Source organism: Lepisma saccharinum, chromosome 6 (assembly GCF_977018435.1).
Source record: "Lepisma saccharinum chromosome 6, izLepSacc3.1, whole genome shotgun sequence".
Taxonomy (NCBI): domain Eukaryota; kingdom Metazoa; phylum Arthropoda; class Insecta; order Zygentoma; family Lepismatidae; genus Lepisma; species Lepisma saccharinum.
The window spans coordinates 53,556,079-54,709,261 of record NC_139234.1 but is presented as its reverse complement, the minus strand read 5'-3'; the positions used below and the strand labels follow the sequence as shown (position 1 = coordinate 54,709,261).

At 38.0% G+C, this 1,153,183-nt stretch overlaps 13 protein-coding genes and 4 non-coding genes across 29 annotated transcripts; 12 read left to right on the top strand and 5 right to left on the bottom strand.

Moving 5' to 3' along the window:
• Positions 1 to 34,910: 34,910 nt before the first annotated feature.
• Positions 34,911 to 34,992, bottom strand: TRNAL-AAG (transfer RNA leucine (anticodon AAG)). The gene has a single exon. It is a non-coding gene; the product is annotated as a tRNA-Leu (tRNA).
• A 20,774-nt stretch (positions 34,993 to 55,766) lies between these two features.
• LOC145989397 (uncharacterized) lies at positions 55,767 to 66,069 on the bottom strand. The gene is made up of 4 exons (XM_083124741.1): positions 65,880 to 66,069; positions 62,970 to 64,142; positions 59,053 to 59,081; positions 55,767 to 56,760 (listed from the first exon to the last, which is right to left on the bottom strand). The coding sequence occupies exons 1-4, from the start codon at positions 65,983 to 65,985 to the stop codon at positions 55,957 to 55,959; spliced, it is 2,112 nt and encodes a 703-aa protein (XP_082980867.1). The 5' UTR covers positions 65,986 to 66,069; the 3' UTR covers positions 55,767 to 55,956.
• Positions 66,070 to 82,850: 16,781 nt separating this feature from the next.
• Positions 82,851 to 108,829, bottom strand: LOC145989396 (proteasomal ATPase-associated factor 1-like). Its single transcript, XM_083124740.1, has 7 exons — positions 108,519 to 108,829; positions 96,247 to 96,287; positions 95,367 to 95,560; positions 91,080 to 91,175; positions 87,606 to 87,811; positions 85,025 to 85,164; positions 82,851 to 83,444 (listed from the first exon to the last, which is right to left on the bottom strand). The coding sequence occupies exons 1-7, from the start codon at positions 108,629 to 108,631 to the stop codon at positions 82,984 to 82,986; spliced, it is 1,251 nt and encodes a 416-aa protein (XP_082980866.1). The 5' UTR covers positions 108,632 to 108,829; the 3' UTR covers positions 82,851 to 82,983.
• A 1,819-nt stretch (positions 108,830 to 110,648) lies between these two features.
• adp (WD and tetratricopeptide repeats 1) lies at positions 110,649 to 160,949 on the top strand. The gene is made up of 15 exons (XM_083123945.1): positions 110,649 to 110,796; positions 115,672 to 115,869; positions 130,231 to 130,361; positions 134,382 to 134,493; positions 135,609 to 135,796; positions 137,617 to 137,818; positions 142,225 to 142,342; positions 142,780 to 142,983; positions 151,374 to 151,594; positions 152,580 to 152,707; positions 153,414 to 153,494; positions 156,111 to 156,265; positions 157,534 to 157,738; positions 158,740 to 158,932; positions 160,518 to 160,949. The coding sequence occupies exons 2-15, from the start codon at positions 115,798 to 115,800 to the stop codon at positions 160,719 to 160,721; spliced, it is 2,214 nt and encodes a 737-aa protein (XP_082980071.1). The 5' UTR covers positions 110,649 to 110,796; positions 115,672 to 115,797; the 3' UTR covers positions 160,722 to 160,949.
• Positions 160,950 to 182,633: 21,684 nt separating this feature from the next.
• On the top strand, positions 182,634 to 241,248 carry LOC145988767 (uncharacterized). 3 transcript variants are annotated; one of them, XM_083123943.1, is made up of 9 exons: positions 182,634 to 182,740; positions 192,197 to 192,404; positions 198,180 to 198,414; positions 200,140 to 200,625; positions 210,423 to 210,697; positions 212,516 to 212,605; positions 216,122 to 216,474; positions 226,939 to 227,117; positions 238,781 to 241,248. In XM_083123943.1, the coding sequence occupies exons 2-9, from the start codon at positions 192,219 to 192,221 to the stop codon at positions 239,008 to 239,010; spliced, it is 2,034 nt and encodes a 677-aa protein (XP_082980069.1). In that variant the 5' UTR covers positions 182,634 to 182,740; positions 192,197 to 192,218; the 3' UTR covers positions 239,011 to 241,248. The 3 variants fall into 3 exon arrangements, with proteins under 3 accessions (XP_082980069.1, XP_082980068.1, XP_082980070.1); XM_083123942.1 differs by having other exon boundaries at positions 212,465 to 212,605; XM_083123944.1 differs by lacking the exon at positions 238,781 to 241,248 and adding an exon at positions 231,636 to 231,688 and having other exon boundaries at positions 212,465 to 212,605.
• A 12,423-nt stretch (positions 241,249 to 253,671) lies between these two features.
• On the bottom strand, positions 253,672 to 300,290 carry LOC145988766 (putative ATP-dependent RNA helicase DDX10). The gene is made up of 15 exons (XM_083123941.1): positions 300,055 to 300,290; positions 284,084 to 284,275; positions 282,942 to 283,092; positions 281,264 to 281,385; positions 278,862 to 278,983; positions 277,811 to 278,012; positions 275,212 to 275,374; positions 273,568 to 273,754; positions 271,975 to 272,151; positions 270,099 to 270,310; positions 266,586 to 266,773; positions 264,487 to 264,641; positions 259,227 to 259,439; positions 255,233 to 255,382; positions 253,672 to 253,752 (listed from the first exon to the last, which is right to left on the bottom strand). The coding sequence occupies exons 1-15, from the start codon at positions 300,208 to 300,210 to the stop codon at positions 253,749 to 253,751; spliced, it is 2,394 nt and encodes a 797-aa protein (XP_082980067.1). The 5' UTR covers positions 300,211 to 300,290; the 3' UTR covers positions 253,672 to 253,748.
• Positions 300,291 to 337,996: 37,706 nt separating this feature from the next.
• Positions 337,997 to 814,380, bottom strand: Tomosyn (syntaxin-binding protein tomosyn). 5 transcript variants are annotated; one of them, XM_083123931.1, is made up of 25 exons: positions 813,923 to 814,380; positions 667,903 to 668,000; positions 543,917 to 544,099; positions 542,002 to 542,136; positions 445,392 to 445,455; positions 441,949 to 442,156; positions 438,198 to 438,273; positions 436,263 to 436,417; positions 433,684 to 433,975; positions 430,663 to 430,909; positions 429,567 to 429,707; positions 425,429 to 425,476; positions 422,313 to 422,357; positions 417,253 to 417,407; positions 407,531 to 407,726; positions 401,037 to 401,985; positions 377,598 to 377,714; positions 373,608 to 373,727; positions 373,049 to 373,165; positions 370,533 to 370,733; positions 366,685 to 366,793; positions 363,678 to 363,761; positions 358,577 to 358,672; positions 355,189 to 355,313; positions 337,997 to 345,898 (listed from the first exon to the last, which is right to left on the bottom strand). In XM_083123931.1, exons 1-25 carry the CDS (start codon positions 814,040 to 814,042, stop codon positions 345,651 to 345,653), a joined length of 4,329 nt encoding a protein of 1,442 aa, XP_082980057.1. In that variant the 5' UTR covers positions 814,043 to 814,380; the 3' UTR covers positions 337,997 to 345,650. The 5 variants fall into 5 exon arrangements, with proteins under 5 accessions (XP_082980057.1, XP_082980061.1, XP_082980059.1 ...); XM_083123935.1 differs by lacking the exon at positions 401,037 to 401,985 and adding an exon at positions 386,807 to 386,909; XM_083123933.1 differs by lacking the exon at positions 363,678 to 363,761.
• Positions 814,104 to 856,485, top strand: Coprox (oxygen-dependent coproporphyrinogen-III oxidase). 5 transcript variants are annotated; one of them, XM_083123940.1, is made up of 9 exons: positions 814,104 to 814,182; positions 815,426 to 815,552; positions 826,662 to 826,857; positions 834,484 to 834,680; positions 838,969 to 839,110; positions 840,969 to 841,131; positions 843,168 to 843,287; positions 852,486 to 852,655; positions 855,490 to 856,485. In XM_083123940.1, exons 2-9 carry the CDS (start codon positions 815,467 to 815,469, stop codon positions 855,574 to 855,576), a joined length of 1,161 nt encoding a protein of 386 aa, XP_082980066.1. In that variant the 5' UTR covers positions 814,104 to 814,182; positions 815,426 to 815,466; the 3' UTR covers positions 855,577 to 856,485. The 5 variants fall into 5 exon arrangements, with proteins under 5 accessions (XP_082980066.1, XP_082980062.1, XP_082980064.1 ...); XM_083123936.1 differs by lacking the exon at positions 814,104 to 814,182 and adding an exon at positions 814,295 to 814,456; XM_083123938.1 differs by lacking the exon at positions 814,104 to 814,182 and adding an exon at positions 814,422 to 814,466.
• A 5,174-nt stretch (positions 856,486 to 861,659) lies between these two features.
• Positions 861,660 to 909,604, top strand: LOC145988763 (eukaryotic translation initiation factor 2 subunit 3, Y-linked-like). Of its 2 annotated transcripts, XM_083123930.1 has the most exons (10): positions 861,660 to 861,756; positions 876,594 to 876,657; positions 879,293 to 879,403; positions 900,379 to 900,612; positions 902,572 to 902,730; positions 903,835 to 904,064; positions 904,441 to 904,585; positions 906,128 to 906,297; positions 908,114 to 908,286; positions 909,400 to 909,604. In XM_083123930.1, the coding sequence occupies exons 1-10, from the start codon at positions 861,685 to 861,687 to the stop codon at positions 909,467 to 909,469; spliced, it is 1,428 nt and encodes a 475-aa protein (XP_082980056.1). In that variant the 5' UTR covers positions 861,660 to 861,684; the 3' UTR covers positions 909,470 to 909,604. The 2 variants fall into 2 exon arrangements, with proteins under 2 accessions (XP_082980056.1, XP_082980055.1); XM_083123929.1 differs by lacking the exons at positions 900,379 to 900,612; positions 902,572 to 902,730; positions 903,835 to 904,064; ... (2 more) ...; positions 908,114 to 908,286; positions 909,400 to 909,604 and adding an exon at positions 884,704 to 889,507.
• A 22,649-nt stretch (positions 909,605 to 932,253) lies between these two features.
• Positions 932,254 to 947,332, top strand: LOC145989395 (venom allergen 5-like). Its single transcript, XM_083124738.1, has 7 exons — positions 932,254 to 932,398; positions 935,869 to 936,048; positions 937,248 to 937,376; positions 940,761 to 940,919; positions 941,747 to 941,828; positions 945,383 to 945,518; positions 946,798 to 947,332. Exons 2-7 carry the CDS (start codon positions 936,025 to 936,027, stop codon positions 947,096 to 947,098), a joined length of 831 nt encoding a protein of 276 aa, XP_082980864.1. The 5' UTR covers positions 932,254 to 932,398; positions 935,869 to 936,024; the 3' UTR covers positions 947,099 to 947,332.
• Positions 947,333 to 952,906: 5,574 nt separating this feature from the next.
• On the top strand, positions 952,907 to 982,476 carry LOC145989074 (venom allergen 3-like). Its single transcript, XM_083124369.1, has 7 exons — positions 952,907 to 953,013; positions 966,194 to 966,307; positions 969,314 to 969,472; positions 971,619 to 971,706; positions 976,269 to 976,404; positions 978,250 to 978,574; positions 982,471 to 982,476. The coding sequence occupies exons 1-7, from the start codon at positions 952,990 to 952,992 to the stop codon at positions 982,474 to 982,476; spliced, it is 852 nt and encodes a 283-aa protein (XP_082980495.1). The 5' UTR covers positions 952,907 to 952,989.
• Positions 982,477 to 1,016,097: 33,621 nt separating this feature from the next.
• LOC145989394 (venom allergen 3-like) lies at positions 1,016,098 to 1,047,921 on the top strand. Of its 2 annotated transcripts, XM_083124736.1 has the most exons (7): positions 1,016,098 to 1,016,218; positions 1,016,518 to 1,016,633; positions 1,017,264 to 1,017,374; positions 1,018,265 to 1,018,426; positions 1,019,364 to 1,019,445; positions 1,020,817 to 1,020,952; positions 1,047,517 to 1,047,921. In XM_083124736.1, the coding sequence occupies exons 2-7, from the start codon at positions 1,016,577 to 1,016,579 to the stop codon at positions 1,047,821 to 1,047,823; spliced, it is 855 nt and encodes a 284-aa protein (XP_082980862.1). In that variant the 5' UTR covers positions 1,016,098 to 1,016,218; positions 1,016,518 to 1,016,576; the 3' UTR covers positions 1,047,824 to 1,047,921. The 2 variants fall into 2 exon arrangements, with proteins under 2 accessions (XP_082980862.1, XP_082980863.1); XM_083124737.1 differs by lacking the exon at positions 1,016,518 to 1,016,633 and having other exon boundaries at positions 1,016,105 to 1,016,218.
• A 16,901-nt stretch (positions 1,047,922 to 1,064,822) lies between these two features.
• LOC145989073 (venom allergen 5-like) lies at positions 1,064,823 to 1,094,015 on the top strand. The gene is made up of 6 exons (XM_083124368.1): positions 1,064,823 to 1,064,905; positions 1,066,660 to 1,066,761; positions 1,067,118 to 1,067,288; positions 1,087,327 to 1,087,408; positions 1,092,434 to 1,092,569; positions 1,093,697 to 1,094,015. The coding sequence occupies exons 1-6, from the start codon at positions 1,064,849 to 1,064,851 to the stop codon at positions 1,094,013 to 1,094,015; spliced, it is 867 nt and encodes a 288-aa protein (XP_082980494.1). The 5' UTR covers positions 1,064,823 to 1,064,848.
• Positions 1,094,016 to 1,114,934: 20,919 nt separating this feature from the next.
• On the top strand, positions 1,114,935 to 1,143,880 carry ATPsynO (ATP synthase subunit O, mitochondrial). Its single transcript, XM_083123928.1, has 6 exons — positions 1,114,935 to 1,115,039; positions 1,118,389 to 1,118,433; positions 1,123,328 to 1,123,438; positions 1,130,701 to 1,130,833; positions 1,133,185 to 1,133,297; positions 1,143,575 to 1,143,880. Exons 1-6 carry the CDS (start codon positions 1,115,013 to 1,115,015, stop codon positions 1,143,773 to 1,143,775), a joined length of 630 nt encoding a protein of 209 aa, XP_082980054.1. The 5' UTR covers positions 1,114,935 to 1,115,012; the 3' UTR covers positions 1,143,776 to 1,143,880.
• On the top strand, positions 1,134,192 to 1,134,319 carry LOC145989510 (small nucleolar RNA SNORA14). The gene has a single exon (XR_014441872.1). It is a non-coding gene; the product is annotated as a small nucleolar RNA SNORA14 (small nucleolar RNA).
• LOC145989512 (small nucleolar RNA SNORA14) lies at positions 1,135,370 to 1,135,498 on the top strand. The gene has a single exon (XR_014441873.1). It is a non-coding gene; the product is annotated as a small nucleolar RNA SNORA14 (small nucleolar RNA).
• Positions 1,135,879 to 1,136,007, top strand: LOC145989513 (small nucleolar RNA SNORA14). The gene has a single exon (XR_014441874.1). It is a non-coding gene; the product is annotated as a small nucleolar RNA SNORA14 (small nucleolar RNA).
• Positions 1,143,881 to 1,153,183: the final 9,303 nt, after the last annotated feature.

The following is a 1,153,183-nucleotide window of genomic DNA, read 5'->3' as shown; positions in this document are numbered from 1 at the left end:
ACCCCCCAAATTACCTCAACACCCCCTAAATTTACCCTTACATTCCCTCTGGATGCAAAGTCCCAGAACATTCTGGATAAACTCCTGAGTATAAACCCATTGACAGTATTATAAATAAAAGGAGTACATGAAAAAAAAAACAAAAAAAACAACAAAAAACACTAAGGGCATTTTCAAAAAGCATTTTCCTTAGCATTTTTCTTAACATTATTGCCATGGCCAAAATGCTACCGTGTAATGTGAAAAATCTTGTGGTATTTCAGATGCCATGGCATATTTCATTGCATTTCTCAAGGATAGGATCCGTCCTATTTCCGTAGCATTTTTCGTAGCATAACCAATCAGAAGCGACCTCTACGTCACGAGTGCAGGTGTAATGTCGGCCGCATGAGATGTAAACAATGTATCACTTCACATTTTTAAAAGCCGTTAACTATTCAACCGAGAAGAATAACGTTTCCTATAAAACGGTATTAGGTACAAATCAATGGCGCTGTTTAAATACATACTTTATAACGTTTACAGTACACGTATGAAAGAATATTTTAGTTGTTTCAATTGCGAAGACCATGCACTCACCATAGAGGTGCCTTTCGTGCTGTATATATTATACATTGTAATCACAAAAGCTAACCGAAATGTTACATGAAATACTTCCGTGTATTGTACCGTCAGCTATGAGATTTTTGGAAGCATTTACATAGCATTTATGCTAGCAAAAATGTTAAAGGAAATACTTCCATCTAAAGCGGGTCTCACCTATGTAGGCGATAAAGTACCTAGAACCTGTAGTCAATTGATATCCTAGAAAGTGCATATATGAATGACATATAAACTATGAAAACAAACATATTTAGAAATTCTGCGTTCATATTTTCAATGTCTATTATACATTTATTCTTCCACACTTTAAATAGATTTTCTTGAAGGCCTCAATAGGCGTGAGAAATACATCTAATTTTGTTTCCCTTTCGGAGAGTGTTCACACATTTTCATAAAAGGTGATTTACTTATAACATTTTACCCCTTTTGGGTCGTGTCTTGGAGATGGGAATTCGTATTTGCTCTAATAGTTGTACCTGGATCTTATTGTTCATAATTTTGTACAGGAAACAGAGCAACTGCATCTTCCTTCTTTTGCTAAGAGAAGACAAGTTGTGACATTTACAAAGGGTATATTATGAGTTTCTTTGTAGGTGACGTACCTTACGAATTTGGACTGCAGCATTTCTGATTTCCGCGTATATATATATTTTTTTTTATTAGGGGCCTATATTTCTTCTGCATATTCTACTTTGGTTCGAAATAAAGCATTATACAAGGTGATCCAAAAAGGCCGCCCCTTTTCAATTGGTGAGCATAACTTTATTTAGGCGAATAATTGCAAGTTACAAGGACAGAAGTGTTGCACAGACATGGGAGTTTGATACAAGATATGTCAATCAGGTTGTGAATGTCACATCACATCACGTCTCACTTGAGTTTTGAATATAACATCACTCAGGTGAGCACCACCGTTGTTGGAGCACTCATGAAGCCGAGCCACGAAGCTACGCCGCAATGTATTCTCCAGCATAGCAACCGGAATAGCAGCGATTTCACGGCGGATGTTCGCCTCCAGTTCCTGAATCGTTCCTGGGCGGGTTTCGTAGACCCGGGACTTCAGGTATCCCCACAAGAAAAAATCAGCTGCCGTCAGATCCGGCGAACGTGCCGGCCAAGCCACGTCGCCATATCGGGAGATGAGGTGGCCGGGAAAAAGGTCGCACAATTTGGCAATGGACACACGGGCTGTGTGTGCCGTTGCACCGTCCTGTTGGAACCATGTGATCCAAGTGTAAAATGCGATGTAAACTGCCATACGTCATATGCAATGCTTGCGATCTGCGGCGCACTGATCTTCGTGGACTTCTTTGGATGTCATCCCGCACACGGTTGATGTGTTCCTGTGTCCTTACAGCTCGGGGTCGTCCAGGAGACGACCTGTGTCGTACTGAACCCTCCTCGTGCCATTTCGCTACCCAGCGCCGTATGGTGTGTTTGTCCGGTGCGTCTCTACGCTGGCCTAGTCGGCGGAAAGCTCGTTGGGTTGCAACAATGGACTTGCTTTTTATAAACAGCTCTACCGCGCGAACACGGTCTTGCACATTCCACTTCTCCATCGCAACTGATTCTCCCACTATTCGTGAATACCCTTCACTGCCGCCAGCGCGCGCCGGCCAGTGTTGGCTTTGCAGTAGCCAATTGAAAAGGGGCGGCCTTTTTTGATCACCTTGTATATTATTTTCAACAGTTCTTTGTTCACAAAAATCTTTAAAAGTTCTAATTGCATAACTTAGGTTTCTGTGTGCCTCATTTACGACTCTTTCAACGTGTTATGGAAAAGTAAGTTTTGAATAGAATGTAAATAACAATTGGGGGAGGGTATTCCGAATCTTCCAATGGGGGGGGGGGGAGGGGTACGGTCATTTTTACGGGATGTAAAAGTGAATGTAGTGCCAAATTAAACATAAAGTGCTCTTGTGAAAAATGTATGGTGTTCTGGCAAATAAGGAAATTACACACATCAACACACACACACACACACACACACACACACACACCATCACACACACACACACACACACACACACACACACACACACCATCACACACACACACACACACACACACACAAGAGGAGAGAAACGAAATGTAAGAGGGAGAGAACGTTACCAGGAACAGAAAAACAAAACATGAAACAAAAAAAGAAAGAGAAATAAAGAACAGAAATAGAGATAGGAAGAGAAAGGAGGGAGTAAGAATATATAGAAGCCAGGGATAAAACAAACTTGAGAAATAAAGTAGAGAGAGAGAACGGGGATGAAGAAAAATGCTGAAGCAACAGACACACACAGAGAGAGAGAGAGAGAGAGACATACACACACACACACACACAAAGAGGGAGAGAGAGATAGATAGAGAGAGGGAGAGAGAGAGAGATAGAGAGAGAGAGAGAGAGAGAGAGAGAGAGAAAATACAGAAGAAAAGGAGACGGGAGAGATTGATTGATTGAGTGATAGGGTGACCGTTTCAGAGGCTTGTTCCGTCCATATTATTAAAAAATTGTCCCGTTTTATAAAAGTGTAGGACTTATCTTGAAAACCAAGTCGAAATTTGAGAGACATTTCATGCTAAAAAAGAAGCATTGTTTTGTATGGGTTCCGTTATTTGTAGAGCAGTGAATAAGCATGCAGTTTCATTACGGAATTGCAAAAATAATTGAACATCCTGTGTCTTGACACAAACTCAATACAAAAATCTAAGTTGCGTGTCTGTATGTGGAATAAGGTTTTCGGGGAGATTTTCAAACGATTGATGAAGAATAAAGCTGCTCTGAAGAAGATTGGGTCTTCTGCTAAATACTTCTGGCATTACTCAACTTCAACCTCAAAGGTTGATCAGAGAGGACGAGAAACGCTATGTAAATCATCCCGAGATTATAATAATGAATATATTTTGACAACGAGAGATCATATTTCATTTATTGTTTATGATGTATCATTTATGTGATCCACCTTTAATAAATAATAAGAATATGTTAATAATAACAATAATTTTATAATTAGGCGTAACCGATTTTTCAAGAAGGGTGGGGGTAAACTGATCTCCTTGGGATGTCCAGTTTTTGGATCAAAATATTATGGTCACCCTATTGATTGATTCATTTGGTTTATTTTACTTCGGTTTTCTGGCACTTTTGTCTAATAGCTAATGTTAGGAGAGGAGATATGCTGGAACTGATGAAGAGACACAAATAACACCCATTCCCAGTCCGGGATTCGAACACGACACCCGTGGCTAACCACTCCGCCACGGAGGTCAGCAAAACGGAAGAGAAATCACAAAAAAAGGTAATGGTCGAGTAGGGAGGAAGAAATCATGAACAAAGAAATACTGAAACAAAAGAATGGAGATTGAAAGCTTGGAGGAAGTGAGAAGATAAGAAAAATAGGAACGAGTTCATTTGACCCCCATGGGGTTTAAAACAGGCATTGCTCTTCTATAATCTTCACAAAATTATCAATACGTTCTGTGTATTTTTAGGATTTGAACTATCATATTGACGGAGAACGCTTTTCCAATTAAGGAAGTTCCACAATGCACTTCGAATGCTAATTAAAAGGAGTTCTAAATTAACAGCTCTCCACCGTAACGAGACACTTGCGATGGAATGTGAATAAAGATTGCTTAAATCTAAAGAGAGAAGGCAAGATAACGGTCCCACATACAATTTATTTTAAGATCTTCTTCATTAGTGCATTAATTAACGTCTGAACGACAAAGTTGCATGATTGGTTGTTCAGGAATCAAGTGGAAGGTTCTCCCCCCAACCTTGGTGATTGAAAGAATAACTACACTTTTCTCGAATAAAATCTATTTCGAAATTTAAACTGAATTTCCTCAGTTTTTTACGTAGAATTTCGTTCCACATTTATGTTATTATTCTTGTTTTAAAAAAATGTACATGATGTATGTGCTTTTGTGTGTTCGAGAGAGTTGGGGGGGGGGGAGCGGTAAAGACGGACTGGGCGAGTTGCTATTTTATTTTGCTACATCCTAGACGTATGCTATTTAGATATCTTTGCATTTAATGTCCACATCACCCCTCTACTGAAATTCCATAGGACATAAAAATGCCTACATGAACTATAAATTCCTAAAAATGCCTAAAATCCTATTTTGGCCTGAAAAACTTATTTTAATCCGTTCGCATAACTTTAAAAATAAGAAAAATAAGAATAAAATTAAGAACGACCCTTAATTTCCACCACAATGCTTTGATTGATTGATTTGTTGTTTTAAGTCCACTTTATGCACAGAAAGGCTAATCGGGACTGGACCTACGGTTTAAGGTGGGATCCGAACCACTTGTGCCTCCACCGGGTATCGAACCCGGGACCCCTTGATTACAAGGCAACGACGCAACCACTGCGCCATCGAGGAGGCCACAATGATTTGAGAGCCTTGAACAAATCAGAGTGGCACAAGAAGCAACCCAACCACAAGAGAAATCAACGTCTGTGCAAATTTCTGCCATCTTCTAGCCTGCATCACGAAATTGGGAAAATATGCATGAACTGACTGCATGAGGCGTTCTTCCCGGGCAATTAGAGGACTGTAGGTGTAGCATAGCAAACAAAAATGCAGGCTATTTTGGGACAGAATCCGAGCTACAAAATCATTCTGTTGTTAAAACAGGGCCGGTATTATTCCCGGCCTCCAATAGTGGAAGATCGCGGGAAGATTCCAAGAATACCTCCATGTGATTGGCTGTTTCGAGTGCCTGCTGTAACGAGTAGGAAAGACAATTCTGCAAGTAACCAATCACCTTGCCTATTTCCACTACTGACACAACAGTTAGGTGAAAGGGGTGGGTTTGCACCGGAAACTACAACTGCCCTAGTGTAGAGGCTGTTCATCAAGGAAAGAAGACTATACCGCAAACCTGCCTGCGGATTGAGTATTGAGGTTGAGTTTTTTTAGCACACTTTATGCACAGATAGACTAATCGGGACTTAACCTACAGTTTAAAATGGGATCCGAACCACTATGTGCCTCCAACGGATATCGAACCTCTTCGTTCCAAGGAGACGACATTACCACTAAGCCTCTGGGAGAATCAAACCTGCCTTGGGAATCAGCAGCAGTAAGTAACATTTATGATTGATGAATTGAGTTGGTGTTTTAAGTCCTTTATGAACAGTAAGGCTAATCGAGACTGGACCTACAGTTTAAAGTTGGATCCGAACCACTATGTACATCCACCGGGTATCGAACCCGGGACCCCTTGATTACTAGGTGACGACGAGCATTCCTACGGCGTGGAGAGAAGATTAATGGGATTCTTACAATTGAGAAGTGTCCGTGACTGTACAAGCGCCAACTCACGGACGGCTGGAAGATCTTCACCACGGAGGACATTTAAAAGCATATGGTGGTGCAGTAATTCAAAATATGATCAAACTATTTACATTGGACAAATTGTATATTTTTATAATCAAAGAATAGTATTCCTAAATTCCTATTTAGTATTCACTAAAAATAGTAAGTTTTGTATGCAAATTGCATCTAAAACAAGTTATTTCATAAAATTGTCATTTATTAATAATTATGCCTATTAATTTATTATAAGCACCTAAAAGTTCTAAAATGAAGTTTATAATGACCTAAATCCGTTCCCTCCCACCTTTGGCCGTTAACAAGAAAGTGTGAGGCCCTAACTCCACACCCCCTGGCTATACGCCTTCATGACGTGGTGCAAAGCACAGGGGAGCACTCTGCTTTTCTTATGTGGTAAACGGGATGCACGTACAAATCACGGGGGATAGCTTCACCTTCATTGGTGGGCCTCCCAGATGTACTGGCAACATTTTCACCTTGTAATCAAGAGGTTCCTGGTTCGACCACTGAACAGTGCTTCGGATGGTTGAATTGGTGTTTTAAGTACACTTTATGCACAGTAAGGGCATTTGAGACTGGACCTACAGTTTAGAGTGGGATCCGAAGCACTATGTGCCTCCAGCGGGTATCGAACCCGGGACCCCTTGATTACAAGGCGACGACGCTACCACTGCGCCATCGGGGAGGCCCTACTTATAACTAGAATTCAGATTCAAAGGCACTTAAAACCTCTCAAATAGGCAAGCAAATAGACACCCAAAATGATGTAAATAGGCATTTAAAAAGGCACAACAAAATGAAAAGGCATTAAAACAAACACTTAAAAAGGCACCTGAAAATTAAAAAAAAACATGAACTTCTTTCAATTTTCTTCTTCCAATGCACAGTTGTTAAGTACACTGTACAGTGTTAGCATTGCGACTTATAATTTATAATTACAGTTCATATATAAAAGTGCGTTGAACCTTCACAAACGATTAGTCTGTGTACAGTGTCTCTCAAAAGTTTTAGGACAACGACATTTTAAACTAGGCAACCCAAATTACGTAAGGCGCTGGTGGGTTGCATGTAGAGTTAGGCTCAATTTCAGGGTTGCCATATGCACAATAGATATTTATGAAATACGCGAAAGAAGTAAAAGCAAGTATTATTGTATAAAACTCTAAAAAAAATATCAATATTACATTTGCGGCAAATGAGAAATACTTTCTGAAAGAAAGAAAATCGATTTTCTAGTATTTCATCGCTGATGAGTTTACACAAAGGAAAAAGAGGAGAGAGGAAACGAAAGGGGACAAAAATGAGAGGAGAAAAGAGAGAGCGAAAGGGGAAAAGGAAAAGTAAAGGAGGGAAGAAAAGATAGGACAGATGTGGATAGGAGAAGTAATGAGGAGAAAGGGCAAAGATGCGAGGAGAGATGAGGAAAATGGAGCAAAGAGGAGAAGAGAGGAGGGAAAGAGAAGAAAAGAGAGGGGAGGAGAGGAGAAGAGGAGGTTTGAGAGCAGAGGAGGAGACGAGAAGAGGAGAGTTGAGAGTAGAAGTAGAGTAGAAGAGAGAACATGAGAAGAACGAAAAGAAGAGTAGAAGAGTTCAGTGGAGTAGGAAATCTAAGACAGGAGAGGAGATAAAAGGAGTGGAGAATAATGGGATTGAGGCAAGAGGCGAGAACAGGAGGGAAGGCGATATGGCATAGCAGAGGAGAAGAAGGTGAGAGAAGAAGGAGAAGGAGAAAAGAGAAAGGAGACGAGAGGAGAGATGAGGTATTTATGGAAAATATCGTCTCAGCGTCAAGAATTCATGCATTGATCAAAATATCGACATGAAACATTCAATAATATTTTAAAATGAATTGGACAATGTATTAGATAGGTGTGAAATGTCTTTTGGCCGAGTTCAGAGCGAGATAAAATCTGCCACGTAAGTTCTTTGATTTTACATGCGATTATACCACCAAAAACATGAATGTAATTTTCATATTTATAAGAATTTTCCTCCACTTCTCAGTTCGTTGAAATGGGGGTTTTGTTATTTAACATTTATCCTCCCCCCATCGTTAATTCCAAAGAGAATCATTCCGTTTCACACTGCGTAGACAATGAACACAATGGGATATGTCTAAAACTTACGAAAATTTTCTGCCACCGAAAGGGTTTGAACCTACAACCATCAGGTTTACAATATAGAACGGTAGCCACTACCCTACAAACTTTCGTCCTTTAGAACAGCTAGGAGGAGGTGACCAGTGTGAATTGTAGATGCAACTTTCCTCCTACATGTAATGTGCGGAGAATAATTGTTTGTAACAGAAAACGAAGGTAGTACGAATCGGCGCAAACATTTAATGGAGAATTGCACATGATGAAAACTTTTCATTCGAAATTTGCGGAGGTATCCTTGCATTGAACTGGAGTGGGTAAAGGGGTAAAATTAGTATAATAATGTCCTGAATTACCACAAATATAAATAGTTATTTCATTAATATTTGTCAATGTCTTTGAAAGTACACAATTATCGTTACAGTATCATAATTCACGATCTTGTACGTAAAAATATCCCTTTCAAAGTGTGTCAATTCATTTATTTGTTTATTTTTTTTTTTTAGTAAATTCCAGATACAGAATAATGTAGCCACTCTACACTGCTATAACATATAATGTTACAATGCTCTTGTTTAATAAAAGGAGAATTTTAAAAAAATAACACTTCGTAAGGAGACTCGAACCTGTGACCGCTAGATGTGCAGTCCAGAACTATTCACTACACCGCGCTTTTACCTTCATTTCCCTTAGTTTGAGAATTCGCATGTTGAAATAAAGCTTACATTATTCATAAACATTCAAATACTTCGAAGCCTCCCCGATGGCGTAGCTGTATTGTGGCCTCCTTGTGATCAAGGAGTCCCAGATTCGATACCTGGTGGATACACAATGTGGCCACTTTAAACTGTAGGTCGAGGGCCGATTAGCTTTACTGTGCATAAAGCGTACTTAACGCGTCCTGCACTGTAGAAGCCTCTAGATATTTTCCATTAATAATGTCTAATCACAATAATAAGTTATAAGAAATAACTAGATTTTCACAACAGCTACCAATATTATCGTTTTTCTTCATCACTTCGAAATTTCTTTCTCGAAGATAGCTGCTAATACAAGAAAAGCAATTGAAAATTAAAGTAAAAGTTCACTACATTAATATGCAACGACATTTACAATATTGGACTGACTGAATACATAAAAATTGTTGCTTGAAGGGAAGGTAAAAGCGTGTAGTGGTAACATCGTCGCCTTATGATCAAGGGGTCCCGGGTTCGATACCCGGTGGAGGCACATAGAAAAAAATGGTTAGCAGAGCGCGCTACAACGCCAGGGGTTCTGGGTTCGAGTCCCGGGTAAGGCATGGGTATTTGTGTTCGTCCAGTTGATAAGAAAGAAAGAAAAATGTAAGAATTGAAAAAGTGTAAAAGTGAGAAAAAGAGTGAATGGTGGGGGATACCTCCGTGTAGGGGGTATTTCCTTTAAAAAAAAAATTAAAAAAATAGTGATTAGAGTTCTGGACTACACATCTAACGGTCCCAGGTTCGAGTCTCCTTACGAAGTGTTATTTTTTTTAAATTCTCCTTTTATTGAACAAGAGCATTGTAACATTATATGTTATAGCAGTGTAGAGTGGCTACATTATTCTGTATCTGGAATTTACTAAAAAAAAAAATAAACAAATAAATGAATTGACACACTTTGAAAGGGATATTTTTACGTACAAGATCGTGAATTATGATACTGTAACGATAATTGTGTACTTTCAAAGACATTGACAAATATTAATGAAATAACTATTTATATTTGTGGTAATTCAGGACATTATTATACTAATTTTACCCCTTTACCCACTCCAGTTCAATGCAAGGATACCTCCGCAAATTTCGAATGAAAAGTTTTCATCATGTGCAATTCTCCATTAAATGTTTGCGCCGATTCGTACTACCTTCGTTTTCTGTTACAAACAATTATTCTCCGCACATTACATGTAGGAGGAAAGTTGCATCTACAATTCACACTGGTCACCTCCTCCTAGCTATTCTAAAGGACGAAAGTTTTGTAGGGTAGTGGCTACCGTTCTATATTGTAAACCTGATGGTTATAGGTTCAAACCCTTCCGGTGGCAGAAAATTTTCGTAAGTTTTAGACATATCCCATTGTGTTCATTGTCTACGCAGTGTGAAACGGAATGATTCTCTTTGGAATTAACGATGGGGGGAGGATAAATGTTAAATAACAAAACCCCCATTTCAACGAACTGAGAAGTGGAGGAAAATTCTTATAAATATGAAAATTACATTCATGTTTTTGGTGGTATAATCGCATGTAAAATCAAAGAACTTACGTGGCAGATTTTATCTCGCTCTGAACTCGGCCAAAAGACATTTCACACCTATCTAATACATTGTCCAATTCATTTTAAAATATTATTGAATGTTTCATGTCGATATTTTGATCAATGCATCAATTCTTGACGCTGAGACGATATTTTCCATAAATACCTCATCTCTCCTCTCGTCTCCTTTCTCTTTTCTCCTTCTCCTTCTTCTCTCACCTTCTTCTCCTCTGCTATGCCATATCGCCTTCCCTCCTGTTCTCGCCTCTTGCCTCAATCCCATTATTCTCCACTCCTCTTATCTCCTCTCCTGTCTTAGATTTCCTACTCCACTGAACTCTTCTACTCTTCTTTTCGTTCTTCTCATGTTCTCTCTTCTACTCTACTTCTACTCTCAACTCTCCTCTTCTCGTCTCCTCCTCTGCTCTCAAACCTCCTCTTCTCCTCTCCTCCCCTCTCTTTTCTTCTCTTTCCCTCCTCTCTTCTCCTCTTTGCTCCATTTTCCTCATCTCTCCTCGCATCTTTGCCCTTTCTCCTCATTACTTCTCCTATCCACATCTGTCCTATCTTTTCTTCCCTCCTTTACTTTTCCTTTTCCCCTTTCGCTCTCTCTTTTCTCCTCTCATTTGTTGTCCCCTTTCGTTTCCTCTCTCCTCTTTTTCCTTTGTGTAAACTCATCAGCGATGAAATACTAGAAAATCGATTTTCTTTCTTTCAGAAAGTATTTCTCATTTGCCGCAAATGTAATATTGATATTTTTTTTAGAGTTTTATACAATAATACTTGCTTTTACTTCTTTCGCGTATTTCATAAATATCTATTGTGCATATGGCAACCCTGAAATTGAGCCTAACTCTACATGCAACCCACCAGCGCCTTACGTAATTTGGGTTGCCTAGTTTAAAATGTCGTTGTCCTAAAACTTTTGAGAGACACTGTACAAGTATTAGCTTTGAATACAACTAGCAGAACTGACGTAATGTAAGATCATGGACGTAACTTGGCGGTGGCAGGGGGACCCCCACCAATTTCCAAGTTTATTAACCTTTAAAGTTAAGGGTATTTTGTTAATCTCTGCGACCTAAGTAACAATGAAGCAAAGTGTACTCTTTATGATTTCTGAAATGTAGCAGCTATGTGGGAAACTAGTTCTAGATGTCATGACAGATGATGTCTCGTCACAGTATCCATTTTTCACCATTTACGGAAAACGCAGAATTAAACTTTGTTCTGGAAACATTTTCAGAGTAACCGGAAATCAATCAACAGCTGATAGTTTTGAACAAATATTAATTTTTAAAGTAATTTAACAGTTAAACTAACGTCCTGCACGCAAGCTGTGCAGAAAATTTAATTTCCGTCGGTGGTAAAACAAGCTTCTGTGTTCTCTAATCAGCGTTCGAATGAACGGGGATGTTTATCCCCAGCAGAAGAAAAAATGTTCATCCCCGCCAGGATGTTCTTATCCCCCGCCAAAGAAAATGGAATTGAAAACATATGCGTAGTATACCATTTCTAAACAATGGAACCACTGAGAAAACATTCGGGAAAACAGTTAATTAACCTTTAAAACAATTGCATCCTGCATGCTTCGCGTCTGAAGTTTTCTGTCCATTGCCAAATAAAGTACGTATAAAAGTCTACCGTCATGGCAAGAAGAGTTGATTTCGTCAGCCTTATGCGTTGAAGGTACGTAGATCACATTTCTCGCCGACGCCGTCATTGAATTGAACGGGCAATAGATAGACATTTGGTCAAGATTTCTCGGTGTTACTGTAACGGCGCACGCTTTTAGAAGGAACACGAGTTCGCCCAATACCCAGCCAGTGCTACTGCGCTGTTGCCAAGCTAACTGCTAGCGCAACGGAAGGACAGAAAATTCGCGATGTGTCCATTATTTGTGATAATGCATGCACGGTATATATGAGTACAGTGAAATAATATAGTGAATATTTCTACACAGGATTATAATATCATATCACTGTAGCATATACGAGAAACCCATACCTGAAAGAAACTTGAAGGTATTTATTTATTCATCGCCGCTCTCGTCGTCTTCCTCAGTCTCCGCATGGACGTCCGCAGGATTTTTTTCCAGGGAGGGGCAAGGAATGTGTTTTTTCCAGGGGGGGGCAAACAAGGCGCATTTTCCTCCATAATAGTGTTGTTCCCTCAAAAACATTGATTAAATTTGAATATCATATTCATGCAATAATTAACACATATTATTGTGGCGGTAATGAAATTATATGTGAAAAATATATAATTTTTGGTTGACTTTCATTTTCCAGGGGGCCACCCCCCCTTGCCCCCTTCCCGGACGCCCATGGGTCTCCGTGTCACTGATTTCACTCATTTAAGAATCACTCTCCTGGAGGTTAATGATTAGATTTTGCACCCTTGGTGCCTGTACTACTGGTGCTAAGTTTTGAGAGTGACATTATTTAATATAAAAAGAACACACGGAACACACACTATCGCACGAAAAGCTGTATTTAATCTTTTCACAAACTGTTTCTTTGTGGCGCACGAGTGAACGATAAGCGAATAATTTTGCAGCGGCCTTGCTACGAAAACGCTGAACTCAAACTGACCCAGGCTTTCAATGTTCGAGAACGCCCAGAACGATGAAGGGTCATTGTTTATATCGAGGCGAATTTAACACCCACAGTTTTCCCTACACACAACAACTCAGCTGCGTCAACACGGTGGCAACGAAAAAAACAGGCTGAAGGGAATGAAAGGTGTTTCCCTGGTTTCTTCAAGGAACGATAACTCCGGCTGTAGGCAACGGAAATTCATGGGATTTGGACAGTCAGGTTCAAAATTTCTTTCCCCATCTTATGATGAACCTTAAAGTGGCGAGTTTTATGAAAACTTCTTGCGCGCAAGAAAAATACAGAACACTGCTTTTAACTTCCGCGCCGCAGTCTCCTAACTGTACAACGTTGCACTCCTGCCATTGGTTGATCGCCACGCACACCCTCTGCGTGGCCCCACCCGATATCGCTTCTAAAAGCGTGCGTCGTTTTTTTTATAGTTCAATAGCCCTTTTTGTGTACAGGTTTAGGTTTACTTGTAATGCAAATAATGTACTGTTTCTAAATTACGTCTAAATGTTATCATAAGATTTAATGTCCTAGGTACTTAGAACTGGCAGGCAATAGTAGAGTTTACTAACTGGTAACAAACTAATTTGCATACCTAACCCCCCCCCCCCACCGGGAAAGGGGATCACAAATACGACACTGATTGGGGGCATCCCTCCCAAGTTGGCTTCGTTTTGCCCAAGCATGAGTCACCAACAAGTTGTCCAGTTGCTTACCCTGATTAGGAGACATTTGGAATTTCCAAAGATCCAGAGGCGCAACCACGAATTTTTGTCTGGGGGGGGGGGGCAAGTACCAGAATAAACGTGCCAATAATAATAATAATAACAACAATAATAAAAATAATAATGATATTATTTATTATTATTATTATTATTATTATTATTATTATTAGTAGTAGTAGTAGTAGTAGTAGTAGTAGTAGTATCATCAAAGACGTTATTATCCTCGTAAATCACGCAAAAAGGGGGTAGATGTCGGTGCTAAAGCATTTGTGTTGGATCAAACGATTGGATTTGAAATATTTTTGCAACACGTTCAATTTCACATTAGCTAATGATGGAAAACAAGCACACAAACTGTATTTTTGAAAGACAGAAAACGCATGATAAATGCATTCCAAATATAATTATTTTTGTACGCATGACATGTATAACTTTCATGTACAATATTTATATTCTACACATATGCAACATGGAGCGACGTAAAATAAGAAAATACACACACAAGATGCAAGATCTTAACACTAAATTATGCACACATTCAAAGTTTCTTTAATACATATATATAAAACAAATATTATTTAAATACATTACAAAATCAATTCATCCATCTCATAACAAACCAACAGCATAAATTATATAAATTGTCTCTCATATGTGCGTTCTCGTATTCCTCAAAATAACTGTTCATGCATTTAAGACAAAACTGTTTAGCAGTAACAGTCTGAAGTATAGAGTTAGTCTTACTTCTGTTTTTCAGATAATTTTACAATGAATTACAGAAAATAATAACATTGCGAGCGAATAGTGCGCAAATAATTTCACAGGTTGCCATGGCATTCTGTCTTTTACAACTATATTCATGTAGATCGTTCGGCCCCAGGGCTGACTCCCGCCGCCCCCTAGCTACGAGTCTGATATTGATGAGACTGTAAGGAGAGCAGATATTGCGAGCGAAATGAGCTAGAAAATTTTACGAAATAATACTTGCATAAAATTGGAAATCGAGGGGGCAATTGCCCCTCTGTGCCCCCTTTGCCGGTGTCCTTGGTCGTCTGGAAGAAAATGCAAAAAATATATGAGAACTAATTCCATCTTCAGTATCCTTTTGTCGTGCTACTCTAAGATTCTGCTAGCCTTGTTTCTCTTTTACTTCAATGTTTGCCCCCTCCCTAGAATTGGCTTCCGTCCAAGGTTCTGGGTGCAATGCACCCCTGCCCCCCTGTGGTTGTGCCACTGCAACGATCTGACATCCCTTGCGACCCTCAAATCTGGTGAATACCAAATTTCATTCATTCAGTTCAACGTAAGCAAAGGCTTACCTTCTCCTAGGGAAAGCCAAAGGCGTGTAAAAAAAGCTGAAGCAATAAAAAATTGCAGACTAATCATTTATAGGTGCGATTAAGCTATATGCGCTAATCCTCAAAATAGGCATTTATAGGCACTATATAAATGCGTTTTCGGACTAGAAACACCATGAGACGAACTTGAAACATCCTATGTTTTACTACAAAGGAATGAAGAGACAAATGGGCAAAAATCCGCACTCTACTTATCCAGTTCCGAAAAGTCTATCTGAGCATAAAGTTGATAAACTTCCTTTCTATCTATCTCTCTCTCTCTCTCTTTCCGCCACTGTCACGAAATAATAAGCGGAAGTGAGCATTTCGTCAAGTTGTAAAATGTTTATGGCTTGCTTCGGTTCAGTGTCTACCACCAGTCTGCACAGTGCATACGTACATTCCCAGAAATCAGCGGGAAAAGCCCAGAGACTTATTTTTGCATGTGAACTGGAAAGGAAATTGAACCAAAAAAAAAAAAAAAAGAATCCAGCATATTCGTAGCGTTAAATTCACAGCTTCCATAAGAGTCGCTATGCTAGCGCCACAAGTGTGAAAAACAGGAACTCTACCACGCATATGAGAGTGTCCTAGCAGGCCGGATCTCTGGATGCAAATGCAAAATGTCCCATCTCCTTTTATGGTTCAGGATGTTTACATGCATGCTCTCAGTACGAAACATTTACGTCACGATCAGTCATCGCATTTTAGCAGTGCGTGACTTCTTAGGAAAGCAATAATCTATAGCCACCAGCAAGTTGAGAACAAATGAAGAGTTCGTGCAATCTCTTCTTTTAACGCCCGTTGCAATTGGTGGTGGGTTTTCAACATAATTTCAACTTTGCCTTTCTTCCCCATAATAACAGTCGTAGTTCAAATCCGGGTTTTCGACGATGAAAATCGTAGGTGTAGAACCAAGTAGAACTATGGATGCACACGAGTAGTGTTGCCCACGAGACGAGACTTTGGCCTGTCTCGTCTCGTGGAAGTCTCGTGGAAATGCTGTCTCGTCTCGAAAATATTCGTTTGTCTCATGACACATGGTCAATCTCGTCTCGTCCCGAATTTTTAAAAGCCTGTCCCGTCTCGTCCCGTGAACAACACTACACACGAGAATGAGTGTCTTTTAGACCAAGGAAAACTCGTACTACTACGTTTCTTTATAAAAATTACATAATTTTCTGCAGTCTCTTTTCATCGTCTGTACTTATTTCTGTCCATCTCCTTTACATATTTCTCCCTTAATTTTCAGCCATCTTCTGTTACCCATTTGATTGAAATGAATTAATTATTTACGTCGCCTTTATGCCACTTTTGGCTAATCGCGATGATAGGGATGAAAGGTGTTGAGATGGACATGTGCGTCCGCAGGATTTTTTCTAGGGAAAAATATTTTTTTCCAGGGGGGGGGCAAACAAGGCAAATTTTTCCCCCATAATAGTGTTGCCCCTAAAAAAAATGGCTTCAATTTGAATTTATCATGTTCATGCAATAATAAACACATATTATTGTGGCTGAAATTAAATTATATGTGTGAAGTATATAATTTTTGGTTGACTTTCATTTTCCAGGGGGGAGCCGTGGACCCCCTTGCCCCCCTTCCGGACGTCCATGGAGATGGATGAAGGAACCATCACAAACACATCTTGACGACGCAACACATTTCCTACAGAAGATTGTACAGTGGAATTCATGAGTATTAACGATCAAATTGTCCATGACTATTTTCATTATATTTGCTATTCCATCCTAATGTGTTTTTAAGTGATGGATTTTTATGTATGCTGGTGCAGAAGTTGTCAACAGCTATTTTTGAGATTTCTTTTAATTCTTGAAGCTCTCATTGGGTCAAATAAAGTGCACGAACATGGTGATGGACAATTTGCACGGTAATACTCATGGATCCCACTGTATTACGTTGGCGTATTTTTTTAAAAATCTTGATGTTCTCATTGGGTAAAACAAAGAGAACATGGTAACATAGTAATACAAATTTGCTTGGTAATACTTATGCATCCCGCTCTACTTGTCAACTCTTTCGGTACCCCGCTTTAACAGCCGGAGTCCCATGATGATATTGTCAATAAATTGAACTTTTTAAATTTTTATTGTATGATGTTACTGCAAGGTATCGTAATTGTGTGCATTTGGGCAAAAAAGAAGCAATTCATTTTTTGGTAGACATAAATTAGAAAGGCGTTTGTCTATTTTAGTTTTAGAACTAGTTCTCAGAATATTTCAATAGAGGACATTCAGCGAACATCTTCCCCCACAAATCATTGCGCGAAATCACTCTCCATCAGGGAGGTTTCATGACGCGTCCGCGTCATGAGAATTTTTGCGGGGGTCAAAATTGTATACCAATTCTATATCTTCACACAAAAATGGGGGGGGGGATTGTATCGTTTGATTGACTTGTTATTGATTTTTAGTTATGGTTATTATGTTTACGTTTAGTTATTCTACCTACCTGTGGGTGATCGCGGCGATAGGGTTTAAATGAAACACCACCTCTTATGCCTTTAGAATCGGTTTGGATGGAGGGGGGAGGGGCGTGGTATTAGCATTAATACAAGGTTAGTCGAGCAGACAAACTGTGCAGAATAAGGTTGACACTAACAATGGCAGTGAGCCTAAAGTATCTAAAGTAAACATATATTGCTTAAATATGTCTGTATTATACAGTGACGCAACCACAGGGGGACAGGGGGTCATTGCCTTCCCCAACCTTCGACGGAAGTCAATTCTAGGAGGCAAGGGGGACAAACATTGACGGCCAAGGGCACCTGCAGGGGGCACAGAGGAGCAATTACCCGTTCGATTTCGAATTTTATACAAATAAAAATTCGTTTTGTAAAGTTTTCTTGCTTGCTTCGCTCGCATTATCTGCTTTTCTCGTTTTCGTCATATTCAGAGCAATAGTTAGGTGCGGCGGGAGTCGGCCATGGGCGCCGAATGATCTAAATGAAAAAAAAAAAGTTGTAAAAGAGAGAATGCCATGGCGTCCAGTGAAATTATTTGCGCCCTATTAAATCAATATTGTTTTCAATTGCAAAAATTGGATCTAAAAATTTTCTTGCTCACTTCTCTCGCAGTCTACTTCTTTTCTGTAATGTAATGTATTTCAATAATATGTGTTGTATATTTGTATTCAATAAGCTTTGAATGTTTACAAGTAGTGGGATTGGCTATATAACCAGGACAGGAAAGTATGAACCCCCCCCCAAGCAGATTTGCATACACTTAAAACAAGCTCAACATGCCCATAAGAGTTTTTTGCTCAAGTGTGGAACCCTGTCTAATCCAAGATTTTTGTAAAAAATGCCCTCCGGAATTTCTCGGAAAGTATGAACCCCCTCAGATTGATTTGCATACACTTATAAAAGGCACTTCTGTGAGATTGTTGTCCATAATCCTGTCAAAAATATGCCCCTTTTGATATTTTTTTTTGGCCACACTTAAAACTAGGCCAAGACACACACACATACACACATATACACACACCCATACACACACATATTTACTTCTGGTTTAAGTTCAATTGGATACCAGCTTCAATTTGTTTATCTAATATTAAAACAATGTAATATGCAGAGACCCTCTAGAATTGCTCTGTGACTCTCTCATTTCTTACATCATAAACATATGATTTTTCACCTATGAGAATAACACTACATATGGTGTCATCAGGTAATGCCTCATGGAATTCACAGATAATTTTAATGTTTGTCCTGTCATTCACCACAACTTGTTTTCTTTTTGAAGTGTTAATTACAAACATGGGTCTCTGTGCTTTGAATTCATCTGGTGTGTAATACATGTCAGTATTGCCAGTAGTGACCCTTTTGTATGATGTAAATGCCTCATATAATTTGAGGAAATCATTCTTGGACATGTCTAAATTATAATTTTCTCTAGGAAAGACCTCATTTCTGCCATTTTTAAGATATATGTTCTTGATGTTGCAGCTATCAAATTTACTTGAATTTTTTTCCTGATTGTTGTGTCTTCCAGTCTGAAACAATACCACTACAAAATCAGGCATGTCATATTGAATACTGGAGAATGAATTTGTAGCATCAAACTCATAATAAGCACCAGATGCGGGCTTCTGTACACATTGATATGTATAAAATTGCAGAGGAATCTGTGGATTTTTTATTATATCAGCTTTGTATTTAAGAGCATAACTGGCTTCATACTCAACAACCGGGATTCTTAACTCCATAGTCTGAATAATGCATTTGCCTGCATCTGGTAGTGTATTGGGCAGAGCTTCTCCTGTGGGGTTTATTGCACTGTACCTCATCAAAGCATTGTTATCATTTGCAGCTCTTCTAAATGTGATTCTTAACCCACCCTTCCACATAATATCTTTGTAATCTGAGAAGAATCCTGGCAACAGGCGCATAGGAAACAGCACTGTGTGGTTTTTAGATAATATCTTATCACCAGCCTCAAATCCACCTATTTTGTAGTATGAAGCCTCGGTTTTGGATAATTTTAATGTTGCCAAAGCTGTGGAGGTAATGCCCGGATAATCCACTCTGTTTATAACAACGCCATGCTTTCTGATCTCAATTTCAGAGAATAGATGTGGCACAAAATTGTCCACCAATCTTATATTTGAATTTGCCGGATAATCTGTTCCATCGAGCTTTACAACATCAAATTTGATGTATAGATCTGCTCTGTGGGGGTGTATAAAGCCATACCCTACATCAAGATCAACCTCAATCTCTGTGTTGGGTTGATTTAAATTTGCAAATGTCCTCCTGTTTGGAGGGAATGATTGTAGCTCATAACTCTCAATATTTTCCATTTTCTTCTTGTATGTATTTTTATTTAAATGTTAATCTCTATGATTGCAGTTGTTGTGGCTCCAGCAAAATCAACTAATTCTTCTCTTTCATTAGTGACCATCAATTCAATATAATCTATTCTATTAGGGCACACAGGAAAATATAATGTTGGGGATGGATTGTAGATGATTGGCTCCATAAATTCAGAATTAGGTTTGAATGTTGCAATGATGCCAGTTTGTTTGTGAGTGCCTATGCCATTTGATTTGGTGATCATACCCTCAGCCACATTACAGTGAATATTCAGAGTCTTTATGGCTAAGAATTTGGGTATATTCATAGCAGTGTGTTTGATTGCTGGTTCAAGTTTTGTGTTGTTCTCAAAGCCTAACAGCTCTCCTATAGTACCCAGATCTATTGTTTCTGTGGCAGATACAATTTCTACTCTGTGAGTGACAGAATTTTGACTTAACACTACACCTCTGGGTAATTGAGCATTTAGAGTGGATAGATTATACTGCCCTGGAGTAATGACAATTTTTTCATCCCCAAATGCAATTTTGTTGTTGTGGTGTGTAATATTAGGGATCAGGTACATGCCATAAAATGCCCTGAGAGCTATTGTTTTGGGATACACTATGTCATCATGCAATTTGAGTTTCAATATTGAATTTTGGCTGGTGAGATGAAATACCCCCATGATGTTTTAAATACCACAAGGCTTTTTGAAAATCTTCAATTGATGGTTTATTTATTTGAGATATATATCTAAGAACAGATAAACACAAATGTCCACAATTAACATCATTGAAGTTTTGAACACGGGTATTATTGTAATAAAGATTAGCTGAATTTAGATATTTTATTAAATTTTCAGGTGGAACACCTCCAAATGAATCAAACACAAATGCCTCATCTTTTAAATATTTAAGATAACAAATCCAGTGAGTGCCCTGATTTTTGTACTTATCCAAATTAACAATGCCACACTCTTTGTTGAGTGGTTGTTCTGGTAAAGAATCAGACATGTACACACCTCTAAAATTTTTGATGCCCAGTGGCTTGATTAAAGCTTCAATATCTTGGTTTGTAAGCGGCTCTTGTTTTTTTAAACTTATTCATGGATCTTTTAACACCCTTGCCTTGTTTCTCAATGGCCAGGTTATGGCGCTTCAATTCATCTAATTCTGCCCTATTCTTCTTGGCATCTATTACTGTTTTTGCTATTGCGGCTGATCCCCCGGCCAAGCTCCCCACAGCCCCGAGAGCAGCTAAGATGGCAGGGATGGTAAATATGAATCCCCCCACATGTGATTTTTTTCTTGATTGCTGTAATTTTTTTAATTGGGGGGTACTGAGCAACAATTTCATACCATGACCCTTAGCAATACAAGAATTTTTTTTCTTGCGCTGCTTTTTGGTCAAAAGACTGTCAATAGTTTTAAGAGATTTGAGACCTGCATAAGGTATTTGATACATAACACCCTTGGCCTTCATTGTAGGTTTATTATATATATATTCACAACCCCCACCCCAGTTTTTGTTTGGTGCTCATAGCTATGGTGGTTCCCAATGCTGCTATTTTTTCACTCAAAGAAGCATCTTTGCTTACAAATCTGCCAAATGCAGCCTCTTCTAATTTCTTGTCTGCAACATGTCTCTTGTCAAGATCAGAATGTGTGTTGTATGCTATGTCATGGTCTCTACAAGCAGCATCTAAAGGATTAACACCAGGATCCCCTCTGTTTAATCTATGATCCAATTTTGTGCCTGGACCACAATATTGATAGCCTGGAATATGTAGTTCAAATGGCAGCTTGTTTATAATGTCATTAACAAGGCCCCGACCCTCAGAAATATTCCAAAATTTGGGGGGTAGAGTATTAATAATTTTATGAGATATCCAATCCCCTTAGTGTCATTCACTATAAAATTAGACAATTTGGTGCTTATCATGTCCATAATTCCAACCTTTTCATTGTAAAAATTGTGGTTCCCAGCATTTTCCTCCCCAGCTATCACCAATAACCTATCTACAAGTTTCCTGACATCATCAACCCAGACAAATTCTTTGGGCAGGGTGTTGTATTGTTTGATTCCACTGCCAGTCTTGATTTGTGACCATATGGGCTTGATTAAATTGTTGTATTTTGCCCCACTGCTCGACTTGACTCTTTTTTGTGTGGGATCATTGTTCTGGTATAGAGCATCTGATTTTATTAATATTTCTTTGTAATCCTCATAATCCTGATCTGTATAGCTGCCAGGCCTTTTCCTAGTCATCAATTCCCACAATCCAGGTGTTCCGAGATACTTAACAAAAGCACCTTTTTCTCCAAGTCGAGATTCTGAATATACAATTATATCATCTCCTATAAATGTTACTCTGAAATTGCCAATTCTATGTATGATGCTGCCATCAAGCTCTGTGTCAGCATATAAGCCAAAAACCTCATCTTTATTGTCTTTAGGTGTGGTTAAATATTTTTGAGCAAGAAGACCAAATTCAATAGGATCCTGACTAGCCTCAATTCTTCTAGGAGCAATAGGACTAGGTGTATGAATACTGGAAAGTGGGGTGAATGGATAATCTAATATGTTTCTTGCAGCTACAGGTACAAGCTCTGTGAGCAAATTTTGATTTTGCTCTGTAACAGTTTTGATATTCTTACCTAAATTATTAATAGCATCAATTACAGGCTGTTCTGTTTGTTTGTGTTTTTCATAAATTCCACGGTTCTCTGATTTCCATCCCTTAAATCTTTTTACAAGATAATCTCTTAACTTAAGATCATCAATAATTGGCCTTTTCATGGTTATTTATTTATGTTTCAATGTCTAGAAAATTGTTGATTTTATTTCTGTATTTACCAGTGTTAGGTGTTCTTGTCATATCAATTGTGACAAACCCATAACTGTCCTGGTTCCAGCACCTGCTGCAAAATTTGGAAAAATCATTGTAGCTCAGGTCCCCACCTACATATTCATCATGTATGTGTTTGAGGTTGGTATGGTCTTGATGAAACACACATATAAAATTGCTATTGTCCCGGATCAGCTGCTTGGGTATTTTTGAAAAAGTCTGTGCCAGGTAGAAGCAATCAATGTTTTTGTGCCGGCCCTGTGTAAAAAAATTTCTAACCTTGTTTTGATTATCCAATATAATGTCATCAAACACAACAACAGAATTATCGAGACATTCATGAAGTGGCTTAACATCTGGGTCAAAAGTGGCTATATCCAATCCATCATATAGCTTCATCAGCTGCTGATATTTTAATTGTTCCAAGCTCTTAGAGAAGATATACAAGTGCCTGTTTTTCCAGTCTAACCAGTTGGGTGCCAATAAAAAATTATCAACCATTAGTGTAGTTTTACCACAAGCAGATGGCCCAACAATAAGACACCTAATATTATCAGGTAGCAACTTGCCATTTCTCTTATTCTGCTGTTCAGGTTCTGGCAGCCTTTTTATAACATCCCAGGTGCTCATATTATTATTTTGTTTGCATCGATCCAGCTGTGTTCTGGAAGTCCTAGCCATTTGACAAGTAACTTGTTGCCTTTTCTGCGGATAATTTTTTCTATGAGATATGTGTCAGGCTGTTTAGTTTTGCTGAGCTCTTGTTCATAGAACCTGCCTTTGAGAATTTCTCCTCGGTGATCCTTTATTATATATGTGTTAAGAGTCCCAGGTTTAACTTGAACCACTGTAAATAATTCAGTGCTCCAGTTTCTTGTAAAGCCTCTCTTGAATAAGTGCTTATATTTGCTGATTCTTACTTGATCCCCCACCTTGTATTTGGCCTTTCTTATTGTTGGCTGGTATCTAGGATAATAAACAGTGCTGATCAATTTTTGCTCATCAGATGAAGTTACTTCAGAGGGTTTCCGGTTGATTGTGGAATGGACCGAGTTGTTATATTTATGTAGAAGTTCTGGAAGAATATTAATCCATTTATAATTACCTTGGAGGGTAAATTGTTTATACATAAGATTTTTTAAGGTTCTGTTGAATCTCTCTACAATTGAGGCCTTGAGGTCACTGTAACTCGAATAATGTTTTATTGCCTGGCTTTTAATAAATTGTTGAAACACTGAATTATAAAATTCTTTGCCATTATCTGTTTGCAAATAGCGCGGGGATCTTCCACTCTGATTGATGATTGTTCTGATGGCTTCTGTAACACATTTTCCAGTCTTGGATTTGAGTGGCACAGCCCAGGCAAATTTTGAAAATGTGTCTATTACAGTGAGTAGATACTTGTAGCCCTTGTTGATTTTGTCTAAGTTTTTCAACTGCCCACTTGCCATTTCAATCAAGTCCCCCTGCCATAAATCATCTATGCCCTTTGTGACTACTGGGAGTCTCTTAAAATTATGTCGGGCTTGTCTGTGTAATTCATCAACAATAATTTTTCTAGACATAATATGTAAACAAGAATATTGCAACTATGGGGTGTTCAGCAGCTGATACTGCAGGATTTTCTAAATATAATTTGTCCCCTATTTGTATTTTAAATTCCAAAGAGCCATCATCTTCAACATAAGATGTTTCCAATGTATTGGGATCTGTAAAATCCTCCAATTCTACACTGGTGATTTTCACTTTGTTATCAGCATTTGTTATTGATAAGGTGGGGTAGTGGTGTGCCTGTGGTTGAAGCCAATATTTGATCTTGATTGGTCTCAATGTGCCCCCAACAAAAAATTGATAATAAAATTGTGCAGGGGACAGCATATATATTTTGCCACCTGGTGTAAGTGGAGAATCATATTCTTTGTTGGGGATGCTGTACAATTCAAGAATTACTGAATGTTTTGGATTCTCGATTATGCCTGTTATTTCCTTTTCTGCTGTGAGCAATCTGCTTGTTACAGATTCAAGGTGCTCATTGATGGTTCTAACAACATCATCATGGCCTGGCTTGATTTTTATGTCCACAACAAGTTTCTTGTATTGCTGCACAATTTCTTGTAGCTGGGTGGCAAAAACAGACAAAGCATTTGCTTGATTGGATTCCATGGTTCCTAGCTGTTGCTTGATATTAGCTACAATTTGTTGCAAATTTTCAACAACTGCCAATTTTGAATTTTGAGCAGTAAGATCATGGACTTGCCTTCTGATATCCTCAAACAGGGCATGCAGTTCATTAATATGTTGATTGGTTGGAAGAGTGGCCACTGTCTGAGTGAGATGTTTGATCTCTGCCTGGATATTCCTGATATCTTCTGATTTTAATATCCTATTCACTGCCCTCTTAATATTTTTAAGTTCCTGTGATGTAGGAAGATTTGATACTGTATTTTGCAAAAATTCAAGTGCCAATTTCACATTGTTTAATTCAGAAGCATCAGCCACATTTTGCATAGCATTTTGGAGCAGGGCTATATCTGCCTGAGAGGGTGTGGATTGTTGTAAAATTTCAAGCTTTGTTTGGATATCATCAATCAAGTGATGAAAATGAGATAGCTCAGATTCAGTGTTGAGGTTTTCAAGCTTTGTGATTTGGTGCTGGACACTAACAAGAGTATCTACAATCCCAGGCAATCTGGATTCTAGTACATTTGCCAAATCATTTTGCACTGCTGCTATTGTACCTTCAAGATGGGTTATGGAACTTTGAATTTTTCCAAAATCTTCATATGTTTCAAGTTGCAGCTTAATATTTGCTACACTCCGAGTTATTGCACTTAAAGCATCAGAAGAGGGCAAATTGTTCATAAAATTTTCAAGTGTCTCAATTTTTTCTTTAACCTCGGCTATGGCATTGTTCAGAGGATCCAGATTAGGTATTTGGAGTGACTGAATCTGTTCTTTTAGAGTGGAAATCACTAGATCAAAATCTTCTTGTGATTTTATGCTTTTGACAATTGTTTGGAGCTGTGCCTGGACATTATTTATTTGCTCTTCCAATTGTTGTTTCAATTGCTCAGAGTTAATAGCCTGGGTCTTAAATTTGGCTTGAAGAGCTGCTACAGCTTCTTCTAAACTTTGAAAATTATCTAATGTGGCCAGGTCAGTATATTTCTGAAGCAATAATTTGAGTTCAGAATCAATTTTAAGAAGAGGGTCCATGCATTGTGATTGCAAATTTGTAATTTCTAATTGAAGACTGGCATTGAGTGTAGTTTGTAAAGCTTGTAAATCACTTCTTAATTTCTTGACTCTGACATCAAGCATCAAAATCTCATCACTGAGATCTTCATGTCTTGTATGGCCAAATATATCATTAGGCATTTTGTTTAGTGGTTATTTATTATAGAGTATCTGATTCTTAATTCTATAAAAAAGGGTATAAGCTTGTCATAAGATCCAGGGACCTCAATATATAAGCAGTCACCAGCAGAAACAGTATAAACAGTGCCAGAAATCATGTTTAAGTGCTTAATTCTGTAAATATTTCTCCCTATTGAAATCTTGACATTGCCCTCAGGGGTTGTAATAAATTGCAATTGCCCACCTACAGGTAATTGGTAATGATTTAAATTATTGTTAAATATGTACAATATTTTGCCTGTTTCATCATCAATATCTGTAAGTATGCTGTTCAGATGAATAATTAACAAGCCACTCAGTTTAGACAGCATATCAGAAGAGGGTTGTGGTGTCGGCAGGTCCATAATAGCCTGTTTTTTGAACCCAAATAAGTTCATAGGCATGTTTATTTATTTCAAATCATGCTCTGTAATTGGGCATTGATTGCCATTTTTCAAATCACAATGACCCCATGGTAAAGTATGAATGCCACATGATAAAATGCATCTCTTATCATCATGTGGGTCCAGAGCCACTTTTCTTACAATATTGCTAGTCAATAAGTGATCCACACTCTGAATTCTGGATTCTGATGTTTTGATTGTGCTACATGATTTGAGGCAATTTTCATAATCTTCAAATTCAAGCTCTTTGTCAACAGTCACTCTGCCAATACCCTTGGCTTTTTTGACAACAGCACTACATGTTTTAAAACTGTACATCTTGGCACTTAACCCAGCAAATGCCACAATAACATCACCAAGTGTCTCATCTTTTAACTTGCCAGGCACCTTTTTGTTGTGGTGGTGTTGAATCTCTGTATGTTCACTGGTATCAAAATATTTAAACAATTCAGGCTGGGACATATCTTTATAAACATCTTCTGTTTGAATATCAAGAACAAAACTATCCGTGTCCATGTACATCAATTTTACACGATTCTTATAAAAAGGTTTCAACACATCATAATACAATATTAACATATGTAATTTGGCCAATTCCAATATTGCAGCCCCTACATAAATAGGTTTATCAAACTTAATCTTTGTTTTTTTCATGTTGAAAAGTGCCATATTTTCATCATAAATTCTTCTATAATTGAAATTAGGCTTTGCAACCAATTTTTTGCTCAGGCTGGGGTCAGTAATTATTTTAACATCGGTATGTTTTCTGACATTTTCAATTGTTTTGCCATACACAGAATTAACCATCAATTTAAACAAGGCCTTATCAAATTGGCTCTTTGCAGATGTTCGAAGCTCTGTATTTGTATTAATGTATGGTTTCAACCATTCTGAGTGCCTGAACCTCAAAACTTTGCCAATTTTGGTCACTTGAACACCATGTTTCATCAGGAACTGGAGGTTTTTGTAATATATGACATAGCCCTGTTTTGGCTCCAGTGTCATCATGAGCTTCTTCTGTTTAGAGCCAGGTGAGCACTTAACCTCGGGAATTGGGGGCAGATCAGAAAATTTATTGTGCAAATCATCAGGAATTGTCAGATCAACCTCTAAGAAGAGACCATAATTACTGTCATCAAAATCCTGAAGATCTTCAATATTAAAATCTTCGACCCATTCACGCCCTGCATATGGCAGTTTTTGCATCATGGCATAACCATAGAGGCTGTTTGCATCTACATACAGTATATAATTTGATGGCAATTCTGGATCATAATCTGAAATATATTTGTTATTTACTCTGGCATATCTCTGAGAACATTGCACCATGCCTCCTCTTATACATTCCTCCATAAACAGATACTTATTTTGATCTTGGATCAGATCCAATGGCATTTTAGTGTTTAAAAACATTGCAGCCCATGCTAGGCCTGGCGCACTGTAAAAATACACTGGGTCCAGCCTATAATTTTGCATAGAAGATTTTCTGAATGCCTGCAATATATCAGCTAAGAGGGTCACATCAAGTTTCAAATATGCCATGTGATAATCACCAAATGTCTGGCATTTTAAATTGTTCCACATCAATTGGGCATGGTGATAATCTTCATCAGTGATTCCAGATCCTCTGATTTTGCTGTAAAACTCTTCTTGTGGTGGCAGAGCACATTCATCAAATTTAGAAAAATCTGTAACATAATCATATGGATATACACCCTTCCGCCTAATTAATTTCAGGTCCTGATTTGGAAACAATGCACATGTGATTTTGAATTGATCATCAGATAATTGAGTGGCCAGTGTGGCCAGGCTAGCAGATAAAATTCTGTAAGAATCAAGAAATCTTATGTGAATAGGAACACCATTAACTTTAATTATTTTGCTAATAGCAATATATTTCTCATCATTTTCAGCTAAAATATTTAAATTCTGCTTGTCAAACCCCTCATATCTGATCAAATGATGGAAATCATAATTGGATGCTCCATGGCAAAATATGGGGGCAAATTTTGGTCTCTTGATCTTAATATTACAGCTATTACACAGGGCCATTAAGAATTTACCATCTGTATGAGAATGGTGTTTCACCTTGATATTTGTATCTGAAAATTCAGAATCACATACCGGGCATTTTTCTGCATTGTTGAAATCTTCAATCTGTTTCTCTGTTAAAGGCAACATGGGTTTTGATTTCAACAAAATATTAGATGCTATGTCACGGCACTCATTTTCTATTCTATGTGCAAATATTTTGATGGCATCTGGCCCCATGTATGAATATTTTTTGGTAACAACACCATCCTGTACAACCACATAATAAAAGCTGGAAGGTTCATGTAGCTGGTATGGTGTAATTGAAGATTCTTCAGGATCTGGATTGCAGAATTCAAAAGATTTGAGGATTGATTCAAAATCACAGACAATATATGCTGGGTGTTCCAACAAGGCTTCAAATTTTTTGAATTTGCAATTTTCACTTGGATTAGGCATCACCATATGAACAGGTTTATGGTTCCCACAGTATTTCAGATGCTCAATTAACTTGTTTTTGGCAATTTCTGCATTCACTTTACAAACCCCTTTTATTATTTTTTTTACCATCAAATACACTTAAACATCTTCTGCACAACTTGAATATTGTATTGGATTTGTCTAGTTGTGTTCTCACTAAAGCTTCAAGACTGTGTATCAGAGTGTAATGATATTTGCCATCCTCTTCAATTAAGAGCAAATCAATCGGGACAGCAGAATCATCATCAAATATACTGATTCTGAGAGGTTCTATCAAGCAATTGCCACGGCCAGTGGAACAAATAAATACATTAATAGATAATTGTTTGCCATTGATAGTCCTGGCTCTTTTTTCAAATTTATCAATATTCTGAACAGACATTGGATATTCTAAACCCTTCATTGCATCGTCAAAAAAGTGTTCATATTGTTTGTAATAAGTTATTCTCTCAGGATGCCTTGAAACTAGAAACAAAGCAGCTAAAATACACCACAAAAAGCATTTCTCATCATTATTTTCAATATTAACCACGGCTTGTTTGTTTTTAATATTATCAGGTAATGGCAGATATGTAGATCCTTGTAATGGGCTGAATTCAGAAATATTAACATATAACTTGTGTGGAGAGCCGCATAGGCTCCATCCAGACTCTTTTGCCGCAAATTCAGAGTGTTTAATATTCAATTGATCTATCAACCTGCTTATTATTGTGTCTGAATTTGCATTTGAATATACCGGTACAGTTTCTGTTATGTGGGGCTGTGTAAATTTTGTGCCATTTGGTTTCTTATATTGAGTATACAATTTGAGGGACAGCTTATAAGAGCCATTTTGTGCATTTAGAATTGCCTGCAGATCAGGATTTACACTGCTCAAAAAATTCTGAATACCACATCTTGGCTCTGATACAAACCGATAATCTCTTAATTGGCCATTAAAACTGCTATGGATAGGTTCATAGCGTGGCTGCTTTGCAGGTCCAGCATTAACAGGTGCTTCATGCTTTCTTTTCAGACCAGATGTAGATGGTTGTGAGGGCAATATTGATGACTGTGCAGAACAAGTATTTTTATGTGTATATGTGAAGTATTGCATGCTGTATTTTCTATGGCATTTGGGGCATATTTTTGTGGGAGTTCTGTATTTGTCTGGGTCACAAATCTTTTGGTGCTTGGCCCAATTGGGGCTGGATATATTTTTTTTGCATTGTTTACAATATTTTTGACTTGGCATTTTTGCTGTTGTTTATTATATACAATTTCTTGGGATTCAAATCAAAACTTTATACTGAATAAAAAATATAAGTTGGGTTCAGCAGTGTGATTTGTGTGTGTGTATATATGTGTGTGTGTGTGTGTGTGTGTGTTAATATTTTTGGCCTTGGTATTTTTGTTGTTGGTTTATTATATAAAATTTCTTGGGAATCAAATCAAAATTCTATGCTTAATAAAAAATATCAGTTGGGTTCAGTGCAGACAAAAAAAAACTGCATAGCTCTATGTCAATTAGTTCTTGAGTTTTGTATTTAGGAACCACTTTGGCGGGAATAGAACTGCCCGGGCGGGGAGTATTAATCCCACAGCTCCGCGGCGCGGGAATCTGAGAAACTGCCCCGAGTATTGATCCCACAGCTCCGCGGCGGGAATAGAACTGCCCGGGCGGGGAGTATTGATCCCGCAGCTCCGCGGCGCGGGAATCTGAGAAACTGCCCCGAGTATTGATCCCTGCAGAGGAACTGGCCGTGCCGCAGCTCCGCGGCGCGGGAATCTGAGAAACTGCCCCGAGTATTGATCCGTGCAGAGGAACTGGCCGTGCCGCAGCTCCGCGGCGCGGGAATCTGAGAAACTGCCCCGAGTATTGATTCCTGCAGAGGAACTGGCCGTGCCGCAGCTCCGCGGCGCGGGAATCTGAGAAACTGCCCCGAGTATTGATCCCTGCAGAGGAACTGGCCGTGCCGCAGCTCCGCGGCGCGGGAATCTGAGAAACTGCCCCGAGTATTGATCCCTGCAGAGGAACTGGCCGTGCCGCAGCTCCGCGGCGCGGGAATCTGAGAAACTGCCCCGAGTATTGATCCCTGCAGAGGAACTGGCCGTGCCGCAGCTCCGCGGCGCGGGAATCTGAGAAACTGCCCCGAGTATTGATCCGTGCAGAGGAACTGGCCGTGCCGCAGCTCCGCGGCGCGGGAATCTGAGAAACTGCCCCGAGTATTGATCCCTGCAGAGGAACTGCCCGTGCCGCAGCTCCGCGGCGCGGGAATCTGAGAAACTGCCCCGAGTATTGATCCCTGCAGAGGAACTGGCCGTGCCGCAGCTCCGCGGCGCGGGAATCTGAGAAACTGCCCCGAGTATTGATCCCTGCAGAGGAACTGCCCGTGCCGCAGCTCCGCGGCGCGGGAATCTGAGAAACTGCCCCGAGTATTGATCCCTGCAGAGGAACTGGCCGTGCCGCAGCTCCGCGGCGCGGGAATCTGAGAAACTGCCCCGAGTATTGATCCCTGCAGAGGAACTGGCCGTGCCGCAGGCCCTTTTTTCCCCCCCTTTCCCCCCCTTTTTGCCAAAAATTGGCTTTTATTGTATCAGTGTATATTGTTTCTATGACCTTACTTGGGTTATTCCGCCAAATTATATGCTTCAAGTCTCCTATACTTTGGTGGAGCCTGTTCAGGTTCTGCCCCCCACTTGTGGGTTCCACTGCCGATCCAGCAATGGTGAAGAATCTGCACTGTGCCCTGGCTTATATAGATTTACAGAGCCAATAGAAACACTGCTTATTTAAACCAATCAGAAAACACCACATCATCACATTATGTCATAACTATTTAATCAATTAATATTGCACAACATGATGCAATAGAAGCGGACCGGGAAGTAAATATGTATGGATGTGGGTGGGTGGGGATGTGGGTAGGGGTGGGTAGGTGTGGGTGGGGGGTGGGGGTGCATCTTGACTTAGTTTTAAGTGCTGTGTTCAAAATAAAAATATAGTGGCTGGTAGCTATATCCAAGCCCTATTATAATTTTTGTTTCTGCATTCTGTCACTAATTTTGATCCTAGGATAATTATATTTATGGGGGTGACTCTGCATGGCCCCCAGAGCAACATACTGAAATTTTGAAAAAATCGATTATTTTATTTTTGCAATTTTCACTAGTTTTGATCCTAGGCCAATTATATTTATGGGGGTGACTCTGCATGGCCCCCAGAGCAACATACTCAAATTTTGAAAAAATCGATAATTTTTTGAATTTTGATTATCTCTGGAACCATGAATCCTAGAGACATGGGGTTTGTTGCTTTGGCCTGGGCATTTCAAGATGCAACTTTTTGATCTCTATAAATTTTTCAAAATATCTTGTTGTTCTCTAGATCTTGAATAACTTGCCTATTTTTCAAGATAGGTGCATGGGGGTTGCATATTTGAAATCTAGAGGCTGTTTAGAAGTTTTGTTAAAAAATCGATAATTTTTTGAATTTGAGATTTTTCAAAAACTATCAGTGCTGGAGACTTGAAATTTTGTAGACATATTCTAGGCATGATTCTTTATATTTTATGTCTCTATAATTTTCCTGATATATGCAATATTTAAGCTGTAAATGCCTAATTTTTATAAATAGAATTTTCTGAAAAATGCAATATTAACAATATTTTGAAATCTATACATGCTAGGGCACTATAGCAGTTACTATACTTAAGATATCATACAATATCAAGAAGAGCATATTTTTAACAAATTTATAGACAACAATCTCACAGAAGTGCCTTTTATAAGTGTATGCAAATCAATCTGAGGGGGTTCATACTTTCCGAGAAATTCCCGAGGTCATTTTTTACAAAAATCTTGGATTAGACAGGGTTCCACACTTGAGCAAAAAACTCTTATGGGCATGTTGAGCTTGTTTTAAGTGTAGGCAAATCTGCTTGGGGGGGTTCATACTTTCCTGTCCTGGTTATATAGCCAATCCCACTACTTGTACACAATTTAGTGTTAGCTTGTTGCATATGTATTTTCTTATTTATGTCGCTCCATGTTGCATATGTGTAAAACATGTGTTGTACATGAAAGGTACACATGTATCTTCGGAATGCATTTATCACTCATTTTTTGCCATTCAAAAATACAGTTTGTGGCTTGATTTCCATTATTAGCTAATGTGAAATTGATGGTGTTGAAAAATATTTCAAATCGTTTGTTACAAACAAATGCATCTTCTTGCGTAATTTATGAGGATAATAACGCCTTTGATACTACTACTGGTAGTACTAGTAGTAGTAATAATATTAATGAAGCCACTATTATTATTTTTATTATTGGTACGTTTATCCTGGTACTTGCCCCCCCCCCCAAGACAAAAATTCGAGGTTGCACCTCTGGTATTATATTTTTCCGCAAATTTTGTCTGACAAAAATAATTTGAGTAATTAGTTCGGCATAAATGTCCTACCTTCGTGGGGGGAGTACGTCATGGGCCTTGGGGGGGGGGGGGGATGAGCACCCCTGCGCTTCATCGTTATACTTCAAGCAAACAGATCAGATCCTGCGTTGAAAGCATGCCGGGTAAGCATTGTGCGTTTGGTCTTTGACGAAGTGATTCAAGGTATGATGATTATCGTGCTGATATGAGGAATGTGTATGCATAATACATACTATATCGCCAATTTTCTCGCTGTAAGAAGGCTTATACGCTTTCCTCAACACATGCGAATCTGTTTACCCGACCCCAAAGTGCACTCCGTGATGATGACGTCAAGTTGAATATCATCCATTTGCAGCACACAACACTAACATCTAAACCCAGGAGCTTCCCAGAAGATATAAACATGATGTGGCCAGTGCGTAGTAGTGACTTCTCAGAATATACATAAAGGCGTCTTGGTCTTGGTGATCTAGATTATCATCCTTCCTCCTTCTCCAGCATATCAGAATTCTTACTACATGCGTCTTCTTGCGACCCTGAAATGCCTTTTAAAATTAAACAGACGTGCGATCAAACGCAATACAAACAGAAATACTGTGGCGTGATTGAAATACGCCGTGCTTTTTTATGTCGGCCAACCTGTTTGTACACGTTCTGTGTACGTTTCAGAACTTAATTTACAAACTGTTCATGTTTTCTTAAAGGGAGAAACGCTGCTTTCGTTATGCCTCTGCCGTTCAGCTGGCAGTGTGCAGATAGTGGGGAGAAAGGGGGGCAGTAGTGACTCCGAAAAAATAAGAATAGGGTGGGGGCAGATGACAACTGATGGAGGTGCACAAAATTTTTCAGAAGTTTGGAAGTTACAATATTAATATGGTAATGATCGTGCCATTATATACATTGATAATGAAGATATTTAAAAAATGGCGGAGCAGCCGCTTTTGTGGGGTAGGGGGCATGGAGCCCACACCTTAGTGTCGCCACTTATCTTTGACACAGCTTTAAAAATTAATAAACACATGAAGAAATGGTAAAATATTACCCTAGTAAAGCGAATCCTTTCACTTTTGATTGATTTTGGTTATTTTACGTCGCTTTGTTCTGCCACTTTTGGCTAATCGCGACGATGAGTGATGATGGTACTCACAAGGATACGAACCCGGGACCCCTGGCGCACTAGCGCGCTGAGCCAACCACTCCCTCACGGAGGTCGGTTCTTTCATTTACGAGTTGCTGTTTTAAGTCCACTTTATGCACAGTAAGGCTACTCGGGACTGGACCTACAATTTAAAGTGGGATCCGAACCACTTGTGCCTCCACCGGGTCTTTCATTTACGAAATTACTGGACAAGACACATTACTACACGAACAGAATACATAACAACAACAGTCGAAAGAAAAGCATTTCTTTTTGACTGAAACGGTAAAAAACTATAATTTCAAAATCTCATTCACAAACGTAGATTAAAAGGAAAGATCTATCGCAACTCGCATTTTAACCCAACCATATTATATGAACTTGTAAAAGTAAGTGGCAGCGGTGGGATTCGAACCCACGCCTCCGAAGAGACTGGTGCCTTAAACCAGCGCCTTAGACCGCTCGGCCACGCTACCGGATAGACACGAACGTAAAGTTCATACATTCATCATGCTATGTTATCTTTCAAACACTAAAGCAAATATTGCATCTATGCCCTTGTGTAGATGAAAATACTTTCTTTTCACCTCGCGGACGTCGTCACTGGGCTTGTGAGGGTGGGTTAGCCCACGGTGATATACTCTATAAAAAATCCCACGCATGAGATAAATATTGAGAGAATCACTGGATTAGACAGAAATAAGTAGCGAAACAGAGAAAGTCAGAGATGTGCGCTCGCGCTTGTGTGTAAACTTTTTTGTGCCAATGAGTAGAACATATATATAGATGGTGTCCGTGAAAGTCTCCATACTCCTTATATTATATTACATAGTACTTACATATTACCCCTAGATATATGGAACATATTTATTTATTATAGAATATGTATCTATTTATTTGTCCGCTCACATCAGCCACTAATATGCGAATTCGAGGGAGCGTACCATGTGACTTACAGGGCAAAGATGTCAAAATCATTCCCAAGCAACCGATCGGTATTCGAATACCGACCAATTTTCAACACGGCCTTTCTCTATCTACACTGGCGTATGGAAGGGGGAAGCTGCTGGGGATACAGTCCATCCCGAAATTTTGAGAAAATCAAAATTTTCAAATGAAAGCAATAAAGAACTGGGGAAAACCGTAGTGATAAATGAAGACTCCACTTAAAATGACCCTCGATTGCCACATTGTTCTTTGATCAACTTTAGAACGAAGGCTAAAATGGTAAATACGAAATACGGTATTTTACGTTTACAATGTTACCCATCTCCGCTAGAACGTAGTTATGTAATATCGACCTTTACACTTTCAGCCAAAGAGCCCCAATCCTGAGATATTACATGTCTACTGAGAGCTGGTAAAAAGGTGGAAATAATTAAGGTGCACCACAACTTAAAGGAAGTAGCAACTTTTGTAAAACCCCCAATTGCTACTCAGACCTCTCTTCTAAAAATTACTACTTCTCTAACACTCATATTAGCATGAATCCACATTAGCAAACTTAATATTGATGACGGAAACGACCGTTTTAATGCTGCTATATACTATAGATATGTCTTGCAAGTGACAAAAAGCCTACACCACTGATTCACGGACAGTGGCAAATACAGAAGTTACAGTTGGGAGGGCGAATTTCAGTCGAATGCCTCATATCACCGATAATAATAATTTCTAATCATTTCTCGTAAACTTGTACTGTTTTATATAAACAGTACCGTGAACAGGTATCAATCTGGCTTCCATGATATAGAAAGATTAGAGTATAGTTTTGAAAAAATCAAATCTAGAATAGATGATTATTATTGTATATCGTTATCATAATTTCTTCCATTGGCACGGTAAAGTTAACGATCAAATATGAGGAATAAAGTAAATAAACAAGGAAATGAAAACCTATCCTCTCAAGGGGTTTCAGGTACTATTTTACTTCGTAATTCATTCATGTCAATTTGTTATATTTAATTACAGAAGGAATGCAAATTAATAAAATTTATTAATTCTCATCGTATGGGACAGCTTATTTTATTTTATTATTCCTTTGTCGTTTATAGGTCTATTGTATTGCAGTGAGCTTTTAAATTTGAAAGGGCAATGACCTTGTCGTTTATCCCGCAGAATTATTGCAATCCCCCCCTCCTTCCCGGTTAAAATATCGATCCTGACATTCGGCAAATCTTGCGATGACTACGTAAAAATGTCACACCTCGCCACTGGTCCATGATCATCTGTTGTATTCTCTACTAAACGCATTCATTGAAGAATTACTGGTACTTTCTCTCTCTTCCATCTCCGATATTTCTCTTTTCTATATGTGTCTCTCTTTTTCTCCCCTCTGCCTTCCTTTTTATCTCCTTATACTACTCTTTCCCTGTTATTGTGCACTTCTCTATCTCGTCTGCTCTCTCCTCTCTATCTTTATCTTTTGGCTATGTTTCTCTTTCTCTCACTGCTATCTTCATACTTTCCCCTCTTTCTATTCCTCTTGTGTCTTTCTATCCTTGTCGTTTCACATTCTTTCCAATTTTTCTTTATGATCTGATCTCTTTCTCGGTATTAATTTTGTTATTCACACAGCGCGCTACGACGTCAGGGGTCCCGAGTTCGAATCCCGACTTGGGCGTGGGTGTTCTTTGTGAGTGTCCCTTCATCAATTTCAACATATCCTCTTCAGACTTAGCCAAAAATGGCAGAAAAGGAAAGTAAAATAAACTAAAGCAATCAATTATTTTTTTTTTTTTTTATAACTTCATTTAACCGATGATAGACGGCTATTTATTTGATATGATTTCGTATTAATATTTCAAAATACGAATGAGAGAAACAGAAATTAAGAATTTATAGTTAGTTTTAAAGTAGCAATATGAAATATGAAGTTGCCTGCAATTTCACATTACTCTCAACACATGAAAAAACATCAACATGGTCCATGTTACGTTTTCATTGGGAGTATACTAGTGTTCGGATATTATTTAGAACTGAAAGTCCAGTCCTGAATATATGATTGTTGAACAGCATGTCCACTTTTTATGGTTCCGTAGCTACGTTCTTGATTGCTTAACACTTTCCCCATGCTGAAGTTGTGGCTATAAAAATGGGCGTGTCTGTGAGACGTCCTTCACCTTGCTGCAACGTCGTATAACCGTGGACAAATTGACGAACACCTTCAAATCAAATAGAGCCATATTCCGGCATGCGTTGACATTTTGCCTCTTTCTTATCGGAAAGGAGATAGCTCTAGATGTGACAACAGTGCCGAGTTCGTTTCGTCTTCGATGGGTCCGATAACAGCAAAAAAACATGACGTAACCTTGGGTTGGAAGTATGCATCGCCCGCGGGCCGGGCGTATCCACGGTATCTCAGTGACCTTGAAACCTGACCGGGCCAGAACACTTCTTTGGCTCTCCGGATGTAGATTAGCAGTGGGCAGTCTGAAAGCTGAAACCTCCCCTCCTTCACTTTCCCTTGTTCTCCAACGTAAGATGAACCTGTTAGTCGGCTTTGTCCTTCGACAAATAGGCAGTTCATGCCTGTGATTAGAGCACGCTGATGCAGCCTCAACGAAGATAATTAAAAAGCGAAAAGGGCGACATCTGGATAATTGTACTGCGAAGCGGACATGCCCTCAGGGCTAAGAGTTTCATTTTTTTTTTTTGCTTGCCTCTTCTTCTCATTGAACACAAAAAAGGGTAGCCATTTCCGTTTAATAAGAGTGCTGTAACCAGAGTTTCAATTAAAGGGGAGACAGTGAATCCCCTTCCCATACATGTCCATTCCCACGCTCTGCATCCTCATATTTCAAAATTTCCCAAGCCGCCCTCCGTGGCGGAGTGGTTAGCACACGGCACTAAACGTCAGGGGTCTCGGGTTCGAATCCCAGCCTGAGCGACTGTTCCTTCATCAATTACATCATATCTTCGCGATTAGCCAAAATCAGCAAAAAAGCGAAGTAAAATAAGCCAAGTCAAACAAAATTTCCTAAGCACAAATAAGTTTTTACCCGTATGTTCTATCGAGTCCCTCGATGATGCGGTGGCAACGTCGTCACCCTGTAATCAAGGGTTCCCGGGTACGATACCCAGTGGAGGCACACAGTGGTTCGTATCCGACTTTAAACTGTTTGTCCAGTCCCGATTAGCCTTACTGTGCATAAAGTGGACTTTGGACCAAGGACGTGCTGAGGCTGAGACCAGGGGTTCAAAGTTCAGGAAATATCATCGAAATATGTAGTAATACTAATATAAACTTACTGTATATTGTAGATGGTGGTAGCCTTGCGAACACACTCAATTGATGAAATATGCGATGGACACAAAAAGACACCCACGTAGTACCCGGTTTTCGAACTGTAACAGGTGATAACCACTCTACCACGGAAAGCGGTTCCTGCCTTAGCTGTCTGCTTGTCACCATTAAACCACATTTTGACAGTAATTTTTCGCTTCTTTATTTTCATATCTATTTTCCACTTTCTTTATTCTCTTTACCTACTGTAATTTGTTTATTCTTTTAACAATTCGATTTTCACCTGTCGTGTCGTGCCTATATTTCTTGTTTACCTCTACAATTCATTCACTTCCTATTCTCTTTCTTAATCTTCGTGTTAATTTTCATGCTTTCTCTGCGATATACACCTATTTTTTAAATGTTTTCCAATGGCTAGTGGTTTGATTTGATTTTTGTTATTTAGCGTGACTTTTGGCTAATCGCGACGATGAAGATAATGATAATATGATGAAACTGATGAAGGGACACTCACAAAAACACCCATGTCCAGGCCGGTGTTCGAGCCAGTGACCCCTGGCGGCGTAACGCGCTGCGGTAACCACTCCGCTTCATAGTTAGTGTTTAATGCACTGGATCAGAAACAGAGTGGTGGAATAACAGATACGAGGAAATAGGCAGTGGATGATGTCATTTACGATTGCACACTAGCTCAGTCCTAAAGAATTTATTTTTATTTATATCTTGTTTCAGGTTTGTCTTTATTCTTTATTATTAATGCTCTTATACGTAATCTCCTGAATGGAAGAAAAATATAATTTTGCCGACATGAATCCATCAATGACTCGCTGCCTTAACTTCACCGCGGAAAACAACCTGAAATTAAAAAAAAAATAATCACTTCCGAATGTTTTTCAGGTTAGTTAATATAAATGTACGGAAAAATTACGAGATACCAAACAGTTAAAGCCTTGGATCTCTAAGCCTACTTAATTTAAATGAGCGATGAAGACTTTTCTTCTGTTTGTTTCAAATCGTGCTTTTAGTGAGTTTTTTTAGCGCCACGATTTCTTTTGTAAAATCGACAATTTCCCTCATTGGAGTTATAACCCGAACATTTTTCAACTATGCGTGAAATTGAGGGAATTTCCAACATAATTTCTCATCAATGTAAACTTTTCTCCCTTTTCATTTACGATATGCTATCGACTTTCTTCAAGCATGTGAGTGTCAATTGTAAAAGGAAGAAAACTATAGTTTTTACATTACTCAGTCATGTTCCCAGCATGGAATATTGGAGCCAATAATTGAAGGAAAATGGAAAAGTGTGGAAACATTTAAAAATATGCCAGAAACGAGGAAATTAAACGTCATGCTGTGACAATTACTTTTGTCACCAGTCTTTTTTGTAGTTTATGTAAGTGTATTTTAGAATTTCGTAAATACTCTTAACAACTTTCTGTAGCCAGTTCTGCTTTTTGGCTTTTCTTGGATTTTCGGTTCTAGACGGCGAGGGTAGGAAAACAATAGCGACTTGTGGAATTTTTGACACTAAGGGTGACTTTTACTTGTTCAACGAATGGAACAACGTCCGAATTGCCGACCGAGGGGGAGTTCTTTCGCAACACGTGTGAGGACTGCTCTGTTTTTTTTCTTCACCCCCAAACCTCCCAAGTGGACAACGAGCCTGGAAGAAAGACCACCGTCCAGCATTTTTTTCTAAGCTAACGAACTGCGAGGCGGTTGATTTTTGAAGTTTCAAGTTTTCCTTAAATACCCCTGGACTCCAGAGGACTGACACAGTTTAGCGCCATATTCAGACCGAACACCATCTCCGCGTCACTTTGCGCGAGATACGGAACTTTGCTTTGTTTTAACCTTTCGACCGCGTCGTGTTAATTGTCGTGAGTGTGTGATCACAGTGACAGTTCCAGGAATTGAGACCGTGTTAATTACGTGCTTCACGTGCTCCATGTGTGTTTTTTCCCCTTTTTGCAAGGAGGGACATTGAATAACCATGGGCGGTTGAAAACTACGAGAGGGACGGGACCTTCGGGTTTCCGATTACTGCTGCCATGAAACCAAGAGAAGAAGCCACGACGCCTTGCTTAAGTATACGACGCCTTAAGTCAAGAGACCAGCACCACGACGCTTGCATAACGATGTCTGAGATGAAAGCCACGCCGCAGCGACAACTCGCATTGCCAACCCAGATGAGAGACGAAAGTACCACAACGGTGAGACGGATGTTACGCCGAGAAAAGAAGAAGAGATAGAGAAAAGAGAGAGATGAAACGACGTCCGCCCTTAGACGACCCGACGTCCTGCGTATCCCCGAACGGCCATTGAAGCCATGATCGGATGCAACGCCCCGAGCAGACAGATGGAAGCGAGGTGCTTTTCCGCCCATCTTCGTCGCCGCGATGGAAAAAGGGAAGAAAAATGAATGTTACGTCTAAGTCGAAGACAGAGTTTTCGCCCGCCAGGAGGACAGACTGGCATAGCCACGAGTGTCGTCGGGACGCCTCAACGAGGACCACGCCGCGAATGAGTCGGTATAGTATCCTCCAGTTATTTCTTTATGTGTGAGAGTGAACATTTGTCCACCTACGTCGCTACTGGTTCGTCATAACACAAAGCGAGATGAAATCGAACAATGTCGCCTGCAATTATTAATTATTTTGGCCAATCAAATCGAAAGTACTATAAATCTTCAAAAATTAAGAACCTATTTCGCTCACCCTTCGAAATTCTATAAATGTAAAAGACCTACTATTTGTTATTGTTTTCCTATTCTCGCGCCGAGTATTTATATAATTAATTATTTGACTTGTACCGTGCTCTTTGATATATATAGGTATTAGAAAAACTAGGTACTAAATAGTATAGCTGAGTTAATCATTTTGAATATATCCTAGTTTATATTACAGTCGTTTGTATTACCAGCACTCGTGTACTTGTAATCAAGTTTATTTCCTCTTGTCACTCATTTAGTTTATGCTTATTATTTTTGCATAGTAGTGCCTCTACAAGTGTAATGTCAATTATTATTCACTTTTGGTAACTATGACGCCTAGCTAATCGCGTCTCATACGTGACAGAGCGCTAGCCGCGCTTATTTACATTGAGAGCAAGCCTAAGGGGCTAATAGAAATCTCAAATATTCGAAGGTACACGGGAAATAAACCAAAGAGGCGGTTAGATATTTTATCATGTAACGCTATATTGTGTCCACCCCTGCAGTGTGAGTGTGTGAGTGCATGATAGAATGAGAGTGAGGGGATATGTAATGGTTACAATATCATTGTTGTGTTTATTTTTACCGAATACACGTATATATTCGTTATCCTACAGGTGTTCTTGATTTATTTATATGTATGTATAGATGTATATCCTCGTATGGTCAATATTTTTGGTTTTAGTCCTGAGTTTGAAGCTGTATAGCTTGTCTCCATTGACCAGAAGATTTATAGTTTTCTATTATTACAACAATTATTATTATTATTGCTATAAATGAATAACAGCACCACTTTATGCACGACGTGGCTTACCGCCGGAGGTGTAAATAACCGACCCGGTGACATGAACCTGGAATGAAACCGTTAGCTGGTGGTAGGAATCGTGTTTCCTTAACCGGAGACGCGAACCAAGGACCGACGACCGTCCAATCGGGCGGCCGCGGAACCCTGAACCTACGGACTAGCGGTAGAGTTGTTTGGCACCTCGAACTGGGGACTTCGGTCTCCAGGACGAATGGTCAAACCCGTTACAATGCATTAAGGCAGTACGCCAATGCTTATTACTAACTCGTGTTTGCTCCTGTTTTTCCGCTTGTAACACAGTTTAAGAATCTTAAATATCGAGATTTCCATCTTTAGATCTTGGCTGATCAAATTTAGCTACTGAATGCTGAAGAGCTGAAACAAATTTTGCAAATTTAATGTCATGTAAAACCCTGTGCGTAACAGCCCATGAACATGAAGAGCCTTGGCTACCGGCTGCCAGTCTCCCTCCCACGCTTTCCTTCGTCACCTCTAAGCGTGGAGATCTTCAACCAGGATTGGAATAGTCGGAGGGTCAACCCAACGTATCCCCAGCCATTTTAGTAGGTCTACGCGACCGGATTACGCTTACTCAATCGAAGCTCCCCAATTTTCTCACGATGGTGGGTTGCCACAGGCCGAAAATTCCCGGAGACTGAACCCGGAATTGAACCCATGATGTCCCGCAGCCGCCGTCCAAAGCAAGGTGCCTTACACCGCACGGAGAACTTAATGTCATATATAAAGCAAATAAATTAACTTATAGATGGGTATCGACTGTGATATGTTTCGTGAATTAAACAATACATGCCTAAATAAGTTGCATAGTTTTAGTATTGTTTTCGTCTTTGGTATATTGTTACTCTTTTGGCTGCTCGCCACGATGAGAATGGATGATGATAAGCTAAAATTGAGGAAGGGATGGGCCTTCCTGATGGCGCAGTGGTAGCGTCGTCGCTAGGAGTTTCGGATTCGATACCGGTTGGAGGCACATAGCGGTTCAAATCCCACTTTATACTGAAGGTTCAGTTCCGATTAGCCTTACTGTGCATAAAGTGGACTTAAAACACCAAATCAATCAATCAATCAGTCAACCTCAAAGAGGTTCAGAAATGCAATGATGATGCAAGCAGGAGCAGGGGCAGCATGAGCGGATTTTAGAAGAGGTGAAATCAGATCAGCATCCGGGCTAGAGATGAGATCACCGTAAGATTAAGAACCCCGCCGGGACCTCGTGCTGGGGCGAACCTTGACTTTCGATTCGGGTTCATGGACGAATTTCAACCGTAATTACTTGGTGGTATTTTCTTCATTGAGTGGCACAATATGACATTTCTACTTCTGTGCTCGCTGCGAAATAGCTTCTTTTTGTTTGCCGTGGGCGTCCGTCACCACCGAGGGATCGAGAGGGACTATAGCCCACCATAAAATATTCTTAACTCAGCCTCCTCTCCACCCGAATAGCTTACTTGAGAAATTTTCAGAATCGTTTAGAGAACAGCAATTACCCACATATACAAAATGGTGGAAAGAATAATAGAAAAAATGGAAATTGACAGAAAGAAGTGGAAATAGAGAAAAATATAGAAAGAGTTGTAGAGAAAGGAACATGGATTTAAAGATAAAGATAAAAACAAAGGTATAAAGAAAGAGCATTCAAGGAACGAAGGAAAAAGAAATATAAAAAACAGTAAGAGAGGAGAGAGAGAGAGAGAGAGAGAGAGAGAGAGAGAGAGGGGAGAGAGAGATTATGTGGTAGTAAGAATGAGAAGACGAAATAAATAGAGACTGATAGTAAGAAACAAATAGAGAAGAAAGAAAGTAAGATATGTAGAAAAAGGAAGATAGATAAAAAGAAAGAGAATATTAGCAATGAAGGAAAATAAAAAAAAACAGTAACAGAGAGAGAATCTTTGCAGCAGACCCTCACGAAAATACTTTGTCCACCTACACGAGCAATATTTTTCTGAAGACGCCAGTACTAAAAAAAAGGTAAAGTGCTCCCCTGTGCATAGCACCACGCCATGAAGGCGTATAGGGGGTGTGGGGGTAACGCCCCACACAATTATCTTGATCCGGTCGTGAGTGGGGGTGATGTGATCAGCATCAAGCCCCTGACCGCCTTTACATCCCAAGGGTTTCCCCCAGGTACCCATGTTATTCGACGCTGGGTGGGCGCCGGGGCCGCTTCTAACATTAGAAACCCGGGACCTTTAGCATGGTAGTCAGACGCGTTACCGACTGAGCCACCGCGGCCACTCGTACTATTTGCATTATTCTATTTGGCCATTTTCAATAGAAGACACATAATGTGGTATAATTTATAGGGGCAAATATTTGCTTGCTGCAGATTTGTGGTTCCAAACTTTCTCGAGGCACCGTTCAGCATAAATTTAGCTCTATGTGTCACGGTATCTAGTGACATGTGAAACTCAGTTCGATATAAATTATTTTTTGTTTATTGATTCATTTATGTTCAAATATAAAAGTGTGAGGTTCTTTATTTTGTGGATAAATTTGTATCCGAGCCAGACGTCGGGAGTTGGGGACGGGTTTTTCTTGAGTGACAGCGGAACTGTCTTTTCGGCTTAGAACATGACATATTTGCACTAACACGGAGAAATGGAAAGGTTATTTTCGTCGAGACCGGGCATCAAAATCACAGCGGGGAGCGATCCCATGTTTCACGGGTGACCAGGAAAACCAGCTGGAGCCCAAGCCTGCAAGTATCGAAGACGCCTCAGTGACCGCGTTTCAAGACAATGGACAGAGGTCATTTCCATCCCCTGGGAAACCGAAGCGAAGCCACCTTAGCGTCATTCCCAACGGACAAATTCGAAAGGGACATATAAACAAGAGTACCCCGATTCCAGAGACAGTTTTTACCCGGATTTCATAGAGAGAGCATCTCCGCGCTACACTCTCGCGTGATTATTGTTTTGTGTCCGTGAACTTCGTTTTCTTACGTACAATGAGCGAATCGCAGATAGAGAGTTTCCAGTGAGCGCATTATTTTGGTAAAGATTACGCGGTGATTTGTTTTTGCCAAGCGTGGACTACATAATAATGGAGGGCTAAAGAAGATAGAGAAGGGAGTCCGTCGACTCCCCTGACGCCTGTAACGACGCCGAAGCCAGTCAGACGACGCCAAAACCAAACACTGCCCAAAGCCCGAAGGACGCTTCCAGATCGACGTTCCAACCAAAGCCCGAAGGACGTTTCCAGATCGACGTTCCAACCGAAGCTCGTTACCAGAGAGAGAGAGGGAAGGACGATTCCAGAACGACGCCCAAACGAAGCCCGTCACCAGAGAGAGATGATTGCAGATCGACATCCAATTGATGCCCGACACTGGACAGATTCCTGACCGGCGCGTGACCACGTACACCCGACGCTAGTGACAAGAGGAACGCCCGAAGTACTAAGGAGGTGCAAGTACACCGTATCGTCGCAATTATTCTTCGTCGCGATCGACCTCGGAGAACAATTTCGCCACAAAGGAACCGTGTGCAAGTCCCGCGTCCCGGTGAGATGAATGACCACGCCATGTAGCAGAGTCCGGTAGAGTATACTTCAGAGGGTCTATGTCAATGTAAACGTGCATTGTTAGTATCAACACCGTACTGTTAACGCCGAAGTCTCACTTATTTGCAAAGTTACTCAGGAAACCCCGAACCTAATTTCCGTGTCTCACAATTTTTAGTATTGTTGTAAAAAAGGGTTATTTCATGTTCAGATGTTCTAATTTAATTGTCTGCATTCAGCGTTAGAAGCTCCATTTCATTTCTTTAGTATTTAGTGTAAATTGTCAAAGTGTGCTCCATTTCTTGTGTAACCGACCGCCCCGTCGCGCCATTTAATTTGTCAATACTTGACTGATGAGTCCTTTTTAATTGTGGAAAGCGTAATTTTTATTGCAAGGTCGTGCGCATGAAGTAGTATTATTTGTTGCATAGTGGTTTTTGATGTAATTTTTGCTCGCGCCGACGGTTGATTTGTGTATTTCCGGCCGCTGGAGCCAATTAAGTTTTTGCATCACTATGTAATTGTGTAGTTCTCATTGGACGAGAGAGGCTTAAGTGTATTACCCCCGTCCGAGAAACTTGTTAAATGTCGTGCTTACGACTGGATGCATACGTTCATTAGAACGAAAGATTTAACCACGCCGACCCAATTGTCTTAGTTAACCGCTTTCCGAGGGCTGGCATTTAAGTTAATTTAAAAGAGCACAGGAGCTGGCAGACAAATGCCCTAAATTCACATTAAGGTTTAAAACAACAAGGGAATGATATGTTAATGAGATCCGTGATTTGTATCTATACTTCATGTATAGGAATGTGTTCTTGTTTTCATTATTTGGTTTTGATGATGTGGGTTAAATTACTTTTATTCTCAAGAGATGGCGTATGTGGTCCATGTATCAGCTGTTTGCGTGGGCGCCAAGCAAAGAAAACGGTTAGTGAGTGAGAAGCAACATGGCGCGAATCACGGTAACCACAGCTGGACATTACTAAGAACATACGTCGTCTAAAGTGATTAGAATTGCCTTTCAGTGATACTTCATGGTAGTTAGTGCATTACAGGTAGAAAATAGATGTCTCAAAAGAATCAGCGTGTGCATTTGTGATTGTGTTTTCTTACAAGAATCAACGCAACTCCAACATTTTTATGGTCCTCCAAGCCTTGGATGTCTTACCTCTACCTGAATTTGTGAACTGTAAACTTTGTGGTGAACGGTGTGTTCTAGTTTTGCATTGACATAGCGTGGTCCAGTTGTGTGGATTCGTGTCTCAAGAACTGAACGTTTCATGCGGGTGGCAGAAGGGACATTCCGGAATCTCGATACTAAATTTATTGCGTAGCAAGCATATTCAGAAGGCGGGGAAGGAAATCAGCTGATTCTTCGTGCGAGCAGTGCAGCAGTGTTTCCAACCGGCGAGACGATTGTGTGTCCAACATCGGCAGCGCTGAAGTTTGCAGGTAATCAGGCTCATTTTAGTACCATTTCCTTTTCCTTTCTTTACATTACATTACGTTCATTAATTGCATTATTGTGACACCTTATCAGTTATCCTTTCACCATGACAGGGGCAGAGATCAAACGTTTAAAAGTTGTGCGAGGAAGCTACAAAGGGCAATTGGCCCGTATGAAAGCATTCGTCGATGCATTTGACATTAATATACAGAGTGTTCAGGAAATTAAATTGAGATTAAGTCACTTGACAGAGATGTGGGACAAATTCAATGACGTTCAAACCAGTTTGGAACTTCAATCGGAAGCAACCGAAGAGGAAGTTCACAGAATAGAATTTGAAGAAAAGTACTACAGCATTAGGTCTCAAATGGAGACAATAGTGATGCGGCATGATCAAATGAATCAGCCCAGTGTTAGTACTAGTTCTGTTACGTCAGTTCAGTCTCAACTTAGACTTCCAAAGATTTCCATACCCTCTTTTGATGGAAATTATGAAAACTGGCTTCCATTCAAGGACAATTTTAAAGTGTTGGTCCATGATAACAATACATTACCAGCAATACAAAAATTTCATTATTTGCGGTCCTCTTTAAAGGAACAAGCCAGTAAGCTCATTTCTAACTTGCAAGTCAGTGAGGCAAATTATACAGTAGCATGGAACTTGCTCACTGAAAGATATGATAATAGCAGGCTTATTGCATCACATTACGTTAGTGAACTATTACACATAAAGTCGGTGCGTAAAGAAGATGCAAATGAATTGAGACAGTTTGTAAATACAGCAACCTCAAATCTGAATGCTTTAAAGGCTCTTAAACTTGAGGTGCCTTTGGATGAAGTCATTTTATCACAACATTTTGTATCTCATTTGGATCACAATACTCGTAAGGAATTTGAATTATCACAAGAGCATGATTACTTTCCTACCTTGTCAGAATTATTTGCATTTGTAGAGCGCAGGTGTCCTTTAGAAAACATGAAACCGACACATAGTGACACCATTGCTAAGCAGTTTCAATCACATGATAAACAAGGTAAATTCATGAAACAAAGCAACACGTATTTAGCAACATCCACTAACATTCAGTGCATGTACTGTTCCGCAAATCATACTTTGTACCAATGTGAGACTTTCTTACAGGCAAGTTATAAACAGAAACAAGAATTTGTGAAGAAGAAAGGTCCTTGTTTTAATTGTTTATCTTCAAAACATTCAGTGAAATTTTGTAAATCTGGAAATTGTAAAATTTTGTAATTTGAAACATAATACTCTCTTGCACAGGGATACACCTGAAAGACCAAGATCGGCGAGTGTCAGTAACAATACAAGCAATAGACAACTATTGAATTCCAGGGTGTCTCCTCAAGAAAGCAACAATGTGGCAAGAGATGAAGCACCTCAATCTTCATATTGTACAGTCAAAGAAAGACACACTTCACAAGTTTTATTGTCAACTGCCTTAGTGAAGGTAAAGGGCAACAATGGACAATTTCATTATTGCAGAGTTCTCTTAGACAGTGGGAGTCAGTCTAATTTTGTAACCACATCATTAGTGCAAAAACTACGACTGACGAAAGAAAACTATGTTGTTCCAGTTCAGGGAATAAACAATTCGTGTCTTGAAACTAAACATTGTGTAGATGTTGTAATCCAGTCTAGAACGTCTAATTATACAACAACAGTGAAGTGTCTTGTGTTACCAAAAATCACAGGCGACTTGCTTACACAGGTAATCGATTGCAGTACTTGGAATCTTCCAAAGGATATTCAGTTTGCTGATCCTTCATTTCATAAGCCAGGCAGCATAGATTTGTTGATTGGATCTGAACTATTTTTCTTGCTACTACGTTCAGATAGAAGAACAAGAATAGGAAATTATCCTGTACTTCAAGATACAGAGTTAGGATATATTTTAGCAGGAGCTATGTCTCAACAATGTGAAGCACCTACAACAGTTACTTCATGTTTTGTACGTACTGAAGATAGCCTTCAATTACAATTACAGAGGTTTTTTGAGTTAGAGGAAGTATTCACAAAGACCAAGAGCAAAGAAGAAATGGATTGTGAAAGGCATTTTCAAGAAACAACCATCAGGCAGAAGGATGGTAGATTTATGGTTAGGCTACCATTCAAACCAAATCATACTGAATTAGGGAATTCGTTTCAACAAGCAGACAAAAGATTTCATCAGTTGGAAAGAAGATTAACAACACAGCCAACACTCAGGCAGAACTATTGTGAATTCATGGACAATTATGAATCATTAGGCCACATGAAGCAAATTAAAACTACTGATGAAGAGAACAAGGAGTCATATTACCTACCGCATCATGCTATTATTAGAAAAAGTACTACAACACCTGTGAGAGTTGTATTTGATGGATCATCGAAAACAGACAGTGGACTATCCCTTAACGATGTTCTAATGACAGGGCCTACAGTCCAAGAAGATCTATACTCTATTGTACTGAGGTTCAGAACGCACAAGATAGTTTTTACAGCAGATATAGCCCAGATGTTTCGCAACATTAGAGTCCATCCTTATGACACTAAATATCAAAGAATATTGTGGAGAAAATCACCAAACGAAGAAATACAAACTTATGAATTATTAACTGTAACTTATGGCTTAACCTCATCGCCGTACCAAGCTGTTGCAGCATTACAAATGCTTGCAAGACAGGAAAACGAAAACTTTCCCAATGCATCCAGCATATTATTAAGGGATTTTTATTGTGACAATGTAGCATCAGGAGGTGATAACATTGAAACTATGCTCAACTTACAGTCTGAACTGAATGAACTCTTGAAACGAGGTGGATTTATTTTACGCAAATGGTGCTCCAATTGTGAGGAATTGGTGCAAGCAGTACCAGAAGAACACAGAGAAGTTCATTTACCATTTCAGTTCAATAATGAAGCAGAAATAAACACATTAGGCCTCATCTGGCAACCATCAACAGACAAATTTTTAATTTCGTGCAAAGTAGCGAAAGATGGAGACTTTTGTTCACCATTAACGAACATAACCAAACGACAAGTTGTGTCAATTGTTAGCTCCATATTTGATCCACTGGGACTTATCAGTCCAACTGTCATTTTATACAAGATGTTTTTGCAGAAACTTTGGAGTTGTAAATTGGAGTGGGATGAACAATTAGATTCAGATTTAAGAAACCAATGGACGAATTTGTATCAACAACTACCAGATATAGTTCACATTTAAATAGAGAGATTTGTACTGACAACAGAAAAGACAAATGACATTCAGATACATGGATTCTGCGACGCAGCAGAAGGAGCTTATGGTTGTTGCATTTATATTAGATCAAGAGATGAGTTAGGAAGAATCAATGTTAAATTACTGTGCGCAAAGTCAAGAGTAGCGCCAATAAAAAAAGTTACTTTGCCACGACTAGAATTGTGCGGTGCTCTTCTATTAGCTAAACTAGTTAAGAAAACAACACCAATTTTGAGAATTCCAATTGACAGTACATATTTTTGGACAGATTCAAAAATCGTACTTGGGTGGCTAGCAGCGTCCCCCACTCGATGGAAAACCTTCGTAGGTAACCGTGTTGCACAGATCCAGGAACTTTCTGTTATTAAACAATGGCATCATGTCACATCTAAGTGTAATCCAGCAGATTTGATAACAAGGGGAGTAGAACCAAGAACCCTCAAGGATTCGGAAATTTGGTGGAATGGACCTACGTGGTTGAAAGAAGATACTTGGCCATTACATGTTATGGAAAATAGCGAACTTGAAGAATGCATAACAGAACAAAGGAAGATAGTTACATCAATGTTTAGCAAGATACATGGAACAGAAGCAGATTTCATGCTGAGATTTTCCACATTACAGAGATTGCTTCGTGTAGTAGCAACATGCTACAGATTCATTTACAATGTTAAGAATCCTGTTTCGAAGAGAACAGGAAACTTTTCTTATGTTGAATTACGTGCAGTACTGATGAAATGTATCTTAATTGTGCAACGCATTTCATTTCCACAAGAAATTCATGACTTAGAAGAAGGACAACAAGTATCAAAAAATAGTCCTATCAAGGATCTTCATCCTTTTATTGATGACAGACAGCTGTTACGAGTTGGTGGAAGACTCGAAAATTCAGAATTGCCATATGAGAGCAAATATCAATTAATTTTGCCTACCAAACATCATCTGACGCAACTCATAATTGAATCAGAACATCGTCGTTCATTACATGCAGGGCCTCAATTGTTGATAAGCTCTTTAAGACAGGAATACTGGATTCCACATATCAGACAAACAGTAAGATCTGTCTTGCATAAATGCTTAATATGTTTTAAGTTGCAAGCCAAGGCGTCACATCAACTCATGGGACAATTACCAAGCCCAAGAGTCACACCATCACGTCCATTTTTAAATACAGCAGTAGATTATGCTGGTCCTTGTATCATAAGAACAAACAGAAGAAGCAGAATCACTACCAAGGGATATGTAGCTATATTTGTGTGCATGGCTACTAAAGCAGTGCATATTGAAGCAGTTATTTCCTTAACGTCAGACGCATTTATCGCTGCTCTACGCAGATTTGTTTCTAGAAGAGGAAAATGTCAAAACATATACAGTGACAACGGGACTAATTTTGTTGGAGCTAATAGAGAACTGAGAGAACTCAGTCAACTCTTCAAAGCAGAACAGCTAAAAGGTGGACTTGAAGATTTTGCAATAAAAGATGGAATCAACTGGCACTTCATTCCAGCTAACACGCCCCACTTTGCAGGATTGTGCGAAGCCGCTGTAAAGTCTATGAAATATCACTTTAAGAGGATAGTGGGAAATGCTACTTTGACATACGAAGAGCTTGCAACATTATTATCGCAAATTGAAGCATGCCTCAATTCCCGACCCCTGACCTCAATATCTGATAATCCCAGTGACACCTTTTACTTAACACCTGGTCACTTTCTTATAGGGTCACCTCTCATGTCCATACCTGAGCCTGATTTAACTAACTTGCCCCAAAACAGTCTTTCTAGATGGCAACACATTCAGCAATTACAACAACATTTTTGGAAAAGATGGTCGAAGGATTATCTCCACGAACTACAACAGCGTCGTAAATGAACGGCTTCAACAGAAAATCTTCAACCAGGCATGGTGGTTCTGGTCAAAGAAGACAACGCACCTCCACTTACATGGAAGATAGCAGTAGTGGAAGAGACGTTTCCTGGTAAAGACGGTGTAGTGCGTGTGGCAAAAATTAGATCAACAACTGGTTTTACTAAAAGACCAGTGAACAAATTGATTCCCTTACCTAATGACAATTGAATTAGCAAATCTGTTGATTGGAATTTATCCAATCAAGAGGGGGGAATATGTATAGGAATGTGTTCTTGTTTTCATTATTTGGTTTTGATGATGTGGGTTAAATTACTCTTATTCTCAAGAGATGGCGTATGTGGTCCATGTATCAGCTGTTTGCGTGGGCGCCAAGCAAAGAAAACGGTTAGTGAGTGAGAAGCAACATGGCGCGAATCACGGTAACCACAGTTGGACATTACTAAGAACATACGTCGTCTAAAGTGATTAGAATTGCCTTTCAGTGATACTTCATGGTAGTTAGTGCATTACAGGTAGAAAATAGATGTCTCAAAAGAATCAGCGTGTGCATTTGTGATTGTGTTTTCTTACAAGAATCAACGCAACTCCAACACTTCATATGTAAAAATACCTCATGTGTGTGAAAGAGAGATAGAGTGAATGTTGTGAGAGTTTGAGGAGGCTTTGTAAACAGTTGTTGATTGCATTTTTTTTGTTGTTACAATATATATTCACTTTTTACCGTTCGTCAGTGTTGTTATTTGACGTTTTTCAGGTATCAGATATTATGCTATTAGTGTTTTATGATTGTTCGAATCTACATATCAAAGGTAAACAAAGCAGTGTAACATTTCAAGGTATTAATCTCCGCCTCGCAATAGTATGACAATAAACGACCGTCTCAGTACCGAACTTGAAAACCTGAACCGGGAGTCACGACCGGTTTCCCGTACACATAACGACGTTTGGCCCCGTGAAGGGGTATGATTGACACGTCATTTCGGGGACCGGGAGTGCACTCGTTACATATGGACATAAGAAATATTCAGGATTCGTCTGATTACTACCTGAAGTGTTGGATTATTTTAACGTCCTGCAGTAGTGAGAGTGGTTCACGATTGATCCCATCCTGTGATTCACAGCAAATACAGAACTCATCTCAAGCCAGAACAGAACCTACTCTTGTTGCTCTTACCTGCGTTCCGTAAGTTCGGTAAACTTGCTGTAATCCATCTCGGGAATCTCTGGAGCGAGTGAACGAAATCAAGTCTCTACGCAAATAGTGACTCGGGAGAGCTCGACCAATGAACAAGCGTGAGGGAACGGGACTGCGTGGAGGGGGAAATGGGACTGCAGTCTCAGTCTTTGCAGAAGCGTGTACAGCTCACCGCTCACGAGAAGATCCCCAAACGAAGGGTGACGGGGAGCGGGTGTGAAAGGAAGGACCGGTCCATTTGCAGATTTTAGGGGTAGCAGAAAGCCTTCCGCTACGGCTTTTCGAAGTACGTGGGAGTTGATTTGCGTCAATCACGCAGGGCGTGTGTCCGCAGCAACAGTTCGCTGCTTTTCTTTCAGTGGCCAGAATACTTTTGTATTGCTTATCCTGTGCATTATTTAGACTGCATTTAAAAAAAAATTAAAAGAATATACGGCAACGACTTTAGAGTTACCAGATGACAAACTTTAATAAAGAAGGCATTTTTAGATTGCAAAATGTTGTTAACTTTAGACGAGGACACACGTTTTGTGCTTACTGGTGTTTTGGTGGGTTTATAGATCACAAAGTAATTTTACACCGTTTCCGTATAACTAATAATAGGCCTCATTGTAGGCAAATGTCTGAATATTCTTATATTTATTCACTATGCTCCTAATATTATACGGTTGTGAAGCTTGGTCTCTTTTACTTTAAAAGAATAACGTAAATTGACATTCTGCCTCGAAGTTTTTTTCTTCCAGGCCTAAAGTCAGGAAACCGTTTTTGTAAGACGTCACTAAAAACACGTTTGCATTTTGGCATGGTTCAGATCGCTGATCGTCAGAACTTCACTTCTCCACTGCCATGTAACAACTAAGAGTACGGCAGTTAAAAAATACTGTTTATTTTTTAATTCTGCCATGAAACTCAAATCAAAGTAAGCCGCGGTGAATTGCATATTCTTACCTATTGTCAGAATCTTGCTGCTCACCAAGAGTCGCGGTAGATGTCACAAATGCTTGGGATCAAAACCTCACGCGGCGCGGCGGTGGCAACAGAAGAGACGCAAAGGTCCAACAATTTTCTTTGCGCTTGCAACTGAGTGTGTTGTATTTCTTTACTTTGGAATTGAAAACGGAAACAATATTAACAATTGTTTACAAATAACATTTTGTTACAAATCTTGAAGTTAAGCAGCTGTCTATACCCAAAAAATAGGATATTTCCAAATTTGTCTAAAAACCCGCCCCGAGCAATTTTTAGTACCCGAAAAACAGGATTTGTTCGGGTAAAAGAGAACTTCTGGTAACCCTAAACGACTTGCGTCTATGTATGCACCGGTTACAGCGAGCCCACATGTGTTTTTCACTAAGGGTGCACACCCCCGACCCTAATAGTTTAGTAGCCTGCTGCTACGTCACTTCACATCCGCCAGGGATCTTCTCCTGAGCGGTCAGCTGTGGTGCTTCGCTCCGCCTACGCGCTTTTGTCCCCTTATTATCCAGAGATTCCCGAGATAGAGTATAGCTATCCCTTGGACTTATCCATCGGCTTTGTGAACATAGTCTGACCGTGCTAATGAATCGTATTACGATAACACAACGCAAACTCTGTTCTAACATCTTTACTTGTGTCATTCTGCAAAACCAATTATGTATTAACTAAATTTGATCTGACGTGAGAGCGATAGGTCGAAGCTAGATTCAGAAATGAACTTATATTAATTCTGTTTCTCCAGTCAAAAACACTTCACACTACATTTAACAACTGCACATTTTATTACTACTCTGCACGGAACTCCGTGGCGGAGTGGTTAGCACAGCGCGCTACGACGCCAGTTTTTCCGGGTTCGAGTCCCGGGTAAGGCATGGGTATTTGTGTTTGTCCAAATGAGAAAGACTGAAAATTGAGGAAAAACGAGAAATGGAAAATTGAGAGAAAGTTAACGACAGCATACGGGTATTCCTTTTCATTAAAAAAAAAAAAAAGATAGAGGGAGTGAGAGTGGTTATAGCCCAGCGCACTATGACGCCAGAGGTCTCGGGTTCGAATCCCGGCATAGGTATTCTTGTAAGTGTCCCTTCATCAACATCATCACTCATCCTCATTGGCGTGATTAGCGAAAAGTGACAGAAAGTGACGTAAAATAACCTAGTTCAAACAATCAAATCTTATTACTCAGCCAGATCTGCATTTTATTTAAGTGTATTACACCTACCCTCATTTTAAGATACATTACAAACTGACATGTCACATTTATGTAATTTGCATATTTAGATTGCAATACAGGCTCATGATAACGAAAATATTAACAATACAACACTATAACAATTTCGGACTGATTAGATTCGAGTATAATTGTAAAGAACCAAAAAAAAAAAAAAAAATATGAATGCAATATTGAGAGTGCTCACTTCATGAAGAATGATGGACCATCATTACGGAATGTTCCGGTGTTTGGAGGAGGTGAAATGTTTCTGTAAAAATTGTCATGGCAACTGTCTCGTGGCCTGTCTTCATGGCCCAGGCGTGATTTCCAGGCATCTTTGTCGCGAGTGTCACGATTATCATGAACGCTGAGCTTCACGACTCCATCTTGGTTGCGGTCACGGAAATCGAGTTGGCCGAAACTGGCTTTTGGCAACTTGGGTGACGCGTCGTCGAACGCACTGTCGTAGAATGGATACTTATCCTTCCTCTCCAAAAAGTCTCTGCATGACTCGCAGAGGCAGTCGTTCGAAACGGGACTCATCGAGGCGTCGACAGCAGGTCGAGATTTTGATCCCCCCACTTCGATTTTCCCAACGGACTTATTCTTTGTGTTCAGAAACTCACGGGAAAGATTGCAAATGCATTGGTAGTGAGCAGCTGAACTCATCGACTGATGTTCATGCAACTTTGGCGATCCCGGTTCTCCGTTTGTAGTCGTGGGAGTATTGATGGATGACTTCGCGGTCAAGACCTCCATGTCGGCCTCAAATAGCGCGTCGTTTATTAACTTCTCAGCAATTTTAGCCATCAACGGTTTTTCCCTTGCGAGCAACTTCATCTTGCTTATCCACAGCTTTGTTAGAATTGAGAAGTATTCCTCTGTTTCTGGCTGCACTGGCTTCTGGTTGATCCTATCTGTATGTTCCTTGTGCACAGTTGATGGTGAGAGCAAAACAGCTGAAGGTCGATTGTGATCAGATGGGAATACTGCTGGTGGTGCCACCTGGGAGGAATGCATTGTTAGTAACACATTCACTGCGACAAGCTTGTCAAAAAGTGAGATATCGAGAGATTAGATTCAAAATTAGGTTGAAAATATCTGCACTAATTTTTTCGTTTTAATATGTCCTACTAAGAGACAAAAGCAACTGCATGGTTGCTCTTTTACAGGTTATGGTGAGTGAAAATACTACATGCATTCCTACAGGAGCTTCAAGTTGAAGATCGATCTGTTGTGATCCGATTGTTTAGCAGATATGAATTGTAATAAAGAAATGCACCTAATATACGAGAGCTATTCAGAAATCAACTTCCGATTGGCTCGTAAAAAGCAATACATAACAGCAGTGACATGGCGCATGCGCAGTAGCCAGCAGTAAGGTGTAATCAAACTCCACATAGCTACAACCGCAGACCATTTGCTTCAACAGTGCGCAAGTAGAAACTGACGAACATGGCCGCTCGTATTACTGCTCCCGCCATTCGTGAGGTGCATGATGTGATTCGATTTCTTCAAGCAGAAGGAGCCAACGCAGCCGAAATTCATCGCTGATTGTCGGAAGTTGATTTCTGAATAGCCCTCGTACAGTGGGATCCATGAGTAATACTATGCAAATTGTCCATGACTATTTTCATAAATTTTTCTATCACATCCTATGTGTTTTTAAGCGATGGATTTTTATGTATTCTGGTGCAGAAGTTGTCAACAGCTTGTTTTGAGTTTTCTTTTAATTCTTGAAGCTGTTATTGGGTCAAATAAAGTACACGAACATGGTGATGGACAATTTGCACGGTAATACTCATGGATCTCACTGTACAGTTTACCGTGAACATTACTTATTACGAATTTGGTGGATCTGGGAGAACTCTTGCCAAGAATATAATAGTAATGATAATAATATTATAGTAATAATAACTTTAGAATAAATGGGTTTATTTTTAGTTTATAATAGTTGATATTGTACATACAGGGTGGCTCAATAAGCCACTTAACACCCTCAGTTCAAGGCCACTGCGGCATGGAATTTGAAATTGGCGATGACCAATCATTGCCTGGCCAAGGGGGAACCACATTGACGCCACCCACACGGTCGGCGGCCATCTTGATGTCCGCCATCTTGAATTCAACTTCAGAATTTTAAATGGGAAGGTCTCTCCCTAGACGTCACTTTGATCTGGATGCATTACCGATGCGCTAAACAAATTTTAAGGCATTTTTCTAACACCTCGAAAAGGAGCTAATTGGTACAAGAATTCAGTCATAACTTTTTACTGGTTAAAGATACGTCGAAAAAACCTTCACCATTGCATTTCTTGTGAAATTCTAGCCCATTTTGATATTTCATACGACCCCCTTCCCATTTAAAATTCTGAAGTTTAATTCAAGATGGCGTACATCAAGATGGCCGCCGACCCTGCGGGTGTCGTCAATGTGGTTCCCCCTTGGCCTGATAACGATTGGTCATCACCATTTCCATGTTGCGCGCTGCAGTGGCCTTGTGCCGGGGGTGTTAAGTGACTTATTGAGCCACCCTGTATAATAATAATAATAATAATTATGATTGTTATTTCTATTCAAGTTATATCAACGACTTGATCCCCAGAAAGATTTCTGACAACGCCATTATTCAAATAACATCCCAATAATATTTTTACTAATTTATAAGGTAGCTTATAATAGAATAAGCGAATCACCAAACATTTGGTTACCCATAATTCTATTTGATAACTTCAGGCTGTTTCGGAGATTGCTAAACTAAGGTCATCAGCTCATTAATACGCTGATTGTAGAGCCTTCAAGCGTACCTTCGTGTATTTTGCTTTAGCTGATATCTGTGATAGTTTCGTGGTACCGTAATCCTATTTTTTATCAGAAGTACCTGGACAACAGCGAAAGCAAATCACACAAAATATTCCGCTGAATGTTCTTGAAGGAATTCTACTCGTAAACAGATGTAGTTTTTTGGTATTTGGAATATCATAGCGGTTTTTCACAGCCTTAAATGCGTGTAACCAGTAATGTGAAATTTGATTAGAGATTTCTGTTTCCATCGGAAGTCTACTAAACAAAAAGTCTGCAGAATTATTATTAGGAGGGATGGGTACTACACAATTGTATTGAAGTAAGATGGAGGAGGGAGCAAAGTCCGACTACTGAATAATTTTCAGCTCTGGAGAACACTGTTTTCAATTTTTCATTCCGACATTTAACAATCGTAACATACGTAAACCAGCACCTCTATAGTCTATAAATAATAAAATTTTCCAGTAACTAGAAAAAAGTGCATATACTCACAAATGACGATTCCTTCTTCAATAGCTCGCCTGCAAAAGTAAACAAAAAAGTCAAAACATATTTTAGGTGCTTATACAATTACCACCAAATGATGGTTAGTAAAATTTGTGGCTAACGTACAAAGAATGACGCCAGTAAAGTGAGTCAGGAGGTAGTCATGTATAATATATAACTAATAACATCTCAAAATTTGCCATTCGGCTAAAATATATTAGGCGCATCCAGAAAGTAAGTTTCCCACTAGCCCACAGGTGGCAGGCCATGGGTATTGAAACCGGTTTTGCGCATGCGTGAGAGGCACATGCCCTTGCTAGTGAATGTTCTAAAAGACGCCTTCCGAAAGTCCTCAGTAGCGTCGCGGCAGAGATGAAACATGGTGGCTCTTATTCCATCTCCCGCCGCGTGCGAGTTTTGTTCGGTGATCAAGTTCTTGAACGCACAAAACATACAGCCGATCGAAATGCACCGTCAGCTGTGCCAGGTGTATGGACCAGGAGTCATGAGCAAGCATATGGTGCAGGACATTTACTGAAGGCCGGGAAAATGTGCATGACAACGAGCGCAGTAAGCTGCCATCGGCCGTTATGGACGAGCTTGTGGAGCAGGTGCGGCAGCGCATATTTGGAGGATCGTCGTGTCACGATCACGGAACTCAGCAGCCATTTCCCGCAGATTTTTCGGTCGTTATTGCACGACATTGTTACCAAACGCTTCTTGATCCGGAAATTGTGTGCGCACGAACACAAAAGAAAACGCATGTGCACGGCGCTGACATTTCTGCAGCGTTACCATGATGATGACGATTTTCTCAACCGGATCATCACAGGGGATGAAACGTGGCTTGCATACAGCACCCCAGAAAGCAAGCAGCAGTCCATGCATTAGCGTTACAGTGGATCTCCATGCAGAACGAAGTTCAAACAGACTGTGTCGGCGTGAAAAGTGATGTGCGCGGTGTTCTGGGACAGACAAGGCATTCTGCTCATCGAGTTTCTGCCCAGAGGTGAGACTGTGAACGCTAACCGTTACTATGAAACACTGGGGGCATTGCGACGAGCTATTCAGAATAAGCGACGCGGTAAGCTCACTGCCGGGGTGATCTTGCTGAACGACAATGCGAACCCGCAATGGGCTAGGCGCACTGCAGTCTTTCTGGACAGGTTCGGTTGGGAGGTGTTCGATCATCCATCGTACAGCCCGGACCTCGCTACCAGTGATTACCACCATCTTTTTTCTATTGCCACAATATGTGACATCCAATGGACCTTGGATAGTGCAATGAGACGAAAAAGCGGTATATAAATGAAGATTTTCCCAGCAGGTCCGTACCCAAGGAGGGGGCCATGCCCCCCTCGAGTCGTGAAAATTTTTAATTTTTACGTATAAAAACCTACAAAAATTACGTTGATGTTTTTTTTAAAATTTTGCATGAATTTCGATTTTGTACTTGCACAAATGAATAGGTTGTTTCTGGACAGAGATAGGCTCTAGAAGTCTGCAGTCTGCAATATTGGGCTATTTTAGTTCTATAACCATTGATGCAAGGCTATCAGACGTTCCGATTTAGTCGGGACAGTCCATTCCTTTTAATCCATGTCCCGACCTTTTCGCCTCGGCTCGGTCACAAATGTTTCGCATAATTAGAATAGAGGGGAATTTTCTATACTCTTTACATTATGGAAGAAAGGTTCCTCAATGACTGCAATACAAAACCAACCATATAACTGATATCCTTCTGCCACTCAATGGTTTAGGGTTACTTAATATTATGTAAATGGGAGAATCCACTTTACAGAAGAATCATTGCTAGATTTTTGGGGCAAAAAATTGTCTCAAGTACTTTTAACATATATTGTTATTTGTCCAAAACACTCAAGAAATTAAGTATACATTATTATTTACGAAATTCTGCCAACCAGAATTTGTTTTCTCGAAACTTTTCTTCTTTTCTACTTGTAATTGTCTTGAACATAAATACACAGTGGTGTGACCGTACAACAGACACCTTTCACAGTGTGCAGAGGACATCAAGGCCAAAAATTTCGATGCTATGAGCCGTATGCATCCCCATTTAATAGCTTCTTGGTTGCCACTGGAATTTATTTTTACTGTCGAATAAGATTCTAAAAGCGAAAATACACCTTAGAAACAATATTACGCCAGCAGACACACTGCCAGGGTGAAGTCACTTAGCCGTTCCCTTCAGATAATTAATTTACAGGGGTTCGCACTGACTCCAAAGTCCTGGACAACAGGAGTAGGTAGGAAAACAAGACTAGGACTGAGGTCATTGGCAACAAATTATTTTTAAAAAAAGCTTTCAAAACCTGTAAAAGTCAGGGGAATCAAATGATTTTTGCTTGGCAGAATTTGTAACCGGAAACACGTTCCGCTTTTTCTTCCCAACAATCTTCCTTTTTGGGTAATATTATTCATAAAAAGGTTATTTCATTTTATTTTTCATTTATTTTCAAAAACGTTCAACAAACGTGATTCATTTGATTAACTTACAAAGTTGGCAAGTGTAACTCTTATTTTCTAGCATATTAAATCATTACACAGTTATGTAAAATATTACCTGGAAAAGTCAGGGACTTTGGAAAATAAGCGTAAACCCTCATCTCTCAACCCCACACACGTATGTTGCTTCTCGTACGCTATTTGAATTGTTTGCATTATGCACACACGTAATTTACCCCTATCCTACAATTTTTCTTCGCTCTCTGACAGAAACAAATGTCAGTGTCAACTGCAAATATTTGTCACATGGTTGCATACATATAGGTTAGAAAATGCTGTTCTTTAACATTTCGTAACAAAATGAGCAAATTTCTCTACCCACCCTCCCCCCCCCCCACACACACACAGTGTATAATATGAGAGAAAATTTATTTAAAATTCGCCTATGGGTGAAAATCAAAAAATCGTGGGTACGGGCCTGCTCCCGGTAATTAATGCAAAAACATAGATGAACTAAATATTCAATAATGCAAGAATAGCCTTTCAGGTTGTGAAACCATTAAAACATTATTACTATCTGCCATTCGTTTGGTTGAACATTGTGAGAAAAAGTATGTGGTGGCCTTTACTAATTGTGGCTATTTTGACTAAATTATTTGTCAGTTCTAAACAAAATATCAGATTTGGTGGTCAGAATACTCATTTGTTTGCCGCCTACTTACGAAAACAAGGGATGTTGGAGATATTCCAAATATTTCTCTCTAGGTAAGCAATATGTGCAATATTTAGCTACTTTTTATTGAAGAAATGCCGGTACTTTACGATTACTTATTACTTGTGGTTGATCTCGACGAATGTTACTTACATTTGTGTATAATGTGGAAGTACTTAGAATTCTATTAATCTCGAGAGTTTGACACTGCATAATGTATTAGGTTATGATGTTATACGTAGTTTCAGTCGTCATCGGAACGTCACTTTACTTCAAAGAAAGTTCCCTATGATAAATTCTCCCCCTAACAACCATATGTCAAGTCCACGTGGAGCCCAGTAAATCCTCCCTTCAAACCTTTCCCACCAATAGTGTCCGTCCAAGAACTGACAGTACTTGTCAAGTCAACGTGGAGTAAATGAGATGTTGTCAATTCGGTTTCTTTAGAGATTTCTGAACGTGAGGTTTCGGTTGCGTTATCTTTGCTAGGTTGTGTTATTGTGTTGTACTTATTTATATACAATATGGAGACCTTGGGAGTATATCGTCGCAGTGAATGAATGGATGTCTAAATACTACAGCTAAAAGTGACAACAGCACTTTTCAGAAAAGTAGGTGCTGGCTTGAAATCAGATACGCGTCCGGTCGGCTTCCTCTCGATCTCGAGCTGTGTCAAAGATACCGAACTGGCGTTCCAATAAAGACTTAAACTATACTTTGTATTTTATTTCTTGATCAAACATACCTGAAGCTTCCACATGCTGTTCCTTTATATGTACAAATGGACCAATTTCTGCAACATCTTCCGCGTGTTCCTCTTTGATGTCTGATCTTTGAAGTTTGGTGGCTGAGATTCCATCTAAGGTCCTTTGGTGTTCCACCTCCTCATCAAGTGGACACTTCCACGGACTGGTGTTGCCTTCAAGTGAAGTGATTTGGCATAATCTTAAATCTAGCTTGCCATTTATCTCATTCTTATCTATTTCTTTGACTGGGACTTCCTTAACCTTGAAATCCTGATTGAAATCTAAACCTGATTCTTCGATTGTAGTTGTAGAGCAGGAAGTGTAAGGAGTAGAGTTGTCACTGTGCTTTACTTTCTGAGCAGTTTTGGCTTCACGTTCTTCTTCGTGATATCCCACTTCATACGTGCTACACTCGTTGCTCTTGTTTTGTGCGAGCAGAGTCATCTGTTCGAGACGATCTTCTATTGTTCTTGTCATTATATTCGACTTGCCGTTTATCCGATCCGTAGGAATCGTGACGTTTGACCTGGACCGATCGGGGCTTGGCTGGCGCTTCTGTTTCCTTCGCTTGGCTCGACTTGAGCGAGTTCTTCTTGGCTTGTTCACGGAGTGGTCACTTGCAGGAGTCTGCGGAACGTGTGAAGACTTTACTATGTCTAGTTCGGAGGGCCTGACCTGAGTTTTCTGCTTAGATCTAGCCCCGTTCTTCTGACAACACGGTGAAGCAGTTCCACAACTATGACCATTCTCAAATTTGGTCGGAACTGGCTGTTCCACCGCAGACAAACCCCAACTGAACTGTCCTCCTTGTTTCTGTCGTTTCTTTGGCTTCCTTCGACTTTTGTTTGTCTGATTCACTGAAGTATGGTCAGAACCTCTTATGGTGCACCGTGAAACGTCGCGACATACTTCTTCACGATCTGGTCTCCTCCGCGAATTGTTCTCGCAGTCTGAACTTGCAGTAAGAGCGACACTTTCTTGGTTTTCTGATGCTGTAACCGGCCTCTCCTGTAGATCAATGCCTGCAAAAGCTAGTGCTAATCTCCGTGCCTCCTTCATTTTCCTCGCATACCCAACATTGCAGTCCCCTTTAAGCTCGGACATTAACGCTTTCATTGCTTCCATGGTCTGGTTCAACTTGTTGATCACAGGTTTGCGATCAAACGGGGGATCTAAAAACAAGCATCGAGGCAAAGACATTAAAGTGCAGTTTAACAGATAATGAGAAATTAAACAAGTGGAAGTTCTACAACTGACATTTCAAAGAGAAGAAAAACACACTATTCTTGAAAATCACTATGAAGACACAGATGTATACATTTCAGCTAATTAGTATTTCAGAGAAATAGCTAAAGGAAGAAGTGAGTTAGCTCGAAAAACTGGGTGTAAAATGTAGCAACAAGATTTGAAGTTAATGTTTCCAAATTCTACAACTTAATACAAAGAATAAATAGTAGATAATTTAGCTTTCAAAAAGTTAAACTTTTTACAATATAATAGCAAAATAGATGTAGAATAACTGTATTAATGTAAAAAAATAAAGAAAACCCAAATATGTCAAGATAATCACTTCGTGGAGGATCGAGTCGAAAATTCTTCCCAAGGATTGCAAAATTAATTTTCATTGAATTTTATATAATTTCACGTTCAAATATGAAAATTTTAGAGGTAAAAAAATTTAAAGTAATCCAAAAATTTCCTTCCAAACGAAAATATAGAGGAAAGTGCAAAAAGGAACCAATTTATTTGGTAACAGTAGTATAAGCCGGAGACACATTAAACTCGTTTGTTTTCAAATAAAAATCATTGCTACTTACCTCATATGCATAGCGGAATATTTTTCAAGCTGGGGATCAATTTTTTTCCCCATGAAAAAAGCGTTATTTTTAACATTATAATCATTTATTGGTCGTTGCTAATTCGGCGGCCGCCGAATTTTGACTCACGTTGTCTATCGTCAGCTGATATGCAGTATCGTCAGCTGATGTACAGTGTTTCCAAACTTATGAACCGATAAATGCCGCACAAACTATTCACAAAAGGTTTTTAAGCGAAAATTGAGGCTGGACTCTACTTTACGTCCTTATCTGCATGGTGATTGCTTCTTTGCGTTCGCGGTGCGCGATCGTGGTGCGGCACCCGGCATCTCTTCGGGTAAGTACCTTTTTCTTTTTACACTTTCTGTTCACGATAGCCCCACTATCCATTCACGGGGTCGAGGTATGCCTACGAGGTTAGGTTAGGTTCCATTAGCACTCATTTCACCCCTAAATATGTGCTTCATCATCTAAAAAATTCGCCATTACGTTCAATTGCGCATATCCGGACAACATCGGTTTTTATAGATTTACTCCTTCAGGAAATTTTTGCTCGCTTTGGGATTTACGTTGTTGAATTCCTTATAAAATAAGCTTTCCAACGATATATGACACGTATTCCTTAGGAAAAGGACGTAAACTAGAGTCTTACCTTACATTGGAAAAAAAAAACAACCGCTCACCCGTCATCTTGTCAAACTTCCGCGTGGTTGCTACACTGTGAGCGGGTTACATAACCGAACGCACGGAACATTTGATTCACGTAGTCGACGGTAATGGCGGCACGAGCTATCGTACAACGGAGATGCATGATTGACGAAAAATACCTTATTTACAGGCAAAATACGTTGCACGATTCTAAAAAACAATTTCCCCGGCTTCAGAAAGTCCTCAAGAACGCAATTCCGTAAGTACTTTCTCGTCTTTTCTCCTGTAAATTTTAAGAAATCCGTCTCCGGCTTATACTACTGTTACCATTTATTTTTCACTTGACAAAAATAACTGAAGTTATAATTAATAATTTTAGAATGTAGTACTTTCTTGAAAAGTTAGTTATTTTCAGCGACTATATATTCAATTATGTAAACTTACGACTTGCACTCTCTGCACAGCAGCAAGAAGAAAGCGTAGATTCAGACGAATATTCCGAGCCAAAGTTGGATTCCCCACTCTCCCTGTGATTTATCATTTCTTGCATCTTCGGATGCTTGGAATTTTAAGCTGGTATTTTCTTACATTTCCTAAATCATTGCGGATGGCTACCATGTACGTTCCCCCTCTTGTTAATTTCTGAATGACATTGCCATGGAACCTACCTGCGACAAATAAATGCTCTTTGTTGGTGCTTCAGTGAATCAGCGGCGTGCGCAGATACACAGTAAAAAGTGGACTGGAGAAATCTAATAATAGTAGTTTATCGATGGGAGAAATGCTGTCCAGGGTGTACTACATGGTGGAAGGGAAGTTGACATTTGGGTTCTGTACAAAAGGGCACCATTACACCAGGCCCGTAGCCAGGATTTAATTTCTGGAGCTGCCATCCAAACATGAAAAAGTGGGGGTAGAAGCCCTGAAGATGTATTTCTCAGTATATTTCACATTATTAAAAACGATGTTTAATCCTGCCAAGGATAAAATTAATTACAACTATACACTATTTAAATTAGATATTTGTAGGATTTCGGGGGGGGGGGACTTCAGCCCCATTTGCCCTCCTCCTGGCTACGTGCCTGCCTTACACCTTCCAAAACCCGGGGTATTTAAAGTAGGCTCTAGTAGTAGAAGTGATTCTTAACCTGTGTGAGACCGCGACCCGGTAAATTCCTTTTCTATAATACAAGGGCCCAGTCCCAACAAATTAATTCGTAAATACGTTCCCATTTTTTTTTAAAGCTCATACTAACATAAGTGTTAATAATTAATTATGGCGTAATCATAAAAACTGACAAATATAAAACTAAATGGAATAATGAAATTATGTAGCATATTGTAGCTTGATAAGTCCAACAGGATTGATTATTTTTTGCTAATTTTTAATGACATCGCTTTCTGATCAAAATTTTAATATTGTTCAGTGTGAAATTGAATATTAAATTTGGTTGATTTTAATAATGTTAAAACGGAGCCAGCCAAACGAAGACATTCAAAAAGTTGCAGGCGGTTCCTCTGTTTCGTTTTAATTAGTCATGTTGATGCTGTTTGACAAAGATATATGATGAAAAAAGCAAAGAAATTTGTTTAATCCAGTCTAAATTTGAGTATTCTTACCCAGAGTTGCGAATTACTTGGAGAGTTAAAAGTACATTTATCCAGTCCTTTGCCCGATTATAATTTAATTAGTTGAAGAGTTTCTTTGTGTTCAACAAAATGGTTCACAATTCACATCCACAGTGCCACATAGTCTTGCAGGCAATTTTTATTCGTCACCGACATTTGCTACACAGACGTTATTTCTGGTTCTGAGCTTCTCGACACAATCATCAATATTATTTCCATCAGTAGATTTACAGTGTAAAATATTTATTCATGAAAAATACTGAGAAAACTAAAAAGAACAAATTCCAGAACTTCTCGGGGCTCGGTATAATTGATGCCAGGGCCCACTACCGGCAGCCAGCGGCTGGAACTCGGTCGCTAAATAAAGAGATATTATTATTGGCATTATCATAATCGAACCTCACATTGCATTAAACTAAACGAATGAACATGATGTGCGGAGAGATTCTCTTATCAGCTTGTTTCTTTTGCGGAATCGCCTTTGACGACGCCAGGGGGCGGATACTCCCTTCTTACATCAGACAATAAAGCTGGCAAATAACTGAATTTTACCCAAATACACATTTTCCGTGAGAAATTTCATAGCTAATATTCTCGCACCTGTCCCACTCACTGCCTTCAATCGCTTGGATTAGTGGCGACTATGAGGATGAATATGAAATGATGATGGGACGAACGCCATAACGCACATCCATGTTTTATCTAGGATTCGAACCTAAGGCCCCTTAAATTTGCCCATTGAAGCTCCCAAGGAGAGCACGAGTTTTGATATATGGGTGCGAAATCACTGCAGATTGGTGGGGGGGAAGGAGCAGACAGACAGACACACAAACAAACATACATACTCTATGTGATCAGAAGTAACCGGACACCCACCTGAAAATAAAGTACGAGTTTGGGCAACCCTCCATCGGGAATACTGGCAGTCAATACAGTATTGGCCCACCCTTAGCCTTGATGACAGCGTTCACTCTAACAGGCATACTTTCAATCAGGTGCCGGAAGTTTTCCTGAGGAATGGCAGCCCATTCTTCGCAGAGCGCCAAAATGAGAAAAGGTATTGATGTGGATCGGTGTGGTCTAGCACGAAGTCTGCATTCCAAACATCCCAGAGACGTTCTATGGGATTCAAATCAGGACTCTCCACAGGCCAGTCCATTAGTGGGACGGTGTTGTCGTCAAACCACTCCCCCACAAGCCCTGCAGTAAGGACGGGTGCTCTGTCGTGTTGAAAGACAGAATGGTCATCCCCGAACTGGTCCTCGACGGTAGGTAGCAAGAAAGCTGTTAAAATGTCAACGTAAGCTTGTGCCGTGACATTGCCATGTAAAGCAACAAGGGGGCCAAGCCCCCTCCAGGAGAAACATGACCACACTGTAACCCCGCCACCTCCGAATTTCACTGTCGGCACTATACAGGCTGGTAGATGTCGTTCACGAGGCATTCGCCACACCCACACCCTACCATCGGATCGCCACATTGTGTACTGTGATTAATCACTCCACACAACGGTTTTCCACTGTTCTATGATCCAGTTTCGACGCTAATTTCACCACACGAGGCGGCATTTGGCATTTGTCTGTGTGATGTTTGACGTATGGGCAACTGCTCGGCCATGGAATCCAAGTTGCCGCACCTTGCGCCAAACTGTAATGGTGCTTGGAGTAGATCCTGATGCAGTTCGGAATTCCTGTGTGATGGTGGCGTTGGATGATTGACGATAATGCTGTACGACCTCTTCAACACTCGATGGACGATGAACTCTGGAGGTCAACATGGGATGTTGGCTTGCACGCTTTTGGTTTGTACACATCCCTTCACTATAACATTGGAAACAGTGGACAGAGGGATGTTTAGCAGGGTGGAAATCTCACACACAGACTTCCTACACAAGTGGCACCCAACCAACTGACCATGTTGAAAGTCTGTGAGTTCCCCAGACCATCCTATACTGCTGTCTCACACTGTCTGCAGACTACTGAGTTCGCTGACTATGTGTTCCACGCGGTAGATGGCAGTACTGTGTCGCCCTCTATGATAAACACACGTTTCGCGGTGTGTCCGGATACTTTTGATCACATAGAGTATAATGTCATTAAATGTGTGTCACTTATTAAATAATCAAATTATATTATAAAATATACACAATACATTATATCGACTGTCTTTCATTCAAAATGTAATTGCAAATGGAAGATTTTCATGTATACTACTGATGCTAAGAACAATGATTTGCGTAAGGGAGGAGGGACATAAATTAAGAGACATTAAGAAGATAATAGTTTTCTGTATAAAATTCACATATAAATGCTATTACGTGTTTTATTAACTTCGTGGTTGTTAACAAAAGGCGATGAGAAATGGAGAAGAAATAACAAGTCGGTCTAATTTCTGTGTTCTGGGGATTGCTGGGTTCAGTGTCCTAAGAGATGAGGCTCTTTGTTGTCCGTTCTTTTTGTATGTTTTCGATATTATTCCAGTCAAGTACATTCTAATCCCAAACAAATTGTTTATGTTTGTTGTTAAAACAAAATTTCAGGTCAAGATCGTTGGTGGAGGGACGTAGTGATGCATGTTTTACAATTACGAAAACGATTTTATTGAGCTGGGTGTAACTTAACTCTCGCCTAAAGATCGAAATCCAACAGCTAGTCACGATTTTATTCCTTCCGTCTCGAGTTATGCAATGGGCTTCCCCAGATGCCTTCACGCAGTCAAAATGCAATGAAAATGAACGAGGCGTCGTTTGCTTTCACTGTTCGCTGTGAATTTTAACTAGAACTAGAAGGTGCTTCATTGGAAACTATAAAGTGATTGAGGTTTCTTGAATTGTTAAGTTGACATAGGAAATCTCATATTCTCCATCCAATGTTTGATTGATTTGGTTCATTTTACTTGGTTTCTCTACCACCTTTGACCATAGATCCACCATAGGCAGATTTAGAATATTATCTTGGAAGGGGCACAAATTTTAATCTATGCATATAAGCAAGTGGGAGGAATCCCCCCCACCAACAACATTGGCCTCAAAAAGCCCCCACCAAAAAATTCCGGGGGGAGAGTTTTTGTTACAACAAACAAAAGATAAGCAAGTATTTTTAATTTCAAATATACTGTACTAAGAATAATATAGAAAACATACACAAATTAGTGTAGTTGTGAGTGTTCAATTGCTATTTCTCTCAATATATTTAACATATTTACATCAATACGCACAATAAAAGTAAAACAAGAATGCAAAACAATAATAACTATGAAATCTAATTGATTTATATTAACAAAGCAAAAACTAAATAAAAACTTACACATAATAAAACCACCAACTAATTCATAAGTTATTAACATATTTAACCAGTTAGTGAAGGAAGTAGGATCTGATATATATATAAAAGCAACTATTTTTGTGTAATTAATAATAAATATATATTTTAATTTAGTAATTTATTTTTACTTTTAATAAAATTATAAATATGTATATCGTATAATTTATATGTATGTTTGTGAGGGAAAGGGGGTTTGTAGAATAAGATCTTTCTTCCCCCACCAGTCTTAAATGATTTCGCACCCTGCATATAAGATCTAACATTGGAAATATAAAGTGATTTTTCTAGATATTAAAACGGCCTTAAATATGTGGATCCCACTTTCAACTGTAGCTCCAGTCTCGATTATCCTATCTGCGCATAAAGAGGACTTAAAAACTCATATAATATTCACATCAAGACAATTACGAGGGTTCGGTTTAGGTCTAGTTTGTGGACCTTCAAAATTAAATCCAATTCATTGTGCAATGTACAATAATATATCTCCACCAGGTAACGAACCCAAGGACCCTTTGATCATAAAATAATAGCATTAATATTGATCCTGCGTTTCCAATTATTGATATTAAATGGCTTACTATTATGTTTGCTGCTAGTCGTACGGAAAAGGTTATTGGGCGAATTAAATTTCTGATTACTTACATTAAGAGTAAAAATAATAATAAGTATAATTCCAATAATATTAAGTAGGTTGTTTTTTAAATGGAATCATCTAATTATTCCCGTAGTAAGTATTATTGCTCTAGTGCATTTTTTGTGAAATAGAAGTAGTATTGCTTTATTTGTATTAACAATGATTACAGGAGGAGATTACATGATAACATTTCCCAAGGAGAAACTCATAAACATCGGTTAACGTTATTGCCTTGGTATGTAATGTGTTGGTGCTAGACTGTCTTATTCTCTTATTATCTGGAACAGGATTGCTCGAACCTTTTTTGTCCGTCCTAACATAATACTGTTTATAGTACTCAATCAACCATTTTGGTAAGGCACGTTCCTCCATGCCCCTGCCGCTAAATACGTCAATGGATCCACCACTGCATTCGAAAGCCTGGCAAAGGAGCAGTAGCGCTAGTTCAAGTCACGGGGAAGCTTTGTAGTTTGCATATTTCCTGAGGTTTCAGAAATCTTAGTGAGCGAAGATGAGCATGGGATGATATGATATGATGAAAGGACACTCACTGGAATCCCTGGCGTTGTAGCATGCTGTACTGAACACTACTCCACAGAAGTCGGCTCTCTATCTGATATAAGAACGCAGCGCAGTTGATGTAAACCACATGGCTTCTGAGAAATAGTGACTCTCCTTTCCTCTTATGTTTTTTGATGGTTTATTGGTGATGCTTTGCAAATGAGTCTCAGAAAGGGGCTATTTTCCCCTCCTTAATCAACCAATGACCATATAGAATCTTTCCTGAAATACAGGTATTTTAAGGTCAGCACAACTGCAGGATATGAAGAGCAAAACTTGTATAAGCGATCCTTGGCTCATGCCTCCAGGCATGGACATCATAACACTGGTCAGTCTAGCCCCCTGCCTTTTCTCTGTAAATGTGATTCTTCATGCGATCTTAGAAAAAAGAATAATTTTATAAAGCAACCTTCAAATAGCTATATAAAGTAAAATATTAAACCCCTATTATAACTTCCAGAAATGAAGTTTACTTTTCACAAAATAAGAAATGAGGTAGTGTACTAAAAAAGTAGAATATAAAACATAAATCAAAGTAGAACTTGATGTTTTCCGAACCGCTATGTGCCTACACCGGTATCAAAACGAAGGACATCTTGATAGAAGGTGATGACGTTCCCACTATGCCATCATGTAGGCCAACTAATTCTTGGGTTTCCCAATTTTAGAGGAGCTAAGTTATTCTCAATTATGCTTTTGTGAGTAAATGATAATGTGTCACGTTCTATTGGCGTTCGCCACTGGCTCACTACGTCACGGTAGCTACCCAATCTCCCTGTGTGGAGGAGTTATGAGACTCTCCTTAATGTGTCACGTTCTATTGGCGTTCGCCACTGGCTCTCTACGTCACGGTAGCTACCCAATCTCCCTGTGCGGAGGAGTTATGAGACTCTCCTTAATGCTATGCTACACTGAGCATTCTCAGGATGTACGATTAGAAAAAGAAATAGCTTCTTGTCATTTTACAAGTTTAATAATACATTTTACCTTTAAACAATCACTGCAAAATAACAACAATATTCACAAATACAATCACATTTCAATTAAGCTGCGGCTTTTCCTTTATGACGGTGTTTTTCACAAAATTAACATCATCTCACACAACTCAACTTACTTTTCGCCTTTTTGTGCACTGTTGTCCTGGCAACGGAATAAATAAAAGATTGGACAGTTCTACAAATGTTTATAAACCAGAAATGACTTCCGCTTCCGATGCCACTTTTAATTACACATAAGTCTAGAAACTTTAAATTTGATAACACAAACCACAATATTACAGCCAATAAATAAGTCACACAGATTTCTGTGAAATTAACAGAAAACAAATAAAATATTACATATGGCCAAAATTAACAAAGCGTATCAAGTTCTCCTCCCATACAATCAAAGAAATTTGACGCAATGTACATGAAGGAAATTTTCTTTGCTACGAAAAAAATTAGTCCCTTTTGGTCTGTCTGGTGATGCCATCTTTGCAATAATTTCTGTGTTCTTTCGGGTGAACAATTAATTTTTTTCAAGTTGGAAAATTTTTCCCTTCCTATTAATTTTTCCTTTCAAGGATCCAGCAAGTTAGCTGTGTTGTGCTTAACATCCTCCGACTACATATGGGCCAACGAAGTATTCGAAGAACTTGGGTATTTCTTTATCTTTAGCTGAACTTAACCTGTGGTTCCTTTTTAAAACCAGGTCTCCTTCTTTTAGTGTGTACGAATGGGGATTGATCCGTAGGTTCTTTTTGTTCATCCGTCGGTTGTTTCGCCTTTGTGCGATGAAGAATTTGGTTTATCCATTACCAATAAGGGGTTTAAATATGGTGAGTTGCAGGGTTTAATTACTCCCCACTCTTGACAGTTCAATAATTCTTCTTCCAACTTTTTCCTCTTGGACAACGGAACAGGATAAGGATTGGAGTAAACTGATTCTTCACTGGTTAGATTTATTTCGCAGATAGAATTCCTACATAATCCTGGCTTGTCGGCGAATATTCTCCTATATTTCAACAATAAATTAAATAGCTGCTCCTTTTCCTCAACTCTCAAAACATCTGAAGCAAGGCTTTATCTCTTATGTCTGATTCTGTTGCAGTCCACTCATCAGCGTTAGCTTCTTCCTCCGCTTTTGTACACTGTATTAAGGCTATCTTCTCCCGCGACTCGCCCTTCTCTGAATCTCCAGCATTAGGAAGTAAATATTGCTCTACTGTGTGTCCGCCATTAATCAGATACAATTTTTCTGCGCCTGCATCCAGAGTGGCTTTGTATCTTCGAAGTAAAGGATAACCAAATAATAAAGTCAGCTTCTAAGCACTTGATCACATATACCAAGTCTTCAAATATAAAACCTCCAATTTCAAAATTTATTTGCCTGCAACCAGCTATCTGCGATCTTTCTTTTCCAGCAAAATCTTTTAATATTACGGCTTGACACTTCTGCAATTTAAGACCAGGTAATTGCTCTCGTAATTGAAGCCAAATATTATAATTCATAAGGGTGCATTTGCTACCCGTGTCCAGAGTGCACTTTATTTGGAATCCTAATACCTCAACTAAAATTTCAGGTTTCTTCACATTATCCCTATCTTCTTCCATAATCGTCTTTCTGATTTTTAAATAATTTAGAGTAGTGGCTTCGATATTCAAGTACAGTACTTCTAACGGATCTTCTGTTAGGAATGAATCTTCACTCTCGTCGCTTTCTTGTCCTTTCATGCCCTTCATTGCAAGTGTAAGAGCACCGCTTACAACGGGTGCTGGGCTAAACCCAGAACTTCATTGCAGTTAATTTCCCATGGCGACGCTGTAACTCTAAGATTACTGGAAGGTAGCTCTTCCGTCTGTATTGCACACTCTTTTCGTTCTTGAGCTCTTTGATCCCTTCTCCAAATATTTGTGTACGGCGTAGTCCTTCCATAAAGCCTGTTACTTGTCCAGTTTCTATTCCTCCACCTTCCACCCGGGAATCGCTGTCCATCTCTGGTGGTTGGTTCCTTCTCATTTCCACTCTCTGCTGAACGGGATTCTCCAGGATTCGTAGTAGTAGTCATCATCTGTACTCTGCGAACCCGAGGTAGGTTAGGTCTTCTTTCTTCTGCTTTATTTCCATCGCCTCTCCACCCATCAATCTGTTCTGAGGCTTTGTACTTCCCCAAGAAGTTGGTCAACTGGTCAATGTTTCGAGGATCCCTCGTTAATACTAACTTCCGAATTCTGTATGGGTGTTGATGAAAAATTAAACTAACACTTCTGTTTGGTCCACACGTTCGACCAAGTTACAGTATGACCCGTAGATGTCCCAACAATAATATCTTCTGTTTCTTATAATCTGGATATCTCTCTCTCTGCTTTCTTCTCCAGAGGCATACTGCTTTTTTAAACGCTGCACAAAACTGTTCAAAAGACTTCCACCGCTCGTTGGCAATAAACCAGGCTTTAGCTTTCCCTTTCATTACAGAAGGAAGCACATTTAATCTATAGTGCATAGGCATTTTCATCATGTCCATGGACGATTTCAGCTCTTCCAAATAACGCTCCGCTGATATGGAATTTATTTATCCGGTAAATTTGCTCAAAGAGTTATATCCGACATTCTAAAGAAATGCCCAGAGTGAGATGGAATGTGAAAAACATCAGGAGATTTATCAATATCTTCTCCGGAAATCCCTTTTCTACTTTGGATACATCTCCTCCTCTTACGGTTCCTTTTAGTCACTAATTCAGCAGAAGATACAGATTCTGTTGAGGATATGCCGGTAAACAAAGGGTCATTATCACCTTTCACCCAACGAATATTTTCCACACATCTGCCAGTATTTCTAGCAGTCATTTCTGGCACAGATTCTAAATGTAATCTCTTCAACTTCCCTAGAAGGAATTCCTCCATAAAATAGAACTTCTGGTTAATTTCTTTATTCAGCTTCTCATTGTCTTGCATACACAAACTCCTTGAAGTACTTTCCTGATCTACGACGAATATATCCTTGCCTTTACAGTGTCCAATTCATTCATTACTTTTCTTCTATCTACTTCCCTGGCTTCTTCTATCTTATTTAGTGCATCTCTCCCTTTACCAACTTGTTTTAACAAATCACAACGCACCACTTCCAATTCTTCTTTGCTTTCTTGTCTTGTGTAGTCTATTACTTTCATCATTTCATTTTTATCATCTCTCCGCTCATCCTCAATCTTCTTCATAAATTCTTCTTGGTCTGCTTTCATTCTCGTCATCATTTCCTCCTTATCATTCCTAAATACCTCCTCTAAGTTTATGAAAGCTACATTAGTTTCGTTCCTTCCATCTTCAATAATCTTCATCAATTCATCCTTATTCTCTTCCCGTCCTTCATCAATCATCTTCCTCAATTCATTCTTATCTTCTAGCCTTCCTTCTTCCATTTTCTCAAGCCTGTTTATCATTTCATTCTGATCTTCTTTCCTGCCTTCTTCAATTCTCCTTAATCAGCCTCAAAGTACCTCCATATAAGTAGCACTATTCGACTTACAATTTTTACAAACTAAGTCACCATCAGGAAGAAATTCTCGGGATATTGGCAAATTTGCACACCCTAAATGGAAATACGCCTCGTATTTCCTGCACTGAACTATATCATCCAAGGGCTTATCTTTATCATCACAATAACTCAATTTATCCATTATTATCTTGCTCTTGCTTCTCAAGATTTTTTATTCATACCTTGATATCACTGCAAAATCAAATGAAGTTATATCTATGTGTTATCAGACTTTGTAACACTCGATAATTTCCTCATGATTTCACACTGCACAAAATTTGTTTTTTGTCATACAATATTGGAGTTACATTTATCCTTTCACATCATCGGTGCCTTCACGTTGGTCGCCCTATTTACCTGTGACATTCCTTTGGTGTTCGTCACTGGCTCACTATGTCACGGTGGCTACACAATTTCCCTGTGCGGAGGAGTTATGAGACTCTCCTTAATGCTATGCTACACTGAGCATTCTCAGGATGTACGATTAAAAAAGAAACAGCTTCTGGCCATTTTACAAGTTTAATAACACATTTTACCTTTAAACAATCACTGCAAAATAACAACGATATTCACAAATAAAATCACATTTCAATTAAGCTGCGGCTTTTCCTTTATGACGGTGTTTTTCACAAAATTAACATCATCTCACACAACTCAACTTACTTTTCGCCTTTTTATGCACTGTTGTCCTGGCAACGGAATCAATAAAAGATTGGACAGTTCTACAAATGTTTATAAACCGGAAATGACTTCCGCTTCCGATGCCACTTTTAATTACTCGTAAGTCCTGAAACTTTAAATGTGATAACACAAACCACAATATTACAGCCAATAAATAAATCAAACAGATTTCTGTGAAATTAACAGAAAACAAATAAAATATTACATATGGCCAAAATTAACAAAGTGTATCAAATGTCTATAGAGACAATGATCGAAGCAAGGGGGAGAGTACATGGAGGATGCTATCCCCACCAGTTAAAAAAAATAAAGCATGCCCACCCCAGAATAGTTTGCTAGAATAATTTGCATAAGCATCCCCTGCCTACTGCATTATCTCCATGTTAATCCAGAAGCACCCCCCGCCCCACACACACACACAGAACATATCCCAGACTCGAGCAATCATCTCTCCAAGTTAGGAATTTCCACTTGCACTGCATGGAGATATGTGAAGTAGAGGAAGAAATTTCCCAACACAGGACAAAAACACAAACAGTATTTTTGTAGCTACTGATTAAGAAGTATACATATCACTTAAACAGGGTAGTGCAAAAGTCACTTTACACTTTCAAAATTACAAAATCATTTTATTTTCTGTGATGCTTCCAATACCTCACTGTTTTGTGTGTTCAAAATGTTTTCTTTCTGCATTAACATATAGCTGGAGTCTATCTGGAACACTGTCTGCAATACACAGGTCAGTGTTGCTGGCCAAAAACTGGAAGGTGTCCTCAATGTAATCCTTCAGCTTTTGAAGTATTTTCAATTATTGTAGATATGCTGTGAGAAGTGATCAAAAATTCCTTCGAACATAGGGGGTCAAGGCACTTTCTGCCTCTTCAAAATTCCTCAAGAAGTATATATATTATACATAAGAAAATTATTGTTGTCAATCTTGCCCCACCCCAAATATTGATATGAAGTTGGCACCTCTGCTCTCGAACCAACTTTATATTCTCAACAAGAACTACTTACGCAAGAATACGTACTCATTATACAGGGTGTTTTGTAAGTTCGTTTATAACGCATGGGAGGTGATTGTACGAGTGAAAATAAGGTGGACAGTTCATGTAACGAAATTCCGGAAACGGCTTTGTTGCCGAGTTATTGACGTTTGAAAACGTGGGAAAATGATTTTCCGGAGTGAATAATGGCAAAACGGGTGGAAAAAAGTCATCGGTGTTGGGCGATCCACTAAGAAATTGGGTACGCTCTTGTCAAAAAATCACGCGGCAATGTTGTGCAATGTCGGCGCAGGGATTTCCCAAAGGACGCGAGCCAAGATATTGACGGGAGTGGGGTGAGTGTGCGTTCTGCGTGAGCTGGTATCGACGAAAATTGGCATGTGTTGAATGGCACCAAAAAACAAAGAAAATTTCCTGAGCGAAGGGCACCATGACATAAAAACGAAAAAAATGAAATGTCATAGGTTGCATACCCTGAAGGCCAGATGGGTGTCCGTGTGATCTGACGTTAAGTACCACATTTCCCACTAGGGGCACCAACAGTGTAGGTTTCCTCATGAAGGAGCGCACATGTCTGTGCCATTCGTGCTTCAGGTGCTGTGCCAGCAGCAGGTTGTTAAACATTCACGGTTGAATGGAAAGACGTGACGTTCTTGGACAGTAGTGTTGGACAAACATTTGACCTAGCAGTGTTACGTGTTAACTCTTAGCCACAGCCCATCGTGTTCTGTGAAGTGTACTAGTGTTAACGGCCATAAACACTTGTAGCCCAGTGTAAGGGATGGCTGCATACACGTCCCAAGAGCTGCCGGACATGCATCTGATTTATGGGGAGGCTGGAGGTAATAGCCGTGCTGCAAGGCATCTGTATGGGGCACGTTTTTCAAATAGGGTGTTACCATCGCACACCTTATTTCAAACTGTAGACACTCGACTTCGGGAAACAGGATCAGTGTTGCCACCTCATCAAGAAGTTGGATGACCGCGAAGTGTGCGAACACGACAGTTTGTGGAAGATGTGCTAACTGCAGTGATGGATCATCCAGGCACCAGTACGCATGCACTAGCCCACGAACGAAACCTCTCCCATGTGAATGTGTGGCGAGTCCTGGCAGAAGAGGGGTTGCACCCATACAATTTGAAGAAAGTGCAAGATCTTTTACCTCAGGACTTTGGCCCACGTGAGGACTTTTGCCAATGGTTTGTTCATCAAATTGAAACTATCCCCAATTTTCAGAATATGGTACTATGGACTGATGAGGCTATCTTCACAAAAACTGCTGTTTTAAATAGTGAAAACAGTCATGTGTGGGAACATGAAAATCCACATGCACTGCTAGTGGCACATCATCAGCACAGATTTGCAGTGAATGTGTGGTGCGGGATACTGCATGACCATTTGATTGGACCGTACATTCTCCCTGTTCGCTTATGTGGACCCACTTATCAAGCATTTCTCAGTGAGGTTTTGCCTGAACTACTAGAGCACGTGCCCTTGGCACTGAGACAAAGACTGTGGTTTCAACATGACGGTGCACCCCTACATTTCGATCGGAATGTGTGCCATTTCCTCAATACCGTATTCCACAACCAGTGCATTGGCAGGGAAGGGCCTGTGCCATGGCCACCTCGATCGCCTGATATTACGCCCCTGATTTCTTCCTCTGGGGAGAGATGAAAAGCCTTGTTTACGAAACACCTGTCGTGTCAGCCGAGGACCTCGTTGCCCATATCAATGTAGCTGCAGCATCGATAGCAGAAACGCCGGGGTTGTTGGGTCGCACTATACAATTCTTGATTCGCCGTTGTCGCCTCTGCTTGGAAGTACATGGTGGACACTTTGAAAACCGTCTGTGATGAGGTTCCCTTCACATCTCCATTAAGCATACTGTGCGCCCTTCAGGGTATGACAGTTCATTTTTTTCGTTTTTAAGGAAATTTTCTTTGTTTTTTGGTGCCATTCAACACATGCCAATTTTCGTCGATACCAGCTCACGCAGAACGCACACCCACCCCATTCCTGTCAACATCTTCGTTCGCATCCTTTGGGGAATCCCTTGCGCAGACATTGCACAACATTGCCGCGTGATTTTTTGACAAGAGCGTACCCAATTTCTTAGTGGACCACCCAACACCGACGACTTCTCTCCACCCATTTTGCCATTATTGACTTCGGAAAATCATTTTCCCACGTTTTCAAACGTCAATAACTCGGCAACAAAGCCGTTTCCGGAATTTCGTTACATGAACTTTCCACCTTATATTCACTCGTACAATCACCTCCCATGCATTGTAAATGAACTTACGAAACACTCTGTATATGAATCAGTATCTATGTTAACACAATTTTTCACAAATGAAATGAGATTAAAGTTAGTGTGTACAATCCGTCAATCAATGTGTCAAGTGTGTGTGCCAGCAAAAACAAGTAATTCTCATCTGTCAGAGTTGACCAAGTCAGTGTATTTTTCAAAATTCTGTATTGTATTAATTTTTACAAGTTCTAAAACAATTTTATATCTTCACTTCATATCATACTCACCAAATCTTAGTGGAGCATGTCCACTACAATGTATGTAAAAAAAAATATGATAATTTTAAAAAATGGATAGGTTGAGATTTGAACCCACATCTCATACCTTGAAAAAAGATAGCTGACAAATGAGCACCCTACCATCAGCTCTACAACAGCAGTGAGTGGAAGCTTTACTGAATGTGTAAATGGTGGTGCAAGCAACCTCTTGCAGTAAATGATGATGGAAGCAACCACTTGCAAATGTTCTCATTACATTTTTGCAGTAGACTGTGGGAAAATATAAAATTGTGTAGATTGCATAGTACTTTGCAAGGCGTTAAAATGAATTATGCACAAACGTTTTGTAAATATGCCTCTCTGTGTTCAGACATGATGGCGTTTTTCCTCCAGGTCAACCGTTACCTAGTTCAGTGTGTCAAGCCTCACAAAAAAATTTCTGCATTCAATTTGAACAAGCAGAATCGTAAATATTCTTTAACATTATTTCAAATTAAGTTTTCACTTTGTTTCTCTATTATTATTTTTTCCCCCTCATGTTACGTGCGAAAATGGCACAGTGTTTGTCATCTGATTTACGGGCCTGTCATATAGTTGGCTACTCTCAACTAACCATCCAGAGCTATGTTGCCACATTAACGATTTCTGGACTTAGAAATGTTTCAGGGCGGTCAGATAACATTTGGAGAAATGTACATGTGTATGGCAAATTTAGGCTTTATTTCAGACTAGTTCATCAGAGGTCACCTCTGCTGATGTTTCAAGTCTTCTTCACATTTACATAACAATGCAGTGAGAGGGTACTTTTACATTACATTAGTCAAGTTTTGTGATACTACAGTTCTCACAATCAAAACAGAAATGTATGCTCTGTGGTACTTATATACGAGGCGCATCCAGAAAGTAAGTTTCCCTATTTTTTTCCCGTGAAAGTAAACATAATGAGTCGTGTAAATTGCGCATGTGCAGCAGAGCTAAGACGTATCAATCATATGCCAGGCGGACAGATCCCGCCCGGCGCCAGTAGCGAGGCAGCAGTAGTCCGAAGTGGAAGCTCGTATTCCTTCCCCCGCCGCATGCCAGTAGCGAGGCAGCAGTGGTCCGAAAATGAAGCTCGTATTCCTTCTCCCGCCGCATGCGAGGTTCGGTCGGTGATAAAGTTCCTGCATGCACAAAGCATTGCGCCAATTGACATTCATCGTCAGCTCTGTGAGGTCTATGGGCCGAACATTATGAGTAAGCAGATGGTGCGTCGCTGGTGTCGGCAGTTTTCGGAAGGTTGTCAAAGTGTCCATGATGAAGAGCGCAGTGGGCGCCCGTTCCTCATCACTGATGATCTGGTTGAGCTGGTGCGGCAGCGCATCGTAGAGAACCGTCGCTTCACGAAAACGGAGTTGAGTAGCCTTTTTCCGCAGATATCGCGATCCGTGTTGCATGAGATTGTCACACAGCGCCTGCTGTTCAAAAAATTGTGTGCCAGGTGGGTGCCGAAAAATATGACACCCGAACACAAAATGAAACGTTCAGGAGCAGCACTGACATTCCTGCAACGGTACCACAATGACGGCGATGATTTCCTCAACAGGATCGTCACGGGCGATGAAACGTGGATTTCGCACTTCACCCCGGAAACCAAGCAGCAGTCAATGCATTGGCGGCATAGTGGATCTCCGGTCAAGAAGAAATTCAAACAGACGCTGTCGGTACAGAAAGTGATGTGCACCGTGTTTTGGGACAGGAAGGGCATTTTGCTCATTGACTTCCTCCCCAGAGGTGAAACGGTGAACGCTGACCATTACTGTGAAACACTAAGGAAATTGCGACGTGCCATTCAAAACAAGAGGCGTGGCATGCTTACTGCAGGTGTTGTGCTCCTCCATGACAATGCTCATCCACATACGGCTCGGCGCACAGCAGCTGTTTTGACGGAATTTGGCTGGGAGTTGTTTGATCATCCACCTTACAGTCCTGATCTGGCTCCCAGCGATTTTCACGTTTTCTTGCACCTCAAGAAATTCCTGTCCGCCGGTGAGCGTTTTGGCAACGACGAAGAGCTGAAGACGTCTGTCACACGCTGGTTCCATTCACAGGCGGCAGAGTTCTACGACATTGGGTCCAAAAGTTGATACCACGATACGACAAGTGTCTCAATTCTGGTGGTTGCTATGTTGAAAAATAGCTGAACCTTTGCTGTACCTGTTGCCAATAAATGGTTTCCTGAAACTGTGTTGTTTTTTTTAAAAAAAAATAGGGAAACTTACTTTCTGGATGCGCCTCGTACTTTGTCTTTCACAGGTGTCAAGATTCAAATATGATTTCATCATGAAGACCTACGAAAACAGGTTCAAATGTTGGATTCTATCACAGGATACATCAAAGGTATGTCTATGGTGTCTTTTAAGGATTTTAAAGGTCTGCCTGCTTTAAGCCTAATTAATTAGGCTTTTTGACATTTAATTAATAATTAGTTTCATAAACTTATCCTGAGTTAAAAAACTTGCAAGGAAAACTTATAATAATAATGCAAAAGATAACTGCACTGATCATATTATCACAAATTACTTACACAAAATACATAAATAAGAATACACAATACAGAAATGTTCATTCATTTCGAATATTTCTTCACAAATTCAGTCTTTGAAAACTAATTAATTACAGATCCCACACTCAATTAGGGAATACATCTTCCAATTTGTATCTCCTGATTCTGCCATCTCGGCACGCAGTAAATAGGTTACGAGTATCCTTGGCTATACCATAAATGGGATCACAGTCTGATCCTGTCAGCTGAATTCTTCTATCAATGTCTACATAATAGTAACTGCATGTCCCATCATTTCGGCCAACAAAGAAGCCATCACCATAAGGTAGGAAACTTAACACAGGACTATTCGACTCTGACCAGTTACGCAAGGGAGAAGTTGGACTGCCAAGTCGAAATAAAGCTACTTGACCATCCTGGCATCCAACAATGAAAAACTCTGCAGACAGCACTGTTACACAGTTTACAGCTGATAAAATCTCTATACTGAATATTTTTTTTCTGCTGTGAACACCAATGCAATGGACTGAACCTTCTTCACATCCTAAGAGTAGTATTTTATTTTCAGTTCCAATCTCACGTTCACCTGGAAAACAAGAACAAAAAATGTTAAGTAACAAAAAGGTGCACACATTCTAGGCCAGCGAGGCTATCTCCAAAGCACACAATTAGGACATAATCGATTAACAACGCGTGATGTATTTGATAGTGGCTTTTAGCACACGTTCGATGAAAGACTCTCGTCTTCAGTCTTCCCAGAGCTAGAACATCACAGCAATGTCAACAATTGAAATACAAAACTTACTGACCAGGATGGAATTTTCCCAGGAATGGAAAATTGTGCTCTAGGCCAACAACAACACTGTCTCATTGAACACATGCAGACATGAGAGGCCATTGACCTCTTTAACTAACCACAGTAGATGTGTTACTATTTACTTGGATTTCGTATGAGGATAAGCTTCAAATTTTGAAAATATGCAGTCCTCTGCCATCCCAAAAAGAAGAGAAGAATGAATTTGATGTAGTTATTTAGCATCGCTTTTCTGCCACTTTTTGCTAATCACAATGATGAGGATGAGCGATGATACAATGAAATTGATGGAGGGACACTCACAAAGAACACCCATGCCCAGACTGGGATTTAAACCTGCAACCCCTGGCATTGTGGTATGCTGTGCTAATAACCACTTTGCCATGGATGTCGGCAGTGGAGTTCCTGTTCAAATAAAACATTCATGGTAAGAAGTTTATTATATATTATATTTTCATACATAGGCCCCCATAAATATTTCACAATATGGGCCTCTATTTTTTTATAAATGACCATGAAATACTTTCCTTACTATTTCTATTTTAATGATACAGTGTACATTTTCATAATCATTTGTAAGGTATGTATTTTTAATCACAATACTGCAAAATTCCAAAAAATTAACGAAAAAGAGTTCCACCCTGCAAATTGCTTTCCTTTCGACATTATATTATGCTGAGATAGCCCAGGTTTTGAATCCAGTATACGCCACTGGTAACACTCATTGAACTATAAACAGTGGAAATATAAGAGTTTTCAAAAAAATATGTGATATGTTTGTCCTATACCATACATTCAGAGCACGAATTTAATGATATTATTGGCATTCTATTCGACAGACTATTTCTTCTAAACCACCAGTTGCCACTTGCAAATTCTAGCTACATCTCAGCAATACCTTCTCCTACAAGAAACAGGAGCATGTGCCTTTCCAAATAAGGAAATCTAATCAATTTTATGGATTTGATACCTCGTGAAGTCACATAGTGGTCCAGATCCCGCTTTAAACTGAAGGTCCAATCCTGATTAGCCTATCTGTACATAAAGTGGACTTAAACTCATACTAATCAACTTTATTTCTTACGAAAAAAAACACACAGCATAATATTTACTTCAAAAGGGTTTCACTGCAAGAAGTCATTTAGGGCACAAGACCATCCAACCCAGCCCTGCTTGCTTGTTTCTGATCCTTCCAGAAGTATAAACTAATATTTCAGAACATGCAATAAATACAACTACACAGTATCCAAAGAACGAGAGGAAGAGCACTGAAGAAGACAGTGGAGTGGAGAAGGTTGACCTATGAAGGATGCTTGGAAAAACAGCTGATAATGATGATATATAATGCTTACTTGGAGGAGAAGGCGGTGTTCCAACGTCTATATCATTGCTTGCTATTCCAATCGCACAGCAATTAATAGTGGCATTCAGCTCAACCAGAGTAGCTAGACACGAAGACTCCCCACAATCCCAAAGCCGGGCTGTTCCATCCCTATAAATGAAAATATCAACAAGTGTTTCATTAATGTTCTAGCTGCCAGATAGTGGCAATGCAATTCAATGCACTTGGCAGGGCTTGGCCCTGAAAGTGCTGTTGAACCACAGTCTAGTTCAATAATGCAGGACTCAATGATAATAAAAGATATTTAAACATAAAGTTCTCCTCTGATTAATGTAACCTGATATCCCATATTAGCCGGGTCCCTTTTTTGGAGTCTCTGTCCTGATTTTAATGTAAAACGGGATGCCAAACTGTCCCTTTTTTTGTGACAATAAATTATCAGCATACAATTACTGCAAAAACTTTTACAAAATGTTATTTGAAAAGAAGGATGTACTGAAGAAGATCCATTCATCTGCAAAATATCAATGAATGACTTTTAATTCTAAAGGACTTCTTGGTTGGAGTGCAGTGCACATCACCATATTACACAAGTTATTTATGCAGTATTTATTTTATTTTCAAACATAAGTATTTATGATGAAACAGTTCTTATACTAAAATGTATACATTTTGCCATCCATTCTGTCCAGTTTTTGCTTCAGGAAAATGTCTTGTTTTGTTGTTTTAAAAATCTGGTCTTCTTACCTTTCATGAACTTCTGTACCCAATTGTTCTGCTCTTGTTTATTCTTCCACATCTTTCAATTATGCATCACATACATTGAAAACTTCCCACTGCCTTAAAATATTTTTTACTAAACTGTGTGGACCTATTAAGGGCCAAGACCTGCCAAGTAAATTTTCATTCTGCAATAAGTTGTTAGTGCATTGAGCCCCACCACTCCTGTTATATCGCTCTTATTATACTACTAATGCTTTTAACACCAAAATATTGCAGCTTCCATCAGGAAATCAAAGATGAACCACATTTTTATGGCCCAAATTTTCAAAATGTAGAAAAATGGCTGAAATATGTAAATATACTGAAATATATATAAGGCATAGAATGAGAAAGAGTGCCAGAAGGGCAGATTAACAAAAATGGTGTAGGAGACAGTAAACACTTACCACGATAGAAGTCTTATATTTCGAGGCTATAGCCTCATTGTCACATGTAGGTAGAAAAAAATGGAAGTAAACAAAAGGGTACAGACACAGAATACTGATGCCAGCGTCTGCACAGTGGTGCCAGAAAGAAGTGATAGAACACAGGTTTTTACGAGCAGATCCTTTCACCAGTGTTTACTGCAGGGTGGATGGTGGGTGGGTGCGGATTGGGAGGGAATGGAGAAATGCTTCTTGGGTGGCTAGGTTGAGTCTGGAGGGTATGGTGGTGTACTGTTTCGTACACCATTTCTTTCTTTTAAATATACTGAAATATGTAAGAATATTAAAATATCTATTGTGCGTATCTTTTCTCATTTCTGTGTTATTTTTAGGTTCCTGGCAGTAAACAATGTAATTATTAGGGATGGGACGATATGAAATTTTGGCTGATACCGATAAAGTACCGATATAAAATTTACCGATACCGATAACCGATCCGATATAAAATTGGAAATGGTCCTGGAAGAACCTGAAAGGTTCATTGACCTCCTTAAAAAATGTGTTTCAAAGTAACTGCAGTGCAAGAGAAATTGCATACTTAGACATTTACTTTTTAAAAAAGTAGGGCATGGAGATTATCCATAAAAATTACAACAAAAATGGCAGAATTTTGCACTAAACTATCAGATATTTATCGATATATCGGATCGGTAAAATAATCGGTAATTTTACCGATAAACCGATACACCGATATGCCTATATCGGCCGATACCGATAGAGTACCGATTAATCGGTCCCATCCCTAGTAATTATACTAAATTAGTTTTTCAATATTATTATATTCTAAAAAGTTATCTTGAAATAAAGAAATTGTAATTTGCTAAGTTACATTGGAAAATTCATAATCTGATAAACTGATAACTTGAATGACAACAATTTTGAGTACAGTGTGGTCAGATATTTTTCACTGAGAGAGATACATTCAAATTTCTATTGCAGAAGAATATTCTCATTGAATGAACAAAATGGTTTGTCAGGCAAAAAATAAAATGTACATTTAATGTAACAATACATTATAAATACAATATTTAAAAAATAAAAAGTGCTTCTGTTTCAGTACATATCATGTTGATGTGATGCACAGTGAACCACTAAATACATTTTGAGAGGTTTTTTTTCTGTTCTTGGATAAATCAAAACTTAAATGTTTGCCTCACAATTAAAGCACCTTACTTAACAAAAAAGCAGAAAGATGGCCCAAATACCACATTTTATGTAAAAATATGTACTGTTAATGGAAAATATGTACCATGAAATTCATATATATAGTTCCTAACATCATAATTCGCAGACATTTGTAATTTTTGCTTGGCTACATACAAGATAAAATTCCTGGCCCTACTTATGTGTAAATAATGATTGACCCACACATATAAAACTTACTTAGAAACTGAAATGATATTGCGGCCCCTGTCCACAATGCACGTGTCCATCACAGCTGCCTTGTGGCCACTTAGGGTAACCGGACACTTGCCAGTCTCTGCAGACCAGATTTTCAGTTGCATGTCAGCCCCACCAGACAAGACTACCACTCCAGATGGAAAGAAACGACAGGTATACACATCTCCAACATGGCCTGTTAGAGTACGCTGTAAAAAGGTATTACTTTTCTAGTGCTATTACAATATTATCAAAATTGGAGAAAAATGTCAATGCAAATTTCACAATAGAACCAACTATGGAATATAAGACAAATGTCACCACAAATTTCATATGCAGACTGACTAGGGCTATCAGATAGGTACAAAATTAGGAGACATTGTCCCATTGTCAATTTGAATTTTGAATTTGAATTGTTGTTTTAAGTCCACTTTATGCACAGAAAGACTAATTGGGACTGGACCTACAGTTTAAAGTGGGGGTCCGAATGACTGTGCCAAGCGCCTCCACCAGGTATCAAACCTGGGACCCCTTTGTTCAAAGTCAAGTCTTCCAAGTCAAAATCAAGAATGCAATTATTCACCGTAAAATAATATACATTAGTAGGAAATGCTAGCAAATACTATGCACTTTCCAGCTCAAAAATGACACATATTTAACGATCCTCTGGATACAAAATTTCCAATAACACAGGTACATGTGTAAAAAAGGTAAAGGTAAAGTGTTCCCCTGTGCATAGCACCACGCCATGAAGGCGTATAGGGGTGTGGGGGTAATGCCCCACACTTTCTTGATCTGGTCGTGAGTGGGGGTGATGTGATCAGCATCACGCCCCTGACTGCCTTTACCCCCCAGGTACCCATGTTATTCGACACTGGGTGGGCACCGGGGCCGCTACATGTGTTTTCAGGCATATTACTCTGAGAAGCCAATTTTTCTCAATTCCCCTTACGATTTTCTGTTTCTCTAGCTCAAAGATGTATTTTCTTAATACAAGTTATGCAATAATATAACAGTACAAAAGACTGTACTTGTGACTATACTGATCGCAACTCCAACTGGCAGTTAACCTTCATGGTTATTTCTAGCGATCATTTTCGGGAGCGTGTGGTCCGATGGGTGTCAACAAACTGTTGCGAAGTAAAAGCTGAAGCGATCACATCACTCTCCCGAAGCAACGTTACCAAGCATACTTTTGTTTTTTGCCAGTTGTCTTTATAGGCTGTGTGTCCACCTGCATTCAGACCTGTGGGTGGTCCTTGCGGAAACTTGATCGTTCAGGACCACGTGTGCAGTTGTACCATTAACCTCCGCTGATTTCTGGTGCTGACAATACCGTTGCCCGAGACTCGCTTTACAGTACATTTAGCAACATGTGGTGTACCCAATGCTCATTTGTTTCATCCAGCGACAACGTTCGGTACCTTGTGACTCGAAAATGCCCGATCTCAGTCGAAGAAAATTCAACTGATCGCTGATTCACTGTTTCCCAGCCGCCAGTTAGAGTTGCGTTCAGTATAATATTCAATATGGAATTCTTTTAATAATGCTAAATTTAAATAAACTATTAAACCTCTTGCATCATGTTCCTTATTTTGCGATTCACTCATCTGTAGAACGCAGATTTATAGACACTATAAATTAGTAATATAGGAAAGTAAATAGTCACCAAAAACAATGAAAGTAGGCACTTAAAAAGGAACCATAAAATTAAAAGAGCACCAATTAGCCAGTTGCACACTTACTGACTCAAAACTTTTTGTATTCTAATGCATTTTTCTTATATTTGGTTCGCTTTTTGCTAGTCTTGGCTAATTGCCATAATCATGATGAGTAGTGGTTACGAGCTTGTTGAATCGACACTAACAAAACAAAGAAATTACTTGATTGAGCCAACACTACAAAGTATCTAAAGATGTCTGTTTGGCGGTTACACGGAGATAGGTAATTCATTCTTATAAGTTCACGTTTCATTTTTTCGCACATATACCTGACAAAGCCCCTAGACAGGTGGCGAAATCAATTGCGAACAAAAACTGTGTGGAAAAATGAAATGTGAACTTATTAGAGTGAACTACAGAGTACATACCTCAAAATATGCATTTACAAGTACTCTAAAAATGTCATCTGTGGTCTCAAAGCAAAAAAGCAAAAAATCTGCAACCTCATGTAATTTTATAGAAAGACTACAATTTGGTACAAACTGATGTATTATTTAACACATGATATTTGGATGATAGGTCACCAAAAATAAATGTTATCTCATTATTTCTTTTAGCACCATATCTAATTACAAAGTTTCATTTTCTGCGACAAAGAAAAAAATATTAATACAACTATCTGGTTATTTACATTAATTAAGGAAGTGAATTGACCATTCAGGTTCTACATGTAACCTTTAAAACTTTAAATCAGATTGCTTGCATTGTGTAATTAATTATCTTGTTACAAGAATATAAACATGCTTTTTGATCTAACGCTTCAGAACATAGTCCCTTCACAAGACATCCACCTTATGTAACATTCTAGCATATTGTTATAACTAGGAGCATGCATATTTTATTTTTGATGAAAACACGAAATGCAAAATTAACCCACTCCAACGTTCATTTCTCATGTTTTTGAAAGGTGTGAGGTGCATTTTCCTTACATATTTTCTCACGAAATGATGTGAAATGAACTGGAAAATGCGAAATAAACTCTTACACACAAAATTTAGAGCTTCATTTACCAACACAAGAGTTTTAGAAGTCTTAATTACCCTGTGAGCTATGGAAATCATGGAAAATTGATTAATTCTGCTCCAAATATATGACAAGCAAAAATGAACTCCTTTACACAGGAATAAACTTAGTACAGTACTCCAAAAACTACATAGATGTGCTATTAGAAGAGAAATGATTAATATGTGTAATAAATATAGTTTTTAAAATCAAATTTAGGTTCTTATTCACCATTTTAACACCAAAATGCCATTTTATACCACTTTTGATCCCGAAATGTGCCCAGTTTTTGTACAGAAATCTTCTTTTCTTACCATAATTATGTGGCCCTTGTTATAACTGTAACACTGATCAAACTAAAAATAAATGTCTAATGAAGGGATCACATGTTCTCCTGAAATGTTACATCAAAAAACATGTTTAATGCTTCTAACAACCGTAAGCTACAAGAGAAAATATACGAACATTTAGTTATCAGTAAAGGTAAATTTAATCAGCATCAGTAAAAATTTCACATCAGTCCATTCTTATTAGAGGTAGGCTAGAAGCAAAGATTCTGCCCAAGATTAAAACAAGGACCTATCATAGCATCATGTTGACCTTACAGTTCCACAACAGAGATTTGCAGATCAAGTTCATTAGAAACTACATAATAAACATGAATGGAATTGAAACTATGTGAAGTAAAGGAAATGATATCCATACATCTGATTAGCTGATATTATTCAGACAAAGCAACCATAAAATTATTTACCCTTGGAAGTCCTCTGTCTGTGTCCCATATCTGAAGTTTATTTTCAGCACAAATTGAGACCCCCAAACCACCACCTGTAACATCCAGGCCTATTATCTGTAAAGTAAAAAAAATAAATTATAAGTTTGTGTACATATAAAACCATTTACAATTATAATCAAGCCACAGGCACATTCTCAGCCTAGACATTCAGATTTCATCGAGGGATTATTTTTTATGTGTACTAACATCTACAACAGAGATGCAGCCAAGATTCCATCTTAGAGAGAAAGAGATCTTCTTGGGTCAAATATTTGGAGCATGAAGTTTGTAAACTAGTGGATAGAGCCCATCCTGCCTGTATAGCGTCTGTGGACAGGATTTTTCAAGCATGCACTTTTCAAACTTGGCACTAAGTAAAAAAAATCATAGCATGAGAACTAACTGTTGTAGAGGTGATTTTTTTATGATAGTGCTTTCAGCAGAGGTGAAGTTTATACACTGTACCTCCCAATAAAGAAAGTTAAAGGAAGAAGAAGAAAATATAAATTTTACCTCCCCCCCCAAAAAAAAAGGCATTCCACATGACCATGGCCACCACAATAGACCAAAGTGAATGAAAAATGTATGTAGCAGTGGTGTGGTGCTGTGTTCCGTTATGATGAAAATAGGGTAATACTTCTTGGGGGAAAAAAATAACAATGTATAAGAGTGGCAGTGTTGCCAGCTTATGGAAAACATTCCAGAAAAATCTCTTCTAGCATAGAACACTTAATGAACTAAATTCACAGCAAAGCATGACAAACAACCACTCTTTGAGGACATGTAAAGCTTGTTCCCCAATATTTCTTTTGACAGTATTCACACACTGATCAATAATTCATTAACATAAGAATTATTATTTTTTAAAAAATGGTAGAAATTAATTTTTTTTGTAACTTTCCGTATCTTTTCTTGTATGTACGCATTGCTTGCATTTTAGAATTATTTCTCTCGTAGTCTACAGTTATAAAAGTTTTCTTTTTCACAAGTGGAGTAGACCACCATCTTTAAAGTTTAATGTAACAGAAAACATCAAGAATCTCTGTGAAACAATGAGAATTTTGATGACATTTGGGATTTATAATTTTTTAAAAAAGACATTTTTTTTATCTGAAGTAATAATAAAACAGACTGCTTATTGCACAGTTAAGTTGGTGTATTACAACAATGTAACATTGACAACATCCATTGTTTAACTGATTCTCTTTTGTTAAAAAATGTTAACCATTGTTATAACTGTATCTTTAATCATACTAAAAATAAATGTCTGATTAAGGGAGCGTGTGTTCTCCTGAAAATATTAGAATGAAGAACTCTGTTTTTATGTTTGTACTAACAGTAGACTACAAGAGAAATAACTGTCCATATTACCATAATATTCATTTATGAATGAAACAACAGGTATAAACAGAGATTTTAGTAGTTGATACTTTGGTTTACCTCTCGAATCAAACAATACCACTGGCAGAAAAACTTGTATGAGGAAACATTTCATTAAAATGTCCATGTGTTTTCTTAACAAACCAGTACAAATATAAGTTTCAACTATACAAACTCTCTTTGACAATGTGCCAGTGGCGTAGCGTTATAGTACGCCCGTATGCCCGGCGTTCCCAGATTTAAAATTTCAAAAATGCGTAAATGCTGTGAATATAAAGTAAAACTTGACTAATTCCATATATGTTTGACCTTCATGGCATTATAATAGCTATTTTTCGCGATCCGCTTGCAACGCTCCACTCTCAACACTCGTTCTAGCATCTTTTTTCAATGCCTTTCCTGGCCAGACGCCGAGCAGGTTCGGCGTAAAAGACTCTATATTCCTTGCTGTCTTTCTGGAGGGAAAGCTTCGATGTCTACAGCACGCGCGTAAATGCTCTCTCATACGCCAGCGTACGGAGCAGCAGAGGTCTACCGTGATTGGTGACCCTTCCTGCCTTCTGAAGCAGACGACAGCGACAGCGGTAGAATTCCTACCTGGTTCTTCGCGCTCATGCAACTCGGCTATGTGATGGATGCTACAATGCGCAATATTGACTGACGTAACTTTACCAAACTCAAATATACCGCTTCTTAATGACCACTGCATTGTATAATTTATCGCATGAACAGCGATGTGCATTAGAAACTAAAAGATCAACACAGTTTTTGTCAAATAAGGTGGTGAAGTCCTCATGGTAGAAATTCAGCCTGTGGCTGCTCTACCACTTAACCCGCAAAACTATTATTTTTTTTATTGTTATTATTTTTTCGTTATTATCTAACTGCTTAATATTGTGTCAATGGAAATGTTTACCATTCATTTTAAAACTCTTAACATCGAATTGTCTCTGGACAAAATTATTTTAATATGTTTATCAGCATTCTCAAGATGTAATAAACAGTGGTCTGAATTACTAATCGGCACTGTTACGTCAGTCGAGTGTACAATATTTGGATCATACACCCACCTCCGTGTCAGAGTGCTTTGCACAGTGTGCCAAGACGACAGGGGTCTCTGGTTTGAATCCCGGCATCAGCACGGGTGTTCTTTGTCAGTGTCCCTTCATCAATATCATCATTCATATTCATATTCGCAATTAACCAAAAGTGGTAGAAAATTGAAGTAAAATAAACCAAATCAATCAGTAGTTGGATCATCCACAACAATGACGTCTACTGTTGTGCAGAGGCGCTTGTGATTCAGGTAGGTTTTTAATGACTTGCGTCATGCAGAAAGATATAAAAAAAGGTATAAAACACCAGAGTTCAAAACATTTGTGGCATAGTGAGGCATCTAATTTTCTAGCTAAAACATGCATGGATGATGTTTTATTGAAAACCCAGCTGACTTAAGGCAAATAAACAATACCTGTGGCGACTAATACCATAAGTAAATTATTAAGCAAGAAAAAAGGGCCGACCCTTCCTTCGGACTTGGTGTTCCCACCCGAAATGTCCATGCTACGCCACTGCAACGTGCAGCATTATGGAAGAAAACACATCACAGAAAACAATGAAGAACTAAATGAACATGATTGTGAGTCATAGCTACCACCAGACAGCTCATCAATACACTACAAAATGCGAAAAGCATAATTTGAGTCTCAAAAGTGACTGGTACTATGTGTTTTATATGGTGCTACATGTAATTAATTTTGACATTGTTATCAACATAGTTATTGGTATTAACTAGGAGAGGAATACAAAGTTCAGAATAAAATTTCACTGATTTGTCACAGGAATTTGAGCCACCTCTTCCCGGGTCTGATATTTAGAGCCTGTTTCCTCAAAGTTCTTAACACAGGTTTGGATGGTATGGGCATACGGTACCAGATCATAAAGTAACACTTTATTTTTTAATATTAAAATGTTTCTGAAATGCATGCTGCATGGATGCGTAACTGTAACTGTTTTTTTTTTTGTAATATGCTTTTACAGTGCTGTGCCCTGTTCCACGACTCCATCATAACTGAATTGTAGAGCAGGGGGCTGTAAGATGGTAGTATAATCTATACAAAATTTGTATAAAATAGTCTTACTTACGTGAGTGAGTATAGAATTTTGAAACTACGTTTCGGGTTTCAACTGGCCCCTTCTTCAGATTCTTTCTCCTCTAGGCACAAATCATTTTATGCTGCATCAAGAGTGTTAAAAGGATTAGGTTAAAAGGTTTGGTTAAAAAACACTTGTTAAAAACGTCACAATTCCTTTAAAACCCCCAGCAAGCTCTGAGCAAGCAGAACAATGGGATGTGTTTAGTCAGTTTAGTAGGATCCCGGGAAAAGAGGTCTTACGGAGAATGGGGAACACCTTAAAACAGGATTTTTAACTGGGGGTTTTAAAGGAATTGTGAGCTGTTTTTAACAAGTGTCTTTTAACCAAACCTTTTAACTTAATCCTTTTAACACTCTTGACGCAGCATAAAATAATTTGTGGCCTAGAAGAAAAAGAACCTGAGGAAGGGGGCAGTCGAACACCGAAACGTAATTTCGAAATTCTATACTCACTCACGTAAGACTATTTTATACAAATTTTGTATAGATTATATTATACAGTGAGTAACTCGCACAATACGTAAAGATGGCAGTAGTCACGTGTTACCTCTGATGCAATAAGTAACTATGTCCAGTGTTGTAAACTTGCCCAACTTATTGCCACACTCTGTACAAATACACAACTACAGTTCCAGAGGTTAAAAAATGGGTTATAACAGAGAAAACTATGTGTAAAATCAGAATTCATTCACTCTCACCAACATATTAAAAAGGAAATTTTGCTACTAACCCCTTTATTGTGGAGACCTCTGAATACTTGTCTTGGAGCAATAAGTACACAAGAATGGCCCGTTGCTTTGAATGTGAGCTGTATCACAGATTTTGATACTGCCTGCACACTGAAGCCTTCAGATGCTGAAATGTCTGCTATTCCATCGCCAGACAAGCCATTGTTTACAAGGGTTCCCTGTATGGATTGCCTATCTGAAAGAGTACATAAAATGTCAGTTTGCAAGTCTAAATGCTATCCTGAACCAATACAAACAGGTCTGATTGTGATCTAATTCATGAAATGCAAGTTTCCAGTTTACAAAATTAAATGGAATTAACTCTTATAAAATGCATATAAAAAAAAATTATATAACATGTTAGAATGAAAACATAAAGTCCACATAGGAGCCTCTCCGATGGCACAGTGGTAGCATCGCCGCCTTTTAATAAAGGGGCCCTGGGTTTGACACCTAGTGGAGGCACATAGTGGTTCGGATCCCACTTTAAACTGTAGGTCCAGTCCCAATTAGCTTTACCGTGCATAAAGTGGACTTAAAGCACCAACTCAATCAATCAATCAAGAAAGTCCCGATAAAACTTAAAAGAAACCTTTATCCTGGAAAAGATCAGAAGTTGTCAACAGTACCTTTCTTACTTCTTCCAGGAGATGGATAAGGAAACATTGCTGGGAGCTAGGTTTACAGTGCTGCTACAATGCCCCTCCCCCTTCCCTTCATGAACTTTATGTATGAAAGTCAATTCTGCCCTTCAACATGGTGTCATAAGAATTTGCAACATCGGAAGAACATAGTCTTGCTGAGATTGTGAGGACAATAAGGTCCAACTTTATGTAAATTTATCCAGAGCTGTACTTCTAATTCTGAATATTGTTAAAGTACCTTTGAATTTACAGGAAATCCAAGCTTCACCTCCTATTTCCCTGAAATGAAAAATAAATCATTACAACAATAATTCATGCTAAGTACAAAAATAATACACTCTGAAACAGCATATTCAATTTGAATATGATATGCAGACAAATTCAAAAGAAGCCCAATAACCTCTAAAAAGGTAAATCAAAAACTAAAGGCAATTTTGTGTTTTCGCAGGAATAAACGAAGACTGGGTGTGGCTGACGTCACCACATGTATACTTGGAGTGACGTGGAAGTAGGAGTATCCATCACTGCCCCATTCAGTCGAGTGTCGCGGAGCAAAAAGGTCACACGTATGGACGCACCACTCCACGAATGCACCATCGAGGAACAGCGTGCCGTAGTGTGCTTTCTGTGGTCGCAGGGAGTCAAACCGGCAGACATCCACCGTCGGCTATTAGTGCAGTATGGAGCAAGCACCATGACTCAACGCAAGGTGTATGAAAGGGTGGATCGCTTTAAAGTGGGACGTACAAGTGTAACGGACGAAAGTCGAAGTGGACGCCCAAAAACATCCCGCACAGAAGAAAACGTCCAATGGGTGGATACCATTATCAGGGACGATAAAAGAATCGCAATAGCACAAGTGGCGGAACTCTTGGACATCAATTTTGGATTAGCATATGCAATAGTGCCTGATGAATTAGGGTACCATAAAGTTTGTGCAAGGTGGATACCCAAGGAACTCACAGCTTCGCATCAGCAGCAGCGGGTCACAGTGGCTACCCAGTTTCTCCAACATCCGTCGTCCCCTGTACGCAAGAAATTCAAGCAACAGCCGTCCTGTAGGAAATTGATGCTAACGCTGTTTTGGGATGTGAAGGGACCGATCCTGGTGGAGTTCCACCCACATGGTGAAACTATGAATAGTGCAAGTTATTGTGCGGTTATGCAAGGCAAACTGAAACCTGCAATTCGTCACAAGGGACGAGGACTGCTGTCTAAGGGGGTGCTCGTACTCCACGATAATGCCAGGCCTCATACAGCAAGGGCAACAGTAGACACTGTGCACAGGCTTGGCTTTGAGTTACTTCCCCATCCTCCATACAGCCCTGATCTGGCACCATCAGATTACCACATCTTCGGCCCTTTTGAAGGAGGCGCTGCGTGGCTGTCGGTTAAGGTCAGATGATGAGGTCCAGCAGGCGGTGCAGACGTGGCTTCGTGAGCAACCAAAAACCTTCTTCGCGGACGGGATACAGAAGCGGATTGCACGATACCAAAAGTGCATTGCTGTGCAGGGGGCATATGTGGAATAGTGATATGTGTACAGCTCACCGCTCACAAGAAGATCTCCAAATGAGGGGAGAGGGCGTGCAGAGGGACAGGGGAAGACTGGTCTATTTGCAGATTTTAGGGGTAGAAGGAAGTCTTCCGCTGTGGTCACTGTCGTTGTGGAAGTGCTTCTGCGTGGGTGTTTAATTGTGATTTCTTTGGGATTTTTCGTGGTTTTCGTGGTGTTGTAAGAGTTATGATAGTTGTACATTTTTTAGCCGTGTTGTGTCGGAGACGTTCGAATAAAAGAAATGATCAACATTGTCGATATGTAACAATCATCCCGAGAATTTTCATGCCAAACGTAGACCGACAAAGTAATGTTTACCATTGTTTACATTTGTAGCTTTGCACATTGTAAGTGCAAATAAACGTTCTCCGCTTTCGCAACTCTTTTTATCTTTTTCTCTTTGCCATTTGCTTCGAACGCCAGTACTGTAACAGCCAATTCCGTCGTTGAAAATATCGTAAAGATTGTAGTTAGTACAATCGGCAGGCTCTTTATAAAAAAAAATTAGAAAAATCGGTGTACTCTGCAGGCGCGGTTGGCCCTATAGCGCACAGGATCAGTGAACCCCCAGTAATATACGATAATCACCTCGAGAATGAACAATGAACAATGTCTTTAAATTTTCACATTATTTCGCTAAAAATTCTACACAATAAGTCATGTATTTGTGCCCGTAACACGGCGAACTCTCTTGCTGAGAAGAAGAAACCGCGAATCGGCCGCCCTGATACAGACCCTCAGTTGAACCCCCACAGGACAGCTCGTGCCATTGTGAAAGCTTCGTGCGGGAGCAGAAGCGCGAGGAGGGTATAGGACAAAATACATGGGAGATGAGATTTGCAGAACCTATGTTCAACCCAACGGTCATGCGCAGTTCGTTCTCTCGCAGAAGCCGCGGGACAAGGCTCCTTTCTCGCTGCTTCCTCCCTTCCAGTGTTGCTGTGTGCGGTTCAAGTTTGAAGCGCACACATTACATATTCAATCTTCTCTTGTATCATTTTTGCACCGAACTTCTTGGAATAAATGCAAGATTGTGTCAGAGATGGATGAGTGGAAACAAATAGAAGCTGGAATTAGATGCGATGAATTAAAATAAAGGAGATGCATTACCAAAATACCTTGTGCATGCATTCAGAGGTTTCTCCTTAAAGGTGGAAACACTTCGGGTTCGCGAAAGAGAAAGAATGGCGCGAAGACGTGACTTGCTGTCGCTCGGTGTCAAAGTAAGTTTTTTAGTTTTTGAAGTGCTTGGATACTTGTTGGAAAGTATTAAGTGATGCTGCGAGTGAAACGAGGGATGGACTTTACCTAGGTTATGTCATTTGATGCAGTGTAGGCGTTGCTGTCCGCGCAGGTAAGAAATGACCGATAGAAATGCACATAATTAACGTAAACAAACTTCCTTGTCCACTGAAAAAAAGCGTGTGCTGGTCGACCAGCCCCAAATTTGAACAAACCTGTCGCGTATAAATGAAAGGGTCTCAGGTTCGATTTCTAGTATGCGCATGCCATTAGTTGCCATTTCCCTTTAACAAATGTAGGACCAGTTCTGATTAGTCAGCATGGACGTCCGGAAGGGGAAAAGGGGGCCGCCCCCCCCCCCCCATGGAAATTGAATGTAAACCAAAAATTATATATTACACGCATATAATTTAATTTCAGTCACAGTAATTTTTGGTAATTATTATAAAAGCGTTGCAGTAACTTCAGACTGAAGGAGTGTTTTTTGCTCCTCGTGGGGAAAAAATATATTACTTGCCCCTACTTGAGGACGTCCATGATATTCCAACAAAACTCAACTTTTTTCATAAAGACACAATTTATTGTAGTTTCAGCCCTAAATTTATTCGCACACTCCTACAACAAAACCTTATACTCCCAGATAAAAAGAATTCTTGACAAAGCTTTTAAACCCTCCCCCATCCTTTTGTTGGGCGAAGGAAGTATATTTTGCGGAAAGTGAATATATGTCACATCACTTCAGTGAACCCCCGGGTAAATAATGCACGAGCCGCGCCTGGTACTCTGTCAAGAAATCAACACCAGATTGACGATTATCATACCTTGACCGCTAACTGTGCGCGGACAGTGATTTGAGCGTAGATGTGAATCAACCTTTAAAGCTTACAGCGAGGCCACAGCGATTGTTTCTGACCGAGGGTGCACTCCCCCAACCCTAATAGTGGAGTCGCCTGCCGCTACGTCACTTGACTTCCGTCAGGGATCTTCTCCTGAGCGGTGGGATGTAGTTCTTCTTCTTGTGTGGAAATAAAGATGTTATGTGAAAATTGCCTTTACTTTTTGATTTACCCTAATACATAAACCATGTGATATAAAAGGTTAAAATCTGACATTTCAAAATTCACTAACAAAATTATTCTTCAGGTTATGATGTTAAAGTAAAATGCACAAAAAATGTGTTAAAATATGAATAAAACCCTCAATCATGATGTGTAAAGAATAGCTTCACAGTGAAAATCAACATTTGCTAAGCTTGAGTTGTTGTTTGAAGTCCACTTTATGCACAGATAGGCTAATCGGGACTGGACCAACAGTTTAAAATGGGATCTGAACCACTATAGGTCTCCACCGGGTATCTAACCCAGGACCCCTTGATTACAAGGAGTGATCAACTGAAACCCGTTCGTTCCATGTATTATTGGTATAGTGTGTAGGAGGATATTGTTTGTCCAATAGTGTGTAATGGCTAATGTCCCTGTGTGTTGGGTGTAGGAATGTTGTTTATACATGTTTCCGTTTTGCAGGTATAACGAGTGAAAGATGGTGTTCAACATCCCCAATCCGTCCAAACAGGACCAGCGTGCTGTCATCCAGTTTCTGAGTGCCGAAGGTTGTCAACCAGCTGAAGTGTACCGGCGTATGAAAGACGTGTATGGTGATGCATGCGTGTCCAAAACAACAGTGGTGGACTTGGCAAGAATGTTTCGGAAGGGGCGTGAACAAACCACTGATTATCCCCGTCCTGGTCAAGCCCATGTTCTTGCCACAGAAGACATGTGTGAAAAGGTGAATGCGGCAATATCTGCAGATAGACGCATGAGTATTCGATCCATAGCGAACGAGTTAAACATGGGTAATGGTACTGCTCACAAAATTGTGAAAGCTCTGGGTTATCATAAAGTGTGCGCGCAGTGGATACCCAGGGTATTGACGGAGGACCAAAAGTTGGAGCGTATGGGATGCTCCATTGAACATTTGTCACGTTACCATTTGGAAGGTAACGACTTCTTGCTGCGCATTGTTGCTGAGGATGAAACTTGGTGCCATCATTTTGAACCGAGTTCAAAGTTTTCCAATATGCAGTGGAAACACCCCTCATCTCCACATCCCAAAAAGTTCAAGACGCAACCGTCTGCGGGGAAAGTTATGGCGGTGTGTTCTTTGATTGCCATGGACCATTATTGCTCAACTTCAAGGAACCAGGACAGTCCATCAACGCCGCACGCTACTGTGAGACCTTGACACAGTTACGGAGAGCCATCAAAAACAAAAGGCCTGGTTTATTGACCGCTGGAGTCATTGTGTTGCATGAAAACGCACGTCCACATGTTGCAAACCAAGTGCAGGATTTGTTTCAACGATTCAAGTGGGAAATGTTGCGACACCCGCCCTACAGCCCTGACCTTTCACCTTGTGACTTTCACATCTTTGAGCCTCTAAAGAAGGCTTTGAAAGGTCAGAGATTTCAGTCTGACGCTGAAGTTCAGGACGCTGTGCGTGATTGGTTTGAGATTCAGCCTTCGCAATTATACATGGACGGCATTTGTAAGTTAGTGACACAGTGGGACAAGTGTCTCAACGCTCATGGTGACTTCCTCTGAACAATATTTTTACTGAGCGCTAACCATAGACGCCTCTAGACAGTGTACCAGTTTCAGCTCGAAATAAAATTTATTTCACGAATTATGACCACTGAACGGGTTTCAGTTGATCACCCCTTATACAAGGATGATGTTACCTCAATGCCACCTAACATATGCTAAGCATTGTTCGTAATTCTTCTTGTAAGTAGTCAACAGTCAGAAAAGAAAAATTACATATAAATTGTAATTGTGTGAGGATTATTTCAAAGAAACAGATTTGCAAAAAAGAGCTTCGATTATTTATTTCCTGCACTTTATTGTCTTCTACTTGCAGACAATAAGGTGCATGATGGCTTCAAATTGCACTAGTTTGGCAAGTAAATTATAATTTGAACGGAGGGTGATATCAAACAACATGCACAAGATGAATGTGCCTTAACTGTCCTTAAAATATGATTAAAATGAGCACGAATGTCTGCAGCAGAGTTTATTTTACCAGAAGGAATGGTCTCCCACTGGACACCATGTGGAAACTTCTTGTAAACAAAACACTGAGACTGAAGCTTTCACCTAGTGCGTTCCTTCCCATGCAGATTGTTGATGATTGAAACGAAGAGGTACTGCAATTTATCTTTCTTTATAATCTTCCCTATCTACATTCCCACTTTTAGTGAACTTGGTAGGTACCCGACGTGTGACTGGATACCAGTCGTTACCTCTGTTACCTTACACGGAGACTACACTAAGCAAAATAATGTCTTTATTAAAAAGAAAAAAAACATTTTTTTCTCTCTAAAAACACTAAAATTGCTTACTTACGATTAGAGAGTAGTCCAATGTTGATTAGAGCAACGTTTCAGAGAAAACTACTTTCCACTTCTTCAGGCTTTTCTTGGCATTGAAATCATGCCGCGTCACTTATTTATATATATAAAAAAAACAACAAGGATTGGTTAAAATGTGCATATGGTTAAAAAATGAATTGTGAATGTAGTCTAAGCCTTAACCAATATGGACACCGGTCGGTGAGACGTTTTTAACAGTTTGGAAGTAGACTTTTTATATTGCACTTCCGAGGCTGTTAATGGAGAGATACATAATATGGGAGTTTCATTAAGGCTTAAACTACATTTACAAATCATTTTTTAACCATATGCACCTTTTAACAAATCCTTGTCTTTTTTTATAAGTGACGAGGCATGATTCCAATGCCAAGAAAAGCCTGAAGAAGGGGAAAGTAGTTTCCCCGAAACGTTGCTCTAATCAACATTGGACTACTCGCTAATCGTAAGTAAGCAATTTTAGTGTTTTTAGAGAAAAAAAATCTTTTTAATAGACATTATTTAGTTTATCTCAAGTGAGTAATACGCACTCGTGCTATTATGTGACTACACTAAGTGTGATTCATGAGCCTTTCTTGACAAAAATGCCACAAGATGGTAATACATTAACGACTGCACAGTTCAAGACTTAGGTTCCAAATAAGCATTACCTTCATTTTATTTTAAGTGCAAGGTAGTAAATTTTAGCTGATTAGGTCCTATTATTTTATTTCCTGTGTTAGATATGTATATTCTCCATTGTGCTACATGCATCCTCTCTTGATCTAAATGAAGAAAATACTTTGGTGTAGGTTAATGACTTGCAACATACTGATTGCACGACTTGCATTAATCAGCACTTATTATTTCATGTATCTATATAGGTGGTATGTTGTTACATTATATGTTTACTGCTCAAGTTAGGTACTGAGGTTGCCTCCTCACAAAATAAATATTTATTTATTCTATGCATGGCTAAGTCAGGCTGCCATGTTGCTTTGCTATTTGCAGCAACATAGCATGAAATAACATCATGGTTTACAAACAAAACAGAGAATATTACTTTTCATTCTCTAAACTCACAACCTTGTTGGATTGGCCTGAGTTCTAATTGAGTAATCACTTTTACAAGTTGTATAGGATAAGGGAAACATTTAGAATAGATCTTAATGGAAATGAATGTGTTGTATAACTCATTCAGGACAGGAAGAAAACTGTGGAAATACTAAGGCAATGGAACTTAAAGCTAACTGTCTTAAACATACAAATAGTAACACCACAAATGTAACTGGTCTAACATTGCCATGTATGCAAGTAAAAGAACAATTACAATGCTAAGAACACCCAACTTGACCCACTTAAATTACTATGTGAGTATATACAATGGGATTGCAAGTGCAGGTAATTTTTCATATAGAAAATACAGATGGGATAGTAATATATATGAAAGTTTAGTTCAAACATACAAAATATTGATAAATCAGTTTGTACAACACATAACATGTTTCGCAGATGCAAGCACAGCTCTGTATCCCAGGCAAAAGGTAAAACTATCCCCTGTGCCATGAAGATATGGGGTGGGGGTGGAGGTGATGTGATCAACAAAATGATGCAGCTGCCTTTATCCCACAGGTACCCACTGATTAGAGGTTGAGTGAACCCCAGAGCCACTTAATGCAGGGGCCATTCACTATAAAATTCCCACCTGAGATCACTCACCCTGGGAATCAAACCTGGGTCTCGCACATGACAGTCAGATGCCATACTATCTTGACAACCATGACTCCTTTATCCCAGGCAGCTGTCAAGAAAATGGTTTTACCGAAAAACAGTCTGTTCAAGAAACATTTCATATATTCAAGAACTTCTTTGGTTTGTGCTAATAGATATATGTAGCATTTGTACCATGTAAAAAATGCTTGAACTAACATTCAAATCTTTTCTTAAAAAATCTTGCAAACAATTAAAGACATCGATGGAATGGGGGTAATGGTTTCTAATGTTTAATGATTTTTCTAAAGTTTTAAAGGAGTGTTAGAAAGTGCTATAGAATACTGAAAACGATTGTGGAAGTAAGTACGAAGCCACAGTTAAAGCTTTACTTAAATATTATTTACTGAAGAAATTAAGATATGAAATGTAGCTTACGCAAGCAGGTGTTCTTGGGATTAAATGTTAAATATCCTCGAAACGGCTGGAATTCTTTTATTTTCTTCTTTTTCACATTGTACTTACGTATTCTACATTCCTAAGGATTCTTGAAGGTGCCATTTCGTTTTTTTTCACGCAAATAATCTTAATTTTCGACATATCGAGTAATTCTTGTTTGTTCATTTTTGCTAGCATTACACGCAATATGGTGGAGAAATCTTGACCAGCGTTGTCGATGATCCATGGTTATGCAGTGTTGCAACCTTCTTCATCGAAAAATACCTACTTTCGTGTTACTGATTTCATATTTTTTTCCAGGTTCGAAAACCCCACAAACAATTCACAAATAGCCCCACGAACCATGCATGGCAAGGTTAGGTTAGGCAACCATAGTTAAAATTGTAATTTTAAAAATTGTTAAAACCATTCATAAATAGCACCACGAACCATTCATAAATAGCCCAACGAACCATTCATAAACAGCCCCACGAACCATTCACGGATAGCCCCATGAATCATTCATAAATAGCCCCACAGCATAGGCACCGACTCCATGGGGCTTAGGTGGGCTCGAGCCCCCCCCCCAATGTTAATGATGTGGGGGCAGAGCCCCCCAAATAATTTTGCTTAAGAGGATCTAATGTATTATTTTTCTTCTCTTGTAAAGTTCTCTGAATTGTGCCACATGAACTTAACTTTAAATACACATTTGAAATGTTCTAGACCATAAACTTTGGGGGGGCTCAGACTGTTAAACCATCAACTTTGGGGAGGGGGGGCTATGACCGGAGACAGCAAAACACATGACTTATTACTAGGGGCATGCATATTTCGTTTTTGACGAAAACACGAAATGTGACATAATACATTCTAATGTTAATTCTTCATCTTTCTGCAAGGTGTGAGGTGCATTTTACTACCCTGTTTTGTCACGAAATGGTGCGAAATGAACTGCAAAATGCGAAATAGATTCTTAAACACGAAATTTAGAGTTTATTTACCGACGTGACACTTTCTCAAGTTTGAATTATCCTGTGAGTTATGCAATTCACGGAAAACTGTTTAATTCTGCTGTAAATATTTGAGAACCAAGAATGGACTCCTTTATACAGGAATATACTTAATACTATGGTAACTACACAAATGTGCTATTAGAAGGGTTATGTTTTATTTTGTAATAAGTGCAGTTTTTAAATCAAATTTTGGATTATGTTCACAATTTTAAAACCAAAATATCATTTTATATACTGCTTTTGATCCGTTTTTTCACCGCTATAACACCGAAATTTTATTTTATTTACCGCTTTTGAGCCCGAATTTGACTCTGTTTTTGCACCAAAATTTTGCTTTTGTATTTACCAAAAATATGTGCCTCTACTTATTACTATATACTAAGTATATAATTATTATTTACTATTATACATATATTAATCAGAGACATAATGAATTTAGCAAAGGACTTGTTAAAGACTGTTTGGGAATCCCCTAAAAGAATGCAAATATTTCGGAATATTTTTGATATGAATGAGAAGGCTGGCCATACAGGACTGCGACCACTTTGCCCTCGTCGGTGGACGTTGAGAGCCTCCAGTATGCAACAGATCTTAAGGAACTATGAAATCCTTCTCAATTTTTTGTGAAATTCTCTGAAGAAGATTCTACTGACGCAGCATCAAAATGTGCTGGATTCCTGGAGACAATGCTTCACTTCAAGACATTTTTCTTTTTCTCCCTCTACTGCAATGTGATGGGTCCAATAGAAGAGGTAAACTGTAAGATCCAGTCTCCAAGCATTGGTGCTACAGAAGTGGAATCAAAACTAAAATACTTGATTGACATCTTTCAAGAAAAGCGAATGTGTTTTGAGCAGTTCTGGCTGAAATGCACAGAGGGAAAACCGAGCCTAGTTGATGAGCCTGAATTGCCCTGGTAACGTCACGTCCCTAAGAGACTTGAAAATTGTGATGTTACCAAACATTACAAGTTCTACACTCCAAAATAGTATTATAAATCAATATACACTGACGTGTGTGACACAGCAAAATCATGTGTTAAACAAGGACATGAATCTAATGGACTACAAAAAATAACAGCCGTAGAGAATGAAAGCATCTCAACTGTGAACAGTTGCACAACAAACTTTCAGCAAACGCGAGAATTCTTTCGCCAAGATTTGGATGCCGATAGGCTCTCCTTACACATGTCTATGCTTGGTGATGTCGCCAAACAGAAGAAAGTTCTTCTAACTACCATGCGTGACATAAGGAAGTTTCTTTTGGAAGACAGCATCCTCCAGGAGCTTCTGCTTGAAGTTGCCAAATTCATAATGGTCCTCACGATAGTGAGGACAGCCACAGCCGAAAGGTCATTCAGTGCTATTCGCCGACTAAAGACATATTTGAGATCTACAATGAGGCAGAAGAGACTAAGCAGCTTAGCGGTACTCCAATACATCAATTATGTTAATTATGTAAATAATTAAATAAAACTGTTAAATATTGTAAATATTCGTTATTTTATGGGTACGTCAACACTAAGGTTATTTGCAACCCATTACATGTCTGTTGCGTACATTAAAACACACCCATGCCCTCTCCGGGACTCGAACCCTAGACGTCTGGATCAAAGCGAGTTGAGTCGACCACCCAACACACTCGCTTTACCGAGGCCGGCATAAAACTGTTAGGTTGGTCTCTTAATGTAAATACATACTTTTCAATAAAAATGTTAATTGTTATCTAAAAAACAAATGAACAGACACAAAAGACATAAAGAGACTTTGAAACATTTTCTAAACGTTTCTCATGTTACATTTCATTTGCATGAGGAATATAATAGCTACTTAAAAACTGCTATACGAAGACGTAATTTTTATTTTTAAAAAAGGGAGGGAGTGAGTCATTCATTAATTTATTTCAGTGATCAGAGCCCCCCCCAATAATTTTGACAAGTCGGCGCCCCTGCCCCACAGTTACATGCACGTACATTTACGTTTTAGTACTATTACACAATAGGAAAACCGCATGTTTGGAAACTCTGACCGGTTGTTATGCCATCAAGCGCATGCAAAATTTGGTTCACGTAGTAGTAGGACATCAATGGAACAGGTTTCGTGCATCGGAGAGACATTAATGTTGAAAAATAGATGGTTTTCCGTGAAATTTCATTCAGCGAGGAAAAAAAACCTTCGTAGAGTATACAGAAACTCTTTTCGGTAAGTACTTTCTCCTGTAAAATTGAAGAAATACGTTTCGGGGATACTTAAATTTTACCGTTCTTGGGTTCCAGTCCACTCGGACACAAGTTTTTGTGGATTCTCTTACTAGGCTCGAACAAGCTTCATGATCGGGGCCAGATGGTTAAAGCATTTAGGGGCATTATTTTAATGCTAAGATTTGATTGGTTGATTTGATGTTTTTAAGTCCACTTTATGCACAGTAAGGTTAATTGGGACTGGTCCTACAGTTTAAAGTGGGATCCGAACCACTGTGTGCCTCCACCAGGTATCGAACTCGGGACCCCTTGATTATAAGGCGAAGACGCTACAACTGCACCATAGGGGGAGGCCCCTTGTAATGCTAGGAGTCCTAAACCTAACCCACCAACAAAGGATTTAGGGATATTTTATTAATGCTAAGAATCCTAAACCTGACCTGCATAAACTAACGAAAGCCTTTGGAGACTAAATACCTCATCACACCTCACGAAAGTGAAGTAGATAGCAGCAACACTACATATCCAAGACGACAGTAAACAAATGGCTGCTCACAAACAAAGAATCATATAGGATTATATGGAAGGGAAAAATCGTTCCCCAGAAATCACGCAGTAAGTAATCATTAAGACTCATTCACAGACATGATTAGAAATCGAATTATGTAAAAATTGCCTGTGCAACATGATAAATTCGGAATTAAACAATCGGAACTTGGGCCAATCAATGGTACACCCCTTAATTGTTTAGTTCGTAGGTTCAATTTAAAATTGCTATGGTATGTGTCAGAAGACTTAGGGATAATTAGAAGACACTGACACAATTAGGTTGATTACTTATCTAAATAAAAATAGACATGATATGCTAAAAGTGCTAACATAAAACGCAGTTTCACACCCCCAAACACATGGACAACTATGTAACAAATGCCATCATGTTTACCTTAGAGCTTCCTCCCAGTCAGACTGTATTGTCAAGACAGGTATTTGCACAGGGCTCCTTGATAAATTATTACTACAGTTAATGTTACTTGGCATTATACTTTTCAGAGACATGTTTCATGCAGTGTCACTATTTTTTTGCATTAAATCACTCGAAGTCGAAACTTGCATATACAAAACGGCGCTCTAACTACAGCCTTAACATTTTCAAATCCATTAATACTTTTCCCTCACTGAATTAAACAATTATAGAATTAACACTAAGCAAAACCCTCCCAAAGTACACATAGGTCAGAAACATCAAATGTTTTCTTCCATATAAACAAAAACAGAATATATCGAATTCGAATGCGAGTACAATCCATCGTTCGATTATCGAAGTGATGGTTACCCTGGTCAGCACGTTTACGTATTTTTTAAATTTTTTTTTTGCTAATTGACGTGACGATAGATGCGTTTAAAAATAAAAAAGAATATAATTGACAATGGAAAAGATATCGGGGACGGGGTTCAAAACACGTTAATTTGTATACAGTATTTTTTTTTTCTATGTCACTTGCAATTTTCACAATTTAAGCAGTTTAAAAATAGTTATTTTAAAAACATCTGTGTATAATACGAATAAAACGTATACGACACTTAATACAATTTTCTGGATTACCTGGACAAAAAAATTAATACACCCCCTCCAGGCTACGCCACTTTGACGGCAACAGTCAGCGAGCGAGTTTTCCCGCAGACTCACGGCCAGGGGGGGTGAAACTCGAATGCCGCGAGCTGTGGTCTTCGTGACGTCAGCGATGTTAGCGACATCTATTGGCAGTGCACCCAAGTTATGCGCTTCTCAGTCGCGAAGTATTTCATAGTTCTACGCTAGATGTCACTCCATCGCCAACCAACAGTGAAACCAAACACAATATACATTTGCTGATCCTAGTTACATTGAACGTTTTTAGGACATCTACTTGAAAGTTCTCGCAGGAATATCTCCAGAAGAAGTCTTGAATTTTAAGTTTGTTTTATGCACAGATAGGCTAGTTGGGACTGGCCCAGCAGGTTAAAATGGGATCACACCATTAAATGCTTGAAATGAACAACGATGTGCGGGGTATCTCCAAGGTAGAAATATCTACGCAAAGCATCCCCATCTGTCCTATTTTATAATTTATTATTTGAAAATATAGGAGCATTCAACAACTGAACTCACGGCTCGAGCTAGCATTCCCTCATCTAAAAACTTCCATTTCGAACACACTCTCCAGTCTCCACCAGTGTGATATCGAACCCGACACACCTTGATTACATGGCAACGAAGTTACCATTACGCCATCCGGGATGCGACATGGTCTTATTCATCATGTGCATTATGTAATACAGTTTTGAACTTTCTTTCTTGAATAAGAAACTCGAAATCTGGCCCTGAGTTCCCAAAGAATACTGTAGACATCTTAGAACTAATTATTTATTAATTAGTATTAATTATGAATTATATCTAATCCTTGGCATTTGCTGCTTGTAATATGAAGCTTATATTACACAGCGCTTCACATTGATATTTATTTCCACAAAACATTTTTTTCTGTCATCCAGTGCTCAGCTCATTTTCTGCGGGTAGAGTTAGCAACACTCATTCAACGTGCGCCAGCCCCCGCGAGCACAGCTTTGAATTTGAAACGGCCGTCACCGCCAGTTGGACAATAGACGTGGATAGACAAAGGTCGAAGGTGCAGCGTGATGTATGGAGGATGCTTTGTTTTGGACTCGTTAGCAACGGCAGTGGGTGGATGCAGTTTTAATGCACTGTTATTGTAATCTATAGCTGCAAAATTAGTTATTTCGCTCATGCTTTCATTGAAGAGAAGATGATATTAACAGTAGGATATTTAAAAAGTAAAAAGGAGAAACTTAGAAAAATATTTGAAATATATTTGTTGGTACAACCCCCTCCCCACCCCTCCCTCTCCTCTACAGAGCCTGCCATCTAGTGTGCCCACAGAGAAGCAAATCGGCAACGTAGTTGGGTGCACTGCCAATAGGTGTCGCTAGTTTTGCCCGTGACGTATTAAGGCCACAGATTTTAACATTGAGTTAAGAAGTCTCTCCTAGTAGTTTGTCTATGCTCACGGCGCAGCGCAAACTGAAGATGATGAAGTGGATGATCTGTGTTTTGATGGTCTGGTCGGATTTTGTTGTCATCTGTGCTAATGCTAACAATAATAATGTCAAAGTGCGATGAGTTTGCTAATAGTTTTTCACCGTGACTATAATTATTGACTATGGTAATATCTTTGTGTAGGATATAATAATAGAAGAGTATTATTATGCAAATATTCGTTTCAGAATTAAGTGAAAATACTTTCTGTGAAATTATCTGGTAGCCTACAAGTAGTTCGTGAGAAAAGTGCTATATATCAATTCACAAAGTAAATGCAACTAATAGATGAAAGGTATCATACAAAGAAGCATGCAGCGAAAATTGTCTTTTGTAACACTCTTTTTCATTGCATAATGAGAATCGGGAAATTTTACGAATATCATAAGTTTTGGACTAACCCATATAGGGTTGTTATAAGTAGACAGAGCTTTACACTTGACTAATCAGTTTTGATATTTGTGTAGGTATACTAAATGTCAAATTATAGTTGCCACTTATAATGACAACAAGCAAATAGTGTTTCAGTCATCCTAATTTCAATTGTGATGTGAACATTGAATGACAACAGGTCTGAAGTATTGTGTACTGATGCTAGGTTGTATATTGGTTATGTGTGTGTGTGTGCCCACAATTGTATGCTACGTAAATATCAGCTTAGCAGTTTTTCTGGTAACAGTATGGTATAGTGAAAACACATTTCACTCGTTTATTTCCTAATTATTTTCATTTGTACTTACCTGTTATGCATAGGGGAACATTTTTGAACGTGGGATTTTGCTTTTTACACTGAAAAAAGCGTAATTTTTAACATTACAAGTATTTATTGTTCGTGGCTAATTCGCTTTCGTTACACACAATATGGCGGGCAAATTTTGACTCACGTTGTGTATCGTCAGCTGATATGCAGTGTTTCCAAACTTATTAACCGAAAAATGCAGCACAAACTATTCACAGAAGGTTTTTAAGCAATAATTGATCCACAGACCATTCATGGAAGGTTAGGTTAGGCTCAGTTAGGTTAGGCAAACATAGAAAATTAAATTGGAAAAAAAATCACAATGCAACCTTCACACGTCATCTAGTAAAACTACTGCATGGTTACTACACTAACGGGGGGTTACATAATCGAACGCATGGAACATTTGATTCACGTAGTCGACGGTAATGGTGGCAATAGCTATCGTGAATCGGAGATACATTTATGTCTAAAAATACATGATTTACTGGCCGAATAAGTTGAACGAAGGGAGAAAGCACTTCCACGAGCTTCCAAAAGTCTACAGAAACTCAGTTCCGTAAGTAGTTTGTCCTGTAAATTTGAAGAAATGTGTTTTCATCACTATATCATACTGTTACCATTTTTCTTGGTAGCATGAAGCCGAGGTTATGTTGGGTATATAATTTTATATTTGGGTACTATCTGTCCAGAAAGTAAATGCTCGGTGGATGTGGCCAAATCTGGAAGTAACGTTTGTATGAGAAGTTATTTGCAACATGTAACAATGCCACTTTGCATTTACAATACATGAGATTTGTCACATTAGATCAGACTGGAGAGAAGAAGTTACCACAGAAGTCTAGTTCTGAGTTGCAGACCTCAAGTCTATTCCAGGTTGTAAAAATAAACTAGTGAGAAACAGCAGGTATGTTAACAAAGTTTGCAAGATTGCTGACAGCTATTAAGACAAAATTTCAACTTGGGTTTGATCGAGTGATGAAATGGGAAAGTGGTAAAGAGCTGGCCCAGTTGTCTGAAGGTCGCAGGTTCAAATCTCTTGTAGAATCGACTTTTTTATTTAGTAGAATTTTTGCTTTTGGACATTTATAAGAGGCAGAATATGAAAACTCTTCTTCTGATAAATCTAATTACTTGTCGATATCACTTGGAATAAGTTTTTCCACATAACACCTCCAATACTCAATTACTTCCTACATGAGGCAATAAGGTGAACAGAGAAATATCCGTGGCCTAACTGTGAGGTAAAATAGAGTGAAAACCCTACATCTCGTTTACAAAGTCCTGGACACTCCGCTGCAAATCAACCAAGGTTGACGTCATACTGCTGAGAGAACATTCGTGTTGACTGTGTGAATTGTGGTTTTAGGCAAAGAGTGCGATGCTAGCCAATCGTTGAACTGCGCATGCTCAGCTCGCAGGCTTCTGTAAGTAAGACTGTTGAATCATACACGACATGGGCTATCCTGTCTGTGACCGAATTCTAAATTCCTTCCTTTCAATATTTAGAGTTAACAAGAAAACATAATGTTTCGTAGTTTCGAAAAATACCACTTTAGTTGTAATATTCTGTTTGAAATATTTTCTATGAATATCAGATAAAATAGTGCAATATGGTTTAAAGACATGAGTACGAGCATATAAGCAATAAATCAAGAAGGACGGTGTGGTCCAGTCAATACGATACCTGCCCACCACACGAAGGGTCCCTGGTTCGATTCTCCCCGTACAGCAATTTTTTTTTTTTAAATTATAGAATGTGAATTAATGTAAGTCTGTGAAATGTTTATTGCGTATTTGATGACAAATGTTTTTAATTTTTAATACAAATTGCAAATTGTTTTGAAACTGTTCAGTACAAAACTACTTTAATAAATTTGAAACCATAAAATGAGACTAATAAAATAAATGTAATAACAAGAACAATAAACAGTGTATAATTTGAAACTAGTGTTTGCATGGAATTGATGGAACTATATTTTATGCTTAGTGCCTCGTTGGTTTACTGTGCTATTAAATCTTGCCTCTAAATCCAAACACAGACGCAAGTGTTAATGCTGGATTTGTTAGTAACCCAGTGTCAAGCTGTCATTTCAAAAAGTGACGTTTCTTTCAGTTTGCCATTTATATTCCTTCAGTTTCTATTAAAATAATAAATTATTTATATTGATTCATACTTTGAAAGATTGTGTAGTTTCAGGTGTTAAATGCATGCAGTGAGCGAAGAAGATATCGACTTTGTATCACTGCACTCATCATTCCCTATCCACATACAAACGTTTCTTAAAAATTGAAAGACTATCATCACCTTACCCCCCCCCCCCCCCCACACACACCTGACAACCACATCCCTTGCTTACAAAATTACTTGTCTCCATTGCAAGGAGGTTTCAATTGTGGATCCACGTGATTGAACCAATGTGTGACGTCATATATCGTTTCGTGGATCCCTTTTGGTAACGCTCTATTGTAGAGCGATCCAGGAACTGACGTCCTGTGTGTGAATTTTATCCCGTGCAAAACAGGCTTTTCTGTGCATGATCCCTACTGCCCTACACTTCCCTTAAATGCCTAAACTTGCATTTATTGTTGAATAACATATAAAGTCGTATAATAGTGTTTTTTTTTTTACAGAAGCCTAAGTGGTCAAATGAAATGCTTTGTGAACGTGACGTTGTGGTCAAGTGGGTATGATAACTTCCCAACATTCCAATGGTCCTGGGTTCGCCTCTCGTCAAAGGCAGATTTTTTTTTACAGTGCAGTGCTAACTAGTATATACCTAGGATGGAATTAATTACGCATATCGGCACGACTGTTATTTTTTAATAAAAATGTAATGGGTTTGAGAGTAACTACTCGATATTAAACTTCTTACAAAATGTGGAAATGCATGTGAATGATACATACAGTTTTTGCTTTGCAAATCAAGCAAGATTAAGAATCATTGGAACCTTAATGTGGAAATTCTTAGCAGCCACCTCAAAAATTCCAGCTTTTTTTTAATATATATATATTACATATTAGGTTATATGAGTCGACAGAATTAGTCCAGATCTTTACATTATAATTGTGTTGTAAAATCTGTAGCTGTATATAAGAATCCGACTGAGAGACAGCAAGGCATGGGTTCGAGTCCGCCTGGGTTTCAGCCTGTGTATACGGCCGGTGGCAACCCACCATCGTGAGGAAATTTGGGAGCTACGAATGAGTAGCGTAACCCGGTCGCGCAAATCTTCTACAATGGCTGGGGGTTCGACGTGCTGACCCCAAGTCATCCCAATAGCAGTTGAAGTTCTCCACACCTCTATGTAGGATTGTGGGAGGGAGATAGGCAGTCGGGAGATATGCCAAGGCCCTTTGAGGTCTGTCGTGGTATGGGTTATTTATTATTTATTTATTTATTTAAGAAGGAAAAATCTAAGGTGCTTTTCGAAATTAGCAGGTGAAATCATGGATTAAAAATGCATGTGGTATGCACTTCCCACATCCCATTATCCCATGTATTCGAGATTCTGTGGACACAGATATTAAAAAAAATCACTGTATAAATGTGGATTCGAACACACACATGTTGGTGCCTCATTGCCAACTAAAAAAAAACAAAAACAATTCTGTAACCGGGCTCGAACACGCATCCTTCAGCTCGTGAAGCTGTAACACTAACCACTCACCTACATCTTCTATTGGTAAGTAGTTATTTACTTATCATGTAAGTTTTTGAATTGTTCCACTACTGGCGACGCGAATTTCTTCTCACTTATTTTCTTGCAGATGTAGTTGTTTTTCCAGACCGATACATTTTTTTTTACCTTTTGCCACCCACGGAGATCCTTATGGAATACATTATTGAAACGTAACTCCCAGAAAAGAGAATATGTTAGTTTCAAAAAACTTGAAGTGAGATTGGTGTGTTCAGTCACACATTTGACAATATTTTTCATATTTGAAGTTTTGCTTTGAACGCCACCATCAACTGAGCATTTTCTTTCTGGACATATAGTACACCTTTTCCATACTTCTACATGATGTAGATTGCAACCACAAAATGCACTTTAAATGAAAATTATTTCTTAGTCAAGTTTCTTTTCTGGTAGGTCCTGAAAATAATCTTGCTTGAAGACTAGTTTATAATTTTATGTTCCAAGTTTCTTATGTTATGACATCACATTGCTAAAATGTTACAGTGCTGTTTAAAGTATTCGGCTATGATGTGTTATTATGATTTTTTTTTTTTTTACAGTATTAAAATTTTTTGATTGCAGCATATGAATTGTGGGAGAAATTGAGTTCTAATATTGATGCTTGTGACACCACTTTTAAGGATTTTAAATGTACCAATGATTATTCTCCTGGAAGTCTTGTGACATTCAACAAATTATTGCAACAACATGTCCTGGAGAAAAAACAAGAAGATGGCAGTGAACAACATTGCTTGCTTTCTGAAGCAGCGGGAAATAAAGGTGACTATTTCTCTTTTTTGTTATTCCTTTGCAAAGTTCATAAAGGTGACATCATGTTACAAGGATATAAATATTTCTGACAGTGAATGAAAAATGATGGAGATCTTTAAAATGATTTCTGCATGTGTGCATGTGCATGTGTCAATTGTAATTGTTGGTAACATTTTTAATTCTGGTTTAGGATTTTTTCTTCTCATGTTTACAATTTAAAATTAAACCTATCCTACTGAAGGTGACCTGTAACACGAAAAGTATAACCTATTTCATTATTAATGTTTTGGTTAAAGGCATGCGTAACAGTTTCCACCAGGCGAGTCAGTGTTCCCTCAGAGTCAGTGTTGCCAACTTAGCTCTTTTGGGGCCAGATCTGACTCTTTCGTGCACTCATTTGGCTGTGAACTGGGGCACCCACCCTCATGCCCCACTATGATGCCATCACTGGCTCCAGCCCACATAGACCAAGTTTTGTCTAGAGTATACATTTTGCACGTGACGTGATATTGTTATATTGGCTGCGTCACCCCATCCCTCTTACCTTTCCAGCTACTTTCTTATAGAACCATGGAGATGACATAATATTATTATCCGGAAATTCTTTATTTTTGATTTCATACGACTATCGGTGGATTATTGAGATGGTAGATGCCACCGGAAAACTTAGAATAAGTTGTCATTACTTTACAGTTAACGGTGATAGCAGCAGTCCCTTTGACACCTAAAATTAAAATTATCCTAGGAGGCACTTTATCCAGCTTTAATAAATGTAGCTCCTTGAAGGCCAGTTTTAATTCAATTTAATGTGAAATCTAGCTCTTTTATGAGCATCAAGTTTGGCAACACTGCAGGCAAGTAGCAGGCAAGGAGAAATGCATTGCACTTATGGGAGTATTATTTGTTCTCTTGGGAATATCAAACTTCCGATGGCATAGAAAAAGATATCAACAGAAATGGTGCAGTTCGATGAAGATTTTGACCAGCGAAAAAGTCGAAATTTCCATTTGATTCCAGTTTTTTTCCCTCCATAAGGAATACATGATATTCTGAAAATTCTCATTCATTATATTTTTAGCTTAGTAATCTAATAAAAAATGCTTCCACTTGCAACATGGGGAGAAATTCATACTCTTGTATACACCCATATTTTTTTAGTAGTCGTAGTGGCCCCGTTATGTTCTCTCTCTATGCTCCTGAAATTTTATAAAATCCTAGAGATTCAGCGGATAGTGTCGCTTATTTAAAAAAATTATTTACGGAACAGAAATTTGGTTCCCAGTAACATATCATGTGACTACGTCTGCAATAATAAGCAGTGGTGTGTTGTCTCATCCAGAGGGGCCCGGGCAACTTGACATTATGGGTCTCCTCCAAAATTCAGAATTAAGTTACTTGCTTATAGATAGCAATCGATAGGAAACTTCTCTCATCTCATACCTTTATAGCTACGTGGTTTTCGTAATAGTAGTGTAGTACAGTTGTGAATCAAGTAGAAACATTCAGTTGCTCAACCGGTCGATGCCTTATTGTTACACAATACCTAAACAAACAAACTTGAAAATTCATGACTTTTTTTTTTTTTACCAAAAATATTACATGATGTTTAAAATATAACTTCCCACCAAATATTTTCAAGGGGCCCCCTAAGCCTCAGTATGAGTTTGAAATAGGATCTGAAATATCTGAAATAAGTTTCCCACAATGTTCACACCTGTCATGATTTACTTCAAAGTGGCCCAAAAACTCAGGAGGTGGAGCCCAGAGGTAAATTATCCCTTTGCTCTTTGGTTCAGTAACCCCAATTTCACCACGCAGGGTATACAAGTGCTCCAATCCCTCCAATCGGCATTTCTTTGAGTGACAAATTTTCAGTTAATAAAGTGCAGTCGCTGCTTAATTTTCTATCTCTCAAGACTGAGTGGGCTGCTATTTCTTCACAGCAGATTGCAATTGACCTTTTGATGTTAGGTCACCATCGACAATCTAGAGGCCCAGTTCAACCAACATAACTAAAATCATAAGTTTGCTTGAGTGTATTACTCACAGTTAGTATTGGAAGCGTAATGTGAGCGGCTCTTACATTGAATCTTAGCTTGGCATAGCCAGAGGATGGCTTTTTGGGCTGAAGGCACATCAACCTCTAAGTCCAAAAAAGGAGTGTTTCCTCTCTTTTAAAAAGTATTTTTTAAAAATATATGTGTATTATGTGAAATCTACATCTTAAAAAAAAGGTTTTGAACAAAGGATCATGAACACAATAATTGGCTGTGTAAAGCCTACACCCTCCTTAAATCCTGGCTGTGCCACCACATTGAAGTAAGATAAATTATTTCTAATTTCTTCATACAGTTATTTATCAGAGATTCAGACCACCCTGATTTAGTTTCAACAAACTACGAAACTGATATATAGCTAAGTCGATGACAAAAAATGAGAAGGCAGGGTAATTTTATAACTGGGGGAGGGGTGCTAGGTATTGTGCGTCTGTCCCACTCTGGCATAATATCGATATTTTCTTTTTCACTGAGGGGCTCCACAATATTTTACTTGCAGGGGTCCCCCAGAGAACTGCGCTACACCACTGATCAGTGCTTAGAAGTGCAACACTTTTTTTCAGCGTGGGGTTAAACATGGCCGTTTATTTTTACATTTTTCAGGGTTAAATATCTTATATGGGTCCTCTTGAAAAAATCTGAAATTTGGCACAAAGGGAGACTCAACTCGTTTGGTCAATATGAGGTAGCATATGTGACGTAATTTATGACATTGCCCACTCACGACCGGATCAAGAAAGTGTGGGGCGTTGTTTTCCAGAAAGCATTAGAACTGAAGAAAAAGAAGGCAAGTGTGACAATACTTTGCATGGACAGTACAATCATTTAATTGAAATGTTAAAAAGAAAAATGTAAATTAGCAAAAATTAATTAATGGTGAGTAGATCAGAATCATCAGTTTGATTCCTACCACTTGGTCAAGAAATAATATATGTGATGATTGGGGGTTTCTGATCATTAAGGAACTTCGTGGAAGAACAAAAAATTCTGCATGATTTGACAAAGGGAATGAGTAGGAAACTGGAGCTGACAACCAATTGGACATGAATCAAACATTTTGCAATGACATACCTTGTAATTTCAATTTCTTGTATGTCAAGTATTAAAATCCTAGCATAACCTTGCATGACAATGTCACAAATTATGTCACATACACTACCTCATGTTGACCAAACGAATTGAGTCTAAAAATTGAGATTTTTACTGTGAGTTAGGTTCATGAAGGGCTTCCTTTGTGCCAAATTTCAGAATTTTTCAAGAGGATCCATATGAGATATCTATCTCTGAAAAATGTCAAATTTCCATCAATGGACATTTTTAAGCCCATGCTGAAAAATGTGTTGCATTTCTAAGCACTGATATTTTATTTGCAGACACCCTGCAGGTAGGTCTACACATGAAAAAAGTCAAGCATTAGACTAAACCCTTTCATTATAAAAATCGGCTTAAAAATCCAATTTTATAACTATTGTTACCCAAGTTTCCACCGTAATTTTTGTTCTTAGCATGCAATTTTGAGCAAGACATACCGGGTGTCTGAGAAGTCTTTGTATGAAAACAAAAATTAACTGTATCCGTTATATGCAACATAGACATTAAAAAATGGTACCAAAATGTTCGGAAACTATTCAAGTTTTATTGGCAATAGGAAAGAAATCAATAAATCTCCACGTGAGCACCCTTGGTAGAACGGAGTACATCTAGTCGAAATTCAACTTCTCGCCATGCATTAGCCAACATCACAGGAGGGATTGATGTGATGACTTGGGTTATCCGTTGTCGCAGAGTTGCAAGATCGGATACAGGAGTTCTGTAGACATTGTCTTTCACATAACCCCATAGAAAAAAAATCTAAAGGGGTTATGTCTGGAGATCGTGCAGGCCACGCTGTTGGTCCATCTCGACCAATCCATTTTCCAGGAAATGTCTGATCAAGGTAGGAACGAACGTCCAGACTCCAATGTGGCGGTGCACCGTCTTGTTGAAAGATAACATCTGGGTGATATTCTAGCAATTGAGGAACAGCAAACAATTGCAACATATTGAGATACACTCCAGATGTTATGGTGTCCTCACAGAAAAAGAATGGTCCGATTATTCTGTCATGCAGCAGCGTGCACCAAACATTCACCTTCGGGCTGCCCATGGTCAACTCCCTCACCTCATGAGGGGGCTCTTTACCCCAGATACGCATGTTGTGTCTATTCACTAAACCACTGACATGAAAGACCGCCTCGTCTGAAAAAGCAACATGTTCCAGATAGCCATTATCACATCAATGTGTGATAACATTTTCACCGCAAAGTTATACCGACGTTTGCCGTCATTGGGCAACAAAGCCTGCAGGATTTGCACTTTGTACGCACGAAACAGTAAACGAGTAAACGTTTGTGTAACACATCATGAACAGAACTTTTTGGCATCTGTAATTCATGTGAGGCCGTACACACGGATTTCTTCGGACTGCGCACAAAAGCCACTCTGACATCTTCCACCCTTTCGTCTGAGGTTGATGGTCGGCCACTTCTCGGTCCGTCAGCAACAGATCCTGTGGTCTTGAATTTGTCATACCACGACTTAATGCTCCTACCATCGGGCGGCACCTTTCCGTACGATGTTTGAAACTGTCTCTGCACTGTTTTTTGTGACCTGCTCTCGTGAAACCACAGGACACACTCAGCTTTTTCCTGATTTGTGTACATTTCCGGTTTGCTGGACACTGGCACTGCTACACTACCGCAACGTTACAGAAACCTGAAACAAAATAAACTTAAATAGTTTCCGAACATTTTGGTACCTTTTTTTCATGTCTATGTTGCATATAGCGGATACAGTTAATTTTTGTTTTCAAACAAAGACTTCTCGGACACCCGGTACTTGAATATCATAGAAAGTACGCTTCATTAGCACAAAATTAATTTTATTTCAGGTCTCTAGCTCTAATGGTTTTTGAGATATTAAGGTTTCCATAAACTGCTACATGAGCAAAAGAAAGCCATGTGTCGTGTTGGAAAAAATCATCGCCTCAGGAGAACTAAAGACAATATTTTTTTTTGAATATTGGTTTTGATATGTACAAACGTATGTACTAAAAATGAAATTTTTCTAATATGGTCAAGCAACTGATTATTTTAAAATTGGTTGAATTGGCATGGGATGACCCCAATAACCTGTTTATTATTCTGATTTAATGATGCACATGATATGGACATTTCCATTTCCATAAGGGAAGTCGAAATATTAACAAAGTATTTTTTCGGAACTGAATTTGAATATTCAGGCACCCTGTATTTGTCTACATCTGTGATTTGGTATTTTAATTTTTTCCCCCTTTTCAGAAGCATTGTTATTGTAAATTTTGTGCCCACAATAAAGCAACAACTTCCACAAAAGAGGCCTAAATTTGTAATTTGAAATATTCTTTTCCATTCTGTTCATCTATAAGATGGTTTAACCAAGGAAGTAGATTAAATACACTAGTTGGAACTTTGCCATGATCTTAATCTTCCCCAACGATATGAAATATAAAGTATTGCATTCTTTAGAGCATACTGGGCCTCATAGATCCCCATTGCACTTTGAAGGGTGCAAACGGCACTTGTAGTCATTTGCAGACTTTGCATCTCTTATTTTCAAATGTTGAGCTAAGTTATTGGAAAGAAACTTAAGACTGACAATGGTGATTTTAAGCCATAAATATTAGTTGGCAGTCAGGGTGGTGCAGGCAGGTGCAAGGCCTGGGGCATACAGTATATGTGGGGTCTATAACCAACATTTTTCAGCAGTCTGAAAAAGAAAACATAGCTTTTTGTCCCTTAAAACATTATTATGTAAACATTATTACAATAAATATACAATTAATTTGCATATTTGATATTGATTGATTATTTCTCTTGTAGTCTACTGTTATTACAATACGTACTTACAAGAAAAATGATTGATTTCCTTTTTTCACTTCACTTTTGTGCCTCTTTTGGCTAATTTGCGAAGATGGGGATGAGTAATGATATGATGAAATTGATGAATGGACACTCACAAACATCCATACACAGGCTGGGATTCAAACCCAGGACCCCTGGCTTCGTAGTATGATGTGCTAGCCACTCTGCCCCAGGGGCCGGCATTATTGATATTATTATCTCTTATTAGTATAGAGGGTTATGAAATGGTAACAAAAAATAGAGCCAAGAAAAACTAGCGGAATTGTAGTTTTTCATAAATCTAACTTAACTGTTCGAACAATAGAGACGAAAGTAAATACTGAAGGCGTCGAAACATTACCTTTCATTCTGAACTACACAAGGAAACAGTTTGGTGTATGTTCCATATACAGACCACCCAATGTCCCATACACAAAGCTTACATTGTTCAAAGACTTAATATTTGAAATATTTCCGCTAGTGAATAATCTCTTCCTGTTAGGACATGTAAATTGGGATTATCTCACTCCAAATAAACCAGAAATACGATTTTTCAGATCGATTTTTGATTCATTTGGACTAATGCAAATAGTTAATAAACCGACCTGTATCACCGAAAAAAATAATACGCTGCTTTTTTGTTACAGAAACTGGAACCTCACGTGAGTTACATTTATTGTAGAAATTTGAATACCTTCAAGGAAGACGTGTTTGCAAAAGATATAACTGATGTAGATTGGTCAAAGCTTGATAATGTTTTTTATAAAGGGGAGTTTTGGACCTCAAATATACAAAATGTTTTTGACACACACCCAGTTCTAAAAATCGTAAAACACAATAAGAAAAATGCACCGTGGATCACCAGTAATGTTAAATTGTTTAGCAAATCGGAGATAACGCTCTACGAAAGTTCAAACGTTCGAACAATCCAAGCAACTGGCAACAATATAAAGAACTCTGGAACTTTACAACTGCTGTTACAAGACAAGAAGAGAAATCTTATTTTTCTTCAAGTTTAGTGGAAAAAATTTAATCCGGAGAGAAACATGGAATGAGTTGAAACAATTGGGTATTGTTAAAAAGTCTCATGATAATACATCCTCGCTCATAAGTACCACTGAAGATTTAGATGCTGTTAATGCCCATTTTGGTAAAATTTGCAATGAATCTGAAATTCCTCTTCCATATGCTTAAATAGTTTCAGAGTAGATGGTATCAGCACTAAATTGCTCATACTTTCTTTGCCTTGTGTATTATCTCTGCTGATGCACATCTATCCAGTGGCACCTTTCCTGAAATGTGGAGAGAAGTACAAATTCTGCCACTTCAGAAACAGCAGATTGCCACTTCTTATAATTACTTTAGGCCTATCAGTCTTTTTACAGTCAAAGTACTCGAGAAAATAGTGCATTCACAGACGTTAAACTATTTTAACACAAATAATTTACTGCCCTGCTGCAATCCGGATTCTGTGAGAAACACAGCACAGCCACTGCACTTGCTAATGTAGTGGATGATATTCTCTACGCCATTGATAAACAGCAAGTCACTATTTTAGTACTTCTGGATTTCAGTAAGGCTTTTGGCACAGTGCAGCATGATTTATTATTAGCTAAACTCAAATATTACAAGTTTTGTCCTTCAAGAATAAACTGGTTTCACTCATATCTATTTAACATAGGTCAAAGGGTCATATTACATAATTCACCATCTCATGTGTCTCATCCTATAATGCTAAAAGCAGACGTGCCACAAGAATCGGTATTAGGCTGCCTCCTGTTCACCCTTTACACTGCAGATTTGCAACAAGTCAAAAAATTCTTCACGCCACATTTTTTATGCAGACGATACCCAGTTATACTTCTCAGGTCATTAAGCTTCATTGGAACATAAGCTTCAATCACTTAATTCTGACTTGAACATCGTCATTAACTGGTGTGTATCTAACGGTCTTAAAATAAATCCAGAAAAATTCACATTCATGATCATTGGTTCTAATTATTCAAGGCTGTTAATTAGAAATATTAAGATCATGCTCAAAATAAACAATTTGTCGATTGTCAGGAATAACACTGCCAAAAATCTTGGTCTGACATTTTGGATTGGACAGAGTATGGAAAGATGCAATGTAGGAAATCTTATGGAACACTCAGGAATCCAAATCGTTTGCGAGACATCCTCCCTGCGTAATGCAAGCTAAGGCTCCTCCAAGCACTAATCTACCCATTGTTTGACTATTGTGATAATGTTTACGTCCCTCAACTCTCGCAAAAGCTCAGCAAAAAAATACAAATTGTGCAAAATCCATGGTTCAGATACATTTTTCAAGTAAAATAGTCTGATCATATTCTTCCATTTTTAAATAATAATCAGGTTTTTACCATGGCAAACAGAAGGAAGTTGCACTATCTCTGTTTCATCCACTGCATACTGACAGAAGATAAACCGCAGTACCTGTTCGAGAAAATGTATTCCCGTAGGAAAATCCATCAATATGTTACCCCATGACGGTATTTAGAGGGGGAGTTTCTAGGGTTCAACCCCCCCCCCCCCCTGGAAACTTCTGATATGTTGGATTAATGGAAGTTCAGAAACAAAAATCTGTAACTCATTTTCAATTTTTTTTTCGAAGCATCACAAAAATACAAGGAGACAATGTTGAAACGATCGAGCCAGAATTTTCATACATTTGGAATTCTGAAACTTGAGTGAAACAGGATTTATTCTCGGAATTGTAGCCCACCTGCGACCCCTCAATTTTCAGTCACAAGGAATATAGACTGAGAATTCCCTTATGATTGTCCCAAAATTCCCTTTAATTCCCTGTCCGAAAAAGTCTAAAATCCCCCTTGATAGGAGTTCAAACCTAGGGTCTCCAGTTTCTTAGCACATTACGTTCGTGATTGAGGTTAAAATCCATGCACCAGGCTGTTTTTAAAAAGAATAACTGGTTCCATACTTTTCAAAATTCCAAAAATTTAAGTTTTAAGGTCAAACAAGAAAAACTTTATGACTAAAATTTCCATCTAACTTTTACAGCTTTTTCTTGAAGTTACCTAAAGTTTAATAAAAAAAGTATAATCATTGTGCATTTCAGTACACACTCTATGAAACGTTAAAAAAAACTTGTGCTGGATATTCACTCATCTGCTGGATTTAGTAAGCACGCTTATGGATATAATAATAATAATGATAATTATATTATGGAATAAAATTGTTTTATTATTATGAAATTTTAATTATTGTATAATTATTGTTGTTATTTCTATAATTCAAATTTCTGGCGACACCCATGGGAACAATTATGAATGAACCCCCCCCCCCACGAAAATTTTTCCTGCCTACGGCTATGTGTTACCCATAAGCGGAACAATTTTGATTTGCCCCATCATTCTACCATGGCCTATAAATGAAGGGCTCAGGTGTAAAACATGATAAGTGACATTTTGAAGTTACAATGTGCATCGTGTACTCGAAGTGTTTCGTTTCATCAACAGATGACAGAGAGAGACGTGTTGAAAGTTATGGTATCTACCAGTTGTTTCATGTAAGGTATGTTAAGTAGCAAAGATGGCAGCGAAACGGCTGTTACTGAATTGCAACGTGTCTCAGAAAGTTCGCGAAAATGAGAACGAGTTAGAAAGTGTATATGATTCCCATAATGACCCGGAATATGTACCACCAACTAAGAATGAGGAGAATGAAAAGGTTGCCAGTCAAAAGTGCGACTAAAACTGTGCATGGCCTCGTACAGTACACTCTCTTTCATGTAAAACATGGTATCTACTGTAGATACCATTGTTTACATGCAGCAGTGCTCATAATGGCAGTTTCGAATTAAATTTTACCTTCGTACCTGGATGTGAACTGCGATCTAGTAGAGAAGCACATGCTTTTCTTCTAAAAGATAGATATAAATAACTGTAGTCACATAGAAATTCGTTTGATTTTTAATTGGGTATGCGCATTTAAGGCTGCTTTAAGATACCATGCCTTACAAGCAATGTCAAAAATGTATTGCTCTTAAAGAATATGCAATTTGATCTGAATCATATCAATTATTTGGAACAGTTTAGTTTATTTTATAAAACATTTCTTTCTTAAATCTGTAATGCGCATTTTAAAAGTTATAATATTTTTATAGTGGAGCTAATAATGTATTTGTAATTTAATTAACTTTCATATTTATGATATGTGTGACTTTGTTGAAAGCAAATTATTTTATTGTTTATATTGCAAATATGTCTTCTTCTTGGTTCGAAATTATAACTGTTTTAATCCATAAGAGCTAAATATCAGTGAAAACTATTAAAAACTTAAGCCCTGTGTACATTTGAAATCATTCTTTACAAACATGTCAAGTTAAAGAAAAATACAACAGAAAGGTCATAATTGTCTCTTCATTGAGTTGCTTTATTTTACTTCGCATCTTGTGTCACTTTTGGCTTATTTGCGAAGATGGAGATGAGTGATGATATGATGAAATTTATGAATAAGCACTCAAAAACATCCATGCCCAGGATTCGAACCCAGGACCTCTGGCATCATAACGCAATTCCTATTAGGTTTTCGTTTTTTGAAGAAAAAAAATCGTTTTTCGAAAAGAAATAGTTTCTCATTTTTTTAAAAAAGAAATAGTTTTTTTGCTTTTTTGTTTTTCAAATTTTTTTTCGTACTTCCACTTTTCATTTTCGAAAAAATGATTTTTAGATTTTCATATTTCGAAAAAAAAGAGTCCATCCCTATTTTATGTATAAATTGCTTATTGAATCACAAAAATCTAACATTGCCATTGTATGGAATTTAAATAATCTACGTACCACAGCTTTGTATCGAGAGGCTTGTGAATCGCATTCTGCTTGGCATGCTGAGGTAATGAATAGAGCCTCTGTGTGTGTGAAGTAGATATGTTAAGCTGAAAAATCGCTTATATATAAACATTATTTTACGAATATTGATCTCCATATAGATATAAGGAAGTTATAATTTTTAAATACTAACGTAATAAAACAATGAAATCTACTTTTCTAATGGTGTTCATTTCAGTCATAGACATAGGAAAGCAAAAACCTGTTACAACAAGTAGCTCAGGTTATTGTTTATTGAATAAAATTATTATTATTAAAGGCTTTCATTTTTGTGTTACAAATTGTTATGGTTGCTATAAAAAGTCTAATTTCAAAATATTATTATTGAACTGACATCACAAGTTCACTCATTTTGATAATATTGTTGCAAGTGAAACATGGTAACTACAACAATTCCTTGAACAACCCTCAAACAAATTGCATGTAGCACCGCTGAAAAAAATAATTCGGATGGAATATCATGTTTGTATGATAGTAAACATACAAGTGAATCATATTTGCTGTAAATAATTTAGAAATATATTTTAATTTGTAAATCAGATTTTTTTGAAACATCAACTTTCAATATCTCGAAACCTGCATTTTGTCACTTACCATGTTTTACACCCGAGCCCTTCAAATCATCTTTCTTCTTTTCGGCTCCCAAAGCATGGAATGCATTGCCTGCGAACATCACAAATATAACAACTCCTTAAATTTCAAAGGTAAAGTAAAAGATCTGCTATTAATGGAACAATGACAGAGTTGGGGCACACACTGAAGGTATCAAACCACTTACCATATGGAATTGTATTGTTATTACTGTTATCTTTTGTATTTGTAGTTACACTTTTTTTTTTGTATGCATCTAATTTTTGTGTATTTTTTCTATCTGTATGTGTATTATTTTGCATTTAGCTTACTGTCCCATACACAGTTTATCTTATCTTATATGTGTCATGATATTGACAAGGGTTAGGTGACAGAGCTGAACCTCGCCCGCTTAATAAAGAAAAATTATTATTTTATTATTAATTATTAAGTGCAGAACATGTTGAAGGTTAAAACCAAGAATTAGGGGAGGTTATTAAAAGTTTCTAAATTAGTGTTTCTTATAGATTCGGATGCACTGTTATGATGTTTATTATATTTAATTCAAAACTGGATGTGTTCAACATCAAACTATTATTTTATGTCATAGTGGTAATTTTTAATCATATCCACAACATTATCACAATTCTCTTGTGTGTTTACTTCTTATTGAATTTTTATGCTGCTGGATTAATTTCACATAATATTTTCGCTTGGTGATTTCATAAACGAATGGTGGACATTAACTAATTTTGATTGAAATGTATGAACACTATTTTTATATAACACTTTGTTTTGAATATGATTTTATTAATTTTGGAAAATTGTAAATATGTCAAAGCAATACATAAAAAATCAGAATTATTAAAAACTATAAAAAATCGGATAAGGTACTTAATTGGAGGCACCAAGCATCCTATAGCCAAGTGGTTAGCGCTCTTGCCTTTGGTGCGAGCAGTCCCAGGTTCGATTTCCGGTGCGTGCCCCAAAATTTTGGTGTTGACCCAGCATCGTGAGGTCACTTGGGAAGCTACTTCAAGAAGTAGCGGGCTCCGTTCACGAAAACCAGAAAAAACAGTGGCGGTGGGATTCGATGCGCTGACCACATGTCACCCAATGAAAAGCCACTCTGGCAGGCCGTGGCTCTTCGAGGGCTCCCCACGGAGAGTAGTTTTTTAGCATCCTATAAACTCATAATAAACAGTAAGCAGACAATTACTTTTGTATGGTATGGACTCTTGGGCAAGTGCCCGGGCCAGTTTCTGCACCTCAAGATTTACAATGCAGTTTCTGTTAGTGCATGAGCGAAATGTTAAATGTGAACTTCTACTATGTTAATGTGAACTTCTACATAGTTCCCATTCGTATGAGTTATAGCTCTTTTCAGTTCTTACGTCGTGTGCTCTAGAAGCTGGCAGGGGAAGTGGGGAGCGGGGAACATGCCGCTGACCAACCAGAGAACAGACCACCTAGCGGTGGAGCCGAGAGTTACGCAGTTGCGGGAGGAAGCTGCAGCGCTAACTTCGTTCTGCACGTTGCTGTGTTGCCAGTTCACAGCATTGCTGATGGTCTTTTGCCCCAGTGTTGATTCCTGTTTGTTATGAGTGGAATGTATGAATAACATACGTGGGAGTAATTGTTGTCGCGTCGTGTATTGCCTAACTACATTGTTTATTCGATAAACGTGTATGTGGCATGTGATGTGACATTTATTTGTACTCTCGTTGTTCCATTGGGAGCTTTGTGTTTATCAACGCAGTAAGTATCGTACGATGGCGAACAGGAAGGAGGTAGTTCGTAGCCAAGGCAGGAAAATAATCAGTAGGATTCATGAATACTTTCAAAAGGAAGCAGAAAACAGTGGTCCCTTGATAAGTGTGCACAAAGTGCAACAGAGAGTATCGGAAGCTTGTGGAGTAACGCGAACTGTGCAGCATATTGTTAGGGAAGGCAAAGACAGTCTTGAGGCGTCGGGTTCCACGTCATTTGAATCACTGTTCAAACGAATCAAAAGGAACAGTATCACAAAGGCAATCGACGGTTGCGATAAAGATATAACAAGAAGAATTATCCTCGGGTATTATGTAAAGGGTGAATATCCAACACTGAACAAGTTTTCGTTGATTTGCATACACAAATAAGCTTTCAGTGGGGAGTTTCGTCGTTGTGGAGGATACTGAAGTATATGGGGGGTTCAAGTACAAAAAGAGCAATGACGGAGACGATTTCTGATGGAGAGAGCCGATATAGTTACAGCCAGAGTAACGTTTTTGCGAAAAATGCATCTTCTAAAAAATAAGGAACCTTTGCCCTATATAGGTATTTCATTTAGATGAAACGTACATAGATCAGAATTACGCTCCAACGAAAATCTGGCAAAATGAAGAGGGTACAGGGGGTTTAAAAGTGCCCGTGGGTAAAGGTGGGTGCATTATTGTTTGTCACGTAGGTTCTATTCACACTGGTTTTCTACAGGAATTTAAATTAGTTTTCAGTGGTTTTTGCAGTTTTTAGATACGTTTGACGAAAGGAACATCAAAGACGCAGTGATTGTAATGGACAATGCTAGCTACCATTCGGTACAGTTGGAAAGAATGCCTACAACATATACACTTGATATCATACACTTATCGGTATTCTATTGACCACAAGATGGGGATAATACGCATTATCAGGCCATATGTGAACAATGGGACGTGTGTATTTCATGGTTCTTTCGATTTCAACTCACCTTTCCCGCTACTCTGGCAATGCTGCAGTCTCTCTCTCTAACCGGCCTGTGTTGTTGCGCTGGATAGGTCGTTTCCCCGCTCTCCACTTCCCCTGCCAGCTTCTAGAGCGCACGCCGTAACAACTGAAAAGAGCTATAGTTAAGAAAGAATATCACTCCATGTATATAATTTTAAATCCACTACACCACAAACATGCTTCCTCATTACTAATCTTTCTTTTCAGGATAAGATAGCCTGCCATCTTCAACACAAATTACACGTGACTGAAGATTTTGTGAATCGCCTTGGGTTGGAGAAGGAGCTTGAGGGCCACATGGGTTGTGTTAATTGTTTAGAGTGGAATGAAACGGGAATGTGAGTAAAACCTACCGTATTTCACTGGATAATCGTTGCTTATTTTATGCCTTTTTTTTTAAAAAAAAAAGTTGGGTGCGACCAAAATGTGAAGCTGCTGTCTTTAAAAAAAATGCATTGGTATTGCCGCTACTTAAAAAGTATTTTATTACTTAACTGTTTTTGGTGCAACATTAGGGTGCACAGAATATTTGTGAATATACATTAAAATTGAATAGTCCAAACGATGCAAATAATTTCTTTGTGACAGTTTGGCAAACATTTTTCCGGTTTGAAAGAAACTTTAATGCATTAGTTGTTATTGATTTGTACAATATAGTCGAAATATAGTACTTCAATAAATTTACTACATTATTGCAAAGAACAGACTTCCAAATTTAATATTTTGCATCCGAAGATTCTATGCTGCTATCATTGGTTTCATTATCTGATGCGACGATTACACGATGAAAAGTTATAAACCAATTTATGAACTGAAACAGCAAGGTGTGACGATTATGTGGCATTTAGTCTTCTTCTGAAAGTGTGGTCTTCTATAAATCCATGTGGGTAATAATAGGTTGTAAATATTGTTGGTTGTTTCATAATTCATTTGAAAATGGGTGTTCTAGTTGTTTTTGTCACTTATGGAACTTACAGTTGAAAGTGTTAATCGTGTTCATCATTCACAAGAGGATATCTGAAACAACCAATTTTATCTATACTTGTGGCTATGAGATACGGCATCTGGTCAAAAGCTGTCTAGTCCAAGCATCCAAAGGAAAATAGATCGTTGTCATTCCATACAGGATGTTAGTTAAGTGCTTACAATCAGTTGTCTGCCAACCATTCCTCCATCGAGGGTTCCTGGTTCAAATCCCAGTGAGTCATAAGTATTCCTTCATGAGCCTCTCTTCATCAAATCATCATTCATCCTTACCAAAAATTGCAGAAAAGTCATAGAAAATAAGAAATATACAGTGTAATCCATTTGAGATATCAAAAAGAAACAAAAATATTGTGAAAAAAAATGCACTTTATTAACAGTTACTGGTGTGTACATCAGTAGGAGGGATACCAAAATATAATTAACACTGTCACAAATACCAATTACTGGTGTCAGTGGCAAAGCATGGTCTTAAGAAGAAGGCAAGCAATGCAGTACTCCAAAAAGGGCAGGGGGAGGGAGATTGTGTAAATAAATTATATTGCCCATTGCCCCAGTTTTTCTAGGAAAGAAAGGGCATTTTAATAATAATAATAATAATATATCCCCCAACAGCTCTGCCAACGGCCATGCATCTTATTTCAAAATCCTTGGTCACGTTATTGATATATTAAAATACTTGCTATTACTTACAGCTTCCCGTACAAAATTTGAAATATGAATGTTTCTTTTTGTAAATTCACAACACACCAAACAAAGGAAACACTCAGTTCAACCATGCGTTCTTCCCACACAAATGGAATATGTCCCATGGCTAACTGAAAAGTGATGCCAACCTCGTTGTAAAAATTATTGTTTGTGGAAAAGTAAGAGAAGTGACCTTGTTACCGTGCCCCCGTGTCAGGGCAACAGTGTTTTTTTTTCTTATTGAAATATTTATTAATATGTTAATTAAATTGGGTAATCAAGTGTATGTGTGATTAGTGTAAATCAATTTATTATGCATTTTTAGGTTCGCACTATTCCATGGATAAATACCATGTATCTCTCTGTTCTTTCTTTGTGTTTCGAACGTTCGAGGAAAAGGCGGGCAGTTTAGCTCTTAAAGATTAAAAATTTTGAAAGAAGGGCCGTTGGCAACAGACGCCAACCAAACATATATAAACTCCCAGATCTCGAGGGGGAGGTCGGCTGTTGGAACTGAGACTTGGAAGGGAGAGGCTGTTTTTGCTTCGGTCAGCTAGGACCGGAGGACAGGTCTCCCAAAACGGATGCTGTAAGAGATTGGATTGCCGGGCAAGCTAGTGCCTTGGTGTCCAATTTACAGGTAAAAAGGTAGTTTGTACTGGATGTTATTTTGAAGTAATTACGGTGCGCCGGGCAGCCTAGTGCCTTGTCACCGTGGAGGTTGAGAAATGTACACGTCGGGCGACCTCGTGCCTGTTAAGACATTTCTTGGAGTAACGCAAGTCTACCTTGTGACAAGTGTACTCCTGATGTAATTCATGAAATGTAAAGCATCCAGGTACAAACAATAGAGATTCCAACATCAAAAATTAGAGTTTTGGCCCGATAATTAGAGAAATGAACGTTCGGATACGACTTGTAAATACTTCAAATTTTACGTTAATTAAACTATAGAAAATATCCAAAATTTCAGTTTTTAATTTCACAGATGCTGGACAAGGTAATTTATCCCCTATAGCAATAAGGTTTCGCAAAGGTTATCCATTGTCTCTTGTAGTTAATTATAAAATTATGTTGACTTGTAGCAACCCACGTGCATTGTTGTACAAAGAAAGATACCCCTAGACAAATCTGAGCCGAGTACGAAGTGCATCAAACCTCGAGTGCGGAGGTAAAGTGTGGGGGACCAGGTTAGTAACAACCTGAAGCTGAAAATTGTATTAAGCTTTGGAATAATATATGATAAATAAATGCCCCGGTTCTATTTTAATAATGTATCATATTAATAAAAATAATATTTCAAGTTTGATAGCATTTAGGACTTAACGTTTTTGATATTTGCAGGTCTAAGAAGAGAGTTTCAATGCTTTTTTACCTACGTTTTATCGAAAAAACATCAGTTATTGAATTTCTTTGTATGGAAACACACAATAAATATTGTGTAAATTATTCGGTAGTTGTCAACACTAACGTTGTAATTTGATATGAGTGAGGCATGAGGCAGAAACAGCCAGCTGTTCTCCAAATTCCAGCACTGTCCAGTGCCGGGACACCATGTTTGTCTTAACCCCTGAACCTCGACGGGTCTCCCTTATTGCACAAAGCTAGGACAAAGTTGTGTTCTGATGTCACCAGGGAAGACTTTCATTTTAGACTAAATGCCTAAGTTGTTAGGTTAGGCTTTTTTAGGTTTAGTTATCTTAGCTGTATTTATGCTAAGAGAACCAAACCTAACAGACCTAACTTAACAACAGGCATTCCTCTTCTGATGTCAGAAAGCAAGGTTGTCCTAGCATTGTGCAATAAGGGAGACCCTTCTGTAGTAGTGTCTGCTTTCTGCTTGGCTCAGCTGTTTTTGACAAAGCGAAAAGCTACGAAAAGCAGAGCTTGTATTAGTGATTTGGGGACCGTACCTCGAAAAGAAGCATCTACCATTCGCCGTACAGTGCTTGTACTATATCTTTGATACTGACTGGTTTGTGCATAAGGATGAGGGATAGCAAAATATCATTAACACTTTGTCACCGACACTGAAGCATAAGCAGCATGATATATATATTCTACTGAGAAGTTGGACCATGTGGCATGCAACATTTCCTGATTGATCTGTGCAAAGGTGGATGTGAGCTTTATTCTATAGTATCTGGGGTGACAGTTGTACTGGCATCAAAATCCTCTCTGGGTTATTGTAACAGTGGGAAATTTCACATACCATATGATGTACTGTGCTTGTTGTTGCAGCATGACTACTGTATATGTCTCTCATGCGTTAGTAGTGCCACATAGCTGAACTGACTATAATCCCTTAATCCACCCTACATGCTGCGGGCATCCTTCCCACTCATAGTCAAAGAAACTGCTAAGGGATACATTACTTTCTTTTGGACTATGGTTTACTTTTCTCGCATCTCGAACAGATCACCCTGTATTGCCAAAGTACAAATGGTTAATGTGGTTTGGAAAATTTGCATTTGCTGGAATTTTATGTTAATGGATTAGGAAATTTTCGATTTCAGTGAGCATGTGTGATATAAATCTTGAGAAAGTATTCCTGAAATCCTGAACTTTTAATTTAAATAATTGATACAAAATATCATCACACGTGCATGCATGCATACATAAAGGAATCAGGATTTCAGTTGTTTTTTCATGTATCTAATTACTTTCTGTTGATTTTTACATTATAGGATATTGGCATCTGCATCTGATGATGTGCAAGTCATTCTTTGGGATCCTTTTAGGCATAAAAAGCTTAGGACTATACAAACGGGCCATCATGGAAATATATTTTCAGTCAAGGTATGCCTCATTTGTTTGAATTACTTAATATTTCATATTTCCATACTATTTTATTGGTATGACAGTGTTCCACACAAGTAGTGGGGTTAATATTGTAATTCAATGGTCTCAGGTTTGTCTCCTGGTGGAGGAACATTGTACAGTGGTTTTTATCCAATTTTGAACGGCAGGTCCAGTCCTGATTAGCATAGTGTTAAAAATTTACAAGACGTAAGTAGACTTGTTTATAATAATGCAAGGCTAATAACTTGTCCATGTTGCTTATACACTAAAAACCATTCATCCAAATTTAATGGAACTGTGCCAATTTCAAATAATCCAAAATATGTTGCATTAAGTATAAACTGTACATTAAGAAAATAATGTGAACATGATGCAATAAACTACATTGTAGCATTGTTTGTAGTGTAATTACTGTTATAAAGATATAACAATTTTTGACCATTTTTAGTATTGTTTGGTTGTTTCGAATTCTTGTTTAAGTCCACTTTAGGCCTCTACCAGGTACTGAACCTGTAACTCCTGGATTACAAGGTGATGACGTTACCACTTTACCATTGGGAAGGCTTCCCCTATGGTGCAGTGGTGCTTCTTCGCCTTGTAATCAAGGGGTCCCAGGTTCGTTACCTGGTGGAGGCACATATTGGTTCCGATCCCACTTTAAACTGTAGGTCCAGTCCCGATTAGCCTTACTGTGCATAAAGTGGACTTCAAACACCAACTCAATCAACCATTGGGAAGGCCACCCGCTCTCTCCTTTTGAGTATTGATACACTAACACATACATAATATATAGTGCAGTATATATCATGTGAAATTATTTATGTACACTATTAAATACTGATGACTGTGATGAAAAATTGTTTTTGTGTATTTGTGGAATTTACTAAAAATCATTTAGGATAAACCAAATTTCCAGATGAACTTCTTGTTAACAGGTTAATGTACATGTTGGTAAAATCCCGGTAATGTTCAATGAAAATTATTATGATTGAATACATTTCTCACTTTAGAACAGAGCTTGTGTAAAGTCTGCTGTACACACAGAAAGGGGGAAATTAATTTCCATAATTTTCATTTACAAGCTTTTCAACCTACTCCTTTTTGCTTTGCAGTTTTTGCCCAAGTCGAATGACAACACTGTAATGACTGGTGCAGGCGATAGCAAAATAAGGATCCATGATGTTAATCTAGGCGAGACAACTCATGTCTGTAGTTGTCACAATGGTAGAGTGAAGCGACTTGCCACTGCTCCAAATGTGCCATATATGTTTTGGAGTGCTGCAGAAGATGGGACCGTAATGTACGTTTTCCCATTTTGTTACTCTTGAAATAACTTGATAACTCAGGTGCACTTCTTTCTTTAATGTGCATGTTTATTAAAGGTTCTCTGTGCGAGACAGATTAGCATGATGTGCCTGAAAGCCTGGGTTTCAGGTTGAAGTCGTAGCTACATGTTGCTTGTGTTAGTTCTCTCCTTTATCGTCGTTAATAACTAGGATAAAATGTGGTGACTGAACAGCAGAATCTTAAGTCACAAGGGGAAGCCACAACTTGGGAAATTGAATTTGGGATGGGACTTCATGTAGTTGTAGGGTATCCTGTAGGTATTGATATTCCAAGGTATAGCGTGCAGTAGCTAGCCATTTCTGAGAAAAGCATATAGAAGTTTTTCATGAATGCCTAACTAGGCGAATATATCTTTTCTTTAATGTGGGATAAATGTATGGCTCAATTTTTGATCAGACACTTGGCCTACTGATATACTTCCTACATCAACTGTAGATTATTACTGTGTGTTGCAATTTTTTACTTTGATCCTCTCTTCTTACCCTGACAATGGGATGAGATATTCCTGAAAAATCAATAGCCTTTGCAGACTTTTTTTTCCGTGCTGTTGTGTCTTTTTTTCCCTCTTTCCTAATTCTAATGCTGGGAAGGCTATAATTCAGTATTGCAAATTGCAGTTTTCTGTCCACCTCTCTGGCTGAGCTCTGTAAGTTAAAGGGAAAGTCAGATTTTCCTGTATATAATCTACTGTCATACAATTCATAGAAAACCTTTTTTTTTTCATATCACACTTTGTTTAGTTGGGCAGGGATGTGGATTTTTGTGCCCCCAACTTTCCATCCCCAATGAAAACCTTGACTATGTTACATATACCGAGTGTCCCACAAAGGGGTTTACCCTATTTGAATGTTAATAACAGAGAAAGTATTACAGATAACCTGATGGAACTTGTTGTATCTGGATCTGTCATGATTAGTGATTGTTGCCATTCATTTGTTTTTCTTTAATTTCAGTTCAGTTGCCAGTAGTGACAAGTAATTGACAAGATGGCTGGGAACCTTTCCGTTGAGCAACGGAAGTGGATTTTAAAGTGTTTTTGGAAATGTGAGAACACGAAAGAAGTGCAGAGACAATGGCGGGCAGAATTTGTTGTATGGACTTCTTGGGGGATCTTGTGAAAGTTTGTACCACTGCTTCCATCCCTCTTTCGTCCGATACTGATTTCTTCCTGCCACACCCTCGCAGATCACACACAGTTCCTTCCCTCTCAAACTTGTCGCGTAACTTCGTAATTGTTACACGTGTCGGTGACGCAGTATCAAATTCTGCCCGCCATCGTCTGCACTTCTTTCATGTTCTCACATTTCCAAAAACACTTTAAAATCTACTTCCATTGCTCAACGGAAAATGTTCCCAGCCATCTTGTCAATTACTCATCAAACCAGTTACGGGGTGACGTGTTTTCAATGAACCCCCAGTCATCATTCTAGGTTTTCATGACTCGGTTGTGCTACTCATTCGTAGCTCCTCAATTTCCTCACAATGGTGGGTGGTTACTGGTCTCATACACAGACTGAAATCTTGGAAGAAAAGTTGTTACGCTCTCCCAGGAGACTTGAAAATACATGCGTTTCATAGCCGGAGGCCAAAACATGATGCCTTAGACCAGACGGCCACGGTGCAGGACATTTTTTAAGTGTTGGCAACTCTTATTCGTTGATCGCCCACTGCAGTATTATATCAGATAATTGCATATTGCACTTGTTTATACTCTTAGAGCTGCAAATATAGTGTAGTGTTCATATGTTGTATATTCTTTGTTTCATTCCACAGGCAGTTTGATCTTCGCACTCCACACACGTGCTCTGCAGAAGTCAATAATGTCCTTGTGAATCTGCCCAATCACCTAGGACGTTACGCTGAAGCCAAATGCCTTGCAATCAATCCACTTCGTCCAGAATATTTAGCAGTTGGAGCAAATGACCCCTATGTCCGATTGTACGATAGAAGATTGATTAAGCCAACATCTGTACAGGTAGGTATCTGTGTTGCATTGTATGTTTAATTCTTGAAGGAGAGGAAATATGTAATTATACACTCTGAAAAATTGTAGGGGTGATCCTTTGTGAAGACACAAATGCAGCCAGGATAATCCTTGTAGGAATTGTTTTGTGTCATCCATGTGCGTTTGGGATTGTTCCTTCATTTATCACACATTATCACTATTCATCCCCACTGTTGTGATTAGCTTCGGGTTTGAAAACTTGGTAGCTTGGTAGTTAGAAGTCATAGAAATGTCTGTTTCTTGTGCAAGGTGCCAGGGGGATTTTTGAGGAGTATATTCCAATTGTGCTCTAACGTCATCTAGCTTCTCCTCAGTAAGCATACACCGTTACACCCTTCACTTATTATCAAGATCAAACTCTGTTTCCCTAAATTTGTTCACTCTGTTCGAAAACTATATCTGTGTGGAACAGGAACATCTGGGCATTTTGCTGCAAAACACATTCTAACTTCCATATAAGAATTCATAATGACGCAAGAGTCGTACATAAAAAATCGTTGTTTTAAATTGTACGTATATTGCATGTCATTATTAGACTGCAGAAAAGCACCAGTAATTTATTTATTTATTATTAAACACAACAGGCAAATGCCCAATTACAGTGTTCTACATTTCTTGCTTTGAGTTTGTAAATTTACAGTTTGGTAAGAAATATTATTGTGCAGAAATGTAAATAAACATAAAACATGTCAACGCTAAATTATATGTGTATACAACCGTTAACAAACCGAGTTATAATAATACATGTTAATTGAAGAGAGTGGAATAAAATATCTAACTATTATCTACAAAAATAGCCTACATAAATACAAGATTTCAATTATTAAGTACAATGCACAACATATTTATCTTTACACTCAGTATTTCAGATCTTTACCACCATGTACAATATATATATAAGATACTAATATAATATATTACAAATTACATAAAATATGGAAATAAAATAAACACAGTATAAATCAATAATAGAAGTTATTTACATTAAAGAAATATATTAATTATGTGTGTAATAAATGACCTGTAAATAATTGACACACTAGAAAGTACGTACATATATGTAATTGAGTATAAACTATGAAAGAAATATATATTTACAAAAATTGCGTTTATATTTACATTGTTGACATTTATTCTTCCATTCCTTGAATAACTTTTTTGAATGTTCCAATAGGCATGTGAAATATGTCTAATTTTGGTTCCCTTTCGGAACATCTGTTGTACAGTTCACACATTCTCCTGATAGGTGATTTATTTATAATGTTCGATCTTCTGTCGGTAACGCGTCTGACTACCATGCTAAAGGTCCCAGGTTTGATCCCCGGCCGGTTCAAATCCGGGAACTTTTCTAACGTTGGAAGCGGCCACGGCACCCACCCAGCGTCGAATAACATGGGTACCTGGGGAAACCTGGGGAGTAAAGGCGGTCAGGGGCGTGGTGCTGATCACATCACCCCCACTCACGACCGGATCAAGAAAGTGTGGGGCGTTACCCCCACACTCCGTATACGCCTTCATGGCATGGTGCTAAGTACAGGGGAACACTTTACCTTTTTTACCTTCCGTTACTACAGTAAAAGAGGCCCCCTTTGGATCGTGTCTTGGAGATAGGAACACGTATGTGTATTTGTCCTAGAACAGGGGTTTCCAACTGGTGGCCCGTGGGCTGCATGCGGCCCCCCGTTCCCTTTTTTGTGGCCCGCGAAGCCAGTTTGCAAAAAACATTAATTTTATTTATTTTTATTAAAATACGTTCTATTTTTACTGAAGGAACGAAAGGTCTGTGAAGAAAGACAATATCACAGGTAGAATTGATTTGGCAGTCAATAATGATCATCAGAAGAATCTAAAGTGACGTAACTTTCTCTTCACACTATACATTCCACCCCTTCGCTATGCGGAATGAACTCCACAGCTTCTGCGAATGCTTCATTCACTCTTTGTGTTTAGAAACAAACTTCAGAGTGGCGCTAGAGATCTGTTTTACTACGCACGAAGTACGAAGAAATTTCCAGTGTTCCAACTCAGATTGTACTGCTACTGATTGTTCAAGTTTGTGCAAATATCGAAATGCGCAATATATCCAAAAAATGTAAGATTGAAAATGAAAATAGCTTCTCTCAAACTTGAATTGTGTGATTTGCAAGGCAAGAAAAGGGGCCAGAGATTTTCAAATACCATTCAAAGGAACGCGTTGCAAACCTTCATAGTTTTGGACAAAAAATGACATCGATGTTCGGCAGCACATACACGTGTGAAAGAGTTTTTTCTTCAATGAAGTTCATCAAGAACCGCTACAGAGGCCGACTGGTAGATTCTTCACTGCTTCACATTCTGAGACTTTCAAATACAGAAATTGAAGTTTACATTCCAACTTTAATAAAAGAAGCACATCGACCACAATTTTCACATTGAACACTTACTATGAAGGATTCTTATTTGTATGGTGTGTTTTTCATTTCTTTCAATTCATCCATAAGTATTGGGTTTTTGTGAAATAAATTGTAATTAAACAATTTTGATTTGTGATTCCATTGTTTTTATTGCCTCATTTTAGAAATTTAGGTCATGCGAAAGTACTACATTTTCATTTCAGTACTTACAATTTTTGTAATTTTTAATCCCCCCCCCCAAAAAAAAATGCAGCCTGCCAATCAACTGCTGGATATAATTTTGGCCCTCGGACCTTTTGAAGTTGGAAACCACTGTTCTAGATGATGTTGCACTTGAATATTATTGTTCATGATTTTGTATAAGAAACAGAGCAATTGCATCTTCCTTCTTTTGCTGAGAGAAGGCAGGTTGTGGTGTTTACAGAGGGAAGTGTATAATTCGTATAGGGGATATATGCCTGTTTCTTTATAAGTGGCGTACCTTACGAATTTAGACTAGCATTTCTATTTTATACGTGTACTTTTTGTCCTGAGGAGCCCATATTTCTGCTGCATATTCTACTTTGCTTCGGACTAAAGCGTTAAATATTATTTTCATTATTTCTTTGTTCATAAACTCTTTACTCATTCTAATTGCGTACCCTACGTTCCTGTGTGCCTCATTTACGACCCTGTCAACATGTGTTGCAAATGTAAGTTTTGAATCAAATGTAACTCCTAGATCTCTCATCTTGTTAACCCTTTTAATTTTTGTGTTATTTATTTTGTAATTGAATTCAATTTGCTTTCTGTTGCGCGAGTATGTCATCGTGCAGCATTTTTCTATGTTCAGATTAAGATAATTTATTTCGCACCATTTTGTTACTGTATTGATTTCATTTTGTAAGGATTTGCAGTCATCAATATTACAAATAGTCTTACCGAATTTTAAGTCATCCGCGTATAGGAGTCTGAATGAGTCACACAGGTACTTTGGTAAGTCATTGATTACAATTAATCAAAAACAAAACAATGTAAAAGACTTCACAAACACATGCAAACTGGACATTAGCTACCTGGTTACTGAAGCGCTGATGTATCCAGTGGCAATGTCAGCGTAAAGCTGTGGGTCTAAATGCTGGCAGATGCACTCTCACTGCCCAGAGTGCTAGCCACCGCTCCATGGGCAACTTGACCATGAAAAGCACTGTATATGTAGTGCATATGATACAATGGAGGCTGTAAATTATATTTCTTTGAGTCAATCAACAAATGAAAATATCATTTTGAAATTTGGCACCCCAAAATTTGTAAAGAAGGTCTAATTTTGTTTCCATAAACATTTAGTTGTAGAGCAGTGACGAAAATAAAGTGCGTCTGGGCCTGGTGAGTCTGTGTCTTGGTATGCCAGTGGATATGTGAATCAGAACATTGTTTTTGCCTGTTTTTTGCCTTTCTTATTTTAAGTCTGTCATATTGTCCAACTATTTTTTTCCCTGTTTATGTCCTTTGTTCCTAGAGTACTTTAAAAAGCCATTCTTCCATTAAGCACCCAAGTAAAATTCCAACTCTAAGTTTCACCTCAGGCTATGTAGTTCTCCCACTTATTCAGCTCTTTGCTTTTCATATGGGAAACTTCATCTTTAAGTTTATTAATCTGCTATTTCTATAAATAATATGTAATGAAGTGCTGTTTTGTTATTGTTTTATGGATGTAAAAGTAGAATTTATTTCTTAAATAGCCATTTACTTTGCTTATAAAGATTGTAAAATTTGGACAGTTTTGCACTTAATTATGAGCTGTTTATAGAAATATTGGATGAGTAAAATTATTGATATTTGTAGTTATAAAATGGTACAGAAAGTGCCTATATCAATAGTGTTATTTAATGTGTTTCATTCCTACTTTTTTTAAAAAAATGAACAGACTATTCTCCTTATTCTATTATTTGCTAGAAAAATATATATTGTGCATACAAAGATAAGGTGAATTTTATTTTACAGTACCCACCAGATGCACCTCGTACGAACTGGGAGAGACAGAACTATGTTACCAGCAGAGCAGGAGAGGGAGAGCCCGAAGACAATTTGCCTCCAGGTTGTGTTCAATATTTTGTAGCAGGTACGATATTATGTGCGTATTGAAATTTTAATACAATGCAAATACGTAGATGTTCACCTACCTTGACATGTATCTTGTTTTCTTCTCACATTTTCATTGTTTCATGGACAGGGCAAAAATTAAACATGTATAAAAATTTGTAAGAAATATTAACAAAAGGACGAAATTAGTAAAAAAAACATGTTAATGTGTTGTTTTGTTACATTTTAATTATCAATTAAAGCATCCTTTTCCCTAATTTTACAACTATACCGGTATATAAAATACCAGCTTACATTTTTAATTTTAGAAATATGTAACAACAATAATACAAAAATACTCATTGAAGGGAACGTGGAAGTCATTTATATATTACTTTGAAATGAAGTTGTACATATTGAATAATTTTTATTCCTTTTAAGTGCCTTATGTATTTAAAATAATATATATTTTCACAGGTCATTTGCCAGTGAAGCTTCAGGATTACAAGAAGAGGTATCGTAATTTAGCCTCAACGTATTTAACATTCAGTGCGAGCGGTAATGAACTACTGGTAAATCTTGGAGGAGAACAAATCTATTTGTTTGATATTAATAACAAACGAAAACCAAAAACTTTTGATATACAAGCTGTAAATATTGAAAGTCTGAAATCATGTAGAGGTAAGTTTTTACCAATACCATATTTATGCATGTACGGGTGATTCAAATGAAAACCTTAAAAGTGCAATAAAATTCCAAAAAGTTGTACGATTGATCTGTAAGTTGGCAGGAGTTATCCTTGTGGTTGAAAGAATGACCAACAGAGGGCAACATGATGCTGCAACACTAAAGAAGGAAGCAGCGTTAGTGCAAAGATGGGTGCCCCATTGTAGTGTAGAAAGTTCAAAAGTGTTGTAACTTCTGTGGAGGACACCCCGTAACCGGGCTGCGAACAACACATAATGACGAACGAAAACATCGCTGAACTGGAAGAGCTTGTGAAGGAAATCAGGCATATTACTGTGAAGGAAATAGTAGCTTTTGCATTGTTTCCAGGTCAAAGGTGATGGATTTGTGGAAAGAATTGTTACAGGAGATGAAACCTGGGTGCACTATCACCAACCTGAAACAAAAAGATCGAGCAAGGAAAGGTGCCATCATAGACATACTACTACAAGATGTTACAGCTGCGGGTTAAAAATGGTTGACAGTATGGCGGCACTGGAAGGTCGTTTCCTCGCGACCACCGCCGGCAGCACCGTCGGGGAGAGAACAGAAGACGAACGCTATGCGCAAGAACTCGCAGATTGCTCGAAACGACAAAACACTATCGTGTGCCGTACCATTCGCTTTCCGAATGGTTTCTAAGTGCGTTCAGGCGATTTGCGCGCATAATAAATTATACGACTAAACGTAGTTAGAAGTGGCAGAAATTAATTATATGCAATGCTTTCGTTTAATTCCAAACTATTGGCATTAAAATTGATTTCTATCACAAAAATAAAAGTATACGAAAATTATATGGAAAATTTTGTATTACCAAAACTTCCTGAAATTGCACTCTTACTTTAAGCGGAAATATATAATTTCCTCTAAAGGCATTTTTAAAAACATTCTTCATCATACGAAAATGACAGTCTTAAAATAGGTGACTTTTTTCTTGGGTGGAGAAATGGAATGAAATAAGTATACAAGAATTCAGAACGATTTATGTCATGCTAATCCATATTTGCAAATATATTTTTTCCCTGGTTGATCCTTCGGCTATACAGGATTGTATTGCAAGATTTTACACCGATCAATAAAAAAGATTTTGTTTGCCACATATTAAAATGAAAAAAAATGACTGCGTACAGCAACTACACTTTATTCGATAATAAAAATTTCAATACTGTCAGGGATAAGTTCACATACTTTATGGCACTGATTAGAAATAGGTTAGTCTGCACAGAAAAAAATATAATAATTACCACGAGAATGCTCGGAAGTTTTCTCAAAAATCAAATAAATAAAAAGTACTATACTCTGGTGCAACCTATCTTGACAGTGACGTAGTAACAGCATTGCAAACTTCCATCGTTGATACTTTCACTGTCTGCACTAAGAAAAAAGACAAACAAGGGAAAGAATTTCAATAGTTTGAAATGCAAGGGAAGGAAGTCCAACATGTCGCAATGCGAGGTTTCTTTTAGAATGGAATCATGTAAAATAAAGAGCAATTAAAACGAGCACGATGTATAAATACAAGAAAATGAACGGAATCGGATAATGAATACGAGATGGCAACGTGCCTTTGAACGGAAAGTTCGCGAGGCTTGAGCACAAAAATATAGTTCCTCAATTAAAACACGTTACAGCGTATACAGAGCATATAAATGTGTTAAAAATATTAGATACTTAAAAACTTGTTGAAATGTAAAGTATTCGGCACGATTATTTTGTTACAAGTCAAAGTTAAAATTATATATACTGCTCAGCAAAGAAGAGAAAACACCCGGAAAATATGCGAACTAAAATCCACCCCCACCTGTTTCTGTCGCGGTGAACGGCAGCAGACGAGAATATGGGGGAAATTTTTCTTTTTCTTTGCTCTCAAATGGCACGCTGTTGCCACGATGCCTCACAGCTGTTCTCTGACAGATGAAATTCTGGTGGACCTGACGTTCAAGGTGGCGCGGTGAAAGAAGTATGGATAGCGTTCGTGACGATTCCCGATTTAAATAATTAATGACAATAAAATCTATTGTCATGGTTGTGATTCCAGTCTTATTTGGGAAAGTTCTGAAATTCTTCTCTTGCAACTTCCAGTACTCTGCCTAAATTACGATCCACATTTTGTGATGCAATACGACCCTTTATGATACCCCAAACATACTCAATAGGGTTTAGATAAGGTGGAAGACGAAGTAAGGTGTGGCAGTTTTCTGCTGCAAGAGTGTCGACCCGATATTGCGGGGGCTTTTTGTTGGGTTTGATTAGCTGATATAACTAATATATAATACTATATATATATATATATATATATATATAAAATATAATATTATACACTATATTATATTATATATATACTATATAATATATAATACTATATAATCCTAAGTCATTGCAAATAATGTTGCGAAGAGTTTCACGACTACCCCGAAAATTAATTTATTTTTTTAATTTCGAAAGCACTTCATGTTCCACCGTATAAAAATTACCAATAGTTCTTCTAATCAAACACTTGTCAAAGTCGTCTACAACAATTCTACTCTTTTCGGCAGACCTGTGATTTACCTGTTGTCGTAAATTTCCCCCCGGAATTTCCTTCCTTTCTAATTTTCTTAATGAAAGTGTCCGACATTTGCACTGCAGCTGCCGCACGCTTTGTAGCTTGATTGACCGGAAACGTGTAACATCCTTCTCTTGCTTCGTTGTCAAATAAATTAACAACATTGGAAATCACCTCTCGGCTCTCACTATGTACGGTTTTGCCCTTCATTTCGGTACAAACAACATACACAACAGACGCACTCGAACTCAATGACCTTTCGTCCATGTAAGTTTGGCAACATTGAAAGGGTGTCAGAAGTCGAGCAGTTTACTAGCCCCCACCTCCCACCCGACCCAACCCTCGATCAGCTGTACACAAAAACGTTCCGTTCCTCCTGTGTGTTTTCTCTGCGGACTCTGAGACACAACTGTGACGAAGAGAATCTTTCATGCTTTGCGCGGAGTGATACAATGGTTTCGCATCAACCTGTAGTGCGGTCCCAGCTGACGTCACTGTCAAGATAGCTTGCACTTTAGTTTAGGTTGAATGCTACGAAAAAGTTCAGCCTTTAACACAAATTTACTGTCATGACACGGACCATTAAGTTGAAGTGAAATTTCACACCTTATTGTAGCAAGTGTAGCAGCACCTACTATACATATATGCTTTTTACACTGAAAGAAAAGTATGAAAACATATTTTCGAAAATTAATAGTTGTTCCTTGAAGACTTCTTCCAGCATTTAAAGCAATTGAAAGAATGAAAACCCGTAATATTGAAAATTAATATTTCTACTTTAAAAATACACAGAAAATATTAACAAAAATAATATCTACATATATATAAAATAATATCTACAATATCTCTTACATAAAACAGCTTATTTAAAAACCAAATACTCATCATTTACTAAATAGCTGAACATGAATGAAGAAATATTGATTTATTTCCCTCCACGATGAACTTTCTGACAGCTGATACGAGACTTAAACAGAGAAGTGCCATATTTATTACACTTCCCACGTCCAAGTCCCATACTGGACTTTGCATTTGTATCTCTTCTATCTTGATGTGTGCATAAAACATGCACACAGGTGGATAATTCCTAGAAATTAAAATAAATTCTCTACAGTGCTGTACAGTGGGATTAATTTTCTTGCGTTTTCATGTTCAAATACTTTTAAAAAAATATGTACTGGGAACTGCCCAATGGGTAACATAGTTTCCCTGGTGACACTAACATTTCAGTAGCCAACATGCTAGAATGCTCACCACATAAATGAGAGTACAGTTTGAAAATATAAAGTTGACCGAAGCTATGGCAAACAAAAATAATGTACTTAATGTACTCACTTTAAGAAATGCATGACTTCATTATCAACTTTGGCTGAAATATCCTAAGGACATACCATAGGAGCACCATTACAAAAATGAAAAATTCATATTGGACCTTGCTACTCCATACCTCCTTTCTGTAGTTATTACGCATAGTTTTATAACATGAGCAACTAGTATTTAATGAAGTACAGCGTAAACAGTGTGCAGCAGAGACTACTTACTTTCATACATCTCACTGGACTTGATTAATCTGTTATATCAGTAACTACTGTACTGTGTGTATCATGATACATGCATGAAACTGAACACAAAAAAGTTCATCTTAAAATAGTTAATTGTGAAAATGATCACACTCTGAAGTGGTATTTTTTCCACAGAAAGGTTTCTCCGAACTGAAAAGTTATTCCCACAGTTGTTTGCAGTACTGAAAGCACCTTTTCATTGTCTTGTATAGCTTCTAAAAAAAACTTCACACAATGGGAACCAGATTTTCAGTAATTATTCTTAAAATAAAAAAATAAAAAATGTGCAACTACATTCATGAGGTGTTGGGACTAGCAGAACAAGTTATTTTCAGCAGTTTTTTTTTTATCATGGTAACAGTTTCATACATCGGAGGCACATTTCTTCATTTTTACAGAAGAAACTACTTGCGGAAATGAGTTTCTCTAAGGTTTCCAACGTTAGTCAAGGTATTTTCTTTCATCTTGGTATCTATTTGACCGGAAAATCATGTCAGTGTTTCCAACCCCCCTTTTTTTAACTATGCTTGCCTAACCTAACAAAACCTAACCTTATCGGAATGGATCGTGGGGCTATCCGTCAGCAATGTACAATTTGCACACGTGACGAACACGATAGTAGGTATTTTTCGGTGAAGAAGGTTGGAAAACACTGATATTGGAAAACAAAAGAAGCGATATCGCACCGTTACGTGCATTCGATAGCACTTAGATAAATGCGTAGAAAAAGTGTTTGTTTTTGTGTAAAAAGCATAATGGCACCTTGAACTATGTTCCGCAATACACAGTTGGTAGGTACGAACCATGCAAAACACAAAATATCTGATTTTAATGTGTCTCCGATCTATGAAACTGGTACCTTTATTATTAAGTACAGATGCTATTATATTTCACACATTGTCAATTTTTGCAAGTTAAATCACTCAACTAACCATAGAGCTTAACACAAATTAAAATTGCTGATTATTGATTATTATTATTACCAATTTTTAGAGAGAGCAGTGATATCACATGGTATAGATGATTATTTTTTGAGACATAGAACCTAACAAGCAATGCAAAACAAAATCTTACAAGAGAACGGAATGTTTTATAAAATAATTCCCACATTGTGAGGAATCATGAATTTAGGTGAAAATAGCACAAAAACGAGGTTGACCACTTGGTGAAAATAGTAACTGAAAATATGCTGCTTTCAATACAAAGTTGCATTTTCACCAGGTGGTGAGACTAGCATGTACGGTTATTTTCACTAGCAAAATAATTACCGGAATCATAACATAAGTAGGTTAGGATCATTATGTTTAATTATCTGATTATTTCCGCGCGTGTGTATAATTATAAAAGTAAGAGAACCGAACCTGGTCCACCTAAACCACTCAAGCAAGCAAGCAAATACAAGAGGAATTTAAAAAATAACTTATTGCAGAAGCATAACATCACAGATTAAGTTATACACATGGAACTTGGCCCTTACAGAACAGTATATAATATTATTACCATTTCATTAAAATTCCTGAGTTTTTATTTTACACAACAAATGATACACGATTACAATCAGAAAGTTCGATTTTGATACGGAATGCAAGCCTGTACTGATGTATGAAATGAACGGAATTTGGTTCATGTTTGGCGATACTTCTTTATCACTTTTGAAAAAAGCTTTGATACGTATTACGCAGTGATTTCATACAATGTTAAATTACGATTTCATTAACTACATTAGGCAACACTTACCGCATCCCCAAAATAATATTCTAATGACAAGAATCAGACGACACAATTTCAAAATTTAAGCAGACTGGTCGGCCGGATGAAGCTACTTATCCAAATGAGAAACTAAATAGTGTGTAAATGAAAGAGTTGTAGAATACGTACATTGCTGGTTCTATTTGTAAATATTACACGTATTCTACTCACATTCTCGCAATAAAATTTAGTACAAGAAAAGGTTCGTGAATATGGACAGGAATTTGACTTCAGCCGGTTCGCGAGGAACAGTAGAAACACAGAATACTAACTACGGTCAAGCAATCTCCCATAAGACTGAAACAGCCGTGGGTGCCATAGCTCGTTGCCAAAAAGCCAAAAAATTCCGTACCCAACCATCAGCAGGAAAAGTCATGCTCACTCTCTTCTGGGATGCAAGGGGCGCAATTTTTAAACATGACGTGGAAATGGGAGTAAAAGTACTTCTTATGCAGATCTGTTCCAAAATCACCTTCGCGACTAGGACTTCTGACTTCACGTGTATTGTTACTGCATGACAATGCCCAATCACATACTGCACGTTTAACAGTTGCGATAATCCAGGATATGAAATTTGAATGTCTCGCACACACACACACACCTTATTCACCAGACCTCGCCCCCAGTGACTTTCATGTGTTCGGCCGGCTCAAAGAGGCGATGGGAGGCAAGCATTTCCGAAGCGATGAAGAGGTGAAAACCACGGTGCACGAGTGACTACAGTCAGAACCAAAATAATTCTTCCTAAGTTCTGGAATACGTGCATTGCACGTCATGGGGACTACTTTGAAAGATGATGTATGTATAATTTTTCTGTATTTCCTCATTTGCCTCATAATAAATAATTAAGGTTTTCTTTTGCATCACCCTCGTATAACATGCAGTTTTTTCTAAAATGTTTACCCCAAAAAATTGTGATGCTTGGTATATGCAGAATAATTCAAACAGCTAACGTGAAGCTATGCATGTTTTCACTATATAATATGTACATATCAATAGGCTCAAATACAAATTATGCCCACGGGTTTGGTTTCGTTTTCAGGAAAACATCGTAAACAACTTAGTTAAAAATTGCTTTTGCGATGTAAAACTTTTACTATCAGGTGATTTTACCTTCCATCTTTTGTGCATGTAGGTTAGGTTAACCAGCCAGATTGGGTTTCTTTAGCAATAATAATTAAGAAGGAAACTTGTATGTAAGTGAAATGGCTCTTTCCAATGACTTTCACCTATTGAAACGTTTTTGCATCCCCAAGCAAAGCAGCACCTCCTATCACAGTTGCATGTGAAATAATGGAAAATAGCATCGCATAGGCATGCTACCATTTGCTCTTCATCAACATAGTTTGATCAACAACCAGCTTTACAACCTGATTTGTGTTGCTTGTTATGCAAGAGGTATAATTTTTTGGTTCTTTTCCTTATGAAACCCAGGGTGCATGTTATACACATGCACGTTATACATGCGTAAATACGTACATATATACATACATACATACATATATATATACAGTGGAACCCCAATTTTATGTTCTCTGTTTTTACATTTTCCTGCATTATACATTCAGTGTTCATGGTCCCAATAGAGCAAAATACTATAAATTTTTTGTGGATTTTACATTTTCCTGCATTTTAAGTTCTTTCAGCTTGGTCCTCTGAAAAATGTAAAAACGAGGTTCCACTAGATCTTAAGCTTATGAATATTTACGTTAATATTGCATGCCTGATGATGGTCAATGCAATCTGCTTATCAGTTTTGAATAATATTCATTTATTCAGTTGTGTGTTACTCCATTTTCACAGGACTCCTTGCAGTGTAAGATATTTTTCATTTAATTATAGTAAAAGCAAAGTACTGTATCTTGAAAGTATATTTTTTGTTTAGCCTAAAATTTACATTAGAAACTTCGTTGGGTTGAATTGCATAACAAAGACTGAAATTTATTGTAAAAAAGTCATATATATATGAATTCATGTTGTTATTTTATTTCTGTTTTTACACCATATTGTTACCACTTCAAGTAATAATAGTAACAATAAGTAACTTTTTATGTCCAATAAACAAGCTTAAAGGTTTTATGTAGCAATGGTCCAGCATAACTTACAAAGTTTTAATCACTTTAAGAAGCTGTGTCATGTTTACACACTAACATAACACCTGGTAATAAAAGCATAACACTTTTCTCCCAATTTTAATGATGAACTGGCCATTCTTTGAAGCAAACATTTGGTTAAAGATATTGCAAAAATTTGACAGAAGAAATCATAAAGTGTGAAAGGAACTCCTAATTTCATGTAAGTTTCACGTTTTGTGTAAGTAAGGAGTTAGTTACAAATTTCAAAAGTAACTAGTTAAAATTACCAACAAGCAACACATTACAAATACTATTGTTGTTGTTGTCATTATTGATGTAATATATTTTTTATATATATATGTGCTCCATCCCCAGATTTATTTTGATGACACAGGTGGGCATTAATCTTTTCAGAGTTGTGCAGTGCTTCCAACGGCTATAGCAACGGGTACAGAAATGGAAGCAACGGGTTTTCAACCAGTTCGAATGGCGTTACGCGTGGTTCCAATGGGGTGATGCCTTTTACGTCTCTCTCAGTGCCTGGATTTAGTTCTTCCTGTAGTTCATCCACCAGTGAACATGCAAATGCCAAGAAAACACCTCTTCCTATCCGAGCGGAAGCCTTAAAGCTGAGGGTATGCATTTCAACATTATTCTCTAAGGCGTATCTTAAATGTTTACCATGTACCAAACTGCTTTTGTCTTAGCCTTTTTTTGTCCTCTAAATCGTGACATGCAACTATCACCATGTCAGGAGCTGGACAACATGTTAAAAGGTTAAAAAGATGAAGTTGGGTAAAGTTAAGAACAAGAGATAAGGCATGATTTGATGTTTGCCATGTTTGGATGACAACTGTCCAGGTTCTAGATGAAGCCATGTGAAGTTTTGAAAGGTAGAGAACAATAGAAGTATGTGCCAAAAGTAACCATAGCTTAAGTGAAAATTATTGGCATACAGTGTGAATATAGATAATCTCCTGGGTTTACAAATGTCTCGTATCAACACAAAATGCAGGGGTTTCGAAACTTTTTTCATTTCACAGCACCCTTCATAAGGCTCAATTAGTGTGGTTAGGTTGCTTGCCTTACGTTAAAAACTAAACACATAATGCAAATTCAGAAACATTTTATGTGTAAAAAGTACTAAATAAGCACATATTTGGAACAATCATATCATAACTAGTAAGTAACATTTCAGTGAAAATATTGGAATATTTCACTGTGCCCCTGCAAGCCAGCCATGACACCCCAGAGTGCTGCTACAGCACACACGTTGGGAACCACTGTATTAAGGTAAACCTTCACACATTCTTGACCTATCATCTCCACTCTCCAGCCACATTTACCACCAGGTATCTGTCTGATATGAGCCTGGGTGGACAACAGAGCTTTTTAACTTGCATAGTGTAAGAAAACTGCTCGTACATAATAATAAGGCCCATTTTACTTGGACCACTTCAAATATGCTCAATATGCATGTCTACAGACATGCTACTATCCATAAGATCCGAATGCATCTTTCCTTAACTATTAATTAGCATAAAAACTTTGATTATGATGAATTTTATTCATAGATATGTGGTAATTTATCTAAATATGCATTCTCTATTTTTCTGCCAGGCAAATAATGCATTCGAGAAACAGCAGTATACTCTAGCAATCAGTCTGTACAATAAAGCAATAAGTATTTGTCCATCTTCTGCCATTCTCTATGGCAACAGAGCAGCTGCATTTATGAAACGCAGTTGGTGAGTATTGCTATTGATGTCTTCTAACCATACAGTGTTATTTAGATTATCTAACTACTATGAACATTGTAGTAGGTGATTACAGTTGTTTATATTTTGTTCTCGTTGGCTCATTGGCTGTGGGAATCTGGAGGCCAGATATACATATTTTAAATGAAATCTCAGCTCTTCTTTTAAAATACAAATTTATCACTAAGTCGTAATTAAATTGGTTAGTATTTGGTCAGTTAAATCAGTAATTTTTGACCCTTTTGACTAGTTCCCACCTTTGTATCCACTGAAGGAAAGAGCAAAGCTCTAACCCCTCATAGGTTGTTCGTGAAAGTAGCTGGCTGCATTTAGTTAAGAGATCCAACTGTGTACCAAAATATGTCATTTTTATTCCTTAGCCAGAAAATGTAGGTTCTGAAGTTCAGGATCAATTTTGGATCATTTCGTAAAGGAATCTGTAGGTTGCCTATTGTTGCCTATTTCAAAGATGATTGCCTTGTGGCTAAAATTGAGAAATTGTAAAAATCTTGTTAATGTCTGTCAATTTAGTTCCTTTTTACCCACGTATTCATCCTCAGCCTAGTTATAACATTGTTTCTCACATGAGCATGAAGCAATTAAAACCACCAAAGAAACATTACTTATTGTTACAACTGTGTGTACTTACAAATGTTTTATGAGCATCTCTAATGAAGTTGTGTTTTTCTTATCGCAGGGATGGAGATGTGTATGCTGCAATGAGAGATTGTCATACAGCCCTTCAGCTGGATCCTAATCACCTCAAAGCTCACTTTAGGTAACCTTCTTAGACTTTAAAGCAGGAATATATGTGCATTGAAGCCATGAGTTAAATTCAGTAAAATAGGTCACAAAGACTTATGGTGTAACTGGTGATGGTAGTGAGAAGTTTTGGAATGTGTCAGTGGATGGAAGCACAATAAGAAGTGGGCTTGTAATTGTAATAAAAAGAGGTGTAAGGAGTGACCCTTTGTGAAGACATCCAAATGTGAACCTCACTTCCAGGTGACACCCTGGATTGCATTTTGCAGACCAGCGAGGCTCTGGTGTCTGAACTCTCGGCTAGTATAATCCTCCTTGGGGCTCGTGATGTGTTGTCCTTTTGCGTTTGTGATTGTCCCTTCACCCATCTCATCTTATCACTATTCATCCTCATCTTTCCGATTAGCCAAAAGTAGCAGAACAGGGAAGTAAAATAAAGTAAATCAATCTTTCGATCAATTTAATAATATATGGTTTACAAGTTCGTATCTGCTTTGAATTTTTTTCTGTCTAGCCGTTTGTGACCTATTTCTTCACTTCCTCGTATAAATGCTGTAATGTAAAAGTAACGTAAAGTGCTCCCTGTGCTTTGCACCATGCCATGAAGGCGTATAGGGGATGTGGAGTTAGTTTCTTGATCATGGTCGAAGGTGGGGATGGTATGATCAGCACCATGCCCCTGACTGCCTTTACCCCCAATAGTTTCCTCCAGGTACCCACTTTATGCGACAGGTGGGCACGTGAGCTGCTTGAACAGGTGGAAAAATTCCCTGTTTTCCCCCGCTGGTTATCAAACCCGGGTCTCTTGCATGGTAGTCAGATAACATTACAATGGCTGTAATGTATGTACCATATTAATTCAGTTTGGATTAAATGTAGGTTGTGCTATCTACCAGAGCTTTAAGATGGAAAACAGAACGTTACTCTTTTGTTTTCTTCCATTTATGTATTTATATTTGCACTTGGTTCACCGCGAACCCTATGCAACTTACCATCCTTGTTGCTGTATTGCATTGCATTGCTGGTTTAAAAATGGATTGTATTTCTGGTTCAAATGTGGTACATAAAATGACATTTTTATGTTGTTATGGTAAATAACATCTCATGTTTGAGGAAAGCTTTTCAATTGGTAAAATGTATGAGTGGGAATCGACTCAAAAAATGTAGTTAATCTTAATGTCATGCTTTGTAATGCTACTGCGATAAGTAACTTTTTGTGTACAAAGATGCTTGCCCATTCTTAACTCATTTGCTAAACTTATCCTGGTGTTATAAAGGGTGTACACAAATGAATATTGGAGTTTTAAACTTGTATATTTTCTATGCTATACACATTACAAATATGAACCATATATGAAATGAAATAGTAACTCACCAAGTTTTCATAACTTACATTACAAGTGTTCAATGTGGGCACCATTCGTGATACGGCACACATCCAGCCGATAGTCCATTTCTTGCCACACTAAACTTAGCTAGTCTGGTGTAATTGACCCTACCACTGTAACAATCCTGCACCTCAACTCAGGTAGGCTGGCAGATAGTGGTGGTACGTAAACACCATCTTTTACATAGCCCCACAGAAAAAAAATTCACAGGGGGTGAGGTCAGGGGACCTTGGAGACCACTGGAGAAGATGCAAGTCATCTGCACCATGACGACCGATCCAACGATGGGGGAGAACTTCATTTAACCATTCCCGCACTACATTATGACAGTGAGGGGGAGTGCCCTCTTGTTGCCAAATGATGTGTTGTTTATCCTCCAATTGCGGAAAGAGCCAATTTTGTAGCATGTCTAGATATGAAATTCCAGTAACAGTTTCTTCCATAAAAAAGAACGGCCCATAAACTTGTTGTTTAGGTACTGCACAGAAGACATTAACTTTGAGTGAATCCTGTACGTGCTGCAGAGTTTCCCGTGGATTCTGCGACCCCCAGCTACGAACATTATGTGTGTTCACTTTTCCACTTAGATGAAATGTGGATTCATCGCTGAAAATCACACGACTAAGAAAATCATCATCTTCTTGATTAAGAATTTATGTGCAGAAGTCCCTACGAGCCAAATGATCTGCAGGCTTTAGGGCCTGTAACAGCTTCAGACGGTACGGTCTCATTTGGAGTATTTTCCTTAACACTTTCCACACTGTCATTGTTGGCATTGCTAGTTCTTGACTAGCTCGCCGCACAGATTTTCTAGGACTGCAAGTGAAAGGCGTTCTGACGCTTTCCACCTTCTCGTCTGATACACACAGCCATCCGGAACTTTTCCCTTTACATAGGCATCCTGTCGTCTTAAACTGGTTATACCATCTACAAATGATGTTGTCAGACCGGGGGGGGGGAATTCCAAATCTTCGCCGATACGCCCGTTGAACTGTAACAACTGAATTAGACCTTGCACGTTCCAACACACAAAAAGAATTACACTCGAGAGTCACCATCTTTATGAATGGCTCCGCCAAGCGGTAGAGTTAGGAAACAAATTTTGCACATGCATAAAATCAAAACTTGGTGAGTTACTCTTTCATTCCATATATGGTTCATATTTGTAATGTGTATAGCATAGAAAATATACAAGTTTTTTGTAGATGTTTTGAGGAGAGCTGAAGCTCGCTTGCTTTTGACAGGTTGGCAAGGTGCTTGTATGAGCTACAATGGACTCAAGAAGCATCTGACTGTTTACAGGTGTTTAAGGCAAAATTCCCAGAGCAGGCCCAGTCTCACGCATGCAAAGCTTTGGATAAGGACATTCAGACAGCCAGTGCTTCAAAATCTGATTCAGGTTTGTGGTAGTTATTTTCACCAACTTAGTACCATAATATGGATTGTATGCCTCATTGTCTTGTGTTATCATTCTTCCTACTTCTCATTAATTCTTAAATTTACAAGGCAAGGCCTCACTCTACACCATTTCATATTATAATGAAATTCAGTATACTGAATGCTGTCATGGATATAAAGAAAACCTCCAAATCTTAGGTTGTGTATGCCAGATTTTGAAGTAGTATAGCCTTGAAGTTGTCAAATTTTGCCCCAAAGTGAGCAAACGGCATTTATTAAAATTATGGTTTAAACTTATTTAATTGATCTAGAAATGTGGGAAATGTCTCAATGCAAAAATTGTTTTCCATGGAGTTTTATATGATATTAGAGTTTAGAGTTGGGGGCACGACATGACATTAGAGTTTGTAGTAAAAAAGAAAATCCCTCAAATCAACATGTCCATCTTTTTGAAAAACTGTTATTTTCAGGAGGCAAGGTATCATTGAAAAGAGACAGTTGCCCACCCCCACCCCAGTTGGGTCCTGAAAAACTCAGATGCAATGTTTTCTACATATTGGTTACAAATTTTGCACAAATTAAACCCATTAGCAGCAAGAAGTACAATACACAAAGATTCAAAAGTAGATATGAATATCTGTGATGGGTGGATAGAGAAGGGTCAAAGGGAGCAATACCCTCCTGTGACACACCTGAGCATAACAATAAATTGTCAATAATGTAAGAGTGAAAGATAATGATCAATTGTGTTAAATTCCACGCAAGGTCCATTGTACATGTACATATGATACAAAGGAATGGTTAGAAAAGTGTTTGGAAGATTGGTAAACCTTCCCTTTTCTCATCTAATATATATCGAGAATATCAGGTAAAGGTAAAAAAGAGGTCAAGTTCCCCGTGCCATGAAGGCACATTTAGGGCATGTGGGGATAGGGCACCACACATTCTCAATCTCACCCATTTGGGTGGTGATGTGATCAGCATCTTGCTCTGGCCACCTTTACTCCCCAGGGATGCCCCCAGAGCCACTTTATGCACCCTGGGAATCGAACCCGGGTCTCCCACGTGGAAGTAAGGTGCCCTACCGTCTAGACCACTGTGGCTCAAATCGAAAATATCAGCAGTAGAATATTGAAATTATTCAATCTTCTTAGTTTCTTAGTAATAAATGCACACTGTCTCCTAGCTTTAGATACAATATGGTGTATATGTTCATTGATTTTCAAACCTCGTATAATGTAGTACATGGTGTTTGTTCCCTGCACACAGATGGAGAGACTGAAGATCAAGACAGCAGCCCTAACAGCAGTTCAGGGAAGCAGAGCACTTCGACAACTTCCTCAAGCCAAGTGCATCGTTTGCCTATTTCCGAGCAAGAACGACACTGGAGAAGTTTAGCGTATGATTACGAGTCCCGGTTTTGTGGCCACTGTAACACAACCACAGACATTAAGGAAGCTAACTTCTTTGGAAGGTAAGGGCTGAATTACAGGTTTCTTTTACAGGTCAAAAATTAAGATTTGATGCTCCTTGTTTTTTTTAATAATTGCATTTAATTACTAAAGCAGGACAATTTTGTAACATGTTTTACCTAACTATATATAATATGGCTTGTATGTGCAAGATAACCAATATTTTGACCTTCTATTAACTTAGAGTGAATCAGAAAATTGTGCATTATCAAATTCAAAGCAAGGCCTAAGAAATCAAAATGTCCAAGAAAATAGTGCGTAACTTCTACACCAACAATAGTGTAATTTCATTCCTTAAAACGTAGAATTTAAATTAAAATTGAATGAAAATACTAAGGCTGGACTAATGTGAAAGTTTTGCTGATACTAATAAACAACTGACATAAAATTTACCCATGCTTGTACTCTGTGAATCTGTTAAAAGATTGTAAATGTTCCATCAGGAACATAAATGGTTCCTTAATTATTGAAAAAAAGGAACTGTATATTTACACATCTACTTCCAAATACCAGCAGAGTAACTCTCTCCTTCCCTAGAAAACACAGATGGACAATTTGTGTGGTGGTATTTTTGCAGTGTACTGTACAGAGCTTGAAATGATAGGAGTCAAAGGGATGCCCTTTGGCCTAGACTAGTTGCTAAAATAAAACCACATTCTTGATTCAACAGTGCTGTCAGTTTGTTACATCGTAAAATATTTAATGTTAAAGAGAGAGAGGGAAATCACTTTATGCTTAGGCACACACAGGAGATGTATTATGTAGATATTTAGCATTTTTCACTAAAATTTCCACAATGATAGACACAGTTCAAACAATTTCGCAAAAAAAATGGACGATTCAGAAGCAAAAATTAAGAGTATGGAAAATGTATTTTTAAATGCCTACAAGATGGTATCAGAATTTTTGGTAAAAATCATTTATTTCACCAATAAGGTGTGAAATCTAATAATGAAGTATTACATTCAGATTGTGATGTACATAAACATTTTATTTCTCGTAGGGAAGGTCAGTACATTGTTGCGGGATCAGATGATGGGTCGTTTTTCATTTGGGACAGGCAGACAACGAATATCATGCGTGTACTAAGAGGAGATGATTCCATTGTCAATTGTCTTCAGCCTCATCCTTCATATTGCCTCCTGGCGACAAGTGGCATAGATCCCGTTGTGAGATTGTGGAGTCCACGGCCTGAGGTTTGTAAATCATCGTTTATATTAGATTTGAAGTAATGCAAGGGAGTGTCATAGAAATATTTAATTAAGTATATGAACTTGTAGAATTAGAATACATATGAATTCATGTGAAAAACTAATCAAAGAAAGGTCTTAACTTTAGAAAAACATCACATATGAGTAATGACTTTATTTTCATAAAAAGTAGTAATAAAATTGCAAAATTTTGTATTATGTTAGGGTTATTTATACATATGTTGGATTATTATCACAATTTGCTGATAAATATAGTAACAAATATCAGTATGGTAACAATTAATTTGTCCCAACTCTTAAGTCATAGTGATGTGTGTTGTTATACAGGGTGATTCATAAATTTGTGAAACATTTTAGAAATTCACCACAGATAAACTATGCAATGGATAGTGGTAATTCTGATGCCAATGAAATTACAAATTCTTCAAGTTTTTGTAGGAAACCTCACAAGTCCATAGTTACTAGAAAACGGTAGTAGGAAATATGGTGCTAAGTATGTAAAAAGGCATTTTGCATGTTGGAATGTGCAAGAATTTTGTCCGTTGTGACAGGATGGAAAAGAGTATATAGAACTTGCTCAAGATAGGGACAGATGGAAGGCCTGTGTTGCTGCAGCCATGAACATTCGGGTTTAAGAAGGCTAGGGAGTTAGTTAGTTAGTGACTGTGCAATGACAATTTGGATCAGAATTTAAGACAGAGCCCCACTCCCTGCTAATCTACAGGAACTTTGCAACTCTTATCACTGCAGCTGTGGCACTGGTCAACTGTGATATGCTAACATGTGTGTGGGACGAAATGCAGTAACGGTTAGATATCTGCTGCATCAGCAAAGGTGGGCACAGAGCATTTGTGAGGTGTGTACAAAAACTTTCAGAGTTTGTTATTATATTGGTTCCAGATGCAACAGTTCTTTAATTCAAAGACAATTTTTGCAATTATATTTTGTTATTTTCTTTGTGCATAATCCAAAAGGAATGAAGAAAATTTTGTTGTACATACTTTATTCAATGTTGATGTTATTTTGTTTGTTATTCGTTACTATGGTGACTAGAAATTGGTTAATATACTAATGTGTTAAGTGACATTTGTCAAGTGATTTTATTTAAGACAAATAAACTGCTCCACACTGGGGACAGTTGTACAGAACTACCTTTTTTCTTGTATGTATGCATTGCTTGCATTGTACTCTTGTAGTCTATGGTTATTACTTCACAACAAAAAACTGTGTTTTTATGCATGTAATAATCATAGACTACAAGAGAAATAATCAGAATTACCATTGTCAGTTGTATTGTTTGTCTGTAGTAAAATGTTTCACAGACTTATGAATCACCCTGTATTATAGATTCAATGAATGTATCTTTTTATTAAAGTTTTAAATATCATTCAAATGGAAATACTTAGTAGATCTGGCCTTGTAGGCTTTGCAACTCCTCGTAACCTCTCTCAGGAACTGAAGGAGAAAAGCAAAATTGTATGATAAGTGGGAAAGAAGTTGATTTTCTTACATGTATGAGTGGTTTGGACACTTGAGTTTACACCTCGATTACTTCTTATTGCTTTTGTAGGATGGTAGCAAGAACGACCGAGAAGTCATTGACTTGGATGATGCTGCATCAGCCAATCAAAAGAGAATGAATGCAGACCCATTCGAAGTTATGCTTATGAACATGGGATATCGTATCACGTCGATACAAGGGGACGAGGATGGGGAGGAAGAAGGCAGCACTGCAGCAATGCAGGGAGCAGCTATCAACTGTCGGCCTAGTTAATTGCTGGTAATTCCAGTTGTGCAATTTACATAACAAATGTAATTTGCAGTGTTTTTTTTTCGAAGTGGAAAGCGTTCAGATGTTTATTGTATATAATTAAAAGAAATCTTGTAATTTATATTAGCAATTACCACTGGTGCAAATGCAATAATTTGTTACCAGGAAATGAACTGCAAACAGTAAATCTTGTAGAATATTGTTTAAAATAAAATTGCTTTACATAAGAAGTTAAAATTTAAGAACTTATTGTTTTAAAATTATTTTTTCGTATTTTGGACAGATTTCTACAGGGAAAGTACCACCTCACCAATATTGTCAACTTTGTTTTTAATTCACAAATTGGAGGCCGTTGCTCAGTGGCGTGCTCAGGATTTTCGAAAGGGTGTGTTACGTATACTTTTATTTTAGTGCTCAGTCCTGATTATGCCATCTTTTCCAGCATTTGACGTTCTTGGGAATACTGAGACAAATAGAGGGTTAACACCCCCACCCCACCTCTGGGCACACTACTGCTGTTGCTACTCTTGTTTCCTCACCTTCACATCAAAAACTACCTTTGCACAGTCACGGACACTTCTGGATTATAACAATTCCATTAACTTTCAATGGAATCGTTACAACCCACAAGTGTCCATTACTACATACAAGAATTTGATGCTAGTTGACAACATATTCAGGTGAATAAATACCTTCCAGAGGTGAAAATATCCCATCTGGTGACTGCCTGGACATTCATTAAAACCATACCAATTGTGGAAGATGAGATTAGAGGCTTGCACGAGACCCAGAAGAAACCCATCCACAAGGAGGCACGCCTACAATAATATGCAACATGCCCATCAAGCCAGGTGTTCGACATTTGCGAAGGCGAGCTTCCCTCCACAGGCCTCTATGGCTGCCAGGTTTTTCTCTTTACCCGAGTACTAAGCAGTCACGTGAGACCCGATGTAGTTCCTGCAGTCAAATGCGAGCACCATTGTGAGTGTTGCCAATGGCCATTATATTTCACTACAAATAGAGAGATTTGAATTTATGCTAGTCGCAGGTGCCTTGAGGTTGTATAACCTTTGGCTTAGTAAGGATTGGGTGACCACCCTTTATTCTTTTCTTGAATAAAAAGCACTTTCTCTTTGCTTTTCTTCTCTCTTGACCTTTCATACCTGATTTTAATATGTTAACAATAAAGCACCTCAAACTGCCATGGAGCAAGGTGTGGGGCATTTAAATGCTTCCGTTGTCTTCAACTGAAGAAGGGCATGGATAATATTAGCCAGTGGCGGCCAGCGGCAACTGTGATGAGTAGGTTGAGGTTGCGCCATTGGCCAAAATGTTTATCCTCGTTTGGTAACGTGGAAAACAGTGTGTGTTTAAGTAATAACACACTAATCCGTTCCATCTTCACTCACTAACCTATCTTTATACACTACAGGACACTTCCCTAAAAACACAACAATTACAAGAGGAAGGGAAAAACAAATCCTCTCACCTTCTCCTCCCTCATGCACACGTATTCCAACTGGATGTCGAAAATATCCTCGACATCTGTTGTAAAAAGAAATTGTCGAAATGCCAAAGGAAACTCGCATCACCATAGGAATTTTTACTTTTATATTTTTAAAAAAGTCTGGATGGCCCTCTAGGTGCATCTATCTGTTATCAAAATGTTCATTTAACTTTGGAAAAATACTACGTTTGTTTCTCCAAAAGGAGACAGAAAAGTAGATAGTACCTTTCTCATGAATTACTTCCCAATGGGTCTTACAAATCAGTTGTATTTAGCGACTTATCTCTGAAGGTAGCAACTGTGCCAACCCTGCAAAAGTCCCCATGCTGTGCCATGCAAAAATGGGGACGGCTGGTGTTTTATGGGCTGACCCCGCCCCCTGCTACCCTGTTCCTGGCTCATGGTGGAAATGTTCCCCGCTGAGACTTCTTCAACCCTCTCCACGTGTGTCAACTTGGTTAGGCCAGCTCTTGGGCAGCTTGGACCACTGTCTCGCGAGGCTACGAAACAGGTGGCAATGCAGTGAGGAGGTTGGGGTGGTTGTCACGTCAGCCTGACCGATTGCAAGGTTCGAATCTCCTTGTCTGTAAACTATCAATGTATTAATTTAACAATACTTGGGCAAGGTATGCGTTTCTTCTGAGGGTAGTGCCATGGCACGATGGCTCTCCCCCTTGAGCCTCCGCTTATATTAGCAATTCTTCCTCCCTACAACTTCAGATGCAGGGATTGCCCTCTGTAACTGGTACGAAAATGATTTATCTTGAGAATTTCCTGATCAAGTTCTACGAGGAAAGTTCCAAAAGTTTGTGGATTGGCAACACTGCACCGATTCTGTGTAAACTGAGTCTGTGATTGTTGCACGTGAAGATAGCCTGTGGTGTGCTTTGTTAATGTACGAGTGAACCAACGTGCAGCTGTTGTTTGTTTGCTCACTATAAAAGTGTAACTGCAGAGTGTATTACAATGGCGGATGAGAATGATATACCGATAATTACCAAACAAAGGATCGCTATTGAATTTTGTGTGAAGTTATGCAAAAGTGGCCAGGAAACGTTTGAGATGATCAAGGAAGCTTACGGTAACGAAGCAATGGGCAGATCGGCTGTATTCAAGTGGTGGAAGCATTTTAAGGAAGGTAAACGCAATGTGCAGAATAAGGCGAGAAGTGGGCATCCATCAACATCAGTGAACGATGAGAACATTGTGAAAGCAGAGACATTGTTAAAAGAAGATAGATGTTTATCGATTCGTGAATTGGCAGCTAAACTGAATGTTGGTGTAGCAAGATGTCACGAAGGGAGCAATTCGCAAAAAAAGACGTGAACTCCTGCAGGATAACGCTAAGCCACATATGGCATGGCAAGCTATGGCAGCTTTCGAGAAAATTGGTGGGCAGTCTCTAGACCATCCTCCATACAGCCTAGACCTCGCACCCTGCAATTTCTGGGCATTTCCAACACTTAAGGAAGAGTTATGCGGAAGGAAGTTTAGCACGGACCAGGAAGTGAAAGCTGTCAAATCCACTACCTTACACAGACTCTCAGAAAATGGTCTGCTACATGTGTTTGAGAAGCTAGTGCATCGCTGGAATCAGTGTATAGAGTGTGAAGGCTGCTATTTCGAAAAGGAAACTCACACCAACCCTCATATTGACTCGGACTCCGAATAGTAATCTGAGTCCATGAACTTTCGCAACAACCCTTGTATGTTTCAGGAATGTGCTTAAATCTAAAATTAAGTGCTTTAGCAAAGTTTCTTCCCCTTGATAACTCTACACACTAGCTTCCAGTATTCTCTGTATCTTGTACCGCCTTCTGTTTGTTTCATACTCTTCAAGTAGCAACCACGAAATAAGAACTATCTTTCTCAAAATTGAAACTTAGGAAAAACTCCTGGAAGGTAATGTAGAATGGTATGATTTAGAATAAATTTAGCAGACTCGGTAATCTCACTTTTGAACGTGAAAGGGTAAAATCTATTGATGATGTGAAGTAAAAGTGACATTCGCTGCCCAGAAGCCAGCTTTCTGTTAAGCAAGGTAGTTTGATTAAAATTGGGGAATTCTTTTTTTAAAAATCACTTATTGAAATCACTTTAAATAAAATTACAAAATAATGTACACAAGAAATTGCAGATATCAGAATCACTTTTTGTGAAAGTACATTAATATCGTAATCATTTTAATGGTGTTTTATAGGCTCTAAGAAAGGAAACAAAATATATGTACTAATAGGGTGAAGCTCATACAAAGGAAATTAATCTGTCATCTGTAAAAATACTTAAATTTTCGTCGATTCAAAATTCAATAATTTTTGTAGGCCAAAATAGCAATTATCATATATAAATATGGTCGCTGATATTTTGCTAGCTATCATTAAAACACTTTAATTCGGCTACAAAGACTGTAAAAATATTGTAAGTTATAATTATAGAGTACATCCAGAATATTTTATTTTCACTGGAAGAAAAGTTACTGAAATTATAATAGTTTCATTAACACCGTCAACAAATATTTTCATGTTAAGTTCATTTTGTGCATTATCAGAAACAGAGGAATGCATATTTATGTGTATTTTTGTACTTGCTTTAATCAAACTGTTTAAATATTTTACAGGGCCTTTTATCAGAAAAAGCGTTTCTATATAAAAGATATGTATCTATGTGTATGGTGCAAAAAAAATGCAAGGCATTTTAAGCAAGTTTTTTTTTAAAAAAATAAAAGAAGATTGATTCAAATTTTAAAAAATATAAAAAATTATTTAAATAAAAATCATGATTTGTATCCACCCAGTGGTTAAGAGGGGGATAAGTAAGTATTTGTCTATTCTTGTTTTGAATACACAAATGTTAAAGAAAGATTATTGGAATATGTGAAAATTAACAGGTAGAGGTTCAATTACTATAATCTTATATTTCCTGGAAGAATCTGACTGTACAAAGGGACCCAAATTTACTTTACGATTTTGTTACGCCACTGCGTCAAATATTTAATACTACAAGAACATTCAGATGTAACAACAAAATGAGATTCACAATTATCATCTAAGTCCTAAAATTCAAAATTAACTGGTACAATTAATGTGCAACTATCAATTGATTACACTAAAGATTTCACACTTATGGAGCAAATGGCAATCGTTTTAAGATATGTTGATGTTGAAATCGATTGTGGTTTAGCCCTGTTCTATGAAGCACCGATGTTTTACTGTGCGTCCTTTGATATTTTCAACTTAAGAAATGGTTTGTGACATTTACATCTTACAAATTTTGAAATGAGGAAACAAAGAATGACTCATTACATAATATATAGGTTACATTTAAAGATTCTTACTTTGTATGTCTGATTTCTTTTTAAAAAAATTTAGCATATTTAAGGATATTTCAGTTGTATCTTAGTGCCTGAACAACATCTTTAAAAATGTATTTTTACTACTACTTTGGTTAAAGAAAATTTCAGCAGTGTGTGTAAATTTCTGTTGCCTACTATTAAATATAATTTTCATTATAAATTTATTATTATTATGCTATTATATAAATATGATAATTTGCTGACGATTCCGTGATGATTTTTGTATCGATCCACATTGAAATTTCAAATTTAAAGAACAGATGGTGGTCTCGAATTCTAATCTCGCCCATGGCCTTGCCAGATGTTGCTACGCCACTGTAGTATAAGTGTAAAATTTTGTTAGTTTCTCAAATTAGTTTCATTATTATGTCAAACCAACTACCACACATTTTGCAAATTTGTTTTGAAGGTCTTGAAATAGGTTTGTATGTTTTGTTCATTTTGTCACTTTTCTGGTCTTGAAATCGTAAATCCTCTCTCGGTTTCAATTTTACATTGTTTGTTTGAGTAGCATTGCATCTGAAGATACAAGCTAACAATTATATTTTGCATCATGTTACTATCAATGCGGTCTGTAGAACTAGATAACTCGCAACAACGTGAGCGAGCGACGATTTGTTGAAATAGATGACAATATGCAAAAACCTTTTGTAATCTAAATTCTGATTTCAAGTTCCATTTTGTGGACCATCGTGCTTTAGTGTTCGGGGGGATATCTTGAGCAACTAATTCGGATATTGAATTGGCAAAATTACGCCAGAGAGAAAATTCATTTAATTGATTGATTGATTGATTTGTTGTTGTAAGTTCACTTTATGCACAGTAAGGCTAGTTGGGACTGGACCTACAGTTTAAAGTGGGATCCAAACCACCATGTGCCTCCACCGGGTTTCAAATCTGGGACCCCTAGATTACAAGTTGATGACACTACCACTGCACCATAGGGAGCTTCCCCCCGCCCCCTCAACTAGTTTAGTTTAATGTAGAACAACCACCAGTCACAACAATGTTCCAAAATATTTATGATGGCACTTATTGCGAAACTTTGTTTGTACTCCTTTACAAGTGTCAGCAGTGGTGGCAATTAGGGGATGGAGGGCATGAGGCAGTTTGCCCCCCTCCCTATTTTTTACCAGCTTTGTCCCCACACCATGCTAACCTAAAGCCCCCTGCACACGGGGACAGTAGTGGAGGCCAGTAGTACTAGCCAGTAATGGCTGCTATTATAAAATGGAGTGCGGACAATATCGGTACATTTTTAGAAACGTACATAAACTATGAACTACTATGGAACGTTCGTCATTCTGATTATGCCAACAAGGTGAAGAGAGAGAGTTCAATGATAAAGTTAAAGGGTGAAATAATAGGACTAGGGGTCGCAGTTCCCGACTTGAGTTTTTTGAGAGCCCGTATAAAGGCTATAAAGGCCACGTACAGAGGTGAACTCCTGAAAGTGAGTGAAGCAAAAGCAAGTGGAGCAGGCACTGACAACTTCTACGTACCAAAACTACCATCGTTCACTGCAGCCGACAGTTTCTTGAGAGATGTAGTCATCACGAGGAAGTCAACATCGAATTTGGTAAGTTTGATTTTTTAATCCTTACGTAAGAGTATGTTAGGTCAAAACTGTGTGCCAAGGTAAATAGGTATTCAATTAATTGTCACCTGTCCAGAGGTTAGGTCATATAATTTCTTAGTTGCCAAAATAGAAACAGAATCAACAAACATATTTGTAAACATAAGGAGAAAAAGGATAATAACAACTATTTAAAAAATAACAACCAGCTGAATATGTAATTTAATAAGATACTAGACTATATCAAAAGACTAAGGACCCATTATGTTTTAAAACATTTTGCAATCTTGTTAGTGTTATCAACTATTAACATTTTAAACTAATTTTGTGATTTACTGACCAATAACACTAGTAAGATATTAAGAACATTTAATTTTTACAGAGTTCGTCAATAACAAAGTAGGGCCTAAGTACATTTGCTGTGCCACTGATTACATGCCAATAGCCTTCATCTGCGAAGACACTTGTCCTTCGCTGAAGTACTCAGCCAGTTTCTTCCTTGTTTCCGAAGCTCTTTTCTCAATGACGGTAGTTCTTCTATCCCAGTGGAACATCACTGGCCGGGGTGAAAAACTCCTGTGTCAGTGTCTTCATGGTCAACCCATCCTCTTTCAAAGTACATGTACTTTCCACAACTGGTGACTTTGTTCGCAACCAGTTGTGGAGAGTACATGTACATTGTACAATCAGATCTACAGTTTCTAAATCAACTTCGATTTCTTTTCCAAAGATTCTAAATCTTGCTGCCATTATACCAAATGCGTTTTCCACCACTCTGTGTGCACGCAATAAACGATAGTTGAATATACGTTCCAATAATGTCAAATTTCTTTTCGAAAAGAGCTTCATTAAGTTCGGTGACAAAGGGAATGCATCATCCCCCAATATAAAGTAGTCATTAGAAAAATTTAGCTTACTATAGTTGATTTAAGCGAGGACAACCGGAATACACTTGCGTCATTGGCTCTTCCATTGGTTCCCACATCTATATATAGAAATTTACAATCAGCATCAGGGGTGGCGACAGGGGTGGGCACGGGTGGGCAAGCGCCCACCCAAAAATTCATGTGCCCACCCGATTGCCCACCCAATCAAAATCAATAAGTACATATACTTGGGGATATGTGAATGACTCAATAAATAAGTGTATTCTGGTGTTTATAAAATGTATATTTTACTTGTGAATATTATCATGTTAGAAATATTCACATATTATCAACCCATAAAAGGCCAATTTTGCCATTAGAAAGTGAAAGAGCTATTGAAAAAAAAAACATCAAATTAATACTTCTATGATTAAAAGCAGCTAGTAGGCTTAGGAGGCTCAAAATTATGCAGGGTATGATCAAGATTAGATCAGAATTTAGGGTGAACTTGAGGACTGCAGCTCCAGGTCTTCACTGGGAAAGACTTCTTTGAAAAGTACCACATAATTAAAAAATTAGGTACTTCAGATGTGGTAAGGAATGCAATAACAAACCACACCATGTAACTTGGCGAGAAGTTATAACTGAAACTGTGTAGAGGGGATTGGAGTCAGGTCTTGGTGCTGTAAGTTCTGGGCCTCCACATACGTACATAAATCGTGGCCTGAGAATGATTAAAATAATCTCCAAATAAATAAATAAAAACATCATCTTAGCGTTACTTCCTCCAGCAACACAATAAATTATTTAGACTTTTTAATTATTATTATTAGAATAATTTAATCAAGAAGACTTAGATGGGAAGGTCATGTGACACTAATGGCAAAGGAAAGAATAGTTTACAGGATTCTTGTTGGGAAACCTGATGGTAAGAGACCAGTAGGAAGGCCAACAGGAAGATGGAGGGATAACGTTGAGATGGACCTAAAGGAAATTAGCTATACATTGAAATTACAGAAGTGTCCCTTTCTTTATTTCATTACAATTTTTATATACCTGTCATCTTCAAATACCAAAATGGTATGTGAAATATCAACTTTATATTCGTTTAATTAATCAGAAGTAATCACAATAATCACCACAATACCGAACTGAATACATTTTGATAAACCAGTTATGTATGGAAAAAACTGCAGAATTATTCAATTGCTTTTGAGTGGCTTATCATATTTAGAAATCCTCGTTCGACACAAATTTTGCCACATGAATCACCTGAAAATGTCGACAGAATCTGTAGAGGCAGCTGAAGTAAAGAAAAAAGTTATGTCACAAAGTTTCCAGAAGACGTTTTTGTGAGTTTGTTTTTAAGCCCACTTTTATGCTCAGATAGGCTAATCGGGACTAAACCTACAGTTTAACGTGTACTCCGAACCAGTATGCATTGTGCTTCCATCAGAGGAGGGGGGGGGGGGAGTTGAACACAGAACTTCTTCATTATAATGCGACAACGTTATGCCATTGGAGAAAAATATACAGAAAGAACTCGCAACAAACGTGTCATTTTACCACCACAGAAGATGCGTCTATTTTAAGAGTGTGTATTGCCTGAGACAAATATTGGAGACTTTTGGAAAACAACGCCATTGTTCACGGAATTAGATGCCTTGATCTACTAATGAACACTGTGCAACGTGTCTCATTAGTAGAAACTACCACCTCAACTTTCGAAGTGGTATGTAGTAATGAAACTCCATTTTTGGAAGAGTAAGTTGTGGATGATTTGTTTTATTTTAAGTCATCTTTCAGCTAATTTTGATAATGACGACGATAAGGTTCAATGGTGATTAGATGGAATTGACGAAGGGGAAAAAACAAACACATACGGACACTCAAAATACAAACCCCCATAAATTATTACCTGTGTTATTACTTCGACTGTGGTTCCAGGCACCAGCGACTCGTTGCCCTGCAAGAATAAAGTTTGCAGGGTATGCTGTACAGGACAGAGGCTGACATTCTAATGTGTTCGAAATGGTCATGCCATACAACCCAAGCAGGCGCGGCTCGTGCATAATTTTCCTGGGGGTTCACAAAAATTATGCAAAGTGGACTTATCTAAACCTTTTGAGACACTACACGCTTTTGTTCGTAGAGATAGTACTGGGAAAATTATCAAATTTTGGCCGGTAGATTACTGACAAAGTTAATTTGATTTATGTTCAGATAACAGTGACAGCACCAAGGAGTGTGTGGGTAGGGGGCGATCATTTTATTTTAAGATTTTCGTATGGTATTGTATTTAGGGGTATCTCAGAATTCAGAAAATATTCTCGCCTCAATTTTACCTCTTCCACTCTTGCCAACTCTTTTCTGGTCCCACCACTGTCAAATAGACTATATTATTGGAACTGGATCCTCAACCTACAGTTAAAAAATACAAATCTCTGCCTGCTAAAATGAGTATGTATCAGTAATCGAACCCAAGACCCCTTGATTACAAGATAATTCTTATATAACTATTCGAAAGTATATCGCTAAATCAAAGCGATTAGATTCTATTCTATGCAATATGTTAACTTCTCGCACAGCAACAACTACACTCCTTCCAATACACAATCCACCTCACTTCACTCAACGTATCACTATGCCATATATATTTCAATCACCAGCCTTGCACTTCAAAACAAACTAACAAGTATGGAGACAATGACACGTAACAAAGTTAAATGCGCGCGTCCCTTCGAACACCCTCTCGCGCTAGAGTATAACTGATCGCACGAAACCCAAACAACTTTTTGGTCGTGTTCTGACGTAAGTGCGAAATGCCTTCATTGTTAGGTTAGGCTTGAATAAATAGCAAATATTACATTTTTGGTCAAGCACGGTAAGCCCCGAAAATTGAGTGTATATATTCTAAGACAACTAAACCTAAAAAGCCTAACATGTCAACGAAAGCATTTAGTCTGACGTAAGAAGACCAAAAGGTTGTTTAAGTCTTGTCCGATAAGCAACCCCTCGCCCTCGCGCTATTTTTGACTTTTTGGCTCCTTCCACCTGAAGTGTTTCCATCTTAAAGATGAAAACTCTGAATGTGTAGGCAAGTTGTTTTTTATCATATTTATCTTATTTGTCCCATCATCTTTACTTCTAGCTTTCGTTCGGTGTTACCTCTACATTTATATTACACCCTCTTCATTAATCTAATAAGTCTTGTAAAATATAAAAATACAAAGAGAATGCCAAATGAATTCAAATTGAAACACATAGTGCAACACTGGAAGAGAGAAGAGCGTGATTCACTCCAGCTCCCTGGTGATCCTACGAACTGCGCATGTCCGTTTTGACGAGACGGCCTTCCTCCAGTCTCAGACTGCATGTATTTTCGCCATATGTACGCGTCGAGCTTCTGCTAGCCGTCCTAAGCTTTTAGCATGGTAGGGGTTGGCTTGCGGAGGTTCAGCGAAGACTTTGCACGAAACGGAACTAGAGGGGAGCTGAGTGGCTCTGGCCCGCGGTTTCTCCTTCTCACTAAGAGAATTTGCCACTCTACGCTTATGAACTTCTCAGTTATTGTTTATTTTGTATATTACTGGGGGTTCACTGCACATTTGCGCTATACAGCCAACCGCGCCTGAACCCAAGTCATCTATGAAAAATAGATGGATGATTCCTGGTACGGTGATCAACTTCGATGAATTCCTTGTGTCCTAAATCATTTTGTAACCTCAAAAAATATGTTCATGTAACCATACATGTATTGCTTCTCCCGCATGAGTAACATGCCTTAGTTCAGAAAACGAATATCAACTTAGCTAATAATCTCTTCAATTCTGAACAGATTTTTCAATCTTACCTGTTTATTTCTTATGGGTGATATTTTGTCAAAATAGCCTTTCATTAGCCTAGGAATACTTCATGGATAATGAACAAAGAATTGGTTTTCCATGTGTGTTTTAAATCATTCCTAATAAGACGTTAATTTTAATCCAAACATTCATTGGCGACGATTAGGGGGAGCGGGAGGTGGGGGATGCAGTTCCACCCGGCACATTTTGCCATTTTTTGCCCCCGCACTATGACCTCTTTATGCTAAGCCTTTTCTACCAAAATAAAGTATATTGCCCTTGCCCCTCAAATATTGGCACCCAATCGCCCCTACTACAAACATTCAGATAGATTTGTGAGTTGTACAAACTTTGCAAGCTAAGAAAAGAGTAAGAAAACTATTTCGGTCAAAAACTCATACGATGAAAATACTATGCTCAGGAACATGTATTTAAATTACGAAAAACATCGCGATTGTCTACCTTCGCACTTTCTATCATTGTCGCCGAATACATAAAATCAAGTATGTGCCTTGTATTTTTTTTTCCCTCGAAGGGCAATATGTCTTGCAACACAAGCTTAAACCTAATTCACATTTATTTCATTATATTAACATGTATGAAAGAATGTGACTGTGAATGTATGGCTGCGCATGGATAAACACTTCGTTGAAATAATTGTGTCCATCAGAGACAACGCGAAAGGAAATGGAACAAGTTGCGAGAATAGATTAGAAAAGAATAAAGAGGAAAACAAGAAAAGGAAAGGGGGAAGAAGCAAGAAGAAAATCGGGAGTGTGAGAGGGAGATACATATACGTCTTACGTCCACATATATGTGGTCTTAAATTTATACTGCCCACCCTAATCATCAATATGGAACTTCTGCCCACCCGGTCGAAAATTTCTGGCGCCGCCCCTGATCAACATCTACCAATGCCAAAAGTATAACGCTGTAACTTCCTTTGTAGTTGTAAAACTCAGAGCAACTCTCAGGCGGGCGTTTTATGGCAACATGCTTTCCGTCAATAGCACCACAACATAGAGGAAAATGCAATTTGGTTTCAAAATTTTGTTGTATTTCCACCCATTCCTCCGATGTTTGCGGAACCTAAAAAACAAATATTCGTTACAAACTAAAATTTGCAAGTGCGTACAAACACATTTACACAAACATAGAGAGTTGTGAGTTCGGTAAATTATTGGTTGTCTTTTAATTTCAGGTTACACCAGCTACCAGCGCTAAAGATGATGGGATGGATGAAGAAATTGGCGAATCTGAAAATCAAACTGTTGAAAGTGAACAGAATGTCGACAAATCGATTGAAGAGGACTCATCACAACCCCCAGTTGTGCCTACTTTTCACACACCTAATACCAAAAAACGGCGTGTAAGCAAGTTATCTAAAGTTGAGGGTGCGATTGCAAAATTACAAAAAATAACTGAGAGGCCCGTCAACTTCAAACAAAGTCCAGCCCGACGAGGTTGACGTATTTGGAAAATATGTTGCAGCTCAGTTGAGGGACCTTCCCAAGAGGAACCGACTTACTTGCCAGGACAAAATTCAATCTATGCTAACAAAAGAGAGATTGCAATTGTTGGAATCCCACGACCTTCACCTTCTCCGATGTTATACGAGGGTCACTATTTATATTTTGAGCCTAACAATGAAAAAACAGGAATTTGGCATTGAAAACTGCTTTATTGTTTTTCCAAGTATTCTCCTTTATGGTCAATACACTTTTGCATTCGTTCGAACCATTTGTCAAAGCAGTTTTTCCAATCTTCTTGAGACACCTCCATAATATGGTTTTTGAACGCATCAACGGCGTCTTCCGCCGACGAAAATCGTTGTCCACGCAATTTATTCTTGACATTCGGGAACAAGAAGAAGTCATTGGGTGCCAAATCAGGACTGTACGGCGGATGACCCATCAATTCGATTTTTTGACTGTTCATAAAGTCGTTTGTTAGACGAGATGTGTGACAGCTGGCATTGTCTTGATGAAGAATGATCCGACGGCGTTTGTTTGTTTTCCGTATTTGACCGAAGACCTCTGGCAAACAAATTGTTGTGTACCATTCAGAGTTGACCGTTCTACGTTCCTCTAAAGGCACAGTTGTCACATGACCAGTTTTCCCGAAAAAAAACAGGCGACCATTTGTTTCGATGTGCTTCGAGCGCGAACAACTTTTGTTGGATTGGGTTCATCTTGAAACATCCATACAGTCGACTGCTGTTTACGTTCCGGCTCATATGCATATATCCATGATTCGTCACCTGTTACAATCTTATATACGTATTTTGAAGTACCACGATTGTATTTATTGAGCATTTGTTTGCACCAATTGACGCGAGCGTCTTTTTGAGTTTTTGTCAAATTGTGTGGGATCCAACGAGAACATACCTTTCGCACAGCTAAATGATCATGTAATATTTTATATATGCTGGTGGAACTAATGCCTATGGTTGCCTCAATCTCACAGTATGTCACATGACGGTCTTGCAGTATTAGGTTTTGCACAGCATCAATGTTTTCTTGAACAACAACTGATTTTGGACGACCTTCGCGAATCTCGTCGGTGAGCGAATGGCGGCCGCGATTAAATTCGTTGTACCAGCGTTTCACAGTGGCAAAGGATGGGGCTTCATCGCCAAATGTGGAAGTAAGTTGATCGATGCACTCTTGTCGTGATAATCCACGTCGAAAATCGTAAAAAATCATCGCACGAAAATGTTCACGAGTTAATTCCATTTTATTGTTGTCGCGCAATCTCCAAGGCAACATAAACAACACAAATGAAGCTATTGACAAAACATTTGAAGTACGTTATGGTCAATAATGCCAGACGATTCCGTGCAAACGTCAAATCGCGCCTAACTTCAATCAGTGTTGCCAAGGCTCAAAATATAAATAGTAACCCTCGTATGGAGCCTCGTCCTACGTCGGTAATTCTGATGACGACGATAGTATTCAAAACGAATTTATAGCTGAAGGAGATTTTGCTTACAGACATTTACATTACCTGACAAACAAATTTTGTTTTGTGTACTTTAAAAAATAATTATAATTAACATTACATTTAATAATAAATTGTACTGATGAAAATTGATATTTTTTGTTGAATCACCTCTTTTATGGTTAGCATAGTTGTTGCGAGTGACAACCCCCAAAAGATATGCACATTTCTGCACTTATTTACTTTCAACTCATCAGTCTTATTAAGAATTTGCTACTCTTTTTACAAATGTTTATTAAATGATACAAAAGACAGGCCCAGTCTTGATTTTTCTACTACCCTATACTATAAATTAACAAGTTAGCAAGCAATAACTTGTGAGATCTTACATTCATATATTTTTGTAATGCTGTCGTTATTGCTGTAAGTACTTCTCCGGCATAAAACTAGAAATGGTGTTGGCTGGTATTCGAAACATGATTGCTAGAGTTTGGTAACTGTCATCAGTAGCTAAAAATCGTAAGGCAACCTCTAGTTTTGGATGGGCAGAAACTGTGTTTCTCATTAGCGTATCTGTTTTTGATATTTTATGTTCAATTAAATTACACAGTTCGTTAAATTGCCCCACACTCATTCTCATAATTCTCTTGTATTCCAGAGTATCCTCCTTGGCAAGTTCCCGCAGTATTATAGACGAAGCTCCCAGCTGATCTCTATGACACACCCAGTCTTTAACCCAGCATGCCCTCTTTTTTGTTTCTATTTCGTCAGCAGCTTCCTCGTACTCTTCATCAACCTCCTCCATGTTCTCACACATCCTCTGACTGTTGCACTCACCACGTCCACACACACACACCCATGCATGCACACACACAAACACCCCCCCCCCCCACACACACACACACAAGTCAGTGGGATTGATACAACCTGCAAGTGTGTTAATTATTGCATGAATTTGATAAATTCAAATTTAAGCAATGTTTGTTCATGGAACAACGCTATTATTGGGGAAAATGTGCCTTGTTTCCCCCCCCCCCCCTGGAAAAAATACCTTTCTTGCCCCTCCCTGGAAAATGTCTGCGGACGTCCATGAACCTGGGGTTTCTCACATGGTAGTCAGGCACCCAAACTACTTTTTTTTATATAGGAATACCCTATGAGGTAGTATCCACCCGTTATCCACATCTTCTCAATTTTCTGTTTTCTGTATTCTCATTGGAACAAACATAAACATCCATGTCTGAAACGAACTATAATCCGGGACTCCTGACATACAGTGTGTTGTGCTAACCACTCCGCCACGGAGGTTGACCTGAGCTACTGCGACTTAAACATTTGTATTTATTATCATTGTTCTTCTTAAGGAATGTCCATTGGAGTGGGGGGATTCTACAAACTGTATAGAAAGAGAAAGAGAGAGATATCACTCACCTAGAATATATTCTAAGAAGGGAGGTCTGTTTCGCATAAAGGGCGTGTCAGAGAAATAAATTTGTTGTATAATTTCAAGTGTTTATGAATCAGAAAATGATAAAAAATATACCTAATGTAGGTGCCTATAATTGTGCGTTATCAGTGAAGGTAAAAATTGCATTTTAAACTTACCCCTTCCCTTCAGTTCTCTCTGAGAGGATTACATAAACAAGCAAGAATGATGGCTAGGGTCTTCCTGATTCGTTAGTTTGCCACTTGAGTGTTGTAATTCACTGTTGTATCAATAATAATGGTCAGATCTGTATCAGCTCATTCTCTAGCGAGGGTTCCAGATCCTCCTCGTAGATGCTCTCAAGCTCATTTAGAATACTGAACCTCTCTGCGACAGTTTCATAGGGAAAAATCCTGTCTGCGAGTGATGAGGTGATTTGATCAATCACTGGTAGAAAACTTTTCACTCTGAAATGTTCACTAGGCGAGAGGTGGATCCAGAAAAGTGTAGACATAATATTGAAGTTTTTCTTTTATTTTTAAAATACAATTTCCTATGTAATTTTTCACAAGCATAGCCAGCTGGTTAAAATATTTTTTGGTGGAGGCTCTTCACAGCTTCCTTTTGGTGGGGGACCCAGGGCAATTGCCCCAGTTGCCCATAGGTTAATCAGGCCCTGTCAACAGATTCAGACCAGATTTCAGGGCTACAATAGCATTTCATTTTTGAGCCTTTTGGACACATCCAAATTTCACATATAAACATCAATTTCCTTCGGAACACTCCAAGACCCTAATTGCAAGCTACGGTCGTTTCTTTGATGAAGTTCTGTTGAAAAATGAGTTGGTCGTAGCCTATTCTTCTGATGAATTTGCAGACAAATCTCCTCACCAGCTGCTACTTTATCTAAGCGCAACGCCTGTTGGGAAGGCAATGCCACAGCTTCTCATACTAACCTCCTTGATCTCTACAATACCGGTAACGACAGCTACCGTGGAACGATCGTTTTCAGCAATGAAAAGGATTAAGACCTAACTGAGAAACATGCGGACAAAATCGTCTTTCTAATCTTGCGCTTATATCAATTGAATCAAGACTGCTGAGTGAACTAAAACAACAAGATACATTTTTTGAGTCTGTAATTGGCCACTTCGCTACAGCAGAGCGTCGAATGGACTTCACATACAAACAGGGGTCAATCCATATGAAGTCATACAACATGGTTGCTTGACCATTTTTAAAAAAAGTTTATTTTTTGTGTGGTGTGAGCCTCATATGTTGACAGTTCAGAACCACTGTTATTTTATTTTTACTATCACCGATTTTAAGATGGCGGGCATTTTTTTTATCATGGCGTGCGTCATTTTCTCTATTCGTAAGAATCAGCGGCAACTTTTTTATCTCAGCTCTGGTAAGTCCTACGACAATGAGACAAAATCTGTGATGTTAAGCACATTATAGGCTACAATTATATTTCTGTGTAATTTTCTAAATATTATTCCTTCATAATAAATTTTAAGGTCAAATTGTGTATTTTAATCGCTCAAAATGACATTTTCGAACATTTCTTTTTGGGGAGGGGGGGGAAGGCAGTTTGTTTGATACTTGAATTTTTGTACAAGTACCTGTGTACCAATTGAGTATGTCAAAATTATTTGAAGCTTGAGACTTTAACATTTGTTTTTCTACAGGGTCATAAACATGTACTTTTTGTTAAAAAATTGAAAGTTCAGGGTTAAATATCTCTGGTGGGCAGTTGTTCAAAAATCTGAAATTTGTACACAATACAGTACTCCATGATAAGTAACTTCAGTAAAAAATTTGAGTTTGGGATTCAATTGGTTTAAGAGATACAAAACTCGTGAAAAATTCAATATTTTGCATTAAATATGGTATGCCTAATTTCATTTCTTATTAACATTTTGTGTTAAAATTCTGCAAACTGTAATTTGGAATGTCAATTAACATCATTACAATCCTGAAATGGATCTGCAATAAAGTATATATAAAGTACTGTGCGATCTTGGGCTGTTCATGCTCGTAAAGAAAACCCAAGCTGAACACGATTCCGATGACCTCCATCAGTTGCAGTTCGCGGCCTTTCATTCCATTCTCTCACATAGCTGAGATTTCTTCAGCTGGGGTTTTCTTTAAGAGCATGATAAACTCAAGATCGCTCAGTACTGATGTCTACGCATTCATCCCCATAAAATGCGTTCAGTCTCAGATGAATGTCAATTTGTAGCACATTTTCTGCGGTTATAAACTCGATCACTGCACGCTACTTCAGGCGCTTCACCAACATTGCATGGTTACATGCTGCCATTTTCCTCGCTATAGTTCAGCACCCCCTAGCGATAGAAGTTTGAAACCTTCAATGGAGAAGCGTGAAAGTCTTATAAGTGCAATGTATGGTTGCTCAAAATCCAAAATGCGTTTACAAGGTAGCACAGAAAATAAAAACATAGGAAGCTTTACTTTTCAGCACGCCCTCGTATATAGCCCCTATACTTTATTGCAGATCCATTTCAGGATTTTAATGTTGTTCATTGACATTCCAAATTACAGTTTGCAGAATTTTAAAACAAAAATGTTAATAAGAAATGAAATTAGGCATACCATATTTAATGCAAAATATTGAATTTTTCACGAGTTTTGTATCTCTTAAACAAATTGAATCTCAAACTCAAATTGTTTACTGAAGTTACTTATCATGGAGTACTGTATTGTGTACAAATTTCAGATTTTTAAACAACTGACCACCAGAGATATTTAACCCTGAACTTGGATTTTTTTTAACAAAAAGTACATGTTTATGACCCTGTAGAAAAACAAATATTAAAGTCTCAAGCTTCAAATAATTTTGACATACTCTATTGGTACAATCAACAGCAAATGAATTAGGAGAAAAAAGATTTTCTCGACGAAAAATGAGTTGGCAATGCTGCGAACACCGAGGCATTTGCGATAAGACGCTTGAGGAGCTTCAAGCAAAGTTTTCTCAAAGCACAACTTCAGTACCGAAGGTCATGTCGATTGGCAACTTTCGGGAGTATGTTGTCTGCCTACCTCTACACAGTTCTCCCCAAATGCCTGTTTGAAAATGATCTGGTGTTCACTTTTTTTTGCCAACGTAGTTCTGACATTGCAGTAATGTTACAATATTTTTTTTCTTATTTTGCTTTGTTTTTACCATGACACATTTATAATTTGTCGCAACTATGAGGATGGATGATAATTACATTAAATTGATAAGGAAACACTGCAGAGATAGAACTCCATGCTGAGACCAGGAAATGACAATTTTTCCATCCTATGAATAAGCTATAGCGTCCCTGGGCTAGTGTGCTGCATAATTTCTACATTTAATTTGAGAAATCATTTTAAAATATCTATATTTTTGTTCCTCAGGTCCCAGGAGTTTAATAAAAATATCCTTCACTAGTAAATGTTAACAAACCTGAAACTTTTGGGGCCAAGTGTCCCTCTTTCAGATGCCAGAATTTGAACCCTAAAATAATAATTCTGAATTTACGAATAGTAGCGTGTTGAATGGCAGTGGGTAATTAGAGGGGTTGTGCGTATTATTGCTTTACGAATTCATTTTCGTTCTGAAGAAAGTTGCCATTCCGATACAGACAGAATATTTCGAAAAGTCTTTAATCATTCTGAGTCTGAGTTTTATGCACAAATAGGCAAACCGGGACGAGATCTACAGTTTAAACTAGAATCCGAATCACTATGTGCCTCCACCGGGCATCGAACCGAGAACTCCTTGATTACAATGCGGCGACGATTTCTTTGCGCCATCGTGGAGGCTCTCTTAATCAGTTGCATAAGCATAAATTAGTATAAATTACTTTAAAGTATATTTCTCATACTACATAGAATTCATTATCACCACAGTCGGGGAAAATAGTTTTAGAGAAAATTGAAAATAGAGGATTATCTATCACTCTTCTCGTTTTACTATTTCTTATAAAATCAGAAGTATTTCACATCACTGTCACAATCTAGAGCCGCTATTGAATGCAAAGACAGCAATACTTCAAACTTTGAAATCGACACCGAGGGTGATATTTTTGTTATTTCACGTCACTGTTCTACCAGTCTCGGATAATCGCAATGATGAAGGTTGAAGATGTGATAGATGGAAGTGGGATGCAGACAATGACACATCTTCACCTTACTTCGAAGCGCGTGCGCTAACCAATTAGCCACGGGGTTGGCTTTTTTGTGTTTATCAGTTCACCAAATTAATTTATTCGTCATTCAAGATCCAGAGGTAGAAAAGCAACGTAAAATAACGAAAACAGAAAAAATACCATTCAGTTATCATCACCCAACAATTTCATGCTGACCAAATCCACACACGAACCTCTTTTGGCATTCGTTTTGCAGAATGGCCTTGGGGATTAAACATCGCCCATTTACTGGTTCAGCTCGAGGCAATCCAGACGACCATCTTATCGAAGCTTATCTTCAATCCTTCACACAACTTCGCTATTTGCTTCTTACAGGTTTGACATCTTAACAGAACTTCTATCGAACATCGCTCATAGAGTATATTTTACCTATCAGCTCTTAATTAACCTTCTAATTTTCACATATTTTTTATTTTTATTTAGCGTCGCTCTTCTTCCACTTTCGGGCAATCGTGACGATGAAGATGAGTGAAGATAAAATAAATAGAACATTCAGAAACAACACCAATGCCCAGACCGGTATTCGAACCTAGGATCCTTGAAGTAAAACCGTCTAGTGCTACCACTCAGTCAATTTTCACATAGAAACTTACACTTACACACCTCTTCCTTACATATGTGTTTTGTTTTACCTGCTGCACTTCTCTTATTGTGAATTCTAACCCCTCATTTCAGGTTTATCTCATGTTTATAGCTATTGCTTTGTAGTGAATGATAATCCTATTACGCCATGTGAATCTTACTCCAACAAAAACCCTGTTAGAGGATGGAAACGTTACGTGGGTAGTGTTGTTAAAAGTCTGCTTTGGTTAGCTTTTTTAGTGTATTGAATGAATATTGCATTTTCATTTCGTGTTGAGGCATATTTTCGTCACCTAGATTTTGCATTTAAAATATGTAGGTCCAGTATATATTAGTCATTGTGAATTCGAGTCAATTAAAACATTTTGCGTTGTTGCGAGATTATCTATGAGGCATAATGAATAAGTAGAGAAAATGCAACTTGTATATCAAAATTGCTATGTCCAACTGATCTCCGAAAGTATTGTTTAGCACGTCACATTTCAAGTATAGTCCATGATTGTATCTAGTATATGAACGAGATGTGTCCCTCCTCTCAAACAATACGTGGCTTGTCCCCACCGAACGAAGTGTGGCACTTATAAATTAAGTGTCCGAAAGCAGGTATTAGTCATGAACAGAACAAAAAATACTCCTGAGAAATTAAAAATTTTATACTCCAGTTCATGGCCGGGAGTTATTGACGGTCACCCCACCTTATCCGCTTTAGGTTCCGGGTTCGAGTCCTGGTCTGGCAATCTCTTTTTTAAGTGTCTCTTCATCAATTTAATCTCATTATCATCCATCTTCATAGTTTCGATTAATTGTAAAGGTGACATAAAAGCAAAGCAAAATAAGAACAAATACAAATAATTGTAAAATGACTACAACGTCAGAACTACATTTGAAAAATAAAATGCGAGCAGAAGGTTCATCTTCAAACAGGCATTTGGGGAGAATTGTGTAGACAGACAGATTGCTCCCGAAAGTTGCCAATCCACGTGTAGCATGACCTTCGATACTGGAGTTGAGTTGTGCTTTTCAGGAAAGTTAGCTCGACGCTCCTCAAGCTTCTTATCAAGATTGCCTCGGTGTTCGCAGCATTGCCAACTCATTTTTTGTCGAGAAAATCTTTTTTCTCCTAATTCATTTGCTGTTGATTGTACACAGGTACTTACACAAAAATTTCAAGTGTCAAACAAACTGCCTTTCCCCCCCCCCCCAAAAATGTTCGAAAATGTCATTTTGAGCGATTAAAATACACAATTTTGACCTTAAAATTTATTATGAAGGAATAATATTTAGAAAATTACACAGAAATATACTTGTAGTCTATAATGTGCTTAACATCACAGATTTTGTCTCATTGTCGTAGGACTTACCAGAGCTGAGATAAAAAAGTTGCCGCAGATGCTTACGAATGGAGAAAATGGCGCACGCCATGATAAAAAAATGCCCGCCATCTTCAAATCGGTGATAGTAAAAAACAAAATAACAGTCGTTCTGAACTGTCAACATATGAGGCTCACACCACACAAAAAATAAACTTTTTTAAAAATGGTCAAGCAACCATGTTGTATGGTTGTATGACTACAGTGCTGTACTTTTTTCTTCTTGCAACATCACATAATACTCGGCGATGATTCGTTGGTTTTGCGGAAGTGACGTCTCGGCAGCGGTCTTCTGCGAAACAGTTTTTCTTCCTGTCCTTTGTATTTCTCATTTGCATTACAGATATTCTTAGGTATGTATGAGTCTGTTATGCGTAATATAAATCTTGTAGATTGGTATATGCAGAGAAGTCATAAGGTAAAATTTCAGTAACCACCAAACGTCTCTAATTCCCTTATTTTTCACATTGATACTTACGTATTTTGCATTCCTAAGGATTTTTGAAGGTGGCATTTCGTTTTTTCCACGCAAATAATCTCAATTTTAGACATCGAGTATTTTTTTGTTCGCTTTCGCTTTCGTTACACGTGATATGGCGGAGAAATCTTGACTAGCGTTATCCATGATCAGTGGTTATGAAGTGTTGCAACCTTCTTCATAGAAAACTACCTACTTTCGTGTTACTGATTTTGTATTTCTTTCCAAGTTCGAAAAATGCACGAACCATTAGATTAGGCAAACATAGTTAAAATTGTTTTTTAAAATTAGAAAAATATTTTTTTTCGGGTTCGAAAACCCCACGAACCATTCATAAATAGCCCCACGAACCATGCACGGCCATGTTAGGTTAGGTTCTGTTAGGTTAGGCAAACAGTTAAAATTGTTTTTTAAAATTAGAAAAAGTGAAGATAATTTATTTTTTTGGACATTCCAATTCCTTCACAATTCCATGGTGAATTACAAATTCTACTGGATCTTCAACGCCGTGCAATTTCACCACGCATCCTGTGCACGTCATGTTGTCTCAAGTTCGTAATCTGAAATTATGAACAGTAACACACGTTTATTTACGTTCTACAACTGTTACACAGTTACAAAACTGCATATTTGGAAACACTGGCTGGTTGTTACATCATTAACGCACGCAAAAATTTGGTTCACGTAGTAGACAGACATCATGGGAACAGCTTTCGTGCATCGGAGTGAAATTACATGATTTACCGTCAAAAAAAATTTAAGCGAGGGGAAAATGGTTCGTGGGGCTACGTATGTAATTTTTGGATGCAGTGGGGTGGAAACACTGCAATCCGAGTACGGTAGTGAAACTGTGACCACCATGTTGCGTGTTACCGAAGGCAAAAAAGAAACTAAGAAAACTTACTTGATATGTTACAAATAGAGCTTATTTTCGTGAAATGAGCGAAATGCCACCTTCAGCAATGTTTCTCAATGCAGAATACGTAACTACGAATATTCAAATTAAATGGACTAGCAAATTTCAGCCGTTTGTCCGATACGAGAAATTTACCCTGTTATGCATAGCGGAACATTTTTGAACGTGGGATTTTGCTTTTTTCACTTAAAAAAGGATAATTTTTCACATTACAAGTGTTTATTGTTCGTTGCTAATTCGTGTTCGTTACAATATGGCAGGTAAATCTTGACTCACGTTGTCTATCGTCAGCTGATATGCAGTGTTTCCAAACTTATTAACCGAAAAATGCCGCACAAACTGTTTTTTGATGTAAATGTGTGACCGATGCACGGAAGCTCTTGCATGCATTTACTTCCAGGTGAATGTAGCCTGGGTACAAGTTTCATAGATCGGAGACACCTTAAAATCTCATATTTTGTGTTTCGCATGGTTCGTACTTACCAATTGTTTATTGCGGAACATAGTTCAAGGTGCCATTATGCTTTTTACACAAAAACAAACTCAATTTTTCACATTCTGAGTGCTTTTTTTTTTTTCCTTTCTTCACTTCCGGAACACACAATATGGCGGGCACATCTTGACTCACGTTGTGGGTATGCAGTGTTTCAACCTTCTTCACCGAAAAATACCTACTATTGTGTTCGTCACCGGTGGAAATTATACATTATGCATGGGTAGCTGACGGATAGCCTTAGACACCATTCATGGATAGCCTCACGTACAGCCCCACGAACCATTTCCGATAAGGTTAGCTTTGGTTACGTTAGGCAAGCATAGTAAAAAAGGGGGGGGGGGTTGAAACAATGACAGGGGCTTACGTCATCAAACTTACGCAGCATCCTGTTGTCGTAGGGCTAGCAAATTAAAGCAATGGCAATTGTGCATCGGTGAGATATTTCTCTTGAAAAATACATGATTTCCCGGTCAAATATATTCCACGATGAAAGAAAATACCTCGACGAACATTGTAAACCTTGGAGAAACTCATTTCCGTAAGTAGTTTCTTGTGTAAAATTGAAGAAATGTGTCTCCGATGTATGAAACTGTTACCCAACTTTTAACATGATAATAATTTTACTGATGGCTTACAAAGTCTGTACATTATAACTAAGCATTAACAAGTTAGTCAGAAAAAAGTTTTAAAAATATTAACCAAACTTGACACTATTCTTCAGTTATGGCCACTTAAATATACTTATGGCCACCCATTTTCCCCACTTGTGGCCTCTGTGTCTATGAACAAATAATGAAGTAATACAGACGAAACACAATATGTTAAAGGTAAATAACATAGTTTTCAATGGTTGAACATAGTGTAAATGTAGTTGAACAACATAAATTAACATTTCCAGACTTCTCAGGTCACTCTGTAGTAAACAAAACAACATAATGTCAGTTCCAAAAATAAAAATAATCAGAAAAACGTTTTCACACATTAGATAGTAGCTTCATATCACAAGGAAATTATATGTCTAATGCAAGTTCACTGGCAATAATGTTATACAGAAAATTACTTTTTTTCCAGTGTGTTAACAGGACCAGGAAATTTTGTTATCAAGTGTCACCCCTCTTGCATTAGGATAGGCTCCGGCAGTTTTCCCATAATGTCATTCACATTTATTGTTGAAATATCATTTTCTTATTTTCCTGTAGTTTACGGTTATTACAAGCATAAGAAAACAGTTTTTCTTTGTGACGTTTCAGGAGAACACACGCTCCTTTCATCAGACATTTATTTTCATTTTGACTAAAGATACAGTTATAACAATGGTTAGTAATTTTTTTAAACAAAAAGAATCTGTTATATAATGGATGTTGTCAATGTTACATTGTTGTAATATAGCAACTTAACTGTGAAAAAACAGTCTCTTTTATTTTTATTTCAGATTTTTTAAAATTATGAATCCAAAATATCATCAGGTAATTCAAATTCATCATTGTTTTCACAAAGTCTCTTGATGTTTTCTGTTACATTAAATTTTAAAGATGGTGGCTTACTCCATTTGTGAAAGAGAAAACTCCATACTGGATCTATGTTACCATTTTCATTATTTAATTTATTCCAGTGTTCTTCTGCAATGAACGAAGCTTCCCAGACATTCAACTCTGTGTTTCCCGTTAATCTTTTTAAAACCCTTCTCTTTTTAATCAAATGCTTCTCTTCGATGATATGAGTTGACAAACCTGTTCTTGGGTTTAGATTTATAATGTCCAAATCGTGTTCGTGCCATCTTATTGCCATTTTCCTTGCTGTTTGTCCCACATAATCTTTTGAACATGAACAACTTATATTATATATTCCTGTGGTTTCCACATCTGGTAGAGAGTTTCTCATTCATTAAATGTACATTCCAAACTTCTTGGTGATTTAAAAACAATTTTGAAATTAAAACTTCTAAAAATTTAAAAATATGTTATCCATTGTTATACGCGAATGTTCTGATTTGGCATGGATTAATTTTTCCCCCGCTAATTTGCAAGATCTGCAAATTAAGACAACTGACTCAACAATTCAAACATCAGTCCATAGGAAAAAATTAGCGGGGGAAAAATACATCCATGCCAAATCAGAACATTCGCGTATAACAATGGATAACATATTTTTAAATTTTTTTCTGAGAGCACAAAGACTATGTTCTAATAATGAGGATATCAAAAATGAAGAAGAAAGGCTCTTTAATATAGCAAAAGAAAATGGCTTTCACACTAACAGAATAAACCAAATCAAAAAACAAGTTGCAAGAAAACTAACGGAAAAGAGAAATGCAGACAAAGATGAAAAATCTGTTGAAAAGAAATTTGTGTGCATCCCATTCCACAAGGGATTCTCACATAAAATTGCAAAAATTTTTAGAAGTTTTAATTTCAAAATTGTTTTTAAATCACCAAGAAGTTTGGAATGTACATTTAATGAATTCAAAATGAGAAACTCTCTACCAGATGTGGAAACCACAGGAATATATAATATAAGTTGTTCATGTTCAAAAGATTATGTGGGACAAACAGCAAGGAAAATGGCAATAAGATGGCACGAACACGATTTGGACATTATAAACCTAAACCCAAGAACAGGTTTGTCAACTCATATCATCGAAGAGAAGCATTTGATTAAAAAGAGAAGGGTTTTAAAAAGATTAACGGGAAACACAGAGTTGAATGTCTGGGAAGCTTCGTTCATTGCAGAAGAACACTGGAATAAATTAAATAATGAAAATGGTAACATAGATCCAGTATGGAGTTTTCTCTTTCACAAATGGAGTAAGCCACCATCTTTAAAATTTAATGTAACAGAAAACATCAAGAGACTTTGTGAAAACAATGATGAATTTGAATTACCTGATGATATTTTGGATTCATAATTTTAAAAAATCTGAAATAAAAATAAAAGAGACTGTTTTTTCACAGTTAAGTTGCTATATTACAACAATGTAACATTGACAACATCCATTATATAACAGATTCTTTTTGTTTAAAAAAATTACTAACCATTGTTATAACTGTATCTTTAGTCAAAATGAAAATAAATGTCTGATGAAAGGAGCGTGTGTTCTCCTGAAACGTCACAAAGAAAAACTGTTTTCTTATGCTTGTAATAACCGTAAACTACAGGAAAATAATTCTATAATGCAAGCAATGCGTACATACAAGAAAAACTATATCATTTTCTATATTGAAATATCATTTTCGATATAATTAAAGCAATCTTTACAAACCTGCATCTAGTAATGGCTATGTGGTCTGCACATACTGTTTTGTGGTTATTTCAGTACTACTTTCGTATAGGTGAAAAACCTATAAATAATTTATTTCGCACTTTTTTACATTGCTAACGTACTATTCTGCATTGCGGAACATTTCTTTAGGTGTAATAATGAATTTCTAACTAAAATAATGTCTATTTTTTACATTTACGAGTACTTACTGTTATTTGTTATTTCGATTCTGTAACACACATTATGGCGATAGCGTACTGGTTCATCGCGTGTTGTGCGAGTGTTTTGTCGATTTATGCAGTGTTGCAACCTTGTTCAACAAAAAATACCTACTTTCGTGCCCGGATTTGAAATTATGCTAATACCTCGCAAACCATTGACTTTAGCCCCACAAACCATTTCCCGTAAGGTATGGTACTGGGGTACGTCATGTAACACACGGAACTTTGTGCTCACGTGCAGTAAGCAATGGCGGCAGCAGCAATAACGTGTCGGAGAGATATTTTCGCAGATAAACACATGATTTCGCATTAAAATGGATCAAAACTACATTCCCGAACTTCAACAACGCTAAAGAAAATGATTTGCTTAAGTACTTTCTTATGGTAACAGTTTAGTATATCTAAAATCTTCATTTTTACAGAAGAAAGTACTTACGGAAATGAGTTTGTTGAAGGTTTACAATGTTCGTCGAGGTATTTTCTTTCATCGTGGAATATATTTGACCGGGACATCATGTATTTTTCAAGACAAGTATCTCATCGCCGCACAATTACCATTGTTTTCATTTGCCTCCCGTACCTAAACCGGATGCAGTGTACGTTTCATGACGTAACCCCCTGTCAGTGTTTCCAACCCCTTTTTTTTTCACTATGCTTGCCTAACCTAACCTAACCTTATCGGAAATGGTTCGTGGAGCAATCCGTCAGCTACCATGCATAATGGTTTGTGAGGCTATCCGTCAGCTACCCAGGCTATCAGTCAGCTACCCGTGCATAATGTTCAATTTCTACCGGTGACGAACACGATGGTATGAATTTTTCTTTGAAGAAGGTTGGAAACACTGCATACCCACAAGAGTCAAGATGTGGCTGCCATATTGTGTGTTACGGAAGCGAGGAAAGGAATCAAAGAAATCACTCTACTGTATGTGAAAAATTGTGTTTGTTTTTGTGTAAAAGCATAATGGCACCTTGAACTACGTTCCACAATACACAATTGGTAAGTATGAACCATGCGAAACACAAAATATCCGATTTTAATGTGTTTCCGATATACTAAACTGTTACTATATAGATTTCTTAAGAAATTGCTGTGCGGGTTTGAGCCGGCATGCATACATTCAGTCCCCCTGTTGCCTCACCTCCAACCTAAAGTCAGTTGCCATTTTCCCCGTATTTTTTAAAATTACGAATTAGGTTTTTTGGTAATAGTTTGTTATATCAGACACACATTAAAATCGGATATTTTGTGTTTTGCGTGGTTCGTACTTACCAATTGTGCATTGTGGAACATTGTTCAAGGTGCCTTTATGCTTTTTACATGAAAACAAACACAATTTTTCACATAGAGAGTAGTTTTTGTTATTCCTTTTTTGCTTCCGTAATGCACAATATAGCAAGCAGAGGTTGACTATAGTTGTTGGTATGCAGTGTTTCCAACCTTCACCGAAAAATACCTACTATCGTGTTCGTCACGTGTGCAAATTGTGCATTATGCACGGGTAGTAGATGGATAGCCCCACGAACCATTTTCGATAAGGTTAGGTTAGGCAAGCATAGTTAAAAAAAGGGGGGTTGGAAACACGGACAGGGGTTACGTCATCAAACGTATGCAGCATCCGGTTCACGTAGCGAAAGCAATGGCACTTGTGCGTCGGTGAGATATTTCTCTTGAAAAATACATGATTTCCCGGTCAAATAGATTCCACGATGAAAGAAAATACCTCGACGAACGTTGGAAACCTTAGAGAAACTCATTTCCGTAACTAGTTTCGGTAACGGTTCCGATTGTTTTATGATTTCTCCTAGCACAAAGACTAATTATCGTAGAATTTTGGAAATCATTGTCACACGAAATTTGAACCTTCCTTAAAGTAATGAGCACGGTTTGGACTCAAAAGATTATTTATGTTGAAAAAAAAACAACTTGAAAATTACCTTATGCACTTCTCATGGACTAGATATTCTCCATTGACAAGCGACAGTAAATATCGTAGAAGTGTTGGAATGAATGTAGAAGTAAATCAGAACCTTAGTAGAATGCATTTAGGGACTTTATTTTTGTGCTAAGGGAACCAAACCTAACCTGCTTAACCTAGCCACGAAAGCATATATTGAACAAAATCTTAAGTAATCGCTAAAACTCCGCAGTATGTGTTAACAGACGTACATCGAAATCGAACCATGTAAAAATTGCATTCGTAGCACGATGAAATCGCAAGAAAACAAAAGGAACTTGGGCTGTAGTTTCTTCTGTACAAGTGAAGAAAGACATTTTACAATGGTCCGTTTTACTCACTATCAATACAGATAAAAATAAATAAATGACTTACGTGAGTGAGTAGAAATGGTTCAAAAGGACGTTTCGGAAGTCTGTACTACTTCCTTCATCAGGTAAATAAAATAAAAAACTTTAGGTGCCAAACATGGTACCGCATTGTCATCTCGTAAGTTGAGGATTCAGGTTGGGGATAAAAAAGGTAAAGAAATGTGTCTCTGATATAACTAACTGTTACAGTTTTTTTTTTTTTGTATTTTTTTGGCACGAGAATTTGTACTTCCTGAGGTGAAAAGGATACAGGTGTCCTGTAAGGTAATCTCCGAGAAGGTAAGGCACAATATTATTAGTTTTACTTTTGTGTAATTTTTTGCTCGCATTGCATACATTCTAACAAACGTAAGCCATGGAATTCTTAGCCAAAATCTAAACTCCGATCCTCAACCCTTCTTTGAGGGCCAAGGCCTGCCTGCTTGCATGTAAAAAATATTTGCATACCTCAAATATTCCCTTTAAGGTGACCCACGAGCTGTTAGATGAGTGAATAAGTCACACTATTCTCTTTTTCCTGCACCAGGAGAGGAAATGTGTGAGCGACAGAGAAACTGACTGACTACCGTCTATCACATCTATCCCCCTTGCTTAGACACCTGGGTCCTTAACTGACTGTACCCCCTCAAGAATTGTCAAATTCTTTTGTAATATATAAATAGCTTTTGATGTTTTATATAATGTAAAGTGTTTCAGACCATGGGAACAACAATAACAGATATTTGATCCAAAAATATGTCCTGTGTAAGTGTAAAACCTCAAGGTACTTTAGTTTTTTATTGGTACAAACTCGTTGTAGTCAAAAAGAAAAAAAATATACGTGCAAGTGACAATGAGAACCAAACTTCGCACTCCGAACCTAACCTTGTAAAATTATAAACATAAATAAATCTAATACTCCATCACTTCTATGTTGTTGTTTTTTTAAGTTTCCCTGCCTTCATGTTTGATTTACTTTATATTACATTTTAATATAAAATAATATTCACTAGATTTATTGGCTTTTGTCATTAATATTTTGTTTTATGTTGATTTGGAATGTAGTGTTTGGTGTTACATGCATGAAACCTTTGGACCGTGCTGTTTCAGGCTAAGGCAACAGGAGTACCTTACTTCACCTAAACACATCTCTGCTAGCAAAAAGGAACAGAAACCTTCATAAAGTATGCAAATTTTTCATTTCTTAATGGTGGTACAGGGGGCGGTATGAATTTACAATACCGGAAGTATCTCCAATTGCTTTCAAATTCGTCATACTCTCTAATTTTGGCCTCGTAATCATGAATCTGCAGTTAAAAATTGGCGGTCACGTCTAGAAATTGCAAAATAACCTTTTCAATTACAGCTATGATTCTCCATACACTAACATGGAAACCATGTTTTCTGATAAGAAAAAGTCTTCCTTTCTGCACAACGGTCTTGCTACCAATGTTGCTCAAGTGCTGTGCAATAAGTGAGACCTGTTGCATGGAGCGTTGAATTGCATGAGAAAATGGCATCTTGCATAAAGGTGGAAAACATGTTTTTCACGGTAAGGTTAGGTTAGGCAAGCATAGTTGAAATTAAGGGTCATCATAAACATAGTTTTGAAATGCTATTCATTGCAAAAAAAATAGTTGTTTTCTTCATAAATCAAGGGTGTTTACTCCGTTCACGGACCCACTTTTTTCGACTTATTTTGCAATTTCTAGACGTGACCGCCAAATTTTAACTGCAGATTCATGATTACGAGGCCAAAATTAGTGAGTATGCCGAATTTGAAAGCAATTGAAGATACTTCCGGTATTGTAAATTCGCTCCCAGGGGGTCAAGGGACCCAGGGCCCTGACTGGTGTTACACAATAATATAATTTGTTTTATATCAGTATGGTCAACAGGTACTGCCTGTTCTGTGGATACATGGAACTTTGAGATGACCATTCTTTATGGTAAAACTGAAAAATAATTAGTGTGATTTAATGAGTGTTGGTAATATATTATTACTCTTTTTTTAAGGATATATGTCATAAAGAGTGAGATAAGTATGTGTGTGAAGTGCAAAAAATGTTATGCTTAATTACTTCCAGTATGTGTGTGAAGTGCAAAAAATGTTATGCTTAATTACTTCCAGGTTGGTTTGAAACTGCTCATCCATGATGACATCGATAACAAATATTATGGATACATGCCAGCGTTATTATGTGAGCAGAAAATATGAATATTGCAAGGCTCAACTGAAGTTGCTGATGAAAGGCAAAAGCTCTGTAAAACAAGATGGAACAGTAGAAGGTCCTTTTAAGTGGACTTTGGAAAACAATATGCTCATCTGTGATGCTTTGGTATGTATTTCAATCCATAAAAAAGTTCATTGATCTGTAGTTTAATATTTCTTTCAATTACATGAATTTATTTGTCAGTGAGAATTAATTTTAAATTTTTTTTCGCCTTTCATTTTTTATTTTTTTTTCCGTTAAATGTTTGCCATTTTCTGGGCTTGTGACCAAGGCACACCCTAAAAAATTCAGACTTTCTTTTTTCCAATTCATTTTAACATGTGGAAACAACAATTAAGTGAGATATATGGCCCCGAATTGTGGCCATGGCACAACCAATTCCTTGCATCTCGGAACACTGTTACCACATCTTTTTTAAACAATTTTCATTATACACGAAAAACACTCCAGATATCGTAGAATAACATGTAAATGCTATCACCAGTGCTCGAAAATTCTTCAGAGCTAGGCGTCAGGTGCCAGGAAACCACCTACTGGCAATTGTGCATGCTATAAGAAGCTGAGCATCACCGTATTCAAAACATCGCTAAATCATGTGAGAAAGCATGAAATTGGGGGTTGGGGGACAAGAGTAAGGAATTGTTACTGATTCTATGGAATGTTCACAACGTTGATAAAAAAAATCATTTGTTAACTTACGCTGTACTGCAATTTGAACTTAGAATCGTACATGCAAACTTGAAAAACAGCGATATTACAGCAAAAGCTCATTCGCCAGACTGAAATTTTTAGTCGCCATGGCAGCCAGGATTTTTCAAGCTTTGGCTATCACCAGTGCTCGAAAAAATTTTCTTCAAAGCTAGGTGCCAGCTCTGAAAATCAGGCGCCAGGAAACTACCTACTAGCAATTGTGCATACTACACAGTGTTTCAAAAGTCGCACAACCCAAACTTTGATAATGTATATCATGAAAACCGAAAGAGGTATTTACACCAGGTTTTCTGCACTAAACTAATCATGTACGCTATCACTGGGTTAATAAATGTATGTTAATATGTATCCAAATAAAAGCAATTACATTATTTTAAAAAATATTGTTAATTTGCTGAAAACATCTGAGAATTGATTTTCAACAATATATACCAACGTAGAAATTTTCAGCGAAAAATGCAAGTTCGACCAGGACTCGAACATTAGTCTCTGATATACCGTGTCATTGCTCTAACCACTGAGCTACTGAGCCGGCTTGGCCTCGCCTGATTTTTCGCTGTCACTGTTTTACCTGCGTGGAATCTTCTCTGCCAGTACTACCACAACGGGATCTGTTGCCTTTGAAACACTGTAGACTTTGACGTTGCCTGGTTCCTCCCAACGTAGAGATGTTAATTATTGAAGATCAGGCACACACAGGAAATGTACTATGTAGAAATTTTCAGCGAAAAATGCATTAACATCTCTACGCTGGGAGGAACCAGACTATGTCAAGTCTACTGTGTTTCAAAGGCAACAGATCCCGTTGCCGTAGCACTGGCAGAGAAGATTCCACGCAGGTAAAACAGCGACAGCGAAAAATCAGGCGAAGCCAGGCTGGCTCGGTAGCTTAGTGGTTAGAGCAATGGCATAGTATATCAGAGACCCGTGTTCGAACCTGCATTTTTTGCTGAAAATTTCTACGTAGTACATCTCCTGTGTGTGCCTAATCTTCAATAATAATACCAACTCTTAACAATTTGTGCGATCATTTGTTGGTGTTTGACTAGTCGTAAAACAGTTACTTTGTGAGGTACAGCAGAAGCAGGTAATTTTTCTTGGAAAACCTCTTGCACATGAGTGTAAGAATGAGTAGTAAAATACTCTTCAGCAATGCACACGCGCTGCTCCAGAGAGTATGCCATGCTGAATCAATTAAAAGAACAGGTATAGTAATGTCGAAAGGGAGCGAAGAGAATTCAGTGTAACCAGAGGCAGACTAGGATTCTCTCAAGAGTCCAATTTCGGCACAAAAATCTTCGTTTATGATTTTTCACGTAAATGTATATCCAATACTTACACACATATGGCATGCATCTGTTGACAATATTTCGACCTGCTAGCATTGCCATATATGTCCCAAAAATGGCTTTTTTTCACTCAACCCATAAAATTGCCAATAAAAAATCCATCAAATGTTGCACATGAGCAATATTGGTCGCAAATGACAGATTGACATGGCATCAGTCATCAGACATCTAATTATGACCCTTACGTATTTTTCTCATTCAAAAGTGCATTTCTGGAAAAAATTTAAGGCTGCCTTCAGTAAGTTATTAATTTATCTAAATTTTCTGTATGGGGAAAACTGATAATTTTAAACATTGAAAAATATCTCAATGGATGAGTCTTTATAATGCAGAAAACCTGGTGTAAATATCTCTTACGGTTTTAATGATATACATTTTCAAAGCTTGGGTTGTGCAACTTTTGAAACACACTGTATAAGAAGTTGAGCATCATGTTATTCAAAACATCGCTACATCATTCGAGAAAACAGGAAATGGGGTGTTGGGGGACAAAGAGTAAAAAATTATTACTGACACACTGGAATGTTCACAACGTTGATTTTAAAAAAGAAAATAATTTGCTAACTTACACTGTACTGCAATTTGAACTTAGAATCATCAAAATTTCATACATATTACAGCATAAGATCAGTCACCAGCCTGAAATTTTTAGTTGCCATGGTGACCTTGTGACCGGGATTTTTCGAGCCCTGGCCATCATTATTATTAATATTTGGTCTAGGAATTAATTTGTGCGGTTGTTACGCACACATTGAAGCTGTAGTTCAAACACAAAATACATAAATACCTTAAGAAAAATATTGTCCATCGCGAGCCACCACTTTCGCCCATCTGTCAGGCAAGTTATGGATTCCGTGGCGAAAGAAGTCCTCATCCTTTGAAGCGATCCAGCCAGAGACCCATTTTTCGATATCTTCTGAAGAAGTGAACCGCTGTCCAATCAAATCGTTATTCATGCAATCGAACAAGTAGTAGTCCGAAGGAGCAACGTCTGGTGAATACGGCGGGTGGGGTAAAACTTCCCATCCGACATTTTCTAAATAGCTTTTGACCGGTTTTGCGACATGTGGGCGAGCGTTATCATGTTGAAAAATAAGTTTATCATGTCTGTTCTCCCATTCTTGTCGTTTCCTGGCCAGAGCTTGCTTCAAACGCATTAATTGTCGTCGATATCGTTCTCCATTAATAGTTTCACCCGGTTGCAGCAGCTCATAGTACACCACACCTTTCATATCCCACCATATGCACAGCATAACCTTTGCACAGTGAATATCTCGTTTCGGTTGTGATGGACCTGGTTCACCTGGCTTCACCCAGGCCTTTTTTCATTTCGGGTTTTCGTATTGGATCCACTTCTCATCGCCAATAACAATGCGATGCAAAAACCCCTTTCTTTTCTGTCTTTGAAGCAGCAATTCACAAATGGTTTTTCGTCTTTCAACGTCTCCGTCTTTCAATTCATGTGGAACCCAATGTGACATCTTTTGAATCATTCCCATGGCTTTGAGGTGTTTGGAAACTGTTGTTTGATCAACGCCTAATGCTTCTTTAAGTTCTTCCTGCGTTTGTCACGAATCCTGATCGAGCAATGCTCTCAATTCTTCGTCTTCAAATTTTTTTTGCTGTCCAGGTCGATCTTGGTCTTCCAGGCCGAAATCACCACTTCTAAGCCGTGCAAACTACTTCTGACATGTTCGCTCAGCTTGCGCATGGCCACCATACACTTCCACCAAAATACGATGACTTTCGGTAGCACTTTTCTGCATGTTAAAGTAATGAAGCAGACTACCCCGCAAAAACACTTTATCTGGCACGAACTGCGCCATGTTCAGTTGACTACAAAATTCTGTTGTTGACGTGTCAATCAACTGCCCTATACTAGGAACAATGTGCGTTGACAGGAGTTTTCAACGCATGTGTGGATACGTGGAACTGTGGGACGATACGCTTGTTACGCCATCTCTTGTCCAGGTGCACAAATTAATTCCTAGACCAAATAGCCGTCCTAATCTATTAATAAATTGTAAATCACCTCTACGATAAGTGCGTGGGTCTTGCTTGTCACACCCATAGGCCCAAGTTCCTTTTGTTTTATTGTGATTTCATCATGCTACAAATGCAATTTCTACATGGTTTGATTGCAATTTACGTCTGTTAACTCATGCTGCGGAGTTTTAGCGAATACTTAAGATTTTGTTCAATATTTGTTTTCATGGTTAGGTTATGTAGGTCATATACGGTTCTCTTAGCATTAAAATGAAGTCCCTAAATACATTCTACTAAGGTTCCGATGAACTTCTACATCCATTCCCTCAAGTCTATGATACTCACTGTTGCTTTTTCAAATCCAAACAGTGCTCATTACTTTAAGGAAAGTTCAAATTTCGTGTGACAATGATTTCCAAAATTCTACGATAATTAGTCTTTCTGCTAGGAGAATTTGAAAAAATCATAAAACAATCGGAACCATTACCCACCCATATTAAAGATACTTCGTTTTCTGACACAATTGTGGTGTGCCTTCGTTGCTAGGTTAGGCTTCCTAGGATCAGTGCTCTTAGCAAAAATAATAACTTTTTGGTCAATTCTTGAAATATTGCATTGTTCTTATGCTAATAGAACTAAACATAACAAGCCTAACCTAACAATGGAAGCATGTGGCAATGACATCAGAACATGAAGTATCTTCAATGTGGGTGTGATAACTGAGACCCTAAGCATGTGATGATTAGGTAACACTGATTCTCACTCATCGCAAACAAGACATACATTTGTGTTTTGACATATCCTTCATTGTTAGGTATAGTTCTCTTAGCATAAGTACAATGCAATTTTTCTGAACTTGTATTACTTTTACTAAGAGAACTGAACCTAATATGCCTAACCTAACAATGAAGGCATTCCGCAGAGATGTCAGAATACAAAGAATACTATCTTGTGTGTGATGAGTGAGACCCAACATGCTACACATGTGTGTCTGATGTTGTAAATCATACCACATAAAATCACTAATTACTTGCTTAAAATGCATCTGCACGTGATAAAAAGCAACATGCATTCATATGAATCACAATCTTCTCACCATACTAAAAATTTTAAAATTTCTCACGGGTGTACAGAGGGTCACCATCACCCCATAAGGTAGATTAATTGGTATTAATTCTTTTAACAGTTTGTTTCTGCAAATAGTCTGTGACCTAGTGCACAATTGTCATTTTATTATTTTTCTGAGAATCCAAACCAGGTCTCCTGACATCCTATTGACCTGACCCCCCCCCCCCCCCCCAAGTCATTGTTACGTTTGGTCTTTAGTAATCCACACTTTTTCCCATGATGATGGTACACTCGTCAGAAGTAACTTAAGATTGCAGTCACTTCTGCATCTTTCTCAAAAGTGTTTTGTAATTAGGGTACCAACTACTCAAAACTGAAAGTGTAAGTTTCTAGGCATAAGTTTAATTTTGAGTGCTTTGATGTACAGCCATGAACACTTTTGTGTTGTAACAACATCAGATGTTTCAATGGGATCATCCAACCAAGGCTTTTATTCCCGATGGTACTCCGTACCAGCATATTTTTATAGGTGCTAATTTCTGAACATCATACCACAATATTTTGAGAATTCTTCTGATGAACACAAGAACAAACTAACCTGAAGACTACAGTTATTTTGAACTCGTACCTGAAAAAAAAAACCCCGCTGATTACAACCCATAAGTGTCTGTGACGGCACATGGTGATAAAATGCACAAATCTATTTGCCATGCTGTAAGAGAAACACCCACAGATAAAATTTTGAGCATACATTTTCAATTTGCAGGCACTTCCACAGAATGATAGCTGTGTAAGAACGAAAATTGAAGAAATTCAAACTTCCTTCTTGAACCTCCTGAGACGAATTCAAACTTTGCCTGGTGATAGGTCCAGCCTTGATGTTGAACTGTGTGTTACGAACAATACCATTTGGCTTCATTGGATAGGTGAGAATGTCAGACAACACAGCTTCTGTTATTTGGAGAAGTGCATGGAGGTAGCAGTTAGATGTTTTAACCAAGGTTTGTAGTGTTTCAATATGTTTTTCAAGTATACAAACTTCATTGATGTAAGTTACAGAAGAATTGAATAGTGTATGACAGTGGTTTCCAAAGTGTGCACAGTGGTGCTCTGGGTGCCGTGGCACCGTCAATATTTTCATTGAAGTGACACTTACTTGTTTTTAGAATTGGGCCATTGCATGAATCCAAATATGTGCTTATTTAGTACTTTTAACATGTAAAATGTTTCTGAATTATGTTTATTTTTTACCTTAATGTAAACAACTCGTAGCGTTGTAATTGTTAGATAGCCCTACATTCTGACTTGGGCACCATGGAAAAATCTTTAAACACTAAGGGCACCGTGAAACAAAAAAGTTTGGGAACCCCTGCTGTATTTGTCAGATTAATTTTTCTGTCATCTCGGGCTCGTACATTGCATGAAATACATTTTCAGCCTTTGTCATCTTCTGTTAATGAAATCGTAAATCTCAGTTGTTTGAAAACATGTAGAGGTGCAGTTTAAAATATATTTTCTTTTGAACACACTAATCCTTAATGGTGCAAATCTCTTGTTACACTTCAGTTTTGATACAAATAAAACAAGCATAGAAGTTTTATTGCAGTTTCAGCTTTACTGGAGCTTACGGTTAGTGTTTTCTACATGGGCTAAATTGTTATAATTACTTAAAGAAAGCTTTTTGAGTAATTGTTAAAGTAACAAATGTAAATTAGAACAAAAGGCGTAATATTTCACTATTTGTCAAATTTATTATGCTTATTTTTTCATCTTACGTTCTTTATTTGTAATAATTTGAGTTTTCTGAAGAAGTATCTCAACCCCAAATCATCTTCATTAAGTTAGGCTCACACATGAGATATATTACTTAGAATTTTCAGGCTCGGCGAGGACTCGCAGGGTCTGGCATACTGTGCATTGCTTTACCACTGAGCTACCGAGGCTTTGCCTGATTTTTCACTGACTATGTTTTACCTGTGTTTAATCGTCTCTGCTAGTGCTACCGCAATAGGATCTGTTGACTTTGAAACACTGTAGATGTCGACATTGCCTTGTTCCTCCCAGCGTATAGATGTTAATGCATTAAATTAGGTGCACACATGAGATGTACTATGTAGTATCTTGTCCATATCATCTGGTTCGTTCATTCTTTGTCTCACACTTCTTGCAGTTTTACATTATACTTCAGTTACACCAGATAATTGTAAAATTGTTACTCCTTTCACTCTTTTATGGGCAATCAAAAATGTTTAACTTACATAGGAAGCACAGTTGAGAAATCATTTATTATGAAAGGTTTGCAAATAAAGTTGAAATGTTGCAACATAAAACGTTTATGATTGTTTTATTTGTGTTTAAGTACTATGATTGTTTTATTTGTGTTTAAGTACAAAGTGTTAGAGCCAGTAACAAGAAGTGGTTTGGATCCCACTTTAAACTGTAGGCCCCGTCTCGATTAGCCTTTCTGTTCATAAAGCGGACTTAAAACAATAATTTAATTTCAAGAATAGTGTGTGTGAAAATACAGCTCCATTGAAACATGCTAGAATTGTAAGGTTTCACAAGTTTATTGTTTGTGGAAGTTAAAATGGGTGTGCACAATGGAGCATGTGAAGTGGAAATCATCTATGATGATAGAAGGTAGTTTGATATTTACATAGTCATTTTTAAAGTAATTTTTATAGTGCATAATGGCAGGAACTTAATTTCTTCTTAATTTATTGCAGTTTTGAAGCTGGTAGATAATAAATTTCCATCCAGTGAACTTCAGTCATGGAAAGAAAAAATATTTTTACTCATGGAACAAACTGCATCAAAGTTAATGATGCTAACTGACCTACAAAGGATTCTACTCATACAGACTATGTGCATTGTCAGTGCAATCATTATTGAAAATTGCGAGGAGCATGCAGAAAGTGTGAGAACTTTAATGAGCAGTTTACTAAAAGTGCACAAAATTTGTGAAACTCTGCATTTAACTAGAAAATCTGAAGCTACTAATTCCTTAAGATTCTTTACTTTTGATTTGCTGTGTGCAAATGGAGGGTCCATGGCTGCATGTGACAAGTCTTCTGCAGCCACAGTGTTTGAAACTCTTTATATTGTGTATAGTGTGGCCACTCTCAAGTTGAAGTATGAAGATGGTCAGCAGTCCTTAGAACAAAGTGAAGAAGGTTCGGAAAAGTTTCAATTTTTGAGGAACTATCTGAAAGGTAAGAAGTTATTATTCTTGTTTGTACTTTGGAGTTTAGTGTTTAAAAGTATGGTTGATGTATAAGATCCATGTTTAGCAATAAGTTTGACTCTCTTCACCCTCTGCAAACATTTTATAAAATTTAATAACAAAAATTTGTCATAAATTACAATTACACAATTCTACTGAGAAAATTTCTGCTGGAGACTTTTTCAGAAATATACTGAAATTCCTGCAACTTAAATTCCATCCTGAAAACAACTTTGTGTTGTGTATTGCCTTTATTTTATTATTATTATTTGGATTTACCAGGAAAAGCATGATTGTATTGATTTCAAGATATGTTTTAATGGCTCCATATCAAATTACGTTCAGATTGTTCAATTCTGAATTGATCATGTTACACAAACACTTTTTACATGGTTCGAATTCCAATTATATCTGTTGGCACATACTTCAGTTCAGTTGCATGGCATGACTTTTTCAAAAGTGTTACCGGCCATCAGTGCAACAATTATGCATGCTCGACTTCATAATCTCCAGCCTGCCCAGCCCCCCCCCCCCCCCCCTCCCCCAAAGAGAGATCTTCGGTCCGACAGGCCTGACTGGTAACTGGGCCCCTGAACAGGAATTTTGGTTTTGGTTTTGAGTTGGTGTTTTAAGTCCACTTTATGCACAGTAAGGCTAATCGGGACTGGACCTACAGTTTAAAGTGGGATCCGAACCACTTGTGCCTCCACCGGGTATCGAACTGAACAGGAATATGAATAATCCCATAGCGCACTGTCCCACCCACAGTCTTTCCCTGCCCTTCCCTTTCATTGGCACCCTCTCCCTTGTTATCTCTTCATTCATATTGATGCAGGTGCGACTTACTCACGTTGTATAAATTATCAGTACAATATAAAAAGAAGAAATCTTTTATAAAATATCTAAAAGTACTTACGTTGGTGAGTAATGATTTTCGTAAAACTACATTTCGGGATGTAACTACTCCCTTCATGAGGTAGATGAGCTATGCCAATTTAATTATACCATTGGCTGCATCCAACAAGACATGGATCAAGAGGTACGGTAAAAATGGATGAAAGGTTAAAATGTGATTTAAGGCAGCTGAACATGTGTAGGTGCCTTATTCCTACCATTACGTTAGAATCCTGATGCAAAAATCCATAAAAGCAGTCTAAAACAAATTTTCTAAAACACGTTAAAATCACTTTTCCAGAAGTTCACAGAGTCACTTCTGGAAAAGTGTTTTTAACGTGTTTTAGAAAATTTGTCCATTTTTACCATACCTCTTGGTCCATCTCTTCAGGGTAGTGGAAACTGTCTCTCTCTTCGCTTCTGTCAGCTGCAGAAAAAATGTCCTCTGCAGTATCTACTCTACAGCAATGCTATTGGTTAACGTATTTAACAATGTTGTTATTTTATTGAAACAACTTTTTAATTCTTCACATTTTGCTGTTACCCACCGGTTACATGCCTCTGCTTCAGTTCTAGTGATTACTTACTGCATGTTTTCTGGAGAACTATTTTTCCCTTCCACATACCCCTACATGGTTCTTTATTTTCTGAGCAGCCATTTGTTTGGTCTCTTCTTGCATACAGAATGCTGCTCCATGGTGACATCTTGGAGTCACGTAACAGCGAAGGGGTGTTTCTTCGCTAAATGCTTTCATTGTTACATTAGGCAGGTCAGGTTTAAGGCTCTTACCATTAATAAAATATCCCCAAATCCTTTCATTGTTAGGTGGGTCAGGTTTAGGACTCTTAGCATTAAAAGAACACCCCTAAATTCTTTAACACCTGGTCATGTAATATCTGGTCTCGAACACAAATCTTCCTTACAGCCCAGCATGAAAATGCACAAAACTGATGTCTGAGTCGACTGGAAGTTAAGAACACCTGCTCATGCAAGCTGCATTTCAAATCATAATTTCTCTGGTAACTAATACTTTTAGGCCTTTAGCCAGTCAAGTTGTTGGTACCACTTGGGGGGTTTTCTAATATGATTTTTTGTCAAGGTTAGGATGCCTAGAGATGGAAAATATGTGATAGCATGTCATAACTCTTCTGTGTGTTATCACTCCATTCCCCAGATACCTTGATGTAAATGGAAAGTTTTGATAATTTAAATATTTTTACTTTTACCATTAGAAATGACAATTACAGTAATTCTGATCAAAATTAATAATAATGATTATAATAATTAAGATTATAATAATTTCACCAATTAAAATATGTGAATATTTTAATAATTTAATTGACAAGTTGGATGAGATTTAACACCATTACTGGATTCAATTGGCTATTTGCCCATCATTAATGCCGATTTATCTGAATTGACAACTGACGTGTGTAGCTATGAGAATAGCAGTAGCAGTCCAAGGACAGTGTAGGAGTTCATTGAGGAACGTGGGCAGTCGTACAATACCTCTGAAGTGCGATTTACCTGAATCAATGGCGTGAAGAGCCATAGGAAGGATGGAAGTTGCACAGACAGTGAGAGGCCTATCTGTAGCCCTTGGGTTCCTCTTGTCAACAACCGATTGGAACAGACGACAGAATGCAACGAAACTACAACATGCCATCATTCTCACAGCAATAGGGCGCAGGTGTCATCTCAAACTGTCTGCAATTGCCTTCTTAAAGATTTCCTCTATGCATGTAGGCTCATGGTGTGTGCCATCACTGTACAGCTTTCAGTCCGTAGATACTTGGCTGAGGGTTGAGTAGTGTTCTCCGATGAGTCGAAGTTCAGCCTCCAGCCTTACAATTGGCGTGCCTGATCTAGAAGGAATGTGGAAAATGCTATAACCCTGCTTTTGTGCAAGAAACATTCTAAAATGGAGGTGAGCTAGAATCAAAATTGTGGGACATATGGACCTCTACGTCAAAAAAATGGCACTTTGATGGCCCTTAGATATGGGAAGGAGAACCTCAGACCTCTTGCCATGCCATGTGCAGATGCAGTAGGTGATCGTTTACTTTTCATTGGCAATAATGCTCATCCTTGCAGAGTTCTGTTAGTGCACAATGTGCCAGAGGATGAGGGAATTGATAGTATTGAGTGGCTAGCGTGCATTGTAGGTAGGATGACACCTCCATCAATTCTTCCAGTGTTGAAGATTGCCCTAAGTGAAGGGTGGCGAGGAATCCCCAAAGCTCTCATCAATGACCTCATAGAGTCCATGCAACACAGATGTGCAGGGGTGTTGGCCATTCGAGATCACCCACCATACTAGGGGAGAGTTACCATGTCCTTTTGTGAGCTGTTCTATTGCTGCACACATTACTCTGTAGTGACTCACATCATGTGAGCATTGGTTGAACCAACTGTAGGGTCTTTCTGTTACCGTTCTAATCCATACTTTACTGTATCTGTTCTCTGAATGTTCTTTCAGTTGCATAAACATCAGCTTTACATGGTTTTCGTCTAGTTCTTTCTGTTCCTCTCTTGATACAAGAAGAAGGCAGTCAAGAATGGCAGGTCAATTACCAGACAAGGCACTATTTGTTCGAGGCCTCCCCGAAAGCACAGTGGTAGCATCATTGCCTTGTTATCAAGGGGTCCCGGTTCAATACTCAGTGGAGGCACATAGTGGTTTGGATCCCACTTTAAGCTGTAGGGCCAGTCCCGATTAGCCTTACATAAAGTGGACTTAAAACTCCAACTCAAATCAAATCAAACCAAACCAACTAATTGGTCAAATTATTGTGACAGCACAGAATCGGAATCTTCAAATAGACTTTCTCTTAGAACCATGATCATGAGCTTCAGACACATACTGCAGAAGAATGTTATTCTCCCTGAGGAAATATCTGGAAATTCAGCCACGACGATTGATGGTATAGCTCTCATTCAGAGAGCAAAAGAAGAGGATTCAAGCTTTGGTGAGTTCTCTCTGCCTTGTCCATTGCTATGCGGAAAGAAATTAGGAGTTCAAGAATCGATGTCTGTTTGATACGCACAATGAGACGTCTATAAATAATTCCGAAAGGACAATCACATGGGAAGAAGTCAAGCATCAGATAATGAATAAAACAACTGTAATTGCATTCCTTGTTAAAGAATGTAGGAAAGCAGAGCATTTTGTAAACTTTTTGGATAAAACACTTCACAAACCGTGGAGATAAAGGATACAAAATCACATCTGAAGGGAGCCCCAAAGTACTGTCTCAACAGTAAAGATGAAGAAGAGATGGCAATTTTTTGGTGAATACTGCCGCTGCTAATGAGGGTTATGAAGCCGTAATGAGAGGCTCTGGTGACAGGTGTGTGTACTATGTGTTGGAGATTCCATGAAAGAATCATGGTTAAATTGTTCCTGAAATATAGTACCAAAATACCCATCATGGTCCTTGACATTAAGAAAATAGCTTCAATTCTTATTTAAAATGTTTGTCGAGATATGATAAGTTTCCATACGCATTTACAGGAAAAGGAAAAAGTAAGTGCATTGAAAATCCTTCCTGCCAACAGACATACACAGGAAATATTTTCGCAGCATCGGAGATGAGTGGGATCTCAATGAAAAAGTAATGGGCAAATTGTAGTTCTCGCGCTTCCTGTATGCTCCAAAATATTCCACTCATTATGTGAATGACATGCTATGTTGTCTATTTTGTGCAAAGAACGTGAAATTATCAAGCTGCTATGAGCAAGAGATGTCTTCTGAATGATCCACGTACTAGAAACTACAAACTGCCAACGTGTGTCTTCTGTCTAAATAAAATTAGGTGCACTGACAAGTGCAGTCTTCCCACATGTGAAAATCAATGAGTAATGACACTTATTCAGAAGATGTGATGATGAATATAAATAATAAAATTTTGTTTGTTAAATCATAACATACGTGCGTATTAAAGATTTGGCCACTATTATTATTGAAAATTGTAAGTAAACTTATGCATTTAATATATGTCAGTATATAATACTGATTGATTGATTGATAGATAGATAGATAGATTTATTGATTGATTTATTTAGATTTATTTATTTATTTATTTATTTAGATTTATTTATTTATTTATTTATTTATTTATTTATTGTCCATAAGGGAGTAGTAAGGGGACCGAACTGTCAACAGATGGAGGTGATGGGAGCGGGTGGCACCGTCAGATAGTTATCGGACGTCGTAGAAAGGCATTTTGTTGGACAAACTGAAGGAACATGGAAACAAATAGGCTCCATTGATACGATTTTTGTCGAATATCACCACCCGACAAAGTATCTCACTACAACATGCGACAGAATTTGCATGCATGGCACTCGAATGGAATTGATTTTTGTTGGATGTCTTCGGAAGAAGAGCTTTAGACTGCTAATATTAGTCTTCTGGCTCACTTCACCTTATTTAATGAAGCAGTGCTTATGAAGGTTTTCTTTCATCATCCTGACATATTACTGGTTTCGGACAAGTTAACATATGTTTACAATTACATTGCACTATTCTTAGATATCGTATCATTCTACTGAATGATGGGATCGAAACCTACCACTCCCACAATAAATCAATGGGTGATTTAGCTTATTCATCATTCATCCTCATAAATGATGAGAGCACTTGCCATTGAAATGACAAGTCTAAATGCTTGGCTGCGAAAGGCAAATCTGAAATAAAATCTAAGCAACTAGAAAAGACAATGGTCACTCATTCGGTTTTATGAACCTTCAAACCTGAATCATGCATGTTGGTTGGATGATAATGACTAATTTAAAATGTAGTGTACTCAGCTGTATGGGGTTGTGCACATTTGATTGACCTTCCGTGAATTGTCTGTACCATCGTATGACTATACTATCACCAGGGTGGCTACTCACTGAGAATTCCTTGTATTCCGGGTATTATGCGTGAATTATTGGTTCCGGGAATTATATGTGAATTCTGCGGGAATTTTGCTTCTTAGATGTGAAAAATTGAAACTTTTATTAATTCACATCTCATTTAATTTATTCATATTCATAAATGTTCAGAGACATGTTTTTCACATTTTACATTTTGTGTTTGTCAAGGAATTAAAAGAAAGATACATTTCAAAATATTATAAAACAGAATTCTTATCTAAACTCGTGGTAGGACAAATGTATAACATTTGTAGGCTAGGATAATTGCTAGATGCGAGAAAAGATTCCAGAGGAAAGTACAGTGCAGTAATGGAGTTAGTATACAGGGAGGTCACAAAGTGGACGTACCCCTTTGTTTCCAATACTACAGTGGTGGTGGTTGTTATAGCGATGTGATCATGTACCTGATAGTTCACTTGTCCAGGACATCGGTACGGAGACCATCATGATCCTAGCACAGCTGAATTCTGCACCATGTCCTGGCAGATGTTTTGCAGAGATAATCCGGCATCACATCCTATCAGCGTCAGAGAGTTCATTAACGTGACAAGGACGGTACAGCTTGCACTTTAAAATCAAGTTTCATGTGTTTCATCATGGTCGAACAATTGCAAATCCACAACAATTAAACATACTTTCCGACGAAAACCTAGGGATAGATTCCTATTTTAGCTTCTCGTGCAGTGTTTCCTTATTTTAACTTATTTTTATGAACAATGTATCATTTCTAAAACTGGGACGTATCTGAGATAGACCATTATTTTGCATCATTTATATTTCTTTAGGATAGAAGCAACAAGTCAAGTATTACTTTCCAGAACTGTAAATATTATTTTGTCTCGTTTGCTACAATCTGTGACAGGTCAGGAAAGTAATATGCGAGACCTGCTTGATGTGCTTTATCAAACATTTGGTACTGTTCTTATCCAAGCACCCTCCTACAAAAATATTGTTTTATGCAACACATTCTTCAACTGTAAAGAAATTTTCAGAAAATAAATTCTATCAGGCCTCGAACTAGAAAATTTTGAAATAATGTGCAAGTGATCTATCTGGCTGGGTCCTACTATGATGATTCTGAATTGTGTTTATTGAACGACAAACCGCTTTAGAAATATTGTGTGTTTGCCCATATTGTTTTTTGTAACACAAGGAATGTTGTAAAGGTAAAGTTTTCCCCTGTACAGTAACCGGCAATATAAATGGCACATATAGATTCTGAAATACTCGCTTTCCTGCAAGACGACGTGGGTGTTGCCTAACTCTACGGCAATAAACTGATTTTAATAGATAATTTTCAATGGCAACTTCTACCTGCCCCGTAGATTTAGGCAACACACACAACAGGATCTAAGTGTCCCACTTTTATTGCCGGTGACTGTACATTGGACCATGCCATTCAAAAGGTGTGGAGGATAGAGCTTCATACAGTCTCGATCTCAGCCGTACTGGAGATGATGTGATCAGCACTATGCCCCATCCACCTTAAGCCCCAGGTACACATTGATGAGAGGTTGGGTGAGCCACATAACTTCTTCTTCAGGGACATTTTCTGAATAATACAATATTTTCACCTGAAATCACTGACCTTGGGATTGGAACTCTGGTTGCTTAACTAACCACAAAGTTTATCTTTCAGTTGAATTAAATTAGATCTTTTTGGCCCATTGGAACCACAAGAACCCTTTGTAATGTTAATACAGTAAAAACTGCTTATCCCGGAACCTCTATAAGAAGGAAACCTGTAAATACGGAAAAAAATTCCCCAGAACGGACCGATTTTATACCTGAAAATGACCTGCTTAAGGCGGAAACCTCCTTAACGCAGAAACGGGACACCATTTAAAGACAAACGAGATTTTTTATTCTCAGTAAGATGGAAATTTCTTCCTTTATTTTTTTCGCTCTCAAGAAAACAATGCAATACTGTAAGTGGAACACTCCTCTGTTGCCACTCGCTTATCGGTAACATTGTCGATATGAAAGAATGCGCTACAATACTCATAGCTGTTACAATTCAGTTTCTTTCTTTCATCTCTTACCCTCTTTCTCCACCTTTGTTTGTCTATTTCTCCTCTCTCCTTTCGTCATCTTTCTATTTTCTTGTTATCTCTCTTTGTTTCTTTCTTTTTCTTCACTTTTATCTGATCTTTCTTCACCTCTCTTATTCCATCTTTCAATCTTTCTCTTTCCCTCTATGCACATCGCGCTACAACGCCAGGGGTCATGGGTTCGAAAAGATACATAAGTACATACTGTACGTTCTTACAATACTGTAAAAAGTGTACCAACATGTTGTAATCTCTGCTATGTTTATTGCGACTGTATATCATTTTTATTCATGTACGTACATGCATTGGTACTCTACATTATAAGTAATGCGAAATGTAAATCTGTCTTTCCATTATTTCCTGCAGCACTCTATACTGTATTTAAAGTCAACCCTGTATAAGAAGGAAAACTGTTAAGACGGAAGATTTTGCTCGGAACCATCATGTTCCGGTATAGACAGGTTTTACTGTATATATATGTGTGTGTGTTGAGGTGGGGGGGGGGGGGTTAATGAGTAAGGTTGAAATAGAGGAAACTCTTGCATGTACCCTCGAATTTTTTGAAAGTTCGCCTTGAAAACCGGGAATTATACTTGAATTTTTTCACGGTCTTCACTCACGACGTTCGGTCTGCACACCTCACACAATTGCTGGTGGCTCTGTACCAAAGTCTGAGCATGCAAAAATCTGATTACTACACATAGGCTACATCACAGTCGGTGGGAGACTGTATGAGAGCTGCAATCTTTAATCTAGAACTGCCCTAAAATGGCTGCATTGCAACTGCACCAGATTGCACCACATGCCACTTCTTCCTGCCTGCATGTGTGTGTATTGCTCTCCTACCACTAATGCTGTGTATAAGCACCATTGGAGCTTTTTTTTTTTTCAGGATGGCCTTCATATATGAACTTTCAGAAGCTGTTATTAACAGTGTCTTCCTGTTTTAATGTGTGGTTAGCTAAATCAGGTACCTATACAATTCAATTCTATAAATTCCTTGTGTTAAATTTCTAATACCTACATACCCTTTTCATCAGCAATAATGGTATAACTGCATGCTTTCCGTTTCACAGTACTCTACTTGGATATACTGTACTGAAGCAGAAATCCCATTGATAATGTTAGGAAATATGACACTTTCAATTGTTTAACTTATATGCAAGAGTTAAGTTGTTTGCTTTACAGAGAGGAGAGAAGTAGCTGTATGCATCGAAAAATGAGTCCGCACTCATGGTTCTTGCAGGCAGAGAGTTCCAAACCTCAGTGGAAATATCAACATATAATACCGAGAATCTATAAGGACACTGATAAATTACAAATTGTATTTCTTAATCAATCACTCTTCACTCTTATCTCATTTAGTCGTAACTTTAAAAATAATCAAATATTTTATTTTAAACTTACTGTGTATGATAAAATTCCGTAATCCTTCCCTAGCTTGTGAATTGTAATAATTTTCCAAATTCACTATTTTGCTGTTTGAATTCAAATTATAGAGAAATTAAGTCAATTTCATAGAAGATAATATTGGTACTTAACAAATCCATACCTCGATCTGTATGAGTTTATTATTTCCATTTGCAAAAACGTCGACTTAGTTTAGTTTGTAATTGTCAGGAAAAAATTAATTTTGTCCTGGAAAACCTGGAGAAGTCGGGGAATTTCGTTTTTGCTTGTTTGTAGCCATAGAAATGAACATAGCAAATTTATTTTTGTCATGCTGAAAATAATCTTGTGTATCAGTTCCAAAAAATTATCAGAGTACATCGGCATCGGTAAATTTTCAGCTTTGTCACATCACTATGAATTATACTTTAAAGCTTGAAAATTGTTCTTATTTCAACCAAAGTTTAGCTGGATGTTCCTTCAATTAAAAATGCTTCAGAATTCTTACCAGTATAATTTCCTTTACAGCATATATCTTATACCACCAGAACCATGAAGAAGATGCCTTATCCTTTCTCCTGAAGATACAAAATGTTTCCCAAGAATCACACACAGTAGGAAGATATCACCTGTTGCTTGGATTGGTCTACTCAAAACAATGTTGCCATAACATGGCCTTGGAAGAATTCCAAGCTGCCGAAAAGTACTTTCCCATTTTGTCAGTGTACTATGCAGCTCAGGTTTACCAGATGCTGAATATGACAGAAGCCCAACTCAAAGCGTTGGAATTTGTCATTCAAAAGGTATGTTGTAGCGGTGGAATTGTAATGATGCCCATAAAGTATGTAATCTGGTTATTACCTTAGAAGAAAATTCCTGGGCATTTACTTTATACAACTAGGATATATGAATGATTCCTTCATACCAGCAATGGGACAGGTTACTCAATGTGGAGTCTCCCCGATGGCACTGGTAGCGTCGTTCCCTTGCAATCAAGGTGTCCCAGGTTCGATACCCAGTGGAGGCACAAGTGGTTCTGATCCCACTTTAAACTGTAGGTCCAGGCCCGATTAGCCTTATTGTGCATAAAGTGGACTTAAAACACCAAATCAACTCAACTATTCAATGTGGGTTTACCAGCAACATTGCCAGTAATCTAATGATCTGATATTACTATAAACGACCTGTCTTTCTAAATTCTGCCTTTTAAAGAAAGGAATTTAATATGTAATTCATATACGAGGGTCATCCAGAAAATAAAGACCGTTTGGTTATACAAAATGAAAAACACAATATTTATTGGAAAAAATAATTCTGTTACATACCTGAAGCTTACTTCACTTCTCTACATAATCACCTCCTACATTTAAACATTTGTTGTATCTGGGCACGAGCTTCAGAATTCCCATGTTATACTCTTCTGCCGCCAGTTCATTAAGCCAGGTGGTCACTGCATTCTCCAACTCTTCATCACTTCCAAAATGTTTACCGCCCAGAAACTCTTTCAGCTTAGGAAAAAGGTGACAATCGCTAGGAGCAAGGTCCAGACTATAGGGTGGATGATCAAAAATTTCCCATCCGAATTGGTCCAGCAATTCTTGAGTTACACCAGCAGTGTGAGGGTGCGCATTGTCGTGCAGAAGCACAATTCCTCCAGAAAGCATTCATCGCCTACTGTTTTGGATGGCTCGCTGTAGTTTTCTTAGTTTCACAATAATGATTTGCATTGATCATAGTGCCTTTTGGCATGAAATCCACCAAAGGAACACCTTTACAATCCCAAAAGACGGTTGCCATGACCTTAATGAACTGGCGGCAGAAGAGTATAGGATGGGAATTCTGAAGCTTGTGCCCAGATACGACAAATGTTTAAATGTAGGAGGTGATTATATAGATAAGTGAAGGAAGCTTCAGGTATGTAACAGAATTGTTTTTTTTCCACTAAATATTGTGTTTTTCATTTTGTATAACCAAATGGTCTTTATTTTCTGGATGACCCTCGTACCTTGGTTCAGACTTCCATGGCAGAGTGGTTAGCACAGCATGCTATGATGCCGGGGGTCCCAGGCTTGAATTCTGGGTTGGGCATTTTGTGTGTGTGTCCCTTCATCAATTTCATTCTCATCTTTGCAATTAGCAATAAGTGGCATAAAAGAGATGTAAAATAAATCAGTCATATACTTGGTTTTGTCAAGCAAATGTACATTTCCTTAATAAAGCAAAACTAACTATAGTCACCTGGCTACATGCATTAGTAAGGTGTGAATAAACCATGCACATTCTTTATGGAATATATCCTGGAGTGCTTGATCTAAAGTCTGAATTTCTTGGGTCTGTTCTCTGCATAAAGTTGCTCTGGGGTTCACCCACACTCAAGTAAATGGATACCTGGGGATAAAGGTGACTAGAGCATGGTGCTGATCACATCACTCCCAAATTGGCAGATATCAAAAATGTGTGGTGCCCTATCCATGAAGTATGCCTTCATTACATTCAGCTGTGTGTGTTACATTTAAGCATAATCTAATTTAGTGACATTATTGCATTTAACTTTAATTTTTTCGTTATAGGCTCTCGGAGGGAGCACAAATGAAACTGAGATTCATCTTTGCACTTTCCAGAGAAAATTATTAGACATAGTACATTGCCAATCGGACAGTGTCTTATCAAGAGCTCTTTTCACATCTGCAATGAAGTACTTTGAGCTCCAGGTAAGAAAAATTCCTTTTATGCTTGGTATATTAGTAATTTTGTAGCTCTACTGATAATGTCTATTAGCTGGTGCCAATAGTACCAATTAATTTGTTTTACTTTTTATAGTAATATCAGAGGTAAAAATTGTTGTTTATAATTTTAAATAATTGATGATTTTAAAGATGCTAGTGATTAAAGTGTTCATCAGTAATTTGTTATATAATTCACCAAATTCTACATGATATCCCAGCATGCGATGACACTCTGCATCATTGAAAAGGTAGTAGGTAGTGTCAAAATCTTTCCTGAATATTTAGCATTTATTATCCGTAAATATTATGTTGCTACTTTGTTACATTCATTGTTAGTCCAATCTCATTAAAACCCTTTGAAACTATAGGTGCTTCTAGTGACATATCATTGAACTCTATTGTCTTAATTAGGTTTTGGAATTCATTTCCAGTTTGTCAGTTTTGTTTTAAACTTAAGTTACTTAGACATAAATTGGATAAAAGTTTTTTTGTCACACAAGCTTTCTGTCGCCTCTATGTTAGAAATGTAATGAAGCTTGGCGATAGCCAGAGGCCAGAAGTGTGAATCTATCCAGAAGTATAGACAAAACAAACGATTGCAAAGGCTCCCTCCCCTCCTCTGTTAGGAAAGGCCTCACCATAACCATAATCGTTCTGAGCAGTGGCTGTGAAAGACCGTATCATATAACAGCTCATCGATCTCCCTAACACACAATCGTTTCCTTCCGGACATATTTTCACAAATAGCTGAGTCAACAGGGAAGAAATAGATTCACAGTGGCTACACAAAATGCAAGTGCGAACTATAAAAAAGCAAAGGTTCGGGTTTTCTCCCCAAAGTAGCTGGAGAAGAGGGGGCAAACTCCACATTTTATATGTTTTTTTCATCGAAATTCGGGGGATGCAGCCCCTGCCCGTAAACATCTCCCCCCCCCCCCTGCGGTTGGGGCATCCAAAATTTACATGGTTGCATGCTCTGATGTTCTACCTGCAAAACAAGTTATCCAAAGTAGATTGGTCCCATAGTGTCAGAGTTATAACAATTTTATGAATAATATGCAAATTGACTAAAGTTCGCTGTTTTCAGTAAAAAAAAACAAAAACAGTTTTATGTTTTGCCTTATTATTCAAATTGTATTGCACCCACAAACATTAATGAAGTTTCATTCTGTTGCGGAAGGTCCATTCTTTAAAGAAAAAAGCAAAAGTTCCAGTTTTCTCCCCAAAGTAGCTGGAGAAGAGGGGGCAAGCTCCAATATTTGTTTTTTCATTGAAATTCGGGGGATGCAGCCCCCGCCCGTAACCCCCCTGCGGTTGGGATCATCCAAATTTTACATGGTTACATGCACTGATGATCTACCTGCAAAACAAAAGTTATCCGAAGTAGATTGGTCCCATAGTGCCAGAGTTATTACGATTTTTCTCCATTATGTATACGAATTCAAATTTCGCGCTCGAAGCCTCGGCGACACTGGGCTTACTTTCGTCAGACCGCGCGGCGTACTAAGGGTTAATCTACTAATTTCATAGCATACCATTAAAATACGAGGGTTGTCCAGGAAGTAAGTTTCAATAGATTATTTAGAAAAGAAAAACAAGAATATATTTACACACCATGTATATATTGCCATACATGTACACTTTTTGGCACAGTTAAAACCATTGTTGAGACATGTTGTAGCAAGAACCAGTTTTTGTTTTCCCTTCATTTTAGAATGATGCCATCTGCAATGCAAAGTACATACTAGCAGTTTCTTTGGCCTTGTCTTAGAAACACCAGTGAGCAAGAAAAGATTTCAGATGCAGGAACATGTGAAAATCAGTTGGTGCTAAATCTGAGAAGTAGGGAGGGTGTGGGGAGCGATCAAATTGTTTCCAGCCAAATGTGATGAGATCTTGCATTGCAACGACAGTGTGTGGGTGAACACTGTCATGAATCATCCCATTTTGCATGTGTCACTTATTCTGTATTACATGACATGCTTAAGAATTGTGGAGCCTATGCACCACATGATCTGCCATTCTGAAGATCATGCACATTTCTGCATCCTTCATTGAAGAGTCACACCTATCTGCATAGCATTGAATCACTCCAAACATGTCCTTCGTTCACTTCACAAAGTTTACGATAAATTTCAACCGGTTTCATGTTCCTCACATGTAGTAGAGACTGCATTTAACAAGCAGGAAACTTTCTTGATATCCTTAAACATTCTAAACACATGTCATGATGCATACACACTGTAAGCAGGGTTGTTAAAGGTCCAGGAATTTTAAATAAATTCAATTCCAGTCCAGGAGAGAAAATCAGCAAGCATAAATGGGTTCTGGACCATAAAGAAGGTTTTTAGCTGTAAGGTATTTGAATTCGGTCCAGGAACCTTTTTACCAGATCAATTTAAATATGGTCAAGAAACCTTTTTTTTTTGGCTCAATGTAAATACGGTCCAGGAACCTTTTTTCAGGATGAATTTAAATATGGTCCAGCAACATTTTTTTCCAGCTCAATTTAAATACGGCCCAGGAACCTTTTTTCAGGATGAATTTAAATATGGTCCAGGAACCTTTTTTCCACCTCAATTTAAATATGGTCCAGGAACCTTTTTTCCACCTCAATTTAAATATGGTCCAGGAACCTTTTTTCCACCTCAATTTAAATATGGTCCAGGAACCTTTTTTCCACCTCAATTTAAATATGGTCCAGGAACCTTTTTTCCACCTCAATTTAAATATGGCCCAGGAACTTTTTTCCACCTCAATTTAAATGTGGCCCAGGAACCTTTTTTCCACCTCAATTTAAATACGGTCCAGGAACCTTTTTTTCCGGCTCAATTTAAATACAATCCATGAACCTATTTTTCAATGAAACAAAGTGCAACTGGATCTAATTTAAATTAGTTCCCGTCCTGTTACAGAACCAAATAGAACCCATTAGAATGTAAATCCATAAATCCATAATTTGTACATAAATTCAATTCCCATCCAGAAGAGAAAATCAGCGTGTGTAAATAAGTTCTAGTTCAATTCGATCCAGGAACCTTTTTTCAGGATGAATTTAAATATGGTCCAGTAACCTTTTTTCCAGATGAATTTAAACACTGTCCAGGAACCTTTTTTCCGGCTCAATTTAAATACGGTCCAAGAAATGTTTTCCTGGATGAATTTAAATATGGTCCAGGAACCTTCTTTCCCGGATGAATTTAAATACGGTCCAGGAACCTTTTTTCAATGAAACAATATACAACTTGGACCGAATCTAAATTGTGATAGAAAAAAAGGTTCCGGTCCTGCAGCGGAACCCAATAGAACCTATTAGAATTTATGGGTTCCTGACTGTAAGTGCTTGCAAATGGCATCCATGCCTTCCCAGATAATCAACAAACTCAACATGCATGCTCACATTGCGCAATTTAAAAAGCAACTTTGTGGATATCCCTCGTATTTTCAAAGTTGCACATTCCATAATAGTAGACAAATGTAGGTTTAATGTCTCTTTTTCAGAAATTTGAAGAAGCATCTGAGAATTTCTTGAAACTTCTTTCAGTGACGCATTCTTCATCGAAGATGCCTAGAAAAGATTGCTTACCATCATTCACATCGTTGCTCCATGCGACTGTTGTATCGTTGCTCAAATCACGTCAACTTGGAAAGGCAGAGACCGTGTGTGAAGCAGGTATTCTACAGTACAAGCCTCTGACAGAGTACGCTGGAGAATCATTGCAAGAGGTGGATGCGAATGGCTTTTTGGATGAAGATCTAATGCATTTTGACAATGATGTTGCTTCGTTAATAATGCAGGCTGAGGTGTATTCAATTCAGAAGAAATGGAAGGAAGCTCAACAAATTTTAAAAAGGCACGTACATTTATAAATAATGAAATTAAACACTTAGTTTCTGAACCAGGCCAAGAAACGAGGCTCTTCAAACTTTAGGAAGTGCTACAAAGATGATTTAAGTCTTCAAGTGGGTATGACTGATATATCTGTCATGCTCACGTTGTCATCTGCAGTGGGTTTGACGGATGTATCAGTCCTCAACATTCTCTGGCTAATATCTCCTGTGGATGTGCTTTTTTTTTTTTTCACAAGTGGGTTAGTTCACATTTCCACCATGAGATGCCACGTTGGCACTCTGCTAGCTGTGTTTATCTTATACTTGGATATAATCTATTTCTCTGTGATTGGAGCAGAGGTGTGCCAATTCAGGAGTCTCATGAGTATTTTTCTTGACAGATTGATTGAATTAGGTTATTTTAGGTCATTTTTCTACCACTTTTGGATAATTGCAATGATGATGATGAAATTGGACACTCAAAAAGAACATCCATGCCCAGGCTGGGATTCGAACCTAGGAACCCTGGCTTCTTGCAATTTGAAGTCTTTTGTTTTTTTTTTCCCATGAGGCTTCAAAGCAGCAAAAGGAGTCTTCTGTCTTCTTTGAGTATAGAAGCTGCTCTTGGAGAGTGATAATAAATTGTTAAATTTATTAATTACGCACTTAAGGGGTTAAATCAGGTGTGTCCAAACTTTCTTTTTAATATAGGTACAGTAACAACTGGAGCACAATTGGTCCCAGGGCATGTTATATATTTGCACCAAATATAATGCTTCAAAAAGAGGTTAGATGTTAAGGTGGTCACATTAAAATGTCGTGTGATGTGGCCATTGGGTCGTACTTTGGCCAGCCCTGCTATAAATACTGGCATTTGCAGCATAAAGTGCAGTTGTTAGAAAGAATACATTAGGCATAGAAAATGCTACATAAAGCAGACGTTGCTGAACTCTTTAGATTTATTAAACATAATAAAAAATTATAACCTAATCATGAAACTTTTGAAAATGACAAGGAAGGAATACACAAAATACAAACTAAAAATAGTGTTAATGATAACACACTTAAGAAACTTTTACTATTCTGACTTATGAGGTGACTGGTTCCCCAAGGAATAGATGAGATTGCTTGCTGATTCCTTTTCGATCCCTGAGGATGTAAATAAGGAGTTTGGAAACAGTATTCCAATTTCTGTGTTATATTTATTAGTTTTGAATACTTATTTTGCAGCACATAGCATAGTTACGTGAAATTAAATAATGTATATGTTTAATATTAAGTTACTTGATCTGCAAGTGCTATTATGCTAGTGGGAAAACCAAAACTATAAAACTTCTTTATGTAACTTTGCAATATAAAAGTCTTAAAAATATGTAAAATATTTTGATTCATTGCACTTATTTGAAGTTCAGTACAGAGTAGTACCCATATTAAAATCAGGATGTACAGTCACGGACACTTCTGGCTTGTAACGACCTTATTGAAGAAGCACTGAAGCAAGCCATCCATGTCTGACCACCATGCGCCTTGTGACTAGACAACCCAACCAGCATTGCAATTCTGCAGCTTGTATACTCTGTAAATTGAGTAGTGATGCCAAAGAGAAATACGAGATGAAGATTGTCGATCGTAATGTCTCGTGTTCTCGACATGGAATAATACTCGGTCCACGTTACGTTCCATTATTTAATGTTGTTTGGGAACGAACCTGACGGACTGGGTTTATATTTTCACTCCTTGTATTACAGTAAATTCCATATTTTACAATTATATTAATGCTTTGAACGAAAATAATACCCAGAAAAATATCGAACACACGTTCACACCACTCTTCTCACACACATGCACGTGAAAACAAACACACAAAGCTAAGTTTTAACTTCCACGTGAATGTCCAAATAACAGTAAATGGAGAAGCACGATGTGCGAAACATGGGATTTTTCACAGAAAGAATGCATCTATTTTTGACATACGTGGTTTCTATTAATAGACAATGAAACAATTATGAGAGAAATTAAGATGCATTTTCGTCTTCAGATGTTGAGGAAGGAAACAGACTGACTGGAAAAAAGAAAACTGGGTGCTATTGATAGAGTGTTGGTTAGCGTACAGAGCTTTCACCAGTGAGATCTAGGTTCGATCCCCAACAAGGACAATTTTTTTTATTCTTTTCTATTAGTGAAGAAGTATGTAATATTGTTTTCTAGGCATTTTGACGAAAGGATAAACATCAAATTTGTTCGTTTAATCTGTATTTTCATTCTTCTAATAAGTTCTCTATCACAAGGGGATATAGAGATTCTCTATCTAGGCGATAGATATCTTCTCAATGGTTCCGTAGCTACGATTCTCCAGCCCCTTCCACCCACTTGTCTTATTTATTTACTTCATTCATATCAACTCACGAAATACCATGAATCTAACGAAAACAGTTAGAACAAGAAACACACCTCGCGTCGAAGGTTCCAGACTCGAGTTCTGGCTTTTTTTTTTGCGAGGGTGATTATTCTTGTGTGTCTGTTTATCATCTTTGGCAAAAAAAATATTCCTCATTATTGCCGTGATTAACCTAGGGAGAGACCAAAGCGACTGAAATAACAAAAGTACAGAAAATGCAAGACACATCTGCGTAGGCATGTTATACCTTGGGAATTAGCAATCTGAAAATTAACTTGTGTTCCAGTCGACTACTTTCGAAAGAATTTCATGTTGTCTCGTTTAGAGTGTTGGTTATCGTGTCGGACTAGCATGCCGCCAACCCGAGTTCGAGCCCAAGGATTTTTTTCTTTCTTTTTTTCTTTTTTTTTTTTTCTTTCATCCAACCTTATTTATAAAACTGAGGTTTCTGCAAAACCTTTTGAATTGCATGCTACTTCGTATGTTGGTAATCTGAAAGCAGCAAAGATGAAAATTTGATGTTCCGAAGCGACGATGTATTTGTGTATGTGTTGAAAAGAATCAGTTATTTATTAGGGAAAAACATGCAGCCACGTGATCATTGAGAACGCTTCCTAGTTGTCAGTGCTAATATGGCAGTAGCTACATTCTGTTAACACACACCAACTTTCACGTTTCCTGTAAAATGATTACCTTTCCACGTTTCAAAATCATGAGTGCTGTCTAAAGCAATACTTTGATACTTGCGTTTGCATGTTTGAATCTAAAGTAATACGAAACTTTTTTCCCCAGCAAATGACATTGAAACCATTAATAACTGTTTGCAATGTGATATTGATATCATATATGGAAAGAATAAAAATGGAGAATTTCGCTTAAAACAACTTAACAACTTATAAATATATTAAATTATGTGGATACCTACACGATAATAGGTGATGGAAGAACATTGTGGGAGGGAGACCACAGTCGGTAGGTAAGCCAAGGCCCTTCAAGGGCTGTAGCGCTGTAGGTTATATTATATTATGTGGATACCTGATGCACGATCAGAGAGCCTGAATGTTGCATTGAAAACTGCAGAGAACAATGACTGACTTATGAACAGTGAAAGGTTTTTCCATGCTCCAATGGGATTTTATTTATAACTATAAATACACAAGGGAGAAGGACACAGGTTTGTATGATGAACTAAATTGTAAACTAAAAGTTGTAACTGAAGAAACAAAACACGTTCACGGTTAAAAATAGGACATTCAATTTCAGGCACATTACACTAACTGAAAGACTATTTTTAAAATTAATAATATTTGGATAACCGGCAAATCCAAACTTGATGTTAACTACGTAATGCACTTGATAATCAAAGAAACATAATTTTTCTTGAGCATGCCCTTTATTTTGTATCTTGATTGTTGAAGTAATACGTTGAAACGAACAGTAGTATTATTTTCTTGTAGTTTACGGTTATTACAAGCATAAGAAAACAGTTTTTCTTTGTGACGTTTCAGGAGAACACACGCTCCTTTCATCAGACATTTATTTTCATTTTGACTAAAGATACAGTTATAACAATGGTTAGTAATTTTTAAACAAAAAGAATCCGTTATATAATGGACGTTGTCAATGTTACATTGTTGTAATATAGCAACTTAACTGTGAAAAAAAAAAAAAAAAAGCAGTCTGTTGTATTTTTATTTGAGATTTTTTAAATTATGAATCCCAAATATCATCTGGTAATTCAAATTCATCATTGTTTTCACGCAGTCTCTTGATGTTTTCTGTTACATTAAATTTCAAAGATGGTGGCTTACTCCATTTGTGAAAAAGAAAACTCCATACTGGATCTACATTACCATTTTCATTATTTAATTTATTCCAGTGTTCTTCTGCAATGAACGAAGCTTCCCAGACATTCAACTCTGTGTTTCCCGTTAATCTTTTTAAAACCCTTCTCTTTTTAATCAAATGTTTCTCTTCGATGATATGAGTTGACAAACCTGTTCTTGGGTTTAGATTTATAATGTCCAAATCGTGTTCGTGCCATCTTATTGCCATTTTCCTTGCTGTTTGTCCCACATAATCCTTTGAACATGAACAACTTATATTATATATTCCTGTGGTTTCCGCATCTGGTAGAGAGTTTCTCATTTTGAATTCATTAAATGTACATTCCAAACTTCTTGGTGATTTAAAAACAATTTTGAAATCAAAACTTCTGAAAATTTTTGCAATTTTATGTGAGAATCCCTTGTGGAATGGAATGCACACAAATTTCTTTTCAACAGATTTTTCATCTTTGTCTGTATCTCTCTTTTCCTTTAGTTTTCTTGCTACTTGTTTTTTGATTTGGTTTATTCTGTTAGTGTGAAAGCCATTTTCTTTTGCTATACTAAAAAGCCTTTCTTCTTCATTTTTGATATCCTCATTATTAGAACATAGTCTTTGTGCTCTCAGGAAAAAATTTAAAAATATGTTATCCATTGTTATACGCGAATGTTCTGAATTGGCATGGATGTATTTTTCACCCGCTAATTTTTTTCTATGGACTGATGTTTGAATTGTTGAGTCAGTTGTCTTAATTTGCAGATCAAGGAAAGAAATTACATTGTTATTCATGGGTTCACAAGTGAATTTTATGCGACGATGTGATTCATTTAACAATTTAAATACGTCCATGATGGTGTTATCATTTTTAGCAATAATTAGCACATCATCTACATATCTGATGTAGAGTTTGATATCCACACCTATTGCATTAACAATTGGAGATTCTATGTAATGAAGGAAAATGCTGGAGATGATTCCGGATACTGGGTTTCCCATTGATAGACCATTACTTTGTTGATAGATTTTGCCATCAAATATAAAGTAATTGTAATTTGCACATACAGTAAACCATCGAACCATTTCCCATGATTCTACTGGGTTAACCTTCATCTCAATAAGCCATCTGTGTAATGCATCTGTGGCACCTTCTATTGGGACACTTGGATATAAATTTTCAACATCAAAACTTGCAATACGATACTCATTATTCCAAACAATATTTTTTAGTTTCTGTTTCACTTCATATGCATTTTTAACACTGAATGGTGTTTGTTGTTTAATTATAGCAAGTCTTTCAACTAAATATTTGGATAGTTTGTATGCAGGATGTGTGAAAGTTGCAATGATGGGTCGTATTGGAGTTCCTGGTTTGTGAGTTTTTGGTAGTCCAAAGGCAATTGGCAGGGTTGAATTTTTGACAATGAGTTTTTTCTTCATTTCCCTTGGTATCGTGATACTGCTTTCAATTACTTTCTTCACGATTTGGACATTATAAATCTAAACCCAAGAACAGGTTTGTCAACTCATATCATCGAAGAGAAACATTTGATTAAAAAGAGAAGGGTTTTAAAAAGATTAACGGGAAACACAGAGTTGAATGTCTGGGAAGCTTCGTTCATTGCAGAAGAACACTGGAATAAATTAAATAATGAAAATGGTAATGTAGATCCAGTATGGAGTTTTCTTTTTCACAAATGGAGTAAGCCACCATCTTTGAAATTTAATGTAACAGAAAACATCAAGAGACTGTGTGAAAACAATGATGAATTTGAATTACCAGATGATATTTGGGATTCATAATTTAAAAAATCTCAAATAAAAATACAACAGACTGCTTTTTTTTTTTTTTTCACAGTTAAGTTGCTATATTACAACAATGTAACATTGACAACGTCCATTATATAACGGATTCTTTTTGTTTAAAAATTACTAACCATTGTTATAACTGTATCTTTAGTCAAAATGAAAATAAATGTCTGATGAAAGGAGCGTGTGTTCTCCTGAAACGTCACAAAGAAAAACTGTTTTCTTATGCTTGTAATAACCGTAAACTACAAGAAAATAATTCTATAATGCAAGCAATGCGTACATACAAGAAGAACAGTAGTATGTTTTAGAGTGTGTTTAGAATCTCTTGTGTACTGCATGGGAATACTGAAGTCATTTTAGTTTCCTAATCAAATAACAATTCTTCAGTGTAATCTTTAAAAAGGAAATCCTTTGTTTCTTTGCAGCTGTTCATGACAGAAATTCAATTGCAAGACAAGTTACCAAATTAGCAATAGTTCTCTTACACATTTGTGGTATGTTCTTTTCTGCCTTATACCGGATGATGAAGGAAGCAGATATAAAAGATAGACAATTACTGTTCTTGGGTAGCTCGTCCTGCTTTTGTCAGAAAACCTGATCATCATACTGAACCAAGCCAGAACACGAGATACGACTTCAATAATATAATTCCGTTTCTGTGGTCAAATAACTCCAAAGAATGGCAATAAAATTGTCAGTGTGAGGAGACTGAGAAATAATTTTCTTTTATCTTACATTATACTCTGTCTGTATGCCTAGTGTGGTTTGTCTGTCCCAAAGCTGAAGACAAACCTCTGTCTGTTGTAACGCGTGGCATGTTTTCTTCCAGCTTACAAACACGTAAAATACCTTCGTTCACTTCAGTGTGGTTCTGCAGGCACAAGGTCATGTCGACTGATAAGCAAATTACCACGTGACTCTGGGGCCAACTGTCAGCACCACAGAGAAGCTTCAGTAACTTTTGCGAGGTTCTTTCTAGTCCTTGACAGAGCGCATGCTCCGTAATTATGTGCAGAAAACCCATGTTTTCTGTGTATAAAATTTACGTATGTTTGGATTGTGTACTCAAATGTTGCAGTAAACATAACTACGTGACACACAACAACAATTACAAGCGCTTCAAAAATTTGAAACTTAGCAAGCGTTACTCAGTCATAAGATGATTAGATTGTCCGACTGACAGAAGACCAGGTAGCGTGTTAGTTTGACACGCAGGAGATACTGGGTTCGATTCCCGTTTCATTGCCTCCAATTTTTTTCTTTACTCGAGCGACTATATATTTCAATTTATTTATTGCGAACATCCTTATTTTATTTGCTGTGCGAATTGTTGAATTTTGAATTGAATTTTGTTTTCCAAACGATTACGATTATTTCTTGTGAATAGTATTATATGTATTTCTGGATCATTTTCTCGATAGAAATGTGTACTTTTCGCCAGGCATAACATTTTATTGAGTATGTTTGTAAAATGATGAGAAATGTGAAAAAAAAAAATATCGTAAAAAATAATTTGCACAAATAAAATTTAAAATGGTAAAGTAAAGATTTCCACCCAAAAATAAAGTAAAAATGTATTTAACTTTTACTCCAATAAATTATTAAATAAAATGCAATAATTAGTTGCTCGAGTTATTTAAAAAAAAAAAATAGGGCAATAGAATGGGAATCGAACTCAAAGCCTTCTTTACGTGAAACTTATGCGCTACCACGGGGCCACTTGACCACTTGAAAATCATGTAATAGCTTCGCCTCATCAAGGCACTTGGAACTCATCAAAACCTTCAAGCGCTTTTCCTCGATTTTTTCCTTCTTTTTAAGTCCACTTTATGCACAGTAAGAAAACTGGATCTATAGTTTAAAGTGGGATTCCAACCACTTGAGCCTAAACCGCGTATCAAACTTTTCCTCGGGAACTGTTGGCTAGCGTGCGACATTACCAATACTCGGTTCGGGCATGGATGTGGGTATTTGTCCCAATGAGAATACAGAGAATATAGAGGAAATTGACATGGGTGACAACTGAGAAAAAGGTGAAGAACGGGGATACTAATAATTTTGAAAATACTTTTTCAGTTAGTGTAATGTGCCTGAAATTGAATGCCCTATTTTTGACCGTGAACGTGTTTTGTTTCTTCAATTACAACTTTTAGATTACAATTTAGTTCATCATACCAACCTGTGTCCATCTCCCTTGTTTATTTATAGTTATAAATAAAATCCCATTGGAGCATGGAAAAACCTTTCACTGTTCATAAGTCAGTCATTGTTCTCTGCAGTTTTCAATGCAACATTCAGGCTCTATGATCGTGCATCGTACGTTTCACATCAGGTATCCACATAATTTAATATATTTATAATTAGGGAACGGACGTTGATGACCTAAAAAATATAGGTATATGACATATAGAATATCCAAAAAAAAAAAATTGAAAAAAATTACCATTAAATTTGTTAGTTTCAGGTTAAAAATTGAAATGAAAATGAAATTAGACAAAAAAAAAACTTTCCTTCCACTGGGCTCGAACTCGGGTTGCCGCATGCTTATCCGACACGATAACCAACACTCTAAACGAGACAACACGAAATTCTTTCGAAAGTAGTCGACTGAAACACAAGTTAATTTTCAGATTGCTAATGTCTAGGCAGATGTGTCTTGCATTTTCTGTACATTTGTTATTTCAGTCGCTTTGGTCTCTCCCTAGGTTAATCACGGCAATAATGAGGAATATTTTTTTGCCAAAGATGATAAACACACAAGAATAATCACCCTCGCAAAAAAAAAGCCAGAACTCGAGTCTGGAACCTTCGACGCGAGGTGTGTTTCTTGTTCTAACTGTTTTCGTTAGATTCATGGTATTTCGTGAGTTGATATGAATGAAGTAAATAAATAAGACAAGTGGGTGGAAGGGACTGGAGAATCGTAGCTACGGGACCATTGAGAAGATATCTATCGCCTAGATAGAGAATCTCTATGTCCCCTTGTGATAGAGAACTTATTAGAAGAATGAAAATACAGATTAAACGAACAAATTTGATGTTTATCCTTTCGTCAAAATGCCTAGAAAACAATATTACATACTTCTTCACTAATAGAAAAGAATAAAAAAAATTGTCCTTGTTGGGGATCGAACCTAGATCTCACTGGTGAAAGCTCTGTACGCTAACCAACACACTATCAATAGCACCCAGTTTTCTTTTTTCCAGTCAGTCTGTTTCCTTCCTCAACATCTGAAGATGAAAATGCATCTTAATTTCTCTCATAATTGTTTCATTGTCTATTAATAGAAACCACGTATGTCAAAAATAGATGCATTCTTTCTGTGAAAAATCCCATGTTTCGCACATCGTGCTTCTCCATTTACTGTTATTTGGACATTCACGTGGAAGTTAAAACTTAGCTTTGTGTGTTTGTTTTCACGTGCATGTGTGTGAGAAGAGTGGTGTGAACGTGTGTTCGATATTTTTCTGGGTATTATTTTCGTTCAAAGCATTAATATAATTGTAAAATATGGAATTTACTGTAATACAAGGAGTGAAAATATAAACCCAGTCCGTCAGGTTCGTTCCCAAACAACATTAAATAATGGAACGTAACGTGGACCGAGTATTATTCCATGTCGAGAACACGAGACATTACGATCGACAATCTTCATCTCGTATTTCTCTTTGGCATCACTACTCAATTTACAGAGTATACAAGCCGCAGAATTGCAATGCTGGTTGGGTTGTCTAGTCACAAGGTGCTTGGTGGTCAGACATGGATGGCTTGCTTCAGTGCTTCTTCAATAAGGTCGTTACAAGCCAGAAGTGTCCGTGACTACATATAGCACACAAGATAGGATAGATATAAAAGGCCGCAAGTGGCGATTTAGAGATATTACTTGTGTTGTCCAATATGGGACAAATTGCACTTAAGACTAAACTGGTAAGAAACATAAAGGAAGACCATTGCTGCTCCTGTTTTAGTGAGTGGATTTAAATTTATTTTGTATCTTGACTGGAGAGGAGACATTTAAAAAATTGACACTACTTTGTGGCCTTTTATTTTCATGCTGTTGTGTACTGTAATTCTCTTCATTTCAGTACTTTCTATTGTTTCCTTCTGTTTGTTAATTTTGTCTTTTTTTCTTGGCTTAATCACAATGAGGGATGAATTGATGAAATAGGTGATGGGACGCTGATATGCCTTACCCAGGGCTCAAACCTGGAATCTCAGGCTTTGTGGTGCATTAGAACACACTGCCAAGGGTTCAAGCTCATTTCTATATAGGCAACACACGCACTTTCGTGCATATGTAGCATGTTTTGAGATATGAAGCTTTGTGTGGGTTCATTTGGTTTGATAGCAATAAAGTATCTTCCTCACAAAATGCAAGATTTCAGATTGATTTATCTTTGCCTGCAATGACTCAGAGAGCACTTCAAGTATTTATATATTTTTTTGTTTCAGATGCCTGAAATCACTCGGCAAGTCTAAAAGTTCCACACTGGAGGAGAGCAGTAAAGTGTGCATTTTAGCAAATGCGTTGTCTGCAAAAGTGTGCCTTCAGAGAGCCAAGATTTGCATTTGCCAAAACTATCATGAAGATGCAGCACATTTCTTAAAAAGAAGCATTATTCACAATGCAGGTATGTTTGTCATACATCACTTGTAATTTTCAAGGTCCTTTCTTACTAACTCTTGTTCTGTAATCAATTTTCAGCATTGTAGTACAGTGGAACCTTGGTTTTATGTATTTCAGGGGACCAAGGTAAAAAAATTGAATTCAGAAAATTGTATACCATTTTACTCTATTGAGAGTGTGTGTTTAATATAGACGGGACAGATTAACCCACCCACTTACCCAAGGTTTGCACTGTCCTGGAAAAGTAAGGGAAATGAAATATTTTTTCTTGGGCTGAGCCAATACAACTTTGAACCAACACTCACTAATACAGCTGCTTGAATATTGTAATAATTAAAAGTTGTTCAAAATATTGATTAATACTAGTGTTTAATCATTCCACTTTAGTTATATGCCACATAGTGGTTCAGATCCCTCTTTAAACTGTAGGTCAAGTCCCGTTAGCCTTTCTGTGCATAACTCTAATTCTATGCATCAATTTACCAGTTTTTTTCTTTAAATATGTGACAATTATATCAGAATATTAAATTACGTATTACGTTATCACAAAATTCAGTTTTTTCACACAAAACTGGTGCAAAATAAAAGGAAACTTTGTATGTTGCATAATTTTCAGGGTAATTGGACTCCTTAAAAGTGTCTTACAGCATTTTTTCGAGGAGAGTGTGAAGACCAAAATGCCTGAAAAGTATTGGCAGATATTGATTGTAGTGATTTTCAGACTATCGTTCGTTTTCAATAATCAAATCACAATTTGAAAATCATTACAATTCTCATCCTTCGATAAAATGCTTACGCATTCAGAAGTTGAGAACCTGAACGACTGCACGTAGTTTGCTAAACACTCAATAGATTGTACCACACATCATTGCTGTTAACGCCATCCGCGGCGAACTCTGAAAGTTAGTCCTATTCACTCAATTGCTTGCTTTTGTGAATCTCTCTGCAATGGATTTTCACAGAGTTAGCTGCAAATGGTTGGGTAACGTGTTGAAGTGGAACTTGATACTTGATTTGACATGCATGTAAAGCGTATTTGTACTTTAAGTGACTTAGTGAAATGTGAAGGTGCTTTATGAACCTGCATAGCATTACCAAAATGCTAAATAACGTGTGAATTTGATATTGATTGAGTTAGTAAAGCACATGCTAAATTTGGATACACAGACGTGAAATTGCCTTAGTTTCTATTAAGAAATCGGCAGTGCATGATGGTCAAATACAAAGAAATGGTAAAAAGGGTTGTTGTTGCACGAGTGTACCCACCAAATATCGGTCATTTACTAAAATTAATCAATGATATTTAGACTAAAATGACTAGCATGAACTGTAGTTGGATTACGTGACAAAATATAATCGGCTGATGATACCAAAAAAGGTTTATCGCAACATGAATCCATTTTGTTTCAGTACTTGTTGTACGTAATTAACTTAGGTAGTCGCTTGAATTGATCAAGTAAATGGGGGGGGGGGGGTGAACATTATTATCAGAAAACATGGTAAAGTTTTGAATTGTTCGTCCAACGTGCATTTTTTGGCAAAATTGTTTAAATTATGGCGTACCACGATGCAGGTAGACAATGCTACAAAAGTAGGGTGACCATATGTCCCGTTTTGACTGGAACAGTCCTGTTTCAGAGGTGTGCCCCGGTCGTCCCATCCGTATTATTAAAAGCCACTATTTGTCCCGTTATATAAAGGTGTAGGAGTTATCTTGAAAACCAAGTCTAAATTTGAGACACATTTCATGCCAAAAAATATGTTGTATTATGTTCAGTTATTTAAAGAGCAGTGAATAAGCATGCAGTATTTTTACGGAATTGCAACAATATTTTAAATTTCCTGCATCTTGACACAAACTCAAAAGAAAAATTCCAGAGTTGTGTGTCTGATATGTGGGGTAAGATTTTTGGGAAGTTTTATGAACAGTTGGTGAAGAATAAAGCTTCTGTCAAGAAGATTGGTTCTTCTGATAAATACTTCTGGCATTCCTCAATCAGCGTAGGACTACCATCAAAGGTTAATCAGAAAGGACCAGAAACCCTATTAAATCACACAGAAATTATAATCATTAATACCTTTCGACAACAAGAGATCATATTTCATTTATTGTTTATGACGTATCATTTATGTGATCCATAACAATATGTTAATAATAACAATATTTTTTTTAATTAGGAGGCCTAACCGATTTTTTTCAGGAAAGGGGGAGGAGGGGTGAAACTCATCTTCTTGGGATGTCCCATTTTTGGGTTCAAATATTATGGTCACCCTATACAAAAGTCAAGAAAGGTTAAGAATGTGATAAAAGTGAAAGGAAATGAAATAAAAGCATGTACTTCTAATTTTTACCAAATTTACATCTGTGATTTTTCAGTGACGTGCAATTTATTGATACAATATACATGAACATGCATGATTGATAAAGTGGATGTATTAGTGCTAAATAATTATGAACATATTGCAGATTTTTTGTGCAAACTTTAAAAATGTTGATACAGTCACTTGTTACATTTTCACTATAATTTGCAAATGAATGTCTTAATTTGGTTGTCTACGTTGACGTTTGATCAACAGTACTGATTGCACATACAAGAGTGCATTGTTACAAAAGTATTGAGTTCGTTACATTGTTTTGTGTCTAAGATCCGAGCACATGGTTGCATTCGGAATATATGCAATTAAAAAAAAATGTCAAACTTTATAAGATGAACAAAAAGGAAATAAATGCATGTTTGATCATTGGTTAATTAAAATTCTGATCTTCTTATTAATTAAACAAATTATGATGATGAAATCATGTGCAGTACATGATAAGTTGAGCAACATAGTGGATTAGTAATTTTGGGTTTACTTACGCATGCTTAAACGATATCTTGTTTGGCATCAGTGGCGTATGCTGGTTCTAACGAGTGGGTAATCTCCGACCCTTGATCCTCAAACTCCAAAAGTTTCCGTGCAATTTATGTCAGGATCCATATTGGATTTAGGAATATTATGTCGGAATGTTTGTCTTATTGCTACGACCACAATCAATTAATTCTCGTTATCGCAGTTTAATATACGTGTAGAATTTCAAATAATAAAACAAGACAGTATTATAAAGCTATAAAAAAAACAACCTGTGAAATATAAAATGAAAAACGTGCACTAGTGAAATAAAAACCCGCAATATTAATTTAAGTGCAAAATTCAACTTACTCCAGGACCCGATTACTTGTGCCGTACCACATCCAAAGCATGCTGTTTGTCCAGTTGCACGTCAATACGTGTCTGTGCAAAAGATTGCAGCTTAACAAAGGAAGTTATGTGACTTTTGGATTTTTCATGTTTGGCACAAGCGTTGCAAAGATTACAGTATCCACCACGCGTCCATACATTCTTTTCAGCCCCGAAAAGTAAGCACGGCCAACAAAATAGCAAAGTTGACTTTCTGTCAACCATGGTGTTTTGTCATAATTTGCTTGCGAAAATGCCTCACATATTCCCGATCTTTGTCTTTGTGTGTAGAAATAAGTTCAATCGATGACACTGGCCTACCTGTATTAACAATTTGCAACTTCTCCTGAAAAGATCTTGTTCCAAAAGGTTTCACCAGCAAATATTGTATCACATCCATTACCCTTTAACACAGCACTATCACGACAAACACTAACACCTAAATAAATAATAAACACGAAGCACAGCACGAAGCCAACAACTACACGCATTCAGTTTCACGCGCCAAACTTCTGTTGTTGTGTTCCTGGCTCAGAATGAAATTCCCTATGAATGATAAAGAAAAATCCCTTTCCGAGCTCGAAATGACAAGTTTTAAAAGTTCAAATCATTGCAGGCAAGAGCCAGTATTTTATTTCGGGATGGGATCATCCCTTATTAGCGGCCGCCACATAAAGTTGAAACAGTGGGGGTTAGAAGTCCTGAAGATGAATATCAGATTATTACAACGTATTATGCAAGGTGTTTAATCCTGCTAATGAAGTAAAATTAATTACCACTATACACTTTTTAAATTAGATATTTGTAGGATTTCGGGGAGGGGGGTTTCAGCCCCCTGAGTCCTCCACCTAGCTACGTGCCTGATGTGTTTTTTTTGTTTTATGTTTAATTCGTTCATCTTCATCACTATTAATCTAAAGAGGTGGAATATAGCAACTTAAATTAACTAATATATATATATAAATAATTCATTTTTGATATCTCTCCCTTTAAAATAATATTCAGTTCGTGAAAGAAGTATTCTCGCTGCTTTTGAAGATTAGAGAGGAGAAACAATCACTATTTTTGTAAATACAAGGATGGGGGGAGTCAGCACATAGGTGCTTTAATTGCTTAAGCTTTGAATTTTAATTTAGTTTGCTTCATCTTCAATATTTAAGCTTTTTCCTTTTGATAAATTTATGTTCAAGTAACAGAAATCAGCAAGACAGAAGCAAATGTAAAGTGAAAATTAGTGTAGAATTGGTTTGCCCATGTTATTCAATTTTCCTGTTCTTCACTCTACCGGGTATGTTTTCCCTAGTTCAGCGGAGGGAACTGAAAAGGCTCTGAAGGTTGAGAGTGCGACCAGTGGACTCTCACAAGAAGGAGGTTACTCTGGGCACGAAATCACCGTGCCTGAGAAGCAGTGTTTCCTCCCCCTCTCTCATCGCCAACGGTTGTAAGGGAAGCGGGAGGAATGACGTCAGGGTGAGATTCCCTGAAGTCATTCCACCGGCTGGAGAAAGGTTCCCGGACATTCAGCGGCAAATGGTTGGAAGCATTCGCGCGCCGGAAGCAAAGAAATGTATGCATCGAAATTGGTTTGGAAGAATATTGCAAAGAAATGTGTGTGTGTATATATATATATATATAAATATATATATATATATATATATTTAAAAAAAAAGAAATACAGCTGGGTCAATGACCCAGTGGGTCATCTGTGATTACCTAGATGATCCAGAGTATACGCCACTGTTTGGCATTAATCCATACAATTTATTGTGTGCAATTTCCAAGTACAATTCTGTTTTTTTACACTGTTATTTGCATGAATATTTCTGCTGTGGCCCAGCAAGATAAAGTTCCTGTTGGAACTTTGAGGTGCTTCGAAAAACGGAGCAATAACCTCAGTCACAAAATACTTGTACGTTCTACTGTAATATAAAATCTAATATTCTGGCCTCTGTAATTAATTTTGCGCTTCCCCAACTTTAAATAAGTTAACAGGCAAGTAGAACGTTACATGATAAATAAATTCCAACAGATACTTCCTAATACTGCTACGACTGGTATTGGCTCAGCTGTAGCATACACAGGATTTTATCAAGGGGGGGGGGGGGTTATTTCTAAAACTTTCTCCAAATTCACATTACCATTGTTTTATTATACCTTAATTAAATAATAATACTCATAATTAATTAATAATACTTACAAATAATTAATTAGCTGAATTACTACTAATAATACTACTAACACCACTACTACAGGGAGGTTATTGCAGCATGCCACCGCTTCAGCATCGGCCGCTTGCCGGCACAGTCATGCAACAGGTGCCGGCAAATTGCGTAACAGATAGCCCGTAACAGAAACCGCTTGTTTTGTAATGTTTCCACTTTTCACAATTACAGTTACAATTACAATTGAAATAAGCACGTACCTTGTCGCACGGATGCAGGAAAAGGTGTCCTCCCAAATACAAATATTTCTGGCACCTTATTTCTGACGTCTAATCTTAGATTAGTCATCGCTACTTTATTCTCAGTTGTCGCGACAGCGCCTGCAGCTTATCGGGGGTTGGGTGAGTTGTCAGCCGCGAGATGGCGCTTCATACTGCACGTGTCGGCAGTGATGCCAACCGTAGGGACATGTCCCTACGCATAGGGACTTTTCACTAAATTTCGCCCGCGTAGGAACGTAGGGACAGATTTTGCCAAATGAGGGAAAACGTAGGTACTTTTTTCAATCTTGGTAAATTACATTTTATGAATAAGTTTATCTGGATACTTTAGCGAGGAGGAGAAAAAAGAACTAACTAACAGATCTCCATCAGAATTTTGGAACATGTTATCGGTTACCAAAAACTTTCAAGGCAAGTTCCTTTTTGAAAACATTTCCACTCTCGCGAAAATAGTGCTAACATTGCCGCATTCTAACGCGGAAACGGAAAGAATATTTTCAATGTTAAGTGATACAAAAACAAAAAAGGGAAATAAAATGGGACCAAAATTGTTAAAGAATGCAGGAAATACAGCATCACCAACCAACATCTATCTCTTCACAGCAGCAGCATGTATGACTTCAAATAACATAATCAACAGTAAACGACTCAACGTTATTCATTAGGGGTGTGCTGGATTCTTTACTTTAAAAAGTCGTTAATTCTCGACGTTTTCTGCCTTGTAAGTTTCTGGAACTTATCGAAAGTTGTAAGTTTTTATTCTAGAAATGCAAAAACAATCACTTAAAGTGAAAATGACTTGTAAAATTCGAGATTTCCAGTGCTTCGGGAAATTTCGAACATTTCCCGTCCAGAAAATTTTCCGACTTGGTCGGGAAATTGCAAATTTTTCAGTCCCGAATGTCGGGATTTTAAAAAATTACCGTCCCGATCCCATCCCGACCCAAAAAATTCTGTCCAGCACACCCCTATTATTCATTAAGGCAAGAATTTACAATACCGGACCCTTCTGTAATTTCTATGCTACGTCTTATACTCACGAAATAATTATTCGTGATTATTTATCTCAAGTTAACATGTTGGGGTGAGGGGGAAAAAATGTTCATTAACGTGTAGAAGTTGTAAAATAAGCTTTTCAATTCTCGCAATGATTCTCCGTATACAAGTATGGTAGCCATATTTGTTGATATGAACAAATTAAAATTAGTTACGCTGTCTACAGCGTTGCCACACTGTTGATTTCATACTTGGAGAGCATGGATCGTGTAAGAATGGCGGAAGAGAACAGTAAAAAAGTTGTTAATGTTGTACAGATTGTTAGGTGGAGTGTGCAGGAGGATGGCTGTGGGCTAATTAATAAACTTATGGATTTCAGTATATTGCCCAAAGAACGTGCTTACATGTGACAGCGACAATCACGATGTAGAAGAACTGATTTGATTACAGGTAAATTTGGCAACAGTACATCAATCATAAAATTGCAGGATACGAAAATGGCCTTCGATGATGAACGTTTGCCGTTAAAGTGCTACGAAAATAATATTTTTTATCGGTTCGTAATCACAATTACCGCAAAACCATTCAGGAATAGCCCCACTGACCATTCTCGGTAAGTTTAGGTTAAGTTAGGTTAGGCAAACATAGTTAAAATTTGGGCTCGAAAAAAACATGCACGGGTAGCCCAACAAACCATTGACGGATAGCCCCACGAACCATTCAGGTACGGTTAGGTTAGGTTAGGATAGGCAAACATAGTTAAAATTTGGGGTCGTAGTAATATCAGGAATGTATATTTCGTTTTTTAAGTATTGGAAACACAAAATCTTCCGGTAAATAATAAGCAATCGTGCCGATCGCGGACCACTCAATGTCACTTATTTTGCAATTTCTACACGTGACCCCCCAAATTTTAACTTCAAATTCGTGATTAGGAGGCCTCAATTAGTGAGTATGCGAAATATTACAAAAAATCGGGGAGAGGTCCTGTATTGTAAATTCGCTCCTTCATTAATTGTGGAAGCACCGAGCAGAAAGATTTGGTAAGTAAATGGGTATATTTTATCTTCTGTTTGCATGCTCATGAGGTGTTTTTTTTTAGTCACTTTACTTGGCGTAGGGACATTTGGTCAGTTGTAGGGACATTTTGACTACGTCTGTAGGGACATTGCCGAAAAATGGTTAGCAACACTGTCGGCTACCAGACAGTGAGTCTACGCTCATTCATGTTCACTTCTGTTCGCGTTTATCAGTACGCGTTTTGTTTATACTGTGTTATTGAGTTGGTGTGCTAGTGCTTTATTGTGTGTTAATTGTTATTCATTCATTACTTATGTCGTTAAACAAATATAGTCTTGAACATAGAGTTTTTATGTACGATAATTACGTGAAAACGAATTCTTGCAGAAAAGTGGTCAGGGATTACGATAGACAGGATCTCTTGAACCTAAGAAACGTGTTGTATTGCTGTTGAAGGAAGTCATTTTCAACATCTCTTATAACACAGGAGGTTAGTGATCATCATTATTATTACTTTTAAATATCATTTTACGCTTTCGGTTTGCTTTATGCGCCGGGATGCTGTCTTCCCTTTCTGTCAACTGAGGATAAAGTAGCGATGTCTAATCTAAGATTAGATGTCAGAAATAAGGTGCCGGAAATATTTGTATTTGGGAGGACACCCTTTCCTGCATCCGTGCGACAAGGTACGTGCTTATTTCAATTGTAATTGTAACTGTAATTGTGAAAAGTGGAAACATTACAAAACAAGCGGTTTCTGTTACGGGCTATCTGTTACGCAATTTGCCGGCACCTGTTGCATGACTGCGCCGGCAAGCGGCCGATGCTGAAGCGGTGGCATGCTGCAATAACCTCCCTGTACTATTAAGTAGTAGAGATCTACATAAATATAGTATTTATGGAAGTAATAGAATGAAATTACTTTCTAGTCATTCGATTTTTATCAAATTCTGGGAGCATTTTTGTTTCTTTGTTACGAAATAATTGTCTGGTCAACGAGGTGACACATTTTAAGTGTGAAGAAAATACATAAAAAACAAGAAAATATATTAAAATAAATTGAAATAATCAAAGTATGGAACTCATCCAAGAAGCTCCGGTGGTCTGGTCGGTAGAGCATCTGACAACCATGCGGGACATCCGGGTTCGATTCCCGGAATTGGTTGGAATTTTTCCGGCTTCTTCCCTGCATAAATGTCCCTGATAATTCACATCTGGATTGTCTCGCTTTTCTTACCAACAAAACATTTTGCAATAGTTAAGCTTATTGTCGTTTGAATAATTGTCTAGTCAACGAGGTGAGACATTTTAAAGAGAGACATTCAAACGTGCTGCGGTAAACAATGGGAAGGCAGACTGGTGACTGTATTCTTGTCCACCTAGCCTTTGTCTAAACATTAGCTGCTTAAATGGAACCAAGAACTTCCTTTAGTTAATTCTCATTGTTTTCCTGTAGTTTACGGTTATTACAAGCATAAGAAAACAGTTTTTCGTTGTGACGTTTCAGGAGAACACACGCTCCCTTCATGAGACATTTATTTTCATTTTGACTAAAGATACAGTTATAACAATGGATAGCAATTTTTTAAACAAAAATAATCCGTTATATAATGGATGTTGTCAATGTTGCATTGTAATATAGCAACTTAACTGTGAAAAGAAGCCGTATGTTTTATTTTTATTTCAGATAAAAAAATGTTGATCACATTATTTTTTATTTAAAATTATAAATCCCAAATATCATCAGGTAATTCAAAGTCGTCATTGTTTTCACAAAGTCTCTTGATGTTTTCTGTTGCATTAAATTTTAAAGATGGTGGCTTACTCCATTTGTGGAAAAGAAAACTCCATACTGGATCTATGTTACCATTTTCATTATTTAATTTATTCCATTTTTCTTCTGCAATGAATGAAGCTTCCCAGACATCAACTCTATGTTTCCCATAAATCTTTTTAAAACCCTTCTCTTTTTAATCAAATGCTTCTCTTCGATGATGTGAGCTGACAAACCTGTTCTTGCATTTAGATTTATAATGTCCAAATCGTGTTCGTGCCATCTTATTGCCATTTTCCTTGCTGTTTGTCCCACATAATCTTTTGAACATGAACAACTTATATTATATATTCCTGTGGTTTCCACATCTGGTAGAGAGTTTCTCATTTTGAATTCATTAAATGTACATTCCAAACTTCTTGGTGATCTAAAAACAATTTTGAAATTAAAACTTCTAAAAATTTTGGCAATTTTATGTGAGAATCCCTTGTGGAATGGAATGCACAGAAATTTCTTTTCAACAGATTTTTCATCTTGGTCTGTATTTCTCTTTTCCTTTAGTTTTCTTGCGACTTGTTTTTTGATTTGGTTTATTCTGTTAGTGTGAAAACCATTTTCTTTTGCTATATTAAAAAGCCTTTCTTCTTCATTTTTGATATCCTTATTATTAGAACATAGTCTTTGTGCTCTCATGAAAAAAATTAAAAATATAACCGTAAACTACAGGAAAATAATTCTACAATGCAAGCAATGTGTACATACAAGAAAAACTATAATTCTCATTGTTCACACAAAAAAATAAATGTTCATTGAACACTGGCATACGTAGAGGGGTGCCAGTTGGGGTTACAGCCCCTACCAAAATTTTGAGAAAATCTATTTTAAAATCCATTAAGAACTTTAAAAAATCAAAATGTGTAAATGCGAAACCTCTTTTAAAGTGAGCCCAGATTACAATTTTTGTCTTGGAATACAATTTTAATGAACTGAAAAGCTCCAAAAAATACGAAATATTTTATTATGCATCCTGCCCTCCAAAACAAAGCCGTGTGCTATCCACATTTACTATTCCAGTCCCTCCCGAAAAAGAACTCCTGCGTACGCCAGTGTATTGCACATTGTTGCATCTGAGATACAAAACAACTTTTCTCTCTTTTTAAATCATAGTTGCCCTCATATTTTATTTTCAAGAATAAATTCGTGTTAGTTTTCAAGGCATTCACTCTGAAAGATGCATGTGTTTGGAATGCTGTGCATTTCTCCGTGCTGCATGGAAATAATAATTCAAATTATTATTATTAGTTGTAGTAGTAATAGTATTGTCGCAGATCTTTGACTGTGATAAATTGGCCATTTTGAATTTTTTCCACAGAATTTTTCATAATATTTCACAAGCACCAGGGTGGGGGGGGGGGGGGGTTAAACCCCGTAATCCCTCCCTTGCATACGCCACTGCGGCTCAGCCCTTATAAGCATTAAGTTATCAGTTTTGCTTCAAAATAATCAAGAATTGTATCAGGATATTAAATTGCATGCTATGTTATCACAAAATTCAGTTGTTGTTTTTTTTACACAAAACTGGTGCACAATAAAATACTTTTTTTTGTACAATTTCCAGGATAATTGGACTCCCATGAAAGCATTGCATGGCCAGAGTGCAGGAAAAGTGTGCATAAACCAGTATCAACACCACTGGTATTGGCTGATACAGATACATCTTAGCCTTTTTTTTTTCTTCTTCTTCAGAAACTTAAAAGTTCAATCATTACAGTAGTCTGGAAAGTTATGTAAAGTACCATAAAAACCTGGAGAAGTCTGGGAATTTCCTCAGAGTCCATCCCTATGTTTCGCTTAGGTCAGAAAGTGTTAATAAGAATTATTTATTTCAGTTTACAGTTCTTACAAGCACATAAACACAATTTTTGCTGTTATGTTTTGTTTTCAAGAGAAATAATTCTACAATGCAAGCAATACATACATACATACAAGGCGAAAAAAAAGTGTTAATAAGTTTTCAGTACTGCAAAATTTCCCAGAAAAGATGAAATTATCACTTGATAACAAAAACAAATATCCCCCCCCCCCCCATTGATAATGCACAGTCAGCAGTTCGTTCATAATTTGAATGCGCTTGTGTGTACCATTGCATCACATGTGAAATACTTGCTGCTTACCACTTGTATTACTCTTGTATAAAGTGTTATTCCAATTGCAGATGATGAAGATGCAATATATCAATATGTGAAGTTCTTGGATTCGACTGGCAAGAAGGAGGAAGCCTCTGTGCAGTGGATTAGTTTCAGAAGTTCTTGCAAGAAATGGAAATGGACTTTCAAACACAGTGTTGTGCTTCAGTATATACTGGAAACCAAAACTTCAAAAGAGGATCTTTTACAAATGGATGCTCAAGCACAGGTGGCCAGTGGCCTTGATATCTGTTGTTAAAAGTAACATTCCTGTTTAAGAAAGACTTAATTTGTAAATTATATACACTTGTCCTGTTTTTGTGTTAAAAAGTATGTACAAATTATTATAACATAAGGAAGAAAATGTGCAATAACTGTCGATATCGAGTAAAGCTATTAGTATCCCATAATTGACTGACCGGTAACCTTCTATGTATGGTTGAGACATAAGTAGTCTTACATTGTTGCTAGTATTTTACCAACGTGGTATTTCTGTAAATTTAGGTTTCATAGACTAATTTCATAGACATAGAACAATTTTGTTACTTTATTTTTATCAATGTAAACGTATGTAGGTTTCAATAGGCAGCCTTTTTCTTCTGTGGCAAAACTCATTGGAACCACAAGGGGAGGTGAAGGAATCTTTCATGTTCCTTAAGAGATGTTATTTTAATTAAATACCTGGAAATGTCAATTAGTACTATATTTTGAAAAGGTATCCATTTTTATACAAGGTGCAGAGTTCTGTATTTGTCAACATGAAATTGCTATAATTCTACTTGACAGAGTTGCTAATATTTTACCAAATTAAATATAATTAGATAAAATATATGTGGACTTCTTTTCTAAATGCATGGTTCAGGTAATTCCAGAGAGATCATACAGCTTTCTTAAACCCTCTCCATCCTACTGTTAATTGAAGGGCTCGCGTGTAAAACATGGTAAGTGACATTTTGGTCATTTACGAGTTCATGAAGAAAAAAGGTTATTAGAAGCTATACTGTACATAAATTGTATGAAATGACAATTTCACTCAAATTGAAGGAAGGCACATTTTACTTTGCAACTCGAAAATTAACAAAATGTCACTTACCATATTTTACACAATGCTCAATTCTGAACTTTGTTCCTAGTCATTCAGTGGTTCTTGCACTAGGATAATTATTTCAGGAATGTCGTCCGCAGTTTAGTTCAGCACATCAATAAGATTCCTTTCAGCACCAGGAAACCTTTTGCATTGTCATTTTTGTTGGTGTCAACTGTGACACCCTATATGGTTAATTAACATTATTCCAGGTAATATGGAAAATTTGGTATATTGTAAATGATCCAAAAAACACAGGTAAATTGCTCCTTCAAGAATATTTTGATTGTGAGAAACTAATAGTTTTTACATTGAAAATGGAGAATATATTCAAGGGTATTTTGGTTTGTGCTTCAAAGTTACAATAACATTTTTTTCACGTAAAATATGCAAAAACATCCACTACTGTGATCATTGTCTTTTTTCACACTTGCTTGAATGTCCTTGCATATGGGTTCTCCTTGAGGATTCCAATACATTGCCATTCCCTGTTATTTTCAGTTTCAATTGGGCATTCTTCTTCACAGATCTCTCTTTTTATGATGGGCCACAAACATTAATTTACGAGGGGTTCTCAGTGTACAAAGACCGAGAATGTATTGTATATTAATTCAAGAAATAAAATATATTTACAGAAAGTGTTTTGGTGATTTTAATGTAGTCATCAAACTACTTAAATTTTGTGTAGACTGACCATTCTCTAATTAGTGGTAATGTAGGTGGCAAAATATTAATAGCGCCCCTAAATTATTTCAAATATTGGTCTGATATAAAAACATGTGATTAAAAAAAAAATTAAGCAACAAATTGGTGATTCTAGTTCCTCGTTTCAGATGTCAGAATACTGTACTTAGAAAGATTTTTAATTTTAACCAACATAATCTTTGGATGTGGAGTAAGAAATTCTAAGTTTAAGCTGGGTTTTGGACATACTTGCTGGTATCCATGCATGCAGTATGCGAGGGGTGATATATGTCAGTAAATTTGTGCAGCTGCGAGTAATTATGTTGCTTTACTTTGTGTGTGTTTTAACAGATGGAATGGTGAACTCTGAATTGCATGAAACAAAGTAAACAAGTAAATTGGCAAAAATGTTTGTTCTGTCAACTGTTCATTCCTAAACAGTTCTGCATTGTTTCATGTAATCACCCCTCATTCTCATTATCACAATTAGCTAAGTGGCATCAAAGCTGCTCTAAATAACAAAAATATAAACAAATTGAAACACAAAATATAACCTTTTCAAACACCAATATTCCAGCAGTTTTACACTATTTTCAGAGGAATAGCAGGATCATGGAAGCACAAATTAGTTGTCTTTTCTGTAGAAATCTGAAGTGTATCATGTTTATGTAGTGTCACAAACTTTATTTATCATATGGATATTTGTGTTGTATGGAAGAAAGCAAAGAATAAAGCAAGCTTTTGGATTAATTTTTCGAGACTTGTTCTTGCACCTGATGCATTTCTTTGTGTGTAGCACTGAGCAGACTGACCATCATCCAGTGCATAAAAATTGTATGCTATTAAGTTTATGGTAGTTTTGAATAAAATTGTGAATTTGCTTACCATATGTATATAGTTTTATAGCTATTGATACGATACCGAAGAAAGCTATGCAAACCTAGTGCAAAAATTCAAAAAATAACTTTCACTTTTATCATAGTTTTAATTGATTTTGGTTTGTATGTTTATAATAAGGTAAGTGAAAGGGAATTTTGAGAATTTTTCTTTAGATCTACCTAAAGGTATGGGGATTAAATTATGAGGAGTTAGTAAATACAAAATTGGCATGACTTTTGCTCCACTAGATCCCATAGCAGGGCTAAAATAGATCAAAATTGCAGTTATTCACAAAGAACACTGTACACAACACAAAAAAGCAAAATGGTTATGCATAATGCAGAGCAGAGCATTAGAGAGAGAGAGAGAGAGAGAGAGATGACCAAAACGTGGGAAAGATTGGGAAAACTGAAAAAAGTGGAATGTTGTCTTGGAAAACTGAACACTGGCTTTACATTATTCTGAATTTTGCACTTTGTGAAAATCATTGCTCTAAAAAGCAAAAGTTCAATTAACAATTAAGTACAAATAAACCTTAAAAGTACTTGTAGAATAGGAAAAATGTATTTTAAAACTGTTCCAACATAGAAAATAAATCGTGAAAACCACCATTTCTAATTAGAAAATTTGTATACCCAATTAATTAAAGTAGCCTGAGTATTAAGTCCCTTACAAGAACTTTGAATTATACCAAAAATAAAATGAGAACTAATAAAACTGCTCTCTACTGCTGGAAAAATGAACTAACGTTAGATTGCTGAAAGATTCAATTTGTAAATATGGCTCCCCTCAGATTGATGAAGGGGAAAAAGTAGAAATTTTTCTTGTGGACAAATTGATTTTCCAAAAAGGCTGCTCAATTCTGCTGAAGGAAAACTTTCACTGAGTTGGCCACACACACACTTGGGGGAAAAACAATCTCACATGTATGCCCCCTGGTGCCAATAACATGAACTAATTCAAGGATGACAGAGGTCAAATCAAGGACTTTGAAGGTCAAAGCAGTAAAATGGGGCAAATTAGGGGGAAATCGCAAAAATTGCAATTTTCATGGAATTTTGGCGATGACCTTGAAATTGGTTGCCTAACCTACAGGTTCCACCCCTCTGTAGAATGAACTCTTCCAGTTAATTGCTCAACGTGCTGGTTGCATACATGCAAGGAGCAGTTTCTTTCCCTCTTTAGAATGGACTCTTCCAGACAATTACACAATGTGCTGGTTGCCCACCCTCAAGGATCAGTTTCCTTTAGAATAGACACTTCCAGTGTCCTCCCCTCTTTAGAATGCACTCTTCCAGTCGATTACACAATAGGCTGGTTGCCTCTCATTAGAGGGGTTGATGATATTTTCCCTCCCTCAGAACAAACTGTCTGGCAGATTCCATTTTCACAATTGGGGAGGGGTGCTAGAAAAATATGGCATAGATAGCTAGTTCATTTTTATAAGAGCAGATGGCAGCACATTTGAAAAGTGTATTTTAGAACAATTATTGGAAATCAGTGCGTTCCTTTAAAGAGCTTACTTCATTTAGTTCACTTGTAAAAGGACAGATGACGGCATGTTGCATTTAGCATCCAATAAGAGGGGTACATTTTAAATTATATCAAGCCCCTCCATATATTTTTTTAAACCAATTGCAATCTGTCCTGGTATTCAAAACTTTTTTTTTAAAAAAAAATAGGATTCCTCTTCTAGTTTAGCGAACTATGATGTGGAACTTTACTTCATTTTAAACATCAATTCAAATAAATTTTAACCAGTGTCAAATGTTGAGTTGTTAATATTCAATTTATTGCATTCTTAGAAGTTAATTACAGTAGTTCAATACTTATGCTTGCAGCAAATTTTGATATTTTATACTCCCAAAAACTTCCTTATCTTTGATAAAATTTTAAAAGCGTTTCAACAAAATGTTTCTTTTTGGTTAAAAAGGTATCTCCTAAAAATAACACAAAACTGAAATATTTCTTTTAATCTAAGGTATGTAATCATTCATTATCACCTGCAAATTCTGACTCTCCTTTTAACCTCAGACAGGCTGGGGTAAAATATTGAAGATAAAGATATAAAAAATATGGAAGTTTTGAAGTATTCTGTAATGGTGATAGACTAAAAAAAAAAAAAAAAAAAGTAAACCAATATTTTCTGTAATGACTTTTATTATCCAAGGTTTACATTACTTAGATGTGACTGGATTCTGGAAAAGTTCTGCTTCACTTTAAGAACAAAGTATCATTTGACAAATTTTGTATTCGAGTTGAAGACCCCTTCTGTGTTGTGACATTGAAGGGAAGTACTTCCAAAAAGAAACTTTAAAAAGACAAGTAAGGTAATTTTTTTCCAAGGGGGGCAAAGGAGGCATTATTTTCCCCCATAATAGTGATGCCCTTAAAAAACCGTTTGTCTGAAATTATCATGTTCCTTCAACACACTTATGGTAATTAACAAATTACTGTGCCAAATGAAATTATGTGAAATATATATACTTTTTAGGTGGACATTTATTTTTCAGGGGGGGGGGTTAGCTTTCCCTTCCGGATGTCCATGAAAGGACATTTGCTGCACAGGAAAGGTAAATTTGAATCAGGCTTTAAAAGGATAAAATAAAAAGGCGAATTTTTAAAAATCATAAAGATGCTTTCAAAAAAGGTTTGATAGCTTTAAATACTGTTCAACAATGCATGAAATGGGCAAAACACTTAATCTCAGGGTTTCATACTTTTGGCTTCTCTGCTAGCAAGGTTCTATTTTCGTAGAGTACTAACATCATGTGACAACAATGAATATGTAGTGCACAACTGCGTACAAACATAATACAATACATTTTTTAGGTGCTTATAGTGCTGAAAACCAAGCCTCAACTAATAAACAAGTTATTTTACCATGATGTTCTCTAAAAACTCAAATTTTGTCGGTGGTTTATGGCAAAACCCTCTAGCAGAATTTTTACTAGAAATACAAATTGTCAAAATGTAGGGAACTTGTGGATATAGTTTGCACAGGGCCTCACACAGCCATGGAACAACACTTGAACTTAAAATATGCAGTGGTATCTTATTAAATTGAAATAATTTCTGATGGTGCATTGGTATCAGCTGTCTTATTACTAGACCTCAGATTTTTCTAAAAAGTGTTTTTAGGTTCCTAAAATTGGTTCTAAAAATCTTGTTAGGCTCGAAAAATCCTGAAGTAGGTTAAAAAAACAACTTAAAATAGTTCAGAATTCCTGAAAATGCTGATTTAGTCACCGGCAATGAAAATGGAACACCTATATCCTGAAATACACACTATCTTGCATAACATTATGTGCGTTTCCTAACCCTACGGCAATTGCAGAACTTGCCATTCGAAATTTGACATTAAAATCCACTCTTCGCCGTATAGTTAGGCAACAATCTTTTTTCATGTTATCCACAGTCAAACTAAGCAATTTTGCCTGTGAGGATCATCTTGTATACCGAAAATAATATTTCAACAAAAACATGGTCAGTGGTGCAAACTTCAATGCTGAAATGTTAGTTTGCAAGGCGTGAATACCACAAAGCACCGAAGTGACGCGAAAGTGAGCAAGACCACACACATGAGACAACTTTGGATTGTACAGGTAACAGTGGCACCAGACATTTTGCTTTGTTTAGAGCTCTGAAAAATCACCATGGACTTGGAGGAAGGGAAATCAACAGAGAGTATGTTTCAAACACGTTTGTCATTGAATTTTTTCGTGACCAAACAAAGCAAATGTTTGTGACAAAATAATCCTGTAAAACCTTTAAAAATATATAAAAACCTAAAAAAGGTTTGATTTAGGTGCATAAACCTAAAATAGGTTCTAACAAGGAAAATAGGTTTTTTTAAGCACTATAAAAGTTCATCAGTTGTTGCCTTTTTTAACGAAATGCTGACATAACTTATTATTTCTTACCTGCAAAGGAAAAATAGGTTAAAAACCTAAAATCCATGGTTTACTTATTACAAAGGAGAATCCTGTATACAATTTCCTACTAAAAATGTAGCTGCACCTTCATTTACAATTTTCCCACACGAAGGCCATTGAGAATCACATAAGAGAGATTCAAATTCATTTCAACAACAGATTATCATCTAAAAACCTACCTTTGCCATATGTTGGTGTTCTTATAGTGTAACGCGTGACTTGTTTCCAATATGTTGAACTTACCAACAATAGTTTATGGGAAGCGTGCAGTCGGAACAAAGATGTTAACAGTCAACAAGTTATTACGAAAACCAAGACAAACATGCGCAATCATAGGTTTTATGCTTCGTTCTTACGGTGCAGGCAGTCGCCTGCATAGTCTGCCTTTTACCTACCCACTGCCGGCGAGGACAGGTATACCTGCTCGCCTGCCCACGGCAACGAGTCGACTTGCGTCTTTACCCAGGTTCTTGGTCTTCAAGGTGCTCTGCACTTACAAGGTAACTGGGCATTCAACAAGACCCGGGCACCTGCAAAACCTGCTGGAAGGAAACAGCCCTCCGGCAGCATGTCGCTCCAGGTGTTTCATCACCACGTGGACGGCTGCAGCCAGTGTTGTCTACTTACGTAGCTCCTAAATCCTATGAAGTCCTAGGAGGAGTTCTCTCCTCCAAGGAGAATTTATATACTTAGCGATTTCAGTTCAGCGTAAGCAGTTTTTATCTTATTGCCAGGAAATGCACGCAATATTACAGCTTCATTTATCTAAATGAATGATCGAGCAAACAAAAATCTCCTCACTGAAAACTAATTGTTTTTCATTGCATGGTGCCTTAACCAGGCACGCAGTGGCGCAACCAGAGGGGGCAGGGTGCATTGCTCACAACCTTGGACGGAAATTAAGTCTAGCGGAGGGGTCAGGGTGGGGGTCAAACATTAAAGTACAAGAAAAAACAGGCTTGCAGAATTAAAGAGTACTCAAGATGGAATTAATTTTCATATTTTTCTTACATTTTCCTTCCAGACGGCCAAGGACACCTGCAGAGGGGGAATGGAGGGGTAATTGCAGCCCCTGATTTCAAATTTTATGAAAGTAGAAATATATTATAAAATATTTTACAGTCTCATCAAGTTCAATGCCGTAGCAAAGGGGTAGCGGGAGTCGGCCCTGAGCGCCGAACGATCTAAGTGATAAAAGTTTTAAAACAGGGAATGCTATGGCGGCCCGTGATATTATTTGCTATTAATGTTGGTTTGTTACGAGTTGGATGAATTGATTATGTAATACGTCGCTCCATGTGAAAAGAAAATATTGTAGATGGAAATTTTACATGCCATATGTATGTACATGCACTTTCTTTCTTTCAAAAACAGTTTGTGTGATTGTTTTCCATTATTAGCTAATGTGAAATTGACGTGTTGAAAATAAATATTTCTAATCCTCTGTTTCAACACAAATGCGTGAGAACCGACTTCTACCCCCTTTTTGCATGATTTATGAGGATAATAATGCCTTTCATGCTACTTTATTACTATTATTGTGATTGTTGTTGTTGGCACGTTTATCCAAGTACTTGAAACCCCCCTCCCCAAACGAGGGTAACGGCAATGCCCCTGGCTGACTACGGCCCTGGTGTTCGCAGTAGAACAGTGTGTTGTTCGACTCGCCACCTCAGCGTCGAACGTGACATGTTTCAGTCCTGCCCTATATCACTATATATACGTATATTGGTTGTTTACGACATATACTTATGGATCCTGTGCCACGGAAAACCTATTTCAATGCATGTGTGGGGGGTAGCAACATTCGTAAATCTCATTTCATTGGTGATGTGGCTTACGAAGCTTTGAGTTCCCTTTTTTTAAGTAGTGAAAATCTATTTCAGTTGGCAACACTGCAGAACGGTGTGCGCCCGGTGCAGTTTCTGCTCGAAGCAACTACGTCATGCAGAGGGAGGGGCGTGCAGTTGATTCAATGAACGCACCGAGACCTACTAGGTATCTTACGACTGTGGGTACCCGGCGGGTTTTCAATACCTGCCAAGAACGATCTGGGCAGATGGTCAGGCAAGGTGCTCAAGCAAGGGTGTTGCGCAGGTTGCATGGCATTTCAGGAGCGATGTCTCGCGAACGGGTCTGCTCCAGGTATTGTGCAGGCCTCTGGGTGCAGGATATCTGGCAGTATTGCAAGGTTCATTTCTGCACGCAAAAAGGAAGCAAGCCCTTTATTAGTTTAGGGACCAAACGAAGTAAGCCTAAGGCATCCGTTAATAAATGTTGCAATTTTTTTCACAAAGTTGTAAATTTCAACTAATCTGTTCCCACGGTTGTTAATTGCCCCTTTATTGTTCATGCATTAACACCCGTTTACAGTTGTGTATACTTGCAATCTTAATTTTCATCCAATAATCCTTCAAATAATGCAAAGTACACTTATCTACACTAACATACCTTAAACACATTAATGCATTTGCATGCATTAAACATATTGTATTACTAATACTACTAAAGTGGCATGTATTCAGAACTAGTATTTAATGATTACAATAATAAAAGGTAGCTTATTCAATGATTCAAGGCAAATTCGTAAATAACTTGACCTGTTTTATTCAATCTGAATACCTTACTGTACAAAATGGTTGCATAAGTGCATAAAGAGCTCATTTTGCATGCGTACTCAACAAGCATGCATTGTCTACCGCAAATTTCATATCACAAATAAACGCATTCTTGCATAACAACAAATTCACATGCACAATTGCATTCATCCATGCAATAATAATATATAGCTCGTCCTGCAAGGTAAAGTATTCTCAAATAACAATTATAAATAATTTTCCTAGGTTACATGAAGAATTTAGATTCAATAAATTACAACAAGCATTTGTGCATTGCACAATCAGGTTCAAAGTGCATGCTTAACTACTAATTATTTAACAAAAAAGCACATTGTAAGCTTCATTTCTACATGAACAGGTTTTTGGTAGTTTACGTATGCAATAACTAGTGCTTTATAATAATGCACAAATATGAATAATTGATGCTAAAGTAAGGAATTGTACTTGTTAACGTGTAGGTTAAACAAAGGGATGAATTGATTTAAGTTAGGATTATGTCAACTTTCACTTTTCATTGCATGCCGTAGTATTACAAATACGTACGTGGCCTACACTTATGATACGTCATGCAATTAAATTAGTTTTTCTCGTGAACCACAAGATACATACAACAAAAGCATGACGGGAATATATCTTGAAATTCGTTCAATTTGGCCAAACCTCTATTACATAAGTAATTAACGTAATTCTAAGTTCATGAAATAGTTAATTTTGAAATTCACTAGGAAACATTGTTCGTTAAATAATCACAGTCAAAATGCAATTGCTTTCATGCCCACGTACGTTAATAATTTTTGTCTGACCTTAATGGCAAGGTCACGTGAGATATCAATGATATTCTCAGAGGAAAGTACTGATTTTAAACACATCATAAATTTGTTCTTGTGCCACTGGTTGGGTCTACGTACCTAACTACGTAACTAAAGACCGTTGGCATATTAACACTACTTCCAAAGTCGAAAGGTTCTGAAACCACATGGTATCCTATGCGCATGTAATGGCTGCTTACACACGTTTCCTATCCATGAAGAACAAGCCAACCTGTACACGACCACAGCCAGGACAAAGCGTTTGCAGCTGTAAATGTAACAGTGTCTTTTCTGAGAGTTCTGGGCACCAACTGAACGCTGAAAGTTACGACTATATCCTCAACGGAAGCAGTTCTGCAGAACACTACCAGATGGCAGGCACGCTTAGAGCTGTCAGGCAGGATTGCCACCTGACGGCGGAAATGAGAACTTTGTGTGTCAAGATGCAAGTTCATGATTATTACTGTGGAGTTGGTATTTTCATATCACAACGTCACAACAGGCATGATAGTCCATTATCACCCAAAATCGTGTTTACTCTAATGTTAAGCACAGGAAAACTAAGAACAGCAAGTATTGTTCAACTGGGAGATCAGGGTGAAAAATTGCTCACCTTTGCCATTTTGTGCATACTAATGGCTACCACCTGGGGGCCCTACACACACAGCTTGCAATACTACAAGTCCAGTCAAGTTATCTTTATCTTTCTCTGTTACTAACGTTAGAGGAGTGTAAACACTATTTTTGGACACATTGTATGTACGTCTTTTGGTTCTTCAAATTTTCAGATCGACTCAGACTCAAAAATGTTGATAAACAAAAGAAAGTTCATGTTGTGACAATTGTTCTAGTTATCTTCACTCTTCTGGCTTCATTCATTTTTCATTAATTTTCTGCACCCTTGACTGGATGAAACTTAACTACTTAACCTCTCCGCCTATTGCTACAATTTGTAAATGCAAGAATTTGACAAAATGTCAATTCCAGGCACACAGTTGTATGCTCTAAATCAGCCATGTCCATTGTCTTGTATTTTGCCCTAAAACTGGTTGTATTCAGAACTACAAAGGCTGTCGCAGAGAAGGTGAGACTAACTAATTCCTGTATAGGAAAACAGCAACCTCCATTGGCCATTGGCTAGCAAATGTACTAGGGTGAACATTTGGTTCATTAGCTGCCGATTGAGACCAAAATGAGCGCAATAGGTCAAAAAGTTGCGACTGCGTAGTAGTTAAAACACAAGCATGTATATGGACCCCTCCAAGAATCATTAAAATGAAACAAAAAAATTACAAACCACAAAATTTTTGTTCAGAATCAACCATATTGTGTAGACGTACATCATTTTCAAAATAGGCACCATTGACAGCTAAGCAAGCGTCCATACGCTCCTGCCACTTTGTGAATGTCTTTGAAAATTCGTCATCAGGTAGCGAACTGAAGAAAACTTGCGCTGGAGTGATCACTTCTTTGTTCGTCATGAAATGACGACCACGTAAAGCAGCCTTTAAAAGTGGAAATAGCCAAAAGTCGCAGGGTGCAAGGTCCAGGCTGTATGCTGGATTTGGGAGAATTTCTATTTTACTCTTCGTCGCGTAATCCTGAAAAGCTCACTCGGTATGCGCGCATGCGCTATCGTGGTGCAATATGAAGGAGTTCTTCAAATGCAGCCTCTTTTTTGCTACGTGCTGGTGCAGAGTCTCATTAACTCCTTGGTAATACTGTGGCTCTACTCAGTCTGTTTTGATCGGCATATGCCTGTTGAAATATTGCATATGTTTCTGCAGCACTTTCCCCTAAATGCCAACAAAATTTTATGGAATGTCGCTAAAAAGCAATATTATACACAAAAACCTGGAGGGGTAAACGAAACACGTTCCACGTAAATCAACACAGCTGCTCACTAACGTGGTTTCGCAACATGTGACAACTTTCTACAGAAACAGAATGAATCATCCTACACGACGCGACTAGTGCCGAAACCATAGGCAGTGTTGCCAAGCCAGGAAAAAATCTATCTCACCTTCTCCGCGACAGCCTTTGTATATATCATACTGTTGGATTATGTTATGTTATACTCCTTTCAGCACATAATATGTTAACAAATGAAACATGAGATCAGCAAGATATTTTGTACTTGAGAACTAACCTGTCAATGAGCTTGCTTAGTCAGCACAAATTCTGCTTCTAATGCACCTGTGCAAGAAACACAGGTCAATGTGGTGACGTTAGGATAAATTGGGACTTGCTTCACGAGGAGTAAGTACAAATATGGAGTCATTGTACATGTGTAGATAGGCCTACAGCAGTGCGGGGGTAAAGGGAAGGACAGGTCCATTTGCAGTTTTTAGGGTTAGTCTTCTGCTGCAGTCAAGTGTCCCTTTGGAAGTGCGTAGGAGTTGATTTGTGTCAATCACACAGTGCGTGTCTCTGCAGCAACAGGTTGCTGTTTTCTTTCTTTGTGCCTAGAATACTTTTTTATTGCTTATCCTGTACATTATTTAGATTGTATTTCAAAGAATTTCAAAAAGAATAAACAGCAACAACTTTAAGGTTGCCAGATGACAAACTTTAAAAAAATAGGACATTTTTAGATTGCAAAAAGTTGTTAACTTTCGTCGAAGATGCAGCACTTCGAACACACGTTTTGGGCTTGCTGGTGTTTTGGTGAGCTTATATATAACAGACCCCTCTAAAATAATTTTACACAGTTTCCGTATAACTAACAATTATAGGCAAATGTGTAAATATTCTAATATTTATTCACTATGCTCGTAATATTATACGGTTGTGAAACTTGGTTTCTTACTTTAAAAGAATAACATAAATTGACATTCTGCCTCGGAGTTGTTTCTTCCAGGCCTAAAGTCAGGAAACTGTTTTTGTAAGTCGTCACTAAAAACATTTGCGTTTCACCATGATTCAGATCTTTGATCTGCACTGCCATGTAATAATTAAGAGTACAGCAGTTAAAAATTACTGTTTATTTCTGAATTCTGATAATGTGAAACTCAACCCAAAGAAAGCCATTGTTAGAAACTTGCTGCTCACCACGAGCCGCGGTAGATGTCACAAATGCTTTGAAATCAAAACCTCACGTGGTGAGAACAGAAGAGCTGCAAACGTTCCACAATTTTTCTTTGTTGGAAGAAAAATTTCTTGTCTTTGTGCTTGCAACAGTGTGTTGTATTTCCTTACTTTTTAATTGAACAGAGAAACAATATTAACAATTATTAGGGGCATGCATATTTCGTTTTTGACGAAAAAACAAAATTTGAAAAAACACATTGTTGTGTTAATTTTTCATGTTTTTGAAAGGTGTGAGATGCATTTTGTGACCATGTTTTGTCACGAAATAATGCGAAATGAACTTCAAAAAGCGAAATTAACTTTTAAACACGAAATTTACCATTTATATACCGACGCGACACTTTCTGAAGTCTGAATTATCCTGAGAGTTATGCAATTCCCGGAAAATTGATTAATTCTGCTGTTAATATTGGAGAAGCAGAAATGGACTCCTTTACACAGAAATAAACTTAATACTCTTATAACTACATAAATGTGCTATTAGAAGTGAAATGTTAATTCTGTGGAATAAGTGTAGTTTTTAAATCAAATTTAGGATTATATTCACAATTTTAAAACCAAAATGTCTTTTTATATACCACTTTTCATCTAATTTTTCACCGCTATAACACCGATATTTCATTTTATTTACCGCTTTTGAACCCGAAATTGACTCAGTTTTTGTACCGAAATTTTGCTTTTTTATTTACCAAAAATATGTGCCTCTAACAATTATTTACAAATAACATTTTGTTACTAATCTTGAAGTTAATCAGTTGTCTATATCTCAAAAAAAAGAGGACTTGTCCGGGTAAAAGAAGACATCTGGTAACCCTAAATGACTTGTGAGGCTGCACCGGTTACAGCAAGCTCACATGTGTTGCTCACTCAGAGTGCACACTCCCAACCCTAATAGTGGAGTTGCCTGCCGCTATGTCACTTCACTTCCAATGGGGATCATCTCTATATGTATCATCTGTATATACTTCAGAAATAACCACTGACTAGTTACTGACCAATTTAATTACAGAGTATCAATATATTAGTACTTTAAAATCAAAACTCTTTTCATTTTGTACTAAAAATATCAAAATTAATGCACTGTAGACAAACATGTGGAAGAAACCTGACTTTCACTGACCATTTTTAGCCCTTTTGATACACACGAAATGTACAGGGACAATGCAGGCTGGTACTTTCACATAGACATTCTAGATTCTTTATCATAAAGCATTGTTTGTTTCATAACATTTTTAACAAACATCCATTTGTTAAACAGAACCATGAAATCAACATTTGGTTGATTTTCATATGTAGAAGCAAGCTTCAATTTTCTCAACTTTGAGGTCTTGTTCATAGATCACAAGTTACTTCATCCTACAACTCTCTCTATGGCAAACATAGGAGTATCTTCATCCTTCTATAGTTGTTCAAAGTAACTAAATTAACATTCTTAAATATAATGAAAAGTAAATCCCCTCCCTGGGATTCAAAACCCTGATGCTGGTTTCACAGCATATTTTTGGAACCCCTCCTAAAACAATTCATCCATCTAATGACCCAGAAAATAAGTCTTCCAAAATGCATAAAATGAAAACCACAAGGCCAAAACAGTCCCACAAAGTTCTGCATATTTCTAGATACCAAATTGCTGGCTTCACCTGCAAGAAATCATTTTTCCTTGAAACATGTCTTATTACAGAGACATTGTGTCTACCAATATGTATTTTTTAAAAATCAAGCAAAAATCCTGATATCACCTGAAGAACAGGACAGCAAACATGAAACTCAGTTATCCACATATAATTAAAAAAAACTTGAATGCAAGAAAATGAAAAATAATAGACAAAAAAGTGTATTTTATTAAAAATATATTAATGTTAATTGTGTATAATCCTTCATTGTTACAGTCTCCACTGTCATCTGCAATGAAAGAAAAAACAAATGCAATACAAACTTTGCTTTCAAGCATTTAAAAATTAGTTTTGATGTTCAAATATCTGAAGATATTTATAACAATACAAATGGTTTACATACCGAAAATCTATTGAAGTCAATAGATTTTCAGTACATAAACCATTTGTATTATTAATGAGTAATATTTCAAGTGAACACACACAAACACACACACATACACACAAAAAATAGACAACTTTATGGAAGCTACTTTTTAAAGGAATTTGTTACGTTTTTATTGAGTTACTCTCTCATTATTCACAATAGCAATTGTAATAGAGTTACATTTATATGCAAGTAGCTAGTGTTTCTCTTCCTGTATACTGATATGAAATGAAACTGACAGATGAAGTACTAATGAAAAATTTACCAAAACTCACATACTGGTAGTATATGGGTTAGCATTCCCTGAAGTGAAGACCCTGGATGGTAACACACACGCAGATATATAACCTTGTCAGAAGTGTTACAGGACTCCTTTTTTAATTATCAAACTGCAACACTGAAACATGCATCTAGCAACACTGTTCATTGTGTTGGCTAATTTAGTTAGAGTTACACAAGAGATGGATGCAGAGTTGGAGCAAAAAGTTAATATTAAGTTCTGTTCAAGACAACACAACAGTGTGATACAAGACACTTTAAAAGTTTGTCGAAACTTTCGACTCCATCTCTGAGTAATCATCAGGGCTGTTTGAGAGACTGCGAAGAAAACACAATCGAGGTTCTGATGATGTTACTTGTTGTGTCTGCCAGAAGATGTCATTGTGCAACATCAGAACCTCGACCACGTCTTCTTCGCAGTCTTTCAAACAGCCCTGATGATTACTCCGAGATGGAGTCGAAAGCTTCGACAGACTTTTAAAGTGTCTTGTATCATACTGCTGTGTGATTTGTGTTGTTTTGAACAAGAATGTTACCGGCATGTGACATAAGAAGTTTTATGATGTCATTAAATTCTGTGTTAGGCTGGGAAAAAACACCTACGGAAACATGATGCAGACCTATGGTGACCAGGTATTATGGAGAGGCTGTGCGTTTAAATGGCACAAGATGTTTCGGGAGGGCAGGGTTTCAGAGGAAGATGATCCAGGATCAGGCTGGCCTTCTTCAATGTAAGGCCCCACTAACTGCTGTACAGGAATATCTGGCCAAACATTGTATTTCTGTTCTTCCACACATTCCATATTCGATAGATCTGTCACCATGCAATTTATTTCTTTTTCCAGTGTGAAAATGCCACTGAAAGGGAAGTGATAGATGTGGCGAGAAGCATCCCAGAAGATGCTTTCTCTGCTTGCTTTCGAGACCTCCAGAAACGCTGGCAGTTTCTTATAGATGTCAGAAGACCAAGGATCATTGGCAAGTTGAATATATTTCTTTACATCAGTCCTGGAACTTATCTGACAAAGGTTATATATAAAACAAACTTGAATGACATTAGTACCTCTTAGCAGAAGACAAGAGATGCATTGCCAGTTCCTCCTCTTCCGCCAGAGATAGACCTGTATCCAATGGCTCTTTCTCCTCAGATTCTTCCAATTTATTTTTCTTTCTTCCTGTTGCAGATTTGTCCTTGCTTTTCCTTTTCTTACTTCTGTAAAAATAAAGTCATATGTTTATCTTGCATGTTTAGAATTACCAGAACAGAAAACTCCAGGTAGTCATGAAAGAACTTCCTGATAAACGCTGGACCTTTGATTACTAGGGACGTTCAATATATAAGTTTCCCTGTGCTATAAAATATTGTATAAAGCAATGCCATTAAAAAGAAGCACATGGTTGACAAGCGCCATCCTTCGTCTACAAGGAACAACAATCTATTCGTTATCAGACGTGAAGGCGCATGTGCTCAAGGGCGAAAAGTAAATGCTTGTTCGGAAAATGCGGGCTCGCGTCATAAGGAGTTCAGAAGCATGGATGGTGCACGAGTGTTGGAAAGCTGGAGTAAAGAAGAAGTTCGTTCTGTCATTCGATATGAATGGGCGAATGGCTTACCTCCTAGTGCCACTCATACGGAACTTTTTGCTGCTTATGGTGATTCTGTAATGACAGTGCAAATGGTTAGGCGTTGGTGCAAGTTGTTTGATGATGGCAGGGTGTGCATTTTTGACAACATTCGAGCCGGGCGATCTTCGAGTGCCACTACTGATGAGAACATTGCGAAGGTGGATGAACTTGTTCAAGAATACCGTCGAGTGAAGTTACACGAGGTTGCAGAAAGGTTGAACATTTCTGTTGGAACAGCCCATCCATCACATCATTCACGAGAAATTGCAATACCGCAAAGTGTGTGCACGTTGGGTTCCTCATCAATTGAGTTGCGATAATCAACTGATGAGAATGGGCTGCAGCCTTGAAGGTTTAATGTGATACCAGTAAGATGGCAATGCATTCCTCATGCGCATTGTGACAGGGGATGAGACACTCAGCAGTGGAAACACAACACAAAATTGAAGAATTGGGGTAGGAACGGCTGCCCCACCCTCCATACAGCCCCAATTTAGCACCGAGTGATTTCCATCTTTTTCCGGTGTTAAAGTATGAATTGCAAGGTTACCGTTTCAAAACAGATGAAGAAGTGAAGCAGAATGTGAGAATAGTGCTCAATAGCCAGAGCCCTGATTTTCTTGCAAAGGGTATGGACAAATTGGTGGAACGGTGGGACAAATTCCTGAATCTCTATGGGGATTATGTGGAGAAGTGAGGAAGGATCCTCCTACACATGTATGTATAGTTTTCTAATGTATCTTAAAAATTATTTCTTTTACAGCATAAGGAAACTTATATATTGAACGACCCACATATGTTATTTAGGATCTGCAGCTGAGGGAGAAATCTGGCCAATGTCACACACTGTGAATAAAATAGTTTTGTATGCGATTTCTGGAAATTCAGGGTGACTACTATACAGATGACAAAACTGATGTATAATTCCAGAAAGAATTGTGTTCAAACTCCGAAGCTCAAACTCTTAAGTTCTGTATATTTGCAGAAACTGTGTGCATTAATAGCAAAGAAGATGCAATTACTACAAGATTGTCAATTTTTGACAACAGAACGATTGATTTCGTATTTATATACCCAAACCAAGTAGTAACTTTGTCCATGAAAATGATTACTACTACTTGTGAGTGTGTGTGTGTGTGTGTGTGTGTGTGTGTGTGTGTGAGGGAGAAAAAGGAGGTGGTGGAAAAAGCATTGTACTTGCATTAATAATGAACATATTAACTAAAAGCTCTGTAAAATAAAAAAAAAAATGTGCTACAGCAGGTGTATTGCAAAATGGTGGTCAATTTTAGGTTTTTGGCTTATATTGCATTAACCGTTGCAATTTTCAATGCCTACATAACTTTATCATGAAATATGAATTGCATTTATTTAGTTAAGGTTTTCAACATAAATAGTTATATATTGCAACAATAAATCATTCATTTTTGGTCTACCGGCCAAAACATGCCTCATAACATGAAAATGATTAGAAATATGCAAGACAATATTGCAACCTAGTTTCAAGCATTGCTCAAAGTGGTGGGATACTTGATCGAGTTTGGGGATAGGTCCTGGGATGCTTATATGGATTAATAACATGGAGAAACGCAGTAGGTTGGTGGGGGATTTTCTTAACTGGGGGATGGCATTATAATTATAATATAGTGTCCCCAAAAAAAAAAAAAAATGTTTACCCTCTTTGACCGTCAAAAACAGGAACACTAATAACAGCAAGCACAGACTTTTTTTGGTGTCACATACCTTAAAGTTATAGATGTTCAAAATGGCCACCATTGGCAGTAATACATTATGTGCAATCTGAACAGATTGATAAACAGCAGATACAGTTTCTGGGGGACCCATGTCACTCAGCGTCTCTGGCTTTGTGGCATGCACAGCATTCATCACAGTTCCCCACAGATAGCAATTTAACTGTGTTAAATCATGAGATCTGCATGGATATACGACTGACTCTTCTTATGTTTATCGAAAGAAAAATTTCTCACCTCTGCCATTTTGTGTACACTAAATGACTACCACTTGGCAGGCTGTGACGGAACTAAAAAATATATGCTCTCACACATGCTCAACATAGACATTGCAGCTTCAAATGCAAAAAGTCCAGTCAAGTCATCTTTAACAGTTTCACTGTTATAAAAGTTCAAAGAGTGTAAATATTATGTATAATTGGGAGGCACAATGTATAAATTTTACCTCTGCTAAAAGCCCTGCCTTTAAGAAAGAAATCAAACACAATTTCAACTGTCTACACTACGTTTTTTTTTTGTTTTTTCTGCCAATGTACCAGGTGGTTATAATTAAAGTTCACCTCCTCAGCGCCCTTTGGAGCCCATTCGAAAAATCAGATTGTGGTGAAACTTGATATTGTGGTTATGGACACCATTGCCTCCAACCACAACCAGAAGTCCAACATGCAAAACATTATTTTAGTTTATGTCCATACATCATTTCATTATGCATGCCATCAATGTGAATGACCCTTGGAAGCATAAGGCCAGTCACTCACCAGATCCAACATGACATGATGCAATGCAACACGAGTCAAAAGTGACACGACACGCAGAGTTGTCGTCAGCAGATTTCCGTGCGTGTATTTTATAATTAGGGAAGCAGGTAACAATGCATTATAAGTATAACAATTTAAAGCAGAATCAGTGGATCAATGTGTACGCAGAATTCATGTCAGTTTGTGTGTTGTGAACTGAATATATTTCTAGCAAATAATTGCATAGAAAATATGATATTAACCATTTTAAGTAAGATTCGAGGACTACATTTAATTGCTGGCTTCAAGCTGCTCCCATTTCCGGTTTGAGACTAAATATCTGTGCCTGAAGTAATGGATTGGCGCATGCGTAAATCATTTTGTTGAAAGCTGACTCAAGTAAAATGTTTTGTCTGGTGTGTGGTCGCCCATAAACTAATGTTAAACCTTCACTGAAACTGTTTGCGACAAGAAATGACTCGTCGTGTCATGTCTGATCCAGTGTGTGGCTGGCCTAAGACAATGTAATCAATGATTCAGCAGCTGGATGCTGTTCACCGTGCACCAGATTTCAGTGCCACATTTCTACCTGGTGGTGAAAATTTGAACTAGTTTTTTCATCAGCATTCACGTCCCCATGGTCTCCATAGCCTCTGCATTAAGTTTCACTGCAATCTGATACTCCAAATGGGTTCCAAAGGTCCTCAGTAGGGGAACTTTGATGTACAAATCAATTGGAAACACCGAGTTACATCATAAGTTACATAAATTTTTCTGCACACACTTTTCCCGGTTACGTTCTGAATTGAGATGTACATGTCACTAAACACAGCTTTACAATACAAATAAATAATGAATGATGTATAATTCCTGTATGCTCTTTTGATAGGAAATCAAATACATTTCACAATGCAATAACAAATAAATAGTGGAAAATAATTACCTTCTCTCTGCATCTGAACTTTCACTTTCTTCAACCGTTTCTTCTTGCTGCTCATCAACTTCTCCGTATACTTTGTCAGGATCTGGTAACCACGATAAATCAGGACCGTCATCATCATCTTCTGCACTATTTTCAAATTCTTCTGCATTCTCTTCAAATTCTTCTTTTGATTTATCTTTTTTCTTCTGTTTTTTGAGTTTTGTCTTCTTCTCCCTACACAATGTTAAAACAATATTAAAATAACTACAGATTTATTGATATCATTGTCTTATTTATCTACGTGAAAACATCTGTATTTTCTGCTGCATGAAATACAGAAGGAAACAATCCAGTGAATATACCTACTATCACTGGATGTAGTACTTTTTGAATGAATATTTTTTTAAAATATTTGACTGATTATCACTCCCAGAGCGATATCCATCTGATAAGTGTGACGCAGTTACAGTTAAAACATTTTAAAACTCTGTTTCAGTAGGCTTTATTTTTTTATTATTTGCATTGCAGAGATACAGCTATCATCCAGACAAAACTTCAAGGAAACGAACTAAAAAGAAGTAGGGACAGTAAAAATGCTGCACACCCACTTAAAAAAACAGTGTTTTCTTGGGGATACAGCCAGCCAGTTTCTTACCAGAGGGTAATGTTTAGAGGCATGATTATTTAGTTTTGACAGAAACACGGAATGTGTAATAACCCAACGTAATGTTCATTTTTCATGGTTTTGAATGTGAAGTACATTTTTCTACCATGTTTGGCATGAAATGATGCAAAAAAAAAACAAAAAAAACTGCAATGAAATAAAACTCTTAAACTAACATTTAGACTGAGTAATAAAGACCAGTTTTGGCATGTACAGTCCAACCCCGATTTTACGTTTCTCAGGGGCCCGTAAATAAAAAACGTAAAATGCAGGAAAGCATAAGGGAGGGGTGAAACTAAAGTGTCAGTAAGAAATTACTACACAATCGACTTTTTATGGGGTACATTGTATCAAAAATTATTTAACAACAGGAAGGAAGTATGATAATCAAGTTCTAAGGTCAAAAGCAAGACATGCTGTTAAAATCAATGACTGATTAGCCGGACCCACTTTTGAGAGTAGGGACGGTGGATGACTGCTTCTAACTGTCGCCTATTAGGTTCAGTTTATGCATCTGATCGTGTGAGATCTCCTTTCACTGTGTAAACTGGTAATTACTTGCTATTTTTAGACGTCCTGGGTAATTGAAGGGGGTTGAGGATTTATAGCTGGATGCCAAGCATCTTTATATACTGTAATCAAAGTGTCCTGAAGACGTGCAGAATGGTTCAGATTCCACTTTGAGCTGCAAATGTATCCAGTCCCGATCAAACCAACAGAATGAAGTGAACAAAACAAGTTTTGTCAAACTTATGCATTTTTAGACGTTGCAATAAATTATCAATGAGGAGCGCAGGATTTTTGAAAGGGGGAATGGGGTTAGGTATACTTTTTATAGTAGTCAGACCTCATTTTGCCATCTTTCCTGCCTTTGACATTCTTTTTTTTTTTTTAGAAATACTGGTCAGAGGGAGGGGGGCACGCCACTGATTGTTATTTACATCCATGTTAATTGACGATTTATTATTGGATTTAGAAGCCTTGTGGAGGGCAAAAAACACCCCTTCCACCAATAGTTTCCCCGTAAATAATGTGTTCCTTCCCGTCAACGTTTAATATTGCGTGATTTATTTTCAGCACGTGAATGTTTCCGAAGAAAAGCGGCGATTATATTATTCTTAGCATCATGTGCATTTCCTTCCTGCACTGCTCTGTGTGTGCAAGGTGTTATCGAGGGGAAAAAAAAAAGCTTTGTTTTCTAACTCCTCACTTCGTGTCTGGTACTCGTGTTTCCTAATCGTCAAAACAAAACAACCTTGGGAGAGGAGATTCAAAACAATGCCGTTTTTCTTCCCTTTGGATGAGTCATAGCTTTGGAGCCAGGAGATGAAACATTTTGCGCCGGTTGCCAGCTGCCCATTGCTCGCAGAAACCCCACCCCTCCCACCAGTTTGTAATGGAAGGGAGAGGAAGGGGGAGACGAACAGGTGGTTAAGCGGCGCTGAACAAGTCTTATCAGAAGTGTGCTTATTCCCGGCCAAGTTGCAGGAAGAAAGAAGGAAGGAGAGGAGGGGAGGGGGGAGAAGGATCATTGCTTGAAGTTCTCCAATGTTGTCAAGTCAATGCTTCAGACATATGAGCAAGATTTCCGATGTGGGGCATTAAACAATGAGAAAGGGGCTGAATCCTTCAATTACTAAGATGGGCATCTTCTATGTTTGTTGAATGTGCGTATTCAGGTTGAAGAGCAACTGTGTAATTTTAGACGCCAGAGGAAAGTCTTTTTGCCTTTATGTTAATTGGTTAGTTGTCTCGTGTAAGGTTGCTCACTTCCACAAGAACAGGAAAAACGGGGCAGAAATACTTGGTGGCACTATTCAGTAATTACAAGACTAGTGATTAGGGATGGGCGATATCGGAAATTTAATATTGTGATATATCGTCAAGAAAATATTGTCACAGACGATACGATACTATATTTTTCTGTATCGTGATATCGGCGATATATTATCTCCACGACATATATCACTAAAATATTGTGATGATATATCGCCAACGTGATATATATCGCCAAATATGACAATATATTGCCGACATGGTATATATCGCCAAATATTGTGACGATATATCACTGGCACAATATATCATTAAAATATCAAGACGATATATATATATATATATATATATATCACTAAAATATCACGACGATATATCACCGATATGATATATATTGCCAAAATATCGTGACAATATATTGCCGATACGATATATATCGCCAAAAAATATCGTGAAGATATATTGCCAACATGATATATATTGCCAAAAATATCGTGAAGATATATTGCCGACATGTTATATATCACCAAAAATATCGTGACGATATATAGCTGGCACGATATATATCGCCAATATATCATCTAGTTGATATCGCCTGGATGATATTTTTTCAATATAGCAACATATCCTCTGGACGATATATTGCTCAACACTAGTAGTGATGATACCATAGGGGGCATGACAAAGGAAACACCCCCCCCCCTTGCAAATGAGAAAAAGGTGAAGGTAAAGTTTCCCATGCACTTTACACCATGCAGTGATGCATACGGGATGTGAGACATTTCTTAGATTTTTGGCCAATTTGAAGGTGATGTGATCAGCACCATGCTTGGGCAGCCATCTTGCTCTTTTGGCTGAAATACGCATTTTAAATTTGACTGCTCTCAGAAAATATTGCACATGCCGTTTATTCACTCATTTTTCCTGGCCCCATCACTTTACAACATACGAGTTACGCAATATGCATAGAGAAAACATTCCCTGCCTCACGTAGAAGAATCATTAATCCCAACATCGCCACCCTCCCCCCACACAATTGATTTAACATGAATATTTTTCTGCCAGTGAATAAAATATCGCCCTTTCTGCCCATAGAAAAAATGATCACTTTAGCTGGTGCGTTTTCAGCTTCATTCTGATAACAAAATGATATAGCGTTCGTTCGTGAAAATACTTCAGATTAAAAATAATCGAACAACATCCAATCATATTGCCTAAGGAATCTCCATTGAAGAAAAAGTGAAGTTGTTATCCGGTATGGTAAATCCTTATATTTTTTCCATTTTCAACGTTGCTAACAAGAAGAAAGGAAATGTTCAACTATGAAGAATTCAGTAAATGTGTGGTCAAAGAAGCGAATGGTGATCGAGTCTTGTTGTCAATTTTCCACTTGGATTTTTTTGTGGAGGGGAAGGGCAAACAAAGACACCTCAGTCACACACAATGTGTCCAAACTGTAGGGAAGGCAGCATTTAGAGAGAATCGGTTTGGCAACAGTGCACAGCAGAAGGATCAGCTCATTTCGTCTTCAAGGGGAATGCAAGAAGTGCCGTTTTCCCTTCCTGTCCCTCAAGGGAGGTATGACAAATACAACTTGTACCCTGCCTCTCCCCCTCCCCCTCCCAACCTTCCACTGGCTATGCCTCTTCGCTCCCTCCTCTCGAAAGCCCAACATCTGGAAGTTCAAGGTTGTGTGGTGAATGAAACAACTGCAAAAGCAAGAAAAGGGAGGGAGAAGTCACGTAGTCAGCAGAACAGGTTTCTGCCAAATTTTAAGACATCGTCACGGCTTGGAAAACGTATAAAGTGGGAAACGGGAGTTAGAGCGAACGTAAAATCGAGGTGAACGTCCTATTATTTAACATGGCCTTTTGTCGGGGCCTGATTGGATGAACGTATTAAGCGGGAAAACGTATAATGCGGGAATGTAAAATCGGGGTTTCACTGTACTTACTTTGTTCTCTAACTATCATCACACCATGTGGCTTCCTGAGGAGATAGGACAAGAATAGTCAAGATTTAAGACATGGGAGGCTAAGTTAAGGTTAAAATAAAAAAAATAAAAAGACGATAAGAAGTAAAAAGACAATGCAGTGCCCTAATACTCCTTTATACTCTTTTTAACCTTCTTTAACATTAACTTACCCTGCCATGTCTTAAATCTTGACTAGTATTGTGTCTCCTGAGGAAGTCACATGATGTGGGTGAAAGCTAGTGAACAAAGTAATTACATGCCAAAACTGGTCTTTATTACTCAGTGAAATGATGGCATGTGTTGTAAGTTATGGCGTATCTATAACATTTAGAGTTTATTTAAAAACACAACAGTTTCCGTGTCTGAATTATCCTGCGAGTTATGCAAAATCATGGAAAATTGAGTAATTCTAACGTAAAAATTTGAGAAGCAAAAATTGACTCTTTTACACAAGAACAAACTTAACACTGAGCACTACAAAAATATTCTACTAGAAAGAAAATGTTTTTATTTGTGCAATATGTATAATTTTTAAATGGAATTGGGGACATTATTCACCATTTTAATACCGAAATGCTATTTTATATACTACTTTTGATCCCAAAATGTCGCATTTTGTACAAATCTTGATCTTTTATTCACCATAAATATGTGGCTCTAGGAATTATGAATATTTTAAAGTAAAACTCTGGAAGATTACTATGGCATAGTTCCAATGGAAAATTTATATACGTATTAAAAGTTATAAATATTTTAAACTACTTTGAATTGTTACAATTTTCAAGTACTGATATCGCTGCAGTTAAGTTACATTCATTTTTACAAATAATGGCAATGCAGACATATTTTATATGGTTTCAACATACCTGTGCACAGCCTTCACTCTCTTTCTGAACAACTCTTTGTCATATTTATCTTCCTCTTGCAACACCTGCTTAGCCTTCTCAATATTCAATCCACTCTCACCTGCCTCTTCATACTGCTTACCAAGTTCAGAAACCTTAACATTTTGTCTAACAGGCTGAAACAAAAAAAGAATGCATTCATGTGTATGTACTATGCAACACAAACAGTGTAATAACCACAGGAAAATTAAAATTTTCTCCCCAAATTTCTAATTTATTTAATTATTGTCTCTTCAAGAACAATATCTAGAAATATATTTTGGTAAGGTCGGTCTGAAACAAGTGTCTCAATAATAATAATAATAATAATAATAATAATAATAATAATAATAATAATAATAATAATAATAATAATAATAATAATAATAATAATAATAATAATAATAATAATAATAATAATAATAATAATAATAATAATAATAATAATAATAATAATAATAATAATAATAATAATAATAATAATAATAATAATAATAATAATAATAATAATAATAATAATAATAATAATAATAATAATAATAATAATAATAATAATAATAATAATAATAATAATAATAATAATAATAATAATATTTAAATAGAAATGACAATATTCTAATCAGATTAGATTAAAATAATATTAATTAAAATATGTAAATTAATTAATACTGTATAATCATCATCATTACATGAACAGGTAAAAAGATCGTACAAAGAATATAGATGTAACAGCATATATTCATTATTTAGCTATGTGTAGTTAAGATCCCCAAAATTTATATAAAATCAAGTGTTCCTGGCGAGGAAATTAATGTAAAAGAAAAGTGTGTTTAATATTTATTGCATAACAAAAAAGGATGTTAGATCCAGTTGACGAAAAGTAAAGTTTCTGATTAATATTTTATACATATTAGCATAAGTAGTAGTGTGCATAAATCATTTTTGGTACTGTCCTTCAAAGCTGTATGATTCCTTTCCCAATGTACAGGGTGAGTCATAAGTCTCCATACAAAGGGTGAAAATGGTGACTAATGTTTATTTTTCCTTTTCAGGCAGGTGAACCAATGAAAAGAGATTCCACTAACAAAGGAAGAACAGATTGACATCACGGTGACATAACCCATGACACCATGACCAAACTTATCAAGAAATTCAGGACAGGTTCCGTTGCCGACGAAAGCAGGCCTGGAAGACCAAAGACAGCAACAGATGAAAGGAGGGTAACGCAGGTGCCACGGTGTCATGGGTTATCTGCGTTCTGTGGGTTGCATTGAATGTGCATGCTACATGACTGGTGGTACCACTCCCAGCCAACAGAATGATGTCATTAGTGGCATCTCTTTTCATTGGTTCACCTGTCTGAAAAGGAAAAAAAACATTAGTCACAGTTTTCACCATTTGCATGGAGACTTATGACTCACCCTGTACTTAATCCTTGCCTTTCAGTAAGTTCATAGGAAATTAATGACCATTGATTATATATACAACATGCTAAACAAACAAGTATGTTCTCATTTTTTAATTTTAGTATTTGGTGTATCTTTCAGGGAAGTTCTTGGTTACAGTACATGAAAATGACACAAAACCCATGTGGACTATGAATGTGACTCGCCACTTGGGAGTCTGAGTAATCGCAACGTTTGTTTCTGCTTCTGTTCCTTTATGACAGTAGAGGTAAGCTTCATTCCTCTTGCTCAGCAAAAGATGAATCATTGGAGTTGAACTGATTTCAGTTGTAACCTCTGGCGCTGCTATAGTGTTTGGAACTGAAACTTTTTCAAGCCCTGAGGTGGCGATTATGTTGCCTGCTACAGCTTGGCCTACTTGAATGTGTTTTAAGCCAGAAAATTAGCATATCTTACTTAATCTTCCTCACTCGATCACTTCATCAACATAAGTACTCAGATCCGAATTAACTTTTTCAATTTCTTGATAAACTTTCCCTGTCAAGATATCAATCTATAACCGCTGAAAATAATGGGCTTAAATCTTTTCTTTCATCAGAGTTGCTTAACACACCAACCATTCTGCCTGAAGCAGAGGTTCATACCTCTCAGCAATTCAGAAACAACTTAACTCACCTCTCCATCTTCATTAAATGTTATTTTCATGTTGGGCTGGATTTTCTTTTTCAGTATTTTCTTTGCCACGGCCATTTTTGTTAACACCTTCTTTTTCTTCTTTTCAGTGCTAATTGATTCTACTTCTTGATCCAGTTCATGATCCTTCCTCTTGATCTTCAGAACATCTGTATCACTCTCACTGTCATCTAGAAATAAATAATAATAATTAGAGGCATGCATATTTCATTTTTGACGAAAACATGAAATGTGAAATAACACATTGTAAGTTAATTTTTCATGTTTCCGAAAGATGTGACGTGAATTTTCCTACCCTGGTTTGTCACGAAATGATGCGAAATGAACTACTTAAACTCTTAAACACGAAATTTACTGTTTATATACAGACAACACTTTCTGAAGTCTGAAGTATCCTGTGAGTTATGAAATTCATGGAAAATTAATTAATTCTGTTGCAAACATTTGAGATGCAAAAATGGACAACTTTTTACAGGAATAAACTTAATATTCTGGTAATGATTTAATGTGCTATTAGAAGGGATATGTTTATTTTGTATAATAGTGTAGTTTTTAAATCAAATTTCGAATTATATTCACATTTTTTTAAAAAAAATGTCATTTTATATGCAGCTTTTTCACCGCTATAACAGCGAAATTTCATTTTATTTACCACTTTTGAACCTGAAATTGACTGTTTTTGTACTGAAATTTTGCTTTTTTATTTACCAAAAATATGTGCCTCTAATAATAATATTAAAAAATCACATAATATAATGCATTAAAATGTAAAATTTGGGTTCCACTGTAGTTTGCGCATTTAAATATGTTTGTCAGACATTCTTCAAATTTTCATATGTGCAAAATATAAAATAAACCTAATTTTCTTTCAAAATAAAGTTGATATTTCATGCTACATGTCTTCAACACTATGACATTAACATTTTGTTAAACAAAATTCTTGTACTTTTCCAGGGGTACTTTCAAATAAATTTTCATTTTATAATGCTGTAACATGGGGAATCCCAATTTTATGTTCTGGTATTTTACATTTTCCAGCTTTATTCATTTTACTTCTCTGGTCTGAACAAAGCAAGATGCTACACAATTTTTCCACATTATACATTCCAAGTATATAAGTTCTTTAGGAGACACTTGAAAAATGTATAATCAGGGTTTCACTTTATATGCATATTAAGTAGGGCTGAGTTGATGCCGATGTATCGGTATCAGTCGATACCAGTGGCACAGGCACAGTTCTGATGGTGCACCTACCATCCCATGGGAGCTGTAGCAGAGGTATTTGTTGGGAAAGAATTGTTTCACTTTACTGAGCAAAGTTGAGCTCTTTTTACATTGATCTGGTGTACCTACTGTCATCCAAGAGCTGTAACACTGGTATTTGTCACACGAGAAATACTGGAAAATAAAATCCTCCAAAATAGTTCCCAATGTATGAAAATGTCACAGACAGACATAGGCATGTGACCCACAGATTAAAATACTAGTTTAAAAGCTAGGTGAAATTTTAGGTATATATTGCAGAAAAACATGCTAAGATAAAAAAGAGAGTTTGGAATTTAATTTTCTTTTTCTTCTTCTAAGTGTGTTTCTTGGGAAATGGATACTAGAATTCCCCTTCTCAAAAATGCAATTCATTAAAAAAAAAAAAAACATATCTATGGTAAATGGTTTTCCTTCTACAGATTTTTTAAATGCATCACTGTACATTTGGAAAGTATGTGCTTGAAAATTTTCCTTCCCAAGTGGTTTACATTCCTAAAGAGGTCCCATTCGTGATAAGTCAAGTCTTCATTACTCTATCAAATATTATAATGAGGTGGAAATACACTGACGGACATTTTGTAGATAGTTTAATTGCAAATTATCTGTGTGAACCATTCTCACATATACATACCTAAGAAATATAACAGTTGGGCTGAAAAGTTCGTAGGCTAACATAGTAAAAAATATTTTTTTGACAAAATTCGATTTTATTGTTCAATATAGTTGCCTTCGAGGGCGATACAACGATTATAGCGGTCATACAATTTTTCGATGCCATTTTTATAGTACGATTTCTCTTTAGCCTCAAAATAGGCCTCAGTTTCGGCGATTACCTCCTCATCAGTGCTAAATTTCTTTCCAGCGAGCATTCTTTTAAGGTCTGCAAACAGGAAAAAGTCACTGGGGGCCAGATCTGGAGAATATGGTGGATGGGGAAGCAATTCGTAGTCTAATTCATATAATTTTGCCATCGTTTTCATTGATTTCTGACATGGTGCATTGTCTTGATGAAACAGCACTTTTTTCTTCTTCAAATGGGGCCGTTTTTTCGTGATTTCATCCTTTAAACGCTCCAACAACGCTATGTAATAATCACTGTTGATGGTCTGGCCCTTTTTGAGGTAATCGATGAATATAATACCATGCGCATTCCAGAATACTGATGCCATAACCTTGCCAGCCGACTGATGCGTCTTTCCACGCTTTGGATTCGGTTCATCACGTGCAGTCCACTCGGCTGACTGTCGATTGGACTCTGGAGTGTAGTTATGGAGCCATGTTTCATCCATTGTAATATATCGACGGAAAAATTCGTGTTTATTACGGTTGAATATCGCTAAACATTGCTCCGGATCATCAAAATGTTGTTGCTTTTGATCGATTGTGAGCACGCGCGGTACCCATTTTGCATACAGCTTTCGCATGTTCAAATATTCATGCACAATATGTCCAACACGTTCCTTTGATATTTTTAAAGTCTCAGCTATCTCGATCAACTTCACTTTACGATCATTAAAATTATTTTGTGGACTTTTTTTGATGTTTTAGTCGGTAACAGCCTCTTTGGGGCATCCACTGCGTGCATCGTCTTCGATGCTCATTTCGCCTCGTTTAAATTTAGCAAACCACTTCTCAACGGTTGATTTTCCTGGTGCAGAGTCCGAATAATGTTTATCAAGCCAAGCCTTGGCTTCAACAGTATTTTTTTTCGCCAAAAAGCAATGATTTATTAACACACGAAATTATTTTTTATCCATTTTTTCACAATAACAAAAGCTGCTTCACTCACAATGCTATATCTCACGAACTAATTATCCGGCAGCTGTGAAATTTATACACGTATCTTTTGAAGGTCAGTACTAAGTAAAAATCACATGGATTTAATTCTAGTAACACCATCTATGAGTCAGCCTACGAACTTTTCAGCCCAACTGTTAATGCTACATATCCTATGCATGCACTTTTAGTTCACACAAAATGTGAAATAACACATTGCAATGTTAATTTTTCAGGTTTTTGAAAGGTGTGAGGTGCATTTTATTACTCTGCTTTGTCACGAAATGGTGTGAAATTAACTTTTCTCCATAATTTTTTTCTTCCATCATTTTAATACTAAAATGTCATTTTATATACAGCTTTTGATCCCGAAATGTGCCTAGTTTTTGTACCGAAATCTTGATCTCTTATTCACTATATGGGGATAACAGTTCTTTGTATAAATCTATTTACCTTGTTCATATGTGAATGCCTCTTTGGAGTCAGGTGAAGCACGACGTTCCCCTGTCTTGGCAGAATGCTCTATTTCACTTGATTCCTCCTCTTCAGATGCAGATGGGATTTTAGACAAGACGTTCTTCTGTACCTTATTTAATTTCATGGTGTTCTGTTTCTGATGCCGTTGTAAGAATCTAATCCTTGGAGGAACTACAAGTCCTAGAGAACTACAAGAATTAGACATATAATTGTTGTTGGAAGTTGGTTATAATGCAACATATGCACACATTTAACACTAAGAAAGAGGTTTTTCTTATATGGTGTGATTATAATGATAAATAGTAGAATTATCTTTATCCTGTAAACACTGGGCTATTTGCTTTAAAACATGTGTGTGTTGCACCATTACGAATTCCTGGATTTGAACATTTCAGCAAATAAATTTTGGAGTAACTTCAACTGAACCATATCAATGAACCATTGATTGATTTGGTTAATTTTACTTTTCTTTTCTGCCACTTTTGGCTAACCATGATTGATTGATTGATTTTGTGTTTTAAGTCCACTTTATGCACAGTAAGGCTAATCAGGACTGGACTTACAGTTTAAAGTGGGATCCGAATCACTATGTGTACCTCCACCGGGTATCGAACCTATGACCCCTTGATTACAAGGCCATCGGGGAGGCCACAAAGCTGAGACAGATGAAGGGACCTCACAAACATACATAGAAGAAGCCTCACAGAAGATTATCCTGGGTATAGGTCTAGGTGCCAAAGCTTCGTTACTCTGCAAAATTCAATCCGGAAAGGGTGCCTTCCGAAAGGTTCCCCCTTACACCAGTTCTGACTAAGGTGGCCATTACATTTCGAGCTCGTCATCCAAACTGTGCATCCCATCCAATGTTGACGCAAGTTTTCTCCGAGCTCCTTTTTTCCTTCTTTTTTCTATTTTGCATCTACTGCCTCCTTGTAGAAACATTGGGAACTATGAGCACATGGTTTTCTTTACAGAAACTTCAAGGATTTGCTAATCTTTTGGGTAAGAATCAGCACCATCTTTTCTCCTGGAAATTTTAGAACTTTTCATGGATATGAATAATTCCACACATTTTGCACGACATCCCAATTTGAACCAAATTTGAAATATGAAACAACATAAGGAGCTGTTACAATAAATAGTAGGGATGGGACCGATTAATCAGTACTCTATCAGTATCGGCCAATATAGGCATATTGGTGTATTGGTTTATCGGTAAAATTACCGATTATTTTACCGATCCGATATATCGTTAAATATCTGATAATTTAGTGCAAAATTTTGCCATTTTGTTATAATTTTTATGGATAATCTCTATGCCCTACTTTCTAAAAAAAGTCAATGTCTAAATATGCAACTTCTCTTTCACTGCAGTCACCTCTAAATACACATTTATTAAGGTCGTCAAGAACCTTTCAGGTTCTACAAGGACCATTTCTAATTTTATATCGGATCGGTGGAATATCTGTTATCGGTATCGATACATTTTATATCGGTACTTTAGCAGTATCGGTCAAAATTTCATATCGGCCCATCCCTAATAAATAGTTAAAGTTTCTGCATAGGAATACTAGGATGGGAATCAACTAGCTGTTGTCGAACAGTATTACTGAGAAAAAGTACCAAAAATTAAACATTGAAATGCTCACCAAGCCATTCATTGTATAAAAAAATTTACACCATAAACGTAACGTTCCCACCCTCAAACAGGGTCTTCAGATGACGATTCACAATAACGTTAAGTTTCTTGTGGATATTTTTTATACAATAAATTTTGCCTTGGTCAGCATTTTAATGTTTTATTAACATGGAAACAAGGCTTAGCAGTGTTACCAAAAATGTTCCACCTTACCTTGCATACGCATCCGTATCTAATGCATTGACATTGAACACCTCCTTGTTCTTCATGAGGAACACAGACTTCACGTAGGAAACAAATGCTCTCTTTGCAGTGGCATGTAACTCCTGGTCTCTTGCCAACACTGCTTCCATTTTTCTCTGAGGGGACTGAAGTTTCTGTGGATTTACCCTGAAAAAGAAATTAGTGCAACATTATGCACCGAGTACTAACAACAGTTCTTTATAGAGCTGATTCGATACCAACACATGTACTGATGCAGGAAACTCTTTCCAATCCCAATACTAATGATTAAATTTTTAACAAAATATTGATTAATAGGGATGGGACCAAAAATTACCGATAATTTTACCAATCTGATATATCTATAAATATCTTATAATTTAGTGCAATATTCTGCCATTTTGTTATAATTGTTTGGTTATAAACATATAATATCCAATTCCTACTTCTTTTAAAAGGAAATGTCCAAACATGCAGCAACTTTTTTGCATTGCAGTTACCAGTGTCATATATTTATTAAGGGAGTCAACGAACTATTCAGGTTCTTCAAGAACCATTTGGAATTTTATATCGGATCAGCAGAATATCAGTTATACTTATCATTAAACTTTATATCAGTACTTATCGGTTTTGGCCAAAATTTCTTATTGGTCCATCCCTATTTATTGGTGAGTGTTGCACTCCAATTATAAGCAGTAATTAACCAGTTTTTCTTCAAAATATTCAAGAATTACGTCAGAATATCTGTTATGTAATCACAAGTATTGTTCTTCACACAATGTTCGTGCAAAATAAATGAAAACTTCAATTTTTGCATAATCTCCAGGATAATTAGGCTCCATAGAAGTCGATTTGGTGTAATACCAAAATGCTGGCAAGTATTTGCTGGTATCAGTAAATAAAATGCAACCAATACTGATACATCATCATCTAGACCCTAGTTGTTTGGAAGTAATATTAGTCAATCTTAGCGATACATTGATATTGCTGAGATTTGTATATATTATTAGGCCTGGGCCGATACCGATACTGCTGTGTGAAAAAGCTTAATTCTTTGATAACACAACATGTAATTTAATATTCTAATGTAATCCTTGAATATTGCAAAAGTCTTGGAAAATGATGGATTATAATTAGAGTGGAAACTTACACACAAATATTAATTGATGTTTTGAACAACTTTTCATTATTACAATTTTCAAGCACCGGTATCGGTGAGTGTATCAACATCGATATCGGCTCAGTCCTATCCATTATCCTATCCCTGATGATGGATGAGGTTAATACAAATATTGGGGAGACAGGTTGTGAATATCTTGGATGTTCTTAATATAGTGACTTCACTAACTGAAAATCTGAGACAATGTACATTCACAATTACAGTACAGAAGCATAAATATGTACACAATGAAACAGCTATGCTCTAGACCAGATACAACTGCATATCCTTTGGGCATTAGCGGCATGAAAATTAGTGAAGAAAGCAAAACACAATTTGTCTTCATGCGGAAGCTGGCACAATAAGAAAGAATAAATTAATTAATCTACGGCTGATTAACAAGAAAAAGAGGCAGGCATTCTTACTCAATCTGTGATATTGGGATCTTCCTATCTTCCAACTGTTTTATCATAGCCTTCTCCTCACTAGGTAGAAGCACAAGCAGAGATTCTCCACCACTCTGGTACCTGGCCGTGCGTCCCACCCTGTGAATATATGTGTCTACATCTTCCGGGCAATCCATTTGGACAACCCAATTCACAGCAGGGAAATCTGGAAGTGGGATGGATGGAAAATTAATTGTTGTAATTGACAATAGCTACACCTAACAGACAGATTGACTCTCGGACCTGGAGTAAAACCAGGGACTGGGAATCATTGAAAATAATTAGGGATGGACCGATATGTAATTTTGACCAATACTGATACAGTACAGGTATATAACCAAGATTTTGCAATGCAAAAGAATCTGCATATTCAGACATTTACTTTAAAGTACAGAATGGAGATTACATGTTCACATCCATAAAAATTATAACAAAATGGCACAATTTTGAACTAAATTGTAAGATGTTTATAGATTATTTGATCAGTAAAATTATTGGTAATTTTATTGATACACTGATATGCCTACATCAGCCAATACGAATAGAGTACCGATTAATAGGGGCATGCATATTTCGTTTTTGACGAAAAAAACGAAATTTGAAAAACACATTGTAGTGTTAATTTTTCATGTTTTTAAAAGGTGTGAGATGCATTTTGTGACCATGGTTTGTCACGAAATAATGCGAAATGAACTGCAAAAAGCGAAATTAACTCTTAAACACGAAACTCAGGGTTTATTCACCGACGCGACACCTTCTGAGGTCTGAATTATCCTGAGAGTTATGCAATTCCCGGAAAATTGATTAATTCTGCTGTTAATGTTGGAGAAGCGCAAATGTACTCCTTTACACAGAAATAAACTTAATACTCTGATAACTACATAAATGTGCTATTAGAAGTGAAATGTTAATTTTGTGGAATAAGTGTAGTTTTTAAATCAAATTTAGGATTATATTCACAATTTTAAAACAAAAATGTCTTTTTATATACCACTTTTCATCCGATTTTTCACCGCTATAACACCAATATTTCATTTTATTTACCGCTTTTGAACCCGAAATTGACTCTGTTTTTGTACCGAAATTTTGCTTTTTTATTTACCAAAAATATGTGCCTCTACCGATTAATCTGTCCCATCCCTAAAAATAATGTTTATATGTTTTACGACTAATTTCAAACTAAACACATGCTATTATTATTTAACATTAGGCCTTGAAAATTATTTAAAAGTTACAAAAAAAACAGGTAACTTATGTGCAACAGGAAAAAAACCTTTTTAAAGATGGTGTGAAAAGCCAGTCTATCATTACAGGTGGCATTATAATCAGAAAGCACCAATGAAATCTTCATTGATAGGAATCTCCAATGGTGTAGTGGCAAACACTGTTGCCTTGTAGACTTGCTTTGTTTATTTTTCTGCTCAGTTAGGCTAATTGGGGATGGACCTACAGAAAAAAATGGAACTGAATCACTGGATGCCTCCACAGGGGACCTTTGGACACCTTGATTATTAGCTGTTGCCTTACCACAACACAGAAAAGGGATCAGATCTCGCTAACTTACTGATCCAGTATCAATTAGCCTATTAATCATCCCTGTTCCAACAGTATATAGTGACCTACCTAGACCCCGAGAGGCTATATCAGTTGCAAACAACACTGCATGCTCCTTCTTGCAGTATGCATCATAAATAGATATTCTTCTCAACTGATGAAGGCCTCCATACAATGCCATCAAATTGATTCCTGGCTTCAGTCGACGAAACATCTCAAAGGTGTATTTTACCTACGAGAAAAGCAAATGCAATATGTATGAAACTGTTAGAGAGGTTTCGAACTGAAGTGTCACTTGTTACTTTCATGTCAATCAGATTGGATTGTTTTCTAAATAGCATGCATAGTCTGTTTATCACATATGCCCAGCGAAAGCTGTTTTTACAAACTGGAGTTTTGCTTGTCACTTTGGTGTGCAGTTCCTCCCCCTCCCCCCCTTGTTGCAAATTGTATGGGTGTGAAAGCTGCTTTACAGCGAAACAAGACACTTCATGCAAACAGAAAACTGACAGGCAAATATACAGTAAATACCTAAGGGGTTGTGCTTGTAATTCATACACAATATCAGTGAACAAAATATCACAATTTTGGTACAACTGAACACATTTCAGGTTCAAAAGCGGTACATAAAATGTTAAAATTGGGGGAGGGGGAGATAAAAAACCATCATTGCAAATTCAATCCATTCCACTGGCAAGAGGAAGGGGGTGAAGGTGGAGGGGGGGGGACTGTTCCCAATGACACAAAACTGCCTACAGAGAGACAGGTAACAAAATTCCCCTACTTTTTCTGTACAATCAATAATCCTTATTGCTTTGGCAGTCTACTTGGCTGCTCACATATGAATTAAGCAGATTACTGAATGAATTTCTCAAATTAAAAAAATAATCATACCTCTCATCTACCACGGAAATTAACAGCTTTGGGTTAAATGATACTTTGTATTATAAATCAGGCTAACGTGGTTTCCTTGAATTTGGAAAAAAAAAGTTAAAAGAGCAACAATAGAACATAATTCTTACCTCATTACAGTGTCTTCATTAATTATGTGAGATTTAACTTGTGAGAACAGTATTAAGCCCTTTTACACCAGTTTGCATGATTAATATTGTGCAGGTGTTTTTCTGTGTCTCTCCCGAGAGATCTTATCTTACCAGTTAATCTTGTAACAGACAATGCTCTAGTAGACCCGTATAAAATCCTACATTCATTCTGGCCAATTATCTCCAGACTTTTGCTGGCGCCAGTGTGCCTGGTGTCAAGATTCTTTGAGTTTCGCTTGCAATAAACTAGAGTTTATTTTCCTTTCCATAGGTGTCAGTGCAAATGGGTTTCTCATGAACTAGAATTGTAATAATTTGGTGGAAGAGCAACGACTGTATACGATTGAAAGAAAATTCAGTTTTTTTTGGTGAAAACATTTTCATGTTCTATTTTACTTCCCACAACATTTGTCCTGTGCATAACAGGTTGTATAACTATAAAGGATAAATTGTGTTACAGTCTCCTAGGAATCTGTGTGTCCACATAAGCTCCATGCCCTCATTTTGTGTAACATTTTTTCTAGTTTCTTTAAAAAGTACAATATTAGTATGTAGTACATATAAAGCTTATTTTGTGAGCTATTACCAAGTATAAAACACCCATTATGTGGGTAATTTATACTGCAATTTATTTACACCTGAAAAATAGGCACCCTCTTGAAAAGTTTAGATAACTTAAGTTGACATTCTTTGGTCCCTTGAACTTCATATTAACGAAGTTTTCCTATATTACCATTTATGAATATTGTGGAACCCCAATTTTACGTACCTGTATATAACATATTCCCACATTCTACATTCAATCTTGATGGTCCCAACATATCAAAATGTTATCAAATTTCCCTCGATTTTATCTTTTCCCACATATTAAGTTTTTTCACCTTGGTCCCCTGAGAAACGTAAAATAGAGGCTGCATTGTATAAAGTTATAATTAACACACACACTAATTTGTAAAGTAAATGTTCAGGTAATTTCTATTTTGAGTCCACACATACCTCGCAACACCTGACATTTCCAGGATTTCCAGATTGTTACACATCCTGATTAAGTTTGCACTTGTGTAAAAATTTCAATTTTGGCTTCTCAATTATTTACAGCAGATTTATTCAGTTTCCGTGAATTCCATAAATCACAGGATAGTTCAGACTTCAGAAAGTATCACATCAGGATATGAACTCTTTCATGTTTAAAACTTTATTTCACATTTTGAAGTTCGTTTTGGATCATTTCATGACAAAACCTGGGAAAATGCACTTCACATCTTTCAGAAAAATAGTGTGTTATTTGACAATTCGCGTTTCCATCAAAAACTAAATATGTATTGGGTATGATGCCTCAGAAGCAAGCCATATCGACCTGCTAGTTGCCAGCAGCGCCAAACATACAAGAGCCCGGAAACACACAAAAAAACTCAATTTTGCCATTTTGAGTCTAACATGGCAGTGAAGCAGTCAAAAATAAAGTTGTGCGACAATTTTTTCTGCATAATATGACCTCTTCTTGCAAGCGTGTGAAGTCAAACTGAGGGTACATTTCAGTGCACATGAAACACAAGCTAGCTCCTACAACAATTCAAGAAATATAAAAAAATCAGCTCCTCCTTATACTGGGCACCTTCACTAACCTGCTTGCAGCTTGACATGAACACCAGAATCTTCTGTCTCTTATGGTTCTTGATGAACGACCAAAGCACGGTGATTTTTTCATGGAGTTCGCAGACGATGGAACTCTGAACGAGTTTCTTCGGTGTTGGATATTTTGCATGCTCATGAACAGACACATATTGCGGATCCTTCAAGCTCAAACGAGCTAAATCTCGAACTGACCTAGAAAATGAAGTCAAACATGCACTCACCCATTATTATTATTAAGTCTGGAATAACAAGTTTCACATGGTGGGCTCGTATGTTATGAAAGCATTCATGTTTACCAGGACTACACTCATACTTTTGATTCAATCCTGATATTGATTCTTGCACTTCGTAAAAAAATATATTTATAAATAGTAGCACATGTTTTTCACTGGAAGTATACAGCACCAATCTGTAAGTGTTTTGCTGCATAATGTTCAAAGTTTCACATAAGATAATGAGGATGAGGTTATTGGTATCGGTTAACTTTATATCGGAACTTTATTGGTTATCAGTCAAAATTTTATATCAGTCCATCCCCATAAAACAGTGAAAGCTTGGTTCCTAATTTTAATCAAAGAAGGCTTTGATAGGATTTGCATATAGAAATGGCACCTGATTTTCTGAACATTATTTCTTGCTCCTATATTTATAAAACCATAACAAAATGACACAACTGGTGTAACATAACGGTCTACTAATATACATATTGTTATCAGATTATCAGTATAAATATACACACACAAATAAACTTATATGCAGTCTTGAAACTTTTCTGGTGATGTTATGCTCATCTTCACTGACGTTAGCTCTCAAAAGCTTTGTAACCTGGCCACATCTCACCTAGTAAATAACCTGACTGCAATAGTCATATGCTATTCAAGTCAATCAATTCTGATGAATAACCAATCCCACTTTCTAAATATGAGTTCCTTAATGACTCTGTTTATCTAAAGTTGTTTATTTATTTACGTTTTAAATTTTTAAATCAACAGTCAATCTACACCATACAGAAAAGGATGTGAAAGGTAAAGTATTACTTACTTTGTCTGTGTAGCTGAAAACAACAATGTCTGTCGATCTGGAGGCAAATTATCAATAATGCTATTCATGGTCTCCTCAAAACCCATATCTAAACATCTGTCTGCTTCATCCAAAACTAGTATCTGGAATAATGATGATAAAGACATAACAGACCACATCAACACAAATTGCATTCCTTGAAAGTGATTAAGTGCTCCCCTGTGCTTAGCACCACGCCATGAAGGCGTATAGGGGCTGTGGGGGTAACGTCCCACACTTTCTTGATCCGGTCGTGAGTGGGGGTGATGTGATCAGCATCACGCCCCTGACCGCCTTTACCCCCCAGGGTTTCCCCCAGGTACCCATGTTATTCGACGCTGGGTGGGTGCCGGGGCCGCTTCCATTGTTAGAAAAGTTCCCGGATTTGAACCGGCCGGGGATCGAACCCGGGACCTTTAGCATGGTAGTCAGACGCGTTACCGACTGAGCCACCGCGGCCACAATACATAATACATATTTATTATTCACTTTCCAGGAATGCAACCAAGGCTTATGAATTCTGCAATTTTGTTGTTATTTTTATACATAGTATAAACAATTAGTTCACAATCCTTGGTTTTGATTTCTAATATGTACTTCCTTTTTTATGCAAAACCCATTGTGTAATCTATACAAAATTTGTATAAAATAGTCTTACTTACGTGAGTAAAGAATTTCAATACTACATTTCGGGGTTCGACTGCCCCTTCCTCAGGTTCTTTTTCCTCTATGCACAAATCATTTTATGCTGCGTCAAGAGTGTTAAAAGGATTAAGTTAATAGGTTTGGTTAAAAAAAACACTTGTTAAAAACAGGTCACCATTCCTCTAAAACCCCCAGTTAAAAATCCTACTTCACCCACCCCCACCAGAATTATAACCTCCACCTACACCAAGCCCTGGTCAACCGTGGATATCCCTCCATCCTCGTCAGCAAAGAAATATCACGAGCTGCCTCACACACCACCACCACCATGAAACCTGCTGCCACCAACCCACCTGCACTCATCACCCAATATCATCCCCACCTCAACAAAATCAGGCACACACTACACTTTCTTCTCCCTATTCTCCACAGTGATCCCGAAACCAAAAACATATTTCCTGACAAGCCCAGGGAGGGAGGGAGGGAGGGAGGGGGGGAGGGAGGGAGAGAGAGAGAGAGAGAGAGAGAGAGAGAGAGAGAGAGAGAGAGAGAGAGAGAGAGAGAGAGAGAGAGAGAGAGAGAGAGAGAGAGAGAGAGAGAGAGAGAGACAGACAAGCCAGAGTGGTTTTCAAACGTCCCCCCAACATCCAAAACATCCTGGTCCACAACGCTTCTTCACCACACAACCAACAACCCCTCCCCCTGCCCATAAATATAACTGCCCTAGGTGCAAAACCTGCCCCATCCTCATTACCTATCACACCCTCCAGGTGCACATGGCCACTAGCAAATTTAGCCTCCACCCCAAAGTGACCTGCCATGCCTCAAACCTGATTTACATCCTCACCTGCAACATCTGTGGTGATTTTTACCTGGGGGAAACAGGTAACAGCCCTCAACCTCTGCTCCTCCACCCACAACCTGGACTTCACTGTCACCCTCCATACCAACCACCGAAATATTCCTTTCAAGGACTGCTTCCAGGTAGCGATCATCCACCTCTTACCACAACCAGCCAACACCTCAGTTCGTAAAAGATGGCCTATATATCAGCCATGAGTGCCACCACTCCACCTGGCCTTAACAAGGCCACCCAGTAACTCCCCCACCTCATCCGATGCTCCCTCCCAACCCATACCACCACCCTCCCAACCTATCCTGCCCACTCAAGGTTTTCGATGAGCCTGGTGATGAAACAGTGTTTTTTCCATTCTACGCACCACTTCTTCTTCGATCGGGACCTGGCAACTCTGCAGGGCTCCAACTTCCAGTTCAGTCTCTTTCTTCTTACTCTGAAGATGCTATGATCTAGTTAGCGAAAATTATTTTTTCCACTGTCTTGTGAGTGTTTCCTTTCTCCTTCTTTGATTTTTATTTAGCCCTTTTGGCCCTCCTTGCTTTTATCCATTTTTTCCCACTTTATATATATTTTTTTTAAAAAGTACTTTATAATACATATAATGTTATATCCTACTCCATAATATATATGTTTTTAAAAAAAATTGTGTACAGCATGCCCTTTATGAAAATCCAGGATACACCACTGATATTATGTAATCATATGTTAATAGTGTCATTTGAGCCCACTGCCGACATACTGAAACTTAAATACTATTGGTTAAAAGAAAATCATTTTTTTATTATAATTTCACACATAAATTACAAAAATATTTAAAGAACACACGGAATTTCAAATAAACTTGATGCTTCAAAAACCTCTGTCATGTTTATATATTTACCTGCATGTTTATGCAATCAAACAGTGGGTTGTCATCCATATGTTGCAGTAGCCGCCCAGGAGTACAGATCACTATGTTGCAATGATCCATACGTTTTCTTTCAAACTTTAGGTCTTTTCCACCTGGAACATACAATATTAAATACATGAGTGACAAACAATTCTACAGAGTATCAACACTTGTATAAGCTAATTTGCAAAAATTTTAGTTATTTGTCTTATGCTTCATGGTGAGGTGAAACTTATACTTTTTTATGTAAAAATCTGACTTCAGAAACAAAGCAGGAAATATTGTATTTGTACTAATAACATGCATTGAACATATGACGAATTAGTCCTAAAAAGCCTTTGAACACGAAGTATTTCCCTGGTTTCTTCTTTACGAGTAATGGACGCAGCCTCTAGTCCAACTCATTTGCAAGAACCTTGTCAAGAGGGCAGGTTTGTACGGACTACTACAAAGCAGCAGTTAAGTAATTCACGATCTTCTCACAAGATGGCTCATGAATTTTGGGATATTTTATTCATAAAAATAGGATGTGAATGGTCTGATAACCAAATAACGTAACACGTCTCTAGTGCATTAAATACATATTGTTCTTGTGAAAGGCGATCACTGTTTAAGAATGGAAATTGTCACTTTGCTTCCCATATGATGTGAGTTGGCTACAAATCAACTTGTGCTAAGGGATGTTTGGTGAAACACCTCAAGTTAGCTGGAAAAGGATCAACAATGTTGGGATGGGATGCCGGATGTTTGGTATCAGGTTTAGCAGTGTGTTTTTATCGTCTTTATGCATGAAGAGCAAGCAAACTCAGGTTGTTGTGTTTGATCCAACAGGCATCATTGTTCTAAGGTACAGGATACAGTAATCCCCGAGAGGTAGGTCGAAATCATAATGCTGCCAAAGAATATGGGCTGAGGGATTCCTTCATCCACGTTGTTACGCATGTTTTGAGGTAAGGATTTTCTCCTTTCGTTCGGTGGTATGGATTTAATTATATTTTCAGACACTTGTCTGGCATTTTTATCTTTCATGGCATCCACAAAAATACTATGCGGTACTTGCACGGAGTCTGATTTTCCTGGAAGTTATACAAAATTTGAACTTTCCATTGATTATGTACGAATATTGTGTGAAAAAAATGTATTTTGTGATTACATAATCAGTATTCTTATGTACTCTCCAACTACGTAATACTAATCAATATTTTGAATTTTTATGCATTCATGATTGAGGAATAAGACACAGTTGTATATTAATACACGTAAATGAGTTGCTAAATTTATATGCGAGACTTACCTACAGAGGTTTTATTAACTTCAATGGCCACTGCCACCATCCGCTTGGGAACTTGTTGCTTCACTTGCGAAATTAATTAAAAATACTGCCAGCAAAAACTTTTGGGACAAATTTTAAAATTCACTAACTAGGCCGAGCACAGCAGTTTTGATTGGATGACGAGTCTCATCATTGCATTTCATAAGACTATACAGACCTCTGTTCATACAATTAGCTCCTGCATTGCCCATATTTTGTTGAGGCATCCATCAACACTGTGAATCTCTCACCACGGCAACAGCATTAACCATTTCGCTACGGTGGAGCATATTTTAAAATGTAAATATTTAATGTCAAACACAACTCTGAAACATGTAGGCATGGATATAGACTTACCTATAATTAATCCAGCAGAAAAATCATGGTGGGAACCAACTTTCCTTAGCGTTTCAAAAATCTGATATGCCAATTCCCTTGTTGGAGTTATAATCAGGGCACCAACACCATCCAACACTGTCCAGCGCTTGGTGTATAGAATTTCTAAAACCTGCATCAAAGAAGAAACTTATTTACAATATGAGGGCAAAATTAAGAACCAAAACAAAATGGCTGACTCCGTGCACAGATTGCTCAATTGATTCCTAAGAGTCTGGGTTCAAGTCCCAACTGTGATATTAGTAGTTCATTTATCAGCATACAATTTCATTCATTCACATCTTGATATTCACCTAAAAATTAGGGATGGGCTAACTAAAATCTTTGCCAATAGTGATGAAGTAGAAATATACTCTACTGAATTTTACAGCCCATGTCTTATGAGGAAAGGGCCATTCATACCCAAAGTTAATAGGCATCAGGGTTCTGCACAGAAACTGTGGAGTTTGATATCCACTTTACACAACCAGAATAATTATGCCTCCTTATATTCATAAAGCTCTTATTGATGGCCAGGTTTGGTTCAGAGATTCATATGATTTGTTTTCTGCATGCTTCTGTGCAAGTGACATGATTCTCTGAAATGAGCACCTATAGAGGACTCAACAACAGTACAGAAACATAATCATAAAACAGGAAACTACACAAGGTATGTTAAGAATTCCTCTATATACGACTATATATAAAGTCAAACTGGGACTTTCGATTTTTGGGAAAATTAGAATGCACCCAGAAGACTTTTCTTGTAAGATACAAATCTCCATCACTACATGGAGCACTAACATCATTGGCAATGTGAGTCACTTGTGAAAAAAGATGACTGACAAGCAGCCTGCGAGTAAAAATGTGGAACAGATGTTCTGATGAAATTACTTGTGAACCACAGCATAAAACTGAGTAACATTCACAGAGGACTTCCAGCACATGATGGTGATGGGAGAGTAAGGGACACTCACAAATAAACATCATTACAGAACTTGAACCTGGGATTGACTGGTGAAATTTTGTGTTCAGTCCTCGATGCACTCAGCGACCGAGGCCACTATAAACAGTTGTACATTCTAAATATGACTATCTGCTAGTCATATAAAAAGAAAACTTACAGGTATTAGGAACGCCAACGTTTTTCCACTGCCAGTTTTAGCAGCTCCAAGTATATCCAAACCACGTAATGCCAAGCCAATGCTGTCCCTCTGTATCTCTGTCATTTCCACATATTTATTATCTTTCAGACCTTTCTGGGTCTTCTCAGATAAAGGAAGATCACTGAAGAGGTGCAACTTGCCTGCATCAATCTGGAATTAAGAAACAAATTCAATTTCTGTTATAAGGTTAACTTATTACTAGGGACATGAAACACGATAACACCAAAAAGTTGAGGAAGCACAATGAAGTGTTTGAAATGGATTTGGGTATGCTAAAAAGGTAAATTTTATGTTTCGGAATCACGAAATAACGTGAATTATGCTCCTTTCAGAATAACACAGAATTTTGCACTTTTAAAGCGAAAAACACCATGAAATATGCAATGTAAACTTGGGATAACACTTCTTTTGTTCAAAGAGTTACCTGAAGCACTATGAGTTCTGTTATTTCTAGCATAGCTGGTGAAAGTTCAATTCAAGAGGGATTGTCAAGCTTCACTTATTGCAGTTTGGTGGTTTAGTGTTTATTGTATATTTAGTGGGCGACGAGATGAAATGGTTTTCCAAATACAAAAAATTTTCTCAGGCAAACCTGAAAGAGACAATAGATTTCTTTTATAACCCGCAAGCCAAATTAGTTCAAATGCCCTGACTGCAATTGTATTTGAAAGAACTTTTTAACTTGCAAAATATTCAGTTGCAATTCTGGATGAAATTCAAGAAAGCAGAACAAATATAGATCTGTCGATTGGTTTGTTAAGTTTGCAATTGTCAACCCGACATGATCTGAAATAGAGTATCACTACATGGTAGCATGTCCACGGTGTGAAACGAAACCATGACAGGATATCAGTAATAGCAATCGATAACTTCATAAACTAAATTTCGAAGACTGATAAAAATATGTAAATCAGATTTAAGATCAACTTATTATGTCATATGGTGACATGGCAGACCTAACTATAAGTCAAACCCACACTAAATCCTCAGATTTTACATGAAAAATAAGACTGCACATACAGTTTAATACAGAGCTATTTATAATTTTCAAAGCTTTCCAAATAGCAAACTTTAAATCAACTTATTCTTTCGTTTGGTGACATCAGAGCATGTCTTAACATTTTCTGGCAGATAAAGCCATTTTTCGAGGACTCATACCATCAAAAGAAGGCAGTAACAAGTTAAACAAGGGAAATTTGCTGCCAGCATTGTGAAGAAACATCATACACAGTGCTCGAAAAATTTCCTTCAAAGCTAGGTGCCAGCTCTGAAAATTAGGCGCCAGGAAACTACCTACTAGCAATTGTGCATACTACAGAGTGTTTCAAAAGTTGCACAACCCAAACTTTGAAAATGTATATCATGAAAACCGTAAGAGGTATTTACACCAGGTTTTCTGCACTAAACTAATCATGTACGGTATCACTGGATTAATAAATTTATGTTAGCATGTATCCAAATTAAGGCAATTACATTATTTTAAAAAATATTGTTAATTTGCTGAAAACATCTGAGAATCGATTAATTATTAAGCCTCGGCTGGATGTTGAAAGAAATCCAAATTTCGAGGGTGTCGTTAGTTCCGTTCTAACAACAGTACCAAGGGAACACGAGTGAGGCGCTGACGTTGCTTTCAAGAAATTCTATTTTTCCCCAGTCACAAATCTCCCATATTCTTACCATCGTTACCCAGTTTCAGCAACCCGACCTAGCTGCTTTTACGATCTGGCAGGGAGAGGGGGAGAATGAATGGTCGTTCCCACTGGCCATTGACCATTGACAGATGTGCCGAAACCCTGAAGAATAACTGTTTTCCTTTCCTTAGTTGAAGAAAACCTTACATATCGTCCTTTGAGATCACCAGCCTATGCACTGTGAAGCTGCATGTTTCTTTTTGTTTCCGTCGGTACATTCATTTTGTTACAGTAAAATGGCCAATTAACATAGATTATGTAGTAAAATACCTAAAATATAAATTCTCAGCTTTGGAATCAGGATTCTGTTGTTACTGTTCTCCATAGGCATAGCTACGGGGTGTGCCGGGTGTGCCTAGGTACACTCTAATGGGCTGCTTTATCAAAGAGAATTAAAGACAGATATTTCAATAAGAGAGAAAATAAGCGGCAGTTTGTAAGAAGTTGAAAATGTCATTACTTGGTACAAACGTGTGCATTATCGCTGATGAAACGGGTGTCTATAGATTTTCGATTTTTTTATGTCATTGGAGAAAGAAGATATTGACTGCATTTTATTCTGTACTGCAGCGCTTTTCTTCTATACCTGTCACAAGCTGCAAGTGTGAGAGAGCTTTCTCCAAGCTTACCCAAGTTAAAACTCAATTAAGAACAACTCAGAAGCAGGATAGATTGGAAGCCCTGCTCTTGCTATTTGTGGAACAGGAAAAAGCTTAGTCGATTGACAGACGTCTCTTGTTATAGATGACAGTATTTTGAGGTATTTGTTTGTAACATTTATGAACATTTTGTGTGTGTAATTTCTATGCAATTTGATTTTTTCTACTACGTATATTCAGAAATTTTCAACACTGTCCTTTAGTGAATTTATATTCCTTTACAAACATCAGTGCAGTTAAAGAGCCAAGTGATTGTGTTGCAAAATATACTATTAAAAAGGTACAAGACCTCATTTTTTTCTTTGTGCACACCCAAATATAAAGTTCTAACTACGCCTATACTGTTCTCGTACAAGAAGCTACACACTTTGTGTTATCAGGGCCTCTCCGATGGCGTAGTGGTGACGTCGTCGCCTTGTAATCAAGGGACCCCGGATTCAATACTCGGTGGAGACGTAATGGCTCCAGTGGCGTAGCAGCCACCCCCGCAATCCCCGCAACGCGAGGGGGGGGGGGCGAGGTGTAGGAGCCCCACAAAGAGCTCTTGAAGTTTTTATATAATCGCAGAAATTCCACATATAGTGTCGCTTATAAAAAAAATCGATTTACGAAACAGAAATCTGGTTCCCAGTAACATCATATACGACGTCTGCGATAACAAGCAGTGACGTATTATCTCAGCCAGAGGGACCCCAGTAACTTGTCATATGGGTCCCCTTCCGAAATGCAGAATTAACTTACTTGCTCGCAGATGTCCATCGATAGGAAAATATCACTCATCTCATACCTTTGTATCTACACAGTTTGTCGTAAACGTAGTGTAGCGTGTCAATTGTCTACAGTTATGAATCCAGTAGAAATATTCAGTTGCTCAACCAGTCTATCCTTATTTTACAATAAACATCAAAATTGTTAATTCGTAACCTTTTAGTTTTACACGTGATATTTAAAATGTAACTTCCCACCTAATATTTTCAAGGGGGTTCCCAATTCTTTTCATATTGAAATAAGAGCTGATATGAATTTCCCATATTGTCTACACTTGTTACGTTTTACTTCAAAGGGGCCGAAAACCTCAGTTAAAGGTGGGACCCATAGTAAATTATCCCTTTGCTGTAAAGACCATTATCCCATCCTCTGCCATGCAGGGTATACAACGTATGAGTTAAATGTGACCATTATTTTGTGTAATTTTATAAGTTCATTTTTCTTACAATTTGGCATTTTGTGGACATTTCTGTCGAACTAGTTCTTATTTTCCAATGTGTTACGATTTTTTGATCTGCAGTGTTCGAAGGGAAAATTCCTCGCTGCAAATTTCCTTGTTCGCGTTGGGGATAGAAAAATGGAAAATTCGAGCACTGGTGGTCTATTAATAAAAAGGTTCTTGTTTCATGAAAAAGTATTTAAGAAAGTATGATCACTGGTCTATCGAAAAAAGAATGGCAGCATTAAAATTATGAATAATGATGTTGAGGTCTACTAACCTGTGGCAACCTTCTTTTATTTTGTTGGGGGGGGGGGGAGATTTCAGTCCTTCCAAGCTGCATTTCATGGAGTGACAAATTTTCAGTGAATAGAGTTCCTTCGCAGCTTTATTATCTATCACTCAAGACTAGTCCGCAGTTATTTCTTCGTAGCAGATTGAAATTTACCTTGCGATAGGTTACTACCGACAATCTAGATATCCGGTTCAACTCCCTTTACTGAAGGATAAGTTTGTTGCTTGAGTATATTACTCACTGAATATTAGAAGGCTAATATGAGCGACTCTTACGTTGAATCTTGGCCTGGAGGAACCAGGGGATGGCTTAGGGGCTGAAGGCACATTCACCTCAAAGTCCAAAAGAAGAGTGTTTACTATCTTTTTACAATTCCACCAAACAAGTATTTTTTAATATCTGTATAATATATGTAACTTCATTAAAAAAAAATATTTCAAGCAAAAATACAAAGCATCAGGAACAAAATATATGGTTTTTATTGTATGTACGCATTGCTTGCATTATAGAATTATTTTCCTGTAGTTTACGGTTATTACAAGCATAAGAAAACAGTTTTTCTTTGTGACGTTTCAGGAGAACACACGCTCCTTTCATCAGACATTTATTTTCATTTTGACTAAAGATACAGTTATAACAATGGCTAGTAATTTTTTAAACAAAAAGAATCTGTTATATAATGGATGTTGTCAATGTCATATTGTTGTAATATAGAAACTTAACTGTGAAAAAAACAGTCTGTTTTTTTAAATTATGAATCCCAAATATCATCAGGTAATTCAAATTCATCATTGTTTTCACAAAGTCTCTTGATGTTTTCTGTTACATTAAATTTTAAAGATGGTGGCTTACTCCATTTGTGAAAAAGAAAACTCCATACTGGATCTATGTTACCATTTTCATTATTTAATTTATTCCAGTGTTCTTCTGCAATGAACGAAGCTTCCCAGACATTCAACTCTGTGTTTCCCGTTAATCTTTTTAAAACCCTTCTCTTTTTAATCAAATGCTTCTCTTCGATGATATGAGTTGACAAACCTGTTCTTGGGTTTAGATTTATAATGTCCAAATCGTGTTCGTGCCATCTTATTGCCATTTTCCTTGCTGTTTGTCCCACATAATCTTTTGAACATGAACAACTTATATTATATATTCCTGTGGTTTCCACATCTGGTAGAGAGTTTCTCATTTTGAATTCATTAAATGTACATTCCAAACTTCTCGGTGATTTAAAAACAATTTTGAAATTAAAACGTCTAAAAATTTTTGCAATTTTATGTGAGAATCCCTTGTGGAATGGAATGCACACAAATTTCTTTTCAACAGATTTTTCATCTTTGTCTGTATTTCTACTTTCCTTTAGTTTTCTTACAACTTGTTTTTTGATTTGGTTTATTCTGTTAGTGTGAAAGCCATTTTCTTTTGCTACATTAAAGAGCCTTTCTTCTTCATTTTTGATATCCTCATTATTAGAACATAGTCTTTGTGCTCTCAGGAAAAAATAGAAAGTAGAAATACAATGTGGTTTTAAGTCCACTTTATGCACAGAAAGGCTAATCGGGAGTGGACCTACAGTTCAAAGTGGGATCCGAACCACTGTGCCATGTGCCTCCAGTGGAAATAAAGAGGCAACACAGACTGAAAGAGAGGAAAAGGAAAACCAACCAAAACAGACTATAATAACAGAGTGAAGGGTGGATTGAGAGAAATGAAGATAAACATTTCTCACGATGGAGTGAGAAAAGGAACAAAGAAAAGAAACAATACAGAACGATAAAGAGATAAAGGAAGGAAGAGAAACAAAAAGATAGGCAAGCAGAAAAAAACTATAGAAAGAGAGAATGAGAAACAGAAGCAAAAGGTAGAAAGCGAAATAGAGAACGAGCAAGTGGAGGGAGAGAGAGAAAGAGAAGGGCAAGAAATGAAGGAAGCTCTAAATCTGAAGAGCCAGGGAGAGAGAGCAAAGAACGCAGGAGGGAAAATGGAACAAGACCTAATCGTGAAAAAGATACTATGGTTTTACAAACACAGAGATAAAAGAGTTACAAATAAAAGTTAGTTTTCTGTATTACAAGTTCTAGACTCTCCCAAGTATCATTCCAGCTCAAATGAGGCGAAAAAAAAGTTGCCCTAGTTTCGAGTGTAAGCGAAATTTTAAAATTTTACTCGCTAAACTGCTGGAAAAGAAACACAATTCAATTGTATTCAAATATTATGCATTACTAAGGAGGGTTTCCAAGGTGGCTTAAAAGTAACACCTTGTAATCAGAGAGCCCCGAGTTCAATAGCCGGTGAAGGCACGTCTCTCCCGAAGGAGTGGTTTGGATCCCACTTGTAACTAAATATTAAGATTTCACCAGATTTCTGACTGTGATGCACCGCAAGTTCATAAGTCCTATAGGCTCGAATGTCAGTTAATGAATGAATGCTTCCCTAGTTAATGTTACCAATGTCAAGACACTGTTCAAATTAAAGGGGATTCCAGGTAAGTGTCTCCTGTCTCATTTTCCCCAGCCTCTACATCTTCCAACCAGTAACATAAATTTTCCCCTTCGTAAATTTTCTGTTAGTTTTGTGTAATTTGTCTTTTAATTTTTAGGTTCATTTAACGCCGACACGTCAGTCAAAATTGTCAATTTTTACATAATCTTACATTAATTTTTGTATTAAGTCCTATGTTATGCACAGATAGGCTAATTGGGATTGGATCTACAGTTTAAAGTGGGACCCTAACCCGGGAACCCTTGATTACAAGGTGATAACGTTACCACTATGCGATCGGGGAGATCATTAATTTCAGATGAAATTCATGATTTGAAAATAAATTTATTAAAATTTTGTTACTATACACCAAACTCACACAGAGCATTGTCGTCCTATTAAATTTTGCGCTTTACGTTTTATAATAATAATATGATGATGATGAACGTTAATTTAAATGTTTATTGTATTATTTAATTTGAGCCTCAATAAATTAAAATAAGTCAGTTCTTGGGTCTCAGCGCGGCGCAAAAGATTTAGTATAATTATTGTATTAGGTAAAAACAAAAGACAAAATGCGAAAATGGGAATCTCTGAACCACCCTCTTCCATCCTACATTTTCTTCAATTACCATTATGATGCATATAACCTAGATATGTAAAAAAAATCGGAGAGCATCACAGAGTAAGTCAACGAAGTAACTGGCTTTCTTGTTTCGGATCAGACTTGTACGAACCGACGTAATTTGTGTAAACTAAGTGAAGGCGATTCACTTCCTCGACTTCCAAGACTGTCTGTCTTGTATTTTGAAAGTAGCCACCCACTGAAGGAATGAATGCACTTCCCTGAGTTTCCAAGGTCTTTGCGCGGACAAAACATAAACCAGATGTCAAAGCAAGATAAGTTTACAAATTGCGGTGTGAAACCCTCCCCCTCCTCCGCTCCGAGCGGCACATGACCGGTGCCGCAGATGGGAGCATACACATTCAGAGGGTTGCTTGCCCAGAAACGACAGCAGCGCCATAAGCGGAAAATCCTCGAACTTGCAGAAGGCGTGGGAACTAAATACTTGTCTTTTTTAAAATAATATTATGTAATTTCTGTTGAAGATATTGTGCAAACGCTTAGAATTATCTATATAAATTCACGACACTAAGATGTACAATATTGAACTTAAATGCTAAAATGGTTTAAAACTCTTCAAACGCCCCATTTAAAGCTGCTTTCAGATCCAATTAATGCTGAATTTCCAATTTTTTGTACGCCAAACTAGAATCCCAAATTGATTTTTTTATCATTACATCACTCCATGTATCCTTCTAGAAAAGCCTTGCAGAGTATCATCGAAATTGGAAGCATATGTTAGGAGATTTTGTCAATAGAAGGAGAAGCAGTTTTCAGCTGTTGAGAGAAACATCCAGCCGAGAGATGTTAATTATTGAAGATCAGGCACACACAGGAAATGTACTGCGTAGAAATTTTTAGCGAAAAATTCATTAACATCTCCATGCTGGGAGGAACCAGGCAATGTCGAAGTATACTGTATTTCAAAGGCAACAGATCCCGTTGCGGTAGCACAGGCAGAGACGATTCCACACAGGTAAAACAGCGACAGCGAGAAATCAGGCGAGGCCAGGCCGGCTCAGTGGTTAGAGAAATCCTACGGTATGCCAGAGACCCAGGTTTGAATCCTGGTCGAGGCTGCATTTTTCGCTGAAAATTTCTACGTAGTACATCTTCTGTTTGTTCCTAATCTTCAATAATAATACCAACTCTTAACAATTTGTGGGATCATTTGTTGGTGTTCGACTAGTCGTAAAACAGTTGCTTTGTGAGGTACAGCAGAAGCAGGTAATTTTTCTTGGAAAACATCTTGCACATGAGTGTAAGAATGAGTAGCAAAATACTCTTCAACAATGCACAAGCGCGGCTCCAAAGAATACGCTATGCTGAATCAATTAAAAGAACAGGCATAGTAGCGTCGAAAGTGAGCGAAGAGAATTCAGTGTAACCAGAGGCAGACTAGGATTCTCTCATGAGTCCAATTTCAGTACAAAATCTTGGTTTATGATTTTTCACGTAAATGTATAGCCAATACTTAGGCACATGTGGCATGCGTCTGTTGACATTATTTCGACCTGCTAGCATTGCCATATGTGTCCCAAAAATGGCACTTTTTCACTCAACCCATAAAATATGCAATAAAAAAAAAACATCAAATGTTGCACATGACCAATATTCATTGCAAATGACAGATTGACATGGCATCAGTCTTCAGACATCTAATTATTGACCCTTCGATAATTTCTTACGTATTTTTCTCACTCAAAAGTGCATTTCCGGAAAAAAAAAGTAACTCTTCCTTCCGTCAGTTATTAATTTATCTAAATTCTCTGTATGGAGAAAGCTGATAATTTTAAGCATTGAAAAATATCTCAATAGATGAGACTTTATAATGCAGAAAACCTGGTGTAAATATCTCTTACAGTTTTCATGATATACATTTTCAAAGTTTGGGTTGTGCAACTTTTGAAACACACTGTATAAGAAGCTGAGCATCACAGTACTCAAAACATCGCTAAATCATTCGAGAAAACAACAAATGGGGTTTTGGGAGACAAAGAGTAAGAAATTATTACAGACTCTGGAATGTTCACAACGTTGATTTACGTGTTAAGTGTTTTTATCTTAATAAACTGCCTTGGTCAGCAACTTATTGGTTTTGATTTTTTTAAAAAATAAATCATTTGCTAACTTACGCTGTACTGTAATTTGAACTTAGAATCATCAAAATTTCATACATATTACAGCATTAGATCACAGTCGCCAGGCTGAAATTTTTAGTTGCCATGTCGACCTAGCAACAGGGATTTTTCGAGCCCTGATCATATATATACTATATGTAGAACCAACTCTTTTGTTTAGTAAAATTATTGCTTTTGGACATTAATAAGATCGAGAATATATGAAAACTTTTCTGATAAATCTAATTACTAGTCCACACCACTTAGGATTTGTTATTCCCAAGTAGCTTCTCCATTACTTTCTACAGGAGGCCATAGGGTGGACAGACACACATTAGTGAAAATCTCAACCCTTTGTGCCCATACTGTGAGTAAAATATTATTTTTATTGTTTTAAAATAATTGAAGAAGCTGTGACTATGCATATACCTTGTTCAAAAATTCCTGGCCACACCGCTGCAAATCAACCAAGATGACGTCATAGTGCTGACAGTACCTTCACGTTGACTGCGGATTGTGCCAATCGTAGAACTGCGCATGCTCAGCTTGAAGTCTTCTGTAGGTAAGACTTGTTGAATCATACACGACTTGGGCTATAATGTCTGTGACCGAATTATAAATCCATTCGTTTTCAATATTTAGAGTTAACAAGAAAACAATGTATTGTTGTTTCGAAAAACACCTATTTAATTGTAATATTCTGTTTGAAATACTTTTTAAGAGAAGCAGATAAAATAATGCAATATGGTTTCAACACATGGATAGGAGCATACAAGGAATAGATCAAGAAGGATGGTGAGGTCCAGTCACTGTGATACTAGCTCGCCACACGAAGGGTCCCCAGTTCAATTCGCCCCTACAACACATTTAATTTAAACAATAGAACGGTTCCGATTGATTTATGATTTTTTTCGAGTTCTCCTAGCAGAAAAACAAATTATCGTAGAATTTTGGAAATCACTGTCAATTTAGACCTTCCTTAAAGTAATTAGCACTGTTTGAATTCGAAAAAAAACGTCATTTATGTCGAAAAGAGAAAACATTGCGCAAGCATGCACGGTTCCCATGGACATCTGTTGACAAGACAGTAAATATCGTAGAAGTGTGGGAATGAACGTAGAAGTAAATCGGAACCTTAGTAGAATGCATTTAGGGACTTTATTTTAATGCTAAAGGAACCAAACCTAACCACGAAAGCATATATTGAACAAAATCTTAAGTAACCACTAAAACTCCGCAGTATGTGTTAACAGACGTACATCGAAATCGAACCATGTAAAAATTGGGTAACTGTTCGTTATATCGGAGACACATTTCTTCATATTTACAGAAGAAACACTACTTACGGAAATGAGTTTCACCAAGCTTTTCAACGTTCATCGAGGTATTTTCTTTCATCGTGGATATATTTGACCGAGAAATCACATATTTTTTTAAGAGGAATACCTCACCAATGCACAATTGCCATTGCTTTCACTACGTGAACTGCAAGCTGCATACGTCTGATGACGTAAGCCCCTGTCAGTGTTAACAACCCCTTTTTTTCCACTATGCTTGCCTAACCTAACCAAACCTAACAATCGGAAATGGTTTGTGGGGCTAGTCGTCAGCTACCATGCATAATGGTTCGTGGGGCTATCCGTCAGCTACCCGTGCATAATGTAAAATTTTCACACGTGACAAACACGATAGTAGGTATTTTTTCGGTGAAGGTTGGAAACACTGCATAACCACAACGTGAGTCAAAATGTTCCCGCCATATTGTGTGTTACAGAAGCAAAGACAGGAATAAAAAAAATCAATGTGAAAAACTGTGTTTGTTTCCATGTAAAAAGCATAATGGCACCTTGAACTATGTTCCGCAATGCACAAATGGTAAGTACAAACCATGCGAAACACAAAATATCCCATTTTAATGTGTCTCCGAGATAACAAACTGTTACCAAAAATTGAATTTGTAGCATGATGTAATCGCAATAAAAGAAAAGGAACTTGGGCCAGGTTTTTCCTTGGATATAACAATAATAACACACTTGGTAGAAATAACAATATTTATATTATTATGATTATTATTGTATAATAATAAATTATAAACTTATAAAAATAAAGAATTTTGGTAACAGTATGATATAGTGAAAACACATTTCTTCAAATTTACAGGAGAAACTACTTACGGAACTGAGTTTCTGTAGACTTTTGGTGTTTTCTCCCTTCGCTCAACTTATTCGGCTGGTAAATCATGTATTTTTCGACATTAATGTATTTCCGATGCACGATAGCTCTTGCCACCATTACCGTCGACTACGCGAATCAAATGTTATGTAACCCCCTGTTAGTGTAGCAACCACGCGGTAGTTTTACAAGATGACGTGTGAGCGGGTTTCTTTTTTTTTCCAATTTAATTTTCAGTTTGCCTAACCTAACCTTCCGTGAATGGTTTGTGGATCAATTTTCGCTTAACACATTGGGGTCTCACGACGGGCATAGCCCACAGTGCACTTAAAGTCAATGTGGACGAATGACGGGCATAGCCCGTCCTGCGGTATGCAATCGCTTTGCCGATTGAACGACGGGCTATGCACGTACTTAGTCTCATGCGCTTGTTCATTCAAGCCCCTGTGTTGAAATTCCGACCGCTAGGTGACTCATGTGCTATTTTTATCTCGCACCTGTGACTGTTTGTTGTCGGGTTGATGTACTGTGCATTGTTTAGAATGGTGTCGTTAGATCCAGACTGCATAGAGGATTCCGCCTCAGAGTTTGAAGTTAGCGACGATTTTGATGATGCAGATGAATTTGAAGATTTGGAAGGTACGTTATATTCGTAATAATTATTGTCGACAATATAAACAGTGTTGCAAACTCTAGTATTTTATGAATGAAGTGAGAAGAGGTAATTTTTTAGGGTCTATTCATCTTGTCTCTTGCTTGATTCTCCTACATGCACTATTTTTAGTTTTTCCATTTTTTTATTTTGTATAGTGTATGTCAAATGAAAATTTATTTTATTTATTTGTTTAATTTTTACAGATGACTGAGAACCAACTGATACATTGTCTGGTCCTGTCCTGCAGCCACTTTTTCATACAAAAGATAATTACATGTAATTTGTAATTATTTTTTGTTATGTGCACATAAGAAGTATTCTTATGCAAGATTCAAAAGATGTATTGATAGTTTATGTAGTTAATTATTGAAATTTCCAGATTACGAACTTAAAATATCTCTATATTAACATTTGTTACAATGTTGTACTTTTTTTCTTCACAAAACATTGCTGAAAAAAATATTAAAAAATGTCTGAAAATGAAAAGAAAATTTAACAAATTTTGTTCATTGAAAAGAGGAAGTTTTGTAGATTTAAGAAATATGTGGTAAATAAAAACAAATTAAAAATATTTTTTCTATGATTTTTTTAAAAACAACCAAAAACCGCAGACCAGAGGTAAAAATGCTGTATTATGAGGCCAGACCCGAATGTGTTAAAAACCTTCTGTGAATAGTTTGTGTGGCATTTTTCGGTTAATAAGTTTGGAAACACTGCATATCAGCTGACGATAGACAACGTGAGTCAAGATTTGCCTGCCATATTGTGTGTAACGAAAGCGAATTAGCAACGGCTCCGGTACCCCATTCTACACCCTCGATTTCAGTAACATTTCAAATATTTTCATGAAAATATTTAGTTCCTCATGAAAAACAGTGTTTGCAAATAGCACGGAAGTTAAATTTTTTAGATCTACATGCTACTAAACTTATGTTCTTTATGAAATTAAAAATCCTTGCGTAATGTCAAAAAGGTTTTTCAGAATTTCTATGATGGCAAATGATGGATTCATGTCACAGGCACACGTCTGATTTTTTTCTTTTTCTTCTTATCATTGACTTGTGCAATGGGAACATTTGCCATTGCGATATGTTATTTGTGTGATATATTGGCAGATTGGACATTTCAGACATTGGATTTCATTTATGCGACTTCAGAAATTGGAAATAATTATTTCTTTTTGGCAAAGGGGAGGGTTGTTTTTTTCTGAATGACTTGTGGGATGGGATAATTTGCGACTTCTTATTTTTATGATGGGAAGGGAGTAGAGGGTGGTACTCTGTGGAAAAGGACAACAAGGACTTTCAACGTAGGAGTTACTTCATTTTTGGACTTACAAATTGAACTTCGACCCACAATTCAATACCTGGCCTTGGTAAAAAGAGGTAAGTTACCTTCTTAGGTTTAATTTTAGCCTTCATTTTTGGTATCTTCATGTGTCAATGCGGAAAACAGTGAGAAACAGTGTTGGGGGCAGGTGACTCAGGCTAATTTCTAACATACCTTTAAAAGGGACTATAGATAAAGGCGGGGCCGCGGTAGGGTAAGTCAATTACCCCAGGGGTGGAGCCCAGAATCGGTGGGGAATTTGGACTCAAAAATTTCAAACTACAAAATCTCAACTTCAAACGGCTGTACAGTCGTAAATACTTCTTTCGGCGCTCCAATTTTTTTATATTCACAATTAGGATCACATAATCTTTAAAATACAAGAAAAAAATTGAAAATTCGAGGGTGTAGGGTACTAGTTTACTATCCTTCAGACAGATTTCTTCATTTCTACAGAAGAAACTACTTACCGTAATAAGTTCCTGTAGTATTGTCTAACATCTTGAAGGTGTTTTGTGTGATGTGGGAATGTTTCATAGCGGAAATTCAACCATTGACGCATAGCCCCACGAACCATTTCCAGTAATGTTAGATTAGGTAGGGTCACAATAGTTAAAAATTCGTTTCGAAAAAAATATGCGTAGCCCCACACACCATTCGCGCATAACCCCACACACCATTCTCGCATAGCCCCACGAACCATTGACACATAGCCCCACAAACCATTTGCGGAAACGTACGTTCTTCAGTTACAAAAATACTTTTTTTAAAAAAAAAATGATCAAAAAAACGTGAATACACGTTAAAAAATGATCCGCGAAGCAGATAGGTAAGTACAAATGTCAAAAATTGACGAAACTCAGAAGTTATAGGTGTCCGAAGGATAGTAAACATTTACCAAATATTGTTATTTAGGTAAATATGCGATAACGCCCGGACACCTTTCACTCATTTATTTCGGTACTATTATCGTATGAGGGAAACACCTAGGAATCATATATTTCGGACTTCTTTACATTGCTAACGTGTTGCAGAACATTTCTTAAGGCGAAATAATGCATTTCTAACTAAGATAATATCTATTTCTTCTATTTACGAGTACTTACTGTTACTTGTTGTTTCGAATTTGTAACACATTATGGCTCTGATAGCGTACTGGTTTAGGGGGCTACTTTCGTGCCCAGATTTGAAACTATGCTAATACATCGCATTTACGTGTAGAACTTGTAAAATAACCTTGCGATTTACCACGTTCATTGTCCATACAAAGCAATTCAGAACCATATTTCTTTCGCAATTCGTTAATGCTCTTCCTTTACGCACAACAATCTTGCAACCTTGAATATTGACGTCAGACGAGGAATGCCTACGTGGTTAGGTTAGGCCTGTTAGGTTAGGTTCCATTAGCATAAATACAAAGAAAAATTAATATTTTCGCTAAGAGACGCATTACCTTGTATTGCCTAACATGAAAAAGCTCTCTCCAGTGACGTCAGAACACAATGTTGCTACAGTGTTGTGCGATAAGTGACACCCATTCGGGGAATATGGCTTGTTCCGTGGAGCTGCTGTTCTTATGGTAGGGTTACGTTACGTTAAGAAAACATAGTTTATTTCGTTTTTTTTTTATCGATTCCCATACTTGACTGCCAATTATTACATGCAGATTCGTGATTAGGAGGTCTCAATTAGTGAGTAGGCGAATTTTCATAGCAATTGGAGAGTGGTCCGGTATTGTAAACGCATTCCAAAAAAATTAAAAATACTCGACACGTGGTTCTAGTGAAAACACGGCGAGGCTGAAACACTGGCTACGGGGTTGCATCATCTTAACACACGGAACATTGCACTCTCATGCAGAAAGCAAATGGCGGGAGCAGAAACAGCGTGTCGGACAGAGATTTTCGCAGAAAACAACACACATTCACATTAAAATGGATCAAATCTATATTCAGGAACTTCCCCAACGCTAAAGAAAATGATTTCCGTAAGTACTTTCTCCTGTAAATTTGAAGGAATCCGTTTCCCTCATACGATAATGTTACCTTTATTTCCTTAATTTTACCACTGGTAATTACCTATTTTGCCTTGCGGAACATTCTTTAAGGTGAAGTTATGCCTTACCTCCACAAACCATGCACGTCAGCCCCAAAAACCATCCACGGGTAGCCCCACAAACCATTGACGTTAGCCCCAAAATCCATCCATGGGTAGCCCCAGAAACCATCCACGGGTAGCCCCAGAAACCATCCACACAAGGTTAGGTTAGGCCTGTTCGGTTAGGTTCCATTAGCACTCATTTCACCCCTAAATTCATCGAAAAAAGAAAGCGCGGCGCCATCTGCACGCACACAATGTAAACAACGGCATAATGTGGCAGGCAAATGCCAATTTATTACGTAAAAAGTGATTAATTCTTGTTAGGCAGCATTAAACTACGAAGTTTTTACTTTCCGTGAAAGAAAATACCTCCAAGAACGTCCAGAATGCTAAAGAAACTCATTTCAGTAAGTACTTTCTCCTGTAAATTTGAAGAAATCCGTCCGGGCGATATCGCATATTTACCGTTATTTATACCATTCTACCCCTACAAATATTTGTCATCGCCCGTCTGATTTTTATTATATCAACCACGTTATATATAAATACCAATAGAAATATACTGCCAAATGTATTACAGTGGCATACTTACAGTGTCATATTTCTTTACAAGTGTGTCTATTTCGACCTCTTCGACAGCTGATCGTTTTTGTCTTGTCCTGAACACTTTTATTTTACCATTCCTTTTGTGATATTTTTTTGCAGAAGAGTTATCATGCCCCTTTCGATTAAGCTGTTCCGTATCCATTTCTCCAAACACGGTTTCTAAAGGACTGCAAAAGCAAATCGCAAATCCGACGACTACATCAAATATGTACACAGCATATGCGCTGCCATAGACATGTGCGCTTCAGTGTTGCCACAATATGAGGGAACAATTTCCCTTTCCAAGAGGCAAAATTTCCCTTTTTGGACCAATATTTCCCTTCACGCAAGCAAATGGACATTTCCACTCAATTTTTTTTACAACAATTTTAAAAGGCCGAGTTTGCTGCCACGCACGTGTCAGCAGTAAGAATAAACATCAAATTTGCTGCTGCCACGTAAAACGTCTGCTAAGAGGATGTTACAAATCTTAAGAACAGATTAAGACGAGAGAAATGCAAGTTTATGGTTAGTGGGAATGAATGTACAGGTAATTCAGAACCTTTTTCTTTAGAAAGCATTTAACGGTATTATTTTAATGCTAATAGAATTTAACCTAACTAGGAGAGCATTTAGGTTTATTATTAGAAGAATGCTGAGGGACCTAATCTTAAAACATTTTTTGTGAAAGTAATCGCTACAACTTTACAGTATGTGTTACAGACGTAATTGCATACATAGCATAATGAAATCACGATAAAACAAAGACCGAGTCTACTGCCATGCGCATCTTTTTTGAGGTTCCAGCAAAAAAAAAGAACGTGGCAGCAGACACTGCCATTTTAAAAACTACACCCTGGAAAAATGACTCCTGCAAGTTCTCGCGTTTCTCTGCGTCGAGTTTAAGGCAGAAACGAGACTTCCAAAGTTGCGATGCTAGCGTTGCTCTGAAAACACGCCGCCGCCATGTTACTACGTCACTTCTTAGGGAGAGCTCGTTTGTCGTCTGCTTCGAGCGTCCAGTTCCGGATGAGTAGCCCACGGTGAGCGAATACGTGCAGCAGTTTTACAAATCCGATAGGAGAAAGAAAAGCTATGCTTTGTAATGATCATTCTTCTAAGAAATATCCGTGCTGCTCACGTGCAAGATAAGTGAAAGGGTTCAGCTGCGTGTGTGTTCTCAGGCCATGCGAAAAATACTCCTTATAAAATTGGTTGCTGACCAGACACTCAAAAATATTTTTTAAACTTATTAAACCCTGGGGGGGTAAAGGCGGTCAGGGGCGTGATGCTGATCACATCTCTCCCCCTCACGACCGGATCAAGAAAGTGTGGGGCGTAACCCCCACACCCCCTATACGCCTTCATGGCGTGGTGCTATGCACAGGGGAACACTTAATATTTATCGATATTTACCGTAACCTATGTAGTGCAAAATAGGAATTTTCACATTCTGCACTTTATTTATAAAGCCTATTTAACTTTATTTTCCATAAAGCAATTTCAGTTTGTGTTCCATTTCTGTTGCGCAAATTATGATCAAATATTTTTGTGCAGATAAGAGAAAATATACGGAGAAGATTACATTAGTTGCACAGTACGTATCTATACTTAGTTTATGTATAATTGTTACAAGGAAATAATGTGTATAACCATGGGCGTATTTAAGGGGGATTCAACAGGTCCAACCTCCCCTCTTTTTGGTTCACTAAAATTACCAGTTTCCTTGTTCTATCCGCTTGTTCATAAAAAATTCCTTCGGAATAATTTTATTCTCTTAAATTAGAGACGTATAGGACGGGATACGGATGGGAAGAAAATTTCGTAATTCCACACACCAGATGGGACTGCAGACCAATATCTGCAATTTCCTGATAGTTTCGGAATTTCTGCGATAAGAAACTGCATTGAGACTGTCAAATCAGGTATTCCCCCCCCCTCGAATCATATTAAAGAAATTTGGTTCTTAAAAACGTAGTGACACAAGATGAACAGAAAAGTATCAATACTTCGTGACTACAAACACAACTTTGTCGGGTCCAACATCCCCTCCCCCCATGCTCCCCAACAAGCTTCCAGCTAGCAGTGTCCTGGATTTTCATTTACGAAATAAAGCAACCCTAATCGTTCCGAACGTTGATCCATCCCTCCTCCCCGTGAACTATATATACGCCCATGTGTATAACAACATCCCATACTGAAATGGTACGATATAATTATTTTGAATTTTGTACTGCGAAAAAAGCCGCCTGATCTCGTTACCCCGAACGCATTAATTGGCAGCCTTGGTCTCGTTCTCGTTGAGAGTTGTAAATGTCTGTCTCGTGTTTATTTGTAAATGTCTCATTGACAGTCTCGTCTCAATTTATAAACATCCGTCTCGGTTTGGGAGGGTCTCAAGTCTAAAAAAATATAGAATTAACAACGTATGCAAAGGCTTGTCATTATAAATACAAAAAGACCTTTCTTAATATTTTTTTTTACTCCTCGTTTCGAAAACTAAATATTATCCTGGTTATAGCTATATGCAAACCAAACTGCAGATTCAGAATTACCATGAATGAACTGGCGTTGTAATTATTATACACAAAATTCATGATTTATCTGAGGAAGTCGCATGTTCCAGGTTTGACTCTCGACCTGGGCATGACTGTTTTCTTGTGAGTGACATTTCATTGATATGGAAATTGTTACATGGGAGGATGTTTGCTCGAGACTTTGGGGACAGCTAGGGGGATGCTTCTATTGTTAATGTTAGTGTTGCTCGCGAGACGAGGCATGTTCCGTCTCGTCTCATAAAAGGAGATGGGACAAGTGAATGTTTTCGAAATGAGATGGGACCGAAGAAAATGTTCGTCTCTTATCATGGCAGGTTGGGTGATACTTAGATTGTGCAGTTGGTGGTAGTGTGTGTGAAAGGCGGGGGGGTGTACTCGTGCACCCCGACTTCGAATACTGCTTGTAGTTATTCATCTTCATTGTAGCGATTAACCAAAAGTGGGAAGAAATGTGATATTAGAGATGATACATAATAAATTAACCATGCGTTCTCATCGTTGCGGTTAAACAAAGTGAACGGAAAAGCGACGTAAAAGTAGGATAAATACAAAAATTTGCAATATATATATTAACTGAAGAAAACTGTCATTTACTGCAGGAAATTTAAAAACTCACCGTACCTTTTTATACCGTATCACCTCTTATATTGCAGAAATTGGCGTGTAAACCAGTGTGTTGTAAAAGTATTATCTTAAAATTTGTGAAGAAAATATTATAACGAAAATAATTGTAATTCCAGAAAAGGCATTCCTATAACATTAAGTTCTTGCCAGTCAGAACCAACCTATGTATTCGCAATGAACAAGGCTGTTCACGTGTTCAGCCATTGACTGTTACAAGGTTTGCTTTGTCACCCTAATGGGAAAACCCTCTACCGAGTGGCTGAATTATAGTAAATACTACTATACTGCTAGGGCATAATTCATCTCCAAGAAATGGAGCACAGATTTTTGCACTGGAAGTTGTAAGATACTTGTTTTACACAGTAACAAGTTAATTTTCTGTCGCTTCCGCGGCTCATGCTAAGTTGACGGGACGAGCAGAAGCCCCGCCTGCACGCATTTCTAAGTGATGACGTCAGAGGACCTCCTGTCTGTGTAGAGGACGTTTTCAAATCCGTGACGTAGTAGGTGAATTTCAGCGGTGTTTGAAGGCGTGTTTCTCGAGAACCGAAACAAATAACGCCGAGATATTTTGCACATCTCATGTTTGTGTCATTATCTGTAAAATGAATGGATTTAAAACGTTTTTCATGTCAAAGTGGAAATGTCCATTACGTCTGTAACACATACTGTGAAGTTGTAGCGATTACTTTCACAAAATGTTTTAAGATTAGGTCCCTTAGCATTCTTCTAATAATAAACCTAAATGCTCTCGTAGTTAGGTTAAGTTCTGTTAACATTAAAATAATATCGCTAAATACTTTCTAAAGAAACAGGTTCTAAATTACCTGTACATTTAATCCCACTAATCATAAACTTGCATTTCTCTCATCTTCATCTGTTCTTAAGATTTGTAACATCCTCTTAGCAGACGAATTACGTGGCAGGAGCAAATTTGACGCTAATTCTTACTGCTGACACGTGCGTGGCAGCAGACTCGGCCTAAACATAAACTGTAATGACTTTAAAATTTCCCTGCAATTGTGGTATTTTTCATTGAAATTTCCTTCTCCCTTTTGGCTAAAATTTCTCTCCGAATTTCCCTGCTTACTTACTTACTTCCTCTAGTCCCCTTCTGCCATCATAGCGTAGGGTTGGTTGCCTCGATCCATCTCCTCCATTCCTGTCTGTTTCTCATCATTCTCTTCATCATATTTATTGTCTTATTCCTTTCTCTTCCAATCTTTTCCATTCTGTCTTCAAACATTATCCTTGGTCTTCCTTTACCTCTCCTACCTTGCACCTTTACTTCTAGAATTTGCTTTACCTTTTTGTCTTCATTCATTCTAAATACATGTCCCCACCACTTTAGCTGTCTCTTTTCAATTGTTTTCTCTAGCGACTCCTGTTCCACTTCTCTCCTTATTCTTTCATTCCTCACTTTATCTCTCCTAGTCTTATTAACAGCTCTTCTCAGGTATTTCATTTCACTAGCCTGAATTTTACTCAGATGTTTATCTTGAAGTGGTAAACTTTCCATTCCATATGTTAATGTAGGGACCAATACTGATTTGTATAACTGCATTTTTGTCTTTACTGCCACTTCTTTCTTTCCCATTATTGTTTTACTGAACTGATAATATACTGTATTTGCTTTTCTTTTCCTATTTAGGATTTCTTCATCACAACTACCATCACTTGTTATGATGGTTCCTAAATATTCATATTCATCTACTTCTTCCAAGTTCTCGTTTCCATATCTAACTGCTATTTCATGATCTTTTTCTCCTTTTGCCACCTGCATAACTTTACTTTTCTTAATATTAATCTTCATCCCTTTTCTCGCAAGTTCTTCTCCTCATTCTATTACTCTCCTCTGTAAATTCTCTTCACTGCTAGCAATTAAGACTATATCATCAGCATATAGCAGTACTTGCAGTTGTACTACTCTCATATTCCAATATATTCCATTTGTACTCTTGGGGTTCTTCTTTTGTAAATTTTAATTATTTCATCAATTACATTAATGAAAAGTAAAGGACTGAGACTATCTCCCTGTTTAATTCCTTTTTCTATTTGAAATTCCTTAGACTCGTTTCCTTCTATTCTTACTATTCCTTTTACATCCTTATATACACTTCTTATTGCCTTAATAAGTTCCTTAGGTACTTCCTTACTTTCTAATGCCTCCCATAGATATTTTCTAGGTACCGAGTCAAATGCCGCTTTCAAGTCTAGAAATGCTAAGTATATTCTTTTATTTTTGTCCAGCATTTTCCCCATCATTGTTCTTAATATAAAAATGTGATCTTGAGTCTGTCTCCCAGGTCTAAATCCAGCTTGTTCCTCTTCAAGTTTTCCCTCTATGATTTCTCTCAGCCTCCTTTCCAATATATTCGTATACATCTTATATACCACTGATGATAGACATATTGCTCTATAATTATCACATTCCTTATTACTCCCTTTCTTGTGTACTGGCACAATTATATTCCTTTTCCACTCTTCTGGTATAGTCTTAGTTCTCCATACTTCCCTTAATATATTCAGTAGTATTTCAGCCATTCTTGGTCCTCCATATTTTATAAGTTCTGGTGCTATTCCATCCCATCCTGCAGCTTTCCCAATGGACATTTCCACTCAATTTTTTTTACAACAATTTTGAAAACTACACCCTGGAAAAATGACCCCTGCAAGTTTTCGCGTTTCTCTGCGTCCAGTTTAAGGCAGAAACGAGACTTCCAAAGTTGCGAGGCTAGCGTTGCGCTGAAAACACGCCGCCGCCATGTTACTACGTCACTCCTTAGGGAGAGCTCGTTTGTCGTCTGCTTCGAGCGTCCAGTTCCGGATGGGTAGCCCACAGTGAGCGAACACGTGCAGCAGTTTTACAAATCTGTACCGATTTAAATAATGGAAGAAGGAGCGATAGGAGAAAGGAAAGCTATGCTTTGTAATGATCATTCTTCTATGAAATATCCGTGCTGCTCACGTGCAAGATAAATGAAAGGGTTCAGCTGCGTGTGTGTTCTCAGGCCACGCAAAAAATATTACTTATAAAATTGGTTGCTGACGAGACAGTCAAAAATATTTTTTAAACTTATATTTATCGATATTTACAGTAACCTATGTAGTGCAAAATAGGAATTTTCACATTCTTCACTTTATTTATAAAGCCTATTTTACTTTATTTTCCATAAAGCAATTTCAGTTTGTGTTTCATTTCTGTTTCGCAAATTATGATCAAATATTTTTGTGCACATAAGAGAAAATACACGGAGAAGATTACATTAGTTGCACTGTACATATTTATACTTAGTTTATTTATAATTATTACAAGGAAATAATGTGTATAACCATGAGCGTATTTAAGGGGGATTCAACGGGTCCAACCCCCCTCTTTTTTTGGTTCACTAAAATTACCAGTTTCCTTGTTCTATCCGCTTGTTCATAAAAAAATCCTTCGGACTTATTTCATTCTCTTAAATTAGAGACGTATAGGACGGGATACTGATGGGAAGGAAATTTCGTAATTCCACACACCAGATGGGACTGCAGACCAATATCTGCAATTTCCTGATAGTTTCGGAATTTCTGCGATAAGAAACTGCAGTGTTCCGGGCAAATTTAAAGATGATTTTTTATTGTAAAATGTAAAAATGCAACAAATATTGTAAATGTTAAACCTAAGGAACAGGGTCTTACAACCAATAGTTTCTCTCAAATGAAGAAGAGAGTTATACAATGCAATATTGTGCATCTAAACATTCAAGGTATTACAGGCAAAGTGTTAGATTTAGAAATATTCCTAACCGATGAATGTTTAGATGCACATGTACTGTGTGTTACTGAGCACTGGCTGTCAAAAGATGAAATTACTTACCTTCAAATTCCTAATTTCCACCTAGCTAGTTTCTCATCAAGGTCTCTAATAAAACGAGGGGGAACAGGCATATTTACAAAAAATGATATAATTGCCAAACAAATTGTCCCCAAAACTGTGAAACCTATAGAAAAACATTTTGAAGTTAGTGTTGTACGTCTTGCACAGTATAATTTAATAATAGTATGTTGCTACAGAACACCTGATGCAGACTATACAATATTCATAAAAAATCTGTCAGTATTGTTAGATGAATTAAAAAGTTATACATGTGAAATTGTGGTATGTGGGGACCTAAACATTGATTTTCTAAAAAATACAGGACGGAAACTGCACTTTGAAGCCACAATAAACACTTTTGGCCTAAAGCAAATTATAACTACACCCACGCGCATAACGAAAGACACACTCTCCCTCATAGACCACATGTTAATAAGTGTACACTCAAAAGAGTTTCAATGTGAAAACATATCAGTCCACTTCTCCGACCATGAAGCACAATTTTTATGTCTCACATGTAAAAGAGAAGCTACTGAATATCATAGAAAGCCACTAAAAATGCAGAAACGTAAATATGATGAAGGTTCTATACTCATGTTTATTGGAAAACTAAACAGCGAAAATTGGGAAGATATTTATAATTTACCTTCCACAAACGAAAAATTTAATCTCTTTCTGAACAAAATTATCTTGTTACACAATGAATGTTTTCCACCTAAACAAGTTATCATATCCACTGAGTGTAAACCATGGGTCACAAACGGAATCAGAATCTCAAGTAGAAAACTAAAAATGCTCCACTCTGAAAGTAAGGTGAATCCCAATCCATCTTTTCTGAAATATTACAAGAGGTATAAGCAAATATATAAAAATGTACTCCACCAATCAAAAATTAATCATAATGACCGTAAAATCAATAATTCAAACAATAAATGTAAAACAATGTGGGAAATTATAAGAAATGCATCAACAAAACACCAATCTTTACATAATAATATGGTGATATGCATTAATGGAAAAGAAGTCCAACATCCCCCTAATGTTGCGAATGCTTTCAATGAGTATTTTGTAAATGCAGTTCCAAATAAAAGGAATGGGCTTATGGCTGCTCCAGAAGAATGTTCTACACACATAACAGTAAATGACAAGTCCTTGTTCATTTCCCCCATTACTGAACAGGAATTAAAGATAATTTTTCAGGTGTATAAAAAACAAACGATCTTCGGGCATTGATGAAATACCAGACTTCCTAATTAAGAAATGTTATAGTTCCCTATGTCAACCATTACTACATATAATAAACAATTCCATTGAACAGGGTATTTTCCCAGACAGGCTAAAGATAGCTGTTGTTAAACCATTACTGAAGAAAAATGACCCAAAGGATTTATCAAATTACAGGCCCATTTCGCAACTCTCAGTCTTCTCAAAAATTATTGAACATGCAATAATGATGAGAGTAGAAAATTTCTGTAGTAAACACTCAATCTTAAGCGTGTCGCAGCATGGTTTTAGGTCTGAACGAAGCACGAAAACAGCATTAGCAGACTTAGTAGAATGTGTCACACAATCGCTGAATAATTGTAATCACACGGTAGGAGTCTTTTGTGACCTATCAAAAGCTTTCGATTCTGTAAATCACGAGATATTGCTGTGGAAACTTCAAAAACTTGGTATTCGTGGACTACCACAAAAGTGGTTTCAATCTTACCTTACCAATAGAAAGCAAATTATAGAAATCGCTCACACCACAGCAAAAGGATATGTAACACATCAGCACTCCACCATGAAAAGTGTAACATGTGGGGTGCCTCAGGGAAGTATTCTTGGCCCTCTTTTGTTTCTTATGTACATAAATGATTTACCAAATGTTATACCCGAGGCAAATGCAATATTATATGCTGATGATACAAATATTATAGTAACAGACACTTCCAAAGATGCTCTACAATCTAAGGCTAATAACGTATTAAACAAATTAGATGACTGGTTTTTAAATAATAATCTACTCCTCAACAGCAAAAAAACAAATTACATTACATTTTCTACAATCCAAACCAGAAACCAAATAAGCCTCAATCTAATATCTGGGAATACACAACTAGAGCCTAAAAAAAATTCAAAATTTCTGGGTATCATTCTGGATGAACACCTTAGCTATACAGAACACATAAACACGCTACAATCAAAATTAAGTAGTGTGTGCTATGCCCTTCGAGAAATGGTAGACATCTCAAGCACCCAAACTGTCAAGTGCCTTTATATGGCAAACTTTGATGCTGTACTAAGATACGGGATTATGGTTTGGGGTAACAAGGGCCACTCCAATGTCCTTTTTATGCTTCAAAAAAGAGCTATAAGAATCATAACTGGAGTAAAGAAAACTTATTCATGTAGAACTCTTTTCCGTAAACTTAATGTGTTAACTCTTCCCTGCATATACATTTATGAATGCTTAATTTATGTTAAGCAAAATATTTCCAACTTTGCCACAAATGAGGAAATACATGGCCTAAACACAAGAAATAAAGACAAACTTCACATAAAACACTGCCGCCTTAACTTATGTAAGAAAGGTCCCTTAAACTCTTCAATAGACCTCTACAATAAACTACCACAAGATGTGAGGAAAGAACAAAAATTGATGATATTCAAGCACAAGATAAAATCAATGCTTCTGAAGCATGTTTTTTATTCTATAGCTGAATACATGGAAGCAACTTTTACATAAGACAAATGTACATAATGCAGTATAATCACATATTTTTCTTGTAAAATTAAATGTCAAATGAAAGTGGATAATTAGTATCACCTAGAAGTAGGCTGCAATGTTCTATATCTTCTCATGTTATATTTTTTTTTTTTGTTGTGATTTTGACATAATACGAGAGTAAGACCTAATTTTTTACAATTTTTGGCTGTATATTTTGTATTTGTAAAATCTATTAATGTAGTATTGTATTGTAATGTAAGTATTGACATGTCCTATATTACCATGTACTGTAATTTGTACACACCGGTAGTCCTTGGACGCAAATAAACTAAACTAAACTAAACTAAACTCACTTATTCCCCCCCCCCCCCCCGTCGAATCATATTAAAGAAATTTGGTTCTTAAAAACGTAGTGACACAAGATGAACAGAAAAGTATATCCCATACTGAAATGGTACGATATAATTATTTTGAATTGTGTACTGCGAAAAAAGCCGCCTCATCTCGTTACCCCGAACGCATTAATTGGTTGGTTCACAACTTCACCACAGAATGCTATCGAGACGAGACATGGCAGCCTTGGTCTCGTTCTCGTTGAGAGTTGTAAATGTCTCATTGACAGTCTCGTCTCAATTTATAAATATCCGTCTCGGTTTGGGAGGGCAATTCTCGTTCTCATCTCAAGTCTAGAAAAATATAGAATTAGCAACGTATGCAAAGGCTTATCATCATAAATACAAAAAAAAAAAAAAAAAAACCCTTTCTTAATATTTTTTTATTCTTATTATTATTGACTCCTCGTTTCGACGGTACAGCCCTCGAAAACTAAATATTATCCTGCTTATATATGCAAACCAAACTGCAGATTCAGAATTACCAGGAATGAACTGGCGTTGTAATTATTATACACAAAATTCATGATTTATCGTAGGAAGTCGCATGTTCCAGGTTTGACTCTCGACCTGGGCATGACTGTTTTCTTGTGAGTGACATTTCATTGAACTGGAAATTGTTACATGGGAGGATGTTTGCTCGAGACTTTGGGGACAGCTAGGGGATGCTTCTATTGTTAATGTTAGTGTTGCTCACGAGACATGTTCCGTCTCGTCTCATAAAAGGAGATGGGACAAGTGAATGTTTTCGAAATGAGATGGGACAGAAGAAAAAGTTCGTCTCTTATCATGGCAGGTTGGGTGATACTTTGATTGTGCAGTTGGTGGTAGTGTGTGTGTGTGTGGGGGGGGGGGGGTACTCCTGCACCCCGACTTCGAATACTGCTTGTAGTTATTCATCTTCATTGTAGCGATTAGCCAAAAGTGGGAAGAAATTTGATGTTAGAGATGATACATAATAAATTAACCATGCGTTCTCATCGTTGCGGTTAAACAAAGTGAACGGAAAAGCGACGTAAAAGTAGGCTAAATACAAACATTTTTCAATATATATATTAACTGAAGAAAACTGTCATTTACTGCAGGAAATTTAAAAACTCACCGTACCTTTTTATACCGTATCACCTCTTATATTGCAGAAATTGGTGTGTAAACCAGAGTGTTCTAAAAGTATTATCTTAAAATTTGTGAAATAAATATTATGACGAAAATAATCGTAATTCCAGAAAAGGCATTCGTATAACATTAAGTTCTTGCCAGTCAGAACTAACCTATGTATTCGCAATGAACAAGGCTGTTCACGTGTTCAGCCATTGACTGTTACAAGGTTTGCTTAGTTTAGTTTGTCACCCTAATGGGAAAACCCTCTACCGAGTGGCTGAATTATAGTAAATACTGCTATACTGCTAGGGCATAATTCATCTCCAAGAAATGGAGCACAGATTTTTGCACTGGAAGTTGTAAGATAATTGTTTTACACAGTAACAAGTGAATTTTCTGTCGCTTCCGCGGCTCATGCTAAGTTGACGGAACGAGCAGAAGTCCCGCCTCCACGCATTTCTAAGTGATGACGTCAGAGGACCTCCTGTCTGTGGAGAGGACGTTTTCAAATCCGTGACGTAGTAGGTGAATTTCAGCGGTGTTTGAAAGCGTGTTTCTCGAGAACCGAAACAAATATCGCCGAGATATTTTGCACATCTCATGTTTGTGTCATTATCTGTAAAATGAATGGATTTAAAACGTTTTTCATGTCAAAGTGGAAATGTCCATTCATATCCGTTTAATTGCTTCTCCACTTCATTCTCTGTTATCATCATATCTTCTTCTACATGCTCCTCCTCTTCTCTGTTTCTTATTCTCTCATCCTCCTCCTATTCCTGTTCCTGCTCCTCATCTTGTTCTTACTAATTTGTCCTATCCTTGAACTTTTCTTCATAGTATTTTCTCCATTCCTCCATCACATTCTCCCTTCCTATGACTAGTACATTTTCCTTATTTCTTATAGCTCTTGCTGTTTTTCCCCATTTTCCTTTCAGGCTTTTGACCATATTCCAGAACTGCTTTCTATGTTCTACAAAACTTTGTTCAATATCATTTCCAAACCTCTCCCATGATTTTCGCTTTGCCTCCTCTACAGCCAATTTACTCTCATTTCTTTTTTGTACATATATTAACCTATGTTCCTCTGATCTTAATTCTGGGTAATTCTTCCATGCTTTCTTTTTCTCTTTCACTTTCCTTTTTACTTCATCCGTCCACCAATTAGTTCTTTTCCTTTTTGTATTCACCCTAACTTTGCCACATACTTAAATTGCTGCATACAGTATCACTTCCTTAATTTTTTCCCACATACTGTCAATTTCCATTCCTCTTATTTCCAATTCATTCAATTTTTCTTCTACTAGTTCCTTATACTGTTTTCTCTTCTCTTCCTTAGCCAGCTGCTTTACTTGTATCTTTTCAAACTTCCTATCTCTTTCTCTATTATTCCTCTTAAATCTTGTTATAGCTACTAGCAGTCTGTGGTCAGTACTCAATTCAGCACCTCGAATTACCTTTACATCCATAAAGGCATATCAAAGTGCTCTTGCGTAAATTATGTAGTCTATTATACTCTTTGCCTCCCTTCCCTCAGCTTCATAAGTGATTTTATGAATTTTCTTATGCTGGAAAAAGGAGTTTCCTTGTAGCAATTGGTTCTCTACACAGAATTCTATTAATCTTTGTCCATTTTCATTTATCACACTTTCCCCTCCATATTGCCCCATACAACCATGTGACCTTATCCTATTGTTTCCAGTTCTACCATTAAGATCTCCCATCAATATTACCTTCCTATTCTCTTCATTCTCTTTATTCACTACTCTTTGTAATTGAGTATAGAAAACTTCTTTCTCCAATATGTCCTGATCATTTGTCGGGGCATAAACTTGTATTATTGTTATTCTTTCTTCCATTTTCAGTCTAACTACTATTTTCCTTGAATTCACTGTTTCCCACGATTCCACCCTTTCTTCCATTTGCTCATTAACTATTATTCCAACTCCCTCCTTAGCTCTTCTTCCTCTACCTACTCCAGCATATCTCAGCACATATCCTTTTTCAAGGCCCATTATACCACTGCCTTTCTTCCTTACTTCACTTAGTCCTAGTACTGCTAGTTTATACTTTTCCATTTCTCCTACAATCTCCACTTCTTTTCCATTAATTGTTTTAATATTCCAAGTTCCAATTCGGATATTCCATTTCCTTGCTTGTCGTCTTCTACTAAATCCTTCCTTTCCGAGGCTACCTTTATTTCTCTGAATCCGCTAGTTTTAGTCTGGTGTGGGGGATTAGCCCAACGACCAGGCTGATTTTTATTTTCAGGGTTTTCTCCCTTATCCTTTGGTGCTCCCACACCTCTGCAAGGCAGCAGTTGGTTTTAGATATTTGACGGAGATATCCAATCCGCTTCTTAGTGGCTCATATTGGCCACTAAGGTCGTAACTCTTCCGCTTCCATTGCTGTTGGGATTTTCTCTATGATCCTCTTCCGCCTCTGGAACCGTTGGTCTTCGCCCTCCGGACCGGCTCTATATTTTAACCCCTAGAGAGAGGGTGGCCCATTATTAAGCCCCCAGGCACTGGACTCCCTGTTGGTCCACGGGTCCTTATTCTATATTCGGACCACCCCACCATAACTGGTGGGATCCCTCATCCGCCACCCGAGGGACGCGCCTGGTAGAGGTCAGGGTCCCCATGCCAGGGAATTTCCCTGCAATAGGGAAATTCCCTTCATGTGGCAGTACATAACATACTAACTAAATGTACTACTTATTTAGTTAGTATTCGACCAGAATATCGATCGAACCGCGTTAAAAAAATAACGTAAAATACAGGAACCAGGTTGTATTTCTATGTTCTACCATTTAATCCAAGAAATAAATGGTTCCACAGTTTTCAAAATTCGAAAAATTATAATTTTAGGCGAGAGGTCACAATCATAAACCTTGTGAGTAAAATTCCCCCCTAACTTTTGCCTTTTCGCGAAAGGTATGCAAAAGTTAATAACATTACAATGACTGTGAATTTCAGTACATTAACTGAGTGAAATGTGAAAAAAAAAATGGTGAAATTATATTTGTACTAGATATTGACTTATCCCTTGAATGGAGTAGTGAATTCTCCTAAGTAATAATAATAATAAAAAATGGAATAAAATTGGTTTATTTTTATTATAGTTTAATATTTATCATTGTATAAAAACAATTATCAATTTTTATTAATGTTATTACTTCTACTATTCAAGTTTTATCATTGCCCCGAGTTCCTGCAAAAAAATCTGTCAACGCCAGTCCATGGTCAGAATAATGCCTAAATGAAATTAATTTTTTATTATTATTAACAATAAAAATAACATACTTTCTGTTTTTTGTTACTTGAAATGAACGATGCCAACTTCTAGGAGCTGGTCAACGGATCAGTTCGAACCCCTCCCGGTGCTCATATGCATTACATATATTTTCGGCTACGCAAGAAAAAAGAAAAAAACGCTGGTTTGTACCGTCGTGCAAAAATACACTAACATTTTTTCCAGGTAAGCTTATTGCACTGCAGTAATACCACCACTACTACTAATAATAACAGAAGATTAGGAATGATTGCTACTGAGAAAAGTCTTTCAACAGAATAATATTGAATGATGCTGTCGATAAGCAAACGTGAAATTTCCCTTGCAAAACTTAACTCGCTGCTTTTGCTCCTCTCATTTCTACTCCAACATAATTTCTGCAAAACATGAAGCTACCGTGAATGCATGTACACATGTTAGATTATCAGAATTGGTTTTCGTATATCTTTCGCCTTTCATAATAGAAACATTAATATGAAAATCACAGAGAAACGTCAGTGTTCAGCGTCACAAGCACGTGGAGCAGCACTTTCAAGCAGAGCGAGAAGCAGACGATCGCTTTCACTGCTGAACGAGAACGTCATAACTGCAATGTCCAATCAGAGGCCGTTTCGTTTTCGTGGCGTATATCATCAATCTGGTACAACTTCTAAGATCAATTTCTTGCAAACTATGTCGAATTAACACAAACAATTTTGCACAACGTTAATATAAAATTAATGGCATGCAGTGATACAGTTAAAATCATATTTTAGTTTAGAGTAGAATTTGAATTTGAATTTGAATTTGAATTTTATTTTTCTTCCGTTGACCCTTGTTTAAAAGGGCATGGAAAACGTCAAGATACATAATGAAATAATAATTAGTTAAGTACATCATAACAAAAAAGAAGAAACATTGCGTAGTACATTACATCACTACACCAAAGTAAAAATGAAAAAAATACACTTCATTACACTACAATAAAAATAAAAAAACACATTATCATTGTTGCATGATTGAAATAAGAATACAATTAAAATACACCTTTTTTAGTACATTGGCCTTGTATTGTCTTGTTCCATGAATTCTCCGATACTGTAGAGAGCTCTATCTGTCAAATATTTTTTTATTGTTTGTATTTGATTATCTTTTGGAGATATCAGTTTTATGTCATGAGGCAGCTGGTTGTAGAATATTTTTCCGGCATTCATTGGTGATTGTTTTGAGATATTGAGTCTGTGTTGGTTCTGGTAATAATTATCTTTCCCCCTTGTATTGTGGTTGTGTAATTGGTTATTTTTAGTCATGCTTCCAGTATTTAGAACAAACGTTATAGCCTTATAGATGTATAGGGAGTATATTGTCATTATTTGTTTTTCCCTGAATAACTCTTTGCAAGATTCCCTACAGCCTAGTTTGTACATTATTCTAAGTGCTCTCTTTTGAAGTCTCAGTATTCTGACAGTATTATTATAAAATGATCCACCCCAAGCTATTATGCCATATTCAACATAGGGGTAAATTAGTCCATAATATATGCATTTGTTAATTTCTGTTAAATTATATTCAGCCATTTGTTTTAGCAGGTATAGATTAGATGATAATTTACTGCAGATGTTGTTAATTTGTTCTTCCCACGTTAATTTTTGATCTAGTGTTATTCCCAAAAACTTTACTGAAGATACAGTTTCTATGAGCACATTGTCTATGCATAGTGTTTGTGACTCAAAATCCATGTTTCGAATTGTATTGGATATCATAAATTTTGTTTTATTGTTATTTATTATTAATCCATGTGAAGTTAAGTATTGTGCCAGTTGGTTTATGGTGATAAAAGTGTTTATTTCAAGCTTCCTAGGGTCGATACCTCTGGCAAGAACAGTTGTGTCATCGGCATAGGTGACAATTTTTGTGTTTGGGTATTCTGGTACATTGTTTATGTACAAAATAAAGAGCAGGGGCCCCAGGATTGATCCTTGGGGTACCCCCATTAACACTTTCCTACTTTGTGATTTAAAGTTAGTGACTATACCATGCATGTTGTAGCTTATTTGAGTAATTTGCATTCTGTCCTGTAGATAAGATTGTAGAAGTTCATAAGCTATCCCTCTTATTCCTATATTGCTTAGTTTGACCATAAGCAGGTCATGTTTTACCCTATCAAATGCCTTGGAAAGATCTAGATATATAGTGTTTGCAGCTTCGTGTTTCTCTAATGTTTCAGTTACATAATCAATTAACTGTGCTAGAGCTGTGTTTATTGATTTCCCTTTCTGGAATCCATGCTGGTTTCTGTTTATTATGTTATATTTGTTACAAAACTTTATAATATAATTTGATAAAAATTTTTCCAATATCTTTGAAAAAGCAGATGTTAGGGAGATAGGTCTGTAGTTCTCAATGTCTGTTGCAGCTCCTTTTTTGAATATGGGTATCACTGTGCTGTGTTTTAGAACTTTGGGGAATGTACCAAATTTTATTGAATTGTTGACTGCATACAGCAGGGGTTCTAAAATAGATTCTGAGCAGGATTTAATAAGTTCAGCTGACCATTCATCAGGTCCGTGTGATTTTTTGTTTTTTAAACCTTGTATAACTTTTTTTAACTCATTAGCACTTACTTCTGGGATATATATACTGTTTGACCGATATTTCTCGATTGGGATCTCTAGTGTTTTGTCATTATTTTCATTCTCTCTGTTTGTGTTGGTTAAGTTTATAAAATATTCGTTGAATAAGTTACATATGATATTCGGGTCAATTACTTCAGTGTCATCCTTGATTACTTTTATGTTTGCTTTATCATTGTTTGTGTTTGATACACGGTGATTGTTTACTATTTTCCAAATGGCTTTTTGTTTATTAACAGACTTTTTTATTTGTTTACTGAAAATATTTGATTTTTGATTCTTTATGGCTTTCTTGAATAGTTTTTTTTACATTTTTGTACTTTTCCTGGTGCTTAGTGTCTTTTGTAATTCTGAATTTTTCATATTCTATTTTCATATTACTTTTCAAAAGTACAATTTCTTCTGTTAGTGGCACTTTCTTCTTATTAGGGTATATTCTTTTTGTTGTTTTGGGACAAGCTACATTTAAATAATATGTTAAGTGGCTTATTAGCAATTCCCAGATATCATTCGTGTCAGTTAGTTGGTAAAGGTCTATCCAATTTTCCTGATGTAAGAGGTATTTAAGATAATCTATATTTTGCTCTCATGTATCCCTACATTCTATTGTGTAACTTTTTGAGTATTCTAACCTTTTCCCTTGTATTGTAATTTTTTGAGACGTGTGGTCAGAGATAAGCGTATGTAGGACTTCAGCTTTAATGTGATTTGATTGTATGTTTGTTATTACATGGTCAATCAGGGTTTCTGTACTTTCTGTTATTCGAGTTGGTTCTTGAATTATTTGAGTTAGGTTGTTTGACTTCAAGGTATCCAAATATTGAGCACAGTTTGTGTCTTGTTTTAGAAGATCTATGTTTATATCTCCAACTATTAATAGTTTGTTATGTTTTTTTGTCAAATGGTTTAGCATGTTGTCCAAAGCATTTACAAAGAGATTTATGTCACTGTTTGGTGATCTGTATACTGCTATAATCTTAAATGTATCTAATCCTATATTAAGCTCTACACCACTAACTTCTAGTATATTTTCCATACAGTATTTGTCAAGGTTTAACACTTTTTTGATATTTTGTACACTATTTTTTATGAAGATCGCAGTGCCACAACTTTTTTTAATTGACCTGTGGTAGACTGCATGTAGATTGTAACCTGTAATTGTGCATAATTTATAATTTTCAGACCTGAGACCATGTTCAGTAACTACAAATATATCTGGTGTGCACTCACTTAGCACTATTTCCAGTTGGTCAATTTTGTTGGAAATGCTCTGTACATTGTTATGGAGAACTGTAATCGTTCCTTCTTGGTTTCGCAGGCTGTTTTTATTGAGGATTTGGTTATCATAAGTATGCTTATCACTTACCATAAAAAATCGTTTTTCAGTTTACTGGGTGTACACTTCTTCCGTTGAGATGACCGTACATTTGGAGCATTCACTTTTTCACTACACTTTTCACTGCTATCTTCGGTGTCGTGACTGATTGTAACACAATCCCTGTTTTCAGATTGTACTTCTACCATGGAAGAATGTGTTTCTTCCTCAATTTCACTTTGGTTTATGCCATTCTCCTCACTTTCTTCACTTGATTTCCGCCCTTTCTCTTCCATGAAACCAATATCACTCACAGTTTTCATAGCAATGTCCCTAGCTTCTACACCCACCCTATCATTTTCCTTGCTGCTCTTGTTGTTTGTCTCAGTCAAAGTGCTCTGTGTTTTTCCCTTGTCGGATTCAACTAGTGCTGCTCCACTTATCCACTTCCTTGTGTCAGTACACTTTTTCCAGCAGAGTGGGATGATTTGATTTTCCTGTGATTTTCTGTTAATAATACCATGGATCATTTGACATACATACTGTTTTCCTTTGTGGTTCAAGTGCTGTCCATGTCTTGTATGATATTCTCTGCTCATTGTGTCAAGGTCGATTATGGTTACATTTTTGAAGTGTTTACAAGTGTTCTTCATCTTTTTATTTATTTTTTTGTATTTCGATGTTTACACACGACTGAGGGATGAGATCATATCTGTGGGGTATAGTAGTTACAATTACATTTGTATGAGTCAGTGAACCTAATGAGTCACGTACTGCCATTATTGCATCGCTGCCCTGATTTGTCGCAATATCATTGGAGCCAGTGACTATAATAACATAGTCATTTGAGCTGAACCTTGAACAGTCCTTCCTTGCTGCTTCTAGTACATGTTTTGACTTTGCCCCGGGTTTCACTGAACCATATATATTCATTGCTGGTAGAAAATCTTTCATATTGGTGGCCAGGTGGCGCCCATGGCTGTCGGCGAAGATCACTGCTTTGGGTCTCTTTTCTTTGATTTTCAGTTTTGTAGTACTTTGAACTTTCCCGTCTCGAAGTGCATTGATTGGGTCTGTTGTATGCCTCTTTCTTCTTTCTTGGTATTTAAGCTCCCTACACTGATTGCGTGCACTTTCGATTTCACCAGGTTCATTGGTCAGTGCTGCAAAAGGGTTGGTATGCTCGAATGAATTATCCAAGCACTTTACTTTTGGGGCATTAGTGGATGGATAGTGCCGATTGAATAGAACTCTCCCATGTTTCACTACTTCACTCCAACTATCTTGCTTATTTGTCTCGCACAGATTTTGGGCAATCCTTCTTTCTTCTTCTACATCTCGAAAGTCCGATTTCAGAACGTCGATAATTTTTTCCTTTGACGCTAGTTCCAGTTTCAGTCTCTCACACTCGAGGCGTAATGATTTACAGCTGTCACAATTCGGCATCCTGTTTCTTGACTTTTGTGATTCGTTTGCCACAATTTTTTGCACAGGTTCGATCAATACACCACACTCACGTCAAGGTCGAGAAATAGAACCTACACTGAATTTCTTATACTTTCGTTTTCACTGTACTTCCTCACTCCCGAGTTGGGAAACACGCCTGACAATGGTGTGAATACCTCATATGGTTTATGAATGTGCTTCGTAAACAAATTACTTACTGCCTAATTATTATTATTATTTTTGACTGTTCACTTAAAGGACCATTGATTGATAGAGTTTATTTTACTTTGCTTATCTGCTATATTTGGCTAATCGCGAAGATGAGGATGCGTGAAGATATGGTGAAACAATACTCACATAGAATACGCATGCCCAGGAAGGTATTCGAACCTGGGTACCCTTGCGTCATCACGCGTTGTGTTTACCACTTCACCATGGAGCACTGGCGTACCCAGAGAGGGGCTAATGGGGCTACAGCCCCCTCCGAAATTTTGAGAAGTTCAACAATTTTAAAATGAAAGCAGTGAAGAACTTGGAAAGAACAGAGTGGTAAATACAACTCCACTTTAAAATGACTCCGATTGCAATTTTAGAGTGTATACGAAATATCGTATTGTGTATATCATCCCCCTTGAAGCACCTATGCATTATCAACATTTACAATTCCGGCCCCTCCCGAAAAATAATCCTGCGTACACCAGTTCCATGGAGGTCAGCATTATAAGGAAATAAACAGTGACAATCATGTGAAATGTTATTTCTTTAATGCGAGAAGCATTTACGAGTGGTAATTGAAGTAACAAATAATTTTACAATAATTTGAATTTTGAATTCAAAATTTTGGGTGCGTCAGCACTTAGGCAATTTTGCACCCGTCACACTATACGGGGTCCAGTACCTTACCATAAACAAATACATAACTGTAATGCCGTATAACTAAAATCTTAAAATTTTCTGACTTTGGTTAAAAGCTGAGGCTGTAAAGGGGCACTAAGCACATATAACGACAAAATACAGGACAACACACAGAATTATACTGACCATAGGGCCAGTCGCCAGAGCCTCGTTAGTCTGCAAAATTGATTCCAGGGTGTACTACGTGGAAGTGAGGTTGACAATTAGGTGTACTACGTGGAAGGTCACCCCTTACACCCCAATTTTACAATAAATTTTAATAAAACCAGTAATAATATTTCTAAACGAGTCTCACCCCTTGCAGTCTCTAAATGTACAGTACTTGTAGGGGTACGCATAACCTTTGCTGAAAATCGTTATTGTAAATGAATTGACGCAGGTCCTGCTAGAGTGGCTTTTTGATTGGGTGACGCGTTGTCAGCGCATCGAATCCCATCGCCTGTTTTCTGGCTTTCGAGACCGGAGCCCGCTAACTATTTTCAAATAACTCCCTAATTGTCCTCCCGACTCTGCGAGTTACCACCAAGAATCGAACCCGTGACCCCTCTTGTCAAAGGAGAGAGCGTTAACTATTGGGCAAACCAAGAGCCCAGTGAAAATTAATAAGCTATTAAAATTTAAAACTTATCCCTGTTCGAAAAAATGAACTGCGAAGTAAAATCAATCTCTCATATGTATAATTTTCTTTGATGAGGTCAGGCCCGAGTTTGGTTGGTTGGGGAACTTGAAAGACCATATCCCCGCACCGCGATATGCAAAGGGGTTTCCACGGGGAAAATAGTAGTTGATGCTTCAGAAAATAGATGAAATTATTATTATTATTTTTTAAAAGAAGCAAAATTATAAAAATTTAGCTAGCCATCTCACATAGCTGAAATCATATATGGCGCAGGAGGGGCAGGGGTCTGCAATTGTGCGTGAAAAAGGTTTTTTACATGACACGTAAATTACGCTTAAAACGCGTAAAATACATATAAAACGTAAAGTACTTAAAAACTACATGTAGAACCAAACAAAATAAAAGAAAACATGTTTTTCTTGCGACGGATATTGTTATGTATGGCAGTTCGCAGTGGTATAAAACAAAAAATCTTTAAAAAACTTTCCATCCGAATTTGCAAAGTAAAAAAAGTAAAGTGCTCTCCTGTGCTTTGCACCACGCCATGAAGGCGTATAAGGGGTGCGGAGTTAGGTCTCCACACTTTCTTGATCACGGCCAAGGATAGGGGTGATGTGATCAGTCCATAGGCGTGCGGAGACTGATTAGGGGAGGGGCAAAAGCCCTGATGAAAGTTCAATCGGAGAAAGAAAATACACATTTTATCTCACTGTTTTATTGCATTGATGGGTATGAAATAGAGGCGTATATAGTGTCCGGACCCTCCGAAAATCAATGTAGGCCTATTACAAGAATTCAAACTTTGTGGTACCAATGTTCTTTGCCCCCTCCTATATTTCACTTTTTGTGGTTCAGAGACCATTTTACATATAAACATGGTTTCATCTTTGCAAATTAGCCAAAAGTGGCACAAAACATGGCATGTTTCTCTTTCAGTTTCATTTATTGTTGTCATTGGTTATACAGAATTTGGGTAAGATTTTATGTTCCTAATGATATTAGTTATTGAATTGTAAAGAAACTATTTCAAAAGAGTGTATTTCATTTCAGATATTATAGAATTTTCTTTGAAAATCCGTGTGTATGAATAAGAATGTTACATACTGTATCTGCTAATTTGTACCCTGGTACTAGTAACAAAATGTTCTTTCTCACTTGGTTTGTAGCTGGGGAAAACAAAAGCTGTAGAACTTGTTATCATCTGATGCAAAAGACCAGGCAGCCATCTTCAGCCAAGAAGGATGCTATCAAGAAGAATTGAATACAAAATGTAAAAGAGTTTATTCTTGTATTGTTTGGATTGAGTAAATACCAGTAATTCAAACAAGGAAATCGCATTAAAAAGCTCATTCTGATTTGGATGAGCTCCCTCCAAGTGCCTCAGCAGCATATCAACATATTTTCAGGGCTCACGTACAAATCCAGACTTTTTTTTAAAAAAATATATATTTGCTTTTTACTTCGCTTTTGTGCCACTTTTGGCTAATTTGCAAAGATGGAGACGAGTGATGACATGATGAAATTGATGAATGGACACTCACAAACATGTATGCCCAGCAGTGGCGTATGCTGGTTTTAACTAGTGGGTAATCTCAGACACTTGATTCATCCACCCACTCCTGAAGTCTCCCTGCAAATTTACCTCAACATTCATACAGGATTTACGAATGTATGTGTGAAAAATGTTACCTTATTGTTGCGACCACTGTCGAATAATTGTTGTGATTGCACTTGCAGTTAATCTACGTTTAGAATTTCAAACAATAAAATAAGATAATATAATAAATCTATAAGGAAAAACCTGTAACAAAGAATATGAAAGGAATTCGGTAGTGAAATAAAAACCCTCAATATTAATTGAAGTGTAAAATTCAAGTTACCCCAGTACCCAGTTACTCGTTCATTCCTGATTTTTGTTTTTATACACGGAAGTTTGAGTTCAAGACCTGTGGTACAGTACAAGAGATTCTACTGGCCTACCTACATTAACTATTTGCAATTTCTCCGGAAAAGATCCCGTTCCAAATATTTTCACACGAAAATATTATATTATATCCATTGCCTTTAACTTTAAACACAGCACTAGCACGAATACTAAACCACTAACAGCTAAACAAATATTAAATTCTCGAATCGCTACAACACGCATTCAATTCCCTGCGACAATCTTCTATTGTGGTTCATTCTTGCTTGACACAGAATTAAATTCCCTATGGATGCTGAAAAATTCCCTTTCCCAGCTTTATATTCCCTGCGATGCGCGATGTGTTATAAGTTGGAATCATTGCATTTTTTGTTTATATATTTTACATTCAAACATCTTTTATCATTATGATCATTATTAATCTAGAGAGGGGGGAGAAGCAACTTAAATTACCTAATATATGTGTACGTATATATATAATTTATTTCTGATAGCTTTCCCTTTTAAAAATTATTCATTTCTGTGAAAGAAATACTCTCACTGGTTTTGAAGGCTACAAAGAAAGTAATCACGCATTTTAAAATACAAAAATGAATAAAAGTAAGCATATAAATAGTTTAATTACTTCATTAATCGATTTATTAAATTGTTATTTGACGTCGCTTTTCTGCCACTTTTGGCAGTGATGATATGAAATTGATGAAGGGACATTTACAAAGAGCACCCATGCCCAGCCCGGTATTCGAACCCTGGAGCTCTGACGTCGTAGGGAGGTGTGGCAACCACTCCGCCAGAGAGGTCGGTGTAATTTCTTGAATTTCTAGTTAAAATTTTAATTTATTTAATTACCGCCATCTTCAATATTAAAGCTTTTTTTTTTCCTATGACAATATCTGTTGAAATAGCAGATATCAGGAAGACAGAAGCAAATGTAAAATGAGAATTAACATAGAATTGGTTCGCAAATTTTGTTCACATTTCCCTGTTTCTTGAGCACTTTCAGATGTATTTTCTCTACTTTCCTTTTCAGTACGTAATTTGCGAACCCAAAATTCTGTTTCCTGAGAAATTTCCCTGTCGTAAATAACACAGCTCCTACGATACAAAGGCCACCGGGGAAGAATGGCAGAAGAGGGTGCCAGCCGAGGGAACGGCAAAGGCTCTGGGGTGGAGAGTGCGACCGATGGACTCTCTCCAGAAGGAGCTTACCCTTGCCACGAATAACCGCGCCTGAGAAGCAGTGTTTCCTTCCCCTCCCGTCAAGGGATTTAAAGGGAGCCGGTGGAATCTCACCCTGACGTCACCAGATTCCACCAGCTGGAGAAAGTGGCTGAAAGCCTCTCGGACATTCAGTGGCAAACGTTTGAAAAACATTCGCGCGCTGGAAGTAAAGAAATATGGGAATCAAAGATTGGTTCGGAAGAATATTTGGAAGAAATAAAAAACAACTTTTTTTAAAAATTATAGTCGGGTCATCTCCGATTACATAGATGACCCAGAGTATACGCCGCTGATGCCCAGGCCGGGATTCGAACCTAGGACCTCTTGCATCGTAGCACGATGTGCTAACCACTCTACCATGGGGGCCGGCCAGACATGGTTTGGAAACAAACTAAAACATATTGACTAGGGATGGAAAAAAACTTGGTCAAGATTTGAAACCAATGACAACACCCAATCTGTTCCTTCAGATGACTTTCTTTGCCTATCTCGTGTGGCTAAAGGGCAGCTTGTGGAGACTTCTGTGGTTGCCGGAGATCAGGGACGGCGACAGGGGTGGGCACGGGTGGGCAAGCGCCCACCTAAAAATTCCTGTGCCCACCCGATTGCCCACCCAATCAAATTCACTAAATACACATACTTAGAGATGTGAATGTTGCAATAAAAAAGTGTATTCTGGTGTTCATTAAATGTATATTTTACTAATGAATATTATCTATACTAGAACTGTTCACGTATAATCATCCCATAAAAAAACTGATTTAAAGCAAAAGGAATTACTAGAGATCTTGAAACAAGAAAACTGTGACCAATTGAATACTTCTATGATTAGAATTAGCTAGTGGGCTTAGGAGGCGCAAAATTATGCAGGGTATGATCAAAATAAGGTCAGTATTTAGGGTGAGCTTGAGGGCTGCAGCTCCGGGCCTTCCCTGGGGAAGAAAACTGCTTTCAAAAGTACCACATAAAGAAAAAAATAGGTACTTCGGATGTGATGAAAAAATTTAGAAATACGTATAAATAACCACCTCATGTAGATTGGCGAAAAGTTATAACTGAAACTGTAGAGGGGATTGAAGTGGGGTCTTGGTGTTGTAAGCTCCAGGTCTTCACATATATAAATCCCGGCCTGCGTATGATTAAAATAATCTATAAATAAACAAATAAAAACCTCAGCGTTGCTTTCTCCAGCAACACAATAAATTATTTCGACTTTTTAATTAGATCTACATTGAAATTCCAGAAGTGTCTCTTTCTTTATTTCATTACAATTTTTATATTTATATTTTACATACCTGTCATTTTCAAATATCTACATGGTATACAAAATAACAACTTTGTATTCGTTCTACTAATAAATACTAATAAGAATCAATCACAATAACCACTACAATACCGAGGTATATTAATTTTGATGTAACAGTTATGTGGGTTTGGATAAAGCAAGAGAATTATTGAATTGATAGTAGGTGGCTAATTCTATTTAGAAATACTAGTTCCAGACATAAATTTTGCGTATCAGTTACGTAATCATGCGATTTTTCTTGTGATTAACTTACGTAGAATTAAAAGGAGAAGCAGTTGGAAGGAAAGCTTTGTTTTGAGTGTGTCAGAGAACTAATCAATCACCGTGAAAATGGTTTAAACTTTAGAAGCATCAGAGGTTTAGCCGGAAAGGTCAACAGAATCTGTAGATGCAGATGAAGTAAAGAAGAAAAGGTATGTCACGAAGTATCCATAAGAAAATTTTGTTTATTTGTTTTGAAGTCGAATTTTATGCTCAGATAAGCTAATCGGGACTAAACCTACAGTTTAAAGTGGAGTCTGAACCAGTGTAGTGTGCATTGTGCTTCCACCAGGGGAGGGGGTACTAGAAGCTAGAACCTCTTCATTATAAGACGACAACGTTATGCCATTGGAGAAAAAAATATACAGAAAAACTCACAGGAAATGTGTCATTTCATCACCACAGAAAATGCGTTCATTTAAGAGGGTGTAATGCCTGCCAGAGACAAATATTTGAGACTTTCGGAAAACAACGTTATTGTTTACGCAGTTAGCTGCCTTGATCCAAGATTGAAACAATGGGAAATTGAAACTACCACCACAACTTTCGAAGGGGCATGAACTAACGAAACTCCACTTTTGGAAGAGTAAGTTGTTTCTAATTCGACTGATTTGTTCTGTGAAGTCACTTTTCTGCTATTTTTGGCTAATGGCGTTCAATGGTGATTAGATGAAAGTGACGAAGGGGGGAAAACAAATACACGCAGACATTGAAAATACAACCCCTCACAGATCTTTATTTTGACTGTGGTTCCAGGCGCCAGAGACTCGTTCGCCTGAAAGATTAAAGTTTCCAGGGTATACTGCACAGGATAGAGGTTGACATGGTCACGCAATACAACACAAATCGTCTGTGAAAAAGAGATGAACTACCGGGTATGGTGATCAATTTCGATGAATTCCTTGTGTCCAAAATTACATTCCACACACAAAATGTAAACTATTTGTTACCTCAGTGCATGTGTTCATCTAACCGTACGTGTATCACTTATACCGCATGAGTAACGAAGACTTACTTCAGAAAACGAATAGTGTTGCCCACGGGACAGGCTTTTAAAAATTCGAGACGAGACGAGATTGATCATGTGTCCCGAGACAAACGAATATTTTCGAGACGAGACAGCATTTCACAGCATTTCCACGAGACAAGACAGGCCAAAGTCTCGTCTCGTGGGCAACACTAAAAACGAATAACAACTTAGCTCACAGATTTTTCAATGTTACTTGATTGTTACATTTGTGCGATATTTTGTCAAAATAGCCTTTCATAAGCCTGGCGATACTTTATGCAGAATGAACAAAGAATTGTTTTTTCCGTGTGTGTGTGTTTACATTCCCAATAAGACAATAATTTTAATCCAAATGTCCAGTGGCGGCGATTAGGAGGAGCGGGTGCCACTTGTGGCACCCGCACTATGGCCTTTTAATGCTAAGACTTTCCTACCAAAAAATAAACTGTCCTTGCCCCCAAGGTTTGGCACCCGATAGCCATTACTGCAAACATTCAGATACATGTGTTAGTTGTAATAACCTTGTAAGCCAAGAAAAGTGATCATTAACCTCAAGTTTCAGCCAAAAACTCATTTGATGAAAATATTATGATCAGGAACATGCATTTAAATTACGAAAAAGTAATTTAATCCTTCCCCATTGTCTACCATCACACTTTCAATCACTGTCGCCATATAAATAAGTGGAGTAGGTATGTGCCTTGTATTTTTGCACTTGAAGGACAACATTTGATGCAATCAATTCACATTTATTTCACTACATTGACATGAAGGAAATAATGTGATTAGAATGTATGGCTGCGCACACACAAACACTTACCATGAAATAATTGTGTCCATCGGAGACAAAGAAGTGGAACAAGATGCGAGAATAGATTAGAAAAGGAAGAGGAAAGACACCAAACACACATACATGTGATGTGTGTGTGCATGGTAGTTAAGAGAAACATTTGAAGAATGGAATGAGAGCAAGTGAAAGGGAGAAAGAGGTAACAAGATGAGAAAGAAAGATATAAGAAGACATTAGGGAGTAAAACAGAAAAGGTTAAAAGGAAAGGGAAAAGAAGTGAAGGGAAATCTGGAGTGTAAGAGAGAAGGGGGTACATATGCATATATGTCATACATATATGTCTTACATGCATATATATATATATGGTCTTACATTTATACCTGCCCACCCTAATATATCAATATACAGCTTCTGCCCACCCGGTCGAAATTTTCTGGCGCCGCCCCTGCCGGAGATCATGATTTATCTGCACTGCAACATACTTTCCTGTCTCAATTCTCAAGTGTTTGCTGATGAAAATTAACTAGATTTTCAAAATTAGCTGTAGAATAACATAGACATAGTGTGCAGATGTGTACATAAAATGAAGAATATTTTCAGAGATCTAAATATGCCTCACTCCCACCTGCTGAGGTGGAAGATCATCCAACCTGTCATGGGGCGATGTGTGGTCAGCTCAGTGAACCACCGGTCATTGTAGGTTTGCATGTCCAGTTTACACTACTCATTCGTAGCTCCCAAACTTCCCCACGATGATGGGTGGCCACCAGTCCCATACACAGGCCAAAATCTCAGGAGAAAAGTCATGTTTCCCCCAGGAGACTCGAACCTGCATGTGTCTCATAGCCAGAGCCCAAAGTATGACACCTTAGACCGCATGACCATGGTGCAGGATCAACCTTATAATGCCATGCAATTTTACCCGAATTTCCTGCAGCTTCATGGGAAAGACCAATGTTTATTTGGTTGAAACACCGAATGAAAGCAAAATAACTCGACAATAAGGTACAATGTCTCAACTTCATTTTTATTGTATTGTAATATCCTGACTGCACTATTTAATTTCAATTTTGCAACAGAAAAACTTTTTATATACTCAGTTTCAAGTGGTGAATTTCTTTGTTGTGGTATCTGCCACTCTAGAGGTTTGCTTGGGTTAACAGTGCAACAGGAGGCTGGTGCTTCGAGTCTGATGCATGGGCGTAGTTAGGTAGGGGGTAGTTGGGCTACCCCTCCTCCAGAAACTGACATTAGCCCTCCCAAATGCATGCAATATAATGCATAAAATAATTATAGAGAGAGAAACCGCACACAAAAATTAGAAAATTCTTACGAGATTTCATGTGTCACTCTTGTGGTGTGGCAGTCACACTTAAGGAAAGAATTTCAAATTATATATAATGAAAGTTGAAGTGCGTGTGCCTTTATACGGGGACCATATGTTCGGGACAAGATTTCGAATAAAATATGTCACCATTATTTCCTTTAATCTTCCACCTTGGAGCACTAGGAAAACATTGTTACATTCAAACAATAGCAGCATTGCATCCAGTGTTTACATAAATGTAGCCTTTCAACAATGAGTTTCTGCAATTGTGTTTTCCAAGCATAATAAAAAAGCTGTCATTGTAGAAACTTGAACAGATAGGAGAAAGAGACTCAGTTCAAATTTAATTTAGTTTCTGTGGATTTGTATTGCATGCAGGACATTTAAAGATGTACTCCTAAATGTCATGTGAATGCGTTGCGATCCTGTAGAAGCGATTCAATTGCACATAAACGTTTTATTAAATGGTGACAACTACAGCAGAGACTACAGTTCATTGGCGAAATCACTCTTATCCAAGTCTTTTGTGTACATTGCACGACGCCACCAATATGTATGGAGATGCTCGGGATTTATTTTGATTTTTCATTGTACGAAGGCGATGCAGTTGAAAGTTGTGTTCAACTTTTCTGGTAACAGGTGAATCTTGTGGATCACTTTTAGGGATGCTAGGAATGTCAGGTATCTCTTTCAGTCTTCGGATAGATTAATTCTTCTGGATGTAAGAAGCAGCTTATTTGTTGTTTCAAGTAACCCACAGGAAGATTATCATGGAAGCATATGTGCTTATATTGGTTATATAACAGCAAGAAATCTTAATCATTTTCTGGAAATTATCAGAAAATCATTATTTGATGTTGTGCTCATACTGTTTCTGAAATTAAACCACAGAATACTGAATGATCATTCCTTTTAATACAGAGTTTATTAATAGTAAATGTCAGGCTTCAAGCAAACAGGCTTACAGACTATTGAATTTGAGAAAAAAATTAAGAGAATGCATAGGCAAATTGATCTCACAAAACCTGCTTTGAATGTCATAATTGGTGATTTAATGAAGTCACCTGGCCAGGGTTATATAAAAGTTGGTTGGTCGACAAGACTCATTTAAAAGTAGTTTTCAGAATAATTAAATAATATTTCACCTATAAACAGCAAATTTCTATATCCTTCATGCCATCATTTATTAGTGCATGTTCTTTTTTATATTTTATTTTATTCAGACCTTCCCTTTAGGCACAAATGGTAATTCTTTTAATAAAAAAGTGAATTTATCCTTAATCCTTCATAGAGACCAAGAATAGCACACCTTTCGCGATAATTCAGTAACTTGCAAGGTTCTTAATTTTATAATAGTTTGAATTATTAGTTTCCTTAATTCACTTCTTCTGTACACATTGTCTTAAGAGTGTTCCAGTTTAGTGCACTTAATTTTAGAGTCCCATATGTACCTATCAGTGGCGTAGCGTTATAGTATGCCCGTACGCCCGGCGTTCCCCGATTATAAATTTCAAAAATGCATAAATGCTGTCAATATAAAGTAAATCTTGACTAATTTCATATATGTCTGACCTTCATGACATTATAATAGCTATTTTTCGCGATCCGCTTGCAACGCTCCACTAACAACACTCGTTCTAGCATTTTTTTCAATGCCTTTCCTGGCCGGACGCCGAGCAGGTTCGGCGTACAGAACCCTATATTCCTTGCTGTCTATCTGAAGAGAAAGCTTGGATCTCTACAGCACGTGCCCAAATGCTCTCTCTTACGCCAGCGTATGGAGCCGAGGGCTACGTGATTGGTTCACGTGACCCTTCCTGCCTTCTGAAGCAGACGATAGCGGTAGAATTTCTTCCCGGTTCTTCGCACTCGTGGCTCTTGTGCTGTGTGTTGCTACAATACGCAATATTGACTGGCGTAACTTTACCAAACTGAAATATAGCACTTCTGAATGGCCACTGCATTGTATAATTTATCGCACGAACAGCGAAGTGCATTAAAAACTAAAAGATCAACACAGTTTTTGTCAAATAAGTTGGTGAAGTCCTTGTGGTAGAAGTTCAGCCTGTGGCTGCTCTACCACTTAATAAAAACGAATAATAATAATAGTTTTGCGGGTTATTATTTTTTCGTTATTATGTAACTGCTTAATATTGTGTCAATGGAAATGTTTAGCATTGATTTGAAAACTCTTAACATCGAATGGTCTCTGGACAAAATTATTTTAAAATGTTTATCAGCATTCTCAAGACGTAATAAACAGTGGTCTGAATTACTACTCGGCACTGTTACGTTAGTAGAGTGTACGATAGTTGGATCATCCACCCACCACCGTGTCAGAGTGTTTTGCACAGCACGCCAAGGCGACAGGCCCCTGATTCGAATCCCGGCGTGAGCACGGGTGTTCTTTGTCAGTGTCCCTTCATCAATATCATCACTCATATTCATATTCGCGATTAACCAAAAGTGGTAGAAAAGCGAAGTAAAATAAACCAAATCATCAGTAGTTGGATCATCCACAACAATGACGTCTACTGTTGTGCAGAGGCGCTTGTGATTCAGGTAGGTTTTATAATGATTTGCGTCATGCCAAAAAGTATAAAACACCAGAGTTCAAAACATTTGTTGCATAGTGAGGCATCTCATTTTCTAGCTAAAGCATGCATGGATGATGATGCTTTATTGAAAACCCAGCTGACTTCAGGGAAATAAACAATACCTGTGGCGACTAATTCCATAAGTACATTATTAAGCAAAAAAGGGCCGACCCTTCCTTCGGACTTGGCGTTCCCACCCGAAATGCCCATGCTACGCCACTGGTACCTATAAATAAAAAATGCACCTTATTTTCGTTAAGTTTTTTTTAGATACTTCACTGCTCATTAAATGTTGGCAAAACTTATACGTTGCTGTTCATTATTTGATTTCTGATTTGCTAATAAGCGGTACTGAACTATAGTCTCAATCAATGAAACTTAAGAATGGCATTGATTTCTGTAAGATTAGATATCAAGCAATTAATGTCCAATTATAAGCATTCATAGCGCATTGGTAAAGAAAGAACACCTGCATGCAAGGTTTGAATGAATGGAAACTCATTACAGCTTACTAAAGAGTATTCTTGACTTGTCACACAGTCTCAAATGCAACAAGGTTGCAACACTACATAGGGTAACAGGAATGCCTGGGGGTAGTCACTCAAATTTTGTGCATGAAGGGAGTCTTTGGAAAGCCCACTGACACAAGCCACAAGAGCCTATCTATCTGCTTTCTCTGCCCAATTGCTAAAAAAACAGTGAGAGAGATAGCTCACTTTGGAAAGTTCGAGCTTTGGTCGAAGCGCAAAACGAAAGGCATTCAGAAATGCTGATCAAGCACAGAAATAGGGAATGATGCTTGTACCTCATTTTCGGAATCATTTCCGATCCACCTTTGTGGCTACTTGAGGCCAGGCAGTCTGTTAAAATGAGAGAAAATTGCAAACTCAGGCTACCATTTGGCTTCTTTGAATTTTTGTTCCCACTGGATGAGACTTGCAAGCAACACTGCTTATGTCACCATGTCACAATCTTTGGTGAAGAAAAAGTGATTTGATGTGGGAACATTTCATATTTTGAAGGAGTCCAATGAATAAGTACAGTGCATTCGAAAAGTCACTATACACCTATATAAACATGATTATATGTTGAGGGGTTGTATTCTGTGCGCTGGGAGTAATGTTTTCTGCAAAGGTTAGTAATCCTGCGTTGTGTGCAGTTTGCTTCCGCAAGCCAGTCAGGCTGGTGCTTTGAGACGAAAAGGTGTCTCTGGTTCTTTGTTGTTCATTGTGTGTTCGTCGCCTTTTAAACGATTGAGACCGTGTCTTTCTGTGTATGTTCATAATGGTGTTAACTTTAGAACAGCGAATATTATTTCTTGTTGTATACGTCTTCCATAAGCATGGCGAGTACACACAGACAGTGAAAGACCAGTTTTCCGTTAAATTTCCATGTACACCAGTTCCCAATCGACATAGTGCAAGAATGCTAATCGAGAAATTTAGGGAGACAGGATCAGTAAAGGACTATGAGCGAAGTGATAGACCATCAGTACTCGATGAAGAAAAACTGCAAGACATATCAGCTGCTATGCAACAAAGTCCCAACAAGTCCATGCAAAAGTTGGTCCAACAGAAAAACATCGGTGCACACGAGCCAGTTGTAAGAAACTCAGTCTCATCCCATATAAAGTGAAAGCAGTTCAAAACTTATTGGCCACAGACTGTGGAAAACAAATTCAATACTGTGAATGGTTTCAACAGTTTTTAGCAGACAATTCTGATGATATTTCGGAATATGTTTCTTATACCGATGACGCATGGTTCCATTTATCAGGGCATGTGCACGCACAGAACTCACGTTTATGGTCTGCCAACAACCCACATGCCATACATGAAATTCCTCTACAGGACCAGAAGATTAGGATGTGGATTGCAATATCCAGATGAATAGGTGGCCCAATATCCTTCGCAGAGGACAAAATTAATAATGCTTGGATTCAACAACATACAGCCAGGCAGTCCATGAAGTTACTGCAAGAGGTTTTCAGAGATCAAATCATTTCTAAGGGCTTGTGACCACCTTGTTCTTTGGACTTAAGCCCACCGTATATTTACTTCTGGGGTTATGCAAAAGTAATGTTTATCAAGGAAACCCCCACAGCCTCCATGAACTTCAAACTGCTATTCGTGATTTCACCAAGAACATTCCACATGAACAACTTGTGAAAGTCCTTGAGAACAAGAAAAAACACGTGCAGATATGTCTGGATGTTCATGGGAACCATTTCCAACAACTACTGTAAGGTAAGTCGATGTTATGTATTGTTGCACTACTGCATGATAGGTGTATAGTTACTTTTCGAATCCACTGTATAATAGAAATTAATTGTCTTACATATTTTTTTCAGTGTGCATCAGGCGCGGTTGGCGCTATAGCGCACAGGATCAGTGAACCCCCAGTAATATACGGCATTTACCTCGAGAATGGACAATAAACAATGTCTTTACCTTTTGACAATTTTTTGCTAAAATTTCTACACAAAAAGTCATGTATTTGTGTCCGTAACACGGCAAATTCTTTTGCTGAGAAAGAGAAACTGCGAGTCGACCGCCCTCCTGCAGACCCTCAGCTTAACCCCAACAGGAGAGCTCCTGTCATAGTGAAGGTTCGGGCGGCAGGCATAAGCTCGGGGTAGCTATATGGGCAAAATATATGGCAAAGGATACTGAGGAACCTCGATCTCCAACCAATGGTCATGCGCAGTTCATGCTCTCTCAGAAGCTGCCGCAGAAGCCAGAAGGCACCGTCCTCGCTGCGAGTGAGACCCAGCTGGTTTCTCCCTTCCAGTGTTGCCCTGTGATGTTCAAGTTTGAAGCGCATTCGTTACATATTCAATCTTTTCTGTTGAATAATTTTTGTGCTGAACTTCTTGGCATAAATGCAAAATTGTGGCAGAGTAAGATGAGTAGAAATGAATGAAAGCTGGAATTAGACACGATGAATTAAAATAAAATAAATACATCTTTGGACCTAAAAGGCATGAGGAGACAGGTGAGTGGAGAAGGTTACATAATTTAGAGCTACATAATTTGTATTCATGTCCAGATATTAGAATAATTAAATCAAGAAGACTTAGGTGGGCAGGCCATGTGGCACGAATGGGAGAGGAAAGAGGAGTTTACAGGATTCTTGTTGGGAAACTTGATGGTAAGAGACCTGTAGGAAGGCCAAGACGAAGATGGAGGGACAACGTTGAGATGGACCTAAGGGAAATCGGTAGGGATGGAAAAGAGTATATAGAACTTGCTCAAGATAGGGAAAGATGGAAGGCCTGTGTTGCTGCAGCCATGAACCTTCGGGTTTAAGAAGGCTAGGGAGTTAGTTAGTTAGTTAGTTAGTTAGTTAAATACATCTTAGTGAAGAAAGGAAGACGTGACAAACCCTGTTGGTGTCAATGTTTCAAGTTTGTAAGTTCTCGAAGTGCTTGGATAGTTGTTGCAAAGTATTGATGCTCCAAAGGATGGACTATGTTACGTCATTTGATGCAGTGTAGGTGTTGCTGTCTGCGCAAGTAAGAAATGACCGCTAAAATGCATACAATTATCGGAAACAAACTTTCTCGTATGTTGAAAGAAAATTAGAGATAATGCGTGTGCTGGTCGACCAACTCCAAATTTGAAGAAAGAAAAAAAAACTAACGTTTCAATGAAAGGGTCTCAGGTTTTTAGTACGCACATGCCGTTGGTTGCCATTTCCCTGTAGGACCATTGTGATTAGTAGTTTTATAATTGCAGGCATGGACGTCTGAATGGGAAAAGGGGCCACAGCTACCTGGAAAATTATGTCAACCTAAAACTATTTATTATCCACATATAATTTCATTTCAGGGACTGAAGGAGTGTTTTTTGAGAGAACAACACTATTACAGGGGAAAATGTGCCTTGTTTGTCCCCCTTGAAAAAAAATGATCTTCCTTCCCATCCCTGGAACAAATCCTCAGGACGTCCATGATTTTCTAATAAAACCCGAAATTTCTTTCACAGAGACAAAATTTATTGTACTTAGTTTTAGCCTCAAATTTATTTGCACACTTCTACTATGAAACCTCATTCTATGAAAAAATTATGTACCAATCTTTTAAGCCCCCCCCCCCCCAATCCCTTTGATTCGCGAAGAAAATCTATTTGTGGAAACTGAATATGTGTCATATGACTTCGGTGAACCCCCAGGAAAATAATGCACAAGCCGTGCCTGGTGTGCATGTGAGACTGAGAATAGGCACAGGCCACCACTGCAGTACATATATTTCAGGGGGCTGTACGGGAAAATGTATAAACCAGGAAAATTTATACATTTTCTTTTTCTGGCCCGAATGAATAAAAAATGCTCCAAAGTGGGGGGAAAATGTAAAATCTAGGAACATAAGACTGGGGTTTCAGTGTATTTTATTTTTTGTTGTTGATGAAGTACCAATTAAATTCTTTCAGCCTTCCTATTTTGTTAATAACCAGTATTATTTTACTTTCCTTGTTCGGTGTAACAAATTTTATCTGTACAAACACAATGACAACTCCGTGAAGATTGACTCAAATATGCTTGAACATGAGACCCTAGCATACAATGCTAATGATATACTATTTGAGCTACCAAACCTGGTGACTCACCTAGAGCTTGGCTCAGTGGTTACAGGATTGCCATATCAATATCCAAGTTTCAATTCTGGTTGATCAGGATGTCTATATGTAGTAGAAGTTGGTAATGATTTAAATCCATAGGAAAAAATAGCTTTCTGTGTTGTTAGTAATTGTTCATGTCACTGCACTTGGCATGATGAATAAAACAGAAGCAGTAAACTGAACACAAATGATGCTGTTTGGGCTGTTCACCTTCAGTTACAGTTTATCCATCTGTTGTCTCCTGCTTAACTTGCTTGTATGCGGTCCACAGTCTCAGACAATGGCCCCAGCCTCCCTGCTTGTGTTACGTCTGTCGAGTCACCAAGGGAGGACATATCGAACATGTGTAAGGTGGGTTAAAAATCTGGATATTTACTCTCTCCACATGCTCTCATCCCCGTGGGTGAGTTGGCCTCTGAGCAACCAACTTCTGAAATCCCGGAGGTAATAATGAAACACCCTGTACTTTAATTGTCTTGATAAACTATAGTTTTAGAGAGTTGAAATGTGTTTAGCAGTTTATCTTCTGTTTTATTCATTGTATTGTAGATTATACAGCATGTTCCGCTTAGGAGTATAATAAAAGAAAAATTCATAAATTTGGAACAAATAGTTGGAATGACTGATAGTTGGCAACACTGTGAAGATTAACTGAAAAAGTTTTAAATGTAATGTGCTGTGGCAGATCACGCAAGCTCAGAAGCTATAGGCTTTTTCAAACTGCCGCGAAGGCATCATTCGCCATGTGGACGCCACAACAGAAGGTGTTGTGTGTTTTGGCATTTGCATAATTTAATTCTGTACAACGTGTACAGCAAAGTTTTCGCACTCATTATAACATTGGTGCAGGGGGTGATGTCCCAACGTACGTGTCGATTATGAAATGGGACAAGCAGCTGAGAGAAACAGGATCTTTGTTGCCGATGACTGGGAAGCATGCGAAGCGGAAGGTTTCTGAAAGATAAAATCATCCATCCTCTTTTTCTTGGAGTGACTTTTTCTTGTGGGGTTTTGTGAAGGACCAGGTGCATGCTACAAAGGTTCTAGATTTACGAGACTTACAGGAAAGAATTCATGCTGCAATCAACAATGTGACGCTACAAATGCTAGAAAACATATGGGCTGAGGTGAAATACCGATTAGACATTTCCCGCGCAACCAATGGTGCACATGATGAGGTGTACTAGACTTGTAAAAAAAACTTTTTGAGTTTATGTATGTATGTAAAACGTTTTGTTCATAAATAATAATAATTAAAGAAAATATGGTATTTTCTCTTATTATACTCCTAATCGGAACACATTGTTGGAATTGTTACCTCATTCAACACACCAACCTGTTGAGTTGATAAGTGATGATTAATGTTGGGATACCTAAAGACATCTTGAAAGAAAAAGAGGGAAGAAATAAATATATTGTAAACATTAAAGCTGTTTTTTTTCTTCTTATATTGGCTCCCTTACAGCGAGTAGTCTTAAAACAGCCTTTAAATACATGTTTTCAACATAATTGTTTTCAATCATTTCAGCACCTTTATTGTAATCAAGCATTGAAGCACTATGAAATATTTTATTCCTTTTCATGGATTTTCTATTTAAAAAAATAGTCATATCTCACACTCTTATCATTATTTTGACCATTGTAAAAATCAGAAAAGACTTCAAAATAGGTATGCCAAATCATTGCAATGAAGTGAGTCATTTTGCAATAAAAATGCAACTAAAAATTAATATCTTAACAAAATCAAGGTGACAAAGAAATGTCATAAACAATGACTACAAAAGTTATATTTTTGAGATGGGTTTCAGCTACATGCCTGATTAGCTCGTGTTTAATTATTATTAAAAAGTTAATGAAAGACCAGATATCTTTAATGATAGACATATATTCTCTTTAAGGTTTCATTAAACATAAAATCTTATAAAAATAACAGTAAGGAGTATTTCTACCCTCCTAACGTTTTTTACATCTTCATTTTGTTTCAGAGGAAAACAACTCTCAAACAGTGGATGGTTGTTTTCAAAACATATTACATACCATGGTTCTATTGCAGGAAATAGTGATGACGTAACATAATACAGCTACAGAATACCAATTCAAGGAACACATTTGTAGCATATATGCTTTTTTAACGTTAATATTGAGCGATAGAGAACTTTATGTAATAACTGTTATCATTTTTAGATGCTACCTCCTATATATTTACATAAAATTCATTACGGGAAAACAAGCGTAATGTGCTTCCAAATTATTTTAAACCAGCATTCATAATTACAAATTACAATTATGATTATCCTTAATAAGCACCACCAGGAATGCAGAAAAACCTTTTTTGCAGTTTTAATGATGGTATTTTTTTAAAACTTGTTACTTCTTTGATAAACTCTTCTTATGTGTGTATATATGTATATATATACTTTCTAAATTATATCTAAAGCACTTTTACCTCAATAAGAATTATAATTTTCTATTTCGACTAAAATTCAACTATTCTCCTCATTCTTGTAGTCACAATTTCATGCACATTATTTTCTATTTACAACACTCGAACTCGACAATAGTATCCATGTACAAAAACCACTTCTCTCCTCTACTGTCATTGAAGAAATTATAACCATTAGTTTTAAGGGTAGGAATTTACAAATGAGGAACAGGGATATTAATAAAACAAAAGTAAAAGTTATGCAAGAACATTCTTAACGTTATACCAATGCAGTTTGGTTTCTTTAAAATTACAGTTGTAACAATTATTGTTATTCGCTTCGACAGTCTTCTCACTCTGCAGAATATGGCAAACACTTCGACTCAGCAACATAGTTAATGTAAAATTTATGATCTTAAATGTTTTAAGCGAGGTTCAACTATCATATTATTCTGTTTATTATAAGTCTGCTCTATATCATTGGGGAAAAAAAGGGTGTAGTATATATTAAGTACTGACATTGCATCACCATGTTTTTATTTGCACTGCTATGCTTTAGTAAGAACAATTAGTAATGATAGTTATAATTAATTTGACTAGAAATGATCATTGAAATAAATAAAACTGTTAAGGCCATTAATGTAGTGCATAGAGACTTACAGTTCAGTGATGTTAATGTTTTTCATTTTAATTCTACACATTTCAAACCATGCTTGTCTACGCACTTTTTTTAAAAAAAGTATTGTTTATTAAATGCATGTAGCTGAATTTTAATACAATCCACCTCAACTACATTATAAAAACAAAAAAAAATACACAATAATAAGTTAAAAACAAAAAAAAAATTGACAAACAACATTTTTTTTTAAAGTTAGATCACCACTGAAGAATAAGTCATGCTATTAAGTACCCTACACAAAGAATAATGATAGATGAAGAAGCAAGTGATGTGACATATCTGCCTCCCCGCTCACAGGGTATGAATAATTCGGCCATATTGAGTGGCTAAACATATAATATTTTGTACTAAAATTAACAAAAATATCACAACAAATCTTCTTCAGTATCTCATAGTTCTTCATGACAGATATTTCTTTTCTTTTACGTGATTACAACTTGAACACTCGATAAACTAGAAAACTATGTTATACATATATATCCTCTAATAACCAGCACAGACATACATAATGAATGTACAAAATTAAGTAAACAATATCCCACAGCATTCAAACAGCCTGACCAGTTCCTCCACTGTCATGTAGTTATATTTTCTTCGGATTCTATACAATATTACAGAATATATAATTTCAAGTTGAAAGTCTTTTCTTGCATACGGTCCTTCAATAAACAATGCAGTAATTGCTGTTCTCACAATTCTTACAAATACCGTAGTCATTGTTAATGTTAAATTCATGTTTTGGGAAAAGAAAGACATGGTAGCAAATAATTATACTGGTTTTTAAGACATTCTATTAATTTGGAGAGGATGGTGGCAGTAGCCACCGAAATTAATAGAACCTCTTAAAAAAATAGTTTCGTAAATATACCAGCACTTCAGGATAATAATAAACAGACCTGTTTGATACAGAGTAAAAAGCTAGTGTCATAAGTTCCATAGCCTGTTACATCAGCACCAACGAGTACACTTGTAACAATATGTTAAAGGTAATGTCACAAAGCAAGATCACATCAAATAGACCAACATTCTTAGCACAAATGTAGCCAAAACATTTTCCTTGCCCACTTAAAACCAGGCCTATGCAATCAAACAAACAGTTCAATAGCTGAAGTCAGTGAGATATCAGCTTTTCAACTTCCTGTCTGCTGATTTTACGAATGTATGGAAAGTATGTTCTGTTTAGCACATGGTGTGAGAAGTTATTTACATGGCCAAAGTAAGGAAGGAAACCATATCTTGAGATAATGGTAATGTAGAAGAAAACTGAGAAAAATATGATAAAGTTCCTTAGGAGCATGGTACGAAATAGAGACAGATGAAGGAGCAGAAAAACAATACAGAGCATGAATGGGGAGGTACAAAGAATGGGAGACTATCAAGGGAGGTACATGAAATGAAGATGGAAAAGAAGAAATGTTCAAGAAGACAAAGAGCAAGATGAAATGGTGGGAGATGGTGGAAAGAGAGGGAGTTCGGCCTTGAAGCTGAGGAGTGCAAATAGCACATTATAATGGATCTTGAGATTCAATCAGCACTTAATATGAAATCATACAGAAAGGCCCATTGAGTAAACTGACATTTCCGTGCACTCCGATAGCCTCCAAAGTTAAAAAAAGCATGCCTGCAATCCCAAAGCTGCTGCACTGAGATATGTCACATTCCCAAGAAAGATGCAAAGAATGTCACCTGTTACTTGAGCAAGAGTCTTAAGACTTGGAACAATAATTTACTCTGGGTAATCTTTGAAAAAGAAAATTGTATCCAGTATATTGAAGGCTTCCCACCAGCTTAATATTTAAATACCTAGGTAAATACAAGGGTTGTAGCATAATGGAAATCCAAATTGCATATTAGCTTTTCCAACAAAAATAAAAACCGGATCTAAATAGGATTCTCGATGCAGAAATACGAATAAAACTTGTATTTTCCTGCCTCTTTAGGCTAATTGCAACAATGAGGATGAGTGATGATTAAATGATGAAGGAACACCCACGCACAGGTCAGGATTCGAACCTGGACGTTTCGGTGCCAAAATTGTAAGATGACCACTCAAAACTGCAGGTAACCAAGGTGGATCAGATAAAACATAACAAACCATATGTTCCAAGTATTTTGCCTCTCTGACGTTTATACGCAAAGAACTTGCATAAAAATTCAATCTCTCACAATGTGTGTTGTCATCATTATCAGCAAGACAATAAATTCAAAACACATTTTAATTTACAACGCCGTCATATTAAACTAGCATCCTGGCCTTCTGAGGGCCAAGGCCCACCAAGTGACTTTTCATTGGGTGACACATGGTCAGCGCATCAAGTCCCATCACTGCTGTTTTCTGGCTTTCGAGACCAGAGCCCGCTATTTCTTTTCAAGTAACTCCCCAATTGTCCTCATGATGCTGGGTCAACACTGGCGAAGGGGGGGCACTGGGAATCGAACCTGGACCACCTGCACCAAAGGTGAAAGCACTGACCATTTGGCTATATGTTACCCTAAATAAAACTTACAGATGTTGTGAATACATGGTTACCAATATAAGTTTATACTGTTGTTCAGTGCAGCCTTCAAATTATAGTTTCTTTCACTATAATTTTCTCTTTCCAGTTTCAATGATTTATTATACCACCATCTCACATTAACATTACATTTTATTGTCCCAATCCCCCCTGTTCTTCCATCAGTCAACTTTCTATTCGATTCCAATAAAAAAAATGCTGCAGCATAAATATACAATAAAGTACAAACAAAGGAATTTTATTAACTTTTCCCTGAGAGATAATATTTTTTGGCAGAACAACTTCTCTTTATTACTGTTATTTTGATATTAACTATAAACATTTATTTAATTATTCAAAACTGAATGCATGTGTATTCTCTTGACAAGTGCAATTTAACATGAAAAATCAATTTCCTTATTAACTATTTAAAAATGAACAACACACTTCATGTTATAAGTGGTGGCATTTAACGAGCTTCTTGTTCTTACCATCAGATCAAATGCAACTGAAGGAAAAGCCAGCAAATTTCAATTCATTTGATGGCTGGATGAGAAATTTGTCACAAGTCACAGCTTGTAAGATGAAATGTGCTACATATTGTTTGAAATAGCAAATATTTTCCAGTACAATGAGTAAAACAGTGTCATGTATATTTCGTGTTTGTGCTAATCACATTGTAGTAAATAATTCATGCACATTTTAAAAAGGACATTACAAAATGTTCATCAGAATATGTGCATGATGTAAAAATTAATCTTTATCATCCCAAAATTCACTGAATGTAGAAAACTAAAACTTTGTTAGGAGCACAGTGACAAATTTTGAGAAAATATATTCTTGGAATAATTATAATTGCTTTAAATTTTCTTATATTGATTTAAAATAGGAACAAGCAATTATGGTAAACATATTAGAAACATTTTTGTTAAATTTTTATGAAGATTTTAATGCACTGTCAATGGAATTGTAATAAATAAAAAAAATAAGTACCTTAAAGTCAGCAGTGGTAAATTTTGCTGACTAACTATTTGCTCTATTAGTTTTTGTTTTCTCTTTACATATCTATTGCCGGACACTTTAAACTTACTTTTCTATTCATATTTTCAGTTTCCACTTATTTATTACAAAAAAAAAAAGCAATAGATTATAAACATTCATACCAAATACAAAAGATTGTCAAATTTGTTAAACAAAAACAGGCTAGTCAAGTTTGTGCCCTCGTGAAACTACTTAATTACTACCGAGAGTGGAGAATATGGCCAGTTTAACATCAAATATTGCTTCCCACAACTATATAGTTCTCATCTTGGGAAATGAACGTAACTAAATACCTGAACAACTATGCTGACTTATAAAATGGTACAACTGTATTCCACAAGTATGTTTCTTTTGAATGGAAAGAAATGGAGGGGGAGGGGAAAATAAATTTAAAATGGTTAAAACTTATAACCTTGCTTATAAAAGTTCAAAGCAGCAACTGAGTGAAAGTGGTTATGATTATTTGGACTAACTGAATGTGCAGAAACAAATGCAAATACAAGCAGTTAATAACAATTGATGGTTAGATACCATCGGGTGTTAAGCAGTTGCAAAATAATAAAAAAAAGGGAGGGGGATATTGTTTTCATGTCTGTCTAGATGACTATTCACATATAAACAAATGTGGTCTCAATGTAATATTTCTTTTAACATTCATTCATTTCTTTGCTTTTGATATATATGCACTTTTTTGAACAGTGCACACATTCTTACTATTAATACTTATCCAAAGCAGGGGCAGGTTTTCCTTCTACCATGCTTATGATATACAATGTTTCATGGTAACGACGTGTAAAAGGAAGTGACTGAATGAACTATATATAATCTCTTTACAACATGCTCCATCTCTATTTCTGAAATGTAAGATTCTTTCTTCAAAAGCAGCCTTGCATAGTGAATTTTACGAGACTTGTGCTTCATTGCAGGCTTTTTCAAAAATTTTCTCGCTAACAATATTCTCAAACAAGATTTTCTTTTAAAATCATGCCACCTACATGCTAACTTTTATCTCTCTATATGTATATATATATATATATGTATATATGTAACATTAGAATAGCAATAACATTTTGAGTTCATTTGTACAAAGAAAAATTAAAAACAACCAGCTGGGCTACAACACTATGTTCTTCTACAAGTGTAAAATAATTTTTTATAAAATTTGATTTTTCACTAGCATATACATATGTACGTGTGTGTGTGTGTGTACATGTGTATGTGTGTTCATCTTCATTCTCAATAGCATGATTATTGTGTGAATTAAGTACTTCCAAAATTATTTGATTATCAAGTAGTGTGACTCATACATTTACCTGCTACATTACATAACTACATCAAAATGCATTAAAGAAAAAATAAGCCAGGCGTATATATTGTAGTATGGACACACAGTAGTGTCTAGATGCTACAAGATCTCAAATTATAGACTCGAACTCTCATAACAGTATCTCAATAATATTAATAATAATAAACATGGCTGCATGATGAAAGTTTCCACATTTCAGTTTTTTTGCAAAAAATTAAGTACATTTTTACACTAAAAAAATCATATAAAAAGTGAAGGTGATCACTTTGATGTAGAAAGTACACCAATAAAATTCCATTTTGGTCGAGAAACCATACCTTGTTGCATGCATCAACTCTTATTTTGTTGGTACCAAAACTCTTAGGGTTACAAAGAACTACTGTACAATTTCCTAGTAATATTAGAACCTGGGGGAACTGCTGCTTTTGTCCAACAATGTCAACAAACAGGTACCTAATGAACTTCACATTATAACAAAGATTAGGTCCTCAACAGATAAGAGTGGGCAGAATAGAATATCACATACTTTAAGTACAGAATAGAAGTACTTGTACCTAAACAGTACAGTTTACTATATACAACATATCTGGATAATTTATCCCTGTCTTACAACATATGCAATTTCAATTTACATACAAAAATCACTTAACATTAATTACATTTCATGTTATTTCTATAAGCCACATTCATGAATAAAAATATGACTCATAAGTTTTTAGAGATGAACAGGGGGAAAGAAAAAGGTAACTTAAAGAAATCAAACAAGCCAAAGCAAAAACTAAGTTAATAATTATGTCTGTTAAGAACAAAATAAATAAACAAAATACTTCATGATCTGATGGCATCTAGCAACCATTAATAATAACTTATAAAGGTTTATCCTAAGATACAATTAAATCACCATCGCCAGCAGGAAGTTAGAATTCCCAGTTTCTTACACACTAACAAATTATCGTCATTTCTCCAACTATTCTTCAACAATATGCAATCATATGCATGTAATATAACCTCAGACTATTGCCAAAATATGAGTTTAAATGTGGGTTTACAGTACAAATTGGCATATCAAATTCCTGCCTCTCATGTCCACATTACCCAGATGTGGAGGTGAACAATGAAAAGATTTTTTTACAACAGCAGTTGTGCCGAGTCAGACCCACTTCAAAGTTGGTACCACTTCTTGTCTCTGTATTTTAGCATGAGATCATGGCTTCTTGTTGAGAATACTTCAGCATCTGTCGCCATCTGGGCCGTTCTCATTTCTAACTGACCTAGTTTTTCACCTCTTTCGATCATCATTTTATGTGCCTGCCCAATCTCGGAGGTCACACTTCCTACTTGCCTGTTCATTTCAGTCAACCCGACGTGCTTGGCCACACTACGAGATGCCTTTCCGCTAGACTCTCCAACTGAAATGAGAAGTGCAAGGTTGATATTTAAACAGTCCTTTATCTTTAACGTCTATGAACTGGCACAAGATGGTAGCAACTACGATGGTATTTCAAACAGTGACAGCAATGAGTGCTATTTTCCTACACAAACATTCTTCTTACAATGTTGCACCAATTTCTTTATTCCACCCAGATGGGAAGGGCGATCACCCCTCCAAAGAGCCTATACTAGGATTTGCATACATTATATTTAATCTACATGCAATTTTTATCTCAGTATTATCGTATTTCGTTGGTAAAAAACATTATTGATCATTATTATGGATAGCATTGAAGTACCGAATGTCCATTATCATGATAATTATTTGTTTGGGTCTTCTGGTAATAATCTACATTCAAATAAAATTAAATAAATAAATGAATAATGACCCTAATGCTTTATGTATATTTTTACATTTTCTTGGCTCAACAAAGGTCCTTATTTCTTTGTTTCACAATTTGTTGTATATTTATGACAAAGTTTATCACAACTGTGGAAAGATATAATAATGCTGGACGAAAATAAACATCTTTTAATTATCTGGGATTCGAAGCCAGTGTGCCTATTTTCACCCTGTGGACACTACGCTATAAACCACGGAGTAGTGCTATATATTGTTTATATTAAACCTATGTAAAAATTGGTTAAAATGGACTAGAATGGACTTCAAGTGGAAAATTTCCCCACCCAAGTGTCATTCTTGGATCAGCCACAGATTTCTCCTGGTGTCTGGTGGACAATCTACCTACCAGTGGTCCCAGCTTTGAGTTCTGGCATGGACATGGGTATTCCTCTGCGAGTGTCCAGTCATCAAGTTCATTTAATCATCACTCATCCTCATCATCATGATAAGGCTAAAGTGGCAGAAAAGCAATGCAAAATAATATTTTTTTCAAATTTCAAATTTATTCCAGCAGGTAAAAAAAAGGTAAAGTGCTCCCCTGTGCATAGCACCATGCCATGAAGGTGTATAGGGGGTGTGGGGGTAACGCCCCACACTTTCTTGATCTGGTTGTGAGTGGGGGTGATGTTATCAGCATCATGCCCCTGACCGCCTTTACCCCCCAGGTACCCATGTTATTCGACGCTGGGTGGGCGCCGGGGCCCCTTTGTTAGAAAAGTTCCCGGATTTGAACCGGCCGGGGATCGAACCCAGGACCTTTAGCATGGTAGTCAGATGCGTTACCGACTGAGCCACCGCGGCCAGAAAAAAATGTTTTTGGTTGTGCCTTCAGCCAGAAATGGACTGCTTCTTTGACATCATCATCATTCATCCTTGAGGGGCCTGAACCTGTAATTAAAGGGATCAACGTCAGGGATGCATGGGGGATGCTGTAAGGTCTAAAATAAATCGTGGAAACACTTGCAGTGGCTGTGTGTTGTCATAAAGGCAAGGAACACATTTAGACAAGACTCCCCCCACAATAACAGCATACTGAACAACTAACAATATTTGAGAACCTTTGAGAGGATTGTATGGGCAGATACAACACTGTCATCCATGGCCAGAACTTTCACAGAAATGTGCCTGTTCTGACAAATAACACAGCCCTGCATTTTTGTAAAAAAAAATTGGATGTTTTCAAACCAATAGGTGATTCTGAAAGTATTTTGAATGTTGATCGCAGAAATGACATCCATTTTTCTCAATCACATCAGGATTTTTCACAATTTCACAATCAAAATTCTGATATTTGCCATTTCGTCAACAAAATAAATGTATGCAAGGGAAATTTCAGCTGTTTACAAACCAAAAGGAGATTCTATAAGTATTTTGAATGCTGACCATCCACATGACATTCATGTTCCCCCATCACGGCAGGATTTTTCACAATTTCACAATCAAAATTCTCATATTCGCCATTCCATTATGCCTATTACAGAACACAACAAAATAAATTTACACAACTGAAATTTCCTGGGAACAAACAAAGGAAATTTATACAAGGGAAATTGTGTTTTTTTACAAACCACTAGGCGATTCTGAGTATTTTGAATGCTGATCACGGAAATGACATAAACTTCTTCCGATCACGTCAGGATTTTACTCCACGTCACTAAGTTCAATCAACCCACCATATTATAACATTGACTTTTAGACATTTTGTGCAGGAAATTTTTATTTAGGGATTTCAAAAAAAAAAAAAACTTACATAATCAAAGTCCATACAATTTTCATGCCAATGTGTCTTGTTAAGGTTGAAGGTGGATTAAATGCTTACTATTCTACAGGCATTTACAGTTCAAAATTGGAGGATTTGTATAGTAGAAAACCAATCTTTTACCACCATCTAAACAGATTCATCTATTGGGGAAATGATGGAACTACACATGTTATTGTGAAATTAAAGTTTTCTGAAAAAAATAGATGTGATGGGCAAAAATTGATTTCATTTTTGGAATCAGCATGCTGAAATTATTCAGACAACAGTCATCTGCGAGAAACCCAAACCCAAGCAGGCCAGTGTAATGGCATCATCTTCTTTACAGTGATTGTCCTGCTGGGACAACAACAACACTGCTCATCATCATGGACCACTGTGCACTTTTAACATCTCTACCCACTTGCTGATAGTGCTGATTAATTGGTCTTTTCTATGATAAACAACTGAGCATTTTGCCAATTGTGTTTTGATATTAAAAAGAGTGAAAGGGAATGACAACAGAAAAGTGTCGTTTAAAATAAATAAGTGATAAGACAGATTAATCTGTACTCTATTGTTATTTGCTGACATTGGTGTATTGCTGGAATTAATGATAATTTTACAAATTTAATATATCCATCAATAGTAGCCTGTAATTCAGTGCAATTCCATCATTTTATTGTTATTTTTAAGTTTATAAACATACAATTCATGTACCCTGTTTTTGAAAAGTAAAAGTCTGATACACAGAGTTTCTTTTTGAAACACATAACCTATTGTAGTCACCTGGTTACATGTATTAATTAAGAAGATTAAAGAACCATTAATGCTTTTTAAGGAATGTTGGCAATTTTTATATTGGATTATGAGCACTGTCATAGAGTTAGGTCAACGGGAACTTCTCTTGTTTTCTAGTGTGCCAAGATTGTACATGCTTTGCTCACATTGTACATTGTCGATGCGCAGTGTATTTTTGTACGTTTTGACAAAATTCTCGGCAGATGGCACTGCAGTTGATTTTGCTTTCGGGAACCCCAGTTGTAAGATTTGTAATTGTTTAAATTTATATTTATAACTCAAGAAAGTGGTACAGTATTACCATTGTTAAAAAAAAAAAGTATCCTGAAATTAGTTGTTGAGTATTTAAATTAACGAGTTTAGTAACTGAGGGGTTCCTGAATTTCATTGCACAGGGAGACAAATAAGCCTCCATCAATGTACAATTTGTTGCATCCAAGAACTGGCACAATTTGCTCAACGTTTTCACGGGACAGGGAAGGAATAAAATTTCCACCCTTTTTTGTTAAATATTCACTTTGTAAGTGGTTGATTAGAACTAGAGAGGCACTGAAAAACAAAATGATGCATTTAGAAAATGGTTTAAATGTAAATCACAAGATGCACAAAAAGAGTACATGGAAAAGAAGAAAGGGGCAAGAACAGTAGTAAAGGAGGAAAGAAGAAAGTGGATGGAAGATGAGCCAAAGTGCTAGAAGAAGATGTAGATGGGAACAAGAATATATTGTATGGATTAGTGAGAGAGAGGAGAACAGAAAAAGGAGACAGCTGTAAGCTAAGGGATGAAAGGGGAAACATTGTAGAAGAGGATGAAGAAATAAGGAGAATGTGGAGGATTTCGAGAAATTGCTGAACATGAAAAAAGGAAATGAACATGAAGTGAAGGAAAAAGAAAACATGAAGGGAAAATGAATCTCACATGCAAAGAAGTGGAGGAAGCACTGAAGAGAATGAAGAGAGGTAGAGCACATGGAGTAGATGAAGTGCCAGTGGAAATGATACTAGGAGCTGGAGTGATTGGTGTGCAGTGGCTATACAGTGTGTTGAAAACAGTGTGGCAAAAGAGAGAAGTGCCAAGAGATTGGACAAAGGGACTAATAGTTCCCATATTCAAGAAGGGTGACAGAAAGGAATAAAAACTACAGAGGAATAATACTAATGTGACACTCAGCAAAGGTGTACGAGAAAATATTAGAGAAAATAATAAGGGAAGTAACTGGGCTGAACATGAGAGAGGAACAATATGGATTTAAAAGAGGCAGATCAACAGTAGATGTGATATTCACCATAAGGCAAATGCAGGAAAGGCACTACGAGATTGGCATTCCTAGATATAGAAAAGGCATACAATAGCATGGGCAGAACAAAGATTTGGAAGGCTCTAAGAGAGAAAGGGGCCAAGGAAGAGATAGTGTGTATAGTGCAGAGCACATACAATGCCAACCTGAGCTGTGTGAAGACATCAGTGGGAAGAACAGAGTGGTTCAGTATAAGTAATGGACTAAAACAGGGAAGTGCTCTTTCCCCACTGCTCTTCATAATTACAATGAATGCATTGGTGGGGAAGAAGATAGGAGAGGAAGAGATGAAGGCCCCGTTCTTCGCTGATGACCTAGTAATATGGGTAAACAGGGAAGAAGAAGTACAGATAGTTGGAATGAGGAAATCACAAGAGCAGGAATGAAATTAAGTGCAGAAAAGAGCGAGGTGCTAATAACAACAGGAAACAGAGCCAAAAATGAACCAAGAATAATGATGGACACGGAAGAGTTGAGGGTAGTGGAGACCTTCAAATATCTAGGAAGCATAATTGAGAGAAGTGGAAGAATAGATGAGGAGGTAAACAAAAGAGGACAAATGGGTGGTGGACTATATCAAAGCGTTCAAAGTTAATATGGAACAGGGATGTACCTATGAAATGCAAGAAGGTAATATATAACACATACTATGTGCCAATAATTACATATGGAGCAGAGACTTGGAGAATGACAGAGAGACACAAAAGAAAGTTGCAGGCAGTGGAGATGAAATTTTTAAGGAGCATATTGGGGAAGGCTAGAAGGGATAGAATAAGGAATGAGGAGATCTGACAGACAGTGGGTGTGGTGAAGCTTCAGGACAGGATAGATCAGGCACAGATGAGACGGTTCGGACACATGAAGAGGATGGATGCAGAAAGACTACCAGTAAGAGCTTACAATGCACAAGGAGTGGGAATAAGGCCAAGGGGGAGACCAAGATGTTGGTGGAAAGAGCAGATAGCAGAGAGTGTTAAGAGAAGAGCATAAGATTGGAATACCGTGGAAAGAGAGGAAGACCAGGAAAATAAGGGAGAGGCTTGACTTCTATGGCGAACCAGTCAGAGGCAGGAAACGGCAAAGGATGCTGATGATGATTATAACAACAATGAATTTGCCTACCTTAACAGGTCCTCTAACACACATCACAATGTAATTTGTAAAAAAAATAAGGTAATTCTTGAGTGTGTGCATGTTGAAAGGAGAGAAACTGGTGGGGGGGAGAAAGAAGTAACATCTAGTGAGAATGGCTGCTTGAGTGAAGCAGCGTTTTGTGATGGCGGTCAATATACACATTATTGTGGAAGCAGACGTGGAAGTCAGGTTGAATAGCTAGATCAGCCTGACGTTGAATGTTTGGTGGTGATGTTCAGCCAAGGTAATTAATTCCATTGAGGTGATTCCAGGAGTGTGATACCCAATGGAAAGACACGCAAAATAGTTGCATCATCATGGATTTCAACATCTGTCCGAGGTAAGGATGTAAATTTTCCTTGCTTAACGTGGACAACGTCACATGAATTATCATCGGAAAGTTCATGGTCTCCATAGCAGTATAGGCATTGATTTGTTTTATCCGATGCTCAAAAAAGCAGATTGGAATGTATGATTATTGTAGTTAGTACTGATCATCATCGTGGCTGCCATATTGTCCATTTGTGTGTTACCTCGGAACAGAAATAAAACAAGTAAATGCACGTTATTAAACTGATGGTGTGCACAGGAAGTAATATATACAATTTCTTATTTCACATAGACATTTAGTTTTCCTGTTTTCTGGATACAATTACTTCCATGAGGAAGAAAGGAGTCATGGTGTCTCGCGTGCATAAGGGAAAATTCCATACTGGATATTGTTAAGTGTGCATAATATCTGGGTCAACATTAAATTTTTTGTAAAGTTGTTGATTACAAAATTATACATTCATCCATCTTAGAAATGGTTTTGTATTATAGTATTAAATCGTTGTTATTATGAATCCTCCTGATAATCATTACATTATGAAGTACCTACGTGCATGCATAAATTAACCAACATGATATATATATATATATACACACACACTCTATGTGATCAAAAGTATCCGGACACACCGCGAAACATGTGTTTATCATAGAGGGTGACACAGTACTGCCATCTACCACGTGGAACACATAGTCAGCGAACTCAGTAGTCTGCAGACAGTGTGAGACAGCAGTATGGGATGGTCTGAGGAACTCGCAGACTCAACATGGTCAGTTGGTTGGGTGCCACTTGTGTAGGAAGTCTGTGTGTGAGATTTCCACCCTCCTAAACATCCCTCTGTCCACTGTTTCCAATGTTATAGTGAAGGGATGTGTACAACCCAAAAGCATGCAGGCCAACCTCCCATGTTGACCTCCAGAGACCATCGAGTGTTGAAGGGGGTCGTACAGCATTATTGTCAATCATCCATCGCCACCATCTCACAGAAATTCCGAACTGCATCAGGATCTACTCCAAGCACCATTACTGTTTGGCGCAAGGTGCAGCAACTTGGTTTCCATGGGCGAACAGCTGCCCATAAGTCAAACATCACACAGACAAATGCCAAACGCCGCCTCGTGTGGTGCAAGGAGCATCGAAACTGGACCATAGAACAGTGGAAAACCGTTGTGTGGAGTGATGAATCACAGTACACAATGTGGCGATCCGATGGTAGGATGTGGATGTGGGGAATGCCTGGTGAACGACATCTACCAGCCTGTATAGTGCCGACAGTGAAATTTGGAGGTGGCGGGGTTACAGTGTGGTCATGTTTCTCCTGGAGGGGACTTGGCCCCCTTGTTGCTTTACATGGCAATGTCACGGCACAAGTTTATGTTGACATTTTAACAGCTTTCATGCTGCCTACTGTCGAAGACCAGTTCGGGGATGACCATTGTGTCTTTCAACATGACCGAGCACCCATCCATACTGCAGGGCTTGTGTGGGAGTGGTTTGACGACAACAACGTCCCACTAATGGACTGGCCTGCACAGAGTCCTGATTTGAAACCCATAGAATATCTCTGGGATGTTTTGGAATGCCGACTTTGTGCTAGACCACACCGATCCACATCAATACCTCTTCTCATTTTGGCGCTCTGCGAGGAATGGGCTGCCATTCCTCAGGAAACCTTCCGGCACCTGATTGAAAGTATGCCTGTGAGAGTGAACGCTGTCATCAAGGCTAAGGGTGGGCCAACATCGTATTGACTGCCAGTGTTCCTGATGGAGGGTTGCCTAAACTTGTACTTTATTTTCAGGTGGGTGTCCGGATACTTCTGATCACATAGAGTATATACATACATATATATGGCGACGAGGATGAGATAAGATGTGCAATTATGCCATAAAGTACAAGGGCAATTGCATATGATTGAATGCATTTCATGTACATTAAATAAGCACGTGGTTACATATCCTATTCATGAAAAAGAAGCTTTGTGTATCGTACATGCAGTGAGAAAATTCCAAAAATACGTGCAAGGTAGATAGTTTGAAATATGGATGAATTTAATGCCGGCTAAGCAATTGTTAGCTATGGAAATAGCAATTTCTATTACGGCGTCCCCATGCATTCAAAGGTGGTGTTTACTTTTGGCTTCATTCACATATAAACTTATTTGTACTAAAAAGGTTGGAGTTGCAGACATGTTATCAAGATTGCCACTTCCTGACATGCATGATGATGATGATCCCAGGCAAGAGGAATTCATGTACCAGGTTACGCTTACACCGAATGCAAAGCAGGCGATTTTGATGTATTAGCTTAAGAATTTCATCTCGTTGACAACGAAACCTTATTGCCAGAATGGATGGCCACAAGATGTGAAAGGGCTCAAAGGAGATGAATTGAAGGAACTGTTGGCATACGTACAAGAGAAGACAGGCAGAATTGAGCATTACGAATGAGTTACTGTTTTGGGGTGGGAGAAATATATTGGTGGCCAGGAATGGATAAGGCTATTGAAGAGTATGGTATGTAAATAAATGTGAAGTTTGTGCGGCTGTCAAGTCAAATACAAGCGCTAAGAAGTATAGTGCATGGACTGAATGTAGACATCCCTGGGAAATGATGCATATTGATTTTTTTGTGTAAGTTCGCTACAAACCAGATCTACAACATGTAAGTTTACAGTCAGCTTGAGAATGTGGGAACAGAAGGGCAAGTGTGAGACAGAAGATAATGTTGTAGCCCCTTCTCCTTCCCTATCTCAACCTTGTTCAGCAATAGCTCCCACGACAGTGTTATCTGCTGGAGCATACAAATTGCAATACTAGACTTGGTGCAGCATTGCAATATCATTGTCTGTTCCAAGTCGATGCACATGACCAACTCATATTCAGAAACTAGGGTTTGTACCAAACTGTAAACAAGCAAATAATTTTAAAGCATAAGAAACTGATCAAAATGAATTTTTTGTGAATACTAATACCAGATATTCTGACAATCTAATAAGAAATTCTGACTGTTCCACCTGAATGCTTTGTTCACCTCCTTAATTTATGTAACCAGGTGATTGTACTGGATTTCATCTTAGGAAAAAGAAATGCACATTTAGATATTTACTTTACAAAAACAGGATTATGAATTCGACATTTATATTCATACAAATGTAGCAATAGCACAATTTTGTACTAAAAACCAGGATATTTATTGATGAACTAATATGCCTGTCAGTGGTGTATTCTCCCACATTATCTAGTTTACAGCTGGTAAACCAACATTTTTCACATATATAGAAATTGCCAGAAAATTTGAAGTTGTCCGACTTCTGTTTTTGTTTTACTTGCATGACTGCACTGGTGTTTTATTTTTATTATATCTAATTAATACATAATAAATGTATACAATAAATAACAATTGCTGAGGTAAACCAGGTCAAATTTTCAGAATATGCCACTGATGTCTATCAGCTAATATCAACAGAGTAATGATTAATCTGTCCATCCCTGACAGAAACTACAAAGTAAAAAGTGAAAAAAAAAATACATATGGCTCTTTTTCTCAAACTTATAACTTACATAGTTCCTCTCTGTCTAAAGAACGTGTTCCACCTCCAAACAATCCTTTGAAGAAGCTCTCCTTTGGAGCTTCCGGCATATCACGAGCAAGGAATAGGTCACCTACCATTTCAGTAAAAGTCGAACTGGAAAATAAAATAATTCAAATTGGAAATGTAGCAAATATTGTAGCAGTAAAAAAAAAAAAAAACTTGAAAATTATATCAATTAGGTAATCTATTGTTCCAATTTCATTTCCTAGAATACAAAATACTTCAAATAGGACCTGGCATCAATTTCTCCTCACAAGTAAAATGATATACAATGTTTGTGGGTGATCAAGTGACAAACTGGCAAATTTTAGAAAACAAATAACTGCTTACGCTTTCCTGGCAGTGAACAAAAAAAAAATATATTTTCTTGTGATTTAAACCACATCAGTTCTGGATAGGCTTCAGAGCTTTCGAGAGCTAACATGACACCCAGTATTCAAAGTGAGAGGGATGCAGGGAAATGGTGTCCCTCAGCTAGAAAAAAAATTGCAAAGTATCCCCCCAGCTGTCTCATTGCCACCATGTTAAACCATAGGAGAATCCCCTCAGCTAACCCCAAGGATCAAAGAAACATTCCCCCAGCTAACATCTTCCACTTCAGGTGCTGATGACATCCTCAGTGACTGAAGAAAGCGTGAAACATAACCAGGTAGATATCTCATGAAGCCTATTAATATCAACATAAAATGTAAGTATAACTTATTGTACAGTTTCTTTCAAGATTAGCACACACATATAGTACAGTGTGTCCAGATAAATATCTACCAATAAGAAATTAAATTATCTCAGCAACCAATAGTGATAGGACCGTCCGGTTTAGTTTGTCTGAAAGAGAAACTCAACAAACTTTATCACCAAGCGATGGAAGGAGGCAGAGCGCATTCGCTTCGCGTTTGTTTATCAGAAAGTTGAGTGCTGTTTTTGGTTTGCTGAATTCAAGTCTCCTGTTATCGTACAGAGAAAATTCAGACAACAATATGGACAGGAACCACCAGAGCGTCATTCCATTGGTCGATGGTATAAAAATTGTTGGAAACAGGTTCTGTGTTGCGGAAGGAAGGCAGTGGCACGAAACATGTGAGTGAGGCAAAAGTGGAGGCAGTTCGGGAAGCTTTTCAACGCCGCCCATGAAAACTGATTAGACGGGCGAGTACACAAATTCAAATCCCTCGATCAACTGTATATGACATTGTACACAAAAGGTTGTGGCTTAGAGCTTACAAGATACAGCTCGTTCAAAAAATTAATCGTAATGACAGACCTCGAAGGAAGGAGTTCGCTATTGAAATGTTATCGCGCATTGATGAAGACAATGAATTCCTAAAACGTGTAGCATTTTCTGACAAAGCCACTTTCCATACATCAGGTAAAGTAAATAGACAAAATTGCAGGATATGGAGTGAGGAAAATTCCCACTTCGTGGTAGAACATGAAAGGGACAGTCCAAAATTAAATATGTGGTGTGCGTTGACTCATGATTCTGTGATTGGGCCTTTTTCTTTGAAGAGGATACAGTTACAGGAAACACCTACTTGGAAATATTGGAACATTATGCTGTACACCGTATACCATATGAATACACATTTTAACAGGATGGGGCTCCTCCACATTACGCACGGAATGTCAGAAACTTCCTCGATCACCATTTCCCACAGAACTGGATTGGAAGGGAAGGACCTATTCAATGGCCCCCAAGGTCCCCTGATTTGACCCACTAAACTTCTTTCTATGGGGGTACATCAAGACACTCATGTACCAAACACCAGTACAAGACTTGGACGATCTTCGGCAAAGAATTATCGCTGCATGTGAATCTGTGATGCCTGAAATGTTACAAAACACCTGGAGGGAGGTTGAGTACCGCCTTGATGTTTGTCAAGCAACCAAAGGAGCACACGTGGAGATCTATTAAGGTGAGTGTATTGAATATTTTGTGTTGGTGATAAAACTTGTTGAGTTTCTCTTTCAGACAAACAAAACCGGGCGATCCTATCACTATTGGTTGCCGAGATAATTTAATTTCTTATTGGTAGATATTTACATGGACCAGTCAATTCCAGTATGCTGACACTGGTAGAAAATGATAAAACACACCTGCAATTGACAAAGTGTGCTAATAACTGATTCTAATAGATTTTTGGGTGCCAATTCAAGGGGAAATAGTTTGAAAAAGTCCCATCATGTGATATGTTTTATTCACTCCCAAGGGCCTCCCTGATGGGAGGCATATAGTGATTCGGATCCCACTTTAAACTGTAGGTCCAGTCCCAGTTAACCTCACGGTGCATAAAGTGGACTTAAAACACTAAATCAATCAATCATTATACACTCTCAATATTTTTTTTTTCATATCAACAGATCCACTGCGTTAAAGTGCAATGATTAGGTCTGCATGGCTATTTTTAAATTAAATTAATTTTTTGAGTTTACAACTTTCTAGTAGAGACTCTTTCAACATACTTTCATAAACTTAACTTCAGCAAGCTACAAATGAGTCATTCCATGCCAAATCAACACAGATATGTGCTATTTCCAACCTGACCATCTCCGATTTTCATGAAATTTGGGGAGTTGAAACTATGCATGAAACTTAGTAACTATGAAAATTTTTAGTCTAGCTTGTCTTGTAATTGTTAAATTATTCAAGGTCAAAGTTAACAGAAATTGCCCTTTCTGAGCCCATTTAGCTATACTAAATGTGCTCTAGCTCTATCTCTATTTGGCCTAGGAAGCTGAAATAAAGTTTATTGTGTAGGGAATGGAACAAGCTTTCCAACGATATGCAACATCACATCTGAGATGGTCAGGTTGTGGGCTGTGTTGATTCCGTATGGAAGTACTCAAATATTCACATCATGCAATGCTTCTAAATCTTGTTTTAAGTAGAGGCATGTTGATACCTCTTGGAGCCAACATAAATATCATTACCGATACTCTCACCAATTCCCACTGATACAGATGCCAATGCTTGAACATTGTAATAATTAAATTTTATCCAGCATATTTATAAATGTTACTATACAAGTATTCCAAATGGATAAAATATGAATCTAGCAGAGCTTTACTTCAACATTAACATTATGTTCACATGACATAATCACAATAGTAAAATGGCTGTTCTCTGATAAAATTAATTTACCATACAGATGCAAAATAAACATATTAAGACTGCAAAAGTGTTTTATGGAACTTTGCAGATTCCGATATCAGTGACTGAATTGAGAAGCTTAATTTTCAATACCAATACACTGGTATCAGCTCAGTTCTAGCTATAAGTAAATAAGTATCAGTAAAAAACGCTAATTATTTCTGTGATGCATGCAATCCTTCTTAAGAGGAAAAGAAACAGTACGTACCAGAATTCTGCAGATATAGTGAACTTTTGAACCTCAGAAGGTGAGCACAAATATAAACCATGCCCCTTATTACTAAAGCAAAAGGTCCTCGCTATCCTAGAAGTAAGAGGAGAAGCATCACCTTCATGTATTTAATGTGCTCACATTAAAGTAAGCATGTAAGCCAACCAAGGTAAAAAAGAAGATTTCTAGAGTAAAGTATATGGGCAAATATGGATTAGACAAAAACAATTATCTATTTTAGAAATGAATTTGTATTATGCACCAATAGACTTATCACAATCAATATAACTGTACGTTGCATGTGTGTTTCAAAGCATGTTGTTAAGCTACTCAGCATCTGAAAACCTGTCCTATGCAAATAGAGGTATTGTATTGTGAATGCAAAATAGTATTAGCATTCGTAGATTTTCAGTTTCAGTGGAATATTCATTGTTTTGCAAATCACAATTAAGACAAGCACAATGTATTTTCATTGACTACATTTTGGAATGTGTTCACTGGAAAAAAAGGAAGAAAGTAGTGTGGGAAAATTAAATAATAAGAAAACTGATGTAGAAATGTAACAAAATTGCTACCTCGACCATGGTGGGGGTCATAAACCCCCTCTGGCCCAGTATTTTTAAAAGAAGAAAAAAAAAAGGTCGAAGGTAGAAAAAGATGGCAAATTGAGGGCAGACTTCCCCCCCAAATCTACGTAACCCCTTCCTCCCTTTTGAAAATTCTGGGCATGCCACTGAACTCAAAACTCAAACTTAAGTCTCTGGTGTACTGTGCAATTTCTCTACTAACCGAGCTGTTAAACCAGCCCTGACTTCATCTGTTTTTTTTTTCCTGAAACTGCTTTACCTGTGTGGAAATTGTCCAACCAATGACACCAGGGCTGTCTCGTTGACCAACGGCACAATATGTCAGACACCTAGGACCAAGTCCCAGTGAAACCTGCGTTTCTGCTACGTTTCTGCAGTAGAATTTCTTCTGTGTGTGCCAAAACATAATGTAACAAGGAAGTTATTCAACACAACGTGTCTTTTTATATTGCTTTGGAAAATACATTTTATGTTTATGTAATTATAAACAATGCCTTTTTCGCTACTAGAAATAGTGACATTTCACAAGCTTCTTTGGGCAATATGCAATAGAAATCTACACAGTCTCAGGTTCAAATCCCAGCCTGGGCATGAATGTTATTTGTGAGTGTCCGTTCCATGAATTTCATCATCTCATCACTCATCTTCATCTTCGCGATTAGCAAAAAGTCGCAGAAATGCAAAGTATAATAAAACCAATGCAATAAATCAAAATTTACACCATTTCTATCTGTGTATATAAAGAGGGCAAAAATAATAATAATCAGACAAAACTGGTCACCCATTTTGAAATTCACCGCCACCTAGAGAAATCTGTGATCCTGGACAGTGGGCAAACAGTCAAGATGATTCCTATACCAGTAGACTTCTATTAGTTCATTTGCTATTAGCGGTCTTTTATTGAAATGAAATTGTTTACGTCCAGAAATGGAGATAAATAAATAATAATAAATGCTGAGAAGGTTAATACTGACATTTTGCAACATATCACAGTACTTTGAAAACGACACACATCCACACATCATGTGCACAGCAAGCCATAGTCTTGTAAAAATAAAGCATGAACAGACAGTTCACACTATGACCAACAGTTCATACACATTGCATGGACAATATTGAGGAAGAATACTTTGAACAGTCAGTCGTAAGACTAAGTGACTTGACAATACCTAAACAATATGAACAAAACATCAGCCAAAATGTTATTCTGGCACTGTTACATCTTCTTCATATAAGCCTGCAAATTATTTTTATAAAAATACATAATTGCTTTTGTCTGACCCTGGATATAAATTATGTAATATTAAACAACAATAATAATTGTAATAATAACAATAAAAGTGATATGTAGAGGTAATAAAAATAGACAATGCACACAGTAAAACATCGCAAAAATTAAAACTTCATTACAAACATGAAATATTACAAGCACTTCATCCAGGTAACGAAGGTGACTAGATATTGTTTATTTCTTCTTACATATATATATATATATATATATATATATATATATATAATTTTTCTCTAGCACTGGGCAATTTCTTCACGATTCTTTTCAACAAGACAGCCTCAGTGCGATTCTTTGTGTGGTTGTGATGCATGACTGTGCTCATATGGAATGTAACTGGCTGGTTGATATGAATTGGTGCTGTGTCCGGATTTCACTGTTTCTGGTGCATATTGGGAGGCATGCAAAAGAAAACAATCGAGTTAAGATTCTTAGAACAATGTAGAGCTCATCAACAATCAGACATAGTTAAAAATGCAAAAAAGTTGTTTCCTTTGTACTTTAGTGAAAAAAAAAGACTCTTTGTAAAAGAAGAGCACTTGCTTCATGAATCAGAATGGCAATGCATGCAGAGTTAAGAGATACCAGCACCAGTGCAATAATAATGTTCATTTAAACAGGGCAAGAAAGCCACAGGGTAAGAAAAAAATCAACAGGGGTCTAATTGTTGAAAAAGAGAAAACTTCTCTGTAACTAACAGTCTGCTGAAAGTAAATAATTCATCACAGAAAAATCAGACATTCAAGTGCAATAAAAACCCCCATCGTGTGAAGTTCAGTGCAAATTCAATAGTGATTAATTTCCATGCATTTATAGGTATTTATAGGTGAGACAAAAAGACTAACGTTCCACAATGTGTGATTTCATTATACCATTCACAGCCTGTGCTCTGCTAAGTGAAAAAGATTTTGAACAGTTTACCATTCTTATAAAGAAAAGAACACATGATACACTTGCAATCATATATATTTTTAAAAAGAAAGTGATGCATAAGTGTAAGAAAGCTGATACCAATATATTTTTTTTAAAAATGATGATAGTATGGCTGACTTTTGTTTCTTTGTAATTCTACAGCAATCACATTACATCTTCAGAAGAGAATAAGAAACATTATCTGAGTTGTGTTTAAAGATTTGCAGACACTGTTATATTTCTGCAAATTAAATCTCTACTCACAACATCCACATACTTCTCGTTCTGTCCTGAAGATCATTGAAAAATGTAGAAAAGTGATATAGGGTATAATACATTTTTTTTTATTCTTGTCATTATTTGGAGCCATACCACATTCTAGTATCCTTTCTTGTTGTTAACCAAATTTCTTATTTTTCTATTTTGATGCAGTTTCTACTTTATGTGATGTTTTGCTGCAATAAGCTTTCTGTAGTTAACTGATTAAGGTGGTGAATAAACCATTCATGTTCTTCATGGAACATTTGCTATTTTATATAAGATTGCTTTGATATTGGGTATCAGTATATATTAGTGCTTTATAGATACTGGCAAGAACCTCATTTTGGTCTATCCTTGCTAAAGACTAGCATAATGGAAGGCAGACATAAGCATAAATGCAAATATCTATGCATTACGTGAGTCTTGCAACCAAGATCTACATTTTTGCAGCACCATCATTTACTATAATGCTGATCTCCAAATATATGCATTTTTGAGTTTTGTTTTAAGTCCACTATTATGCACTAATAAGCTAATTGGGACTGAACCTATTATTTAAAGTGGAACCCAAACCACTGAGCTTCTACCGGATAACTAAATATATGGGATTTTTTTCATTACAAGATATTAATTTGCTGGGAAGGCTTGATTGTGCAATTGCCATTTCAATTAAATCTCTATTTTTGAGAAAATATTTATATGAAAAATATAGACTGGCAAATAAGATGAAAACTAGTCACCAAACACATGAAAATATCATTTATAATTATAATGCAGCTGGTGACAAGAGCATAGAACTCTTATCATAATGCATGAGCAGTGATTGTTTCTCATCTCCACTTTATGCTAATCAGGATTGGTCCTACAGTTTAAATTGGGATTTGAATCAGTTGAATATGTTTCTATCAGTAAGAAAACCTGGCATCTATTGATTACGAGTCCCATTAATGCATTCAGTTACCCAAATACTTAATGCTCTATTTCTATTTGAGTTATTGTTCAATCTCTCTAGGCAAATGATGGCTCCAAGGATGATTGGCGAACTGATGGGACTCGACTCTTAGGACTCCTGGCACTATCAACTGACGCACAAATCATGGAATTAGACGTTTCAGTGAAAAATGCATGCTTGACCTGCACTCAAACCTGGGTCACTGGCATACTGTGTCATTGCTCTACCATGCCTCCATGAAGGTCAGCCTTGGTTCAATTTCTCCATCACTGAATGGACATTATTTTGTCTTTTGGGTACAATAATCATGACGTTCAACTTTTAATGTGAGCCTAACATTGCTTAAGAAAATGCAATTGCTTCTTTGGTTATCAACAAAGGTATGATATAATAATTAAATCAAAATTAATGGAATGGAAATCGATATTGGTATTAGCATTAGAAACATTAGGGTGCATTGTAACTTCATGATCTTTATCATGCAGGTATATACTCAAGGTGGATATATCTAATTACTTAAAATAACTTAAGGGCTATTATAATATGTGCTACAAGTGCCACAATAGAAGAATAGAAGAATGGGGAGCAAGCGACATTTGAAAGAAGTGCATGACCAAGGGTTTACACACAATATGCTGTGCAAGAGATAGGTGCAGGTGAAATAATAATAAGAATATTTATACGACTCTGGAAGCTTTTCGAGCCTACAATAGACAAGGTTTGAAGAAGAACACAGATGTTTATCTACAAGCATGTATTATAGATATTTGGGGACAAGGGAAAGCGAGATTACAAAAAAGTAGGTACACAACACCTTTACTACATCCAATAACAAGACACTGCCTTGGTATATAGTCTGTGTGCATTACATAAGGAATGTTTACGATATAGTCTAACATTAACGACCAGATAGTACTTGTACATGTTCCTTTTTTTATTCAACACAGGAAGTTCTATGCACATTCAGTGGCGTGCTGGATTCTATGAAAGAATGCTCATATGCTTCTCATGCAAAATAACACAAACACAGAACGGCAGTCAGAATCGGTCTCCCAATTGCCCGCCGCTGTGTGTATAGTATGTGTGGTGTTGACTTACTGGTCAGTATCTTCGTTTACAAACATCTGTTGTCCCCAAATGGATAACATAGGGTCTACTATGCCTTGTTTGGTTGTCTGAAAACTGTTGAAAGGAAAGAGAAAGTTTGGTGGGTCTGTTATAACTGTATATCATACGATTAGATATACGGATCTGGAAAAAGGCCTGTCATGCAAAAGAAATATGTAGTGTGCGTCTTTCCTACGAATAGCTGAAAACAGATCACATTATTCCTTCTGGTGAAGGTAATATTTTTAGTGTAGTTTACTAAAAATTACAGTATTTTTTTTTTAAGATTAAAACCAAGAGGAAGTCTTACATCTTCCTGTTAATTCCCCAAGTCAAAATTTCACAACCATCACATTGCTCTCTCAGTAAGAAAACAAGTGAGTTTAGGGGGTTAATGCGGTAATATTGAATCCTTAATCTCTTCTATTTCTATTCTGAGAAAGTAACATGAACGTCTTAAAATATAAATATAAGAATTGATAAGATTTGCCTAAGATGAAACTTTCTCTTGGTTTTAATACAAATGTGTGTACATATGGTGTCGTAAAAAAATACAAAGTAAATGTTTCTTTTGATTACTAACAATGTCAACCTTGTAACTTCAAAAATTGTACACACCATATTTCTTGCCAAACCACACTTCATCAACACTTACAAAACACTTAGAATGTTGAACTTATCTCTGCATGAATAAGTAAGTTTATTACCCTGTAGATTCTGAACTGAACATAAATGAAGGGAAGAGAAATTACTCCATAACCAATGGTGCACAACACTGCTTACTACATGAGTACCAGTATATCTTACCAAAAGAATGGATTTACTGGAAGAACTGTTGAATGCACGATGTAGTAGTCTTGCTGCAGGGTCATTCCATAGTTTGGTCTCAATGAAATACACATTTGCACCCAGACCAAAAGTAGTGCTTGATAAATTTTAAATAAAGACAGCAAGCATAGCACAAATTCATAGCACTATTACTAATTTTATTTTTTAAAAAAAGTTTATCACAATGACATTTTAAAAATATAAATAAAATCTATGATGCTTTAGCAACTATGTTTATAAGTTTACTACAGTGTGAAACTTTCCCTGCTCCTATCAGAAATATGGTACAGGCAGAGAAAATTGCCACTGCCCCAGGCATGTAGCTAGAATTGATCTAAAGGGGGACTAACGGGTTATCGGGGGAAGAGGGGAGGCTTTGCAAACCAAGTTCATTTTCCCAAAAATTTAACAGTATTAAATGAAGGCAAATTATGTGTGGGGGTCATTAAGTTAATATAAAATTTAGAAATATCATACAAATACTAATTTTGTCATCTTCTAAAACATCTCCTAAGTGTTGACATCATCCCTTGCTACACATTCCATACTACTTTTGATGATACTGTTATTTGTATCATAGAAGAAAAATGCACAATATTCAATCATACTGCCTACTGTACATTCCACCCTCGAAAGAAGAAATAAAACTCTTTGTTCCCAAAACTTGGGAGCTGTTGACCTTTGACACAGATGTGGAAGGAATGTAGGTGATGTCAAATTCACAGATTTCTGTCTCAACTGGAGGTCGTAACAGGGGAATGTACAGACATGAAAGAACTTTCTAAATTCTAGAGAATCTTCTAAGTACTTGTCGCTACTTAGACTTCTGCTCATAAACAAGACGAACAAATGTAATAGTTGTTGTACATGTTCTGTGAATTTATCCTTCACTAAGTTGTGAGCAAATTAATATCTGACTGTCTACATTTTCACTCTTCACTGCAAACAAATTATACAAAATAGTTTTACCTAATGTCAAGGGGACTGACGGCAGTGCCAGAGGGGGCTGACTCCCCCCTTGACCCTGCCTGGCTACGGGCCTGCACTTCCCTTAAACTAATATAATTTATATTACTTTTGGCAGAAAAACCAGGTAAAAATCAAATCCCAGTACACAATACATGGTTGATTTCAGGATAATAATGTTTTCAGAAAGTCGCCTAACATTGACTACAAAAAATGAAAAACATATTTAAAATTTTTCTCAAGAAACTACTAGAATTTTATATTTTCTACAGTACATAGTAACCTAGTAAGTAAGCCATTACATTTGTTGTTTATATAAAAAATAATTGCAAACACAAATATGCAATGTGCTGAAGTGGAAATACTTGATGGATTTACGTAGAATAACAATAAAACAATAATGCTTGACAATGATTGTTGTTTATCATTAAAGTTCACCTATTTTAGTCTTTATAATTTTATTTCACATGGCATTTCAGCCAATTGTCAATACTGTAACGCAGCAATGAAAAATTATTTTGTCTTTAAAAGAGAATTTAACAATGAAGTTGATATTTGAAGTGTCTTCAAATGTATCACACAATTTTAAAAAAATACATTAGCATAATAATGCATCTGCAGAGAAGCATTATAATACCCAAACAAAAGATGCAGCTTACAACTGAACATGTTTTCTTTCTTACTGTTATAAGGTCAAGAAAATTATTTATAATATACTACTGCATGGATTGTAGTAATACAGGTATCCTAAATTTCTTGTACTTTAAAAACAAGAATTGTGACTTTATGGACATTCAAAGCAGCTGGTATTCCTGCAAAAGTTGAGCTGTTTGACACCAATACACACATTAGTACTATTATCTAATTACAGCTCGAATACTGTTTAGCATATTTTATTTATGGGTTAAATTGTACTATGGAAGTTAGTAACGTTACATTTCCAGCAACTATGCAAACATTTACATATATTCAAGGGTAAAACACCCGCTACTTCTTAAGTAATTTTATATAGGATGCAGCAAGTAGTAGGAATAAAGTTATTCTACAAAATACTATAAAAATAGCTTTTAACATACATGCAGTTATGTTGAAAATTTATGCATTTTCAAGTTAAGTTTTTCAAACAAGTTTCAATGCAACTATTTCTGGCATCTATGAATGTTAAAAGTTACATCTAAGATTGAGATAAAATGTAATAACTTACCTTAAATCTGGTAATGGAAGAAAGTCAATATTTATCAATGGTCGTAGGCTTGGCAAACTGTACGCTGATATATGTCCAGTAGAGACATAACAAACTAAACATACACTATCTGTAGAGAAAGGAAAATATTCAATAACAATTACATACAGAAAAGGCTTTCTCACAGAGTCTATGAGCATAAAACAAAAAAAAAGAGTCATATTATTATCAGAGTGATCATTAGAATGATGTATTAAATAGAAAGATAGAAGTGCACGTATAAATGTACGTAAATGTTCACCCAGTGTCTGTGAGTAACATTTCATTTTTAATTCATTTTATTTCTGGACACTCTTGACCAAAGGATATGAGAAACGTAAAATGGATTACATACGTAGAGATTGTTACAATTTTTACCATTGATTACATACATAGGACAATAGAGGAGAATGTACAATTTATAACTTGATATAAGGATATTGCATATCCTGTGAACATATAATATCCATTGTAAACCTATGTGATGTGCTAGTTTACAAAATTATATTATGAATTTGAGCAAAGTTATAAAAAACATTGGTTACTTATGATATATCTATATGCTTTGGTAATAGAAGTCGTACAGAATCAGAGGCGCAACCAAAACTTTTTGTCTGGGGGATAGGCAAGTACCGGGATAAACATGCCAATAATAATAATAATAGTAATAATAATAATAATAACAACAGACATCATCATCATTATTATTATTATTATTACTATTGGTAGTAGTAGTAGTATCAAAAACGTTATTATCCTCATAAATTATGCAAAAATGGGGTAGAAGTCAGTGCTAAAGTATTTGTTTGGAGTAAACGATTTGCATTTTTTTTAATACCGTCAATTGCACATTAGCTAATAAAGTAAAACATGCACACAAACTGTATTTGTGAATGGCAGAAAATGAATGATAAATGCATTCTGAAGATAATTATTTTTGTACATATAACATGTATAACTTTCATGTACAAGATATGTGTTACACGTATGCAACATGGAGCGACATGAAATAAGAAAATTCATATGCAACATGCTAACACTAAATTGTATATGTATTAAAATTTTATTGAATACATATATACAACACATATTTTCTTTAATACATTACATCACAGAAAACAACTACATTGGGAGCAAAGTGAGCAAGAAAAAATCCAATTTTTGCAATTGAAAACAATATTGATTTAATAGGGTGCAAATAATTTCATTGGACGCCATGGCATCCTCTCTTTTACAACTTTTTTCATGTACATTATTTGGCATCCATGGCCGACTCCCACTGCCCTCTAGCTACGGCTCTGAACTTGACGAGACTGAGAGAAGCAGGCATTGCGAGTGAAGCGAGCAAGAAAATTTTACTAAATTTATTTTTATTTGCATAAAATTAGAAATCGAGGGGTGTGATTGCTCCTCTCTGCCCCCTCCCCCCTTGTAGGTGTCCTTGACCGTCAATGTTTGACCCCCCATGGCCATAGGCAGGAAAAATTTTCGGGGGGGCACTCATAATTGTTCCCATGCGAGTCACAAAAATTTGAATAGAAAAAATAACAATAATAATATATTTTTTAAACTTTTATAAACTACTTAATTCCAAATGTATTATTATTATTATTATTGCTGTCCTTATATCCTTGAGGAGACTTTTCCTCTCTATCCATCAGAAGTGTGAATATGCAGAACAAATGTTTTTATTTATTTTACATTTTATGCAGTGTATTCTGAAATGCAGAGTTATTATATTTTGTTATTAAATTTTAGGTACCTCAAGAAAAAGCTTTTAAGAGAGAAATTTTGGTCATAAAGTTTGTTGTTTGACCATTCACATAAAACTTAATTTTTGGAATTTTGAAAACTTTGGAACCAGTTTTTCTTTGGATTAAATGGTAATACATTACCTGGTGCCTTTATTGTAACCTCAATTTTTCGATCTAATGCCATTTTCCTTTGGTTATTCTGTTGGAATACTAACTAACTAGACTTTTTTCCCATTATTAACAATAAAACTAACAAACATTATGCTATTTTGTAACTTGCAATAAACGATGTTAATTCGGGAAGGAGGGGGGGGGGGGGGTTCAATGAACCAGTTTGATCCCACTTTCCGACGGTCATGTTGTTCCTATGCACTATACAAGTATGTGTTTTATAGGACCGCATATGGGTTAAATGTATCTATTATATTGAACCGCTGGGTGAAGGATAGTGAATGTAAAGTGCTACGAAGCTGGATATCCTAGGTTTGAACTCTTATAAAGGGGGGAATTTAAAAGTTGGTACGGGAATTTTGGGACAATCACACAAGGGAATTTTCAGTCTGATCCAGGAACAGCACTGGCAAGAGGACAACAGAAGTGAAAATGAAGGGGTCGCGAGTGGGCTGCGATTCTAAGAATTAAATCAGTTTCGCTCAAATTTCAGAATTCATAATGTTTGAAAATTCTAGCTCGATCATTCCAGGATTGTCTCCTTGCAATGCCCTCCCTGCCCCCCTCCCCTGTGGTTGCGCCACTGTATAGAATCATGATTAAAGCAATAGATACCAGAAACCGAAGATAACAGGGTGTTCAAAAAGTTATTCCCGACCATGTTTCGTTTATTATTAAATTCATTCGTTTTTCTCAAACGTATGACGATTATCTTGAAGGTATTTTTCCCACACAGTCACTGTGGATGAGTCTTGGGTACTCTTATTATTTCCAAGATGGAATCGAAACAGAGTAGGAACATCCCTTTCTCAACCTCAGAGGTAAGGTTATAATTTTCTTAAAAAAATCTTGCTTTCAGTTTTTCAGAACAAACACAATTATTTAGGTATTATTTTCCCTAACTTTGTGGCAATAAACACACAGTACTATTAAGAGAAGCCACAAAAGATAAAAGGCATAGAATATCATTGCTTCATCTGCTCATGCAATAATTGCAACCGCCGATGCTGCCCAAAGAATGAAATATTGCATTTTGACACACATGCCATATTCACCTGGTTTTGCACATTCTGACTTCTCTCTCTTTCTGATACCACGAAGTGATAAATGTAAACGATGATGCCTTTCTTAAGGTGACCAGACATCCCGTATTAGACGGGTTCCTTTTTTTGAGTCTCTGTCCAGATTTTTTAAAATATAAAATGGGATGCAATGACTTACAGGCATAGAAATCCTTCTCCACTATTAATATCTGCACTGCTGCAGTTATGTGGGAGCATAAGAATTGATTGATGTGCTGACTTTTGTTGCTCTGATAAGAAGAAACCGACAGCAGGCCTGTTTTGAAAATACAGCTAACATGTAGTGCTTTGCAGTGCATATCACCATATTATGTAAGTTATTTACACAGTATTTATTTAATTTAATTAGTTTCCAAACATAAGCATTTTTGACAAAACAGTTTTTATATTAAAATGTATACATTTTGCTGTCCTGTTTTCGTTCAGGAAAACATGAAAAATGTTCTATTTTGTTGTTTTAAAAATCTGGTCACCTTAGCCTTTCTAAAAGATTGGTTCCGCAAACATCTGCATGGAACTCTTCAAGGTGAATACGTAGAGGGACTAACTTGTGTGCATCATATGACCTCCCTATGTCGTCCGATGGCTGAGAATGAGAATGTGTGTAGCCTATCTCCAGGCTCCCCTATCATGGAACGGTGCAAGGCAAAGAGGATAGAAAGAAATATATTTCTTAACAAAGAACTGCCTGCTATATTAATTTTACGCTTCAGCAAAATTAAGGGCCATTAAAAGAAAAACCCTCCTGTGATTAATGTAGCAATGACTGAACAGTGAGAACCACACATAATTGGTATTTGAATTCCAACTTTAATTTACTTACCTGTTAAAGAAATTATTTCAGCTTTAACAACAAAGGCTGTGTCAGCAAGGTGCTGTTTATACACACAGTTCTGGGAAGGTAAGGCCACAACGCGTGCCTGCTTTTCAGAAGTGAGCACCACAAATTGTCTGTCCCCACACTGATCTTGAGACATCATAGTAGGGGACATACGATTATTGGAAGATGATTTGGTTGGAGTTTCTGGAAATAAAATTTTTACTAATTTCTGAACATACCTACTAAATTAATACTACTAAATACAAAAAGTACCCGGAATTTATGAATAAAACACGAAATACGTAATTAATCATCAACGTTTATTTTGTCGCCTTCAAAATAGGCCCCATCAGATGCAACACACACATGCCAACGCTTAACCCAGTCTTCAAAACACTTTTCAAATGCAGAAGACGGTATCGCCCTGAGTTCCTTCTGTGAATTTCCTTTAATGGATCCAATTGATTAAAAATGCCTTCCCCAAAGTGATAACTTGGGTCGCAGAAAGAGAAAAAATTACAAGGAGCCATATCTGGAGAATATGGAGCTTGGGCAAGGACATGTGTTGAGTGTTTGGCCAAGAACTCGCAAACAAGAGTCGATGTGTGAGATGACGCATTATTGTGGTGCAAAATCCAAGAATTGTTTTTCCATAACTCTGGTCTTTTCCGCTGAACAGTCTCACGCAGACATCTCATAACTGTCACATAAAACTCTTTAATCACAGTTTGTCCCGCTGGAAGGAATTCTGAGTGCACAACACCACGATAATCGAAGAAAACAATGAGCAAGACCTTAGTTTTTCAGCGACTTTGGCATGGTTTTTTGGGTTTTGGTTCATTTTCGAAGCACCATTCCAAAGATTGTTGACCTGTTTACATGTCATACTCATACATCCATGTCTCATCACCAGTTATGATGCGTTTCATGAAGGTTGAGTCACTAGAGGCTCACAAAATCATGTCTTCAGCAACATCCCTGCGATGTGCTTTTTGCAGGAAATTCAGCTCCTTCGGAACAAGTCGTGCCACGATACTTTTCATGCCTAACACATCAGTCAAAATGTTGTGAACGGACAGGTGTGACATGCCAAGCTCACGAGCCATCTCTCTCAGACTCACACGCCAGTTTTCAAGCACCATTGTCCTGATTTTCCGACGTTTTCGTCAGTCGTCGACATGGAAGGTCGACCAGAACGGGGGAAATCAGCAACAACTTCTTTGCCTTCTTTGAAAGCCTTGTACCATGTATACACTTGTGTTTTCGACAGACACGAATCACCAAAGGCCATTTGTAGCATTTTCAATGATTCAACACACGACAGTCCATTGGCAACACAAAATTTCAAACAAATTCTTTGTTCGATATATGTCTCCATTCTGCAAATTGCAGGACATTTGTCAACACAACTAACGTAAACAGCTGCTGTGCACAAACTGATGGATAGATTACTCTAACCCTCTACGTGGTCATTCAGTACAGTGTTGCCATCCTACGGACAACATTAATTCTCGATACCTCCAATGTGGGACTTTTACCAGCCAAATTCTGGGTACTTTTTTTTTACTGAAGGTACATCACTTATACTTGGAAATGGGCACAATTTTCGTCACACACCCTCAATGTAGAGTGTTAATTAAGGACGTGTGACTACAAAAACCTTACAACACATGAAATATAAAATCTAAGGGTAAGCTACATCGTTTTAATATCCTTTCTGTAAAGTATAAGCTGGAATCAGTAAATAAATATTATCTGATATAGATATCACAGGTCCGTTGATACCAATTGCTTGAGCCTTACTTTTAGTCTTGCTAAGGAATTTCTTTCTGTACGATATTTTAGTTTATTTTTATGTGTTTTCTACTTCTCTGAGTATACTGTGATAATGAGAATCAATTTATAATCAATGATATAGAAGAAGGAACAAATGCAAAGAAACATGTACGCTTTCCCCAGGAGTAGAAGTTATGATTCATGGTTTTGTAAGGTAAAATGTTAACCACTTTGCCATAAATGCCAGCAGTTTTGCAATTTTTATCCCTTTGTTTTCTTCCACACAAAAAACAAATACCAAATTGAAAGGAAGCACAGGTCTTAAAAAAAAAGTTCTGAAATGTTAAAATTACTCAATTCCCTACAATATATCTCTTAGTTCTCCAACACTGTTGATAGTGCTGGTAATGATTTTCTTTAATTTAGTTGATCATTTTAATCTGTATCTCTACCATATTACTTACTGCTGATGCCACTCTATAGTGATCAGTACCCTGAGGAGATGTGTCATTTGCAAAGCTGTTTGCCACCACTGATTATTGTAATAATACAACTGTAATAATACAACAAAAACTAACACATTAAATTATTTTATGATAGCTGCAATTTGCTGAATATCTAATAACTTTAACAGGTTCCTTTTTCCCATGCATGCATCAATATACATAGGGGAAAAAAAAACAGATGCACATAGCTGAGGTCACTTTAAAGTTTTTGTACATATAATATTAAAAACAACTCACTCGTTCGTCCTTCCTTGTTTTCATCTTTCCATGATTCAAATGAATATGGTATAAGGGCGCCATTACAATCAAGGAATGACATTGTTAATATGGAGCCCCTTAACCGAAATATAGTTCCTGTGAAAACAGAAATATAGTTACTACAATATGTTAAAGAGAAAACCTACGGTGTGAAAAACATGGACGTCATATAAGAATATATTCTTCAAAATCTACATTACTGTTTTTATTGAGATTTAGCAATGTGAAATGTTAATATTCTGCAATATAAAATTTTAGAAAATAGTTATGCAGTTAATGGAAAATTACAATTAAAAGAATAAATCTATTGAACCATTCATTTGTCCAAACATTGGTTAAACACAATTTATAGCTACAGGTATTTTATTAATACCGATAAAATTGTTATATCACTAGATCAAATATATGAAAGTAAAACTTCACTGTATTTTCTTGCTACAGCATGTAAGTATCAATTGATGTTACTGCTTGAACTAGCAGCTGTCACTGTATTTAAGACTTACTATTTAGTCCTTTCTTGCTTCAATGCAACACTTACCAGAAGGAGAAATTATAACACGTTGGTTCAATCGAGATTCTCTTGGTGGAAGTGTAATCACTGACGTTATTACTGATCCCAAACTTGTGCCAATCCATAATGTAGGAATAGGAGATGAATCTTCAAAAATAATTTTAAAATTCACCATTACACACAATGCAATAATCTATATGTACCAGATGACAAAACAATAATGGTTAATATTTGTGTCTGGCAATTGTTGGATGATGCTGAAAGTGCACACAATACAATATTTGCAGGACTGAAATGGCTATAGTAAAACATGGTGGGTTACTTGGAAAAATATCAATATTTTTCTTCTTTCCAATATGCAAACAGATAGTATTACCATCATTTGTATTCAGAGCAAAAGTCTAAATAATAGTGTGGAAATGTATGGCTACTTGATTCTCTGAAGAAATTACTACCGTTTTTGTATATGTTTCTGTTTGTTGACATTTATGCATGCAAATATTTTGTGAAAATCTGCAAATAGACTTCATTTTGCCTTGGAGAGTCAAAAATATAATTTTCTGTGATGTCTCTGAGTACTAGTGGGTGTAGATTAATAATTTCAATTGTTGGAGGTATTTCAAATTACTTAAAACCAGGCCTAATCCGATAACACTTTGAACCAATATTGCTTGAATATTTTAGCAACTTACGCTCACTAAAAGAAGTATATTATACCTCTACCATGACAATACACCAGTTTATTGATAGAAGTGTTTGCAGATTTGCATATGTGGTAAAAATACTACAAAATAGCTAAAAATTGTTTTAAAAATGGATTATTTCACACAACTTTCAAACAAAAGGAATATAAATTGCATGTTTTGTATAAACCACAGGGCATAATGTTTCCACAGAAACATTATTCTGGATATTGCTGCGATTTGTGTTATGAATCTTTTGAGAGTTAGATTTGGCAGGAAAGTAGAAATTGGGTTCCTCTTTGCCAAACCAACATGTCCTGGTGACACAGAAATTTGGTTTCTCAGTTTTCTGATCTTCACCACTCCTACTCCTCTCTTTACCCTCTATTCCAACCCTACCCTTCTTCTTATACTCTCCATTACCAGTTCATTCCACCCACATCTTGTCCTTCTTCCAATACTTTTGCTGCCTTTCTGACAGTATTTATGGTTAAAATAATGTACCCCTTAATCTAAGCAAACTTTAAGCCTGCCAATTACTTTGTTTTACTTAAGTTATTTCATAAGGTGGAAATAGATCAATGATGTGACTACCTCAACTCTATTTACAACAAAATTGCAAATAGTTAAAGGCAGTGATGTGCACTGAGGAGTAGCTAGTCTAGCAGAGATATAGCAATCAATCTCACATCTCTAATTATCAAATCACAATATTTTTTGTCTTGTTGAAGCCACAGTTCATATGCAACACTTTGTTTTCACGTGCTTCTCGTCCCTCGGTGTGATCAGTGGGCAATTCTGGAAGGAGCTACTCTAGTTGGCTTTTCCTCCACCTCACCAGTTCCAGGTAGATACAGCCGCCGGAAGGGAAAGGGAAGATTTCCGCCTCTACCTCCCTTGGCCGCCTCGACCCCCGCTGCAATGGTTGAAAGGTCATGGTTTCAAGTACCCTAGCCTATCTCCTATAGGAACAGATAGGGGATTGATTTCCCCTAGATTCCTTTGTAAATCCTCCAAAGAACTCAGATGAAAATTTTTTTCAGTACTTACGTTCTCTGTATGTATAATATGGGATGTAGTTTAATTATTTATGAAATGGGAACTTATTATGTGCAGACAAAAATGTTATGGTTTCTTTTTTTTTTCAGATATGGAATATATAATGATTAAATAACAAATATTTGCTCATGCTCTCATTTTAGTCGTGTTTTATTTAAATATTCTAATCTCTTGGCCTCCAATAAAAAATGGGTACACTAAACAGTCGTAAATACGGATGTATTTATTTGGACAAGAGAACACACATTCTTATTGTTGTTGGTTTGGTTTATTTTACTTGGCTTGTCCGTCACATTTGGTTATCGCAAAAATGAGGATGAGTGGTGATATGATGAAATTCATGAAGGGAGCTAACAAAGAACAATCCAGGCTGGGATTTGAACCCGTGACGAGCATGCATTCTTGTTTGTATGTGTTGTACTCTACAGTGAATAATGAAATAATTTGGAATTAAAAATTTATCCCAGAACTAAAAAAAACCAAATGAATATAATTGAAGAAACTACAAAAAAGTGTGTTTTGTTACCTGTTTATCCGCTATAACATATTGAATCTTTGCAACCTCCCACTTTTTCTAGATGTATAGATTTAATCATGATAAGTTGCTAATGAGCTTATGGAAGTCATGTGGGACAATTAATTATAAAGAGATTTCTCTGAACTCCTGATTACACAGTGCCCTGCAGATCCAATAGGAGGAAATTTTGTATTTATTTTTCTTTAGCCTAGCTCTTCCATCATTTCACCTAACTTCTGACATGACGATAAACGTTGATTAAATTAAATGGGTGAAGAGTGGATACAAAGAAACACTCATCAACAGAGTGCAATTTTTTATCAAAAAACGTGAATCATATACAAAGATGGTGTTTCAAAAATCCAATTGAAAATTACCACTGAGGAAAAATGCAGTTTGCTTTACCGATACTCACGTATCCGAATGGTTAGCGCTTTCCTCTTGTCTTTGTTGTTGGCCGACCTCCATGGGGGACTGCAAGTGGTCCTGGATTGGTACCCCGGTGGAGGCACATAGTGGTTCGGATCCCACTTTGAACTGTAGGTCCAGTCCAGATTAACCTTTCTGTGCATAACGTGGACTTAAAACACCAAATTAATCAACAAATCAACCAACCGTGGAGAAGTGGTTATCACAGCGTGCTATGACACTAGGTGTTCTGGGTTCAAAGCCAGACCTGGGCATGGGTGATCTTAGTGTTTGTCCCTTCATTAACATTATCGTATCATCTTCACAATTAACCAAATGTGACAAAAAGTGACACTAAATAACAAAAATCAAATCAAATCATTAATTGTTTGATTTGGTTATTTTACTTCACTTTTCCACCACTTTTGGCTAATCGCGAAGATGATATGATAAAATTGATGAAGGAACACACACAAAGAACACCCATGGCCAAGCTGGGATTCGAACCCGGGATATCTGGCTTAGTAGTCAAATCAAATGGTTTTTGATTTTCGAAAGGTGGTGGGAGTTACGTGTACTTTTTTTTAGTAGTCATTCCTCATTTTGGAATCTTTTCCTGTCTTTGATGTTCTTTTTTACGAATACTGGGTCCTAAAGGGGGAGGGGGAGGGGTATGACCCACCAACCCCCCTTGGGCATGTCACTGATTGCTACTCCAAGTGTCAACGTCACCACGCGTCACTGGTTAAAGTTCAAAATCAAACCACATGCCAACATTTTCACACACAGTTCATATTTAACACGTTAAAAAGGGTTGAAAAGTACTCACATAAGTTAAAATATGGAAGTAGCTTCCCTATTTGTTTCTTCTATGTCTGGCTGGCAACTCATATGACTACCTTTTTTAAACAACCGGCAGTTACAGTGTAGCATTGTTTCCAAGACACCTGACAAATTTTGAACATCTATTTCAATAATCTCTTTACCTTTTACCACATTTTAGACCAAATCTTGTCCAACCACATGATGCGGTGAAAACTGGAAGAATGTAAAGATTGATGTGGTTATTTTACATTGCTTTTCTTCCACTTTTGACTAATCATGACAATAAAGATTAGTTATGATATGGTGAAGGGACACTCACAAAGAACACCCACGTTAACGCTAGGATGATTCAAACCGACCCCTTCGCCATAGCATGCTGTGCTAACCACTTCAACCATGGACGTTGGCTTGAAAAATGTAAAGGTAAGAGCCAAAAGTGAACACTGCTTGTGTGGAAATTTCAAACTTGTGCAGAGGCTGACTTGATCATATCAATATTTGAAGTAACATATTAAATATACTCACCTGATTTCTTTGTGTAAGTATCAGCAAAGGACAGGCACTGTATACCTTCAGCACTAATATTCTCTAAACTGGACATACTAGAACTTCTAGATCTTGAAAATGAGCTATCAAGTTTGTCTAAAAAAAATGACAAGAGTAAAATATTAGAATGTGAACTTTGAATGACACACACACTGAATTCGTAAGCAAGTCATGCACTGCTAGCAAGCTGCCTCAAGCCAGTTCAACATTAATCAAACCATTGTATTGAAAAGGTATTATTTTCATTAAAAATTGCTTCCAAATATTTTATTCATTTTTTTTGACAGCACCAACATATGTAAAAATGCCTCTAGTACAGACCGCAGATTTCAATGCTAAACAATACAAACAGTATAAAAATATTGATAAGTATTTTTCTTTACACCCTTTACTTAATTTAACATGGCAATTGGAAACTATTTTTCAATTTGCTATTAAAATAGGCTTACTATTTTACATCACTGCATTAACCACATCTTGCAATCAAGGGGTCTCTGGCTCACATCTGGTGGAGGTACAGTGCGGATTCCACTTTAAAATGTAGATCCAGTCCAGATTAGCTTAGCTGCTCAAAAAATTGACTTGAAATAAACTTTGACTAACCACTAATAGGTTTACACTACCGATTACACTGTTGCTTTTATTGCAATTTATTATGAACCAAATACCCTGACTTTGCAGGTACTTTGAAATAACTTTTCATGCCACTTGATTATATTTAACAAGTAAAAGGACTTTGCTTTGCCTGTTAATTAAATGATCAAGTTTATCCAACATTATTGAAAATAAATGATGAAAAGTAAGATAACTTTTTATATTAAATATCCTCCTCCAAAAAAGAAGAAAAAAAAAACATTGGGAGGAAAGAGTGAAATCTTATTTCAGTTCTCAATCTTGGCAAGCAAAAAAGTCATTTAATTTCCACGACTTTTCTACATTTTACAGGACAGTAGGAAACCCTACACACCGATATTTCCATGAATAGTGTAACTAGCTTTATTCCAGAACAAAAATATTGAACTCCATGCATACCAACCCTTCCATGGTCAGTCTTTGCCACATAACAGGAGCCTCCTACTTCTATCAAGTAGTTTCCTAATTGTTCTCATGATAGATTAGCATGAAAATTTTGAGGTTTACACAAGGACCCTTCACACCAGAGGAGGAGTACTAAACTATTTGACTATGTACAAACCTAATTTCTATCTAAAGAATGTAATTAATTGATAACTACTATTCTTTTCAAAATAATATTGCTCACACGCATGAATATATATAATATATATTCTTCTGTATCAGTAAAATCCTATCATTTCTTCTACGAAATAGGTTACTTACTCACAATAATAATTTTTCCATCTTCTTTATTTTAGTTAGGTTATGACACATAGCTTTACTGATAAGTATTTTAAATGAGTTGCTGTTTTTAAGTCCACTTTATGCACAGTAAGGCTAATCGGGACTGGACCTAGTTTAAAGTGATCCGAACCACTTGTGCCTCCACCGGGTATCGAACCTGGGACCCATTGATTACAAGGCAATGACGCTACCACTGCGCTATGGGGGAGGCCCAATAAGTATTTTAAAATAATATTCATCCATTTGAAATTCACTCCAGAATCCTTTGCAGAAGAAGTTGATTGCAGTTTCTAATCACTTACAAGATTTGTGATGTTGAATTAAACAGTTGCTTTATTTTTAATTTCTTTATTTATGATGTAAAGAAGTGGGAAAACTAATTCATACAACTTTCGTGTAAAAAAAAATGTTGCATAGAACTAACTAGATAGTCAAATATTTTTCTGTTGAGATCTATAAATCACAAGTATATAACATGCTCATTAATAAGAAAAGGGTACATTATATTTATCATGTCATGGATATTTGGAGTGGTATTTATTATCTTTGCATATTTATTTTGACTGCATAATGAAAAATATGTATCAGTTAGTTCTATACATAATTTTGTTTACTCTTTGTACTGTTTGTCATTGGCATCAGAAATTGCTTCTGAGGCAATAGTTAAAAGAACACACTAAAATTTATTAAATGCAATGAAATGTGTACTGCTTCAATGTCACTAAGGGCAGGTTCCAAACATCTTGCAACATATGATATTTTAATTATGTAAAGACATTTTTGATGACTGAATAATGAGATTTGAAGGTAACCAGTAACCATGCAAACAAGTGATACTTACTGTATGCATACACTAAGTACTTAATGTTTCAGTAATTCTACTATTACTGGGCAAAAGATACAGTTACTCAATATAAGTTACAGTATAGAATGGAGATAACACAAAGACTAAAGTTTTTGCCTTTTTACACATAACACATCTACTGATCTACATACAAAATCATAACTGCAGGATTTTGTCAAATGTATTAGTGAATAATATATACTTCAGCCCATTCACAATGAAATTATATTATCAAATTATATGTCAAGGACAGTAGTAAATCCAATGCACACTGCACATTCCTTTAGCACAATACAGAACCGCAGTGGAATATTATTTTTACAAATACAAACCAATAGTAAAATGTCATATAATTAAAAAATAATTATATGGTGTATATTCTTGAGCACTAACAAACACTCACCCACCTTCACCTAAGCATGAGTGAATTTATTTTCGGAAAGACATGCCATTGTGAAAATTAAATTACCATGTCTGAATTTTTCCACATTTCGTAATGAAATTTGACACAATTTTTCACTCTTATTCAATTGGGTGTTGTTACCATTTACTCTGTGTAGTGCATTTTGATCTGTCCATTTCAATATTTCGGATAAGAAAATACATGATCTGCAACTAACCCACTAGATACAAATTTTCTGTAAATGTGCTCCAATTAGAAAATTATTAATCCTTTCATTGACATATGTGCTAGTATATTTTGGTCAACATGCTTGGCAGTGATTTAACTTATAGTTATTCTTCTAATATATGGCATTCAGTGATATCCAAGTGCAACTCATAGATGCCATAACCATCTCCATAGTGCATCCAATGTGCTAATAATGCATCTCTAATGCAATAAAGGAAGGAAAGAATATGAAAAGGGGTAATTTCTACATTTGACACAAGGTTTTTAACACAAATGTGGATGTTGAAGAAAATTCTTGAAAATTGTTCAATGTTCATGTTCAATACATGCTTTCACCTGCTATCAAACCCGGAACCTCTTGTTCACAAGGTGAAGACGTTACCACTGCACTATCAGTGAGCCCTCTGGAAAATTGTGTGTGTGTGTGTGTTACTTTATATTATTATTACTCATGTAAAGAGTATGCAAACAAATTCCATGGCTCAAACAGTTCACTGAGGACCAAACCTCCTAAGTGGCTTTTCGTTGTATTTCACTTATATAAAATAGGATGGAAGAAAACTGTTGAGTTACACTTGGATGTTAAATGGAAAATAGCTATATGTATCACATTGTATGAGGGCATGTCACAGATACAAGTTGAGGAAATTATGTTGGGAAGTAGTAATACTTGTATTTCAAATAAAGTCGCCAAAAGTATCGAGTTATATGTCTCGCTGATTAACAAAGCTGGTGAGTCACACTTACAGTTCATTGGTTCTTGCTCCTGCAGCCCTTCAACTCACCAAAAATGTGAATTTCGTAAGGTAAAAGATTTTGGCTGTAGGTAGAGTGAAACAGGGCTGTCCCCTTGTAATATTGCAGCATTTCCCACTCAACAAGAAGTATTGGCATTTGTTTTTGATTCCCCTGCACAGGTGTTAAGGTAGCACAATAGCAGTCAGCTTTGACAGTTATGCCACTGAATCAACATTCAGCTGCTGATCGTGTCTACTCAGTGCATCCATTATGGATTACATGTGTGGCATTCACACATAAAATGTAAGGTACTAGACATGCAATTGGATTAAAATATTCATAATGAACTGATTTCATAGAATTTATCAAGTACTGTGTGGAGTCTGCTGACAAATGAAAAAAAATGAGTATGATGACATTTTCATTAATGAAAATGTGTTACACATGGGACATTTTAAAACTGGAATAAAATTTGATTTTATTAGTCTCTGAAGCATATAGGCTACAGATGCCAATAATGTTTTTTTCTGAAATATGCAAATTATATGCATTCACACACATTTAAACCTTAATGGAATGGAAAACTATAATAATTTTCAGATTGATTCATTTTGTTATTTACATGGGGTTACACCACTTTTCATGGAATGCCCCTAATGTTTCAGGTCTATTCTGAAGCATCTGCTTCTCACTTTACTGTGCTCAACGACATAAAATGCTCACCATAAATTGTAGCCACAGTGGCGTAGCAACATAACATGAGGGCCTGGGTGAGATTAGAATGAGAGGCACCTATCCGTTCTTTAAATTTGAAATCTCAATGTGAATCGATACAAAATCTTCACGGATACGTCAGCAGATTATCATATTTAAATAATAATAATAAATTACTGATGAAAATTATACTAAATTTTAATAATATGCAATGGAGAAATTTACACTTGGCAGAGGTATATTGTTGTAACACATTGCTGTAATTTTTTTTAAAACCAAAGTAATAGTAATAGTATGTTTTTAAAGATATTCTTCAGACACTAAGACATAACTGAAATATCCTTAAATATGTTAAACTTTCTTTTAAAAAAATCAGAAATGCAAATACGAATCTTGAAACATAACCTATATTATTTTCAACGAGTTTTTCCGTTTCCTAATTTCAAAATTTGAAGGACGTAAATATCACAAACCATGGCGTTAAAAGAAAATTTCGAAGTACACATATAAAATGTTGGCGCTTGGTAATGTGTGGGGTGGGGGTAGGGGGGAAGGGGGAGAGCTCCAAACCACAATCCTGCCTAGGGTGCCCAAGTATCTAGCTAGGAAGCTGGCTCTTCCACACAATCTGTTTCAATATCAACAAATCTTGAAATGATAGTTACCTGGTTCATAGATATGGAATCTTTGGTACAATCAATTGGTACAGCTAATTTGACTTTTGTTTTAGATATAGCCATTTTGACTGTTGCACATTAATTGTACCAGATAATTTTGAATTTCAGGAATTAGATGATAATTGTGAATCTTGTTTTGTTGTATTCTGCAGTGTTCTTGTAGCACTAAATATTTGACGCAGTGGTGTAATAATAGTCTCCCACACCTGCAAGAATCAAATTTGGGTCTTCTATGTGCAGTCAGATTCTTCCAAAAAATGTGATTACTTTGAATGGCTGGTTGGAGCTAAACTCACATTATTAATTATATAAATTGAACCTGTACCTGTGAAATTTCAGAGATTACAACTTATCTTTCTTTGACATTTGTGCGTTCAAAAGAAGAGAAGACAAATATTTACTCCCCTGCCCCTCTTAACAGAAAGCTGACTTCTGGACTGCGAATGACACTTTCACTTGACATCATCATTACATCTTGCCCTTTCATGTTCAACTGAGAATTTTGAGTCCGCTAAATTTGGTCTGAATCATACTACGCTACACTAGCTTCCAGGAGTTCTTAGCAAGTTTCAATTTCAAGAAAGATAGTTCTTCTATCGTGACTGTTACTGGAAGAGTAAGAAACAAACAGAAGGCGGTACAGGGTATGGAGAACAAGAATTATCAAGGAAAAGAAACTTTGCCAAAATTCTTGTGGATGCTGTTGAGATAATTTCAGATATAAGCACATTCCTGAAACGTAGAACTTGATCAGGAAATTCGGAGGATAAATCATCTTCATTCTCGCAACAGAGGACAATCATTGCATCTGAAGCTGTACGAAGGAAGGAAGAACTGCTATTATTATCCATTCTTGAGTTGAAAACAACTCTGCATTTAAATGCCTTACACCTTGCTCTGTGGGAGTTGGAGGCACTTTATTGTTAACATATTAAAGTCAGGAGGTCAAGAGAAAGAGAAAGAAGAAGTGCTTTTTGTTCAAGAAAAGAATAAATTGATAAAAATGTCCAAACAAAGTTATTGTCAATTTTTGAGTAAATGTTTGATATGAGAAATATGACAATTCATAGACCCTTAGCCTTAGGGCCTACCCACCTGTATGTTACGCCTCTGATTTGACATATCCATTCAAATTATAACGTTAAACTAGAATATAAAGCCAGATAAAACAATGTTTTAATTTTATTGTCCACAAAAAATAGCCAATCCATCTATTTTTCTCTTCTATTTATTACATTTTTCATATCAACCCCATGAGATGCTTCACGCATGAGAACCAGGGCAGTCGCCCACTTCACCACCCCTTGCTACGCCACTGTGTAGAAATAAGGAGATAAATAGTGTGTTGCAAAATACATTCAGCCATGCAAAATCTAACCACAACTCCTATTCCACAGTCAACCTCACACCTGGCAGATAATGATACCCTACAGACATGTAGCAGGTTCAGTGCACCGACCAATTAGCTGGCGAGAAGATACACTCTGTCACTTGACTTGCCCTTATATACGTATTATTGTATTCATAGAATGCCTTTAAAAATATACATCCTTTGTTGAGAATCAGCTTAGGTAAACTTAAGTTTGTTGCGTATGTTTGAGACTGTGTGTGAGATTCATTGTAAATGGGCTATTTGTATCTCTGCAGGCATTTCTAATTGATAAAAAACATAAGTCTATCATCTTCCTTCTCACTCTTCTGTAACAAAAGAACAGCACAGTGTATTTACGCAGGAAAAAAAACCCTCTTACTTCAAATAACATTGTTAACAAGATGTTTACCTGCATTTTGGTAATCAGAAAAAAAAATCTTTAAACACTGAGTTATAAATGTTACTTTAAATATACTAGTTACATTTTCTAGTTTAATTTTAAGCAGTACAAACATCATTCCTTTACTACATCATATAAAACAAAGAAATTTTAACTCCATGCAAAAAAATAACTTATGCTTTCCACCAAAATAAATAAAAGCTTTGGATAAACACCAAATGTTGCACAAATAGTACAGGCACAGACACTTTCGGGTTGTAAGAATCCCATTGAAAGTCAAAAGAATCGTTACAACGCAGAAGTGTCCATGACTGTACATATTTCAGTCTCCAGAACATAATGATGTTTTGAATGATCAATCCTCAACTCTAAATTTTCAATATTTTTTTTTTAAATAGATAACAATTTAAACCAAATCATAAGCTGTCCTTTATATTAAATTATGAAAATTATATCAAGATGTATTATCCAGTTACCTAAGTTAAGATGGAATTGATGAAAAAATACTACTGAAAATTTTTATTGAATAATTATTTTTTCATTAAGTGTTATATTATCTACATGTCTTAATTATTTTCCCAACTGATCACAATGCGAGGAGTGACTGTAAAGGTACTTAATAATCATCATTATGTTCAGACTTATTTTTTTGACATTTGACTATGTTCTAATGATAATAATAATGCTGTTGTACAATCTAACAGATGAAAACATGAGGAATACACCTCCGTTCCACTTATCACATGTACAAACTTGAAGAACCAAGCTAACTACATAAGGTGGAAAACATTCCTCTACATTACAAATCAACGGGCAGCACCATGACAGCATACCAAGCAGTAGCGACCACGGGCAAACAGCAAAAAATGATTTGTTTTTAGCATACCATTGATGTGCAGATGAATTGTTAATTATGACTCTGGTAAATGGGTGTTACATGAAAGTCAAAGTGAAAGTTTAACAGAGAAAGGTAGGTGCAACAGAATAAGTTTTCATGCACTGTAATTGTAAGGCAAATCATTCATGCATTTAGTAAAAAGTTAGTAAAAAATATACAAGTTACAAAGAGATAAAGAGAAAAAGTCATAGCAGTTCGGGGTCAAATACAGATCTGGCAGTACAAACAGAACATGGAGCCCCACCGCAATTCATGTTATTATAATCAACCCAAAATTTCCCTTAAAAATCCCTTTTCTATATATCTATTATATATAAAATCACACACACTTAACAACATATTTTGATGATGGCTATTAGTATCTTTTTGATAGGATTTGGCTTCGTTTTTTACTTACTGGAAAAAACAAACAGTTGCTTGAACCTTGAACAAACATACTTGATACATAACTTTATTAGCATTACTCACTGTAAAAGATACACCTTTCTTGAATTCCATTTCTATTGATGAGAGAGATTGAATGAAACAGTATGAAGATAAAAATCTAATTATAATTTTTCTTCCTAAGAATGGTGATCCCCAACTAAATGTTATTTATTATGGACTACCAGACTTAGAAGAAAGAGACAGATTTACACAGGCATGTAAACAAAGGACAGACTTGAGTATAGTTTCAAAATCAGCACAACTACCATTAATGATCAACACAGCGCATAGCATCTGAATGTGTTACACAATAGACAAGGGCACAAAGTCTGATGTTCTACAGAAAATTCTTTGTGAATACTGACAACTATTTTTTATATATATGTGGAAGAAACAGTATTTCACAATTTACAGTGAAGTTTTGGATAGTATGTCACCTATTTCTACCTCATGCTAACGAAAGGAGGTGCTAATACTAAGCAAATTAATGTTTTCAATGTGAGTAACTACAAAACACAAATGCTTTCATCAAACACAGAAAGTGAATTACTTATAATTAAGCATATATTTAAAGAAAACAAATTACCAACATAATACTCGTCAATAAAAAGTCAATCAAAATAATATTTAAATTTACTTTTCTTTATTCTTAATTTTATAAGACATTTATTGCTATTACTTCTTCCACTGAATTTTGTACAACAGCAAAATATTTACTGGCTACAGAACTATTCTAGGAAATTACATAAATGCCTTTTTAAAAAGATAGGCGAGACATGAGACAAAACAATGACAAAATACAAAAAAGTACTTTTTTAAAAAAAAAACTTTTCAACAAACAAGAAAGTGAAAATAAAAGAAAATCCAATTTACAAACAAGTACTCTCTACATGAAAAAGAAAAATCTACTTGCACCTGACAGTAATGGAAAAAATACTGAATAAATAATGGGTGACAATACTACCAAAACTGCAATATTGCCGGCTTAATAGAAGATTGTGAGAGCGAGAATCACATGCCCGCAACAAGCCACCACTGCCACCGAAACCGCCAGCTGACCCAGGCCCCGAACCTATTGACCCCTCCTCAGAGGAAGTAGTACTGAAACACTTCTGTAGCTTCCGGGTACCTTGAGACTTAGACCTCTTCACAGGTTCAGGCCTGCGTGGAGAATTAGTGCTGCCACCTACATTCTGTTTGCCCGCAGTCGGTGACACACACACACCATTTATCTACAGGAGTGCAAGGGCAGGATGTTTCAGTTAGTACAGCAGCCATTAATTTATTAATCACAGATTATGTTTTACAGGGCAATTACCATTTATATATAAATATAATGTACAAAGAAGATTAAAAAAAGGCTGTAAAAGAACATTGCCAATATTGATGTATGCAAGTGATTAGGGGCTAATTAATAAAAGAAACTGCAGGTGCAAGCTAACTTCAAAATAACCTTCTAATCCCTAGTGTAGATAAATCAGGTGTTGTAATATAAACCTATTTGTTCTCATTCATATTCATATTTAATACCTTGCACAAGTGTTTTTTCTTTAATTTTGTTATTTAGCATCAGTTTTCTGCTACTTTGGGTAATCACATCAATGAGGATAAGTGACGACATGAAATTCATGAAGGGACACTCACAAATAACACCTATGCCCAGGCTGGGGTTTGAACATGGGACCCCTGGAATCATAGGGCACTGTGCTAACCACGGAAGTTGGCTTCACATTAATGGTAACATTTATTCGCAGCAATTCTGTAAGTAATTTGCAAGTGAGTGCGCCATTCTGTCAATTCTAATTGTTTTCCATAAAATAAATTTCTAATACACATCTTTTTCTTCTATGGTCAAAGTCATCAGAGACCTGCATTTAAATAAGCAGGTTCTTCATTAAATCAATCATCAGTATTGCTAAATTTTATACTGTCACTTTATTGGTATTAATAGAAATTTCGTATCAGTTCATAACTGAAAGTGAGTTTCCGGACAAAGGTATTCACAGCTTACAACAGCCATTCTAACTCACAGTTAGTACCATTGAATGTCTGTCGGTGCAGGTAGGAGTCTTACAACTCAAAGGTGATGAGAAGGAAATTCCACAGGTAAAATGTCCAGTCACTTCCAGAGTGAGTGAGGGGTGATTGCGGAATATGAACAGAACAAAAAGACAAAGTAATTGGAAAGAGGCCAGATTAGATCAGAGTAGAGCTGGAGAGGATCGAGAGGAGAGGGAGAGAGGTTTGAGACTCTACATGCCAAGGGCGGCGCCAGAAATTTTCGACCGGGTGGGCAGAAGCTGTATATTGATAGATTAGGGTGGGCAGGTATAAATATATATATATATATATATGCATGCATGTAAGACACATATATGTACGACATATATGCATATGTATCCTCTTCTCTCTTACACTCCCGATTTCTCTTCACTTCCTTTCCCTTTCCTTTTCATCTTTTCTGTTTTACTCCCTAATGCCTTCTTATATATTTCTTTCTTAAATTTGTTACCTCTTTCTCCCTTTCACTGTCTCTCGTTCCATTCTTCAAATGTTTCAAATGTGTGAGTGTTTGGTGTCTTTGCTCTTTCCTTTCTAATCTATTCTCGCATCTTGTTCCACTCTTCTTTGTCTCCGATGGACACGCTTATTTCAAGGAAGCGTTTGTGTGTCAATGTAGTGAAATAAATGTGAACTGGTTGCATCGCATTTTGTCCTTCAAGTGCAAAACTACAAGACACATACCTACTCTACTTTATTTATTTCTTTATTGAACTCAACAGGTACATACCTAATTACAGAACCCATATGAAGGATACATAGTGAATACAATTACATATATTTCTGTACCTATTAGGCGACAGTGATAGGAGTTTAAATTAAATGCATGTTCCTGATCATATTATTTTCATCATATGAGTTTTTGACTGAAACTTGGGGGTTAATGATAACTTTTCTTGGCTTACAAAGAACTGACAAATGTATCTGAATGTTTGCAGTAACGGCTATCGGGTGCCAAAACTTTGGGGCAAGGACAGTTTACTTTCTCTGTAGAAAAGTCTTAGCAGGGCATAGTGTGAGTGCAACAAGTGGCAATATGTGGTGGGGGTAACTCCCCCCCTCGCTCCTCCTCATTTCCACCACTGGATATTTGAATTAAAATTAAATCTTATTGGAAACCTTTTCGAAAGCGCTCAAATGTCAACCTCTATCCTGCGCAGTATACCCTGGAAACTTTAATCTTGCAGGCGAACGAGTCTCTGGTGCCTGGAACCACAGTCAAAATAATAATTTGTTGGGGGCTGTATTTTCAATGTATGCGTGTATTTGTTTTCCCACGTTCCTCACTTTCATCAAGTCACCATTGAACCTCATTGTTGCCATTAGCCAAAATTAGCAGAAAAGTGACTTAACATAGAACAATTCAGTCGAATCAGCAACAACTTACTCTTCCAAAAGTGGAGTTTCATTAGTTCATGCCACTTCGAATGTTGAGGTGGTAGTTACAATTTCACAGTGTTTTATTGTTGGATGAAGGCAGCTAACTCCGTGAACAATAACGTTGTTTTCCGAAAGTATCAAATATTTATCTCTGGCCATACACGCTCTTAAACGAACGCATCTTTTATGGTGATAATACGTATAACACATTCCCTGTGAGTTCTTTCTGCATATTTTTTCCTCCAATGGCATTACGTTGTCTCCTTATAATGAAGAGGTTCTGGCTTCTACTGCCACCTCCCCTGGTGGAAGCACAATGCACACTGGTTCGGACTCCACTTTAAACTGTAGGATTAGTCCCGATTAGCCTATCTGAGCATAAAATTCGACTTAAAAACAAATAAACAAAATTTTCTTATGGATACTTCGTGACATACCTTTCCTTCTTTACTTCATCTGCATCTACAGATTCTGTTGACCTTTTCGACTAAACCTCTGATGCATCCAAAGTTTAAACCATTCTCATCGTGATTGATTAGTTCTCTGACGCTCTCAAAACAAAGCTTTCCTTCCAACCCCTTCTTCTTTTAATTCTACGTAAGTCAATCACAAGAAAAATCGCATGATTACGTAACTGATAGGCAAAATTTATGTGTGGAACTAGGATTTCTAAATAGAATTAGCCACCCATTATCAATTCAATAATTCTGTTGCTTTTTCCAAATCCACATAACTGTTACATCAAAATTAATATACCTCGGTATTATAGTCATTATTGTGATTGCTTCTTATTTGTATTTATTAGTAGAATGAACACAAAGTTGTTATTTTGTATACCAAGAAGATATTTGAAAATGACAGGTATGTAAAATATAAATATAAAATTTTCAATGTAGACGTAATCAAAAAGTCAAAATAATTTATTGTGTTGCTGGAGGAAGCAACACTGAGGGCTTTTATTTGTTTATTTAGAGATTATTTTAATCATACGCAGGCCGGGATTTATATATGTGAAGGCCCGGAGCTTACAACACCAAGACCCCACCCCAATCCCCTCCACAGTTTCAGTTATAACTTTTCGCCAAAGCTACATGAGGTGGTTAGTTGTACGTATTTCTACAATTTTTTATCAAATCCAAAGTACATAATTTTTTCTTTATGTGGTACTTTTCAAAGCAGTTTTTTTCCCCAGTGAAGGACCAGAGCTGCAGCCCTCAAGCTCACCCTAAACCCTGATCTCATTTTGACCATACCATGCATAATTTTGCGCCTCCTAAGCCCACTAGCTGCTTCTAATCATAGAAGAATTCAATTGGTCACAGTTTTCTTGTTTCTAGATCTTTAGTAATTCCTCTTGCTTTCTAATGACAAAAGTTAAATGAGGTTTTTATGGGATGATGATATGTGAACATTTCTAGTATACATAATATTCACTAGTAAAATATACATGTAATGAACACCAGAATACACTAATATATTGCAACATTCACATATCTCTAAGTGTATGTACTTAGTGAATTTGATTGGGTGGGCAATCGGGTGGGCACAGGAATTTTTGGGTGGGCGCTTGCCCACCCGTGCCCACCCCTGTCGCCGTCCCTGTTACATGCACAGACAGGGTAAGTTCCATCTTTCCTCCTTTCTTAAGCTGTGCTGCCATTCTCAAACATGATGATATTAGGTCTATAAACATATTTAATTTTGATCTGATCAGGTCTTGGAAGGGGGGGAGGGGGCAGGGGACTTCTGTGAGTGAGTGCCAAGCCATTAGGGCTATGTGGGGATGTGGGGCAGATGAAGACAGAAGGGTATGACATGGTATGTGTAGTCATTAACTACTAAGTCAAAATGATGAGGGCTTCACCTTCATCAATGATGTAGTACCAGTTGCCAATGTAGTAATAGCAGTCATAGTATTAATACTAGTAGTCACCATCATTGTAGTATAGTAGTAGTAATCATCACATCATTGTTGTAATCAACATTGTAGCCATAGTACTAATAGTTTTCATAGTAGTAGTAGTAGTAGTTTCAAGTGAATTGTTTTATTTTTGATGCACAGATAGGCAAACTGGGACCTGGACCTACAGTTTAAAGTGGGATCCAAACCACTATGTGGTGCCATTGGTTATCCAACCTGGGATCCATCGGGGAGGCCCTAGCAGTAGTAGTGATCAGTAGATGTCACAATAGTAGAAATAAATTATTTTCAGTGGTTTCCATATGGAACCTCCACTGTGTACATTTCTTGATAGCAAAACTATATTGTACTGACTTAACTCCCTGTACAATTTACAAACCTTTAGCATGGTAATGAAGTAGTAAATACATTCATTAACTGTAGTAATTACAAAATCTAAACTGATGAACACTTTGTTTAATAAAATGTTCTGAATGTATTTAATATATTATTTTTCAGGGAGCTACAACAGTTTAGACGATAGGGCACCTGACTGCCAAGTGGGAGATCTGGGTCGTATTCCGTGGGTGGATGACGAAAGGTTGGAATTTTTCCAGCTTTGTCCCTGTATAGAGTGGCTCTGTGGTTCACCCAGCTTCAAATAAATGGGTACCTGGGGGTAAAGGATGCTGGAGCTTGGTGCTATCACATGAACTCCAAAAAAATTACTTCCACATCCCCCCCTACATCTGCATTCATGGCAATGTGCACTGGGAACTTAACGTTACCGTACCTTACCCATAGCACAATCAAAGCAAGGTCAATGGAGCTGTTATTGCAATTATATAATATTATAAACAAATATAATGAGTTGCAGCGGTAATAAATTGGTACCAGGTGTGTGGGGGGAGCGAGGGAGGGAGGGGTAAGACAGCATGTGCTAGCTGTTGATCACATCACCCGTAAAAAAAATAAGGTCGAGATTGTTAATATGCCCTCAAGCATTGTGCAATGAGCAGAAGTGAGTTGTTTCCAGACATATAGCAACGAGGAAATACGAGTATGGCCTTTTCCCCTAGCAAATGAAATGACACAACAGACAAGCACACTGCATACTGCATTATCATGGATATGGAAAATAACACTAAGATGTAACAAAGCACATTTCCTACACCACCTTTTTTGAATATTTACGTTCTTAAAGATATGCATAACCACCTTTTGTACATGCAAAATAATCTAACACAGTTATTTTTAGTGGTTTTTATTTTATTTTATCTGGGACATTTCATCCTGGTTTCCCAGAACTTTTTCAAGCTACACCAAGATATGGATACAACAACACAATCTTACATGGCTAGTCACTCTACACTAGATAGAAAAGTGGCAGAGTCAAAGCATATATGCATAAACAAGGGAGAGAAAATGAACAAAAATTGAAGTGGAAATGGGAATGAAATGGATGGAACTAATAAAAAAAGCATGTGGAAAGCAAGTTGGTTGTTTCCAGAGCCACCTTCAATTTTCTGCACAAAAATGGAAGATTTCAACTTGCCAGATCAGTTAAAGGAGAAAGGGAGGAGGCGAGGGAAGACAAGAAGAGTATGTCACAAGATGGAGGGGAGGGGGAGAAACAGCCAGCTATGACACCTGCAATGTGGAAAGAACAGTTTACCTAGGAGAAAGTATGGACACAAGTTATTCATTCCTTAGAAGTGTAGATTGACTAGCCATATGAGGTTGTGTTATATGCATATCTTGATGTAGCTTGAAAAAATTCTGGGAAACCAGGATGAAACATCGCAGATAAAATAAAATAAAAACCACTAAAAATAACTGTTAGATTATTTTGCACCTTTTTTTGAAGCACCAAATCCAAAGACATTCATTTTACATAAAGTTGTTCAGCACATATATAATTTTTAACATATAAGCATTCCATTTAAACTACACCATATGCATAAGTCCACACATGAGGCAATCAGAACATTCAAGTAGTTGATACTTACTCATAAAATAAAACAACAATGTTGCAAAATAAATTTAAATTGTACGGACTCTGCACAATGCCTGGCATTGGGGAAGGGGGGGAAGGAGGGAATGTTTAACCAAGGATTTTCTTCTGGGAGGGGCTGGACCTCATGCTTTACATCCCTTATGGGAAAATTTATCAAAATTTGTCAGGTTCAGAAGAATTTGATTGTGCTATATATATTATTAAGTGTAGAATATACACACACATATATATATATACATTCAATTTGCAAATGAAATTAATAGATAATTCGTTTTCAAGGACCAATTATTTGATTCAGTGGTATTTTCACATTAGTATTATGTAATGTACTCATGAAAGCAGTTTGAATCAATAGAAAAAGCCGTTAGAGCTATTCTAGTATTATACACACAGATATGCTCAAACTAATACCCAATGTCCAGGCAAGTTAAGTAATAAAAATTCTTCCATGGACATTTGAATGAGGTTCATTTAAAAAATAAGAACAGTAAAAAATAACAGAACTGTAACAAAAATGAATTAGAGGTAACAAACACACCCAATTCATTTCTCCATGTCACCATTATTTTTCAAGCAGTTTTGGTACTGTGGAACAAGCTTTTGTATACCCTCTGCATAAAATTCCACCACTTGGTAGGTAGTCGTGAAACTCTTCACAACATTATTTGCAATGATTTAGGATTTCGTTTCTGAAAGTGCAAAAATGTGAGAAGTGCTTTGGTGGAGAGGAATGACATCGTGTCCAATCGAACAAGTTTTCTGAGGGCATTGAGGCGAAATGAGAATAGTGACGTGAATAGGCCAGTTATATACTTAGATAAAACATGAATCCATGAGAACTACATGGGGAAAAAGTGTTGGCAGGATGAAGGCAGTGTACATGGTGCTTTATCAAATAACAGTGATGAAGAAGGGTGATCATCCTTCATGCTGGGAGTGAAAAAGGTTTCGTACCAAACTGTCTACTTATGTTCAGAGCTAAACAGAAAACCGGAGATTACCATACTGAAAATTTTGATCGATGGTTTCAAAGTCAATTGTTACCGAATATTCCCTCCAACAGCATTATTGTAATGGACAATGCACCTTACCATTCTATGCAAGTCAACAAACCTCCCACAATAGGCAGCACTAAAGCTGCAATGCAGGACTGGTTGAAAGACAATTCAATTGAATTTTCAGATGAACTTCGAAAGGCTGAATTATATCAGCTAATCAAAACCAACAAAAAGCTCCCGCAATATCAGGTAGACACTCTTGCAGCAGAAAACGGCCACATCGTACTTCACCTTCCACCTTATCATTGCGATTTTTAACCCTATTGAGTATGATTGGGGTATCTTCAAGGGTCGTATTGCATCACAAAATGTGGACCGTAATTTGAGCAGAGTACTGAAAGTTGCAAGAGAAGAATTTCAGAAATAAGAATGGAAAAGGTCTTGCGAAAAAGTAAAGGGGAAACAAGAGGAATATTGGGTCCAGGATGGAATTATTGCAGCAGAAGTTGACAAGTTGGTAATCAAAGACTGCTCAGAGGATGAAAGTCACACGAGCGGTGAGGATTTGGATTCAGATGAGAGTGGAAGTGCCATTGAGGTTCACGAACAGTGCGATAATGACAGTCAGGTGAATGTTAGTGATGAGTCGGATTTGGGTTGCACTCCACTGTAAATGGAAAGTTTACAAAAAAATCATTCTTTTATTTTTAATATAAAATGTAAGCTGTGTGTATATTTGACGGGTTATTTATTTACATAAATATTGTTTATGCAAACCTTGCCCCACAAATTTATCTTAAGTTAGCACCTCTGGCCTGGTCCCCCCAATTGCCGCCACTGTCTCTCAAGGATATAATTATAATTAATAATTAAATTGAAGATAAAATCTGTTTCTTAGATGGTAATATTTACTATCACATAGTAAGAATCAGAACCATGACAATGGATTTTATTGTCATTAATTATTTAAATCAGGAATCGTCACGGATGCTATCCATTCTTCTTCAACCACTGACCGTGCACCCCTGAAAGTCACGTTTCGCGGCAAGTTCACCAGAATTCCATCTGTCAGAGAACAGCTGTGAGGCAACGTGGCAACAGCTTGCCATTTGAGAGCAGGGGAGAAGAAGGATTTCCCCCGGATTCTCGTCTGCTGCCATTCACCAGGACAGAAACAAGTGAGGGTGGATTTTAGTTCGCATATTTTCCATATGTCTTCTCTTCTTTGCTGAGCAGTACACACATATACAGTATCCTCTCCCAGAAAAAAAAAACACTTCAAAAAGACACATTAACAGCGAATAACTAATCTATAAACTGCAACAATATGCACAAGGTAAATTGTTTCCAATATCTTGCTGGTTACCAATACTGTCTGGAGTTTATGTTTTAGGCATTAATAATTGTTTGAACAATTACATGGACTCACCCAATTCAACCCGTTTTTAGTTTGTCTGTAGCAGGTCACTTGTTAACATTGTGCAATCTGCGTCAAATCTTTACCCGATGCCATCACAGTGTGTTTTAAAAGTTTGGCAGGATTCTAAAAAGCTATAACTTTAAAGTAATAGGTTTATTACAACTAAATATCTTTTCTTTTACAGAGGAAAATTTAAAATTTTGTTCTGCCAACATTGCTGAATGATGTGTATGTAGGTGATCACGTGATTCCAAGATGGCACCCATACAGGAAAAAGCCCACCCACACCTTGGTCCGCAAGATCACCAGAGCTTATGCCTTGCGATTACAGACTGTGGGGACATGTCAAGACCCAGGTGTATGCACAGAAATCGACAGATCTTGATGATATGAAGTTCAACTTGATTGAATTGTTGGTTTAAGTCCACTTTATGCACAGAAAGGCTAATCGGGTCTGGACCTTCAGTTTAAAGTGGGATCCGAACCACTATGTGCCTCCACCAGGTATCGAACCTGGGACCTCTTGATTACAAGGTGATGACACTACCATTGCGCCATTGGGGACGCCGATCTGAAGGTCAAGATACATGATGTGATTCACAATATTCTGGATGAACACCGTCAGAACGCAATTCTCGGATTCAAACAAAGATTGCAAGAATGTTTGGATGTGAATGGTGCCCAACTGGAGATCTAGCGATGAAGCAAACCATAAGAAACATTAAGTTTGATGTTTCCTCTGTGTAACAAATATTTCATTGTAATAAACCTAAAATTTTATCTTTTACTGCTCTTAATATATAAAATAATATAAAAGTAATCAACTTAGAAACTACCAAATAAAAAAAAACAACTTTTTTTAATCTAATAAAATTAATGGATGAAAAAGTTATCCAATGTGAAAATCTTACTGTATTCACATAAGCACTCATCATTAAGGATTAAGAACATCTGTTGTTGCCAAATTCTGGTACCATAACATACTATCCTGAATTTATATTGTAGAACTGTATACCACATAAAGGTTAACTTTGAATTGTATGTAAATAAATTAAGCTAATAAAAACATATTGTACTTCAGCAAGCGCTATTATTCTTTGTAGTAATGTTTGAGCAGTTTTCATGGTGTTTTTCACCACACAAACACCTTTTTGTGTTTAACAGGGTGGCTACAGACAACCAGAAATGAAATTCCCTGACTTTTCAAGGTTTTCCAGGACAAATGTTGCATTTTTTCCCTGACAATTTTGAACTAAATCCATGTACTTGTACAGCTTTCAGGTATGGACTGTATTAAGTATCTACTTATATATTAGCTTACAAAAAATTGATTTAATTTCTCAACAATTTAGATTTGTTCTGAAAAATAGTGAATCAAAAAAAATATTACAATTCACAAGCTAGGGAGGGGCTATTACAGGGCTTTTATCATTTGCAAGCAGGCTTAAATAAAATGCGTATTTGATTATTTTAAGAGTTATGACTAAATGAAATGAGAGTAAATTAGTTATTTATAATGAAGAAATTTTGTAATTTCTCATTCTTCTAAGCCTTCCTTGTCATTAAATTTTGATATTTTGCCTGCCGCTTGCAAGAACCATGAATGCAAACTTATTTTCGAGGCATTAATGCTTGTATTCTGTGTCTCTTTTCTATAAGCAGACAACTTAATCCATGCACACATGATTGAGATATTGGTATGGTGAATTCACAGCTTGTTTGATGTGAACATGCCAACACATAGCATCCACTTTGCACTCAAAACTCTAACATATCTTAAACCTGCTTCTCGGTACTAAATGTTCTGAAAGTGAAGTGAAATGGAATTGTACAAAACAAAGTGTCATATTACCTTACATTATTAATGTGACTTCTCTTTCAGTACAAACATTCACAGTATATCCAAGTACCGTGAAACTGACAACACACTGTTACCTATATTGCCGGCAAAAAGAGTGAGAGTGTGAGTGTGAGAGTGAGTGTGAGTGTGAGTGTGAGAGTAGAGCGTGAGCGTGTGTCTGTGTCTGTGTGTGTATAATATTAAAATACTTAAACTTATACGAGGCACATCCAGAAAGTAAGTTCCAATATCGTCGGAACCCTGCACTAGTGGTTGGAGCACGATGTGCACATACAGATAAGAAGAGGTGGCATGTGTCTGTAATGTGGTGCAATCGCACTATTGTGAAGGGAGTCAATTTAAGAACAGAGTTATCCAGGGCCAAGCTATCTTCTGGCTGTATTCACAGTGCAGAATGGTTATTTTGGCAAAATTTTGTTTCCCTACTGGCTGCTGCAGTAAGGAGGGATTCTAAGGTTGCAGATTGTTGCTCAAATAAGGGGTGGGAGCATCAGTAGGCCTAATTGGCTGTTTGACCACAAGTCTGTCTCTTTGTAGGTAAAAGTGGCAACAGCGGGTCACTGCCATAAAGATGGGTCATGCACCAGGAGTTAGTTTGGTTGATTGATTGATTGATTTGCTTTATTTTACTTCACTTTTTGCACCACTTTTGGAAAATTTGTGAAGATGGGGATGAGTGAGGAATGGATACTTGCAAACATCATGCCCAGGCCAGGATTCGAACCCGGGACCCCTGGTATTGTAGCACAATATGCTCACCACTCCGCCACGGGGGCTGGCAGGAGTTAGCTTGGCTCAACTCTATGAGAAAGATATCAGTTCTCATATACAGACTGCATGCTGTAATCAGATTTTTGCACGCTCAGAAGCGGATGCGGGCAGAGATCCACCGGAACTTGTGAGAGGTGTAAGGACTGGATGCCATAAGTGACAGTATGGTCAGACGATGGTGCACACAATTCATGAAATGCAGATCCATCATGCACAACCCCCAAACACCTGACTAAAAGCCGGCTCTTTTGCATCACTTTAAGTGGGAGGCCCGATCTCACACACTACGACTTTCATCTCTTCCTTCAGCTGAAGCAGTTTCTGGCAGGACATATGTTTTGACAGTAACGCTGCTGTACAGATTGTTCCGCTTTTTGGAGGCAGACAAAATTTAGTGTCACATCACAACAAATCCCTGAAGAACGGTGGTGAATATGTAGAGAAGTAAGTTATGAGTCACTGTAATTAAGACAATAAAATGTCAATTATTATCAAAGTTTGTGTTTCAATTTATGGCTGATTGAAATTTACTTTCTGGACCGTCCTCGGATAAAGCTTCAGCTTGTTAAATTCAATAACAGTAGACGGAAAGTGAAAATTCAGTAGTGCTGACAGAGGAACATTGATTACTGACGAAAATGATATGTTTTTAGAATTGAGAGCCTGAAAGTTTGTCCGACGAAATGTTGTACTATATCAGACAAAAAAATGGATGCATAAGAGTGCCATGCATGAGTTTTTATGCCGTAGTGAGACATTTTGTCACAATTTGAAATTAGAGTCAGTTTTAAGTAAGTCTTGAAGCATTCCTGGCGATGAATGATGAAATGATTCTTTCAAAAGCTTAGAATCTTTGCCACAACTCACCTGGTCAATGGCCCGAGAGAACCTTTTCATTAGTCAGATTTATCAGACAAAAATCACATGCATCATGGAGCCTAAATATTTGCCAGATCAAATGTCATTCCACGGTATACAACAAAAAAATTCAGGTTGGACAAAATCCCTCATTCGTTTCAATGTTCCTTCAGAATATCCACACAATGCTGCACTACGGTGTTGGACGGTGCCAGAGTGGGTCAACAGGTCTCACCCCTAATAGCTCCCAAGAAAAAAAATATGTAAATACATTTTAAATGTGACATTTAGAGGTTCATCAAATGTGTCTGCTTCACTGGAAATTTCTGCTCCCTTTCCATCACTTGTTTCTGGCACCGTGGTTGTGTACAATACAATTATAGACCTAAAAGTTTATGCCAAAGGCCGGCAAGATGATTTCTCATTTAAGTGCAGCGCCTATTATGACTTCTTCAAAATGAAATGTCTGGCAGGTTCATTGCATCACATTGCATCTACAGTTCAAGAAAAGGAAAAATAAAGGAAAAAAAAACAATTGTCAATGAAGACAAAATTCCCTGAAATGTCCCTGACTTTTTTTGGACCTATCCAATTCCCTGACTTTTCCAGGTTTGTCGCCACCCTGGTTGAAGGAACCCTGTAAAGTGTTAAAATTCTCATACAAAAGAAATACAGTGATTACTGTGGAGGGGAGGGGATACACATGTAGCTCTGGGGGCTGAAGCCACCCTCCCCCCGAATTCCTACAAATATCTAATTTAAATAGTGCTCATTAATTTTACTTCCTTAGCAGGATTAAACATCTTATATAATAAGTTGTAATATACTGAGAAATTCATCTTCAGGTCTTTTACCACCCAGTTCTTTCTTTGCCTTTAGATGGTGACTGCTGATAAGGAATGAGCCTCTTGGAAAATAAATTTCTGGTCATGGCCATTTTCTTTTCAGGTTTCTTCTGGCCGCATACAAAGTTGGTAATTGAGGTACGAGTATATGGATAGATCACAACTAAAAGTGTCAAACATAATTACATTTAACTTGTTAGGAGTCAGAAAATTATTTTGGATGAGCTTGCACCTACTGATACATGGACAACTATAAAAACTTGTCCAGTTTAACCTTGTCATTGAAAAGTAATTCAATATATATATTTTTTATATTTGAATTTTCTTTACAATTTTTACTTGATTAACTAGCAATGAACATGTATTAGGCTGCAACAAGGATTAGAAACAGTTAATTCAACAAGTGACTGAGTACTGAGGGGGCAAGAATTTACCTTTTCTTCTACAAGCAATACATTAAATTTGGCACATTAAATATATTTCTTTAAAATTCCATGTCAACAGACGTTTTCACAGAATTAGATATTAATTGTTTTAAGGATTCACAGCTACTGTTGTTGTTGTTTTTAAATAAACAAACAAATAGCAATAAAAACACTGCTTTCAATCTGCAACAGAGCTCTACTCTTCTGCCCACTACAGCATCCCAATCAAATCAGATGTATTTACCAAAAACATGAATACCAAAAAGGTACTTAAGGCAGCTAGTGTCTCCATCCGAATCCTTAAAGGAAATAAAAAGACAATGAAAAACTGTTAGTTACACACATAAATTAGTAATTTCTGTAAACTACTCTTTTGCGTTACACCACTGGAAGGGAAATTAGTATCCACTCTACTTATGATTGTCCACATTAGCATGCTTGTAACCTGAAAATAACAGCCCATGTTAGTGGAGGGGGAAAAAAAGCTGGTTATAAAACCTTTATCCTTTCAAAAAGTTTAGTGATCTGTTAGTATTGGCTCCATCTTGTGTAAGTTTCAACATTTTTTATTTTCTTTTAGCAGAGGAAAGAATAGAAGAAAACCAAAAAAGAAGGTGAAAAAGAAAAAGGGGATTATGCAGGGTAACTATGACAAAATCGTGCCATACACTAGCACTACAGCCTTCAGGGTAGTGTAAAATAAGCAACCAGCAACCAACCAAATCTGCGTTCTATGAACCTATCTCTCTAAAGAGCAAAAATTATATACATTCCCTTCTTAAATTAAAAATATACTACAGTGCTCGGGGGCTAGAAAACTTACTGAAACGTCGCATCAGATTTCCAAGTGACGTTGCTGTTGCGTTTGGTTCTTCGATCTCTCTTCTCAAGTCCATTAATAAAATCTCTGACTTGAGTGACTTAGGAGCTGCACTAAGCTTGCTCTCCCGTCTGTCTTGTACCTTCTTTTTACTGTTTCTTGGTGGCCGTATAGGTACGCCTTCACTATCAAATAGTTGGAGATCCTTTGGCCTGTCGGGTTTATCACACATTTTCAAGTCATTTTCATCTTTATCATCATCAGCAGGCTCATCACAAAAGTCATATTCACTGCTGATTGCTTCACACAATGCAGGTGACGAAACAGATTCAGAAACCTTCGGTTCTGGTAACTGTAAACTTTCGTGTCCATCACAGTGAGCATTTGGAATGTTTTCTGCGGCTGACTGGTTAACATCTTGTGTATTTTGAGCTTGCAGAGATTTATCAGGGTCTGATGGGGACATAGCGGGACTAGAATCTGAGAAGTAAAATATCGACGAACGTTTATCTTTCCCGGTCGATTTGCTGCTGGTGCTGCCAATGTTTGCGGAAACCGAAAACGTGTGCTTTAGCTTATTGTCCACTTTGCTCAGTCTCTTTTTCAAGCCAAACCCCTTCCAGGAGTGACTTCTTCTGCGGTCAACAGATGTGTCATCAGCATTATTTTGCTTCCTCGATCCATCGAGGAGAGCATCACTAGAACCATCACGTTTCATCAACTTCTTCGTGCTTTTATCATCCAATGTTATGGCCTCCTCAGCAGTTTCTACATCTGGAGAGGATGCTTGTATTGACACTTCTGATCCATATTCATCCGAGATATTTGCATCTTTTACAAGTGATTGGCGACCTTTAACGTTCCCTTCTAAATCTTCTTTTGTTTCTTTAAGGTCTGTTTTGGCTGCATCTGTAGGCAGCTTGAATGACTGAGCCTCAGGCTCTTCAGAAGGCTGGAATATGTCAGGAATAAAAAGTAAAAAATATAAACAAATCAATAGAGAAGGGGGTCAATGAAAACAAACAAAAAAGTAAAATTCAGAAGAAAAACATAACAAAATATTATTGAAAACCCTTTCTGGTAAAAAAAATCATTTCTTTCTTAATGTCAATTATAACAAAGACTGAAGAGAGAAATAAAACTTACAACATGATCAAAAGTTTACATTCAATAAAAAATTCCACATCATGCAGCATATGCATACTTACAATAATTATATTACATACAATAAACACTGAAAAGTAGGAATACAATACTAAATAGTACAGAAATACGGAAATTCTATTATGAATATTTTTTGCTAACCATGGTATTTTTCATAAATTAATAATATTACAGAATAAGGACTGTAGTCTTCTGTTTTAATGCTTGCTGTGTAGACAAGGAAAGGCTCGAAGGAATATTAAGTACTGCATTCCGTTAGATATTTAGAATATTGCATTATTTCCTTGTTATATCAATGTGGTAGAGGAAATCTGTGTTTCAATGTTTAAGAAACAAAACTGAACATTAGCAAGCCATTAGCTGACAATGTAAATAAGAGATTTGATCAAATGAAACCTGTTCAGCTGATATACACATTTATTTATGAAGACCGAAACAAGACAATAGACACAGAAGATACAATGAAGATATACCAATTAAGTATGTTTACTTGGAACGAATCTTCATGGGTATCTCATTGTCTGATACCATCAGTGCAGTGATGAAGAGTTTTTCTTGGGATATCAATCAGATGATTTCTGGATGGGCTTGCAAGCTTTCAAGAGTTAACATTGCTCTCATATTCAGGAATTGAAGTGCAGAGATGTGTCAGAAGGAAGTTTTTGTGTACTTAGTTGGGGAGGACTCCAGTGTAGGTGGCTCACCAATCGCGTGTTGTCTCTTCGACGTACGCACTCCCAGTCGACTCTCGTTAACCAAGATGGGTCCAGTTCGAACTCCATTTCTCTCCCCCTGTTGAAGTTTTTTTTTATCCCCATGGATAGCTATTACCCCTTTGATGATGGGGTCCCAGTAATTGGATGATTTATTGATTATCTCAGTTGTTGTGAAGCCAAATATATGGCCCTCCTAGATGGAATGTTCTGCTAACCCTGATTTTTTGGGACAAAAATTCTTGATGTACCTGGTATGTTCTTTGTAAGGTTCATCGATTGTCCTGAACACGAGGCTCAAACTAGACCCAACCTGGTTAGCAACAGTTGTCTGGGAGTGTGCATGTCAGAGAGACAACACCTAATTGGCCCATCACCTACACCAGACTACTGCTACTGAACTTCAATCGCTGAAGATGAGGGTGACATTAGCTCTCGAAAGCTTGGAAGCCTATCCGGAAATCACCTGGTTGAAATCCTGAGTAAACTTTATCATCATTTGCCACCAGGAAAGCTTCAAGAATTATTTTACATCAGTGCATGGTTTTCCTTAAGGATTTTGAATGAAATTCACATGGTAAAAATATTAGGGCTGTTATGGTGGGTGATGCACAACATCCCACATTTTCAATGCCAGAGCTTCCTGAACATTTCTGGAAACATATTCAATGAACATTCACCCCAAGCAAAAAGCTTTCTTGGAATATTTTTCTTCGTGGTTTGATCCAGCTTGTGTGTACTCATTATACACAACATACGTTCTGCACGTATTACATGCAATTGGTTGACACCTTTATGCTGTTTAAAACAGAATCATTTCTTTTTGTTCAAGGTTGTGATGGATTTGGATTAGCTCTAACTTTGTTTACAAGTACCCGGCACCTACATTGTCCAGTGTGTAGAACCAAACTGTTCTCCACTGCACTACATACCATTTCATTAAAAGGCAGTAGACTATTTTATAGGTCACAAACGCTCAGAACGTACAGTATTCTATTCCAATAAGTATAGATGCATGTAAAAATAAAGAATACAAATGTGATCAAAAGTAATTAAAACAAGGACAAATTATTTTAAAAAATAAACAAATTTAAATTTTGCCTTTGGGAGACATTCACAAAATACATATAAATAGCACTCTCTTCAAATATTTGTGCAAGTAACATTAATATATTTTTCTAAAATATGAACCAATATATACAGGGATCGGCAGAAAAAGCTGACAGTTTTGAAATGTGTATATAAATAGAACAATTAATGTAATGCAAGGTTTAATAATCAAAATTGCTACAAAAATAATTGCCATTTACAGTGCTTACATTAATATTTCTTTGTCTTGAAAACTGTGTCTGATAAATGATAAACCTCCATTCCTTACACATTCATGTAGCCTTGCCCTCACTCGGAATTGGCGCTATTTCATTGCGAATAGCTAACTTGAGATCACCAATTGTTGTTCAAATGGTTCAAATGTTCAAAAATGGTGTTTACCTTTGACACAATTGGATTGTTGTGTAAGGTCTTTCAACAGCGGAGTGGGGGGAGTGCTCATTGGCTTCGTCGCTCAACGCCATTTCAGTTAAGATGCAGCAGTGGACTGGACGACACTGTGCTTTTGTGTTAGAAGCATATTTTAAAGATGGTGAGTCCATTGTCCAAACCCAATGATGGTTTCGAAGGGAGTTCCATGTCGATTGTCACACCCGTGTACCCAGTCAGAATATGATACTGCTATCGGTTAGAACTTTTCGAGAGACACGGTCAAGTCTGAAAAAGAATCTCAATGGCATGGTCCAGGAAAGGTTTCCTGGATGTATACTGTCAAGAAATGGTGACGTTCCCTGGCCTCCTCACTCCCCGGATCTCACGATGTGTGATTATTTCCTTTGGGGCTACCTCAAATCAAAAGTGTATGTTGACCTTACACAAATGGTGATCTCAAGTTAGCTATTCACAACGAAATAGCGGCAATTCCAAATGAAATGCTCGTGAGGGCGACTTCCAACTTAAAGGCAAGGCTACATGAATGTGTAAGGAATGGAGTTTTATCATTTATTGGACACAATTCTCAAAACAAAGAAAAATTAATGTAAGCACTGTAAATGGCAATTATTTTTGTAGCAATTTTGATTATTAAACCTTGCATTACATTAATTGTTTTATTTATATACACATTTCAAAACTGTCAGCTTTTTCTGCCAGTCCCTGTATATAGAGTAAAACGCTTATTTTGTAAATTGTTTATATTTTTAACATCTTCTGTAAATACAAGTTAATTCATTCACAAAATACTGATACATAAGAAACGAAGTGAAACATTTATATAAGTACAAGCTAAATAAAAAAGAGCAGATCAATTGAAAAATTATCTACTTTTAGGAAACTGCAAATGTTACTGAAATCTTATTTTGTTGGAAGTTTGTATAAAAATGACAGAAAGAAATCTTATTTAATTTTTATTTTTGAAGTTAGTGTTCCTGTACCTGGCCTAGAGCACCAATATTACCGTACGTAGTACTATGATTAGTTCAGAATGATACAGTAAGAAAATTAGTCTAATTTTATAACAAAATGCATAGCTGCATGCAGACAACAGAAATCATGTATACTAAATATATCAACAAACCACAACACTCATTTCACATTTTTAATTTTTTTTTTACCAGAAATTGGGTCACTTCATAACAGAAAAAAAGAACAAGATGAAAAATAAAAGCAAATTATACAAGCAAACAACTACATGAAAAATAACGCTCCTCCAGATTTGTACTACTGCAACATGAAAAATTCAACAAAATGTTCAACTTCCTACATCTTTGGTGTTTCTAGCATTCCGTTTTTTCTCAATGCACAGATGTGATGCATTTTCTCACATTTTTATATTTATAGTAGTACAACATTCTACTTTGTACATCCTACTAAAGACATGTAACTACACCATTTGCGTAAGAGATTCAGGGAGACAAACATTACCTTCTTAAATTACAGAAACTAAACCCGTTCTTTCTATAGTAGCTGAAACTGCAGATTTTTCCTATGATATTATTACGTGTAATTAGTGCAAGAAAGACTGCCTTGAATTAAAATATTTCACATGAAGCAAGAATATTTTTACTAATTAATATGTAGTAATAATAATAATAATTGTTGCACATAAGGGAAGCATGATATTTTATATTCACCAACACATCTTTATACCTAATGTAAGGGATGGGATAGAATAATTGGCAGTCTATCAGTACTTGTTGATTTAGGTATATTGGTGTATTCCTAAAATTGTTGATAATTTTAACAACCCAGTATTTTGTAAATAGCATGCATTCTATTGCAAAATTTTTGCCACTTTGTTTTTTCTTTGTTGTATATAGAGATATAATTCATATCTCTAAATATGCAGGGTCTTCCCGGATGGTGCAGTGGTAGTGTCGTCCACTTGTAATCTAGGGGTCCTGGGTTCAATACCCGGTGGAGGCACATAGTGGTTCGGATTCCACTCTAAACTGTAGGTCCAGTCCCGATTAGCCTTACTGTGCATAAAGTGGACTTAAAACATCAACTCAAACTCAAAATCTAAATATGAAGGGTTTTTCCTTAAGTTAAAACCCACTGTAGTGAGCTGGTTTCATAAATTAATTAAAATATGAACAAATCAATCAGATTAATCATGACATTTGTAATTTTATATCAAATCAGTATATCAGTTATCAGGAAATTCTACACCAGTATCAGAAAAAAAAGAGAATATCAGTCTATCCTAGTACAAAGCATAAAAAAATACTTCACTGATACTTGAACTAGATCAGCAACCACAGAATCTCCTATTGTTTTGCAAAATATTGCATGTATTGAGGACATTTCCTGCTCTCAAACAGTCCTGTACTTGTCACGTTGGTCCTTAATTCATGAAGGTAATGCACTTTCCCTGGTTTCATTACTCAAAAATTAAATACATACATATCTATGGAAAGCATTAGACATTACATTCTGAGTTGAACAGTTATATAGATTACTCTCTGCATACATAATGCTTAATAGTACATATCTGAAGGGTTATTATTCACAAATTCCAATTTTTTTGAAAAAAAAAGTTAAAAGTAGCATTAAAAAACATTAAAGGGAGCCAATACTAAAACTGACATCAATATTTTATATCTAAAGAAAATTAAGATTGAGAAAACTAATTCCTGCAATAAACTCAGATGATATGATTTTACATTATTTCCTTTTCAATTTAAACTGTGACAAGTGATACATAATAATCTTAAATTATTAACACATCACTACTTGCAAAGTACAAATAAATATCAAATAATCTAACACAATAATACTTAATCCAATAATAATATTAAATATCCATGCACTTAAGGAGAAATAAATACATTTCAAAATATATAAAAGTTAAACATGCACCAAATGAATAAATGAAAACCAACCACATTTATAATTATTACATAAAATTCAGAACACAGTTATAAAACTCCTAAGAATGTGGCAAAATATTAAAATCATCATATGCCTTTGTAGTTTTAAATTTCATACTTAGATTACAATACACAACAAATATATAATTTTATATTTTAAATGTAGATCCTTGCTAATAGAAAAAAATATGCTACTGACCTGATCTGTACTAGGAGACCGACATCTATCATCCTGATCCCGAGAATTGTTGTCATTTTGGTTACGTTTTGGTGACCGAGGCACTCGCTGGTATGGATCTGACGAACCATACAGGTCAGGAGTACCCATACTCAGTAGACAACATTTTTGTACGATATCGACAATTACTAATCCACAATCATTACCATATGCCATGCTAAGGAAGGAAAATAGGCATAATTTATACAGAGCACTATTGTAAGTTGAGTGAACAAATATAAACTTAAGTTCTGCTATGTACCGTGCGTCCATTTCGATCTGCAGCCGAGAGATCGGGAGAAGCGTGGCGGGCGGCACTGACGGAGATGCCGACATTTGTGGCCTGAAATGCCCGCTTATTTTTATGGACATATGCAGACATTTATATAAATATTGCAAAACGAGCACTAACCTGTGTTATAAGAGTATGGTTTTAATTTTAGTAGCTTAGTGACTGTATGTGCCGATGATTTTGACACGCCCACCTCTTGTGAAACACGGCGTAGAGGTTTGTTTGGAGAACGTTCTAACGCTGCACCAATATCATCGAGTTTTGCATCGGTTAGAATCACTCGTTTTTGCTTAGGTGTTTTAAAATTTAACGATCCAGTTTCTCGTAATTTAAGGACAAGATGTCTAACCGTATCTCTGTGTGGAGTTGAAACGCATGGGAATTTCTGTACAAATTACCTACACACGTCTTGACACGAGTTTGTTTTCACGTAGGTACGAGTCATACATAAAAAAAATCTTTGTTCTAACGTGAATCTTGCGGCTGGCATTCCAATCGTCTCACTGACACGTCACACATACACACTACAATAACACAAACAAGTAACTGCAAGTAACCAAGAATAACACTCTTGCGCACAGTACGAAATTAACACGCTCTTGGTTTACATTGCTCGCCACTATATTTACAACTCTGTCTTCATCTAGTCGCGAAGGAACAAAAAACTCGAGCTCGGATATTTCGGATTGCAAGGAAGCTCACGAAAACCATTCACTTTTATCGGTTTCGTCTGCAGTGTAATCCTGATACAGTGTTGCACATTCGAAACCTCCAAACGATTCCCATGGGCACAAAACTCTTTCAAGGATATAAACTTAAACAGGACGTTACTGGTCAAAACTATGATTAAAATGCTTTATTATCTGTGGCTCTTAACATCGTTTCTATAGCGTATTTATTTGTGTATATAAGAGCAGAACTTGGATGAATTACAGAAGAACTTTTGCATGTTATAACACAGGTTAGTGATCGTTTTGCAATATTTATATAAATGTCTGCATATGTCTATAAAAATAAGCGGGCATTACAGGCCGCAAATGTCGGCATCTCCGTCAGCGCCGCCCGCCACGCTTCTCCCGATCTCTCGGCTGCAGATCGAAATGAACGCACGGTATAAGATTTGGGAACCTGAAGACAAATAATATATTCAATCTGTTTAATAATAATGCATTACTACTTCAATGTAGTGAACAATGCAAATTATTGCAAAAAGAACATCCTGAATATAGGCTTAAAATACTCATGTAAATTACTAACATCAACAGAAACACAATATGAAGCTATATTGCAGAGATTCCAAAGAAACCAAGAATATAATAGAATTCTGTTGGACAACTAGAAATTCCTTTTCAGTATACAATCGCAACAATTATCGATTAAGAACATGGACACCCAGAAGGGAGAAGGCAAAGGAGGAGTCATGTCCCTCTAGACAATCAATGTCAGACTAAAATTACATAATTCTATATAATTTTATTTTGATACCAGTAATTCATGTTAGTTATTATACAGGACACCTTGAAAAATTCTTGTTCCCCACTCCCTGCCCTCTTCCACACACCTAGAAAAAAATCAGTGGACATCAATGATTACAAATATAGAGTGCTTGGGAAAGGGCACAAGTCGCATACTGCAATTTTCTGTTGCTTTAAGTCACACTGAATCAACTGGGCCTTCCCGATGATGTACAGGTAACATTGTCCTCTTGTAATCAAGGGGTTCTGGGTTCAATACCCAGTGAAGGTGCATAGTGGTCCAGTCCTGATTAGTTCTGTGCATACAGTGGACTTACAAATTCAATTGAATTAAATTCAACACTGAATCAATTGAAGAAAATACAGGGTCTGGCAGGGAAATCTGATGGTTTTAGTTTAGCAACACTCAGTGGCGCAGGAACGTTTTTCATTTGGGGGGGGGGGTACAAAATTCAGCCTCCCATATATATATAAACATGCATACTACTGCACCTAGAAATACATTTCGGGGCATCCAACCAAGTGTTGCAATAATAATAATAATTATTATTATTATTATATTTAATTAAATTAAAATATTAATTAAATATGTAAGTTAATTAATATTGTATTGTTGTTATTACATGAATAGGTAAAAGACAGTAAAAGAATAGAGATATAACAGCATCTAGCTTGCACGTGGTTAAGATTGCCAAGATTTGCATAAATACAACTGCCCTGGCAAGGAATTTAATGTCAAATAGAAAAATAATTGAATATTTAGTGAATATCAAACAAAAGTTAGATCCAATTAACGAAAAGTAAAGTTTCTGATTAATATTTTATGGATATTATCATTAGTTGTGTGCATAAATCTTTGGAACCTTTCAAAGCCGTATGAGTCAAATTCCTTGCCTTCCAATAAGTTCAGCGGAAATAACCATCGATTCACTGGTCTACATATGAATTATTTTTTTCTGCTGACTTAGATATTTTAACTGATTCTATATAATTTGAGGCTGATGATTCCAAATATGTTGTCAGAAAAAGTGTATCACGTCACAATTTTTCCCAAATCACATTTGAAAATTTTCACAATATTAAAATACTGGGCTAAACTCCAATAATTATCCATATAGATATCTGCACATAATGAAATTATAGGACTATACATAGGTGGCGTAGCTGATAACAGATATTAAGTTGCATTGTTTCACAAGTCACATTTCAAAATTTTCAGAAAATTGTATCCGGTTACATTCCAACAGCACTTGCAAAGAGAATGCGACGTAGTCAGATGTTCATGCAGAATATCACGTCACATTGTTTAACAAACATACGTTTCTATTTTGTCAATAGGGAATTCTTAATGGACAAAAAGTTTAGGCAATTCCGGCAAAGTGATCAATTTGTTTCACGAGCACATACAGTCAACACCTGATGTCTGTTCTTATGCTAAACTTAACATACACCACAGAATAGCACAACATGCATACCTACTTAGGCAAAAATTTTTGTTTCTTTGATTTTCTGGAGTAGGTGGCCTCAGGAACGTCATGCTGCAAGCACCAGCAATAGTCGGCCATCATGTTTTCATTCCATCTCCCCTGATATCGGTGCTCCATGGTTTTTATGTCTTGGTGGAAGCATTCGCCCTGTTCTTCACTTACGGCACCAAGATTGGACGGAAATACATCTAAGTGGCTGTGCAGGAAGTGAAGCTTGACACTCATATTTACTCCTAACTTTTGAATCGTCACCAACAAATTTTCAACTAGAACCTCGTAGTTGTGCGCCCTGAAGTTTCCAAGAAAGTTTGTAATGACATCATCAGAAAAGGCACACCATGCATCTTTCTCTGTGCGGTTCATTGTTTGTAAGAATTCTTCATCTCTCATTAGCATCCTTATCTGAGGACCATCAAAAATACCTGCTTTCTCATGCGTCAAACAGGAAATTTTGAGCAAATGTATTTAAAGCAAGTCCCATTCTTATCCAGAGCTTTTACATACTGCTTCATTAATCCCAACTTAATGTACAGTGGAGGAAGTAACACTTTCTTAGGATCAACAAGCAGCTTGTTCTGGATGTTTTTTGCCCCGACTTCAAAGCTTTTCCTGGCAGGCCACAGTCTTCGTACCCAATGTTCGTTCCTTGCTCGACTGTCCCATAAACACAAAAAGCATGGATATTTCGTAAAACCTGCTTGTTGACCAAGTAACATTGAAATGACCTTGAGATCTCCGCACACAAGCCAACTGTCATTTGCGTACTTTATCTTTCGAAGCAGTTCTTTCATTGTTTCGTAGCTTTCCTTCAAATGTACGGAGTGGCCAACAGGAATGGATGCTAACTTATTGCCATTATGCAGCAACACACACTTCAAACTCCTCTCCGAGCTATCAATAAAAAGCCTCCATTCTTCTGCATTATACGTACATCCCATAGCTTCAATTAGTCCCTTCACATCTGTACAATAGACAAGTTCTTCGTCCCTTTGAAAATATCTTTATGGATGCCTCTCTCTGTCCCGATACGTGAAGGTTGTTCCAGACGCTAACATATTTCTTTCCTTTAGTCTACACAGGTCCTGCATACTTTATGAGGTGCCCAGGATTTATCTTGGTCACCCAATTTAATTCCGAAATATGCACTATATCCTTTCCTTACAAAGTCAGTAATATTTGTCCTTTGTTTTGGGGTTAACAATGTTCGAATAACTGATTGAAATAATATTCATTATAATATTCCATGTGCTGCCATCTTGTGACCTCTTTACGGACTACGTTGTTTCATTGCTCTAAATATACATCCCTAATATTAGATATTTTTCTATTTTCCTCCGAAACCTGACGTGATAGAAAGAAACGGATTTCGGTTTTGGATTTACCATCCTCGAATTACTAAGGAACAACCATCAGCTTCCAGTCAGCAAAATGGACGTAGACCAGTGTTATATAGCAAATGCTAAACAATTATATTTTGATTATTTACTTTTACTTCTTGGTAAGTCTCTCGGGGAAGTGTCCAGACCCCCTCCTAAATACGTCCTTGATACTTAGGTATAATGTGAAGGCATGGGAAATATTCTATTTTAGAACAACACACAAATGTCCTGTTATTTAATGCAAAATTTGCATAACTATTTTTTACTTTGTTTTCTTAGAATTTATGTTTTTTCAAACAGATTTTAAAACCAGTTTACAATTCTGAAACATAAAAAGCTCTGGACTTTGTTCTGGGCTTATTTGAATTTAACGGAACGGAAAATCAGGAGTTCGAAATGTGAAAATTGCGATCAAAGATACATCTATTCATTTTATTGCAGGTTGAGAATAAAGGGGGTGAGGAGGATCTTGAGCCACCCCAACCAGGAATAATCATCTCCCACCCACTGAATATAGAAACCACATTATGAATATATCATACTTATAGAGTTCCACTTCAGTTCATTCTAATTTTAAATTTGCATAGCTACGCATAAAAATACCCTTAAATAATTTATGGCAGATGTGTACCACATCCAATGTCTTTTAAAAGCCATGTATTTGGTATTTACTCAGACATCTGTAGGGTGTTGTATTAACTCTTTCGCTGCGGTCGTCGCATTTATGCACAGTACGCCAGGTGCCTTGCCCTGCGGAAGTCGCATTATTGCGAGTTCATACTTCCACTCGCTGCGGGTGTCACATTTCCGCAGTACGTCGCTTTTAGTAGCCTTCAGACATCTGTAGATACTATTTAGAACTATTTGAACTTGTAGTTTTGTTTATATCCGTATGATGTCGCTAATTACGCCTCTGTTTAGAATACGAGCATTGAGTGCTCTGACATGTCAGTTTCAAATGCATGTTCGAATGTAAACAACATGGCTTCATCAAGTCGTCAACACTTGTCTGATAATGATGTTACTCAACTGTTGAATCAGAAGGTGAATTAAATTGTGACGATAATAGCGACAGTTTTTATGAGACTTCAATTGGTGACAGTGATTGTGTAGTGTCTGATGAAGAATTTGTACCGCCGTCCGTAACATCATGGAGCAGAGTGCAAAGCAGCATTGATCTAGGTGCGGGAAGTTCGACAAAGACAAGTGCTAAGTTACTTGGTGACAGTACAGTATTTAGCACACCATTTTCTTGTTTTATCAAATATTTCCCCCACTCAGTATTTGAACACACAGCAGAACAAACTGAAGTTTTCACCACCCAGTATCTTGATACTACTTACGAATTTCCACGCCGCTCCACCACTCTGTGTCATCCCATGTTTTGAGAAATACCATACCATCAGGGACTACAGAATGGTTTGCCAGTGCAAGGAATGACTTTTGTAATTTCTCTATAACATATTTTGCAATGTATTTTTTTAAAATTATTCTTTCTAAAAATTTTTTTTAAAATTTGAAAATTTTTCAAAATTTCAAAATTTTTCAAAATATCATACCACCAGGGACTACAGAATGGTATTCCAGTACAAGAATGAATTTTGTAAGTTCTCTCTCATATATAACGCAATGTAATTGTGAAAACTATTTGTTTATAAAAAAATATTTTTTCAAATTTAATTACGCAGCCAAGGGATATTGTGTGCCAGAGAATTCCGCAGCGAAAGAGTTAAAAAAAAGAAAAACTGAGTTGAGATGGTTCCCGATCAAATCGTAAGAAGTCTAACTTTGATATATTTGTGAAACATTGCCAAAGCAGTTATTTGTTATATAATTAGCTGTACCTAATGACACTCTTCAAGCACTGAAAGTACTATCATTACATATACAAAACCAAAATCCTTCATATGTCAGAGGAAGCAAGGAAAAGCATAGGCTCAAAAGTTTTTTTTTTTTTTTCAGTTTCAATCTTTTGTGGACAATATGAAGAACCGCCCAAGGTTTCTTTTCGTATAAAGTAGTATTAAATGCAGATAGGATGCGTGCATTTTAGGGTGGCATATCAATTTCTCGTTTATGTGAAAAGGTAAACTTTAATGTAAGCAAAAGCATGTGCGCGTCACAGTTAAAGATTTTTCACATTTACAAAGAAATTCCAAAACACATTCCCACCTCGCCGGCCTCCGTAGCGGAGGGGTTAGCATAGCACGCTTTGACGCCAGAGGTCCCAGGTTGGGCATGTGAGCGTTCATCAATTTCATCATATAATCACGCATCGTCATCTTTGCGATTAGCCAAAAGTGGCAGAAATGCGAAGTAAAATAAACCAAATCAATCAATCAAGCATTCCCATCTCACTCAAAGAAATTGCGAATCCAATCCAACATCTACCAATAGAACCTGCAGTGAGTTTCATTTATCTCGAGCATTCATCTGACTAATGTACTTTTCTTGACTTTAGGGTTTAACTTAAAATGGCGTTGTGTTTGTGTTGCATTCGATACCAAAATTAGATTTTAAGCAATTAATGTCCAATTATAAGTATACCTAATACATAGGTAAAAATAATTCCCTCCCCACGCTCCTCTGATAATATCACAAATTGAACCCTGTTTAAATGTCTAAGAAAAATTTAATTTCACCTAGGAATGATATCGCGATGCGATGAGTCGAGAATTGTCACAGCCTCATCTCGTCTCCTGTGTGGCGAGGTCCTTCTCGTTCATGTTTGTGTTTATTTTTGTTTCGGTTTACACTCAGTTTTTAAAACTTATTCTAGATTCACTTCATGCTCAGATAGGCTAATCGGCACTCTATTTTCAAAATATCTTAATATATGGTAGGTTTAAGTATAGTTTTCCGAACACCCTCTTACAAAGTTATGAGAAATATGGGTGAGGTACATCAGTACATTGTACCCCCAAGTTGGTCTGAAGTGTCTCGTCTCGTTCATCTAAGTATTTCATTTTGGAAAATTCAATTTTAAATATTCAAAAGAAAATGGGACCAGTCATATACTCTTCTGATGAAGATTTGTATCTTATCTTCGAATCGACGTGACCACTTCTTTCTTTCTTACGCAAAGGAGCATTCGTCTGCAGCGTGATTGTATGAGAGCAAATCTGATTCCATCATTCCACACACATTTTAAACAATTTTCATCTCCTTAAAGAGGTTTCCAAGAACTTAGGTCAGTGAACTAACTAGTAGCAACCACAATGTAGTAGAATGAGTTTAGAATGGTTTGAATTTCTGTGGTAAGGAAGATAATGTTTAGGGCTATAAGTTATAAACAATATACAATTTTTTTAGGGTGAACTTAAAATAGATTCTTTCACCTTCCGTCTGCTGTCAAATTAGCAAAGGGGGTACAACTCGATTTATGGATTTAGGGGGGTACAGTACCCCCTTCAAAAAATTAGGAGGGTACAATGTACCCCTGTACCCTCCGTTCCTGCGCCACTGGCAACACTGCCGGTAGGTGGAGTCAGACTTCACACAAGAGCTGGGGATTTTGCTAGACACACGATGCCATTTCAGTCAGCATGAAGCAGTGAAATGCTGTACATCGTGCTATTGTTCTAGAAACATTTTTAAAATATGGCGAATCTGTAGTTGGAATGCAACAAGAATTTAGGTTGCAGTTCTATGTTGGGCATCACAGAAGAGTTCCTACTTGGAACACAATATTGTTGTGGATACATAACTTTAGGACTACCAGCTCTGCATTAAAAAGGATGCCGGCTGGAGAATAGTCCGCATGCCAGAGAATGTTGATGCTGTTAGAGAGGCGATAGTCACCAGCCCCCGTCATTCCACTGCAAGGCATACTGCTGCTCTGGGCATATTGGATCGAAGTGTAAGGAGAATTCTCCATTTAGATTTACATTTCCACACCTACAAAATGGTGGTCATTCAACAGTTGGAGCCAAAAGACTGGGAAAATCGTAAAATCTTTGCGGAAAACATGCTCGAACTGTTAAATGATGACGTGGTTATGTTGTTTAGTGACAAAGCACACATTCACCTGTCTGGTTGTGTTAACAAACAGAATTTCCAATATTGGGCACCTGACAGTAAATTCTGAACGTTCTCTTGCCAGAACTAAGCAGATGACAAATTGACCACACATAAATTTGGTTTTAACAGATGGAGCAACTGGCCATACATCGATGACTTTTCTCGGAGAAATGTTTCCCGGGCACGTCATCTCTCAACGAGGCAACATGCCATGGCCACCTCAATCACTGGACCTATCACCATGCGATTATTTTCTATGGGGTTACCTCAAAGGGAATTTTTTCCATGAACAAACCACGCACTAAGGAAGAACTGAAAGCTGCAATACGTAGGGAAATAGCGGCAATTCCACAAGATATGGTCCAACGTGCTGTGCGGAATGTCAGTGACAGGTTGTGATAGTGTGATCGAAAGAATAGTTCTCATTTGCATGACGTCATTTTTAAAACTTAGATATTTCTTTATCCAGTTTATTTGTTATGATTCACAAATGGCACTTCATTTGCTGTAAATAAAAAAAATATTAAATTTTGTTTTGTATCAAATTACAACCTTACACTATGATTTCAAAAACCGTCAGATTTCCTTGCCAGACCCTGTATTATAAGTAAACTTTTACATTGGGCATGCGTAAATATTCTAAACAGTGATGATCCAACATGCATATCATGTCTGTAATGTTTGCTATTATAAGAATAAAGACAAATAAGTGTCTACTCTAAAGTTGAATTTTCTTACATAAGCACTTTTCCCAAACAGCCTGGAAATATTCAATAAAACAGTCATGTGTCTGAAGTCTTGTATTTACATGCACATAGATATGGGTATCTTCATTTTACTATTGTGAAATATCCTTAAAAAGGGTGTTTCAAAATTAGTCCAACTGTCTCAAGTTGAATCTAGCTACTGGCTCAATATAAATCTCCTCACATTAAGAATTCTTTACCCTCAAGTGCAACAATTGAAATGCGAAAATATTAGTTAAGTATTTTTTCCAAGGTAAAGTGTACTATTTTTTAAAGGGTAACTTGTGCAATCTGTTGCTACTTACAGGCCATATGATGAATTGATGCATAAAGCTGAGATTGGCCCAGAAGGATCTCCATTCACCCATGGAGTAATGCATACTATATGTGCTTGGAAACCTGGAGGTTTCTTCTGAGGTCCCTGACGTACTCGCAATGGCACAAATAACTCTACGGAAGGCTGAAAGGAGAAAAAATAGTTTAGCTGCATGCCATAACAAAAATGATAAGCTTACAAGAATTGGAAACGGACTGAACAGTCTAAACCTTAAAAATCTGAATTACAGTTTTCGGAACATTTTTACATTCACATTAGAAATGACAGGGAAAATTAGTATGCAGTGGAACCTCGATTTTATGTTTTTCAGGGAACCAAGCTGATTAAACTTAAAATGCAGGAAAATGTAAAATCGAGGTACATTTTATAACACTTTCTATGTTGGAGCCATCAATTGTGAATGTATAATGTGGGAAAATGTAAAATCGGGTTCCACTGTATTAGCAACTTGAATTTTAAATAACCTCAAAACGTTAGAACAAACAGGAAATTTTTCAAAACAAACAACTCTTGGATATCTAGATTTCCAATTATCTCTTTTGTAAACAATGGATATTTGAGATATTCTGAACATCTGGATAATCTGAATGGTGATAAATATCACAAATCCAGATAGAAAGAACATTCATCCAATATCATTTACAAATGAGTGTTTTTAAGTATTCTTACATTTACCAGGCAAGGCAACATATTTAACTTGATATACATTCTTTTTCTTATAGGCTGACCTGGAATAAAACATCTTTACTATAAATATATTTATAACCTTAGTCGCTTGATCATTATAACCAAATATGCAAAATACCACCAGCTTATTCAACTTTAATCCAACTTAATGAAACTTCTATTTGTTATTAAAATGCAGAGCTACAAACATGTAAACAAAATGTCTTTTTTTCCCCATAAAAACACTGTACACAAATTTATGAACACATATTATTAATCAACAAGTGCTGAAGTTTAGGCTGCAAGCATTAGTCGGAGTATCAGAGATTATCAAAATGGAGATTTGGTTCATTCACTTGATACTACAGGTACAATAAGTAAGTGTGGTTTCTCTTGAACTGTCTGCTGTGTTATGGAATTTCTAGCACATCAAAATAACAACTTGTATTTGTGCTGATTATTTTTATTTATTGTTATTTTTGGACACAACAAACCAGTACATATTTTATTGAACCAGATTTGAGCTGATTAAGTCATTTTGGATCTGGTTCAGCATAATATGTAGTTTCTTCTTTCTTCATCCTGGGTCTGATGATTTGAATGAGAGAGTTCGGCAACATTGCCACTTGTGATAAGGAATTATGGATCATTTATGTATTTTACACATATAGTTTCATTTCTAACTAACTAACTCTCTAGCATTCTTAAACCTGAAGGTTTATGGCTACTGCAACACAAGCCTTCGATCTGTCCCTATCCAGGACAAGATCAATTCAATCTTTTCCACCCTAACCAATTTCCTTTAGGTCCATCTCAATGTCATCCCTCCATCTTCCTCTTGGCCTTCCTATAGGTCTCTTACCATCAGGTTTCCCAACAAGAATTCAGTAAACTCTTCTTTCCTCTCCCATTTGTGCCACATGGCCTGCCCATCTAAGACACTAATTTATGTTGTCTGAAGGGCATTGCAGAAACATAATTTCAACCTGAAGTAGTGTTTTCTGAGGGGGCTAATATTGTTATGGGGGAAAGTATACAACATTTTCCTCCCCATCCCCCATGAGGGAAAAAAATACCTTACTTGCCTCTAACTGTAAAAAAAACCTGCGGACATTCATGTATACAATAATAAATAGTGACTAAAATGTAATTTGTTTGTATTTGGCAACACAGATATATGCAGAGTTTTTTTTTTTTTTTTTGCATAATTGCAACTACAGTTTTATGTGAAAATGTTGTCTTAATAAACAATCCCCTTAAGTTACCTGGTTTTGCTTACTTGCAGTAAAGAGTAAGGCAGACAAAAGTCTCCAGTTCTGAGACACATTTGCCGAAGGATGTCTATGTGAAATTGTTTACATATTAAGTATAACAATGCATCTTGATAATGTTCCTTTTAAATTATACATATTTTACACAAGAGCAATACTATTTGGAAGATTTTCACCTCTCATAATACACACAAAACAGTATTGAGCAGTATGTGCTCCATTGTTTCAAGTACGTTCCACAAATTGTTTCTGTCAGGGCTGCTAAGAAAAGTTACTGTTATTATTAGTATGGTGATCTTAAAATATTATAAAAAAATGAAGCCAGCAATGTTAAAAACACAAAGTATGAGGGGAAAGTCAAAAACAGTTACAAACAGTTATGGAACTGCTGATAATACAGGATGGCCACTCTACGATCTTGATAAAATTCAAGTATAACTCCCAGTTTTCAAGGCGAACTTTCCAAAAATTCAAGGGTAAAAACTTTACGTATTACCGCCTTCCAGCACCTACACACATATATTAACAATATAAAGGGTCTGTGTGATTCCAATGTATTCAAAAATTCTAATTCAATTCGATTAAACGGTATATACGAGGGTAATTTTCTTGTAGTGGCAACACTGTTGGTATAAGCTTGTCAGTTGTCGCTGTGACAAAAGATGATCGGGTCTTGTTTAGTCTTGTACTACGGATTGTGTGAAGGTGTTTGGTGCTGAATAGTACTGTTGTGTAATAGTTAGAAGACTTTAAAGTGAAGTGTGTGTATAATACTGCCCTGAACAATGTTCATGCGTGAAGAATGGTGAATATTCATCAAATTTCAGGTTGCACTTGGAAGGAATGTATGGCAAATTCACAAGGGCTTATGCAAGGCATGTGGGGACCACGCTTTACCATATCATATCATTGCCATATGGTACGAGCCGGAATTGAAGCGGCAGTCGAATGAGTGGCGTCATGAGACTTCACCACGTCCAAAAAAAGTCAGACATGAACCGGCGAATTTGAAGGTGCTGATGATTGTGGTGTTACAGTGAATGCCGACTATTACGCCAGCTACCTTTATGACCATTTGCACCCTGCTCTTAGGTGCAAAAGACCATATGAACATTGTTCACGGCACTATTGTACACACACTTCACTTTAACGTCTTCAAACTACCACACAACAGTACTATTCAGCACCAAACACCTACATACAATCCGTAGTACAAGACTAAACAAGACCAGACAATCCCAGCGACAACTGACAAGCATATACCAATAGTGTTGCCACTACAAGAAAAATGGCTCTCGTATATTTAAAATATTCAATTTAAGGTTTGGAGTTTACATTTGCTATTTCACATATTCAGACTCAAAATACATCTACAAACACAAGTCTCAAATGTTACAGGATATATTAATGTATGAAAAATTGTTAATTGTGTAAGAATTTCACAGTCAAATTTACCTAATCAATTCAACATATCTTGCAATAATATTCTGTCTGTCAGATAGATTGCTCTGCAAAGGACACTAACAAAGCAAACAGATTGAGAAAATTCTGTTTTATTTTCCACGCAGCTTTATTTTCTTTATCTTCCTCAAAAAAATAAAAAAATAAAAGCTAAACAGTGAAAAACTTGTCTCAAGGTATTAATAAACATGTATAAATTCAATGGGATTTGGGTTAATAAAAGTTGCAAATTTGCACGTATACGTAGAAAAATTCATGTAGAATTCATGCATAATTCCCAGAATTCCTGGGAATTAGACCCTCTAATAGTATAGTGGGACTACCAACTAAACAACCTGCATTGAGCCACGTGTCCTATGCACTGTACTCGTGCATGGAGGGGAGGGACAGAGTGGAACAAACTTCTCTGTGGCTCACGCTGAAGATATGGAGGTAAATATGCACAAAGGTTTGTGGCCAAAGATTCTTTGGCTTCTGGTTCCTCCTAAGGTGTCAATATGGTAGTGCAATACAGTTTGATTACAGGCAAAATGAAGAAAGCAAACGATGGAGCTCCACCCCTTTCCCAAAGGAATTTGTAAAAAAAAATAGGATCACACAAATGTTTAATGAACTGCAGGTACCTTTACTTGTGTTAGGTGCTGAGAACTGACCGAGGAACAAAAAATGCAATGCAAGGACCTGACAAAATGATGGGCGAGTGTATAAATAGTTGCCTTCCACAATTTCTATGTGAATAGTGTGTCATTACTTGATTGATTGATTTGGTTTATTTTACTTAGTTTTTTTGCCACTTTGGCTAATGGGAAAAATGAGAATGAGTGATGACATGATGAAATTGATGATGGGACACTCACAAAGAACACCCAGTCCAGGCCAGGATTCGAATCTGGGACTCTGGGCATCGTAGCACCCTGTGCTATCCACTTCACCATTAAAGCCAGCAGTGCCATTACTGTATTAACTTACGCAATACATAGAAAACATTGAGGTTCAAAATAAAAGAATTGTAATGTCTGGAAGCAATTCATCTACTTTTCAAAGAACACAGGAATAGATTGAGGAAAAGAGCCAGAAGGGTTGATAAAGAAAAAAAATGTAAGGTAGGAAACAGTAAACACTTACCACAAACAGAAATAATAGTTTGATATTTCGTGACCTCACCGCATGTTCACAGTAGAAGCTCAGAATAATGAAGATGGCATTGGTACAGCAGTGTAGCCAGAAAGAAGTGATAGATAACAGAGGTTGAAGAGAAAGTACTTTTACCAGCATTTAGTGCATAGTTGGTGGTGGGTGAAGTTTGGGAATTATATTTACAGAACAAATTATAAACAAAATTTCTGTCTCTTTTTCCTGCCATGCGGCCATCATAAAAATTGGTGGAAATTATGTCAAGGAATTTAAATGATTTCAGGTGTGTATTTCACACAGTGTCAAATAACCATTTGTCACCTATTTATTGACTTCCCACCATCATTTTACTTGTTGATCCTGTACATACTCATTCAGTGAAGTTTTGTGTTTCAATGAGGAGTTCAAAATCATGGTTCATACATCGAAGTTCTTCTTGGCAACTGTGAAAAAAATAATGTTTAGTGTTTGATAAATTGCTTGACAAATGACTTACCGATTTTCTCTGTCCTAAATTAACAACTGGAGGTGCTAGAAGATCCTGTAGAGAACAGAGAAACTTCAACAGTACAGACACATCACATCAACAGACACAAGCTGGTGATCCTATTAAACCCACCTCACTGGATACATTACAGATGCCATTGAAATGTTACTAGATAATTCTAGTTACATACAGAAAAAAAGATAGGGAGAAAGTTCCCTGCTGTGTTTGACAGAAATGAGACTAGACTTCATGTGTATCAAATTCTGTCTGAATAAAGTTTTCAATTTCAACTTTAGATGTACATTAAAAAAAATTGTTAGATATACTAAATTCATTGTTTTCTCTTAACTTATTTAAATACTTTCTCTCTCCATTGCTTCATTTATATTAATCTTTGACTTTGACATTTTATATATGTATATATTAGGATGAACCAATGAAAATGAAGAATATGCTGATACTAATACAAAATTTACTGACATAGTTAAAATTCTATCAATAAAATATAAAGTTGCCAATGTTTCTTGAAGAACATGAATGGCTCATTAACCTCCTTAATGTACATAATGACATAACTGCAATGGTTTTTACTTTGAAAAATAAATTGTTTATTTATACATTTATTTTGCACATAGGTATTATGAATTATATGTTTATTTTTATAAAAATAACAACAAAATGAAAGATTTTTCTTGCACAATACATATATCAGCTAGAGAATCAATTACTTTGTCCTCTTTCTAAATTTCTCATGTTTTAGTGTGGTAAGTATATTGAGATACTCTTAAAGGTTGTAAATATAATTACATATATAAATACACCATTATATAATATTTATATATATTTCTGAATGGAATACAAATAAAATAATTAAGAAAATGTTTCAGCTTTACTTACAGGCTAAATAATTTTACAATGATGTATCTCCAGTGTTTGCAAAGTTACTTTTTAGAAGTATCTGAGTTAGTAACAGTTACTAATTTTAAAAATAACTCAGTGTAATGATATGAGATCATTATTTGATCCTTTTAATTAATTATATATATTTAATAATTACTCTTAATCAAACAGACTGGTTTTTAAGTTTTGGTAATGTGTATATTAATGTGTTTTTAAATGTGTGTATATTCTATATATGTTTTATGTATTAGGGTTGCTGGCGAGCTGACCAGTGGAATTTTCTTAAACAGCTTGGGTCGTTGTTGAGGGGCTGAAAAAGGGCTGTTGGAAAATGGCTTGACAAGGTGAGAAAAGGGTATCCATTTTCCATGTAGATGTTGGGATAGGTTTTTTATTTTTTTGGTACCTTTTCTGGTACAGAAAATCGATTTAAACTACACACTTGCTTTTTTCAGTTGGCCAATACAGGTGTGAAACTGGGTATGTACGTACACACACACAAACAAAAAAAACTTCTACCTACCTTTAGCAACCTTGTTTTGGTACTGAAAAGTTGTTTTATTTTTACTTGTGAAGTCATTGGATACACGAGTTCAGATATTCTCTCTGGTATGGGGGAATGAGTACACTGAGATGGTAACCCTTTTAGCTAAAGGTTGATATCGCAAAATATTCAAGCATTGCGTTATGGTCTCAAGAACCTGTCTGTAGTCATCTGCCATTATTTTCCACAGTATTTAAGGTACTTTTGGTGTGTTTTGTTATACCTAGGAATTTTGTTGTTAATGCTTTGGATGTAGTCAGAGGTAAGAGGTATCCGATAAGGTAACAGTGGTGGAGAATCAGCAGAGCTGGAAGTCCATGGTACAGAGTTAAACTCCCCCTCCCCCCCCCCCCACGTGCGTGCGCGAAACATCAGTTACAGTTACTTCCTGCTGAAAATTTTCTTGCAATCAAATTACACATACTCGATGATCATTAAATAATCAATAAAATAAATATATGTGTTGTTATGTTTCTGACACATAATACAGTGTGATTCAAAATGATGGACTCAATTTTGTACGGCTACATATCCTGAACTACACATCGTATGTGAATGATCTACATAACCTTTGAAACAGGAGGTCCTAACTTTTCAAAGAACACCAGTAGAGCGCTTGCCTAGCACATAGTTATGTAGCAGCGTTGCAGCACAAGATTTTTTTGCTTTCATGAGTTCATTAATACTGAGCCTGCAACCAAGGTGCAGTTTGCACTTTGTCTTTGTTTCAACATTGAACCTCCTACGAGGAAAAGCATTTGTCATTGAAATAGCCAATCTGAGCAAACAGGCTCTCTGTGTAAATGCAAAAGCCCCAGCAGACAACGTGTATCAGATGAAAACATGAGACGAATTGAAGAGCATTTGTGTGTAGCCAATGCAAGTCAACCCACTGAGTGAGCAGGGAGTATAATCAAATGTAATTTGAAACTTTAGGATCTCCTCTTTCAAAAGTTATGTAGATCCTTCACATACGATGTATAGTTCAGCAAATATAGCTGTTTATATTTTGAATCACACTGTGTAAGCCTTCATATATTTAGGTTATTACAACAAATAAAAAAAAAATGATGAAACAAGGTGTTAGCTCTGCTTGAATGATCTAAATTCGCAAAATTCTTCACATGCCTGCTATGGTATTTTGCATGTGGTGGTATCATTTCCACTTGCACCTGTTTCTTTCTCTCTCTAAAGCTACCAAATTACATGTAAAATATAAACTAATAGTTGTAACCTAACTATGCAATCCTGTAAAATTGACACAATGAATGGAAGTGACCAATATGTAATTTGTAATGTAATAGATAAAAATGTAATATCAAATAAAATACAAATAAAGTGCTCAGCACACAAAAATGGGGGAGCCGTAATTCTGAGGATATGATGTCCTGGTTTATTGACTAGGACAATAAGCACATACCCCTGAATGTATGCAGGTGGAGGTGGGGTTCTACAGGTGGTTCCCCTGTTTTGTTTCTTTTATTTTTTTTGTTGATTCTTTTTCTTCCTTTCCAAGCTTAACAAGATTCATTCTCTTGACAATGACATCTTTCTAGCTCAACTACCACATTACAAATGAATGCAAAAATACATAAAAATACATTAGCACGTATTACTTTTGATTCTGATGTCTAAATGTAGTATTGTATGAAATAAATATAAACTCACTCACTAGTCTCACCTTATTGAAAGAAGATTTAAGTTGGCATTTATTATAATCATCAGCAAGCTAAAAATACAACATCGAATTACAACCTACCTACAAGAAAAATATTCTCTTGTCAATACTATTAAAATTACTGAAGACTACAGCAAGAAATTATGGCAATATATCATGCTAATAGACAGAGATATACTACACTTAGGTACATACTACCACATACCCAATGTAGTTACAAAGAAAAAATGGATATTATATATGTGTATGTATGTGTATCGAGTGTACAGTATATATTTCATGCATGCAGACTAATTCAGTTAATTATTGCTTCATGCAGCAATTCTTTCCAAAATAAAATGCACTGAAAGTTGAATAAGCTGATAGTACAAAGCAAATATATATATACACAATCATTCAAGTGAATGTAACGAACATCTCTATCACTATAATAAAGAAAAGATTTTTAGTTTAGTTCTTCGTCTGAGGAAGACCCTGATACAGGGTCGAAACGTTACGTGTTAAGTGTTTTATCTTAATAAACTGCCTTGGTCAGCAACGTATTGGTTTTAATAATAAAGAATCAATTAATTACCCACAGGCAAACCACAATATACAGGTAGAATGTAATACAGCTTAACAATAAAATATACACATTAAACATATTGCTCAACACAAACTAAAAATATAAATAATGTACATTAAAATGTAAACCAATATCTACTTGCCAACTGAGAAAGTATAGAAACATAGAAGTACAAAGATAATAACTCCACCTAGAAGAGATACTGTACATACACCCATTACAGTCGAAATAAATAATTGCACGAAAATATTCTATGAAATAATGAGAAATATACATAAAAATATTGTTCAGTTCAAATCAGATCAATAAAATTTACAACTATGAAAATGTCCATAAATAGTAGAAACTGTTGGCACTTAACTGCATTCATAGTAATTAGAAGAATCATTATTTTATAAACTGTAAATTATTATTATATTTTATATATGCATATATACATCTTTAGTGACAGAGTTAATTTGTGTTAACAGAGATGGTCATTTATGGTTATCTTGTAAACAAACTCAACTGTCTTATATTGTTTACAAAACGTTTACTATCCTTCACATTATGTTTAATTCACAATTTACAACCACCTATTTTGTCATGTTAAGCTATTTACATTCATCCTGTTGTCAATAACAGCACAGCAATGTTCGCATGATGGATTAAGGTGTAATGCAAAAAGAAAGTGCCGCAAGCCAATGCATTATAGCAAGTTGGTAATTCCGGTCGGTAAATGCAACTAACTTAGTTGCGAGTTCATGCAGTGACAAATTTCGGAAGTAAGTTATAACAATTATTAGAGTGTGTTTATGTGCGAGAGTATTTTTGGACTCCACTGCTTCAGCATAGAATATGAGGAGTTCCATTCAAAGAGCACATGCTATTTTGTGATTTGAACTTATTGTGCGCCATGCATTGCAGCTAACTGGTAATGAATTAAGTTATGTCTATGTCATTGAATTCTTTAATCTGTATCCAATTAACATAAGGAATGAACTGATACAAAATTTCAACTGATACAGAAAATGTACTAATATAAAATTTACCAAAACTGGTAGTCTACTGATCCAATACGAAATTCCAAATAATCCATGAATATCTAAACAGCTCATTCACCTCTTTAACTAATGTATGTAAACAGATGATTGGACTAGCTTTGCATTAGAAAGACAAACTTCATATTTAGACATTCACTTTAGAAACAAACAGGGTGTTAATATTCATTAAAAAAATAATAAAATACATTTTTTTTGCTCTAAATGACAGCCTATAGAAATATTGGATCAGTAAAATTTTTGACAATTTCACCAATAAACTCATATACAAATGATTAATCTGTCCGTTCCTTGAAGTAGTCTAGAATATTTTTTAAAACTTACACAATGATTTATTCTGTACTTTTATGACTTACATTGGTACGCAACATACTTCCATGCTTTATGTAAAATGTGGGTAATACGAAATTCAAAATAATATTAATAAGAATTTGTTTCTTCTGATGCAATATAAAGGATTTTCCAATAAGAATGATATGATTTTGAAATGAACTGGCAACTATGCTTCAAATGTTATAACTGTCACTAGTTGTCATTTGTGTTTAGTATACTGGGACAATTCATCATGGCTACTAAATACATGCTTCAAGAACGTTTGGTTATAATCCAAAAAATTTATGAAAATAGATGTGCTTTTGTGAATACTCAACGTGCACTTCGGGAAAACTATGGTCCACATAATCGCCCTTCTGTGCTTGCTATTCTTTGAAACTTTGAAAAATTTGAAAGGGATTTTACACTTCACGATGCAAAAATACCAACAAGAGGTCGAAATGCAAAGAGTGTAGAGAACATTGGTGCTTTAAGAGGTAGCATTGCAGAGGTTCCAAATTTATCGATTCCTTGTCGTGCTCAAGAATTAGGGCTTAGAAGAACGACAACTTGGCATATTTTGCGAAAAGACATGGGTTTACACCTGTATAAGATTGTGTTGACCCAAGAACTAAAGCCACTGGACCATCGTAAGCGTAGTGACTTTGCTGCTTGGGCTTTAGAGCAACTTGAAACGGATCATAATTTTGGGCAAAAAATTATCTTCTCAGATGAAGCTCATTTCTGGTTAAGTGGATATGTTAACAAACAAAATTGTCATTTTTGGTGTGAAAGCAATCCACAAGAGATTCACGAGAAGCCCTTGCATCCGCCAAAGGTCACTGTATGGTGTGGTTTATGGTATGGTGGCATCATCGGACCATTTTATTTTCAAAACGAGGTAGGAGATGCAGTTACAGTGACTGGTGAGTGGTACCGATTGATGTTAACAGATTTTTTGTAGCCAAATTTATATGAAATTGATTTGGAGGGCATGTGGTTCCAACAAGACTGTGCCACATGTCACACTGCTAATGCCACTATTGACGTATTGCAAGAATGAAAGGACAATTTCAAGAAATGCAACTGTTAGTTGGCCTCCAAGAAGTTGTGATTTAACTCCTTTAGATTGCTTTTGTGGGGTTACTTAAAATATATACTCTATACAAACAGACCACGAACCCATGATGAATTAAGATTGAACATCAAATGCTGCATTCATGACATTAGGCCCGAGTTATTGCACAAAGTCATCGAAAATTCAGTTCATTGAATTCACTCATGTGCATGAAGTCGAGGTGCACACTTAAATGATCTGTTATTCAAAACATAATGTAATAAACTATGCTTCAAAATCATATAAAAAGTTTGGTTGTATCTGAAATAGTTTCTATTTTATTTCATTGTAAACTCATATCGTTCTTATTGGAAAACCCTATACATTAATATTTTTCAAGAGCTTAGATAACATAATAAATTATGTCAGTCACAAGTACAACAACTTTTTTAGATTAAGTGTTCATTGACTGCTTGCAAATATGTTGTTTTGAATTTAATAGTTATGACATTATTTCCAATCATCATTTGTAACTTTCATTTCATAGTGTTCTCTGATCTTGAGAACAATGTGTGCATACTGTACAAAACAGTAAGCAAATAAAGTTTAGCCACTACATTGATACAGTTCTTATTAATATTATTGTTTCAATAAAGAAGTGTGTTTTCTTAATGTATTATTTGCCTATGATTTATTCCTAATAAATAATAAATAAATCCATATTGTATTATTTGGCTCTTCAACGAGAAGGTTCTGATCATTTATTGTTTAGAATTAAAACATGAACCATCATCCATTATCATACTACTGAACTTCATGGTACAACATCCCTTTGAGGGCCAAGATCTGTTGAGTGGTTTTTTCTTTGCATGAAGTGTGACCAGGTAGGAGCCCCTACCTTTTTCCTGTCAAGTCCAGACGAAGCTGTGCCAACATCAAAATTTTGGAGCTCCCACCTGGGATCAAACCCAAGAGTATTCACACCAAAGGCATGAGAATTAACCATTCAGCTATGTGGGAGCTCCATTTCTGCACACAGTGAACAAATTTCCTGCGAGATTCATTTATTTATTTTAGCACACTACTCAATCAACTTTCCTCTAGGGGACATCAGCACTACTCAATAGTAATTGCACTTCAAACACTGTCGACAGTTTCCGAAATTACCTTTTTGCATTCTCCCTCGCCTGACTCGGTGTAGGAACTGTGGGCGGAAGCCACACCGAGGGTTGGTCGTGGAGGGTACTCGTACTCTGGAGAGCAGTCACCTTCCTCAGAGGTTTCATAAATAATAGGAATTTCTAAAGTCTGAAAGAAACAGAAATGTTGAATTTTCATGGCTTAAAGAATCAGCAACAGCTTATCGCTATTTTACTTCGACATACTTCAGGACAACTGCATTATATTTCCATATGTAAGATAAACTGTTAAAAGTAACTATGTTAAGTTAAGTTTCTTTGCTCAAAATGTGACCCAGTAACAGTTATAGTTACTCATTTGGTAATGTAAGTAAAGAGTTTGATTACAAGTACTCGTTGTTACTTTATTCTAGGGGAAAAAAAACCTCTTAGAATGTGTTGCATGCATGGACTGTAAGTTTGTGTACGAAATTTTACTGATGGCAATCTAACAAACATTAATTTTCATCAAGTTATATTGAACCCAGTGGCGGCAATTGGGTTCCAAAACTAGAGGGGAAAGTGCCAAACTGGGGGGGGGGGGGGCAAGGACAGTTCACTTTCCCTTGTTAGATAAGCTTCAGCATGGTGAGGAAGCAAAAGTGGCAAAACGTGAGGGAGGCAACTGGCCTCCATGCCCTTCCTAATTGCTGCCACTGATTAAACCTCATGTGTTTATGTATATGTGAAGAACAGAGCTGAGAAGTAACATACAGCAAGTAATGTGTTACTTGTTACTTGCATTAGTAACATGTTACTTTTCAGTATTTATGTCAGTAATATGGTACTCTTTTAGTACTAGCATTTGTAATGCATTATCAAAATTACATGGGCAATTGTAATGGAACTTCATTACTTCATTTACTTTACTTTGACAAATTCAGAAATTCTTATACTTTGCGAACTGACAATTATGTTAATTTAAAAGGGTACCAATACTTTCAGACCAGCCACCATTTCCAACTTTTGTTTGTTTGGCACCCTCTTTGCCTACCCCCCCCCCCCCCTCTTTACCCCTTCCATTTAGCTATGGCTCTGGTTCCAACATGCACAATCTCTACAGTAGAAACTACCCTCATACTTACAACTGTATCTGAAACTGACTCCTGTTTCCGAAACTTAAACAGCACCACATGGCTGCAAGCACCTGCTATGCATAGCTTTCTACTTTCTGGGCACAGAGAGATGAGCTGAATTGCAAAAGGGTCATCGTCTGTACCATCTACACTTCTAGATTTTGGTTTGTCAAACACTTTTGCTGTTTTTAGTTTATACAAGACTTGTAAAGTGCCAGCTGAAGCATCCCAGAATTTTACACTACCATCAGCATGACTGAAACAAGACAAAATAAACATTATGTATAAACACTAATGTATTAACAAAAATGAGCACGTGCTCACTTCCTCTATTCTCGTATGAAGCAATCATGTTATTTGTAATAGCCTATATCTAGCTTAAGATCTGAAAAAAAGAGTTGTTTGAAACTAGCATGAGAGGTTAAATGCATGCTTGAGAATACAATGGAAGCTTTTTGTATGTCCCAGTGAATTTTGACAAAGTTGAAATGTGTGTACATCTTACATGACACTACCCGATACCCACAATTAAACTAAATATTTGTGGCTTGTAGAATTTACTTAACCAACACGTTCCTTGAAGAGTTTGATCTATACAAAAGATCCGAACTGTTACTTCATGTTCTTGCCTTTACAGAGAAAGAAAACTAAAAGTTTTAATTAAACTCTACCTCAACTTTTAATATCCTGAACACACACAAGATAACGAAGTGAAATAGTCTGACAAACACATAACACTCCACAGCACAAAAACGTAAAAGATCACAAAAGGCTACTAAGACTATGAGGATATCTCAACCCCATCATAAGGATAAAAACAACTACAATTGGATCTTTCTTAACCTTTTATCCTGACAACATGAATGAGATATTGTTGGAACACTGGTAGCCTTTCTTTATGCATTGTGGTGTTTTGCATTTCTGTCCTGATTTTATTACAGTTAAGACTTTGCACCTAAATAAAATGTCCCGATCCCACTGACACAAGACTCATACTGTCTGTGTGTCAAGAGGAAAGAGCCTCATTAGTCTGCAAAATTCAGTCCAGGATATGCAGAAGTGCTCATAACGCTGTTTTATTTATAATTAGGTCTCAATTCAGGACTACACAATTAGGTTCTTCACACTTTGTACTGAAATTAGGGTTGAGTCGATACCAATGCAGATGTATTGGTGTCAGTATCAGATAGTACCAGTTGAAACTTAACCCCTTCCCTGTGTTCGGCGTAATATTACGTCCTTGGTCACTATAGCTTATTCTGTGTTGGGCGTAATATTACGCCCGCGAACATCTCTGACTGAAGTAACCTGTGTTGAATGGAATAATAAGTTTTTTGTTGGTGAAACATGTTTTGCTATTGAAGAAACGACGACCTTTTATTTAGTCACGATTTTCAGTGCCGACAAAGAAGAAGAAGAAGAAGTTCAGAGGAAAGTAAACTGTTTTTGTGTTATGCTGACAAAGTACTAACGTGAGTTCATTTGTGTGCCGCGTTTAGTCAGTTGCTTTATGTACATTTTTTTGGTGTTGCGTTATTTGAACTGTTGGTGATTTACTTTTGGTTTTTGGGTTAGTGAGTTTCTAATAGTATTTAACAGTATTGTCAAACAGGATTGCGAAATATTTTTTCCCTTATCCCTCATACCTATTGAAGATAATGCAATGAAACTTGGCGGATGCATTATGTGTAGACCATAGTATTTTTCAAGGTAGATTATAATCGGGTACCTATATCCAGGGCCGGTCCAGAGGGCCCCAAAGTTACCAAAAGGGATTTTTCGGAGGAAAATTTCCCGAATTATCCCCCATTTCCCTTTCCTCATACTTGATGTACACATGTGCATGGTACCATTTGAAAGCCTGTTCTATTCTGAAGAGAAAGACGTATGAACCATGATACTCTGATGAATTGTGCTGAAGCAGTAGCTACTTAAAAATATTACTACGAAAACTCAGAAAAAAAAAATACACAGAACGGGAAACCATTCTGTCAGGAAATTTCACAGGGAAGGGGTTAATCACCGACACTGCACAATATTTTTCTGAAATCTGGAGTTATCTCACTGGTCCAACTAAAATGCTGCGCAACTCTTTCGGGGAGTCTAATTATCCTGGAAATTATGCAAAATTTGAAATTTGGTACCGGTATTACATAAAAAATGAGTTTTGTGTTTAATCGGCAGCTATTTTAATAGATTGACTGGTTGATTTGTTTTATTTTACTTTGTATTTCTGCCACTATTGGAAAAGATGAGGATTAGTGATGATATGACGAAGGGACACTCGCAATGTGTGAATTAATAGGGGGAGGGAGGAGCTGGGATCTCCCGTCCACAAATATTTTATCCCTGCCAGGGATGTTTCTATCCCCCTCAAAGAAAATGGAATTGAAAGAATACAGTACACCATTTCTTAACTATGTAACAAACACAACTGAAAATCATTTGTATCTATTAATAGTCCAGTCATCAAAGATTTCCTTGCCGAAAAGTATGCAGCCTTGTGGATTAAAGGAGGACACCATTCTGCAACTGACAAACCTCACCGAGTCGAGACAACAGCAGGTTGTTTTCCACATAACTTTTCATGGCATACTGCTCATATTTTACATGCATTAAATTGTTTACAAGAAACTTGTAGGTTAGATTAGATGTACGTTAAATTTGAACTTGGCAATAGAAATTAGGTCAAGTTCTCGGAGTTATTAGTTCGATAGCTCTTTTTGTCATCACAAAGTGTTTCTAAATTACGTGTAAATGTTATCATAAGATTTCATGACCTAGGTTAGAACCAATGTTCTAAGATGTTCCAGTCAAGCGGAAGTTGCACCAAGTTTGTCGGCAGACGAGCTCTTGCTGCCAGGTACGCTTGCCGCCGCTCCGCGGACAATTTGACCGTGAAAGGCAATGTATAAATCAATATTCCGAAAAACTTTTAACTGTTACAGTATTCAACCATCATTAGCAGTGTTGATGAGGATCAATAACGGTATAACTAAAATGTTCATTACATTTCATTGATATACTTACCCTGTTAAAATTATTTCATTATAACTACATGAGGTAGGGTTCCACTCTCCACCACTAATAGGCCACTCTTTTTCACTAAACCCTGTCCTCTTTTGTGTCTTTGATCCCACAGAGTAAAAGGCTGGGATGAGATCTGACGGGCAGTCAGCAAAATATGTGCAACAAGTAACAGGTGATTCATGAAGATCCATAGGGTAAGGGTTTTCAAAACATGGGTATCCTTGGGTCAGGAGATCTATCACAACCAGGTCATTGTGCAACAGAACTACGATGGCATAGGGGTCCTGGAACTCTGGAAGAGAGAGAGAGAGAAAAAATGTGATTTTGCTTTACTGGTTATAAAAAAAAATAATCATAACATTTTCCACATTTTGAAATATAAAATAAGCAATGGCTTACTCATGAAAACACACACCCATACAGTGCCACCCTACAACCAGGCATGGAACTGGAGTACATGGAGTTAAAGACACTTTCAGCCGCCCCAAAATTCACGTAGAAGGGCAACTATTATATATATTTACATATATAATATATTGTTGGTTCCAACCTTGCCACCCCCCCCCCCTGTATTTTAAGTAAGCGCCTCTCACACAGACAACATAAACATTAAAATCTCCATCCAAGCACAGAAACACATGCATGGAAAATTTACTCACCACAATAAATTCCGAACTCCTGGAAGTGTCTCATACCTGTACTCCCCCCCCCCCATTTAAATAGCAAAATAATACACCCCAGAGGCCTCCCTGATGGCATAGTGGTAACATCATCACCTTGTAGTCAATGGGTACCAGGTTTTATACCCGGTTGAAGCACATTGCACGGTAGTTCGGATCCCACTTTAAACTGTAGGTCCAGTCCTGATCAGCCTATCTCAAACAAAAAGTATCGCCGTATCAACCGTTCCCAAATTTATGATAGTTTCGATTAATTTACAGCACAAACACCAGCAACACACACACACTTCCTCTCAAATTCTTTCCCCAACTACAAAACATCCAAACAAGATCACTTTGAAAAGCTCTGAAACAACAGAAAGTGATACCAACCTATTTCCTTAATTTATCACTCACGGGAGAGAAGATATATCAGTTTTTGGGGATAGAAATTACGATGTGGAATCAGAATCATTCCAACAGAAAGAGTATGTATATGATATTCAAGTTATAAAGTGCCATAATAATACAAAATGTTCTTGTTCTTAATGTGTGCAATGTTTACGATTTACTTTTTTGTTGATTACAAATATCAGAAGATGGTTTTTTCTGCAGATACTTTCTTTTACACTCCAAGTCCTATTCAAAAGCCATCAATGTATTGAATTTACTTGTAAAATTTGTTAAACAGTTAACTTGAATTACCGTGCAAATAACTTGACAGCTGCCAACACTGGTGATGTAATTTGAGCTGGACACAGGGTGCAAAAAAAAAGAACACCCAAGCCCAGGCCAGGATTCGAACCCAGGACCCCTGGCACCATAGCACACTGTGCTAACTATTCTGACACAGAATTCGGCAGAAAGTGATGCCTTTACTTTCTTGTGTGCATTATATAATGCTAGTAATGTACAGAAAGACAACATTGCAACACACACATATAAACACCTGAATGTATGACATATCTTCAATTGATTTAATTTCCTTCGCTTTTTATATGACATATTTTTTACGTAGAATAACACATTTAACACAAACAAAATAATATCATATGTCTTCAGTTTGCAAATAAGTAGCATTAGTAGGGGCATGCATATTTCGTTTTTGACGAAAAAACGAAATTTGAAAAAACACATTGTAGTGTTAATTTTTAATGTTTTTGAAAGGTGTGAGATGCATTTTGTGACCATGTTTTGTCACGAAATAATGCGAAATGAACTGCAAAAAGCGAAATTAACTCTTAAACACGAAATTTAGGGTTTATTCACCGACGCGACACCTTCTAAGGTCTGAATTATCCTGAGAGTTATGCAATTCCCGGAAAATTGATTAATTTTGCTGTTAATATTGGAGAAACAAAAATTGACTCCTTTACACAGAAATAAACTTAATACTCGGATAACTACATAAATGGGCTATTAGAAGTGAAATGTTAATTCTGTGGAATAAGTGTATTTTTAAATCAAATTTAGGATTATATTCACAATTTTAAAACCAAAATGTCATTTTATATAGCATTTTTTATGTGATTATTCACCGCTATAACACCGATATTTTATTTTATTTACCGCTTTTGAACCCGAAATTGACTCAGTTTTTATACCGAAATTTTGCTTTTTTATTTACCAAAAATATGTGCCTCTAAGCATTAGTTAAGTTACAATATGATCTTTGAGTACAAAATTTAAATTCTTTAAAGTGTATTTCATTTTCAGAATGATGCAATTTAAAATACATTAATAATAAGTGTTTAAACACACACTTAGTTGTCACAGTAAATATGACAAGATTTATAACCATAATTCACACTTGAGGAAAAGTTATGTATTCAGATGGTTCCATGTAATGTAAATGTCATTGATATCATTGAAATCTAATTATTAGTCTATTCCTTATTCTTACAACTTTCATGATCTTACCACTTGACCATGGAGTTTCACACAGAGTGATGAAATCCACAACATTATGTTCCATTTCCAGCACTGTTGTTGTTTTGCCATGTATTACAGTAATACTGGGAGTTCGACCTGCTTTATCATATGTCAATCCTCCAGAAAATATCACATATGCTTCCCTATGATACGATAAGAGTACATTTGTTAATTGTTAAATATGAACAAATTTTATCAACAAGCTCCTAAAGGCTATTTCTTTTCCATTCTAAACATAATCAATAAATGCTTATATTTTTTCAAACCTACGTTTAGATCATAACACAGCCATTACCTCTTCTCTTCTTCCAATTCAAATATTTTTGTACAGAATGAATCTAGTATATGTATATGTTAATCACCAGAAAAGCTCACAGTAAATGGAACAATAACAGCGGTAACATCAATGTTAAGTAACACTTTTAAGCTCATATTATTGTGTTCTACTTATCACACATACCTCAAAGAATTGAATTTTCTTGATCTGGGGTATGAAAGACGTCGTAGTACAATACATACACAGAAGCAAATTACTAACTTTTAACACGTGGCTTACTGTAACAGATGGATCTTCACAACCATCCTTTACAACAAGCCATTTAGTGAAATACTTTATCTTATTTGAAATCTGAACTCATGGGTATTGATTATGTGCCAGTCATGACACTACTGGAAGCTACTTCACTTTACGCATATCAGTGTGTAACCTAAAAGCCTACAATCTATGTCTCTTTGCAAACCAGCAGCAATGAAAAGGGATAAGTCCAATCCATTGGCTAAACCCAAGGTTGGAATAAGGAGGAGTGGCTAACCTATAAAAGGGTGAGCAATTTTAAGAGTATATAAACAACTTCAAGGTTTTCTTAAAACAAGGAAAACAGTGCAACGTGTGCTTTCCCAAATATGGATAATTACTCTAGGACTAAATATGGGAATCTGGTGATTACCCATCATGAGCAAATTGAGGAAATGGACTTATGCATAAAGAGCCACTGAGATCAAAATGACTTTGAAAGGTCACTGGTAAACAAAGAGACAGGAAGACACTTTACTATAAAAACCCCACAAATTTGGAAACAGTAATCCAGTCAGGAGAATTGCTGCTCGACTCATGACTGTGCCAGTCATACCTCTGAGCAATGTGATGACCACCTTTTGTTACTTATACTAATCTTGGATAGTCTCCTACAGAGAACTTAGACTTAGTTAGTTAGGGAACAGAACTTAAAATATTCTATGCATATATACATACGTCTCGTTAAATAAATTGTAAGAAATATGAAAGTGTCTTATATTTTCAAATGCCTATAAATTAGAGCTATGCATCCCATGTAACGTCTCTAGTCCCCAAGACCATTATATTACTTATAAAGGTTTGATTAATTTTGGTGGCCCAGAATTCCAGTGTTAAGAACAAACACAGCAGACGAACAGACTGCATCAGCTTCCCTAGCAGCATACTGGGAAGGAACATGAACCGGAAAGAGCCAAGTAGTGAAACACCAAGTTGCCGTGTGGATTGTGGCAGGGGCCACCGAAATTGCTAAAACCTTAAAAGCAACTTGCATGAAAAAGTTAGTAATTTGCTTCTGTGTGTTTATCATGCAATTTTCAATCCTTCTTTTGCACCAGAATACAAATAAACAATACATGTATTTTCCCATATTTTAATATCATATTTCAAAGTACAATTCAAATAATAAAAAAAACCTCTCATGAATCAAAACATAATTTTCAGTACCATAAAAAACAAGTAAAATACTCAAATGAAACTTGCACTTCAACATTTCTGAATTCATCAGGAAAAAAACAATAATTTCATTACTCAGAATTTTCCAGTGTGATCTGTTGATCAAATTTACCATATATTGAACATTATATCTATTTAAACTTATTCTTGAAATAATAATAAATAATACTTACGCTGTCCTAGATGATTTCCATTCCACTTTCTGGATTGCTCTGCAAGGTTCTGGTTTACCTTCTTTGTTTGTTTTGGCTGCAATACAACATTAAAATATGTTTCAAATTGGCCACATGTTACAAAGAACAGCAAAATTGTAAATATACAAAGTGTTCAAATAGTCCTACACCATAGGCAAAATCACACGTTACTGGGCATACGGGCAACATAATTTGGAGCTATGGCATGGCATTCCTCCTCAATCCTGATGCAAAATATAGTTATATTCCAAATATTCATGCTGTACACTTGAGATTTCAAACACCCCCAGAATGCAAACAATGGATTCAAATCCAGTGAATAAGTCTTCTGGGACCAATCCAGTGTTCTAGAAATATAATATCCAGCCAGTATTTCACAAAACAGTCAATATTACCATTTGGCCTATGGTGTGGGGCTTTTCGGAAGCCCTGTACATGTGTGTGTAATTAATTTTGTTTATTTTATATAAATTTTCTATCTCTTTTGGCTAATCAAAATTTTGCGATTTGAAGAGATAGTTGAAAGAACAAGAATAATGAAACATCCATGCCTTGCACAGGGTTTTGCTGCACTAACCACTCTGTCATAGTTTAGGTAAGATGGTGAAAAATCATGTGTTTTTCAAAACATTTTTTTGTACACGTTTCTCTCTCAAGTTTCATTTTAAATATTACACTGACAAATGTAACTCAAACATGATCTACATCTTGTGAAGTGTTTATATTTAAGGCTTAGCTGATACCATGTATCCATATTGAAAAATATTATTTTAAATCATATCACCAATATCAGCCGATACATTTCTTAAATCCAGGTGACTTGATTAGTCTGCATAATGCCATACAATACTTTTTTGGATCCTGGAATTATGCAAAATTCTTACGCATCAGTATTGTGTGGAAAAATGAATTCTTGTTACTAATGAAATGTGATGAAGTTCTCTCGGGATATCAGCCAGGTGATTTCCGGATAGGCTTCTGAGCTTTCGAGAGCTAACGTCACTCTCATCTTCAGGGATTGAAGTGCAGAGAAAGGTTAGGGTATGGATATGTGTGTTTGATGTGGGAGGGGTATGGAGCAGGTGGCGGGCCAATCAGGTGTCGCCTCTACGACGTCCGTGCTCCCAGTCGACTATCGCTAACCAGGCTGGGTCCAGTTGTAGTCCCGTGTCCCTCTTCAGGATTTCCTTTTTCCCATGGATGGCTATTGCTTCTTTGATGATTCTGTCCCAGTAATTGGATGACTTGTTGATGATCTTTGTGGTTGTAAAGTCGATTCTATGGCCCTCTTGGATGGAATGTTCTAACATGGATTTTTCTGGATGAAAATTATTTATGCAGCTGGCATATTCTTTGCATCGTTGTTCGATTGTCCTCCCCATTTGCCCGATGTAGGCTTTACCGCAGGTACAGACGATATGGTAAACCCCGGGTGTCTTCTGTCCTAGGTCGTCTTTAGGGTTTCGAAGTCAAGATCTGACTTTCTGTGGTGGTTTGTGGATCGTCTTAATGTTGTGCTTTGAAAGAATACAGCTGATGACTGAGGAGAGGTTTCCAGTGTATGGGATGATGGCTATCTTCTTCTCTTCTTGGTTGTCTGGAGGTTCCGGGTTTGTTTGTTGGTTGTTCTTGTTGTGCATTACTCGCTCTAATGTCTTGTTGATGATGCCTACCGTGTATCCATTCTGTCTGAAAGCTGTGCGCAGGTGTTTTATTTCATCTTGAAGGTGCTCTGTGTTGCTGATGAATATGGCCCGGTGGAACAACGTAGAGAGTACGGTTGACCGCTGGGCTGGATGGTGAAAACTCTTGGCGTTAAGGTATAGGTCAGTGTGAGTGGGCTTCCTGTATACGTGCAGCCTGGTTAGCGATAGTCGACTGGGAGCATGAACGTCGTAGAGACGGCACCTGATTGGCCCGCCATCTGCTCCGTACCCTCCCACATCAAACACATATAACCATACCCTAACCTTTCTCTGCAGTTCAATTCCTGAAGATGAGAGTGACGTTAGCTCTTGAAAGCTCAGAAGCCTATCTGGAAATTACCTGGCTGATATCCCGAGAGAACTTTTTCATCATTAGCTGCCAGGAAAGCTTCAAGAATTACTTCTAATGAAATGTACTTTAATATTATAATTATCTTATATGTAAATCCTTTGCATGTTTGAGGTAAATACTCTTAATAGATTGATATGGTACAGTTCTAAATATTGTGAACAAATTTCAAGTGTTACAATGTTCTAATATCTGCATTGGTATCAGTGGGAATCAGTAAATGTTTCAGCTTTGGTCTTTCAGGGTAGCCACTCTACGACCATGATAAAATTTAAGCATAATTCGCAGTTTTGAAGGTGAACTTTCCAAAAATTCAAGGGTACAAGCAGATGTTTTCCCCATTTCAACCTTACATATTACCGCCTCTCACCACCAACACACACACACACACAAATATACTAACAATATAAAATATAAAGGATCTCTGTGATTCCAATGTATCCAAAAATTCTAATTCAATTAAAAGGTATATATATATATATATATATATATATATATATATATATATATATACCTTTTAATTGAATTAGAATATATATATATATATATATATATATATTTAAAATATTTAATTTAGGGTGCGGAGATTACATTTGCCATTTCAGATACTCAGATTCGAAATACATTTACAAACACAAGTCACAAATGTTACGGGAAATACTAATCTATGATTTTATTTTTCAAAATTAAAAAAATAATAATAATAATAAAAAAAATAAAGTCAAAATTTGCCTAATCAACTTCAAGATATCTTGCAAAATCTTTGGTCTGTAAGATAGACACTGACAAAGTAAACATATTGAGATAATTCTGTTTTTTCTTCAACACAGCTTTCTTTTCCTTCCTCAAAAATAAAAAATAAAAGCTAAACTGTGAAAAATTCGCCACAGGGCATTTAAAAATATGTATAAATTGAATGGGGTTTGGAAGAATAAAAGTTGCAAATTTTCACGTCTACGGAGAAAAAAATCATGCATAATTCCCGGAGCCAATAATTCATGAGTAATTCCTGTAATTCAAGGCATTCCTGGTGAGTAGCCACCTTGTCTTGGTATCAGTTCAAACTGGTATCAACACAGCTCTAGCTTGCATATTATAAGATGTAGCTACCGAAACACTTTTAGCACTATGTAAAATATACAATAATGATCCTGATTTTTCACAATTTACATGGGAAATAACTACATTTTATACAAACTAAAAATAAATGTTACATCAAAACAAATGTAAAATTAACAACAAATAAATCATTAATGTGAATAATAATAAGTAATCATGCTATGATATCAAAAAGTAATACAAAAAAAAGAACACAGTATTAATAGAATACATGTTTGAGTGAAGAAAATGAAAGGATTACTTGTGAAATTACTCATGAATAAAAATGAAAGCACAAGAAATAAGCAGGTAATGAAGAGCGGAGAGCATTGTCACAGTGAAGAGAGAAAGTAAAAATAGGAAAAAGAAGAGATAGGATGATACATATGCAACGTGGAACAATAAAATCAAAAGTTTAATCCAATGGTTGAATTATAGATGCCACTATTTACTTTCCCCTTCTGATAGTACTAACTTTATTTCTAATATAAAACTTGTAAGACTGACAAAAATATCCATTTTTAATAGTTTCATCCATATTTACATTAAATTGAAATGCCTACTTTACAATACCTACCATGAGGAAAGGAAACATTGATAGGTTTTGGACCTTGCCTAATGGACCATGTTGTGAGAGAACCATCTGTATGGCTGCACATAAACTGTTTCCCTTCATGATGCCACGAAACAGCCCGGAGAGGCTCTGTAGCTTGATACCTCACATCTGCGCATTTGTTTCGAAGGTCCCACAGGACTACTTGTCCAGATTCATAGCCAATCAGCAACTGTCGATAAAACAAGAACATGTGTAATAATCCTACAGAATAGTTTGCACATCCCAAGTAACCACAATCATTGGGCCAAATACAGTTTTTATGTGAGAAAGGTTGGGTTTATGTTGGTTGATGAATTGAAGTTGGTCTTAGATTGCCCCCAACAGTTGTTTCCAATACCTGCCCACCATGAAGAAGAGAGTCAAAATCAGTTTTAAAAACTACTTTCTCCTGGCAAGACCATATGCAACAGTATGCAGTAAATTATAGAGTGTAAAATAAATTAAGTGCAGTAGTATTTCTTACAAACAATTCAGGTCCAGCAAATACTGAAAATAGAAGTAGTTAATGAAAGTAGAAGCTATTCGTAACTTGGAGTTACTTGCTAGTCTGTTGTCAGCTGCCATAGAAGAATGATATTTCTATGTAGTGACTCACTTATGATTTGATTTGACGTTTGATATTGAATGTTGCTTTTCTGCCACTTTTGGCTAATCGTGACAATGAGGATGAGTAATGATATGATGACATTGATGAAAGGACATTCCTAAAGAACACCCATCCCCAAGCCAGGATTCGAACCCCAGGCCCATGCATCATAACCCTGCCAAATACAGGGTGCTCGGAAATTACCCTTACAAACTCCTAGGCCAAGTAGGGGGGACTCAGTAGACAATTTTTGGAATAGGAACCCATGTCCGGAAACGTATCGTTTCCGTACTACAACCATGACAATGTGTCAGATGTGCCTGTATTGGTATGCAACTGGGTAGGCAGTGTTTGACGTTAGAAGATCACCTGCTGGCACGTGACGTCTACAAATTGTTGCGTTCCACTGTCGACACAGGTGTTGATCAATGAATAGTACATTTCTTTTTTGTTCCCTTGGCATTGTTACCAAATAAATTGGTTTGTATTATGGACTGAGTCACACGTCATTCACTTCTGTACCTTATGTAACACCTCATTTGACATGGTTGAAATAAATGATGTTACTTTAGGTCAACAGGTGATCTTCTGGCGTCATGTACTGCCTGCCCGGTTGCATAGCAACACAGGCACATCCGACACATTGTCATGGTTGTAGTACGGAAACAGTACGTTTCCGGACATGGGTTCCTATTTCAAATATTGTCTACTCAGTCCCCTCTACTTGCCCTAGGAGTTTGTAAGGGGAATTTCCGAGCACCCTGTATGTTGACAAATTGCTTATGGTTTGTTTGTTTCGCTGTAGCAGAACAAAAACATCATTACAGGTATCCTTGTGAAAGTGGTTAATTATCTCTTTATGTAAGATGATACAGAGACCAAATTCCCTGAAATGAGTAAAAACTAAGCAAACTCTCTAAAAGTGTTTTGTGCTACCACTTGAAGGTACTTTGCACAAGAAAGTGTTGTATAAGTTTTTATTTAAGAGAAATAATATTGTACTAAAGTTTACATTTGACTTCACAATACATTTTATGTATATGCATATATTAAAACCCAAACATATGTCTACACCAGTTTTCAGTGTGCTTGTACAACATAAAAAAAAACTATTGGCCACACATTGTCACCACAGCGAAAATAACTGTTGTCCAACAGCATGTTCTTACATGTGGCTAACCACATTTGGTTACTTGGGATTTTCAGTAATATCCTGCAAAACAAAATTTGCAAAACAAATTCCTTGACTTTTACAAGGTATTTACAAATGAATTTGTTCTGTAGTTCTCTAACTTACTGGGTGAGTAACAGTTCGTGAAATAGTGCACAAAAAGTCTTAACCACAAGGAACAATAATAACAAGTAACTACAACAATAGTGTTTTGGGTTTTGTTCATACAGCAATTCATGGTTTGTTGTCAGAAGTGCTTTTCCTGCAGGATAATGCAAAGCCACTGTAAAGAAAAGGAAAAACTGTAACATGGGTTGAGAAGTCCTTCCACGTCCTGCTGCAATCCTAATTTGTTGATGTCATCAGAAGATGAGCTTACAATGTTTCAGATGTCAACACAAATCCTCCTATTCTGCCAGTAATAATGCCTTACAACTTTAATGGCAAAAATACCGTTATGTCAATGTCATTTACTGACCACAATTTTCTCTCTTTACTGTCAAAAAAACATTGCTTTTAACTTCTGGTTCAAAGTTAAAAATAATGACATTCTATTCCCATTCATACTTAAAATTTATTGACACTTGTTACAAAGACATGTGACTAAATATGCATTAATAATAATTGGTGTGTAATATCCTGCAGACAGATGAAAAAGGAACAAAGAGAAAAATTGTCGCAGAGATGGTTGAAAGTGTTGAGTTTGGGTTCTTTCTGTTCTTCGGTAATCCGGGAAATTGAGTAAAGAATAAGACTGAACTGAAGTTCCAACACAAACAAAAGTGTATAATTCACCAACACAATAACAGAATTAGTACACTAACTTACATAATGGTATAAATGCGAGAAGCCTCGTCACGAAGGACGGCTATGACTTTGAGGCGTACATGACGGAAGGTATAACACGGACTGATGACAAACAACACTCAATAACCAGGTCTGGCATGCACTGATGATGCAGATCAGGTCTGGCGTATATGTTCAGTCGGTACAGGACAGAAAGCAACAATATATTGTCAATTAATGTAAGAGTAAATAATGATCAATCTGATTGTTTTAGAATTAAACAACTGGCCTCCGTGAGATGTGTGTCACTAACAATGTAATATGTCTTCAACGAAAATAGCTGCGAGGGGTCAGCAAATGGAATACCGTAAAGCTCAACCTATGATAGAGTTAGCCCATTATGCAATATTCTAGTGCATTACATCTTTTATCAACTAACTATCAGCAAGGCCGCCCACAGGATTTTTTCTCAAGGAAAAGGGGGGAGCATCCAAAAAGTGAAGGTAACGTGGGGTGATTCTTTACCCCCCACCCCCAGTTAAGAAAATTCTCACAAAGCATCACATATTACAGACCACTTCATTTGCTGTCTTTCATAGCACCCCTCGTCCATGTTTTCTTCATGCTACAATTTCACCAATCGAATTATGTGATGTCTTCCTATATATCTCAGGGGGGGAGTGCCCAATGGCCCCCTCTGCAGGCACCCTTGACTATTAGTGTTAAATATGCATTTTAGGGTTTTAATTCAAGTCTCGCTTGGAAATAAACCTAATATCACCTTCTATTTTAAAGCTTCTTTTCGTTATCAGACCAACCTGTCTGCTTTGAAAGAAATATCTATTTATTCTTAGAACTCACCTTACTTGCATCTACAGGGTTTTCACTTAGATGTATAACTGGTCCTGGGTGTGTTTTTCTGCACCTGTAAATAAAAAAAAATACGAATTGTAAATTCAACAGTGTACTTATTACAACATTTGATATGTATGTTAAAAGGATGGGGTAATTACAGTATACACCATACAGGTTTAGTGTCATTAGATGAAGATGGGTGAAAATATATAAAATCACACACACATCCAGCTTGAAATGTGTAGTGGCTCCGAGACGAAATTCAAATCGACCTAATTAGTTCAGCCAATTCTATTTGATTTAATTAGAATAAACTGGATGCTCAAAAAGGTACTGGAATGAGTTAAAACTGTTACATCCTTCACATCATTAGAGCAACAAAGGCATTTTTCACATGAAGCAAAGTGAACCTCCATCCAGTAGAAATAAGTAAGCAAAAGACCCAAAGCCAAATAACAGAATGTGTAAATTTCAGTGGAAATTCCTCAATAATGCCAAACACAATAGCATAATTGTGCTGAACAGCTGTGTGTATAATTTATTTCTGATGTTTTAGAATATTTAAATACGATTTCAAATATTACATTGTTGTAAATGTCTTCTTTCTCCTCACTTGTAATACTTGTGATTGTATTGTAAGACATAACTTAATTGCAGCTCGCTGCAGCTGTCTCAGGAGACAATGCATGTGCTTCTTTATCTTCTAGCAGAAATGATTCAGCATGATGATGTATTCAATTTCCCTCAGCAGAAGATAGTGCAGTTCTAGTATCCATGCCGTTTTACTCTACTAAAAACTTGTTGCTTACATCAACTGAACCACAATTGTAAATTTATAGTTATTATACTGTAGAACAATTTTCTTCATAACTCTGCACAGCGCTTCAAGTGGAAGCTGTTAGTTTGGGGGGGAGTGTCTGTTAGAGCCTTGAAGGTAGCTGGGGATGCTCCTATGGTTTAACATAGCTGGGATGATGCTTCACAAAAATTTTGCTAGCTGGGGGGATACCATACCCCTTAATTCGAACATGACTCTGTATTATGATCAAGTTTGTGAATACTGCTCTTCTGCAATCAACTACTGCACCATAATAACAACACAAATAACTTGAATAAAGTAAACAATAGAATAGATGACTATGCATATACTCATATTATATTTTATTAATTGTAACATTAGCCACATTGTAATATCCAAGTACAGTAGAGCGTCGATTATCCGAAGTAATTGGGGGACATGGGTGTTCGGAAAACTGGTTTGTTCGGATAATCGAACTGTACATGTTTATTTGCCAAAAAGAAGTACTGTACAGTAAATTTATTCATAAAAACAGGCATCTCTTTAAGTATGTATTACAAAGTAACGTACAAAGGCAACTTTAGTAGGAATATATAGTATGTGGTACAGTTTATTAAACAAAAATATGTACATATTACATACGCATTTTGCATGAACAATACACACAGTACACAAAATTAACGTTTAAAAAAATCCTTTATTTTGGTCTGTCTAAGCAAGCCTACACGCTTACGAGCAGCTAAGTCACGTACATTTTTCATTACAGATATCTGAAAGTGAGCGAGTACACAGTTCGGTTAAGAGGTCGTTCGGTTGACCGACGTTCGGATAATCGACGCTCTACTGTACTTCATTTATTTATATCTGGGTTATTCAGATATAAATTATGTATGGTCGCCACATTCATATGAAATGACCCTGTGTGGTTGCCATGTTCAAATTGTATTAACCCTCCGTTGGTATACGTGTTTCAGAGTAACGTGGTTGGTATACATGCGAGCATGGTGCTCACATATAAATTTCATGTCTTCTGGCATTCTTTTGAATATCGTTTTACATTTATCACATTAAAAATAGTTTATAAATATATATTGCCTAATATATATCACTTACATCTAAAAATTTATCTTATTTCTTACGTAATAACAAAGTGATATTCATTTATTGCAATATTACTGATTACCTAATGTAAGAAACAATTTATCACGGAAAACACAACAATTTTTGTAATTTTATTTGGAATTTACTTTCATGTTAACTAATTTGCACAACATTAGTAATACATTCAAAAATGTATTACCTGTTGATGAGAGAGATGTACATTCTACTTTGCAGTTTCATCCTGCCCAATATATTGAGGGAAAAGAACACATAAAAATAGTCTCATCTTCACAAGGAGTTTGATCATGTTGCTATCATTTTCGCTTTTCAATAACTTCTCAACAACATTATCATCTGTGCCCTGAGAAACAAACACCCTGCCCAGGTCTTCTCTTTTTGTCATCACTCCGTTCAGCAAGCAATGCTCGGAACAGCCGCTGTTCATTCGTAACGAAAATCAGGTTTCAAAGTTCATTTAGCCAGAAATAATGACAGTAATAAGTAAATTAAGTCAAATAAAATAATTACCGGAGAATCAAAACAGAAAACAGTGATACAACACAAATTCAGTGCACACAGAAATGAAATTTGCATGAAAAAAAATGGTTATGCGGTTGGTATACAATATGGGTGAGCGTGGCACTCACAAAAAAACAGACTGTCCTGAAAATGACATGTCTGTGCAGACAGAGAACAATGCCACAACCTATAACTGGCATCATCTGGTCATAGACATTCCAAAATACAGCTACACAAGACCAGAAAGTGATATCATTCTCTGGGGCTGAAAAACTTACAATTATATCCCAGGGTGAGTGCCGCATTCACATGTATACGAACGGAGCATTTTTGAAGAGGCATACACCTTTCTTCTTTATTTTGCTTATTTACATCCACACACTCACTTCTCTGTTTATTTCCTTTCCTTTCTCTCATTGTAAATCGCATATTTCATACCACTCTTTTTCTTCATCTGTTAATCGATTTTGAACCCCCCACAGTAAGGAATATTCTGCTACTCTTTAATTCGACCACTGGTAGGGCCTGCGACAAACTCCATGGTTTCATGGGTCTCACTTAATGCACGTAAGTCAAACACCTTCTCGGTCGAACGCCGCCGTATTTCGTCTTGTGGTCAACTTGGAGCAAGTTTTAACACCTGCTATGCAAGTATCATGTTAACTTGCAGCAAGCTTTGAGACTTTTCGTGCAAGCTAGATGCAGGTTACAGTTACAAATTCATCCAAGATGCAGCATAAGCATGCGCACGGGGGGCTTCATCCAAAATGCAGCATAGGCATGCACACGGGGAGGGGGACAAATGCCCCCCCTAATCATGGACGTCAGCAGATTTTTTTCAGGGAGAGACATACAAGGTATTTTTTCATGAGGCATATTACCCCGATAGTCTCGGGTTCGATTATCGCATTAATATAAATCAAATTATATGTGTGAAATATATACCTTTATGTTGACATTCGATTTCTAAGCCCCCCCCCCCCATTCCAGACGTCCATGTCCCTCCTACATTATTGTACCTTCACCTAGAAATTTAGTGGAGAGGAATCTTATCTCTGTTATTAAAGGATTAAGTATTTTCAAGCCACTTAAAGTTCAAGGCAACTACAGGGGAAGGGGGTGCAGTGGTGCAACCACAGGAGACAAAGGCATTGCCCCTCCCCAACCTTGGACGGAAATTAATTCTAGGGAGGCAAACATTGAGGTAAAGGAAAGCTAGGCTAGTCGAATCTAAGAGTTGCAGGACAAAAGGATACTTAAGATGGAATTAGTTTTCACGTCTTTCTTGCATTATGTCTTCCAGACGGACAAGAGCACCTGCAGGGGAACACAGAGGGGCAATTGGTCCCCTCGATATCAATTTTTTTACAAATAAAAATACATTTCGTAAAATTTTCTGCTTTTCTTCCAGTCTTGTCAAGTTCAGAGCCGTAGCTAGGGGGTGGCGGGAATTGGCCCTGGGCGCCGAACCATCAAAATGAAAAAAAAATGTAGAAGAGAATGCCATGGCGCCCCATGATTTCTTTTTGTGCCATATTAAATCAATATTGTTTTCAGTTTGCAAAAATTTGGATCTAAAAATTTTCTTGCTAGCAATTTCATTGTTTTCTGTAATGCATTGATTACCAGAGAGAGAGGTTATAACTACTAAGTACTTCAGACTCTTGCTGCTAAACAGTTTTGTCTTAAATGTATGAACACAGTTGTTTGGAGGAAAAGGAGCAGGGCACATTTCACAGACAATTTATTTATTCGTTATGCTGCCTCTATATAGCCATCAATGCAATGAAACTAAAACAGTGATAAAATATAAAATGAGGTTTTTATTTCCCGAATGAAATTTCATCAAGGCTTTGCCCCCCCCCCCCCCCCAAACAGAGGGTCTGCGCACGCCTATGCAGAGTTGGTCTGAAAATTTTCTTCAGATCATGTGACTTACATTGAAAATTTAATGTGAATTTGAGCTAAGTCTACGTTGCTGTCAGAGTTCTGACGTCAGGTTAAATGCTTTTGTTGTTAGGCTAAATATAGTGTATTTATGCTAAGAGATTTAAACCTAACCACAAAGCATTCTGAGCTTGCGTTTCTTTAGTTCACCGTAGCGAGCAGACGTAGAAAAATTCGCTCCCACAACCCCAACGTTGCCAAATGGGTATCGGCACGGAACAATGGAGAGCCTCCATAGGCTGCTTCTGCATACGTTTCTGTGTTACATCGACGAAGACAAGTGGACATGGATCGGAATATCATTTCAGTGGGAAGTGTTGTTTCATAAGTGCATTCCTTATCATTATGCTGCTCCTGGCACAGGGGATTGAAGCAAATCCAGGCCCCGAGATGGACGACGTCATGAAGATGCTGCGAGACCTGAAGGATGGACAGGCGGACCTCAAGGGAGAGATAAGGCATTTCCGGATGGAGCTAAAAAGCGCGATTGAAAAAATCTCTGTTCTCGAAAATCAAGTGGTGGAGGCGAAAAGAGACGTGGAGCAATTGAGGAAAGACAACCTGTTTTTGAGCGAGAAGGTAGACTACCTCGAAGGGCAGTCAAAGAGAAACAACATCATATTTTACGGCGTGGAAGAAAACACGGAAAAAAATGAAAGCTGGGAAGAATCAGAAGAAAAAGTGATTGCTCTCATCAAGAACAAGACGGACGTGAATATTTCTCCAGATATGGTGGAGAGAGCTCACAGAATGGGCAGAGTGCGTGGGAGGAGGCCGATTGTCGTGCGTCTCAATTCTTATAAAAAGCGACAGGAGATCCTTAGGAAATCGAACCAACTCAAAACGAATGGTGTGGCGGTATCTGAACATTATTCGGACGGTGTGCAAAAAAAGAGGGAAAAGCTGAAACCTCATTTGGTGCAAGCAAGAAAAGATGGATCCGTTGCTCACTTGCGATACGACAAACTCGTCGTGAATGGAGTGGCGTACACGTTGCAACAGTGCATTGACTACGAGAGGGACAAAGCAGGACTCCAGATTTCGCCGGATTCCAAGGAATGTGCCCCGGGTGTCATTCCTGAAAGAAGATTAAATTTCCGTGACCCTCGAGTGAGTGAAAAATTTGGGGGGGAGGAAGTGAAAGTGAGCCCGTTAGAGGCAGTGGTGGGTGTTTCCAAGTGAGAGAGGGGGAGCGGGAGATCGGTGACCCCAACGGGACAGCAGGTAAGCACCCAGAGTGATATTTTTACCATCCTAATGCACAACATACAAAGCTTAACTCCCAAAATAGCAGAACTCGAAGTATTGATCAACACGATCGACCCGGAACCAGATGTAATATGCTTAACAGAACATTGGCTCAACAGTGAAAATATAAAACTTTTGAAAATTAGTAATTATAAAATAATTAGCGGTTTTTGTAGAGTGACATACCAACGAGGTGGTTCTCTAATTTTAGTAAAAAACTCTCTGCTGCCACATGCTAGACTAACTAACAAACTGTGTAACGAGTCCTCGGAATTAAATTTTGAATGTGCTTCTGTTACAATAGATAATTTGAACCTTGTCATACTTTCGGTCTACCGAAGCCAATTAGGGTCTTTAGAAATATTTCTTGAACGTCTTGAAAATGTACTAAATAACATACCAAATATTCATAAGAAAAAAGTATTAGTTTGTGGAGATTTCAATGTTGATTTTCTAAAAGACTGCCCTGAGCGAAACCGTTTGTTGACACTAACTTTATCGTATAATATTAACTATTTAATTAAAAAACCTACCAGAATAACATCTAATTCCGAAACTGCAATTGACAATGTTCTTACAAATCTCGATCACGGTGACATCTCATATGACATTAAGAATGGTCTCTCTGATCACACGTGCCAAATAATGCACGTAAAAACTACACGTGTTACCAAACAACCTGTTATGCATGAAAATAGAATATATAGTCAAAGAAATATGTACAAATTTAAATCTTTGATAGAAATAGAATCTTGGAGCCAAATATATGTAAGTCAAATAGACAGTGATGAAAAGTTCACAATTTTTACAAATACACTCTACAATATTTTTGACAAAGCTTTCCCTAAAAGAAAAATACAAGCCAAAACTGGAAGGAGAAAACAGTGGATAACACGAGAGGTAAAACAATATAGCAAAATAAAAAGATCCCTAATAAGTCAAAGTCAACGCACTCCCATAAATAAATCAGTAAATAAATTTTACATAAATTACTATAAAAAACAAATAAGAGATGCCAAACAAAAATATTATGCGAACAAAATTGTGTCTTCAAACAACAAAAGCAAAGCAATGTGGGACGTTGTAAATGAAAATACTGTAATGAAAGAGAGAAAAACAAATAAGAATATAAAATTATGCACAAATGATATTGAAATAGACGATCCATTTGTAGTGTGTGAAACATTTAATAAATACTTCACCGAATTAGGAGATAACTTAGTAACAAATATAAATAATGCAAAAAACCCATTGCAACTTTTGTGTAACTCTAAACCGCGCACTCTAGAAAGCATGTTTTTAACACCAACCACAACAAATGAAATATCGAAGGAGATATGTAATTTAAAAGACTCAAAGGCTGTAGGAGACGAATTTCCAATCAGAGTAATAAAAGAAATCAAGGAGTTGTTAGCACCCATTTTAGAATATCTCTTTAATGAATGTATCGCGAATGGTATCTTTCCCACTAAGCTAAAAATAGCAAAAGTCAACCCAGTATTTAAAAATGGAAGTAAAAACATGGTTCAAAATTACAGACCAATTTCATTACTACCTGTGCTAAGCAAAATTCTAGAAAACTTACTAAAACGCCGCCTTCTACAGTTCCTTAATAAACACAACATACTATCAAAAGAACAACATGGATTTATTGAAAATAAAAGCACAGCAAGTGCAACACATACATTAATCGAAAACATCTTGCAAGGTATAAACGATAAAAAATTAGTTCTCGGAATATTTTACGACTTGACAAAAGCCTTTGATTTAGTAAACCACAAAATATTAATTTCTAAAATGGAACACTATGGGATAAGGGGTAACGCGCTTGAAATTATGAAATCATACTTATCAAACAGAATGCAATGTGTTGAAATTAGTCACGAAAGAGAAGGAAACGTAAGAAAATACAAATCCACTCTAAAGACATTAAAATATGGAGTTCCCCAAGGATCAATATTAGGCCCACTACTTTTTCTTTTGTACATAAATGATTTACCATTTAATATACAGAATACAAAGATTTTGTTGTACGCAGACGATACTAGCGCAATAATAAAGGGAAATGATGTGAACGAGTTAGAAGCCAACATTGAAAAAACAATGGAAGAAATGAAATCTTGGTTTGACAGTAATAAATTACTATTGAATGAACAAAAAACAAATTACGTGCTATTTCACACAAAACAAAACAATAAAATTAAAGATGTAGTAAAGAATAGCCATCTTCCAGTAATATTAGTTAGAGAAACAAAATTTTTAGGAGTTACTATAAATGAAAATCTAAATTGGTCAAATCACGTAAAAATACTTGTTAAAAAACTAAATTCCAAAATATTTGCACTGCGGTTATTAAAACAAACACTTCAAACAAATTCACTAATTCAGGTATATTATGCAATGTTTCATTCACTAATAAATTATGCAATAGAATTTTGGGGGAACTCACCGGCAAGTTTAGAAGCATTTAGAAAACAAAAGCAAGCCATTAGGATTATAGCAGGTATAAAGCCTAGGGAATCGTGCAAAACGTTGTTTAAGAAATTTAAAATATTAACGCTTCCTTCTCTGTACATATATGAAATGTCATTATATGCCAGAAAAAATATTGCGCTGCGAAGTTCAATAGAACACACACATGACACCCGAAATAAACAGCTCTTAAAGCCATACTTCACCAGGCTAACATTAGTTCAAGAAGGACCCCAACAGATGGCAATTAAAATATTCAACCATTTACCAAATGATATAAAAGCAGAAAGTATGACAAGTTTCAAAAATAAATTAAAGAAACTATTAGTTAATAAGGAATATTATAGTGTTAGTGAATATCTAGATTGTAAATTATAGAAAATTTGTAATTATATATTTTTCTTTTATATGAACTGTACTGAACCCTCCAAATACCAATGTATATGGTTTATATGGAGTAATAAAATTGAAAAATTGATGAAATAAGGTGCTTGGCGGAGAAGGTGTTTGACTTACGTGCGATGAGTCATACCAATGTTTCACCTGCGTTGTGGGAAACAGTCTAACGTCGTGGCGTCATTGCTCCTGGTTCCCAAACCAAGGTGGGATTTACACAGCAGGCACCATTTTTATAATCACGACACATTTCACGTGATAATCAAAATCCACGCAAACATCAAGTTGAGTCCCGGGCCACTATGCCGAGCCTAACCGTTCGCTATTTCCCAATGTAACCCAAGCACCGACTACACCACCGCAACCCCCCTCCCCCCCAATCAACTTAATTATCTTTGCCAACTTCCTGCGTCGGCCAGCCTGGCGCCGGGACGACTGAGTCCCAACTCCCAGAGGGCAGCGCGCCTGGGATGTTCTCCCTTAACTAAAGCTTTGCTCGGAGCAAGAGGCGAGATAAGGAATACACCACCAAATACTAACTTTCGCTCGGATAACCCCAAGGCGGTTTTTAATTACAACTGCTGGTTTCATGTCACGTCACAATGGCGAAGCTCGCGATGGGAAAATACATCCTTCCCGTTTCATTCTATTTCTTAACATTCTTCTCCACAGTTATTGGATTTCATTTCGGGACCCTTCAACCACCCACCCAACCCCCGCCCCCCCAAAAAAAACATCAGGCACATTATTGCCTGAAGTGGAAGTGGATTCTTGTAACTCATTCGATACCAAGGATATTTTCGAATTCTTTCTCTGGCACGCGCTGGAATGGGTGGGTTAAGACATCGACATGGGGGAAGGACAAACATCTAAAACTAATAATATTTGATTATACTAATATTATTTAATTGCGGATGATTCGACAAGAAATTGTTGCCAATAACGATAAAGCACCGATATAAAATTTACACATTAGAGATAGTCTAGAACACATGCACATTACCTGAACTGGATTCGAATCTGGAGTCTGTGAGTCGACACAGACGGGTTGTTTCTTTGCATTTGCTATGAAGTGACTAGAGGAGTAGAGGTGCATTTTACAAGAAGCCGTGAAGAGCGGACATTCTCGATCTATGCAAATATTCTTTTTATTTCTTAGATGATGTGATCAACAACCCGCTCCGACCTCTTTTACCCACCAGAGTTGCCGCCCAGATACCCATTTATTTGAGGCTAGGTGAACCTCGAAGTCGCTTTATGCAGGGATTAGGCCGGAAAAATTCCGACCTTAAATCACCCACCCCGGGTTTCCCGCGTGGCAGTCAGACGCCAAACCACAGCTCCTGAGATATGCAGAGCAACTATTCTCAACTTCGTGAGCCCGCGGCCCGGTAATTTCATTTTTTTTTTCAAAGTCGAATCCCCGATCCCAATAATTTTACTCGTAAAGAGCTAACATTTTAAACTTTTTCCTTTTCTTAATATGCTACCCTTGAAAATTAAAATTAATAAATAAATTATGGCATTCGGTCGATTATGTCTAGGCTTGTTGACAAATATAAAATTTGGTTTAAATTAGTTGACAACGACCCGATCTGATGAAATCGTTTAGTTACCTCTGGCCAATGACATTAAATTAATTTGGCAATGCTGATTTTCATTGGCATGTTCATTTCGGACACCGTAAAATTCCAATTAATCAGAATATTTCCACTTCTTCATGAAAATTCCTGCGAAAACTAAACTGACTGTGGTGTCCTTCCGTCAACCTCCAGGCTTGGAGGCGGGGCGCAACGTCCGTCCTGGTTAGATCGTTTGCTCCATCACCGCTACTGTCGCGAAAGCATTTTCTATTATCGCGGTGGGAACCCGAACGAAATGCCATCTTTCCAGGTGGTTGCCAGCTCGGGCTGCACGTCGCAAACTTCAAGAGAACCTCTCGCGGCCCGGTATAATAGATGCTAGCGCCCGCCACCGGACCGCGGTTCGGCGGTTGAGAAGCAATGATGTAGTTCGATTACATTATTCGCGGACGTTCTACAGCGTTTCACTCGCAACGCGGATACGCAAACAAGGAAGACGCCTCAAAAAAATATTTTAAGTAACGTATAGCATGAATACAGAAGAAGAATTATGTCCGTGGCGCTCGGAGAAAAACGATAAGACCGGAGCAGCGTGTATCGCGAGCGAACTTGGGAGCCGTTTGGCATTAAGAGAAGATAATGCCGCTATCTTCCTAATTTATCAGCATTGCATGAGGACGAAGCTTCTGGAAGTTAGTTACCAGACGCGACCCGATACACTGCAGCACCATTGGACGATCACTTGGTACGGTTTATTCGCCCAGCCCACTCTGTTTAGAGTCAGGTCTGGTTAACCCGTATTTCTGGAAGAGTGCTTTCTTATGTAAGAGTGGAATGCAGAGCGGCCAGCGGCACTGTAGAGTTTTAGGAGGGAGCAAGCGAGTGTGGAGATTAAGAGGGATAGGGAAGGGACCCTATGTGGATGTGGGGCCTAGGGCATACAATATTCGTGGGGCCTATAATCAAAATTTATCAGATTTTTTCCTTAGCTTGAAGTACAGGTGTCCTATATAATCTGATTTCTGATCTGATCTGATCTGATTTGCTTTATTTTACTTCGCTTTTGTGCCACTTTTGGCTAATTTGCGAAGATGGGAATGAGTGATGATATGATGAAATTGATTAATGGACACTCACAAAGATCCATGCCCAGGCCAGGATTCGAACCCGGGACCCCTGGCGTCGTAGCGTGATGTGCTAATCACTCCGCCACAGGGGGCGGCTCCTATATAATCATAATACGATATAAACATTATAACATGTAATTTATATATATATGGGTACAGCGCCTTGAATACGTAGTGTGGAAAACGGCACTGTTCTGGGCTCTCTGGCGATTTCCACTGAGATATGATACAGCTAGAGGCGCTGGTGTCGGTCTCGCTTTATGATATTTGTCTGCTTATAATGGAAGTAAATGGAGTTTTCGCTGCAACGTCAGATTCCTTTACATGAACCATTTCTTTGAATGTGATAATTGCTATGATATTTGGTACAGTGGTTGCAAATATGTTAACGAACATTCTAGACAGTCGACCACGTCCTGTTATCGTTACTTTCATTAATAATGCGGGAGAAAATATACGCGTGGAATGCTCTTGGTAACTAAATTTTTGTGTATGAATTAGATTCATTATTATTATCATCATCATCACCATCATTTGTTTTAAAGAAATAGACACTGAAGCATTTGTATTTTTGATATTTACAGTCTTTTTTCTTCCGCTTGAAACTAATCGCGGCGATGATGATAATGATGATTGCATGAAACGACAAGGGGAAACCCACAAAACGGTGCAGTCAGAGCGTGAGTCCCTACGGTTTGAAAGGTTTCACTGATTACCGACTGCTCGCTTCCAAGCGACACTTGTGGTTTGTCGCCTAGGTATGAAATATCTCTCATTTCTAATAACATAGAAAAATAAACTCTAGTACACAATCCAACACCTGACGTCCGGAATCCCGTTGCGATGTTTCTTCTTGTGTTATGCATTTATTTATTAATTTTATTTGACTTTTCTTTCCAAATTAATGCCATATAACTGTTTCCATCAATTCACGTACCGCCATTCAAGACAAACAAATCTACACAAATTATTCCGAAACTAACTAAGCCGCATTACTTTCATAAGAAAATTAGAAGCGATACTGATCGCACTGCCATCTATGTTGTCATCCGTCTTGGGAACCAGTTTCTTGGGTCGTTTTCCACACTACGTGTTCAAGCCGCTGTAATATGGGTAAGGTAAGGTTAAGCTCCCCGTGTGTATAGCCCCGTGCCATGAAGGCACATTAGGGGTGGATCCACACATTATCGACCTTGGCTACTTTTGGAGATGATGTGATTAGCACCACGCTATGGCCGCCTTTACCACTGGTTTTACACTGATTTGAGGCTGGGTGGACCCCAGAATCGCTTTATGCGGGGACAGGGCAGGGAAAATTCAGACCTCAGATCACACACCCCGGGTCTCCTGCTTGGCAGTCAGACGCCTTACCGACTGGATCTAAAAGCAATAAGCAGAGCATGTTTAACACACAGAAAGACAGAACATTTTAGTCAACTTCATGTGCAGACAAGTTAATCGGGACTCGGGACTGAATCTATCCGAACCACTGTGCAATGCGCTTCCACCGGAAATCGAAAGCGGGACCCCTTGATTACAAGGAAACTGAGTTACCTGTAGGGGGGGAGACAAAACGAGAGAGGTGGATGGAGAAATAGCAAAGAAGGAAAATATAGAAAAAAAGATAATATTAGTAGCCGAGACCATGGACGCAGAACTTCACCCTTCAACTCATCGAAACTAAACGAAAACCTCTAGCGACAGGCCTGTCGCCGGAATATTGTGGAATGATCCTACTTGTATTATTTGAATCGAGATTTCGGCACACATGCCGACCAAGGCTGTGCGTTTCGCTTCCTTCGCTACGGAGCACCGTCCAAGATATCACGACGGGTGCATACAGCGTACACTTTTAAACCAACAAACAACAATATCAGGTTATCCGTCACTCTACTCCCCAGTTGACGTCAGAACGGAGAACGAGAAGAATGGGGGAAGCAGGGGGCGGGGATGCTTGAACTGACGAAGATGCGGGTCGACAGGAAAGAAAAAGACGAGAGCGGCGGTGGAAGATAAATGGAACAAAAGATGCAACTGATCGAGGATGCAGGCTAAACATTCAGGACCCAGGCAGAGAGAAAGTTTGAGAATAAAGGATGACTAGAGAAGAGTTGGTACTTGAAAAACTTCGCAGTGGAAATTCCAGGTAAAGGTAAAGTTATATCATACACTTTACACCACGCTACGAAGGCACATAATTATGGCTCGGAAGTTGAAGACCTATAAATTGCCAAAAAAAAAAGACCTAAAAATATAAAAAAAAAGGACCTAAAAACGGAAAAAAGGACGTATAAATGTGATCCAAATTAATTAATAACTTCAGTTCAAATTACATATTTAATTAATATGCGCGGCACCTCCTTATCTGACTTGAGATCTTTTCAGGCGCGTGCTGTCTGGTCGTATACACCGTGCTGAAAGCTTCAAAACAAGAGAAAGTTGCCACTTACACCTTCCAGACAAGTTACGGTTAAAGGACCTTGTACCGTACCTGCTTCAGTCGTCCAAATATGTTTTTCTCTCGTTTCAGGGATGGTTCAAATATATTTCTTTTTTTATTTCTTTACTACAGAAAGGATGTTTAAGAGGTGATGAACTGATGATGGTTCGAATTGAGAATGGGCAGTAAAAACGTAGTCGAAAGAAGGTGAAGTTGCAAAAAATATCCGTTAAGACCTAAAAAATAGGCTAAAAAGGACCAATAAGCCAAAAAACGCCGAAAAAGGCAAAAAAGGACAAATAAAACCCACCTTTTTCTGGCCTACAATGACCCAAAATGAACATATATTATGTTGGGCCTCGTCTTTGGACACTAGGGAGAAAAATGATTTTTCCTCAACTTCCGATCCCTACACATAATATATTGGGGATGTGTGGGGGCCTCCCCGGTGGCGTAGTGGTAACGTCGTTGTAATCAAGGTATCCCGGGTTCGATACCTGATGGAGGTATATAGTGGTTCGGATTCCACTTTAGTGATAGTCCGAGAGAATCTCTTAATGTCGATAAAATAAGGTAACCTAGGTATGGTTTTAGTAATTGTATAACCACTAGTTACTAGCATTTGGCAATATACATGCAATTTTAAATGTCAGCATTGTAAACTACGTAACATTACTTGGTGGTACGGCGAAGGTACGACTTTTGGTTTAGTGGTATTCCAGTTCAAATGTTTCAGAACCCCTGTTCTAAAGCATTCAGGCGAATATCGCGTGATTTGCTTTCGATGTTGTCTCGATATGTGTGACAGTAAATACGCTTATACGTAGTACTACGAAACGGTCACAAGAAGCTGATTCAAGGGGAAAATGGGATTACTTTCTTTACCAAATTCAGGAAAATACAAAAATTCCTTGATTTTCCATTGTTTGGGATAAAATTTCGAAATTCCCTGTTAAGAGAAATAGAAAAGCGGCAAGAAATAATGCAAATACAAAAAAAAATATCTGGAGCCAATCTAAATAAACCTTACATCAGGAATTTATTTTTGTGTAACGAAAAAATAAAACTTAGCTGTGTGTTGATACAGGGGGCGAAGAGAAGGGTTATTTTATAGCACCCATTAATTTAATGAAAAATGACTTTTTCTCCCAGCCTCTTAACTGTTTGAGTAAAGCATGTCGTAAAACATCGATACCTCTGTCACATACAGGGTTTCGCCATTCTCACGGCTCAAGATTAATGGAAAATGCAACGTGATCTGGTCGAATCTACAGGCTATTCTTGGATGCAATCGGCGAATGGATCATAGTAGTATGGGATTAATGGCGAAATAAATTACGCTCTTTCCTAAAAGCTAGGCATTGGATTTATTTCATTTTTTGTTGCCTAAAAGAACCGTTGACCTTATCGGCGGGAAACTGCGATGGTGGATTTTAGCTGGAACGCTACGAATTGATTGATTTCGTTGATTTTACTTCGCTTTTCTGCCACTTTTGGATAATCGCGAAGATGAGTATGAAATTAATGAAGGGACACTCACAAATGAATAACACTCTTGCCCAGGTCGGAATTCGAACCCGTGACCCCTGGCAAAAATATTCCATTAAGTGGTAACTCAAAACTGAAATATATTATTATATTTATGAAAAATCTACATCACATTCATTTAGTAAAATGGAATAGTCTTATTATTGTTCTGTTGAGCGAGATTCAGCCTAGGGTTGCTCTACCACCTAACTAAATATGAAAACCAACGAATATTTTTTGTTCTTTTAAGTTATATCGACGTAATAAAGGGTTACTTGTGGGAAACGGATATTTATCAAATGAAGAGTACGCAGTTGCTGTTTAAGAGAAAATGAGTTTATTTGTACGAAACGTAAGGGCAACAGTTACCATTTGAGTTTGCATAGTCAGGTATGGAAAATGACGTCACGCAGGTGCCGGCCATCCTCTTAAATGCAGAGTTCCATTCTCCGCCAGAAGTCTGCCATGACGCGGGCCAACAGCTCGCGGTCAATCAAATGCACCTCGTGGGTAATGGCAGCTTGCAACTCCCGTAATGTACGGTGTGTGTGACAATAAATACGTTCTTTCAAGTACCCCCATAGGAAAAGTCACAGGCGGACAGGTCCGGTGACCTGGGAGGGTCACGTCACCGAAGCGCGAAATGAGGCGTCCAGAGAACATGTTCCTCAAAACTGCCATAAAGCGGTGCTGTATCGTCCACTGCTCCATTGGAACTCAAACGGCAGGCTGACCCCGAACCGAATGGCCCCTTCCCGAGCTCGCTCCCACCACTACCGGCTGTGTACTAGCCACTCGCAAACCGTCCGTTTTCCACAAGTCACCCTTTATAACCTAATTCAATCAATAAGACGACTGCAATGGGTTTTGCTTTGAAAAAGAAACTACGTATTTAGACATTTATAAAACTAAGACATATGAATTATATGTTTATAAACATAAAACTACGTAATAGCAAAATGAAATTATATACAGTGAGTGTAAAAGGTGTTTAGACACTGCTGTAGTTACGTTAATAAAGGATCCTCTTGGCGTTGTGGATGATGGTAAGTGAGCGGGATTAAAGTGCAATGGTTCTACCTCAAATTATTTATTTCTTGACACAATAACGAAATAAAAATATCAAAATATAAACAATCCATGAACAATTATAACAAAAATCCCACAAATTATGGGCACAGAAAGTCTTTGGACACTTAGTAAAAAAACATTAAAAAGGACCTCTCTGAGACACGATCATTAAACCTGGACTGCCATACACGTACCACTGACCCATTCAACCTCTGGGCTCACAGCTGTCAGTTCGGAAGTCTCAGTACAGGCAGTAGTTCCGCCTCATTGAACACGATAGTGCAACATGGGTCCCGGAAGGAGAGAGTTCGCCGTTTGTGAACGTCGGCAAGTTATCCGGCTACACAACCAGTGCAAATCGTTAAGGGAAATATCACGCTTGTTCGATATCCCTAAATCAACAGTGCACGTGATCATAGATCGCTTTCGCGAAAGAAAAACAGTAGAAAATAAGCCGAGGTGTGGACGACCAAGAATGCTTTCTGTGCAAGATGAACGGTTTATTTTGCGAACTATCAAAAAGGACCCCAAAACTAATGCTCCGACGTTGTCTGCAAGCCTTCAAGACCGAGGTAAGCAAGTTTCCTCCCGTACAGTTCGTAACATATGCCGACGAAATGCCTACCATGGACGCGTGGCAAGGAAGAACTTTTGGGTTAGTGCAATAAACAGAAAGAAGCGCCTCTAATTTGCCCAATACCACCGAAATTACGATGCAGACTTCTGGAACAAGGTCATTTTTTTGGACGAAAGCAAATTCAACTTATTTGGGTCGGATGGTAGGCATATGGTATGGCGGCAAAGAAATACAGAGTTGGAGCCGTGAAACTTAATCCCAACTGTCAAACAGGTTGGCGTTTCACTTTTAGTATGGATTTGTATGAGTGCTGCTGGGGTCGGCAAGTTGCATTTCATAGAGGGGACGATGGATCAGTACAAGTAGATTGATATATTGAAGAATAATTTGAGCGCTAGTGCGTCTCAAATGAACTTGGGTAATGGTTACTTGTTTCAACAGGACAACAATCCTAAACAATCCTAAGCATACCGCCCTTAATACAAAATTGTGGCTGTTATATAACACCCCAAAACAACTTCACCCCCCCCCTCAATACCCAGATCTGAACCCATAGAAAATTTATGGAGTGTATTAGAGAAACAGATAAGAAAAAGAAACATATCCAACAAATCCGACCTAAAATTAGTATAGCAGGAAGAATGGAACGCCATTTCACCTCAGATTACTGAAGATCTGGTAAAATCTGTACCAGACAGGCTCCAGGCAGTGATTCGTGCCAAAGGAAATCCAACAAAATATTAAATGCTTGTGTTTTTTGCAGAAAATATGGACAAGAATGGCAAGTGTCCAAAGACTTTTTGTGTTCAAAATATGTGATATTTTCGTTATTATTGTTTATAGATGGTTTATTTTTATATTTTGTATTTTCCTGTTGTATCAGATAAACAAGTATATGAGGTAGAATAATGTGGTTTTTATTCCACTCGCCTACCTGCACCCACAACCCTGAGCGGATCCCCTGTTTACGTACCATCAATGGTGTCCAAACACTTTTTACACTCACTGTACATTTAGGAGCAGTAAAATTATTGGTTGATACCGATAGGGTATACATTAATTTCCCTAATCCCTATTATCTATTGTTTCCCGTGTATTTACTGCTTTCAATGTAACACACACCCACTACCCCAGAAGGGAAGAAAATAATTTCACATTGAGAGATGGTGAAAAAGAAGAACATAAAATTCAATTTAATTAAGATTATATGTCAAAGGAGCATTTTGAAATGAGGAAGTGAACAAACATGCGGAAGGATATTGTATTGTTCGGAATAATATAAAAGCTGAAGATAACTCTCACAAAAAATCCAATAAAATGTTCTCTTGAATTCTCTCTGTGATTACTTTTTACCAAAAATGAGTCTGCAAACTTAAGTTCTCCCAAAATTATACGACCGAGTCATTCTGCAGCGTAATTGGAACAGAAGATAAAAAATTGAAGTATCTCAATAAAATTCAGTGATTGATAATTTCAGAAAATATTCTATAGTCAGAAGAAAAACCTATAAGGAATGAAGATTCCGCTGCCGGTTGCGACCTTATTTCAAGACAATGAAGTGTTATGTTGTAGATATGTAGATATAATAAGTAGACCTTGGATTTTAGGTTTTTAACCTATTTTTTCCTTTGCAGGTAAATAAGAAATAACAAGTTATATCAGCGTTTCATTAAAAAACGAAACAACTGACGAAGTTTTATAGTGCCTAAAATAACCAATTTTGCTTGTTAGAACCTATTTTTAGGTTTATGTGCCTAAATTAAACCTTTTTTTAGGTTTCTATATTTTTTTTAGTTTTTACAGGATTTTTATATCTCACAGAGGTATTTACTAGGTTTGGTAGCGAAATAATTCCATGACTGACATGTTTGAAACACGTTTCCTGACTATTTCCCTCCCTGCAAGTATATGATGTTTATCAAAGGTCTAAACAAAACAAAATGTCTGACGCACTGTTACCTGCACACAGTGGCGGCGAAAGCGGACAGTTCCCCCTACTTTTTACCCCCCACTATAAACTTTTAATACTAAGCCTTGCCTGCTAAAATAGATTAAACTTCTTGTCCCCCCTCCTCCTCATTCTCAGTTTTGGGGTGTAAAGGGTGCTCCTTCCGCATAGTGCACCCAATAGTCAACCTCACTTCCACGTAGTACACCCTGGACTGCAGACTAACGAGGCTCTGGCGACAGGCCCCATGGCCAGTATAATTTTGTTTCTGTTGTCCTGTGTTTTGTCCTTATTTGTGCTAAGTGCTCCTTTACAGCCTCAGCTTTTAACGCAAGTCAGAAGATTTTATGATTTTAGTTCTGCAACGTTAGAGTTGTTATGTGTAACGATAAGGGGCTGGACCCCGTATAATGTGACGGGTGCAAAATAACCTTAGTGCTGACGCAACCAAAATTTTAAATTCAAATTCATTCTCAGTTTTGGCACCCAATCGTCTCTACTGCCTGCACAGTCCCAAGTGCAAACTACTGATCTGTGCAGCCTTGCTCACTCTCGTGTCAGTTTGGTCCTTTTTGGCATTCACTCCTTGCGAAGTAATGTTTCAGCATTCAAATTTACTTTAATTGATTGATTGATTTGGTGTTTTAATTCCACTTTATGTACAGTATGTACAGTATCTACCTAATCGGGACTGGACCTACAGTTTAAAGTGGGATCCGAACCTCTATGTGCCTCCACCGGGTATCGAACCCGGGACCCCTTGATTACAATCGCACTACTGACTATGTTTGTGTTGAAAGCTAATTTTCAGCACATGAAATGATCCTCACAGACAAGAGGTGAAGTTTGAGTGTGGATAACGCAAAAGGATTCATGATGGTCAATAGGACCATGAAAAAATTCAAGTATAATTCCTGGTTTTAAAGGGGAACTTTCCAAAAATTCAAGGATACAAGCAGATGTTTTCTCCATTCCAACCTTACGTATTACCGACTCTCACCCTCCCTTCCACACACAAAAATATTAACAATGTAAAGGGTTTGTATGATTCCAATGTACGAAAAAATTTACCTAATCAACTTCAAGATATATTATTTTGTAATAATCTTCCGTCTGTCACATAGATTGTTCTGCAAAAGACATTAACAAAGTTAATTGATTGAGAAAATTTTGTTATATTTTCCATGTAGCTTTCTTTTTCTTCATAAAAAAATAATATAAAATAAAAGCTAAACTGAGCGAAACTTTCCTCAGGGCATGTATAAACATGTATAAATTGAATGGGATTTGGATTAATAAAAGTTGCAATTTTTCACGTCTACGGAGTAAATGGGACTAGAGAAAACATCCGGTTGTACCTTTTTTCATGTCTTGCCAAAATTCATGAATAATTTCCAGAGCTACTATTTCACGCATAATTCCCGGAATTCAAGGAATTCCAAGTGAGTAGCCACCCTGATATTGTGCAGCAAATAATACATACGTAATTCATATTTCATACCAACAAGTAACTTTCTCTAACAGCACAAGTGCAGTATTATATAATTTGTAGATAATTTTGAAAATGATATAAAAAAATGAAAATTTGTTTAGAAAATTAATATTTGGTTATTACGCTTCTTGTGAAATTTTGTTTTTAACAATTGTATCTAATCAGTATTTTTCAGGAAATTTGTACCAAATTAAGTCTTTTTGCAACCTTTTTCAGGATTTTTCGAGCCTAATTTAAGGTTTTTAGAACCTATTTTAGAAATGTTCGAACCTATTTTAGGATTTTTAGAGCCTATTTTAGGTACCTAAAAGCACATTTTTTAGAACCTAAAAATCCGAAGTCTAATAATAAGATGGAATAACGAAGGGGAAACGGATATTCGTGGGAGTTTTAACATAAAATCGGAAGTGCACTAAATACTCTTCAATTTGGCTCACAAGAAAAATGAAAGTATAACAGAAATGAGACCATTACCACATGTTGTATGGGTTTAAAGCTTTTTGATGTAAAGGCTTGGGTTTATTTTGCACCAAGATCTAGATTTTTAAACAAATAATATTGGTCTTCAGTAGCTAGCAGACTTACACCTGGAGAATAATACGAGTTTGACACGTTCATTCAGTCAAAAGAACATGATTATTTAAATAAAACACAATAAAAATTATCACATGAAGACTCGTAGCATTACGTGATGCCTCTCAGGGTATTGGGTAATAATATATCTGTTCGTTCGTTTGGTCAAATAAAAATCCAAGTCAAGTTTTCACTAAGAGAAAAGAAGTATATTTTACTTCTTAGCAAAAGAAGTACTTATGTCGTGCATAAAATCCATTTCACTCAAAGAAATACAGTAGCTAATGCATCTGCTATATGGTTTCCTTCTATGGATGTATGCTCAGGAGTCCAGACAAAAGAAATACTGTAACTTAAGTTGGCTAGTTTGTGATTATTTTTTTATATTAACAATGTACCAGTCGACATAGTAATCAGCTGTTATCGATTCCAGGGAGTGTAAAACTGACGCTGAATGAGTGGCGATTACTACCCTCTTGAGGTTCCTGAATGAATTGTTGTTTTATATCATCTAATCAATTAGTTAATAATGCACACTGTTTCGTCATTATTGCACTAACGATAAAGTATGAGCGGTGGCCAATGCATTATTGCAGCACCCAAATGGATTAATTTGTGGGAAGGCGGTTGGGCTGAAATTGCACACTTGTTTCTGGAACTCTGTGACAAGCACAACCCACGACATGATTAATTATGTTCAGATTTCTAGTTTGACAGAGCCGGGTAAACGAAAGTATTTTGGCACTGGAACGGTCGGCTGTTGCTAATTAATGCATCATGTGCACAACACTTAATAAATAATGCGTTTCAATGCCGACAGGGTGGGTGGGAGGAGCTTCAAACCTCGAGTCCCTGGATGTATGACTGCGACGTCAGTCATACACCCAGGGACTCTATTCAAACCTCCCCCACCCCACGGGGATACCACTGCGTCATCGGGGAGATCCTTAATTAATGTGTTTACTTTCATGGTTATGAGGAATCGAAACAAAAATGGCTATTTAAAAAGCAACCAACTGGCACACACACAACAGAAATACAGCTTACCTACTCTCTAAACAATATCCAACTGAGTTGCCGTCAAAAGTAGTGGTAAGAAGACAGACACTCCTTATGGCGTAAACGTGGATTGATTTATTGAAGTTAACATTTCGGATATTTGCACCAATAACATTATACAGGGTCAAGTCCCTTACCAAAACTACAATCAAAACGTGTCTCCGAGGACTGAAATTACCTGAACTACTTGGAGGTTAAAAACTGAGGCTGTAAAGGGGCACTCAGTACGTATGGCAAAACGTTGGACAACACACAACCCTACAGAGGAATATATTGACTATGGCCACGCGCCAGAGCCTTGTTGGCCTGCAACGTTGCAGTGAGTTTGACTATTGGGTGTCTTCTCAAAAGGTCACCGCTTTACACTCCCATTAATGTGAAATTGGCGTTGTTTAGCACCATATTTGGTGTCTTATTACATCATTTGCTGTCAAACGACACCAAGTACAGAGGGCAATACTCGACTAGTTGTTCTGTTGCACCAGTTAGGATGTTACACAACTTTTGGTGGCAACCCAATTGAGTGTACAAAAATTGATGAAACTTAGGGTTTTAGGTATTTTGTTATTGTGCACAAACTCTCCTAACTTCACTACGTCTTTCATTTGCTGAACTAGACGACAAATGTATGTTGCTATAATCCAGCTCTAGAGGTGCGAAACAAGAACTTTCCGCAGAGGTTACTCTGAGCACAAATACAAGGTATAGAGGATTTGGTAACAAAAACTTTGAGGGAGGAAATCCCTATTGAAACGTTTTTCTTATAAAGAGAAAATGCATTGAAAACGCCCGGAACAAGCTCGTAATACAGACAAGTCTATTCCCCAAAACCCTTCCTTCTCCCTCATCTCATCTTCGAAGTGTTCGTGGTTCCCAACTTCGTGGTATTGTTGCAGTCAACTCGAGTGTCTCATTACTAGGAAATCAATCTGGATTCTAGACCAACGAACCGTGAGTAAATGGAACAGAAAACCTCCTTAATGAATATCTGGGGGGAAAAGGGAGGATTTGTGAAGGAAAGAAAAAAACCGTTCTGGTTTAGTTTCCCCTCCATTTTTTTCGGCAGCGTCATCTACTCAATATCTTTATCTGCAGCATATTGAGAATCTGGTGAAATAACCGACTGTTCTTCCATGTTTTCACGGTCGCTTCTCCGGTATGGAAAGCATATTTAAAGAAACAGGAAGATACTAATGTGGATATTCTGAAAAATGATATGCGTCAGCAATCTCTCTCACGTCATTTCCCCAATTTATCTTTCCACGGAGTTTGTACATTTTTGGTCGAAGTCGAATAAACTTGTAGATAAACTTTATCCTTTCTATCTCCTGAGCATCATGGGGGGGAAGGGAACTTTGAAATTCAAAATAAGATATCCAAAAGAAAATATATTTGTAAAAAAAAATGTAATTACGTATCACACGAAGAGCAGCGTTGTCACTGTTCATTCAAGTATGAAATATAAAGCATGTTTCTTGATCATCTTAAACCTATCGTTGCGAACAGAGAAGTTCGTAAAGAGGGCCAAAATAAGATATGGCCCTACGGTACGTGTTACGGAAGCCAATTTTAAATGGACTGTGAGTTGAGCATTATAGAATTAGAAGGGTTCGATTCTCGGAGTGGTTAGTACAGTGCGCTACAACGCCAGAGGTCCCGACTTGACCAGGTCTGCTAAAATCAATGGGTTCGTGACCTGTTCGAGATTTCTTTCCCCACGCAATGTTCACATAAAACCTACATGTATTATTATTATTATTATTATTATGGACATAATAATAATTACACGGATGGATCTCTTAACGTCCCATTTTCGCAACGTGTGGAAAATTAGGTGTGCGAAAAGTCATGAGGACATCAGCGCGTTGGACGAACAATGTTGCATAATACACCCATTAACGATCTTATTTACGGAGATATATTTGAAAATCGAAGGCATATATAACGGAACACAACGTATATCACACCGTCATATAATACTCCATCCGCTTGGATGCAAAAACTCTCTCTCTCTCACACACACACACACTCCTACGAAGACATTAAGGATGAGTTATAATTCATATCTTGCAGCAGTAAAAGAGTTAATAGGAAATTACACATGGAGAATTGCCATGTCACAGCGAAGAATTTGAGCGCATAAACAAGCGTTACGTAAAACCGTGATTTAGAGATGGACGCTGTCAGGTATTACTTAGCACAGAGACAGTTATATGGAGGCTATTCACTGGGCGTATATCTAGATAGGATGCAATTATTGCAGCTATCACAAAATACATTAAATCTAATGGCACATATAATACTCTCGTTAAGGTATCATTTTTCGCATATACTAGCATGTAAGTGCAATTACTATGTAGACACGGTGAACTATTTTGTTTAAATAATTTCTTCTGAAACAATTCTACTCTTGTGTATAAAGGAAAAATATGGGTAACGTAATTCTTTAAGATTTGTATATGTACAAAGACAATCACATCTGGGTGTAAGAGGGCGATGTTTTGTTGTTATCATTGTTGATGTACTTGATATATTTTACGTCGCTTTACCTTCACTTCTGACAAGTCGCAATGACGAGGATGAATGGTGATTAGTTGAAATGGATAAGGTGACAAACACGTGGACAGAACGCGAGACTCAAAACTCCACAGAGGATTGGCCAGACGCCAGAGCCACGTTTTCCTGCAAAAGTAAAGCTTCTGGGGTGTATTTATTGGAATAGGTCACCATCTCACCCCGGCGACTTTCTAAAAAGACATTTCAGAGTCAATCTTCCTTCCACGTAGTACACCGTGGAAACTGTATCCTTCTGTGAGATTGTGTGGTGTATGTTTTGTCCATCCGTCAGATGAGTGTCGCTTCATAGTCTTTAATCAATGGTATAGCTATTCTAGCTCTTAGAAGAGGATTAATTTGTTCTTAATAAGGGGTTCATCTCCATTATATTTGTACTTTAATTCAATAACTTACATTAGTTTTGTTTATGCTAAGGAGCTTAGGGGAAGGGGCAATTAGCCTCCACGCTGACGCATTCATTATAATTTTGAACAATCAATCAAGATAATAAACATTGTCATCAAAACATTCGTAGATAAATGTTCATTCTTAGTACATTAATCATTGTTGTAGAAAAACTTTTGAAGTTACTTCATGCTGAGATAGGTTAATCGGGACTGGTACTGTAGTTTAAAGTGAGATCCTAACCACTATGCAAGGGGTCCCGGGTTCGAATCCCGGCCTGTGCATGGACGTTCTTTGTGAGTGTGCCTTCATTAATTTCATCACATCATCACTCATGCTCATCGTCGCGATTAGCCAAAAGTGGCAGAGAAGCGACGTCAAATAACCTAATTCAACCAATCAATGAAAACCAACCACTGTGCAATATTAGTTATGATCTAGAAACTAAAAGAATCATCAGATCACATCAGATCGAACCCGGCTCCTTGCTGTTGAAAAGTTACCCTTACATGATGATCGCATCCTCAGTTTGATGTACTTGATTATTAAAAATGAATATGCTTACGTCAGCATTTAAACCTTTCACTCAATGGGTCAGGATAACATTTGTGGAGCTTTAGCGTTTTTTTCTCTTTCCCATATGTTTTTATTTGCGCTGAACAGTTTTTACGTACTAAGATTTTCTTGCAACGGGTCACAATTTTCTTGCACTATGTCTTTACACACGTTTATGATATGCACCAATAACAAGCTTCACGTAAATATACAATCCCCTCCGGATATGGATCAACTTATCGACTCGGGTATTCCACTTCTTAAGCGAGCTGCTTGCCTCGCTGCATTGACACAAACAACCCGAAGGCATATATTCGTGTCAAATGTATTGATAAGAACTAAGCATAGTTGCTTGCTTACATTTCATGCGCGCACACATTTAATGGGTGTTCACAAAGCTAGCCTGGGTCACTGCTCCAACTCCAATAGTGCAAAATAACATGATGTCGAAAATATAATATGTATTGAAGTCGGCACAGATGGTTGGATGAAGATTTTACGCAAGTGAATTCAAATTGCATTTGTATTTTTGTTATCTTACGTAGCCTCTCTGTCACTTTTGAAATATATGGAATTAAATATGGGCTTACAATTGCAAAAAATGGTAAATTTTAATTAAGCAAGCGGCTCTACTCATCAACTGTGACGTAAAATTCAAATACAAAATTTCTTATATTTTCGGTTACCACGAGTTATTATTATTATTATTATTATTATTAGTAAACTTAAAAGAAAGTGTTGAAACGTGAATCTCCTCCTGTTGTCCCTAAAGACAGATTTATATTGACAAACTCCGTTCAATATAGCATGAGGTAATGAGAGTATATTTAAAATATGCAATGGATTTCACCCCGAAAGCTTAAGCTTGCATTCTCTACTGTTGTAAAAAATGTTAGAATAACACATGCATTGTCTAACCTTCGGTATTTAACACAAGAGGGAAAATATATAGTAATAGCATGAATATGGAATATGATTGATTGACTACGTTATTTTGCGTCGCTATGTACCACTTTTGACTAATCGCGACGATGGCGATGAATGGTGACGTGATGAGATAGATGAAAGGACAAACACAAACGTATATGGACAACACTTGTCGTACAGAGGATTATACTGACTGCAAGTCCAGACTCCAGAACCTCGTTAGTCTGCAAAATGCAGTCCAGGATGTACTACGTGGAAGGGATGTCGACATTTTGGTGTACTATGTGGGTCACCCCTTGCAAAATGTTTGAAAATGTGGAAATTACATATAAGAATAACTAAAATGTGTGTAATATGTGCTACAAGCTAATGCTATTTAAAATAGAATGGGTGTAAGAAGTGACCGTTCCACGTAGTACACTCAATTGTCAACCTCACTTCCACGTAGTATACCCTGGACTACATTTTGCAGACTAACGAGGCTCTGGCGTCTGGACCTACGGCCAGTATAATCCTCGTAGGACTGGGTGTGTGTTGCCCTTGTGTGTGCTGAGTGCCCCTTTACAACCACAGCTTTTAACCCAAGTAAAAATAGTTTAGTCTCTCGACATTACAGCTATGTTATATTAGTTATATTTTAGTTATGGTAAGGGGCTGGATCCCGTATAATGTGACGGGTTCAAAATAGCCTACGTGCTGACACACCCAAAATTTCAAATTCAATCAATCAATCAATTTAAAATAAACTTAGCATTTCTCGAGCTTACATACCACGATTCGAAACGATAATACAAGACAACATTGATCTTAGCATCATATGAAGATATTCATATAAATTCGTTCCTTGATAATAAACAAACATGTCGAATAGCGCTGTAGACGTTCCTATCAAAACATGTATTTTCTGGATTGGCGCAGAGTTGTCGATAGGTCAATTGCGTGATAACCTGCCAAGGGAACACGGGAAATTGGAAGGTTGCCGATTAACACGCACTATCGCGAGTCCACTGACCTTCAGGATAATACACTCAATGGAACAAGAGCCATGGTTACAGGCAATCTCAAAATAAAAACAAATGGCAACATAATGTGCACGAAAGTTTTTCTGTAACAACGGATACAATCTATTGAAATTTATTTCGCGGGTACTAAATATGGTTTCGTAGAAATAAAAGTATGTTTAAGTAAATAAATATTGTCTTTGTTGCTGCCGCAAGGATCAGCCTAGATTTTTGCACGCTGGGTCCGAAATACATTATTGTTCCCAGTAAACACTAATTCCGTTCCTACTCATTTTGCCGAACAAAATTTTCTGATTAACACGTATTTTTACGTGACTTTCCACACAACTTTATAATACTTTAATACACCAATAAGTAAGTGTTAAACCTTTTACCTCTGCATACTATTAAAACGAATCAAGTTTAATAAACTTCGATGAAATGAGAAGCCTTTCGGAGGAAAATGCGAAACGTATTACTATTACCTACTCCTTGTAAGTACCAAAAACATTTATAATCTCTCTTGACTTTTGCAAGTCAAAAATTGATATCTCAAAACTTTTGCAAGCCGTTAGTTCATTTCTCAGACTTTTACAAGCCGTTAGTTAATTTCTCTGATATTTTCAGTCATACGTTAATTTACGATAGGATGTGTCGATAATGAATCAGAGAACACGATTAAAACGAAGTAAAACTATTGGAGAGAGAGGGACCATGCGACATTGTTAACCCTCGGCATCCGGGTCCTCAAATTTCTCTCTACAGTTTCAAAATCTTCCGAAACTCCCATAATAAAGGAAGAGCCTTTTCCAAAATCAAATCCTGCTGCGGCCCTGGTATGAATTATAGCTGGAAGAGGATGAACAGATTCATCTTAAGTTCGCAATTCATCCTGCACTGCAAAGCGTTGAGCTCCGCAAAATGTATTCAATTTTAAGATCAATGTTTCAGAGTGTCGAAAAAAAGAAAAAGTCAAATATCGATCATGCAGACACATGCTTGAACTCAGCCGTCTGCAACCTGAGAAGCAAAATATGTGCTGCACCTCCCGACTGCCAGAAGCACTGGCACTTTCCCACGCACCCCATTTCACAGGAGTTTCGTTTTTCCAGAGATCGGCTTCCAGTTCTTGCGAAGGACTACTTCAGTCTGTTACAAGCACGGCTCATCAACGGCTATTGAACAAATAGTACGGTGTTTCGTGGCACAGAAAAGCACAAAAGTAAAAACTGTTGGGTTACTCTGGTTACTCTACATTACAGATTTCGTGTTTATTCAAGTAGCTCGAGCTTGGTAAAGGTGATGTTATATTCATTTAACGCATAAATATGGGTCGAAAACTTCGCAACACAAATTCACTCAGCAAATCACACAAATGAGTATGCATATTTTGTTACATTCTCCTTATTTTACGTCTATCTCCTGCCACTTTAGGATAATCGCAACGATGAGAATGGATGAACTTCGACGAAGGGGTAGTTGCAAACGGATGCCCAGACCAGAAAACAAATCCGAACCTTCGGATCATGAATCGAAGTGGCACAAATGGATATGCAATCGATGCACTGTATGGGAACAAAAGTAAAGTAAAAAGTAAAGTGTTCCCCTGTGCATAGCACCACGCCATGAAGGCGTATAGGGGGTGTGGGGTAACGCCCCACACTTTCTTGATCCGGACGTAGTTGGGGGTGATGTGATCAGCATCACGCCCCTGACCGCCTTTACCCCCCAGGGTTTCCCCCAGGTACCCATGTTATTCGACGCTGGGTGGGCGCCGGGGCCGCTTTCAACGTTAGAAAAGTTCCCGGATTTGAACCGGCCGGGGATCGAACCCGGGACCTTTAGCATGGTAGTCAGACGCTTTACCGACTGAGCCACCACACTTCTTTATCAACTGACAAGCAGCATTTCAAGTGGCATCTAAGTGATACTCTCGTTATTTTTTTTAAAGTTTATGGGACATGTTGGTTCCAAATTGGAGAAATATTACCATATCAAGAACAAGTTATTCTATTTGAAACTGTTTGTCTGTTCATGTAATACCTATGGTTAGCTGTTGCTTATCAATATATTTATTCGCATCCGTCCATTATCCTTGATGATCAGAAGCAAAAGTAGGTTGTACTGTCAAGGACACTTCTGGGTCGTAACAACCTCATTGACTTTTAATTGGATCATTACAACACAGAAGTGTCTGTGACTGTACATGCAAGATTAAAGTAGTATTCCCAAAGTTATTTAATATGAGATTTTCGTCGTACGTACAATTTATGGGTAAAATATTATTAGTAACAACTCCAGGATAAAATTTCAGGGCTCGTAGCGTGGAAAGAATGCGCCAAACTGAAAACAAAACGTTATTAAGAAAAGTCGATATTCGTCTCTACACAATCACAAAATTACATACTTGGAACCATATTTGGAAAAAAAAATCTGTCCACGAATTTGTTTATCTTTCCCATATGAATGTATTCGCAAGTTTTACTTTCATTTCTTTGGCGAAAATATCTCATCAGCGTCCCAAATCGTATTCTACCGGAAGCCGGAAGCTTCCAATCTCGTCATATTACAATTTTTATGGATAGTTCAGCCATCTTGCTAGAAGAGTCGTGAAACTTATTTACGAGCATTACCTTCATCTTCAGGCCCCCTCCCTTTTTCCTCCAGGACAAAGAGTAAGGAACCTCAAGGAATGTCAAAAAATGATGCCACGTCTTCTCTGCCCCTCCCGTCTAGAGTGAAATCGAAATCTGCCTGCAGATGGAACCACCGAAGGGCATTTCCTGACAAATTGGATCGGTTATTTGCGTCCGCATTGAATAGAATAGGCTGAAGTTAGATAAGTAAGAAGAAGCGGAGACGTAGGGAAGGAAAAAAGGATTACGAGAAGACTGACGTAGAAAATCTGGTTAAGCTGATTTCAGCCTGACTCACCAGTTCCGATTCATTTGCCCTCGAGAATTAAGACTGGCAACATCAGTCAATCTACGTTCTCTTCCCCTCCAGTTCAGTGCATGCTATGCGGAGACATTTATTAGCTGGCGACCAGGAAAAAAATACGAAATTCGTTTGCGAGATATCTTACACGAAAAGTAATATAAAAAGGGAAACTCAACTAGATATGGTATAGCGACGAGACGAGATTTAATAGTGTTACAGCTTTATATCTCGGCAACGTCTCGATTTATATCCGTCTCGAAATTTATAGTATAAATAATATCTACAGCGTGCCACTGCATAAACTTTCACAGCGTATGGAGGTCATTAAGGCAAACGACTTTTCTTAATAAAGTATTTTTTTCTGTCTGGTGCCTCGTTTCGAAGCTACTACACTGTCCCATGAATCTTTGGAGAAAGTGAACGAAAACAAGTCATTTGCGCGAGTAGTGGCTCGAGAGGGCTCGACCAATGGACGCGTGAGAGGGGAAGTAAGTGCATGGAGGGGAAAATGCGACTCTCGCTACAAGCCGTTTGCAGCAGTGGTCACTTTCTCCTCTTCTCTACCGTTATACGTAGCACTACTCCTCAGATTACCGAGACAGAGTGTATATGAAAAATATACTGCTGGAAGAGAGCAGTAAGATGGTGCTACCGATTATGTGGTAAATGGCGTTACCGTCGGCGAAATGGATATGAACTTCACATTTTCAAATACCCTTTCTTTATTGCACAATCAAATTTTACGCAAAAAATTGAAACCTTTAATTGGAAACATTTTTTAAATGCATTTATCAGTAGTGTCCCTGCAACGATCGCATTGTTTGTTTTAAGTCAACTTAATCGGGACTGGACCTAGAGTTCGAAGTGGTATCCGAACCACTATGCAATGTGCCTCCATAGGTTATCGAACCCGCGACCCCTTGATTACATGGAACAACGTTGCCACTGCGGCATCGGAGAGGCCAGCCGGCAACGATCCATACCAGTCTTACTTGTAATTGTCAGTCTTTTAAAAATAACGCAAATGGCTGGGGCGATAGTAACTTCTCTACCCCTTTCCGAAAGCTCTTCAGGAAGGGGGCAACGCTCCGCCAGTTTCCCGTGCCAGCGTGGCACAATGTTATTTTGCATACTCCACGCCTAGGGGCTATCGATTGTTGCATAACAAACAGGCGAAATGAAATACCTATTGCATCTGTTCAGCGGAACCTCCCTGAGGGCGTTGAATCTCATTAGGATGACTCCAACGAGATAAGACAGATTCACGTCTCACTCTGTCTAGAAGCTTTGCCGAAACACTTCCAGACTGGTTGAGACCAGAACGAGAATATCTCTGCAAAATCGAGACGAGCTCGACGCTTATTGTCCCTTATTCTAGAAACTTTCTTTTTCTCTTTTTAATTTCGGTTATTTTAGGTATCTTTTCTACTCTTAGGTTAATCGTGGTGATGAGGATGAATGATTAACTTTCACATGAACACAAAGATCCAACCTTGCCTTGATCAGCGTTCGAACATGTGACCTCCGACTTCGTAGGATACTACGTTTACCACTCCATGGGTAGCCGGTATTCTCAATGATCAGATAACTATGCACACGGAAAATAGTGTTCCTGTATGAGACTTTGTACAATAAAGATCATAAGTGCCAAAGTATTGATCACTGAATATTTTAGTTACATTTAGTTTAGAAACACACGTCGCTTTCATGCCACTTTGGCTAATTGCTGCGACGAGAATGAATGATGATTAGATAAAATTAATGCAGGAATACCCATCACAAAGAAGTCACGCATATATCGAGACTCGAACCTGAGACCATAGATTGACCATTAACGGGTTCTTGGCTACAAATATATGAAAAGCCCATATTTCATGTTCAGTGCAAGTACAATCTTCCCAGGATTGTCGCTTTATAAGTGTTCTTTTTAAAGGATTATAAGGCCTCCGGTTCGAATCCCGACCGGGCGTCCTTGCGAGTGTCCGTTCATAAATTTCATCATGTCCTCAACGTCGCGATTAGCCGAAAGTAGAAGAGAAGCGATGCCCCCCCAAAAAAACTAATCAAACTAAAGGTTTTTACAAAATTCGCTCCTTTAAAACACGCAGGTTGATTTCCCCTACTTATCTGGATTTTGCAGTTCTGCGCCCAGGGAACATCCAGTAATTATGCGCATATGTGACAGGACGAGATACACAGAGGGAGGAGGCTGTTCATGCTATCAGCTAATCAGCTTCCGTCTACGAATAGAAGAGCCGGGAGCAGGCAAGCCGAAAAAGCACGAGTGTAAAGCTTCCTAACCACACACATTGCAGTACCAATAATCCTGACCTTGGACGACCAATGGACTAATTGCTCTGGACTACCAATCAATACAAGTAATTCCTCACAGAGAACACCCTGCGGCGTGCGAGGCATGCGCGTTGGGCATTACCTAACCAACAGGTACCAGAGCTGAGATTTGTAGAACGGCTAATGGAATGCTGGAATCACTGTTGCCATACGCATGACATTTCTTCCAAGCGGTGGAATGGCAGTAATATGCTACAAGCATTGCGTCCTTTAAGGTTTACCAGGATCCAGTCTCGGGAATGAAATTTTTCTCGAAGAACTGTCTCTGTTTAGCATTCATCACAGAGTTTTTCGAAGAATTTGAGTTTACTACGTTTGTGTTATCAAGACATTTCCAAACGAGCATAAGCTGATGTTCAAAGAAACCTGCATCATCTAGGGAATTTACATTTCTAACACTTTGTCTGTGATATGTTACAATACTAGCAGACTTCCGTGGCGGAATGGTTAGAACAGCGCGCTACGACGCTAGGGGTACCGAGTTCAAATCCCGGCCTGGGAATGGATGTTCTTGTGTGTACTCCTTCGCACATAGCCAAAAGTGGCAGAAAAGCGACGTAAAATAACCTAACTCAATCATTGATGGATTGATTGATTTAGTGTATTAAGTCCACTTTATGCACAGTAAGGCTAATCGGGACTGGACCTACAGTTTAAAGTAGGATCCGAACCACTATGTGCCTTCGCCGTGTATCGAACCCGGGTCCCCTTGTTTACAAGGCAATGACGCTACCACTGCGCCATCGGGGAGGCCAACCTAATGCAATCAATCAATCGATATGTTACAATAAGACTTGCCGCGTGATTTTCTCAAGAGGTAGTAAAACGACATAACATAAGAACATAATTTAAAAGAAGGTTGAAAATATAGAAATAAAGCGTCAGAAGTACAATTCAGAATTCCAGCCAAAGGCCTTCAACTTCGTAGTACACTACGTTAACTATGATACTCCTCCATTGGCTGTGTCCACTTCATGCACCGATAGGACTGGACCTACAGTTTAAAGTAGGACACGAACCACTATTTGCCTCCACTGGGTATGGAACACTATTATTTCTTCAATTTGAATTTATTTTTATTTTGCATGGCCTTAATGACTGCAGCTACATATATTAAATGTCTGTGAAGGAGCATGCACAAAGAAACAATACGCCAGTCGGGATTTCAACTTGAGACCTTCAGTGACGAGATCGTTAAGTCTACACGCGTACGGGCATCAAGGCGCCTTTGTCCGACTTCCCAACTATTTTAAGAATATCCTCAATTACCCTCACGATAATGGATCAACACCACCGGGAGTCGAAGCAGAAACCTAAAATTCAAATTCCCTCAGACAGCGTAGTGGTCAACACTGCCGCATTATTATCAAGGATTTCCGGGTTCGATTCAACGTGGAGGTACAGAGCGCTGTTTGGGGCTTACCCTATGGGTTTGTGGTAACGATGTCGCATTGTAGGTCCCAGGTTCGAGCCACGATGAGGGCACATGACGGTGCGGATTACACTTTAAAGCATAAGTTCAGTACCGATTAGCCTTTCTGTGCATAACGCTCGCTACAGAAACAACAATTCAAATTCAACTTGAGGGGCTAACTCATACCCTCATAGGACAGAAAGTGCATTGAAACTTGGCAACACTGACTGAATTAACTGCAACAAAGAGGTAAGAGGAATTCGATGAGGTCGCACAGAGCAGCAATACCGTCGCTCGACTGGAAAAAAGGGTGGGGAGGATCCGTAAAATACGAAACTCGTCGGGACCACTTGGGGCATGGATAAACCACACAGCAGATCCGCTTACAGCAGCGTCGCTGAAAACAACCCTCAAATACCACCACCTGTGTTGCGCATCGAAAAAATCACCCCTTCCCCCGATCTAGTTCATGCAACAGTAAGCGCAAATGCAACATGACGCATTGGGAAAAGTGTCTACGAACAAAACGTGAAATCCTGCAGCTCGTAAAAGCCTTTAATCATCAACCACTGACACAGGACATTCCTTACACATAAGAATAGAGATTTTTCATGATTGTGAAACAGTTTCCGAAAGAATGGGCTGTACACAGAATTACCGAAGCATGTGTCAGAAGGTAAAAACCTGGTGAATATGCATTTTTCACTTTCATTCTAATGGACTTAACAGTATCTCTTACGTACAGCAGCTGTTATAAATTTTAACTATCATGAGATCGGAGTTCGTAAAATGATGATATTAAAAAGGAAGAGAGAGCAATTATTTGAACAGAAAATTGTCAAAGTATACTGAATTAGGACGCAAACGCAGACATAGAAAAATCATGGGATTAAAATTTGAATAATAAAACACAGAGGGTGCTTTCTCTCTAGCCTTCTTAAACCCGAAGGTTTATGGCTGCAGCAACACAGGCCTTCCATCTGTCCCTATCCTGAGCAAGATCTATCCACTCTTTTGCAATGATGCAATTTTGGTGCATCAAAATACATAGAGGGTACTGTATCAAAGGGTACCTTTATCAGATGCTTTTCCGAATGATGCACTACGAATGCATCAATGACACGTTTAACTGTGTCAATTTATGCACCAAAAGTGCACTGATTCATTTCGAGATATGTGTGTGAAACCTAAAATAAGCAGTTCACCAATATGGGACAACATGCAGACATCGATTTCGCTGCAGTTTTGAAAGCCAGAAAATAATGACGATGGAACTGGATACGCCGAGAGTGGGTCACCCAATTAAAAACTGCCTGCCAGGCCTTAGCCCTCGATTTGCAAATGCACCACGACTTCAGTTGGTTTGGATTCTCCTAACCATCATTTTCTGTGTTAATCTAAAATGCTGACAAACAAAATTTTTTAAAATATCTGAAGAATTTGTAGCGTTGGAAACAATGAATGATGCTAATGATGAACTTTTGGTGCATTAAGGTACATACAGAACTGCACTATAGGGTAGTTTTATAAGCTACTATTACACATGATGCATCAATTAAGAAGATCAAAGACACCAAAATTACAAGTTTAACTGTCAATTGGTGACTCCTCCCCCACCCTCATCCGGCCTGCTGAACTTTGCACTGTATTGGGAATTTTTTACTCAAAATTATAGCTGGAATAGTGCCCTAAAGCTGCTTGGATTTCCGTTTCTGTAACTATGAAACTGTAGCCTATGCTAATATAAGCAGAATTTAATTTCTATCAAGGTTAAAAAGTGTTTGCGCATCATCTTGAAGTGCGCTAACCGATATTGTTCAAATCAACTACCCTTCCGGTTCTTCAAGGTATCTTGCAGTAGTTTTTTAATTTTTTTTTAAATAACAACTAAATTCAAGGTAGTTATTGTCATTTCTGGTCTTTATGTCCCACGTGTCCCAATTATCAAGCACTATTTTACAAATATGTTATTGTCCAGTTGTAGCTCAATTTATGCCGTAATACACCTGCGAGTTTCGTTCCATAAGATCAGAACATGCTTAAAAATGGCGTTGACGTGACTATTTTAATGGCTTGTACATCCGTTGATTTAGTATATTTGACTTCGCTTATCTGCCACTTTTGGCTAATTGCGAAGACGAGGATGATTGATGATACTGATGAAGGGGGCACTCACAAAGAACGCCCATGCCCAGGCCTGGAATCGAACCCGGAACCCATGGCTTCCAAGCGCGTTCTGCCAACCACTCCGCCACGGTGGTCGGTATAGGGGAGAGTTGCCGAAATTGGACCAGTTGGTACTATTTTGCTTCTGCATCAAAAACAAGACACATAAAAAGAACGAAATTGTAGGTATGAGAAGCACAAACTATTAGCTTTCACTTCATAAATGTATTTCAACAAAAAATGCAGGAACCAATATAATAGGGTACATAAATGAAAGTAGTGACATCGGTCCATTATAGGCAATTGGTTTCCTTACTTGGACCACAGGTTGCTTAGGTTGGACCGCTCACAAAAGGGATGTATACGTATGTATGTCTACGGTATCTAGACACCTGCAGCACTCACTGCACACACCATTGTGGTATTTATCCACGTTCGCCGCTTGTAACAGTACCTACCTGTGATTTTCCTTTTTTTTTTTTTTTTTTTGCTACAATTTTTTTGTGGACGTTTCTGGACTGTGGTGAAACCTGACTCATCCGCGTTGAATATTCGGTCAGCTGTAAAACCAAACAAACCATGCCTTCTACTACACTCGTTCAAGCCATAGTCCCCATTATTGTATGCTGCTATAGCCATTTGCAATTCCATCTCTGTACACAGCCCATACTTTCCCCGGTCCAATTTGGAAACACGTGGTGGTCCAACTTAGGCAATTATACCCCGTTAATAAAAATATGACGGTACACGGACATACGCAACTAAACCATAGTTTTAGCACATGTAGTTAGTGGTTAATGAATGGCACTTTTATAATATACTACAGGACATTTGATTACTTATCCCTAGCCTACACTAGAGCTTAAGATCCGAAGCACAATAATTGCAACACAATGGAAACACAATAACAGCACTCCTACTTCGTCGAACGTCTTTAGTTGACTGACCATTCAGTTATTTGTACATGGCACTGACGCAAACCAGTAGTGCCAACTCACATGTTTCAAATACTCGTCTATAAGCAAAAGCAAAGGTGGTCTAACTTAGGCAACGGTCCAATTTCGGCAACTTTGCCCTATGTATATTCGTGTTTTACATCTCAAAATCGATGCATACGATGCGGTTCTTTCGTGGACTTTATTCCAAATTGTGGGTTTTAGCACCTTAAAAGAACCGAGTGGTGATATGGGTCTCCATTGTTTTTAATTGAAGAAACCATGAAGGTAAGTAATATAGAGAATGCCTTGTATTCGTATGCATTTCATACTTCACACTGCCGCAAACGACACGTGAGTGCTACCCACACACAACTTTATCCGAAACATAATATCCACCACGAAGACAACACGGTCGTGCAGGTCGAAAAACCTTTTACATGTCAAGCCATGCCACGAACCTTTTTCAGGAGGAACCTACAATCTAATATTGTGACCAAGAGCTTCCAAGCAATCGATGGAGTCGCGCTTGCCATCTGATAAATCACTAGCGAGGACAAACAAACTCGCAGAAGGTATAATGTTGCAAAGCTCCGCTCCCTGGAGACGCCCCACTTGGAACAGACTAATTGCTTAAATTATACGAGAAAGCTTTCGTCAAATTGCTAATTCAAGGCTTTCCGTTGAAGAATGATACAAACGTACCATCCTAGGAAACGGATTGAGAGGAAATACGAAAAGGCACGGTACAAACATTTCAGCGCATACACACTTTGAACATTGTTCATTTATATGAAAGATAAAAAATATTACGAATATATTGAACAGGATGTCTTCAGTATCGTAAAAACAAAATTCCATGACTTTTCCAGGCTTTCCAGACCAAGAACGACAGTTTTCCAGACCGTCATTAGGGCAATTCATGTATTTACACATGTGTGTAAGAAATTATATTTAAGTTAACCATCACACTTAGAATTGCACTTAACCAAGTTAAAAGTAATGACGAGAAGGGAAACTGAACAGAAATTGACTGTTGTATAGGGACTTCAGGGTTGTGCTTTTACGTAATACTTGCCACGAATTGACTACTGGTAAACAAAGAAATTATTTTTCTAAAATAAAACCTAACAATTATAACATAAATAATATAGTAGAATTTAATTAATATATGTATTAATCCTAACCAAACACAACCCAAAAATTGGAGGAAGGAAGTGGTAAATGCGACTAGCCACTTACTGAAGTAGATGTTCACTTGAAAATAGTTCAAATCATTACACTTTCTCCTGGAATAGGCTATTTAATATGAAAATTCTACTCTAACTACCAGTAATATGCAGTATATCAAACTGAAGTATAGTTAGTTCACAACAAATTATTTTTTTTTGCTAGTCCTTCTTTCAAAAACCTATTTTTGGTGAACTACTACAATAATGTTGATTGTTCCAGAAACACTGTAAATTATCCTGATATTTCCATGACTTTTTTCAGAAAAAGTAAATTCCCTGACATTTCCAAGTTTCCCAGACTGGTAGACACCCTGATTAAACGCCTAAAAGAATTATGTATGTGCACATATATAAATGTGTATGTGTTTATATGAGTATATGTCTCTCTCTCTCACACACACACACACACACATCTGTGTATACATCTGCTAATATAATTTTATTTGATTTATGCACAGTATAAAATTGTAATTATCAGCACAGTTGAGTTTTCTTTCTTTCCCTTTTCTTCTTCTAATGTATTGTTATAATTGTTATTTAGGAATTTTCACTATGTACGCCTATTGTAATTGAAGCCAAAGCTCTGTTATAGGTGATAAATAATTAAATCTTTAGACATATATAGCAGGCAAAATATATAAATCAGGGTTACTACTCACTTTGCGAAACTTTTTCCTCATTTTCTGGGTATTTTCATGTACATTTTTAAAGCATGTTTCAACATACTTTAAATCTGATTAACAGGTTATATCAGGAACCAGCCGAGCTTTCGCGAGCTACCGTCACTCTCATCTTACGCGCATTATCTCTTTATCATTTACTGCCAGTAAATCTTCAAGAATTATTTGGTTTAACATCATATACAGCATAATTTTAGGCAGGAAATTTGAAAGTAATGGTTACAAATGGAGGAAACATATTTATAAGTGTTTTTGCTCATGGACACATGCATTACATCAGGATTTACAAACGTGAGACAAATTATGTAAAATGTTTACATTACATTTTTATTTGAGGAATCGCGTTCCTAAAAGCAGATAAGAAGAGGATAAGCGAGCACGTTACACCCTACAATGAGACCTGAGAGAGGAACAGTGAAATGAATGGAAACAACAAATCACAGGAAGGAATTTTAGAAATAAATGTGACAAGGGGTACGAAAACCGTAAGCTATATCGAATCGAAATAAGAAAACAACAAATATTATATATTTTAAAAAAATCATAAGAACTGTTTGAGTGTCGAAAGACAACAGTTGGAACAATATACATATTACGACCTTTTAAAATACACTTTTAGGAATAAATCGGGCGCTGTATCGGTAGCCGAGCGGCTAACTTATGATAACGTTGCCGAAAGTTCCTGGTTCGAGTCCGGCCTGGGCATCGGTTTTCGTCTGTGAACGTCCCTTCATCCAATCATGTATCCTCATTGTCGCGATAAACCTAAAGGAGCAGAAAAACAAAGTAAAATGCGACTAAATGGCACATTTTATAAATTGAGACAGTTGAAGTATGTGCCACTTTATCTGAGCAGGAGTGTTCAAAATAATTCAGAAGCCTTTGATACAAAACAGAACAGAATTGAATTTCATGCTTGAAATACCTCACATAAACAGCTATTCCACGAAGGACAAAGGAACTTCTTCGCGGGAAGAAACTTGCCTGCTTCACCTTCGCTTCTGAGGCAAGATGTTATTGCCATCACGAAATAGACATTGTGAGAGTTAACTCAATTACTACCCCTGTAACATCAGGCGGCGAGGTTGGGAGTGTTGGCAGCGAAGACAATGGTGGGGGCGAGACTATTCAACTCTCGTTTACCCCACTTATCGAATCGTATCATATTTGCTGTGCTGCCATCTGTGTCGTGGCGCCTAACTATTTCCAATTAGGGTGCGGTGTTCCTTTTCTGATCGGATACTCTTTTCCAATTCCACGACTGTTCAAAGAACTGTTGATTGACCATTTCCATGTGCACAGCTACAAAGTGAGTCGTTATCATGATGCATTGTAAACTAAAACTAAATTAACTAAATAATCAACTAAAATTAAATAATGGAAATATACTAGTTGTATAATCGATAGTTATATTTCCGCCGCACTTATTGGAAGGCAAGAATTATATTGGGATCATACGACTTTGAATGACAGTCCAAAGAAGATTTATTATTATGTATATGCACAAACTTACCAAAAACTTTACTTTTTGTCAACTGGATCTTACATTCTTTTTTGATATTCAATAAATATTCAGTTCTATATCTATTTGACATTAATTTCCTTGCCAAGTTAGTTGTTTTATTTCTTTACAAATTTTGCCGACCTTAACTATATGTAAACTAGATAATGAATACGTGCTGTGATATCACAATCTTTATAAGGTATTTTTACCTTTTACATGTAATTAAAAAAAAGGTAAAGTGTTCCCCTGTGCTTAGCACCACGCCATGAAGGCGTATAGGGGGTGTGGGGGTAACGCCCCACACTTTCTTGATCCGGTCGTGAGTGGGGGTGATGTGATCAGCACCACGCCCCTGACCGCCTTTACCCCCCCCCCCCCAGGGTTTCCCCCAAGTACCCATGTTATTCGACGCTGGGTGGACGCCGGGGCCGCTTCCAACGTTAGAAAAGTTCCCGGATTTGAACCGGCCGGGGATCGAACCCGGGACCTTTAGCATGGTAGTCAGACGCGTTACCGACTGAGCCACATAATTAATTTGAATATTTTAATTAATACTATTTTATTTTATATAATTATAATTATTTTAATTTAAATATTATTATTATTTTGAGACACTTGGTTCGGACCCCCTCCGAAATGTATATCTAGATACGTGCCTGGCATTATATACTGGAGATTGACTCATGTTTAATATCAGCAACTGATTTCATATGAGTGAAATATGTTTGGCCTACTTTATCTACTTCTTGTGTTTACAAATAAGCCCTTCCACGCGACCTCTGAAGACCATGATCACATGTTTCTGAAAGTCTGGCGATTCCAACATATACTTTTCAAAACGTTGTGAAAAGATGCTTTCCACGTGATCCCAGAGAAAATATTCATTTAGTAGTATTTCTACTCTTTATAATTCAGAAGCCTAGACTCCTATTATTTCATGTTTCTTAGAACCACACAATATAGCTACACGTATTTCACTCTGTTTCGGGAATATCTGCAGCAAGCGAACGAAAACAAGTATCTGCGCAAGTAGTGACTTGAGAAGGCTCGACTAATGAACGCGTGAGGGGAAGTGAGTGTATGGAGGGGGAAACGCGGCTGCAGCACGCACTATTTTGCTCTGCCCACTCGCCTTGTCCCACTTTCTACCGTTATGCGCGGCCTTGCTCCACAGATTCCCTAGGCAGAGTGTAGGTTTATATTTCATTCTTGAGGAACAGATGTCTAAGACAGAGACATCTCTTGTGCTGCTCCTAACCTACTAGAAATTTATGTACGATGCTCCCCGAGAACAGATGACCGGTATTCTCTACCCATTGTCTTTGTTGACAGCGGCTGATTTACCCCACAAAACGTACCGTGCGCCTTACCTCTATGCAAGCCGGTAAAAAAAGTAGTTTCTCAGGTTGCTGGGATAGTGAAAATACTCTTAAAAATCATGTTGGTATAAATGTGAAATGTTTCCAATAACACAACAGAGAAATGTTATGCCGAAAAATGAGTAAGTGCCGCAGGAGGACTCTGACGTACAAGAAAGAATATCCCAATTAGATTTTGCCCTTCCTAAACCAAGTACTATGTTTCAAACGTTCAACCAGCGATGGATATACTGTATTTGATCGAAACCAAGACGCCATCGAATGTAAGCCGCATCTTAATGATTGCTTCAGCTTTGGAGAACGGGGGGGGGGGGGTGAATTTACTTCCAATTAAGGCCCACCGATGTAACATTATATGCCGGTAATACCGGTACATTATTAGAACAATACCGTGTACTATTATATATACACATTGTTGCTGCATTATTGTTGCGTTTACCGTTAACAATAGTACCATAAGCAAATCTCGTTAAGGGTAATTTTTATCAGTACCGGTATTTCGGCAAAACATCGAGAAAAAACTTCACTACTGAAATTAGCAAATATTTCATTCTATATTGCATTAACATCGTAGTACAGTGGTTCACATACTTTTTCGTTTCACGGCGGCCTTAGTGTTTCAAGATTTTTTCGCGACGCCCAAGTCAGAATGTGGGCCTATGTAACACTTGCAACGCCAAGTTAGTGTAGTTAGGTTGCTTGTCTTAAGATAAAAAATAAGCACAGATTTCAAATTCAGGAACATTTCATATATAAAAAGTTCTAAAAGCATGTGTAGACTATTTCAGTGAAAATATTGGAACATTTGTCGGTGCCCCTGTAAGCCAGCCACGGCGCACACTTTGGGAACCACTGTCGTAGTAGATACTCGTATCGAAGACGTCATCGAATCCAACGCACCTTAAGTTTTCAACATCGCAAACCCCTCCCCCCCAAAAAAAGTGCACCTGATGTTCAAAGAAATACGATAGTTTAATAACGTCGCATTTCTGCCATTTTGGCTAATTGCGACGATGGGAATGAAAGGTGATACGAAGAAATGGATGAAGGGACAATCACAAACATAATGGACGACACAACACAAGCGCCACCGAGGATTATACTGGCTGCGAGACCCGGCGCCAGAGCCTCGTTGACTTGCAACATTGCAGCCCAAGATGTACTAGGTGAGAGTGAGGTCGACTTGGGAGTACCCTCTCATACACTTACAGCCCACATTTGTATATGGATGTGTGTGTGTAAAAAGAGAATTACTGAGGCCATTTTGACCAGCATGCATACAACGAGATCGACGTGTAAAACGTAATATACGGGTCTGGTTCCAAATGAAAGAAGAAGAACAAACATATATATAAAATTAAATTGCATTGAATCCAGCAAGTTTCATGAATCAAGCCTACGAATTTCAGTATTATATTTCCCCAGCACATTCGCACTAAGATAAATAACATTCTGGATACCGTGGAAAAAAGTCTCAAACAAATGAACCGAGAAAGTTTGAGAACCGCTGGCACAGACTACATAAACACCGAGCGCAAGAGACCACCACTGGTCTATAGAGGAATTGCAACCCTGCTTTTACCCCTAACTTTGTCTCCATGTTTTAAAACCCACTCCACGATAAATCCTCAGAGCAGATGGGCACGACACGGCGCAAATGAAAAGCAACTGTGAAAAGGCCTCTGCCCGAGGAGAACTCAGGAAAACACAATTGCAAAACTCCACCTCTTGCACATGGCGCAAATTTTGCGTATTTACTTTATTTGCTTGTTTTACCCCTCGTTTTTTGTAACGAACAGCAGCTTTTGATGTTATATATTCGTTTCAGGTTTCTCTGACATCGATGGCGTTGGTTTGTTAAGTGACTGTAAATAACAATTTGTGGTCATTCTAAAAAACAATTGCATTACAATTATTCTAAAATTGCATTTTCTGCCTTTCGACTAATTTTCATACGATATTTATCATCTGTGTATCTATTTTGCAAATGACAGCATTTCTGCCCCGCTATTTTTCATATGAGTTTTATTATTTGTGTTAATTTTTTAATTCCTCCACATTTCCTGCTCTTATTTTACTCATATTTTCTATAATATTTTATCCTATTTCATTTTGAGAACTTATTTACCAGCTACAGTGTTACTCCAAGAAACAGTCAATGCTACTTGGTGCATACAAGGTGGCTTGTGCCAATTAAAATATAACCTACTATACTTAAAAAATAAAAGTGTACTGCTTTTTATATTTTTGAAATAAGAAATATGACAATCGGTTTGGGGTAGTCTACGCAAATTCGAGTGAGATACTGATTTGACTTACTTTACTTCGCTTTCTCTAACTTTCTGGCTAATTGCCAAGATGAAGATGAATGGTGATATGATGAAATTGATGAAAGGACAATCACAAACACGTATATACAGCACACAACCCAAGTCCCACAGATAATTATTTTGGTTGAGAGTCCAGACGTCAGAGCCTCGTTATTCTGGCAAATGCAATCCACGGTGTACTGCGTGGAGGACGACATTTGGGTCCTTACAATCCCACCAATTCGAATTTAGGTAATTAGCAATATAGTGGAAAGTGAAAATTCATTACGCAGCTAAATCTAATTACGTAACTAACGGAATTCTTATACAGAACTGTAATTCGAAAAGCTATTCCAAACAGAACTAAACTAGCTAAATTATTCGAGGAAAGCGAAATGAATCTTTTCAATTTTCTAAAATTTTTGGAGTTAGATAACGAAATTAGTCAATACAAATTGACATACCAATAGTGTCATGTTTTCAATTGTATAATGTTCCTCAGTTCATAATATTTTCGTTGTTTTCAATAATTGACTCGTCTAATATTAGATGAGTGCTGTTCACATTTGTTAAAAACCTAATAAAAAGTTTCTTCCACTGATTTATGGTTGGTAAAAGCAGATACGCACGTTTCGTTGCTACGTTCAATGACAAGATTAATTTTATTTGGTTTAATTATATCATTTCTCCTACTTAGCTGTAAACCTTATCGCCTCGAATTTACAAATATCAAACGAAGGAAGTGTCAGTTCTCCTGAGATAAGGACAATAAAATGTGTGCTTACCTACTTGTAACAACCTCTGTCAATGTAACAAACTATGCAATGAAAGAAATATCTACATACACCACTATACAAACTGCGTAACAATAAATAGAGAACGAATTACCACATTATCATTATTATAATGCGAAAGCGCGAGTATATCCGATTAAGATAAATTCGAAGAGTTTGAGAATATTTACAAAAACGCGGGTAAACCATGAATTCCACACAAATGAATTAGTACTGATTGTGTATGAAAGTAATATGTTATCTACTTTTCAATCAGTCAACGTTGACTTGTACTACGAGCCTTGTATGACAAAGAACTACTATACAGATGTATTCACTTAAAATATGACGCTCATCATCATTCCATTAATGAATATAATGTACAATTTTGTCTGTACACATATATCACTATTACCTCTCTTGCCCTTGTATAACTCTCTTGGATGAATGTAATGACATGCTATTTATATACAGCTTAGAGTCATTTACCAAGAATGCGTTATAATTTGCACTACATTCTCCAAACTGGGAATAACATTATACAGTTGGTTCGAGATTTCCTCACGTGAAACACACCAGGCTTTTGTCCGATCCTTATTTGAAGGGCAGACACTCTATCTATTTTATTATTTACAATGTTATGTAGGAAGCTCACAAAATTAAAACTGCATCTACCTTCAAATTTTTTGAAATCAGAATGAGATACAAATTCATGTTAGAGTTTGTCTCTTTTGCACTTACTTTGCACAGTTGCATGTACCAACTTTAAAACTGCGGTTCTGAAAAGAGTAAGGACAACCATCCGTACAAGTAGCGTGTTAAAAATGATTACTACAGGTCTATAAGCAGTTTCGAGCAGGACATTATTTGCTAGCGGCATCACGTATGTGTGCTTCTGGCATTTACACCCTGGGCATGAACGCACTGCTGGGTTATATGCCCTGAGTCCATATCAATCCCTTACGATGAGCCACATTACGATGGTGTATTGGACAGAGCGCCTGGAAGCACTGCAGGTGAGGATATTTTCTCGGTTGAGTACGCACAGCTGGTGTGGAGAGAACAGGGACCATGTTACAAGCAACGGAACATCCATGAATGGGACAGTTACAGTGATCCTCATTTCATGACCATCATGATTGATGTTGTGAACCAATGAGGATGTTCGCAAGGAGCCCTCAGAGAGCTGACGCTCCGAAACGAATTGGCCTAGGAAATGGGAAAATGAGCGTTGTGTTGGTTCCTCATGTTCAAGTACTTCATTTCTAAGGTGATTTGGTTGTTCTGCCTCCGTACTGCCACCATAATGGCGAAAAGGAAACAAATGTAAAGAAAGGCCAATGTCTTTCTTAGACTTCGAGACTAGGACCGCTTTTGATACTCGCTCGTACCAGGATAATGAGAACTCGGACCATCGACAAAGGAATAACACAGTTGTGACATTTGATGATAAATGATGAAAGAAAATTTGCTTTAAGTTGTGACTAGAACATATTTTTAAAAATCCTGAAGTTATTAACTGCTCCACTTGAATTTTAAGTTTAATGTAAATTATTTACGTACAACATTTTGTTACGCATTCACCTCTAAAAATCCAATGTTAATTATTTAGGCATCTGCGTTTGACTGCTCCAGGGGCAAAACCTTTATTGATACAAATAAGTCACGTGATCTTTATAAAAGTAATACAGTTTCTGGCAAAAGCATTTTTTCTTGTGAAAGATGCGTGAACATAGATGTAAAATCATTTATTCGATTTTCATTTGTGTATAACTCTGATAGTGCATGGAATATAAAAGAATGCCATCTTTTATAAGAATGTAAATCTAAAATAATACGAAAAGCCAACTACAATAATAACTACATTATACTTCACTAGTGAAGTAATCCAGCTTTCTCATGTGTGCTATGAAGACTACCATCTTCAAAATTAAGCAAAGGAGGCGCAATTCCCATTCTTGGGATGTTTTCCAAGGGTTCTATAAATTGTTGTATTGTATTTTTAAAATTTTACGTCGCTTTTCTGCCAATCGTGGCTAATGGCGACTATGAGGATGAATGATGATGACATGAAAATGATGTACGAACACACATGAAGAAACACCAACGCTCAAGTCGGGACACAAACACCAGAACTTCACTCACCGCACCCGGGCATTGAGGTAGGCTTTGTTCTTCAAATGAAAGCATATGTTGTGACGTCAAAAAGTGTATTTTAGGTCTACTTTTTTATGAGTTAGGCTAATCGGGACTTGACGTACTGCTTACAGTGGGATCCGGACTTCTGTGAAATGTGCCTCCACCGGGAATCGAATTCGGAAATCATATCTGGAATAGACGTGTCCGCCAACTCTGGACCTCTATAGGCTCATGTAATGGAGAGTTCGAAAATCCAGCTTCATATCTCCACACGACAGTCGCACTTTGCATATCTGACATGCCCTTAGAGGAGTGGAGTAGACGGATCCTTCACTCTAGTGTTACAAGAGATTAATTTTGCTCCTATTGTGGATTTCCTGGAATGACATTGACAAGAAATCTCGCACAGAACATGACGAAAAGGCTTCAATGTCTGTGGCATTGCTGTTCAACATGGCAACCGAGACTAGCCCCGTCATCGTCGCAATTGTGTACGATTGATTAATTGATCTCTAGTCACAATCAACAGTGAACTTTATTATTGGTCACATGTATATTGATTTTTCGATTTGAAATAAGCGACATTTCTGCGTTGTTAGCTACTGTAACCAGTATCCGCGGTCAGGTGCTACCACAATATACTACTAAGAGAGAAACCGTACATGAATACTGCTTATTCTCTCTCTCTCTCTCTCTCTCTCTCTCTCACACACACACACACACACACAGGGAGAGAGAGAAAAATACAGCTCTTTTGGAGGTACACAACGAGACTGACTTTTTCATAGTTGAGAAAAAATTATCGTTAACCAAAGAAATGAATACCACTTTTTATAATCAAATTAATTCATTATCATCTGTATCACCACAGTAAACCGATAGAAGCAGAATCTCCGGAGAGGGGGAAGAGCGTACTGTTATGAATCGTATTCTTGAGATTATTGAGTTTATTTTAAGTCCACTTTGTGCACAGGTGGACTAATCGGGACTGGATCTAAAGTTTAAAGTGGGATTCGAACCACTATGTGTCTCCAGCGGGTATCGAAACCGGAACCCCTTGATTACTAGGCGACAACGTTACCACTACGGTATCAAGGAGGTTCCCAATTGTATTCTAAGAACCCGTATCTTATCATTGTTGGGCTAAGGTAGAAATATGCCTCAAGAATATTCACAGAAGGGAGGAACTCAACTGTTTACCAATGGCTGCATTGCACGTATCAGCTCCTCTTGCAGAACGCTGGCTTTCTGAGCAGAAAGTTCGGATCACGTCGCACGCGTAAGACAACAATCCGACGGGAGAAAACGCTACACCCTATTGCACATATCAGCTTGCAGCGTGGCCATCAGATAGTAACAAATAAGTTTTGATGTTCGAGATGCAAACTGTTGATTGCTTCCAGGAGAATTGCACAATCATGTAGCCATAACGGACCATTCACTCAGTTTTGCAAACGGAGAACATGAACACCGTCCACAGTTTTTCGAACGGGAAGATTATTTCGCTGCGAGACTGAAGGAAAAAAATATAATTAAAAAATCCACAGAGCATGTATACGATGTAATTTTGCCTGTAGTATTATATGGATGTGAAACTTGGTTCCTTGCATTAAAGAGAACATACATTAAGAGCATTTGAAAATAAAATCCTCAGAAAAATATTTGTACCTAAAAGGGATGAGGAGACAGGTGAGTGGAGCAGGTTACATAATTTAGAACTGCACAATTTGTATTCACTTCCAGATATTATTAGAATAATTAAATGGAGAAGAATTATGTGAGCATGAATGGGGGAGAAAAGAAGAATTTACAGGATTCTTGTTGGAAAACCTGATGGTAAGAGACCTGTAGGAAGGCCAAGTCGAAAATCAAGGGATTACGTTGAGATGGACCTAAAGGAAATTCGTAAGGATGGAAATGGAAGGCTTGTGTTGCTGCAACCATGTTAGAAGTATCGGTAAGGATGGAAGTTGGGTTAGTTGGATGTATACGATGTTGCTCCGGTGACAGGTTTGTCAGAATCCTCTTAAAACTTAAGCAACCGCTGGTAATTGTCTGCGAGAAAGAGTCTATCTTTTGGTTTACAATTGAGGGAAATGGGCCTGGGCCTAGTTTTATCACCTAACTTTTTTGAGTGGCATCTGCCCATCCGAAAAGGTATTACACAACTTTTGCAGTAACCTTTTTTAACACCCTGTGAAAAAAAAAATGAATATTCAAAACCGCACTTGACATGCACATCGCATTATTCACCACAACGGCAAGGGTACAAATGGGGCACAGTCGCGCTCGTAACCCTAAATCAAAGAGAGACTAAATGAAAGGCACGTACGAGTCAGTGGAGAGAAAGGGTATCAAAACAAAAACCGAGCACATGTTCTGGCTGGGAACAGATACGGCAGCATTTGCGGAGACATGAAATCCAACATGACTGCCAGCGTGCACACTGTTCGTGCCGTATGAATAGCATCGACGGGCCCTTTGTTCGGTTACCTGCGGGTGCCGGCCCCGTCCCGCTTATTGTGCTTCGGACCAGAACTGCTGCGCAAACACAGGCGCTGAGTAAACACGCGGTATCGCCTCTGATTTACGTCGCACGCTGCTAAGCAGTCGGCAACGAGCACTTCGCTCTGATTTACATCGACGCTTTGCAACTGCTCTCTGGCCACCGGATCGTCCCGTCCAAATGATCGGGCACGTACGTGCCAATGCAGCGTTTAGTATCTATAAACTCGACTGGGATATTGAACGTAATACCCGCCACGCTTCCAGTCCCCTGAAAATATTCCATTATGTACGCCCCCTCTTCCACGCCGTCAATCTACTGTTGTCGCGCATTGGATCGTGAAAGAGAACAGCTCTCGCATATTATGTGACGTATAATGCAAGGATACGCCATGATGGATCAATTCCATTCTGTCAACTTAATCTTAAAAAAGATAGCAGCGCCTCTCTCGCCCTCTCTGTGTGAGTGGGAATTAAATTTTACTTCCCTCAGTGTTGCGATGTTGTAGATTCTGAAAGGAATCACGCCGTCTGCATATTTCCAAAACCAACATGGGAATCGCAATTGTGACGTTGGTGAATGGCATAAGTTCACTGCTATATGCACCATGAACGATTGAGTAACTGAAATAATTTTTGGGGTGCGTCAACACTGGGGTTCCTTGCACCCGTCACATTACACGGGGCCCAGCCCCTTATGGTAACTAAAATCAACACGTGTCTGCTAATCCAGCTAAAAGCAGAGCCTGTAAAGAGCACCATGAACTACTTCAAACCGTGAAGCATTTGTGTCTTACAGAACCTTTTCTTCCTAATCATTGTACCTACGCACAGAAAAATTACAGACGACCATCAACCCTTTTTATAAACAAAAACAATACGCTTAGCTTACAAACAACAGGTAATTCCTTTTAAAAATAACGAAGAAGTGACAGGATTCGATCCTACGAAGGATCGAAGGATATTGAAACGGGAAAAATCACTAATCACATGACAATACACTACACTACACTAGCGCTCTGGTACAGCCAATGGCAAAGACAATAGTAAACAACTTTTCTATCACTATCTTCATTCTGCATTCTGTTTTAAGGAATGAAATTCTGTCGTTGCGAAGCTGAAGTTGTCCTCTGTTTATTGACGTTTTTATTTCAATCCATGATCACCAACCACATTGTGGAAAACAGACTAAGTCAAAATGGTGAATGACACTTCTACTACTTATTTTGCTATTGGGTGTACAGTTGACGGGAAATTTTCCATTGCTATGGAATGATTAAAACACGTCCCAAAATTTCCATAGTTTATATTCCGCTTTGGCAGAAAAGCAATGCCATGGTAAAACTGAAGAAGCAAAACATGATGCTGATGCAATGTTGCTTTTCAGGATAGGACGTACAGTCACCGGCAATTGGACGCCTACATCCCGAAATACTCGCTTCCCTGCAAAGCGTCATGTGTTGCCTAACGCAACGGCGGTGGTAGAAGTTGCCATTTAAAATTTGATATTACAATCTACTTATCGCCGTAGAGTTAGGCAACACACATAACGCATTGCAGGAAACCGAGTATTTCAGGATCTAGGTGTCCCATTTATTTTGCCGGGGACTGCACATCTTAGGGTAAGCGGGGGAAATTGGGTGGGTGGGGTAACTGGGTGGTATCATTTAATTTTATTTTTATTTGACTGTATTGTCATAAAACAACTAGTACATTGAATGATAGCTTTATTCATTGGGCACTAATTGTATTTTTTTCAGCATTCTGCTTCAATTCTCTAGCGAGCAAAAAATATTGTTTCGACTACTGCACTTTTCTGACTTTAAAAGTGAAAAAAACTATGTTTGTCCTGCCTTAACGAAGTAACATTATTTTTTGTCAAGTGGGAAGTGTTTGATTTTTAGCTTTAAAACAAGTAAATATGCTCCAAGGAGTATGAAGCATTTTTAAAAAAACTTAATACATGCACTTTAAAGGGGGGTCTAACTAAGGAGGGAGAAAACTACCTCCCAATTACCCAAATGTTTTTCAAAGTTTTGAGATACTCTAAAAAATTCTAGGTTGTACCAAGAAATTTAGTGTATGTGTTATCATTTACCTACATATATAAACTGTAAGCAGTAGATTTTTCAAAGCCCTAGAATACTGGGATAATATTGTTTTATTTAGTTTTAAGAAAATTGCGCAGTTTTCTTAAAAAACATTTGTAATTTAAAAAAAATATATATTTAATTTTTTTCTCCTATTAAAACTGAGTGTAAAATGTAGTTTTTACTTTCTTTTTAACACCTTTTTGTCCACAGACTAATATCTTGTGAGTTCTAGGTATATCTCTAAATTACCCCCCTGGGAGTAATTGGGTTGTAAATTACTTTTCATTTTTTTAATGTATAAAATAAGGAGGTAAAACAATTAAAGTGTGTTTAAGAGATGGTAATTGAAGGTTCTCAAGATAATAAATTGGGTCCAAAGTCTTAAAACAAGTATCAGAGTCTACACAGCTTCGTTTTAAAAACATACCTCCCAATTCCCCCCGCTTACCCTATAAATTTCAGGACGTTTTTTAGGTAAGTGTTTAACAACGGCAATTTACTCTTGACTAAACGTTACATGTACCAAGCAATCAGTGACGGAACGTTGTGTCATGGAATAAACGAACTATACTTAATAGCTATTAGTATCATTACCACCCACAAAGTTGCTATTTCCATGTAGGTTTTGTAAATATACAGGTTGACTTCTCTGGAGGAGTACTTAGCGTATCGCTATACGAAGTCACCAAACCCTAAGTTCGAATCTTGGGTAAAACACTAGTTCTTCAAATACCATGTCAAAGTCTCGAACGACACTGATAGTCTCGGTCTCGTCTCGATTTTTACAAGGCCGTCTCGGTACAATCTCTAATCATTAACCTAAATTAATGTACAATTCTGGAAGGAAGGTTGACTCTTGAGTCCGAAAAGTCCACCCCTTACTCCCTCACATGTTCCTTCGTATATTTAAAAAAAAAAACAATCACCATTCATTTTCATCGTCGCGATTAACGCACATTAAGCAAAAATACATTCAGAATTGAAAGAAAAATTACAACTGGAGGATGAACCGAATACCCAAACCTAACTGCCCTGCCCACACGGAGAAAAAAAATGGCACAGGAAATTTTCTGCGGTAGCCCCTAGCTAGCTAGCCACACGCAATGTATATCCTAACCAAGGTTCAAATTGAAAATCCACAGACTAAGCAAAGATAAACTTAATATAATGTAATCACATTTAAAAAATGCAAAATTAGTGCAAATTATGTTCAGTTAACATGTTCACATACTATCTTTTAAAAATATAAATCTAGATAATTATATTTGAAATATTATTTTTATGATAACTATATATTCAAGATACCTAAATTTTAATCAATATTTTTACTTTCTATTGGGTCAATCCATATGAAGCCATATGAAGTGGGCTGTTCATGCTCGTAAAGATAACCCCAGCTGAACACGATTCAGATGACCTCCATCAGTTGCAGTTCGCGGTATTTCATTCCATTCTCTCACATAGCTGAGTTTTCTTCAGCTGGGGGTTTTCTTTAAGAGCATGATAAACTCAAGATCGCACAGTACTGATGTCTACACATTCATCCCCATAAAGTGCCCTCAGTCTCAGATGAATGTCAATTTGTAGCACATTTTCTGCGGTTAGAAACTCGATCACTGCAAGCTACTTCATGCGCTTCACCAACATTGCATGGTTACATGCTGCCATTTTCCTCGCAATAGTTCAGCACCCCCTGGCGATAGAAGTTTGAAACTTTCAATGGAGAAGCGGGAAAGTCTTATATAAGTGCAATGTGTGGTTGCTCAAAATCCAAAATGCGTTTACAAGGTAACAAAGAAAATAAAAACATAGGAAGCTTTACTTTTCAGCACGCCCTCGTATATATACTTTATTGCAGAGCCATTTCAGGATTGTAATGTTGTTCATTGACATTCCAAATTACAGTTTGCAGAATTTTAACACAAAATGTTAATAAGAAATTAAATTAGACATGCCATATTTAATGCAAAATGTTGAATTTTTCACGAGTTTTGTATCTCTTAAACCAATTGAATCTCAAACTCAAAATTTTTACTGAAGTTACTTATCATGAAGTACTGTATTGTGTACAAATTTCAGATTTTTAAACAACTGCCCACCAGAGTATTTAACCCTGAACTTGGAATTTTTTAACAAAAAGTACATGTTTATGACCCTGTAGAAAAACAAATATTAAAGTTTCAAGCTTCAAATAATTTTGACTTACTCTATTGGTACACAGGTACTTGCACAAAAAAATTCGTGTCAAACAAACTGCCTTCCCTCCAAAATAAAAATCCGAAAATGTCACTTTGAGCGATTAAAATACACAATTTTAACCTTAAAATTTATTATGAAGGAATAATATTTAGAAAATTACACAGAAATATAATTGTAGCCTATAATGTGCGTAACATAACAGATTTTGTCTCATTGTCGTAGGACTTACCAGAGTTGAGAAAAAAAAGTTGCCGCTGTTGCTTACGAATGGAGAAAATGACGCGCGCCATGATAAAAAAATGCCCACCATCTTCAAATCGGTGATAGTACAAATAAAATAAGAGTGGTTCTGAACTGTCAATATATGAGGCTCACACCACACAAAAAATAAACTTTTTTAAAAATGGTCAAGCAACCAGGTTGTATGACTTCATATGGATTGACCCTATTGGGAATGTCATATTGACTGATTGTAAGCTTTTTATATATCATACCAATCGTTACGGAAACATAGCTGGTTCTACAGTAACATTAATAAATAAATGCCCACTGGATTCCTAATGCAGAATTCAAGTTGACATTCATTAGAACTTGATGTGAGCGAGTTTGTTAATACAAGTAATACCGTTTGATTAGCTACGGATCGAACTACTTGCGAATAACCTCTATGGAATTATCTGTTTCGCTATTATGAATACTAACTGCTTTCTTGTTAGAGTAAGTTGACACGATGTGGTGGCATTTTTTCTGGCACTGACGGCGAAGTGTTTGCTCGAATATTACCTACTTAAGCTAATCGCACCGATGAGAATGAATGGTGATTAGATGGTGATTTGTGAAGGGACACACATAAAGGAACACACCCATGATCGGGTCGGGACTCAAATCCGGTACTTATGGTAGAGATCATTAATGGGCTACCCGATGCGCGATGTGGCTTTAACTACATAACGTTAATTTGTACGAGTAAGTTCTTTCCACTTCTGTAATTTTCTGTCCATTTCTACTTCTTGGGTTAATTGCAACGATGAGGGTGGATCATGAACTGATGAAAAGGATAACGGGACAAACACAATGAAGCATACGGCCTTACCCAGTGTTAGAATCTGGCACCTCTGGCTTCGAAGCGCGTTACGCTGAACACTCCGCCACCGAGGCAGGTTTTTAAGTATTCAAAAGTTCATACTGCAACATTATATTATAGTCGAGACTATAAAAGTTTTTTTTTCCTTTACTTTCAAAAACAACAGCACCTTTTGAATTATATTTCTGCGATAGAAAAATGTGAAGAGAAAAAGCACAAATTGCACATTTTGTTGTTTTACTGCAAACCAATAGCCGATATTGACAACAGCTGCAGCACATGCACGAATCGTACATTACGAAGCGGGGTTTTTATTTCTAATTTATCTTGTTTGCGTTAACGGAAGATGCTAACGCCAAACACAGGTTGCAAATCCACAGTTATTTATACATAATTACGTTTAATGGCACTGGGGAATGAATGAGAGCAGAGGAACTGCTCAAAATCGCAGAATCGGTTACAAACTCGTCTCCACTTGCAAGGCAATTACGTAAATGGCCAAGACAGATTCCACCGAGAGCAGGAACTAATTAGTACATCATTCCACATTGGGCATGACCATGGAAGCAATTTACATAAAACAGACTGCTTGTGCAAATCGGTGATGATAAATAAAATGTGCAACAGAACAATAATAGAGGTTCTGTGCATTTTAGGATATTAGATCCACGGTGGAACTAGCGTAAATTCGGCTACAAAAAAGTTATTTCCAATTTACGCCCGAGAACGTTACATTACACAACATAAATTTATAACATCTGTCATACTGAGCGCTATCGCTTTGTCCCTAATATCCTGACGATTGGGACGCTTAGAATTATACATTAAACTAAAATAGACACGAGTATTGTGGTCGTGAGTTTCAGTTCAATTCAGCTGAATAACTGATCGACAAGGGTATTTTCAAACAGTGTTCAGATGCAGACGCTGGATGGTCTACGGGCAATCTCATCAGATGCTGGATTTGACCATAGATCTTGTGATAAAGTCCAAGTTTTACAATTACTGGATGACACGTGGTCAGGACATTCCACTCATCGTCGTTGTTCTCCGGCTGTCTGCGCGTACAGGGTGACCTAAAAGTGAACTTAACTTCCCACGGACCCCTGTAACTGCAGCCTTGTAGAATGAGGATCCGGCGCCTGGAACCACGGTCAGTATGTAACTAGGTTATGGAGATTTTATGCTCGGAGACAGTATAGTTTTAGTTCATGTGAAGGAATCTAAGATTGTATTATTTTTAGAAATTGAGTGTGGAAGTTTTTAAGACATGTCTTATTTTCTTGTTAGGGCTCCGACTTAAATTCTGTTTTAGTTAAAGGGCTTATCCCCATGAATGTGTGACGGGCAAAAGTACCCTATGTGATGATGTGCTCATAAAATGAAAAAAAAATGGCTTCATAATTGTCCTAGTATTGCTGCGTCAACAGAGAAATTTTTGAGTTCCTACCAGTGATCGGACCTGGGATAGCTCGCACCAAAGGCATTTGGTTACGTGGAAGCCCAAATTTTGCAATTGATTAGTTCATTGAACAACTGATTAACGCTCGACTTCAGTGAGATTCTTAGGGAGAGAAATTTTTAAATCATGGAATCTCCCTTCTTTCAATGTATTTTGCATTCTTTGTTATTTTAGTCGCATTTATGAACCACTAAGTTAATCGAGACGATGAGAAAGAACGATTATTAGATTCAATTGATGCAGCAACGAACACCCACGCAAATATCTGGATTGGACTTCATGATTCTACCACTCAACGGGTTCGGTCAGCGAGACGGCTCTTGCGAAATAGTATGACTCACTAAGTTATTCAGAAAGCAGCAATTTTTAAAATATGACCTATTAGGTAAACTAAAATTAATATGCTAATAAACTGAAAATATAGAAGTTTCCTAAAAAGAACGCCTCTACAAATGGCAGACGGAACTTCCCTTTAGATTCTCCAACTCGACATATTCACTCAATTTTGGGAACTCAGCCAGAGAGAAGAAAGATGATTTATGCCGCCATTAAAGCAACTCAATATATTGAATCCTCTTCCAGAAGAAAGAACGACCCAAAGACTGCTTTCCAAGAAACGTTACCGACAGGAAACTGGGCTAGTTTATTTGTAAGGCAACGCATTTGAAAGAAAATAGCCATTCTATATATCACATACCTCGGGCATTTCTAGCATCTTATTAAATTATCCATTAAATTGAGTTATTTAGGGTGGAGAGTACATGAAAACTTGTACATTCTGGTTTAGATTGAACGCGTATTTTATTTACGTTTGACTACATGGGGTGGGGTTCAGGATTTAATGCGTAAAATGAGAAGTGACGGACAGAAACATGCATTAGGCACGAAGCTGATATTACAACCAATGTTTCAATTCGAATGAATAATTTAGGAGCCTTGCTTGGTCCAGGGTGCGCATCGATCACGTAAAATTTATTCACCGACCTCGTTCGGATGAAGTTAATGGGTTTTACCATTGTTCTTCTACGGCTCTTTTGATTTTTAATTACACACACACACATACACACACACACACACACACAGACAAGGCAGTGCCACAATGTCTATTATAAAATATAATTTTAGAAAACTATTACATTTAAAATATAAAATTGTCCGTTCCAAATTCACTTTATGCTCGGATAGGCTAATCATGACTGCGCCCACAGTTCAAGGTGGGATCCGAGAAACCATTTTACCTCCGTCCGGGACCAGGTACTTCTCGATGACAATGCAACAGCGTTACCACTAGGTTATCGGTGAAAATCTACACTACACTCAACATGTAAATAGATTAATAGTTTGTGAGTTATCCCACTAGGTTTCTTGTTACAATATTTGTAAACCGCATGCATTGCTTGTGTGTATTAAGGATTGTACTGATTAACTTGGATAACGGCAACGCTATGGTGGGGCATGATGAGTGTTAATTCTGACATTTCTAACTTGAAAATCCGAAAAAATAATTTTATTTTATTTGTGTTGTTTAGCGTCATTTTTCTGCCACTTTTGACTAATCGGAACGATAAGGACGGGTGACGATATGATTAAACTTACAAAGAACACTACATGTCTAGGCCGGATTCGATCAAGGGAACCCTGACATCGTAGCGTGCTGTGATAACCACTCCGCCACGTAGGTCGGCCAGAAAAATTCAGATAAATTTGAAAATAAATTAAACACGTGGGGAAGTCCTGGAAATTCAGTGTTTTTCTGTACTTGCCAGGATTCGGATAGGAAAACAAATTTCACTTTCTCCAACAAGCTTCTTCATGAGCGATTTGAACAATGTTAAAATGGTATTTTCGTGAATAGAAAGTACATAAAACTTGGTTTACTAGTAAGATAAAGCACCACAGTCTTAAAATTAATTTGAAAATTGTCTGAAAAACTTCAATCGGTCACAGAATTCGATTTGCCCTGTAAATTAAGTCGAAATAAAAGGAATTATACGGGCATAAGGGTATACCTAAAAGGTGCGACCGGAGTACAGAGAATTAAGAAATTTAGAGTGGATGTATTAGTAGCTAACACGTACGCAGCATCGTAACGGATGTTCGCCGTAAATCAGCTCCACTAATAACGCTGAGGAAGCAAAATGGCGGAACTTAGTCTGAAAGAAATTCTGAGTTTCCCTTTCAGCAGTGATAGTTAATTAAAGCCTAGGAGTAGAGCTGAAGTTCGGGAGGCGGTGTAAAATTCGAACCCAGAGTCTGTAGTCGATTCGCCCTGTTCGATAGAGCCTTCGCCGGAAGCTGTCTTCCTGCTGCAATCTCTCTATATCGACTCCATCCTATCGAGGGTTGCCAATCCGCGCTTGCAGCGAAGGGATCACGTGTCATGAATCGACAAATGAAGTGACACATGCCCCCAGAACGGCACTGCAGTGCCTCCGAAAGGACAGATTAAAGGGAAGGGGGAGGGAGGAACGGTTGATGGGTATTGTAACGCATTTTTTGGGTGCGTTCTTCCAAAACTGCACACAACAGCACGTGTCAGGGTAAGTTGCAGCATTTTTCAAAAGATACTTACCGCAATTTGAAAATCTACTTCATATATACTACATATGAGTTTTCCACATTCGTCACTTTTTCCCCCAGAGTTCTTAATGCACAGTGCATTACTATTTTAAATGGATTATTGACTGGCTTCAATTCAGCCCATACCCACACCATCTTCACCTTTATTCATTACTAGCTGATTACCCGGCGTTGCCCGGATATTTATTTATCCCAATCTTGTATTAGACAGGAAAATAACGAATTCTAACTAAAGTGTAAAATGTAACAAATTTTAAATGTGAGAGTGAATTTCACCAATTAGCTTAGCGACTCTCAAGACTATGGATTGCAATTTAGTGCAATATTACGCCATTTTGTTATTATTTTTATGAATAAAATCATGTAATTCATGTCATGGTTTTGTAAATTAAATGTTTACGCACTTTGTTTTTCAAAGGCAATATCCATTGCAGTCACCTGCTTACATAGATTAATAAAGAAGATAAGTTAACTATTCATGTTCTTCAAGGAACAATAATTCTTCCTTGAAGAACAATGAATCGGTCATTGCAGAAAGGGCACATGTGACATTTTTGGCGAAATTGAGTTATTGGTGAATTCGTGACATACAAAGGTAGATCTACCATTCTAAACAAGAATGGTTCATATGCAGCTTTCCATATGAATATGAGGGTAAAACAAGTTTTCAGTTCAAGAAGGACAAATGTGTGCCACATGAGACCCTTTTACACTAAAACTCAATTTCGCCACAAGTGTCACAAGTGCCTTTTCTGCAATGAGCGATTAAATTGCGATTTTATGTTGGTTCAGCTAAATATCAATTATCAGCATAAGCAAATTTTATATGAGTAGTCTATCGGTATTATTACACTTTCTGATACCAATAACAAAACTAATTCAAGAATAAAATTACATATCTGCGCATATGATTAAGGATTAAGGTCAGATATTTTTGTGGGAGTTAAATATTTTTTTCAAACCGTATTGCAGTGCATAATACATAAAGCCAATATATTCGCACTATTGACAAACAGAAGTTTACAAATTGACACAATATCAATTTGTAATGCTAAATAAACACATATCTAAAGCTTGTATCTTCAAAGTTCCTTGTGCAAAATAGATTAATGAAGTTGTAATTATTAATATATATTAGTCGTAATTATTATTATCCACAGGTAAGAGCAGAGTAAAGTACCTCAGATGTACTTCATTGGAACTCGTTGATCAATTATGTGATTTTCCATAATTCCAGGTTTTCCAGGTATATGGCAACCCTGGCGAAACGTCAGCCTCCGTGGCGGAGTGGAGTGCTAGCAGCGTAACGTGCTAATAAACCAGAGGTCTCAGGTTCGACCTCTGCATGTGTTCATCAACCGCTTCAGCAGTTCAGTTCATCCCTCATCCCCGCTATGATGTTAGCTCGGTGGCGGACTTTCGATCTCGGAACTGAAATCTTAATTTTCACTTCGGGTTTGTGTCTTTGTTTTTAAGATAAGAGTCTTAACTATACTTTAGCGTGAAGACAAACTTTGAAACGTTATGCAAATCATTCCTTTATTTCCTCAAGTGTTTTGTGGAGAGACGCAAAACGAAATACGTCACACACTCAAGCCAGAGATTTACAGCTCAGGTCCATTAATTATGCACTTTTTTGGATCAAACATGACATCGAAGCTTGGTCAATAATATATTTTATCTAGTCTAAAAAGCGCGCTAACTTACCGACCTGGATATGAGTTACAAATTATGTCATATCAACATATCAATATATTAAAGGACATAATTGTGAATATTTCGTGTGTGATTTGTGTCAATGCACACACTTTGTTCAAATTCACAGTTAATCCAGTTCAGGCATAAGTAAAGTCGATGCTAGATCTTGATTTTCTAGTCGATTACAAGTGCTTTGAACGTTAACTGCATTTCGAGCTGAACCAGTGCGATGGGCATGCATTGGATTGACGTAGGTATACAGAAAACGTAACCATAGGCCTTTATGCAACAACTGCAATGATGCAAAATATTGACGGATAATGTAATATGTGTTTATATTTTGTGATCGTAAAAGGATATGGTTGGGTACGTACTTCCGTTCATACACAACTGTCCCAATGCATAATGCATTTGGTGCTACAAGGAAAGCGCTAGGCTCCCTTTGACCCCCAGTTTTTAGAAAAATAACTGTATTTTGACGTTCAACATAATGGGATCATTATTACAACATACAGGGGTTTTCCAGTAGGAACTACCAGATGTTTTCGGGTTAGGGCTGTGTCAGGTAGCAGGCAGAGCTGAGAGTATTTCACCACTAATATACGCACACGTTGGTTCCTTTGCATACAATAAACATTGCAAGTACTTACATTAACAACAATTTTAATACATAACTTATATTGTGTCTCACGATGTCTGAAATCCAATGTTAACTAGACACTGCCCATTTAAACTTTATTTACTCTCACACTACGTTTCAAGAGAGTACCTCCTTTTCAGGTGAACAAATTTCTTCTTGTCGTTGGTGGGGATCGAAGCTACGGCAGACCTGTGATTTTACTACAAATCCGGTGAGGTAACAAACTACTACATGGCGCCCCTAGGAATCCTGTACTAATTTTTGCTCCACCTATTTCTATTTTCTGAGAAGAGAGGACTATGTTTGTGGACCATTTGACTTACAGAGTTTAGGGTAATTACTACGAAGGCTACTTTTTAGATCTTCTTCAGTTTCCAATTTGGTTCTTTGTGTACTTATTTCTTACTGCTATGTTGTTCCCCTGAATAGGTGGATAGGTCTACAATAGGCAAACATGCATATAATTCGGTGGACCAATGTAAAAGTACTACACACAGAACCAAACTGGAAACAAAGGAAAATCAAACAAGAAGCGTTTATGGCAGTGAGTATGATTGAAAGCAATAGACACCGAATAATGTCCAATTAACATTGCATGGTACTGTAGAACTACTGAACAAATGTTGACACGAGGCAGCATTGTTTCGATATCGTGTTTACCAACTGTAAGTGCCAACTGTTGCCCTTCACAAGTGTAGTCATGAAGCGAAACACAGTGGAACAACGTAAACATATGGCTAAAACGCATTACGGTAATTCGCGTTCTTTGGGAAAAAAAGAAGAAAAAACACGTATCGTGATTCTTTTGGGTCTGCATAAGCGCCCGACAGAGAAAAATAGCTCGATTTGACGATGTTGGATTATTGCCTTTGGGGTTAAGCGAAAGGTAAGGTGTATGCCGAAAACCACTGATAAGTTCAAAGACGAAATTCGTCGCTGGCGAAATTGAGCCCAATTGTGTAATGTAATCAGAGATCTTCACAAAAGGGTGACATCAAGCCAACGAGTCAAGATGGCCATTACATTTGTTCAATATTGTCATTCATAACTAACTAATTCTCTAGTCTTCATAAACCCGAAGGTTTATGGCTGCAGCAACACAAGCCTTCCATCTGCCCCTATCCTGGGCAAGATCAATCCAATCTTTTCCTCCTTACCGATTTCCTTTAGGCCCATCTCACCATCTTCGTCTTGGCTTTCCTGTAGGTCTCTTACCATCAGGTTTCCCAACAAGAATCCTGTAAACGCTTCTTTCCTCTCCCATTCATGACACATGGCCAACCCATCTAAGTCTTTTTAATGATTCTAATAATATCTGGACAATATTGTCTCTCACATGTAATTAATTGTAATCGATCATGCTAGATGGTAAAAATGAAGACATTTCACAGATTTCTTACTGTATGTTATCACCCCGCCAAAAAAAATCCAGCATCCATTCTGCATTGACTTTAGAACTTCTGTAAATTTCTGTGTATTAATTAATCTATTCACTATTGCGACTGCTTAGAAAAGAGAGGTAAAATAAACAAATTACCAAAAAACTGTTCCTCCGAGGATTCATTTACTTTTCCCAAAGAACCTTTGTGCAAGACTCTCGGTTCTTCGATATCATTATACGAATTTTCTACGCGATTGCTGAAAACAAGCCATAGATAAGTACGCACACAAAGGGAAAACTTGAAAAAGACAGGAGAAAGCATTTGCAACTAAATCTACTTGGAACTGCACGCAGCGACACGGAAAGAAAAGTCTAAGAGAAATGTTTCCCGGAAAATGTAAGGTAAACTTGAGACTTAATGACGAGCACCTAATTAATTTATACTAAAGAAGCTTACTTTCAAGATCTCCAAAACGATGTTTATTTTCTTTAATGAGGTAAACAGAAACATTTAATTAACAGGAACCACTTTTCAAGGAAAATTTTAATTCGGAGCAATTTCAAATGCCTGCCATTTTCCAAGATGTGCGTACTTAGAATGTTCTACCGTATTGTACGAAAAACTAAATATGCTGACCAAGGCAGTAATTTATTTTATTAAAAACATAAACTAACGTAACGTTTCAACCTTCTAGCAAGGTCTTCTTCAGACTCTGTATCAAGTACAAAACTTTTTTAATAAAATAAATTACTGCCTTGGTCAGCATATTTAGTTTTTCACAATCATGGAAACAAGGCTTAATGGTGTTACGTATTGTACGCTACAGAGTAACGATTGTGCACACTCTTCTTGTTACAATATAGTACGAGCAATAAGACTGCTTCTTGAAGTGAAATTGTGCGTTTTTGGAAAGAGCATACTTCATCTAGATATAATTTTTGAGGCAGGATCTAAAGATTATCGTGGCCATCTTGGAAATACAACGTCATATTGGATTTTTAGCGCATATCAATTTCGAACACATTTTCGGACTAAGCAAAACTGTGCAGTTTATTTTTTACATATTGTTCATAGATTTTTATTTTATAGTCTTATATTGGAATATATATTGAAAAAATAAAATAACAGTAACTTATCGATTATTTTTTGTCGAAGTCATTGCTTTAGATCTACTGTTCATATTAATTTACACACGAAGACCATTCTTACAGTTGCCTATGAATGAATGATTGATTTTCTATAAGTCAATTTTATGCACATAGAGGCTGATCGGGACTGGACCTACAGTTTGAATTGGGATCCGTCCCACTATGTGCCTCCGCCGGGTATTGAATCCGGAACCCCTTGATCACAAGGCAAGGGCGTTACCACTACGGCATCGGGAGGCCTTACGTTTCACCAAACAACTCACCGAAAACGTCTTGTTGAGTTCCTTGGTAACTATAAATCAGAATGCATGGTAGGCGTTAGTTACTAAATTCCGTTAATTTGACTAAATTATTTGATAATTCTTAATGAAAAACCAAATTAATAGAACATTGTTTGGTTTCTACTTAGACAACCATTTTCCATCATGATTTGGGTTAATCCAAGCGGGTTGTAAGGAGTGACCTTCTGGTAAGGCACGAAAAGGTCAAACTCACTTTCCCATAGCACATAGTAACGGTATCGGCTCAGCCCTACAATTAATAAAAACATTTCTTTTCGTGTAACAAGAAGTAACACGGACAAGATTTGAGCCGTGTTTTTTTTTTGGGGGGGGGGGAACTCGAAAATAAAACTTGCCACTCGTATTCGTGCATCACAAAATATGGGGAAATACATACACAGTGTAAAATCCATTCCGCATAGAAAAAACAGCTTCTTTCCGTAGCAACAGCGTCCTTCCGTTGGCTCCTGGATGATCCAACCTCGCACGCCTCTCGTCATAAACAACGCTTCGCTTCCCCCGGCCTCTCGCTTCCATTTCCTTCCCACGATTTGTTTGTTTCCTTTTTCTTCGAGGAGAATCCATTAGGAGGAGGAACATCAATAGCTCTTCAAGCTTAAGATGTCGGACAGTGCTACCGCCACGCTCCTATTCTGACACAAATGTCGGATCTTTAAGCAACACTTCGTCCAGAACTTAAAGAGGAAGGACTCTCCTCCAAGTTATTTTTATTTCGGTTGTTTTACGTCGCTTCCCTACATCTCAGGGATAATCGCGACGATGGGGATGAAAGAAGTACAGTGCCTTAGCCAGAATTCGAACCATGGCTCACTTGGTTTGTAGCGCGTTACGCTGATCACTGTTTTACTACTGTGCTATTTTAATTTAAAGAAAGAGGTAACAAATCATAATTTCATTTTGACTTGGTTGCTGATATTAACGTCGCTTTTCGGCCACATTTTGTTAATCGCAACGATGAAGATGGGTGATGATATCAAATTGATAAAGAGACAGTCAGTCACAAAAAAAAACACACATGTCCAAGCCGGGATTCGAACCCGGGACCCCTGGCGTCTTAGCACGCTGTGCTAACCACTCAGCCACGGAGGTCGGAAATTTAAACGTGCGACTGTAAAGAAATGTTAACATTTCATGCAACCACGGGCCTTGTGATTGTACAATTAAGGACACTTCTGTGTTGTTACAATCGAATTGACTTTCAATAGGTTAACTACAACCCAGAAGTGTTCATGACTGTACAATCAACAGTAAATTCCGTTGTTTAATGAAATTCATGCTGAATCTCCACTAACTTATACTCGTTCCTGAGAATGAAACTTGTATCGTTGAATTCTTCTTGATATTTACCATCACATTGTTCGTCTGCGAAAAATGAATATAAGTTACAGTAATTTCGAAGCGTGTTTTAAAGATTCCACAACAATGGCAATAACAATTTACTCCTGACGGTACAGGGGACATAGGTGTACATTTGGAAATAAAAGCATGAAGTCTGCGTTTGCTAGGAGGACTACTCCTCTCAATAGATCAAAACGTGAAGACAACACGAGAAAGCCTCCCCGATGGCGCAGTGGTAGCGTCGTCGCCTTGTAATCAAAAGGTCCCTGGGTTGGATACCCGGTGGAAGCACATTGAATAGTGGTTCGGATCCCACTTTAAAGTGTCGGTCCAGTCCCGATTAGCCTCTCTGTGTATAAAGTGGACTAAAAACTAAAAAACTAAAAACACGAGAAAACTTGTAGACACTCTTCACGTGGATTTAAACAAAATTAATCTCGGTACAGGCAGGCAGGCATCTGGAAGAGACTTCAACGTTTGATAGCGAACGCGCCTGAAAGGAGGAATGAATCTCGTATTCTGTTGGCCGTTCCACTTTGGAAATTCCAGGCAGGTTTCAAGTCGAAACGGAGAATCAATAAGGGGAATCCGGCTGCCGCTGCACCTATTCTCCCAGCCGTACTCAGCGCTCCTGCTAAATTCCTATACCGACTATATTTTTCACCAACTCCTCGACACAGCGATTTCCCCTTCTGCAACTTGCTGTTTCTTCAGTAGGAGCGATCAGTTTTAAAGTATCTGAAGTTTCCAATTCCAAATCTTGTATACAATACGACGTTTTAGATATTTATTCGCTTACTTTCTGTAGTCACCGGCAATAAAAGCGGAACACCTAGATCCTAAAGTATTCGCTTCCCTACAAGGCCTTCTGTGTATTGCTTAAGTCTACTGCGTTGGTAGAAGTTGCCATTGAAAATCTGATATTAAAATCCACTTATTGCTGTAGAATTAGGCAACACACACAACACCTTGCAGGGAAGCGAGTATTTCAGGATCTAGGTGTCCCATTTTTATTGCTTGTGACTAGATATAACAGCTGTTATTTCACCCTTGAGGTTTCAGGATTTTTATAATGCAGCGATTTCGCGCCGCCTTTATAGTTCCTCAGGTTAATCGAACAGAAAAGAATACATGTGCACAAGACCTATTTACAGTATTCACAATAATTCACAATAATATGCGTATTTGAAATCCAATCTCTTGTTAACTACAACTAGTACAACACATCTGTTTTACATTTACAATACATACATTTAATTATACCTCTACGTAGTGGATAATTTTTTTGAAAGCCTCGAACGGCATATGAAAAAATATCTAAATCCGGTGACCTTTGAGAAATATCGCACAGTTCACACATCCTCCTGATAGGTGATTTCTTCAAAGCTTTCGCTTTTGTATTTCTACAAAAATACCTTGCTTGGAGCGAATCTTGGAGTTAGGTAGATGTATATCTATCTATCAGTTCTAGTATGTCTTGACAGAGCAGTATAATTTTTCTTCTATTGTCGAGAGAAGGAACGTTGTAGTGTTTGCAGAGGAAGAAAAAATATGATTCGTATTGAAGATATAATCCAATAATTTCCAATTTCTCTCCTTTGCATAGGATTTAGATCTCTATCATATGATTTTCGTTATTGGCCTTAATAATTGAAACCCCCAAAATCTATGCAATATTCCATGCACGCATGTTTCAAAGTTTTCCAGTCCACGCATTATGAAAAATGTTTCAGCGATGATTCCTGTTCCATTAATTCATTTATACTGTTGTTTCATTCAGTACTTTTTTGTTAATTCAGATAGTGCATATTCATTACATCGCTCGTATTCACTTCAGTTCTCATCACTTGGAACGCATGTAACTGAGGTAAATGGTTGTTACGCATCTCTGCTCCTTAAATTTGATATGATACATTAATAGGAGAAGCAAGGTGTCTAAAATACAGCTTGCATTCCACTATCTAGAAACCGTTTGTCATTCACTGTCATTACATTAGTATGTCATTTCAGAGCTGGCATTTTAAATAAGCCAGTTTGTAGATACAGTGTACGGAAACAGGACAAGAGAAAAATTGAAAGTCTGATTTCATATGAGTAAATCCACTGGAAAGCATTCATATATGCAACACATTTACTGCATTAGTTTCTACGAATGGAAAATAGAAATTTAAACAATTGATGAAATCTTTGACAAGTTAATGAATAAATTTAGGCAACATATTGTTCCGTTATTTCATTAAGTTACAAAAATATGAAATTATATCTCTCCGCTCAGTGGTCTGAATTCTTCCCATTGCTTCTGATATATATATATATCAACCATAAACTCTATTAAGCGAAACGAGAGATGAAAAAAATATGACAAATCAAACGTTAAACGTTTAATTAAATCTTTAACGTCACTGAATGAAGACCACATGGTATTCAACGAGCTTTTCAACTAAAACTTGTAACATTTACTGGGTGCTGTCTGTATTTGTTCGTAATATGTAATAACTTGTCTGACTTTTTTTTTAATCATTTACAAAGCATCATGAAAATGGGCAAATTGAAATACTAGGGCGTTCAAATAGTGAGAATTTAGTTGCGAGAAACGAAGTAAACAATGGATTAAAAATCGCATGTTAGGACATGTTCTATCATTGGAACTAGTCGGATACTGGTTCCTTGCGCCAGTTTTTCTTCGTTTACGTCGCTGTCCTGTCTCTTTTGACCAATCGTGAAAAGAGATGCCAGGGACAGAGGTATACCGTCCAAGGCTGCGCAGAGCGTAATCGTCATCATGAACGAGCATGGTGTTCGCTCAACTATACACCATTTCCTGGGTCGAACACTCTTTCGAGAGCTATGGTTTAAGCTTGGTAGAAATTCCACACAGAACAAAATTTTCTTTCGCCAGAAGGTAGCCTACTACTTTCTGCCGCGTACCAATTACAAATGGTGCAACGGAGCGGGGTCCTAGTACCGATTACAAGCTGGAACATGTCCTAACATTTATCTATTTATTTATTTGCCAATTACAGAGGTATTAATATGACATAAATAAAGTAAATATGAATATAAGTGAGATTAAATAGCACGGATACATATTACATAGAAATAACTATGACATAAGTATACTTATATAATGTAATGACGTGCTCGTATAAAATAATATAAATTATGAAGTCCACAACCAATATTATCATTAGAGAATAGAGTCCAAAATCACATTTCTCAGAATACATATGTAGATTAGATTTGTTCAGAATAAATATAACCATAATAGGATAGAAACAGCGATGAAATAAATTTATACACAACATATTCTACAAAAAAAGAGCGTAAGGAAAAATCAACCATTTGTGAAAGTATCTCCGTCAAGTGTTGCGTTTATAGAATTTTTTAAAGCATTCTTTAGAACAGTCATACCTTAATTAACATGACACAGTATTTCCGCCTACTGCTTCCCATATTCTTGTGAACTAGAATCCAGTTGATATTTGAAAACACTCCGTACATAGAGAAAATAAAATGCTTTAAATGCATTTTATGCACTTCAAATGCATAAACTGATACAACTGTAGTTGTAATTGTTGGTTTCTTGCTTCTTGATAGAATCTTCTGATCCGATGGATTTTTAATGCATTATGAGATAGATTGATTGATTTGATTTATTTTGCTTCGCTTTTCTGCCACTTTTGGCTAATCTTGAAGATGAGGATGAGTGATAATATGATCAAATTGATGAACGGACACTCGCAAAGAACAACCATGCCTAGTCCGCGATTATAACCCGGGACTCCTGACGTTTTAGCATGCTGAGAACCACTCCGTCACGGAGATACATATGATGAATGGAGACAGACACAGATTTTTTTTTTTTTTTAAAAAAAAAATGTAATGCACTTTCTCGCAATTGTGCTATTTACTGCATTATTAGCTCAAACGACTGGTTTACTTTCCATGCTTTCTTCTGTTATTGTTACTAGTACGTATTAATGTTATTCTTGTTAATGGGTTGCTGAATACGTGAAAAGTTCTCTCACAAAAGCAAGTTGAAAATGATCAACACTTAATACGTTATGAAATATACAATATTATTCGTTGAATTCCAAAAAGAAAAAAGGAACATTATTCTAACCATAAGATGGATTAATTTATTTTAAAAATTCAAAGTAACTGAGTTGTGTTTCGAAGTAAGTTTATAAAATATTCGAAACATTTTAGTGAGTCGAGTAGTATAGTATAAACAATATTAATAAGATGTTTTTCAGTGTATATTCAACATCTGATGCACTTAGAACGCTGCAACTTTTATGCACCTATTTTGCGTTCAATAATGAGTTTACATTTCTCTGCGCAGATGAAGAAACCACACACGCTATGGAACATGCATGCTTTACCGAAGATTCGACCCAATGAGCCCTGGATCCCGTAGTGCTTCAGTGTAACCACTCTTGACATAAATACACAAAAATGTATACGAAAGCGCTCGTGACTCGACACACAAGTTAGCACATTTGTTAGAAGTGTAAGTATATGTACTTTCAGTAGATAACCCTCTCAAAAATCCAAAATTATGTTTGAACTGTAAATATTGAATCTGTCAAAAGATAACGTACAATTAAACAGTGTTTGCGCTTGAATTTTAAAATACACAGGCTCTCGCGCCAGTCGTAGTTTGATTTATAAATGTGACTGACTAGTGGGTCCGCCGGGGGAATAAACGAATCAACACGCGCACACATAAATCTCCGGCAAAAAGCAGACATTTTTGATAGGCGTATTCTTGGCAGTGCTCGCTGTCACCAAGTTTCCGCGTCCCGTAGATCATTTTCTTGCAGTTGGCAAAAGCCCATCCTCTGCCATCGCTGTCGGATGTTATCCGCGTAAAGTAACAAAAGTCAAGCTTCTTTAAGAAGAAAAGCTTTTCCTACTTTCGGCACTTTATTTTCCTTTCTCTCTCTCTCCTTTTTGTGTGCGGGAAATGCGTTTCTTTCTTGGGGTCAGTATTTTTCATTGTCTACGTGGCATCTCTTTTAAAAAAATAATTTCGAAATGAAAATATACTTCCTGCTCTTGTAAATCCTACTCATTGAGAGTCGAACCGGTATTTATCAAACAATAACGGCAATTTTGCAAAACATTTTATAATATGAACTGATTAAACAAAAATACTCTTTACTGTGAAGACCTGCCAGTCTAATACTTTGAACTGCAAAACTGGAAAAAATGTCCGTAAAATAATATTTTCTCGTTCCGTAAGTGATTTCCAAGAGAGACGGATTGTATTTACTAAAACTCCACTTCAATAATATTTTCTATATTTTTTAACAGGTGAGAAAAAATGGATATTGAAAGATGGAAATTGTAAAGTGATCTCTGTTATCTGCCATCCCGATTTAAAGTATGTTTCCAATTTATGCACAGAGATAAGCCACGTTTGAGCCTGTAGTTTAACGTGGAACCGGGAATGACGAAACATGTACCTCCATCAAGAAAGGACATACTAGGGGCATTACAAGATAACGAGACTGAGTAAATCACACGAAACACAGTAAACACACAAGGACAATAAATAAAACCTAAGATCCTTCAAAGTACTCTCTAGTAGAACCAAAATTAAAAGAACTGAAAATCATAATTATAACAGGAAGAAGTTTCTGAACTGAATCTCCATTCTAGTGTCCATTAAACTGAGTGGAATCACAAGAACCGGATCCAGACGGGGAACTGAATCACACGCTTATTTTGCAAATTTTTCTCTTGCAGACCAAAATGCGTGAAAATTCCAGATGTGTGCAAAATTCCCTGCAATTTCCAGATATTCCAGATGTGTAGCAACCCTGACGACATCTTCAATCAAGGTTTGATTGTAATTTCGAATTTTCTGGAGAAAAAAACATAAAATGTTTACACTACACATAAAACACAATATCAGAATGAGTTTGTGAAGTCACAACAATAACAAAGCATTCTGTTTACCATTCAGCCCCCACCCCCGTGCAAATGTGTGTGCGAACAGTCGAGGCTTCTGTGTTTGCACTGTAATCTGTGCTACGGTCCGATGGAAATCAGAGGTAAATTCGACATGCATGTGAAAGCATGCGGTGTGGCTTGGGCAAATCGACAGGTCACGTGATTCCATTTCCATTCCAGCTAATATGTCGGCGGGGCACTAATTGCATGATGCAAGATTGAACATACGCACGTAGGAACAGAACGGAGAGTATTCATGTAAACATGTACTGTGTACAAGAAGTATTATGACGTTTACTCAAAGTAATAACTAGAAAAAGTACAAGTGTACTTTATCTTACTAACAATACGGAAAACTGATTTTATGATTTATTAGGGGTTTTCAACTCCAAATCAATTAACCCTATTTTCTTGTGTATCAAGTTCACTAAAAATGGATGTCGCTTTAGAAGCTGCTCGTTATTGATCGATTTTAAAATAAAGAGTGCATCTGCACAAGGGCTATTTGCACCAATAATACTGAGACAAACTTCATAAATAAAATAGCGAGCACGACAGTTGCACTAAAATAAAGTATGCAGCTCTAAAATTTATTCATTCAACAAAATGTTTATCGGATAACAAAAGTTACGACAAAGGATACAGAACCAGCAGAGGAATATCCTTGCTCAGAATCCAGATGCCAGAACCTCGTCACCTTGGAACACGTAGTGTATTACGTGGAAAATGGGGTTACCCTCCGCTAGACTTTGAGTTAAGGGCATTGAGGATGGTTGTCATATTAGCATGAAAAATATGACTTTTTTTTTCGAGTGGGAGGTTTATGACATCAATGAACCATACAATACAAAATTTTCTTTTGTGAGTAAATATGTAAATACACAGTGTGTTTTTCAAAGGTAAAACTTATTGCAATTTGTAACTTACTTAAGGAGATTAATCAATCAATCATACTCCGGAGAAACGTTTCAGCTTTATATCGGCACTTTATTATTATTGGCAAATTTCATTCGATGTCACGCTTTTATATACTAAACTGCAGCCTTTATACTGTTTGCATCAATTTCATTTACATGGGTCTCACCGACGGCCTAATGGTAACGTCATCGCTTTGCAGTCAAGCGGTCCGGCGTTCATATCTAGTGGAGGCACATAGTGGTTCGGATCCCACTTTAAACTGTACGTCTAGTGCCAATTAGTCTATATGTTCTTAAAGAAGACTTAAAACTCATTTAGCCTACCAGGTTATTTTTAAAATGTAGTACAGGCATTTCACGCAAATTGAGCCTAGATGTCCCGACCGTAACAGTGCTATCAACGTTTCTCTGTTTGTAACTTCAAAGTTAAATTGGTAAAAACACATTCCAGACTGCTGACCATTAGTACTACATTATATACTTAATTAATTTTTATCGTGATATATGCATGAAAAAATAATAATTGTGTTTTATGCACTGTTACGGTCGGGACATATAAGCTCATTTTCCGTGTAATGACCCAGTAGTCAAGAGGAATATGAGGAGGCGTATATGTTCTAAATAAAAGAGGTATAGCTGCCCCTACACACTGCAACATGCAGTGAAGACATATGGAGGTGATGTGATTAGCACCACACTTCAACCGGCCTTACAATCCGTACCCATTTATTAGAGGCTGGGTGAACCTCAGAGTCGCTCCATGCAGGGAGATTGCTGGAAATATTCCCAACCCAGGAATTGAACCCGCTTTGTGCGTGGCAGTCTGACGCCCTACCGACCGTACATACATACATATACCCACACGTATGTTCGTAACATCCTGAACACAGAGCACATCCATTTTAAACCAGGGTACCAACAATATAAAACAAAATACTAACATTCAAATATAACAAGAACAAAAGCAATTATATTCAATAATAATATAACGTCTTTGCCTGATGCACGCCGTTGCGAAAGTTCGTTGGACATACTAGGCCGGGAGGATCATTCAAAGAACTGTAACAAGTCAGGGTGGCTACAAACAAGCAGAAATGAAATTCCCTGACTTTTCCAGGTTTTCCAGGACAAAATTTACATTTTTCCCTGACAATTATAAACTAAACTAAATCTATGTTTTTGCAAATAAAAATAATAAACTCACACAGATCCGCGTATGGTATTGTTAAGTACCAATATTATCTTCTATGAAATTGACTTAATTTCTCTATTCTCTATGATTTGAATTCAAACTGCAAAATAGTGAATTTGGAAAATTATTACAATTCACAAGCTAGGGAAGGATTACGGAATTTTGTCATACGCAGTAAGTTTAAAATAAAATACCTGATTATTTTTAAAGTTACGATTAAATGAGATAAGAGTGAAGAGTGGATGATTAAGAAATACAATTTGTAATTTATCAGTCTCCTTATACATTCTCGGTATTATATGTTGATATTTACACTGAGGTTTGGAACCCTCTGCTTGCAAGAACCATGAGTGCGGACTCATTTTTCAATGTATAAAGCTACTTCTCTATTCTCTGTAAAGCAAACAGCTTAACTCTTGCATATAATGAAACAATTGAATCGATCAAAATAAAGTGTCATATTTCCTTACATTATCAATGGGATTTCTGCTTCAGTACAGTATATCCAACAACATGCAGTTATACCATTAATGCTGACGAAAAGGGTAGCTATGTAGGTATTAGAAATTTAACGCAAGAAATTTATAGAATTGCATTGTATAGGTACCTGATTTAGCTAACCACACATTAAAACAGGAACACTCTAATAATAAAACCTTCTGAAAGTTCATATACGAGGGGCATCCTGAAAAAAGCTCAAATGGTGCCTATACGCAGCGCTAGTGGTCGGAGAGCGACACACACACACATGCAGGCAGGAAGAAGTGACATGTAGCTGTAATATGGTACAGTTGCAATGCAGCCGTTTTAGGACAGTTCTAGGTTAAAGCTTGCAGCTCTCATACAGTCTCCCACCGACTGTGATGTAGCCTACATTGCACGCTCAGAATTTGGCACAGAGCCACCAGCAATCGTGTGAGGTGTGCAGACCGGACGTCGTGAGTGATAGTAAGGTCAGACGATGGTGCATACAATTCAAGGAAGGCCAATCGAATGTGCACTACCCCATACAGCTGAGTGCACACGGGCCTTTTGCACCACTCCCTGTACAACCCTGGCCTTGCATGTACCGACTTTCATCTCTTTGTTTTACTGAAGAGGTTTCTGACAGGTCAAGGATTTGACAGCTACACTTCGGTAGAGATAGTTCCAGTCTTTGCTGTCAGACACATATACCATGGGCATACAAAATTTAGTGCCATGCTACGACAAATGCCAGAACAACGGTGGTGATTATGCCGAAAATTAGGTTAGGACTCTCACTGTTACTAATCCAATAAATTACAACTGATATTCTTATTTTATTTATGCCTAATCGGTAGGGACCTTGTTTTTGTTAAATTTTTTTCAAATTGTTGTATTTTTTATTTCTTACTATTCGGTGTTATTTTTCCCAAAATTCACATTTTCATTATAGCGCATTTTGTGGCAAATATCTGAAATTATACCTTCATGGTGTTTTTAAACTGCTGTTTCAAATTGCAAGTCACATGGCCTACACATCTTCGTGAGAGTTTGATATCTTGAAAGTTATTTTGGGAAAGTTATTTTCCATACTCCTTTTTTAATTTTAAGGTAAGGATTTTAGATAATGGAATTTTCCCTGTATATACTGAAGGATGCATAGTGACCATAAGTGGCGACGAACCCAAAAAATTAAAATGAATCAATCTCACGTGAGAGATACCGATATATTATGGCACCAAAAATTGGCATTATCTTTTTTTGACTTGTTAGTGTTACATTTCCCAAAATTCGCGTTTCTGTTTTAGAACATTTATCTGCCAAATATACCGAAACGTAATACTCCATTGTGCATTTAAACTATTATTTTAAATTGTAGGTCACACGGTCTACGTATTTTCGTGACAGTTTGATATGTTGGAACAGATTTTTGAGGAAGTAAATGTAAAGTGCTCCTCTGCACTTTTCCATGAAGGTTTATAGTAGGGGTGTGGAGTTAGGGCCCCACACATTCTTGATCACGGCTGAAGGTAGGGATGATGTGATCAGCAGCATGCTTCTGGCTACCTTTATCCCTCAAAGTTTCCTCAAGGTACCAGCTTCATATGATGCTGGGTGGGCGCCGGAGTAGTTTGAATAGGTGGAAAACATCCCGGTTCTCCCCTGCTGGGGATCAACCCCGGGTCTCTCGCATAGTAGTCAGATGCCCTAACGACCGAGTTCTATTATTACTTGCTCAACAAATGCTGATAGTGCGCACTTAACTTGGTAATTCAAAACATATCTCGTGCGACAAATACGAAGATGTGGCTCCCGTGTGACGGTAGATACGCACTCGATCTCCTGTTAGAACCCTGCCACTTTGCTCTGTGATGCAAATGGTTTTGTTAGAAGTTGAAAAAATCGTGGGAAATATATGATTTAATGTGGCTGTCGGAATTATTCCATGTACGTATAACTCTATACTTTACTCTTGAGTAAAATATTGGAAAACTTGCATGTTCTATGTACGCAAACATGGCCTAGAAAAGACAAGAATGTTGGCTTTCATGGAATTTTTCGTTGTTTTAGGACATTTTATTTTTTAAAAAATCGCTAAAAACGTAAACAACTCGCATTTTATGCCAAATTCGCATTATTTCGATATTTCGAACGGGCGAAAATTTGTCCAGACATTACTGCACATTCCTAAACATAACTTCGCAGCAATTAACATTTTTCACCGTTTTGGCGTTTGTGAAAAATCAATGTCCCTACTAATTGGAAATTACTTTCTGGCCATCCCTCGTATAAATCAGTAGATGGAAAGTGAACATTTAGCACGGCTGGCAGAGAAAAGTCAATTCTTGAAAAAAGTGATTTGCTTTTATGATTGAATGATTCGAGTAAATATGATATTAAAATATTTACGTATTTATTATTAGTATCTTATTTCATAATATTGGACATTAACTTCACTCAGTGAGAGATTAATGACCATATCTCACGAGTTTGAACAGACAGGACAGAGAGTGGCGTTAATTTCATTGCAATACTAGTGTTGCAATAAATTTGAGGTTGGGAGCATGCACTTCCCAATTTTTATAACGTTCACCAATGCAGATTTAGGTTTCACTGTTTCGTGATAGTATTCAATATATATCCCATTTGGTTGGATTCTTCTTGATATCTAAGAATAATGCAATGTCATTGTAAACGTATGTTAACTTGTGCGAAACCAGTAATACGTCAGGATGATGAAAGAAAACCTTCGTAAGCACTGTTACATTAAATAAGGTGAAGTGAGCCAGAAGAGTAATAAAATGCCAGCAGTATATATATTTGCAGTATAAAGCTCTTCTTGTTTATGCATTGTTGGATGTTGCAGTCCATGTAATTTCTGTCGCATGTTGTAGTGAGATACTTTGTCGGGTGGCGATATTCGACAAAAATCGTATGTATCAATGGAACCTATTTGTTTCCATGTTCCTTTAGTTTGCCCAACAAAATGCCTTACTACGACGTCCGACAACTATCGGACGGCGCCACCCGCTCCCATCCCCCTGTTGACAAGTACCCTTACTATTCCCATACGGACAAGAAAAAATGATAATTCAATGCATTTTCCACGTAATATTTAGATGCTTAACCTTTACTCCCCCGATGATAGAATATTGTATCATCAGAGTAAGGTGGTACTCGCCCGATGATACCATATGGTATCATGGTGCTGATTACGAAATGAATGTGCTTTTTGGACCTTCATACTCTTATGTTTGGATGGAAACTCTTGACACAGGTCTGGAACAAACCTGGGAAATTCATATTGATGACCAATCCCCCTCTCCGCAACATATCCATGCCACATTTCCGAACAGAGTTTCACATTTAGCTCATTATTCAACTTGTATGGCACCCAATAACATGAAACATGTTACGTTCTCTTGAGAAATGTCCATTCTTTGAAAAGAATACTAAAGTTTTCGCCCTCTCCCTAAAATAGCGAGGGAAGAAGGGGCAAACTCCAGATTTATGTTTTTTCCATTGAAATTCGGGGTTCGTGCCCCCAAGCCCCCTTCCTCGGTCCGGCGTTCCGAATTGTACACGGTTGCATGCTCTAATGTTTTAGCTGAAAACCAAAACTTATCCGAAGTAGATTGCTCCCATAGTGCCCGAGTTATAACAATTTTCCGCAAAAAATGCAAATTACCTATTTTTCGTAAAACAAAATCACATTTTGGCTTATTATTCAACTTGTATGGCACCCAAGAACATGAAATATGTTTCATTCTGTTGAGAAATATCCATTCTTTGAAAATAATTCTAAAGTTCGCGGCTTCTCCCCAAAATAGTGGGGGAAGAGGGGACAAACTCCAGATTTTTATGTTTTCTTCCATTGAAATTCGGGGGTTGCGCCCCCAACCACCCTTCCTCGGTTCTGCGTTCTGAATTTTACACGGTTGCATGCTCTGATGTTTTAGCTGCAAAACAAAACTTATCCGAAGTAGATTGCTCGCATAGTGCCCGAGTTATAACAATTTGCCTCCAAAGAGTGTTCCAATTTAAAATTCCCGCCGAGAATCCCTGGCGAGAGAAATTTCTCTATCTCTCTCTCTCCTCCTGTTATCACTGGTTTCTGGCGCCGTGGTTGAGTTGCGCATAAAAGGGACCTAAAAGTTGAGGCCAAAACTTACGAACGAGATTGCCTGTTCCCGTTCAGAGTTCCATAATGATATCTTTAAATAAATAAATAAAAAAAAGTCAATGAAGACGAAATTCCCTGACATTTCCCTGACTATTTTTGACACCTCAAATTCCCTGACTTTTCCCGGTTTTCCAGGTCTGTCGCCACCCTGCAAGTTTACATCCTACGTAGCTTTAAACAGATGCTTGAATCTTTTGTAGAAACGAAGTGGCTGTTGGTATGCGGGATCCAGATATGAAAAACTAGCAAGAGTTTATATGTAAACACTTGAACATTCATGATTATATAAAAAATCTCAGTCAGAAACTTATGAAAAAAATATTATGTATTTGGAGCTTGGATAGAAACCAATGTCTACAGGGTGTCCCAAAATTCTCCATACATAGGGAAATACGCAATTGATGTATCTTTTATGAGAGGTTAAATGCACAGTTCTCGAACCATTGGATCGAGAGAGGGCCTGTGGAATGGGCGCCCCGGTCATCGGACCTCACGCCCCATGATTTTTACCTGTCAGGACTGAGAAAATCAGGGATATGCTTAATCTGAAAGCTTGTATCATCGACGCCTGCACTCATGTGACGCTACATGGCAAAACTGGCGCGATTGCATTGATCTGTGTCTGAGACTTGATGGTCACCACATTGACAACATTCTGTAACATAACTTTGAAGTAATCCCTATGTATGGAGACTTTTGGGACACCCTGTAGAAAGGTCTGCATGAGCAGATCATCTGTGTCTAACTATTCTGATCACAATAAATAAAGTAGCGGCTCAAGCTTAACCCAGCCCTTCCGTTACCGGCATGCCCAGAATATTGACTTTCCCGTCGCTGCCCTCCAAAAATGGATGGCGATCCTTGAAGTAGAAGATTGTTCTTCCAATTATGATGGGAGCTGGGGAGAGGGAGATTGAAATTCTATAGAAACCGCTGCAGAGCATAAGGAAGATTAACTCTTCCGGACACTACCCTTTAGGAAACTTACAAACAAACCCGACCGCCTCAGAAAGCAACATACATTCAACCGTATTATTGACTACTATTATCCTCAAGTTTCCACTTCGCTTGACGCTCAATCGGATATTAGTCTTTATCTACTGAAAGCTTGCAGAAATTCGGCTCCGTGATTTTCCCATCCCCCTTCCCCCAGTGAAGAGAAAGTCAATCTCATTTTTGGGATCAAAATTTTCACCACAAGCGATGCGAACGACATTTGCATCGATCTGCAAAAAAGCATTGTGCAAACGCATCTATTGGATCACTGTTAATTAAACCAAAGTAGATAATGATTTTTTCCCCTTTTCGTTCAACATGCATTGAACCAATATTTGAGGGCTCGGAACGTTTTATTAAATTCCCCGTTATCCCATGAGCTGGTGAAATATATTTCAGTTATTCAACGATTTATGTAATGGTAACAGACCATCAGACGAGACCATCAATGTCAATAAGACGAACTTGACTGTCATTATCGTCACTTGAATCAAGTATTCGTTGCAGCTGGTAGGGTAATTTCGCACCATATCCTGCATTGGTGGAAAACATCTTTTAATTATATGTTAAAATGCAATATTAGTTGGTCATTATCCATTGTGTAGTGCTTTTACCTATATTCATTCTACTATTACGTTTCGAAAGAGCACCTCTTCGCGACGACAAATTCTATTTGGAACCTACGAACGATATGTGTGATTTTCCATCTTCTACGTTGCTTACATCCACCACTACAAATCTGTATTCAGCTTCTTGCTTCGATTGATTGATTTGGTTTATTTTACTTCCCTTTTCTGCCCTTTTAGCTAATCGCGAAGATAAGGTTGAGCGACGATATGATGAAATTGATGAACGCGTTGTGATAACCACTCCGCAATTGTATTTTGACATTTGAATTAGCTTTTACCTACTTGTGTCTGGTTTGGTTCCATCCTTGTCAAGTTCCACTCATTCCCGGTTCTGTACTCTTCAAGCATTTAAGTCTTGTAACTTGCTTATTTGTATATCGCATAGGGATAGTTATTCTGTACTTTGTAAATTTCATTCACTTAATCTGTCTTGTTCTACCTTGCGGTGTAACGGTCTTCCAGAAGGATAGCCATCTGTCCCTGTCCTGCAATAGATCTTACACTTCTCACCAGTCTCTGCCCCTTACACCAAAAGGTAATCTCTTTATATTATCTTCCCACACTTCTCTAGGTATTCCTCTTGGTCTTGTCCCCTGCATTTTCACTTCGTACACAGTTTTGGCTACGTGCATTCCAGACATTCTCTTCACATGACCAACCCATCTTAGTTCGTTCTGCTCTACTTTCTCTAATAGGGGAGAAACACTCAAACAATATCTTATGCAAAAATCTCATTGCCATTCTCTGCAGTTTACTTTGGTGTTTTCATGTCAATGTCCAGGACTGGCAGGTATGCAAAATCGTGGATCTGTATATAGTTTTATACAGTGTTAGTTTTATTGACTTTGTTATTTCCTTTTTATTGAGGAAGTTTCTCTTCAAGGCATTAAATAAACGTCGTGCTACGTGGATTCTGCAGTTAATTTCATTGTTAATTTTACCATCTTGTTGTAGTGTTGCTCCCAGATATTTGACCTGTTCTAATTATTGATTTTTAAGGTATATCTTATGCTCTACCTCTTCTCTTGTTGTGTAATGTATCCGTTTTTATTCACAAAACGTACTCAAGTCTGCAAGAGGGATCAAGAGAGCTTCAAAACGTCATTTTGTCATTTGAAGAACGGGAGGACCCACTACACACTTGCACCCGTGAAGGACAGAAGTTACTTGCCCTCTGGAAGTCTAAACCCCATAGACATTCTTCGGCAAGTGAAAATTCATTATCTCTATGCAAGTGTACCACGCCAAAAAGTGATCAACAGCGCGTCTATGCGGAAATACAGTCAACTTGTGCAACTCTACAGTTTAAAGAACAAAAACAAATTTAGGCTTTCATTTGAATTAGCTTCGTAAATTATGGCAATGCATGTCAGTATTGTATCATGAGGAACTGAATTTATATTGATGAAGATTGTAGTGTGGCCCCACTTATGAAAAATAACTCTGCCATTGCTTGATTCAAATAGAGGTTACGTGTAAATTCTTACTGCACTTTCCCAGTTACAATTCCATATGTCTAGTGTCATTTCGCGTTTCACTTATGCAACGAAACAACGAAAATGACAAATGTCTCCTACACTCGCTACAGCGACCTTCAAAAGGAGGTTAATTAAATTACCGGATAATTGCCTGGAGAAACATCGGTAATTGTTACATGCATTTTTAACGAATCGTTTGATCAATTTGGACGAAAGAGTGGAAAGATCAATTTGGGCTGACAATAACAATTTCAACGGGGTTTTAACAAATGGTGTAAACAATTGTTCAGAATGAACTAGAAGCACAGAGTATAACTTAATTTAATGGAATTTGGGTTCAGTTCATACTATTCGCAACGTTACGAGGATCTTGGCCATTGTTTAACACTAAGCCGTGAACGTACATGGAAGAGTATAGAGCGTATAGAGGGCAGACATCCCATCTCGTCCTGTTAGCTTCATTCCACGCGATCGTTTGAAGCAACAGATCCACGCTTAGGCTGGGTAGCATAAAAGTGGAGAGTTGGCTATAAATGATCTGAATATACAGTATATGGTTTGAAAACGAGTAAGTTCCATCTATAAAGTTGTAAACTTTGTTTCCATTCCTGCCCAAAAAAAGATGGGCAATACAAAGTTCACAAATGATAAAACTTGAAACTATGGTCACATAAATAAATCGGGCCCTCGATTTAGTTCTCTAAAATACGGCATAAATTATTTCTAAAATTGCACAACCATAACGCCGCACAAGAGATTAGAGGAATTGCGTATATATACGAGCGAGAGTCAAACGAAAACCTTAAAAGTCCAATAAAAATTGTAGGACAGACTGCACACAGCTCACATTTACATGAGGTATCAACTGTTATTTACAAAACGACCTCAAGGTTGCAACAATAATCAAGTGAGCCTCAAAACGCAAGTTTCGTCATTTTAAAGATGGCGCCTCCTCTACACAATTGCACCAGTGAAGAAGAGTGGCTTCTTGCCCTCTGTCAGCCTAAAACTTACAGAAATCTCTCGGAAATTAAAATTCAATATCTTTGTACATGCTTACCACACCAGCAAGTTTGTTAATGGAGGAGAAAGTTCGACAATGGCATCAGTTCGCAGGGAGATGGGTGGAAAGGCCTTCGCAGTGGCTCATAAGTGACTGCACGTGGACCCCAAAGACTTATTCTTCTTACGGCATACAGGCACTAACTGACAGTTAGTAAATCTGTAAATTTGTAAATCTGTACTGTTTTTTGAGGCACTTCAACTACTCGCAACCTTCTTGTGAGCACTCCCACTACAAGCTAAAAGGAGTAATTGTGTACACGTTCCACCCATATTCGCACTGCTACCACACACGCACTAACTACACTCCCCAAACTTATTTCAATGGAAGATATAATAATCCGAATGTAATGGAACGAGAGATAAAAATGTTCACTTCACGTAAAAATATTTGGAATTCTAGAAACATTTGAGAAAGGTAGAGAGAGAGAGAGAGAGAGAGACAGAGAGAGGGTGTAAAACAACAAATAACATATACAAGAGGAAAAACATCTACTTACGTATAAAGAGAAGCGGACACAAACCTAAACACACGTTGCTTAATACAATACAGCATGTATGTCAGTACACGTATTTCGGAAAAAGAACTTTAAACAAAATGTTCATTTGGGGTTCAGAAGATTGATTAAATTTCATATTTCATTAAGAGATTCGACGCTGAATAAGCCACATGTTTTAATTAAGGTAGAGGAAAACAAATACTCTTAATGAATCAAGTACACGAGCGTAATTAAAATTGCAGTTTCAATCGTTCCGACTTCCGATTAGGTATAGCCATTGATACGAGAAAAATGAACAAGAGAGCATCTAGTACCTGAATATACAGACAATCTTATTTTTCTTATTTTTGCTTTATTTTACTTCGCTTCTTGTGTCACTTTTGGCTAATTTGCGAAGATGGGGATGAGTGATGATATGATGAATGTACACCCACAAACATCCAGGCCAGGATTCGAACCCGGGACCCCTGAAGTCGTAGCGCGAAGTGCGAATGTAACAAAAAGATGGAAGCAAGCAAAGGAAGTAAAATCTAATCTACGAGTAAAATATAGATTCTAAAGTATTGGAAAAGAGCAGTTCAAGAATCCTAATTTGGAATGATGTACTATAGACCTGTATAAATGTATGAGAGTGCCTGCTTTTAATATTGCAAGTGGTTACCAATGCCATGTATCACTGGCATTTTAGCCACAGTACAGAGAGGTGACGACAAGAAGGCGCCTGCGCTCACGAAAAAAAAGGTTGAATCCCGTTTTTGAAAATCAACAGGCAGTATGTTAAATTTTAAATACTAGAATGTTGTAAATTTTACGGCAACATCCACCAGTGGATACCATGAATATCCGAGGGCTGGGCCAAGTCATGGCAACTATATTTTTTCTCAAAGTTAAACGGTGGTACCACAATATGATCTTATGTTGCGGAGAACACATCAGTAGATGGCAGTGTGACGAACGGTTATATAAAGTAACCGTTCCATGGCGTGAACAGAGTTAGTGTACCTCAATAGCCGTTCTTCGGGAGAAAAATGCCAGTGTGCCACAGGAAGCTGGTGGAAACGGTGGGCAATAGAGTGCCTTCTTTGTTCTTGTAATGCTAATGTATACTTTCAGACTTGTAAACACATTTGGCGCGATGCTCTCTTTAAGGATGTTTTGCTCGCTTCCCTATCCTACACCTGGCGCTCGTGATTTTTATATGCAGAATCAGTAGATATTCTGAACAGACGCCTATACTCGAAGGTCAGTGGCGAGTTAGAGGAAGAACAGTTTGGTTTCAGGAAAGGAAGAGGTACAAGGAATGCAATTGGTTTACTGAGGACCATTGGGGAAAGATATTTAGAGAAAGGAAAGGAGGTGTTTGTAGTATTTGTAGACCTGGAGAAAGCCTTTGATAGAGTGAATTGGGTTAAACTTTTAGAAATTCTGAAGAAAATTGGTGTAGATTGGAAAGACAGAAGACTTCTAAGCAACTTATACATGAATCAACGAGTTAAAGTGAGAACAGGAGACGAAATGACAGAAGGCTGTGAAATTGGAAGAGGAGTACGACAAGGATGCTGCCTATCGCCTACTTTGTTTAATATTTATTTAGAAGATATAGTGAAAACTTTTTTCCAGGGCACAGGAGGTGTCAAATTAGGAGGAAGAAGAATAAACTGCATAAGATTTGCTGATGACATGGCATTATTCGCTGAGGATGAAATAACCATAAATAGTATGTTAGAAGAGTTAAACAGCAGCTGTGAGCAGTATGGGATGAAGATTAATGTAAAGAAGACAAAGGCAATGGTTATAGGACGGAAACCAAGGAATATTAATGTGAGAGCAAACAGTGAAAGAATCCAGCAAGTGGATAGCTTCAAGTACCTCGGATGCACTATAAGCAGTGACATGAGCTGCAACCAAGAACTGAAAATGAGAATCGCAATAGCAAAAGAAGCTTTCAATAGAAGAAAAAATGTTTTTTGTGGACCCATGGACATAGGTCTAAGGAAGAGATTAGTGAAATGTTTTGTGTGGAGTGTAGCACTATATGGTGCAGAAACCTGGACGTTGAGAAGAAATGAAGAGAAACGACTCGAAGCTTTTGAAATGTGGACATGGCGAAAAATGGAGCGTGTAAAATGGACGGACAAGGTAAGAAACGAAGCCGTACTGAAAAGAGTTGGTGAAAAAAGATCTATACTGGAGACCATCAAGAAGAGGAAAAGAAACTGGTTAGGACACTGTCTAAGAAGAAACTGCCTGCTAAGAGATGCCTTGGAGGGAATGGTTGAAGGAAGAAAAGTCCGTGGAAGAAAGAGATATCAGCTTATGGATGATATTAAATTAACTGGGTCGTATGCTATTACGAAGCGTAAGGCAGAGAACAGGGAAAGCTGGAGATTGCAGTGAAAAACCTGCCAATTAGGCAGAAAACAATGAATGAATGAATGAATGAATGATGATATTTCTATATATGCAGAATCAACAGGCATCCTCTTAAATCATTGATACCCTGATTCCATTTTTATATACCCAGAATCAGTACACATCCTGTTAAATTATTCCCATTAAAAGGAGAAAACTCTTTGTTCAACTCCCATCCCAGCTCCCCGTAACTAAACCGTAGCGTCGCGATCACAAACGGAATAAGCGCTTTGACGATTCTTAATACCCCTGTTGCGGGGACGTGAGCTCGCATTAGAAGCTATTTCAATAATGCCATTTCTGGAGACTGAAGCTGGGCCCACGGGCCTGGCCGCAGCGATCATCAGCGCCTTTTGTCTCAAGCGAAGCGCAGCCTATCGTGAAAACGTCTCCAAAGTCAGTGGTCTAATTGCTCCTCTCCCCGCTAAGCCAACACAGTTCCACATTTTGTTCTTGCCGTCCCATCTGGTTCCAAGAATGCGTCCGGTAATTAACTTCTCTGATGCGACTGTATTAAGGAAGGGAAGGGGAGGAGGTAAAGGGGAGAGCAGCTCCGGAGAAACCTAATACTCCTATTCACTCTTCCCAGTGATTCTTGCACAAACAGCTCGTCCGAGATATAACGCGGAGACACTCCCACGGGAATAAGTCATAATTCCTATTACGGTAATCTCAGTCTTCTCGACGAAGTTATAATTCCCTTCAAAATTTTCTACTTGTAACCAACTTGTCTTCAGTTTTGGGAAAGTTATTATTTAAAAGTAACCTCCGAGTTATAGTTACACTTCATCCAATATAAGTTATTCTCTCTTCCCCCCCCCATAACGCAACAGCGCTCTAAGGGGGGTCAGAACGGCATTTTCACTGGGTGACGACTGGTCAGAGCATCCAGTCCCATCGCCTTCCCCTCCTATTTTTTGCTTTTGTGGCCGGAATAATTATTTCTTCTTTTCAAGTGCACCCCAATTGTCCTCACGGCGCTGGGTAAACGCCGAAATTTTGAGGACTCCAACCGAGAATGCTCGCAACATAGATGAGAACACTAACCATTTGGCTACGCGGGAGCAGTTACTGTTGCAATAAAAAATAACCGTTACCTTACGGCTATAAAAACCGCAACTCCAACTGGCGGCTGAGAAACAAAAGCGATTGGTTGAATTTTCTTCGACTGAAATCGGGAATTTTCGAGTCGCAAGGTACCGAACGTTGTTCGCGGGCGTTGAGTCCACCACACGTTTAGTTGCCAAAAGTACTGTAAAGCACGAGAGAGTCTTCTCGGCCAACGATATTATCCGCATCGGAAATCAGCGGGGGTTGATGGTACAATTGCACACGTGGTCCTGCACAATGAAGTTTCCGGAACGAGGTCGGTATGCAATCGGGAGCATGATACTATGGTCGGGAGCACCCCTCGTCCGACCGACGTCCTTGCACCTCAGGCTATGAAAAGATACAGACGCTCAGTCATGGCTGTGTGAAGAAGGACGTTGTGTAATACAGCGGAGAGTTTTCAACTTTAAATTACTAGGGACTAGATCTACACTTGAAAGTGGGATCCGAATCACTTGTACAGTCACCGGGTATCGACCTCTTGATTACAAGGCAACGATATCACCACTATGCCACCAGGGAGGCCCCGTGAGTAATATATGTTTTATGGCATCGTGACAATGATAGAATTGGTGGGGAATAGGCAAAACGTTATTAATTTATTTACTGCCACGGCAAGGTAAATGTCCTGGGGAGAAATATATTGTCTCATAACTGTATCCAGAGAATTAACCAACCCCCAATTTTTTTCAACCCCCCTTATGTTCACAAGTGCCCATTTTTACTCTAAATTTACGACATAAACGTCTGGTAGCCTTATTCCATCATCGTCTTTCACTTTCAATTGAAAAATACCATATGTGCATGAGCGCCGGCAAATTGCGTATTATTATTAATTATATGTGTTTTGGACTTGATGTTTGGTGCTATATTAAATGCACCTGCCTCCACCCCTCCTCGAAAGTTTCCCCTGATCCCGGCCACTTTTTCCTGGTGTCGTTACTGGATATAAGTTGTACAACCACCGGCAAAGACAATATAGTACACACATTTTCCATCAATTTTCATTATTATTATTCTACATCTTGTTGTTTTAAGGAGTAATATTCTGTTGATGTAAAGCAGATGTGTTGTCCTCTCCTTACTGACGTTTGTATTTCAATTCATCACCATCACATTGCGGAAAACAGGCAGAATGGAAATCGACAATTCGCCTCCTGTTTATTTTGCCGTTGGATGTACACTAACACAGTACAAGTAATGTACACAAAAATACAACATACAAATAACACAAAATACTACCCAAAGCACGCAAAAACAGTACACAAAAGACAAAACAGGCAAACACTCTACAGACACACAAATAAAGACAACTGACAAAAAACAAAAGTACGCTTGGTAACGTTGCTTCGGAAGAGCGATGTGATCCCTTCAGCTTTTACTTCGCAACTGAGTTTGTTGACACCCATCGGACCACACGCCCCCGAAAGTGATTGGGAGAAGAAAGCGACAGAAATAGCCATCAAGGTCAACCGCCAGTTGAAGTTAAGTTCAGTATACGTAGTTTACTCTAGATAAGTTTAACTATTGGCTAGGGCTGAGCCGAAACCGATACCGGCAGTATCGGCATCGGTGAGTATGGGTTGATTTTCTTTTACCGATACCATCCGATACCAAAGATTTTCAGTGGCTAGAAGTGCAGGCAAAAAGCTCGTTTCAACATTTGTCCTTTTTAAAGTTCGTTCACTCTTCCTTGTTGTGACAGATTGGGAGACCAGCACAGGAAGTTCCATAGATTTTCTTAGAAACATTGGATAAAACCCCACCCTCCTGGGAAGCAGATGGCAAGATCAAAGGCATGGGTAAGCAAAAGCTGAACCCAAACGTGATTATGAAGGCATGTAACTGCTTAGTTAACGCTGTGGGAAATAAACCATTCATTGCCAATTCTTGCTTGAAGCTCATGGTGGTACGATAGGTGGATGTTTCTAAACCACCCGTCGGGTCAGGTATTTGGTGAGTTCTTGGAAAAGAGTGATGAAGGTCACTGCGAAATTAGCTTTGTTATATCTACGTTCAAGCGCGAAGGAAAATTAGCAATTTATACTTAACCTCTTCACTTCTGTCTTTCGCGTGACTGCCGGTTTCGGCCCATGATGGCTATTTATTTCCGCCGAAAGCCGGACCCGTGGCGGAGAGGTTAGAACATCGCGCTATGACGGCAGGGTTCGAATCTCGGCCTGGGGATGGATGTTTGGGAGTGTCCATTCATCAATTTCATCACATCATCACTCATCCCCATCTTCGCAAATTAGCAAAAATGTGGCACAAAAAGCAAAGCAAAATAAAGCAAATCAATCAATCAATAATTTCCGCCGAGATTAGATTGGGAACATACGGTTTTGAATGGCAGTACTAAGAAAGATAAGTTAATCTGGACTGGACCTACATTTTAAAGTGGGACCCGAGCCACTATGTGCCTCCATTGAGTATCGAACCCGCGATCTATTGATTACAAGGCGACGGCGACACCATCGGAGAGGCCCATCTAAAGATTTATGTACACCACTACTTACAATAATGTACATAAAATATTTATCAGGAACTTTACTTTTCATCAAATGGACGTACCATCATTACTTTTGCTATTCAATAAATATTCAATTTTTTTTACTTCTTTGACAAATTTTCTTGCCATGACTTGTTTTTATACAAATTTTAGCGCTGTTAACTACACGTAAGCTAGATGATGAATATTTGCTGTTTTATCTCTGATGTTATAGCGTCTTTTTACTATTTATGTAATAATATTTTTTAGTCGATAGAAAGAACAAAATAGGTATTAACGTTGCCTTTCCTCCGTTTCTTAGTCTGTGGTTACATACAACAATACTCCATACGCATCGGAGAAATAAAGTACTAATGAATTAATTTTCATATTATTACAAATAATTATATTAACGTATTAAATAGAAACAATTTTATTATTATATTTCTGAGACACTTGGCTCGTACTGGCTCCCCAGATTATATATTTCTAAATAAGTGCCTAGTGATGTGACGAGTTGGTATGACTCGGTAACTAGCCTTTGTTATTTTATACTGGAATCATACAAGTATCGGCATTGGTATCGGTGGGTATCGGTATCTGCAAATGGTGGTATCGGCTTAGCCCTACTATTAGCGCGTGCAAGCGCCACGTAAAAATAACCTTAATATTTCATTAAATTATAATGGACCTCATGTGTTTAAATATGAAAACATAGGTGTCAGAAAATTGAAAGTACATTTGAAAAAGTCACGTCACGAAAACAATTGCTTACACATGTATGACGAATCCGTTTTCAGAACGATAATGCAGTGAATGAAAATATTAAACAAATGGTTCTCTAGAAACATCCTTTCTTACTGCTCAGTTAAATTTTTAAACTTTTCTGTCAAATGGCTCTCGAGATAATCGTGACCAAAGTTACACGATAAGCTTACACAGGTTTGACAAGGAAAATGTTCAAACATTCACGGGGTATGAGAAGGGTCGGATTAAGACTAAATTGGGCCTGATGGTTGAAATCTTCGGTGAACAATAAACACAACGACGTTTAGTTACGTCACAGCGCAAAGAATAATAGTAAGTGTATAATAAGTAACGCTGTGTCTAGGCGTCCGAAATTGGGGCTGCAATATTCATTCTAAGATTTATTTTCAGGTTAATACTGTATAGCAAAAGAAAAATGTTTAGCTTTCGAAAAATTCTCGTTTGTCTTCATCTGGGCCTATTTCAGGAATTGCCTAATGCTGCAGCATCAATAGCACCCACTTTAATCCGGCCCTGAATATGAGATCAACTTAAGAATTGTGACTCCAAATGATAACTGCATATTTTTAATTGCATAAATATTACTGAAATTATGACAAGCCATATGGGGAACAACACAAAACTAGCAAAGTTCTGTTGGAAATGTTTCAAGTTCCTAAGTGAAGAGGAAACAAACTTATGCCCTCTCAAGTGATCTGGAGGGCATCCAACGAGAGAAGAGAAAAACATACTGAAAAGAAATGACTTGTTGGAGAGAAAAAAAAAAGAGATGCTGGTCGAAAATTCCAAGAAGAAAATTAACATGCTTCTACCGAAAGAATCTCCAATTACCAGAAACGCTATTATATCCTTGTATAATTACTCTTCCTGCAATAACGAGCTGTTGACTTCACGAAACCCTTATTTTCCGGAAAATTGGTTTCGATTACTTAGAGCAATAGAGTTTAGATATAAGGATGAGAAAATTCATTTGACAAGAATCATCAACAACGTTTAAAAAACTCTAAAAACTTTCCGATCGGTAGTTCAAAACTTTGATGGGAGTTTTATAAAACCGCACTACTGTCTATCATACATAAGAAAGTACTTTCCAATAAGAATTTCTTGAGTCTTATCTTCATCTCACTAGCACACATTTTTTTATCTAGTTTCTCTTACTCCTATGCTATTGTTATTCACCATATTTTCTAAACTTTAAGAATTACATTTGAGAAATATTGCCCAACGCCAAGGATCTTGTAACTATCACATAACTAAGCTGTATAATTGTGGTATTAGAAAGTCACAATGTTGCACAAGCTTAAGAGATAGTTCTTGTAGGAGCGTGATGTATATTTAAACACTGCATCAAGTTTCGGATATTTCACGTGCAATTACATACTCTTATTAATGAGGTTGATAGAATTTGGTAAAATGTAAACAGATTTTCTCTCTTAAGGAAACCCGGGCAAATTGGTTGGATTACTACTGGTAAAAATGTTTCATATAATTTCCTCTTACACGGAGAAAAAAAATCCCTATTCTTCAGAAAAAATATTTATTAAAATAGACTAAAAAAATAAAATGCATTCGTAAAATAAGGTCTAGCATTAAATTTTAATCATAATACACTTCTAGATTCAAGTAATTAACCTACATTTCGCCAATTTTAGAGAAAATGTACCTGTTTCTTCTTCGCTTAAAACTAGTTCAGAATTTCCCTACTCCCAGAGAAATTTCCCTCTATTTACCATGACTGGATTGGATTCCCGGTATCCTAATTATAACTTTAGGACAGTTCCGACTAGTGTCTATACTTCAACCACAAATGTAGTCAAACTGGCTCTCGAGAAGAACAAAAGGAAGACTCGTGCTTTCGTGGGAATAAAGCTTTTAAGGGATTCATAAAGCAGAATGAATTAAACGAAAAATGTGGGTACGTCAGCATTTAGGCTATTGCAGCCGTTACATCGTACTGGGTGAAGCTTCTTACTCTATCTGAGGACTAAAATCTCCATACACAGCTTATAAGCTTATGCTGTAAAGAGGAAATCAGCACATATAAAACCAAAACACCGGACAATACATAGCCCAACAGAGGATTATATTGACTGTAGGTCAAGATGCCTGAGCCTCGTTGGCATGCAACATTGCAGTTACCGCAGTGTAGTACGTGCAAGTGAGGTTGACTTTTGGGTGCCTTCTCAAAACGTCACCCTAACACACCTCCGAAAGTAAAGTTCATACAGTTGCAATAATAAGTTGACTGATTGATTTGATTTCTTTTATTTCCATTTTCTGTCACTTTTGGTTAATCGCGAAGATGAGGATGAAATTGATAAAGCGACACTCGCATAGAAAATGAAAGACCCGGCCACCAGTGTTTGCAATATTATTGCCAGACATACGTACATATGTATATAAATAAAAATAGAAATACGAGAATCAAAAAAAGTACGTTATGGATTATATTCCGAAATCTTTTTTTAACAACAATTTTCTTTACATTGATCAACTTACAGAAATACTTGTTTTAAAACGTCTTCCTAAATACTGAAAATGCTAAATATATTTTCCGATTTTCTGTGCAAGTATTGCGGATGTTATTAACTTTAAAATATGGGTGAATTACAGAGCGTTTCCAACATGAATATACATAGAAGAAAAACTTCATTTTCACTCAAGGTGTAATTTAAGTGATCACGTTCAATTCTTCCACTCGGAAACTGCTTCCAAAACTGGAATCTCATTATCTTTGCCCCCCCCCCCCTTCTCTCTCTCTCTCGAAGCGACACAATTTCATCTTTCCAGGTTCTCTTCTTTGTTCTGCCAATGCCACTCTTTACGAGGAAAGGAAAGAAACCTCAGGAGTTGTTGCGGAAGGAAAAAAAGGAAACGACCAACCCATAAAGTTCCGAAAGTTCCTCCGAGACAAATTAGTTTTGTTGCTCTTCTAAGTCACTAATGGTTGTGAATTCTGGGTCCCGGCGCAGTAAAATTTCTTCAGGTTTCAATCCACTCAAGCACAATTCTGTTCGTCTTCCGTTCGTCTCTCTCTCTCTCTCTCCCCCCTCGGCATTCTACACGCCGGGAGCAACTAATAAAAGATGCAAAGCTTCAAAATTAACTTCTATAACACTTTCAAGCTCTACTTCATAAAGGCAAAAGAATTCTTCTAAGATGATGAATAAAGGCACGGTTAAATTTCAGTTGGTCGCTACAAGTCATGGATCTATGTATTAGGACAGAGCGAAAAACGCTTTTGTTGAATTTTAGCAATGGGTAATGCTCCCTTACAACACACCAAAAATCTTGGCTTGATTGCTTCATTTCTTCACTTTTCATTTGAAAATTTCACGGGCAAACTAGAAGACTAGTGATTCTCAACCGCCTGGTTCTGAAGAGAGGTTCCGAAGTTTCCAAATTGCAGCCCGAGCTGGCAAACAGCTGGAAAGGTCGCCTTTCGTTCGGCTAGCGATAAGAGGAAATTCTTTCTCGCCAGGTTGGTGAGGATTCAAAGAGACAGAGAGGATGGTCTCCCCTCCAGCCTCAAAATTTGAATTTTAACGGTTAGGTCTTTTTTGAGTTAGGGCAAGAAGAGTGAACCTCGGTGGTGGTAAAATTGTGTTGACTGCAACCATTTCCCTGTGTTACTTTGACACTACTAAGGTGAAACGATGCCAAAATGTGGTGTGGACCTGTTGGGACCATTGCTTGTCGATTTAACGCCATTTTCTTTACAGTGTAGTTTCATAGTATTCACCGACACATTATTTTGTGAGACACCTAAGAATCTACAGATCACGATCAATATAAAGAACATACTAAAGCTCTGCACTCTTACAGATGAAAATAAAAATATATATTTTACTTTAAGATTATTAAATAATTTAATAACAAATTATTATTACTCCACAATTCCACCATAAAACGGAAAGTAATTGCCAGAGACACTATTTCATAAAATATATTGTTTAGCATCAAAACACATGTTGCAATAAATTAGTGTCTACAAAAATGTGTCAAAAACTTTCCGTATGATTACACTACGATCCTCTTTTGTGTTCTCACTTCTTCCAGGTTTTTAAAGAAATTCCGATGACTTTTGTCAGCCATCAGTCGATTTTCATGACTATTCCAGGTTTTCTGGGTTAATGGAAACGCAATTTTCACTGCGGGCTTCATTAACAGAAATGTAAAAACGGAATTTTAGTTCCAGTCCGTCCTGGTAGCAACTACCACCACCATGCATTAAGTTACCGGAGACCCGATCCAATACGGTGAAGGTCTAATGGCTATGAAAATTTACGACGATGCAGAAGAAACCTTGCAAAGTGTTGGAAAATCCCAGGGGATCAGCCATTCCTACTGACCCCTCTCGAACGGCGAAGACCGGAGACAAATCCGGGAAGGTTCAACCAATCGCCTTAGATGACCGACGGATAACGGGCGGAAGCAGATCCGCGGAGGAGGAATTGGAGGCGGACCCATCGGAACTTGGCATCGGAGCGGAAGGAGAACTTGTTATCGGGTCACTTAGGCCGAGACCCAGATTACAGTACCTGCATGGGGAAGCTGAGCATGGATACTAAAGAAGTGGTGACGATTTCCTGGAAAGGTTGCCTATTGCAGAAACGTTCTGCGGAAAATCTGCGTCAAAACATTCGAGGAATTAAGCCTTGTTTCCATGTTAAATAAAACACTCAAAATGCTGACCAAGGCAGAATGTAATGTAAAATAACACAGTACACACGTAATATACTATAAACGTAACGTTTCCACCTTCTAACAGGGTGTTTTTCAGACAAAGATTCGCACTAAAATACGTTCTGAAGACCCCACTTCCGGAATGGTGACGACACGATACTTGGCACGGTCTTGTCTCGCGAATGTGAGTCTCGTTCACGTGGTCTCCTCTGAACTCCTATATAGTTGTGGCCTCGGTGTCGGAGAAAATCAATCAATTTAGTTCAGGTGAATTTTTCACATACCACGCATTCTAATTTGCTGATATCAACAATGAGACTATATTCTCAGGCAGTAAGTCTTGGTCTTTTCACGATTTTGTAACTATTCGCCTCGTAATATGGCGGTTTCGACTTCTTCTGGAACAACGAATCCACATCCTATTCTGGATTATCTGTAACATTTCGGATAATAAGGGCAAGTAGTTTTATTTGCCTTTCAGTAGCTGTATATCTCCATGATATTATAATCCCGGTTCTTTCAATGCAACATTTTTTTTATAGAATTGAAGTTTTCCTTTTTGCCCATTTGGAAAATCTTCAAAATAAAGCTAAATCACCCCGAATATCCAAAAGTATATTCCACCATGGTGAATGGATCAAAGAGAGAGGGGGTATAAACGTATGGATGTAATCATGTAGCTGTGTATGTTTGTTTCCAAGGATTAGATTCTTCATCTCTACGATCTCTTCTGCACATGTTGCTTTGAGCTAGGTCTAAGGATAACCTAAGGCAAAGTTTACAGAAGGTTCTCGAATACTTTATGAAATCTCTCAGAATGAAAAATGTGCTTGTATTCTAGAGTGAAATCCAGCTTGTGACTGCAGCGGTATATCTCTGAAAGGAAGGTTTTATTATCTTTTCAGCACCGAGAGTCAGCACTCGTTATATCAGCGGCTGTGTTGAAGCGTAAAGTAGCAGAGTAAACTGAAAGGTTCTCTATTACTCATGGGAAAACGTATCTCAAGTTCTCTCACGCTAGCTCTACTTTGTTGTTGGTTCCGTATTCCAAAATATAAGGTACAGAAAGAAGATTATTAAGACTGTGCCAAATGTTTGCCGTAAGACATATTTGATGAAAATTTGACGTATCTCCTTTCTCAGAAAAATAGCAATGCATTTTCATGAACAAGGCTGATCCCGTGTTCGACAGTCTCGAAGAGGTCACTTAAAGCTTACGAGCAAGATTCATTATGTTGCAATTGCGGGCATTTGTTGGGTGAGAATGAGACGAACGAGTTTTCTTCAAACTGCCTGTATCCAAAAAAGGTAAACTGCCAAGACGTGACGTGACATTGTATTTATTCGTTCGGCATTTATCTCATTCCAATTCGCCATTCTTAGCGTGTCTGAGTCCGCAAATTATTTTGAGACTGTTAAGTCAAAAAAAAATTGTGTTCCTTGCACAAAGTCAGCATAATTGTCCTTCCGTTGTCAAACACTGGAGCAGAGGCAGAACTTACCAGGTACCTAGGGTGAATTTTTGAAGAGTAATGTCAACTAGAAAAATATTTGCAAAGCGGAAGTGGAGGAATGTTTTAATAAATTACGTGCGAAATTTTATTTCCCCTGTTTTATAGTTCGAAAATTTATTATTTAATTTTTTTGTTTACATACCTTGATACTTATGCACATTTAACTACTGATTTTTCGACTTGACAAAATGAGAAGTGCTCCGTTAGATGTGCAGTATTAAGGTATTATTACCTTTAGCCGACAATAATAAATACTAAAGATGTCACTTAGTGTACTTACGTTTCATTGGGTGTTACATTTTGGAAATATTTTGTGTTACAATTGAAACTATTATATCCTATTGTTATTGGAAGTGGATAATATGGTCTATCAGGGATCAACATTTACATTTGTTGCTCGGGAAACTGGGTGTTAGTGGGAGAAAATCAGCACCATTCACGTAAAAAAAGGACATCGCGAGCTAAAAAAATAAAAATAAAACCGCTACCCTAATAGCTTACAAAAATAATTGGACCCCATAATATAATATACACAAACTGCTCCGCATAAAGATCACTGAAAAATAAATCCGATTCAACCTTCGCCACAAAATGGACACGAAGTAAATTAGACACACTGGAAAACATTAATTGTTGAATAAAAAATAAACATGCTTACACTTGAAAGTTTCTACTTACACTTCGATGGCTTTGTTCCAGTTGATGACGTAGCCCGACAGCTCAAGCTTCGCTATTTTGACTAGGAAAATATTTCCTCGCTCAGTACCAACATATAGCCATTTGCTTTGCAATGGGAGATGAATGCATGTTATTCTGAAAATAAAAGTGAGGGTTGTCACTCACCATTCCATTTGTAAGTAGAAATATGTCATCTCTCAACTAATATTACAATGCAATTTATTGCTAATTATTAGTATTTCTCTTCATTTTACATGTCGAAAACATGTACATTATCTTATACTCTGGGTTCGAACTCATCTTGGCAAAACAAATTCCCTGTATCTTACATTTTTTCCTGGCAATTTTAAAATTAATATTCAGACCAGTCCTAGATACATTAGTGTGCTACTAACCATGTTTCAAGTGTACAAATGCAATTGCATTCAAGAGTATAAAATTAACAACGTCAATAGAGAAATTCGTGCCATGCTCGCTCTAGCATGTCTGTTCTCACGACTATACATCAGATACGATTTATTGTTCATCCAGAGTTGTAGGCAACGATAGCATGTATCCTCCGACGACGGTCTGGTGACTTAGGAGGCCAACTGTACGAGATAAAAACTCACATCGCAACTGCTGTGGTACGAGGAAACTGACATGCTGGAGCGAGTATGGCACGAATTCCTCTTATCACCTTGATGTTGTTCGTGCAACTGAAGTTGGACACAGATCATGTATAAGGTAATATATGTTTCGCTAATAGTTTTTCCTTCAGATTGACGTATCACTTACCATTCTGACCCTGTAAACTCCAAATACACAAAAAAGAAAAGAAAGAAAAAAAAATAGGTCAAGTGCTCCTTTAGCATGGTAGTCAGACGCGTTACCGACTGAGCCACCGCGGCCACGAATACGCAACCATCTTAAATCCAAAGAATTCATTTGGAAACATACTGTATATATGGGGGCTCGCACTGATATAATACTTTAGTCCAGTGGTTCGCGAAGTATGCGCCGCGGGCGCCCTAGGGACGCCGTGGTTGGCTTACAGGGACGCCGCGAAATGTTCCAATGTTTCCACTGAAATTACACTTATTCCCAATATGTGCTTATTTAGTACTTTTTACACATTTTGAAATATGTGTTTATTTTTTAACTTAAGGCAAGCAACGTAGCCACACTGAGCGCCGAAAGTGTTACAATAGGCATATATTCTGACTTGGGTGTCGCCAAAAATTCTTGAAACACTAAGGACGCCGTGAAACGAAAACGTTTGGGAACCCCTGCTTTAGTCACTTGACGTTTACGATCTACTTTTTAGGAGTCAAAATTATTTTTGTGTTCATCAGAAAATCTTTGGCATTCTAATAGCTTTCCATCTGCATTGCTTGTGACAATGAGAATGGATGAGGATTAAATGTAGGCCTATATAGATTGGACTTGACACTTGCATAAATTGGACACAAGATTGCAACTTGCACCAAAAGTACTTTCAAAACTGTATTTACAAACTTGTATTTACTTCCCTTAACCAATACCAGTGGATACATTATGTCATTGTTGCTCCTACTACAGTAAAGATGTGTTTCTAAATGAAAGTACCGTTCTTCTTATTGCGTGTAAGATGCTAATATTTAGCTGTAGACCCAAGTGCGAGTGCTGTAGACATTTTTGTGACATCATTATTTTGAACATCTGAGAGTAACATTATACGTTCTACATAATTAATTACGAAATCAAAACAGGCACGATCACAAGTGAGTTGGAGTCCACATAATCAGACAACTACCTTTTTCGCAATATTAAGATAATCTCTTACAGTTTATGCAATGTGAAACGTTTGCTCTTTAATATGTTACTTAATTGTCAGGAAATAGCATGCTTCACAGGCAGACTTTGCTTGTAACTGTACAATAAATAAATTACTTACTTCTCTCTTTGAAATTTGAGGGTTGTAACGATCTCTGGTTTCTTCTGTCGGAAGTTCCAGAGGTTGAGGCTGTCATCGGATGTGGCCGTGACCAGAGCTCCCTCGTTCACGAGGAACTGTATCTGAATCACCGTGGGTTCCCCATCGTGTCGAACATGGAAGTCAACACCAGGCCGACCTAGTCTGGAAACCAGTTAAGGAAAATGCTCAAAAGCAATGTAATCTTTTACACACACACACACACACACACACACACACAAAAAAAACATTTTAACAATATTTTGTTTAAGATTTGATCACACTAATTGCAGTATGTTAACTATAATTAATGTAGTTCGTATATGGGTCTTTTTTCAGTCTGTCGTTTCGGAGACCTAATTCTTCATGTGGGATCTGCCTACGAGGGGAATATTAGTCTGTTCTATTCGCGAATTTCCTGACGAAACTTTTGGTGACGTGTCAGAATATGTGGATGAATCACTGATTAGATGAAATTGATGAAACGACAGTTACAAAGAACACCCACGGCCACGTCTGCAATCAAACTGTGGTGACGAAATCGAAATTCTGTCAGACTTTTTTTTTTGTTATGTAATCACTTCTCTGCTACGTTTGGCTAATTGCAACAATGAGGATGATGTGATGTGATGATTTTAATGACGGGACACTCACAAAAAACACCCATTCCCAGGGCGGGATTCGACCCTGAGAACCCTGGCGTCGTAGCGCGATGTGATAACCACTTCGCCACGAAGGTTGGCGAAAGTCGGGCAGCGAGGAGGGATAAACAAATTGATGCGGCTCTTTAAGCAATCGTACCCCGCAGTCATCGGCCCCTTCCCCGACGATTACATGGACAGGGGCGGATCAACCCACTTGCCAAACGTAATCGCATGATCTCAGTTCCGGAAGGCAAATATACTGTTCAGTCAAATTCACTTCTTATCGGATTAATGATTATAACCAGGTCTTAACGAGCTGGCTCTCATGACGTAGGCGTGAATGTGGGACATATCCTGCTTCGATCCGATTAAAATAAGACCAAATGTTCTAAGGTTCCCCGCGATGCTACCAACACTAGCGTGACATGTCAAGAGTTCTGCACGGTGCCGCGATTTAGCAGCGAGGAAATTCAACTCCGTAGAGATTTTAATCGCTTGTCAGGTACGTTCCAGCTGACCTATTTTCCTGTTTCTATACGCAGCAGCAATTCCCGTTCTAATGCTGGTAGATACCACGCAGACCGCTACACATTGTGAACAAATTCCAATCTTCACGTTGAACCCTGGCCATAAAGTCAGTAATAATGGTTAATAAGTAGGAACCTGAACATGAAATTCCGTAAATGCCTCCGACGCATATAAACTCTCCTGCTATCTCCCAACACACACAAAACTAAATTAATTTCCTCTATTTGTTTTTTGTCACCTCGCCCGAAAGCAACAATCAAATTAATACTATTTACATGTGGGGAAAAAAAGTCGCAGATTTGTCCGTGTGCGGTATTCACAGTTTTGACGAACGGTTAACAATCGTTCCGTAATTAAAAGTGACCAATTGATTTGCCCTGAATTCGTATCCTGCTGACCTGACGGCTGAGCGAATTTTCGTGCATACATATTTCCTATCAATACGCGCTAATTGTCTAGCGTGAAATTAAAATTCATTTGTTAATAATTCACATCTCTCGATTTTTTCTTTCGGAGAATTTATGACCATTAAAATGAGATATGCGCTATATTAATACTCGGCGTCCGTGGTGGAGTGAATAGGACGTTCCCACGTTGGTACCCTGAGTCAAGAAATGTTCCTTTGTGGATATTTCATTCTGTACAATCTATTCATCATCCCCCTGACGTTGCGTTTAACCTAAAGTAGGAAAAAAAGTGAATTAAAATAAACAAATAAGAGCAAGGTTGAATATTAAACATCTTCGATTCTTGCATTTGCCATATCGAGGCTCATTAGATTTTCGAAGCGACTGTCTTTTCTCCACATTGTATTGGAAGATAGAGGAGGAAACAACCAACCAATCATAATATCGTGGATTCGATGCCAGAGGATCTAGAGCCATTGATATTTTTCTTTAGAACAACACTATTCTATTACATGTAATTATACGTGTACGAGAATATAAAAAAACCAACGAACACGGGTGTACGTACTACTAACTACTTCTATTCTCATGAGTTCAATATACATATTTCTTGCAAACATTAACGGTCAAACGAATTCTGCTCGATTTAAGGAATTGATCGGAGCAGCTGTACAGCGTCTGATTGCCACGCAGGGGATCCGGTTTCGAACTCCTGGGTAGGTGATCTAAGGTTGGAACTTTTTTGACCTTACATTTGCATTAAGTGGGTCTGGGATTCATTCAGCATCTAATAAATGGGTACTACCCGGAGGACACTCTAGGGGGACGGAACATGGTGCTGATCTCATAACCCCCCAAAAATGGCCGAATGTTGTCCTACCTCCCCATTCTCCTATGTGCCTCAATGGTAAAGAGGACGGGAAACTTTACCTGAAGAAATGTGCTGTGGACTGTCAATACTATACGATAACATTTCACAAATCTCCTACGCATTCACTCGTTGATATTTTGACCTGCAAAGGATGGATATATATATATATATATATATATATATATATATATATATATATATATATATATATACACACACACACATTACCACGTAAGTACCTCTTTAGTGAAATACATGTACTTTCTTGCTTGTATCTTCTCCTTACACAATAAATGGTATATCCAGCACTGACACTAAATGTGACCACTCGTCTTATACTTAAACGCACCTTTTCCATTGATCTAGCTATGCATGTTAACAGCATACACAACAATAATAACATGCATGCATGTGTCGCTTTTGTCATCCATAATGGAAAAAATGCTGCATGAAAGCACATTAAAAATGATCAATACTACATTAGTTGTTTCTTTGGTACAAGAACTCGTTTCTCTCATGTGCTATTTACATACAAAGTAGATTTTTTCTTTATTTCTAAATACCCTTTCTTTGTCTTTCTGAGTTAATAAAAACGATGAGAATGGATAAGGCGAGACATAAAATAATCATGCTTCATCTGAGATTCGAACTCGTGAACTCTTGCTCCTTTAAACGTTACACTAGACATCGGATTGAGATTTTGCTTCATGAAACACCATTCTTAAGGAATAATACAGGAAGTAATTGATTTGCAATTGTTCGAAATATTGTGTACGAGTGATGTACTCTGTGCTTCTCGCGCATCTGACCCTTTCTCCCCGAATTGAGATTTCCATACTCTCCCCTAGCTAGATTTCCCACTCACTATACCAAAACAAATCCCCTGACACAGTTAGGCTAATCGGGATTGGACCTACAGTTTAAACCACTAGGTGCCTGCGCAGAGTAACGAATTCGGGACCCCTTGATTATAAGACGACGACGTTACCACTACGCCATGGGAAAGTCCCTGCTAGGTTCTGAAGATTGATCGAATGAATTCAACATTGTGGGTGCGTCACTGCTAAGATATTTGCACCCGTCATATTGCATGGGACCAAGCCCCTTACCATAAATAAAATCAAAATCTCCTTACCCATGTTCAAAAATGAGGCTGTAAAGGCGCACTTAGTACAAATATGGAGAAAAGACAACACACAACCCTACACAGTATTATACTGGCCGCAGGTCTAGACGCCAGAGCCCTCTTGTCCTGCAAAACTGCGTGGAAGTGAGGTTGGCTTTTGGGTAACTTCTCAGGCCATTCCTTACACCCAGGTTCTGAAGATATTACGAATGAATTCGCACAACATTCTCTGGTGTTTTAACCTACTTCAACTCGGTTTACAATTTAAAAGTATTCGCTGCAGTGAGAACTGAAGCGCATACAGAACACTAGAAAATATTTTGAAGATGCTTAAGCAGACTTCTTTCCCTAGAGCGTTGATTAATAACGACATTTAAAAATACCGTACCACGAATTGGATCCAAGGCTCTCTAGATATCCATGTGTAGGTACGGAAACTTTGAAATTCCAGCTAATAAACCTAATGCGAACATCTTGAGACTTTTGCATGCAATATCACCGACCGAAAATGCTCATAGTAATGTCCAATTCAAGTTGTTTGATTATGTAACTCTGGAACCAATTTTCCCGTCTCAGCTACGATGTTGGCCCGACTTGGGTAAGCCAAGTTTTGTCGACGAGTACTCTCAATGTGGACTTGAGAGGTTCATTAGATTTTCGAAGCGACTAAAAAATGACGTCATGCCTTCTCTCTACATTGTGTTCGGTGATGGAAGAACGCCAACAAGGGAACCTTATTTGTCTCTGAAGTTACCCATCTCCGTTCTTTTGCTACCAAATATGACAAAGGTCAGCGGTGAATGAAACACGATCTCTGCTGAAGCCAGCCAATTTAAGCTGTTTTCTTCCCTTTTCTCTCAATGTTTGCCTTCGTTCGGGAACTAATAAGAAAGCCAGAATAGCGTAGTACGAAGCCAAGGGTTCTAGGTTCGAATCTTGGGTAAAACATGAACGTTACGTTACGTTTGTTCCTTCACCTATTTCATCCTTGTTGTAGTGATGAATGTGGATGTACAGTATATCCGAGAATGATTGATTTGGTTTCATTTACTTCGCTCTTCTGCCAGATTTGGTTAATCGCGAAGATAAGGATTGATAACCACTCCGCCACGAAGGTCGGCAGTACGTCCGAGAAGACTCCGTACCCGTACTTGCATGCATCCTGTTGCGACCGTGTTGAAAATTGGATTGCTTGAGAATGATATACATGTTATGGTTGACACCCCTGCTCCGAAGGTCACATGGAACGCTCACTCGAATTCGTATGTCAGTTGTTGCGCAATGGCTGATGTGAGCGGACATAAGTGTTGAAGAACGGCCAGAGACGTGTGTGTGGGTACACGAATGACAATGCACGGAGTAAACTATGTACTGTAGCGTAAAGTTTACAAGTATGTTATTACGTAAATAAATAGGTACATATGTTATAATAAATAAATATGTCATATTAAGGGGTAATATGTACTACATAATATAATCTCGGGACACCCTGTAGAAAAGCAACGGAAATGTATCAAAAAATACAAATGCTGCAAAAAAGCGCAACATTTAAGCTACCTTCCGATTCAACAGAGAAATCTTGCTACAAAAACAGAGGGTGATTTACATAGCACAACTCCGTCACTAGAGCACACAACAAAAAATGGAAAGAGGGTGAGGTTATTGGAAATATGTGGGTTTCAATCCGAAGTGCTTGAATTTTCAATGTTGATGCTATACACTGGTACGAGCCTCAATTGTAGTCAGAAATACCACGTTGCCACGTGTTTCGTCCGGAGTGCCGTACAGTCATCGCAATACCGTACTGTATCGGATAAATTTAAGAATTAGCGACGATAATTACAGGCAAAGGAAAACAAGGTAAACATCTGAGCTGCCCAACCCTCCAACAAAGATCACCAGGAAAGGTGGCGAGTTGTTTCACTTTGCAATTGTACGAATATCTGCAGTGTCACTTGTTAACTTTGCATGCAATACTCTGCCTTTTTCTGCGATTAAGAATACACCGATGGATGTCAATGAACAAGGTCGTAGTCAGATTGTCATTTGTACGTCTCGAGGAGTGGGGCTGTACATACATATTCACGTTTCTTACTTTGCCTGCAATTACCCCAGCACGCCAAAACGTACACTAGTATCGTCAAGTAAAGCATGGGGCAAACTTACGGATTCGAGATTATTTTACGTCTTGTAGTCACGGACACTACGCTCTGTCTCAGGAATCTGGAAGACCGCGCATAACCATAGAGAAGGGGGGAAAAGTGAGCGGGCGGATCAAAGCAGTGTGCGCTGCAGCAACGTTTTCCCTTCCATGCACTCAACTTTCCTCTCGAGTCTTACTTGCGCACAACACCACTTGTTTTCTTTCGCTTGCTCCAGAGATTCCCGGGACAGTGTTGTAACCATCACACAGAGTCAATGGGATTGTCACAGGCCAGAAGTGTCCGTAACTGTATACTTCTGAACGTAAATTCAGGGAGTGTTCGCTTCGATCAAAATTTAATTCCCTGTCGTCACGTCTCCAAATCAAAACATCCCGTCATGCAGGTTTTTATCCTCAATACCAAAATGCAAATAAATACACACACAAAACAGGGCCGAAGAAAAGATTGGGTCCCTTCTGATATTACCATTTTCCTCCAGGTTTTGTTTACAGAGAAGCGCATTTAATTCCCCTCCTAAAGTTCCGTAATTAGCTTGCGTATCTCGTTCATCATGCATTTACTAATCCAGGCTTAGTGCCCCTCTTTATTTCGCAAAAGGTCGGTGATAGGTAGGGGAGGGAGAGATGAACGCACAACTCAGCATCGGCCCTTTAGGGATTAAACAGAGAACGAGCCTTACCACAAACACAAGCCTTTGCGTCTATGTTTGAAAGCCCCCAGTCTGGCTTGTAGCACGTAACGTTTCGTAAATTATTAGTAATTCTTCACTCGAGCTAACTGCAATCGCGAATAATGCCTGTATAATTATTCATACAGGAAATTAGCACAAAGACGTGCCTCGTAGGACTGATCTCAAATTAATAAAGGCAGCTTTAATTAAATGATTTTCAATCAGGGCGTTCGGTAATTTGTTAGCTAACATTGAATACCTCCTAAATTTGAAAAATTGTGACTGGAATGATATTAACTTTAATTTTAAGTTATATCTGGTGAGGATCTCGAGATATTACTTGTTTTCATTTGAACTAGATTGTTGTTATAATTCATTGATCTGTTGCAATATGTCTACATATATTATATAAACACAAAAAGGAAAAAAAAAATAACCCAGTGGAGCAGCCAAACAACACTTACATGTGTGATGTCTGATTAGTGAATCGAGTTTCATTATACCCTTATATATTCTCTAGCTTTTTACTTACAATCTCGACAAAAGTCTGCAATGGAAAATAAATCTAAAAGATATTCATATTACATTTTCCATCGCTTTTCTACCATTTGCAGTTAATGTATTATAAATATATGTAACTGACGAAGGGAAACTTGCGCAAACGCCCATGCTCAGGACAGGACTTAACAAGGAATCTACACTGGCGAGATCATGGATCGAATGCTCAACGCGCTCGTCCACCAAGGTGGTAAATATCCTCGTGTAAAGGATACAAAAACAGAGCTGTATTTTGATATAAAGACACATCACATTAATAATAAAATGTCATTAGATGAGGAGACAACAGGTGTAAAATTTAAGTACATACATTCAGAGCTCTAGTTTATATATTGCTAGTAAAAATTCCTAAACGTTGTGGAATCTTTATCTTAATATCAGTACGATGGAAAAATAAATGTCATTTGTACTGTTTTTAAGTCACTTTACTTCCAATTTTGGCTAATCGCGACTTTGAGAATGAGCGATGATTAGATGACATTCATGCAGAAACGTTTACAAAGAATACCAACGCCCAAACCGGGGCTCGAACCCGGTGACGAGATCGACCACTTTGCTCCGCCACTAGGGCAATAATTACAGTTAATTTCATATAAAACGAAGTGCATACAAGTATTTTGGTTATTTTAGTATATGGGAAGTATATTTAAGTGAGGGCGTCGGATCTGTTCCTAAGCTCGTCCTTGATAAAGAACAGAGTCCGCCTTCGTGGCGGAGTAATCAGCGTAACGATCTCCGGAGCCAGAGGTTCAAGGTTCGAATCATGGATAAAACATTGATGAATCGATCGTTATGTTTGTCGCATCAGTTCATCCTTATCATCGCAATTAACCTATACTCCGTCTCGGGAATTTGTGAAGAAACGCTGCACATAACGGTAGAGAAGGGGTGAAATTGAGTGGGCGGTGAAAATAAGTGAACAATGCTGCAAACTGTTGGTTTCCCACTCATCTCATTGGGCAAGCCCTCTCGGATCACTACTCTCGCAGAGACTTGTTTTCGTTCGCTTGCTCCGCAGATTCCGGGAGAGAGCGTAAAAGAGAGGGGGATGTAAAACAACCGAAATATAAAAAAATATAATTAAAAAAGTGAGTTCTGAATTGAAGGGCTCGGAAAAGTTCGTTTTAAATGCATTGATCTTCATGACGAAAAAGGAAACTCGGAAAAGACTTACGCCCAAAAATGCAAAAATAAGAAGATTAAATCGTGCTTAACTTTTAACGATTCCAAAGCAAGAACGGGAAAAGTAAGATAATGGAGTTTTCCCTCTTTCCAATGCAGGGATAGTCGAGAGCATCATCAGTGCACGAAGGAAAAGGATGAAATTTCAAAAGCCAAGGAAAGAAGATGAAGACGGGATGCTGCTACTCATCCAGCTCAATGATGAATCTCCTTAACGAAAAAAAGAGAGAGCTTTACGAGTACCCGATCGATGACTAGATGCTCCGTAAAGAAGAAAAGAGGGAGAAAAATTCCTTCAGAACGGAATGTCAAGATAGCACACAAATCCCCTCTTTCTCCACGACAGTTGTCCGCTCAGCTTGTCTCTGACGTCAGCACCTAAGCACCTCAATTGACGTATATCCTCGCAGAACGCCACCGTTACATCTATGAGGCTCAAGGGTCTCAAAGTATTTTCGTTACACATTCTCCGAATGCAGAGAGAGAGAGAGAGAGAGAGAGAGAGAGAGAGAGAGAGAGAGAGAGAGAGAGAGAGAGAGAGAGAGAGATGTGTCCGCTCTTCTACTGGGAGCCTGATTATCTTTTCGTTTGATGCCGATCAGGTGGAACTCAAACATGTACAATGATCGATGCAACGTGGAGGCGAAACCTTTTCATCCTTCGGGGGAAAAAAAATGCTTCCAGGAAACCCATCTTTCTTCAAGTATCTCGACTTGAGCGATTCAGTGCCAGCAAAGTGTGAAGACGTTCGGTAATATTCAACGGACTTTTGGAGACGCTTTGGGCATGTATGTTCCACTGCGTTATTTTGATGTTCCATTCAAACATTGCCCATCGTCATAATTAACAAAGGGGTAGAAACAGTGCTAAATAACCATAATGAAATACAGCATCGCGGATAGTAAATATTGTTGCCGAATCGTATATTGAGAGCGGTGATATTATTCGTCATTAGCCTAGAGGCAGAATTGATTGGTTTATTTAGGTTATATTTTACATTGCTTTTCAGCCACTTTTCGCTAATCGCGAAGATGAGGATGAGTGATATGATGAAGGGAGACTCACAAAGAGCATCGATGCCGAAGTCTGGATTCGATCCCGGGACACACGGCCTCGCAGCGTGCAGTGCTGACGACTCCTCCACGGAGGTAGGCTAAAGAAGCAGAAATGCAACGTAAAATACAAATAAATCTTATTAAAAACTATTACCGTATAAAAAAAAATCAGAACTAAAATTTAGGCTCAATAGAAATATTGCAACATTTTCCAAGTTTGCAAATCCTACGAGTATAAAAACAATTATGTTTCTCTGACTTTTCTAGATTTTTGGATGTATTGTTAAAAGCTCCTGAATTTCCCACGGCTTTTTCTCTCGTAGGTTATTTTCCATGGCTTTTCCGAGTTTTCTAGTTTTCCGGGTAAGCTAAAAATGCTGAACATTCCTTGAAAATATTCACAATTAACGTATTTTCATTTCACATAATCTTCATTCATATACAGTGTTCGTAAACTCTTTGATGTTAATTGTAACAAGAGTAGATACACAATTTAACCTAAGTGGAGGGGGACCGAATGGCTCATCCACGATTTGAAACTAGGAACTCTGGCTCCGTAACTTTGCCGCGAAGTTCCGACACTTGCATTGTTCGAATAAACTTAGCACTTTATATTATTGATATTTGGTGTCGCTTTTCTACCAGTTTAGTCTAATCGAGACGATGAGAAACAACGATTAGACAAAAAGAACAAAGGACAAACAACCACACACACAATTTCCTAGCAGAAACTCGAACTCGGAGTCTTACTGCTCCATGCAACAGTAAGAAACAATAGAACGAAGCACACTTGGTATTAAAAATAAAACAGGTTGATATGTCAAAAGATCATTATGTGACTGTTCTGTGAAAGATAATGAGCTTTTTCTTTCCGAGCGGGCAGATAAATTTCTTGGCAAATGCCTGAGAAGATAGAAACAATCGCTCTTCCCAATGTTATTGATAATTTCCCACAGAAACCTTATACAGTCAAGGACGATACCATTGAATTTCAATAGAATCAATGCAACCCAGAAGTTTCCGTGACTGTACACGTGAAAAATGAATAACGTAAAAGCCTTATAATAACCATGTCTACATAGGCTCCCTAATTTCAACATGGTTCCTTAAATTCACTGGAACCTACTTGAAAAAGTACTGTCGCGTTCCTATAGGTCATTCCAATTTTAATCAGAACATTTGTGAACTATTGTGGTATACCCATGGGAATTCAAGTTGAATTTATTTCCAAATTTATTTCTTAAAGGCTATTAAAGAATGCTTAAAAATTTCAATTGTAATTCTGATTAAATCCAGGGGTCGGAAGTTAGTTATTGATATCAAATTGTGCAGGAAGGACAAACGCTTCTCTAATTTATTATGTACAATTTCTGAGAAAAAAAAAAAAAACACTGACTATATAAGCTTGCTTAATTCAACAATGCAAAACTTAAATGTCCTTGCTCACTACCACGCGTCCTCTTTAGTTTCATTCCCAGTAGTTCGGTGTGTGTGTGTGTTTAAATGCATTTATTACAATAATTTTATCACAACACAACAATTATTGTGTTCGGATTTCTGTTCACCAATTTACTCGAATGTATTCTTGGCACACAGTTTTAACAATGAAGTACTAAAATACCTGGGAGTTCTGCAACCAAATATAGCGCAGCGTACGGATGGTTGCAGAAGCCATAGGATTGAGACGTCTAGGTTACATTTTCCAGTTGTACGGAGGGGTGCGGTAAACTGAAAATTGAAGGCACGGGAACTTGCAGAGTTTACATGAAACTTAAGATTAGTTCACTGTTAATTCACTAAACCAACTTTATATAATTACAGTTGCAGAAAACAGTGATCCTTGAACACAACGTTCGGGATTTGAACGAATATTTTTGCTGAATAATCTTTCAATGTTTGATGTAAAGATATCTCCGATGTGGAAAATGGGTAAAAATTATAATGAAGTGGTAGCAAATGACCCGAGCGTTGTATGTATGTCAATTCAATCATTTAAAAGAGAAAGTAATTAGTAAAACAATTCATGTAATGCACAAGTATATGTGCAAAATGTATGTAATGCACAAAATGTATGCATGCCTCAATGGAACAATGTTCTGTGGCATCATTTGTTAATAAATAAATGAACTGATCACACATTAGGACCTCTTCTGTGGCGTAGTGGTAACACTTTTGCCTTGTAATCAAGAACTTCCGGATAAAATGCCCGGTGGAAGCACATTGCACAGTGGTTTGGGTTCCACCTTAAACTGTACGTTCAATCCCGAGAGTTTATCTGAGCTTGAAGTGTACATAACACAAATGTTGGCATTAAACATTTACGCCAGATACTTCTCAAATACTGATATCTCATGATCAGGTTTGCGGCATTACTGCACAGACGTACATGTATTTCATATTGAGAGTAACAGTCGAATAACAGCACTTACATAGCCCAACTAAATATAACTAACTAATAAAACATGATCCTACTATAACTATAGGCACCAACCAAGAAAGTAATCATTGCCCACATAATCCGTAGCGAAACAGCCCATGAGGGCCTAGGCGTACCTACCGACTGCCGGTCTCCCTCCCACGCTTTCCTTCGTCACCTCGAAGCGTGGAGATCTTCAACCAGTATTGGAATAGTCGGGGGGTCGGCCCGACGTATCCCCAGCCGTTATAGTAGGTCTCCGTGACCGGATTACGCTCACTCACTCGGAGCTCCCCAATTTCCTCACGATGGTGGGTTGCCACCGGCCCTATACCTAGGCCGAATAAATTCCGACCAGAGCCGGATTCGAACCTACGCCGTCCCTCAGCGAACGATCTCAAGACGAGTGAACGCCTTAACCCGCTCGTCTACGGAGGAGGACATCATTACCCACATGAACGGAGTAAATCTTCCATGGTTGAAAAAAAATAATCGTAATGGATTATCAATGAGCAGTTGAAAGAGTAAAAGGGGCAATACATTAATAGAATAGAAAAAAAGAGGACAAAATTGAATACGAAAGCTGTTATTTCCATTCCATTTTCACAGTTACCTAATTTTTGGACCAAGTTTTAAACTATGTATCACTCGTGCATACTTCTACGATTTTAAAACATACGTCACTTAATCTGAGAAATATACGAGGGGCTCAAAGCACAAGTGGTGTAACTCCAAATTTCGTGGAAACCGAGTTGCATGTATTACTTAGAACTGTGAAGTATCAATATTTCAGTGCTAGAAGTAAGTATCTCCTAAATTTCAAATTCTTGCTCGTAGAGGCACCACTACGTTCGTGCTCCAACAGCTAAACATAGTACTAAGCTATCTTAATGTGTCTTTTTATCAAAACTGTCTTGAATGGAGTTACGCCACATGTGATCTGAACCCCTCATATATTGGAAACATCATCGTAGATTCTTCACCTCGTAACAGGATAAGCAATTTAATTTTAAAAAAGGGCAAAGATCAATAAATATGTTACAGTGTACCTGAAGTGTTCAAACTAAATTCAAGAAGTGTATTTAATCATTTTACGTCACTTTTTTGCGTATGTAAGCTAATCGCGGCGATGAAAATGAATGATATGTAGAAGAAACGGATGAAGAAACATATCCATGCCGAGGACGGGACTCTAACTCCAAACGTTTGGATCATGAGTCAACCACTAAATCTCTTCGGCCACCTAGGCGGCTACATTTTCCTCGTGAATAACCATAATTTATTCACAATGCCACCATTGGCATTTCGCATAAAAAAAAAAAAACCTCTTCACCGTACTGAACTGTACACCTGCTCCGTTCTGCAAAGCAATCACTCCCTGAATTTTATCGCCACGTACAAAAAAACGCGACTTTCATAAAGCGTCCTGCTCCTGGTCTTCAGCGACAGTTTATTTTCTTGGTAGGCTATAAATCACGTTCGTTTCGAGCAGTCTTAGCGATGGCCGAACACATCCTACCTCGCAGGCCCAGCTACACATCAAGTACCGTTTCCTATTTGTGAGTAGCAATTTTCGAGAAGACAAATTCTTCACCGTCATGACAGATAGCCTTCCGCAAACATCCTCTCCACAGAGAGTCAGTCTTTGTTAAACAATATGTACCTTCGCGACGTAAAGCAAATAGCAATATGAGGATGGAGTCCCCAGAAATACGGCCTGGCTGCACATGCAAGAGTGCTAAGACTCGTGAAGAGAGTTGTGTAAGCACTCTACATAATCACGCTAACGTTTGTCAAGCTTAAGGGAAAGAGTAGAATAACTGTGCCACTGGAAAGCGAAAAGTGTTTCGAGAGAAGTTCTAGTTTTAGAACAGCGATTTTCTTCACTAAGTCTCGCTTCCGTGGAAAAAAAGCGAAAAGTGTATTTTTGAAAGTTCAATAACGGGATGCTCAAAATCGGCGTATTGAAACGTTTAGATAATTTCGTTCCAATGAAAATCTGTATCACTACTTGAGGATTTATAGCTGTTGCAGAAGATAGATCAATATGTCTCGATGGAACACGCCAGCTTGAAACTAATTGGCCGATTTCGCTCAAATATAATACACCCTTCATTTCCGCAGGAGTATCAAACAGATATAAATTTTTAGTTTAAAAGTTCTGCTTTCTACTACTTCCATTCTGTTTAATTTACGTCACCTTTCTACGTCTTCTGTTAATCGCGACTATGAGGATGAAATTGATGAAGGGACACTCACAAAGAACACTCATGCCCGGGCTGGGTTTCGAACCCGGGACCAAGGAGGTTGGCTGGCTAAATGATGAAGAGATAGAATGGATGATCGTACAAACACAATCCATGCCTGACAAGGGCTCGAACCTTGAACCTCTGGCTTGGCAGCTCATTAAGTTGGTCAAGGGGTCTGGCGCGTGAAAACACATTGGTGGATGACGACCCTTGATCTCTCTCTCAACTCCTCCTATACCACTAATTACATATCCGCTTTATTTCAAAATTAGAGCCTCAGCGTCACCCTAAAATTACTACGAGCTCGGAATATGTTGGTCCAGGAGGAATTTGGAACCGTAGAAGTGCAAACGGTGGAAAGACATTTGGAATGGGATACATACTAATATTGTTCATCTCCACAACGATGATTCGGGGCCGAGATTCAACTATAGTACCTTTGCACCTTTGGAAACACGATAAAAATTCAATTTGCATATAAGGTGCAGCACAGTGATTTTCAACCGTGATAATACGAACTGAAAAAGGATGAGCCAAAATAAATTACATCCGCACGTTTTATTTGTATCCTGGCTATGTCCATATAGGATATTCGCGACCATGAGAATAAAACAGATGGCAGAATTTGCATCTCGATTATTTCAAATAATTGACTGCAACATGGACCAAGTGAACTAATTACAAAACGTTCATCTTTCTGATAAGTCAGACAAAAGACATAGCATGAAGATTAACCGTCGACAAAAAGAAACAAGATAAAACGTGAATATTGCTGTCGGTAGCAATATTCGAATTTGAATTTGAACCACGTCAGACCCGTTATGCAATTATGAATTTGTCACCGCTAAAACTTAACGCTTCCAATTACCCACTGCTATTGCAATTTGGCCAAACCATGACAACAATCAATAACTGGAGAGCGCGGGCTTTGGCAATTTCCTCGAGTTTTAAACGTGAGGAATCTGAAGAACCGGTCTCAAATTAAATTATCCTCGATAAGAGGCAAGAAGGTAACTTTGTTTCCCTTCGCATCGCAACTTACTCGAACTACGTTGGACCTACGAGGCAGACGGGAAAGAAAGAAACAAACGTACGGCACAAAGCGGCAGTGGGAGACTCGTACGGTCTTGCAGGGCCAATATGCTCTCAACATTTATAAATTGTATCGAGTATCCTTAGTTATTACTAGAGCCTGGATTTGTATGTAATTACATATTCTATTCCTTTCTAGATACACACCTTGAACAGGAAAATGTCAACGAATTATGTAACAGACATGATTTTGCATCAGTTTTATGTTACATAATTTTACATATTTGCCAGGATATTACATATTTTACATATTTGCTAATTTACTTTACATAAAACAACATATTTAGGTAATTTTTTCCTATCTTGATCCTTTTTCCTATATTTACGATCTCTGAAACATGAAGAAAATTTGTATCTCATGTGATGTCATATTTTCTAATCAAGGAGATGCATAGCGCTTACGATCACCCAAAATTGACTACCAAGTCGAAAGAAAGGCCGAGGACCAAAAAGAATATGTGAACTGTTATTTATCAAAATATGTTGGAGTTTCTCTCAACCCCCCCCCCCCCCTTTTTCTGGTTACACATTTTCGTTTCGCTTTTAGGTTTAGGCAAAGCACCTAGAAACTTGGCATCGTTGGACAAGAAAGCTACTTTCCTGAATTTATTTTCATTCGATTGTTCCTTCTGTAGACGTTTTTTTTTTACAATTTGTTTAGAAAGTTACAAAGAACTCTCTTACATATTTACATATTCTACAATAATTTGCGATGTGAAATGTAATTAATAGTTTACAAAATTCGTTTCTTAAATATGTAAACGTTGCTGTGCTTTTTTGAGTTTATAAATTGGATACTAATTTTAATTTGAACAACTTATGTCCTTAAAATTATGTTGAATATGATCATATAAAATAAATATCTAGCAGAATTCTTAAAATTGCTTGATACTCAATTATTATTAATTCTACATATTCCTTGATACTACATATTTAGCTACATATCCTTTTGATAATACATATTTAGGTACATATTTTATCAATTATTGTTACATATTTTGCACTTTGATATTACATAAATATTCGGGGTCTGGTTATTACACCTAGGCGGGTGAGATACAGTGTAGTGTATTTGTGCATAGCTGTTGAATTGTATTATAAACAGAACATTAAAACTTCAGAAACTGTTTTATAAACTATGAAAAGATAGGAAAGTTAATTCTTTTCGATCTCTTCTCATTCTCAAGAAAAACGGCCCTTTCAATTTCTTTCGTAGAAACACTCTTAAAGACACTATAGACAAAACTATGAGCGTGCATTACCTTGGATTCATGACATCACACACCAAATATGATGAAAATTCAGGGAAGCCTCTTGTTAGTATATCCAAGTATTCTTTTCCCCTTCAATCAAAACTGCGTAATAATTGATGACAGAAATGCAATTACACGCAGTTTTTAAGGGCTGAAATCCTGGTATGATTTTTTATATGTTTATATCCATTCTTAAGTTTGGATTCAAAATTTTGGGTTGTAATTTTTTCGATGGTGCCCCGCTTTTTCCCCTTATATTTCCAACGAACTTTCTCGTCAAATATTGAATGTTAAGTCATTTGTTTTGTTATTTTAAATTGCTTTTTTTACTGTTGGGTTAAGGAATAGAAGATGAATGGCAAATAGATGAAACGGAGGGTTGAACGAAGACAATGATAGATGACCATGACTCGGAAATATGGCTTCATGGGAAGTTACGCTGACCACTCGCCATGAAGACACGCAATGTGGTAAGTTATTGTAAATTATTTTGATTAATCGAGACAGACACATAACGATAATCAAAAAATGAACTCGATCAATATCATTCTTGTATCTCGCTACTGTGCAAGAAAGAGTAACAGAACTGTAGCACAAAAATTGCTTACGGCCTTATAAAATAATTCCAAATCATGCAACAAAATTAATTTCACTCGCATTGTTACGACACACACCCTGGGGTAAGTAACAAAAATGTACGGAAGGAAGGAATACAATATATTCATTATAGCTACGAATTTATATATGGTCATCCCGCGGCGCAATTCCACCATGACAGGTTGCCTGATACAGACATATAAGCCCAAGCGAGAAGCCACCCACTTCGGGAGATATGACAAATCGAACACCTTTGTACACTTGACACTCGCTTCAATTCTCCTTGACATGAAGATATATGGCGCATCCTTGGTGGACGACGCAGCGAACGGAAGAGTGATAGCGTTACCAAAAATTTAGCAGGAGAAATATCATACACCGTGTACTGCACAGAAAATAATCACTTTTTTAATATAAATGTAACCTTAAAGAAACAGACGTGATAGCCTTTATTAAATTTTATATATTTTACCTATTCACATAAATATTCAAGTGCCGAGCACGTTATAAAACACAACTGAGTACTTTAATACAAAATGTACAACAGATGAAACATTGCGTTGTATCGATTGATTGATTTATTTGCTTTATTTTACTTCGCTTTTTGTGCCACTTTTGGCTAATTTCGAGATTCGAACCCGGGACCCTTGTCGTCGTAGTGTCACGAGCCGGAAATAAAATTCTGTGTAATCAAAAACGCCAGCAGTCCCCGGGTGACGAGAGGTCGCCGGGAGAGTCTTGATGGAGGGAGCGAAGTGCGAAGTGTGTTGGGAGTGACAGCGTTAAGTCGGTCCATTTAAAAGGTTTGGGCGAACCCACTGAGGACACCTTCGATGGACCGATAGAGCGCCACGTCGTGACTCAGCCGAGGAACCGCAAAGGAAATCAGGTACAGTGGTGACACTTTGGGGTTTATCATTGTCAGTGTTTAGATATCTTGCTGGCACGTGTGTGATCTCCCCCCCCCCCCGCCCCCGTCACTTGTGCGATTCTATTAAATATTGGTAAAGAGCAATGAGCGTAATTTATTCCATTCTTCATACACACATCCTCTTGCATCCAAGCAGTTTAAGCCGGCGAACGGCCTAAACGTAACATGCTGGAGGTGCGGGGCAGAAGACAGTAGGGCGATGTGCTAACCACTCCGACACTAGGGTCTGCCATTACATTGTATCATCTGCAAACAAAATATAAAAGTACATCACTAATAACGACCTTGGACTACACTTGACCACCAGCTTTTGGAATGCAGAATTTCTAAGACTGTTATTACTCAAGGTAAAGGTACCGTCAAGCTTAAATGTTAAGTCTTCAGTTAGGATAGTAATCAAAAGAATTGTGTTTATTCAGCATTGCTGAAAGTACTCAAGGTAAAAGTAGGGTAAAGCTTAAATGATGTCTTCACTTAGGATGGTAATCAAATGCTATTCGGCGTTGCTAAAGAAGAAAAAATTGCAGTGTGACTTTTTCCCCAGATTAGAGACTGGCAATCACAAAAAAATCCAATTTTCTCGATTTTCGAAGTTTTAAAATTATTTTACACAATTTCATAACCTTTTCACTCCTACGCCAATTTTCCTGATGTTACAGGTTTACCAGGTCAGTGAGAGGCCGTAAATTACTTCGTAATTGTGAACAAATGAGCCAGATTTGATCAGAACTTGGAAAAAATCGCTACCTGTGAACAAGTTTTGTCGGGTATTAAATTTACCTTCCCCAACCCCTCCAGTGTACACTGGAAATGAATGTAATAGAAAACTGTGCCCATTACTCAAATATACGCCCGGCTTAGGCAGTAAGCACCAACGTTTTCCATTAAGTGCCTCCATAAGCACCAATTGGCTGCTGTCTCCTGCAGGCACTCGCTCCGTGAAAGGAGCCCTCATGCTCCTTCTTAGTTCTAAGCCCGTCTGAGAATCACTTGTTTTTCGGAGACTCAACTCAATGTCTTCACGTACTTCCGAGGCCTGTCTGTAAATCGATTTTCTATAAAAGAGCATTAATTGTGGCAGCGTCTTGCTGGAAGTTTGAGCGACGAAGACGCTCAATCTATCACGATCGAGCGGGGATGTAGCATGCAGGCGACAATTTGCATCACAACGATGCTCCTCCTCATCCGACAACGACCTAGAATCTATAGTTGTTGCGAAACGATTACCGATTCCGAAGCTCCATTAACACACCTCTACTTCCTTTCAAGCAATTACAGTATACAGAATGAGCAAAATGTCCTCAGGGAAATACGTACGTGGAACAAGACACCCTACTAGCAAAATTTCAAAACTTGCAACGAATATGCAAAGTATGACACTATTAACTTCGTTCTAAGTACTATGTTCACATACCGGATGCTACGAATGTGAAAATCCAAGCAGCATCAACATATAAAAAGTCCAATTTTTGTTAATACTACATTAGATTTGTGAAAGAGGCTACACGAGTATTATTGATTGTAATTCTAATGTGCTTATCTTTATTATCATTATGTACATAACACTGTATGTTGTAGTATATGTATCTGATTTTTGGATTGATACATAGCAGTGCGTACTGATATTCTGTTTCATCTTTTGAAATTACCGTAAAGTTTTATATATTTTATATTTTTGTGAACTGTTCTTCCTCGTTTACCATATTTACACAGATTTGTTAGATTGGTGTTGAAGTACACTTTAGGGTGTGACGACCCTGCGTGGTCGCCACATTTAACGACCCTGCGCGGTCGCAATATTATATTTTGTTAAGAACGTTTGGATAAAGAGTGCATGCTAAAAGTCCCTGCGAAGCGTACGCTTTTAGTTTAAATGTGTTAACGGATCTACCTCTACGTATTATTTGACCCTGCGTGGTGGCTGTATTCTGTAAACGCTAACGGATTCACCTCTACGTTTATTACCTTCGACGCCGCGTGGTCACTGTATTCGGTGAATGTTATCATTTATTGTCATTTATACTGTTCAATTCGTTGAAGAGTTCTGCGAGGCTCAATATCAATTGTATTGTCTGAATGCACACAGATTTAGTTTATATTGACACGTGCGACTAGTGATTTTCCCACTAGTGTTTTCTTAATGTTACTTCTTGGATGTTTCTCAGTACGAAGTTTGCTATATGTAAAAAAAAATAGTTAGCAACGCGTACTTGTAGTTAAAATTTTCACCACCCATGCGCCACCGTGAGTATAAAGCCAGCGCAGCGAGGGCCGGAGTTCAGTTGGCTTTCAGGTCGGCTCAAGATAAGATCTCTCTTACCAACGGACCTGGAAGAAGGATCACTCCGCTCTTGCGAGAGTCCAAGCATCCTAAGGGAGGAAGTTGCACTCCGCTCTTGCGAGAGGCCAAGCACCCGAGAGAAGCCGTACTCCGCTTTAAAGCGAGAGAGGTTGAACTATGCCTTTGGCAAGAGAACCCACTCCACTTTTGAGTGAGAGATACCCCACTCCGCTTATTGGCGAGAGAGAACAACTCCACTTTAGAGTAAGAGGACCCGCTCCGCTTGCTGCGAGAGGTTTACTTCTCCTATCAACCTGCGGCACCCCGCCAGGGTAGTGTGGCGTTGGGTTTCCAGACAACCTATATTCCTTTTCCGGAATGTCTGGAGTAAGAGAACGCGAACGCGTCCTTAGCGCACGTTGCGGCTGTGTGACTCGTTCAATGAACGCGCGGAAGGGAGGGTACCGTGCGGGAGGGGGCAACTCCACTGGTCCAGTAGTAGTGTAGCAAACATGACAGATCGCAAGCCTACTAGGGGAATTCTGCATTCTGCACCCTTCCCCACCTAGTCTGGCCCCGCCCACAAGCTTTCCCCTCTGCGCGTCACTACTCCAGACATTCCGGAAAAGGAATATACTCTCTTTCAGGGGAACCCGTGACGACTGCGGCGACCAGGCCCTAAATAAAATTAGGTCCCCATACTCCCCATTGGCGCCTCACTGCGAGGAATGAATTGGATGTTCCATGTTCCCCCCTCTTTTTCTTCGAGTCTAAAGGTGGTACACGTAAAAGCACGTAAGGGATACAGGTAAAGACTCGCGTGCTAACGGACATCTTTGTGTTCAGATTAAAATAAACTTTATATATATATATATAAATAAACCTAGTTTAATCTTTCTTTACACCCAGCAATCCCCGACATATTTCTGAGTCTATGTACTACGACTGAATCAGTTAGCACATATGGGTAAACTTTTGCCGACCACCCAACTGCAGTGTTTAACGTGTTGAACGCAGCCAGTACCAGTACTCCTGCGCAGTGGTGCTGAGTTCTGCGTGGGTGGACGTTGCAAGGGACTTCGCAACAGCATAGTAGCTAAAGTTAAGGGTTCATATTTGATTTGCATTTTTGTTATTTAGCGTCGCTAATCTTCCACTTTTGGCTAATCGCAACGACGAGGATGAGTGATGATTGATGAAGAGACACACTGAAAGAACACTAATATCTAAGCCTGGATTTGAACTTCGGTGGAGAGATCGAAGTCGACCACTGAACGCGCTCAAACATCGAGTCGGCGGTTAGGGGTTCGATTCCCGATAAAGGTACATTGTATAGCGGTTCGCATCTCACTTCAAACTGTGGGGCCCAATCTAATAAGACTTATGAACACAAAGTGTACTTAAAAACAAATTTAGTTGACACGCCAAGTTCAACAATATTTAACTTTCCTTGAATTTTTTAGGCATAGGTGCATTTTCCGGACATTTCTTTTTGTTTTCCAGGTCAGTGAGAACCACGATAAAACAGATTCGGTGTCCAGATTGCAGCATGAGGGTGTCTCCAACAGAGTTAACCAAACAGGTTCTAAAAACATGACATACTACAACAGGGTGTCTACACATTCGTGAAAACATAATTCCCAGACTTTTCCAGTTTTCTAGACCATGAACGAAAATTTTCCAGACCAAGTCATTAGGGCAATTTCTGTATTTAAATATGTGTGTATGAAGGTTGCTATGTCTTAACTAAACACCACAATTAGAATCCAACTTAACGAAGTTCTTAGAATATTCACTTCACATGTTAAAAGAAAAACGATAATGGAAACTGAACCGAAATTGACTGTTGGATAGGTGCATCAGAAGCGAGATTTTGCCATGCATTAGTGAACAAAGAATTATTTTTTATATAAAAAATCATAATTATAGCATACATACATATACATACGTATAGTAAAATTTAGTAATACATGTAATAATCGTAATATCAAACAAAACCCAAAAATTGCAACAAGAAAGTGGTAAACACCAACAGCCACTTTCTACTTGAAAATAGTTTTAAAAATGACCCTCTTTCCTAGAGTATTTTACATGCAATTTATACTGCAACTACCGGTAATATTCAGTATATCAAAACCGAAGTATAGTTTGCCCATAAGAAATAAAAATAAATTTGATTGTCGTTTTTGCTGAAAAACGTACATCTAGTGCACCATCACAGAAATATTGTTTTCCAGAAACAGAGTAAATTTCCCTGACATTTCCAGGATTTCCCGGTTTTCCAGGCTGGTAGGCACCCAGCTATAAACGAAATAGGAAGAAACCTACGAAATTTTGTATATGATATATTTTTACAACTTATCTTGTTTTTCGAATATTCAGAGAAAACAAAGTGTGTCAGCATTGTTTCTTCCTGCAAAGAGTGGAGATTGGATGGAATTTCGCAGCCAACGCCGATGCTGCACAAGGAATAATAATGTGCCGAAGACACAATACGGCTGATCGAATACACACTTCGTCCCTCCTCCTTCCCTTGTTTGGTGTCTCGGCGGTCGCTTTTCAAGCGCTAGGAAATTAAGTTTGTCTCCCAGCGGAGATAAGGGACGGGTAGTGCCGCATTGTATTGACGAAAGGACTGTGCGGGCTCGGAACTTCGCGTAACAAGAGGATGCGCTTGAGATGGAGAATCTGCCTGATACGCGGAAACTGCCTATCTCGCTCAGAATCTTGTTTTCGTGAAGCCCAGCCCTGGGTATGGATTTTTCCACCCCAAGTTTTCCACGGGGGTTGTATCGAGTCTGCCGGTGCGGTGCGGCTTCTTCTGTAACACCTCTCCTTGCCATTAGTGGTGAAGTTCTTTCAAGGACGAATGAGGAACCGTTCGAGAGAACTCTGAGGAAAATGCTAGCATCGATTCTTTGCGCGTATTTTGCTTTTATCTATAACTTGAGATGTTATTGCTTTACGTCCATCCTGTTGTGTTAGTGTTTTTGAAACTCCTAACGAACAGGCATTGTCCGAGACCAGAGTTTACACATTTGTACGAGAATGAGACCTGAACCTTCAAGGCAACTAAGGATCCGGGTTTGAGTCATGACTGCGATCGCACCTTCATCTATTTCATGTGATCATACATGGTGCTGACCTCCGTGGCGGAGTGGTTATCACAGCACGCTACGACTACAGGGGTCTCGGGTACGAATCCCGGAAGGGCCACGGGTGTTCTTTGCGAGTGCGCCTTCATCATTTTTATCATGTCATCACTTATCCTCATCTTTGCGATTAGCCGAAAGTGGCGGAAAACCGAAGTAAAATAAATAAAATCAATAATTCATACATACTGAAAAAAAAAAAAAAACATTGTACCAAACAACAACACATCCTTCGAAATTTGCCTACGCTGTTATAAGTTACCGTCAAATTTACAATTTTCTGCCTTTAAAATTTAACAGTCTGCCTGTTAATTTACAAAAACCGGAAACAACCCTTTCTTATTTACATTTGAATATTATATCTTCAAAAAATATAAAATTGATAAATATATGAAATTGTAACAACGTAATGGCTGTTAAAACTTTAAAAACGGTCATGCTATTTTTACTTTTTACGGTATTGGATGGGAGCGTAAATTGACGGTCTTAGACCGTCATTTCTGCTGTTACCTTTTTCCCGTGTAGGTGAGACCGAGAACAAAACAAATGTATTGATACCCGAGACGAGAGCGAGACTTACTGAGTTCATCGTTTCGCTCGACACTACAGTAGGTTACAATTAAAATTCCTCCAAAATCAAAACTGCTTCACTGTGCGTTTCATTCGGCCATACCAATGGGATAACTATCCGAATTATTTATTTTTCTATCCTGTAGGAAATTTTACGTTGGGCATGTTTAAATGAGTATTCTATTTACATTTTGATTACTATTAAGAGACACGAGACGAGACAAAAATTTTCGTTTTCACACCAAGAGAGGTTTAAATGTCGCCATGAGACAGACCCTTGGGACTCGAGACAAGACTGTACTAAGCCGCTATCTACATCAACAACACCAGCACCGTTAGACAAAAGCACTCACTATCATCACAATCTTGCTTTGTTATATCGGTTTTCTAATTTGTTAACTGCTGAAATCATAACGATCATGAGGTAAAGTTAGTGTATAACAGTTAGTAGTGTAGTACAAGTGTCGATTACGACATAAAACACAACACAAACAAGATCATATTTATATCTCACACCTTGGATAAATATGTACTTGTACTTAGGTATCTAAAAAGGTAGGAAAAATTCTCGTTGCATTCATCTTGTTGCTAGAATTTTACCTCCACACTATTCAGACACTCCTACTTATATACAAATTGTATTCATTTAATAGTTTTAGAAAATAAAATAGGAATAATAGATTTCGATTTTGAAAAAAAATATTATCTCATGAAGTATAATACAATAATAGATACTTGCATTCCGCAAGAGGCAAACTACATTCTGGAAAGCACAAATTTGTACCAGTCTCCAGTGCATTTAGTCAAAATATATTCTGGAAGCCTCTACTAAATATTACACATTAAAAAGGGTTCACAGCAATTGGTTACTTTATTATTAAATCTTAAAGTTTCATTGATTGTTTGTGTGTTAACTACACATTTTACTGAATCTACACTTTACTATTCGTATTTCAATATGTTTAATTAGGAAAGACATTTAAAAAGGCCGCGGTGGCTCAGTCGGTAACGCGTCTGACTACCATGCTCAAGGTCCCGGGTTCGATCCCCGGCCGGTTCAAATCCGGGAACTTTTCTAACGGTGGAAGCGGCCGCGGCGCCTACCCAGCGTCGAATAACATGGGTACCTGGGGGAAACCCTGGGGGGTAAAGGCGGTCAGGGGCGTGATGCTGATCACATCACCCCCACTCACGACCGGATCAAGAAAGTGTGGGGCGTTACCCCACACCCCCTATACGCCTTCATGGCGTGGTGCTATGCACAGGGGAACACTTTACCTTTTAGGAAAGACATTTTTCTTCTATTGCAATACTGGATTTTATTATTATTATTAAATGCCTTTATTCCACTCAACACAACAGGTTGGTATTTGGCTCTAATTCGGTACTATGTACAAGAAGTGAGGTTACTATTAAATCACATTAAATATAAGGGTACATGCTCACAAACGTAACATTTATATCACAGTGATGGGACTTCCTGATAGCGTAGTGATAACGCTGTAACATTTAATCAACGAGTCCCAAGTTCGATATCCGGTGAAGGCACGTAGTAATTCAGATACAACTTTAAACCGTCATTTCCATTCCCGATTAGCCTATCTGCGAATAAAGTGAACTTAAACTTTGAATTCACTAAACTTTTACACACATTGGCAAAGCATAAAAGGGCCTCCCCGATGTCAAAGTGGTAGCATCGTCGCCTTGTAATCAAGGGGTCCCGGGTTCGATGCCCGGAAGCACATAGTGGTTCGGATCCCACTTGAAACTGTAGGTCCAGTCCCGATTAGCCTTACTGTGCATAAAGTGGACTTAAAACACCAAATCCATCAAACAAACAAACAAAGCAAAACATAAAACATTATATGGTTCTGTGGCCATACGTTTCCACACTGTGGCACAGCAATTTAGGAACACTTCTTTCCGAAGATCAAAAGCAGGTCCTACATCCTGTTCCAGAAGTATGATGTGGATTGTGGTCGCTTGCAGCCGCTTCCAAATCTTTATATATTCGACCAGGTCATGGTATTTCTGAATCTTTTCCGCAAATGAATTGAAGCTTCGGTCGTTGTCAGTATTTCAAAATAAATACATATCGTACTGGCATGAAGGATAGGATAACAGCTTCTCATACAACGTCCTACCTTTGACACTTCACAGAATTCCTCCGCTCAAGTTTTGGGCTAAAATAAGATTACAGGGGATATGAATTCTAGCGAATGAGTTGCTTGCCTCTTCATGCTTTGCTCAATACGGATGCTGAAACAAAAGCTTTTATCGTTTAACTTGTCGGAAATCTTGCAGATTTGTCACTTCCTTTGAAGCTACGTATTCCCTTGGGGATTCGTGGCAACTTCTAACGGAAGATCGAACACGATTCACAGTGCGAGATTTTTATCGAACGAAATGTAATCCATCAACCTAAACTGGTTTATCGCTCAAATACAAGCCAAGAAAGCCACTTCTCAGCTCCCTTACTGTAAGTATGGTACCCTACAACCAAGAGAACCAGACTCACCGACACTTTTTATGTAACAGCGTTGCATTTGACTTTGCTTTGCTCAGCACTATAATGATAGTTGTTCAAGTCGACTTTATACATAGATAGACAAATCGAGACTGCAATTACAGTTTAAAGTGGGATCCGAACCACTACGTGCCTCCGCTGGGACTCGAATCTGGGACTAATACATATTGTTGTAAGCCCGTTTTCCTGGGCTCTGAGAGGTCACAGGGAAGTTTCATTTAAACATTTAGGTAGAGCTTAATAATATTTGATGGCTGAACCTGCTCCGTTAGGAGGGTAGAGATATGGAAAGTTGGTGTAAGGTTATTCACGCTTGTTCATACCTGGTAGATGTGTGTGATGTCTTGTCCTGATGCTTCTCGCAGACCGAATCGTGACAGTTCCAAGGTTCTATCCAGCGACCCTCAGTTCACCAAGCCAAGCGATCCCTTGCGCCTTGTAGCATGCTAGGCAGCGGTAACTCCGTCTTCCATCGTCGTAGTTAGCAGTGTAACGTGTTGTAGAGCAATCGGACTAGTTATCCATGTAGCGTCGATGAGTGTCAGAATCAAAAGAGAGCGAGCTCCGGGTAGGAGCTTGCTTTTATCATTCTAGGCGTCGAAAGGTTGTTAAACCTTTCAAACGCGGTAGATCCTGTTTAGATCCACGCGTTTGCCTTTCCAGTTCCTTGTTTTACGGAAGTTACAAGCTAGCGCATTCTTGAGATCGCTCGCTGGTCGGACAAGTTCAGGAAATAAACAAGTGTGAATATTAACATGACGAGGTTTTCTCGGTTTAATGGTCTCCATATCTCTACATTCCCCTTGTTGAAATAATCGAACCACTCTGTGATGGTCGACTACCTCGTCCGGAGTAGGTTATATTTAAAAATTATGATTTATTAACATATCAAAACTCGTAGAAAACCAATACAGTAAACCAATCAGTAGAAGAATCACATCACCGTAAAAAAAAATTGAAATCACCAGAATAGTCATATCATATCGTGGCACCAAACACCGTTGAGAAAAAAAAATATATAAAAACACGTAGAGAAAAAAAATTAAATTGTAGGTCATAGCCTCTTATAAACTCAAAAAGTACGAGCACAATAACTAAGTCTTGAGGCATGGATAAAAACAATTACATAAGTATTATACTGAACTAGTTTTGGTTGAATGATGACAGCACAATAATAAAAAAAACAAAAAACAACACATGTCAGCACAGTGTGAAGAAACGCCGGGAACCGCAAGCGGTTGTATTTACTGTTTGCTGAGTTCAAAGTACACTCGGCGGAACATACACGATGCTGGGCGGAGCCTTGAGGTATGTTACCTATGGCAACTCTGTAAACTGCATGCCGCCATAGGCTGGACGTTCTGTGCAGCTGACGATAAAAAAAAACACAAAAGAAAGAGACGTATCTCTAATCCAATATGGGTAGTACCCATGGGCACAAACTTTGGCACTGTAAAGAACATGCGTGTGTACTAACAGCATGTGCCTTACTGTAGTTGAAGTAGCTGAGCACCGGAACACTTGTAGCCGATGAAAAATAACATATGCATCATATGACGTCAGGAAACAAGAGCACAATGCACTCAGTGGGCGGGGCCTTGTCGATGTAGATCGTCATGAGAAGGCAGTCTGGAAGTCAACTTTGCGATGGCGCTTTGGGTCAACAAACGTCCTGGGTAAAGCGCTCCACATCTGGGTCGCGGCGTGGGAGATGGAAAAATCAGCCATGGGGTCCAGACGGGAACGGGCCCTTGTTGGTGCTGGTATTCCACAAAATCGTCGTCGGTCTCTGCGATGAGCCTAGGTCTGTCGCTCGATGGTACAAGCCGGTGGTCGTCATGGGTCCAGTAACATCCGTGGCGATGAGAATGAAACAAGCGCAAAAAAGGGAAAAATTAGGAAAAAGCAAAAGGTAGTGGAGCAGATTTTACAATAAATGATGACGGGTTATAAAATCGATTGAAAAGGGACTTTCAGTTAAAACTGGTGAATTATTTTGGGGGGAGGGGAGGTAATGTCTAATTTGAATGACGGCGAAGGGGCGTTATTACTTATATGATGTAGAGTTTTGAAGGGGGCCTGTTTATGATTAACAGGTTTACCTGAAGAAAAGTTCGCCGGGGCAACGGGGGGGGGGGAGTAGGTGGAATAATTCCATGTTGTAAGGAAAGTTCGCCGGGGCGCAACGGGGGGGGGGGGAAATTTGAATAGTCGGCTTAGCCGGGAATGAAATGAGAAAAGAAAGGAGAATTCAGCGATAATAGAACGAACTAAGTGATTACGAGACATTTCCTTCTGTAATATGTGTAAATGTCGTTTATAAAAGCAATTGCAAGAATTTTACGTGTCTTGTGGACAAAGGTTTAAGCGCCTTCGATTCGCTGCTAATAAAAAAAATTGAAAAAGAAGTGAGAAAGAGTAAGTAATAGATTTGTGTAAGGGTTCGTTGAAAAATACAGTAGATTGTAATTTCATGGGATATGAGCTATACCATGTTGTATGCTATCAATATTGGAACTATAATATTAAAGAAGAGAGTGGGAACATTTGCCTATTTTATTATATGCTTTATTAACATATTTAGTGCATTGCAGCTTTCAAAGAAGCAGTTCGCGGTACACCTGAGCGTAAATAAAAAAAATTGCTATGGCCAAAAAGCCAAAAGTTCAAGCAAGTTCTACGCAGTTCATTTGTTCTTTAAATCATTGATCTTGTTCTATCTTAGTTCATTCGTTCTTTATTTCTGTGTACTTTTTTTTCTTCATTTGAGCGTATATGTACCAGCAAATGGGGAAAAAAAATATTTGCTAGTTAGAATCATAAACACACTAAGTACTTATTAGTCAAATCAGCTAAGTGATATGTTCTGACTATTACTATGCGTTTAAACGCAAATTATACAATAACATTAAAAAATCTGTAAAAAAAAATAATTATTAGGCAAGAGATGTATTATAAATGTTCCGACGATTGAGATAGCATTCTGTAATCCTGATCTTGTTAAAAATAAAAATGACCATGTTGTATTAAAAAAAATAAAAATGAGTTCGTTCTAACGCAGAAATGCAGTGCGAGCACTGGAAGTGGAAAGAGGGGGGAGGGGAGTCGATGAGCGTGAGAAAATGCTGGATCATGGTATGCTAGCATGTGCAATGTACGGAGCGAGGAGGCTAAAGAGGAGATTAACGTAGTGGCGTGTTAATGAATGTTAGTGGGGTTATCATGGCACTAGTCGTAGCGGGCTTTGAGTCTAGAAATAGTAATAGTGTCAGTCTTTTGTTTACTCCTGCCGTCGATGAAAGTTACTTCGTAGGAATTCTCGTTAACTTTGCGAAGAATAGTTCCTTTGTACTTATAAGAGGACGCAAAGGCTTTTGACACGCCTGGAGTTGGAGTGGCATCTAGAATCCATACATGTTGTCCTGGTGAGTACTGTATTTTCCTAGAACTGCTGTCTACGTACTTTTTCTGCTGTTCGTAACGCTTATTCAAGTTGTCATGTGCTGTCTTACGTATGGAGGTCAGGAGTTCAAGTCTCTGTGCGTTCGTCTGGGAAACATTGTCGGGGTTCGAAGGAAGGACTGCGTCAGCTAAGATCCTTGGGTTGTAGCCAAACAAAGTAAAATACGGGCTCTGGAGGGATCCAGAATGGATTGTAACGTTGTGGCTGAACGCTGCGCTAGCTAAATAGTCACACCATGAAGCCTTCTTTTCTAACACAAAAACTCGCATAACTTTCTTCAAGTAACTAAATGAACTTTCAACTAATCCATTCGTGAAATGGGCACAAGTATCTACATATTTTAGTTGTACGCCTGTAATATTAGCTAACTCTCGTAAGAGTAAACTTGAATTGGGTGTTGAACGATCTAAATAGATCGTTTCCGGGATGCCATGGACTAAAAATACTTTCTCAACTAAAGCTGTTGCTATGTTTTGTGCATCGTGATTAGCCAAAGGAGCTGTAATTACATACCTTGTACAACTATCGACTACTGATAGGAAATATTTGTATTTGTGCGTTTTTGAAGAGACTAAAGGACCACATACGTCAATATGAATTCGTTGGAAAGGAATTTGGGCTGGTTGAAATGTTTGCAGGGTATGTGGTTTAGAACCTTGTGGTTTCTTTGAAATCTGACAAGGGATGCAATGTCTAACCTTATCGTACACAAATTTCTTCATATTGGGGAAAAAGTAACGCATAAGCATTAAATTATATGTCTTTTGTGCACCTTGGTGACTTCCGTTCATTTTGTGTGCATGAATAAGATCGAAAACTTGATTTCTTAATGCATGAGGAATACAAAGTCTATCCCTATTACCAGTTTTGATTTTATTAGTCCTGTATAAGACTCTATTTTTGAGTACATAAGAATACGAAAGCTTTTCTAGTTTAGGGTCACTAGCTTTATCTTTGTTTTCTAATATGTCAATAATGTCTCTGAAATAGGGGTCTTTACGTTGTTCTGAACTAATATCAAAATCTGCTGCTTGTGCATGAAATACTTGATGAAAGAATAGATCATCATCATCATCATCATCTTTCTTGTCTGGATTAGTCTTTTCTATAGGGTTGTCTTTGGGAATGACAGGTGACTGAGTATTTACTGTATCATTGGGAAGGACAACTGGATGCTGGCTCATAAGGGAAGCAGATGGTGTAAAAAGTACAGGCTTATGGGTATTAGGTGTCGTAGTGGTAATGTTCAAATTGATATAAGTCTTGGATCGTGGACTTAACTGAACTGTGTTTGAAAGGGTAGCTTTTTCCTCATACACATTTACATTCTCAATTTGGGTAAATATGTCATGCGACAGCTGGTGAGTCTTGTACTTTGATCTTAAAATACTATAATTAGGAGTACGTCCTAAATGATAAATAGTTATTGTATTGTCTTTTAGCGACATTTCGCACCTTTGCGTTCTCAAAAAGTCATTTCCTAAAAGGGGAGGGACGTTAGTTGAATCTACTATTCTAAATGGGTGCGAATATTTACGCTTTCCTATTATGATAGGAAGAACTACAATTTCAGACACACTCAGTTTCGATCCGGACACACCTTGGATTGTGGATTGTACTTTGTATGTTTTTCTTTCAGTAGGGAGAAGGTGGGAAGGATAAATTGAGATTTGGGAACCCACGTCAATAAGTAAATCTACCTGTTTTCCTTGTATGCTACTATTAATAAAGTATAGGCCATTTCTCTCAATTATAGGAACTTTATCTAATCTGCTATTATCTTCGATTTCGTTCCTGCAAGTCGAAGACGATTTTAGTTTAAATCACTGTCTCGTTGTGGCTTGTAAAAGCAGTTGTCGCTCTCGTGATTATAACGGCCACAAAACTTGCAGGCTGAGGTATTTGCATCGTCGCGATTAGCCTGATCTCGACGTTGAAACCTCTTGTTACCATTACTTCTGAACTGGCCTCTTGAGTTCGATCGAAAGTTACCTCTGTGATTAGCTCTAGAATTATTATTATTTCTGTAGGAAGAGGACTTATTATTCCCCTTGTTGAAACCTCTGTTATGTGCGTTTTGATTAGCTGTCTTCGCAAATTCCAGTACATTTGAGCAAAGATTGAAAAGAGAACTAGCGTTCATCTGTTCGTTCGAAAAGAGAGACATGCTCGACAGTTGTGACGAGAGTTTGTTTATTTCATCACCAGAGGCGGCATTTGGTGCGTGTTCTACTCTGGCTACGGATGGTGGCGCCGCGGAGCGGGCACTATCAGAACTCGGTATATGATACATTCCTTGATACACTGTGTGAGAATTATTTACGGGTGCTGGATTGGACTCTAGACTTTGGACTTGATGTGTCAATGGTGGGAGAGAAGAAGATGGACACTGGTTGTATGGTACAAAGTGCTGAGTCGGGTTGTGAGAATTACTGGGGAGGGGGGAATAGACCTGTGCATGCGAACAGCTGTGAAGTGGTGACGGGTTGAATGTCTGGGGTAAGCTCGCCTGAGCGATTGCCTGATCTATTTCCAATTTCTCTTCCAACATACGGGAATTAATTAATGACTGCTGGCGTTCGAAATTCTGTAGGTGGGCAATTAATTCTTCTGTTCTAGCAAAATGCTTGTTGGTTAAACAGCCAATGTATTTGGCTCGCAGTCCCGTGATGATGTAAGAGAGAGTTTGTTCTTCAGTGGCGTTCGGGAAGTATTGCTGGACTAATGCTTTTTTAGCAATAACGTAGGTGTGAATGGGTTCGGTTACCACCTGTTTTCTTTGGAGTATTATCTGTACAGGATCGGCTGACAAGTATGATCCCTTAAATAGCGTACTTAGCTTGTCTTTGATATGGGTATATGTCAAGTCTACAAAATTGGGTCGTTTCTGTATGTCATGAAAATAAGTTAAAGCGGTGTCCGTCAAAAATAAAGGTAACATCTCTTTACGCTTAGCTTCCGACCATCCTGCGGCGTGTGCTACATTTTGGAACTTAAGGAAAAATGAGTCAATGTGCTTAGGGTCATTTCCGCTAAATGGTGCCGGGTACAACGCAGTTGGGATTGGGGTGGCCATGTTAGTGGTGGAAATTTGTACAGCTACGTTACCAGAACTATTAACAGTGTTAGAGGAAGTTGAAACGGGAGCTGGGGTACTTGCTAAGGGTTGGGGTCGGTTTCTGTCGGGTGTTGCTAGTCCAAGGACAAATTGAGGGTAATTTCTATTAGCAGACCTTAACCGTGTTAGTGGAGGGGAGGGAATTGGGGTTAAAGGTCGTGAATTTATTGGATTTGCCGTGATTGCAGTTGCTAACTCTATGATTTGGTCGAGGGAGGAATCTAGGTGTTCGTGCAACGCTATCTGTGACGTATTCATAAACGAAGGTTCGTCGTGCTGACCAAAGAACAAATGAAAGTATGGGCATACAGTTATTTATGTCATTAATATATCGCTGGTCAAATAAGTATAAGCAAGTGTTCTCATTCCTGTGTGAATGATGCTTGAATACATGTTATGCAGAAGAACTAGATTTTGTTGAAAAAGGGGGGGCTCGGTATAAAAGAAAAAGAGGGGTTGTTGTCCATAGGGTAATACACATAATTGTCACTGGGTCTGACGCATCTTAAGCGTACTGCGGGTGTATGAGTTGGAATTACTAAAAATTTTCTTTAAAAATGCTTCCAAAGTGGGGGGAGGGGGGGAGAGAATAATTTAATGTAAAGCAATTCGTACAGAAGGGTACTTAATTGCAAAAAGGGCCTGAAGCACCTCCACCATGTTGTAAGCCCGTTTTCCTGGGCTCTGAGAGGTCACAGGGAAGTTTCATTTAAACATTTAGGTAGAGCTTAATAATATTTGATGGCTGAACCTGCTCCGTTAGGAGGGTAGAGATATGGAAAGTTGGTGTAAGGTTATTCACGCTTGTTCATACCTGGTAGATGTGTGTGATGTCTTGTCCTGATGCTTCTCGCAGACCGAATCGTGACAGTTCCAAGGTTCTATCCAGCGACCCTCAGTTCACCAAGCCAAGCGATCCCTTGCGCCTTGTAGCATGCTAGGCAGCGGTAACTCCGTCTTCCATCGTCGTAGTTAGCAGTGTAACGTGTTGTAGAGCAATCGGACTAGTTATCCATGTAGCGTCGATGAGTGTCAGAATCAAAAGAGAGCGAGCTCCGGGTAGGAGCTTGCTTTTATCATTCTAGGCGTCGAAAGGTTGTTAAACCTTTCAAACGCGGTAGATCCTGTTTAGATCCACGCGTTTGCCTTTCCAGTTCCTTGTTTTACGGAAGTTACAAGCTAGCGCATTCTTGAGATCGCTCGCTGGTCGGACAAGTTCAGGAAATAAACAAGTGTGAATATTAACATGACGAGGTTTTCTCGGTTTAATGGTCTCCATATCTCTACAATATGTACAATATTGTATAATATAAACACGCAAACTATCGATCCTCCCGCGGCTTTGCTTGCGTTTTATTATATTTCTGGGTTTGTTCATAAGATGATAGAAAACGTCGAAATCGAATTTTCAAAATCAAATCATCAAATTCATGTCACGTTGTCAAGACAATGAATGAGCAACACATAATTATGAAGGATTAGTATATGGTATCAGCAATTAGCATTCATAAGAATAATACGTATATTCACTATAGTCCACTTATATTCTTATCTATGCTATTCCTATCTATGCATAGATGAACGCATGTCCCGGGTTCGATACCCGGCGGAGGCACATTGCACAATTCTTCAGATCCCACTTTAAACTGTAGGTCCACTCCAGAGTACCTTATCTGTGCATATAGTGGACTTAAAACAACAAATCAAAGAATCAAAATACAACCATATCGACATATATAATATATACAGCGTCATCTATTGAGGAATTTTGTTTATAATAAGTATTTTCATGTTTCTAAGTCCAGGGATTTGCGCTGCAAAGGTATATAAAAAAGTTCGACTCTAAAAGAATGAGAGAGGAAAACAGATAACGTAGTTTGTAACATTTCTTTCCCTCCATTTTTTAAAGTCACATACGAGCTTCAACAACATTTCCCTCTTTCCATTGCGTCTTGTCATATTTGATTGCCACGCCTTCTCAGTGGATGCTTCCGTCAAAACAGGAATACCCCCTTTAAAGTTTCTACGTTCATGGATTTTGGATCTGCGTTGATCAGTCGATGAGCGAGGACAACTCTTATTTATATACGTAGTTAAAATACACAGCAGGACACCGAAAGTTTCCCCTTAAAAGTAAAAACACAGAACAAGAAAGAAGTTCGTTCAATATCTGCTCTCCTCTCCGCCAATGAAGTTCTACCATTCCCACCGTCCTATTCCGCACCACGAGTCCTGTATCACCTTTCTGTTGGGCTTTCGGACCGGGAGTGCACAAAGCCTTCCCATCACCTTCCTGTCGACAGTAAATCCAGGCTTCGGGGATTCCCAATCTCAACCTAACATTCGATGTTCGGCCTAACCTATATGAAACGACTTTCCCCTCCAGTTGCACAGATGAAAAGTCGTACAGATTACCTTCCCCGCAAGAAGGGAGAAATACAACAAGATAAGGTTCAATCTTCGGATAATTTCACAGACAGGAGATATTAGATAAAATATGTGCTTGCTACTTTGGGAAGTAATTTTACTTATAATTTGGTTTAACAAACATTTGCATACAATGTTAAATGGACATTATCCACAGTCCATTGCTGCTTTTATCTATACTTACTCTAACAATACATTTCGAGAGAGCATCACTTCTCTCGTCTGTGAACCTATTATTCTTGCCAGTTGGTGGGGATGGAAACTACAACATAGCAGTGATTTTTATTACAAATCCGGTTAGGTAATCAACCACTCCAAGGCGCAACCAGGAATTCTGTAGCAATTTTCGCTCCACTTATGTTATTCTTTCAAAATTTTGAAGAGAGGGGACCACATTTGCTTGAATTCTACAGTGGAATGGCTTATACAGAGTTATAGGGTTTTGGGCCATTGCTATGAGGGCTGCTTCTTTCGACTTTTCCTTAGTTTCCAATTTGGTTCTTTGTGTAGTACTGTTATGTTGTTCCAAAGAATTCTATGGTATTCATTTCATGCATATTTGGCTATTTTTTTTTTACCTATTTCACCTTAGCGTGTGTGCTGCTTGTGTTCAACAGTCCTCCTCTCTAGAGAGCGCCCAGACTCTCCTATGTAAGCCCGCCTGCATTCACATGGTATGTTGTACATGCTACAACAAACAATGCACAGTTGATTGGGATTATAACTGGTAGCCTATATACTCTCCAGAACTCGAGTGTTATTTTATGCGTTTCTGTGACACTTTCGGCTGATAGTGGCGTTGAAGGTTAATGATTATTAGTTGAAAATGAAGAGTGGGACAGTCGCAAAGGAACACTCATGATGATCATGACAGGACCAGAATCCGGACCGCTGGGAGATCGTGATTCGACCACTCAACGCGCTGTCACCGAGGCTCCACGCGTTTGTTTGAGTTTGTGTCAATTTTATGTACAGATAGGCTAATCGGGACCGGACCTACAGTTTAGAGATGGTATCCGAACCACCGGGTATAGAACCCTGTACTCCTTGATAAGGCTCCACTCGTTACAAACTAGTTCACGTATGCGCACTTGCACCGTCGTTCCTAACGCAGTCGGATGTACAGTCAGCGGCAATAAAGTGGGACACCTAGATCTTTAAACACTGGCTTCCCTGCAATGTGTTGTGTGCTGCCTAACTATCCGGCGATAGCAGCACATCGTACTGACAATTTGCTATTGAAGCCGTAGTTACGCAACACAAGTAACACATTGCAGGAAAGCCAGTATTTCAGGATCTAGGCGTCCCATTTTTATTGCCGGTGACTGTACACAGAATCTGTTAGCTGCAGATCTCAAACTCTCGGTGATCGTCCCTCGGCTGCTCGGCGTTCCCATCATAATTTCCCAAGGCGGCAATGCATGATTAACATGAGATTCCGCGAATAGCGAAGGAAATTTCTAATTCGGAAACTACAAAGAAGATGGCGTGATTATGCTCGAAGCAAAATTAATAAGCCGGCCGGCGCTCTTTTTATGAAAGTTTCCCTTCAGAGGAAGAGAGTCGAAAATGCCAGTTCATATCAAAGGAAGGGGCTACATCAAAATTCAAGCAATTTCATGAAAATTTTAGCTCGTTAATCATACCGGCATTCTTTTCCGCGAAATATGAAAATAAGTGCTGCCGAGTGATCCGTGCCTTGAATATTTATCATCAGACTGTTCGACTCGCTCGAACGGATTTTACCTGCTTCTTTGACAAAGGTCAGGGATAATACATTTTTCAATTTGTGACAAAAGATGCTGCAAGTCAATTTATGCAAGTAAAGGAACTAACTTTACTCTACGGTAAATTGCATCATTTATCTATAAACGATGCTGACTCAAAACATTGTGACGTCAGACGACAACAAGTACAAACTCAGTCATTTCGTTTTAACAACAAAAGAGGAGCGACAGTGAGAAAAGGTTTTACAATACGATAATCAAAGTACAATCTAATGTTAATTTTCAAATCTAGGGGACATTTAGTTGTAATTGGGTGCTACTAGGATACGAATTTCTTAGCAATAAAAGTTACGGGGTCTAGGAACACAAAATTACGCTATGGTATTCAAAAAGTGAGGAGCTTGTAGGAGTGCCGTGTCCAGGACGGGGTTAGGGACGATACAGTCCGCCTCCGTCCAGTCTGGGCATGGCTGCTATTTGCGAGTGTACGTTCATCAATTTCATCACATCATTCATCCTTATATTCGCGATTAGCCAGAAGTGGAAGAAAAGTGAAGTAAAATAAACAAAAACAATCAAACAAACGAGGGAGAAACATGTTGTTAAGAATTAATTACATTTCCCAGTAATTTCCACTAAGAGTAGCCTGGATGAGTTCTCTTGCCTACAGCGGCAGGAGCACGGGTAATTTCCTAGTGACGTAAAGGTACGTCACAACATTCTCAAAATAAATCACACGGAACAACAATGGAGAGAAAATAATTAACATTCTGAAATCTGACATTGGTAGTCCAAAAGGCAGGCAGGGTTCAGGTCATCTATTCAGCGAAGGGCGAGTATTCAAGCGGACACCGAAGGCATTCATTAAACTTCGGTGAAAAGTCATTCGCTCTGCAAACATTTCAAATGCACGCCCTCCCTCCCCTCCCCTCATTTTGCAACGAGGAACGCCCGCGCAGGTAAGGCACAATCAGCCATCTCGCACCAAATCCAGATCAGAAACCAGCCTAGGTCGCCGGGTAATGGTCTCCCGTGCAGAATCAACAGCCTGCCGAAGAAGTAATTTCCGTTCCACTGCAAAGCGCTAAAGGGGGGAGCCACTTGTTAAAATTGTAAGGGCACTTCCGTCGCAGGGATGCAAGCCGGTCTGTCAACACCGACGGCTGAAAGCAGTTGAATACTCTGATCGCGGGGCGGTTGGGTAAATGTAAATTTTCCCGAGAGAAATGCTCATTTTGAATGTTCCCCGGTCACTGAATGTTCCAGGAGCAGAAAAACTTCTTGGTAGCAAACGGAAGCATTGTCAAGTATAATATCCACACACGCCATTTCCAGATTAATCGTATGTGTAAGAATAGAAAACAACAATTTAAAAATAAACTTCAGTGGCACAAAAGCCCTTTGAGAACGAAGGCCTGTCAAGAGGCTTTTCATTGGATGACACGTAGTCAGCGCATCAAGTCCCTCACCGCTATTTTCTGGTTTTCGATTCATTGATTGAATTAGATTTTCGTCGCTTTTCTGCCACTTTTGGCTAATCGCGATGAGGATGAGTGATAATACGATGGAATTGATGAAAGGACACTCACCAAGAACACTCATGCCCAGGCAGTAGTGTTGCCCACGAGACGAGACTTTGGCCTGTCGTGGAAATGCTGTGAAATGCTGTCTCGTCTCGAAAATATTCGTTTGTCTCGGGACACATGATCAATCTCGTCTCGTCTCGAATTTTTAAAAGCCTGTCCCGTCTCGTCCCGTGGCCAACACTACCAGGCAGGGATTCGAACCTGGGTTCCTTACCGCCGATGTGATAACCACTCCGTTACGGAGGTCGACGCTAGCGCTCAACTTTAAAAAACACTCCAGTTGTCCTCACGATGCCTGTTCAACACCGAAATCTACAATAACTGAACAGACAAAAACTACATTCACATTTAAACTCCAGTGCTTCTGGAGCGTAAGGGGAGACCCTTTGTGAAGAAGACACCCAAATGTCAACTTCCCTCTCCACGTGTTATAACCTGGAGTGCATTTTGCATACTAACGAAGCTCTGGCGTCTGGACTTGCAGCCAGGATATGGAATGATGGAAGGCTTGTGTTGCTGCAGCCATAAACCTTCGGGTTTAAGAAGACTAGAGAGTTAGTTAGATACGCATTCTCTCATAAATTTCTGTCGCCAGCATAGCTCGTTTGCGCTATGAGAAGTGCTCGCCCTGAAATTGCAATAAAGACCGTCTCCCACAGACCAAAAGTGCAATTTGAATATCTTGAAGGAAAGTTTATAGTGAAAAAAAAAACAGTGGCATCCATGAAAGATTTCAAAAGTTCGCATTTGAATAAAAAAAGTGAGGCCCTTTGAAACGAATCTCAGTATCTCGTTTCTCTTGCCCGAGCTCTTTGATAAAGGCGTCGGACCGCCGAGACAAAGACTTGAAAAACTGCATCATTTTTCGCAGCGTCAGAAACTTTACCGCCATTATCTCCTAACATCTTTCTGGTTCTGCGAAGCCATCCAGTATTTTGCTTATTTCGGAACAACAGCCGAGTGGAAGGTACGGAAAAGCAACACTTCAAGAGAGAGGGGGAGTAACTCTTCTTTCCTCTTTTTCTTGAACTGCTGAACATTGTTGCTAACCTTTCTTAAGAAATGTCCCTAAATTAGCAAAATATAACTACGCGGAGCAATTTTTCATTTCTATTGTAAATGCAATGACAAAATCGTAATATGTGTGCAAAAGAAGTAACAAAACAGGCGTGATTATATTAGTTACGGATGGTAGCTGAAGGGCCGCCTAAAAATTGAGAACAGAAGCATATCAAAATGTCAAAATTAAAAGTGCCTTACTATTTAACATATTTGTAGATAAGTTATACATGTTGTTAGTTTATTTTAATAAATATTTTTATCCAGTTTTGTATATATTATTTCAAACTGATTATTTTAGATCAAAAAAACAGTTTGGATTGATGTAATCCAAAATATTAAAAAATAATAATAATGTAAATTTTGAAATTCCTAGTGGTTGGTTGATTGGTTGGGTATGTTTTTAAGTCCACTTTATGCACAGAAAGGTTAATCAGGACAAGACCTACGGTTTAAAGTGAGATCCGAGCCACTGTGCAACGTCCCTTCGCCGGGTATCGAACCCTGGATCCTCTGATTATAAGGGACGACGTTTCCGCTACGCCATAGGGGAGGCTCCCGCCACACACACATTAGACAGATAGCTATATAGTTACTGTAAGAATTTTGAACTGCATATTTATTCGTGTTCTACATTTTGAGACGCAGATTCCACTATGAAGATCTCTGCAGTGGTGTACTTCCCAGGGATATACTAAAACTTTCCTGCGCATAGGAGGATGTCTCTGGAGCTGGCAACACCGCTACGCAGCGCAGAGGGAAGGAGACTATATAAATGAAGGCATCTCATACATCCTTCTTTAAGGCCACGACGTGAAAGGTTCCTACGGAAATAACGGCCTTTGAGAGGACTCTCCTATGGACGTTTTGCATTTAAAATAAGGCGAGGAACAGACGAGAGGGGATAACTGCTGGGAAGCCCCCGACGCGTATGAATACGACTCAAACGGGATCGCGCGCGAGCAAACTTACCCTTCTGACGCCATCGCCTGGGAAAAGCTTTTAGATCTTGAGGCGCGCGGGAAAGAAAGCAGCTTGCGAATTTATGGAAGAAAACCGTCCCATAAAAAAGGAGCGGGAAGAAGCGGAGTATTTAGAAAGAGCTTACGACGGTTCCGAAGGCGGCAAAAGAACGCCTCATTATTCAACCACCTAACAAGAAATAGCACTTCCCTATAGTAGGGTACGCGAAATTATGCGGCTGCTAGAATGAGCAGTGTTGCAGCACGGGTGTTTTATATTTGCATGTATCTTGTTGGTATGTCACGGGAGAATTTCTGGAAAGGCAGTCAAAAGTCACCCCCTGTTTCACTCTGAAAAATGCATTCTTATGGCCAAGCTGCTCTACTGACTTGATGCACAGCCAGTATAATACTTTCTGAAGTTTGTCACTTCATCATTTACCACCAATCTGCGAGCCAGGTTATATCAATTCAACTTCACCTGCTATGCCCAATCATCCATTGCGTCGTAATTACCCCAAAGTGACAGAAAAATGAAGTAAAAGAAACTAATTACGCAGACATACATTTATCTTATTTCTCGTCGCTTTTGTTCCAGTTCTGATTAACTGTGACGATACGGATGAATGGTGATTATGTGAAAGTTTGGATAAGAAACTTGCAAAGGAATACCCTTTCTTTGTCTGGGGAGAAAGTAGACTGCAGAACCTTTGGTAGTGAGAGCAACGTTGGTAAAAGTTTACGTTAAGTCCACTTTATTAGAATATATTGTGTAGATTTGTTTGTCTTGAAATGCGGTACGTGAATTGATGGAAACAGTTCTATTTGTGGAGTGATCTGCAGTCACGAAATGGCATTAATTTGGAAAGAAAAGTAAAATAAAATAAATAAATAAATAGCATGCGTAACACAAGAAGAAACATCGCAAAGTGATTCCGGACGTCAGGTGTTGGATTGTGTACTAGAGTTTATTTTTCTATGTTACTAGAATAGAAATAGTATCCTGAGAGATATTTCATACCGAGGCGACAAATCACAAGTGTCGCTTCGAAGCGAGCAGTCCGTAATCAATGCAGCCTTTCGAACCGTAGGAACACAAGTTCTGACTGCACCGTTTCCTCAAGGAGATTTTAGACCAAAGCGACAAGCGACAAACGATACGAGGATTTCACACCAAAGCGACATGGGTCCTTCGGTCCAAGGCAACTTTCATACCGAAGCGACACGCGACACATGTTGCTTGGAAAAGAGCCAATCAAGATCAACATTTCACACCGTAGCGGCATGACGGGAAGCACAGGCCAGCGTTCGGTTGGTGAAATCCTCAAGCGATAAGTGTCGCGTGACGCTTTGGTGGGCAATCTCCCTAAATCAAGACACTCATTGCATCGCGCATGCGCGAACAACAAACCACGGCAACATGTTGCAAGCTATTGAGGAAATGGCCCAGTTTGAGCGACGCACAAGCGACAAAGTGACACGTGTGGTTTATCGTGTCGCCTAGATCTGTTGTTGTAACGTACGGTTTATCGTGTCACCTAGATCTGTTGTTGTAACGTGTGGTTTATCGTGTCGCCTAGATCTGTTGTTCGCACTATTAGCAGCAAACTCTTGCTAATAGACTGAAGTCAGCATGTCGCTTGTCACTTAGTTGGGAACTCCCCCTGTAGCGCGTCGCTTCGGTCTGAGCACCCTTCCTTTAAGAAGCTTTCCGACCGAAGAAACAAGTAGCACGCGAATACGCCATATGAACGTGTCGTTTGCTGTTTGGACCCTCATGTGCAATGAATGCTATTTTACAGTCTGGAAGTGTGTGTCACTAGTGTGACAGTGTGAACATTCCGTGTCCCTTGTCCCATTGGTCTGAAAGTTTCCTTACACTCATGTCGATGGCACTAAGAAAGTTTTGTGGGATTCCCCTTGTCGTTTCATGCAATCATCATTATCATCATCGCCGAGATTAGTATAGAGCGGAAGAAAAGAGACAGTAAGTATCAAAAATACAAAATACAAATGCTCCAGTGTGTGTATATCTATAAGAAATGATGACGATGATAATAATAATGAACCTATTTCATACACAAAAATTTAGTTCCAAGAGCAAATGCCACGCGTATTTTTTCTCCCGTATTATTAACGAAAGTATGACGATAACAGGACGTGGTCGACTGTCTAGACTTCATGTAAAAGAATCAGACATTGCAGCGAAAACTCCATTTACTTCCATTATAAGCAAACAAACGCCATGAAGGTGTACCGACACCAGCGCCTCTAGCGGTATCATATCCGAGTGGAACCAGCCAGAGATGCCAGAACAGTGCCGTTTTCCACACTACGTTATCAAGGAGCTGTAATCGAAGATAGCCTCAACCGCGAGGAATCATAACAAACAATGCTGACCTTTGTGGCGGAGTGGTTAGCACAGCGTGCTACGACGCCAGTGGTCCTGTGTTAGAATCCCGGCCTAGTCATGGGTGTGGTCTTTGTGAGTGTCGCTTCATCAACATCATCATGTCATCACTCGTCCTTATCATCTCGATTAGCCAAAAGTGGTAGGAGTGCGACGCTAAAAAAATCTAATAACAAATAATAATCATAATTATTGTGATGCGTAAGTCGATAATTTCTCTATATGTTCTTTACAGGATCATGATTTTCTATATCTGAGAAAAAGACAAAGGAAGGCATCGTCCTGTCTGCGATAAAACGATTATCAGGACCAAACGCTGTATCCCATGCAAGCTCACTTCAAAACAGACACGAACGTTGCAAGGCCCTGTGTTATCTGAGCTATATCCGTATAGTGACAAGCGGGGGAGTTCATTCGTCCGACCACGCAAGCTAGTCCCGTGGGGCTATTGTTGGGCGAAGAAACGAGAGAATTTTCAGGTTTAACGTCCATACAAGTATTTTCTAAAAGAAAAAAGTTCTAAATTTTGTTTAATATATAGGCATTCATAGGATACGAATTGAAGGGAGGAGTGTGTGCCAGTATGTTCTCGTCCCCTGTCATTTATTGAACAAAAAATATCCCAGTGAAAAAAATAACTTTTCCTCTCTGCTAGAAAGGATTTCACCTGTTAACTTTTAAAAATTTTAACCATAACTTTTATTATTTCACAGGTGTGTACAGTAAACTCTTGATAATCCGATGCTCACTAAAAGGAAAAATATCAGTTTTCTTGGGACTCTACTGTATTTGTAACTCAGTTTTTTGTGATTTTAGGTAAGTTTTCTACTCCTCTGATATAACAACAACGATGAATATGAATTGTGAATTATCAAGGATAGATTAAGGAAAACAGAACGATACGTTACGTAAACATCCTACCCAGTATTCGAAAATCACACCGTTTTGGTCTAGACGTACGCTAGCGACTACACCGCGGAGGCTGACAATCAACAATTGTGTTCGTAGTTTTCCTGGCGTAGTCCGCTACGGTGTCTCATCCTCATCGCCGCGATTAACCTAAAGTGGTAGAATGGCGACGTAAAACAACACATTTAAAGAAAGAGGAATTACACTTAAGTAATCATTTCCCTGTTTTTGGTTAGGATTGCTTTTACTCGCGATGTAGAATGCAACGAATACAATATTCGCACGCAATTAAGAATCTTAGCTTGAACCTGTTTCCTTTTGTGTACAGTTTCGGACAGATATTGAATGCATGATAAAACCTAAATCTACTGTTCTTTAAATTATGTAATAAAGACGATTCTGACCTCAAAGTTTTGCAAACATGCATATATTTATGCCCTAAAAATAACGAAATATGCCCTACAAAAATGAACATATTACCTTTAAATATACAAAATCATGAATTTCGTTTGCAGTCAAGTGTCATGTACAAGAAATTGTCGACTCCAGAAATTTCAGCGAAAAATGCAGGTTCGACTACGACTCAAACGCGGACCTCTGGCATATTGTGCATTGCTCTACCAACTGAGGTATCGAGCCAGACCTGGTTTCCATAGATTTTTTTTGTTTTCCAGCGTTCTCAACGTAATCAAAAATGGTACGCAATGTGTAACTCCCTACTGTAGATACACCAAAGGCAAAAAGGGTGAGTAAAAAAAAAAAAATGTGTGTGTTCCACATATTAAGGTAATTCTTCACTATAATCAAGAAAAAAATATAAACTTAATTAATAAACAACTTTTTCACTCTGGTATTTCCCAGAGTACATCTAGTCGAGGCAAACTAAAGCAATTTTGCCTCAAACCTGGGCAAAATTGCTTCAGAAGCAATTTCTAGCTCAGAAATCATTGCTGAATAACATATCTAAAATCAGACAAAATCGGGCCACGGGAAAACCCCCAAAAACGGATTTCAAAATGGCGGACTGGCTATTGTAAATTTCATCATATTTAATGTTTATTTGTGAATAATTTTTAAAATTTTGTGTATTATTACTTACAATTTGTGTTTTTTTTTTGTAAAATTATATTTTGCCTTTTAAGAATGGAAATATCTCAATTGTGCACGATTTGTAAGACAAAATTCGACCACGGACAATAGGTAGTTAACATATGATAATCAAGAATGACCTGCATTACATGTAACTTGATAACAGCTGATAGAATCAACTCGTGCCATTCCATTTTCACTCACTGCAGCACTAGTACAGCAGTCACAGCTGATCCAAGAGTTAATTTTGATGAATTGCATTACATCGGTACATTCAAAATGATTGAGACAGAGATCTTCAAATAGTCTGTCAAAACGTTGACAAAATGAAAACCTTAAGATTTTCTGCTGCTACTGCTGTTGTGAGTCCTGTCGGATACGATATACAAGTAGATGCAGCACTCTTTCAGAGAATGACGACTTTTGGCACTGGCGGTGCAACTGCAAGATGTCATGTCTTAACGAACTTCGTTCGTATCCTCGTGTATTATTCGAATGACAAAATATGTTGAGGAGAGCCGACAAGTCTAAGTTAGGTCATGCAATACTCAAATAGACCAACAAGTTAATGGAAGAAGTTCAGCGTAAAGCCAGTGCGTTTTGTATGGTGGATCTATCCTACATTGAGTTCCATTGCGTAACAATGAAACACACAAGAACATTAAGAACATTGCAATCTCTTATGCAGATTTCACTCCGAAAACGGATGGAAGGGCTATCGTTGTTTCTGATGGCTACAGTAGCTTTCCTACGATCAAGGGAAAACCCTCAGAACACACTGCACCAAGACCAATGGGTAAGAAAGAACACTTACTAGCTAATGATAACAACAACAAAACAATTATTTTCCTCAGAAGCGAGATTTTGAAGAAGCACCGGTGTGCTGAGTACAATACAAGTGAGGATGCTCATCTGGACATCGTGCTGCAGTCTCATCATCACAAAATGCAAGTATTTGTACAACAGTAATAGAGGGAACAGGCCGACATGCTTCTGTACCATGCTAAGGACAATGGTTTCAAGTGCTATACGGCGGGGAACATCTCCCAATACTGTGTTCGACAAACTCAGAATTCAATCATTGTTTGGTCGTGACATCCGCAAGCTGCTCCTGTTTCTGTATGTTTTCACGGACTGTTTACCATACCCAGAATTTTTCTGACCTCCCCGATGGCATAGTGACAACATCCATCGCCTTGAATTCAAAGGGCTCAGGGTTCGATACCTGGAGGAGGCACGTAGTGATTAGGATCCCACTTTAAACTTCATGTCCAGCCCTGATTAGCGTGTCTGTGAATAAAATAGATCTAACACAAAAACTCAAAACCACATCCAGAATGTGTTCGATTGGGAGATCCTCAGCATTAGACAAATTGATGAAGGTAACTGAACTCCGTTCAGCTGCAAATTCATTTGATTTACATTCCTGTCAGCATTCAGATATTGAAGCCGTTGGAACAAAAGCAATGCCTATGTTGTACGACTGCGAGTCGCTGGAATCCACAAACGAACCATATCGTCTAACTTCTATAAATAATTTTTAATATCAAAATTACATACGAAGTGGTACATTGTTGGAAGATAGTTTTAGTTTAAATATTGCTAAATGTAAATAAAAAGCATTGTCTCTCTCTATAAAGAGTAAATTACTTTATTTTTGCCTTTAGTAGAAAACAGCCAGTCCGCCATTTTCAACTCCATTTTTTGGGGTTTTCCCGTGGTCCGATTTTGTCTGATTTTGGATGTTATTCAGCAATAATTTCCGAGTTAGAAAATTTTAAAAAAACCTTCTGAAGCAATTTTGCCCAGGTCAAAGTGTAAATTGCCTGGACTAATCCGTAATCTCCCTTTACTTAGTCGAACAGTATTTCTGAGAAATGGGTGAAACATAATACCTTTTTGTTATTTCCAACATAAAGGTGTAATATTTGACCAGTAAAACCATCGTCATCGTGTTCACAAAATCTAGAAATATGTTTAAATGAACTTTTGCCTGGGAAACAGACCATGGCATGTGTATATATAAGTAAGACCTCATAAAAATCACCATAAAATTATTTACATGAATGGAGAACGTGTGGGCTCAATGTAAGGGTCACACGCCAAAAAATATCCTGCAGTATTCAGGAGTTAAAACGTTGGGGTACATCGTGTTTTGCAAAGTGGAAAACAATTGCACGAACTAGGAGAACACCATCAATCGCAGTAGCCTTGTTTATTGGACACGACGCGGTTCAACGAAATTCTATTTTCCAGTAACAAACGATCGATACGTTGCTGGGGACAAATTACTTCAGTCTGGGAAATTCGTTCCACGTAAAGGTGCTCCGCTTGATGTGGAAACTGCCGTCGAAGAGATTTCTTGTATTAACGCCTCCAATTGCCTGTATTGAATGCAAGCCTAGTAGGTAGAGGCAGGTCAATCAATTCCTGGTATTTCATTCAAAAATACAATTTTCTACATCTTGGAGCTGGGGGAAAATCCCAACTCCTCCTCTGGAGATAAACTTATGTTGACACTGTGGTCGTTTTCCATTCACTATTCAGGATTGGGCCTCCCCGATAGCGTACTGGTAACATCGTTGCCTTGTAATTAAGGTGTCCCGAATTGGGTCCCCGGTTAGGGCTCATAGTGGTTTAGATCTCACAACTGTAGGCCCACTCCCAATTAGCCTATCTGTGCATAACGTGGACTTTAAAAAACTCTACTATTCAGCAAGATTTGCACGTTAAGGAGTTAGAGGAAATTAATCCAATTGTTCTAAATAATATACCCCGGGTAACACTTATGGGGTTAAACTGATACTGCCCTTTCTAGCATATTGTCCCTCGTATCCATATTATCTGTGTTGCCTATTAGTTTTTACCATACATGAAAACAGAGCTTGGTGTTCGCCATTATGAAACAAAGAATAACCATTTGCAAGATGTGTACCATCTATTTCGCAAAGACTGCATCTGTTACATCAGAAACCGAGTATGCTCATTTAATTGTTAAATAAGTTGTTGGAGTGGGGTGATCTCCTTAAATTGGTAGTGACACAGCTACTTCGTGGTTGATGGTCTCGACCTACCTATTGGGTTAACTACGACGAAGATAATAATGAAGTTTATTTTAAGTCCACTTAATGAACATATAGGCTAATCGGGACTGGACCCACAATTTAAAGTGACCTCTTGATTTCAATTACGCCATCGACTGCGAGAATGAATGATGAAATGGTGATGACAGAAACAATGATACACCATGTTTGACCAGGTGCCGAACCTGGAACGTCTGACCACTCCGCCAAGGAGGTCGATGGTTGCATATTTGGAAGAAAGTGTATCCTCTCAGAAGGTCACTTCTTACACCAAAAGAGTGTTGGTCTTGATGTCTTCTACAAGCTGTGAAACTGTTTCAGGGAGTAATTCTGCACGAGAAAACCAATACAATCCTTGCATAATTCCACATCTTGCAACCAATCAACGTTGTTGAATAGAAGATCGGTACATTACAAATCAAGCTTCGAACATCCCTTGTGCAAATAATTAACGTGCTTGCTATTCAATGCGTGCCGAACCCAGGAGCACGGCCTGCAGCCACAAAGAAGCAAAGCAAACTCATAAATAATTCGAACCCATGTAGCGCGCTTTGCGAACTTATCTTTGACAGTGGTACCAGGTTATGGGTTGCCCGTGAAACAAATGTTAGGCCGTGAATAGCCTTGTGATGGTTTCGAGATAAATCCATTCCGAATTCAATGACCTACCGTTTTATGTTGGTTTGCGCGCAACCCTCGTAAAACGACCACTTGAATAGCCTTTGGTGTAGTTACAGTCGGGAGTTACACATTGTTTACCATTATTGATTGAGCGGAGAACGCTGGAATATGACCAGATCATGAAGTCTACCTCCCTGAACGAAGCGACACGCAACAAGTTACTCACTGTAATTACGTTACCTGTTCGACTACGGTCACTAATTCATAGATTAACTAATATTTATTTCCCCAAGATAACGAAGTACTTTCGCCTTGTGATCAAGGGGATCATGGGCTCGACTTGTGGAGACACATCGCATAATGGTTCGAATCCTACCTTCAACTAAGTTTCAGTAGCCTAGCTCCCTGGCATTCCTAAACCCGAAGGTTCACAGCCGCAGCAACATGAGTCTTCCATCTGCCCCTATCTGGGTAAGACAATCAACTTGTGACCATCTTAACCAATTTCTTTCAGGTCCATATTAATATTGTCCTTCCATCTTCGTCTTTCTATAGATCTTTCCATCAGGGTTCCAAAAGGTATCCTGTAGACTTTTTTGTAGTCTCCCATTATAATTATTTATTATTAAGGTTAAAGGTAAATTTCAATCTTTAAAAGTCGCCTCCCTACTTTGCCTTCTGCACAATTCGAAAAACGTCACTAAGCATGTGCTTGGGCTTTTATTGTATTTTCTCATATCGAATAGAATAACATGTGTTACGTAAACATATGGTAGTTTGTTTGTGTGTATGCGTGAGTGAGAGAGAGAGAGAGAGAGAGCAGGGGAAAATGAACAATGTATGAGTCCCATATAAGTAGTAAACGGACTAAGTATTTGAATTTACCCCATCTGTGTTGTGCTTCTTCTCAACCGGCGTGGAGAAACGCTTTCTGAATATGTACGTTCTACCATCAAAGGCGTGCCGAGAGATCGGGGTTCGCCCTCCTGAAATACCCTCAAAATAATAACGCATTGGAAAGTATCTATTTAAATCACAAGCCTCTCTTCTCTGCCACAATACCTTCACATATGCATATGTGGGACGGGAGTTAGAATCCACCGCAAGTGTTTCCACAATAGTGTATTTCTTGAGCAAAATACATTAAAAAATGTTTTACTGACATTTTACAAATTCTTTCTAAAATTACGTGTTTGTATTTGTCGTTACAATACGAAAATTTGAATTGATTTGTTCTAATTGGACCCACCAACTTAAGCAAAGAAAAGTGACGAAATAAATTCTAAGACTCTTAAGAACCTCTAGAGCCCTTTCAATTTCTACAGAGCATTCCCTGACAGTCGCTACGAGACTCGGTGGCAAGCGGCCCGGCAAGCAGCGCTTGTCTTTCCCGGCGAACGGGGTCCGCGATAGTCGGTAGAGTCTGCTATTAAAATTACAGTTTTCATGTTGTGTACTAACCTTCACTACAGAAGGTGTTGAAAATAATGTCCCTCTGCTGCAACACATTCCTGGCATCTCCGAAGGAAATTGGCATTTACACGTGCAAGCTCGTCTACAGTAATTCTCCCGATTTCTCGTACAATACTCTCTTTAAACTCACGGATGGTGTGAGGATCGTCTTTGTATACTTTATTTTTTAGATTTCCCTATAAATAAAAATCGCAGGCTGACAAATCGAGGGACCTACAGGGTTTCTGAAACACCCGTTTCTTGTGAGAGGCGGCGGATAGATTTCCAAGGAGACTGTTCTAACCTTTGTCCTATCTCATCGAGTTTTTCCTCAGTAAGTACACGCGAGTTCTTCTTTTCACTTTTATTCAGAACTGACCCTGTTACTCTAAACCTTTTTACGAGGTTTAATATAGTGGTCCTATGTGGAACGGGAACACCAGGAAATTTCGTTGCAAAACGTCGTCGCACTTCTCCACAATTCCTCTTTCCGAAGTAACCCTCGACTCGACAAGATAAATCCTTTGTTGTAATGTAAACTTTTGTGGTGCCATATTAAGCCACAATCTTCAACACACGGACACAACACAACTTCCGAGGGAGGATTATACTGGCGTCAGTCTGCAACGTCAACACAAAGGAAAAAAGAGCGAAGGCAGGGAGAGCGAAAAAAACACTGTAGCGTGCGACTGTCGCGGACCCGTTAACCGGGAAAGACAAGTTCTGACGCCGGACCGCTTGCCGCCGAGTCTCGTAGCGAATGTCAGGGAATGCTCTGTACTTTGATGTGGTAAATACGTACAATGTCCGGGCCTGGAATCGAACCGAGAATCGTTATTGAACTCTGACACTTGTTATGGGCTACAATGGGCTGGAATAGAGCCGAGAATCATTGTTGAACTCGGGCACTTATACTACGGCAAGCACGAAGAGGGGTAGAGTGCGGGTGCGAACGATTTACAGTGATTTGAAAGATCTCAAAGGACACTTGCCATTATCGCATTCTTTCTTAACTTCCTTTGGAGCTAGCCTTAACACCCCCTACGGTTCTGCCGCTCATCAGCCAAGTGTTCAGTTTAATTGCCAGCGGCTATTACTGACCTGATATAGAACTTCGGTTTCTCTCTTTTTCACAGAAATAAAACGGTGCGAAATACATTGAGCGGGAGAATCCATTAAATGGATTACGGCAATAAAGGTATAGAACGGCACGGTCGTGACAGGATAGCACAACATGAACGTTCCTATTTTTAAATCTTGAAAATAAAGTATGTCCACTTCTCTCTTAGCATTTTTACAAAGATTTTCAAGCGAATAAATAGGGGAGGGGACTGATTTTATACCCAATTTCGCCCAATGCAACTTGACACAGATAACTGGTTAGGAGGGTAAGCAAAGTAGACTTGTCACTGGATCTAGAAGTCATGAACAAGTCTTAACTACGATCATATACCTGCTCTTAAAAGGATCCGAAGTGGAGAAAATAGATTCAAGGACATTACCATCGTCTCTTTAACAAATATTCTAAATTCGGTGTATTTCTTGTAACGCTTGTCTTACGTCGTTCTATATTTAAACAATGATATAGCAAACTGACATACAGGTATTACTTTGATCCATTCTAATTACACCATATTTCCTCTAGAAATATATGTATATCGAAAAGTCAACGTTCCGTTACGACCAATATGGTTTACCAACTACACTGTAACAATGTTGCACCTAACCTCAAAGAAAGAATGACCTTCAGAATTTTCTAGAGTGCACTTTGGGCGTACTTTTTGTTAATCTTGACTGGCCCTACAGTTCCAAGTTATTTAAAAAGACAGAATTGTGTCCGGGACCATTTCGCTTCAAGATTATGATGCGTGTAAATACGCTACAGTGTGGTCACTCTAGGACCATGATAAAATTCTAGTATAATTCACGGTTTTCAAGGCGGACTTTCCGAAACTTAGTAGGTACAAGATGTTCTCTCTATTTCAACCTTACGTATTGCCGCCTCTCATCAACCATAACAATATAAAGGGTCTGCGTGATTCCAACGTACCAAAAAATTATTATTCAATTCTTGATAGATTGATATGCTTTATTTTACTTCGCTTTTCTTCCACTTTTGGCTAATTTGAGAAGATGAGGATGAATGACGATATGATGAAATTGATTAATGGACACTGTCAGATAGATTGTTCTGCAAAAGACGCTAACAAAATGGATTGAGAGACGTCCGTTCTATTTTCCACGCAGCTTTCTTTTCCTCCCTCGATAAAAATAAAAGCTAAAACTTACCTCAGAGCATTTATAAATATGTATAAATTCTATGGGATTCGAATTAATAAAAGTTGCCATTTTTAAGGTCTACGGAGAAAAATTCACACAGAATTCGCGGAGTCAATAATTTACCCATATTTCCGGGAATTTAAGGAATTCTCGGTGATTAGCCACCCTGCGGCTAACAACAGTATTCCTCCAGTTCTCTATGTTTTTATCTACAATAAGCGAAGCAAGGTACTGATCTTCCTACCATGTATATTATTGAACTTTTACGACGAACAAGGCTCCAAAGAATTCAAGCTATGCATTCCGCTCACAGAATAATAGCATTTAATAGATGCCACCACTCCTACACATCTAACTCCACGGACTGTCAAATAACATTGTAGCTTCTCAAATCAAGAACCATTTGGGTTATGTCAAAGACGGCCAGGATGTGAACGTCAACAAGCAAGTATGACAAACTCATTACAAGTTGCACGAACCCTTGCAGCTACTGTGTGGAATTTCGTTGCAATGTGTCACTATTTACTGCAAACCTGCTAAAGTTTTGATTAGAAATTGCCATCCGTTAACGTCTTTCGTCCGTGAATCGATGCAATTTCATTTCCTCTTGGATTCTACTATCGAGGAGAGAAGGGTTGTACCTAGAGCTTTGGAGAACCGTAACACAAGTAACGCGTTATTTTTTTAGTACTTGCGTTAGTAAAGAGTTGCCGAAATTACAAAAGTAATTATACGGTACGGTATGAGTTACTTCACATGCAACTACTTGGTCAATTCGGAACTGGAAGATTTAAACTTGTGCGGGTAAAGTTGCGCAGACAAAAATGCACTAAACGGAAAAATGCACTATATAGAGCCTTGTATGACAAAGTAACGGTAACGTGTTACCTTTGGATGCATATTAAAGAGTAACGCGTTACTTTCGGATGCAAAATAAGAGTAATGCGTTATTTTCGGATGCAAATTAAAGAGTAACGCGTTATAGTCGGATTCAAATTAAAGAATAACGCGGAACTTTCGAATGCAGTGACTCGTTACTTTCGGATGCAATGGAAGAGCAACGAGTTACTTTCGGATGCAAAGAACAGTGACCCGTTACTTTCGGATGCAAAGGAACAGAGACCCGTTACTTTCGGATGCAAAGGAACAGAGACCCGTTACTTTCGGATGCAAAGGAACAGAGACCCGTTACTTTCGGATGCAAAGGAACAGAGACCCGTTACTTTCGGATGCAAAGGAACAGAGACCCGTTACTTTCGGATGCAAAGGAACAGTGACGCGTTATTATCGGATGCAAAGGAACAGTGACGTGTTATTATCGGATGCAAAGGAACAGTGACGCGTTATTATCGGATGCAAAGGAACAGTGACGCGTTATTATCGGATGCAAAGGAACAGTGACGCGTTATTATCGGATGCAAAGGAACAGTGACCCGTTACTTTCGGATGCAAAAGAACAGTGACCCGTTACTTTCGGATGCAAAAGAACAGTGACCCGTTACTTTCGGATGCAAAAGAACAGTGACCCGTTACTTTCGGATGCAAAAGAACAGTGACCCGTTACTTTCGGATGCAAAGAACAGTGGCGCGTTATTTTCGGACGCAAAGGACCAGTGACGCGTCATTTTCGGATGCAAAGAGACACTGACGCGTTACTTTCGGATGCAAATGAACAGAAACGCATTACGTTCGGATGCAAATGAGCAGAAACACATTACATCCGGTTGAAAGTTACTTTAGCATGCAAAATGAACAGAACGAGTACATTTTGGATGCAAAGTAATAATAACGAGTTACTTTTGGTAGCAAGTAACGCTAACTGTAACACGTTACTTTTTTTTAGTAACTTACCCAACTGCTGTCGTATCCCAATAATCCCCAAGAGATGGAAGAGTAGACGCCGTTGAAAAGTGGGTTTTGCGGCGACCGTTCTCGCTGAATGTGACAAGTGCCCATGACCAAGAGCCGAAGAAAGGTACATGGCTGGTCCATCAGGGGAGAATTCCACATGCGGTCGAGGGGTGCAGCAGGGAACAAGACGGCCGCTCGCTTCAATTGTCGTCTGGGGACCTACATCCAGGGAGGAACCTTGCCCTTTTCAGCGGGCGAAGTTAGGGCTGCACAAGTACGGACTCGCTCCCTCCAGCTCTGTAAAGAGAATTTTGGGATACCATTTCAGCAGTCGGTGCTGGAAAAATCTTGATAAGATCTGGCGCAGTCGAATACAGTACTTTTTCTATTTTCTGAATGTTGGAACCAGAAACCTTCTCCTCTTAGTTCATCCTAGTTTAGAAGTGTGCGCATCACTAAATTTGGTTCCAAGTAACGGAAAGCCCCTATTGGGCAGTGTGATGTTTCCAGAAAAGAGATTCCCCGGGGAAGAGGAATTTCGAATAAAAAATTGCAGAAAAGTGCAAAACATCTCAAAACGCAGAATAAGGCAAATGTCGACATTACGTTCATCGTCATGCATTAATGCCCTACACCACACCTACAAATGCGCCATTTGTAAGTTTCACTTCACATTTGCTTCCGTTTTAGGCTTGCAGTGCAGAATGTACACATTAACTTTCGTTCTGTAGCTGAGGAAACGTGTAATTACTATAGTAGCACCATATGCTGGCAGCAATTCGAGGCGATTTTTCTGGTAGAAGAACATTTATGTTGCCAACGAACTTCAGGAACGGTGTACTAAGTTCACAGAATACAATATTCTACAAAAAGAAAATGCCTTATTAACAACAACACAGGGAATTTTAAGGAGAGAAAGGGATATTCTGGTATCCGTTGGCCAGCACAAGCGCAAATCTATTACAACTGTGTTTATAAAATACTTCTAGCGTGATTCACAGTTGAAGAGAGAGGCCACGTATGCAGAAAAACAATCCAAAACAACGCACATACCTCGCTGAATGATTACAAAAATGTCTACGTCACGCATACCTCGAACATTTACATTCCATGTGTACATGGGTGAATACGCTCCAACCTCAGCACAGACAAAATAGCAATCTTAATGAAAATGTCCGCATGAGTTCACTTTACCTCGAGGTCAAAAAAGGGGGGTCGAGAGGAGATATTCTGTTGCTACCTGCGGCTGTCGAAATGAGGTCAAATGAAATTAACTTCCCTATATCGCCGAAGAGCAACCAAGAGGGGAAATTTTAGTCAAAACTGATTTGAAGGTAAGGGTTTCCGTGGAGGACGGAATTCTATATTTCCAAATGTCGTTTGTTCACATACGTAGGTCAAATCACGACGGAGAGGATGACTGATGAAAAACATGAAAGAACACGATTGAAATGAAAGAACGGGAAGACGGGGAACTTCTTTGGTAGAATATTTTCACCCTCGTATATCGTAGTTGCGTTAATTTTATTGTAGTTTCTAATAAAAAAACAACAACTTGATATCTATTAAAAACAAGTTGAGTTTCTGTTTTACTTCCATTTTATGCACAGGTTGGCTAATCGGGACTTGACCTAGGGTTTAAAGTGGGATCCGAACCATTATGTGTCACCCACCGGGTATCAAACCCGATACCCCTACGTTACCACCCATCGTGAAAGCCTTCAGGACTATACTTTTAAAAAAAATACATGGCCATCGTGATACAGAAAATTCCTCATAGCATACATCCACTAGCTTACATGTACGGTAGTTCTGATCTTGGTGAACTTGTGGCGCGGATGTCGAATGTATTTATCTGTGGTGCAACTCTCGATTGTTAGGCCTTAAGATAGGGAAGAGACTGCTGAAACACAAGATTTTCCTTTTCATTGCCAAATGTAGAGTTGGGTGTATTTAATGCATAGAAGCGTTACCGAAATTTCATCATCATTATTGGCAAATAATGACATTTTCGGGTGAGAGATTAAATCGGCTTAATAGACCACTATTTGAGACGATTTTAATACCAGGGCTGTGCTGTCATAGTATACAAATAAGCAACACTCTGTCAACAGAGAAAGGTCTGGTCATTACCTGGTAGCACCAAGTATCGGAGTTAAAAGAAAGGAAGGGTGGAGGGAGGGAATGCTATTTCCCTTTGCATCAGGTATCTTGCTGGCACAATACGAATATATTAGAAGCAACAAGTAGGATGCAATTAGTCACAGTAAAAACTATGTATTGCAAGAAAGTGTTTTCAAATAATGTGAAACTGACTTGGTTGATTGACGTTTAATTTTCCTTCGCTTTTCTGCTACTCTTGGCTAATCGCGAAGATGAGATGAATGGTGATGAGATGGATGAAGAAGCAAGCACGAACATTTATGGACGACACAACACGGGCCCCACAGAGGATTATACTAGCTTCGAGGCCAGACGTCAGAGCCTTGCTAGTCTGCAAAATGCAGTCCATGGTGTTCTACGTGGAAGGGAAGTGGACATTTGAGCCTTTTTAGAAAGGGTTACTCCTTAGACTTCAATGTGAAAGTGATAAGATGCAGTTTAATGACATTTTCAGTACAAAATTCCCAAATTTATAATCAATAGCAATACTTCACTTATCCGAGGAACCATTTTTTTTCCTCAATTTTTGCTGAAATTTTGCTTCTCCAAATGCAAAATATGTGATGCTCAAAAATGTATGACATATCCGGTGAAAAAGAGAACGTCAGAAAACTACAGCTTCACGAGTCAAAAGGCGTCATATTCTACCCGCAGTTGTTATTTTGGTACAACGTGCCCTTTTGTTACGATCACAGAGAGGCTCGTAATCAGACGCCTGCGAAACAACTAGCTGTGCAAGGTGATCTTATGGCACACACAGAGAGGAAAAACAACAAGAATTAACTTCAACAAATTACCTTTAGAAACGTACGCCAAAGCACGGAGAGAGCGATCCGATATGCATGCTTTCCTTTCATTAGCAAAGAGACTGTTTCCAGGGATGTTGCTCTCGGAGGGCTAGAATTAGGAATGGCAGCCCGCATTCGCCCTCTTTCTGAAGGACGTGTTCCATTCACAACGTGCGCGCTGCCACAAAGGAAATGTGTAGTTTGCGTTAATACATTTCATGGTGGCATTTTGAAAGCACCGATGCGAGGATGAGGCAAACGAAAAACCTTAAACATCCGGCGAAAATAATAGAGATGGCATCAAGAGAGACTTTGTAAGTTGTAAATGAGTCATTCCATGCCAAATCAACACAGATATGTGCAATTTTTAACCTGACCATCTCCGATTTTCATGAAATTTGGGGAGTTGAAACTATGCATAGAACTTAATAACTATGAAAATTTTTAGTCTCGTGCGTCTTGTAATTGTTAAATTATTCAAGGTCAAAGTTTGCAGAAATTGCCTTTTTTGAGCCCGCTTAGCTATACTAAATCTGCTGTACCTCCGCCACTATTTTGCCTAACAAGCCTACCTTTGGATAAAAATATAATTTTGTCACGTGACATAGACTTTTGACCTTTAATATCTCAAAACATGTCATCACCAAAAATCGTGAAAAAAATATATTTGGTCCCTCATACCATACTCTAAAACATACCAAAAAATCATTCTGGGACTGCAATGGGATCAGAAGATACAAAATAATATGTGTAACTATGTGACTGATAAAAGCCCCATTACATGAACTATGAAGAGTCAAATGTCCCTTAACGCCCCCTACAAAATGTGAAGGAGTTATCTTGGTCATGAAAGAAATAGGTTAGGCACAGGGATATCCCTAGCTGTGTGTGCCAAGTGCAGGTCCGGCATATTGTTGACCACCATATTGAATTCAACGCAAAAATTTCAAAGGAAAGGGGGTGATATAATGTATCAAATCAGGCTAGAATTTCACGAGAAATGAAGTGACGAAGGTTTATCCAACATATATTTAACCAGCAAAAATTTATTACGGCATGCTTGTAACCATTTTCTCCTTTTCGAGGTGTTAAAAACAAAGCATTGGAATGCTCCTAACGTGTTAGGAACTCATCGAGATCACGCTAACATCTTGGGAGAGAAAGAAGTATACGCACCATTGCATATGATTTTAATCAGATACATTCACCAAATAGTTGAATAGTGAAGAATATTGGGCAAGGTATCTCAAACAATTACGTGACACTTCCTTTGGAATGAAAAATTCTTCAGTGACGAGGTTAATTTTTATGTTCACGGTGAAGTTAATAAAAATAATATGCAATACCTGTGATTTGCTCAGTCGAATGGTTGTTGCTGGTAAGCTAATTATGTGGTATAATGTATGGCGAACGGAAATGGTTGGTCCATATTCAACAACGGAACCTTAAATGGTGAGGGCTTCTTGGATTTGTTAAGTGAACAGGTTTTTTCACCCTTGCTTACGGGATATGGCACTTTTCGAGAGTTTTGAAACAGGACAGAGTGTGACCACACTATGTGGACATTTTTGAAATTTCTTCATGGTAATTTTCTAGGTAGATTGATGGGCACACGGGGATCTATTAAACGGCCTGCACATTCCCCAGATCTAACATCTTAGGAGGACTTTTACCTTCAGAAACATTTGAAGAGAATGGTGCATGCACTAAAAGTCCCTGATATTGACCATCTGAGAGAAGGCATAGTTGCTGCTTGCGATGTTGTTGCACATGCTACATTGCCAAATGTTCTATGCGAGTGTGAGAGACGTCAACGAGTGTGCTCACAGGAACATTGACAACATTTTAATGTGCATGTATCGTAAGTGAAAGATATGTGTATAACTTTTTGCTGGCGTAAGATACGTTGGAAAATCTTTCGTCACTTCATTTCTCGTGAAATTCTAGCCTCATTTGATATATCACCCCCTTTCCTTTGTAATGTTTGCGTTGAATTCAATATGGTGGTCAACAATATGCCGGACCTGTGCTTGACACACACGGCTAGGGATCTCCCTGTGCCTAATCTATTTCTTTCATGACTAATTATACCCAGGATAACTCCTTCACATTTTGTAGGGAGTGTTAACGGACATTTGACTCTTCATAGTTCATGTAATGGGGCTTTTATCAGTCACATAGTTACACATATTATTTTGTATCTTCTGATCCCATTGCAGTCCCAGAATGATTTTTTGATATGTTTTAGAGTATGGCATGAGGGACCAATATATTTTTTTTCACGATTTTTGGTGATGACATGTTTTGAGATATTCAAGGTCAAAAGTCAAGGTCACGTGACAAAATTATATTTTTATCCAAAGGTAGGCTTGTTATGTATCACTGGAGAGCTTGTTCAATTCCCTGTACAATAAGCTTTATTTGAGCTTCCTAGGCAAAATAGTGGCGGAGGTACAGCAGATTTAGTATAGCTAAGCGGGCTCAAAAAAGGCAATTTCTGCAAACTTTGACCTTGAATAATTTAACAATTACAAGACGCACGAGACTAAAAATTTTCATAGTTATTAAGTTCTATGCATAGTTTCAACTCCCCAAATTTCATGAAAATCGGAGATGGTCAGGTCAAAGGCTGTGTTGATTTCGCATGGAATGACTCAAATGTCTTACACGTTCTCAGATTTATAAACAACAGTCTTTTCAAGAAGCAACATATACAGTGTTTAACCGCAAACACTTTTATAGCGTACAGGCGGTATTGAAACAACAATTTTGCTTAACATTTTTCGTTTGACGCTAAGAACACTACGATTTGATTTGATGTCTGTTATTTATCGTCGTTTCTCTGTCACTTTTGGTTACTCGCGACGATGAGGATGAATGATATGATGGATCTAATGAAGGGACAGCTGTGAAGCTAGTATATGTAAAAATTGGGTGGAGTATTGCTTTACATGTCAGGAGTACCCGCTCTGGATTCATACCCCAGGTTGTTCCACAGACTCGTTTCAATACGCTTAATCTTCTTTTGGCTTTCTAGGTGAGCTGTTGATCAAAGACAACACCACTATATGTTAGTACAGAGCCTTTGACAATTATGGTTGGAAGGTTTGCACACTCACAAAGATTATTCATGTCTAGGCCGGGATCCGAACCTGGGACGAGCCACATGGAAAGAACAATATATATTATATATGTGTGTATGTGTGTGCGTGGAACCATACAACATATGCTCGATTTTCACTTGTAAGTCACATGTATACCTCAAAACGCACAAAAACTAGCAAGTTGCAGTCATGAAAAAAAAAAACACTAGAAAAACTGACATTTAACAGATCAAGGTGAAAAACAGCACTTTAACTGACTATTTCCATTTTCCACCACTGGTATAACCAGTTTAAAAAACACAATTATCTTTTTTCCAGTAGATTAACTTCCAACGTGTTTAAAGATTCTCTCTTCGCTAAACTACACAAATTGGACATTTACTCTTTCATAAAAATTCTTAGTGGAAGTTTCTATCTCCTCAAGCGTGCTTTCGTGCGAGTACTTGAAAGAGCATGATCGTAGTTACTCTGGACACAGAATGCTATGTAAATAGCGTATCAGCGCCATTCATGCATAACACAGCACGACACATGCAACCATATCGTTCACTTTTCTTGTCGGACTGGCAGAATCGAACAGAAAGTCACGGATTAAAATATCTTTTTCCATATTTAAGTTTCATTGGACACTTTGAGATGTACCTCGAAATATTCACATACATTTTTACACATTAATAACTCGTCAGTAAAACAGTAACAAAAATAACGCTCTATTTCATCCTTTGACAAATAATAATTTTACCTTACCAAGGTCCATTCTGCAGATTTTTATTCGTAACAACGGACACATTGTTGTGTCAAAATGGTCAGGACAAGTCATTTAACCACGCGCTTTTCATTCTCCATCTCATTAGTGTTCTTCTCAATTTTTCAATGAGCTTTTCTAACATAATTAGGAAACTGTCAGGACATTTCTAAAGATAACCTTGCATTTGTTTCAATTACCTTGATTTACATTCCTTTTAAAGGGCAAGTTAACAGTGACACAACCATTGTGTAAATAGTAACGTACAGGTTTCCTAACACTAATGGCATTGTATGAAATATACTGTATTTTTATTATTTCTGAGCAGCGTGGATGTTAAGAGTGTAGTGGGCTAAACATATCGGCTTTTAATAAAGATTTTTCGTTCTTTTTATCTCGCGCGGGAGGTAACAATTTACTGGTTACCATCCCAAGCATAAGCTATCGGTGCGGTTAAGGCTAACCTCTCTGTGCATAAAGTGGACTTAAAATGATGATTTTTCGAAGGACTTAAAATAATCGTAAGTAATATTACGCGTGTATATTGCATTCCAAATGAAAGCTATCATCGGTGCACTGCGTTGGGTTGTGTCATGAAGGAACATAGGGTGTGTAAAGGTAGGGTCGCAAATACTCTTTATACTGTACTGGAAGTGATCAGCACTCTACCGCTCCACGGAATCCCAGGGACTGATTGGAGGCTGGGAGCAGAGTTGCTTTATGATCAATTACCACGACAATCGAACAGAGCTCTCTCGCATAGCAGGCAGACATTCTATCGAGCAGATCACGACGGCTGAATATGATTCTAATTAATCGCTTGGTTTGTATAAATATACACGATTAGCTCAGGACAGATATGAACAGATCTAGAATGAAGACTAATAAGAAAAATACGATTTTGACGAACGTACATGGAAGCTTTTATCATTATCTTGAAATTCCATGCCATATAGACATGACAAAGCCAGTTTCGTATTCTAAGAATAGAACATTCATTGACAATTCTAACCAATACGCATGCGGTCACTTTCTATGAGATTGCGTTACGCTGGAATTCCCCAGGGTTTCAGGGAAATACTAATGCACGACAAGTAACCCACAGGGACCCCGGTTTCCACTTTTAGCAGCGTTTGGCACAATCAATAGATAAATTTCCGCCTCTTGTAGCGGAGAGTTCTCACGCTAGAAAGGTCGACCTGCGAGTTGCCATAACGGAGCCGTCGATAAGCACGCGAACGACTCTCGGTACCTTTTAAAGCATGTTTCCTCGAGTCTGAAATACAAGAAACAAGCACGCACAAACAAACAAAAAAACAAAGACATGCCATTGGACATGCAGAAAACACTAAAACATTCAATTTACTTTTCAGCGAACACTGAACGGATAGACTGAAGGCAGTTCGAACAATTGCACATTGTCCTTGCTGGGAATCGAACCCGAGACAACTTAGTTATATATCCACCAATTTTTCTGTGACTCTGGCCTTGAAGCAGTAGCGCTAGTGTTAAATTTGCAATTCTCATTGGTGGGGAAATCTCAGTGGTTTTAGGACAGGGAAAGGGACTGATAGAAGACTCGATTTGATGTGATTTGATTGTTATTCTTTAGCGTTGCTCTTCTGTTACTTTCAGTTAATCGTGAGGATGAGAGATGATGATGATATAACTAAATTGATGAAAGGACACTCACAACAATTGATTTATTTGTTATATTTTACTTGGCTTTTGGCTAATAGCGAATACGAGGATCAATGGTGATAATATAAGATGGATGAAGGGACAGTCACAAGCACACAACGACACAACATTTTTGTCTTAGTGCACCTGGTAGTTATTACCATTTATACTCTACACAAGCACAATCCACAACAAAAGGAATGTCTCCACTATCACCTTCCAAAAAATCATTTGCACTTTTCACATACAAAGGTGACTCCATCTTTCTCAATATTTACACCGTCCTCATGTAACCACTCGCTGCTATTCTCACATCTTAACCGTTTTTCTCCATTGAAGTCATTGTTTCCTCCGCAAACATGACACATACAATCGTCATCAGTTAAAGAATGAATAAATCATTCATTAACGTATTTCATTGTTATTTGTTTATTTACTAATTTGTTTATAATATTGTTAAATTACATTCATTTCTATAATTTAAATGTTCTAAAGACCAGAATAATTAATCTATTAATCTAATTTTGGAATATTGTACAGTCGAAAATAGTTGCTCATATTTCCCCATTTCTGCTCATATTACACCGAATACCTCTGCTCATATTTCCTCAGACGCAATGATTTGAATTACCATCTCCTGTGCCACAATGCTTACATGCAACGAAACAGATTCATTCTGAATAGAAAGCCTAATCACTACGTTTTGAAATGACTATTATGGCATTTTGTCAGACTAACAACTTACATGTTATTTTAGCCCATACAAATATTCCTAAATAACTATGAGACTACATTTTCACAAAAACGTTTCACAGACTTACATTAAAATGACTAAGACTGTCGCTAGGCTCACAACATTTAATGGGGCACTGGTAGAGGCTTCAACGAAGTGCTGCCAACTGTTGGTCTCGGAAACGCGATTCTCTCCTTGGCAGTGTGCGCGATAATGCTTCAACCTGCTCATATTCCCCCGACTTCCCGTATAGTCCTCGATTAAATTATTACTTAGTCGGAAAATATTATTGTGGAAGCCCCACAAAGGAGTATATTGGCTGCGCATACAGGTACCAGAGTCTCGCTAGTCTACTCCATGAAGTACTACGTGGAAAGGAGGTTGACATTTGGGTAACTCAGAAAAGCGGTCACCCCTTACACCTGACACTCGCAAACAATACACATAGTCAGGCCGTCATACGAACCAGGGACCCCGTGAAGACTTGAATTTATCTTTCCAAAGCCAGAAGAAGACGTGCTGGTTACATGGTGTGGAAGCGTTTCTGCAAAAAATATTTTTCGAAATAAGAATGTAGCCTGGCCAGACAAAGTTCATGCATATTAACCTACTATTTCTTGTTTAATCAAATAAAGTAAAACTTGGCTGGCACAGCATAAAGAGACACGAGTAAAGTTAGCAACAGAGAGACAGTGTCTCGACAGGATAAGGAAGGCCATTGTTCATGCAGCGTAAAAGTAAGATTAAGATTCGTAGTTTAAAAATGGAGGAGGGTTCCATAAGTTTGCATGTTCTCAGAGATATCTTGCCAAAATTACATAAGGCGACAGTGTTAGCTACTGTGCGAGGCCATTCCTCATGGAAAAGACGTGATCTGATCGAAATGGATCTTCAGAAATCGTAGTTTGAGCTTTGGTCTGTCTCAGCACTTGTCTGGTTTTGAAAAATCAAAACAGAATGTATAAATAAATAGAATGTTTCAAAAAAGTCATGGGGCACATTAACGTGAATGGACTTAACTTGCTACTGGATTTGTCCTTTGTTTACTTGATATCGACTTTTTACTTGTTCGTATTAATTGTGACGATAGTGTTACGTTTAGGCCGTTCGCCGGCTTAAACTGCTTGGCTGCAAGAGGATGTGTGTATGAAGAATGGAATCAGGGTGGCTACAAACAAGCAGAAATTAAATTCCCTGACTTTTCCAGGTTTTCCAGGACAAAATTTGCATTTTTCCCTGACAATTACAAACTAAACTAAATCGATGTTTTTGCAAATATAAATAATAAACTCATACAGATCCACGTATGGTTTTGTTAAGTACCAATATTATCTTCTATGAAATTGACTTAATTTCTCTATTCTCTATCATTTGAATTCAAACTGCAAAATAGTGAATTTGGAAAATTATTACAATAACAAGCTAGGGAAGGATTACGGAATTTTGTCATACACAGTAAGTTTAAAATAAAATACTTGATTATTTTTAAAGTTAAGACTAAATGAGATTAGAGTGAAGAGTGATTGACTAAGAAATACATTTTGTAATTTATCAGTCGCCTTATCCAGTCTTGATGTAATATGTTGATATTTCCACTGAGGTTTGGAACCCTCTGCTTACAAGAACCATGAGTGCGGACTCATTTTTCAATGCATAAAGCTACTTCTCTCTTCTCTGTAAAGCAAACAACTTAACTCTTGCATATAAGTGAAAAAATTGAATCGAACAAAATAAAGTGTCATATTTCCTTACATTATCAATGGGATTTCTGCTTCAGTACACTATATCCAAGTGAAGTACTGTGAAACTGACAACATGCAGTTATAGGCTACCATTAATGCTGACGAACAGGGTATGTAGGTATTTGAAATTTAACGCAAGGAATTTATAGAATTGCATTGCATAGGTACCTGATTTAGCTAACCACACATTAAAACAGGAACACTCTAATAATAAAAGCTTCTGAAAGTTCATATACGAGGGGCATCCTGAAAAAAGCACTAGTGGTCGGAGAGCGACACACACACACATGCAGGCAGGAAGAAGTGACATGTAGCTGTAATCTGGTACAGTTGCAATGCAGCCATTATAGGACAGTTCTAGGTTAAAGATTGCAGCTCTCATACAGTCTCCCACTGACTGCGATGTAGCCTACATTGCACGCTCAGAATTTGGCACAGAGCCACCAGCAATCGTGTGAGGTGTGCAGACCGGATGTCGTGAGTGATAGTATGGTCAGATGATGGTGCAGACAATTCACGGAAAACCAATCGAAAGTGCACAACCCCATACAGCTGAGTACACATGGGCCCTTTGCATCACTTCAGGTGAGAGATCTTGGACCACTCCCTGTATAGCCCTGGCCTTGAATGTACCGACTTTCATCTCTTAGTTCAACTGAAGAGGTTTCTGGCAGGGCAAGGATTTGACAGCTACACTGCGGTAGAGATAGTTCCAGCCTTTGCTGTCAGACACATATACCATGGGCATACAAGATTTAGTGCCATGCTACGACAAATGCCAGAACAACGGTGGTGATTATGCCGAAAATTAGATTAGGACTCACTGTTACTAATGCAATAAATTACAACTGATATTCTTGTTTTATTTATGCCTAATCGGTAGGGACCTTGATATTTTGTTATTTTTTTTCAAATTGGTGTATTTTCTTATTTTTCTATTTTTTACTATACGGTGTTATTTTTCCCAAAATTCACATTTTCATTTTAGCTCATTTTCTGGCAAATATCTGAGATTATACCTTTATGGTGTTTTTAAACTACTGTTTCAAATTGTAAGTCACATGGCATACACCTCTTCGTGAGAGTTTGATATCTTGAAAGTTATTTTGGGAACGTTATTTTCGATACCACTTTTTTAATTTTAAGGTAAGGATTTTAGATAATGGAATTTTCCCCGTATATACTGCAGGGTGTATAATAACCTTAAGTGGCGACGCACCCAAAAAATCAAAATCAATCAATCTCATGTGACAGATACCGATATATTATGGAACCAAAAATTGGCATTATCTTTTTTTGACTTGTTACTGTTACGTTTCCCAAAATTCGCGTTTTTGGTTTAGAACATTTATCTGCCAAATATACCAAAACTTAATACTCCATTGTGCTTTAAACTATTATTTTCAAGTGTAGGTCACATGGTCTACATAATTTCGTGACAAGTTTGATATGTTGAAACAGATTTTTGAGGAAGTAAAAGTAAAGTGCTCCGCTGCACTTTTCCATGAGGGTGTATAGGGGTGTGGAGTTAGGGCCCCAAAACTTTCTTGATCACGAAAGTACCCCGCTCCTGGCTACCTTTATCCCTCAAAGTTTCCTCAAGGTACTAGCTTCATATGATGCTGGGTGGGCGCCGGAGTAATTTGTATATGTGGAAAACATCCCGATTCTCCCCCGCAGGGGATCGACCACGGGTCTCTCGCATAGTAGTCAGATGCCCTAACGACTGAGCACCATTATTACTCGCTCGACAAATGCCGATGGTGCGCACTTAGCTTGGTAATTCAAAACATATCTCGTGCGACAAATCTGAAGATGTGGGTTCTGTGTGATGGTAGATACGCACTCGATCTCTTGTTAGAACTCTGCTACTTTGCTCTGTGATGCATATGGTTTTGATAGTTGAAAACATCGTGGGAATACATGATTTAATGTGGCTGTCTGAATTATTCCATGTACGTATAACTCTATAGTTTACTCTTGAGTAAAATGTTGGAAAACTTGCATGTTCTATGTACAAAAACATGGCCTAGAAAAGACAAGAATGTTGTATTTCATCGATGTTTTCGTTGTTTTAGGACATTTCTTTTTAAAAAATCGCTAAAAACGCCAACAATTCGCATTATTTCGATATTTCGAACGGGCGAAAAATGTGTCCAGACATCACTGCACATTCCTAAACATAACTTCGCAGCAATTACCATTTTTCACGGTTTTGGCGTTTGCGAAAAATCAATATCCCTACTAATTGGAAATTACTTTCTGGCCACCCCTCGTATAAATCAGTAGATGGAAAAGTAAAAATTTAGCAGGGCTGGCAGAGAAAAGTCAATTCTTGAAGAAAGTGATTTGCTTTTATGATGGAATGATTCGAGTAAATATGATATTAAAATATTTACCTATTTATTATTAGTATTTTATTTCATAATATTGGACATTAACCTTACTCAGTGAGAGATTAATGACCATCTCTCACGAGTTTAGAACAGAGAGTGGCGTTAATTTCATTGCAATACTAGTGTTGCAGTAAATTTGAGGTTGGGAGCATGCACTTGCCAATTTTTATAACGTTCACCAATGCAGATTTATATTTCACTTTTTCGTGATAGTATTCAATGTATATCCCGTTTGGTTGGATTCTTCTTGATATCTAAGAATAGTGCAATGCCACTGTAAACGTATGTTAACTTGTGCGAAACCAGTAATACGTCTGGATAATGAAAGAAAACCTTCGTAAGCACTGCTACATTCAATAAGGTGAAGTGAGCCAGAAGAGTAATAAAATTCCAACAGCTCTTCTTGTTTATGCATGCGATTTTTGTTGGATGTTGCAGTCCATGCTATTTCTGTCGCATATTGTAGTGACATACTTTGTCGGGTGGCGATATTTGACAAAAATCGTATGAATCAATGGAACCTATTTGTTTCCATGTTCCTTCAGTTTGCCCAACAAAATGTCTTACTACGACGTCCGACAACTATCGGACGGCGCCACCCGCTCTTATCCCCTCCATCTGTTGACAAATTCCCTTACTACTCCCATACGGACAAGAAAAAATGATGATTCTATGCATTTTCCATGTAATATTTAGAGGCTTAACCTTTACTCCCCCGATGATACCATATGGTATCACCAGAGTAAGGTCGTACTCGCCCGATGATACCATACGGTATCACGGTGCTGATTACGAAATGAATGTGCTTTTTGAACCTTCATACTCTTATGTTTGGGTGGAAACTGGCACAGGTCTGGAGCAAGCCTGGGAAATTCAAATTGATGACCAACCCTCCCCCCCCTTCCACAACATATCCATGACACATTTCCGAACAGATTCACATTTTGGCTCATTGTTCAACTTGTATGGCACCCAGGAACATGAAACATGTTTTAATCTCTTTGGAAACGTCCATTCTTTGAAAAGAATACTAAGGTTTGTGCCTTCTCCCCAAACTAGCGGGAGAAGAGGGGGCAAACTCCAGATTTTTATGTTTTTTTCATTAAAATTCGGAAGTCGCGCCCCCAAAACCCCCCTCTGTTCGGCGTTCTGAATTGTACACGGTTGCATGCTCTGATGTAAAACAAAACTTATCCGAAGTAGATTGCTCCCATAGTGCCCGAGTTATAACAATTTTCTGAACAATATGCAAATACCTATTTTTCGTAAAAAACAGAGTTTCACATTTTGGCTTATTATTTAACTTTTATGGCACCCAAGAACATGAAACATGTTACGTTCTCTTGAGAAATGTCCATTCTTTGAAAGGAATACTAAAGTTCGCGCCCTCTCCCCAAAATAGCGGGGGAAGAAGGGGCAAACTCCAGATTTTTATATTTTTTCCATTGAAATTCCGGGGTCGTGCCCCCAAGCCCTCTTCCTCGGTCCGGCGTTCTGAATTGTACACGGTTGCATGCTCTGATGTTTTAGCTGCAAAACAAAACTTATCCGAAGTAGATTCCTCCCATAGTGCCCGAGTTATAACAATGTTCCTCCAAAAATTCAAATTACTTATTTTGCGTAAAAAAATAATAATCACATTTTGGCTTATTATTCAACTTGTATGACACCCAAGAACATGAAACATATTTCATTCTCTTAAGAAATGTCCATTATTTGAAAGGAATACTAAAGTTCGCGCCTTCTCCCCAAAATAGCGGGAGAAGAGGGGAGCAAACTCCAGATTTTTGTTTTTCCATTGAAATTCGGGGGACGTGCCGCCGCCCCCAAGCCCCCTTCCTCGGTCCAGTGTTCTGAATTTTACACGGTTGCATGCGCTGATGTTTTAGCTGCAACACAAAAGTTATCTGCAGTAGATTGCTCCCATAGTGCCCGAGTTATAACAATTTTCCTCCAAAAAGTGTCCGAATTTAAAATTCCCGCCTATAAGCCCGGGCGAGAGAAATTTCTCTCTCTTTCTCTTCTCCTGCCATCACCGGTTTCTGGCGCCGTGGTTGTGTTGCTCATAAAAGGGGTATAAAAGTTGAGGCCGAAACTTACGAACGAGATTTCCTGTTCTCATGCAGAGTTCCATACTGATATCTTTCAATAAATAAAATAAAAAAAAAATAAGAAAAAAAGTCAATGAAGACGAAATTCCCTGACATTTCCCTGACTTTTTTTGACACCTCAAATTCCCTGACTTTTCCCGGTTTTCCAGGTTTTCCAGGTCTGTCGCCACCCTGGGAATAAATTACTCTCATTGCTCTTTACCAATATTTAATAGAATCGTACAAGTGAGGGGGGGGGATCACGCACGAGCCAGCAAGATATCTAAACACTGACAATGATAAAACCCAAAGTGTCACCACTGTACCTGATTTCCTTCGCGGTTCCTCGGTTGAGTCACGACGTGGCGCTCTATCGGTCCATTGAAGGTGTCCTCAGTGGGTTCGCCCAAACCTTTTAAATGGACCGATTTAACACTGTCACTCGCAACACACTTCGCGCTTCGCTCCCTCGACCAAGACTCCCTCCGGCGACCTCTCGTCACCCGGGGACTGCTGGCGTTTTTGATTACACAATATTTTATTTCCGGCTCGTGACATGCCACCGTGACATGAATGATCTTTAGAAGTAGCAAACACAATGGAAATACCCATATACGAGTACTTGCAGAAGCTAAGGAGTGAGTGATCAGCCATCGAGGGGTCATTTTCTTCAGTGGCCCGTAGTTATTGGATGGTAACCTTACGCTTATGCAACCAACAACGCAATACTGTTGATTAGGTTGTATAAGTTCCAGGCGTTTCTATAATTAACAACCAGTTGTAAAATCAACCTGCACACCACTTTCATAGTGAAACCACACGCAAAAGAGCCTGCGCAGACCCGCGACTCCTGTGCAACGTACTCCTGCGTGGAGAGGGAGGACACAGTGGAGCATGCTTCCTCATGGACAGAGTTGAACCGATTGAGGGGAAGGTGCGCGAAGGATTTTGGACGAAGGTTCTTTTGTTTGTGGTCGCTCTATAACAATTTCTTAAAATGGGAAAACAAATCTTTCCCAATTCTTACGAGTAAAATGGAATCTCTTTACGTTAGGTGCAATAAAACACTACATTGCGTTGACTCTTTCAGCGTGAAGGAAATCGAATCCCACCAATCACCTCACAAGTGGCGGGAGCAGTAATACGAACGTCCATGTTCGTCAGTTCGTACTCTAGCACTGTTGAAGCAAATGGACTGCGGTTGTGTATGGAGTGCTATTACACTTTACTGCTGGCTACTGCGCATGCGCCAGGTCGCTGCGGTTATGTATTAATTCTTACGAGCTAATCGGAAGTTAATTTCTGAACAGCCCCCGTATAAATAAAAGGCTATCTACTCAAAACACAACATTGCCTATCACTATTTTCTACTGTTCAGTACCAAGGTAAAAAAAAGCAATATGTTATACAAGTCAACTTCAAGAGTATTCTGTGCACATGTCTACCCGATTTCGCTATATTCCCGGAGATAAACAGCTCTATCAGCTTCCACATTCAACTCATAGTTGAACTTGTCCGATTTCCGATCTGCTACAAAATCCTTGAACAGTTATCTACGGTTTCTACCTCCATAGCATTTTAGCCAAAACGTATTTTTTTATAAATACACTTTGTTTTCCTTATAACATGACTATTATCTCAGGAAAGTAAACATAGGAAAAGAACATTTTTAACTATCTTTTACAAACTGGCGAAAATTAAGCTGACTTTTAAGTATCGCTGAATACCTCTTTACAAGTACAGCACAGATGACAATTTTTGTCAAGATTGCCACTCTTGTACTCTTGGACGTTTAGTGAGAATCTTAGGTAAGACGTAACATTTCGTTATGCTTGTTCCTTCATCTATTTAATATCTTTATCGTCTTCATCGCGATTAACCTAGCAAGGAAGAGAAACGGTGTAAAATAACCAAGAATTACAAATGAAAATAATTTTGTTAAGATGTCCGAGCAACTCTACTCTGTCACTAAAGTCTGTGGAACCAAGCGAACGAAAGCAAGTCCACTGCGCAAATAGTGATTCGAGAGGGCTCGGCCAATGAGCGCGGGAGTTGGAAAGGATTGCTTGTAGGGGACAACGTCGTTACAGGTATCAGCCGTTTGCCGCAGCGTGCAATGTTTTGCTCCACCTTCTCGCTTTCTTCCCTTCTCTACTGTTATGTCCGGCGTTGCTCTACAGACACTTCGGAACAGAATACAAAAGAAACATTCAAGGGCAAAAGAATAATCACGAACACTTTAATAGTTAAGTGCTGACGGGTATATGAAAGAATACGCAACATCAAACGTCTATGCATTATTGAAATTGGAATGCATTAGCACCAGCTGAAGCCGTAAGATACAAAAAAAGGTTATATTTACTTCGAAGCCACCTCCAGGCAGAGCAGATAAAACTAGGCCATAAAGCAAAACAAACTTAAACAGTGAAAGAAACTTAGATCCATTACCATCTCAAATTCTTGAGATATACTCCTGATTTTTACTTTCATGTTTCATCTTTTTTCGTTCGATGCAAATAAGACGCATTTCTCTCTCTCTTTCTCTCTCTCTTTCACTCACACACACACACACACACACACACACAGAGAGAGAGAGAGAGAGAGAGAGAGAGAGAGAGAGAGAGAGAGAGATAGAGAGTTTAAGACCCCACTATGCTGGATAAGACTGCGAAAGCTATCCAAAAGGGAATAGTTAATTGAAAGAGCATCCCCGGGGAATAAAAATTTCAACGTCAAAAGCAGTCCTTTGACCGTAGCTATGAGTTCTGCCAGAGGGCAACTTCTCAAATTTCAGCTCTCAACAGAGCACAAAAAGCAGCCATTCAACATCACGGAACCAGAAGAAGGACCAGAGATGAATCCATCCACCGTATTAGCTGAATAATAAAGTGAACACTGCTCTAAAAAAAGTTTTGTTAACAAGGATGATAAGATTTCGGTTTCATTAGCTGTACGAGCATGACATTCATTGTTCAAAGTAACGATAGCTACTCCTACTATATTGCAGTTATTGTTCTTACTATCCGCACGTGTATCGCAATCTTAAATAATATTTTTTTCCCTAGGCTGGCAGAAATATACAGATACGAGCCTATTCCTACGTGAATTATGCCCCCGTTTCTCCGTTCTAATTGGAACGTGTCCAGAATGAGATTTCAAAGCACGGCGCAGAGGTTTTTCAGCACAGAGCCAATGAAGGACCGCATCCATTGTCGGCCAACCGTGACAAGTAAAATTGACTTTCAACGGATGCAATCAACTATCTTTTTTTCTTCGTCATGTAACAAGAAGAAAAACATCGGGCCACCGTTAAAAGAACCATTATCAAACACGTGTAAATTAATAATTTTCTTCATAACTGTATCCATTACACTCGGTTGTTTTACATCGCAATTCGGCCTCTGTAACTTGATCATGATGATGATTTTGTTTGATTTGCTTTATTTTATTTCGCTTTTGTGCCACTTTTGGTTATCTTGCGAAGATGGGGATGAGTGATGATATGATAAAATTGATGAATACACACTCAGAAACATCCATGCCAAGGCCGGGATTCGAACCCGGGACCCCTGCCGTCGTAGCGCGATGTGCTTAGCGCTCCGTCACGGAGGCCGGCTGATCATGACGATGAGAATGCACTGCTGCAAGAGATGGTGGGGCAAACAAATTAAGATAAACCGTTATTTAAGAGCATTTTTAGTGAAAATCTGTATTTTCGGTACCTTCATCGGCTTGGTTATCTAAAAATAACGCGACATCAGACATGCGTTTCATGCGCCAGTATGAATCACAGAATGTTTTAAATTTTGAGGGGAGTAAGTTGGCACATACCATTTTCCACCCTTTAGAATACACGAAAAAATCACCTTATGTAAATTCCTTACCTTAGATTTAAAAAAGGATGTAAAAATCCCCTTGAGAATGAGGCTGTAAGCGCCAGAATGAAACAACACTAAGGCACCTATTATTATAACTGAATGAATCACGATCAGGTGAGGACTCAAATCCGAAACCTGTAATGGTGTTATCATACGTCGGCTACTCAACACGTTACATACAACTACAACTACATTCCAGTGTTGTTTCTTCTAGAAACGGTTGTCGTTTGACCGAGCGGAGGGCACCACTCACTCACTCACTCACTCACTCACTCACTCTATCTCTCTCTCTCTCTCTCTCTCTGTCTGTCTGTCTGTGTCTGTCTCTCTCTCTCTCTCTCTGTCTGTCTGTGTCTCTCTCTCTCTCTCTCTCTCTCTCTCTCTCTCTATATATATATATATATATATATATATATATATATATATATATATATTTATATAAAAACATTTCCTAACATTTCATAACCTATAATTTGCAATATAACCATCATCTCAGGAGAATGTTCTGAACTATTACATTCTATTAGAGTGTTTCTAACAAGAGCACACTAGAGAACATTGTCCTGAGCACACACGCGGTAAAACTAAAAAGTACCCAGGAGCTTCCATGCGAGAAGACTGGAAATGAGGATTAGTTTGTATGCTTGTTTCTTGCATAGACTTGCATAGCGTTTAGCTATGTCGAAAGGTCGTTCGTAGGCAAGTAACCTGCTGAAGAGACACGGAGGTCCAGAGCCAACTTCACCAGATAAACTTTCCCTGCTTACTCAGTGTTGCACAAACATTGCGGAGCATTCCATCCCGAAACAATTCACATTGGACAGATACGGTGTTACAGCACAATATTTTAAAAGGAAAGAGGTCTACTGTGGTGAAGATATTGAGACTAGCTTTTAAAAATCTACAGTCGAATGTTGCCGAGCACGGTAAATTGGCGATGTCGCCACCAAAATTCCGAGGTTTAAGTCCAGGCGTTGGCACGGATGTTCTATGTGAATGTCCCCTTCATCAATTTCATCCAATCATAACTAATCCTCGCCGTCATGATTAGTTAACAGTGGCAAAAAAGGCGACGTAAAATAAAAAATACAAAAATCTGGACGAAAACTAGACCAGTACATTCGTCCTGAAGTAGTCTCGATCCACCCTAATACCTTGTATGATAATATTGAGCAGTGTTTCTCAACCTGCGATCCGGTAAATTCGTTTTTTAAAAAGTCTATACCCCGATCTCAACAATTTTACTCGTAAATGGCTGTCTATTTTTTTCAAGTTTATACGTTAATTAATAATGTACCATTGACATATAATGTTAATAAATAAATTGTGCCATAATCACAGAGTATTTGTTCGATTATGTTTCGGCTTGTTGACAAATATAAAAGTTGGTTTAAATTTAATGTCAACAACTATATCTAATGGAATCTATATTTTCCTGTGGCCAATATCATTAAATTAATTTAGTTAAGTGTTGATTTTCATTGGCATGTTCCATTTCGTACACTCATAAATTCCAATTAATCAGAATATTTCCACTTCAGTACATTTGATAATGAAAATTGCTATGCAAACAAAATTGATTGTGATACCTGTACGGCAACTTACAAATTTGGAGGCGGGAAGCAACGCCACTAGGCCACTAAGCTAATACTGAAATTCGTTTTCGGCAAGCTATACAACTGAGAAAATTAGCCAACACTCGGTCCCTGGAATCTCTGGAGAAAGCGAACGAAAACAAGTCTCTGCGCTAGTAGTGACTCGAGAAGGCTCGACCAATGAACGCGTGAGAGCGGAAGCGAGTGTATGGAGGGGAAAACGCGGATGCACCTACCAGCCATTTGCAGCAGCTTGCACTGCTTTGCTTTTTTTCCCATTTCTACCGTTATGTGCGGCGTTGTTCCACAGTTTCCTGAGACAGACTGTAAATGCCAAGTATTTTCGGATAAAAAATGTGCCTACACTAATAGTCTCCCAGCTGAACAGAAGCCCGTGCTTGTGAAGATCAGTGACGAATCAAGAACTCCAGACTTCAAAACCAAACGATGACGTTCCACTTCTGGAAGTAAAGGAAAGCGGACGGCATCTGCCCGTTCCCGTTGGCATCCGATACGGATTCTCCAAGCCTCGGAGACCTTTTCCAACTTCGGGGGACCAACCGGGGGGGAGAGGGGGCGCCGGAAGGTTGCGGTGGACCCGGTCGAACGAACTGGAGGGGGACAAGGCGGCGTCTATTTTTTTTTCTCCACTGCAAAAGGTCCTTTCCAGCACCAACCACCTGAGACTCCATGCACAATTATCGACGTGGGAGACTCTGTGGGCCTTCGGGCTATCATATATTCAAAATTATCAGGTCCTTTGAGGCTGCTCTTTCGCCGGGAAGGGCTGGAGCAAATACCGAGCAGAAAGAGAGCAACGGTAGGGAAAACTGAAGACATCAGCAGAGTGGCTAATCCACGACAAATTTCAAGGGTAAGGTTCACAAATTCCAACTCCAATAACAATCATTTTTACAATATAATAACAAACTACTACTTAGGGTACTCTATAGTTAACATCGTTAGGTGTCCAAAGGTAGTGCATGAACCCTTAAAATTGTAAACATCATTCGAAGCTAGAATCCTATAGAGAACTTGATTGATTTCATTAGGATATTTAAGTCGCTTTTCAGACTCTTTTAGCTAATCGCTACGACGAGGATGAATGGTGACATCACGAGATGGATGAAGCACAATCATACATGGACGACAATACAATTCTACAGGGAATTATCCTGGCTGCAGGTCCAGCCGCCATAGCTTCACTAGTCTTCAAATTGCAGTCCAGGATCTACTACGTGGAAGAGAGGCTTTAGAAAGGGTCACCTCTTACACCTCTCCTATAGAGAAGTGTGGAATTTGTATTTACTTGAAAGCGAGACCAAGAACCGTTCGTGGTCGGCAGGAAACCGTACTTTGTATTAGCATTCACAAACTATTAGTCAATAGACTTTGGCATCTTTTGAAAGGATTTTACTTTGGTCAGTCTCCAGATATATTTTTCAAAGTCATTAATATCAACACCAAGACTGTCAATGCTTTGACAATACATTTTTAAATTGTAGTCTTGCAAGTGTCAAGTCTCTCAGAATTACTTACTTGGATGCCTTTATGTAATATTTTTGGAGAAATATGTCGGTGACTAAACTGGAAAAATAAACTGGAGAAATATGTCGGTGACTAAACTGGAAAAATAAACTATGACAAGCATTCATGGCTCTAGACATGATGATGTCTGAAGCTGTACGGAACGAGATATTTTTCTGTTTTGATGAAACTTTCAGCAAAATCTAGTTCAGCTTAATATTTTTTTTAAACTTTGAAAACTTAGAACGTTCTCTGCCAAATTATTTTCCAGCGCAGAATGATCATCCTGGAAACTTTGATGCTTTCCAATCGTCTTGTTTGTAAGTGTGATTTTTTTATTTAAAAAAATAGATAGCTGGTTTTTAAAGCATGAAGGATTTTCTGATTGTAGTTGTGGTAGGCCGCACCAGGCTCATGTTAGTAGTCTCTCGACATCTTCACTTTCTAAGGCGAATTGCACAATATGTCATCCGAGTTTCCCGACAAAATAATTTCAAACATTAAACAGAATAAACAGAAATAAAAAACAAACCAACAAATTACCAAAGCTATTGTATAGAAGTTGCAACTGCTAATTTTGGACATTTTTACTTCTTCGAGAACACAGATATTAGTTAGCTTTGCCCGAAGAAGTAATAAACACACACCTGTGATGTTACACATTGTAACATATCCACAGCAAGAATTACAATTTTGAAATTTTTAACAAATTCATTTCGTGAAAAAATACGTTACTGCATTTTTATTCATATTATCCAACCGTTGCACCTCGGATAAAGAACAATACAGAAAAGCAAATTTAGAAGTGGCTCAACAACCCAGCTCCTATAGCTAGGAAATTATATTTAAAAGATGCTGTAAGGCAATGATTGGTGCGCCCAGGATTTCGTAAATGGGTGAGAGTGGGATTATAGCTTGCTTCTTTGTGATCAATGCTGTACTCTTACTACATTTTATGTATTTTACGTTCATTACCTTTGAAGGGGAAATGCACCGAAGTGGTGCATTAAGACATCAACTCCAATAACTCAGTTCCCGGGTATGCCTCCGATTGTAAGCACATGCAGTAAGTGCTACAATGTACAGTTACCGGCAATAAAAATGGGACACTTAGGTCCTGAAATACTCGATTCTCTGCAAGGTGGAGTGTGCGTTGCCTAAATCTACGGCGGTGGTAGAAGTTCCATCCATTCAAAATTTGCTACTAAAATCCACTTTTCATCGTAGAGTTAGAAAACACATACAACGCCTTGCATGGAAGCGAGTATTTCAGGATCTGTGTGTCCCATTTTTATTGCCGGTGACTGTACAATGCATTTCAGCATTTATTAAACAAATCGTTGTGTGTGTTGTATGTGGTGTCAGAAAGAGACAGGAGAGAGAGGGAGAAAATGTTGACGGGAGGAGAAAAACAGAGAAAAGGGAGAGAGAAAAATAGAATATGAGGTTTCTAAGAGCCTCAGAAGGGGAACATTATTTCCTGTCTACACGACGAAGTGGAGCGTAACTGCAGGCAAAAGCCAATTTGCAAATCGTATGAGAAAACAGCATCCCTTCGGAAAGTACTGGAAGCATGCCAACAGTTTGTCGCCGCTCATACGGCTATTGGCTACGAGCAAGGATTTCCAAGTATCCTTAATCCTGACATACACTTCCAATTTTCCTCGTGGCCATAATTCGGATATCCGAACTGATCGAGACAGATACTGGGTAATTTCCCCAATCGACGAAAAAAGAAGAAAGTGTCGCAGGGCGCGTGATACTACTACTATTTTGGAACGTTAAACTGTGGGAACATATACAGCAGGAAATGAACGAACAGTGCAGGGTTTATCAATTAACGTGGATTCCAAATTCTTCAAGTGTTCCATTTCAAAAGTTGTGAAGGTATCATTCAGGATTTCACTAGCACAGCATTCAAAATAACCATGTTACAGTTTTGACATGATGTAAATGTTTAGCTACATTGACGCAGCAAATTTAGTTATGAGTATTCAGTGGATTCCTTGAAAAATATTTTCATGATTTTTTCTCATCTTTCCGTCTAGACAATTGATCGCAAATTTTAAACAATTTCCTCCTAAGGTCTATGAGAGTAAAAATATTGATGCTTTTTAACATAGTGCTGAAGTAAATTATGGATTTTTACACTGGCTTGTCCACACACAGCTCCAACACCAATAAACTTTTCGTACCAACCGGAATGAAAAAAAAAACTCATCTTGGGCCATTTTGGAGCAAAATTCGTCTTTCACATCACTCTAAAAATGTACTTCCGACCAAGATGGAATATTCGGGAAAATCCTTGCAATTAAACGCACTGTAAAAGTTCTTCCATGTAGGCCTGTCGGCTTGTAATCGGTGTTCCCGGGAACGATTCGAGGTGAAAGCACATTGCACAATGATTCGAATCCCTCTTAAGAGTGTAAACAGTGATGTGCTTAGGATTTTCGTAAAGATGGGGATATGGCCTTTGGGAGAGACTAGGTCTCTCTTTTCGCAGTCAGTCCTATATTTTACCATCTTTTCCTACATTTGAGGTTCTTTTGTTTTACAAATGCTTGTCAAACTTCACCTCTCCGGGCACACCACTGAATAGGTAAAGTCCAGATTAGCCTATATATAGTTTTGTAATTCTGCCACCCTTCTGTTGGCTAATTGCGACAATGAAGATGAAAGATGATTAGATGAAACTAATGAGGGACACCCACTAATACGTTCACTCGAGATTGGCCTATCTGAGCATAAAGTGAACTTTAACCGAAATTTTGTAAGAGGAATTGGAAATGATGTCTTGTGAGAGAGATGATGATGAAGAAGGGAGACACATATGTGGAAAAAAAAAACTCGACTCGTACAAAGCACGACTGAAAGGGTAACGTGCGACATAGTGCCGGGACATATTTCCTATTAGAGCTCGCACAGAACCCAAAACTCGGCTGCGATAGAACGAAACGCAGTTCTCTCAAGTCACGTGACCTCCCCCCCCCCCTTCTCTCCGTTCGCACGCAGCTGCGACACTAGCATGGAGCCGGAATCTGCCGAGTGAACCCGAGCAGATGAACAGTAAGATCAATATCGCTCGCCCAGGCCGACAGCCTGCGGGCAGCGCTATGCTATGCCTTACCGTCCCTCTAATCTGCTACAATCGATACGATGGCGAAATGAGGGAACCAGGTAGCGCCGGCCACTTATTAGGGGACAAGTAGGTGTTTATATGCCACGCGGGGACACGTACTGTAATTGCAGTCCACTGCCTTACATGGCCACGTGTGCTCGCATTGTGACGTGACAGTTCTGGAACATATTGCAAGTCACAGTCGGCGTCGGCGGCATAATGCTGTCCGTTGCATCATCGTTATAAAAATCTTTATCTTGTAATCTTGAATGCCAGTGTGACGTATTTTGAAGTATGTATTTCCCGCCATGTAAGACGCACCCCCATATTTGTACACATGTTTGAGGAAAAAGCTTTATCACTCAATTTATAATAAACGTACAGTATTTGAAATATATAATAATATGTAAGTCTACTTTCAACAAATAAATTAACTAAGAAACAATACATTTTAATCTTCTTCGTCACATACCGTAAACAAGCAAGAAAGAAATCGTCTAACTCAGAAAAGAGAAAATTTCCAGAAATGAAGGTACTGTAATCAAAAACTGAGTATCGGCGCATGAGACGCAACCTGTTTTTCGACCAATTTTTATTTTTAAAGGGAAAGGTGCGTCTTATACGCCGGCAAATACCATATACCGTTCTGGAATACCCTTCGTTATCTGAAGTGAGCGAAATTTCGTATTTAGTTACTCTCAAACGCTGGCAGCACCTACGGTTCCCTTTAATTTTGGGAAAACAAATTTTCTGGATTTTACACTTTTTCCAGGCAATTTTAAGATAACTTTCCAGACAATTATTGTTGTTCTAACACACTAGTAAACAAGTTGAAATGTTACACTTCACTTGCTAGTCAAGAGCATCACGTTTATTGAACAATGTTCAAAATAAATTAACAAAAATAAAAGCACTATGAAGATGATTCGAGGTAAAAGTGCATTCATTTTAATTTACAAATCTCGCAAATTCTTGAACGTATTTTTAAGATTCCGAGACATTTCTCTACCTTTTTCACTCCCTTGTTGATTCCTCTGTCATTTCCAGGTCTTCCAAAATTCACAGTTCAGTGGGAATCCAGAGCAACGCAATTTTGAAGTATTGTGTGCATTCTCTTTCAACTACGGACCATTCGATATCCAACATTTTCCCGTTGATATCTCTCCATAAGGGTACCTGGAGGGGGGAGGGGGGGCAATACATGTCGGAACACAGTAGTATTGTCATTCTCATTTTAAGTTCTTGCACAAGAAGATTGATTGAGTGTGTGATTGATTGATTTGGTTTATTTTACTTCGCTTTTCTGCCACTTTTAGATAATGGCGAAGATAAGGATGAGTGACAATATGATGAAATTGATGTATGGACATTCACAAAGAACACAATGCCCAAGCCGGGATTCGAACCCGGTACCCCTGCAGTCATAACGCGCTATACAAACTACTCCACCACGGATGTCGGCACGAGAAGATTGAGTTGAATTGTTCCCGGTAGTTTGCGTGCCTGTTTTGTAAAATACAACAAAAATTCGCGAAAAAAATAGAAATTTAAACAGTATAGACCAACAATGGAACAATAAACGCTCGAAAAAAATGTACGAGAAAATTATAAATAATTTGTACTTGTATTTATATACATATTTTTCGGGGTGGACAAAGATTGCATCACATTGACATACAATAATATTTACATAGATATGCATAGTAATGCTTAATATTTATTCGCTTTACATCATTCATACATGAACGATAAACAAAATAGTCCATTACCGCGACAGTTGTGGGAAGGACATCTACAGATGCGAATAATTTAACCCAACATGCCATTTATAAATATTAGACAACTCGGAGTCAGAGTTCTAATAAAAGGACGGACACTCACTAATAGACAAAACCCAAAATGATAAGACCTTGACCTTATACAATTAACCAGTAACAGAAATTAAATTTAATGTAAAATTGTTTATATCTAAACATAAATAAAAACTTGATTTAAAATTCAAATTGTATGCACTATTTGTTCTTTGAAATTAATTCTGGCATTCCTTAACCCGAACGAATTATTGCCGAAGCAACGTATATTCAACTTGTCCTTATCCTGGGTAAGAGTTCTTCGACATCCTTACCAACATCCTTCAGGTCCATCTTAACAGTCATTTCATATTCGTCTTGGCCTTCCCACGGGTCTCTTGCCATTATGGTTCCCAACGAGAACCATATAAAACTCTTTTGTCCTCTCTCATTCGTACCTGTCCACCGAAATCTTGATTTAATTATTCTAATATCAGGAAATTAGTATATATTATGCAGTTGCACCTGGATTCTGCATTAGATTGCATCTTTCTTAAAGCGAAAAGTTTGATTTGAACTTTGTCTAGAAAGAAAAAAATTGATCTAACCACTCTTTCTTAGAACTTCGCAAGGCTTACGAAGAAAATTTATGAATTAAAGATGCTTTTACGACACGTTAGACCTGTAGATTCTGCAGTTCTCACTCGCTCTCGATTTTTATTATCTTATGTCGCCTTCTCTACTTCGCGATGGTGAAGGGATGCAAGACACCCATACCTTATCCAGGATTCGAACAAAATACACCTGGCCTCGTAGTGGCCAGCGCTCACCATCCCGGCAGCATTTCACAATCCAGGCCGGAAGGTTAGATGAGAATTGTCCCATCAGTCGCTTAGCTTTGCTGCTTAAGCCTACGAGTGAATAAAATCCCGCACATCTGCTCTCTCTTTCCGAAGCAGACTTGAGCATCTTGTCAGAAAAATCGAATTTGTCCAACTCTCTCCCGCCCTCTTTCCTTTCGCCAATCCTGAAGTACCAGAAAATGTTAAACCATTGTAGACCGTAACAGGGAGGCTACTTAGGAGACACGACAAACTTCAAATTTATTCGCTGTGAATTTAGATTCCAAGAGAAATTTTGTCACTGTGCGCGAGTTCCAATTCGAGTCTTCTTTACTTTACTTACTTCACAACGTGTTTCTGACTCTAAATAAATCGCGACGACAAGGATGAATGATGAAATTGATTGGACACACACACACAAAGGAACATCCATGCTTTAAACAATGTTCGAATTCTTTCTTTCTACATCACTTACTTTAAGTCACTTTACTATCTCTCACGGTAATCGCGACTTTCAGATGAATACCGAACTGACAAGATGGATAATGGGACTAAGACAGGATACACACCCATCTTGACTAGGGTTCGAACCTGAGATCTTTGGTAGCGCTTTACTATCGGCAACGGAGACCAGTTGAATTTGTAGACTGATATTTCGGTAGTGAGATCATGGATCGATCACTCTGGGTACTCTGCGACTAAGGAGGCAGTTCAAATATTGTGACAATTTTTACTATTGTTTCTGTTTATTAGTCACTTTCCAGCCAACTTAGGCTAATCGCGATGAAGAGGGTGAATGATGATTATATGACATAAGACAGTGATGAAGAAAAGAGAAGGAAAATTCACAAATAGTCTTCGGAGAGTTACATTCCAAAAGTCAGTTACTTTAAAAGGAACTCTCTATTCTATATAATTACTTTATTCTAGAAAATAGGCTATATAACTCGTACATTTTTCAAGTGTAAAAGATAGCAGCGTGTTGTATGTTTCACTAATGACTAAGATTTAAATTTCATTAATTTAAAGTAATGACTCTTATATTCTACATATACTACATACGTGAAAATCAACAGAGCCGTGATGATCCAGTTGGCAGGGCATCTGACTGCCACGTGGAAGGTTCTATTTCCGGGATGCTTGATTTCAGGTGGTAAATACACCTGCATGAAGCGGCTCTGGAATTTCCTCAGCCTCTAATGAATGGGTAGGTGGGAGGAATAAAGACGACCGGAGGAGAACCTGGCTCCACATCCCTTCATATGCCCTCACGACATGTTTCTATGTTCAGGTGGTTAGCTTTACCTTTACATGAATATTAACAGCTTACATGTATTGCTTTAGAACCGGTTCCGTGGTGGAGTGGTTAGCGCAGCGCACTACGATGCCAGGGGTTCGCTATCGAATCCCGACCTGGGCATAGGTGTTCTTTGTGAGTGGCCTTCCTCAATTTCATCATATCATCACTCATCCTCGAGATGGGTCAACAGTAAATGTAAAATAAGCCAAATCAACAGTTTAATCTATTGTTTTAGGAAAGCATGACTTGGTCCACTACTTGTTTCTATGATTTCTTGTTTTAAGTCTATTTTATGCACAGGTAGAATAATCTGGACGGGACTTACAATTTAATGTGGGCTCTAAATCACCGTGCCATGTGCCTTCATTGGGTATCGAACCCGGAACCCTTGATTACGAGGCGATTACGTTACCACTACGCCCTCGAGGAGTCACCTTTGATCACTACTGTTGATATGTATATAAAAGTAATTGGTAATTTTTGGACTCGTTACTTGAAAAAAGCAACGGAGTTGCAGTACTCATTTAGAAAAAGTAATTGGTTACAGCTAACATTACTCGGAATAGTAACGGCTTCTACCAACACAGATCACAAACCATCATGAACAGGACCTCAAATATAGCGGCTGTGAGTCAGAGCCTACAAGAATACGGTTTGCAGGGTGAAGTACGAAGAAAAGAGGTTGACAAGTGTTTTTCAACAAGGTGGCACTTTCGCAAAAATGGCAGAAAAGCGACTAATTTAAAACAAAGTAATTGTGAAACTTTAGACCCTGAATTCAGTAGGAACTGAACGCCTTGACGACAGACATTACGAAGTAACACATTACTGAAGTTTTGAAAGTAGCACGCTGGAAAGTAACAGAGAGAACTAATGTCCCCTACTCCGGCTCCACGAGGGCCGCTAAACAGAATGGCGAGAGCTCTCCTCTCCGCCAAGAGGCCGCAACAATAGCTTCTGCATTAGCACAAAGAGGCGGCACGTAACCACCCCAGTCAACAGTTGCAGTCAGTTACTGAATGTTAATGTCGTCGGTTCTTCGGCGGGGAGAGACGGCTACAACGGGACGATTAAAATCGCACAATGCGTCGGCTTTTTTGGACGCCAGGCGCTACGGTAATGGAATGAACACGCATTTCACGCACGCATGCGGGTTCCGTCAAGAAAACGTGAAACAGAACGGAAAAGTGGCCATCCGTGACTTTCTCCCAACTTTCCAATTTTCCGCCTTACCTAACACCAAAAACAGGAACTCTGTTTTCAAATACTAATCCTTTGTACATGCAGAAGCAGAACTGAGTTGTGCATAGAAAATGAAATTAGTATTCTTGGAGTTATATATATTTTTTTAAATTTCGGTCGTACAGTTAATGGACAAAGTGTTTTTATGCGGGTGAGCAGATCGCTACAGTTTTGCAGAGCTGCTTACTTTTAACAAGGGCTGTACCTATTACTTTAAATGATTTCATGCAGGTACTAAGTGATTGCAGAGAGCAGTTTGCGGCACTGGTAACATGCATTCATTCTGCATAGTGGAAGAGCGCTCTCGTATGCATGGAACTCTCAGTGTGAAAGGTTGGAAGAGGGGTGGGAAAGGATGAGGCACAAAGCGAGGCAGGAGGTTTCGATATTGATTGAAATAACATTTTATAGTGTGTCGACACTTGGGCTATTTGCACCCGTCACATTACACGGTGCCAAGTCGATTGCCATGGATAAAATTAATACGTGCCTACAAAAAAACTCTTATCTACGATGACTACAATTTTCTTACCCATGTTAAAATCTGAGGCTTTCAAGGGGCGCTTAGCACATATAAGGACAACAAAATTTCTACTGATATCATCCAGCCCAGGAAATGAACCCGGGTCTTCCGCATGGCAGTCACGGGCCCACTTAAATCTGGCACTGGTTTTCAGTCTCGTTTATATGCAGTTGAAGCACCCCAAGTAGAAAGGTGAATCGGAAACATATCTTTTGTTCGATTAATAACGATGTCCTATTGCAAGCAGATACCATCAGAGCAACACTGAGCATTGTTCACGGCCCTGTTTACAGGGCCAAACCCTTGTAAGCCATAAGCAAACAATAGAAGCGGCAATTAAGTGAGATCAATTCCACCGCAACACTTTGGACACATTCAACAAGTGGGGGAGAGAGGAGGGACAAGAACAGTAAAACATCCCCACCAGAAAAGAAAGATTACAAAAGATTCAACGAGATGTCTACACCAGTAGTCAGCCCTATCTACTAATCATCCGGGTGAGTACATAGAATACTTTCTGGCGAAATCTTTCTTTTTGGCTTCCTCGGATCTTTCTCTCCAACAGAGTAGGCTTTTTAGTACTAGTTTTCAGCCGACATTTCATGGATAACATGCGGGAAGAAACGTAGCGTGGAGCATAGATTGATGAGCTTGGGACTGCGTCTATTATTAATCTTGGCAGGAGTCAAGTTGCGACGAACGGATCACAGTGCTATCGTATCTCAATTTCGACTCGTTGTTTATAATGGATCATGTGTCTCGTAAAACACCTAATCTGTGTTCAGAGTGGAAATTGTACAGTGAGAGGTAGTTTGTTCGAAGGGGTAGGGGCATTATTCAAAAGCAGAGAACAACGAAACAGAAATTTCTCTCTCTCATACAAAACACTTCCTTTCATGCCTTAAAATTAACTTTACTGTTCTCGTACCAGTAACGGTTTGCTCATTAAGACCTTTACTTCGAGCTACTGGTTGGTGCAGGGGGGGAAAAATAAATGGAAATGTTTATCCTGTATTTATGCAGCCGTGCATCACATTCACGGTTGCTATACTTTCTATCCAACGAAAATGTTAGTATGCTGAAGACAGGCAGTATAACCAACAAGGCAAAGGCCGCTTTCTGAGATGTGAACACCTCTGGACAAAACTTACGAGCTGCATATGAGAATGAATGAGGGAAGGGTTAAAACTTGAAGCTTCAAGTTCAAGACCCTATTATTTTCTCCGACAAGTAATGGCATTGGCAACCTTGAGTCCGCAGTTTTTCAAAGCAGTGTAGCGCCGTCAACAAGGCCTAGACGAGCAAGACGTTAGAAAGAAAAGTTGTTCGTCTTTATGTATTCTCATGCTGTTAAAGTCTGTCGGTGTTGTACGGCGACACCTTGTGTACATATGCAGTGTACTGTAGGGACAGAGGATTTGCTTTTCTTTCAGCATCAGTCAGAAACATAATGTTTTCATCTCGTCTTCAGGTGAACATTCTTTTGATCCTCTAGCAATTCTTTCTCACTTTTAAAAAGTCAATAATTCTATCAGAGAAGTATACACAGGCAAAGATGCAGGAAAACTAAATGGGCACTATTCTTTTTTTCCTTAACATTTGAAATTAAATTTACCAAGCTTCTATCTCAGTTATGTACCACTACAAACGAAAAAAGAGAACCAAATACGAGTGAGAAATAAGCACTGAATAGTACGAAAATACATAACAAGATTTTCTCGCTTCTCGCACATCTTTAGACATTTTCCATTTCACGCATCTTTTTCTTTTTTTTCATTTCTGGGAAATTTATTTACTAGGAATATCACCTGACGAAGGCACTCTCTCGAAAGGTAATACTAGAATGGACAACGCGCATACTAAAAAAGGAAAATACTTTTAAAAAACGATACTATAATGAACAAGTTTGTCTTCATATTTCTGTTATTATGCGTCGCTTTCCCACATTTCAAGTTAATTGCGACGATGAGGATTAATGAAGAAATTATGAAATGGCGACGGAACACAGAGGTTCGAAGCTGTAAGCTCTGTCACCGTAGCGGCTTTCGCTGACCACTCTGCCACTATTTGAGCGAGTTTGAGTTCCTTTCAAGTCCATTTATCCCGGATAAGCTAATCGGGAGCGGAAATACAGTTTAAAGTGCGATCCGAATCACTATGTGCCTCCACCGGGTATCGGACCTGGGACTCCTTGATTACAAGGCGACGACGTTACCACTACGCCATTGTGGGGGCCCACACAAGTGTAAGAACACGCATTATATTTCGTTACGTCTCTCTAGAATGAAATCACGGTACAACAATTTATTCACTTCGTTCAAAAACATTCACGCAAAATCTATACTAATGTCCAAAATTAAAGCAACAAATGGAAATTCTTTGCCGTGTGTCCATTTGACCACATAATACGATCAGGTGATAGTAATATTTATGATGTCATAGACAACTGGTTTAAGATAGAAAATAATCTAACCTTAATGTGCCAGGATTCAGGAGTGCCCAACCCCCCCCTAGGCCAATGGCGCATCCCCCAAATCATATCATTCGCGCCTTTAAACCATATCGTAATCCCCACAAAATATTTAATTACGACAGTGTGTCTACCGAAAGTAACTTTTTCTTAGCTTTACTGAACATTATAATTGATCTGACCCTCCTCCCTAAACAGGGGTGCCATCCCTCAAGACCACCCCTAAAATAGTTCATCATAATCGAGAATATCGCGTGGATCCCACTTTATACTGTAGGTTCAGTCCCGATTAGCCTTAGAGTGCATAAAGTGGACTTAAAAAAACAAACCAATCAATCGAGAATATCGCTTGTCTTGTAACGCAGCTTTAGTATAAAAACTTCATATTCATCTCATTAAAGCGCCAAACCCACATCGTAGTAACAAATTATTGCGAGCGAAGCGAGCACGAAAATTTTTACATCCACTTCTTTGCAGGCTTTGAAGAATATTAATTTATGGGGTGTCAATACTTTCTTAAGATCCCGAGATATTTAGTCTTTTCCTTTTCCAGCTTTTCCTTTGGCACATTCGGGGTCGAAAACGCGTGGATGCCTGCCTTATCGCTAAAAATACAGTCGCCAAAATGTAGGGTTCGAACTCTCTCTCCACTACAGAAATCCCTTGACAATCTAAGATTTAACACCTTACCAAGAGCTTTCTATCTCCCCCTTTTTTCCGCAACAGTCTAAGACAATAGTAATACACAAGAATTGGATATCCCCTTCAATTTAAAGTTCAATCCACCTCTAACTAAAGTAGTCGCCATAATCTAAGACCAAGAGTTGGATACTGTCCCCCCAAAGTTTAATTCAGAAGCCCCCTCAGAACCCACATGTCAATTAAGGCCTAATATAGGAGTTCGATACCCCCCCCCCCTTCGATAATGCCCTAAACACTTGCAGTTCTTCATCTAATGGATTAAATATGGTGCATTTAAGGTGTAAAATTTTTACATATATTTTGGAAAAGATATACATGTTGAATTTTATATTCTTTGAAGGGTAAAAATCCGCCCCAAAAATCTCGATGGCGCAACCTGCACCACAAAACCATCCTGTGGGCACCCCTGCCAGGATTTATCATCGAAAAAATCAGCAGCAGGTTAAACTTGGCAAATTTATCAACAAAAAAAATCACACGAGGAAAGGATTTCTGTTTGTTGCTTTAATTTTTTTTGACACTAGTGTATATTCAATGCCTGAAATTCAGGAACAGTAAACACACCAAATAAAGGTGCTTTTGGACGCTTGACATCAAACAAAAAGTGAAAACAATCTACGTATATCACCTTCCGTGAAGTACTTGTGTTGGCTCATTGCCCTTGCATGCATCCCGAAAAAATACCTCAGAATCTTGACCACAGGCAGTTGTGCGCGTATGTGGGGGAAAGGGATATGTCCTTGACCTTTACATAGAAAGTGCACGCAAATGCACGACATATTTAAATTTCAGAACAATAAAATCTCTTGTAAAGCTGCCTAACACGCACTATGCACGTCATACGCGCACGCTCGAGTTAAAACACAAACAAGAACAAAAACAATTTTGTTGACAACGGAGTATCATTTTACACCAGGTGAAAATTTCGTTCATCTCAGCAAAATGTATTGTTGTAAATTTTAAGAGAGTTACTAGTAAACATTATACATCCGAGCTACAGACATTTGAGCTGTCTCGGTGGCTATTCGTGCCAACCTCCGCAGCGGAGTGGTTAGCACAGCGCGCTACGTAAGGGGTCCCGAATTCGAATCCCGGCCTGGGCATGTGTGTTTTCCTGTGAACGTCCCTTAAAGTTCACCAAATTACTCATTATCATCTTCGAGATTAGCCAAAAGTGGCAGAAAGGTGGTCAATCAATCCGTGGTTGATCTCGCCGAGTGTTGGATTCAGGTTCGAATCTTGGCGTGTGCACGGGTGTTCCTGCTTTTCTTGTTCAATCAAAAGAAAAACGCGAGTGAAAGCCATCGTATCCTTGTGGAAACGTACGATGACAATGTCCTAACGCAAGACGCGTGTGTGCGTTGGTTTCGACGATTCAAAAGTGGTGATTTCGACTTGAAAGACAAAGATCGCCCGGGCCAGCCGAAAAAATTCCAAGACGCAGAATTGCAAGCACTGTTGGACGAAGACGATATGCAAACGCAACAACAACTGGCAGAGAAGTTAAATGTTGGTCGCCAAACCATATCTGATCGTCTTCATGCCATGGGAAAGATCCAGAAGGCAGGAAAATGGGTCCCACATCATCTGAACGACAGACAAATGGAAAAGCGAAAAATGGTGTGTGAAGTGTTGCTTTCTCGGCATGAAAGAAAGTCTTTCTTGCATCGGATAGTGACTGGGGACGAAAAATGGATCTACTTCGGGAACGCAAAAAGTCATGGGTTGACCCAGGACAACCTTCAACACCAACCGCAAAACCGAATCGCTTCGGAAGGAAGACAATGCTGTGCATTTGGTGGGATCAGAAGAGTGTGGTGTACCATGAGCTTCTGAAACCAGGTGAAACAGTGAATGCCGTTCGCTACCGTCAACAGCTCATCAATTTGAACCATGCATTGATCGAAAAGTGCCCAGTTTGGGCAACTAGACACGGAAAAGTGATTTTGCAGCACGACAACGCCTCATCACACACAGCGAAAGTCGTCAGAGATACCATTTCTGCACTTGGCTGGGAATTCTTGCCCCACCTGCCATACTCACCAGACTTAGCCTCTTCGGACTACCACTTGTTTTCATCGATGTCTCACTCACTTTCCCGGCAACACTTCAACAATTACGAAGATGTCGAACAATGGCTTGCTGAATGGATCATCTCAAAATGTGAACGATTTTTCTGGAAGGGCATCCACAATTTCACCGACAGATGGGCACAATGTATAGCTATCGATGGCGCATACTTTGAATAAAGCATTTGTTACCTTTCTCCCCAGATACACTTGATTTCTTTCGGATCAATTAAGAATTATTAAACGGCACACCTGGTATTATGCTAAAAGTTACATATTCAGTTTTCCTTTTCATAGTTACTAATTGTGTTTACCTTTTCTTCATAAAATATAAATAAAACAATATTGAAATCTGGAACACAATTTTGACTTAAGAGGATGACTGATCATGTGATGAAATTGATGAAGGGGCACTCACAAAGAACACCCATGCTCAGTCAGGGATTCGAACACGGGATCCGTGACGTCGTAGCGTGCTGTGGTAATTCATCCACCACGGAGGTCGGCAACAGTCAAAAGAAAATGGTAACAAAGAAGAAAAAGGGAACGGAAGCTAGAAAGAGGGAAAGAAACGGAGAAAAAGAAAACGTGAGATACAAAGGCAGAAAAAGAGATAGACAGAAATACAGAATGAAAGGAAGAGATGGAAAGAAGAATGGTAGAATTAGAGGGAAACGCACAACGAAAGAAAGATATAAAGCGAAAGAAGGTGAACAGTTTGTTCAATTTACATCCTTAAGTTACGGATTTTCGAAGCTCATGTAATGGTATCGGTCCACGTTCGACCATTCCCATCTCCTCGAGAGAATAGAAACAGAGGACCGTTCCTCCTCACGTTCCTATTTATTGAAACGTACAGCTCTATCAACGTCCGCTTCCGTTTCTATGTTTTAACACGTCCACGGGACGGAAACATTCCCAAACATCAAGCAGGATTATCCTCCTTCCCAGAGGGACCGCAGGATCGCAGAAAATTTTGTTTACTGGCACAGTCTCCTATCACGCCCAAATTTAAGACGCCTCAATCCCTTTCGTCCTTAAGCCCAAGGGGGAACAAATGCGAAAATCCACTTGAAATGAGGTAAGGGGAAACGCGTGGTGTAAATTATGGGAAAAAGATCTTTTTGGAAGATGGCAAGGTTCTCAGTCGGATACAATAACCCAACTTCATTTGGAGATATCGTTGTCAGGATGCAGATCTTCGAAATTTCGAAATACTATTTTCAGATGCATTTCTCCAGTGTACGAATTCAAAGGGCACAGAATGTCATCTTTAAAAAAAAATCCTCCTCAGTCTATACATTTCCGTTCCCAATGTTCAGAAACAAAATTTCATCAGCTCTAAGTATGTATATACTATACTATCATTATTCATTAATATTTCTCATTATTATAGTTTAATTTTAGGTGTGAAATTGATAACTGTACTACTGACATGTCAATTTTGATGTGAATTTGTTTCACAAATTTACATAAGAATGTTCCCTACATTAAGTTCAGAATTAAGAACATGATAAATTTTATCTATAAAACACGACAAATTACTGTAAAAATAGCTATTACAATTCCTCATAAAAATCACCGAAACCAAATGTATATAAAAATCTTATCACATTAAAAATGTGCGTGTCAACAAATTCTTCCACTTTCCCGGTTTTACATTCAGCAGTGTTTTAACTTACTTGATTTCGGGATCCAATATATTTTTCGAGTGGCAATATGACAACACTGGTTTTAGTTAATATGAAAAACATATTTTAAGCATTCAGTCTTAATGATGAATACTTTCTTGTATCAAATTGTTTGGTTTTGAATTGTTTTATTTTCTTGTGCCGCTTTTGGCTAATTTGCGAAGATGAGGATGAGTGATGATATGATGAAATTAATGAATGGACACTCACAAACATCCATGCCCAGGCCAGGATTCGAACCCGGGACCCCTGGCGTCGTAGCGCGATGTGCTAACCACTCTGCCACGGGGGCCGGCTCAAATTGTTTGGAAACATATATATGTTATATATATATATGTTATATATATATATACGTATAACGTTTAAATAATTTGATACAAATGATTGCGATTCAACTTGCTACAAAATTTTAACTCCTGAAGGGACAGGGATTGCCATATCTCTCCCTTCATCGTTCATATCCTGTCACTGCTGCAACCAACAAGCGCGTTACGATTTGCGGGTTGCATACCCTGCAGGATCGTAGGTAATTTTGCTTAGTCCAATTGAATACAACGATGCTTCATCCCTATATTAAAGGCACAGAGCTACGAAGAAAGGGGTCAAAAGTTGGAATCCTGTTTAAGGCACGCATTTGTCCCTTCATCCATATCATAGTTCATCAGTCATCGTTACGATTAACAAAAGTGGTAGAAAAGCAAAGTAAAATAACTGAAATCAAGGAATTTACGTGTCTTAGGGTCGGATGAATATAGCATTTTACATAGACGCTTATGGAAGCGTTGCTTTTAAAGTACTCTACGAACATGTTCATTTAACCGCACACACATCGGTATCCCCGATGGCGCAGTGGTAGCGTCGTCGCCTTGTAATCAAGCGGTCCCGGGTTCGAGTCCCGGTGGAGGCACATAGGTTCTGATCTTTTTTTAAACTATAGGTCCAGTCCCGATTAGCCTTACTGAGCATAAAGTGGACTTAAAACAACAACTCAATAAATCAATCAATCGAACAAAAATAGGTACAAAACAAGGTACTGATTAATGAAAACAAGTTTAACAGCAGTTAAAACACATTTGTTGTATTTGAAGGTAGTATTTATACGAGTACAATGTATATCGAGATTAATAATCGACTTAATGTGCTGTTCTCAACTGGCACAAGCGGGGAGAGGGGGGAGGCATAACCGAGAATACATCAGAGGCTCTGGGCCTCCCCGATGACGTAGTGGTAGCGTCGTCGCATTCGGATCCCGGGTTCGATACCCGGTGGAGTCACATGACACAGTGGTTCAGATCCCATTTTGATATACTGTATGTTCAGTACAGAACAATTCAAGCATCAGAGGCTCTGTTCAATTTTCTATTGATTGGATTATGTTATTTTACGTCGCCTTTCTGCCAATTTTGGTTAACGCGACGTTGCAATGAGATGGATGAAGGGACATACACAGGCACATATGATGACACCATGCAATTCATACAGCGGGTTATATTGGCTGTAGGTCTGGGCAGCAAAGCCTCGGTCGTCTGAAAAAGGCAGTCCAAGGAGTACTACGTGTAAGTGGGGTTGATAGTTAGGTACATTACAAAAGGGACATCCATTCAATCTTCGAGAACATTTCGATAGAAGTACAACAAACGGGAACCTTGTGTGATATTGTACCCCGTACTTTTAATTTGCACATACTTTTTGAAATGTGAAACCTGACATGAGTAAGGGTGTTCTGTGTGGGTGTCCTTTCATGAGTTCCATCAACCGTTGGTTCTTTTTAGCCCTTCCATTCACCGTGACTAACAAGCCGAATGACTGGAGACAAAAGCACAGAACAAGCAAACATGAGACGGTTTAGCGTTTAACCAATTAGTTGGAAACGGTGCGGCATTATCAAGGGGTCGAGAGTCATAATTCCGTGAAATCACCACGCAGTTTCAATGAGCTTAATCTCGGAATGAGACGAGATATTCTACGACGCTGCTCGTTTCTTAATTTCTTCTTGAAGGATCGCGTTACGTTAATTTCATTCGCGCCGAGTTGTATTATATTTGCGTATGCAACAATGGGAAACACTGTTGACGGCCACCGTGGCTGAGTGGTCTGAGCATCACGCTAACAAGCCAGAGACCCCAGGTTTGAACCATGATCAGGCATGAATGTGTCATGATTCGGGAAAGGATTTTAAGGTGCAAATTATGGTCGGGAAAGGAAAAAAAATGTTTCTGAAAATGTTTTCAAGAATGTGCTGATAAAATGCCTTTATTCCATACTGTCTTCATCATCATCATCATTCTTACTGGTGTAAGTAACGTCCCGCGGAACTTGGCTTTTCTTTTGAAGGGTGGTGCTACAATCAGAGAACTAAATGCATCATATCGATTGATGCACCAGAATGCATCGATTGATGCACTAAAGTATGTTTTGTAGCTTCTTCAAAGAATCATATTCATATTTGATGCATTTGGGTGTATTTTTGTATGTCGTGAAAGAAACACCAAAGTGCACCATTTGATTCAAGTGAGGGTTTTTTTTTCAGTCGAGATGTACTTTAATGCATCAGTTGATGTTCCTTGATGCACCTTCCTGCATCTTCTTGGATGATGCACTTAAACGTTTCGTCTGAGCTACATGAAGCATCAAAACGCATCAGCTGATGCATTAAAGTGCATCTTGACTGAAATAAATCCTCACTTGAATCAAATGATGCACTTTGGTGTTTCTTTCACGATATGCAAAAATGCACCACAATGCATCAAATGTGAATCTGATTCCTTGAAGAAGCTACAAAACACACTTTAGTGCATCAATCGATGCATTCTGGTACATCAATCTATATGACGCATTTAGTTCTCTGAGTGTAGGTAGGAGTGGAAAATTTTGTTGCTTTCGTTTTTGGGATATGCTTATTCCTGCTGCAACTGCAACAGCTGAGTTTCTAGGGTAGGGAAGATGTTTTTGCTCCTGTTTACTTGGCTGGAGCTTGAAGTTTTGAGGTGTTGTCCTCGAAAGGGTTTAATTTGCCTCCTTAGAGCCTGAGCGTACCGGCAGTTCGTTGGGGGTGGGGGTTGTCTCCCTCGGCTGGTATGAAGGAAGTGAAGGATTTGGTTCTTCCAAAGAAAGTAAAAGGAAATTTCAAGAAAGGTATATGAATTTACAATGGGTCTTTGGTTCCTAATTTATTTTGATTTTGCAATTCGGCGTATTTTGATGGGGGATTAATTAGCACCCGCCTTCTGTATATAATGCGCGCGGACCGCATAGAGAACGGTGGTTCTGCCGAATAGGTTACGTTGAAGTTTGTGTTTTCTCTCGCGGGTTTTGCTACATTATCTTAAGAACTATTGGGTCTGCAATGATTATATTGTACTATTTTATAGCTCTCGTTCCGCTCTACAAAATGAGACTATAGGATTTTATATAGCTGCTCAAAAAGAGTGAATTTTTTTTTCTGTCCAATATTTTTTAACAAAACATGAAAAAAGAGTAGGAAAAATGTGCTGAAACAAAAAAGAGGGGGTACAAAGTGGATAAAAAAGGTAATATAACGAAAAGATGCAACAGAGTGTGTTCACTTTACTTAATACATATCTCAAACGATCGTTATGAAAGCAGCTATATTTTTGGAAAGGTGCTGCCTGCACCTTAAAATCCGTTCCCCAGCCATGATACTTGTCCCATCAGGAATTTAATATATTTGCCTTGGCCTGACCGTCACGTTCACTTGGGTGTCCGGTGACTTTTGGCTACATAGTGTACATAACATGGGATTAATTTCTAAAGAAAGGAAATTGAGTATGATGATAGTTCCAAACTCTGATTTAGCATAATTTCGTTCTTGGTATTCGCCGTTTCATTTCCGTCGTCTTCTACCTCTGCTTCTTATCTTAATTCTCTTCTTTTCCTCTTCCTTTCAATCTCTGGATGACCGTCTTCATGACACAAGACATAGTCCACTAAACATCACGTAAACAACCGCCCACTACCAAAGACAAAAATGGCGGCGGCAGAACGATGATCCAGCATCGTTTTCTTTCTTTGCAGAACTTCATCTCCTTCTTCACAATCTTGTACCAGAGATTAATCTCTTCCATTCTGTTTTCGTTTGGTCGTCTCAACATTTAGCGCCCTAATGAAAATCTCTTTTGTATGTATGTATTTTAATGTTCTCTTCTACTTATTACTACCAGTAATATTGATAATAAATAATATGCAACAATCTACTCCGCCATTAAAAAAATACATTTCCTTCCAAATATATGCATTTCCTTTTTATATTTGAATCCAGAAATTGAAGTCACTATAAGCCCCCTGCCCCCCCCCCCCAAAGAAAAAATCAGAAAACTGTTCGGATTGAATGGAAATATTGCCGGCCAAACCTTCTTCACTTTAATTCGTTTTCTTTCTCGAGGGCCTCTTCGATTCCGTAGTGGTAAACAAAGACCCCCGAGTTCGATACCCCCAACGGCATATAGTTGTTCGGGTCTCACTTTAAATTATAGGTCCAGCGCCGATTTGCCTACCAGTGCATAAAGCGGACTTAAACTTCTAACTTAGTTTTCCGCAGTGTAATATTTCCAGAATTGAGAAAAAATGTCAACGAAACAGTCAAGTGTACGCCCAGTTACGTTGTTTAGAAACAGGCAGGGAGAAGAATTAATGCAAAATAGATAAATTTCTGCGAAATTCTTAAAATGTGCCGAAAACTAAAACATTTTATGGGGCACGTTTAATTTTAAAATTATATTTGTTAAATAGTTTATAAAAACTCTTTTAATAATAATATAGCTACATGGTGTATTAACGAAAACTAAAACTAAAGTGGACATTAGTGCCAAAGTCGTAAAATTCATGATTATCCTTTTCAAGATATAATTGTAGCATTAGAACAACACCCTTCATATGATAACACATAACAAAGATTTTTCTTTATTTGCTTATAATTACAGACGGATTTGAATCTCAATTTGGAATGCTTCTTTATCTATCTACCTCAGAAATAACAATATCACTGCATCGGAATCCGTGCAATTATATGTTCACAAGTCACTTTCACTCGACAAGCAGAAATTCCTGCGGCAGAAACATGACCATCTTCTCCAGCACCCTGTCTTGACCTTATAGAACTCCATCTCCTTCTCAAGGATTCTAAAATCCAACTTCAGCTCTTCAATCAGATTCTTTTTCGTTTCCTTAATTGACAGGCAATGGCTTTTCATGAACCGCACAGCATGTTCGTGGTCGAGTCGCTTGGGTTGTTCAAAATAATATTTGAGTCTGTTTTCGGAAGCCATCTGTTCGTCCGAAAGCTTTCGTTTAAGGCTTGCTTCCAAATCCTGGATCTTTTTGTCAAATCTAGATAGCACACTTGTAGAAAACAGCGTTTTCTGCAGTGAGGACTTCTGGGAGTCCACGAACTGACTAAGTTCTTCCTCCGCACGCTTCCATTCACTGTTATAAACTATGGATACGGGACTATCTTCGCTCTTTTCAGCTTCTTTGTCGCCGTTTGCCTTTCTCTTCTTCTGGTTTTCGGTATGGACAACTATCATTTGCCCTCTCTTCCCTGCGAAAGTTAAAATCTCAGGTGCCGGGGGGGTTCGCTCTTCTCGTGGTGGACTTCCCACGGAGCCCCGCCGACACTGAATGCAATAGTAGCAAGGCATAAGCGGCTTCTCCTTTTTCTTCCCAACCATCTCGTAGAAACTTCTCTCTTCCTGAATCCTCCTGAACTCTCGTTCTATATGGTTCATTAGATTCCTCCTGAACAGTTTTACAGTCTTGCATTGGAACGTAGCGAATTTCAATGTGTAATGTGCTCTGTTGTTCTTTTTGGAGAGCAGGAAGTATTGCAGCTCTTCCTCCTGTTTCGATTGCAGCTCCTCGCACCTCCATACTAATGCTGCTTCCAAGCTGGCAACCTCCTTCTGGAAGACGGTTAACGCGCTTTTCTTCAAAAATTTCCCTTTCAAGCTCTTCATTGAAGAGGATTTTTTTGCTTGAACAGCGCAGTTAACCATCACCATCGTGTCCTCCCATTCAGCACTAACGTAAGTTCTGATGAACTTTTCGCCCCGTCGAGAGCGCGAATCTTCATCTGCAAGCTGCGAGGGCGTTGTTTCCTCTACTTTAACCTTAATTCCATCAAAGCGATCCATTTTAGTAGTTTCGTGTTGCGTTGCATCGTCCCCCGAATCTTGAGTGTCTGTGGGCGAGATCGCATCAACTGCCAGAGCGCCTTCACGATTCGTGGTCGATTCCTCACGATCTTCTGCCATTTGACGTGTCCTGGCCTCATAAATCCTCTCATGATGTAGTTTATCCTTTCCAGCGACCTGCACGCCGTTGGAAGAAATTCTACTGTAGTCGTCGCCTCTTCTGTAGACGTTCCTAGCAGTGCTTCCTTCCTTCGATGTGCTGGCTTCTCCAGGTGGTTTCACATCGGCAGACAGAGCGTCTTCATTATTCGTGGTCGATTCCTTACGATCTTCTGGCAGTTGACGTGTAGTGGCCTCATAAATCCTCTCATGATGTTTTTCCTTTCCAGCGACCTGCACGCCGTTGGAAGAAATTCTACTGTAGTCGTCGCCTCTTCTGTAGACGTTCCTAGCAGTGCTTCCTTCCTTCGATGTGCTGGCTTCTCCAGGTGGTTTCACATCGGTAGACAGAGCGTCTTCATTATTCGTGGTCGATTCCTTACGATCTTCTGGCAGTTGACGTGTAGTGGCCTCATAAATCCTCTCATGATGTTTTTCCTTTCCAGCGACCTGCACGCCGTTGGAAGAAATTCTACTGTAGTCGTCGCCTCTTCTGTAGACGTTCCTAGCAGTGCTTCCTTCCTTCGATGTGCTGGCTTCTCCAGGTGGTTTCACATCGGCAGACAGAGCGTCTCCATGATTCGTGCGTGGACCTGCGCGGTCTTCCGTCAGCTGATGCGTCACGGCCTCGGCCATGTTTTCAAGTTCTCTTGCATTGTAAGGAAACTGTACGCCGTGGGACAAGAGTTCGCAGTAAATGTCACCGCTTTCGTGTACGTAGCTAGAAGAATACTCAGATGTCGGTTCCCTCTCGTCATGATCCGTGGGTCTTCTGCCACGGTCTTCTGCCAGCTGACAAGTCACGGCCTCGGCCATCTTGTCAAGTTCTTCCTTCTGAGGAATACTCGTTGCTTCCTGTATTGTTCTCCTCGCTTTCCCTTCAAAATATCTGTCGCAGCAAGCACAGGGTGCTGCACAATCTATAATATAGTTCATTTCCAGGGGTTTTATCGGCAAATCACGGTTTAGTTTAAAATCTCTCTGCGGCAAGTGGCTGCGTGACCCTTTGACGCTCTCTTCTTTTCCAGTGCACTCATTCTGGTCGGTGGCCTTTCTGAGCGACTGCGAAGTGCTCGGTGCCCTAGCAGCGATGCCATATCTACGCTCGTCATTTACAATGTATGCACCTGGCGATTCATTATCTTTCACCCCCCATGCAGGAGAAAGAGTGACGACCAGGGCTTCTCCTTCGGGCAAATCTATCTCTTGGCCACGTATCGGGTGCGAATGTGAGTTGGGGTCCCGATGCCTATCTTCTGCATTAACTAGTAGAATATCGTCTTCTGTTAAAGCAATGTTCGTTCTCTTCTTAATGTTTTCATTGTTCTCAATGGTAAGGAAGATTGGATCCTTGTTGGTTTCAATCGTCTCCGTAATTTTGAAGTGCTCGTCTTGGGAGAGAACAGCAGCTTCCTTTTTGGTTTTCATATCACTCCTTATCACTGAACATTCAACAATCTTGTGAAAACCATGAACTAGCACGTCGAAAGCTCTAACTCGTAGCGTTTCGTCAGTCATCTTATAAATTTCTCTAATGCCGACAGAAAAGATTACTCGAGGTTGGCCGTCCGTCTGAATTAAAGAAGCGTATCTCAGAACCGAAGATGATTGATAAGACAGGAGTCGATAGATGACAGAAGAGCTGTAAAGACGATCCTCAAAAGTCCACACTGTGAAGAACTGGGTTGTTTGTATGCGATATGCATGATGCGAGTAACACACGTCCAAATTTAGAAATTTTCTTAAGTAGTTTTCTGCTTGACTTATATGTTTATGTACATCATAGCAAAGTCCCGCAAGCAGTTTTCTCCGAATTGGGGGATTAAATGCGCTTGTAGTCTGTCGACTGAGAATTTGCAGCCTGGTCCTGACGGACATCAAATCACGAAAGATCTGCGAAACAAGATCCATAGCGCTATCTACTCACTTTTGCACCGTTTTTTCTTCGTAGCGTTTATCGCACTTCTATGTCCAAAAACTTGTATTCGCAGGTCTAATTACCGGGCAACGTGTTCTCCTTTATATTCAGAGCCAACAATGCGCTTGATCGTTTATGAACTGTTGCTAATCCCATTTTAACTTTTGCTCTGATAGTAATTATTACTTTGCTTCCCTTACTTTTACAACTCACTCGTGTTGCTTTCCCGTTCACTCGATCTAATTGAACCCTTTCGCTGCTCCGTTAGGGAATGAGGAAACGACAAGCGCTACAGGAAGCGAAGAGGCGAAATACTTTTGTAGCTCCACCGCAGTTAAAGAGTGTGGAGGGATTGTAAATGCTCGTCTAGTTCTCGAAATATATACTACAGGGTGTCCCACGAACGGCGCAACTGGGAATTAAGAGTGGCGTTACTTGTAACCGAAACCTGTACATACATAAGTCATACACCAAATGTTAGCCCTGTCCAAGTAGATATTTTTAAACATAGAAACAACAAACGGGGTGCAGTGTTGTTCATGCAGTGTTGCCAAATGTAAGTGAAAGTGTAAATTTATTTTTCCACAAAGCATGGAAAATTGCATGTCAAACATTCGTACGGAAATTTGAACGTCAATTTCCACCTTGGGTAGGTGGACTATTTCGCCATCTATAGTTCAGAGAAGAAAACCGATCGTTCTCGCGTATAGCCAATCCTGAAATGCCTCGTAAAGGCGTACCGGTCCAAATGTGTGTTTTAAAAAAAATATGAGGTACAGTGGCAACACTGTTGATGTTTGAAGGCAACAAAAGGTATGTTTAGTGATGGTCTATGACATGGAAATACTGGAAACAGGAAAAAAAGAAAGTGAAAATTATGGTGAAAATAGTGTTACTTACCTACTCCTGGCAACCATGCGAAATAGTCCACCTACCCAAGGTGGAAATTGACGTCCAAATTTCCGTACGAATGTTTGCATACAATTTTCCATGCATTGTGGAAAAATAAATTTACACTTTCACTTACATTTGGCAACACTGCATGAACAACACTGCACCCCGTTTGTTGTTTCTATGTTTAAAAATATCTACTTGGACAGGGGTAACATTTGGTGTATGACTTATGTATGTACAGGTTTCGGTTACAAGTAACGCCACTCTTAATTCCCAGTTGCGCCGTTCGTGGGACACCCTGTATAAATTTGTGTGTGGATATGATGGTTGATGTTGATTACTCTTCGCTTTTCTGCCACTTTTTTGGCTAATCGTGAAGATGAGTGATTAACTCAATGTACAGACACTCAGAAATAACATCCATGCTCAGGTCGGGGATCGAAGCCGGGCCTCCTGGGATCGTAGTGTGCTGTGATAAGCCTGGTAATTGCATATGTATTTACATATATTTAGGTAAGTATGAGTGTATAGATAATTGTTTTGTGCATATCGACGAATTGCCGTTTTCACTGTGGTTTGTCTTTTGTGATGGGTGTCTGTTAAACTAACGTTGCTGCTGATTTGGTGTTTTAAGTCCACTTTATGCACAGTAAGGCTAATCGGGACTGGACCTACAGTTTAAAGTGGGATCCGAACCACTATGTACCTCCACCGGGTATCGAACCCGGGACCCCTTGATTACAAGGCGACGACGGTTAAACTAACGTGTTCGCCCTGTAAAGCATATAGTGGTTCTGATCCCACTTTAAACTGCAGACACATTCACGGTTAGCCTTTGTGCATGAAGTGGACTTAAAAAAAAAACAAGTTTAACAAGCAAGTGTGTATGTGAAACAAGAGCTAAATAAGCAAATAAAATATTTCATTATTCACCGTCGCGAGAAATACGAGTAAAAAACGACACCAAGAATTAGTAATTTTTTTTTGTAATTTAGCGCGCCGTACTCTGTGGCGCAGCGATCAGCAAAGCGCGCTACGACACCAGAGTTCATATCCCGGTCTGGGCGTGTTCTTTGGCAGTCTCCATTCAACAATTTTATCATATCATCACGTAACTTCATCTTCGCGATTAGCCAATAATTGCAAAAAGCGACGCTAAATAACCAAAATCGAATCGAACACAGAGACGAGAGTCTACCACGCAACACGCTCGCCACTGATTAGGCGTACCCTCTGCCAACCCCCCTCCCCCCCCAGGGCAACGCGTTGAAGAGGACAAACATATTCGTATTCGTATATGCTGCCTCAACAGGTAGTCCACGTTCAGGCATGTATCTAGAATTTTTTTCGGAGGGGGATCTGAACCAACCGTCTCAATGATAATAATAATAGCAACAATAATGTAAATTTTTAAATTAATATAACTAAGTTGTAATTAAATTAAATACTAATTAAATATTTAAATTTAATAATATTGGATTTTTATTATTACATGAATACGTAAAAAGATATAATATCATATATTTATTATTTAACTTTCGTGTACTGAAGATCTCCAAAATTTGTATAAAAGCAAGAAAATTAATGTCAAATAGATAATGAATTAAATATTTATCGAATAATAATCCAGTTAGATCCAGTTCACGAAAAGTTCCTGATTAATATTTTGTGCATATATCAGAAGTAATAGAGTGCATAAATATTTTTTGGTACTATGATCCAATATAGTAATAATAGTGTAATATATATAATAACGTAGTACATTCGAGTCCAGTATTATGCTGAAAGTACATTTTCATTATTTTATTTTAGTGCTTGGTGTCTTTCGAGGGGGGAGGGGGTGTTCGGAACCCTCTTTCCTAAATACGCCCTTGTCCAATTTCAATATGCCGCTAAGGTAGAGGTTCCAATCTCACTGTCTTTACTTGTTCTTAGCCTTTTAGCATGCATATATATATATATATATATATATATATATATATATATATATATATATATACAGGGTGTTTCTAAAGGTCGTTTACAACGCTTGGGGGGTGATTCCTCACACGAAAACAAGCAAGAAGTGTGAGTAACATTTTTACGACTGAGGCTTCGTTTCCGATATAGGAGCCTCGCAAAAGGTGACAAAGTGAACGTCACACTTAACTAGGACGAATACTATCACAGATAGAGAGGCGGTTCCAAGGGAATCATAAAGGAATCGTATGTGCTCAGTCCGGAAGTCACTGTGAAGAGTTCACTGCACGCATGCGCAATGGAGTCCTCAAAGGAATTGGGGATTTCCAGCAAGAACAATGCATGGAAAGGGTATGTAACGCAGCAAGAAGGACCGTGACAATGAGAAATGCGTTAAAGACAACACATTCCGACCTCAAACATCAAAACATGAGCACGGAACACAAAATCCGAAAAGTTGAGCACGGTTGCATACCCCAGTTACACGCGAGGAATGAATGAATCATGTCATGTGACATACGAGAGACACATTACTCCACCAGGAGGAGGAAAAGAAAAACACAATATCAGATGATTGCGACAACGTGTATTTTTACACGCGACAACTACGTAATACCCCCTCCCCACACGCACAACAAACAACAAATGGTACAATGTCTTACGCACAGACACTGTACACCAACTGAAGATGTCACTTTCACCACACAAAGGGGGTGGGGAGCAATACCAAGAGTGTTCTCACTGGGATTTGCCGAGGGCGATAATCACAGCCCGTTTTCAAAATGTCTGTCGTTCACTTCTACGCAGAGATGACAGCGACGAATCAAGGATTGTCGAGTACGAGCAAACAAGCCAGGTGTATCTGCTACCGTCGCGGCGGCGACGTTGATGAGAGCAACGAGATCCTCAGCTGATGTGACAGGTGTGTCGTATACGAGGGTTTTCATTTCTCCCCAGAAGAAAAATCGAGAGGGTTGAGATCTGGTGACCTCGGTGGGCAAGGCACAGGCTCATTCCTACCAATGAACCTATTGCGAAACACATCATGCAGGAAATGTACTACATTACGATCGAAATGAGCTGGTGCCCCATCGTGTTGGTACCACATTTCTTGCCGCAGTGGCAAAGGTACGGTCTCCAACAGTTTCGGCAGAACCTCACTAAGAAATGCCTGATACGTGCGACCATTCAGGCGAACAGGGAGAATGTATGGTCCAATTAAATGATCATGTACTATCCCGCATCACACATTCACTGAAAACTTGTGCTGGTGATGGGCCACAAAAAGTGCATGTGGGTTGTCAAAGTCCCAGACATGACTGTTTCTACTAATGAAGACATCCATCCCGGTGAAAATGGCTTCATCTGTCCACAATACCTTTGCCCCGAAGTGAGGGTTTGTGTCCAGCTTATGCACGAGGTAACAGTTCTTGTACTTTCTGCAGTTTAAAAGGGTGCATTCCTTCCTCTGACAACACTCGCCAAACATTCACATGAGACGTGTCTCGTGCCAGAATGTTCTGCTACCGCTGTTAACACATCTTCTGCAAACTGACGTGTGCGTACACTTCGGGGTCTTCCAACTTCTTGCCGCGGTGGTAACACTGACCCTGTTTCACGCAGTCGACTGCCCACTACCTGAAAGAAGGCGTGAGACGGTAAACGTCTATGTGGAAAGAGTTCTCCATAAAGACGCCTCGCCTCACGGCTATTACCACGTGCCTCCCCATACATAAGATGCATGTCTGCTAGCTGCTGGGTCGTATACGCAGCAATCTGCGTAATATGGAGCTGGAACTACAAAGTATCGTTTTTGTTTAACACTGACACACTGCACAAATTGGCCGTATCACCGTACGAACATCACAGACCAATTGTTGCGATATTTGACTTGCCCACCCCACCACGTCAACTTCTTTCAATACAACATACTAGTACTTTTCAATGCGTATGACAACCTAGAGCGAACTGCTGATCATATCCCAGCACCTGCAACACGTCTGGGACGACTGAAAGTGACATCTTCAGTTGGTGTACAGTGTCTGTGCGTAAGACATTGTACCATTTGTTGTTTGTTGTGCGTGTGGGGAGGGGGTATTACGTAGTTGTCGCGTGTAAAAATACACGTTGTCGCAATCATTTGATATTGTGTTTTTCTTTTCCTCCTCCTGGTGGAGTAATGTGTCTCTCGTATGTCACATGACATGATTCGTTCATTCCTCGCGTGTAACTGGGGTATGCAACCGTGCTCATGTTTTGATGTTTGAGGTCGGAATGTGTTGTCTTTAACGCATTTCTCATTGTCACGGTCCTTCTTGCTGCTTACATACCCTTTCCATGCATTGTTCTTGCTGGAAATCCCCAATTCCTTTGAGGACTCCATTGCGCATGCGTGCAGTGAACTCTTCACAGTGACTTCCGGACTGAGCACATACGATTCCTTTATGATTCCCTTGGAACCGCTTCTCTATCTGTGATAGTATTCGTCCCAGTTAAGTGTGACGTTCACTTTGTCACCTTTTGCGAGGCTCCTATATCGGAAACGAAGCCTCAGTCGTAAAAATGTTACTCACACTTTTTGCTTGTTTTCGTGTGAGGAATCACCTCCCAAGCGTTGTAAACGACCTTTAGAAACACCCTGTTTCTAAAGGTCGTTTACAACGCTTGGGAGGTGATTCCTCACACGATAACAAGCAAAAAGTGTGAGTTCCATTTTTACGACTGAGGCTTCGTTTCCGAGATAGGAGCCTCGCAAAAGGTGACAAAGTGAACGTCACACCTAACTGGGACGAATACTATCACAGATAGAGAGGCGGTTCCAAGGGAATCATAAAGGAATCGTATGTGCTCAGTCCGGAAGTCACTGTGAAAAGTTCACTGAACGCATGCGCAATGGAGTCCTCAAAGGAATTGGGGATTTCCAGCAAGAACAATGCATGGAAAGGGTATGTAACGCAGCAAAAAGGACCGTGACAATGAGAAATGCGTTAAAGACAACACATCCCGACCTCAAACATCAAAACATGAGCACGGAACACAAAATCCGAAAAGTTCAGCATGGTTGCATACCCCAGTTACACGCGAGGAATGAACGAATCTTGTCATGTGCCATACGAGAGACACATTACTCCACCAGGAGGAGGGAAAGAAAAACACAATATGAGATGATTGCGACAACGTGTATTTTTACACGCGACAACTACGTAATACCCCCTCCACACACACACAACAAACAACAAATGCTACAATGTCTTACGCACAGACAGTGCGTGTCACTGTACACCAACTGAAGATGTCAGCAGTTCGCTCTAGGTTGTCATACGCATTGGAGAGTACTAGTATGTTGTATTGAAAGAAGTTGACGTGGTAGAGTGGGCAAGTCAATTATCGCAACATTTGGCCTGTGGTGTTCGTACAGTGATACGGCCAATTTGTGCAGTGTGCCAGTGTTAAACAAAAACGATACTTTGCAGTTCCAGCTCCATATTACACAGATGGCTGCGTATACGACCCAGCAGCTAGCAGACATGCATCTCATGTATGGGGAGGCACGTGGTAATAGCCGTGAGGCAAGGCGTATTTATGGAGAACGCTTTCCACATAGACGTTTACCGTCTCACGCCTTCTTTCAGGTAGTGGGCTGTCGACTGCGTGAAACAGGGTAAGTGTTACCACCGCGGCAAGAAGTTGGAAGACCCCGAAGTGTACGCACACATCAGTTTGCAGAAGATGTGTTAACAGCGGTCGCAGAACATCCTGGCACTCGCTCGGGAACGAAACACGTCTCATGTGAATGTTTGGCGAGTGTTGTCAGAGGAAGGAATGCACCCTTTTAAACTGCAGAAAGTACAAGAACTGTTACTGTTACTTCCGCCCTCGTATGGAGTTTTGCCAATGGTTGTTGCATCAGCTGGACACAAACCCTCACTTCGGGGCAAAGGTATTGTGGACAGATGAAGCCATTTGCACCAGGATGGATGTCTTCAATAGTAGAAACAGTCATGTCTGGGACTTTGACAACCGACATCACCAGCACAGGTTTTCAGTGAATGTGTGATGTGGGATAGTACGTGATCATTTAATTGGACCATACATTCTCCCTGTTCGCCTGAATTTTCGCACGTATCATGCATTTCTTAGTGAGGTTCTGCCGGAACTGTTGGAGACCGTGCCTTTGGCACTGCGGCAAGAAATGTGGTACCAACACGATGGGGCACCAGCTCATTTCGATCGTAATGTAGTACATTTCCTGCATGATGTGTTTCGCAATAGGTTCATTGGTGGGAAAGAGCCTGTGCCTTGACCACTGAGGTCGCCAGATCTCAACCCTCTCGATTTTTTCTTCTGGGGAGAAATGAAAACCCTCGTATACGACACACCTGTCACATCAGCTGAGGACCTCGTTGCTCTCATCAACGTCGCCGCCGCGACGGTAGCAGATACACCTGGCTTGTTTGCTCGTACTCGACAATCCTTGATTCGTCGCTGTCACCTCTGCGTAGAAGTGAACGGCAGACATTTTCAAAACCGGCTGTGATTATCGCCCTCGGCAAATCGCAGTGAGAACACTCTTGGTATTGCTCCCCACACCCTTTGTGTGGTGAAAGTGACATCTTCAGTTGGTCCACGTAGGCGCCCAAAAGTCAACCTCACTTCCACGTAGTGCACCCTGGACTAAAGACTAACGAGGCTCTGGCGACTGGCACTATGGCCAGTATAATTTTGTGTGTGTGTTCTGTTTTTTGTCCTTGTGTGTGCTGGGTGCCCGTTTGCAGCCTCAGCTTTTGACGGAAGTCGGAACATTTTAAGGTTTTTAGTTACGCAACGTTAGAGTTGTTATTTGTAATGATAAGGGGCTGGCCCCCGTATAATGTGACGGGAGCAAAATAGCCTAAGTGCTGACGCTCCCAAAATTTTAAATTCAAATCTAATTCAAATCAATCTTCAGTTGGTGTACAGTGACACGCACTGTCTGTGCTTAAGACTTTGTAGCATTTGTTGTTTGTTGTGTGTATGTGGAGGGGGGATATTACGTAGTTGTCGCGTGTAAAAATACACGTTGTCGCAATCATCTCATATTGTGTTTTTCTTTCCCTCCTCCTGGTGGAGTAATGTGTCTCTCGTATGGCACATGACAAGATTCGTTCATTCCTCGCGTGTAACTGGGGTATGCAACCATGCTCAACTTTTCGGATTTTGTGTTCCGTGCTCATGTTTTGATGTTTGAGGTCGGGATGTGTTGTCTTTAACGCATTTCTCATTGTCACGGTCCTTTTTGCTGCGTTACATACCCTTTCCATGCATTGTTCTTGCTGGAAATCCCCAATTCCTTTGAGGACTCCATTGCGCATGCGTTCAGTGAACTTTTCATAGTGACTTCCGGACTGTGCACATACGATTCCTTTATGATTCCCTTGGAACCGCCTCTCTATCTGTAATAGTATTCGTCCCAGTTAGGTGTGACGTTCACTTTGTCACCTTTTGCGAGGCTCCTATCTCGGAAACGAAGCCTCAGTCGTAAAAATGGAACTCACACTTTTTGCTTGTTATCGTGTGAGGAATCACCTCCCAAGCGTTGTAAACGACCTTTAGAAACACCCTGTATATATATATCCTATATACGTAGATACACAGAGCATTCCCTGACATTCGCTACGAGACTCGGCGGCAAGCTGCCTGGCATCAGCGCTTGTCTTTCCCGTTAAACGGGTCAGCGACAGTCGGTAGAGTCGGCTATTAAAATTAGTTTTCATATTGTGTACTAACCTTGACTACAGAAGGTGTTGAAAATTATGTCCCTCTGCTGCAACACATTCCTGGCATCTCCGAAGGAAATTGGCATTTACACGTGTAATTCTCCCGATTTTTCGTACAATACTTGCTTTTAACTCACGGATGGTGTGCGGATTGTCTTAGTATACTTTATTTCCCCATTTTTCTTTCCAGTTTTATTCAGAACTGACCCTGTTAATCTAAACTTTTTACGAGGCTTAATATAAGCGACTGTCGCGGACCCGTTCACCGGGAAAGACAAGCGCTGATACCGGGCCGCTTGCTGCAGAGTCTTGTAGCGAATGTCAGGGAATGCTCTGTATATACAGGGTGTTGCAAAATACCTGTTACAACGCTTGAGAGGTGATTCGACAAGTAAAAACAAGGAAAAAAATGCCATGAGAAAAAATGTCGAAATCGACACAGTTTTCGAGTGACAGGCGTGCGAAAATCGCTTCACACCATGTTTAAAGCACAATAACTCAAGAAGGAAGAAATATATCAATGTCGGATTAAAAGAATACAAAGAAAGTCGTACCTGACCAAACAATGGTGCAGCAATTAAGGCCCAGTGTAAATTGCGCGAGGGGACTCTCAAAGAAAGTGGGGAGTCCCCTGATGGAAAATACAGGAAATTTACTAATATTTTCTACATAATGTTGAGATCGGAATGTAGCCAGTAATAAATGACGACGTATGTCCACATGTCCCACTACTGCTGGGTCACCGTCCCACCAGGAAATATGAAATTCACCCGAAAATGACGCTATGCCGTCAGATTACGCTGACATTAATTTCAGCTAAGTGATACAGAAAGCCTCACTAGAGGCGATGGGAGTGTAGGTCACCTGTTACGTATTAGCGTTGGTGGATACTACGTAGAGAGTGTAGTCGACCGTTATTCTTCCGGTCTGTTCTGCGTGTCGCAGCGTAGAGTTTAGTCTGGCGTGTGTGTGTGTTTGAATTGCGCCAAGGAGTATTGTACGTAGAGTACGTATTCCAGTGTTCATTTTCGGTTTGCAAGAACTGCGTGGACACCTGCGTGACATTACGTGGGTGCTATTCACGGTAGTTGTGATCCGTCACTCGGAGGGAAAGTGCCCCTTGCTGGTCAGTTCTCGAGCAGGACAATGGCGGAATACTCTACCCACGAGCTTGCTGATATGCATCTCGTTTACGGAGAGGCAAACCGAAACAGCCGTGAAGCACGGCGTTCGTATCACGAACGTTTTCCCAATAGGCGGTTACCAGCACATTCACTCTTTCAAAGACTTGATGCTCGACTGCGTGAAACTGGATCTCTACTACCCCTTAGTTGGGATTGTGGAAGACCCCGCACTGTGCGCGCTGTGCAATTTGAAGAGGACGTGTTGGACGCGATACGAGACCGTCCTGGCACCAGCACACGTGTCATTGCTCGTACGCGACAAACCCACCATAGCAATGTTCTCCGCGTTCTTCGGGAGGAGGTATATTGCACCCATACAAATTGCATCAAGTGCACCACATACTGACTTTCCCCTACGCATGGATTTCTGTCAATGGTGCGTGCAACAAACTCTTGCCATTCAAGATTTCCCAACAATAGTCTTGTAGACCGATGAGGCAATGTTCACCAGGGACGGCATGTTCAATAGCCACAACAGCCACGTCTGGGATATGAACAATCCACATGCAATCATTGGGCGATATCATCAACATAGGTTCGCAGTTAATGTGTGGTGTGGCGTAGTAGGTGACCACTTGCTAGGCCCGTACATTTTCCCTCTACTTTGTGTGGTGGGAATTATCGGGTGTTTCTACATGACGTACTACCTGAACTTTTGGAAAACGTGCCACTGGCAGGTAGACAACGTATCTGGTTTCAACACGACGGCGCTCCCGCGCATTTCGACCGGGGAGCCAGGGCCTTACTCAACGATATTTTCAGCGATCGTTGGATTGGCAGGGGTGGACCTTTACCGTTAACCACCTCGCTCCCCCAACCTCACACCACTGGATTTCTTTGTGTGGGGAGAAATAAAAAGGCTCGTGCATGAAACCCCTGTGGAAAGTGTTGAGGACCTTGTTGCTCGTGTTAGTGCCGCTGCTGGAACAATTGGTGACATGCCAGAGGTACTTGCGCTTATCAGACAATCAGTGCTTCGCCAATGCCATCTTTGTCTTGAAGTCAATGGCGGACATTTTCAACAACGTCTCTGAGTATACCGGTGTTTGTGAGTCCCTATCAGCTAGTGATGGGTCGTTCGTGAACGAGTCGTTCAAAAGTAACGACTCTCTCTTGTGAGCGGTGAACGACTCGTTCACCAGAATTGAACGACACGTTCAAAGAGTCGTATGTGTGCCACGACTCCTCCGCCCGCCAAGCAACTATTATTCCATTATTCCCTCTCCTTTCCACGAATTTTGCGAGGAAGGCGCATGCGCAAGTGTATACTCGCCTGGCGGCCGGAATTTTTTAAAGAAAGCAAGTCGATTCTGCGGGCAGCAAATGGGGACTGGAGAGGAGAGGGAGGGGGGTCCTCTCTGTTCCTTTTCCCTACCCCTAGTTGAGTAAAGCTGGCTGAAACGTGCCGTGTACGATGAGAGGGGAAGGAGCATGCTCGCGAGTCGACTCTTTCCTTCGTTCAAAGAGTCGTGGCACACTTTAGCGACTCTTTGAACGAAAGAAAGAGTCGACTCGCGAGTGTTGTTTGCAGAGAGAGAGAGAGCGCGCAACCTCAGCCCATGACGGGCAGCGAAGAACAGCCAACAAATTTGTCCTGTAGTTTCAAGTTCGGTCAAACCATTAGCGCTAAAATTACAAGAAATTAAATGTTAGTAAAAAATATTAGGGGAGTCTTGTAAAGATTTTGGGAAGGTGTTAGGCACCGACCTCTTGATTACAATATTCCGATTAGCCTATTTTGAGTTGTTATTGTTTAAGTCCACTTTATGTGCAGATAGGATAGTCGGGACTGGACCTACAGTTTAAAGTGGGATCCGAACCTCCACTTTGTATTGAACACGGTAACCCCTTGATTACCGGCGACGTTATAACTACGCCATCGGGGAGACCCGATTAGCCTATTGGAGCATAAAAGTGGACTTATAACAATTTTTGCCAAGCAAACCATTTTAATACATGACAGCGTTAACCACTATGCTATTAAAGTGAATCAGAAAAGGGAGGCAGTAATTTATAATTTGCAACACAAAATACTTAGTGTGGAAAGCGATTGTTACTTTTAATTATTTTCTAAAGCGCCGGCCTCCATGGTGGAGTGGTTAGTACACCTCATTACTCATCCTGATCTTCGCGATTACCCAAAAAAAGTGACAGAAAGGCGAAGTAAAATAAACCAAATCAATCAACCAATCATTATTTTCTAAAGCAAGATCAAAGACAATAAACACCTTTTGTTTTCTGTTACTCCAAATCCAAAAATGACGTAATACAAGCAGCAAGCACAAGTTCAAATGATAAACCTTTAGTGAAAATAACAAACATGTATTAAAACAAAAATTATAACTTACAATTTTTTATATTCAGTTAAGAATTACCTAATAGAACAAACCACATGATAATGAATTAATTATAAGTGGACTCGTGAAATGAAGGTCTTTTTATATTTGAATACTACATTATGTTCTGTTTTTCTGATTTTTTAATAAAGAACCTGAGAAACAAACACACGCTCACACACGCAGTTATACATAATTTCTTATAATCCGATCTATAATAGATATTCAATTTGTTATAACATTAATTTAATATATTTTGTGTAATACAAGGAACAAATTTGAAATTATGCGGGGAACGGTGGGGATTTCCCCTCTAACGATCATATCATGCAATTTCCCTCTCTTTCTCTCTGTATGCATGTGTACATACATATACTTATATATTATATACGTGAGATTAGAAGATTAAAATTTAAATCACATTGAAATGATAACGTTATTAGAGACGAATCACAAATTTACACCAATAGAAACACAGCATTATATACAAAATAAAAGTAAAACACAAATGAAAAGCAAAGATAAATATGAAAATTCAGTGCGCAAAATCATTGCAAAACAAAAATGCAATCAATAAAATTAATATTGACAAAACTAACTCAAGTATTCTATAATGTATGCCGGCGTGGTTAGCACATCAAGGGTCTCGAGAAATATAGTTTAAGGGATGTAAGGGATGATCCTTCAACGTAGTACACCCAACTGTCAACCTCACTTCCACATAGTACACCCTGGACTGCATTTTGCAGACTAACGAGGCTCTGGCGTCTATACCTACGGCCAGTATAATTTTCGTAGCAATGTGTGTGTGTGTGTGTGTGTTGTCCTGTGTTTTGTGCTTATGTGTGCAGAGTGCCTTTACAGCCTCAGCTTTTAACCGGTCAGATTATTTTAATATTTTAGTTACTACAGGACATTACAGTTATGTTATTTTAGTTCTGGTAAGGGGCTGGATCCCGTATAAAGTGAAGGGTGCAAAATAGCCTAAGTGACGCACACAAAATTTTAAATTCATATTCAATCATAGCCTTTAGTATAAAACAGAGATGTGATGGGGAGGGCCGGCCCCCGTGGCGGAGTGGTTAGCACATCGCGGCACGAGGGCAGGGAATCCTGAGGCCGATATTCGGTGGAAACACATAGCGGCTCGGGATACCACTTTTGCCCAGGCTTTGCTCTTCTGCCACTTTGGCTAATCGCGAACATGAAAATCAGTGATGATATAATGAAATTGATGAAGTGACACACAATTCCGAGATTCCTCTTAGCGCACTGTTCCAACCACTCCTCCACGGAGGCGACTGAAATTGTTGGAAGTGAATCAGTTTCACAAGTAGCAGGGCATTACAAAATCGCAATGAAAACAGGGCCAACCCTTCCAAAGTTGGTGAGATGATGAGAGACACTCCGTGTAAAATGTACTGTCCGAGAATCTCGTCTCGTTGGAGTAACGATACCGATTTATGCTTTGAAATCGATAAGCGAACAAGACCTGACAGGTGTTTTTAACTTGAAATCAAATCACGAACAAGATATGCATTCTCATTCACGAGTTGAAACGATGTGCCAGTCATCTTGTCTCACCACGATACTCGATCGAGTTGCTCTTCCGCTTCGTGCACATGTAAACCTTTTAATTTACACGTTCAATTTTATTTATCCAAGAAAACAAATCTGTTAACATGAGAATGAACAGAAGAAATAAGCTACTAGTTATTTTCCCATTAAGGAACAAACAAATTTTAAAATGCTATAATTTCTTATAAATTAGCATGCAGTAATTATATTTTATAATTTATTAATTCAGTTTTAATATTTTAACTGCCTAACACGCTTTGTTGTATGTTATGCATCTTTTATACCTAATTACTTAGTATTGACATCGAGGATGAATGAATTTTACGTACAGATAAGCTAATCGGGACTGGATCTACAGTTTAAAGTGGGATCCACCAGGTATCGTTACAAGGCAACGACGGAGGATGGATGGTGATTAGAGTAATTGACAAGAGGTTAAATACAGATTACCACTCATATCTGGGCTGGGGTTGAACCCGGAACTTTCGGTGTCAATAGGCTTACTTTGAGGAGGGCGACACCACTTATCTGTCACTCCAAGATTATTTCAAGCTGGCCAACATAGAAACCAAGAAACAAAGAACATGCACCATGGAGTATGTTTTATTTATGTTATTCAGCCATCCTTTCATTCCTTGTTAAATCCTGGTAAGGAAATCGCTTCCTGTCTCGGATTCGATCCTCTGTGGAGGCACCTTGCCCAGTGATTTAGACCCCCAGTTTAAAATGTAGCTTCAATCCCGAGCATAAAGTGAACTTTAAACATTGTCTGACAAAATCGTTTTCATATGACGTGAAATATTTAATTAACATTAACGTGTAAATATTTTACTAATGAAAACAGCATTAAAGAATAAATATAGAAGTTTAATCATAAATCTCATCGTACATGATACTGCAAAAAAGCTTTTATTGAATGACTGCAGAATTAGGAACAACTACGTAAGATGGACATGGGTCATGTTCACGAGTGATATAAACAGCTGTTGGCCATCTGCGGTGAGCCTACGTGTTAAGGTGTTTTACTAGTAGAAAGCAACATTAAAAAAAAAATACATACGTATAATTTGGCCCGCTTTATAGAAATTCGATCATACATTATGATATTGGCAGAAACTTATATTGAATGATTGTAGAACAACAAAAACATGGATATGGGATGGATATGGATAATGTTCAAGAGCGATATATATTTCTTAAACACAGCTGTTAGCCATCCGCGGAGAGCGAGCGGGTGGATCCTACTTTAAACTGTAGATCCAGTCTGCTGGCGAGACTGCCGCCGCCGCGCCTTGTGTAAGAGAGCTCGCGACTCGCGAGCGAACGATGAGTGAGGAGAAGAGTCGCTAAGGCGAGCGAGTCGTTAAGGTGCTTAATGACTCTTCGTGCCGACTCGCGAGTCGTGAACGATGAGGGAGGAGAAGAGTCGCTAAGGTGCTTAATGACTCTTCGTGCCGACTCGCGAGTCGTGAACGAATGATGGGGAAAGAGTCGTGGGACTGTGCTGTGACTCTTCGTGCTGTTTCAAGAGTCGTGAACGAGCGATGCTCGTGGAAATGCAAGCATGTGTCGCAGCGCAGATCTGGAGTGCATTTTGTTGCGATATTAAAACCAGTGATCGAATGCAAAAAAGGAAGAATATGTAAATGCACGTTATTACTAATAAAAGGTTGATATAATTATATAGCATTTCTGTGTATGCTATCGTACTGCATAATTTGCATTATCCGCAGCATGAAATGTAAACTGAAACAAGATACAAATATAGAAAATCTCACTCATGAGGCAGAGTAATGAAAACAAGTATGTGTATAAAAAAAAGTATAAATTTTGTTTGTGTGTGTGTGTGTTTACTGTTTACACATATATGTATATCCACACACATACAGAATCGTATTTGTATTTTTCTTATTTTATGCCGCTTTTCTTCAAATTTTAAGTAATCGCGACGATGATGATGATACGTGATGATATAGATGAAGGGACACTCGTAAAGAATATCCTTGTCCAGACCGGGACTAGATCCCGGGAACTTCTGTGGCAAGATCAAATGTCGATTACTTCAGAATCTTGGCCATCTAGTCGGCTACACGCACACACACATACACAAAAATGCAATACAATTTATTAATCTTGAAGGACGTACGTTGTGTTCGTTTACTTAAATACAATCATCTGCTTCAACACCACCTACCCCCTTCCCCCTCTTCAGGCATGTGTTTCGAGAAAAAGAAGCTTGGCGACTCTTTTGAACGACTCATTTGAACGACTCTTCTCAGTGAGCGAGCGCTCATGAGTCGACTCGCACAAATGAACGGCTTGAACCCATCACTACTATCAGCACCGCATAGTGGGAATGAAGATGCTGGAGATCGCTGTACTAAGTCGATCTGCATGTGCGGAGGTTGTGCGCTTCTCAGGGGAATCCCTTAAAGATGTGCTGTGCCTGGAAATGTTACATGCCATTGTGTGCGTTTTCTCGCCATTCTCCGTCTTTATTCCTTCGAGGATTACCCACTTTCTTTGTGGAGCTCTCTTGTAGTATGCACAGCCTAACGACATGTGGCCATTGTTTAACTTTTGTTCTTCGTACTGCAAAGTAGTATGTCAACATTAGGGGATTGAAAACGTTTTATCCTGGTTTTCCCGTATTTTTTTCCACTTGGGATGGTGTCCCAGCAGTAGTGGGGCATGCGACAAATTTGTTTCTTTTCTTCTTCTTACCGCAATGTGAACCGTGTGCAACAGGAGATTTGCAGTTATTTTCCTATTTCCCGAGTGTGGGACGGTGTCCCAGCAGTAGTGGGACATGTGGACATACGTCGTCATTTATTACTTGCTACATTCCGATCTCAACAAAAATAGTAGAAAATTTCCTGTATTTTCCATCAGGGGACTCCCCACTTTCTTTGAGAGTCCCCTCGCGCAATTTACACTGGGCCTCAATTGCTGCACCATTGTATTCGTCAGGTACGACTTTCTTTGTATTCTTTTAATCCGACATTGATATCTTTCTTCCTTCTTGAGTTATTGTGCTTTAAACATCGTGTGAAGCGATTTTCGCACGACTGTCACTTGAAAACGGTGCCGATTTCGACATTTTTTCTCAAGGCATTTCTTCCTTGTTTTTACTTGTCGAACCACCTCCCAAGCGTTGTAACGGGTATTTTGCAACACCCTGTATATTGATGGTATGCGTGCACCAATCACATTTAATATTACCTAAGTTCGCCAAATTTTGAAAATTGTTATGAAATTTCCAGACTTCCTTAGCTGCGAGTCGATGTCCCGGACATTTCCAGAGTTTTAACGCCGGTGGAAACCCCAGATTTCGCCAATACTACACTCTAAAAAAATATGCAACTGAGTTGCCACGATAAGTGGTGGAGACAATGACACTCCTTTTGGTGTTAATGAGGAATTGGCGGTGATTAGCACCATTTTCGGTGTCTTGTTACACCATTTGTTCTAGGAAGACACCAAGTATTGAGCTCTATAACACTCGATTAAGAGTTGTGTTACACCCATCGGAGTGTTGCACTATTTTTGGTGGCAAACTCATTTGCATATTTTTTAGACTGCACATAAAGGATTATAATAAGTAATTAGTACAAACTTTACTAGCCTGTTTTTGTATACTGAGAATACTTTCCTAAAACTTGTGCGAGAAATAGAAGAACACCTCAAGCGCGTTAAACGGCGCACACACTCGCAAGTTGATGTTTCCACGGTTTTGCCCATCGCTGCTGGAGAACGTGAAGTATCCGGGACCTGGCCTGCTTCGGAGCTTTTTGCGGCGGCGTGAGCCTAGCGGACTTACGTTATTAATCCTCGTTAACTCCACCATGGCGTGACGTCAAATACATCTTGATGGGAAGCTGGGGAAAAGGGTGGAGAGGAATTTGATCCTCCTTTGCAAGACGAGCCTCTTTGTACACGGCGCTGCGTTCGAAGCAAAACATACACTCTCGAAGGGAGAAAAAAAAGAAGCAAATAACGAGGAAATCATCCTGTTAGCATTGATTACGTGGCACGGTGCAAAAAAAAAACGACACATGATAAATTTCAATCTTCCTGCCTTGTTTCAGCGTCGTGCAAATTATCTCTGGCCATAACTTATGGAAAGTTGAATCAATACCAATTCCATTAAGCAAGTAAGAAGCCTTTCAAGATAAAAGCTAGTTTTGGACAAGGAAAAAAATTGTAAAATTACTAATGAATGTTTGAGCTCATTGCTTTTATAGGTACATATATACACAATCTAATTGTTGTCGTTCATTCTACCTACGCCATAGGTCTAGTTCCCGACCTCGGCAGCAGAGTGATTAGCACAGCGCGCTACGGCGCCAGGGATCCGGGTTCGAATCCCGGCCTGGTATGGGTGTTGTTTGTGAGTATTCCTTCATCAACTTCATCGCATTATCACTCATCCTCATCTTCACGATCTGCCAAAATGATAGAAAAGCCATGTAAAATAAACCAAATAAATCAACTTACATTCAAGCTGTCATAGACCGGAGGTTTTTTATTGTCAGCGTCTTTAGTATTTTGTCGCTTTACGTCGCATTGACTCGACATCAATCAGACGACGAGGAAGAATGACAAGTGGGTGAAATAGATGTAGGTACAACCACGAAAGGATTTGAACCTAGGGTCTTGACTTCGTTAACGCTAGCCACTCTGCTACTGGCACGGTGTTATTGACGTATCATGAATTTTGATTATGTTAAGAAAATTGTTATAATACATTCTTGTATCATTATTTCAAAAATGAGATCGATAATTTTCGAGACGAGATATGGGGATGATATTAAGACTCATTTCGAGTATCTCTTCGTGGTATTTGTATTTATTTGGTTAGCTATTCTGTCTCTCTTAGCCAATCGAAACGATGGGGATGAATGACGATTGAACTGATGAAAGGACACTCAAAGGAACATCCACGCCCAGGACAGTAGATACAGTAACGAGACCAGACTTGGGAGTATCTCGGTCTGGTCTCGAGTTGTAAATGCGTGTCTCGTTTTTGGTCTCGTCTCGATTTATAAACATGCATATCGTTCTCGTCTGGGTCTCGAAGGCAAATCTCGAACTCTTCTCGTGTATCGAAATATATACAAGTATAAGCAACATATGCAGTGTGCTACAGAATAAACTTTCACAGTGTATACATATACTTATACATTAAGCCAAACAACCATCCTTCATAACATATTTCTATTTGACGCCGCACTTCGACGCTACTTGTCATCCAAAAAAAGGAACTTCATCCTATACGCAGAGGTTCACATTTGTCACTAATGGATTGACTTTGCATTATAAACAAAACATATAACTTATCTATAAATAGCGAGGTAGATATGTTTAAAGAAGTCTCATAGCAAAGTTAATTCAGTTTATATATGCAAATCTTTCAATAACACACCAAGATCACGAAGGGAACAGTCTCGTGCTTGTCTCGGTTTATACAATCCAGTCTCGGTAACATCCTTACCGTCCAGAACTCGAACTTGAAACCTTGGTTGATTTGCCCTCTAAACGCTTTCGATCACTGAGGTGGTTGAATCAATCCTTGAGAGGTTATTTTCAAAATGTCTTATCACGTTCCTTAAATTGACTGATTAATTTGGTTCCTTTTTCTCACTTTTCTGCCGCTTTAAGCTACTCACAAAGATGAGGATGAGTGATGATATGAGATTGATTCGAACTGGGACCCCTGGCGTCGTAGCGTGCTGTGATAACTACTCGGCTACGGAGGTAGGCTTAACACGTCCTTAAAGCACGCTACGGTGAGTCGGGTAATCTGGCCGACACTTTGCGAAACATTTCCACAGATCCGCCGGAAACAACCGCGATGCTGTTAAATAATGCACTCCATGTCGACCTCTTCACTTGCAGTAAAAAATTTGTACACCGAACAACTGGATTAAAAAAAAAAACTTCCACTACATGCTGCGCTTGAAAATCACTCATCCAGTGCGTCCATTGTGAACCCGTGGCGCACACAAAAGATGCGAGAACAAGCGATGGATAATAGGAAGAGGGGATCGATGGGATGATATTAGCAAGCTATTGTTAATATGACATGCGTCCATTATATATCGACAAGCTATTGACGTGTGAAACAGGTAAGCGAATTTTGATTATGAACCGATTTTCACTACAGTAACTTTAGAAAACGTATGCAGATATTTTATAAAATGTTGGGTTACATGGGACGGAGACCGATTGAATATAAAGTGGAGAGCACATGTATCCCTTACTTAAAGAAACGGCATTGGTTAAAGATCAAATTCTTAAAAAGCGGCATTCCAAAATATTTATCTGATAACATACGTTTTGAACGTACATGGGTCGAACATGATTTTTCTCAATAAATTCAGTCTCAAAACTATAATTTGCAATAAATAATTTACTGTTAAAGCAGCTAAGATATGAAAGAAACTACGCACCTTCAAGAAATGTACACAATGTATTACTTTCCAATCAAATTAAGTCGTTATGAACACTGTAACTGTGCATATATTGCTTTATTACTATGCATTAGTGCATAGTCACACACTGGCAAGTCATTACAAGTTTATTTTGGAGTTCAAAATCCATCGTTGTGAGTTTACCGATGCAAGAACAAACACTATCTCTGGTTTTATTATCTTGAATGTAAAACTGTGTATTGAATTGAGCCGTGCGTTGCTTGCAATGTTATTCTATAATTGAGTGTGTTTAGAATTAGTAAGTTTGTATTATCATTAAGCCCTACGAGGTCTATTATTACATTCTTGTATTCCATCGTATATTATTTGTCACCACACGCTCATATTTATCATACTCGTGCACGTTTAATGCTGACAGTGTAAGGCCAAGTGCACAGAAAGCAGCATAAAGAGTTCCGGCTCAAGGAAAAGCAGCAGATACCTATCTTGTCTGCCCGTATCGGTTATTGCTGTGAGTTGGTACCTTCGAACCGCCGCCCGATACTCGACTACAGCCTTCAGCTTACACTCGGCCTCCTTTTCTCCATCGACAAAAGAGCTATTTCTATTTTCTTAACTTACGTCGCTTTTCTACCTCTTGTGTTAATCGCGGCGATGAGAATGAACGAAGAACTGAGTGGTGAGGCAAACACCAAGATATGCAATTCCTTAACCAGGGTTTGAACCTGGCACCTATGGCTTCGTAGCAAGTTACGCAGACCACTTCCCCAACGGAGGCCGGCTTGCGCAAACCAGCCTCAGCGTTGATAGTCCTGTCACTAGCTATGGTTTTGTAAGCTAGTTTGAGTATAGATATTTTTATCGTCATCAAAGATGGCCGCCACTTGATCATCAAACTGACCACATCTCTTGTTAATACTTTACCGATTTTGATGCAAATTGAGTCAGTATGTTGTAATTTCTATTTAAAAGGTGAATGAAAATGCTTTTTAAACTTTTTTTATTCATTGTTTTTCTACTTTTCATTCCCATAACATTATTCCTAGCTATTTTTATTTGATATATTTGGTATATTGCAAAAAAATCAATATTACTGTTGATTGTGTTTTTAAGTCCTCTTTATGAACAGAAAGGCTAATCGGGACTGGACCTACAGTTTAAAGTGGGATCCAAACCACTATGTTCCTCCACAGGGTATCGAACCCAGGTCCCCTTGGTTACAAGTCGACGACGTTATCACTCTCTCCGTATTAATGTTGGATCCAATAATCATAATACAGTGATGCCAAGAATAAAGTGGTTTTATACTACCATTAAAATTAAAATTCTCTATACTCAAACTTTTCTACAGAACCATAGCGAGGTCTTGGACTATGAGTACATAAGAAAATATATAAATCATGTCTAAAGAAACTGTACGCTACATTCTTGAAAACTCAATCACATATCTTCTACAAAATAAACAGATGAATACTGAAGAGGTAAGTTCCCGATAACCATTGAAAGACGCTCACAAAATCAACCAGACTACGAGTTCAGCTCCTCTACCAAAACCTCTCCTAACTTTGCCGTAATATTACCATACGAAAGCGCTACCTAAATATCAAGCCTTTTTAATATTTGAGTTGAACTCAATCTCATTTTGTACACAGAGAAAGTTCCCATTTCGCATATTTACCAACAGCTCTTTCCAGTTGAATGTTACGGTCTACCTCGAGGCGTTCATCTTACGAGAACATTTCAGGGGGAAGCTTTGCGGCAAGAACTGTTTTATCAAGTAGGAAGTTCCGTAGGAAATTGCTGGCTGGCCAATAAAATATGGTAAAACAGTTATTGAGGAATAAGCTTCAGCGCTTAATGCTTTCGAATGCCACGGTATGGCTTCGATTTAGATGGTGGTGGATGGAAATCTCTCTTCCTTACTTATGCAACCTTAATATTTAATTGGAGCTTGAGGTTTCTTGCTTTAAGTCCACCTTATACACAGCGGCTAATAGGGACTGGACATACCGTTTAAGTGGGATCCGAACCACTATGTGCCTCCAGCTGGTATCGAACCCGGAACCCTCCGATTTCAAGGCAATATTTCATTTGAATGGTTATAATTTGAAACCGAATTCACACAGTTAATATTTGTACTTTTTACAATACGGTCACTCTCCTGAAAGAGGGGAAGTATCCATGCTGTACAGTAAACTTCCCCAATAGCACCGTATAAAGTAATACTCATTAGATTGATTGATTTGGTTTATTTTACTTTACTTTTCTGCAAATTTTGAATTGCGAAGATGAGGATGAGTGATAATATGATAAAATTGATGAAGGGACACTCACAGACAACACCCATGCCCAGGGTAGGATTCGAACCCGGGACCCCTGGCGTCGTAGCGCGTTGTGCTAACTACTCTGTGATATTCGAAGTGATAAACTTCATATGGGTAGACATTGTATCGATCCACATGTATCTTCTGCCTTCCAAAACTTAAAAGCAATTGAGTCTTGTTTCGAAAGTTTATAAACTGTGTGATGCGTTTAGGAAATTAAGTGACATGATACTAATATAAAAACTAGTTGCATTTTAGTGCATAATCAATACATGATGCATTCATAGCTTACGTTAGGATGCAACTTCTATGTTTTTGGGGAGGGCTGATTTGAGTTTTTCTGTGTATAACTAGCGTAATTCCAACACATGGATAACCAGTCTCGGATTACGCGATAGTAACAAGATGAAGTAACATTGCAGAAAAATCCGTGTGTGTTTGATGGGCAGACAAAGGGCGAAAAGAGACAATCAGTGCTAATTAATACGTAACTAGATCGCTGGATAACACGTTGGGGTTTGAATTGTATTCGCAAATTAATAGCGCACTAATTAGCACAATTAGAATACTCTCACCAATCAACATTTGCTACGGTGAAACATCCATTAGTCGATTAATAAATAGATTTGTGAGGTGACAATGTCCCTTCAGCTGCGAATGGTGATGGGAGTGTTCTTCCAAAGATGTTTATGCCGCGTGTAAAATCCTAGGTACCAGTAACTGAAAGAATTACCTACCTTAGAAGCTGGTTTTGACAGAAAGCGACAAAAAAGGATACATTCTAAGAGATCCAGTTTTGGACCCTATTGCCAGAAGATGTTGGATGGGGTCGAATGCCAATGCTGTAGGTTGAAACGGGAACCCATGTCGGAATGTCTGAAAGAAACACAGAGATGCATATTATAAGCATATGTTCCGTAATTAAAACATTGTTAGGTATGAACAGTGCAGCTAGTTTTAATCCTTTATGGCTAAAATGTGCGTAGGCTGGACTGGGTAGTACGTAAACAAAATATGGTCAATAATGGCAGGGTATTGATATATTCTACAGATTAATTCGAATATCCTGTTGCCCCCATGCGATTATCACAGTGAAACTAATTTTGTTCTCTGCCTTCAGATGGCTGACAGAAGCAACTACAACGTGGACGAATGGTGAGAACATGAACGTCCACAGACTAGTAAAGCAATATGGGAAGTGCAATGTAATCTGTGACTTCACTGCAACATTTAACAAGGAGGCGTAACAGAGACAATGTATCTACAGAACACGCAAATCAATTGTGTAGAGAAAATAGTGGAAGTTGTACTGACCTTCCCGATCGGTAACTTTGTAAATTGTTCTGCACGGGGTAGCAATACATTCGGACCACCCTGCATATTAAAGTGCTTGAGGGGGGAAAGACTGTTGTTCTTTGTTTCGGGGTAACCTTTGAATTCTGAGGAAACATTCCAGTTTCTTCAACGAGATCTTAGTTTGGTAGCCCGTTAAAGTCCCGTAATTTTAACATACTTTTCAAATAACTGGAAAATAGACTATTGCGGGGACCCTCGAGGCGGAATCCGAGTCCTATACCATGTTTCATGCATTGATATCAAGGTGTCGAACACAATGTCCTCAGTAACGATACTATACAGGATGGCCCATTTATGACAAATACAAATTAGGGATGGCCAAACGGATCCGGATCCGAATGGATCCGGATCCAAAAGTAACGGATCTGGATCCGGATCCGAAAATTCCGGATATGGATCCGGATCCGGATCCGAAAATTCCGGATATGGATCCGGATCCGGGTCTGAAAGTTTCGGATCTGGATCCGGATCCGAAAGTTCCGGATCCGGGTCCGAAAGTTTCGGATCTCAATCCCATTATAATATTACCACACCTTAAAAGGTATTATGATATTCGATTACAAAGAAATTTTTCAGTAGTTAGTCCTACAAGAATTTTTTTCAAGTGTTGTTCCTAAAATACTTTGCTACGCATCGGCTAACACACTCGTGCACAAAAATAATCCTACTTCTTTAACATAAAATGTCAGAGGTGATTTTGTAAATGCCATTGAAACTAATATGTATTCATTCGAATGTATTGGAAATGAAAACACACATAAATGTGAGACATTCCATTCCAGGATGAAACCTTTAACACATATAACAAAATAGAAATGTTATACAAAAATTATACAATTGTTCTACAGTTACAGTTTTACAAATTAAAATAAAACATTATAATATATGCTCTGTTATATAATTACAAAGTGTAAGACTAACAAGGGAGGTTATCTAAGTGTCCCCCTCCGATTTCCATGAAACTTGGCAGGTGTATAGTGGGGCCCAAAGGAAGAAATACGTGTTTTTTGTTTCAGCTAGAAAACTGTTTTAGGGGGCTAAACCCACTCAATTGTCAAGATGAGGACAAATTGAAGTGGGGATCTGACCCCTGTGTCCCCCTCCGATTTCCATCAAACTTGGCAGGTGTGTGTATAAACGGGCCCAAATGAAGAAATACGTGTTTTTTTGTTTCGGCTAAAAATCTGTTCTAGTGGGCAACCCTCCCTCAAATGTCAAGATGAGGACAAATTGAAGTAAGGATCTGACCCCTGTGTCCTCCTCCGATTTTCATGCAACTTCGCAGGTGTATAGAGGGGCTCAAAGGAAGAAATACGTGTTTTTTTGTTTAGGCTAAAAAACTGTTTTAGGGGGCAAAACACGCCTCAAATGTCAAGATGAGGACAAATTGATGTGGGGATCATCTGACCACTGTGTCCCCCTCCGATTCCCATGAAATTTGACAGGTGTATAGAGAGGCCCTATGCCCCCTGTTTCTTCCTATGCCATATTTACGTGGTTTCGGGGTCAGATCCCAACTTCAATTTCTCCTCATGAGACTTAGACCTCCCTTGTAAGTGTATTAATTAATTACAAATCGCCAACGCGCGCACACACACTATATATATATATATATATATATATATATATATATATATATATGTGTGTGTGTGTGTGTGTGTGTGTATGTATGTATATATATGTATGTATATGTATATACAGTATATGTATGTATATATATATATGTATGTGTATATATATATATATGTATGTGTGTGTGTATATATATATATATATATATATATATATATATATATATATATATATTAGCAGGTAACAATATGTTTGTTATAAGCACATTCTTACTTTCCAAAGAAGCGCATGTGGGATGGCAAAACGGATCCGTATCCGAAAATTCTGGATCCGGATCTGAAAATTCCGGATCCGAAAAATTTTAGGATCCGGAACCAACCGGATCCGGATTTCGGATCCACCACGATCCGGATCTGGCCATCCCTAAATCGAAAAAAAAAAATACATGATACGAAAAAATGTTCTATATGAAAATATATTGTTGAAATCCACAAGATGGCGCTGTGGGTTATGTTGTAGATGGCGCTACTGTTGGTGGAGCCGATACAAACTTAAGAGAAACAACATTTTTTTACTGCAAAAAAATTCTAAGCAATTACACTTGGAAAATATTTGAAAGAAGTGCATTTATCAGAATATCAACCTTTTGTTCATTTAACAGTTTAGTAGATATGTGGATGCTAGTGCGGAATCCTTGTGACTGCTGTAGTTTTTGCTGCTCCTGAAAATAATTTTAAACTTGAACCCTTATGTAGTGCATTCGTAGTTGTTTTTTACAGCAAATGTACTATTTGCAACGTTATCCTATTTAGCACTAGGGATAAGAAGTATTTAACATCACATAACAAGTAGCATATCGAGTTCTACTCCTATTTCCAGGACTCATCCATAACATCTATCTCAGATATTTTTCAAGCACACGGTTCTAGTTGCTGCCGCAAATTTAGAGAGAGTGAGTTGAAACTTTCATATCTGCTAGAACTAGATAGCTTCGAGAATTGGTCTGGTTTTGCATTTGAGCGAAATCGTACGCTATTCAAAATGTCAAACGAAAAATCGACATGCAATATGTTCCTAGCGCTCCAAATTCTACTCACGTTTCTAAATCTCTGCCAATGACTACATTTTCAGAGATTAAGCAAAAAATCATCAATTTTAAGGCGTCTCACTTGAGCTGTAGTTTGTGTGAAATTTAGTGCGTGGATAAGCCAAGTTAGTGGACCGGGAGGGAGTAGGTCATTTACCAATCATTGAACTGACAGAAACCTCAGAAGACCGGTCTGATGTTGCATTTGAGTGAAATCGGTCAAAGCGTTCCAAGATGGCGGACTTTCAACAGTCGTAACATAACAGTAAAAGGTACGCTTGCTATGTCTGATGAACGGAAGAGGATTTTAACGGTTGAATTATACATTATTGTAATTCCATCCCTAGAAAAGAGAATACCACAGAAAGAATCGATACTGATTCAGAATGCCTTTCATAGCGCAATCCCAATACGAGTAACATTTTCACCCTCTTTCCTTTTACGTTATTTGGCTGGGGTGGACAGTGACAGTCATACGAGATGGCATTCGTGCATTAATACTCTTTCAACAGGCTGCATAATCGCTTTCGAATCCGCTGCAAGGCATGAAATATTAAAGGTTGCATTCCACCACTTGAACATATTAGCGAGCAAGGATGATTTATTAGATGCTGTGATGTAGCTGCCGGAGGGTCCATCCCTCCCCCTTCCCTTCTCCCTCTGCGCTCGTGTGGGTGTGTGCGGGCTCGGACATATGTTGGAGGCAGTGCATGGAAGCTAATTTACCAGCCGAAAGGTTAATGCGGTAAAGAGCGAATAAGCATCAGTCAATATTTGTAAACCAAAATAGCGTTTAGTTATAACTTGGTGTTAATAAAAGAAAAAAAATAAGTAATGTAAATTTGCTGTGTGAGATTACACTAGTAATCCCAAGACTAACAGGATCAGCAACTGGAGTTTTCCAAGCTTTCCATGTATGCATATGTGACGTACACTGCAATTCGGCAATGGCGTGTTACAATAGCAGCTTTTATGTAGCCAATGAAAAATATACTGGTACTAAACAAATCTATAGGCTGTCGGAATGATGCTGATGATTTGACTTTTGTAATTCAGCGTTGCTCTTCTGCCATTTTTGCCTAGTCGCTACGATGACGATGATTAATCATATGATGAAGGGGCACATTCAAAGAAAACCCATGCCAATACCAGGATTCGAACCCGAGACCTCTGGCATCGTAGCGCTCTGTGCTAACTACTCCGCTGCGGATCTCGGCACTTACGATTTGAGTTGTTGGTTTAAGTCCACTTCATGCGCAGATAGGGTAATCGCGACTGGACCTACAGTTTAAAGTGGGAACCGAAATATTGTGCAACGTGCCTCCACCGACTGATGGAGCTTACGAGTACCAGCCCAGAGGGTAAACACACTTAAAATACGAATTATGTTCACAGTCTGTCTATTCTACAGCCAGGGATAAAATTAAGCAACTTGAAGGAATAAGTTATACCACGTAAGGTGTATTCTTCTTAAACAAAAATATGATATTTTCAGTATAGACATAACCATAGGCGCCGACTCCATGGGGCTTGGGGGGGTGGGCTCGAGCCCCCCTTAATGTAAACAATGTGAGGGCAGAACCCCCCAAATAATTTTGCTTAAAAGGATCTAATGTATTATTTTGCTTCTCTTGTAAAGTTTACTCTGAATTGTGCCACATGAACTTAACTTGAAATACACATTTGAAATGTTCTAGACCATCAACTTTGTGGGGGGGGGAGGCGGGGTTATGACCAGAGAGCAAAACACGTGACTTATTACTATATACTAAGTATGTAATTATGAGTATTGTTAAAATTTTTACTAAAAAGAGTTTAAAAAATCTATGTGCATGAACTAGGGTAGTGGATGGGACGTTCGGGCTACAAATGGCTCTCACATGACATTCAGAACGAGATCATTGATATATTAGGGATATTTTTTTTGCGCTCTATGGTAGCAGATATTAAAAGTCGGGAATATTTTGCTATTATGGTTGACGAAACTTGTGACATATCCATCCGTGGACAATTAATATTCTGCATTCGAGCTGTGAATAAAAATTTTGATATTTTTGAGGAATTCATGGGCTTTTATGAGATTCCGAACACTGGGGCAAAAACTTAAAAAGGAAGAGAAGGAGTCATTTACCCCCCAATAATTTTGACAAGTCGGCGCCCCTGGACATAACCAATCATTTTCAGAAACACTCTCGCATTTTTCCGAATTAGCAGCTCGAGAGAGAGTCTCACTGTCCTAATCGTCCAATAACTTCACAAGATTCCAAGCAGGTTGCTGACGTCAGCTCAACCCATCACCAACCCGATGCCTTCTTGCCAACGCTCTATACGGTAGTAGGATCGCTAGTTAGCTTAACGCTATTCTGACTCTACCTCCCACGATAGAGGCTAGTTACATATAATTTTACCGCCGGCAACATCCTCTAAAAAATTCTATCCATTCTACTCATCTATTTCATGCATTTTGACTTGCCTTTTGCAGTAGGCTATCCTAGAATAATTCTGCCAGAGGATCGGACTGGGAACATTTACCTCTGGAAATTTTCACCTTGGGAACTTCCACGGCTTGTACCGCCGATCCTCAGCATTGATTTTTACACGGGGAATTGTCGGCTCTGTGCCAAACGCCTAATATGAATGGAGGGCCGCACCTGTCATTGGTCAGCGCGAATTCTTCCAACCTGGCCGGGGAAACCACACATTATTCCACCAACCACACCCCATATCTGCCACTTGGGGGTGTTTGTGGACACATGGGAAGGCAGTTCTAAAAGTCACAATAATGTGAATTTGGATTATTGAAGTGATGAGCTCACTCGTAAAAATAAGTAAAACACTAAAAAATGTAACAGCAACCCGAAATAAAACGTGTGCTAGGGAAGCTGGATAAAATAGTCGAAGTGTTATTTATTAATGATAGGATATCATATGCAGTTTTACAGGGTAGGTGGTGTAAAATTATTTTAATAAACATACATGCACCAACGGAAGATAAAGATGATAATACTAAAGATGATTTTTATACAGAGTTAGAACAGGTCTTTGATAAATTTCCTCAGTATGATATGAAAATTCTGTTAGGTGACTGTAATGCACAGATTGGCAAAGAAGAGACATTTAAACCCACGATTGGTAAAGAAAGTCTTCATGAATTAAGTAATGATAATGGTATAAGATTGATTACTTTTGCAACCTCAAAGAATTTAATTGTGAAAAGTACCACTTTTAAACATAAAGATATCCATAAATATACCTGGTCTTCTCCAGATGGTAAAACTCATAATCAGATAGATCATATTCTCATTGATAAGAGAAGGCATACTAGTATAATTGACGTTCGTACACATAGAGGTGCTGACTGTGCCAGTGACCATTATTTAGTAATTGCTAAATTAACAGAAAGACTCTCAGTGATAAATCATAAGCAACAAAATCTAAAAGTTCTAAAATTTGATACAGGAAAGTTTACTGATGAAAGAATTAAGAAAGATTACCAAATTAAACTGTCAAATAGATTTGATGTTTTGCAGGATTTAAATGATGATGAAAATATAAATGAAACAGACGTAAATAAGAATTGGGAGCACATACGTAATGCAATAGAATCAGCAGCTAAAGAAAGTATAGGATACCATAAACCGAGAAAAAGTAAGCCATGGTTTGATAATGAATGTCATAATCTAATAGAAATAAGAAATCAGGCTAGACTTAGGTGGTTAAATAACTCTGATGATACAAATCTAAACAATTATAATAGAATAAAGCGAGAAGTTAACCGCACGTTTAGAAGTAAAAAAAGAGATTACTTGAAAAGCAAAAATAACGAAATTGAAACAAACAGCAAAAATAAAAATATCAGAGATTTATATAAAGGTGTAAATGAGTTTAGAAAGGGGTGGCAACCTAAAGTAAACTTGATAAAAGATAAAGACGGTGATTTTCTTTCTGACCCAAGCGATATTCTAAATAGATGGAAGAACTACTTTAATGACCTTTTAAATGTCCATGTAGGAGATAAATCAGAAGTGAATGAAGTACACACAGCAGAACCTTTAGTTCCAGAACCTAACTTGACTGAAGTTAAAGATGCTATTAAAAGGCTAAAGAATAACAAAGCACCTGGCATTGATTTAATACCAGCTGAGTTAATTAAATATGGTGGAAATTCATTAATATGTCAAATTCATAAATTAATTTGTTTAATATGGAATAAAGAAGAAATCCCTCAACAGTGGAAATAATCCATAATTGTTCCTGTGTTTAAAAAAGGTGATAAAATGAACTGCAATAATTACCGTGGAATTTCTCTACTCTCAACAACATATAAAATATTATCTAACATTCTTTTAACAAGACTAACCCCATATGCTAATGAAATTATAGGTGATTATCAATGTGGATTTAAACGCAACAGATCAACTACAGATCAAATTTTTCACATCAGACAGACACTTGAAAAAAAGTGGGAATATAATCAAAATGTCCATCAGCTATTCAATGATTTAAAAAAAGGATATGATTAGGTCAAAAGAGATAAATTATATAATATATTAGTAGAGTTTGGAATACCTAAGAAGCTTGTTAGTATGATAAAAATATGCACCAGTGAAACAGAAAGTAAAATTCGTGTGGGTATTAATATGTCTGACAAATTTACAATTCATGATGGGATAAAACAAGGAGATGCATTATCTCCATTGCTCTTTAATTTTGCCTTAGAATATGCTGTTAGGAAGGTAAACGAAACTAAAGAAGGACTAAAATTAAATGGTGTGACTCATTTGTTAGCATATGCAGATGATGTAGACTTACTGGGGGATGATGTGAATACAATTAAGAATAATGCTAAAATATTTTTCAAAACTGCTAAAGAGATAGGTTTGGAAGTTAACAAAGAGAAAACTAAATATATGCTTACAGGCCGAAACCAAGTGTTAGGTAATAATCAAAATATAATTATTGATAACAACTCGTTTGAAACAGTTTCCAAATTCAAATACTTAGGAGTAATATTAACAAATGAAAATTATATTAAAGAGGAAATAAAAAGTAGGCTTCATTCAGGAAATGCATGTTACTTCTCTCTTCATAAACTTTTGTCTTCTCGTTTAATATCTAAGAAACTAAAAGTTAAAATATACAAAACAGTAATTTTGCCTGTAGTATTATATGGGTGTGAAACTTGGTCCCTTACATTGAAAGAGGAACATAAATTGAGAGTATTTGAAAATAGGATCCTTAGGAAAATATTTGGACCTAAAAGGGATGAGGAGACAGGTGAGTGGAGAAGGTTACATAATTTAGAACTACATAATTTGTATTCATGTCCAGATATTATTAGAATAATTAAATCAAGAAGACTTAGGTGGGCAGGCCATGTGGCACGAATGGGAGAGGAAAGAGGAATTTACAGGATTCTTGTTGGGAAACCTGATGGTAAGAGACCAGTAGGAAGGCCAAGACGAAGATGGAGGGACAACGTCGAGATGGACCTAAGGGAAATCGGTAGGGATGGAAAAGAGTATATAGATCTTGCTCAAGATAGGGACAGATGGAAGGCCTGTGTTGCTGCAGCCATGAACCTTCGGGTTTAAGAAGGCTAGAGAGTTAGTTAGTTAGTTATTTCCCCGCAACATTTGGGGTTATAACATGTTATGGAATACAAAATTCCCTGAAATATCCAATTATTTACTTAACGCCATAAAGGAATAAATAAAATTATGGTGTGGATTCACTCAATGCTCAGGCTAATCCTGACTGGGTCTACAGTTTAAAGTGAAATCTGGATCACTGTGAAATGTTTCTCCACCCTATGAGGTGGCCATAAATACCATGGGTTCATTTCGATCTTCAGCCGAGAGATAGGGAGAAGAGTGGCAGCCGGCGCTGGCGGAGATGCCGACATTTGCGGCCTCTAATGCCCGCTTATTTTTATGGACATATGCAGACATTTATATAAATATTGCAAAACGAGCATTAACCTGTGTTATAAGAGTACGGTTTTAATTTTAGTAGCTTAGTGGCTGTATGTGCTGATGATTTTGACACGCCCATTTCCTGTGAAACACGGCGTGGAGGTTTGTTTGGAGAACGTTCTAACGCTGCACCAATTTCATCGAGCTTTGCTTCGGTTAAAATCCGACGTTTTTGCTTAGGTGTTATAAAATTTAACGATCCAGTTTCTCGTAATTTAAGGACAAGATGTCTAACCGTATCTCTATGTGGAGGTGAAACGCCTGGGAATTTCTGTACTAATTGCCTACACACGTCTCGACACGAGTCTGTTTTCACGTAAGTGTCATACATAAAAATTCTTTGTTCTAACGTGAACTTTGCGGTTGGCATTCCAATCGTCTCACTGACACAACACACATACACACTGCAATAACACAAACAAGTAACGGCAAGTAACCAAGAATAACACTCTTGCGCACAGTACGAAATTAACACGCTCTTGGTTTACATCTGCTAGCCACTATATTCACAGTTCTGTCTTCATCTAGTCGCGAAGGAACAAAAAACTCTAGCTCGGAGATTTCGGATTGCAAGGAAGCTCACGAAACCCATTAACTTTTAACGGTTTCGTCTGCAGTGTAATCTTGATACGGTGTTGCACACTCGAAACCTCCAAACGATCCCCATCCACACAAAACTCTTTCAAGGATATAAACTTAAGCAGGAAGTTACTGGTCAAAACTATGATTAAAATGTTTTATTATCTGTGGCTCTTAACATCGTTTCTAAAGCGTATTTATTTTTGTATATAAGGGCAGAACTTGGATGAATTACAGAAGAACTTTTGCGTGTTATAACACAGGTTAGTGCTCGTTTTGCAATATTTATATAAATGTCTGCATATGTCCATAAATATAAGCGGACATTACAAGCCGCAAATGTCGGCATCTCCGTCAGCGCCGCCCGCCACGCTTCTCCCGATCTCTCGGCTGAAGATCGAAATGAACGCACGGTATATACAGAGTGAAGCTTGTTCAAAATCAATGTAACTGAGGAATATTTCGTACATAAATTTATTACTGAAGAAACGTCTTGGAAAAATTCACACCATGCTGCTCTTAATGTTGACATTGAGTTGCCAGCTAGAGTATTTTAATATGTAAGATAATAACTTGAAAAGTGTGATAAAACATACATTTCTACTCACTCCGCTTGTTAGTGCGGAGGGTTAGCCACCTCGGTAGTCAAGAGTTTTGTGTGCTCGACTTACGATCTTGCTACAAAGGGTTCTGGTTCAAATCCTGGCCGAAGAATTGTTGTTCCATTTCATCTGTTCCTGCATCTATTTAATTTAATCTTCTTCATTAACTATAGAACATGTAGAAATAACAGCTTAACAACGGAACAGAAATCCTTAAAAGTACCCTGTTGTTCTGCATTCTTTACAGCAAAATAGCAAGCTTTATTATTATTATTAATATTATTCATTGTTATTAACTTTCCATTTTACTTTAAAAAATAATATACACATTTTCTCAGTACCCATTATTTTATTGAGTAATGTGTTATGAACAAATGAGACTTAATTGTAAATATTTTGACTGAAGCAAACACAGAATGGAAACCAAGGTATTAATTACATCCTTTTCAAATGGACATTGACTCCGTGATGTTTCACAAGATGCTCTTGTATCTACGATCTCTCACGCACTCTGAATAGTTATGGATGCTGAGTTTTTTACAAAGGAAGCATCGAATATGAGGTCTATAATTAAGTTAGTGACGAACCATATCGCGGAATCCTGTTTCTCTTGCTCCAAGTGAAAGCAGAAAGTACTGGGTGAGTCTTTTAAAAGAGGCCCCGTGGAAAATGAGCTCCTTGCATGTAGGCAACCTTGGTACACCGAAGAGAAGAGCGGGTTAGAGAACAGTCCAGGATATCGGTGCCAAGCATATTCGACAACATGACATGACGTGACATATCCTGGGCTATTCTCTGCCCCGCTCTTCTCTTCGGTGTACCAGGGTTGCCTACAAGCAAGGAGCACGTTTTCCACGAGGCCTCTTTTAAAAGACTCACCCAGTATTTAAGCGACTGTACCAATCACCTCAACGTGGAGGAAGATGTTAATGATGGTTAAGTTGCCGTGAGGATCCAACCTCTTATCTAAAATTATTCTCACAAGCGCTCTAACAGTGCAAAGGGATAGAATTTGCAACAATATGCAAGATCAACAGTAACCTCTTCACGTACTGATCATTGTTGTTTCATTTGAAGTTATCGTATTTTTTTGTTTCTTATTGTAAGTCAAGTCCACTTTTGTGCTCAGATAAACTAATCGAATCGAACCTACAATTTTAAGTGGGAGGCGGTAATGGAATCTCGGACACCTTAATTACAACCGATAGCTTAGCCACAGCACTATCGGAAGTCCATTGAGATATCGAATACAAACAAATAGTTCATGTAACAATTGTTCATAAACATATGTGTAGAACCTAAACAAGTCTTTACATTAAATAAAACATGTTACCAAATAACTCGTTGTGCATAAACATTTGTCCTTGTATTTTTTTAAAACAATTACGATGCTTTTCAGTCATTTTCGGCTAATCTTGACGATGAGGGTAGGGTGAATGATTATTTGATGAAATTCGCTTGAGGTTTACTTTAAGCCCACTTCTTGCAAGATAGGTTAATCAGTTTAAAGTGGGATCCGAACCACTGTGTGATTCCACCGGGTATTGACGTTACACCTACGCCATCGGAGAGGTCCTGATGAAACTTGCAAGCGAAAATTCACGAAGAACACCCAATGTCCAAGCTAGTATTCGAACCTGGAACCTTCGGTTGACGGAATCGTGACTTGATCGGTCAACACTTTCGCCCACCGAGGTGGCCAAGAGGCACTGTTGAATTACAATTTCATTTTCAGGGTATGGACTAAGTTTTCTTGGCTTTTCAAATCTGCAAGTCTTTTTTCTTTTCAGTTCGCAAACTCTACGAATGCAATGTAGTTGTACCCTGCGGACACTACTATATAAAAAAAAAAAAGAATATGTAAGTGGTGACAATCTATGCAGCTTCTAGAGTTTCTTGTAAAAGCTTCGCCAACACCTCAGCTGATTAATAATATCAAGAATCAAGTGAAGAGCGGAAGTTGGCCGGATGACTTGGAAATTTGCAAGACATGGCCCTAAGCAGAAAATTATGGCATTTATCTGATCTGGATTCATCTAACGCACTATAAAGTTCGTAAGGTTAAATTATTTGGCAATCTGCTGCAATTTACCACTTTAACCTTAAGTTACATTGATGAAAATGGTTTCTTTCGAAGGAGCGGATTTCTAGATTACATAATGAACAATGAGAGGCTGTCACGGTTACAACACTGTAACGGATGGTATAAATTTCGTTTCGCAAGAAACAGTGATTGGGGTCAATTTTCTAACTGCATTTTTACGTCGAAATCCCGATGATCAGTAATCGTCCTTCCAAAACTCCTCAGTTGGTGAATTCACAAACTTCTCAACACAAATTTCACAACAAAACCCAAGCGTTTGTAACAAATATTTATAAAGGCAATAGCATTAACCTATGTTAAGACGTACGCAGATATAGTACGTAGAAGTTTAAACGACAAATGTAGGCTCCGCCAGGGTTCAAACCCGCGTCTCTGGAATACCGTGCGTTCCAGAACTCTTAATGCTTGTATGTGTCGTTCAATGATATTTTAGTGTAAATATTCAACGCTATCATCCAATGTACACGAACAATTAAACGAGTGAATTTTCAATAATTATGCTCGATACAAAACTAAAATAAAGTCCGGTCATGGGGAGATGCGGCGATGACAAAGGGAAATAACAAAAATATTGCATTTTAAATATATTAGAGAAGAAGTGAAAAAATAAGTTAGAATATTCACATATTTGCGCGAAATTAGTCACGTGACACCATGAACCAGCTAGAAATACGCAAGAGATACGCTAAGCTTAGCGCATCGAAAGAAGAGCCCAGTTCTACCATCCGCTCCTAACCGTCCCGCTACGTTTCCTGTTGAGTGCAGTGGTGTCAGACGGGCCAGGTCATCGTAAAAAGTGTACGAATCCGAGGTCCTTACACCGCTTGTCCTCCGCTTTTGAAGTTCTAGTCATAAGAGACCTGTTTTTCAGCCCCTAACAGGGTTTGGCAAGAAACGCTCACACAACTTACACGAATACATGAAAGTAAAGGTGCATAGAAAGAAATATATAAGTAAGCAAAAGCATTAATTTACCCACGGTTAGTGTTGGAAAGAACTGGAAAAAGAGCAGTTTTGGATCCATTGTATTTCCTTTATAGTATTTCTCCTTTTAATTTTCTTTGATCCTGCGGATCAAATATAGATTTCGGAAAAAAACGTTCTTGCTTTACAAAGTACGTCCTATTGTTTTGTGTTTACATGTGATTTAGTGATTTGGTTTATTTTACTTCGCTTTTGTGCCAATTTAGGCTAAAATGAGCACGAGTGGTGATACAATGAAAGTAGATAGTAAATATGCCTTCTAGCACTACCCTGATTTTTCGACCTCTAAGAAAATCGCACCAAAACCTCAAAAACTCACTTTCTCTCCACGTTCCGCGCCTCATTTATTGCGCTGACGATATTTCACAGCGCAGAAAAGCCGGTACGAGTAAATGCACTTTCTCGTACTTTCTCGTACTTCAAGTACGAATGCACCTTATCGTAATTTTCTAAGTAAGGCCATGTTTATATATCGTGACCTTTGTAAACCTCTCGGGAACGATGTGATATTTCTGCCACACACATGCGTGCCTCTCATTATTTCTGTATTGTGACGTGTTTTTCTTTTTTTCAAGCAAACAAACAAATAATATATATATTTTTTTTTAGGATTCCTGGCCCCTAACCCCGCCAGGGTGCGTGGTGCCCCAACCAAAAAAAAAGTTCTAACGGCTGCGGTTAGATAACCACATACCTCTGTAGAGTTTCACGTGTTTTTTTTTTCTCAAAAATCCTATGGGAACCTCTGTTTATCAAAAATTCGAGATATTTGCAATTTAACGCAGGACTTGGAAAATTTTCGATTGATGAAAAAAATTGGTTCCATGACGACCTATGTTTATTTTGGTATGGGAGGACAGAGGACACCTAGACGATGCTAACGCAAGAAATCCCAGCTCTCTATGATCATCCTTTCGAAAGTTACGAGCGATGAAAAAAATATTTTGGCAATTGGCCCACCCTTGACCCAGGACCTCTAAAAACTTTGTACACGTACTCTGCATCACCAATATCGACAAAAGGGTCAACGGGGAGGATTTTTGCACTATCTCTCTCTCTCACTGTTTTTCGAGACATTTGCAAATTAACGCTGGTCTTGGAAAATTTTTCGACAGAGGGGTCAAATTTGGTTCCATGACAACCTATGTTTTTTTTGTTAGAAGATCAAAAAGGACACCGAGACTCGACCGACGCACTAAACCCGACCTTTCTACGACTATTCGTTCAAAAGTTACGAGTGATCAAAGTTTTTGGGAGGTGGGCTAACTTCTTACCCCTTGACCACCAAAACTTGGTACACGTATTCTACACCTCCAAAATCGACAGGGGGGGGTATCTAACGATACCAGGATGGGGGTGTTTTTCGATATATTCTTTCGATAACTCTTACTATTTTCGAGATATTTGTAATTTAACGCTGGACTTGGAAAATTTTCGATTGATGAAAAAATTGGTTCCATGACGACCTATGTTTATTTTGGTATGGGAGGACAGAGGACACCGAGACTCGACCGACGCACTAAACCCGATCTTTCTACGACTATTTGTTCAAAAGTTACGAGTGATCAAAATTTTGGAGGGTGGGCTAACTTCTTACCTCTTGACCTCAGGACCACCAAAACTTGGTACACGTATTCTACACCTCCAAAATCGACAGGGAGGGTATCTAACGATACCAGGGTGGGGGTGTTTTTCAATATATTTTTTCGATAACTCCTACCATTTTCGAGATATTTGCAATTTAACGCTGGACTTGGAAAATTTTCGATTGATGAAAAATTGGTTCCATGACGACCTATGTTTATTTTGGTATGGGAGGACAGAGGACACCGAGACTCGACCGACACACTAAACCCGACAGGTGGGATGCTTCGTTTTTGGCGCAGCCCTTTGACCTACTTTTGAAATGACTTACGACATTTTCCTATAAGGCTGTCTCCCCTTACGATGTTTTCCTCTAAGGCAGAGATCGTCTGTCAATGGGCCCTCAGTGTAATCTACTACGACCTAATACTAACTTTCTTTTTATGTTTCGCGGCTGTTTTATTGCAGTGACGAACTAAAAGAGCGGAAAAAAAGGCTCTGAAAGGTGAGTGTCAAAAAACGTACTTTCAAGTATGCATGCTCCAGTAATGTAACTTTCTAAAAACATGTGCCGTCCATGTTTCTATATCGTGAGGCGTTTCTGCGATGATGGCTTTTATATGCGGCTGTGAATGAAGTTCTACTTTTAGAAGCAATAATGCTGTAACGCGGAAGAAAGGATATAGGATTCTTGCAGTGATATGGCTGCATCAAAACAACTGCTTTTTTTATTCACCAGTTCCATCTGTTTCTGCGGTGATGTGATTGTTAAGTCATCCAATAACAGCTCTTAATAATGGTCGCGGATTGCTGTATCCAGATTGTCGTTGCATCTGCGGAAATATATAGATACTCAATCTCTCGTACAACTAAAATTATGTTCAATTCGTCCTCTTTATTTCTCAAAATTTAAATTTCTGTATGCATCTCGTAAGGAAATGTGAGTCCATATAAAATGTTCAATTTGATGCATCCATCTAATTGGTAAATAACCTCTGGATATTTATTCTTCTTCTATTCCTTGGAGAATGGATTCCCAGGACCAGTTTCAAAACGACGTGCTACATGCTCAAAGTATTGTAAAATCTGATGACAGCAAACTGTCTAGAATCTTTCTTGAATACACAATTCATTTCAAATCGTTCGTCAGTTCTTTCAAACGTCTAATAGATTCGTAGCATTCGCAACCAGCATCATCTTTCGAAGGCACCGATATTTTGGTCTGATGCCTTTATTGTCCATGATTCAACACCGTGCATGAGAGGGCATCCCCGATTGCTTGTAATCAAGGGGTCCTGGGTTCGATACTCGGTGGAGGCACTTAGTTGTTCGGATCCTACTTTAAATTGTAGTCCCGATTAGCCTTTCTGTACCATCGACCTCGTGACGTAGTGGTTAGCACCAATTAATTGATTTTGTTTATTTTATTTTTTTCCCGCCACTTTTGGCTAAACGCGAAGATGAGTATGCGATGATGATGAAATTAATGAAGGGACACCACAAATAACACCCATGCCCAGGCCAGGATTTGAACCTGGGACCCCTGCCTCAACGCTGTTGATTTCCGGTTCAGTGGTTAGCACATGATAACTTATTTGAACCAGTTTAAAAATTCAAATACTTAGGAGTAATATTAACAAATGAAAATTATATTAAAGAGGATATAAAATAAAAAAGTAGGCTTAATTTAGGAAATGTATGTTACTTCTCTCTAAGAAACTTATAGTTAAAATATACAAAACAGTAATTTTGCCTGTAGTATTATATGGATGTGAAACTTGGTCTGTCATATTGAAAGAGGAACATAAAATTGAGAGTATTTGAAAATAAGATTGTTAGGAAAATATTTGGATCTAAAAGGGGTGAGAAGATAGGTGAATGGAGAAGGTTACATAATTTAGAACTACATAATTTATATTCATGTCCAGATATTATTAGATTAATTAAATCAAGAAGACTTAGGTGGACAGGTCATGTGGCATGAATGGGAGAGGAAAAAGGAGTTTACAGGATTCTTGTTGGGAGACCTGATGGTAAGAGACCTGTAGGAAAACTAAGACGAAGATGGAAGGACAATATTTGGGATGGACCTAACGGAAATTTTGGTAGAGATGGAAGAGAGTATATAGATTTTTCTCAAGTTAGGGGCAGATGGAAGGCCTGTGTTGATGCAGCCATGAACCTTTGGGTTTGAGAAGGCTAGAGAGTTAGTTAGTTAGTTATGAAAGCACATGCCACTATAAAAAAATTACAATCCCTGACAAAAAAATGAATTTAAAAAAAAATGAAATTTATTTCCATATAATGAACTTCAACCTATACAATTGTACATTTTTTTTTTAATTTTGCAGGATTTAAATGAAACAGACGTAAATAGGAATAGGGAACACGTACGTAATGCAATAGAATCAGCAGTTAAATAAAGTATAAATCAATAAAAAGTAAGCCATGGTTCGCATAACCTAATAGAAATAGATTGATTGATTTAAGTCCACTTTATGCACAGTAAGGCTAATCGGGCCTGGACCTGTAGTTTAAAGTGGGATCCCAACCACTACATGCCTCCACCAGGGATCGAACCCGGAATACCTTGATTACAAGGCGACGACGCTACCACTGCGCCATCGGGGAGGCACTAATAGAAATAGACTTAGGCGGTTAAAGAACAGCAAGTTTAGAAGATTACTTGAAAAGTAAAATTAACGAAATTGAAATAAAAAGTATCAGAGGTGCAAATGAATTGAGAAAGGGGTGGCAACCTAAAGTAAACTTGATATAAAATGACTGACTATTTTAAATAGATGGAAGAACTACTTTAATGATGTTTTAAAAGTTCATGTAGGAGATAAATCAGAAATAAATTAAATACGCACAGCAGAATTTAACTTGAATGAAGTCAAAGATGCCAAAGAGATAAATTAGTCGAGAAGAAACTTGTTAATATGTCTGACAAATGTACAATTCATGATGGATTAAAAAAAGAAGAAGATGCATTATCTCCATTGCTTTTTTTTTAATTTTGCCTTACAATATGCTTTTAGGAAGCTAAAAGAAACTAACGAAGTAGTGTTAGCATATGCAGATGATGTAGACTTACTGGGGAATGATGTAAATACAAATTAAGAATAATGCTAAAATATTTTTCAAAAGCAGCTAAAGAGATAGGTTTTAGAAGTTAGCAATGTGAAATCTAAAGATATGTGCTTACAGGCCGAAACCAAGTGATAACAACTTGTTTGAACCAGTTTTCCAAATCCAAATACTTAGGAGTAATACTAACAAATGAAAATGATATTAAAGAGGAAATGAAAAGAAGGCTTAATTCATGTTACTTTTCTCTTCATAAAACTTTTGTCTCCTCGTTTCATATCTAAGGAACTAAAAATTATATATATATATATATATATATATATATATATATATATAGATCTTGCTCAGGATAAGGACAAATCGAACTTTCGGGTTCAAGAAGGGTAGAGAATTAATTAATTAGTTAATATTCAATGTAATATGGTTTCACGTATTAAACAAAAACAAAGTTAGTAATAAGGTATTCATATTGACAAGGGAATTCTTACAAATTCATTCTCTTCGTAAGTTTGCCAATAGTATTTTCATCATCCTGTGTTATTTCAAATCTTCAATTATGCAATGCAAAAAAGGAGAAGAATTTCCATGACATGATAACATGAATTTGTACGTTGAAAGAAAAATGAAAACGAAGAGCTGTGATAAAAAAAAACGCTTGACTCTGACGAGCGGGAAACATAATAGAAATCAAGGACGGAAAATATGAACAGAGGAAAGGGGATATTCAAAAGAAGGTGGCTCTTCCATGATAATTTTTACTTTCTCAATCTGAACAAATTCATAAACATTATCATCATTGAATGTTGTTGTTGTTGATGAGTTGGTGTTTTAAGTCCACTTTATGCACAGTATGGCTAATCGAGACTGGACCTACAGTTTAAAGTGGGATCCGAACCACGATGTGCCTCCACCAGGTATCAAACCTGGGACCCTTTGATTACAAGGCGACAACGCTACCACTGCGCCATGGGGAGGCCCCATCATTGAATGGTTGGTTACGTTGTCCCTCCGAACGAAAGATGGAAAGTATACAAGCCTGTGCCTCCTAAGTTCATCGTGGCTTGCGAAATGAAACTTCCGATGATTTTTTTTATTTTTTAGAACATGCTTCGCTAGGGAGGTCAAATTACAAGTTACGTAATTCGAATAACTTGTTGATTTCATTACGAACGAAGAAGGAATGCATGGCACTTAAAATGCTGTAGTATTATTACATCAGATCATCTTTTTCTCTTGCTCGCGTCGATTAGTCTCCTTACGTTTCTTCTTCTCCTTGTCGTTTTCGTCCAGAATCGCTTCCATCTCTCCTGTTATTACATTCGCGACTTCTAGATTATCACTTTTTCTCCCTGTAATTTTATAAATATAGTTTTTTTCATGATCATCTAGAGAACACCGGATAAATTTCAGCAATATCGATCATCTAGAGAACACCGGATAAATTTCAGCAATATCGATCACTCAAATGGATATCATCATCTTCGTCCAATACAATTCTTGAAAATTTTATATAGCACTTCCAGGAGTAGGTCGGTTAAAAAAAAACGCGAGCCCGAAGATTCCACTTTTATCTTGTTCTGTCTTGTTTAACCGATTTTGAATTTGAGATTTTTTATTTTTATTTGCCATTCACAACACGTTCGACTATTCGTGACAATACGTTTCAACCTTTCTGTATAAACGTTTACCGGAACGTTACCGTATATATATATATAATTTTTAGTTCCTTAGATATGAAACGAGGAGACAAAGTTTTATGAAGAGAAAAGTAACATGAATTAAGCCTTCTTTTCATTTCCTCTTTAATATCATTTTCATTTGTTAGTATTACTCCTAAGTATTTGGATTTGGAAAACTGGTTCAAACAAGTTGTTATCACTTGGTTTCGGCCTGTAAGCACATATCTTTAGATTTCACATTGCTAACTTCTAAAACCTATCTCTTTAGCTGCTTTTGAAAAATATTTTAGCATTATTCTTAATTTGTATTTACATCATTCCCCAGTAAGTCTACATCATCTGCATATGCTAACACTACTTCGTTAGTTTCTTTTAGCTTCCTAAAAGCATATTGTAAGGCAAAATTAAAAAAAAAGCAATGGAGATAATGCATCTTCTTCTTTTTTTAATCCATCATGAATTGTACATTTGTCAGACATATTAACAAGTTTCTTCTCGACTAATTTATCTCTTTGGCATCTTTGACTTCATTCAAGTTAAATTCTGCTGTGCGTATTTAATTTATTTCTGATTTATCTCCTACATGAACTTTTAAAACATCATTAAAGTAGTTCTTCCATCTATTTAAAATAGTCAGTCATTTTATATCAAGTTTACTTTAGGTTGCCACCCCTTTCTCAATTCATTTGCACCTCTGATACTTTTTATTTCAATTTCGTTAATTTTACTTTTCAAGTAATCTTCTAAACTTGCTGTTCTTTAACCGCCTAAGTCTATTTCTATTAGTGCCTCCCCGATGGCGCAGTGGTAGCGTCGTCGCCTTGTAATCAAGGTATTCCGGGTTCGATCCCTGGTGGAGGCATGTAGTGGTTGGGATCCCACTTTAAACTACAGGTCCAGGCCCGATTAGCCTTACTGTGCATAAAGTGGACTTAAATCAATCAATCTATTTCTATTAGGTTATGCGAACCATGGCTTACTTTTTATTGATTTATACTTTATTTAACTGCTGATTCTATTGCATTACGTACGTGTTCCCTATTCCTATTTACGTCTGTTTCATTTAAATCCTGCAAAATTAAAAAAAAAATGTACAATTGTATAGGTTGAAGTTCATTATATGGAAATAAATTTCATTTTTTTTTAAATTCATTTTTTTGTCAGGGATTGTAATTTTTTTATAGTGGCATGTGCTTTCATAACTAACTAACTAACTCTCTAGCCTTCTCAAACCCAAAGGTTCATGGCTGCATCAACACAGGCCTTCCATCTGCCCCTAACTTGAGAAAAATCTATATACTCTCTTCCATCTCTACCAAAATTTCCGTTAGGTCCATCCCAAATATTGTCCTTCCATCTTCGTCTTAGTTTTCCTACAGGTCTCTTACCATCAGGTCTCCCAACAAGAATCCTGTAAACTCCTTTTTCCTCTCCCATTCATGCCACATGACCTGTCCACCTAAGTCTTCTTGATTTAATTAATCTAATAATATCTGGACATGAATATAAATTATGTAGTTCTAAATTATGTAACCTTCTCCATTCACCTATCTTCTCACCCCTTTTAGATCCAAATATTTTCCTAACAATCTTATTTTCAAATACTCTCAATTTTATGTTCCTCTTTCAATATGACAGACCAAGTTTCACATCCATATAATACTACAGGCAAAATTACTGTTTTGTATATTTTAACTATAAGTTTCTTAGAGAGAAGTAACATACATTTCCTAAATTAAGCCTACTTTTTTATTTTATATCCTCTTTAATATAATTTTCATTTGTTAATATTACTCCTAAGTATTTGAATTTTTAAACTGGTTCAAATAAGTTATCATGTGCTAACCACTGAACCGGAAATCAACAGCGTTGAGGCAGGGGTCCCAGGTTCAAATCCTGGCCTGGGCATGGGTGTTATTTGTGGTGTCCCTTCATTAATTTCATCATCATCGCATACTCATCTTCGCGTTTAGCCAAAAGTGGCGGGAAAAAAATAAAATAAACAAAATCAATTAATTGGTGCTAACCACTACGTCACGAGGTCGACTGGTACAGAAAGGCTAATCGGGACTACAATTTAAAGTAGGATCCGAACAACTAAGTGCCTCCACCGGGTATCGAACCCAGGACCCCTTGATTACAAGCAATCGGGGATGCCCTCTCATGCACGGTGTTGAATCATGGACAATAAAGGCATCAGACCAAAATATCGGTGCCTTCGAAAGATGATGCTGGTTGCGAATGCTACGAATCTATTAGACGTTTGAAAGAACTGACGAACGATTTGAAATGAATTGTGTATTCAAGAAAGATTCTAGACAGTTTGCTGTCATCAGATTTTACAATACTTTGAGCATGTAGCACGTCGTTTTGAAACTGGTCCTGGGAATCCATTCTCCAAGGAATAGAAGAAGAATAAATATCCAGAGGTTATTTACCAATTAGATGGATGCATCAAATTGAACATTTTATATGGACTCACATTTCCTTACGAGATGCATACAGAAATTTAAATTTTGAGAAATAAAGAGGACGAATTGAACATAATTTTAGTTGTACGAGAGATTGAGTATCTATATATTTCCGCAGATGCAACGACAATCTGGATACAGCAATCCGCGACCATTATTAAGAGCTGTTATTGGATGACTTAACAATCACATCACCGCAGAAACAGATGGAACTGGTGAATAAAAAAAGCAGTTGTTTTGATGCAGCCATATCACTGCAAGAATCCTATATCCTTTCTTCCGCGTTACAGCATTATTGCTTCTAAAAGTAGAACTTCATTCACAGCCGCATATAAAAGCCATCATCGCAGAAACGCCTCACGATATAGAAACATGGACGGCACATGTTTTTAGAAAGTTACATTACTGGAGCATGCATACTTGAAAGCTGACAACTCTGCACTGTAAAAAGACATGTCAAGAAACAGCAATATAAGGCCATGGATGTTCCCAAGGTAAAATATTCCGGAGGTAAAATAGTCCCCCGTTCGGATCTCCGGGTGGGGACTACTTTGGGAGGTCCCTGGACTAAGGATAAGATCTACGTTAGGAATAAGGATATTAAATTAGGCACCTGGAATGTTCTGAGCCTTTACCGGCCTGGGGCATTTCAGTGTACAGTTAATGAGATAGTTAAGTATAAAATAGATGTAGTAGCTGTCCAGGAAGTTAGGTGGCCAGGAGAAGGGAATTGTAAAACTAAAAATTATACTTTTTTCTATGGTGGTACTGAAAATCATAATTTTGGAACAGGCTTTCTCATAAATAATAGAATTATCTCGGCTCTTAAAACAGTAGAATTTATTAATGATAGGATATCATATGCAATTTTACAGGGTAGGTGGTGTAAAATTATTTTAATAAACATACATGCACCAACGGAAGATAAAGATGATAATACTAAAGATGATTTTTATACAGAGTTAGAACAGGTCTTTGATAAATTTTCTCAGTATGATGTGAAAATTCTGTTAGGTGACTGTAATGCACAGATTGGCAAAGAAGAGACATTTAAACCCACGATTGGTAAAGAAAGTCTTCATGAATTAAGTAATGATAATGGTATAAGATTGATTACTTTTGCAACCTCAAAGAATTTAATTGTGAAAAGTACCACTTTTAAACATAAAGATATCCATAAATATACCTGGTCTTCTCCAGATGGTAAAACTCATAATCAGATAGATCATATTCTCATTGATAAGAGAAGGCATACTAGTATAATTGACGTTCGTACACATAGAGGTGCTGACTGTGCCAGTGACCATTATTTAGTAATTGCTAAATTAACAGAAAGACTCTCAGTGATAAATCATAAGCAACAAAATCTAAAAGTTCTAAAATTTGATACAGGAAAGTTTACTGATGAAAGAATTAAGAAAGATTACCAAATTAAACTGTCAAATAGATTTGATGTTTTGCAGGATTTAAATGATGATGAAAATATAAATGAAACAGACGTAAATAAGAATTGGGAGCACATACGTAATGCAATAGAATCAGCAGCTAAAGAAAGTATAGGATACCATAAACCGAGAAAAAGTAAGCCATGGTTTGATAATGAATGTCATAATCTAATAGAAATAAGAAATCAGGCTAGACTTAGGTGGTTAAATAACTCTGATGATATAAATCTAAACAATTATAATAGAATAAAGCGAGAAGTTAACCGCACGTTTAGAAGTAAAAAAAGAGATTACTTAAAAAGCAAAATTAACGAAATTGAAACAAACAGCAAAAATAAAAATATCAGAGATTTATATAAAGGTGTAAATGAGTTTAGAAAGGGGTGGCAACCTAAAGTAAACTTGATAAAAGATAAAGACGGTGAATTTCTAGCTGACCCAAGCAATATTCTCAATAGATGGAAGAACTACTTTAATGACCTTTTAAATGTCCATGTAGGAGATAAATCAGAAGTAAATGAAGTCCACACAGCAGAACCTTTAGTTCCAGAACCTAACTTGACTGAAGTTAAAGAAGCTATTAAAAGGCTAAAGAATAACAAAGCACCTGGCATTGATTTAATACCAGCTGAGTTAATTAAATATGGTGAAAATTCATTAATATGTCAAATTCATAAATTAATTTGTTTAATATGGAATAAAGAAGAAATCCCTCAACAGTGGAAAGAATCCATAATTGTTCCTGTGTTTAAAAAAGGTGATAAAATGACCTGCAATAATTACCGTGGAATTTCTCTACTCTCAACAACATATAAAATATTATCTAACATTATTTTAACAAGACTAACCCCATATGCTAATGAAATTATAGGTGATTATCAATGTGGATTTAAACGTAACAGATCAACTACAGATCAAATTTTTCACATCAGACAGACACTTGAAAAAAAATGGGAATATAATCAAAATGTCCATCAGCTATTCATTGATTTCAAAAAAGCATATGATTCGGTCAAAAGAGATAAATTATATAATATATTAGTAGAGTTTGGAATACCTAAGAAGCTTGTTAGTATGATAAAAATATGCACCAGTGAAACAGAAAGTAAAATTCGTGTGGGTAGTAATATGTCTGACAAATTTACAATTCATGATGGGTTAAAACAAGGAGATGCATTATCTCCATTGCTCTTTAATTTTGCCTTAGAATATGCTGTTAGGAAGGTAAAAGAAACTAAAGAAGGACTAAAATTAAATGGTGTGACCCAGTTGTTAGCATATGCAGATGATGTAGACTTACTGGGGGATGATATGAATACAATTAAAAATAATGCTAAAATATTTTTCAAAACTGCTAAAGAGATAGGTTTGGAAGTTAACAAAGAGAAAACTAAATATATGCTTACAGGCCGAAACCAAGTGTTAGGTAATAATCAAAATCTAATTATTGATAACAACTCGTTTGAAGCAGTTTCCAAATTCAAATACTTAGGAGTAATATTAACAAATGAAAATTATATTAAAGAGGAAATAAAAAGTAGGCTTCATTCAGGAAATGCATGTTACTTCTCTCTTCATAAACTTTTGTCTTCTCGTTTAATATCTAAGAAACTAAAAGTTAAAATATACAAAACAGTAATTTTGCCTGTAGTATTATATGGATGTGAAACTTGGTCCCTTACATTGAAAGAGGAACATAAATTGAGAGTATTTGAAAATAAGATCCTTCGGAAAATCTTTGGACCTAAAAGGGATGAGGAGACAGGTGAGTGGAGAAGGTTACATAATTTAGAACTACATAATTTGTATTCATGTCCAGATATTATTAGAATAATTAAATCAAGAAGACTTAGGTGGGCAGGCCATGTGGCACGAATGGGAGAGGAAAGAGGAGTTTACAGGATTCTTGTTGGGAAACCTGATGGTAAGAGACCTGTAGGAAGGCCAAGACGAAGATGGAGGGACAACGTTGAGATGGACCTAAGGGAAATCGGTAGGGATGGAAAAGAGTATATAGAACTTGCTCAAGATAGGGAAAGATGGAAGGCCTGTGTTGCTGCAGCCATGAACCTTCGGGTTTAAGAAGGCTAGAGAGTTAGTTAGTTAGTTAGCATACTTGAAAGTACGTTTTTTGACACTCACCTTTCAGAGCCTTTTTTTCCGCTCTTTTAGTTCGTCACTGCAATAAAACAGCCGCGAAACATAAAAAGAAAGTTAGTATTAGGTCGTAGTAGATTACGCTGAGGGCCCATTGACAGACGATCTCTGCCTTAGAGGAAAACATCGTAAGGGGAGACAGCCTTATAGGAAAATGTCGTAAGTCATTTCAAAAGTAGGTCAAAGGGCTGCGCCAAAAACGAAGCATCCCACCTGTCGGGTTTAGTGTGTCGGTCGAGTCTCGGTGTCCTCTGTCCTCCCATACCAAAATAAACATAGGTCGTCATGGAACCAATTTTTCATCAATCGAAAATTTTCCAAGTCCAGCGTTAAATTGCAAATATCTCGAAAATGGTAGGAGTTATCGAAAAAATATATTGAAAAACACCCCCACCCTGGTATCGTTAGATACCCTCCCTGTCGATTTTGGAGGTGTAGAATACGTGTACCAAGTTTTGGTGGTCCTGAGGTCAAGAGGTAAGAAGTTAGCCCACCCTCCAAAATTTTGATCACTCGTAACTTTTGAACAAATAGTCGTAGAAAGATCGGGTTTAGTGCGTCGGTCGAGTCTCGGTGTCCTCTGTCCTCCCATACCAAAATAAACATAGGTCGTCATGGAACCAATTTTTTCATCAATCGAAAATTTTCCAAGTCCAGCGTTAAATTACAAATATCTCGAAAATAGTAAGAGTTATCGAAAGAATATATCGAAAAACACCCCCATCCTGGTATCGTTAGATACCCCCCCTGTCGATTTTGGAGGTGTAGAATACGTGTACCAAGTTTTGGTGGTCAAGGGGTAAGAAGTTAGCCCACCTCTCAAAAACTTTGATCACTCGTAACTTTTGAACGAATAGTCGTAGAAAGGTCGGGTTTAGTGCGTCGGTCGAGTCTCGGTGTCCTTTTTGATCTTCTAACAAAAAAAACATAGGTTGTCATGGAACCAAATTTGACCCCTCTGTCGAAAAATTTTCCAAGACCAGCGTTAATTTGCAAATGTCTCGAAAAACAGTGAGAGAGAGAGATAGTGCAAAAATCCTCCCCGTTGACCCTTTTGTCGATATTGGTGATGCAGAGTACGTGTACAAAGTTTTTAGAGGTCCTGGGTCAAGGGTGGGCCAATTGCCAAAATATTTTTTTCATCGCTCGTAACTTTCGAAAGGATGATCATAGAGAGCTGGGATTTCTTGCGTTAGCATCGTCTAGGTGTCCTCTGTCCTCCCATACCAAAATAAACATAGGTCGTCATGGAACCAATTTTTTTCATCAATCGAAAATTTTCCAAGTCCTGCGTTAAATTGCAAATATCTCGAATTTTTGATAAACAGAGGTTCCCATAGGATTTTTGAGAAAAAAAAACACGTGAAACTCTACAGAGGTATGTGGTTATCTAACCGCAGCCGTTAGAACTTTTTTTTTGGTTGGGGCACCACGCACCCTGGCGGGTTAGGGGCCAGGAATCCTAAAAAAATATATATATATTATTTGTTTGTTTGCTTGAAAAAAAGAAAAACACGTCACAATACAGAAATAATGAGAGGCACGCATGTGTGTGGCAGAAATATCACATCGTTCCCGAGAGGTTTACAAAGGTCACGATATATAAACATGGCCTTACTTAGAAAATTACGATAAGGTGCATTCGTACTTGAAGTACGAGAAAGTACGAGAAAGTGCATTTACTCGTACCGGCATTTCTGCGCTGTGAAACATCGTCAGCGCAATAAATGAGGCGCGGAACGTGGAGAGAAAGTGAGTTTTTGAGGTTTTGGTGCGATTTTCTTAGAGGTCGAAAAATCAGGGTAGTGCTAGAAGGCATATTTACTATCTACTAATGAAATTGACAAAGGAACACTCACAAACACCCATGCCTAGGCCAAGATTCGATCCCGGGACCCCTGACGTCATAACGGGCTGTGCTAACCACTCCACCACGAAGGTTGGCTTGTTTACTATGTTTACAACTGACAAGACTGATCAACATTTCTTTGATCTCGAGGTGACAGACATACTCAGACAGAACCTTTTCTATAGCACATCTTACCTTCACAGTAGAGATGACCCACAATATTTAGAATTCCGGAAAATTTGAAATCTAAATTCGGAAATTTTACTACCCAAATTTCTATTTTTCAAGTAGAATTTATTTCAAATTCTCGTCCTGATTTGACCATCCCTACATCACATGTCATTAATCATTATACATGTAGGAATGGCGCCGTTCTTCAATATCTTCTTTGTGTAATTCCTAGTAATTCAGATTTTAAACCATGTTTGTATTATTATAGTAAAAAATGTTAGCAACCTGAAATTTTGTAATTTCGATAGGATTTTCTTTCCCAATTTTCAGAACTTCTCATCAGATAGGTGGTAAACAATATCAGAATTTTTCGTTTTCTTGAGATAGTGTAGACATGCGCTTATAGCACCGTGAGATATTATCATCACTCAGAGAATATAATATAAATTGCATAAAATATGGCATAACTTTGGAGTTTACCTTGGAGGAATATTACCCCCTTCCCCTGGTTGAAAGATTTAACATCCATTTTGGCAAGTCTTGCGATGACTACGTAAAAATATCACGATTCGCCAATGAATAAAGTTCATAAGAAGGAAAATAAATTAATGAACCTTTGGCTTAAGCGTGTCCAAGGGCTGAACCAGACATTATATACGTATAATTTCCTTTATGTCCATATTATCAACCCACAAAATAGTTGCGTTACTGAACATGTTATAAATTCCTTTATCTTCCAAAAGTAACGAGTTACAGTTACTTTAAGGAAAGTAACAAATTGAATATAGACAGATAAGAAATTGAAACGATTCATATACAAAACGCTACACTTCCAGCGACTGTGCTAGCGGCCATCTTCATGTTTAGAAAACCTAGGATTTGTTCCAGCGGACAATTTTGTCATCTCTGAGTTTACCAAGTAACTCAAAGTGACAACGGTTCCAGTGTTACTTGTTTAAAAATACGGCGTTACTTCTGTCACATTACTCCGAACTGCGTCCATTGGTATGTGTGCACTTATACGCATATTCCTCACTGTATGGCCTGACTTCGGAAACATCGAACTCCTCATAACCACCACTTCCCCTTTCTCCCGTGCAATTGAAAGGCACGGTGCTTGATCAACCTTTCTTCATAGCTCCTGATTACTGGAAGCGAAAAGCAACGCACGCACCATTTTAGCCAGCACGCCAGGATCCCGAGTTGCTTCCTGGTCTTTTCCTCGACGGAAGTTTAGCCAATCAATCGCCGGCTTGCTCTGCGAGCCCCGGGGACTACCGGAACAGAAAGAATGCCGTAACACTCCAAGGATTCTCTTGTTACGAACGACTCCTCCTACGTTCACATGACTTACTCCTTTCTTGCCTTCGATATCGAGCCCTAGCAACTAACCTGGAAAAGAAGGGAGAAATACTGCCTGCTTGGAATCCATCATCCTTGTCTACGGTAAACGGGGAGGGATAAAGGGTGCGAGAAGGTGAAAACACAAAACTTGGTCACGGGACGTGGAGGCGTCGGCAGTGGAGCAGAATAAATTGATGAAACACAAAAAGGAATCTAAAAGTGCGCTCGGAATACAAAAACCTGAGAAGCAAAGAAACAGGGAGGTTGGCAGGATGAAAAATGCCCCCACGATCAGATTCTTGTTAGCAGAAAGTAAAATTGAGCAATGACTCAAAAGAAAATTCACGAATGAAGACCTGAACAAAAAGTGGAGATGGCAACAAAACGAAAGTAGTCTCGATTTATTAAACTAGTCTCGTTCTCGTCTCTTAATATATGATGTAAACAACATACATAACCTGTCGAGCACAGAAACTTTCAGAACGTACCAAGTCAAACAACTCTTCTTGATAGTGTTTTCGTGTTTAACGCCTAGTTTCGATGCTGCGAACCCTCGAAAAAAATAATTTTTTTCCGAATATATGCAGCAACGCAGCACAGGCTCAAAACTGCCACTATACTCTGTCCCGGGAATCTCAGGACCGAGCGAACGAAAGCAAGTCTTTGCGCAAGTAGTGACTCGATAATCAAAGAAGTATAAGCCAGAATAAAACTTTAATTACAATTAAGAAGAGAGTATAATTAGAAAGGGTTTCACAAAAATTTGCGAGGTAACGAAATTGCGTGGATGGGGAAGAGGGACTGCAGCTACCAGCCTTTGCAGCAGCGTATACTGTTTCGCTCCGCCCACTTACTTTCTCCCCTTCTCTACCATTATGTGCACTGCTCCAGAGATTCCAGGGATAGAGTATAATAGAGACTTTGTGATTAATGAAACAAAATTTATGACTTATCTATAAATATGGATTGATTTGGTGTTTTAAGTCCACTGTATGCACAGTAAGGCTAAACGGGACTGGACCCACAGTTTAAAGTGGGATCCGAACTACTATGTGCCTCCACCGGGTATCGAACCCGGGACCCCTTGATTACAAGGCAACGACGCTACCACTGCGCCATCGGGGAGGCCCTATAAATAATCGGGTAGAATTCCGAGACGAGATCGAGCATTTCCTCTGTTCGGTACAATCCCTTCAGTTTAATTGATTGATTTTGCTATATTTTACTTCGCTTTTTGTGCCACTTTTGGCTAATTTGCGAAGATGGGGATGAGTGATGACATGATGAAATTGATGAATGGACACTCACAAATATCCATGTCCAGGCCGGGATACCAACCCTGGACCCCTGGCATCGTGGCGCTATGTGCTATAATCCCTTCAGGAAACGAAGTAAACACCGGAGTACGGAATACTGGTACCATCGGTTACATATCGTGTCGTAGCCCTCATGGCTCGGCACACGGTTATTCATGTCCCCCAAAAAGACTGCGTTTGAGGTACAAACCTGAGTAAATTAAATAACAAAACGAAATATGTTTTCTAGACACATAACCATCGTGATTGACAATGGCAGACACAAGGGAAGATGGAGCTTACCCTGTTGGGGCACGCAGTCTCGAACCCCCCCCCCTCCCCTTTCTCTATCAAGACCTCCAGCTCTCCTCTGAAACCAATCTGGCCCTTTTTGTTCCATGTGTATTTCGCAATTTCACCACGTTCACCCCGGCAGTGATCGGACATATACCTGCATAATTCTTTGAGTTGCGAAACTCATACCTGCACCGACCGACATTCTACGATATTTAAGTCACACTTAAGAAAGATCTGTGGAAACATCTTCTAATACATCTTAAGGCCCAAGTGGGTCTGTAGTCAAAATAGACCACGAAAATGGAAACGTGGCCGTTAGTGTGGATAATTCCGGAATCGAGACTGTCGATTGAAAATCGAGAGCAAGCGAAATAGGCAGTATATGGACATTGGATTCCTATGGAAATTTACTCAGACTGTTGCCCGATTATTTACAGGGTAGGTTGCAGCTATGCGTTATTCATTTCGGAAAAACTTACGTTTTCAGTTTGTTTCAGTAAGTTCTTTTAAAAAATAGTTTTCGAGACCGAAATCTCGTCTCGTCTTACCACCATAGATACCCGCGAGAGAAAGGTTTGCCTAATGAATATTTAGTTCACGAAAATGTATTTTGTTGTTCCAGTAAGCTATTATCTGTAGCTGATATTGCTATCAATGGGCCCTGGGCACTATTTCTGACGAGCAGATTTGATATATTACACTTTAAATCTATAATATAGGCTTAAATATAGCGTCAAGCGGACTATTTATTTATTTATAAAAAGTAAAGTAAAAGTAAAGTGTTCCCCTGTGCTTAGCACCACGCCATGAAGGCGTATAGGGGGTGTGGGGGTAACGCCCCACACTTTCTTGATCCGGTCATGAGTGGGGGTGATGTGATCAGCACCACGCCCCTGACCGCCTTTACCCCCCAGGGTTTCCCCCGGGTACCCATGTTATTCGACGCTGGGTGGACGCCGGGGCCGCTTCCAACGTTAGAAAAGTTCCCGGATTTGAACCGGCCGGGGATCGAACCCAGGACCTTTGGCATGGTAGTCAGACGCGTTACCGACTGAGCCATCGCGGCCATGTTTTAAATGGCAGAGTTAAAGCCGTACAAAGTATTTTCTTCCACTCAACCATATACATAAAATTATACATTAGTATATTAAACACAAAGTACATATATTCATTTCACATACCCACCCACACACACACACATTTACATACAAGTCTTAACTCACTGAATATGGCACACAAAATACAAATATATAATATACAAAATACGAAATATAGAATGCAAAATCTAAAATACGAGTATTCAAATAACTATGGATGGTATCCAGACGAGGCAGTCTCGTCTCGAATTGCAAATTACCATTTCACATAGGTCTCCTCTCGTCTCGGCGAAAGGAACATTATCATGATTATAAGCAACCATAAGGCACGATAAAGAAAATATATATATCTCACATCTATCAGGTACAGTCACCGGCAATAAAAATGGGACACCTAGATCCTGAAATACTGGCTTTACTGCATGGCGTTACGTGTGTTGCCTAACTCTAAGGCTATAGCAGAACTTGCCATTGAAAAGTTGCTGTTCAAGTTTGCTCATCACCGCAGAGTTAGGCAACACACAACACACTGCAGGGAAGCCGTATTTCAGGATGTAGGTGTCATATTTCTATTGCCGGTGACTGTACATTCAGCTGAAGAAGTTGCTTAGTAAATTTGCCTTAGGTAGTTGTCAAAGTTTACACCAAAGTCTCGAACGAAACCGAGTCTCATCTCGATTTGTCTCGACGGGACTGGTTTTGTTCTCGTTGCGATTTTTACAAGGTCGGTACCATGAACCTAGCAGAGTCCAACTCCACCACGGAATGTCATGGAAGGGAATATGCAACATGGTATAAAGCCTTGAGAAGTAAGCCACTTCTTTCCAACGTAGATTCCATAAATTTCTGATGTCAACTCAAATTATGAAGTATTTCCAGTTAGACTTGCGAGGGTACGGAACGGTAACACAGTTTGCAATGTTCCTTGTATTCCTAATGGAATGCACGGCGGTGGAATAAAGCCGAGAGTTTCGGGAAGAGAACAAAATTGCGGGAATGCATTCTTCTACCTCCCGACTTCAGCTGCCCATTTTATCATAGGATTAGTCTGTCAGACTGAAGACAGCCTTATTTCATGCTGCACGGCCCAAGCAGCTCAGGAATTTTTCGTTTCGGGATTAAATTGAGTTTACATTAATCCTTTTTTTCAAAATGTGGAGAAAGAATGAAAACTTATGAACGTGGAGTAGAATCCAGAACAGGAGTAATGAAAGCGTGCTTCTTTTAAAATTTTCAATTACTGTTCTCGTAGTCATTCTAGACCAAAAAAAAATGTAATTTTAAAAAGTCTTGTCTCGAATATGCGTCGTCATATTCGCAAATGTACAGGATGATTCTTTAGTTGAGTTTCAAAATTTGCAGCCTGGGGTAAAAAAGTTCTTTAATGCTGGATCTTCATTATCTGCTTAAAGAAGAACTTATTTTACTAGATGCAATGCGCGTGCATGTAATTTTCATAGTATTGATTGATTGATTGATTTATTTGATTTACTTCGCTTTTCTGCCACTTTTGGTTAATCGCGATGACGAGGGTGAATGGTGAGAAGATGGACAAGGGGACAATCACAAATATATAGCGACGACACAACAAGAACCCCACAGAGGATTATACTGACAGCTATAGCTGTGAGCCCAGACACCAAAGTCTCGCTAGTCTGCAAAATTCAGGTCAGGGTGTCTAAATGGAAGGGAGGTTAACTTTGGATGCTTAAGGAAAAATCACTCCTATATTTTCACAGGAAACTATTCAGAAATAGCAAAGATATTGAGGAATGTGTGAGGCTTCTATGAAGAGAATCACGCCGTATTGCTTTTGACTTGTATAAAATCAGTGCTTATAGACCAATTAATGTAAAGTAATATCTAAATATGAATCCGCGGTAGCTCAGTCGTTAGGGCGTCTGACTACCACGCGAGAGACCCGGGTTCGATCCCCGGCGGTGAAAACAGGGACTTTTTCAACCTGTTTAAGCGGCTCCGACGCCCACCCAGCGTCGTATAAAGTGGGTACCTGGAGGAAAATCGGGGGGGGTGCTAATCACATCACCCTCAGCTCGGCTGAGATGAGGAAAGTGTGGGGTCCTAACTCCACACCCCCTATACGCCTTCATGGCGTGGTGCAAAGCACAGGAGAGCACTTTAATATCTAAATATGTAATAAGAGCAAACATCGGATGGGGATCTCCTTCATATTAAATAGGATCGCCTACTCAAAACAAATTTCCTGAATTTTTAAAGTACATAACCAGATCAGTGTGTGCAATGTTTCACCTTACTAATAAATAAGTGTTAAATATGTATTAACAAACGGAAAACTCACGTTTACTCAAAACTGGGATGTAATTTCACTCTCTGCGCCTGGCAAACATTAAAACAGACTATGTGTGTGAGCGAAAAGAATTTTCGCATTCTTCAATCTTCCACAGATTGAACCTCATATGATCCAAGTTTTGTTCCTGCCTGTAATTTTAGTTTTTGACTTTTGTCCTCTTTCTTCTTTTTGTGGTGAAAATATGAAACTACTGATTCCAGTTGTGACAGATGCTCTCATTTTCCAGTTATGTCTTGTTACAAACGAAACACTTGATCAAGTCAAAAAGCGTTCGTTTGCAAAGTTCGTTACAAGCTCACTTTATGCTAAAGTTAATCGGAATCGGATCTACAGTTTAAAAAATGAAACCACTATGCAATGTTTCTCTGCCGAGAATCGAACCAATGACTCCTTAATAACACGGCGACAACTTTAGCCAGCAAGGAGGTCAAGAGCGAAAGTAGACACTCTTCCTGGGATCTCTGTAAAAAGCGAACGAAAACAGGTCGTCTGCGCAAGTATGACTCGCTTTCTCCTCTTCTCTACCGTTACGAGCGACCTGGCTACACAGTTTCCCCGAGACAAGAGTGAACATTTTACAACCAGGTTTTTTCTTACCATAATTATTATTCAAAGAGTAGACTACGACCGTGCGACGCCAGCATATCAAGGATGCAACAAATTCATCTCTTACATGTGGCTTTCCGGTAGGCACGAGTATTCAACGTCTAGAGCTCTATGGAGAGCTCGCAGCCATACATCAAGGTAGACTGCCGCATAATCCTGGAGCATCAACACCCGACCTCTCCTTTCTCAGAATCCGCATCACCTCCCAAGAACTATTAAAAAGCACGTCAAGGCCCGACCGACTGCAGCCAAGAAGATCTCTCTCTCTCACTCTCACCGTCTCAGCTTTCCGCTTCCGAGTCAATACACCACGTTTATCATCATCTATTGGCCATTTCTTAGCACGGGGAGCCTCGCAGGAGCAGTATCTTTCCTGCCTTTCTTCTCTTAAAGAACGTGGGGGGGAAATCGGAGGAGGAAATGGCAGCTAATGGCATCATGAATAAATCCACAAGCACTCGCGAGCTAGAGACCATTTTTACGAGGAATTCTGCATCGGATACGAAGAATGCCTATCTGCACCTTGGGTAATCATGCAGTTAACTATTATGGCTACAAGGCTAACTTCAGGTGTAATTTCAAGTTTTCCGAGAAAAACTGCCAAAACGTAAGAGCTAGTTTCTTTTAATGGTGAAAACCAAGATTTTTCAAAGAATGTTGCAACGCTCTAGGCCGGTGCTGATCCGAGCCGTTGCAGTCGAGGAAAAAAAAAAACAACTGAAATGAACCGTGAAACGCTGCATGCATACGTAATACTCCAAATGTTCAACATAGTCACACAGTTTCTTTTAGAGTTATGTAATATTATAATGATATTTTATTTTTGCACTTTAAACAATGGAAACTATATATAGACATGTAAATGACTATTTTATTTAAAAAATACTACCAAATCATATTTGCATTTTTTTATACATGTCGGCTACAGAGGAAAGTTTCATTCCAACTGGTTGTGTACGAAACAATTACGATGAATTGTTCACATAATTGTTTCTACAAAGCAACTACAATGAACATAATTTTCATGAATATTACGTTGTAACTAGTAAAGGTTACGCAAAACAAATCCGGATCCAAGCCCATGACAATAACACTATGTAGATATTTAAATGTCAAAATCATGGCTTTCAGTGTAACTCCACCAGGGCTAGAAAAATACAGGGCGCTCAGTCGCCATGGCGCCTGAAAATTTTCACCTGCCGCCTGAATTTTCAGGTCAAGTTCTAATATATTTTTTTTAATAATTCGAGTTCTTGTGAAAATTTCCATTATTTTTTTCTTAAATAACGAACATAGTTTTTTAATGTGTTTTGTGTGTCACGTGTATCAGATCTGAATAATAAAAGTGCCATTATAATGTATTTCGCTGTTGGTAGCTGAATTTTGAAAGCTGCAGCGATATGGTATAGTCGACCATATATTTAGAATGTATTGTACAGTTATGCATACTGTTACGATTGAGTCTTCTTTGGGAAGGCAATTCCCGCGCAAGAATTAATTTATTTTAATCCGATAATGTGTTAATTAATTAATTAGATGTTTTAAGGTCATATTTCAAAATGTGTAGCTTTATCTTAGTTGGATTGTTGACTTTCTTAGCCCGTATCTGAATAAAAAAGAGACAGATTGATGGCTCCCGAGAACATGGGACTGGCGCCTGAATGATTTTTAGTTTTTTCTACCCCTGAAGCCCACTATAAGTAATAAAGTAATAATTATAATAAATAGCAATGCTCACGGATGTTTGGCTGCAGCTGCTTAGAATGTAGCCTCAACACATCTAATTTCCCACTTCTATGCAGTAAAATTACGCAGAACCCGCGTTTGACTCGTGGAAATGAAGTTAATTCTAGTTATGCAGATTCCCTTTAGTATCACGAGAGGAAAAAAATACGATGTAAAACAATGTGAGAATATATTTCTTGATGGCAGTTCTCCGAAAGAGAAGCGTTCCGAGTCTCAATTCCAAATTACGATTCTTCGGTCGTGCTGCAGAAATTCCAGGGAAGACGAAGCGGCGATAAATTAACCATCTTTACCTCAGCTCTTCGTCATACCCATGGGGAACTATAAATTCTCCAGGCGAAAGTATAAAATGCCCGCTAACCAATTTATACCAAAAATTATGTCGCGTTCTTTCCACGTTGTGGCTTAATATCACGAGCTATACAAGCAACTTCCTCTTTTTACGATCTACCTGGTGCATCATCTAATAAATAACACCGAATATTGTACAAAGACACGGAATATTTCTGTCTAAAATTTCTTCAGGGGAACACCAGCGAATGTCTGTTCTCAGAGCAAACTTTTAATCCATCATGATAGAATGGAAATTTCCATGCAACGTCATATTAAATTACCGCAATCGTCTTTCTATAGTATTACATGGTTGTGTAAACAAGGTCTTACGAATAGCGTAAATGTGAATATTTCTATTTTGGTTAGTATATGTCGTTTTCTACCTTTTGGATTAATCGTGACAATAAGGATGAATGCCGAATAGAAGACCTCTGGTGTCGTAGACGCTGACAACTCGGCTAAAAATATTTATAATGACCCGCGGCGCAACAGCCCGTGAGGGCATTAGGTCAGTACCTACCGACTGCCAGCATCACTCCCACACGCCTCAGCAGAGGTGGAAGATCATTCAACCAGTTACGGGATGACGTGTGGTCAGTTTCCTCCAGATACCCCCACTTTATACGAAGCTGGGTGGGCTCTGGAGCCGCTAGAACAGGTGAACAAAATCCCGGTTATCCCCCGCAGGGGATCGACCCGGGTCTCTCGCATGTTAATCAGACGCCATAACGACTGAGCTACCGCGGCTATTAATACTGGAATAATGCAAAATAAGAAATAGTATATTAGGGGCGACACTTAAAGACGACACCCAAATGTCAATATCTCTTCCACATATACATCCTGTGCTGCTTTTTGGAGACTAACAAGGCTCTGGTGCCTGGACCAACAGTCAGTATAATCCTACTTGTATGTTAGTGATCCATCAATTTTATCTTATCATCACTCATTCTCATATATGCGATTATCCAAAGTGGCAGAAAGTGAAGTAAAATAAACTAATCCAAGCAACCAAAATAAAAAAAAATACGAATGTATATATGGTGTAGTTATTTTCGTTGACCAATTGCGATTAACATTCCCATTCATCACATCAAATGCACAAAAACGGAATCTGAGTGATGACCATAATAGCATTTCTTTCACTATTCAAAGAAATGTAAACTCTGGAAAGACTGAAAAGCTCGTGGATCAACTCGAAATGATTTATGTGTTGCGGTGACTGAGATGGTAATGATTATTTTCCGTCTGCAACGAGTTCTCAAAATTAATCAAGGCCGCAGCGTTTACTCTGGCGTAGATTCACTTTGACGAATTATCCGTCGTGAACAAATAGAGGCAACTTGCGGAAAGTGTGGGGTTTGTTTACCTGGCGGTCAGTTGCTTGGCATTTTCAATACAGCCGTGCAGAGCTGACTCCATTGTTCGTTGGAATATAATGAGGTCACCTTTACGGAATAAAATATTTAAAACATACTTCTTGAAAAAATTGTAAGCCCTGGAAGAGTTTACGGTAGAGAGATAACAATGGCATGCTTTCTGATCAGTAAGGTCTTGAATGGGCAAGCTTCACTGCTGAGTGCTACCCCAAATGGTGACCGACTTTGATTGGTATTTATTTCTGCCAATTGTCGTTGTGGGTGTTCCCGGAGGTGCTGGGAGGTGAGGGCAGAATCAAAAAAATTTCAAGCCCATAAAAATATCATCCAGGACTATTTTGATAAAAAAAACTGTTACCATTAACTTGTACATTTTCATGAACCTGAAAATTTGGTGGAGAAGGCCGCCCTTAACCCCGCCAAGTTATTTATACAACATATTTCGAGAAGAGTGCTCTTCGAGACCGAGCCCAGGACGAGGCCCATTCGTCAGTGCTTTTCCCAGACTATGAAAATGGAAAGACCCCAGAGAGAAGAAAAACAAGAACGACTCGTGCTGGCCCTGGTAAAAGCAAGCCCTCTCGCCAGCCAACGTCGACGCAACTTTCCAACGGCCGCATAAGCAGCGTATTGCAAACTCGTTCGGGGGAGGGGGACTCAAAGGCGCATCCATTATGTAGAATTAAGGTGACTTGCTGGGAAATGGGTATAAACAAAATGGGCTCGTCGCACCGACAAATAGCGTAAGAGTGAAAAACCTCATTACCGAACGATCAATAAGGGTTCCGCAAGGCAAGAAGTGTGTCTCAACAGAAGCCAATTTTCAACTTAGAGCTGCAGTTGCAGGTTACGATTTTTACAGGTTTTCATTTTACTACATTATGTAAGATTGGACATAGAAGGTAGTGTAGATAATGGTATCGGCTGCAACTTTCGCATCCAAATATTTTGAAAGAGGGGAAAAATGCTGTTTAACTGCTGAAAAGACATTATGAATGCAATTATCAGGAAAAGGATTTATATGTAAATACATATCTTCATATTATGCTAAAATTCATGCAATTTTGTGCTATCATTGTGAATTGTGCTATGTAGCCTCGAAATGATTTTTTTTTATTTACCATATTTTTACATATATTGTCTTTTAGCACATAGCACTCGTATTGTACATATTTGAGTTATTTTTACATATAATTTCCATGTTTTCAAACATTCTCAGACATATATTTCATATTCATGTTCTTATTATTTCACTTCTTGTGTTAAATACCAAATGTTTCCAAATATCTGTATTCCGTTCGTTTTGTACTCTGATTATTTTAAAACTTCACAACAGACAATGCATCTGTTCTTCAAACATTCTTGCGTAGAGAATGCATGCTCAAGCTTTCGCGGTGCAATCCATTGCATATTTAAAGAATAAAAAAACATCTCGAATTACTTCATACGATATTGAAAGCAGTTTCAGTCAATACAAATCGGTATTTAGGAACAACAGTTTCAGCACTTGAAAGAAAGTTTGGAAATCTACAGCGTGAGCACAAAAACACTCCCTGGTTTCAAGATGTCATAAAATTAATAGTTACTTGAATATTTTGATAAAATTGATATCCAAAGCTCAGTTAACTCAAAATATTTTAATATCTTTCTTTTCAGAATCGCTAGTTGTGAATTCGGTAGCTAGAGGGCAGTAACATCGGAAATGGCGTTCACTCCGCAGCAAAGAAGCTGGTGCGTGTATTTGCCAAAACGAGCATTGTTGTGAGAGTGCAGCGTGCATTTAAACGGAAGTTTAATGTTGATCCACCTACACACAAATCCATTCTGCAGTGGCATAAACATTTGTTGAGAGTGGATGCATTTGTGATCAAAGAAAAGAACATTCTGGCCGACCGTCCATCTCTGAGGAAATTGTGGAGCGTGTGCGAGAAGCCTTTGTACGCAGTCCCAGAAAATCAACACGTCAAGCCAGCAGGCAGTTGCCGGTGCCACAAACTACCGTAAGCAAGATTTTACGGAAGCGTTTGCGTTTTCACCCGTACCGGCTGCAATTGGTTCAAAAGTTATATCCACAAGACAAGGTAAAGCGACGTGAGTTTTGCGAGACTATCCACACTTTAATGGAGGACGATGAAACCTTTCTGACAAAGATCATTTTTAGTGATGAGGTGACCTTCCACTTGAGTGGAAAAGTGAACAGGCATAATGTTAGGATCGGGGGAAGCGAGCATCCGCATGCCCTCACCCAAGGTGAATGTTTTTTGTGCAGTGTCAGAGCGTCGAGTGTACGGTCCGTTCTTCTTTGAGGGGCCAACAATCACAGGTGAAAGCTACTTAACAATGCTACGTGACTGGTTAATTCCTCAACTTGCTGCAGAGAGAGGTGACTACATTCTACAACAAGATGGAGCGCCCCCAAACTGGCATCAATCTGTACGCAGCTTTCTCAATGACAACCTCCCACACCGTTGGATAGGACGAGCTGGACCCAATGATCAAAATATATGCAAGTGGCCCCCACGATCACCGGAAATGACAATTTGTGACTTTTTACTTTGGGGGTTCGTGAAGGACCAGGTCTATTACCTCCACTACCCACAACCTTGAATCATCTCCACGAACGCATCGGTACAGCTGTCAACTTCATCACACCTGATACGCTTGAGAAGGTGTGGTTGGAGCTGGATTTATTTATTTATTTATTTAATAGAAGATTCCAAATACAGCGTTAGCCATTTTACATTGGAACATTTTTACAGAACATAAGGACAAAAAAATAATAACATGATACATCAAAAATAATAACATAAAAAAATTACATGTGGTTAAGAGACTTACATATTTCTTGCTAACTTTCTTCTAAAACTGTCCAGATTTTCAAAAATGTCTATTTGGCTTCCTAGATTATTATATTCACTGGGCAGTCTATAGAACAGAGAGCGCTGGATGAGGCACAATCTCGGCTTCTGAGAGTATCGATGTTTCCCACGTAACAGGTGGCGTGCACATTGAGCATTTGTAATTCCAATGAACACCACGAAAACTTTATGAGTTTTTACAACTACTCTGAATATTTCTGTAGAATACTACTTTTGGTATTAAAGTTATACCTTTCAAAACCAGGGAGTGTTTTTGTGCTCACGCTGTATTGCTTTTGGTAAGAAAAAAAATATTTGAATTTGTATTACAATTAAAGTCATGTAAAAGTTAATGCAATTTATTTAGCTGGATGAGCCTTGCTTAATGAAAATAGCAATTTTTCCACAATTGGAAGTATATATTTTGATTAAAATAAATACAAGCATATTTACATATCCAATACTTCTAGTACGTAATATATATTCGTCAAGGGCTTCCCAGATAGCGTAGTGGTAACATCGGCGCCTTGTAATCAAGTGGTCCAGGGTTCGATAGCCGGTGGAGGCACATAGTGGTTTGGATCCTACTCTAAATTGTAGGTCCAGTCCCGAATAGCCTTCGAACCTGTTTATCAGATCCAAAGAAAATTGATGTTGTTATGGAATCATTAACACGCTTTTAAATTTTTAAGAATCTTATTCCATTTTCCGCAGGAAAGTCGTATAATGGTAAAACATTATATATTCTGTCAAAAAAGTACCGGGAATCGTTAAATAAAACGCACAATTTTCATTTATTCATCACTACTTATTTTGTCGCCTTCAAAGTAGGCCCCATTTGATGCAACACACATATGCCAGCAATTTTTCCAGTCTTGGAAAGACTTTTTATAGGCGCTTTCCGGTATGGCCTTCAGCTCCTTCCATGAATTTTGCTGTATGGCTTCAATCGAGTCAAAACGGGTACCCCGGAGCGGCAATTTTAGTTTTGGAAACATAAAGAAGTCACACGGGGCCAGATCTGGTGAATACGGTGTTTGTTCGATGGTATTTATTGTTTTTGGCCTTAAATTCGGTCACAATTGAGTAGTGTAATTGACTGTACTATAAACCCACGAAAGTATGAACCCCCTCTCATGCAGATTTGCTACACTTAAAACAAGCTCAACATGCCCATATGAGCTTTTTGCTCAAGTATGGAATCTTGTCTAATCCAAGATTTTTGTGAAAATGCCCTCGGGAATTTCCTGAGAAAGTATGACCCCCCTCAGATTGATTTGCCTATACTTATAAAAGGCACTTCTGTGAGATTGTTGTCCATAAATTTGTCAAAAATATGCCCCTTTTGATATTTTTTTTGCCCACACCTAAAACTACGCAAACGTATTAACACATACACACACACCTACACCCACCCACACCCACCCACACATATTTACTTCCGGTCCACTTCCGGTTCACTTCCGGTCTACTTCCGGTCCACTTCCGGTTCACTTCCGGTCCACTTCCGGTTTGCCTACTTCCGGTCCACTTGTGGCCAAGTTGTGGCCTATTTCTACTTTTTTTATCCAGCATAGAGTTTTGATTTGAACCCCAAGAAATTGTATATAAATACCAAAGCCAAAAATATTAAGTGTATACACACATACACATACACATACACACATACACATACACATACACACACACATACACACATACACACACACACAAAATACAGTGCTGAACCCAGCTGATATTTTTATCCAGCATAGAGTTTTGATTTGAATTCCAAGAAATTGTATATAAATACCAAAGCCAAAAATATTAAGTGTATACACACATACACACATACACACACACACAAAGCACAGTGTTGAACCCAGCTGATATTTTTATCCAGCATAGAGTTTTGATTTGAACCCCAAGAAATTGTATATAAATACCAAAGCCAAAAATATTAAGTGTATACACACATACACACATACACACACACACAAAGCACAGTGTTGAACCCAGCTGATATTTTTATCCAGCATAAAGTTTTGAATTGAATCCCAGGAAATTGTATATAATAAACAACAACAAAAATGCCAAGTCAAAAATATTGTAATCAGTGCAATAAAAATATATCCAGCCCCAATTGGGCTAAGCACCAAAAGATTTGTAATCCAGACAAATGCAGAACTCCCACAAAAATTTACCCCAAATGCAATAGAAAATACAGCTTGCAATACTTCACATATACACATAAAGATACTTGCTCTGTACAGTCATCAACACAACCATCCACATCTGGTCTGAAAAGAAGGCATGAAGTACCTCTTAATGCCAGAGCAGCAAAGCAGCCACGCTATGAACCCATCCATAGCAGTTTTAACGGCCAATTAAGGGATTACCGGTTTGTATCAGAGCCAAGATGTGGCATTGAGAATTTTTTGAACAATATAAATCCTGATCTGCAGGCAATTCTTAATGCACAAAATGGCTCTTATAAGCTGTCCCTCAAATTGTTTACACAATATAAGAAGCCAAATGGCACAAAATTTACACAGCCCCACATAACAGAAACTGTACCTGTATATTCAAATGCAAATTCGGACAGAATAATAAGCAGGTTGATAGAACAATTGAACATTAAACACTCTGAATTTGCAGCAAAAGAGTCAGGATGGAGCCTATGCGGCTCATCACACAAGTTATATGTTAATATTTCTGAATTCAGCTCATTACAAGGATCTATATATGTGCCATTACCTGACAATATTAAAAACAGAAGAGCCGTGGTCAATATTGAAAATACCGACCAGAAATGCTTTTTGTGGTGTATATTAGCTGCTTTGTATCCAGTTTCAAGGCATCCTGAGAGAATAACTTATTACAAACAACATGAACATGATTTTGATGAGGCAATGGAGGGTTTAGAATATCCAATGTCTGTTCAGAATATTGATAAATTTGAAAAAAGGGCCAGGGATATCAACGGTAAACAATTATCTATTAATGTATTTACTTGTTCTACTGGCAATTGCTTGATAGATCCTCTCAGAATCAGTACAATTGATGATGAATCTGCTATTCCGATTGATCTGCTCTTAATTGAAGGGGATAGCACATATCATTACACTCTGATACATAATCTTGAAGCTTTGGTGAGAACACAACTAGACAAAACTCATACAATATTCAAGTTGTGCAGAAGATGTTTATCTGTATTTTATGGTCAAAAAATGATAAAAGGGGTTCGGGAAGAGAATGCAGAAATTGCCAAAAACAAGTTAATTGAGCATCTGAAATACTGTGGGAACCATAAACCTGTTCATATGGTGATGCCCAATCCAAGTGAAAATTGCAAATTCAAAAAGTTTGAAGCCTTGTTGGAACACCCAGCATATATTGTCTGTGATTTCGAATCGAATCTCAAACCTCTTGCATTCTGCAATCCAGATCCTGAAGAATCTTCAACTACACCATACCAGCTACATGAACCTTCCAGCTTTTGTTATATAGTTATACGGGATGGTGTAGCTAGTGAGCCACACTTATACATGGGACCAAATGCCATCAAAGAATTTGCACATAGAATAGAAAATGAGTGCCGTGACATAGCATCTAACATCTTATTAAAATCAAAGCCTATGTTGCCTTTAACAGAGGAACAGATTGAAGATTTCAACAAAGCAGAAAAATGCCCGGTATGTGATTGTGAATTTTCAGATACAAATATCAAGGTGAAACACCATTCTCATACAGATGGTAAATTCTTAATGGCCCTGTGTAATAGCTGTAATATTAAGATCAAGAGACCAAGATTTGTCCCCATATTTTGCCATGGTGCATCCAATTATGATTTCCATCATCTGATCAGGTACGAGGGGTTTGACAAGCAGAATTTAAATATTTTAGCTGAAAATGATGAAAAATATATATCTATTAGCAAGATAATTAAAGTTAGTGGTGTTCCTATTTACATAAGATTTCTTGATTCTTACAGATTTTTATCTGCTAGCCTGGCCACACTGGCCACTCAATTATCTGATGATCAATTCAAAATCACACGTGCATTGTTTCCAAATCAGGACCTGAAATTAATTAGGCGGAAGGGTGTATATCCATATGACTATGTTACAGATTTTTCTAAATTTGATGAGTGTTCTCTGCCACCACAAGAAGAGTTTTACAGCAGAATCAGAGGATCTGGAATCACTGATGAAGATTATCACCATGCCCAGTTGATGTGGAACAATTTAAAATGCCAGACATTTGGTGATTATCACATGGCATATTTGAAACTTGATGTGACCCTCTTAGCTGATATAATACAGGCATTCAGAAAATCTTCCATGGAAAATTATAGACTGGATCCAATATATTTTTTCAGTGCCCCGAGCCTAGCATGGTCTGCAACGTTTTTGAACACTAACATGCAATTGGATCTGATCCATGATCAAGATAAGTATCTGTTTATGGAGAAATGTATAAGAGGGGGGATGGTGCAATGTTCCCAGAGATATGCTAGAGCAAATAACAAATATATGCCTGATTATGATCCAGCACGGCCATCAAATTATATAACATATCTAGATGCAAACAGCCTCTATGGTGATGCCATGATGAAAAAACTGCCATATGCAGGGCTTGAGTGGGTTGAAGATTTCAATATTAAAGATCTTAAGGATTTTGATGACAGTGACAGTGGCCTCTTCTTAGAGGTTGATCTGATAATTCCAGATGATTTGCACAACAAATTTTCTGATCTGCCCCCAATTCCCGAGGTTCAGTACTCACCTGGCTCTAAACAGAAGAAGCTCATGATGACTCTGGAGCCGAAACAAGGCTATGTCATATATTACAAAAACCTCCAGTTCCTGATGAAACATGGTGTTCAAGTGACCAAAGTTGGCAAAGTCTTAAGGTTCAGGCACTCAGAATGGTTGAAACCATACATTGATACAAACACGGAGCTTCGAACATCTGCAAAGAGCCAATTTGATAAGGGCTTGTTTAAATTGATGGTGAATTCAGTGTATGGCAAAACTATTGAAAATGTCAGGAAACATACCGATGTTAAAATAATTACTGACCCCAGCCTCAGCAAAAAATTGGTTGCAAAGCCCAACTTCAATTATAGAAGAATTTAGGATGAGCACATGGCACTTTTCAACATGAAAAAAACAAAGATCAAATTTGATAAACCTATTTATGAAGGGGCTGCAATATTGGATTTGTCCAAATTACATATGTTAACATTGTATTATGATGTGCTGAAACCTTTTTATGGTGATCGTGTAAAATTATTGTACATGGACACGGATAGTTTTATTCTTGATATTCAAACAGAAGATGTTTATCAAGATATGTCACAGCCTGAATTGTTTCAATACTTTGATACCAGTGAACATACAAAAATTCAACACCACCACAACAAAAAGGTGCCTGGCAAGTTAAAAGATGAGACACTTGGTGATGTTATTGTGAAATTTGCTGGGTTAAGTGCCAAGGTGTACACTTTTGAAACATGTAGTGGTGCTGTTGCCAAAAAGGCCAAGGGCGTTGGCAGAGTTACTGTAGACAAAGATCTTGAATTTGAAGATTATAAAAATTGCATCAAATCCCAGAATTCAATCAAAACATCAGAATCCAGAATTCAGAGTGAGGATCACTTGCTGACTAGCAATATTGTAAGAAAAGTGGCTCTGGACCCACATGATGATAAGAGATGCATTTTATCATGTGGCATACATACTTTACCTTGGGGTCATTGTGATTTGAAAAATGGGAATCAATGCCCAATTACAGAGCATGATTTGAAATAAATAAACATGCCTATGAACTTATTTGGGTTCAAAAAACAGGCTATTATGGAGCTGCCCACACCACAACCCTCTCCTGATATGCTGTCTAAACTGAGTGGCTTGTTAATTATTCATCTGAACAGCATATTTACAGATAATGATGATGAAACAGGCAAAATATTGTACATATTTAACAATAATTTAAATCATTACCAATTACCTGTAGGTGGGCAATTGCAATTTATTACAACCCCTGAGGGTGATGTCAAGATTTCAGTAGGGAGAAATATTTATAGAATTAAGCACTCAAACATGGTTTCTGGCACTGTATATACTGTTTCTGCTGGTGACTGCTTATATATTGAGGTCCCTGGATCATATGACAAGCTCATACCCTTTTTTATAGAATTAAGAATCAGATACTCTATAATAAATAACCATTAAAACAAAAATACCTAATGATATATTTGGCCATACAAGGCATGAAGATCACAGTGATGAGATTCTGATGCTTGATGTCAGAGTCAAGAAATTAAGAAGTGATTTACAAGCTTTACAAACCACACTCAATGCCAGTCTTCAATTAGAAATTACAAATTTGCAATCACAATGCATGGACCCTCTTCTTAAAATTGATTCTGAACTCAAAGTGCTGCTTCAAAAATATACTGATTTGGCCACATTAGATAATTTTCAAAGTTTAGAAGAAGCTGTAGCAGCTCTTCAAGCCAAATTTAAGACCCAGGCTAACAACTCTGTGCAATTGAAACAACAACTGGAAGAGCAAATAAATAATGTCCAGGCACAGCTCCAAACAATTGTCAAAAGCATAAAATCACAAGAAGATTTTGATCTAGTGATTTCCACTCTAAAGGAACAGATTCAATCACTCCAAATACCTAATCTGGATCCTCTGCACAATGCCATAGCCGAGGTTAAAGAAAAAATTGAGACGCTTGAAAATTTTATGAACAATTTGCCATCTTCTGATGCTTTGAATGCAATAACTCGGAGTGTAGCAAATATTAAGCTGCAACTTGAAACATATGAAGATTTTGGAAAAATTCAAAGTACCATAACCCATCTTGAAGGTACAATAGCAGCAGTGCAAAGTGATTTGGCAAACGTACTAGAATCTCGCCTGCCTGGGATTGTAGACACACTTGTCAGTGTCCAGCACCAAATCACAAAGCTTGAAAACCTGAACACTGAATCTGAGCTATCTCATTTTCATCACTTGATCGATGATATCCAAACAAAGCTTGAAATTTTACAACAATCAACACCCACTCAGGCAGATATAGCCCTGCTCCAAAATGCTATGCAAAATGTGGCTGATGCTTCTGAATTAAACAATGTGAAATTGGCACTTGAATCTTTGCAAAATACAGTATCAAATCTTCCTACATCACAGGAACTTAAAAATATTAAGAGGGCAGTGAATAGGATATTGAAATCAGAAGATATCAAGAATATCCAAGCAGAGATCAAACAACTCACTCAGACAGTGGCCACTCTACCAACCTATCAACATATTAATGAACTGCATGCCCTGTTTGAGGATATCAGAAGACAGGTCCATGATCTTACTGCTCAAAATTCAAAATTGGCAGTTGTTGAAAATTTGCAACAAATTGTAGCTAATATCAAGCAACAACTAGGGACCATGGAATCCAATCAAGCAAATGCTCTGTCTGTTTTTGCCACCCAGCTACAAGAAATTGTGCAACAATACAAGAAACTTGTTGTGGACATAAAAATCAAGCCAGGCCATGATGATGTTGTTAGGACCATCAATGAGCACCTTGAATCTGTAACAAGTAGATTGCTTACAGCAGAAAAGGAAATAACAGGCATAATCGAGAATCCAAAACATACAGTAATTCTTGAATTGTACAGCATCCCCAACAAAGAATATGATTCACCATTTACACCAGGTGGCAAAATATATATGCTGTCCCCTGCACAATTTTATTACCAGTTTTTTGTTGGGGGCACACTGAGACCAATCAAGATCAAATATTGGCATCAGCCACAGGCACACCACTACCCTACCTTATCAATAACAAATGCTGAGAACAAAGCAAAAATCACCAGTGTAGAGTTAGAGGATTTTACAGATCCCAATACATTAGAAACAGCCTATACTGAAGATGATGGCTCTCTGGAATTTAATATACAAATAGGAGACAAATTATATTTAGAAAATCCTGCAGTATCAGCTGCTGAACACCCCATAGTTGCAATATTCTTGTTTTCATATTATGTCTAGACAAATTATTGTTGATGAATTACACAGACAAGCCCGACATAATTATAAGAGACTGCCAGTAGTCACAAAAGGCATAGATGATTTATGGCAGAGCGACTTGATTGAAATGGCAAGTGGACAGTTGAAAAACTTAGACAAAATCAACAAGGGCTACAAGTATCTACTCACTGTAATAGATACATTTTCAAAATTTGCCTGGGCTGTGCCACTCAAATCCAAGACTGGAAAATGTGTTACAGAAGCCATCAGGACAATCATCAATCAGAGTGGAAGATCCCCGCGCTATTTGCAAACAGATAATGGCAAAGAATTTTATAATTCAGTGTTTCAACAATTTATTAAAAGCCAGGCAATAAAACATTACTCGAGTTACAGTGACCTCAAGGCCTCAATTGTAGAGAGATTCAACAGAACCCTAAAAAATCTTATGTATAAACAATTTACCCTCCAAGGTAATTATAAATGGATTAATATTCTTCCAGAACTTCTACATAAATATAACAACTCGGTCCATTCCACAATCAACATGAAACCCTCTGAGGTAACTTCATCTGATGAGCAAAAATTGATCAGGACTGTTTATTATCCTAGATACCAGGCAACAACAAGAAGGGCCAAATACAGGGTGGGTGATCAAGTAAGAATCAGCAAATATAAGCACTTATTCAAAAGAGGCTTTACAAGAAACTGGAGCACTGAATTATTTACAGTGGTTCAAGTTAAACCCGGGACCCTTAACACATATATAATAAAGGATCACCGAGGAGAAATTCTCAAAGGCAGGTTCTATGAACAAGAGCTCAGCAAAACTAAACAGCCTGACACATATCTCATAGAAAAAATCATCCGCAGAAAAGGCAACAAGTTATTTGTCAAATGGCTGGGTCATCCGGAAAACAGCTGGATCGATGCAGACAAAGTGATAATATGAGCACCTGGGATGTTATAAAAAGGCTGCCAGAACCTGAACAGCAGAATAGAAGAAATGGCAACTTGCTGCCTGATAATATTAGGTGTCTTATTGTTGGGACATCTGCTTGTGGTAAAACTACACTAATGGTTGATAATTTTTTATTGGCACCCAACTGGTTAGACTGGAAAAACAGGCACTTGTATATCTTCTCTAACAGCTTGGAACAATTAAAATATCAGCAGCTGATGAAGCTATATAATGGATTGGATATTGCTACTTTTGAACCAGATGTTAAGCCACTTCATGAATGTCTCGATAATTCTGTTGTTGTGTTTGATGACATTATACTGGATAATCAAAACAAGGTTAGAAATTTCTTTACACAGGGCCGACACAAAAACATTGATTGCTTCTACCTGGCACAGACTTTTTCAAAAATACCCAAGCAACTGATCCGAGACAACAGCAATTTTATATGTGTGTTTCATCAAGACCATACCAACCTCAAACACATACATGATGAATATGTAGGTGGGGACTTGAGCTACAATGATTTTTCCAAGTTTTGCAGTAGGTGCTGGAACCAGGACAGTTATGGGTTTGTCACAATTGATATGACAAGAACACCCAATACTGGCAAATACAGAAATAAAATCAACGATTTTCTAGACGTAGAGACGTATATAAATAAACATGAAAAGGCCAATAATTGATGATCTTAGGTTAAGAGATTATCTTGTAAAAAGATTTAAGGGATGGAAATCAGAGAACCGGGGAATTTATGAAAAACACAAACAAGCAGAACAGCCTGTAATTGATGCTATTAGTGAATTAGGTAAGAATATCAAAACTGTTACAGAGCAAAATCAAAATTTGATCACAGAGCTTGTGCCTGTAGCTGCAAGGAACATATTAGATTATCCATTCACCCCACTTTCCAGTATTCATACACCTAGTCCTATTGCTCCTAGAAGAATTGAAGCTACTCAGGATCCTATTGAATTGGGTCTTCTTGCTCAAAAATATTTAACCACACCTAAAGACAATAAAGATGAGGTGTTTGGCTTATATGCTGACACAGAGCTTGATGGCAGCATCATACATAGAATTGGCAATTTCAGAGTAACATTTATGGGAGATGATCTGATTGTTTATTCAGAATCTCGTCTCGGAGAAAAAGGTGCTTTTGTTAAGTACCCCGGAACACCTGGATTGTGGGAACTGATGACTAGGAAAAGGCCTGGCAGCTATACAGATCAAGATTATGATTATTACAAAGAAATATTAATAAAATCAGATGCTCTATACCAGAACAATGATCCCACACAAAAAAGAGTCAAGTCTAGCAGTGGGGCAAAATACAATAATTTAATCAAGCCCATATGGTCACAGATCAAGACTGGCAGTGGAATCAAACAATACAACACCCTGCCCAAAGAATTTGTGTGGGTTGATGATGTCAGGAAACTTGTGGATAGGTTATTGGTGATAGCTGGGGAGGAAAATGCTGGCAACCACAATTTTTACAATGAAAAGGTTGGAATTATGGACATGATAAGCACAAAATTGTCTAATTTTATAGTGAATGACCCTAAGGGGATTGGATATCTTATAAAAATTATTAATACTCTACCCCCAAAATTTTGGAATATTTCTGAGGGTCGGGGGTTGGTTAATGACATTATAAACAAGCTGCCATTTGAACTACATATTCCAGGCTATCAGTATTGTGGTCCAGGCACAAAATTGGACCATAGATTAAACAGAGGGGATCCTGGTGTTAATCCCCTAGATGCTGCTTGTAGAGACCATGACATAGCATACAACACACATTCTGATCTTGACAAGAGACATGTTGCAGACAAGAAATTAGAAGAGGCTGCATTTGGTAGATTTGTAAGCAAAGATGCTTCTTTGAGTGAAAAAATAGCAGCATTGGGAACCACCATAGCTATGAGCACCAAACAAAAACTGGGGTGGGGGTTGTGAACATGTATATAATAAACCTAGGATGAAGGCCAAGGGTGTTATGTATCAAATACCTTATGCAGGTCTCAAATCTCTTAAAACTATTGACAGTCTCTTGACCAAAAAGCAGCGCAAGAAAAAAAATTCTTGTATTGCAAAGGGCCATGGTATGAAATTGTTGCTTAGCACCCCCCAATTAAAAAAATTACAGCAATCAAGAAAAAAATCACATGTGGGGGGATTCATATTTACCATCCCTGCCATCTTAGCTGCTCTCGGGGCTGTTGGGAGCTTGGCTGGGGGATCAGCTGCCATAGCAAAAACAGTAATAGATGCCAAGAAAAATAGGGCAGAATTAGATGAGCAGAGGCGCCATAACCTGGCCATGGAGAAAAAAGGTAAAGGTGTTAAGAGAGCCATGAATAAGTTTAAAAAAAACAAGAGCCGCTTACAAACCAAGATATTGAAGCTTTAATCAAGCCACTGGGCATCAAACATTTTAGGGGTGTGTACATGTCTGATTCTTTGCCAGAGCAACCACTCAACAAAGAGTGTGGCATTGTTAATTTGGATGAGTACAAAAATCAGGGCACTCACTGGATCTGTTATCTTAAATATTTAAACAATAAGGCATTTGTGTTTGATTCATTTGGAGGTGTTCCACCTGAAAATTTAATAAAATATCTAAAATCAGCTAATCTTTATTACAATAATGCCCGTGTTCAAAATTTCAAAGATGTTAATTGCGGACATTTGTGTTTATCTGTTCTCAGATATATGTCTCAAATAAATAAACCATCAATTGAAAATTTTCAAAAAGCCTTGTGGTATCTGAAACATCATGGGGGTATTCCATCTCACCAGCCAAAATTCAATATTGAAACTCAAATTGCATGATGACATAGTGTATCCCAAAACAATAGCTCTCAGAGCATTTTACGGCATGTACTTGATACCTAATATTACACACCACAACAACAAAATTGCAGTAGGGGATCAAAAAATTGTCATCACTCCAGGGCAATATAATCTATCCACTCTAAATGCTCAATTACCCAGAGGTGTAGTGTTAAGTCAAAATTCTGTCACTCACAGAGTAGAAATTGTATCTGCCACAGAAACAGTGGATCTGGGTACTATAGGAGAGCTGTTAGGCTTTGAGAACAACACAAAACTTGAAGCAGGCATCAAACACACTGCTATGAATATACCTAAATTCTTAGCCATAGAGACTCTGAATATTCACTGTAATGTGGCCGAGGGTATGATCACCAAATCAAATGGCATAGGCACTCACAAACAAACTGGCATCATTGCAACATTCAAACCTAATTCTGAATTTATGGAGCCCATCATCTACAATCCATCCCCAACATTATATTTTCCTGTGTGCCATAATAGAATAGATATATTGAATTGATGGTCACTAATGAAAAAGAAGAATTAGTTGATTTTGCTGGAGCCACAACAACTGCTATCATAGAGATTAATATTTAAATAAAAATACATACAATGGAAAATATTGAGAGTTATGAGCTACAATCATTCCCCCCAAACAGGAGGACATTTGCAAATTTAAATCAACCCAACACAGAGATTGAGGTTGATCTTGATGTAGGGGATGGCTATATACACCCCCACAGAGCAGATCTATACATCAAATTTGATGTTGTAAAGCTCGATGGAACAGATTATCCGGCAAATTCAAATATAAGATTGGTTGATAATTTTGTGCCGCATCTGTTCTCTGAAATTGAGATCAGAAAGCATGGCGTTGTTATAAACAGAATAGATTATCCCGGCATTACCTCCACAGCTTTGGCCACTCTAAAATTATCCAAAACCGAGGCTTCTTACTACAAAATCGGTGGATTTGAGGCTGGTGATAAGATATTATCTAAGAACCACACAGTGCTGTTCCCTATGCGCCTGTTGCCAGGATTCTTCTCAGATTACAAAGATATTATGTGGAAGGGCGGGTTAAGAATCACATTTAGAAGAGCTGCCAATGATAATAATGCTTTGATGAGGTACAGCACATTAAACCCTACAGGAGAAGCTCTGCCTAATACTTTACCAGATGCAGGCAAGTGCATTATTCAGACTATGGAGCTAAGAATCCCAGTTGTTGAATATGAAGCCAGTTATGCTCTTAAATACAAAGCTGATATAATAAAAAATCCACAGATTCCTCTGCAACTTTACACATATCAATGCATACAGAAGCCCGCATCTGGTACTTATTATGAGTTTGATGCTACAAATTCATTCTCCAGTATTCAATATGACATGCCTGATTTTGTGGTGGTACTGTTTCAGACTGGGAGACACAACAATCAGGAAAAAAATTCAAGTAGATTTGATAACTGCAACATCAAGAACATATATCTTAAAAATGGCAGAAATGAGGTATTTCCTAGAGAAAATTACAATTTAGACATGTCCAAGGATGATTTCCTTAAATTATATGAGGCATTTACATCCTTCAAAAGGGTCACTACTGGCAATACTGACATGTATTACGCACCAGATGAATTCAAGACACGGAGACCCATGTTTGTCATCAACACTTCAAAAAGAAAACAGGTTGTGGTGAATGACAGGACAAACATTAAAATTATCTGTGAATTCCATGAGGCATTACCTGATGACACCATATGTAGTGTTATTCTCATAGGTGAAAAATCATATGTTTATGATGTAAGAAATGAGAGAGTCGCAGAGCAATTCTAGAGGGTCTCTGCATATTGCATTGTCTTAGTACTAGATATGCAAGATGAGCCTGGTGTCCAATTGAACTTAAACCGGAAGTGGACCGGAAGTGGACCGGAAGTGAACCGGAAGTGGACCGGAAGTAAATATGTGTGGGTGGGTGTGGGTGGGTGTAGGTGTGTGTGTATGTGTTAATACGTTTGCGTAGTTTTAGGTGTGGGCAAAAAAAATATCAAAAGGGGCATATTTTTGACAAATTTATGAACAACAATCTCACAGAAGTGCCTTTTATAAGTATAGGCAAATCAATCTGAGGGGGGTCATACTTTCTCAGGAAATTCCCGAGGGCATTTTCACAAAAATCTTGGATTAGACAAGATTCCATACTTGAGCAAAAAGCTCATATGGGCATGTTGAGCTTGTTTTAAGTGTAGCAAATCTGCATGAGAGGGGGTTCATACTTTCGTGGGTTTATAGTACAGTCAATTACACTACTCAATTGTCGCTCTATGCGATGGCGCATTATCGTCGTGTAAAATCCACGAATTGTTCTTCCACAAATCTGGCAGTTTCTGACGGATTTTCTCACGCAAACGCTTCAATACGGCCAAATAGAATTCTATATTGACCGTCTGTCCCTCTGGAACGAATTCATGATGCACCAAACCACGAATATCGAAGAAAACAATGAGCATCACCTTGACTTTTGAGCGACTTTGACGTGTTTTTTTCGGTTTCAGCTTGTTTTTTGTCCTCCATTCTGATGACTGTTGACTTGTTTGCATGTCAAACTCGTAGACCCATGTCTCGTCACCAGTTATGATGCGTTCCATGAATGTGAGATCAGAATTGGCGCGATCCAGCATGTCTAAAGAGACCTGCTCACGGTACTGTTTTTGAAGAAAATTCAGATCTTTGGAACAAGCCGTGCGGCGACGCGTCTCATGCCCAAAATATCCACCAAAATCGAACGAACAGACTCGTGAGAGATGTTAAGGCCACTAGCTATCTCTCTTATGCTGGAATGGCGATTATCGATCACAATTTCCTTCACTTTTTCGATGTTTTCATCGGTTGAAGAGGTCGAAGGTCGTCCAGAACGAGGCATGTCTTCGACGATCTCTCGGCCCTCCTTGAACGCTTTATACCACTCGTAAGCCCGTGTTTTTGATAAAACTGATTCACCATAAGTCTTCTAACATTTTGAGCGAGTCAGCACACGAAATTCCGTTCTCAACACAAAATTTAAGGAAAACTCTTTGTTCAATAATTTCGTTCATTGTAAAAATCGTGATGCACTACTGAAGTGAACTGATTCAACCTGCTGCTGTAAACGAACTGGTTGACAGATCACGCTCATGTTTGGCATAGTAATTAAGTACAGAGCTACCAACTTACGGGAAAAAAATAATTAAAAATCATTTGCGCGGGCCTTTTAAATTACAAATTCCCTGTACTTTTTTGACAGAAGGTATAAGAGGTAAGGTAGTGCATCATACAAAGCTGTTTGCAGGATAGTGGAAAAATTGTTGGGAAACCTCCTATAAAGATATTTTTCTCCCTATTGTATACATTTCCACAGAGAAACTTTCACGGCTGCGTTTCAGTAATATTTGGTTTCAATGGGGCTTGGATATTGGGAGAAATGGCCGAGCACACAATACCTACTTAGTAAATATTTTTCGGTTGACGTGGTGCCTATTGCTGGCACATTAATATAAAAAAGAAAAAAGTGCTAATGTAAAAAACTCTCGAATATATTCTCTTGAGCATCAAGTTCTTACCTTGAGACACACGGTGCCGGGATCTTCATTATAAAGCTCAACACAAACTCTCTCTTCACTAGTCTGCCGTAACATGGTCTCTCTGCGGCCCCAAAGAGTCGAAATTCCTGACACGTTGCACACTCGCGTTCACTGCAAAGCCGCACTGCACACTAAAGTCCTAATCGCCGTTATGTAAGTAGGTCGGAATACCTGTTTGGGCCGCTACCCGGATAATACATGATACGATAAAAGCTTGGGCGAAGCAAAGGAGGAAAATAATCCTCGTGTACACAAAAGAAATAAATCAGGAAGGTCGCATTTGCGTGTAGTTTCAGATATGGAAACTGTCTCTGAAAATAAATGTAAAAAGGGCTTGCAAGTTACACTTTTACTGCAAAGTTCTTCCTGATAAGTGCCTCATCCTAGGAAATTTCAAGAGCGTACGTGATACGCTCATTGCTCAAACACTTTATCCTATCTAAATCAAGGTGGCTACTCTGTGATATAAAATTCAAGTACAATTCCAGGTTTTAAAGGTGAATTTTATAAAAATTCATTGCGAAAAATAATAACGACTGTTATAATTAAAAATTAATTTGTATTAATATTTTACAATAAATATACCAATAGTGTTATGTACATCTTTCTAAGTATGGCAATAATTCATGGGGACCCACCCCCCTTGCGAGGTCAAAAACTTCTCTTCTGTCTGACGCTTCCTTTCGAAAAAATGAATTTTATGCTGAATATATGTAGTCGCATACACAGGCTTACAATTGCCACTAACGGATTGCTTTGAAATTAATATAAACAAAATATATGACATGGTGTGTCTGATAAAGACTTGTCTCTTCTAGAGGTATCATTACTAGTTTGTTCAGTAAAGGTTTCTGCATCTAGCATAACTAACGTTATCTACGATGGATGATGGCCGCACCGGCAGAGAGAGAAACACTGTTGGAGACAGGCCAACTAGTTTGCCACGTGACCACGACTTTGCTGGAAGTAACTTCAATATATGGGATTCGGATTGGTTGTCACAGTCAAGTGACTCTCCATGGCGTACCATGCGTGCGAGTTCATCAGCAATCGTGTATGGCAAGCTGTATAGGGCGAAGAAAAATTAAAAAACGGCCCAGTAGGCTAGGAGGGCTAGTAATTGCTCACAGCGTTGTTTATCCACTGGCTTTTCTTCATCACATACAAGGGTACGTCAGTAAGTAGGTCATTAACGTTTACTAAAACACTAAGTGAGATACTGGCTTGAAAACTGTTTTCATTTTTCAACATTGACACCAACATTGATACAACGTACCCCATCGCCTTATCAGTACCCAAAAACCTCATGTATAATAAAGTCTTTGGGATGTCCCAGCCGTAGTCGCACCTCACGTTCAACATCTTCATCATCCGCGATACGTTTGTCGCCTTGGTAAAATTCGATCATGTATTATGCTGTAGGCAAACCATTAGAACATCCTACCGCAGATGCTATGCTGTCTATTGTCACTCGCCTATCAGCTCGAATCATCTCCTCCACCCGTCGCAATGTTGGTTCTGTCGTAATCTGAACAGGGTAACCAGGTCGGTCTTCGTCAACAACGTTTGACCGTCCTTGCGAGAATTAATCGACTCAGTTGTGCATCGCTTTAAGCGACAAACATTTCTCACTGTAAACGCGAAACATTTCCTTATGAATTTCCTTTGCAGGAAGTCCTTTTGTCCACAAAAACCGACACCAGTACGCTGCTCTTCTAACGTAGCTACACTCCTCGAGCATGGTCGCCATTTCAAAACTGAGATGCCCATGCGTGAGTCTTCTATGTAGCGACTGTTAACTTAATATCATCAAGTTGAATTGTGCTATCTATCACCTATTGGCACCTTTAGAAACTACTCACTACTATTTTCAGCTATCTCACAGCAGTTTGTGACCTATTTACTGACTCCCCCTCGTAGTGAAGTCGTCCCTCGACTATTTTCTTGGTACTGATCGAACATGAATGTTCCTTCGTAATACTGGGTCTCCATCAGTAATATAATACAATACTTCTCTGACTAATTAGTTTAATGATGGACTCAATACAGTCACGAGCAAGCTACAGCGTTAAAAGAAAATCTTTGTAACAAGCAGACTTCCAGCGAAAGTAAAAGAAACACACAAGAAAAATGACAAAGGATTTCCAGAACAAATCTAAAAGGACAAAGAAACTTTACAGAACAAAAACATGAAGCGGGGGCGAAAACAGAAGCTGAGAACTCGGACAAATCTACACAGAAAAAAAATTTAAGTCTTTGCTCTGTTGTCGATTTGTTCCCGAGAGTGAATTACATTTGCAACGAGAACAAACTTCAGGTTCTCGAGTATAAACTTGACTGACTTGCCCGCCATGGCGTCAGCAAGAAAAGTGGTCTGGCGCCATTTTCATCAGACGCAATTTAAAGGATCTGGAAGGTTCAGAGAAGGTGGTGGTTGTCCTGCCAAATCTAGTTACAGTATCGGCTACCACGGAAGTGTCGTTGTATTCTTTAGCCGCTACCAATTTGTAGTGTTATTTTGGTCAGAACAGAACCCTAGATCCCACAAAAGACAGTATTATTTTCGTTAAACATTGCCGGCACGGATTCTCGGGGGCTGTGTGTATCACACTATAGTTTTCTTGCAGACGTATTTCGATGTTACACACATACTGCTTTCTTCTGAGAAGAAAGGCTCCGGGACGTTTCACAAGTCAGTTTGCTACGACAATACAAACCGCATTCATGCAAAGATCATAAGATATACTGAAAACTGAAAAATAATGTGGTGTATTCATACATGACACGTTCTTACATATTTATGCATTTTTTCGCTAGCCCGAAAAATTGTATTTTATTCGCACCTATGAAAAAATGTGCCGGTAAGGTGTATTGTAGTGTACCACCACAATAAAAGCATTTTGTTTGAGTTTCAAGCCCACTCTTACGCACAGTAGGCTGATTGAAACTGGGCATACAGTTTACAGTGGGATCCGAGCCACTATGTGCCTGCACGGAGTATCGAAAAAAGTCCCTTGTATATGTATGTATGTGTGTGGGTGTGCGTGTGTGTATAAACACATAATGATCTCATTCGTACGTCATTCGATTGCAGACGGTATCAAAAATAGCAACACAGGCAAGGGGGAACGCCGAAAAAGGAGATGAAATTCGTACCCATGATTCACACATAGGCGGCTCATGTGAGCCGTTTGTTCTGAGTCTCTTTCGATCTACTTATTTATTCCTTATCATATTACAATAACGAGACATGCTTCGATCAATAAAAAGGACTCCTAACAACCCTTATTGATCAAGACAACAATTAAAAGAACTAGGGCTGACACGATACCACTTTGAACCGACATTGTTACGGATTCCCACCGATACCGATGTTCGAAAATTGTAACAATTAAAAGTTGTTTTTTTTTTCAAATATTCATTAATGTTAGTGGGTGGTTATTCCACTCCAATTATGAGCATCAATTTACCCGAGATTTGCTCTAAAATATTCAAAAAGTACATCACAATAAAAAAATACCTGTTGTGTAATAACAAAATACAGCTTTTTCACACAATATTGGTACAAAATCAATGTTGTGGTTTGATTTACTTTATTTTACTTCGCTTCTATGCCACATTTGGCTAATCGCAAAATATAAGGATGGGAGATAATATGGTGAAACTGATGAAAGCGCACACAAAGAACATCCATGTACAGGCTGGGATTCGAACCCGGAAAGTACAAAATCAATGGAAACTTCGAACTTTACATACCTTCCAGGATAAAATTAGACTCGGCGAAAGTGTTGCGTGGCATTTTTGCTGACTCTGTGAACGATCAAAACGCCGGAAAAGTATCGGTTGGTATCGGTAAATAAAATCATCGGCTCAGCCCTATAAAAAAACATGCAATTCCAGTACCTTATAAATTGAAATGAAGCGTTTGAGTATCTCGTTTCTGAGTAGTATCATGCTTTCCACGATGAAGCCACAAGGTGCTCCGTTTCATCTCGATCGATCGATCACCTCTTGCGGGTTAATACTAAGCTCTTCAAAAAGTTTTTGATTCCCTAACTTCTTTTTGGAGTGGTTTTCACTGCAAACAACTCCAATATCAGGCTGCAACTTTGTTGCGGAGCTCTAGACCAAGTTTCGGCCTCTCGGTAAACAATCGAAGGAGCCTATTGGAAAATGAGGTTTCCGGTTAGAAGTGGACGCCAGACATAACTTCATGATCTGAGATTAAAGCGAACGGGAGTGGCTTCAGAGGAAACAAGCAAAGAAGCAGTTTTATTTACCTTGAACAATCGTTCTTGAAGTGTGTACAGGGTGAGCGAAAAGTCCAAATATCACTGTCATGGATCATAATGGCTTGAACAATCACTGACCATTACGCTGAGGCCAGCTGCATTTTTGTATTTGATTGATTGATTTAATTTAATTTTTCCTTCGCGTTTTGTGCCTGTTGGCTAATTTGCGAAGATGGGGATGAGTGATGAAATTGATGAATAAACATTCACAAACAACCAAGGCCGAGCGGGAATCGAACCCGGGACCCTTGGCGTCGCAGTGCGATGTGCAAACCACTCGGCCACAGGGTTCGGCAGCTGCATTTTTGACTTTGCACAGATAGACTAATCGGGACTGAACCTATAGTTTAAAGTGGGATCGGAACCAGTGTGCAATGTTCCTTCACCAGAGTATCGAACCCGTGACCCCTTGATAAGTCGACGACGTTACCCCTACGCAGCTGCATTTTCCACATTCAGAACATACTGTTCCATACAATAGATCCCAGGTCTGGCAAGGTGCAGAGAGAATAATCATTCCACACATACGGTTTCGACGCTGCAGCCATCTGAAATTCAGGTTTATATTAAAAAGGGGTAAAAGGTAAAGTTCCCCGTGCATACAGTACCGTGCAATGAAGGCACATTTTAGGGGATGTGGGGGTAGGGCAAAATGCAATTTTCTAATTTTCTGGATAACTTCTATACTAGAATTTCAAATGAGTATTTATATACACAACCGTACAGAATATCGCAAAAATAGATTCGTTCTCCTGTAGATGAGAGAAGTCAGAATTAAAGTGGTTACATGTTGTACAAAGCGAGACTATGGTTGATCAGAGAAGTTTATATTCTGTGGCTGTTCATATGACTTGTGAATCAATGCTGTACATGTTGTGTACTTGTAACAAACGAAGGGTCAAAAGGATCAAAACACACACACACACACACACCTCAAAAAAAATAATTTACTGTCACTGATTAACTGTCACCTTTGACAAGTAAATCACCTTTTCAATATGACACGCGAAGGAGAATACCGGAAATGATAATGTTCCGAGTAATCGTGAAATTCTACTAAACGATGGACGGGGACGCCGTTAAGGAGAAATCCTTAATTTATTAAATAAACCAGAAAAACTCAACGATCACTTCTGCAAATCAATAATGGTTATGTAGAAATCTGAAGCTCATAGTCGCTTTCCTATCACAAGAGAAATGTTAATGTGAATAAATGTAAATGTATTGGAAAAGAAAGGTGTATTGACATTTATTAAATGTCATCAAAAATCAAACTGATGAATTGGAAGTTTATAAAATTATCACTAATTGGTTTAATCCTATATTTTTTCACCTACGCCCAATCCTACCTCTCTATTTCCTGCTAGGGCCTCCCCGATGGCTCAGTGGTAGCGTCGTCTCCTTGTAATCAAGGGGTCCCGGGTTCGATAGCCGGTGGAGGCACATGGCACAGTGGTTCGGATCCCACTTTAAACTGTAGGTCCAGTCCCAATTAGCCTTAATGTGCATAAAGTGGACTTAAAACACCAACTCAATCAATCTATTTCTGCTCACTCATTTTGGCATTTTCCATCCTCGGTCACTCGCTCCTCGTTGAATCTCTCTTCGCACCCTGCTAATTTGCTCCTTCATTGTCCTCAGCCTCTATTCATTTAATTATCCACTGTCCTCACCCTCTATTCATCATCCACTGTCCTCACCCTCTATTCATTTACTCATTCACTGTACTCACCCTCTATTCATTTAATCATCCACTGTCCTCACCCTCTATTCATTTCATCATCCACTGTCCTCACCCTCTATTCATTTAATCATCCACTGTCCTCACCCTCTATTCATTTAATCATCCACTGTCCTCACCCTCTATTCATTTAATCATCCACTGTCCTCACCCTCTATTCATTTAATCATCCACTGTCCTCACCCTCTATTCATTTAATCATCCACTGTCCTCACCCTCTATTCATTTAATCATCCACTGTCCTCACCCTCTACTCATTTAATCATCCACTATCCTCACCCTCTACTCATTTAATCATCCACTGTCCTCACCCTCTACTCATTTAATCATCCACTGTCCTCACCCTCTACTCATTTAATCATCCACTGTCCTCACCCTCTATTCATTTGATCATCCACTGTCCTCACTCTCTCTACTCATTTAATCATCCACTGTCCTCACCCTCTATTCATTTAATCATCCACTGTCCTCACCCTCTATTCATTTAATCATCCACTGTCCTCACTCTCTCTACTCATTTAATCATCCACTGTCGTCACCCTCTATTCCTTTAATCATCCACTGTCGTCACCCTCTATTTCTTTAATCATCCACTGTCCTCACCTTCTATTCATTAAATCATGGACTGTCCTCAACCTCGATTCATTTACTCATTTACTGTCCTCAACCTCTACCCAGTCACTCTCCTCACCCTCTACCAATTCACACAATCGCTGTCCTCACTCTCATTCCACTCATTGCCTCTATCTAATAACTCAAACACTCTGAACCTCTCGCTGTCTGTTACACGGAGGGGGGGGGGAGAGAGAGAGAGAGAGAGAGAGAAAGAGAGAGAGAGAGAGAGAGAAAGAGAGAGAGAGAGAGAGAGAGAGAGAGAGAGATACACTCACAAAAAAAGTATTACAGGTTGTCAGACAAATAAAATATTAACTAATATACCAAACGTTTTATGTACTCAATAAATATGAAGGTGCCAGAAAATGAAGAATATTTCATATCTCACTCCTTTGAATATAAGCAACCTACCAATAAAGAAAGATTCAAGACACTATACAAAAACGCATTTCGTAGCGTGGAAGCTAGGAACTCGCTTGGTTCATAACATATATGAGGCAAGTTTTCCAGCTCGCCTTTAACAATAGAAACTTGCTCGCACTGGTTAAAAAAGGAAGAAACCGTTAAATGTAAATTAATCTTTCGACCTCAATTTCAACCGTAATGCAGTTTATTTGGACATTTTTTTAAAAAAACTGAATTTTCTGGTTAAAACAACTCATTTCAAAGAGAATCTTTCAATTCTCCGTACAAGCTTACATCTTCATGACTCCAATCCTCCTTTTTTGGCCGCAAAATAAAACCCAATGTTACTATTCACGTTCCAAGTCGCATACATCTAGTTGTTCATAATACGGCTAGCCCGTGACCATCGAAATCCAGTGATGCGCAGAACATACAACTAAAAAAGCCTCTATGCATATCAACTCTCGTTAAACAAACATCAACATGCAATGAGTATGTTGGGACAAGTGCAGGCTTATGCCCAAACGATCATTTGCGCAGAAACAAGCCACTGTTCAGGGAAGAATAGCCATGTAGCCTGTAAACAAAATGTTGGTCCAAACTGTACGGTTCGAAATTATTAGCTGTACAGCATTTTGTGCTACTTTTACGCTTAATAACAAGGAGGTGTATTGACGTGTGTGCAACCGAGACGAACTTTGGGGGTTGAAGAACACCCCCGAAATATGTTAAATAACGGTACTAACAACGATATGCCAGGAGCGTGCCCAGAGAATAAAAAAACGGGAGGGATTTTGACAGCGTCATAAACTATACAAAACCTGGAGAGAGAAAGGGATATATTAAGTCCAATTTTATCCATTTTCTGGAACAATGACTGGGTCGAATAACTAGTAAATAGGATATACGAGGTTGAATCTCATCTCTTGACTTAACCTAACCAAACCTAACATCATGTTTTGTCCTCCTGTAAAATCAACTTTCTGAACTTACAACCTTTTTTTCCGCCCATATGTGTGTGTGTATGTATGTATGTATGTATGTATGTATGTATGTATGTATATGTGTGTGTGTGTATATGTATGTGTGTGTGTGTGTGTGTGTGTGTGTGTGTGTGTGTGTGTGTGTGTGTGTGTGTGTGTGTGTTTTCTGGATATGGCCGTGCTTGTTTGTGATGAGTAAACAACTACCAGTATTGGTTTATTTTAATGCAGCATATTTAGCATACCCAATTCAGTTTTCAATTCCCCTAGTGTATCTTCTACTTCTCCTATCAAGTTATACATGCAGTCCATAATATACTTTTCAGTTTCTAGAAAGTTCATTTACCTTAGACCAGATCTCCCAAGACACTCTTAATAATTACGTTAATCAACAGCATTCTAGTCGGTAGGGCGTTTGATTTCCACGCGGGAGACCAGAGTTCGATTCTTGGTGTGGGGTGAGTGATCTAAGGCCGTGTTCCCGTATAAAGCGGGACTGAGGCTCAGCCAGCCTCAAATCAATGAGTACCTGGCGGCAATCCTGGGGGGAGTAAAGGCGGCCGGAGCGTGGTGCTGATCACATCACCTCAAAAAAATGGCAGAGATCGAGAATGTGTGGCGTCCTACCCCCACATCCCATATACGTGCCTTCATCGCACGGTGCTATATGAACGGGTAACTTTACCTACCTTTACCTAGATAAATATTGGTTAGTCCCCAACCTTGGACGGAAATCAATTCAGGGGGGAGGCAAACATTGAAGTTAGAAAAAAAAGACTAGCAGAATCTAAGAGTAGCAGGACAAAAGGATACTCATAATGGAATATGTTTTCACGTATTTCTTGCATTTTTTCTTCCAGACGGTCAAGCGCACCTGCAGGGGGGGCACAGAGGGGCAATTGCCCCTCATCGATTTCAAATTTTATACAAATAAAAATACATTTCGTAAAATTTTCTTGCTCGCTTAGCTCTCAATGCCTGCTTTTCTTATATAGTCTTGTCAAGTTCAGAGCCGTAGCTAGAGAGCGGAAGTAAGCCCGGGAGCCGAACGATCTCCATGAAGAAAGAAAAAAATGTAAAACAGAATGCCATGGCACGCCGTGAAATTATTTGCGCCCTATTAAATCAATACTGTTGTCAGTTTACAAGAATTTAGATCTAAAAATTTTCTTGATTGCTTTGCTCGGAATATCATTCTATTCTGTAATGCATTGTAAATTACCAGAGAAAGAAGTAAGACCAACTATGTGCTTCACACAGTTGCTGATCACGCATATTTGAGAGACAATATATATATCATTTTCGTTGTTGGTTTGTTATGAGGCGGATAAATTGATAACGTACTGTATCTAAATAATATGTTATGTATTAAAGAAACTTTGAATACGTACACAAGTTAGTGTTAGAATGTTACATACGTAATTAATTATTTTACGTCGCTTCATGCTTCTTATGTGTAAAACTTATGTTGTACATGAAAGTTATAGCTACATGTCACATGTACAAAAGGAATTATATTCGTCATGCATTTTCTGTCTTTCAAAATTACAGTTTGTGTGCTTGTTTTGTTTTCCATCGTTAGCTAATGTGAAATTGAACGTGTTGAAAAAATATTTCAAATCCAATCGTTTTATCCAACACAAATGATTAAGCACCGAATTCTACCACCTTTTTAAGTGTTTTGCGAGGATAATAATGCCTTGATACTACTACTACTATACTAATACCACCACCAATAATAATAATAATAATAATAATGTCATTATTAATATTATTATTATTTCTGACACGTTTATCCCGATACTTGCTCCTCCTCCTCCCCCCCCTCCCCAACCAGACAAATATTCGTGGTTGCGGCTCTGGTTAGTGTACAGTGCTTCGAAGTAGGAGGCCTCAGAAACCTCGAAAACAAATTTGAATCTCCTTGTCCAATGTGGCCTCCCCGACGGCGCAGTGGTAGCGTCGTCGCCTTGTAATCAAGGGGTTCCGGGTTCGATACCCGGTGGAGGCACAAGTGGTTCGGATCCCACTTTAAACTGTAGGTCCAGTCTCGATTAGCCTTATTGTTCATAAAGTGGACTTAAAACACCAAATCAATCAATCAATCCTTGTCCAATGCGACTGCACTTTTACAATTTCACACCACGTTCTATAAATGACAGAAAAGTATTAACCACATTCACAATTCAATCATAATTAAGGGTACGGCGGCCTTTCAAAATAACTAACTTCGACCGCGTTTAGGTTCATATAAGTTTGATGATCACTTAACCTCACATTCAAAGCACGCCAAATAAACGACCCACATTGAATAATTCAAGGAGAAGGCTATAGAAGACGCTCTCCGGCTGACGTGTGTGTTCATCTTTAATACAGTTCGAGTGCTCCGTTCTCTCGTCGCGTGCACCTTGAAAACTTAATCCGTAGGAAAGAGAATGGCGTTGTTTCGAATTGTGCGAATCAATGGCGGCATTTCTCTGACTGAGCTAGCAAAAAAAAAGTTCATATGCGGGTGGCCTAAAGGAAGTTATATTAAGAATTGAATTGTGCAGGCTACGACAAAGAGTTTACCATGCCCACTTGTCGTTCACGTCTTTGTATCGCTTGAATGTACGAGTAATTGCAATCCATCTAAAGCTACGAGAGATTACTCATGTCGAAATTCTAGTACACTATGTCCCGGGAATCTCTGGAGCAAGGAAACGAAAACAAGTCATCTGTGCAAGTAAGACTAGAGAAGGATCGGTCAATGAATACGTGAGCATACGGAGGGGAAAACGCGGCGGCAGCTACCAGCTGTTTCCAGCAGCGCGCAAAGCTTTTCTTCGCCCACTCGCTTTCTCCCCTCCTCTACCGTTAGGCGCAGCCTTGTTCCACAGATTCCCGAAGCAGAGTGTAGAAATGATGGGTTGCGCGACACTGCGTTTAAACATCACTCTTAAATGCTCCAGTTGAATTCAAGTAGCGTTTCCAGTGGTATAATTGAGAAATTTCTGCTTGTTGTAGGGAAAGCAAGTTTTCAGTGAATATTTTGTATATCTATGAAAGGCGGACGGAGCATGGAACCGATCACATCATCTCCAATATGGCCGAGATGAAGACTATGAAAGGGACTACTTCCAAACCCACTACGTGTATTTATTGTGAGGTTCGCTTTTCTACCACTTTTAGCTAATCAAGAAGATGTGGTTGATTGATATGATGAAACTGATGAAGGGTCGCCAACAACGAACACTCAAACTCAGGCCGGGATTCGAACCCGGGGTCCCTGAGTCGTAGCACACTGTGATAACCACTCAGCCACGGAGGTTGGTATCATTCATTAGACAAAGGAGTCGGTCTCATGTTCTGTCTTCGGTGCCAGTTCCACAATTTCGGTGTTGACTTGCATCTGTTTAGTTACGTGAGAAAAAGTAAAGGCCTCCGGTATTGAAAGCCAGATAACGTGCGCTGACCTAGCATTCAGCCGCTTGGACCACACAGTTTAGTTCTAATTTTACATGTGTTGTTTAATTTGCAAAAGCTAACGTCTTTAGTTCGTTGTAATAAATATGTTATATGTATTCTTGTGTGTATTATTTCGAGACGAGACCTAGATGACAACGAGACTTTCCATAACACACCGAAATGACGATACTTTCTTTCGAGGGCGAAACAAGCTTCCTCGTGGGCCTCCCCGATGGGGTAGTGGCTTACGCTCTCGCCCTGTAATCAAAGAGTTACGGGTTCGACGTCCAGCCCCGACTAGTATATCTGGACATGTAGTGGATTTAAAACTTTACAAGCTTCCTTACGGGACGGGAGTGCACGAAGTCCCAGCTCCATAGCATCCCTAGTGGGGCTCGAACAAAGGACCAGTAAAAATCTACCTCTGGGTCGCCTTTCCTGCAGCATATTTACCGACTAGACGATACAGCTGTGTGTTTGTGTTTCGCGGCTTCCAGCTTAGGTTCCTAACTGCAGGAAGTCTTGATCGTGATAGCAGCGGCAACGCAATTCCAAAACGTAATGAGGACTCCAGCGCGAGGGTTGCGGACCGGATATTTCTGCCCCTGAATCATGTGCCAGTGACCGGTAGCACTCCCCGGCCAGGACGCGGAATGCTAATTTCTCGTATAACGCTTTCCTGTAAATTTCTCAGTTCAAAATCTCGCGTTTCCGGTTTCTTCTCACCTTCACATTACGACAGCATGTTCCAAATTAACAATATATAGCATGAAGAATCAAACTCCTTATCTTAAAGGATATTCAAATGCAGACATAAATGCATAAAATGTGTCAAGTTTGTTTTATGCACAGCAAATACATCAATTGATACAACAGTAGGCCGCACCTACACTGTCCCGGAATTCTCTGGAACAAGCGAACGAAAACTTCTCCGCGCAAGTAGGACTCGAGAGGGCTCGACCAATGAACGCGTGAGAGTGGAAGTGAATGCATGGACGGGAAAACGCGCTGCTGCAGCTACCAGCCGTTTGCAGGAACGCGCACTTCTTTGATCCACCCACTCGCTTTCTCCCCTTCTGTACCGTTATGCGCGGCCATGCTCCAAATTCCAGCCAGACAAGAGTGTACCTCACATTCAACATCTTTGTTATTGGCGAAAATCTGCCCAAAAAGTGAGTAGGCTGCTTTAGGTGATAAACACTTCTCGCTGAAACAGGAGAAATTTATGTTTGAATATCCTTTGCGGGAAGTCATTTGAAATACAAGAAAAAAGTACCACGGCACGATGACCTTGAGCAGGGTCACCAATTTCGATAATGAACTGCGCATTACGTTAGATTGTACTGACATGTACTGACAAATCGAAACTACTACCATTACAAGCTAACCCACAACTGCTTGTTATTACCGACATTATCACACATATACTATTGTTAGCGGTAGAAACCGTGGGTGGGAAGTGCCTGGTTGTAGTGCATCGTGCACGTGGAGACTATTAAGAGCTTTGACCTAGAAGGCAATTGGCGTTCAATATCGGACTGAAAGCCTCGGCGACGCAATTTAATACAACTATTAACGGTTCTGGCCAGCACAGTTGGCACCGGTTCCGCCATTCCCAATGACGATCAACGCTAATGAAATGGTCAATCAGATTCGCCAGTTAAAGCGCGCCATTAGAGAATGTGTTTCGAAATAGCTGTTGTAATATCTCACACAGAAATATGACCAAATAAAAGGTAAAGTAGTAAACTAGCATTTAAAAAAAATAGCAAGAACTTAAATCGCTTAAGACTTCAACAAATATCACAGTACATCGAATCAAATTTTACAGCTTCATTTGGTTGATTGATTGATTGCTTTGGTTTATTTTATTTTGCTTTTATGCCACCTTTCGCTAATCTCGAAGATGACTTTGAATTTTGGTTTTAAGTCCACTTTATGCACAGGAAGGCTAATCGGGACTGGAATTACAGTTTCAAGTGGGATCCGAACTACTTGTGCGTCCACCGGGGAACACAATACAAAGCGACGACGTTACCACTACGCCATCGGGGAGACCCCAATCGCGAAGATGAGAATGAGTGATATGATTAAATTGATGAAGCGGGCATTTACAAAGCACACCTATGCCCAAGCCGGGATTCGAACGCAGAGCCCTGGCATCGCAGCGCGCTGTACTAACCACTCCGCCATGGAGGTCCCGGTGAAATTTTAGAGCTCTCGGGAATTAGGTTTTGTAGGGAGTTTTTCGAAAATCTACCTGCAAATAAGATGAAACAAAAGGCAACTCGGGAAAATCAGAAACTGGCCAACATTAACAAATGGAGCACGAAAATAATGAGTAGGAAGAAAAATAAGTCCGTAAATCTTATTTCTAGGAGACGACCTCTATCGCGGAGTGGTTATCACAGCGCTGTACGACGCAAGGGGCACCGGATTCGAATCCGTGCCTGTGCCTGGGTTTTCTTAGTGTCATCAATATTATCATATCATTCATCCTCATGGCCGAGATTAGCCACAGTGGGAGAAAAGCGACGCTAAATAACGAATATCAAATCAAATTATTTTTAGGTGTTTCTACACGGTCCGGAATAATGCTTTGGCGAACCTCCCCGCCCCCCACTTCGAATACGCTTCTATTTCAAAAATTTCACGTTACACTATGGAAAAGTGCTTGTTGACACTTTGAATTAAAACACGGGAAATAAGAGTAATTTATTTATTACATGAGATCAGGAAATAATCATATGTTCAGAACTTACCTGAAAACTTGCATGCACAGCACTACTAAAAAGAATCAAATCAATCTGCATGGTCTATAATTTGGGGCTCTTCTCCGTAAAGGCAAGATGGCAGCCTATTTTTTTCTACGCACATCGAATGTTGACTTACGGCAGAGTGAAACTTAACAAAGGGCATATTGGAATCGATTTCCTTCATAAATCATGAAAACGGCAGTGCTCGCCTGTAATTTTGACTGAAAATGTCAATAGGGTAACATACCATCTACTAGGGAAAAATTAAAGATTTAATTTTTAATGTTCAGAAGATTAGAATTTGAAAAGAGTTTACATTAAAAGCATTGCCTTTGAATTCATGTTACCTCGTACTAGAATATGAGTGGTTCTCAAATATTTTCTCAACGTGGGAGGGGGGCGGGGGGCGCTCAATAGCTCCATTGTTATTCCCTAATGTCCATTTTTGTTGGATTTGTGTTTGGGTCGAAAATACTGTACTTTGGTTTTGCCTAATGCAAAATGTCCTATTTATGTAAATTAAATGTAGCCTAAATAAGTTAATATAATATATTTGATTATCTTGTCTTGCTATATATATATATATACGTATATTCTTCTTTCATTATTCTTTAATTTAAATTGAATATGACAGACTGCAGAATTCTTATTTTCAGTGTATAGAATCTTGCAGGAATGTCCCATGCTATCTAAATGAATTAAAATTAGTGTAAAAGTTTTAGCCTCCTCATCGTAATATTAATTAGCAATGGAATTTAAGTTCATTATATACATAAATATGTTAATTGGGACTGGCCCTACAGTTTAAAGTGGGATCCGAACCACTTCGTACCTCCACCTGGTATCGAACCCGAGGTTTGATTACAAGGCGATGGAGTTACAAGCTACAGATCGGGGAGGTCGATAAAATATTTGGAATTGTTCAGTCACCTATTACACACACGCGCACACAAACCGGCACACTCCTGTTTTTGTTATTTCTCGTGTCGATTTTCTGCCACTTTGGGCTAAATCGTGGCAATGCAGACATCTGCGGCGAGTGGTTAGCGCACCGCGCTTCACGCCAGGGTCTCGGCTTCGAATCCCGGCCTGGCCATGAGTGTTCTTTGTGAGTGTCCCTTCATCAATTTCATCATCCCGATTAGTTAAAAGTAGAAGAAAAGCAACTATATTTTTTTTTAAATAAACTAAATCGTGACAATAACGATGAATGGAATCGAACCTTAAACACTTATACCTGAACTTTAACATTGGTACTTGAAGCTGGATGGCAGAAGCTGGTTCGGACACCGGGGCACACCGGTGAAACATTTTTACGTTGTACGGAACACAACATAATCTATTTCCTCATTCATAATGTGTAACCTTCTCCCTTTACTTCTCCAAACACAGACTCTCCCCTAACCGACGGATAAAATGGCGGTTCAAAGGTTACTTCACGTAAAACGCTTGTTTGCACCTTCCTGTAATGAGAACATTTACACAAAGATATTTCAAAGGGACTGCTTAAGTAACGCTTCCCCCCAGGCTTTGAATTAAACCCTTGAGGTCTGACATCGGTTAGCGCAGGCCCTACGGCAACAGTGCAAAAGGTCATCTTGCAATAACCCTTCCCAAAAATATCTTGTAAATCCATTCACTTCCCTCCGTGCGTCTCCTGCACATCCCATTCAAATTCTCTCTCTATCTCCCTCTCTCTCTGTCTTTGATGTATAATAAGCTCCGCACATTCACACAGATAACGAACACCGAAGCACCTAAAATACCTAAATGCCTATGGGAATTCGACCCTTGAATGGGGCTTTCCTTTGTGGTAGGGACGGCCCTTTCTTAGTCAAGCTGTGCGAGCAAAATACTTGGAGTAATACATTAAATTTGGTTACTCCGGAAAGCATCGCAAGAAAGAGCTCGAGAACAGTGCAATTGCATCTTCCATTTTAAAAGAAAATACCAAGAATATGGAATTTTAATCCTGCGTGTGGTTGCAAACAGATACAAGACTTTGAACTTGTGCTCCATAATCTCTGCCCATAAAGAGGCTCTACGAAACATGAAAATGAAATGTGTAAGGGTGATTCTAAGATTAGGGGGCCAATTTACAGTCTCAGTTCTGTAATAATAGTTACTAAGCATGTGGAGTAATACTAAAAATATTTCCCATTCTAGGTATACAATCATTTATGTCCCACAAATTATAATGGAAAAATATTCAAAACTAAGAGAAAAAAAAACATGGTAATTCATAATACCATGAATGGGTAAATCAATCAGAGATACAATAAAATGGCAACGCTAATAAAATGTTCCTCCTAGATATAATGTCATCAGCACAGCCAAATTTTAATTTGAGTTCTGGAAGGCAGGGATATTATTTTTCTTTAGAATAATAGTACATATGACAACATTATTTCAAGCTGCAGTGAGTGACCACGTGCTTTGGAGGAATTTTGTTTGACCGATTGGATTGAAACACTTTTCTTCTGAAACCAAGGGCAGTATACTAATTTGTTGTCATTAGCATGGACTCTTAAGTATAATTCAGCAGACTAATAATAAAATTGTAATAAAATTAGAATTTACTTGTTGAATGATTTGAAATCAGAAGCCCAAAGCTGGGGGTAATTCAACCCAACATCGTACAGAGAATATGGAATTTTAATCCTGCGTGTGGTTGCAAACAGATACGAGACAAAATGGATGGTTTGTCATTAGCATGGACACGACTGGTCATTAGCATGGACAAAATGCCATTAGCATGGTGGATGAAATTTCCAATAATTAAATAAACAGTTATTAGTACAAATTCAGTTCTGTTGCCTCTATAACATCAAAATATTACACATCTAGTATCAAGAAAATAGATAATTTCTTTCTTGGTTCGTCAAAAGTAGCCCTTAATTGTAGAATCACGTGCATAGTAAAAAAAAATGTATTCCAACAAGTAAAACCCCGAGAAAAGTACCTACAGTTTAAAGTTTAAAGTGGTGTCAGAAAAAAAGCAACGTAATTAAAGTATAATAAAATGCGTGTGGTACAGTCACGGACACTGCCGGCTTGTAACGGTTCCATTGAAACTCAATGTATTCATTACAAGCCGGCAGTGTCCGTGACTGTACAAGAGAAAATGCAATGCTTACATCTCTTTCGTGATCATCTTCCGTTCACTGCCTTCAAATATTATTTCCGTAAACAAAGCGAAAGTCTTACGCCCTTTTTTGGCTTCTCCAATTCTCTGCTGTTATATTTTTTTTAACTCTCAGTGGTACCGTTGTTAAGAATTCGTTAAAGCAAAGAGTAACACCCCTAAATTTATAGTTCTTATTGGCAGACAAGCTAGATAAATAGTCCAAATCAAAAGGCAGTACAAAAAGGAAGATTGTCTATTCAGGATAAGGTGTAAGTGCTAAGAATATCAGCATGTTTCTAATCTCAAAGGAGACCAATTTTCTCTTGACTTTGAACAAAAATGCTAGATAAGGCTCTCCTTGCAGTGTCCAAGAGGAACGAACAGGCAAATGGTGTGGATGCATCTTATGAGGTGCTGGTTCTGTGTTACATCAGAGGAGAAAATTGAGACTGTGTGAAAGAATCCCAAATAAATCAGAAATAGGACACATGAAAATACTCTAGAAAATTTCAATTGTACACTATCTACCAAAAAGTAATTGGGTGGTGGTTAATTTAGTATCTAATTTGAATCATTTAGTGGGACTACTGGTGGTTGTTCGAGGCAAAATGAACTCACAGGCATACTGTACAATACTAGACAATGAAATGCTCCCAACCTTGTGGCGTTTTTACGGAATGGACCCCTGTTACTTCCAGGATGACAATGTTAGGTGGCATGTTTCGGAGGCTACTATGCAGTGGTATGCCGACAACAATGTTCACCGATTGGTCTGGCTTGCACAGAGTCCTCATCTCAATCCCATAGAACACCTTTGGGAGGCATTGGACTGGCGGGTGAGGTCTCGGGAGATGCGGCCAAATTCCATTGTCCAACTGAGTGAGATCTTGCAAGAGGAATGGCGACACATTCCAATGGACGTCCTCCACAAACTAGTCTAGAGCGTGCCTGACACAGTGGCTGCTGTTATAGCAGCAAGAGGTGTCTCTACGAGGTTCTAACAGGGTTCGCACCACCAGACAACCATTTTGTACACGTGCCCAATTACTTTTTGGTAGATAGTGTAATTTGAAGCGTTTTCCCGACAAATTCTTTAATTTGGAGCTATTTAATGTTTACCAAACCATACGCCTTACTCAGACAAATGGAGATTTTAGTTGTGAAGATATATTTTATTTTCTTTGTCGATAAGGTAAGGAGTTTTGTTCAAGATGCGCAAGATAAGTTTTAATCAAAATATTTTTTTGTTAATTCATGAGGTTTGCTCTATATTTCTTTGTTGAGGTGGGGCTGAAAACAGACTACAATTTTGATTGTTTCAATAATAAATCAATCTTCGCAGAGTACGTCACCCCATTTGCAAAAATATGGAACGAAAGCGTTTCACACAGAATCAAACAATGATAATCGTTTCATTGTGTTTTTCGGCAAGAATGCACGTCTGGAAGAAGAACATAAGTCACCCAGAATCTCGCTTATATATTTAAGCTTCGGCCTATATTACAATAGTATATTTTAATGTGCTTCACTTCTCTTACCTTTAACTTTCAACAAAAGTCGGATAACGTACGAAAAATTAACAAATGAATAAAGCACGTGTTCTGTTAGATAAAACTAGCCGTTGTAGAAACATGAGAGAAAACAGGTGTTTCCCTGGTTTTGGATTCGAAGTTATTACAAGCCCTGTCCCCTATCCTTTAAATTTCCCTTCATCCACGATAATAGAAGTTTCGATTTTTTAATTTGAGTTAAACGTCGGCGGAAAACTCCACAAACTTACGGCGCTGCATTATTAATGTAACATTATGATATTTTCCCCCTTCATCGTTAACCTTCTACAATATTTTTTGCTGGCTAGCTTGTGTTCATTAAGGAATTGCTATTACAACATATGCGAAGGAAAAACATTGTTCGTTGTACCTAGCACAAACGGGTCAATATGGAGGTACATTTTCTTGTTCTGGTCTTCTGCGTCTTATCATTTAACATTACTCTGTTCAGTTATTTTGACAACTTGCATTAAGTCGTGCCATCCGATGGCCCAATATAAAGCATAAAGCATTACATTTAAACATTATGGAGGTCCTCAATAATATGTTCTAATTCAATGTAGTATTATAATTTAAAATGTATTGGTTCATTGTTTTGGTTTATTTTACTTCTCTTTTCTGTCACTTTTGGCTAATCGCAAAGATGAGGACGAGTAATGACAGTGACGAAGAGAAGCAAGAACACCCTTGCCCAGGCCGGGATTCGAACCCGGGACTTCTCTCATCGTATGGCAATTTGCTAACCACTCCGCCAGTAAAAAGTCTTGACTACCGAAAGAATATTACACTAAATATTCATTTCATGGAAATAAATTGTTTGTGTGTCTTTCGATATTTAAAATGGATTTCTACTTCTCGAGGTTTACCGCGAAGATGACAAATGAAAGACAATCTGATGAAAGAAACTGAATGAAATCCCCATGCTCGGATTGGAACTTGTTTTTTTCTCTGACTAAAAAAACGGGCAAGATTTTTACTAACACTATCACTATCACTTCAAATATCAGTTTCAAAAGAAATTATATTTAGAAAATATTAGTTACTCTGATTTTATTTCAAACTAAGCTTAAATGAAGAATGAAACTGCGAGTAGATTTTTAAATATTGGGAAGAACTAATTTTCATTTTATAAAACCGCAGTTGTATCAATTCATAGAATCCTTTTATGCGTGTGAAAGAGAGATAACATTATAACAGCATTATTCATTCATTCCTAGTTCTAATCCTTAATAGGCAGGCTTTTCACTCCAGCCTCCCGGGTTTCCAATATTGCTCCTAACGCTTCATATCAGCACAGAATGTACGTAATGTAATATTATCTCTCCCATATTAACTTCTTCTTCCTCGGATTCTTTCCCCGTTAACCGTTCCCTCCAGTGCGTCTTTTAACAGTGTCACGGCGAATTTCTATTTTCTTTTCTTGATCACTTCCTTCCGGCATTGCTCTACTTCCGCCAACTCTTTCCAAACAGTTTTATTTCTTACTGTTACTTCGTCTGTCCATTTTGCACGCTTCTCCACCATAGCCACACACTGTCCCGCCAATTTCTGGGTCGAGCGAACGAAAACAAGGCATGACTCGAATCCGGGACCCCGGGCGCCATAGTCCGATAGCCTAATCATTTCATAAAAAGGGCCCGAGTATGAAAGAAGCTGGAAAGAGCTTCTTTCAAGCAAATGCCACCTGCGATCTTCAGCGGATGTAAAAAACCGCTGATACGAATTCTTCCGGAATCGCAGGAAGATACTGCAAACTCAGCTTCACGCTGAAAGCACCGTTATTGAGAGACGCTGTCTCTCAACGGCCGAAGTTCGAATTTCGTTTAAATAGCTCGGGAGAATATTTCTCTCCCCAGTCGGTATCTGAAATCTATCGCATGCACAGTTAGCGCCTCGGAATTATACAAGTTGTTGAACTAAGAAAGTTATGGCGTGATTAGTTGTTACCGAACGTTACAAAAGGAGTTACAGCGAGGAGTAGTACGCTATCGGAAAGGAGTTTTATTTCAGGAGAGTTCAGCAGAGCTACATCAAGAACGCTACCTAAGTGTCTTTTTTTCTGTTTCCCTCTGGTCAACCAACATTTCGGCCAGTACTGTATGTTAAAAACACAAACTCGAAGTGTCACATTGGGAATCAGTTTTTTTTCAGACCGGCAGAAACACTTAAATTATTTTCTACCTCAATTTTCTGCCACTACTGTTATTTTTTTCCCCTTTTCAAATTATGTGTATTAACTAAACAGACAATAGTTTGAGGGCGGAACGCCCCATGTATATATATCATATCGCAATTTCGATGTTTGTACTTGTGAACCCTTCAGGTTGATCCTGCTGTATATATTGCATGGCAATTTTTTTCTTGGGTGCTGCTTCCCAAGTTTTTTTTAATAACTTATTTAAACATTTGAAAGTGTATGAACATACTCCGCGTTTCCTGACCTATATGCAATGGAACTGACCTTGCCCAGGAAGCAAAGATACATTTTCTGCTCTCTTACGAGTGCTACAGTGTTTGCGTGTGTTCCGTGTGTACAGTGATAAACACCGCTACGGTGACGCCATGAGAAATGGCGAGTCAGCATCAGCTGACCCCGCGTAGTACGCGTGCCATCAATGTTGTTTATAATCCAGCATGTTAAGTTCTTTAAGTGCATGATTTTTGGTTGTGTGTAAAATTTATTTTTCCTTACACCCACCCTTGTATAATAGTAATTTTTTTTGGGTTGGTGGAAATACATTATCTTCTAGAGTTGACTGGTATGGCCGGGATCGCGTTACAAAAAATTAACTTCCCTGCGTGAATTTAATTTTTTGCCCCAGGCAGGTGTGTCGTATCATGCCCAAGGCATGACTCGAATCCGGGACCCCGGGCGCCATAGTCCGATAGCCTAATCATTTCATAAAAAGGGCCCGAGTATGAAAGAAGCTGGAAAGAGCTTCTTTCAAGCAAATGCCACCTGCGATCTTCAGCGGATGTAAAAAACCGCTGATACGAATTCTTCCGGAATCGCAGGAAGATACTGCAAACTCAGCTTCACGCTGAAAGCACCGTTATTGAGAGACGCTGTCTCTCAACGGCCGAAGTTCGAATTTCGTTTAAATAGCTCGGGAGAATATTTCTCTCCCCAGTCGGTATCTGAAATCTATCGCATGCACAGTTAGCGCCTCGGAATTATACAAGTTGTTGAACTAAGAAAGTTATGGCGTGATTAGTTGTTACCGAACGTTACAAAAGGAGTTACAGCGAGGAGTAGTACGCTATCGGAAAGGAGTTTTATTTCAGGAGAGTTCAGCAGAGTTTCATCAACGAACCAGAGAGTCGATCGTCACTTCCAGATCTACAGGTAACGAACGTTCCTCTATCCTTGTCTTTCATTCTCTCACACCCTTGCCAGACCAGTCAATTATAGTGTTTAAAGTTAATCGTGAGTGTTCTTATTTCACGGGGCTAGCCCCCTTGCTTGGTTAAGTGTAGACGTAGCTTTTCAGAGTTATACACCCTCTTACGATACACCTCTCGCAGCCAAATAACTTCGAATATCAGGCTTCACATAGCCTATCTACGATCCCTTAATTTAAAAACAATCGGACTTTGTACGACAGAATGTACGTAATGTAATATTATCTCTCCCATATTAACTTCTTCTTCCTCGGATTCTTTCCCCGTTAACCGTTCCCTCCAGTGCGTCTTTTAACAGTGTCACGGCGAATTTCTATTTTCTTTTCTTGATCACTTCCTTCCGGCATTGCTCTACTTCCGCCAACTCTTTCCAAACAGTTTTATTTCTTACTGTTACTTCGTCTGTCCATTTTGCACGCTTCTCCACCATAGCCACACACTGTCCCGCCAATTTCTGGGTCGAGCGAACGAAAACAAGTCCTCTGCGCAACTAGGCTCGAGAAGGCTCGATTAATGAACGTGTGAGAGGGAGAGAGGTCGAAAATAGAGGGCAATGAGACTGCAGCTACCAGCCGTTTGCATCAGGGCGCACTGCTTAGCTCAGCAAACTCGCTTCCTCCCCCTTCTCTTCCGTTATGCGCGGCCATGTTGCACAGATTCCAGAGACAAGGGTGTAGTCGGTTTTCCTTACTTCAAAGTGTCAAGGTTTCTGCTCCATACAACGCTACACTATAGTTCCTTCAAAAAATATTTTCGGTTCAAATAACGGTAGGGTGTTCTCAAACAGCAGAAACATGACTTGATCTTTATCTTGACTCCTCGGGCAGTTTTCACATGAGTAATTTTTACTGTTCAGTTTTACTTCATGGATTTTTCCGGTACAATTCTTGGAACGTGTCAGTTTTTGCACTATTTTTTGTTGAATTTTCTACATTACCAACACTCGTTCTAAAACACAGAGCACTTATGGAATAACAAATGACATGATCATAATAGATGGAATCTATTTCCAATTCGATATTCAAGATCTCCAGAATAAAGCGGCCAGGCCGTTTGATAACCTAACCCAGGGATACTGGTCTTAGCTTGAAACGTTATGGGAAACGTGATCTGGCTTCCGAGTCCTACCATACACAATCCAAGATAGCTTGAAGAGGTATTTTGAAAGTCCCCTAAAAGCATTTTCCAAGGGCTTCATTCATTCAGCCTTTTTTTATCTCCTTCTTGCAGTTCATCTTCGTCTTCTCGACTCTTCAATGGAGAAGATAAAAGGCTGTTGTGTACCCTGCGAGGAGAAACAAGAAAAATGTCACCCTTCCTCCACGGCGAGGATCGATTACCGACACAACAGCTTTAAGGTATTAATATTGAAGTTTTCTAAAGGTGATGCCAAGAATGTTACATTTACACTCTATCTCGACTGTTATAGGCCATATTTTCAGAACACGAACCTGTCACTCCCCTATCTTGCTGTTGCCAGATTTGACATTATATTGGCAAATGTGGGGCATCCTTGACAACCGATCAATTCCAAGCTTTAAAATTAAGATGCAACGTTCATCGAGTACTCATACTTCAAAGTTTGAATTTGAATTTGTTTCAATTGTTGTTTTTAAGACCACTTTATGCACAGATAGGCTAATCGGGACTGGACCTACATTTCAAAGTGGGATCCGAACCATTATGTGCCGCTTCGAACCCCGGACCCCTTACGCTTCAAAGTAACATCAGCACGTAAATTGTATGCAATGCTAGTGGAAAATAGCGTGCTACCGTAGCTATGTACAAAGTTCGTGTCATTTTAATAATTGTAGCTGTGTAGCTTAGGTAGAAATTTTCTGTAGTTTCTTGCGGAAAATTTGCTACAGCTACTTTCTTTGATTAGCTGGTCCTTTGCTAAAAACGTCTCGAAAATATTTCTCCTCTCGAAAAATCACTACGATATTGCAACTTAGGAAAAATTACATGTGTCTTCTTGTGGTAGAAAACAGGCTATGAAACAATCCAGACGGCAATGAAAGCAAACGACACGAACATTCATTTGCATAATCTATAAGGAATTCTAATCAAACGTAACTTTTCAGAATAAGAAACATCATAGCGGTCTCTTAAATGAGTGAAATTTCCGATAGAAATCTCTAATAAGACAGGCCAGGAGAGGAGAAAGAAACTGCAGAAATTATATTTTAAATATTTCACGGTAAATAACAGTGTGCCATTAAAAAAAACAATAAATTGTACAATTACAGACATTACAGCCACAGATTGTTTTTATTAAAAATACAACTTTGTATAACATAGTTGAGCGATTTCCACTCCTTTCATAAAGATTTGACAGCAGTACTGTCAACACTGTTAGTTCTAAAAGCTGAGAATTATTTAGGAATAATACAAAATAACTATGACAGTACATTATATGGTCAAATACGATATTTTCCCGCGTTGGATATGAATTTCGAAATGCAGAGCTTAGGAAACAAAATCCGGAGGGAGGGCGATTCCCTTTTCACAACCAACACTATACTGTGCTGAATACTACACGTGAATTGATGATTTTCCTACATCAGAACATTCTCATTCCAATTATTTTTGTTAAGATTTTCTTTTTAAAATGTTCTTTACCTTCTTTTAGGAGCAAAGATTAACCCGAACAAATTATACTCGGAACGCCATTTTTCATCATGGTGCAACGTAATCAACAAATTGGAGACACTGAGGCGAGGCCAATTACTTTCAACTAAGTTGTTCCTGAGGTACGTCTGAGCACAATAGCGATTCGTTAAAATTTTTAGTGGGGAAAAAAATAATTCCATAAAAAGGTGTTCTCTCCAACACGCTGCTCGAGAGAGAGGAGAAGAGGTGACAAGGTATAACGGGGAGAACTTTTTCTTCCCCCTTCCTATTCAAATATTTATACAACCCACAGTCATTTGCAGCGAGCAAAGGGGGCTTGCTAACGAACTTCCTATCTGTCATCCAATCAATTACGATTGCAAATCACTCTCTCTCTCTCGAGGCGAGCGCCAATCAAATGACTGCAGCTCGGCGCAACCGACCACGTCCGCGAGGCCGGCTACAAAATGTCCAGCCGCCCGAATACATCAGTCAAACTGCAACCGCTAACAAGACCAGAACAATCTCCAATTTCGTTCTTGCAACAGTTTCCTCGGTAAAACTCGTTAGTATCGATTTGTCCCTTTCGAAATACACCAGGAAAACTTCCTCCAAGTCCCTTTTCTAAGGTAACATCTAAATTGCTCAGTCGATTTCCGCCAATGTCCAAGCCAGAGTCCGAATTGCTTCTGGCGACAGACGAAAGAGTGGATTTCTGGTTTATGTTAGTCCGTTCGGACTGAAGGTCCACTTAACAACAACAAGGAGCCCATTTCTTGAAGCACTCTCCACGCGATACGAGAGGAAATATCCACAAAAGAGGAATCGGAGCTGGAAATTTCAAACACATGGCGCATCTCTCGTCACAAAGGAAGTGCCACAAATGCTCTGAAAATTTGATCACGGGGTGAATCAATAAAGCTGACTCCATGGATGGCCTCTACGGATTTATCGAAACTAAAATTTGCTGAGCCGTAAAAGATTTTTACTTACATTTATCAAAATTCTTTGCAATTTTCCGTGTTACCGAAGTATTCATTGTGTGAATTTTTATTTAAATTGTGATTATTATTATGACAATTTTACATCAAAATTCGGCTATAATAAAGGATGTTGGGAATGAACCAAAACGCCTAGAAGACCGGTAAATGTATTTGAAGTTGTGAAATATATACAATAATGCTAGTATATTACTTAAATAAGTATACTCAATATGCACTAAATCGTGTCATACTCACTTTATTCGTGCAATTTTATATGAAGCTGAAATTGCAATAATATTTAAAAATTCGAATGGTAAGTCTTCCACAGAAATGTATAATATAACTAACAATACTATATTTCCTGATATTGTTTTCTTCCATTCTAATTCATTTCTGCCTTCCATCTTCTACTTTATTGTACTCTTATATTTGGTACGTTTGCATTTCGATTATTATATGTACACCTATTGTAATTGAAGCAATAGCTGTTATAAGTGATACAATTTATTTAATATAGCTATAAATAATGTTTCTTCTGTGATACAGGCTCTTAACTTTCTCAGTGTTTTAATAACGTTAAGTGTGGCCATTTCTTTACCAATACACTGGTAATACGTATATACGTATTTAAACAAGATCTACGTATCATGAACTACCTGTAATCGGTTATCAAAATATTAGTTAATACTTTCATCTCTTGTGTATTCCTTTCTCAACTACGAATTGCATGTGTCATGGGTGATGTGAAATGAATTTCACTTCTCATACACACATATAATGTAGTGTTCACACAGTGAGAGTTCTTTTACGTGAAAGCAACTGCATGGTCTTATTCCGTGAACTAGCATAGAAAACATGCAGGAACACAAGTCTTGACTGGCCCTCACAATACGTCACTGTATACTAGTCAGAGTATTCGAGCTCTCGTGCATATGGCACAGATACAAACCCGAGACCGCCGTGTAAAATCGAGACGAGACCGAGGCTTTGATGCAATTTGTAAAATTTCTTTAAACCAAGTTGACTTTACTATGAGACCTCTTCAGTCATACCAAGCGGATATCTACCTGATGATTTACTGGTGGGTCATATGAGTGGTAAATGAGAGGTTGTACTTCTGCCATGTGGACCTCTATGAGGGTGTGAAAGTTTGTGGATTGTATGCTGTTTATACTACGTATAAATATTTTAACTTAGGATGGAACCGATAATTTATCAGTTATCGTCTCGATACCATTCCTAGTGCAATGTGGTCACCTCGTATCAGTCTGATTGGTTGAAATATTAAAAAAAAGTGAGTCACTTGGGCTATTTGAACTTTGAACCAGTCACATTGTACGGGACCAAGCCCCTTTGAATAACTAAAATCAAAACGTGCCTCTCAGGACGAAAACCTCCTTACCTATGTTAAAAGCTGAGGCTGTAAAGGGACACTCATCACATGGAAGGACAAAACACAGCCCCAAAGGATTGTACTGACTAAGTCCAGACGTCACGGCCTCGTTGGTCTGCAACATTGTTACCGGGGTGTACTATGTGAAAGTGAGGTTGACTTTCGGGTGCCTCTTCACAAGGTCACACCAGTATCATTTTCGTCTAGAATTTACTTGTGTGTGTGTGTATGTATGTCTCGTTCTTGCCTCGATTTTCAAAACTCTGTACTAATACTATTCTCGACAAAGGTGTGGGAAAGACAAGTTATGGAAAATGAGGAGCTAAGGAGATCCATCTTTAGTCATAGCGTGTTCAGAACTCGTGGGCCACGAAGAGATAAGCAACATCTCATTTTCGATCGCTTGAAATTGGTATTCAGCACAAACACAACGCACAGCTTCCGTCCGGCGTATCTGCGAATTCCCCGCAAGCACGGAAATCGCTCTCATCCACTCCAGGGATGGAAGGGGGAGGTGGGGTGGAGACGTGGGTGAGTGGAAAGAGCATGGAGAAGGTTGCATTGTACCACTTGCCATATCCAACTCGGTTGTCGGTTCCACACGCTGCGGGAGACACCCAAATGCCGCCACCAACCCAAGTGACCCAATTTCTCTGAAATGGATCTCTCTTTCTCTCCCAGACATTTATTCCGTTCACATCCTCTTTTTCTCTCCGTTCGTGCACACTAGCATCGAAAGAGCACATTAAAATATATGAAGTGGCATTTCATTTCTTGCGATCCTTTTTCATTGCCGTATTCATTCTGCGTGTTTGGTGTAATGTGAGGTTCAGGAATTGAAACCAAATGTTAAGTTAAACAGATATCTTTGAACTTGAGACTTTGGACACGAGATTATAGATAGGGCTATACAAACTCCGCGACGAAATAGACCTTGGTAATAGTTTACTGGGCATCACGTGGTCAGTGTATCGAATCCTACTGCCGCTGTTCGGAAGCCGCTGCTACTTCTCTCAAATAACTCTCCAATTTCTCTCATGATGCTACGTCACCACCGAAATTGTATAGCTCCCACTGATGCTCGAGCCCGGGATCGCACGCAAAGAAAGGGTGAGAGCTAGCAAATCAACTACGCGGCAGCTTTTGTCGGTCTTTGGGTCTTCTCTTCTGTTATATAGCATTTTCCTATAATCTGCCTACATATCCAAGCAAGTAGTGTTCGCAGAATTATTTTGGGAGAGGCTGAACTTTATATTCTGCAATAAAGCTTAACATTTCCAAGCGTGTGTCTTGTGTGTTGGGAGGTTGTTCAGAATAAGTAATATCTTGTTATCCTTTCATTATGTCATATTTATACATCCTCCGATATTGTGGGACTACAGGAGAACACTGGTTAAAAAAAATACAACTTAAGTACTCTATTATTGCAGAACCGTTGGGTAGGGAATTAGTACAAATATAATTTCACAACCTTGCGGAACATTAATTATTCACAATAAATATTTAGTCAAGGGCAAATCCTTACTTTTGAAGATGTGAGATTTTATATAAATTATATGTGACGTTCCTAATTTCTTTCTCAAAACTTCAATTCTTTCCCTCACGCATCAGCTACCCTCTTGAACACATCTCCGATCAAACGCACCTTATTAGCTGTGCTTTCATGTATTACTACATTCTGCCCGTGTATGATTTATTTTATTTCAGAGGTCCATATTACTATCTAAAAATTCTCACAACAAATACAATGACAGTAACTTCTGAACGGTTCCTGCAAATTCTTATTAAAAAGACCGGCATATTTTTAAAATAGTAAATCTACTGGAACTAAAAAAAACAGAAGCTACGGAAAAATGAAAACTTGTCGTGAGAATATCAAGAGTAAAATATCAAATTCTAGTTGAAGCCGAACTTCTCACAACACTATACGTTTCCCGCGACCCAAGTTCCCAAGTGTTCAAATCTCACTAGAGTCATTCGGGACACCCCAAGAATTCTGAGAATTAGATTTTCGTTCAAACTTTGCCCATATTGCGTCTTGGTCAATGCATGGAAAAGATTCTGCATACAACTGCACGCTTTAAATTTCTGCAAAAGGAACATTGTGTAGCATGATATGATTAACTAGAAGGGCGGAGGAGTCGAACCTTAATCACGAGACTTGGAGTGTAAACTTGTGTGTGTGCATGCACGCACATCTGTGATCACAAAGAGAAGGTGGTACTGGAGAGGGAAGAACGCAGTGAATTCATCCCGATGGCTGCCGAAGACATCTACAGTCCCATCGTCGCAGATTTCAAACAGTGCCACTCAGACGATCAACAATTTTCCCACGTAGCAGTAGTATATTAAAAAGACGATTTCCTACAATTGGGTCCGTTGATGATAAATTTCATAGAGGGCGCTCTAGAGGGGCTTCTGATGAGGGAACCTCACCGATGGTATTGCTTTGCATGCGGAAAGTCAGAAATGTATGTCCGAGCTATTTGTACTTTCTACGGGTGTCATATTTCGACATGACGAATGGTAGTATGGATAAGGCATATTCTGAGAAGGCATCAACAATTATCTGAATCACAGTGAGTGTAAAACAACAACGTGTACATTAGCATGCGATCTTAATTGGCCGAAAGTCATGGTCCAGTGCTTTTAACTATATATTTGGGTGTAAGAAGTTGCTTTGCGCACAGAATTTGTAGTAAAATCACAGGCCTGTCATAGATTCGATCCCCATCACCGGCAAAAATTAATTTGTTGGCCTGAAGTCGAAAGAAAAGGTGCTTTCTAGAAACTAAGTGTTATGATAGTATGGTCGCGGGAATCTCTGGAGCAAACGAACGAAAACAAGTTATCTGCGCAAGTAGGACTCGAGAGGGCTCGACCAATGAACGCGTGACTGGGGAAACGAGTGCATGCATGGAGAGGAAAACGCCGCTGCAGCTATCAGGCGCTTGCAACAGCACGAACTGCCTTGCTCCGCCCACTCGCTTTCTCCGCTTCCTTGCCGTTATGCGCGGCCTTGCTCCATAGATTCCAGAAACAGGGTGTAGACAGTGGATAATGTCCAATTAAGATTGCGTGCTAAGTCATCAAGTGTGGCCTTTCGCTCCATCCTTACTTTATCGCTTTGCGCATGATAATACAGTGTGTTCCGTTCAAATCTCCCTAATTTCAATTAATTACTGTGAACGAAGTACGATGAATTGTGAAATAACTAACACCAAATGAAAGGCCAGATCTTCAAGTTTTGCTTTCATGACTTGAAGTTGTCTGTTTGATCACTGCCCAGCGCCAAGGTCGCATAAATAAAAATGGCGACTGTTCAAATACGCGCACAGGCAGTGGTGTGGTATGCTGAGACAAAATCAGTGATAGCAACGCAACGAAATTTCAGACGAGTGTACGGAGGAGTTGCACCTGATGCTAAATCAATTAGGCTGTGGTTTAATAAGTTCTAACAACCGGCAGTGTCCTAAAACAATCTGGTGGAGCTCGCCGTCGTGTGTCGGAGGAAAAGGTGGAAGAAATTCGAGCGGGGTTTCAGAGAAGCCTGAGTAAATCCATCCGCCAGGCATCTAGGCAATTAAATGTGCCTCCAACAACAATGCATCGAGTTCTGCACAAGCGGCTTCGGTTATATACGAGTGAAGTGCAGATTGTGCAACAATTGAAGCCAGATGATAAGCCGGGTCGCAAATAATTTGGTATGGAAATGCTGAAGCGTATCGACATGAATCCTCACTTCCTTGACAACGTCCTGTTTTCAGACCAAGCAACGTTTCACGTGTCGGGGATTGTCACCCGGCATAACGTACGGATCTGGGGATCTGAAAACCCACATGTGTAGAGAACATATCCGCGATAGCCCAAAATTGAATGTTTGGTGTGGTCTAATGAAGGACAGAATCATCGGTCCGTTTGTTTTCAATTAAGATACAGTAACAGGCCCTGCGTACTTGGACATGTTGGAGCAGTTTGTGTACCCTCAGGTAGTTGCTCTACAACTGGACATCATCTTCCAACAAGATGGGTCTCCCCACACTGGAGTCTGGATGTTCGGAGGTCCCTCAATTCGACATTTCCTAATCGCTGGATTGGACGCGATGGACTGGTACAGTGACCACCACGTTCACCTGACCTCACTCCGCTGGACTTATTCCTCTGGGGTTACGTCAAGGATCGTGTGTTTGCGACTCTACTGAATAACATCCCAGAGTTACGAACCCGCACACGTGATACGATTGCAACAGTAACAGGGGACATGTTGGAGAGAACATGGCAAGAAGTTGAATACAGACTGGATATTGTTCGTGCTACCAATGGGGCACATGTGGAGGTGTATTAGTGTGTGGAAAACAACATTTATGGGTTTTTCTTAAATTCTCTGAAATTTCTTTGCTCTATCATTCATACTTTCTTTTCTACGATTAATTGAAATTAGGGAGATTTAACGGAACACCCAGTATATTTAGAAACAGTACAGTTACATATTAGCAGTAAATTTGGGAGCCATTTTTCGGGCGACCGTGTCCCTTCTAGCTACAAAATATAACAATCAATCGTGATTTTTTAAAATGACGATATTTCTCCCCTTTGATATTTAAAATGCCTAAAGCCTCTCTTTTCTTAGCCCTAGGGGGTTTACTAATAGTAAACCTTCACTGTATGAACGTGTGGCAGTTGCCCCCTTAGGAGAGAAGGCGCTTAATCCACCACTGACTGACGTACACTTAAAGCTCCACACATTTGCATGTGCTTACGTATTTCTCGCGACCTTTCGTGTTGATATTCCCGAGTTTTAATGCGATTATCGCACAACTGGCAAAATGTTTGACTATTACGACGCTCGGGAACAGCATTTCCCTTAAATTCAAGCTAATCTATTAAAGTTCGCCCTAACGGAGTACTTTTAGCTAGCTTGACGTGGAATTCCCCCATGCGTTGTTCCTGCTGCAGTAAGGGATCACATGGCCGCTATTAACAAGCATGTTTCCCAACTCAGGAAAAGGGTCGCACAAGGTTACCCCTGCAGTCTAAATTTGCTGAAGCAGGAAACGTTCGTCATTGGCTTTCCCTGCGAAACTTTACATCAACTTTCATACAGAATAAGTGGCTGCTCTTGTAATGCTCGACTTCGGAGACGTCACTGGGACCTACATCCGCAAGTTCCTTATGTAGCTTGTTATACTGGGTGGTGCAAAAGCAGGTTTTCTTTTGTATTTTGCAGGTTGGTGATTCGTAATGGCGGGCAACCTGACAGTCCAGGACAGGAAGTGGATCCTGATGAATTACTGGAAATATGAAAATGCAGAAACGGTGCGCCAGAAGTGGAGAGAAACCTCCCACGCTATAACAAAATAACAATACTACTGTCCACCTACTTTTGCACCACCCTGTATTATGGAAGAGGTAAACGCGGGCAACATTTATATTCCACATAAATGTTCACGGGAAAGATCCTTAACAAAAAGGAACAGCTATTGCACATGAAAGTATATAAGCGAATGGAGGTGCGGCTCCAAGCATTCAGATGTACCGGAAGTAATGTGATCAGCACCACGCTCCGGCCGCCTTTACCCTCGCCCGGTGTTGCCTCGAGGTACCCACGGATTAAAACAAAGATCTCTAAAATCCCAAACACATGGGGCATGATGAACTTATTTTTTTTAATCCATAAAAACTTTAAGACGCAGCCAAATTATTATTTCCTAATATATAGACGAACTGGGCAATAAAAAAATGTATCGCGTTCAAAGATATTGAAGAGAGCTTGCAGATCGCTTGTGTGCTACTCGGACTGGTCCCTTTCTCAATATTGTGCCTCGTGTTGCCTCGGACTGTTGAGTTCCTGCTTATACAGGGTGTATCAGAAGTCCCTTACCACCCCTTGTAAAATCCGCAGTGATGTATTTTCATGGAATTTGATATGGGCTACATAATAGGCCTAGGGGGACACCTTTTGGAGTATGTCACGCGGACGACCGCCATCTTGGTTTCGCCATCTTGAATTCAACTTTTTTATTTAAAATGATAGGTGGGTCATGTGAAGCATGATCATAAGCTAGAATTTCGTCAGGATGTCAAATCTGAAATCAGATTTCATGTAACTTCATCTGGTGAAAAGTTATTGGCAACTGAAAGTAGTTCACCTGTTTGTTGCAGGTGCTGAACCATGTCGTTAACTGAGGAACGCATCCAGATCGTCAAACTGTGGGGTGGGAAAAGTGCCCGTGCAGTGGCTGCCGATTTCAACCTGCGTCATCCAGAACGTCACCTTGTGTCACATGTTGCAGTGGCACAGTTATTAACCAAGACGGGCACGATCTTGGACAGACGGCGTAGTGGACAGTCACGGATGAAGCACAAGCTATGGCAGTATTGGCCTCCTTCTCGACGTCACCGCAGCGAAGCACACGTCGTATAGCAATGCAATGTGCTATGAGTCGCAGTTCAGTGTACCGGGTGCTACAGAGGCACAAGTGGCATCCGCATAAGGTGCGAATGCAGCAACACCTCTCCGAGGACGATCCAGATCGCCGCGTGCAGTTTTGCGAGTGGGCTATCGCGCAAGTACGGCTAAATCCAAACGTCGCTATGCAGATACTACATTCCGATGAAGCGAACTTCTCCGTAAATGGGCAGGTGAATAGGCAAAACATGCGCTATTGGTCGTCTGACAACCCCGCATGGACAGATCCCTCCAAAATGACCGGTGAAGGGAAAATTATGGTGTGGGCAGGCATATGGGGAACAAGGATAATCGTTCCTTTTTTCATTCAAGGAAATTTAAATGCGGAACGATACCTGGGGATGCTACAGGAACAGATACTGCCAGCTCTGATGTCGGAAGATGGTACATTTCCCAGGTTTTTTCAACACGATGGTGCGCCTCCCCATTATGGCGTCCAGCTGCGTCAGTACCTGTATGAACAATTTCCTGGGGCATGGATTGGTTGATGTAGGCCCGTTGAATGGCCTGTCCGATCACCAGACCTAACAACAATGGACTTCTTTCTACCTTTGGGGACACGTTAAGGCTATGGTGTATGGTGTGAAAATTCGTGATCTTCGTCATCTGGAACAACGTATAATGGCTGCCTTTGAGCAAATTTCACCAGATACCTTGCTCGGTGTCCACAGACATTGGGAGAAGCGTTTGCACACGTGCATTGCCCAACACGGACAACATGTGGAGCACATTCTGTAATAGGTAAACATCACTTTCGGTTGCCAATAACTTTTCACCAAATGGAGTTACATGAAATCTGATTTCAGATTTGACATCCTCACGAAATTCTAGCCTATGGTCATGTAACCCATGACCCACCTATCATTTTAAATAAAAAAGTTGAATTCAAGATGGTGAAACCAAGATGGCGGCCGTCCGCGTGACATACTCCAAAAGGTATCCCCCTAGGCCTATTATGTGTCGCCCATATCAAATTCCATGAAAATACATCACTGCGGATTTTACAAGGGGTAATAAGGAACGTCTGATACACCTTGTAGATTGAAGAGGCTCTTGTCGCTTGTTACTTCGGTGCGAAATCCTCTATTCTGAAAATCCCCATTTCAAGCCCTGGAAATGACACTAATTTCAATTTACTTCTCTAGGTCAAAACACATGAAACATATCCTCACTCTATATTCTTCAGGCCGGGCACTGGTTTCAGAAAGTAAATTTCAGTTGCATGATTTCATATCAGGGTAAAACCATTTTAAAACCCAGTGGGTTTTTTCATTAACTTTGGCCCAACCCTGTCGCCGAGTGGTTAGCACATCGCGCTGCGACGCCAAGGGTCCCGGGTTCGAATCCCGGTCGAGCTTGGTTGTTTGTGAATGTCCATTCATCAATTTCATCATTTCATCACTCATCCCCATCTTCGCAAATTAGCCAAGAGGCACAAAACGCGAAGTAAAATAAACTAAATCAATCAATCAATCATTAACTTTGATATTTCAGTGATTTCTGAAATGAAGGAACGTCATAGAGGTGTATACTAATGAAGATTGCATTTGAGATTCTTAGAATGCGAGCACGACTGTCATTATAACTCGAGATTAATTTTCCTATCTAAATTGCACAACACCTGTAATATTGAAATGAAGTAGAATGAAATATCAGAGCTCAGTACACCAATACAAAAGTTTAAATCTTTATTAAGAAGTTACATAGGCCTATATTAAGCTGTAGATTCTGCAGGTACTTTAGACCAAAGATTCCAATATGTATGTTGAACCAGGGGTGCCCATGCCCCCAAGGCCCATGACGCACTCCCCCCAAAAGGTAGAACATCCCCTCCCGTTTATGCCGAATTAATTACTCAAATAATTTTGATGATCATTTAGATTTTTCGGCGCCCATGGCCGACTCTCGCCGCCCCTAGCTACAGCTCTAAACTTGACGAAAACTAGAAACGCAGATAATGCGAGTGAAGCAAGCAAGAAAATTTTACAAAATGAATTTTTATTTGCATAAAATTTGAAATCGAATGCGTAATTGCTCCTCAGTGCCTCCCCTGCAAGTGCCCTTGGCCGTCAATGTTTGTCCCCCTTGCTACCCTAGAATTGACTTCCGTAGAAGGTTGCGTCACTGTATAATACAGACATATTTAAGCAATATATGTTTATTTTAGATACACTCCCATTGTTAGTCAACCTTATTCTGCACAGTTGGTCTGCTCGACTAACCTTGTATTAATGCGAATACCACGCCCCCTTCATCCAAACCGATTCTAAAGGCATAAGAGGTGGTGTGGTGTAGAATATGAAAAAAATATATATATATATCCTGGTTCCTGTATTTTTCACTCATTTTTTCTATCTAATGCATATTTTACGTTGATTACTCTGTTTGAATACTAACCAAGTTAACTTTATTTCTGTTATTAACAATAAGAATAAGAAACTTCCTCCTTTTTTGCAACTTGAAATCAAGGATGCCAATTTCCAGAGTGGGGGAGGGGTCGACTGATCTACCGACGCTCATGGAGAGAGCGTTTATCAACAACCAAAAGAAAAATGCGTTATAATATTATAAATAGTTCCAACTTTTAAATATAATCAACACATGTGCGTTAGACAATTATAATTTTCGAAAAACGTAAAATATTTTCATTTGATATGATGAAGTGCCGACTGCAGACCCTACTCCCTTGTGTTTGTGTCCAATATTTTCGCTTTACTGCCTAAATCCACTGATCTTTCAATATCGACAAAACCCAATCAAACCCGAAAAAAACCAATTAAACCCGAAAAACCCAATTAAACCCGAAAAAAAACGATTAAACCCAGCTGAGCCCAGGTGGGTAGGTTTTTTTTTAAAAAAAAACGGGTTTTTTCAAACCCTGTTTCATTTTGATTTGATTCAGGTTCGTATCAGTTCGTTCCGAGAGGAGCACTATTATAGGGTTAAAAACTACGAAAACCTAATGAATTAAAGATTGTATGCAGTTGGAAGATCGGTAACTATAATAATCTGACTAATTTTGACAAGTGCCTCTCATGTGATGACTCCAGAGCATGTATAAAGTTCTCTGTAGTGCAAGAGTTCACTGCGAGCTCTAGATTATGATCTCAATTCAAAACATCTGTAGCAGAGCTTCAGCACGAAGGTAGCAAAGCAGACTGCACTAGCTTTGTTTCTCTTCCTTCGAAATCACGATCGTATCCGAAATAGAAGGGACCCTGATCCCATATACCGCATATCCAACAGTTGTTCTCAGCAGCTGTTGCAGATAAACTTTCTGTTCCTTTATTGACTTCTCTATAAAATAATATTCTTTCACCTTGATTCTTTGCCTTCGACTTTCATTCCCATAATCAGTGTTGCCAGCATGGATCTCTCGGGAGCCAGATCTGGACTTTTTACAAAAAAAAAGTCAAAGCTTTATTCAGATAGGCTAATCGAGACTGGACCTACAGTTTCAAGTGAGATGTGCAATGTGCTTACACAGTGGATCAAACCGGGGATCCCTTATTACATGAAGTGTCTACAAAGTGATACAAATAAATACACTGTTCTTTTCATGAATCGAAATTATCATGATAAACCTACGTACTATTTTCTTCTTTTTTAGATTATGCGGTCTTTGTGAGAAAATACATACAAAATCAGTGAGGATTTTAAAACTACGTACAGCCGATTCGGCGGCTGAGTGGATTTAGTGGTCGACCTCGCAACAGAAGTTCCCGGGTTTGTATCCAGGCCTGGGCATGGATGAGTGTCGCTTCATCAATTTCATCCAATCATCACTCATCCTCATCGTCACGATTAGCCAAAAGGGGCAGAAAAGCGACATGAAATTAAAAAATGACTGTTCTTACTGTCTACGGTCTAGAAATTAGTGTGGGTCACCTCTGAAACAGATTCTCCCATCCAGCGATGGCTAAGGGATGTATATTCATCTACTTCACCGTTACTTACTCATTCACCGTTACTTACTCATGGAAGTTTAAACAAATGAATGTAAAGCAAGACGAACGTATCTTATCAAAAGTAAATTACTTGTTTGTAAAGCAGTAGGTATCAAACAAACATAACTTCCAAGCAAATCCCTTTGTGATGATAAAGCTTTTATCATTCCAAAGAACTGTACCTGTTCAGATTTTTTTCCCTCTTATGTGGATCTTTTGGGAAATAACCTTTTCAGCAAAGTCCGTTTGAACAAATCCTCGTTTCTAAAGAAAAGTAGGTTTATTTGAAGACAAGCTCAATGTCTCGAACGAAATCTTCTGTAAAGAAACGTTCTCCCGGAGGCATTTGTTATCCGAGTCCAAACGTAACAGATATTTACGAGTTGTGCAACCAACCGCTTCCACCAAAGAAGGGAACCTTTATATTGCGTTCTTAGGAGGGGTAAAAAAATGCTAACTGCGGATGCAAGCCTCGCTACAGAATTCAGGAACACAAGGTTCTCTGTAGGGTGGTAGTCGACTGTGGAAACCGATAGATATCACTGTTCTTCGCAAGAGTTCCGAGTTTCCTCAAATGTACTAAAAGGAAAAGTTGAAAACCTTATTCGAACTTCTGACAGGTTATGTGGGGCGAAAGGAACATACTTTGCTCACTGCTGTCAAGACACTGGAAAAAGCCGCTTTGAAGACAATGCACTTCAGGCTGGGATGAGTTATTCTGAGGTAAACAACTTACTTTGAGGGGAAATGCCGATCTAGAACTCAAGAGTTTTAGTAACAGAGATGTGTATGCATAATTGAAAAACCAAAATGCAGTCGTGTACTCTTTATTATACGAGGGTCGTTTCAAAAGTTGTGCACACTGCGCAAGTGCAAACCGTAAGGTCATGCAATCACTACGACTGGAGCGTCAGCTATGAGCCAGACTGCAATCTAAAACGCTGTGTGTAAGTTGGCTGGCTGATTCTCCTTTTTCAAAACCACGAAAGTAAATAAAGGGGAGTGTGTGTATGGACGGACATTTTCGAAGATAACGCGAAGACGTATGATACCAGTACAGTAAGTTGTCGAAACGTGTGAATAGGAGCTACTTCACCATTTACCATCTGTACCATTCAGGCGACCCGAATAATGAGACGCTTAACAATGAAGATAACCTTGCAGTAATGCAAAACTTGTTCAAACGTTGAGTGGCTTTGATGATGTTTGTTACTTAGTGTCGCTTTTCTGTCATTTTGGCTAACCGTAACGATGAGGATGAGTGGCGATACGATGAGCTTGACGAAGGGACACTCACAAAGAACAACATCCGAAACTCAGACCGAGATTCAAACCCGGGACGCTGTGATAAAGAAAAATGAAGATAACTTCGAAACCCCAGTGTGAGCATAACTCTTGAAATTACGCTAATATATTGCAAAGTTTCATGTGCATAACCATATCAATAGGTACATGATACGATGTGTACTAACTACACTATACTGATCGCGGGCACAAATAGCGGCTAACCTACATAGCTCCATCTGTCCACCAATCGTCCTCGGGGTGTGTGGCTCAAAGAGTGTCAACAACCTCAGCTACAAAGTAAAACTTGTAGGGGTAACATCGCTCTTCCGTTACCACGTTGCCAAGCGTACGTCTGTTTTTGTCAGTTGTTCTTGTTAGTTTGTTTGTACAGTCTTTGGGTGATTTTGTAGTATTTTTCCGTGAGTTGTGTACTATTGCACAACTTCTATCCAGTAACGGCGCTGATCAACTCTCTGTCTCCCCAGTATACAGTACATTTGGCAACATGCAGTGCATCCGACGCTCGTTTGTTTCGTCCAGCCAGCAACGTTCGGGTGAATTTTAACACGAAAATGCCCGATGTCAGTCGAAGATAATTCAACTGATCGAGGTTTCGTTGTTTCCCAGTCGCCAGCGGGAAATGCGAACATGATAATGGGCAGTAAAAATAAAAATAATAAAAGTCGGGACTCGAAAATTATTTGGACGCAAGGTGGGTTGATTTATATCAGGTTGATTTAAATCGCAATTTAAAACAAGATTGAAATCAGGGGATTTCTTTGAAAAATCATTGATTTAAATCACTTGAAAGAAATAATTTACAGAATAATGTGCATAAGGATTTTGTATATATCAGAATCACTTTTGGTGAAAGTACATTAATCTCGTACGAAAGGAAAAGAGGCAAAATATAGCTATGTACTGATGGGGTGAAGCTCATAGTAAATAAAATGTAATACGTAAACACACTTAAAATTCAATAATTTTTATAGGCAAAAATAAATAAAAGCAAACATTTTGTGTAGAATAATATACAAAATACTAATCACGTTAAGCCGTAAATAGTGTCATTATCATTACATTGTAAATAAACATGGCAGCTGATGATTTGCAAACTTTTATTTAAAAAATTGCCAAAATTCAGCTACAAACACTACAAAAAGTATTTTTAGTTACAATTATATAGTACCTCCAGAATGTTTTATTTTCACTGGAAGAAAAATTACTGAAATTAGTATGGTTTCATTAACACACTCAACAAACATTTCCATAGTAGGTTCATACATACAGTATCAGAAACAGAAAAATGTATATTTATACGTATATATATTTTTTTCTTTGCTTCAAACTGTTCAAATATTTTCCGGGGCCGTTTACCAGAAAAAGCCTTTCTATATACATGCATGGTGCCAAAATCATACAAGCAATTTTAATAGTTTCTTTAAAAAAATTTTAAAAATCGATTTAAACAAAAAAAGTAATCATTTTAATCATTTTTTTTAAAAAAAAATCATGAGTTTTCCCCACCCTGTTTGGACGAGAAATGGAACGAAACAAAATCACGGAGGGAAACTGCAGTAACAATGTACAACCTTATGGAGACATTGTCTTGATACTTATGTTGACCATTAGCACTCCGCATAGAGCAGAGCATTGGTTGTGTTCAGTAGTGGCATGTCCAGGGTCCTCCCTGGTGAAGTTTTAACCCTCTCCAAGCTTCGTTTCTCAATCTGCCTGCGTGGTAAAACGTAGACGATAATTTCGAAAAATAATACATTGCAATTTTATGGGATTTCCAGTTTGTATTCTGTAGATTTGAAAGAAACGTGTAAAATGTGTCGTTTTATTTGATAGTACTGATTCGTGGTTATATTTCCTTATTCAATAAATATAATTGGGAGAAATTGTATTAAAGTATACCTGATGCGATCCATTTTACAGCGTTATCAGAGAAACAACACAGACTAATTGAATTCAAAAAGTGATACTGCGTGCCTCCATGCGAAGCACTAAGTGGTCCCTTTAAGATATGAGATGTTCATGACCTGTTCTGCCATCTTGTGCAGCACACGCGAATTGGTGGAAAATTACAAGCAGACTTCGATTCAAGCCCGCCTCGTTACATCCTTTGCGGATGCGGACAGAGCACAGTGTGGTGAGGGATGAACTGATCAATACGCACAACGGAGGCTTACGATAATAGATGTAACATTTAAAAAAGGACAGAACAATCCTTGGATCCTCTCAAGAGTCCAATTTCGATGCAAAATTATGATTTATGATTTTTCACGTAAATGTATAGCCAATGTTTAGGCACATGTTGCTTGCGTCTGCAGACAAAATTTCAACCTGCTAGTGTTGCCAGCTCACTTAAGACACATAAACAGTCAAATACAGCAAATGACCAATATTGGTCTCAACTGGCATCGGTCATCAGACGTCTAATTTTGACCTTTCGATAATTTCTTATAAATTTTTCCCATCGAAAAGTGGCATTCTGGAAAAACTTTAAAGTTGCCTTCCGCGTTATTAATTTATATAATTTTCTGTATGGAGTAAATTGATAATGTTAAGCACTGAAAATTATCTCAGTTAACGAGGCTTTATGATGCAGTTAACCTGGTGTAAATATATCTTATGGAGTTCATGGCATCATACATTTTCAAAGTTTGGGTTGCGCGACTTCTGAAACACACTGTATCATCAACGTTTTACTAAGCATTAGGATTTCAAATACTAACAATAAAGACAGCGAAGATTGGACCCACGACCTTCGTGGTAGACATCTAAAGGGTGTCCCATAAAGTGCGCAACTTTTGAATCTGGCGCCATTTTTTAAATGTTTTGTTGGCAGCCCTGTTCTTATCATTTCTAATATCTACTATCACTCCGATTTGATTAGCAGTTGTTGTTTTCTTTATTGTTGCAGGTATTGCCATGGAGCGGTTCACAAATGAACAGCGCGTTCTGATCGTGAAAACTTATTATCAAAATCTTGAAAGTGGCGCCGAGACGGTAAGACGACTTCGCGCGGTTTTCGGAAGAAATGAAGCACCCAACAAGTCTACAGTTCTGCGGCTGATAAAGAAGTTCGAAACAACTGGTTCTGTTGCTACTGTGAAATCACCTGGGCGAAATCGCATTCAACGCAATGCTCAACAAATCGCAGTAGTGCAACAAAGTGTAACAGTAAGTCCAAGGAAATCAATTCGCTGACGGTCACAGCAGTTGAACATTCCACGCAGTTCATTGCAAATAATTTTGAGTAAAGACCTTCACATGCATGCATACAAAATCCAACTGGTGCAGAAACTCAAGCCGGCGGGTCATCAAAAAAGAAGACGATTTTGCGAATGGATTGAAGAGAGACTGGCAGCGGATGAAAATTTCGCAAAAAACATCATTTTCAGCGACGAAGCCCACTTCCACCTAAGTGGATTTGTTAATAAACAAAACTGCAGGATTTGGGGGACTGAAAATCCACGAGTGACCCACGAACATCAAATGCATCCGCAAAGGACGACCGTATGGTGTGTTTTTTGTGCTGTTCATTTGTGAACCGCTCCATGGCAACACCTGCAACAATAAAGAAAACAACAACTGCTAATCAAATCGGAGTGATAGTAGATACTAGAAATGATAAGAACAGGGCTGCCAACAAAACATTTAAAAAATGGCGCCAGATTCAAAAGTTGCGGTCTTTATGGGACACCCTATACTAGTCTTTCTAAAAATACATTGATAAATACACAATACACTCGCACGAAATTTTAGATACCTACAATTTCAGGACGTCTGCAACATAAGTAATTTCTACGAGTGGAAATATTTCAGATATTTGGAACGTACGAAGCTTATGATAGAAAGTTATATAACCGTATAAACCACAGTAATTTATACATCACTAGTAATCAAGGACTAACATTGTTCATTGGCATATGCAAGACAACGTAAACGCTATCAAGAAATAGTAAAGTTGTTCACCATTAACCTGCCATAAATTATCGAATCTGAAAACGCTGACGAATGCGGGACGGCAACAAGAAAACATCAAAATAGCCTTCTTTTTCCTGATTAAGCAACAGACTACCGCATTCATGGAATGCTCGATCAGCGAGAGAGGCCCAAACGCCTCGCTTTTTAGGAAGAAGTTTGACTGATTGTTGACTGATTGACTTGGATTATTTCTACTTCGGTTTTCTGCTACTTTTGGCTAAACTCGAAGATGAGAATGAGTGGAGATGTGATGAAATTGATGAAAGGACACTCACAAAGAACACCCATGCTCAGAAATTCGAATCCGGTTCCCCTGGCGTCGTAGCGCGCTCCGCTAACCACTTCGTTTTAAGGAAGACACACACATATGTTCATAACCTGAATTTGGAATAACATTATTTAAACGAATAATTTACCGTTATTTAATGTTTAAGTTAAAATCAACATGCTGTGTACTAGCGAGAAGAAATATTCATTCTCATACGCTTATAGGGGATATATTAACTCTAGATATAGTCTAAAACTAAATACGGGCCAATAAGTACCGATGAATCGAAATCTCACTCTCGTCTAGTCTACCGTGTCACAAGGAAATTCATATCGATTATGACACACAAAATGGAACTCCACTTCCCTTGCATGCAGGCTATCCGTATACCAATAGAATCGATTCTTCTAACAGGTAAACTAATGCTACATCCGGTCACGAACTGAGTGAGTGCTAGTGGCATAAATTCTGTATATATCTGCATGAAAAATTCCATAGAACACACGAAAATACCACATTGTTTAATGTTACAGTGGATTACAGTAAAAATGCGAACGATAAATGTAATATTTCAAAAGTATGCTGTAAATATCAAAATTCTGCGTTTTCTGCCGCCCCCGATACATTTACATTCGGAGTTGCAACGTGCTCAGGTAGGCTAAGGAGACTAGACCTTCAAATAATGGACTTCTTATGCAAATTGGATTTATTATATCGGAATCTATTACATTGATATTTGGTGCATGCGTATCTGTTCGGTTTTTTGTGTTTTACAAACAAAAGTAGCAAACTTGTCTAGCACAGCAATATAACATCTGTATGTACTGTGTGTTCAATGTATATGTAAATGTGTATGTGAAAGAAAGAGAAGGTATATATTGGGTATGTAAGCATATGCATGTTATAAATCTATAGTATGATTATTTTGCATTCTGTAATTAGAGATTTACGTATTGCATATCAATAAACAAATAAATAAACAACCTACACTTTGAAGTAGAATCCAAACGAGCGGTTCACCTAGCTAAAGAGAAAGCTCCGGTATTCTCTGGAGCGAGTGGATGAAAGCAAGTCTGCGCACGTAGTGACGCGAAAGGTCTCGACCAATGAACACGTGCCAGGGAACTGGAATACGTGGAGGGGGAAATCGACTGAAGCTACCAGTCGATGTCAGGGGCATGTAGCTACTTCTTCGATCCGCCCACTCCCCTTTTGTACTCCCCTTTGTCCTTCTCTACCTTTATGCGCAGCCTTGCCTCAGAGATTCCCGGGATAGAGTATAGGCTTACAGGACATTAATTTCACTGCAAAATTCAAATACAAAATGTGCTTCACTTCTTGTTACCAAAACAATATATCAACAAACTGTTTTTTAAGTGCTGAAATATGAATCTCCTCCTGTTGCCCCTAAAGTCAGATTTATAATGACTGAAACGGCGTTCAATATTGTATGGAGTAACGGTACTATATTTAAAATATGAAATGGATTTTACCGTGAAAGCTTGAAGTTGCATTATCTATTGTTGACAAGAATGCCAGAATAACAGAAAAAAACTAATACAAAACCACCGCTCTGAAGTAATTTCAAATTTCGGTGACTGGCGCCATGTGCATTGTCAATATTTAAAATAAACAGAGTACAAATTGAACAGAATACAGATGAACGGAAAACCATTGGTATTTAACGCAAGAAGGGAAAACGTAGAAAGCATAAATATGGAATATGTGTTGGAAAATATGGAAATTATATGTAAAAATAACTGGTAAAATATGTGCTGAAAGCTAATACATGTAAAAATATTGAAATGAAAATAGGATTTTTGAAGCTTACATTCGAGGATTTGCAAAGATAATACAAAATGACATTGATTTTAGCATAATATGATATATACATAGTAATATAATTAAGCCTTGTTTCCCTATTAAAAACACTAAGTTGCTGACCAAGGCAGATTTATTAAGAAATAAAAACACTTAACAAGTAACGTTTCAACCCTGTATCAGGGTCTTCCTCAGACGAAGAACTAAACTAAACTGATGCAGGGTTGAAACATTACTTGTTAAGTGTTTTTATTTCTTAATAAATCTGCCTTGGTCATCAACTTAAGTGTTTTTGATATATACATATAAATACATGCCCTGCTCATGAAAAAATTGCCGCCGTTATGCAGTCATTACAACACACCCTAAAATTATAGTGATTTTTATTTATTTTCGGCAGATAAGCCAGGTGGATAAAATTCACAAAGAAATACACGATGCAAGGTGTAGAAATTACACCGTGTTTTTCAATTCTATCCCGACTGTAGATTACCCGTCAGGGCACAATTTTTTTTAAAAAAATCTAGATGTTAATCCTCTGTGGTAAAGTAAACTTTTTTTCCCCAAAATACAAAACAGTGAAAAAAAAACTATTAGAAAACTACCGCTCTGATGTAATTTCAAATTTCAGTGACTGGCGTCATGTAAACTGCGGTTTTGCTACGAACGGACATCGTCTGTAACACATGATGGCTGAGGGAGTACTGATTATGTCGGCAAAATGGAAAATGTTGGTTTGGTGGCTGGTGCATTAGTAGTCCTGAAATTTGTCCGCAAACGTTCGAAAGCATGGTGAATGCGTACATACAAGCTGACAGCATCACCATCAATTGCGGTTTAAATGTTGATGTGTACCCGAGTCAGGGTTACCCAACTCTTGGGATTATTATACAAGTATGAACGTGTGGTTTGTAATTTGTTCTATTTTACATCACTTCTGTCTGATGATAGCGACGACAAGAATTTGGAATAGTTCAAACTGATGAAACCACACTTACAAAGGAAAACCTGTACCTCGGGACTCGAAACCATATCAGTCAATATGTTTAACCTCTCGTTAGTAACATGAGGTTAGTGTAACATGTGTACATGTACTAAAAGTATCTGTAAGGTCAAAGCTTCGGGTGGTATCGAGATGAAACGAGCCGAGTCTCTCGGTCTCGTCTCGAAATAGATAGTTTAAATTATTTATACAGGGTGATCCGAGTGACTCGTTATCCCCTGTAGAACAATTTACAAAGTTTCCGATCGAGGTGAATATGAATTCCACAATTTTCTTGGCACAAATAATTTGTCTGCATGTCCTGTGTGAGATTACTGTCTGTCTCAGTTGGACCTCTCAGTTAAATCTTACAGTGAAGCCATATTGCATTCTCTTTATTGCTTTACTGGCCTGTGAAAGTTCTTTGTCCATACATATGCTGCTTACCATCCAAACTATGGTTACTTATGTCCAACATCTGAAGGCAGGGAACAAATTTCATTAGTTCCACTGTGATAACCACCTGGGGGTAACAAGACATTCGGACCACTTGACACAATGTGTCACCGCACAAATTTTCATCGCATGCAAGGACTTTTAGGAGGGGAAAACTTTTCTTGGTAAAGTACTTGTCTGACACCTCGTTTCGACTCTACGAACCCTCCAAAGCGGATTATTTAAAGAATATATGCAACCATGCAAAGCAGGCTTACAATCGTCATGAATTGACTTTGTAATAACCATAACAGAAATACATGACTTATCTATAAATAAAGATAGATATCCACTTGGTATGTCTTAAGAAATCACAACATAGTAAAATAAATTTCGTTTAGTTCTCAATTTGACAGATATTAATCTCTTGCTGTCTCGCCTCCATGGGTCTGGATTTTTACAAGAGCCGACCTCCGTGGCGAAGTGCTTATCAGAGCGCGCTACGACGGAATGGGTCCCTGGTTCGAATCCCGGCCCGGCGAGTGTCCGTCGCGATTTTCCAAACTCAAATCAAATCAACTTTTACAAGAACGCCTGGGTACCATCCCAACTCTTTTGTGGTTCATGAAAAATTTAAGGTTATAATTTAATAGCTAAAGTTATTTATGGGAGGTATGTGAAGGGTGACGCTTTCTATAGACACCCAAATGTCAACAGCAGTTCCACGGAAAGTGTCTGTGACTGTCCTTTCATCCATTTCATCGTGTCACAATTCACCCTCGTCTTCGCGATTTGCCAAAAGTGGCAGAAAAGCGACGGAAATTAAAACAAATTAATAAAAAAATGCAATTTCTGAGAACGAAGTTTAAACGGGCACTTATCCAGAAATATATTGCTAAGGGATCCGAAATAACATAGTCCGAGGGGGTCTCAGAAATAATAATAATTTAATGTAATTGATAGTTAGAGAGATATAACAGCAGGTATTCATAATCTAGATTACGTGTAGTTAAGATCGCCAAAATTTGTATAAAAAGACTGTCCTGGGAAGGAATTTAATGTCAAAAAGATAAAGAATTGAATATTTATTGAACGACAAAGGACGTTAGATGCAGTTCACAAAAAGTGAAGTTCCTGATTAATATATTATGCATATTATTACAAATAGTAATATGCATAAATATTCTTTGGTATTGTCATTCAAAACCGTATGATCCAGATTAACCATCGATTATACAGTAAATTCGAAAAAGTATCTTTCAATCATTAATTTTAATACTTGCAAGACGTTTGGGAGGGTGGGGGAGGGGGTCAGGAACCCTAGGCCTCTCTAAATACGTCCTTGAGCTTAAACACGTTGATAACCTGTTCGCATATCAGTACGTTACTCATGCAAAACATGAACGAATAGCACAGTAATATGGAGACTGTCACGCCCTGTTGGAGACCTCAATCCTGGCGATTCAACCATCCAGGTGCAATGCAAAACTTCCCTCTTTCCATCTAGCTATAACTATTCATTCGACAGTGTTCAATTCGCACAGAACAATTACAAGGATTGCAGGGTTTCTTCAAGTTTTTAGCAGCGGAACCAGCAGAAAATGAATATTTTACGTCAAACACGATTACTTTTAATTTATTCCGCAACTTCGGCAGTTTCGCTTGCGAATCACGGCGCCCAAGTTCCTCTCATCGTACTCTCGGTGCATCTAATAAAAGCCGGCGGGGGGAAAACCCTACTTCTCCGACTCGCTCATTCCGCGGAACCGGAGCGAAGGATTTCCTCGCTCCGAAGGGCAGTGCTGATGTTCGGCGATAAAATATGGATGTTCCGTAAGCACACTGCAGTCTCCCGAGAGGCTACAATTCCACGTAGCATCCCGCTGACCTCTCTAGCGTGGTACTGAACTTCCGATAGCTACAGCGTTCCTTCGGCCCTTCGAACGCTGGGAAAGTAATGGAACCGCAATTCCCTCTCGATCAAAATAATAAATAAAAGTTGGAAATGTATTTCGAAAAAATAAGTATAGGCCTCCTCCATGCAAATTAACCCTAGCTTACCAGGGCCACCACCTCTTGTGTTTCGATTTTTCAACTTTGAATACCGTTATAAAAAAATCGAAATAAATTAGATTGTTCCCTGGGGTGTTCCCAATGTTTCTGCATTACTTTTGTTCATAAAATCATAAAGGTAGCGTACAGTCACCGGTAATGAAAATTGACACCTAGATCCTGAAATACACGTTTCTCTTTAGGACGTAATGTGTTTTGCCTAACTCAAACACGATGGTAAAGTTGCCATTGAAAATTTGCTATTAAAATCCATTTATCGACGTAGAGTTACGCAACGCACATGACACCTTGCGGGGAAGCGAGCATTTCAGGATCTAGATGTCCCATTTGTATTGACGGTGACTCACGCGGTGGGCCATCAGGCCTCCCCATTGGGACACTCATGGTTGTAACAGTGTACCATTGGTTGGTAAAGATGGTAATTTTTGTAAGGAGGGGGGAGGCCGCAGTTCACTCCAACTTTTTGCCTCCGCACTATGGTTCCTTAATGCTAAGCCTTGTATATCAAGAAAAAGTAATTTGTCCTTGACACCAAGTTTTGGCACCCAATCGCCGATGCTGATAATTGCTATATAAATGCACTACATAAACATACACTAAAAAAGCTTTGATGCAACATTAATACGGTTATTTTAGGGTTATAGCGAATGACAAAATATGTGTGCGACACGCTTTCACTGATTGATTTGGTTTATTTTACTTCGCATTTCTGCCACTTTTGGCTAATCTAGAAGATGAGAATTAGCGATGATATGATGAAATCGGTGAAGGGACACTCACAAAGAACATCCATGTCCAAACCTGGATTCGAACCCAGTACCTCCGGTGTCGTATTGCGCTATGCTAACCACTGATACAATAATTGGTTCTTATTTCTTTATTAATCATAGTGATTGATATTTGTAATTATTATTATAACTGCACATGCATAAACCACAAAAGGAAGCAGTGATTCAATAACAAAATGTCTTCTTTTCTTTCAATTTTAGTGATAAAAAATGTGTGCGCGTCTGGCTGCACTTCAAGATGAAAGTTGTGGGTTGACAGTGCAAGTTGGATATTTGTAGCATGTTTTTAATCCTGCATCTTGCGTCATTATAACTGCAAAATTTTTCTCTACGTATGCTATTATTGAGAACGCCCAATACGGTTTAATGTGGACTGTAGCTGTCCGACATCATTCGCATCTTTCTTGTCTCTCTCCGAAACAAAAAGCAAAAAAAGTTCTTGTTACTTTTCGTGCTCTTAACTCAGCCTCAAGCCAGGTGCGTAAAAATTACTAAAAGGTATTTCCAGCAGAAAAAATAAATTCTGATCGGCGGCATTTCTCGACTTACATTCTCCCTCTGGACGCTTTGATGCAAAATCGCGTCCTCAGCTGACCACTGGCGCGTCATAATACAGGTGAGGATCTTCCTTTAAGCACGACTTTCCTTTACAGTCAAACGCTATCGAAATTAATCTGAAGCATGCCAAGAATGGGTAGGTGGCTGAGGCAGCAAGAATAAATCCACCCTGCACGTCACCCATCATGCAAGCGTAATCACAGGTCGGGTGGAACAGTGCACGGTCCGGTGGAAACATCCATGTTATTCCGTATATTGCTGGTTCAAGTAACAGGATTCGTAACGGTTATTATTTTCTCCCTTACCCCAGTAATTAGCATCGTATCCCATTCTGCTCACGGGAGGTGGATGTGTCTGGACAATCCTGATGTGTTTATATATATATATATATATATATATATATATATATATATATATTGTATGGGCAACGAGCGTCACTTGCACCCTACCGTCTACAAAGAGAGACCGAGCCGATATCACTTTCAACCGATTCCCACAGATACCGATACCGATACCGATGCTTGAAAATATTAACAATTAAAAGTTGTTCAAAGCATTGATTAATAATATCAGTGAGTGAGTATTCTACTCCAATTACAAGCATCAATTTACCAGTGTTTGCTTTAAAATATTAAAAAATAAAATAAAAATACATGTAATGTAACAAAATACAGTTTTCACATAGTATTGGTACAAAATCAATGGAAAATTCGAATTCTGCATAACTTCCAGGATAAACAGACTTCGCGAAAAGTATTGCGCTGAATTCCGCGAACGATGAAAACGCCGGAAAAATATTATCGGCCCCTGTCCGTAAATAAAATCCAACCGATACTTTCCTATGCCGATAAGCCTTTCCTTTTATATACATACATACATACATACATATATACATATATATATTTATATATATATATATATATAATATACATATATATATATATATAATATACGTATATGTGTGTGTGTATAAAATGAAACAACGGAATAAATGAGTTAGCAACTACAAGTAGTAGTCCTGTGAGGTTACAACGTTTCTTATTTGGGAACGGGGTCAAAGTTCACTGAAAGACATCATACACACAGGCACGCATTTTGTACTCAGAGTGAAAATCCTACCGAATGGGGGTTATAGGGTTGGAATCCCCCTCCAATTAACTTTCCCACGACAAATGGGGCATCTCGTCTTCCGATTCATAATTGCACTGAAAAGAGTTTTTCGACAGTTCACCCCCGCCGGTTAGAAAATTCCTAAATGTGCACATGCCTGATCCAAGGGAAGGGAGGATCTCCTAAATTTGTTTTTTAGGCCCACTTTGTGCTCAGATATACTGTCCCAGGAATCTGTGGGGCAAGCGAACAAAAATGAGTTCTCTGCGCAAGTAGTGTGATTCGAGAGGGCTCGACCAATGACCGCGTTAGAGAGAAAGGTGGAGCGTGTAGGGGGGAACGCCCCAGCTGCAGCTACTAGCAGTTTGCTGCACCAACGCGCACTGCTTCGCTCCGCCCACTCGCTTTCTCCCCTTCTCTACCGTTATGCGCGGCCTTGCTCCACATATTCCTGAGACAAGAGTACAGACCAATCGGGACCTGATTGAAAGTCTAAAGTGGAATCCGAACAAATGTTCCATGCACCTTCACTAAGAATCGAACCCGGGATCCCTTGAGTACTAAGCGACAGTGTTTTCCACTTCGCTATCGGGGAGGCTAGAGGGGCATTTGCATATGTATGTATAAGTAATTTCCTACAGCAAGAAATAATTTTCTACATGCCTCAACAGTCTTCCCCGAATTGTCTCTCTCTCTCACGTGTAAAAATACACGTACTCTGTGCTCGTACTCCACTCGCCCGTGCATTTTCTGAAATATGCAGACTCGTCTTCCTGTTCCCGACCTATGTCCTTGCATAAATTAGCGAAACGACGTTGGGGTAATTTGGCATGCAACGAACGAAGCCCAACTAATCCCCGTCAGAGTCGCGTTTTCCGTACGTCAGATTATCTAGGCAGTTAATGACTGTCACGCAAAAACTGAAGGCACAGAATTGAACAAATGTTAATTAACCGGAAATGTATTGAAGCAGATGAAACCAGACGATTTCCGAAAGCTAATTTGCCATCGAATCCATTTTCATTTGGTAAAGTAACATTATTTAGCGTGCTCTGATAGTCTCGACGATCACCAATGCTGACAAGAGATACCTTACAATGTTAACTGTGTCTTCCTGGTGTCAGAGCTGCCGCTCTGCTTCATAGACTTCTTGCTGTACAGAAATCACGCTCTGCTTCTGAGCTATCTTTCTGCACATGATTCCAGCTCTGTTTCTCAGTCGCCACTTATACTTAGTTTATATTTATCCTCTTAGGCCTCCCTATGGCGTAGTGCCAACGTCGTCGCATTGTAATCAAGGGGTCCCGGGTTCGAATACCGTTGAAGGCACATTGCACAGTGGTTTGGATCCCACTTTACACTGTACGACAAGTTACAATTAGCTTACCTGTGCATAAAGTGAACTTGAAACAAAAATTCAAATATTTATCATGTTCCCGTATTGTATAAATTTTCCTCTCAAAATTGAAACATTTTATTTATATCAGTTGCTGTCTGCCAAAATAAGGCTGATTTTACTTTAAAAAGGATCCGCAATGGTGCAGGACGTCTGACTGCCGTGTGCTTGACCCGGGTACGATTTCCGGAGTGGGTGATCTAAGGTGGAATTTTGACGCCTCCTTCCTTCACAAAGGCGGCTCTGAGGTTCAGTCAGCTTAAAAATAAACCTGGTACCTGGATTAAACCACGGAAGGGGGGGGAGGTCCTTACCGTGGTGCCTATCACATCAATTCCAAAAAAAAAAAAAATGCCGATATCGAGAATTTGTGGGGTCTTACCTCTACATGTACCTTCATGGCATGGTGCAATGCGCGCGGAGAACTTTAACTTGCATTTACCTTAATACGTATTAAATGCTTCTCGTTCACTACATGTCAATTCCTCCCCCTTCCCGTAAGAGCTAACATTCGGCCTAAATATACTGAAAATAAATTGGCAAGTAATTTTACCAAATTGCACAGTACTCGCATCTCGTTTCAAACCATAGATCCAGTCCTGGTTAGTCATCTGAGAATAAAGCAAAGTTAAAACAAAGGTTGCCACTTTTCACTTTACTGAAGGTTCATTCCTCTTAGCTAACCCGAGCATTTAGTGGAATAACCAAATACGAATACAGGATAGATCAAGCAGAAAAATAAGTTAGAAAGGAAGGGAAAATCATTCTAGTTCTTATTGGTTCAGTAGCGGTTTTAAGAAGTTGGCTATTAAACTTAAAATGATAGGTGGAATATGTAAAATGCATAAATATTTAAGGAATAAATAAGTTGAAAAATAAAGTGGGTTGTTTGATAAAAAATAATGTAACTTGAATAAATCGTAGGTTAGTGATAAGTATGTAAAAAATGAAAAGATTGTAGTACCTTCTAGCTTAGGGAAAATAGGAAAGAAAATTAAAATATCAACGCACTCGATACCTGAATGGTTCGTGTGTGAGGCTGTAACCTTGAAAGCGAACTGCGTCAAAAATCAATATGTCCGAAACACACGAGTTCCGAGAACACTTCCACTACACAAACATTTTCGTTGGCGTTGGAAATGCTGTCTGCAGTCACAATATAATACGCTGAGACGATGTTATTAAAGATAGAGTGCAGAATGGACACGCACGATTATTATTATTATTATTATTATTTAAAAGTTCTTGATGGCGGCATTTCACCTCGCAAGGCTATAAAGATACAAAAAACACTCCCAGTGGAGGCAGAATGCACGGTGGTTCAGATCCAACTTTAAACTGTAGGTCCAGTCTAGATTAACCTATATGTTGACTCAAAAGCAAAATCGTCAGATATTAGAATTTGGGGAGATAAGTCTCAATCTCGTCTCTACATTCGAGAGAAGAACGAGACTTGCAGTCGAATGGCCCCTTTTTCCAAGCCTGGTTCAGAAGAAAGTAAGGTGTTTGGGCTTTCACTGTACGTATGTACAGGTGACCCAGAGATGTATACCCATTTTGGAATGAACATTACACAGTTAATTGTACACCAAACTCTATTATTTTTGTTGTACAGCGTGTCCACAAAAACACTCCTCGATTTTATTTGGTTATAAAATGAAAACTTTTTGCAATATGTTTGTAAGTATGGTGTCAGAAGGTGAAGTAACTCAAAATATTTTTGTTTATTCCCTACAGGTTGTGAAATTGACCCATTTTTCCTCTAGAGGGCAGTAAATTCAAGATGGCGCTTTCAAAACAGCAACGAAGTTGGTGTGTGTTACAATTTCACACAACAAAGAGTGTCGTGTCTGTTCAACGTTCGTTCAGGCGTAAATTTGGTGTGGAACCACTTTCGAACAAGTCCATTTTGAAGTGGTACAAGGATTTCGTCGAAGAAGGGTGCATCTGTGACAAGCGGAAAGGGCACTCTGGCCGACCGACAGTCCCACAGCAAGTTGTTGAGAGTGTGAGGGAAACCTTTGTTCGGAGCCCCAAAGAGTCAGTGCGCAGAGCGAGTATTGAACTACAAATCCCAAAAAGTACGATTAGCAAGGTGTTACGAAAACGCTTGCACTTTCAGCCATATAAACTGCAACTGGTGCAGAAGTTAAAACCTGAAGACCGTCCAAAGTGACAGCAGTTCTGTTCGGATCTCCAGCAGTTAATGGAAGATCATTTTCAGTGATGAAGCAAAGCAACCTTCCACCTGCATGGTAAGGTAAACAGACACAATGTGCGGATATGGGGATTGGAGAATCCCCACGCCACGCTGGAGATACAACGTGATTCTCCTAAGTGTAATGTGTTTTGTGCCATATCTGAACAGAGAGTTTATGGTCCTTTTTTCTTTGAAGGCGAAACTGTGTCCGGCGAAAGTTACTTGGATGTGTTACAAAACTGGTTGATGCCTCAACTTACTGAGGTAGGTGACTACCTTTTCCAACAAGATGGGGCACCACCGCACTGGCATCGTAACGTCCTTAACTTTCTCAATGAGGTCCTGCCAAACAGAATGATAGGTCGTGCTGGACGCCATGATCAGGTGTTTCTTCCCTGGCCTCCTAGGTCACCGGACCTTAGTGTTTGCTATTTTTTATTGTGGGGGTATATCAAAGACATAGTGTTCGTACCTCCCCTACCTGCATCCATTGAAATTCTGCAGGACAGAATCACAGAAGCTGTAAACACAATCACGCCCGATATGCTTTCCAGAGTCTGGAATGAGCTCGATTATCGCCTAGATGTTTGCCGTGTGACAGGTGGGGCACACATTGAGTGTCTGTAATGAAATTCACTCACATGAAACTTTATGAGTTTTTACACGTTTACCCAAAAAATGAACACAATATTCCTCAAAGTTTTCATTTTATAACCAAATAAAATCGAGGAGTGTTTTTGTGGACACGCTGTATAATGTGTGTGATATATTGCCATTTATTTTACATTTATTTATTTATTTATTTATTTATTGCAGTCACCATGGAGTCGTTGTCGGTGGAACATCGCTTGTTCACGTATGATGCCTATGTGAGTGAGAAACAGCGACTCAGTGGTTTCAGCTCAGAGGTTATTCCGCCGGCACTTCAACGTAAGGCGGCAGGGATCACTTCCAACATGCAAAACAATCTTAAAATGAGTTAAGCACTTTCGAACCACAGGCACTGTAACTCCAAAAACACCACCAGGTGCTGAACCTCTAAGCTGCAACATGGGCATCATACATGAACACGTGATGTTCCACCGACCACGATTCCATGGTAACTGCAATAAATAAATAAATAAATGTAAAATAAATGGCAATAGATCACACACATTATACAACAAAAACAATACAGTTTGGTGTATAATTAACTGTGTAATGTTCATTCCAAAATGGGTATACATCTCTGGGTTACCCTGTATATACGGTAAAATTTCGCTCATACGTATGCATATATATTATTTTTCCATATTTTTTTGTATATTTTCTTCCACTTTAGTCTAACCACAACGATGAGGAGGAATGAGCACACTTTATGTACAAATAGATTAATAGGAAGTGGACCTACAGTTCAAAGTGGGATCCGAACTACTATGTGACTCAACCAGTTATCGCACCCGAAACCCCTTGATTAGAAGGCGGCGAGTTACGGCTTAGCCATCGGGGGGTTACACTTATTCAATATCAAAACGGCATAGTCTGCGAAAGCAAGGACTGTAATATCATGCAAAACATATTGTATTGTTTGTCTGATTGTACAGTCAACAGCAATACAAAATGGGACACCTAGATCCTGAAATACCCGCTTCCCTGCATGAATATATGTGTGATCGTCATAGAGTTAGTCAACACACACAACGTATTGCAGGGAAGCGGGTATTTCAGGACATAGGCGGCCAGGCCCATTTTTATTGCCCATCACTGTAAAGATTTGTTTTGTTTTTTTACTTGTTGCTAAAATATCTTGCAATTGTCAGTTTTTCTTCAAACTTCGTGGCAAAATAATCCACAGCAGAATCCTTAAGGGGCAAGACTTCAACGGAAAAAAATCTCCCAGAGATCTGCCACTCCTGCAATACGTTCTGGGTTTGACAAGAATAAACAGTTTCACTACAGAATCCTACATAACAATTTCATCTGCTTGGTACATTTCATAAATGTCAATAAAAAGTGATCTTTAAAAGAACATTAGATCCAATGATAAAATTATATCAAAATCTTCTAACAAACCTCATGGCAATTTCTTATTATTGTTTAATTCATAGCCTTAAGGACATAGGTACCAGATACCAAAAAAAGGGGGGTGGAGGCGAGAGTCAAGGCAGTCAGAGCATAATGCCAAATACAGCATCTCGCATCTTCTATGCTGAGATCGATAATATGTCTAGCTCTATTTCTCCATGCCCTATGTGTTTTCATGGAAAGGTGACAACTGTACTTCTTCAATGTATGCAAAAACACACACGCACACACATAGGCTTCCGTGGTGGAGTAGTTACAACAGCATGCTATGACGCCAGGAGTTCCAGGTTCGAATCTCGGTCTGGGCACGGGTGTTCTTTGCGAGTGTCCATTCATCAATTTCATCATATCATCCACCATTCATCCTCATCTTCGCGATTAGCCAAAAGTGACAGGAAAGCGAAGTAAAATAAACGAAATCAATCAATCAATTAAACACACACCAAACTAAGTACACTCTTCAAATCGTAATTCACCCACAAAAATAACTTGTAATTATTTTGATTCAGAGTTTCGTTTTTGTTGGATTGTTCTTGAAATTCACATTGCAAAGTGAATAAGTATAGCGATCAATAAGTGTTTAGCTGTTCTCTTTCCATCTGGAACCATGATACTAAACACACGTGTAATGACAAGTTCAAATCTTGCAGCTATTGAATTTGAGAGTAATTGCACTGCGTTCCATTGCGCAACAATCAATCGAATGCACACGCGGGCCAATCGAAGTAATTTATGCTTCAATTAATAGATCGTGATTGGTCGTTTTGCTGACTGGATTATCTTCCTAGCCCGAATTCTGTGCGAGATATCCATGTTGGCGTGGACAAATGAGCATGTCAGCTTTGCTGATTGGTATCCTGGAAGTTCGGTGTCGAATTAGTCAGTTCTATTGGCGGTACCATTTGATGTGTGTCGATTGCGATATATATGCTAACTCAGCGGTTCTTAATCTGTGGGTCTGTCGACCTTCAAGGGGCCACCATGCCTTTCCAGGAGGTCCGCAAAGGATTGAAGGAATCTTACCAGCTTCTATGCTTACAGCAAAAGTTCAAAGACTAAAAACCTATTTGGAAATTATGTATGTTCCAAGACTTGGTAGAGGTGAAATCGTCTTTATTAGTTTCTTTATATTGTTTATAATACAAAACTTCTTAATGTAAAATCCAGATTTCTATGTCACTAATCGCAAAGTACAGTCCAACTGCATTAGACGCTATTTGCATTTTTGTTATTTTCTGCAACTCTTGCCAAATGCACAATGAGAATGAGCTGCGATTAGATTAAATTTCTGAAGGAACAATCACAAAGAACACCAATGTCCAGACCGGGTTTCGAACCCGGAAACTACGGTGACGTGATCGAAAGTCGGCCACTTAACGCACTCGTCAACCGAGCTAATGGGACTTGTAAATGCAAAATCGGTCTTTCGAATAAAGGTACACTGGGTCATCATTCACTGTTGAATATTATCATTACAATAAAATGTATGTATTGCAATAAAATATACTTGATGAGCAACTTTAAATAAATAGTTGATGCCCTTGAGGACTTCAACAACAAAACTGCTAAAGGGGCCTCGGGTAAAAGGAAGGTTGAGAACCACTGTGCTCGGCTATTCCGAGTGATGACCCGTAACTGTAAGTCTACATCTACATGTGTTCTCTATGCTACTTCACACATCAACTACTGACAAAAGCAATGCGAAATAGTCTTTTGAAAGGAAAGGGTGGCATTGTAAACAATATCGGCTCGTATCCAGCAGCAAGCGAGCAAGTTATCGTTAATTAAAAATGGTACCACGAACAAACCGAGACTAGCATTACTGTGGGTTCGTGTTATGTCGTCCACACATGATTGGGCCATCTTATCACATTTCATCCCCATCGTCGCGATTAGCTACAATAACATAAAACCGACGTTAAATAATCTAAATCAATCAATCAATCAAAACGTATTATCTTTTCTCTACTCACACTATTTCTCCTCACTCATCCTACTGTCATTTCTCACACATTTTCTCCTTGTTCCACTCACTCCGTCATTCACTCTTCTTCCTCTCGTTAATTCTATACTATTTTAGGCAATTCCTCCTTTGTACACACAAATGTTTTTTCCTCACTCTGTGCTCACCCACTAACTGTTTCAAACATATTCCAAGGTGTCTAAGATTTTGTAAAAACCAAATTCCCTGACTTTTCCAGATTTTCCCGACCAATACTAAAATTTTCCAGACCAAGTATTTATTACATTTTTAATTTAAACATCAAACTTATAATTCCACTTAACCATGTGTTAAAAACATTAACTTTATATGTTAAAACTAATAACAAGAAGTAAAACTGAACAGAAATAGACTGTTGGGTACGGGCATCAAGGGACAGCTTTTATATTTGCCATGTATTGTCTAATGGTAAACGAAGATTTCGTCATAACAATTACAGCATGAATAATACATGAGTATAGTAAAATATAGTAATATATGTATTAATACTAATAACCTAACACAATCCAAAAATTGCAACAAGAAAGTGGTAAATGCCAATAGCCATTTACTGTAGAATTTTTGTCCTCTAGTATTTAATATGAAATTTCTACCCTAACTATCGACAATATTTAGCATGTCAAACTGAAGTATAGCTTGTTCACAAAAAACTTTAAACTTCTTGCTTGGCAATTTTTCTTAGTCCAAAAATCTACTTCTAGTGCACTGTTACAAAAAAATATTTATTTTTCCAGACACACAGTAAACTTCCCTAACATCTCCAGGTTTTCCAGACTGGTAGACACCCTGAATTATTCTCTTTATCTCATTTCACTCATTCTGCAGCCTCCTCCGTTCCTTTACCCTCTCTGGAACAAACACATCCTTCCCATCCGAATTCGGCCACGTTTGCTCCAACATTTTCTCATAGTTCTTCTACGCTCAGTGTATTGAAGTTAAAGTTAGATTGCGTGACTATTGCCTTAGCCGGGGGCTTCATGCCATTTGGACGTAAAATACATCAACACGGATAGCTTCAGCTGCGAATGTGTTCGCTTGCCAAAGGGAGTCGGTATGGCGCTGTCCGCAAATCGATGAAAGCGGCTAACGAGCTGAAAGCCCAACTTGGATATTTACGGCCAAGCCAAAAGCTAAGCAAGCAGGCACAAAGCATTCTATGACAGTAATACAACGCCAGTTTGATTCACGTTCAAGAACGTTACGATACATGTATTTATGACGATTAAATGGTACTATATCAATATCGATACAGTATAGATATTTGATTGATTGGTTATATAACGTTGCTTTTGTTCCACTTTTGGCTAATTCTGACAATGGGAATGAATGGGCTTAAGATGAAATGGATGGAAGGACAACAGGACGCAATACACGCCCCACAGAGGATTACACTGACGTCAGAGCCTCGTTAATCTGCAACTGTAACATTGCAGTCTGGGATGTACTATGTGGATTTGTGGTTGACACTTGAGCACGGTACACCACAGTACAGATATCAATCAATAGATATCAAATCACGCTTTGGCCCTAATTTACATTTTTAATGTGAACGCTAATTTTTTTAAATATTTTAAACTCATCAGGCTTTGAATATTTGCAGCGAGGATACTCCATGATCCACATAAAATTCACGTATAATTCCACGTTTTCCACAAAAATGTTTCAAACATTCAAGGCGAAAAATTGACTGATTGATTGATTTGGTGTTTTAAGTCCACTTCATGAACAGTAAGGCTAATCGGGACTGGACCTACAGTTTAAAGTGGAATCCGAAACACTATGTGCCTCCACCGGGAATCGAACCCGGGACCCCTTGATTACAAGGCGACGACGTAATTTGGTATACTGGTACACTCCGCCATCGGAGAGTCATGGAGAAAAAATAACAATTATTATAATAAAAAATAATTGCAATATTTACGAACAGTTACGTATACAGGATCTCCGAGAAGTCCCCGTACCCTTACTCGCATGTATCCTGTTGCCAACGTGTTGAAAATTCGCCTGTATTCGCTTGCATAGGAATGATTTCGTTTTCGTGGATGGCATCCATGTTCTTAAGGTCACGTGGAACGCTCGCTCGAATTCGTATGCCAGTTGTTGTGCCATGGCTGATGAGAGCGGGCTAGTGATGTGTGTGGGTGGGTGGATGCACGAACAACGCATGGGGGCAAACGATGTACTGTAAATAAATATATTCATATGTAATAATAAATAAGTCCAGAAATGTGTGTGTGTGTGTGTGTCTATTATATTATATATATATATATATATATATATATATATATATATATATATATATATATATAAGGAGAACGTCCCCCGAAACGTCGAAAACTAATAAAGGGTCATTCCACGCCATTTCAAAGATGTCGATGTCACCCACCAACTCCGATTTCGATGAAATTCGGTATAAAAATAAACCCCCTTAATTTTTCACTCTACCTCAAACTGTTTTCATTTTCAAGCACCTTGAAATGTCATTAAATCAGTGTTGTCTGTCAGTCTTGAGACCCTTGACACAAGCTACCTACCCTTGCTTACATTTTATTTCTTTTCTCCTTAACCAACAATCAGATATCTCTGAAATTTTACACAAAGTTCAATGAAATAATGAGGATGTCAGAAAAAAGTACATCAACACTCAAAAACTTTTACTAATAATGGACTTGTGGCCTAATTTTTGTGGTGGGAAAACCAGGTTACGAAAATCTGAATTTTCATTATGTGGCTATGATGGAACCAAAAGCTTTTGATGTTGAAAATCATTGCAAAGACATGCTCTTTCTCTAAAAAATAAAATTTGTTTTTCTTTAATTTCTTGTAACGAAAATGTTACGGTTTTTGGACATTGTCTAAAATTACAGGGTCAATCCGTACAATGGTCCAGCACTGGTCGCTCGACCATTTTTAAAATTTTTCATTTGTTTGTCGTTGTAACCCCTGTACAAGGGTAGTTCTAAACAAGCCTATTTTTCTAAAACTAGACTTCGTTTGAAAATGGCGGTCATATTTGTTTCATGACTTGCAACATTTTGGTCTATGCAGGTAAAAAAAAGTAAAGTGCTCCCCTGTGCATAGCACCACGCCATGAAGGCGTATAGGGGGGGTGTGGGGGTAACGCCCCACACTTTCTTGATCCCGGTCGTGAGTGGGGGTGATGTGATCAGCATCACGCCCCTGACCGCCTTTACCCCCCAGGGTTTCCCCCAGGTACCCATGTTATTCGACGCTGGGTGGGCGCCGGTGCCGCTTCCATCGTTAGAAAAGTTCCCGGATATGCAGGGAGTTGCGATAATTATGAAAACTCAGCTAAGAAAAAATATAGAAATCTAGGGTAAAAAAAACATTGTTTTCAGTACATTTCAGGCTACATTTTATGTTCCCACTTGAGTTCAATGTAAAGATACCTCCGTAAATATCGAAAGAAAAGTTTTCATCATGTGCAATTCTCCATTAAATGTTTTCGTCGATTCGTACTACCTTAGTTTTCTTTGTTACAAAACAAGTATTCTTTGCACATTACATGTAGAAGGAGAGATTGATTTACATTTCACATTGGCCAGCTGTTTCTACCTGCTTTCAGGAGCGAAAGCATGTAGGGTAGTGGTTATCATCAAGGATTGTCAATCTGATGGTCGTGGATTAAAACCCCTCCCGTGGCAGAAAATTTCGTAAGTTCTAAACATATCCCTTGTGTTCATTGTCTACGCCGTGTGAAATTGAATGATTCAATCTGGAATTAACGATGGGGAAGGGGAAATATTAAATTACAAAATCTCCATTTCAACGAACCGAGAAGTGGAGAAAAATTGAATAAATATTAAAATTACGTTCATGTTTTCGTGATATAATCGCAGGTAAAATCAAATATCTTATGTGGACGATTTTATCTTGCTCTGTACTCAGCCAAAAGGCATTTCGCACCGATCTAATACATTCTCCAATACATTTCAAAATGTTATTGAATGTTTCATGTCGATAATTTGATAAATGCATCAATTCTTGACGACGAGACGATATTGTTTTATATTGTATTCCAGATACAAACAAGGTTCATTGAATAACCTATTTATTAACAAAGGGCGGCCATCTTTTGCACCCTGCACTGTTGCCAGCCACTGGTATACATATGTTACATCTCCCTTTTTTTTCTTTTACAATACTGACTAAACATACAATAAATCATTATAGATTTTATGTTATATAGCCCTTAAGTTTTTCTGGTTTATTTATTCTTCTACCAGATCTTGTTGTGTAAGACTCACTTTGCACTTTAATTATTCTATTGTCAACTGAGTTGTGATATTCAGAATTTCTCTGTGTATTTTAATTTGTTTTATGTGATTCAGAATTTCTCTCTGTATCTGCATTTCTTTCAGTGTTGGTACCTTCCAATTCACCATTGAACATTCTACTTCTAAATGTGGGTGGATTAAATGATTTTCTTAAATGCAACTAGTTTCTTCGAAGAAGCTGGTTATTTTCATCCTTGACTACATAGGACCTAGGAGATACATGACTTTCTATAGATCGACCACAAGGAAAAAACCTTGGGACGAGAAGTCCCCGCGCAGTTTTCCCTTCTTCCCTCCACCTCGGGCCATAAAGAAGCATGGTCCACTCTCCCCCTCCCCTACTCGCGGGAGTACGGTCGACAGGAGTCGCGGGTCTGCGCAGGTTGTTTTGCTCGTGGTTCCACTATACTACTTGTCCTGGCACCCATACCTTATCTTTGCGAATCAAACAATTTTCATTTGAATGAAAGTTAGGTCTGTTATGTGCAGACCGATCATAATAAAATGTAGCTTCATTTTGTTTTTGTGCCAGTAATTTTGTAACATTTGATTGTACCTCAGGCTTACGTAGCTCCTTGCTAATTGGTAAACGTGTTCTTCTTCTCGTGTTCATTAACAATTGAGCTGGTGTTACATCTAATCCTAAAACAGGAGAATTTCTATATTCCATTATAGCCAACTGAATGTCTGAGCCCTTCTCATGACATCTCCTTAACATACCCTTTGCGTAGGTTCGGATCCTACCGACTGCGCCATGTTTTATATTGTATTCCAGATACAAACAAGGTTCATTGAATAACCTATTTATTAACGAAGTGCGTACAGCAACAGAACTTACTGTGGGCGGCCATCTTGTGCACTGTTGCCAGCCACTGGTTTACATATGTTACAATATGTTACAGATATTTTCTGCAACTACCTCTTCTCTCCTCTTGTCTCGTCCCTTCTGTTCTTCTCTTCTCCCCTCCTTCTCCTCTGCTTTTATCTCATATCGCCTTCCCTTTTTTTCTCGCATCTTGTCTGTATCCCAATCTTCCACTCCTCTTATCTCCTCTCCTGTCTTCGATTGACGACTCCACTGCACTCTTCTCCTCTTCTTTTCGTTCTTCTATTTTTCTCTCTATTACTCTACCCTCCACTCCCCTCTTCTCGTCTCCTCCCCTCCTCTCCTCTAGTTTCCCTCCTATCTTATCTTCCTTGCTCCATTTTCTTCATCTCTCCTCGAATCTTTTTCCATTCTTCTCATTACTTCTCTCCTCGTCTATCCTCTCTTTCTTCTCACCTCTACTTCTCCTCTTCTCCTTTCGCTTTCTCCTTCTCCTCTTCTTTGTCACCTTTCGTTTCCTCTCACATTTTTTCCTTTCTGTAGACTCATCAGCGATGAAATACTAGAAAACCTATTTCTTTTATTTCAGAAAGATTTTTGTCATTTGCGATATAATAGTGATATTTTTATAACTTTATACAATATTGTTTTTTTTTATTTCTTTCGCGTATTTCATAAATATCTATTGTGTATGTGGCAACCCTGAAATTGAGCCTAACTCTACACGCAACCCACCAACGCTTTGTGTAAATTGAGTTGCCTAGTTTAAAATGTCGCTGTCCAAGGACTTTTGAGAGACACTGTACATCGAAAGTTTCAGCAGAAAATGTTTGACAGACCTTTTCATTGATAACACTGGGGAACAAAAAAAAAGATTTTATTTTGTGGCATAAAGTTTAGTTTCAGCAAACAAAACAGCTGTGATTGCCAATTGTATGATTGGTTCAGTTGAATTGACTCCAGTTATAAAAATAAACACACCATGAAAAATGTAGGAGGTAAAATTACTCCACGCTTTTCTCGGTAATATAAAAATTTGATAATCGGCAGAAATTGTTCAAAATTATCAATTTTACGTAATGTATACAGTGCTTAGTGAAAATGAGTAACATAAAATAAAGAATTTTGCGTTACTATGGGGACTAAAATCAACAGCCATGTAATAGCTGCATATGTGGTGGAAACCGAATAGTCAATAGTGAATTGCATCTTCCATTGTCATATTACAAATACAATCAACCTTGTACAGGCCTAGCAACAATTTACAAATAAATAAATAAATAAGTTTCTTAATGGTACAAAGATTGTAATCACAAAAAGAAATATTAAATTGTTCTTGGAAGTTCATTTATATATATGTCTTATGTTTCCGCCATTTTGGTTCAGTTGCATTTATTTCATAAATTAGAGCCAATTCAGGAAATATATTATTATGTCATTATCCAGCAGCATGAAATTGCCCTAAATTAGCTCTCAAACACTGTGCCGCAATTTCACTGTTCCCCAGTGAATAGCTACTAACGGGCTTACTATGCCATTCGTTATGTTGCAATTAATTAATACGTACAATAATAGTAATTGCATGATAGTTCATTAAAAGTAAATATTTATAATTGTAACTAATAACGTAAATTTGCCTGCTTTGCCAAACTTCCTCCTGTTGTAACTTTGTTATCCATGTAATATCAATCCCGAAATTTTATTAGGTTCCCAACCAGACATTGGTTTGATTTCCGTTTTAAGTCAACTTTATGCACAGTAAACTAATTGAGACTGGACCTACAGTTTAAAGTGGGATCCGAATCACTGTGTGTCTCCAACGGGTATTGAACCTGGGACCCCTTGATTACAAGGCGAGGACGCTACCATTGCGCCATCAGGAGGACAACCCTTCCAACCAGACATATATTTGGGGCCCAAATTTTGAAAAAACTAGCATTTTCAAAGAGCTTTAACTCAATGCGGAAACCAGTAAAACAGCTCTATTTTCTGCTAAAACTTAGAATGTAGCCTACTTATTTCCTCTAAAATAATACAACAGCTCTGATATTTCATTGCCTACCTACTACCTACTACCGGGTGAATCAGCTAAAACTTTCACCCCAAATATTTCAGAAATGGAAGGTGCTATTGATGTTATGTTTTCACAGAAATGAAGTTTAACCAAGGGCTCATAATTGTAGCCCATACGCAGATTTTTATAATGATTAGAATGTGTATTTATTTTAGAAAGTTACATTTTTTCAAATGAAACAATGCCTATTGACAGTAACAAAATAAAACTAGAGTAAATTAAAATGTCAATGGTGTTTCTTTCAGGATTCTAGTACAAGTAGTTTTCGAGCTATCGTAGTTTGAAAATTGTACAGACCGGCAGTTGTCTGCTCCATTCAACTGCTTAGTTACGAGGCTCTGATATTCGTATGTTTGTTGCCTTTACAGTACACTGATTGCCTTGCGACTTCCTTGTCAGTTACGTGGTGATAGTGCAAGAAGTCGGATGTGGTGGAAGATGGTGTTTACCAATGCTGAAAAAGCCGACATGTTAATGGTGTAAGGAGAATGTAGGAGGAATGCTGTTAGTGCTTGTGCTCTGTACGCGGAACAATATCCTAATAGACGTCACCCATCGCGACAATTATTTGTGAACCTCTTCAACCAATTACGTAAAACTGGAAGTGTAACACCTAGAAAACGTAACAGAAACAAACGAGTGACTGGAGAAGAGGGTGAAATTAATGTTCTCGCTGATGTTGCTGTACATCCGCACCTTAGTTCCCGTGCAATCGCACGAGGAAGTGGCATGAGTCAGGCAAGTGTACTACGCGTTCTCTACCGTAATAAGTTCCATCCGTATCAGTCTCTCTCCATCAAGAGCTGCATGGAAACGATTTCGAGAATCGTGTTAACTTTTGTACATGGTCATAAGGACAAGATACACCAGACTTATCATGTAACTTGTTTAGTGATGAAGCAACATTTACAAATCATGGTCAAATAAACCTCCGAAACATGCACTATTGGTCCGTAAACAATCCGCATTGGTTTTGTCAGGTGGAACGTCAGCGTCCATGGAGTTTAAATGTGTGGTGTGGAATAGTGAACCATCAGCTCATAGACCCTTGGCTCATAGAAGGAACACTAAATTTTCAATAAATTTTCAAAAGTATCTCAACCTCCTAACAGACCAACTTCCACAGATGTTAGAAGACGTTCCACTGCAGACTAGAAGGAACATGTGGTAGCAGCATGATGCCTGTCCAGCGCATAGTACACGACGTACTACAGCTTGTCTTCACCGATTGTTTCAAAATCGTTGGATTGGACGAAGGGGACCTGTACCTTGGCCGGCCCGTTCACCAGATTTGACCCCTTTAGATTTTTTCTCTGGGGTAAGCTAAAAGAGACTGTTTACAAGGACATACAGACTACACCAGATGATATGAAACGACGTATTACTGCTGCGCTAAAATTTCTGACGAAATGCTAGAACGTGTGCATCAATCTTTACATGGCAGACTGGAAGCTTGTATTGAAGCTGGAGGCGTCATTTTGAACACAACCTTTGAAGGCCAATTCTCTTTCTTCTTCAGAATCCAACGAATTTATTTATTCACTTTTTCCTTACGTTAGAGCTGACACATGACGCAGACAACTTGCGGGTGAAAAATGTAACTTTCTAAAATAAATACACATTTTAATAATTATAAAAATCTGCGTATGGGCTACAATTATGAGCCCTTGGTTACACTACATTTCTGTGAAAACAGCACATCAATAGCACCTTCCATTTCTGAAACATTTGGGGTGCAAGTTTTAGGTGATTCACCGGTATAGAATACATTGATTTCCCTTCAAAATTGAATATCAGTCAGTTTTGGCCCTAAATTTCAGCCATTTGCATTAAATGTGGTGTAAAAAGATACGGAACATAAAATGTAGCCTGAAATGTACTGAAAACAATGGTTTTTACCCCAGATATCTATATTTTTTCTTATCTGAGTTATCATAATTATCGCAACTGTGTGCATAGGCCAAAAATGTTGCAAGTCATGAAACAAAAATGGCCGCCATTTTCAAACGAAGTCTAGCTTTAGAAAAATAAGGCCTGTTTTGAACTACCCTTGTACAGGGGTTACAACGACAAACAAATGAAAATTTTTAAAAATGGTCGAGCGACCAGTGCTGGACCATATGGTACGGATTGACCCTGAAAATTTAGGCAATGTAAAACGTAAAATTTTCGTTAGAAGAAATAAATATATATATATTTTTTTGTAGAGAAAGAGCATGTCTTTGCAATGATTTTCAACATCAAAAGCTATTGTTTCCATCACACCCACATGATGAAAATTCAAATTTTCGTAACCTGGTTTTCCCACCACAAAAATTAGGCTACAAGTCCATTATTAGTATTTTTATAGACATTTGTAAAATTTTTTGAGTGCTGATGTATTTTTTTCTGACATCCTCATTATTTCAGTGTAAAATTTCAAAGAGATCTGATTGTTGGTTAAGGAGAAAAGAAATAAAATGTAAGCAAGGGTAGCTTGTGTCGAGGGTCTCAGGACTGACAGACAACACTGATTTAATGATATTTCAATATGCTGTAAAATGAAAACCGTTTGAGATAGTGAAAAAATTTCGAGGGTTTCTTTCAACAACAAAGGAAGGGTGTATACAAAATTTCATCAAAATCAGAGATGGTGGGTGACAAAATCTTAGTTTTTTGCGTTGATTTGGTGTGGAATGACCCTAAGGTAAATTACGATCGACCACTCTTTTCCTTAACTCCATTATGCAAATTAAGAATCATCTCGCCTATCAAAAAATGTCAATTAATGTAAATGCTAATGTCAATCGTCACTTCCAAAGTTTAAAAAGGCATTCACTCCACCTTGAAATCTAGAATTATCGGATTACCGCGAGACATCCAAGTAATAATAAATGGTTCGTCTCTACTTTTTTATCATCTAAAATAAAGTGACCACCCGCCTAGACAAGATCTCAACTTTCAATAAAGCTATGGGCCGACAACTTTAAGAGAGAGAGAGAGAGAGAGAGAGAGAGAATTGATGCAAAAGTGCATTTGAATTAAAAATTGTATTTTCCACGTCTGTGAAGAATCGATCAGAATTCACGCACAATTCCCAGTGTCAAAATTTCAAGCATAATTGCAGGAATTCAAGAATTTCCCGGTCGGTATTTTTTCGTTATGTTACGTTGCTCAACGTCAACTGTAATTAGGGTGAACGAAGAATCAGTGAAACTGATGAAGGATGAAATACTATGAAACGTCCATATTTTTACTAGGGTTCGAACCTAGGACACTGGTTTCCGCTCAGTTTTACGAACTTTGTACACTGTGTAGAATAGTTTGCAAAAGTTTCCTCTTTCTTTCATAATTTTTTTATTTGTGTCGCTTTTCCGTCACTTTAGGATAATCGCGACGATGAGGATGAAGGATCATTAGTTCATGCTGAACACGCATGCCCAGTATCGGACTCAAACTCGTATTATTCATTTTCGAAAAAATGGGACGGTTTCTTTAATGGTGTCAAATTCTCTAATAAGGCTCTGTAGATAATTTCATGTCGCTAAACAAACAAGTAAGTTTCTTAGCGATCAGTATTTTTTTATGTGCAAAATGTTGCCGTTTTGTTATTGATTTTGTAAAATAAATTCCCAAGTAGTCACACGGATTAGTAATGTGAATAAGTATCATTCTCGTTTCTAAACAAATGTCTGCCAATTACGTAGAATTAGCTGCATTCGTAAGTACTAAAGTTGTAAATCCCAATTTTATGAGCTCCAGTGGTTCAGTCGGTAGAGCTTCTGATTACTACCCGGGAGACCAAGAGAGGATGATCTAACTAACTAACTAACTAACTCCCTAGCCTTCTTAAACCCGAAGGTTCATGGCTGCAGCAACATAGGCCTTCCATCTTTCCCTATCTTCAGCAAGATCTATATACTCTTTTCCATCCCTACCGATTTCTCTTAGGTCCATCTCAATGTTGTCCCTCCATCTTCGTCTTGGCCTTCCTACAGGTCTCTTACCATCAGGTTTCCCAACAAGAATCCTGTAAACTCCTCTTTCCTCTCCCATTCGTGCCACATGGCCTGCCCACCTAAGTCTTCTTGATTTCATTATTCTAATAATATCTGGACATGAATACAAATTATGTAGTTCTAAATTATGCAACCTTCTCCACTCACCTGTCTCCTCATCCCTTTTAGGTCCAAAGATTTTCCTAAGGATCTTATTTTCAAATACCCTCAATTTCTGTTCCTCTTTCAATGTAAGGGACCAAGTTTCACATCCATATAATACTACAGGCAAAATTACTGTTTTATATATTTTAACTTTTAGTTTCTTAGATATTAAACGAGAAGACAAAAGTTTATGAAGAGAGTAGTAACATGCATTTCCTGAATTAAGCCTACTTTTTATTTCCTCTTTAATATCATTTTCATTTGTTAATATTACTCCTAAGTATTTGAATTTGGAGACTGGTTCAAACGAGTTGTTATCAATAATTAGATTTTGATTATTACATAACACTTGGTTTCGGCCTCTAAGCATATATTTAGTTTTGTCTTTAACTTCCAAACCTATCTCTTTAGCAGTTTTGAAAAATATTTTAGCATTATTCTTAATTGTATTCACATCATCCCCCAGTAAGTCTACATCATCTGCATATGCTAACAACTGAGTCACACCATTTAATTTTAGTCCTTCTTTAGTCTCTTTTACCTTCCTAACAGCATATTCCAGGGCAAAATTAAAGAGCAATGGAGATAATGCATCTCCTTGTTTTAACCCATCATGAATTGTAAATTTGTCAGACATATTAATACCCACACGAATTTTACTTTCTGTTTCACTGGTGCATACTTTTATCATACTAACAAGCTTCTTAGGTATTCCAAACTCTACTAATATATTATATAATTTATCTCTTTTGACCGAATCATATGCTTTTTTGAAATCAATGAATAGCTGATGGACATTTTGATTATATTCCCATTTTTTTTCAAGTGTCTGTCTGATGTGAAAAATTTGATCTGTAGTTGATCTGTTACGTTTAAATCCACATTGATAATCACCTATAATTTCATTAGCATATGGGGTTAGTCTTGTTAAAATAATGTTAGACAATATTTTATATGTTGTTGAGAGTAGAGAAATTCCACGGTAATTATTGCAGTTCATTTTATCACCTTTTTTAAACACAGGAACAATTATGGATTCTTTCCACTGTTGAGGGATTTCTTCTTTATTCCATATTAAACAAATTAATTTATGAATTTGACATATTAATGAATTTCCACCATATTTAATTAACTCAGCTGGTATTAAATCAATGCCAGGTGCTTTGTTATTCTTTAGCCTTTTAATTGCATCTTTAACTTCAGTCAAGTTAGGTTCTGGAACTAAAGGTTCTGCTGTGTGGACTTCATTTACTTCTGATTTATCTCCTATATGAACATTTAAAAGGTCATTAAAGTAGTTCTTCCATCTATTTAGAATATCGTTTGGGTCAGCTAGAAGATCACCATCTTTATCTTTTATCAAGTTTACTTTAGGTTGCCACCCCTTTCTAAACTCATTTACACCTTTATATAAATCTCTGATATATTTATTTTTGCTGTTTTTTTTAAATTTCGTTAATTTTGCTTTTCAAGTAATCTCTTTTTTTTACTTCTAAACGTGCAGTTAACTTCTCGCTTTATTCTATTATAATTGTTTAGATTTGTATCATCAGAGTTATTTAACCACCTAAGTCTAGCCTGATTTCTTATTTCTATTAGATTATGACATTCATTATCAAACCATGGCTTACTTTTTCTCCGTTTATGGTATCCTATACTTTCTTTAGCTGCTGATTCTATTGCATTACGTATGTGCTCCCAATTCTTATTTACGTCTGTTTCATTTATATTTTCATCATCATTTAAATCCTGCAAAACATCAAATCTATTTGACAGTTTAATTTGGTAATCTTTCTTAATTCTTTCATTAGTAAACTTTCCTGTATCAAATTTTAGAACTTTTAGATTTTGTTGTTTATGATTTATCACTGAGAGTCTTTCTCTTAATTTAGCAATTACTAAATAATGGTCACTGGCACAGTCAGCACCTCTATGTGTACGAACGTCAATTATACTAGTATGCCTTCTCTTATCAATGAGAATATGATCTATCTGATTATGAGTTTTACCATTTGGAGAAGACCAGGTATATTTATGGATATCTTTATGTTTAAAAGTGGTACTTTTCACAATTAAGTTCTTTGAGGTTGCAAAAGTAATCAATCTTATACCATTATCATTACTTAATTCATGAAGACTTTCTTTACCAATCGTGGGTTTAAATGTCTCTTCTTTGCCAATCTTTGCATTACAGTCACCTAACAGAATTTTCAAATCATACTGAGAAAATTTATCAAAGACCTGTTCTAACTCTGTATAAAATTCATCTTTAGTATTATCATCTTTATCTTCCGTTGGTGCATGTATGTTTATTAAAATAATTTTACACCACCTACCCTGTAAAACTGCATATGATATCCTATCATTAATAAATTCTACTGTTTTAAGAGCTGAGATAATTCTATTATTTATGAAAAAGCCTGTTCCAAAATTATGATTTTCAGTACCACCATAGAAAAAAGTATAATTTTTAGTTTTACAATTTCCTTCTCCTGGCCACCTAACTTCCTGGACAGCTACTACATCTAATTTATACTTAACTATCTCATTAACTGTACACTGAAATGCCCCAGGCCGGTAAAGGCTCAGAACATTCCAGGTGCCTAATTTAATATCCTTATTCCTAATGTAGATCTTATCCTTAGTCCAGGGACCTCCCAAAGTAGTCCCCACCCGGAGATCCGAACGGGGGACTATTTTACCTCCGGAATATTTTACCTTGGGAACATCCATGGCCTTATATTTCTGTTTCTTGACATGTCTTTTTACAGTGCAGAGTTGTCAGCTCTACGCCTAACCCCCGATATGAATGGAGGAACTACTACACAAGACAAACACAAACATATTAGACAGCACAATTACTACACCAGACGAACACAAACACATTAGACAGCACAACTACTACACAAGACACACACAAACACATCACAACTACTACACAAGACACACACAAATACATCACAACTATAACACAATATAAACACACACACACCACAACTACTACACAATATAAAAAACAAACAAACACAAACACACACGCGCACCCCCCCCCCCCCCCACACACACACACACACCGTTTGTGAGATGTAGATCCCTTTGGACTGGGTAACCAAACTTGTTTTGAGCTAGCCTATTCGTTCTACTAATAAGAATGAATCAGAATCACAATAATCACTACAATACCGAAGTGAATACACTTTAATGAACCAGTTATGTATGGAAAAAGCTACAGAATTATTCAATTGCTAATGACTGGCTTATCATATTTAGAAATCCTCTTTCGACACACAAATTTTGCAACACGAATCAGCCGAAAATGTCGACAGAATCTGTAGATGCAGCTGAAGTAAAGAAAAAAAGTTATGTCACGAAGTATCCAGAAGACGATTTTGTTAGTTTGATTTTAAGCCCACTTCTATGCTCAGATGGGCTAATCGGGACTAAACCTACAGTTTAACGTGTAGTCCGAACCAGTGTGCATTGTGCTTCCACCAGAAGAGGGGGAGTCCAACACATGACGTCTATCCATTGGGGAAAAAAATATACAGAAAGAACTCGCACCAAACGTGTCATTTTATCATCACAGAAGATACTAATCATGTTAAACCTTGAATACTGTAATTATTAGGGCTTGGAAGTTGAAGACCTATAAATTGCCAAAAAACGACCTATAAATATCAAAAAAAATTACCTAAAAACGGAAAAAAGGATGCATAAATCTGATCCAAATTAATTAATAACTTCAGTTTTAATTACATATTTAATGAATATGTGCGGCACCTCCTTATCTGACTTGAGATCTTTGCAGGCGCGTGCTGTCTGGTCCTAAAAACCATGCTGAAAGCTTCAAAACAAGAGCAAGTTGCCACTTACAGTGCGACCTAGACAAGTTACAGTTAAAGGACCTTGTACCATACCTGCTTCAGTCATCCAAAAATGTTTTTCTATTGTTTCAGGGATGGTTCAAATTTATTAAATTTTTATTTATTTACTACAGAAAGGATGTTTAAGAGGTGATGAACTGATGATGATTCGAATTGTGAATGACCAGTAAAAACATAGTCTAAAGAAGGTGAAGTTGCAAAAAAAAAAAAAAAAAAAAGCCGTTAAGACCTAAAAAAAAGGACCAATAAGCCAAAAAAATGCCGAAAAAGGCAAAAAAGGGCAAATAAAACCCACCTTTTTCTGGCCTACAATGACCCGAAATGAACATATATTATGTTGGGCCTCGTCTTCAGACACTAGGGGAAAAAAAGGGGTTTTCCTCAACTTCCGAGCCCTAGTCAATTTCATTAAACTTTGAATAAACATTGCAGCTGATATCATTTCGAAAGATTGCCAAATTTCAGCTACAAAGACTGCAAAATATATTTTAAATTACAATTATAGAGTACATAGAGAGGATGATCTAAGGTTGGGAATTTTTACAACCTTGTCCCTGGGGTTCACAAAGCCTCGAATAAAGGGGTATCTGGGGGCAACCCGGGGGTAACGGCAGCCGGAATGTTACGATCACGTAACCTCCATAAATAAACGCGTCTTCAAGCAGCTCCCCAACTGGCTTCACAATGCTGCATCAACATCGAAATTTTCAAGCTCACGTCGGATTTAGCTTTGATGCGAAAGACTTAACAAGCACTAAAATTAAATAATCAAAATATAATTGTTTAGCAGTATATAATATAATTATAGCATTATATAAATTATGTATTAATACTTGCATAATCGATGGTTAGTTATTTCCACTGAACTTATTGGAAGGCAAGAAATTTCGCTCATACGGCTTTGAAGGACAGTTCCAAAGATTTATGCACACTACTACTTATGATAATATGCATAGAATATTAATTAGGAACTTTACTTTTCGTCAATTGGATCTAACTACTATTTCGTTATTCAGTAAATATTCAATTCTTTATCCACTTGACGTTAATTTCCTTACCAGGGAAGTTGTTTTTATACAAATTTTGTGGATCTTAACTAGAGTACACGTAAATTAGATAATGAATGCGTGTCGTTATATATCTATTATTTTACCATCTCCTTTCTTATTTATGTAATAGTAACAATGCATTATTAATTAATATACATATTCAATTAATATTATTTTAATATGATTAATATAATTGTTCGAATTATTATTAGACCCTATCATTATTATTACTGAGACACTTGGTTGGACCCCCCAGAAATACATTTCTAGATACGTGCGTGATAAGTATCACACGTGTTCTCCGTAGTGCATGTTTTCCTAGCCTAACTTTAAATGCAAAAAGTTTAAAACACAATAAATAATGTTACGCCTTCGCAAATAAATCGTCCAGTTACTTTGTTTTTACTTTTAACATGATTCACTGGGTTTATATTACTTCGCTTTTCTGCCATTTTTGGCTAATCGCGAAGATGGGGATCAAGAGAGACTCATAAAGAACACCCGCGCCCAGGGCGGAATTCGAACCCCGGACACCCTGGCGTCGTAGCGCGCTATGCTAACGACTCGACTACGGAGGTCGGCTTAACTTTTAACTTCTACGTACAATTTATATGTATATATATGCATAGACAGGAATAAACACGCGCGTTCACATACGATGAGCCTGTTGTGAAGAAGATTACTCAACAGAGTACAACGTTTCACTAACGAAAATTACAAATTTGCAAAACTTGCAAGTCGAAAATCTTTATTCCGTTTTCTTTCTCGTGGACTCCAAAAGTTTCAAGTTCTTCACGCAATATACTTTTACATGAGCGACCAGCATCTTCCTTGAACATGAAGGATGGCCTATGATGCAGTTTCCGGAGAAATTTTCCATCTCTGATGTTGACTACTGAAGCAAGGTCCAGAGAAGAAAACATTGTCTGCAAACTCTTCACGTTTCAGGAAGTATTTCATTTAGCTGGTGCCGCGTGAAACCATATTGATCACTGTCAAACACTCAGACTAAAAGTCTGGAAACTCTGAAAAGGAAAAGGTTCCTAAGAATAAACAAACATCATTCGTTGCTAAAGTATACCCTTATGTTATTTAAAGTTGCTTTTCTACCCCACTTCGATAATCGCCATGACGACGATGAATAATGATTAGATACATTTTGGGCTAATCGCGATGATGAGGATCAGTGATGATTGATTAAACTGATGTAAGGCCTCCCAAAAACAACAACCATGCTGAGGCCAGAACTCGAACCCGGGAACTTCGGTGACGAGTCTTCCACTTACGCGCTTGGCCACCGTGTCCGATTTAAGAACTGAATTCATTACGCAAATACTCAATACACTCCAGAACCGAGAGTACACTGACAAAATGTCTCAAGGGGCGTAAAGTAACGAATGATTGCAGATTCATGTACGAAACATACAAACTATTCCAACACAAAATATCCTTGCTCGAAACTTGCTTGTTTCTCTTAGGGAGAATTCACACCGGAGAGACAAGCAACACGTGACATGCGACACGCTGCAAGAGACACGTGTCGCTTGCAAGCGAACATTTAGTAATGAATTGAACCTTTCGAACCGAAGCGACTCGACAAGGTGCATGTGTCTCATGTCGCTCGGACTGTGCCGTTTTCTCAATACTGTGCATCGTGTCGCCTCAGTTTGTTGTTCGCGTATGCGCAGTGAATGCTTCACTCCAATTATACGGGGTACGCTTTTAGAGGAACATGAGTTCGGCCAATACCCAGCCAGTGCTACTGCGCTGTTGCCAAACTAACTGCTAGCGCAACGGTAGGGCAGAAAATTCGCGATGTGTCCATTATTTTGATAATGCATGCACAGTATATGACTATGAGTACAGTGAAAAAATATAGCAAACTTTTCCTACACAGGATTATAATATCATATCACTGTAGCATATACGAGAAACCCATACGTGAAAGAAACTTGAAGGTATTTATTGTAGAGGAACTGCCAGGTCATCATCACCGCTCTCGTCGTCTTCCTCGGTCTCCGTGTCACTGATTTCACTCATTTCCGAGTCACTCTCCTGGAAGTTAATGATTAGATTTTGCACTATGCTGTCTCGAGCCACTTCCTTGTCAAAATCCTCTTCCTGAAGCTTTTAGACGTGCAAAGATTATCACCAGCCGCTCTCAGGTTGTGCATTGTTCTAAAAAAAGTTAATTCTCGCGGCAACTGTATTACCCCTTTCTAACAGAAATTTACGCCCATCGTTGTTTGTTTTTTTTATATTTGAAGAAAAAGCAGTTTCCCGTGAATCAAAACATATCAATAGCTTTTTAGAACAAATAGGTACTTGACCATTACTCATTAGTGGCCGCGTTGGCTCAGTCGGTAACGCGTCTGACTACCATGTTCGATCCCCGGCCGGTTCAAATCCGGGAACTTTTCTAACGATGGAAGCGGCCCCGGCGACCACCCAGCGTCGAATAACATGGGTACCTGGGGGAAACCCTGGGGGGTAAAGGCGGTCAGGGGCGTGATGCTGATCACATCACCCCCACTCACGACCGGATCAAGAAAGTGTGGGGCGTTACTCCCACACCCCCTATACGCCTTCATGGCGTGGTGCTATGCACAGGGGAGCACTTTACCTTTACCTTGTTTTTGCCCAACCGTTTTAGTATTAACCCCATAGAAGTAGAGGAACCAGTGTAATTAATTCTGTCCTTCATGACGCACAATCATCTAAGCTAGTAACACTTTTCTGTTTTCTGGCATGTTTCCCAGGAGATTTAAATAGGGGTTCACAGATTTCCGTGGTAGATGATTTACCCTGTTTTACAATACGCGACACAGTATGAACACTTAAACCACACGCTTTAGCCGTAAGTTCTCTACTATGTGAAAACACTGTTTCAGCACACACTTCTTCCGACGCTAAGTCCTTGAACTACGAATACACTTTAAAAATAAAATTTATCCCTTGTGAATGTATTATTGTACCCTTGGTACCTGTACTACTGGTGCCAGGTTTCGAGAGTGACATTATTTAAAATAAAAAGAACACACGGAACACACACTATTGCACGAAAGGACTGTATTTAATCTTTTCACAAACTGTTCTTCGTGGCGCACGAGTGAACGATAAGCGAATAATTTTAAACCGGCCTTGCTACGAAAACGCTGAACTCAAAGTGACCCAGACTTTCAATGTTCGAGAACGCCCAGAACAATGAAGGGACATTGTTTATATCGAGACGAATTTAACACCCACAGTTTTCTCTAGACACAACTCAGCTGCGTCAACACGGTGGAAACGAAAAAAAAAAACAGGTGGAAAGACATGAAAGGTGAAGTTTCCCTTGTTTCTTCAAGGAACGATAACTCCGGCTGTAGGCGACGGAAATTCATGGGACTTGGACAGTCAGGTTCAAAATGTCTTTCCCCATTTTATGTTGAACCTTACAGTGGTGAGTTTTATGAAAACTTCTTGCGCGTAAGAAAAATACAGAACACGGCTTTTAACTTCCGCGCCGCAGTCTCCTAACCGTAGCCGGACCCTGTGGCCGAGTGGTTAGCACATCGCGCTGCGACGCCAAGGTTCCCGGGTTCGAATCCCGCTCGGGCTTGGTTGTTTGTGAATGTCCAATCATAAATTTCATCATTTCATCACTCATCCCCATCTTCGCAAATTAGCCAAGAGGCACAAAACGCGAGGTAAAATAAACTAAATCAATCAATCAATCTCCTAACCGTACAACGTTGCACTCCTGCCATTGGCTGATCGCCACGCACACCCTCTTCGTGGCCCCACCCGATATCGCTTATAAAAGCGTGCGTCGTATAGCTCTATTTAGACTCTAGAAGAAAGCCCAACCGGAAACCTTACAACATGTTTGAAGCTCTCTAATCTGTTGATATAATAAAGTATCGACATGTACAATGTTTTAAGATTTAACAACGTTCTTTTCGCTTTATCAAGTTTTTTGATGCAGTTATCGGCTGTAATTTGCCTTCCAACATCGTATAAAGAGGCCGTGTTTTGGCCATTTAGGGCGTGACTGGTTTTATTTTAAAAAGCCAGCACATGGAGGCACTTTAGTCCTAAATAGTTCAGTCAACGTGGTAAAGTACTCTCGTGCATTGTTTCTCAACCGCCGGGCCCTCATATCAACTATACCGAGCTGCGAAATGTTCTGCTGAAAGTGGTTGACAAATAACACAATCCCAATATCACATTTGAGTTGTTAATTTTTGAGTTTTAAGTCCATTTTATGCAGAAACAGACTAATCAGAACTGGTATCGAACCCAAGATCACTTAATTACAAGGGGACGACGTTACCACTTCGTTATCCATATTTTTTTTTAATATTTGTCAACAATCCTACACGTAATCAAACTATTATTACTCTTTATGAGTATGCTAGAATTTATTTATCAATATTGTAATTTCACGGGTACATGTTAATTGATGCATAAAATCTTAAATACTGGAAAGGTATTTACGAGGAAAATTCTTGGGCGGCTACGGGCATTGACTTTAGAGAAAGAAAAAAAAACGGGACATGGTTTCACGAAGGTTGAGAACCATTTCTCTAGTGTTCAGGTCTTGGCTTTATCCTGGCTTCCAGTCTAGCGTTTACAGTTTGAGGTCAGTGTACATTATTTCTCCGTTTCTCATGCACAACATGCCTCTCCCGAGTTTCAATAATTTGCACAAATTTTGCAAAGCGATTTATACATAACAATGTCTCCAGTGTTACTAATAAACTGCTAATGAAATTATATCGGTATCCTAATGCTAATTGACCAAAGAAACAAGTGTCTCTTGCCGCGTGCAGCTTGTCTCTTCGTTGTGAAACTCTCGTGTCGCTTGGGAGTGTATTTCCTTACTTCACATCGCTTCTCTGTCAATTTCGACGACAAGAAAGAAATGATGATTTCATTAAAATATAATAATATATAGTTTTTGTTGGCGGTTAGCAGTTGTACTCTGACTTGAGGAGAGTCTCGTTGCGCGGCAAGTAGATCCTAATTTCGCCCACCTGATGTAGTCCGTACTAAACAGCATTGGTTTCTTCTATTTCACGGTTATAGTGGGTCACACGTGCCGCATGATTTGTAGAAAATAACATATTGAAACTACACGAAGGTGCTTGTGTTTCCACGCAAAAGCGTGAAAGCAGAATTAATGGAAGGGTCTACCTTAGGATCAATTGCAACCTGTCAGCTATCTTGCTGGATTCAATATGAATCTCTTGCACAATGGTTTGATCATTTTACATCCATTGTAAAACCCCGACAAGAAGATTTGTTGTGCTAATTCTAGATGGACATTATTTCCATACCCGAAACTGTTAAATCAAAATGTTAAAAATAAATGCTTACTGTGTCATGCATATATTATTATTATTATATATTTCTTGTTATTTGGTTTCATTACTTGTAACTACTTAGTACTATATCTGCATCTATTAAATTACGCAATGAGCGAAATTTTGAGCCTATTTCCAAAATGGCCAGTTTCGAATTGTTTTGAGAAAATAAAGTTCTCACATTGTTTGGCTGACATTTTTGTCATATCCTTAGTTTAATGTTTGCCGTGTTTAGAACAACACTTACTTACTTGTCATGTGTAGTGCAGTATATTTTGAGTGAAATTTTAAAGAAGTGGGCGAAATTTGGGTACTTTCTCCTATATTTGTGTGTGTAAATTAAGATCTTCCTCCCTCCCAGTCTTCAACGATTTCTCACCCTGGAGAAAAAATAAGCTGGTAAAAGATCAAAACCTTAATTCAAAAACAAAAGCGGAAATATACATGTGTGTAATTGTTTTGTATTCGCACATTAACTTTACTGAAGCAAAACGTGCAAGTTATCTTGATTACCTCCAATAAAAAGATTTTTCTTTACAGTACAGAGACATGTAACTAAGTACACACAACACACACAAATTCTATTTTTTTAACTGCGTTCTCAGTCCTTATCGACCAAGAAAAAATAGACATTATATCAATCTTCAGCGGCCTTCGGATTGAGAAAAGCTGAAAAGTCTTGTGTCTGTCATTCGTTCATATCACCTGACACTCAATGATCCATTTTCAGAGCTATTCAGAATATAAATTGTCTTTCTTATCTGTTAATTAAACAGTATTCAAGGCTATCTTTCAACTGCTCTGATTAATTAATATGTATAAGCAATATAACGACATCCAAAGAATATAAATTCGTTGCTGACGCATCTGAAAGCTATGGATCATCGCTGTGAGGAATGTTAGAAGTACTTGAGAAACTGTGGCTTAGATAAGAGACCCATTAATAAATCTTAGGATAGTTTTGGCTCATGAATTACTAACAGTGATCTAAATTAGCGATCGCTACACGCAAATACGACTAGAAGTTTTGGCTTTTGACCTGTAAAAATTTCAAGTCGCCAATTTTGGGGAATAGACTCAGTAGCGACAAGATAAGGGATGAGTTCAACGGAGAGAGCGGCTCACGAATGTATCACCCGGCACGTCTATTGTTCTACCCACAGTTCATAACAAAGCCAGAACTTCTTTTAACATTTGAAATATGTACATAAATATTTAAGGAAGTATGTAATAAGTATGGAGTAAAATATGTAAAATGGCTCGAATATGTAGCTTGCAAAAAGTTGTTGCAAATTCCCACTCGTGTTCCATTAATTTTTGTACAACGAATTGCAGTCAAACATTGAATAAATACCATCAAGTAGCGATTAAAATATTTTAGATTTAACAAATATGCACAATTTTTTACAACGAAATAGCATTACTCACTTTTATGAGCAGTAAAAGAGTAAAGCTTTGGTGACAAAGTCGTTCACTAATTGTTCTAGTATGTAGTAAACTGCAAATGGTGTTAATTTTATAATTTATAATTTTTAATCACTACCAGAATGGAAAATACTGTATACGTCTTTCATACATTATTTTTATCTTTTTGAGTATAATTTGACGACTAAGTTTAATGCATTGGGAGCCAAATGGCGCTTACACCGATATCGCAAAGGGTCAAGAGGTCTCGCATTAAAGTTATGATTAAAATATCACGATTCTCAGTCCGCTTTGTTTCGTGTGTGGCCAAGATTGCTTTCCTAAGAAGTAATAAAATAAATGAGCTGGGGTACAAGTGTAACTTTGGAAGCCATACTGAGCAGGCTTATCAGTATAATGCTAGTAACCACAAGACCCAATATGGCTCCTGAATTACAACGACTTGAAATAAACAAAGACGCGCAAACAATATTTTCAATATGCTTGTAGTGTTAGGTACGAACAGTTAACCTACAGTCAGCGAGTATTTGAAAAGTAATGGAGTTTTGAAAACTTTGGAATGTTTCATGTTAAATACAATTACTGTATTACTGGAGGAAATACTTGATGCAGGATTGTCGTATTCTTTGTAGTCTAGTAAATCAGTAAGCACTGATAGGGAGAGAGGCATCCATATTGTATAGGTAAGTTGAACTGAACACAGAAAGCTGTGGCCTCCCCGTCGTCGCCTTGTAATCAAGTGGTCCCGGGTTCGATACCCGGTGGAGGCACATATAGTGGTTCGGATCTCACATTAAACTGTAGGTCCACTTTAGCAATTCGCCTTACTGTGCATAAAGTGGACTTAAAACACCAAATCAATCAATCAATGATTACAAAGCTAAACCCAACGATTAGTAAATTATCCAGAACTGTGTAGGTGTAACCATACCAACCTTATTTAAAACACACACATGTATGTATGTATGTATACATTACGTTATAAAAAGTAGATCAGTTGCAAAAAGGCTACGGTCTTCTGTCAGAATCGACAAATCTGAAAACTGTCTAATGAGCCATTAAGGAAAACGTAAAGGGTCACGACACAGGACTTTCCGTCGTTGCCTTGTAATCGATACCCGGTGGAGGCACACAGTGGTTCGGATCCCACTTTAAACTGTAGGTCCAGTTCCGATTAGCCTTACTGTGCATAAAGTGGACTTAAAAACACTACCTCAACTCAACACGAGACTTTCTACGATGTATCCTTGAAACATAGGCTACCAAATTACATTTGGAAAAAATGTATGCATATCATTAAGGATAAAACGGACAACTAAGCTACACTATATATACCCTGTTCCAGTATCTCTGGAGCACGGGAACGAAAACAACTCTCTGAGCAAGTAGTGACGCGAGACCAATGAACACGTGAGAGGGAACTCGATTCCAGTTACCAGCCTTCGCAGCAGCGAGTACTGCTTCGCTCTGCCCACTCGATTTCCTTACCTTCTCTGACGCTCTGCGCAGCCTTGTTCCAGAGATAAATAGGACAGGCTATATGTGTGTTGCACTGTGAAGGTATGGGTGAAATATGTCGCTCAATAGAAAGACTCTAAACATCTATTGCACCCTCAACGATGCTGTGTGTTACAGAAAGAATCTAACTGTTTTCATAACAAAAAGAGCTGCCGAAATGCTATGGCGCTAAACCTTGTTTCCATGTCTAATAAAGCACTCAAAAGTTATTTTGAGTACTTAATTTCAGGCTTTAAAGAGGGCGAACGCTGAATTTTAGACTTCAGGGGGTCAATCGCCAGTTTTAGGCTTAATTGAGGGGCGATCGTTCAATTGTATAGACGTCAGGAGGTCATTCACTATTTACTCGCATATTAATTGACGATTTGCTGTTGGTTTCAGAAATCTCGTCCCTCACCCTTAATCCGCCTATGCCTGAGCGAGGCTAGTTCAAGGGAGTTGGACTGCACAAGCCGACTGCAAATACACAGAAAACGGCAAGGTGGTAAATTCCATTACGCAACTAATACAAACATGGCTATTAAAAGCCTCCATTTTCATCCAATGAAATTCTCATCTGCAGCAACAACGGTGATACCAGCACTTCCTGTTACTTCCCGCCAAATTCCCCGAGCGACGCGAGCTTGTTTTCGGTCACTTCCACTTCACTCTCTCCATCCTATTGTTACATTACCTGCAGGAGGGCACCACTTCCGGGATGCAGAGGTCCACCTATACTTCTCATTTCCTGCTCTTAACAAGCACTCGGTGGAGAAACTGGTCGCATGGAACTTGCGGATTTCGCTACAAGACCAATCTATAATCTATATGGAAGCTTTAGCTGTTCCCTTGCCCTTTTCTCCCAATTAACTTATCGGGCGATGCATCTGTGTATGTCCATTATAAATCATAATGCTCCAACACCAGGAAAAAAATGCTCGCTAAATTCCTGAAGGAAAACAGACATTAAATTAAATTTAATATATTACTGAATTGAATTGTCTTTTTATTTGCTACAGAGCGAGATTCAGCCTCGGGCTGCTCTACCACCTAACTCTGGTGACTGAAAGTTACGATATATATATAATACTGAAATCAAATATATATAACATAACATGAATGAATTTGACATAAATGAAAAATAAAAAAAATTTAAGAGAATGCAATGACAGATACATTAACACACACACACCTGTACATATGCAATTTCTAAATTGAGATTAAAATAGTATGAGCACAGGTTGAAATATTCCTTGTGTCAGATAAGTGTTTGCAAAATACATGTTTTTACTTTACTTGATTCCTGTTGCTTATTCGTACGAGCTAATGCTCAATTGTTGTCTTTGCAATAAAAATAATACGACTTGTTCTTTGAAGTTTTTGGGTGTTGTAGCAAAAGAAACATAATGGGAAATAGCATTCCAAACCTTTGCAGACCAGAGGGAGAAGAAGCCTTCGAAACTGACAGCAGAGTGGCGGCGAATGTCGATTTTTCGCCGACTGGTTGTTATCATGCTACACCATACAGTAAAGGCATCAAGTAAGCGATAATAGTTAAGATAATTATTATTAATGTTTGCAACAACTATTAATTAATGTCATGGACGTCAGGAAAAGGGGGGCAAGGGGAGGATAGCAGCCCCTCCTCTAGAAAATTAGGGCAAGTTTAAAATTACATATTTCATATTAATTCATTTCAGTCACAGTAATTATAATTACTTAATATAATTAATAATTGTTATTTACGTGAGACAACTGACGACTATGAAGCAGTTTGTTTTTAATCACGTGACATTCAGCCATTTTCTTTCCGCTTTTAATTTTGCTTCGTTGCAACCCCCTCCCAACTGGAAAAATTTGCTTGCTTGCCCCTCCCTGGAAAATCTTGTAGATGTCCATGATTCCTGTTATAATTGGCCTGGCATGACATTACATATGTGCATAACTATTAGAAAATATTAGAGTCCTCCTGTAGATAAAATAATTAGCTACATGTAATAACATTTCCAATGTTAAAATTTGACTATAAAATAATCACAATATCCCAAACCCTCTAAAACTTTTTTAATGTTGAAGATCAAATTAAGTATTATATTACTTGTCTAAAAAGTCACTACCAGAATTAATTTTATAACTTCATTAAAAGTGTGTTTTTGAACTGAGAAAAAGTATCTGCAATAACAGTTTGAAACAGTACCTATATTCACCAAAATGTGCATCATTATTCCGATATTCAGATGTACAAATATAATGATCGATTACAGAAAAATTTGTACTAGAACCTTGTAATAAGAAATGCATCACAATTAAAATAAATAATATATTTATGCCATTTAATTTGTAAAAATTCACAATTATATTCACATATGCTCCTAACAGCTCATCAATATATAGGTCAGAGGGGTAGTCCGATGACTAAAACATGCAATGAGCATAGTTTTTAGTAGCATCATCACCAGATTATGAATTCAATGATCTGTGATCATTCCTCACTTGCAAATAAATTAAGGTAATGTGTTTACCAAAATATTCAGTAAAACTTTTTTTCTTTATTGAGTCCAACCAAATTTGAAGCACGTTGGGACCTGAATTACAAAGAGAGAATTTCATAAATGCCTAACACAAAGAATTTCGTGAACCTTAAATTGGAAAACATTGCATTTGTCATGACTCCAACTGAGGAATGGTGATTCTACAAGTTAAGGTGTGTAGTTTTCACCACTTCCTTGATTAAATCAGGGGTACAACACTTCTCTTTTTAAATAATAAAAAGGGTATCTGGATAGATTTTATTTTCAGAGTACAAACATCTGGGTTTTCCACAAATAACAAAAATTGTATAACGTTAAAAAATAAGCATAGTAAGTCACATGTTTGCTAAATGTGGTGTTAGTTCAAAAATGAATATGGTCACCTCTAAAACCCACACCCAAACACCGCCAATAGTGACAGAAATTATAAATCTACAGAAACCATCTCAAGCGACATGTAATCTTGGTCTCAAACTCGTATCTACATTCACTTCAACGTGCTATCATGTAGCATCCAGTTGTTTCGGCATGTTTCTTTGCTGTGCTTTATAGTTACATTAGAAAGTTGTTACAAAACATTGTAATACAGCATATACAAACAAGTGGATGTAGAAAAGTAATTTAATAATGTGATAAAATATAATAATGTATACCGGTACATGTAATTCATTTAACTTTTGTGGAAATTAGAAAAAAAAAAGATATGTCATTTTTGACTTCATAAAATATGGTGACACTGGATGAAATAGGCCACAGGTACTAAACAGAGGATAGAGTTCAACTTTGGCACATGCCCTCTACTTCAACTCTTCACATGCAACTAGACACAAATGCATGTAAGGAATGATGTATGTAAAAAGCTCATAAAGTACGTAGATTAAAGAACAAACACAATTGAACATTCATGCAATAGCTGAGACTAGAGTCTAAAACATTCAGACGCAAGATTGTGAGCTCAACGCTAAATATACTACACTACTGAGGCATATAAACTAAACTCTAATTGCAGAAATAAAAGGCAAAAACAAAAGAAAAGGGAATAAGACAGGATATGCCTTCTGAAACATATCTCCTATTGGAATCCTCTGTCTTTTTAATTTGATCATTCTGTTTCTTAACAAAAAATGGTGTCAAAATATAACTAACGAACTACCTAACTCTCTAGCTTTCTTAAACCTGAAGGTCTATGGCTGAAGCAACACAAGCCTTCCATCCATCCCTATCCTGGGCAAGATCAATCCAATACCACTGACCGTGGAATATTTGACATAATTTATCGATAGGCTGCTCAGATGCAAAAGAATATAAATAACAGGTACACATACTTTCATCCACACTCACGAGGAAATTTGAAATTTCCTTACTTTGGTGTTTCTCTATTCTAATCATGATGATAAAGAGACACTAACAAAGAAACACATATGCCCAGGGTGAGAAACAAACCTGTAACCTACAGAGACTATCAATGAGGCAGCCTATAAGAGATCTTGTTGAATAGATAGGTTCAAGTGTGTACTCAAACACTAATGATTTTCACATGAAAACTGTCCTGGCGAAGAACTTTCGATTTGAGTAATACTTTCCACCTGTACTTGATGTGGAAATTCCCAGGATGAAAGGAATATTGGTCAAGTTTGGCAATAAATTGGGAGATTCTTGTATGGTTCAACTGCTTATGCAAATTATCTGAGATGGGGTGATGCTTTATGCATATTTTGATACGTGTCGGAGGGTATCTTCACTCCCCAACTTCAAACATTGCTTTTCACATACTTTTCATTACAGTTCGTACTGCAATTTTATTGCAACATACTGCAAACTTTAATTTCCCTTTAGCATTCAACTTAAATATTGCTTTTTGCAAATGTCTGTCAAAACAAAAGCAGATTATCCCTTTTACTTAGGTTACATTTTAAAAATGTTTGTAAATCATAGTTAATATCGAGGCAAACTTATCATGCCTGTCTACGGATCCAAAAGGTCTATATTTGTAGGTTTGCATTATTGCAAATTACTTTCATCTAATCTTATGATTTCACACAAAACATTTGAATAAGTGCATGGTTTCCTTGTGTTCTTTGAGTTCACCTTATGCACAGAATAATGCTAATCAGTACTGGACCTACAGTTTAATATGATCTACCATGTAATTCTACTGAGTATCGAACCAAGAACCATCATGCAAATTATCAGAATTGGGATGATGCTTTGAATCTACCATGGTGCGCTTAGATATCGAGGTCACCTAAAGGGAGAAGTCAACAGAAATAGATTGAGAAGGGCAACAATATTTTGTTAATGGTAGACACGCCTCTATTCGACATGGACACCAGGATTGATAATTAATTAAAAGTTAAGTTAATACAGGGTTAACATAAAAACACAGAATTTCAAACCCATTTGGTACCACCGCTTTGGATAAAAGCATTGCCTTCTTTGCCCCTCCCTAGGAAAAAATCAACAACATGTGGTTGGCCATGCATCTATAAATAAATTGCATGTGGCATGTCCCTTTCAGGCAGAGGTACTACAGGGGTTAGAAAGACAACTGTCTCTCAAAATATTCCTAATCCTCGTTGAAATAAAAAAATTAAGACCATAATGAACTAAAATCCTCTCCCCTGATGCACAACTAATGAGAACAGAAAAGTGTAAAATTCCTAATGGCTTTTGGGAATTCTTTGCATATGTATATTAATTTTAAAAGAAAATATAAGAATGTGGTACAATTCAAAATGGAGAAGGTACGATACCGCATCAAAAGGAACAATACATACATTACAAAAACAGAATTTGATGGAATTTTGTTTCGCTTCCCGATAGTGCTCGAACTGGAGAGTACAGGGAGATGCTACCCCCAAGCTAGGTAGGTTCCTTTGCCTAAAGCATCACCCCACCCGTTTCACTGTCAACATGTTGAACCGTACAAGCATTCCCCACATAGGAACTTGAACTTCGAGCACAAATTTTGCAACATCCAAGGGATTCGTGGAGCCTAGGTGAGAGTTTTCTGAAATATGTTATGTAAATAGTAGGGAATATCTCGCGTGAAATGTGAGGGATATTACATGCAATAATCACCATTCGAGCTTAACCTTTACAAAGTATTAATGTTACTTCTTGCAAAAATTGCACTGAATAGCCACGTTGATGACGCACCCATAATGTTTGAAGATCAAACACCTTACTGCAAACCGGTATGGAAACAAATATCGAAGCAACGCATGTGTAAATCGTTTGTTATACTTTGTACGACCATCTCCTCACTATACTTCGAAGAACGAATTGCCATCACGTTGACGTGTAATCGGATGACAATACACAGGACACACGATTTGTTATGATCGATAAAGTTACAATAAAAGAGGAGGGGCAACAACATTGCAGGTTTTAAACGAAGCCTTGACAGCTGCAAAGTAACTGCTTCAGCAAAGATACAAGCAATGCTAATACACTCCAACTCATGTAAAAGAGAAGTAAAAAGAAACTAACGTAAGTTTCTGCTCCATACAATACAATATGTATCTGCAAACACTACAATACTGCAACATTAGGCGCCATCTTAAGATAAATTCTCACAACTACCTTTGCTGCTTGAAAGTTGTCCTGCCTCAGTGTCTCCACAATCTCTTGTTCAACTCTGGCCGGTTGAGTGACCGACGACCGAAACCCATCTAACACATTCTTAAAGGTGAACCTCTTCATTTCGCAAACACAAAACTACCGATCTCCATTAATTATCGCCGCTTCATAGCTAGAGCAGACCCGTCACTACGTCCACATCCCATGTACACCTCGTCTGCTACACTGGAATCACTGCAGCAAAGACTCATGGGCAATCACAGGTAGTTGGAAAATAACTCTGGTAACAAACCGATTTTGTACAGATAACACGTCCTTCGGATAACAAATATATTAAAATGTTTTCTAGAAAGTAACGTAAGGTGAAACTATAATATTGTTTTGAAGGTTAGCTTCAAAGTACCACGCAGACATGGGACTGCGGTATATGATGTCAGATCAATACAAACCCACTTCCTGTGAGTCTATCAGCTGACAGGTCCATGATTCCCCGGCGGATACTACAGGTGGAGCGCAAAGCGCAACGGGAGGTGTGTCGTAAGTAAAGGTTTGCGTCATAGATTGTGGTGATAGAAATATTAGTCTGGGCTAAATACATATTATGCAAAACAAGCATGCGTAATGTCTTGAAAAATTACAGACTTTTCCTGTTCTTCTAATTCTATCGACAAAGTAAACATAGTGGCAAAAGTCCGAAACGATACACTCGTTCAGACTTTGTTGAACTGTAAAAGAATTGGTAAGCTATTTAAAATTTTAAAAAACATAATTTTCCATGAAATTAATATTAGTTAAGTACTGAACACTCGGTGCGTAACTTTTCCGCTTTTAATAACCAGTCGCAACGAATACAATCGTGAAATTTATCAAAGTAAACAAACAAGCCATTCTTTGAAATAATAATAAAAAAAAAAGTTCCTTGCCAAGAGGGCTGGAGGGTGTCATAAACCCTCTCTTTGGTTCAGCATCTTTTCAATGAATTTAAATGCTGGAGAAATGGGAAATTATAGGGCTCTTTTCTACCCTCTTATATAATTTATGGTACATTACATGTACATGATTCAGTACATAAACTATCGTTATTCTCCAAAAGTTCATTTAGGACATTATTTTATAGTATGATTTTTCTTGCAGAATGTGTTAGATCATATGGCAATAATAATTCATAATATATTTTTGAAACACACAGGAGCATGGTAGTATTCGTTCTTTTAAACCATTATATTATAATGATGTGACGGGTTACATAAATTATAAAGAGTCAATCTCAAAGGAATGCCAGGACTCGCACTCTTCAGTGATTAAATCGTAAGGGTAACCTTAGTGTACTGTTAATTGCAGTTTTCTGACCATCTTTCCAGCTAAAGTTTACAGTTTTACCAATACTTTTGTTTTTGCTCCTTCAAAATGTTAATTGTTGTTTCTTATCTGTGTATTTGTTATTGCCTATATATTAGTTTTGTATATTTCTTGATTAAAAATAATAAACAGCTCTTTTTCTTACAGGTTCCTTTTTCTTACAAGTATCCAATGACAATTTAGTAAAAATGATTCATCAAACAATTCAGTCATGTATAACAAGCTTAAAGGCAGTTGGTTCTCTTGCCTTTTATCAAAATAAAAGAAAGTTGAGGTAAGTATATAACTAGGTAAATATGCGATATCGCCCGAACGGATTTCTTTCAAATTTACAGGAGAAACTACTTACTGAAATCAGTTTCTGTAGCATTGTCGAAGTTCTTCGAGGTATTTTCTCTTGCAGAAACTGAAGACTTCACCATAGAATGCTGCAGAACAAGAAATAATCACTTGTTATGTAAGGAACTTGAATTTTCTGTAACATTATGCCATTGTTTCCATTATGTACCTGCAGATGGTGCGAGCGTCGAAAGTCACGCGGTCTCGCCAGTGTATCCACACGTGCCTTTTTTTTTTTATGAGATTTTTTTTTTTTAACTATACTTACCTAACCTAACCTTGCCGGAAGTGGTCCGTGGGGCTATCCGTCAATGGTTCGTGGTGCTATCGTGAATGGTTTTTGGGGCTATCATGAATGGTTTTGGGGGCTATCGTGAATAATTTTTGGGGCTATCCGTCAATGGTTTGTGATGACATAATGAACACAAAAGTAGGTATTTTTCAGTTAAAGAAGTTGAAACACTGCATACCCACTCCAAATCGACAACACATAACCACAACGTGCAATGATCCATGACGAGTGCATGCCATATTGTCTGTTACTCAAGTGGAACAAGGATGACAAATAATGACTCGTAATATGAAAAGTTGACACTACTTTATGGGAAAAGGCATAACTTCACGTTAAAGAATGTTCCGCAATGCAGAATAGGTAAGTATCAATGCTAAACTTAACGAAATAAACGAGTGATAGGTGTTCGGGCAATATTGCATAGTTACCTATAAGTAGCCAAGGAACTTTGAATTACACTGCTCGCCATTAAAATTGCAATACCCAGAAGGAAATGAGATAGAAACACGAAACTTGGCAAATATGTAGTTCATAATAAGATAAGAAAATGATTACAGTTAGAGCTCGGTGGTGTGACATGTGACACGTAGAACATAGTTGCATAACCCCAAGGAGCTAGTAGGGTGTACAGCCTCCACGGGCGGCAATAACTGCTGCAACACGGCGAGGCATGGACAGAATGAGTCTATCGATGTCTGCTTGCGGTACGGCATCCCAAGCGGCTTCCACACGGTGCCAGAGGTCTTCAACATTACGTGCCGGAAACCTGAGTTGGGCCAGCCGGCGACCCACCATGGACCAGACATGTTCAATTGGCGACATATCCGGTGAACGTGCTGGCCAAGGAAGCAGGGGCACGTGGTTAGCTTCCATAAATGCGAGGACATTCCTTGCAACATGGGGGCCCGCGTTATCCTGTTGAAAAGTGGTATTATGCAGTGCATGGATTAATGGGACAGCAACAGGGGTGAGAACCTGTGTGATGTACCGTTGGCTGTTCAATGTCCCTTGAATGCATACGAGACGCGAACAAACACCTATGGCGATGGCACCCCATACAATGATACCCAATGAAGGCCCTGTGTGATGATGCATGATGCACGCGTCATGAAGCCTAGTGCCACGGTGCCGCCACACGCGTGTATGTCCATCATGATGTATACAGAAGCCGAATTCATCAGAGAACACTACAGCATTCCACTCCGCCATCCATGCACGTCGGTATTGGCACCATCTCAGACGAGGGCCTCCCCCATGGCACAGTGGTAGCATCATTGCCTTGTAATCAAGGGGTCCCGGGTTCGATACCCGGTGGAGGCACAAGTGGTTCTGATCCCACTTTAAACTGTAGGTCCAGTCCCGATTAGCCTTACTGTGCATAAAGTGGACTTAAAACACCAACTCAAACCAAACCATCTCAGACGCAAACGCCTATGCTCTAGCGTCAGAGGAATCTGCAACAGTGGGCGCCGGGAAAAAAATCCCCGGTTCGCCAAACGATGAAGCACGGTTCGTGTGGACACTGGACATTGTAAAACATCCCGTACTTCATGCGCAATCCTCGTTGACGTGACCGTTCTGTCTGTAAGGGCCATGCGTATCAGACGTCTGTCCTCTCGTTCCGTCGTCCAACGCGGACGTTGTGAACCTCTACGTCGTTCTACAGTGCCTTCCTGGACCCACTGGTTCCATACACGGATCACTGTGGATGCATTCCGTCCTACACGGGCACCGATCTCACGGTAGGATAATCCGCATTCACGGTATGCAACAATTCGGCCGCGATCGAACTGGGAAACCTGCTGGAATCGCTGCCGTATTCGACGACGTGGCATTGCTGACCGATTTTAACACACTATACTCATGACCATGCACTTTCACTGCTCTTCTGCACCTATCTGGCCTGCTACAGGTACCACTTACCAGATGGTGTGGCATGCGCACATTACGGCCTTGAACACCTAATCATTTCCTTCTGCACCTCTCCTCTACACACTGTGCACATTTCGTCCGATTCCGATTAATCCTACTGGGTGTTGCATTTATAATGGCGAGCAGTTTATTTCGTTGTATGTCCTTTATTTTTGCATTTATAACAATATAATTACAAATAATAATTTCTACCATAATACAAAGCTTATTAATTTTTTATTTGTAATTTTAAAAAACCTACTAATTGACAAGCAGCAATGTTATTTGGGTAACAGTTCGTTATATCGGAGACATATTTCTTCATTTTTACAGAAGAAACTACTTATGGAAATGAGTTTCTCTAAGGTTTCCAACGTTCGTCGAGGTATTTTCTTTCATCGTGTAATCTATTTGATCAGGAAATCATGTATTTTTCAAGAGATATATCTCACCGACGCACAAGTGCCATTGCTTGCGCTACGTGAACCGGATGCTGCATACGTTTGATAACCCCCTGTCAGTGTTTCCAACCCCTTTTTTTAACTTTGCTTACCTAACCTAACCTTATCGGAAATGGTTTGTGGGACTATCCGTGAATGGTTCGTGGGGCTATCCGTCACCTGCCTGTGCAATTTGCACACGTGACTAACACGATAGTAGGTATTTTTCGGTGAAGAAGGTTGGAACACTGCATACCTACAACGCTAGTTAACCTCTGCCCGCCATATTGTGTGTTACAGAAGCGAAAAAAGGAATAAGAAAAACTACTCTCTATGTGAAAAATTGTGTTTGTTTTCGTGTAAGAAGCATAATGGCACCTTGAACTATGTTCCGCAATACACAATTGGTAAGTACGAACCATGCAAAACACAAAATATCCGATTTTAACGTGTCTCCGATATAACGAACATTTACCTTTATTTGATTTGTCCCAAGTTATTTTGTGTTATTGCAATATCATCATGTTATGTATGCATGTTTTACATGGTTCGATTTCGGTTTATGTCTGTTAGCACATACGGCAGAGTTTTTTTTAGTGATTACTTACTGCTTGTTTCCTTGACACTGGTTTTTCACTTGCAGATACATTTGATATAATTCTTGCCACCAAAATGTTCGAAGATTTTGTTCAATACATGCTTTCATAGTTCTGTTATGAGGATCAGGTTTAGTTTCCTTATAATTTTAGTAATAACCCTAAATGCTTTCCTGGTTAGGTGAGGCACGTCAGGTTTAGTTCTCTTGGTATTAAAATAAATAGTTAGATTCGGTGATAGTCTGTGTAATGTGTCATGCGTGCAAAATGGGGAGTTTTGCCCAAGGTACCTCTAACACCTTATTTTACCTATAAATTGGACTTTTTCGAAATGAAAACTGTGCTGGTTAGTTTCAGGACGGTTCCAAATTATTTCTACATTAATTCCCACTATTTTATCTGTCACTTATATAATGGACAATGCCTTGTCCATAGGTAATTTTCAAGTTGTTTTTTTCCAATATAAATAACTTTTTGGAATTCCAAACAGTGCTCGTTACTTTAAGGAAGGTTCAAATTTCGTGAAACAATGATTGCCAGTCTTTCTGCTAGGAGAATTTGAAAAAAATCATAAAAAAATCTGATCCATTACCTCTGATTTAAATCACTTTCAATTTAAATAAATACATAAATAATACAATCGTGTACAAATATTATTTGTTTATATTAGAATGACTTTTGCTGAAAGTATTATATGTGCAAAATTTAAATGCACGATGGCTGTGGCCAAATCGGGAACTCGAGGCCCAACAGATTACACGTACATTTGCAGTGCTGTTTTTCTGATGGTAGTATTCCATAGCAGTACATTTTTTTCAAAATGAAAATAAATGCTGATAAATGTTCATCTTTATGGAAGAAATATATGTCTGAACGTTTTCTTTTCATAGCTCTTATGACTACATTTGCTTCAAAATAGCAACTGGACTTTCCCCCCAGAAAAAGTACATACCTGGTATTGTGCACTCCATCATGAGCAGGGCTCGAAAAATCCCGGTTGCAATGGCGACTAAAAATTTCAGCCTGGCGACTGTGATCTTTTGCTGTAATATATACTAAATTTTGATGATTTTAAGTTCAAATTGCAGTAGATCGTAAGTTAGCAAATTATTTTTTTTTATCAACATTGGGAACATTCCATAGAGTCAGTAAGAATTTCTTACCCTTTGTCCCCCAAAACCCCATTTCTTGCTTGCTCAAATAATTTAGCGATGTTTTGAATACCGTGATGCTCAGCATCTTATACAGTGTGTTTCAAAAGTCGCACAACCCAAACTTTGGAAATGTATATCATGAAAACCATAAGAGATGTTTACACCGTGTTTCCTGCATTATAAAGCATCCATTGAGATATTTTTCAATGCTTAAAATTCAGTTCACTCCGTACAGAAAATTATATAAATTAATAACTGACGGAAAGCAGCACTCAAATTTTTTCCAGAAATAAACTTCTGAGTAAGAAAAATATGTAAGAAATGATCGAAGGGTCATAATTAGACATTTGATGACTGATGCCATGTCAGTCTGTCATTTGCGACAAATATTGGTCACGTGCAATATTTGATGAATTTTTGACTGGCGATTTTATGGGTTGAGTGAAAAGTGTCATTTTTGGGACATATCTGCATATATGGCAACACTAGCAGGTCAAAATATTGCCAACAGTCGCATGCAACATGTGTGTAAGTATTGGCTACACATTTACATGAAAAATGTAAATCAAGGTTTTGTGCCGAAATAGGATTGTTGAGAGAATCCTAGGCTGCCCCTGGTTACACTGAATTCTCTTCGCTCACTTTCTGCGCTACTTTGCCGGTTTCTTTTTAATTGATTCAGAATGGTGTATTCATTGGAGCATTGTGCATTGCTGAAGAGTATATTTCTACTCATTCTTACACTCATGTGCAAGAGGTTTTCCAATACAAATGCCCTGCTTCTGCTGTACCTCACAAAGCAACTGTTTTACAACCAGTCAAACACCAACAAATGATCCCACAAATTGTTTAAGAGTTGGTATTTATTGTTGAAGATCAGTTCTCAGATATTTCCAGCAAATTAACAATGTTTTTTTAAAAATAATGTAATTGCATTTATTTAGATAAATGCTATAATACATTTTATGAATCCAGTGATAGCCTACAGGATTAGTTTAGTGCAGAAAACCTGGTGTAAATATCTCTTATGATTTTCATGATATACATTTTCAAAGTTTGGATTGCGCGACTTTTAAAACATACTGTACTATGCACAATTGGTAGTAGGTGGTTTCCTGGCGCCTGATTTTCAGAGCTGGCAAGAAAATTTTTCGAGCACTGATCATGAGATTTACATTTTCGCAGTGAATTTTGGAATCCCCTTTATGTCATACAGTACAGGCTTGTGCAGCTGGTGACCGTGGTTAGCTTGAATTCGACTATTATATGGCAATCACACCATGATTTTTTTTCTTTGCTGATAACTAAACTGAAAATGTATGCATACTAAAAATATACAACATAAGAATGAATATAAACAGCAATTATGAAAACAATACTACTGCCATCAGTGGCGTCTCGTCCCTTGGGGCTTCCGGGGCTTAGCCCCTAAAGAAAAACGGACGTATTCACGTAATTATCAATCACCATAACGCATAACTATCACACAGTCTTTTAAAAGGCAATTTTTACCCATGTAAATTCATCGTCTGTTGCAATGGATACGACAGCGCTCCTAGCGGCATTGATGTCAATTATCGTTTTCCGGAGCATGTCACAAAGGAAGGCGTGGCCTACACCCACCTACGCTACAGTGAAGGTCACATGCTAGCAGAGAGAGGAGGGAAGAGTGCAATGGATTTGAGTGCTGATTCGGGGCTAGCTCCGTTGCGTCGCGTTCGATCTCGCGTGTTGTTCTGTAGTGTTGTGGTGGCTTTCATTCGCTATGTTTGAGTGAGTTTGGCAGGGTTGATGTTCGAACACAAATTGATGAAGGGCATAGGCTGTCAATTACAAGTCACAATGGATTTGTCCAGAAAAATAGGCATATATTAAATAGAATTATCGATTGCTTAAAATTCTGTGGTCGACATGAACTTGCTCTACGAGGACATAATGAAAGAGAACAATCTTTAAACAGAGGCATCTTCCCAGATTTATTATCCCTTCATAGAAGAGGGAACTTCGTGTTCTTTATTGTAGTGAAGAGTTGAAAAACATAAACTCTATCAGTATATTGCATTCATTTTTTATTTAAAATTATTTAGAGGGTACCTTTTCAGAAACAGTAAAAATGACAAACATAGTTTTAATAACTCCAGTGGCAACAGCTGAATCTGAACGACGTTTCAGCACATTGAAGCATGTTAAAACCTGCTTAAGAAATGCAATGGGACAAGACAGACCAAATGCCTTGGCACTTGCTTACAATAGAGATAGAATACATTTCAAACAAATAGGGCTTCAACATAAAAGTAATAACAAAATTTGCTGGGCAGAAGAACAGGAGAAAGAAAAAAGGTATTTTTCACAACAATACCTGTTTCTTTTGTAATCATGTGAATTGTAATTATATTTTAAATTCTTTGTCCCGTTTTTTGTAATTCATGTAGTTTGTCATTACATTTTAAATTCTTTCAAAAAAGTAAGTCCAGTTTTGTAGTCTAGAAGAAAAAAATACCTTTTTTTGTAATTCATGTGAATTGTCATTATATTTTAAATTCTTTAAAAATAAGCCCCGGCCAAATTTGAGGCCACGAGACGCCACTGACTGCCATCCTCCAGAACGTGAAGTAAAAGTAAAACTGCTATACATACAAGGCCAAATATATCAAGTTATTCATTTTTACTTCCAGTAGTAGTTCATTTTGCTGTATTCAACTAAAATTACACAGTGAATCTCCTATGTGTATACACACACACACCAATCTATGTTCTGAAAAATCTCTTAGGGCTCGGTTGGACTTTGCCGACACCAGTGAAGTTGTTTTCAAATTTTCTTCTCCTTTTGAGAAACCACTACAATTTTTCCAAAATCTGAAAAATTACATTGTGAAGGAATCACATCATGTGAATCTCCTTTGGTTTACTTTAGCTTTTGTCTAGTTTTTTGCAATATTCTTACATAACCATGAAAGTATAAAGTGTATATCTAGATAACAGCGACAGCATAACACAAGGTTTCATGTAAAAGGAGAAGAAATTTTAAAAGCAACTTCACTTATGTTAGTCAAAGATCCAGCCGAGCCACATTAGAAGTAAAGTTCATATTGGAAACATTAGAATTAGCTCCCATTTATTTTATTTTTGCATATAAGAGCTGTGCACTGACTTCACAAGTTACAATCAACAGAATGATTGTCCTAAAAAAGTATTAGGTCTTGTCATCCAGCAAGACAAATTCCTTACCCCGAATCCCTGTATAGGGTGACTTACTTCCTTCATTTCATCCACATGGTCTTTAGTTGAGGAGACTCATCTTTGAATAATTATATAGAGGTCTCCAATTTGAAAAAGCTTATATTTTGTTATTTCTCTTGTAGTCTACGGTTGTTACAAGCATAAAAACACTTTTTTGTTGTGATGTTTCAGGAGAACACATGCTCCCTTCATCAGACATTTCATTTTAGTTTGATTTATTCTTGTAACAACCATAGACTATGAGAGAAATAATTCTACAGTGCAAGCAATGTGTACATACAAGAAAAAATAGCTTATATTTTGGCTAAAAGAACTTAACAAACCATGGCAAATTTTTTAAAAAAATATTCAGAAATAATGGAAACGGTGCATTGGCAAAAATTACCAAAATATGCAACATAAATAAGGTTTCATTTACTTACTCTTTTGTTAAAATGAATAGAGAAACAATTATTTTGAAATATGCCAATTCAAATATGCTTGTATTGTCAAAGTTCCAATACTGCTCGTCATGAATAAAAATGTAATTGATAGCTTACGTATAGTAGTTTAACAGTTAACATCTGAACCCACGATTATAGGATCTTCCTCAAAAATAAAATGGGAAAAAAAGTTGCTGGAAGAGAAAAGTGTGAAGTTTCACTGGTAGTTACATAGATCTCTTTTAAAGCAATGTACATATTTTATTGTATTTGTATTCATTGTATTTATCGCCAATTAATTGATGAGTGGGAAAATGTGGGTTCGTGGCAGAAGCAATTTATATGATTGTTGGGTTAGGGGCTCCTCCTTCCTGAAGCAGAAAAATACTCTATGTGATCAGAAGTATCCGGACACACCGCGAAACGTGTGTTTATCATAGAGGGCGACACAGTACTGCCATCTACCACGTGGAACACATAGTCAGCAAACTCAGTAGTCTGCAGACAGTGTGAGACAGCAGTATGGGATGGTCTGAGGAACTCACAGACTTTCAACGTGGTCAGTTGGTTGGGTGCCACTTGTGTAAGAAGTCTGTGTGTGAGAACATCCTCTGTCTACTGTTTCCGATGTTATAGTGAAGGGATGTGTACAACCCAAAAGCATGCAGGCCAACCTCCCATGTTGACCTCCAGAGACCCTCGAGTGTTGAAGAGGGTCATACAGCATTATCGTCAATCATCCATCGCCACCATCACACAGGAATTCCGAACTGCATCAGGATCTACTCCAAGCACCATTACTGTTTGGCGCAAGGTGCGGCAACTTGGTTTCCATGGGCGAGCAACTGCCCATAAGTCAAACATCACACAGACAAATGCCAAACGCCACCTCGTGTGGTGCAAGGAGCTTTGAAACTGGACCATAGAACAGTGGAAAACCTTTGTGTGGAGTGATGAATCACAGTACACAATGTCGCGATCCGATGGTAGGGTGTGGGTGTGGGGAATGCCTGGTGAACGACATCTACCAGTCTGTATAGTGCCGTCAGTGAAATTTGGAGGTGGCCGGGTTACAGTTTAGTCTTGTTTCTCCAGGAGGGGGCTTGGCCCCTTGTTGCTTTACATGGCAATGTCACGGCACAAGCTTACGTTGACATTTTAACATCTTTCATGCTGCCTACCATCAAAGACCAGTTCGAGGATGACCATTGTGTCTTTCAACACGACCGAGCACCCGTCCATACTGCAGGGCTTGTAGGGGAGTGGTTTGACGACAACAACGTCCCACTAATGGACTGGCTTGCGCAGAGTCCTGATTTGAATCCCATAGAACATCTCTGAGATGTTTTGGAATGCCGACTTCGTGCTAGAACACACCGATCCACATCAGTACCTCTTCTCATTTTGTTTCTCTGCGAGGAATGGACTGCCATTCCTCATGAAACCTTCCGGCACCTGATTGAAAATATGCCTGTGAGAGTGAACGCTGTTATCAAGGCTAAGAGTGAGCCAACACTGTATTGACTGCCAGTGTTCCTGATGGAGGGTTGCCCAAACTTGTACTTTATTTTCAGGTGGGTGTCCGGATACTTCTGATCACATAGAGTATGTTCTACAAGCTGAAAGTGGACACATGGAATCATGGCACAGCCATCCCCAACTCTTGACATACTTCAAACACCAGAAAACCAAGACAGTTCAAAATTACATTAAATTTCAAAAGATTTTCTTAGTTTTATTTCATTATCGTAGGCTCTGAGTCTCACTTTCATATATAAATTTTACCTTTCCAATTGCATGAGTTGTGTTAAATGTAATATGAATTCATTGTTGTAAACTTTATAAATTATCACTCACAAAGATGACAGTAGTATACTATTATTTTTGTTTATATTTTCTGTTAATGTAAATTAACTAACGCTGTATTTGGAATCTTCTATTAAATAAATAAGTAAGTAGATATTTTTCATGATGATGGCAAAAATGTTTTCCAGACAGGAAAAGGGGGCAGTGGCGTGCCCAGGATTTTCGAAAGGAGGGGGTTAGGTATACATTTTTGTAGCAGTCCGCCCTCATTTTGTCATCTTTTCCTGCATTTGATGTTCCTTTTTTAGGAATACTGGGCCAAAGGGGGGTTTACAATCCTCCCCCTTGGGTACGCCACTGTAAAGGGGTGGTATATAGCAAGAAAATTGTTGTCTGGAACAATTATATTACAAGGAAACCAGCATTAAGATATAAAGTCTATAGAGAAAATGATTTTTCATTGTTTGGAGTCAGTATCAGGCACGTAGCTAGAGTAGGGCTCGGGGAGCTGAAACACCCCCCCCCTCCAATTTACAAATATCGAATTAAAATAATGTATAGTGGTAAATAATTTTTCTTCTGTAGCAGGATTAGATGCCTGGCGTTGCAAGTTTTATTATACTAAGTAATTCATCTTCAGGGCTTCTACCCCCCCCCTCATTTTTGCCTTCAGATGGCTGCTACTGATAAGGGATTAACCCCTCACTCCCCAAAATAAAATCATGGCTACTGTCGTGGTCAGTATATGTGTTTTACTTGAAAACATTTCTGAAATAATCTCGACAAAATAAAATTCTCATACCATAGTTATATTTTCTTTTTATCTATGCTATTATAGTCAGTTTTTCTCTGCATTTAATATTTTGTTAACGATGTGAGAATACTTCCATAACATATTTTTCATAAGAGGAATGTGATCAATTGAGCACTCACAAATATCACCAATGCCCAAGCTGGGATTCAAAGCCAGGATCCAGGACCTCATAGTGAGTCATGATAACAAATCTACCATGGAGGTTGCCTCAATTCCCTTTTATTTCTCTAATACAGTTATTTCTGAAAGCATCCAAAATTCTTTAATATTTTTCCATATACTTTCTCCTAATATGTTTTAAATTGAAAATACATGTTTGTAAAGTCATATTTGAGAAGATATTTCTTATGTATTATGATTGTATTGCAGGTACCTTGGTGTTGCTGTGATAGCCTCTGGTGTGGCAAGTTACAGAGCTAGGAAAAATGAAGCTCACATGTTGGCTTATAAGACAGTGATTGATACCTCAAAGTTCATGGCGGAACCCATAACAAGCACTGACGTTTTATCCCAAAATCAGCAAGATATGAGGACACAAATGGAATTGCTTATAATGCGGATACAGGTGTGTGTAACAAAAATTTTGTTATCTGTTTCTTTTTTAATTTATGTATACATGCCATTGCTGCAAGGTCATGTTTATTTGAAAAGTTAGTTAAGTGTTGACCATTGAGTCTTGGTAGACATGACTTTTTATCCCTTCATAACAAGTTTTAGGATAATTATGTTAGGGTTTGAGTTTTGTTTTAAGTCCACTTTTATGCACTATAGGCTAATCAGGACTGTACCAAAAATTAAAGAGGGGTCCAAACCATTATGTGCCTCCCCAAGTATTGAATCCAGAACCTCTTAATTACAAGGTGATGATGTTACTACTACTCCCATCTACTCATCATGGAGGCCCACATGTAATTCTTAGGGTTGTTATAAATAATTTCTTGTGCTGATATTGAGAAACAACCTACCTAAGTGTGCCAGATTTTAGAGTTGTAAGAATATCAGAATACATTAAATGGAAGAAAATATCTGTAATGGTCAGGGTTGGCATTTTGCCTGGGTTTTTTCGTTGTTTTTTTTTTTCAGATAAACCCCAATTAAACCTAACCTGGGTTTTATTGGGTTTTTCATGTTATGTTTATAAATATATATATTGTAAAAATGAAATACATTTTTCCCTGATAGTAATGTATTGTAACATTCAATTTGTATTGTTTTAGTTCACTGAATCAAAAACTATTTAATATTTTCTGTTAACATAGTTAAGAATTGACAGTCAAGATCTCACACCTTGAAATGATTAAACTAAAAACATACATAACCCGTACCGCAGACCATTGAGGGTCCAGGCCTACCTACCGACAGCCAACCGCACTCTCACCTGATCCGACTCTGAGGTGGAAGATTATGCAACCAGTAACAGGGTGGCATGTGGTCAGCACGATGAACCCCAGTCATTGTTGTAGGTTTTCATGACTGGGTTATGCTACTCATTCGTAGCTCCCCAATTTAATCATTATGGTGAGTGTTCACCAGTCTCATACACAGGCCGAAATCTCGGGAGAAAAGCTGTTACGTTTCCCAAGGAGACTCAAACCTGCATGCGTCCCATAGCCGAAGCCCAAAGCATGACCACACAGCCACAGTGCGGGACAAATTATTAAATTATCTAAAATACTATGTTCTGAAAAATTTGACCAACAGTTTGATTCTTCTCTTGCTGGATAGCATAACAGTTAATACAGGGTCTGTATTTTAAGTAATGAGAATATTTTTTTTCTGCCGCGGCTAGACGTCAGAGCCCGTTGGGACCGGTTGGAGTTGGTAGTGGGGTGTGTGACCTTGAAGCGGCAGTTGAAGCGGCAGTTGCCTGCTGGCGTCCGTTGAGGCATGATCACGCGTGGCGTGGACGTCTGCAAAGTAGTGTGTGCAAGAGCAAAATGCAGCAAAGCATGGAACAGCGGTACGCGATCAAATTTTGTGTGCGCCTTGGAAAATCTGGTGCAGCAACGCTGGAAATGATTCGGAAAGCGTACGGCAGTGACAGTTTATCACAAGCGCAAGTGTTTCGGTGGCACAAAATGTTCAAAGAAGGCCAGGAGAGCATGGAGAACCCCGCGCAGGGCGCCCGTCAACCTCAAGAACCAGAGACAACAAACAACGTGTGCGAGATTTGCTGAACGCGGACAGGCGTGTCAGTGTGCGGTTTATCGCGGATACGCTAGGACTCGATAAAATGGTTGTTCTCAAAATCATCACCGAGGATCTTGGGATGAGAAAAATTTGAACCAAGCTCGTCCCGAAAGTTTTGACGAACGAGCAATTGCACAACCGCTCTGTTCAGATGGGTCAACCGAGTGCGACCAGAAATTTCCGCTGATTGGAAGCTCCATCATGACAATGCGCCATGTCACACGTGCTTCGTGGTTAGAGAGTTCCTGACGAAATCTGGCATCACAACGATTCCTCAGCCTCTCTACAGCCCCAACCTTGCCCCTGCAGATTTTTTCCTCTTTCCCAGAGTGAAAACAGCCCTCAAAGGACACCACCACGGAACCCTGGATGCTGTCAAAGTGGCTTGCACGCGTGCTGTGAAGGCTGTTTTAGTTGCTGGCTTACAGGGAGCGTACGACGCATGGAAAACTCGCCTGCAGAAGTGTGTTGACGCTCAAGGGGCATACTTTGAAGACTACTAAAGATTTGTAGCGATATCTGTAATAAATTTTGTTTTCTGGATTTATTCTCATTACTTAAAATACAGACCCTGTAGATCTGTGATCAGTTCCCAGGGTTGTGCATTGCAATACTATACTAATACTTGATAGCTGTGGTGGTTTAGTCAACCTCCATTGCAGAGGGGTTAGCACAGCACACTGCAATGCCAGGGGTCCCAGGTTCAAATCCTGGTTCAGATTAGGGATCTCCAAATTGATCCGGATCCAAAAGTTCTGGATCCGAGAGTTTTGTGTCTCAATCCCATTATAATATCACCACACCTTAAAAGGTATTATGATCTTCGATTACAATGACATTTTTCATTAGTTAGTCCTACAAGATTTTTTTTCAAGTGTTGTTCCTAAAATACTTTGCTATGCATCGGCTAACACATTCATGTACAAAAATAATCTTACTTGTTTAACATAAAATGTCAGAGGTGATTTTGTAAATGCCATTGAAATGAATATGTATTCATTCGAATGTATTGGAAATGGAAACACACATAAATGTGAGACATTCCATTCCAGGATGAAACCTTTAACACATTTAACAAGAAAGAAATGTTATACAAAAATTATACAATTGTTCTACAGTTACAGTTTTAAAAATTAAAATAAAACATTATAATATATCTGCAGTGTTATAGATAGTATAATTACAAAGTGTAAGCCTAACAAGGGAGGTTATCTAAGTGTCCCCTCCGATTTCCATGAAACTTGGCAGGTGTATAGAGGGGTCCAAAGGAAGAAATGTGTTTTTTTTTTGTTTTGGCTAAAAAACTGTTTTAGGTGGCAACCCCCCCATCCCTCAATTGTCAAGATGAGGACAAATTGAAGTGAGGATCTGACCCATGTGTTCCCACCGATTTCCATGAAACTTGGCAGGTGTATAAAGGGTCCCAAAGGAAGAAATTCGTGTTTTTTTTTTTCCGGCTAAAAAACTGTTTTAGGGGGCAAAACCCCCTCAAATGTCAAAATGACGACAAATTGAAGTGGCCATTTGACCCCTGTGTCCCCTCCGATTTCCATGAAACTTGGCAGGTGTATAGAGGGGCCCTATACCCCCTGTTTCTTCCTATGCCATATTTACGTGGTTTCGGTGTCAGATCCCCACTTCAATTTCTCCTCATCTTGACATTTGAGAGGGGGGGGGTGCCCCCTAAAACCGTTCTTTTAGCCGAAACCAAAAAACACGTATTTCTTCCTTTGGGCCCCTCTATACACCTGCCAAGTTTCATAGAAATCGGAGGGGGACACTTAGATAACTTCCCTTGTAAGTGTGTTAATTACAAATCGTGCACACACACACACACTATATATATGTATGTATATTATATATATATATATATATATATATATGTATATTATGAGGTAACAATATGTTATAAACACATTCTTACTTTCCAAAATTTTACCAACCATATCCGAATATTGGATCCGCAAGCATCCGGATCTGGCCATCCCTAGTTCAGATGTGGAGGATTGCCCCAATTATAATACAGAGAAAATACAGAAAATTGAGAAAATAGGGAGAAAAGGGGCGGATACTACTGGTTAGTGTTATAACTTTTATTACGTAAAAAAAAGTAGACAGGTTGACTGACTGCCATACAGCAGACCCGGGTTCGAATCTTGGGGTGGGTGATCTAAGGTCAGAATTTTTCCAGTCGTCTCCCTGCATAAAGCAGATGTGGAACTCACCGAGCCTCAAATCAATCGGGGGGGGGGGGGGGGCTAAGGGCTGCCGGAGTTTGGTTTTGATCAAATCACCTCCAAAATGGCCGAGATCAAGAATATGTCAGGCCCTACCCCTATATCCCCTGAATGTGCCTTCATGGTGCGGTGCTATATCAGGGTGGCCACTCTAGGACCATGATAAAATTCAAGTATAATTACCCAGTTTTCAGGGTGAAGTTTCCAAAAATTGAAGATCACCAGAATGTTTTCTCTTTTTCAACCTTACGTATTATGGCTTCTCACGACCCACACATATACACACACAAACAGAGCTGCAGATCGGGCAGATTCGCTCACTAGGCCTGCCTGGCTGGCGAGCAGGCAAGTCAAATTGTAGACCTGGGTTTTGACCCATCATGCATCGAAAGCCCACCGGTACCTAGAAGGCCTTGCAAGTCGATGCTCACTTGTCTTCAGCGAATGCTCATTCCGGTTTTGCACAGTCTCCAAATATGTGAGTCACACAGTCACCATTGCCAACTTTTAGATTCTGCGCTGGTCAAGGAGCACATAAAATGTTCATCACGTTTTTATCAATTTGAAATTGCAGAAATTTATTCCTTGGTTGAAAACATTTGTGTCATTCACACCCAGTAGCGGCAATTGGGTTCCAAAACTAGGGGGCCAAGGTGCATGAGTTGGGGTGAGGGGTGCAAGGACATTTAATTTCCCTTGGTACGTAAGGTTAGCATGGTGCAAAAGTGGCAAAAAGTATCTACTACCCCCTTTAGGACAAAGAAAATATAAATTACTGGGTTGGTGCCAATTTTGAGTATGATTTAAGGAAAATTATTGCTTTATCTACATTAAGACAACTCGGATTAATAATTTTAAGATTGTCTATACACCTCTAGATTTTAGGTCATTCAGAACTCCACAAACTATAATTCTTTTGGCTAACTGTTAAAAATTGACAGTAATCCTTTCTATTAATTGGTATTGCTTGCAATTTTGCACCTCACCCCTAATTGCTGCCACTGCTGACACCTGTAAAGAAGTACGAACCAAGTTTCGCAAAAAGTGCCTTGGTAAATATTTTGGAACTTTGTGTGATTGGTGGTTGTTCTACATTAAACATTTTTGGCGGGTGCTCCCTTATGGCTCGGCTGAACCTTTGGCATTTGAATGGGCGATTTTTTTCAAATTTTCCTCTCCATTCGAAAAAGCTCTTGGATATTTCAAAATATGAAAAAATACGTACGCTTAGAATTCCCTCAAGAGCAGTGATGTGAATTTTCGTGTAGTTTTCTTTTACTGTTGTCTAGATATTATCAATAGTTTCACGATTACGTAAGTCTATTAAACTAAAGGTCCAGCCGAGCCTTAAGGCTCAGTGTTGGTGTCGTTGCCTTGTAATCAAGGGGCTGGTCGAGGGTTGGATCCACTTTAAACTGTAGGTCCAATCCAGATTAGCCTTATTGTGCATAAAGTGACCAAATAATGAATCAATCAATTAAACAGGTTTTCTCTCTGGTGTAATTTTGCCAATTCAATATCCGAATTAGTTGCTCAAGTCCTCCCCCACTGATCACTAAGCACGATGGTCCATAAAATGGAACATGAAATCGGAATTTGCATTATAAAAGGTTTTTGAATATTGTCATCTCTTTCAACAAATCGTCGTTCGCTCATGTTGTTGCTAGTTATCTAGTTCTACAGACCGCATTGATACTAATACGATGCAAAATATAATTGTTAGCCTGTACGTTCATATGGGTGCAAATAACAGGCAATGCTATTTACACATTTCAACAAACAAATGACGTAAAAATGAAACCAAGAGAAGATTTACGATTTCAAGACCAGAAAAGTGACATAAAATGAACAAGAGACACAAACCTATTTGAAGACCTTCGAAACAAATTTGGAAAACTAGTGGTTTGACATAACAATGAAATTAATTTGAGAAGTTACAAAATCTTAGGTACAGTGGCATAGTAACATATTGTGAGGCCCTGGGCGAGATTAGAATGCAAGGCCCCATCCGTTCTTTAAGTTTGAAATATCAACGTGAATCGATACACAGTCATTAAGAAAATGTCAGCAAATTATCATATATATCTAATAGCTTAATAATAGATAATAAAAATAATAAATTTCTGATGAAAATTATATTTAATAGTACGTGACAAAGAAATTTACACTTGGCTCAGGTACAGTAACACGCAGCTGGAATTTTCATTAACCAAAGCAGTAGTAGTAGTACATAACACACTTAGCATAAAAATTATGGAAAAAACTTCCTGGTTTCATAAGCTCTCCAAGAATATACAAATGTTGTCAACTGGCACACGGGTTGGGGAAAAAATCTGAATAAAAAGCAGAGAAGGCACGTTGTAGACCTCTTTGTAAAGTGAAAAAAGTTGTCGGTTGTGAGAAATAGAGGAACGGAAATGAGTGAATTAATAATGTTATTTACCATTCTAATGATTCCAGGTTGTCAGAATTAACTGTTACAAAAACTACAAATCCTGTTCAAAATGCCTCCCCGGTTACGTATGCAAGCACGCAGCCTGCGGCGTATTTCAGACACAGTCACTTGCGTTGACACTCAGTCTCTTGTATATTGGGCAGCTGTCACAATTCTCTCTCTCAACTCTTCTTGGGAATCCACTGGTGTACTGTAGACTAACTCCTTCATGTGACCCCAAATGTGAAAGTCGCATGCCATCTAATCCAGATACCTCGCCGGACAGGGGGTCGGGCCGCCTCGACCAATCCATCACATGGGATAATTGTCGTCCAGCCACAGTCGCACACCTCGGTAATAGTTGGCTGGGTAGCCATCATGTTGGTAAATCATACCCCTGTTTGTGGCGAGCAGCACATCCTCCAGTAGCATCGTCAATTCTCCCCTTAGTTTTCGTAGCTAATGCCATTTAGGTTTTGTGGCAGATAGAATGGCCCCATCTCATGATTGAGGATGATTCCCATTTAGCGAGAATTTTCTCTGGTGAGCCTTATTTTAGATTTTCTGTGGTTATGACCCTTAGGGGACCAAATATGTGCATTATGAAAATTTGTAATACCATCACGGTCGAATTTGGATTCGTCCGTCCACAGAATTCTTGTCAGATGATGGGGGTCTACAACGTGCCTTCTCTGCTTTTTATTCAGATTTTTCCCCAACCCGTGTGCCAGTTGACAACATTTGTATATTTTTGGAGAGCATATGAAACGAGGAAGTTTTTTCCGTAATTTTTACGCTAAGTGTGTTACCATTTTTTTGACTAATCCTCTTTGATTTAAACGATAATTTCCAAATTTCTTCATGACATGTGCTCCAATGACTGCTTCTTTCTGTGGGTATGGGAATTTTGGGCATGAATTTTTTCCCCAGTAGTCACTCATTCGTCAGCTGTTAGCAACGTGTCGATTAAGTGCCCAGGGTGTAGTAGTTTTTCACAATTAGTAGTTTTTTAGTCGCAAGTCGGAATATGTCACGAAAATCTACAAACTGCAAAAACTCAAAACCCATTGATTTCCAACCCCCGGTGCATAGGGTCAAATTTGTTGCAAATGTGCTCTAGTATTACCCCTTTCCAGGAATAGGTCGAATTACCAATCACCCTGTATATATATTTACAATATTTAGGTAATATGTAGAAAACTAGTGAAAAATGCAGGCTAAACCAGGACTTTAATATACATCCAAAAATGATTCTCTCAATTCATTTTTACTGTTTTACTTGCATGTGTGTTGATACCATTGTGCAATATTGATGTTATTTATTTCATAGGCAGAAGTCTGTCGTGCACTGGAGGCTGAAGAGGACCCAGAAGTGAAGTTCAAGGTGGACAGGTGGGAGAGAAGCGAAGGTGGTGGAGGAATAACGTGTGTTTTACAAGATGGTCTTGTGTTTGAAAAGGCTGGCGTTAATGTGTCTGTGGTGACTGGTACTCTGCCAGCAGCTGCAGTACAGCAAATGAGGGCTAGGTATAGATAGTATTTATAGTCTCTCTGTGTGTGCATGTGTGGTGTCTGTGGGGGTGAGAGAGAGTGAGCAACTATTGTAATTGGTCTGTGCATAACATCATTAGTTCATTAGTCTTCATTTAATGTATGTAACCAGGTAGGTGGCAGCAATGGGTTTTGCCTTACAGAAAGAAATTGTGTGTCAGAATTGTTACAGGACCCAAGTAACCGAAAGTGGTTGGTCCATTGTTGGGCCAACCGTACTGAAAATTATTGGCGAAATGACCATACTGTTGGACAGCGGTTATTTTGGCTATGGTTCCAACATGTGGTTGTTACATTGGGCCAACATGTAGTTTTTACATTGGGGCAACATACTGAAAACTAAAGTATAGATAGGTTTGTGTCCTGATATATATACTTAATGTGAGGCCAAATATAGACTATAGTACAAATTATTTGTGTAAAATAAAAAAAAAAAATACCGAGCACTTTCTCATTCATATGGTATCATTGTTTTCAAGGCACCATACCTTCAAGTGGTAGCTGAAAAACTTTCTAGAGTTTACTTAGTTTTCTACCTCTCATGGAATTTAGTCTGCACATTAAATTGTTTGTTTTACATACGAGGGCTAGTCAAAAAAGAGTGAGAATGATTTATTTATTATATCACACAGTAAACATCCAGTGGTAAAACAAATTTGTGCAAGAAGAATGTGTCTTGTGTAATCCGCAGATAAAATTGCAAGCATGTATGCGCATGCATCTGACAATACTGCACAAGCAAAACACGAATGGTCAGAAGTCGCATACGGAAAATGGTCTGTTCGTGAGGAGCAGTACACGGCTTTGAAATTTTGCGTCCGTCTGCAGAAATCTGCCACGGAAGCATACGAAATGTTGCAGCAGGCATACGGCGAAGATGTCCTTCCGCAATCAACCACATTTTGGTGGTTCAAACAGTTTAAGGAGGGCCGTGTTTCTACCACAAAGCAGGGCAGTCTGCCACCGCAGTGAAGGATATCATGGTTAACACAGCTACTGTCACTGTTCGAGAAGATCGCCGAATAATAATAGATGAACTGGCGGACGTGTTAGACATTGCCCATGGTAGTGTGTTCACCATTCTGCATGATCGCTTGCACATGAGACGCGTATGTGCAAAGCCGGTGCCGAGATTGCTAACGCCTGAAGAGAAGCAGGTGAGAGTGCAGGTGTGTCGGGAGCTTCAGCATCTGGTAGCGGAGCATGGTGAGGCCTACCTGAATTCCATCATAATTACTACAATCCCGAAAGCAAACAGGCATGCACAGTCTGGAAATTACCCAGTTCTCTAACACCAAAGAAAGCCCAAGCTGTTCCGTCAGCGAATAAGTAATGGTGATTTCCTTCTTCGACTACCTTGGAATGGTCTACCAACATGATGTGTTCTACATCCGTAGAAAATGCCCTGAGCTGTATCCATCTGGTTGGTGCCTACACCAGGATAATGCACGCCCTCACGTTTCCAACATTGTTGCCCAATATCCTGCCCAACAAGACATTGAATGTGTCCTGCACCCTCCATACAACCTGGATCTTGCTCCATGTGACATTTTTTTTTGTCCCTTGTCTGAAATCGGAGCTGTGGAGTAAGCGTTTCGACTCATCAAAGGCCATTCTGAAGAAGGCGGAGGCGGTTCTGAAGACGATATCAAATGACTGGTTCCAACATGTCTCCCAGGACTGGCAGAAACGTTGGGCCAATTGTATATAACTCGATGGGGACTACTTCGAAATTATACCATATCAACCTGGACCCTGCCTAATGTATTTCTCATTGATCATTCTCATTCTTTTTTGACTGGCCCTCATATATAGATCTTGAATCACCTTCAAAAGAATACCTGTAAGAATGTTTTTCTTCTGCTTCAGCTAAACAGACAAACAATAAGTAATTCCCAACACATCTTTCATCCATGGCAGCTGACAAGAGACTGGTGAGTGACTACAAGTTAAGAATAGCTTCTACTTTCATTAACAAAATATTATATTTCCAGAATGTGCTATGACTGAAATATTTGAAAAGAAACACTGTTACATGTCACTTATTTAAACTCTAGAATTCTCAGTATGCTCATAAAACTGATTTTGACTCACTTTTCCATGGTTGGTCAAGTGTTGAAATATAATATTTTGTTAATGAAAGTAGAAGCTATTCTTAACTTGTAGTCACTCACCAGTCTCTTGTCAGCTGCCATGGATGAAAGATGTGTTGGGAATTGCTTATTGTTTGTCTGTTTAGCTATAGTAGAAGAAAAACAAGTGTTGGCAACAACTTCAATTTGCAGGGTGGCTACTCACCAGGAATTCCTTGAATTCCAGGAATTATGCGTAAATTTTACTTGAATTTTTCTCCATACACGTGAAAAATTACAATTTTTATTAATTGAAATCCTATTCAAATTATACATGTATTTATAAATGCCCGGAGGCAAGCTTTTCAAAGTTGAGCTTTCATTTTTATCTAGGAAGGCAACGAAAGCTGTGTGAAAAATAAAACAATTCTCTCAATCCATTTACTTTGTTACTGTCCTTTCCAGAATAATGTGACAGATGAAAGATTATTGCAAGATATCTTGAGGTTGATTAGGTAAATTTGAGTTTGATAATTAACAATTTTTTGTAGATTAGTACATCTTGTAACATCTGTGACTTGTGTTTGTAGATGTATTTCGAGTTTATGTGAAATTGTAAACAGTGGTACAACCACAGGAGGGGCAGGGGGACATTGCCCCTTCCCAACCTTTGGACAGAAATGGGTTGTAGGGAGGGGGGGCAAACATTGACGGCGTACTACTGTCGAATTACTTTTTATTCCTGTTTACAAAGTCATCCAAAAATGAAACTTACACCAAACAGAGATTGTGTTTAACTGTGTAACATGCTTTATTCCACACAAAATTGAACATACATATGTTTATATATGCAAGGTCAAAGGTCACATGATGTGACCTTGAAGTGAAAATTTCAATATTTTCACATAAATATATTTTTTTATGAAAAGTATGCTCCCTTAGCTTCAAAACAAGCCCAAGATGAAACTTATACCATTAATAGAAGCAAAGTTATGATTTGTTTTATTTAACCTTGTAAGCACTCGAATATTACATTCGTTATAAGGTTGGAAACCCTGCCCTATGAATACCGTGTATCACTGAGGGCTAAAATTTTACATGTGTAACTTACTTCATGTCTTCTACCATCCTACCAAATTTCATGAATATCTGAAATGGTCAGGTTGAAAGTTCATTTTTTTGTGATGATTTGGCATGGAATAACCCATATAAATGTACATAGAATTTGTTTTAATGAAGATTTATTAATAGAAGCAGTGAGAAAGCCACTAATTTTATTTTCTAGCCTTTTAGAGCATACTTTAAGCTTCAATTTTGGCTTGATAACTGCAGTGCCTTTTATAGAGCGACCACAAGGAAAAAACCTTGGACAAAAAGTCCCTTCTTCCATTCAGCTTGGGCCATAAGGAAGCATGGTCCACTCTCCCCCTCCCCTCCATGCGGGAGTACGGTGCACAGGAGTCACGGGTGTGCGCAGGTTTCTTTGCTTGTGGTTCCACTATAGTGATAATGCAATTTTAGTGACGTCAGACGTTGATTCAATCATTATTTACAATGCAATATTTTTTTCTGACTCTCAGTGCAAAGGAATCTTGTTGACAACTTTTTAAACTGAATACACATATATCTACGAACTTTAGAAAAAAATTCAAAGTGATATGTCAATTTGACTCGGAGAAATAACTTTTTCTATTAAGCACTGCGGGCCATCACCATGGCCTTGGCAATGACCGATCCGATACATGCAAGATTCTGAAACTTTAGCCTCATGTTTCTCAGTAACTATGAGGTCTAGAGAAGAAACATTTTGCATGTGTTCATACCTTGTTAGTATTAACAAATACACCAAGTTTCATTAAAATCTGAATTGGTGGGTTGCATGGCATGGGTGAGTTGATGTGGAATCAGTCATAAGTGATCACTCAAAGTCTGAGGGGCTATAAAAATTAAACCAGTCAAGTTTAAGACAAAAAAAAAACGTTATGTGGTTTCTCACCTCCATGGAAGGATTAAATGTGCCAAGTTTCATCAAAATCTGAGATCATGGGTACCATGGTCTGGTTGAACTGACATGGAATGACCCCTACATGAAATGTGAATACATAGTATATTGCATAATTGTAAAAGCTTGAATTAAAATTGGTTCTCATTAAAAAAAATAATTAATAATGTGTTTTCTTGTCTGTCTACAGAGGCAAAAACCTAACTGAAGGTGAGTTGCCTTTTTTTGCTGCTGGTGTTAGTTCTGTTATACACCCACGTAACCCAATGGTCCCTACAGTTCACTTCAACTACAGGTATTTTGAAGTAAAGACTGGAAAAGACACAATACAGGTGAGTTGTAATTAATAACTTTTTCCTTAACATTTATTGCCATTGCTTGTTCTCGTGTTAAAAATTCTGTTCTGAATTCAAATCCTCCTCCTCAGTTTTCAGTGAACACCATCAAAAATATTTTTCTCAGTATATGAATGTGCATGTACTGTATTTTTATTATTTTACATAGCTAATTTTACCTTCCTAAGTTGTAGTAAACAACAGCCAGGAACAGTGACTGTAACATATTCACATCCAAATAGATTACTGGAACCATCTTCTTGGGTTTAGTGTCTTGGGTTTCTTTCTTTGTACATTGTTCATGTCTTTCGTAGATATCAAAGAAATAGTGTTTGCAATTTCACTAAGAAAGCTGTTAACCACTAACCAATAATTTTCCTAAATAGTGGGAACTTTATTTGGATAGATGTGAGAGGATGGTGTATCAGTGAAATAAGACAGAGTTACAATAAACAAGTGCCCATGTGGTATCCAGGATTCAAACCTAGAATCCTGGTTTTGTTTCACTCTATGCTAATTGCTAAATGTGTGTGTATGACATGTAAATATTCACCTGTTTATTTTGCATAAAATTATATATTCTGGTATTTCAATTTTCAATGATTTCTATTTTAAATTACATTGACTTTTTTTGAGGTCGACATAAATGTGCACCATTGCATTGTATTTTGGTTGTGATTTTGTTATTTTATTGCTTTTGCAGCTATGTATCTTAATCCTGAAAGTAAGAATGAATATTAAATTGATGAAAAGACTGTGAATACTCATTACCTTACCAGAAGTTTAAAGACTAGGCCTTAGCAATGGAATTCATTATTTCTGTCATGTAGACTGATTATTTTTTAGCCATACAAGTAGCCTTATATCATTTATACTTTGGCATATTAAAAGAGTAATTACTGCTATATACTTTATAATACATATCTAACCTTACTTTATGTACGAATGGACTAATTAGGATATTATCATTAGTTTGAAGTGAGGTGGGAACTATTACAATTTGATACTGGAAAGCATTTTGCAATAAAAATCATAATTTCACCTCAAATGGAAGAACAAAAGTTTGCTACAATAGCATAAGACTTTACAAAAACATAAACTATAGTAAGTGAATTAAAAAGATAGAAATTGAGTAATGGATGCTTTTCTTTGTTCCACATATATATAATATTAAAATATATTCTAGGATAATTCCTTTCATGTAAAATTCCTATTATTTCATTGAAAGCTTTGCCTAACTTATTCATAATGAAAACTTTACTTATTTCTTGATCCAACATGTTTATGAATGATTGAAGGGGTTGGAGCAAGATAGTGTCAAACCACCTTCATTTTCACCACGCACTTGCAAAATATTTCAAATGAAATGTCATGGAAGTCAGTTGCAAACATTATTTTTTTATTTTTAAATAATATATGTTGATGAGTTCTACTATGAAATACAAGTAGCAGAAGAAAGTTCGAGTGAATACACATTTGTGTGAACTTTATCTACCTCTTAGGATATTCGCAATGATAAGGATGATTGATAATTAGGTGAAAGTGATGAAGGGACACTCACAAAGGGCACACCCATGCCCATACCAGGACTCGAACCTGGGACCATCAGTGCTGATATTGTGAGTCCAGTGATCAATGTGTTTGGCCACCTTTATGAACTTTAAAGTCTGTGTTTCTCACAAGTACAAGAAATGTGGATTAGCATAATCTCACACTAAACCCTTTAATTAATGTAAATGATTTTATCACTTTATTGGTTATTCTGTCACATATCCAGTTTCAAGTGTTTCAGTCTGTCTCTATCAAGTGAGACAAGAAGGATGATAAGTCTGACGTATTGATTCTTTTCTCTTAGTGGTGGTTTGGAGGTGGAACTGATTTAACACCATATTACCTAAATGAAAAAGATGTTATCCATTTCCATAAAACATTGAAAGCAGCCTGTGATAAGCATAATCCTACATACTATCAGAAATTTAAAGAATGGTGTGATGACTATTTTTATGTTCAGCATAGAGGTACCATAGTGCTTTTTTTTTCTTAAATTTTTATTTAATATTACTTTTATAAGGTTCTTTATGAGTTTTAGCTTATATAGAGTGGGGCATGGGAACTGGACGAATTTGAAAAAGTTACTACAAAGTTAATTTTTGCTGAAAAAGAATATTTACAGAAATATATAGTGAAGATCATAGCATTTTATGATAGACATTCGAATGTTTCATTACTAGTAGTTACTAGCAGTTTTGTTTTGTGTTGGAATGCTTATACGTTTTTCTTGTATGTACGCATTGCTTGCATTATAGAATTATTTTCCTGTAGTTTACGTAACACTGACAACATCCATTATATAACAGATTCTTTTTGTTTAAAAAAATTACTAACCATTGTTATAACTGTATCTTTAGTCAAAATGAAAATAAATGTCTGATGAAAGGAGTGTGTGTTCTCCTGAAACGTCACAAAGAAAAACTGTTTTCTTATGCTTGTAATAACCGTAAACTACAGGAAAATAATGCATATACGTTATGAGGAGAATGAAGACATAGTGTTGTTGATGAGTGATGAAGCTCACTTCCACCTAAATAGTTCTGCAAATAAACAGATTTGTCGCTACTGGGCTGTGGAAAATCCCCAACAACTCCATCAGAAACCCCTCCACAGCCAAAGGGTGGCCATGTGGTGCACTTTGGGCCAATTTCCATGATTGCCTTCAAAGTTGCATCCGCAAAAATGGACCCCATTTGGCCGATTTAATTTTTCGCACATGAGTAGCATAAAATGCTATGATCTTCACTATATATTTCTGCAAATAAATTTTTTTTCCAGCAAAAATTAACTTTCTAGTGGCTTTTTTAAATTTGTCTGGTTCCCGTGCCCCACTCGTTATGTGCATTGTTTGAAACATTTTACGGAATTTGTCTTCAGAATTCATCTTAATGTGTGCAGTTTTAAAAAGACAAGAAATTACTGTCAAACTGTCATCATGTTTAAATGTGGTTTTAAATATATTAAGATATTTATTTGTGCTGAATGCTCTGCTTCAGTAGTTATGTAAACAAATAAATTAAATCCAATCCAGAAACTGTATTATAGGAAGAACTGATAAAACCGTTGCAATGTCAATATAGTATTGCTAAGATTTTGTGACATCGATAACAGATATTCTATTGATGTGATATAAAGCTTTCAAGCTTTCGACTCCATTCTTGGAATCATCATCGGGGCTGGTTGAGAGAAGCCAACTGTCTTCTTTGCTGTCTCTCAACCAGCCCTGATGGAGTCCTAAACTCTGACAAATTTTGAAAGTATCTTGTATCAACAGTATTGTGCTGTTTATTTGTTTTGTATGTTTTTTTACTAGAATTTAATTCACTTTGCCCACAATCTACAAACCCCCCTACCCCTTGCTACCCCTCCCAAAGTCCCACTAAATCTTAGGCCTGCATTTAGCATTTGATACAGATTGAACCACCACTTAATGTATCCTGTCCATACTATTAGTTCAAATATAAAGCAAATGTCAATTTTGTTAACAGTGCTTGAACCCTGCTATAGACCAGACATATTTGCAACAAATTTAATTTTTTGGTGTAAAACTTTGCTTGACAAGATTTTTTAAATGTACATTTTAAATTTTTTTAAATGAATTTTAAGATTGTCGCAGTTGTTGTCTTTATTCTCTAACCGGAATCAAAGCTTTCCAACTCAATAACCAACATGTCTGTAGTCTTTTTCAAGCCCCAAGTCCCAACAGGGTAAAACTTCAATTAACAGTGGTAAGAAAATTTAGTATTTTAATTACAAACACACGTGTATTTTTCATTATCATGATCTATATAGAATAAGATGGGATATCATTCATGACTACTACAATTAGTTTGGAAGTTATAAAATTATTTACAGTAGTATGCAATTTCAAGTTTCAAGCTGAAAATAGCCTGTATATTGAGCCCTGCATCTAAGGGTTAAAACCACAAATTATATGTCTATTCTCTCTTGGTATTATGGTAGAAACTTTGTAAATAACTTACTGTTAAATCGTTCATATCAGGTGAAAGAAGAGGTGTTGGAGGAATATTCTTCGATGATCTTGATACACCATCAAAGGAAAAAGCCTTTGAGTTTGTCACATCCTGCGCAGATTCAGTTATTCCTTCCTACATGCCATTAGGTAAGTTATTTGTATATATGGAAAGATGGATAGATATGTACTATGTACAGTGAATGTTGATTATACATCTTTCAGAAGAGTGTTGTTCAGGGTTCCTATGCATCCTGGAAAACCTGGAATGTTAAAATATTCCTTCCAGTCCTGGAAATGTTATGAAATTTTACATTTTTCCAAGTTGTACCTGGAATTTTGGAGGTTGTCCTGGAAATTCCGTTGCCCCGTTTTATTTGTATGAAATAAAATAAGTTTTCATTTAAAACAGGTCACTGTCATGAGGGTGGTTTATTTACATATGTCACGTTGCTGTGTACTGTAGTCATAGTTTTGTGCTAAGTTTTATTTTTGTGATTGAAGTATAATGCCCCGCATTTTTGTATTATTTTGTATAATGCCCCATGTTTTTGTATTATTTTGTATCGCTCAGAGGTAGGTATGATTATGCAAGGCCCACACATTTATTTATTATTTTGTATCGAATTATATGGGTACTGTCCATTTGTATTTATATTCTTGCCACAAAGCTAGAAAAGTGATTGAAAAAGATGTTTTTACCTTCAAACAGGAGTGCTTAGAGTTTATTGAAACTTTAGTTAGGAAGATCCAAGTGAAAAATCCCTTGAAATATCCAGTAGTTAGAATGTCTAGATGCCTTGATCCTAAATCTATGCTATCTGATGAGGATGAAACAACTAAATCCTTTACTCATTTGCTTCAAGAGCTTTCAGACAAGAATCGTTTGAGTTCAAGTGAGTGTGATTCAGCTTTACTCAAAATGAAACTTTCTTAAGGAAATGAAACCAAACTCTGCAGCATTTAAAGAGTTCGACCGGAAAAGCCAACGTTTGGACTCATTTTTTTCAACTCATCTCTCCAATAACAAGAACTCATCTCTCCAATAACAAGCAGTATGGTGACTTATGGAAAGTTGTGAAACTTGTTCTGACCCTTTCTCATGGTCAGGCCTCTGTGGAACGTGGTTACTCAGTTAATAAGGAAATGACTGTAGAAAACTTGAAAGCCCATAGTCTCGTAGTAAGAAGACTGGTGTGTGATGAACTAAAAGACGAGAACGTTCAGGAGTTTGTTATAACAAAGGAGCTTATAGCAAGTGCGCATTCAGCAAGAATCAGATACCATCAGTACCTTGATGATCAAAAGGAGAAACAAGCCAGCGAAGAGAAGTATTTAAAGAGACAACATGTTAAAGAATCTGTAAATGAGCTAAAGAAGAAAAAGGCCAGACTTGAGAAATCAATGAACATTATGTTGCAGGAAGCTGAGTGATGATATGGTCATATGGCTATTCAAGCTGAAAGAAGTCTGATTTTACTGTTTTAGACAAGTCAAATGCTTACAGGACAAAAGCTACTGAGTTAGTAGATGAAATTTCCAAGATATCGGAGGAAATTCATAAGGTGTCTGAATCCCTTTAATTTTTTTTCAAACTTCTGAATCATTCATTGAAAGTGGGTTGTAATATTGTCATGTTTATTAATCTTATTTTTCTTTTGTTATTTTCATGACATAAACTATCATGCACAATACAAACAGTAAGAGTATATTATTCTGAATGTTGATTCTGAACCATCAAGATATCTGGTAAGATTTCTACTAACTTGTTCTTTTGTAGTTCAATTCAGTTGCATTTTATATATTTATAGTTTGCTCTTTTGTATTTTATAATATGTAAAAACTAGATAATATAATGATAATAATAATAGTTAAAAAAAGGTGGTTGCTATCGTAAATATTCCAAGTTTTCTAAAGATATTATACATGTTTATTTGTAATACAAGATGGTAATTTTTTATAAAGTTGTATTTGTGTTCATTTTTTCTACCTTTGTATCTTTTCTGTATTATTGTAAAAATTAAATAATCTTCATTATACTAAGAAATGAAAGGTGTGGAAAGGAGCAGGTGTAGGGGAGTTGGGAGCCTGCATTAAAAAAATGTAAAACTTTTTTTTTTAATAAAATAAAATATGTAATGAAGTGTATTTTGCCATGATTACATTGTACACTTGTCCTGGAGTAATTGTAGAAAATGCATGAAAAGTTCTGGAAATGTCCTGGAAAACATTGCATGATTTTGTGTAGGAACCCTGTTGTTACAAACCTCAAAATACAGAAAAAGTATAATCCAGAAAAATGTTATTACTAGTTCCTTTATAGGATGAGGAGGGTTAAATGTATAATGTGGGAAAATACAAAATTTTATTGCATGTTCAGCTATGAGGTCTTCGTGAGCATGTGCCTTTCTTAATTTATTTTTATCATAAAAATCATGATTCTTGTTACAAAAATCATTTTTGATGATTTATTATTTAAATCGATTTTTTATTTTTTTTAAAAAAAACTTAAAATTGCTTGTATGTTTTCTGGCACCTCACACATAGAAATATTTTTTTTTATAGAAAAGCTTTTTCTGGTAAACAGCCCTGTAAAATATTTGAACAGTTCGATTAAAGCAAATAAAAAAATATATATAAATAAACATTTTTCTGTTTCTGATACTGTATATGTGAACCAGTGCCAGATCTACAAGCCGCAAAACCCCGCAGTGCAAAGGGGGGGGGGGAAGTAAGCCTTTAGGGGGGCCCTCAGCCATTGGCGTAGTAGAGGGTTCGTATATGCGAATGTAAAAAATTAGCGTAGTTACAAAGGGGTACAGAAACGAATACAATATATACAGGTAAAGTTAAAGTTCCCTGTGCATATAGCGCCAAGCCATGAAGGCACATTTCGGGTAAGTGGGCCCCACATATTTTCGATGTGAGCCATCTTGGAGGTGATGTGATAAGTACCATGCTGCGACTGCCTTTACCCCACCTGCTGGGTACCATTTGATTTTAATCTAATCTGAGTGGGCCCTACATCCGCTTTATGCGGGGACAGAGCCGGAAAAATTCCGACCTTACCCCATTTTTCCCACGCAGTAGTCAGACTAGAATGAAATCAGGCTGGAATTTCACAGAAATGCAGTGGTGAAGGTTTCTTCAATCTATCTTTAACCAGGTAAAAGTTACGACTGCATGATTGTTACAAATGTACCATTTTCCAGGTGAGGAAACAATCACATTACCCCCTTCTCATTTAAAAATTTTGAGTTGAATTCAATATGGCAGTCCCCAATATCGCGGGCGTCTGCTTGGAACACACCAATATGGTCCCCCCTAAGCCTATCCTGTTTCTGTCATGACCAATTGTACCCAGCCTAACTCCTTTACTTTTTATAGGAGGTGTTAAGGGACTTTCGAATGACCCTCTAGGGCCTTTATATGCGACTTGTAGTCAACATGACATCCAGAATTACACACACACACACATAAATTATGTATGTGTATTTGTATACATATATTCATAAATATATATATATATATATATATATATATATATATATATATATATATATATACAGGGTGTTAATTTTAACTGGACATATGAAAATAGCAGGAGTGATATGCATGTGAGGAAAATTTGGTCCAAACAAACCATGATCCTTGTCGGGGGGAAAGTTAATGGCGTACAAATGAGCCCCCGCACAGGGCCCCCCTGGGGGGCAGCGGGGCACGTTGTGTTTTTCAAATAGGAACCCCCAAATTTTGTCATTTTGGGATTCGCGGAGTCAAAATAAATAATAATTATGTTTGACATGGGTGCAACAACATGTGAAATAAAAAAGATATGGCCATGTGTATGTTTGGAAACACATAAATGTCGTGCATGGAAAAACGGTAACAGGCCCCCACGAAAATACGAAGAATGGCGTGTGCAGAGGAAAATTTCATTGCTGTCGATGGTGTCATTGAAGAGTGGAAGAAGTACCAAAAGAAGAGTGCGGAGGGGATAGGGGGAGGGGGCAGCATGCAACGAACAAAGTGGAAATACATCTGCTGGATGAATGCAGATGGCATGGAGATGAGGGAAACACAAAAATGTATTCAGTGATGCCAAAAAAGTGTAGGAGATGGGAAGGATGGAATGCAAATACTATTACCCTCGAACCTGTGGGGTGCTTGTTTCAAGGGAGTATCGTTGCCTCTCACCTGTGGGGTGCTTGTTTCACGTGAGTCCCCTTGCCTCTCACGTGTGGGGTGCTTGTTTGAAGTGAGTCCCCTTGCCTCTCACCTGTGGGGTGCTTGTTTCATGTGAGTCCCTTGCCTCTCACCTGTGGGGTGCTTGTTTCACGTGAGTCCCCTTGCCTCTCACGTGTGGGGTGCTTGTTTCAAGTGAGTCCCCTTGCCTCTCACCTGTGGGGTGCTTGTTTCAAGTGAGTCCCCTTGCCTCTCACCTGTGGGGTGCTTGTTTCACGTGAGTCTCCTTGCCTTTCACCTGTGGGGTGCTTGTTTCACGTGAGTCCCCTTGCCTCTCACCTGTGGGGGTGGGATGGTGCGAGGGCATACATGCCTTACCCAAGCAAATGCTCGAAATGGTGACCATGAACGTCGATGCATTTATTTATTCTTGCATGAAATGACTGTTCACAACGCAAAAGTATGGCGGCATCAATTTGTGTGCAAGCATTTCGTATTCGTTGCATCATGTCGTTGCACGTTGTGGGTACAGTTTGATACACCATTCCTTTAAGAAAACCCCCCAAAAAGAAATCTGGCGCAGTAAGGTCTGGTGATCTAGCCGGCCAATTGACAGCACCACGTCGTCCGATCCAGCGATGATGGAACTTGCACGTTAATACTTCCCGAGCTATGGCAGCATAATGCGCCGGACAACCATCATGCTGATACCACATGGCCTGTCGCTGTGCAAGGCTTAGATCCTCCAGCAATATCGGTAGTTCGTCCTGCAAGAAATTGCGATACTTTCGCCCATTCAATGTACCGTCAATGAAAAACGGACCAATGAGTTTGTCACCCATGATACCACACCATACGTTCACTGACCACGGGCGTTGATTGTTCAACTTCACGCAACCAGTGTGGGTTGTCGGCAGTCCAGTAGTGCATGTTGGGCCGGTTAACCTGGCCATGGTTTGTGAATGTTGCTTCGTCGGAGAACAGAACGTCCCGAAAGAATGCCGGATTTCGATGTATTTGTCCACGTGCCTATTCACAAAACACCATCCGTGCACGGAAATCATCACCATGAAGTTCCTGGTGCAGGGACACATGGTACGGGTGAAACTTGTGCCTCTTGAGTATGTTCCAAACACTGACATGGGACATCCCACTCTGGCGAGCTATGTTACGCATGCTGGAATGGGGATCATACGCCACTGCAGCTAATACAGCGATTTCATTATTTTCCCCAGTGACAGTTCTTCGACACCGTCTTTGTTGCGGACACACGCTTCCTACTGTTGCAAATTGCTTGACAACCCTGGCGAAAGTCGACCGCGAACGCAATCTGTTTGGATAGCGTCTGGCATATTCGGTGACAGCATTATCCACATTCCGTCAACATTCACCATACATGAATATAATTTCAATTCTGTCTTCCACAGATACACGCTCCATCGTCCTAGGTATACCTGCACTTTTACCCTGCACTCACTTCGAACACGATCACGTCAACTAACCTTCTGAAGCACTCACGCCCAATAACCACCTATTTCCCCAAACAAACACGGGCACAGAGAGCTGACTTCATCGCAAGGTCAAATGGCCTAGTTTGTACCTTACGTGTGGCTGGCGTCTGATAACACAGCTGATCCGACAGCGTCGGTGGCGATAACATACTCTTCGCGTGAGTTCTGGAAACACGATTTACATCCCCTACCCCTTCACTTTTCTGGCACAGGCACAGTTCATTATTTTGTTTCGCTCATATCCTTGGCATCTGCATTAATCCAGCAGATGTATTTCCACTTTGTTCGTTGCATGCTGCCCCCTCCCCCTATCCCCTCCACACTCTTCTTTTGGTACTTCTTCCACTCTTCATTGACACCATCGACAGCAATGAAATTTTCCTCTGCACACACCATTCTTCGTATTTTCGTGGGGGCCTGTTACCGTTTTTCCATGCACGACATTTACGTGTTTCCAAACATACACATGGCCATATCTTTTTTATTTCACATGTTGTTGCACCCATGTCAAGCATAATTATTATTTATTTTGACTCCGCAAATCCCAAAATGAAACAAAATTTGGGGGTTCCTATTTGAAAAACACAACATGCCCCGCTGCCCCCCAGGGGGGCCTGTGCGGGGGCTCATTTGTACACCATTAACTTTCCCCCCGACAAGGATCATGGTTTGTTTGGACCAAATTTTCCTCACCATATCACTCCCGCTATTTTCATATGTCAAGTTAAAATTAACACCCTGTATATATATATGTATACACACACACACAGGGTGTCTTACCTAACTCTGCAACCTCAAAAATTTTCGAAAGGAAACAAGATGTGAAAAATCGAGTTGCGCAGGAATGTACCCATGTCAGGGGCTCACACAGTGGGAGGGTATGCACAATCCAGAAAATTAAAAAATATCACTTTCAACTCAAAGTTACATTATTTTTTTTTAATGGAACATGTATGTGTTTCTAGTGAACTGAAAACTTGAGGTACAATTCGTGAGAACAGAATTGGTTTCAATTTCTGAAGCAAAATTGCAAGTGGCCTATAGCTCAAATAAATGTCATGTTTGTATCGTACATCCAGCACAGAAAATGCACTCACAAATCAGTAACGTCTTATCTGATGAAACTGTGTCATTTCAGCAGATGTTCAAAGTGACCACCAGTTGCATCAATACACTTGTGGAGACTTTGAACAAGCGAGCGTTGCATAGATTGTAGTGTTTCTCCAGATATTGCCACACACGCCGAAGTAATATGCCGTTTCATAGTCTCTAGTGTCGTTGGGACTTCCTGATAGACTCTATCTTTTACTGCACCACAAAGAAAGTAGTCTAATGGTGGCAAGTCGGGGGACCAAGCTGGCCATCCCACAGGACCACCCCGTCCTATCCACCGATTTGGAAACTTTGCATCCACAACTTCTCTGGAAACATGTGGGAAGTGTGCGGGGCACCCATCATGCTGGAACCATATTGATAGACGGGTTTCCAATGCCACGTCCTCCATGAGAAGGGGTAGAGTGTCTTGAAGAAATGATGCGTATTGCTGTCCGTTTAATGTTCCCTGATAAAAATAGGGACCTACAATGCTGTTGCCAATGATACCGCACCAAATATTGACACTCCACTGTCATTGATGAGCAACCTCGCGAATCCAGTTTGGAACATGCACTATGGACCAGTAGTGCATGTTCCTCAAATTCACATTACCGTGATTTGTAAACGAAGCTTCATCCATAAACAAAATATTACTTAGGAAAGCATTATTATCTTGCAACTGCTGAAGTTCAAAACGACAGAATGCAATGAAGGCTTGAAAGTCATTCCTGAACAGTTTCTAGTGCAGAGACATTTGATAACGGATGAAACTTGTATCTTTGCAAAATTCTCCACACACTACTGTGGCTTATTCCAGAACCGCATTCAATCTGTCGTACACTCACCTGAGTATTGTGAGCTACAGCAGCTAGAACAGCGATTTTGTTTCCGTTGTTAGTTGCTGTGTTTGTACGATGACAGTTTCTGGGAGCCTAGCTTCCTGTTTCGACGACACTTGTGCAGATGTTGGCAATGGTACGAGGTGAAGGGCACCGTCGATCTGGGTACAGTGTCACAGCTGTGGTTGCATTTCTGTGACATTCGCCGTAAATTAAAATAATGTCTATTTTTTCTTCATTATTGAAGACCGTCATATCTACGTACTAGATGAAATAACAGAACAAAGTGGTAACAACAAAACAGGGTTCCAAATATTAATATGACAAGTAATAGCTGAGAGTAGAAACTGTCAAATGCGTTAAAGAGTACGTACGATTTCCCTGTTTGACACTTACAGCAGTACAACACACCTGGTTGGGAGACACCACTAAACTGAGACGTGACCCATGATATGTTGTTTTCTTTAACCCCCGCAGGAAGTACAGTGGCACGACAAACGTTGTCCACACTGCCAACCTTTAAATGTTTCATTATCTGTGCAGATATTAGGTGTAGGAAGGTGAGACCACTTCTGTTATCCATAATTTTACCTCATTTTGCCAGAAAAAACATGCATGTTCCATAAAAAAAAATTAACTTCGTGTTGGATACAATAATTTCTGAATTTTCTGTATTGTGCATATCCCTTAATTTTGTGAGCCCCTGACATGGATACACTTCCATGCAAGTAGATTTTCCATATTTTGTTTCGTGTTGAAAATATTTCAGGTCGCAAAGTTAGATATACATGTGTGCGTGTGTGTGTAAAGGTAGGTAGATAGAGGGGCGCCTTTGGTGATATCTTGGGCGGGGGGGGGCAAGATTTGTAGATCCAGCACTGATATGAACGTACTATAGAAAAGTTTGTTGAGTGTGTTAATGAATATAATAATTTCAGTAACTTTTCTTCAGTGAAAATAAAACATTCTGGATGTACTATATAATTGTATTTTTTGTAGTCTATGTAGCTGAATTTTGGCAAATTTTTTCAAAGATATGAAGGCAAATATCAGCTGCCTTGTTTATTTACAGCTTAATAATAATGACACTATTTACAGTTTAACATGATTAGTATTTTGTATATTATTCTACTCAAAATTCTTGCTATTTTTGCCTATAAGAATTATTGAATTTTAAATCAAGAGAAATTTAAGTTTGTTTACAGTTTACATATTACATTTCCTTTCGTATGAGCTTCACCCCATTAGTACATATATTTTGTTTCCTTTCTTACAGCCTAATATTTACCATTAAATGATTACAAGATTAATGCTTTCACCAAAAGTGATTCTGATATCTACAAATTCCTTATGTTCATTATTCTATAATTCATTTCTTTAAAGTGATTTAAATCCGTGATTTTTTAAATCATCAAACCACTATTTGCCTTCTTAATATTTTGATTATCTTCATTTGAATTAATAATGTGCATTTTTCAAATATTGTATACTGTTCGTTATGGAATATGGACTGGAACCAAGCTGTTTCCAATTCTGCTACACAAGGTGACTATCATACTACATACTACATACTATACACATGAACTTTACGTCAAGGATACAGAAAACATGACACAAGGCAAGTGTCCTTCTATTTTCAAACCTACATATGTACTAATTAGCTGACTTCCTCTTATTTGCTTAATGAGATTTGTGTTCTTTTCCATCTAATCTTTCAGTGAAAAAGCACAAGGATGACGCATATGGATACTTCGAAAGAAATTGGCAGTTGTTGAGGAGAGGTCGCTATGTAGAATTTAATCTTGTTTATGATAGAGGGACAAAGTTTGGCCTGTACACTCCTGGTGCACGATACGAGAGTATCCTGATGTCTCTCCCTCTTAATGCTGTAAGTTACTAAGAATGCTGCTAATTGCATTCTCAGGTTTCATCTCAGTTAGTAAATATTGCAGCAATGTAAGATATGTCTGGTTTGTCTCTTAAGAAGATTCTCTACAGTAAGGTGACTATCGACCTTTTCTCTCTCAATTATTTTGTTATGAAATCATAAATACACTGCAATTATTATGAAATTATTAGTGATACCTATAGAGGAGTTGTTGTGGTGCTGTCAGTATGATTTATAACATCCGCACCGTGGCCGTGTGGTCTATGGGACAATTCACACTGAGAGACACACGACACAAGAGTTTCACACGGAAGAGACAAGATGCACATGGCAAGCGACACTTGTTTCTTTGCCCAATTTGCATGATGGTACCGATATAATTGCATTAACCAGTTTATTAGTCACCCGAAAAACATGGAACAAGAGACATTGTTACATCTAAATTGCATTGTAAAATTTGTGCAAGTTATTGAAACTCGGGAGATGCATGTTGTGCATGAGAAAACTGAGAAATAATATGCACTGACCTCAAACTGTATATGGTATACTTTCTAGCCTGAATAAAGGAAATACCTAAACACTAGAGAAATGGTTCTCAACCTTTATGAAACCATGTCCCGGATTTCTTTTTTTTAAGTCAATGCCCTTAGCCCAAGAATTTTCCTTGTATATCTTTACAGAATTTAAGATATTATGCATGAATTAACATGTGCCTATCAAATTAAATATTGATAAATAAATTCTAGCATAATCATAAAGAGTAATAATAATTTGATTACGGGTGTAGGATTGTTGACAAATATGCAGATATGGATGATGAAGTGGTAACGTCGTCTCCTTGTAATTAAGTGATCCCGGGTCCGATAACAGGTGGAGGCACATAGTAGCACGGGTCCCACTTTAAACTGTAGGTCAAGTCCTGATAAAGTATATTTGTGCATAAAATGGACTTAAAGAAAGAAAACACTCAACTCAAATATGATATTGGGATTATGATAATTGTCAACCACTTTCAGCAGAACATTTCACAGCTCAGTATAGTTGATACAAGGACACGATATCTGGTTGCGGCTCGGCAGTTGAGAAATAATGCACTAGAGTACTTTACCATGTTGACTGATCTATTTTGGACTAACCATATTCTGGCTTTTTTAAATAAAAGCAGTCACATCGTAATCTGTATCTGAATCTTGGTGGATTTTGTCTTAGTTTTGGAGTTTCAGCTGTGAAGCTCTGCCTCCTGGCTTCTTTGATGATGTGGTAATTGGCGGTTTTGTTATTAGCGAAAACACAGCCTCTCTACATAATGTTGAAGGCAAATTACAGCTGATAACTGCATCAAAAACTTGATAAATAAAATCGAACGTTGTGTTTAAATCTTAAAACATTGTACATATTGATACTTTATTATATCAACGAATTTGAGCTTGAAACATGTTGTAAGGTCTCTGGTGGGTCTCTCTTCTAGAGTCTAAATATAGCTTGTTGGAGTGAAGCATTCACTACGCATACACGAACAATAAACTGAGGTGACACGATGCACAGTATTGAGAAAACGGCATAGTCCAAGAGACACGTAAGCAACATGCAAAACTTGCATCTTGCTGTGTCTCTTCAGTTTAAAAGGTTGCATTGATTACTGAGAATTCACTTCCAAGCAACACATGATTCATGTTGCATGTCACGTGCCACGTGTCTCTTCGGTGTGAATTCTCCCTAAGGCATCACGCTTTGGCCTCAGACTATGGGACGTATGCAGGTTCAAGTCTCCTGGGGGAAGTTAATAACTTTCCTCTTCAGATTTTGGCCTGTGTATGGGGCTGGTGGCTACCCACCATCAAGAGGAAATTGGAGAGCTGCGAATGAGTGTGTAACTCGGTCATGAAAACCTACAACAATGACTCTGAGTTCGTTGTGCTGATCACACGCCACCCCATAACTGGTTGCATGATCTCCCACCTTGGACGAGTGAGTGAGTAGGGTCAGGTGGGAGTAAGGCCGGCAGTCAGTAGGTAGGCCCAGGCCCTCAACGGGCTGTTGCGCCACAGGGTATTTTTATTATTATGATTTATAACTCTGCCATTCATAGTTTCCAAGATTCTAAGTTTTAATTTGAGCAGTATACTTAATTTAACATTTCGCCCTGAAAACAGCTCCGCTTTTGAGGCTAATATTTAGAAGATAGCCTTGACACTTAAGAATTAATGTAATATATGCTCAGGAATCAAATCATCAAGACGTTATCTTTAATTTCTAGAATATAAACTTAGTTATAAACTTTTTAAATATTTGGTTTGTTTAAGTGGTGGTATTTTATGTGATGCACTGACTTGATTCTCAAGATCTGCAAACACTTACAGACAGTGGCGGCGATTAGGTCCAAAAGCAGGGGTGGGGGGCAAGGTGCCAAAACTAGGGGCCAAAGATGGTATATTTCCCTTTGTAGATAAGATTAGCATAGTGCGGGGGCAAAAGTGGCGAAAATGGGTGGGGGGCAACTGCCTCCTAATCGCCGCCACTGTTTACAGATATAATCAAACATTCAGGCAATAAATACGTACGTAGTACACTACAGAACATAATTTAATCTAAATTAAAAAGAGAGGTATAATTTATTATATAAAATGAATTATATTCAATTGAATTATAATTAGAAATCATATTGTTAATCTGTTGTTCATAAAAAGAAGTCCAGTTCTTTATAGTTTGTTTTAAATGTATTAGATGTAATAATATGCATTGTGGAATACATTCACACTTAAGTTTTCAGTCGTGCACTTTTAAGATGATATTTGGTAGTTGAAAACAAAGCATAATTTCTACATTTCTTACAGAAATGGGAATACATGCATAATCCCCAACCTGGTTCAGCAGAAGAAAAGTTGACTGAAGTTCTGAAAGACCCTAGGGATTGGGTGTGAAGAGGTGGATATGAACCTATCATTAAAAATTTGCAAGGAAATATATCCTTTGCAAAAGACAGTATTTTTACTTTAGTAAATACAGTATATGTCAAGAGAAAACAAACTGATTCTCTTATGTGACATGCGATAATTGTGACTTTCGACATTGGATTGGCAAGACATTAAAGTGTAAATATGCAATTTTTAGAAGAGAAAAATGCTCTCTGTTATGTTATTGACACATGAACTCATATTCTTAAAGAGATCAAATTTGTATATTTTGAATAGCAACTTGCAGTTTTAATGTAATTTGTTTATTCTGTCATGTAACATGTTTACATTTATAAAACTGTTTTCTAGATACACCTCAGGAACTTTCATTAAGCAAATTATACCAGTCGGATTAAAATGAGGTTCTGTCTGAATATTTCATAATGTAATCTTTGACATATTGAGTGTTGCCAATGCATTCTTAGTTCATATAAGTCTACTTTGTTGTATGATATTTTTTATTAAATATTTGGCGATTTTTACAGTGATGATTCATAGAATGAGAGGGTAATTCTTTGTCACTTTGGTTTTGTGAGTTTTAGTTTCTTAGAATCAAGTAAGGTGAAAGTTGCATTTCTTGAATCTGTCATTTGTTACAAGCACTATTGTCTCTCTTCTGAAAGGTGTTGGTCTTCAAGAATTAAAATTAAGGTACAATGATAAATGAATACAAACTCCTTAAGCTTAAGCTCATCACAAAGATTGCATAATAGATGGGATCTTCAATGAGTCAATAAATAAAATATTAATTAATTAATGTATCTTTTATAAGCTCTTTATAATGTTACTGTTCTATGACATGTTGTTTATGTTACTAGAGTGACTGAAAACTGAATTTTGTTACAAAACATTATTTTTTGAGATAAAGTGAGTTGGATACATTGTTTCTTGTGTTTATTTTACCAGTGGATTTGCACGTAATATACAGAATAAGTGTGGTAACATGTTACCGTAAGAAGATTTCACCTTCATTAATAATGCACAATTGTAGGCTACTACAAGGTAGAATCAAAAAGTAAGGTGAATATTGAATTTATTCCAAAATATTAATGAGTGCAAATATGAAACTGCAATATGTTATGCACATGGTATCACACTAAAATTCCACGTAGTCGCCACTGTGGTCCAAACATTTATTCCAGTGGGAGACCAAATCGTTCATCCCGGTCGGAAAATAATCTTGCTCCAAACTGTTGAGCCAGGTAACAGTAGCCTCTTGCACTGCTTGAATTGTGTCAAAATGTTTTCCACGGAGGTGTTTCTTCAGGGGTCCGAACAGATGGTAGTCCGAGGGGGCAAGATCAGGATGGTATGGAGGGTGTTTGAGAACCTCCCACTTGAAACCGCCGATGTGTGCACAGGTACGTGCAGCTGTATGCAGTCTCACATTGTCGTGCAAGAACATCAAACCCTGTCATAATGCGCCTCTGCGTTTTTGGCTTATGGTGGTTTTAAGTCTGTCCATATACTTTGGCAGTACCTCTTGGCTGTAATTGTTGTACCCTGTGGCAGGAACTCCACATGAATAAAACCGAGATGATCCCAAAAGACAGTGGCATGACACTTCACACCTCCACTTTTGTGTAATGTTCCAATTGCTGCGCCATGTTTCGACTGGCCTATTCAACAGAAGAAACAACATGATAGGTTCTGATGGCTGTCAGACGTACTACACGTAGACACCTACAACATCCAAAAAGTATAATTACACACATGCAAAACAATTGATTGTATAGCTAAATTCACTTTATTTATTTTTTTTGTTTTACCTTTGTACATTGTCGTCATTTTTATCATATTCTGGTTCATAAACGCTTGAAATTGTACAACAAATTTATTTTCTCGGACACACCCTTTATGCACAACAGACCTCTCTTGTTAGAATATAATCTACCTGAATGATATATACTGGGTGAGTCTTTTAAAAGAGGCCCCGTGGAAAATGTGCTCCTTGCTTGTAGGCAACCCTGGTACACCGAAGAGAACATATATATATATATATTTCTTTCTTTCTTTCTTTCTTTTTTGTTAGAATTATTTTTCGGTTTCAGCATATATTCCAAAACAAAAATGAATTATCAAATTATGTACACAGTAATGGCCCTCAGAGATATTGTTGTGTTTATTGCTATCGCCTTGTATTCAATAGGTTTTCTGGTCGTGAAGTGGCCGTGAACTTTTTTGTCAGGATACTAACTTAAATCAGCAATTTTTCGTCAACTATTAAAATAATTATGTCCCATGTTTTTTTAAAAAAAATGCTTTGTACAAAGCTTATTTTGAAGTTAAATGACTATAGTAAACCGGAAATGTGGTTTGACCCCTGTAAATTGTCGAGATACCTTCCCTCCCCCACATCCCTCTAGCAGACACAGAACACATGTGAGCAGTGAATGAGAGGAATCGGTATGTTATAGTGCAACCACAAGCAAAACAACCTGTGCAGACCCGCGACTCTTGTGCACCATACTCCCGCGAGGAGGGGTGGGGGAGAGTGGACCAATACCATACTTCCTTATGGCCCGAGCTGAAGGGACTTTTCATCCCAAGGTTTTTTAGATTGTATATCATCATCCTTCGCCTTTTTCTGCCTCTTTCTGGGTCAGCATAGAAGTCAAACCTCTCAATTTTTTCCTGGTCTTTCACCACTCCTCTCTTTCCACAGTGTTCCAATCTTGTCCTCTTTTCCTAACACTCTCCACTATCTGCTCTTTCCACCGCCATCTTGCCCTCTCCCTTGGCCTTATTCCCACTCCTTGTGCATTGTAAGCTCTTATTGGCAGTCTTTCTGCATTCATCCTCTTCATGTGTCCAAACCACCACAGCTGTGCCTGATCTATTCTGTCCTGAACCTTCACCACCTCCACTGTCTGTCTGATCCCCTCATTCCTTATTCTATCCCTTCTAGTCTTCCCCAATATATAAAAAAAAGTAAAGTGCTCGCCTGTGCTTTGCACCATGCCATGAAGTCGTATATAAGGTGTGGGGTTATGGCCCCACACTTCCTTGATCTCGGCCGAGCTGGGTATGATGTGATCAGCACCACGCCCCTGGCCACCTTTACCCCCTAGTGTTTCTTCCAGGTACCCACTTTATATGACTCTGGGTGGGTGCCGGAGCCGCTTGAACAGGTTTGTAAAAGTTCTGGTTCTCACCTGCCAGGGATCGAACCCGGGTCTCTCGCATGGTATAGATCCACCAAGACATTTGAAACTCTCGTGTGGAGGCAGTGGCGCTAGTGTCGCTAGGCTAAGTAACGGGAAAGCCTGTAGTTCGCATATTTTCCGAGGTTTCAGAAAGCTTGGTGTATCTATAGTCAGATGCCCTAAGGACTGAGCTATTCAGTTTCTAGAATCCCCCCTCCAATGGACATTCATTAACCTTTACTCGGCCAATGGGTCACATGTGACCCATAAAAAATATAGGCATAGTCGGCCGATGGGTCACTGGTGACCCATCGTGCTGATTAAAACATTCATATGCTTTTAGCACCTTCATACTTGTACGTGAGGTTGTAAACGCTGAAAGATGTTCAGATAAGCCTTTGAAATGTCCTGTCGAAGAAATCCCCCTCCCCTCCTTTCCCATCCTGTTTTCGATGCGAGGTTTGACAGCTGGGAAATGAATGCAATGCAATATATGAGATTCATGAGCTTGTTTTCTGCCTCCCAGCTTGGCAAACGCGAGCTATCTTTTGTCAACATGTTGGGTTCTGTGTTTCAATGCTGAAGTTCTGCCTGCCTCCCCCCTCCCGTGTAACCAATAGCAGGACTGGAACTGTGACATCCACCCATGTCCTGGTCATCGAACTAAGTAGGAGAGTTCAAGGAATTGGCCATAAATTGTTTATGGACAATTTCTTCACCTCCCCCGATCTTTTTGATGATCTCACAAGAAAGCTCGTGCAATGTTGTGAGACTGTCAATAAGAATCGGTGTTCCATGCCCATTGACTTCAAGACAAAACATGGTGACCTGGACATACGTACGAAGGAAGACTTGACAGCTGTACAGTGGCACGACAAGCGTGACGTCCTTGTGCTGACTTTCTTGATTCCCATGGTAACCCATTGAAACCCGAAATTATACTGGACTATAATAGACATGTGGATTACGTGGACAAAGCTGGCAGGATGACATGTACCTATCTGACTGGCAGACGGACAATCAAGTGGACTAACAAACTCTTTTTCTACCTTGTAAACCAGTCCATCCTGAATTCTCACATCCTCCTGAAACACTTCTCCCGAAATCACTCGCATCGTGATTTCCGGATAAGTTTGATCGAAGAGCTGGCTAAACGGGGGAAGGCGGAGCAAGCTGCCAATCTCCCACCACCTCTCAAGATGGTCAGAAGAGAAGCTTCAGCTAACAGGCATTGGCCTATATTGACTACGACACGCAGAAGGTGTAAGGTTTGTTACCAGCAAAAAAAAAAAAAGATAAGAAAACATTCCGTGAGTGCAAGGCATGCAAAGTTGCACTATGTGTGTACCCGTGCTTTGAGGCTTTCCATGTGGGCAACTAGGTGGTGAGTACATATATTACATAACACTAGTTATTTTGCTGTGCAACATTATTTATCTTATTCGTACTGTTTGCTCAACGGGATATTTTTGACATTGCATTGTTGCAAATATTGCATCGTTCTAAACTTTCTATGACAGCAACGACCATGAAACAAGTTTCATTTTGTTGCAAAAGGTACATTCTTTGAAAACAATGCAAAAGTTTGCGCCCTTTTCCCAAAAAAGCGGGAGAAGAGGGGCCGAACGCCAGATTTTTATTTTTTCCATTGAAATTTGAGGACTTAGCCCCCCAACCCCGTTTTTCTCACTTGGGCATTCTGAATTGTATACGGTCGCGTGCTCTGATGTTTTTGCTTCCAAACAAAAGTTAGCCGAAGTAGATTGCTCAAATAGTCTCCGAGTAATAATAATTTATTCTCTTGCTATTTTTTGCCAAAATGCGTCATATTTCAGCCTGTATCTGTATGAGGACTACAGACTTGAAAGAAGTTTAACTTTGTTGCAAAAGGTCTATTCTTTTAAAACAATGCAAAAGTTTGCGCCCTCTTCCCAAAATAGCGGGAGAAGGGGAGGCACTTCCCTACGAACAACCAGGTGCGGCAATGATTTTACTACCTAATCACCTCTCAACGTTGAGCACTCTTTGGACGCTTCCAAATACGCTCAACATTGGAGTTTCAGGAAGCAACACCTGTAAGCTGTAACAATTGAGGATCATATTGCGAACCATGCTTTTCACGTGCTAATGTAGCGTTAACTTGAAGGTACGGGCGTTACGAGTGGTCCACCCTACGCTTCTTTAAAATTTGACAAGCGTTGGGGGAACCTAACATGAGAGAGTTAACTAAGCATTGAACTATTCAATCAATGGAGTTAACCGAGTTAGCAAGGGGATCCGCCGTGCCTCAAGCCGTCTTGCTATCTCGCTCTGCTCCAACGTTGAGCGTATCTGGAGGCGCCCAAAGAGCGCTCAACGTCATGTATTCGGTGGTTCGTCATTTATAGAAAGGCAAATGGCTGCAGAATAACAATTTGCTCTAAAAATAGGAAGAGGTATCCATCTTAACTTAGCTTTCTGCTAAATTTGAGGTGAAGGTACATTACAGTTCTTCGCTTCGTCCTACCGGTGCTACTAATAAACGCTACTTTAGTGTTGATGTACTAAAAGCGTTCATAATTTAGATTGTTTTTATCTTTGAAATAGTTAATTCTTATTTACACCCTAAAGGACAACAGAAAATATAGTATTGTCGATGTTAAGAATAAATTAGATTGTCTAATATGGTAAAATGAAAATCACAATCACAGCTTTGAAAGTTGGATGGGGCATAGAATAGTAAGGTAATAGCTGTGGTAATAGGTTCCGAAATTTTCGTTTTCCATTTTCTTTAATTAAATCTGTAGGGCATTATCAGATTTTATGCGTAACATTTAAAAATATAATTCTACCGATTCTACTAAAAATCGCCTCTTAAACCACTGAATTTTTACAATTAAGTACAAGATTTGGCAACGATGATGTTGTAACGGATTTTCAGTCCTTCAACATGGCGGGAGGAGAAGGTACGGGCGTTACGAGTGGTCAACCCCATTTAGTGAGGCAAGATTTATCAAAACTGGTATGTAATTTGAATTATATCAACTGTATCACAATTTTGATGGAACTTTTTTTTTGTAGGAAATATTTCCCCCCTATACCCATGTAAGTAAGTTCAGCAACTGTGAAGTGGATACCTAATTCAAAAGTAACGTGTTTTGAAAGAACATTGTACTGTTCCATATGCGAGTTACGGTTATAAAATCCAAACTTCACAATACATAGCATAATGCACTAGATCTCTTTCTTTTGATTGTGAAGTCTTATGTGTGTATAGTTTAGGAAATGTGAACAAGTTGCGTGGGTTCGGCTTATTCTGCATTTTAAATTAAAACTAAAACCGTGGCGGCTTTTATCATTGGAAGCTTGGAATTTGGAATTTTGTTCTACGAAAAATTTTAACACAAACTTATTACTTCGTACAATTTTAGCGAACCTTTGATTCAGCTGTGACAGTTCCTGCGGCAGTATGTAACCAGATGTAAAATATTAGGGAAAACTTACTGATGCAACCTGTATCGTTGTTATGACACGAGTTGTACTTACAAGTGGAATTATGAAGGGAACCTACCTATAACAAGGATTACCCACGGCTTGTTTGAAAGTTCACTAGACATCGTTTTGTGCTAACAATAAATATTTAGATTTGTCCCATTTCTGCTACAATGATATTTTTATCTTTATTCGACATTTTGCTGAAGGTATGGGACAGGGGCGTATGTTGGTTTTAACTAGTGGGTAATCTCAGACACTTGATTCATCCCCCCAACTCTGAAGTTTACCTCAACATCCATACAGGATTTATGAATATATATGTGAGAAATTTTGCCTTTTTGTTGCGACCACTGTCGAATAATTGTTATGATTGCAGTTAATCTACGTTTGGACATTTCAAATAATAAAACAAGAAAGTATAATAAACCTATAAGAAAGAAACCTGTAACAAAGAATATGAAGGAATGTGTTAGTGAAATAATAACCCTCAATATTATTTGATGTGTAAAATGAATGTGTTAGTGAAATAATAACCCTCAATATTATTTGATGTGTAAAATTCAACTAAAAGTTCTAAAATTTGATACAGGAAAGTTTACTGATGAAAGAATTAAGAAAGATTACCAAATTAAACTGTCAAATAGATTTGATGTTTTGCAGGATTTAAATGATGATGAAAATATAAATGAAACAGACGTAAATAAGAATTGGGAGCACATACGTAATGCAATAGAATCAGCAGCTAAAGAAAGTATAGGATACCATAAACCGAGAAAAAGTAAGCCATGGTTTGATAATGAATGTCATAATGATATCCTGTGGAACTATTGATCCCTGTTTATCAGACCACAGCGGTCTGTGGCTTATTTTACCAATTTTAATTTATAACACACTCCCCACCTCAAAAACTACAAGTTTTAGATTGCTTGGTGAAACTAACATAAGAAACCTCAGAGATAGCCTTAATGAAATAAATTTCTATGAATTGTTAAGTACCTGTAATAATTTGACTGAAGCATGGAACAAATTTACACATACAATTGTCGATATTTATAATGAGTGCTGTCCAATAAAATACAGAACTATCAGCACTGGTAAGAAGAAAATGAAAACACATCTAACATGGTTCACTCCTAAATTAGCGAACCTTAGAGCTATTATGCTCAGACTACATGATAATGCCAAAAATGGCGATCAAACTTCTAAATTGAACTATAATGAGATTAAAAAAAAATTTAGAAAGGAAATAAAATTAGCTAAGCTAAAAGCTAATGAAGAGTACATAGCTAAGGCAAGTAATAAATGCAAAGCTGCCTGGTCAATAATCAAAAAGGAAACAAAGATAACGGACGAAACAAAGTTGCCAAGTATCACACCCAATGAGTTTAATAGTTTCTTTATAAACAATCAAGAACATTTAAACAAAATTCCTGTGAACTATGAAGAAAATGTCAACAATGATCTTAATGGCTATCTTGGTAAGCAAAGTTTCCCACAATTTAATCATATAAATTTTAAGTGGATACAGATTAGTACAGATGAAATTTTAATTATTGTGTCAAAAATGAAAAACTCCTATAGTGAAGATTTTTTTGGTCTATCAACATTTATTATAAAGCATATAATTGACATAATAGCACTTCCAATTACATATCTTATTAATGGGACATTAAATGATGGTATTTTTCCTGATAACCTAAAAATATCTATAACAGTCCCTATCCACAAAAAGGGTGACAGAGATAACCCTGGTAACTACCGACCTATATCCCTTGTTCCAGTGTTTTCTAAAATTATAGAGTACTGTGTAAAAAAACAATTGACCCCTTATTTTGAACAGAATTCACTTATTAATGTAGCCCACTTTGGATTCAGATCGGGGTTATCTACTATTAATGCGGTAGAGACGGTCGTAAATGAGATAATTAATGGTTTCGAGTCTGGCTCATATACATGTACAACTTTGATAGATTTAAGTAAGGCCTTTGATACAGTTGCGCATGAAATCTTGCTTAAAAAACTACAGTATTATGGAATAAAGGGTATTGAACTATCCCTTCTTAAGTCTTATCTCACTAATCGACGACAGATAGTAAAATTTAATAATAAGAAATCTGATGAGCTAGACGTTTTGTCTGGTGTCCCCCAAGGATCAGTATTAGGTCCATTTTTGTTTTTAGTTTATATGAATGACCTACCTAATTGCCTACCGTATAAAACAGCTATCTATGCTGATGACACTACCTTTATTACAAATGATCATAGTATACTTAACCTTAGTATCAAAAATAAAGAAATGTTAAATGCTTCCTCTTTATGGTTTAAAACAAATAGCTTGGTGTTAAATACGACAAAAACAGAAACTCACTTTTTCTACTTAAATAACCCACCATGCACCTTAAATAATCAGGATTATGTAAAATTGCTTGGCATATATTTAGATACAAAATTAAGCTGGTCAATTCATACCCAGGAACTATGTAAGAAACTTGCCCGTGTCTTATATCTATTGCGGAAATTAAAAAGGTCTGTAAGTGAAGAAATGATGATCTCTGTGTACTACGCTCTTTTCCATTCACACTTACTGTATGGAAATTTACTATGGGGAAATTCTACAGGTGCAAAGGAAGTCTTTAAATGGCAAAAGAAGGCTATACGTTGTATTAAAGGAGTACAGGATATGGAGTCATGTAGGGAATTCTTTAAGGAATACCGTATTATGACAGTACCCTCTATAAATATTTATCATAGTTTAATGTACATAAAGGAAAACCTCCCCAGTTTTAGGTTGCGTTCTAATGTACATGACTATAATACAAGGCACAATCTGAATATAGAAATGCCATATGCTAGACTATGCAAGACTCAACAAAATTTTAAACATAATGGAATGAGATTATTCAATTTGCTACCAGCTTCTATACGTAATTTAGAAAACAAGCAGTTTGCTAAACACATTAATAATATATTAGTACGATATTGTATATATAGTGTCACGGAATTTGAAGAACACTTCCGTCAGGGCCTGTAAAATGTAAATGTCTACTCATAATGCATCACAGAGCTGTAAAATGGGTTTTTGTACATGACTTGTATTGTAATCAAAATAGAGTACTATTTTCCAATTGCTTTCGCTGTAATAAAACATGTAGTGTAATTTCCAAACTGTATTGTTGAATGTGTAATATTTTAATATGTATTTTTAATTTTCTTTTCTTTTGTAATTTTTTATATTAGTATTTATATACTTATTATGACGAAGTCTATTGCAATCATGTTGTCTAATGACTAATAAAGTATTCTATTCTATTCTATTCTAATAGAAATAAGAAATCAGGCTAGACTTAGGTGGTTAAATAACTCTGATGATACAAATCTAAACAATTATAATAGAATAAAGCGAGAAGTTAACCGCACGTTTAGAAGTAAAAAAAGAGATTACTTGAAAAGCAAAATTAACGAAATTGAAACAAACAGCAAAAATAAAAATATCAGAGATTTATATAAAGGTGTAAATGAGTTTAGTGGCAACCTAAAGTAAACTTGATAAAAGATAAAGACGGTGATTTTCTAGCTGACCCAAGCGATATTCTAAATACATGGAAGAACTACTTTAATGACCTTTTAAATGTCCATGTAGGAGATAAATCAGAAGTGAATGAAGTACACACAGCAGAACCTTTAGTCCCAGAACCTAACTTGACTGAAGTTCAAGATGCTATTAAAAGGCTAAAGAATAACAAAGCACCTGGCATTGATTTAATACCAGCTGAGTTAATTAAATATGGTGGAAATTCATTAATTTGTCAAATTCATAAATTAATTTGTTTAATATGGAATAAAGAAGAAATCCCTCAACAGTGGAAAGAATCCATAATTGTTCCTGTGTTTAAAAAAGGTGATAAAATGAACTGCAATAATTACCGTGGAATTTCTCTACTCTCAACAACATATAAAATATTATCTAACATTCTTTTAACAAGACTAACCCCATATGCTAATGAAATTATAGGTGATTATCAATGTGGATTTAAACGCAACAGATCAACTACAGATCAAATTTTTCACATCAGACAGACACTTGAAAAAAAGTGGGAATATAATCAAAATGTCCATCAGCTATTCATTGATTTCAAAAAAGCATATGATTCGGTCAAAAGAGATAAATTATATAATATATTAGTAGAGTTTGGAATACCTAAGAAGCTTGTTAGTATGATAAAAATATGCACCAGTGAAACAGAAAGTAAAATTCGTGTGGGTATTAATATGTCTGACAAATTTACAATTCATGATGGGTTAAAACAAGGAGATGCATTATCTCCATTGCTCTTTAATTTTGCCTTAGAATATGCTGTTAGGAAGGTAAACGAAACTAAAGAAGGACTAAAATTAAATGGTGTGACTCATTTGTTAGCATATGCAGATGATGTAGACTTACTGGGGGATGATGTGAATACGATTAAGAATAATGCTAAAATATTTTTCAAAACTGCTAAAGAGATAGGTTTGGAAGTTAACAAAGAGAAAACTAAATATATGCTTACAGGCCGAAACCAAGTGTTAGGTAATAATCAAAATCTAATTATTGATAACTCGTTTGAACCAGTTTCCAAATTCAAATACTTAGGAGTAATATTAACAAATGAAAATTATATTAAAGAGGAAATAAAAAGTAGGCTTAATTCAGGAAATGCATGTTACTTCTCTCTTCATAAACTTTTGTCTTCTCGTTTAATATCTAAGAATCTAAAAGTTAAAATATACAAAACCGTAATTTTGCCTGTAGTATTATATGGGTGTGAAACTTGGTCCCTTACATTGAAAGAGGAACATAAATTGAGAGTATTTGAAAATAAGATCCTTAGGAAAATATTTGGACCTAAAAGGGATGAGGAGACAGGTGAGTGGAGAAGGTTACATAATTTAGAACTACATAATTTGTATTCATGTCCAGACATTATTAGAATAATTAAATCAAGAAGACTTAGGTGGGCAGGCCATGTGGCACGAATGGGAGAGGAAAGAGGAGTTTTCAGGATTCTTGTTGGGAAACCTGATGGTAAGAGACCAGTAGGAAGGCCAAGACGAAGATGGAGGGACAACGTCGAGATGGACCTAAGGGAAATCGGTAGGGATGGAAAAGAGTATATAGATCTTGCTCAAGATAGGGACAGATGGAAGGCCTGTGTTGCTGCAGCCATGAACCTTCGGGTTTAAGAAGGCTAGAGAGTTAGTTAGTTAGTTTAAAATTCAAGTGGTAAATATGCGATATCGCCCGAATGGATTTCAAATTTACAGGAGAAACTACTTACGGAAATCAGTTTCTGTAGCATTGTCGAAGTTCTTCGAGGTATTTTCTTTCGCGGAAACTGAAAACTTCAGCATAGAATGCTGCAGAACAAGAAATAATCACTTTTTATGTAAGGAACTTGCATTTTCTGACATTATGCCGTTGTTTCCATTATGTACCTGCAGATGGCGCGAGCGTCTAAAGTCACGCGGTCTGGCCAGTGTCTCCAAACTTGTCTTTTTCTTACGAGAATTTTTTCTTTTTTTTAGCTATGCTTACCTAACCTAACCTTGCCGGAGATGGTCCGTGGGGCTATCGTGAATGGTTTTTGGGGCTATCCGTCAATGGTTTGTGGGGCTATCCATCAATGGTTTGTGATGGCATAATGAACACGAAAGTAGGCATTTTTCGGTGAAGGTTGAAACACTGCATACCCACTCCAAAAGACAAAACACAAGCACGACTCGTGATGATCCATGACGAGTGCAAGCCATATTGTCTGTTACCCAAGCGGAACAAGGAATACAAATAATGACAAGTAATATGAAAAGTTGACATTATTTTATGGAAAAAGGCATAACTTCACCTTAAAGAATCTTGCACAATGCAGAATAGGTAAGTATCAATGCTGAAATAAACGAGTGAGAGGTGTTCGGGTGATATCGCATATTTACCATTCAAGTTACCCCAGTACCCAGTTACTCGTGCATTCCCAATTTTTGTTTTTATACATGGAAGTTTAAGTTCAAGACCTGTGGTACAAGAGCTGCTACTGGCCTACCTGCATTAACTATTTGCAATTTCTCCGGATAAGATCCTGTTCCAAATATTTTCACATGGGACACATGCAAATATTGTATTTTATCCATTGCCTTTAACAGCACTAGCATGAATACTAAACCACTAACAGCTAAACAAATATTACATTTTCGAATTGCTAATAGGAACAACAGCACAAAGCCACCTACAACACGCATTCAATTCCCTGCGTGAATCTTCTATTGTGGTTCCTTCCTGTTTGACTCAGAATTGAATTCCCTATGGATGCTGAAAAATTCCCTTTCCCAGCGTTATATTCCCTGCGATGTGCAAGGTTCTATGAGTTGGAATAATTGCTTTTTTTGTTTATATATATTTCATTCATACATCTTTTATCTTTATGATCATTATTAATGTAAAGAGGGGGAAAAAGCAACTTGAATTAACTAATATATGTGTACTTATATATATAATTTATTTCTGATAGCTTTATTCATTTCTGTGAAAGAAGTATTCTCACTGGTTTTGAAGGCTACAAAGAGAAAGTAATCATGCATTTTAAAATACAATAATGAAAAAAGTAAGAATATAAATAGTTCAATTACTTCATTAATCGATTGATTAAATTGTTATTTGACGTCTCTTTTCTGCCACTTTTGGCTAATCACTATGAGTGATGAAATGAAATTGATGAAGGGACATTTACAAAGAACACCCTTGCCCAGACCGGTATTTGAACCCTAGAGTTCTGGCGTCGTAGGGAGCTGTGGTAAACACTCCGGTCGGTGTAATTTCTTGAATTTCTAGTTAAAATTTTAATTTATTTTATTACTTTTTAAACGATGGAAGCGGCCCCGGCGCCCACCCAGTGTCGAATAACATGGGTTGGGTACCTGGGGGAAACCCTGGGGGGTAAAGGCAGTCAGGGGCGTGATGCTGATCACATCACCCCCACTCACGACGGGATCAACAAAGTGTGGGGCGTTACCCCCACACCCCCTATACGCCTTCATGGCATGGTGCTATGCACAGGGGCGCACTTTACCTTTTTACCTTCATCTTCAATATTAAAGTTTTAAAAAAAAACATTCGCGTGCTGGAAACAAAGAAATATGTGAATCAAAGATTGGTTCAGAAGGATATTGCGTAGAAATAGAAAACAACTTTTTTTAAAATTATAGTCTGGTCATCTCCGATTACCTAGATGACCCAGAGTATACGCCGCTGGTATGGAAATATATTTACTTTGTGCAAATTATAGTTTACATAAATTGAAAAGAAATAGGCTGGGAACGAGATACTCATAGGTTATTAGCTTAAGAGTTGCATTTTTAAGATTCCTGATTATTATTAATAGGTGCATAATAATTGATCACCAAAATGGTTGAAATTTTATTTTCTGCATGTTCAGTTAATGTTCATTTTCTCCAAAAACTTTTCAGAATAATTAAATTAAATTCAAAGTACCATATTGGTACTACTTTTGTATAGGTGAAACGCCTAGAAATAATTTATTTCACACTTTTTTACATTGCTAACGTACTATTCTGCATTGCGGAACATTTCTTTAGGTGTAATAATGAATGTCTATTTCGTACATTTCTGAGTACTTACTGTTCTTCGTTATTTCGATTCTGTAACACGCAATGTGGCGATAGCGTACTGGTCATCGCATGTTGTGCCAGTGTTTTGTCGATTTGGAGTGTGCATGCAGTGTTGCAACCTTGTTCACCGAAAAATACCTACTTTCGTGCCCGGATTTGAAATTATGCTAATACCTCGCAAACCATTGACGTTAGCCCCACAAACCATTTCCCATAAGGTTAGGTTAGGCAAGCATAGTTTAAAAAAATAGAAAAATATTCAAAATACTAGACAAGTCATATTATAGTGAAAACACTGCGAAGTTTGAAACACTTACTGGGGGTTACGTCATTACGTCATGTAACACACGGTACATTGTGCTCACGTGCAGAAAGCAAGTGGCAGCAGCAGCAATGACGTGTCGGAGAGATATTTTCGCAGATAAACGCATGATTTCACATTAAAATGGATCAAAACTACATTCCCGAACTTGAGCAACGCTAAGGAAAATGATTTGTGTAAGTACTTTCTTATGTAAAAAGTAAGGAATGCGTTTCCGCTATACGAAAGTGTTACCGTGACCAGATTTTTAAAACAATTAAAAGGACATTCTTTCATATTTTCCTGGAGGAAAATTGTACAAAACAGGACGGCAAAATGTACACATTTTAACAATAACTGTTTTGTCATAAATATTTGGGTAACAGTACCGTATATCGGAAACACATTTCTTCATTTTTGCAGAAGAAACTAGTTACGGAAATGAGCTTCTGCAAGCTTTCCAGTGTTCGTCAAGGTATTTTCTTTCATCGTGGAATATATTTGACTGGGAAATCATGTATTTTTCAAGAGAAATATCTCACCGACGCACAATTGCCATTGCTTTTGCTACGGGAACTGCATGCTGCGTACGTTTGATGGCGTAAGCCCCTGTCACAAGATGTGGCCACCATATTGTGTGTTAAGGAAGCAAAGAAAGGAATAAAAAAAATCAGTGTATGTGATAAATTGTGTTTGTTTTCGTGTAAAAAGCATAATGGCACCTTGAACTTACAATTGGTAAGTACAAACCATGCAAAACACAAAATATCTGATTTTAACGTGTTTCCGATATACGGAACTGTTACCAATATTTGTTTGAATAGGAGATATATATATACTGTGTAATTATCATATAATATGGCGATATGTACTGCACTCCAACCAAGCATTTCTTTAGAAGTCATACATTGATATTTTGCCAGTAACCCTGGAGCTGCAATATATCGCAATAACCTAATGGAATACAAAATCTACCCATTACCAGCAGAATTTTCAATATTCACGGCAGAAGCGTTTGCTATTCGTCAAGCATTGTTGTATATACAGGAGAAAAACCTCAAGAGGGCAGTGATCGCCACTGATTCAGCATCAGTCTTACACTTCCTGGGTTCGGTGACAGCTGATTACTATGCAGACTGGTACATTGTTAACAAAAATTTTGTATCACAAACTCAGGTTACAGTATTTCTTTTGTATGGACTCCTGGACATACATCCATAGAAGGAAACCACATAGCAGATGCATTACGCCAAGTACGCAGCTGAAGGATCAAGTGACCGATCGCTTTGGATTAAATTTGCTGCAAAAGTGCTAGTCACATGGGACAATTACAGGGAAGACTAATGGGAAAAATACTATTCATTTCAACCACTTATACCTAAAGAACCTTGGTATCAAGATATAAATCTTTCAAGAAATTCTTTAACAAGCCTTCTTAGATGTCTGCTAAATTACACCCTAGATCCTAAAGACTGGTACACTAGGAAGATTGTGCAATCCCCAATCTGTCAGTGTGGTGCAACTGAAGGAACACCTGATCATATTATATTTCTACGCATGAGTATTTCTTAAGAGATGTAAAAGAAGTAGGATATAATGAGGTCAACACTTTTCAGGAACCCAACTGAGAAGATAATATATGTACTTACCAACTATATTGTAAGAGAAAATATTATAAAATTGTGAAATGTAAAACAAATGTAACTGGTGCATAGCTGAAAAGCTACAACCAAATATACATTTATATAAAATATATATATATATTATATACATTCACTAGAAGGTGGAAAAAACATCACCCATTTTCCCAATATTTCTGGCATTACACAGTCATTCTATGCTGATAAGTCATTGTCACAAAAAAGGACTGTCCCAAACAGGCCCGTACCAAGATTTTTTTGGAAGGAGGGCCCGATTCCGAAAATGTTAATGTTATAATTATCAATAAGATTTTATACTTATATAAGTCTTACATTAGTGTTTTATTTTTATTTTGCGTAGGTTGCTAAGGCCTGTACCTATGATTTTTTAAGGGGGAGAGGGTAGATCCGAGTATGTGGAACAAAGAGGAATCAGAAGTGCTGTGGCATTGAATTAATTAGGTTATTTTAAGTTTGTCTAATCCCGAGGACAAGCAATGATATGATGAAATTGATGAAGGAACACACTCACAAAGAACACCTATGCCCAGGCTTTCAAATTTCCTTTAATTTTTCATATAACATCGTCATTGAAAAGTCATGAAAATTATATGTTTAGAAAATAATATATTTATAAATTGAATGTTGTGTATTAGCTATTATTATTACAATAAAGAACATATCTGAATGTGAGGTAACAAAAAAGAGAGACATTGTCGCATCACGACTGCAGTTCAAGAAAAGTCAGGAGAGAGAGTAAAGGGAATGCACTGTCCAGACTAAATCTGACGTCAGGTAACCTTGCATCAGTGATTATAAAACTAAAACTGCCCAATATTGCAGTCTTCAGACTTCTACACGGCAAAAACATTCATTTATGAAAGAACAAAATTTCCAAAATCGTCGATGTTATTTTCGTAGCTATTTATAGGTTCATATTTAAATATTTCATGGTTCAAGGGGGGCATTGCCCCTCCCCTGGGTACGGGCCTGGTCCCAACTAATATGGGACATCTGGTCACCTTAAGCTAGGGATGTGCTGGAGAGAGATCTAAATGTTGTCACTAAATTAACGAATAACGCTAGTCAACAATAAGATAGAGATTGCAGGTTTGTGTAAAACATTTTGATGCTACATAGTTTGACACAATGGCACCACTGTGTCTGTAAATAATGAAACAGAAACAGGAGTCAGAAGTGTTATTTACTCCATTACAAACTTGCATTCTCCACCATACTACTCTTGAGTGATATATGGTATTTGGTGACAATGTTTGGATTTAGACCTCGGTAACTTCTTACATCTGCAATGCTGGTTTTAATCTCTGGTGTAATTTGGTTTTGTTTCAAATACTGATTTGAAATATGCCAGTAAAATTATTTATGTTTGATTTGTAAGATGAATGAAAATCTTTCTAAGGTGCCAACATTTTTTGCCATATGGCCACATTATATTATTTATTTTGTTTGTTCTTCACATGGTTACATTCTTACAAAAGGAACTGGAAAAAAAATTCACAATAGTGACTCTCTGTAGTATATTTCAAACTTCTGAATTTTCTGATATTGCATTTATAGGCTTCAATTTTTATCTTTGTATACATGAATAATTGGTTTTACTTGTATTAAAATAACACTGTAAAATTCACAAATTTAAATTTGATCTTCAAGGTGAGATAATTTCTCTGTTCACTGGCATAATCCTTTTTTTTTACAAGAAAGTTGTGATCTTATGGTAAAAGCTATGCTGAATAAGAATATATAGAATTTAAGCCATATGACATTCAAGTGCTAAATTTTATTACATAAGTGAATAATTGCCTCTGATGGTTACAAGAGTAATGGTCGATATACCAATGTACATCTTCGCTTGGTTAATATCCTGTGTAATTGTTGAGCAATTAATCTTGTAGGAATATATTTTATCTGTAATAGTTATGTTTGCCCAGCTTTGTTGGTAATTTGATATTCGTTATTGTATGCATGTATATTAATTTTTCACTTTAATTTTTTAAGTATAGAGCGACCACAAACAAAAAAAAACCTTAAACAAAAAGTCTGTGTGCACCTCTGCCTTCTTTCGTTCTACTCGGGCCATAAGGAAGCATGCTCCACCCTGCCCCTCCCCTCCACGTGGGAGTACGGTGCACATGAGTCGTGGATCTGTGCAGGTTTTTTTTGCTTGTGGTTCCAATTTAGGAAGTGGTATAACAAATAATCGCATAACAACAATTTATCACTAATTATGAACAAGTACAAGCATATTTTCATTCAAGAGCAAGCATAACAAGCAGGTTCAAATAAAAATTTTGCTAATCTTACTCAACTCTTAAACACAGATGAGATTGTACAAATGAGTATGCACAGCTTAGCACGGTAGTTTGATAGTTTTGTCAAGTCCCATATTCAATTTAGCATTAATACATGCTAAATGTCATGTACTCTCACGGACACTGCTGGGTTGTAACGATTCCATTGAAAATCAATGTATTCATCACAACCCGGCAGTGTCCGTGACTGTACTATGCAACTTTTCTATTTGGTCCAGTAAGTGGACACTTCCAAGAACACTCACCATAGTAGCAATGTTGAGTGTCGAGGTTTCACATGTTTGAATGACTTTTCCTGGATGCAGAGTAGAGGAGTGGAATGTTTACAGCTGATAACAATTGTAACTGATAAATGGTGCCTCCTGTATTTACCAGGTCAATGTTGATAACCTTTAAATGGAAGCAATCCCCTTGTATATTATATCTTGAGAACTTTTACTTTACATGCCTCCTATCTGCCATCTTGCAACCATCAAGCAACTATGACTGTATCTAATCTGTGCAACTGTTGGGATTCTACCACTTCGCACATGCTACTTCAACTCTGACAAATAAGCAGTGTAACAGACAAGGCAATGGGTGCCTCCAGGAACGTTGGAGCAAACCAAGGTAGCAAGGCCCTTGGGGGGTGGGTGGTGAGAGGTGGTAATATGTATGGTTGATATAGATAAAACATCGGCTTGTACCCTAGAATTTTTGGAAAGTTCACCTTGAAAACAGGGAATTATGCTGTCCTAGAGTGGCCACCCTGCATCAACTGTTGCTCTCTGCTACTCACTCTGCATCCAGGAAATACCATACAACATACCCTACTTAGAAACTGCACTTTGCTCCAACGTTGAGCATTCCTGGAGGCACGTAATATTGCTCCATGTGCCAGTTAGCTTTGTAAACTAAATTTTCTTTGCTAAAAAGTAAGTGAATTCCCCTCCAAGTGCATATGACTGACATCCAAAAATGACTACTAAATGGTTTTCATCGAATGTACCCAATGGCCAGCAATGATGCAATTTGCCCAATTAAGGTACCATGATGAGTGCATTGAATAATGAATATTCATACTTATCTGATAATAATGCTGGTGGAAAATATTTGTCGTGGTGATTTGTCAGCTGTTATAACTGAGTCATTGTTACTTAAGGTGGCTACTCACCGGGAATTCTGGGTGAATTTTTCTCCGTAGACACGAAAAATGGCAACTTTTATTAATCCAAATCCCATTGAATTTTTACATATTTATTAATGCCCTGAGGCAAGGCTTTGACAGTTTAGCTTTTATTTTTATCAAGGAAGGAAAAGAAGAGAAAGCTGCGTGGAAAATAAAACAGAATTCTGTCAATCTATGACAGACGGACGATTATTGCAAGATATCTTGAAGTTGATTAGGTAAATTAGTGTGTGAAGTTTTTATACAATTAACAATTTTTCGTAGATTAGTATATCCCGTAGCATTTGTGACTTGTGTTTGTAGATGTATTTTGTGTCTGAATGTGTGAAACGGCAAATGTAAACTCAGCACCTTAAATTAAATATATACACCATTTCATTGAATTGAATTAGAATTTTTGGATAAATTTGAATCTCACAGGCCCTTTATATCGTTAATATATTTGTGTGGGGGTGGTGAGAGGTGGTAATATGCAAGGTTGAAACCGAGAAAACATATTGTACCCTTCATTTTTGGAAAGTTCGCCTTTGAAGAACTGGAATTATACTTGAATTTTATCAAGGTTCTTGAGTAGCCATCCTGTACTTGGTCAACTTTTCCATCCAAGTTGGAGAAATATTGAGCTACGTTGCAGCCATCTCAATTGTGTAAGTTGAGTTTGGTATAGATATGACTTATGCTGACTGAAGGTAGCAGATGTGTTCCTGCTGCCTAAGGTAGTGGTTTCTATCCCTCAACATTCAGATATCAAGTGCTTCCAGAGATCTTTGCATGTAGAGTTTTAGTGTCTAATGAACTCTAATGACAGTGAAGTGCAGAGCAATAGAAAATCTGTGAATCATGAGAACAGCCATTTTATAAAATGATACACCAAGAACCCAAAGTGAGAAGTCATGTGGACACTAATTTTTTATCTATTAATTATTATGCAAGACCCATGAACAGAGACAAGTTTCCAACTTTTGATAGTTGAATACAAATCTCAACATCCATGTGCTACACATATTCATCTAAATGTAAATGCTAGGGAGAAGTAATGAGTACTTTCTACATCTTTATTACAGAATCATTTTGCTAAATGGTGTGAATAGTTTCAACATGACTTTGCTTGAAATGAGTTGGCAAACACACTCGCATGTCCATATGATGGTGGTCTTTTGTAGCATGCTTTTTTAGCTTTTAAGTGTGAAACAGTGGTCATGTGTAATTTGTGTACTAGTTTGAAGAGAGTGCTTAGGATGTTTATTTAACAATCATTTCTTCTTTTAGGATGTAACAAAACTTACACCTTTATCTACTGAAGTCATTAGCAGACAAGCTACCATCAATATTGGTGAGTTGTTTTTTTCTCTAATTTCTACTTGATAAGAATAGGTACTTTCATGTGTACATCCCACCACATTTTATCCATTGTCATAGCTCTATCTAGGTCACATTGTTGGAGCTTGGGTAATGACTCCTTTGAGCTTAATTGAGGGGGCTAAGTGGCAAATCTAATTTTGTTCCTGAAGTTTGTTTTAAGTCTACTTTATGCACAGGTATCTTAATTGAGGCTGGTCCTACAGTTTAAAATGCGATCCCAACCACTGTGTGCTTCCTCTGGGACCCCTTGATTGCAAGGCATTGCCAAATTTTGTTACTCCAAATTAAGAACTTTAAACTGAAACTTATGGCATCTATTCACGTCAAAAATGTTTGAGCCCTTGGGTTGCGTGCTTGTAGAATTGTATCCAGGGGAGGGAAATAGTCAAATATATCTCATTGCAAAGCTTCAAGTATCTATTTTTTGATAAGGTTCATCTGAGAATTGTTCCTCATTCCATTTTCTAAGAACTTAACACCGTACAGTTACTTTTGTCTTAAAGCAGACATTTCTGGCTTTCCAATGAGGTATATTTGACCCCCCCCCCCCACACATGGAGTGCAATTTTAGAAGCAAACAGAGGGCTCAATATTTGTGATGTGGGTAGTAGATAACTTGAAGGACTAGTCTGGTATTGCTTTTTTGTGGAGTTGGTGAACACATGCATAGGACAAAGTTTTGTGCTCTGGCACTTAGAGTACCAAACACAATCACCATTGTTGGGAAGTGAATTACAAACAATGAATCAGTGAATCAACAGTGCCATGAGAAGAAGCATTAAATTGCTTAATTTGTGTTTGTGTGTTTGTTTTTCATCTTTGCTTTTAATTTAAACTTGGGCCACTAGTTTGACAAGTAAAGCAAGCTTGTATACTATAGATGTAATTTGTTGGTTCTTTCACCATTTTTTTAGATATAGAATTATACGAGTTTATTTGCCAGTACCTGCCGATACTTTTCTGGCATTTTGGGCTTTCACGGAGTGTAATTATCCTGGAAAGTATGCAAAATTCGAATTTCTTTTAACTTTGCACAAGTTTTGTGTCAACACAGAATTTTGTGATAACGTGTAATTTAGTATTCTGATGTAATTCTCAAATATTTGAAAGCAAAAATCTTGGTGAATTGATGTATATAAAAATTATTAGAGTGGAATACTTACACATTAAGATTAAAATATATTTTGAACAACTTTTAATAATTACAGTTTTCAAGCATCGGCATCAGTTCAAAGTGGTTTCAGATCAGCCCTAATTCATTCATAAGAAAAGTATTTGAGGAAGCATGCAGCACAAGATTATATTAAATCAATTTTATGCTCAGATAGGCTAATTGGGACTGGAGCTATAGTTTTAAGTGGGGTCAAAAACTCTGTGGCGAATGTGCCTCCACGATGGATCTAACCCAGGATCACTTTATTAGAGAAAACCACATTAGCCATTATAGTATAAAGTGTACACACATGAAATATTTCACTTAACCACATGTTAAACATCCATAAGAATTCAAATACATTGGTCCATCGCAAATAAATGATTATGCACATTGGCAAATTAAACAATTACTTAATTTTATTACATGAAAATTGATCAGTCATTCGCTAATTTTGAAATTCGTAAGTGTATATTGTTTGTTATCACCAAAAAACTCCATGTTTATACTTCAAGATAAGCAATAAACAAAATATTAATCACATTTTGTGACTAGAAACTCGTGATTTTGAAGCCTGGATTATACAGGGCTTCTACAAAAGAAATACCTAGATACTTTCAATGCTTTATGAATCCACTTTTCACTGTTTTATAAAGTAATTCTTTAGTTTTGTTTCGGGGACTCTCTAACTAACTAACTAACTTTCTTAAACCCAGGTTCATGGCTGCAGCAACACAGGCCTTCCATCTTTCCCTATCGGGGACTCTCAGATGTTCAATATGTTCTCCTTGTGTCACACAGCACACATAAAGACAATAATCAAATTGTACCCAACCTGCGTCTACACTCTTGGAAGGTTGTGGAATAAAATAAAACTTTTTCTGAATGTTGAGCACACACAATAATTTGTTGTGGCATTTATAGTTCCAAACTTGCCCTTGCTGTGGACTGCGCTTGAAAGCATCACTGAGACGATCCACTTTTTCTTCTGACACAGTTGGTCTTCCCGGACTTTTGCTTTTACATAAACACCTTGTTGTTTCAAATTTTCTGTACCAGTCGTAGATCAACTGGCTAGTAGGTTCTGGTTTTCTGAAACGTGTTCGAAAATGTCATTGCACGACAGTAACAGAGTTTGTTTTGGCTAGTTGAACAACACAATATGATGTTTCAACAGCAATTGCAGCCGTCTTAGCAATTGTTGCGCCGGATCAACAATCAGTGACAACAACATGTCCTATCGAAACTTCCACAGTTCCTCAACCTACCAGCTCAAATTTCATGTCGATATTAAGAATAGTTTTGTTTTATATAAGACATTGAAAGTGTCTATTTCTTTTGTTGTAGCCCTGTATTTGCTTTTGCTTTTGGACAATATAGGCAATGGAATATTTGTGGTGGTGAGAGCATTTGATTTCTAGATAGTTTAAACTCATTCATTCATTTTTCACAGGTACTATTGGACATGTAGCCCATGGCAAGTCTACTGTAGTGAAGGCTATTTCTGGAGTTCAAACTGTCAGATTTAAAAATGAACTGGAAAGGAACATTACTATTAAATTAGGTAAGTAAAGTATTTGTCATATATTTCCAGACTGCAGGGTGACCCCAAAGGTATGCAATCCTAATTACACAAAAACTTCCACTATGCTCTTCCTTAAGTCATTATCAATAACTCCCCAAGCCTCCCTAAAATCTTTCACAAAGCCCAAAGTTTGTTCATTTTGCTTACCCCCAGGTGTAAAATTTTGATCTAAAGTTTTATGTAGTCAGACATTGATTTATTCTCAAAGTTTACATGTCAAGATCTTGTGATAGTGTTTAGAAATTAATGACACTGGTGTGAGTGTAATTATTATTTCGGTGCTTAAATTTTGGAAGGGCACATGAGTGTCTATGGTGTGAAAGAAATAGAGCTTGCGTAAAAACCTTATAGTTGCAGAAATATTGTATGTCAGATGCTTTGTTCAAAGTTTTACTTCTGATAGTTTTGCATTGGAACATATCGTCGATTAGTTTTACTTTGTAGTCATGGGTGATTCCCAGTTAAGAGTACAGTATGAGACTTATAGCGACAGTCTTGCCTCATGGTACACAGCAGATGGTGTTTTCACCGTGAATTGAACATCTGCTATAGTGCACCAAAACAAAGGTTAGCGAGCCACCATTACTGTTTATTATGAGAACCAAAATTACGCAACTAATCAATGGCATTGATAAACACTAATTTTAAAAGCCATTAAGGAATCATAAAGATTTTCATTAAAAACTCCAAACTTCTCATTCTAAAGGAGGAAAAAACATCCATTTCCTCGTCACTTCTTCAGGAACTACTCAAAACAAGAGAGCACACACAGATGCAGTATTACTACTCTATACCCAGCGAAGGTTTAGACAAACTTTTGCCTGGACTTTTCCCTGCCTCCTTTCCTGTTCCCAACACACATTTGCAGCAAGTGTCAGCAGGCTGTTATTTTTAGCCCTCCAAATGACTGAAAACTCAAAAAGGAATATATTTTTGTAATAAGATCTAGATTGTAGGAGAAAGGGTGGATGTTGATAACATAACATTCCCAGTACTTGGTGCATATTGAGTCTTCTCTTAAGAAAATGCACAAAAAGAAACAAGTTTCTGAGAAAAGCATTTTTATTGGGTGTAGTGATCTCAAAACGAAAAGCATATAAGGTCCCATACAAAAGTCTGGTTTGGGATCGCCTATAGTGTTGGCATTTCCAGTGTTTCCAAACTCTTCCATTCTGCTGTTAATACATGTTTTAATGTTGTGCACATAATCATTGTTGACTACACTTGTAGGTTTCATACAGTCTGTGCTAGTTTCAAACGTGACACTGAATATTTGCATTATCTTAGTGATAATTTGCATACATTAGAGTTGTGATAGATTTGTTGGTAGTCTGTTGATGCTGCCTCTTGTAGGAATGTTGGTTTTTCAGTAAAATTGTCAATTTATAGTAGTCCTACTATTTCTATAAATTAAATAAATGATCATCCATGAACATAAGGATCTATTCATGTTAGAGGGAATAAAAAACGCTGTTGATAATTAGAACATGTAAGTGAGTACTAAAAAGATTTCCGCGAAACTTGTAAATGTTATTTTAATTTCGGTGGCCTCTGCCACCATCCACTTGGGAACCCCATGTAATAGAACATTTACAAGTAAGTTTTATGGAAATCTTTTTAATACTCTCTTACGTCTTCTAAATCTAATTCATGAACCTCGGTATTTGTAAATTTCTAAATACATGTTTTTGTTCCCCTAAGAAGAAACACATTACAGTGACCTTTTTTCAACCATTCCATTTCATCATGGAATGTTTGCCTTTTAACACCTAACCTAAATATGTTAAATGATGTTTATGGTATCAGTGAAAATTAGCATTGCATGTCTCTTGATCAACTCTGTATATCTTAAATTTAAATAATTTTGTAATTTTTCCCTTGAAAATATAGTAAAATCTTGGTCTTAAATGCCCATATATACAGGGTGATTCATAATTCCCTCTGCAGTTTAAACATTTAAAGTACAAGACCTGTAACAAGAAAAAGGTACATATCGGCACACAAAGAATCTCTCAAGTTTTGCATTTGTAATAGGCCCCATGACATGCACTGGTGAACACAAAGCATTGTGCATCTTAGAATTTGCTAAATGTGAAAATTGCTGGAAAGTTAACCTGTCGTTATCCACATGGTTATGTACTCTGAGCGAACAATGAAGACTGGCATGGGAGATGCTGTGCGCTGTTCATTGTGATATGTTGGAACATGTGTGGCAGGAAATTAATTTCAGGAATGTTGTCCGCTGCATCACAAGGGGTGAACCTGTAAGGTACATACCAAACTTGGAGAGATTCTTCAGTTAATAATATACACCTTTTTGCTGTATGTTATTGTACTATAAACGTTGAAAACCCCAGAGGGAATTATGAATCACCTAGTATATTACATTCTCTGTCCAGCATTTAATTTAAATTTTCCCCAAGAATATCCAATTAATTACAAAATTTGGCTATGTAATATGTAAACAACTTGCACATTAATCAGTTTACAATAATTGTGGAAAGTAAACATGGTATTTGAGGTTTTTTTCTGTTTGTTGCACACATGATGATTTAAAAAAAGAGCAACTCCTTTGTCAATATAAAGAATGTGCCAGAACTGAGTGAGTGTGTGTGTACAGTATTCCTTTTTTTTTTTTGGCAGAAATGTATAAGAAGCCAATGGTACATGGTTTATCTACATACATATCTAACAACTTTCTGCTGTTGCATGTTCTTATTATACAGTTTCAACAGCTCCAGTACATAGTGTGGTCAGACCATTTTGAAATCGGTGTCGGTGAACATTTTTCACCCAACTAACTTCAAAATACATATTTGGATGATTTTGAAGTTACTTGGGGGTTTATGTATTACCGATATATGTTTCTTCAGTAAAACTAAATTAAAGATTAATGTTAGAGTGTAATTGGAGTGGCCTGTTTGTGGAAGAACTGGTGAGGGATATACCATTAGCCCCATTATGCTTAATGCTTGAAAACTTGACAAAAACAAGCGTAAATTTCATATCTCCCTTCTTATATAAACCCTGTACTTGTATCCAGTTTTCTGCATTCTCAAACAATTAAATAGTAGGAGAAGGGTGCAGACTCTGCGTTCCGAAATTGAGAACTTAACACATTTTTTAAAGGAATTCTCTTTGACTACTGTGGTAATTACTGAATTTGTTATTAATGAAATATGTGTAATTACACTTGAGATGACTTAGTTTCTTGTTTGTAGTTATTTGTCTTACATGTACTCCTTCCATACACCTATATTTATTATATAATGTTTATTGAGTTACACATGCACACTCTTTGTTGGGACTTTATTTGTAATCCACAGATATCAGGATTATATAGTTAAAATGTTGATGTACACCAGGAGTTTTCAAACTGTACACTGGAGTGTCCTGGCTCCAAAGAAAAAAAATGCAAAACACAATGGTACAGGTCCTTTTTTTAAGAACAGGATAAGTTAGTTTTTCTTGTGAAAGGTCTTCGTCCATATAATTTCCAGAGATAGGTTGTCCTCCCAGTTTCAATGTTTTTATGTAACAACAGACAAGCTCAGTCATCCCATTAAGATGCACAGCCCTAAAAATATGAGCGCCACCTAAAAAGTGTTTCTGAAAACAGCTTTGCACTCATTATTCTCATACTAATGCCCATCTCATATGTCATGAGGGTTCTCTTCTTCATAATGTTCTTTAATTTTGTTATGATTTTTATATTTTCAAATTTAACTAATACAAGCTGGTAATGTAAATGACTATCTCATGTTTAAAAAAGTACCACTAAATTTAAACTAGGCATTAAATTGACTGGTACAGATGTATCACACTGAAAATGTGACAAGCGAAAGGAGGGATTGTCTCAAAGAGGGTTGCCAACCCCCTGATATAAACTCTTGAGATAACAGCAACTAGAGAATCTGATGTTACTGAATAAGTGTTTGTGCTTTTAATAAAAATAGATTATTGAACACATTTGTATAATACCAAAAATGTGTGTGTACAAAAATAATTTTGTCTCTTGTGCATGTATTAATCATGCTATTAGAAAGAATGCATTTTTTTTTTCAAATAAACCTTATTTTACAACAGATTTGCATGTTCCAGCCACACTTCACATTATAGTGCAACGTTTTTGGATTACTTGACATATTGTATCCTTCTTGTGCATATACAGTGGAACCTTGATATTACATTTGTCAGCTAAGGTGGAAAAAAAATAAAATCCGAGGAAACTTTTGTTACATTTTGCACCATTGTGACCATGTCAATTGAATGTATTTGGGGAAATATATATATATCGAGGTTCAGCTGTGTTTTGCACAACAGGGACACTGAGATATTCTGTCTACTGTAATCTTGTATTGCTCAATGGTGGAGTGGAAACAGTTGATACCAAGGACAAATTTCCAGAGAAGATTGTTCAAGATTTGTAATGTAACATACTGGTCCTTCATTGTCCATCCTTAGGAAATACAAGATTCACGGTAGTGCATATCTTCAGAGACTAGTGAAGGCATTGTAATTACTATCACTGATAAACTGGTTTATATTTTTTATTATTTCTGTGGTGAAGTTCTAGGACTAGGTGCAATTTGTGATTCTTAACCATAGATATCTCACTGCAGTTGTTCGTTCACAGAATTCTCACCCAGGATCAGTGCCGTGAATGCATTAGAATTCTGATGGGAATTAGAGAGAGTGTATGCAACATGAAATTATATTATTTCCAGTACTCTCTGTAAAGTTTGAAGCAGCTGTATAGTTCTTCAAAGTCACTGTGGACAATATTGAGGTGGTTCCAAATGTACAGGTAAACTGGTACGAGATATGAGGAGGATTCAGTGAAATTGAGACCCAGGAAATGAGATCACACAGACTGTGTGGAAGAGTTAACATTTGTGCCACCTGTCCTAGAACTTTAACTGTCTCTATAACTCATGTTTCTGCTGCCGAAGCCACTTATTAACTTTGATATTTAAAGTTTACGTAGTTAGATCCTTTGTAATCAATAGGTGTTTTTTTTCTTGCTTTGGACATAATATCCAAATAGTAGAAAACCAATGCATTTATTTCATAAATATAATACAAAGATTGAACTAGATTTTAATGTTCTATCCTGGGGACTTAGTTGTTTCCTGTAGTTTTGGTGTTCAGACTCCATCAGTCAGTTCTGAGATATTCAAAATAGCTTAGTTTCTGAAATATTGGCAATCATGTTTTTTTGTGATTATGACTGAATTTGTCAGATCAGTATGAAGAAAACAGGAGCTTTTACATTGCAGGGCCCGAAGATCCAGGACTGGCTGATGAGGCACCAGTTGGGAATACAGCTGGTGATTTGCCAGAATATCCCAAAGCAGCAGAAACAAACGGAGTCATAGAGGACAAGCTAGAATCAAACATGAGTAAAGAAAATGGGAATATGAAATCACAAGAGAACGGGATGAAGCGGAAAAGAACGGGCTCAGATTCAGCAAGCAGTGATAGCGACAATTCGGACGATGGGTATTACGAGGTTGAAAGAATTGTTGATTATGTAAGAGAGAATGGGGAGGATTGGTACTTTGTTAAGTGGAGGGGCTGGGATAACTCATCTAATACGTGGGAACCACCTCAGAATCTGGTTCACTGCCAGGAACTTCTAGTGGATTTCTTTAAGAAAAGAATACGCCAGAAGGAAAATGGCACGATGAGCAAGAGTTCGGTCCCACCGGATCCACGTTTGGCACGCCATTTCATAGATTATAGAATAAAAGAAGTTTCCAAGGAACTTGTTCAGCCTTTGAAGGAAAATGTTGAGAAGCTGATGGCCAAACTGCGTTCTTTGTCGGGGTATCTTAACTACACAGTACCCAGTGAAAATAAGCTTAGGCAGAAACTGATCGACTACGTAAACAAAACAAAGGGAAGTAGGAGTGTGTTGGCTATGAATCAGCTGAAAGAGGATCTGCTGATTGTTGAGCTGCACAATAAGAGGAAAGACCAGAAGACTCGGCTGAAGGACTGGGAGTTCGAGATGAACCTGATTTCGAAAGGGAGTGCTCCTATTACTGTTGAGAATAGAGTCGATTTGGAAGGCCCGCCACCGAATTTCATTTACGTAAATGACTATATTCCTGGTGCAGGTATTACTATACCAGATGATCCACCAATCGGATGTGAGTGTGCAGTCTGTGAACCCAGTTCAGGAACCTGTTGCGGGAAACAGTCTGGAAGCAGTTTTGCATATGGGAAAAACCGAAGACTTCGTGTCCCATGGGGAACACCTATCTATGAATGCAACAAAAGATGCAAGTGCAGTTCCGATTGTTTGAATAGGGTGGTGCAAAAAGGTCAGATGGTTAAATTATGTATTTTCCGTACATCCAACGGCTGTGGGTGGGGAGTGAAGGCTTTGGAAAGTGTTAAGAAGGGGACATTCATTTGTGAGTATGTTGGGGAGGTAATATCAAATGAAGAGGCAGAGAGAAGAGGGAAAGTGTACGATGCTGAGGGTAGAACCTACCTCTTCGACTTAGATTACAACGAGAAGGAACAGTTCCCATATACGGTCGATGCTGCAGTTTACGGAAATATTGCTCACTTCATTAATCACTCTTGTGATCCAAATCTGTTTGTCTTTGCCGTGTGGATGAACTGTCTGGACCCAAACCTTCCAAAGCTAGCGCTGTTTGCTTCACGTGATATTAAGAAGGGTGAGGAGATCACTTTCGATTACATGTCTCAGTCCCTCAAGTCGAGTGATCTAAATTCCTCACGCTTCAAACTCTCCATGCAAGATACCATGGAAGGGAGCACTACCGATATTCATGAAGGAGATGAAATCAAAGGTAGAATTCAATGTAAATGCAAGTCAACATCGTGTAGAAAATATTTGTTTTAATTATTGTAGTATGTAAGCTGTCAAGCACTGCCAACCTTGTTTTGTCTCCAGTGTTCAAAGTATGTAAGGATTGTTACTGTGAAGGTAGACTGAATTATTTTACACTTATAGTAGTGCATGGTATGTATGTGAGGGACTGCATCCCATAAAAAAGAGACAAAGAAACTAAAACAGTGGTGGATAAGGAATGCTGAAACAGAAATATTCTAGGAATGTTTCTAGCAATTCTCATTTTGTACCATTTTAAGTGTGTTCTGAGCATAAGTAATTAGCTGATGAATTTGTAAAGCTTGTGCTGTCACTGTTATGTAAAAATTATATATAGATGTGTTTGTAGCACACAAGTACTTGTAAAAGTGTATTTGTCCTTAGTTTAACATGTTATGAAGTGTACAGCTTTCTTTTGTTGCATACTTTAAGGTCCTAAGCAAAATATTTAAATTCAATATTTCATACAATGATAATGGATGGGATACATTTAGAACTGACAATGATAGTGGTCTTCCCACTATATTTAGTATTCATTTTTATTTGAGGAACATGCGAGTTTTCTACACATAAGTTATAGTGAATGAAGTTGAAATCATTGTATTGTATGAAAGTGTCTCGCACACCATTTTGAATTTACTTGTAATGTAGAATATTATAGTTCAGCAGTGTAAATTTGTGTTGTAGATAGAGCATATTGCTAAGCTTGAAAAATGAGCCCATTCTCAATTTAACTGAAAGTTTAGAACGAAGAATACCTTCTCTCCCACCCTATTTTTTTCAAAATTGCCATTTTAATTGAATACCTTTTAACCTTTGTGAATGTAGAATGTTTCATATCTGATTCCCGACTTAGCTGTTGCTTGCTGTTATTTAAATTATTTTGAATTCTGTGTATGGTAAATCAATTTGAAATATTCAATTTAATCTTGTCAACAGAATGTACTATTAGGTAACAATACAACCTGTATGTGTGTGTGTCGCTATTTTAAATGATAATATATTCACATTTTCTTTGGGCATTGTTTCTTTTTGAGTGTGTTTTGATCAATTGAAATTTACAATGTCAGGGAATTAACTGTGATGTGTATCATTGTGATATCCTCTGGAGAAATTATGGTCTTGGGAATAATAAATTCAATCTCATTTTTATCTTCCCATATGTTGCATTTTTTCCTGGATTGATATTTTGTTTTTTAAAGCCAAATTCATTGTTTTTTTTTTTACTATTGACAAGTCACTATATTCATTTCAGTCAAGGTATCTATCATAATAGACCCACATTCAATTCCTGAAATGTTCTGTGTGCTTTCACGGTGGAGGGAGACATCACTTGATTGCATGAAGCAGAAGGTGGTGGTGATAACACCACCTCGAGTGCTGACTGACATGTTGGTTCATCCACATGTCCTCGTTTTGACATTCAGTGATAAGTTTGGCTGCATTTGAATTTATTTTAATTTGGACATGATTTATAAGTAGCAGTCTTTTTGTCAAACACCATGGGAAACTTTTTTTTAGCAACATGAGACCTCAGTGAGATTTTACTGCAAAATAAGACTGAGTACTCTGTGGAAGGTTGTGGGGGGTGACCATTGCTTAGTTAAAGTGTGTGTGTGTGGAAACTCCTTGGTAGACTTGAAAATATGCCAACACAATGTACAAAAACAAGATCTCTATTCCCACATCTGTGCCATATTATTTTCATTGTCATTTCTGCTATGCTTGCTTGGTATGTGTGTGTGCATTATATTCAGTGTACATAACCCACTGGGAATCTTTGAAATTTGCGAAGTAGACACTATTCTGAGACTGACTGAAAGAAAGATTAGTCTGTGAATAACTGAAGTTTTCGAGACTGGGTACCATACCTTACGTGAAGGCATGGTCTAAATGTGATATTACCGCATGGTATCTTTCTGGGCTGTTTAAAGTGTGGTGTGTCTCCTTCCCCCTATCTGTTTTTAATTACAATTCATGAATTGGCAATTACAATATTTCTTATTTCCGTTTAACTGTAGATACACGCCAGGTTTCCAATTCTGTACTTTATGAGATCTGTTTCACATGCCATTTTATTATTAGGATCTTTTGAATCTATTGCGTTTGAAAGTTTGTTTTGCCTGCAGTAGAGAAATAAATAGCATTTAATTAACCATTATATGTTTCCTTATTAGTTTGGTTGTGCTTGTGTATGTACGTAATTGCTTTTGCTCTAAGTACAGTAGAGATCATCGTAAGTTATACTACACTGCCTAATTTATACATTAATCCATGACTATGCTTCTCCTGCTCCAATTAGAATTAAATAAAATCAACATTTTAATTTGGGATATCCAAACTATGTAGCAAAAATATAGCACAGTTAATTGATTGCATCAATGCCAAACATGAACAGTTGCTTTTTTTAGGTAAGGTTATGTATATGTAACATATACATGGGAAACATGACTGGCAGAAAACATAGCATACATGTTACGAGACAGTTTTTAACATAATGCACATCCTATGATGATGCAAAATTGGCCATGGACTTTGTATTATTTGTATATTGAGTTTTATGTAGGCTTTAGTTGAAAAACATTAGTTAGGTACTTGGAGTACCAGGTTTTTTTAAGTTTGTACATTAAAGTGTGTCCGCAAGTACAGACAGCAGCAAAACTATGCTCAACACAACCATGTGAGAAATGGACACTTTCCAAGTTAGAATTAGTGATTACTTGGTTATCCTTAGATATAAGTATTAGTGTAACGGAGCTTAATATTTAATTTGTGTTTACAAAGCAGTAGCTTGGACTGTCTTATCCATTTGCTATGGATTGGTTGAAGGTACTTTTTGTAGAAAACTATGTCCATTTGTAATAGGTGTGCTAATTGTTGCATAAACAATGGCTCTTATATTGTGCAGATGTAAAAGAAAGCTGTAATCTGAATGGTATACTAAGAAAGTGAATCCAATGCTGTTCATATGAAATCGGGTTTGTAGATATTTTTCAGCATATGGACAGATTTTAGCTGATTTGTCTATTGATTAGTATGTTACTAGTATAAGTAACAAAGACCACTTCTTTTTTAACAGTGTATGTTTAAGATACATGTACCTTTGTTATACGTATATATATATACATAAAATACTTCTTTGGAACTGCTGTAGTTATGAATTTTCCAAATCCCAGTTGATTTTAGAAGTAATTATTTCTGAGAGTTTTTAATAATTTTCCACAAATTGCATAGTACAAATTCATGCCTAAATTGTAATCTTGTTGATTGAAGTCATTATAAAGACTAAATATAATTCCAATGGAGTGATCTAAGTTGTGTATCCCTTACTTTGATAGTTAATAAAATGAACGCCGCAAGAGATATTTATTAATTTTGTGCTTAACTGGACAACGTTCTACTACAAAAACTTCAGTAGATTTAATTAATTGAAAGTGGTTTAATGGCACTTCAGTGTTAAAATGGTGAATGTATCCTTAAATTTGGTTTAAAAATTACACTTACACAAATTATAACACCATTAAGCCTTGTTTCCATGATTATGAAAAACTGAATATGCTGACCAAGGCAGTAATTTATTTTATTAAAAACATAAACTAAACGTAACGTTTCAACCTTCTGGCAAGGTCTTCTTCAGACTCTGTATCAAGTACAAATGTAACAAGGGCATTATATATACACAAACATCACTCCATCCAGACTATTAGAAAGTTGTTCTGGAATGTTCTAGCAGGTAGCTTTCCCTTGGCAACTGTACTTTCACCTAAAAGGCTAAACATATTTACTTCCATATAGAATGTGGTTGGACTTTTTATCTCACGCTTTTTTTCCTTCATTTTTCTTCCTTCTCCTCTCCTCTTTCTCTCTTGTCCTTTCCACTCTTTCTAACACCTTCTTCCATTCTTTGTTTAACTTCAGCCCCCCATTCCAGTTCATTGTGTCTTCTTCACCTTTCTTCTCTATTTCCTTGGCCTCCTTCCATTTTCCCACTCACGTTACGTATAGTTATGTTTTTAATAAAATAAATTACTGCCTTGGTCAGCATATTTAGTTTTTCACTTACACAAAATGAACATTTATGCAGTTGGGCCTCCCCCATGGCGCAGTGGTAGCGTCATTGCCTTGTAATCAAGGGGTCCCGGGTTTGATTCCCGGTGGAGGCACAAGTGGTTCGGATCCCACTTTAAACTGTAGGTCCAGTCCCGATTAGCCTTACTGTGCATAAAGTGGACTTAAAACACCAACTCAAACCATTTATGCAGTTATCAGAGTATTAAGTTTATTCCTGTGTGAAGCAAAATTAATCAGTTTTCCATGATTTGCATAACACTCAGTACACTTCAGACTTCAGATGGGATGTTAATTTATAAAAATCTGGAAGCAGATGGTGTGTTTGAAAGGTACAAGTTTGGACTTCAAATTAAATTTTGATAGCTATAGTCTTGAACTATATAAGCTTCAACTTCTCTTGAAAGCTCCAGTCTTAAAATCTGGAATTTGACTACAGTGAATTGTGAAGAAAACTTCTTGTATTCTAAAAAAGGACTTCTTTCCTTCTTTCGTGCTCTTCACAAAACACATGCCATTGCTATTTATTCTTGATTGACATGTAGTTATTGATGTTCATTTTCAATAAATGAGTGTACAAGCCTTCAATATGCATTGAGTTCCTGTCTGATGGTTGCTTTAAAACTACACCTCCCATCCACCTTTTGGACACAGCAGTAACAGAGCAAGTGCATAAACAGATGGGAGGAAGTGTTTGTGTTGCAAATAATGCTGGCTAATTTAGTTGAACTTAATGAAAGGTCTTGTCTGGAGAGTTGCAAACAAATTAGAAGGGTTGGTTACGTCTGAAATGAAGGTGTATATACACTCTTGTCTAACATCTCATAAACATCATGTTTGTATCTTCAAGGACTGAGAGATTCACATTTGAGCCGAGCCAACAAATTTGAAATTTAGTCGTGGATTGACACCTCAAGTGTAGGCAGTCACATGACACGGCATACACTTGCACAGATCCACAAAGTCCCTCAAAATAGTCGCTATGCACGTCTGCCAAACATTAGTATAACTGTCAGAAACATTGCTGAAAGATGGTGACAGGAAGATCCTGTACGGCTTCTCTTGTGGCAGTGATTATCTCCTTGGCCGAATGAAATTAAAAACATCCCATCATCGTCAGCACTACTGATCAGGTCGTGCGATTCTCACGTTGGTCTTGCATCAGGACACGTGGCGTGGCGCACATGCTGGGTAACATGTGACATGTTCAGGTCATCAGACAAAATTTTGTGGCACATACCATGGCTAATCCCTACTACTACTGCTGCTGCAAGATTATATACCTTTTGGGTGCAGTTGGCACTCACCAACGTTGCAACTTCTTCGATCTAGCATTCGGTTCAACTCGTTCGTGACTGACCAGTATGCTCATCCTCCACACACACCCCTGCGCAAAATTTTGGTGCCACTTAAACACCACTGCGGTGGCAACTTGCTTCATCATCTAAAACATTTTACTGGTGGATTTGCCTAATTTTACATTTTACATTGTATCTCGAGATATCTCTTAGGCGGTTACGCGGAGACAGGTAATTTACCCTGAAAAGCTTACTTTTCATTTTTTCTTACAATATTTTTAGCACAGAAATCTCTCTTGAAAAGATAATAGTAACTGTTTTCTCATAAACATTTCAAATGTCCTGACTCATTCTTTCTCATATGTATGTGAAAACATTTTCTGTACCAGTGTCAAATATATAAGAATGTTTTTAAATTTACCATACTGACACTGATACATATATTGGAATTAGTTTAAAAAAAATTATCCACAAGGACATTTTCATTGGTAAAATTTCCTATTTCATGACATAACTAACGTGCAGCATTTGATAGCATCAACCAAAGTGATGTTTTGCAGTTGTCCATGACAAACAAGCATATTTCATTAAATAAATAAGTTTCTATCTAAAGATGACAGCATTTTAGTTGGAAGTTCTGATTATCCACATCCGAATTTCATGTTGGCAAAGTTTCCTTACACTGTAATTGTTTTCTTAACTTGGCAATGGGAAGAAAGCAAATAGGTAACTTGCTTATATTTATTTGTCAGGTAAGCATCAATATGTTAACTAGAACAAAAATCAAGTGCAGTTTTCCTTCCAGTGTAGATGATGTGTGTGATGAGCTGGTATAAAGTTCCAATTTTTTATATTTATTTTTTATACTTGCAAACCAACACAACTTCTGATTCTTATACTGGGACAATTCAGCAGAAGTCTGCACAGAGATACAGTAGTTGTCCGTTGTGGCTGGAGAGGAGACTAGTTAAGAAATTAACTTTCACTCCCAAGTGCTCCCAGAGAAGTAGATTCTGGAAACTAAATCAGGATGATGATGATAACTGGGCCAAAAATTACAGTACCTTTTACTTTACAATGGAGCCACAATTCTTTCTTGGAGGAGATAAAAATGCTTTAGATGGCCAAATGTTTAGCACAAGGTGTTTTGTAATTTTTGCTTGATAAGTTAAATACATACATTTAAAGAACACCTTTTTGGCAAATTGTTTTGAGATAGTAAATGCTTCTCTTTTGAACTTTGAGAGAGATTAGGCTTCAGTCCGAAAAGTCACCCCTTAGCTGTGTCAGCCGAAGGTTCAGTGGGAAGTTAATAACATTTGGCTACAAATACTAATAGTGACTACTATATTCAAGCAACATTACAATGTCTGTGTTAAGGTTGAACTGCACGTATAGGTTGCCAGCATTTACCCAACATCATATTGTCAGGCAGAATCTTCTACAGGGAGGTTATTTAAGTCTTTTACCGCGAGAGCGTTGGCCGCTAGCTGCCCCGTCATGCAACAGGTCGCAGCAAATTGCGTTACAGGAAGTCCGTAAACGCAAGCAGAAGTGAACATGAGCGTCCACTCACTAAGTCTGGTAGCCGACAGTGTTGCCAACCATTTTTTGGCATTGTCCCTACACCAAGTAAAGCGACTAAAAAAACACCACTTCATGAGCATGCAAAACAAGATAAAATATACACATTTACTTACCAAATCTTTCTGCTCAGTACTTCCATGATTAATGAAGGAGCGAATTTACAATAAAGGACCCCTCACCGATTTTTGTAATATTTTGCATACTCGCTAATTGAGGCCTCCTAATCACGAATATGAAGTTAAAATTTGGGGGTCACGTATAGAAATTGCAAAATAAGCAAAATTGATCAGCACGATTGCTCATTACCAGAAAATTTTGTGTTTCCAATACTTAAAAAACTAAATATATATTCCTGATATTACTATGACCCCAAATTTTAACTGTTTGCCTTGCCTAACCTAACCTTACCGTGAATGGTCAGTGGGGCTATCCGTGAATGATTTTGCGTTAATTGTGATTACGAATCGATAAAAAAATCTTATTTTCGTATCACTTTAACGGTAAACGTTCATCATAGAAGACACCATTTTCGTATCCTGCAATTTTACAAACGATGCACTGTTGTCAAACTTACCTGTAATCAAATCAGTCCACATGTTCTTCTACATCGTGATTGTCATTGTCACATGTAAACACCTTCTTTGGGCAAAATACCGAAATCCATAAGTTTATTAATTAGCCCACGGCATCCTCCTGCACACTCCACCTAAAAATCTGTACAACATTAATAACTTTTTTAGTGTTCTCTTCCGCCATTCTTACATGATCCATGCTCTCCAAGTATGAAATCAACAGTGTGGCATTGCTGTAGACAGCGTAACTAATTGCGAACGTCAATTGTTCATATCAACAAATATGGCTACCATACTTGTATACGGAGAATCATTGTAAGAATTGAAAAGCTTATTTTACAACTTCTACACGTTAATGAACAATTTTTTCCACCTCACCCTCATCACGACTAATTATTTCCCGAGTATAAGACGTAGCATAGAAATTACAAAAGGGTCCGTTATTATAAATTCCTGCCTTAATGAATAACGTTGAGTCGTTTACTGTTGATTATGTTATTTGAAGTCATACATGCTGCTGCTGTGAAGAGATAGATGTTGGTTGGTGATGCTGTATTTCGTGCAGTCTTGAACAATTCTGGTCCCATTTTATTTCTCTTTTTTTGTTTTTGTATCACTTAACATTGAAAATATTCTTTCCATTTCCACGTTAGAATGTGGCAATGTTAGCACTATTTTCGCGAGAGTGGAAATGTTTTAAAAAAAGAACTTGCATTGAAAGTTCTTGGTAACCGATAACATTTTCCAAAATTCTGATGGAGATTTGTTTGTTAGTTTTTCTTTCCCTCCTCGCTAAAGTATCCAGATAAACTAATCCATTCATTCCAAACTGAGCTCAAAGAAAGTGCAACTGACTGGCGAGTAAGCTTTGCACAATAAAATGTTACTTTCCAAGATTGAAGAAAGTCCCTATGTTTTGCCTCATTTGGCAAAATCTGTCCCTACGTCCTTATGCGGGCGCAATATAGTGAAAAGCCTCCCCTCCCCTTCCTCCTACGGTTGGCATCACTGCTGACAGGTGTCACATTCGTGCAGTATGAAGCACCCTCTCGCAGCTGACAACTCCCCGATAAGCTGTCGGCGCTCTTGCGACAACTGAGGATAAATTGGCGATGTCTAATCTAACATTAGATGTCAGAATTAGTTGTATTTGGGAGGACACCTTTTCCAGCATCCTTGCGACAAGGTATGTGCTTATTTCAATTGTAATTGTAACTGCAATTGTGAAAAGTGGAAACATTACAAAACAAGCTGTTTCTGTTATGGACTTCCTGTAACGCAATTTGCCGGGACCTGTTGCATGACGGGGTAGCCGACGCTCTCGCGGTAAAAGACTTAAATAACCTCTCTGTAGAAAGAAATAGAATGGTGGTGAGACTCTATGCACTGATCATGCGTCACTCAATGGAAAGCTGATTGGAAGGACTTGACACTCAAAAGGTTATTACCATACTGACACGGAATTTACTCTTAATGTTGTGGACCTCAATATTAATAATAATTTTAATGCCATTTTTCCTGATATACCAGTCAACTTACAGTTCTTAGGTTTTCATGAAACAAGACCTTTCTTTAACAAGTATATTATCAAAACACGTACACACTGAAGAAGAAGAAGAATGTCCACAAAACCCAAAAAGAAAGGAAAATTAACTACACAACATCCCAAAATAATGTTGATATTTAACTAGTAGAATTTGCAACCCAAGTAACATGTACAATACCCAACTTACTACCAGGGGCATACTGATCCTTCAGGGAAGATGCAATTGCCCCTTGGCCCCATTTGAAGTGTTTTAACAGTTGAAATGAAATGTCATTAATAAAATGTAACGCACAACAGGCATGGACAGTGTGGGGCATTTACTTTAGTTATTTAAATAAAAGGAATTGTGGACATCCTTGGAAATATTTTAAATACCACACACAAAAGAAACTACACATTTTTCAGGTGTGAAAAAAGTTAACAGATTAGGTGTGACTGATTTGTGCATTACTGTTAAAATTTACACTTGAGACAATTTCCTAGTGTTTTAAAGTGTAGACTTAACAAAATTTAATCTTCTGTATCTGAAGATTCTGCACTGCTATCATTGGTTCAGTTATCGATTGCATGATGAAATGTTATAAATACAATTGTCTAAGTTCATAGTAAACAAAAAGAGTGGGTCTTTGTATCCAGTGCTTACCACAAAGAATTTCCATTTTGATTTGTGTTATTGGTAACCCACAAGATCTGTTTCTTAAATGGAAGCATATAAGCGATGCTGTCTGAATTTCTGGGATTCTGCAAAATTTCGGAAGCACATACAGAACATTGCAGGGCTCGTGGGTGTGGTTGCTATGCAACTTGTATATAGATATGGAATTTTGCTTAATTTCGATAAATTTACTGACACTGGTAACTGATATGCTACAGATTGTATGTACATTTTGTAGGGTTGTCAATATTCTTACCAATTTCCACAAAAATCTATACTTGAAAATTGTAACACATCAAAATATTAATATACAAGTTATCAATTGCAATTATATCAAAGCCATCTACCAGAGTTTTGCTTTTAAATGTTCAGAAATTCACATGAGAGAATTATTTAGTCGCAAACTTCATTTCTCTCCATTATGCACAATTTCCAGGAAATGTAGACTCCGTGAAAGTTGTTGCAATTTTTGCACACACTCCAAGACATCTGAACATCCTATTTTAGAGCCGGAACATTTTTGGCAATTTTACCAATATGCCAATACAGATGGAGTACTATTTAATAATATTTAAGTAGCTTTATTAGCTGTTTTCAGGAGTCTAAACATTTGTATAATAAATAAATATGTACAGTACACCGATGAGACTGATTGTTAATAGAATATACGAGGGCTAGTCAAAAAAGAATGAGAATGCATTTTTTACTTACGATATACATTAGGCTGAGTCCAGGTTGAGGAGGGTGCGGAACACATTCAATGTTTTGTCGAGCTAGATATTGGCAACAATGTTGGAATCGTGAGGGCGTGCATTATCCTGGTGTAGGCGCCAACCAGATGGATTCAGCTCAGGGCATTTTCAATGGATGTGTTCAGCCAGGGTCTTCAAAACTGTCACGTAATACTGCCCAGTAATCATGGTAATCACTTCATGTTAGTAGACCATTCCACGGTAGTCAAAAAAGGAAATAACCATTATGTTATTCGCCGACTGAACAGCTTTGGTGTCCGAGAACTGTGTTCGCCTGTTTGCTTTCGGGATCGTAGTGGTGAAGCCAACTCTCATCACCAGCTATGATGGAATTCAGGTAGGCCTTGCCATTCTCCGTTACCAGATGCTGAAGCTCCCAACACACCTCCACTCTCACCTGCTTCTGTTCAGGCGTTAGCAATCTCAGCACCCATCTTGCACATTCGCGTTGCATGTGCAAATGATCGTGCAGAATGGTGAACGCACTACCATAGGAAATGTGTAACACGTCCCCAGTTCATCTGTTGTTATTCAGCGATCTTCCCGAACATTGATGGCAGCTGTGTTAACTATGATCTCGTTCACTGCGGTGCCCGGAGTGCTCGGACCAGTTTTGTGGTTGAAACACGGCCCTCCTCAAACTGTTTGAACCACTGAAATGTGATTGATTGTGGAAGGACATCTTCACTGTATGCTTCTGTGGCTGATTTCTGCAAACGGATGCAAAATTTCAAATTTATGCTCCTCATGACCGACTCCATTTTTCATGTGCATACGCGCTTGCAATTTTATCTGCCGATTCCACAAGACACATTCTTCTCATGCAAATTTGTTTCACCACTGCATGTTCACTGTGTGATATAAGAAAAATATTCATTCTCACTCTTTTTTGACTAGCCCTCATATAAACTAAATAATGTATCATGCTGTGTCAAGTGCAGTTCTTGTCTATAATAAATATTGCATTTATTTATGGACGCATGGCGATATTAAAATACATTTTCCACAAATGCATATGAGGTGTTGCAGATAATGAGGACGAACTTGCAGAATATAAGTTGTGGGAATCAAGCAGTTTTCCAAAGATATGTCCTATTATGAAACTCGTGCACTGTTCTAGTCTAAAGCAAATTTCGGAGTATTAGAGGAGAGGCAGATTCCTGTCAGATACTGCATGAGTTCTTACAGTCTTCTTCATATGATACAACAATAAAAGAAAAATCGACCTTTTGTCAAGTTCGCCCCTAATATCTACAATGCCTCACATATCAAAACATTGGCAATAAGGGATCCATGATGTGTTATATGCATGTTTGTGTGAAATATCTAGTGAGATTATTTGCCTAACATCTCAGGCTGTTATGAATTTACGTCTTTGAAGCAAATAACTCCCAAAGCCACCAATCAGAAAGTGAGATGGTGCAGTGATTGGAAGGTGTTTCAAAAATAATATGCTATCATTTTATGTGATGGTTAAACAAGGAATGTAAGAGTAACACGGGTTTTACATTTTTCTTCATTATAAGTTTTATGAAATTATTTTAACGAAGGTAACACACTAGATAACTTCGGTTGACATTTTCTGTGCTGTACTATACTATCAATATTATTCAATGTGTGCAGTGTCATAACACACCATTGCAAGGGATATTTAAGTATCACCTCAGTGGGCATTCCGTGGAGTCTGCTCACAATTACTCTGCCAAATATTCCAGGTTCAAGTCCTGGCCTGGGGTTTGCGAGTGTCCCTTTATACATTTCATCATTTGTCCTTTACAATCAACCGAAAGGTGTAGTAAAAATGACTACAAATACAAATAATATTGTAGAATGCCTTTGAGACATAGAGAAACAATATTAAAGCATAAAAAGAGAATTAGTATATTTATTGGCAAGCATTAAAATATTTCCGTTCTACAGCAACACCAAACAATGAATGAACCTGAACTAATCTCTTTAAGGTACATGTGACCAGATAGCTATTGGATTTTATTCTAGAAAAGAAAACTGTATAGGAGCTTCTTGCCAATTCTGCCATTCCTTGTTAAATATAATGTTACAGGTTTATTGTGCTGGATAATGCATTTAAAATAAACACAAATTGAAAACAAATCCCAATCAGTATATTACATACGAGGGCAAATCAAAAAGTCTTTGCACCTAATTTTTTTCTAGCTTGTTATAAGTGTTATTACAAAAGGGAGATATACGAGCGATGCAGTAGGCTTTTCTTGGAACGGCGCCCTATTGTAACTTCCGATTTCTTCCATGGCACGGCGCTGTTATCATTTGGCAAAGATGGCCGGAGTTCTCAGGAAGTCCACGCCATATGAGCTGTGAAGTGTTATTTGTTTTTTGTGGTGGAAAGGACAAACAGCCGCAGGGAAATGAAGCCAGTGTATGGGGACAAGTGTCGATCAGTGTGAAGTGTGCAGTGGTGGTGCAAGGAGTTTGAAAATGAACGGAAAAATGTGGAGGACAATGAGTGATCGGGCTGACCTCGTTCCTCGCTGACACCGGACAACATTACCCATGTTGATGAAATGGTGAAAGCTGATCGACGTGTTCATCTGAAGGATATTGCCACTGAACATGGCATTTCATATGGTAGTCTTTACGACATTGTTCACGATTCGTTGGGATACCGCAAGGTGTTGTGTCAGTGGGTTCCTAAGCTTCTTGATGATGTTCACAAGGGCAAGCGAATGGTCATACAGCATTACGTCGACGAGGGTGACAATTTCCTGGACCTCATTGTCACTGGCGATGAAACGTGGATACTGCATTACACTCCCGAGTCAAAACAGCAGAGCATGGTGTGGTGTGTCCTTCAGATGAACACGTCGATCAGCTTTCACCATTTCATCAACATGAGTAATGTTGTCCAGTGTCAGCAAGGAACAAGGTCGGCCCGATTACTCATTGTCCTCCACATTTTCCTGTTCATTTTCAAACTCCTTGCACCACCACTGCACACTTCGCACTGATAAACACTTGTCCCCATACACTGGCTCCAATTCCCTGTGGATATCTGTGGCTGTTTGTCCTTTGCACCATAAGAAATGAATAACACTTTGCTGCTCATATGGCGTGGACTTCCTGAGCACTCTGGCCATCTTTGCCAACTGGTAACAGCGCCATGCCATGGAAGAAATTGGAAGTTGCAATAGGGCCGTTCCAAGAAAAGCCTACTGCATCACTTGTATATTTCGCTTCTGTAATAAGCTAGAAAAAAATTAGGCGCAAAGACTTTTTGATTTGCCCTCGTACTATCTGATTTACATTTACTGAGTGCGGTCACTTCAAAACATGTCGAAAAATGTGAACATATGGCCATCCAGTGCCAACTAGTCTAAAAATGAATCATTTTCCAAAGGAAGTGTAAGCTGCTGCTGAAGGTCAGACTAGCAAGCATCTACTGTAATTTTATTATTAATCTAGCCACATTCAAGTGGTAAATTATGCCTAAGGTATGCTAAATCTTTTTTTTTTTTTGTTAAGAGTAAATAAGGCAACATAGATTGACTTCACCATCAAATTGTGAAAAATTATACCAACATACAGATGTACATTATCTATTAATTTTATGTTTTATATTTCTATTGCAGGTTATGCAAATGCAAAAATTTATCAATGTAGCAATGAAACCTGTCCACGACCTGCATGTTATATCTCGGGTGGATCGTCGAAAGATGACACGTTTCCTTGCTTTAGACCTAGTTGTACAGGTCTGTTCACTCTTGTCCGACATGTTTCATTTGTTGACTGCCCTGGGCACGATATTCTCATGGCAACCATGTTGAACGGTGCTGCTGTGATGGATGCTGCATTGTTGCTAATTGGTAAGTGTAATTGTAATGAAGATAATTAATTGGTAGTATTTATGAAACAATCACTTTTACTTTGGTTGGCTAGAGAGTGTTCAACTTATGACCTTGCAATCATTGATTGCAGGTTTGAATCCAAATCTAGACAACAATGTTTCTTTGTAAGTGTGCTGTCGTCTAATCATCATCACTCATTGTCACAATTAACGTAGGAGACAGAAAAGTAACGTAAGAACAATAAATTACTTGGGGCTGCAAGTTTTCTTGAAATAAAATGTCTGGCAACATCATGACACGTAATGTGCTATGGAGTTAGAGATCCCAGCACTTTGAGCCTCACACGATTTGCATTAAGCAAATACAGTACGTCTTTCAGTTGTAGCAGCAGAAAACCACAGAGGAAATTTATTGCTCTACTACAGAGTATAGTATCTATAGAAGATAGTCTACTATAATTTTCTCAAAAATTTGGTTAATTATTTGCTACTGGTTGAGTACAGTTTTAATTGTTCAGAGTTTTATTTGCAGGAAAGGCAGTACATGTATGCAGGAATAAGCTTATTGTCCTTCAAAATAATCGCCTCCAATGGTAATGCACTTCTGAGAATGCGTGTAGAGGTCTCGCATACTTTGGGCGAAGGCAGCCTGTGTGATGCGGTTGAGTTCAGCGTTCACATTGCGTTGGATTTGATTTGATTTTATTGATGATGTTGGCAATGTCCGAAAACCGTTGTCCTTTTAAGTGTTTCTTCAAGCGAGGAAAAAGGAAATAATAATTGGCAGGGACCAGATCTGGTGAATAAGGGGGGGGGGAGGGGGTGATGGAGTACGACAACCCCCTTACGTGCCAAGAACTGTTGCACGGTTATGGCGGTATGGGGACGTGCATTATCGTGCAGCAGATACCAGTTGGAAGCAGAATTTCACGTTGGTACGTTGCTCCATTTCACCCATAACAGCATCGCTGCACTGCACCTTGCTTCCACAACGCGTACACACGCATACACACAAGCTGATTTTTTATTTTAAAATTGCCGTTTGGAAAATTATGCTTGAACATACATGTGGTGGTGTTGTGTTATTGATTACAAGTTTGAAAGTATTCTGAATTTTTTGATTAAGTTCAGCAGGTATGCAAAATTATAAGAAAGTATTGTCATCTTTTCTTTTTTTTTCCTCTGGTACCATCATTCAATTTAGGACTCAGTTTATGTATAAATAGTATGGATAGTAGTAAGACGGTGATTGGTAATTTTAGCAATATAGTACTGGTTAACACATTCCATATGTGCCATGTGCTTAGCCCACCCTTCCCTATACACTCACATTTTGAATGAATGACAGGCTATATTCACACCGTCTCTCTTGTGCATGTGTACTGTAAACACTTCATCCAAAGTTCAAGTGCCAGATAATGCGTGTGTATTGTTTTCTTTGCTGCTGAGTTTTACTTGTACTCATCTCAAATGACATTGTGCAAATTGCTCGCAAGGTTTTCATTTCAAATTTCGAAGTTAGTGACAATTTTGAATCTGGAGAGGAAGTATTTGATATTTTTCATTAATTAGTTCTATATTATATATTGAAAATATGTTTTCAGTAAATTTCATTACAATGTTGTAATATTAAAAAAGAAATGTGAGAAGATTTATATAAATGGAACATGTTACATATCTGTGGAAAGACAATGTCTCTTAGATTTCAGTGGTTAGGTAGATAACAAAAAAAAAAAGTCTACATGGAAAAACATGATATTTTCAGGCCCGTCCGCTACGTGTTAATAGTCCCATCCATAGGTACATTGAGTCAATATAGTTACCTACACTTTACCAATTACAATCTACACATATCTGCAGTTCCATCTTTATTTTTATAAGAAAGTATATTCAGAGTAAATGAAATTATGTACTAGAATATAGTTTTTTAAATGGTATTTACATGTTCTTTAGAATGTACTTAATTTTTTCCTTTAAGCTGGTAATGAATCATGTCCTCAGCCGCAGACTTCTGAACACTTAGCAGCTATTGAGATTATGAAGTTGAAGCATATACTCATCCTTCAAAATAAAATTGACTTGGTCAAAGAAGGACAAGCCAAGGAGCAGTATGAGCAGATCTTGAAGTTTGTGCAAGGTGAGTTCTGTGTGAAATGAATATTCTAGAATCTGAGGAATGAAGAAAAAAGTATCCATAAGGATAATTTAGGTTTGACACTCCTATGTTATATATTAACTAACTCTAGCCTCATTCTGTTACATTCTACCGGAATCGCATGATTGGTCATGGGCCTTTTCTTTAATACTATGTGTTTTTTTATGTGTCCATAATTTTAAATGCTAAATATTTCCTTATTACAAAACCAGGAGCCCTATTTTCTAATCCCGGGTGATTCAGGGTATGTGTTGCTTCATCTGTTTCTTGGGGTCTAAGGGGTGAGCTTTTCTAAGGACCAAATGTCGACCTCACTTCAGTGTAATACACCCTGAACTGCATTGTTGCAGGAGGCTATGGCATCTGACCTCTCATTCTCATCTACATTATTAGCCAAAAGTGGCAAAATGAAGTAAAATAAAGCAAATCAATCATTCATCGGTTTCTTAAATTTGTTAATGATCCTTATCTTCAAGAAAGCGGACAAATTCAAATTATCTGGAAGAGAAAAACAGTAAATAAAAAAGCAAGAGGCCTGACCACTGAGAACTCAGCCACAATTGTACCAAAGAGCTCTGTCAGAAATAAGGTTCCCTGATGGTCTGTTCCAGATATTGAGCTGTTTAGCTGAGATGATCAGAATTTGACTGGTAGGTGGCAGCAGTTTCAAGTCCCTGCAGTTGAGGCTGTGCAGACTAATTGCCAAGTGACACGAGTTGGAAGAACAATTTAGTCTTTCACATGCCACCATCTGGGACATGATTCACCGATTTTAAGGTGCAAAAAAAGTGTGCACCAGAAATTGAATAACTGGTTATGCAGAATTGATACTGATAACTGCTGCCAACTTCCAGTCAAGGTCTGAACTTCATCTCAGCCAAGAAGCAGCTCAATGTCTGGAATAGAACTTTAGATGATTAGTGAACCTTACTTTCTAACTTCCTCTCATAATATATTCCTACAGGAGAAATTAACTTAGACTTTTTATGTGCAGAAAATTGTTTCAAACATATAATATAAATTGTGCATCTTTAACAGAATTATATTTGTGAGCATTTACTGAAACCTCATCTCCCAAATTTTTAGGAACAGTTGCAGAAGGTGCCCCTGTTGTTCCAATATCTGCCCAGCTGAAATACAATATTGAAGTCATTTGTGAGTATATTGTGAAGAAGATCCCTGTTCCACTTAGAGACTTCACCTCCCAGCCCCGCTTGATTGTGATCAGATCCTTTGATGTGAATAAGCCAGGATGTGAAGTTGATGATTTGAAGGGTGGAGTTGCAGGTGGCAGTATTTTGAAAGGTGTCTTGAAGGTAAAGTATTATTTTTTATGTGTGTATAGCAATTAATAATTTGGTCAGTTTGTTTGCTTTTTGTATGTGTGTTTTTTTGTGTTTTTAGGGCTTAACCAATACCAATGCTTGAAAATTGCAATAATTAAAAGTTGTTCAAAATATTGATTAGTTTTTGTCTATAAGTATTCCACTTTAATTTGCAGCAGTATCAGCTCAGCCTGAAAAAAAATATATTGCTCAGTTAAGTCTGTAAAATTTCCTTTTGACTAGTTTCCACCTGTGTAATCATTACCTTATTGACATCAACAATACTTTTTATCCCCACATTAAAATATGAGAACTTAGTGCCTTGTGTAAGTTATGCTGTGTAATAACATGAACACCTATCTTGCAGGTTGGCATGGAGATAGAAGTTAGGCCAGGCCTTGTGTCAAAGGACCAAGAAGGGAAGCTGACATGCAAGCCTATATTCTCTCGCATTGTCTCTTTGTACACTGAGCAGAACGAACTTCAGTTTGCAGTTCCAGGTGGTCTCATAGGTAAATATTGTGCATATTTTCAGTAAAAACAAGTTTCCTATTTATTTTTTATTCATTTATTTTCACCAAATAACCATGTCTTTGACAAGAACAATGAATGATTTCAAAATGTAACAATGGATAGGAGAAGAATAGATCAAGAAAGACATAAAACAAGTACATTATTGCCACACAAGAAGTTCAGAATTTTGTCAGCAGATGCACCTCAAATACTGGCCATACAACCAAATGAAGTGGCACCTCGGAAAGGATTTTTGGTTGCACCTGGCTACCCTGGTTTGACTTGATCATCCTCCATTTCAGCTGCCAGCTGTTCTATATTGTATAAGTTCTCTTGTTCAGCAACATAATCTAAGAAGTGTTCAACAAAATTGACACTCCAATGTGCAATTGGAAGACAAAATTATTATTCATTAATTTTTTAATGTGGTCAAAGAAAATATGTACTCGAACTAATGTGTTTCAAACTTGTGCACTAGAAAGTCTTCCAACTTTGAACCAGGTGGCTACTTACTAGGAATTGCTTGAATTCGGGGAATTATGTGTGAATTTTTCTCCGTAGATGTGAAAAATTACAACTTTATTAATCCAAATCCCATTGAATTTATACAGATTTATAAATGTCCTGAGGCAAGTTTTTTCACAGTTTAGATTTTTTTCTTATCGAGGAAGGAAATGAAAGCATGGAAAGTAAAACAGAATTCTCTCAGTCCATTTTCTATTTTAGTGTTCGTTGCAGAACAATTTAACAGACAAATGATTATCGCAAGACAAGATATCTTGAAGTTGGTCAGGTAAATTTGAGTTTGAAATTCTTTTACAAGTAACAATTTTCTGTAGATTAGTATATACCGAAACATGTTTGTAGATTGCCAGGTTCAAGAAATGGCTTTCTTAATTGTAGGTCATAAAGCTGTTGCTATGCCGATCAAGAGTGAATGACATCACACCTATTGAATGAGACACCTATTATTTCTCCTCCAACAAATACCACTGATATGCATCCCATGTGATGGGAGGTACATGCTCGAATTCCGCCAGAACGGCACTGCTTTTCTTGGTGTCAGAACATTACATTGCAAAGTAAAATATCGTAGGAAATGGCCTTTAAACTTTTATATGTGGTTTTGCTCATTCCTTCTTCACTTTTTCTAAAAAAAAAAAAAAAAAACCTTCAAAGTATATACTTTTTCCGTGATTAATGTAACAGCCACATTCAGAACCCTCAAACTAGCAGTTGGCAGCACAATATTTCTTCCATTAAGACATTTGCACACTCCATATCATATTATTTAGCCAGTTATACATTTTTCTTTCATCCAAAGTACCATAAAAATCGGAACATTCCTTCATTTTGTGATGAGCTTATTTCAACCGCATTGCACATTAGTGTCACCATCTTGAATGGAATACTGTTTCCGTATTCAGAAACTGCAGAATTTAAGGTTTACATACTTCTAAACTAGTCTTGTACTTGTAGATTTGTAGAAATTGAAAGAAACCTAGTTTATCTATTTATGTGTATCTGTTTTTCTTGTTTAGGTGTTGGAACCAAAATAGAACCCACCCTTTGTAGAGCTGATCGATTGGTTGGTCAGGTTTTAGGAGCTGTTGGAGCCTTGCCTAAAATCTTCATCGAACTAGAAATTTCCTATTATTTATTGAAGCGATTGCTGGGAGTGAGAACTGAAGGAGACAAGAAAGGGGCAAAGGTAACATGCAAAATTCTTTCTTTCCATTTCCACATGAAATGTAATAGATTCATTGTCTTTCATTTTGCACAAACAGCTTACATGCATATGGCAGGTAGAAACTTCTGCAGCCTAGCTGCAATCAGTGCTTGTTACAGATGTCTCCACTCCACACACAAGAAAAGAGAAGAAATAGCTAAAATATTTTCCAGACAATCTGCATTAACATTTATAAATACCATATTTATGCATGTATAAAGTGCACCCTGCTTTTTGATGGCGAAAAGCAACAAACAGTTATATCTTGTATGTATGGCCATAAAAACCCTAACCACTGATATTATGAACGTCTGCAAGTGGTCTACGAGTAAATGCTGAGAAAACTAAATGTATTTTAAATGGCTCACGGCAACTCATTTCAACAACAGAAAAGTCCTCCATCCATGACATTCTTGTCGCTGGAAAACGTATTTCATTATCACTTTTAACCAAAGACTTGGAAATTGTTGTGGACGAAAACCTTACTTGGAGTGACCATGTGAAGGCCATGTGCAAAAAAAATCCTACGTAGTATTACACACACTATACCGCCTTAAAAACATTTTACCACAATAGGTAAAGAAAACACTCTTGGAGTTGCTAGTTCTGTCACAAATAGACTACTGTGACTTGACATATATTGACCTCAATGGTGACCTAGCAAGACGTCTACATCGAATACAAAATGCATGTATGCACTGTATTTACAATATCAAACACTTTGACCACCTTACACTGGCTTTCAAAGACCTAGGCTGGTTTGACCTTTCCACTCGCTGCCGCTTCCACACACTTGCAGCTCTCTACAAAATAGTAAACTCACTATCCCTTCTACCTACTTTCTTGATTTCAACCCCTAGGTGCAGCACACATCTTTGTCACTTGTTCCCGAGACAACCCTGTTGACCATACCCTCCCACAAGACAATGTTTTACGGAAGTGTGGAACGATCTCCCAAATTAAGAAATCGTCATCTGGAGTGAAGTTAGCAGTACTGAAAACAGGAAAATAAAATAACATGAAACCTTTCGTGTAAACTTGCTGGAACAACACCCACTCACTTTTTCTGTAATTTGAGTATGTTTGTTATGTTTGTGTTTTACGTGTATTTTTTTTTACTTTTCTTACAGTGTGTGTATATTTTTCTTGTGTTTTTCTATTCTTTTTTCTTCTTTTTTTGGTATTTTAATGTTTTTATATACAAACAGTTAGTTGTTACAATCAACTTATAAAATGTAATGTAGATATGGTTAAGTGGAAGAAAAGGCTTGTGCCTTAACTTCGCCATCCAAAACAATAAATAAATAAATAAATTTACTTCGCCATCCAAAACAATAAATAAATAAATAAATTTACTTCGCCATCCAAAACAAGAAATATTTAAATAAATACAATTCAGGTTCAGGAAATGACTTAGTTGTAGATTGTAAAGATAATGTTATGCTGATCAAGAGAGAATGACATCATACCTATTCAATGAGTCACCAACCCATGCCACCTCCTCCCTTCGCCCTCCACTGTGTTTAGCATCCTAATGCTTTCACTTCTGTAACCATCTTTTTTATTCTGTAGTAGAAGAAGAGATCAAAATTACTTTTATGTATTTGCAGTGGGTCAGGAAGATATTTTCTATTATTTCTTGCCCGACAAATACCACTGATGTGCATCCTGTGTGACAGGAGATACATGCTCGAATTCTACAAGAATGGTGCTGCTTGTCACGATGCCTCAAAATGCTCTCACATGCATAAAGCATGCAGCTCTTTTAATGAAACTAATTGTTACATCTTGATTTCAGGTTCAAAAGTTGTCCAAACATGAAGTTCTGCTGGTAAATATTGGTTCTTTGTCTACTGGTGGCAGAGTTCTTGCATCCAAGGCTGACTTGGCAAAGATAAGCCTCACCAATCCAGTCTGCACAGAGGTCAGGGAAAAAATAGCCCTGAGTCGCAGAGTAGAGAAACATTGGAGGTACGTAACATATAAATGCTGGCTGGTTCTGACCAGCAGCACATGATTATAATTTTCTGGTCATTTCTCTGGAACAACTCTTGGTATTTCATTTCTGTTGTATCTTCCTTTCTTTTTTATTTATGTATGGAGATATGAAATACTTAATTTCAGTACACTATGAATATCATAGGTTTTTTATGTAAAAGCACTCACTTCAGGGGGAAATAGTGTGTAGAATTCAAAATTTTCAGTCACGAAATTCTGAATATTTCCTGTCCCGAAGTCAGGAAATTATCCTGTACCAATCCCATCCCACACACCCCTAATATAAAGTTCATAGCTACAATAGCAGTGAAGCAGAACAGAACTTGACACATATATTTTCACAAGTGTAGTTCTACATCATCATACTAAAACTGAAATTCTATAGAAGGGAGTTACCCCTTATTTAAGTCAGATATAAGTTTCATGTACAGAACTGCGATTATGATGTATGAAAATTTTCATTCCCTGAAAATTGTATTTGTATAATTGGTAATGGGCTTTATTCATGATACCATCACCAGTTAAACTACTGTAAATACATATTTGTAATTGATCCACACTGAGGTACTTTTCACACCCAAGTGACGACACTTGAAATCTAGCAATATGAACATCCATACTGGAGTGGTGCAGTATTCTGTTTGTATCATCTGTCATTTTGTATTAATTGAACCCAGGCAGTTTTTCCTGTAGCATTCAACATGATGTCTAGTTCTGTTTCTACACTGGAGAAAATGTGTAGAAAAAGTCTGTCACCTTGTAATCCAGGAGTTCCAAGTTCAATCCTTGGTGGAGGCACAGTGGTTTGGATCCCCACTCTAAACTGTAGGTCCAGTCCTGATTAGCATATCTCACCATAAAATGGACTTGAAACAAACATTCTGTTGGCCTGAAAGTCATACACTGAGTCATTCAAACTACATTCAGTGGTTGCCCGTGGTGTGAGAGGTGGTAAGCAACTTATCAGAAATTAATCAATCAATATCAAATGAATGTTTCCCACCATAGAAGGGTGGCATGTGTTTATTGTTATTCCAGAGTGAAATCTCCCTTGGGATAAAGGAAATGTCGACTTTTTTTTTTCAGGTTGATTGGTTGGGGTCAAATAAGAGGAGGAGAAACCATCGAGCCCGTCGTTGAACATAAACATAAATGATGGCACTTGCATGGAAGAGAAGAGTAAAGTACGTATATCTGATTGGAAGGACTTGTTGGTATGAGAATAATGTTTTGTTATATTTTATGTGGAATTTGTCACAAGGGATTTTTGAAATAAAATATCCTTATCTGATTCTGTTCATTTTTTTATCCCTTTACCTCCAGGTAGTGTTCTGAACTAATAGTTACAAGTCACAAAATGTTATTAATTTTTAATCCAGTATCTAAAAGAATTCATCGGGTTACTATTTTCAGTGACTGCTTATGATCGGGAATTTGCATGTTAGCATGAAACGTTAATTGGACAATATGTTAACTTCCTTTATGATTTTATGGTCATGTTCTTCTTAAAGGTTCGCATAACCACTTTTTATAGATGCAAAATAATCTAACACAGTTGTTTTTAGTGGTTAATATTTTATTTTATCTGCGACGTTTCGTTCTGATTTCCCAGAACTTTCTCAAGCTACACTAAGATATACATACAAAAACACAACCTCACATGGCTAGTCACTGTACACGTCTAAGGAATGAATGTGTGTCCATATTTCCTCCTAGGTAGACTGGTTTTTCCTTGCAGGTGTTCCTTACAGCTGGCTGTTTCTCCCCCTGCTTTTTCTCCTTTAACTCATCTGGCAAGTTAAAATCTTCCATTTTTGTGCAGAAAATTGAAGGTAGCGCAGGAAACTTAAGTAACTTACTTTCCACATGCTTTTTTTTATCAGTTCCACCCATTTCATACCAATATCCCTTTTCTTTTTGTTTATTTTCTCTCCCCTGTTTATGCATATGTGCTTTGTCTCTGCTACTTTTCTCTATTTCATTTTCCCTCTTCTCCTTCATTTGTACTTTCTTGATCTTGTGCCCATGTGTCAACATATGCTCACTCAACGCTGTTCTTGGATCTTCCTCTTTAATGTCTCTCCTATGTTCTTTAATTCTCTCGTTGATGCTTCTCCCAGTCTCTCCTATGTATTTGCTTCTACATCCACCACCTTCTGCCTCATATACCCCTCCCATTGCCAATTCAACACTCTCCTCTCCTTTGTATTCATTAAACCATTTCTCAATGTTCTTTGGTGGCTTGAAGGCTGCTCTTAGTCCATACTTGGCATAGATGTTTCTTATCTTTTTCTCCATCTTTCTTCTGAATGGCACACTCGCATACTTCTCTTCCTGTGCATCCTTATTTTCTTCTTCTTTTTCCATATTGTTTCTCTCTTTTTTCATTTTCTTCTCTGTTCTTATGATGTGAATTATATCCCCTGCTTTGTATCCATTTTCCTGTGCGGCCTCTATTATCCACTTTATTTCTCTGTCATAGCTTGCCTTGTTGTTGCATAATCTTATTGCTCTCTGTACAAAATTCTCCCAAATGATAGAAAAGCATGTGGAAAGTAAGTTAGTTAAGTTTCCTAAGCCACCTTAAATTTTCTGCACAAAAATGGAAGATTTTAACTTGCCAGATGAGTTAAAGGAGAAAAAGAAGGTCAGTGCCACCAAAAGGAGGAGGGGAGGGAAGATAAGAAGAGTATTACTTACGTGAAATTTAGAAGAAATCTTCTAAATTTCACGTAAGTAATTTTAAACCGCGTTTACCGCAACCACCATGAATAAGAAGAGTAGGTTACAGGATGGAGTGGAGGGGGAGAAACAGCCAGCTGTAAGGAACACCTGCAAGGAAAAACCATTCTACCTAGGAGGAAATAAGGACACACATTCATTCCTTAGATGTGTACAGTGACTAGCCATGTGAGGTTGTTTTTGTATGTATATCTTAGTGTAGCTTGAGAAAGTTCTGGGAAACCAGAACGAAACGTCGCAGATAAAATAAAATATTAACCACAAAAAATAACTGTGTTATATTATTTTGCATTTTATGGTCAGTTAGTTTTATAGTTTACTAGCTTAATAATGACTATTACTGTACATTGATGCTTGATGAGATGAAATTCAATAGAGACAACGAGCATGGTTTTAACCTTTTAACCTGGGATATGTATCAAAGATATTCAGCTTTGCAGCACCAATCACAATATCTAAATCTAGAAGAGTGATGTATAAATAGGTTTTGAAAGGTTATGGTCACCGAAAGTTTTTTCTTTTGCATTTAGAATACATTTAGAATATGTGGGGCAGGGCCCCACATACTGTATTTTCGATGCCGTACATCTCTACGGCTGCCTTTACCCCTCCCCCCACCGGCTGCCATTTGATTTGAGGCTGGGTAGGCCCTGGAGCCGCTTTTTGCGGGTACAAAGCCGGAAAAATTCCAACCTTAGATCGTATCAGGCTACAATTTCACGAGAAATTATGTGGCGAAGGTTTCTTCAATATATTTTTAATCAGGAAAAAGTTATGACTGCATGATTGTAACAAATGTATCATTTTCCAGGTGTGAGAAAATAGTGTCATATATTAGAAATTAGAATTAGAAATTCTTTATTCATGGGTGAAGTTCAGCCTGTGGCTGCTCTACCACTTATCACATCACCACCGCACCGAAACTGGGAGGGAGGGACAGGGGGTGCCGGGCCTCCCCAACATTTTTTGTTTTACCACCCTATAAGGGGCTCAATGCATAACTTCCAACATAATACATAACTTTTGCACACAAACTTCGCAAACAATAGGTGGGAAATTAAGCAGGATTCTGCTCTGAAATGGGCAGAATTAATAATGTGGGACTATCACTCAGTATGAGTGTCTTTCTTGTGCTTGTGCGTTTACTATTTCAGTATTTCCTTTTTCAAACTGACAATGAATTAAGGAAAACTCAAAGTATATTATCAATGAATATGTGCGAGAATAGAGGATGTAGCATGGGAATACTGTAGCCTTCATGCTCTTGAGTGAGCCAGTCAGTCCATTGCAAAATAGGCACCTTTGTTTCCCTTCGGAAAAGTCAAAAATTGGCCTCGCCTAGATGGAAATTTTATATTGGGCCTTCCTTTTTTATGTAAATAACGTGTGAATATATTAAACTCCTATAAAGGATTGTAGGAATAAGTATTGTAAACCGAATATGATAATAAATTTCTCAGTCAAAAGTTACATGTAAAGTATTATGTTGTATAATGACATAATCACAGTAGTGCAGTGAATTGTTTGTCCAGCTAATAAAGTTCTATGTACCCTGATATATCTGTGTATATATGCTTTACTTAGCTTTGCCCCCCCCCCCCATTGCTTAAGAATGTGTTGCCATAAACCTAATGCGGTTCTATCATGACCAATTGTACCCAGCCTAACGCCTTTACTTTTTATAGGGGGTGTTAAGGAACTTTTAAATCACCCTGTAGGCCCTTGTATGTGACTTTGTCAACATGAGATCGGGAATTACACACACATGTAGGTAGAGGGTGGCCGTTGGTAATATTTTGTGGGGGGGCCCCAAGATTTGTAGATCCGGCACTGTGTTTCACATTGTTCAAAATCACATAAAATGGCCGGGTCTCTGAGTTATTGCCAATTTAAATACCCTGGGATTCAATGTGTTAAGCTCTTAGAAAGTAGAGAACTGGAAATGAGTATAAATTAACTGTAGGAAGTTCCTCACTTCCTACATGGAGGAATAGCCCCTCTTGGAAAGAAATAATAGTAAAACAGTAGATTAAATAGTGTTAAGAAAAAGTACCAAGATTAAAAAGAGTTTGTTTCACAATAGCATTACTGTATTTACGTGCAATTTTTTGTAGCTTGGTGATAAAAGATAGTCTGAGATGTTAACTGATTCGGTAGCCTATTATTAAGACCATTGTGTGAGGGAGAGTCTGGGAGTTGCAGTGTGGATAGTTCCTTGCTCTGTGGTTTATGTCCAGCACTCTTGAGGAAAAGTTCACAGAGTGGTATGCTTCATCTTAATGATCTTGCATAGTAATTTCATATCTCCATTAGATTTTTGGGTATTGATGTTTTCAAGCAGGTCTCTCTTGGGTAGGTGTCTGAAGGCTGATACACTCTTATCGTATAATGGAGAGGAAAATGCTGAGGACACTGTTGATCTTGGAGGTATGGGAATAAACAGCCATGCTGTGGATGGGGAACAAATGTTTTGAGATATATGGAAAATACTTTTAGGTTATTGATTTCGGTGAATCTGTACAGTAGGCCTAGCATATGCATAGCATTTTTTGTGATGGCTGAGATGGGATTTTCGATGTTTCTGCATAAGCAGTTCCAAAACTTTTTTGTCTCCCAGCACTTTCCGAGAGAGATTCATCACGGAGCACTATTGCTGCCCTTACGCATGTCTTTTTTCCTGTTTTTACTTAACTCCCTGTGTAACTTCCAAGCATGGTGGAATGCACAGGAGATAACTTCATTTATTATTTCTTTTTACTTACCTATATTTTCAGAGTTGTTCATTAATATTTGATCATACCAAATTAACTGTATTTTCAAATTCTAAATAGCTTAAATTATTTCTTCCCATTGAAAATAATAAGAGATTAAATCTTTATTGTTTGCTCAATGTAAAGGTGACAATCCTTTCACGTAGGTACTAAACTGTATGACAGTTGTATTGATAATGGATGAAAGCTAGTTTTAAGCTTTTGGACATGTTAAACACTAAATTGTTTCTTTCAAAATTCTGTTTTCTCCATAAGTCAGAGAAGTAAGGAACTTTTGGAACTATAAACGAAAAAAATAAAAAAAATAAAGAACAACAAACAGCAAGGTGAAGCATTTGAGAATGAAATAATTGAAGCTTTCCTGGCAATGAATGATTAATAGATTGTCATGGGTTATTGAGAAGGTGAGTTCTGGAAAATTTCCAAACTTTTGAGAGCCAACACCACTCATATTAAGAGTAGAAGTGAAGGAGTATTGAAGTAAGGAAACTTTCTCAGAACACCTGGTCGATAGTCCAAGAGAATCTGTTCTTCATTTGAGAATGAATTCAGTGGGATCGAGAAAAAAAATTCTCATCCCAATCCCAACCTTGGGAATGACTTTTCAGGATCCCAAAAAGTCAGGAAATTCCAAATGATAAATTTAAAGATTGGTTAATTCTTGATATTTTCTGCACTATAAGTGTCGTGACACTTCTCGGAATTGTTAGTTTGCATTCCAGAAATGCAAAAAGAAACATCACTTAAAGGAAAATTAGAGATTTCCACAGTGTTGTGAAATTTTTTAACATTTCCCAAATGTATCAGGAAATTGCTAATTTTTCCCTGCCCGAATGTCGAGCAGGTAAGAGTAGTGTTAATCCACAATAACAGTTGGGCTGAAAAGTTCGTAGGCTGACTCATAGATGGCGTTACTAGAATTAAATCCATGTGATTTTTACTTAGTACTAACCTTCAAAAGATACGTGTATAAATTTCACAGCTGCCGGATAATTAGTTCGTGAGATATAGCATTGTGAGTGAAGCAGCTTTTCTTATTGTGAAAAAATGGATAAAAAATAATTTCGTGTGTTAATAAAGCATTGCTTTTTGGCGAAAAAAAATACTGTTGAAGCCAAGGCTTGGCTTGATAAACATTATTCGGACTCTACACCAGGAAAATCAACCGTTGAGAAGTGGTTTGCTAAATTTAAACGAGGCGAAATGAGCATCGAAGACGATGCACGCAGTGGATGCCCCAAAGAGGCTGTTACCGACGAAAACATAAAAAAAGTCCACAAAATAATTTTAAATGATCGTAAAGTGAAGTTGATCGAGATAGCTGAGACTTTATAAATATCAAAGGAACGTGTTGGACATACTGTGCATGAATATTTGAACATGCGAAAGCTGTGTGCAAAATATGTGCTGCGCATGCTCACAATCGATCAAAAGCAACAACGTTTTGATGATTCGGAGCAATGTGTAGCGATATTCAACCGTAATAAAATTGCTTCCCCATCCACCATATTCTCCAGATCTGGCCCCCAGTGACTTTTTCCTGTTTGCAGACCTTAAAAGAATGCTCGCTGGAAAGAAATTTAGCACTGATGAAGAGGTAATCGCTGAAACTGAGGCCTATTTTGAGGCTAAAGAGAAATCGTACTATAAAAATGGCATTGAAAAATTGTATGACCGCTATAATCGTTGTATCGCCCTCGAAGGCAACTATATTGAATAATAAAATCGAATTTTGTCAAAAAAATATTTTTTACTATGTTAGCCTACAAACTTTTCAGCCCAACTGTTATGTTACCCACATAAATATGGTATTTAAAACCATTTTCACAACTGCAAAACCAAAAAGGGTTACTTAGCATGAAATAGGAATTGGGAAAGATTTGGGTAACCAGGGAAGCAGACGAGAACAAGGAGAATCTTCGTGGGCGAGAGTGGTCTCTGCTCAACTGGCAGAGCTTGTCTCTTGATCTTTGGTGTTTAGACCATTAATGGTGGACTAAAGTGATAATGGAAAATGTACAATTTGGTGTAAGCCAGCACCTGTTGTGTTTCCCAAGTATCTATTAGCAAAGTTTTTCACGTATGGAATATTCCAGGAATACATTGTATTGCCTAGCGACCTACAGAATGAGAATGCTGCATAAGGAAATGCACTAGAAAGCTTAACCCTAGTTCTGCCGGGCGGTTACTGTTTGTTTCTTCTGGAATATGTTAAGTATAGGGTAGGCCTGCAGAGATACTCTAATGGAAGTACCAATGGTGGAAGCCATAGGTGCGAATTCAATAAATTAGGAGTTTTGGTTGGGTTTAGAATAATTCACCTGTAGAACAATTGTAAATATGTAGATTGGTCGTTGCCGTCAGTAGCATGCCCAGGATTTTGAAAAGTAGGGTGAGGGTGTTACATATACTTCTATAGTAGTCCACCCTTATTTTGCCATCATTTCTACATGGGGCATAATCTAACGAAATATGTTGATCTAAAATATGAAGCTGTTGCTGGTTATTATTTTCATATGACCACTAGTGGTATGTGTGTTTCTAATTTCATCCCCTTTCAAAAGAGCCCTCCTGCACTATTATTCCCTTTCTATATTCTTGATGCTTCTTGAGTGAAAGTTCCACATTGTGGGGACAGATTGAGACAGATGCTTTTTAACAATTTCATCCAGCACTGGTTCGCTGCGGACTGTTTGTAAAAAAATGTGCATATTGTAAGTTTGCAAAAATTTCTATTTGTGGATGCTGCATTCATTATCAAAATTAGATGGTAAAACTGCATCTCAACCCCCTAATTTCCGATATGTATTTTGAAGTGCATTTGAATTATTTATTTTTAGATTTAAGTGTATTAATTTTAACCTTCATCTTCGACCGATCTTCAGGAGATAAACGCTAATTTACTTCCATGAAATCATGAAAGCCCTTTTTTAGATATACCGCGTGAGGCACCTAAAAGTACCACCTGAAATAGCGAAGAAACCAGAAACAGTAGCGATGTGAGGTTTGCGGGAAACAATAATATCAAATGGGGCTCGTAAATCGGAGGTATGGGGTGGGTCGAAAAATATCGACAAATGGAGCATCTGGAGCAAAGTCATATTTTTTTTTAATGGAACGATATACAATAACATGCATAATATAAAAGAGCACACGCAGAGAAACACAACGCCGTTGGTCTCATGCATCTACTGCACATAGGAACGAAGATATGGCCATGTGAAAATATGTAAACAAACTAACAAGGGGCCCACTTGACCGTCAGTACCACGGCATGTACAAGTATGAGATGTCGGAAGCCATTGGACAAGATGAAGACAGAACGTGTTAAAGGAAGAAAAAATACAGTAGACATCGTCAGCACCATGTATTTGACAGTGTTACAGCATAATGAAAATGACCATGACAGTATGTCGAAGAACAACTGCGTAAGAAGCGAAAACCTGTCAAAGTGTGTGTTCAAAGTGGTGGCCGTCAGCTGCGATACAGGCAACGAGGCGCCCACGCAAAGATCGTTGCACAGAATGTAGCATCTCGTAGGGAATGTCCCTACAGGCCGCAGTAATGCAGTGTTGCATATCCTCTGGAGTTGTTGGCACATCCCTGTAGACAATGTCCTTCAGCTTTCCCCACAGGAAAAAGTCTAAAGGTGTCAAATCTGGGGAACGAGCCGGCCATTTGACAGGCCCTCCACGTCCAATCCAACGATTTTGAAATGTATTTTCCATAAATGCTGTAGCGCATCTTGCACTGTGAGCTGGGCACCCGTCATGTTGGTACCACATTTCCCTCCTTGTCTGAAGTGGTATGTCCTCCAATAGTACAGGCAGTTCATGTTGTAAAAACTGTATGTATCGGTCAGCATTTAGTGTCCCTTGTATAAAAAAAGGGCCAATGAGACGTTCACACTCCATGGGTGCTGGCGTTCCACTTGGCGAAGCCAATGTGGATTTGTCACCGACCAAATACATGTTCCTTAGGTTGACATTTCCATGATTGGTAAAAGTTGCCTCGTCAGTGAAGAGGATATGTGACAAATCGGGTGTGTCGTGTCGTAACATCCATGTGCAAAACCGAACACGGTCCACAAAATCATTCCCGTGAAGTTCCTGATGGAGGGAGATATGATATGGGTGAAACTTGTGTGTGTGCAGAATGCACAATACACTTCGCTGACTCATTCCAGCATCCCTGGCAATTTCACGGGAGCTAACGTGCGGATTCACAGCAACAGCGGCGAGAACATTTGTTGCACCTGCCTCACCTGTAGTTGGCTTGTTCCGCACACGTGCTCGTGGTGTTACACTTCCGGTGTCTCTTAATTTAATAAATAACTTACCAAACAGACGTCGAGATGGCTGTCGTCTGTCCGGATATCTCTCTGCGTACACACGGTAGGCTTCTGAGGCATTCTTTCGGCATTCCCCATAAATCAGGATCATGTCCGCTTTTTCTATGTTTGTGAACACCATAATCTTCGCTCTTACCACTACGACTGCTTGCTATGGACTAACACGATCTCCTGGACCTGCTATCAAAACTTGCTCTGCGTAAAGGCAGTTCTGTCAGGCACCTGAGAAGTCTTACATGCCGTGGTACTGACGGTCAAGTGGGCCACTTGTTAGTTTGTTTACATATTTTCACATGGCCATATCTTCGTTCCTATGTGCAGTAGATGCATGAGACCAACGGCGTTGTGTTTCTCTGCGTGTGCTCTTTTATATTATGCATGTTATTGTATATCGTTCCATTTAAAAAAATATGACTTTGCTCCAGATGCCCCATTTGTCGATATTTTTCGACCCACACCATACCTCCGATTTACGAGGCCCATTTGATATTATTGTTTCCCGCAAACCTCACATCGCTACTGTTTCTGGTTTCTTCGCTATTTCAGGTGGTACTTTTAGGTGCCTCACGCAGTATACACACATACAGTGATGGACAAAAGTAATCATACAGTTGAACTGAAAGGAGAAAGGACGAATTGCAGCAGCTAGGAAAACAATAAGGAAGTCAAAACTGTTAATGCTTGACCATGTAAGCACCAAACGATATATTGACAACAAAAATAAATATCAGATGCTGCTTGTAGAAAAATAAAATACAATACTTTCTCAATACCCGCTTCTTTGGCTGGACAAAAGTATTCATACACCAACATAAAAGTTCACTTTGAAGACAAGAAAGAAACAAATACCATGTCGACGGAATTTAGTATGCATTCCTCTGTTATGGAGAACAGCTGTCAGTCTCTTTTGCATAGAATGAACAAGAGGCGTGGTTATTTCAGATGTAATATTGTGCCACTCGTGCAAAATTACCTCTTTCAGTCTATTCTTGCTTGTTATGTCATGTTTTCGGAGTCTGGTTTCCAAATGGCTCCAAAGATGTTCAATGGGGTAAAGGTCGGGGGACTGAGGTGGAGTTTTGAGTGTGTGGGGAGTATTATATAACAACCAAAGGCGGACAATCTCAGTTGTATTTTTAGGGTCGTTGTCCTGCCGGAAGTAAAAATCATTCCCAAGACCCAAATAATCGAGACTCTTCTACAAATTGCTCTTCAAAATATTCAAATAGACAAATCTATCCATTAGTTCCCTCAATAAAGACGAGTTCTCCAACACCTAAGGCTGACATACAGCCCCAGACCTTAACGCCACCACCTCCATGTTTAACTGTGGCCAAGATATTTCGAGGCTCAGGCTCAGTATTGGGCTTTCTCCACACCAATATTCTACCATCACTATGGATAATATTAAATTTACTCTCGTCCGTAAACAACACTTTATCCCAGAAGTCCAAACTTTTACTCGCATACTCCTTTGCAAATGTTAATCTGGCCTTCTTATTCTTCTTTCTGATGTATGGCTTCCTTCTAGGTGCCCTAGCTCTGTACCCTGCTCGGTTTAAAAGCCTTCTAATACTTCTTGAGGACACTTGTTTTCCCAGGTGTTCGTGAACATGTGCCGCCACTAATGACGATGTTAATTTTGGATTTTTCTTGATCATTCTCAACAGTCCTTGTTTCTCTCTCGAAGTAATTTTCTGAGGACGCCCAACCCTTTCCCTATTTATCAGCACTTTTGTGTCTTTATATCGTTTGATGACACTTTGCACAGTCGCACGACTACTCCCAAGTATGTCTGCGATTTTAGAATATGATTTCTTGTTGTGGTATAATGATATCATAATTCTCGTTCGATCGTGATTTCCTTCCCTTTGGGGCCCATTTGACTTCCTGCAGCACGCCAACACCAAACCAACCACTTCCTTACACAGGTGCAAGTGCAGTTAACACATATCTGGCACTGAATGATGGAAACGGTTGTTTCACGAACTTTTTTGGGGGTTTATAACCTGGCGTATGAATACTTATGACCATCCAGAAAGCAGCTTATCTAAGGATTACCCACATTTCTCATGACAATTTCAATTGTATGCACACAATTGCTTTGCGTTTCTATTCTTGCCATTCCAATGGAGCATATGCGCTACAGACGTGACTTGCCTTTAAGGTCTTCTTTGTATAATAACATGTTTCATTCAGACAATGCCTTTGTATGAATACTTTTGTCCATCACTGTATATAAATATAAAATTACAGTAATGGAATTTTCTTTGGACGTTATATACATCCCTGTTTCATACTCATGAATACAATCAAATTTGCGTGTCCGAGTCCGAAGAAAAAGCGCACAAGAGGACCTGAATGGTCTTGTGTACAGCTGATCTTCATGCGGATAAATGACAACGCTTTGCGATAACTAAATACGAACATGAAAAGATAAACAAATTACAAAGTAAAAAAAAATGTATTTGGACTGAGAAACTAATGACTTCTAATGTTTTGAATATGTGCAATGAACGAAGTACTGATATAAAGTAAACATTGTTTTTACCAGTCATTGCGGACAGAATGATACGGATTATCCATGACAATTACTCTGTTTGGTTGCAGTTTGAATAGAATATCGACGAAACACGTCTCAAAACGCTGTCTAAACTCCTTTTCTCGAACGAAACAACAAACAAACACATTCCACAAAACCATCTTCGCTTCCTACATACACAACGAACCTTCATTTTTTCCGCCTAAGGCTGAACTCCGGCACGTATCTAAGAAAAGAAAAAACATTTGGGGGGAGGGCGACCAAGTGTTTCAATAATAATAATAATAGAATAATTATATTGAATTAAAATACTTTTAATTATGTAAATTAATATTGCATTGGTATTATTACTTGAATAGGTAAAATAATAGATATACACATGTATTCATTATCTAACTTACGTGTAGTTAAGATCGCCAAAATTTGTGTAAATTCAACTGCCCTGGCAAGGAAAGTAATGTCAAATAGACATAGAATTGAATATTTATTGAATAAAAAAGAGTTAGATCATATTGTAATAGGCAAAAATAATTGTACTGTGGTCGCTTGTAATTGCCTATTGGAATTGACGAAAAGTAATAATATTTCATGCATATTATCATAACTAGTAGTGTGCATACATCTTTGGAAGCCGTATGAGCCAAATTCCTTGCCTTTCAATAAGTTCAGCGGAAATATATAACCAAAACCATCGATTGTACAACAAATGCTAAACAGTTATATTTTGATTATTTAATGTTAGTACTTGCTAGTGTCTTTCTGGTGGGGGAGGGATTGGTTCCGGACCCCATAGACCCCCCTAAATACGTCCTTTCAATGTTGTGCCCTCCCAAGTTTTGTTACAGAAAGGGCGAATGCCGACATTAACTCGTGTCTCATATACCGGGTGGTCCAAAAGTCCCGGAACGGACAAATATCGTGAGAAATACACATCGAATCGGAATGGGGGTGGGGCGGGGGACAACTGTGAAATTTTAAATGGAAACCCCCATTTTGTATTGTAGAATCGGATTCTACGTAAGAAAATAACCGGGTTTCTGTACTACATTTCGCGTAACTCAGGAACAACGACGTGGACGTAGTAGTATTTTGTTCCCATCGGGGTGCTCGTTGTAGGTGAGTCCCCTCGCCTCTCATCATTCGTTCTCGCCAACGTCTATTCATTTCCTGCTCAAATTGGTATCCCCCCTTTTCTTGGCACAGTCCCAACCGAAGATGCACACCATTGGAAACATTCTGTAACATCTCCAGACTAATTGCATTTGACACTGTACGAATTCTGTCTTTCAATTCCTCGATATCGTTGGGTTTGGTTTCAAAAACTTCGCTTTTCAAGTAGAAGAAATCAAGATGTGTGAAATCGGGCGACCTCGGTGGTCACTCTATGGTGCACCTTCTACCGATCCACCTGTCAGGGAAAACGTTGTTCAGCACATTGCGAACAATTAAAGCAAAATGAACTTGAGCTCCATCTTGTTGATACCAAACATTCGCGAATGCACCCCCAACGATAGTTTGTATTTCAGATATCTCATTGGTTAACAAATTTACGTTCAATGTCAAATTGCCATCAATGAAGTATGGCCCGATAATACGATTACACAATATTCCAGCCCATACGTTAACTTTTTGCGGGTACTGTGTACGATGCTCCCTCGTCCAGTGGGGATTCTCAGTGGCCCAATACCTCATGTTATGCCGGTTGACAGATCCGCTTAACTCAAAGGTAGCTTCATCGGAGAAACAAGTCCACCACAGAAATTGATTATTTCTGTCGAATCGTAGCATCATTTCCTCGCAGTATTCAAGTCTACGATCATGGTCGTCTCCGATGAGTTCTTGCACTAGTTTTATTTTGTACGGATGATACCGATGCGACTTCACAATTCTAAGGATAGATGTTTTACTTACTTCGGTTTGTTGAGCTACTTTTCGACTCGAAGTATGGGCGTTTTTTTAGAAATGCATTAGAACTTTCAAAGATTTCTCGTCGTTTGTAGCAGTTTTAGGTCTTCCACATCGTGGTTCATCCCTGACTGCACCAGTTCTTTCGAAGCGATCAACGGTTCGATAAACAGTAGATTTTGAAATAGATGCACGATTCGGGAATGTATCATTCAATAAATGCGAAACGTCTCCGTTCACGTTCCCTATCACCAAACCCCCGCATCACGAGAACTGTTATCCTTTCCCTCTCTGACAATGCCATCGTTGGCAATACGAACAGTAATGGATTTTCTATTCTTTCGTAGACCTATTAATACTCCAGTACGATTCCCCCCTCCCCCTTTCGTGAGTTGCAAAGAATGCACATAGGGTTACTGAAACTAAATTTTACCGCCCACTTTCACATTCTGTCCGATCTCACATCTTACACAACGATCGACTTGAGAACGCGACCTTCACCGTGGTAGATTACAGGCAGCTCCTCACACCGAACCGACCTGGTGGCACGATGAGTAAGCCCACTGTGTGTGTATCGTTGGTTGGGAACTGCTCACGCAGCGAACTGCCGACGCACGTCAAGGTAATCGCATGCCCGCATAGAGTCGCCAGAAGGCAGACCAGTCGCCTTCGAGCGGCCCCATAGAAGCGCGGAAGAAAAACAAATCGGGCCGTGACGTAAACAGTGAACAATTCAGACGTTTATGCTTTTCGACGTTGGGAAAGGAGAAAAGGCGGTGGTGAGCGGGTAATTAAGTTCCGGTCACCACAGAGGCGAGGGGACTAACCTAAAACAAGCACCCCGAATGGGAACAAAATACTACTACGTCCACGTCGTTGTTCCTGGGTTACGCGAACTGTAGTACAGAAACACGGTTATTTTCTTACGTGGAATCCAATTCTACAATACAAAATGGGGGGTTCCATAAATTTCACTGGCGCCCCAACCCACTCCCAGGGAACGGGGGTGGGGAATCAAGTGTGATATCATTGAATAGCTTTCTTTCACTTATTAAACACGTATTTTTTCGTTTTCCGATTCAATGTGCATTTCTCACGATATTTGACCGTTCCGGGACTTTTGGACCACCCGGTATGTATTGAAGGTTTTTTGTCTCAGCGATCGATCCGATATTGCTTTACTGGCGCAGATATTGGTGGAGCCAAGCAATAATGTCGTCTATGAACGTCCTCTGCTCCCCGGCCTGTGCTCTTCCATCTAGTTTAGAACACAAGCGAGAAGAATTGCTAGTTCCCTGATATGTCGCTAGGTGTCTCTGTATCGCGCCGGGGCAGGATAACTCTTTTCATGCCAACCTCCAGGCTACTCTTAAATACAACTCCTGGTCGTTCAAAATACGCCTCAATGTTGATGTGCTTATGGATCAGCATCTCAATCATCTGCCGCACAGCTACTTTTCCCACTGTTAGTAATTTCGTTTTTCCCATAGCTCTCTGAGGAGTCATCCTTACCCTCACAAATACACGCATATTTTGTTTTTAGCTTTGACTTGAAGCAAAACAATCGTACCGAATACTTTTCATTTCAACAGATTTTTCAGAATCTAATATCTATAATAATACAAAGTAACCAAAAAGTTCTTGCTGTTCTTGACGTCCCAATAATCATGCGCTCACAGAGAGAAAACGAAATGACGCACGTGCGATCGGGAGTCATGGACGTCCGCAGGATTTTTTCCAGAGAGGGGCAAGGAAGGTATATTTTTCCAGGGGGGGCCAACATGGCATATTTTCCCCAATAATAGTGTTCATCCCTCAGAAAACATTGCTTAAATATGAATTTATCATGTTCGAGCAATAATTAACACACATTATTGTGGCTGAAATTAAATTATATGTGTGAAATATGTAATTTTTGGATGATTTTCGTTTTCCAGGGGGGGGCCACGGCCCCCCCTTGCCCCCCCTTCCGGACGCCCATGTCGGGAGTTAGTCTGACCTTCGACTGTCAGTAATACAGGCACGTTGTGCACACACAGCAGTCATAGCTCGTCCAGTGTCGAAGAGAAATGGAGGTTTCGAAGCAGCTTATTCGCGTGTGTTTGTTGTATGACTTTAAAGTGGGCCTGTCAGCTGCCGCATCAAGTCGCCGCATTTGCCAGGCATTGGGTCCAGAAATTCCGTTCGGGTGATGTGAGCCGTTCGGATGAACCGCGCAGTGGACGACCACATGTGTTCGATGACGAGACCCTGAAAGCAGCCATCGAGGAGGACAGTGGTCTAACTTGTGATGAACTTGCAGAAAGGTTCCATGTTTCCGCTGAAACAGTCAGACTGCACCTGCATGGGATAGGGAAGTCATACAAGTTAAGCAAGTGGGTACCTCACACATTGTCGGCAGCCAACAAGAAACAACGAGTGACAGCCTGTTTGTCCTTGCTCACTCGGCACCTCAACACACCCATATTTGATCGCTTGCTCACTGGTAACGAAAAGTGGGTCCTCTATGACACTCCCAAACGTACCAGACATTGGTTGTCGCCACGTGACCCTGTTCCTCACACTTCAAGACCATCTCTGCACCCACGAAAGGTTATGTTCTCTGTATGGGGGAATTGTCGGCAAGTGGTGCATTACGAGCTCCTTCCACCTGGTCAGACCATCACTGCTGACCTCTACTCTCAGCTGTTGCAAAGGGTGCACCGTGCATTGCGGCAGAAGGAGCCGCCATTGGTGAATCGCAAGGGTCTGCTTGCTGTTCTTGCACGACAATGCCAAGCCACATGTGGCAAAGAGGACCCGGGAGACCCTTCAGCAACTTGGCTGGGAGACACTGTGCCATCCACCATATTCACCGGACCTTGCACCAACAGATTACCATCTGTTTCATTCCCTCGACAACCACCACCGTGGGAGATCCTTCGCAAATGAGGGAGACCTGCGGAACGCACTCACGGACTTCTTTGCATCCAAGCCCGCCGAGTTTTATCACCAGGGTATTGTGCAGCTGCAGGAACGTTGGCAAAAGGTGTTGGATGTTGATGGAGATTACTTCGAAACCAAAAGGTACGTACCGTCCACTGTATTGCTCTTTGTTTATCACTGCTCTAGAACGGCAAGAACTTTTTTGGTTACCTTGTACATTTCTATGTACTGTATACGATGCAACGTGCTTCAAGGCCTCCCCGATGGCGCAGTCGTAACGTCGTCGCCTTGTAATCAAGGGGTCCCTGGTTCGATACGCGGTGGGGGCACATCGTGGTTCGGATCCCACTTTAAACTTTAGGTCCAGTCCCGATTAGCCTTACTGTGCATAAAGAGGACTTAAAACATCAAATCAACCAACCAAGCAACGTTCTTCAAGCAAGGAACTATATTTTTGGGCTCAAGTCTCGCGAACTTGCCGTTCGAAGGCGCGTTGCCATCCCGTATTCATTATCTGAATCCAAATCAGTTTCGTACAGTTTATTATATTTATGTATCGTCCTCATTTTAATGGTTATTTATTATACGTTATTATATTCTGCAAGAATCCTCGCATTGTGACATTTTTAATTTCCTTCCCTTGTATCTTAATCTATTGAATTTCATTCCTGTGTTTTTCTTTTTTCCGAGGGCAGACAGTGAAAGTATGAGAAAGTATGTGCACTGTAAGTTTGCAATGCTGTTTCGACACCACTGTCAAGATAGCTTGCACCCGAATGGTGTCTGCGCACGAATAATGTAAGCCTTAAGAAAGGAAAAGTTTAAACATGATAGAAATATTGCTAAGAGTAAATACAGTGGATGGTTTGCACGGAATACCAATAACAACATTCAAAGTGTTCAGAAAACATCGAAACATACTCTAAAACATTAAATTTATTTATTTATTTTTCTGGCAGCAGTTGAAAGGTAAATAGTGTACGTACATCACACTACGAATTTATATATTTTGGGGGTTCAAGCTCGATAATAATGCGACGATGAGATCGAACGATGAAGAGATGAAACGGATGCATTCACCAGCGTTCGAACCTAGGATCTCCGGTTTCGCAACGCTTTACGATATTTATTATTTATGCATATGCGCATGTACATCCGCAGGTTTTTTTCCAGGAGGCAAAGGAGGCATATTTTTCCCTGGAATAATGATGCCCCCTTAAAAAAAAATGCTTCAGTCTGAAATTATCATGTTTCTTCAACGCACTTATAATAATTAACATAAATTACTGTGCCTGAAATGAAATAATGAAAAAATATATAATTTTTATGTGGACATTCATTTTCCAGGAAGGGCCGTGCCCCGTGTACTCCCCTTGCCCCCCTATCCGGACGTCCATGCATATACGCACGTACCGAATCGTTAAGTGCAAATGTGAAGACAAAAATACAACCCCCTGTGCTATGCATGTTCGGTTGCGTCATGCCAGCCAGGCTGATCCTCGCGGAGATACAGATTTCCTTCCCGTGCAAAGGCAAACAACAGCAGCAAATGCTCGGGGACAATTTTGCTTCAAGATGAAATTGTATAACTATTATTCGCTACCAGATAAGTTTAGTAATTATCTTTGTAAGTCCAAAAATATGTGGTGGTTGCGCAACTTTGCCACGTAAGGAGCAGTCGCCCCTGATGTAGATAGAAGCAGGATATAATCAATCATATATTAATCACTTCCAGAGATGTTTTGACTTAACAATTAACTCCGTAATTGAAGTACATACCATTTCAAGTTTCCCATTCATATTCTGTGTTTAATAATTCTCCGAATGTTAGTGACAAAGGTTCTACATTGACATGCAATGTTATTTGGACATTATTCATTGTCTAGTGCTGTAAACTATACATATTCTAACACTACATTTCAAGAGAGAACGAACCTCTTCTCTCGTCTTCAGTTGAATTTTCCTTTGCCTTATGGTGGGAATCGAACCTACGACAGACCTGTGATGTGTTATTAGAATAAGTATAGTTTAAAACACTTCGACAATGGGCAATGTCCAATTAACATTGCATGCTAATATTCTGTGTTTGAACGAGAAAAATGTTGCATGTATGAACTCTCTGTAAAGCTCTGGCGATATTAATCTGCTCTCAAGACACCAGGCTTGCCCCCTTGGCGGAGTACAACGCCAGGGGTCCCATATTCGAATCCCGCCTGGGCATGGATGTTTGTAAGTGTCCATTCATCAATTTCATCATGGGGCAGTGGTAGCGTCGTCACCTTGTAATCAAGGGGTCCCGGTGGAGGTACAAGTGGTTCGGATCCCACTTTAAACTGTAGATCCAGCCCCGATTAGCCTTACTGTGCATAAAGTGGACTTAAAACACCAACTCAACCAACCTACCAAATCAATTTCATCATGTCATCACTCAACCCCATCTTCGCAAATTAGCTAAAAGTGGCACAAAAAGCAAAATCAATCAATTAAGACACCAGAAAGAGCGTGTGTGTGAGATTGAAGGTAAAAGAAGTAAGGATACCAGGAAAGAAGGTGGAAGAAAGAGTTGGTTAGCCATTTTCTTTGTAAAGTTCGAAACCAGATAAGTGATGTGAAATGACAATACACATATTAGCACAGCGTTCAGTGCCGAGAGTAGGTGGGTGCTGAAACACCTTCGTCCATGGCTTGACATCAAGAAGTTTTGAAGAAAAGAGAGGGGTTATTTCTGGGGGTAGATCAATGTCCGATTTAGACTCTACCGGGTGTAATAAAGAAAAAAATGTGTTAGACATTTTAATCCAGACCAATGTGGAATAACAGGTGGTTGCAGAAGAGCATTAAAACTGTACTGTTGGCTTTGGGTCCCATTTTCAAATGAGTCCTGCTCATAAGCCTACTCCATGCATATGCAGACTAATCAGGACTGGACCTACAGTTTAAAGTGGGATCCGAACCTCTTATGTGCCTCTACCGGGTATCGAACTCTGTATCCCTTCATTACAAGGCAGCAACGTTACCACTCTACTATCCGGGAGGACCTATTTTCAAATGAAAGTCGTGTGCGGAGCACTTGAGGTTTCGATGACATGAACAATTTACTTAAACATCACAGCTTCATCGGCAAACTCAAATCCGCGCTGAAATTCTCCTGACAACATTTGTAACTATGAGAATATACTTGCAGCAAGATCAACAGTGCAAACTGGAGGTAATGAATCAAAAATATAAATTAAAGTTTTTACAATTAGTTGATAAAAAGAACGCAAAAAATGTTTTCCTGAAGACACTTTCTATTCTTTGAAATTGAGTTATTGTCAGCATTTGACATGGCTTGTCACAGAAGCGAACTAAGTGTCGCTTATTCCTCAGATGAATATATCTCGATGGGAGTAAGCTTTTTTGAATTGTTCAAGTTAAGTTCGTTGTTTTAAACAATTCCCGTATCTAGGACTAGTGCTAGGAATGCAACCCCTATAAAACTAAGATAAGATCACCCAATAAATCTATTTAATAAACTAATTGCTGAACGATCTTTTTCATAATTTCCCTGAATTCACAATGTAGAAATATCCAAGGACAGTAATTAAGAAGAAGCTGCTAAAACTGAAGTGAAAGTGCAGAAGATACGTAAATTCTACAATCTAGTGATAGATGAAACCATAAAGAAGGCGTTAATAATAATAATAATAATAATAATAATAATGCTTTTTTCAAAAATATCTTACGACATGTGCTTCCCTTGCTGTATAAAAGTCACGGACCGTCCCTGGTACCGAGGGATGAGAAGTGCGTGAAAAAGTGTGTCGCATTATGAATTTTTGCTTCGACAAGGCATGGATAGTGCGATTAAAAATAATAAGAGATGCGAGACAGATTAGCCTATCACTACTAGATTCGCTACTCCTCAATGCACGTCACTGATTCCAGAATTGCTTGCTTTATATCAGCAGAAAAAGAGCTAACCCGCTAACCAATTGTCTAAGTGGGAGCACTAGCTGCTAACAATAATGTTAACACTACACATAGGAACTAAAGTTTAAGTTGATAGTTCATTTTGTATGGCATAAGTTTTTGAACATATGCCACAGATATCAATGACAAACTTAATAATAAAATAAACTTACTACTTACTAATTCATACCTCTGAAAATATATTATTTTTCGATCCATAGCTGTAAAATTCATTACCGTTATTGCATTATTGTCTACTTCTATTATGCAGGGAGAATTATGAATGGTTCTAAATAGGTTTTTGGTTCTAGTGAACGTTTTAATTAGGCCCCATACATGAACGTCCATACAGGATTTTTTTTCCAGGGAGGGGCAAGCAAAGTATTTTTTCTTCGGGGGGGGGGGGCAAGGAGGCATATTTTCCTCATAACAGTGATGCCTCCTCAAAGAATACCGTTTCAGTCTGAAATGATCATGTTCCTTCAACGCCCTTAGCTATAATAATTAACAAATTATTGTGACTGAAATGAAATTATGTGTGAAATACATAATTTTAAGTAAACATTCATTTTCCAGGGGGGGCGTTGCCCCGCCCCTTCGGGTCTTCCATGGCCCCATATTATACTGCCTCTTCTCAACATTTGAATGGGAAGTGCAGCTGTGTGTCTTTTCTCAACGGCTTGATATTCTGGATGCATCCATAGCAGCCCTGGCCCAAAACAATGGTTACGGTTGAAGTTTTTGCGTGCGATGACGTGTGACCGGCCAAGTGAATGCATCACTTCAATGTGAAGTCACGTGAAATGACAAAACGACAGTGTTGCAGTATGCAGATATTAAACACCAGAACAAGAACAATGTCTAGATGAGGATGTGTACTACAGGCTGTGGAAAAGGAGATGCGATAGCCACTAACGCCGTCAAACGGTTGGGCGGGAACTTTACGTCACATACCATGAAGAAGTAATAGGATCTGAGCTGATTATGTCCTTTGCAGTCCACTCAGAATTAGTTCACTTCATCAAATGATTTACTAAATCTTATCAATTTACATTGTCGAATTCATTATTTGAGTTTTTTTGGTTTAGGTTCAACATCTTCACCGAAGAGAAAATTATGCTCATTTCTTTGTTTTCCTTGACCCTGTACATCCAGGTGTGTTATATACAGTGTACGTACAGTGGGATTCATGAGTATTACCGTGCAAATTGTCCATCACCGTGTTCGTGCACTTTATTTGACACAATAAGAGCTTCAAGAAGTAAAAGAAAACTCAAAACAAGCTGTTGACAACTTCTGCACCAGCATACATAAAAATCCATTGCTTAAAAACACACAGGATATAAGAGAAAAATTAATCAAAATAGTCATGGACAATTTGCAGGGCAATACTCATGGATCCCACTGTACAACTATAGATTGAATTTTATATGATTGTATCGTCTCCAAATATGATGTATAAAGAAACAAACTGCTGGAGAACTAAGTGAGGTGAGTGTACAATTTTATATTACTATTATAGTGGAACCACAAGCAAAGAAACCTGCGCAGACTCGCGACTCCTGTGCACCGTACTCCAGTGTGGAGGGGAGGGGGAGACTGGAGCATGCTCACTTATAGTCCGAGTTGAACAGAAGAGGAAGAAGGTTATTTTTCTTGTGGTCGCTCTTGTAAGTAAGGGGAACTGTGATTTTCCATTCATCTATTTTATCACTTCTTCATCATCTCAATTGACTTAAATGGCCGGAAGAGCAAAGTAAATTTATCAAATATAAATACAAACACGTACTGTTTAATAAATAACCAAAATGGAATGAAAAGTTAGCAGTTTGTATTTTTATTGCTTTATGTGAATATGTAGGGAAAAAGCGAGAGAGAATTGTACACCAATGGCAAAGAAATGGTAGGCTAAGTATTTACCAGGATTATACTCCCTACATTCCTGCTCATAATAAGGAGTCGAAGGCATCTTGCTTAAGGATCTTTCTTCGATGTAAATCTAAAAGTTGACTTTTCAGATTACGTACATAATCTTCTGGGCAGAAATGCGCACTGCAGATTCTAGCATTAGCATGATTCACGTTAGTGTTCCCACACGAATCCAAAGCTCGGTGACCGAAGAATCCTTTTGAAAAACGTATATAACGTATATATTATGTTCAACGTACTTGGAAGATGTATCTTGTGCTGAACTAAAATAAATAATAATAACAAGTGGTGTGCGGTATCTAGAAAAGTCGGGACCGGAAAGAAAAATTCCGTCCCTATCCCGACTACAGCAAATGACTTCCCTACTTTTCTGGATCCCGAGCAGTCGGGAAATACCGAATGGTCATTTTAAAACGGTATTAATTCATGACGTTTTCTGCATTACAAGTGTCTGGAACTTATCGGAAATTGTTAGTTTTCATTCCAGAAATGCAAAGAAAATCACTTAAGGTGAAAATGAGAATTTGAGATTTCCCGACTAGTCGAGAAATTGCGAATATTTCCCGTCCAGAATGTCGGGATTTTAAAAAAATTCCCGTTCCGATCAATAATATTCTGTCCCACATAACAATAAATAACTATCTATATTTATTTTCAATTTGTCTGAAGCCACAAAATGTAAATGGGTGGAAATGCTCATTTGTGTACTCGATTTCGTGTGTTCAGTTTCTGGCATGGTTTCCTATCTGCATAGTGCAACACTAGCGCATAAATTTGGAATTCATTTCATGGATAAATTCACGTCTTACCGTCGTTTCGTCATCACGAGTAAACAACGGATTGGCCCAACCTATACTTCTAATAACCTTGATCCATAGTACGATGATTATAACGGCTAATGAAGTCCGTTTTTGGCTTCGAGTCTAGTGGTTGATTTCAACATCAATATTATATGTTCATCTTGTAAAGGTATTTTTTTATATGAATTTAAATTTACGTATATCGTTTAAGTCTGCAACAAACGAAATTGAAATGAAAGTGTCTCCAAAAACATGAAAGAGAAGTTGGTGTCGTTCTATTAAACAAAACACTTGCGTTTGATAATAGCTGTATGTGCTTCAGTGTCAATAATGTAATTTCTCTGTAAGCATTACAAATTTCAATGAATTTGATGTTTCTCTGTAAGCATTACAAATTACAATGAATTTGATGTTTCTCAAATTCGAACTCAAGATTGTCATAGCAAAAGTAAACCTGTCTGTACCCAATGCTGTTATTAACAGAAGTAAAATTATTGTGTATGCTTTTGCTGTTAGTAAATTTCCATCCTGTTCAGACTGCAAAATGTGCTACGAAGTATAACAACACGATTGTAACTTTTTATTGTCCGACGAAATCAGATAAAGATACTGCTGTATATTGTTGTACAAGAGGCTTTGATCAAGGATACTGCTGTAGTTTCTATCCAAGCCACAAACCAAAGAGAAGCGTGCAAGAAAAAATTCTTCCATTTCCTGTTATTCTGTGCCTCGTGATCCTTGGAGTAGTGATATTTGTGTTCTTTTGTTCAGCAATCATCTTTAGACTTTTCCCTTATTATGTCACCTGTGTTAACAGAGGTTACAACCCACCTGCAACAACTCGGACATCTCGATCAGTAAGATCAATTGAGACTTTTATATCGATGCAACATCCACAAGATGTGTTGCCATACTCATCCCAACCTTCTTCATCAATGCAATTTTCTAGCGAACCCCCACCTCCTTATTCTAGTGAACATCGTTCACAAATCGTTGTACGCCAAAATTACACGTGAAACAATCGAAAGAAAGAAATGGAAGTGATTTTGTAGCAGCATATTTGTGACACTGTTTACTGAAATAAAATAAGTTTTACAAAACTGAATTAAGTTAAGTACATCATAATTTCATCAGCAGTGTTAACTGGCAAGATTAAGTACAGCCTGCGTCGCACAGAAAACGCTTCTAAATACGTATATGAAAATGGCAATATGATATCAATACCTCACAAGAAGACAGAGAATCCTAACCGAAATTTCCCTCGTACAGTCAAAAGCAGAAGTGGGTTAATTATGTTAAAGAAACTAAGCAGTTTCCTTGTCATTATTTTTGAATCATTTTATCATTTAATTAATTCGTAAAATATGTGTTCGTGTAGACAAGTTTGCCAGCTTGTGCGAATTTCTACATCCAGAAAACGATTTCAGAGAAAATATATTTTCTATTGCTAATTGCAACGCGTTATTGCTTGTGACTGTACTACTTAGTGTAAAAGGTAAAGTGCTCCCCTGTGCTTTGAACCACTCCATGAAGACGTATAGGGGGTGTGGAGTTAGGGCCCCACACTTTCTCGATCACGGCCGAAGGTGGGTGTGATGTGATCAGCACCACGCCCCTGGCCGCCTTCACCCCCCAGAGTTTCCTCCAGGTACCCACTTTATACGACGCTGGGTGGGCGCCGGAGCCGCTTGAACAGGTGGAAGAAATCCCGGTTTTAATGTGGGAATTAAATTTATTTTCCTTTTGGATGGATCCGGATGTTCGTACACAAGAATAATAATATAAGAACACTAAAAACTAAACTTCGTGGCACAAAAGCCTTTCAGAGCCAAAGTCTGCTAAGCTAATTTTCGTTGGGTAAAAAGTAGTTAGTGAATCGAGTAGAGTCCCATTGCCACTGATAGCTGACTTTCTAGACCGGAGGCTGTTTTATTATTATTATTATTATTATTGTAGCAGCTCGCCGATTGTACTCATCATGCTCGAAACTGAAACAACTCATCACAGCAAAGACAAGAGTTGTAATCATTCGGCATCTCGGAAGTGCACCGTAATAATGACAAGTATCATTCCGGAGCTTTCAATGTTACACTTCTTGTATGTGTCAAATAAAAGCACAAAACGATACTTTCGCCATGAAGAAGTTTACATCAAACAGTATTAAATATTACTATTAGTATTGTTATGGTGGATATTAAATAATTCTTGGCAGGAAACAAATATTATCTTTGTTGTCAGGAATACTTGGGTTTGGTGAGAGATGGGGGAATCCCTTGCATCGTTCTCTTCTACTATTATTCACATTCTCACCTTTATAAACATAGAATCCTTTCTCTTTTTAGAAATTATTAATTAATAATTAATTAAACCCCCGGCCGGTTCAAATCCGGGAACTTTTCTAACCTTGGGAGCGTCCCCGGCGCCCACCCAGCGTCGAATGACATGGGTACCTGGGGGAAACCCTGGGGGGTAAAGGCGGTCAGGGGCGTGATTATGATCACATCACCCTCACTCACGACCGGATCAAGAAAGTGTGGGGCGTTACCCCCACACTCCCTATATGCCTTCATGGCGTGGTGCTAAGCACAGGGGAGCACTTTACCTTTTTTTGTTTAAAAAAAAAATCTCTTAAACATACTGTAGTTTCCCATTGTGTCTGGAAGGGTCTGGATTTATCCATGAGTGCGAATTTTTAGAAGTAAGTATTGGAAGTGATCACACTGTGCACTATATAAAATCATCAATAATATGAGTTAACGTTTAATTTTGTAATAAAAGAAGATTACAAAAACACACCTTTTACAATTCAAGCCTTTCATAACATTTCCCCGTTCAATTCAGTGTTAAAGAAATAACCGATATCTCCTTACCAATTGGAAATTATGAATCCTAAAGGGCCATAAGTTTATGTATTTTTGAAGTATCTCCAGTAAACATTTAAATAGTGTGTGTGAAATAGTGTTTAGATTGAACTTCTGAACAGAAGTAATGTGATTTCCATATGAAGTGGACATATCGTGTATTTATTACAAAATTATACGTTAACTCACATTATTCATAATTCTATGTAGTGCAATAAATCGGCACGTTTTTATTCAAATATATATATATATATATATACACATATATAAGTATTTCCTGTAGGATATAGCAAAATATACAATTAAATGTGTTTTTTAATGCAAAACAAGCGCATATTTCGGCTTTCCCTCCATATTTGCATGCATAGGTTCTCCGAAAGGAATTACTGGGGTGAGACTTAATTTTCTTGAAGATAATTGGTCCACATAATTATTTGGCTAAAGTTTCCTACCTGCAATGGTATTCAATATGCCTTTACAGGAGCTGAACACTTGCTTTAAAATTCTCTGGGTGCGCCTTTTTTGCGATTTAAAGTGTAGATTTGAATCAGCCACTCATTGTGAATATATCTCTACATACGTAGTGTTCGAATGTGAATGTGTTGTGTTGTAATAATTGTAAATACTAAATTTTGATGAAAGTGCACTTTTTCAAAGAAGACAATTATATAACGTCACGTAAGATCCATTATTTTCTGAATTATAATACTATAGTAATTTTTAGAGTTTTGCGATTAATTTCTCAAATGTGTGTTTACTTACATTCAATTGTCCTTAGAAAGCCTTAATTGGAAGGAAGACACTCCAGAACGTTCGTTCTGCGCAAATTTATGAGGTCCTTCATCACAGGACAATTCCCGGAGAAAATAGTGTTCCACTGGCTAACCTGGTATACGTATTCCACCTCAAGTTAGCCACAAGTTCAGACAGGAGAATGTGGAAGATTGTCTGCTTGGTGGTAATTGTTTCATAATATCTCTTTTGGTTTAGTGTTTCAGACTTTCTCCTTAGGCCTAATTTTAATTTCAAGTTACACCCAGACAAAAGCATGTTATAATAAGTCATAAATCGTTATTTATAGGTACAATGATCGCTGAATGTGTATTTAAGGTTGCAGGTGTGTTTTATTTCATTGACTATTTTATTTATAAGTTATTTCATTAAAAAATACTACTAAGTAACCCTTAATCAGTGTTTGCGTTTTCAAACTTTTGTCATCTATAAGTATTTAAAGAAGCTTTACTTGTCACATCTGATGCTTCGAAGTACATTTCCAAACCAAAATATATATTTTCCGTAGAACTAATTTCATGCTTATGTTAAAGTAAAATAGACAAAGGACTCGGCAGATTCTTTAGTGTTCGGGAATTTCAGTGTGGTATAGATTGTAGGCGCTCGTGAAATGGCCCAACTACAATGTTTTGGAGTTCTGAAGTATGTTCTTTGAGTTCATATTTTTCATATTTTGCGTGTCTTTTCAGCCGCTTTTGGTTAATCGTGGGAGAGTGGATGAATGGGCTTTAGATGAAATCGATCAAGAGACAACAAAAGAACACCCATGCCCAGGTTCGGAAATTCGAACCGAAAACTTTGGGCGACGAGATCGTGAATCAACAACATTTTTTTAAAAAAATATTTTATTTTTTACGTCGCTCCTCTATCCTTAAGTTAATCGGATCATTAAGATGAAAGATATAGACGTGAAATAAATGATGTGACGAACCTTCATCTTACTAAGGATTGAACCTTGGACTCCTGGCAAACTTCTGTAATTGACTTCGAATTTCTGTATTGACTAAATTTAATGTTATTGTTTCGCAATTCTCGGGATGAGATGGTGAATTGTCCTCCCCGTCATTCCTCTTAATCGATGAATGTATTCACACACACACAGACAGAATTCAAAGAAGTAGATTTCACTATTTACTCGGAGCATGAACATCATTGTATACTGGGCCTCCCCGATGGCATCGCTATCACCTGGTTATCAAGGGGCCTTAGATGTTCGGTTCGGGTCCCTCTTTAAACTATAGGTCCTGTCCTGATTAGCCTATCTGAGCATAAATTGGACTTTAAGCAAACTTCTGACTATATGTTATCACAATATTTCAGTGTAATGGAATACATCATATTCAAGTAGCCATGTACGCATTACAGGTTCTTCAAGCGATTTGTGTGCACGTGCAGTATGTGGGAACACGACCAGAAGGAGCTTCTCGGAAGAGCAGCCATGGCGTGGACTATTGTGATATTTGTCCAGATCATGTTCTGTGTGAAGATGCTCAGGTAATTATTACTTTGAATATCTGGTTTCGGTTCATGAGTAAGGATTTCTGACTTAATTTTTCTCGTAATTCTGTATAATTATAAAAGTTAAATATACATTTGACTGCTGCTTAGAACTTCAGACCCAAAATAAAACCACTGACTGCTGTACCCAAAAATAATATTGTTAAAAGCTTCCACGTTCAAAAAAAAATAGTTTCGACTTCCTAACGTTTTATTACTTTAAGCTAGGCCGAAGTTAACAAAAACACATTCGAACGTAGAAATTTTCATTGTATATCTGTGCATTTTTAAAATTGATACTAAGTCCACCTTAAATACATTACTTATTCATCATCAGTGGCGTGCCCAAGGGTTGGGAGTTGACGGGTGTCATAACCTCCACATTTGAAAAAGGCAGGAAAAGATGGCAAAATGAGGGCTGACTTGTTTAAAAAACAGAAGGAAAAAAACAACATTTACGTAACCCCTCCTTTCCAAAATTCTGGGCGCGCCACTGTTCATCATACTGGACTTAAATGTGGTTAAGCATTGTTAAGTATTTGCGATAGATTCTATGGTAAGTTGCACGGGTACTATTCTTCACTGACAATGTAGCTTGCATTGATAAGATCGAAATGATTGAGTGCACATTCAAAATAATTGAAGGGGTCGGGTGTAAAACATGGTAAGTGACATTTTGGTCATTTTGGAGTTAACAATGTGCATCGTGTAGTCCATCGTAAATGGAGTCGAATCGTATTCGAAGTGTTTCGTTTCGTCAACAGATGGCAGAGCTAGACTTGTTGAAAGTTATAGTATCTACCTAGGGTTACCAGACGTCCGGATTTTCCTGGACATGTCCTACATTTTAGCCTTATATTCGGCGTCCGGGAGGAATTTGAAAAATATCATAAATGTCCTACATTTTGAGCGTCACATAATATTAATTAGGAAAATACGTAACAGAAAAAGTCATGCAAATTACAAGTCTATGGACTGCGCTTCTACATTTCCCTTACAGCGATCTGGTAACCCTATATCTACAAGTTGTTTCATGTAAAGTATGGTAAGTAGCAAAGATGGCGGCGAAACGGCTGTTACTGAATTGCAACGTGTCTCAGAAAGTTCGCGAGTATTGAGGCAACAGCAAAGATGAGAAGGAGTTAGAAAGTGTATATGATTCCCATAATGACCCGGAATATGTACCACCGACTAAGAATGAGGAGAATGAAGAGGGTGCCAGTCAAAAATGCGACTAAAAACTGTGCATGGCCACGTACATCCTATTTCATGTAAAACGTGGTATCTACTGTAACCATAGATACCATTGTTTACATGCAGCAGTGCTCATAATGGCAGTTTCGAATTAAATATTACTCTCGTATCTGGATGTGAACTGCGATCTAGTAGAGAAGCATATACTTTTCTTCTATTAGATATAAATAACTATAGTCACATAGAAATTCGTTTGATTTTTAATTGGGCATGCGCATTTAAGGCTGCTTTAAGATACCATGCCTTACGAGCAACGTCAAAATTGTATTACAATTAAGGAATATGTAATTTGATCTGAATCATATCAATTATTTGGAACAGTTTAATTTTTTGTAAAATATTTATTTCATAAATCTGTAATGCGCATTATAAAAGTTATAATATTTTTATGGTGCACCTAATAACGTATTTGTAATTTAATTAACTTTCGTCTTTATGATATGTGTGACTTCGATGACAGCAAATTATTTTATTATTGATATTGCAAATATGTCTTCTTCTTCTTCTTGGTTCGAAATTATAACTATTTTAATCCATAAGAGCTAAATATCATTGAAAACTATTAAGAACTTAAGCTCTATGTACATTTGAAATCATTCTTTACAAACATGTCAAGTAAAGAAAAATACAACAGAAAGTTACAAGGTCATAATTGTGTCTTCATTGATTTGCTTTATTTTACTTCGCGTCTTGTGTCACTTTTGGCTTATTTGCGAAGATTGAGATGAGTGATGATATGATGAAACTGATGAATAAGCACTCAAAAACATCCATGCCCAGGCCGGGATTCGACCCCGGGACCCCTGACGTCGTAGCACGATTTCCTAACCACTCCGCCACGGGGGCCGGTAATTTTTATCTTGAAGATAGATATTTAAACTAGGGATGGCCTTTTCGTAAAAAATGTTTTTTCGATTCTCGAAAATAGAATTCTTCGATTTTTCATTTTTCGAAAAAAAAATAGTTTTTCGAAAAAAAATCTCTTTTTTGAAAAAAACGTTTTTAGTTTTTCGAAAAGAAAATTGTATTTCGTTTTTAAAAAAGAAACAGTTTTTTCCAAAAAAAAATTCGTTTTTCGAAAAGAAATACGTTGTTACTCGTTTATCCAAAAAAAATCGTTTTTCGTCTTTCGAAAAAAAGATCGTTTTTCGAAAGAACATCGTTTTTTTAAAAAAATGTTTTTCGAAAAAAATTGGTTTTTCGAATAAAAATAGTTTTTCGTTTTTAGAAAAAAATCGTTTTTCAAAAATAAAATTTCGTTTTTCGAAGAAAAAAATTTCGTACTTCCACTTTCATTTTCGAAAGAAATAATTTTTAGATTTTCACTTTTTCGAAAAAAATGGGACATCTCTAGTTTATCTATAAATTGCTTATTGAATCACAAAAATCTAATATTGCCATTGAATGTAATTTGGATAGTCTATGTAACAGCTTTGTATCAAGAGTGGCTTGTGAATCGCATTCTGCTTGGCATGCTGAGGTAATGAATAGAGCCTCTGTGTATGTGAAGTAGATATGTGAAGCTGAAAAGCCGCTCATATATAAACATTATTTTACGGATATTGATCTTCGTTTAATCACAAGCATTCAGAACTTATTTTTTTAAATACTAACGTAATAAAATGATGAAATCTACTTTTCTAATGGTGTTCATTTCAGTTATAGACATAGGAAAGCAAAAACTTGTTACAACGAGTAGCTCAGGTTATTGTTTATTGAATAAAATTATTATTATAAAGGCTTTCATTTTTGTGTTACAAATTGCTATAAAAATTCTAATGTCAAAATATTATTATTGAACTGACATCACAAGTTAGCTTGAATAAAGCAGTATCTGATCACTCATTTTGATAATATCGTTACATGTAAAGCATGGTAACTACAACAATCCCTTGAACAACCCTCAAACAAATCGCATGTAGCACCACCGAAAAATATAATTCGGATGAAATATCATGTTTGTATGATAGTAAACATACAAGTGAATTGCTGTAAATATTTTAGAATTATTTTTTAATTTGTAAATCAGATTTTTTTGAAACATCAACTTTCAATATCTCGAAACATGTTTTACACCCGAGCCCTTCAATTGTTAATATTTATTCTCTTCACTTCGTTTCATTTCAGACTTGTCTTAATTGTTACAACATTGTAATTGATGATATTTCCTATATTGACGTCAGTTACATTGTCTATCTCCACAACCGCTTACGGAATACTGTAGCATTGGGGAAATACAACGACAGTGTGGAAGTTTTACCTTCAGCTACACGCATGTGGGAAATGGTAAGTCATTATCTGAGTACTGAATGATGTGTCATATGTGGGTTGGCGAAATATTGCCATGGGTTCAGTCAAGAATTTATGTGAAGCACGTCAGGTTTTTGACATACAATAATATCACATTGTAATCCAAAAGAGATCAAGTGTTTCCGAAAGAAAATAGAAGTGAATTTGGTTAGGGTCAGAATTCGATTTTCAATGGGAGAAATTTGCCTTGAGCAACCACAGATACCCGACTTTATGAAGGTACAGTAAATTAGAAAAACTTATTTTATGTTTGATAGTCTACTTTATTTGATATTTTGTTTCATAGATTCTGTGTCCATTAAACTACTTCTGCCTTACATTTCTTTATTTCCTTTGTCATTACTAACCTCAATTTGGGTTAAGGGAAGGCATTCGGTTTTAGTGAACTTCGGAAGTAGTGAAAAAAATTCGGAATCTGTATAGGTTCGTTATACGCGAAGGTGACTGTATTATATAAATTTACATATTCACAAATCTAGGGTGTTCGGTTAAAGTCACAAACTGTGATTTTCTGTTTGTTTTCATTTAAGTCACATTGAATCAATTAATGAAAGTATTATAAGTGTAATTTTATATTGGACATGTCTAAAGATTCCAAACACTGAAGATCCAGCATGTACATGTCTGTAATGTTTGCGATTAAAATAATTAACATAAACAACTGTCTGCTATAAAATTGCATTTATTTATTTTTATTTTTTTACTTAAGTGCTTATTGCAGAACAGTCTAGAAATGTAATCGAAGGAGCAGCAAGGATTTTTCGCAATGAACTTTAATATTGTAAAGTTTATTTCTCCAACAGCAGTGGGACATACAGCTTGCAACATTTGCTCAGGTGTGGGTGAGCCATTGTTCATACAGCACGGATGGCTGCCGAAATACGAGTAAGTTGGTCTTTCAATCATAGAACCAAATACTTAGATTTTCTATTAAGCTAACTGTTTAATAAAGTTTCACTGTAAACAAAGGCTCTTTCTGCTCATTTTTGAAAGTTTTTCTCAGTGATGAGCGGTGATCTCGGCACTTCAGGTAGAGTGAGATTACTTTCGTAACATCTCTGGCTGTTTTTCATTGGCAGCTTTGGAGCGAGTCATAAGTGCCTGAGCAGCCAATCAACAAACGAGCCGCTGACGTCATCTCTACCCAGCACCTATCGCTATCCCTGTTGCTCGCGCTCTGGACTGTTGGTAGGCTCACTAACTGGACTCGCGTGGCCAGCTGGAGTTGTTATGAAAATAATCTGACTCTAGCAACTGATTGTGGTCAATTTTTTAAAGCATGGCGCATCCCCTCTCCTTTCAATGTAAGTGGTAATGTGAAAACAATAAATACGTGCAAAAATGTCTTGGATTCAAATTCAGCGTACAGCATGAATGTTTGTTTATCATTCTCATGACTTGGTTAGATATCGCGATTAAATTACGAAAACCAGAAAATTGATGTGGAATGGTAAAAATGAAAATTAGTACAGCGAGAAAACTGATTAGAGGTTTTGTCTAGTTTGCACAGTAATGTTTATTTTGGTCCTTGCATACTTTTCATTAGAACATTATTTCACTGCAGATTAAGTGTAATAATCCCACATCCTCAACCAGACCACACGTATTTCCGATTGTTATGCCAGGGTGGCTACTCGCCGGGAATTCCTTTGAATTCCGGGAATTCTGCTTGAATTATTGGCTCCAGGAATTATGCGTGAATTCTGCTTATATTTTTCTCCGTAGACGTGAAAATTGCAACTTTTATTAATCCAAATCCGATTGAATTTATACATATTGATAAATGCCCTGAGGCGAGATTTTCACAGTTGAATTTTTATTTTTATCGAGGAAGGAAAATAATGTTTGAAAAATATAACAGAATTCTCTCGATCTGTTTACTTTGTTACTGTCCTTTGTAGAGCGATCTGACAGACGGAAGATTACTATATTTGTGTGTGCATATCAGTGGCAGAACCACAGTCGGGCAGATGCATTGCCCCCCTCCCCCCTCCCACGTTGAATGGAAATCAATTCTAATTAGGGCAAAGGGGCAAACATTGATGGCCAAGGGCACCTGCAGAGTGCACAGAGGGGCAATTATCCCCTTCCATTTCAAATTTTATGCAAATAAAAATACGTTTCATAAATTTTTCTCGCTCGCAATACCTGCTTTTCGTAGTCTCGTCAAGTCCAGAGCCATAGTACAGCACCTTGATGAACGTAGTGTGGAAAACGACCCAAGAAACTGTTTCCCGAGACAATGACAACATAGATGGCAGTGGGATCCGTACAGGTGCTAATTTTGTTATAAAAGTATGAAAAGCCATAGCTAGGGAGCAGCGGGAGTTGGCCCTGGCCACCAAACAATCTAAATGATAAAAGTTGTAAAAGAGAGAATGCCATGGCGCCTCGTGAAATTATTTGCGCCCTATTAAATCAATACTGTTTTCAGTTTGCAAAAAAATCGATTAAATTTTTTCTTGTTCGCTTCACTCGCGGTATGATTGTTTTCTGTAATGCATTGTAAATTACCAGAGAGAGAAATAAGACTTCTCTTAATGGATTTTGTCTTAAATGCATGAACAATTGTTGGAAGGAGAAGGAGCGTGCACATTTGAGAGACAATTTATATAATTTTTGCTGTTGGTTTGTTATGAGGTGGATGAATTGATTATGTAATAAATATAAATAATAGACCTCATATATTAAACTTGGAATACGTACACAATTTTGTGTTGGCATGTATTTTCTTATTTTACTCCATTTTGAATATGTGTAAAACATATGTTGTACATGAAAGTTATGCATGTTATATGTACAAGAAGAAGAATATTCGGAATGCATTTATCATACATTTTCTGCCATTCAAAAATACAGTTGTGTACTTGTTTTTCATTATTAATGAATGTGAAATTGAACGTTCTTTTAAAAAAATGTTCAAAATCGTTGTTCCAACACAACTGCTTTAACATCGACTTCTACCCCATTTTGTGTAATTTACGAGGGTGATAACGTCTTTGACACTAACATAACTACTACCAATAATAATAATTGCCATAATAATGTCATTATTATTATTATTATTTGGTTGCGCCTCTGGTGCATGTGTGTGACTGTTGAGAGGCGGTAATACCCAACGTTGAAATAGAGAAAACATCTGCTTGTGGCCTTGAATTTCTTGAAAATTTGCCTTGAGAACCGGGAATTATACTTGAATTTTATCATGGTCCTAGAGTGGCCACCCTGTATGCCTATCAAAATATATTGATTAGTTCTCGTCCCTACGATCAAGATATTAATAGACATTTAAAGATATTATTACCAGATAAACGAGAAAGAGAGAGCTTTTAGTTTATATGTTATAATTACTAATTTCCAGTAATTTATCCGCCTCCGTACGCAAAATGCATAATTTCCCCATTTCAAAATTTGGGGTGTAAATGTAGTAATTACTCCCTAAGCCCCGCGGCGGAGTTGTTCGCACAGCGTGCTACTAAGCCAGGGATCCCAGATTCAAATCCCGGCCTGGACATGAGTGTTCATTGCGAGTGTCTTTTCATCATTTTCATATTGAGTATAAGAAAAATCGGGAAGGAGATTTTTGACAATGCTTCAGCCGACTTTCGTGGCAAAGTGGTCAGCGTACAACCCTACGAAGCCAGAATTCCCGAGTCCGAGCCCTGGGCAAGCCATGGATGCAGTAGCGCAGGAACGATTTTCATTTGGGGGTCGTATACTTTTCTGATGCAGATATATAACTTATAAGTCAGTAGACTACTGCTTTAGATATACCCCCTCACCTTTACAAAAAGGGGCATTAGGCAGCAGCATGATTTCCTGAAACTGAACTATATTCCATCTCTCACATTCACTTTAAACAATTTTCATCTCCTCAAAATGGTTTCCAAGAGCACCCACACATGAAGTGAACTAACTTAGAGTATCACAATGTACAAAAATAGGTTTATAGTGATTTGAATTTTTTTGGGAAAGGAAGGTAATGTTTGTAAATAATATAAACGCTGTTGAGCTATTAGAAAATAGGTTCTTTTTACAGCAGCACCTTGAGTCTTTCAAATTATTTTAGGGGGTACAGGGGGTACAACTCGGATCCACAGTGTAGGGGGATACTGTACCCCCTTCAAAAATTTGGGGATATAATGTACCCCTGTACTCCCCCTTCCTCTGTTCCTGCGCCACTGCATGGAAGTATCATTGTGCTTGTGACACTATCCATTTCAAAAAAACATTATTCATCGTTATCGTCGTTATTAACCCAAGAGGTAGAAAAGTGACGTTAAAGAACCGAAACAGACAATGGTTTCACCATCACAATACATATATGTATCCTGTTCTGGTTATAAGACAATACTCGATCGCAAATCACTCATCAACTCTATAACATTTTTCAAAGAAGCACGAGATTAATCATATATCTATATTTCTTGTTATTTCAGACCTTTTCAACGTTTCTCAGATTGTACTTGTTCTTGACAACACGACAAAAGAATCTGCAATATCTTGGCGAATGTACATAGAGCACTGGGAAAAGCAACTGAAGTATTTCACAGAAGACATGATTACTTCATATACGTAAGCAGCCTTCTTTCATAATCTAAATATATTTGTGCATTCATATGAAAGCATAATCAGTGAATCTACAAACATTAGTTTACAAGCATGTCTCCTTTTCTGTTTTAAAAAATGCTAATTTGCTTCGTAGCATGGGCAACTTTTCGGGTCTTGTGATCCAAAATGAAATTATTTCGATTCGACAAACAAAATTTTCTATGCTTGTGATAAAAGGCTCTACAGGAGACAGGGACACCATTATAAGACGACCATTAGGCTTAACCATATAATTGTTAAAATATCGTCGCGATTAACCTAAATGCACAGAAGCGACTTAAATTAACAAAATAGAAATAGAAAAGTTGAAACGAGACAACTTCTGTATTCAGAAGTTCTAGATAAATCTATTATTATTATTATTATTATTATTATTATCATCTCCTTTCTCGCTCAGGATACATGTTGATATATTTTCACTCTCCCTCCCTTCCTCCCCCCACCACCTGCTCTAGGAATGCAATATTCAAGCTAGGAGGTTGAACCCTAGGGCGCCGTGCACAGAGGGCGCCATTCAAAGTTGCTTAAAAAAAGGCAACAAAGTTGCCACAAAGAATATGTGACCGAGAAATTTACAGTTGTCTTTTTTTAAACACTTTTGAATAATTATAATTTACAATTTTTCTACTGAAAACATACTGTATACTTTATTATTTACTTTAATTAATATTCTTTTCCTCTTTTACTTGTAGGCTTATACGTCACATTGCAGGAATTTTCTGTTTCCCACAGTAGTAGCAAATAGTACATTTTTAAATATGTTCTTCAGATACGAAGACATAACTGTATTCTTAAATGTGCTAAACAGTGAAAAGTCTTTTTAAATCAGAAATGCAAACTATTAATCTTTAAATATAACCTATATTATTTTTAATGTTTTTCTTTGTTTTCTCATTTAAAAACGTGTGAGATGTAATATCACAAATCATGGCTTAAGAAGAAATTATCGAAGACGCACATAAAATGTCGGTGCATGGTAGAGGAAGGGGGTGGGGGGGGGCAGACCACAATCGTGCTTAGGGCACCAAAAGATCCAGCTACGGAGCTGTCTGGAACTAGGCAGAGAGTCTCTGACACTATAGAAGGTATGCGTCGTTCTCGGTCTCGTCTCGATAAATCTGGCCTCGCATCTCTCTAAGTCTCGATATTTGAAATGCCGTCTCGATCTCAATGGTATCTAGTGCCCGCCTAAAACAATATCCTGCGTATATCTTTTGATGCAGATTTTTCATCTGTTTTCTAGGCCGGGTGAATATGAAGAAATATCTCAAATACTCTGGCACAATACGACTTACGTTGGATGTGGCTTCATACGAGACAACCGCACCATGAGGAACATGACGATTGATTTCCTCGTCTGCAATTACGCACCTGCGGGACTCATCGAAGGCCAAGCGATATACGAGATAGGAGAGCCACGTTGTAATTGTCCCATCAACATTGGTTGCAAGCTGGTCACATCAGGATTGTGCTCGGGCGGAGTGCCTATTTCATTAAATCCAACCATCGCTTCTGTTCTATTTCAGATCTATTTTCTAACGTGAACTCTACAAATAGGAAGATAATTTTCTATCCATCTGGCGAAAACATTTCTTAGGAATAGTCGTGAGAGCTTGCTTGGGACATGACTTAAGCGGGAATTATATTGTGAACTATTAAATCCTACTATCTTAAAGTCTATTGATTTCAGTATCAACTATTTGCTGTCATTTTTCAATGATGCAAAACTAACGCTTAGTGGAGTCGTATTTATTGTAATTATATTATATACGAACGTTTACATGTGTTTTATTTATACTTTTGCCACATATTATCAGGTTTTGGCAATAGTTTGGCTATAAACAAAAAAGTAATGCTATAAGTTGCCATGTTAAAAGTTTATTCGCCGGTAACATTTAGAATTTATTTTCCTCTTATAATTATTAAAGAAATGTGACCTACGGATAATTAATTTGATTACATTTTTATCGAACAGAGTTCCAACTTAATGTAATTTGTTAAAGCTGGCAAATTGTTGCTAATTTTTTTGCTCAAAACTATTGTGTGATATTTCTTGCCTATGATTTTTTAATAATTTGTACAGTCAACCTAAGTATAGGAGGCCATTTTTAATTAAGTTGGGATCTGTTGTAATATTCACCCACTCATATTTTCTTTAGCATTTTTTATAAAAGCACACTTTTATATTTCACAAATTTTCTCTTTGTTTTCGATAATGACCCGCAAATGTTCTTAAAATCTTAATGTTGTAATCCATTTGAACTCTCCGGTGTATAATGTTACGTGCTTTTAAAAACTAACTAAACTAAGCAACGACAACGACGAAGCAACGCAACAACGCAGAATCACTCCCCGTGACACACCTGTCACTCTAATTAAACATTACATGAATTATAAGACGGCCAGGATAACTGCCTACAGTGGGAGTTACCGAGAATAAACCTAGGAGGATTTGTTTTCAACCACCTGAAATGACGTGACATAGTACTACGGTGGTTCAGAATATACACATATATTAAAGCACAGATAAATAAACAGTACATCTTGCCCTCATTCTCTCTCTCTCTCTCTCTCTCATTCATACACACATTCCATGGCATATTGTGACAATATGACAATTACAAAGGTTGGATTAATTAATACTTTGACTATACTCATGCTATTTCTTGGCTACATTGCCTTTTACAATTTACCGTCTAGGGTTTTAAGTATAATGTGAATAATTGTTCTTTGTGCGAACCCTTTTATCTTTTCTGGAGGTACAAATATATTTCCATGAACTATGGTTTGGCTGTTAACATATACTCTGATCTATAACGTTGATTAGTCCGCCAGAATAAGGATGTCTAGTTATGCCATAGCACTGATTTAAGTTGTGCAATGATTTGATTTACGCAGATTCGCAGTAGATTGGTGTCATCTCTCTCACACACGCACATGGTTGGATCTTACCTTCGCTGCATTCCCTCTGACCTGGGTCGGGTGAAAGTGGTCCTACAGTTTTGGAAGGTGTCCACACTCTAGTGTCGTACTTCGCGGTTATCCTGGTTGGCGAAAGTGAATCACTCTGCAGTTCCATATGGCGTCATCGGATCCTGGCTTTACTCGTTGACTTCGTTGGCACGTTCATGACGGTACACGTACACTGCCGACTCCATACGACAACTAGCGCAGTAATAGGTCAGTGCTTCGCTGTCACTGTACGTAGAAACTTGGCTTAGGCGATGAGACGAACATACATAATGAGCCATTCGCGTTTTCCCATGGACACACATGGATATTAAATGTTATTAACTTTAGTATTGGCTGTTATGCACTTCGGCATTAACTTTGCTATCAATTGTTATTAACTTCTGCTAACTTAGGACGTTGTTTCGGACGATTGACACAGGTGGACGTGTCTGGCGTTATTCTCACATAACCACACGTATGTGCACTTATGCGTTGACGGCGAGGGGGAAGCGGCCCCCTGGGTCTACTCTGCTCTACTCCATGGCTCTAAACACTCACTCGAGTAAAATCGATCTTTAATAATTTATAACTCCCGTAGTTCTGTTCTGATTAAGCTGAAATTCTGGAATCTGTACTTTCATGATGTGGTCTTCTGCTGGTTAAAATCTCATCCAATTCGGTCCATTGGTTTAGAAGTTGTTCTTTTCCTGCTATTCTCCATTAGAATGCATGTAAATCCGGATTCGGACGAAAAACGGAGGTCGAGCAAGCTCGCATTGGCTAAAGCAAGTCGCTAGACACCTTTATTCGCGACGGATTTTAATATAACCAATTGTAATTAATTCTTAATAACGGGCAATTAGATCAATTACCTGTTACTCAATATTTGACCGTTATAATTATTCACCGAGATTGGATCGAATGACATCTTCTTTGATAAGCATTGCTATTGTCAATCACTTTTACAATAAAAATTGTTTTGATATGACCAGCGAGCCCCCTCCAAAATGTTTCGGTTAACACTAGATAAAATGAGGTGTATGGCTTGTGTGTGAAATAAAATATTGTGATTATAATTTAAGGAGAGACATAATTATCGAGGGAAGGTGGAGAATGTTCTAGAACCCTGAGGGATAACCCTGTTATTGATAATATTGTATTGCTCTTTCGGTGTTGTCGCAACGAACTTGAGCATTATTGAACGATTTGTCAGCATTTAAAAGTTGCACAACAAAGCACTGTTGAAGGTAGCGCCATTAGTCGGGCGATTCGTTGGATTACTAATTCTCTGAAAAGCTCGAGAGGGAACGTTCTTGAATAGGAAGTGGAGTCGAACTACTGGCAGTATTAACAAAACATTTTATGTGCGGAACATTCCAGAATATAATATGGATATAAATATGAGGATTCAATTTCACGGTTGATCTGTACAACAGAATCATTCAATAAGACTTCACGAGTAAGTGTGACAGTCGATTAATCAGTCAGTGTCCATTGACAGTTTTATAAGATGTAGAGATTTGGGGGGGGACTAGTGACACATTTTCCTGGAAAATGCTGAAGTCTATTACTAGTACCAGTTCGGGTCGAAAGCTGAAGACATTGTCGACAGTGGAACCTCAGTGTAGTGCTAGTTTGGGGTCATGAGCCGAAGAGATCGAGGGTCTCTAAAGTGAAAATATCAGCAGTAATGGGCATTGAAGCATCATTTTTTTTTAAATAAAAGAAATAAGCTGCACAGATCGACTGAAAATCTAAGTTTTGAGTAACGACTTATTAGTGACCGAACCAAGTTTCGTGTATGCTGTCCGAGAGTTTCATGGGTTAAAAAGACTTTTAAGTCAACTCTTTTGGAAACACACTCAAACACTAACTACCACAAAGGGGCAGCCATGAAGGCCGAACATTTTATGAATGTCTAGAAGAAAAAGCAAGATGATGTTGCATATGTGGAAATTTTAGCGGAAAAAGCAAGCTCACCATGACCCCAAAACCAGGGAATCTGGCATTTACCGTGCCATTCTTTGTTCTAACAAATGAGCTACCGAGTCACCCTTGGCTTCACTTGATCTTTTGCTGTCGCTGTAGAGCAATGACACGGTATGCCTGGTGGGGCCGGCATTTTCCGCTAAAATTTCTGCATCTCTTGTTTATGCCCAACCGTAAGATGTTGCCTGTTTAATTAACAATCACAGAAAAAGGAGATAGAATAAAACTAAGGGACATTCCCACCGGTTGAGGGGACATTTTTCTTCCGTGGTCAACACGAGCTGTCGTTTCAAGGTGACAAAGAGATTGACCCACCAGGTTTCACAGCGAAGCTACAAGCTATACGTGTCGCTTGAGGATTTCACAAATCGAACACCGGCTTGTGCAGCCTATCGTGCTGCTACGGTGTGAAAAGTTTCTGTTGATTGGGTCATTGCAAACGACCTGTGTGCCTTTGGTCTGAATTCTTCCTAAATCTTGAAGATCCAAGTCACAAGGATGGAAAATTAGGATTTTGTTAAGGTTACGTTTCGAAGGCAGGCGACAACACCATAAAGGATCATATCCAAACCTGGGAGAAAACATTCGAATGGATTGTCCATTGCATAACAGCTTCGTGAAACGGTCACACATACACATACTGAGATCGTTTCGGCACAAACACAACGTTCGTACATTGCAACAGAGGAGTAGAGTGATAAAAATTGTCTCCATATCACGTCCTGAAGAAAGAAAAAAAACACCAGCTTGAACAATGGCAGATTTAGGAGACAGTTGCTCTCCATTTTTGGTCCCGCACTATGGCTTTTTAATGCTAACCTTTGTCTGCCAAGAGAAAGTAAACTTTTCTTACCCCCTCCCCCCCCCCACAGTTTTGGAACTGAATCGCCACCATCGACCTTAAACTTGCGAGGTTATATCTACACCCCTGTAGAAAATGATGTTTAGCCCCCTCCGAAAAGAATTTCTGGATACGTGCCTGGATATGACAGTCTCTGCCAGGGGTCGTGGGTTTCAATCCTAAATGAAGAATGAACTTTTCATTGCGTTTAATCCTTCATTTTCTTAATTCTTTATTCACATCGTTATGATTAACCTATAGTGTCAGCAAATGGGCTCAAAATAACAAAAATATAGATAGAGTACATTACATTGCAATTGCTATAATCTAACAAAAATAACAATAGCTTATATTGACCTTATGCAACAACCGCAGTAATTCTAAAAATATATATTTAGCCTACTATTCTATTCTTTTCTAAAGAGGAAAAAAATTAAGATGAAGGACCATAATGTCAGTAGTTCTCATCAACCTGAAAATAGAAACTGAATGCCTACTTTTTCAACAATGGTATTATTGTATACAATAATACTTAATATTTAGCATTAAGGAAAGTGTTGTTTCCATAGAACACTAATCTACTCTACTTAAGCATTAAGTAAGTGTAAAAGAGTATATTATCAATTTTATATAGAGTAGCCTATAGTTTACAAAGTGAAAACATAGAACTCAACTGAATCAAAACATGCCTCTTCCAAATATAGTAATTTGGTTTGATGTAGAATAAAAGAAGCCAGAAAACACAGTAAATTACTTCAATTAAACTTCCTTGTACATATATTTTACCAATAGTTAAAAAACTATGCTTATAGAACGGAAAGTAGGATTTAAATTAAAAATCGAAAATGCATGAAATATGTATAAATGAATGGCTAATGTAAATAAAGACAAAATATATTTAAAAAATATAAATATTCCCAGAAGACAAATAGTAAATATATTAAAAAAATATGGTGAGTACATAGTATAATAACAACGTTTCACCTAGAAATTATAAATAGTAAAAATTTCCTGAGTGTTCTTATTGAGTAACCCGAGAAGACAGAGACCATTTAATTGTTTTCAGTGTCCGACATGCGAAAAAGATAAGCATTCATGAAAGCATGAGTCAAATTAACAATTAAACTTCACTTCCAAAGAGACTCAGTGTTGAATCTCCTTGTAGACCCCAATAATCCATCCATGTAGTGGTCAGAAAAATAAAATTGGGATTACAAAACGGATAAGTAAATAGTAAATAAATACATAATTATGAGAGCAAAATAAAAGAAGCATGTCTAAAAGCTGATGCTGGATCAACTCAAGACAGGAAACGAAATGAAGGAGCAATCGTCTCATAACTTTTTAAGTCGTCATATCAAAGCAATTGGACATTTATTTCCTGATACTCTTATTTGCATCGAATATATTTCGTTTCACATATGAAGTTTAGCTCGAGACGAGGAAATTCTTTAGAGAAAAACTCACGCTTACAAAAACAGAAATATTTTGCAAGATATGTTCCTTCACATATAAATACGTACATTAACAAAATAAAATGTTTTTCCTTTCAGCCTATAGTTCATACATACTTTGAGTCTGAATGCGAACGAAAGAGAAATATCCCTCAACTCATTCTGCGATTTGGTTGTTGTCTGAGGAACCTGATAGAAAATGCGGAATGTTGCGTTGTTCCTGGTATGTAATGAAGGTAGCCTCTTATTCAAAGAAGATGGTGAAAAAATAGTAAAAGATCTAGTATTGAGATTAGTATAAATAATGCGCAATGACCTTCCCTATCTTAGATGTAAATGAAGGAAAAGGCCCCAAGTTTTCGTTTGTGTGTGTATGCGTACGATGGTCCTAGTGAAGATATGTGTTCAAGATGGTGTAACAAGGGAAGGGACTTTACCACATTTGGTCCTACGCTCCTACCTGATGCGTTTTCCAGGATAACAATCGCTCGAGAGTTACTTTGCGAATCAGCAACGAAGAAAATATATTTTCCAACACAGCGTGGAGCAAATGGAAACGAGAGGAGCAGTGTTTGCGCACAAGCTGTTGCCACGTCGTAGTTTAATCCTCACTTGTCCTTAGCTTGGCCTCCCCTACCATGAGAGTTGACATAGCGAGAACGCTGCGTGGTTTCTGTTAGAAAGGTCAACGTTCTGCAAGCGCGGGAACAGCAACAGTGTAGGCCACAGTGTAGGCCAAACGCTGTTTACATGATGGAATTGGAACAGGGTTTGTCGAAACGAAAGGCACCCACAAAGGGGGGCAGAGGAGGCACTTGTCCCCCCGAGATATCTGGAAAAGGGTCACTTAATTCGAATGGTTAAATTGTAGCGATATATTATTACAAATAATATTGTTTTCTGTGATTTACAGGCTGTAAGGTGCAGCAATTACCTGCCAACAAAGTCATGTTGACTGCCATAACTAGGGTTATCTAGGGACAACAAATTTTTGATCGGGATAAATTTCGCCATTTCCCGTCTAGGTTGGTAAATTTTCGAAACTTCCCGGTGCAGTGAAAATCTCGAATTCTACACACTATTTACCACTAAAGCAATTATATTTGCAGTTTTGAAAGAAAAACTGTCAAACATTTATAGTGCAGAAATTACCAAGAATGGACACTTTAAAAGAGGATCCTTGGGAATTTCGCAACTGTTCGGGATCCAGAAAAGTCGCGACAGGATCAATCCAAGCCAAATCAACCACGGTCTGAACCTTGACATCTCAGAAATTGATATTTTTTGGTACAGTTGTATTACCAGTAAAGTTGACGAAAACTGCCAAATTTCAGATTTTTTGCGCTCATAGTTTTTGAGTTATAGACTTTCAAAAAGGCAAAAATTCCAAAATTTGATGACATTTTGATATCTTAAAACAGCTGTAGATCAAAAACTATTTGACTTTTAGAGAGCTCATGTTGGTGTCATACTGTCGTTCGTAAACTCCAGCCAACTTAGCCCAGGTCTTACGAGTGGATTGCGCAGACGTCATAGGAAACGTCACGTCGACGTTACTAGCGAAGCTGTTCCACGCTTATGGCGTGGTGGATCGTTTGCTTGACTCTTGAGCATTTTTAAAAGCAGTTGACTTTCTTTGGAAGTAGTATTAGGTGTAAATGGCACTAAATCTTACCTCTATATAAAGCTCGACTACATCAATCGAAATTAATATAATATTTTGACAAATTTTATAAATTGGCACAAAAAAATAACCGAAAAAACAGAATCAACTGTATGCCTACATATCAAAAATAATTATTTTGAAGTATTTTATTGGTTGGTGAATTTAGTTTAGTGTACCGTGAATTAACACCAACTAATAACGTTGAATTATGGTAAATGAAATGGCTTTAAAAATATATATTTCATTGCAGTTCTAGTTTTAATCTACAGTCAGCCAACTCAGTCGTCACCGTGACGTCACGGAGCCGGGAGTGGGCGGAGCTAGCCGTACTTGGATTGAGTTTTAGAACAGATATAGCCGGCTTCGGCTGACTTGGCTGGAGTTTACGAACAGCCGTAATTCTCTTCTTCTCTTTCTGGGCTTTAATTTGAAATTCAACAGGGCTGTGCTATTACAATGTTGTAATTTTTATAAAACTCCAAAAAAAAGTTTTTTTGAAAATCTTAAAAACACCCCTTTTAATTTATTTTTTAAAATATGTTTTGAAGACATCAATTGACTATTCGTGTGCAAAATTTCATAATGGAACAGCAATAGGTTCCTATGGAAATTAATTATTTTATATTGTAATGCGTGTGAAATTTGTTGACTTCCATGTTGAAACTATAAGTATATGCTAAGTGGTTGATGTTGAAGTCTTCATAGCTATTAGTCTATCTTATAATATTTGGACTACAAATAATGTATTGGATTTGTTTTATAAACATATCTCATGGTGTAACACAACGTTAATATACAAATGTATGTTGTTAAACTTTGAGGAGCTTTCAGACCGAAGTGGCATGCAACAAGCGACACATGTTGCTTGTCCCTTGCAAGGTGCTCGGACTCAAGGAATGCTCAGACTGGGTCGTTTTCTCAATTAAGTGCTTCATGTCGCCTCGGCCTGTTGTTCACGCATGCTCTGCGAATGCTTGCTTATAGACCGAAGGGACTCGTGTTGCTTGTTTGTCACTTTGGTGTGAATCCTTACTGTCGCTTGTCACCTGCCACTTGTTGTTTTGGTCTGAGATTCCCTTACAGGTATTTGAAGAATAAAAAGTATTTAAATCGTGCCTCTTAACACAACATAATGAATGATGAGAGGTAAGATATGTGAAGTATTCCAGTCAGTTTTAAGAGTCAACAAAAATGGAACAAGTCTCAAGAGGAACAACTAGCTGTATTTCTTGATTCTGTACAGTGATATGTGGTGACCTTGGAACTTGGGTAGCAACTGATAGTGGGTAATCTTTAATGCATCGTCCATTTCCCAACCCACCCCCCACCCCCCTTTCTGCACACACCAAAAAAGCGTAGATTGTATTGTTGTTTCAATAAAATTTGTGAAGTGAATATAACAAATTGTTGCAACTTTTCAACGTTTGCAGCAGCCGGTGGGTTGAAAGTGCGGGAGTAGGGAGGTAGAAATAGAAATTTCAGTTTTTATTTGGTGGCAGACTCTACTTGAAACTCTTCAGGTTGTTGAAAAGGCTGCTGAGTAGCTCCTTCCAGTCTGTTAGCTTATTGTAGCGAGGGGTGAGAAGCACGCGAGAAAGAATGTCGCTTATGAAATGTGCCTTCGACAAGATAATAAATACTGCAATTAGAGGTGTAAGAGCACTGCTAGACTCTGTCCTCAGTGAATATCACCAATTGTTTATTGCAATCTTCAGACAATTGTGTTTTGTGAAATGCTCAGTGAAGTAACTGTGTTTTATACGCTCAAAGTGATTCTTTTAAAGTGAATTAATTGAAATTGTTATTATATTTATGTGTTGTCTGTGGTTGATAAAAATGGTTGTTTAGTATATTATGAATATTTTACGTATATACCTAGGTACGTATATTTTTTTCGATATTAAGACCTTGTATTTGTATCATGTTCTAAAATGAAAAGACAAATATACGATTTTCAATTTGATTACCTGATATTAAAAGTGATACCAGGTGGTTATAATTAAAGTGACGGTGTTCAGAGTGGTACAGCACGGGCTGTAATGAGAGTAGCAGTCTGAAACTTCGCAGATATGCTAATGAAGCAATGCGCTTGCGCATTATGCAACAAAAAAATAGTTCCAATTCTCGCCACCAGGGTGAAAAATGGCGCTGTAAGCAGTCAAAACGTGGAATTTTCCGTAACTCTGACGTCAAAGCCGGTGACATTGCCTAACCATTGTGTGAGCTCCCTGGTTGTTGTTGGTGACGCTTGTTGCTTTTTCCTTTAGTAATGTTCATGTAATTCGAATAGTGAAATTGTAGCGATATTTTATTACAAAGAGTATTGTTTTCTGTGATTTATAGTGTTTTTCCTGTAACTATACCAAGTTTTGAACACCGTCACTTTAATTATAACCACCTGGTATATTTTAGGTCTTTCCATGTTATTTGTAGTCCAAAAATTATAAAATAGACCAATATGAAGACTTCAACACCAACCACTTAGCTTATACTTATGGTTTTAAAATGGTAGTCAACAGATTTTGCAAATTTCACTCGCATTACAAAACAAAATAATGAATTTCCATAGGAACCTATTGCCGTTCCATTATGAAATTTTGCACACAAATGGTCAATTTATGTCTTCAAAACATATATTTTTCAAAAAAAAAATAAAAAGGGGTGTTTTTGAGAATTTCAAAAAAAACTTTTTCGGTTTTATAAAATTTACAACATTAAAATAGCACAGCCATGTTGCATTTCAACTAAAGCCCATTAAAAGGAGAAGAGAATGACACCAATTTGAGTTCTTTAGGTCAAATACTTTTTGATCTACAGCTGTTTAAAGATTTCAAAATGTCAAATTTTGGGATTTTTGCTTTTTTGAAAGTCAATAACTCAAAAACTACGATCGCAAGAAATCTGAAATTTGGCAGCTTTTTTTTCTCTCTATAGGTACAATCAATAAACAAAAAATCTTAAAAATCTGAATCGTAAAGGTTCAAAAATGTTTTTTTATATTGGTTGAATTGACATGGAATGACCCGAAATCATTTACTGAAGTCAGAATCTGACCTAGACAATTCACGTGCCATTTTTTTAAAAAATTATTTTGTTAAGGTACTGTAATGATATAGTATAATGTAAAAAGATTAATATAGACTTTACTTTTGATAAAGGGGGGGGGAACGATCTGGAACGTTGGCACAATTATAAAGTTCTTGTAGCACAGCAGAGAGTTTATGTACCTATATAACAGAAAAGTTCAGCCTCAAAAAGGTCCTGCAATGCCGCACTCCAATCACCGTAATTATTCCCTTAGATGCAGTCCATTTTACGAGCGGCGAGCAATGAAGGCTTCCGTCTTCGCAGGCCTCAGGCTAGGTACGTCTCTCGCTGGCTTCTCGCGACCAAAGGGGGAGTGGTCAAGTTGCGTTCCAGTCAGTATCAGCTCCTCTGTTGCACTGCGAGCGGTTTTACGTCCAGCCCGTATATACCGAGTGCTCCGCAAGAGGCAGCACCGGTCGAGCAATCGAGGACAACGGCCTCTGATGGCCGAAAATTGTACTATATTTTACGTCAATTTTTACCTTTTGTAGAGTTTATAATATTGAATATTAAAAACGTTACAAATGCCCCCTGACTTGCAAAAGATATAAACAACCCATCCAAAATAAATATACACACTGAGTAAATGTAAGTACAAATAACAAAAACACTCATAGAAGTAAATACCAAATTCCAAAAATAAGGAGTTCTTCCTACGGAATTGATCAATACACAAAGAGTCTGACATCCCAAACTTGGTAATCATTCCAAGAATTAATCACTAAAAAGGTTCATAAAGATGCATAAAGCATACAAACATAACTCGTAGCATGACGGAGAAAGAAGTCATATTACATCGTGTTCGCCTCCCGGCCAAACACCTAGATGTATGAATACTCACGAGAATCTTGGTCAGAACAATCACACACATTGCGCATTTGCAGTTACCATGGTAAATCCGTATAACGCCAATGATGGAATGAAAAGCATGTATCCATGGCGATGAAAAAAGGTTGTTGGTTCCATAATTATTCAGTGGTAGTAATTTCCATCCTCGGAGAGCAAAAAACATAGATAGAAAAAAATGAACGAAATCAAATACTAAGTAAAGAAAGAAAGAAGAAGGAAGGAATAGGATAGCAAGAGGAGAAAGGTTACTACAGGAAGGAAACAAGGAGGTAGGATTTTTACAAGTTTTACGGAGAATGAGGTATTACCATTGGTTAGAACAAAGTACACAAATTTCATATCCCAGAGAGAGCATATTATTTCTCTCATAATATACATTTACCACAAAAATAATTGGAATTACTCTGAAATACAACACCAAAGAGTAAGACACTTAAATATATATACTTACATACACTGCATATAAACACATTAAAATCTGTATATATATATTAATTCAATATCTGATAACACTGTAAGAAGAGAACAAATAAATGCATAGGAAAAAGCATGGTCTAACATAATACAAAAACTTCATTGACCGGAGGCTTGAGAGGATTGAAGTTGTAAAGCAATTTGCGAATTAGCCAAATCTTCAAATTGGGGAGCCACCTCCAAATCACGGACAACATATGGTTTGACGTGTGAAACATGAGCCTTCCTAACTATTTGTTGTGTGTCTGGGTCAACCAACAGAACAGTAACGGGACCCAGCATTTTAAAAATTTGGGCTGGACCAGACCAACGCTCTTGGAGTTTGGAAGAAATATGTTGTAAGGCATTACTGTGAGGAAAGGTACGATAAAGTACCAAATCACCAGACTTATAAGAAACTTGGGATCTGGAAAGGTCGTATTTACGTTGACGAGAATGCCAAGATTTTAATAAATGTTGGTACGCCTCACCCCAACGATGCGCCCGTTCCGGCGAAGGAGGAGCAGCCAATTCATTGTCTATTTGCAGTTCCCAGAAAAAAAATCATGGGACCGTCAATGTCTCGACCAAAAATGAATTTGGCCGGGGTAGTATGAGTACTATCATGTTGCGCGGTGTTAAACGCAAAGGCAATACTACCCAAGTGAACGTCCCATTTAGTATTATCCTGAGAATGGTAGCAAATCAAAGAAGCCTTGAGATTTCTAATAAATCTCTCTGCCAGGGAGGGATTTGGGTAATATGCACTAGTATATATGTGTCTAATGTTAGATTCAAACAAAAAATTATTAAATAAATGTGAACGGAAATAGGAGGCATTGTCGGATACCAGCTCACATGGAGCACCAAAGGACAAAAATAAGGCTCGTAGCTTCTCAATAATATGATGGGATGTAGCCGATCGAAGTGGATACAATGAGACCCACTTTGAAAAAGCATCTACCACAACCAAGATGTAGACATTACCCTTAGTTGAACGAACCAAAGGACCCACTAAATCAATATAGACACGTCTCCACGGATGGCGAATAACCTCCGAAGAAAGAAAGCCTGGGCGCTTACGTACTGAAATTTTAGCCCTCTGACAAATGTCACAAGAGCGAACATACTGACGAATATCAGAAAGATAATTTGGCCACCAAAAGAGCGATGCGATTTTCTTAATGGTTTTATTAACGCCCAAATGTGCACCACCTACAGGAGTATCATGATAGTAGCGACAAATTAAGTGTTGCAAAACCTGGGGAAGTACCACGAAAGAAGAAGTTGAACGGGGCGGCTGCCAAATCAAAAGATCTTGGTACAGACGATAATGTTTGACTTGTTGATTGTCCTTCAATTGAGTAATGATGGGAGAAAGTTCTGGATCCTGAACTTGAAGAACGGAAATATCTGATTTATTGAAGGGAATTATATTAAACTTCGGGGCAGCACAAACCAAGCTGGTGAAGGGCAGCGCAGCCACCGAAAAATCTTCCGGAGAATGCATACGAGAAAGACAATCCGCCACCGGATTTTTGGCTGAAGAAATATGTTCCACGTTATAAGAAAAACGAGAAAGATATAGTAACCAACGTCCGAACTTGCCAAATTGTTCTGGATGTGATGCCTGATTATCCGTTTGGAGAGTGAAATGCTTAGAAGTCAAATAAGTTTCAAATTTCTTAAAACCAAATACGATGGCACCACACTCTGCTTCGTATATGGATTGCTTACGCTCAAGGTTGGTGCGTTTCCTCGACGCGAAGGCAATAGGGCGCAAGGAGCCATCCGTTTCTCTCTGATTTAAGGTAGCACCAAGAGCCAAACTTGAAGCATCAGTTTGTAAAACAAAGTCTTTATTGAAATCAGGCAATGCAAGTACCGTATGTTTGATGAAAGCAGCTTTAAGGTTGTCAAACCGGATCTGATCGTCTGAGGTCCAAACAAAAGGAAGGTCCTTCTTACGTTTATCAGTAAGGAAACACGTACGATCCGTAAATTGGGGTATGAAACGGGAATAATAAGAAAGTAAACCCATCACTTGGGAAATACCCTTCTGGCTCTTAGGAGGAGGAATATCCTGTATGGCGGAAACCCGATCAGGATCCATAAGCATCTGACCTTTACGAATGATATAACCCAAATACTTTATCTCTGAAACCATCCAGATGGATTTTTGAGGATTTATGGTGAGACCAGCTTTCCGCAGAGCTAAAAGAACTTCCTTTATGTGTTGTAAATGGGAAGACACATCGGGTGAATATATCAACAAATCATCGGCGTATGTCATAAGAAACTTGTATTTGAACTTTCCAAGAATTTCATCCAGTGCCCTTGACAATATTTGGGTCCCCAGGTTGATACCGAATGGAACACGAGTATATCTATATTGTCCAAACGATGTAACAAATGCCGTTAAGTCTTTACTCTTATCATCTAATCGTATCTGATGGAACGATTGGCATAAATCCAAGCAGGAAAACACTGCTGCCGATTGTAAATGCTGAAACAGAAGATCAATACGCGGTTGTGGAAATTGATCGTAGGCTATTAGTCGATTAAGATTTTTATAAGAACATACCAAACGGTGGGTACAAGAAAGGCAGGGCTAGAGTAAGGTGACCGGCACGGCTCTATAATGTGTTGAGCCTGTAGTTCCTCAATCTGTTTTCTTAAAATTTCAGTTTGAACAGGATTTAGTTGAAACGGTTTGGATCGAAAGGGAATGTCCGACACCACAGGTATCGAAACGGGATCTAAAGTACAAGAACCCACCTTGTCTGTTACCACATCCTGAAATTGAAACAACAAGGATTGTAAAGTTAAACTATTCGAGGGTACAGGAAACTGTAAACCTTCATCTGATAGGTTATTAACGTCTGAAGAAGCATCCGACGAAGGGAAAGATACATCAAGGATATCTACTGAAGGTGATAAGGAAAAGGCCATTGGAATGCCATCAATATGAAAAGGAAAGGACAAAAGCTTCTTTTCAAAGGAAAGGGTAGCTCCTGTATGAATCAAAAAATCAGTGCTCAATATTAAAGGAAAAGGAAGTGACTCAGACACCCAAAATCGCCATTTCCAAGTAAGACGATCAAGTCGCAAAGTCGCAAACTATAAGACGACAAAAAAATGAATGATTAGTCACATCTCGCAATTCTATAGATTGATCCGTAAAAATTGGGGAAGAACCTTTAAGTGTTTCCAAAAAGGAAGAAGAAATTAAAGATACCGATGCAGCAGTATCAAGCAATGCAAAAACTGGTTGTTGGTTTACAAGAATCCTAATTGTTGGCGTCGGATGACCCTCAAACAAAAACGGATACTCTGCATGGAGCAAAGGGGGGAATGAATTCACAACAGATGCCCCAGTATCATTTTGTACATTAGTCTCTTGCCCTATCGGTGGTGAAGGTTCCACCGCGGGCATACACGGATAAACTGAAACCGGTTCGTCAGGCGAATTATCGCGGACGAAAGAACTATCTGCAGAAAACGACTGCGTCGGGGTATCCCCAACCACCGGACATCGCTGACTATTCCACTTCAATTCGGGCTGCCATATGTTTTGAGCTAAAAGGAATAAATCCCGAATGGTCTGAGGACAGGAATGTCCCAAAAGTAACGAGCGAGCTGGAAAGCCGATACCCTCAGTAATCGTGTCGATTAACTGAGACTCAGACCATTCAGTGGGGAATGTTTGGCAAGCATCGTATATATCCCGAACGTAGGAATACAAACTTTCATTAGGTTTTTGCACTCTATGAAGGACTTTAATCTGAAAAGGTAGCAATAAGGAATGTGGAACCAATCGATTCCATGTCATTAATTTAAACAAGTGCCAAGGCAGTTTCTGTAAAAGGCCTTCCATCCAAATTTCCGTAAGAGGGGGCAAGGTATATTGTAAGGCCAATAACAAAATAGATTCAACATCCAAGAAATCCAAATTGATGATTTTATGTAACGTAAGCAAAAATGTAAACAGGGTATGTATATCTCGTCCATGTACTAAGGGTAAATCCTTAAAAAGGAAATTGATAGCATTACAACGCGCTAAATCTCGCACAGGGGTGTGGGGCTGGGGCAAGACCAGGACACGTACAAAATCCAAAGTGGATGGTGATGGTGGAGGTAAATGTGGCGGCGTATATGGAGGAGGTATAGTAAAGGTCATTTTGTGTAATGAAAAGGTAAAGACCCAAGCACAAAATAACAATATATGGAGATATACACAAGATGGATAGGGAAATACGTAAGGGAAATATAATGAGAGAACAACAATTGATTATTCAATAAAAAGAAAAAAAGGGGGGACAATATAAATGGGAGGGAAAAAAATTTTGATGTCCCGCAATTTCAAGACTGCAGCAAAGGTAATGTTCACACACCAGATCGATTGCAACCGTGCTCTGATACCAATTTTGTAATGATATAGTGGGGGTTAGTTGTGATCACTCGCGATATTTAAACTGGAAAGCGGCTGCGCGGCAATCACGACTTTAGACAATGTTTGAAGCCTCACACTATATATTACAAGTTACAATTTGTGTCACCCTTCTCGATCGACAGTGCAAGAGTCTACGAGCAATGCCGGCGAGAAACGCGAGACAAAGCCCTGTAATACAATATACACACAAATAGATATATATATATATATAAGCGTATGAATAAGGTCAAAAGGGTCCACCAACGAATGGCACACCGTGCTTTCTCCGTTGCGTTAATTTGTCCTCACAATTTTCTATAACACTAACTCTATTTGTCTACCGTGTCTACAATTGTCAAAATGGAACCTGGATTTCAATCATCTCTTAGACTCGTGTCTTGCGTTTTATGCACGCATTCGTTTGTTTACTACCATTTTCAAGTAAGGCAGAAAGGTCAATTTGTGTTTGTGAATCATCAACAAGACAACTACGTTAATCAATTACTATATGTATTTCATGAACACCAAAAAGCTCGTAAAATAGTCAAAACAGAACAATCAGCGTAAGCCAAAACACTATTCACATGAACGACGTGAGAGCACGTCAAATTTATAAACACGTCCTGCGTGTGCAATTAATTTACAACAGTTAACGAGCATCATTCAATCATGCGTAACAAAAATGCATATGCGTATATTACTTAAATCCCATTTAACAATCCACATTAGACAATCAACAAATACTTCCCAATTATTTCCCCTGTATGTTAATTGCGGTGCAAGTCTTCATTTAGATTATTACCCTGATTTACCTTACGGCATTATTTTTGCCATTCCTTAACATTAATCCAATTCTCCCGATTTAAATGCTACCGAGGAAGGTGTAAAGGAGGGAAAGAACATGCGTCCCGGATAAAGTGAAATGCGTTGCAGAGAACACGTAGATTTCTTTTGTTCGTATGCAAGGAAATTTAACCAAAGTCTTAGTTCGTAAAATCGGAACGTCGAATGGGCGGAACGACTACATTACCACGTCGACCAAAAATGCAATTGTTACGTTCGTAGATTCAAGGAAGTAAATGCGCGCAGGTCAAAAGTTCAATTTTTCGAACGCAATAAGTCTTTGGGCGACGGGAATAAGATGTGAATCAAAATTCAAATTAATAAATCACCCAATTCACTCTTCGACAATTGTGGCGAACAATTCTTATCCTTATTTCACGTAGCAGGACTAATGTAAAAAGATTAATATAGACTTTACTTTTGATAAAGGGGGGGGGGGGGAACGATCTGGAACGTTGGCACAATTATAAAGTTCTTGTAGCACAGCAGAGAGTTTATGTACTTATATAACAGAAAAGTTCAGCCTCAAAAAGGTCCTGCAATGCCGCACTCCAATCACCGTAATTATTCCCTTAGATGCAGTCCATTTTACGAGCGGCGAGCAATGAAGGCTTCCGTCTTCGCAGGCCTCAGGCTAGGTACGTCTCTCGCTGGCTTCTCGCGACCAAAGGGGGAGTGGTCAAGTTGCGTTCCAGTCAGTATCAGCTCCTCTGTTGCACTGCGAGCGGTTTTACGTCCAGCCCGTATATACCGAGTGCTCCGCAAGAGGCAGCACCGGTCGAGCAATCGAGGACAGCGGCCTCTGATGGCCGAAAATTGTACTATATTTTACGTCAATTTTTACCTTTTGTAGAGTTTATAATATTGAATATTAAAAACGTTACAGTACGTACCATGAAGGAGAGCAGATTAAGTGAATGGTCTCTGGATTGGTATCTACACATCGTGAAGAAGTTCAAAAGACAAAGAACTATTCATAAACAATTTATGAGAATTAATCAAGGCGAATCCAATTTATTTAAATAGTGGACTCAAGTCTGAACTTCTCAACAACGCCAAAATATTTTCAATTCAAAGGCAAGATGTGAAATCTTATTCACATCTTATATAATTATAATGTTTATCCTGGTACAGTTCGAGCCACTAAGTAACATGTGTCTCCATGCCATTGTTGCCAAACTTACGTTGGTGCAGCTCTAATGACTGACCATAGTGTTGCACAGGTCCTTGTAAAGGGCAAGCAAATTCATAGAAGGCCAATTCTTTTCCGATCGGCATTTGAAATACCTGCTCCGTATGTGTTGGTTGCCTACCCCTCCTCTCCGCTGTAGATGTGGCAACCAAGGCTTCAAATTCCCCTCGCAGTTGAACGGCGAGCCGCGGTAGCTCAGTCGTTGTCGGCCCCTGTGGCGGAGTGGTTATCACATCGCGCTACGACGCCAGGGGTCCCGGGTTCGAATCCTGGCTCGGACATGGATGTTTGAGATTGACTGTCCTGAAAAGTCCTGAAATTGAAATATGAATGAAATGATATGAGTGAATGAAGTGTGATGGGGGAAGCTTCCGCATAGGGGCTTTCCTTTGAGGAAAAAAAGTCGTTAGGGCGTCTGACTACCATGCGAGAGATCCGGGTTCGATCCCCGGGGGAGGGGAGGGGGGAACCGAGACTTTTTCAACCTGTTCAAGCGGTTGCGGCGTTCACCCAGCGTCGTAAAAAGTGGGTTACCTGGAGGAAACTCTGGGCGGTAAAGGCAGCCAAAGGCGTGGTGCTGATCACATCACCCCCAGCTCGGCCGAGATCAAGAAAGTGTGGGACCCTTCATGGCGTGGTACAAAGCACAGGGGAGCACTTTACTTTCTTTTAGATGAACGGCGAACTCTGGTTAGCAGAGAAAAAAAACACATGCTATCTCCAACGCTCTTGTCAGTGAGTGGAATCATTCACGTGATAGCTGCAAAGGTCTTCCAGCAGACGACAGATCACAGAAGCTGGAAAGTACGCAAATTCAGGTACAGAATAGATAGTAGGGCACAACATAAGAATGAAGATTATATCGAAGTGTTATTTTTCAGGTTTTGCATGGACTATGTATCACAGAGGTGCAATCACACGCCAAAATAGATTATTGTAACTTACCCAGTCGCAAGGAAAAACAACATTGGCACGTGCTGTGTCCGAAACTGAAGGTAAATAAATGCAATTCGATTTCCTTTCATTGACCAAGTTTCTTCATGTTTTGCTTATTCGTTGCACTGTTTTGACCGACTGATATGCATGAAATTCCAGCACAGCATAAGCTTTCTCAGCGCCTGTCGCCATCTTTACTTACTGCTCAGTGCTGCGCTCTCCCGACAGAAATCCGAAACACGCCTGCAAGGGAAGAAAACTTTAGTTTTTCTACATCACTGTCAAATTTCATGGCAATATGTCAAATATCATAGCTACAGCAAACTCATGAAACCGCTCCAATCATTTGTAATAACCCTGTACTTTGAACGTGAACAAATTATATTATATATACACCTTTGCATTCCACATCTGGAACTGGTTGTCGTATTTTTCATTTATTGCAAATTCCAAATTTCTTGGAAGTTTAAAAACGTTTTAAAATCAAATTCCTTTGAATTGTTTTCAAAACTGATATGTTCAACTCAAACTTTACATCTAAAAAAAAAAAGTGTTTATACTTGCTTCTGACAATCGTAAATAAAAAGTTCTCAATTTGTTGTTTTAATTTCTTCCTTTATAGTTATAATGTTCATAGAAAATGTTCTCACATTAAAAAATTATCTCCATCAGGATTTCTCTAACCTAAAGCATTGAACAAGTCTAGGTGCTTTTTTTCTGTTCAAATGTTGATTCTCAGGTTCAGTCTGTGGTGAGGGCACAAACTGCGTATTTCCGATCGCAGCTTCTATGGACCCAACCCAAGACCATCTTGAGGTTCAGGCCACAGCGCTCAGTCAAGACGTCATCATCTGGAGGCGATCGTCTTAACGCTGTAAAACCCCTTGTCGTAATTTTACCGTAGATAATTAAGGTATATTTATTTGATGAAGTTAAATTTTGACATTTACCCTCCCGACGAATATAGAAGAAAAATGTATAATATTGAATATTTAAGCCAAAATCTTCATTCAAGCCACCACAAAAATTTCTTACCATAGCACAAATAAAGAGTTGAAAACCGTTAGAAACTTCCTGGCGGAAAAATTTGAACATTGTATATCTTTGAAAAATATTATCTGGAATATTTGTCAGCTACAGTAAAACTCGTAACCGCTTTTGTACGAACTTTTGTATGTAAAATCAATTGATTAAATAAAATAAAAACATGTTAGGTTGACCGTAAACTTTCCAACTTACCTAATCAATTAAATTGTCTTTACCTTTACACAAAATTAATCAACCAGATAATGCAGATATTCTGCTTAGCTATACAATCTCAATACAAAAGCTTAATTTCTATATCCTTGCAGCAAAAGCGAAACAAATTGGTACAAGGGCAACGTTACATTTCTGTGAATAGAGACTAAACCTAAATCATTTGTCATATTGTAATTTCGATCCTATTGACTTTTTTGAACGAAAGATAATAAACAAATTGAATCTTTTCATTGTCGTTAGTAAGATCTGTGACAATAACTTAAGAGTTTCATTGAAAAAAGCAGACTAATATTTCGATCTTAGCGTTCACTTGGGATATAAACATTTGGAATATTTCCTTACTGTTTTTACATTCTGTTAATAACATCGTGAAGAATGTTAATGAATTATGATATAAATCACTGATTTAATAATCAAAGTCACGAACATTGAAGATTCACAAAGACAAAAAAATTAAAAGCAGTTCATATGAAACGGTTTTATAAAATTTAACACATTTATAGTTCATATTAACATAGCTAGGTAATAAAATGCTTTCTGTGTGAAAACATTTGTATTTGAAACGTAAGTAATATAATCTTGGATAGTATTACACACGAATATTTCATCGAAGTTCTTGTTACACATCGTACCCTTGTATTTGAATGTACAACATATCTTCCGATTAACATAAAGCGGGATAAAATAAGAATGTAAATGTACACATGTATCAACTTTGCCCCGTTGTATAGCTTTCTTTCATTAAGAACATTTTGAAACTGAAAATTTGTGTAGGCTAAATAATATGAAAATTTTATCGAATGCTTGCATAAAATTTACACTAACAAATTGCTTTAGTAGACACGAACGTAATATTTTAAACGTTGGCTAAATCTTGAAACAAATTAATTTGTAATCATAAACAATAATCTTAACGTTTACCAACGTTTGTAACAATTCAGGGTAAATTATTTGATATTTCTAAAAAAAATGTTGACAAGAGATGAAACATATTTAAGAGTATATTAGATGGTATTCTGTACACATGAAATGTTTACATCATGAACTATTACTCTTATTTATTTATGAGTATAAAACCTTTGTTACTTAACTTGTATCTTTTCGTAGGGACCGAATCACATGGAATTGCCCTAAACATTTCTCATTTTCAGCAACATGTTGAAGAAATGTGAACCTTACTCTCACCTTTTTCATCATAATTTCCTCTGCAATTGAGCATTTACACCATAACTCTTGCACATTTAAACATATTTACACGTCATATAAACTCGATTACAGTTCCTAAATTTGCATTACAATTCCATATTCACTAAAAAGGTCCAACATTGATTCCGAAGAAGCAAATTGAACATGGCGGCTATCTCGCCTCCAGTTGATGACGCTTAGTCACGTGACCGGAGCAAGCCATGAGGCTTTCATATTGAGAAGGTAATGCCCAACCCGATCATTTTTCTGTGCCTAAAATTGACCTTATACTTAACAGGTGTTTTATCTTATCCAAAATAAAATAAGCATAATTCCCATTGTTTCCTCAACTTATTTGTGTTAAGAAGTTAAGGAAAGATATTGATAGACACAGTATATTAATATCGAATGTGGCTATTAGTTTTTCCTATTCACTTAACTACTCCATTAACTTATTCTCAAATGAAAGGGCATTAAAAATTTCCGTTAACGTGGCGATCTCGTGGAGCCAGCCACAATTTCAAAAATGGACGTGAGACTACCTCACGCAGCAATTCTAAAATTGTCAGCAATGAATATCATGGAAGTGCATTTAATTGTCCGATTTTCTTCCATTTTAGACGAAGAAAAAATGCGTCAGGATCTTTGTCAATAAAATGAACGGCATTGAAAAGAATTATATCCTTCACTTGCTGAATGGCATCCGCGAGGAGGTTGCCTCTGGGATGTATAAAGCGCCAAATGGAACTTTGCCACCAGCTGCGAACATGATGCTCTTGGTATGTATTCAGGTGCTACACAAACACATACACACGCACCCCCCCCCCCCCACACACACACACTTACTTGCATGGAGTGGAGAATCTATATCCCTTTGAATGTAAATTTCGTCCAGTCTCCTTCAAGGGTCACATGCACACACACACACTCACTCACACAAAGAGTGTCGCGGCACAATATCATAAACTTACACAGTGTATCAAGACATCAAGACAAACAACTTTTATTGGTAACGCCAGGACGTAGCTAGGCTAATATGTTTGGGGGATGGCTATATATACCACATACATGTATATATTTATCTACATATATAACTTTAAATGACTAATAAATTATATATTCTTCTCTATATATTAATAATAATCATAACATAATATCAACCACACATGCATACAATTTCTGAGCCACATTAATTTTTCGTTAATATGTAGTAATTATTACTGTTGTTATATTCAACTTAATCTACATACGAAACAACCACAATAACTAAAACGGTCTACACGAAAATTTTTATTTAAGAAATTAATTTGGAGATTTTTAAAAATTTTAGGAACGGAAAATTGTTGAGTGCTGCCATGCGGAATTTTCGAGGGGTCAGTGCCCCTGACGGGCCCGGTTATCGACGTCCCTGAGTAATGTTTTGCTCGCTAAGGTCCCATTTCGAAACTACTAATCCACGAAAACGGCATTTTCCTACCCTGTATGTAACCGTGTGGTACAGAATCAATGTTGCCACTATCATTTATTTTAACTCGCATGCCCTAGTAAAAGTTTTAAAGTATTATACGGAGACAAAATTCTGCCAGCAGAGAACCTACAGGGTAAAGTCCCGTTATCCCGTCCTCCTTAAATCGTCCATGCATAATTAGCCATTTATTATGTTACATATCTGATTTTATGCTTTCTTAAGGTTTTCAGACTACATAGAATCACTGATCACACAGTCTGGCAGTAGCGCACTAAAGGTCTCCTTCATGGTATTATAGTAAGTCGCCTTGTCATCAAGGAGCCCCGATACTAGCTGGAGGCACATAATGGTTGAGATCCCACTTTTAAAACATTGGGCCCAGTCCCGAGTAGCTTGTCTGTGCGTAAAATGGACTTGAGACAAACTTCAAAGCTTCAGTAGCGTGCTAAAAATTTTGCTGTTTTCTTTCGGAAAAACATATGTCAGTGACAACCATGAATTTAGGCGCCTTGGCTACATCAGGATGGAAAGTGCTGTTTTTCGGGGCTTCGAAATGAGCGGTCAATCACAAACGGTCCAAAAGAAAACAAGAATTGGTGCTCGAGGGGGAAATTCTGTATCAGTTTACATAATAGTCAAAAAAATGTGGATCCAGAAACAAATAATATTGAAAGTTAAACAAAAAAGTAAAGTTTCATTAAATTAGGCACACACACGAGATGTAGCTACTACGTAGAACTATCAGCGAAAAATGCAGGCTCGGTCAGGACTCGAACCCGGGTCTCTGGCATTCCGCCGTGCCATTGCTTTTCTTTTTCCGGGACCCCTGGCATTGCAGCGCACTGTGCTAACCACTCCGCCACGGAGATCGACACCACTGAGCTACCGAGCCGGCCTAGTTTCGCTTGATTTTGCGCTTCCGCTGTTTTTCCTGTGTGGAATCGTCTCTGCCAGTGCTACCGCAACGTGATCTGTTGCCTTTGAAACACAGTAGACGTTGGCGTTGCCTCTATTCCTCCCAGCAAAATCAAGCGAAACTAGTCTGGCTCGGTAGCTCAGTGGTGTCGACCTCCGTGGTGGAGTGGCAAGCACAGCGCGCTACAAAGTCAGGGCTCCCGGGCTCGAATCCCGGCTAGGACATGGTTGTTTGTGTTTGTCCGAAAATGAGTAAAAACGAGAATACAGTAAAAATTGACATGCGTGAAAGTTTGAAAAATGTGTGAATGACGGGGGACACTGCCGAATAGGGGTATTCCTTAAAAAAAATAATAAAAAAAAAGTCGAGTCCTGGTCTAGCCTGAATTTTTCGCTGATAGTTCTATATAGTAAAGTTTGCTTCCAATTATTAATATTTGGCATAAAGTTTTAAAAGAGCATATTTGGTCAAAGATGATTATATTTTTATGAATATTGTACATATATTAAATATTGAGTTTGTAAATTTCTTTTTACATTAGAAATGGGACAATACTTTGGAAATGTTTGCTCAGGCTTGGGCAGAATATTGCATTCCTAGTAAAGGTGGTGCTCCATGCATGGATACCGGTGAGTAGAAAGAGAGAGAGACTGAGAGATTCTTATAAGCTACACCCATCTATATTAATTATATGCAATGTAAATAATATAAATAAAACACCAAGCAGGCGTGCAAGTAAAACAAGGTAGAGGTCCGACAACTTCAAAATTTTCTGCAATTTCAAAAATGTTTCAGAAAATCTCCTTGTTTTACCTGAAATTGGACCTACATTTTCACTGCACCAAAGGTAACGCTGCATTTGCCAAGCGCGGCATGGAAACCAGGAAGGAACAAGCATTATTTTGCCAACGCTGTTTTCAGCACAGACCGTATGGTTTTAAATAGCTACTCCTCGCCCTCCTCGAGTAGAATCTGGGAGGAAACCCGGTCGTCAGAAGGGTGCAAAGAAGCAGGGGTACCCATCCCCCCCCCAAGGTCCATGACGCACTCCCCCCAACCGTTTATGCTGAATTAAGTACTCAAATTATTATTGTCAGACAAAATTTGCGGAAAAATATAATACGAGAGGTGCAACCACGAATTTTTATCTTGGGGGGGGCAACAAGTACCAGGATAAACGTACAAATAATAATAATAATAATAACAGTAATAATAGCTTTATTACTAATACTAATACTACTACTGTTGCTGCTGCTGCTCCTACTACTACTACTACTACTACTACTACTACTACTACTACTACTACTAGGCTGCTGCTGCTGCTGCTGCTGCTACTACTACTACTACTACTACTACTACTAGGCTGCTGCTGCTACTACTACTACTACTACAACAACTACTACTACAACTACTACTACTACTACTACTACTACTACTACTACTACTACTACTACTACTACTACTACTAGGCTGCTACTACTACAACTACTACTACTACTACTACTACTACTACTACTACTACTACTACCACCACCACCACCACCAGTAATAGTAGTAGTATCAAATACGTTATTATCCTCATAAATTTCGCAAAAAGGGGGGGGGGGTAGAAGTCTGTGCTAAAGCATTTGCTTGGAACAAACGGTTTGAAATATTTTTTCAACGTCGTCAATTTCACATTAGCTAATAATGGAAATCAAGCACACAAACTGTATTTTTGAATGGCAGAAAATGAATGATAAATGCATTCCAAAGATACGTGTGTAACTTTCATATTCAACATATGTTTTACACATATGTAACATGGAGCGACATAAAATAGAAAATACATATGCAACAAGCTACCACTAAATTGTGTACGTATTCAAAGCTTATTCAATACAAATATACAACACATATTAATTAAATATACTACATCACAGATAACAAGTAGAATGCGAGCGAAGCGAGCAAGAAAATGTTTAGATCCAATTTTGGCAATTGAAAACAATATTGATTTAATAGGTTAAATAATTGATAATTGATTAAATAATTTCACTGGACGACATGACATTCTCTCTTTTACATTTTTAGATCATTCGGTCATCATCATCAGTCATTAGACTCCCGCCCCCCTAGCTACAGCTCTGAACTTGACGAAAACAAGAAAAGCAGATAATGCGAGCAAAGCAAACAAGAAAATTTTAGAAAATGTATTTTTATTTGCATTAAATTTGAAATCGAAGGGGGTAATTGGTCCTCTGTGCCCCCCCGCAGGTGCCCTAGGCCGTCATAGTTTGCCCCTAATAAGGCGCAAATAATATCACGGGGCGCCAAGGCATTCTCTCTTTCACAAGGGCCTCTCGATGGCATGCAGTGATAGCGTCGTCGCCTTGTAATGAAGGCGACCAAATCAACCAATCAATCAATATCTTCCACAACTTTTTTTCATTTTGATCATTCGGCGCCCATGACCGACTCCCGCCGTCCCTAGCTACACCTCTGAACTTGACGCAAACGAGAAAAGCAGATAATGCGAGCGAAGCAAGCAAGAAAATTTTACAAAATAAATTTTAATTGCATAAAATTTGAAATCGAAGGTGTAATTGCTCCTCTTTCCTCCCCTGCATGTGCCCTTGTCCGTCAATGTTTGTCCCCCCCCCTCTTGCCTCCTAGAATTGACTTCTGACGAAGGTTGGGGGAGGCAATGACCCCCTGTGGTTGCGTCACTGTATAATACAGACATATTTAAGCAATATATGGTTACTTTAGATACACTGCCATTGTCAGTCAACCTTATTCTGCACAGCTTGTCTGCTCGACTAACCTTGTATTAATGCGAAAACCAGCCTCCCCCCCCTCCATCCAAACCGATTCTAAAGGCATGAGAGGTGGTGTTTCATTTCAACCATATCGCCGCGATCACCCACAAGTGGGTAGAAAAATTAAACATAATAACCCAAACTAAAAATCAATAACAAGTCAATCAAACTATACGATTCCCCCCCATTTTTGTGTGAAGATGTATAGAATTGGTATAAAATTTTTGGAGAACGATCAGTGGCTTAAACATTTAACTGACCTCTAAGTTATTTGCATAATTTAGTTAAATTCTGGTTTGGAAGCTTGTTTGCATAATCTGTAATGAGCAATTTGTCATGTGTTAATATATGAAAAAAAAGTTGGTTTATTGGCGGTAAACGACGTAACTGGAGAATACGCCACTGAGACAGACAGAGAGAGAGAGAGAGAGAGAGAGAGAGAGAGAGAGAGAGACAAAGAGAGAGAGAGAAAAATAGGGTATTTATTTCGAAACTGGCAATAATACTAATTTAAAAAAGGGTGAATATTTTCACAGAGCTCCGCGACGTTTACTCCCAACTGAGAGAGAGAGAGAGAGAGAGAGAGAGAGAGAGAGAGAGAGAGAGAGAGAGAGAAATAGGGTATTTATTTCGAAACTGGCAATAATACTAATTTAAAAAAGGGTGAATATTTTCACAGAGCTCCGCGACGTTTACTCCCAACTGAGAGAGAGAGAGAGAGAGAGAGAGAGAGAGAGAGAGAGAGAGAGAGAGAGAGAGAGAAATAGGGTATTTATTTCGAAACTGGCAATAATACTAATTTAATAAAGGGTGAATATTTTCACAGAGCTCCGCGACGTTTACTCCCAACTTTTTCTTTTTTTGGCTTGCTCTATACCCATTTTGCCTCGGCGCTTGTGGCGCCTCCTTGTCTTCCCCCATAGGTGCTGCTGTGTCTATCACAATCTCTAATCATAACGCATCCTCATTAGTCAAAAGTGGCTGAAAAGCGATGTAAACTAACAAAAATACAGATCCCTCCAGTCTTCTTATTTATCAGTCGGTGCTGTAACTTCATATGCACTACTTTTTCATGTATCCAATGTTTATTTTAGGAGAACGAAAAAAGGCGGATGGTTATGACTAAAATCCATTTGATATTAGTCGACTTCCAAATGAACTAGAAAAATGGCAGTTTAAATAATGATCAGCATACGATTTTTATACCAAAGCGATAAACAAAAAATTGTTCCCCGAACTTTAAAGTTCGACCCCCCCCCTCTTACTATAGATATTCTGTGCCAATCTAAGACTTAATATTGATATCCAATATTTGGATATGCCCTCCCAAGAATTCCCCCAAATTTAATGCTCAATCCCTCGTACTAGAATTCCCATCCATAATAATCTAAGACTAAACATTGATATTCAAGAATTGTACGTATATTGTCTCCCCTCCCAGAACTTACCTGAGAATTTAAGACTTAATATATAAGAACAGGACATTGCCCCCCCCCCTCAAATAATACCTATTACCCGTAGCTTAGCAGTATATTTGCAGCACATGAATTGATTGTTAATTGTTAACGAAGTTAACTTCTGTCCAACGCTGTAGGTGCTTATTAGTCAAATTTATATAACAAAAATTACAAAAGAACCCCCCCCCCAAAAGGTGGGTGGAAGCAACCTGCGTCCGCAAACCAGTCCGTGGGTACCTCTGCTCCAAGGACGTATTGAGGGGGGTGGGGCTAGGTTCAGACCTCCCCGAAAGACTTACCAAATACTAAAAAATATAATGAAAATATACCTTTCAGCATAACTGTACTCGAGTGTACTATAATCGATGGTTATTTATTTCCTATGAACTTAGAAGGCAAGGGTTATTATTATATTTATTATTATTATTGTATTTGGATCATACTGCTTTGCAGAACAGTGCAAAAGAAGATTTATGCACACTACTACTAATAATATGCAAAAAAAATATTAATCAGGAACTTTACTTTTCGTCAACTGGATCTAACATCATTTTTTTTTATTATGTGATAAATATTCAATTCTTCATCTATTTGACATTAATTTTCCTTGTATTTATACAAATTTTGGTGATCTTAAGTACACGCAAGCTAGATAATAAATATATGATGTTATATCTATATTCTTATACCATCTTTTAACGTATTCGTAGTAAAAAATACAATATTTATAATATTTACATATTCAATCAATATTTTATTTAATTATAGCTTATTTTAATTTAAACATTATTATTATTCAGACACTTGGTTCGGACACCCCTTCCCGAATTATATTTCTAGATAAGTGCTACTATGCTCCACAGTTTTTCATGTATGTCTATAGTTTTAAAGTGGCAGATCCTACTGACTTAGCACAAAAATATTTCCTTTCAGTCACACAACGAGTACGGCCTATAGTTTTTTACAATAAGAATGCGACTTCTTCTCACACAGCATCATGGAAGTTCTATAAGCAGCAACTGCTGAACCAGTTCGATAACTTCCGTTTAAGTCTTATACCTTACTATATGTAAGTATATATTCTACTACACTCGTATATATACATACTTACTGCCTGTGACTTTGGTATGATATATTTTTAAAAAAATTATCTAACGAAAATCTGTTCCAGGCCCGCTTTAAGCTTAACGCCCACTGAGACGCGGAGAAATGTGGTAACAGAACTTCTGTTGACTGCTTCTATCAGGCCCGTACCCAGGTTTTTTTTTTGGGGGGGGCAAGCCCGAAACTTTGGTTATATATATATATTGGTGGCCGCCATATTGAATTAAACTCAACATTTTTAAATGGGAAGGGGTGATGTGCATAGGCGCCAATTTCTTCAGAGATTTGGGGGCGGGGCAAAGCTAAGTAAAGCATAAATACTGATTTATTTCTCTTTGCGGAAGGAGCAAAGTTTTTTTTTTTTAAGTTGGGACCTAATGCACTTGAGTTAACTTTTGAAAAATAGTAATTACAATAACTAGACTTGACAACAAAACATATATATCAGGGTACATAGAACTTTATTAGCTGGACAAAAAATTCACTGTACTACTGTGATGATGTAATTATACAACATATAATACTTTACATGTAACTTTTGACTGAGAATTTGATTATCATATTAGGTTTATAATACAGTACCTTTATAGGAGTTCAATATCTTTACACATATTTACATAAAAAAGGAAGGCCCAAGATAAAATTTTCATCCAGGTGAGGTCGATTTTTGGCACCCCAACTGTCCACCCTGTCACCCCCCGCCTCAACTTTCTACCCTGATCCTACTACTTTCCACCTTCGGCCAATAAAAAAAACATGACTGTGTAGCATATTTACGGTTTTAACGACGATAAATAATAGCCTTGTTTTTTTAATGACTTAATGTCAAATAACGCGTATATTGTAGGTTGATATCAAAACAGTTGTCTCTTAGTCTAAATTGCTACATGATTTTGCACCTACATTTGTCATTGAGAAGTAACTTCAATTAATTTTTCTCTACGCAAATCCAACTCTTTATAAAACAAATATCCACATTGATGTAATCAGAAATAAAGATTTGGCTTTACTAAAATCCCGGTCTGGTGCAGTCGAGGCAATCGTCGCCCGGCCCTTAAGCCACACACATACTCGTATTGTTTTGAACGTTGGTTAAGCATTGGTATAAATCTGTAACACTGCAACTTTCAGCCACATCAATGCAGTATGAAGTAGCACACACTTGTTTACAAGTACATGAATAAAAAACAAAAAAAACTAATCCTGATTATATAAAATATTTTCAACTTTTACTTGACTTTTTCCGAAGGGAAGCAAAGGTGCCTATCTTGCAATGGACTGGCTCATTCAAGAACATGAAGACTACAGTATTCCCATGCTTCTTCCTCTATTCTCGCACATATTCATTCATAATTACTTTAATACATTGTCGGTTTGAAAAAGGAAATAATGAAATAGTAAACGCACATGCACAAGGAAGACACTCAAACTGAGTGATTATTGATTCTGCCCATTTCACAGTAGAATCCTGCGTAATTTCCCACCTGTTGTGTGCGAAGTTTCTGTGTGCAAAAGTTATGTGATATGTTGAAAGTTATTTTGGCCCTCTATAAAGGAGGGCCAAACGAGAACTGGAGGGGCCCGGCCTCCTGCACCTCCCTCTCGGTTTCGGTGTTATTTTAGTGAAAATGTTGGAAAATTTCGCCGCGCCCCAGTAAGCCAACCACGGCGCCTCAGGACGTCGCGGCCCACACTTTGGGAACCACTGATGTAAACAATGGATTTTTAATTTTAGATCTTAATAACTGTAGTGGTATCATGTGGATAAAAAATATATATACCTACTCTTTTGATTTTTTCTTTCCCATAGTAAATCCAAATTCAAAAAGCGCTCGTATACACGGATATCTGCAGTCATGTGGCATGATGCGCAATATGTCGGATGTGGTTACGTTAGAGCCGAGACTAAAAGGAGGAAAGGAAAGTATGATTTTCTTGTCTGCAATTTGGCACCTTCCAACCTCAAAATTGGTGCGCCAATTTACGAAATTGGACAGCCATGTTCCAAATGTCCCGCCGGAACACTGTGCAGGTTGAACTCGCGAAGTTTGTGTGCGGACAATGGCTCTGGGACTCTTGCTGCTGTCTACTCGTCATTTGTGGTCGCCGTTCATGCATCCTCTGTTTTTCAATGGGTAAGTCTATCGGCTGCACAATTTTGCACGCGCTGTTTGAAAACTTGATTTTATGCTTTGGGTGGAGCCTTCGAACTGAAGTCACATTATTTTAGATAAATACAACTTGCTGAACGTAAGAGGTAGAAAGCGAACCAAAATAAAATAAATAAAAGAGGAAAATAAAAGAAGGAAGATTGTTCTCTTTTTAAAAAAATGACTAAGATATTTTTCATAGAATCTCAATAAGAAGGTTTAAGGCAATTATTTTCAGTTTTTTTCAATGTAAAAACATAAAGAACAGTAACTGTACTTCCAATAACTGTCCAAAGCTAGCTACCTAACTTACTCAGACATGTAACAGTGGGAAGTAATTTTCACATGGAAAATATGCATGTGAGTATGTTAGGCAGGATTCAGGCTCCAGATTAGGCACAAGATCATCATCTCAGACACGTTTTCGAAACTGTACAGTCGATAACCTTACCGATGATTATTTATGATTGTCTCAAGATGAAATTTACACAGTGGGCCTTTCTGATATATTTGACGTCATTGACTTTCTGAGCAATAAAATTACCGGTATTATAATTTTAACAATTGTGTGTAAATTTCATCTTATTATTTTGTAGGATTCGAAAATGCGTGTATTATTCGTATTACACTTCATATTTAAGTAATTTGATTTTTGTTTTTATTTAGCATCGCTCCTCTGGCACTTTTGGCTAATCGCGAATATGAGATGATGAAATTTACTAGGGAACACTCACAAAGAATCCACATCACCAGACCAGATTCGAACTCGCGGCCCCTGGCGTCGTAGCGCGCTGTGATAACTATTATGCCACAGAGCGGCAAATTTTTAAATGATAATACAGAATAAAATAATTAATAATAAGACCTAAAACAAGCTATTGTACCAAAGTACAATACACATTTTAAAATCTTGTAAAGGTACCTTTCTTGTGATGCAAATAATAATAATAATAAAATATGTAATATTTTACCATCGATTTTGATGTAAGTTTGTGAATAATATTCTTCAATTGGTACAGACCGTGTTAAAAATGTGAACATAAACATTGGTTCCCACGGAACTTCCGGTTTAGGTCAGTCCCCGTTGTTTGCAGTAAGTACAGTTCACAAATATACGAAGTAAAAGAAATAAGCAAGGGGTTCTGGGTTCGATTCCCGGTGGAGGCACAGAGTGGTTCGGATCCCATTTTAAACTGTAGGTCCAGTCCCGATTATCCGTACTGTGCATAAAGTGGACTTAAAACACCAAATCAATCAGTCAGTGCCGGATCTACAAGTCTTGCCCCCCCCCCCTCCCCGCACACACACACACCCATCCAACTCAAAATTTTTAAAAGAGAAGGGGGTTATGTGATAGAACACTGTTTTCTCACACCTGGAAAATGATACATTTGTTACTATCATGTAGTCATAACTTTTTCCTGATCAAAGACTGGTTGAAGAAAACCTTCACTACTGCATTTCTCGTGAAATTCTAGCCTAATTTGATTGTACTCAGACTGCCACGCGGGAAACCCGGGGTGGGCAATCTAAGGTCGGAATTTTTCCGGCTTCCCCCCCCCCCGGCATAAAGCGGCTCTAGGCCCCACCCAGCCTCAAATCAAATGGTTTTGGGGCGAAGGGGTAAAGGCGGCGGCAGCGTGGTGCTGATCACACCCCTCCAAGATAACCGACATCGAAAATATGTGGAGCCCTACCCCCACATTCCCTAATGGCACGTTGCTATATGCACAGGAAACTTTGACTTTTCTCTTACCTGTATATATTGTATTCGTTCCTGTACCCCTGGGCAACTACGTTTATTTATTACCTACGCAAACCCTCTACTATGTCAATGGCTAAGGGCCCCTAAAGGCTTACTTGTCTCCGCCTCCCCCCCCCCCCCTCCCGCAATGCGGGGTTTTGCGGATTGTAGATCCGGCACTGCAATCAGTTCTCATCAGTTGTGCGACGATAGCTCCACAGACTGACGATAGTCAAGAAAAGTGTGAGGGGTCCCGGGTTCGATACCCGGTGGAGGCACAAGTGGTTCGGATCCCACTTTAAACTGTAGGTCCAGTCCCGATTAGCATTACTGTGCATAAAGAGGACTTAAAACACCAACTCAAATCAAATCAAGAAAAGTGTGTTCACTTCTTACCATCCAGGAGTGAACTTGTTGAATCCTTTGGATGAGCAACTGCGGTTCAGATCATTAGTAAAAACCGTTTCTTCTTTAAAAATAACAAAAGTGGTGTGATACGTTTAATGTGTTCAACGAAAGTTCGACTTGCATTGTATATTTTAAAACCAGAGGGTAGATGGCAGCACTAATTATAGTCTAATTAAACGTCTATTTTTTCTATTACCTTACATAATCTCATACGCTTGATCATACGGAAGTAGGCTACAAACGAAATATAATAATTCGTTCTTCTGATTGCTTCGCAACAAAATGGTGATTTAATTAAGACTGAACCACATATATTTGTTTTGTGACGAGAAAGTGCTCATAGATTTCATCAATTAATATTTAAAGATATGTTGTAGAGTTATTTGTTCAGGTATATTCAGACATACAAGTTCTCATGTATTTATTCTCTCTATGTCCTTCGGAAACCTATCATGTGATTCTTGACCCAATAAATTTGTTCCTTTTCAAACTGTGCAACCATGTGCACCCTGTTTCCCTCTAATATAATCTCCACTTCGCCCTTTCATATTAACCTTCATAGAACCGTCAGCGTAACCGGATGTTCGAGGGGAACCAGATGAGTGCGCATGCTCAACAGTAGCTCAGCCTTTAACACCGTCTATAGCTATTATTTTTATGACATAAGAATCACCAAAATATCCCAAAAAATATGCGATTATGGCCTAAAATTTTCATAAAATGCCCTAACAACAATTCAATTGTTAAATAATGAACTGTGTTTTCCTTATGAGTAGAGTTAGGATTTGTATGTAATTACATATTCTATTCCTTTCTAGATACATACCTTGCACACGAAAATGTCAACGAATTATGTAACTGATATCATTTTGCATAAGTTTCATGTTACATATTTTTTACATATTTGCCAGTATATTACATATTTTACATATTTGCTAATTTACTTTACATAAAACAACATATTTCGGCATTTTCCCCCTATTTTGATCCTTTTTCCTATATTTTCGATCTCTGAAACATGATGAAGAAAATTTGTAGGTACTACATATTTAGCTACTACATATTCTTTTGATAATACATATTTAGGTACATATTTTGTCAATTACTGTTACATATTTATGTACATATTTTGTACTTTGATATTACATAAAAATCCGGGCTCTACTTATGAGCTGTAAGATTTATGTAGCATCGGATTACAATATAAACACTCATAACCCTCACAATCAAGGTACCCTTGCAAGGTACCTCACAATTATTTAGACGTCATACAGTCATACTATCATAAGACCAGAATCAATGGCGGCGCCAGGATTAATCATACGGGGGTGCTGAGGGGGTGCGGAATAAAATTTAGGGAGTGCGATGTTGAAAATAAAGAAAGCATGAAATATTCATGCATGTTTTAGGAAAGATGCAACCACGAATTTTTGTCTGGAAAGGGGTCAAGTACCAGGTAAACGTGCCAATAATAATAATAATAATAATGATATTATAATTATTATTATCATTAGCAGTAGCAGTAGTAGTAATAATAGTAGTGGTATCAAAGACGTTATTATCCTCCTAAATCACGCAAAAAGGAGAGCAGTCTGTGCTAAAGCATTTGTGTTGGACAAACGATTTGAAATATTTTTTCAACACATTAGGCTACTAATAATTGAAAACAAGCACACAAACTGTATTTTTTAAAGAAAGAAAATGCATGACGAATAAAATTCTTTTGTAGATATGACATGTATAACTTTCATGTACAACATATGTTTTAGACATATGCAACATGGAGCGACATAAAAAATAAGAAAATACATATGCTATATGTTAAGACTAAATTGTGTACGTATTCAAAGTTTCTTTAGTACATACATATATAACATATTATTTAAATCCATTACATAATTAATTTTTCCGTGTCGACCGAAAGTGAAAGTGGACGGACGTGTTTAAATCTGCTCCGTGGAACCGCGTGCCTAGCGAAGAGATGGGGGTGTCGACCGAGACCTGGCGCTGCCGTATAGGAATGTACATGGGAAAAGTGCCTTCGAAATGTCAAGCGACCGTGGGGTGCAGTTTTGGATTCAAACAGTGTTTCTTTGCTTACGGACTAGTTGTGCTAGTGTTATTAGTGATTGGAGGCGTGGAACCAAACCCTGGCCCAAGTGACGAAATGAAAGAAATCAAAGAAATGTTCCGTGATCTCAAAGCGTCTCACGAATCACTTGTTACCGAAGTTCGACAATTCAACGACGCACTTAGAACTCTGGTCGGTAGAGTGGATGTCCTCCAAAGTGACGTAGGTTCGCTTACAAAACGCGTAGAAGAACTGTCGGAGAACAATAGATGGCTTCAACAAAGGCTGGATGATCAGGAAGATAGAAGTCGTCGGGATAACCTAGTGTTTTACGGTGTCGATGAGGATTCCCCGGGAGAAGACTGGGCAGAATCCGAGTCCAAAGTACGTCGAATTATACAAGACAAGCTGAGCATAATTCTGCAAGAGGATGACATTCAGCGAGCTCATAGGATAAACACGAACAGCACGCGAGGCCCACGCCCAATCGTTTGCCGCTTTTTACGGTACAAAAAAAAGGAAGAAATTCTCAGGTGCCGCAACAAACTAAAAGGTACAAAAATATATGTTGAACATGACTTTTGCTATTCCACTCGGAAGGAGCGCCAGGGACTGCTGGAACATATGCACAGTGCCCGGAATGCTGGTCGTAGAGCCTACATTAGTTACCGCCACCTCGTTGTTGACAATGTCAAGTATTCCTTGAGTGATCTCCAACCTGACCCAGCCACCTTATCTGAGCCCCAAACTGTTGGCGCCAACCCGCCTCGAAGTGAAAGTGCAGTTCAACATCCCCCAGCCCCTATCCACCCTGGAAGTTCAGGAATGCAGTACGATCGGCGAAGCAAATGGTCCCGCGGAAATGGCCTCCGGCCTCTCTGAAGATGTCGACGTAGCCACGCCCATCGCAACCTGACAGGTAAGAAGGACATCCCCTCAGGACCCACTGGTGTATTAGTGAAAACAGCTGACAATCTCGAACCTAGCGGAACGAGTACAAACGCAACTAGTGCACACTCCGTTTCTGATAACTCGCCAGAGAATGTACATTCAGTCAAAACCGTTCACGAGAATCAAACAAATCGAGTCCCCATGAGCATTATTTATCAAAACCTAAGAGGTATACGCACGAAAACGAATCAGTTTCTTCTCAGCATTTTGGCGAATAACTACGACGTGGTCTTGTGCGCTGAAACTTGGCTCAACACTTCAATATCCAACTCGGAAATATTTTCAGAACAATACAGTGTTTTTAGATCGGACCGCAACCCACGAGAAAACGGGAAAACCCTAGGAGGTGGTGTTCTTATTGGTGTAAAGAAAGAACATTGCCCTGAACTGGTGGATTTACCGTTAACTGAACAAACCATAGACTGTGTAATTATAAAATTAAAACCGGAACATGCACTTGCCATCTATATTTCTGTAATCACCCCTACCGGTATATGAAACTTTGTTCTCCCACATAACCGCACATTGTCCTCTAGGGGCCCCATTGCTCATCGCTGGTGACTTTAACATCCCTGACATAACTCATCCTACTAACGACCTCCTCACGTTAGGTTCCCACTGTCGTGAATTGAAGTACTTTATTGATTTTAATGATCTCAAAAACTTAAATACTATACAAAATGCCAACGGTAAAACCCTAGATTTAGTCCTAACAAATATAGATAATGTAACGATACTCCGGCAGGATGCACTGGTGCCGGAAGATACTCACCACCCTCCCCTAGGAATAAATGTACCACGCCCCAAACCTAAGCGTAAAACTTCAGAGTCGAGTATTAAGCGATACAATTTTAAGAAAGCTGATTTCGTCAGTATGTTTCACAAATTTAAATCGGCTAACTGGGAACAATTACATAAATACAAAGATATCGATCTTGCAGTGGACAAATTTTATGAAATAATTAAGTGTATATTTGATGAATGCGTCCCATTCTCCCGCTCAACTTATTCTAATCAGTACCCATGTTGGTTCACGCTAGATATTATAAAAGGTATAAAGATCAAGTCGCACCATCATAAAAAATGGAAACAAAAACAAGGGAATGTAGGGTATCATGAAGCTAACTTTAAAGCCCTAAGAACGAAATTAAAAGCGGAAATAAACAAAGCTTACCAAAACTACCTTAACAGCTGCGAAGCTAATCTGACTCGCGACCCAAATCTATTTTGGTCTTTAGTTAAGAATCAAAGGAAGAATCCACCAGCCCAACCAACCAAACTCAATGGTGAACCTATCGATAACAATAACATCCAGAATGTTTATGCTACATATTTCGAATCTGTCTTTTCCGCGGAACCGTCCTCTTACGAAACCACACGTACGAACGCGCTCCCGAAATCCCAACTTAGTCTCTTAAGCATCCCAGAAATCTCCCTAAAAGAAATCGAAAAAGCCATCAAGAAACTCAAACCAAAAAGAGCAGCTGGACCGGACCTAATCCCCCCCTACGTTATTAAAGGTTGCTCAGAGGCGCTCAAGTTCCCTCTCCACACCCTCTTTAATTTAATCTTGAAAACAGAAAAATTCCCCGCAAGTTGGAAAACGACGGAGATTTGTCCAATCCCCAAAGCGGCAGATAAGACAGACATAAGTAACTACAGACCAATCGCGAAACTGTCAGCTCCAGCTAAACTCTTTGAGCAAATAATTTATAATCATATTTACTCTCATGTCAAACCTATCCTTTCTCCACACCAGCATGGATTTGTACAAAACCGTTCAACTGTGACTAATCTCGTCGAATTAACAAATTACGTTGCGTCAACTATTGACGATAAAGGACAGGTCGATGTAATATACACGGACTTCTCAAAGGCCTTCGACACGGTACACCACGATACTTTAATTCAGAAACTAGCTTACATCTGCCTCTCCCCGCAACTTATAAAACTACTTGCTTCATATTTACAGAATAGACGACAATATGTCATGCACCAAGGACTAAGGTCCTCCTATTACGTAGCCAGCTCCGGTGTCCCCCAAGGTTCGAACCTAGGCCCCCTGCTGTACTTGATTTTCATTAACGATTTACCAGATGCACTAAAAAACTCCGAAAAATTAATCTTTGCTGACGATGTCAAAATTTTCAAACAAATTAAAAGTGATCACGACTGTACGAAATTACAAGACGAACTTAACGAAGTACTTGATTGGTGCAAGAACAACAAGGTTAATCTCAATCTCAAGAAATGCAAAGTAGTGTCATTCACACGTAACAAACATCCCATCCAATATTCATATAACATTTCCGACGTAGAAATCCTAAGAGAGAATACTGTAACTGATCTTGGAGTCACTTTTGACAAAGTTTTAAATTTCCAGACACACACTGCGCGCATCCTCAGTGAAGCGCACAGGAACCTAGGATTTGTGATGAGAATGTGTAGCCAGTTTAAGAAAAAAGAAACCTTTTTGCTACTTTACTATACGTTTGTCAGATCAAAACTTGAATATGCCTCAGTCGTTTGGGACCCGTTATTTATAAAGGAAATCGAAAAAATAGAGAAACTCCAAAATAAATTCTTAAGGTATTTAGTATATAAATTAGATGGCATTTATCCAAAATTCACTTCGGGTGACATCTTACGCAACATGCTGAGTGTCCCGTCCCTTGAAAAAAGAAGACAGATGCACCAGTTAACATTCCTTTCGAAACTTGTCAATGGAAAAACAGACTCCTCCGCACTTCTCGCAAAAATAAACTTTTACGTTCCATGCTCAAAATTAAGACCCAGAAATGACCTCTTTAAAATTTCACGCGGTAGAACCAGGATGGCTGAAATGGATCCCATGAGGAGGATGTGCGCGTTGTACAATATAGTCTCCAATAATACCCCTGACATTGATCTATTTAGACCTAAAAGCAAACTTATTATGTGAACCCTGTATATAATAGCATTGTAACCAAATATGTTGTATACTTTATGATATACCACCCTTGTATTATATATTGTTGTTATGTAATGATTATTCTGTTCCGTCTTATACGTAGTTATTTTCTACTTGTCTTTGTTGTTTTCTCTTACCAATTTTTAATTACTTGTTTTGTCAATATGTATGTAAACTGAACTCAGTTAACCTCAAAGCACTGTAACTGGGCATTTGCCTGTAGTGTTTAATAAATAAATAAATAAATAAATAAATAAATAAATAACAAACCAACATAAAAAATATATATATATCTCAAATGTGCGCGCTCCTATTCATCCAAATAATTGTTCATGCATCTAAGACCGAACTGCTTAGCAGTAACAGTCTGAAGTACATAATTGGTCTTACTTCGATCTCTGGTAATTTACAATGCATTACAGATACGTACATTGTCATTCCTTTCTATTTTATAACGTTTTTATTTGGATTGTTCGCCGTCCCCTAGCTACGGCTCTGAACTTTTACGAATTTACGAAATGTATTTTTATTTGCATAAAATTTGAAATTGGAGTAGTATAATTGATGCTATAACCAGGACACTTATAGCGTAGAAAAGAAGAGGTTATTTGATTAAACAGCCCGATTTGCCTACACTTAAAACTATGCCAAGATGCTCTTATTCCCCATTTCTTCAAGTGTGATATGCTCTCAATCCCAAGAATCTTGAATCCTAGTGTAGAAAAGAAGAACCCTCAATAGACAGATTTGCCTACACTTAAAACAATGTCAAGATGCCCATATGCCCCAATCGGCCATGTGTGTACATATTTAAATCTAAAGAATTTTGAATTCTAGTGTAGAAAAGAAGAACCCCCCTCAGACAGATTTGCCCATGTGTGTAAAGCTACATCTCTCAGTTTGTTGTCCATAAACTTGTCAAAAATATGCCCCTCTTGATATTGTTTTGACTATACTTAAAACTAGGGCAAAAATGCTTATATTCTCATCCTCTACAACTTACAGATCAATACAATAGGACAAGGGCAGGCAAGCAAATTGGTTTCATGTTTTTTCTAATCTTTGATCAGTTTCATGTCCCGGCCAGCAATAAATTATGCACGCCTGGGAGATTTTATATGCTTGCATGCATGAGATAAAATCTACACTGTGCCCTTTCAGGGAAAATTCCCCATACATGCCATCATGTTATTGACTCCAAGGGAAATTCTTAGTAAAAAGAATATTGGCCTCTTGCATGTTGTCATATATGCCTCAATTGGATTCAGGTTTTGCCTTGTTCTGATAATATATACCCGAGTGAGACTTACAGAATATTCATTGCACAGTTCAAAGTCCAACTTTGAATTGTATTTAGCTGATATAGAGCTCATAACTCCTGGGTTCTGATACTCAATAAAATGTGGACATAGTCCCATGGCTTATTGCCTTGTAAACAAGAGCCCTGGGTTTGAGTCCTGGTAAAATGTGAGGCCTCCCCTGATGGCAAAGTGTTAATATTGTTGCCTTGTAAACAAGAGCTCTGGGTTTGAGTCCTGGTAAAATGTGAGGCCTCCCCTGATGGCAAAGTGTTAATATTGTTGCCTTGTAAACAAGAGCTCTGGGTTTGAGTCCTGGTAAAATGTGAGGCCTCCCCTGATTGCAAAGTGTTAATATTGTTGCCTTGTAAACAAGAGCTCTGGGTTTGAGTCCTGGTAAAATGTGAGGCCTCCCCTGATTGCAAAGTGTTAATATTGTTGCCTTGTAAACAAGAGCTCTGGGTTTGAGTCCTGATAAAATGTGTAAGATTGAAATACATGTGGCAAAATAATATCTCCACACGTGAGATTTTGAGAATATTCACTGCTAGTTGATAAACAACTGATAGCTCCCAGATCTGAAACCTGGTAAAGTGTGTTATACAACAGCATAATAGAGCAAAATTATTTTATATTGGGGATCACCAGAGCCTAGTTATTGCTGTTGTCTGGGTATAAAAGCATCAGCTCAGCCACTAACTGCTGTTATAATTGTTTTGGCATATTATCCATAGTTCTGTTTTTTGGACCAAGAAATTTTATATAAACAAACAACAAAAATGCCAAATCAAAAATATTGCAATCAGTGTAATAAAAATATATCTAGTTCTAATTGGTCTAGGCATCGCCATATTTGTAACCCTAAGAAATGCAGAAAGGCCACAAAAATGTGTCCAAGATGCCATAAAATATTAAGCAAGGCATATTACAAATGGCATAAGTGTATTTGTTATGAACAGTCATCAACATTGCCCCCACAACCATCTACATCTGGTCTGAAAAGAAAGCATGAAGCACCTGTTAATGCTAGAGCAGCAAAGCAGCCACGCTATGCACCACCTATCCATAGCAGTTTTAATGGCCAACTTAGGGATCACCGGTTTGTATCAGAGCCAAAATGTGACATTAAGAATTTTTTGAACAGTATAAATCCAGATGTGCAGGCAATTCTAAATGCACAAAATGGCTCTTATAAGCTGTCCCTCAAATTGTTTACACAATATAAGAAGCCAAATGGCACAAAATTTACACAGCCTCACATAACAGAAACTGTACCGGTATATTCAAATGCAAATTCAGACAAAATAATAAGCAGTTTGATAGATCAATTGAATATTAAACACTCTGAATTTGCTGGAAAAGAGTCTGGATGGAGCCTATGCGGTTCTCCACACAAGCTCTATGTTAATATTTCTGAATTCAGCCCATTACAAGGATCTACATATTTGCCATTACCTGCCAATATTAAAAACAAACAAGCCGTGGTTAATATAAAAAATAATGATGAGAAATGCTTTTTGTGGTGTATTTTAGCTGCTTTGTATCCAGTTTCAAGGCATCCTGAGCGAATAAGTTATTATAAACAAAATGAAAATGATTTTGATGAAGCAATGGAGGGTTTAGAATATCCAATGTCTGTTCTGAATATTGATAAATTTGAAAAAAAGGCCAGGAATATCAATGGTAAACAATTATCTATTAATGTTTTTATTTGTTCTACTGGCCGTGGCAATTGCTTGATAGCACCTCTCAGAATCAGTACATTTGATGATGATTCTGCTGTTCCGATTGATCTGCTCTTAATTGAAGGGGATGATACACACCATTATACTCTGATACAAAATCTTGAAGCTTTAGTCAGAACACAACTAGACAAATTTAATAGAACATTTAAGTTGTGCCGAAGATGTTTAACTGTATTTGATGGTCAAAAAATGGTAAATGGGGTTCGTGAAAAAAATGCAGAAATTGCTAAAAACAAGTTAATTGAGCATCTGAAATACTGTGGCAACCAAAAACCTGTTCATATGGTGATGCCTAATCCAAGTGAAAATGCCAAATTCAAAAAATTTGAAGCCTTGTTGGAACACCCAGCATATATAGTCTGTGAGTTTGAATCAAATCTCAAACCTCTTGCATTCTGTAGCCCAGATCCTGAGGAATCTTCAATTACACCATACCAGTTACATGAACCTTCTAGTTTTTATTATGTTGTTGTACAGGATGGTGTTGTTAGTAAAGAATATTTATACATGGGACCAGATGCCATCAAAGAATTTGCACATAGAATAGAAAATGAGTGCCATGACATAGCATCTAATATCTTATTAAAATCAAAACCCATGTTGCCTTTAACAGAGAAACAGATTAAAGATTTCAACAATGCAGAAAAATGCCCGGTATGTGATTCTGAATTTTCAGATACAAATATCAAGGTACATCACCATTCTCATACAGATGGTAAATTCTTAATGGCCCTGTGTAATAGCTGTAATATTAAGATCCAGAGACCAAAATTTGTCCCCATATTTTCCCATGGTGCATCCAATTATGATTTTCATCATTTGATCAGGTACGAGGGGTTTGACAAGCAGAATTTAAATATTTTAGCTGAAAATAATGAGAAATATATTGCCATTAGCAAAATAATTAAAGTTAATGGTGTTCCTATTCACTTAAAATTTCTTGATTCATACAGAATTCTGTCTGCTAGCCTGGCTACACTGGCCACTCAATTATCTGATGATCAATTCAAAATCACATGTGCTTTGTTTCCAAATCAGGACCTGAAATTAATTAGGCGGAAGGGTGTATATCCATATGATTATGTTACAGATTTTTCTAAATTTGATGAGTGTTCTCTGCCACCACAACAAGAGTTTTACAGCAAACTCAGAGCATCTGGAATCACTGATGATGATTATCACCATGCCCAGTTGATGTGGAACAATTTAAAATGCCAGACATTTAATGATTATCACAAGGCATATTTAAAACTTGATGTGACCCTCTTAGCTGATATACTTCAGGCATTTAGAAAATCTTCCATGCAAAATTATAAGCTGGATCCAATGTATTTTTACAGTGCTCCGGGCCTAGCATGGTCTGCAAAGTTTTTAAACACTAAAATGCAATTGGATCTGATCCAGGATCAAGATATGTATCTGTTTATGGAGCAATGTATAAGAGGAGGCATGGTGCAATGTTCTCAGAGATATGCCAGAGCAAATAACAAATATATTCCTGATTATGATCCAGCACTGCCATCAAATTATATACTTTATGTAGATGCCAATAGCCTCTATGGTTATGCTATGATGAAAAACTGCCATATGCAGGGCTTGAGTGAGTTGAAGATTTCAATATTGAAGATCTTAACGATTTTGATGACAGTAACTATGGCCTGTTCTTAGAGGTTGATCTGACAATTCCAGATAATTTACACAACACATTTTCTGATCTGCCCTCAATTCCTGAGGTTGAGTGCTCACCTGGCTCTAAACAGAAGAAATTGATGATGACTCTAGAGCCAAAACAGGATTATGTCATATATTACAAAAACCTCCAGTTCCTAATGAATCATGGTGTTCAAGTAACCAAAGTTGGCAAAGTTTTGAGGTTCAGGCACTCAAGATGGTTGAAGCCATATATTGATACAAACACAGAGCTTTGAACATCTGCAATGAGCCAATTTGATAAGACCTTGTTTAAATTGATGGTCAATTCTGTGTATGGCAAAACAATAGAAAATGTCAGAAAATATACTGATGTTAAATTAATTACTGACCCCAGCCGGAGCAAAAAATTGATAGCAAAGCCCAACTTCAATTACAGAAGAATTTATGATGAAAATATGGCACTTTTCAACATTAAAGAACAAAGATTAAGTTTGATAAGCCTATTTATGTAGGGGCTGTGATATTGGAATTGGCCAAATTACACATGTTAAAATTGTATTATGATGTGCTGAAACCTTTTTATGGTGATCGTGTAAAACTGATGTACATGGACACAGATAGTTTTATTCTTGATATTCAGACAGAAGATGTTTATCAAGATATGTCACAGCCTGCATTGCTTCAATTTTTTTTGATACCAGTGAACATTCAAAGATTCAAAACCACAACAAAAAGGTTCCTGGCAAGTTAAAAGATGAGACACTTGATGATGTTATTGTGGCATTTGCTGGGTTAAGGGCCAAGATGTATAGTTTTGAAACATCCAGTGGTGCTGTTGCCAAAAAGGCCAAGGGCATTGGCAGAGTAACTGTAGACAAAGAGCTTGAATTTAAAGATTACAAAAATTGTCTCAAATCATGTAGCACAATCAGAACATCAGAATGCAGAATTCAGAGTGTGGATCACTTGTTGACTACAAATATTGTAAGAAAAGTGGCTCTGGATCCACATGATGATAAGAGATGCATTTTATCATGTGGCATACATACTCTACCATGGGGTCATTGTGATTTGAAAAGTGGTAATCAATGCCCAATTACAGAGCATGATTTGAAATAAATAAACATGCCTATGAACTTATTTGGGTTCAAAAAACAGGCTATTATGGACCTGCCAACACCACAACCCTCTTCTGATATGATATCTAAACTAAGTGCTTTGTTAATTATTCATCTGAACAGCATACTTACAGATGTTGATGATGAAACAGGTAAAACATTGTACATATTTAACAATAATTTAAATCATTACCAATTACCTGTAGGTGGGCAATTGCAATTTATTACAACCCCTGAGGGTAATGTCAAGATTTCAGTAGGGAGAAATATTTATAGAATTAAGCACTCAAACATGATTTCTGGCACTGTTTATACTGTTTCTGCTGGTGACTGCTTATATATTGAGGTCCCGGGATCCTATGACAAGCTTATACCTTTTTTTATAGAATTAAGAATTAGATATTCAATAATAAATAACCACTAAATCAAAATGCCTAATGATATATTTGGCCATACAAGACATGAAGATCACAGTGATGAGATTCTGATGCTTGATGTCAGAGTCAAGAAATTAAGAAGTGATTTGCAAGCTTTACAAACCACACTGAATGCCAGTCTTCAACTAGAAATTACAAATTTGCAATCACAATGCATGGACCCTCTTCTTAGAATTGATTCTGAACTCAAATTGCTGCTTCAAAAATATACTGACTTGGCCACATTGGATAATTTTCAAAGTTTAGAAGAAGCTGTAGCAGCTCTTCAAGCCAAATTTAAGACCCAGGCCACCAACTCTGAGCAATTGAAACAGCAATTGGAAGAGCAGATAAATGATGTCCAGACACAGCTCCAAACAATTGTCAAAAGCATAAAATCACAATAAGATTTTGATCTAGTGATTTCCACTCTAAAGGAACAGATTCAATCACTCCAAATACCTAATCTGGACCCTCTGAACAATGCCATAGCCGAGGTTAAAGAAAATATTGAGACACTTGAAAATTTTATGAACAACTTGCCATCTTCTGATGCTTTGAGTGCAATAACTCGGAGTGTTGCCAATATTAAGCTGCAACTTGAAACATATGAAGATTTTGGAAAAATTCAAAGTACCATAACCCATCTTCAGGGTACAATAGCAGCAGTGCAAAGTGATTTGACAAATGTACAAGAATCTCTAGAATCCCGCTTGCCTGGTATTGTAGACACCCTTGTCAATGTCCAGCAACAGATCACAAAACTTGAAAACCTCAACACTGAATCTGAGCTTTCTCATTTTCATCACTTGATCGATGATATCCAAACAAAGCTTGAAATTTTACAACAATCAACACCTACTCAGGCAGATATAGCCCTGCTTCAAGATGCTATGCGTGGTGTGGCTGATGCTTCTGAATTAAATGATGTAAAATTGGCACTTGAATCTTTGCAAAATACTGTATCAAATCTGCCTACATCACAGGAACTTAAAAATATTAAGAGAGCTGTGAATCGCATATTGAAATCAGAAGATATCAAGAATATCCAGACAGAGATCAAACAACTCACTCAGACAGTGGCCACTCTACCAACTAATCAACATATTAATGAACTGCATGCCCTGTTCGAGGATATCAGAAGACAGGTCCGTGATCTTACTGCTCAAAATTCAAAATTGGCAGTTATTGAAAATTTGCAACAAATTGTAGCTAATATCAAGCAACAGCTAGGGACCATGGAATCCAATCAAGCAAATGCTCTGTCAGTTTTTGCCACCCAGCTTCAAGAGATTGTGCAACAATACAAGAAACTTGTAGTGGGCATAAAAATCAAGCCAGGCCATGATGATGTTGTTAGGACCATCAATGAGCACCTTGAATCTGTAACAAGCAGATTGCTTACAGCAGAAAAGGAAATAACCGGCATAATTGAGAATCCAAAACATACAGTAATTCTTGAATTGTACAGCATCCCCAACAAAGAATATGATTCACCATTTACACCAGGTGGCAAAATATATATGCTATCCCCTGCACAATTTTATTACCAGTTTTTTGTTGGGGGCACACTGAGACCAATCAAGATCAAATATTGGCTACAACCACAGGCACACCACTACCCCACCTTATCAATAACAAATGCTGACAACAAACCAAAAATCACCAGTGTAGAGTTAGAGGATTTTACAGATCCCAATACATTAGAAACATCTTATGCTGAAGATGATGGCTCTCTGGAATTTCATATACAAATAGGAGACAAATTATATTTAGAAAATCCTGTAGTATCAGCTGCTGAACACCCCATAGTTGCAATATTCTTGTTTACATATTATGTCTAGACAAATTATTGTTGATGAATTACACAGACAAGCCAGACATAATTATAATAGACTGCCAGTAGTTACAAAAGGCATAGATGATTTATGGCAGAGCGACTTGATTGAGATGGCAAGTGGACAGCTGAAAAACTTAGACAAAATCAACAAGGGCTACAAGTATCTACTTACTGTAATAGACACATTTTCAAAATTTGCCTGGGCTGTGCCACTCAAATCCAAGACTGGAAAATGTGTTACAGAAGCCTTCAGGACAATCATCAATCAGAGTGGAAGATCACCGCGCTATTTGCAAACAGATAATGGCAAAGAATTTTATAATTCTGTGTTCCAACAATTTATTAAAAGCCAGTCAATACAACATTATTCGAGTTACAGTGATCTCAAGGCCTCAATTGTAGAGAGATTCAACAAAACCCTAAAAAATCTAATGTATAAACAATTTACACTTCAAGGTAATTATAAATGGCTTAATATTCTTCCAGAACTTCTACATAAATATAACAACTCGGTCCATTCCACAATCAACATGAAACCCTCTGAAGTAACTTCATCTGATGAACAAAAATTGATCAGGACTGTTTATTATCCTAGATACCAGCCAACAACAAGAAAAGCCAAATACAAGGTAGGTGATCAAGTAAGAATCAGCAAATATAAGCACTTATTCAAAAGAGGCTTTACCAGAAACTGGAGCACTGAATTATTTACAGTGGTTCAAGTTAAACCTGGGACCCTTAACACATATATAATAAAAGATCACCGAGGAGAAATTCTCAAAGGCAGGTTTTATGAAGAAGAACTCAGCAAAACTAAACAGCCTGACACATATCTCATAGAAAAAATCATCCGCAGAAAAGGCAACAAGATACTGGTGAAATGGCTAGGACTCCCAGAACACAGCTGGATCGAGGCAAACAAAGTGATACTATGAGCACCTGGGATGTTATAAAGAGGCTGCCAGAGCCTGAACAGCAGATTAAGAGAAATGGAAAGTTGCTGCCTGATAATATTAGATGTCTTATTGTTGGGCCATCAGCTTGTGGTAAAACTACACTAATGATTGATAATTTTTTATTGGCACCCAACTGGTTAGACTGGAAAAACAGGCACTTGTATGTCTTCTCTAAGAGCTTGGAACAATTAAAATATCAGCAGCTGATGAAGCTATATGATGGACTGGATATAGCCACTTTTGAACCAGATGTTAAGCCACTTCATGAATGTCTCGATAATTCTGTTGTTGTGTTTGATGACATTATACTGGATAATCAAAACAAGGTTAGAATTTTTTTTACACAGGGCCGACACAAAAACATTGATTGCTTCTACCTGGCACAGACTTTTTCTAAAATACCCAAACAGCTGATCCGAGACAACAGCAATTTTATATGTGTGTTTCATCAAGATCATACCAACCTCAAACACATACATGATGAATATGTAGGTGGGGACTTGAGCTACAATGATTTTTCCAAGTTTTGCAGTAGGTGCTGGAATCAAAACAGTTATGGGTTTGTCACAATTGATATGACAAGAAAACCCAATAGTGGTAAATATAGAAATAAAATTAACAATTTTCTAGACATTGAAACATATATAAATAACCATGAAAAGGCCAATTATTGATGATCTTAAATTAAGAGATTATCTTGTAAAAAGATTTAAGGGATGGAAATCAGAGAACCGAGGAATTTATGAACAACACAAACAAACAGAACAGCCTATTATTGACGCTATTAGTGAATTAGGTAAAAATATCAAAACTGTTACAGAGCAAAATCAAAATTTGATCACAGAGCTTGTACCTGCAGCTGCAAGGAACATATTAGATTATCCAATCACCCCACTTTCCAGTATTCATACACCTAGTCCTGTTGCTCCTCGAAGAATTGTAGCTACTCAGGATCCTATTGAATTGGGTCTTCTTGCTCAAAAATATTTAAGCACACCTAAAGACAACAAAGATGAGGTTTTTGGCTTATATGCTGACACAGAGCGTGATGGTAGCATCATACATAGAATTGGCAATTTCAGAGTAACATTTATGGGAGATGATCTCATGGTATATTCAGAATCTCATCTTGGAGAAAAAGGTGGTTTTGTTAAATATCCCGGCACACCTGGATTGTGGGAACTGATGACTAGGAAAAGGCCTGGCAGCTATACAGATCACGACTATGAGCACTACAAAGAAATATTAATAAAATCAGATGCTCTATACCAGAACAATGATCCCACACAAAAAAGAGTCAAGTCTAGCAGTGGAGCAAAATACAACAATTTAATCAAACCCATATGGTCACAGATCAAGCCAGGTAGTGGAATCAAACAATACAACACCCTGCCTAAAGAATTTGTGTGGGTTGATGATGTCAGAAAACTTGTAGATAGGTTATTGGTGATAGCTGGGGAGGAAAATGCTGGCAACCACAATTTTTACAATGAAAAGGTTGGAATTATGGACATGATAAGCACAAAATTGTCTAATTTTATAGTGAATGACACTAAGGGGATTGGATATCTTATAAAAATTATTAATACTCTACCACCTAAATTTTGGAATATTTCTGAGGGTCGGGGGTTGGTTAATGACATTATAAACAAGCTGCCATTTGAACTACACATTCCAGGCTATCAGTATTGTGGTCCCGGTACAAAATTGGACCATAGATTAAACAGAGGTGATCCTGGTGTTAATCCCCTAGATGCTGCTTGCAGAGACCATGACATAGCATACAACACACATACTGATCTTGACAAGAGACATGTTGCAGACAAGAAATTAGAAGAGGCTGCATTTGGTAGATTTGTAAGCAAAGATGCTTCTTTAAGTGAAAGAATAGCAGCATTGGGAACCACCATAGCTATGAACACCAAACAAAAACTGGGGTGGGGGCTGTGAATATGTATATAATAAACCTACAAGGGTGTTATGTATCAAATACCTTATGCAGGTCTTAAATCTCTTAAAACTATTGATAGTCTTTTAACCAAAAAGCAGCGCAACAAAAAAAGCTCTTGTATTGCCAAGGGCCATGGTATGAAATTGTTGCTTAGTACCCCCCAATTAAAAAAATTACCTCAATCCAGGAAAAAATCACATGTGGGTAGATTTATATTTACTATCCCGGCCATCTTAGCAGCACTTGGGGCTGTTGGGAGCTTGGCTGGGGGATCAGCTGCCATAGCAAAAACAGTAATAGATGCCAAGAAAAATAGGGCAGAATTAGATGAATTGAAGCGCCATAACCTGGCCATGGAGAAACAAGGCAAAGGTGTTAAGAGAGCCATGAATAAGTTTAAAAAAAACAAGAGCCGCTTACAAACCAAGATATTGAAGCTTTAATCAAGCCACTGGGCATCAAAAATTTTAGAGGTGTGTACATGTCTGATTCTTTACCAGAACAACCACTCAACAAAGAGTGTGGCATTGTTAATTGGGATAAGTACAAAAATCAGGCCACTCACTGGATTTGTTATCTTAAATATTTAAAAGATGAGGCATTTGTGTTTGATTCATTTGGAGGTGTTCCACCTGAAAATTTAGTAAAATATCTAAAATCAACTAATCTTTATTACAATAATGCCCGTGTTCAAAATTTCAAAGATGTTCATTGTGGACATCTGTGTTTATCTGTTCTTAGATATATGTCTGAAATAAATAAACCATCAATTGAAAATTTTCAAAAAGCCCTGTGGTATTTAAAACATCATGGGGGTATTCCATCTCACCAGCCAAAATTCAATATTGAAACTTAGATTACATGATGATATAGTGTATCCCAAAACAATAGCTCTCAGAGCATTTTATGGCATGTACTTGATCCCTAATATTACACACCACAACAACACAATTGCAGTTGGTGATCAAAAAATTGTCATCACTCCAGGGCAGTATAATCTGTCTACTTTAAATGCTCAGTTACCCAGAGGTATAGTTTTAACTCAAAATTCTGTCACTCACAGAGTAGAGATTGTGTCTGCTACAGAGACAGTGGATCTGGGTACTATAGGAGAGCTGTTAGGCTTTGAGAACAACACAAAACTTGAACCAGCCATCAAACACACTGCTATTAATATACCCAAATTCTTAGCCATAGAGACTCTAAATATTCACTGTAATGTGGCCGAGGGTATGATCACCAAATCAAATGGCATAGGCACTCACAAACAAACTGGCATCATTGCAACATTCAAGCCTAACTCTGAATTTATGGAGCCCATCATCTACACTCCATCACCAACATTATATTTTCCTGTGTGCCATAATAGAATAGATTACATTGAGTTGATGGTCACTAATGAAAAAGAAGAAATAGTTGATTTTGCTGGAGCCACAACAACTGCAATCATAGAGATTAATATTTAAATAAAAATACATACAAAAAAAATGGAAAATATTGAGAGTTATGATCTACAATCATTCCCCCCAAACAGGAGGACATTTGCAAATTTAAATCAACCCAACACAGAGATTGAGGTTGATCTTGATGTAGGGGATGGCTTTATACACCCCCACAGAGCAGATCTATACATCAAATTTGATGTTGTAAAGCTCGATGGTACAGATTATCCGGCAAATTCAAATATAAGATTGGTGGACAATTTTGTGCCGCATCTGTTCTCTGAAATTGAGATCAGAAAGCATGGTGTTGTTATAAACAGAGTGGATTATCCCGGCATTACCTCCACAGCTTTGGCCACACTAAAATTATCGAAAACCGAGGCTTCTTACTACAAAATAGGTGGATTTGAGGCTGGTGATAAAATTATATCTAAGAGCTACACAGTGCTGTTCCCAATGCGCCTGTTGCCAGGATTCTTCTCAGATTACAAAGATATTATGTGGAAGGGTGGTTTAAGAATCACATTTAGAAGAGCTGCCAATGATAATAATGCTTTGATGAGGTACAGTGCAATAAACTCTACAGGGGAAGCTCTGCCTAATACCCTACCTGATGAAGGCAAATGCATTATTCAGACTATGGAGCTAAGAATCCCGGTTGTTGAATATGAAGCCAGTTATGCTCTTAAATACAAAGCAGATATAATAAAAAATCCACAGATTCCTTTACAATTTTATACATATCAATGTGTACAGAAGCCTGCCGCTGGTACCTATTATGAGTTTGATGCTACAAATTCATTCTCCAGTGTACAATATGACATGCCGGATTTTGTGGTGGTACTGTTTCAGACTGGAAGACACAATAATCAGGAAAAAAAAATTCAAGTAAATTTGATAACTGCAACATCAAGAACATATATCTTAAAAATGGCAGAAATGAGGTATTTCCTAGAGAAAATTATAATTTAGACATGTCCAAGGATGATTTCCTCAAATTATATGAAGCATTTACATCATACAAAAGGGTCACTACTGGCAATACTGACATGTATTACACACCAGATGAATTCAAAGCACAGAGACCCATGTTTGTCATCAACACTTCAAAAAGAAAACAAGTTGTGGTTAATGACAGGACAAACATTAAAATTATCTGTGAATTCCACGATACACTCCCTGATGACACCATATGTAGTGTTATTCTTATAGGTGAAAAATCATATGTTTATGATGTAAGAAATGAGAGAGTCACAGAGCAATTCTAGAAGATTTTTGCATATTACATTGTCTTAGTACTAGATATATGAGTTGAGGCTGGTGTCCAATTAAATTATTGAGCATATTCCAGGTAACAAGTATTTAAACATATATTACATTATATTATTGTGTAAGCAAAAGCTCTTATAAGCATTTTTGCCCTAGTTTTAAGTATAGTCAAAACAATATCAAGAGGGGCATATTTTTGACAAGTTTATGGACAACAAACTGAGAGATGTAGCTTTTACACACATGGGCAAATCTGTCTGAGGGGGGTTCTTCTTTTCTACACTAGAATTCAAAATTCTTTAGATTTAAATATGTACACACATGGCCGATTGGGGCATATGGGCATCTTGACATTGTTTTAAGTGTAGGCAAATCTGTCTATTGAGGGTTCTTCTTTTTTACACTAGGATTCAAGATTCTTGGGATTGAGAGCATATCACACTTGAAGAAATGAGGAATAAGAGCATCTTGGCATAGTTTTAAGTGTAGGCAAATCGGGCTGTTTAATCATATGAGCTCTTCTTTTCTACGCTATAAGTGTCCTGGTTATAGCATCAATTATACTACTAATTGGGGATGGCAATTGCCTCTTTGTGGCCTCCCTACAGGTGCCCTTGGCCGTCTGGAATAAAAAATAGAGAAATACATGAAAACTAATTCCATCTTGAGTATCATTTTGTCCTGCTACTCTCTAGCCTTACCTTTTTTTACAGCAATGTTTGTCCCCTTGATTTACGACCAAATTTGGGTGAGTAATGCTCCTGCCCCCCTGTAGTTACGCCACTTGCTATCTTCCGTCTGACCCAGACGCTGCGGTGTCAGGACAAAAAGCGAAGTGCTTCTCAACTTCATATTTGTTAAAATCCCCTTCTGCCGGCACTATCCCCATCAACGAACTGTGACATTTCTTCGCAAATTTTCGGCTCCTCAACAAAGTCTGAAATGGTACTTTACTAAACATGTTACGTGGAACATATAGAACGTACTCACAGGTAAACTACCCGTCACGATATATAATTTCCAGAGCACGACCTGATGATATGTTGAAAGAACGTTCCATTGTGACTTGAAGCAAAGAGGAACAACAAGTAAGCGGACAATAAAACCGTTTAACAACGCCAAAAAAAGAACTCACTGAACTCAAAGGATCGGGACACTGAGGGACGAGGTCCTGCAGCCTACTCTCGCCACTCACACTACGCAAACCTCTCTCTCTTGGTATACTTTTGCGTAGATTGCTTATAATAGCTGTTATTTCGCCAAGAGTGGTAGTGTCCCGTTTAGGTTTGGAATATGGAAGAGGATTCGAGTATTTGTAGGGAGAAGTTTCTGATCTTGGTGACTATTAATAAAACCAAGGCGTGTATATATATATATATCTTTGTGTTTTCTAAGATTATTGTACTTGAGGAATAAATATAATAAAAGAAAAGTATATACAGAATATGAATATGAAATATTACAAACAAAATCATATATATGTTTGACCAGTGTTTCCAAAATTTCTAAATTGACTTGTATATGTTAGGGATTTGGTTGGTGCTGATTTTAAGCTTGAAAATCTTACGGAAATTTATAATGATAAATATAATAAAATACAAACTTGGAATATATTATATTATCTATTAAATTTATTGAGTAATATAGGTCCTTAGACCTTAAGCCTCCCAAAGGAACAGGAGTTGCAAGTATCTGGTCTTCCAGAAGTAGGACGTTCCAAAGGCTTCTTCTTATTTTGCTTTCAAGGAATTTAGGCTATCTTCTTCATTAAGAATAAATAATGAATAAGTAGTGAAAGAGAAATTTTATATATATTAAATAATTAGAACATACCAAATTATAAGTCCTTAGACCTTGAGCCTCATAAAAGAATCAAATGAAATGGAAGGTTCCAAGGGCTTCTTCTTCATTCGATAAGGTTGTGGTCATGATCTTCATTCTTCTTAATGATTCTCATCATATCAAAGTTCACACTATACCAGTTCCCAAATTTCTATTATACACTTCGCGTCCATAGATAGTCAAATCTTGATAGAACCACACTTAATTCCACACTATCAATCCGTTTCACAGGAACGTCAATGTGCTCACAATCGCTAATTTGTTTCCACCAATTACCCATACGACTTTGCAAGTCACTAGTTCTTCGAACTTGCACTGCCTCTTAAGGATTTTATGTAGAATTTCCTTCGATTCAAGGCGGTTTGGCCCTCCTCATAATATCTTGGTTCATTTTGAGTCTGTCCATTTTCTTCGGTTCTGTTTTGACGATGCGATCTTCTTTTGTCTGATTCGGCTACTTCTTCTTATTCCAACTTGTCGGGTGGTACTTAATGTTGAAGTCTCATTTCCAGAACTAACTCGAGATGCTGATTTGTAGTCAATTTCTTCTAATGACGAAATTTGTCCAGCCAGTCTGTTAATCCTGCCGAAGGTCTTGATGCTATGGATTTCCTGTGCCAGTGTGATCTCATCTAGACCCTGCCTTAATCGTGGTCTCAGACTATCAGAATACTTTTTACAGCTGACTATTGCATGTTCCGGTTTTCCTTTCACCCTACATGTTAAGCACTGATCATCATTGCTAAAATTAAATCTTCGAAGATAAGTCCTATATGGGCCATGACCCGTCATGAAATGGACTATACCCCTACTTGTTTTGAAGAAGGAAAGTTTCATCCTATCCCGTACGTCCGGTATGTACTTTCTAGTCTGGGCAGATTCCTAGAGTTGACTCCACTTTTCTTGCCAAGAGTTCCATAAGCGTTGTTTAATTTCTTGGATGGAATTGACCCGAGTTCCCAGCAGATCATGTGCCTTTTCTTTTAGTCCCTTTTTCCACCAGTAACAAGCGGCACTTTGTTGAACTTCAAAGTCTAAGGGTGTACCCCAGCAACAGCTATTATCGAAGTCTTCGATGTTGTACTAAACGCCCCGAGGATCCTTAACAGGACATTCCGTTGTACAGATCTGAGACTATCTCTGATTTTTTTTTGCGCTGTGAGATGCGCCCAGACTGAGGCAGCATAGCATATCACTGGCAGGAAGTTTGATGAATAATAGATCATCGAAACATCAAAAGGAAGTTCATATGCCGAGTTCCCCATTTTCAAGATGTTGTGTAGTAGGGCCTTCGCCTTAGAGGAGACCTCCTCTATATGTTGTCTGAATCTCAATTGAGCTTCGAGGAACACGCCAAGGTATTTAATTTTAGTAGATTTTTAATAGCTATTTTGTACCCCTTATAGTTGGAGATCTTAATAGCTTCCCTTTAAGTAAGATATGATAAGATTTTTCTATGGCAACTTTCATTTTTGATGTCTTAGTCCAGTCTTCTACCAGACTTATGGCTCGTTTAGCTCTTCTTTCCAATTCAGTTCTACTGTTGGCGATAATCAGAATAAGTATGTCGTCTGCATACGCTATCACATCAGCAACTTCCCTAGACTGATGTAATTCCATCAGCAGAGGCTCCAGAGTAAGGTTCCACAGGGTTGGGCCTAACACTGAGCCCTGCGGACAACCCTTGTTCACATCTTTTGTTACGACCTTTTGTGATCCTTTATACTGTACACTTCTATTGCCTAAATAATCCTTTATCAGATTATAGAGAGATCCTGGTATATAATTGTCTCTCAGTACTTTCAGGATGTATGACCACCATACATTATCGAAAGCTCCACATATATCTAGAGTGATGGGCAGTACATATTTGTGTTGATTTCCATGGACGAAATTCATAACATAGTTAAGTGCATCCTCAGCTGATCTTCCATGAATGAAACCAAACTGTTTTCCTGAATGTTTGGTTAATAATCTTCTTTCATTAAGTCTTGATACTATAAGTGTCTCGAGTATCTTACCAAAACCATTTAATAAGCATATCCGCCTATAGGATTTTGGTTCCTCAGGATCTCTTTTCTTATCTTTAAGAAGTATAGTAAGATTTGCATGTTTGCATTCCCTTGGGAACCTACCAAGAGCCAAGCTCTGGTTGTACACCACTTGCAAGGACTCCAACTTTTCATTTTTTAATATCTTAATGACCTCATTAGTGATGCCATCAGGTCCAGGGGCTTTTTTGCACTTCAGTCGATCTATTATTAAGGCAATTTCTTCCTTGGCAAATGGATAAACCAGTGTGTCATTCTCATAGTGCTTCCGTGATTGTTGTCTTACATTTTTATGTATTTCTGAGTCGTCCAATTCGCTATCGGATGGTAACAACACCTCCATTAAATATGAGATTGTGTCCTCCTAAGTAGTTGTATAGGAGTTTTCCATCTTTTTAAATGTGGTAGGAGTGAAGATCTCTTTTAATTTGCCTTTTGCGGCTTTATATGGAATGCCCCATGGGTCCTTCGTAATTTTACTTTGTACCAGTCGAGCCCACATCCTGACTTTGTATTGTTTAATCAGTTCTGCTTAAATCCACTTAGACTTCCGGTACTTCTCTAAATATTGCTGTCTAAGTCTGGGATCTATGCTAGATTGGCCAAGTTTGTTTCTTTTTTCATGTTGCGGCACCGGAAAAAAACCTATAGCTGTTTTTAAAGCAGATGTAATGATCTGAATATTATTTTCTATATTATTATCCAGAGATACAGGTTTGATTGCGAGTAGACCTGTAACCTTAGATCTTAATTGGTTCTGCTCCACTTTATTCCAATTCCTTTTTTGAGATTGATTTGGTATCCGTTGTAAACTCTCTTTTTCAAGACTAATGTTCCATCCTATAACATTATGATCGCTGGTGGTAAGGTCTTTCACCCACCAGTTATTCAGAAACGATCGTCCACCATAATTAACCAAGGTAATATCAATATTTGACTTGGCACCACTACTACTACAAAAGGTTGGTGTATTTGACTTCTTGTTTACCACGCAAAATCCTCCACTTGAAAGGAAGTCTTCCATTTCTCTTCCTCTATTCGCCACAATATCAAAGAGGAGATTTGGCATTGGCATCTGTACTAATTATTGCATTGGCCTTACGGTCCACCAATCCATGAACTTCTCTCTACATCATTCGTATGTAAGGTGATATCGGGTCCTTAAACTGGCAATATACATTTACTAAAGTCCATGGGCCAGTGCCCATATCCACATCTAGAACAATACAATATAACGTTGAAAGTGTCTTGTTCCACATGACCTGAATATCCTTATTCATTACTAGAGTAGCTACCTTTGGTACCTCAGTGCAGGTGAATGAACGGACTGATTGAGGTAGACCCAGGAGCTTACCTTTATAATGGTAAGGCTCCTGAATCATATCAATGTCTATACTATTGTTTAAGATATACTGTATAATTTCTTGCATTGCAATTTTAGCCCCTTTTGTATTATTTTGTATTAGTCTTACCTGTCTTATGGAGTTACTAGATGTAATCTTGTGTACATTATCCATAATTAGTTTTTGAAATTACTCTATCCAATAAATCCTGATAGGTAGGACAGGCATTATTATTGCAATTTCTTTTCCGAATTTTACACGCAATACAGATACGAACATTAGCCGACTTCCAATTTTCTACAGTATGTTGTTCACCACATTTTCTGCATGTGCTTTCATTTTTGCAGTATTTACTTACATGTCCAATGTCGTTACAATTATAAAATTTTGGAATGGAGATAAAGTCCTTCACTCTAATCACTTTATATGGCAAGTACAGTCTATCTTTGTTTGCCGATATATTTCTCATTGCGGGAGACGTTTCTAACACAACGTTTACAGACGAATCATCACGTCTTCCCGTCCGAAAGCTGATTTTGAGGTTTGCTGTCATTTCTTCTACCGTCATCAAGTCATGCAAGTTCAGATGATATAGGTCTTCATCTTTGTAAGTCCTAGGTATGTCATATAAAATGACCAAAGGATTTTTCTTTTTTGTCATTTCAATTTTTAATCCCTCGGATTGTAGTATTGGGTTATTCTTTACAGTTTGGAGTTCATCTGGTGACGCAAACTCTATTATTAGTGTTTCCTTAGTTGATCGAATATCTGTAATTCTTATTTTATCCCGAGTAGGATGGATGTTATTTGTAACAATCTTCTGGATTTCCTTTGGGTTTTTATTATTGGCTTTTACGAATAAAGTTGGTCTAGATTGTCTAGATGGTTTTGGTACTTCTTTGGGTGTTTGTTTTAATTTGTATTACTATCACTCCCTAAACTTTCATTATGCGTATTTCTCCTAGCTCTAAGTTCTTCCTTCAGGAAAGAAGTTTCTCCTTTCAACTCTTCATTAATAGCATGCAGGATCTCATTTTCCGTGTTCAAGTCCTCGACGCTGCTAGTATTTTGCTAAATACCTCGGTCATTAGTGTTTTCGTTGGGATTGTTACTTTTTTTCTAGCAATCCCAGATTGAAGTTCATTGATATAGAATCTGAACATACCAAGTTTGCTTGTTTCTTGCAATTCTTCATCTTCATTTTCTTTGCTTGTTCCCTCTTCCATAATTCCATTCGCATCTCCCATTTTTCTCTTAGTTAGTGGGGATTCCAGGCTGGTTCTCTCAGTATTTAATCTAGATCTTTTCAGACTTTTGTCTGTATTCATACTGTCCCTTTATTCAACATCCATAATCATAAAATATGACAAGGGAATATCTCCGTCTTAACCCACCGGTCATCACTTTTTCAGATCTGTTGTTACCCAACTACTCCACCTGGTTCCCGCTATAATGGAACTATATCTTGACTTATTCCCGTTACAAGCACAATGGACATCAACAAACATCTCTAGACAAAACCAACAGTTAAAAGTTCAAATAACTTCTTAGCCCATTGCTTGACACACTAAAACACCTCAGGAGATCACACATACCACGAGACAACACTTTAAAACTCCTAAGGGTATAAATATAGAGCTTCCCTGATGTAAGTCATCCTCCATGGCGGAGTGGTTAGCACAGAGCGCTACGACGCCACGGGTTCCAGATAAGAAATGGACGTTTGTGTTTGTCTGTCCTGACGTCCTGAATGAGAAAGCAGAAAAATTGAGCTAAAATTAATGTGATGATAAGGTGGGGAAAACAACCGCTTAGGGATTTAAAAAAAGTCGCCGTGCCAATGCATTGCCCTCAGAAGAAACGCATACCTCGCCAAGTATTGTTAAGTGAATACGTTGATAATTTACAGACAAGGAGATTCGAATCTTGCAATCGGTCAAGCTGACGTGACGACTGCCCCAACCTCCTCACTGCAACGCCAGCTGTTTCGTTCGTACCCTAGCGTGGCAACAGTCCGTGCCGCCTAAGAGCTGGCCTAACACATGGACCTAACCAAGTTGACACACGTGCAGAGGGTTGAAAAAGTCTCCGCGGGGAACATTTCCACCATGAGCCTGAGAAAAGAGTGACAGGGGCGGGGTTAGCCCATAAGAAACCGTGTCAGGCGAAGACGGGTACGGCGAGGGTACTTTCGAATGTTGACACAGTTGCCACCTTCAGAGAGAAGTCGCTAAATACGACTGATTTGTAAGACGGGAAGTAATTTCTGCCTACTTTTGGAGAAACGAACCTAGTATTTTTCCAAAGTTAAATGAACATTTTTGATAATAGATAGATACACCAAGAGGGCCACCTAGACTTTTTAAAAATATAAATGTAAAAAATCCTATGATGATGCGAGTTTCCTTTGGCATTTCGACGTTTTTTTTCATAACGAAGATATTTTCAACATCCAGTTAGAATACGTGTGCATGGGGGAGGAGACGGTGATAGGAGTTGTTTTTCCTTTCCTCTTGTAATTGTTATATTTTTAGGGAAGTGTCCTGTAGTGTATAAAGATAGGTTAGTGAGTGAAGATGAATCGGATTAGTACGTTATTACTTAAACACACGTTGTATTTCACGTTACCAAACGAGGATAAACATCTTGGCCAGTGGCGCAACCTCAAGGAGGGGGCGGAAGGGGGGACATTGCGGAGGTTTTTTTTCGATTTCTTGATCACGTTGGCACTACCCATCATAGTTGACGCCGGCCGCCACTGCATATAATTAATAATGCATAATATATATTGACACTTTGACTTGCATTTTGTGCACTAGTAGCATATAGCCTACGGTAACTATGGGATCCTTATTTTCCCCGGAATAGAATCTTGTGGCCTGGGCAGTGGTGGCGCCAGGATTAATCATCTGGGGGTGCTGAGGGGATGCGGAAAAAAATTTAGGGGGTGCGATGTTGAAATAAAGAAAGCATACAATATGCGTGCATGTTTTAGTAGAGGCGCAACCACGAATGTTTGTCGGGGGGGCAAGTACCAGGATAAACGTGCCAATAATAATAATAATAATAACATTATTATTATTAGTAGTAATTGTAGTAGTATCAAAGACGTTATTATCCTCGTAAATCACGCAAAAAGGGGAGAAGTCGCTGCTAAAGCATTTGTGTTGGACAAACTATTTAAAATATTTTTCTAAACGTTCAATTTCCCATTAGCTATTAATAATTGAAAACAAGCACACAAACTGTATGTTTGAAAGATAGAAAATGCATGACGAATATAATTCCTTTTGTACATATAGCATGTATGACTTTCATGTACGACATAGTATGTTTTACACATATGCAACATGGAGCGACGTAAAAAAATAAGAAAATACATATCCAACATGTTTACACTAAATTGTGTACGTATCCAAAGTTTCTTTAATACATATAACTGCATTACATAATCAATTCATCCGTCTCATTGCAAACAAACTGCAAAAATGATATAAATCTCTCAAATGTGCGTGCTCCTGTTCATTCAAACAATCATGCATTTAAGGACAAACTGCTTAGCAGTAACAGTCTGAAGTACATAGTTGGTCTTATTTCTCTGTGTGGTAATTTACAATGCTTTAGCTACATTGCATAACTGAAAACAATATGAATTTAATAGGACACCGCATGCTCTCTTTTATAACGTTTCTATTTAGATTGTTCGTCGTGCCCTAGCTACGGCTCTAAACCTTTACGAAAACAATTTTAAGACATGTACTTTTATTTGCATAAAATTTGAAATCGAGGATGGCAATTGTCTCTCTGTGCCCCCCCCCCCTTTCCTTTGCAGGTGGCCTTGGCCGGCTGGAAGAAAGAATAAAAAAAATACATAAAAACTAATTCCATGTTGAGTATCACTTTATCCTGCTAGCCTTGATTTCTTTACCTCAATGTTTGCCTCTTTGCCCCGATAGAATTGGTTTCCGACCAAGATGGGAAAGGGGGGGATAATGCCTCTGTCCCCTGTGGTTACGTCACTGTTTATCTGCCGCAGATGCTGTGGTGTCAGTACAAAAAGCGCAAACAGAAGAAATGATCAATTATGATACATTTACCGGAAGATTTTTCCATTTTTACAGCTGAAGCTTATGCAATTTACCAAGCACTAATTTATACATATAAATTGCAAGAAAAAATATATTAATTTTAATGGATTTCAAAAGTGTATTACATTCAATTCAGTCCAATTACGATTTATTATTTAAATGCTCCCCATACATTATAAACTGTGTAAAAACTTTACAAAATTTAAGAACCATGGGAAAGATAATTCATTTAACCTGGGTTAAAGCACATTGTCAAAATTTAGGAAATGATATGGCAGATTTGAATGCAAAACAAGCTAGGGTAATTCAACCTGTCGTGGATCTGAAAACCTGGTACAGTGGGATCCCTGAGTATTACCGTACAAATTGTCCATGACTATTTTCATTAATTTTTCTCTTACATCCTATGTGTTTTTAAGCGATGGATTTTTATATATGCTGGTGCAGAAGTTGTCAACCGCTTGCTTTGAGTTTTCTTTTAATTCTTGAAGCTCTTATTGGGTGAAATAAAGTGCACGAACATGGTGATGGACAATTTGCACGGTAATACTCATGGATCCCACTGTACACAGACCTTCTACCCAGGGTGAAGAAAAAGTTGAAAGAAAACTGGAAGGAATTGTGCAAAGGTGAATTTCAAAATGCAGGCAGTTTTTATCAGAGGATAGCTAATTTCAATAGAATCAGGCCTTGGTTTACAAAAGTTCAAGGTACAAGGAATGTGATAGTATTGCTAAATCGTATTAGGTCAGGACATACAACTACTAAAACTCATTTACAAAAGATTCGGATTGTACAAGACCCTTCCCTCTTTCTCATCTGTTCAAATTTCCTCTCTCTTTTAGTTATTATGCGTCTCCTTCCATCCCCTTTATTTAATTTCTTCCTCCTTTTAGTTCTTTCCCCCTTTACAGTCTAATAATACTCACTTGAGGTTGGTTCATTGGTCTCAGATTCAGAGGGCTGCACAACGGCCAGAATCGCTTACTAGGCCCGCCTGGCTGGTCGGGCGGGCGAGTAAAACTATATACCTGGGTTTTGACCCGTCAAGCATCGAAAGCCCACAGGTAACTGGAAGGCCTTGCAAGACGAAGCTTGCTTATCTTCAGCGAACGCTCATTCCGGTTTTGCACCGTCTCCAGATACATGAGTCACGCAGTCACCGTTGCCAACTTTTAGATTCTAAACTGTTCTAGGAGCACTTAAAATGTTCATCACTTTTATCAATTTGAAATTGCAGACATTTATTCCTTGCTAGAAAACATTTGTATCGCTCACAACCAGTGGCGGCGATTGGGTTCCAAAACTAGAGGGCCAAAGTGCAAATGTACGGGGGGGCAAGGATAATTTAATTTCCCTTGGTACATGAGGTTAGCGTGGTGCAAAAGTAGCAAAAAGTGGGGGGGGGTGCAACTGCACTCTCTCGGCCCCGCCCCTAATTGCTGCCACTGCTGATACCTGTACAGGAGTACGAACCAAGTTTCGCAAAAAGTGCCATCGTAAATACTTTGGAACTTTGTGTGACTGGTGGTTGTTCTACATTATACTTTTTTGGGGGTGCTCCCCTATGGCGCAGTGGTAGTGTCGTCGCCTTGTAATCAAAGGGTACCAGGTTCGATACCCGGTGGAAGCACATGATGGTTCGGATCCCACTTTAAACTATAGGTCCAGTCCCGATTAGCCTTATTGTGCATAAATTGACCAAATAAATGAATGAATCAATCAAACAGATTTTCTCTCTGGTGTAATTTTGCCAATTCAATATCCCCCCTGAACACTAAAATGGAACATGAAATCAGAATTTGCATTATAAAAGGTTTTTGAATATTGTCATCTCTTTCAACAAATCGTCGTTCGCTCATGTTGTTGCTAGTTATCTTGTTCTCAGACCGCATTGATAGTAATACGATACAAAATATAATTGTTAGCTTGTATTTTCACACGGGTGCAAATAACAGGCAATGCTATTTACACATTTCAACAAACAAACAATGTAAAAATGAAACCGAGAGAAGATTTACGATTTCAAGACCAGAAAGGTGACATAAAATGAATAAGACACACAAACCTATTTCAAGACCATCGAAACAAATTTAGAAAATATGTGGTAGTTGGTTTGACATAATAATGACACTAATTTGAGAAGTTACAAAATCTTAGGTGCAGTGGCTTAGCAACATATCGCGAGGTCCTGGGCGAGATTTGAATGCAAGGCCCCATCGTTCTTTAAGTTTGAAATATCAATGTAAATCGATACACAGTCATCAAGGAAACGTCAGCCAATTATCATATTTATATAATAGCCTATAATAATAATTCGTTTCTGACGAATATTATATTTAATAGTACGCGACAGAGAAATTTACACTTGGCAGAGCTACAGTAACACACTGCTGAAATTTTCGTTAACCAAAGTAGTAGTAATAGTACGTTTTTTAAGATGTTCTTTAGGCAGTAAGATAACTGAAATATCCTTAAATGTGCTAAACTTTTTTTTAAAAAAATCAGAAATACAAAGTAAGAATCTTGAAATATAACCTATATATTATTTAATGAGTCGTTCTTTGTTTCCTCATTTCGAAGTTTGTAGGATGTAAATGTCAAACCATGGCTTAAGTAGAAAATATGGAAGGACGCACATAAAATGTCAGTGCTTGATAGAGCGGGGGGAAGGGAGTGCGCTAAACCACAATCCTGTCTAGGGGCCCAATGTATCTACCTACAAGCTCTTCTACACAATCGGTTTCAACATCAGCAAATCTTAAAACGATAGTCATTTGCACAATAAATGTGAAATGTTTGGTGTAATCAACTGATACAGCTAATTTGACTTTTTTTTAAATTAGCAATTTTGACTTTTCTTAATTAGCAATTTTGACTTTGTTGCACATAAATTGTACCAGTTAACTTTGAATTTTAGGACTTATATGATAATAATAACTGTGAATCTCATTTTGTTGTTACATCTTAATGTTCTTGTAATATTAAATATTTGACGCAGTGGCGTAACAAAATCGTAAAGTACGCGTCCGCAAGAATTAAACTTGGGTCCCTCAAGTACAGTCAGCTTCTTCCAGGAAATTTACGTAATTACTTAGAATGGCTGATTGTGGTTGCACTTACATTAATAACTATACAAATCGATGCTCTAACTCTGAATTTTCACATATTACAACATATCTTTCTTTGACATTTATGTATTCAAAAGAAGAAAATACAAATACTTACTTATCCCTTCCCCCAAACAGAAGGCGGTACAGGATACAGAGAACACTGGAAGCTAGTGTAGAGCTATCAAGGAGAATAAACTTTCCTAAACCACTTGATTTCAGATTTATGCACATTCCTGAAACAGAACTTGATCAGGAAATTCGGAAGATAAATCATCTTCGTGCCCGTTACAGAGGGCAATAGCTGCGTCTGAAGTTGTAGGAACGAAGGAAGAACTGCTAATATTATGCATACCCTTCTTCAGTTTAAAACACCAGAAGTATTTAAATGCCCCGTACTTTGCTCCGTGGCAGTTTGAGGTGCTTTACTATTAACATATTAAAATCGGGTAGGCTATGCAAGGTCACGACACAGAAGAAAAATGGATAAAATTGTCCAAGCAATTCTTACGTCGATGTTTCATATGAGGAATGAGAATTATTTTGACTTTTTCGGGGCCCCTTAGGCTTAGAGCTCCCGCTCGCCTCTGATTTGACGTATTCATTCAAATTATAACGTTAAACTAGAATATAAAGTCAGATAAGAAGGTCTTAATTTTATTGCCCACAAGAATTAGCCTTTTCTATCTTTCTCACTTCCATTTATTACGTTTTTCGTATCAACCTCATAGGACGCGAGGCCCCTATATGGGCGAGGCCCAGGGTGGTCGCCCACTTCGCTCACCCCTTGCTACGCCAATGATTCTACAACCTCAAGGCACCTGCGCCTAGCAGAAATTCAAATATTTCCATGCGTAGTGAAATATAATGGCCGTTGGCAACACTGACAGTAGTGCTCGCCGTCTACCTGCAAGAACTACATCGAGTCTCACGGGTCTTCTTAAGACCCGGGTAATAGAAAAACCTGGCAGGCATCGATGCCTGTGCAAAACTGTGACGTGAAGCTCGCTTGCGCGATGTCGAACACCTGGGCTTGATGTGCGTGTTGCATATTATTGCAGGCGCGCCTCCTCGCAGACGGGTTTTCTCCGGGTCTTGTGCAGGTCTCTGCTCAGATTTTGCATTTTTTTCTTTAAAGAAACATAGATTCACTCGCATTAGGGAGAAAAGGATCTACCTGCTGTAGCATTGAGGCAGAAAAATCAAAGTCACGCTCAGTATTATACAGGGTGTCGCAAAACTCTTTCAACAACGCTTGGGTGCTGGTAGATATCATAAAATCAAGTAACTTTTACCTATAAAGTTTACCTCGAAAAGCGCTTAGTTTCTGCGCTATAAGCGCTTAAAATCTATCCTGTACGTATGCAACCCAACACAGCAAACGCTTGCTCTGACATAACTACCAGGGGCGCGTGGCAGGGTTGCCACTAGCTTTAATCGTTAAGAGAGACGACTTGAAAACAACAACCTGAGAGACTTGCCTGAGCAAATCCAAAACATTAATGATACTTGCGATGTTGTAAGAAGCATTGACAATATTTATAAGCTGACCAAGACAAATAATGGGCAGACTGAAATTCAAGATTGCTCATTCTAAAATATCTCCATAATTGATTGATTGATTTGTTTCTTTAAATTCGTTTTTCTACCACCTTTGGCTAATCGCGAAGATGAGGATGATATGATGAAATAACAAATGACACCAATGTCTAGACCAGGATTTAAACCCGAGACACGTGGCGCCGTAGCGAGCTGTGCTAACCACATCACCACGGAGTGTTTCGTGTATCATGCGATATCAACAACTGCAAGGGAGACGTGAGATATGGGAAATCCATGAACGAACAAATGTAAACATGATGTGTTTGCTGCCTCGTTTCGAACACCCAGGCCCCCCCCCCCCCCCGTGCCGGAGTTGTTAGCACATCGCACTACGACGCCAAGGTTCCCGGGTTCGAATCCTAGCCTGGGCATGGATGTTTGTGAGTGTCCATTCATCAAATTCATCATATCATCACTCATCCCCATCTTTGCAAATTAACCAAAAGTGGCACAAGAAGCGAAGTAAAATAAAGCAAATCAATCAATCATTAAATTAAAAGAGCATTGCAATTATTTCCTTATGAGACGAAAACGATTAGCAATAACACAGATAGGAATAATTTTCTAATAAATAAATTGTAATAACATTACAGTCTACGTGTTCGAGACGAGGCAGCAAACACATCATGTTTACATTTGTTCGTTCGTGGATTTCCCATATCTCACGTGTCCATTGCAATTGTTGATATCGCATGATACACGAAACACTCCGTGGTGATGTGGTTAGCACAGCTCGCTACGGCGCCAGGTATCTCGGGTTTAAATCCTGGCCTAGACATTGGTGTCATTTGTTATTTCATCATATCATCCTCATCTTCGCGATTAGCCAAAGGTGGTGGAAAAACGAATTTAAAAAAAAAACAAATCAATCAATCAATTATGGAGATATTTTAGAATGAGCAATCTTGAATTTCAGTCTGCCCATTATTTGTCTTGGTCAGCTTATAAATACTGTCAATGCTTCTTACAACATCGCAAGTATCATGAATGTTTTGGATTTTGCTCAGGCAAGTCTCTCAGGTTGTTGTTTTCAAGTCGTCTCTCTTAACGAGGAAAGCTAGTGGCAACTCTGCCACGCGCCCCTGGTAGTTATGTCAGAGCAAGCGTTTGCTGTGTTGGGTTGTATACGTACAGGTTAGATTTTAAGCGCTTATAGCGCAGAAACTAAGCGCTTTCGAGGTAAACTTTATAGGGAAAAGTTACTTGTTTTTGTGATATCTACCAGCACCCAAGCGTTGTTGAAAGAGTTTTGCGACACCCTGTATACGTTATTTAAATGTATCCTGTCTTTTAGGAGCCAACTAAAAATTATATACAATAGAATAGCAATTTATGCAATTTCTAAGTTCTTGCACCGTTATACATAGCAGCAAAGAAGAAATATAGAAATTATTTTCTCATAGATCCAAATAACATTGATAATGACGTCATAGTAACACAGCAACAACCAATTAACATGCCCTTCCAGGTTGTCACTATACCTTATTCAATAAATGTCGGAAAGGTATTACTAAGGATAATATCATCATTATCAATATATTTTATTGGATTTACATCCAAGGATAATATATAATAAATTATTCTTGGCACTACTCGAAAGGTCCCGTATGTGTTTCAAAATTAAATTAAATATACTCTAATAATACACACACAAAAAATACTACCCTATTAGCGACATCTTAATCTTGTACTCATAACTCTCCAACTATTCAATGTTTCGGGTTGTGTAAGCTATGATATTAATATCTATGTTCCAGAAATTCCATTCTTCTAGCTTAAAGGTAATTAGTTAAATAGCATAAATACGTAAGCGCGCATAATCTTTCAAATGTAAAAACCCGTCTGAAAATTATTATGTCTTTATGCAGTTATTTATATTGATTATTAGCTTATTTTATATGAACGAAATCAACTTTACTTTATAAACGCAAGCAATTGCTATTCAATTATCACATCAACATAGTACCACAGATAAGGGTGATAGAACTACATATTAAATTAGAATATCAGTTTCCCCGTAGGATCTAATTCAGTTCGCTTTCTATTCTATTTCTAAAGAATTGTCCCACTTTTATTTCAGATTATCTTCTGGTTAAACATCAATTTTGGAAATAAAGGTTTTAGAGATTCTCAAATGAAATGCAAAGGATATCTTCGAAGAACATATGGTTGGTTGGGATGGTTGTTTGTGACATGGTAGGTTTTTGTATATGTGTATCAATGAGCGTATACGCTCTTTGGTGTGCATATACGTAAAATTAGTATCTCCCTCTTCGTGTGTGCATGTGTGTGTGTGTGTGTGTGTGTGTGTGTGTGTGTGCATTGCCTCCATCCAATAATCCGAGGGTAAAGACAGGAACAAAAAAGTAATAGGTGACAGGACTGCGCGTGAGCGTATTATATATATACTGATTGGACATAAATCTTACTATAGAACAAGAAAAAATATTGGTAAGCAGATTTATAAGTAGTGCGAATGCAATTGAGTGGGTTTAAAAATAAAAATAATAAAATGTATTCTCAGAAAAATATGTTTGATGAAATGAATTCTATCCTATGTTTTTTTTAATTATTATAATGCGTTTATCTATTAGTGGTACGATATTTCCTATTATCTGTGTGAATGTATGTGTGTATTCAGGGTGCGATTTGAAGGTGAATGGTGAATGTCTCCTCCTCTGCCTTGAACCATTCCAACTTCTGATTATGAATGAAACATCCCAACCAGGGATAATTATTTTCCCCCACTGTATATGTAAACTCTATTATTTAATAGATCATACTGATAGAGTTCCAGCTCATTATCTAATTATTTCTTATTTGCAGGTCCTGCAAGCAATGTATTTGACCGAGGCTTTCAGTACTACATCTGATATAGATTACTGCAATATCCCCTCGTGTGGGTTTTTACCTCATATTATGTGCGACTCTGATTATGTAAGTTCCATCTCTTACTCGGTAATCTCTCTAAACGATCGCCCAATTGGTAATACAAATCTATGGGCATTTCTTTCAAGTGTTCATGTTATGGTGTTCATAACCATCATATTACAGAAAGCAGAAGTTGTGTCTTACTTTTGGTAATTCTATTTTCAACCATAAGTATATGTAAGTAAATGCTTCTTGTTGTTTGATGCCATTTTGTTTTACGTTGCTGGAGTTTACTCTTTCCAGCGATTGTAGAATATTCTTGTTTCCTTTGAGCAATAAATGGGGAAAAAATATTCGCCAATAGATTTTTCCTAACCTAATGTGTGTGTGTTTGTGTACACTACGTAAATGAAAAAGAACGTTCTACACATAGTTATATTTCAAGCACTTTTCCAGTCTAAATATGAACAATGAGGGCCGCGGTGGCGAAGTCTATATGGCATCTGACTGCTACGCGGGAGACCGAGGTTTGATTTCCTGGATGGCTGATTTCATTTGGGAACTTTTCCACTGGGGTCCACCCAGCCTCAAGTAAATGGGTACCTATGGCCAACCCTGTGGAGATAAAAGCGGCTTGAGCGTGGTGCTGATCACATCACCTCCACAAATGGCCGAGATTGTTAAATTGTGTGGGCCCTACCTCCACATGCTCTCATATGTCTTCACGGCATGTTGCAAGATGTAGGGAACAGCTTTACCTTTTAGAACCAAGCCTGTCATTCGGTAAACATAATAGTTTAAATGATGGGATTTTATCCAGAATTTTTCCATCTCGGGTAAAAGCGTGTTCAGGTGAGTCATAAAGGTATATTAGCCACATGTTGGTAATTTTGCGAGAGAAGATATAATTTGTTTCAAATTTAATTTTATTTACTCACAGTTGGTTTTATTTTCAGCTCAACCATTTATGTCAGAAAATTTACCTAACCGGATTTACTGGAGTTGAGGTCGATTATGTTCTTCATCTTCACAACGTTTTGCGAAATGAATTGGCTATTGGAAAGTTTTCCAGCTGCAGTAATGAAACTCTGCCACCAGCAGCTGCAATGATGGAACTCGTAAGTATTCAAATGTATGATATGGATGGAATATTATATTGTAGGAGTCGGGAAGATATAGTACCAGGCCACATTTTCGTACTTATGAGTGAGACAGACTTTAAAGTTCAAAGTAATTCACTCGAAATTTATTTTTCCATTAGTACTTTGTAGTCTAGCCCGTCTAAAATCATCTATCTTGATAATGTGTCTAACTGACTTTCATTATCATTGCTTTTGAAATATCTTGGAAGTGTTCACACCGTGAATATACATGTATCTGGACACTAATCTTGCCCCGACCACTGAAATTGATTGTATTTGTGAGTTTTTAAAAATTATTATAGCATGTCTACTTAGATTTCTAAGTGTTTTTCCTTGTAAAGTATACCATGATCAGTCGTTAGTATTAACGATAGGAGTTCATTTAGAATTTTCCATCTGGGAGTGTAAAAGTTTTATGGGAAGTTACAGGTATATTTAGCCCCAAAACAACCAAAAATGTATTTTGTCTGAAAACTTTTATGGGAGGTTGTGAAAAAATTGAGAGTGTAACAAGAGTATGTTGGGGCTGTGGACATACCACTGATTAACGACCTCTAGTTAAGGGGGAAGCGGATGACTTTTATTTTGCTTTGGCCTGTGGTTTCGTTGAAAACCTTTTGTTAGTTTTAAATGTTGCCTCTGAGAAGGGAAGGGGGTTAGATAACAAGGATGAAATGTATGCTTTTGTAGATGTAAAGGAATAGGAATGATTAGATGCTGGGTGAACTCCAGAGATGCAAGGAAATTGTTGGAAAAATTCCCACGGCGGGAATCTTAGAGGTGGCAGTCAGACATCCTACCGACTTTGATACAAGTATATTTATTGTTCCTAACCGATTGCGGTAGTATATAGCGGCTGTTAGTTTCAAAATTGGGAAAAATCGTTATTACAAGTATTCTTTATCTTCTGCAGAGTTGGAGCGTAGAATTACAACACTTTGCTCAAACCTGGGTGGATCATTGCATCGCAAATTTCGGGAGATGTATGAACACGCGTGAGTATCTTTCAAACTAAATTATAGATTAAATTAGTATGTGATTCATTTTGCGATAAAATATCCGCTCTTAACATTGTTTTTTGCTCACATGGCTACACTTTGACTGCCGAATTACATTCAAAATATATTTAAAAAGCCAATGACTAAATTTTTGGAAATACATCGTTTCATTATATCGCAACAAATTATTTTTGAAGCTGAAAAATTGAATTTCAATGTTAAGAAATATTTTTAAGAATTCAAAAGCTGATATGTGTTTGATTTTTAAATGTGTATATCTAAATTATATCATAATACGAGTAGATAGTATGATTTTTTATGCGTAAACAAATTATGTAAAGTGTTTGTACCCTAAACTGCAACTTCTACTTTACTATTGTGTGATATTTGTCATTTTGGTAACAATATTTAGACCCCATTACTTCTAAATATACATAACTGCTGCAAGTTACTGGTACTGATAAAGTATAATGAGGCTATGCTCCCAAACGAAGGACAAAAGTAATATTTCTCCCATCTTCAAACATTCCTACCCATTGTCTAAAGTTCTCTCCGGTGGTCCGATCTTTCGTCCCTCAGGAGCAGTGAAAGATGGATTTATTTGCGAATTTTGCAATTGAAATTAGGTCGAGTAATCTCTGTCCTAAATTCTATCCTTATATTAGCAAAAAATTATAAGTTCTCGAACGTAATTGTGTTCAAATAAATCAATCTATTCCAAAACTTAAGTTCGTTCTAATATTCGGTGTAAAATAAATTATACGTGGGGGATCCGAATTTGAGAATGAAAAGGAGGCCCTGGTGCACATTTTTTAACAACCGTAATTTGTAACACCTTGTAATCAAGAGGTCCAGAATTCGATATTCGGTGGAAGCAACTGGTGTTTCGAATCTCACTTTAAACTGTAGGTCCAGTTCAAATTAGCCTATCTGAGCATAAAGTGGACTTAAAACAAACTTTGTTTTCGAATTAGTTTCTGACAGTTTTTTATATATTCTGACTGATTTATTTAGTTTATTTTACTTCGTTTTGTATGCCACTTCTGGCTAATCACGAGGATAAGGATGAGTGATGAAATGATTAAATTGACACTCAAAAGGAACACCCATGCCCAGGCCGGGATTCGAACCCGGGACCCCGGGCGTCGTACCGTTCTGTGCTAAGCACACGCCAGGGAGGTCTGTTGACAGTTTTTGTTAAATTTGTTTATGCTGTTTACATTTTTCCTTAAATGAATTCTGACAAATGGAGTTTTTAGGCAAATAGAGAAAGAACCTTTGAAAAATAATTCACGTTCCGACTTTGAACTTCACTCTTAAACATTCGTCAATTAGTATCAAGCAATAACTATATTCTTGTTCTTTCAGCTGATATGGTTGTTTATAAATTACGATTCTTAATAGTGAACTCAACCAGTACCACGCCTATAATATGGAAACGTTACATTGATTCATATAAAAGAAAGGCATCAAACATTACAAAGGATGTTGTAGAGAACACTACGTAAGTTTATTAGGCTATGTTCTATGGGTGTATTTGGTTTGGTTCTATGTAACAGTATTTCGTGATGAATACAGGGTGGCCCAAGAAAGGCAACAGAAGTAGTGGTTTTTGTAATATTTTCGGTTACTTGTTTGGAACACCCTGTATGTTCTCTGGGAAAGGTTTGGTAATATTGTATAAGTGCTGATGATTTTGAATACAACTCACATGCTTACAAATGCTTCAGTAATTCTTTTCATGTGTCTTGTATGAACGTGGAACATGTGCATGTATCTCGCCAAGTAATGAAACTAGTTGTGTGCACTTTGTAATATTAGGCGCATCCAGAAAGTAAGTTTCCCACTCGGCCACAGGTGGCAGGCATGCGCAAAACCTGTTTTGCGCATGCGTGAGAGGCACATGCCGTGGCTAGTGAATGTCCTACAAGACGCCTCCGAAAGTCCTCAGTAGCGTCGCTGCAGCGATGAAGATGGTGGCTCTTATTCCATCTCACACCGCGTGCGAGGTTCGTTCGGTGATCAAGTTCTTGAACGCACAAAACATACAGCCGATCAGCTGTGCCAGGTGTATGGGCCAGACGTCATGAGCAAGCAGATGGTGCGTCGTTGGTGTAGTGCATTTACTGAAGGCCGGCAAAATGTGCATGACCACGAGCGCAGTGCGCGGCCATCGTCCGTTATGGACGAGCTTGTGGAGAAGGCGCAGCAGCGCATATTGGAGGATCGTCGCGTCACGATCACGGAACTCAGCAGCCATTTCCCGCAGATTTCTCGGTCGTTGTTGCACGACATTGTTACCAAACTCCTCTTCTTCCGGAAATTGTGTGCCCGGTGGCTGCCGAAACAACGGACGCACGAGCACAAAGGAAAATGCATGGGCACGGTACTGACATTTCTGCAGCGTTAACATGATGATGATGATTTTCTCAACCGGATCATCACAGGGGATGAAACGTCGGTTGCATACAGCACCCCAGAAAGCAAGCAGCAGTCCATGCATTGGCGTCACAGTGGCTCTCCATGCAGGGCGAAGTTCAAACAGACTGTGTCGGCGCGAAAAGCGATGTGCACGGTGTTCTGGGACAGACAAGGCATTCTGCTCATCGAGTTTCTGCTCAGAGGTGAGACTGTGAACGCAAACCGTTACTGTGAAACACTGGGGACATTGCAACGAGCCATTCAGAATAAGCGACGGGGTTATCTTGTTGCATGACAATGCGAAGCCGCATATGGCTAGGCGCACTGCAGCCCTTCTGGATAGGTTCGGTTGGAAAGTGTTCGATCATCCATCGTACAGCCCGAATCTCGCTCCCAGTGATTACCACCTGTTCTTGCACCTGAAAAAGTTCCTGTTTGGTCAACATTTTCACAGCGACGAAGAGGTTCAGACGGCTGTCACACAAGGGTTCGGCGTCCAGGCGGCGGACTTCTACGACGCAGGTATACAGAAGTTGGTCGCACGTTATGACAAGTGCCTGAATTCCAGCGGGAATTATGTTGACAAGTAACTGGACAAGTGCTGTATCTGTGGCAATAAATCATTGAATAAAATAATGTTTTTCTTTTTTGTGCACGACCCCAGAGAAACTTAATTTCTGGTTGCGCCTAATATACGCTGGTCAAGTCGTCTGCTGGATCCGCGCATGGGTGCGGCCATATTGGCATTAAACAACTGGTTGCTACGGTGGTTGCTAAGGTCGGTAACATGGCGTTGGCTATAGAGCGTTGCTGACGTTTTGGAAAGATGAGCCGAAAACAATGAAGGAGGGAGAGTTAGCATGTAAGGAGAACCACTTTCGTAGTTTCAGATGCATGAGATAAGAAGGCGTCGTCGAAGGAAGGGTGCAAGCAAGCATGAGGGATAGAATATGATATTAAGGAAGCGATACTTAGGCTCCGTCCGAAAAGTACAAAGTACAGACTCGAAGTATGGTCTTGGCGGAAGTGACGCCACCTAGTACAGTTCGAGAGCGCCAAGGACAGAAGTACGCAAGAACGCAGCTCGCAGTACAGATGGTTGGTGACTAGGTCACGTGGTTTCCGCACTCGTTGTTCATGTGTTTAAAATCACGGAGGTAGAAAGCGAGCAGCACAGGTAGATATACGTTATGGGCCAGCAAGTTGTTGGTTTTATCTACTGATCGTATTTGGCGCTGCAGTCGAAGTGCAATTCGAAAGACTTTCACTTCCAGTCGACTTGAAGACCGGAATCCAAGACCATCCCCGGAGGATGCTCGCTTCAAGTACGGTCTTGCACCTTTCGGACATGGCCTTAGATGTCGCACGTGTTGTGACTAGCACTTTTTCGAAAATTTTGCAGTAGTTTTCTTAATAATAGCTTTGTGTATGTGCAAAAGAGATGTTTATTACCTTTCTTTATATTTATGTGAACCAGGTTAAATATTTTACATAACCAATGTAGCCTCTATTCCTTTGTTATGAGCCTATTACGAGGACAAAAGGGTTGAACACAACATGTGCCGTTTCCTCTGTTCATCATTATCTTGTTATTATTCCAACTTATCACTTTATCATGTTCTTTTATGCAAAAATATTAGAATGAAAACAATTTGTTGTAATTAATAATGGGCTGCCAAGCTGAAAACACCTTCAGGTCGGTGAATAGGCTCCAGGCGCCAGGCATTTATCCAGTAGAGTAACTAACGTTTCCCCCCCCCTCCCGCAACTTTCAGTTGTGTGCCCAATCTCGTTTAAATATACAGGGTGTTTCTAAAGGTCGTTTACAACGCTTGGGAGGTGATTCCTCACACGAAAACAAGCAAAAAGTCAAAGTTCCATTTTTACGACTGAGGCTTCGTTTCCGAGATAGGAGCCTCGCAAAAGGTGACAAAGTGAACGTCACACCTAACTGGGACGAATACTATCACAGATAGAGAGGCGGTTCCAAGGGAATCATAAAGGAATCGTATGTGCTCAGTCCGGAAGTCACTATGAAAAGTTCACTGCACGCATGCGCAATGGAGTCCTCAAAGGAATTGGGGATTTCCAGCAACAACAATGCATGGAAAAGGTATGTAACGCAGCAAGAAGGACCGTGACAATGAGAAATGCGTTCAAGACAACACATCCCGACCTCAAACATCAAAACATGACCACCGAACACAAAATCCGAAAAGTTGAGCACGGTTGCATACCCCAGTTACACGCGAGGAATGAACGAATCATGTCATGTGGCATACGAGAGACAGGAGGAGGGAAAGAAAAACACAATATCAGATGATTGCGACAACGTGTATTTTTACACGCGACAACTACGTAATATCCCCCCCCACACACACACACAACAAACAACAAATGCTACAATATCTTACGCACAGACAGTCCGTGTCACTGTACACCAACTGAAGATGTCACTTTCACCACACAAAGGGGGTGGGGAGCAATACCAAAAGTGTTCGCACGCGATCATTGTGACGTAAAAGAGACCAGTTTTGGAAGCGCTGCACAGGCAAGTCTGGCTCTCGTAGTCTACGTTTGACCTTCATGACTGCTGTTCCCGCGAGAGGAGCTCGAAGGGTTGGTTCTCTCCGGCAGTCGTCCCAATCGTGTTGCAGGTGCTGGGATATGATCAGCAGTTCGCTCTAGGTTGTCATACGCATTGAAGAGTACTAGTATGTTGCATTGAAAGAAGTTGACGTGGTGGAGTGGGCAAGTCAAGTATCGCAACAATTGGTCTGTGGTGTTCGTACGGTGATACGGCCAATTTGTGCAGTGTGCCAGTGTTAAACAAAAACAATACTTTGCAGTTCCAGCTCCCTATTACACAGATGGCTGCGTATACGACCCAGCAGCTAGCAGACATGCATCTCATGTATGGGGAGGCACGTGGTAATAGCCGTGAGGCAAGGCGTCTTTATGGAGAACGCTTTCCACATAGACGTTTACCGTCTCACACCTTCTTTCAGGTAGTGGACAGTCGACTGCGTGAAACAGGGTCAGTGTTACCACCGCGACAAGAAGTTGGAAGACCCCGAAGTGTACGCAGAAGATGTGTTAACAGCGGTCGCAGAACATCCTGGCACCAGTACGCGAGTGCTCGCTCGGGCACGAAACACGTCTCATGTGAATGTTTGGCGAGTGTTGTCAGATGAAGGAATGCACCCTTTTAAACTGCAGAAAGTACAAGAACTGTTACCTCGTGACTTTCGCCCTCGTATGGAGTTTTGCCAATGGTTGTTGCATCAGCTGGACACAAACCCTCACTTCGGGGCAAACGTATTGTGGACAGATGAAGCCATTTTCACCAGGATGGATGTCTTCAATAGTAGAAACAGTCATGTATGGGACTTTGACAACCCATATGCACTTTTTGTGGCCCATCACCAGCACAGGTTTTCAGTGAATGTGTGGTGCGGGATAGTACATGATCATTTAATTGGACCATACATTCTCCCTGTTCGCCTGAATGGTCGCACGTATCATGCATTTCTTAGTGAGGTTCTGCCTGAACTGTTGGAGACCGTACCTTTGGCACTGCGGCAAGAAATGTGGTACCAACACGATGGTGCACCAGCTCATTTCGATCGTAATGTACGACATTTCCTGCATGACGTGTTTCGCAATAGGTTCATTGGTAGGGATGAGCCTGTGCCTTGGCCACCGAGGTCGCCAGATCTCAACCCTCTCGATTTTTTCTTCTGGGGAGAAATGAAAACCCTGGTATACGACACACCTGTCACATCAGCTGAGGACCTCGTTGCTCGCATCAACGTCGCCGCCGCAACGGTAGCAGATACACCTGGCTTGTTTGCTCGTACTCGACAATCCTTGATTCGTCGCTGTCATCTCTGCGTAGAAGTAACTAACTAACTAACTCTCTAGCCTTCTTAAACCCGAAGGTTCATTGCTGCAGCAACACAGGCCTTCCATCTTTCCCTATCTTGAGCAAGTTCTATATACTCCTTTCCATCCCTACCGATTTCCCTTAGGTCCATCTCAACGTTGTCCCTCCATCTTCGTCTTGGCCTTCCTACAGGTTTCTTACCATCAGGTTTCCCAACAAGAATCCTGTAAACTCCTCTTTCCTCTCCCATTCGTGCCACATGGCCTGCCCACCTAAGTCTTCTTGATTTAATTATTCTAATAATATCTGGACATGAATACAAATTATGTAGTTCTAAATTATGTAACCTTCTCCACTCACCTGTCTCCTCATCCCTTTTAGGTCCAAAGATTTTCCGAAGGATCTTATTTTCAAATACTCTCAATTTATGTTCCTCTTTCAATGTAAGGGACCAAGTTTCACATCCATATAATACTACAGGCAAAATTACTGTTTTGTATATTTTAACTTTTAGTTTCTTAGATATTAAACGAGAAGACAAAAGTTTATGAAGAGAGAAGTAACATGCATTTCCTGAATGAAGTCTACTTTTTATTTCCTCTTTAATATAATTTTCATTTGTTAATATTACTCCTAAGTATTTGAATTTGGAAATTGGTTCAAACGAGTTGTTATCAATAATTAGATTTTGATTATTACCTAACACTTGGTTTCGGCCTGTAAGCATATATTTAGTTTTCTCTTTGTTAACTTCCAAACCTATCTCTTTAGCAGTTTTGAAAAATATTTTAGCATTATTTTTAATTGTATTCATATCATCCCCCAGTAAGTCTACATCATCTGCATATGCTAACAACTGGGTCACACCATTTAATTTTAGTCCTTCTTTAGTTTCTTTTACCTTCCTAACAGCATATTCTAAGGCAAAATTAAAGAGCAATGGAGATAATGCATCTCCTTGTTTTAACCCATCATGAATTGTAAATTTGTCAGACATATTAATACCCACACGAATTTTACTTTCTGTTTCACTGGTGCATATTTTTATCATACTAACAAGCTTCTTAGGTATTCCAAACTCTACTAATATATTATATAATTTATCTCTTTTGACCGAATCATATGCTTTTTTGAAATCAATGAATAGCTGATGGACATTTTGATTATATTCCCATTTTTTTTCAAGTGTCTGTCTGATGTGAAAAATTTGATCTGTAGTTGATCTGTTACGTTTAAATCCACATTGATAATCACCTATAATTTCATTAGCATATGGGGTTAGTCTTGTTAAAAGAATGTTAGATAATATTTTATATGTTGTTGAGAGTAGAGAAATTCCACGGTAATTATTGCAGTTCATTTTATCACCTTTTTTAAACACAGGAACAATTATGGATTCTTTCCACTGTTGAGGGATTTCTTCTTTATTCCATATTAAACAAATTAATTTATGAATTTGACATATTAATGAATTTCCACCATATTTAATTAACTCAGCTGGTATTAAATCAATGCCAGGTGCTTTGTTATTCTTTAGCCTTTTAATAGCATCTTTAACTTCAGTCAAGTTAGGTTCTGGAACTAAAGGTTCTGCTGTGTGTACTTCATTTACTTCTGATTTATCTCCTACATGGACATTTAAAAGGTCATTAAAGTAGTTCTTCCATCTATTTAGAATATCGCTTGGGTCAGCTAGAAATTCACCGTCTTTATCTTTTATCAAGTTTACTTTAGGTTGCCACCCCTTTCTAAACTCATTTACACCTTTATATAAATCTCTGATATTTTTATTTTTGCTGTTTGTTTCAATTTCGTTAATTTTGCTTTTCAAGTAATCTCTTTTTTTACTTCTAAACGTGCGGTTAACTTCTCGCTTTATTCTATTATAATTGTTTAGATTTATATCATCAGAGTTATTTAACCACCTAAGTCTAGCCTGATTTCTTATTTCTATTAGATTATGACATTCATTATCAAACCATGGCTTACTTTTTCTCGGTTTATGGTATCCTATACTTTCTTTAGCTGCTGATTCTATTGCATTACGTATGTGCTCCCAATTCTTATTTACGTCTGTTTCATTTATATTTTCATCATCATTTAAATCCTGCAAAACATCAAATCTATTTGACAGTTTAATTTGGTAATCTTTCTTAATTCTTTCATCAGTAAACTTTCCTGTATCAAATTTTAGAACTTTTAGATTTTGTTGCTTATGATTTATCACTGAGAGTCTCTCTCTTAATTTAGCAATTACTAAATAATGGTCACTGGCACAGTCAGCACCTCTATGTGTACGAACGTCAATTATACTAGTATGCCTTCTCTTATCAATGAGAATATGATCTATCTGATTATGAGTTTTACCATCTGGAGAAGACCAGGTATATTTATGGATATCTTTATGTTTAAAAGTGGTACTTTTCACAATTAAATTCTTTGAGGTTGCAAAAGTAATCAATCTTATACCATTATCATTACTTAATTCATGAAGACTTTCTTTACCAATCGTGGGTTTAAATGTCTCTTCTTTGCCAATCTGTGCATTACAGTTACGACGACCTTCTTTCCTCGGCTAAGTACACGGTCGAGATCAAAATTATATAAAAAGAAATTAAATTAAAGAAAATTGTTTTTTATATTTTACATTATCAGCTACCTAAAATTCAACTCAAATAGTCACATAAATGAACTTGCAACACTAATATCAATATTAACTTTCACAGGAATTAAGGAAAATTATCACATATCAAGTATAAAAGACTTATGTATTTTGAGAAAATATTAACAAAGTCGAAGCACATACTCTTACACATCATTCAATGAACATTCAGAGAAAACTAAGCATCAGCTTGCAAAACATTTCATTTCTACACATTTCAGGTTTTTCTTCACGTTTGATAAGATGTCAAGTCATATCATTATCATTTGTAATTACTTGCGATCTTGCAAAGATTTTTACGAGATAATTTTCACACAACGCGTGAAAACGACGAAGCACAGTTCAAGACGAATTATATTTATAAACGCTTATATGAGTTTATGAAACTCTCCAAATTCAGATTAAACACTTTTATAAGTTAACTTTCTAGGCCTTTCATTTGTAGCTACATGCATGTAATAAATACTTATCTTTTAGTTCAGTTGCGAGAGAAAATGGCTGCCATTATTACGACTTTGTAACCGTTCACTATTTTCATATTCTTTCACTTTTTTAAGGTTCTTCACGGAGTTTCCGAAGATCAAAACCGCTACTGCTCTTTATGTGACAAAATAATCACATATATCGGACGAATCTTGTTCTTTTAAGAATAATAGATCCCATTTATGTCCTTGTCAAATTTTTCGACTCCATTCTCGTCGTCGGTGATCTTAAAGATCAAGCAGTGTATCCGAACTCACACTGTTACAACTTTTTTCACAGTATACAAACTTGCGGATACATTTCAAGTTACAAATTTTGAATTGTACAAATATCATGCATAAAAACGCTTGTAAAATAATTTAGATACAATAAAATAGTTATTACAATATTCTTTTACATGTTTACGTATTTTATTTCACCTTTTTCAGTTATTTTTAGTTTTACAATTTGGGTGGGAAAAAGGTTATTTATTCTCAAGTTGGATTTTTCCCTTTATGCGAGTTGGCTATGCGTCCAAGTTTAGGATTACTTCTCAACTCTGGGATTACTCTACAAGGCGCTTCTTTACAGCAAATCGTAAGTTTATATCGAAAATAAACCAAAATTAATTTTAAATGGTTAGTACATGCTAATAATACAATTCAAATACATCTTTGCGCCCAAATACTAATGAAAGAGCAAATAAAAGCTGCTAAAACCAAACATATGTGCGATTATGCATAAATTTGCAATTTTCGGTAAGCATATTTTTGATCACAAACCAAATTACATCGCTAAATCATGAAAATATTGTAAATACGTGAAGTTTGGATATGTACTTAAATAAGAACAAAGCCAAAGTGATGCAAATTAATTTTGTACAAATACAAACTACCAAATACGACCTCAAATCGTAAATTTCAAGTAATAAAAAATTATTTTATTTTTCACATTATGATGGTAGTCATACTGATACCGTCATACTGGCGCCCAATGGGCTTACCCACGCCAAACCATAACTTACAATTTTCTAAACTTATAAGATTATACGAGATCAAGGTAAGATCTGTTATTACCAAGAAAATACAAAAAATTGGTAAAAGAACATACTAACCATACAGGACAATTCAACATTCGGTAAGAAACCAAAATATCTCATAGTGTGTATATTGTTGTGTTGCTATAATTATAATATTTCTATATTGGTAAACCTGAGAGTGCCTTAAGCAAACTTCTCTCTGTGTCAAAAGTTTGTATGATGTGTGGTGTTTCTATAACAATATTAGTGTGTATGTAAATAAACTTCTTCATGCATCGCCAGTTAATGTAGGGTGCATACTTGTAATACATGATAAAACAGACAAGGGAGATCTTGTACACAGAACCCTACTATTAAATCGTCTGAAAATACACTGACCTTATCTCTTGATGAGATATTAAGAAAATGAAAGTGTAAGTGTTACCCTTATGACACAAATTGGTTAAATCTTAAAAGATACAACTAAAGTACTTTTTTATCAATGCATAACTCTTAAAACTCTTCCGAACCAAACTGTCCTTGAAAGCTGAATAAACCATATTATCTGAGTTGCACCATTAATAAAGACCATGGTGTAATGTAATATTAATACATATTAAATATGAAGCACAAACTTCAAATGTTAGATGAAGTTTAATAACATAACGAATATTAAATGTCAAATGACAAACAAAAGCAAAAATTAATACGTTAACACATTTGTAGCTACATGATTACTAGTAGAGTGAGCTACAAAAATTATACATATACACTTTAGTTAGATGAATGGAAAACATAAAATTATTATAAGTTATTGTTTATGTGAGACAATACTCACAAACTTCACCATTTACAACATGGCTACTGCTCAATTAATTTTTTGTCAATCTTCACCATTTACAATATGGTTACTGCTCAATAACATTGACAATAAAAACAACAATATTGAAATAAACAACTTGCAAAGTTATCATATCACAAGTTTGCTTGTCTTCCATGTCACATACATGTACACTAAATATTTAAATTATATTTGACACAACACTACCAACATATGCGTTACATTTTTCATATTAATTATAATGAACGACAACATTGTTGAGAGGAAATTCACACTGCTGTGGACGTGAGAAAACTTTCTATTGAAAATTAAACCAGTAATTTAGAGCTTACTTAATGTTAACACTGCATACACTGCTATCTCAAGTAGCATGACTATTAATAAGATGCGAATGTAACTTATTTAAGCAATCAACACACCAAAAAGTCAGATACTATTCAGTATGTGATACATTACATGGAGTCAATCTTAACGTTTCAGTACTACTCATCTGCTCAGTACTAATAATGTCTTATTACTCACTTAATCTAATCATACCAAAAAGAAACCGCTCGAGTAAGGTTTCAACTTTTGAAGAAAATGTACCCTTCAATATCCTATGCTAATAAAATTATACACTTTTCATATTAAGTTTTTTGTCAACCTTCGCCATTTAGAATAAAATGGTTAATACTCAATAATATTGACAAAAAATATTAATAACATTTTTCATATTCAGTTTCTTGAGTGGCACTATAGGACTTACTTATTGCCTTTTACGTGAACCTACCCCAAGTTTTTATGCTCTATGGCATAACCGCATGTGCAACGAGCTCGGATCAACTCATGGATCTCTTGGCTTACTTTTTGCAACACACAGTGAGTATTTGATTCATTTTATGGAATCAAAATACTCAAAATAATTCACATTAAAATTAGCATTTGGATTTTTGGTATCATTCCCTGGGTATTATAAACCAAAACTTGAGTAACTTGTACCTTAGACATATAGGCATAAAATTACATATTATCACAGTTCAACTATCAATTATTGCTAAAGTGTGACATTGATGCCTGAATTGTTTCATGTTATAATAAGTATCTCACTGTCCATGAGGTAAATCCTAACAACGAAATCTAAATTATTACTATAATAAAAATGTATTTAAAGTACGACCATTTATAGGCCAACCAAAGAAAAATATTGAATAACTATAAGAGTTACTTAGCACATTAATATTTTTATATGAGGTGTACTACCAATTTAGGCTAACCTCTAAAAGCATGGAATAACTACGAGAGTTATTTAAGTACACTATAAATTCTTATACGAGGTATACTACCGACTATGGCTAACCTCAATAATGGTAAGTTTGTTTCATGAACAAACTGTACACACATCTGTAATGACAGATGGAGAAATAACACTTTTTTCTTGCATTGTTTGATCAAGTATATTTTGCACCACATCGTTATGTGTGCTACTTGCATTATGCAAAGTGTTCAACCAAGAAATTTTCTTGTCTTTTGAACATTTCCATAATTTTACATGTTCAATAGCAATGTTTTCCAGAAGAATCCCATCACTGCAACGTAAGGCAGATATACGAGAATCACCAAAGTTTTTTATACACAAGTATGGACCTTCATACAGAAAACAATATTTTTTAATTGGATTATCATCCATATCTCTTTGTCTATTTCTGATAAAAACAAGATTTCCAGTAGAAATGGATATTTTATTTTGGTGTTTACTATTTAATTTGTTTAACTTTTTGGATCTAGCTGCATGACTTTTAATTTGAGCCATAAGCAGTTTGTCATTCCATGACTGATGTGTACCATCATCAAATATGACATTTCCTATTTGTAGGTTAGGTTCTTTATTTAACCTTAATTCTATTGGAGCGAAACCAGTTTGTGAGGAGATAGCATTGTTTAACCAATGCAAAGCCATGGATATTTGCTGGGGCCATTTAGCATGGTTATCGATGCACAATACTCTCATTAAACGGTTAAGTTCCGAATGATACCGTTCAACCATATTGGAAGAAGGGTGGTAAGGAGGAGTAAACATAAGTTTGACACCATATTCTTTCATTTTAGTATTAAAAAGACATGAACGAAACTGTGGTCCATTATCCGAAATTATTTTTTCTGGAATACCCAGATGTACAAAATATACATGACACAATTTATTCAGTACCGTGACAGCATTGCTATTAGTCACTGGATATGCCACCAAATACCTGGATGCTGCATCCAATATGGTAAATAAGAAGCGTTCACGTTTAGGACCCATGGTGAAAGGACCTTGTAAATCAATGAACAATATTTTCCCAGGCTTGTCGGTAATGTGTACTTTGGCTAAATGTTTAGACGGATGCTTATTCGGTTTAGTACGAATGCATAAATCACAGTCTGCTACATATTGTTGTACATCTTTCTTCATACCTTTCCATTGGAAGTATCTATATATCTGAGAAAGTGTACGATAAGCACCAAAGTGTCCCGATAAGTCATGAAATTTGTTCAATATTGAACCTACTAATGTTATTGGAACACAAATTCTAATTTTTTGCACGTTATGAAAGTCTCTAACACACAAAATATTGTCCCTTAGTAGATAACGTTCATTCCAAGTTCTACTTCTTGGATTATCATTAAGAATTGAAGAGTGCAAAATATATTGCCTAACTTCTTTCAATTCATCATCTTTTTCTTGTGCTACAATCAAATCATCAATATTAATGATAGATCCTAATATTTCTTTAAACTGCAAAGAATTTACATGATACAAGAGCCCTTCTTGCATCGGAAATGTTCTACTGAGAACGTCAGCAATTACATTTTCCGACCCTTTACAGTATTGTACTAGGAATGAATACTGTTGTAATTGTACAAACCAACGAGTTAAACGTGCATTCCAAGTGTGCGCCGTTTCTAACCAGGTAAGTGCCTTGTGGTCAGTTATGATAATAAAATGTCTGCCTTTTAACAGAGAACAGAACTTATCAATAGTAAATAATATTGCTAAAACCTCTAATTCTGTAGAAGTGTATGATTTTTCATAACTTCTGAGCAATCTACTCACGAAACCGAGAGGTTTGATGTTACCATCAATCAGCTGATAGCAGTATCCTGCAACACCTATTATTGATGCATCAGTTTGTACATAAAAAGTGTGTAAAAAGTTAGGAAAAGATAAAAGTACTTGTTCACTAACTTTATTTTTTAATGTTTTAAAAGCTGTAGAAGCTTGGTCGTTCCATTGCCATTTCTTACCAGCCTTCAATAAGTCATACATAGGTTGTGCTATGATGGCATAATTTTTTATGTATTTACTCAACCAATTAAAACAACCTAAGATTTTTTGCAATTGCTTAACTGAATTGGGCACAGGCAGATTAACAATAGAATCTACATACTTAGGATCTTTTTTATACCCCTGCGAAGTAATAATGTGACCCAAAAATTTAATTTCCGATCTACAAAACTCACATTTTTCAAGTTTCAACGTCATGCCTGCCAGCTTCAATTTTTCAAGAACTGTTCTTACATGCATTATGTGAGATGCAAAATCTTGAGACTTTATGATAACGTCATCAACATAGACTACAACGAAATCTCTACAGTCCTTAAGCACACGATTTAACGCATCGACGAATACAGCTGTACCATTTACCGAACCAAATACAACTCTTTTAAAATGATATAAGATACCTTCGAACATAAACGCAGTATATTTTCTGCTGTCCGGATGTAGATTTATTTGCCAAAAAGCATTCAAAAGATCCACCGAAGTGAAGTATTTACAATTTTGAAATTCTACCAATAAGTCTTGTATTTTTATGGGATGCACTTGAATTAGCTTAACATGCTGGTTTACTCTTTTGAGATCTACACATAAGCGAATACCTCCCCCAGATTTAGGGACTACTAAAAGTGGAGACAGATATTCTGAATTAGACAACTCAATAACATCCCAATCAAGCATGATTTTTATTTGTTCACGTACTTGATCTCTATAAGCAAAAGGTATAGGATAATTTTTACCTACTATAGGTAGATCTGTATCTAAAATCATTTTGTGAACGTAATCGTTACACAAACCAGGCTTATCAGAAAATATTTCTTGATATTCGAGTAGTAACTCTATGAATAAAGTTTTTTGCTCGTTTGAAAGCGAATCAGCCTTATTCATGTACTCTTTGAACTTATGCATGTTGAACTTGGACTTATTCTCCAAGCCATTATACTTACTGACATGAGAACACTCAAAATAAGACAAATTATTACTATCTTCAATTATTGGCATGAAGCGCGCGAAAGTGCGTTCTTCATCGGAGCCACATGTTATTGTTTGATCTTTAAAATTTAATGATGCTTGAAGTGCATATAACACATCTAATCCCAATATGATATCCACTTGTAAATTGTGAACCACCAAAAACTGAACGTAACATTGCAAATTACTTATTTGAATGATCAGTTTAACCATACCTAATACTTTGGTCTTCTTATTACCCGAAAAATCCACCAATCTCACATTATCTGCAGGAGTGAGTCTGGGTCTACTGGCCTTAATATTAATTTCTTTCCAAACAGTATTAGAAAGCAGACTAATTTCTGCACCAGTGTCGCAGAGAGCAGTATAAAATTTATCAAATATTAAAACTTTTAATTTTGCAGTAAGTGTGTTACTGCCGAGAGCATTAATTGGTGTTGGAATTTCTTTTGATTCATATTCATCACTGTTATGAAATTCTTCCCATTTCCCTAAATTAATGTGGTCAGTAGTGGGATTGTTAACTTGACCTTCATCACCCACTTTAAAACAAAGGTCGCTTGTTAGTTTTCCCGCAAGGACAAAACGTTATCCTCATCGGGATAACATTCAATGCTGTTTGCATCCCTAAAATGACTAACATTGACATTGTGCACAGTAGCTTGCACTTTTATATCTCTACTCACTTTATCATTAGATGTACAAGGTGTATTACCAAAACTCATACTGTACAAAAATTGTTTAACCTTATTCATTCCCGCATAATTCCAATGTATCATATCTACTCTACCTCTAGACGGATGACCAAGGAATTTCTGGAATAATGAGTTATCTATGTGGTCATTCTCCAAGAAGAATAAAGGTGCTAAATTGTATACTTTTATTTTAAACTCGTCGTGTAGTGACATCAAATACAGATTGAAATCATTCCATGTCTGCCACAAGTGTTCATTAGGAGATGACATATATTTAGGAAGAGGTGGCAAACACAATATTGAAATTTCAGCACATTTACCTTTCAATGTATTCAAGAGTTTACTGAAGGATAACTGCATTTGTTCCACATTACGTTTCCTAATTAAATCATTGGTACCTATCATGACCAATATTTTGTCTGAGAGTTTCTTAGCATTTGATACACGCCTATGCAGATCATCAATGGTCTGTCCAGAGACACACAAACCTATGAATCTGGAAGCAGATTCATTCGTATTCCATTTGTAACCTAAGATACTATTAGCGTATCGTACTAGCATACTGTCACCAAGTAATTGATGATCCCCTAACTTAGGAACGAACTCACCTAAATCACCATGATGGTTATTATTTACTTCACTCGAGCGTGCATTATACTGAGATTTGGTAAAAGGAGGATTTTCAACCTCTTTGATGCTCAAGACACCTCCTGTATCAGGAGCATCTAAGAGTTTTCCTGCCTCGAACCCAAATTCACATTTCTAGAAATCTGATCATTTCTTACCCATGTCCTACCATTAGCATAGGATTTACGAGCAGATCCTACCACATTATTAGACCTTAAGTTTCTTAAGCCATTTCTGTTAGACATATTTCGGTCATTTTGCTCCTTAAACATAGATACATTAGCTATTTTAGATTTATACTTCTGGTTACCATAAGCTTTACTAGAATCCATATACCTAGTTGAATTATTTTTTAAAGATTGAAAATTTTCTATGGCCTGCAAAGTTTGTCTCAGTGTGTGAATATTTTTCACCACCAAGTGTTCACTTATTTTATAAGGCAACAATGAAGATAATTGAGCAATAAGATGTGCTTCGTCAGCGTGTGGTTGTATAGATTTTAGTTTTTTGTAATTCTTATTCGCAAACTGCAATAAGTTCTCCTTGCTATCTTTATCGTAAGGTGTATTTAAAACTTTGGTCAAATTTACAGATTTCCATCTATCATTTTGATAGTGGGATAAGAAATCTAACTTAAACTCAGCATAAGTCTTAAACTTTAATTTATTTTCAATGTACCAGGTACGCGCACAATCTGTGAGCAATTTAGGTAAATAATTCATATACTCTTTCTCATGTATATTGTAAATTTCCAGGTTTTCCTCCACCTTTTCTAAAAATTCAGATGGTATAATATCTGCGGAAACACCATCAAAATGAGGGAAGTGCCTCAAATCTTGTGGTTTAATTACTGGCTTATACCTAACCTTAAACGTCTCATTCGACGGATCAACTTCCGAATGTTTAACGTTTGAAACATTAGTCGGAGAAGTTATGTGAGGAGTATTGCTTACATTATGTCCAACCCTACTAGTTAACCTGTCATGCTTTAACTTATTTCTCTTATTAGCCAGTCTAGTATTACAATACGGACCATATTCTACACATGTACTATCATGTACTGAGTTGATGCTGCAATCAGTTTCTGTGTCAGAAACTGCACCCGAAAGGTGTCTACACCTACTGTAGTCATGCTGAACGTAACCATCACCAGGTCGAGTTACAACTTTATGGCTTTCATGTTTTAGATCAGCCTGCCTATCATTAAGCTCACTAAAAACATCTTGCTTTAGATTCACATTTTCATTCTTCGATGTCAAATTTGTTCTAACCGTTACAGGAGTCAGTACATCATTGACCATGGTTGTTAAACTTGACTCAATCAGAGACATAGCCTTTCTAATGTTGACATTTAAATTAGTAACTGCACAATCATTTACCATGTCACAATTTGGATCAACCTTAACATATTGTACATTTTTACCTTCTTCACTATCATTATTAACGTCAGGTGTAAATTTGGATGACTGACTGACGTGTTTCACTACATCAGATTCGTAATCAACCTCACACTTGTCATAGCGATTACCCTTAGCTGTCATATTCATTAACGGTTTTTTGAACTGTAATTGATCTATTGCACTATGAACCTGACCTAAATTTTTACTAACTTTACACAAAGACATTGCATTCTCTTCACAAGCTTGGTAACATTTCTCTAGCTTCTTGTCAAATTGTCTTGACAGATCGTCTATCACACACTCAATTTTATTATCGACATCCTCAGCTAAGGATACCAATTCTACTTTTACCTTTGTGTCAAGCGAATGCAAATCTTTCTCTACTTTTTCATATCTAAGCATGCATTCGTTTCTAAATTGACTTATATCCATTTTAAGATCCTTAAATTCTTTGGCATGAGTCTTATGTGCTTCGGTTAATGCATTCAAAGTTGTGTCTACATTTTTATTTTGATCTGCTTGTATTTGCAAAGCAGTCTTAATTTCTCTATTTTGTTCTGCTTGCACCTGCAAAGCAGAGTCAATTTTACTATTCTGTGCGTCTAGTTTACCATTTTGTAACTGCAAAGCAGTCTTAATGTCACTATTTTGTGCATTAATCAATCCTACTATGTCCGCAAGTGTGAAATTTCTCTCAATTGTTTCCGGCATTTTTAAATATTGTAACAGACTAGCAAGTTAAACACAAATTTACAACATTAAATAATTTTTGCAAAATTACCTCTTAAGAATTAAGAGACTAAATGAGTCTCACTAATCTATCTACGACGACCTTCTTTCCTCGGCTAAGTACACGGTCGAGATCAAAATTATATAAAAAGAAATTAAATTAAAGAAAATTGTTTTTTATATTTTACATTATCAGCTACCTAAAATTCAACTCAAATAGTCACATAAATGAACTTGCAACACTAATATCAATATTAACTTTCACAGGAATTAAGGAAAATTATCACATATCAAGTATAAAAGACTTATGTATTTTGAGAAAATATTAACAAAGTCGAAGCACATACTCTTACACATCATTCAATGAACATTCAGAGAAAACTAAGCATCAGCTTGCAAAACATTTCATTTCTACACATTTCAGGTTTTTCTTCACGTTTGATAAGATGTCAAGTCATATCATTATCATTTGTAATTACTTGCGATCTTGCAAAGATTTTTACGAGATAATTTTCACACAACGCGTGAAAACGACGAAGCACAGTTCAAGACGAATTATATTTATAAACGCTTATATGAGTTTATGAAACTCTCCAAATTCAGATTAAACACTTTTATAAGTTAACTTTCTAGGCCTTTCATTTGTAGCTACATGCATGTAATAAATACTTATCTTTTAGTTCAGTTGCGAGAGAAAATGGCTGCCATTATTACGACTTTGTAACCGTTCACTATTTTCATATTCTTTCACTTTTTTAAGGTTCTTCACGGAGTTTCCGAAGATCAAAACCGCTACTGCTCTTTATGTGACAAAATAATCACATATATCGGACGAATCTTGTTCTTTTAAGAATAATAGATCCCATTTATGTCCTTGTCAAATTTTTCGACTCCATTCTCGTCGTCGGTGATCTTAAAGATCAAGCAGTGTATCCGAACTCACACTGTTACAACTTTTTTCACAGTATACAAACTTGCGGATACATTTCAAGTTACAAATTTTGAATTGTACAAATATCATGCATAAAAACGCTTGTAAAATAATTTAGATACAATAAAATAGTTATTACAATATTCTTTTACATGTTTACGTATTTTATTTCACCTTTTTCAGTTATTTTTAGTTTTACAATTTGGGTGGGAAAAAGGTTATTTATTCTCAAGTTGGATTTTTCCCTTTATGCGAGTTGGCTATGCGTCCAAGTTTAGGATTACTTCTCAACTCTGGGATTACTCTACAAGGCGCTTCTTTACAGCAAATCGTAAGTTTATATCGAAAATAAACCAAAATTAATTTTAAATGGTTAGTACATGCTAATAATACAATTCAAATACATCTTTGCGCCCAAATACTAATGAAAGAGCAAATAAAAGCTGCTAAAACCAAACATATGTGCGATTATGCATAAATTTGCAATTTTCGGTAAGCATATTTTTGATCACAAACCAAATTACATCGCTAAATCATGAAAATATTGTAAATACGTGAAGTTTGGATATGTACTTAAATAAGAACAAAGCCAAAGTGATGCAAATTAATTTTGTACAAATACAAACTACCAAATACGACCTCAAATCGTAAATTTCAAGTAATAAAAAATTATTTTATTTTTCACATTATGATGGTAGTCATACTGATACCGTCATACAGTCACCTAACAGAATTTTCATATCATACTGAGAAAATTTATCAAAGACCTGTTCTAACTCTGTATAAAAATCATCTTTAGTATTATCATCTTTATCTTCCGTTGGTGCATGTATGTTTATTAAAATAATTTTACACCACCTACCCTGTAAAATTGCATATGATATCCTATCATTAATAAATTCTACTGTTTTAAGAGCCGAGATAATTCTATTATTTATGAAAAAGCCTGTTCCAAAATTATGATTTTCAGTACCACCATAGAAAAAAGTATAATTTTTAGTTTTACAGTTCCCTTCTCCTGGCCACCTAACTTCCTGGACAGCTACTACATCTAATTTATACTTAACTATCTCATTAACTGTACACTGAAATGCCCCAGGCCGGTAAAGGCTCAGAACATTCCAGGTGCCTAATTTAATATCCTTAATCCTAATGTAGATCTTATCCTTAGTCCAGGGACCTCCCAAAGTAGTCCCCACCCGGAGATCCGAACGGGGGACTATTTTACCTCCGGAATATTTTACCTTGGGAACATCCATGGCCTTATATTGCTGTTTCTTGACATGTCTTTTTACAGTGCAGAGTTGTCAGCTCTACGCCTAACCCCCAATATGAATGGAGGAACTACTACATAAGACAAACACAAACACATTAGACAGCACAATTACTACACAAGAAGGACACAAATACATTAGACAGCACAACTACTACACAAGACACACACAAACACATCACAACTATAACACAATATAAACACAAACACACCACAACAACTACACAACACAATTGTGCTACTACACAATATAAACATAAACAAACTACATTAAAAATATGTTATAACATAAAGTCCCGGGCCCTACTGATAAGTATATAAAATTTACTGATACCGATATTCCACCAATCTGATATAAATTTGCTAATGCTCTCTGAAAAACATTAACATCCTTAATTAATGTTTATCACTGTGACGGGCGTAGAAGTAAACGGCAGACATTTTGAAAACCGTCTGTGATTATTGCCCTCGGCAAATACCAGTGAGAACACTTTTGGTATTGCTCCCCACCCCCTTTGTGTGGTGAAAGTGACATCTTCAGTTGGTGTACAGTGACACGGACTGTCTGTGCGTAAGATATTGTAGCATTTGTTGTTTGTTGTGTGTGTGTGGGGGGGGGGATATTACGTAGTTGTCGCGTGTAAAAATACACGTTGTCGCAATCATCTGATATTGTGTTTTTCTTTCCCTCCTCCTGTCTCTCGTATGCCACATGACATGATTCGTTCATTCCTCGCGTGTAACTGGGGTATGCAACCGTGCTCAACTTTTCGGATTTTGTGTTCGGTGGTCATGTTTTGATGTTTGAGGTCGGGATGTGTTGTCTTGAACGCATTTCTCATTGTCACGGTCCTTCTTGCTGCGTTACATACCTTTTCCATGCATTGTTGTTGCTGGAAATCCCCAATTCCTTTGAGGACTCCATTGCGCATGCGTGCAGTGAACTTTTCATAGTGACTTCCGGACTGAGCACATACGATTCCTTTATGATTCCCTTGGAACCGCCTCTCTATCTGTGATAGTATTCGTCCCAGTTAGGTGTGACGTTCACTTTGTCACCTTTTGCGAGGCTCCTATCTCGGAAACGAAGCCTCAGTCGTAAAAATGGAACTTAGACTTTTTGCTTGTTTTCGTGTGAGGAATCACCTCCCAAGCGTTGTAAACGACCTTTAGAAACACCCTGTATAAAAATATATTTCTTTTCTAAAATATTAATTCACGCCCACATTTATATTAGGTATATAAAAATATGAAAATGCATACATGTCATTTCAATCAATGTAAAAACTGATACGAAAGGTTAAGACAACAGAGAAAGTGTAAAAAATTATATATTATAATTATATATGAAAACAGACTGTTATTACAAAAGTTGCGATATTTTCAAATGATCATTAGCAGTCCTCTGCATTTTTTCATGGAAGCAAATTCTCGTTTGCTAGTTTGGCCAAGTCTAGTTTTCGAGCTCGTTCGCTCTCACTCCTGACATTGTGCTTCTCAAGTAATTTTGATGAATTTTAGCTTTGAAAATCATTTCGTCGAGGAAAATTTTTTTAAACTTCTCTTTTCCATTTGGTAAAAATTGTAAGTAGGGTGAAAATCAGAGTTGCCAGCGCGTTCTCTTGCCAGTCGTCTACCCTTCGGCTACGTAAACAATTCAGCTAATGAAGTTTTGTTTTCCTAATCTGCTAATCCACTTTCTACTTCTGATTAACATTTTCTGTTTGCAGTTGTAGGGGCATAAAATATAATATGTTTGGTTGAAAATATATTTTAACGCCGAAAGTAAACCTTTTGTGAACTATCGGTCTTTCTTAGTTTATCATTCTTACTGCGCCCCGAAGCCCGTGCGCTCCCCCCCCCCCCGAACCGCGGGGTTTGCGGGGGTTGCGGGGGTGTTATTTACGCCACTGCATTTATCACATGTTCAATCTTTCGTTCAATAGTCCCTAATGCATACAGTGATATGCATAACTCGGAAAAGTGGTGAATTTCCAAGAAACGGGAAGATAAGCTTCTAGGAGAGAGATTTCTTTCGTATTCCTGTCAGTTTGCCATTGTCAGTTGTGTGTTGTGTTCCTGTGATAAAATAACGTAATTGTCTCAACATGATTTTATTTATCTCAATTCCTCATAATCTATAAATGGGAGTAAAATATTTTCATTTAGAAATCACTTATTTACGACTTACGATTATTCAGAATTTCTGAAAATTCAAGAACATAATATATTTTGAAAAGTTCCATTCGTTTAAGATGTAAATGCGAACCTAATTTACTGAAATAACAGACGTGATACACCTTGGGTTTACACATTTACTTTGGATGCAATAATAATAATTATAATACGGTGGAGGCACATAGTGGTTCGGATTACAATTTAAACTGTAGGTCCAGTCCCGATTAGCCTTACTGTGCATAAAGTGGACTTAAAGCACCAAATCAACCAATCAATAATAATAATAATAATAATAATATACCATTGTTATCTTCATATGCATTTATTATTGTTGTTGATATTAGTAGAGCAGTACTCGTCCCTATTCATTTGTGTGTGCTGTTCCGGCTATTGACTGAAATCACTTTAGACACTCCCAATATTACTATTACTACTATTAAAATATGTCAATGGCCTGACTACCCCTACAAGAATTTATTTCGACGTCTATGACTATGTAGGCTACTACACATATGTATTCTACCGATCGAGAAAATGCATTTTAGTTTTTGAATACCCATTAGTGCAAAGGCACGAAATATGCCTAATGTGCACAATGATTGTAATCATACGCATAGAAATAAGACATATCTGACCACAGACAAGAAACTATGCGACTTACGTTCATTTACCCGTCAACAAGACTGTGTAGCGGAAACCGAAGAAATCGTAAGTTGCCGGTCACTTTCATAAAGTTCCTGCTTTTGTTCTTCCATTTCTTCTTTAACTTGTCACCTGTAAGCAACCTGTATTTTATGTACGTATTCTTCTGAATCTAATCTTTACAATGGTGTAATAGTACATATTACCATTTTCGTTGAAAAACCCTGTCACTAAGAACAAAAGGTATACCTTGCAATTATTTCCAATACTAACTGCATGGGGAAAGTACGGACAGCGCGTTGTATTTTGCCAGGTATACCGTTGCTATGGCGACAGCGCCGGAAGTGACGTTCACTAGACCAGCGTATATGGAAGAGAGCAATATTGAACAAGTGTTCAAGCCCTGAGCACCTACCCTGCGTACTGCCGAACACTTAATCCCATCTCCCCCCCTTTTAAATATGACCCATTGACTTTGAAGTTCAATGATAGAGCCAGGCCAGTACCGAAGGGGAGCAGGGGGGGCATGCCCTCCCCTCGAGCCATGAAAAATTTTAATTTGAACATATAAAAACCTGCAAAAATTACGTTGATGGTTTTTCAAATTTTGCATGAATTTCGATTTTGTCCTTGCACAAATGAATAGGTTGTTTCTGGACAGAGGCAAGCTATAGAAGTCTGCAGTTTGCAATATTGGGCTATTTTAGTTCTATAACCATTGATGCAAGGCTATCAGACGTTCCGATCTAGTCGGGACAGTTCATTCCTTTTAATCCATGACTCGATCTCGACCTTTTCGCCTCGACTCGGACATTACTTGCTATAAGGGAAGAAAGATTTGCGCCACTACAGATATTGTACTGGTTATGTAGGACTTTCTGTAGAATACTGTGTACATTATTAAAATTATCTGAACGTTTTATGAGTCAAAAACAGTTGTTTGACACTCGACAAATAGGAACCCCTTCATTATTGAATGGTTTCTTCTATTACAGTATCACAAAGGTTTCACATCATTAGAATAGAGGGGAATTTTCTATACTCTTTACATTATGGAAGAAAGGTTGCTCAATGACTGCAATACAAAACCAACCATATAAGGGGCATTTAGCTCTCCACCCGCACCACAAGGTCTGTGATCCCTTTTCGCCACCACTGAGCAGAAAGATAAAAAACTTTGTTTTCTTTCTCCGACATCAGGGGTTTTCTACAACTGATGTCCATTCTGCCACTCAATGGCTTAGGGTTAATTAATATTATGTAAATAGGAAAATCCACTTCACAGCAGAATCGTTGCTAGATTTTCGGGGCAAAAAATTGCCTGAAGTACTTTTAACATGTATTGTTATTTGTCCAAAACACTCAAGAAATTAAGTACATTATTATTTACGAAATTCCGTCAATTGGAATTTGTTTTACTGCAACTTTTCTTCTTTTCTACTTGTAATTGTCTTGAACATAAATACACACTGGTGTGACCGTACAACAAACAATTTTCACAGTGTGCAGAGGACATCAAGGCCAAAAAATTCGATGCTAAGAGCCATTGATAATGGCATTTTCTATCCCACATGTATGCAACCTCATTTAATAACTTCTTGGTTGCTACTGGCATTTATTTTTACTGTCGAATAAGATTCCAAAAGCGAAAATACGCCATAGAAACAATATTACGCCAGCGGACACACTGCCAGGGTGAAGTCACTTAGCCGTTCCCTTCAGATAATTTATTTACAGGTTTCGCACTGACTCCAAAGTCCTTGACAACTAGAGGAGTCAGGAAAACAAGGCTGGGACTGAGGTCATTGGAAACAAATGATATTTTAAAAAAGCTTACAAAACCTGGAAAAGTCAGGGGAATTAAATGATTTTTGCTTGGCAGAATTTGTAACCCCAACAATCTTCCTTTTTGGGTAATAGTGCTTATAAAAAGGTTATTTCATTTTATTTTTCATTTATTTTCAAAAATGTTCAACAAACGTGATTCATTTTATTAACTTACAAAGTTGAAGTGTAACTCTTATTTTTTAACATGTTAAATCATTACACAGTTATGTAAAATACCTGGAAAAGCAGGGACTTTGTAAGATGGGTGTGAACCCTCATCTATCAACCCCACACACGTATGTTGCTTCTCGTAGGCTATTTGAATTGTTTGCATTATGCACACATGTAGTCTACCCGTATCATACAATTTTTTTCGCTCTCTGACAGAAACAAATGTCAGTGTCAACTGCAAATATGTCACGTGGTTGCTGTTCTTCAACATTCCGTAACAAAATGAGGAAATTTCTCTACCCACCCTCTCCTGTGTGTGTGTATATGTATATATACAGTATAGCTATAATATGAGAGAAAATTTATATAAAATTCGCCTATGGGTCTACCCCCCCTCAAAAAAATCCTGGGTACGGGCCTGGGTAGAGCATTGTCACAGGATACTAGACTCGGGTTCTGTCCCTGGTTGCGCCACAACTTACAAGCATATTTCTTTCAACATATGAACAGTGGTCTTCCCTAACCATTACGGTTTCTTACGTACAAAGTCATTAGTCATTTTATTGCAAACTCCAATCGATAGTGGAGTTTTGAATTTTTTTTGTTTATTTACTGTGCATTAGTATGATTGGTAATTAATTAAACTTATTAGTAGTATTAATTTGAGTTAGTTTATAGGTTAGTTTTAGTTACCTTGTAGTTAGTAGGGAATGATGTGTATAGAAGGGACATCCATCCTGCTATCCAGAAAGATTTTAGGATTGAGGGGGAGAGTATGATGTGGTGAGGGTATAGATTAGGGTGACATTAGGTGGATCTTTGTAAGTGATGGTTTGGATTAGTCTGCACGGACGCAAGTTCCCTGTCGGGCAGATTATTAATAAAACTTGAATAATATAAAAAATATTAACAATATTTGATTTTGTTTATTTTATTTCGCTTTTCTACCACTTTTGGCTAATCGCGAAGATGAGGATGAGTGATGATATGATGAAATTGTTTAACATAATTATTCTTATGGCTATGATTATTATAAACTAGCAAAATCAACTCATTTATTCCAAATTTATTTTTATAATTATTATACCTTTGGTGAGTGTTTCTGCTCTCTACACCAGGTAAGTGAATATCCAGCGCAAGGGTTTTTCATTATTTTAAAAGTATTTAGTATAACTAATGTACTGAAATGCATATTTTGTTATTAGCGTTTACTCACCTCGTTCAAGAGATTGCTTTAAAAAATTAAGGGGATTTTTTTCTCATAACATTTATGTTTTTTATTGAATTGGTGTTTTAAGTCCACTTTATGCACAGTAAGGCTAATTGGGACTGGGCCTACAGCTTAAAGTGGGATCCGAACCACTATGTGCCTCCACCAGGTATCGAACCCGGGACCCTTTGATTACAAGGCCACCACGCTACCACTGCGCCCTCGGGGAGGCCCTAACATTTATGTTTGTTTGACTTATCGTATAAAACTTCATTTTTTTTTAATTTCATAAACTGGGAAATAATTTATTCTTTTAGTTAAATGGTAGAATATGTCAACTTGAACTTATGACCTAATTCCTACATTATACACTCAATTTTTCGAGTAGGCCTAACGTAATTTCTGTTATCAACAATGAAAGTAAGAAGCTTTCTGCTTTTTGTAATTTGAAATGAATTATACCAATTTACGGGATAGGAGATCGACGGACCTGTTTGATGTAATATACGGATTTTTCAAAATTTTCCAATACTGTCAATCGTAGAGTCTTCATAGCAACATTGATGAAATCAACATTCTATCGATTCCAATGTTAAAACTGTGTCTATCTAACGTGAACTAGAACATGAATTAGTACCTAGCATAATATGTAACAATGATGATAATAAACAGAGAAAAAAAATACAAGTGACAAAGAGAAATAAATAAAAGCTTTCCTTAGTGGTCCCTTGACTAGTTTTGATCCCTTTGCTGTTCCAACAGGTATCGCTTGTATATATAATATGTATAATAATTGTTATCCTTTATCAAGTTTCTTGGTCGTTCTAGGCTATTCAATGGAGAGGATGGAATACTCACGATGCTTTGGTCCAATACAACGAAAATGGGATGTGGGTACACACGAGGACTTTCTAAAAAAGTTAAAGGTCTCGTGCTAGATTTCCTTCACTGCAGTTATGGTCCTCGGAAACCCAACTCTGAGGAAAAATTGTATGAAATTGGCAAACCCTGCAGTAAGTGCCCAAGCCACATGGTGTGCAAGCCGAATCAGCCTGGTCTGTGCTCGGAAGGACAGAGAATGTCGGCGAATCTGGTCATCTTAACCATTGCAGTATTTTCACATCTTCTTACATGACTTGATGTTACGAATAGTTTTGTTTCTGTGGTAATCTGCGTGTAACACTTGTGACTGCTAATTTGCCACATCAATGAGCCTTTTTTATGAATGTATTATTTAATAAAATAAAAGGAAGTTTAGACCACTTTCTAAGAAACTAAAAAGTTGTATAACCAACGGCATTAGGTGAATATCAGTAACTATACAAGGAGCTACCTACTAAGTTCGAAAGTGCGTGGATCGCTAGTTAGCACATTTCATTTAGTTATTTTCTATGTATCTTGAGTTTTGCGAACTCTTGCTTACGGCAATATAAATTAGAAGATCCTGTGTATTTTGTGGTCCCTGGTTCGATACCCGGTGGAGGCACAAGTGGTTCAGAGTATTTCAGACATATTTGTGAACAATCCTAGACATAATCGAACTAATACTCCTTATGAATGCCCTAATTTATTTATTAATATTAAATTTCAAGGTTTCATATTTATTAAGTATAAAGTTTAAAGAAACGAGTAAACTTGTTGGGATAGGGGCATCGACTTTTAAAAACGAATTTACCGGGCCGCAGACTCACGAAAGTTTGAGAGCCACTGTATAGAGGACGTCAAAACGAACAACTGTTCTCAGCAACGCTTTGCACGTTAATCCTCGTTTCGACGCTACGATCCCCCTCCCCCATTGCCATTTTTATCCTATATGTATGCAGCCATGCGGTACAGACTCAAGGTTGCCACTGACTTGTATTTTCTGTCCTAAAACTGCTTTTTACTTAGTGTGTAACCCATCAATGCAAGGGCTGCCGTTTGGACTGTGAATACCTCTGAACAAAACTTTACCAAGATATTTTTAGTGCAAGAACATGAGATGAGATGTGCTACACCTTTATGAATTTTGAAACATACACAATTTAAGTCAGGAGAGGTTGAACCTTGCGCCATGCATTTTTTTTCTGCTGGCATGATAATTTTATTGTAGTTTATTATTGCTTTTATTGAGTTTCACGACAGAAAATATAACTGGCAGTGTCAACCGTGAATCTGTGACGCGTGGCTGCATATACCGGGTGGTCCATTTATAATGATAGTATAGAATATCGCATGCAGAATGCATCCAATCTAAAAATTGCACAGAAAAAAGTTTGATACTATTGAGGGGGTAAGTCAATGCCGCAAAAATTTCGTCGCCGCCACCCGCCCCTTAGGGGGGTGGTGGGTAAATGTGAAATTTCAAATGGAACACCCCCATTAGTTTTACATATTTGGATTCCGTGTTGAAGAAGTATTTTTTGTTCGAAAAAAATTGTAAAAAAATTGCAACCTTCGAACATTTATAAACATTTGGTACTTTCAGTTTCATTTTGTTCCCTTTATGTAATAACAGTTTCGGTTCCCGTTGAACATTGCAAAAACGAATTTTATTCAAAAAATGTGTGCAAAGAATTCGGCAAAAGAAAATTGTTTGTAATTTATGTTTTTGTGTTAAAATAAATAATATTAATTTGTTCCAACTCTTTGGTTTCAAGGAACAATTTCATATGAACAACAAAATTAAGTATGTTACTACAAATTAGTTATCATTTTAGGTACACAAATAAATGTTTAAAGGAACAAATGTTCAAAATGATGACCGTTCTCTTCAATGCATTTCAAAACACGGTGTCTGAAGCTCCACACTGTTCGTCCCAAAATGTCAGGAGTGATAGAGGCACAAGCATCAATAATTCGTTGCCGCATGTTTTCTGGCGTTGTTGGAACTTCGTGGTAGAACTTTTCTTTAAGTAGTCCCCAAAGGCAGAAATCAGGTGACGTGAGATCGTGTGAACGAGCTGGCAAAGATACGGGTTCTCCACGTCCTATCTATAATATGGCGACCATGCAGGGTCGTTAAATGTGGCGACCACGCAGGGTAGTTATATAGGCCCCTCTCTCGGGCAAAAATTTTGAAGAAAGTTAAAAAGTTTAAATTTCAGAAAAAAAATTGTAAATCTCAATCTATATCTCTTTCACTATTCCTCTTCTTTTCCTCCTTCCTTTCTTCTGTCTGCTGGGCTATGGAACATGGGGGGAGACACTGGGTTGGTGACTAGTTGTTCTGACAAGTTTGTGACCTCTGGTTGCTGGTAAATTCGTGAACTGTCCCCAGAGTACCTAGCCGCTCCACAGTCTGTACCTCTCCGGGATCAAGGGGTTCACTACTGCGATCCGATCCGAGTTTCTAGAGAAGTACCATCGTCGGACTGGACTTCCTTCTCTTCCGGCCGAGGATCTCCAATTTCTATCCTGGTCTCTCTGGAAATGGCCCCTAGGAAAGTCTCCTCTTGAACACCACGGTCTTCTTCTATACTGCTGCTCGTTAACCCTTCTATTTTGCTGGAAAGTTCTGCTCTTCGTTGATCAGTTCCGGCTTCAACATTTCGCACACTAATATTATTTTGGTTGCTATCATTTCTTCCTCTAGTGTCACTCCTGGTCTCAATGCTCCGCACTTTGAAACTCTTATTGCGGAGTTCTTTACCTTTGAAGACCTCTTTATTTCTCCAAAAGTCAGGATCATCGTATATTTCAAAGTCCTTGAGGAAGCTGGTCAATTCGTCGACTGATCTGGGAGCATGCGCAAGGCAGAGATTTCGGGTTCTATACGGTAACTGACCCATGATTAAATTCAGCACCTAGCTCTCGCTGAAGTTGTCACTTAAATTTATATAGGCGGCGTAAATGCTCCAAGCGAAGCTCTCCATATTTTTCCAAGTACCTGGCGAGAATATCTTATATTTCTTACTGCTGTTAATTGTCTCTGCTTAGCCTTCTCTGAGGTAAACTCTTCTTTAAACTTTATGCAGAAATCAGCAAAGCTAACAAAACTGTCTATGTTACCTGCCAGCCAATGTCAGCTTTACCTGTGAATACTCTAGGTAGCAATTCGAGTCTGTAATGGTCAGGTACTTGCATGAGCTCGAAGCTTACATTGAGTTCACGAAGATATTTCTGAGCTGACTGAGCTTTGGGATATGAGCGATGTCAGCCATTCTAGGCATCTTAAATTCGGCTCTTCGCGAGGAGGTGACCCGTCGGAACTATCTGCTCCTCTAGGCCGCTTACGCCTATCCGATTGCATGGTTACCAGATAGAAAGGATTCTTCACCACTCTAGGAGATACATAAGAGGCTGCTTCCGGATTCAAATTTCCATCCCGTTCAATGCAATCTGCGAGGACATCAGAATTCACCCCTGGTTGTATGTGCAAACGTTCGATCTTATCTTGCAGTTCGCCTACCCTTCTGACTATGGACCCAGTCTGCTCAAGTATTTCTTGCCGAAGAGATGCTTCCAACTTCTTTGTTTCTCCGTGAAGAGTGTTCACCTTTTCTCCGGTGGCTAAAGCCACCGTTTCTGCAGCTACTATCTGTTCTTGGACCGTCTTCTCCATAACTTCGGCCCACTCATTCAGAGTCTTTACTGCTGAACTTATGGTTTCTACTGATGTCTCTATCTGCTTAACTCTCTCTGGTTCTTCACTTCTACTTTCCGTTCTAGACTGGGCTACCGTTTGTAGACAAGTATCTAAATTTTTCTTCATCTGTACCTGCTCTTGCTCCATTTTGCCACGCCAGACAGCTAAAGGTTCAGGGCCTCCCCCATGGCGCAGGGGTAGCGTCATTGCCTTGTAATCGAGGGGTTCCGGGTTCGATACCCTTGTGAAGGCACAAGTGGTTCGGATCCCACTTTAAACTGTAGGTCTAGTCCCGATTAGCCTTACTGTGCATAAAGTGGACTTAAAACAGCAACTCAAACCAATCAAACCAAAGCTAAAGGTTCTAACTGTTCCTCTACTACTCTCACTACTTCCTGCTGACAAGAGATTCTAATTTTCTCTAATTCCTCCCTAAGACTTTCTAACTAGTCTGTCTTATGTTGGGAGAAGAGTGTCCGTATCTCTGCTCTGCTTCTTTCAGCTTCTTGCTGTCTCCTCTTTTCTTGGCCTTGAACATAGGCATGGACAATTTCTAATTCTCTTTCTCTTCAGCTTCTCGTTTCTCAATTTCTCTTTTCTTTTCAAGAGACTCTATAAGCGACCTAAATTCTTGTGTCAGTAGTTTTGTTTTAGCTTCTTCCTCAGCCTTCTCTTGCGTCTTTTTAGCTTCTTCTTCTGCTTTCTCAAGTGCCTTTTTAGGTTCTTCTTCTTCAACTTTTTGTTTCTCTCTCTGAGCTTTCTCTTGTTTAATACGTGCTGATTCTTCTTCTTTTTCAAAAAACCTTCTCTCCTCCATGGACTCCACTACTTGTCTTAGCTCCATTATCTCTTTCTTTCTAGCTCTCTCCAATTCAGCCATATCTTTCTTTCTCTGTTTCTCTTCCATAAGGCTACGCTCTTCCTCCTCCTTCTTTTCTCTAGTTCTCCTCTCGGCTTCTTCCGCTTTCTCTTTCTTCCTCTCCTCTGTATCTCTCATCAGCCATTCTAATAGCTAATGGCCTGATGAGGTCGTACTAGGAGCACTTGGTTCTTGCACGGAAGCCATCAAGGGTACTGATGAGCAAGTCTTGCATCTGCACTCTGCAGTGGACACTGAGATCTCTTCTTGCCCCTCGCATCTCCAATGGAACTTTAGGAGACATTGGCAACACTGGAAAGTCTCCATCTCTCCTCCGGTATCCTCACAGCATTTGAACCCAGTCTCTTCATCTAAGGTTTTCCTCCCTCTGCTTCTTAAGTTCATACTTGACACGTCCCTTTCCATTTTGGCACACCGTCTATGGTTTCTTCCACTTTACAACACTATATCTTCACCTTCGTGAATTCCTGGGACGAAAACTAACACTAATGAGCCCCTTCTAGTCCTTGTAGCTATTAGGCCCACACTGGCTTGCTGGTTTCAGTCTTTACAATCGGGCCCCACGTTATGAGCGCCAAAAACTTTTGCAACGTCCGTGCCTCCTACACACTATTGCCACGCTCTAAACACTTCAATTAGGAGGACGGAAAAAGTCTACCCGTAAGTGCTAACTTCTTACCAGTCGTCGAACACAGACTCAAATATCTCAGGGCTTACTGGGATAATGCAAGGTGGGTCACTATTTATATTTTGAGCCTTGGCAACACTGATTGAAGTTAGGCGCGATTTGACGTTTGCACGGAATCGTCTGGCATTATTGACCATAACGTACTTCAAATGTTTTGTCAATAGCTTCATTTGTGTTGTTTATGTTGCCTTGAAGATTGCGCGACAACAATAAAATGGAATTAACTTGTGAACATTTTCGTGCGATGATTTTTTACGATTTTCGACGTGGATTATCAAGACAAGAGTGCATCGATCAACTTACTTCCACATTTGGCGATGAAGCCCCATTCTTTGCCACTGTGAAACGCTGGTACAACGAATTTAATCGTGGTCGCCATTCGCTCACCGACGAGATTCGCGAATGTCGTCCAAAATCAGTTGTTGTTCAAGAAAACATTGATGCTGTGCAAAACCTAATACTGCAAGATCGTCATGTGACATACTGTGAGATTGAGGCAACCATAGGCATTAGTTCCACCAGCATATATAAAATATTACATGATCATTTAGCTGTGAGAAAGGTATGTTCTCGTTGGATCCCACACAATTTGACAAAAACTCAAAAAGACGCTCGCGTCAATTGGTGCAAACAAATGCTCAATAAATACAATCGTGGTGCTTCAAAAGACGTATATAAGATTGTAACAGGTGACGAATCATGGATATATGCATATGAGCCGGAACGTAAACAGCAGTCGACTGTATGGGTGTTTCAAGATGAACCCAATCCAACAAAAGTTGTTCGCGCTTGAAGCACATCGAAACAAATGGTCGCCTGTTTTTTCGGGAAATCTGGTCATGTGGCAACTGTGCCTTTAGAGGAACGTAGAACGGTCAACTCTGAATGATACACAACAATTTGTTTGCCAGAGGTCTTCGGTCAAATACGGAAAACAAACAAACACCGTCGGATCATTCTTCATCAAGACAATGCCGGCTGTCACACATCTCGTCTAACAACCGACTTTATGAACAGTCAAAAAATCGAATTGATGGGTCATCCGCCGTACAGTCCTGATTTGGCACCCAATGACTTCTTCTTGTTCCCGAATGTCAAGAATAAATTGCGTGGACAACGATTTTCGTCGGCGGAAGACGCCATTGATGCGTTCAAAAACCATATTATGGAGGTGTCTCAAGAAGATTGGAAAACTGCTTTGACAAATGGTTCGAACGAATGCAAAAGTGTATTGACCATAAAGGAGAATACTTCGAAAAACAATAAAGCAGTTTTCAATGCCAAATTCCTGTTTTTTCATTGTTAGGCTCAAAATATAAATAGTGACCCTCGTATATATATTGGTTTATTATAATCTTAATAAAAGAATGTCTGTTAGCACACGTGTCTTTACCAGTAACCCCTACGTACATTTACTTGAACCACACACGTGCTTTACCTGTACCTGTACCACGCACGTACTTTCTCCTGTACCACCTTTGGTATCGAAGAGATAGGGGGGGCAGGGAACATCCAATTTTTTCCTCGTAGTGAGGCTCTAGAGGGAGTATAGGGAACTAATTTTATTCAGGGCTTGGATCGCTGCCGACGTCACGGGCTTCCCTGTAAGAGAAAGTAGGAGGCACGCGGTACCCCCAACCACAGCCGGGAACTGGCCGTAGCCAATTGGTACCCCCGAAGAGCGGGACACTTGGGTGGTAGAATCAAAGGATGCCGCGACACCCCCGGCGTTAGCGAGGAATTGGCAAGCTAACCGGTGTCTCCTACGTAAGGACGGCAGGTTGGGAAGGAAAGGTCCTGGTACTCCCAGTCAAGCAGGGCAGGTAGAACCTGAGTACCTATCAGCCGAAGCGATTGGACCAGGTAGATAGGTTGCTGCTAGGCTCTTCTTCTTTTTTCTTCCTCCTTCTTTCTGGGATGGCTTCTAGTCTTCAGCCTGGGAGACCGGTTTACCTTGGATGTTTGCCCGTTGACATCAGGGAGCCAACTGAGCTCCGGGTGCGGTGCGGTGCGGTGCGGTGCGGTAATATGTCATAATCGATATGGAGTGTCATACTTATATTTGACTCCAATCTGTTATATTCTATAGACAACATCTTTAACAATTAACTTCATATACATAATAACAAGGACAAGTTTCGGCAACTGTCGCTCGAAGTTTAAAATATTGTGTTCCCAAAGTGAACAAAATAATTACAATCACCACATACATAACACAACAATCAAAAATTTACTCCAATCTCGGGAGTTTAATGCGGAAATGACGAGGCCTCTCCGACCCCAGCTTGATAATTAGTGGATTTGTGTGTCCTCTTATTTTATTCCAAAAGGATAGTTTGGCTTGTCGTAGTGCTACATCAAGAAGCTCCAAATTCAGATCTTCATGTATCTGGATTATGCGAGTAAGAGGAGGATGCCTTCCAATAGCTCTGGCAGCTCGATTTTGGACTCTTTGCAGTTTAATTAAATGAGTCTTCGCTGCATGCTGCCAGGCGGGACTGGCGTATAGTAATATCGGCCGCACCATCATTTTATATAAATGCAGGCGTGTCTCGAGTGTGAGTGCATGGACCGGAACATTGGGTATATATATCCTATCCTCTGTTTGGCCTTCTTAGTCTGGGCATTGATGTGTGGTCCGAAGGTAATGCGTTTATCAATCAACACCCCCAAGTATCTAACTTGTTCAGCGCTGGGTACATCTCGCTGAAATAGTTGCAAGCTGGCCCCTTCTTTGGCATTGGATAGACTAAAAACGACTGAAGTACTCTTTTCTGGATTTATCTTGATTTTCCACCGTTGAGCCCAACGTTCAAAGATCGGCAGGAAAGTTTGCATATGTTTCTGACACTGAAGCACACGTTTGCCGGTAGTGAATAGTGCAGTGTCGTCTGCGTATGTGGCAATTATCCCTTTATCTGGGGTGGGTACATCTGCAGTATACAAAGAGTAAAGTATCGGAGAAATCACCGATCCTTGAGGTACCCCAGCACGGACCAGTCTTGGCGTCGATTTCTGCCCATTTATGGACGTAATGAAACTTCGGTTAGAGAGAAAGCTGGCTATGACCTTTCTATAGCTGAGTGGCAACCTCATTCGTCGCAGTTTATACAGGTGTCCAGCATGCCAAACTCGATCGAACGCCTTTTGTACATCGAGAAATAATCCTAATGCTCGGCGCTTCCAATCAAGACGAATCGCTACATAGTCGACAACGCGAACAAGTTGTTCGTTCGTCCCATGGGAACGGCGAAAACCAAATTGATGATCTGGGAGCAGATGGTTAGCTTCTAAGATCTCATGAAGTCGTCGTTGCATAACTCGTTCGAAAAGCTTGCTAAGATGAGAAAGCAAACTGATGGGACGGTAATTGTTGGCATTTTGTGGATCCTAACCAGGTTTCGGAAGTACGATGAGTTTCGCCAATTTCCACTGAAGTGGAAAGTAACCAAGCTTCAAGATGTTTGTAAATAACTTCGCCAAAAAGACGTAGCCCTTACGGGACAGATGCTTCAATGCAGCTGGCGGTATCCCGTCTAAGCCGGCAGCAGAGTTGTTTTTCAATTTCCGTGTTACATTTGCCACCTCGCGAGGCGAGACAGGTGGAACATCCAACGACGAAGGCTGGCGTTGAAGACGTTGGAAAGCAGCATCGACGATCTGTTCTGTAACAGCGTCATGAAGATCATTGTTTGGTTGAAACTGATCATAAAAATGATCGGCTAGAAGCTCAGCCTGTCTCTGGGGATCCATAATTGGGCCTGCAGGGCTATTAATGGCCGTCATAGTAGGCTGTTGACGTTGATTTAAATTACGAGCAATCTTCCAAAATGTAGGATCAAGCTCTGTCAATTGGCCAAGTTTGCGATCCCATTGGTGGATTCGTTCACGGTGTAAGTATTGATGAAGATGACGCTGAAGGAGCATCCAGTCTCCCCGGTGGATGGGCGATCTGGAGCGATGACATCGTCGGCGCGCCCAACGCACAAGTCGTGTTAATATATACAAAACTGGAGTAGCCTGAGTAGAGAGTGGATCACTTGTGAATGTCGTGGATTGGCGCCAGGAATCTGCGATGACGTTGGTGAAGATAGTAACACCCCTGTCGATGTCTGCAGGTGATGACAACGGAGTAGTTAGGTCAACAGAATTATGGACACGAGCGGTAAAGAGAGTCCAATCAGTAATAGCTTCTCGTAAGGTGCGGAACTGATGTTGATATAAACCATATCCGATGGAAGCAGAGACAGGGAGATGATCGGAATCGAGGTCCCAAGTTACAAATGGCATAGTGCTGAGGCCGACATCTTTGGTCAGGATGACATCTAGCACATCGGGGCGACTTCCATTGCGTGGATAATGCGTCGGTTCGTGAGGAGCAGAGATGGAAAAAGCCAGCTGATCCATTATACCAGCCAAAGCGTTCCCGGCTGTGTTGGAGGTTATAGAATGCCAGTCACCGTGTTTGGCGTTCAAATCGCCCCCCAGTACAATTCTATCACCAAGTGTTTCTAGTACAAGGAAATCGTTGGTGGTCAGAACTTCTTGTGGAGGCTTATATGCTGAAATAACAACTACGTCTTCATTTGGTGCATGGAGCTTCACCGCCAAGGCTTCCAACGAAGCTAAAGGTGGAACTGGTATCTTGATAGCAGTGAGGCCACGTTTAACAAGTATTAACAGACCTCCCTTGCGACGACCAATTCGATCTTCTCGAAATATTTTATAGTTGGGAACTGTCCATGTGATATGAGGTTTAAGATGAGACTCATTGATAAGAGCGACATCTATATTCCGTGAGTATAAATAATGTTGAAGCAATAAGGTCTGTTTTTCGATGCCATTTGCATTAAAGACAAGCAAATTTATCTGACGTACAAGTCCATTGCGATTAAAAGCACCCATCGCTTTGCATTTCAATGAGTGTTTGCAGAACAATCGTGAGATAGTTCATGCTGGTTGTAGCGCGTGACATTCGCTGGAGTCCTCTATTAATGTGCTTCAATATCTTCTCGAAGTGCATTTTGTTAACCATATCCAGTAGAGATTTGAGTATGGAGCCCACATCTTCTTCGTTTTCTTCATTAGCCTTAGGACGTTGACGTCGTCTGTTGTCTGCCACACCACTCACGGTATTTGCATAGCTGGTGGCATCCTGAGAGGAGGTTACGGCTGGAGGGGTCAAGGACTCTGTGTTCGCATTCGACGCGCGTGTAGACTGTGTCGGTTGTACTGTTTGCCGTTTCGCCATGGCGGTGAACTATCGGCAACCACGGTAATTTGCCGGGTGATTTTTCTTACAATTACAGCAGACTGCGGGTGTTTCTCTGTCCTTCTTTGGACAATCTGCGGTAAGGTGGTCACTTCCACATTTCACACAACGTGGTCGAGTTGCACAGGTACTTTGGGTGTGGCCCAGGCGCTGACATCGGTGGCATTGTAGGATGCTGGGTGGTCGATATGCCAAAATCTTGATCCGATAATAGGAAAGGTACTCTTCTGTATAGATGTCTGCAGACTTTTCGTTTCTGCGAAGTGTGACCAGATACAGAGGTATTTGCTTCCGGACGTGAGTTTTTCGGTCCCTCTGCGTCATGCGTTGTACATTTTGCATATCGTAGCCTTTCTTTGCCAGCTCCGCAAACAAAGTATCATAGGGCACGTCGATAGGTAATTGCCTGATTACGACCTTCAGAGGACGATTTTGTCGAACTGGTGCACTTGCAAATTCAATCCTCTTGGTGGTGAGGTTGCGTTCGAGAGATTCGAAGTCAGCAGTTGTTTGACAGTGAACTCGGATACTGCTAGCTGTATATCGAATTCGCGGTTCGGATTTCAGAATATTGTGTAGCGTAGCCACAAATGTGTGCGGGGACGATACATTGTAAATAAATATCGGAGGTATCTTGCGATTGGACGAAGTTGTTTCACCCGCGAATTCAATTCCATCTTGATGTCCGTTGGTGGCAGATGTTCCTGCCATAGAATCAGAGTCCTTGGTATAAGTCTGAAGAAGCTGATATGCGTTGGACACTGGCACTGAGGCAGCAAGCGGCACAGATTGACTAGGCTTCGCAGCTTTCCTTGGATTCACTAACTGAAAACCATCGGAGTTGGTATCTTGGTCTGCACTGGATATCGAGTGTTGGCGTTCTCTCTTGCGAGATTCTTCAGAATCTAGCCTACTCACCGGTCTGGGGTTCAGGCCTCCAAGAAAACCACCTCTTGGGTAGGGATGATGCCGAGGGATGGCGCCGATATTTCTGGATTTCAGATCTTGGAAATGTGGAGTAATCTGGGCTGCTGGCGTGCCATCCTGGTTGGCAGTCTCTGTTGATAGGTTCTCTTCCATCTCGACCTCGTCTGACCAGTCGCGTCTTCCTTCGGTATCCACCACACCAGGGACTCCCTCCTTGGATGATGTGTGTTGATCCGAGCTCCGGGCCTCGCTGCGCTGGCTTTATACTCGCGGTGGCGCATGGGCCGTGAAAATCCTAATTAAGAGTACGCGTTGCCAACTCACTTTTTGATTACATATTGCAAACTTTGTACTGGGAATTATCATGTTTTGACATTGAGAAATCACTAGTGGAAAAATCACTAGATGCACGTGTTAACACGTGTTCCAGTGTTCTCTGTCTCCTGTTTGTTTCCTACTCTTCAAGTAACAACCACGAAAAAAGAACTACCTTTCTCAAAATTGAAACTTAAGAAAAACTTCTGGAAGGTAGTGTCGAATGGTATGATTCATCCCAAATGTAGGGGACTCAGTAATCTCTCTCTCTCTTGAACGAGAAAGGGCAAGATCTAATGTAAAAGTGTCATTGGCTGCCCAGAAGCCAGCTTTATGTTAAGCAAGGTGGTTTGATTTAAATCAGGTTGATTTAAATCAATATTTAAATTGGGGAATTCTATTTTAAAAAATCACTTATTGAAATTACTTTAAATAAAATTACAGAAGAATGTACACAAGAAATTTGTAGATATCAGAATCACTTTTTGTGAAAGTATATTAATCTCGTAATCATTTAATGGTGCTTACTAGGCTCTAAGAAATGAAATAAAGGAAACAAAATATGTATGTACTGATGGGGGTGAAGCTCATACGAAAGTAAATGTAATATGTCATCTGAAAAAAACACTTAAATTTCCCTTGATTTAAAATTCAAGAATGTTTATAAGCAAAAATAGCACTTTTTTAAATAGAATAATATACAAAATACTAATCATGTTAAAACGTAAATAGTGTCATTTTCATTAAACTGTAAATAAATATGGCAGCTGATATTTGGCTAACTATCGTTAAAATCACTAAAATTCGGCTTCAAGGACTGTAAAAATTATTTTAAGTTAAAATTATAAAGTACATCGAGAATTTATTATTTTCACTGTAAGAAAAGTTCCTGAAATTATAATAGTTTCATTAACACACTCAACAAACATTTTCATATTAGGTTCATTATGTTCAGTTCCAGAAACAGAGAAATGCTTATTTACATGTAATTTGTTATTTGCTTTAATCAAACTGTTTAAATATTTTACTGGGCCGCTTATCAGAAAAAGCCTTACTATATGAAAAATATGGCTATGCGTACGGTGCCAAAAAGAATATCGATTTAAATAAAACATATCAAAAATTATAAATAAAAATCATTATTTTTATCCACCCAGCTGTTAAGAGGGGAGGGGATAAGTAAGTATTTGTATTTTCTTCTTTTGAATACATACATAAATGTCTAAGAAAGTTATGTTGTAATAAGTGAAAATTCAGAGGTAGAGCATCGATTTGTATAATTATTAATGTAACTGTAGCCACAACCAGCCATTCTAAGTAACTACATAAATTTCATGTAAGAATCTGACTGTACTTGAGGGACCCAAATTTGTTTCTTGCGGACGCGTACTTTACGATTTTGTTACGCCACTGCGTCAAATATTTAATATTACAAGAACATTAAGACGTAACAACAAAATGAGATTCACAATTATTACCTAAAATTCAAAGTTAACTAGTACAATTAATGTGCAAGAAAGTGAAAATTGCTAATTAGAAAAAGTCAAATTAGCTGTATAAATTGATTACACCAAAGATTTCACACTTATGTGGCAAATGACTATCGTTTTAAGATTTGTTGATGTTGAAATCGATTGTGTCGAAGAGCTTATAGGTACATACTTCGGGCCCCTAGACAGGTTTATGGTTTAGCGCACCCCTCACCCCCGCTCTATCAAGCACAGACATTTTATGTGCGTCCTTCGATATTTTCTACTTAAGCCATGGTTTGTGACATTTACATCCAACAAATTTTGAAATGAGGAAACAAATAACGACTCATTAAATAATATATAGGTTATATTTTTAAAAAATTAGTTCGTATTTCTGATTTTTTTTAAAAAAAAAGTTTAGCACATTTAAGGATATTTCAGTTAGTTGTCTTACTACCTAAAGAACATCTTAAAAACGTACTATTACTACTACTTTAGTTAATGAAAATTCCAGCGGCGTGTTACTGTAGCTCACTTTTCTGGTCTTGAAATCGTAAATCTCCGCTCGGTTTCATTTTTACGTTGTTTGTTTGTTGAAATGTGTAAATAGCATTGCCTACTATTTGCACCCGTATGAAGATACAAGCTAACAATTATATTACTATCAATGCGGTCTGTAGAACTAGATAACTAGCAACAACATGAGCGAACGACGATTTGTTGAAAGAGATGACAATATGCAAAAACCTTTTAAAATGCAAATTCTGATTTCATGTTTCATTTTATGGACCATCGTGCCTTAGTGTACAGGGGGGAGGAGATCTTGAGCAACTAATTCGGATATTGAATTGGCAAAATTACACCAGAGAGAAAATCTGTTTGATTTATTTATTTATTTATTTCGTCAATTTATGCACAATAAGGCTAATCGGGGCTGGACTTATAGTTTAAAGTGGGATCCGGACCACCATGTGCCTCCACCGGGTATCGAACCTGGGACACCTTGATTACAAGGCAACGACACTACCACTGCGCCATAGAAGAGCACCCCTCAAAAAAGTATAATGTAGAACAACCACCAGTCACACAAAGTTCCAAAATATTTACGATAGCACCTTTTGCGAAATTTGGTTCGTACTCCTTTACAGGTGTCAGCAGTGACGGCGATTAGGGGCGGGGCCGAGAGGGTGCATTTGACCCCCTCCCACGTTTTGCCACTTTTGCACTACGCTACGCTAACCTCATGTACCAAGAGAAATTAAACTCTCCTTGCCCCCCGCCCCCACATTTGTACCTTGGCCCCCTAGTTTTGGAACCCAATCGCCGCCACTGGGTGTGAGTGATACAAATGTTTTCTACCAAGGAATAGATGTCTGAAATTTCAAATTTATAAAAGAGATTAACCTTTTTAAGTGGCCCTTGACCAGTTTAGAATCTGAAATTTGGCAAAGGTGACTGCGTGACTCATGTATCTGGAGACGGTGCAAAACCGGAATGAGCGTTCGCTGAAGATAAGGGGGCTTCGTCTTGCAAGGCCTTCCAGTTACGCGTGGGCTTTCGATGCTTGACGGGTCAAAACCCAGGTCTACAGTTTTACTCGCCCGCTCGCCAGCCAGGTCGGCCTAGTAAGCGTTTCTAGCCGATGTGCAGCTCTCTGGCCAGAATTAAAGTTACCCAACTCAGAGTCCTCTGTAGCCTGTTTGAGGCATCGTAGAACTCTGAAATATGGTGAATCCACTATGCAGACCATGGGGAAGAGGATGGCGATAAAGAAAAAATAGTTCAATTTTCCGCCAGCAGGTTGAAATTTGGCGCTGTACTTCCATGATGGGTTGTAATAATGACGTAAATTGCTCCCATTGGTTATGAATTTGCCTTTACCTTGCAATCTTGCAATAAACGAGAGATTATTTTCTCGAAACTTCCAGCCACTAACAATTGTTTAATTAATAACTCATCTAAATCACTTAACGTGAGTGCTCAACAAAAATTCGGAAGTGATCACCATGCCATTAAATAAGATAGAAAAGGACTTCGAAAGGGGCCCATGACGACGCATGGGTTAAGAAAGATGATGAAGAAATTTGAAGAGACTGGAGATCTGGGTGTTGCAGCAGAAAGGGGCCGCCGGCCGATTGCAGAAGAAGTTGCCACCGAAGTGGCAAGAAGGGAAAATATTGACGGCCAAGTGTGCCTGCAGGGAGCAATTACCGCTCAGAACTTCAAATTTTATGCAAATAAAAATACTATTCGTAAAATTTTCTTCCTCGCTTCGCTCGCAATACCTTCTTTTCTTAGTCTTATCAACTTCAGAACCGTAGGTAGGGGACGGCGGAAGACGGCCCTTGGCGCCGAACGATCTAAATGAAAAAAAGTTGTAAAATTGGTAATTGATTTTTGTTTTTCTTAAAAGTCTACTTTATGCACAGAAAGGCTAATCGGGACTGGACCTATAGCTCCACCGAGTATCGAATCCAGAACCCCTTGATCACAAGTCGACGATATTAACACTACACCACTACACCATCTGGGAGGCAGAAAAGTTGTAAATGATATAATGCCATGGAGTTCCGTGAAATTATTTGAGCCCTATTAAATTAATATTGATTTCAGCTTGTAAAAAATTGGATCCAAGTTGGTTCGTCGGTTGATTTGGTGTTTTAAGCCCATTTCATAGTTGAATTGATTGACTTATGTATTTCAATGATATATGTTATGTATCAATTAACTTTGAATACGCACACATTTTAGTGTCCACGTCACTCCACGTTGAATATATGTGGAACGAACATACGAGTATATCGTGCATGAAAGTTATACATGTTAATGTAAAAAAGAATTATGGCCTATTTGGAATGTATGTATCAAGCATTTTCTGTCTTTCAAAAATGGTTTATGTGCTTGTTTCCCGTTATTAATGTGAAATTGAACTTGTTAGAAAAATAATTCAAATCGTTTGTTCGAACACAAATGCGATAGCATAAACTTTTACCCCCTATTTGCGTAATTTACGAGGATTATAACGTCTTTGATACTACCACTACTAATAGTAATAATAATAATGTTGGTCCTGGGTTCGAATCCCGGCTTGGGCATGGATGTTTGCGAGTATCCATTCATCATTTTCATTATGCCATCACTCATCCCCATCTTCGAAAATTAGCCAAAAGTGGCACAAGAAGCGAAGTAAAATAAAGGAATCAATAATAATAATAATATTATAATAACATTATTAGTAACATTATTATTATTAACATTATTTTTATTATTATTATAATTATTAAATTTATTATTATTATTAAAATTATTATTATTATTTTATCTTGGTACTTGCCCCCCAGACAAAAATTCGTGGTTGCGCCTGTTCCCGATATTCTGCGACTAGTGCGCGAGCTTACGTCATTATTACAACCCATCATGGAAGTACAACGCCACATTTCAACCTCGTGGCGGAAAATTGAACTATTTTTTTATCGCCATCCTCTGCCCCATGGTCTGCATAGTGGATTCGCCAAATTTCAGAGTTCTACGATGCCTCAAACAGGCTACAGAGGGCTTTGAGTTGGGTAACTTTAATTCTGGCCACCCGGTATTGAATTTCCATACGGCTCGAGAGTAAATACGTGAGCTATACACTTCGAAATACACACTTTACGACAACGAATGCACAATAATATGGGCATGCAAATCAGAATCGAATTTTTTTTGGTGTTAAGTAAAGAAATACTAACGCACACATTTCGCAAAATTTCGGGTTGAGCACAAACATTGCTATTTTGACATTAAAAATACAAAGTCTGTATCTTCGTGTAATGATTCAACATGCCATTCTCTAAAAATTGTATGAAAGTGGGCTACATAAGATATTTTTAACCTGAGTGAGTCAGACGATCATATGGATAATAATAATAATAATAACAACAACAATAACAATAACATAATTTCAAGTTTTTCAATTAATCAACCTACGTCACACGAAACTATCAGAGCACAAAATATGTCCTAAGGCTTACCCGTATATTTTCCACTTGATTCTTGCATGCCTTTTGTGAAATGCATAAATTGTTCCGACATGTGGAAGTTTTTGGGTTGCGTGGTATGTACCTAGTTCTTTCATTTTACTTTAAATACTATTCGTTATTCAAATGTTTCCGTTACATAAAAGTAAAACGCATGAATTCTACGCGGTATGTCATGAGAGATAACACATCGCCTTATGTTTATGGAATAGACCATAATAGTCTAGACTGCTTAAATAGTGTTATTAATCAGTGATTACGGTATATTTTCTTGTTAATGAGTGCTGTGAAATAGAAATACCAAAATAGAAATTTCAATTTTTATCCAAAAATGATTTTCTTACAAGTTCAAAAAAATATTAGTTGTACAAAAGATTTTTTTAAAAAATCATATCACAAACAATTTTGAATTCTCTTCTTATATAATTTCGTTTTGTTTTTAAAATTTCAAAGTATGTGACCAATTTTGCCCATAGTTGTGTATCTTGATTTCAGGCTGGTTCACTGGATGTCACCTGTCTGCATGTGGATATTATTTTCTTGCTCGCAAAAGTCACACGAAATTATTATATTTATGTGTCAGAAAAAAGTTCCTTGCTTATGTAAATATACTTATAACAAATTCATTATCGATGTGTTATGAAAACATGTTATATTTTTCTTACTTTACCAGGAATCCGAGATTGTTGAAGTTTAAATTCAACCTCCTAGTTAAGATTAATTTTGTATGCAGCTCTTGTTGCTACCATCGATTTTTATTTACTTATTGTTTCATTGGAGAGCATTAGTACTTTTACCCGTCGAGGCACATTAACGTTAGGGATTGAATCGAGCAGGGGTGCCCATCCCCCCCCCCCCCAAGGCTAATGGCGCATTCCCCCTAAATTCATGTCCAATTATATTATTGACGCCCTCAAACCATATCGTAATCGCCACAAAGTAAATCTCAGAGTGATAATACTGTATAATACGGTTCCTTTTCCAAAGAACTCACAAACCCGTTTTCTTGAGGTAAATATAATTATTTTAGTTACCCATAAAAATAATTACGTGGATTTTATCTTCAGTGTAAATTTAACTTGTTAAAGTAAAAATTTCCTGTGACAACAAGTTAGAAATGCGGATTCGATATGTTTTTGTTCAAAATGTTGAATTTTATATTATTTGAAGGGAAAAAAATCCCCCAAATAATCTCGATGGCGCAGCCTTCACCCCTGTGGGCACTCCTCGTATCGAGACGAGACGAAACAAGATGTGTCATGGCAGCGTGTGGTTTTTGCCTCGTGTGTACTTTTGTCTATTTCTCGGACTCGTCTTGTTGCAAATACCTATCTCGTTCTTGCATAAGTCTCATCTCGATTTTACAAAGGGTATCCTACGCCTCGTTTTCGACCTCGTCTCGGCAACGCTCGAAAGGTCTGCCGGTTGGTATCGTTCTCGTCTCGATTTTTGAAGAAGCTTCAATGTTTCTTTCTCGGTCTCTTCTTGAAACCATCCACAACTTCTACGTATGTTTCATAATGGAAAACTTATAATACTATCTCAAAGAAATTTAATTTTAAAAAGGAATATATTAATATTATTAAAATTTTCCAGCTCTTACGTCTGAAAACCACTTTGTTTATTGTAAAAAATGATAATTTTTGTTAAGATTGAGGGTGGGCGGATGTTTTCTGAAATCAAAAGTTCTTTAGTGTGGTTCGTTTGTCAGATCCATCATCTTGTATCTGGATGAAGACATTATTCCATATTTAGAACGGAGTGATAAAATTTTGTTATTTTATTCCAGAAGAATAATACTTTTTAATTAATGATTTATGTTTAATTACAGATACTGTGTGTAACATCTTTCAAGATGGTGACATCAAAGAAACTAACCCCAATGGATTATTGCAAAATATCTGAATATCATGTGTTATGCCCAGAGTATGAGGTACGAAGTTTTTCATATTATGTATGTGTATGCACTAGGATTGATACATATCTATCGTCTTTGCCTTGCAATCAAGAGGTCCCGGGTTCGATACCGGGTGGGGCACATAGTGCCACTTTAAACTCTAGGTCCAGCCCAGACACAGTTTCTGACAATTATTAAGAATCTATGTGTAACTTTTTAATGTTTTTTTTTCTGTTTTTCTGTTGTTTTTTGTTTGTTTCGATTTGATGTTTAATTTTCTTATAGTTTCAGTATAAAATACTAGTTCAGTACTGTGTAATCTCAATATACAAGACTAGGCCAGGACTTGATCTGCCATAATCTCTAATCTAAGGATTTCTTTGTTGCCACAGACACCTCGTTGTTGCAGAAGAATTCTCGAGGAAGGTGTCGGCGGAAATTACGTGAACTACATCCTCCATCTGCACAATATGCTCCGCAACAAAGTGGCTCTACAGCAGTATTGGTTCGTGGATGAGGGCACCAACAGTTCCCTTCCTCCAGCCACTAACATGTTTGAAATGGTAACTCTTGTCTTTATTTTAAATTATATTAACTGCCTCTTCGGCTGGAAAGCAACGAAAGCTTATTCAGTTGTGTTCGACTGACGTGGTTTACTTTCGTGCCTCAAGAAGACGAGCGCTGCTCGCGGAACAAACAAATTAAACACGCCCACCAACACTGTTGGTAAAAATAAATTGCCGCTTAGATCAGCCGCCAGTTGGGGTGGTGGCAGTCAGTTATAAAAAATAAACTCGTGGCCAGGGTTCAAAATCATTGAAGACTGGTGGAGGTGGAGGAAACTCTTAATTTACACACACATATGTATGTATGTATGTATAAGTACAAATATATATGTGTGTGTGTGTGTGTGCAAATTATTGTATGAAATATAATATACAGGCCTATATTGATGTGTGACTCTATACCACTCAATCATAGCCTGTGCATATACATACACACACACATACTTGTGTGTGTATGTGTGGTGTATGTGTGTGTGTGTGTGTATATATATATATATATATATATATATATATGTGTGTGTGTGTGTGTGTGTGTGTGTGTGTGCGTGTGTGTGTGTATAGTAGAGAAAGAGAGAGGGGGAAGTGTACCAAATGCAGGGCCCCTTGATGATGCTGTAGTCTGGCGGAAATACATGGAGCTGGTAGTTTACGTTATTGTCGCTTGCAGTGCTTGCTTCCATGTTGATTGCTGCGTCTGTTGTTCTCCAATCAGCTCGTGAGTGATTTTGGGCAAGTGAAAAGTTATATTACTCCCACGTTCAATTGCCGTACTTCGGTCATTTGAGAAGTAAATGCATCAACTCTTCCATGTCCTTAATCCCAAGTAGGCCTATAGGAGCTATATTTGTATGTAATTGGTAAGTAATAGAAGGGAATACGTGAGAAATAATTAGCATGAGAAAATAAGCACGTGTGGTCCTAAAGTGGACCACCACTCTGTTTCTAAAGTGGGTCCCCTGTGTTGTTGTGCAACAAGCACAGTATGTGTTTTCGCCCAAGTTCTAATATCATGGAATTCTGGTACAGATTCAAAGAGGATAGATATGACGAAAACATGGAAGAAACTAACAACGGGGAATCAAGATAGCATACCCACATAGATGCTACACGAAAGAGAACGATGGGATTGAAAAAAGCTAGCATGGTGTATCAAGTACCCAGAACAACACTGCAGAGGTTCCTCCACCGCTAGAGAAGGCCTCTGCCACAGAAACAACTGCGACAGATCAACCTCCAACCTGCTGTTCAGCATGTTATCGAGAACAGCAGACGAGTGCAACCATTCCAAATTAGCCCGTTCAACATTTCTTCAGTTCCACGAATCAAGAAGAGGACAGCAAGGCGAGCATGCCGCTGCTGTAACTTCGTCTCCCTTTTATTCCGCATTGGAAGAGTCTAACCACAAAAAACAGTCTCCCTAAAAAACACTCCAAAGCAATCTACATAGAGTGCTTAACGTTTTATTTTATTCCGCAGCATTCCACGTATTGTATTTCAACTTATATTACTAAAATTTGAACGGTTCCTGTTTTCATTTGTACGAAATTTAAGGGACCTTAGGAACGTTTTTCTCCAATTAACAAAATTGCATCTCTTCCAAAAAAATAAAATTTTCACAATGAAGCAATTTTTCTCGCTATGGGAGTAGACATAGCTACTAAACAAGTACATAACGTAGTATTTCAGGCTTTAGTACCGTTTATTTTTACTTCATCGTTCCCTTGATATGTGACAAAAATAAAATGCGGTCCAAAATTTGGTACATTTCCTCTCTCTCTCGCTCACTTGTTAGTGTTACATATGTCACATATGAAGTATTATAGTAGTGTATATTGGTTGTTTCAAAATAGTACTTAGTAGGTATGGTCTTTTTTTACCAATTGAATATCACTTTTTGACATACTTTGACAATTTTTTGTCGATGTTTTAGCGTTTAGCGATGTTTTAGTACAAATTTTCACTATACTCATTTTTCCCCCACTCGTACTTGGTAGGTATATCATGATGTTACGTGATACAACTTAACCTATTCTTTTTTTACGATTATTTAATTTTTTTTACGATCCTAAGTGATATAACTTAACCTATTATTTTTTTTATTTAGGTACTGTTTGAACGTTATTATTTGAGGATCATATTTTGTAGGTATTTTTTTCATCAATCGAATATAAGTTTTTGACATATTTTGACAATTTTTTGTCGATGTTATAGCGTTTAGCGATGTTTTAGTACAAATTTTCACTGCACTCATTTTTTCCATTTATACTTGGTAGGTATATCACGATGTTACGTGATATAACTTAACCTATCTTTTTTTTACGATTATTTAATTTTCTTACGATCCTAAGTGATATAACTTAACCTATCATTTTTTTTATTTACGCACCGAACTAACCTACAAGGGGGACTCCGTTTGTTTTAATATTTCAGTATTATAAGGTTTTCACAAATTTTATATAACCTAAAATGTGTTGGATGTTGATTTTTAGTATGTGGCAATTTTTTATGAATTTTAAAACTGCTCCGTGACCCTTTCGTTCTTCACGTCGTAGGCGAAGGACTTCTCTGCAATCAGGATGACACTGCATAGGGTATCCTCGGGCAAGGCGTCGTGGAACTCGCAGACGACCTTGATGTTGGTTCGATCGTTGACCACAACCTTCTTTCTCTTAGATGTGTTGATGACGGTCATGGGTCTCCGTGCTTTGAACTCGCTGGGCGTGTAGTACATGTCCACGCTTCCCTCGGTCACGCGTTTGTAAGCCGAGAACGCTTCGTAAAGTTTGAGGTAATCGTTTTTGGTCACGTCGAGGTTGTAATTCTCGCGCGGGAACACTTCGTTGCGTCCATTCTTCAGATAAACGTTCTTGATCTTGCAGTCGTCGAACTTGCTGGAATTTTTTTCCTGATTCTTGTCCCTCCCGGTCTGAAAGAGCACTACGACGAAATCTGGCATGTCGAACTGTATGTTGTTGAACTGCGTCGTCACGTCGAATTCCATGTGACTTCCCGACGCCATCTTCTGCACGCACTGGTAACCGTGAAAGTGAATCAACACCTGCGGACTTTTCAAGATCTCCGCTTTGTACTTGAGGGCGTAGTTCGTTTCGTATTCCACCACCGGCATTCTCAATTCCATGCTCCGGATGACGCATTTCGCCGCTTCGGGTAAAGTGTTGGCTATCGGCGTGGTGCCGTCCGGACCCAAAGTAGCGTATCGCATCAGTGCGTCGTTGTCGTTGGCCGCTCTTCGAAACGTGACCCTCAGTCCTCCCTTCCACATGATCTCCTTGTAGTCCGAGAAGAAACCCGGCAGCAGACGCATGGGAAAGAGCACCGTGTGACTTTTCGTCGATATTTTGGTCCCGGCTTCGAATCCCCCGGCCTGGTAGTACGCTGCGTCCGTTTTGGATAATTTCAAAGTTCCCACCGCCGTCGACGTGATGCCTGGATAATCTATTCTGTCGATGACGGTGTTGTGTTTCCTCACCTCCACCTGCGAGAACAGGTGAGGCACGAAGTTGTCCACGAGTATCAAGTTTGCTGCTGCGGGAAACGCGTCTCCGCTTTCCTTCTTCACCACGTCGAATTGAAGGTAGAGGTCCGCTCTGTGAGGATGAACGAACCCATCGCCTACGTCCACGTCGTATTCGATCTCCCTGTTCGCCTCGTTGAGATTGGCGAACGTGCGACGGTTGGGAGGGAAAGATTGCAATTCGTAACTTTCGATTTGCTCCATTTTACATGTATGGTTATTTATTATACGTTGATCTCCACGATGGCCGTCGTAGTGGCACCTGCGAAATCCACCACGTCTCCTTTCTCGTTCGTCACCACCAACTCTATGTCGTCTATGCGGTTGCGACATACTGGAAAATAGATCGGCGAAGAGGGCGTGTAGATGATCGGTTCCATGAACTCGGAACTTGGTTTGAAAGTGGCTATGATTCCCGTCTGCTTGTGACTTCCTAACAATCCGTCCGAGGATTTCGTGATCATACCTTCCGCCACGTTGCAGTGTACGTTCAGAGTCTCTATGGCCAAAAATTTAGGAATGTTGGTTGCTACGTGCTTGATGCCAGCTTCGAGTTTTGTGTTGTTCTCGAAACCTAAAAGTTCTCCCATGGTGCCCAGGTCCACGGTCTCCGTCGCGGATAGGATTTCCACTCTGTGCGTGACCGAATTTTGAGAAAGATATGTGCCTTTGGGTAATTGAGCTTGCAAAGTGGAAAGATTGTATTGACCTGGCGTGACGACGATGTGTTCGCTTCCGACGCTAATTTTGTTGTTGTGCTGGGTGACGTTAGGTATGAGGTACATGCTGTAGAATGCACGCAGAGCCACGGATTTAGGATAGACAATGTCGTCGTGCAGCGTGAGTTTCAAGATTGAAGATTCGCTCGTGAGATGGAACACGCCCATCCTAGTGATGCTGTTTGAGGTTCCACAATGCTTTCTGGAAATCCTCGATCGTAGGGTTATTTATTTTAGAGAGAAACGCGAGCACGGAGAGGCAGAGATGACCGCAGTTCACGTCTCCGAAATCTTGAATGCGTTCGTCGTTGTAGTATATGGAGGTTTTGTTCGTTTTCAGATAATGAACTAAATTTGTAGGTGGAACACCTCCGAAAGAATCGAAAACGAATGCTTTATCATTATTTTTGTGGTAACATATCCAATGCGTGCCTGGATTTTCTTGATCGTCCAAGTTGACTACGCCGCATTTTTTTTTTTTGACGGTTGGAGGTAACGAGTCGGACATGAAAACTCCTCTAAAGTGTTTGATTTGTAACGGTTCGATCAGAGATTCAATGTCTCGGTTGGTGAGTGCTTCTGTTTCTTTTTTTTATATTTCTTCAAAGCATCGAGGTTGCTTTTTTGTTTTTTGGTTATACCTTTCCCCTTCTTCTCCATGGCCAGGTTGTGACGTTTCTGTTCTTCCAATTCCGCCTTGTTCTTCTTCGAGTCGATGACGGTTTTCGCAATGGCGGCACTTCCGCCGGCCAAACTTCCAACGGCCCCCAATGCTGCCAGGATGGCCGGGATGCTGAATATGAAACCTCCGATCTTTTGCTGTTTCCGCGAACGCTGCAATCTTTTCAATTGAGGTGTGCTGAGAAGTAATTTCATTCCGTGTCCTTTCGACAAGCAAGAACGTTTCTTCTCGCGTTGTTTCTTGGTGAGTAACCCATCGAGAGCACCTAGATTTTTTAGATTGGAGTATGGTATCTGGTACACGACACCCTTGGGCTTCATGTTGATGCTCTATGTGTTATTTTCACGGTATGTTATTTATATATATATTCTGAGATTTTTCTTGTGTAGTTTTTTTTACGGTATGTTATTTATATATTTTCAAGGCCTCGCAGTCGTTACACAAATTCTATTACGTGCTTTGTTTTCTTGCCAAGAAGTTCCTTTGTCCCCTTGTACACGATTCGAGTTTTGTTCTCGATTAAAATAGATAGCTTCTCGTCGGATAACATGTTAGCGTATCGATCTGGTAAAAATAGACTGTATTGTGCGTTGAGCAACAGACGTACCTTGGGGCCATACTGGGTAGAAACGATTGAACCGGAAGTTATCGTGTAAGGTTTGTCGACTTCCAATTCCTGAATTTTTACATACTCGACTGACAAATTTAGCATTTGTTTTAATGCTTGGAGATCGCTCATTTTTTCAGTTGTCAGAGTGTTAGAGAGAAATTTAATTGCTTTTTTTCACGATGTGTGTTATTTATATATACCGAAGATTATTTTTTTACGATGTGTGTTATTTATATATCAAGTTTTTTTTACGGTATGTTATTTATATACCCCACCCCAATTTTTGTTTCGTGTTCATGGCGATGGTGGTACCCAGTGCGGCGACCCGTTCACCCAGCGATGCGTCTCTGCTCACGAACCTTTCGAAAGCTGCGTGCTCTAATTTTCTGTCTGCTTCGTGACGTGCATCCAGATCCGTCTGCGTGGTGTTGTAAGCGATGTCGTGATCTTTGCATGCGGCGTCCAACGGATTCACACCCCTGTCTCCTCTCTCCAATCTTTTCTCGAGTTTGGTACCCGGTCCGCAGTACTGGTAGCCAGGTAAATGCATCTCGAAAGGTAACTTGTTGATGATGTCGTTCACGAGTCCCTTTCCTTCGGCCACGTTCCAAAATTTCGGAGGCAGCGTGTTGATGATTTTGATCAGGTAACCTATGCCCTTGTCGTCGTTCACGATGAAGTTGGAAAGTTTCGTGCTGATCATGTCCACGATGCCAACCTTCTCGTTGTAGAAATTACGGTTGCCTGCATTCTCTTCGCCGGCTATCACCAACAATCGGTCCACGAGTTTCCTGACGTCGTCCACCCAAACGAATTCTTTGGGTAACGTGTTGTAGCGTTTGACGCCGCTGCCTGTTTTGACCTGGTTCCAAATCGGTTTGATGAGATTCCTGTACTTCTCGCCGCTGCTCGATTTCACCCTATTCTGCGAGGCGTCGTTGTTCTGGTACAAGGCATCCGTCATGATCAGAATTTCCTTGTAACTTTGGTAATCTTCGTCGGTGTAATCTTTCGGCTGCTTTTTGGCGACGAGTTCCCACAGTCCCACCGTACCCGGATACCTGTTCCAACTATCCTTGTCGCCTAAATTGACTTTAATGTCGTTGCCTTCGAAGGTCACCTTCGATTTCCCAATCTTCCACACCACACCGCCGCCTTCGCTGGTTTCCATGCTGGGATACAATCCGAACACTTCATCCTTGTCGAATTTCCCCGTGCTCAGGTAGTCTCGTGCCAAAGGTCCCAACTCGATTTTATCCGAAGACGTGCTGCCTATGGCTCGACGTCGTGCCGGTGCATCCTTCAGTTCGAACGGCGTCGAAGGAATGCTCGAAATGGGTGTGGGTACGGCGTAACTTTTAGCTGCGAGCGGTACGAGTTCATTAATCAAATTTTTATTTTGTTCCGTGACACTTTTAATTTCTTTACCTAGACTGCTGATGGCATCGATCACGGGTTGATCCTGACGTTTCTTCTCTTCGTAGAATCCGCGATTCTCGGATTTCCAACCTTTGAAGCGTTTCGCGAGGTAATCGCGAAGCTTGAGATTTTCGTCTTCGATTTTTCGTTTCGTCATGACGTTATTTATATACGTCGTTTCTCACAACGTCGCAACGTTTAGAAAATCGTTGATTTTGTTTCTGTATTTTCCGTCGTTGGGTTTTCTCGTCATGTCGATCGTCGCGAATCCGAAATCGTCACCGTTCCAGCAAGTAGAGCAGCCTTCCGAAAATTGATTGTAGTTCATGTCTCCGCCTACGTAGTCATCGTACGCGTGCTTGAGGTTGGTGTGATCTTGACGAAACAAACATATGAAATTGGCGTTGTCGCGCACTAACTGTTTTGGAATTTTGGAAAACGTTTGAGCCAGGTAAAAACAATCCATTCCTTTGTGACGACCTTGCGTGAAAAAGTTGCGAATTTCATTTTGATTTTCCAGGATGGCGTCGTCGAACACAACGACTGAATTTTCACGACAATCGTCGAGTGGTTTTATTTCCGAGGCGAACGTTGCAATGTCCAGACCATCGTACAGTTTCATCAGTTGCTGGTATTTGGATTGCTCCAAACTTTTCGAGAACACGTACAGGTGCCTGTTCTTCCAATTTAACCAATTCGGTGCGAGGAGAAAATTGTCCACGAGCAGTGTCGTTTTCCCACACCCCGAAGGACCTACGATCAGACAGCGGATGCTGTCGGGAAGCAACTCGCCGTTCTTTTTCTTCGTTTGACTTTCCGGATCCGGTAGACGCTTCACCACGTTCCACGTACTCACAAGATCACTTCGTCCGCGTCGATCCAACTCTTTTCCGGAAGTCCCAGCCATTTGACCAAAAGTTTGTCACCTTTCCTACGCAATATTTTCTCGATGAGGTACGTGTCAGGGTGTTTCGTTTTAGAGAGTTCCTCTTCGTAAAATCTTCCTTTCAAAATCTCGCCGCTACTATCTTTTATTATATACGTGTGTCGGTTTCCGGGTAGAACTCGAACCACCGTAAAGAGTTCCGTGCTCCAATTTTTTGTGAATCCCTTCTCGAAGGTGCGTTTGAATTTGCTGATCCTCACCTGGTCTCCAATTTTGTATTTAGCTTTTTTTGTCGTGGGTGTGTACTTTGGACAGTAAACTGTAGAAATTAAACGCTGCTCGTCGGACTTGGTAACGTCGGCTGGCTTCATGCCTATCGTTCTGTGTACCGTATCATTATAGGTGTCGACGAGTTCCGGCAGGATGTCGACCCATTTGTAATTTCCCCGAAGCGTGAATCGTTTCCACATGTGTGTTTTCAAGGTTCGATTGAATCTTTCCACGATGCTGGCTTTGATGTGACTGAAGCTCGAATAATGTCGAATCTTGTGTTTTTGAATAAACTTTTGGAATACGGCATTGTAAAATTCTTTACCGTTGTCCGTTTGCAGAAACCGTGGTCGTCTGCCACCGCTTTCGCGAAAAATTAATTTGAATGCTTCCGTGACGCACGTTCCCGTTTTCGCCTTCAAAGGTAGAGCCCATGCGAATTTCGAAAACGTGTCTATGACGGTGAGGAGGTACTTGTTGCCCTTGTTCAATTTATGTACGTTTTTCAAATTGCCGCTACTCATCTCCACGAGGTCACTTTGCCAGAGGTCGTCGATGCCCTTGGTTACCACAGCCAAACGTTCGTAGTTACGCCGTGCAGGTTTATGCAATTCTTCGACGATGGCTTGCCTAGACATTTTCTTAGAGATTACGTTTCAAGAGAAGCACAAGCGTGATGGGATTCAAAGAGGGTGGCACTCGCTCGTGTTTTGAATGATCAGCTTATCGCCGGCACTCACGTCGAAAACGGTGAGATCTTCGTCTTCGTGTATTTCATATATGTTGCGCGTTTCGTTCCAACGTGCCAGAGGAATGTTTCCTGCTTTCTGGACACCACGATTCGATATCAAAGTCATGGTGGGAACGCTAGCTTTTCTACCGTGAGACCAGTACGAAAATTCGTTTATCTGAATCGTGCCATCGAGGAGAAACTTGTAGTACGGATGATAAGGATGCAACATGTACAGTTTGTTACCTTCGACGAACGTGGAGATTCTCTGTTGATTGGGTACGCTGTTGATTTCGATTGCTTGCAGAGAATGCAGTTTAGCGAATTTAGTGTCGACGCTAACGAGGTTGCTGTGAAGCTGACCCAGCGTGTTTTGTACGGGCAACAAATGCTCGACTATGGTATCCGTTACGGTAGAAAATGACGGTTTGATTTTTACTTCCACGTTCAACTGCTTGTAGTTTTCGTTGAGTTCTTGCAACTTGGCACCGAAAGAGGCCAGCGTCGATTCCTGCGCGGATTCCAGCACTCCAACTTGATCTCTGATGTTGACGACGATGTTCTGAAGGTTCTCGACTTGATTCAATTTCGAGCTCTTCTCGGTAAGATCGTTCACGATGCTTCGCATCTCTGTAAACTGCGTGTGAAGGTCGGCGACGCTCTGCGAAGTGGGCAGCGTCGACACCAGCGAACTAATTTCGTCTCGAATCTGTTCCACGTTCGCCGTTTCCGTTTCTAGTCGTTTCAGCATTCGAGATATGTTTCTTTTCAAAGCGTGCAATTCTTTGGAGGTGGGGAGATTGGCCACTTTACTCTCGAGATCGCTCAATGAACTTTTGATGTCGCTCGAATCGGATAGTGCCGTCACCGCCGTTTTCAATTTTTCCAAATCTTCGCTCGAAGGCACGCTCGTCCGTAGCGATTCCAAGTCACCCTGTATGTTGTCGAGTACGTGATGAAAATGAGCGAGATTCGTTTCGACGTTCAAATTTTCTAAATATTCGATCTTCTGCTGAACCGTGCTCAACGTGTCTTGAATGCTCGTCAACGCTCTCGCTTCAGCGTGAATATTTTTAATTTCTTCGTTGATCAATTCCAAGGACGCCTGAAGCGTAGCGATGGTGGTTTGAATGTGTTCGAAATCTCGATAGGCCTCCAATTGAATTTTTATGTTCGCGACGCTTTTACCGATGACCTGCAGTTCGTCCGACGATGGTAGGTTCGTCATTGTATCTTCCAAAGTCTGCAACTTGGATTTAATTTCTTCCAACGTGCTGGTGAATTCTTCTTGTAATTTGGAAACGACGACATGCAAGCGTTCTACATCAATATCGTTCACGACGGTTTGAAGTTCTGAGAAATTCTTTTCTATTGCGGAAGTTCGTTCTTCGATTTCGAGTTTCAATTTTTCCAAATCTTCATTTTTCGATTGAAATTGCTGTAATTTGGCCAAATCATTTTGAAGCGAATCCACGCTCAACTGTATATTTTGAACGCTGTCGTAAGAAGGTACGTCGACATAATTTTTTATGAGCGTTTTCAGTTCGGAATCGATTTTCAGAATGGGGTCGAGACATTGCGTTTGGAGCGTAGCGATTTCCGACTCTAAACTTTTGTTTAAGGTTTCCTGCAAAGCGATCAAATCGGTCCTCAACTTCTTAACTCGAATGTCCAACATGAGAATCTCTTCTGCGTGGTCTACACGCTTGGTGTTGCCGAAAATGTCGTTAGGCATTTTGTTAACGGTTATTTATAATAGGATAGACGATTCGTAATTCTACGAAGAGAGGAATAAGTTTGTCGTAATCTCCGAGGAGTTCTATGTAAAAATAATCTCCTGCAGACACATCGTACGTAATGTTAGAAAGCATCTTGTCGTGCTTGATTCGAAAAATGTTCTTGCCGGTTGAAATTTTGATTTCGCCTGCGTTTTCCGGATTCACGGTGATTTGAAGTTTCCCGTCGATCGGAATTTCGTAGAAATGTAAATTGTTATTAAAAACATAAAACATCTTGCCCACATCGTCATCCAGTTTCGTCCAAATGCTGTTGAGGTGAATGATCAACAGACCGTTGAGTTTAGGTAACACGGAAGGTAAGACTTCATGATCTGATATGGTTTCCATAATGATCTGTTTTTTGAAACCGAACAAATTCATAGGCATGCTGGTTATTTATTCTCACAACGTTGCAACGTTTAGAAAGTCGTTGATTTTGTTTCTGTATTTTCCGTCGTTGGGTTTTCTCGTCACGTCGATCGTCGCGAATCCGAAATCGTCAGCGTTCCGAAAATTGATTGATCAACAGACCGTTGAGTTTAGTTAACATGGAAGGTAGAAATTCATGATCTGCCGTGCGGTGTACAGTCTCCATTGTTTGCTTTCGGAAACCAAAGTGATTCATTGTCCTTGCTAGTTATTTATTGTGTATGTGAGATAGTTAATTTTTTTTATTTTAGTTATAGTTATTTAAGTTCATTTTTTTTTCATTTGCATTGCCTACAATTTTTACTAATTTCTAAACGATAGTGCCCCCAAGGCAACGTGTGGATTCCACAAGACAAAATACATCTTTTATCGTCATGCGGATCTAATGCTACTTTCCTAACTTTGTTTGTTGTAATCACGTGGTCTACACTTTGGATTCTTTGTTCTATGCTTAGTATCGTCGATTGTGAGTAAAGGCAATCAATGTAATCGTGGAAGGTGAGTTTGTTCTCCACCGTATTTTTGCCCACACCTTTTGCTTTCTTCGTGACGCTACTCTCTGTTCTCATGGCATACATCTTCGAACGCAAACCCGCGAACTCAACAATAATATCGCCGTTACATTCATCTTTCAGTTTACCTAGGACTTTTTTGTTGAGGGATGGAATTCCAAATCTGTTGGGTTGAGGGTACGCAGAAGTATCGAAATACTCAAGCATGGAAGGATTTTTTATGTCTTCGTATAGGTTAGGTGTTTGTATGCTGTAAATGAAGCTGTCGGTGTCCGTGTACAAAAGTGATATTTTATCATTGTAGAAGGGTTTCATCACGTCATAATGAAATTCGAACATGTAAAGTTTCGACAAGTCGAGAACCGTTGCGCCAACGTAAATTGGTTTTCTGAATTTCATCAATTTTATATCTAGATTGAAAAGTGCCAAATTCTCGTTGTAAATTTTTCTCGACTTGAATCTAGGATCGGCTATCCACTTCCGACATTTATTCTTATCGGAAATTAATTTCACGTCTACGTGCTTTCTAACATTCTCCATGGTCTTTCCGTACACCGCATTGTTCATTAATTTAAAAAAGTCCTTGTCTAAATCGGAAGTGGCGGCTGTTCTATGTTGTGTGTTAGTTTCTATGTAAGGTCTTAACCACGTGGAATGTTTAAACTTTAGTATTCTTCTAACATTTACTATCTGAACACCCTTCCCAATCAAAAACCGGAGATTCTTGTAGTGGACGACGTATCTCTGTTTAGGATCCAATGTTAACAAAAGCTTGTCTTGAACCGAGTCGGGTGGACATTTGATTTCGGGAGTCGGAGGCAAATCCGAAAACGTGTCGTGCAGGTGGTCGGAGAATTGGAGATCTACCTCTGCGAAGAAACCACACTCGCTATCGTCGAAATGAATAATATCTATCGAAGTGGGATCTAACCATTCGAATCCCCCGTAAGGAAGTTTCTGAACCATGGCATGTCCGTAGAGATTATTAACGTCAGCGTAGAAGATGTAATTCGATGCTCGATTTGAATCGTAATCTTCTTTCATGTGTACGTTATTAGCTTTTGCATGTCTCTGTACGCATTGCACCATTCCACCTCGTATCCCTCTTTCGATGAATAGCAACATGTCAACGTCCGATATCAGTTCCAGCTTGACCTTTGTCTGGAATAACATTGCCGACCACGCTAATCCCGGTAGACTGTAGAAATACGCTGGATCTAATTTATAAATATTCGTTGCCGTTTTCCTGAACGCTTGAAAAACATCCGCGAGTATCGTCACATCCAATTTTAAGTATGCGTCGTGGTAGTCTCCGAGTGTCCTACATTCTAATTTCTCCCACATGAGTTGCGCGTGTTGGTATTCTTCTTCCGCGATTCCTTTCTCTCTGAGTCTGCTGTAAAATTCTCTTGGAAGTGGAAGAGCGTCGTCGTTAAATTTAGAACCATCACTAACATATTCGTAAGGATAAACCCCTTTACGTCTAACGAGTTCTATGTCTACGTTGGGAAAACTAGCTCTAGTTATTTTAAATTGATCGTCGGTGAGTTTGTTCGCTAAAGCATCCAGACTTGCAGAGAGAAATCTATACGAATCCAGGAAGCGCATCTCGATTGTATTTTTCGTTCCCGGAATCGACACTTGCTTGCTGAGACTAATGTAACGTTCTTCATTCTCGGCCAAGACACCTATACGTTTCGGATCGTAGCCAAGATGTCTCACCAGGTGGTGAAAATCATATCCGCTTCCGTTGTGAAAGAATATGGGGATGAATTTAGGTTTCTGGATTTTAAGATTGCACGTGTTGCAAATTCCACCTATGTAGTTTCCGCTGAAATGATCGTGGTGGAATATTTTTTTGTTCTCATCAGTGAAACTTTGATCACATACCGGACACACCTCAGTGGAATTGTAATTTTGAAGTTCATTTTCAGTTAAAGGTGCCATCGGTTTTGATGTAAGCAGTACGCTACCAATTACCTCAACCTCCTCCACCATTTTTTCCAGGAAGTGTTCGATTACATTTGGCCCGCGGTATATATATGCTTCATTTATTTTATCACGTCGCACAACAACATAGCCGAAACTATTAGGTTGATGAAGCTGGTACGGCGTTGTGGAGGAAATTTCAGGATCCGGTTCGCAGTAGGAGAGTGGTTTGAGGAACGCCTCGAAATCTGCGACGATGACTGCGGGATGTTCCAACAATGCCTTGTGCATTTTGAATTCTTCGACTTTGTTCGTTTCGGGCATCAACATTCTAGCCGGTCTGTTGTCGCCGCAATAAATTTTATGTTTGGCAAGTTTCTCCAGAGCAATTTGACGTCCGGTGTAATTTCGATAATCGAGTTGTTTTCGATCGTCGAACGTGGTTAGGCATCTCGGGCAAACTTCGATGTTGTTTGCATGCTTGGTTGATTGACTTCTGACCAAACGTGATAGTGAACGAATTAGCGTATAGTGATGAACATCCTCGTTGGAAATTAGAAGGAGATTTATTACACAGGCATCGTCATCGTCGATATCGCTTATCCTGACAGGGTGCACGAGATATTTATCTGACGTGAAGGAATACACATTAATAGCGATGCGTTTTCCGGTACGATTTTCGAACTTTGTTATATCCGACAATGTCACCGGGTATTCAATGTCAGATATTACACTTTGAAAGTCGGTCTCGTATTGTTTGTAATGTCCAACCCACTGTGGATTATTTGACCAATGAATCTGGTGCAGTGCAGCCAACACACACCAGAGGAAACACTTGTTATCGCTGTTCTGTATATTTAACACAGCCCTCTTGTGTTGAATGTTCGGTGGAAGAGGAACGTAGCTGGAAGCGCGAAGAGGCGAGAATCGGTTCACGTAAACAGTTAACGTGTGAGGACTTCCACATAGAGACCATCCCGACCCTTTAGCCTCGAAATCGTCATGTTTCTTAACCAGCTCGTTGGAAACTTTATAATAGAAGTTGTCCAAATTTTCGACGTCCGCCAAATAAAGAGTCTGGTTTTTTGTACGATGATAAAAAATACTTGTTGTGCCATCAATTTTCTTGTATTCAGAAAACAGAACAACGTATACTTTTATAGAGTTGTTTTCAAGTTTATCTTTTAAAATATTTAGTACAGATGTTTTCGTTTCATCCAAGAAACTAAGGATGTCACGACCTGGTTCTGACTTAATTGAAAAATCCTGGAGTTGGTCGTTAAATGCAGATCTAATTGGTTTGCGTTCATTAGATAATTTAATTTGCTTGGAAGTGGAAGCTTCCGTTTCTGAATTATCGATTTTCCTTTTCGATGTTCCTTGTTCGGTCGATGGTTTGCAAATTTTGAGATGTTTACTTAAATTTGTAATGCTGATTATTTTTCCGCATCGAGCACAGGGCTTAGAAGGTAACGAACGATTAATTCTCGAACCTGTTTCGCCACATCTTGCCCTGTGTACCGATAAATTGTTCCTTGAGATTAGCTTCCCACAAGTAACACATTCAGTTTTATCATTTTTACGATTGAAACTGGTGGTGGATGCCATTGCTTTCTCCAAAATCACAGAAATCAAAAAGTCTAGTATATAGCGACACAATTTTCAGGTATGTTATTTTATATAGAATTTCTTGGAGTGATTACAAAACTCAAAAATTCAATCTACTGTAAATAGAATTTCAGGTATGTTATTTATATAGAATTTCTTGTGTGCGAATACAAAAACTCAAGAATTCAATCTACTGTAAATACAATTTTCAGGTATGTTATTTTATATAGAATTTCTTGGGGTAATTACAAAACTCAAAAAATAAATCTACTGTGAATATAATTTTCAGGTATGTTATTTTATATATAATTTTCACGGGGCGTTCAATATTGTCAACGGTATAATATTTGAGTGCGTCGCTTGTCGCCTAAACACTACAGCTCACAGGTCGGTAAAATCTGACATGAAAGCAGATAATACGTTTATGTCTTATTTATATATAATTTTCACGGGGCGTTCAATATTGTCAACGGTATCATATTAGAGCACGTCGCTTGTCGCCTAAACACTACAGCTCACAGGTCGGGAAAATCTGACATGAAAGCAGATAATACGCTTATGGCTTATTTATATATAATTTTCACGGGGCGTGCAATATTGTCAACGGTATTATATTTGAGGGCGTCGCTTGTCGCCTAAACACTACAGCTCACAGGTCGGGAAAATCTGACATGAAAGCAGATAATACGCTTATGTCTTATTGTCAACGGTATTATATTTGAGCGCGTCGCTTGTCGCCTAAACACTACAGCTCACAGGTCGGTAAAATCTGACATGAAAGCAGATAATACGCTTATGGCTTATTTATATATAATTTTCACAGGGCGTACAATATTATCAAGAGCATCATATTTGAGCGCGTCGCTTGTCACGTAAACACTACAGCTCACAGGTCGGGAAAATCTGACATGAAAGCAGATAATACGCTTATGGCTTATTTATATATAATTTTCACGGGGCGTACAATATTATCAAGAGCATCATATTTGAGTGCGTCGCTTGTCGCCTAAACACTACAGCTCACAGGTCGGGAAAATCTGACATGAAAGCAGATAATACGCTTATGGCTTATTTATATATAATTTTCACGGGGCGTGCAATATTGTCAACGGTATTATATTTGAGCGCGTCGCTTGTCACGTAAACACTACAGCTCACAGGTCGGGAAAATCTGACATGAAAGCAGATAATACGCTTATGGCTTATTTATATATAATTTTCACAGGGCGTACAATATTATCAAGAGCATCATATTTGAGCGCGTCGCTTGTCACGTAAACACTACAGCTCACAGGTCGGGAAAATCTGACATGAAAGCAGATAATACGCTTATGGCTTATTTATATATAATTTTCACGGGGCGTACAATATTATCAAGAGCATCATATTTGAGTGCGTCGCTTGTCGCCTAAACACTACAGCTCACAGGTCGGGAAAATCTGACATGAAAGCAGATAATACGCTTATGGCTTATTTATATATAATTTTCACGGGGCGTACAATATTATCAAGAGCATCATATTTGAGTGCGTCGCTTGTCGCCTAAACACTACAGCTCACAGGTCGGGAAAATCTGACATGAAAGCAGATAATACGCTTATGGCTTATTTATATATAATTTTCACGGGGCGTGCAATATTATCAAGAGCATCATATTTGAGCGCGTCGCTTGTCACGTAAACACTACAGCTCACAGGTCGGGAAAATCTGACATGAAAGCAGATAATACGCTTATGGCTTATTTATATATAATTTTCACGGGGCGTACAATATTATCAAGAGCATCATATTTGAGTGCGTCGCTTGTCGCCTAAACACTACAGCTCACAGGTCGGGAAAATCTGACATGAAAGCAGATAATACGCTTATGGCTTATTTATATATAATTTTCACGGGGCGTGCAATATTGTCAACGGTATTATATTTGAGTGCGTCGCTTGTCGCCTAAACACTACAGCTCACAGGTCGGGAAAATCTGACATGAAAGCAGATAATACGCTTATGGCTTATTTATATATAATTTTCACAGGGCGTACAATATTGTTAAGAGCGTTAGTTTCCGTAGAGCTCTCTTTTCCATCTTTCCTCTAAACAGTGAAGCTGTAGAAGACACAATTAGCTAACCTAGCATACGACATACCTTCCTAATTAATATGGATATTGTCACACACTCCTCTTATTTTATACTGTTGTAAATAGAAAAGATTATGTACGGTAAATGTTTTGTACATTATAGGAAAAAAATACAAAATATCCTCCAATTTTAATTCGAATCGAGTCGAATTTTTACATATTTCCACGCCACCACATATTGTCCTATTTGCTTATTTTACTTGCCTTGCTTAATTAACTCTCGCTAATTAGCATTTTTTTGGAAGAAGTCAACTAGAACAACATATGGCGGTATGAGAAATATGCAAATCAAAGAACATTTTAGCAATATATGGGCCCTAGCAATTAGCTTTCTCGACTAAGAGTACTCTTTCAAACGTCTTCTGCTGATCGTATTACTAAACGAGGACGTTTAAAATTTTTGGGTGTTGAAAAAGTTTGACCCTACTTTTTTATTTCTATTGTTTGCTAATAGATGGCGCTAATAGTACCCCCTCCCCTCCCCTCTCCCCTCTTCTCCTCTGCTGTATGGCAAATAGCACAAACATAGAAATCAAGATTTTGGAGAGCAAAACATAAAATTTGCATGCATCTGATGTCGAACCGGGAACTTTTATCTTTCGGGGAGTCAACATTATTTTTTACTCAGTCGTCATATAACATGAACGCACGCAAAGATTCACATGTGCTTTTATTATTTTGTGTTCGGTAAGTACAAGTATATTTTTACATAAATTATTGTTTAATTTAATAAATTGTAAACTCGGAGCCTGCTATACTAGCCTGTCTATTGAAAGCGAATGTTGCGTGCATGCGGAAATAGCACAGGAAAAAAAAAACCGGATGGAAGCAATTTAAAATCAGTGGGGCAAGGTCAGTATTACGAGAGGCGTAAAAACACGTGCTTCCATTCAACTTCGAAAAATAAGAATGAATATGTGCATACAGAACACATATGCTTTCTTTTCACAGTTGTACATGAAGTAAGTTACGAGAAGGCTCTCTCAATTAGGTACAAGTATTGTACAATTAGGTACAAATTGTTGTACAATTATTTCCCCCAGTTGCCCAGTTGGAGTTGGGGGCATAACACTGGTATTATTTGTAATCACAGTGCTTACTCATGTATTTTGTTTAATATTTTATTTCAAATTCACTGTCAGAAACTAGTGTTGTTAGTTTCTGCATGTAGGTTTATTTACTCTGTTGGTTGTCACTGTCAAGTTTTTAGTATTCGTACAGCATAAAAAGCTATAACCCCTCCCCCTCAAAAATATATACATTGTATACGCCAAGATGCCCAATAGCCTGGCAACACATCATGAAAAAACATGCCAAGAAGACCCAGTGGGTTTATAAGTCAGTGCTGCCAATTCCTATTTGTAGGTTAGCTTAGCCAGTGAAAGATCATATAGTAGAATTTTTGTAGAGTCGGTGTTTGCGAGTTCCACGATGCCTTGCCCGAGGATACCCTATGCAGTGTCATCCTGATTGCAGAGAAGTCCTTCGCCTACGACGTGAAGAACGAAAGGGTCACGGAGCAGTTTTAAATTCATAAAAAATTGCCACATACTAAAAATCAACATCCAACACATTTTAGGTTATATAAAATTTGTGAAAACCTTATAATACTGAAATATTAAAACAAACGGAGTCCCCCTTGTAGGTTAGTTCGGTGCGTAAATAAAAAAAATAATAGGTTAAGTTATATCACTTAGGATCGTAAGAAAATTAAATAATCGTAAAAAAAAAAGATAGGTTAAGTTATATCACGTAACATCGTGATATACCTACCAAGTATAAATAGAAAAAATAAGTGCAGTGAAAATTTGTACTAAAACATCGCTAAACGCTATAACATCGACAAAAAATTGTCAAAATATGTCAAAAACTTATATTCGATTGATGAAAAAAATACCTACAAAATATGATCCTCAAATAATAACGTTCAAACAGTACCTAAATAAAAAAAATGATAGGTTAAGTTATATCACTTAGGATCGTAAAAAAAATTAAATAATCGTAAAAAAAGGATAGGTTAAGTTGTATCACGTAACATCATGATATACCTACCAAGTACGAGTGGGGGAAAAATGAGTATAGTGAAAATTTGTACTAAAACATCGCTAAACGCTAAAACATCGACAAAAAATTGTCAAAGTATGTCAAAAAGTGATATTCAATTGGTAAAAAAAGACCATACCTACTAAGTACTATTTTGAAACAACCAATATACACTACTTATTATAACAAATTAATTCCTCTACTAACTAGTTAAAAATGTCAATAAATTAGAAAATATTTGAAATGGTTTTATTATGCATAAGTTTTTGTTTACTTCTTGCTTCATATTAATATAAATCAATTAAATTTAATACTTATATTTGCCTCATTTTACTTTTATTATACATATATTTTTATTAGTGTAGAATATTTTTGTGGGGGAGATTTTTTTAGGACAAGATTGTAGGTGAGGTTGGGAATATGCAATGCTCATTACGCACCAAATCTCGAGGGAATGCCAAATTTTCAGATATCTGGATATCGGATATCCATTTTTCTGAGTCATATGAATAACATTATGCTTATTTTAATATCTCGAGAATCGAGATATCTGAAAATTAGCAGAATACAAATATTCGAATTCTCTTAGTATCTGGATATCCCAATATTTGGAGAATCTTCATATGCGAATATTTTGGTAATCTTGATTTTAAGAAACCGAATATTCGGTGAATTAGGAAAATAAGACTGTTTCAAAACTGTATGCTAAAGTCTATTTCAGTAACTTGTTCAATGTTAGGTATATTTTTCAGCGTTGGGACGACGAGCTTCAATTGTTTGCTCAGGAGTGGGCTTCCCACTGTTATTCGTTTCCTGCCATCTGTAGTGATACTGGTAAGTATAATGTCTGTCAGGCGTCGAAGGTTTTATGTCAACGGCTTATGGCGATCTTCGCACACTTTTTCTGTCAAATGAACCTAAAATTACACTTCCGTTGTGAATCTAAACTAGTATTTCTATCTATACGTCACATGACCTACGGCCTTTTTGGTCAGTTTCATGCTTTGGAAAGGACGTCTCCCCCCATTATTTCTCGCGCGGCAGATACAGATTTTACCTTTCCCGTGTGACGGTAGGTACGCATTCGATCTCCGCCAAAACCACTTCATATTTTGCTTAAAATGTTTCTCGCGCAACAATTACCGATCTTGCTGCTTCCGTGTGACAGTAGGTGCACCCATCAGAACCCCTCAACCTGCCCGGTGATGCAAAACATTCCCGATAGAAGGCGCAAATGCGTGAGAAACACACATTTACGCGTCGTTTCATGTAGCTATAGGAGTTATTTCATGTAGAACACGCACACATATTTTTTTCGGGGGGAGGATAAATTTTGGAAAACGTGCACATTATACACCCATAAATGTGGTACAATTTATATTTTTGAGACTAAAACACAATAATGTTGGATTCTCACGGCATTTTTCGTTTTTAAGCGCAAAATGTGTGGAAATTCGCGCAAAAGGCAACAATTCGCATTTGATGCAAAATTGCTGTATTTTGTGATTTCGAATATGTGAAAAATATCTCCAGAACATGTCAATTCTCTCTATTCTCAAGTAACATAAAATTCCAAAGATCTCCCCTGGAAAAGTTTTGGAAAGAATTTTTGATAGTTACTATTGTCATACGCGGTGTATATAATATGTGCGGGTTGAAAATTGTACCATTCATGGTTTGTACCATGATTATTGTACCAGATGATTTTTCACCAACTTTGCATGAGAATTAGTGTAATTTTCAAGCCATATTCTCATTACTTGAGTCGGTTTAAAGTTTTTGAAAAAAATGTTTTCATTGCATGCCAGTACAGTCAGCAGATTACCTAACAGATAACACTTCTACTCCATCTATATAATTTTGTATTTAAGTATTTCAATATAAAAGAAGTGATCAAGCAAATGTTAACACGCCTATGTACGTACAATGTCATCTGTCCTGGAATCGAACCCGTGACCTCTGGAGTCGTTTCTCTCGTCAATAAAAAATGCCTGAGGCATTTCCGCCCCATGGTTCTGTATCTCATTTTGTTGCGTTTGTTCCCTTCCACCAGTGAAGTGCATTGAGGAGTAGCTAGTCTAGTAGAGATAGAGCAATCAATCTCACATATCTAATTATTATCAAAACACAATATTTATTGTCTTGTTAAAGCCGAAGTTTATATGCAACACTTTTTTCACGCGCTTCTCGACCCTCGGTCCGATCTGCGGGCAAAGCTGTTCTAGCTTGCTCTTCCTCCGCCTTACTTGTTCCAGGTTGAAACGGCCGACAGAAGGGAAAGGGAAGATTTCTGCCTCTACCTCCCTTGCAACTCACCCCAGCTGCAATGGTTGAAAGCCTGTGCTTTCAGGTCCCCCAGTCTATCTCCTATAGGACAGATAGGGGATTGGTTTCCCTTCGATTTCTTTGTAAATCCTCTAAAGAACACAGGGGAAATTTTTTGCAGTACTTGTGTTCTCTGTATTTACACCACAACTTTTTACACGTTGTACAATATGTATGCATAATATGCCATGTAGTTTTATTATTTATGAAATGGGAACGTATTATGTGCAGACAATAATATAATGCTTACTTTTTAATTTTTTTTTCAAATATGGAATATATAACAAATATTTGCTCAGGCTTCCTCTCGCTTTCGTTTAGTAGTGTTTTATTTAAATATACTAACCTCTTGGCCTCCTGGGTAAGTTAAACAGTCATAAATCCGGATGTATTTATTTGGGCAAGGGAACGCACGTTCATATTGTTGTTATTGGTTTGGTTCATTTTACTTCGCTTTTCTGCCACATTTGGTTATCGCGAAAATGAGGATGAGTGATGATATGATGAAATTGGTGAAGATAGCTCACAAAGAACAATCCAGGCCGGGAATCGAACCCGTGATGAGCGCACATTCTTCTTCCTATGTGTTGTACTCTGCAGTGAATAATGAAATAATTTGGTATGAAAAATGTATCCCAGAACTCAAAACCCAAATATATATTATTGAAGACACTACAAAAAAGTGTGTTTTGTTACCTGTTTTGTTTCTGTGCATAAAGTGGACTTAAAACACCAAATTGACTAACAAATCAACCAACCGTTTGCGAGTGGTTATCACAACGCGCTATGACACCATTTCAGGGTTCGAACCCCGACCTGGGCATGGGTGTTCTTTTTGTTTATCCCTTCATTAATTTTATCGTATCATCTTCGCGATTAACCAAATATGAAAAGGAAGCGACGCTAAGTAACAAGAATCAAATCAAATCATTGATTGATTGCTTGATTTGGTTTATTTTACTTCGCTTTTCCGCCACTTTTGGCAAATCGCGAAGATGATACGATACAATTGATGAGGGGGACACACAAAGAACACCCATGGCCAAGCCGAGATTCGAACCAAGGATCTCTGGCTTAATAGTCAAAGCAAATAGGTTTTATTTTCGAAAGGGGATGGGAGTTACGTGTATTCTTTGTACTCATTCATCATTTTGCAATCTTTTCCTGTTTTTGACGTTCTATTTTTTTAGGAACTGTGGGCCCTAAAGGGGAGAGGGGTATGACCCACATCAACATCCCTTGGGTACGCCACTGGTTGCTACCCCAAGTGTCGACGTCATCGCACATCACTGCCTTCCATCATCCCTGCAAGTCTGCAACACGGTCACAGAAACACCCTGTGTGTGGGGATGGGGGTGGGGGGTGATGGCGTGTGTGTGCGTGTATGTGTGTCAATTTGGAAACTCTGGAAGTGTCTTGTCCCCCTTACTCAAAAGTCGACGACCTTCATTGCCGCAAAACGAGCACAGTAATCACTAGGGAACGGATTTTAAGGTGCAGCATTTTCCCAAAAATACAGCTGTTTTCGTACCGATCGTTTGAGATATGTATTTTAGGACATGAAATCAAGTAAAATGAACACACTTTCTTGCACCTTTTTGGCGCCTTTTCGTGAGATAATCACATTTATCCTCTTTTTACCCTCTCATTGATGCTTCAGCACCTTTTTCATTCCTTTTCCTTCATGTTTTGTTAAAAAAATTGGACAGCATAATAAATTATTTTCACTCTTCTTAGCAGCTGCATAAAATCCTACAGCCTCAGTTTTTAGAACTGAACATTTTGTAGAGCTATAATATAATCATTGCAGCCCTAATAGTTCCAAAATTTCTCCTGAGCTCAAAGCGTCAGTGATTAACATTCGAAAACATACCAATACAGCGTGTAACAAAAGCCCGGGAACACTTTAAAAAAATTATTGTAGCCAAACGAGTAGCATTACAAAGTGAGAAAGTACGTCATTTCAAAGAGTAAAGTTGTAAGTTTTTTCTCATTGCAGGTGTTACGTGTAGTTCCATATATCGTCGCTAGGTGGTGTCATAATCAAGATGGCGCTTTCTGGAGCTGAGAAGGCTTTCTGCGTGCTAGAATTTGACAAAACAAAGAGTGCAACGATGTCCAACGAAAATTTAGGATTAAGTACGGGAAAGCAGCACCAACCAGGAAGGCAATCTACAATTGTAAAGTTTGTTGAAACTGGGTGTTTTTGTGTCAAGAAGAGAAGTGGTCGGCCAGGTGTGAGTGAAAATGACATTGAGCGAGTGAGAGAAGCTTTCACAAGGAGTCCGAGAAAATCTATACGCAAAGCTTCACGTGAGTTGGAAATGTCAACGCTGACTGTGTGGCGGGTTTTGCGTAAAAAATTAAACATGAAACCGTACAGACTACAGTTAGTGCAAATGTTATATCCTAAAAACAAAGACCAGCGATTCAGTTTTGATGTGCATTGGAGGTCAAAGATGATGCTTTTGTGAATTTGATATTTTTTTTCGGACGAGTCAATATTTCATACAAATAGGAAAGTAAACAGGCACAATTGTAGAATTTGAGGAACAGAAAACCCGCATAACATTGTTGAACACGAGCGAGATTCTCCAAAGGTCAATGTTTTTTGTGCCATGTCTCACAAGAAACTTTATGGGCCTTTCTTCTTTGAAAAACAAACTGTAACTGGAGAGTCCTTCATTCAGATGTTGCAGAACTGGTTAATACCATTGTTGCAAACTGAATCAGAGAACTTTGTCCTTCAGTTAGATGCCCCACCCCCCATTTTCACCGTGATGTTAGGGCATATCTGAACGCAGAGCTACCCAATCGTTGGATTGGTCGTGGTGGAGCAACCGACCAATGTGTGCTAAAATGGCCTCCTAGGTCCCCGGATATAACCCCTTGTGATTTTTTTTAATGGGATTATTTAAAGGACCATGTATATGTCTCTCCTCTTCCACGTGATGTTGTGGAACTCAAAAGGGAGAATTGAACAAGTAACAGCCACAGTCTCGGAAGACGTGTTGGGCCGTGTGTGGCAAGAGTTCGATTATCGCGTCGACATTTGTCGGGTCACACATGGTTCTCACATAGAGTGTTTCTAAAGTGAGTGTTGTTGAAAAAACTTACAACTTTACTCTTTAAAATGATGTTATTTGTTACTTTGTAATGCTACTCGTTTGGCTACAATATATATTTTTTAAAGTGTTCCCGGACTTTTGTTACACACTATATTGAGTGTAATCCAATATAACAAGTTCGTTGAAACCCAGTAAATGCCACGTTTACTTCCGAAATACTGTACACCATGAGAGCATAAATACTGGTTACTTTATGTAATTATTACTAATTATGTTATTTCCTATAGTGTTGAATAAAGAATGTTAATGTAACTGGTTTAGACCTGAATAAAGGCATATTATCATCACCTTTTTTTTTTGCATCTTTTTGGAAACATTTTCAGAACCTTTTTTCCCTTTCCCGACCATAATTTTGCACCTTAAAATCATTTCCCTTGTAATAACATTCCCTCTTCTACTATTACAGAAAATTTCCAGGTTTACCAAATCTTTATTACATTAAGGAATCCTAATGGGTCACAAGCGGACTCTTGGAAACAGTATATGAAGAGTAGCACAGACTTAATTTCGAAGGAGTTCTCTAATATCATACATTCATACAAGTAAGTAATTCCATCGTTTAGGAATATAGTCAAATCTATACAGTAGGTGTCCATTCTTTCATATACCTCATAATATCACGAAAGAAGATCCAATTTATGATAGTTTTGTGTGACAAAAGTAAATTTTACATTCCCCAAAATTAAGATGCAATTTATGAACATCTTGAGATTCTCTTCTGTTTGAAAATATTTAATATTGAGAAGAATACAAATTACTTCTTTAGTGTATTGGTGATAGTTATGTTTATCCTCCTTTAGTCCAGGTTTCGAATCACGACCTGGAGACCAGGTTTTGTTTGTGAGTGTCCCTTTATCAATTTCATCATATCATCACTCATCCTCATCATCGCAGTTAATAAAAAGTGTCAGAAAAGCCACGTAAAATATCAATTCGTCGTATGAGAACCAGAGGAACGTAACTCCAAAAATTCGTTTTTCGGTTTTGTTAAACGTATCTCTTCTGAAGAGCGCTATTTGGAGTCAGATCAACATATTCCACTTCTAATCCTTAACAGTAAGGCGGAGTCACTTATCTCCAGTTTACTGACTCATTTTAAGAGCCACACATGTTCCTAAGAATACATTAATTCCTCTCTCCTGTAAATTGGATAAATTAGAATTATGTCCCTCTGGTTCTCACACGACAAATTATCCTCTTTTTCAGTCTTGCGAATGTAGAACACACATCACTTAAAAGCAATTTGTTTAAATATATGGTTATAAACATAGGCCTACTACTGTATTGGATGGCGAACATTCCATACACCAAGGTTCTGCGATGGTGTATCGTTAACCTCATCGCCTTGTAACCAAGGGATTCGATATCGGTGGATGCACATAGTGGTTCAGACCCTACTTTAAACTTTAGGTCGAGTCTCGATTAGTCTATATGTGCATAAAGTGACTTAAACATCAAATCAAATCCTATCCATATACCCAGGTTTAGCGGACGCTATCTCTGTGGGTAGGTGTTGACCGGGCAACTGCACCCTCACTCCCTCCTAATCGCAGCCACTGGAAGGGAGTGTTCATCACTGATTGTGGACGACAATATGTCGGAGAAGGGATGAGGCACGGTAATCTCTTTAATATGAAAAGTGTTAATTTAATGCTTGATTCTGTTTTAGAAGCAACGCATTGGAGGATATATCTCAGATCCTGTGGCACGACACGTATCTTATAGGATGTGGTTTTGTCCGAAGTCGCGTATCAAAAGCAAAGAACATAACACAAGATTTTCTTGTTTGCAACTATGGACCAATTGGGCTTCGAAAAGACGAACCCATATACGAAGATGGTTCGCCATGTACTGATTGCCCTCCTGAAAAATCAGCATGCAAAGTCAGCAGACCAGGTCTATGTTCCTGTGGACAATGTTTATCAACTCATTCCATTATCTTGTCCAGCGTTGTTGTTGCGATCATTTTCATAATATCTTCAATATGAAATTGTCTAATAAAATGTTCATATTTTTTTTCATTTCTCTTATTATTTTATTTTTTTAAGGTTTAGGCTATCAACGGAACAGGCGTGCATACAATGACTGATTACTCGGTATTATGACTCATCAGAGGCCTCGAGACAAATGGAATTCACGTCTCGCCCTTCCATGCACCATACAGTACAACATAAACGAGACACTATACCACTAAGCTTCTCACTAAGCATATAATAGCCATAGGTGTGTGTGTGTGTGTGTGAGTAGGTTAGGAAGGAGTGAGAACAGAACAGACATAAAATCAAATTGTTTAGACCTATTTTTAAACTTTAATTCGCGATGATTCAAATTACCACTGTGCCGCTAGTGTCGCTGATAAAAAAAAAGCTCGACACTATTTTACAGGAAAAGCATATGACTCTATTCAAAAGGTCCAAGGTTCTTTATTTGATCGGCTTATTAAACATATTGCATTAATTTTATAATAAATAAACGGTATTGATGAATTTGTATTATATTACGGTGGTTGCCACTGGGTACTCTTGAAGACCTAATCATAACGACCCGACGCTAGGATCTGACTTGTAGTTGAGCTGGACTTACTATCAGTGGTCAGTGCAACATGTAGTATTAAAACAAACTAATAAACAAACAATATTTTAAGCGTACGTTTCTCTAATTGTCCCCCTTCCTCTCTCACGTTTCTCTCTATCATTTTCTCATTTTTTTATGTGTATGTGTTTTCCATCTCCGCTCTCTTTCTGGCAAACACCCAAATGTCAACCTGGATCAGGGGTGGATTTGCCACTGGGCTATCCTAGGCTGTAGCCTGGGCGCACAAAATTGAGACGCTGAAGAAGAAGAAGTGACAAAAACCATCGACTATTAAAATCCATTAATATCGTGATAATAACACAATAAAACAATAGTTATTTTACTTGCTTATTTCATAAAAGTTTAATGAATATTTTGTTATCAGATGTCTATATTTCGAAGTTTACAAGTATCATTAATACACAGTATGCAGTTGTAAGTGCAATATCATGATAACAAAGCTGTCAATAACAATAACAACAATAATAATATCGGCAGGGCTCAAAACAAAGGATAGCCTAGGGTCCAAAATGTTATAAATCCCCTTCCCCGGTCCAGATTAATCTCTCTGTGCATAAAGTGGAAGGCAAATTAAATGAAACTCATACCTGCAGTCAGAGCTTGAACTGAAAAATGTAGCTGGTGGGAAGTTTGGTCACTCTTTGTGGTTAGCTGGGAGACGGTGGCAACGAGACAGCTGTGGATGCTTTTCGATTATTTTGCTATAAAAAGTAGTTATGGGGATCCCAACTCCTTGCACCCTCCCCCCGACCCCCTTCGAGCACTGCATCCAGTTCAAACTGTGCAAGTTGTTTCTGATTCAACATATCAATATTTTTTTCGTGTTGAGTAAAATAGTGCCCCATGAACCGCTTTGTTTGGTCCGGGGTCTTCAAAGAGCACCCATTTCGTCACTCTGCCGAGGAACCAGTAGCGTAGCGGCCTCCCTAGCAACCCGCATTGCGGGGTGAGGCTAGGTGCATGTGACCCGCATTGTTTTCTCTGCACTCCTGAAAGTTTATGTAATCGCGAAATTCAACACGTAGTGTCGCTTATTAAAAAAATTGATTTACGAAACATGTGGACAACAATAACAATTCGAACTTGAAATTATTTTTTAGGCAAGCACTGAATAGAAAGACCCGATTTACTTTATTTTATTGCCGTTGAACTTAGAATACGTGTCGATTATGTTCGCTGTGTTTTACGAGTCGACGGACACCACAAATCCTTCACAGCTCAGTGTATTATTATTATTATTATTATTATTATTATTATTTAATATGTGGGAGATAGTCGAGTGGCTTCCTAGTATCATATCATATCATTCCAATCAGCTTTCCATTTTCAATGAATAGTCTCATCGTCGTCGTTTCATTACCAATCTCCCAAGACTGTCCGGGGACATTTCTTTCTACGCAGTAGGCTATATTTCAAATGACGATGTTATATTGTTTCAACACCGACAATCTAGATGTCCAGTTCAATCCCCCAAACTGAATTTTTTTTTTTATTTGATTTAGTTTATTTTACTTCGCGTTTTGTGCCTCTTGGCTAATTTGCGAAGATGGGGATGAGTGATGAAATGATGAAATTGATGAATGGACATTCACAAACAACCAAGCCCGACCGGGATTCGAACCCGGGACCCTTGGCGTCGCAGCGCGATGTGCTAACCACTCGGCCACAGGGTCGGACCCCGCAAACTGAAATAATCCTTTTACTTTAATATATTAGTTACTATTATGCAGTGGCGGATCCAGAAGTTTCAGTTCGAAAGGGCGAATTTCAGTCGAGTACTTCACCTCACCGAGAATCAATTCTAACATACACTTGCACTTGAATGTTGTTCATAAACATTATATCATACTGTATACAGGAACCAAGCTGACTTCTCTGACTTCTCTGACTCCGTTTCACGGCGCCCTTAGTATTTCAATTTTTTTCCGCGATGCCCAAGTCAGAATGTAGGCCTATGTAACACTTGCAACGCTCAATTAGTGTGGTTAGGTTGTTCGTCTTAAGTTAAAAAAAAAAAAAACACATAAGAAACATTTTATATGTAAAAAGTACTAAATAAGCACATATTTGGAACAATCATATCATTTCAGTGAAAATATTGGAACATTTCGCGGCGCCCCTGAAAGCCCTATCACACTTTGCGAACCACGGGATTAGCGTATTATTTTGAAAATAAGGGACCCAGAGCTGGAATATATTGTTATTATTGAATGTCGATTTCATAATTCCTCCTATTGCCAGTATAAATTGTACGATCAGATATGAGGAGCAAAGTAAATAAACTAATAAACAAAAATGTAGTACCTCAAGGAGTCTCTGGTTCGATTCCCCTTTCAGTCATATTGCAAAATGGTTTGGACTCAAATTTAAACTGCAGGTATAATTCTGATTAGCCTATTATGATCATAAAGTGAACATAAATCAAAAGTTTAAGAAAATTTCTCGAGCCTGTTAAACTTGGTAATAAAAGACAGAACATTTGAACCTTCAAAAATATTAGGCATACTTATAGCTGCGACTGCAGGATCGGGCACGGAGACCGCCTTAATGGCAGTGACCCTCTGTTGCCGCGTTTACCTACGAAGGAACTCGCGGTCAAACAACCTATTAGGCCTTTTGCTTGGGTAAGAAGCGGCAAAAAAAAAAAAAGCAGCCAGCAGTGAAACAGAATTTTGTCAAAATAACCGTTCTGCGCTGTGAATGGACACTTGTTGCTACTACGGCGGAATATTTATAATATATCTAAAACCCTGGGCGTTGGGAAGGGCGATCGCTCATATCGTCCTTCCCCTATATCCGCTCTTGTGTGGAAGACATTTCCGCTGAATATAGAGCTAGCACAGACAAGAGGCTGAAACGCAACCTCATCCCAAAGTCCAAACAGTTCCCCAAAACAGAATTTTAAATATCTGTGTATCATAGGCGTGCGCACGGGGAGTGGGAGGCAAAGGAGGTCTTAATACTGCCGATTATAAATTTAGTGTAGAGGAATCTTATCGACAAGATTAAACAATATTATACTATTTACGAAAAATGAAGTATGTTCATGTCAATGAGAGTTCTAAGCAATTACGTAGGGGAGACATTATTTACTACGTAATTGGACTTTCCCACTTTATTCTCTGTCCTCCTCCGTGGCCGTGTGGTCTAAGGCACATTGCATGGGTTCGATCCCGGATTCAGTCTCCGGGAATTTTCGGCCTGTGTATAGGGCCGGTGGCAAAATTGGGTGGTGAGGAAATTGGGGAGCTCCGAGTGAGTGAGCGTAATCCGGTCGCGACGTCCTACAACGGCTGGGGGTTGGTCGGGCCGACCACCCATCCCCCTAATCTGGCTGCAGATCTCCACGCCCGCCTGGTGGCCCGCGTGGGAGGGATGCCAGCAGTCGGTAGGTAAGCCAGGGCCCAATATTGGGCTGTAGCGCTATATGATTACTTTATTCTCTAACAAATTTATTGTCATTAACATTCCCGAAAATTTATTGTTATTCGCACTCCCTCATATTTAGGTGGTTAAATGATTCTGATACTACCTCAAATGCGACATGTTCATTTTTTCTAATTCTGTCGATCAGTGGCAACGATTAGTGGACAAGGGGGCAGTTGCCCCTTTACTTTTTGCAACCGCAACATTGCCTAAGAGAAAGTAAACTATCCTTGCCCCCAAGTTTTGGCATCCAATCACCGCCACCATAGACGTCCGGATGGGGGAGCAAGGGAGGCCACGCCCCACTGTAAAATGAATGACCACCTACAATTATATATTTCACACATAATTTAATTTCAGACACCCTCATTTTTGTTAATTATTACTAGGGCATTGAAGGAACATGGTAATTTCAGACTGAAGCAGTGCTTTTTGAGGGGGCATCACTATTATGGGGAAAAACATGCCTCCTTTGCGCCCCCTGGAAAAAAAATTGCCTTGCTTGCCCCTCCCTGCGGACGTCCATGACCGCCACTGCTTAAGATACTTTATGTTTTTCGTGTGATAATGTTCTTCTTGTGAAAGTGTGTTCTCTAAGATGACGCAATATCAGAAACCCGTTTAAACAATTTGAGTTATCTATTGTTGCCTTATGTTGAGCAACATTTTGTCGCACAGGTTTCTGTCAGTGACATGGTGGAGGTCTTTAAAACTTCTACCAACTGTAAGAAGACTAACGTTGTAGTATAGGATATTCTCCTAAGGCGGCAGAAGTTCATTCTAATCTTGGACGACCAGTGTACGTTATCCAATATTTGTAAATATATATATATATATGGGGCCTCCCCGATGGCGCAGTGGTAGCGTTGTTGCCTTGTAATCAAGGGGTCTCAGGTTCGATACTCGGTGGAAGCATATGGCACAGTGGTTTGGATTCCACTTTAAACTGTAGGTCCAGTCCCGGTTAGCCTTACTGTGCATAAAGTGGACTTTAAACAACAATTCAAAAAAATTGTAAATATATATGTAAAAATATGTGCCTTTAATTTGCAAACGTGTGTGTAGCGAAAGGTTTAGTTAAAGAAGGGTTGGGGATTTTGTTTAGATTCGGCCAGTCATCTCCATCAGTGTCCCGACTTTTCTTTTAACTGCAGTGGTGCTGCGAAAATGTTCTTTTGGTTAACTCAAAACTAGACATTTTTTTTACTACAAGAATCATTGCTACGCATCATTTAATTTATAAATATATTATTATCTAAACCTAGAATTATCATGGTTGTTCAATGGCGCTGGTATTAGAAAATTAAAGGAAAATTGAAAACACAATTTGCGGAGGAAAGTACTATTAGAATACTTCTGAGAATTGAATGCAAAAATATGCACTCAGCTGTGCGCTCTGTGAGTGAACGACTGTATTGCTGGTTGTCAGGTTGGGGGAGGGGTTGTCTATCGATGAACTGATTTTTTCCCGTTACTTTGGACCATAATTTCAACTCTACAATTATTTAGCTTCATGTAATACCACCATAGCATTGCTGATCACATCTAATACTTCAAGAGCATTTCGCCGACCACCGTAGCAGAGTGGCTAGCATCAGAGACCTGCACAAGACCCGGAAATAACCCGTCTGTGAGGAGGCGCGCCTACAATAATATGCAACACGCACGTCAAGCCCAGGTGTTCGACATTGCGCAAGCGAGCTTCACGTCACAGTTGTGCACAGGCATCGATGCCTGCCAGCTTTAGTAGTTCTTGCAGGTAGACGCGAGCACTACTGTCAGTGTTGCCAACGGCCTTTATATTTCACTACGTGTGGAAATGTTTTAATTTCTGCTAGGCGCAGGTGCCTTGAGGTTGTATAACCATTGGCGTAGCAAGGGGTGGGTGAAGTGGGCGACCACCCTGGGCTCGCGCATGTAGGGGCTTCGCGTCCCATGAGGTTGATATGAAAAACGTAATAAATGGAAGTGAGAAAGATAGAAAGGGCTAATTTTTGTGGGCAATAAAATTAAAACCTTTTTTATCTGGCTTTATATTCTAGTTTAACGTTATAATTTGAATGAATACGTCAAATCAGAGGCGGGCGGGAGCTCTGAGCCTAAGGAGCGCCGAAAAAGTCAAAATAATTCTCATTTCTCATATGAAACATTAACGCAAAAAATGCTTGGGCATTTTTATCCATTTATTATTTTCTTGAATAAAAAGCGCTTTGTCTTGGCTTTCTTCTGTCTCGTGACCTTGCATAGCCTACCCGCTTTTAATATGTTAATGATAAAGCACCTCAAACTGCCACGGGGCAAAGTATGGGGCATTTAAATGCTTCCAGTGTTTTAAACTGAAGAAGGGTATGGATAATATTAGCAGTTATTCCTTTGTTCCTACAACTTCAGATGCAGCTATTACCCTCTGTAACGGGCACGAAGATGATTCATCTTCCGAATTTCCTGATCAAGTTCTACGTATCAGGAATGTGTTTAAATCTGAAATCAAGTGCTTTGGCAAAAGTTTCTTCTCCTTGATAGCTCTACACTACAGCTTCCAGTGTTCTCTATATCCTGTACCGCCTTGTTTGTTTCCTACTCTTGAAGTAACAACCACGAAAAAAGAACTATCTTTCTCAAAATTGAAACTTAGGAAAAACTTTTGGAAGGTAGTGTCGAATGGTATGATTCAGGGTGCGAAATCCTGGTGGGACAGGGGGGAATTCCCCCCACCAAAGATCTTGTCCTAAAATTCCCCCCCAAACTATTCCGGGGGGGAGAGCTTTTGTTCTAACAACAAAAATAAACAATTATTTTTGATGTCGAATATACTTTACTGGAATAATAACGAAAAGACCCACAGAGAACGAACAACAAAGAGCCTCATCTCTAAGGTCACTGAACCCATCAATCCCCAGAACATAGAAATTAGTCCGATCTGTGATTTCTACTCCATTTCTCATCGCCTTCCGTCAGCCACCGCACAGTATATAAATATAGAAACACGTAATAGCATTTAGATGTGAATTTTATATCAGAAAATATTACCATCTTGAGGTCTATTCATTTTTTGCTCCCCCCCCCCCCCTAGTCTCGCAAATCACTGTTGATTCCCAGCAGTAGTGTAATTGGGCCGGTTCAACGCCATACTTGGTACGAGCCCTTTTTTTTAAAGGATTTAACCTCAGTGGTAGCATATTTTGACGATTTTTTTGTTGATTTTATAGCGTTTTACGACTTTGCAGTGCAATTTTCACCGCATCTAATTTTTTTCCCACTCATACTTGGTACGAATGCCACGACCTTACGTGATATAACTTAACCTATCCTTTTTTTTTTCCTTACGATTTTTTTTACGATCTTCAGTGATATAACTTAACCTATCATTTTTTTTATTTGCGCACCGAACTAACTTACATTGGACTCCGTTTGTTTTAATATTTCAGTATTTTAAAGTTTTTTCACATATTTTATACAACCTTGTTCATTTTTTTTTAGTATGTGGCAATTTTTTTTTTTTTTACGAATTTTTTAAAACTGTTCCGTCACCCTCTCGTTCTTCACGTCGTACGCGAAGGACTTCTCTGCGACCAGGATGACGCTGCATAGAGTATCGGCAGGCAGCGCGTCGTGGAACTCGCAGACGACCTTGATGTTGGTGCGATCGTTGACCACCACCTGCTTCCTTTTCGTCGTGTTGATGACGAACATCGGCCTGTGGGTTTTGAATTCGCTGGGCGTGTAGTACATGTCGACGTTTCCCTCCGTTACCCTCTTGTAAGCAGAGTAAGCTTCGTAAAGTTTGAGGTAATCATCTTTGGTCATGTCGAGGTTGTAATTCTCGCGCGGGAACACTTCGTTCCTACCATTCTTGAGATAAACGTTCTTGATCTTGCAGTCATCGAATTCGCAAACAGATTTTTCCTAAGTCTTACCGTTTCTAAGATAACCCCATTTCCGGTCGCCATTTTGGATTTCCGAACATAGGTTCTATTCATACTTTTTCTCACGTATAGGTGTACGTGATGAATCACCAAACAGATTTTTCCTAAGTCTTACCGTTTCCAAGATAACCCCACTTCCGGTCGCCATTTTCGATTTCCGAGCATAGGTTCTATTCACATTTTACTCAAGTATAGGTGTACATGATGAATCCGCAAACAGATTTTTGCTAAGTCTTACCGTTTCCAAGATAACCCCACTTCCGGTCGCCATTTTGGATTTCCGAACATAGGTTATATTCATACTTTTTCTCACGTATAGGTGTACGTGATGAATCCGCAAACAAATTTTTCCCAAGTCTTACCGTTTCCAAGATAACCCCACTTCCGGTCGCCATTTTGGATTTCCGAACATAGATTCTATTCATAGTTTTTCTCACGTATAGGTGTACATGATGAATCAGCAAAAATATTTTTCTCAAGTCATGAATTGGAGGGTTCTATGACCCTGTTTGTCAAAAATTCGAGACATTTGCAATTTAACGCAGGACTTGAGAAAAATTTTCGATTGATGAAAAAAATTGGTTCCATGACGACCTATGTTTATTTTGGTATGGGAGGACAGAGGACACCGAGACTCGACCGACACACTAAACCCGACCTCTCTACGACTATTTGTTCAAAAGTTACGAGTGATCAAAGTTTTTGGGAGGTGGTGGGCTAACTTCTTACCCCTTGACCCCAGGACCACCAAAACTTGGTACACGTATTCTACACCTCCAAAATCGACAGGGGGCATCTAACAATGCCGTATGGGGGTGTTTTTCGATATATATTTTTTCGATAACTCTTACCATTTTCGAGATATTTGCAAATTTAAGATTTTTTAACACAGGACTTGGAAAATTTTCGGAACATTTTTTTTTTTTTTTGGTTCCATGACAACCTACGCCAATTTTGTTATGAGAGGACAGAGGACACCGAGACGATGCTAACGCAAGAAATCCCAGCTCTCTATGATCATTTTTTCGAAAGTTACGAGTGATCAAAAACATTTTTGGCAATTGGCCCACCCTTGACCTCCAAGAACCTCCGAAAACTTGGTACACGTACTCTGCATCACCAAACTCGACAAGAGGGTCAACGGGAAGGATATTCGCGCTATCTCTTACTGTTTTCGAGACATTTTGCAATTTAACGCTGGACTTGGAAAATTTTCGACAGATGGGGGTCAAATTTGGTTCCATGACGACCTATGTTCATTTTGGTATGGGTGGACAGAGGACACCGAGACTCGACCGACGCACTAAACCCGACCTTTCTACGACTATTTGTTCAAAAGTTACGAGTGATCAAAGTTTTTGGGAGGGGGTGGGCTAACTTCTTACCCCTTGACCCCAGGACCACCAAAACTTGGTACACGTATTCTACACCTCCAAAATCGACAGGGGGCACCTAAGGATGCCGTATGGGGGTGTTTTTCGATATATTTTTTCGATAACTTTTACCATTTTCGAGATATTTGCAATTTAAGATTTTTTTTTAACGCTGTGGACTTAGAAAATTTTCGATTGATGAAAAATTTGGTTCCATGACGACCTATGTTCATTTTGGTATGGGAGGACAGAGGACACCGAGACTCGACCAACACACTAAACCCGACCTCTCTACGCGTACTCTACATCACCAAAAAAAATCGACAAGGGGAGATTTTTCGATAACTCTCACTGTTTCCAAGGTACTTTTAGGTTTTTGATAGACGACAACGACGGAGTCATCAATGAGTAAACATCTGAACTCGGTGAACAAGTCAACTTTTTTCAGTACGTCAACATTTTTTTCTCTTATTTCTCTTATTACTTAGTGAATGGGTTAGGTGACTTGCAACGACGAAGGCCTTCTAGCAATACGAACTTAGCTTAAGCCGGCGTAATTCGCTAAAATATCTTGAAATTGGTATGAGTCAAACGCTGAAACAGACAATATTATTACACAACTCATTGCACTGACTGAGGCGCGAACTTTTTTTTTTCTAACCTGACATGATATATAAATAAAATACTATTACTAACAAGGAGATAAACGGATTAACTTTTGCAGGCAACCAAATCTTATGGAATATTGATAAAAGATATTAACAAATGAAAATTATATTAAAGAGGAAATAAAACAAAAAGTAGGCTTAATTCAGGAAATGCATGTTACTTCTCTCTAAGAAATTAAAAGTTAAAATATACAAAAGAGTAATTCTGCCTGTAGTATTATATGGATGTGAAAGGTGAAAAGTAGAAGCGGCGTCAAACGCTACAACACGTTACCCAAAGAATTCGTTTGGGTGGACGACGTGAGAAAACTCATCGACAGATTGTTAGTGATAGCCGGTGAAGAGAATGCAGGCAATCGTAATTTTTACAACGAGAAGGTTGGCATCGTGGACATGATCAGCACCAAACTTTCCAACTTCATCGTGAACGACGACAAGGGCATAGGTTACTTGATCAAAATTATCAACACGCTGCCTCCGAGATTCTGGAAGGTGGCCGAAGGAAAGGGAAAAATATTTGGACCTAAAAGGGATGAGAAAATAGGTTAGTGGAGAAGGTTACATAATTTAGAATTACATAATTTATATTTATGTCCAGATATTATTAGAACAATTACATAAAGAAGACTTAAGTGGACAGACTATGTGGTACAAAACCCGAATGGGAGAAGAAAGAGGATTTTACAGGATTTTTGTTGGGAGACCTGATGGTAAGAGGAGACCTAGACGAAGATGGAAGGACAATATTGAGATGGATTTAAAGGAAAAGTCCACAGCGTTAAAAAAAAATCTTAAATTGCAAATATCTCGAAAATGGTAAAAGTTATCGAAAAAATATATCGAAAAACACCCCCATACGGCATCCTTAGGTGCCCCCTGTCGATTTTGGAGGTGTAGAATACGTGTACCAAGTTTTGGTGGTCCTGGGGTCAAGGGGTAAGAAGTTAGCCCACCCCCTCCCAAAAACTTTGATCACTCGTAACTTTTGAACAAATAGTCGTAGAAAGGTCGGGTTTAGTGCGTCGGTCGAGTCTCGGTGTCCTCTGTCCACCCATACCAAAATGAACATAGGTCGTCATGGAACCAAATTTGACCCCCATCTGTCGAAAATTTTCCAAGTCCAGCGTTAAATTGCAAAATGTCTCGAAAACAGTAAGAGATAGCGCGAATATCCTTCCCGTTGACCCTCTTGTCGAGTTTGGTGATGCAGAGTACGTGTACCAAGTTTTCGGAGGTTCTTGGAGGTCAAGGGTGGGCCAATTGCCAAAAATGTTTTTGATCACTCGTAACTTTCGAAAAAATGATCATAGAGAGCTGGGATTTCTTGCGTTAGCATCGTCTCGGTGTCCTCTGTCCTCTCATAACAAAATTGGCGTAGGTTGTCATGGAACCAAAAAAAAAAAAAAATGTTCCGAAAATTTTCCAAGTCCTGTGTTAAAAAATCTTAAATTTGCAAATATCTCGAAAATGGTAAGAGTTATCGAAAAAATATATATCGAAAAACACCCCCATACGGCATTGTTAGATGCCCCCTGTCGATTTTGGAGGTGTAGAATACGTGTACCAAGTTTTGGTGGTCCTGGGGTCAAGGGGTAAGAAGTTAGCCCACCACCTCCCAAAAACTTTGATCACTCGTAACTTTTGAACAAATAGTCGTAGAGAGGTCGGGTTTAGTGTGTCGGTCGAGTCTCGGTGTCCTCTGTCCTCCCATACCAAAATAAACATAGGTCGTCATGGAACCAATTTTTTTCATCAATCGAAAATTTTTCTCAAGTCCTGCGTTAAATTGCAAATGTCTCGAATTTTTGACAAACAGGGTCATAGAACCCTCCAATTCATGACTTGAGAAAAATATTTTTGCTGATTCATCATGTACACCTATACGTGAGAAAAACTATGAATAGAATCTATGTTCGGAAATCCAAAATGGCGACCGGAAGTGGGGTTATCTTGGAAACGGTAAGACTTGGGAAAAATTTGTTTGCGGATTCATCACGTACACCTATACGTGAGAAAAAGTATGAATATAACCTATGTTCGGAAATCCAAAATGGCGACCGGAAGTGGGGTTATCTTGGAAACGGTAAGACTTAGCAAAAATCTGTTTGCGGATTCATCATGTACACCTATACTTGAGTAAAATGTGAATAGAACCTATGCTCGGAAATCGAAAATGGCGACCGGAAGTGGGGTTATCTTGGAAACGGTAAGACTTAGGAAAAATCTGTTTGGTGATTCATCACGTACACCTATACGTGAGAAAAAGTATGAATAGAACCTATGTTCGGAAATCCAAAATGGCGACCGGAAGTGGGGTTATCTTAGAAACGGTAAGACTTAGGAAAAATCTGTTTGCGAATTCGATGACTGCAAGATCAAGAACGTTTATCTCAAGAATGGTAGGAACGAAGTGTTCCCGCGCGAGAATTACAACCTCGACATGACCAAAGATGATTACCTCAAACTTTACGAAGCTTACTCTGCTTACAAGAGGGTAACGGAGGGAAACGTCGACATGTACTACACGCCCAGCGAATTCAGAACCCACAGGCCGATGTTCGTCATCAACACGACGAAAAGGAAGCAGGTGGTGGTCAACGATCGCACCAACATCAAGGTCGTCTGCGAGTTCCACGACGCGCTGCCTGCCGATACTCTATGCAGCGTCATCCTGGTCGCAGAGAAGTCCTTCGCGTACGACGTGAAGAACGAGAGGGTGACGAAACAGTTTTAAAAAATTGGTAAAAAAAAAAAAAATTGCCACATACTAAAAAAAAATCAACAAGGTTATATAAAATATGTGAAAAAACTTTAAAATACTGAAATATTAAAACAAACGGAGTCCAATGTAAGTTAGTTCGGTGCGCAAATAAAAAAAATGATAGGTTAAGTTATATCACTGAAGATCGTAAAAAAATCGTAAGGGAAAAAAAGGATAGGTTAAGTTATATCACGTAAGGTCGTGGCATTCGTACCAAGTATGAGTGGGAAAAAAATTAGATGCGGTGAAAATTGCACTGCAAAGTCGTAAAACGCTATAAAATCAACAAAACAATCGTCAAAATATGCTACCACTGAGGTTAAATCCATTAGAAAAAAGGGCTCGTACCAAGTATGGCGTTGAACCGGCCCAATTACACTACTCCCAGCATTAATAAAATAATAATATACAATCGAATTTTGAATGAAGGACAGTTGTATATTTTATAATTTAATTGTTTAATAATTGACATAATTAATGACATTATACACACACACATACACACACACATATAAAGTGTGTGTGCGGGGGGTGCTCTTCCCCCCACCATTCTGACCATTCTGAAATGATTTCGCACCCTGGTATGATTCAGCCCAAATTTATCGAACTCAGTAATCTCACTCTTGAACGAGAAAGGGCAAGATCTAATGTAAAAGTGTTATTCGCTGCCCAGAAGCCAGCTTTATGTTAAGCAAGGTGGTTTGATTTAAATCAGGTTGATTTAAATCAAGATTTAAATTGGGGAATTCTATTTTTAAAAAATCACTTTAAATAAAATTACAGAATAATGTACACAAGAAATTTGTAGATATCAGAATCACTTTTTGTGAAAGTATATTAATCTCGTAATCATTTAATGGTGTTTATTATGCTCTAAGAAATGAAATAAAGGAAACAAAATATATGTACTGATGTTGTGAAGTTCATACGAAAGTAAATGTAATATGTCATCTGAAAAAAAACACTTAAATTTCCCATGATTTAAAATTCAATAATGTTTATAAGCAAAAATAGCACGTTTTCTAAATATAATAATATACAAAATACTAATCATGTTAAAACGTAAATAGTGTCATTTTCATTAAACTGTAAATAAATATGGCAGCTAATATTTGGCTATCATTAAAATCACTAAAATTCGGCTTCAAAGACTGTAAAAATTATTTTAAGTTAAAATTATAAAGTACATCCAGAATTTATCGTATTATTTTCACTGTAAGAAAAGTTCCTGAAATTATAATAGTTTCATTAACACACTCAACAAACATTTTCATATTAGGTTCATTATGTTCAGTTCCAGAAACAGAGAAATGCTATTTAAAAATATATGAAAAATATGTATATGTGTACGGTGCCAAAAAATATCGATTTAAATAAAACATATCAAAAATTATAAATAAAAATCATTATTTTTATCCACCCAGCTGTTAAGAGGGGAGGGGATAAGTAAGTATTTGTATTTTCTTCTTTTGAATACATACATAAATGTCTAAGAAAGTTATGTTGTAATATGTGAAAATTCAGAGGTAGAGCATCGATTTGTATAATTATTAATGTTAGTGTAGCCACAACCAGCCATTCTAAGTAATTACATAAATTTCATGTAAGAATCTGACTGTACTTGAGGGACCCAAATTTGTTTCTTGCGGACGCGTACTTTACGATTTTGTTACGCCACTGCGTCAAATATTTAATATTACAAGAACATTAAGACGTAACAACAAAATGAGATTCACAATTATTACCTAAAATTCAAAGTTAACTAGTACAATTAATGTGCAACAAAGTGAAAATTGCTAATTAGAAAAAGTCAAATTAGCTGTATCAATTGATTACACCAAAGATTTCACACTTATGTGGCATATGACTATCGTTTTAAGATTTGTTGATGTTGAAACCGAATTTGTCCAAGCGCTTGTAGGTAGATACTTTGGGATCCTAGACAGGATTGTGGTTTAGCGCACCACCTTCCCCCAGCTCCATCAAGCACCGACACAATATTTTCTACTTAAGCCATGGTTTGTGACATTTACATCCTACAAACTTTGAAATGAGGAAACAAAGAACGACTCATTAAATAATATATAGGTTATATTTAAATATTCTTAGTTTGTATTTCTGATTTTTTTAAAAAAGTTTAGCACATTTAAGGATATTTCAGTTGTCTTACTGCCTAAGAAACATCTTAACTACTACTTTGGTTAATGAAAATTCCAGCAGCGTGTTACTGTATCTCTACCAAGTGTAAATTTCTCTGTCGCGTACTATTAAATATAATTTTCGTCAGAAATTATTTATTATTATAGACTATTGTATAAATATGAAAATTTGCTGACGTTTCCTTGATGACTGTGTATCGATTCACATTGATATTTGAAACTTAAAGAACGGATGGGGTATTGCATTCTAATCTCGCCCAGGTCCTCGCGATATGTTGCTACGCCACTGTACCTAAGATTTTGTAACTTCTCAAATTAATTTCATTATTATGTCAAACCAACTACCACATATTTTCCAAATTTGTTTCGAAGGTCTTGAAATAGGTTTGTTTGTCTTGTTCATTTTATGTCACTTTTCTGGTCTTGAAATCGTAAATCTTCTCTCGGCTTCATTTTTACGTTGTGTGTTTGTTGAAACATGTAAATATCATTGCCTGCTATTTGCACCCGTATGAAGATACAAGAAAACAATTATAATCTGCATCGTATTACTATCAATGCGGTCTGTAAAACTAGATAACTAGCAACAACATGAGCGAACGACGATTTGTTGAAAGAGATGACAATATTCAAAAACTTTTTATAATGCAAATTCTGATTTCATGTTTCATTTTATGGACCATCGTGCCTTAGTGTTCAGGGGGGGCGGATCTTGAGCAACTAATTCGGATATTGAATTGGCAAAATTACACCAGAGAGAAAATCTGTTTGATTGATTGATTCACTTATTTGGTTAATTTATGCACAATAAGGCTAATCGGGACTGGACTTATAGTTTAAAATGGGATCTGAACCACCATGTGCCTCCACCGGGTATCGAACCCGGGATCCCTTGATTACAAGGCGACGACACTACCACTGCGCCATAAGGGAGCACCCCCCAAAAAAGTAAGTATAATGTAGAACAATCACCAGTCACACAAAGTTCCAAAATATTTACGACGGCACTTTTTGCGAAACTTGGTTCGTACGCCTTTACAGGTGTCAGCAGTGGCGGAGATTAGGGGCGGGGCCGAGAGGATGCAGTTGCTCCCCCCCCCCCGCCACTTTTTGCCAGTTTTACACCATGCTAACCTCATGTACCAAGGGAAATTAGACTCTCCTTGCCCCCCACTTTCGCACCTTGGCCCCCTAGTTTTGAAACGCAATCGCCGCCACTAGGTGTGAGTGATACAAATGTTTTCTACCAAGAAATAAATGTCTGCAATTTCAAATTGATAAAAGTGATGAACATTTGAAGTGCCCCTTGACCAGTTTAGAATCTAAAAGTTGGCAAAGGTGACTGCGTGACTCATGTATCTGGAGGCGGTGCAAAACCGGAATGAGCGTTCGCTGAAGATAAGCGAGCTTCGTCTTGCAAGGCCTTCCAGTTACCCGTGGGCTTTTGATGCTTGATGGGTCAAAAACCCAGGTCTATAGTTTTACTCGCCCGCTCGCCAGCCAGGCGGGCCTAGTAAGCGAATCTGGCCGATATGCAGCTCTCTGCTCTGAAAGACGTGTGTGTTTGGAATGCTGTGATTTTCTCCATGCTGCATGGGAATAATAATTCCAATTATTATTATTATTTGTAGTAGTAATAGTAGTAGTAGTATTATTGTCGCAGACCTTTGACTGTGATAAATTACCCATTTTTAATTTTTTGCACAGCATTTTTTTACATATTTCAAAAGCTCAAGGTGGGTTTAAACCCCGTAACCTCCCTTGCATACGCCACTGAGGCAGGGTATTTGTAGTGCCCCCAATATTTCACTTGCGGGAGGGCCACAAAAAACTGCGCTACGCCAAACCTCTCTAGTGTACAGTTGTATCTGGTACTAAGCAGTGCTTTAATTGTGTTCATGTAGATGCTCCCACTGCAAAGAAGATAATAGACGTTGGAAATTATAAGAATCATGTATATCATGAGAAAACAAGAGCTTTTATACAATGTAATCATAATACATTTGTGTTATTAAAAATAAAAAATAAATTAAAAATCAACATACCCAGTCCTTATTTAGTTGTCGTTGATTTTAATGGGCATCACGATGTTTGGGGTATGCATGCAACAGATAGACTTGGCACTAGTATAGTGGATTGGATGGACGACAACTCTTTCATCGTCCTAAATGATGGATCACCAACACACATACCTCGAAATGGAAGTAATCCAACATCAATTGATATAACTATAACATCGCATTCATTATTCCCTCAATTTCAGTGGTTCATAGAGGATGAACTCCATGGTAGCGATCATTTTCCCATCTATATTTGTGTCCAATTTTTACCAAGCCAACCTTTTCCATCCGTCCCATTACCAATTCTCACCTGGAAAACAAACAATTTAACATGGGAATTATATAAAATATTAATAGATTCCTTTATTCTAAGTAAACATCTTACTTCCTCCCAGCCTATATCTTATTCACTGCTACTTCAATATATTACTAAAGCTTTAGATATACTAACCTCACGTAAAAATGCTCATTGTGAAACAATGTTTCCAAAGATGCATTGGTGGACGACAGAATGTGAAGAGACAAAATCAAATAGGAAAATCAAGGAAAACCAATATGCCTCATGCCCCAATCTTGAAAACTTCATATCATGGAAAAAGTCCATAGCTCAAGCACGGAAAATATATTTACAAGCCAAACGACAAGCATGGATTAACTACTGCGATTCGATAGACATGCAGGAATCATCCCGAAATATTTGGCATAAATTCAATTATTTACGCAAACCACGTTCTCCTCAAAAAAGACCGATAGATGACAGTTGGCAACATCAATATCTTTCCCAATTAACTCCACCATCTGTTCACCTACATTATGATATTAAAGAGAATTTCCCCTCAAAATTTACAAAAGATTTTCCACCTGTAACCCGAGAGGAATTAACAACAATTTTTAAAAATGTGAAAACACAGCGCCAGGTCTTGATGGTATTCCGTACCAGGCCATAACATATTTACCAAATACCGGATTAGATATTCTTGTTTCACATTACAAAAAAGTATATCGAACCGGCATAGTTCCGTTAGAATGGAAAAAATCACGTAGTTGTTCCAATTTTAAAAGCAAACAAATCTCCGCACCATGCATCCTCATACAGACCTATAGTACTTATTTCAGTTTTGGAAAAAAAAATTGAGCGCACAATGAAAAATAGACTATCCTGGATATTAGAACGTGAAAATTGTTTTCATCCCACACAATTTGGATTTCGAACTAATCTTAGTAGTCAAGATGATATAGCCACTCTAACAGCAGCAATTCAAAATAGTAAAATTACACGTTCCTACTGTTTCAGTTTATTTATAGATGTTGAAAAAGCTTACGATTCTATAAATTTACATAATCTTTGTCATAAATTAGAGAATCTTCATATACACCCAAAACTTTCAACAATTGTGTAGAATCTATATTCCATCAGAATTATATTTGGATGGTTCTCCGATAAATTAAGCGATCCTCGTTCCACTTCAATCGGCAATGAGCCCTCTCTTATTCAATATTTGTACGAATGAAATACATGCATTACCAATTCAACCATTTCATCCCCTTCAGTATGCAGATGATTTCTGTTTCTATAACATTACAGATGATGCTACTCAAGGTATTACAGCAATTCAGAATTTAATCTCCACCAGAAGAGCGTGTTTTTTCAACGAAGGATTATCCATCAGCGAAACAAAATCAAAAATTATTTGTTTTAATAATAAGCGATTGGGTACCTATCCCAACAATATATCACACATTTCTAATATCCCAGTAATAGAAACACGTAAATATTTAGGTATACATTTTGACAGGCGATTCACATGGAATACACACATTATGCATTTAATCAATAAAGGCCGTAAAATAATAAATATACTCCGTAGTATGACAACAATTAAATGGGGTGGCCACCCCAAAATCTTACTTCTATTTTACAGGAATTGTTTTCGCTCAAACTTTGAGTATGGGGTGCAAAAGTTAGTATTTTAGAGAAAATAGACATACTACAGAGAAAAGCTTTGAGGATCTGCTTAGGTCTCATGCAGTCCTGCCCTAATGTCAGTATATATATGGAAAGCAAAGAAACTAGTTTGACACATAGACGGATCGAATTAACAATAAAATTTCTACTCAAAATCTGGGAAAATCATACGCATCCATTCAATAAATTGTTCGAAATACAAAAACAATGGACAGAAGCTAAAGTCATAGATCCTAAACATACGTTCTTTTATTATGCTTTTATTTTGCATATTGCCAATACATAGACCTGGAAACCCGTCCAAAGAATTTCACCTTCCAACATCCTTTAATTTATCAATTAGACATAGCCTTATATACTCAATGCAATATCCATTTCAGGGATCTAGGAAGACATATCATGTATAACGAAAAATGGCCAACACACCTAATCATATATACTGATGGATCCAAAGATCGCCTAGGTGTGGGTTGTGCTTATTTCATTCCAGATCAAAATATAAACAAACAATTCCGTTTACCAACTGACACTTCTATTTTCACTGCAGAAAGTTACGTAATATATAAAGCTCTCACATACGCTATCCATCATAATTACACAAATATTCTTATCATAACAGATGCTTTAAGCGTATTAATGGCCAGGAGTTCCTCATATCCTCAGATTTGTAAACATCCTTTATTTATCATCCTCATAATCCAACAAACCCAGTATGCTAATGGAAGAAATATCAACGTTCAGTTTAGTTGCGTAAAGGCTCACCAAGTAAATACGGGAAATGAACGTGTGGACGTATATGCCAAAGCCGCCCGATCATCGGAATCTATCTCACTTGCGACACTCTAGGTGAAAGCGCAGGCGCAGCGTATTTTCTATGGTATTGTTTACAGAAAGTTTCCACATGGCGTCCAGCGGAAGGAATGTCCTTACGGCAAAAATAAACTCTACTGTGGACACTCTTACTAATTTTCATCACATTCTAAGAACGGTTAAGAGATGCTTATCTTGTGCATGTAGCTTCATATATTTTCTTCATATAATTATAATATATTTTCCGAACTAGTGCAGTTTGAATCCATCAGCACGCGCGATGTCTGGAAGCAGCAGACGATTCTCACCGAACAAACCAGCCCCCTGGCCTGTGCGTTTGGTGAATCTCGTTCTTGCACGAAACGCACGGAAGCACTTATGGGACAGCCAGTTACCATAACTCGTTTAACGCGTTAAACTCGTGCGACTTTCGGAACGAGCCCTATATTTTGGCCGAGTCTGCTGCCACGCACGTGTCAGCAGTAAGAATAAGAGTCAAATTTGCTCCTGCCACGTAATTCGTCTGCTAAGAGGATGTTACAAATCTTAAGAACAGATTAAAATTAGAGAAATGTAAGTTTATGATTAGTGGGAATGAATGTACAGTACAGGTAATTTAGAACTTTTTTCTATAGAAACCATTTAGCGATATTATTTTAAGGCTAACAGAACCTAACTACCAGAACATTTAGGTTTATTATTAGAAGAATGCTAAGGGACCTAATCTTAAAACATTTTTGTGGAAGTAATCGAAGAAGTACTGTACAGCGGGATTACAGCGCCTTCAAGGCGCTGTAATTGGGATCCATAAGTATTACCGCGCAAATTGGCCATCACCATGTTCGTGCATTTTATTTGACCCAATAAGATCTTTAAGAATGAAAAGAAAACTCAAAACAAGCTGTTGACAACTTCTACACCAGCATACATAAAAATCCATATCTTAAAAGCACATAGGATGTAAGAGGAAAAATTGATGAAAATAGTCATGGACAATTTGTACGATAGTAATACTCTTTGACTGTACATTCCGCTTCTCTGTGGTTCGAGGTTTAATTATATTAAATCCTCATGAGTATCCCACTTCACCAAATACTTGTGTGTAAGTGGAGGTAATAAACAAAAAGGTGGGAGGGTTGGCCTCACAGAGAATATTTTCTGTGATTCTACTTATATTGTCTGGCACCTAATAGTTTGTCTATGCTGGCAACACTGTCATTTCGTTCCCGATCTTATCAAACATGGCCGCAAGCATGTTGGGGATTGTGGTAAAGTATATTAAAAAATTGTGATTTATTGTAGTTATTGTTGTTATACACATATTTGTCAATTAGCATTCCTTACTATAAGAATTTTTTTGACACGAAAAAAGTTTCAAAATGTAGTTAAATAATTTATGCTTTCGAGTACAAAGCAATGAAGGAACGAATGTAAGTGATGATCAGTCGTGTAAGCTAGTCGGTATGTTCAAAATTTTCCAACCACTTTCGTTATTTAATTTCTAGTATCCTTCACGGCACGCTAAAAGTAGCCTTAAAGAGCTGCTACATACACGGGATAAAAATGGACCATGGCCAGTGCATGATTGTACCGGTAAAATTTTAGTATCCGCGAAACTTGTTTATTCAATTTTGCAGGAGAAAGTACTTGCCGAACTGACTTTCCGTACACTTTTGAAACATCGTGGAAGTGTTTTTCCCATCGCTTAATTTATTTCGCCGGTAAATCATGTATTTTTGAAGATTAATGTGTCTCCAATGCACGAAGCTGTTGCCTCTATGTCGTTCCACTACGTGAACCAAATGTTGCGTGCGTTCGATGATGTAACTCCGGTCAGTGTTTCCAACCACACCGTTGTTTTCCAAGAACATGACAGTTTTGAAGATTACAATTTTAACTATGTTTGCCTAACCTAACCTAACCTTTCCTTTCCTTGCATGGTTCGTGGGGCTATTTATGAATGGTTTTAGGGGCTACGTGCATGGTTCGTGGGGTTTTTGAACCTGGAAAAAAGTACAAAAGCAGTAACACGAAAGTAGGTAATTTTCAGTGAAGAAGGTTGGAAACACTACACACTCACTGATCATAGACAACGCTAGTCAAGATTTGCCTGCCATATTGTGTGTAACTCAACCAAAAAACGAACGAACAATAATTACTTGATATGTGGAAAATTTAGGGTTACCAGACGTCCGGATTTTCCCGGACATGTCCTACATTTTAGCCGTATGTCCGGCGTCCGGGAGGAATTTGAAAAATATCATAAATGTCCTACATTTTGAGCATCACATAATATTAATTAGGAAAATACGGAACACAAAAAGTCATGCAAATTACAAGTCTATGGACTGCGCTTGCAAACTCAAGTGAAATTTATTTTGATTCAGTCATTGCACAAAAAGAATAAAGTTTGTCCTGCTATTAAAGAAACGGGAAAACTGAAGCAATTAATGAACAAAGTCTTGGGACCACTTTCTGATAACGTCACTGTTCAATGCCTGAGCAGAATTTCTTGCATTAGAATAGAATTTCTAATGCAAGAAATTCTGCTCAGGCATTGAACAGTGACGTTATCAGAAAGTGGTCCCAAGACTTAGGGTTTATACTGATGGAACAAGGTGTTGCCCATTCTTATTCAATATAATTTGATTGTAACGCAGGGGAATAGAGAACATAGATATTCAGGGTGTCTGCCAGTCAAGAACGTCATGGAAGTCAAGAAAAAGTAAAAAAATCAACAAGTAGTTCAAGAAGTCAATAAAAAGGCAATAAATAATTTTTGTGGTCAATAATTTTTGCTCTTGATTGGTTGATTTAGTTTATTTTACTTCACTTTTTTCTGTTCCATTGGCTAATCGCGAAGATAATGATGAATGATGGTAAGATAAGATGTCAAAGCCTCGCTTGTCTGCCAAATACAGTTCAGGATGCATTAATACGAAATAGCAGATCTAATTCTCTTCTTAGATTCAGCTTCAGTTTTCATCTTAACTGGCCCTTTGGCAGTGATTTTTATTAAATAAATATTTATTTTCCTTAATTACTAATTTCCAACTTTACCTAAGTAGGATCTAGAAAAGTCCAGAAAAAGTCAAGATTTCTGGATGTATTATTTTGGAGACACCCTGTTATTGAACTAAAAACTACCCAAGATGAAACCATTTTAAATTACAGTAATAGCTGAATATTTGTTTGCCATTACAGGTCATAATTCAAATGTTGAGAGAGTACTTTCATTACCATCAGCACAACAGACTCAGGAGAGAATTATTTTTTCATAAAGTCTGTAAAATGTTTGGTATTGGTCCCTACAATTTCAACGAGTTTGACTGTCCACTCTAACATCAATAAATATAGTTTGACTAAACCTGAAAATTTGATAAAAATTGTCTCCTCTGAGAAGTACCACTTAAATCAAGTAGTAAGAGGTGCATTGATTACTATGATTGCAAGTTTTGAAATTTTGCATTTAAACATTCGTTGGGAAATATTTTTTTAAAAACTGAAAAGTGTCATTTTTCAACTACTTCCTAACGTGATCTACAGAAATATGTATTATTTATTGAGAATGTGTTGCGTCCTACATTTTGACTTAATGTCCTACATTTTGGGACAGCATGTCCTACATTTCCCTTACAGCGATCTGGTAACCCTAGGAAAATTGAAATTATTTTCATGAACAAAACTAAATGCCACCTTCAAGAATCCTTGGCAATGCAGAATACGTAAGTACCAATGTGAAAAAGAAGAAGAAAAAGGAATTTCAGACGTTTTGCGGATACTAAAATTTTAATAAGAATTTGAAGTTGAATTTAAATCATTTTAATGTGACAATGGTCGGAGACACAGACATGTAAAATATCAGTCCTGCCAGTTTTACCCCACAATCATTTATTTCATTTTCAAATATCACTTCAAAGATAGACTAAACTGCATGTTAAGATGGGATAATGACTGTAACTACTTAAATTTCAATTTCACTGCGTATTTTACTTCACGATCCATATATGAGAGAGCCCACTGCCACAAAGAATTTATGGATATACGTGCCCAACTGAGCTTCGAGAGTATACCCCTCGCTTTGCTTGTTCGAGCATTATTCACTTGAGCGAAGACACTTAATTCTTCCATATGCTATCTACGATGTGAACTATTTGGTGCTCGAGCTGCGAAATCCTCTCACCGCAGCACACTGCTTTGCAGGGAAAACAAGCCTTTGATTATGAAGTGGTATCGTTAGCCACTAAGCTATTGTGAAGATTGGTGTAGTAACAATCCTCGATTTGGATGACCAATGAAAACTTGATATATTTCTGGGTAGGTTGCATTTCTTGGTAAAAAGTGTTACATCAAAGAGTGGGGCTTCTGATAAAATTATTATATATTCTTGTAGAAATATTGTAAATTTTTTTGCAGCTTATACCTTGGAATAATAATCTTGGATGCAGAAAGACATTAGTCTTTGTGCTTATCCACCTTCATGTAACTGGCAAGGTATTAAAGTATAACAACCAACCAGTAAGATTTCCAAGCTGTATTCACATTAAGTATTAGTGTATTTCTTTTGGAGAATGGATGTTAATTGAATCTTGTTTTTGTTTTTTTTTTGTCCTCTAGGCCAGAAGGCTGTCCACAACATCTGCTACTAATCAGCTGGTGAAGGTAAGTGTATGAATCTGGTGTAGATAGTAGAGATATTGATTATATTTTGTTATTTATCATTGCTTTCTCCCCACTTATGGCTAATCGCAAAGTGTGAGCAGGATTGATGAAAAGACATTTGCACGCAAAGAACAACACCCAGGCTGGGATTTAAACCTGATGGAAAGTTGACCATTTATGTACTTAGCCACTGTGCTGCCAACAGTTAAAAAGCACGTGGAATCAATTATTCTTTTACATGCCAATTCTCTCACCCAAACAGGGTTTATTATTATATTATTATTAATTTTGGCTAAGGCATGACTCACCTGAGCCTCATTGTTTTCATTGTACAAAGTAAATGGCCCAGGTTCCTTTTGTTGTGTTGCAATTTTTACATGGTTCTATTTCGATTTATGTCTGTTAACACATACTGCAGAGTTTTTGCAATTACTTACGATTTTTTTTCAATATATGCTTTCGTGGTTAGGTTAGGTTCTCTTAGCATTAAAATGAAGTCCCTCAGGTTTGCTACTCAGGTTAAACTTTTATTAATCCAAATCCTATTCAAATTTTACATGTACTTATAAATGCCCTTAGATAAGTTTTTCAAAGTTGAGCTAGCATTTTTATCTAGGAAGGCAACGAAAGCTGTGTGAAAAATAAAACAATTCTCTCAATCCGTTTACTTTGTTACTGTCCTTTCCAGAACAATCTGACAGATGAAAGATTATTGCATGATATCTTGAGGTTGATTAGGTAAATTTGAGTTTCACAATTAAAATTCTTTTGTAGATTAGTTAATCAGTGGTGCAACCACTAGGTAGCAAAGGGTATTGCACCCCCCCCCCCCCACCAACCTTAGACGGAAATGAGTTCTAGGGGCAAGGGGGACAAACATTGACGACCAAGTGTAGCTGCAGGGGGCAATTGCCGCCCACAACTTCACATTTTATGCAAATAAAAACCATTGTCATAAAATTTTGTTGCTCACTTCGCTTGCAATTCATGCTTTTTTTAGTCTTATCAAGTTTATAACCATATCTAGGGAGCAGCGGGAGTCGGCCCTGGGTGCCGAACAATCTAAATTAAAAAAAGTTGTAAACTTGATTGATTGATTTGAGGTTTTTAAGTTCACTTTATGAACAGAAAATCTAATCGGGACTGGACATACAGTTTAAACTGGGATCCGAACCACTGTGCCATGTGCCTCCACCAGGTATCGAACCCAGGACCCCTTGGTCACAAGGCGACGATGTTACCACTACACCATCGGGGAGGCACAAAAGTTATAGGAGAATGAATGCATTGCCATCCCGTAAAATTATTTACGCTCTATTAAATCAATATTGATTTCAGCCTGCAAAAATTTAGATCCAAAAATTATCTTGCTTGCTTTGCTCGCGTTCTTTTATTGTTCTCCATAATGCATTGTATTGTAAATTATCAGACAGAGAAATAAGACTTGTCTTAATTTATTTTGTTTTGAGGAAAGGGAAGCGTGCACATTTGAGAGACAATTTATGTAATTTTTACCGTTGGTTTATTGTGAGATGGATGAATTGGTTGTGTAATGTATTTAAATAATATATGTTGTATATAATATGTATTAAAGAAACTTTGAATACGTACACAATATGTCCACGTCGCTCCATGTTGCATATAACATATATCGTGCACCATGAAAGTTATACATATTAATGTAAAAAGGTATTATGTTTGGTATGCATTTATCAAGCATTTTCTGTCTCAAAAATAGTTTGTGTGCTTGTTTTCCATTATTAATGTGAAATTGAACGTATTGAAAAAATAATTCAAATTGTTTGTTTAAACACAAATACTTAAGCACCAACTTCTACCCCATTTTTGCATAATTTACGAGGATAATAACGTATTTGATACTACTACTAATAATAATTATAACAATGTTGGTCCCAGGTTCGAATCCCGGCTTGGGCATGGATGTTTGTGAGTGTCCATTCATCAATTTCATATCATCACTCATCCCCATCTTCTCAAATTAGCCACAAGTGGCACAAGAAATGCAGTAAAATAAAATAAATCAATAATAATGATAATAATGTTATAATAATAACATTATTATTAACACTATTATTAATAGTAGTAGTATGTTTATCCTGGCACTTGCCCCCCTGCCCAGACAAAAATTTCTGGTTGCGCCTCTGATTGTAAATAGAAACTCAGTACCTTAAATATTTTAATTATATTACATAGGGATGTGCCGAAGCCAATTACAGATGAATGAAAATCGGCAGAAATTGACACATCGACATCGGCAAAAATCCAATATTTAAACCGGTACAGATTATACTAGAGTTTTACCTTCTAATAAGTTTCATATTCTAGTTTTGTAAGATTTATTGACAATTAGGTTATGATTCATCATTATTGTAGAGTTTTTGTAATAAAATTATTGCAAACTCTCATTCAAAAGATCAACCTAACTCAAAATCTGAAATAAAACAGTACATTGCTGAACCAGGATCTGTGGTTGTATTGGAAATTCAAAAATGAGTATTCAAACCTGAAGCAAGTGCTGAGAAAATACTTGGGCATACCTGCTGCATCAGTATTCAGTGACTGAGTGTTCAGTGTTGCTGAACAGATTTGCGATAAGAGTAGAAGTAGGTTACTTCCTGAAGTGCTTCCAGAACTCTGAAGTTAAATTTGGCAGCAGTAAATTTCCAACATTAAGAACAGGAATTCATTTTGTATTTCAAAGAACTCTTGTGTACTAATGTAAAATCTCTTGAGAATCCATGTTCTTTTTTAAAGGTTCACATAACCACCTTTTGTAGATGCAAATGTACATTCGCATCTCTTGAGAATATATATGTATATACATATGATATGCAATACAAATGTACATAGCAAATTTATTTTTGTCATGCTGAAAATAACATCCCATTTCTGTTTAATAATCTTATGTATCGGAATCGGTTAAATATCAGTATCGGTTCCAAAAATTATCGATGAGTACATTGGCATTGGTAAATTTTCAGTTTCGTCACATCCCTAATATTACATATACCGTTTAATTCAATCAGAATTTTTGGATAGACCCTTTATATTATTAAGATATTTGTGTGTGGATGTTGAGAGGTGGTAGGTAATACGTACGGTTGAAATAGAGAAAACATCTGCTTGAATTTTTGGAAAGTTCGCCTTGAAAACCAGTAATTATACTTGAATTTTATCATGGTCCTAGAGTAGCCACCCTGTCCCTAAATGCATTCTACTAAGGCTCCAATTTACTCCTACATTCATTCCCACTAGTCTACGATATTTACTGTCGCTTGTCAACGGAGAACATCTTGTCCATGGGAAGCATGCATGCTTCTGTAAGGTAATTCTTAAGTTTTTTTTTCAACATAAATAACTTTTCTTTTCAAATCCAAACAGTGCTCATTACTTCAAGAAAGGTTCAAATTTCATGTGACAATGATTGCCAAAGTTATACGATATTAGTAATTCTGCTAGGAGAATTGTAAAAAAAAAATCATAAAACAATCTGAACCGTACTGTAAATATATCCAATTAATCATTGTTGGCAATTTTCCCAAGATGCCATTATTAATTTAGTGGATCTCTTCAGTGGGGTAGCACACTTTTATGTCCTTCCTCTCCTGAAGATAAAATATACAGGGCCCTTGGTGAAAAATTCATTGCGAATACTGGTCGGCTGGTGACTGACCTTGAAAATTCCATTTTTTTTATTTCTCAATGTGCAGATATCGATGTTTTAATGTACAGGAAAGTGATTTTAACATGTGGAAATCACAATAAGTGAGGTATTTATCCTCGAAATGTGACAACAGCATGTCAATTTCCTCGCAACCTGCACCACTTTCGCAACTTATTTGAAGAAATTTTCATCATACACACAAGAAATCATTGAAACATGTGCAACGATAATGCGTAATTACTACCATCATGACCTAATTCTTCAAAGTCAATGATATGTACCTTGAAATGATGTAGTTTCCACTCCGTGGTTGCATGGAGGGGTGAAATGTGTCAAGTGGCAAATGAATTTTATCCTACTCACCACGTACAGTGGATCCATGAGTATTAATTACCATGCAAATTGTCCAATCACCATGTTCGTGCACTTTATTTGACCCAATAAGAGCTTCAAGAATTAAAAGTCATGGACAATTTTCACAGTAATACTCATGGATCCCACTTTACAGAGTGTGCAACCTGCAGATAATGCCAGCTGGGGGGGGGGGGGGTGTCCATCGCACGAAAGTAAAACACAACTAACAACACAGGCAATCCTCGTCTGAACGAGCAGTTGGCGTAGTGTTGTGCGTTATGGGAGACCCCTGCCAGAACATGAACGTGTCTGTCTCTCATGCAATTAGGAAGACTGGTTTCTCATGTCTCACGCTGTGCGTAACGACATAAATCATACACATAAAATTGCTAATTACTCACTTGTAACGCATCTCCGTGAGCTAAGAACAATAACAAACGTTCACATAAATGATAATCTTCCTAGCCTGCTAAACATTTTCCAGTTTATCGCGGGAGTACGGAGGGTCACCATCACCGCGAATACTGTATTGTACCTTTACAATGATTACGCCAGAGGGTTGGTCGGGCATCCAAAAAGTAGGCTAGTTTTTCCCTAAGGCTGCTGCACCTCAGGCTCGGTCCTTAGTCAGTAGTTTTGTTTCCTCACATACAGATGATGTTGAGAAATCTAGCCACCAGGCTAAACTATTGTCTACCTTTAGAAGTAATTAGTAATTTATTGAGTACTTTTATTACGTTTGGAAAATTAGCATTCGACTATCTTATGTAAGAATGTAACGTGCATATTAATAAAATAGTTTGTTATGCAACTAAGAAATGAAAACTGACCACTTTTTATACACTTATTTTTCAGCCTCCAATTCAGGTGTTCAGCTTGGAGGGAAGATATGCAGCTGCTTTGTATTCAGCTGCTCATAAGGAGAAGCAGCTGGATGCAGTGGAAAAGGAATTACTTAAACTGCAGGTGAGAAGTAATGTATTGAGCACCCTAAAAAGTAATATGAAAAATTAGTTATTGAAATCTAAATCTACACTTCTTGTTTGTACTTATTGATTGCATGCATTTTGTAGATTTCTTCTAGTTTATTGGTGTTACAAGGATTTGTACAGGCTACTTAATGTAACATTTCTGCAGAACATATGCTCCCATCATTAGACATTTATTTAAAATTAAATGATGTATGCTCTCTTAAAACGTTACATCAAAAACATGTTCAAATTCTTGTAACAACTTTAAACTAGAATAAATCTTCACTGTACCCACATACAATATCCCTGTGTTGGCATGGTCCCTTTTTGATACAGGGAAATATGTTTTTAATTTGTATATTAATGCAGAATTGTTTTAATGTCTGAAAATGTTCCTTATATCGTTTGAACGTGTGTTTTATTTTTTAATAAATGGGAATAGTATTATTTAAGCTTTATTAGTGTGTGTTTTGGCATTGCTTTGGACTGTATTTCTGGGTAAGTATGTTTTTGTTTTATTAGATTTGGTAACCTGAGGTTCACAGATGTAAATTGTAAATGAATTTAATTGTAGCAGGTTGGGAAAGGGGGTGCTGCATTACCAACTACAGTAGTATAATAATTCATGTGTGTTCGGTTTTATATAAAAATAATAATTTAATCCATAACTCAATATTACAACATGGCTAACTCCATGCTTGACAATCAAACAATAAAACTACTGAACATCTATATTCAAAGATTATTATAACATTATAGATGCTTCACAATCTATGTACTACAACTTTCCCCTTCTTCCAAATGACGGCTCCAGCCTGTCAGGTGGTTCCTTTCTTCTAGAAGATCGCTGTGGACTCTTCACAGCTGAGGTAGTAACTTCTTTCTCTCGCGACCTCTCCAGCCTCTCTTTACAATCCCTCTCCTGTGCTGAAGAGCCAAAAGTTATCTTCTCCACTGTCCATACCCGACATGTTATATTTAAACTTTACTTAACCTTTTATGTACAATATCATGCACAGTAGAACGTGGAATTTGAAGTTGAGAACTAGCACGTCTCACAGATTTACGCGGGCTTCTCTGGAAAGCTTCCTGAACTGCAACCACTTTATCCTCGCTCACACGCTTCCGACCACTACCTTTCTTCCTCAACAAAGACCCTGTTTCCAGCAATTGTTTATGCCATTTAACAATGTAATGACGTTCTGGTGCTTCCTGTCCATATTGTTGCCGGAATCTTCTTTGTACCGTTACAGGAGACTTCAATTCTGCAAACCAAAAGCAGCACTCAACTTCCTGACGAACAGTAAACGGCGCCATTGTACAGAGTACTCACGAACAAAGCCGCGCATGCGCTTAATTATGTTACAATTTTTTCCCTTCTGGTGGTAAAAAAAATCCTTTCTTCCCTCTTCCAAATAAACGTTATTTGACATTTCTGTCGTTAATGATTGTTGAGTTATTTAAATTCTTTATTGGTATATTTTTTCTCGGACACACTGTATAAGAGCTAAAGCTTCCTGTTCAAACTGACAATAGTTCTTCTGAGCATCAGTTAACGTTGCTGATGAACAAGCTACTGTGCATAAATTACCTTTGTACATGTTACGCAATTGATAACCTATACCTACAGGACTTGCATCTGTAATTAGTACAACTTCCAAATTCGCATTGAATGGAAAAATTGCATCTGCTTTCTGCCCCATTTTCTTACTAATTCATATTCTTGTTGATGAATATCAGTCCATTCCCACTTCTGTCCCCCAGGGCCTCCCCGAAGGCGCAGTGGTAGCGTCTTCGCCTTGTAATCAAGGGGTCCCGGGTTCGATACCCGGTGGAGGCACAAGTGGTTCGGATCCCACTTTAAACTGTAAGTCCAGTCCCGATTAGCCTTACTGTGCATAAAGTGGACTTAAAACAACAAATCAAATCAAATCAAACCACTTCTGTCCTTTCTTTAGCAATTCATGCAAATGAGGTATACACATTGACAGGGCTCGAAAAATCCAGGTTGCCATGGCGACTAAAAATTTCAGCCTTGCGACTGTGATTTTATGCTGTAATATGTAAGAAATGTTGATTCTAAGTTCAAATTGCAGTACAGCGTAAGTTAGCAAATGATTTTTTTTTTTAATATCAACGTTGTAAACATTCCAGAGAGTCAATAATAATTTCTTACTCTTTGTCCCCCAACATCCCATTTCCTGTTTTCTCGAATATTTAGCGATGTTTTTGAATACCGTCATGCTCAGCTTCTTATACAGAGTGTTTCAAAAGTTGCACAACCCAAACTTTGAGAATGTATATCATTAAAACCGTAAGGGTTTTCTGCATTATAAAGTCTCATCCATTGAGATATTTTTCAATGATTAAAATTATCAGTTTTCTCCATACAGAAAATGTAGATAAATTAATAACTGGCGGAAGGCAGTGTTAAGATTTTTCCAGAAATGCACTTTTGAATGAGAAAAATACATAAGAAATTATCGAAGGGTCATAATTAGTTGTCTGATGACTGATGCCATATCAATCGGTCATTTGCGACCAATATTGCTCATGTGCAACATTTGATGCATTTTTTATTGGCGATTTTATGGGTTGAGTGAAAAAGTGCCATTTTTGGGACATATATCGCAATGATAGCAGGTCAAAATATTGTCAAGAGACTCACACCACATGTGGCTAAGTATTGGCTATTCATTTATGTAGGGATGTGCCAAAGCCGATTACAGATGTATGAAAATCGGCAGAAATTGACACATCGGCATTGGCAAAAATCCGATATTTAAACCGGTACAGATTATACTACAGTTTTACCTTCTAATAAGTTTCATATTCTAGTTTTGTAAGATTTATTGAAAATTAGGTTATGATTCGTCATTATTGTAGAGTTTTTGTAATAAAATGATTGCAAACTCTCATTCAGAGGATCAACCTAACTATAAATATGAAATGAAACAGTACATTGCTGAACCAGGATCTTCTGTTGTATTGGAAATTCAAAAATGAGTATTCAAACCTGAAGCAAGTGCTGAGAAAATACTTGGGCATACCTGCTGCATCAGTTTTCAGTGATTGCGTGTTCAGTGTTGCTGAACAGATTTGCGATAAGAGAAGAAGTAGGTTACTTCCTGAAGTGCTTCCAAAACTCTGAAGTTAAATCTGGCAGCAGTAAATTTCCAACATTAAGAACAGGAATTCATTTTGCATTTCAAAGAAGTGCTTGTGTACTAATGTAAAATCTCTTGAGAATCCATGTTCTTAAAAGTTCACATAACCACCTTTTGTAGATGCAAATGTACATAGCAAATTTATTTTTGTCATGCTGAAAATAACATGCCATTTCTGTTTAATAATCTTGTGTATCGGAATCTGTTAAATATCTGCTTCAGTATCGGTTCCAAAAAAATTATCGATGAGTACATCGGCATCGGTAAATTTTCAGCTTAGTCACATCCCTACATTTATGTTAAAAATCATAAACCAAGATTTTGTGCCAAAATTGGACTCTTGAGAGAATCCTAGTCTGCCTCTGGTTACACTGAATTCTCTTTGTCCACTTTCAACGCTACTATGCCTGTTCTTTTAATTGATTCAGCATGGCATATTCTTTGGAGCAGAGTGTGTGCACTGCTGAAGAGTATTTTACTACTCATTCTTACACTCATGTGCAAGAGGTTTTCCAAGAAAAATCCCCTGCTTCTGCTGTACCTCATAAAGCAACTGTTTTATGACTAGTCTGACAACAACAAATGATCCCACAAATTGTTAAGAGTTGGTATTATTATTGAAGATTAGACACACACAGAAGATCTACTACGTAGCGAAAAATGCAGGTTCGACCAGGACTCGAACACAGGTCTCTGATATACTGTGCCATTGCTCTAACCACTGATCTACTGAGCTGGCCTGGCCTCGCCTCATTTCTCGCTGTCGCTGTTTTACCTGTGTGGAATAGTCTGCCAGTGCTACCGCAATGGGATCTGTTGCCTTTGAAACACAGTAACTTCGACATTGCCTGGTTCCTTCGAGCGTAGAGATGTTAATGCATTTTTCGCTGAAAATTTTTACGTAGTACATTTCCTGTGTGTGCCTGATCTTCAATAATTAACATCTCAATGCTGGGAGGAACCAGGCAACAGATCCCGTTGCAGTAGCACTTGCAGAGAAGATTCCACGCAGGTAAAACAGCGACAGCGAAAAATCAGGCAAAGCCAGGCTGGCTCAGTGGTTAGAGCAATGGCACAGTATATAAGAGACCCGTGTTCGAGTCCTGGTCGAACCTGCATTTTTCGCTGAAAATTTCTCCGTTTGTATATATTGTTGAAAATCAATTCTCAGATGTTTTCAGCAAATTAACAATATTTTTTTAAAATAATGTAATTGCTTTCATTTGGATACATGCTAACATAAATTTATGAACCCAGTGATAGCGTACATGATTAGTTTAGTTCAGAAAACCTGGTGTAAATACCTCTTACGGTTTTCATGATATACATTTTCATAGTTTGGGTTGTGCGACTTTTGAAACACACTGTAGTATGCACAATTGCTAGTAGGTAGTTTCCTGGCACTTCATTTTCAGAACTGGCACCTAGGTTTAAAGAAAATAGTTCGCGCACTGCGCATTGACAAGTTGGGTATATGCCTATGGTAAAATGAAATACCTCCGAAGAATGACTTTAGTTGACTGACATTACTAGGTACAGCACATTTTAATATTGCTTCTAAATTCTTCACAGATGGTCTACTTCCTTCACTAGACATGCAAAATCCTAAATACCGTATTTACACGTATTTACCCTGGTTTTTGATGGGGAAAAGTGACAAAAAAAATTTATCTCGTGTATAATGCACAGCATCACGCCCCTGACCACCGTTACCCCCCCAGGGTTTCCCCCAGGTACCCATGTCATTCAACGGTCCCAATGTTAGAAAAAGTTCCCAGATTTGAACCGGCCGGGGATCGAACCCGGGACCTATAGCATGGTTGTCAGACACATTACTGACTGAGCCACCGGGGCCACTGTAATAGTAGAAAGCGAGATAAAATTATGTTATGGATTTGCAATACTCAGAAAGTTATTTTCTGTTATTTCTCACTCAACAAATACTGCTGATACACATCCCATGTGATGGGAGGTGCATGCTCGAAGTCTGGCTGAACGGCACTGCTTTTCTTGTGTCGCAAAACATTATATTACAAAGTGAAAAATCGTAAAAAAATGGCCCTTAAACTTTTATGCGTGGTTTTGCTCATTTTCTCTTTACTTTTTTAAGAAAAGAAACCTTCAAGGTATATACTTTTTCCATGAATAATGTAACATTTATAAGAGTCCCATTCAGGACCCTCAAACTAGCAGTTAGCAGAACAATATTTCTTTCATGAAGGCATTTTCACAAACCATATGTCATATTTCTTGGCCAGTAATACATTTTAATTATTATTCTCTTTCTCCTTATCTTTTCTTTCATCCAAAGTACCACAAAAATCAGAACGTTCCTTCATTTTATTTCAGCTGCATTCACATTAGTGTCGCCAACTTGAATGGAAATCTGTTGCCATATTCAGAAACTACAGAATTCAAGCTTTACAACAATATATAACATGATAGAGTTCCGTAAACATGAAAAAATATTCCGTGCATAATACACACCAAAGTTTTTGGGTGCAAAAATTTGGGAAAAATTGCATATTATACATGAGTAAATATGGTATTCAACTCCCGTATCAAAAAGATTGACGTTTCTTAGCATTTACCTTCACATTATACTTCTGTAGTAGATTCCTCACGTTTTTATAATACTGTTCTAGTCCTTTACCACAGATAATTATGTCATCTAAGTAACATTTAGTGAATGGAATTCCTGTCAATATCTGATCCATTACATGTTGAAATATCAAAGGACTACACTGCAAACCAAACGGTAATCTGTTGTAGCCAAATAAACAAAAATTGGTATTGATTACTAAATATTTATTTGAATCTTCATGTACTTCCAACTGTAGAAATGCATTCTTCATGTCAAGTACCACATATGGATCAGAATTACCTAATGTGTTCAAAATCCTCATCGCCAAATTGCTGCGTTACCAACCCCCGGTAATATAATAATGCATGTGGGTTCAATTTTATATAAAAATAATAATTTAATCCATAACTCAGAATATTACAACATGGCTAACTCCATGCTTGACAACCAATCAACAAAACAACTGAACATCTATATTCAAAGATATTATAGCATTATAGATGCTTCACAATCTTTCTACTGCAGGGGGGTTATTAGTTTTTCTTTTGCCTTGGATATGTGGTGTGCTAGATAAAGGGGTCTTACTTTTTATTTACAACTGTTGAACTGTTGTTTTTATGGAATTTAGCTGTTTCAAATGTGTCATGTCTTTTGCATTTGAGGAGCATATTAATAAGTGATGCACAAGTGTGAAAAGTTTATTGGAGCAGATTTGTTGAAAAGTAAAAATCTCTTATTGCGTATTTATTTATTATATGTATGAAACAGAGCTGGTGTTAATTACAAAGCAGGCATACATTTTCTTCTGCTTCTACTTTTGTCTGAAGGTTTTTAAAATTTGCGTTTACATTTCAAATATGTGCCAATATTCTCATTCCATAGAAAAGTTACTTGCAGTTGTATTTTGTTGTTAGAGTAGTAATGTTCTTTGTTGCCACATTAATCCTTATGTTTCCATATCAAACAATTTTTTTTCAACAATACATGATGTACATGTTTTGTGATAATGCCTTATGTCTTTAGACTTTCGTGGACGCAATGTTGCAACATGATTTTTTTAACTTCAGTACTCAAAAAAATTATTGCATATTGTGAAAACATTGTATGGCCCCACCATGCCCTTTTCATCACCCTCTTCCTGCAGGAACACAGAATCCAACGCATGCCATGGCCAGCGTATTCCACAACCTCAACTGCATCAAAAATGCATGAACGCTCCTAAAGAGAGTTATAATCAATTATCCCAACCCACCACAGACCGTCTGATAGTTCACTAAGGCCACCATACAGTATGGGCCGTATTCCTCAGGATACACTTGGCAACCTGGTGCGAAGCATGCTACGTCATGAAGAGAGGTGAATACGTGGGAGGACCCATACATTTCCCATGCCATGTGATCCAAACATGAATACTTGAAAATAATGACTTTTCTTGAATAAACTAACATGTATGAAAAGATACTTGAGCATATGAATTCTAAACAATGTGTAATAATTTTCTTGTAGGATGCGCTAAAGAAAGATCAAAACTTTCAAGATTTTATTAACAACCCAATTCTGAAGAAGCAGGCAAAGGTTGCTGCAATGACAGAGCTGAGCAAGAAGTTTAATTTTTCAAGTTTATCAACTAATTTGTTGAGTAAGTATCACTGTAGGTTACATATTTTAAACGTGATTTGTATGTTTTTTCCCCAATTTTGATGTTTGTTTTTAATTATACTAGGGACAAGTTTGTTTTTAATTATACTAGGGATGGGACAGAGTAATCTCTATCGGCCAATATAGTCATAATTGGTTCGTTGATAAAATTGCATATAATTTTCCAATGTGATATATCTATAAGTATCATAATTTAGTGTAATATTCTGCCATTTTGTTGTCTTTTATGAAGGTAAACATACTATACATGCCATAGTTTTTTAAGCAAATGTCTAAATATGCAACTTGCAGTCATCTGGTAACATACATTTATTAAGGTGGTCAGTGAACCATTTAGGTTTTTCAAGCGCCAATTGGAATTTTATATCAGATTGGTAGAATATAAGTTATCAGTATCAGCAAATTTTTTTATTGGTACTGTATTAGAATTGGCCAAAATTTAATATCTGTCCTGTCCATCCCTAATTTACACTAGATAGTTTGAGTGAATATTTTATGTAAAAGCTTGTGCTGTACCACCTACATGTGCAACTGGGTAATGCACTACCTTTCATGACCTAGTGATACGGCACTATCTGGAATTTGTATGTTCTTTTTAAATTGGACTCTGCGTAGAGAATTAAAAGTACACTTTATATTTTCATCAAATTTATAAATGGCAGATCCATTTGAGTCCAGTACAAACTATGAGTACAACTATTCCCTTTGCATAAATAACCAGCTTCTACAACATCTAAAATGCTGCTGTATGACGTAGCAGGGCTTGTGTTCTCAAAAAGTCTTCTCTACCAGAATAGTAGCCATTTTACTTAGCTGACACAGTGGGCACTCAGCTGACATTAGTGGTAAAAACTTTCATATTGTATGTCTTTTCTTTATAATGGTTTTGGTTCTATAACGTTGATAGTATCTATTTCTTTTAGGGGTGGGCTGATGTGATATTTTGACTAATACAGATAAAGTACCGACATAAAATTTACTGATACCGATAACTGATATTTTACCGATCCGATATAAAATACCAAATGATACATGAAGAACCTGAATGGTTCATTGACCTCCTTAGTAAATGTGTGTTTCACGGTGAATGCAATGCAAAAGATCAATCATTTACTTTAAAAAGTAGGGCATGGAGATTGTCCATAAAAATTATAACAAATTGGCAGAATTTTGCACTAATTTTGTTACGTACCCAATAGGAACAAGTAATGTAAATAGTTTGCCAAAGAGGAATAGAGATGGCAGCACCAGATGTGCAAGACTAAGAATTAGCATAATATATGTGAATAACCTTATAAATAAGAACAAAGCAAATTGAAAAGATGAAAAACAATAGAATCTACCATAAGAAGATAAAGAATAAATATTAAAGAAATAAATTAATATATATATTCTATAAATCAAATCAGTGATCATATGTAAATTAATATGAAAATTAAAGAAGTCAAAGCACTGATACAAGTTTGTGTCTTTGAACAGATATTGCATCTGTGTGATTGTTTACCATTCCCATAGCGGAAATTTTGTTTACATCAGTGGCGGTGCGTATACACTCTGTTGTACCCAGTTAGTGTTGGCACGTTCCAATCGCATCCGCAAGGGAGGATATTAGTATTAGTCCCAAAGCTTAATGGAAAAAGCTGGATAAAGGAGTTCATTAAATCATCAAAAACATAAATAAATGGAAATCCAGAGGGAAGTTCACAAAGACAAGAAGGAAGGCCAGATCCAAAATGTCCATTAAGAAGATCCAGATCGTCCACTAAGAAGGAAGTCCAGATCCAGACATTTCATTAAGAAGGAAGTCCAGATCCAGACCCTCCATTGAGAAGGAAGTCCCGATCCAGACTGTCCATTATGAAGGAAGTCCAGATAGAAGAATATTCAAATAGAGAAAAGAAATAATAAAAAGCATATTGAGATGAAAATTGACTAAATGTAAATATCCTTACGCCATGTAGCCTGTGTTTAAATAATATATTTGTTTAAACGTCTCCATTGGAAGGCATCCTGTCTGGTTTTGTTGTCTACAAAGAACCCTATCCTGTAGATAAGCTAGCTGAGGTTTAAGATTAAGATTTATGCTCCTTGCACCAAATGGAGGTAGCAATTTATAAGATATTTATAGATATATTGGTTTGATAAAATAATCTGTAATTTCACTGATACACCGATATGCCTATATCGGCCGATACCGAAAGGTACTGATTAATGTGTTCCATCCCTAATTTATTTTGTTGTAAGCCTATATAGTATGTGATTGTTACAAAATCTGTATTCATATGTATATTGCAGAAACTACTAGCTGAATTATTATGTTCATTTTTACAGCAACACTTGCAGATAATGGGCGAATGAAGAACGTCGATACAGTCATCAATGCTTTCAAAACCATCATGTCAGCACACCGTGGTGAAATTGAATGCGAAGTTACCACTGCCAAGGTAAGATCCCACTCCACTCCACCCACCACCCCAGTTGCTTCTCATACACTGAGTTGATGTCTTGGTATATTTGCTGCACTACTTCGCAGTAGCAACATAACATATATAAAAGTCTGTCCAGACTACATAATGAGATATCCCTGGATTTTCGTGAATCCAAAACCTACAATACACTGAAATACATAATACATTTTTTTTTTAAATCATCGCTAATTTCCTCGATTCCTATGCTATTTTTATAATTCCTGACTGAAAAGAGGAATTATTTAGAGGAATTATTTGAAATTAATTAATTGCTAATTTTTTTAACTGACCTGTAGTCACTACCACGGACTTTCCCAGAAATTTTTGTTGATGAAGCAAGGGTCGGTCCGTTTATATAAAAGTAACTAGATATGATACAAATCAAATAATAATTATTATGATCTATTAATTAGTATTATTCTTTTGGGGTGAGAGAACATATCTATACACCAGCTCAATTTTTGAAAGTAAAATATTTTTATTCTGTTCTCAACTTTTTGACACGTCATTCAAAAGAAACTTTAAAATGTAAAGGGATATTTTTAGTCATGAAGTTGTTGCATTTTTTGATCTAGCACATTAAAATCTAATTTTCAATTTTTTTTTAAATAATGGAATCATTTGTGGTAGAATATGACCATATTCCTGTATCTTACAATCAATTTCGGTTCTAACCTTTTTTGTTAGGCTATGCTAGAATACTAATTAATTGAATGTTATTTCTGTTATTAACTATAAAATGAATAGCCATTTACCTTTCTGCTTTGGTACAAACAATGCCAATTTCAGGTGGTGTTTTTTTTTTCTTGTGGAGGAGGGGTCAATATGCTTTTATCATGATCTGGGTTCCAAGTAAACATTTAGAAAATGTTGCATTCTCAAAACCTTATTCAGAGAATTTGTTTCCTGAGTATCAGAGAGAATGCCAGAAGAAAAGTGTGAATCCTAGGTGATCTGAATCATTGGTATCAGTTCACTATTTCACATCACAAACACCTCTAAAGATAGAATGTCATCCTTTAAACTCCCCCTCCCATAAAAATATATGTGGAGAGATAGCAATTTGATGTGGAATGCAGATTAATTTTGAGTATAATATATGCAAATGCAGCTATACTTTTGTGTAGTAAAATGTACAATGATAAACAGTGAAACTCCAATTTTTTGTTCCCGGATTTTACATTTTTCCACTTTATACATTTAGTTTTCATCGTCCCCATTGACAAGAGATTTTAGAGTTTTCCTGAATTTTAAGTTTGTTTACCTTGATCCTATGAAAAATTTAAAATGGAGCTTCCATTGTTTATTTTTACTAATATAATAGGTACTAAAATACTAAATACTAAAATTAATAATAAAATAAACAAAAATATTATTTTTTATATGCAATAGTTGCAAAATGAAAAACCAGTAAGGTATCACAGTATATTCATAAGGCCATGCTGACTTTATCAAGGTTTGAGTTTTGATGAAGCCATATTTTTTCAAAAGATGTCTACACTTAATGTTGTAAATCATTACAGAATGGTTATTGCATAATTTTCTCTTATTTGTACCAACAAGGAACCAACCAGTGTGTAATTGGATAATCTGTAATTTCAACTTTCTTGGAATACAATTGTAAAGGAAGTTAACTTAATTCATTGCATTCTCAAAACCTTATTCAGAGAATTTGTTTCCTGAGTATCAGAGAGAATGCCAGAAGAAAAATGTGAATCCTACGTGATCTGAATCATTGGTTTCAGTTCACTATTTCACGTCACAAACATCTCTGAAGATAGTCTTTGTTTAGCAATTGTTGCAAGATTAAAAACCAGCATAGTATCACAGCAAATCCTAAAGCCAGGCAATCTTTATCATTACATTACCATGGTTTCAGTTTTGACATAGCCATATTTTTCAATTGATGTCTACAATTGTACTTATGTATAGGTAGAGAATGGTCACTGAGTCATTTCCTGTTATTTGCATAGGAAGGCTCAAACCTTGGGCAAGGTGTAATTGGCCAAACAAATTTGAACTTTCTTTGAATACAATTGACAAGTAAGTTGCATTCTCAAAACCTTATTCAGAGAATTTGTTTCCTGAGTATCAAGAGAGAATGCCAGAAGAAAAGTGTGAATCCTAGGTGATCTGAATCGTTGGTTTCAGTTCACTATTTCACATCACAAACACTGTTGAAGATAGAATGTCATTGTTTAGACCCCCCCATAAAAATACATGTGAGGGAGATAGCAAATCCTGTGTTGAAATGCAGATTAATTTTGAGTATAAAAATATGTGCAACAGTATACATCACCCTTTAAGAGGAAGTATCATTTGTGTTTGGTAAATTTGTTGGCTGTTTCGGCAATTAGTGTGTGATCTACATATGTTTGAAGAGCCCAGTGTTTTGGTTAGCCGTTCTATTGTGTTAGAATGATAGAAGGCAGACCACTTTTTCTTGATGCTGGACGTTCACTGTAGCTGGCTAGGATGTCTGACATGCATAACCCTGTAATTACATAAACTGTAATTTGAGCTTTCATTAGGATGCATTATAAGGAAGTTTCATAATTTGCATTCTCAAATCTTTATTCAGAGAAATTGTTTCCTGAATATTAGAAAGAATGCTATAAGAAAACTGTGATTTCTAAGGTGATCTGATTCATTGGTTTCAGTTCATTATAGCGCATCACAAACACTGCTGAAAATATGAAGTCTTTGTTTACCCCCTCTTCCTCCCTCCTCCTCCCGCCCAAAATAGAAGTCCATGTATGTTGACTGATAGCAAATCTTGTATTCAATGTAGATTAATTTTGAGTAAAAATATATATGCAACAATTCAGGTATACTTCAAAGAGAAAAAGAGTTATACAGAGGGTGATCGGGTTATATCCAACCAATATGTAAACTGCACTTACTATATGAAAAGCCATACTGCCACCGGTTGTGTTCTTTGGGACCACCAGCATTGTGTCGCCCGACATTGCAATTTCTACTGCAACAAACTACGTTAGAACACATGCATAGGAATCCCATCCCATTCCTCCTTACAGGCTTTCCACAGGCCAGTGAGGATGCGGGGGTGGCGATGATGTAGATGTTGTTTTAACAGTCCAAATGCATAGAAATACATTGGACTGGCATCAGATCTTTTGACAGGAATGTCATGAAAGGGAATAGCACTGATTCCTGTTTCCTGCTCCATGTCCTGATAGAACCAGAGGGATGATCTAGCGGTGTGACTGGATGCTCTGTCTATGTAGATCTGCACCTGGTTCTTTTTTGGCTCCATACAAATGAAGAATGTCTGTTGGATAGATTGGGGCCATAATGCATTCCTGGAAGTTGGCAGCATTCAACTTTATGTTTTCCTCCACCTTATGTCCACTTTAAACTGTAGGTCCAGTCCCGATTAGCCTATCTGTGCATAAAGTGGACTTAAAACACCAAATCAATCAATCAATCCACCTTATGTATCTCCAACTTCCCCTTGTAACCGTATTTGGCAACATTCTCCTGGACTGCAATTCACCGAATTCCACGAAGCACCTCAAGCAGCACTTTCACTGACAACCCTTTGAATGCGAATGATTCTGCATGAGCACGATTTGTGTTTGCCTGGCTACGATATCATTAGCTGTGCTCATTTCAATGGTTAAACCATTTTCCCGACACTGTTTCACTATTCTGTTGTACAAAAAATGTGCATGGAAAAGAGCCTTCCTAATAACAGTTAATTTTCAGCAGCATTTCACTAGCATGAACACGACGCTCCGGCAACTGCAAGCTCAGACACAGCACTGGTTTCAAGGTTCTGGTGCAACTACACAAGTGGCAGCAGCTGTGCCAAATCGGTTGGATATAGCCCTATCAGCCTTGTGTACTACTATTTTTTGTGTAGTAAAATGTACAAAGATAAACTGGGGAATCCTGTTTTTATGTTCCTGGATTTCACTTTTCGCTCACTTTATCCATTCAATTCCCGTGGTCTCAATAGAGCAAAATGTTACAAAATTTTTCTACATTTTAAGTTTGTTTACCTTGGTCATTTTTACCTTTTTTAACTTTATTTCTTGTTATATCTTATTTTATTTTCTGAATTATAACACCATATATCAAGTTACAAAAGAGCACAGTATGAAATAGTAGTGATGTTTGGACAGATAAAAATAGACAAAGGCTAAAAAATGAGAAGGGAAGGTAAGAAGGTGGCACTTAATTAAACATCTTTAAGAATTTAGTTGTTTACTTTAGATGTCATTTTTATTTTTTGTTCTTCTGAAAGTATTTCCCTTAATATACTGAAATGAAGTAATTACTTCTTCTCAAAACTGGTTTTCGTGATAGTCTGTCCATTGTTGATGTTTAATTCATGGGAGAAGTGCATAATGACCTGTATGACCTGTGTTATTCACAGTTTGAGCTATAGTGTGTGTGTGTGTGTACATTGCTTATTTTATGGTTGTATTTGATGTGTTAGGTAAGTCCAGTGGGGGGGCTGGCCTTTTTTGTATGTGTTAGCTACTGCTGGAGTCATTTATTGATGTATTAGCAGATTACCTTTCATTCACTCTGTGCATTGTATACATCTGAGTTATCGAGAAAGGGAGAGGAAGTATCATTTGTGTTTGGTAAATTTGTCGATTGTGTTGGCAAGTAACCTTTAAATCGCCAGTATGGTGACAAGAAGAATTAGGTAAAATTCCCATGCTATTTGCACCTTGATACTTTTATATTGTGGTGGAAACACTAGCAGGCTTTCTGAGAAAAACCTTTGTCAAGGTTGGAGCACTTTTTCCCCCCTTTCAACATAATTAGTTACATGTATAAATTATTACTTTTACCCTTTTGTGATTAATAAATATGCAAAGGAATTTTAAATGTTATACACAGTATTTAATTTGACTTGGGAGTATGGCTTCCTTCAGCTCCCCTCTTCTTCCCGGAACAGCGACGCGATAGACTAAGAAAGAAAAAAACGAAAGGTCCATACTATGAAAAGAAGGGGAAAGATTGGGCGAAATCCAGATTTTTATTCTTTTTTCATGGAAATTTGGGGTGCACGATACACCCCACCCCCATCTTTTTCACTTTGGCGTTCTGAATTGTACACAGTTGCATGCCCTGGTGTCTTAGCTTCAAAACAAAACTTACCCGAAGCAGATTGGTCCAATAGTCTACGAGTTATAACATTTTTTCTGAAATAAGTGTAAAAATTTAAAAATCGTCCGGAAAAGCCTCTCTGAATCAGGGGTTACATTTGGCAAACCTGCCCGGAAGTGTAAAGGTTAATATGCGATCTAGGTTTCAAGGGTCCAGGGCTTTGGTTAGCCATTCGATTGTGATAGAATGATAGAAGGCAGGCGACTTTTTCTTGATGCTGGACATTCACTGTGGCTGGCTAGGATGTCTGACCTTGCACAATCCTGTAATTTAGGGGTGTGCAGCATCCCAAAAAGTTGGTATGGGAATTGTGAAAAATAAAGTCCCCATTCCAATCTCCATATCGGGAAATGGTTTCCTGACTTTTTGGAATCCTGAACAATTGGGAAATTCCAAATGGTTGTGTTTAATAGTGTGCATTGTAAGTGTCTGACACTTCTCTGAGATTGTTAGTTTTTATTCCAGAAATGCAAAAACAATCATTTTAAGAGGAAAATGGCCTGTAGAATTGGAGATTTCCACAGTGTCGAGAAATTTCAAAGAATTGCAAATGTTTCCTGTCTGGACTAAAAAAATCTGTCCCATAAACTGTAATTTGAACATTCATTAGAATGCAATTGACAAGGAAATTGCATTGTCAAATCATTATTCAGATAATTTATTTCCTGAATATCGGAAAGAATGCTAGAAGAAAACTGTGGTTTGTAAGGTTATTTGAATCATTGTTTTCAGTTCACTACGTCGCATCACAAACACTGCTGAAAATATAAAGTCTTTGTGTAGCATGTATATGTATATGTTACACTTTACCTTTGTAACGTGGAGGCTTGCACATTCATGTATTCTCGTTGAAGCAGGAGCCTTTTCAAGTGTGCACCTTACAAACTTGCTACAAAGTGATAAAAAATGTAGCTCGAGAACTAATTGTCGAGATGAAATTGGGCTTTTAACAGCTGTAAAATGTATACATTGTGCCTCCTAATAATTAGTGTTAAAGGAAGAAGAAACGTTGACATATGCCCCTGTGCTCTCCTTCCCCTTCCAATAGACCGAAGTGAATGAAAATGTAGTGTGTAGCGGTGGTACATTCCTACAACCATGCAAAGTTTCGTTGAAATCAGACTGATACTTCTTGGCCAAAGAAAAATACTGTAGCAACATTGTGTGAACCAGCAGTGTTGTCAGCTTACAGAACAATTTCTGGAATTTTGCTTCTAGCATTGGCCCTATTGATCCTGGATGGACCAAGTTTGGAGGGAAGCACAACAAAAGACCACTCTATGAGGTTATGTAATGCCTGTCCTGCAACTTGGAAAAATGAAACAGAAATTACAGTGTTGGCAAATTTTATGTAATTATGGAAAATTTCGAAATTTGGACCTTTGCCACGACTTCCCCTAAAAGCCTTAATTGTCAGACATAGCTTTAAATGTTGCTTTTTACTCATTATTACATGTAGAATTTAAATTAAAGATGAAGTGGTTGAGAAGTTGTAGCACTTTATCTTCAATTTATCCCATAGAAACAAGAGGGAAGCAAGACTTTATTCAAACTGCACTTTGTTAGTAATGCTAACAATGGATACATTAGAGGATACTAATGAACAAAAATGACAGAATTGAAATATAGTTTTTAGTTTTCAAGAAATGGCTTGTAAATTCTGCCATTAATTGTTTTTAGATCATCAGTGAGTTTAAAATGCACAATTTATGAATACAAAATGAGAAAATCTATACCAGATGTGGAAACCACAGGAATATATAAGTTGTTCATGTTCAAAAGCCTTATCTAGGACAAACGTCAAGGAAAATAGCATTGAAATGGCACGAACATGATTTGGACATCATAAATTTAAATGCACGAATGGGTTTGTCAGCTCACATCATCGAGGAGAAGCATATGATTAGAAAGAGAAGGGTTTTGAAAAGAGTGTGGGGAAACATAGATTTGAATGTCTGGGAGCAGTGTCGGTGATTGAATTCCAAAACCAGGGAGGCAAGGTGCCAAAACTGGGGACAAAGACAGTATATTTCCCTTTGTAGATAAGATTTAGCAGAGTGCGGGGCCAAAGTGGGGACCCCCCACCCCTCCCTCGCGGCCACTGTCTGGGAGACTTCGTTCATTGCAGAAGAACACTGGAATAAATTAAATAATGAAAATGGTAACATAGACCCAGTATGAATTTTTCTTTTTCACAAGTTGAGTAGGCCACCCATCTTTAAAATTCAATAACTGAAAACATCAAGAATCTCTGTAAAAGGGATGATGATTTTGAATTGCCTGATGATATTTGGGATTTATAATTTTTTTAAAAAAATGTGATAAAAAACTTTCGCCTTAAATAATAATAAAACAGACTACTTGTTTCACAATTAAGTTTCTACATTCCAACAATGTAACATTGAGAAAATCTGTTATTAAAGATCAGGCGAGGTCGGGCCAGCTCAGTAGCTCAGTGGTAGAGCAATGGCACGGTATGCCAGGGACCCGGGTTAGAGTCCTGGTCGAGCCTGCATTTTTCACTGAAAATTTCTACAAGGTCTATTGTATGACATTCTTTTTTAAAGATTTGAAACCATTGTTATAACTGTATCTTTAATCAAACTAAAAATAAATGTCTGATGAAGGGAGTGTGTGTTCTCCTGAAATGTCACAACAAAGAAATGTGTTTTTATGCTTGTAACAACCACGTTGTTTGCACAAATTTCACACATTGTGTCCGTCCCTCCCTTCCAGTCTGGAAGGACGTTGCTTAAAATGTTGCTTTTACCTTTATCTTCCATGAAACCAAACTGCCTCCGTCAACTTTAAGGTATAAGTGCTTATTGTTACTTGCAGAATTTTCACTGAGTGCAATATCTGTCTGCTTGTCCTGTATTCAGTACTTTTCTTCTGTAGAGGAACGAGAACAGTTTTCTTGAACTCGTCAGACCAATCACCTTTCTCATAGATTTCATTACATAAACTTAAGATCTTGGCATGTGTGTTCTTTGTGAGTGTCCCTTCATCAGTTTCATCATACCATCACTCACCCTCATCTTTGTGATTTGCCAAAAGTGGCAGAAAAGCAAAGTAAAATAAACCAAATCAATTTTTCCAAAGAGATCTCAACCACTCTGCCTTCCAATTCTTCATTTGCCTCAGTGATTTGTCGAATCAATCCTTCAGGATGGAAACCCCTGTCACATCAGATATATATCCTTCATTTTCTTTATGTAGGATGTTGTGGTGATCCCTTTTGTCACATGGATCTTATATATACAGGGTGTCCTGAAAAGAACTCTTGTGGTTTGGATTCAAGTTATTTTATTACATTCGGAATCATAGATGTATGTAACGTATTTCATAGAAGTACAGTGTTCAAAGTTTAATTACATTTAGTGTAATTCGATGTGTGCACTACTTACAGGCATACAGACATCATACTGATACTCCACTTCAGTCCACGCTTGGGGAAGCATATCTATAGGAATTTCATCTATGGTTGTGGTCATTTTTTGGTGCAAGTGGTCAAGTGACTGGATTTTTCTTGATACACAATGTCTTAACATAGTCTCAAAAGAAAAAGAACCATAGCATCAAATCTGGACTTCGTAGTCGCCAAGGAATGGGACATACTTGTCTATCCATTTACCTGGGAAGCAGTTGTACAACTTCTGTAAACAGATTAGGCTGTACAACTATGTGACGTTGCTGCTATCTTGTCTGGAATGTGTGAATTAAAACTTGCTTCACGATTACACTTCAAAACACCAGTGTATATGCTTCACGATTACACTACGAACACCATTGTATGCTGCAACAAAAGTAATATACTTGTGTTTGAAACCCTAGAGTTGTTTTTCAGACATGCTGACTTTCCATGTAAATTAAGTATTCCAGATTTGTCTGTGAATTTGAAACCATTGTCATCTTCTATATCATCCAAATTGTTTCCATTTCTTTGTAAAGTCTATACAGTGTGCTTCCCAATATCTCAAATCATACCTTCCCCTTTATTCTAGCACCTCAATTTCTTCACATTTCTGCTCATCCATTTTTCTTGTGCCTAATCAACGTATCTTTCTTGTAGTTTTATTGTTGTTCTTCAGTGTTTGCATTCCTCCATCTTCTCCAGCATATTTCCTATGACCCATGGTTTCTTAACATGTTCTCTGTCATGTCAGTCATAATGACCGAAACTGGCGAACACCAATCACCCCATGTTGTTCATTATGACCGAAACACGTGGCTTGCACTTTGTTTTCCTAGGGTGCCATATATCATGAGAATAACAATGATGCGCATAAGGCATGACCATGGGGAGTCGAGTGCACATAAAAATGTTTTGGCTGTTCTATTTTTCACAAGGAAAAAATCACTTTCTGAAGTTTTCTCAAAATTTCTGTCTTTCTTCCTCTTCCTGGAGTTCCTCAGTGGCAGGCTTCATCACCTTGCCTCTTCTTATCTTCTTCAAAAATGGCTGCTTATTTTGCCTGGCAGTAGGACATGATCTGAATCTATATCAGCCCCAGGAAAGGTCTTTGCATTTTTAGACAATTTCTTAATCTCTCTTGTACCAAGCTATAGTCTATCTGGTATCGTTTATTGTTTGGACATGTCCATGTGTATCTTCTTTTATGTTTCTGGAATAGTGTACTTCCAACAATTAGAGTTCCTTTTACAGAAATTCGCAAATAGATCACCCCTCTCCTATCCCTAATCCATATCTTCCTATTGTGTTTCCACCTTTGCCTTCTTCTTCAGTGTTCCGGTCATCCATGACAAACCATTATAATCTTGTCATTCACATAACACACTGGTGTGTCACTAGGTTGAACATGTAAGCATTCCTATCTTGATTTCAATCAACCATCATTGCTCCAATCAGCTAAAAGTGGTGCAATAATAATAATAATAATAATAATACAAAATATGAAACTGAATTTAAGACCATGGTTAACTATCTGCTAAACTATGTTCATATCTGTAAATATATAAAATTTATGTTAGTCATAATTTAAATATTGAAAAATGTAAAAGGCATAACTTCCAATTTTAAAAAAATGACAAGAAAGAGTGGAATTGACACACATTTTCATATCTGTAAAATTTTTATTTTTCAGCCCCTTGATGAAGCCCTTAAGAAAGAATTGGAAAGTGCCCTTCAGCTATTTATGAAGCAAGGACAGAAACTACTATTAACAACAAAAGTAGACCCTTCCATTATTGGAGGAATGGTTGTCAGTGTTGGAGACAAGTTTGTAGATATGAGTATTGCATCTAAGGTGAAGAAATATACTGACATCATTTCAATTAGTGTTTGAAAGATTGGAACAAAATCGAGGAGAAATGTAGCAATTTTATTTCTAGTGTATATATGTCTGTATTGAAGTTGTTGAAAACAAAAATAATAAAATCAGATCAATGTTTGAAGACTTTTTAAATCCTTATTCTGTAAGATGATAATATCACAATACACTCAATTGTGCAAGATGGATCTACCAACATCCTTTTCAAGTCTAAAGAAGCTTCCTAGTAAAACATTTGCACAGTGATTACATGGTTGGTTGGATCTAGGGATGTGACGAAGCTGAAAATTTACCGATGCCGATGTACGCACCGATAATTTTTGGAACTGATACCGATGCCGATATTTAACAGATTCCGATACATAAGATTTTTAAACAGAAATATGATGTTATTTTCAGCATGACAAAAATAAATTTGCTATGTACATTTCTATTGCATATCATATGTATATACATATATATTCTCAAGAGGTGCGAATGTACATTTGCATCTACAAAATGTTATGTGAACCTTTAAGAAGAACATGGATTCTCAAGAGATTAAACATTAGTACACAAGCAGTTCTTTGAAATGCAAAATGAATTCCTGTTCTGCCAGATTCAACTTCAGAAACACGAGATTGGGAAGCACTTCAGGAAGTAACCTACTTCTTCTCTTATCTCAAATCTGTTCAGCAACACTGAACACGCAATCACTGAATACTGATGCAGCAGGTATGCCAAAGTATTTTCTCAGGACTTGCTTCAGGTTTGAATATTCATTTTTGAATTTCCAATAAAACAGCAGATCCTGGTTCAGCAATGTACTGTTTTATTTCAGATTTATAGTTAGGTTGATCCTCTGAATGAGTTTGCAATAATTGTATTACAAAAACTCTACAATAATGACGAATCATAACCAAATTTTCAATAAATCTTACAATACTAGAATATAAAATTTATTAGAAGGTAAAAACTCTAGTATAATCTGTACCGGTTTAAATATCGGATTTTTGCCGATACCGATGTGTCAATTTCGGCCGATTTTCATACATCTGTAATCGGCTTCGGCACATCCCTAGTTGGATCTTATTCTTTCTGCACCTTTTATCCAATTTTAAATCAGTTTCCCTGTAAATATCATTTTTTTTATGAAATATAATCCTTGTTTATAATGTCACTGTACTACATATTTTTATTTACAGAGAGACATAGTACTCTGGTTTTCCGCGAAGCTGTTTGTAGTTCTATTAATTTCAGTGGCTACAAGTTCCAATGAGGATGGTGACAGTGGCCACTAATAGACCTACAAACAGCTTCACGGAAAACAGGAGTACTAAATTTCTCTGTAATTACAGTTACAGTTACTACTCAGTCTTTCATTTCCCAAAATATGAACATTATTTAAAGAAATACATATTTCACACCTTGTGTGCTAATATAAAAAAATGGACATAAACTGGAATGTTCGTTCCTTGAAATCTGCTGCTTATCTCAGGAAAGCAAAAGAACTTCCATATGGTTAAAAGGTGAAAAGATATAAGGAAGAAGCAAAGGTGTACTGAGCATTAAAGGTGCTCCTTTCTGAACAGGTGGATGTTGATAATTTTGAGGACCAATGATTTAAGAGTATGTTCTCTTTTGCTGAATATTTGTAAACTTTATTTGTGTGTTATTAATCTTGGTTGTCCTTTGGGCATGGCTCATCACACATTTAAAAAAAAAATCTCTTGCTTCAAAAGCAATTGAAAAATTACATCTGCCTAGACCATATGTGACTTAGATATTTGTAATGTTATAGTTTCCTGGCATTGCTTTCTTGTTTCCTGTAACAGATAAGTGGTCTACAGCAAATTCAATTTGTCTTCAACATTAGTGACAGTTTCGAAAATGTTACCACTGTCACAGGCCCAAGGAGCAATTGAACTTTGCAAGGGTAGAAGAGTAAGACTGACAGTTGCAGATTGTGAGCACTAGTAAAATTATTACAGTAAACCCTCGTTAACACAAACTCGCCTAAGACGAACACTCGGTTAACATGAACAAAATGTTGGTCCCGGCAGGGATGTATTATATCTTATAGAAAGTTTTATCGGTTAACGTGAATTTCGGTTACCACAAATTACGAACTGCTGTTTAGTCCGTTGCATCATTAGATCTCATTTAACACGAACTTTCAAAGTTTTTCATAATTTTTTTTCTCTTGTTCCTCTGCTAAGTATTTAAGAAATCGCTCAACAATCTCTTATCTTGTCAACAATCAACTTATACAGTATTGTAACCAACAGATTCAGATCAACAATGTGTTCAAATGTGTTTTTCTATTCTTTAAAATGTAGCCAGTACAAGTAACATCAAGTTGCAAGCAGTAAGACGGGAGTCATGGCCAAGAGGAAGCATGCAGGCATAGATCTGCAAACAAAACTGAAAATCCCCAGTTAGCACGAATTTTTTTAACACGGAACTCTTGATTTTTCGGTCCCTTGGGATTCGTGATAACGAGGGTTTACTGTATTTCATCACAATTAAGCAACAAAAATATATAAATTTTTATTACAGAAGCAATCATTTGTTAACTGAATGAATTTTGCTTATTTGTGCACTTGAAATATAGTTTTAAATTTTTCGGATAAACAAGAAATGTGTATGAGAGACCTTTCTTTTTGTTCGGAAATCACTATCTAAAACGTATACCCTCCAGTGCTGATCTTCATGGCAGAGTGGTCAGCAGAGCATGTTTTGACCCCAGGGGTCCAGGGTTTAATCCTGGCTTGAGCATGGCTGTCCCTTCAATTTCAGCATGTCAATCATGGTTCCTGGTATGGCAGAGACCCAGGTTTGAGTACTGGTCGAGCCTTCATTTTTTGCTGAAATTTCTACATAGTACATCTGTGTGTGTCAAAAAATTAAGTACTTGAAAACTGCGTTGGGAGAAACAAGGCACCATCAGTGACGACAGATTCCATTGCAGTAGCACTAACAGACAATTCCACACAGGTAAAACAGCACAAGAACTCAAATCAAGAGTGAAAAATCTGGTGAAATCAGAGCTGTCTTGGTAGCTCAGTTGGTAGAGTAATGGCACAGCATGATCAAGACCCACGTTTGAGCCCAACTTAGTCCATTTTTTGCTGAAATTTTCAAAAAATATTTTAGTTTCAATTTGTGAACAGATTTTAGTGATCATTGATTATCTGTGTTAGATTTCTTGAAACAAGTTTGGCTCCCATCCTCTATATTTCTAAATTAGCTCTCAATTGAAACCACCGTACTCATCTTTTCCTTACTGATGAAGCATTATAACTTAATTTTGAGGTGGAAAAGTGCTCATTGCACTACCGCCATGCTAAATCTTTGCAAGAATAATGGAAAACTTGAACTAGAAGCTATACAAAGTTGCATTTTTAAAAAATGAAATGGGAAGTGTGTAATATATACCTTAAATGGTACACTGCAATGACCTAATTTAAATTCACAAAATTTAACACTTACTAAAAGAAACTACTGAAGTCCCCTCCCCCTATTATGTATTTTGGTCAATTTGAAAATTATGGAATAAATTATTCCTACTCGTTAACACCACTTATTTCTATTGCTGTGGCTACCTAGAGGTAAAAATGGACCCATAAGCCATGAAAATGACTAGTTATATTTTCGACAAAAGGTAAAGCTGAACACACCAGTATATACTATAAATTGAGCATGGAATTCTGGATCAAGGGTTTCCATCTGAATTTTCAATGTAATTTCCTCTATAAAGCTTGCTTGACAGGCATAAAATAAAGTACTATACAAATAGTACTGGCATGACTGATGTTGAGGAGACCCTGTATAAAACGAAGCTGAGGTGCAAGTGCCTTTGTGCATGCGTGTCGCGTGATAATCTTCGCATGAGCATGTGAACACTCGTGTATATGTTTTACATTACGTACATATTAAATGTACACACTCACACACATATATATACTTTTTTATGTATCGAATATTACACACAATTTACTCGGAGTTGACGTCTTTCACGTCTGATAACTTTTTTAGATAGTTGGTAACACTGACTCCCACGGTGTTCCACGGATTGCGTTGAACACAATTGCTGCACGTGCCGCATCAAACTGACAGCTAAGGGGCTGTTGGCCACTATACCGCGAAAATGTTCACTGGGCTGTGCGAACATATGGTGCTGCGAGCCCTGATTCAAGCGGCAATATTTCTTGCATTCGGCACCAGAGTGCAGCATATAGAAGGCATGTTTAGGGGGACTCGAGCCGGTCTGCGCTACATAGTTGCAAACTTTAGTGAGAAATCGCTAAACCTGGCGGATTTTAAGTTCCAGTGGGCGCTAAAGTTCACGGAATAGTGACGAGCGACTTTTCTTTAGAAACTAGTCTGCAGGAGTTACATATCTTTCAAGGTTTATATGATTTGCGCATGTGCGTCTAAGGGCCATTCAGACTATGCAACTTTTTTTAGTAATCGACGTTTTTAATGGAAAAAAAACCTCTCACCAACTTAAATTGCAAAGAAAAGTGCGGACTATATTTACATCAATTGAACGCGCATTTTTCTGGTAACTATACTCAGAATAGTATGGAGTCCTAGGCCTAAATACTTGTTACCGAAAACAGTTATCAATTGATGTTAGTAAATTATTTTTACTATTCTCTATGTTATTAGAATATGCTTATTGTGAAGAACAAAATATAACTTTCAGAATACTAGAGATGCATTTTTGCTACACATAATATTTTCTTCTTTGAAGCTAGAAAGTTAAAATGAAATATCTATAAAATTATCTCATTTGAAATTAAGTAATTTTTTGATCTACATATAAACGCACAAACATTGAAATTTAATTTATTGGTTGGAATAAACCTGATGTAAGTTCTTCTTTACAGCACTTTTTAAAAATATATTTTGCATTTTTCACCTATAAATTTGATTCAGCAACTTTTAGCGCATGTTGAAGATTTAGCAACTTCTGCGATTCAATTGTTGGCAACACTGTTTCTGTAGGAGAACTGCAAGGGGACACGTTATTTTTGGAAAGGTTAAGTTCCGTTCGTTTTGCTGGGCAATAAAAAAGCCTATGCTCTTTGGCGGCAACCGGCAAAACGCGGTTAGAGTAGTGTCGACTGTTGAGAGCGCCATATCTATTGGCAAGCGGTTGGGTGAATTTATGTGCATTGGCTTTCAGACGTGCGTGTGTGTGTGTGTGTGTGTAGTGTTGTGTTTTGTACACTATGAATACTGTTAGGAGTTTGAAAGAAACTTCATTTTCGCGAATGAGCGAAGCAGAACGAACGGAAGTAAAAAGGATGGGCCCTCACCAGCGGACCTCTGCATTGTACAAGAGGTAGTAAGTACTCCCAAACTTCAATCATAAGCATCCCAACCGAGTTATTGTGGGCGGGGCGAGAGCATTCTGTATAATACCCAAATATCTTACATACACAAACTATTTTTTTCTGGGCTGGACGTGTCCTCCCCTCTGTCCCGCTAACGATGCACGTGCTTTCAATGCTGAATGAATGTCCTTGGTTAACATATGGTCGGTGTAATAGAAAGTAGATTGCGAAGTATGGTAGTCTTGCATTGTACATACCTGAGATTGCATGTTATACTAATTAGATTGCACTAACCATTATAAATTGTAAATTGCGTAATTAAAAGGGTGTTAATTGAAAAAAAAATCTTGCATTACTTCAAATATAGCGTGATTTTTGTGGGAAATAGTTGAAAGAAAATAAGTTGAACTGTTATTCTTACTTTTTCAATTGAATATGAAGTTACAAGGGAGAGGAGTAAATCTCCATTCAGTATAAAAATGTTATTGTGAACACCCGTATGTGAACCGCACGCGACACCACTGCCTTTGTGGTACTGCAATTGGGCGGGGGGCGGTGACGACGCCAGAGGGAGTCGGGCGCCCCCCAACTGAAGTTAATGAAATTATGAATAATATGAGAGTTCGTTTCTAAGAGGCTGACTCTTTTCACCTTTTCAAAGTGGTGCATTCTGCATATCACTTTTCCTGCTTATAGTATCAACTTGACTGACAAAAAATAATATTGTTTTAGTATATATATATATATATATGTGTGTGTGTGTGTGTGTGTGTGTGTGTGTGTGTGTGTGTGTGTGTGTGACTTTCGTTCAAGATTCCAGCGTTGTCCTGGGCATTCATTTAGGTCCCGTTATCGTCGCGATTAACCTAAGTTTTAATCAGTGAAGAACTTGAAAAGTGCGTTAAATGTGGATGGTTTTAAAACATCACGAGGACCACAAAACATCATTTGTAGTACGGGCAAATTATTGTAATAGTGGTTCGTTAGTGGCAACGCTAATTAGTGAAAAACATTCGACGGTGATTCAAGAAAACCAACACTACATGTCAGTTTTTGTGGATGCATCGGGTTTCTTACTATTCAGGGACTTGCTTTTCGAGATGATGATGAGACTGAGGCAAGCCTTAACAGAGGGAATTTCTCAAGGTAAATTCAAAATGAGGCGATATTATTCTGAAATGCATTGAACTTGAATCTTAAAATGCAAGTAGTACTCAAAATTCGATTCAAAACAAATTAATCTGCGTAATGTCCACACTTATTTTCAGCAAAATAAGCTAGGAAGTAAGTGGAAGAGGCCAAAGAATTCGCCCTGGTGTCAGATGTCAGATTGTGAGAAAGGAACAGGACAGGTATTTGTATCGCGGGCAGGTAAGAGAACGCTTTTTAGGATTTACCGCCCTTCAATCATTAGATGCAGATTCGCTCTTTGCACATATCAAAATCAAAGAACTTATTTACAAGAACTCCATAGATGCCTGTAATTGTGTAGCACATACTTTGGACTGCTAGAGTGAGAGGTGCACCAGGGTCAGAATGTTTCTTACATTATGAGAAAACTGCTTTTTCAGATTTTTATTCCTGTGATGATATTTCCCTAAAAGGACCAAAACTCTTCAACGTTACAAAGATGGAACGAAAGTAGTCCTAGGAAAGTATAAATTGGCATTTCACTAGGTTCACACTCTAGTTGTATTCTCTGTAACAATCCCAGTTTCCAATTCAGCGTGTGAAAGAATCTTTTCGTGTTTGAAACCTTCGAAAAGCCTTGTTCGAAACAGGAAGCTGGATGCCAACTGCCTCATTTGCCTGTCCTTGCTATTGAGAAGAAGGAATGTCGACTCTTGGACGTATCGAGGGTGGTCAATGTGTTCTCCAAAGCACACATAGCAGAATTCTCCTACGTACAGGAGAATTGCACTACATCAAGTGACTTTCGTTGTTTCTACTACTTGAGAAATTTAATTTCTTCCAACGTCATCTTTTTAATTTTGTAAGAAAATTAAACTCTTCGAAACATTATTTTCGTCGTTTATATTATTATCTTATAACTTGAAAATTTATATCAGTAATTTCATCTCAAGAAAGACGATGAATTATAATATTATTAATGGGGAAACTATTTTAGATCATTTTTTACCTGTCTTCCAATACTGAAATAGGCCACTAGACACAACGCAACTTACGGCAGTCCACGAATAAGAAAGGAATTAATGCCTTTATTAAAACGAATCATTCATATGGATATAAAGTCGTAATCAAGAACTAAATTTAGGCAGTAAACGTCCACTCTATACAGGGTGTCTCAAAACTCTTTCAACAACGCTTGGGTGCTGGTAGATATCATAAAAACAAGTAACTTTTCCCTGTAAAGTTTACCTCGAAAGCGCTTAGTTTCTGCGCTATAAGCGCTTAAAATCTATCCTGTACGTATGCAACCCAACACAGCAAATGCTTGCTCTGACATAACTACCAGGGGCACGTGGCAGGGTTGCCACTAGCTTTCCTCGCTAAGAGAGATCACTTGAAAACAAGAACTTGGGTGTCTTGCCTGAGCAAAATCCAAAATATTAATGATACTTGAGATGTTGTAAGAAGCATTGACAGTATTTATAAACTGACCAAGAAAAATAATGGGCAGACTGGAATTCAAGATTACTCATTGTGGAATATCTCCATGATTGATTGATTGATTTGGTTTATTTTAATTCGCTTTTCTGCCACCTTTGACTAATCGCGAAGATGAAGATGATATGATGAAATAACAAATGACACCAATATCTAGACTAGGATTTAAACCCGAGACACCTGGCGCCGTAGCGAGCTGTGCTAACTACGTCACCACGGAGTGTTTCGTGTATCATGCAATGTCAACAATTTAAGGGACACGTGAGGTAGGGGAAATCCACAAACGAACAAATGTAAATAATACGCAAATGTGCAATACGAGTGCCCTTTACAGTTCAGCGCTTGATATAAGTATGCATCCTTGGATTTGGTTTTTAATAAGCAATAGTTTTAATGTGTGAATTTAAAACGACGTTTTTCATTAAATTGAAAGTCGGCCCCCGTGGCGGAGTGGTTAGAACATCGCGCTACGATGCCAGGGGTCTTGGATTCGAATCCCGGCTTGGGTATGGATGTTTGTGAGTATCCATTCATCAATTTCATCATATCATCACTCATTCCCATCTTCGCAAATTAGCCAAAAGTGGCACAAAAAGCGAAGTAAAATAAAGCAAATCAATCACTCATTAAATTAAAAGAGCCTTGAAATTATTTCCTTATGAGACGAACACGATTAGCAATAACGCTAGCACAGATAGGAATAATTTTCAAATACATTGTAATAACATTACAGTCTGCGTGTTCGAAACGAGGCAGCAAACACATCATGTATACATTTGTTCGTTCGTGGATTTCCCCTACCTCACGTCTCTTGTAATTGTTGATATTGCATGATACACGAAACACTCCGTGGTGACGTGGTTAGCACAGCTCGCTACGGCGCCAGGTGTCTCGGGTTTAAATCCTGGTCTACACATTAGTGTCATTTGTTATTTCATCACATCATCTTCGCGATTAGTCAAAGGTGGCAGAAAAGCGAATTAAAATAAACCAAATCAATCAAACCATGGAGATATTTTAGAATGAGTAATCTTAAATTTCAGTCTGCCCATTATTTGTCTTGGTCAGTTTACAAATACTGTCAATGCTTCTTACAACATCGCAAGTATCATTAACGTTTTGGATTTTGCTCAGGCAAGACTCCCAAGTTGTTGTTTTCAAGTGGTCCGTCTCTCTTAGCGAGGAAAGCTAGTGGCAACCCTGCCACGCGCCCCTGGTAGTTATGTTAGAGCAAGCCTCTGCTGTGTTGGGTTGCATACGTGCAGGATAGATTTTAAGCGCTTATAGCGCAGCAGAAACTAAGCACTTTCGAGGTAAACTTTACAGGGAAAAGTTACTTATGATATCTACCAGCACCCAAGCGTTATTGAAAGAGTTTTGCGACACCCTGTATATGTAGTGTTTTAGGGCGTTTTAATGTAACTGCCCCTACAATATTTTCTCGCCCCCTCCCCCACTCACTTTTTGCTGG

Excerpts from the sequence above, each read along its gene's own strand:
- LOC145988763 (XM_083123929.1), top strand. The coding sequence starts at position 861,685 with ATGGCGGGAGGAGAAGGTACGGGCGTTACGAGTGGTCAACCCCATTTA. Across the intron at positions 861,757-876,593 it reads GGCAAGATTTATCAAAACTG|GATGTAACAAAACTTACACC; the intron begins GTATGTAATTTG and ends TTCTTCTTTTAG. Across the intron at positions 876,658-879,292 it reads ACAAGCTACCATCAATATTG|GTACTATTGGACATGTAGCC; the intron begins GTGAGTTGTTTT and ends CATTTTTCACAG.
- LOC145989074 (XM_083124369.1), top strand. The coding sequence starts at position 952,990 with ATGCGGAATGTTGCGTTGTTCCTG. Across the intron at positions 953,014-966,193 it reads GGAATGTTGCGTTGTTCCTG|GTTTTGCATGGACTATGTAT; the intron begins GTATGTAATGAA and ends GTTATTTTTCAG. Across the intron at positions 976,405-978,249 it reads AGTCTTATACCTTACTATAT|TAAATCCAAATTCAAAAAGC; the intron begins GTAAGTATATAT and ends TCTTTCCCATAG.
- LOC145989073 (XM_083124368.1), top strand. The coding sequence starts at position 1,064,849 with ATGCCTTTTGTGAAATGCATAAATTGTTCCGACATGTGGAAGTTTTTG. Across the intron at positions 1,066,762-1,067,117 it reads TGTTATGCCCAGAGTATGAG|ACACCTCGTTGTTGCAGAAG; the intron begins GTACGAAGTTTT and ends TTGTTGCCACAG. Across the intron at positions 1,067,289-1,087,326 it reads CCACTAACATGTTTGAAATG|CGTTGGGACGACGAGCTTCA; the intron begins GTAACTCTTGTC and ends TATATTTTTCAG.
- LOC145988767 (XM_083123942.1), top strand. The coding sequence starts at position 192,219 with ATGATGACATCGATAACAAATATTATGGATACATGCCAGCGTTATTAT. Across the intron at positions 198,415-200,139 it reads AGTTAGATGTTTTAACCAAG|TTTTGAAGCTGGTAGATAAT; the intron begins GTTTGTAGTGTT and ends AATTTATTGCAG. Across the intron at positions 200,626-210,422 it reads TTTGAGGAACTATCTGAAAG|CATATATCTTATACCACCAG; the intron begins GTAAGAAGTTAT and ends TTTCCTTTACAG.
- LOC145989395 (XM_083124738.1), top strand. The coding sequence starts at position 936,025 with ATGTGGAAGATTGTCTGCTTGGTG. Across the intron at positions 936,049-937,247 it reads GGAAGATTGTCTGCTTGGTG|GTTCTTCAAGCGATTTGTGT; the intron begins GTAATTGTTTCA and ends TACGCATTACAG. Across the intron at positions 945,519-946,797 it reads GACATGATTACTTCATATAC|GCCGGGTGAATATGAAGAAA; the intron begins GTAAGCAGCCTT and ends TCTGTTTTCTAG.
- LOC145988766 (XM_083123941.1), bottom strand. The coding sequence starts at position 300,210 with ATGGATACGGAACAGCTTAATCGAAAGGGGCATGATAACTCTTCTGCA. Across the intron at positions 281,386-282,941 it reads TTCTGCTGGATTAATTATAG|GTGGAAAAGACCTAAAGTTT; the intron begins GTAAGTCTATAT and ends TGTATGTTCCAG. Across the intron at positions 255,383-259,226 it reads AGTTCAGATGCAGAGAGAAG|AAGTAAGAAAAGGAAAAGCA; the intron begins GTAATTATTTTC and ends TTATTTTTACAG.
- Tomosyn (XM_083123931.1), bottom strand. The coding sequence starts at position 814,042 with ATGAAGAGGTTCACCTTTAAGAATGTGTTAGATGGGTTTCGGTCGTCG. Across the intron at positions 422,358-425,428 it reads TTAAATCTTCTTTCAATAAG|GATCTTCTAGCACCTCCAGT; the intron begins GTGAGACTAGTG and ends TGTTCTCTACAG. Across the intron at positions 373,166-373,607 it reads TGTTATAATTTCTCCTTCTG|GAACTATATTTCGGTTAAGG; the intron begins GTAAGTGTTGCA and ends CTGTTTTCACAG.
- LOC145989397 (XM_083124741.1), bottom strand. The coding sequence starts at position 65,985 with ATGCAAGAAATGATAAATCACAGGGAGAGTGGGGAATCCAACTTTGGC. Across the intron at positions 64,143-65,879 it reads CTGTGCAGAGAGTGCAAGTC|ATCCCCCGTTTGATCGCAAA; the intron begins GTAAGTTTACAT and ends GCTTGTTTTTAG. Across the intron at positions 59,082-62,969 it reads ACAGCATGTGGAAGCTTCAG|GCGAGCTATTGAAGAAGGAA; the intron begins GTATGTTTGATC and ends TTACTTTTGCAG.
- ATPsynO (XM_083123928.1), top strand. The coding sequence starts at position 1,115,013 with ATGGCCGCAAGCATGTTGGGGATTGTG. Across the intron at positions 1,115,040-1,118,388 it reads CAAGCATGTTGGGGATTGTG|GCCAGAAGGCTGTCCACAAC; the intron begins GTAAAGTATATT and ends TTTGTCCTCTAG. Across the intron at positions 1,118,434-1,123,327 it reads CTACTAATCAGCTGGTGAAG|CCTCCAATTCAGGTGTTCAG; the intron begins GTAAGTGTATGA and ends CTTATTTTTCAG.
- adp (XM_083123945.1), top strand. The coding sequence starts at position 115,798 with ATGTCCTGGAGAAAAAACAAGAAGATGGCAGTGAACAACATTGCTTGC. Across the intron at positions 115,870-130,230 it reads TGAAGCAGCGGGAAATAAAG|GATAAGATAGCCTGCCATCT; the intron begins GTGACTATTTCT and ends CTTTCTTTTCAG. Across the intron at positions 156,266-157,533 it reads TGCTTCAAAATCTGATTCAG|ATGGAGAGACTGAAGATCAA; the intron begins GTTTGTGGTAGT and ends CCCTGCACACAG.
- Coprox (XM_083123936.1), top strand. The coding sequence starts at position 814,402 with ATGATTCCCCGGCGGATACTACAGGTGGAGCGCAAAGCGCAACGGGAG. Across the intron at positions 839,111-840,968 it reads CTGGAAAAGACACAATACAG|TGGTGGTTTGGAGGTGGAAC; the intron begins GTGAGTTGTAAT and ends CTTTTCTCTTAG. Across the intron at positions 843,288-852,485 it reads TCCTTCCTACATGCCATTAG|TGAAAAAGCACAAGGATGAC; the intron begins GTAAGTTATTTG and ends CTAATCTTTCAG.
- LOC145989394 (XM_083124736.1), top strand. The coding sequence starts at position 1,016,577 with ATGCAAAGGATATCTTCGAAGAACATATGGTTGGTTGGGATGGTTGTT. Across the intron at positions 1,019,446-1,020,816 it reads CGGGAGATGTATGAACACGC|CTGATATGGTTGTTTATAAA; the intron begins GTGAGTATCTTT and ends TTGTTCTTTCAG. Across the intron at positions 1,020,953-1,047,516 it reads GATGTTGTAGAGAACACTAC|GCTATTCAATGGAGAGGATG; the intron begins GTAAGTTTATTA and ends TGGTCGTTCTAG.
- LOC145989396 (XM_083124740.1), bottom strand. The coding sequence starts at position 108,631 with ATGTCTCTGAAAAGTATAATGCCAAGTAACATTAACTGTAGTAATAAT. Across the intron at positions 87,812-91,079 it reads CAGACAGAGGACTTCCAAGG|CGTACTCTAACAGGCCATGT; the intron begins GTAAATAATTTT and ends ACCTTTTTACAG. Across the intron at positions 83,445-85,024 it reads AACACCGCCTTCTCCTCCAA|GTGAACGTGAGATTGGAACT; the intron begins GTAAGCATTATA and ends CTTGTTTTCCAG.